Below are 873,452 nucleotides of genomic sequence, written 5' to 3'. Positions count from 1 at the left end.
AGGTAAATCATAACAGCATATATCGACACCTCCAAATAATAGTATGCTAAGTCTAAAAAGTGAGTTTTGCAGGAGAAGCTCTCAAAGTTTGGAAATTTTTTTAACTTCAGTACTATGCTAAGTCAATATTTGTTTATAACTTCGGTTCGGATTGACCGATCATTACCAACATTAGACAGAATTTAAGTTAAAGGACGTTCGACACCTCCAAATAATAGTTTGCTAATTCTGAAAAGCGAGTTTTGTAGGACAAGCTCTAAAAGTTTGGAAATTTCTTTGACCTTCAGTACTATGCTAAGTAAATATTTTTATACCCTATACCACAATGTGGAAAAGGGTATTATAAGTTTGTTTTGGTAAAAATTCATGTAACACCGCGAAATATTCGTCGGAGACCCCCAATGTGGTATACCAATCTTCATATCTCGACGAGATAAAGCGATTTTGAGATGTGTGTCTGTCCGTCCGTCCGTCCGTCTGTCCATTATAAATTGTAAACACGCTCCAGGCCGCAATTATGGACCGATCGTCACGAAATTTTGTATGGAGGTCGGGTTCAGATCAGAATAGATCCCTATTCTTATTGGTGATGATCGTGAAATATTTAGCGGGTGAAATTGACCAAAAACATAATAACAATAAAATACTTTTGAACTGGTACCAAAAACCTACGGCTTCAGGAAGGCTAATAAATTACTACTCAAAACACACAAAACGAACAATTATCAACACCGCAAGAAACTTTATATATCGTGTACTGAATATAAGTGAAGAACAATTTCACGCTGAAAACAAATTAAAAATAAAACAAATACTTATCAAAAACAGTTTTCCAACACACATAATAAACTCATTAATACGCGAATACAAACCAACAAAACAGACATCAAAAGACGAGGTAACCAAGAAAATATACAAATCTCTGATATATTTACCAAATATTTCAGAAAGATTGGAAAAGTCGGACATATATGACAGAAACAAATACACCATTGCTCATAGTTCCTGCAACACTACGAAATCAATATTCAGCAAACTCAAAAGTAAAATACCTAGAATGGAGAAACACAATGTGATTTACCAGATTGAATGTGGTGGTAACAGTGAGGAGAGTTGCGGAAAATTATATGTCGGCACGACAAAAAATAAATTAAAAACGAGAATGTCAGCACATAAGTCTGACATAAAACTAAGAAATTTAAACACAACACAGAAAACAGCATTGTCCGAACACTGTAAGCTACACAATCATACACCCAACATCGATGATGTGAGAATATTACAAACTGAGAATCATTACAACAAGAGACTAACGCTGGAGATGCTCCACATAAACAGTCTCCCAACAACAACAAGAATAAACAGCAAAACAGATACGGACAACACAGCCTATTGCTACAGGCAGCTAACACGGGGGAAGAGATCGTGCAAAAAATAAATACTAATCAGTGCAATAATAAACAATGACGGAGTAGTAACACTACAGTAGTTTTTTAAGTTTATTATTTTTTAGTATTTACACGTAAGCGATCTTTTTTCTTTAATTATTTACCTGCTAGTATTAGGAATTACTGTGATATTTTTAATAAGTCGTCCTTTATTTATTTATTTTATATTTATTGTAGAACATTTCCCTGAAGATGAAATTCATAGAATTTCGAAATATCGGAATATGAAATAAATATAACGAAAAAGACCTCAAGCTCGAAAAACACTTGTTTTATTAACAATAAAAAGGTCGAAAAAACAAAAACAATCATTGCAATAACGGAGAGCCCGCCGAAAACAACAACAAAAATGATCTACAATAAGATTAAAACGAATCAAAAAGTACGACTCAACATAAACAAACATAAGAATATACGAGTCAAAATCACAAAAATCAAAGCATCCATCACATTTCTTATTCGCTGCCGCACTTCTGGTATAATTCCGAACTTCATAAAGAATTCTATAAAGAATGTACGCAAAATATTCAAAACTCAATTCAACAACCACCACATTCAAACTACATTAAAATCATATATGGAACATTTCGAAGGTAAATTACTTAATCTAATTATAAAACAAAAACACGAAGAATTAAAAAATAACGAAAATATACTAAATGACATAAGAAATACATTAAACGGTCTTCTTTCACAAGAGGAAAGACGTGAACTTGAGTTTAATGAAAATTTAATAATAACAGGCGCACAGAAGCAACACGACGAACGACATAAAAACAAGTTCAATAAACTACAACAACAACTAACCGAAGAACTTGACATACACCACAATACAAATTGGTTTGTTAACAAAACCAACAAAAATTTCCCCGAAAATGTATCATGGTTGCTTTCACTGGGAGACCGACATTGCCTGCCCATTAGAAGAACAGAATTCCCCTTATTCAAATACATTGCAGACGCTGAAGATCTGATACAAACCAATACTGACAAAGAACAACAAGAGATGGGACGAACGAAACTTACAACAATGATAGAAACTCATATGAATAAAATGAGGGAGAGCGCCAGAGATAAGTTCATAACAGGCACAGTGGAACGAACTCGCAAATTCCTTAGACAAAACCCAGACGTATTAATATTAAATGCTGACAAAGGGAACGTTACTGTAGCCTTATATAAGAAAGATTACCAAGAGAGAATGTCAAGTATATTAACAGATATGATGACATATCAAAGGATTAGCAAGGATCCCACAACAAATTTACAAAAGAAAAATAATGAAATTGTAGAAGAACTGTTTAAACAAAAAATAATATCAGCAATGGAAAGAAAACGATTAAAAACTGACGTGGCAACAGCTCCGAAAATATACGGATTGCCCAAAATACATAAGGATGGATACCCTCTTAGACCGATATGTTCGTCAATAAATTCCCCATCAATCGAACTGTGCAAGTACATAGTAAATATTCTGAAAAACTTGACAAAAAATTCTATTTACAATATAAAAGATGCCGTGCAATTTAGGGATAAGATTAAAAACTTGACAATTAATGACAACGAAAAGATGGTTTCCTTCGATGTAATTTCGCTTTTTCCGAGCGTTCCAGTAGATTTAGGACTAAAGATAATTGAAGAAAGATGGGAAGAAATACAACAACATACGAATATACCAAAGACGATGTTCCTGAACATTCTAACTTTTTGCATAAAAGAAAATAGATACTTCAAATATGAAGATAAAGTATACAAACAGAAAGTAGGATTGCCTATGGGGTCGCCGGCATCTCCAATAATTGCAGATTTGGTGATGGAATCTCTACTGGACGACTTTTTAAGAAAACTTCCCAAAAAACCAAAGATATTGACCAAGTACGTTGACGACTTATTCGCTATAATCGAGGAAGATGCAATACAGGAAACGTTAATAACATTGAACAGTCTACACAGAACCATAAAATTCACTCTGGAAGAAGAAAAAGACGGAAAAATCCCATACTTGGATGCACTGGCAATAAGAAATAACAATAAAATACTTTTGAACTGGTACCAAAAACCTACGGCTTCAGGAAGGCTAATAAATTACTACTCAAAACACACAAAACGAACAATTATCAACACCGCAAGAAACTTTATATATCGTGTACTGAATATAAGTGAAGAACAATTTCACGCTGAAAACAAATTAAAAATAAAACAAATACTTATCAAAAACAGTTTTCCAACACACATAATAAACTCATTAATACGCGAATACAAACCAACAAAACAGACATCAAAAGACGAGGTAACCAAGAAAATATACAAATCTCTGATATATTTACCAAATATTTCAGAAAGATTGGAAAAGTCGGACATATATGACAGAAACAAATACACCATTGCTCATAGTTCCTGCAACACTACGAAATCAATATTCAGCAAACTCAAAAGTAAAATACCTAGAATGGAGAAACACAATGTGATTTACCAGATTGAATGTGGTGGTAACAGTGAGGAGAGTTGCGGAAAATTATATGTCGGCACGACAAAAAATAAATTAAAAACGAGAATGTCAGCACATAAGTCTGACATAAAACTAAGAAATTTAAACACAACACAGAAAACAGCATTGTCCGAACACTGTAAGCTACACAATCATACACCCAACATCGATGATGTGAGAATATTACAAACTGAGAATCATTACAACAAGAGACTAACGCTGGAGATGCTCCACATAAACAGTCTCCCAACAACAACAAGAATAAACAGCAAAACAGATACGGACAACACAGCCTATTGCTACAGGCAGCTAACACGGGGGAAGAGATCGTGCAAAAAATAAATACTAATCAGTGCAATAATAAACAATGACGGAGTAGTAACACTACAGTAGTTTTTTAAGTTTATTATTTTTTAGTATTTACACGTAAGCGATCTTTTTTCTTTAATTATTTACCTGCTAGTATTAGGAATTACTGTGATATTTTTAATAAGTCGTCCTTTATTTATTTATTTTATATTTATTGTAGAACATTTCCCTGAAGATGAAATTCATAGAATTTCGAAATATCGGAATATGAAATAAATATAACGAAAAAGGACCTCAAGCTCGAAAAACACTTGTTTTATTAACAATAAAAAGGTCGAAAAAACAAAAACAATCATTAAAATTCTCTAAGTTATGCATGAATAGATCAAATGCAAAACATGTTAATTAATATTGATTGCAAACAAGTAAAAAAGTATCAGTCGGCTTTTCCGACAGACGTATACTCTCATCCTGTATGAAATGAAACACATTTTTCCCAAAAAAGCGCATGTATTTAGGGGGTCTTCAGAATTTTTTGATAAAATCTCAAAAGTTTTGCTGGGAGGTACTTAAAGGAATGGACCGACATAGTTCATTTTGGAAGCGTGTCTTATTCAGGAAACATGGTCTTGCACATGAAAACCATCATAACGCTGTAAACAGGGCTACTAGGAGTACCTTCGGTAAACATTTCCAAAGGATTCTCGCAAGGAGCTTTAACCGCATTTAAACAAAAATGTTGACCATTTGTGTGGGTGGTACCCTAAGGAATGGACCGATAGGTCCCACTTTTAAATATAAAATATGTTTGGACAAAATATTTCGAGATCCAAAGTTTGGACCAAATTGGTTGCTCTGTTTATGAGATATCGCTCGTACCAATTTAGCGAATATTTTCCAACTTTTGTGAAGGAGGTACCGGAAGGAATGGACCTATAAGCACCATCTTCGAATTTCATCTAATATTCGAAGAAATATTATAATATGCAAAATGTGGAGTTTTTTACAGTTTTTGGGTCATTTTCTCAAGAAGTATGGACATGCCACTGAAAAAACATGTACCTTCGTAATAGGGGCCTTGAGTACAACGTGTTGCAAGAAAATCAAAACGATTCGACAGGAGGTCGAAATTTTCAGAAATTTGGTGTTGGAGGTATCTGAAGGAGTTGACATATATAGTCCATATTCTAACCTGATCTAGTAGAAATATTACGATGTCTAAAGTATGGACCAAATCGGCTACTGCCTTCGAGAGTTATCGTTCCCGCCATTTTAGCGAAAAGTTTTTAACTTTTGTGGGGGAGGTACCTTAAGGAGTGGACCGATAAGGCCGATCTTAGAACTTGATTTAACTTTGGGCAAAATAAAAATATTACGTTTGCCAAATTTTGGATCGAATCGGTTACCGCTCGCTCCATACAGATTTCAGGCCATTTTCTCAGGATGAATGGACTTTGAAAAAACTTGCACCATTGTAATGGGAACAGCGAGTACAAGTTGCTACAACAAAAATTAAAGGATTCGGAGGAGGTCTTAAACTGCACTTTTCCAAAATTTTGTGTGGGAGGTACCAGAAGGAGTGAACCGATATAGTCCATATTCGAACTTTATCTGTGTCTGGAAAAAATATTACGATGTGCAAGGTATGGACCAAATCGGTTAGTCCCTTCGAGAGTAATAGTGCGCATAATTTTTGCGAAAAATTTCAACTTTGAGCCGATATGACCCATCTTCGAACATAAACTAACATTGGACAAAATATTGCGAAAACCAAAATTAGGACCAAATCGGTTTATCCCTTCGGGAACTATCGATGAAGCACATTTTGACCGTATGAAAGTTTATATTAGGGTTATGACTTTTTTACAACCTTATATCCCTGTATCATATTTTGATGAACTTTTGCCTAAGATTAGATAAAATCTTAATTATAAGTTGATTCGACAAAAAAGCTCACGCACAAAAAGCTTTCAAAGTCTTCATAAATGAGCTTTTTTGAAAAAAAAAATTGGAGTCACTTTAAGCACATATACGGCTCAAAAAAGCGCTAAAACAACACGATATAACCAAAATGACATAAGCTTTTGTTTTTCACCAATTTTATTGCCATATCATAACATATATATCATTTTATATCATACATAACTTTATTCCATATATCAAATAAATTGATAGTGGTTTGTGCGTGACCTTTTTTAATATTTAAATGGAATAAAAGTTGTTTTAGTTATTAATAGGTCAAAGGTCATTCATTTCTGCAACAGGACTTATTTTTATGGAGAAATTTTTTTTCATTTCATAGGATTTTCCAAAAAATAATTTTTTTCAAAGTGGTATGAATGCTATTTTTGGCATTAATAGGCAAAAGTTCATTTATTCTCGCTACGGGAAATCATTTTTGAGAAAAAAGGTCAAAAAGTCATAACCCTAGTGTATATATCCTCATTGGGTGCCACCGTGGTGCAATGGTATGCACGCCCGCCTTGCACGCAGAAGGTCGGGGGTTCGATTCCCCGGCCAGGCAACATCAAAAATTTTTCAACGGTGGCAAAATACCCCTCAGTAATGTTGGCGACATTTCCTGAGTATTTCAGCCTTGAAAAACTTCTCCATAAGTGGTGTCTTAAGACACGCCGTTCGGACTCGGCGATAAACAGTAGGTCCCATATCATTGAGCTAAATATGAATCGGGGTGCACTCATTGATATGAGAGAAGTCTCCCTTGTCCCGTATGGGATGTTGTGGAACAATGTTTTTTTTTTTGTTTTTTATATATCCTCATTAGCATAAATGCTGAGGGTTTAAAAAGCGTTTAATATAAAATACGTTCTTATATATTCTGAATTAATATGGAATAATTAATTTTCATTCCAGTCTACAATTTTAAGTGGGGATATTTTATAACAACGGAAACCCCAAATGCCTTAATTATACCAAAGTGTGGACCTACACATGTTGATAATTTTTGGTGGAGAAGTTTTGTGACCACTGGGAAACTCGCTTAACAAATGTAGCAAAACTCCTCCTTGTGTCTATTTAAAATTCTTTAAAAAATCCACGTGTATTGTCCTCTTTGAGTCTATTTAAAATTCTTTAAAAAATCCACGTTTATTGTCCTCTTTGAGTCTATTTCAAAATCTTTAAAAATCCACGCTTTTTGTCCTCTTTGGAGCTCTTTAAAATTCTTTAAAAAATCCACGTTTATTGTCCTCTTTGAGTCTATTTCAAATCTTTAACAAATCCAGGTCTATTGTCCTCTTTGAGTCTATTTCAAAACCTTTAAAAAATCCACGTTTATTGTCCTCCTTGGATCTCTTTAAAATTCTTTAACAAATCCACGTTTATTGTCCTTTTTTGGATCTCTTTAAAATTCTTTAAAAAATCCACGTTTATGTCCTCTTTGAGTCTATTTCAAAATCTTTAAAAAATCCACGTTTATGTCCTCTTTGAGTCTATTTCAAAATCATTAAAAAACTCCTCGTTTATTGTCCTCTTTGGATCTCTTTAAAATTCTTTAAAAAATCCACGTTTATTGTCCTCATTGAGTCTATTTCAAAATCTTTAACAAATCCAGGTCTATTGTCCTCTTTGGGTCTATTTGAAATTCTTTACAAAATCCAGGTTTATTGTCCTCTTTGGATATATTTAGATTCTATAAAAAATCCACGGTCATTTTTCTCTTTGGGTCTATTTAAAACTCTTTAAAAAATCCAGCTTTATTGTCCTCTGTGGGTCTATTTAAAATCTTTAAAAAATCCACGTTTATTGTTTTCTTTGGTCCTATTTAAAATCTTTAAAAAATCCACGGTTATTGCCCTCTTTGGGTCTATTTAAAAATATTTAAAAATCCAGGTCTATTGACCTCTTTGGGTCTATTTAAAACTCTTTAAAAATCCAGAAATCCACGTTTATTGTGCTCTTTGAGTCTATTTCAAAATCTTTAAAAATCCACGCTTATTGTCCTCTTTGGATCTCTTTAAAATTCTTTAAAAAATCCACGTTTATTGTGCTCTTTGAGTCTATTTCAAAATCTTTAAAAATCCACGCTTATTGTCCTCTTTGGATCTCTTTAAAATTCTTTAAAAAATCCACGTTTATTGTCCTCTTTGAGTCTATTTCAAAATCTTTAACAAATCCAGGTTTATTGTCCTCTTTGGGTCTATTTGAAATCCTTTACAAAATCCAGGTTTATTGTCCTCTTTGGATATATTTAAAATTCTATAAAAAAAATCAACGGTTATTTTTCCCTTTGGCTCTATTTAAAACTCTTTAAAAAATCCAGCTTTATTGTCCTCTGTGGGTCTATTTAAAATCTTTAAAAAATCCACGTTTACTGCCCTCTTTGGGTCTATTTAAAAATATTTAAAAATCCAGGTCTATTTACCTCTTTGGGTCTATTTAAAATTCTTTAAAAATCCAGTTTTATTGTCCTCATTGGGTCTATTTAAAACTCTTTAAAAAATCCAGAAATCCACGTTTATTGTCCTCTTTTGGTCTATTTAAAATTCTTTAAAAAATCCACGTTTATTGTTCTCTTTTGGTCAATTTAAAATCTTTAAAAAATCCACGTTTATTGTGCTCTTTGGACCTATTGAAAGATCTTTAAAAAATCCAAGTTTTGTTGTCCTCTTTGGGTCGGTTGAAAAATCTTTAAAAAAATTCAAGTTTTGTTATCCTGTTTGGGTCGGTTGAAAAATCTTTAAAAAATCCAAGTTTTGTTGTCCTCTTTGGGTCGGTTGAAAAATCTTTAAAAAAATCCAAGTTTTGTTATCCTGTTTGGGTCGGTTGAAAAATCTTTAAAAAATCCGCGTTTATTGTCTTCTTTAGGGTCTATTTAAAATTCTTTAAAAAAATCCAAGTTGTTCTCTTTGGGTCTATTTAAAATTCTTTAAAAAATCCACGTTGTTCTCTTTGGGTCTATTTAAAATTCTTTAAAAAATCCACGTTGTTCTCTTTGGGTCTATTTAAAATTCTTCAAAAATCCCTTTGGATCTATTTAAAATTCCTTAAAAAATTCACGTTTTTTTGTCCTCTTCGGGTCTATATAAAATTCTTTAAAAATACACGTTTATTGTCCTTTTTGGATCTATTTAAAATTCTTTAAAAAATCCACGTTTATTGTCCTCATTGGGTCCATTTAAAATCTTTAAAAAATCCACGTTTTGTTGTCCTCTTGGGGTCGATTGAAACATCTTTAAAAAATCCACGTTTATTGTCATCTTTGCGTTTATTTAAAATTCTTTAAAAATCCACTCTTCCTGTCCTCTTTGGGTCTATTTAAAATTATTTAAAGAATCCACGTTTATTGTCCTCTTCGGGTCTATTCAAAATTCTTTAAAAACAACGTTTATTGTCCTCTTCGGGTCTATTCAAAATTCTTTAAAAACAACGTTTATTGTCCTTTTTGGACCTATTTAAAAATCTTTAAAAAATCCAAGTTTTGTTGTCCTCTTTGGGTCGGTTGAAAAATCTTTAAAAAATTCATGTTTTGTTGTCCTCTTTGGGTCGGTTGAAAAATCTTTAAAAATCCAAGTTTATTGTCTTCTTTGGGTCTATTTAAAATTCTTTAAAAAAAATCCACGTTTATTGTCCTCTTTGGGTCTATTTAATTTAAAAATCTTTAAAAATTCACGTGTATTGCCCTCTTTTAGTCTATTTCAAACTCTCTAAAAAATCCATGTTTATTGTGCTCTTTGGGTCTATTGAAAATTCTTTAAAAAATCCAGGTTTGTTGTCCTCTTTGGGTCTATTTCAAAATCTTTAAAAAATCCACGTTTATTGTCCTCTTTGGGTCTATTTCAAAATCTTTAAAAAATCCACGTTTATTGTCCTCGTTGGGTCTACATAAAAATTTTAGAGAAAATCTTACATCACCTTATATGTGAGTTTTTTATATAATCTTATATAAAAACTCATCAAAATATCATACACGTATACGAGGTTGCAAATAAATCATTACCCTAGTAGGAATTCACTACCTTTCTACTCTTTAACCCTATTTTATGTTTCTTTATCCAATAATATGGGTTAGCTTAGCAAATCTAATTTAGCCACAAGTTCTTAATTCACTACAATTTTATAGTCTTTGCGTGTTGTTGTTTTATTTTAGTTTGATTCTCGTGCTCGTATTACAACTGGGTGGGAATTTCAGTTACAGTTGTTTTAAAATGTTTAACAAAAGATAGAAAAAAAAACTGAAAAACATGAAAAATAATTCTTTATTTGTCTGTCATTTACGTCATATGTAAATTATAATGCTTGTCTGAAACTACATGGGGCGGTGATTTTTTTTCTTTTGTGTTTAAGTAGCTTGCTGGATATCAAAAGAACTTAAACTTATTTTCTATTGGAACTTAGGATAAATGAATATGAGATAATAGGCGGGCCGATCTAAAGAGCCTCCTAAAATCCCTTTGATCATGGTTAATCTAAACTTTTAGATCGATGTAGGTATGGACGTCGGAAGCACGATAGAATTCGTAATATTTCGCAGGTTACGCATACCAATACAACAATTTTTCATTGATTTTTGACTCGAAGCTTTTTTAATATGTATTTCGAAGATCTCTTATTTTAACGTTTTGGTGAATTTTCTATGCTTTGTTTTGGGTGCTTCCCTCGAATTGATGAATGAACGACAATATTGAAATTGGAAATTTATTTGCATGTTTGTCACATGCTCGATTTATTATTTGTGGAAAACTGCAAATACAAGGCAATACAAAACAAATGAAGGCCGAAAACGAATATTCCAAGCAACGGCATTAAGTATAGCAAACACTGCGACACGAGTCATGAATCTTTGAACAACAGATGGAAAACACCCACATTCTAATAATCAGAAATGGCTGCACCAAAAAAATATTTGAACGAAATGAATTGGAAGCAAAAAAAAAAAATATATATATATTCATCCATCCATAATTAACAACATCAACAACTGTAACAGTTGACCATATTTGGTAACGTCAAGAATTTATTTATTTATTTTACAATAAACAAAATAAGAGACACACATAAATGGTTGTTGGGCTGCCTCCGGCTCATTATTTTAGCTAGAAATCGGAGGCAGCAGAGCACCACAATCAAATTCATTAACAGTACCACCACCAGTTAATTGTATCGGCGATGCAACCAACAAACAACCAAATCTAGCTAGCTGGTTAAACAACCCACAGATGTTTGATTTTGAAATTTGTTTTGCCACATTTGTCATTATCTCAAAACAAAACAAGAATCACATTTCTAAGTGACTCACTGTTATTGTGAATTCCAAGCCACCTTTTGGTCGCAGACACAATATCACCTCAAAAGTCAAATTTGGTTAAAGTGACAAATGGTTTGTTTCAAATTGGCAATGTTCTCCGATATCTAGTTTTAAAAGTGGGAGAAAAGTAGTGATCAAATTATATTTTTAAATATATGTATGTATCTGAAGCCTGAAAGGACCCAAAGAGCCAAAGAGGACAGACAATAAACGTAGATTTTTCAATGGACCCAAAGAGGACAATTAACGTGGATTTTTTAAGAATTTTAAATAGACCCAAAGAGGGCACTAAACGTGGATTTTTTAAAGAATTTTTATTAGACCCAAAGAGGACAGTAAACCTGGATTTTTTAAAAGACTTTTAAACAGACGCAAAGAGGACAATAAACCAGTTTTTTTGAAGACTTTTAAATAGACCCAAAGAGGATAATAAACTTGGATTTTTTAAAGAATTTTAAATAGACCCAATGAGGACAATAAACGTGGATTTTTTAAGGAATTTTAAATAGACCCAAAGAGGACAATAAACGTGGATTTTTTAAACAATTTTAAATAAATCCAAGGAGAAAAACGAACATTTATTAGTTAAAGTTTTAATATATTTTGAAATTATTATTTTTATAAATAAACGTAGACTTTTTTAAGATTTTGCAATGGGCTCAAAGAGGACAATAAACGTGGATTTTTAATGATTTTTAAGCGGGTTCAAAGAGGACAATAAACCTGAATTTTGTAATAATTTTTCAATGGACTCAAAGCGGTTAATAATAATAAAAGATTTGTTAAAAAATACCAAAAAAGTGGTTTTTTTGTTAAAGATTTTTAAATAGACTCAAAGAGGACAATAAACTTGGATTTTTTAAACAATAAACGTGGATTTTTTAAACAATAAACGTGGATTTTTTAAACAATAAACGTGAATTTTTTAAACAATAAACGTGACTTTTTAAACGATAAACGTGGATTTTTTAAACAATTTTAAATAGACCCAAAGAGGACAATAAATGTGGATTTTTTAAACAATTTTAAATAGACCCAAAGAGGACAATAAATGTGGATTTTTTAAACAATTTTAAATAGACCCAAAGAGGACAATAAACGTGGATTTTTAAATAATTTTAAATAGGCCCAAAGAGGACAATACACGTGGATTTTTTAATGAATTTTAAATAGACCCAAAGAGGATAATAAACGTGGATTTTTTAAAGAATTTTAAATAGACCCAAAGAGGACAATAAACGTGGATTTTTTAAAGAATTTTAAATAGACCCAAAGAGGACAATAAACGTGGATTTTTTAAACAATTTTAAATAGACCCAAAGAAGACAATAAACGTGGATTTTTTAAACAATTTTAAATAGACCCAAAGAGGACAATAAACGTGGATTTTTTAAACAATTTTAAATAGACACAAAGAGGACATAAAACGTGGATTTTTTAAAGAATTTTAAATAGACCCAAAGAGGACAATAAACTTGGATTTTTTAAAGAATTTTAAATAGACCCAAAGAGGACAATAAACTTGGATTTTTTAAAGAATTTTAAATAGACCCAATGAGGACAATAAACGTGGATTTTTTAAGGAATTTTAAATAGACCCAATGAGGACAATAAACGTGGATTTTTTAAGGAATTTTAAATAGACCCAAAGAGAACAATAAGCGTGGAATTTTTAAGATTTTTCAATGGACGTGGATTTTTTTTAACAATTTTAAATAGACCCAAAGAGGACAATAAACGTGGATTTTTTAACAATTTTAAATAGACCCAAAGAGGATAATAAACGTGGATTTTTTAAAGAATTTTAAATAGACCCAAAGAGGACAATAAACGTGGATTTTTTAAAGAATTTTAAATAGACCCAAAGAGGACAATAAACGTGGATTTTTTAAAGAATTTTAAATAGACCCAAAGAGGACAATAAACATAGATTTTTTTTAAAAATTTTTAAATACACCCAAAGAGGACAATGAACGTGGATTTTTTAAAGATTTTTAAATACACCCAAAGAGGACAATTAACGTGGATTTTTTAAAGAGGACAATAAACGTGGATTTTTTAAAGAATTTTAAATACACATAAAGAGGACAATAAACATAGATTTTTTAAAGATTTTTAAATACACCCAAAGAGGACAATAAACATAGATTTTTTTAAAAATTTTTAAATACACCCAAAAAGGACAATGAACGTGGATTTTTTTAAAAATTTTTAAATACACCCAAAAAGGACAATGAACGTGGATTTTTTAAAGATTTTTAAATACACCCAAAGAGGACAATAAACGTGGATTTTTTAAAGATTTTTAAATACACCCAAAGAGGACAATAAACGTGGATTTTTTAAAGATTTTTAAATACACCCAAAGAGGACAATAAACGTGGATTTTTTAAAGATTTTTAAATACACCCAAAGAGGACAATAAACGTGGATTTTTTAAAGATTTTTAAATACACCCAAAGAGGACAATAAACGTGGATTTTTTAAAGATTTTTAAATACACCCAAAGAGGACAATAAACGAGGATTTTTTAAAGATTTTTGAATACACCCAAAGAGGACAATAAACGTGGATTTTTTAAAGATTTTTAAATACACCCAAAGAGGACAATAAACGTGGATTTTTTAAAGAATTTTAAATAGACCCAAAGAGGACAATAAGCGTGGATTTTTTAAAGAATTTTAAGTAGACACAAAGAGGACAATAAAATCGATTTTTTAAACAATTTTAAGTAGACACAAAGAGGACAATAAACGTGGATTTTTTTAAAGATTTTTCAGTGGCCTAAAATTTTTTTTACAGATTTTTCAAAGGATCCAAAAGGAACAATAAACGTGGATAATGCAAAGATCTTTCAATAGACACAAAGAGAATAATAAACGTGGGTTTTTAAAGATTTTTTTCAAATATGCCCAAGGAGGACAATAAACGTGGATATTTTAAACATTTTTAGATAGAAGCAAAGAAGACAATATAAAAGATTTAAAGATTTTAAAGATTTTTAAATGTACCCAAAGAGGACAATAAATGTGGAACTTTTAAATAATTTTAAATAGTCCCAAAGAGGGCAGTACATGCGCATTTAAAAAAAAAACTCATAGGGGACAGTAAACGTAGATTTTTATACAATTTTAAATGGTTCCAAAGGGGAAAACAATCGTAATTTTTTAAAGATTTTTCAATGGACCCAAAGAGGATTTTTTAAAGATTTTTTCAGTGGACTCAAAGGGGACAATCAACTTGGATTTTGTAAAGATTTTCAATTGACCCAAAGGGGACAATAAACTTGAATTTTTTAAAGATTTTTTCAATGGATCCAAAGAGGACAATAAACGTGCATTTTTTAAAGATTTTTCAATTGATCCAAAAGGACAATAAACGTGTTTTTTTTTTTAATTTTCAATGGGCCCAAATGGGACAATAAACTTGGATTTTTTAAAGAAAATCAACGTTTCTTAAACCAATTTTAAAAACTTTAAAAATCCCCCTTTATTGTTGCCCATTTCAATAAATAATATAATAAGAAAGTCAATGTTTTATTTCATTGTCCTTATTTCGATTTTCTAATTTTCCTGTTTTGATACCAAAAATTCCATTTGCTTAGGGAAAATTCATGGTCATCGTCAGACTAAGTAATCGCAATTACGCAAATTATCCAAACACATTTGTCCAATCCGCGATTTTATTTGAATAGTGGACTGCAAATTGCTTTTTTTATGTCTACCCAACGGAACAAAAAATAACAACAACAACCCGTAGATATTAGCTGTAAACATTCGTAACGCAATAACAATTATGATTTTATCGCCATGACTTTTGTTGTTGGGCCACTATGACCCCCTTTAAGCGTAGCCAATTGTTGGCCACTAGATGTACACAAAATTTGTGATTTGGTTTTTCTCCTTTACTCTGGTCATTCGTTTGATATTACTGGAAAATTTTACCTCTTTTTTCATTCTTTCAACAAAAAGAAGGTTAAGTGCCATTGCACCAATACAAATTTTATTTTTTATTTTCCATTTCCCTTCTTTTTCCTTTTCTTTTGGTTCTTTTTTGGGTGAACTTTTCCTCTGACCAAGTTTAAGTAGTCTTCTGGTTATTATCAAACCATAATCTTCAAGGTTTTCTTTTTGTGGCAAGCATGCTACCAGAAAGAATAACAAAATATGTACAACTATAAAATGTAATGAACCGTAGAAGGAAAAAAGAGTGACAAGCTGGGAAAACACTCAACCATGCTGATTGAAGTGTTGAAGAAAGCCAAAGGAAATTGTGTTTATAACACTGATATTTAAGTTTCTTATGACACGCAATCAGTGCCTTGTGGTCAATTGGTAAATGCATCCGGTTGCTAGGTAAATGTAGAGGAAGACCTTCTGATAAATTGTTTTTCATCATTTGAATGACATTTTTTCCAAACCGTAAACGAAGAAGAACGCATGTAGAAGGTCAGCACTATGTATTTAAATTACTCTGAGGCATGATTTGCCCTGTGGATAAGCTTTACACAATTTAAAACTCTTTAATTGGAAGCCAAAAAGCTTCAAACTAAAATTGTGTTGTTAAATAATATTTTGAATTTGCTTGTGTGTATGTATGATTGTTATAATTTATTATTTTGAAGAATTTAATTATGTCTCAAAAATTAAATCATCCGGATATCTTGCATCAACTAATAACAATTTAATTAACTGCAAATTGTTTACTGTATGATTTATGCAAAAATTGCATGCCATTCTGAACAGCCCTTTTTCCATCTAAATCACAGCTTTTTTATTACACATGTACTTGTTAACACTTTTAGTTCGAGGATTATTCGGCGGTACTACCGTTTACGTTTATGCAAATTAAGAATGTAACAAAAAGGTACCCAAACGACTCCTTTAACAACTTAACAAATTTGATGATAAATTCCACAATGTAATACTCTTACCAACCATAGGTAATCAGTAGACATCGGATTTTTGCATGTTTTTTATTTCTCATCTGATTGGACTCAAATTTTGGATCTAGGCGTTTTAAGGGTCAACTTTTCGATATTTGGGGTCATATCAAAAACATGCAAAAAATATGCAAAATATATGCAAAAAATATGCAAAAAATATGCCAAAAAATATGCAAAATATGCAAAAAATATGCAAAATATGCAAAATATGCAAAAAATATGCAAAATATGCAAAAAATATGCAGAATATGCAAAAAATATGCAAAATATGCAAACAGTTTTTGGCCGAAAATCGTCATAAAAGTTGTAAAATTGTCAATTAATGTTAGAAAAATCGTCAAAAATCTTCAAAGTGTTCTAAATTAAGACAGTTGGCCGCTTAACGTCGATTTTTTAGCAGATTATTGTGTTATCGAGACCTCTTACGACAGTGTGGTGTAGGGTATAAAAGAATGGTATTGTAATACAATTTTTTTATTATTAAACTATGCAAAAATATAAAATTTGATAAAATATCAAACGTTATATGTAAAATTCAATATTTTCTTTGTTATAATTTGTAGCGTTGGGCTGGTTATTGTTCAAAGGGAACAAATCCATGACGGATTTTTTAAGCCGGCAACCGCATAAAGTTTTTAGTTTGGTCAGATTTTAAGAGTGTCAAAGTTTGAGCACAATTGGAATATGTTAACATGTGCCACAGGGACCTCGACATTATGAAAATCTCAATTTTTTGGCTATTTAGCGATTTCGGCGACCCACTTCTCTGCAATGGTTAAAGATTTTTGTCCATATTACGCATTAAATTAAAGGCCATTCTGTTCTTAATATTTCTTGCTGAACAACAAAATATAAGTATATATAATAAATCTTATACTAAATGGGTATTACAGAATTCGAGATAATAAAGCCAATGTCCCGAAAAACGTGACTAGGTACGCCTTTGTGCGAAAATAGAGACTATTAAAAAAACATTATGTTCATTTTTATCAATTTTTTGAATGAAAACAAATATCTTTTACATTTTATTCTAAATTAAATTTATTCGAGAGTCAGACATCATGTGGTTTAAGGGCTATCTGGGTACCGCTGACTACTTGAAGAACGCTCTGCTACGTAGTTCGCAACTTTCAAGTTGTTTACCATCCTTTGCGCCTCCTGGAAATTCGGAGTTAATGTTTTATCTCTTGAACAACAAGAATTATGCCAGACCTTTTTTCTAGGATTTTCAGCATTTGCTCTTTTGGAAGTTTGGATCGAATATTTCTGAAGAAATTTTAATCTTTGCTTTGTTAAGATTTTTGTCGCCTTTTGACTCTTTACGGCGTTTTGCACCGTTGGATCAAACAACGCCAGGTCAGCAAGTTCAGGACTAAGATACCACAGATTATTAAATTATGTTGTTATTTCCTTTTTCGGAAATTTGTGTGTCAATGTTTTTTATTTCAATACATTTTCAATGAGGTCTAGGTCTTGTTTTGATGCTAAACGTATCGTAGAATCTGAAGAACCAACTGTCCCGAATACAATCAATCGTGCCTTCAAGAAAATCGTAACTATGCATATGTATATGAACGTTACTAGTATCATTATGGCTACAGTAGAAGCTATCGGAGAAGATCCCTACAAATATAAGATCTCTAGATGCTTTATCCGTGAACAGCGGAACGAGGCTATTTGTGTACTCTGGCATGGAAAACTATTACCAGATATTCTCAAAACAGGGAAGAAAAAACGGGTTGCTGTTCTGGTATCACATGGGGGTAAAGAACAACTCCTAGGTGTTCCTGAAACTGAAAATATCTCATGGGAGAAACAAGAACTAGCAGTGTACAAATGCCTAGAAAAATGGGGTCTCACCAGCTCGAGCAGATATTAGGTCGAGAGCTTCTGTACCACCGTACAAACTTGTTAGAAAATTGTTGAGAGGGATTTTTGACTGCAAGTTTGGAAGCACATCCGGACATCAACCAAACATATTCAAGCGACTTCTAAAAGAATAGTCTGCGATCGCCAAATCCAAGTTCGAAGTAGGCGAGAGTGTTTTAAAACTACTGCTCAACCCACTTCCCAAGAACAAGAGGCCGTAGAAGCACCTTGCGTTTAAATCGTTCGAGACTAGACGCCCCAGAATGTTTTTTTCTATTTTATTTATTTATTTGGTATCCCACACGACAACAACTGAGTGTTATAAGTGAGAGTTTGGGTTATTGATTTTACAAAACGTATAATGAACAAGATAATGTTTATATAGATACAATATAGGCTAAAAAGAAATAGAGACAATAGATTGAGTTTAATACAAAAAATAGTGAAAACGATATTCAGAAATATTTTTAGGTCCAAAACAAGACCTAAACCGCATTGAAGATTTACTTAATACGAAAGGCATTCACAAACAAATATCAGATAAAGGAAATAACAAAATGATAAATCATATGTGGTACCTTAGTCCTGAATTTATTGGTCTGGCATTGTTTGATCTGATAGTGCAAAACACCGTAAAGATCCAAAAGACGACAAAAATCTTAACAAAGCAAATATAGAAATTTCTCCAGAAATAATCGATCCAAACTTATAAAAATCAACTGCCGAAATTCCTAGAAAAAGGTTTACCAGGCATAATTACAATGAGACTTAATTGTTGTCCAAGAGATTAAACTTTAACTCTGAATTTCTTGAAAAAGATAATGCAACTTGACCACAGAAAATCAATTACCAGGAGGGGTAAAGGATGGTAAATATCTTGAAAATTGTGAGCGACATAGCAAGGAGTCGAGTTCATCACCAAGTTGTCATCTGTACCCAGATGGCTCCAAAACTACATTATGTCAGTCCCTTAATGCCCGTAACTTCAAGACGTAGCTATCTATGAGTTCACAGATATCTTCCGTGTAAGCAACATTTTATAATTTCAACGTATAGGTAACGTTACCGAGTCAAAAACGGCCGTGTTACTTACACCAAGGATTTTACCTGGTTAATCGTTGCCAATGTGTTAAAAGTTGTTAACTCTGAATTACGGGCATAAGTGAATTAAACTATGTATGAACAAAATGTAAGCGTTTGTCATTGAAGCCATACAATTAATGTACAAATGACCATCTTTGTAAAACAAAATTACATTTGAAAAAGGACATGTTTGATGGATAGCGATGCCATTCCACGGCCGATATGTCTGATGAGCCTCTACAAAAGGCGAAACATGTCACATAATGGTGGTTGTGGGGGTTCGAATCTTCAGCTTTCCTTTTTCACTTGCAAACCTCATCGGTCATTAAGCTCGACTCCACCGAGAAATGTATGGAAAAAATAGACCTTCGCCCTAATAGGCAACATTTTCAAATAAAGTAAAATATATTCGTTTTCATTAGCAAAAATTTGATAATATAGGAAGAAAAAAGTTTTTTTTTTTAAATAGACTCCATTTTTGAAGGCCTTTTTCGGGACATTGGGTTTATTATCTCGAATTCAGTAACACTTACGTACTTTGTTGTTCAGCAAGAAATGTTAAGAACAGAATAGCTTTTAGTTAAATGCGTAATACGGGCAAGTAGCTTTAACCGTTCCATATTCTGCATATTTTTTGCATATTTTGCATATTTTTTTTGCATATTTTGCATATTTTTTGCATATTTTGCATATTTTTTGCATATTTTGTGCATATGCAAAATATGCAAATATGCAAAATAAATACGAAATATGACCCTGCCATTGAATTTAGATTTCTTTGAAACGAATTTTGGTCCAATCAGAATCTTCGTATCTTTAATATTAAAAAATATGCAAATATGCAAAATCCGATGTCTAGTAATCAGTGAGCGATACATACCTGAAATAAGAAAAAAAACGAAAACTTATTAGTTAAAATTTTAATATATTTTTAAATAATTATTTTTATAAATAAACGTGGACTTTTTAAAGATATTTATATAGACCAAAAAAGAACAATAAACGTGAATTTTTAACGATTTTTAAATAGACACAAAATCAATGTGGATTTTTTAAACAATTTTTAATAGACCCAAAGTGGACAATAAACGTGGGTCTTTGAAACAATTTTAAATAGACCCAAAAGAGGCCAAAAACATGGATTTTTAAACAATTTTAAATAGACCCAAAGAAAACATAAACGTGAATTTTTTAAACAGAACCAAAGAGGACAATAAACGTGTTTTTTTTTAACAATTTTAAATATACCCAAATATGACAATAAACGTGGATTTTTTAAAGAATTTTAAATAGGCCCAAAGATCACAATAATCGTGGATTTTTTAAACAATTTTAAATAGACCAAGGAGAACAATAAACGTTGATTTTTTATACAATTTTAAATAGACCCGAAGCGGACAATAAATGTGGATTTTTTAAACAATTTTTAACATACCCACAGAGGACAATAAACGTGGATTTTTTTAAAGATTTTTTAGTGGAACCAAAGAGGACAATAAACGTGGATTTTTTAAAGAATTTTAAATTTACCCAAAGAGGACAATAAACGTAGATTTGTTAAAGAATTTTAAATATACCCAAAGAAGACAATAAACGGATTTTTTAAAGAATTTTAAATATACCCAAAGAGGACAATAAACGTGGATTTTTTAAAGAATTTTAAATATACCCGAAGAGGACAATAAACGTGTATTTTTTAAAGAATTTTAAATATACCCAAAGAGGACAATAAACGTGGATTTTTTAAAGAATTTTAAATATACCCAAAGAGGACAATAAACGTGGATTTTTTTTAAAGAATTTTTTATATACCCAAAGAGGATAATAAACCTGGATTTTTTAAAGAATTTTTAATATACCCAAAGAGGACAATAAACGTAGATTTTTTAAAGAGTTTTAAATATACCCAAAGAGGACAATAAACGTGGATTTTTCCAAGAATTTTAAATATACCCAAAGAGGACAATAAACGTAGATTTTTAAAGAATTTTAAATATACCCAAAGAGGACAATAAACGTGGATTTTTTTTAAAGAATTTTTTATATACCCAAAGAGGATAATAAACGTGGATTTTTTAAAGAATTTTTAATATACCCAAAGAGGACAATAAACGTAGATTTTTTAAAGAGTTTTAAATATACCCAAAGAGGACAATAAACGTGGATTTTTCCAAGAATTTTAAATATACCCAAAGAGGACAATAAAAGTGGATTTTTCCAAGAATTTTAAATATACCCAAAGAGGACAATAAACGTGGCTTTTTAAAGAATTTTAAATATACCCAAAGAGGACAATAAAAGTGGATTTTTCCAAGAATTTTAAATATACCCAAAGAGGACAATAAACGTAGATTTTTTAAAGAGTTTTAAATATACCCAAAGAGGACAATAAACGTGGATTTTTCCAAGAATTTTAAATATACCCAAAGAGGACAATAAACGTAGATTTTTTAAAGAGTTTTAAATATACCCAAAGAGGACAATAAACGTGGATTTTTCCAAGAATTTTAAATATACCCAAAGAGGACAATAAACGTGGCTTTTTAAAGAATTTTAAATATACCCAAAGAGGACAATAAAAGTGGATTTTTCCAAGAATTTTAAATATACCCAAAGAGGACAATAAACGTAGATTTTTTAAGGAGTTTTAAATATACCCAAAGAGGACAATAAACGTGGATTTTTCCAAGAATTTTAAATATACCCAAAGAGGACAATAAACGTAGATTTTTTAAAGAGTTTTAAATATACCCAAAGAGGACAATAAACGTGGATTTTTCCAAGAATTTTAAATATACCCAAAGAGGACAATAAACGTGGCTTTTTAAAGAATTTTAAATATACCCAAAGAGGACAATAAAAGTGGATTTTTCCAAGAATTTTAAATATGTATACCCAAAGAGGACAATAAACGTAGATTTTTTAAAGAGTTTTAAATATACCCAAAGAGGGCAATAAACGTGGATTTTTTAAACAATTTTAAATAGACCCAAAAAGGACAATAAACGTGGATTTTTTAAACAATTTTAAATAGACCCAAAAAGGACAATAAACTTGGATTTTTTAAACAATTTTAAATAGACCCAAAAAGGACAATAAACTTGGATTTTTTAAACAATTTTAAATAGACCCAAAAAGGACAATAAACGTAGATTTTCTAAACAATTGTAAATAGACCCAAAGAGGACAATAAACGTGGATTTTTTAAACAATTTTAATAGACCCAAGGAGGACAATAAACGTGGATTTTTTAAAAATTTTTAAATAGACCCAAAGAGGACAATAACCGTTGATTTTTTAAAGATTTTCAATGGACCCTAAGTGGAGAATAAACGTGGATTTTTTAAGATTTTTCAATGGACCCAAAGAGGACAATAATTGTGGATTTTAAATTTTTTCAGTGGACCAAAGAGGACGATAAACGTGGATTTTTTAAGAGGGCAATAAACGTGGACTTTTTAAGATTTTTCAATGGACCCAAAGAGGACAGTAAATGTGGATTTTAGATTTTTTCAGTGGACCAAAGAGGACGATAAACGTGGACTTTTTAAGATTTTCAATGGACTCAAAGAGCACAATAAATGTGTTTTTAAATATTTTATAATGTTCCAAACAAACCTATGCACAGTGGATCCACTTGTATGGAGAAAGTCGCAAAAAATATTTAGAGTGCAAAAATCAAGCCAATGCGCCGGTTACAGCTTTGTGCTGCTGCGAAGAGTGTTTTAAGAAACCACGAGCGTAACATTCTCCCCCTTTCCCCTCTGGAAGGGGTATACGGTAAGAATTGTTTTATGCTCTTAATACATGGTAGAACAAATACAAGGTAAAGTTAATACTTCAACAAATACAACTCGAACAACAACCACAAAGGAATTTGTTTTTGTTTGTAACGTTACTGCCAGTTGTATTTGTAAACAAAACAAGGAAATGTCTATAAATTATTGGAATTTAAAAAACTAATAATTTTTCACATTTGGTTGAATATTTTGGAAAACATGAATGAAAATTCGTTACATTTTCAATTTTTATGCTTCCACATCATTCCACTAAATGCATAAATTCTCGCAGAAAGTAGAATTCTTGCAGAAAAGTTTGGGGTCGCTGGAAATTCATAGAAAAAGGAGAAGCTGTTTCAATGTTTTGTTTTAGAAATCAAAGAAGCACATTCTTATTAGGGCTTTATTTATTTAAATTTTAACAAAATACCTCACATATTAACAAACGTTGTATCGCCTCTACAAGCGGGGATTTACTGCGCGGCTTATCGTTCGAACTTGGAGGTATGATATGAAGAAGTCTTTCTGGGAAATGGTTTTTTTCCGAATGATATATGAGGAAAAGTCAAAATTTTTTAGTTTCCATGAAGCCAAGGTTTGCACTATTATAATACGCGAACTATTGTAGTTTACCAGTAACTATGACTATTGCTGGATTAATTTAGATGTTTTTGTACAAAGCTCAAAAATTTAGCAAAAAAATTTAATTTACGTAGTAGTTACGACCGCGTAAAGGAAAAAACATAGGTAAAAACACGTTGAAGCTAAACAGGTTTTTTACATTGGTATTCGATTTCTGATTAAACCATTCAAATGACGGACATCTGTCCAAAATAAAAGTAGGAGAATACAAAATGAAGATTACACTGCTAATGTATCACTTTCCAAAATTTCCACTGCATCCACCTTTTATGGATGCTGACATTTTGAAGGCGGATTTCAGGTGTTTTTTGTATTTTTTATGTAACTGGGACGCGCATTCGAATATTTCGAAAAACCAATTATAGTATTAAAGAACTCGCGATTTCGCATAATCTGATATGTATATTGAGTATGTAGCCCACACAGCAGCAGAGTAATATACTGCCAAAGGCCAAAATTTAGTGCGATATTTTTTCTAAAAAACCTATTTTTTGGGTACAGTATTTACAATATCGTTTTGAGGGTGCTGGTACCCCGCGATATTTTAGTTTTTCGACGATCCGGATCATATGAATCACAGATCGTAAAAATCCATCTACTAGAACGGCGGAAATGGCTACTGCAAAAATTGAAAAATTTGCGAAAAATGTTTTTCAAAATATCGCTGACTAATTCGCGTTTTATGTGGATCGTTTTCATTTCAATGAAGAAAGTGAATCATCACTCGCGTTTGTGCGAAAACAGCGGTTTGAAAAATTTATTGGCATGGGAGCTGTATCCGATTTATCCAAAAAATACTGTGTGATGCTACATCCACGGTTCTTGATGGATTTTATTGAAATATGTTTAGATCGATAGTGAAATCGGATGCGCATAAAAAGTGTATGCACTTTGTGCAAATTATAAGCATTATACAGTTTTTTGCACACTAAACTGTAGACGATGCTACATCTTAGCGGCCAAAGTAAATCCTGGCAAATGTGTACAAATTAAAAGAGAAGAATTCGCTGTATTGGTAAACCGCATGCGCATCTAGTGATTTTGAGGATTTCGCGATTTACACGCATTTCAAAATGAACATTACCCGATACAATTATATTTTAAGATTATACCCCATTTAAAGGAACCCAACATTTATTTGAAAGATATCCATATCTTCTGCTAGATGTTAGCGTGTTTTCGAGAAGTGATTAGAATAAAAAATGTGATGTGTGCGTGAAATTTAACTAAAATAGAAGAAAAACTCCGACCTATTTTTCTTACATTTTGTTCAACTAACTCACAAAATAAATTTTGATAAATATTTTCTCTTACAAAAATTTTATAAATTTCCTCAATATATTTTTTGTTTTTTGCTATAATATGCAAACCGCTAAACGGATTTGTATAGTTTTGGTTTCATTTGAATCTTCGCGATGTTTAGATTACGTACATATTTTTTATATATTTTTCAGATGCATAAACAGCTTGAATTTTATTAGAACAAGTTGTAAACTACCAATTGTTTTGAATGCTTTCCTAATTTCCGCGAAAATTTACAACTTTTTCACTAAAGTTATGGGACCTCAGTAACCATATAGTATGTAGGGAGCCCCTAATTAAGAGAGTTTCTCAATATAATGATTAGAGCCTTTTAAAGATTTTTTCTTTTTATCAGAATTGAAACCGCCATAACTTTTGCGCGCAACAACCAAAATTAGTATCTCGAACAGATTTAAGAATGGAATTTTTTTCCCAATCTATGTACCAAAAATCTTTCATGTAGCTTAAAAAAAAATTTTAATTTTTTTTTTATGGAAAACTAAAAAATTTTGTCTTTTCTTCATATATTTTTTTTTTTCTCAAAAAATATATGTCCCTAATGTACATCGAAATAGAAATAAATGTATAAAATGTCATATGAAATTTGACACTAACGTTACAACCCAGTTTAGTCAGCTGTGTATTGCTGCTACCTTTTCTTATTCTACCATGCTCTTAATATAAAATGACATGAACAAAGGTCCCGATTATCTTATAATGCAAAAATAGGCTTGCGGAAACAAAATAATATCCAAAACAACATAAGATCCAACCAAATTTAGCGGACTAAAAAAAATCAAAATTTTTGTCTGAAAATTGGTAAAATTTTTAATATAGATCTTATAGCGTTCTTCCTGGAAGGCATGTACCGCCAACGTAAGAAAAATTTAGAAGAAGATTTCTTCATCTTGCCACTGATGTCAATAATGTAATGTACGTGGTCAGATAACAGAGTTATACGCTAACCTGTCCATAGAAACCCTATTCTAGGGCATCTTTAGTCAGCGTCCCACCATTTATAGTCTGGCACTAGATGGTAGCTGATTTTTGTACTGAATAATCTTAGGCCCATGACCTACTTTGGAAAATTATTCCCGAGGTGGGCATAATGACTAAAACCTTAGGTCACATTTAAGTTTATGATCGAATTGGCACTACAAAATACACTAAGAAAATATGCAGCTAAGTAGAATTCCACAACACTCTAAAACACTATTTTTTAATGAAAATTCAGCCATTACCTCCTCCTTCAAAATCCACTATAATATTTTGCTATACGTATTAGTTTCGCGATGTTTTGAATATATTTACTTGCACTTAAAATATAGGTTGTACTTACAACAAAAAATATTAGTCAAATGTTCCGAAGCTATTCTTAAGAAGATCGCGTTCGAATGAAACAAAAACTAATATATTTTTAAAAGGGTCCATGTCATAGCTGTCAGAGTTGCCAGATGTTGTACCAAAATTTTGACATTAATTTTTTTATTTTTGGCCACTGTGCTATGGTGTGCAATAAAAAATATTTTAATTCCAATTGTAAACCTTTGTTTCTTTCTAGAGGATAATTTAAAAACATCTTAAATTCAGACGTTTTCAACCCTGTCGCTTAATGCCAACGTTTGTTTCCGCGATACCCCATATTTTTTCAAGAGCATATAGGGTATACCCATTACTTCAAGGCTTTTAAAAGTAAAAATTATTAAGCAGAATTGCATTCCCTTCATGTCACGGTACACACATTTCTCAGTTCTTATATTTTTGAAATATTCCACATTTGCATAATGGAACTATTAGCAAGCAGCAGCAAATAATCACAAGTGGAGAGTGCTTAATAGCTGCCGCTATCGCTGCAAACGCTTAGTTTGTAATTTATTTTTATACAAATGGCATGGTAATGGCAAATGCAACAAAACGTTTTAATCATAATTTATATTATAAATTGAGAATATAGGGTTTTATTTTTACGTTGATTACTCGTAATTTGTGATTTACATGACAGGCGATCTTGTTTCATACATACATACATACACTTGACATTGGTGAAATGATAAGAAATACGTTGTGTATGGCAGATGAGTCTGATGATTCGAATGCAATATTGAAAAGTGATTAATTGGGTCAATAATTTATTTACTGATACTAAAATAAAAACAAGGCTTCTAATAGCAAATATTCATGTTAAGGTTGTAAAGTAAGCGATTCCACCCGAAGAAACGGGATCCTCAAAAAAAAAATTTAATTAAAAAGCAGAGAAAAAGTTTCGACAGCTAAATACACTAGGCCCGTTATTACAACCTTTCGGATGTATCGGACAGATAACCTGTGTTTTATGCTTACAAGTTTGCTTTTAGAATAAGGCCGGTTATAACCTTTCGGTAGTTAAATGTTGGTCGGTATCGGACTGGTAACCGGTTTTTTAATCTTACAAGTTTGCTTTAAGAATAAGTATCAGATAAATTAAAAGGATAACAAAAATGAACTTTCAAGACAAGTTATAATAACGGGCCTAAGTGTCAGATCTAAGTGTCAGATAATTTGAAAGGGACTCTGTGTTTCTTCTAAAATTTAAAGTGCATCCGAGAGTATGCTGCACCAAAAACAATAAAAATTTTACAGCAAATTCAAATCAATCAATCAGATATGAGTAAACTTTTAAGCTTTTTGGCTTAATCGAAGAATTTACAAACCATCGCACATTGGTCGCAAATGTGAATTCTTAGGCCAAAAGTCAATTTTTTGACATTCTTCTTTTGAGTTTTTTTCTTCGCAATATGGAAGTAAACACTCGAAAATAACAAAAACAATGATTGTTTATTCCAAATTCGCATTTACCGTTAGACGAGAAGGAGTCAAAGTAGAGATTTGTTTACTGTGTTATTAATAGAGTTGAGTGCGCAGTATTTTGTGATAATTTGTGGGTTATAAAATCGCAATAAGTAAAAATGTAAAGGTAAACTCAAATATGGAGAAGAAAGACGAATGTAAATAGATTGATTTTCCAAAAAGAACAGAAGAAAAATTCGGTCTAAGAACAGAGTTATCAACATATTTCTGGAACACTGTTAAATTCTTACATTTTGTTTCAATGGTAAAATTGTTCTGGACCGAAATCATTTTGATCGCTTGTGGTCGATGTTAGAAAAAATTCAAAATTACTTTGATGTGTATACTTTAATAAAAAAAATCATTTCAAGGTGCGATTCGTTGCGATAAATGATGCACAATTTGTTCAAGCTACATCAAATTCCGAAATATTTCATATTCGGCTGGTACAAATTTAATTCTAAGAAACACAATTTTGAACCGATTATCCTGAAACTCAACCAAAAATTGTCGACATGGGTCCACGTTGGGGTATAGCCACCATATAAGGGTACCCCCAATTTAAGATATTTTGACCATTTTAGCCATATTTTTAAGGCGATTTAGCTGTAATTTTGCATTTTGCACCAAAAATTTTAAACATAGGTCGAAGTTTTAGTTTAGTCCCCATACAATGGGATCACTCTGTTTAATATATTTTAACGGTTTTTTTGGAAATTCAGGGTGAAAATAATTCTGAATTCATATTTTGTGACAGTAATTATAAATAAAACTAAATATCAATAAAAAGGGGCGTACAAATAGTTTTGGCCAGAAAAATTGGATTTCAGACCAGTGTGCACCGTTTCAGAGAACTGTCCATTCCCTCATTACCACATCTGCACCCGCGGATACCTGAAATTAGACCAACTTTCCCAGCAGAGGTGACGCACAGAGGGGAAACATGGGCCTAAAGTTGCTCAAAACGCAAAATATGAAAATCGTTCTTTTATGAAAAAATGTTGATAAACGGCAACCAGACTCTTTTCTACATTTGCTCTAACCATCCTCGACTTTGTAAGATTAACCAATCCAATGCAGCAGTCGATTGAACTCAGCCATACTGAAAACAAAAAGTAAATTTTTGAAAACTAAGAAATTAGGTGAACGTTAAAATGAAATTATTTTCGCGAAAATTTATATTTTTCAAGATTTATTTTTTTTTTGTACAGTCTCCGAACAAGATTAGCATTTAAAATTTTCAGAATGATTTTACATCTTTGCTCTTAAATAATGGTGATACATATCCTCTTTATGAATTTTTTTTTATTATAATTTTTAAGATTACTACAATTTCAATAGTGAAAAAGTCTATTTCCCCGTCGTTTCCCGACCATAGTTTCTTCTAATGTTTTATGCGCTTGAGTCTCAAATATCAGATTCAATCATAAAAAATTGCGCATATTTGCGCCATTCCGAAAAAATCTAATTTTTCTCAACTAAAATATGAAATATTTTTGTATGGAATTGCAAGGTTTACTCACACTAAATTTTGCTCCGCCTTATAATTGGGGCTCTTATTTATCAGACTTAACCAACACCTATCAAATATGTTTGCATTATTCAGAAATATTCACGGCTTTTCTCATGTGAAGTGAGAAAAATTTAATTTAAGTAAGTTTCAACAAATAAAATTTGGAATGAAATATATGTATATGGGACTATATATACATCTGAACCGATTTGTTTGAAAATTGTCTCAATGTTTTTTTTAGGCTAGTTCAGGTTGCATGTGTCAAATTTCAGTGATTTTGGTGCATTTGTATCTCACATCAGATGCGAATATGGAAGCTGCATCCAAATCTGGACCGATTTTCATTATTTTCTATAGGAGTAATCCTTGTACAGAAGATATGCTTTGTGCAAAATGTTGTATCAATCCGACTATAAATGAGCTTTCTAGGGCTTTTGATCAACTTTTAACACAAATTTCCCCTCTGTGTGACGGGGCGAACAAATCATGATGACTTTCGTCGTACCAAACCCTGAAGAGTTAGGGAACCTACCCTTGAAGTCAACAAGCGAACATAATCGTAAAAAATGGCTAGGCCACCTGAAGCAGTGCAACATTGGTATATTACATTATTATGGCGATGAAAGATCAAAAGAAGTGCGCGTGTTATTTTAGCCGGCATTTTATAGATAACCCCAAGAGTATTAGAACGAAGAGGAGGGTGCTCCCCCTTAGAAGAACCATATTAGACGAGAAGATGTCACCACAATTTACAATGAGCGATGTTGCAGGTGTCATACGAAATGCGAAATCATCCAAAGTATTGGGACCTCGGAATATCAATGGTAATGCTTAAGCAACAAAATGAAAAAGTTGTTAAGTATTTAACAAGTTATGCCGCTACTAAAACCTAAAAAGAATGTCAGCAGAAGTGAATTATACAGGACGATTCCCTTATCCCATATCTACACATATCAATCGAGGACTGAAGCAGAAAATGTCGTGCAATCGAAAAGCCATGGTGCCTCTTGGCCTATCGAAGGCCATCGATACCGTCAACCAATTCAAATTGTTCGAGGACATAGAGAAACCTTCAATACAGCTGCATTTGAAACGTAGGATAATCAACCATATGTGTGGTTGCCAGTCGTTTCTGGTATAAGGAAATGTGAAGGGTGACCAGTAGAGTGAAACAGGGAATTTCCCAATGCGAGGTGATATCTCCGTAACTGTTTAACCTGACCAGTGTTTTAAAATAGTGGTTGTTCTCATATGGAGCATATTTGCTCTGTATCTGGAGCATATTTGTAAATCTCTAGACGGCAGACTTGTTCGCGGAAAAATAATTTGTTGAATAAACTCATACTCCTCCTACTGATTTTACGATGTTTTAATTATCTGTTAATTTACACCCTTTAACGCTGTTATCTCGGTGTCCACGAAATTATTTATAGATTTTCTTTGCTGAAAAATGATTGGAAACCCCAGCTTTATCGACTGAAAGAAAATTCGGCGTTAATATCTCAACAATTCGCGAAAATAACATGATTGTTCTATCCTATACCAAATGCCCAGTTCCAGGAAAGTGGCTGCTTCGATGGGATGTAACCACAGATCCACTGAAGTTAGATGAGTAGGTTTGGCTAGGCAATTGAAAAGCTGTTTGTGTCGTGCTGGCCCATGCCGCATACTGGGCAGATGTCTTTTACGGCGCGGTCGATTTCCGCCCAATAAGAATTTCGGCGACTGCAATATCACGAGCGTAGTTGAGCCAAAACTACTCTAGTTTGTCGTGGCAGCTGACGCTCCTCAGCTGCGATAGATGGGGGATGTATTTCGAGGACTTTATTCGCACTATATTTGTTTATGGTCTTAGCAAGCATCCGTGTGTATTTAAACCTGCTTGATATGCCTGTTAATCTAGGGGTTCTCTCCTATATTTTTGGACCTCCCTCTCTAGAGCGTGAATATCCTTCCTGATATGCCGGAATGTGTCGGGCCTAACCGGCAGATGGTGATTGGGATGGCTCTGACTGCAACGAAAGCATCTCATTGTGTTGCTTTACTGGAAGAATCTTTGCCTCCTCATGAGGTTAAACAGTTCCGGAGATATCACCCCACCTTGGGAAAATCCCTGTTTCACTCTACGGGGTTTGGACTTCTGGTTCCTGAATTCCACGTACGACTGGCGTCCACACATACAGTTGACTATCCATCGTTTCAAGCTTGACCGGAGGGTTGTCTGCTCAATGTCCTCAAACAGCGTGGAGTGCCTGACTGTATCAAAGGCTTTTGATAAGTCAAACGCCACCATCACTGTTCTATCACACGGTTGTGTCTGGTTGAGTCCTTGACAAATATGTGTGGTAATGGCGTGCAGAGCAGTTGTCGTGCTGTGCTGCTTACGGAATCCATGCTGATGATCGGCAACTCGATAGCTATTTCTGATACTGGGGAGGACAAAGGCCTCTTTGTTACGGGCGACAAAAGCGAAATCGGTCTGTTCGATTCACTTTTGCTGTCGTCCTTGTCTGGCTTTCGTAGCGGGACCACCCTGCCCATCTTCCAGGCTTTGGGAACAATGAGGACGGCTAGCGACAAGTTGAGAACTTAAGTGAGATATTCCACTCCAGGCTCATCCAGCTACTTCAGCATTACCATGGAGATACCATCAGGGCCCAAAGCTTTGGATGTTTTAGCGTTCCTGATGGCATTCGCAACGTCATTCATTGTTAACTATGGTGGTTCATACTCAGCGGGAAGAGGTCTGATGCGACGTAATACTCTTCGCCCTGTCACTCTCGGGGTGCTCGACAAACTGTCGATTGAATCGTAACACCGCCAAATGTGACTGAGGTCCTATCTTCCATCCTTCCAGGCTTCGAGAGTGACTTAACCGTTGCACACAATTCACTTATACCGGCTCCAATGTTTCAACACTTCAGATGATTTAACCACTTGTTCCACTTATGTTCCCCCACCAGCCTGTTAACTTCCAGTGTCAGCTCCGTGACTCTGGGGTCATTGGGTTTGGCTCGACGAAGTTCATCATGCTCAATTGCTAATCCCGTCGCCTCTGCTGGGAAGTTTGGTCTTACTTCGGGTATTCGACCAGCAGGGATATGGCGAGCGGCTGCAGCAGTGATGATGTCTCGGAACGTCCTTTCCGCTACCCGAACATCAGAAGGATTGGGCTGTTCTCTGAAGCGGTGATCGGTGAACTCTCTGAAACTTGGCCAATCAGCTTTCCTATTATTGACGAACGTGCGGCGTTCTGAGGTGATGAAATTGGGTGGTCTGCTAATGGAGACAATTATGGGCATATGGTCTGATCCAAGGGAAATGACTGGTTGCCAGGTGTCTTCATTTGTCAGACCAGGTGACACGTGCCTCATTGACCGTGCAAAACGTAAAGCTATCAATCTGCTCAGACAGCGCTGTACCCCTCTGGTCGTTTCCGAGGGTCGAATGCCACATCTCACGATGCGCATTAAAGTCCCCCAGGACCAGACGATTATGACCTTCCAATAACGGGCTAATGTCAGGCTCGTAATCTGAGATACAGCTATTTCTCGGCGAGATGTATACGTTCAGCAACTCTATCTCGGCAGTTCCACACCTGACTGCTACCCCCCATACATTCCATGTACGGGTCATTAGAGACAGGCTCAAGCGAGATAGGTCTGTATTGGACAGACTGGTGCAATATGAAAGCTAATCCCCCACCACCATTTCTGGTGCGATCCTTCCTTAACACGTTGTAACCATCACAACGTTGTAAGCTACAGTTGTTTTTGAGCTTGGTTTCTTACACCGCCGCGACCTTGATGTTCTTCCGACTCATGAAATCTACTATTTCCTCGATCTTACCTCGGAGTCCATTGCAATTAAATTGCAAAAAGGATGCATTTTCTGGGGTTGGGACAACAACGACTGGTGTTAAAGGTGCGGTTGCTGTCGAGGGGACTGCGGGGAGTTTCATAATCAGACGACGAGGGAGTTTCGTAATCCGATGACGACTCACTGGGGACTGTATCCACGCAGCATGCGGCAACATAGTCCCTGTCGTAGTCCCTCACGTGGACAAGTCCAGAGCAACCCTTCTAGATGCACCCACTCTCACCGAATCTTGTATATGGGTGAAGATGCGAATGTGACAAACTGAACACAAATAAATTGGTACTGGGTTTTCCTCCGTCCTGGCACGAACCAAAAGAATTCGGAGCAGGCATTCCGGGATATGCTGCTCCCAACACAGAAAAACGAAAAAATACGAACACATGTACACTGAGGTGACAACCGCTGGCCGGAATGCTGATGTTGTGTGGTTCCGGGTCAATCCGGTACCACAGAACCCGCTGCCGTGGGATTGGGAAAATGCCGTTCGAAACTTTAGGTGTTCTATTCTACTGACGTGGGGTGTATGTATGTATCTACATCACTGCCGACCAAGAAGAGGGCACACAAAATTCTAATCATTGTCATTTTTTGAGAGTGTGTTAGTAAGGTTGTATGCACGCATGCTGCAAAACAAAAACAAATCAAAACATTTGCTCTCTATTGTGTGCTCTTTCGTTGCGTTCGGATCGTGTGTGTGTGAATTGCCGAAAAACTTCGTAACCTCAACAATACTAACGAACGGGTTTGATCTACATAGCTGACTTACTCTAGTTTCTCATCTGAGAAATATTAAGAAACCTTTTTGACCCAAACTATATAAGCGTGAAACTATAGCCAAAATTGAGTAAAATTGCGTTTTTGATTTTTCGGTTTCTCATCCTGTTGACCTTTCAAAGGACAGCATTTAAAAAAAAAATGTTTTAATACTTGTACCCATCGCACGATGCTGGTGTTGGTGGCATATTAAAGAAGAGAGTATTGGCTTTATATAATAATTAAAACTGATTGCATTCAAGGATGACAAGCACATCACAAATGTCATTGAAAAATGAAATACTAAAAGATCCAATGGAAACATCCTGCATTTTTTTTAAATGTTTAATTTTAATTTAAATATTTACATGAAATTCTTCAAAGAAAATAAAACATTTTATCCTTTATTATGGGGCGACGCGAAGAACATTAGCTATATTCTGACACCGCAGCATGATGACCGAAGATGTATAAGAAGCCATGTGTCTCCGCGTTTTTAATATCACTTGCATTCTAGAGCTTATGTGCCCCGAATGTTTGAGGCCTTGTTGTCAAAAGGGATCGTTTTGTCAGGCTCATATCTTCTAAACCGCTAAGAATTTTATTTTTTTGCTCAAGGAGGTAAAGTAGTAGCTCCTGTCTTAAAACACATAAATTCTGAACACAGGAAATCAACCAAACCTCATCTTCAAGGTCAACATTTCCAGAAGAACTCCTATTTTTAACCGTTAAATGGAAGATCGATGGGAGGTATTTTACATAGAAATAAATTTCCTATATGTGGTCTTCTCTCTATAGAACACCGATAAAAGACATTCTGTCCATCTAAGTCAAATTTATTAGTTTCAAAAAGGCAGATAAGACTCTAGTTTCAGATTTGTCAATTTCAAATATTTCAAAAATACATACATATTCAAAATATTTCAACGGGTTTATTTGGTAATTAATTATAATTAATTTTAGTCAAATTAAATCTTGATAATAAATTTGAATCGTGAATACTTTTGACATACAAATTTATGAGAGCATTAAAATCATGTCAATTTGTTTTTTGTTTGTAATTTTATTTTCAAATACAAAAAAACAACTTTTATTGTCTGTGAAATTCGCCATTAAAAATGACATAATTTTTTGGAATATTTGCATGAATTTCAGCTTCATTCATGAAATAATAATCAGAGATATAAATAAAATGGCCATTTGTTTTGTGACACTATGGGTCAAAACAACGAACAATAGATAGATACTGAGGTGAAATACAAGCTTCGCTACAATGATAAAAAATTGACAAATTGTTATTTATGGCTGTGCGTTAATTGCACAAAAATAACGCACATAGTTTCAGTTATATTTCGTGAATACCCTACTAAAAATTTAAAATTGTCGTTAAAAGGGAAAAGTGGCTGGATCCCAATTCTGGAGCTATAAATATATAATTATCTCAGCTATAATGTTGAACTTGTTGTATGTATATTGTAGGTACACTATATGTTACTTTACAATAAATTATTTATATCGTAGTTCACATTGTTTTGACTTTTATAAGTTTTCAGTTTGAATATGAAAAATATGTATTCAGTCTTTCATTCCAATTTTGTACATTAATAAAATACATTGTCTTTTTATAAAGAAATTGTGTGCCACAATTAATTGATATCATTGTGCATCAGACTGGGGCTACAATTGGCGATCCTGCTTAATTCCTTTTTAAGAAGCAATCCTGTGAACATTTTAATAGTTTTGAATACCCAAATCTTATGGAAAACAAATCGAGGATATTGGCTGCGATTTAAAATTGTGCTTTATAAAGAACGGATCGATAATTTTGAAATTGCATGTCCTGCGAAAATTCCAAAGGATACCCGACACATTCAACGTCAATTGGCGAAAGTCTATGAATGGTGAACGAATGATTCAAGAAATATAACCTTGTGAAGGAATCAATACACCTCTAAGGAATATCGTTTTGTAAAGAAGAAAATTCTGTGGAAAATTCGAAGGATACTCGCTACATGTAGCATCAATTGAAGAAAGTTAATGAATTGTGAGAATTCCAGTTAAAGGAACATCATTCTGTGAACGAGTCATCAATACACCTCTTGGAAAGATATTTGAAAGCGGATAAGGATATTTATATCATTGGAATCGGACCACCAAGCGTATCAACCATCTACCATACGTAAGTTTGTAGAATCTGGAGGCAAGCACAGTATTATTAGTTATCATACGTGATAATTACTTGGATTATAATTATTATTAGTATCATTATTATTTCTATCTGTCCATTACATATTCATTTCCAAATTATTGTGTAAACTCCTTCTCCGAAGTATCAACATGTTAAGGTCACCACAACAAGTAGGTGGGGGTCCGAACGAAAATAATTCATCGGCTAACGACGGTACATTAGCTTCTAATTCGAATGCACAGTCGGTGTCATCGAATAGTTCTAGTATGACGAACCAATCGAGTGGGTTTGAGGTTTCTGCCGCTTCTATAAAACTTCCGGGGTTTTGGACAAATTGTCCAGAGGCATGGTTTATTCATGCTGAGATGCAATTCGCAACTAAAGGGATCACTTTGGATAAAACTAAATATGAGTATGTTGTTACAGCTTTACCTCAGGAAGTGATAATGTCTGTTTTAGATGTTATTCGCAACTCGAGAAATAACAACAGCTATGAAGATTTAAAGGATGTATTGATAAAACGACATACTTTAAGCGAGAGTAAACCCATCGACAAGATTCTATCTGATTTAGAAATGGGAGACCAGAAGCCATCCGAATTGTATAGATCTATGTCACTAATGGCGGGCACACAGTTTAGTCAGGACGTTTTGAAAAGAATATGGATACGAAGATTGCCAAAAAATCTTAATGTTGCATTGATGGGATCAAATATTACTGACACGAATCAGCTTATTCAGACAGCGGATAATATTTGGGAAGTTCTACAAAGGGATGAATTATCTGCACTAGGAGTATCTGCATCGTCGGAAAAGACATTAATTCCAGACATGGGTAAAGTGGTAGAGGGTCTAGTTCAAGCTACTAGTAATATTTGCCAAGGATTTGACAAACTTTCATTGGAGCTTTCTGCAATGAAACGACAGTTCGAGGAGATGCAAGATCGAGATAGAAGAGAAAGATTTAGTGGAAGGATGTCACGATCGGGAAATAAAAAAAGGAATTGGCTGGGTAGGTTCCATTACAGATTCGGCAAGGATGCTAGAAATTGTGAACAGCCTTGCTCGTATTATGAAAACAATGGTTCAAAAAACTAATTAGGCCCATTGTAAAAGCGACGGGCAATGGGTGCGCAGAAATATCAACACGTCGCCTATTTGTGTACGACAAATCGAATAAATTAAAATTTTTAGTGGATAGCGGGGCTGATATATCAATTTTGCCGGCATCGAAATTTAGAAATTATAAGAGAGTATCAGATGTGGTCCTGACAGCTGCCAATGGGACAACAATCCAGACGTATGGGAAAAAGTTGTTGAACGTCGATTTAGGTATGCGTCGTGATTTTCAGTTCGCGTTCACATTAGCAAATATTAGTAGGCCGATAATTGGAGCAGACTTCCTTCACAAATACGGATTATTGGTAGATATTCGGAATAAGAGTTTGGTGGACCCTATAACAAACTTGAAAGTGTCTGCATGTTCACAACTATGTAGTATTCAGTTGCCAAAGATCTTTGCTTACCAAAATCAATATACTAACTTACTGAATGAATTCCCCTCATTGACGTCGGAACCAGATTACACGAAACCAGTGAAACATTCGACTGTACATAGAATAGTGACTAATGGCGCATTGCCCTATACAAAGCCTAGGCGTCTGGATCCTATGAAATATAAAGTGGCTAAATCAGAATTTGAATATTTAGTCAAATGCGGGATTTGCAGACCCTCGGACTCGAGCGTAGCATCTGCTCTGCATCTAGTCCCAAAAAAGGACCCAGATGATTGGCGGCCTTGTGGAGACTTTAGGCAGTTAAACGCGGTCACAGTCCCAGACAGGTATCCTATACCACACATACACGACTTAAAGATGAATATGAAGGGGAAACGAGTGTTTTCAAAGTTAGACTTAGTTCGTGCTTATCATCAGATTCCAATGGCACCAGAAGATGTACACAAGACAGCGATTACAACACCCTTCGGTATGTTTGAATTTGTTCGAATGCCCTTTGGGTTGAGGAACTCATCTCAAACCTTTCAACGTTTTATTAACGAGGTGTTCAAAGGTCTGGACTTTGTATTTGTTTACATAGACGATGTATTAGTTTTTAGCGAAAATGAAGAGGAACATGTACGTCACCTCAGAGTGATATTTACTAGGCTACAGGAATATGGGTTAAACATTAAGCCAGGGAAGTGTACATTCGGCGCAACAAATATTGATTTTCTGGGACATAATGTTTCAGAGGAGGGAATTAGACCAACAGATGATAAGGTCTCTGCCATTCGAGATTTTGAGAAACCGACTACAGTTAAGCTTATGCAAAAATTTATGGGTATGGTCAATTATTATCATAGGTACATTCCCGGACTGGCGGAAATGTCGGGTCCTATACATGATATGATAAATTGCGCTTTCAGTGATAAGAAGAAAATTTTAACATGGGATGACAAGGCTGAAAAAGCCTTGACATTAAAAAAGCTTTCGCATCTCGAATTATGTTGAGTCACTTTGATGGTAAGTCAAAACTAACGTTGACGGTCGATGCGTCTTGTACTGCAATCGGAGGGGTCCTACAGCAGGTACGTGGTAGTGTAACGGAGCCGTTGGCGTTCTTTTCACGGAAACTGTCCCCTACAGAATCGAAATATAGTGCTTTTGATCGCGAATTACTGGCGATTCATGACAACATAAAGCATTTTAGGTATATGCTTGAAGGAAGATGTTTTACAGTGTTTACAGACCATAAACCACTGATACGTGCTATGGAGTCAAAGACAGAACGAAGTCCACGACAGATCCGACAATTAGAATACATTTCACAATTTACAAATGATATTCAATACGTTCGAGGAACTTCCAACGTCGTAGCTGATACGCTTTCAAGGTCGTTTGAGGTTGAGGTCCTGAATAGCTCGGAGTTGAATTTAAAATTATTGAGTGCAGAACAGCAAAAAGATGACAAGCTGACAGAGATTTTGCAAAATAAGGATACATTCCATAATTTAAAGCTAATCGAAATTCCGTTGTTTAATATTAATCTTTGGTGCGAAGGGTCACAAGAGACACCGCGACCGTATATTCCACTAACAATGCGTAGAGTGGTGTTCGAAAAGTTGCATTCTGTTTCCCATCCAGGTGTTAGAGCTAGTCGTCGGATGATTTGAATGAGATATTACTGGCCAGGTATGAGCAAGGAAATTAATGTTTGGGCTAGAGATTGTATTGGTTGTCAGAAATCGAAGATAACTAGGCACACAAAATCTCCTGTAATGAAAATAGATATTCCGAAGGGCAGGTTTGAGCATATACATGTTGATATTGTAGGACCATTGCCACCTTCACGCGGTCATCGATATCTACTGACTGTCATTGATAGGTACACACGTTGGCCAGAAGCATACCCACTTAGGGATATTACGGCTGAAACAGTCGCTCGGACTTTATTTTCTAGATACGTGTCTCGTTTTGGGGTGCCACTCACTATAACAACTGACAGAGGAACGCAGTTCACATCAAAGATGTTTACGGAATTAACCCGGTTACTCGGCAGCCACAGAATTACAACTTCTGCATATCATCCCCAAGCAAATGGCATGGTTGAGCGGTTTCATAGGCAGCTTAAAGCTGCAATTATGGCAAGCAATCAGCAAGCAAATTGGTTCGAGGTGCTTCCGATGGTGTTGTTAGGGCTAAGGTGTACATTAAAGGAGGATTTAGGCCATACTCCTGCTCAGATGGTGTATGGACAGGACGTTCGTTTACCTGGTGAGTTAGTAGTTCCAAGTACAATCGATTACAACTCTGAATTGGTGGATAAATTGAAGGGTTATTTCAAAGACATTCGATCCAATTTATCGCATCACAAGAACACTACTAAAGGGGTATATATATCCAAAGATCTTTCTAGTTGTAAATATGCATTTGTACGCGTAGAAAATGGGCGATCTTTGCAGCAACCATATGAGGGCCCATACAAAGTTATAGAAAGAGATAAGAAATTTTTCAAGCTAGAAATCGATGGAAATATTAGAACTATTTCGATAGATAGAATTAAACCTGCATTTGTCGAGACCACCGAGTCCCAAAATGAGGACAAAAGAGTAAAGCGAGTTGGACATTGATGCTTCAGGAGGGGGAGTGATGTAGGTACACTATATGTTACTTTACAATAAATTATTTATATCGTAGTTCACATTGTTTTGACTTTTATAAGTTTTCAGTTTGAATATGAAAAATATGTATTCAGTCTTTCATTCCAATTTTGTACATTAATAAAATACATTGTCTTTTTATAAAGAAATTGTGTGCCACAATTAATTGATATCATTGTGCATCAGACTGGGGAGACTGGGGAGTTTCACCCCCTTCACACCTCTAGTTTTGAATTTTAAGTAAGGGTAATGGTGTCTGATCAAAGCCACCAGAATCTCAACTCAAAAATAAATTTAAAGCTGACGTCACTTTGAGCTGAGGTTTTGGGAAACCATTCAACCATTTATCAAAATATTTGTTTATGCTTGTCGCCTTATTTATTGTTTCTATCATTTGATGTTAAAAAATTGTAAAGATTATTAGAATTTAACCGCCATCCCGCTAATGATGCTGATGTAAAATCCGACATGTACCAAACCCTCTTCCGTAGCAATCAACCATTAAGGTGTTTGGTTTAATCGATCAATCAGTGAAACGAGTACTTGAGTGTAAAGTTGTTTATTTGCATGTTTTCCCCAGTTGCTTAATTTTGCACCACTTAGTTGAGGGGATAGAGCCCGCACAATGGTCTCAGGTTGTATAGCGTATCACTTGTTCGTTGTTTATTTTTATTTAGAATTGAATTCAATTCAATTTTTTTATTAATCAAAATTCTTAACAAAAAAATGCCAAACTAATTCTTTATTTCAATTTTATTTCTATATTTTGCAGACAAACAAAGCACAGCGACGAAGTGAAAATGATTAAATTTAATTTTGTGAAATCATTGGCTCTATTCAGTGCTAAATTGTTTTTGATGATCATCATAATGATGATGATCTAAAATATCATCACCACAGCAATCATCGTTATCATACAAAAGAATAAAATGACATCACACTTTAATTCAACCACCATCCAACCATCCATCCATCCGTACCATAAAAGGTAAGTTTTTGGATATCTCTTTTTTTCGTTTATAAACCCGAAACACGAATTGTAAAACCAGACCGACAGACGTCGTCTATGGAGAATTTATGGTTAATAACGCGGAAAATAAATGAATACAAATTGAAACCGATTTGTGTAAGCCAGGGTTTGGGCTATTGTCAGCAAATTGGTGAGGGTATTATAAATCAACGTTGGGCAATTTCGAATTCGTTCCACTCGTGGTAGGTTTTTGCAAGACAATGTGGTGACAAGAGGAGGAGGAGCAATAAAATTGGACATGTTTATGTTTTTTTTTTTTTTTTTTAATTTTGGAACACTTTTGAGAATTTTAAACAAATATTTTGTGTAACTTTGATGCCAGAAGTGTGGACATTTTTGCATATTCGAATATTGAGGAACTTTTTGACGACAATAAATGCAATTCAGTAAACAAATTTCAAATGGACCTAATGATGACAATGAACGTAGATGGTGATGTACAAATAATCTACAGTAGCCGATTTGCCGAAAATCCTTGCCAAAATTCTAAACATAAATGGGTTCTGACTTAATCTTCAGTACTTATGGTTTTTGGGTTGTCGGGAGGTATGCTTCAAAGAAGGCTATATGAAGGCGTGGACCTAAACTGACAAATTTCAGGTGCAATCTTTTTACCTGCAACGATGACTATATACCAAATTTCAGCCGTTTCGGTGGGATATTGAGGACGCAAACTTCAAAATACAGAAAATGGGACGTACGGTTCTATGGGGGTTACATGAAGACGTGGAGTAATACTAAACAATTTCTGGTTGAAAGTTTTATACCCCGAAGACTAAATACCGCATATCAGTCGTTGCAATAGTGAGAGCACAAACTACAAAATCGAGAGGTACGGTTCTAGGGGCAGGCGCGGACCCACACCAACAAATTTCAGGTGGAAAGTTGTATACCCACAACGAAGACCAAATACCAAATATCGGCCATTTCGGTGGGATATTGAGGCCACAACCTTCAAAATAACGAAAATCGGGAGGTATGCTTCTAAGAGGGCTATATGAAGGCGTGGACACAAACTGAGAAATTTCAGGTGAACATTTTTTACCCGCAACGAACACCATATACCATATTTCAGCCGTTTCGGTGGGATTGAGGACACAACTATAATATATCGAAAATCGAGAGGTACGGCTCTGGGGGGGGGGGGGGGGTGTGGACCCACCCCGACAAATTTCAGGTGAAAATTTGTGTGCCCACAACGAAGACTAAATACCAAATTTTGGCCATTTCGGTGGGATATGGAGGCCACAACCTTCAAAATACCGAAAATCGGGAGGTATGCTTCTATGAAGGCGTGGACCTAAACAAATTTCAGGTGCAATTTTTTTACCTGCAACGATGACTATATACCAAATTTCAGCCGTTATGCTGACCAAGAATATATTGTAATACGTCAGCAGCATCACCCTTCAATGCCATAAGGAGTGATACCGCCTTTTCGTTGTCGTTCCAAGAATCTCTAGCAGCCACTGTCTCGAACTGTAATTTGAACACATTGAAAGATGTAGAGCCGTCGAACAATGGAGGCTTAATTTTTAACGTGTTATGAATAGCTCTCACTGGATCGCCGTTAATTTCCAGTTCCGACATTTTCTTTTCTATGCCCAGAATCTTCTCATCTTGAACCAGAAATTTCTCGTCAACAGACAAAATCTTTTTATCCAACTCTTTAATTTGTACCTCCACGTTTTCTACTCTATTTTCAATCACCATCGTGATGTTCTCGAGTTTCTCGTTAATTGTTCTAGACTTTACCTCTAATTTCTCTTCCATGCCCTTAGAGATTTTTCTAGAGTTCTCTTCTAATTTTTCCTCTAATTTTCTGGAATTTTCTTCGCTTTTTCTGGATATCTCTTCCAACATTTTACGGGAATTTTCTTCCATCATTCTACAATTTTCCGCTTTCATTTCTATCACAAGTCTGGAAGTTTCTTCATTCTTTCTAGACATCTCTTCTAACATCTTACTGTTGTCAGATTTCATTTCCAGCATCATCATAGCCAGCATTGATTTCAAATCGTCACCCCTGGCAGCTACCGACGAAACTTCCTCAACGCTGGATTCGCCCTTTGCCGATAACTCGACTTCCTCCTTACCGTCGAACTCATATTCATCGATGTTCATTCCACGGCGCTCGAACTCTTCCAACAAGCGTTTTTGTAGTTCGGCCTTGTTGCCAGTAGAACACAACTCCAACTTACTTAGCTCCTTCTTCAAGTCTTCCACTCGTAGATCCTTAAACTTCATTGCAGGATGATCGTAATCCCACTTCTGACACCAATTGTTACGGAATTAGGTTTAACTAATCTCCGTGTAGACGTTGTTTTATTCCCCAGTACGATTTGTACCAAATAAAACAGGGTTCGTTTTAGATTACGTTTCTACAATGCTTTATTTACTTTATTACACTTATTCGGAACCGACTTTAATTACTAAGCACACAGCAAGTCTCTAGTTAGCACGCAGCTATTCTTTAACCGATCTGTTCAGTTCAACGCTTAAAACACAACTACTCCGTCATTGCCATTTCCCCGGTATTTATACCCCAAAGTCTCCCTGTTCTAGAGTCCTCCAGAACACATATGGCAACATCTCGAATCTGTGCAGCGAACACACAGACGCACATTCGCACTAAGCGAACAACCATACTCACATACATACATGGGGAATACAATTGGACGACAAGCACAGTAATGACGTAACAACAACAAACATGTGCAAAGAAGTAACAAACTAAACAATAATTACATGATTATGGCAAAACAAAATAAAAGCACATTAATGAAAGGTAAAGTAACATCTAGAATAATGAAGAGAGTTATACATGGTAGTTGTTGTTGCTTAAATAAAGTAACTGCGTAATAAAAACTTTACGTTACAATTCAAATTTTTAAATTAACGGAAATTAAACTAAACTAACTTAAACCTATCAGTTACATTCGTAACAATATATACCGTATATGTTCTCCGAAGATTAAAAATTGGAGAAACTGAATTGGCCGCAAACTTGTTCAAAATATTTCCTCCTAATCCGCTCTTCAGCCCAGATCTGGCATCTTCTGCATGCCCCTAATATATGTACTTCACCTATGTAGAGTATATAAGAAATTGGCTTGCTTAATTTTTTTCTTCAAAATTCGAGCAGTTTTTTTGGCACGGTATTTATATTCTACTAGATAGATGGGAAGAAGCAGATGTTGGCGTTGCAGGAAGACAGGCAAATCACGCCTCCACAGAAGAAAGAGGAGTAAATTGCTCTGCTCACACTGTGGACTTTGCTGCTGACTTTTATAATAATATTTTGTTTAAACTTAGATCAAGTTCGACGATCGGACCTCTTTTGGTACCTCCCCAATAAAATTCAGTAATGGTAAGCACTATAACTTTCAATGCGAGTAACCGATTTGGTCCATACATTGAACATCGTAATATTTCTAGCAGTCATTGTTTACGTTAGCATATGAACAATATCGATCTACTCCGATTTCCGAAATCATCTTCCACACAAAATTTCAAAAATTTTAGTACCTCCCCAATAAAATTCAGTAATGGTAAGCACTATAACTTTCAATGCGAGTAACCGATTTGGTCCATACATTGAACATCGTAATATTTCTAGCAGTCATTGTTTACGTTAGCATATGAACAATATCGATCTACTCCGATTTCCGAAATCATCTTCCACACAAAATTTCAAAAATTTTAGCACATTTGCAGTTTAAGGACGCGTCTCGAATCGTTTTGATATTGTTTGTAGCAAGGTGTCCTCACAGCCTCTATTACGACTACTCAAGTTTTACCGGGTGCAAGTCAATACTTCCTGAGATAATGGCTCAAAAGTTCAAAAATACGCTACCGGCTCCAACTAAAATGACTGATGAGCTCGATAACTTACGAAATAAGTATTCTATTTGGCCGAAGGTCTGTATGGGACAACATCGATAAAATGATTCGGTCCAGTTTTTTAAACACCAATAAATTGTGCTTAGATGATGACCAGACATTAGCCTTCAGTTGCTTTGAAATATTTACCGCATGTTCTTAATTGTGATAAAACCGTTCTTGTTTGACTTGACAACTTGCCTTCTTCTGCTTCGATTAATGGGGCGGTGGTCTATGAGTACGGCATTCAGACTATAACTTAAAACTGCCGGTGCAAGTGCTTCACTGTGAATGTTAACCAAGCCTGGCTGATAGCCTCGTTAATCTGTGGAGGTTCCCGTGTGTAACTTTAGACATCATTATCTAGATTTTGAAGATCTCTTCGGGCGGGCTTTTCCACAAGATCGAGGCAAATATGTTTATGACAAAAACGCCGAAGCAGGTACTGCATTGGTAACATCTTGTTGCTCTAATGTACCGGTAAAATCTTCGTTTCCTCTTAAAGATGGTACAGTGTTGTCATGAGATGGCACACTGTCGCAGAGTGTCTGGTTGAATGTGCTTCCAAGGAGAATTTTTTCTATTTCCATTCCATTTTCCAGTCGTACAGCTTACCACAGATCAGTCTATTGCTTTGTAAAAGTTCAATAAGGTTTCTTTGTCAGCAACCGATGTGCTGTCGGCCAGCGAATTGAGGAACTTGCTTCAAATAGCTGTGGCTTTGTGACGTCGACTTAAACATGCTATCGAACATTACACTCAATATTTCGGGGTAAATAGTGGTAGGAATCAGGATATCACCGACCAAAATATTCAGGGGGAGCCTGAACAGTGTGGCAGTAGATTTAGCTGCAATTCAGCTATGTAGGTAATTAACCTATCACATGTGTCATCGGCTATAGAACCCGACGCCAAGTTCTTACAATTAGCGACATACATAGCGATCTCTATACCATCAGGAGCGTGCGGAAATCAGAAAGGTAAAGGTTAAACAGTTTCGGAGATATCACCCAGCCATGACTTCTCCCCTTTATTACCCTACGGGTCTCGATTTCTTATTTCCGAATTCCTCAAAACCACCGTAATATACACTTTCAAACATAGCTGGAGGGAAGTCATCCAAAGGCCCTCCAACAGCTTGACATAGATGTCGATATAGAAGGCCCACGATAGGTCACAATGACTGTTCGGTCGCACTGGCTGTTCTGGTTCAGTCCTCGACTGTTATGTGTGAACATGGCGTGTAATGTTGTTGTGGAGTACATGCTGATGCTGGCCAACTGGGAAACAGCTTCTCATGATGGGTGGAGTTTTACCAGTAAAAATTTCACTATTGGCGACAGAAGCAAAATCGGCCGGAACGATTCGACATCATAGACTTGCTGCAGTAGCGGGACCACACTTCCAACGATCCAGGTTTCTGGTACAATATGGGTGGCTAACGATTAATTGAGAACACTTGTTAAATACTTAAGTTCAGGTTTATCCTCTTACGTAAGCATTACAATTGATATTTCGTATGGGCCCAACGTTTTCCATGATTTCACGTTTCGGATGACATCTGCGCTCATCGCAAGTTGTGGTGGTACCTCCTTGACTTAAAGGGATCTTATACGGCGTAGGGAACATGTGTTCGCCCAATCACTCTGGGGGTGCTCTTCGGATCTGCCACTGTCACGACGTTGAAAGTAACAGCTGTTCTATCATCCTTCTTTCCAGCATTCAAACGCAATTTAACCGCTGCCGAAAATTTACTTAATTCTGTACCAATGTTGCATTGCTTCAGAATGTCTATCCACTTTCCCAGCTTACGCTCGCCTTCTGTCCTGTTTCAGTTTTAAGTTCCCCAATTCTTAGGTCTCTAGCTCATCAGCATCATTTGAAAGTCACGTCGCCTCTGCTGAAAAATTTGGTCTGGTTTAAGGTATTCGACCAACAGATATGTAACGAACGGTTTCAGTTGTGATGACGCCCCGGAAAATTCTGACAGATACCCGATGATCTGTGGGAGATTGCTAAATTCTCTGAACCCTTGCCAATGTGCTTTTCCATGGTTCAGAATAATACGACGGTTAGAAGTTATGAAGTTGGATGGATACTGGTCAGATAGTAATTGCCTAGGGCAGAATGCCAAAGCTCATGATGAGCATTGAAGTCCCCTTACTGGGGACTAGATGGTAGAGGACTTATATGGAATAGAAGGGCTTCTAAGAGGATTTCTATATAATAGATTTTCTCCTAAGAAGATTTCTCTAAAATAGAAGGCCTTCGAAGACATTTTATATAACAGAGGGTCTCATACAAAGACTTCTGTAGAATGGGAGGCCTCCTAAGAGGATTACTTTAAAATAGAAGGTCTTCTTCTTTAGAATAGAAGGCATCCAGGATGATTTCTTTAAAATATAAGGTCTTCTTCTTTAGAATAGAAGGCCTCTTAAGAGGAATAATAAAGGAGCCTCTATAGAATAGAATGTCTTCTAAGAAGACATCTATTGAACAGAGGATCTGATACGAAGACTTCTGTAGAATAGAGAGTCTCCTAAGATATTTTCCAATTTTCTTCCTATTCTATATAAGGATCCGTAAGAGGATTTCTGTAGAAGGGCACCTAAGATTAGCCGGCCTTCTAAGGAGATTTCTAAGTAATACAGGGCCTTCTAAGAGGACTTCAATAGAATAGACGGCCTCCTATGTTCCACAAACATTAAAGAAGGGACAATGGAAACTTCTCTCAGAAGGCCTCCTAAGAGCCATGGGTCACTAGAGTTAAGCTCCAACGAAATATGTCTGTACTGGATAGACTGATGTATAAGGAAGTCTAGTAAAAATTCCTTAGCTTCTTGTATGATATTTCTGCAAAATGTCGTAACCATCGAAATGTTGGAATCTACGGGTAGATACCGGTGGCCGTTATGTTTCTCCGAATCATAAAGTCTACAATTTTGCGGAGACCATTGCAATTGAAATACAGGAATGATTGATTTATGAGGCTCTGAACAACATAATAACGTGTTAGATGCTGGGTTTGTCGCTGTTGGGGCGACTACGGAGATGGGAAATGTTCTAGCGCTGCAAGCAGCAACATTGTTCCTATTGTAGCCGTGCTGGAGGACGCTAAGACCAGGGCAGCCTCGGAAGTACACCGATGTTAACATATGGTGTGGGCGATCTGGCCCGGACTTCTTCTCTTCACAAGATTGACGTTCTCTTAAACCACCGAAAGTAAAAAATAGAAACTGTATGCTCCTTGTAGCCGAACCCTGCCAAGTATGTTACTGTTACGCTTAGCTAGTAGCACACATTCTCTATGCCACCTTAAAACAAACGAACAAACGCACACTTTTCTCTAAAGTGGTGCCAGCAATCAACCATCCAACACAGATAGATACAGACCAACTGACTATTCCGCAATGATGCGTACAATGGAAAAAGTAGAATAACAAAAAATTGGATAGAAGAGATAGGTTTGTGGAAAGTCCGAAGCAAAAAGAAGTACTTTTTGCTTTTGGAACCAAGTCAATGCTACTTGTTGTTGATTTTTTCAATTGAAATTAATCACAACATTTGATTTTATGCTAAGCGCTGCAGTTACACCGTCCAGCTACAATGTATATTCTATTCTACATACATATGATTGCACGTATGTATGTATGAAACTGTGTGGTGGATGGAGTTGCTTTGATGGTCATGTTATTTGAGATGTACGACACGTTGTGGCCCGACCCAATGTAATTGATATTGTTCTGTCATTAATGTACCGATGTCAATGTCAAGTTGTTGTTTTATTGTAATTGTTAGAGAAGATGACAATTGCCGATCAGTCAGTGATCTAATGTTATTTGTTGTTATTTTTACATTTTTTGGAATTTATTATTTTATTTTAATTTGTTTATATTTATTGTTTGCGTGTCAATGAATGTTGAGTAGACTCATCTACTCTCTGACAGACTTTCTACGTTTCTCTCTAAGAGGCTAACGAGTTTATTGCAATAAGTCTTCGAATTGAAGGTCTCCTAAGAGGATTTCTGTAGAATAGAAGGTCTTCTAAGAGGACTTCTATGGAACTTAAGGTCTCTTAGGAGGGCTTCATGGAGTAACATGGCTTCTTAAGAAGAATAGTAGGTCTCCTAAGAGGACTTTTATAAAATAGAAGATCTTCTAACAGGATTTATGTAGAATACCAGACCTCCAATACGGACTTCTATAGAATATTGTTCTCCTAAATGGACGCCTACAGAACAAAAGGCCTCATAAGAGGACTTCTATAGAACAGAAGGCTTCAGAAGGGGACCTCTATAGAAGGCCTCATAAGGGGACTTCTATAGAATAGAAGGCCTCATAAGAAGACTTCTATAGAATAGAAGGCCTCATAAGAGGACTTCTATAGAACAGAAGGCCTCATAAGAGGACTTCTATAGAACAGAAGGCCTCATAAGAGGACTTCTACAGAGTAGAAGTCCTCATAAGGGGACTTACATAGAATAGAAGGTCTCATAAGAGGACCTCTACAGAACAGAACGCCTCATAAGAGGACATCTATAGAATAGAAGGCCTCATAAGAGGACTTCTATAGAATAGAAGACCTCATAAGAGGACTTCTATAGAATAGAAGGCCTCATAAGGGGACTTCTATAGAATAGAAGGCCTCATAAGAGGATTTCTAAATAATAGAAGGCCTCATAAGGGGACTTCTATAGAATAGAAGGCATCATAAGAGGACTTCTACAGAATAGAAGGCATCATAAGAGGACTTCTATAGAATAGAAGGCATCATAAGAGAACTTCTATAGAATAGAAGGCCTCATAAGAGGACTTCTATGAATAGAAGGCCTCATAAGAGGACTTCTATAGAATAGAAGGCCTCATAAGAGGACTTCTATAGAATAGATGGCCTCATAAGAGGACTTCTATAGAATAGAAGGCCTCATAAGAGGACTTCTATAGAATATATGGCCTCATAAGAGGACTTCTGTAGAATAGAAGGCCTCATAAGAGGACTTCTATAGAATAGAAGGCCTCATAAGAGGACTTCTATAGAATAGAAGGCCTCATAAGAGGACTTCTATAGAATAGAAGGCCTCCTAAGAGGACTTCTATAGAATAAAAGGCCTCCTAAGAGGACTTCTATAGAATAGAAGGCCTCATAAGAGACTTCTGTAGAATAGAAGGTCTCCTAAGAGGATTTCTAAAGAATAGAAGGCATCATAAGAGGACTTCTTTAGAATACAAGCCCTAATAAAAGGACTTCTATAGAATAGAAGGCCTCAAAAGAGACTTCTGTAGAATAGAAGGCCTCCTAAGAGGATCTCTATAGAACAGAAGGCCTCTTAAGGGGACATCTATAGAAGGCCTCATAAGAGAACTTCTATAGAATAAAAGGCCTCCTAAGAGGACTTCTGTAGAATAGAAGGCCTCATAAGAGGACTTCTGTAGAATAGAAGGCGTCATAAGAGGACTTCTATAGAATAGAAGGCCTCATAAGAGGACTTCTATAGAATAGAAGGCCTCATAAGAGGACGTCTATAGAATAGAAGGCCTCAAAAGAGGACTCCTATAGAATAGAAGGCCTCATAAGAGGACTTCTATAGAATAGAAGGCCTCATAAGAGGACTTGTATAGAATAGAAGGCCTCCTAAGAGGACTTCTATAGAATAGAAGGCCTTATAAGAGGACTTCTGTAGAATAGGAGGCCTCCTAAGAGGATCTCTATAGAATAGAAGGCCTCTTAAGGGGACATCTATAGAAGGCCTCATAAGAGAACTTCTATAGAATAAAAGGCCTCCTAAGAGGACTTCTGTAGAATAGAAGGCCTCATAAGAGGACTTCTGTAGAATAGAAGGCCTCATAAGAGGACTTCTATAGAATAGAAGGCCTCATAAGAGGACTTCTATAGAATAGAATGCCTCATAAGATGACTTCTATAGAATAGGAGGCCTCATAAGAGGACTTCTATAGAATAAAAGGCCTCATAAGAGGACTTCTATAGAATAGAAGGCCTCTTAAGAGGACTTCTATAGAATAAAAGGCCTCAGAAGAAGACTTATATAGAATAGAAGGCCTCATAAGAGACTTCTGTAGAATAGAAGGCCTCCTAAGAGGACTTCTATAGAATAGAAGGCATCATAAGAGGACTTCTATAGAATAAAAGCCCTAATAAGAATAGAAGGCCTCAAAAGAGACTTCTGTAGAATAGAAGGCCTCCTAAGAGGATCTCTATAGAACAGAAGGCCTCATAAGAGGACTTCTATAGAATAAAAGGCCTCCTAAGAGGACTTCTATAGAATAAAAGGCTTCCTAAGAGGACTTCTAAAGAAGGCCTCCTAAGAGGAGTTTTAAAGAAGGCCTCCTAAGAGGACTTCTAAAGAAGGCCTCCTAAGAGGACTTCTAAAGAAAACCTCCTAAGAGGACTTCTAAAGAAGGCCCCTCCTAAAAGGACTTCTATAGCATAGAAGGCCCCAAAAGATGACTTTAATAGAATAGAAGGCCTCATAAGAGGACTCCTATAGAATAGAAGGCCTCATAAGAGGACTCCTATAGAAGAGAAGGCCTCATAAGAGGTCTTCTATAGAATAGAAGGCATCCTAAGAGGACTTCTATAGAATAGAAGGCCTTATAAGAGGACTTCTGTAGAATAGAAGGCCTCATAAGAGGACTTCTGTAGAATAGAAGGCCTCATAAGAGGACTTCTATAGAATAGAAGGCCTCATAAGAGGACTTCTATAGAATAGAAGGCCTCATAAGAGGACTTCTATAGAATAGTTGAGGCCTTCTATTCATAGAAGGCCCCAAAAGAGGACTTTAATAGAATAGAAGGCCTCATAAGAGGACTCCTATAGAATAGAAGGCCTCATAAGAGGACTTCTATAGAATAGAAGGCATCCTAAGAGGACTTCTATAGAATAGAAGGCCTTATAAGAGGACTTCTGTAGAATAGAAGGCCTCATAAGAGGACTCCTATAGAATAGAAGGCCTCATAAGAGGACTCCTATAGAAGAGAAGGCCTCATAAGAGGTCTTCTATAGAATAGAAGGCCTCCTAAGAGGACTTCTATAGAATAGAAGGCCTTATAAGAGGACTTCTGTAGAATAGAAGGCCTTATAAGAGGACTTCTATAGAATAGAAGGCCTCATAAGAGGACTTCTATAGAATAAAAGGCCTCATAAGAGAACTTCTATAGAAGGCGTCCTAAGAAGACTTATATATAAGGCCTCCTAAGAGGACTTCTATAGAATAGAAGGCCTCATAAGAGAATTTCTATAGAATAGAAGGCCTCATAAGGGGACTCCTAAAGAATAAAAGGCTTAATAAGAGAACTTCTATAGAATAGAAGGCCTCCTAAGAGGACTTCTTCTATAGTATAGAAGGCCTCATAAGAGGACTTCTATAGAATAGAAGGCCTCATAAGAGAACTTCTATAGAATAGAAGGCCTCATAAGGGGACTCCTATAGAATAAAAGGCCTCATAAGAGAACTTCTATAGAATAGAAGGCCTCCTAAGAGGACTTCTATAGAAAAGAAGGCCTCATAAGAGGACTTCTATAGAATAGGAGGCCTCATAAGAGGAGTTCCATAGAATAGGAGGCCTCATAAGAGGACTTCTATAGAATAGAAGGCCTCATAAGAGGACTTCTATTGAATAGAAGGCCTCATAAGAGGACTTCTATAGAATAGAAGGCCCCATAAGAGGACTTCTATAGAATAGAAGGCCTCATAAGAGGACTTCTATAGAATAGAAGGCCTCATAAAAGGACTTCTATAGAATAGAAGGCCTCATAAGAGGACTTCTATAGAATAGAAGGCCTCTTAAGGGGACTTCTATAGAATAGATGGTCTCTTAAGGGGACTTCTATAGAATAAAAGGCCTCATAAGAGAACTTCTATAGAATAGAAGGCCTCATAAGAGGACTTCTATAGAATAGGAGGCCTCATAAGAGGAGTTCCATAGAATAGGAGGCCTCATAAGAGGACTTCTATAGAATAGAAGGCCTCATAAGAGGACTTCTATTGAATAGAAGGCCTCATAAGAGGACTTCTATAGAATAGAAGGCCCCATAAGAGGACTTCTATAGAATAGAAGGCCTCATAAGAGGACTTCTATAGAATAGAAGGCCTCATAAAAGGACTTCTATAGAATAGAAGGCCTCATAAGAGGACTTCTATAGAATAGAAGGCCTCTTAAGGGGACTTCTATAGAATAGATGGTCTCTTAAGGGGACTTCTATAGAATAGATGGTCTCATAAGAGGACTTCTATATAATATAAGGCCTCATAGGAGGACGTCTATAGAATATAAGGCCTCATAAGAGGACGTCTATAGACTAGAAGGCCTCATAAGAGGACTTCTATAGAATAGAAGGCCTCATAAGAGGACTTCTAAAGAATAGAAGGCCTCATAAGAGGACTTCTATAGAAAAGAAGGCCTCATAAGAGGACTTCTATAGAATAGAAGGCCTCATAAGAGGACTTCTATAAAATAGAAGGCCTCATAAGAGGACTTCTATAAAATAGAAGGTCTATCTGTTCTCAGTTTACGAATATGTTGGTCACAACATTTGACATGAAGTTTGGTTGGAATAAAGTTTCTGTATCTTAATTTCTTCCATCTTGATCAGTGCTTATATATATCGGTCATTGATCTTAATTAACATTATAATACAAAAAATGGAATATTTTCTTAAATCATTTGGACATTTGACACAAAATCCCATGTTTGGTTTCGCATGGTGTCGCAAATAATTTATTTGAATTGAATTTCGCAATCGCATACGTGTGCATGACTATGCTAGGCATAAATAAAATGTATGTGATTTTGAAGATTTGATTCTAGTTTCGTGTTGATTCATCCATCTGCCTAAGCTAGCAATAACTGCTTCTGTCTGGCAGAAATTTGATCTTTGGTTCTTGATTATTGTCTGGCATAGTTTCAGTGCAAGCGATGTGTTTTTCTATTTCAACACACAGTTCTTTTCTTAGTCTCATTAATGTGTAAATTTTGCAATAGAATTTTTTGCATTATTTCTTAATTTTGTTTGCTGTTGTTGTGTTTTTAAGTTGTTAATCTAGTCATCACAACGTCATTCAAAACCAAAAATAACTCATTGACAAATGTTGTTGTTTGCCACTTATTCGTCGAAGTTAATGACTATCGAATTAGCGTTGTTAGTTAGTCATTGCTGCTATTCATGATTGTAGGTGTTAGAACCTGTCTGGTCGGTAGGCGGATTTTATTTAATTAAAAATGACATTGTTATGAAAATTGCATTTCGTAGTAGGCTTTAGTTGTTTTTGCCTATAACTGTAATGTTTATGCACACTCCGAATGATAAAAATCGAACATTTACAAAATATAATGTTTTTCAATATTTCACAAAAACGGTGTGATTCAAAAGTAAACTGTAATATATTCATAATATTCAGTCCTCAGAAGAGTTGAAGATTTAGATATAAGACAATTTTCTCTTCATTTCGATTCTGTAGAATTTTTATTACCATTTGATAGGTCTATAATACTGTGGAATAATATTTTTATACCCACACAGGGTATACACATTTTCATACGGCTAAAATAAAATAATGTTTGGACGAAGTCCGTTTCAAACAACGTGAAGTCCAAATTTGGGCCTAGTAATGCACAAACTTACGCCAAGTTTACACTTACGCTCCAAAATCCACTGGATTTTTCGAAATCCTGAAATAAACCCCGTTGTTTAAACTTATTTTTTGTTAATTTCAAACATATCACAGTAATCAGGGTAGATGCATATGCACAGCTGATTGAACATGAATTTCCAAATAAGTTTTTGTAAATTGAATTTATCATTAAAAATATCCCAGCAAACTATTTCGGAAGCAAAATCGTTCAGATTTCATTCCGCTTTCGGAGAGAATGTCGGAAGTAAATTTCCTTTCGAATATACCAATGTTTTTCTTCCGATTTCGGTATGAATTCGGAGCGAAATGTCGGAAACAAATATCCCTTCGCACAACTATAGCAAGGGGTTGGTTTCATTTTCGTTTCTTGTCGAAAAACGAAGTGTAGAAGGGGACTTCTTGTGAACCCTTCTCAGCAAATATTGTATATAATAAATTGTATTATATTTCGGATTAGATCCCATGCCAGACGATTAACGTCAAAGCTGGATATTAATCTTTCGTATTATACAATAAATTATTTATATTGAAAAAATCCCAACCGGACGATCAACGTCTAAGCTGAATTATTTCCAATATTTATTCGCCGAGATGGTGAGGAAAAATAGGTCTTTATTCGTCAATAGTTGATGAGGAGTGACATAAAATTAAACATTGTTCTGCCTTATATAGGCAAGAAATTGTGCAATAAAAATAATATTGAGTTATAATCAATAATTGCAAAGAGAGTGAGAGTATTTAAATTATTTAAATGAGTGAGAGTATTTAAATGATTTGAGAAGTTAAACGATAACTCTGTTGAGTAAAATAATGAAATAACAAGCAATATTCTGAGTGATGTATAGTCACAAGAGCAAAGTAAATAGTATTTACAGTAAGTGTCAATAAAAGTTACACACTGAACACAATTGAAATGAATTACATAAATCAAACATTCATAGTATGCATTAAATAATAATTAGAATATTAAAATAATATTCATGCTAAAATATGCGGCTGCTACAAAAGTGGTTGGTTATAAAATTCGCATATACAATTTTTAAATATAAATGTAACGTATAGTTAGTGCTGATAGACTCAACATATTCGTACACAAAGTTTACATTATATAATAAATAACACTGTGCAACACTGAAAATGCAAACAACTTCTAGTGGGCATTTTCTGAAAGTACATATTAAGACTACCAAACCCCTAGTTGGGTTTCGTGTTTGTAGATCGGGTTTGGATTTTATGGCCTCATCTAAACCGGGCTAAAACGACCCTTTTTTTAATTGATTCGTGCATTATCTCAGAAACTAATAAGAATTTAGCTTTGCGGTCTTCAGCAATTTTGTAGTCCCAAAGTAGTAGAACTTATATGTCTGACATACGAACTACGAGAAACAGCATATAGCGCATCAAAATTGATAAAATATAGGAAAGATTACATAATATCTGGAATTATGGTCAGTAACTGCCAAATTATTGAGAGTTGAACCAAGTAGCCTTTCGCAAAAACTTTCCAAATAATGTCCTTAGCAATTCTTCAGAACACTCTGAAACTGTATAACACTTATTTCATGTTGTTTAGGCGGTATTTCATATCATACTTTCTACAAAACATATTTCAAACAACGTTCACACAGGCTGCTTATTCTCATATTTGAAATTTCAATGTATTGTTGATATATTTATCAAATTGTCGTTGAATAATATGTTACAAACAACGCGATAGAGGAATTTTACAACAATGATATGTTCTGAAGAGTTGTGTATTACTTTCCAGTGAATATTTGACGGTTTTGGAGATACCCTGCGATACATATGCAAATCACGGAAATTTTAGATATATTATAAAATTTGAGGCAATAAATGAGGTTATTCGTGTTCATTATGTTTCCAAATACATTCTTCTTGTACTTATCTATAAGTTTGCTGCGGATGTCATGGAAAGATTCGTATTGGTTTCAAAGATATAGCCCCGATTTTCTTTAAAAAGTCAATATTTAGCCATGTTTAGATAGGGCCATAAAATCCGAACCCGATCTAACAAAACAAAATCCAAAGAGGGTTTTTGTCTGTTGCGTCTGTACTTTCATAAGAACCGCATATGAAGTTGTTTGCTCAAAATTACCTTGAAAATGTTGCACAGTGTAATAAATCATTATAAACGTTTGAAATTACAATTGTTTAAGTTAGAAACTCTCTATTGGTATTTTCACTACAAATCTCCAGGAAGCCTTTGTTCGCCTAGTTCGGATCGCAGAGAGGCCTCCCTTCCTTAAGTGTTCTCTACAAACCCTCTCCCTGGAACTGTATTCGCTCAGTTCGGATCGTAGTGAGAACTTTCCAATAAGCAGTGATTGCCTCAGCCTTGATTCACTTTCGGTTTTTATACACAAAACACTTATAAGTCATCTCTTCACCTGTACAGACGTATGTACATTTTTATAAGTCGGTTTCTCACCTAAACATCCTTGTTTATACACGCGAATTGTAACGCGTCTCACCCACACCAGGTAAAGTCATCAGCACTTTTCGCCTTAATAAATCACCCACACCAATATTATTATTTATACCAACTAAAAACCTCTGTGTTTTATTTTTATCTCCTCTTTTACTTATCGGTAACACTCGGGTTTGTATCACCATTGCTCATCTCCACAAACAACAACTATTCTCTGCGGCCTTTCTGAGCTATCACCTAAACAGCAATCTTCCAATAAAAAACATAACAAAGAGAAAAGGCGCCAGAGAAACATTTTTCCTTCGATATTCATACGACAACATTCCGAAATCGTTCATCTGATTTTCATACAACGTTATTTCGAAATCTTTATGAAGATTCGGAAAGTACCTCCCATTTTCATACGACATTATTCCGAAATTATTCAGAAATCTGTACGGAAATTCTGAAAAAAATTCGCTTTCTGAATTTCCCAAAGATTTTCTTCCGATTTCGTTTCGAAATCGCACCGATTTCACCCACTTCATAAAACTTTCTTTAAGATATCGTTACGACTTCGTATACATCGTGGTGGCTTTATGTGAGTACCTACCTTGCGGTCTACCTCACAGTGCTCTTAACACCGGATGCGTCTACCAACGCACAGAAGTACGAGAACCAATTCGCTAACACGTATTTTGACGTGATCGCCCCCTTGGTTAGGAGCGGAGCCTTTCTAAACTCCTGCCTTTCTATGGGTCAGGCACCCGGTTGATATGCAACTCAACATTCGAGCCGAAACTCTGCCCGCGATTTGGGTTCAAACCACAGCCACCGCGATGCTCCCACAAGAGCCCCAAAACCAACTGCCAGGCCAGATCCGAGGATCTGGGGGCACCTGGCGTCGGCGGTACCAGAATATAGCCTCCGGTCAGGCTTCGTTGCCAATGACCACTACCAGTTGGACTCCAAAAGGCCCGGGACTGGTGACCTCCTCCATATAAGCCAGCGGAAACAAATATACAAGACAGGACCACAAACAATTAACATGATGTCCTCACGGACTGCACAATGGGCCCACAGGGACCGCGTCAATGGACAACACAACACAAACAGTAGACGAAGCCACCCTCACGGATGACCGGCACGACATCCACACCAGGACCCGACTTCGCACCACGCCAACTCCACCAACTCTCCTCCAACACCACACGCCCAAATTGTAGAGATGACTATGTGCAGGAATTACCTCCACTAAGTCCAGTCCTACTCCTAACAAACACTTCAGGTGCAAACCTACTTAAACAACTAAACGTCCGCCTGTCTCCAAGTGCCCTACTGAAATCCCACCCCGCCCTCCATACGTGATACCCATATTGACTAAATCTCTAATGTCATCATAGTACCGGCATTCCGTCAGTATATGCCGCTAGTCTTCAGTCATACCACACCCACATAAATCTGTCCCGGACAGGCCTCTTGCATATAAAAATGCATTTAAAGAGCCATGCTCCGTCATTAAGAATCCCCGACTCATACTAAAGCAGAAGTCTGGGCGGTCTTATACGAACGTAGCGTCACGAATAAATTCGTACGCCACCCTCCCTTTGTCAATGTCCGTCCACCTAGTCTGCCACCTAAAAACAGCACGCACCCGAAGGATTGCACTGCGCCGCCTAACATCCCCATCCACCAGATCAGAAGGCCCGAGCCAATCAACCTCAGACAGTTGCAAGCCACGCTTCAGCTTGTACAGAACAGTCCTACATCTCGCTTCTAGGTCAAAGGGCAGGGCGCCAAGTAGCACCTGCATTGCGTCCGTGGACACAGTGCGACACACTGGCAGACATGCTAACATGACCACTCGTTGACACGACAAGAGCTTCCTACGCCCTTTCAGCAGCATTAGCTCAGTCTTCTCCTTAGACACCTCAACACCCATTCGGTCACTCCAGACCCCCATGATGCCCGGACTTTGCGTCCGAATTTCTTAGGCTATCCTTAATATATTGCCCCATTGTGTACAGATTTCGACTGAAATGCAGCCGCTCCTAAATACATTGGTCGATGGGTTTCGACCACTAACCACTCCAAGATATTGGGTGTAACGTTCGATAGCATGCTTATGTCGCCCGCGCAAGCTATAACAGTTTGCGACAAGATCGTAAGTAGAAATAAAGTCCTCAAGTCGCTAGTCGGCATAACGTGGGGTGCTGGCAAACAACCTTGTTAACCTTTTATAAATAGGCCAGTCTGTTGTAAGTAATGTTGCGCCAGTGTGGTGTGAAAGACTGACTTGCGAAACGTCAGTTGATTTGTATTCGTGCATGAAACTAGGGATTCTTAGACCGAGTTCCCCACTACTCAATTTCATAAAATTACTCTAGTATGGAACTCAATCTAAGAACCCCCAGTTTCATGCACGAATATAAAGCAACTGACGTTTAGGAGCTGCTCTCGAATCTCTTTGATTTTTGCTGCAATAACTTATATTCACTGCCCACTATACGACGGCACAAGTTTCATCAGGGGCATGCCCCTACTTCCTGAGAAAATAGACTGAAAGTTACAAAAAGCCCCAGTAACACTGGGTGTAGTGGTTGGAGCACAAAATAACTCTAGAAGGAATTTGCCGATACAGTCCAAAATTTGGCCTTCGTAATATTTTGTCCAAAATTAGTTTAAGTTTGAAGAGTAGCCATATCCGTCCACTCATTCAGGTACCACCCCGACAAAAGTTCAAAAATGTTCGGAAAAATTATGCGCACGATAACTCTTGCAGGGAGTAACCGATTTGGCCCATACTTTACACATCCTAATATATCTAATATACATCAGGTTCGAATATGGACTATATTTGTCCACTCCTTCGGGTACCTCCCACACACAATTTCGGATAAGTTCAATATAAGACCTGCTCTCGAATCACTTTGATTTTTGTTCAAGCAACTTGCTCGCTGCCTCAATTACGACGTTAGAAAACAGCCCGAAAGGTGTAAAAAATCTCTATGGCATCGTATGTAGTGGCTGGAGAACACGATAACTCCCGAACCGATCCAAACTTTGGATCTCCTAATATTTTTTCCAAATTTAGTTTAACTTCTAAAATAGCCCATATAGGTCCTCTTCTTAGGGTACCTCTCCCATAAAAGTTCAATGTTTGTGCCTAAGTGCAGTTAAAGCTCTGTTCGAAGATCGTTTGTAAATGTACACCGATGGTGTTCGTTGTGGTCCTGTCTAGAACGATATTATGTTTTGCGTGGACAAGTCCATGCTTCCTGGCATACTGGTTCAAAATTTATACGATGACCCACTGAAATGACTAGTGGGCGTGATATCTCTCGAAAACATATGACTCCCTAAAAGAGATCCATTTCCATAATGGAGTATGTCGGTCTATTCCTTTAAGTACCTCCTCCGCAACACTTTTTATCTTTAATCCTAATAATCATATTTGTCGGCAAGTTTAAATGTCCAAAAAGGGCCACAAAATTCTGAGAGGACCCCAGACATATGTAGGCTGAGGGTATACCTATGTCGGCAAAGCCGACTGATACTTTTTTTACTTGTTAAGTTTCCTACTTTTCATGACATTTATTTGCTTCTAATAAATATGACTTTCGTAATATGAGATTTCTGCCTACCTTTTATAACAAATTAATTATCAGGTTATGATTTATGATGGCATTACATAGCAAATTTTTTCAAAAGATGGTGAATATATTTAAAAAAATCTTATGTAGAAACATCTATAGATTGTAATGGCCTTTAATTAAGTTATTCATTGTCATCATCATTAATTTAACTTCAAAAATTCAAAGCAAAAAAAAAAAATTACTTCCGTATATTAATAATAATTATATATATGCAAATCTCATCGAATATTGATGTAAAAAATGAAAAAAAAACTAAAAATAAACTAAAGAAGCCCTAGACATGGTTGGAAATAAAACAAGCGAAGACAACAAACAAAACATTTACCACAAGATTATTAAAAAAAAAATAAACATAACAACAAATAATAAAACAAACAAAAAAACTAATAACAATAATAAAACTGAGACAAGACAAGAAAATATCACATCATCGGCAGACGTGTTATTCGAAGTCATCGTCATTGTCTTGGGGTTTAAAGATTTCATTTATAAGCCGCAAAAATATACAAAACCGCATAATACACAGACATGAACACACACACGAAGAAATCCAAAACGGAAAGCGCATAACAGGGAGTTTTGAAGCGAACCACAAACAACAAAAAACAAGAGACAAAAACAATAGTTTCAAGAAAAACAGAAGAAATACTTTGTCCAATATCTTTAGACCAAAAGTGTAAAAAAACTTAAAAGAGACGACGCCCGTTTTGTAGAAAAAAAGCAAGCTATGACATCAGCCACAGCCACCACGGTTTTACTAAGTAGAAAACCGGTCGTTAGAAAGCCCACGAATGCAAAACTTTATTTTTTTCGAATGTCTTACAAATTTAGTTAACAACAGCAACAAGAACACCAACAAAAGAACACAAACGGTCTAATGAACTCTTTCTCTCGTTTTTTTGTTTTTATTCCAAATTCTAAGCATTTTGGCATTCGCTTCTTGCAAGCCATTTTTTTTTTTTGGTTAAGTAGATCACATAGTACGTAAGACTCTATTTAAGATTTTGAATGGGCGGAAAAGGAAATTAAAATTTCATTTTAACCTAAATACAGGTTAAGTTAGCTTTTTACAAAACAAAATTAAAATTCAATTTCAATTGGGAAAATTAAGTTTTTTTTATGAAATTTAACCATAAGAGTCCATTGAGTGAGTGACTACCTTTTTGGCTGGATTAGATTACTTTCAATTATCAGTGACCACCACTTAATCGTCTGTTCGCGTTTGCGTGGTTGTTATAATTAATTGTTTTAATTTTAAAAACATAGCAACAAATTTTATATGTTTTTAATTAATGACTCTATGTTTTGAGTGACACTGAGGTGATGATATCATAATGCTGACGGATCTTTATAGGTGATTAAGTTTTAATATCATAAACAAATTTTAACTAAATTTGTATTAGAATTTGTTTTATTGTCTACCTTACCACTACAATAATCAGCTGAACAGTGATGTATTGAAATCTTACCTGAAAAGAAAGAAATAATTTTTTTAATTATTAATACAAAATATTGTATACGCTTTGCCAAACACATAATTTGTCAAAAGTTCCAAAAAACCAACTCAAATATTTTATATGTATGTTATATGTTATATTTTATATTTAATATTTTATGTTTTATATTATTTATTTTATATTTAATATCTTATATTTTACATTTTTATACCCTCAGCATTTATGCTAACGAGGGTATATACACTTTCATACGGGCAAAATGTGTCTCATCGAAATAATGGTTTTAGACCCCAAGTATGTTTGGACGAAATGTGTTTCAGAAAATTTGGAGTTGATTTAGCCATGTCCGTCCGTCTGTCTGGCTGGCTGGAGCGCACAATAACTCTCGAACGGATCAACCGATTAGGTCCAAAATTTGGCTTTCGTAATATTTTGTCCAAACTTAATTTAAGTTCGAAGATGGGTTATATCGGTCCCCTCCTTCCGGTACCTCCCCCACAAAAGTTCGAAAATGTTCGAAAAATTTGTGCGCACGATAACTCTTGAAGGGAGTAACCGATTTAGTCCATACTTTGCCCATCGTGAAATTTCTACCAGACTTAGTTAAGGTTCCACTATGGATTCAATCGGTCCACTCCTTCGGGTACCTCCCACACAAAATTTTGAAAAAGTTGAGTTTAAGAGCTGCTCTCGAATCGCTTTGATTTTTATTGTAGCAACTTGTATTTACTGCCCCCCATACAACGGTATAAGTTTCATCAGGGGCAAGTCCATACTTCATGAGAAAATAGCCTGAAAGGTAGAAAAAACCCCTATGACACCGTGTGTAGTGGTTGGAGCGCAAGATAACTCTCGAACGGATCTACCAATTCGGTTCAAAATGTGGCTTTCGTAATATTTTGTGAAAAGTTAATTTAAGTTCGAAGATAAGCAATATCGGCCCACTCCCTAAGGTACCCACACAAAAGTTCAAAAATGTTCGATAAAATTGTGCGCACAATAACTCTTGATGGGAGTGACCGATTTGGTCCATACTTTATACATCCTAATAGATGGTAGATAACCATCTATAGATCAGGTTCGAGTATAGACTATATTTGTCCACTCCTTCTGGTACCTCCCACACAAAATTTTGGATAAATGCACTTAAATACCTGCTCTTGAATCACTTTAGTTTTTGCTGAAGCAACTTGCATTCGCTGCCTCAATTACGACAGTAAAAGATTTTTCAGGTGCAAGTCCCTACTTCTTGAGAAAACAGCCCGATAGTTGTAAAAAATCCCTATGGCATATTTTATATTTTATTTTAATATTTTATATTTTAAAATTTATATTAAATATTTATTTTTAATAATTTACACTTTAAAATTTATATTTTATTTTAATATTTTACATTTAATATTTTATATTTAATATTTTACATTTTATATATTATTTTTTATATTATGTATTTTATATTAAATATTTTATATTTCATATTTTTATATTCTATATTTTATATCTTGGGTGACGTAGGGGATGGAAGATACCAAGGAACGGTCCTGACCGGTTTTAACATGGCAAAGCCCATGATTTATCTTGGTCCCTCTTTCATCTCAAGTGGACACTGACCTCCCCGTGGTGTCACCTGGGGAACTGCCTTTAACACCCGTTGAATGCAGTGAGCTAACATGTGCCGCCCGTTCACACATAAGAACGTTAAAAACTTGGGTTTGGGTGACGGGTTAGCAACCCTCCCCTAGAAAAACAGCCTACTATGAAAAAACTAAAGAAAAGAACAACAAAGCCCTCTAAAGTTGACGAACCCCGCAAACGTTTTAAGGACCATGATCTGCGAATCTGCACCTGGAATGTTCGCACTCTTTATAGAGAAGGTGCAGTCTTCGCATTGGCAGACGTACTTGAACAGTAGAAGGCCGATATTACTGCCATACAGGAAATACGATGGATTGGGAAAGGCGTCACAACAACACCTAAAGGTGACGCACTGTACGAGTATTATAGCTGCCATGACGTAAAGCATGAGTTTGGTTGCGGATTCGTAGTTAGTCGGAGGCTAAAACATCTGGTATCAAGCTTCACCCCAGTTAATGAAAGACTTGCTGCAATTCGAATAAAAGCTTAATTCTTCAACATCAGCTTTATTTGCGCTCATGCTCCTACTGAAGAAAAGGACGAACAGACCAAAGATATATTTTACGAGCGCTTAGAAGAAACATATGACCGTTGCCCTGCCCATGACATTAAAATCATTCTAGGCGATTTTAATGCCAAAATTGGAAAGGAGAATATCTTTGGCCCAACAGTCGGGAAATTCAGTCTCTGACAATGGCATGAGACTGATAGACTTCGCAGCGGCAAAAAATGGTAGTTAGCAGCACCAGATTTAAACATCTCGACATCCATAAGGGCACCTGGCTGTCTCCAGATCAGAACACAAGAGATCAAATTGATAACGTTGTGATAGATGGAAGACATTCATCGAGCGTGTTGGATGTGCGTTCTTTCCAAGGAGCAAACATAGGCTCGGACCACTACCTTGTTGCAGCAAAGGTACGCACCCGGTTAAACGTATCAAACAAACTACGAACAGACACAATACGAATATTACACATCGGTAAAATGCAATCACAACAGATAGCCACAGCATATTCCACTCAACTAGCCCAATTGCTTAACGCGAGAACTCCTCATTCCGATAACATATCAGCGCAATGGCAAAGTATTGCCCACACCATGTAGACAGCCGCAAAATCCATTCTTGGATACCAGAGACCTCCACCAAGGAATCCAAGGTATGACTAGGAGTGTCTTGCAGCCACCGAAGAGAAAAATGCGGCATATAGGGCAACTCTACAATCCGTAGCAACGCGTTGCGCACGAGTAAGATATCGGGAGAAAAGGAGAGAGGAGAAACGTCTTTTCCGCAGGAAAAAGAGGGAGATGGAAAAGCGGGAGTGGGAAAAAATCGAGATGTACAGGAACCAGAATGAAGTCCGAAAATTCTACCAGAGAGTCAAGCATCAAACTGATGGCTTTGGTACAGGCACATCCTCCTGTAGAGACAAGCAAGGTAATCTGGTAACAGATACAGATAGCGTGCTCAGGATATGGAAGGAACATTTCTCCAATCTGCTGGTATCCAATAGTAGCGAAGACGATGATACCACAGATCCAATCCCAGAAGATGGTATAGAATGTATACCGCCCGGCCAAGATGAGGTAAAAATAGCAATCAACCGGCTGAAGAATAATAAAGCAGCAGGAGCCGATGGCTTACCAGCCGAGCTGTTTAAAACCCGAGGCGACGCGCTGATAAGGTGTATGCATCAGCTTGTTAGCACCATCTGACAGGAAGAACGCGTACCCGACGATTGGAACCTGAGCATCATGTGTCCCGTCCACTGTATACTCCAACTATAGGGGCATAAGTCTTCTCCCTATTGCGTATAAGATATTGTCAGGGATATTGTGCGAACGACTAAAGCCAATGGTAAACGAAATAATAGGACCATACCAATGTGACTTTAGACCTGGCAAGTCCACCATTGACCAGATATTTACCCTTCGGCAAATCCTGGAGAAGACCCAAGAGATGCATATCGACACCTACAACCTTTTTTTGATTATAAAGCAGCCTTCTACAGCCCTCTGCGTTCAACGGTATTCTAAGCCATGTCTGAATTTGGAATCCCTGCAAAGCTCATCCGGCTTTGTAAAATTACTTTAACTGACACGAGATCCTCAGTTAAAATAGGAAAGAACCTCTCCGAAGAGTTTTGTACCAAAAGAGGTTTCAGACAAGGAGACAGCCTTTTGTTTGATCTGTTCAACATCCTGCTGGAAAAGGTTATACGGGAGGCAAACGTCAAAAGAAGTGGCACAATCTACACCAATAGCCACATGTTACTTGCTTATGCTGATGATATAGACATCATGAGACGATCAGTAAAAGAAGTAACTGATACCTTTACGAAGGTCGAAGGAGGATCTGAGTGGGTCTGGCGGTAAACGGCGAAAAGTACAAATTGATGGTGTCGACGCGCAATGCGTTCATTGAGCTCGGACCAACTGTGGAAGTTGGTTCCTATAATTTGAGGTAGTAAAAGACTTCGTCTACCTCGGCACCTCCGTAAACACAACAAACGACGTCAGTTGTGAAATAGAAAGAAGAATTGTATTGGCCAACAGATGCTATTTTGGTTTAAGTAAGCAGTTTAAAAACAAAGCCACATCTCGTCAAACAAAAATAACACTATACAAAACGCTGAGACTGCCCGTGCTAATGTATGGCTCCGAAGCATGGGTACTTGCGCAAGTAGATAAGGCAGTGCTTGGTGTGTTTTAGAGGAAAATTCTTCGAAAGATCTACGGGCCGATTTGCGTTGACGGTGAATATCGACGTCGTATGAACCACGAACTATATCAGCTATACAAAGACATGAATATAGTTAAACGTATCGAGATGCAATGATTGCGTTGGCTAGGCTATATCATAAGAATGAGCGATGATGAACCCGCTAAAAAGGCGTATGAATACATGTCACATGGCTGTGCACGCAGAATCGGCAGGCATAAGCTTCGATGGAGCATACAAGTGGATGAAGAAATGAAAAGGCGCGGTATTCCAAAAAGCGAAGCCAAAAAACAGTGAGGATTGGAGATCTTTTCTTAGTTCGGTCTATGGAACAAATGTTCTGTAATGGGCCAGCTAAGTAAGTAATATTTTATATTGTAAAATTTATATTTTATTTTTAATATTTTATATATAATATATAATATTTTATTTTTATATTTTATATTTTATATTTTGTATTTTATATTCTATATTTTATTCTTAATATTTTATAGTTAATTTAACTTTATATTTTCTTTCTAGTATTTTATATTTAATATTTTTAATTTTACATTTTATATTTCATATTTTATTTTCTATTTTATATCTTACATTTTATATTTTATGTTTTATATTTTATATTTTAAATTGTATGTTTTATACTGTATAGTTTATATTTTATAATTTGGTTTATATATTTTATATAAATCAAATAATTTATATGTGCTTGTACCAAATCCATCAGTTTGATGTTTCACTCTTTGCCTTCTGTACATCTATATTTTTTCATACTCCCAATTTTTCATATAAACAAATTAAAAATGTAATATTCCCATATTAAACAAATGCGTTTCAACAAATCTGTCTCACATATTCCCATGATTATTTTCTTGAGCGAAATTCTTATGCGCCATATATTGTATTTGAAAGAAATTTAAATAATTTACGGTACTGCGAGATTTTTTCTTCTGAAAGCTACAATTTCATGAGAGACATTTATCTTATTTTTGTAACATTTTCACATCTTCATTAGCAACAAAATAAATTTTCTCTTTGTGCGGTTTATGATTGTTTTCAATAAATTTTCTCATTGCTTAGATAAAGCCGTATTCAAAGTCAACAGAATTTAGTTCATTCAGTCATTCGTCATTTGAACAAAACATTTGCACAGTAGATTGAATCAACAATGATGTTTTTTTAATAAAAAATGAGTAATTTACAAGTTCTTTCAATGTGAGTCAAAAGAAAGTAATAGAATGAAACAATGACTTAAAATATGATTTTTGCTGTATCATATTACGAAAATACTTTGGCGTACATACATATATTGTAAACAATTTGTGTTACAAAACCTGTTGAATACTGATGAAAAAATCGAAACCGAAAAAAAATCCACTGAATATTTCAGAGGTGACAAGAAGAAGTCTTCATTCCTATTAAAGGGCACTGTTCGATTTCTGAGGTCATCATATATTTTTGATATTATATGCACAATGCATTTTATAGTAAACCACACGCAGATAACAACTATTGTAGGAGCAATCATATTCTAAGAACAGAATACAGTATTTTAAAAATCTGAAAAAATATATTGTTGATTCAACAATATATTTTCCCTCCTTATGGTTCCTGACACAAAATATATGGTTGGAGCAACATTATACATTTTCAGATTTTTAAAATACATATTTTCTTCTTAGAATGTGATTGCTACCACAATATGTCTTCTCTGCGTGCATGGGTCGTATGACTATCGACAGCATTTATACGCCCTAATCATTCAAAATATTTTTTTGAAGGATATTTTCTTATTTAAAACATTTTGCTTCCCTATTCTTCACACTGTGCAACAACTCCTCTAGTGAAATTATGAAGTGGCGTCGTTTGTCTGGATTTTTCCTACGACGTATCTGTGGGAAAGATGCCAATAAAAAAGTGTGAATAAATTTTATTGCTGTTTTGCCCATGTAACTGTCTTTTCAATTGGATTTTCCATTGCAGTAGTTGTTGGCAGGTTTATGTTGCATTGCAACAACATACATACATAAAAGAAAACTGATGAGTGGAATAGGCAACAACAAGAGATGTGGGGTTAAAATCATGAATTTAATTAGATTTATTTTTTTATAGTAAGGAAAGTTGTGTGAAGTGTGTTGTGGGTATTAAGAAATTAAATATGAAATTCGGTTCGGAATTTGTTTTGACTCTAGAACTTTGATAAATCGTATTGATATATTTCTTCTTCGCATTAATTTGCTTGTTAAATATTGTAAGTATTGCTCATTCTTAGTAAATTAAGTTTTAATTAAATGATACAAATAATTTATTTCATATTTTTCGCTATACTTGTCTTCTGAAACACCTTACTTGCTTCATATTATTTTTGGCCGTAAAAATATTTTCAACACATTGTTGATTTTGGAGCCAACTTCATTCTTCATAAAAAAGTTGCCATAACTTCTTAGACACTTGCCATTTGCTGATAGTTTGGTGTCATACGTTTTTTTCATTTAGATGAAATATCTTTTTTATGGTCATTGCAAGTCTTTTTATGCGAATTCTTTAAATGTTGTTCACCTTTTCAGTGTGACTGAGAAATGTTGCAAGATCCGCCGTTGTAGTCGCATGTCTTGAATCAGCACATAAAAACTAACTAACGAATATTTTCTTAACTGGTTTAATCAGCGATTATTGGATATTTATAAAACGACAATCAAAATAATAGATTTGAAAGCAATAATTTTGTGTCCCGTTGAGGCAAGAATAAAGTTGCCAAAGCTTTTGTAGTTTTAAAAGATTTGTGGACTAATAACTCAATAAGTGCAGCAAAATCAAATGTCCTTGTATGGAGTTCATGATAAATGATCTATTTGATCCCAGGATAATTCGAATTTTGATCACGAATGGATTTTCCCCTCCATATCCTTGTCCAAAAAGTAATATAACTTCTGTCCATCTGGTTGGCTGGTACGTACGATGCACCTCGTAATATTTTTTCAAACTTAGATCAAGTCCGAAGATGGACTATGTTCACAGAAAACATCACATTACCAAATAAAGGGTTTTTATAGCACATTTTGGTGGTCGTAATTACTTACAAATGAACTGACAAACCTATTATTTTAGGAAAGTTATCTCGCACTAAATAACTAGTTATTTTACAGCCACTAGAAGTTCAAAAATAACCTAAAAACATCTGTTCTAGTTTTAAAAAAAGTTGAGGTGGAATTTGTTTTCAATTTGAACACACTTCATATTTTTAATTTATTATATTTTACTCACTGCTGGATTTGATCTTGCGAACTTCTGATTTATAGCCGAACTCACTATACACTGTGCCAAACGTACGAACATTAAGGGTGGTTTAAACGCCTACATGTGCACCACCAACGGTTCTTTATTTTGTTAACAAAAAACTCGCGTATCGACGCTAAGCGTTGAACACACAACCCTCGGATTTGTAGTCGGACATACAAGCTCTGATAGAAGTTTCTATTACTCCTAGTATGTTTGGTATTGCAAATGGGCTATATAGGTCCACGTTTTGATATAGTCCCCATAGAACGGTACCTCCCGACTTTCGGTATTTTGAAGGGTGTGGCCTCCTCAGAATGGCTTTGGGATATAAAACTTCCCCCCAAAAACTTGTCGGTACAGGTCCACGCCTTAGTAAAGCCCCCATAGAACTGAACCCCCCTGTTTCCAGCATTTTGAAGGTTGTGACCTCAATATTCCACCGAAGTGGCTGAAATTTGGTATTTGGTTTTCATTTGGGGTATTAAACGTTTCATATGAAAATTGTCGGTATAGGCCCACGCCTTAGTATAAACCCCATAGAACGGTACCTCCCTATTTCCGGTATTTTGAAAGTTGTGACCGCAATTTTTCACCGAAATGGCTGAAATTTGGTATTTGGTTTTCATTTGGGGTATTAAACGTTCCATATGAAATTTGTCGATATATGTAGGTCCACGCCTTAGTATAAACCCATAGAACAGTACCTCCCTATTTCCGTTATTTTGAAGGTTGTGAGCTCAATATTCCACCGATATGGCTGAAATTTGGTATTTGGTCTTCATTTGGGGTATTAAACTTTCCATATGAAATTTGTCAGTATAGATCCACGCCTTTATAAAGCCCCAATAGAACGGTAACATCCGATTTTCGGTATTTTGAAGGTTTTAGCATCAGTATCACTCCGAAATTGCTGAAATTTTGTACTTGGTCTTCGTTGGGGGTATTAAACTTTCTCCCAGAAATTCATATAGCCCCCATAGAACGGTATGAAGGCATTACCGAAATATGGGAAATTTAGTATTTTTAGTCTTCTTTGAGTCTAAAAACTTTCCGTCAGAAAATTGTAGGTATAGATCGACGTTTTAATATAGCCCCCATGGAGCGGTACCTCCTGAATTTCGGTATTTTGAAGGTTAGCCAAATGGTTTTACCGAACATGCGGATTTTTGGTATTTAGTCTTCTTCATAAACGAAAGGAAACTAATTGTTCCATTTTACTGCAATACAACTCGTGGTGGAGGGTATAACAAGTTCGGCTTGGCCGAATTTAACGCCGTTCTTACTTGTTCGGAGTTCCGGATTGTTCTAGTTCGTGTCAGAATAGAGAGTGACATTGGACAATGGTTTTGTTCCGTTTTTCACCGTTTCATCCACCATGGATACATTTAAGGAATTTTTCAGGCCTCACCTTCCTGAGGTTGTACAGCGACAGGAATTAGGTTCCTTCGAGGTGCGCCAACTTTATCCCCGTTGTGTCTTCGTCGTCGTCATCAGATAATGAAACTCCCCCGCTATCTCCAACAACAGCACGAACCGCAGTCGTTAACACCGTGTATTGCTGTTCCACTTCCTGACAATGCAAAATTCCTTCAGTTTAAAATTCCTCAAGTGGAGGTGTGGAATTGCAATCCTATCGCACCCGTCTGTCCACTACATACCTAGCTCACTTGAGATCGACTCTAGTGGCCCATTCTTAAAGTGCTTGGGGGTAGCGGTCAAGTGTGGAGCCGCCGAGATAGAACTGTTAAATGTATGTATCTCACCGATCAACAGCTGTGTCAAGCTTTAGTCGCTTGTCATCGGGCCACTTTTGGAAGGCAGCCGATTATTGCCTTCAAAAAGTGGCCTGTAGTGCGATTCTGTAACTTTTTTGAATAACGAACCGACATCGGTAGTTAACAAAAATATTCGGTTGAGTTAACGAATGTGCTATTCTGTAACTTTATGTTAACGATTTTAGAAATCGTTAGCACATACCGATGGAAAGGCGAATTGTCAAATATTATATTTTGATATTTATTAATGTATTTTTGAATTAAAAATATTATTTCTTCTCAAATACATGCATAAAACGCGTAAGGGAGGAAAAAAGGTCCGTTTTTTTGAAGAAATGGGCTAACACAAGTATCTGCAAGTATCCCAACAATGCGAAAAACAAGTATTATTTCAACTTCTAAAACGTCATGTGTGTATGTATGTATGAGAAAGTCAAATAAATCTCATAGATTTTCGTGGTTTTATTCCAGGATATAAAAAAACAGTCATTCGCATCCAAGTAATAGCTCGACAAGGCATTGTATGTTTGGAGTGGGCAGGACAGTGTAATCAGAATCATTGGTCAAAAGGTCACTTTGAAGTGAATTGTATTATTATGCCTGTACAGATCAAGACATTTTTAACACCGCAATAAGACGAAGAGTTAATTTTGCCATATAAATATTGAGTTTTGAAATTTGAAATTACTTAAGACCCTACAATGATGTACGTGGATCCACGTTACCGTCATTTGATATCCATATTATATATCCACATATTCAATTCACTCCCACATCAAATGGAATTTCTCATAGCGGAGAGTATGAAAAGTTCGGAAATCCGAACATATACGCCATTTTTAGCATTCTGATTATTAGTGATGCTGAGTTTAAATCTATAATATTATCACAGAACAAAGTAGGTTATAGGAATACTATACACGTTTTGGCCTCGTAGAAAGATAGTGTTAAGGGCATTGGTATAGGTCTTACTTGAGTTCTTTAATAATAAGGATAGGGTAGCATGGGGCAGCTTCGCCACTTTTGCGCCTTTGCCAGCGCCGATTAAAATTGATGCTAAATGTTGATCGTCCAAGGGAAAGTTATGAGTTAATCGAAGATCTACAACTTTCTCTCTGGTGATATTTATGCAGCTTCAATAAAATCGGCGCTGGCGAAAGCACAACAGTGGCGAAGCTGCCCCATGTTATCCTACATAGTTAACCCTTATGTAAATGCCTTAAGAAGATTTTTCTCAATATAGCGGAATTTACCTTGTGTACCCTCCTTATTAACATAACATATGTTCATATAAAAGCGCCGTTGTTAAAATAATTCAGCAAAATATTGCAATAATGTACTGTCGTTAAGTCTTAACGACTACTTTTTTTTGGTTGTTAACTTAACAATAATTTTCGGTAATTAACGACAAAATTTACCGACAAAAATCGTTAAAATTGTATACAGAATAGCACTTACCGAAAATTATCGTTAACTACCGACATTCGTCGTTAATTCTGTCGTTAAGGAGTTACAGAATCGCACTACTGATGTCAAGAATAGAATATTCTAATGCTCACCATGGGCTCTGGCATTAAGCCGCAAAAAATGGCCACAGGTACATAGCACTGGCAGAGCAAATATATAGCTTTGAATTTTGCATGGTGAACGAAGGCGCTCCCACTAGGAGCAAAGGTGACTGCCATAATTTGCTGTAATTTCCATGGCGACATATCCTGGTCTGACAAATGACGTGACGGGTTATCAACGTCATTTCTCTTAGGTCGGACCATTCCCCTAATCCCATCTCCATCAGACTTCATACCCTCTGAAAATTCATCAATTTAAAGAACTGTCCAACCCCACTGATATTCGGATAGCAAAGAGGAAATTCCGAGACACCAACACTGCTATATCCACTCGCCATTTTCCTGCTCATCGAATACATGAAATAAGATCTAATTTCCCGGCAGAGCCGACGGGATTAGCGAGTGCGTGTATTATTTTAGCTGACAAATTAGTGAGAACTCCGATAGCGACCGGGTGTAGTCTTTTACACTGTTTTTGATCTCTTCCAGCCATAGAGAAACGCAAAAACATTGAAAGCGCTTGGGCCTAACGTAATTTCAATGGGCATGCTGTAGCAGCTGGATGAACCAGAAATCGAGTATCTGAGCAAAGTCTTCAACTTATCGTCAATCAACCTGATAGTTCCCGAAGGCTACAAGATCGCCAGGGAGTCTTCGCAAGGATGCCAGCAAAGTTGACTCATACAGACCGATCTCACTTCTATCACCAGCATGAAATGATACTTGAAGCGTTACTTCTCAAAGCAGTAGAGCACGTCATCAAGTTGCGGCACGGTGCTCTTGAAGCAACTTTAAATGGAAGGTGCTTACACCTGGGAATTTTTTGCGGATTCTGAAACTACAATGTTCATAGAGGAGAAAAATCAAAAAAATCGCCGAAGCGCTTTTTAAATAAATCGCAATTCAAGTTCACATCTTTAGGGGTTTTTAGGTTTTCACGATTTTACTTGGAAACCTCAAGTCCTATCGAAATAAGACTTAAGAAAATGTTGTAGCTATGGAAATTCTCTACAAGATTGGCCTCGATGGTATTTTCGTTTTAGAGATATAGAAGTTCAGGGTTTCGCAAGCATCATAATGCTACAACATGACTGCATGTCATTTCCATACACCTTAGCCGAGATTTCAACCAGAACAGGCCGTGGTGGCAGCATTGTACCTGACTAACGCATTTGATACGATCAGTCATGCTAAACTGATCAATGGTGTCGAGAATACTACGCTCCGTGCTCGTTGTATATTTCAACAGGGAGTTCCTCCAAGGAGAGGTGATATCTCTAGAACTGTTTAACCTCTGCCTTTCTAAAATTCCACGCTCTCCCGACGGTCCCACTGTTGATGACAATTGTGTCAGGCTAAATGCCTATCTCATTGATCTTACTAAGTTCTTCCACGCGAGGAATATGAACATATCCGCCACTTAGTCAAGAGCATGATACAAAAGAGTACCTCAAGATCAACAGGCATAAGTGGTATTCGTACCGATGTAGACGCGGAGATTATCCGTGGAATCGGAAAAACAACAGAGAGAGAATTTTGGCGAACTAAGATCCGCTTGGAACAGCCAGTGGTAACGCAGAATTTCTGCCCAGCACGCCTCAAGCATTTTGTTCACCCCATTTACGCTGATTTTTCGAGTACTCTTCTAGCGAATCTTAGTCCCAAGAAATTCGCAAAAAGTAGGATTAAATGGGGTGATTAGAATGCTTGAGGCGTGAAGTGAGAGGTGAAGTGTGTCTGAGAACATACCCGAATAACTGTCGGAATTATACGCTGTACTGTCAAATGTCCGTTTCCCTTATGAACTAATCCTTTGGCGTCGTTTTTGGAGTTAGAAGCAGAGCTGAATCAATAAAATAAAAACGACAAGCGTAGTAGCCGCTACAACAACAACTAATGAGTACGATAATTTACGACTTGAGTATCCGATTTGGCCAACATTTTGCACACCGTAAAAATTCTTCTTAAAATACATAAAGTTCCAAGAAGGTCTATACAGGATATCACCTTTGAGAACCTCTCTCACAACATATCGCTTGAGTTTTGTCAACCGAAGGTATTTTTGTGGTACAGTTTAACCTCATCGTTTAGGCAAATGAAGGTATATACACTTTGATACGATGTAAATGTGTCTAATCGAAATAATGGTTTTAGACACCACGTTTGTTTGGACGAAATCCGTTTCAGACAATTTAAAGACGGTCGATTTATCCATGTCCGACCGTCCGCCTGGCTGGAGCGCACGTTAACTCTAGAACCAATCATCCCATTTGGTCTAAAATTTGGACTAACTATTTTTCGTAATATTTTGTCCAAACATAGATGAAGTTAGATGATGGCCCATATCGGTTGATTGCTTCGGGTACCTCCCCTACAAAAATTCATTTTTTTTGCGAAAATGATGCCCCAAAATTTCTTCCAAACGGCATAGTTAACAATATATTACCAAAACGTAATATAGAACCGAAAACACTCAAAACTGTGGCTCAAGAAAGATTAAACTAGACAAATTTTTGCAAAAACCTCTACACTGCAAGTTAAAAGAGGTCCGGTGTACGTAAGTAAATAAGAAATACCCTATGCCATTTTTTATCGTACGCGATATAAACCATCAATTATATAGCACCACATCGACGTAGGCAGGGGTCCCGGTCCCAAAATTTTTAATTTGTAAGGAATTTTTGTTTTAACTTTATACGCTAAAAGGTCAAAAGTTCCGTAAAGAAAAAACATTTTGCAGAATTTCTCTACTGAAACACAGAGCGTATGAGTGGGGTCGGCAATCATACGCTACCGAGTACAGCACATATTTTGCATATACACCGAGACCTCGCTCTGCGGTGTTGATATGTTCCAAAAAAAAAAAAAAAAACATAACTCAAAGTGAAACGACGCAAAGCGAATTAAGATTTTCTACGGCAAACCATGTAATTAATGTTCAGAGATTGGTACCAGGGTAAGAAAAAGAAATCTTTTAAAGAATTATAATATAAAAACACGTATTCAATTCAAACTAAATAAACTAAATAAAATAGGTTTGGAGGAAAAAAATTGTTCCTCAGAGATATCAATTGAACGAAATTTCTTAGCGCCAGCTAGCCACTATGCATTCAAGATGGTTAAAACTTATACGATTTCGAAAAAAAAGCTTATAATTTTATGACAAGTTTTCCAAAATAAAATTGTAGCTTCGAACCCAAAACAACGCAAATTTGTTCTAATTGGGCAACGACGCAACGTCGAAAACGACGCAAATCGAGGTCTTGGTGTACCTATTTTGCTACGAGTGTACCTGAATGTCTTTCGTTGACAGAGCGTCCCATGTAATTAAAGTCAACCGACACGTCAGCATCAATTCAATTCCTTTCTTAATTCCTAGAAAATAATTGTAAAACGTTTTTTAAAATTAATGTCACGTTTTGTACAAACCTTCAATTAAACATAGACCGATTATCCTTATTAACAATTTAATTAACCTAAAACCCCAAAAAATTCAAGTTCACATAAATACCAAAAGGCATTTAGATATAATGACAAACAACAACAATTCAACTTAATAACAAATCGCCCAACAATGAGGCAGGCAATAAACACACATACATATATAAAATCGGTTACATAAAAACCAATTTAACTAAATTATTCATAAATGAAAAAAATAAACCATTCCCTATATCAAGTTTTTCTATGTCAATGAACTTCTTTTTCTGATGGTGAAATAGAAAAAAAACGAAAAGGATAATAGACAACCAGACCAATGACAACTCGTAAACAATTAAAGAAACCGCAGCAGGATCAACTATACCACTGGCACGAATACACCAAGAACAACAACAACAATAAAGAAAAAGTACATATACAGACAACAACATAAAAAAACTCCCGACAACAATCAAGTTAATGGCTATGCCGCGGCAAAGGAAATTACTTTCGAAAAGTTGGTAAAAATACGCACACAAGAATAATTTATGGTATATCAAACGAAATATTGTTAAGACCATTTAGAATTTGTGTATTTGTCTTCGCAGATATGTGTGTATGTATGTGCGCCAAATGTTGATATGATTAGCAGAGAAACAGTATCTATAAAAGCAACTTAGTAGACAATGTAATGTTTATGAATGGCAGACATGGTGGAAACAAAACATGAGAACAAAAAATCGAAGGAGTTAACCTAAGTAAATGAAATTTTTGTTATCGTACATATGAGGACAGAGGAACGACAAATATTGTTGGTCCCTATAGTTTCAGATTTCTGATATCGATTTTCGGTTTTAGCAGCACTATCCATCTTACCGCAATTTGGTAAATAGTCTCCGTTGGGGGAATTGTAGGAATAGGTTCACATTTCCATCTCGTATCACATTTTCCGGCAAGATAGGTCACACAATATACTATTTCAGACAAGGTTCGTTTGATATTGAAAGTCTCGGAGAGTTTTTTTCCTATTTTAACTGCTGACGTCTTGCCAGTTATTGTTATTCTGCATACTCGTATTAATTTTGCAGGAATACCAAACTCAGACATGGCTTTGAACACATTTGATCTTATAGGGCTGTCGAAAGCGGCTTTATAGCCGACAAATATGTGCTATATACCGATTTGTTTTTCATGGGTCTTGTATACGATTTTGCCTATAGTGAAGATTTGGTCTAGCGGAGATATCCCAGATATCTATCGGTTAATTTAAAAATCTGAATTGTGGCGTATATTTTTATTAAGCACTTATTTTATTTTAATTAATTTTACAACAACAACTACTGTATAGACATGCATTCACTATTTTACATGTTTATTTTGTTATTGTTTTTATTGTACTCTCTATCTCTTATATTTGTTTTGATCATTGTGGCGTCCTTCATTATTACCCCTTCTACTCTCTCGTATTTATTACCTCTGCCCCATTTTTTGTTTATATTCTTTCGTCTGTTTGTATGTGAATGTTGAATTATACCCTAGACAGACGGCAGCGTTAATTTGCATTAACTGCCTTAAATCAAATTAATTCGTGCATTATCCACATTCTTAATGCACAAAATCGAGCTGCATTTAAAAGGCATTTAGGTATTTCAATATGGCAATGCCGTAGAAGAGAGCCCATATTCATATGGAGGAGAGAGCATATTCATGCTCTGAGACACAAGGAAAACAAAAAATACATTGCAAACAACAACAAAACAGCAATCAGCTGTTTCGTAAATGCAGAAACTGTCGTCTGTCAGGCCAAAATTAAATACAGTTATTAATGCAAATTAACGCTGCCGTCTGTCTAGGGTATTATCCACATTATTAATGCACCAAATCAAACTGATTGTGCATTTTGGTATTTCAATATGGCAATACCGTAAAAGAGAGCTCGTATTCATAGGAGGGAGAGAGCAAATCCATGCTCTGAGACACAAGGAAAACAAAAAATTACAGTACAAACAACAACAAAACAACAATCAGCTGTTTTGTAAATGCAGAAACTGACGTCTGTCAGGCAAATATTAAATTCCGATATTAATGCAAATTGACGCTGCCATCGATCTAGGGTATTAAGCAGTGTGTAACCGACATAAAGCTGTGTTTAGTTTCAATTGTCAGTTCGACTGTCTCTTTGGTGCTCATAATAACTCTAGAACAGATCAACCGATTTAGTCCAAACTTTTCACCTCGGATAATGTTTGAAGATAGTCCATATCGGTCCATTATTTTGGGTACTACCCATAAGGGTCACAATTTTTCGCTAAAATGGTGTGCATAATACCTCTCGAAGGTACTACCCGGCTTAGTCCATGTTTTACACACCTCAATATTTCTTCCAGACATCAACTAAACGTCAAAAAATGTCGTAAAGTGCCGTTAAAGACATTTCTCGGATTGTTTTGAAAATTTTGCAGCTGGTTGTCCTCGCGGTCCTATTACCAGGTTGTAATTTCTTCGTGGACTAGTCATACTTTCTGAGAGCTATTCCAAAACAGGGACCTATGTCCACAATTTCTAGTGGCGAAGTTTATTGACCACTTTGAGCTTTAAATGCCAGGATATATCGAATTTGGACGGAAAACATTAATAAAAACTACAAAATACCTTAAACCGGGGGTACCGTTATATGGGGGTTATACCAAAACGTGTACCGACGTAGCCCATCTTCGAACTTGACATGCTTGCAAACAAGTAACACATCATTGCAAAATTTTAGAGTGATTACCACAGACAGACGGACATACATAAAACGACTCAGAAGTCACCCTGATCAGGAATATAGGAGACCACAGGTCTTCATACACAAGACCAAAGTCTTCATAAAGATGCCAGAGGGCCATAGGTCTTCATGTAGAACCCCATACGTTTTCAAACAGAATACCACAGGTCTTCATATAGAAGACCATATGGCTTCATATAAAAAAATAAAGGTTTTTATAAAGGGGCCTCAGCACTACACATATAAGACCCTTACACCACAGGTCTTTATATTGAAAATCATAAAGAATGATCTTCAAATAGAAGACCATATTCTTCATGTACATAGATGATCACCGGTCTTCATATAGGATACCACATGTCCTCATTAAGAATACTACATGTCTTTACATAGAAGACCACAGTCTTCATATAGAAGACCACAAGTCTTCATATAGAAGACAATAGGACTTCATATAGATCTTAAGTTCGTCACATAGAAGATCTCAGGTCTTCATATAGAAGACCTCAGGACTTTATGTAGAAAATCTCATGTATTTATATAGTAGACCATAGGCTTCATATGGAAGAATATAGGTCTTTATAAAGAGATCTCAGGACTACATATAGAAGACCTCGGGACTTAATATAGAAGTCCTCAGGTCTTCATATAAAAGTCCTCAGCTCTTCATATGGGAGACCACACATCTTCATATAGAAGACCTCTTGACTACTTGCAGAAGAGATCAGGACTTCAGATAGAAGACCTTAGATTTTTATATAACAGACCTCAGATGTTCATATAGAAGACCTCACATCTTTATATGGAAGGTCACATGTCTTTATGTATAAGACGACAGTCTTCATATACAAGGCCACAGTCTTCATATATGTACAAGGCCACATTACTGAACATCACTGAAGGGGCAAGGCAGATTTCTCTCATATCAATGAGTGCATCCCGATTCATATTAGCTCAATTATAAGGGACATACTTTTTATAACCGAGTCCGAACGGTAAGTCTTACGATACCACTTGTAGAGAAGTTTTGCAGAGCTGAAATACTCAGGAATTGTCGCTAACATTACGTTGAGGGGTGTTTTAGCCACCATTGAAAATTTTATCTCGCCTGTTCTGTCTGTTGATCGGATCCGAGCATGCAGTGTGCAAGGAGAAAGACAACCGCAAAAGGAAGGACTGTTGGAGTGTGCATCGTACAATCATAACAATGACGACTCAAGCTCTACTCCAAAACTCCAAAAATGTTTCTCACTTCTGACAAAGCTTATATTCGGCCAAGGAAAATAGAGCTTAAGAGTCTGTACTAAAAATGGCTACCAACACAGACAATTTGGAGTCTCAGTCAATTTGGAGTCGATTTAGCCATGTCCGTCCGTATGTTTGTCTGTCTGGAGCGCACAACAACTCTCGGGCGTATTAACCGATTCTATGCAAAATTTAGCCGGTGTAATATTTTGTCCAAACTTAGATCAAGTCGGAAGATGGGTCATATCGATCCACCCACTCGGATAACACCTCCCCCATAAAAGCTATTTTTCGCTGAAGGCATAATATTTCTTCCAGATGAAGATCAGGTTCGAATATGAACTACTATATCGGTCCACTCCTTCGTTTACCACACACATACATTTTCAAACTTGTTTGCACAAGCGTAGTTTATGAACACTTCTCGGGTCGTCATGAAATTTGTTGCAGCCGGTTGTACTCGCGGTCCCTTTTACGACGGTAATTTTTTTTTTTTTTTTTGGGAGCAAGTTCATATTTCCTTAGATAATGTCCAATTGCAGTGCAAAATTGAGTATCCGATTTGTCCGAAACTTTGAACATCATACAATTTCTTCCAAACATACATAAAGTTCCATGAAAGTCGTTTTTTGGAAAATATCTTCGGATACCTCCTTAACAAAACTTCAAAACAAAACTTTTTCGGGTACCTCCTTAACCAAACTTCAAAATTTTCGCTAAAGTATAGTTTAAGGACTGCTTGAGGATCGTTTTTAAATTTTTATGGAAAGTACTTCTTGTGGTTCTCGTTACTGCTATGTAATGTTTTTCATGGGCAAGTCCATGGTTCCTGACATAATGGCCCAAAACTCCTAAAAAAATAACAGTGACAAAGGTGCCTGGTGAGTACGATAACTGTAAATAACTATAAATAAAACTTTATAAATAAAACTTAAATGACGTTCGTTGGTAATTGCATTAGTTGAGAAAGGCTAGACCGATTTGGATAATTATTTTTTTGAAATGTTCGTCATAACCCAGCTTAGGTTTTTATGTACAGAAACTTTTACCACGCACACTTCTTTAAATTCAAAATTTTAATACTTTCTACAAAAACTACTGAAGGAGCGGGACATTTCCCCATATACCCTATTTTTTTTAAATGCTATATTTACAGTAATTGCGAATGTATCGAATGTATGTATTTTGTCCAAACTTAGTTTAAGTTCAAAGATGGGTTAAATCGGCCCACTCTTTTCGGTACCTCCCCCACAAAAGTTCGAAAATGTTCGGAAAATATGTGCGTACAATAACACTTAAAGGGAGTAACCAAACTTTGCACATCGTGAAATGTCTACCAGACTTAGATGAGGTTCCAATATGGACTCAATCGGTCCATTCCTTCGGGTACCTCCCACACAAAATTTCGGATAAGTTCAGTTTAAGATCTGCTCTCGAATCGCTCTGATTTGTGTTGTAACAACTAGTATTCACTGCCCCCATACGACGGTTCAAATTTTCATCAGTGGCAAGTCCATACTTCCTGAAAAAATAGCCTGAATTGGAGCCTGGTTGGAGCACAAGATAACTCTCGAACGGATCTTCCGATTCCGTCCGAAATTTGGCCTTCTTAATATGTTGTTCAAACTTAGTTTCAGACCGAAGATAAGGCCTATCTGCCTACTTCTTCAGGTACCTCTCCCACAAAAGTAAAACATGTTCGGAACAATTTTGCGCATGATAACTCTTGAAGGGAGTGACCGATTTGGTATAGATATAGATCAGGTTCAAATATGGTCTATATCTGTCCACTCCTTCATGTACCTCCCACACAAAATATCGGATAAGTTAACTTTTAGAACTGATCTCGAATTTCTTTGATTTTTATTGAAGCAACTTGCATTCGCTGCCTCAATTACGACGTTAAAAGTTTTTCTAGGGGCAAATCCATACTACCATACCATACAACCCCTATGGTACTATATGTAGTGGAGGGAGAGCACGATAACTCTCAAACTGACCAATCGATTTGGTCCAAAATTTGCCTTCGTCATATTTTGTCAAATAGGCTACAAGTGCAATAGGCTAAAATTTTTTAAATCGTTAAATTTTTACAAAAATATTTTAACAAATTAAGAAAATAAAAAGTTTTTGTAAAAATATGCAAATATTTCTTTATTCTAAAAGCGCCATAGGCGAAAATTTGTAAAAAAATCGCGCGATTTTTTCAAAAATATTTTCACTATTTAAGGAAATAGAATGTTTTTGAAAAGTATGCAAATATTTTTTAAAATCGAAAAAAATTTCCCTGCTTAAGAAAATAGAAAGTTTTCGTGAAAATATGCAAATATTTTTTAAAATCGCAAAACGCCGCGTGCGAATATATATATTTGTAAAAAATCGCGCGATTTTTTCAAAAACATTTTCACTTTTTAAGATAGTTTTTTTCACTTTAATATAATCCTTTTGGAAGAATATGCAAATATTTTTTAAAATTGAAAAGCGCCGCAGGCGAATATACATATATTGTAAAAAATCGCGCGATTTTTTGCAAAAATATTTTCATTACTTAAGAAAATAGAAAAAAAATTTTAAAAATATGCAAAAATCGCTTTAAAGTCTAAAATAAAAGCGCCACAGGCGACAATTTTAAAAAAAAATCGCCCTTTTTTCCAAAAATATTTTCACTATTTAAGAAGTTTTTATATTTTATTAAACGAAAAACGCCACAAGCGAATATATTTTTGAAAAAACCAATCGAGCGAGTTTTTTACAAAAATATTTGCATATATTTTTTTAGATAATTTTATGAAAAATCTATCATCTTCGTTAAAAATTAATAACGGTTTTTTTGCCAGATCAATAAAAAAATCTGTAAATATTGAATTTAAACAAAAAATAAATAAATTGAAATTAAGAAAAAAATCTTTGGGAGTTATGTCCGCGTTTTTTCTGGGAGTTACGTCTGTTTTGCTTCACGGACATAACTCCCAACGAATTTTTGGATTATGTCCGCAAAGCAAAGCGGACATAACACCCAAAATCATTTTGGGAGTAATGTCCGGGCACCGTAGTCCGCTTCCAAAATAGACAAAATTCAGAAAAGACTCAAAATACATTCGATCTGTCCATAGATGAAAGTTTCAATTCACATAGGCTGAGGGTATATCTCTGTCGGCAAAGCCGACTGAAATTTTTTACTTATTAATACATTATTTTTTCAAACTACTGAATTTAATTTCATGAAATTTTCAGGTATGTCCCTTCTGGAATGCCCCTTGGTGCAAAATGCTATATATTTCTTAATGAATTTCGAGGGCCTATTATTTTATAGTTACTATTTTTGCTAAACTTATGAATGCATCGGCTTGCAAATTTATTTTCGAGACAACGGGAGTTGCGATCAAATGTTCTTACGTGGTGTCCGAAATGGCGATAATGATAATTTTTTATGTATGTTATATTTCGAAAACTAATGAATCAGTTTTCATGGTATCTCCCCTATTAAGAAAAACGATATTTTTACATATTGCATTAAATGGTTTAAACGGTCTATCAGCCATGAAAAACTAAGAACATTTACTTTAACATTTTTTTTTACTTTCTTAATTAGATCACGTTAGGATAAAGATAGGGGACGGGGGACGATAATAAATCCTAAACAGCATCATTGGGGGAAAAATTAGACAAAGTCCATAAGAGAAAAAGGTTACAGACACAAACTGTTGATAAATTTAAAATCCTCAATGAATTACTCGGTTTGTCAATGAACCAGAAGAAATGAGGTAGAAAATACATATTTTTGAATTGCAAAGCATAAAGTTCATAAAAAGTTGTCATTAAAACTCAATACGACGGGCCAGCAACGCGGACTCGGCTCTGCTAGTTTTTAAGGGAAATGGGTATATCTCTGTAGTCAAAGCAGACTGTTTCCTTTTTGCTTGGTACTGTAGAAGCGGTTTGTAATTAATTTTTAAACATTTTGGGGTGTTTTCGTTATGAGATATCCCTATCCTAGCCTCATTATCCCTACTATTTGAGATGAGTCACTCATTGCACCACTTCCATGTGGATTAATTGCTTTCATTGAGATCAAAAGAAATTCATAAAACCCCCTAAAAATAAAACAACAAATATGTCCCAAAAACACCTTGTTTCCACACAAATCCAATCACAGCTAGTAGACGACATTCATTCAGAGTAATATGTAGGTAGATAATGATGATGACGATGGTGGGCCTTCATGCAAATGATATCATATTTTTTGAATAGAACAGATTAAATTAAAACCAGTTTTAAGAAACTAAATTCACAGTTGTTTCGTTGTGTTTTTCTTTCTGTGTTTAAATATCCCACACTTCCTCCAAAGCACTTGACTTCATTCATTATTGGTCTCATTTCAAAGTAAGTTTTTGTTACATTTTTGGAAAGGGCGGCAAAACTACTTTTTAATTCAGGGACATTTTTGTCGTAAAAAAACACCACCCTCTCATTGAAACAAAACTTTATAACCCTCAGCGGACAACGAACGGATAGTCGAGGTCTGTAATTACATACTTACGTTTTAAATGGCGTCTAGTAAGTGTCCAGCAAACGTGTTTTTGAAAAATATCCTTGCTTGTCTGGCTCTCTGTTGCGGCTGGGGGGCAGAAATGTCCTTGTTTTTGTATTTGCAAAGATATGTTATGCACAAAAACTGCGGTTTAATATTCCTTTTGGATTGTTTCTTTTTCCCGTAAGTATGTCTGGAGCAGAGTTCTTAAGAAACACACTCACACATAAAGAGACACACAATGCCGCGTAGGTAAAGGACACCTTTAGTCACGTTTTCTATTCATTCACTATTTGTCACTGCAATTGTTGTTCTTGCCTCAAGTGTTTGGGGGTTGCCTTGTATTGGGGATTTCTATTTCTCTTACAGTCCTCTTAGTAGTCCTCCTTTGTTTTGTAACAAAGGATTTTAGAATTGCATTTGAATTACTTGTATTCTTGAATCTGAGGTCGTATTTCTATTTTTGTTGTTGTTACTTTACTTTTTCTCTTTTTAGTAGCAATATTTTTTTTTAAATTATGGCAAAAAGAAAGAGTAAATTTTTTTTGAGAATTTAAAGGAAAATATTTTCGTTACTTTTTGTGGTAATTTTGAAATTATAGATTCGTAAAATATCAGTTCTGGGCAAAAGAAAAACTGGAGTCAGTTGTCGTCGTCAATTTTACTTTCGGCTTAACTTCTTTTCAACACGCATTTAAAATTGCTATTATTTGAATATTTCGTTTTCCAAATTTTTATTGTCGTTTAAATTTTATTTTCGTTTTATTTATTTTTACTTTTTTGTTATGGAATTTCTATTGTATCGAATTAATATTATTATTTGTTTTCGTTTTATTTATGCGTTGTTGTTGTGGTGGTATTTTGCCTTCCGTTTCTTTGCCAGAAATAGAACCGTTCGTTAGCGCTGTTAAATATAAACTGTTTCGTATATTCTGCAACTGTTTACGATTTGTGTTTGGTTTCTTCAAGCTATAAGCAGCTGTTACTGTTAAGTATTAAGCTTTCACAGAGAAAGCTTTAATCAAGTTTTGTTTTTCGTGTGGAGGCGTTAACATAACGTTGGAGCTTGTGTTAATAACAGAGATTGGAAAACATGCTAGGTATAACTGGACAGATAGAAGCGAGTAGTAAGAAGTAGTACGAACAGTGGTTTAAAAGACTAGAATTATTATTATGTATTCGATTTGGAGAGAACTAGAAATACATACCTAGACTTCACATCGCTATTAAAAAATATAAATATATATAAATAAATATAAATATTCTATAGAAGAGAAGACCTCCGTAGAGATTTTTTATAGAATAGAAGACCTCCATAGGGGTCTTCTATAGAATAGAAGACCTCCGTAGGGGTCTTTTATAGAATAGAAGACCTCCATACGGGTCTTCTATAGAATAGAAGACCTCCGTAGGGGTCTTCTGTAGAATAGAAGACCTCCGTAGTGGTCTTCTATAGAATAGAAGACCTCCGTAGGGGTCTTCTATAGAATAGAAGACCTCCGTAGGGGTCTTCTATAGAATAGAAGACCTCCGTAGAATAGAAGACCTCCGTAGGGCTCTTCTATAGAATAGAAGACCTCCGTAGGGGTCTCCTATAGAATAACGTTGGAGCTTGCGTTAATAACAGAGATTGGAAAACATGTTAGGTATAACTGGACAGATAGAAGCGAGTAGTAAGCAGTAGTACGAACAGTGTTTTAAAAGACTAGAATTATTATTATGTATTCGATTTGGAGAGAACTAGAAATACATACCTAGACTTCACATCGCTATTAAAAAATAAACACACAATTTTAGCCATTTCGGTTGAAAAATGTGACCTCCGTAGGGGTCTTCTATAGAACAGAAGACCTCCATAGGGGTCTTCTATAGAAGAAAAGACCTCCGTAGGGATCGTTTAAAGAATAGAAGACCTCCATAGGGGCCTTCTATAGAATAGAAGACCTCCGTAGGGGTCTTCTATAGAATAGAAGACCTCCGTAGGGGTCTTCTATAGAATAGAAGACCTCCGTAGGGGTCTTCTATAGAATAGAAGACCTCCGTAGGGGTCTTCTATAGAATAGAAGACCTCCGTAGAATAGAAGACCTCCGTAGGGCTCTTCTATAGAATAGAAGACCTCCGTAGGGGTCTCCTATAGAATAACGTTGGAGCTTGCGTTAATAACAGAGATTGGAAAACATGTTAGGTATAACTGGACAGATAGAAGCGAGTAGTAAGCAGTAGTACGAACAGTGGTTTAAAAGACTAGAATTATTATTATGTATTCGATTTGGAGAGAACTAGAAATACATACCTAGACTTCACATCGCTATTAAAAAATAAACACAAAATTTTAGCCATTTCGGTTGAAAAATGTGACCTCCGTAGGGGTCTTCTATAGAACAGAAGACCTCCATAGGGGTCTTCTATAGAAGAGAAGACCTCCGTAGGGATCTTTTAAAGAATAGAAGACCTCCATAGGGGTCTTCTATAGAATAGAAGACCTCCATAGGGGTCTTCTATAGAAGAGAAGACCTCCGTAGGGATCTTTTAAAGAATAGAAGACCTCCGTAGGGGTCTTCTATAGAATAGAAGACCTCCGTAGAATAGAAGACCTAGGTAGGGGTCTCCTATAGAATAGAAGACCTACGTAGGGGTCACGTATAGAAAATAAGTCCTCGTAGGGGTCTTTTATAGAATAGAAGACCTCAGTAGAATAGAAGACCTCCATAGGGGTCTTCTATAGAATAGAAGACCTCCGTAGGGGTCTTCTATAGAATAGAAGACCTCCGTAGGGGTCTTCTATATAATAGAAGACCTCCGTAGTGGACCTCCGAAGGGGTCTTCTATAGAATAGTAGACCTCCGTAGGGGTCTTCTATAGAATAGAAGACCTACGGTAGGGGTCACGTATAGAAAATAAGTCCTCGTAGGGGTCTTTTATAGAATAGAAGACCTCCGTAGGGGTCTTCTATAGAATACTAGACCTCCATAGGAGTCTTCTATAGAATAGAGGACATCCGTAGGGGTCTTCTATAGAATAGAAGACCTCCGTAGGGGTCTTTTATAGAATAGAAGACCTCTATACGGGTCTTCTATAGAATAGAAGACCTCCGTAGGGGTCTTCTATAGAATAGAAGACCTCCGTAGAATAGAAGACCTCCGTAGGGGTCTCCTATAGAATAGTGTACCTCCGAAGGGGTCTTCTATAGAATAGTAGACCTCCGTAGGGGTCTTCTATAGAATAGAAGACCTTCGTAGGGGTCTTCAATAGAATAGAAGACCTCCGTAGGGGTCACGTATAGAAAATAAGTCCTCGTAGGGGTCTTTTATAGAATAGAAGACCTCAGTAGAATAGAAGACCTCCATAGGGGTCTTCTATAGAATAGTAGACCTCCGTAGGGATCTTCTATAGAATAGAAGACCTCCGTACGGGTCTCCTATAGAATAGAAGACCTCCGTAGGGGTCTTCTATAGAATAGAAAACCTCCGTAGGGGTCTTCTATAGAATAGACGACCTCCGTAGGGGTCTTCTATAGAATAGACGACCTCCGTATGGGTTTTCTATAGAATAGAAGACCTCCACAGGGGTCTTGTATAGAATAGAAGACCTCCGTAGGGGTCTTGTATAGAATAGAAGACCTCCGTAGAGGTCTTCTATAGAATAGAAGACCTCCGTAGGGGTCTTCTATAGAATAGAAGACCTCCGTAGGGGTCTTCTATGGAATAGAAGAAGAATAGAAGACCTCCGTAGGGGTATTTTATAGAATAGAAGACCTCCGTAGGGGTCTTCTATAGAATAAAAGACATCCGTAGGGGTCTTCTATAGAATATTAGACCTCCGTAGGGGTCTTCTGTAGAATAGAAGACCTCCGTACGGGTCTCCTATAGAATAGAAGACCTCCGTAGGGGTCTTCTATAGAATAGAAGACCTCCGTAGGGGTCTTCTATAGAATAGAAGACCTCCGTAGGGGTCTTCTATGGAATAGCAGAAGAATAGAAGACCTCCGTAGGGGTATTTTATAGAATAGAAGACCTCCGTAGGGGTCTTCTATAGAATAGAAGACCTCCGTAGGGGACTTCTATAGAATAGAAGACCTCCGTAGGGGTCTTCTGTATAATAGAAGGCCTCCATAGGGGTCTTCTGTAGAATAGAAGGCCTCCGTAGGGGTCTTCTATGGAATAGAAGAATAGAAGACCTCCGTAGGGGTATTTTATAGAATGGAAGACCTCCGTAGGGGCCTTCTATAGAATAGAAGACACCCGTAGGGGTCTTCTATGGAATAGAAGAAGAATAGAAGACCTCCGTAGGGGTATTTTATAGAATAGAAGACCTCCGTAGGGGTCTTCTATAGAATAAAAGACCTCCGTAGGGGTCTTCTATGGAATAGAAGAAGAATAGATGACCTCCGTAGGGGTATTTTATAGAATAGAAGACCTCCGTAGGGGTCTTCTATAGAATAGAAGACCTCCGTAGGGGTATTTTATAGAATAGAAGACCTCCGTAGGGGCCTTCTATAGAATAGAAGACCTCCGTAGGGGACTTCTATAGAATAGAAGACCTCCGTAGGGGTCTTCTATGGAATAGAAGAAGAATAGAAGACCTCCGTAGGGGTCTTCTATAGAATAGAAGACCTCCGTAGGGGTCTTCTATAGAATAGAAGACCTCCGTAGGGGTCTTCTATAGAATAGAAGACCTCCGTAGGGGTCTTCTATAGAATAGAAGACCTCCGTAGGGGACTTCTATAGAATAGAAGACCTCCGTAGGGGTCTTCTATGGAATAGAAGAAGAATAGAAGACCTCCGTAGGGGTCTTCTATAGAATAGAAGACCTCCGTAGGGGTCTTCTATAGAATAGAAGACCTCCGTAGGGGTCTTCTATAGAATAGAAGACCTCCGTAGGGGTCTTCCATAGAATAGAAGACCTCTGTAGGGGTCTTCTATATTATAGAAGACCTCCGTAGGGGTCTGCTATATTATAGAAGACTTCCGAAAGGGTCTTCTATAGAATAGAAGACCTCCGTAGGGGTCACGTATAGAAAAGAAGTCCTCGTAGGTGTCTTTTATAGAATAGAAGACATTCGTAGGCGTCTTCTACAAAATAAAATACCCCCGTAGGGGTCTTCTATAGAATAGTAGACCTCCGTAGGGGTCTTCTATAGAATAGAAGACCTCCGTAGGGGTCTTCTATAGAATAGTAGACCTCCGTAGGGGTCTTCTATAGAACAGAAGACCTCCATAGGGGTCTTCTATAGAATAGAAGACCTCCGTAGGGGTCTTCTATAGAATAGTAGACCTCCGTAGGAGTCTTCTATAGAATAGAAGACCTCCATAGGGGTCTTCTATAGAATAGAAGACCTCCGTAGGGGTCACGTATAGAAAAGAAGTCCTCGTAGGTGTCTTTTATAGAATAGAAGACATTCGTAGGCGTCTTCTACAAAATAAAATACCCCCGTAGGGGTCTTCTATAGAATAGTAGACCTCCGTAGGGGTCTTCTATAGAATAGTAGACCTCCGTAGGGGTCTGCTATAGAATAGAAGACCTCCGTAGGGGTCTTTAATAGAATAGAAGACTTCCATAGGGGTCTTCTATAGAATAGAAGACCTCCGTAGGGGTCTTCTATAGAATAGTAGACCTCCGTAGGGGTCTTCTATGGAATAGAAGAAGAATAGAAGACCTTCGTAGGGGTCTTCTATAGAATAGAAGACCTCCGTAGGGGACTTCTATAGAATAGAAGACCTCCGTAGGGGTCTTCTATGGAATAGAAGAAGAATAGAAGACCTCCGTAGGGGTCTTCTATAGAATAGAAGACCTCCGTAGAGGTCTTCTATAGAATAGAAGACCACCGTAGGGGTCTTCTATAGTGTAGAAGACCTCATAGAATAGTAGACCTCCGTAGGGGTCTTTCATAGAATAGTAGACCTCCTTAGGGGTCTTCTATAGAAAGGAACACCTCGTAGGGGTCTTTTATAGAATATAAGACCTTCGTAGGCGTCTTATACAAAATAAAACACCTCCGTTGGGGTCTTCTATAGAATAGAAGACCTCCGTAGGGGTCTTCTATAGAATAGAAGACCTCCGTAGGGGTCTTTTTTAGAATAGAAGACCTTCCGTAGGGGTCTTTTTTAGAATAAAAGACCTCCGTAGGGGTCTTTTTTAGAATAGAAGACCTCCGTAGGGGTCTTTTTTAGAATAGAAGACCACCATAGGGGTCTTCTATACAATAGAAGACCTCCGTAGGGAAGAAGCTCCTAAGACGATCACCAAACATCGTCATTGTGGCACCCGGTTTAACAAATAACTTGTCTTGGCAACCCGTTGATTCCCATTATTCAGAATATCATCCAATCATAGTCTCCGTAAACAGACTACCCGACTTCATAACCTCTGACCGCCGTACATTTCTGAATTATGGAAAAGCTGATTGGCAAGGATTCAAAGAATTTACCAATCACCGCTTCAGAAAGCTGCCCAGTCCTTTAGATCTTCGGGAGAGCATTTTCCGAGACATCATCACTGCTGCAGCCCTTCGCTACATACTGCTAGTCGAATACCGAAAACAGACCAAATTTCCCAGTAGAGACGACAGGACTAGCAACTGAGCGTGTGTCTGCGCGGCAGCATTTGAGTGCTGACAAAGAAACCTTCACCTCTTATAAAGCAATATGCCGTTATTTGGTAAGGTATGTAGTGCCTGTGTTGTATGCAAATGTTAGCGCTGCGTAACAGAAGAACATTCAAACCTACCAGTAAACCGTCATGAGGACTGTAATAATGTGCCTTCTCATAAAACCAGTGGACCATCTTAGACGAAGATATTAACGGTATAACAACACAACAGGATGTTGTCGATGCAGTACCTGCCACGATCTTGTAGACTGGCTTCCCCCACTCAGATACGTTAGGAGGGATCTTCATGAGTTGAAGAGAGAGGTGCACATGTATAAGCGAGAATCTCTAGATCTACGAGCCTATCAGAAAGCTAGAAAAGCATTCACACTGATGCAGTTGCCTGCGCAAAGGTACAATGGTAAGGCAAAAGAACGCTAGCTGTGCCAAGGCGAACATGAGTGGTTTTAACTCAGTTAATATATGACAGATGCAGCCGCCTCTTCATGTTGGGCCCGGATTGATGGCATGATAACCACCACATGGATTGGAAGGCCATGAAACCCTGCAAATATTCACTTGCCCAGCTAATCCCACTGATCTGTCTATGATTCTTTATGGACGCCGCCAATTCAGGTTGCAGCCTCTTCATATTGGGCCCGGATTGATGGCATGATAACCAGCACATGTCATGCATGTGGATTGGAAGGCCATGAAGCGCTGCAAATATTCAGGTGCCCAGCTAATCCCACTAATCTGTCTATGATTCTTTATGGACGCCGCCAGTTCAGATTGAAGAAGTCTTGAGGTTGTCCTTCTGGCGAGCGGAGTTGTGTAAGTCTAGCATAACTGTGACCGCCTGCCCACAGCACTGGTTGCTTATGTTGATTGGAGATTCATCTTTTTCCAGAGGGTCTTCAAGGATTTGAGAACATTTGGGTAGTCAGTCAGTGCCACAGACATTTAGTTCTTCAAAATTCAAATGTCGTCTAGCCCGTCGTATGCTTCCTTTATCTCAGTTTTACCATTTAAAACTCAATTGAGCTTATTTGTTCACCAAACCCTGGAAAAGAAGTGCTCGATGTTTGGTGATCCAGCTCATAATGATTTAGTGCAGTCGAACTTGTTGTAACGGCAACAATCATCACAATTTATCTCTTCCTCTAACACATTCTAAAGTCCTTCTGTGATTGTTTGAGCTTTGCCATCTTTCAATTTGTGCGCAGTCACCTGAAGTTCGTTAAATTCATTCTTGAATACCACAGTCTGATATTCACAGCTCTTAAGGTGTTTGTCGTCAAACTGCATGCTCCACTTCTTCAGACGAAGCGCGCTTGCCAAGTACTACTTCACTTGAGCAGCTTCCTTATAGATTTCTGACTGACAGTTATTTTTTTCTGCATAATCGTATTAATTTTGCAGGAATGCAAAACTCAGATATGGTTTGGAACACCTTTGGCTTTATTGGGCTGTCGATGTCTATCTCATAGTCGACGAATAGGTGGTATGAGAAGATTTTTACTGTAGATTTTCCAGGTATAAAACGGCATTGTGATGACCCAATTATTCCATTGATTGATTGAGATTTCAGCCGTTCAAACAATACACCCGACAGCACTTATATGCGAGGGGTAGCAAATTTATGCCTCTGTGATTTTTCATTTTGCAATGAAAGTAATTGAAGACTGACTACATAAATGATCCTGTGAAGTATATTCTTAATTAACCGTCTTGTCTCCGTTTATGTGCACGGGACATAGCAGGCTGAGGTTCCAATGTCGCCACCGGTCTTGAACAGTTCGGCAGGCAGCCCATCCGATCCTGCTTCCTTATTGTTCTTCAGCCGATTTATTGCAGTCATAACTTCTCTTTGGTTAAGTGGTAGACATTCAACGTTGCGTTTGCGACTGTTTCTGGGGTAATTTCCTCGTCACCTATATTCGATACTAAGAGCTTCATGAAATGTTCCTGCCAGCACCTCAGTACGCTATCTGTATCAAATATCAGATTTTCTTAATCATCTTTGCAGAATAATGTTCCTTACTTCATATCCTTCAGTCTGGTGTTTTACAGTCTTGTAAAATTTTCGGATTTCATTCCGCTTCTGTTGGTTTTTTGCGACTGCGCTTCCACATTATCGGGACATGAAGTGCTATATTCCAGCATGTTGGTAAGCTGAGCCGAGTAGGCTTGTGCTATCTATTTTCTCTGCAGTTTCTCGACATCCTACTTCCGTCCTGTGTTAGATCGCGCTTTTGTCGCAACATTAAAACGAGAGTGTGCCTTGGCTGCTTCAAGGAAATGGTCCGAATCGATGTTCGCTCCTCGAATCGATCAGACAACGAACACACTGGTTGAGTGTCTTCCAGCTATCACAACATGATCGATTTGGTTACTGTTTTTTCCCATCTGGGGACATTCACTTAGACTTGTGTATGTCGCTGCAAAATCGTTCCGCATCATTTCTTTTTCGGATGTTACCTCATGCAGGCTGAACTTGCCGATCACGGGACCAAAAGGTATTTTGCTCTTTAGGCGAACGATCCCAGGTCTTGTCATCTTTCTCTTCGGTCGGGGCATGAACTCTGATGAGACTGAGTTGAAGATCTTTGGCTTTATACGTTCCCCAAGTGACACCACTTAGGGGTCAGTGTCCTCATGAGATGACAGAGAGACCAAAATAAATCTAGGGCTTTGCCATATTTAAGTCATATTAATTTCATTATGTGTTTTTATTTTGTTGTGTTGATTGAGTCTGTTAGGGATAAGTTCATATCGTAGGTATACCTAACCCCCCTGTTTTTATTTTTATACTCTCAGCATTTATGATAACGAGGGTATATGTATAAATACACTTTTATACGGGAAAATGTGCCCTATCAAAATAAAGGGTTTAGACCCCATGTATGTATGGACGAAATGTGTTTCAGACAAGTTAGAGTCGATTTAGCCATGTCCCACGTTCGTCTGTCTGTCTGAATGGCTGGTGCGCACGATAACTCTCGAATGGATGAACCGATTTGGTCCAAAATTTGGCTTTAGTAATATTTACTTAAAATTAGTTTAAGTTCGAAGATGAGCCATATCGGTCCACTACTAAAGTTCAAACATGTTCGGAAAAATTGTGCGCCTGATAATTCTTGAAGCGATTAACCGATTTGGTCCATACTTTGCACATCGTGAAATTTCTACCAGATAAAGATGAGATTACAATATGGACTCTATCGGGTAAGTTTAAGTTCGAAGATAGACCATATCGATACACTCCTTCAGGTACCTCCTCCACAAAAGTTTAAAAATGGTCGGAAAAATTGTGTGTGTTGGTCCATACATTTCCTATCGTAATATCTCAGCGGGACGTAGATAGTCCGAAAGTTTTAAAATACCCATATGGCACTATGTGTAGTGGTTGGAGCGCACAATAACTTTTGAACGGATCAGCAGAATCCGTTCAAAATTTGAAAATCAGCCGAATCGGTCCAAACGCATCCCTTTGGTTTTTGTTGTAACAACTTGTATTCGCTTTCCACATTACGACGGTACATGCTTTTTCAGGGGCAAGGCCTTAGTTCTTGAGATAATGACCCAAAAGCTCCAAAAAAGCCTGGCGGCTCAAATAAGCTGGGTAGTGTGAAGATAAATCTCGTAGGGAGAAACCGATTTGGTCCAAATCTTGTACATCGTATTATATAGAAATCAGAAGTAATGTGTGTTACTTCGTTTCTTTAGGTCCGAGGCTGAGGGTATATCTCTGTCACCCAAGCAGACTGATACTTTTTTACTTGTTTTTTTACAACCATAGGCTGGTCTTGTTTCCTGAGGGTACTTAACTGTCGGCAAAGCCATCCAAAAGTAAACACTTCCTTTGTCGACTTAATTATTTCATGTGGATTTGAATGGTTTGTAAAATCATTAATTTTTATGTGGGAGTTTATGGACAACGGTTACTCAATAAAAAAAGTTTAACAACTTTGTTAAACATTTTATTCGAGATAATTACCAGCAAACTGTAACAACAAATTTCGGAAAACGGAAGAGTATTTTATAGACAATGACTGCAAGATTAAATTGATTTCACCTAATATGGTAAAATAAAAAAGAATTTCCAATAAAAAGAAACCAAACAGAAGTCATCATCGTTATGACTCAATTGAACAGTAAAAAATATAGAACTTTCCATTAAACCGCTCAAAGATCAGCCCAAGCAAAAAATATTGTTTACGAAAAATCAACACCAACTAGAATGTCAGTTATGTCAAAATAATAACGCCAACATAGGTACACTGAGACGACCTTAAAAATACAACGCAACGCAACCACTTTAAGAATTATTGAACTTTTCAATAAATGTGTCTGAAGCAATGAGACTGACGAGTAAATAAAACAATGACGTCCAATAAACAACACAAAAAGATCCACACAACCACATCGATGACATCATTCGCATATTGAAATTGTTAATCGAAATTCAGATGTTGCAAAGGATTGTTGCATACCATCATGCAGTTTAAGTGAAGTTTATCACTTGGCGAAGTGTGACATCATTCATTTGTTGTGTCCTACTTTAATTGGACAACTTGCTTTTGAAAAAAATAATCAAAACAAGCTGTCAATTGAACGGGAGGCACAAGGTCATGGGCAAGTTGTGCGTTTTTATTGGCACTTATTTAACCTTAAAATTAGGCTTTGTCAATGTCAATGTAAATCAAATTGATTTCCTATTTAAAAAATCAGAAGGCATGAAACATTTTAATTAAAAATCGCTATCATTGAAATTACAAAATGATGATAAAAATGGGTTCATAACTGTAGGAAATATTTACAAATTTTTCACTAGATGGGACTATTCTGAAGTAAGTACTTATATTTTCAATTTTGTACAAATTCAAAGTACATCATACATTTTCAAAATGCCTGACATGGTCTTATTATATCAGTGCTAGAAAATTGTAATCGATAACTGAAAAATTTCAAATTTTATTAATTAAAAAAGTATTGAACATTTCCTTGAAATATAACGATTCAGTTCCTCCAGATAAAAAAGAGCCATAAATTCTGCAATTTGTTTCAATAACAATTCTTTTTACCTTTTTAAGAAAGCTAATTGATGGATTTAGGAAAGACATTTCATCGCCTCTGAATGTAGCGTTTTGCTGCCTCATACAAGCAATTCCGCACATACTAGAGAATATACGTATAGATTTGTCGTTATCCAAATATGGGCTTCTACATTTGTTCGTGAAACAGTTTAAAAATTATTAACAATTAATAATGTGGGAAGATTAGAAGGGAATGGAACTGAGACTTTTTCCAGATAGAATCAATGCCTGTATAATTCTATGTACATTAGAGTGGCCCAAAAAAAAAAAAAAAAAAACATGAATCAAAACCCTTATATCGGTTAACGTTAACCCGTGCCAACCTAGCGATCTTTCTTTCCATAGTAATTTTTATGGGACCAAAAGGCGCAGTTTCACGAAAATTCTCCAAATGCCAAAATTATGGTCCGATCGATGAAAAAACTTTACTGTGATACTTTTATGTTGTTTGTATAAAATTCCCATAACATTTTTCAAATAGTTTCGATATAAATGCTACATATAATTTAAACAATAAGTGTTGATAAAGACAACATAAGGGTATCCCATAACAGAAACATCAAGAAACTCCACCAAAAATGTTTATCGCCAATATCGCAAAAACTATCGTCAATTCATTCGCTAATAATATTATTACCGATATTCGAAATCGAAGGTTTTCTTGCCACAAACTGAGTGACGAATGAATAGTTTTCACTTCATTCTAGTCTGTCGTTCTCGAACAAAATATCCGCAAAACTATCGAAAATCATTCAAAAACTATATCGTGTTTGATAGCAATGGTATGGTGGGGGTTTTCCCACACTTACTTTGAAAATTTAAATTTGTATTTTTAATTGAAACTAATGCCATGTTCATACCAGCATTTGAATAACGTTGTTCGCTCTCATAACTACGTACACGAATTAACCAGTTCATACGACATGGTACAAAATTCATAGCAACATGATTCGCATTTTCATAATTTTTATTTACCGATTTTAAAGAAAGTTTCGACCAAAAGACGATTAAAATTAAGTGATATGGACTGAAAAAATATTTTTCATTTTTTCAGATACCTATTTAATATTAAATGACATTATTTTCATTCATTCTATTTCTTTTCACAATTTTTGAGTTTTCACAACATTTTTTTTAATTTTTATACCCTCAGCATTTATGCTAACGAGGGTATATCACCAATATTTTTGAAAATTTAACATAGCTGAAGCCAAGGTTTACCTTTTTAGAATACGCGACTTGTGGTTCTATATTATACAAATTAAATATTTTTGGATAAAATGAAATGTTGTTGAACGTGGCAAAAAATATTGGCCTTAAAAGATAATTTGTGTGGAAGCTGTGGCTACATTTATGTTAAAAAATGGGTAAAAATGGGTTAAAGCCACCATGCCTTTTTTGTTTTCTCTCGATTTGTGAGTAAACCACACTTCTCTCGATTTTCCTGTCAAAGTAAAAGTAGAAGCAAACTAAATAAGGATCATCTCACTAATGTATCACTTTTCAAAATTTGAACCGCTTCTACCATTAAGTGATGCTGACATTTTGAAGCCAGATTTACAGTGTTTTTTGAAATTTTCTTCTAATTTCATTCCGCAAACAGGGTTTTCAAAAAATCATATCTAGGATTGTAGTACTTGCGATTTTGAGTTATTTGATACGACTAATGTGAATGTAGTCTGCACAGCTTCATAGAAATCTACATCCAAATGCTTAAATTTTGTGCGAACATTTTTGTAAAAAACATATTTTTCGGGCCTAATTTTTACAATTGTCATTCGATTTCCTCGTACTTGATTGCACATTTTAGTTTTTTACGTTCCGGATCTAATAAATCATTCCCCTTGAAAATCCATCTACTAAAACGCGAGTTACAAGAAAGTCCAAAGTAGAAAAATCACCTAAAATTGTTTTTGGAAATATCGCGTATTTTATCGCGTTTTCTGCGGTTCGTTTCTACTGCAATGAAACAACTAATACAGAATCTGCGTTTTTGTGGAAATAGAGATTTGAAAACTTCACTGATAAGGGAGCTACATTCATTTTATCCCAAAAAATAGTGTGTGATGCTACATCCACGGTTCTTAATTGATCGCCTTGAAATAGATATATATCGATGTAGATTTTCATGGTGGACATTGAAATCGGATGCGGACAAAAATTGTATTCACTTTGCGCAAATTAGCGATATTTTATAGGTTTTTATACAATCCACCATAGGATGGGGGTATATTAAGTTTGTCACTACGTTTGTAACTACTCGAAATAATCATTGTAGACCCCACAAACTATATATATTCTTGATCAGCGTGCAATTCTACATCGATATAGCCATGTCCGTCCGTCCGTCTGTCTGTCTGTCCGTCTGTGGAAATCACTCTAGCGTCCGAACAGATTGACGTAGGTTGATGAAATTTTGGGAAAATATGTTATATTTACGTAGGACTTTTGGTATTGAAAACGGGCTATGTGTAGGTCCACGCTTTCGTATAGCCCCCATACAAAATGACGCGTGACGCGTCGTCGTTTTAAGGAATTTTTAGGTTTTTGGCCCATTTTACCACCGAATTGATTGATTGATTGATTTGGTACTTTGTGTCTCCAGAGGCCAAAAAATATTCCTACCAAAGTTGGGTTATATAGGTCCACGTTTTGGTATAGCCCCCATATAAGGCCCCATATAAAGTACGCGTCATTTTAATATATTTTGAATGTATTAGACCCATTTGACCACAGAATTGGTTGTAGTTTGGTATTTTGTGTTTTCAGAGGTCAGAAAACATTCCTACCAAAGTTGGGTTATATAGGTCCACGTTTTGGTATAGCCCCCATATAAGGCCCCTTATGAAGTACGCGTCATTTTAATATATTTTGAATGTATTTGACCCATTTGACCAAAGAATCGGTTGTAACTTTGTATTTTGTGTTTCCAGAGGCTAAGAAACATTTGTACCATAAAATGTTTATATAGGTCCACGTGTTGATATAGCCCCCATAATACAATATCTCCCGATTTTCGATATTTTGAACGTTTTCGCCTCATTATCACACCGAGATGGCTGATATTTGGTATTTAGACTCCTTTAGGCGTATAAAACTTTCCCCCAGAAATTTGTAGGTATAGGTCCACGCCATCATATAGCCCCCATAGAACGGTACCTTCCGAATTTCGGTATTTTGAAGGTTGTGGCCACATTAATCCACCGAAATGGCTGAAATTTGTGGTGGAGGGTATAAAAAGTTCGGGCCGCCCGAACTTAACGCTTTTCTTACTTGTTTAGTGCTAAGATGCAGCCGATGCTACATCTTAGCGTCCAAATTAAATTTCGAAAAATATATACAAATTAAAAGATATGGTCTTGCTGTACATGATTTTGATAATTACGCGATTTACACGTATTTTAAAATGAATATAAATAAAAATGGGTTATTTGACCTCTATTTCCATTTCAGAAGCTTTAACATATATCCTCATCAACCCAATTAGCTTCCCTAATGGGAAAGCTTTAATATGAATGTCAATAAAGCAAAATCCGTCTATTTTGTTGGGAGATTTAAGCAAAATGAAGGAAGTATTCCTATACATTTTTACAATATTTTCTTCTACATAATGCATGTGAAAAAAATATTTTTTTAAACAAAAAATTATTTTTTGACCAAAATATGTGCTTATTTTGGCTGTAACATCCAAACTATAACACCAATCTGTATGATTGCAGTCTCATTTGATTCGCCGTGAAGTTTGGATCCACAACAATTCTGTATGTAATTATATGACCACTAAATGGGCCTTTATTTTGAAAAAAGTAGACTTATATTCAATAATTTATCAATTTTATGTACATTCCGCGAATTCTGTGTAACATTTTACAGGTATTATGCAATCTACTCGCTGAAGTCACTTCGAGAGAACTTTTTTGTAACAATTGTGCTCATTAAAATAATTAGCGTTTTTATAATATTTTCTTTCTTAAAAAAGCGAAATAAAAGCACCATAACTTTTGTCCGCAACAACCAAAAATTGGCTCGCAACCAGATTCGTGCTGGGAATCTTTTTCTTAACCTACATATCAAAAATCGTTGATGTAGCGCGAAAAAATTTATCTTTTTTTTCTGATCTATATCTAGTAGATATATTAGGATGTGTAAAGTATGGACCAATTCGGCCAGTCCCTCAAAGAGTTACCGTATGAACAAATTTCCGAAATTTTTTGAACTTTTGTGGGGAAGGTACCTGAAGGAGTGGACCGATATGGCTTATCTTCAAACTTATACTATGATTGGACAAAATATTACTAATGTCAAATTTTGGACCGAATCGGCAGATCCGTTCTAGAGTTATCTTGCGCTCCAGCCACCTCACACGGTGTCATAGGGGTTTTTTGCAACTTTCAGGCTATTTTCTCATGAAGTATGGACTTGCCCCTAATGAAAATTGTACCGTCATATGGAGAGCAGTGAATACAAGTTGCTAAAACAAAAATCAGAGCAGATATAGATAAAGGAACACGAAAGACAGCATTAGCTCAACATATTGCGAAAACTGGGCACAAAGCTAATTTCGAAAACGTCAAAATATTGGACAAAGAAAATAAAGAAAACAAAAGATACACAATCGAAAGTTTGCGGATACAGCAAAAAATAAACAAGACGATGAATGTGAAGGAAGACACCAACAACATTAGTATTAGTTACCGAGTTGCAATATAGAAATCTGTGATATAATTTAAGTTGTCTTTAATTAAATATGTGTTGCCATTCATTGTGCTATTTGACGAAAACCTTCATGTAAATATATTCAAAGTTATTGTAAGTTTATTTATATTGACATGAAGATTAGATTGTAACTTGATGTTTTTTTAATTAAATAGACGTATCCCCTGAAGATGTCAACAAAAATTGACGAAACGTCGGGACCAATGAAATAAAAAACGAATTTTTATTTACACAAACTTAGGTCGACAAAGCTTAACTAATACACAATAAAATATCAGAGCGATTCGAGAGATGGCCCTAAACTGAACTTTTCCGAAATTTTGTGTGGGAGGTACCCGACGGAGTGGGCCGATTGAGTATATATTGAAACATTATCTAAGTCTGGTACACATTTTACGATGGGCAAAGTATGAACCAAATCGGTTTCTCCTTTCAAGAGTTATCGTGCACACAAATTTTCCGAACATTTTCGAACTTTTGTGGGGGAGGTACCGGAAGGAGTGGACCGATATAGCCTATCTACGAACCAAAACTAAGTTTGGGCAAAATATTACGAAAGCCAAAATTTGAAAAATTCGTGCGCTCCAGCCAGCCAGACAGACGGACGGACATTGCTCAATCGACTCCAAATTGTCTGAAACACATTTCGCCCAAACATACTTGGGGTCTAAAACCATTATTTCGGTGAGGCACATTTTGCCCGTATGAAAGTGTATATACCCTCGTTAGCATAAATGCTGAGGGTATAAAAATGTCGCAAAACTGTAAAGAAACATTTGAAGAAGATATTATTTTCGATCGAATTGGTATGGTGAATAATGAAAAGTTTGTGAAAATAACAAATTAAAAATAGATTTGATAGAAAGCGCGGAAAACGATTAGCTGCTATGCTATTTAACGAGGTAACTCTTCAGAGTTTTATTGCCATGTATAAGGCTTAGTCTTTAACGACAAAGTCAGATCCCTGCTATTACCGCTTAGCAATCCTCTGTTAATGGCTTTGCTATATATTTTTGGTTCTATTCCGAGTTTTGGAGGACATCCAACTTAGAAATTAAAATAGTTTCCTCCAAATACAGACATAAAGCCTCACATCTACATAAAACATTTTTCCACAGTTATTCGTGGTGTTGCTATTTCACAACTGTATCTCTGGGTTGTGACTTTTTTACAACCTCGTATACCTGTATCATATTTTGATGAGTTTTTACCTAAGATTTGATAAAACCTTAATTATAAGGTGATTCGATAAAAAAGCTCACGCACAAAGTCATTTGAAAAGTTTTCTGTATGAGCTTTTTTGACAACCTTTTGAAGTCAATGTAAGCAGATATATAACACTGGTCAACACGACTTTTGTTTCAACCGATGTTGTTGTTGTTTCGAAATGGAATCGGCGAGTTATTTTCAAATCCGGTCACGGTTTTCCTCCATCAGCTCTTGTTCTTGAGATATAGCTCAAAATCGGTTTTTACGAGTTTTACCCAGAATTTCGTTATTTTCGGATACAAACAAATATTTGTTTGCGGTTTTTTCGGCACTAGTATATTAAGAAGATGTTGCACGCTGAATACAAAACGTTTTTGAAATAATTATGGCGAATGTATATCAAAAAATATAGAAAACATACGTTGGATCTTGTAAAAATTGCATATTTTGAGTACTTCAAGCTGTAATTACGTCATCGGGGGAAGTCATAGAAGCTTCATATGGCACTCCGGATATGCTCAGGGTGTCTACTATATAGTCCTGTATTCAAATATGTAATATAAAGTTCATAGCGCCCACGATTCGCCCATAACCTTAACCCTGCTAAAGGAAAATCATTTACCAGTGATATCATGACCAAATATGCCATTTACTTTTCAATAGCAGTCTTCAATACGATTTTAAGGTTATGGGCGAATCGTGGGCCCTATGAACTTTATATTATATATTTGAATACAGGACTATATAGTAGACACCCTGAGCATATCCGGAGTGCCATATGAAGCTTCTATGACTTCCCCCGATGACGTAATTCCAGCTTAAAGTACTCAAAATATGCAATTTTAACAAGATCCATTGTATGTTTTCTATATTTTTTGATATATATTCGCCATAATTATTTCAAAAAACGTTTTGTATCGAGCGTACAGCATCTTCTTAATATATTAGTGTCGAAAAGCCCGTGAAAAAATATTTGTTTGTATTCGAAAATAACGAAATTCTGGGTAAAACTCGTAAATATGGATTTTGAGCTATATCTCAAGAACAAGAGCTGATGGAGAAAAATCGTGACCGGATTTGAAAATAGCTCGCCGATTTCATTTAGAAACAACAACAACTTCGGTTGAAACATTCAACTTTTTCAATTTTGTTGAGCAGTGTAATTGAAAATAAGCTTTGAATCCACACAAAAGGCAAAAGTTCATTTATTCCCGCTACAGAAATCCTTTTTGAGAAAAAATCCTTTTATGCCAGGACGATTTGTATGGAAGGAAAAAACCATAATGGGCGCGCCCCTTGAAGTTTTTATCCACTTTTTTGGTATTTTGGCATATTGAGATTTTCGACCCACATTAGGAAATAATCGGGTGACGTAGGGGATGGAAGATACCAAGCAACGGTCCTGACCGGTTTTAACATGGCAAAGCCCAGGATTTATCTTGGTCCCTCTTTCATCTCAAGTGGACACTGACCTCCCCGTGGTGTCACCTGGGGAACTGCCTTTAACACCCGTTAAAGGTAGTGAGCTAACATGTGCCGCGCGTTCTCCCATAAGAACGTTAAAAACTTGGGTTTGGGCGTCGGGTTAGTAACCCTCCCCTAGAAAAAACAGTCTACTATGAAAAAACGAAAGAAAAGAAAAACAAACCCCTCTAAAGTTGACGAACCCCGCAAACGTTTTAAGGACCATGATCTGCGAATCTGCACCTGGAATGTTCGCACTCTTTATAGAGTAGGTGCAGTTTACGCGCTGGCAGATGTACTTGAAAAGTACAAGGCCGACATTACTGCCATACAGGAAATACGATGGACTGGAAAAGATGTCACAACAACACCTAAAGGTGACGCACTGTATTATAGCTGCCATGACACAAAGCATGAGTTTGGTTGCGGATTTGTAGTTAGTCGGAGACTAAAACATCTGGTATCCAGCTTCACTCCAGTGAATGAAAGACTTGCTACAATTCGATTAAAAGCAAAATTCTTCAACATCAGCTTAATCTGCGCTCATGCTCCAACCGAAGATAAGGACGAACAGACCAAAGATATATTCTACGAGCGCTTAGAAGAAACATATGACCGTTGTCCTGCCCATGACATTAAAATTGTTCTAGGCGATTTTAATGCCAAAATTGGAAAGGAGAATATCTTTGGACAAACAGTCGGGAAATTCAGTCTACATAGTGAAACATCAGACAATGGAATGAGGCTGATAGACTTCGCAGCGGCAAAAAACATGGTAGTTAGCAGTACCAGATTTAAGCATCTCGATATTCATAAGGGCACTTGGCTGTCTCCAGACCAAAGAACAATAAACCAAATTGATCATGTTGTGATAGATGGAAGACATTCATCGAGCGTGTTGGATGTACGATCGTTCCGAGGGAGCAAACATAGATTCGGACCATTACCTCGTTGCAGCAAAGGTACGTACCCGTCTAAACGTTGCAAATAAAGCACGGACGGACACAACACGAAAGTTGGACATCGCTAAGCTGCAAACACAACAGATAGCCACAGCATATTCCACTCAACTGACCCACATGCTTAATGAAAGCGCTTCTCGTCCCGATAACATATCAGCACAATGGCAAAACATTGCCCACTCCATGCAAACAGCCGCAAAATCAGTACTTGGATACCAGAGACCTCCACCAAAGAATCCATGGTATGACCAGGAGTGCCGTGCTGCTACCGAAGAAAAAATGCGGCATATAGGGCTACTTTACAATCAGTAGCAACGCGTAGCGCACGAGAGAGGTATCGGGAGAAAAGGAAAGAGGAAAAACGTCTTTTCCGCAGGAAAAAGAGAGAGATGGAGAAGAGGGAGTGTGAACAAATAGAGATGTACAGGAGACAGAACGAAGTCCGAAAATTCTACCAAAGAGTGAAGCATCAAACTGATGGCTTTGGTACAGGCATGTCCTCCTGTAGAGACCAACAAGGTAATTTGGTAACTGATACAGATAGTGTGCTCAGGATATGGAAAGAACATTTTTCCAAATTGTTGGTATCCGATAGCAGTGAAGACGGCGAAGATACCACAGATCCAATCCCAGAAGATGGTATTGAATGTATACCGCCCAGCCAAGATGAGGTAAGGACAGCAATAAACCGGTTGAAGAATAATAAGGCGGCAGGAGCAGATGGCCTACCAGCCGAGCTGTTCAAAACCGGAGGCGACACGCTGATAAGGTGTATGCATCAGCTAGTTAGCACCATCTGGCAGGGAAGAACGCGTACCCGACGATTGGAACGTGAGCATCCTATGTCCAGTCCACAAGAAGGGTGATAAGACTGTGTGCTCCAATTACAGGGGCATAAGTCTGCTCCCTATTGCATATAAGATAGTATCTGGCATATTGTGTGAGAGACTAAAGCCTATGGTCAATTGAAATTATTGGACCCTACCAGTGCGGCTTTAGACCTGGCAAATCCACCATTGACCAGATATTTACCTTGAGACAAATCCTGGAAAAGACCCAAGAAATGCAGATCGACACCTTCCATCTTTTCGTCGATTATAAAGCAGCATTCGACAGCCCTATACGTTCAAAGGTGTTCCAAGCCATGTCTGGTTTTGGTATTCCTGCAAAGCTCATTCGGCTTTGTAGAATGACATTAACTGAGACGAGATCCTCAGTTAAAATAGGAAAGAACCTCTCCGAAGAGTTTATTACCAAAAGAGGTTTCAGACAAGGAGACGGCCTGTCGTGTGATCTATTCAACATCCTGCTGGAAAAGGTCATACGAGACGCGAAGGTCAAAAGAAATGGAACGATATACACGAACAGCCATATGTTACTGGCTTATGCCGACGACATTGACATCATGGGTCGATCGGTAAAGGAAGTAACTGACACCTTTGCAAAAGTCGAAAGAGAATCTGCTAAAGTTGGTCTGGCAGTAAACGGCGAAAAAACCAAGTTGATGGTATCAACGCGTAATATGTCCACAAACCCCGCACCATCTGTGAATGTTGGTACCTACAATTTTGAGGTAGTAAAGGACTTCGTCTACCTCGGCACCGCCATAAACACAACAAATAACATCAGTTGTGAAATACGAAGAAGAATAGTGTTGGCTAACAGATGCTACTTTGGGCTGAGTAAGCAGTTTAGGAATAAAGCCACCTCTCGTCAAACAAAAGTAACACTTTACAAAACACTGATACTACCCGTGCTAATGTATGGTTCCGAAGCATGGGTACTTGCTCAAGCAGATAAGGCAGTGCTTGGTGTGTTCGAGAGAAAAATTCTTCGAAAGATCTACGGGCCAATCTGTGTTGACGGCGAATATCGGCGTCGTATGAACAACGAGCTGTATCAACTATACAATGACATCAATGTAGTTGAACGAATCGAGATACAACGATTGCGATGGCTAGGCCATGTTATAAGAATGAGTGATGATGAACCCGCAAAAAAGGCGTATAAATACGGGCCGCATGGTGGTTCTCGCAGATCTGGAAGGCCAAAGCTTCGTTGGAGCGAACAAGTGAAACGAGATATCAGAAAGTTACATATCCCAGATTGGGAAAATACAGCAGCAAACAGAGAGGATTGGAGATTTTTTCTTAGTTCGGCTTATGGAACAAATGTTCTGTAAAAGGCCAGCTAAGTAAGTAAGTAAGTTAGGAAATAATCAAGAATTCTCTAGTACGTCGCAAAAGCATTGGTATGGAATATCTTTGCAATATATCACACACTTCTGAAATCTAGATTATCTTTATTAATAACAAGTAAAAAAGTTTTTGGACATTTGACAAAAATGTGGATTAGAATTCAAGTTCAAAAGTGTTGCGGAGGAGGTACTTGAAGGAATGGACCGACATAGTACATTATGGAAGTGAATCTTATTTTGCGATCATATATTTTCGATAGATATCGCGCCCACTAGTCATTTTAGTGGGTTATCGTATAAAATTTGGACAAGTATGCCAGGAAGCATGGACTTGTCCACGGAAAACATAATATCGATGTAAACAGAACCATCGGTATACATTTCCAAAGGATCTTCGAACAGACCGTAAAATGTACTTAGACATAACTGTTGGACTTTTGGGGAGGGGGAGGTACCCTAAGGAGAGGACTGATATGGGTAATTTTAAAAGTTAAACTAAATTTGGACAAAATATTAGGAGATCCAAAGTTCGGACCAAATTGGTTGCCCCATTCCAGAGATATCGTGCATACCATTTTAGTGACATTATTTAATATTTGAGGGAAGTACGGGAAGTTGTGGACCGGTATTGCTCAACATCCAACTGAAACTATGACGAAGGCCAAATTTTTTACCAAATCGTTTGACCAGTTCGAGATTTTTCGTGCCCTCCAGCCACTACATATGGTGCCATAGGGGTTTTTCTACCTTTCGGGCTGTTTTCTCAAGAAGTTTGACTTGTCCCTAAAAAAACTTTTACCGTCGTAATTGAAGCAGAGACTGCAAGTTGCTTTAAAACAAATCAAAGTGATTCGAGAGCAGATCTTAAGGCGAACTTTTCCGAAATTTTATGTGGGAGGTACCCGATGGTGTGGACAAATATAGTCCATATTCGAAGCTAGTCTATACCTGCTAGATATATTAGGATGCGTAAAGTGTGGACCAAATCGGTCACACCCTATAAGAGTTATCGTGCGCACAATTTTTCCGAACATTTAATCTTTTGTTGGGGGAGGTACCTAAAGGAGTGGACCGATATGACTTATCTTGGAACTTAAACAAAGTTTGGGCAAAATATTACGAAGGCCAAATTTTGGACCGATTCGACAGATCCGTTCGAGAGTTATCTTGCGTTTCAACCACTACACACGGTGTCATAGGGGTTTTATTTGCACCTTTCAGGCTATTTTCTCAGGAAGTATGGACTTGCCAGTGATGAAACTTGCATCGTCGTATGGCGGGTAGCGAATATAAGTTATTACAATAAAACACAAAGCGATTCGAGAGCAGTTCCTAAACTGAACTTTTTTGAAACTTTGTGTGCGAAGTACCCGAAGGAGTGAACCGATTGAGTTTATACCCAGCAAAAATTCGGATCCATTAGTCATTACGCAACCCATTACAATGTAATGTAAATAAGCTTCTTTTCCCATTACAAGTAATATGAAAAGTAATGGGATACTTCTTAAAAAATTACAAGGCAAACCTACTTACTTTGCTCCTCACTAAGTAATGAGGACGGTGGCACAGTGAGTGTGTGTCCGACTATAAATCCTAGGGTTGTGTGTTCAACGCTCACTGTCGGCACGCGAGTTTTTTTAATTAAAAAATAACAGTTCGTGGTGCACATGTGCACTGCACATTTAAGTTCTTAAGCAACCCTTAATGTTCGTGTGAGTGGCATACTATGTAGTGTCTTTGGCTAGAAATCAGAGGGTTCGTGTGTTCAACTCCCACAGCGAGCGAATTAAAATAAAGTAAAATAAAAGTAAGAAGTGTGATGAAATTAAAAAAAAATCTCTACATTAACTGTTCTAAAAATAGAATTTTTTTCAACTTACTTTTCAACTTCTAGTGGCCACAGAATAACTAGTTATTCTAGTGGTCATAAAATAACTACAAACTGAGTGCGACATGCCCTTGTAATAATAATGGGGAAGAAAGGGGGTTTGCGAGTAGTTACGGCTGCCTAAAATCCCTTACAAAACCCATGATTTTGGGAGGACTTTTTTTGCTGGGTATCGGAGTCTGGTAGAAATTTCACGATGTGCAAAGGTTGCACTAAATCGGTTACTCCCTTCAAGAGTTATCGTACGCACAAATTTTCCGAACATTTTCGAATTTTTGTGGGGGAGGTACCGGAAGGATTGGACCGATATAACCCATACTCGAACTTAAACTAAGTTTGGACCAAATATGACGAAGCCAAATTTTGGACCCAATGGGTTGATCAGTTCGACAGTTATCGTGCTCTCCAGACACTACATATGGTGCCATAGGGGTTTTATACACCTTTCGAGCTTTTTTCTCAAGAAGTATGGACTTGCCCCTTTAAAAACTGATTCGATAGCAGGTCTCAAAGTGTACTTTTCGAAATTTTGTGTGATAGGTACCCGAAGGATGAAATTAAAAAAAAAATCTCTACATTAACTGTTCTAAAAATAGAATTTTTTTCAACTTACTTTTCAACTTCTAGTGGCCACAGAATAACTAGTTATTCTAATGGTCATAAAATAACTACAAACTGAGTGCGACATGCCCTTGTAATAATAATGGGGAAGAAAGGGGGTTTGCGAGTAGTTACGGCTGCCTAAAATCCCTTACAAAACCCATGATTTTGGGAGGACTTTTTTTGCTGGGTATTGGAGTCTGGTAGAAATTTCACGATGTGCAAAGGTTGCACTAAATCGGTTACTCCCTTCAAGAGTTATCGTACGCACAAATTTTCCGAACATTTTTGAATTTTTGTGGGGGAGGTACCGGAAGGATTGGACCGATATAACCCATACTCGAACTTAAACTAAGTTTGGACCAAATATGACGAAGCCAAATTTTGGACACAATGGGTTGATCAGTTCGACAGTTATCGTGCTCTCCAGACACTACATATGGTGCCATAGGGGTTTTATACACCTTTCGAGCTTTTTTCTCAAGAAGTATGGACTTGCTCCTTTAAAAACTGATTCGATAGCAGGTCTCAAAGTGTACTTTTCCGAAATTTTGTGTGATAGGTACCCGAAGGAGTGGACAAAATATAGTCAATATTTGAACCTGATCTATATCTGGTAAAAATATTACGATGGTCTAAAGTATGGACCAAATTGGTCACTCCCCTCAAGAGTTATAGTGCGAAGAATTTTTCCGAACAGTTTTGAACTTTTGTGGGGGAGGTGCCTAAAGGAGTGGACCGATATGGCTTACCTTCGAACTTAAACTAAGTTTGCCCAAAAAATTACGAAGGCCAAATTTTGGACAGAATCGGTAGATCCGTTCGAGAGTTATCTTGCGCTTCAACCACTACACACAGTGTCATATGGGTTCAGTCTGTTTTCTCAGGAAGTATGGTTTTGCCCCTGATGAAACTTTTACCGCCGTATGGTTGGCCGTGAATACAAGTTGTTACAACAGAAATCAAAACGATTCGAGAGCATGTCCTAAACTGAACTTTTCCGAAATTTTGTGTGGGAAATACCCGAACGCATGGACCGATTGAGTCTATATTGGAACCTCATCTAAGTCTGGTAGAAATTTCACGATGTGCATAGTATGGACCAAATCATTTACTCCCTTCAAGTGTTATTGTGCGCCCTAATTTTCCGAACATTTTCGAACTTTTGTGGGAGAGGTACCGGAAGGAGTGGACCGATATTACCAATCTTCGAACTTAAACTAATTTTAGACAGAATATTACGAAAGCAAAATTTTGGCCACACAGACAGACGGACGGACATGGCTAAATCGACTCCAAATTATCTGAGACGGATTTCGTCCAAACATACTTGGGGTCTAAAACCAATATTTCGATGAAGCACATTTTGCCCGTATGAATGTGTATATACCCTCTTTAGCATAAATGCTGAAGGTATAAATATTTAAAATCCGTTCGCGTTCACAAAATTGGGCGATATTTCTTAAGAAAACTGCCCGAGAGGTGTAAAAAAGCCTATGGCACCATATGTAGTGGCTGGAGAGCACGATAATTCTCGAACTGATCAACCGATTTGATCCAAAGTGTGACCTTCGTCATATTTTGTCCAAACTTAGTTTCAGTTCGAAGAAGGGCAATACCGGTCCACAACTTCCGGTACTTCCCCCAAATATTTAAAAAAAAGTCACTAAAATTTTATGCACCATATCTCTTTGGTCCAAACTTTGGATCTAATATTTTGTCCAAATTTAGTTTACAAGGTGCTCTTGAAGCAACTTTAAACGGAAGTTGCTTACACCTGGAAGTTTTTGCGGATTCTGCAACTACAATGTTCCTGGATGAGAAAAATCAAAAAACAGAAAAATATCGCCGGAGCGCTTTTTAAACTTCTATATCTCAATAACGGTAAAACCTACGAAATTATCATAGAAGTCAATCATGTAGAGAATTTTCATAGCTACAACATTTTCTTTACTGCCATTCGATGCAACTTGCGGTTTCCAAGCAAAATCGTGAAGACCTAAAAAACCCTACAAATGTCAAATTGAATCGCGATTTATTTAAAAAACGCTCCGGGGATTTTTTTTGTTTTTTGATTTTTCTCATCTTTGAACATTGTAGTTTCAGAATCCGCAAAAACTTACCAGATGTAAGCACCTTCCATTTAAAATTGCTTCAAGAGCAACGTGTTTAATTTCTGAAATGGCCCATATCGGTCCTCTTCATAGGGTATCTCCCTCACAAAAGTTCAACATTTGTGTCTAAGTGCAGTTTAGGCTTTGTTCGAAGATCCTTTGCAAATATATACCGATGCTGTTCGTTGTGGCCCTGCATACAGCGATATTATATTTTCCGTAGACAAGTCCATGCTTCCTGGCATACTGGTCCAAAATTTATACGATATGACTCCCAAATTAAGATTCACTTCATAATGGACTATGTCGGTCCATTCCTTCAAGTACCTCCGCCGCAACACTTTTAAACTTTAATCCTAATGTAAATATTTGTCGGCAAGTTCAAATGTCCATAAGATACTGAAAAAGTACGGAAAAGACCCTAAATCATTGATGCTCAAAATATTTTGCTCATTTGTATCTATGCGAGTGTCTTTTCTTTGCAAAACCACGACAGATGAGAACAATGAGTACGTATGTTGTTGTTGCAGTCACGTTAACGTATATGGATGATCTTGGCTGCCCATCTGTCCGTAAACGAAAGTTTCAATTCTCATAGGCTGAGGGTATATCTCTGTCGGCAAAGCCGACTGATGCATTTTGACTTGTTTTTCCTTAACCTTAATACAATAAATAGCAGATGTGTTTAAAAGAAATTAATTTTTTCAAATGGAATTTGAATTCAAAAGAAATTTGGTTTTTACCATATACTTCAAAATAAGCCAATAATTTTTTCGATTTTTGAAAGTAACACCATAATTCATTCTCGACATTACCTGAAGAAATTTAAACACTTTGTAGTTTCTGATTGTCATTGGATTATATCTAAAATGTATTTACTTAGTTTAGCTGTGATCAAAAGGTATGATGATGTTATTAAACCGTATCGCTCCTCAAAGCTGGCTGTGATATGCCTATTTTAATTTGAAACATTTCACAGCCCCTCTGAAGAAAGACACAATTCACGTTTTCACTATAAAACATATTCAACAAATGTGCAGAAAACCCCCAACAAATAACTTTTAAATTACGTTATATTGTTTCAATACTAGATTTCATTTCCATTTTCTTATATTCGCATCAGAATTTCCTCAAATTTTATTTTCTACCCATTTTCTAATTTCAGATTTCGACGTACTCACACATATACAATGAATAATAGGTATCAAACGAATTATAATAGTTTTTAATTGTAAAATTATTACCTTTAGTTTTCCAAGCCATTTGTAAAATAAAACATTCATCGTTTTTTTTTTATAAATTATTTATAAACGTATTGCAATTTTCTTGTTATAAATCATCATCATCATCACCGATCGATATCGATAATATCTTATTTGGTAATTATTATAGCTATTTTTTGTTTTATTTTATTGATTTAAGTATAAATATTGTGTTGTTGTATTTGTTACATTTAATTTATTATGTCATATCATTTTGTTTAGAATATCACCATTAAATTTCAGTTAATTTTTATTTTCTTCTTTTTTTATCTTCTAAGTAAATTACGGCTGCTGCACTACATCAATTTAAGCCTTCAATTTTGCCGGATTTATTTTATAAATTTCTTAAATCTATTTCTTATTAATATAATATCTAATTATATAACACATCGGAAGTTAAATATTGTTGTTGGTATTTCTGTTTGAAGAAAAGTTTGTTTTTGATTTGCTTCTATTTTATAAGGGTGTTTGAGTTGATAAAATGGATGTTTATGGATAGTAATGATTTGATCTGTTACGGGTTCATTTATTTATTATAATTTTTTAATTGAAATTTACTATTTTTGTCACCACATTAGCATTTGTATTTAAACATACAAATTTACATTTGCATGAAAGAATAGGTGTTCAAAATTAGTGAATTTTTGAAAATGCAAGAAAAGCAAAAACTTAGCGGTGATTTTATTGGTTGTGTGTTTTTTATACATTTAAATATATGTAAAATGTGATCTAATACAAATCTTTTATAATTTTTTTTTTGTTATCGCATGTCAGTTAACTACTTCCCTTGTTTTATTATTTTTGCCTGTGTAATTTTGTCATTTTCTGTGTTGTTAATGTATTTACATTTTTTTTCTATTTTAAACAATTTGTCTGGTCAAGTTCATCTCTATTATGTCTTCAAATTATTTTTTCATTTTTTTATAAATTGGTCTCACTTATCTTTTATTGTTATTTCTTGAAACCTTCAAATTTAATTTCTGCTTATTACAATTGGATGGTATTTTCGCTACATGATTTTGAAGGTTTGGCTTTAATGGGGAAAAATTACTTGGATAGAGAGATGAACTACGTCGCCAAGGATATTCACAACATTTAATTTTCTTCCAAAGATTGTTGTTATTGATTGATGAGTTTGTTTCCAATTTATGTAGATATGTAAACGAAAATATATTTATACAAAATATAATAGGAATAAGTTATTCGGAAAAATAAATTCAATGAAAAAAATAACGGCTTGATACCCAATTTTAAAAACAACACAGTGCCTTAGAAAAATCTCATCTAATAAAACCAAGTAAGCAAAGGCTATAGTCAGGACAGGATATGTGAGTATGTGATACCCTACACCACTACTACGAATCAAAATTTCTTTTAAGGAGATACTAATTTTAATCGCCAAACAGGCTTATAATGTCTGCTAACTTAGGTACATATGTACTGTATATTACTTCAAAACTATGTCCAATATCAACAATATCAATATCAACACAATCTGTATAAAAAGTTCTCTGAAAACTATAACTAAATAATGTAAATTTCATGAAATTTGAAGTCTAGTTGTTTCGTCGGGAGCCAACGTTTTGCATTGGTTAGCACGACCGTCTTGCACTCACAAGGTCTACGGTTCAAAATCTGGCCAGAACATTATAATTTTCGGTTGTGGTAAATCTCCTCATAATGTTGGCTTACTTTTCCTGAGATTTTCATCCATGAACAACTTCTCTACAAGCGGAATCGTAAGACACGCCATTCGGACTCGGCGATAAAAAGTACGTACCGTACCATAAAGCTAATACACAGGAAAAAACTACTGTATTTTAGGAACAGTGTTCATAAAGTCTTGCCAAGGTTCAAATTTCTGCATTTCAAGAAAGCCTTTAATAAAATAAAAATACCGGTTTGTTCTGAGAGATTAAAAAAAAAACAATTTTGGCGAGTTGTTTTGTTTTTATTGACTAAGAACAACCACCACACACCACCAACCAAACCAGAGACAAATTTTGCTGCTTTTTATTAATTATTATTATTTATTTAGTATTATTGTAATTTACCGTTTCTTCTAATGATTTTCACTGTAGTTGTTATCTTGTGAGCATAGCAGAACAATGTGAGCCATATGTACATACATGTTGAGTCTACCAGCACTCGATTCAGATATTAGATGTTGCCTTTATACTATTAAAGAAATTAAAAAATTGTAGATGCGAACTATATCGTACAGCCAATCACTTTGGTTTTTCCACACCAACTAAACGCACTGTAGTTGTTCGGTTTGTCAGTTAACTAACAACAATTGTTGCGACAGTGGTAGTTTTTGTGTGTTGTGGTTTCTTGATAGTCTCAATGTGATGGTGAGACGATGATACCATTCAAACAAAAAAGGGAACAAAGTTGAGAGCATTTAACAAACAAGAGAGGAAATATGAGAGGAAATAATGGGAAAAAAGGGGAAAATAGGAAAGTGATTTTGCATCTCATGAAAATCTTACATATTTTTGAAAAAATAGTGACTTTTGGGTGAATATAAAAAACTGCACATGTATCTTATGTGAGGTACCTGTACAGTATGAAAAGGATACATCACGAACGAAAATGTGTAAAAATTCTTCAAATATTTTTTTCTGTGTATAAATCGGCGTGCACTCATTGATATGATAGGAGCGTCCCTTGTCCCTTCGAGGATGTTGTGGCAACACATGTGTGAATGTTTGTTTCATGTTGAAAGTTTTTCATCGACTTCATCAACTTAAATGCAGTTATGTTATAGACAGGGATAACAATTTTGGCGCGTAGTGGGGGCTTAAGGTCACAACTTTCTTCATTCAATAGAAAATGTTGAACGAACCAGAGGTTATCCAGCAGTGATATCCTGCTTAATTTGGGATTCTCCAATTCCGGGTTGTCAGGCGAACACGTGCCTATTGGTGTTTTTAAATGTTTGCGTCATGGTTTCGACTATAGTATATCGGAGTCTCTTTGATACCTGCACGCAGAGAAGAGATATTGTAGGAGCAATCGTATTCCAAGAGCAAAATAGTGTATTTTAAAAATCTGAAAATACATATTGTTGGTGTAACAATATGTTTTATGTAATTATGTTTTCTAAAACAAAATATATGGTTGAAACAACAATATTTTCGAATTTTTAAAATACACTATTTTACTCTTAGAATATGATTGCTCCTACAATATCTCTTCTCTGCGTGTGGGTAACGAAGTACAGACTTAGATGGCAAGTCCTTGTCATGGCTATGCCATGATCGTACTTTTCTCCCCTATTAACATTATTGCAAGACAAAAACAAACACACTCTATTACCCAGGTAATGTTTGCAGGCTATGGATACGGACAAAGAGCGTAAAAACGCGCCTAACTCTGATCCTCAGGGCGGGGACGTCTCGACTCTTCTCGAACTGAATCTAAGACTCAGGCGACACAGTGATGAGCTTAAGAGTGATATGATAAATCATCTAAGGGAAAGGAGTGACACTATCGGATTTAGTGACGACAGTGACCTGGATTGATACCGGGATAATACGACCCTGTCGGATGAGGAACTGACAACACAGTGACAAATACCCCCTCTAGCGGGTACACATTGTTAGCACAGGAACCACTGTATCACAAAAAAACTGAAACCCCCGTACGCTCTGAGATGATATCGGCATCGACCAATAGGAATCCTTCTCTCTCCAGGCAAAACGCCATTAAGGAGGTGAACGAAGGGGGAAAGTGGAACTCTCCTTCTCCATCCAGCGCACAGTGCGAAATATGGGAAGTTTAGTGGAACTTTAAGGAATTTTGAAGTACATAAAATTAATTAAATTTTAATTGAATTCGTTAGCTAAGTACTCCACTGCAAATGATCCATACTCAGTTTTGCGATTTACTCCGCGAAACGACTTAAAAATGCACTTAAAGTTGCACTTTTGTTTCATAATTGTTTTTCTAAGAAATATATGTAATTTGGATTCATTAAAAAAATAGCGTGGCGCGGACATATGGTAACTCAGTATGCCATGATTAATTTTTCTTAATATTTTACAAAACAATTATGATATTTTACACGTTAAAAAAATGCAAAAAAAGCCTTACTGTTTTCGTGCAATTTTAGTCGGAAAGAAGTGATTTTTTTGAAGTTTTCAAAATTGTAATTTTTTATTTTCCGTAGTCATTTCAAAAGTGAATTACGTACATTCACGTGTTAAGATATATATAATCTGAATGATTGGTTTCTCCTCTGTTCGCAAAGCTATAAAACTGGTGCGGTATCGCGCGGTCTTTGGAGATATTCAAGATTTTCTATAAAGACTTCGGGAATTTTATTCTGTTGCATTTTCCAAAAGTGGAAGGTAAACGCGACAATGAACGCCATTGTTGACTGTGTTTTGAAGAAATGGACTCACTAATTCTAACAGTGATAATTTCTGTAAAATTAAGAAACCTCTCGCAATTTTTGATAGTTTTGACCTCTAAATGTTGGTGATTTACATATAGTGCAACATTTTTAGATGCTGCGGTACAAATACCAAAATACGTTAAAATTGTAATGCAGTGCAGACCTGGACTTGATCTGAGAGACATTATTAACAAAATTAATGGTACAGACCTGCCGAATGGACCAATAAACATTATAGATACAAATGAAAACAAAAACCAGTAAGGAAAGGATCAAAGTCGGGCGGGGCCGACTATATGATACCCTACACCACTGTGAATATGTAAAATATAAATCGGAGCTATATCCAGATCTAAACCGATTTTGATATAATTTGGCACATTTATTTCCAGACCGAATTCAGTCACACATTCCAAATATCATTGAAATCCGACTTATATAGCGTGTTTGGAGCAGCAAATACGCGAAATCGGCCGAAAATATATATGGGTGCTATATCCAAATCTGAACCGATTTCGATATAATTTGGCACATTTATTTCTAGACTGAATTCAGTCACACATTCCAAATTTCATCGAAATCGGAAATATATAGCGTGTTTGGTACAGAAAATACGTGAAATCGGCCGAAAATATATATGGGAGCTATATCTACATCTGAACCGATTTCTATATAATTTGGCACACTTATTTCTATACCAAATTCAGTCAAACATTCCAAATTTCATTAAAATCGGACATATATAGCGTCTGTGTTACAGAAAATACGTGAAATCGGCCGAAAATATATATGGGGGCTATACCAAAACTTGGACCGATATAGCCCATCTTCGAACTTGATCTTCCGACGGCTAAAAAAATGTTATTCCCCAATTTTCAGCGAAATCGGTCAACAAATGCGACCTGTATGTTGCGAACGGACGGACGGACATGCATAAATCGACTCAGAAAGTGATTCTATGTATATCCCTAGAAGGAACTATGGGTCTATCTCGCTTCCTTTTGTATGTTACATACAAATGCACTAACACATAATACCCCTTACCACATAGTGGTGTAGGGTATAAATATTGACATTTTACTCCTTAATAGATGTGTAGGGTTGTGGGGCTTCACCCAGAAGTGGACCAATGTTGACAGATTTTATGTAAGGAGGATGTTTATTCGCTAATATCTTAAAATGCACATTTGCATCAAAATCGGTTGCAATTTTTGTCTTCAACATTTAAAATACCTAACATGAAAGAACCCGCCATATGGGGGCTATACCAAAAACGCGTATCTACGATGCTAATATTTCGCACAGTGGTTTTCTATCTACGAAGAACATGAAATGCTAAAATACAACCAAATACATTGGAAAATGTGTCTGTAACATTTAAAATAGGTCCCATCTACCGGTACCGTTCAATGGGGGCTATGCCTAAACGCGAATCTATATTGTTAATATTTTGTACATAAGCTTTCTATCCGCTGAAAACTGAATATACCAATTTGCAGCAAAATCGATTGAAAAATGAATGTAAAACGTAAGAACGGCAGTAGGAGTTACATGAACGCTACGGAAAACCGCGGGCTTATGTGGCCCAATTTGAGCCAAACACTATCCACTAATATAAGAGACATTTTTGCAAAATTTTAGAAATCTACGCCCTTTCCTTTAAAAGTTATTAGCAAAGTTCCGCTAAAGTGTTCATATTTCGCACTGTGCAGCGCCTCAAATGAGGCTAGCATTAAGAAGAAATATCATAAAAGAACCTATAATTATCTCTATGGATTCATCGATTGGGATTCTAATATGATGCCCGAGAAGGATTTTTGGGAAATAAGATTGAAACTTGGGTTTATGAGGAGGGTTGAAAGCATGTATGTATCCCAACATATACCAAAGATAATACACCCAATAGAGTCCCTCTATTCAAACAGGCAACCAACTCGTCGGAAGGCAGAGTTTATAGTCCGGTGAGGAAAACAAATACAGCAAATTCAGGAATTCATGTGAGCCAGGCTCCCTCTCTGTTGAGGAAGGACGAAATCCAAAACAACATCAAGAAGCTGTTAGGATGGTGGGACTTGCAAAGACAAAGCCGACTGAGTTGGGGTCCTCACACTCTGAAGCTGTTGGGGGAGAAATGCCGTCTTGTCCGTGGAGCTAGCTTGTCCCGTGGAGCATCTCTGATATCGAGCGTCCAAGCCGGCGTCATCGCGTGTAGTTTCATCTGAACAAACTAAAAGTGATGACATCACTACAAAGAACCGAATAAATAGGCAGCCTGTTGAGGAATCTCCCACTGTGGGGAAAGGGGCCAACTCCAGAATCTAACCCTCTTCGCATAAATAGAATTTGAAAAGTGTTAGATCATCTGAGTATGCCCGAAAGAGCCCCATGACGGAGCAGACTGTATATTCATTGTTCCATTCGAAGGCCGAGACGGCCGTCAGAGGGAGACCTTATTTGACACATCTGGGGGTGCTGGCCATTCGAGAACTAGGCCTGCCGTCATAACTCCGGGGTTGTCATAACCCCGGTCGACCTCCTCGTATTATCAAACTGGTCCCGAAGGAAAGATCAGCGATAATCATTGGCTGGTGGTAGAGGGTCTTCTGAGGTGGAACAACATCTGACAGCGTGGATAAAACTAAGGGAATCTAATAAGTCGATTCTGTATTGCAAAAGGACCGCGGCAACTGAAATTTAAATTTGTATTATGTAAAGCCACCGATAAAAGTTGCCGATAACATGTTATCGTTACTGAAATAAACGTTTTTTAGTTAGACAAACAAAAACGATTGACAAAGAAATGCAAAACTGTATTTCAGTTCTGTTGATAATATGATAGAATAATGTGAAATTCTGGAACATACCAAAAGTAATTTAAAATAAATAATAATAAAAATGTTACTTACGTTTCAATTTCTCATTTTTATTCACTTGTGAACATGCACGGCGACTGCTAATTTGTGGTCGCCCGAAAATTTACGTTATTGAAACACAATTTTACGGCGTCAGGCAACTTTTGCCATCCATAATGTAAAAATTGCAACTGGCAACGCCACTCAGCGCTGTTTGCAATACGGAATAGACCCATTAGTCATTAGTTGTCGGTATGAAGACTTCCGTAGCTTTGAAACCCGCTGGGAAGGCGCCGCTGTAATTTGACGTCAATCCCCTCCAGAATAATGGTCTCAGCCTGGATATCGCCTCTACTAATGGGTATGGACGAGATTCGGAAGCTTTTGGGTAAACAAAACCACGACCCCCAGACGGATTACTGCGATTTGCAAGCAAAATCGTGAAAACTTAAAAAACCCCTAAAAATTACAACATGAATCGCGATTTATTTAAAAAGCGCTCAGGCGATTTTTATTTTTGTTTTTTTGATTTTTCTCATCTATGAACATTGTAGTTTCAGAATCAGCAACAAATTCCCCGGTGTAAGCTCCTTCTATTTAAAGTTGCTTCAAGAGTACCGTGATAGGGGAGGTACTCTGCCCCCTCTGGAATTCAATAAAATATATAGCCTGTTTTCGGGGGCCATCTCTGTACATTCCCTGATAATTTCAGGAAAATCGGTTCAGTATTTCTTGCGAAAAAATTTAAATTGATAATTGACAAAGTGGGCGTGGTAAAATGTTCTTTCCATAAAAATCTAAATTGGGTTATTACAGTATTTTATTTTTCATAACAAAAGAAGGCTTATAATAATGGGGGTTAAACTGGACATTTCCAACATTTTAAATTGTTAATCTCGAATTAATCATGAATTACACAGAAATGTGATTTTTTAAATTTGAAGGTGTCACTTCTATATATTTAAATTCAGAGCATACTTTTAGATGTTCTAAACTATAATCCACGAAAGTAGGTTGTTGCCAGACTGAAATATTTGGCTTGATTTGGGCCTGATTCTGGGCGCCTGGCCGACAAAAAAAAATCATATGTATTTTCATTTCAGTGTGTCTTGTCTGTCTGTTCAAGTGTCGTCAAGCTATGTGGAATAAAGTAACCGGTCAGCCTACTACTGTTTATTATTAAAACAAACACTCTGGATGAAATAAATCTTAAAAAAAATCTGCAAAAAGCTAACACAAACCAAAATTTGTTTGCAAACAAAAATAAAACAAATTATATTTGACATATACAAATTTCGTTTGTTTTTTATTTAAATTTATCATATACAAAAAATATAATAATTAATATTAATCAATAATGTAGATGTTGGTGTGTTTTTTTGTTTAAGAAATAAAATATTATCAATTTCTTTAATAAAAATACTTAAGAGATAAAATTAATTAATTGATAAAAAGAACTTAAGAGAAATTCTAAAACACAATACTTTTGTGCTTATACTTTTTTCTGCTACTTAACATCAATAAAAAATAATAATAATAAATCAATAATTCTTCAATTTATGTGACAATGATAGATAAATAATAAAAAAAATATGTTGGGATTTTTCAAATTAATAAAGAATTTTATGTGGCTTGGAAGGTTATAAAAACACAATTTTGGAACAAAAACAATTAATTCACATTTGATATGATTAAATTTATAAAAATAATAATAAAACACAAAAAAATAATATTTTCAAAAAACAAAATTTGTTGCTTATTTCTTTCTTCTCTTTTGATTGGTTGAAAAGAAACAGAGCACAACTTATATTTTGTTTTATTTTTTACTTCATGAAGTTTTTTTTACTTATAATCTAAATTGTTTGTAGAGCAATAATTAAACATAAATCACAAAAATATATAATTATAAACGAAAGTATGTATAGTGATATTTTTTCTGTTTTGGGAAATTCTTAAAACTAAAAAATATTTATTTTAATTAAAAAAAAAACACTTGCGAGTTTTACGCATTACATTTAAAAATATGTTCTTTTTGTTTTGTTTTTGTAAAACTAAAAAACCAACAAAGGAATAATAGAGTGTTGTCCTATACTAGTATGGTGATTAATTTTGAAATGAGAGTTTGCAATTTACCTTTTTGAAGGAAGGTAAGGAGGAGAGTTCTTATTGACTTAATTGGCTATTATATTCAATATAAAAGTTTTTATTTTAGTATTCTATTAAAAAGCTTTAATTTTGTTTTGTTTGTAAAAAATAATTTCCGCATATAGAAAACAAAACTTTGTTGTTAGCAAATTAAAATAAAATTTCTTAAATTTTTATACATTAATTTTTTGTTAGTGGGTTTCTGTTTTTATAAAAATCTAATTACGAATGCTTTTGTTGTTGTTTTTTTTTTTCAGTTTTCTTCTTTATCAAAATTCTAATAACTAAGAAAAATATTTTTTGTTATGAGTTAATATTATCAGTTTTTCTTTTGCTTATCCTCTATATACATACTGATGATTTTAGTTTAGTTTAATTTTAAAGGGGTCTTTTTAAATTGCTATTTCCAAATTGTATTTCTTTTTGTTTCAAACATTTTCTCTAATGTTTGTTTTTTCTTTACAATTTTGGCCAAAAGTTTACAGTTTTTTATTTATAAAAATTTCCAAGTTTATCTAATAATGACTTCATTCACATCACACAGAAATCATTCATTATTCATATTCTTCAGCTAACTTATATTTTAATAGTTCTTTTGTCGGTTTTTGTTATTCTTTTTAATTTAAAATATTTTTTTATAACTAAATTTATTATTATTCTCATCAGTGCTTGTTTTCTTTTGTTATTCTTATATATTGGCATTTTATAAATAATATTTATATATTTTTTTTGTAATTTTTAGACGTGAAGCTTATAATAAATTTCTTTAAGTGTCTCCTCGTTACAATTGGATTTTGAGCACAAGTTCATTCTTGTGCCGATGAGGGGGTGGAAATATGTTAGTTTTTTTCTATTCGAATAAAAAAATTCAATGGAATTGGGCTTAATCGGTGAGTGTTTGTGCCACTAGGGCCAATTGTTCCTTGAGAACGCGGAATGATGGACGTTCTTCGGGGCCGTGGGACCAACATTTCTTCATGACCTGGGAAATAAGAGAAACAAATATTAGATAATGGTAAAATGGTGGGATATAATATAATATATGTATATTATTGTTCCATAAAGATCCCAGAAGGGCAAGGGAGATTTCTCCCATATCAATGATTAAAATTAGTTTCTACTGTTTATGGCCGAGTTTTAGAGAAGTTTTACATGGCTAAAATGCTCAGGAAATGTCGCCAACATTACACTGGGGGATATTTTGACAACGTTGAGGCCGTGCAAGCAGGGCTTCGGAGTCTGGAGTCTAGCAAATTTTGCTGGAGTCGGAGTCGGAGCCGGAGTCGTGAAAAAAGCTCGACTCCGACTCCGGGCAACAATCTGTTCTACATTTATCAAAATTTGTCAAATCAATTTAATTTATTTAAATGATCATAGTTTAAAAAAAACTCTTAATCTCTATTTTGACTACAAAATGCATATCAGAAGCATTTTTGGGTCAATTGATTGGAATAATGTTTGCATGCTCAAAATATACTTGGGTAAGATCTTTTAGAAGATTTACAGGTCATTTTAAGGAAGGCTCACTGGTCTTCTCTTGTTTTTTTATTAGAAGTCATTTATGTCTGCTGTAAAAGAACCAGTTGGACTTCTATGAAAGACCTTGCAGTACTTTAAGGGAAATTATACGAAAGACTTACCACGGTGCCCCTTAACCAAATTTAAATGGAAGGAGCTTACACCTGAGAAGTTTTCGCGGATTCTGAAACTGCAATAGCCGGAGGGCTTTTTAAATAAATCTCGGTCAAAATTCACACTTATAGGGGTTTTTTAAATTTTCACGATTTTGTTTGAAAACCGCAAGTTCTATGGAAATGATGTAAAGAAAATGTTGTAGCAGTGAAAATTTTCTCTGCACTCGCCTCTTTATAAAACTATGTCATGACTACAATTTACCGAACAACTATGTTTTGGTATCTTTCCAATGTAATGTATCTTGAAAGTTCAAACTGAAATGACTGTAATTTGTGCATTTTATTTGATCTATTTTCGGAGTCGACTCCGGAGTTGGAGTCGGAGTCGAGAAAAAAATTGGACTGGAGTCGGAGTCTACCCAAAAATGGCTCGACTCCGAAGCCTTGCATGCAAGACATGGGATAAAATTAATTTTATTTAAAATAAATGAAGAAGAAAAGAATTGTATAGGAGTTGAGAGGAGTTGTATAGAAGAGTTAAAAGCATCCTTTATATTCTTTCAAAACAGTTTACAGATTAGCTAAATATAGTCTTTTACAGATAACCTGAGGGATTCATTATTAAGCAGCAATACGAAATATTGGTAAACTATGCTGGGTTCCGGGAGATAGTAATATAACAGGAAACGAATTAGCAGAGGAACTAGCTCGTGTCTCTAAGAAAGAACGATATCTAAAGCCATCTGCGATCTTCTATTTTTTCTCTCACTCGATAAGTTAAAGATGACGATCACTGTGGGACTTTTTACGGATCAGTGTGGGTTTAGATCTCCAAATTCTAAATGGGATGCCAGTGGTGTCGACTACTGCAGATTTTGCTTATTTTTTGTTTGTGTGGAGATGCTATAGAAGTCATCTTACGAGGCCTTCTATCTATAGAAGTCGTCTTAGTAGGCCTTCCAATCTGGAGAAGCCATCGTATGAGGCCTTCCGTTTTATACAAGATCACTTAGGAGATCTTCTATTCTATGAGAGTCGTCATAGGAGCCCTTCCATTCTATAAAATTCATCTTAGGAGACCCTCCATTCTATAGAAGTCAACTTAGGAGGCATTATATTCTATAGAAGTTCTGTTCAAAGAACTTCTGTGGAGGCTTTTCATTCTATAGAAGTTATCATAGAAGGCCTTCTATTCTATACAATTCATCTTAGGAGGAGCTCCGTTCTATAGAAGTTGTTTTAGGAGGCATCTTAGGAGCCTTTTCATTCTATCGAAGTCTTTTTAGCAGGCCTTCCGTTCTATAGAAGTCATCATAAGAGACCTTTCGTTCTATAGAAGTCATCTTAGGAGATCTCTATTCTATAGGAATTATGTTCAAAGAACTACTATTCCATAGAAGTAATCTTAAGAAGCCTTCCATTCTATAGAAGGCATCTTAGGAGGGCTTTCTTTCTATTGAAGTCATCATAGGAGGCCTTTAGATCTATAGAAGTCATCTTAAGAGTCCTGTCATTCTATAAAATCCATGTTAGGAGGTCTTTCCTTTTACAGATGTCCTCTTAGGAGACCTTCTATTCTTAAGAAGTCATCTTAGGCCTTTAGTTCTATAGAAGTCATAGCAGGAGGCCCTCCATTCTATAAAAGCCATCGTTAGAGGCAAGTCGTTATATAGAAGTCACCGCAGAAAGCCTTTCGTTCTATAGAAGACGTCTTAGGAGGCCTTTCATTTTATAGAAGTCATCTTCGGAGATCTTCATTCTATAGAAGTCATCTTAGGAGACCTTTTATTCTAAAGAAAATCTCTGAGCCTCTTATGAGGACTTTTATTCTATATAATTCCACTATCTATTTTATAGATGTCCTTTTAGGAAACGTTCTATTGTATAGAACTCCTCTTAGAAGACTTTCTATTCTATAGAAAGAAGTCCTCTTATGATACCTCCTTATGAAACCCTTCTGTTCTATGGGAATCCCCTTTGGATGCCTTCTATTCTATAGACGATTTCTATGACTGATATTAGTTCGCTTTTGGAAGGCAAAAACCACTTGGTGCTAGAAGACTTCAATGCTCATCATGAGCTTTGCCATTCCGTGCTAGGCAATGAGCACAGGGGTACATGCTGGCCGATCATCATTACTGCTGCAGCCGCTCGCTACAATTTGCTGGTCGATAATCAGAAGTTAGTCCAAATTTACCAGCAAAGGCGACAGGAATAGCAAATGAGGTAAGATGAGCTTCGTCGTATGAACCCTTTAGTGGAATTCTGTAACTAATTTTTTGAGTTACCGACAAAAATCGGTAAAACGAAAATTATCAATAAAAGTTGACAATACTGTTGGTTGTTAACTTACCGCAAATTTTTGTTAATTACCGAAATTATAAGCATTTTAATTTTTATTTTTATTCCACTACTGAAGACCCAAGAGTTAGACAACTTACTCTTGAACAAGTAAGAAAAGCGTTAAGTTCTACCGGGCCGAACTTTTTATACCCTCCAGCACGAACTGCATTGAATTGAATTCCAAAAATTCCGAAAATTGGGAGATACATCCTATGGGGGCTATATAAGGGCGTTGACCTACACCGACAAATTTCAGGTGGAAAGTTGTATATCCTTAACGAAGACTAAGTACCAAATTTCAGTCATTTCGGTGGGATATTGAGGTCACAAGCTTCAAAATACCGAAAATCAGGAGGTACCGTTCTATGGGGGCTATACTATGGCGTGGCCCTGTACCGACAAGTTTCTGGGAGAAAGTTTTATACCCCCCACGAAGACTAAATACCAAATATCAGCCATTTCTGGGGAATATTGAGGCCACAACCCTCAAAACACCGAAAATCGGGAGGTAAGTTCTATGGGGGCTATATAACAAATTTCATATAAAACGTTTAATACCCCAAATGAAGACCAAATACCAAATGTCAGCCATTTCGGTAAATTAATGTGGCCACAACCTTCAAAATACCGAAAATCTGGAGGAACCGTTCTATGGGGGCTATATTAGGGCGAGGACTTATACCTACAAATTTCCGGGGGAAACTTTTGTACCCCCAACGAAGACTAAATACTAAATTTCAGCCATTTCGGTGTGATAATGAGGCTAAAACCTTCAAAATACCGAAAATCGGGAGGTATCGTCCTATGGGGACTATATCAAAACGTGGACCTATGTAAGTATTTTAAGGTAGAAATGTTTCTTAGCCTCTGGAAACACAAAATACAAAGTTACAACCGATTCTGTGGTCAAATGGGACTAATACATATACGGGGTGTTACTTCAATCCGTTCGGACGCTAGAGTGATTTCCACAGACGGACAGACAGACGGACGGACATGGCTATATCGATGTAGAATTGCACGCTGATCAAGAATATATCTAGTTTGTGGGGTCTACAATGATTATTTCGAGTAGTTACAAACGGAATGACAAACTTAATATACCCCCATCTTATGGTGGAGGGTATAAAAAGTGGCTACACCTACTGAAGTAATGCAAAGTAAGTACGGGATTAAGTAAATTGTGGGCAACGGTTATATCACTTCGAAGGTTTATAGGACGGGTGTTACTTTTAACGGCTTGACAGTGATAGATCCGAAGAAGTTCCTGTATTATTTTAACCGACACTATAAACAGCACCCCGAGTGTAATAGGGTGAAGAGGGGTGTACTACGCACAATTCGTGATTAGCGATGCTGCAGATGTCACAAAAAAAAAAAACGAAATTATCCAAAGCGTTTGGCCCACTCGGAATCTCAATTATAATGATTAAGCAACTGGATGAACCCAGAATTAAGTATTTAATAAGTGTCCTCAATCTATCGTTAGCCACCCATATTAAACCAGTGGCAGAGTGGTGCCGATATTGAAGTCAGGCAAGGATGCCAACACAGGCCAATCGTTAAGGACGTGTTCAACGACAGCTCCAAAAATGAAATGTAACACAACAGCATAACACGCCATATCCCCATATCAGTCAAGTACTGAACTATTGCAGGCCGCGTAACTGAACAGTCATGGCGGCTCTTGATCTACTGGAGCCCTTCGATATCGTTTAACTACCCATTGAATCTGGTCGTAGAGGAACCAGAACCAGAACCGTGGAACCGAATAAACTATACGAACGCATTTGCGGTGAAAGGGGACAAGATGTAAAGGAATCCATGATGATGAGTTGAAGCTAGCCTAAGGAAGTATTTACAGGTGAGCTAAAGCCCACTAAAATAAGTCTTTATGTACGAGTTGAAATCCATTGAAGTTGAGACTGTATAGATAGAGAAGAGAGGTTTTATAGTTTAGCTGAAGTGAGTCTTGGTAGACGAACTGAAGTTTAACTGAAAGTCTAGCACATTGAATGCCAGGGTTCGACCACTCCACAAGTGGTGCCTTAAGAGACGCTCTTTGGACTCGACGATAAAAGTACGTCCCATACTTTAAGCTAATATGAATCGGGGGAGCACTCATTAATATGAGAGAATTTTCCCTTCAGGGATGATTGTGGGGACCTTCATACATAGTACATATTTATCCTTTTGTTTAAAAACCAATACTTACATCATAAATTTCTTTAGCGCAAGACTTTGGTTTCTCTAAAATAATACCACGTTGGACACGTTCAACAACTTCAGTATTCTTTAGACGGCCATAAGGCATTTTGCCGCAAGTGAACACTTCCCACATAAGGACACCTGTAAAAGACAAGAACACATATTTCAATAAAAAATACCGCATTTAACATATAAACACCCCTCTACATACCATACGCCCAAACATCACTTTTCGATGAGAATCGTGTATAATTCAATACCTCTGGTGGTGCCCATTTAATAGGAAATTTGGTACCACCTGAACTTGTATACTGATCATCCAAGACATAACGGGCCAAACCAAAATCGGCCACCTTAACAACATTCTCGGAGCCGACCAAACAATTACGGGCAGCCAAATCGCGATGTATGTAATTGTGACGTTCCAAATAGGCCATGCCCTTGGAGACCTAAAAAAAATACAAAAATGGTTATAAATTTCTGTTTTAAGGTTGAGTTTTTTTTTAAGTTTACCTGTATACACATATCCAATAATAAACCCATATTACCAATCAATGTTGTCTCATGACGCCGTAAATAATTCAACAAGGAGCCATGTTTCATGTATTCAGTGACTATATAAATAGGACGATGTTTGGAGCAGACACCATATAATTGTACCAAATTTGGATGTTGTAATTTGGTCATAACTTTGGCCTCCTCAATGAAATCATCCTCGGACATGGTACCCTCTTTCATCATTTTAACAGCGGTATCAATGGAACCACGCCATTTGCCGCGGCGTACAACACCAAATTGGCCTGAACCGAGTTCTTCCATCAACATTAATTCCATGGGATGGATTTCCCATTTATCTAAAATTCAATAGAAGAATAGATTATGTTTAGAATCGGGGAAAAGAAATGAAGATGATGGAATATTTACCATGTGATAAACCTGCCGTTGGTGGTACTGGACGATCACATGGTGATGATTTTAAACGGCATGCCAAACCACCCGAATTATGCCGATGATAATTGATTAGATCTGGTATAGTTTCGCAGCAATGTTTCTCACTTAAATAATATTCTCCGCGAGCATTTTGTTTAATGTGATAATGTTTGACATGTGATTGGGGACTGTAGAAGGAAGAGAAAGAGACAATCAATGATATGTCATAAATTAACAACAACAACAATAGCAACAAATATGTATACTTACACTTTGGTATGCAGCGATAGTGTGTATAAACCTTTTGTTGATGATTTACGCACCACAAAACAGCCTTCTTTGTCGCCTTGCTTTAGTAAGGATTCAGCTCGTTGACGTGACATATCACCAACGTACCATCTAAGAAACAACAAAAAACAAAACAAATTTTGTTATATAAATAATGTGTCCATTAATAAAACATTGTTTTCATTGTGGTGATACTCACTCATAACGTTCCAAACCCAACAATGCTTTTGGCTTGACATAATTGCTGGGTATATAACCGACATTGCCCATGGCATCTTTAACTTTCCACCAATGTTCCTGGGAATCATCGATAACTTCATATTCGGCATTCTTGAAAAAGCAAAAGAGTTTTGGATTAGATTTATTGTTGTGAATTAAAAGAAGTGAAGAATTTCAAAATTACCTTTTCCAATGAAAGATCACCACCTTCAATGGCCTTGAAGGGATATAAAGCTACGACAATTTTTACAAAGTGGGAAGTGTCCTGGGAAAAGAAAAAAATATATATTTTATATAAATAAGAAAAAATTGTGGGATCAGAAGCCTCAAACAGGAAGCTTAATCTCTCGCCAATTTTAATCGGTGCCATTCTTCATCCATTCGTTTCTCTCAAGAGACAGGCTCAGACTTGCGATCGTTAAAAGTACAAGGTACTTTGCAACCTTCCAACAGCTGAATCTTTAAATCCCCATAGTGTTGCCATACTTACCTTAGCTTTAGAGTTTGGTGTTCCTGGAGTTGGTATACCACCTGGCATTGTGTTATCCAATAGAGAACCGTTACCGTTTAATAAACTTGGTGACTGTTTAAATGTGGATACCGATGACTATAAATACAAAAATTAATTTGATTAGTTTTGTGGTTTTAACAATTTAATTGAATTTGTTTATTTTTTTATTACCTGTGGATGCAGTGATGTGGGCGTTGAACTACCTATACTGCCAGAACTATTGTGATGCAAACTAAATTGACTCGTTGATGTTGAATTATTTGGACTAATGCTGCGCTGTGATATCTGGGCTGGTGAACTACCAGTACCTGTAAGAAAACATGAAAGAAAATAATGGGGAAATTATTAAAAATGAATAATTTGAGAGAAAATAAAAAAATGATTTAAAAATATTTCAATCGTATGGGAAAAGCTGGGCCAAATTAATTAATTTTGAGTGGTGCCTTGGAATATAAATATAAAAATAATAAATATAAATATTAAAATCTATATATAACTTGAGATAATTAGGATGATACTGGAGGTATCAACTGAGTGACCCCCAGTTGTAAGACATTTTTCATGAATTTTTCCAAGAAAACTAAGAAATTTTTTAATTCATCTGAAAGAGCACATCTTAATCTACTTTCTTAGTTTATACTGTTGAAAAATATTACACAGGTTTGTGGCAAGTCAACGTCCTCGAACACCTGTTTTTATTAAAGCATTTTGCGGTGCCAACTCTAGCACGAACACTAATGAACCGATCGTCATATATTTTTGTAAGCTTATTTAGAAGATCCAGTCCGTTCTTCATCGATTGGTTTCTTTTTTTTCTTCAAATATTATGTTTTATGGAAATGGTGGACCGAATAAATCAAAATTTCAATTTTGGCTTAAAAACTGACGCTTTTCGATCACAAAAAGGTCAAAAAAGTATAAAAATAAATATCTACGATAAGGGACTGGTTTTTGATGTCCTTGATAAGCCCATAAAAATATGTATATGACATTCGGTTTATTAGTTTTCGATCTAGAGTTGCCACCGATGGGAATAGTTGTCTGCAAAAATAATTGCTGATGCATACTTTTAGGTGTAAATAAATTACGGAATATTTAAATAAACTAAATAATGGACTGCTGGTAAAAGCTCTTTATTACGAAGATCTCTGCAAGATGATCTTCTATTGAAGGGCTTTTGACCATCTATATAAGATATTTTGATGTTCCATGAGAAGGCAGTTTGGTCATCTATAAGAACATCTTGCGGTCGTCTATATGAAGGCTTTTAAATCATCTATATAAGGAGGCTTTATGATAATTTATACCTTTTGTCTCCAATTAGAATCCATGTGTTTGATCTTCCCCAAAAAGATACTTTGGATGTGTACAAGAAAATATTTTAATAAAAATAGTTTGCTGAAGATTTATAAAAATAATTTTAGAAAATTTGTTTATTGGGACCAAATATAGACAGACGGTGATGAAGATACCGCCCTAAATATTGGCATATTTCGGGGCCCAAGTCGCAGTATTGGCTTCCATTAGCAAAAATCATGGTAATAACGACTATCAGCTATTAAAGTCTTACCACGATCTGAGAAGCCCCCTTAACATGGATTAAAGGGCAAAAGTGTTGAACTCTTGGGAGGAAGTACCTAAAATAATGAACCAAAAATATTCCATAATGGAAATGCATTTAATTTTGGGAGTCATCCTTTTGAGACAACTTTAGTTGGTTTCCACAATATTTTTAGAGCTTTCGGGTAAATATGTCAGGAAAATTTCCAAGCAATTTTCGAGGGGCCCCTTAACTGCATATAAGTCATAATTTTGAACTTTTTATTACATCGCCGTGAAGAGGAAATTTCGGTAGAAATTTCAATAGTGTCTTCGAACAGTATATGTCAGGAAGATACCGCAATGTATTGACCAATATAGAACTTCTTGGAACTTGACGTACGTTAGGAAGAAACTTTTTTAATTCGTTCAACAGCCATTTCAGTTGTTGTGTTTTAGAGCTTTGGGGTAATTATTAGAGTTGGACAATCTCGTTTAATTGAACGATCCGAATCACTGTCCTCGTTCCAAAACGAATGAGTAACATCATAAAACCTGCTGCAAAAGAAAAAAAACTCAAGATCCTATACATGTCCTTAAATGGAAATCTTTCGGAAAATGTGAAAGGTAGTGTGGGATGTACCCGAAGGTGTGGACAGATATAGCCATATTCGATCCTGATCTGTGTCAGGTCTTCATATAAAAGACCACAAATCTTCATACAAAAGGCCACAGGACTTCATATAGAGAACCTCAGGTCTTCATAAAGAAGTTAACAGATCCTCAAACAAGAGACCTCAGGTCTTCAAAAAGAAAACCACAGGTCTTCATATAGAAAACCACAGGTCTTCATATAGAAAACCACAGGTCTTCATATAGAAAACCGCAGGTCTTCATGCAGATGACTACAGGTCTTCATGCAGATGACTACAGGTCTTCATATAGAAGACCAAAGGTCTTCATATAGAAAACCAAAGGTCTTCATATAGAAGATCACAGGTCTTCATATAGAAGACCACAGGTCTTCAAATAGAAGACCACAGGTCTTCATATAGAAGACCAAACGTCATCAAATAGAAGACCACTGGTCTTCAGATAGAAGACCACAGGTCTTCAAAAAGAAGACCTCAGGTCTTCATAAAGAAGGCCTCATCTCTTCATGTAGAATACCACAGGTCTTCATAAAGAAACCACAGGTCTTCACATAGAAGGCCACAGGTCTTCATATAGAAGACCACAGGTCTTCATATAAAACACCACAGGTCTTCATATAGAAGACCACAGGTCTTCATATAGAACACCACAGGTCTTCATATAGAACACCACAGGTCTTCATATAGAACACCATAGGTCTTCATATAGAACACCACAGGTCTTCATATAGAACACCACAGGTCTTCATATAGAACACCACAGGTCTTCATATAGAAGACCACAGGTCTTCATATAGAAGACCACAGGTATTCATTGAGAAGACTACAGGTCCTCATATAGAAAACCACAGATCTTCATATAGAAGACCACAGGCCTTCATATAAAAGACCAGAGGCCTTCATATGGAAGACCACAGGCCTTCATATAGAAGACCACAGGTCTTCATATAGAAAACCACAGATCTTCATATAGAAGACAACATGTCTTCATATAGAAGACCACAGGTCTTCATAAAGAAGACTTCAGGTCTTCATAAAGAAAACTTCAGATCTTCAAAAATAATACCTCGGGCCTTCATATAGAAGACCACATGTCTTCATATAGAAGACAACAGGTCATCATATAGAAGACCACAGGTCTTCATATAGAAGACCACAGGTCTCCATATAGAAAACCACAGGTCTTCATATAGAAAACCACAATTCTTCATACAAAAGGCCACAGGACTTCATACAGAAGACCACAGGTCTTCATATAAAAGACCACAGGTCTTTATATAAAAGACCACAGGTCTTCATATAGAAGACTTTAGGTCTTCAAAAGGAAGACCACAGGTCTTCATATAGAAGACCACAGGTCTTCATGCAGGTGACCACAGGTCTTCATATAGAAGACCAAAGGTCTTCATATAGACGACCAACGGTCCTTATATAGAAGACCACAGGTCTTCATATAGAAGACTTTAGGTCTTCAAAAGGAAGACCTCAGGTCTTCATATAGAAGACCACAGGTCTTCATATAGAAGACCACAGGTCTTCATATAGAAGACTACAGGTCTCCATATAGAAAACCACAGGTCTTCATATAGAAGACCGCAGTTCTTCAAACAAAAGGCCACAGGACTTCATATAGAAGACCACAGGTCTTCATATAAAGGACCACAGGTCTTTATATAAAAGGCCACAGGTCTTTATATAAAAGACCACAGGTCTTCATATAGAAGACTTTAGGTCTTCAAAAGGAAGACCACAGGTCTTCATGCAGATGACCACAGGTCTTCATATAGAAGACCAAAGGTCTTCATATAGAAAATCTCAGGTCTTCATATAGACGACCAAAGGTCTTTATATAGAAGACCACAGGTCTTCATATAGAAGTTAACAGATCTTCAAAAAAGAGACCTCAGGTCTTCAAAAAGAAGACCTCAGGTCTTCATAAAGAAGGCCTTATGTCTCATGTAGAAGACCACAGGTCTAAATATAAAATACCACAGGTCTTCATATAAAAACCAAAGGTCTCCATAAAAAACATGTCAGGTATTCATATAGAAGTTAACAGATCTTCAAAAAAGAGACCTCAGGTCTTCGTAAAGAAGACTTCAGGTCTTCAAAAAGAAGACCTCAGGTCTTCATAAAGAAGACTTCAGGTCTTCAAAAAGAAGACCTCAGGTCTTCATAAAGAAGGTCACATGTTTTCATGTAGAAGACCACAGGTCTTTATATAGAAGACCATAGGACCACAGGAAAACCGCAGGTCTTCATATAGAAGACCACTGGTCGTTATATGGAAGACCACAGGTCTTCATATAGAAAATCTCAGGTCTCCATAAAGAACATGTCAGGTTTTCATATAGAAGTTAACAGATCTTCAAAAAAGAGACCTCAGGTCTTCGTAAAGAATACTTCAGGTCTTCAAAAAGAAGACCTCAGGTCTTCATAAAGAAGACTTCAGGTTTTCAAAAAGAAGACCTCAGGTCTTCATAAAGAAGGTCACATGTTTTCATGTAGAAGACCACAGGTCTTTATATAGAAGACCATAGGACCATAGGAAAACCGCAGGTCTTCATATAGAAGACCACTGGTCTTCATATAGAAGACCACTGGTCTTCATATAGAAGACCACTGGTCGTCATATAGAAGACCACAGGTCTTCATATAGAAGACCACAGGTCTTCATATAGAAGACCATAGGTCTTCATATAGAAGACCATAGGTCTTCATATAGAAGACCATAGGTCTTTATATAGAAGACCATAGGTCTTTATATAGAAGACCACAGGTCTTCATATAGAAAACAACAGGTCTTCATATAGAAGAGGACCACAGGTCTTCATATAGAAGACCACAGGTATTCATATAGAAGACCATAGGTCTTCATATAGAAGACCATAGGTCTTCATATAGAAGACCACAGGTCTTCATATAGAAGACAACAGGCATTCAAAAAGAAGACCACAGGTCTTCATATAGAAGACCACAAATCTTCTAGAAGACCACAGGACTTCATATAGATAACCTCAGGTCTTCATATAGAAGACCACAGGTCTTCATATAGACGGTCTTCATATAGAAGACCACAGGTCTTCATATAGAAGACCACAGGTCTTCATATAGAAGACCACAGGTCTTCATATAGAAGACCACAGGTCTTCATATAGAAGACCACAGGTCTTCATATAGAAGACCACAGGTCTTCTTATAGAAGACCACAGATCTTCATATATAGGACCACCGGTCTTCATATAGAAGACCACAGGTCTTCATATAGAAGACCACAGGTCTTCATATAGAAGACCACAGGACTTCATATGGAAGACCACAGCTCTTCATATAGAAGACCACAGCTCTTCATATAGAAGACCACAGGTCTTCATATAGAAGACATCAGGTCTCCATATAGAAGACCAAAGGTCTTCATATAAAAGACCACAGGTCTTCATATAAAATACCACAGGACTTCATATAGAAAACCTCAGGTCTTCATAAAGAACATCTCAGGTCTTCATATAGAAGTTAACAGATCTTCAAAAAAGAGACCTCAGGTCTTCAAAAAGAAGACTTTAGGTCTTCAAAAAGAAGACCTCAGGTCTTCATGAAGAAGACCTCATGTCTTCATGAAGAAGACCTCATGTCTTCGTGTAGAATACCACAGGTCTGTATTTAAAAGACCACAGGTCTTCAAATAGATGACTACAGGCCTTCTTATAAAAACCACAGGTCACAGAAGGCCACATAACTTCATATCAAACACCTCAGGTCTTTATATAGAAGGTAACAGATATTCAAAAAAGAGACCTCAGGTCTTCATAAAGAAGACTTTAGTTCTTCAAAAAGAAGACCTCAGGTCTTCATAAAGAAGGCCTCATGTCTTCATAAAGAAAACATCAGCTATTCATAAAAAAGACATCAGGTCTTCATTAAGAAGACCTCAGGTCTCTATAAAGAAGACCTCAGCTCTGCATAAATAAGACCTCAGGTTTTCAGAAAGAAAACTTCAGGTCTTCATATAGAAGATCACAGGTCCTCACTTGAAAGACCACAGGTCTTCATATACCTCATTAACCTCGTGACTCTAAGAGATACACTACCACGTACAGAGCTTTTGCACTGCTCAAGTACTTGTGATAGTGTTAGCTGACACAACTAAGTTCAATTCTAAAATTTATTTTTTCAGAGAAACTAAATCTGAATCCATCCTTGGCTTTTTTGTTATAGCCATAAAAGGAAAACAAATAACCAATTTTTTGGTGTAAATGAACTCCTACTCAAAGCGGATGCTATTGAAACATATTTCACCTTACCTATCAATCAAGAAGAAAAAACAAATACATATCTACATATAAGGATGGGTAAAAATGTGTGTCATATCAAAAAAACAAAATCAAAATTAAATAATTACAAATGCAACAAACAATTGAAATCGAATTAATCAATTTTCGTAAACCAAAACCGAAAAGAGACCAAAAATAAGAGACAGAGTCCGTCCATTCAAAGCCACACAGACATTAAAGTGAGAAGCAAAAAACAAAACCCCAACAAAATCACATACAATTAAGTACAGCCGAGGTTAAGTGGAAACTTTTGTTCAATTGTTAGACAAGCTCTTCTTCTGGCGTATACCACACACCATAAAACCAGAAAAGACTGCCAGAAAACAAACCAAAACGAAGAAGACAAAAAATCAGTTTACGCTGGAAAAAAATAATTCGCTTTACAACAACTACATTTTTATGTTGTGTCGTAATTTACGCATTCTGCATATTAATTCAAAGTGCATTAAACTTTTGGCGTTGTATGTAGACTGTGCAGTAGTAGCTTATTGTGTCGATGGCTAGGTTGGAAATTATTTCTTTAAAATATGTAGGAAGAAATTGTGATGAAAACCAATCTTATTTTGGAAAAAAATTCATAAAAAATAATTTTGAAATATTTTTTGGTAATAAAGGAAAATAACTGTATGGGGGAGGGAGTTTTATTATTAAAACCCCTCAAAATATTCCATTGAATTGGGGTATTAAACTAACTCAGATGGAAACATGTAAAACTGCTAGTGGAAATTTTTGATTTTTTGGATTTATCCATATAAAGTATACGGATGCCCTTTGTTTTAATAAATGGTTAAGGGGTTAACAACTAATTCCACATTGGCCTTGGTTGGGCTAATTTTAATATTTTAGACTTCTTTGTATCGAAACAATTTTTGTTTGTGACTTTAAATATATGTATGTATATACACATTACTAAATATATTGTTTAGAAATCTCTTGCCTATGTTTTTTAGTTATTTGTTTGCAAAATCCTTTAATCAAAGTTTATATTCCACAAAAAAATCAAAACAATCGAAACGAAGTATGTGTCTTAAGTCTTTTGTTTTATTATGTGACAAGCCGACACAAAACAAATCGTGTGCGTGTCTCGTTTAAATCTTTTGTTTGCTTGTCATCTATAACTAAACAACAAACAACAACAGCAGCAGTAGTAGTAACAACAACAACAAAGTGGAATAAACAAATAATAGGGATTTATGTAATATTCATGGCAAACTATTTCTCACTTACAATTTTGCATTTTTCCCTACATTTTTGCATTTGGCAGAAGGAAACGAAAAAAGAAAACAATCAAAACAAACATTAACACAAGGAAAATTTGTGATGGCGGCAACATTTGTTTTATTTTCCGACACAATAAATCCGCATGGAAAGTGACATTTTGTCACGATTTCATGTAAAGATTTTTTTTTGTTAAATGTGGAACTGCAAGCGCAGCATAAACTGCAGCAATTAAATAATTTTGCAAAATCAGAAAACAATACTAAAGAGGAAATATTCAAAAAAAAAAGAAAAAGAACAAAAAAAAAAAAAAACATTTATAATGACTAAAATCATTCACTCACATAAATATATGTTATTAAAAATGAAATATTGGCGTCATGGGCACATGATTTAATTTATTAATTTGTGCGTTCATCAAATTAGAAACTAAAAAAAAAAAAACAAAACATCAAGCATAGTGTGATAATTATAAGTCATTATGAAGAAATATCGTATCATCTCCATTCTGCCAGCCTTGAATCTATCACAAAAGAAGATACATGTGTCTTTGAGCGATAATCAATGATTCATTTCGAAACATAAGTTGTTATGGTTTCTTATAATTATTGATTTTGAAGCATCTTCTTTTAATTTTATTTTATTTTTAACTGATCAAAATTTGAAAACAAAAATAATAATAGAATGCATACAATTTAAAACACTTGTTTAAAAAATAACAATTAATCATTATGGAATTAATAGGAATAAGAAATTGGATTTTGTCAATGATTCAATGAGAACAATAACTGCATTATAGAAATGATGGAAGGTTCTCATTTGATACATTTAATGCATGTGTTCTATATGAACAACTTCAAACATATTAATTTAAAACCATACGGGGAACACAGTCAAAGAAAAATAATATCAAAAAAAAAAAACAAGTGAGCAAAGGCTATAGTCGGGATGGGACCATGTGATACCCTACACCACTACCCCTGTGCATAAGCTTTTCACTGGTAAACATTTCTTTTAGGGAATATAATCCGACTACCACCAAAAATAATATGCCTCTTTCTCTCTGGGACCCCCATAAGCAACCAAAATTTCGTGACCATCCGATCAAAATTACGACCTGTAGCTTGATTGCAAAAAATGGAAGAATTGGATGCATTACCGACTATTGTGGTATCTCCCAAGTTTGACCACCTTCGCCAAACTGCTTTACACCAATGTAAAGGTAATATTTTCTTCTTCCATTGACAGGCTTCGCCGTTGGAATACCCTACTAGAAGCCGATATATTCACAAAGAATAAAACTTTGAATTTGTCTCCAAATGAGTTTTTCCCCATTCTGGCCCCTAAATATTATCCGACTATCACCAAAATCAATAGGCTTCTTCATCTGTGGGGCCCCATCTACCCCTTAAATTTTGTCACTATCCGATCAAAATTCCAACTTGTAGCGTGATTACAAAAAATGGAAAAATTGGGTTTATTACTGAATTTTGCAATATCTCGGTTTGCTCACTTACGCCAACATACTTTGCATCTATATAAACGAGATCTTTTCTTCTTCCATTGACGGGTATTCCTTTTGGAATACTCCAACCAGAAGCGGAGATATTCGCATAAGAAAAACGTTGACTTTCCTCAACACAAAAGCTTTTCGCTTATTCCGACTCCTGAATATTATCCGACCGTCACCAAACTAAATTGGCTTCTTCCTATGTGGGACCCGCATCCATTCCCAAAAAATTCGTGACGATCCGATCAAAATTGCGACCTGTAGCGTGACTACAAACAAATCAGAAAATGGGATGCATTACCGACTATTGCGATATCTCCGTTGTTTGAGCAGCTACGACAACCTACTTTACATCGTTGTAAAGGCGATATTTTCTACATTCCTTGCCAGGTTTTGCTTTTGATATACCTCTTAAAGAAACAGAGATATTGGCTTTGAAATAAAACGTAGACCTTCTCTCCAAATAAGTTTTTGCCCATTCCGACCCCTGAATATTATCCGACCATCATTAAAATCAGTAGGCTTCTTCATCTGTGAGACCCCCATTAACCCTCAAATTTTCGTGATGATCCGATCAAAATTGCGACCTGTGGCGTGATTTCCAAAAAAATGGATAAATGGGATGTATTAACGACTATTGCGATATCTACGTCATTTGGTTACCTACGCCGACCTAGTTTGCATCATTGTAAAGACGGGATCTTCTACTTTCATAGTCAGGCTTTGCTTTTGGAAAGTTTACAACTTAAGCTGTGATATTCGTCAATATAATTAAAATCGCAAAAATGAAAATTGGTGTTTTATTTGCTACTATTGTGATATCTTCGTTGTTTGATCACCTACGAGCACCTACTTTACATCATTAGAAAGGTGATATTTTCTACTTTAATTGTCAGATTTTGCTTTTGTTATACCCCATATAGAAGCTGAGATATTCGCTTTGGAAAAAAAACGTTGTCTTTTTATCCACCTAAGTTTTTTGCCCTTTCCGACCCCTAAATATTATCCGACCATCACCAAAATCAATAGGCTTCTTCCCCTCCGGGACCCCCATCGACATGCAAAATTTCGTAACGATCCGATCAAAATTGCGACCTGTAGCGTGATTACAAGGTTTAGATGGACAGACGGACGGACTGACGGACGGACACACATAGCCAGATCGACTCAGCTCGTCGAGACATTCATTTTGGTATATATAAGTATTGGTCTACGACCATTATTTCGATGCGTTACAAACTTTTTGGGCAAAACCAACTTATAATACCCTCCCCACATAGTAGTGTAGGGTATAAATATTATTATCGAACATCAAACACCTTGGAAAAAAATAACACGCTCTACAGGACACTAAAACTAGTCTAGCTGTTTGATGAACATAAGGTTGTCCCAAAAAAGCTAAATATTTTTTTTTTTTGTAAAAGCGTGCAACTGAACCAATTCTAATTGAAATAGCAATTTCTATGGCCCATTTGAATTTTTTCTTGAATTCTGTGTAGAAAAAGTATGTCTGGATTTTTTTTGCAATTTTGGTGAAAAAAAAACACCATATTCAGCTTAAGCTATAACGAGATCCATGGCACAATCAGGCCAGCTGATGGTACATCGAGCTGTCAAACTAGGTTTAATTTTTTAATAGTATCTCAGTCAGAAATCCATATCTTGAGAAGTGGAGCATACATTTTGACGACAAACACCTTGAGAGCTTTGATTACACTGTGACACAAAACGAGACAAAATCGATTAGTTGTCAATGAGAGCCGTACCTAAAATTTTTTGACCGAAATTTTTGCAGAATATTTCGAAGCTGAAAAACGTCATCTTGTGGTACTTTTATAGCGGTTCTTAAAATAAGAGACGAAAAGGACATTGAAGGAATCGAGTTAGAAGGTCAAAATGCTCTATGAAACTAATCCTCATTTGATTTGACAGAAGACATGCCATCTCATAAATACGCTAAAACAACAGTTCACAAAGATGTAACGCTAATTTCAGATGCCTTACAGGGTCTTCAGAGGAACATTCATCACGCCATAGTAACTCGGAAGTTCGACTCACGGCCGATCTGTCCTTCGGGATTCTTAATATACTCAGCAAGGGCTAGGCTTTCATCCCCAAAAGGAATTGTCTCTGCCCCAAAATTTCGATTCACAGTGTTATCAGACAGTGGCCCTCAAGAATAAATCTAAAGAAATTCAGTTGACTGGGATCAAATTGAAATATAGGAAAGCTCAAACAATTGCAGAATGACTCCAGATTGTCTTATACGAGGGGTACTAAAAAAAACCTTCTGGCTAAGGCAATGCGCAGTGTCGCCAGGCGTCTTTTCACATTCTTTTGGAAAGTTTGACAGTTTTTAGCCTAAACGTACTCAGGACAGTTTCACATCTGACCATGTGTTGTGTTGTTTACAGTGACTTGAAAAAATCACTTTGCGAAAAAATGGAATTTACTAGTGAACATTTTCGTCCTATAATTTTTCACAACTTTCGACGTGGATTATCACGACAAGAGTGCATCGCTCAAAATAAATCTTTGTATGTCGAAAAAGGGCCATCCTATAGAACTGTGAAAAACTGGTTTAATGAATTCAATCGTGGCCGACACTCGCAAAAAACGAAGGTCGTGAAGTTCGTCCAAAATCGGCCGTTGTGCAAAAAAAAAAAAAAATGGTCGCCTGTTTCTTCGGCAAAACTGACCGTGTGGCGACTATACGGCTTGGGAAATGTAGGACGGTTAATTCTGAGCAAATTCGACAAACGAACAAGAGAAGACGAATCGTTCCGCATCCTGACAATGCGAGCTCTCACACATCGATTCAAACCAGGGCCTGGGGCCTAATTATGTGAGTCGATATCGAGTTTTTTCGAACCGAGTACCCAAAGTTGGTATGATAACATTCGGTATCGAGTAAAATTATCGAGTTATCGATCAATTTTCTGCGAGACATTTCTCGTTGCTACATTACCAATCGTAAACAAGCAAAAGGAAAGAAAATGCAAGAAAAGTAATGTGCAAATTGAATCTTGCTTTCGTTTATGCAATATACAGATAAATTAGTTAATAAATGTGAAGATTTCTGAACAAAGTAAGAATAACAATAAGTCGTGCGCCGCACCGCCATATTTGGAACATATAGCCAAAATTGTATATTCATGATCGCAAATCTATAGTCATGTAAATAAAATTTGATGAAAATAACATTTTCTATAAACAAAACTTACTATCATAGAGTTAAGGCTGTGATATCCTTTTCTGTTAAAGAACATATGCTCATTTTCCGTTGGTTTTTGTAGGCCAAAATGGGTTCCGTCAACACATCCAATTACTAATATAATTTTGTTAATTATTGCATGATATATTAAATATTATATACGAACCTCCAGGAATTCCATATTTGGTATAAAATGATTCCTTACATATAGTAGATTGCTCTGGAGAAAATCGTATATGTTGTGGGCATAGTTTTCGCTCCATTTCATTTACAACATGTTTAACAATTTTTGATGTAACACTCTGACACAGACCTAAAATTAAATCATTCCCTATAGTATATTGGAAACCGCCACTTCCCAAAAGGGACAACGTTGCTGCCAACTGCAAAATTGGGGGGACAGATTTTGAACTTTGGCACGAAAATTCCAAACAAGAAATGACATAAGGGAAAGGCTCTTTTGTCAGCCTGAATCGCTGTAGAAATCTGCGAAGAAATATAATATACATTTTAAATTGATCAATTTTGTGATTTATACTTTAAAACACATACGCAGCTTCCGGTAAAGATAAAGGTTCACTGTGTGAACGAATTTGTTTACGAATTAAATTAATGTTGTCATCTTCTTCGTTAGAAGAAGATAACAAGAATAACACAGATGGATCCATTTTATTATTTTATGTTCATTTCTTATAAAAATTGCGCCAACCAAGAATGTTTCTAATAATTCTGCCAAAACAACCGTACGTTTATTAAGGTAGATGCATTATCAATATGTCACAACAATTTAAAAAAGGATTTCCAAACATTAATAATGTTCTTATTTTCTTACCACAACTTTATTCCGAAATTATTATTCAAAGTATTTTTCAAAAAATTTCACAAAAATTTACATTTTTTCATTCATAATAATGCTTTTTTCGTTTTTGTTTTAAAATAAATACTTTTTCGGCATCTACCTATAATTATGTTCCTTAAAGAAAATTTAGGCTTTCACAGTTCGATTACCGGTTTTCACAGTTCGATTACCGGTTACTATCGAAAAATCGATAACAATGCTTAAACGTTTTCGATCGAGACTTATAATGCCGTTTCTTTATCGTGTCGAAAACAAATTCACGAGTAATTTCTCGATCGAATCGACTCACATAATTAGGCCCCTGATTGACCAGACAAACCGTGGAATTGATGGGTCATGTGCCGTACAGCCCTGACTGGGGATCCAATATCTTAATTTCATTGCAGCATATTAAGAAAAAATGCGTGGTCAACGATTTTCGTCGCCAGAAGTTGCTGTAAAAGCGTTCAAAAACCATGTTTGTAGGTGCCTCAAAATGAAAACAACCCAACACATCGTCGCATGTCAAACTGTCCTGAGTATGCTTAGGCTAAAAACTGTCAAACTTTCCAAAAAAAAATGTCAAATGACGCCTGGCGACACTGCGTGCTGTCTAGTCAATAAGGTTTTTTAGTGCCCCTCGTATGTATTCAACCTGTGGGGATTAATTGCGATAATTATTGCCGATACAACAAGCATGAATACCAGCTAAATGACAGGCGTTGTAGTTCCACTGCTGCAAATGTTGGAAGGGAAATGTCACCCCCACATCCAAGTTCAGCATCATGTGCTGGATGTCATTATCATGGAAGATGAGCTCAATTACCTTTGTGCAGAATTTGATGAGCAATTTATACTGCATTGAAAGCAGCCTTCATCTCCAATAATCGCCGAAGTGACAAGGGAGACTTCTCTCACATCAATAAGTGCACGTCGATTCTTATTGGTTCAATGATATGGGACCTACTATTTATTGCACAGTCGGAAATGCATGACTTTTTAAACCACTTTTATAGAGAAGTTTTTCATGGCTGAAATACTCAGGAAATGTAAGCCATCATTACACTGAGGGAATGTGTCACCGACTAAAATCGATCAAATTAAAACGCAAAATTATGAATGAAAAATTTAAATAAATGTGCTATCCGTAGAATTGGCAACTACTTGATTTTTATGCTAACTTATCGAAAATTTTCGTTCATTACCGACTTTATAGAAAATTTTAATTTTACCCATTTTTTCGGTAATGGTAAATGAGTTACAGAATCGCACTACTGGTGAGGGATTGAACAGCAGAACTTCTAAGTGCAAAGTAGAGGAGCTAACACACAGAAAAAAGGCCAGCAAACATATATTTGTTTGCAAGCAGTCCTAAACATAACATATGTTTGGGTCCTGTAAACAAATATATGTTTGGGTGTAAACAAATACAAAAAACAAACACATGCACCAGTGGGCGCTTTCTGAGAGCAAGGGAGCGTAAATGTCAATGTGAAACACATTGAAATGTATGCTCACTTGCTCTCAGCAAGCATTCACTGGCTCTCTCTAACATATACACACATGTACAAATGGTGGTGTTTTATTGAAAGACATAGAAAAAAAAACACAACAGACACATAGGTACATAACAAATTCCAAAGATAGACAAAACAGATTTTAATAAAAGAAAAAAAAAACTGAATAAAATAACTTATTAAAAGTCGCACTTTTAAAAGGAAAAAAATATATAGAAACGATTATATACATATATTTGCTTGGACCCAAACAAATTATGTTTGGATCCAAATATACATTTGTTTGCAATCAGTCCCAAACAAATATTTGTTTGGATCCAAACATATTTCTAACATATATTTTTCTGCGTACATCACTGCACCACGCTGGCTCCCACCGCAGTCTTGACCAATGGTAAAACTGACATTAGGAAAGCCGGCGGCTGCTGAAACAACAAGAAGCTTTTCTCCCGTCACATCACTGAGAGGAATGACAACCCTTTTGTAAAATCTCTGCAATGCACACTGGAACTCTCATGCCATTCTAGCTCTTCTTGTGTTAATTCTGATGCCAAAAACCCGGAACAGGCTAGGTAAAATATGTTCATTGATTTCTTAGTTCTGGGCTGATGATTGGTTCAGTAGTCAATTGATCTGCGCGGAAGATTTTGAATATATATTTCTAGCTCTGAAGGACTACAAATATGTTTTGTCCAAACGTAGATCTAGATCAAAAATATATCATATCGGTCACCTCATTCGGATAATTCCCCCTGAAATGGTGAGCACAATAACTCTAAGGCAGTAACCGATTTAGTCCATACTTTGTACATTGTAATATTTTAACAGACATAGTCCACATTCGGATATGGACTAATTTTGTTGGCGTTTTTTATTGTTGGACTGCAGAATTTTACATCTTTGTGTTTATTTCAGCTTTAGTCCATATTTTGTTGTATTCAAGTATTTGAATAACAACAAAATGTTTTACAGTGGATATCATATCATATAAGATGTAAGATATGGACTAATTCTGATTTTAACGAAATAATTTTACCCTCAGCCTTTAGGCTAGAAAGTGTATATACAATTTGATACGACCAAAAATGTGTCTCATCGAAATAACGGTTTTAGACCCCAAGTATGTTTGGACGAAGTTCGTTTCAGACAATTTGGAATCGATTTAGTCATGTCTGTCTGGCTGGTGCGCACGATAACTCTGGAACGGTTTAATCGACTCGAACCAAATTTTGGGTTCGGTTAGAACGGGTTCGAATGTGGACTATATTGGTGCACTACCTCCCACACAAAATTCGGATAAAGTGAAGTTAAAGAGCTCCTCTCGGATCGTTTTGAAATTTGTTTCAGTAAGTTGTCCTTGCGGCTTCCTTTACGACGGTACAATTTTTTTCTTGCGCAAGTCCATACTTCCTGAGATATTGCCCTAAAAGCTCTAAGAAATCCTGACGGCACCAACCAAAATGGCAAATCCGCAAGATAATTCTCGCAGGAAGTTTCTGATTGGTGCAGACTTTGCACTTCATATTATTTCAGCCAGTGAATATGGTTTGGAATATGTTGGAATATATCGGTCCACTCCTTCGGGTATCTCTCACACAAAAAATTCGGATAAAGTGAAGTTTAGGAGCTCCTCTCGCATCATTTTGATTATTTTTTTCAGTAGGTTGTTCTAGCGGCCTCATTTACAAGTTAATAGTTCCTGAGATAATGGCCCAAGCTCCAAAACCCTGCCTTCACATACTAAAATGGCTATTGTGCAAGATGACTCTAAAACTGTTTCAAAAATTTCTTTTAATATTTCGAGTTCTTTATGAAGAAGTTTGGTTACTAAAAATGTTTGTTGTATGTCAATGATTTGGTACAGCCACACCGTAAACTCGTGATAAAAAATCAATATATTTTATACACGGCATAATTATTGTGTTTGGTTTTTTATGGTGTGGTGTTCGCTGTCGGATCACACACACATTAGATCCACATATGTATAAAGCTAAAACGTAGGCTTCTTCCTTTTTGAAAACTCCCCAACCTAACCTACAAAGGTCCACGTTTTTGTGTATAACTGACCAACAAAAACAAATTATTCTAAACAATTCGTCCCTTCGTGTTTGGCATTTATATTTTTGCATCTAATATTCCTAAGATATCGAATAGCTATCGGCGATGATTTCGATATCCTGACATTTTCGATAGTGACTAAGCTCTTAACCGAAATATTTAGCCACAAAAAATCTTCTCTAAAAGAGGTGTACTTTTGGATTTTATATTTTTAAAAACTAATGCAAAAATATAGATTTTTAGCTCTTCAAAAATCTATTACCTATTAAATGCAAATTGAGAATAATATAAATATATTAATTATAAAAACAATGCCAATGGGCATTTGCCATAACTTCTTGTTTCACGTTTGGCTTCCATTTTTTACACATGTATCCAATATTGCTGTTGTTCAGTCTACTATCATTTATTATTAAAAGTATTAAAAATTGATCACGTTTTTAATTGCATGTTCGGAGAGCAAGAAAAAGTTTCCCATAAAGCAAACTTTTTTGCATTTAGTTTTTGTTGCATAAATTTCATTCAATTTGAATGGTATCCATTGATGTTGTTGATTTAACCGGATCAATATGCACAGGGTTTTATTTCAGTTCATAAAGATATAAAAATTGATCAGCAAAAACAAGAAAGATGAAACCCAGGTATTTAGAAGACAATTGTATTAATATATTGACAATGTTTAAGCGGAATGTGTCACATCATAACGGATATAGCTTATGGTATGTTTGACTAAGAATTTTCAAATAAGAATATTTATTATTTTTAATATATTTTCAAAATGTATAACCTACATAACCTCGTAAAATATTAGCATGCCAAACGCCACCAGGTTTGACTGGATTCTTTTCATAGTTTTAATACCTAAACAAATAACTAATAATATAATTTTCATAGAAGTTTTTTTTATTGTGGGAGGTTTCATTTCCACCATAATATATTTTACCCAACCCCCTAAATAGAGTATGAGCCAAAAATGGGTGTCCCTCATAATTTTGCCCAAAGTAATGTTATGGCTTCCATGAAGGTTAATAATGACATTTAGGAGCTTCTGCTGGTGTGCATGTATTACATGTTAGACTTTTTTGTTCATAATATTTTTCGGGTTCATAAATGTCATCTTGATAATGTCACTTGTTGCTGCTTGCCCCTAAGGTGCATAGTAATATTCCCATTTTAAATATGAAATTTACTTTGAAGAAAAAAAAGCATTACAACAATTGCATATTAAACCAAAAAGAGAATCTGTGATAAAATGCATAATCCCAAGCAATAAAACAACAATACTCAGGTGTTTACTTAACATGTGTCGAACATAGTCAAAGAGTAATAAATATTATTGTGTATTGTATTGTATTATTATGTTATGTATTGTTGTTTCTTGGCTATCACATCAAGTGTTTAGTTTGTAGTTTATTTTTTCCTTTTTTATGCTAAATAAACAACACAAAAACGCCAAATGCCGACAACATGCGGTGAACTTTAAGTTAAAATTTTATTTAGTAATCATCATTCACTACACAAACACCAACTAACATGAATATGTAAATGTATAAAACAAAAAGAGACAACAAACAACACTGGGTGTTAAAATGCCAACAAATATCACAACCAATAATGTTTTAATTTATATTGCATTTATTTGTTTTTTTTTTTTCACTTTAAAAGGCATGAATCATGTTTTAGCTATTTTGTATTTGTCTTTCAATGCCCTTCTGTCAATCCAATTGTCCAATCTTCCATTCAATATCCGCCAATTAACAACCCTGGTAGTTGTTGTTTGTTTTGTGTTTTATGTAAAGTGTGTTAAAGTAAAATTTGCAAAACAAATTAATACAAGATATAAATTAAATAATAAAAACAACAACTTTTTTTAATTGCTTTAATTAGATAATCAAGTTTGAGTTAATTTATTTATAGGAATATATATATTTATTGATGGATCTATGTGTGATTTGTTTGTATAAAAATTATTAAAATATATTTTAATACAAAAAAAGTAAGCAATGGCAGGTTATAGTCTGGACACGGCATAAGCTTTTCACGGTTCCACATTTATTCTAGGGAAATATCAAAGTTATTAGCCACCCTTGCTTATAATACCAGCTGAAGATAGCTGAAAGGCATTAGGAGGTTAACAAAATTACATTAGATCAAATCGTCACTCTACGCCAAATCCTTGAAAAGGCCCATGAAAGACAGATCGACACATCATACCACCTGTTCGAACTGTTCTTCTTGACAACCAGATTACATGTTTCGAATACACAAACTAGATGCAGAAATATTTGTCAGTTATATAGGAATTTACAAATATTAAAATTGGACTTTTGCATTAAAACTGATATTAGACCATTAACACTAACATATTTGGTATTGATTTAAAGCTCAGAGGGTATATTTGCATTATTACATTTTTTCAATTGAATACGTCCAACAGAAGCTGCTATATTCTCCATGAAAATAAAATTCAAAAAATTGAAAAAAAAAATTGAAATTGAAATTGGGATAGCTGAGCGTATTTTCAATATCTCTTGTATTTGGCCACTGTTGGTAACACTATTGCGACTAATTTGAAGCTTTTAAGCTTTTGAGTCTTCACTAATATTGGTCACTTTTGTTGAAATGTCTCAAACAAAGCTTTGATATTCTTAACTACAAAACCAACTATAGAAGCGGAGATATTTGGAGACTAACACTGTGCAACACGAAAATTATTAACCATATTCTGACACCGCAGCGTGATAGAAGACCAAAAAAGAAAGGACATGTGTCTCGCCGTTTTTTCTTATCTCATCAACTTTCGCGGTTAGAGGCCTCCAAAGGTTTGAGGCTTTGATGTAAAAAGGGTCATTTAGTCAGTACTATATCTTCCAAATTGTTACGAACATATCCAAAGAGAGGTCCCATACGATTGAGCTAAACATATAACACAGTGTAACACGATAATTATTAACGATATTCTGACACCGCAGCGTGATAGAATACCAAAAAAGAGAGGACACGTGTCTCGACGTTTTTCCAAACAGTTAAGAACTTTGAATTTATGTCAGAGGCAAAGTTGTAGCTCTTGTCTTAAAGAACAAAAATTGTGAACACATATAATCCATCAAACTTCATCTGCAAGGTCAAAATCGCCATGGTCAAATTTCTTTTAAATTTTTTTCTCAAGTTTTGGTCTACAGCTATCAAATCGATTAAATTTGAAGCAAACAAGCAACTACAAAAATGTACCTCAGATCTCAATAAACATCTTTCTAGAACATACGAACTATGTATAGACGATTCTTAAAGGTCAAAATAGCAAAGCAAATGTGATATGTATCCTGTTTTCTCTGGTTCTGGTCCACATATACTTAACCGTTCAATATTCAAGAAAACAACCAACTACAATAATGTGGCAAAGGCATCAATAAACAACTTTCTGGAATATGGGAAATGTCTAAAAACGGTTCTTAATGGTAAAAATAGCAAAAATTTTTTAAAAATATTCAATTTTTATACTTTTTTCTCCTACTCTGGTCCAAAGATACGCAACCACCTAAAAATTAAGGATACAGTCAACTACAGAAATGTACCTTAGATTTCAGCAAACAAGTTTCTAGAACAAATGAAGATTCTAGGAACGATTCTTCAAGCTCAAACTTCGATTATTTTAGAACATTCTTTCTTGTTCAGGTCCGTAAGTAACAAACCTTTAAAATTTCCTTGAGTTTTTAACAGTTTGTTATTTCCAAACCTGAGCAGGGGGAATGTTAAAAATAATTTAATTGTTCGTGAATTTCAGCCCTGAGAATCATTCCTAGATTCTTTATATGTTCTCAAAAAAAAAAATTAAACACAGTATAATAAGGGTTTTAATGAAAAACATAATCGTTGTAATTATATCCAAGAACAATGTTTGGTGAGGATCGTACCAGCCGCCCTTAAACGAAATATTCGTATTTTTGTGGAGGAGATACTGACAGAATCGTCCGATATGTTCGTCTTCCAACTTGATTAATGTTTGATAGCAAGACTGAGGGAGGGAAAATTACGTTGTACAAAGGTTGGACCATATTCAGTCACCCCTTGCGAAAGTTATTGTGCCCACCAGCCACATAATTTGGCCACCCACGGCAGGATTTTTTAGTTTTTGGCCCACAAAAAAGATTATAACGGTGTATCGGGATCACAGAGACTACCTTTGGTTAAAATGTCAAAACAATCTTCGAACAGCTCTTAAACGAAAATATCGAACTAGTGTGAGGAAGGTACGCGTAGGAGTTGTCCAATATGCTCATCAGGGATGCCAACTGTTCCGAGGTAAAAATCGCTACAGCCACATACAGTTGACATTCCTGCCTAAACAGTGGTTTTTGTACGTCAAAAATCACCACAAGTAGCGGGAAAACCACCAACTTGGCACCCTGATGCTCATCGTTGAATCTGATTTAAGTTTGAGAGAGAGATAGAGAGAGAGAAAGTATGTTGTGCAAATGTTATACAAATGAAAGTCAGTCCTTGGATAGTTATAGTGCCCCTCAAGTTGTTGGTCACCGTAGTTCATTCACCGTAGTTGGTCACCGTGGACTTGCCAAGGAAATAAATTATATCGTTGTAATAACGACCACAAGGACTAACTTCGTTGAAAATCTTAAAATTATCATCGAACAGCCCTTAAACTACATTTAAGGTGCAATGGTATGCAAACCCGCCTTGCACGCTGAAGGTCGTTGGTTCGATTCCCCGGCCAAGCAACATCAAACAATTTTCAACGGTGGCAATATACCCCTCAGTAATGTTGGCGACATTTCCTGAGTATTTCAGCCATGTAAAACTTCTCTACAAGTAGTGTCGTAAGACACGCCGTTCGGTCTCGGCGATAAACAGTAGGTCCCATATCATTGAGCTAATATGAATCGGGGTGCACTCATTGATATGAGAGAAGTCTCCTTTGTCCCATCTGGGATGTTTGTGGAACAATTATTATGTAAGGAAGGTACCCGATGGAGTTGTCCTATATTGACTACTTCTACGAAATTGATCTACGTCCGGAAGTAATATTACGACTTGCAAAGTTTCTGGCAAATCGGATTCACAATTCGTAAGTTATCGTGGTCATCAGTCATTTTAGATGGTGCCTGCAGAGGGTCTCTTCAGACCTTTTGGGTCATTACCTTAGGAAGTATAGACTTGCCCGCGAAAAGCGGTGCAAATTTTCAAAGCGATTTCCGAAAAGCCTTTAAATTTCACTTAATCAAAAGTGTTAAACTTTTGTAGGAAAAATACCCGAGGTAGATGATCGATAAAGTCCATCTCGGAACATGATCTAAGTTTGGGAGATATATTGCGGCGTACAGAGGTTTTACCTCCAAATAGGTTTCTCCCTTGAAGAGCAATACAGTTAACCAGCCAGCTAGGCAGACAGACAGATAGACGGGCGTGATGTGGTCTTAACATGTTTGGGGTCTACGGGGCACGAGTCGGGGGTATTTATTAGTAGCCTAGTCTGTGCAAGCCGTCACTGTGTACGATGGGGTTCATACTCTTACGGCGCACTCGTGGGAATGAGATGTGGGGAAAATGCAAATGAAGAAAACTCCAATACAACAAAGACCCTCTATTGCAGTCTGGCAACCTCCTAGCATCTAGCTCGGACATGCTTCATTAGCAAAATACTAGAAAAGCAACAACTCTGTTCGTCCCAAAACAAAGACAACAAAAATGTAAAAAAAGAAGAGAGAAGTACGTCCGACGTTCGCAAAGAATGCTGGAAATGCTACAGTACACGAACGGGATGAGGCGAACATGTTCGCTTACACCAAAATTGTCGAGAATTACGAGGGAAAGAACGAAATCCCTACCTCCAAAAGAGAACGTTCCCGGTCAAAAGACATAAAATCCGCTAAGAGGAGGAAACTAAAGCTAAACTGAACTGGCTCTTCAACAATAAAACAACCTTTCAACGAAGTCGTTAAGGACAACCTGATGGTTGCTGCGACTAACAAGAAGTGAATGTTGCCACCTATAACCACAACGGAATGGGGTAGAAACTAAGTTGTCCGAAGAAGTTACGGAACATATTTTCACAAAGGAAGATTCTCCTGTGGCCCATTTCGATTCCAGCGAGGTGCGTTTTCTGTAAAAATGGAAAGCATGCTTGGGACGACATCGCAATAAGATCGTGCGTGCCAGAGTTTGGTTGACCAGAATAGAATGCGACGACCCAAAGCTGCTGAAAGGTCTGCTGGTTGTTAATTTCAATTTTACAGATTTTTCTGGTAAAGACTGATGAGGATGTGCGGCTACATTCGAAACAATAGTCTGCTTCACCTCAATATAATAGTCACTGTAAACCATTTTGGGGTTTTCTTCTTCTTAGTTAATATTTGATTTGGTTTGTTCCAGAACTGCAAGAATCTACAAATTTTTACTATTATTTTCGATATGATAAAGGAAACATTTGTATCGTAGTAAAAAGTTGTAGATTCTGGAACAGGCATATTATGCAATCATTATTTAAATTAAAAAAAAATACATTTCCTAAATTTATGCTAACCACCCTCGTTAGTTTTTCTTTCTATTTTTTTGTTTTTTTTTTTTTACATTCCAAATGCTAGCTGCTGCATGCATCGTGCAACAACGAAGAAAATTTACTTTCTAAAACAACTCTCTTTTTCATTTTTGCCATTTATGGTGTAGGCATGTGGCTCCGGTTGTCTATTGGTCGTCGCCACCATCGTCGTCGTCACATGGGACTTGATTGCTGAAATATTTTATTGGAGCTAACATTTTTTTTTTATAAAAAAACCAACAGCAGCAGATATAACAATGCAACAAAGCCAGAGGAGCAGTGGTCATGTGGCAGCTAAATAAGTAAAAATTGCAACAGCAAATTGCTTTACTAAATTGTTTCACATTTTTGTTGTTGTTTTGTTGTAGTAATCACCTCTAAGTTAATGAATTCGATAGGCATTGTGTAAAAGATTGAAGTGGACAATAGCTTCCTATTTCGGAAAATAATAAATTATGTTGGGCCTTTTAACTATATGGCAATGTTAAAACGGATTTCAATGGTGGTGGCAAATTAATATGTCGAATTATTCGACACAGAATAACAACATTTATTTGATGCATATTTTAAGGTATAAAGTAGCTCTTTCCATTTTGTCTGGATTTTTCTCTTCTTGTTCTTGTGATTTTATCTGTTAAGTTGTAAAATCTTCATCGTCATTCTGATCATTTTTATCTGTTTTTATATTTTTATTAAGCTTTGTTTTCTTATTCTGTCTTGTTTTGCAATATTTTGATGTGTTGAGAGATCATTGACACAATTGAATGTCATTGGAAAAACAAAAGACTTAAGACACAAACGCCATACAACATGGCCGGTGAAGCATTCAGCCGTTCGTTACACACTGACTGACTAACTATGACATGACAACGACTGGCAAAATTAATAAAAACTTTATTTAAAAAAAGTTTATGTTTTTTGTCATCATCAAAGTTGCTGATAAGGAAATCTCAACACCCTTCAGATGTTTCTTCAATATTTCAATATAAAAATTATGAACGTTGTTTCCGAGCGTCAATATCATAGTAAATTTGAATTTTTTTAGGAAATAAATTGAAATTTAAATAACTAATATTTATAAAAATTTTAATAATAAAATGTATATTCTCTACCCACTTGGCTTAGGCCTTATAGCAAATACTTTAACATACTGTAATACCACAAATTAGCTTCTGTACACGCCAACACCCAAAACACCATCATCATCGTCATAATCATCATAAAATATTAAACATATGCATGTGTAATTATTTATACTCCATTATTTTGTTTGTATGTACATATTTTGTTAACGGGTCAACCTTGACTTCTTAAGACAATAATTATTATTTGAATAGCAAACAACACATATTTTTAATGGCACATAAATATTTAGCACATTGTAAAAAATAATCATATTTTGTTCATAAGTGAAAAAACGTCACCTTAAAGCAACACATGAATTGTTTTATGTGAATAGCATTTCAAACAAACAGCCGGGACTTTGACAATATGAAGTGAGTTTTTGTTTTTTTAAATTATGGAGGAAGAGATCGTTTCAGGGATAAGATATTGTTGATATTCTATGATAAAGAACATACATTAGGGTGGTGACTTTTCGATTTTTTTTCTTAATTTTTTTTCCTCTAGCTAAAAAAACTGAAATAACGTTTATTTCACAAATTAGCAATGGTGAACCACCCACCCCATGTCAGACCGGAAGGTTATCTACACGCTTTATCAGGAGAAGAGGAGTATGCACTTTGACAACAAGCACCTTGAGAGTTTTTGAATATCAGACTGTTGTTCTCTAGAATAAATCTATAGAAATTAAGTTGACTGCGCTCAAATTGAATGATAAGAAAGCTAAAACAATTTCAGTAAGACTCCAGAATGTATTAGACCAGACCATCTTGTTATCATTTCCCTTAACAGACCACCCGACTTCATAACATCTGACAGCCGTACTTTTCTGAACAATGAAAACCCCAATTGAAAAAAGTTCAGAGAAATCACTAATCACCGCTTTAGATAGCTGTCATTTTCCTCAGATCCTCCGGAAAGCTGAGAAAATTCTCCGAGACATCATCACAGCTGTAGCCGTTCCCTATATAACTGCTGGTCGAATACCCGAAATCAGACAAAATTTTCCAGCAGAGACGACGGGACGATGCAATAAGCGTAATGAGCTTCCTCGTACGAAGCGTAAAGACCCAAGGGTTAGGGAAATTACTCTAGAGGCTAGTGGGAGAGCATAAGCGGAAAAAGTGGCTAGACCACCTGAAGCATTTCAACATTGGTGCAGAATTAAGTGAATTGTGGGCAACGGTTAAAATGCTCTCGAATTCGGGAAAGAAGGATAAAAGAACGGCTGTTACTTTCAACGGCGTGAGAATGACAGACCCTAAGAGGTCTGCGTGTTATTTTAACCTGCAATTTATAGAGCAACCCAACATTGATAGGGCGAAGTGGAGCATGCTACTTCCTATAAGAGCCGTTCCACCCGAGGAGGTACCACTACGGTGATCCATTTACGATGATCGAACGCTACGGAACGCAAATTCTTCCACAGAGTTGGACTCCCACGAAATCTCAATGGTAATGCTTATACAACTGGATGAACCCGGGAATGAACATTTTCCACATGTCCTCAATCTATCTTTAGCTACCCATATTGTACCAGAAGCCTGGAAAGTTGACATCTACTGAAGGATGGTATCACTCTTGTCGCCAGTAACAAAGATTCTGAACGCTCCACTCTTCCCCATTAGGAGAATCAGTTAGTCAGTTGTCTATCATTAGCATGGAGTCCAGAAAATGCACAACAACATTATACCCTAGACCAGCGTCGCCCAAGAATTTCCATCAATGTTTTAGTATGTGTGCATGTATGGGTGAAGAAAACAGCAACCACATGATGTTTATCGTATGTTTTTATTCACACACACTGTAAGTGAGAGAGAAACAAAGGCAACAACAACTCAGTGGGCGCCCTCACTATACTTCTTTGCAAAGAAGCCCGTCTCTGCCCTAGACAAACGGCAGCGTTAATTTCCATTAACTCCCTTAATGCGCTAATGTCAGTGCTACGTAGTGGAGAATATTCAAACCTACCAGAATACCGTCCTGAGGATTGAGACAGGGTACATTGAACCATCCTCATTAGGAGATTAAGATTTTATCGGAACATCCACATAACTGCATGGGGTATTCTCGCCTTGAACATACATACCGCAATCTAGTAGACATGCTTCCCCACCCAGACACGTAGGAAAAAACCTCATGATCTGACACAGAGGAACCAAAGACAGATAACTGAAAAGATACGAACGACAGATGTTGTAGTTCGACTGCACTAAATGTGCGACGAGAAAAGTCACTTCACACCCAAGTTCATGAATTACCACCATCATGTGCTGTTATGGGAAATGAGCTTCAGGGGTCTACTAAACCACAAAACATGAGTACTTATTTGCGCAGGATTAGATGAGCACTTATGCTCAATTAAAAACAGCCTTCAGCAATGGTAAAACTGAGATTAAGGAAACAATCGGCTGCGGAGGTACTCCTTCATCACTTCACTGGGTGGAGTGAAATTTCTTTTGCAAAGTTTAAACAGATTTCAAACATCTGCAATGTCCGTTGGAACTCTCGTGTCATTCTAGAGCTCGTCTTGCGTTTATTCTGATGCCGCGCTGGAGACTTTGAAAAACTTTCTGAATGACTACCCAAAACTCTCAAATGCTGAAAGAACCACTAGAAAAATGATTAATATCCAATCAGCATTGCCAGAATCAACAAAATTGTGGACATAGGATCGCTTTTTGGTATAGTCCCCATGTAGCGGCACCGCCCGATATTTTGAAGTTTCTATCGATGTATTTATCCTAATTATACCCTCAGCCTTTAGGCTAAAGAGGGTATTTACACTTTGATACGACCAACAATGTGCCTCATCGAAATAATGGTTTTAGACCCCAAGTATGTTTGTACGATATCCATTTCAGACAATTTTGAGTCGATCTAGCAATGTCCGTCCGTCTGTCTGTCTGGCTGGTGCGCACGATAACTCTCGAACGGATCAATCGATTCGGCTCAAATTTTGGGTATCGAAATATTTTGTCCAGATTCGATTTAAGGTCGAAGATGGGCCATATAGGTCCACTCCTTCAGGTACCTCCCCCACAAATGTTCAAAAATTGTCTCAAAACTTGTGCGCACGATAACTCTTGTAGGGAATAACCGATTTGGTCCATACTTTGCACATCGTGTAATTTCTATCAAACTTAGATGAGGTTCCAATATGGACTCAGTCGGTCCACTCCTTCGGGTACCTCCCACACAAAATTTCGGTAAAGTTCAGTTTAGGACCTGGTCTCGAATCGCTTTGATTTTTGTTTACGCAAGTTGTAGTCGCTGTCCTCTATACGACGCTGTTAGTTTCATTAGGGGCAAGTCCATACTTCCTTAGAAAATAGCCTGAAAGTTACAAAAAACCCTATGACACCGTGTGTAGTGGCTTTCGTAATATTTTGTCCAAACTTAGTTCAAGTTCAAGGATGGATTATATCGGTCCACTCCTTCCGGTACCTCCCCCACAAAAGTTCGAAAATGTTCGGAAAATTTGTGCGTACGACAACTCTTGAAGGGAGTAACCGATTTGGTCCATACTTTGCACATTATGAAATTTCTACCACACTTAGATGAGGTTCAATCGGTAAACTCCTTCGAGTACTTCCCACACAAAATTTCGGAAAAGTTCAGTTTAGGACCTGCTCTCGAATCGCCTTGGTTTTTGTTGTAACATCTTGTATTCACTGTCCCCTATACAAAGGTAGAAGTTTCCTCAGGGGCAAGTCCATACTTCCTGAAAAAATAGCCTGAAAGTTGAAAAACAAAACCTATGACACCATGTTTATGGGTGGAAGCGCAAGATAATTCTCGAACGGAAATGCCGATTCCGAACAAAATTTGGCCTTCGTAGATAATCCATATCGGTCCACTCCTTCAGGTACCTCTCCCACAAATGTTCAAAAATATTCGGAAAAAATGTGCGCACGATAACTCTTGATGGGAGTGACCGATTTGGTCCATACTTTACACATTCTCATAATATCTACCAGATATAGATCAGGTTCGAATATGGACTATTCACTCCATCCCGTACCTCACACACAAAATTTTGGGTAAGTTCACTTTAAGACCTGCTACTGAATCACTTTGATTTTTGTTGAAGCAACTTACATTCGCTGCCTCAATTATGATGGTAAAAGTTCAGGGGCAAGTCCATACTTCATGAGAAAACAGCCCGAAGGGTGTAAAAACCCCCTATGGCACCCCATGGTCTATATCGGTCCATTCCTTTAAGTACCTTTTCCGCAAAATTGTTGAACTTTAATCAACATTTTGGCCGGCTCATATGACCAAAATTTTGAAACCCCCTAAATACATACGTTTTTTGTGAAAAAAAAGTGTTTCAATTTGCACAGGCTGAGGGTATATCTCTGTCGGCAAAGCCGACTGATACTTTTTTACTTGTTTAGATGTAAGTTGGCATTAAGGTTTTCATGTAGTCATGAAAATTTCCCTATCCAAAATTGTGGACATAGTTCAGGTCTTGGTATAGACTCCATATAACGGTACCGCCTGATTTCAGGTATTTTGAAGTTTTTTTTTTTTTTGTCAACGTTGGATGTTATTTGACAATTAGGTTTCCAACGTATCCACCAAAAATGCCGGACATTCGATATGGTCCCATATGACGGTACCAGGTATTTTGAAATTTTAATCTATATTTTGGCGATAAATTTGCTGGAATTGTTCATTAGTATTCCCATTAGTTCATTAGTGGACCCGTATAGTCCATATCCGATCCTGATCCTTGTCTGGTAGAAATCGGTTACTCTCTTCGAGAGTTTTCGTGCGTACCATTTTTGCGTTAAAATTTGATCTTTTGTGGAGGGAGGTGAGTCAAATTTTGGTCGTATGAAAGTAAATGTATACAGCCACTTCAGCCTAAAGACAAATTCTGAATCATTTGGGATCGATTTTGACGGGATTCGAATTCCTTGACTCTGACAATACAATTCTTTTGATGTTGAATATGGATAGGGGTGCAATATGCAACACTGAAAATTCAAACAACGTCTAGTATGCATTTTTGGAATATACATATTGAGACTACAAAAACCCTAATAGGGTTTGTCCTGCCAGATCCTGTTCGTATTTTATGGCCTCATCTAAACCGGGCTGGAACAACAGTTTTTTTTTTTTTTGAATTTATCGGGCCTTTATCTCGGAATCGACCCGGAATTTGGCCTTGCTGTCTTAGGCAATATTGAAGCCCTGAACTAGTAGAACTTATCCTTTGAACATACCACATAAGAACTCCATCTAGGGCATCAAAATCGATCAAATATAGAAAACTTTATAATTACTGAAATTCTGATCAGAATCACCTAAACTATTGGGAGTTGAACCAAGTAACCTTTTACAAAAATATTCCAAATAAAGTTCTCAACAATTTTTTTAGAACATTCTGATACTCTACAATGCTTACTTCATGTTGTTTCAGCGGTATTTTGCATCATATCTTTTACAACACGTATTTCATACAGTCGAAATCGTTTATAATGTCGGTCAAGGGACCGACGGAATTCGTCGCTATAACCGATATGTCGTTATAAGCGATAAGGCTATAAAGGGCCCCAGAGATTTGGGACTTTTGGATATGGTCGTTATAACCGATATGACGTTATAAACGACGACGTAATAAGCGATTTCGACTGTATACTGAAAACAACGTGATAGAGGAATTTTACAACAATGACATGTTCTGAAGAGCTGTGTACTACATTCCAGAGAATATTTTTCCTAAAGAAGACATTAAGAAAAAATTAACGGTTTTGGAGATATGGTGCGAAATGTATACAAATTATGGAAATTTTCGATATTTTACAAAATTTGAGGCAATAAATGCGGTTTTTCGATTTCATTATTTCTCCTAATATTTTATTCTTGCCCTTATCTACATATTTGCTTCAGGGGTAGATGAAGATTCACATAGGTTTCAGAGATATAGCCCAGAATCGCTTTAAAAAGTAAATATTTAACCATGTTTAGATGGGGCCATAAAATCCAAGCTGGATCTGACACAACAAAACCCAACTAGGGTTTTTGTCGTTTGGCTCAAGTAATCTTGTCGCTCAAATTGTTTGCACAAGATTACCTTAAAAATGTTGCACAGTGGTATCGGCTCAGAGGAGTAGATAGTTTTTTTTTTGCAATATGAATGTTGTAACAAATCGTTAATCATTGTTATAAAATATGAAAAAGTTTTGAAAATATGAAAGAGTTTTGAATTTGCTTTGAAATCAACTCTTGACTCTGCTTTTTAGTTTATTTTACTTCAGTACAGGTAGTTAGGTACAGTCGGTCCAGCCGGCTATAGACTTTTGTAGTAGCTTTTAATTAATTCCTTTTTCACCAACAAAGATTGATTGACAAAAAATGTGGACTTTCAATACAGGTTTCAGTTATTTTTATCAATATTTTTTTATTTTTGTAGCAACATACCCAATTTTAAAGCCGATAATAGCATCATATTTCCAGTGATGGTTATTGCCTGGTGGCAGCAGGAGGAAAAAAATGAAATGTCACCAAAGAGCTGGACAGACAGACGACAATGCTGCCACAATGCGGCGCAACAATAAAAACTCTTTTGTTGTTTTTTTCTGCTCAACAATGCAAAAACTTGTTGCACTCAACGATTTGGGCGCATTGATTTTTTTCACAAAGTAGAGTGGTGGGGAATGCAGTTAGGATTTATCTATTGAATATAGTTGTGTTGGTCGGTTGGTTGGCGAATCAATTAACTTTCACTTGACTTTTCTAAAAAAAAGAGTTATTCGCTTTAAAAAAACACTGGGTGGTTTTAAGAAATTATTGGAATTGTTTTTCACTTTAGTTTTTTCTTTAGTCCTTTTTTGACAATTTGTAGTTTGCAGTATTAGATTTATTTTAAATTATCAGTTTTTTTTTTTATTTTTCACACAAATGATAGGGAGACGTGCTTATTTTTCTATGATTTTTTTATAATAATATTCATAAAAAATATTAAATTATTTTTTTTTTATGTTTAACTCGTGTTTCATTAATTAATTTGTTGACATGTTTATGGATTTTTTCATTCAGGCGAGTGTTTTATTCACTTTTTTTGTTATTGTTATTTTTACTATTTATTTGACAAGTGTTGTTGTTGTTTCGAAAACAGCTTTACAGCTTCCTCATATGTTGTTGCATTTTATTACTATTTTTTGTTGTAGCTAAAAGCAGTTTTGTTGTTTAGTTTTATTTTGTGAAAACGCCAAGAATTTCAAATGCGTAACGGCTTCTGTCGCTATTTTTTGCGTTGATTTTTTTGTCTAATAATATTTCCAATATAAATTGTTTAAGTTAAGTTTCTCCACATAACAAATGATGATAATATTTGTTGTTGATTTTCTTATTGTGGTTGCTGTTGTTATTGATGATTAATCCAACATCCAACCAGAAATATTTTTTTGTTGCGTTTTCAAAATATAACGTTATTTGACCTTTATCATTTGGATTTCAATTTAATGGTTTTCTCTCGCACACACACACACATTCAAGTTCTCCAAATGTTAAATAATATTCTGTTTTGTATGTATTTCTATTAAATTTCTTCAACAATATTTTTTTGCAATTTGTTTAAAACAAGTTTAGAATATACATTACGAAATCTAGTTAAATAACAAATAGAAATTTCGCCTTAAATTTAACTGACGAATTGTGAATGTTTCTTTGAACGCGTTTTTGTTTCACTTGTTTAGCTGCTGCTGCTGCTACTAGAGACTTGTTTGGCCTGCAGAGACATGACAGAAAATGAAACCAATCGCAATATCACAACAATCGATAACCCCCTTTTGAGTAGCAGAAAGTTAGTTAAGGTTGTATTCGTTGTGGTTGTGTCTGCTGCAACCTGTTTGGAAATTGATTGGATTGAATTAAGTTTTTTCGTTATTTTTTAATAAATATAAAACCATGTTTTAATTAGAGTTGTTGTTGTTGTTTTTATTTCTTTACGCAGAACAAGCATTTACTTTTATTTATATTTAGCTGCATTTACGACAGCAACTGCCAAAATAACCTAAGTCAGGTAGTTGCTTTGAATTGTTGCTTTATATAGATTCTTATTTTTATAGACTTGGTGGAGTTGAATTAATAATGACAGATAATGACGAAAGCAAATTAAAATTAAGTCAATAAGCCATTTAACTATGTCGCGGGTTATTTTAATTTTTTAGGTAGGAAAACTTTGAATATCCCTTTTATTCTCTTTAGAATTGCCAAATACACCTTATGCAATTCGAAGCATTATATTTCTGATTTATAATGTTTCATCTATTATTTAAAAACACGGTTATACCTTTCAATTGAAATTCAAGACATCCATATAAAGGGTGTTTTTTAAGCCCGATAGAACTTGAAATTGTAAAAAATTGTAATCAATTTTTTTTTATTCGAAAGATCAATACGTGACATAAACATTTGAAAATGATTTCGGGCATATGGGCACCGCGGCTGTTCTTGACGAAGTGCATTCTGGGCGTCCAATTTTTGGCCACTTTTTCGAGCACTGCTGGCCGTATGTCACGAATAACACGAACAATGCTGGCCTCCAAGGCATCAATTGTTGCTGGTTTATCAGTATAAACCAGTGACTTCACGTAGCCCCACAGGAAATAATCGAAAGGTGTCAAATCGCACGACCTTGGAGGCCAATTGACAGGTCCACTTCTCGAAATCAACTTATCGCTAAATTTTGATTTCAATAAGTCGATGGTTGCGTTCGCCGTATGGCACGTAGCGCCATCCTGTTGAAACCACATCTCCCCCGGATCAATGTCATACATATTTTCAAACAAAAAATCATTGATCATGGTGCGGTAACGATCTCCATTGACCGTAACGCGAGCTCCGGCCTCATTTTTGAAGAAATAAGGTCCGATGATGCCACCAGCGTGAAAACCGCACCATACGGTGTATTTTTCTGGATGTAATGGAGTCTGTAGGGTCTCTTGTGGATTGGTCTCACTCCATATGCGGCAATTTTGCTTATTAACAAACCCGTTAAGCCAAAAATGCGCCCTAAATGCGTTAAGCCAAAAATGCGTCGTCTATAAGTTGCGCGAATCGACGACTGATTTTCAAAGTAAATTTGGATTTGTCAGAGTATATTGCAACAAATAAAATAAAAGTTTCATCAAAATTTATTTTTTGTGATCCTTTTTACAATTTAAAGTTCTATCTAGCTTAAAAAACACCCTTTACAAAGAAAGAATTACATATTAAAATATCTCAATGCGTTCAAATGTAAAATAATTTGATTCAGTAGAAATGAATCTGAATCGCAGTGCGCCATCTATACTTCAATTTTAACTTGATTGAGTGGAATGCTCTCTCAGATGACATACTTTTAGGCGCAAATGTGGTCATCTAAGTAAGGGACAAAATTATTTATTGTTTTTTTTTTAATTTTGATTTTTTGGCCAAAGATTCTCTTTCAATAATAACTGAAAATTTAAAAATAAAAACCCAGATTATAATGCAAAATAAAAAAATCAGTTGGACTTTGGGCCTAAATTCTTCAGCACAAACAGGACCGATTGGGCTGGATGTTATATGTCGTACAAAGAAAGAATTATTAAAATATCTCTATTAGTTCAAAGTTACATATTTTAGGAGGTGAAAACGAATCTGAATCTTTATGCGCCATCTTTACTTCAAATTTTATTTGATTAAATGGAAATCTATCTCATATGATGCTGAATAATTTTAGGCGCAAAACTGGCCATCAGAATGAGGGATAGAGCATAATGTTTGCATCTTTGATTGTTTAATTATCGACAGTGACTATCGATCGATGAAAACTGAAAATTTTACAATAAAACTCCAAATTATAATGCAAAATAAAACAAGTGAGCCAAGGCTATAGTCGGGTCGGGGCCGACTATGTAATACTCTACACCACTACCCCCGTTCATAAGCTTTTGACTAATAAAATTCAAAATATTAAAATTGGGATAGCTTAGCGCCTTTGCTCTGAATGTCTTCATTAACACAGGTCAAAATTTCGTGAGGATCCGATTAAAATTTCGTAGTGTGATTGCACAAAAATGGAAAAAGGGATGCATTACCGACTATTGCGATATCTCTGTTGTTTGACCACCTATGACAACCTACTTCACATCGTTGTAAAGGTGATATTTTCTACTTTCCTTGCCAGGCTTTGCTTTCGATATACCTCCTACAGAAGGGAGAATTAACTTTGAAATAAAACGTTGGTCTTTTTTTCCAAATATTTTTTTTCACATTCCGATCCCTGAGTAATATCCGCACATTATCAAAAATCAAAGGGTTTTTTCCTCTGTGGGACCCCCAATAACACCCAAAATTTCGTGACGATCCAATTAAAATTGCGACCTGATTTCCAAAAAAGTGGAAAAATGGATGTATTGCGATATCTCCGTTATTTGGATACCTACGCCAACCTGCTTTACATCATTGTAATGATGGGATTTTTTACTTTCATTGTCAGACTTTGCATTTGGAAGGTCCCGAACCAAAGCTGTGATATTCGTCATTATTATTAAAATCGCACAAATGAAAAGTTGTGTTCTATTAGCGGCTATTGCGATGTCTTCGTTGTTTGACCACCTACTGTCGTAGGTTGCAAAGGTGATATTTTCTACTTTCATTAGCAGGTTTTGCTTTTGATATACCCATTTTAGAAGCGGAGATATTCGCTTTGAGATAAAACGTTGACTTTTTCTCCAAATAAGTTTATTCCCATTCCGACCCCTGAATATTATCCGACCATCACCAAAATCAATAGGCTTCTTTCTCTGTAGGATCCCCACTAACCCCCAAAATTTTGTGACGATCCCATCAAAATTGCGACCAGTAGCGTGATTACAAAAAAAAAAATGAAAAAATGGGATGTATTGACTATTGTGATATCTCCGTTATGTGGCCACCTACGCCAACCTACTTTGCATCACTGTAAAGATGGGATTTTCTACTTTCATAGTCGGACTTTGATTTTGGAAGATCCCCAACCGAAGCTGTGATATTCGTCATTATTATTAAAATCGCAAAAATAAAAAGTTGGTTTCTATTAGCGGCTATTGCGATATATTCGTTGTTTGATCACCTACGATAACCTACTTTACATCATTAGAAAGGCGATATTTTCTACTTTCATGGCCAGGTTCTGCTTTTGGTATACCCCATATTGAAGCTGAGATATTTGCTTAGGAAAAAAACGTTGTCTTTTTCTCCAAATAAGTTTTTGCCCATTACCACCCCTAAATATTATCCGACCATCACCAAAATCAATAGGCTTCTTCCCCTCCGGGACACCCATCAACATCCAAAATTTCGTGACGATCCGATCAAAATTGCGACCTGTAGCGTGATTACAAGGTTTAAATGGACAGACGGACAGACGGACGGACGGACGCACATAGCCAGATAGACTCAGCTCGTCGAGACATTCATTTTGGTATATATAAGTATGGGTCTACGACCATTATTTCGATGCGTTACAAACTTTTTGGCCAAAACCAACTTATAATACCCTCCCCACATAGTGGTGTAGGGTATAAAGACCAACAGTTTGACCTTGGGCCTAAATTTGTCAACACCCACTGGGCCGATTTTGATGGAAAGCTTAAGATGTTACATGTCGAACAAATTATCGAATCTTCAAATTATCTCCATCCTTTCAAAAGTTAGAGAATTTTAAATAGTAAAAACTTATTTGAAACTATGTACGCCATCTATACTTCAACTTTCAGTTTCCACAGATGATAAAGAGTACTTTTAGACGCAAAACTGGTTATCTAAAATTAGTTTAATTATCGCCAGAGACTATATTAAAAAAACCCCACATTATGATACAAAATTTGAAAAAAAAAATCATAAATTTAACTGGCTGAGGTATTCGGTGGAATTTTGATTTAAAGGGAGCTAAAGATGTTACTTATCGGACAAACATATTAAAATAGCTCTACCTTTTCATAATAAAACTCAGTAAGAAATCAATGTGCACCATCTACACTTCAACTTTCAGCTCCCTCGGATGATGATGATGAATACTGAAAAGATGAATCGTGGCCCTAAATAACTCAGATACTACTGGATCGGCTTCGTTAGAATTTTGATTTAAGGAAAGGTTAAATGTATGCATAAAATTATGAATTATTTACCACAGACAGTGCTTTTCGGTCTGATTCCAATGAGGTATAACACTTTCTGGGGAAATGGATACGTCCCGAGATATGGGCCTCCGAAGTTTCGAAAATTCCCCTGTTTAATGGCAGGATGCTTAGAGAAAAAATTAAAAGACAATTGTGTTCCCGTTTCCGAGATTTGCACATGTCCATAGGAGAAAGTCTTAAAATCCCGACCGAAGACCGGCTATTAGGAGAAACTCACGATTTGTTTAAAAAAATTTTTTTCGAACTGTCGGTAAAGGTTATTGGTTCCGAATAAAGATATCAAAATAACCAGTATGAAAAGATGATGAATTACTATGGGCCATCCATCTATACATCAACTTTAACATAATTGAATGGAAAATGAACTCAGAAGATGATGGATACTTTTAGGAGCAAAATTTGTCATCTAAATATAACAAATTTGTACTGTACTGTATAGTAGTTATGGCTATGAAAGCCAAAATTATTTATTTAGTGCTAATTTTTTGGAGAAACATGTAGATCTAAGTTTGGGAAGAAATATTACACTGTGCAACCTTTTTAAGGTGATCTTGTGCAAACAATTCGAACTGAGGATTTTTTGAAAGTACAGAATCAAACGACAAGAAACCCTAATTGCGTTTTGTTATGTCAGATCCAGCTCGGATTTTATAGCCCCATTTAAACATGGATAAATATTGAGTTTTTAAAGAAATTCGGAGCTATATCTCTGAAACCAATGCGAATCTTCTTCTGACCTCTGAAGCAAATTTGTAGATAAGGACAAGAATAAAATATTTGGAGAAATAATGAACTCGAAAAACTAAATTTATTGCCTCAAATTTCAAAATATATGCAAAAATTCCACAATTTTTATACATTTCGCTCCGTTTCTCCAAAACCGTTAATTTTTTCTGAATATTTTCTTTTGGAAAAATATTCCCTGGAATGTAATACACAACTCATCAGAACATGTCATTGTTGTAAAATGCCTCTATGTCGTTGTTTTCAGTACATTTTTCAACGACGATTTAATAAAATGTCAATAATGTAGTGAAATCCAAAATGCAAGAATAAACTGTTGGTGTGAACTGTGTTTAAAATACGTGTTGTAAAAGATATGATGCAAAATACCGCTGAAACAACATGAAGTAAGCATTTTAGAGTTTCAGAATGCTCTAAAGAATTGTTGAGAACTTTATTTCGAAGATTTTTGGCAAAGGTTACTTGGTTCAACTCCCAATAGTTTAGCCGATACTGACCAGTATTTTAGCAATTATGTAAAATCGTCTATATGTTATAGATTTTGATGCCCTAGATGGCGTTTTTCTTATGTGTTTTTTTCACAAGATAAGTTCTACTAGTTTAAGGCTACAATATTGCTAAATACAGCAAGGCCAAATTCTTATTCGTTTCTGAGATAAAGGCCTGATAAATGCAAAACCCTACTCTGGTTTTTGTAGTCTAAATATGTACTTTCAAAAAATGCATACTAGAAGTTGTTTGCATTTTCAGTGTTGCATAGTGGTACCATATCGGTAACTTATTTCAAGATTAATCCTAAACACCAGATGACCGTAGGATTTTAATATAATTCGAGCGAAGATTTCACTTCGTTAAGCAAAAAATCATACATCTTCAATAGGTATCTGCGGACAAAAGCAAAGCGATTTGAGGACAATCCCTAAAGTAAATATTGTGACGTAAATTCATAAAAAGAAAGTTTAATAATTTTACTCTCAGTAGACGCAAAATCCAGATACACTTCTGTCGGAATTTAAATTGTTCACCCATGTACGAACGGTAGTACTAAATTGTTACTATTTAGATCAGGCATTCACCCTTTAGTGAGTTTTTCTATCCACACTCACAATTTTACCCATTGAAAAACCATCACTTACACAATTAAAGCATCTTAAAGTATACAAAAAAAGTCGAATTATATCGTAGACCTTTTGCGCCTAAAAGTGTGCCTAACAATTCAGTATAATGAGCCTTACACAGCGTGACCTGCAGGTCCCAAATACTTTCTTTTGCAAACTAAGGGAATAAATAAGATTTGTTTTACAAATGACTTTGTATTTCTTTCAACTAAAATAAATGCTTGTTTTACGTAAAGAAAATAATAACAAACAGTTTCATATTATTACTTTTCACATTGGCACTTCTTAAGGAGTTCTGGTCGATGGTTGTTAATTCTTTAAAATTACATAATTTTTATGAAATAGAATATATTTCCATTATTTTTCAATTTAATTTAAATAATATTTTTCTTATGTTTTCGCACAACGGTTGTTGGTTTTGTAAATAATAGTTGAAACAATAAAAAACAAAATTGCTCGTCATAATAACGTTGTTGGTTTTTTTTTGTTTCTTTTTAGGTAAAATGAGAAAACTTATAACACGCCGCGGTTTTGTTGTATTGCAGTTAATGTTAAAAACTCAACTAAAGTTGCGAGGAAACTTAAAATTAAAATACGAAAAAAAACGAAAAACGCAGCAGCAAATACAAATTAACAACCAAGCAATAGCACCAAGAAGAAATACTCGTACACACATACAACATTTTTCTCATAGACATTTTTGAAATTAACAGCCGTCGCAGCAACAACAAGTTAAGTTGAGTTTTTGTTTTGTCGTTTTGCTTTGCTTTGGCGGCAACAACAACACCACACATAACAAGTGTTTTTGGCTTTAAGCCGTGAGATATGATTTATGTACGTGGGTGCAGTAAAGAGTTTTAGCTACAATTACACGAAAAACGTTTGTGGTGGCAGCGGCGGCATTGAGCGGAAGTGGAAATAATGTTTACAGCTATGCAATTTAAAATATTTTTTTGAAAGGAAGAGAACCCTAAATTTAGTGGTATGAATGAAACTTTTTTAAATAATGTCACCACAGTGCAACAACAACTACAAATGCATTAACCAAATCAAAGGAAAGGAACAAAAAAAAAATTGAAAACAAAAACATAAACAAATCTGAAAGAAGGTAACACAATATGGTGTTGAAGAAACTGTTCATCAAAGTTGGTTAACAACATGCATGTAGTACAAGTAGTGGTAGTAAGCCGTTATAGAAAAACAAAGAAAAATGATAAATAAAAAGAAGAAACAAATAAAGCTATAAACCTGCAAATTGAAAAAAGAAGAATACTGAAAAGATGAAACAAAAATAACAAAAGAAAACGGTAATAAAACCTCAGAAACAATACAACAGCAGTATGCCTTAACGAAATAAAAATTGATTTAAATGGCAGATGCTACAATAGTAGATTTTTTTAAGAAGCAGAATAGCTTTTGTACATCTGCGGGTACCGTACAGTTATAATTCTTGTTAAGATTTGTTCGTACTACCTGTTATAAGACATTTCAAAAAGTTTACCAAGTAGTTGTAATTCGAGAATTCCATGTGTAATTCGTAAAATTTCATTTGTAATTCGAGAATTCCATTTGCAATTCGAAACATTTCAATTGTAATTCGAATTATTCCATTTGTAATTCGAATTATTCTATTTGTTATTCGAATTATTCCATTTGTAATTCGAATTATTCCATTTGAAATTCGAATTATTCTATTTGTAATTCGAATTATTCTATTTGTAATTTCAATTGGAATAATTCGAATTACAAGTGGAATAATTCGAATTACAAATAAAACAATTCGAATTACAAATAAAATAATTCAAAATACAAATAGAATAATTCGAATTACAAATGAAATAATTCGAATTTCAAATAGAATAATTCGAATTACAAATGGAATAATTCGAATAACAAATAAAATAATTCGAATTACAAATGGAATAATTAGAATTACAAATAGAATAATTCGAATTACAAATGGAATTCTCGAATTACAAATAAAATTTTACGAATTACAAATAGAATAATCGAATTACAAATGAAATGTTACGAATTACATCTGGAATGTTTCGAATTACATGTGAAAAAAGTGTAGTTATAGGGCCGTTCTTACATCTTGTCTTTAAAGTCAATTTTTGTTATCCCTTACTTTAAGAAAAGTAGGGAATAAAGTTCACATTACCAGTGATTTGTTATTACATCCTTATAAAATTATGGCAATATCAAGCAAAAATAACTCTGTATACCTCAAGCTTTCTAAGATCTGATTGTTTGATTTGAATTTGCTGAATTTCATGCTTTTGGTGCAGCATACTCTCAGGCGCAGTTTAGATTTTAAAAGGAACCCAAAGTTCCTTTTAATTTATCTGATACTTTCTCTTAAAGCAAACATGTAAGAATTTAAACCGGGTTATTTATCTGATAACGACCAACATTTAACTGCCGAAATGATGTAATAATGGAGATGTAACTTCCTTGAAAAAAAAAAATCATGCTGTGGTAATAGGGATTGCAAGGTGTTTAAGTTACCTAAGTGGAAAATTAGGCTTAACATTGGTTTAAATGTGAAAAATATCCAAAATTTTTACTATACTGTACTACTGCCCTGAGCAGTAAAATGCATACTTTTCGGCGGAATATATAGATAGTAATAAATAATGGACAACTAGTTTAAAGCAGAGAGAATGAAACCAGAATTTTGATATTATCATACAATAACAATAAAACATTCAGCCACAATTTTAAGCTTTTCAGTATAATATGGCAGAACGAGTTCGGATAACCTATTTTGGTCTACTCTAGCTACACTTACGTATAAAGAACCTTCTTCGATGGATAATACCATATGAAAGCTTTCCAACAAGTGCAACTCATTTTTGCAGTAGTTCTACCCATTTTTAATGCTAAACTTGGTTAGGAAAATGTCTTGGGCTCAGCTGTCAGAATTTTAAGCCCCCTCTGTAAAACATTTCTACAATGTTGATGTACATTGGAACGCTGTAAATTACCAAGCTAGAATTGAGTCAGCACAGAATTAAACGCCACACTTGTACGATGGTTGACTTGCCCACCTTGTACATTTAATGTCTGAGTTCAAACGCCAGAAAAGACAAACCGCATCATATTTTCAGCGGTGACTTGCCTTTTGTGGTTATTATATAATTCTTTCACAAACAACCCAGAAGGGACAAGAGACACTTCTCTCATATTAATCAGTGTACCCCGATTCTTATTAAGCTTTATGATATGCACCTACGTTTTATAGACGAGTCAGATCGGCAAATCTTAAGACACCACTTGCATAGGACTTTTTCATGGTTGAAATACTCAGGAAATGTCGCCAATATTACAATTTTGCCACCTTTGGAAACTTGATGTCGTTAGGCCTGTGAATCGATCCCGGGTTTTAGCGTGAAATGCGGCGTTCTGTTTATTTCAGTGAGGTTAAATTTCTGTACATATGATATCGTACTATTCGGGGTTAAAAGGAGGTGGTCCCGCATCAATGAGATATGAAACTGAAGCCACCTAGGTAGAAGAAGGTCAGGATATTAACCCATTTAGCGCTGTTTTGCGAGAAAACTTAAAACGTTTATGAAAAATATATTTTTGAGACGTTTTAAACATTTTTTAATAATTAACTTTTTTCTCTAAAACCTATCGGGACTTCTTTTAAAAGTGCGAAAAACGTATGTATATCCTTATATGCCAATCCCTTGGTTTTTGATTGAGAAAATACTCTTACTATATTCCTAACATATCCCTGACTTTATATGATCCTAACATTTATGATTAAATTTTTATCGCACATTTAAATTTTTCATCAAAAGTCGAAAATCACAAAAAAGTCGATTTTTTTGAATATCTTGGGTTTTAGCCCAATTGAGTGGAAATGCATAGGTCAAATGAAGCTTTCTAAGCGTGAAATGACAGATAACTGACAATATTATAAACTATACTATAAACGCAAAAACCCCCAGAAAAATATTCGAAAAATCAGAGTTACGTTAATTTTTGCAACTATTTTTGTGGCGTTTAAACGAGCAGTGGATTTATCTGGGTTAACCGAATGAAGAATAACGAAACAGCAGAAACCGATATACATATATATATATATATGCGCCACTGTTGTTCAATGGTTTGTATGTCCGCCTTAAAATCCTAATGTCTGAGTTCGACATCCAGAGAAAAACTGACAACATTACATTATGGATCAATCCGAACCTGCTGCCGTGGGCTAAAAATTAGAAGTTTGCAGGTTCAATTTCAAAATAAACAAGTAAGAAAGTATCAGTCAGCTGTGCCAACAGAGATGTACCCTCAGCGTCGGACCTAAAGAAAAGAAGTAAATACAATACAAGAGAAGTTACGACGGTACAAGTTTTTCAGAGGCACGTCCATATTTCCTGAGAAACCCTAAAAACCGTAAAGACGATTTTTGAGTTTCTCAGAAAGTATGGACTTGCACCTGAAAAACCTGTACCGTCGTAACTAGGGCCGCATAGACAACATGTTGCCAAAAATTTAAAAACGATCGCAGACGAGCCCTTAAGTTGCAACCTTTCCAAACTTTGCGTAAGAAAGTATGTAAGAAATAATACGATATACAACGTTTGGACCAAATCGGTTTCTGCCTTCGAGGGTTATTGTACGTATTACCCAGTTTAGTATATGCCGGCAGGCTTTTATGGAGCTTTTGGGTCATAATCTCAGGAAGTATGGACATGCCCACGAAAAACCTTGCGGAGTCGCACAAGGGCCCACAAGAAAAACTTGTTGCAAACATTTTCAAAACTATCCGAGACGAGCTGTTAAACATACTTTTTCCTGTTAAACATACTTGAACCGGTCGAGAGTGCGCACCAGACGGACGGACCGACACACTGTGGGCGAAATCCAAATCTTGAGGGGAAAAATTATTAACTTTTAAACTAGTTAAGATAGCAGATTGAAATTTTAAACATATGTTTCTTATGACCGTAGGTCTAATGTTATTGAATATGGTCAATATAGGTCCACATTTTGCTGTAGATCCCATATATCGGTACCGCCCGAATTTCGGTGTTTTGAATGGTTTAGCTACATTTTCAAACTGAATTATATGTTTTTGACATTTGGGATTCAAAAACAAAAAATCTGCAAAAGAAATTGAGGACATAGCTGCACGTTTTGTTGTAGCCCCATGTACGGGTTTTGTCCTATTTTAGGTAGTTGAAGATTTTTAACTACATTTTCTGAACGACTTAGCTGTAGTTTGGCTTCCCAGTGTTCAGCGTCGAAAGGTGGTATGTTGCAGGTTTCATCAAACCGAGCTGCATAAGCAAAGCAATTGCCCATAGGCGAAACAAAAAATCTAGTGGGTTGGACGGAACCCACATGCTGCATTGAAAAATGCCGGGTCAGTGATTTTTGGATTCTTGTCCATCCTCTTTAATCATTGCTTCAGGAGGAATGAGGCAATGGTTGCGCCCATATTGAAACGGGGTGCACCGTCTGATGAATGTGGGAGCTATCGGCCCATTTCACTGCTCTCGGCTTTTGGTAAATTATACGAATACTTCATACTAGCAAACCTGCAGACTGGAGGCAAGTTTCCTAGAGGACAGACACTTTAAAGTAAAAGTGGGCGATCGGCTTTCAAGCCGCAGGTCAATTCAAGCAGGGGTACCTCAGGGGTCACTTTTAGGCCCCCTGCCTCCTCAAGGGGGCTTGTTACTATCGTATGCTGACGATGTCATACTGGCTATGTCAGGCCCCAGAGCAAACACTCTGTGTCGCCACCTTAACGTTTACCTTGAGACATTACATAGGTACTTTACTATGTAGGACCTCAAGCTAAACGTGGGCAAATGCTTGGCGATTGTTTTCCGGGGTAAGTCGAAAGTTGTGTACCCTAACGTTAGGTCCTATAGGCCAAATTTAAAAATCGGAGATGAGATGATATCAGTGTCCGACAAAATCAGATACCTTGGTGTCATATTTTGCGAAAAATTTGAATTCATAAGACACGTTGATTTTATCATTAGTAGGGCCAAAAAAAAATTACTTTGGGTATCAAGGGTGCCACCGTGGTGCAATGGTATGCACGCCCGCCTTGCACGCAGAAGGTCGGCGGTTCGATTCCCCGGCCAGACAACATCAAACATTTTTCAACGGCGGCAAAATACCCCTCAGTAATGTTGGCGACATTTTCTGAGTATTTCAGCCTTGAAAAACTTATCCACAAGTGGTGTCTTAAGACACGCCGTTCGGACTCGGCGATAAACAGTAGGTCCCATATCATTGAGCTAAATATGAATCGGGGTGCACTCATTGATATGAGAGAAGTCTCCCTTGTCCCGTATGGGATGTTGTGGAACAATGTTTTTTTTTATCAAGGGATTCTACGTCACAATGGTGGCCTATCAAATAGAATCAAACTTCTGATATACAAACAAATTATAAGACCCGTAGTCTCATATGCCTTCCCGGTATGGTTCTTCATATCGTCAAGCCAAATGGAAAGGCTTAGGAGATGGGAGAGGTCAATCCTGACATATTGCTTGGCTATGTGGTCAACAATAACGGAAGATGGGACATATAAACGATCTTCTTGTAGGGCCATTTACGACAAGGCGGACATTGAAAGGATAGATAATTTCCTCATGAGAGGGGCCCTTAACTTTGGTTCTGGTTCAGAGATCCCTACAATATTCTCTTGATATTGATGCGTCGCTCTCACGCAAGCATTTACCACCCGCAGCAATACCCAAACTAAATAATGAAGGTATTTTATACAATAATGATAAATTACTTTTTTACCACAGAAGGTTTAATACACTAAATACACAGTTGATATAACTTCCCAGTAACAAAATATTACACATTTGTAAATAGTTGTAATAATTAGTGTTAGTCCATACATTGTTTTTACTTTCATTTTTTAGTTTTAAGTTCCATTTTCTATGATTATGCCCGTTTTTAATATTGTATTTTTTTGGGCTTTACAGTTCTATTGTTAAACGATTATGCTCAATTAGACAAGTGCTAGCAGTGTTCCTGCAGCAATTTAATCGGATGTTAAGAAGGAGGCGAAAAGCCACATGTTTATTTATATTGTTATAACAGTAAGCCAACTTGTTTAGTTGTAAGATTGATTCTCAATAAATTTGGCCATAGGCAAAGGCAAAAAGCAAAAGCAATGATACAGGAATTTATGACCTTGTTTACTTCAAAATAAAATTTTTCTTAAGCATTTCGTATGTTCGTCCGTCTGTTTATTCGTCCAAAATGTTTAATAAAATTGCCGCTATTTTTAGATTTTCATACAGCACGTGCATTCCAAGAGAAGAACAAAAATTGGCGGTGGTTTGCTTAAAAAATCCTTAAATACCTATAGAGCTTCTAGGTGCACGAATGCGAACTTGGCCAGCCATACAAGCGCCATATTTACCTAAATGACGGAATAAATTAAAAATGTGTTTTGTTATTTTTAAATCTTTCTCCGCTATAGTAATTCCCATCAATTGTTTCATATTTCCATATAAAATATGTAATAATTTTATTCACTTTTTAGGTTTGTATGAATATGAACTTTGCATACTGTATGTTTTTCAGTTTATTTCAGAATAAGTACTTATTTGGTGCGATAACCGGTTATATGGTAATGTCCAGCAATTCCCATTTTCTTACCGATATTTTATTTTATGTGATACATACCTGAAAGAAAAATAGAAAAATTTCAATTAGTTAAATATTCTATACATAAAAAGGACGAGAATTTATGAAAGAACTTAAGAATATAATTTATCATATTTAGTCCCCATCCTGCATGAATTTCCCAAAACCAAGCCTTATCTCGCAACTTTACATCAACAGTAACCAGGAAAAAATTTAAGATGCTAGCTTTAGTCGTTTTTCCTGGTCTTGAATATCTGAGTATGAATATTATATTTAGGAATTGATTTTTTTTTGGATTTCTTTCCAGAAGGTTAGGAAATAAAAATTCAACAAAATCAAAGGTTAAAAAGCTAAACAATCTGTAACAAAAATACACAAACTTTGGCCAAAACTAAGTTCAAGCTCAACGCCATCTATATTTCACACTTTAGCATTATTATTGAGTACTTTGTTTGCAAAGAAAAAATAGTTGTACTGCAAATTATGTAATAATAGCTCCCGTGAATAGTTCAGAAGGGGATACTTTTCATTTGTGAAATGTGAACAGCCTGAACCAATTTTTAGTTCAATTATATGGGGTTCAAAGCAAGAAATACTTATAACGATGCATAAGGACACTTATCCTTATCCAAAAAGATATAAATCGATTTCGAAAGAACGGCCGTTTTAATCATAGCTAACGAAATTTCTATTGGGCGTTAATGTTTAGTCAGTGAGTCACTCATAATCAAAAAAATTTATATATTTTTATTTGGTCATACCCTTACTCAAATAATGGCCGAAATTCTTCTTAGAAGGATTGGAAATATTCAACAAAATCAAAGGTTTAAAAGCTGAAGAAGCAACAACTACAAAGTACATAAATCTTGTTCAAAACAAATTTCAAAATTAATGTCACCCATTTTTCAAACGTTAACGTTATTATTTAGTACTGTATTTGGGAAGGATAAGTTGATTTTTTGCTTTGAGTTTATTTTAATAAACCAAGACTAATATTTACGATGTCTAAGCGATAAAATAATTCATTATTTGCTCATTAGTTAGCATTAGTAGCATAATGTGCTAGCATGTTCAATACTAAACAATACATTTGTAATTGCCGTACGTTTTTTGGGACGAATTCAATTTACAACAACTTCTTTTGACGTTTCAAATTCGATCGGATGGGCTAATGCATCTACCTTGGTAATTGTGCTATGAACGAAAATTAGCTGACTGTCATTTCAATCCTTTAAAGGTTTATCTAAAGGCAAATGGGGGCCACCGTGGTGCAATGGTTAGCACGTCCGCCTTGCACTCAGAAGGTCTGCGGTTCGAATCCCAGGCCAAGCAACATCAAATTTTCAACGGTGGCAAAATTCCCCCTCAGTAATGCTGGCGACATTTCCTGAGTATTTAAGCCATGAAAAACTTCTCTACAAGTGGTGTCGTAAGACACGCCGTTCGGACTCGGCAATAAAAAGTAGGTCCCATATCATTGAGCCAATATGAATTGGCGTGCACTCATTGATATGAGAGAAGTCTCCATTGTCCCTTCAGGGATGTTGTGGGAACATATGTATGTATGTAAAGGCAATGAGATTTGTAATGGATTTATTAAATCCAGCTGAGGATTATTGGCTAGTCTAAATGAGCTATAATGTCCAAAGCAAGAAATACGGAGAAGGACCCTTACCCAAAGAATATAAATCGATTCCGATGGTCAATATTTTCAAAAACCGAAAATAGTTATTTATACCTGATTCGTCTTATTTGCACTCCATTCGGAAAAACAACAAACAAATTTGCCGTTTGTTTCACCCTTTAAGTAAAAATCGACCTAAAGGCCCTTAGTTGCTTTTTCACGATTTTGTTGTTGTTTTTGGAAAATATATACCACTATTACCACATGACGAAAAAAAAATAACAACAAGCAACGAAACATAAAATAAGAAAAACAAAAATAAAGAAGAAGAGGAGTAAAACTAATGGAAAAAAGAAAAACTTAAGTGGAAGTGGTATTTGAGTTTGGTTGAAGGTATTGCTTCTTAGTTGGTAGATAAGTCGGTCGTTCGTTGAAAAACAACAACAACAACCACAAAAGGCAAATAATAATCTCTTACCCTTTAGATCTTTTTTAGATTGCTAGACAGACAGATTGGTGTAGTTGTATATAGTTTTGTTTTTTTGTGTTTCCTACTGTCTATCAACCATTGAAGCAAGCAGTCACTCAGTCACTTCGTCAGTTACACTACTCTATCATTCTTGTTTTCATGTTTTTTGTTTTGCATTTATTCATTCATTCATTGGAGTTTTATTTTGACTTGAAGTCTTTGTTGGCCTCGTGCTTTGACTTTCGAGACCGATGATGGTGGTGGTGTGAGTATAGCCACCGAATCCACTTGTACCTAGCCAAGGCAAAAATCACACACTTTTTTAGCCACATAATAAACTCTGCAAAGAGTTGAGTAGGCCGATGCCATAGAAACGAGAAAACACTACAGCTGTGGCATGAAAATCTTATGCTTGTAAATAAATAAATGATTTTCTATTGAAACATAATAAAAAATAGGGTTAAAGGCAGAGGGGAGTACTGATGACATGCAGGTGAAGTGGTAAAATTAAAATGTAGAAATAGGGAATAAATTAAACATATCAAACATATATGATGCTCCATACCCAATACCCGTAAAGTATGATATTAAACAATTTCACTAGTGCGATTCTCTAACTCATTTTTTCAGTTACCGACAAAAATCGGTAAAATTAAAATGTGAAGCAATCAATATTTTAATAATTACAGTTTCAACGCCATCTATATTTCAATAGTAACACTTTTAAGCTTTTGTACATTTGTTATTGTAATTTATAACTTTTAACAGCTAAAAAATACACCTCTGTAAAATATATTTAATACTACTAATATAAGCAACGGTGCACTAGTAAATTTATCAAACAATATTAGATGACAATATCGCTTCTCACAAGTAGAAGCTAAACGGAATGAAAATCAATAAACTCGTTCATTCCTCTTGACCAACTTGAACTCTATACATCAACCTTAGTGCTTCCTTAAGTAGTTGAAACTGATAGCAGAGCATCATCCGCAATATAGAGAGTGAATCAAAGAAAACAATCTACGAAAATTGTGTCTTCTTTATTGGCGGCCCAACGTGGGGCGATATAAGGAGACAGTTCATTCCTCTTGAGCAACTTAAACTCTGTACATCAACCTCAGTGCTTTCATAAGTAGTTGAAACTGATAGCAGAGCATCATCCGCAACACAGAGAGTGAAATAACCAAGCAATTCACGAAAATTGTTTTGTTTTAAATGCTTAAAATTTCGGTAATTAACTAGGTTTTTCGGTAAGTTAGCGACGAATAAAAAGTAGTCGTAAAGTTCTATCGATAGGAAGAGCGTAGTCAACTTTTATTTGAACTTTTCATTCATAACTTTGCGTTTTAATTTCACCGAATTTTGTTGGTAACTCATAAAATTAGTTAGCGAATCGCACTACAAATATGATTTAAAACTGTACCAAGTCACAAAGTTCAAATGAATAATCCATATTGACAAAGGAATTAATGACAACTTATTTATTTTATCAATAAAATACTTAACTTCGCTGCATGTTCCTTAAAATAGACAATTGTGCCTTTGAAACCCCCTAAAACCTAGATAATTTTGCCTCTGAAAAACATCTTAAACATATTGTTAAAAATTACAGAATGTAGGTTCCTCAAAAATAGCCCAAAGATGCCTCGATAGTTGCCCTCAAAGTCATTAAATAAAATTGGGAAATATCCACGGTTATGGCTCTAATAGTCCTCTTAAAATATATTAATACTTTTAGACATAAATTCTTTGTTCCTCGAAAACAGTGACATTTTTATATATTTTCCCACAGAAGAAAAACATATTGTCTGCTCAACTTTCGCACGTGTGAAAAAATAAAATAATAAAAATACTTTATTCAACAACAACTATTGATTGCAATAAAAAACAACATTGTTGGTGGCATAAAATTCTTGTCATTCATTTCATGTTTTACAAGTTTTATTTCCGATTTCAATGAATATCCGTAAAATACAATACAATAATATTTATTTGTTTGTTTATTTCCCACAGTGATTAAGACAAAATCAGTCAATTGGAATATGGTTATGGTAGTATTTGTAAACTACTCTACACAATGACGACAACATTATGTTAGAGGAAATATTTGCAACAGGAAAAAATATGTGAAAAACATGAATAGAAAATCAAGTTCGAACTAGTCTTATCTAGCACTTTTCACCCACAGTTATACTCACGAGTAATTTTAAAATCCTAGATATTTTTTCTTGGAGTTGATGATCTGTCAGTAAGTGAGTCACTCATTTTATAGATATAGATATATTATCCATTTTGTAACCTCCCTGCATGATTTTCTTAATATCCAATATTTTCTAGCGCATTTACACCAACACTCATCCCCATGAGAAATGTCTTAGCTAGAGAAATTTTTCTTGGGCGTTAATGGTAAATCAGTCACTCATCACCAATAAATTATATACATATATTATCTATGGTAATGCCATAACAATTTTATAGATATAGATATATTTGGTCATTTCTTATCCTTCCAAGACGAATTTATTAAAAACTCTTATCTAGCACATTCACAACAAATGTAATTCTCACGAGAAATTTCCAGATCTTAGCTGATGAATACGGTTTTGTTGGCGTTATTTATCAGTCAGACAGTGAGTCACCCATCACAAAAAATGTTATAGATAGATAGATAGGTAGATACTAAAACTTGGTAGCGAAAAGTCTTTCACGTTTGGATGTACATTCTTTCACTCAGCTAGGGGGCCTATTGTGTAATTTTTTAGCACACACAAATGTCACCTAAATATGAATATTTTTCTGGGGTATCAAAGTTTTCAAAAGTCGTCCTAGAAGAATAGGAAATCAAACAAAATCAAAATTTACGAAAACATACCCAAATCTTGCCGAAAACAAATGATAAACTAGCGCCACCTATAACAACACTTTAACTTTAATATTAAATTTATTTTTATAATATGCTTAAGTGAACTTCGTAAATTAACTTAAATGAGTTATAAATTTAAAATCCTAATGCTTGATCAAATGAGCTAAGTGTTGATTGACAGATTATCAAGGGCCAGACAGACCTATTTGGGGTCACAAAATAAATAATACCCACGAATATTTTAAGCTAAACAATTAAAAATGATAACTAAAACAAACAATTTTCGTGGATTTCTTACTCTCTGTATTACGGATGATGATCTGCTAACAGTTTAAACTACTTAAGGAAGCACTGAGCTTGATGTAGAGAGTTCAAATTGCTCTACAGGAATGAACTGTCTCCTTATATCGGCCACGTTGCGCCAATAAAGAAGACATGATTTTCGTTGATTGTTTGCTTGATTCACTCTCTGTATTACGGATGATGCTCTGCTATCAGTTTCAACTACTTGAGGAAGGACTGATATTGATGTACAGAGTTCAATTTGCTGAAGAGGAATGAACGAATTTATTGAATTTCGTTGTGTTTAGCTTCTACTTTTGAGAATCGATATTGTCATCAAGTATTGCTTGATAAATTTAGTAGTACATATTTGCTTATATTAGTATTATTAAATATATTTTACAGAGGTGTATTTTTAGCTGTTAACTTTAAATTTAAAAATCAATCACAATAGGAAATATGAAAAGTTGTATCACAATGACAAATTTACAAAAGTTTAAAAGTGTTACTATTGAAATATAGATGGCGTTGAAACTGTAATTATTAAAATCTTGATTGCTTCATAACAACAAACACATACCTTGACAAAACAAACGCCATCTATATTTCACATTTTCATTTTGTTTTCGGATGCGTTCTTTGGAAAGGATAAATAGGAGAGCATAATTTGTGGCGGAATACTTAAATAATGTACCTAATGCAGCCCGATTCAACTATTATTTAATAATTTGGCCCAAATCCAAACGGCGTAGCAAACATAATAGGACAATTTGATTAGGTCGGCATTATGACAAATGAGGAAAAATATTATGTTGAGTGTTCTGAGACTACACCTCAGACGATCTGTGTGCAAGGCAGATTAGTGATGCTGATATGATCTACCGCCAATATCAGATAGGAATCATCTCAAGCTTTTGAATAACAAACGAGGTTTCAAACAAGGAGATAGGATTACATGTGGCCTGTTTTGAGATCGTGTTGAAAAATAATGTCTATAACAACGGTACACAAAAAACTACTTCGCAGACATTAGCTTCGTTCCAGAACTAAAAAGTTTTTACACATTTCGCACATTTTTCCCCAAAATGCGTTTCCATACACCAAAAAAGTTGAACAAAAATGGCGCTGAAGAGAATTCTTTTTAGAAACTATTTACACGACAAATTTGGGCGACCAAAAATGTGCAACATTTGTCAACATTTTCGTCCGATAATTTTTCACAACTTTCGACGTGGATTATCACGGCAAGAATGCATGGATCAAATTAAATCTTTGTATGTCGAAAAAGGACCATTCTATTGCAGTATGAAAAACTGGTTTAATGAATTCAGTTGTGGCCGACACTCGCCAAAAATAACAAAGTTGGTGAGGGTCGTCCAAAAACGGCCAGAAAAAATTAAGCCGTGTGTGAATGGATAATGAACACAGTGCTATATACCGTGAGATAGAGGCATCCTTGGGTATTTATTCCACCAACCAACATTTGATATTGCATGAACACTTGGCGGCAAAATGGGATTTTTCTCCTTGAATAACAAAACCAAGACACGTATCAAATTTTGGAAGCTTACAACCATTAACACCATTTAGATATCAACTTTTGCAATATTATTGGGGCCGATGTTTGAGAAAGGTGGTTTGAATAGCATAATTTTTGGCGGAATATGTAATGTGAATAAACCAAAATTGAGTATTGGATATTATATACAAATAAAATATATATTTCTCAAGAACATCCTAAAAAGGACTAGGGAAAATTCTCTCATATCAATGTATACAACCCGTTTCATGTTAGCTCAATGACTTGGTGCGCCCATTTTATCGCCACTTCTAGAGAATTCTTACATGGGTGAAATACTCAGGAAATGTCTTCAATTTCTTGCTCAAAGATTTTTTTGAGGAGAGGATAGTTTTTAAAATTATACTGTTGTAATATGAGCCTCAATGACCTTAGAATTTCGAAATTTGGTTGGGAGGTACCTGAACGAGTTTCACCCGATATAGTCCATATTCATACGTGGTTTAAGTGTGAAAGAAATATTACTCCTTTCGATAGTTATCGTGACCATCAGACATTTTAGTTGGTAACCCTGATTTTTTTAGAGCTTTTGAACCATTATTTCAGGAAGCATGGACTTACGTTTGAAAGAAATTTTCGGATGACAAAAGTTTTGGCCAAATCGGAATTTCAATCCGTAAGTTTTCATGCTTATCAGTCGGCAGGGTTATTTAGAACTTTTGGGACATGATCTCAGGATGTATGGACTTTCCCGGAAAAAAATTGTACCGTCGTGATAGGGACTGCGAGCACAAACTGCTACAAACAATTTCATGCCGATCAGACAAGTGTTCCTAAAAAGCACTTGTGCCAAAAATTTTGAAAATTTCTGTGGTAAGCACTCGAGGAAGCGGATCGACATGTTCCATATTCAAAGCTGTTCCATGTCTGGAGGTTACTATGACGTGCAAATTTGGGACCCAATCAAGTACTGCACCATTTTACTAAACGATTTCGAACTTTTGGGGTGAGGTTCCCGAAGGGGTGAATCGATATGGCCCATCTTTCGAAGAAGTAGATCGACATGTTCCATATTCAAAGCTGTTCCATGTCTTGAGGATATTATGACGTGCAAATTATGGACCCAATCAAGTACTGCACCATTTTACTGAACAATTTCGAACTTTTGGGGGAGGTACCAGAAGCGGTGGATCGATGTGGCCCATCTACGAACATGGTCTAAGTTTGGACAAAATATTATGAGAACCCAATTTTGGATGAAATTGGTTGATCTATTCGACAGACAGACAGACAGACAGACAGACAGATCGACGTACGGACATTACTAAATCGACTCGAAATTGTCTGAAACGGATGTCGGTGAGCCACATTTTCATCGTATCAAAAAGTATATATACCCTCTGGGGGCTGGGGGTATAATAACAATAATATTTTGAGTGAGTTACCTGTCGCAGAGAACTCAAAAAGCTTGGAGACTACACTGAATAGAGCTGTGTAGTGATGAATTTATTTGGAGTTTTGGGAATTCTGGACATGAGGTATTAAAAAATATTAGACGTTGGAGCCATCATGGTGTAGTGGTTATCATGCCCGACCTGCTAATATAGGGTTGTTATTTCGATATTCCCAGAAGACAACTTCTCTACAGGCGGTGTGGTACAATTAATATTCTGCACGCCTTTAGGATCGGTTTATCAAGGGTCATTTATACTTCAAATTTAATATTTTTATCTGACAAATATAAATTTATAAGTATACTTTTGTGCGATTTATTTAAATTGACTTGATACCGGACTACCGGTATACCCATTGGAACTAAAACCTAGGTTTTGATGGTTCTTGATATGAGAGACTATAAAAAATAGCCATGGGAACTCCTTGCTGCAGTTCCTTACTGCGAAAAGACGAAATCATTCTGCTATGAAAAACTTCTTTATAAGCGGTGTCGTACAACGACCTTCAGATTCAGCGAAATTATTTTAAATTTAAGATTTTTATTTGGTGAATTATATGAGAAATATAAAAAGATAAGCACACTTCTGGGCGATATACATATTTATTTAATTTTAACTTAATTCCGAACTACCAGGAAACCACTGAAACTGTAATCTATGCTTATAAGGAAAAATTAAAACGATAATCCAAGCTTATTTCTGTGCATAGGTGAATTTATTCAGAGTTTTGAAAATCTTTAATATTAGGAATTTAAAACTATTAATCACCATGATGTTGTGTTTAGCATGCCCGGTCGTTAGTTCAATATTCCGCAAAATCATTTCGGCTCTGAAAAACTTCTCATCCATATTGTTTGGATAGCGTCATTAAGGGCCATTTATACTTCAAATTTAACAATTGTATCTGAGAAATAAAAATGCGATTTATTTAAATTTGACTTAATACCGGACTACCGGAAAACCCATTGGAACTAGAATCTATGCTCATCATAAGGCAAGCGTATTCAAAGTAGAATCCTTGCATATTGTTGTAGAAAGGTGGATTTATTTGGGATTTTGAAAATTGTTGATATGAGGTAGAGGTTAGCATGATCGGCCTCCAAACGTATGTCGATATTCCGAAGATACAAAATCATTACCGCTATGAATATTTCTCTATAATCGGGGTCGTAAAATACTTCGTAAGCACTTTCAAATTCCGCTACTTCACTAAAAACCTTCTGGCCTAGGCAACACGCAGTGTCGCCAGGCGTCATTTGACATTTTTTTTGGAAAGTTTGACAGTTTTTAGCCTAATCATACACAGGACAGTTTCACATACGATCATGTGTTGAGTTGTTTACAGTGACTTGAAAAAATCACTTTGCCAAAAAAATGGAATTTACTTGTGAACATTTTCGTCCGATAATTTTTCACAACTTCCGACGTGGATTATGACGGCAAGAGTGCATCGATCCAATTAAATCTTTGTATGTCGAGAAAGGGCCATTCTAGAGCACTATGAAAGACGGGTTTAATGAACTCAATCGTGGCCGACACAACCAAACAAAAAAAAACGAAGGTCGTGAGGGTGGCCCAACTTCGGCCGTTGTGCCAGAAAAAAATAAGCTGTGTGTAAACGGATAATGCAAGAACGCAGTGCTATATACAGTGAGATAGAAGCATCCTTGGGTATTTATTCCATCAACTAACATTTGATATTACATGAACACTTGGTGACAAAAATGGGTTCTTTCTCCCTGTCGATCGGCGCATGAAATTTCAAAGAAATAATATCGCAGCGCTGCAAAAGACGTTTTTAAGATGGATCCAGGTGACGAATCATGGAACTATGCGTATGAACCCGAAAAATAGCAGCAATCGCCAGACGATGCTGTAAAAACGTTCAAAAACAAATGTTTTGGAGGTGTCTTAATCAAGCCACTGTAAACAACCCAACATATGGTCGTATGTCAAACTGCCCTGCGTACTCTTAGGCCAAAAACTGTCAAACTTAAAAAAAAAGAAAATTCAAATGATGCGTGGCCACATTGCATGTTGCCTAGGCCAGATGGTTTTTAGTGACCCTCATAATATACTGAGTAAGCAGTTTAGGAATAATGCCACCTCTTGTCAAACAAAAGTAACACTTTACAAAACACTGATACTACCCGTGCTAATGTATGGTTCCGAAGCATGGGTACTTGCTCAAGCAGATAAGGCAGTGCTTGGTGTGTTCGAGAGAAAAATTCTTCGAAAGATCTACGGGCCAATCTGTGTTGACGGCGAATATCGGCGTCGTATGAACAACGAGCTGTACCAACTATACAATGACATCAATGTAGTTGAACAAATCGAGATACAACGATTGCGATGGCTGGGCCATGTTATAAGAATGAGTGATGATGAACCCGCTAAAAAGGCGTATAAATACGGGCCGCATGGAGGTTCTCGCAGATCTGGAAGGGAAAATACAGCAGCAAACAGGGAGGATTGGAGATTTTCTCTTAGTTCGGCTTATGGAACAAATGTTCTGTAAAAGGCCAGCTAAGTAAGTAATAATATACTTATTTGACGATTTATCTGAAAAATGTAAATTGATAAGCATACTTTTGGGGGAAATATTTAATTTGTACTATCGAGAAACCACTGAAACTAGAATCTATACTTTTTGGACAAATGAATTTAATATGCGTTTAAAAAAATAATTTCAATATATTGCTTTATTGTTTTAGTGGAGAAACCCTCTCTTACTTAAAGAGGGCTTTGGTGTTCGAAATTTCAGCCAGGTAATATCGCATAAAACATTAACTTATGAACACATACATATGTATAATATGTGGTGGTGCACTCAGCGAATTAAAGGGTATATACCATATTATTGAGCTAAAAATAAAACAGGTCGACATTCTTGGAATAATTGTTGTTTATACCAACATCCGAATTATAACATAATAACTCAACTGGTCCTTGAAATGATTTTTTTTTGTTACATACTCCATTCGTACAACTCATTTTTGGGTGTCCCATGGTCGACTTCACCGACTATAGCTGCTTTATTTAAAATAACCCATTACGACCTATTATGGTTATTGCATATTGTTTTATATATATATTTTTTTCATAATACCAATTAAAACCACATACCTTGACAATTGAGAAATTCCAGGCATGAGATGATTGTGGGGGGTATTTTATTATAGTTCACAATAGTTGTTGTTGTTGCCGGTGCTCTGGTGCATAGCGCGTAATATTAACAATTAATTATGAAACAAAAACACACTACACCGGATTGAGTACAAACAAACACGCACACATACATACATATATGAATTTGGTAACTTAACCAAAATTGCATTTGAATTCACTCAAGGGATGCATTAAACATTATAAATTATTTAATAATTAAATAAAATATTCATTGGGAAATAATTATAATTTTTTGTATAATAATAAAAAAATATTGCACAATAATTATTACACAAGCTGAGGGTGGAGGGTGGGGAGATACACTAAACAATCTAAGGGGAAAATTTACACGCACAAAAAAACACAGGCATATATAGAACACAATGAATTATGCAGGTTTCCTTATGAGGCAAAAATTATTTTTTATGGAAAAATGACCACTGATGATCGTCAGTGGCGAGAGGGCTTCTTGCAACACATTTTGTTTGTTTTTTAATTAATTAAACACTTGGCAACTGTTATAAGAACTTTGCCATATTTGTATAATTTTCCATTATTCGGTAATTTCTTTAATGATGTCGTTTTCAATTCGTTAAGGATTTTTTTTGTTAATATTTTTCGAATTTAGGCCTCCATAAAAATTTACGATTTTTTAACTTGGTTTAATGCAATAATACACTTTGTGACAGGCATCAGCAACAGCCAGCTGATGTCGAAAATCTCGACCATACGTGTACACAAACAACACAGACTATTAATAACAACAATGGCAGGAATACCTAAAGACCTCATAATAGACACCAACCACATACCACCAACAGCGGTGATATGAAGTAGACAGACTCGAAGAAAAAAAAGAGAGCTACTCTTGGAACATCTACCATAAATGGCAAACCAAGAAACAAAAAAAAAAAAAAAACAGCAAAGAAGAAGTTCAAAAACTTAACAATAGCAAAACGTACAACTAGAAAGAAAGAAGAATAATAATTGAAGAAGAAGCTCAAGAGATGAGTACAATAAAAGCCAAGATTTGCTTCAGGCCCAACAAACATATAATCAACTTTGTGGCAGTTATGCACAAGTGTTATAAAGGTAAAAGAGATTAAGTTGCAAGTGTTGCAGAAGTCCAGGAAGAAACCAGCAGATTGTATAGAATCTAAAAAAGCATCCTTTCTTTTATAAATGGGTCTATAGAAGCAGCCTTTTTTGCATAAAGGGTCTAAAGAAGCACCCTTTCATTCAGAGAGGGTCTACAGAAGCACCCTTTCATTCAGAAAGGTCCACATTCCTTTCATTCAGAAAGGGTCTAAAGAATCATCATTTTATTCAGAAAGGGTCTAAAGAAACACCCCTTCTTTCAGAAAGGGTCTAAAGAAACACCCCTTCTTTCAGAAAGGGTCTATAGAAGCACCCTTTCATTCAGAAAGGGTCTAAAGAAACACCCCTTCTTTCAGAAAGGGTCTATAGAAGCACCCTTTTATTCAGAAAGGGTCTAAAGAACCACCCCTTCTTTCAGAAAGTGTCTAAAGAAGCACCCCTTCTTTCAGAAAGTGTCTATAGAAGCAACCTTTCATTCGGAAAGGGTCTAAAGAAGCTCCCTTTCATTCAGGAATGGTCTATAGAAGCAACCTTTCATTCAGAAAGGGTCTATAGAAGCAACCTTTCATTCAGAAAGGGTCTAAAGAACCACCCCTTCTTTCAGAAAGTGTCTAAAAAAGCACACCTTCTTTCAGAAAATGTCTAAAGAAGTACCCTTTCATTCAGAAAGGGTCTAAAGAAGCACCCTTTCATTCAGAAAGGGTCTAAAGAAGCACCCTTTCATTCAGAAAGGGTCTAAAGAAGCACCCTTTCATTCAGAAAGGGTCTAAAAGAAGCACCCCTTCGTTCAGAAAGGGTCTAAAGAAGCACCATTTCTTTCAGAAAGGAACTAAAGAAGCACCCCTCCTTTTAGAAACGTTCTAAAAGAAGCACCCAACCTTTTAGAAAGGATCTAAAGAAGCACCATTTCTTTCAAAAAGGGTCTAAAAAGGCACCCCTTCTTTCAGAAAGGGTCTAAAAAGGCACCCCTTCTTTCAGAAAGGCTCTAAAAAGGCACCCCTTCTTTCGGAATGGGTCTAAAAAGGCACCCCTTCTTTCGGAATGGGTCTAAAAAGGCACCCCTTCTTTCGGAAAGGGTCTAAAAAGCACACCTTCTTTCAGAAAGGGTCTAAAAAAGCACGCCTTCTTTCAGAAAGGGTCTAAAAAAGCACGCCTTCTTTCAGAAAGGGTCTAAAAGGGCACCCCTTCTTTCGGAAAGGGTCTATAAAGGCACCCTTTCTTTCAGAAGGGGTCTAAAAAGGCACCCCTTCTTTCAGAAAGGCTCTAAAAAGGCACCCCTTCTTTCGGAATGGGTCTAAAAAGGCACCCCTCCTTTCGGAATGGGTCTAAAAAGGCACCCCTTCTTTCAGAAAGGGTCTAAAAAGGCACGCCTTCTTTCAGAAAGGGTCTAAAAAAGAACCTCTTCTGTGGGTCTAAAAAAGCACCCCTTCTTTCAGAAAGGGTCAAAAGAAGCACCCCTTCTTTCAGAAAGGGTCAAAAGAAGCACCCCTTCTTTCAGAAAGGGTCAAAAGAAGCACCCCTTCTTTCAGAAAGGGTCTATAAAGGCACCCCTTCTTTCAGAAAGGGTCTAAAAAGGGACCCTTCCTTTCAGAAAGGGTCTAAAAAGGCACCCCTTCTTTCAGAAAGGGTCTAAAAAGGCACCCTTTCTTTCGGAAAGGGTCTAAAAAGGCACCCCTTCTTTCAGAAAGGGTCTCAAGAAACACCCCTTCTTTCAGAAAAGATCTAAAGAAACACTCTTTCATTCCGAAAGTGTCTAAAGAGCCATCCTTTCATTCAGAGAGGGTCTAAAGAGGCATCCTTTCATTCAGAAAAGGTCTAGAGAGGCATGTTTTCATTCAGAAAGGGTCTAAAGAGGCATGTTTTCATTCAGAAAGGGTCTAAAGAAGCACATTTTCATTCAGAAAGGGTCTATAGAAGCACCTTTTCATTCAGAAATGGTCTATAGAAGCACACCTTCTTTCAGAAAAGGTGTAAAGAAGCACCCCTTCTTTCAGAAAGGGTCTACAGAACCACCCTTTCTTTCAGAAAGGGTCCAAAAAATTTGCATTTGTTTCAGAATGGGTCAATAGAAGCAGCCTTTCTTTCAGAGAGGGTTTAAAGAGGCACCCTTTCTTTCAGAACGGGTCTATAGAAGCATCCGTTTCTTTCCGAAAGGGTCTATAGAAGCATCATTTTCTTTCAAAAAAGGTCTGTAGAAGCAAGGGGTTTATTGAAGCACCTTTTCTCTGAGAATGGGTTTATTGAAGCACCCTTTCTCTGAGAATGGGTTTATTGAAGCACCCTTTCTCTGAGAATGGGTTTATTGAAGCACCCTTTCTTTGAGAAGGGGTTTATTGAAGCACCCTGTCCTTGAGAAAGGGTCTATAGAAGAATCCTTTTGTTGAGAAAGGGTCTATAGAAGAATCCATTTGTCTAAAAAGGGTATATAGAAGCGCCCTTTCTTTGAGAAAGGGTCTATAGAAGCGCCCTTTCTTTGAGAAAGGGTCTATAGAAGCACCCTTTCTTTGGGTATATAGAAGAACGAACCATTTTCTTGAAGGGTCATAGAAGCACCCTTTCTTTCTCTTTAATCAAATAATTCCTAATTAGTTTTTGATTCAAAATAATATTCTCCCTAAAAATTTTGTACTTAATCCACTTCACTTCACCAACTACTCACTACTACACTTCATAACATTTGACGTATCGCGTTATGCATGAGATACTTCAGAAAACATAAACATAAAGGCGAAAAGGAAGAAGTAGAAAATGAAAATATACAACACATAATAACAATACCAATGAATATGTTGAAAGAGCAACATAGACGCCGTTCGACGATGATGAATATAGGAAAAGTTTCTACAAAATTATCAAACTTTAAGATGATCACCATAGCTCGGTAAAGTTTTAAAGTTTAATGTATTTGTTGTTAAGAAAAAACTTCACGAATGAAAAGAGACATAAACAAATTTAATAAACTGAAGAAGAAGTACGAACAAAATGCAAGAACAAAACACTTAAAAAGTTGTTTTGCAAAAGTGTTAATATTAGTTGTTAATACACAGTGCTTTTCAAACTATTGTGAATGAGTTAGTTATATGAGCGCCTCAAAGTATGCTTTAGTTTATTAAATAACGAGAAATAGGAAGTGTTTTAAGTAAAAAATGCAATGCAAGAGAAAAACAACCATTGAACAAGTGGTAAATTATGTAGCAGATTTATAAGACGGTAGATTTGTTTCTTATATTTAATAGCGCTTATATGTTAAAGTTTTCTATAAAGAAATAAGGTGAAATTTTAACGATTTTTTCAGAAATTAATTTGATTTGTAATATGGTATGGAGTAAGAAGTAGATTTCATGTCGTGGGACGCTGCTACAATGGGGTTCCCAGCTAAAAATTTGCCTCCAAATATGCAGTTAAATAATATGTGCAAGTGATATGGAATGACATCAAATTATGCATTTTCACTCATGATTTTGACAAGTGTGTGAATACCGAAAGATACAGTCCATTAGCAATGCATTTTAACTAACCCCTTGGCATTGCATTTTAACTAAACCTTTAGAGTAGAATAAGATGCAGTCCAATTTGTATTCAAAGCACGTGTTTTGATGCAGTTCTTTGGATTGCATTTAAGGGCACTCTTCGGAATGTGTTTTTAATCAGTTCAAAGATGCAATATATATGCGAGGCATTGCAAAATGTTCTAGAATAAATAAATAAATACATTTATTATTTGTGTAAAACAAGAATATTTAAGATTTATATTACATAAAAACAAATTACGAAAATTCTTCATTAAACTGAATCGCGACTTAGTTTGTTTCCTCCTCTCTCCATTTAATCCAAGCTGAAATGTTCTTGCTACGAGATGCTTGAGATTTCGACATGTACTCCAACAGCACTCCATTAGTAAATTTTCTTCTCGTGAGTTTTACGGTAACTGGTTTGTATTTTTTATTTTATATCAAATTGATGCCCTCCTTTTGTCTTTGGAAGAATGATGTCGCTGATGTAGGTATCTTACAAACTGGCTTGCTTGTATGGATCTCTAAGCAACTGCTAATAAAATTTATCGAACGGAGCGCCTTTTCACAACTCCATTGAACTGCATTGTTAAAATGTGAGAAATGGAGGTCATTTGTAGAATCGCATCCTCATGCGGTTAAAATGTAGGAAATGGAGCGCCTTTTTGACGATTCCGACTGCTTGCACTACTTCCAATTTATTTTACTGCATGAAAGTGAAAGTTTATAAAATGATGAAGTGAAAGTTTATAAAATAACATCATATGCCTTTCTGCTTCTATAGGGTTCTGAAAGCCCCTTTTATAGCCCCTTGTTGAAAGAAAGAGTGCTTTAAAAGACCCTTTTGAAAAAAGGGTGCTTCTATGGAGACTTTCTGAAAGAACGGGTGTTTCTATGGAAACTTTTTGAAAGGAAGGGGTTTTCGATGGACCCTTTCCTGAAGAAAGGTGCTTCTATAGACACTTTCTTGAAGAAATGGCGCTTATATAAACCCAATCTTGAAGAAAAGGTGCTTCTATAGACCCTTTCTGTAGGAAAAGGGGTCTTTCTAAAAGAAAGGGTTCTTCTGTAGACCATTTCTGAAAGAAAGAGCACTTCAATTGACCCTTCCTAAAAGAAATTGTACTTCTATAGACCCTTTCTGGAATGTGTTTTGTTTCGAAAGTCAGCCCATCTCGCAAAAACCTTTTAGAAGTCATCTTAAAGGTTAGAAAATTTCCTAAAGTTAATAAGGCCTCATAAAGGTTTTCTAGACACATTGAAGGTTAGACATCCTCCTAGAGTCGAATAGAATATCTGATCAAACGTCCGATAATTTTCCGAATATCGGATAAAACATCCGATAATTTTCCGAATATCGGATAAAACATCCGATAATTTTCCGATTTTCGGTTCAAACATCAGAATTTGTTGCGATATTCTGAAAAAGTATCCGAAATTCGTCCTAATTTCTGTCCATTATCGAATGTTCTTTTAGAGTTTTTTTTCCGAAATTGTGCAGAAAATCGAAAATTCCCTTAAAATTTCCCTTCTCTTCATTCGAGTTTTTACGAATTCATTTAGAATTCGGAAAGAAATTCTAATGTACCTTCCGATTTTTTTCGGTCAAAACTTTCAGAATTCGTCGGTCAAAACTTTCGAATCGCGGTTTCCAAGCAAAATCGTGAAAACCTAAAAACCCCTAAAAATGTGAACTTTGGTCGCGATTTATTTGAAAATCCCTCCGGCGATTTTTTTGTTTTTTGATTTTTCTCAACTATGAACAATGTAGTTTCAGAATCCGCAAAAACTTCCCACGTATAAGGACCTTTCATTTAAATCTAGTTAAGGCGCACCTGTTCTATATTCAAAAAGCCCTCTGGTATTCTCGTTTTCGATACATACAAGTCATCTAAAGGATCTCTTGTATAAATTGAAGACTTTCTAAAGGTCTTCTGTAGGGCTCGGATTAGATACCAAAAATTAAAGTTTTAAAATCTGTCGTCAGTTTCTGAGAAATATTAAATATTAAAAGTTAAAAAATTCCAGCGAAAGACAAAAATCGGGACCTTGGAAGTCCTTCTGTTGTCTAAAGAAGACCTGAAGAGATCTTCTATTGTCTAAAGAAGACTTCAGGTTGTTTGTTGTCTAAATAATACATCAGGAAATCTTCTATTGTCTATAAAAGATCACAGGTTGCCTTCTGCTGTTTATCGAAGGCCACAAAAGTCATGTTGCCTTCTGTGGTCTGCAGAATACCTCAGGCATCTTTATGTTGTCTTAAAAGCAGACGAGGTCTGCTTTTGTCTAAAGAAGCCCACAGAAAGTCTTCTATTTTCTAAAGAAGACTTCAGGTTGTTTTCTGTTGTCTATCGAAGGCCACAAAAGTCTAAAAAAGTCCTCATGTTGCCGTAGTCTACAAAAGACCACAAAAAGGTTTCTGTTGTTTTAAGAAGACCAGAAGATGTTATATGCTGCCAAAATAATACCTCAGAAAGAAAAGGTTGACCACCTCTGTTTAAAGCAAGAACGAGAAACAAATCAAAGAAAAGAAACCAGAATTTAATGCTAAGTGTATTATAAGCAAGTCGTCATTAACAGGCATGGCCAAGTTAATGTTTATAGCAAGAAACAACAACAACAACAACAATTAAAGCATAAACACTACACAAAATACAAAGCTCTGTCCGAAACAACAACAATAACACCAACAATTAGCGGCAGCAACAAGAGCTACATATTAACGCCTTTCCACCTGAGCTGCAACAAAATAATGCAGTCGCATGCACCTAACGTTCGAAAGAAAAAAAAAATAACAATAAAAAAGCCAATGCTGCATAATATAAAAATAAAAACCACCGCCTGCACCCGACCCACAATGATCGAGGCCCCCTTACTCACTGTCTCTGTGGCTCTATGTACAACAACGTTAGACTTAAGCACGAAGTCATAATTATTTTTTTCCACCAAGTGTGTGACTAAATTGATGGACAGACGGACGAACAAAACCGTTTGCATGAACGGAATGATGAAGGAATGAATGAACAACAAATGACTAAGTGAATAATGACACGAAATGTCTTGACTGGCGGCACATGTCTTCTTTTACATATTATTGTAATAATAGAAACGGCCAGAAGAAGAAGAAGAAAGAAACTTTTAAAGTTAATTTCCAAAGAAGTTAAATAAGTTAACTTGTTATTTTATGTGGATGACGACGGACGACGACGACAGTTGTAAAATTAATAGGAATAAAATTCGATTCGATGTTGAAATTGAAACTAATGTGTAGCTTTGAGGAAAATATTTGTTGTTATCATTGTATTTCCTTTACATTGGTTTTCTTAAAAAACGTACTGAGAAAAAACATAGAAACGTGACTAAATGTTCAAAAAACAAAAGCGCAATTTGTTTTTGAATTTAAGCATAAATCATAAAACACTTGCAACAGGAAATACAGATTAAGTTGGAGAGAATAAACAAACTATTACAAAATTTGCATATTTTTTTGCTTAAAATATGTTTATGAATTTTTTTGCAAACAAGGAGTGCTATTGAGGAAATAGCTTGAAATTTAGTAGGTTTTTAACCAAATACCTAACATGTAATAAAGAAAAAATCGATCCTCAGGTCATTGGGAGTGACTTGAATTGATCGTTTCCCTGACGAAATGATCGTTGATGATGAACAACTCTAGTTTCGGTATAAGGCGAATGGTTAATTCTCTGGAAAAGTTTTTGTCGAAATATTAGAGCAGACTTTTGGGCGCCTTATATGAGTTAGAATATGTAAGTAGTATTTAATAGCGGACTATCGACAAATTGTCTGAAAATAGAATCATCTATGGTAGAGGAAAGCTTATAACAATCCTCATAACATAAATATAACATATCCTATATATAACATATCCTCAGGACTGATCAATGTCTGCCAAGGGACATATTACTTCCTCGTAGTCATACTCGTATTAGTTATGTCAATTACCAAAAAGCTAAAGGAAAAGAATTTAGATAGACAATTACGGATAGCTGATGTCTATTGTTAATACTTTCCCTCTACAAAACACATCAGCAATTCGAATATTTGGTCACTGATATATCTAAATTATTTTCCTTTAGCTTTATCGTAATTGACAAAAGTTCCACAAAATCAGCTGGTTGATTACCAATACGACTATGAGGAATTACACTGTCCTTTGATAGACATTGACCATTCCTGAGGATATTGCACTGCCACGATTGTTGTAACTTTTCCTCTATATTCAGTCGATTTGTCGGTAGTCCGTTATTAAATACTATTTAGATATTCCTTTGCATATATGAGGCCTAAAAGTATGCTCTTACATATTGGCTTAAACATTCCCATAGAATTACCCATTCGCCTCATTTGGAAATTAGAGTTGTTCATCAATCATCAATGATCATTCCGTCAGGTAAACGATTGACAGCATCATCAATTTTTACGCTTATTGGCCAATTCAGGTTTGTAAGATACCTTAGATTAAATCTATTTTTCCGCCAATAGGCAAACAAAAAAAATGCGAAATGATCAACTTCATTCCATTTCATCGATATCTGAGTAATTGAAATGAAGTTGAAAGTCAATAGGTGATTGTGAGGTCGCTCTGATAGACTGCAGAATTGTTGTTTGTGGAGAGCTAGTGATTTACTATGTGAATAAAGGTTTTGATGACCTGGTGTGGGTGAGACGCTTGCTAACAGTTGACGAGTAAACAGACAAGTGCGTTCAGGTAAAGAGTAGATGGATAAGTGATTTGTGTATAAAAACCGAATATGATGCAAGCCTGAAAAAAGGTATGTTTATTAGAAAGTGGTCACTACGATTCGAACTGAGCTAACATAGTTTCATAGTTCTATCATCCGCACAGAGCGAACATAGCCTCCGAGAAGATTTGTAGGGCAATAATTAAAAATATGACCCTGTAACAGAACAGGAGGAGGATTTGTGGAAAATACTTTAGAAAGGATACTACTATGCGATTCGAGCTAGGCAAACAGTAGTAAAACCGTCAATAGAGGGTTTCTAACTTAAACATTAGAGAGGTGGATTTCGTATAGCAAATGCTCGTTAGGAGAATAGATCGTCGCAATTGTGGGAGGATTTTATATAGTTCTCCGAACTTGAGGGGAGTATTATACTTTTTTTATCCATAGTTTGGTGACAACATCAGCAGAATTTCAACTATGGATGTGTACCTTATGTCATTGTCATTGCACCCTATAAATCTGGATGCACTCATTGGTATCAGAGAAGTCTATCAAGCCCTTTGGGGGATGTTTGTGGAAAGATTAGGGACTATTAAGGGATTCTGCTATAGATAGAGATGTCCTAAGGGGGTCTTCTATTGAAATAATACATACAAAGGGGTCTTATATAGACAGGATGAGTCCTCTGGAGCTCTTCTGAAGCTAGGAGAAGTCCTAAGGGGATCTTCTTAGAATTAAAACGTCATAATGACAAATAGAAGACGTCCTGAGAAGGTTTTCTGTAAACAGTCCTAAAGGGGTGTTTTATAGATAGGAGGACTATTAAGGAATTCTGCTATATGTAGAGATGTCCTAAAGGAACCTTCTATTGAAATAACACATACTAAGGGGTATTATATAGACAGGATTGGTCCTATGGGGTCTTTTGTAGCTAGGAGAAGTCCTAAGGAGATCTTCTTAGAAGTAAAATGTCTTATGTATAAATAGAAGACATCCTAAGAGGGTATTCAAACAACCTTAATGAGTGCTTTTAGACAAAACCTGTTCTATAGGGTCTTCTATAGATAGAATACGCCCTAATGGGGACTCCTATACACAGAAGATGCGCTAAAGGGGTATTTTATAGGTAGGAGGACTATTAACAAGTTCTTCTATAGGTAGAAAAGTCCTAAGGGGAGTCGTCCATAGATAAAAACGTCCTAAGGGGGTCTTCTATAGATAGAAGTCATCTTAAGGGGGCCTTCTATAGTCAGAAGACGTCCTAAGGGGATATTCTATAGACAGAAGACGTCCTTATGAGGACTTCTATAGATAGATGACTCGTAAGGATAGAAGATGTCATAAGGGCGCCTTCTATAAATAGAAGACGTAATAAGGGGGTCTTCTATAGATAGAAGGAGTCCAAAGGGCGTGTTCTGTAGATGGAAATTTTAAACCGATCTTCTATAGAAATAAAAAATCCTAGATGGTTTTCTATCATTAGACATCCTAGCAGAGTCTTCCATATACAAACTAATTCGTAAGGGAGTTTTCCATATGATACGAAAAAGTTTGTAACGCATCGAAATAATGGTCGTAGACCCATACTTATATATACCAAAATGAATGTCTCGACGAGCTGAGTCGATCTGGCTATGTGTGTCCGTCCGTCCGTCTGTCAGTCTGTCCATCTAAACCTTGTAATCACGCTACAGGTCGCAATTTTAGTCGGATCGTCACGAAATTTTGGGTGTTGATGAGGGTCCCGGAGGGGAAGAAGCCTATTAATTTTGGTGATGATCGGATAATATTTAGGGGTCGGAATGTGCAAAAACGTATGTGGATAAAAAGACAACGTTTTTTTCCAAAGCAAATATCTCAGCTTCTTAATGGGGTATACCAAAAGCAAAAAAATGGGGTATACCTGACAATAAAAGCATAAAATATCACCTTTCCAATGGTGTAAAGCAAGCTCTCGTAGGTGATCAAACAACGAAGATATTACAATAGTCGCAAATAAAACCCAAATTTTCATTCTTGCGATTTTAATTATAATGACGAATATCACAGCTTTGGTTGGGGACTTTCCAAAAGCAAAGCCAGACTACGGCGTAGGTGACCAACTAGCGGAGATATCTCAATAGCCGGTAATACATCCCATTTTTCCCATTTTTTTGGAAATCACGCTACAGGTCGCAATTTTGATCGGATCGTCACGAAATTTTGGGTGTTGATGTGGGTCCCGGAGGGGAAGAAGCATACTGATTTTGGCGATGGTCGGATAATAATTAGGGGTCGGAATGAGCAAAAAAGTTATTTGGAGAAAAAGTCTACATTTTATTCCAAAGCAAATATCTCAGCGTCTATAAGGGGTATATAAAAAGCAAAACTTGACAATGAAAGTAGAAAATATCACCTTTGAAACGATGTAACGTAGGTTGTCGTAGGTGGTCACACAACGAAAATATCGCAGTAGTCGCTAATAGAACCCAACTTTTATTTTTGCGATTTTAATAATAATGACGGATATCACACCTTTGGTTGGGGACCTTTTAAAAGCAAAGCCTGACTAAGAAAGTAGAAAATCCGATCTTTAAAATTATGCAAATTAGGTTGGCGTAGGTGGTCAAATAATAGAGATATCGCAATAGTCGGTAATGCACCCCTTTTTTCCACTTTTTCTGCAGGTCAGAATTTTGATCGGATCATCACGAAATTTTCTCACAGATATAGAAGCCTACTGATTAATTATTTTGGTTCAGTTCGCCTTGAGTCATTTGGTGAAAAAGCCAGATAGGTGAAAACTTTCGTATCTCCGTAAAATAAATGTTTTCGAGTGAAAAGATTATGCACAGGCGTAGTGGTGTAGGATATCACATAGTCGGCCCCGTACCGACTATAACCTATTCTCACTTGTTTTGTATAAAGCACAAATGTAGAAACACGTTTTGCACTCCGAATGAGACACCTACAAAACATGGGGTTTGAACTAGGGATAGGTAAGTGGACTTTCGATTAATTAATTAATTAATCGACATTTTGCAGTCAAAAGTCTAAAAATCGTAGTCGACTTTTGTCTGGAGGGAAAATCGCATAATCGATTATCTTGTGATCGATTTTCAAATTTGCCCATAGATTGTTGACTTGGCGGTTTTACAGTTTTGGCGGTTTTACAGTTTCAAAACAAAACTCGAAAATCGACGAATAATCGATTTTCTGTGGTTATGAAAAAGTCGAAAGTCGAGTTTTAGGACAACTGAAATAATCGCCAGACCGAAAAATCGCATCTTTAGTTTTAGACCAAAATCGAAAATCGAAAAAATCGATAATGCTTTCCATTACCTATCCCTAGTTTATCGTTTTTCTTGATGTGCTTAAATAAAATGTGGTCATTGTTTGCCAAGTCAGGGTTATACGTCGGATGACCCATCAATTTCACCTTTTGTCCGGTCAAAAATGCGCTGATTTGAATCGATCTGTGAGAGCTCACATTGTCATGGTCCACAATGATTCGTCTTTTCTTGTTTGTTTTTCGAACTTCTTCGAAGACTTTAGACTAACAAATTGTGGTTTACCACTCAAAATTCACTATCCTACGTTGCTACAACGTAATAGTCGCTCAATGCCCAGTTTTACCGAAGAAAGAGGCGAGCATTTGCTTCGAAGTGCTTCTTCCATGAACAACTTTCGTTGCATTTGGCTCGTCTTCGAAGACCCACACGGCTGATTGCTGTTTTGATTCGAGCTTATTAGCATAGATCCATGAATCGTTAACTGTGACGATATTATAAAGGTCTGTTGAAATACCGCAATCGTATTGTTTTGCAACATTTCTTTGACCAATCGGCAAGTGCATTTATTGAACCATTATCAACTTGTGCTGGATCCAATAAGACGACCTTCGCTTTTGAGCGAGCGTCGGTCACGATTGAATTCATTAAAACGGTTTTCGTAGTGCTATAGGATGTTACTGCATCGATATACATACATTTAATTACATGCACTCTTGCCGTTAAAATCCGAAAATTTTGGAAAATTATCGGAAGAAAATGTTCACAAGTAAATTCTATTTTTTTGTTTTGCAAATCGATTTTTTAAGTCGCTGTTAACAAAGTAACACATGGTCATACTTCAAACCATACTGAGTACGTTTAGGCTAAAATATGTCAAACTTTCAAATGGCAATGTCAAATGTCGCCAGGCAACTCGTATTATATGTTTTTTCAGCCCTTATCCAATATTTTCATCTTGATTGGACTTTATATGTTTGTTCCTCATTCTCAATGTTCTTCGGATATATTTTCTTCATAGAATTAAATTTCATACTAAGTTTGAAAAGTTTTCGCATGAAATTGTACAAAATATGCACAGTTAAGAATTGTTAGTAGTATTAATTGTGTTAATCTTACCGCCAAATTGTCTGTCAAATGATTAAAAGAGCACAAATACATACCTGCAATGAAATAAAAAAAAAACATGAAAACAAAATTAGTTTTAATTTTTTAATGGTATATCTGTACAATATTCAGTAATAAGTAATACAATATTTATAATTTACATGTATGAAAAAATCAATTTAGTTAAACACATCAACAAACAAGACTGGCAATTATGTTAACATCTTGACGACAGCGTTGATGATGACAGCAATTGACTGACTGCAATCAAACAAGGAAGTAATGTAGACAAGACAGAACGAACGGACCAGCAGATAAATGAAAAGACCAAACCGCTTAGGGTTTTATTTTTAAGAAACAAAAAAAGGAGAAATTTCAACAAAGTTGATGGATGACGATAAAATGACTTGACGTGCATGCCAAATAAGCCGCCATCAGTGTTCAAGTCATATAATTGCAGGGAAAATTAATGAGAAAAGCAAAAAGTGTCGTCTTTGAGCTTTAAGCAAAAAAAAAAAAAAAAAAAAAACATAAACACCATGTAAACAATGTGTCAACAATTTTTATTAGTTTTCTTCACTTATATTTTTTGGTTCCTATAATAAATGAATTTAAATTATAAACACGTCATAATTTTTAATGTAAATAAAGAAAGGGGGTCGTAAAACATTTTTTGAGCAACTAAAAAAAATTTAAATATTTTTGAAGTATTGAATCATTTTAATCTTATTTAGGTTTTCTAAATTTAATTTAATTTTATTTTTGACATTTATAATATAATCCATTTTTTTTAATTTTATTACAAATGGCTTAAAAGCTATTTTAAATATTAAAATGATTTCTTAACTACTACCGATTAAACAACAATTCATTTCTTACAAAAAATAATTTTATTATCGAATTTTTATTTTTAACTGCTGCAATTTATTTATATCTAAACATACAATCAGCATAAACACAATTGGTACAAGCATATTGGCACAGCAAAGAATACCAGCAGTCAAAGTTTGCCGGTCAGACATCAAGATGCAAACAATGGCTACGTTGGAATGGCTGCTGTTTGTAGTGCTGTCGCAGCAGCAGCTTAAGCCCAACCCAAATATCAGAGTAGAGGGAAACAAGCACTCGAGGAAAAATGTGAGACAATTGATAACAACTGATAATGTTCTTTCAGAAAGGATCTTCAGTAGCACCCTTTCTTTCAGAGAAAGTCTTCAGAAGCACCCTTTCTTTCAGAGAGAGTCTTCAGAAGCACCATTTCTTTCAGAGAGGGTCTTCCTTTCAGAGAGGGTCTTCAGAGTCGACCTTCCTTTCAGAAAGGGTCTTCAGAAACACCCTTTCTTTCAGAAGGTGTCTATAGGAGCACCCTTTCTTTCAGAAATAGGATACTCTTTCTATAATAGGAACACTCTTTCTTTCAGAAACCTTTCTTTCGCAAACGGTATATAGGAGTAGCCTTTCTTTCACAAACGGTATATAGGAGTAACCTTTCTTTTAAATAGTGTCTTCAGAAGCACCCTTTCTTTGAAATAGTGTCTTCAGAAGCACCCTTTCTTTGAAATAGTGTCTTCAGAAGCACCCTTTCTTTGAAATAGTGTCTTCAAAAGCACCCTTTCTTTCAAATAGTGTCTTCAGAAGCACCATTTCTTTCAGAGAGGGTCTTCAGAGGCTGTCTTCCTTTCAGAGAGCGTCTTCAGAAACACCCTTTCTTTCAGAAGGTGTCTATAGAAGCACCCTTTCTTTCAGAACGGGTCTATAGAAGCACCCTTTCTATCCCTTTCTATCTGAAAGGGTTTCCAGAAGCACCATTTCTTTCAGAGAGGGTCTTCAGAGGCTGTCTTCCTTTCAGAGAGCGTCTTCAGAAACACCCTTTCTTTCAGAAGGTGTCTATAGAAGCACCCTTTCTTTCAGAACGGGTCTATAGAAGCACCCTTTCTATCCCTTTCTATCAGAAAGGGTTTCCAGAAGCACCCTTTCTATCAGAAAGGGTTTCCAGAAGCACCCTTTCTATCAAAAGGTTTTATAGAAGGACCCTTTCTATCAGAAAGGTTTTATAGAAGCACCCTTTCTATCAGAAAGGTTTTATAGAAGCACCCTTTCTATCAGAAAGGTTTTATAGAAGCACCCTTTCTATCAAAAGGTTTTATAGAAGCACCCTTTCTATCAGAAAGGTTTTATAGAAGCACCCTTTCTATCAGAAAGGTTTTATAGAAGCACCCTTTCTATCAAAAGGTTTTATAGAAGCACCCTTTCTATCAGAAAGGTTTTATAGAAGCACCCTTTCTATCAGAAAGGTTTTATAGAAGCACCCTTTCTATCAAAAGGTTTTATAGAAGCACCCTTTCTATCAGAAAGGTTTTATAGAAGCACCCTTTCTATCAGAAAGGTTTTATAGAAGCACCCTTTCTATCAAAAGGTTTTATAGAAGCACCCTTTCTATCAGAAAGGTTTTATAGAAGCACCCTTTCTATCAAAAGGTTTTATAGAAGCACCCTTTCTATCAGAAAGGTTTTATAGAAGCACCCTTTCTATCAGAAAGGGTTTCCAGAAGCACACTTTCTATCAGAAAGGTTTTATAGAAGCACCCTTTCCATCAGAAAGGTTTTATAGAAGCACCCTTTCCATCAGAATGGGTTTATAGAAGCACCCTTTCTATCAGAATGGGTTTATAGAAGCACCCTTTCTATCAGAAAGGATTTATAGAAGCACCCTTTCTATCAGAAAGGGTTTATAGAAGCACCCTTTCTATCAGAAAGGGTCTATAGAAGCACCCTTTCTATCAGAAAGGGTCTATAGAAGCACCCTTTCTTTAAGAAAGGGTCTATAGAAGCACCCTTTCTTTAAGAAAGGGTCTATAGAAGCACCCTTTCTTTAAGAAAGGGTCTATAGAAGCACCCTTTCTTTAAGAAAGGGTCTATAGAAGCACCCTTTCTTTAAGAAAGGGTCTATAGAAGCACCCTTTCTTTAAGAAAGGGTCTATAGAAGCACCTTTTCTTTAAGAAAGGGTCTATAGAAGCACCCTTTCTTTAAGAAAGGGTCTTTAAGAAAGGGTCTATAGAAGCACCCTTTCTTTAAGAAAGGGTCTTTAAGAAAGGGTCTATAGAAGCACCCTTTCTTTAAGAAAGGGTCTATAGAAGCACCCTTTCTTTAAGAAAGGGTCTATAGAAGCACCCTTTCTTTAAGAAAGGGTCTATAGAAGCACCCTTTTTTTAAGAAAGGGTCTATAGAAGCACCCTTTCTTTAAGAAAGGGTCTATAGAAGCACCCTTTCTTTAAGAAAGGGTCTATAGAAGCACCCTTTCTTTAAGAAAGGGTCTATAGAAGCACCCATTCTTTAAGAAAGGGTCTATAGAAGCACCCTTTCTTTAAGAAAGGGTCTATAGAAGCACCCTTTCTTTAAGAAAGGGTCTATAGAAGCACCCTTTCTTTAAGAAAGGGTCTATAGAAGCACCCTTTCTTTAAGAAAGGGTCTATAGAAGCACCTTTTCTTTAAGAAAGGGTCTATAGAAGCACCCTTTCTTTAAGAAAGGGTCTATAGAAGCACCCTTTCTTTAAGAAAGGGTCTATAGAAGCACCCTTTCTTTAAGAAAGGGTCTATAGAAGCACCCATTCTTTAAGAAAGGGTCTATAGAAGCACCCTTTCTTTAAGAAAGGGTCTATAGAAGCACCCATTCTTTAAGAAAGGGTCTATAGAAGCACCCTTTCTTTAAGAAAGGGTCTATAGAAGCACCCTTTCTTTAAGAAAGGGTCTTTAAGAAAGGGTCTATAGAAGCACCCTTTCTTTAAGAAAGGGTCTATAGAAGCACCCTTTCTTTAAGAAAGGGTCTATAGAAGCACCCTTTCTTTAAGAAAGGGTCTATAGAAGCACCCTTTCTTTAAGAAAGGGTCTATAGAAGCACCCTTTCTTTAAGAAAGGGTCTATAGAAGCACCCTTTCTTTAAGAAAGGGTCTATAGAAGCACCCTTTCTTTAAGAAAGGGTCTATAGAAGCACCCTTTCTTTAAGAAAGGGTCTATAGAAGCACCCTTTCTTTAAGAAAGGGTCTATAGAAGCACCCTTTCTTTAAGAAAGGGTCTATAGAAGCACCCTTTCTTTAAGAAAGGGTCTATAGAAGCACCCTTTCTTTAAGAAAGGGTCTATAGAAGCACCCTTTCTTTAAGAAAGGGTCTATAGAAGCACCCTTTCTTTAAGAAAGGGTCTATAGAAGCACCCTTTCTTTAAGAAAGGGTCTATAGAAGCACCCTTTCTTTAAGAAAGGGTCTATAGAAGCACCCTTTCTTTAAGAAAGGGTCTATAGAAGCACCCTTTCTTTAAGAAAGGGTCTATAGAAGCACCCTTTCTTTAAGAAAGGGTCTATAGAAGCACCCTTTCTTTAAGAAAGGGTCTATAGAAGCACCCTTTCTTTAAGAAAGGGTCTATAGAAGCACCCTTTCTTTAAGAAAGGGTCTATAGAAGCACCCTTTCTTTAAGAAAGGGTCTATAGAAGCACCCTTTCTTTAAGAAAGGGTCTATAGAAGCACCCTTTCTTTAAGAAAGGGTCTATAGAAGCACCCTTTCTTTAAGAAAGGGTCTATAGAAGCACCCTTTCTTTAAGAAAGGGTCTATAGAAGCACCCTTTCTTTAAGAAAGGGTCTATAGAAGCACCCTTTCTTTAAGAAAGGGTCTATAGAAGCGCCCTTTCTTTAAGAAAGGGTCTATAGAAGCACCCTTTCTTTAAGAAAGGGTCTATAGAAGCACCCTTTCTTTAAGAAAGGGTCTATAGAAGCACCCTTTCTTTAAGAAGCCTTTATTTCACAAGGGCAATATATGTTTTGTGTTTTATGCTACAAATTTCCTCGGGTGTATATCTGAATTCACTTTAAAAAATCCAAGAGATTCCAAAGAACAAATTCATATTACCTTAAGCAAAAAAAAAAAAATAAATAAATGAAATAAAATAAAATATGCAAAACTTTTCAACAATGAGATACAAAATAACGTCATTTGGTAAAAATGTATAAAATGCAAAGCTGGCGCAGATAGAAATTAACACAAACAATAAAATCAACAAAACAATAAAAAAACAACAACATTATAAAAAAACGATGAAAAGTATTCAAAGGTAGCAGACAAGGTACAAAATACGTTAAAGATTATGGAATGAGATGATGATTTTATTAACTGCTTAAAAAGGGGCTTATAAATGACAAAGATTATTGTCACAAAAACATTTTTAACACAAAATACCGTTAACAATTTATAAAATTTAAATACTTCCCGTTTGCACAGAAAACGCCCCTTATATTTTAGATTTTTTTCTTTAAAGAAAAACTCATCAATAAAAATTGATTTAATTAGTTAAATGTATTTTTTGCTAAGTAGCAAAAAACCTCAGCTATTTATACCACCCGCCTGCCAAAATTAAATCGTTGTTAAAATCATTGCTCTGTTCTTTAACCGGTTTTGAGGCCTGAGGACAACAGTTCTGAACAATAAAATGCTTTTAAACAATTTTTCGGAACATTTATTTAAAGATATTGTCGTTAATTTATTTTTGTGCTTTAACTTCTTCCATTTAACCGCAATTTGATTCGGGTTTTTTTTGGTTGGATTTCTTATTGTTGCTGCTGTTGTTGTTGTTGTCAATACATTTAATTTATCAATGAGCAGCACCAGTAACTGACCTTCACAATTTCAATTGATTGGTTGATCGGAGGGCGGTTTATGTGATCAGTTTCAGATTTTATTGTCTGTTATTTCATTTTGGTTGCTAGTTGAAAAATACGAGAAAAAAATCTGAAACCAGTTATTTACAAAAAATCGTAATTATAATTGTCGACATTTTTCGTAGAATTTCGGAGATGGAAGATTAACATTTGAAGGCGAAGATTGTGACGTATGTACGTTCGACATTTTATGAAAAAAAAAAAAAACATGGAAAGTCTAGTGCGCCACTAGAAACTAAATTTGTAGCTTTACTAAAAGGGCTACAAAAAATCATTTAGAAGGACCGATAGAAAGCATTTGTAGCTTCACAGAAGGGTAACATGAAAGCATATGTAGCTTCACTAGAAGGGCCTCAAGAATTCATATTTGTAGCTTCAAGATATTTGTAGCTTCACTTGAATTCATTTGTAACTTCACTAGAGGGGCCACAAGAAAGCTTTTGTAGCTTCACTAGAAGGACCACAAGATAAAATTTGTAGCTTCACTAGAAGGGCGTCAAGAATTCATTTGAAGCTTCAATAGAAGGACCACAAGATAAAATTTGTAGCTTTACTTGAAATCATTTGCAGATTCACTAGAAGGGCCACATGAACGCATTTGTAGCTTCACTAGAAGGGACACAGGAAATCATTTGTAGATTCACTAGAGGGACCACAAGATAACATTTGTAGCTTCACTATAAATCATTTGTATCTTCACTAGAGGGGCCACAAGAAAGCTTTTGTAGCTTCACTAGAAGGTACACAAGAAATCATTTGTAGCTTCACTAGAAGGACCACAAGATAAAATTTGTAGCTTTACTTTAAATCATTTGCAGATTCACTAGAAGGGCCACATGAACGCATTTGTAGCTTCACTAGAATGACCGCAAGAAATCATCTGTAGCTTCACTAGAAAGGACACAATAAAGCTTTTGTAGCTCACACGAAATCAATTGTAGCTTTACCACAAGGACAAGATAATATTTGTAGCTTCACTTGAAATCATTTTTAGATTCACTAGAAGGGCTACAATAAAGCTTTTGTAGCTCATACGAAATCAATTGTAGCTTTACCAGTAGGACTACAAGATAATATTTGTGGTTTCACTTGAAATCATTTGTAGCTTCACTAGAAGGACTACAAAACAACTTTTATAGTTTTACAAGAAATCATTCGTAGCTTGTAGTTTCTCTAGGACAACAAGAAATTTTTTGTAGCGTCACTAGAATAACCACATGAGAGCATTTATAGCTCCACTAGAAGGACCACAAAAAACTATTTGTAGAACAACAATAAAGCATTTGTAGCTTCAATATAAAACCCACAAGGAAGCATTTCGTCACCTGAAATGCCCAAAGACGTTACCCTCAAAGGGTTACGTCTTTGGGCATTTCATGTGACGATTTGTAGCTTTAGTTGTAGGACCACAAATGTAGAACTTGATAGGATTTCAGAAGACATTTGCCAACGTCTTTAGGAAGTCGACAGAGGTTGGTATCCCTTTGTCAAAGACTTTCAAAGGACCACAGACATAGGGTCACTAAGGCTATTAGAAGACATTTGTTAACATCGAAAAGAAAACATTGTCTAGCGTAACTTGAAGAAACACACCTATGAGTTATTAAAATATATTTGTCAAGGACTGTTTCAGGACCATAGGCTTTGGGGGTTTTGATGCAAAATCTCTCTCGAACGAGGTGATTAGAAAATACTGTTAAAAAATCACCACTGTGTTGGCTCAAAAATGTTCTTAAAAATACACTTCTGTGGTGGCTGGAAAATATTGTTAAAAACCCACGCTTGTGGGTGGCTCAAAAATATTCTTTAAAATCCACGCCTTTGGTGGTTTAAAACCCCACTCCTGTGGTGGTTGGTTGGGCTAATGGAAAGTCACAAAAATATTCCTTTAAATCCACGTTCGGTTGGTCTAATGGCAGGTCAAAAAATATTTTTAAAAATCCACACCGGCTTGGTCTAATGGCAGGTCAAAAAATATTTTTAAAAATCCACAACGGCTTGGTCTAATGGCAGGTCAAACAATATGTTTAAAAATCCAAAAATACTCTTAAAAATCCACGCCTCGTTGGTCTAATAACAGCTCGAAAATATTCATAAAATATTCCTTCTCAACAAATATTCTTAAAAATCTACACCTGCTTGGTCTTATAGTGACTCTAGAAATCTTCTTAAAAATGGCTTACCAAATATCCTCTTTGGTCTAATAACAGCTCAAAAATATTCTTAAAAATGGCTTACCAAATATCCTCTTTGGTCTAATAACAGCTCGAAAATATTCTTAAAAATCCACGTCTGATTGGTCTAATAGCCGGTCAAAAAATAGGTTTCAAAATCCACGCCTCGTTGGTCTAATAACAGCTCGAAGATATTCCTAAAAATCCACACCTCGTTGGTCTAATAACAGCTCAAAAATATTCCTAAAAATCCACGCCTCGTTGGTCTAATAACAGCTCGAAAATATTCCTAAAAATCCACGCCTCGTTGGTCTAATAACAGCTCGAAAATATTCCTAAAAATCCTCGCCTCGTTGGTGTAATAACAGCTCGAAAGTATTCCTAAAAATCCACGCCTCGTTGGTCTAATAACAGCTGAAAAATATTCCTAAAAATCCAAGCCTCGTTGACCTAATAACGGCTCAAAAATATTCCTAAAAATCCAAGCCTCGTTGGCCTAATAACGGCTCAAAAATATTTTCTAAAGATCCACGTCTGATTGATCTAATGGCAGGTCAAAAATATGTTTGAAAATACACGCCTCGTTGGTCTAATAAAAGCTCGAAAATATTCCTAAAAATCCACTCCTCGTTGGTCTAATAACAGCTCAAAAATATTCCTAAAAATCCACGCCTCGTTGGTCTAATAACAGCTCGAAAATATTCCTAAAAATCCACGTCTCGTTGGTCTAATAACAGCTCAAGAAATATGTTTCAAAATTCACGCCTGCTTGGTCTAAACGCAGCTCAAAAAATATGTTTAAAAACCCCGCCTGCTTGGTCTCAAGACTGCTCAAAAATATGTTTAAAAATCGACGTCTCTCTTATTCTCAGGACTGCTCCAAACATATTCTTAAAAATCCATGCCGTATTGGCTTAATGGTAGCTCAAAAAATAATATTTAAAAGCCATGCCATATTGCCCTCCGGACTATTAAAAAATATGTTTAAATATTAACGCCTGCCTGGTCTCAAGACTATTCAAAAATATTTTTAAAAAAATAATCCCTGCTTAATTTAATAGCTTCTAAAAATATATGTAAAAATTCCACCCCTGTTTGATCTAATATGAGCTCTCGAGAAGTAAACCTTCATCAGATGAGACGAAAACTCTGCTTGCTCTGTTTTAAAGCAGATAACAGTCTGCTCCACTGACCACTTTATATAGCTATCGTTGTCATGCTAGTAGCCCGCCAAGGCCTTTCAGTAAAAAATCACAAACACAAATAATGGCCGGAACTGTTATAAATCAGTTGGTCAACCATAAATTTATTACCCTCAACATAGTTGTTCGGTAAAAAAAAGTAAATAGAAAAAAAAACGAAACAACCGCAAAAATGTCAAATCAAAAATTATAATTTGTCAAATGCAATATGACATGATATGCTAGTTCCAATTGTATATAAAGTGACAGTTAGATGTAGATATACCAAACAAATGGTGTTACAATTTTAAGAATAAATAAAAAAAGCGAACAAAACAAAAAAACCCCAAGAAATTGTTTCTTCTGAAATTTCATATGACATTGATTAGAAACAATTGATTTATATCTAACGCCTGTGGACATACATCATTCAAACGGTATTTAGTGTCACAAGTGGGGAGCAAAAATTCATATTCATATATGTATGTAGTTGTGGCTAAGGTAAGGTGTACCAACTCTAAGTACCCTTCTAGGCAAAAAATAAAAAAATACTCCATAAATCGCAAATGGTAACATACTTATTTTTATAGTTTTCAGCTGGAGCTACCCCAAAACCCACCGCCTCCTCTTTCATCATTCTTCTTATATGCCATGGTAATTTTTGCCATATCATTTTGCTGCCAATAAAACTCAAATGCAGTACATACGCCACAATAACCGGCTTAAAGCAACAAATATGCGTAGGTTGTGCACTCTTTGATAATGTTCTGTTATGAATGTTGTATGTCTTGGCCAAAAAAGACAACAACATTTACCTCAAGCATTCTTCATGGAGGAAGGGGGGGAGAAAGCGTTCGGTGTCCCCCAGAAACACATTCGTTTGGCTTTTACAAATGTGTGTGGCTTAATAAATTTATTACGGCTCTTGGTTTGTTTTTTTTTGTGCTGCTGTTAAAGTCAAACGCGTTACATGGTTGGTTGTCTTCAAGAGCTAGAATTCTTTAAAGAATTGTGTTCGCCTCTCTATCTTATGGATTACCATTGATTTTCTTATTCAAAATCACAATTTATACGATATTTCTATGTCTTACAACAAGAATACAATCATCTAGCCAAGCAACCAGTCAGTCAGACAGCCAGTCCGTCTGTCGAAAACCCAACAACAATTGCCAAAGAACTCAACTAAAGTTAATCGACACGTTTTGTATTGAAAAGTTACAACGTGAGCTTAGAGGCGATAAGACTTGGCACAGACACACACACACATGTATCTTTAAATATGTATGCATATGGGCATACGAATACAGCTGTTAATGACTAAGGAAAATGTTGGCTGGATGTTGGCCAAAGAATTCATGAAAGTAGTAGGGGGAAAGATAGCCAAAAGACAATAAAGAATTTTTCAAAAAAAAAAAAAAAAAAAAAAGAAAAAAATATTCTTAAAAAAATTAAGGATCCACGTCTGCTTAGTCTGATGGTGGCTCAAAAAATATGTTAAAAAATCCACGCCTGCTTAGTCTGATAGTGGCTCAAAAAATATGTTAAAAAATCCACGCCTGCTTAGTCTGATGGTGGCTCAAAAAGTATGTTAAAAAATCCACGCCTGCTTAGTCTGATGGTGGCTCAAAAAATATGTTAAAAAATCCACGCCTGCTTAGTCTGATGGTGGCTCAAAAAATATGTTAAAAAATCCACGCCTGCTTAGTCTGATGGTGGCTCAAAAAATATGTTAAAAAATCCACGCCTGCTTAGTCTGATGGTGGCTCAAAAAATATGTTAAAAAATCCACGCCTGCTTAGTCTGATGGTGGCTCAAAAAATATGTTAAAAAATCCACGCCTGCTTAGTCTGATGGTGGCTCAAAAAATATGTTAAAAAATCCACGCCTGCTTAGTCTGATGGTGGCTCAAAAAATATGTTAAAAAATCCACGCCTGCTTAGTCTGATGGTGGCTCAAAAAATATGTTAAAAAATCCAAGCCTGCTTAGTCTGATGGTGGCTCAAAAAATATGTTAAAAAATCCACGCCTGCTTAGTCTGATGGTGGCTCAAAAAATATGTTAAAAAATCCACGCCTGCTTAGTCTGATGGTGGCTCAAAAAATATGTTAAAAAATCCACGCCTGCTTAGTCTGATGGTGGCTCAAAAAATATGTTAAAAAATCCACGCCTGCTTAGTCTGATGGTGGCTCAAAAAATATGTTAAAAAATCCACGCCTGCTTAGTCTGATGGTGGCTCAAAAAATATGTTAAAAAATCCACGCCTGCTTAGTCTGATGGTGGCTCAAAAAATATGTTAAAAAATCCAAGCCTGCTTAGTCTGATGGTGGCTCAAAAAATATGTTAAAAAATCCACGCCTGCTTAGTCTGATGGTGGCTCAAAAAATATGTTAAAAAATCCACGCCTGCTTAGTCTGATGGTGGCTCAAAAAATATGTTAAAAAATCCACGCCTGCTTAGTCTGATGGTGGCTCAAAAAATATGTTAAAAAATCCACGCCTGCTTAGTCTGATGGTGGCTTATGTTAAAAAATCCACGCCTGCTTAGTCTGATGGTGGCTCAAAAAATATGTTAAAAACTCCACGCCTGCTTAGTCTGATGGTGGCTCAAAAAATATGTTAAAAAATCCACGCCTGCTTAGTCTGATGGTGGCTCAAAAAATATGTTAAAAAATCCACGCCTGCTTAGTCTGATGGTGGCTTATGTTAAAAAATCCACGCCTGCTTAGTCTGATGGTGGCTTATGTTAAAAAATCCACGCCTGCTTGGTCTGATGGTGGCTCAAAAAATATTCTTAAAAATCCACGCCTGCTTGGTCTGATGGTGGCTCAAAAAATATTCTTAAAAATCCACGCCTGCTTGGTCTGATGGTGGCTCAAAAAATATTCTTAAAAATCCACGCCTGCTTGGTCTGATGGTGGCTCAAAAAATATTCTTAAAAATCAACGCCTGCTTGGTCTGATGGTGGCTCAAAAAAAAATTCTTAAAAATCCACGCCTGCTTGGTCTGATGGTGGCTCAAAAAATATTCTTAAAAATCCACGCCTGCTTGGTCTGATGGTGGCTCAAAAAATATTCTTAAAAATCCACGCCTGCTTGGTCTGATGGTGGCTCAAAAAATATTCTTAAAAATCCACGCCTGCTTGGTCTGATGGTGGCTCAAAAAATATTCTTAAAAATCCACGCCTGCTTGGTCTGATGGTGGCTCAAAAAATATTCTTAAAAATCCACGCCTGCTTGGTCTGATGGTGGCTCAAAAAATATTCTTAAAAATCCACGCCTGCTTGGTCTGATGGTGGCTCAAAAAATATTCTTAAAAATCCACGCCTGCTTGGTCTGATGGTGGCTCAAAAAATATTCTTAAAAATCCACGCCTGCTTGGTCTGATGGTGGCTCAAAAAATATTTTTAAAAATCCACGTCTGCTTAGGCTGATGGTGGCTCAAAAAATATTTTTAAAAATCCACGCCTGCTTGGTCTGATGGTGGCTCAAAAAATATTTTTAAAAATCCACGTCTGCTTAGGCTGATGGTGGCTCAAAAAATATTTTTAAAAATCCACGCCTGCTTAGGCTGATGGTGGCTCAAAAAATATTTTTAAAAATCCACGCCTGCTTAGGCTGATGGTGGCTCAAAAATATTTTTAAAAATCCACGCCTGCTTAGGCTGATGGTGGCTCAAAAAATATTTTTAAAAATCCACGCCTGCTTAGGCTGATGGTGGCTCAAAAAATATTTTTAAAAATCCACGCCTGCTTAGGCTGATGGTGGCTCAAAAAATATTTTTAAAAATCCACGCCTGCTTAGGCTGACGGTGGCTCAAAAAATATTTTTAAAAATCCACGACTGCTTAGGCTGACGGTGGCTCAAAAAATATTTTTAAAAATCCACGCCTGCTTAGGCTGATGGTGGCTCAAAAAATATGTTAAAAAATCCACGCCTGCTTAGTCTGATGGTGGCTCAAAAAATATGTTAAAAAATCCACGCCTGCTTAGTCTGATGGTGGCTCAAAAAATATGTTAAAAAATCCACGCCGGCTTAGTCTGATGGTGGCTCAAAAAATATGTTAAAAAATCCACGCCTGCTTAGTCTGATGGTGGCTCAAAAAATATGTTAAAAAATCCACGCCTGCTTAGTCTGATGGTGGCTCAAAAAATATGTTAAAAAATCCACGCCTGCTTGGTCTGATGGTGGCTCAAAAAATATTCTTAAAAATCCACGCCTGCTTGGTCTGATGGTGGCTCAAAAAATATTCTTAAAAATCCACGCCTGCTTGGTCTGATGGTGGCTCAAAAAATATTCTTAAAAATCCACGCCTGCTTGGTCTGATGGTGGCTCAAAAAATATTCTTAAAAATCCACGCCTGCTTGGTCTGATGGTGGCTCAAAAAATATTCTTAAAAATCCACGCCTGCTTGGTCTGATGGTGGCTCAAAAAATATTTTTAAAAATCCACGTCTGCTTAGGCTGATGGTGGCTCAAAAAATATTTTTAAAAATCCACGCCTGCTTGGTCTGATGGTGGCTCAAAAAATATTTTTAAAAATCCACGTCTGCTTAGGCTGATGGTGGCTCAAAAAATATTTTTAAAAATCCACGCCTGCTTAGGCTGATGGTGGCTCAAAAAATATTTTTAAAAATCCACGCCTGCTTAGGCTGATGGTGGCTCAAAAATATTTTTAAAAATCCACGCCTGCTTAGGCTGATGGTGGCTCAAAAAATATTTTTAAAAATCCACGCCTGCTTAGGCTGATGGTGGCTCAAAAAATATTTTTAAAAATCCACGCCTGCTTAGGCTGATGGTGGCTCAAAAAATATTTTTAAAAATCCACGCCTGCTTAGGCTGACGGTGGCTCAAAAAATATTTTTAAAAATCCACGACTGCTTAGGCTGACGGTGGCTCAAAAAATATTTTTAAAAATCCACGCCTGCTTAGGCTGATGGTGGCTCAAAAAATATGTTAAAAAATCCACGCCTGCTTAGTCTGATGGTGGCTCAAAAAATATGTTAAAAAATCCACGCCTGCTTAGTCTGATGGTGGCTCAAAAAATATGTTAAAAAATCCACGCCGGCTTAGTCTGATGGTGGCTCAAAAAATATGTTAAAAAATCCACGCCTGCTTAGTCTGATGGTGGCTCAAAAAATATGTTAAAAAATCCACGCCTGCTTAGTCTGATGGTGGCTCAAAAAATATGTTAAAAAATCCACGCCTGCTTAGTCTGATGGTGGCTCAAAAAATATGTTAAAAAATCCACGCCTGCTTAGTCTGATGGTGGCTCAAAAAATATGTTAAAAAATCCACGCCTGCTTAGTCTGATGGTGGCTCAAAAAATATGTTAAAAAATCCACGCCTGCTTAGTCTGATGGTGGCTCAAAAAATATGTTAAAAAATCCACGCCTGCTTAGTCTGATGGTGGCTCAAAAAATATGTTAAAAAATCCACGCCTGCTTAGTCTGATGGTGGCTCAAAAAATATGTTAAAAAATCCACGCCTGCTTAGTCTGATGGTGGCTCAAAAAATATGTTAAAAAATCCACGCCTGCTTAGTCTGATGGTGGCTCAAAAAATATGTTAAAAAATCCAAGCCTGCTTAGTCTGATGGTGGCTCAAAAAATATGTTAAAAAATCCACGCCTGCTTAGTCTGATGGTGGCTCAAAAAATATGTTAAAAAATCCACGCCTGCTTAGTCTGATGGTGGCTCAAAAAATATGTTAAAAAATCCACGCCTGCTTAGTCTGATGGTGGCTCAAAAAATATGTTAAAAAATCCACGCCTGCTTAGTCTGATGGTGGCTCAAAAAATATGTTAAAAAATCCACGCCTGCTTAGTCTGATGGTGGCTCAAAAAATATGTTAAAAAATCCACGCCTGCTTAGTCTGATGGTGGCTCAAAAAATATGTTAAAAAATCCAAGCCTGCTTAGTCTGATGGTGGCTCAAAAAATATGTTAAAAAATCCACGCCTGCTTAGTCTGATGGTGGCTCAAAAAATATGTTAAAAAATCCACGCCTGCTTAGTCTGATGGTGGCTCAAAAAATATGTTAAAAAATCCACGCCTGCTTAGTCTGATGGTGGCTCAAAAAATATGTTAAAAAATCCACGCCTGCTTAGTCTGATGGTGGCTTATGTTAAAAAATCCACGCCTGCTTAGTCTGATGGTGGCTCAAAAAATATGTTAAAAACTCCACGCCTGCTTAGTCTGATGGTGGCTCAAAAAATATGTTAAAAAATCCACGCCTGCTTAGTCTGATGGTGGCTCAAAAAATATGTTAAAAAATCCACGCCTGCTTAGTCTGATGGTGGCTTATGTTAAAAAATCCACGCCTGCTTAGTCTGATGGTGGCTCAAAAAATATGTTAAAAAATCCACGCCTGCTTAGTCTGATGGTGGCTTATGTTAAAAAATCCACGCCTGCTTAGTCTGATGGTGGCTCAAAAAATATGTTAAAAAATCCACGCCTGCTTAGTCTGATGGTGGCTTATGTTAAAAAATCCACGCCTGCTTAGTCTGATGGTGGCTCAAAAAATATGTTAAAAACTCCACGCCTGCTTAGTCTGATGGTGGCTCAAAAAATATGTTAAAAAATCCACGCCTGCTTAGTCTGATGGTGGCTCAAAAAATATGTTAAAAAATCCACGCCTGCTTAGTCTGATGGTGGCTCAAAAAATATGTTAAAAAATCCACGCCTGCTTAGTCTGATGGTGGCTCAAAAAATATGTTAAAAAATCCACGCCTGCTTAGTCTGATGGTGGCTCAAAAAATATGTTAAAAAATCCACGCCTGCTTAGTCTGATGGTGGCTCAAAAAATATGTTAAAAAATCCACGCCTGCTTAGTCTGATGGTGGCTCAAAAAATATGTTAAAAAATCCACGCCTGCTTAGTCTGATGGTGGCTCAAAAAATATGTTAAAAAATCCACGCCTGCTTAGTCTGATGGTGGCTCAAAAAATATGTTAAAAAATCCACGCCTGCTTAGTCTGATGGTGGCTCAAAAAATATGTTAAAAAATCCAAGCCTGCTTAGTCTGATGGTGGCTCAAAAAATATGTTAAAAAATCCAAGCCTGCTTAGTCTGATGGTGGCTCAAAAAATATGTTAAAAAATCCACGCCTGCTTAGTCTGATGGTGGCTCAAAAAATATGTTAAAAAATCCACGCCTGCTTAGTCTGATGGTGGCTCAAAAAATATGTTAAAAAATCCACGCCTGCTTAGTCTGATGGTGGCTTATGTTAAAAAATCCACGCCTGCTTAGTCTGATGGTGGCTCAAAAAATATGTTAAAAACTCCACGCCTGCTTAGTCTGATGGTGGCTCAAAAAATATGTTAAAAAATCCACGCCTGCTTAGTCTGATGGTGGCTCAAAAAATATGTTAAAAAATCCACGCCTGCTTAGTCTGATGGTGGCTTATGTTAAAAAATCCACGCCTGCTTAGTCTGATGGTGGCTCAAAAAATATGTTAAAAACTCCACGCCTGCTTAGTCTGATGGTGGCTCAAAAAATATGTTAAAAACTCCACGCCTGCTTAGTCTGATGGTGGCTCAAAAAATATGTTAAAAACTCCACGCCTGCTTAGTCTGATGGTGGCTCAAAAAATATGTTAAAAAATCCACGCCTGCTTAGTCTGATGGTGGCTCAAAAAATATGTTAGAAAATCCACGACTGCTTAGTCTGATGGTGGCTCAAAAAATATGTTAAAAAATCCACGCCTGCTTAGTCTGATGGTGGCTCAAAAAATATGTTAAAAAATCCACTCCTGCTTAGTCTGATGGTGGCTCAAAAAATATGTTAAAAAATCCACGCCTGCTTAGTCTGATGGTGGCTCAAAAAATATGTTAAAAAATCCACGCCTGCTTAGTCTGATGGTGGCTCAAAAAATATGTTAAAAAATCCACGCCTGCTTAGTCTGATGGTGGCTCAAAAAATATGTTAAAAAATCCACGCCTGCTTAGTCTGATGGTGGCTCAAAAAATATGTTAAAAAATCCACGCCTGCTTAGTCTGATGGTGGCTCAAAAAATATGTTAAAAAATCCACGCCTGCTTAGTCTGATGGTGGCTCAAAAAATATGTTAAAAAATCCACGGCTGCTTAGTCTGATGGTGGCTCAAAAAATATGTTAAAAAATCCACGCCTGCTTAGTCTGATGGTGGCTCAAAAAATATGTTAAAAAATCCACGCCTGCTTAGTCTGATGGTGGCTCAAAAAATATGTTAAAAAATCCACGCCTGCTTAGTCTGATGGTGGCTCAAAAAATATGTTAAAAAATCCACGCCTGCTTAGTCTGATGGTGGCTCAAAAAATATGTTAAAAAATCCACGCCTGCTTAGTCTGATGGTGGCTCAAAAAATATGTTAAAAAATCCACGCCTGCTTAGTCTGATGGTGGCTCAAAAAATATGTTAAAAAATCCACGCCTGCTTAGTCTGATGGTGGCTCAAAAAATATGTTAAAAAATCCACGCCTGCTTAGTCTGATGGCGGCTCAAAAAATATGTTAAAAAATCCACGCCTGCTTAGTCTGATGTTGGCTCAAAAATATTCTTAAAAATCCACGCCTGCTTAGTCTGATGTTGGCTCAAAAAATATTCTTAAAAATCCACGCCTGCTTAGTCTGATGGTGGCTCAAAAAATATGTTAGAAAATCCAAAATATTCTTAAAAATCCACGCCTGTTTAGTCTGATGGTGGCTCTAAAAATATTCTTAAAAATCCACGCCTGTTTAGTCTGATGGTGGCTCTAAAAATATTCTTAAAAATCCACGTCCGAATGCTCTAAAGCCTCTCAAAAGATGTTCTTAAAAATTGGCACATGCTTCGCCTGATAAACTCTCAAAAAGTATTTACAAAATTAGAGTTGCTGATGTGGAATATTTTTAAAAAATCACATCTATTCAAATTTTAAATTGAACTTCTTGAAAGGCCAACCACGCTTTTCCTTAGCTATACTTCTCCAAACAACTCCAAACGACAATCTAATGATTATGATAATGATGAATGTTGAAATATTCTAAAATGAAAAAGAATATCTTGTCTTCGAGTTTTTTTCGTTATTTTGGAATTTGTATATACATATATATATATTTTGTATCGCTATTGCTGCGCGACTTGCATTTATTTAACGATGAAGCGTGCCAAATGCGAGTTTCTGTGTGATGATGATTTTTTTCAGGCATTTGCTTTTGTGACTCTTTTTTGTGTGGCTTGTTTCAAAACAACTTTATGACGCAAACAAACCAAAATAACTCATTTTAAAGGCAAAAACAAAGAATAGCAAATTATATACAAAAATATATTATTTTATAAGAGAACAAATATAAAACCATATGTCAAAGCAATCTGTCAATTGTGTAGAACAAATTAAAATTTAAACGTTATTATGGCAGTAGGGGAGTATAATTTGTCAGATGTTTTACGGAGCAGACGTCGGTGAGTAATGTGAATAATAATATACATGTGTTATTATATTGCATTTTAATTAAATATAAATATGTATTTTCGAAAGAAAATATTTGTTTAAGTTAAGAAGTTCTGTCTATAAAGGACTGAGAAAAAAGCAAAAATACATTTCTTTAAAATTGAATTTAAAAATAATAATTCAGCATTAAATTAAAGGGTGGGATTTTTTGTAATCACTTGTTATCCGATCATTTCCGTTGTAGACTACATATGTGTCTCTTTTTTGTAAAAATTATAAATTATCTTTATTACAAAGTAACACTTGTTTCGCCAATTGACTTAATTACTTTGTAAAACATGACCCATATATGTTCTTCTACAAACATCACATAAGGTGTGAATTTTAGTAATATCTGCCATAAACAGTTTTAAGTTTTTATTTATAAACAAAATGCTCACCCCCACAGCACATAACGTTGATTGCGTGCTTCACGCCATTTAAAATCATTTTGTTTCACATATTTTTTGTTGTTGTTAAATTTAATACAAATCTTGCGGTTTGTAATATTAGACATGTCTGTGTCTACTAGCTTCTGGCTACTTACCTACCTACCATACCCATAGAAATTTGATACACTCACATGGTTGTCCAAACTACATGGTTGAAGTAAATTTTATTTACATTTCAATGGTCAAGTTTAATTTAAGAGAAAAAAAAGAAAAAACCTTCATCATGATGTAAAATAAAGGTTATAATTTGTTCAAACAAATTTTTAATTTATTTTTAAAAATTCACGTCTGTTCGGTCTGAAAGTTCATCCAAAAAATATTCTTAAAATTAGGCGTCTGTTTAGTCTGATAGTGGCTCGAAAAATACTCTTAAACATCCAGGCTCTGGCTGATGGTCAACAAATATTCTTAAAATTCCATACCTGTTTGGTCTCATAGTGGTTAAAAAAAATATTAATAAAATTCTACGCCTGTTTGGTCTCATAGTGGTTCGAAAAATATTCATAAAATTCTACGCCTGTTAGGTCTCATAGTGGTTAAAAAATATTCCTAAAAATGCACGCCTGTTTGGTCTGACGTCGGGTCAAAAAATATTTTTAAAAGTCCACGCCAGCTTGGTCTGATGTCGGGTCAAAAAATATTTTTAAAAGTCCACGCTCGCTTGGTCTGACTTTGGCTCAACAATTATTCTCAAAAATCAACGCCTGCTTGGTGTGATGTTAAGTCAAAAATATTCTAAAAAATCCCCACCAGTTTCGTCTGACGGTGGGTCTAAAATATTCTTAAAAATCCACGCCAGCTTGGTCTGACGGTGGCTCAACAATTATTCTTAAAAATCCACGCCTGCTTGGTGTGAATGATGTTAACTCAAAAAATATTTTATAAAATCCCCGTCAACTTGGTTTGGGTTGAAAAGTGTTCTTTAAAGTCCACACCAGCTTGGCCTGGCGGTGGGTCACAAATTATTCATAAAAATCTGAGCCAGCTTGGTCAGAACAGACTTAAAATTCAACGCCTGCTTGGACTGGCGGTGTGTCAAAAAATATTGTTAAAAATCCACGCTTATATGGTCTAATGACGGGTCAAAACAAATTCTTAAAAGTTCAAGCTTGTTTGATCTGAAAGTTCTTTCAAAAATATTCTTAAAACCCAGTTTGTTTGGTCTGTTCGGTTCCAAAATATTCTTAAAAATACAGGCCTGTTTGTTCTGAATGTTCCTATAATTTTTTTTTTAATCCACGCTTGTATGGTTAGACAGTGGCTCAAAAATATTCTTTAAAATCCACGTCTGTATGGTCTGATAGTGGGTCAAAGATTATTCTTAAAAATCCACGCCTGTTTTGGCCTAATAGACTGCTGATTGGCTTCAATAGACAAGCTGATTGGTTGTCACTAGACCAGCTGATTGGTCTTCGCTAAACTAAGTGATGATCTTTCTTTACTAAACCAGGTGATCGTCTTCACTAGACCAGGTGATGGTCTCCACTAGACTAGCTGATTGGTCTTCACTAGACCAGCTGATTGGCCTTCAATGGACCAGCTGATTGATCTTCAATAGATCAGCTGATTGGTCTTCCCTAGACCAGCTGATTGGTTTTCACCAGACCAGCTGATTGGTCTTCGCTAAACTAAGACCAAATTTTCTTTACTAAACCAGGTGATCGTCTTCACTAGACCAGGTGATGGTCTCCACTAGACCAGGTGATTTGCCTTCACTAGACCAGCTGATTGGTCTTCACTAGACCAGCTTATTGGTCTTCACTAGACCAGCTGATTGGTCTTCGCTAGACTAAGTGATGAGTTTCTTTACTAAACCAGGTGATGGTCTCCACTAGACCAGCAAATTGGTCTTCACTAGACCAGCTTATTGGCCTTCAATGGACCAGCTGATTGATCTTCAATACATCAGCTGATTGATCTCCAAGAGATTGGTCTTCGCTAAACTAAGTGATGATCGTCTTCACTAGACCAGGTGATGGTCTCCACTAGACCAGCTGATTGGTCTTCACTGGACCTGCTGATTGGTCTTCGCTAGACTAAGTGATGAGTTTCTTTACTAAACCAGGTGATGGTGTCCACTAGACAAGCTGATTTGTCTTCACAAGACCAGCTGGTTGGTCTTCACTAGACCAGCTGATTGGTGTGGGCTAGACTAAGTGATGAGTTTCTTTACTAAACCAGGTGATGGTCTCCACTCGACCAGCTGATTTGTCTTCACTAGACCAGCTGATTGGTCTTCACTAGACCAGCTGATTGGTCTTCGCTAGACTAAGTGATGAGTTTCTTTACTAAACCAGGTGATGGTCTCCACTAGAGCAGCTGATTTGTCTTCACTAGACCAGTTGATTGGTCTTCACTATACCAGGTGATGGTCCTCACTAGACTAGTTCAGTGAGTTGAGTGGTCTTCCCTATACCAGGTGATTGGTCTCCACTACACAAGGTGATGGTCTTCACTAGACTTGTTGAGTGAGTTGAGTGGTCTTCCCTAGACCAGTTGATTGGTCTTCACTACACCAGGTGAAGGTCTGCACTAGACAAGGTGATGATATTCACTAGACCAGGTAATGGTCTTCAATGGAGCATACTATCAGGTCAACTCTTAGGGACCACCTAATGGTCTTTACATAGAGCTGATGTTGCTTAGAGTCCAACATAGGGTCTTCAGAGATCAGTAAAAATCCTTTGGGCACCAGCAGAGGGTAATTAAAGAACAACTGATAGTCTTTAGAGACCAAATGATAGCCTTTAGAGACAGCTGATGGATCTTTATTGATCAGCTTAGGTTCTTTATAAACATCAGATGATGATCTTTATGGAGCAGCTGATGGTCTTTTGGAACTGCTTACGGTTTTTATAGGCCAGCTGATGGTCTTTCCTCAAAAACTTCTGAACCCTCAATAAAATCAGACTCGAGTTTCGTTCACAGTTTGTGGGATTATAAATTAGCGAAACAGTAAACTAGTGTGTATAAGTAATGTCATAAAGTATAGATCCTCATATCATCATAGAGAATGTCACTTATGTAGCGTTTGAATAATGCAATCACTCATACAAAGCATAGTGAACACAAGAGGGTGGTCTTCGTTGACCGAGGAATACTGACGATGATTTTTAAGAAAAACCTATTCAGCCTTTAGTTCGCTAATGATATTTTCTGTAGAAAAAAAATTATGTTTAGGTTGAGGGTAAATAGGATTTCTTTAGAGACAGCCTTTAGTTTTTACGTATGACCTGATATTCTGTATAGACCAGCTGATGGTCTTTATTGACCAGTTTCCGCAGTGAATTCAGACTCGAGTTATCTTAAGGGTTTGTGGGACTATCAATTAGAGAAACTGTCACCGAGTGTGTGAATAAGTAATGTCATGAAGTATACGCCCTCCTGTACCATTGAGAATATCACTTATACCATGTAGCGAATGAGTAGTGCAATAACTCATACAAGGCAGTGTCAAGAGAATGAACTGGTCTTCGTTGATCGAGGAACTTTTTTCTATGGATGAAAATTAAACCTCGCTGCATTGATGATTTGTTTATGTAAGACCCAATCAGTCTTTAGTTGGCTGATGATTTTTTCTTTAGGAGGGTACTAACAATTTTCTTCTTAATTAAAAATTATCTGGCAGTGGACTGAAAATGTGTATTAATTAATGAGGTAATAAATGCCTTAGATCTTCATAATATTTTGTAAAAAAAGATGTCACTACGAAAAATCTAACAAACTCGAAATGAAGTCAGACTCCAGTTTAGCTGAGAGTTTGTGGTTAGATGGTGAATTAAATATCTCGTCTAACGATTCGCCCCGGTAAAATAAAAGCAAACGACAATCTGGATAAAATCACAATCAATTAACGTCGGACCTATCTACCTTATGACACAATCAAAGGAGTTGAGGAGCATGCCAATGATGTATTCACGAGTAAGGCCATGTTTATATTATAGTCTTTTGCAGGGTTAACCTTCCTAGTGAGGATTTATTTGACGTATACGCAAAGGAATTGATATTTGAAACCCAGTGGATTTGTTAAATCCGGTTATATATAAACGTACTATAATAGAAATATTTTGCGACCGCTGTCCTAAACATGAACATCAGGTAGCGTATGATGTGTGTCGTTACTTATACGCCATACCTATAATTAACAAAAAGTAACTCATTTTATATTGAGAGTTGTTACAATAAGGGGAAATAAACACCCGATTTTGTTTTTAAATCAATTTATCTGATCTTGACATTCTACTTACGTATTTCTTCAATAAAAATTGTGAATAATTTCAACAATTCTAAAGCAAAAAACAAACATATTTCTACACTTGTCTACATTTCGTGGATATTTCATTGGCGGTCTTGTTAACTACTATAATTAAGTCATAACCTGTCATTGTTTATGGCCATGTTAAGAGTACAAAACAGTAAAAAAAGAACAAGTAAGCACAAAATAAAAACATAACACCCCACACCTAATGAACCTGTATAAAATTGCACAAAAAAACAGGTCGATTAGGTTTTTCTTACGAGTTAACAGTTCTTTGAATTTGCTTAGTAACTCAATTGGATTAACTGATTTCATTGTCTGTGGATTTGGCCATCGTTGTTGGTTTGTTCTACCGCTGCTGCCGCCGCTACATGGTCCATTACATATGTCCGTCTAAATTGACATTGATATATGAGAGTGAATTTGCAGTTATGCGAATGACTAAAATGCAGGCAAGCATGAAAACTAACGCCAGTCAGTTACTTTACATTGAAACAAGACTTAGTTTTCATAAAACCCGGCTAGTTTGCCTAGTTTTATGTAATTTCTTTTGTTAATTTTCAATGTTTTATACAAGATGCCGTTGTATGTATTTGTCTTTGTTGTTGTTGTCTTTTATTCAATTATTATCTGTATATAACTTTTTTGTTTGAAGAAGTAGACACTTAATATTTCAAGATTGACATACGAGGTTTCCAAGATCTCATTTACGCAGTAAAGGCAAATTGCATGCAACATTTACGAACATCAAAGAAGCAAGCGGTCTTGTCGTTGCTGTTGGTAATTTAAGTTGCAATAAGATTTACTAACAGTTGTACTTATGTTTTTTTTTTGCTAATATTTAAATGCCTCAAGAGTTGCAAACGTATTAGTCTAAAATCATGCAAGAGATATTGAACAAATATTGTGGCAAAACTTGTCATGTCTAATGCTATAGTGTCATCAATGAGAGAGAAAAAAAAACTATTTCGTATCTAATCATACCCCAGACATCAATGAAGTTAAGCTTAAGGCTTAACAATCTACAATTACTGCATAGCAAAACACAGTGGTTTAATATTCGAATCTTGAAAACAAATTTTGGATTTTGGATTTTGGGGCACCTTAATGAATTTTCTTTGGGAAAAAGTATATCTTCTAGACTGAGATTTTAGCTATAAATAGGGTGGACAGGCGCGGAGAGAATACCTTGTAAACAAGTACGGAAATAAACCTGTGGAACTCTATGAAAATAATGAGAATATACTTTGTGGTGTTTCGTTTAGAGTTGGGCAATCTCGTTCAATTGAACGATCCGGATCACTATCTCGTTCAATGGACACCGGTACTTAATTTCACACGTTGGTTTTTATGATGTTACTAATTCGTCTTTGAACGAGGACAGTGATCCGGATCGTTCAATTGAACGAGATTGCCCAACTCTAGTTTCGTTAGAAGACTTTCTGATCGTCTATGATAACAAGATGGGGTATTGTGTTCTAAACATAAATATAGAAAGCAATGACCTAGTGCGTATAAGTAACGACATGACGTATACTCTACTAAGCAAAAGTTGACCTTTCGATTTCTGCCTTCAGCTATTAATATGAATTTCAAAATTTTCAAATCGGTTAAGAATCATTTTGTTTTCGTCAACAGAAAGTCCTTAAATTTTAATTTGTGTTCGTGGGGCTTCTTGATAACTATTATTACCATAAGAGGGCGTCATTTTCAACGCAAAAGGCGAAATACGACTTGCCTATCCACATCCTCCTCTATTTAGAATTCCACACAAAACCACTACCCTAGTAACTAATAAAAGTTATATTTATTAGAAAGAGTATGAGAACTGAGAATTTTTCTAACTAAAAATGTATCCTCGAAAAACAATTAGCTTAAAGTGAAGTTGGTCCTGCACAGAAAAGGACTCTTTGTAACAAAAACTATATAGGTCCTCAGGCTTCTTTGTCTTACATGGAAAACTATCTTCTTCCGTAGAAGTAATACTTTTGAAAAAGCAGAGAATGGGAGTATTCCAATGGATTTGCAGGGAAACAAGATTTACATGAGTTCTCCTACAAAAAATTAGTACAGGTTTTCTGCTAGCAAAACCTTGTTGTCATACATTATCCATTAGAAAAGCATTGACGACCTAGAGTGTATAAGTAATATCATAACGTATTCGACCGTCCCGTACCTAGTCCGGTCAAAATAGACATTGAAATAGCAAAAATTCCCACAAAGCTGAATTTTGGTGGAGAGCTAGGGTTTGCCATTAGAAGCAACGTCCTAAAAGTCCCCATCGATCCCATGTGTGCAAAAAAAATTATTCGGGGTCAAAGGTCAAAATTTAAGGGTTTTTAGGTTTTCGGATTTATTTTTTGAAAACGGATGATCTAATCAAAAAGTGACTAAAGTAAATATTGTAGACAGAAAAATTATCTACAAGTTTGATCGTTATAATTTTTTTCTTAAAAGGAACCATTCTTGAGATATAGCTGTTCTAAAAAACACATGATTTTTATGCACTTATAAGGGAAATATGCACATATTCAGACGAACCGGCTAAAATAAGCGAAGTAATCGGGCCTGTCCCCCAAAAAGATATATATTTTCTTGAAGAGCGAAATTATAGCTATCTTCAAAAAAAAAAAAAAAAATTCCAACAAAACCGGAGCATGTTTAGTAGAGTTATTCAATGTTAGAGTCATTTTATGCAAAAATAGCCCATTTAACCCACGTGTATAATTGAAAGCCCAACGGGAACGACCCCAACAAAAACTCTCCGATTTTTTTCAAGTTTTTTTTAAATGGTTGCGGATCCGGTTTGCCGGTTATTAGACCCGAAAGGCCAAATTTAAAAACCGGGTTAGACCCGGTTCTACTGAACCGATTACTGCAAAGTGGGTATCGTTTGAAAGCTTACGTAAGTATCTAACACATAGTGTCGTTACTTTAACCGGTTCGCCTCATAATGTACTTACGCGGCTAATTTTTTATTTGACCTTTAGATCGAGATATCTCGAAAATGGCAAGTCTTTTTTAAGAATCGTAAAGACCAATCTTGTAGACAATTATTGAATCTACAACTTTTACTTTAGCGGGCTTTTGCAAAGTATTACCGTTTTTGAGAAAAATTAAAAAAAAAGTGAATAATGCCTCCAAAAATGACCTTTGACCCCGAATAACTTGTTTTACACACATGGGATCGATGGGGACTTTTAGGACGTTGCTTCTAATGGCCAACCCTAGCTCTCCACCAAAATTCAGCTTTGTGTGAAAATTTGCTATTTCCCCCTTATACGCATGTCTATTTTGACTGGACTATACCGTAGAGATTATCACTTATACCATACAGCGAATGAGTAATGCAATAACTGACACAAGGCATAGTTAGCTAAAAAGTAGTCCTCTTTGACTGAGGAGCTTTTTCTATGGATGAAAATAAAAGCTCTTTGGATTGGGGATTTCTTCATTTAAATCCCAATCAGTCCGCAATGATTACTATTTCTATTTTTATTTATTTTTGAAAGAAAGGTATAGGGAAACCTTCGATTTGGCCTTTTTATACCCTCCACCTTAATATGGAGGTTATAATTACATTTGTCATTCCGTTTGTAAAACATAGAAATATTCATCGGAGACCCTCTAAAGTATGTATATTCTTGATCAGGGTAAAATTAATTTATTGAGATCATCATCTGGTCTGTTAAGTCCTTTTAGGTGCTATAAAAAATAATGATTTCTGGTCTTCGATTTGGGGAAGACATGCTGGGAGGTGAATGATGTAAACATAAGAAGTAATTACCATATGCGTATAAATAACTACATAAAGTATGAGAATGAAACAGAGAGACTGCTTAAGAAAACATTATCTGGATTTCTATTGTGCATGTGCAATGACTAAAACCTGACAAAGAAAATAGACAGCAAAGGAATTGGACTGAGAGTTTTTCTTTAGAACATTTGGCCTGTTTTCAGTAGAAAAAAGAATTAACCTTAGCTGAGTGCCGACTTTTTCTCTACAAAAAACAAATCGGAAGAGGAAATGCACCTTTAGAAATAATCCGTAGACAGAGATTGAAAATAAAGTCATCAATGAGTGGACATTCTGATCTTCCAGGGAAATATCTTCAATTAGTCTGTTTAAAGAGTATCTTTATAATAACTGTGAAGCGGGTCAACTTTAAAATACCATGAACTATTTTATTTTTACTTTATTTCATATGTTTACTTTTCACTGAATTCCACTTATGTACATATTTTATTTATCATAGTCTAAACACTTACGTTTTCATTTAGCATTTAGATATTAAGAATACAACCCTGATTTAAATATTAGAATTTAACAGCTAAAAATACAACCATGTACATATTTTGTAAACATTACTATTAATTTACATCTTTGATCCTAATACCTTTTGTATACAACCAATACTAGTTGACTTACTCGCTTCTCACACCGAGTACTTAAACGAATCCAAATTTCAATAAAGTCACTCTAACTTGTTTAGCCAACATTGAAAGTTTATAATCTACCACGCTTGCCCAAGTTGATGGATATAGATTCATAAGCTGGAAATAAACACTAAACAAAGAGTAAAAGTATTCATTCAAAAGAAATCTTGTGTTGTTCTTTCGTATGAAGCCATATCAGCTACGCTCACAAGCTGCTTTATAGGCGCACCAACGTGGAGCACAACAACAAGCCGCTTTATTGAATAGAGCTGTTTTAACTGTAGAATTCTAAGAAAAACTGTTTTTGTCGTCTTGTATGAGGAAAGGCTCTTACACAAATATTTTGTAAGGTGTTCTAAGTTGTTCCTATTAGAAGAACTTCTACTAGATATGTATGTGGTAACATTATGCGTATAACTAACGACATAAATTATTCGTCCTCATTTCTTGAGAATGCTACCCTTTAACATGTTGTGTTCTACTATCCGCAAATCAATACACTTTAAATAATTGATGAATTTTTTGAGTGTTTGTATACAGAACAAATTTGCAACGGATTATCTGAAGATTAACTTCAAAAGAAAAAATATGTCTTCACTTGGGTGAGGTCTTTTTCTTCTGAGAGACAACAATCAGTTAGATAAGTAATAAACTTATACGCATGAGTTATGACGTAAATTATACGTCCCCTCCCTATCTGAAATGCCACTCCGAACATGCAGCGTATAAATAATGTCATACATCATAGTGAACTAAGGAGAAAAATAGATCTGAATAGAGTGAGGACTTTTACTGTGCAAATTGGTCAAAGAAATGCACATGCTGAAATATACAGTAGATAGATATTAATTTTCCCTATCTTCAGGAAAGGAATGGTCTACATGTTATATTTTGGTAGACCTTCTTGTTCTCCAAGGAAAAATCTTCTGCTTCTATATGGAAAGAACATCTTCACAATACGTGTGGCACTATAAGCGCACTTTTTGATGTTTAATTAAAAACCTTCACAAAAGTAATAGTTAGGCTTTCATTTCTACTTCTGGTCCTCGAAAAAAATTCTCTAGTTTAGTATTAATAAGAACTGCTGTTCACCTGAACTTCTATGAAAATATATTATTCTTTTTCTATCGAAAATTTGAAACATCAATGGTCTGCAAGATTTGCCTCTGTAAGAAAAATCTGACTAATCTGAAACGGATGATTTTATTTTTGAATTTCCCAGTGGACTGCAAATTTGTTTCTTTAGAAAAGGTTGGTCTTCAATAAGAAGAAATTCTTTTCCTTAGTGGCGAGGAATTTCTTTGTAAAAATCTTCTTCTGAATAAAAAAATAAAAATCACCTGTCTGAGGGATATTTATATCTATAGAGAAAATTATCTTTCCAAGAGAAATTCTAAAAAACAATAAGACTGTAGAAAAATTCTGATTTCAAACGGTAGTCATCAATCAGAAAGCAATTGGATTAGTTTGAAAGAGTTGCATACGAGGAAATCTTTCGCAATTTCAGGTCTTCCAAAAGAAAATCTACAAAATTTGTTCAATTTTTAAAAAAATAAAAATGTGGATCAGCGTCTTTATCTGGTTAAATTTTTTAATACACTGATATTGTATAGGGTCCAGGGTGAGTATAAGTAGTTACGCAAGTTATACGCCATGTGGTACAGTACAAATAGTCTTTTTTCTCTGTTACAAGAAGATCCAACTGTCATAGATGCAAAATTGCCATCACTCTGTACCGAAGGGAAAAATATCCTTGGAAAGAATTTCTGACTAGTCATTTTCAATGAGAACATATTGTGATATTTTCTGAGTAAATATTCTTTGAGAGATCTGAACCTGGCGCAAAATTTTATTTTGGAATTTATCATTGGACTAGGGATTTTTTCCTATAGAAAACAAGGAGGAAGGAGAAAAATCCTCTGAATAATATGTTTGTTTTCAATAAGAAAAAATTATCTTATTTAATTGAAAGAAAGATGTTAAGTATTTTAGTAAAAATCTTTATGTCTATGGGAATATATCTTCACAATTTTGATGAGAAGAAAGCCTGAAACACTCTATAAAAATTATATTCATATTGAAAAATTTAGATCTCAATGAACAGAGAAATTTGTCTCTGAAAAAAAAGACCAGCCACAAGTGGGCGAGCAACTTTACTGTCAAATCTTCAGTGGACTCAATATTTATCTATAAAAAATAGGAGGTAACAGGAAAGGAATTATTAAATAATAAAAATATCTTGGTCTTTGATAAGAAGATTTTCTGATCTTCGATGAATAAAACTATGGAACGAGGACATTTTCAACTTCTAAGGAAAGTCTTATATATTTTATGGAAAATATATTTATTCTTCTTTTTAATAAATCCTTTTTAAAAACTTTCTGTATTCATTGAGAGAACCCAATTCAGGGAAACGGTGTTCTGATGTTATTGTAAATCCCGTGGTAAGAAAGCCTGATTTTCCATGAGAAAACTTTCCGACGGTAACTGCTGATTGAAGTCCTTATAAGAAAAAAACTATACCTCAATAAACTATTTTTGCTTTCATTGAGGGAACCTGTTGGTCATTCAAGGAAAACGATGTGCTGATCTTCTATTTGCAGCTTATTAGAATAGGAAGCCCGCGTTAAGAACACCTTTGACTCTATTCACACAATAAATGCTATGAGAAAACTTTTAATGTTAATACAAAAAAGATGAACAGATTTTTATGTTGCCCACTAAAAGACGGCTCAATTAAATTTTTAAAACTTACTGAGTTTTGAACCACTGTGGGTTGACGAAATGTGATATATTTTCATGTTTTAATGTTGGCATTCTTACAACGCTTTAGAAAAACTATAGTTTAAATAATTCTTTACACATTTATAGTATGCAATATTTAATGGGGTCTTATTTGTTTTTCAGTTGAGTATTGAAAAGAAGATTAGCAAATTTCGAGGCCTAAAGGTAGGTAATCAGTGTTTTACATGAAAATTGTTGTTTTGGTTTTTAAGTTAAATTGCAGAATAAACTAATTTGAAAATTACTCATTATTAAAAAACAATAACACAATTTATCTCTTTAAAACCAGGGGGTGTATGAATTATGGCACTACTCATACGCTCCATAGTAATGCATGAGGTATACTAATTTTTGAATTCTCTAATTAAAAATAAACTCAGTCTTTTCGCTTTTGTATTTCTAGAATATTCCAGCATAAATAAAAATCTCCAAATTGATTTCTCACATATCGTGGGAATATATTTGTCTTCCTTCTATGGCAATTTCCCCCAAATATTTGCACGAATCTGCAAAGTTTCACAACTTTTACGCAATACATCAGCTTGAACAAAACACTCCCAACTACAACTGCAAACATATTTTAATTCATTGAAATGTGTCATTTGGTTTTGTTAAATGTAATAAATCATTAACTTTTAAATGCTTAACTGATAGTTAACACCTCCTCCTTTATTTCTTTTTGGTTGTTGGTTGGTTATCGTGCAGCCGGCATGACGCCCAACAACAAACAACAGAAATTGTCTTCAACATTTACGTTTCATCAACAATCCTCCCACACAAACAGAAATTATCTTCTACATGTTAGCTAGCTAGGTACATCCAAGACACAGCCATAACTTATGAAATTCCATACTTGTATGCCTGTACGTCTGTCCGTCCGTCCGTCCACCATCTGTGTCGTTTTGTACATGTAAAATAAAATATCTTTTACGGTTTTCTATTCCATATTTGGCACTACTTCTTGTGCTGCATGCCATCCATCCATGATTGTGGTATGGAAGATTCTTCTGCTTGATTCCACGCTCTTTACGAATCTATGAATAGGTGGTGTTGGTTGGTGGTATTTTAATGTTTTGTTATCTGCATTTTATGTGCAAATGATGTAATCAGCTTAAATGCCATACAACTGCAGGCAAGCGATAAATCCCGGAAGATTGCCAAGAATACGAAGATATTAGGCACACATATTATGTTGAAAATAATATACGCAGGGGTGGTAATTTTTGCAGAGTTGTTATTAAAAACTTTAAATATTTATTTCAGATAATGAGGAATTTGTTTGCAAAAATATTCTGTTGAATTATTTCCTTGTTTACTGAAGAGGTATTTGTATTTATAGAAAGTATTATCTTTTCAGGAGATCCAATGTTTCCTATAGTAAAACATCTTTAGAAAATAAAATCCCCCAAATAGCAGTTTTCTTCTTGGCGAAAGGAAAGAAATACCAATCCTTAAAAAACTATTAGACCTTAGGTACTATAGAAAATGCCGGATCTCAAACATCAAATTTCATTCACACTGTAGATCTGTACTCTGCAGCTCTCCTAAATTATTTAGGGCATTTATATTTGGAAATTTTTTGTAGAGGGTGCGTATAAGTAGTGTCGTATGTTATACGCCCTGTTGTACAGTAAAAAGTAGCTGTTTTCTCTGTTACAAGAAAACGCAATTGCTTAGAAGCAAAATTGACATCATTCTGTATCGAGGGGAAACATTTTTGAGAAGACTTTCTGCCTAAACGTTTTCAATGAGAGAATGTTGTGATAATTTCTGAGTAGGTATTCATTGAGAGGAAAATTATTTTTATGAAAACCGTAAAATGTATATTTTACAGAGGATTTTATAATCTTCAATTAGAGAAAATACCTTTCGATCGAACAGAAGTTCTTTTGATGTTCTGTGAGAAAATGTGAGAAGATGGGATCTTGATCCTATTTTACTTTTCGTTTTCTTTGGGAAGATACCTTTTAATCTTCTATAGGAAAATATGTTTTAATTACTTTGAAGAGATCTTTTAATTTTTATGAAAATATATTTTATCTTTAATCAAAAAAAAAAAAAATAAAAAATAAAAAAAAAATAAATAAATAAATAAATAAATAAATAAAATAATCTTCTGCGAGAAGTTCTTTCGATACTCTATCAGAAGACATTTTGATCTCTTATTACGAAATACTTTAGTTTTCTGTGAAAGGATGATCAGATCATATTTTCATCACAGCGGGGTGGTATTTTCATCTGACGACATCTGGCTATATCTTTTGAAAAGATTATTCGATCTTTTGTGAGACGAACATATCATGCGAGAGTCTCCTTAGAATATGAGGATATTTTCCATAGAAAAAAGTCTATTTTGACTCTAGGAGCTTTTATATAGAGGAGGTTTTCTATAGAAAATAATTTTCTCAGACTCTAAGGATTTTTTCCACAGAAAAACGTTTTCTCGGTGTTTTATGAGTCTCCTAAGACTCTGAGGAGCTTTTATATAAAAAAGTTTTCTCAGGAATTTTTACAAGAAAAGGGCTCGGTGCTTTTTTTTATACGTTGCTATTTTTTTCTATAGGAAAAGGTCTCTTCAGACTGTGAGGAAATGTTTGCTATAGAAAAAGTCTCCTCAGACTTTGAGGAATTTTTCCTATGGAAAAATCTCCTCAGGCTCTGAGATGTTTTTCTATAGAAAAAACTCTCTTCAGTTTCTGAGGATTTTATTCTCTCATTTTATTCTCACTCTGAGGAGTTTTTCTTTAAGAAAAAGTGTCCTCATACTCAGAATTTGATTAATTTGTTTCTATAGAAACATTTCCCTCAGCCTTTGATGATTTTTTTAAATCTACTCAGACTATAAGGATTTTTTCTATAAAAAAAGTTTCCTCACACTTCAAGGAATTTTTTTCTATAAAAAAGTCTCCTCAGATTCTGAGGAGTTTCTTCAATCTTTGAGGATTCTGAGTATTTTTCTCTATGCAAAAAGTCTTCTCAGACTTTAAAAATTTTGTCTATAGACAAAAGTTTCCTCAGATTTTGAGAACTCTTTTCTATGGAAAACAGTCTATTCAGACTCTGAGAAGTTTTTCCACATAATCTGAGGAATTTTTTCTATCGAGAAAAATCTTCTGATACTCAGGATTTTTGTTATAGAAAAAATTATTTCTACAGAAAAAGTCTCCTCAGACCTGAGGAATTTCATTTTCTATAGAAAAAAGTCTGCTCAGACTTGAGGAATGTTTTTCTATAAAAAAAAGTCTCCTCAGACCTGAGGAATATAGAGAAAAAGTCTCCTCAGACATGAGGTATTTTGTTCTATAGAAAAAAATCTACTCAGAAATGAAGAAATTTTTTTCTCTAAAAAAAAAGTCTCCTCAGTTCTGAGGATTTTTTTCCATAGCACCAGACCTGAGGAATTTTTTTTCTATAGAAAAAAGTCTCCTCAGACCTGAGAAAATTTTTTTCTATAGAAAAAAGTCTCCTCAGACCTGAGGAAATTTTTGTCTATAGAAAAAAGTCTCCTCAGAACTGAGGAAATTTTTTTCTATAGAAAAAAGTCTCCTCAGACCTGAGGAAATTTTTTTCTACAGAAAAAAGTCTCCTCAGACGTGAGGAAATTTTTTTCTATAGAAAAAAGTCTCCTCTGACCTAAGGAAATGTTTTTGTATAGAAAAAAGTTCCTATAGAAAAAATTTCCTCAGGTCTGAGGAGACTTTTTTCTATAGAAAAAAAATTTCCACAGGTCCGAGGCGACTTTTTTCTATAGAAAAAATTTCCTCACATCTGAGGAGACTTTTTTCCATAGAAAAAATTTCCACAGATCTGAGCAGACTTTTTTCTATAGACAAAAATTTCCTCAGGTCTGAGGAGACTTTTTTCTATAGAAAAAAATGTCTTTACGTCTGAGGAGACTTTTTTCTATAGAAAAAAATGTCTTTACGTCTGAGGAGACTTTTTTCTATAGAAAAAAATTTCCTCGGGTCTGAGGAGACTTTTTTCCATAGAAAAAATTTCCACAGATCTGAGCAGACTTTTTTTCTATAGAAAAAAATTTCCTCAGTTCTGAGGATTTTTTTCCATAGCAAAAAGTCTCCTCAGACCTGAGGAATTTTTTTTCTATAGAAAAAAGTCTCCTCAGACCTAAGGAAATTTTTTTCTATGGAAAAAAAGTCTGCTCAGATCTGTGGAAATTTTTTCTATGGAAAAAAGTCTCCTCAGACCTGAGGAATTTTTTTCTATAGAAAAAAGTCTCCTCAGAACTGAGAAAATTTTTTTCTATAGAAAAAAGTCTCCTCAGACCTGAGGAAATTTTTGTCTATAGAAAAAAGTCTCCTCAGAACTGAGGAAATTTTTTCTATAGAAAAAGAGTCTGCTCAGATCTGTGGAAATTTTTTCTATAGAAAAAGTCTCCTCAGGTCTGAGGAAATTTTTTCTATAGGAACTTTTTTTCTATACAAAAGCATTTCCTTAGGTCTGAGGAAATTTTTTTCTATAAAAAAGTCTCCTCAGACCTGAGGAAATTTTTTTCTATAAAAAAGTCTCCTCAGACCTGAGAAAATTTTTTTCTATAGAAAAAAGTCTCCTCAGACCTGTGGATTTTTTTTTTCTATACAAAAAAGTCTCCTCAGACCTGTGGAATTTTTTTCTATAGAAAAAAGTCTCCTCAGACCTGAGGAATTTTTTTCTATAGAAAAAAGTCACGTCGGACCTAAGGAAAATTTTTTTATAGAAAAAAAGCCTTCTCAGACCTGTGGAACTTTTTTCTATAGGAGACTGAGGAGACTTTTTTGTATAGAAAAAAAATTCCTCAGGTCTGAGGAGACTTTTTTCTATAGAAAAAAAATTTCCACAGGTCCGAGGCGACTTTTTTCTATAGAAAAAATTTCCTCACATCTGAGGAGACTTTTTTCCATAGAAAAAATTTCCACAGATCTGAGCAGACTTTTTTCTATAGACAAAAATTTCCTCAGGTCTGAGGAGACTTTTTTCTATAGAAAAAAATGTCTTTACGTCTGAGGAGACTTTTTTCTATAGAAAAAAATTTCCTCGGGTCTGAGGAGACTTTTTTCCATAGAAAAAATTTCCGCAGATCTGAGCAGACTTTTTTTCTATAGAAAAAAATTTCCTCAGTTCTGAGGATTTTTTTCCATAGCAAAAAGTCTCCTCAGACCTGAGGAATTTTTTTTCTATAGAAAAAAGTCTCCTCAGACCTAAGGAAATTTTTTTCTATAGAAAAAAAGTCTGCTCAGATCTGTGGAAATTTTTTCTATGGAAAAAAGTCTCCTCAGACCTGAGGAATTTTTTTTCTATGGAAAAAAGTCTCCTCAGACCTGAGGAATTTTTTTTCTATAGAAAAAAGTCTCCTCAGAACTGAGAAAATTTTTTTCTATAGAAAAAAGTTTCCTCAGACCTGAGGAAATTTTTGTCTATAGAAAAAAGTCTCCTCAGAACTGAGGAAATTTTTTCTATAGAAAAAGAGTCTGCTCAGATCTGTGGAAATTTTTTCTACAGAAAAAGTCTCCTCAGGTCTGAGGAAATTTTTTCTATAGGAACTTTTTTTCTATACAAAAGCATTTCCTTAGGTCTGAGGAAATTTTTTTCTATAAAAAAGTCTCCTCAGACCTGAGGAATTTTTTTTCTATAAAAAAGTCTCCTCAGACCTGAGGAAATTTTTTTCTATAGAAAAAAGTCTCCTCAGACCTGTGGAATTTTTTTCTATACAAAAAAGTCTCCTCAGACTTGTGGAATTTTTTTTCTATAGAAAAAAGTCTCCTCAGACCTGAGGAATTTTTTTCTATAGAAAAAAGTCACGTCGGACCTAAGGAAAATTTTTTTATAGAAAAAAAGTCTCCTCAGACCTGTGGAATTTTTTTCTATACAAAAAAGTCTCCTCAGATCTGTGGAATTTTTTTTCTATAGAAAAAAGTCTCCTCATACCTGTGGAATTTTTTTCTATAGAAAAAAGTCTCCTCAGACCTGAGGAATTTTTTTTCTATAGAAAAAAGTCTCCTCAGAACTGAGAAAATTTTTTTCTATAGAAAAAAGTCTCCTCAGACCTGAGGAAATTTTTGTCTATAGAAAAAAGTCTCCTCAGAACTGAGGAAATTTTTTCTATAGAAAAAGAGTCTGCTCAGATCTGTGGAAATTTTTTCTACAGAAAAAGTCTCCTCAGGTCTGAGGAAATTTTTTCTTAGGAACTTTTTTTCTATACAAAAGCATTGCCTTAGGTCTGAGGAAATTTTTTTCTATAAAAGTCTCCTTAGACCTGAGGAAATTTTTTTCTATAAAAAAGTCTCCTCAGACCTGAGGAAATTTTTTTCTATAGAAAAAAGTCTCCTCAGACCTGTGGAATTTTTTTTTCTATACAAAAAAGTCTCCTCAGACCTGTGGAATTTTTTTTTCTATAGAAAAAAGTCTCCTCAGACCTGAGGAATTTTTTTCTATAGAAAAAAAGCCTTCTCAGACCTGTGGAACTTTTTTCTATAGAAAAACGTCTCTTTAGACCTGAAGAAATTTTTTCCATACAAAAAAGTCTCCTCAGACCTAAGGATTTTTTTCTATAGAAAAAAAGTCTCCTTAGACCTGATGATTTTTTTTCTATAGGAAAAAAGGATTTTTTCAATAGAAAAAGTGAGGAATGACGAAATTTTTATAGAAAAAAGTGGTCTCTCTCCATTTTTTCTATAGTAAAAGTTTTGTTTCCTTTAGAAAAAATTATGTTTTTTCTTTAGTACAAGTCTCCTCGGGCTCTGATGAATTGTTTCTTTAGAAAAAAGTCTCCTCAGACATTGAGAATTTTTTTTTTCTGTAAAAAAGGTCGCCTCAGATTCTGAGGACATTTTGTCTATACAGTGAGGAATTTTTTCTATAGAAAAAAGTCTCCTCAGACTGTGAGGAGTTATTTTGCATAAAAAAGTCTCCCCAGTATCTGAAAAGTTCCTCCAGAAAAAAAGTCTCCTCAGTCCCTAGGACATTTTTTTATGTAGAACAAGTCTCCTCATGTTCTGAGGACTTTTTAAAGCAAAAGTCTCCTCAGACTTTTTTTCTAAAGAAAAAATCCTCAGATTGTGAAGACATGTTTTCTACAGAAAAAAACTCTCCTCAGAATCTTAGAAATTTTTCTATAGAAAAGTATCCTCCGAACATGAGTATTTTTCTATAGAAAAGTCTCCTCAGACTCTGAGAAATTTTTTCTATAGAAAAATTCTCCTCAAATTGTGAGGAGTTATTTTGTATAAAAAAGTCTCCACTGTATCTGAAAAGTTCCTCCATAAAAAAGTTTACTCAGTCCCGAGGAAATTTTTTTTCTGTAGTACAAGTCTCCTCATGCCCTGAGAGATTTTTTTCTATAGAAAAAGTCTTCTCAGACTTTTAGGAGTGTTCTAAAAAAGAAAAAAATCCTCAGGATATGTTTTCTACAGAAAAAACTCTCCGAATCTGAGTATTTTTCTATTGAAAAGTCTCCCCAGAAGCTGAGAAATTTTTTCTGTAGAAAAATTTTCCTCAGACTGCTCAGTCTTTGCGAATTAAAAAAAAATCAGAAAATTCAGACAATTTTTCTGTTTAGAATCGGAGAAATGTCCTCATAGTAAAGAATTTTTTTCAGCAAAAAAGACGACTCACACTGGTTACTCATCATTCGGGTAATTTTTTTTAAAAAAAAAAGTCTCCTCAAACTCTGATGATCCTATAGAAAAAAATTCTCCACAGCCTATGCGGATTTATTTTCAAATAAAAGTAAAATCACTCTACAAAGTACTCAAATTTTTAGATTTTTCTGCAGACTAAATAATCGGAATCTGAGAAGCCTCTTATTCTATAGAAATTTATAAAAAACTATAGAATCTGGTGAAAAGATTTCTCAGATTTAAATTTTTTCCCATAGTATACAGACTTTCAGCGTCTGAGGAGTTTTTTGTATAGAAAAAAATGTTTTCTTATGGAAAGAACTTGTCAGGTTATAAGGCTTTTTGAAAAAAAAAACAAATCGTAGACTGAGATGAATATTTCTTGTGGAGGAGATTTTTTAACATCAAGGAAAGGTTTTATGGAAATATGAGTAGTTCGCTAATTCCCACAATTTTTTTCTTGACGCTAAAGAGTATTTATCTCCATTAAAAGTAATTTTTTTTGTGGGTTCCATAGTGCGTTTATGTAGTGACGTCACTTATACGTTCCATGGTACCATGAGATATATTAATGATTCCCTTTACTTTAACTCTGAAAATTATTACAAAAACAAAAAATAAATGAAAAGAAAAACCATACATACCTTTTGAACTAGTCAAACTGTGACTGATATTGTTCCAGAAATTCAGCCTACAGCCGAAGACTTTCATTTCTTTGACACGTTCCTTCATGTTGCCCAGGACACTGGTTTCCGCGAGACTAACACACGGAATCATTGGGTTATGACGCAATTGCAGACGTCAATTAACCACAAATAAATTGTGGTTGTTCTTTATTTTTAATTTAATGGAATTATCCAACTCTCTTTACCAAATAAAGCAGAACAAATGTACTAAGTTTTGACGGAGACGGGTTTTAGTTAATTAGAAACAAGTACAGCGAAGAAATAAAACGACTTTTCATTTAAATTTATTACATGAAGCTAATTAAAAAACCAAAAAAAATTGTGTGCTTTATATTTCGTCTAGTTTGTTTTTTGCCGACAATTCTAAAAGAAAAAAAATCCACCTAAAAAGAAGAAATAAAAAGACACAAACATAAAATAAGTCATAAAAACAAACAAAACTAAAGACTAGATCCACTTTGAGTTACCACAATGTTGTTGTAAAACCTCGTAAAGATTTCGCGGATGCTTTGAAGTTGTTGATTGGAGTTTCTATTGAGTTTCTTGTAGATTGTATGGCAATTACTTTTAGTGGAGGGTTTTCGGTGGGTTTTAATTTTAGCCACAATGTAAGTAAGCCATTAGAGAATGAGCAGAAGAAGAAGAAGTAGAAGACAGGTTTAATTTGTTAAGATAAAAGGTTAAGGGGTTTTTAATCCTTCTCTCTGTGTTTATTGGCCCTAAACCACAAAAGTTCAATGGAATTGTTAAATTCCATTTGGTTATTAACCTAAAGACCTCATTTTTGGGGATAATAACTTTGAACCGTTTTTTTAATTAACGATGTGATAAATTACTTTTTGAGATCTATCAGTAATGAAATGATGATTAGTACAGCTGCATGTGTAAGAAAAGGAAGCTTTAGCTATTGATATGTTTAAGCTGAAGCTTATTCATTTTAATCCCCTAATTAATTATAAAATATTTCAATATCTTTTAAGCCAAATTGATTGGCATTTAGTATTCGGAATTAGTAACGCCCACACATTGGCATTTATGCATAATAATTAATACAATTAAAGTATGGTTGTTTGAGGTTATTAGCCAGACAGACAACTTAGAAACAAATCTCAGAGATTAATAAGCAATTTAAGTTTAATTATCAAACTAATCTCTCTTTAAAATTTTGTTAATAAAAAATTATTAATATATTTGTTAATCAGCCATGAAAAATTGCAAATATTTGCTGCTAAATAAATACTCATCATTAGGTACCATTTGAAAATAATTAGCATTTTTTATAACGCCAATAAAATCGCCATTGAAAAGTAATAAATCTAATTTGAGATGGAAGAGAATGGCTGGCTGTGTTGTTATTGTTCTAGACATTTATTATTATTATTCTTTCTAAAAATACTCAACAAAACAATGTCTGATGTTAACAGCTAAAAAATAAATTCACTTCAATTGCTTATTCCGACAAATCAATTATACAATTTATTCAAGTACTACAGCTATTAGCTGTCTCAACGCTCATCTCAATTGTTTTTTGCTTCATATATTGTTGTTGATTTTTTTAACAAAATAACCAGTATTTGTGAGTACGAGTATGTGTGGGGGGAAGTATTGGCAGTTATTGAGAATATGAAATATATAATTTGTTTTTTTTTTTTTGTTTAATGCTTATTTCCGCATAACATTGCCAGGAATCGATCTATTCGTTACGGCTAGACATTCAAAACAACAAATAACATCAATTAGACGTTAAAAATACTTGCCAGTTATCTTGCTATTGTTGTTGTCTGTTAAACTTTAATGAACTTTTGCGAAAGCACAACACAAGTTGGAAAGAAGAAAAAACAAATCATTCCTAGAATACAAAGTTATTGAAGGTCTGTCTAGCTATTTTTTCTGCTTTTTATCATAAACTCTCGCAATACATTTCCATGATTTGTTGCTTCTTCCATTATGCCGTAAATTAGCGGATGAGAGTTCTGAACAGAATATAATTTTTTGCTTAATTGAATAATAAAATTAAGGCAACGGGCAAGAAAAGTTGTAATCTTCCGCACTTGTGGGATGCAATAATATGATGAAATTATTTTTAATATTCCAAAGAGACATCCAGCATAAGGCATCACTGGAGCAGGAACATAAATAAATAATATTTTCTTTTTTTAACGACTGTTTGTTATCTCCAATTTGAGATGCGATTTTTTATGGGCAATTCTGCACAACACGCATTATACCAGAAAGTTTGACTATTTAAGCGAATAAACTCATCAGTACTATTTGTTGTGGAGAGGCTTATGTTGCTAATTACCAATTTAATAAGTCTCTATGGATAACTTAATCAACAGTAAATACAATTTCGGAACAGTCCGTACTCATATCAAAGACTCTAAGACGTCTGAATACATTTTTGGGCAAGAAGTATGGAAATATATTTATTTCCATAGATAAATGAGAACCATCGAGTTTTTTCTCCTTTCCTGACGACTGTGTTTATTTGAGGGAACTATTCTATTTTCTTGAAAATGTCTATGGTCTCAGAGTGCGTATGAGTAGTGATGTTAGTTATACGTTCTGTGGCACAAGTTGAATAATGTTCAATTTTGAAGAATTCAAGGACTTTTTTTATTTATTTTTAAGGCGAATAAACCATGATTTGCTGGACTTGCACACATAAGTCATTTCAAAAATAAAATAAAAATCCTTGTAATCTTCAAAATTATTTAACTTGTACCGCAGAACCTATAACTGACATCACTACTCATACACGGTCTCAGAGCGCGTAATTTTCAGAAAACAAATAAAACAGTATAAATTCAAGCAGTTTACTTAATTATAACATTTTAACAAAGACTGCCAAAAACTGTAGTGCGAGGAATCAAGGAGTAGCCCTGAACATTGGGTCATTTCGGGGCCCATATGTTTGGAAATATTGTCTTCTGCAATGTTGTAGTCATGATAATAATGACTACATGCTATTTCTACACGCCATAGTCCATCATGGAACTAGATATAATTTTGGAAGTCATTCGTGCCAAACAGTAATTTTATTTGGATTTTTATGTCTTTATTTTAGGACTACTTTCGATGAAAATGTCAAAACAGTTCTCGAACAGCTCTTAAACTGCTTTTAACTAATTTTTGAACTTCCGTGAGGGAGGTACGCCATAAGTGAAGGCCAATGTTAGTTACCCCTATCGATTATCATGACAAAGATTTAAATACATTAAGATTGGAAATTTCAATTGTTAACATTTGCCAATAGATGGAGTTAAGCTCTGTTGTTACGATATCATAACAACATTCTGTTAAGTAGTTAACCATTTCAGGCGATTTTAACCGATAAGTTCATACTCAATGAACTGGAAACTGCTATGGAATACAATCCTGAGTGCAAATCTTTGCTTTCCTACAATTTGTATAAGCCGAATTGCGCTTGAAGTTGGTCACCGTTGGATTTTTTTGTGCCACGTTAAGGGGTTATGGCCACTTACAAATTTTACAAAATCGAAAATTGTTTTATTAACTCATTTTAAAGTACAGATAGAATAGAATATGTGGCAAATATTTCGAGTCGATCGGACAAACTTAGCTGAGATATGAGCGTTAGAAAGAGAAAATTCATTGTGCTTTGTACGAAACATCGAAGAATGAAACGCGGTTTTCACAAAATCGCATTTTGGAAGGCGGTGCCCACTGTAGCTCGAAAACGAATGATGCGATCTTCATATGGTTTTGTGGGATTATTATACATACAAAAAACTGGTACTTAAGCGAGAGTTTGTAAAAAATTCACGGATTTATTGCGAAAAAGCGACCAATTTTTTAGTTAAAGGCGAAATTTTGACTTTGACAGTTCACAATTTGTTTAAAAATTGATATTTTTCAACTCCACTTGGCTCAAGTACAAGATTATTAGGTTCTTAATGATCCTACAAAAACATATGCTGATCGGTTTATTCATTTTCAAGCTACAGTGGGCACCACAAACTGCTTTAGTAAAAACAGCGTTTCGTAGCGGCCATTTGTCGGAACAATGAGTAATATTTTTCAACAAAAAAAAATTCCGAAAGTAGCTCAAGGTGTAATCTATCAGATGAAAAAAAATCTTCTAAAAAAATTGTTAGATTTCTTGTTCTCCTACTATTTACTTTTGGTGGGAATATGAAAAGGGGCAACATTTGTGAGAAAATTAACTGAAAAGGAAAGTCCTTATGGGTAAGGATTAAGGATTATTACATGTTTCAAAAGGACAATGGCCTCAAAAGTATGGGTTTCCTTCAAGAAATTCCCGTTTTTTCAAACACGACAAGTCGAAACTCGATCAAGATTACCCCATATTGAAACTTTAGAGCTTTTCTGAGCATTTCATGGCTTTAAAATTCATAAACAGCACATAAGACCCGGAATTTTGTCGCTACAGTTGTTGTATTTGTAGATGACCAATTTTTGTGGATGTTACGATCCAGTGTACCATGGACTTGTTACTATAAGTACTATAACTGACATTAAAACCAATTAATATACTCTTTATGATCTTAAGTACAGATTTAGTTTTATTTTGTTCAAAAATATCAAGAATTTTTTACACAGTTCCACGAGAATTCTCCGTTGTATACTAACTTTTGCGACATACATTTTGGTCTTTTTGGGATTCGAACCGTACATTTGCTAATGTAAGCAAATATTGCGCACTTTTAATTGTTATTACGGAAGACAACCTTCTTGTCTATCAAATAAAACTAATTGTTTGTTGTTTTCAATAAGTTATAGTGATATTTATCTCTAATACATTTTGGTTTCAACGGTGTATACTAACTTTTGCGACAGACTGTACGTAGAAGAGGAAAAAAAAATTTTAGAATCAAACCGTTTATAAAGAGGTGGTGGTCTTAACTAAGATTAGCGCATTCATATATAAATGGCGCTTTTGTTTTATTTTGTATCCACAGTAATATATATATTATATAACAAGATGGGACATTTTAATTGCTAATATACATCAGCAGATGGCGCTGGGGGTCTAACATAATGTAATGTTACAATATTGTGACATGATATTATGTTATATTTAACATAGTTCACTTTTGTGTACTCTTTTGTTTCTGTTGTGTTCTGTTTATTGGCTGTTATTCATAAACGCCCTCTATGCTTGAATATTAAAATTTAACTCCAATTGTGCATTATGTTCAATCTTCACTATTGTATGTCTTTGTCCACAGTTAAGGAGTTTTATTAAGCCTCTGTAAAAAAACATTTTCTTTCTCAATCTTTAAGTTTTACACATGGAAAAACAATATTTTCGCCTGTAAGAAACATATTTAGAGATTTTGTTGGCAGAAATTATACAAATCTTCGTTGTTTCCTTATGGCGAATTCACTTTGGGGGTTAAATAAGTAATACCTTCTAAGTTAAATTAATTAATAAAGAACATCCATCTAGTGTAGTGTAGTATCCACTGACCATAGATTGGTGGGGGTCTCAACTAACGTTAGTGGTAACAATTAGGCGGTGCTTTTGTTTCATTTGCATACTCATTTATTTCTCAGCCCTCCAACATGAAACATGTTTAGAGTTTTTATTTGTCGAAAGGAAAACGAAACATTCGGTATCTCTGTCTAAATGTTCCTCTAGAGATACAAGTTCCTTAGGCAGGGTGAATAATAGTATATCCTATGGTGATTCATTAATAATAAATGGCTGCCATCTACTATTGTCTAGACTCAACCGATTATAAAGTGGTGGATGTCTTAACTAAGCTCAAAGACATACAATGGTAAAGATTGGACATAATGCAGAATGGATTTAAATTTTAATATTCAAGTATAGATGGCGCCATCTGCCGATGTATAGTAGCAACGGAAATGTCCCATATTGTGGGGTTTCAAAAGCTATAATTTCCACAAATAGATGACGTTTTCCTGAAATAAGTGTTTTCTAAATATTTGTTTTAATTTTCTGTATAGGATCAGAGAAGGCTTTTGTTTCATGTTTGTCCTCTAAAAAATAAAACAGCTCGTTAAATAATTAAGTTCTTCGAAAATCCCTTTCAAAGCAAAAATCTGAAGACTTCTTGACTTGAGCGAAAAAATGGATTTGGATGCTGGTCTTTGTCTAAAGTCACAATCTTTCCCTGGTTTAAAGTAGAGTACAAATATTTAGAGAAGAGGGTTCTATAGCTAATATTTCCACAAATAGATGGCGTTATCCTTCAATGTTTTCAGTTTATATGCTAAACGGAGTTTTGGGTAGTGCGAAAGATTTTACCCTTCAATTAAATTTTCGGCATAATAAATATATAACTATTTTTCACAGAAAAATGCCGATAGTAGATATTTTTCTCTCTTAGCAATAATCTGATGGAATTTTCTTTTTGGAGAAAGAAAAAGTATTTTTTCTCATATTTAAATCTTTTTTTTCAATATTGGTCCTATATTGTTTGAATTTTTTACTCTTGTTGTTTCCAAGACGAAAAAAATTGTGGCCTTACCGCAAATACTGGGTAAGCGTCGCATACAAAAATAACTATTAATATTCAAACACTAGAAATGTTTTGCTAACATATTGCAGTTTTTTTTTTTTTGATAATAATAAACAGCTCATAAATGCTAATCTCATTTAAAACTACAACAAATTATTGTGCATAACACTTGGCAAATAACGGATTAAAATCTCAACAAGTTTATGATATTTCACCCACATGGTAGCAGCCAACAACTGGTTTGTTAGTTATTAAGCCAACGCCTCCTTCTCCTTTTGTCAGCTTTATATGTCACATAGATAAAAAAATCTCAATTAACAGCTAATTAGTAAAGAATATAGTTATATATTTGTTGTGTTCTATTTTAGTAATTTATTTATTGGGAGATTTTTGTCGTAAAGAGGGAATATACAAATAATAAAATCAGACTACGAGATTTTAGAAGACAAAACGAAACTAGAATTTAGATTTTCTAGATAATTCAGGTTTTTCTTAATAATTAAAGTTCTGACAAAAGAAACTTCAGTAGTGCGATTCTCTAACTCATTTTTTGAGTTACCGACAAAAATCGGTAACATTAAAATGCAAAATTTAAAAGGAAAAGTTCAAATAAAAATTGACAACACTGTTGCTATACCGAATAATTTCGTTAATTACCGAAATTATAAGCATTTTAATTTTACCGATTTTTGTCGGTATCTCAAAAAATGAGTTAGAGAATCGCACTACCGATGTCACTTGAAAAACAAACTTTATATTATTGTTAGGAGAATGTCATCTATGCTTCAGTTTGACCATAGTATTAAGATAATATGTAGTTATCTAAGATGACCACACCTTTCTAAAATGATTGAGAAATATATGCATATCAATAAAACTAGCCTACCGGTATTTCTGATTAAAGATATTGCCTACTTGTAGTTATTCGCTATGTTAGGCTTGAAAAAATATATTTTCTTAGATGTATGAATTACCACTTGCCTTGGCATGAAGTGCGTGTATCTAGATATATATTTAATCAGAAATGCCGATAGTATGGTTTTTTTTGTCATTGATATACTCCGCAATAATTTGGGGAAGTATTGATGTATGTATATATCTTAGACATCTACCAATTTGCTTAATACCACGGTCCAACCAACCTGAAGTATAGATGGCGCTTTCCTAACATAATAACAAAGTTCTTTTTCAAATGACATCTGAAGTACAGATGGCGTTCCCAAAATGTGTTTCTGCATGTGTATAGCCTTTTAGAACGAATTTTGCATTTTGCGTACCTTTCCAACAAATTATCAAGATTCTACCTTTCGTGTGTTCATTTATAATGAAACAATCAATTCTAAATACTTATATACTAATCTCCTCTTCCATAAAATCCTTTTATCAAATCTTTCCAAAGAAAACACCCTTCCAAACCAATGGCTAAATTGAAATAAATTAAGAGGTAATTGAGATAAATCGAAACCAATTTAAAATATCATAAATCTCAATATACCATAAAACGAAAAACAATACCTCAAAACTTGACCACCATCAAAAAACCGCACCACACTTTGGGGTCAAGGTTAACTACATGCCTCTCATTTCAGAAATCGTGCATTGCCTAAAACCAGCGCAATACTAAACTTTCTTTCCTTCTTTAGAGAGAATATCACTTAAATGCGAGAAACACGTGTTAAAGTGTTGGCCCACTTTAAGACACCTTTAGAACGTGAATGACCACCACAAATTGCAGTTTTTTTTTTGGTTGGTCAATATGGTCATTGCGAGCAATCACAATCCGCTCAACCCAAATAAACCAATTTTTTGTTTGGAAAATTCCAATAACCCAAAAACTTTAATTGAAAGTTTTTCGTTTCGCCACAGCTGCTGCTGTTACTGTTAAGCGTTCGTTTTTTTTACAATCGCTTTAGAGACAATAACCAGGTTCCATAAATCAGGTCAAAATCATTGAATTTACAACCCAATAATATTGAAGAATGGTATTCCAAAAGAAAAGGGAGAGATGATGTTCAATTGCTACGAAAAAAAAGAGGAAGAAAAAAAAACTGAAAATGCAGAATAACTACCAAAAAACATGAATGCAGACAGCAGCTGTTGCCAATAATGTGCAGAGATTCGAAACAGCAAAAAGATTACAATCGTTAAGCAAAATTCGAAGTTGTTGCGAACACTAATAATAATAAAAACAACAAGAAGAATACAAGGGGATCTGAAATTCGTGTATCCCCGAGGCGTTTGCAGTGTACTTGGTGTAACGCTACTTTAGATTGATATTGATTTGCATTTTGGTATGGAGTTCTCGTTTTTCTTTTTGTTTGAGTATATTAGGGGGTAATGCATTTACTGGATGGTAAATTATGGACGTCACATTTAAGGTCAATAAGTACAGAAAATACATGAGGATGGCAATGAAGAAATATAATTTCGGTCAAAATAGCTCAACTCGAAAGAGAATTAATACAAATATCACTCTAAAAATGACCGCCTTAATAAGGCAAAAACAAACAAAAAATTAATTATCTTTAGATTCCTTTAGTAAGTTAATAATTTTACCCATTAGTTTCGGAAGACTTAAAAAATCTTGGAAAACAGATTTCATTCTACCTACTATTAAGATACCTCAAAATCATGGATATCATCTTTCCACGATAATTATAAGATTGCCCATTTCATAGAATATTTTTATACTTGTTGTATTGTTTTTTAAATTTTTTTGTTTAATTGTGATTTTTTTTATGATAAACTGCCATCTACTTATGAACTATGTAGTTAAAAGTGGTATGTGTCTTTGCTACCCCCATTTACCCCAGTAGGTGGCGTTTCTAGTTATCATTTTTTCACAGGGACATTTTGGTGTCAGAGGAAATTTTTAATAGATGTCTTAGCCTGATTTCACCGTAAAATATTTGGCCTTAAGAAATGTTATTGTCAGATACCCTTTGATCATATTGACAGAATATTGAGCGAGGATTTTTAAGGCTACAGTATTTCGTTTAAAAATTATATTTAGACTTGATTCTATTGTGAATCTATTCACGAAGAAGCAGTGTCATCTATATGTAGCAATATAGTGGTAAAATGCTTGACTTCGATAGCTGCTACCAGTAGAATAATTTCTTGCAATGTAGACTTTATTGTGTTGAGAAGGAATATTATACCCGCTATAAGCGACTTTTGTAACATTTTTCTCGAGCAGACGTGAAGTCTTACAGTTTCTTAGACCTGTAAAAATACTTCCTATTGTGAATTCTATCAAGATGAAGTGGTGCCATCTACATGTAATTATGAAGTGATGGCGGTGGTATTTGCGAAGATAATTGATACTCCTCCCCAGAGTATGTTTCTCTTCTGAAGAAGAGCAATTTTATACACTTATTGGGACTTGGAGTTGGTTTTCTATTAGAAAAAACATATCGGATCGTGTATTACATGCGGTGCCATCTGTACGCAGCTATGTTGTGATAAGGGTCTCTGTTAAGGCAAAGACATTGCTACCATACATCGACAGATGGCGCTGGGGGGTGTCCAACATAATGTTTTGTTACAATATTGTGACATGAAATTATGTTATATTTAACATAGTTCATATTTATGTACTCTTTTGTTTCTGTTGTGTTCTGTTAATTGTCTGTTATACATAAACGCCCTCTATGCTTGAATATTAAAATTTAACTCCATTGTGCATTATGTCCAATCTTTGGTTAAGGTTAGTACCGTCATGATTGCCGTGGGTATTTCCTAAAATTCGTTTGGACACGACGATAGAAAGGAAGTCGCATATAATTCAGAGGTCTCTAGAAATTTCTTTAGATAATCCACGCCATGTGGCCTTTTGAGGTCTCTAGAAATTTCTTTAGATAATCCACGCCATGTGGCCTTTTGAGGTCTCTAGAAATTTCTTAAGATAATCCACGCCATGTGGCCTTTTGAGGTCTCTAGAAATTTCTTTAGATAATCCACGCCATGTGGCCTTTTGAGGTCTCTAGAAATTTCTTAAGATAATCCACGCCATGTGGCCTTTTGAGGTCTCTAGAAATTTCTTTAGATAATCCACGCCATGTGGCCTTTTGAGGTCTCTAGAAATTTCTTTAGATAATCCACGCCTTGTGGCCTTTTGAGGTCTCTAGAAATTTCTTTAGATAATCCACGCCTTGTGGCCTTTTGAGGTGGCCTTTTGAGGTCTGTAAAAATTTCTTTAGAAAATCCACGCTTTGTGGCCTTTTGAGGTCTCTAGAAATTTCTTTAGAAAATCCACGCTTTGTCGCCTTTTGAGGTCTCTAGAAATTTCTTTATATAATCCACGCCTTGTGGCCTTTTGAGGTCTCTAGAAATTTCTTTAGATAATCCACGCCTTGTGGCCTTTTGAGGTGGCCTTTTGAGGTCTCTAGAAATTTCTTTAGATAATCCACGCCTTGCGGCCTTTTGAGGTGGCCTTTTGAGGTCTGTAAAAATTTCTTTAGAAAATCCACGCTTTGTGGCCTTTTGAGGTCTCTAGCAATTTTTTTACAAAATCCACGCTTTGTGGCCTTTTGAGGTCTAGAAATTTCTTTAGAAAATCCACCCTTTGTGGCCTTTTGAGGTCTCTAGCAATTTCTTTACAAAATCCACGCTTTGTCGCCTTTTGAGGTCTCTAGAAATTTCTTTAGAAAATCCACGCTTTGCCGCCTTTTGAGGTCTCTAGAAATTTCTTTAGAAAATCCACGCTTTTTCGCCTTTTGAGGTCTCTAGAAATTTCTTTAGAAAATCCACGCTTTGTGGCCTTTCGAGGTCTCTAGAAATTTCTTTAGAAAATCCACGCTTTGTGGCCTTTGGAGGTCTCTAGAAATTTCTTTAGAAAATCCACGCTTTGTGGCCTTTCGAGGTCTCTAGAAATTTCTTTAGAAAATCCACGCTTTGTGGCCATTTGAGGTCTCTAGAAATTTCTTTAGAAAATCCACGCTTTGTCGCCTTTTGAGGCCTCTAGAAATTTCTTTAGAAAATCCACGCCTTGTCGCCTTTTGAGGTCTCTAGAAATTTCTTAAGAAAATCCACGCTTTGTGGCCTTTTGAGGTCTCTAGAAATTTCTTTAGAAAATCCACGCTTTGTGGCCTTTTGAGGTCTCTAGAAATTTCTTTAGAAAATCCACGCTTTGTGTCCTTTTGAGGTCTCATGAAATTTCTTTAGAAAATCCACGCTTTGTGGCCTTTTGAGGTCTCTAGAAATTTCTTTAGTAAATCCACGCCTTGTGGCCTTTTGAGGTCTCTAGAAATTTCTTTGGAAAACCTACGCCTTGTGGCCTTTTGAAGTCTCTTCCTCGAACCAAACAAAATTATAAGAAGATAATAATTTTCTCAAACATTTGAACTGAATTTAAATTGTCATAAAATATATAAACTAAGTCTTAGTCAGGAAAAAGCGAGGATGGTTCCTTTTTTCAAAGTGTTTTAATTTATTCCGTTTATTATCGACATATTCGTTTATTTGTAATATTCAATCTCAGCCAGATTCTTTCCCTTTACTTTAAGGTCATCATGTTTTCATCATGTTTCGCAAAATTTTGCATGTGCGTAGTAAATAAATCCAGTTTAAAGACTTGTGTCTGCCACGACACAAGAAAAAAAAACCGGCAAGGACCCAAAGAAGATAAGTAACTGAAGATGATGGCAGCAGTCATCGAGAGAGTACGTACAATATATCAGCCGCCACAGCAGTAGGGTACTAGTCGTTATGCCGTAGTTTTGTTGTAATGTTGCCTTTTTGCCGCAATAAGTGGCAATTACAAGCATGTTTATGGGCAATTCGTAAAAGTGTTTCAGTAGTCATCATCTGTTAATGTTGACTTCTGTTGTTGAAATGGTGGGGTAAAAAAACAAGACCAAAGGCCCAAAAATATCAACATCTTAGCATTAAACAACAAGGAGACGAAGAAGAAGAAAGTAAGGCACGTGTAAACAAGCTGTCCAACCCTTTCCATGTAAAATGAAATGTGAAGGTTGAAAGTCAAAGCAAGAAACAAGCAAAAAAAAACTGCAAAATATTTTTGTTAACATTGTTTCAAAATTTGATAAATATCATGAGGAATTTTGGGGAATTTTGTTTCGTTTTTCTTGGGTATGCGGGTCGTCTGCCACTCTTCTTTCTCTGCCATAACTTTCAATATTCTTTTGTTGATTTTTGTGTTTTTTTGTTCCTGCTTTCGCTTAAGCCATGGAATTTTCCATACCAAATAGGTATTTTTCTTAAACTGTGACCAATCATAAATTTATAAACACATAAATTTGTGTTTTTTTCTCCAGTCACTTTCTTCTGTATCTTTTGTTTGTAATGCTCGTTGGTTCTTTGGTGTTTGTATGTTCATGTGTTGCCAGACAGATTTGTATCTTTAAGTACCGTTATTAGACCAAAATGCAGTAGAACCAGCAGAGTAAGCCACCAAATGCCATGATGGCCTGGCTTAATTCATTGCTGCCTGTCTACTATCGATGGCTGTATTTGCTGTTGATAAGGGTCCTCCACATAATTTATGGCTTGTCGGTAGTACATAATTTAGTTATGTTAACACGCAAATATTTTTATTAATTTAATTATATTAAATAACTCAGGGAATTTATAATAATTGGAGATAGTTGTTCATATCAAAGATCAATGTAAATGTTATTAATTGTTCTAAAGCACAAGAGGGCGGAATAAAAACTTTAATGGGTTGGCAAATGGTAGTAAAGAATAGATGTCTATATGTAGTGTATAAAACAGATTAATGATGAATTTTTGATACTATGGATTATTATCTAAAATATTTTCCTGAATGTCTCTATTATTTCGAAGATGCGAGATAGCGCAGTTAAAATTCAGATATTGTAGTAAATGTATTTTATTCCATCTATACGTCAATTTAAACATTATTATTAATCGTAGTCTACAGTGAAGGCTAATTGATTAGCATACTTTTGGGGGGAATATTTAAATATTAAAGAATAACGTACAACGGATTCTTGGCTAGCAGCTTGAAACACTTTTAGTCGTCTGCTGTCCAACTTTTAAAACTTTTGTAAGGGTTTAGACTCTCAGGACCCACTTATAACTGCGAAAGTACTAATTCATAATGTAATAAGGTACTGAACATATTAAAGCCATCTATACGTTAACATTTAACATTACAAAGATATATAATATAGCAAGATGGGACATTCCAATTGCAACTATACATCGGCAGATGGCGCTGGGCTTCTAACATAATGTGATGTTACAATATTGTGAAATTATGTTATATTTAACATAGTTTACATTTGCGTACGCTTTTGTTTCTGTAGTGTTCCGTTAATTGTCTATTACACATAAACGCCCTCTATACCTGAATATCAAAATTTAACTGCCTCATGCATTATGTCCAATCTTTATGTCTTTGAACATTAATATTGCTCGAATTCAAGTTAAATAATCAATACCGGAAAACAGGTTCTTAGGAAGCAGATTAAAAGAGGAAAGGATTAAATAACAAATACCAGACTACAGGGTCTTAGCAAGCAGATTGAAGTGTTTATTTGGCTTCTGCTTAACTTCTACCAATATGTTAAAGAGTTAGCGATCTCAGGAACACTGCTATAAATGAGAAAGTACTAATTGATTAACACTTTTCCTTTTTAAAATAAAGATTTTTAACAAAGATCTGCATTATTTGGAATCCATTGAAGTTTGTTGTTTTTTTCATTTTGGCGAAAGCTTAAGCCAGATTATGACAAAGATTTATTAGGAAGTAAAAAAACAAAAGATCAGACTTTCCAAAAAACGAATAAAATAAAGAAAAAAGCATAATCTAAATACCAGCGACCTCAAGTGTTTTGTTATGTATTTTTCTATGGCTATTCAATTTAAATACAATAGAGTCGCTTTTAATGTGTGGCAGCAGACGGCAGCCATTACTGCCTTACAATTTCGAACATTTATATAGGTCAGTATTTTCTATGTGCGGTATGGGGTTTTATTTGAATTCTTAGAAGGGGAATTCAACGAAACAAATAAACACATACGGGTTTTTAATTAATCATTTAATGGCAATTCAAAAAGTATGAGTCTTTGTTTTATTTCTAACAAAAGCGGAAAAGGAAAGGGGGAGGATAGCGAATAAGAAACATGAAAACTAGTTTTGGCAAACCTTTAAACAAATAGAAAATTTTTAAAGATAAAAACCAAATGCTCAACATGCAGATATTTTTTGTTTTGAATTACCCCTCCCAATTCAGTTTTTTTCATCTGAAATTCTGTTATCTATTGTTTGTGACATTAATTGAAAGTGGAACAACACCACCAGATGTTTTGTTTTGAGCGTACCACATTGAAACATATCAATTTTTATTTTAATAAATTATCAAGAAATGTGAAACAAGATTTATTTATATCTGTTTCACTGACCATTGGTCTTGTTGAGCAGTCATAAAATCATTGAATCCATGATAGATGCTGGAACATAATTCACATTCCTGTATATCAAAAAAAAAACAACAACAACAGTTTTGAATACGAAACATAAATTAAAATCCAATGTAAAGTTCAATAAATTATGTTTCGGATACGCACGCTAATATTGAACTAGTTTAGTTAAGGGAACAGTATTCTGGTTTCATTTGTGAATTCGGAACTTATTACCATACTTTAATTTTACATATGTACTCGTAAATGAACAAGATGTTGGGCGACTTAGTGACTAAAATTATGCGTTTTTGTGCAAAAGTGGGAGATTAGGCGCAGTTTTTGGAAATTAATCTTAAGATGACACAAACATATTAATTAATATTAAATAACGCCATCTACACTTCAACTGGAAAAGTAATATTGAGGAAGGAGTCTAAGATTAAAATTGGATGAGCTTGATTGTGGGCGGGATATTTAATTAATTGCATACTTCAGTATTTTGCAATCATAATTTAACAAAAACAACATTTAATGTCAACAAAAAGGGAGTCTAAAAGGTTTGCATACTAATATCCTCGAAAGGAGGTGACAAGTCTAATGAAGAATTTATATTTGAAAATATCAGAATATGGATGTGACAATACTCATGATGTAAGTTTGGTAACAAACACGACAAGCCTAACAGCCGGAACTAGGTTAATGAAATTTTGCCTGGGTGGCCGTACTTGTGAAAGAAGTGCAAGACAAGTATGTTTGGTTGAAGTTCATCATTGAAGGATGCGAAAATCCCAGATTTTAATATATGATATAACTCCATCTGCACTTCAAATTTAAAATATTTTTAGAGGAGATGGCAGATGGAATATAATTATTCAAAAACTCAAAAAGAAAAATTAGAAATAGTTTTGGATGATTTGAATCTTTTTATTGTCTGGCCGAATTTTTGTTTAATTCGCCCCGAGATGTTATGAAAAAGTATGCAATATTTTTTTATTTAACGCCATCATCAACTAATTTTTAAAATTCTATTCGCTCTGGTATCTGTGGAATATAAATTAAGGAGCATATCATAAGGAGGAATATATTTCTTCAAAAACTCAAAAAGAAAAATTCTGATAGTTTTTGATGATTTAAAACTTTTTATTGTCAGGTCAAATTTATGTTTAATTCGGCTTGTGAAGAGTCGTAAATATCAAAAATATCCACGATTTTTTTCATTCTTTAACGCCATCTACACTTCATATTTGAAATACTATTAGCTGAGATATCTATGAAAGATAAATTGGGGAGCATACCTTAAGGAGGAATATATAAAATAAAAATAATATAAAATGGATTTTAGGAAATAGAGCTAGACTCTAGTGGCTTACTGCGAAGAGATGAAATAAGGTGGTATTTTTTAGTAGGTTAGACCATGAATAATATTTCAGAAGTACATATAAATGGACACTGGATTGTCAATGGACCCTCTGAGAGATTAATGTGATGGGAGACTAATTAAAAGATTAGAAATTTCTACGTCTAGACAAAAACAAAGGAAGCTCGATTTCGATTATCGCAATTGGAAACTGCTATCTAGCTAAAACATAGTTTTAAATCAGCATAACTCGACAATATGTGCGTCTAGACCCTAGTTAACCTACATCTTCGTATATTTTAAGTTATTTATATGACCGTTTCGAAATGTTAACTTTAACGTTCCCTTCTTCTTAATGTATATATGCAAAATCGTTTTTTATTATCAACCCTATAACGAAAGTTGATTTATTTTTGGAACCGCTTTACGTATCTGGGAGGATATGTAAGAGTAGTGTTATAGCAATAGTACTGTGTAGTTTATGTACTGTACAATTTATTAGAGTTTCTATTTAGGAAGATAAGTAAGAGTTCAACGGGAACGACGAAGGTACTGGAGCTCAGCACAGCAGGCGGACTTGGTAAAATTCAAATATTCCGAGATGTACTGGAGCTCAGCTTAGCAGGCGGACTTGGTAAAATTCAAATATTCCGAGATGTTCATCGATGTAGTTCGAGGTGGTATTAAAGAGATCATTTAAACTGTAAGTTTTTTCAATTCGAAGCTTGAGAAGAAAAACTTCGCATCTCGACAGGCTTCATCTCCCGAAGTAGGGAGAAATTATTGATACAAAATTATGCAATCATCTAATCAGTATCATTGCATAAACTTTAGGAACGCCGGACTGAAAGCATTGGATTGATACCTCAGCGTTTCAACTTGGTTTATGCCTGGTTTACGATAATCACCAATATGATTTTTCTTCCAGGGTTTTGGCTGTCCCATTTCGTGGTACATTCCATATCAATGCGATTAAAACTACATTTAGAAGGAACAGAGGTCGCACATACATACATAGTTAGCTATATCTATATACTTTTTGACGATGAGTGACGCAACACCTATGAAAATTGTCTGAAGTTTAGAACTGGAATTTTCTCATGGGAATCTCTTGTGTTGATGTCAAGGTGCATTTAATGCTTGGGACATTATTCCTTGAAGGTTACGAAATGGTCAACGTTACCTAAGAATTTTATATTGTACAGTTCCAAGTTATATGTGTTCCCAAAAAATGTTGGAAGTTGTGCATATTGTCACCTGAAATGCCCAAAAGACGTAACCCTCAACGTAATCCTTTAAGGGTTACGTCTTGGTAATTTCAGCTGACGATATGGAGTTATGATTTCACTACACCCTTCGAGACAGTCCACACGGAGTTGTGTAAAATGTACTCCGTTGGATACATTTTATAAGCAGTTGCTTTAGAGATCCCTAGAAAACAAAAACAGTTGGTTGATCCCTACCGCCGCTGCCGACATCATTTCTTCAAAAGAGAAACGAGAAACAAGAGTGTATATATTTCGAAGAATTTGTCATAAATAAAAAATATAAACTAAATTTGCGATAATTTACAAGACGAAAATTTTAAATGGAGTGGAGTTGGAGTTCATGTCGAAAGCTGAACTACTGGTGGGAAGGCAACACTAAAATCCTTTAGGATGACGAAGCAAAATCAGTTTCGCTTGGATTAAATGGAGAACGGAGGAAGTACACTCAATTGTGATTGAATTAATTGGAAACTTTTTATAATTTGCCTTTGTATAATAAAGTTCTTAATATTCTTGTTTTACTCAAATAATAAATGCATTTTATTTATTCTGCGATATTTCGCAATGGCTTGCATTTTTATTGCATCTTTAGACTGATTAAGAACACAATCCGAAGAGTGCCTTTAAATTCAATCCAAAACACTACATCAAAAGCTTTGATTTGGATCGAAAATGGAGTGCATCCTAGTTGTGTGCTGTGGAAGCAAAATGGAGTGCATCCTACCTGCGCGCTCTCTTGTAAAATTCATAAGTGAATTCATAGAGAATGATGTACACCAACGGTACTTATACTGTACACTTCTACTGATTAAACTTCATCCACGTATGCAAACTTTTTGTTATAGCAATAGTACTGTATAGTTAATGTACTGTACAATATATTATATATTATATTCTAGCATGGTATTAGGTGTTTGTCCAAACTATCATGAATTTATTGTCGACATGCCTCTCACCAACATGATTTTTCAGAACTTCGTGCTACATTCCATACAAGTCTGATTAAAATTGGGACTAGTATTATTTTTAAAAGATGTAGAAGGACGCACAGAAAGTCAGACAAAGATATCTAGCTAGGTACGAATCCAGGAAAGTGGTTTTTCGAATTTATAAGAAGAGGCTTACATCCTTCTCCAGATAAAATCCATCCGAAGCAGCCTGACCGTAAAACTAACCTTGGTATCAACAAGAGGAGAACCCAAGTATGAATGGCAGAAAATAGAGCCTCAGAGGAAATACTAAATTAGCAAGGACCCCAACAATAGACGGCAGCTATATCTAGGACAGGTTATAGTCGACCAATCATCCACGGAACTGAATCAAAGCAAAGCTATGTGGAAGGTCTATGCCCCCGTTAAACATATATTTTTTATGCCTACGAAATCTTGATTTTAATTTTCCTCAAACAAAAAAAAAATCTTAAGAACTAAAACTATGATTTGGAAAGAGGGGTGGTCTGCTTCCCTCTTTCCAAAAGTATCCATTAATATCATTTAGTTCTAGCGTAAAGTACCATTCAATTGGACATTGGTGAAGGGCCCGACTGCCTTGAATAACAAAAACGAATAAATAAAACAGCGCACAATTTGACCTGTTAATATTTGAAAAAAATACTATATAAAGTTTCAATGTGACCTAAATAAAGTTTTATGTTGATTAAAAAATAACCGAAAGTACCTCCCTTTCAAAACATCTGCACTAGACGTTCGGAAAAAAGCAGCATATATTACTGCAGTTAAAGTAATAGACAAACATTTGGTGTGTGTCTGTATGTACATTTATCATCAATCAACTAAGTGCAATTTTCCCCATACACTTCTCTTTCCTTTGCTCATGTTATGGAGGAATGATTTGTTTGCACCATACATGCTAGTCATCTAATAAAACTCTAACATTTCAGCTGATGGATCTTTGCCATACAGCTAAATTAAATTTACAACGCTCACTCATCCACCAACAACACAGCAATTTTTATGATGACAATTATTGACGATGATTGGTTAGCTCTGTGACTGACTAGTTGTTGGTGAATGATGGTGATGATTGTTTTTATTTACAGCTGTTATGCTGCCAGCTGTGATGTTTATTGTAACATTTTAATTAAAGGAATTTAACATAGATTGAAGCCAACAGCAAACGGTTTAAGTGATTTCCGAGTGAAGTTAGTTAATTTGTTAGCAAAAGTACACACACACATGAAAAGGAATATTGTCACTGGAACCATAGTTTGAGACCATAGTAGGTATTGTAACTATACAGAAATATATATCGTAGCCTCTAGCTTAGGACCTCAATAGCCGGATCTAAATAATTATTATTATTAATAATAAAAAAAGTATTGTTGTCTAGGTCAATACAATGGCCTCGCACCAAAATATATGTGTTTGCAGCAACATTATATATTTTAAAATTGTTAAAAAACATATTTACATAAAATTTCTATGTTTCCAGTCGTCAAATTTTTCCTATTCGGTTTGTCACCCAAAGGCTTTTTAATATGGTCATTGGAGTCATGTTTTGAGAGCGTAATACGTATTGTGACTATGTTTGCAGTGACCATATTTGTTCTCTTCAGTCAAAAAAGGTTTTCAAACTTCACGATTATAATCAATTCCTTTTTTAATTTCCACAAGAATGTGTAGCTGTTATAACCCTTCAAATAATAGTGTCTATAAAATTATCCCACTTTGACTAAAAAGCTACCTTCCAATAGAAAAAATACCTGGCGTCAACTCCAAAATAAAACGTTTAACAATTTTTGCCTGATTACTGCTTATTAGATTTTGTTATACTACCCATATGACCACATCAGGACAGCACCAGTGATTGCTGTTTCGTTCCCAAGGCTAATTTGTGCAACATTGTTGCTTCCAATGATTTTATGACACCTAACTTAACAGGTTTAAAAGTTAAAACAACAAACAACAACAAGATGAACACCAGCAACTGATTAAGTGGCGTCTTTGTTACTCAAACTGAAAAAGAAAAACAATCGTCATCCAGTCAGCCGGCCAGCCAACTGGATATCATTTAGTGAGTGGTGTCATAAAATTGTAGACATCCTCAAAACTAATTAACCTGGCTCCCAAAGAATTCTAACATTTTGCTTTGAAGCAAACAAAGCAAAAAAGAGTGTTGTTGATTCCTTCTCACACACAAATAACAATTATATGACTATGGCTCTTCCTAGGAAATTAGATAAGACGAATAATATTGTTGTCTGAAATAAAACAGTCATCTAGCACAAGAAGAAGAAAAAAAAACAGCAAACAAAGGTAGACAGAAAATACAACCGCCAACAACTAAATAACAAATTTTTTGGAATAAAGATGGTAAACATCACTTGAGGCCTTTTTCTAAACAAATTGGAATTGGAATTAAGTTGGGAAGGTAACGAGAAAAAACATAAAATCTCAAAATATAACTGTTTGTTTTACCCAAAACATCCATCCACTAATTGTTTTTTCCTTAGAAATTAAATTGAAAACGTTTAGGAATAAGAGGAAGATAAGCAGGGGTTTGTTAACATAAAAGGCTTCCAACGATAGATGAGATATTAGACTCTCTAAACACAGATTTGAAAAGAATATTTTAAAGATGCTATTGAGATTTATTAATTTGGATTAAACAAATTTAATGCTGTTGATGGTGGATTTTTATAGAATATTTTGGGGCTGAACGAATTGTAGATTTTTAAATAATTTTTTGAGGATGCCAATGACCTTCACATACCGTGGATTTAAAAATATTTTTAGGACACCCATGACCTCCAACATCGCGGATGTTTAAAGTATATTTTGAAACAGACAGTGGCTTCATGAATCGTGGATTTTTAAAGAATTTTTTGAGGATTTCAATAATTTCCAAAATCATGGATTTTTAGCAAATATTTTTAGGATGCCAATAACCTCCAAACTCATAACCTGCAAACTTTAAAGAATATTTTTAGGATGCCAATGACTTCCAGAATCCCAGATTTTAAAAGAATAGTTTTAGGATGCGTGGATTTAAAGAACTGTTTTTAGGATACAAATGATCCAGAATGGTGGATTTTTTCAAAATATTTTTAGGATGCAAGGGCCATGGATGGAACTTCAAAACCGTGGATTTCTAAAGAATATTTTTAGAATGTCAATGAGCTCCAAAATCGTGCATTTTCAAAGAATATTTCTAGTTCGAACTCGAGGCCGAATTAAAATTGCATAAAATTGGAAGCCGAATTTAACGCTATAAAATTTATGTTAAAAGATATTTATTGATGTTCAAAATTTATGTTTAAAAGTCGAATTTTAACTCTATTAAATTGCATATTTGAGGAAGAAATTACTCGATTAAAGTGAAGTTTAAGAAATATTTAGAGGTCGAATTTAAATTCTACAAAAGTAAATTTTTAAAAATATTTAAGGCAGAATTGGAATAAAATTAATTAGAGTTTAAAATTCATAATATTGGATTTCTAAAGAATATTTTTAAGACTTTAAATTTCATTGTCAAACAAATATTTTGTTGATTTAAATTCCATATTAAATAAATTTACATTTAATAAATAAAATTAAAACATAATGATTGTGTATTTTTTAGAGTAGTTTAAGTTTCATAATAGCAATTTTCTTTTAAAAATTAATTTTGAAAAAAATTAAAAATCAAAGATTTCTTTAAAAAAATTTAACAAATAAATTTTTTGAATTTTTCAATAAAATTGTAAGAATGTTTAAAAAAGACTGAAATTTAAAAAATTTTGATTAAAACAAATGAGAATTTATATTTAAAAAAAAAAATTTTACGGACGGAAATAAAAAATAAGAAACAATTAAAAAATCAGTGATTTCTTAAGAAAATTTCAGGACTTAAATTAAACAAATAAAAAATCGTAGCTTTAATTTTTTTTTTAATTTAAAAATTTGTTTTTTTTTTAAGAAAATTTTTATAATTTTTTTAATTAAAATAAGAAACAAATAAATAAAAATTCGATTTTAAAAAACAAGAACTAGTTTTAATAAATTAAGTTAAAAAAGTAAATAAATTTCAAAATAGTAGATTTTTATAGACATTTTTTGAGAAATGAAATTTGATAAATAATTATAAAATTCCAGGATTTTTAGAGAAAATGTTGAGAATTTAAATAAATGATCATGGCTTTTTAAATAACATTTTGAAAAGTTAAACTTAATATAAAAAGCGTGGATTTTTTTACATATCATTTTCAATATTTAAAAACAAAAAAATAAAGATCGAGAATTTTTGAAAGATAATGTTGAAAATTTAGATTTTCAAAATTCCTTTTAAAAATTCAACAAATTTTAATTATTAATTTGTAAATCTTTAAATATATGTTTTATTTTATTTACAATAAAATTAAAAATTATATTTAACAAGTAAAAAAGTATCAGTCGGCTTTGCCGACAGAGATATACCCTCAGCCTGTATATATTGAAACAATTTTTTTCCAAAAACGTATGTATTTAGGGGTTTTTATAAATTTTGGGAATTTAAATCGACAAAAATGTTCATTAGGATTAGGAATCAAAAGTTTTGCGGAGGAGATACTAAAACGAATGGATCTACATTGACCATTATGGAAGTGGATCTACATCCACTACATATGGTGTCATATGGGGTTTTTACACACTTCGGGATGTTTACTAAATAAGTATGGAATTGCCCCTGAAAAAACGTTTACCATCGTAATTGAGGCAGCGAATGCACGTTGCTTCAACAAAAATCAAAGTGATTCCATATCCGAAATTTTGTGTGGGAGGTACCGGACGGATTGGACAAATGTAGTCCATATTTGAACCTGATCTATATCTAGTAGATATATTAGGATGTGTAAAGTATGGACCAATTCGGCCACTCCCTTTAAGAGTTACCGTAGGAACAAATTTTCCGAACATTTTTGAACTTTTGTGGGGGAGGTACATGAGGGAGTGGACCGATATGGCTCATCTTCAAACTTAGACTATGTTTGTGACAAAATATTACTAAGGTCAAATTTTGGACCGAATCGGCAGATCCGTTCTAGAGTTATCTTGCGCTTAAAACTTTTAAAACTTTCAGGCTATTTTCTCAGGAAGTATGGACTTGCCTCTAATGAAACTTGTACCGTCGTATGGAGGGCAGTGAATACAAGTTGCTAAAACAAAAATCACAGTGATTCGAGAGATGGCCCTAAACTGAACTTTTCCGAAATTTTGTGTGGGAGGTACTCGAAGGAGTGGGCCGATTGAGACCATATTGGAACCTCATCTTCCTCTTGTAGAATGTTTACGATACGCAAAGTATGGACCAAATCGGTTACTCCCTTCAAGAGTTATCGTGCGGACAATTTTTCCGAGCATTTTTGAACCTTTGTGGGGGAGGTACCTGAAGGAGTGGACCAATATGGCCCATCTTCGAACTTAAATCAAATCTGGACAAAATATTTCGATACCCAAAATTTGAACCGAATCGATTGATCCGTTCGAGAGTTATCGTGCGCACCACCCTGCCAGACAGACAGACGGACGGACATTGCTAGATCGACTCAAAATTGTCTGAAACGGATATCGTACAAACATACTTGGGGTCTAAAACCATTATTTCAATGAGGCACATTTTTGGTCGTATCAAAGTGTAAATACCCTCTTTAGCCTAAAGGCTGAGGATATAAAAATAATGGATTTTTAGAGAAGATTTGTAATATTATTTAGAATATTTACGATTTCTTAATTGATAAATTATTAAATTTTCTTCAACACATTCACAATTAATAAATATATTTTTAAATTTAGTAAATTTAGATTCTCAAAATTGATACGAAAAATATTTTTAAAAATCATGGATTTTGTTCTTTTGTTTAAGAAACAATAAAATAATTTAAAAATTGTGGCTTTTAAATAAAATTACAAATTTAAATTCTCCAAATATTTGTAAAAATCCGCTATTTTCCAATTTACTTCACTTTAAACAAATTAAAAATTATATTTAAAGATCATAGATTTTTAAAATAAACTTGTAGTTTTATTTGAAATAAAATAAAAAATAAATAAATTTAAAAATCCTGGCCTTTCCAAAATAATTTTGAGAATTTAAATTTAAAAAAATAAAATAAATAAGCTTTTTAAAATTTTATTTTAGAAAAATTAAAAATAAATAACAAATAAATTTAAAAATCGTGGCTTTTTTAAAGATAATTTTGAGAGTTTAAATTTGATAAATAAAATAAAAAATAAATAATTTGATTTTTAAAGAATGTTTTGAGAATAAATAAAATAAAAACAAATTTAATCTTAAGGAAAATGTTGAGAATTTAAATGTTATAAATAAAATAAGAAACAAATTTAAAAATCGTGGATTTTGAAGAATTTTTTGGGAATTTAAATTTTATAACTAAAATAAAAATTAAATACATTAAACACAACTTTTAATATTTTTAAATAAAATTTTGGGAATTAAAAATTAATAAATAAATAAAAAATTAATTAAAAATTCCAAAATTTTCACACATTATTATAAAGTAAATTTTTAAATTCCAAAGAATATTTAGAGAATTTAAATTTAATAAACAAATTGTATAAAATAAAAAAAAAATACGCCTGATGAGCCTGGCTTAAACCACCAGGCGAAACGATCGTAGCGTAATGGTTGAGTGTGTGGTATTTCGCTAGAATTCATTTTTCAATACAAAACTCCTTAGGCCATATTAGCTCGATTAATCCAATTAATTAATTAAAAACTTTCATAAATAATGGCCTTCGTCCTAAAAAGACAATAATAAATAAAAATCTTCACAGCAGAGCCCGGCTGCCCCGGCTGAGGTTTGAACCTGGGTCCTCTACAACAAACAGACAATGTTGTCGAGATCTCAGCGTTCTAAGCCACTGCCAATGTATCATATCAACAAACTAGTCGACATGATGCCAATGTATCATATCAACAAAACTAGTCGACATGATATCCAAAACTTCAAAAACTGAAGGCATTACAATTCATGAAGGAAACCCCCCTTCGATTGTATATGTGTATGTATTGAGAAAATGATTCCTAGACAAGACACTAGGGTGACTTGATAAAGAAAAAGACTTCAATAAATACTTCATAATTACAAAATTGTAAAAATGTTTGTATAAATAGAAGTTATCAAAATCAGCCTTTGTCTTCTAGCCATTAGCATTCAAATACGCCTGATGAGCCTGGCTTAAACCACCAGGCGAAACGATCGTAGCGTAATGGTTGAGTGTGTGGTATTTCGCTAGAATTCATTTTTCAATACAAAACTCCTTAGGCCATATTAGCTCGATTAATCCAATTAATTAATTAAAAATAATAATAATTCGTGATTTTTTATGCTGAATTGCGCTGTGCAACATTTTTGAGCCAATCGCGTGCAAACAACTTCTGTCCAGAATTTTATGAAAGTAAAGGACCAATAGGCAAAAACCATATTTGGGTTTTGTTTTCTTAGATCGGGTTCGGTTTTTATGGCCACATCTAAACATGGTTAAAGATCGAATTTTTAAAACAGATCGGGGCTGTATCTCTGAAACCAATACGAATCTTGTTTTGACATCTGCAGCAAACTTGTAGATAAGAGCAAGAAGAAAACATCCGGTGGAATATTGAACTCGAAAAACTGCATTCATTGCCTCAAATTTTATAATATATCTAAAAATTCTATAATTTGTGTATATTTCGAAGCGTATCTCCCAAAATGTTAAATTCTTCTTAATGTTACCTTTTGGGAAAATATTCTCTGGAATGTAATACACAACTCTTCAGAACATTGTATTGTTGTAAAATGCCTCTAACGCCTTGTTTATAGCAAATTTTTCAACAACAATTTGGTAAATATTTCAATAATTCATTGAAATCCCCAACATGAGAATAAACAGCCTGTGTGAACATTGTTTGAAATAAGTTTTGTAAAAGGTATGTTATGAAATACCCCTTAAACAACGTGAAATAACCATTTTAGAGTTTCAGAATGTTCTGAAGAGTTGATGGCCACATTATTTGGACAATTTTTAGAATGGTTACTTGTTTCAGCTCCCAACAGTTTAGTTGTTACTGACCGGAATTTCAAAAATTATGTAATCTTTTCTATATTTTAACGAGTTTGGTGCGCTAGATGCAGCTTTTCCTAGTTCATCTGTTTGACACATAAGTTCTACTACTTTAGGGCTACAATATTGGTGAAGACTGCAAAGCAAAATTCTTATTAGTTTCGGAGATAAAGGTCCGATCTCTGGAAAAAGGGCTCATTTTAGGTCGGTTTAGATGAGGCCATAAAATCTGAACCCGATCTAAGAACACAAAACTCTATTAAGGTTTTTGTAGTCTCAATATTTACTTTCAGAAAATGCCCATTAGAAGTTGTTTGCATTTCCAGTGTTGCACAGTGTTATTAAACTCCATAATATTGAAATTTAGAGTGCTTTAGAGAATATTTCTACCTGACATTTAACTCCACTATTGCGATTAGAATTGAATTTTAAAAGAATATTTTGGGGGGTTATACAGCTCTGGAATTATTGTGAGATATTTTGACGAGCTATTTATTATTGTTTATTTTCTATGAATTTCTTTCTTATCAGTTTCTTTCATATTTTTATCCTTATTTTCCTTTTAAAGTAATAAAAAATTATTATCTTTCATCAAATCAACATAAAATCCATCCTCTAATCCACAATAATAATACTGATAACAATTGTCGCCCTAGACAATCTAAAAAAACAATAAAGAAAGAAACTGTCAAAATGACATACTTATTATGACAGAAAACCTTTCGTTGGTCTTTTGTGTAATTTTTCACAGTCATAGAAAAATATCCTAAGGACAGGTAGATGAACTAACTATCTTCCTTGTTGTCCTTTCAAGTGGAAGAGTGAGTGGTGTTGTTATTGTTATATGAAGGACTCAGATTTTGGTTTGAATGCCAAGACCACAAATGTTGACAAAATCAAAATAGGAAAATGAACAATGCATTGAAGGACAAAAAAATGTTGCACATTAAGAATTCGTAACGGTATTTTTCTGTCTCATATTTTATGAAATGTTATACTATGCCCAGAGGGAGTCTCTTCCTATTGTCACCCTAAACAATGGGAGGTTTAGGCAGACATTCTAAGGCATTGCCGGTAATGACATTGTGAAGTTGTTGTGATCACATTTTTTTACCTGCAGAAAATGTGAAAAGTGTCTAGTTAGAGATGTCTTTGTATTTAATTTTTAAGATTGTGTAAGATATGAAATTTTAATGACTTTTCACAGGAATCAAATTCAGTGTAGTCCAATAGGTAACGGTACAATTTATTATTTTGGTTTTGGCCTTCAAAAAATATAAGTTATGGATAATGGATTAAAGAATTTTGAAGAAGTTAATAAACTAAAAGACAATAAATAAAAAGTCTTGGGCTATTAAAAAATTTTTGTATTTAAATGTAATAAATTAAATAAAACAAAAACAAATTTAAATTTTTAAATAGCATTAAAAAAGTAAAAAATTAAAAAAATATATATCGTAGAATTTTAAATAATTTTTTAAAAATTTGAAATTTATTAAACAAAATAAAAATAAATTGGTCAGTACTGTATTTTTAAATTTAAATGTTATAAATAAATATAATATTAAATTTTTAAAGAAATTTTCGAGAATTTTAATTTACAAAATAAAAAAAAAGAAGTTTGAGAAGTTAAAGTTAAAATAAATTAAACATTTTTGAATAAAAAGTTAGGAGTTTATATTTAATAAAAAAATAATTTTTCTATAAAAATCCTCGATTTTTTTTTTTAAATTTTATAAATAAATTAAAATGTAAAATTGTCATTTAATAAATAAAATAAATAAAATTGTCATTTAATAAATAAAACTTTGCACGTCACTTTGCCTCAAACAGTGTTGTCCGTCACAATGTTATTCCATCAAGTTCAAAGATGATCTGTATTGATCCATCCCTCCTCACCACTTTTAGCAAATATAGGTAACTTAAATCTTATTTTATTGACCCCATTGAAAATAGAGAAATTCTGTAAAAAGTCGACAAATTTCTCATTCAAATTTTCCCCCTCCTATGTTCAACACTGCAAAGTGAAAATGTCCAGACCAAAGCCAGCAACAACAACAAATGACTGAACAACGCCTAAATATGTGGGCATCCTTCAAACTAACGGTATATTGGGCCAATGGTCATTTGGTTTGGTTAGACTCTGACCATAACGCACATAGCCCAAAGAGGATAGGCAATGTAAGCATGGAATCTATTTCACCATGAGTGAAGAGGGAATTGGTTGGTCGGGTGATAGTTGTTGTTAAAAATAGTTGTACTGCCGAAACTTCATCAAAAAAATAAGAAGAAGAAAAAACAAATCACAAAACAAAACCTGATGTAAACGGCAAAGACTCAACCATCAAGACAAGTTGTAGTGGAGCCTTCTCTCTTTCACTCTCCAAGCTAGAGGTCCGGTGGTATCTTTTTTATAATTTATTACCATTTGGCTGGAGGGTTTTACATGGACACAGGCAGGCAAGAAAAACCATGAAAAAATATACAAAAAAAAAACATTTGCGTTAGCATTCGCTTTTTTGACCAACAAACGAAAAAATACAACAACAAATATACCATACCATATACAATATACCATATACAAATATAATTCTGGCTTACTGCTGCTCTTGGTTTCAAAAGCCAAACAGCGGCCAGTATTTGCCTTAGAGGCCCACAAACAACGGCAAGTGAGTTCAAGCAACAAACCAACCTGAGTTTGATGGAGTCCAGCAGCACCAGCTTCAAACTGTTTCGTACAGACGCTCTACAAATGTAACTCCTTTGAGCCAAGTTTTGTGAGTTTTTAAGAAAGAAGATTCCAAAGTAACAACTTTTGTCCATTTCGCATAGATTGCATTTCATGATTTTTTTTAATTTTGTTGTTGTTGTTTTTTGTGCTGCTGCTGCTTAGGAAGACAACAAACAAAGTCCACTTCTTTTTAGTTTCTTAAGCAAATGTTGAATGCTTTGTGCTTTGGTGTTGAAATATTGCATCTTTTGGCCATCATTTGCTTTGCTCCTCTTGGCTTTTGGCTAAGAGGTCTTGCCTCATTTGTTTGGCCCAGTGTGTGTGTTTAGTTAAAAGAAGAAGAAGCAGCAGCTTTTTGTGTGTTATATTTTGACCATTTTGCGAACTATTTTGTTGTTGTTACTGAAATCGTTCATTTTTTCCCAAAAACGACAACGTTTTGCTTTGGTTTTGATGATAGCTGTGGTGGTGGTACTGGTCAGACCAGCAGCCAGCCAGGCTCACAAGTCACAACAAATTTAAACGAGTTTTGACTGTTTTGTATTGGATTTCGCGTTTCTTTACCTTTTTATTGTTGTCGTTGCTGTTGTTGTTGTGGTGTTTCAACTATGTCTATACAAACGTCCAATTCTCTTCTGCGGGATTTTGTGGCCGAAAAAAATCAACAACAACAAAAAGCAACAAAAAAATTAAAAACTGTGGAAACTGGTTATTTTTATCTTCTTGGTCTACTGTTAGGTTCATTTTTTTGTACCCATAGTGCTAGCCATTTATTCTACCTACACTTTTGCCTTTGCCTTTGATTTTGTTTTTTTTTATCGTAGAGTTGGAAATTTAATTTAATTAAATCGCCAGGAATAAAAAAAATTTTTTTTAAAATTATTGAAGTTTAATCAATGCGAAAAAGAACTCCTTTTTAAAAAACAACAATAACTCATAGTTCAAAAGATTCTTATGAATCATCATAGATTGTGAGAATCTGTGGTAAATGTTCGAAAAGAAAGGTCACTCCTCACCCAAATGCATCAGTTGCGAGCTGCATGTGCTGGATCGAGTACTTCAAGTTGTCATGGACGATGAGCTCGATGGGTCGAATAGGATATACAAATTAATTGTGATTCCTACTGTCCCTATTTACATCTCAGCGGCGATAGCCTACACTTACTCTTGTCTCCATCCGCAGATCGCCCGATTTCATCACCTCTGAACGCCCCACTTTCAACAATCACGGGAAGCTAATTGCCCTAGTTTCAGGGAGTTCCCTAACCACCGCTTCAGAGATCTACCCAACCCTTCCGATGTTCACGTAGCAGAAGGGCATTCCGAAATAATATCACAGCTGCAACCGCCCGCCATATACCTGCTGCTCGAATACCCGAGGTGAGACCAACATTTCCCAGCATAGGCGACGGTATTAACAAAATCAAAGTTCTCTTCCTTCATTTGTCGTGCCAATCCCAGTGACCCCAGAGTAAGGGATCTGACATTAGAAATTAACAGGTTGTTCGGTAAACATAAACGGAACAAGTGGTTAAATCATCTGAAGTTTTGCAACTGGAGCTGGAATAAGTCAATTGTGGGCAACGGTTACCTCATTCTCAAACCCATGGATAGAAGGAAGATACGATCTCAGTCACGCTACGCTGACTGAAAAAGAAAAGTGCTACGTCGCATCAAATCTCTACCTGCAGAGGATGAACCACAACAATTTACATGATATTGCGAATGCTATCAGGAACGCTAAATCATCCAAAGCGTTAGGCGCTGATGGAATCTCCACGGTAATCCTGAAACAGCCGGATGAGCCGGGAGTCGAGTATCCCACTAAAGTTTTCAACCTGTTGGTAGCCACCCACATTGTTCCCGAAGTCTGCAAACGGAAATGTGAGTCAGACAGGCCGACTTTGCTTTTCCGTCCGTAGCAAATACCCTTGAGGGTGTAATTCTCCCCTTCTCATTTGTCAAAGGCGGGACTCCTATTTGACTGATATTACCATCTTTTTCATCGCGATAAATATGCAAATATCCGCTACTAAATCTACGGCTACATTGTTCTCCACATAGAAGATGAAAGTGAGAACAGAGTTGAATGTCAAGGTTGATAGCAGCAGAATTCCGACCACCAACTACTACAAGATTCCTGGAGTCACATTCTACAGCATGTTAACGTCATCATCGCATTTCAAAGCTACCTGCGACAAGCTGAGATGTAGGAAGAAGGTCCTCAGGCAGCATTTAGGGTTCAGATAAAGAAACCTTGTTGACCACATTTAACGCGATAGGTTGGTCTGTAGCAAGCCAGTGGGGTCCGCGAATGAAAGTGCAACGCGATGGAAAAATATTCAAACCTGTCAGAATGCCGCCATGAGAACTGCAACAGCGTGATTGAGGAGACGAAGATTTTACGGGTACGCCAGCCCAACAAGATGTCGATGCAGTACCTGCTTCGGTGTTACCGCCTGAGCATCCCTGCCACGATTTAGTGGACAGGCTTACCCCACCCAGGTACGTCAGGAGCGATGTCCATGATCTGAAGGAAAGAGTGCTTCTATAGACCCGTTCCGAAAGAAAGGGTGCTCTTATAGATCCTTTCTTAAAGATAGGGTGCTCTTATAGATCCTTTCTTAAAGATAGGGTGCTCTTATAGATCCTTTCATTAACAAAGTGTGCTCTTATAGATCCTTTCTTAAAGTAAGGGTGCTCTTATAGATCCTTTCTTAAAGAAAGGGTGCTCTTATAGATCCTTTCTTAAACAAAGTGTGCTCTTATAGATCCTTTCTTAAAGAAAGGAGTGCTCTTATGGACCCTTCACGAGGAAAAAGGGTGCTCTTATAGACCCTTAATGAGAGAAAGGGTGCTCTTATAGACCCTTCATGGGACAAAGGGTGCTCCTATAGACCCTTCAGGAGAGAAGGGGTGCATTTATAGACCCTTCATGAGAGAAGGGGTGCTTTTATAGACCCTTTCAGAATGGAAGGGTGCTCTTATAGACCCTTTCATAATGGAAGGGTGCTCTTATAGACCCTTTCAGAATGGAAGGGTGCTCTTATAGACCCTTTCAGAATGGAAGGGTGCTCTTATAGAACCTTTCAGAATGGAATGGTGCTCTTATAGACCCTTTCAGAACTGAAGGGTGCTCTTATAGACCTTTCAGAATGGAAGGGTGCTCTTGTAGACCCTTTGAGAATGGAAGTGTGTTCTTATAGACCCTTTCAGAATGGAAGGGTGCTCTTATAGACCCTTTCAGAATGGAAGGGTGCACTTATAGACCCTTTCAGAATGGAAGGGTGCTCTTATAGACCCTTTATGGGGCAAAGGGTGCTCCTAGAGACCCTTCATATGACAAAGGGTGCTCCTATAGACACTTCAGGAGAGAATGGGTGCTATTATAGACCCTTCATGAAAGAAAAGGTGCTCTTATAGACCCTTCATGAGAGAAAGGGTGCTCTTATAGACCCCTCATGAGAGAAAGAGAGCTCTTATAGACCCTTCATGGGACAAAGGGTGCTTTTATAGAGACTTCAGGAGAGAAAGGGTGCTATTATAGACCCTTCATGAAAGAAAGGGTGCTATTATAGACCCTTCATGAAAGAAAGGGTGCTCTTATAGACCCTTCATGGGAGAAAGGATGCTTTTATAGACACTTCAGGAGAGAAAGGGTGCTATTATAGACCCTTCATGAAAGAAAGGGTGCTCCTATAGACCAATGATGCACAAAATAATATGTGTGACTGTAGTATTTGTGTCATGAATCGACGCTAGAGTACTGCTTTGTTCATAGCTGTTATAGATCTTCATGAGAGAAAAGGTGCTCTTATAGACCCTTCATGAGAGAAAGGGTGCTCTAAGCCCTTCATGAGGAAAAGGGTGCTCTTATAGACCCTTCATGACAGAAATGGTGCTCTTATAGACCCTTCATGGGTGAAAGGGTGCTCTATGGACCCTTCATGAGAGAAAGGGTGCTCTTATAGACCCTTCATGAGAAAAAGGGCGCTTCTTTAGACCCTTCATGAGAGAGAGGGTGCTCTTATAGACCCTTCATGAGAGAAAGGGTGCTCTTATATACCTTTCATGGGACAAAGGGAGTTCCTATAGACCCTTCAGGAGAGTAAGGGTGCTATTATAGACCATTCATGATAGAAAGGGTGCTCTTATAGACCCTTCATGATAGAAAGGGTGCTCTTATAGACCCTTCATGAGAGAAAGGGTGCTTCTATAGACTATTTCTAATAGAATGGGCGCTTCTATAGATCCTTTCTAATTGAAAGGGCGCTTCTATAGATCCTTTCTAATTGAAAGGGCCCTTCTATAGATCCTTTCTAATTGAAAGAGTGCTTCTATAGATCCTTTCTAACTGAAAGAGTGCTTCTATAGACCCAAAAAATGAATATTTTTGATATATTTTTTGAACATTTTGCTTCCAAAAAACCTTATATTGCTGTGAACAGGACAACAAGGAGTACCTTTAGTAAAAATGTTCAACCCTTCGTTAGCCAAAATGTTGAGAATATAAATATTCATTGTGATTCCTACTGACCTTCTTTATATCTCAGCGTCGATAAGCTACACTAGAGATATTGATAAGAATAACCAATGGAAATATAATTAAAAGAAAGCCCAAAGAAATGTTACTCCCACTAAACTGGTCTTGCTCTATAGGTTATCACTGTTGTGGCTTCTTAGGTAGTAGATAGAGACAGAAGGAATTCCGTGATTACATTTCCACGTGTCAAGCGATAATTGGTCCTTAGATGGTTAGTAATATTAATATCTTATATTTTAAAAATTGTTGTGATTTATATATAGAACAGGACCATGGATTCACAAAACTGTTTCAAAAAATTTCAAATATAATTATTTATTGAGTTACTACTACTACGTGTTCCATTAGGAACATGGTGTCCATGGCTAAGGTATAGTGTACACTGTTAAAAGGGGATTTTAACGACAACAACTAAGGCAAGAGTAGGAGGTTATCTTTGCTTTGACTTCTATAGGGCTATGACCATTAGGGCAGGAGGATTATTATGATTGTTATTCTATTTGTCAGGCCACGATCTAACAAGTCATTCCACACATTTATATTTTAACAATATTCTTTCCAAACAAAATAATGTTTCACGATTTTATTAATAAAACATGAATAAGAATTAAAAACAGTTGTTTCGAAACAACAGCAACAACAAACGATATGTCTACGTCATTTTTTAAAATTAAATCTAAAAAATAAAATATTTATTTCACATCACACCTCCACCTCCCTCAATGCATAATTAAGCGCTAAATGCCATGCAATAGACAACAATAAAGTAAGGGATAGATGGATGGTTGGACGGTCGGAATGAATGGGATGCAAGCGAGCAAGGGCATTTGCTTGGAGGAGGTATAATTCTCCATTCTCCACAAACACCAACAAACAAACGAACAAAATAAGCAATAATTTTTCGTTGTCAAACAATGTCACGTACAAATAAAGTAAAAACAAAAATTGAAAAAAAAGTAACTGACGTTTAAAGCGGTAGTGAGACGGACGGACAAACATGTCAGTAGAGCCAAATATTGAATAACATATCACGTTTGTGTGACTGTCAATAATAAGTTATTTCAAAACACAGACACACAAAACGCAAAAACCCTCAAAAGAGTCAGGCAAAAGGAATTAAAAGACAGAGCTCAACAATAAAGAAAACCTCAAAACAAAATTAGAGAAGAGTGAGAGAGTCGGGGGAAGATAAAACATACAATAAATAAATTAATAAATTCACGGCTTCTAATACGCACAATATTGAATAACAAACTATACACCAAGTGTTTTTTTTTACAATTTTTCCAATATTAAATGGTTAATTGTTGGTGGTGGAGTGTTGCCTAATACATGAAAGAATGTTTTTTTTTTTTCAATTAAAGTGAACCGAACAAATCAACAAGAAACAAAAAAATAGTTTTAACTAATTTTCAACAAGACCGGTTTTTGTGTGTGGTGCTTTTAGCTTACAAAATAAATAGCTTATGCGTAAACAAATGACGCTCAGCTTAGCGTTTCAAATTTATGCTCGTTTACTGGCTGTCGGTTTTGTTTTACTTTGGATCCTAGTCATAAATTTTTCTACGAAATTGGGATGCTGATGAATTCGGTAGAAAAAAAATCGAAACAAAGAAAAAAACTAATTAACATTAATATTTAAACCACCAACAAAACAAAGAATAATCAATCTAAGCGGTCTAACATTACTTTTTTGCCACCAACTTCTTAATCAATGGGGGCCATCATCACCTGAGACAAAGAAAAAAAACTCAACTGGTATTGGGTAAAAAGAGATATTTTTCTCTTCTATCCATTTGAAATCAGAAACCAAAAAATAAGTTTTTTTCGGGGATAGGGGAAACATTCAATCGATTGATTAATTTATTGTCAAATTGCTGCTTTGACCATTTTTGGAGGGATTTTAAGAAGCTGTTTGGTCTACCACCGGTGAATAGAGCCATAATTAACAATTGGATAACACAAGAGAGGGGTATTAATCAATTCCTATGTTACTATTAAATAAAATGGCACATGATTCACAATGATAGATAGACACGATAGTGAAGTATAATAGGACAAACTAATATTAAAAATTGGCCATGCTTTAACTTACTAAATTAAAAAAAATAAAAATAATTTTAATTATTAATTTTGTAATTAAAATAGATGAAAGAGATAATTTAAATAATGAGAAAACAGAAAGTTTCGATTCCTACTGTCCCTAATTACTGTGCAATGAAACCAAGGATGAGTTAGGATCAAAACTGACAGTGTACAGTACATACATTAGCATACAGTCCAGCATAAAAGTTTGGAAGTAGTACAATGCAGAATTATGATTTCGGAACATCTTTCGATACAGTCTACATGGAGTTATGAAAAATGCACTCCGTTCGATACATTTTAGAAGCTTAAAGATCCCTGCAAGCACAAGCCTACAAAGAATGATCCCTACAAAGAATGTCGCAGCCTTTTTTCCAAATACAAAAAAGAGTGTCTAAAATTCTAAGAATTTGTTAAAAAATAAAGAAATACAAACTAAAGTTGCGAACATTAGGGTAAAGCTAGGACCACATTAGGCAAATATTTGCTCTAGCGACCGGCAGTGTGCGTTTACTGAAAGCAAATGAGCGTAAATAATGCATTGAAATGTATGCTCACTTGCTCTCAGTAAAACACACACTCCCTGTCGCTGCAGTAAATATTTGCCTAGTGCCAGGTCAGGCAATGTGCGCTTGCTGAGAGCAAGTGAGCATACATTTCAATGCATTTTACATTGAAGTTTTCGCTCACTTGCTCTCAGCAAGCGCACATTGCCTTACATGGGCCTAGTGTGACCCTAGCTTAAGTCACGAGACGAAAATTAGTTTAGGAGTGGAGTTGGAGTTAATATCGAAATCTGAGTTGGAGTGGGAGGACAATATGTATAAAACCCTTTGGATGATGAAGCAAAATCAATTGCGGTGGCATAAAATGCCGAGCAGAGGAAGTAAACTCAGTCACCATTAAATTCAATGGAGAGTTTTTATAATTTGTGTGAATGTAATAAAGTTCTTAATATTCTTATTTTACACAAATAATAAATGCATTTTATTTATTTTGGGATACTTTGCAATGGCTTGCATTTTTATAGCATCTTTAGACTGTATTTAATTTGAATTCAAAACACTGCATCAAATGCCGTGATTTGGATCGAAAATGGACTGCATCCTAGCTGTGTGCTGTGGAAGCAAAATTGAGTGCAAGCTAGCTGCGCGCTCTCTTGTAAAATTCATAAGTGAATTCATAGAAAAATAGGCACTCCAACGGCAAATGTACACTTGTACTGATTAAACTGCATACACGGATGTAAACTTTTTGCTGGGTATGCAATGAAACCAAGGATGAGTTAGTAAAACTGAATGTGTACAGTACATTAACATGCAGTATTTGTCGTACGGGTAGTTGTCTGAGATAATGGTGTGATACAGTGCATACTTTTAGGCGCAAAACAAGTTATAGAATATATAAATACCCGTAATTAAATTACCGGCATTTTTAAGTTTTGTAAAAACTCTTTTTGATAATTTCTAAATCCAATCCGGCTTAATGAATGCCATCAGAGGCCCGGAGCGTTATGGTATTTGTATTTTTTAATAAATTCTGGATAAAATAAAATATAAGAATTTTATATTAAAATAGAAAGAAAATCAATATGTTACAACGGTTCACTGCTGGTTAAGCAGCACATCAGGCATATTAAATATGACCGATGTTGGTTATTTTGTTTATATTGACATAATCCGACACGTAAGATATAAGTGTAGACAAATACCGATTTTAGTTTTTTTTCCTACTCCCACGTTTCGCTGGTGGTTATGTAGCTCATCAGGCATATTAGATATGAGGCTAGAGAAATACTGATTTCGGATTTTCATTGGACAAAAATTGATCGAATGTAGATTGACATTTTTCTCTACTTAGACGTTTCACTATTGGTTAACCAGTTCATCCGACACGTAAGATATAAGTGTAGACAAATACCGATTTTAGTTTTTTTCCTACTCCCATGTTTCGCTGGTGGTTATGTAGCTCATCAGGCATATTAGATATGAGGCTAGAGAAATACTGGTTTTGGATTTTCTATTTATATCGACATCATTGGATAAAAACATGTCAACCTAGCGCCTAAATGTAGATATTTGTCCTACTTCAATTGATAATCCTAACTACATATCTTATATACATAATATCTGCTTAACAACCAGTGAAATATTGTAGCATGACGATTGAATATACAAGTGCAAGTTCTGATTTTATTATGCTAAACTAGGTTTAGCAAATAAAATAAGTCATTTTCAAACTATAACAATGCCGGTATTTCAATATCTGTTTATATTTATATATTCCGTAACATTTTCAACCTTACAGTTACCCTTAGGAAAAGTACTGTATTATACAGATTTTCGTATTCTCGTCGATATTTCGAAAAAAATTTTTAAAACTACCTGTTATATATTTTTAAGGAAACTATGGGGATGATAACTGATTGGGAATCCATACTTGGATATCAAAAACTTCTTCCAATGAATACATGATATGATCAGGAGTGTCAAGCTGCTATTGAGAAGAGACCTTCTAGTGTTTCATGAGAATACTATCTAGTAGATTAACATCTAGTATTCTATGAAAGTACTTTTTGGTCTTCTTTGATTATACTTTAGAATCTGACCTTTGGTTCAAGTTCTTTGAACTTCTTTAGGAAAAATCTGCTACTGTTCTATGAAAATGCCTCTTGGACTTCTATGAAAGCTGCTCTCGACTGGGTAGACAGCTTTGCAGGGGTAAGAGTTGAATTAGGAATTGTTATTACTCTAGAACCCTCAGAAATAGTTGCGTTGAATATAAATTGCCGACTTTAATGGATCAGTGTATATCCGATCTGTACAGTACTCGAAGTAAAGAGGATGCAAACATTTTCTCACTGAATCGTGAAGGAGAAAAACGTGATCGCAGTTTTGGAGATGAGGTTGAGAAAATAGTGAGCGACTACAAAAATATCATGTGCTCTTCGGTATTATCTGAGTAGATCTTCTGGTAGAAGGCTTTAAAACATTGATGCTCAAAATAAAAAAGAGAGTAAAGTAGTGAGAAAATCACAAGAAAATTTGTATCAACATTTAGTGGTTGCTAGACCTGTGACCAGTAAACATGTGGCGGGTGTGTGCGGTTTTGTTCAGTGTCCCCACTAAAAGTATGCGTATATCCATGCACATGTTTACTTGTCGGCTGCTCTACGACGACTGATTGTTTTTCTCACATACGTTAACGTATATGGATGATCTTGGCTGCTTTAAAATATTTTATGAGTCGACGTTTTTGAATTTCATGCGAATACATTTTGGTCTTCTATGAGGAAACGTTCTGGCCTGTTATTAAGGTTCTGATCTTCCACGATAAGAGATTCTGATCTTTTTCTTTGTCTACAGTGAAAGAAGATAAGTTTAAGAGAATGGACTGCTAGTCTTCTATTACCATGACTCTATTACGAGAGGACGATATCTTTTCGTCTTATTTCAGAAGCACTTTTGGTTTTCTATGAGATATTCTGATCTTTTGTAAGGCCCCTTGGCATTCTGTGAAAATATTATCTGGTCATCTGTAAAGAAGATATGTTCTGACTCGATGACCATTTTAAGTTCCATGAAAAGAGTCTTCGATGAGCAGATCTGTGAGAAGACTTTATGGTTTTCATGAAAAGACCGTCAAGCCGTCTGTGATTAGAGTTTGTGGTCTTCCAACGAGAAGACTTTGTGATAATCTATGGGTAGACTTAGGGGTCCTCAGTGAAAATATATTTTCTTCTTCTATGAAAAAACTTTGTGATCTTTTGAGTAAATCTAGTTGTTTTCGTGGAGAGGATTATTTGGTCCTCTATGAGAAGACATTGAGGTTTTAGAGAGTTAGTACGATTCAATAAGATGATATTCTAGCTTTATATGAAAAGACTTTAGCTCAGTTTAAGAAGACATTTTAATCTTCTGTAAGAAGATATTGTATTCTTCTATGTGACGACCTTATCGTCTTGTCTGAGAGTTTCTCTGAAAAGACCGTTCATTCTAATTATCTTCTAAGTCAAGAATATTTGATTTTTAAGGGAAAAACTTCTGATCAATAGAGTATCTTCTGGCCTTTCATAAGCAGGCCTTCTGATCTGCTATTAGAGCATCTTCTGGCCTTTTATGAGAAGTTCATTCGATCGCATGGTCTTCTATTAAAAGAATCCGACTTTATGATTATCGATGAATAGACCTTCTGGTCTTCTCTGCGAATACCTTTCATTCTAATATGCCTTCTACAAAGCGGATTTTTATTTTTTATGAGAAATCCTTCTGATCAATGGATGTACTTTTGGTATTTTATGAACATGCCTTCTGGTCTGTAATCACTTATTGCATCTTCTGGCCTTTTATGAGAAGTTATTTTGATTTCATGGTCCGGTCTTGTTGGAGTACTTCCTGGGATTCTTCGTAGAGATAGTTATGTTCATATATGAAAACTCATTATTATTATCTATGAAATGAGTTTCTTTCCTTTTTGTATATTTTCTAGAACGACATTTTCCTCTGATTTTCTTGAAGAGGATTAGAGGTCTTTTCCTACTTGCTGGGTTTCTACGAATGAGAGGGAAAAAGACTACAGATTTTTACAAGCAAATGTTTAAGAAACTTAATGGACTTTTTTGAAAAGTCAATTTGCCCATCTTTTAGAAAACTAAACTTGTTGAAATATTTTAGCATTTCTCTTTTGTGGGTGGTGATAGTTATGTCGTTGTTTCTACAAAAGAATGAAAGGCAGGTCTTTTTATTTTGGCGTTTTTATTGAGTGTGTTCGTGGGCCTATAACCTTCTTTCATGTTCATGCTGAGCAACTGCTTAAACAAATGACGCCTTTCCCACTGCGCCTTTTGGGGCACTTAGAATGTCCCAAGCTTTTTTCGCCGAGTTACAACTCTTAATGTATGAAAGTTGGATAGGAGTTACATACATTTTTCCCTGCAGTTTCTTGAAATCACATCCTATAGGTCTTAGTGTATGAGAAAGGACTTCAGTTGGCGGTTCCAAGATTCGGAATCCTTCGACAACGTTGAACATCGTAGACTTTTTTCTTTCTTTTGAATCGACACACGATAAAACTATTTCAACTGATACACACAGATTACATTTAATGGAGAGTTTTTATAATTTGTGTTAATGTAATAAAGTTGTTAATATTTTTGTTTTACACAAATAATAAAAGCATTTTATTTATTGTGGGATATTTGAAATGGCTTGCATTTGTATAGCATCTTTAGACTGCATTTAAATTCAATCAAAAACACTTAATCAAAAGCTGTGATTTGGATCGAAAATGGAGTGCATCTTAGCTGTGTGCTGTGGAAGCAAAATGGAGTGCATCCTAACTGCTCGCTCTCTTGTAAAATTCATGAGGGAATTCATAGAAAAATATGTACTCCAACGGCAGCTGTACTGTACACTTGTAGTGATTTAACTGCATCTGCGGATGCAAATTTTGCTGGGATGCAACCAAGGATGAGTTAGTAAACCTGACTGTGTACAGTACATTAACATACAGTATTTGTCGTACGGGTAGTAGTCTGAGATAATGGTGAGATAAAGTGCATACTTTTAGGTGCAAAACAAGTTATAGAATATATAAATTCCAACCTATGTTCATAGAGTTGTCCAGGTCACACTTCATCAATTTGTTTTTCCATGATTTATACTTTTTCCAATGCGTTTCCTTGATCAATATATACCATATTTTCAATACGACTGTTCTGTTGAGAATTATGGGCTCAGGATACTCAACAGGAAAAACTCTAAAGAAAATTGTTTAGGAATAATAAACAAAATAAATGCAACAAATATTCTTCTGATGAGAACCGCTTTTGCTCTTCTATAAAAATATTTTTGGATCTACGTTCCTTCTGGTCTCCTAGGAGGAAATTTACTGAAAAGATGTTTTTATTTATTACATTCTATGCAATTCCAACATTCCTACTGTTCCTATCTACTATTTTGCGAATATCAACAACCTTCAGGGGTTTTTAATGAATTTCTATAGATAAGTTATGTCCATTTGGGAAACGTAGTTAGATAGTCAGAATCTCATTTACGAATGATTAAGACTGTAACGGATTAGTAGTTAGAGACAGTAGGAATCTCTTCAACATTTGTTACACACAATAGACGTTCAATTTAAGCAAATTCGTTTCCGATAGAAATGCAATTTGTGTAATGGGTTCATCAGAGTAGCCATGTACATTTGTTCAAATGTTGTCTGTTGACTAATGTAAAGTGTGCTACTGACTTTATTTAATTGACTAACTTGAGTACATCCTTTGTAAATCCCTATTCATCTCTTATGGTAAATATTTTACTCAATTTACCAGACATCCATTCAGTGTAGTCATTCATTTAACATGATTACACTATAAAACGCTTTTACCTGTCACCGGTCTGTCGGTCCGTCTTTTGCTGAAGAAGTAAATCATTTGAAGTTTGTTGTCCTCTATTCAATGGTAAAATTTTTTTGGTCTGTCATAATCCCTAATTTAAGTGACATTAGTCTGGATGGGGATTAAAATTATGAGTGTAAATGGTTAGCTGTTACTTGTGACGAGATAGATATTAACTGCTAAAGTAGAGAGGGAAAGAGATAGAGCGAGAGGTGGGGATTACCTGACGGGTCAGTATTTAACTGCTAGAAGAAGAAGAGGTAGAAAAGTAGGGATTACTTCCAAACACTAATTCAAGTGTTTACGACTATTTAAAGTCAAATTTAATTTTCTAATGGGAATTTTAACTCCATTCATGTTTACTTTAAGAGTATTATGTCGAAATGTATGAGTAGTTACTTTGGAATGGAATTAGAAATAAAATGTTGCAGGATTAAGCAATTTAAGTTGTGTGAATGTGTGGTAGCATGTAGGAAAAATTTTGCATTTGAAATCGCTGAAGAAAAATTAAAAAATAATTATTTTTAAAATTTATCATTTTAAACAAATCTTGGCAAGAATTATGGAATTTTTCGTACCTTTGAACAACCAAATAAATTGCTTAAAAGCGAATGGCTTAAAAAATGTATCAAATCACAAAATTAAGTGGCCCCTAAATGAACTATTATTATATAATACCAACCGAAGAGCGCCAAACTTGTATAAACTTGAAGTATTATTTGAAAACAAAACAAAGAAAAAAAAGAGTCTAACAAATTTCATAACATTTGGAGAAATTCAGCAAAAAATGTAATTATTTCTAACAACACCACCACAACCATTATTACATTAACAACAGCGCCGCGGAGTCATAAAGGTAAACATGGTTCAAAATTTAATTCCAGTTTCAAAAAAAAGCCAAACAAATTAAAGAAAGAAGAAATGTAAAGCAAAAGAAAATGCCCAAATAAATAATGAAATTTCATCATCACAAGACAGTCAGTCTGACAAACAGTCATCATAAGAAGCCAGTAACAATAACAACAACGAGAGCAGCCGCAGGTTCAAAGCTCTATTGGAATCTTCCGAGATGTTGAATGGAAAAAATAAAATAAAAAATAATAAGGCAAACTGCAAAAAAATTAAAATCATTTATCTTTTTATGGTTCACACATCAAAGTATTTTTGTTCGTTCGTTTTGTAAAACGTTTAAAAACATTACCTAATAACCCATAAGTGGAGAGTGAAAGAAGAAGAAGACGAGTGAAACGACGATTGTGTAGTTATTTTGTAAGTAATCCACAAACCGCAACTAAATTCAATGTTTTAATCAAAAATGTTTCGGTTCATATTACGTTTGGTTTAGGGGGTTTTCTCTCATTTCACTTGAAATTGGTTGGTTGTGGTAGCCTCTTAAAAAACACAATAAAAAATATCACTTTACCGAAAAATAAATAATAAAATTACCCACAAAAAGAGGCAGGAGATAGGAATAACTATGAAAATCAAAATAAATTCAAAAGAAAATGAAAATTCCCTTTTAATAAAGAGAAACTGGAGAAAAGGGATATTTTTCGGACAGAAATTGTCACGAATTAGGAACGACATTTTCTGAAAAGATTAGTCCGAAATTGTACAGAGTTTTCGGAGTAAAATTCGAAAATAAACCTAACAGAAAATTAAAAGTATATCTTCGGGAAGTCGGACTTAAATCACCACGAATTCGGAACGAATTTTTCTGAAGATTCTTCCAAAATTGTGCAGAGTTTTCGGACTGAAATCTATAGGCCCTTTCTAAAGGAAAGGGTGCTTCTATTGGTCCTTTCTGAAGGAAAGGGTGCTTCTATTGGTCCTTTCTGAAGGAAAGGGTGCTTCTATAGGTCCTTTCTGAAGGAAAGGGTGCCTCTATAGACCCTTTTTGAAGGAAAGGGTGCCTCTATAAACCCTTTCTGAAGGAAAGGGTGCCTCTATAGACCCTTTCTGAAAGAAAGGGTGCTTCTATAGAATCTTTCTGAAGGAAAGGGTGCTTCTATAGAATCTTTCTGAAGGAAAGGGTGCTTCTATAGAATCTTTCTGAAGGAAAGGGAGACCATTTCTGAAGGAAAGGGTGCCTCTATAGACCCTTTTTGAAGGAAAGGGTGCCTCTATAGACCCTTTCTGAAAAAAGGGTGCTTCTATAGAATCTTTCTGAAGGAAAGGGTGCTTCTATAGACTCTTTATGAAGGAAAGGGAGACCCTTTCTGAAGGAAAGGACGCTTCTATAGACCCTTTCTGAAGGAAAGGGTGCCTCTATAGACCCATTCTGAAGGAAAGTGTGCCTCTATAAATCCTTTTTGAAGGAAACGGTGCCTCTATAAACCCTTTTTGACGGAAAGGGTGCCTCTATAAACCCTTTCTGAAGGAAAGGGTGCCTCTATAGACCCTTTCTGAAAGAAAGGGTGCTTCTATAGAATCTTTCTGAAGGAAAGGGTGCTTCTATAGAATCTTTCTGAAGGAAAGGGTGCTTCTATAGAAACTTTCTGAAGGAAAGGGTGCTTCTATAGAATCTTTCTTAAGGAAAGGGTGCTTCTATAGAATCTTTCTGAAGGAAAGGGTGCTTCTATAGACTCTTTCCGAAGGAAAGGGAGAACCTTTCTGAAGGAAAGGGTGCCTCTATAGACCCTTTCTGAAAGAAAGGGTGCTTCTGTAGACCCTTTCTGAAATAAAGGGTGCTTCTATAGATCCTTTCTGAAGGAAAGGGTGCTTCTATAGACCCTTTCTGAAAGAAAGGGTGCTTCTGTAGACCCTTTCTGAAAGAAAGGGTGCCTCTATAGACCCTTTTTGAAGGAAAGGGTGCCTCTATAGACCCTTTCTGAAGGAAAGGGTGCCTCTATAGACCCTTTCTGAAAGAAAGGGTGCTTCTATAGAATCTTTCTGAAGGAAAGGGTGCTTCTATAGAATCTTTCTGAAGGAAAGGGTGCTTCTATAGAAACTTTCTGAAGGAAAGGGTGCTTCTATAGAATCTTTCTGAAGGAAAGGGTGCTTCTATAGACTCTTTCCGAAGGAAAGGGAGAACCTTTATGAAGGAAAGGGTGCCTCTATAGACCCTTTCTGAAGGAAAGGGTGCCTCTATAGACCCTTTTTGAAGGAAAGGGTGCCTCTATAGAATCTTTCTGAAGGAAAGGGAGCTTATATAGACCCTTTCTGAAAGAAAGGGTGCTTCTATAGATCCTTTCTGAAGGAAAGGGTGCTTCTATAGACCCTTTCTGAAAGAAAGGGTGCTTCTATAGACCCTTTCTGAAGGAATGGGTGCTTCTATAGACCCTTTCTGAAGGAAAGGGTGCCTCTATAGACCCTTTTTGAAGGAAAGGGTGCCTCTATAGAATCTTTCTGAAGGAAAGGGAGCTTCTATAGAACCATTCTGAAGGAAAGGGTGCTTCAATAGACCCTTTCTGAAGGAAAGGGTGCCTCTATAGACCCTTTTTGAAGGAAAGGGTGCCTCTATAAACCCTTTCTGAAGGAAAGGGTGCCTCTATAGACCCTTTCTGAAAGAAAGGGTGCTTCTATAGAATCTTTCTGAAGGAAAGGGTGCTTCTATAGAATCTTTCTGAAGGAAAGGGTGCTTCTATAGAATCTTTCTGAAGGAAAGGGTGCTTCTATAGAATCTTTCTGAAGGAAAGGGTGCTTCTATAGAATCTTTCTGAAGGAAAGGGAGACCATTTCTGAAGGAAAGGGTGCCTCTATAGACCCTTTTTGAAGGAAAGGGTGCCTCTATAGACCCTTTCTGAAAAAAAGGGTGCTTCTATAGAATCTTTCTGAAGGAAAGGGTGCTTCTATAGACTCTTTATGAAGGAAAGGGAGACCCTTTCTGAAGGAAAGGACGCTTCTATAGACCCTTTCTGAAGGAAAGGGTGCCTCTATAGACCCATTCTGAAGGAAAGTGTGCCTCTATAAATCCTTTTTGAAGGAAACGGTGCCTCTATAAACCCTTTTTGACGGAAAGGGTGCCTCTATAGACCCTTTCTGAAGGAAAGGGTGCCTCTATAGACCCTTTCTGAAAGAAAGGGTGCTTCTATAGAATCTTTCTGAAGGAAAGGGTGCTTCTATAGAATCTTTCTGAAGGAAAGGGTGCTTCTATAGAAACTTTCTGAAGGAAAGGGTGCTTCTATAGAATCTTTCTGAAGGAAAGGGTGCTTCTATAGAATCTTTCTGAAGGAAAGGGTGCTTCTATAGAATCTTTCTGAAGGAAAGGGTGCTTCTATAGACTCTTTCCGAAGGAAAGGGAGAACCTTTCTGAAGGAAAGGGTGCCTCTATAGACCCTTTCTGAAAGAAAGGGTGCTTCTGTAGACCCTTTCTGAAATAAAGGGTGCTTCTGTAGACCCTTTCTGAAATAAAGGGTGCTTCTATAGATCCTTTCTGAAGGAAAGGGTGCTTCTATAGACCCTTTCTGAAAGAAAGGGTGCTTCTATAGAATCTTTCTGAAGGAAAGGGTGCCTCTATAGACCCTTTTTGAAGGAAAGGGTGCCTCTATAGACCCTTTCTGAAGGAAAGGGTGCCTCTATAGACCCTTTCTGAAAGAAAGGGTGCTTCTATAGAATCTTTCTGAAGGAAAGGGTGCTTCTATAGAATCTTTCTGAAGGAAAGGGTGCTTCTATAGAAACTTTCTGAAGGAAAGGGTGCTTCTATAGAATCTTTCTGAAGGAAAGGGTGCTTCTATAGACTCTTTCCGAAGGAAAGGGAGAACCTTTATGAAGGAAAGGGTGCCTCTATAGACCCTTTCTGAAAGAAAGGGTGCTTCTGTAGACCCTTTCTGAAATAAAGGGTGCTTCTGTAGACCCTTTCTGAAATAAAGGGTGCTTCTATAGATCCTTTCTGAAGGAAAGGGTGCTTCTATAGACCCTTTCTGAAAGAAAGGGTGCTTCTATAGAATCTTTCTGAAGGAAAGGGTGCCTCTATAGACCCTTTCTGAAAGAAAGGGTGCTTCTATAGAATCTTTCTGAAGGAAAGGGTGCCTCTATAGACCCTTTTTGAAGGAAAGGGTGCTTCTATAGAAACTTTTTGAAGGAAAGGGTGCCTCTATAGACCCTTTCTGAAGGAAAGGGTGCCTCTATAGACCCTTTCTGAAAGAAAGGGTGCTTCTATAGAATCTTTCTGAAGGAAAGGGTGCTTCTATAGAATCTTTCTGAAGGAAAGGGTGCTTCTATAGAAACTTTCTGAAGGAAAGGGTGCTTCTATAGAATCTTTCTGAAGGAAAGGGTGCCTCTATAGACCCTTTTTGAAGGAAAGGGTGCCTCTATAGACCCTTTCTGAAGGAAAGGGTGCCTCTATAGACCCTTTCTGAAAGAAAGGGTGCTTCTATAGAATCTTTCTGAAGGAAAGGGTGCTTCTATAGAATCTTTCTGAAGGAAAGGGTGCTTCTATAGAAACTTTCTGAAGGAAAGGGTGCTTCTATAGAATCTTTCTGAAGGAAAGGGTGCTTCTATAGACTCTTTCCGAAGGAAAGGGAGAACCTTTATGAAGGAAAGGGTGCCTCTATAGACCCTTTCTGAAGGAAAGGGTGCCTCTATAGACCCTTTCTGAAAGAAAGGGTGCTTCTGTAGACCCTTTCTGAAATAAAGGGTGCTTCTATAGATCCTTTCTGAAGGAAAGGGTGCTTCTATAGACCCTTTCTGAAAGAAAGGGTGCTTCTATAGACCCTTTCTGAAGGAAAGGGTGCTTCTATAGACCCTTTCTGAAGGAAAGGGTGCCTCTATAGACCCTTTTTGAAGGAAAGGGTGCCTCTATAGAATCTTTCTGAAGGAAAGGGAGCTTCTATAGAACCATTCTGAAGGAAAGGGTGCTTCAATAGACCCTTTCTGAAGGAAAGGGTGCCTCTATAGACCCTTTTTGAAGGAAAGGGTGCCTCTATAGAATCTTTCTGAAGGAAAGGGTGCTTCTATAGAACCTTTCTGAAGGAAAGGGTGCTTCAATAGACCCTTCCTGAGGGAAAGGGTGCTTCTATAGAACCTTTCTGAAGGAAAGGGTGCTTCAATAGACCCTTTCTGAAGGAAAGGGTGCTTCAATAGACCCTTTCTGAAGGAAAGGGTGCTTCAATAGACCCTTTCTGAAGGAAAGGGTGCTTCAATAGACCCTTTCTGAAGGAAAGGGTGCTTCAATAGACCCTTTCTGAAGGAAAGGGTGCTTCAATAGACCCTTTCTGAAGGAAAGAGAGACCCCTTTTGAAGGAAAGGGAGACCCTTTCTGAAGGAAAGGGATACCCTTTCTGAAGGAAAGGGAGACCCTTTCTGAAGGAAAGGGAGACCCTTCTGAAGGAAAGGGAGACCCTTTCTGAAGGAAAGGGAGACCCTTTCTGAAGGAAAGGGAGACCCTTTCTGAAGGAAAGGGAGACCCTTTCTGAAGGAAAGGGAGACCCTTTCTGAAGGAAAGGGAGACCCTTTCTGAAGGAAAGGAAGACCCTTTCTGAAGGAAAGGGTGACCCTTTCTGAAGGAAAGGGTGCCTCTATAGACCCTTTCTGAAAGAAAAGGTGCTTCTATAGACCCTCTCTGAAAGAAAGGGTGCTTCTATAGATTCTGAAGATTCTTTCGAAGTTTTGCGGAGTTTTCGGACAGAAATCGGCACGAATTTAGAAAGAATTTGTAGGAAGATTCTTCCGAAATTGTGCAGAGTTTGTGGACATTTGAATTTTGGTTTGCTGGGCAGAAGCATTACCATGCATCTCTGTCTAAACCGAAAATTACGTTTATAATGAAGTCCGAGCCAAAATTTCGTAGTAAAAAATGTTCAATTTGGTTATAATAAATTCAAATTGGAGGGGTTTCATGCTTGCTCCTGTCAAACACATAAAATTGATCATTGCTTCAAAATGCAAAAATAAATGCTGTCAAACTTCTCTATAACGAACATCCCTGTAGCGAAGTTACTTTTAAGGCATAAGTAGAAATTCTTAGACAAAATAATCTCCCCATAACGAATTTTTTCTATTACATAGTCACATATAAGGACAAGTTTGGTTTAAAATGTATTTAAATTCGAGAAGATGACCAGTCTTCAAATACTTTAGATGCAACCAATAAATAAATATCCCCGTAAAACAAACGGTTTCGAATTTGAATTCTTTCTTGCTAATTTTTACAATGACAAACTAGTTGTGTAACAAACATTTCCCCACCTCCACTTCACAATTCATCAGTTATTGAATCTGAAAGTGTAAACACAAACGACAATTACCTGATTGATGTTGACTTCACTTATTTTGTAATTAGAGACTTTGACAAATTTAGAGAGAGAAAAAATATTATAAGAAAAAATCCGCAAAACAACAATCACGTTATTATCTAACACCGCACATCGAAGCAATTTATCATTTAAACACCAGGCGGAGAAAAACGACACACAATTTCAAGATATTAAACAAAAAATGCACACACGTGCTGGTTGGCATCTTTAATACCTCTGCCGACAGACGACTGGCTATATATGGTGTAAATAGTAAATTTATTTTTATTAAATTAACTAACCAACAACATGCCATTTTGCAATTAGGCACAAAACGCTGCGACTAAGCAGCCTCAAGTGTTAAATAATTTTTTGGTATCACAAATATCACACGAACTGCATTATTTAATAAAATTAGTAGAAACTATTGGTAGGGGTGATTAAGAAGAAGGCTGTTGATATAAGTTTTAATAGCTGTAATGGATAGCCAGATATATTGCATACTTTTTGGATACTTTGAAAAATGGTCACTTGTCACTTTCTCTATTTATGGTTTTGATGTAAAATTTTGCAAAAATTAAAAAAAACATTTCAGCAATATTTTCACACCTCCAAAATTCGCCAAGGAGAAAATTTACTCATCTGTATCACACTCCGAAATCTTAAACTACTCCAAAGTAATGAAGAAAACTATTTTCATGTCTCAGTTTTCTCCAAATTGCTTAAGGCACCCGCTTAATAGGATGTTGTTATGCACTCATCTTATCATTCTCGTCATGCAATAACGCAAGAATTTCCTCTATACGTTCCCGTTTGGGCCGATTTAAATAAGAATATATATTTTTTTATTTTCTATTAAATATTATTTCGGCTTTTTCCAAATTAAATATTTTTTGTCTGTTCCAGAACTGCAATAATCTAAAACTGTTTACTATTTTTTTAATATCAAAAGGGAAACATAATGGCACATTCAATGGTAGAACAAAGAAGGTAAAGTAAATACTAAAACAAAAACAACTCAACAACAACCACAAAGGAATTTGTGTTTTTTGTAACGTTACTGTCACCGGTACATGTAAACAAACCAAGGAAATGTCTATAAGTTATTGGAATTTATAAAACTAATATTTTTTCACATTTGAATGAATTTTTTGAAAAACATGAATGAAAATTCGTTACATTTTCAATTTGAAAGTATCCATATCACTCTACTAAATGGATAATTTCACACTAAAAGTAGAATTCTTGCTAAGGAGAAGCTGTTTCAAACGTTTGTTTTTGAAATCAAAGAAGCACATGTTTATTATTATTAGGGCTTTAATTTTTTTCAAATTGAACAAAATATTACGCATATTACAAAATATTGTACCGCTTCTATAATAGGTGCAGCACCTTGTTCGGACTTGGAAGAGGTTACATATCATTGATATGAAGAAGTCTTTACAGAAAATAGTTTTTTTCTGAATGATATATTTTTTCCTCAAAATATATATATCCCTAATATACATCGAAAATAGAAATAAATATAAAATGTGGTATGGAATTTGACACTAACCTTACCGCCCAGTTCAGTCAGCTGGGTATTGTTATTACCTTATATTGTTCTACCATGGGAACATACATTATATTTATATTTTAGTTAGGAAAACACCACTTTCAGCTGAAGATTGAAATCGATCTACTATTTTATTTTTATACCCTCAGCATTTAAGCTAACGAGGGTATATACACTTTCATACGGGCAAAATGTGCCTCATAGAAATAATGGTTTTCGACCCCAAGTATGTTTGGACGAAATGTGTTTCAGACAATTTGGAGTCAATTGAGCAATGTCCGTCCGTCTGTCTGGCTGGAGCGCACGATAACTCTCGAAGGGAGTAAAATTTCGTAATATTTTGCCCAAACTTAGTTTAAGTTCGAAGATGGGCTATATCGGTCCACTCCTTCCGGTATCTCCCACACAAAAGTTCGAAAATGTTCGGAAAATTTGTGCGAACGATATCTCTTGAAGGGAGTAACCGATTTGGTCCATCTTTGCACATCGTGAAATTTGTACCAGGTTTAGATAGGACTCAAATATGGACTCAATCGGTCCCCACCTTCGGGTACCTCCCACACAAAATTTCGGAAATGTTCAGTTTAGGGCCATCTCTCGAATCGCTTTGATTTTTGGCTTTAGCAACTTGTATTTACTGTCCCCCATACGACGGTACAAGTTTCATTAGCGGAAAGTCCATACTTCCTGAGAAAATAGCATGAAAGTTGCAAAAAAAAACCCTATGACACCGTGTGAGGTGGTTGGAGCGCAAGATAACTCTAGAACGGATCTGCCGATTCGGTCCAAAATTTGACCTTAGTAATATTTTGTCCAAACATAGTTTAAGTTTGAAGATAAGCCATATCGGCCCACTCCTTCAGGAGTCATATTTTGTCCAAACTTAGTTTAACTTCTAAAATGGCCCATATCAGTGCTCTCCTTAGGATAGCTACCCCACAAAAGTTCGACATTTTGCCAAGTGCAGTTTAGGGTCTGTTCGGAGATCCTTTGGAAATTTCTACCGATGATGTACAGCCATATTTTGTTTTCCGTGAACAAGTCCATGCATCCTGGCATACTGGTCCAACAGGTGTACGATAACCCACTGAAAGGACTAGTGGGCGCAAATCTATCGCAAAGATATGACTCTCAAAATAATATCCACTTCCGTAATGCACTATGTCCGTCCATTCCCTCCTCCTCAAAACTTTTGAACTTTAATCCTAATCCACATTTTTGTCGGCAAGTTCAAATGCCCAAAAAGTGCTACAATTCAATTCCAATTCACATAGGCTGAGGGTATATCACTGTCGGCAAAGCCGACTGATACATTTTTACTTGTTTTTGTTGAAAACGCAGCTTTCAACTGAAGATTAGGGTTCTCTACTTAGTTTTTTTCATTATGGGAATTAACAGAAATTGAAACAACATGGAATTAAAATTCGCTGGGGTTCTTACTTACTTACTTAGCTGGCCCATTACAGAACATTTGTTCTATAGGCCGAACTAAGAAGAGATCTCCATTCCTCTCTATTTGTTGCTTTGCACACTGGAATACCGCGCCTTGTCATATCATCATCCACTTGTTTGCGCCATCTATTCCTTGGCCTGCCAATTCTGCGTGCACCGCCATGTGGCATGTATTCATACGCCTTTTTAGCGGGTTCATCATCGCTCATTCTTATGATATGGCCTAGCCAACGCAATCGCTGCATCTCGATACGTTTAACAATATTCATGTCGTTGTATAGCAGATACAGCTCGTGGTTCATGCGACGTCGATATTCACCGTCAACGCAGATTGGTCCATAGATCTTTCGAAGAATTTTTCTCTCAAACACACCAAGCACTGCCATGTCTGCTTGCGCAAGTACCCAGGCTTCGGAGCCATACATCAGCACGGGTAGTATCAGTGTTTTGTAGAGCGTTATTTTTGTTTGACGAGATGTGGCTTTGTTTTTAAACTGCTTACTTAATCCAAAGTAGCATCTGTTGGCCAATACAATTCTTCTTTTTATTTCACAACTGATGTCGTTTGTTGTGTTGACGGAGGTGCCGAGGTAGACGAAGTCTTTTACTACCTCAATATTATAGGAACCAACTTCCACAGTCGGTCCGAGCTCAATGGACGCATTGCGCGTCGACACCATCAACTTGGTCTTCTCACCGTTTACCGCCAGACCCACTTTAGCAGATTCTCCTTCGACCTTTATAAAGGTATCAGTTACTTCTTTTACTGATCGACCCATGATGTCTATATCATCAGCATAAGCAAGTAACATGTGACTGTTGGTGTAGATTGTGCCACTTCTTTTGACGTTTGCCTCTCGTATAACCTTTTCTAGCAGGATGTTGAAGAGGTCACACGAAAGGCTGTCTCCTTGTCTGAAACCTCTTTTGGTACCAAACTCTTCGGAGAGGTTCTTTCCTATTTTAACTGAGGACCTCGTGTCAGTTAAAGTCATTTTACAAAGCCGGATGAGCTTTGCGGGAATACCAAATTCAGACATGGCTTGGAATACCTTTGGGCGCAGCGGACTGTCGAAGGCTGCTTTATAATCGACAAAAAGGTGGTAGGTGTCGATCTGCATCTCTTGGGTCTTCTCCAGGATTTGCCGCAGGGTAAATATCTGGTCAATGGTGGACTTGCCAGGTCTAAAGCCGCATTGGTATGGTCCAATAATCTCGTTGACCATTGGCTTTAGTCGTTCGCACAATATCCCTGACACGATCTTGTAGGCAATAGGGAGTAGACTTATGCCCCTATAGTTAGAGCATACAGTCTTATCTCCCTTCTTGTGGACGGGGCACAGGATACTCAGGTTCCAATCGTCGGGTACTCGTTCTTCCTGCCAGATGGTGCTAACTAGCTGATGAATACACCTTATCAGCGTGTCGCCTCCGGTTTTGAACAGCTCGGCTGGTAAGCCATCGGCCCCTGCTGCCTTATTATTCTTCAGCCGATTTATTTATCCGATTTATTATCTTTACCTCATCTTGGCTGGGCGGTATACATTCAATACCATCTTCTGGGATTGGGACTGTGGTATCTTCGTCGTCTTCGCTGCTATTGGATACCAACAGATTTGAAAAATGTTCTTTCCATATCCTGAGTACACTATCTGTATCAGTTACCAAATTACCTTGCTGGTCTCTACAGGAGGATGTGCCTGTACCAAAGCCATCAGTTTGATGCTTGACTCTTTGGTAGAATTTTCGGACTTCATTCTGGCTCCTGTACATCTCGATTTTTTCACACTCCCGCTTTTCCATCTCTCTCTTTTTCCTGCGGAAAAGTCGTTTCTCCTCTCTCCTTTTCTCCCTGTATCTCTCTCGTGCGCTACGCGTTGCTACGGATTGTAAAGTAGCCTTATATGCCGCATTTTTCTCTTCGGTGGCAGCACGACACTCCTCATCATACCATGGATTCCTTGGTGGAGGTCTCTGGTATCCAAGTATGGATTTTGCGGCTGTTTGCATGGAGTGGGCAATGCTTTGCCATTGCGCTGATATGTTATCGGGATGAGGAGGGCTTTGATTAAGCAATTGGGCTAGTTGAGTAGAATATGCTGTGGCTATCTGTTGTGATTGCAGCTTACCGATGTCTAACTTTCGTGTTGTGTCTGTTCGTACTTTGTTTGCTACGTTTAAGCGGGTGCGTACCTTTGCTGCAACAAGGTAGTGGTCCGAATCAATGTTTGCGCCTCGGAACGATCGTACATCCAACACGCTCGATGAATGTCTTCCATCTATCACAACATGATCAATTTGGTTTCTTGTTTTCTGATCTGGAGACAGCCAGGTGCCCTTATGAATATCGAGATGATTAAATCTGGTACTGCTAACTACCATGTTTTTTGCAGCTGCAAAGTCTATCAGTCTCATACCATTGTCAGATGTTTCATTGTGTAGACTGAATTTCCCGACTGTTGGGCCAAAGATATTCTCCTTTCCAATTTTGGCATTAAAATCGCCTAGAATGATTTTAATGTCATGGGCAGGGCAACGGTCATATGTTTCTTCTAAGCGCTCGTAAAATATATCTTTGGTCTGTTCATCCTTTTCTTCAGTGGGAGCATGAGCGCAGATAAAGCTGATGTTGAAGAATTTAGCTTTTATTCGAATTGCAGCAAGTCTTTCATTCACTGGAGTGAAGCTGGATACAAGATGTTTTAGTCTCCGTCTAACTACGAATCCACAACCAAACTCATGCTTTACGTCATGGCAGCTATAATACAGTGCGTCACCTTTAGGTGTTGTTGTGACGCCTTTCCCAATCCATCGTATTTCCTGTATGGCAGTAATATCGGTCTTGTACTTTTCAAGTACGTCTGCCAATGCGAAGATTGCACCTTCTCTATAAAGAGTGCGAACATTCCAGGTGCAGATTCGCAGATCATGGTCCTTAAAACGTTTGCGGGGTTCGTCAACTTTAGAGGGGTTTGTTTTTCTTTTCTTTAGTTTTTTCATAGTAGGCTGTTTTTTCTAGGGGAGGGTTACTAACCCGACGCCCAAACCCAAGTTTTTAACGTTCTTATGGGTGAACGCGCGGCACATGTTAGCTCACTACCTTTAACGGGTGTTAAAGGCAGTTCCCCAGGTGACACCACGGGGAGGTCAGTGTCCACTTGGGATGAAAGAGGGACCAAGATAAATCCTGGGCTTTGCCATGTTAAAACCGGTCAGGACCGTTCCTTGGTATCTTCCATCCCCTACGTCGCTGGGGTTCCCCCATCCTAATACAATTCACTAGTTTTGGAAAAATCGTTTTCACTCCAGATCTATTCAAAATTAATCGCATACATTTATTCAGAGAAGCTTTAACAACTTTGCCCATAAGGACATTTAGGAAGAGCCGCAGGGAGGAGTAAATTTAAATTTATTTATCAACGATTATGATAGAAAAAATTATTAAATCCACATGGGCATAACGCTCACACTCTGTGTGATAACCCATTATTTTGTAACTACTGGTAATCAAAAAAGTTGCTTGCTTACATTACGGCTGACTTCCGAAACGTCAGCTGCTTTGTATTCGTGCATGAAACTAGTGGCTCTTAGATCGAGTTTTATACTAGAGTAATTTTATGAAATTGCAGTAGTGGGGAACCCGATCTAAGAACCCCTAGTTTCATGCACGAATACAAAGCAAGTGACGTTTCAGAAGTCAGCCTACTTAATAATACAATTAGAAGCAAGCTGTAGTAAATATAATGACAAAATAATGCATACAAACCGTCTTGTAATGACAAAGAAATGTAATGAAGGTAATGGGGGGCAACCTTCTTAGTCCTAGATACTATCATCAAAAATTGATAGAGTAGATATTTAAAATATCTATCATGGGTACAAGCCCATATTATTTCCAACTTATCTTGAGTTAATCGATTTGCTTGATATTAGCCTAATAAAACCACGCGTTTCATAGGAGATTATTTCGCCATAAAATACAATGAAATTATGGTGAAGATGTATACAAATATGTTCCAGCAAAGCAGTTTACCAGTTTACGGGAATCCTGATTCCCAGTTACGCATTGCCAACTTACTAGTCCTAGATACAAGACCATTTTATTTGCAAATATTTTTGAGTTAGAGCTTGATTTTATTCACTTTATATTTATTCCACATTGGGCAATTACAAAAAGCAATTCCATTCTACTCTACGATAATTAAATGTTCCACAAGCAGACCAGAAGGAACATGAGAGACTTCTCTCATATCAATGAGTGCACCTCGATTCACATTAGCTCAATGATATTGGTCCTACAGTTTTTCGGCGAGTCCAAAGGTCCAAAGGGGTTCTAAGAAACCACTTGTAGAGAAGTTTTACATTACTGAGATACTCAGGAAATGTCACCAACACTGAAGGGTATTTTGCCACCGTTGAAAAAATCGAACCCAGGAATTCAGCGTCTAAGGTGGGTGTGCATAGCATTGCATCACGGTAACACCTACTCTATTATTTCATATTTTTATTTTTTTAATCTTTTTCTGTATCGCGTGTTTCTGTGCTGACCTGGGCATCTAGTGCCCTGGGGTTTCCAATCTAAAGCAATTATGGAAATGTTGGTGGAATATTATCATTCGTCAATATCCATGAAACATCCTAAATAGGAAAATGATTTCACATATTACAGTGACTTCTTGTTTATTTTTATTTGATTTTCGATTGAATATTTCATGCGAGATTGCATGAGTCTTTTTCGAAGCTTGAGTTTAGCCTAATAAAACCACACGTGCCAAAGGAGATCATTTGGAATTTAAAAACATATTCTTTGTTTCATCTATAGAACTTATTTAGCCGTTTCTTCATTGGAAACAACTTTTGTCGTACAAGGACAAACGATCTGCAAGTTATCTAGAGTGCAGCCATATAATCAACCTAAAGGAGGAGATAATTTTAACACTGAAAACGACGAACTTCATCAACATTTGTTTGTAAATATCAATTCAAAATTAATAATAAAAATTAATAATTAATTTCACGTTGGAGTTGATCATAATGACCTTTGATTTTTGCAAGCGAAAAAGGAATGCCGAAGATGCGAACCCACACAACCTCCACTATGTGACATCTTTCGCCTTTGGTAAGCACATCACACATATCAGCAGTGGAATGGCTTCGCTGCCGTCGAACTTTTCCTCTTTCAAATGCAATTTGTTTTTGCAACAGATGGATATTTAGATTTAGATATTTGTCATTTCATTGTAGGCTTCCATGAAAAACGCTTAGCGTAGCCTTTGGAAGTTATGAGTTTGGCTCTGAACGCTAACAAAAAAATTGGTCTTGTAAACCAAAAATAAGATAAATTCTTTTAAAACTTCAAGAAAAAATAGAAATTTCATATTTATAAATAACTATTAATTAGTTGATTTATAAAAATGCTTATATTGGGCCTTCAAAGCAGATTCCGAAGACTGAAAGACAGCCTATGGAAATGATTTTTAAAATGTACTAACATTGCCACTTGATTTCCAAAAAAAAAAAAAAATTTTATGCCTCTAGACATATTTGATATGAATTGAGATTCTGAAAACATTTAAAAAATACTCGAGAATCTATTTGCGATGTTGGGTTTTTTTTTTCTTGAAATCTGGGTTTTGCAAATTCTTTGTATCAATTGAAGGCAAATTTTCCACACTTATTAGATTCGTGGAATTTTCCTCATTGCGTCTTGCATTCGTAGCTGTAGGGTTCAAATGTGTTTGATCTTCATCAATAGATTCAGGTTTTGGCGATAAATGTTCGTTGAAACAAGCTGCATAGAAAAGCGTGCCGATTCTAGATTTTGATTTCGACGTGTGGTTGCCTTTATCAGCATGATCGCGAGCGACACTGCCTAATGAATTCAAATCCATTTCAAGATTTGAAAGAAAATTGCTCAACTTTTTTTTTTTTTTTTTGAAAATCGTTTTATACATATTCCGTTAGTTTAAAAACACGTCAGCTTCGTTCAGAAGCTTTTAAGAAAGTATATTTCCGTAAATGCAAATTATTATTTGCCAATAACTTCGGTACTTTGGAAAACAATTGGATACAACAACTCAATTCTACCGATTTTGGTTATTAACTTAAAAAATTCCCAACCTTCACTCCTCCTCTTTAATCCCAAGATAAAGTTATATCCCAAATGAAACATTATCTCACTTAATTCCAAATCAATTTCATCGGACGAAGTTTTACAATCTCGTAGTAACTCTTTGTGGATTAAACTTTACATATAAAATAGATGAACCAAAAAATCCATATTTACTTTTTCTAATCCATGAAGAAAGAGGTTTACCAAGAATCTTTGGTTGAACGAAGTTTTCTTAGCAGCTTTTATGGTGGCGGAGACGTTAAAAAACGTCTGCGGTGAAGATGATGTTGCGTTTTACAGCTTCCCAAAAATATCATCAACAAAACGGGCAACGAATTTCTCTAAAAGTCGATAATCCAGTTTTGAGGTTCAGCGGTAGAAGAACTAAACATAAAAAACCCGACTCGATATTCACAAAAACCACAGATAGCGGGTTGAGCGCACACTTGCTTTTAGATAACAAAAATAGATTGGCTTCTTTGTTTTTATTTTTGCAAAGTAGCTATAACAAGTTTGATTTTTTTATTGTTTTGTTTAAAATGAAAACTTGTATCTTTTCAAGAAGTTTGGAATATTTTTAACACAATTTCTTTTATTAGAATTCAAATTATAAACAAAGGGTATTCTTATTTCTTTCATTCAAACTGAGATCACTTTTGTTTAATAAACTTTTATTTTTTCTTAAACTTTCACATTTTCACAAAACTTTTTATTAACATTTATTTTTTTTAGAAAATTAACATACTTTTTTTCTTTCAAAGATTTTTTCAAATTATTTCTTTGAAATTAATAAAATTGATATTTTTATAACAAATTCTCTCTTTTTTTGGACTGACTCTTCGTGAGAATTCTTGCGTAAATTTTATTTAATTTGTATTTATTTTTTGTAATTTTGTTGTTGTTGTTTTTTTAACTATCCGATGCGTTGCTCAAATTAAAATTTTACGCGCTTACACACGAATGCCTGCGTTCAAGTCTCGTAAAGAACTGAAGTGTTGAACACAAATCCAATCATAATTCCCAGTCGGTAGCAAAGTGTTTGGGTTAGGTTGGTTAATTCTTCGTACGCTCCTTTGCTCAATTTCTTGTTGTGTGCGCCGCTCATTGTTCGATCATGTTTTACATACGACAACAACGAACGACAGTGGCAACCCACTACAATGGCAACAACAACAACAAAAGTAATATTATCAACACCACCACTACAATAAACATAAATTGAAGTAGGAAATTTACCAATTGACCAGGCAGGCAGGCAGACAACTTCACAACAATGTGAGAACCACTTGATAGTGTTACAGTGTGGAAGAGAGGTAGAGAGCAAGAGCCACACTATGAGGGAGAAATAACAAAAGTAGTATTTATCAACTCATAGATATTTTCAAGTAGTTGTTTTTAGTAAACACTACTTTAAGTCTCTCTTCAAAGTCTTGGATTTTGAATACACAATTCTGCTCTTTGTATTATTCTCCTAGCTCTGCTACTATTTCTCTCTTATACGAGTATCTGGTTTTGGTTTTAGTTTTTGTTTGTTTTTTTTTTTTTCAAATCTCAAGCCAGCAAAACTCTTGCTTGTGCGATATAAATCTTCTTAGTGCAACTCTGATAGATCGATAAAAATAATAAACGAAAAAACGAAATAAACTCTCTGTTGGATTTTTTCGTCTTCTTTTTCATTCCAAGTTCTGTTCGCTTTTTGTTCTGAATGGAATCATATGAAAATAAACTTTTTTCGACTTCCTATGTTCGTACTCGTCGTCGTTTTTTGTTTGTTTATTCGTTCTTTTTTCAATTTTAATTTAACCTCAACATAAACAATAGGAACGAAGTTGTTTATCATATTCGAAGCAACACAGAGTCGATTTTTTGCATGAAGTTTTATGTTCTCTGGTTCTTATGGAGTTTTTTTTTCACGGAAGGAGGTACCGTGGTTTGGCTGTGGTTTTATATAAGCATTTTGCTTACACCAAGTAGATGAGAATTTTTTGTCATTTGAAAATACCATAAAAAACGCTATTACCTTTTTAAATCTATATTCCTTTCACAGTGTTATCCATAGACAAGAAAGATTCCCAGCAAAATGTTCGATGCCAAAGATGACATTCAATCATGGGTGCAAGTGATCTAGCATGTCATCTTTTTAGCATCTTCATCGATGAATTTTATATGAGCGTGGACCCCAAAAGATGACGTTCTTTTCTGGATCCTAAGCATGTCATTTTAACCAATGCTTTGGAATGTCATTTCACCAACCCCTTGGCATGAAATTTTCATGTCTTGTTTGGAAAATGGAAATGCTGTATTGAAATATGGTTTTCATGAAAAACAAAACTCTTTATTAATTCAAACGAATTCATGAAATAACTACAATTAATTTATCAGTTTAGTTTTTCAAAAGTTTACATCCAAAATTGCAATGTAATCACCACCGCTGCAACGCAAAAGATTACTTCCTCCGTTCTCCGCAACTGATATTCTTTCATCTTACAAAAGGTTTTTTCAATTATCTTCCCATCACCAGTTCAGATTTCAACATGGACTCCAAATGCACTCCTTTAAGTATTTTTATTTCGTAAATTACTTTTATTTTATAATTTTGTTATTTTATAACAACATTTTGGTAATTTATACTCTTTTGTTTAGTGACGGAAATATGTAGGGATCTACAACCCGGCTTGCTTTAGGGATCTCTAAGAACAAAATGTAACGAACGGGGAGGAGAGACTTTTTATGGAAAATACCATTTATGCTAAATTAATTTATTTTTAATTGTTTCTTTCCAAAAGTAGTTTCTTCTTTATTTGAAAATGTTTGCCTTTTTAGGCGAAGATCATTTTTTTAAGATTAATTTTTTAATCGAGCTTTATGATCTATTATGCAAGTGAAAAAGGAAAGCCGGCGATTCGAACCCACACACCCACCACTATGTGACATGCATGTTTCGTCTTCGGTAAAGACTCTTCAGACATATCGGATGTGGAGCGGCTTCGATGTCCTCGAACTTTTCTTCTTTCAAATGCATTTTTGTTTTCTATTTTACAACAACAATGAGGATTTTCCCATTTAGTTGTGCTTTCATGACAAACGCATAGCGCTGCCTTTGAAAGTTATGAGTTTGGCTCTGAACGCTAACACGCCGTGACAACACTTTTTTCCTGTGTTTTTCAAGGACGTGGGTTCAAACCCCAGCCTGGCTCAGCTGATTTTATTTATTTGAAAATGTTTGCCTTTTTTATTTTCAGATTCCTGTTCCTTTTCGTTTCGGACTTTTTTTCAAATTCCAAGAAGCGAGATTTGATTGATTTCATTCTATGTCAGATTTAGAACAGACAAGGGAACTTTTAGCATAGTACACACGGTCCAACAAAACTGACAGTCATCGAGGTCTATTTCGTTAATATCAAAGTCTAGCTGAATAATTACTTTCCTAATCACTAAATTATACCTTAAATGTTGTATTTCAATCATTTTTAGCTAACAAAAAGTTTTTATTTGCCAGAAAATTGCCGTAAAAGTACGTTGACTGTCAGTTTTGTTGGACCGTGTGTACTATGCTTTTAGAATAGCAATGTGTGCAGTCCGATTCTAATTTTAGCTCATATAATACCAATTGTTTAGAAGTTTTAGTTGTTTGATATGCAGGAAATGTAAGACAACATCACGACGACAGTTCTAACAACTTTGGTCTGTTCCAGAAACTGCAAGAATCTACTTATTTTTACTACGATAACAATTTTTCCTTTATGTTATCGGAAAAAATAGTAAAAATTAGTAGATTTTTGCAGTACTGGAACATACCAAAATGAAAATAAACAGGTGTGTAAATAAAAACACAAACATCATCTCTATTGGATGGATGGAATGGGTACAAATGCTGATGAAAAGATCGGATCTTTCACGACTTCCTTTGCATTGGTTCAAATCCTAATGAAAAGATCGGATCTTCCACGACTTCCTTTGAACAAATGCAAAAGATGACATGAAATCACGTCATCGCAAAGAACCCCTTCCGTCAAATTTTGCTGGGATTAGTATAGATGATCGGCGGGTGTCCCTTACTTACATTCTTCTATTTACTAATGGTCCTCGTCCAGCGACAATCTTCGGTAGATCCCAACATACATATTTGAAAAGACGGAGAGTAAATTTAAATTCATATTACACCGAGCGTTGAAACGCTTCAAGCCATTCGGGAGGATTTCCAAAATCTGTAGCTAGTCCAAAAAAACATCAGCACCTTTTACGCCAGACTGCATTTCATGAAATTTGATATCTGTTGGAAGAAAAAATACCAGAGACTTATGCACTGAATTGCGACGCTGGTCCGCACATGTTATGATCCACAACCAAGCCTATCGGGAGACACATGGAACAAGGAAAAAAGATAAGTCCTTAGGAGAGAGAAAGCAATCTAGGTAAACGAGTAAACCGCCAAATTGCAACGAATGAGGCGCTAAATATTATTTTTATTATTAATATTGTAAGGCTATAGCCACAGAGTTACTATGGTGGGCCAGTCGGCGGCGGATAGTTGAATGGCTTGCAGAAATGTAGATTAGCTGCGAATTAAATAAGCAATCCCAGACCATTGAGCGGCGAAAGCCGAGGAAATGTTACATAAAGACATTAACGTCCGATAAAACTTCTCACGACAAAGCGAACGGAAGCCTCCGTGGTCCCCCCCAATCAACCAACGGCAAGGTGATGACATAGCTATGAACATGGAAAACGATCCAGATACATAATGACATGATGGCTTCGTACAGACGCAGGATTCTGTTACTTCAGTAAGTGAGAATGATGATGAATGATCGAAATGGCTTCCAGGTTAATGTCGTGTCTATCTTTCGCCCCAATGAAACTTTGGCTAGGACTCCGACAACGCTCGCTATTGCATCGTCATTTAATGGGCCTTGCAGGTCCGGTTGATGTAATCCTGATTAATGCCCGATCTGGTTCTGAACACAAGTACTCATAAGATCTCTCAAGGGCACCCTCGGGGTCCCAGAAGGGCGACTGTATCACAAATAAGCAGTAACGGTTATCAGTTGGGACCCACTAACTTGATGATGAATATTGAAAACAAAAAACTGCAGAAGAACTTGAAGTGGAGTTTAGCAAGAGTTCTAGAACCAAGTGCACAACATTGAACTCACCAGCAGTAGCAGTAGAATGTTCAGAGAGCCAAACAAACAAACACCGCAGTAAAATACAGTAGCACCACCAACAACATCACTTTATAACTTCCTTAAACAGGAATTCATTTTCCAAATGAGAGCATGGGAGGAGGAAGACCTCGCAAAAGTGTCACATTGTGCTCTGGAAAATGAGAGAGGCAATTAGCAAATATGAGCAGAGGCGTGCACCTCGGAACTAGAGGAGGTACTAAATGTAATCTCCGATTACCGACTGAATTGAACAACAGCTGAAAAAGAACGACAAGCGAGGAAACCCAAAGCAAACCCAAGTCAAAGCAAAAACCCAACAACGGAAAAGAAGCGTGCTTAATCTAGTTGAGACTATCCAAGGAAGAAGCTTAAAAGTAACTCTGCAGAAGTCCCCCAAGAAGAGGCATTTATACAAGTATAAATGGCAACCTTAGACAAAAAGAAGAAGAAAGCAGAGAACCGTCCAGATGCTGTAATTATCAAGTCAAGCTAAAGACAGCTATTCTGATGTTCTAAAAATATCAGACCGAATGTGAAACTTGAGGAAGCAAATGCAAAAGCAGAACGGGATCAATTCTCCTAGTGATGGAGAAAGGAAGAGAAAAGTTCTGAAATATACAACGCATAGCACAGCTCAATTAAGCAAATTGATGGCAAATATCAATGTCTCCCCAATGAAAGGAAATTACTGATGCAGTTCTGCAACATTATCCCCCTTTATGGGCACGGAATCTGCCAAATGCAGAAAACGGCGGTATTGTGAGTTGCTTATGTATATCTCATGGTATATCTCAAATAATAGCGGGCATGATACCAATTGACCTGGTGACAGATCAGCGGTCAAAATGTTCGAGACAAAACTCTCCCAAAACGCATATACGAACGCAGAACAGAAGAAAGAAATACGTATGGAAAATTGCAAAACCGCTGGGATCAAGAAACCTATGGCAGATGTACTGCAAAGTTTCTTCCGAATATACGATTGGGTATAGAAGACTACATTACACAGTCGCTCTCCGGACATGGATATTTCCGGAAGTATTTTTTTAAACGAGGTAAGTGCATTCCCCTTTTTGCTTTTACAATAAAAAAGATGCGGACAACACTTTCTTTTCGTGCATATGAACAAATACGGTGCGAGTAACAGACGATATCTCGGCCGAAAATGTAACAGACAAGAACACTGGTACTGCGAAGAGCGACTGAGTAAGAAGAAGATAGACCTAGATATTGCTTAAAAAAGCGCTTGGACGCAAGCTAAAAGGAGAGGGCCACTGGGAGCCACCTTGAAGTAATACGAAAGTGGTGTCGAGGTGGATGCAGCTGTCAGTGGTGATCGGGTGAGTTTTTAGTCGGTATAAAGATCGAGCACGACATACTACGATGAGCGACGATTATTATATTACATTCATGGACGGTTTGATGCAAAACTTTATCTTGACCCAGATTCCAAGACACGTGGGGAACAACACTCCGTCCCAGAAGATAACACAATGCAATAGCTAAACCGAGTCAAGTACCATACAAAGGATTCCATCACGAAAACAAAGGTATATAACGATCACGAGAAGGACTGGTGGACGAAAGTTTAAAAATCCGCTGTCATATGCAAAAATAGCATGAATGCTTGCTGCAAAATCGCCAGAGATCTACATTGGTAAAATTGAGTCAGGCCCTCTCATAAAGGAATTCGATCCAATATCAAAGTCCGTTAAACTTGAGCAAATAATTAGAAGAGAATCTGGACATTTTAAAACGATTACTCTTGCTAAACTGCCTGAAAAACATATACCTTTCTATCTCCTGCAGATATTGGAGCAAAAAACATTGCGAAAATGTAGTTCCGAATAAAGTACCTCACAAGTAGTCGGTTCCAAAAAGGGTCGACAAAGTTGTGGAGGTCAGGTAGAGGAACGTACAAATACCAATATCGTAGACAAATGTAGCAGGAATGCAACTGCTAAAACTGACTGTCACTCCTGTTCCTGCTTGTGTTTTGTCATTCGTTGGATTTGAAAAGGCTGTTCGATCCTTGTTCCTCTACTTGAAACCGTTATCTCAGTACAGTCCGACGTGCAGTTATGTTTTGTGGTCACATGGTTGGCCATGTTGACGCAGAATTGTTATGAGAAGCTGCGTTCAGAGACAGACCTGTATAAACCAGGACAAACCTAGAGCTTCACATCCACCTTGATGGCGACAAAATTGAGGTCGTTCTTCAAGACATCCTTGGTAGTGATAGGACGGAAACGGTTGCCGTATTAGCCTAGTAGCCATTTCAGTAAGATCGCTCTCCCCAAGCAGGGATGCCTGGTCTAGTGGTAGCCCTCCTCTTGGCGGTCTGGCCATCTATACAGACGGCTCCAAGATGGAGGATGGCAGAGGTGCCGGGGTCTTCTGCGAAAACCCACAAATTAAGTAATCCTTCAAACTCAATGATAACTGCAGCGTTTTTCAGGCAGAGATTTTTGCAATAAAGAAAGTAGTGGAGTTGGTCAAAGAACTTGGGAGCAGCCTCAAAGGACCGGTGACTATTTTTGTCGATAGTCAAGCGGCCCTTAAGGCCCTCAAGTCGTGGACCATAAATTCAAAAGCTATCCTCGAATGCAAAAACACTCTGCTTGAAGCACGTGATATCGTTGGTCTTTGCTGGGTTCCAGGACACAGTGATATAGAGGGAAACGAAGAGGCGGATGAACTAGCACGGGGTGGCTCTCAGTCGATTGACTTACCAGTTGAGTCATATACCAGACCCACCAAAGTGCTACTATATCCGAAAACTTCGCGGTTTCTTTCTTGAGAAGGCAGGGCAAAGATGGCAAACGGAACCTGGCTGTAAGGTGTCCAAGGCAATCTGGCCCAGCTACTCCCAACATAGAACCAACTCTCTCTTTTCACTAAACAAGTTAGAGATAAAGACCACTGTAGGACTCATTACCGGTCATAAAATGGTCAGGTCCCTAACTTCTAGATGGGACAACAGTAGTGTAGACTACTGTAGGCTATGTCAAGATCCAGAAGAAACAGAGACGGTCGAACATCTACTATGTAGGTGCCCCTCGCTACTCACGAGGAGACATCGATTCTTCGGTAGATGTGAGATAAATACTCTGACTTTCTTCTCCGGCATAGACCCCATCTACATATACCAACTTGCCAAAAATCTTACTTGGCTTGGCAAACAAAACTAATCAGTTACGTTTTTATTCTTCTTCACACAGGGGGATAGAAATCAGCTCAATTATGAACCATCAACATCTCCACCGCAACCTCAGCAGCCACACACCCATATCCAGTATTCATCACATCCATCACACCCAATCACTCTACATCAACATAACCAGCAATAGACCAACCATCGTACTTTCACTTCAGAACAATCCAGTAACCACATTACGCATAACATCCACCACAATAAACCACTCTACTTCAACAAACCTGTAATAAACCAACCACAGTATATCACATCAAAATAGACCAGTCACCACACACAACACCTTGATTAGAAAACGGCATCTATCATCATCACAACCTGAACAACAATACATCAACAACTCTACAACAGACCAACCATAACACACAACTCTTCTGAGGATGATCACAATGGACCTCAAGGTCTCCGAGTGAAGTAGCTGCCAACAACGGTAGCTGCGCGTCCTAAAACCAAACCAAGATCTCTCTCCACTTACTCAGGTTTCAGAATACCGCAACTGTCAGGCCAAGGGATCAATAAATTAAAAAGTTCGTGATCAGTAAATAAAATGTCGTCCATAGGTGCGAAAAATGTGTGTTGCTGTTGTCCCTTCTGAAGTCAGAAGCCTTTCCGAACAATACGATTTTTACTATGCCAAGGGATTTGAGAAAGTAGATGGGACATCTCGTCAGTATTTTTTATATGTTTCTCGCCTTGACAGCTCAAAACCATGGTGCGTTATTGCACTGGATCAGCGATATCATGCATCGGCCAGCGCCCCTTTGAGATTACCTAGAGAGCTCCTAGAGCTTCCACATCTATCTCGCACTCACCGATTTGAAGTTCCACTGAATGGGTTTCACTTCCTTCTTGGTAAGGGGGGTGAGGTCTATCGTTCGCCAGAAATTGGTATCAAACTTCGCAGTTGACACTACTGTTAACTACGAATTGATATTCCTATAGAATCTCCATACAAATCGGTATTGTTCGCCCACATAACAAGTTAGACGCAACCAGAGGATAAATAAAGAAAAAGTTTCTTGTTCCAGTATACCATGACTAAGATCCTACGTGTCTCCATCTTAATCCACATAAGGAAGAAAAATGTGTGTTGCTGACGCCCCTCCTCCAGTCAGACACTCTTCCGAAAAATACGATTTTTAATATGGCACGGGTATTTGCGAATGTTGACGGGACGTGTCGTCAAGCGGCTTTACATGTTTCTCGCTTTGAGGACTTAAACCATGGTGCGCCATTGCACGGTATCAGCGATATCATGCGTCGGCCAGCACCCCTTTGGGATTACCTAGAGAGTGGTTGCCCTTCACAAAGCTTTCAGGTCTATCTCCAAGGCACCAATTTGAAGATCCGCTGTATGGATCTTACATTCATCTTGGTAGAGGGGATGAGGTATATCTTTTACTAAACAAAAGTCTCCAGTCGGGCTTCGTAGTTGACACTACCAGTGTTTACTTACAAACTGCAATCGGGATTGATCGCCCAGTGCTTAAGGAGAAAGTGAAGCATGTGTTATCACAATGGAGCAGTCTAATCACTAAAATTCCATAGTAGTAGCTTTCTCACTGGACAGGAGCGAGGCCAATTCCCCGATTAACCGCTGGAGCCGAGGACCGTGGATTATTCAATTCTCTACTCCACCTACGGTACCAGAAAATGGACCTCGTTACTTCCGTCATATCATAGTGGGAGCTTTTAGGATTCAGAATATTTACAAAAGTAAAGGAAAAGACACAATTTGGTTGTCGTCTGGCTGCTATCACACAAACACATAATTAATGATTTGCCTCGAAAGTTATGCAGACCATCGTAAATCACCTGATCGAATGGAGAATGAAATAAATCGAAATTTAAATTACTTGATTTCCGTCGTCTTCCATATACAATAAAGTAGTTGTTATCAGTTCAATCTTCTCGTTGATCGCAAATAATGATTTTATATTGCCTTACGTTAGATTTCCTGATTTCCTTGTTTATAATTATCGAAAGATCACATTATAAACAAACAATATTTGGCATTATTGTAAAATAAGTATTTAAAAATAAAGATACCATAAAAAACGCTATTACCTTTTTTCGGTCCCTTCAAATCACTGTCAACTCCCTTTTGTGTAGATGTTGAATGGAGGATCCTGTATGTATGAAGTGATGGTTGGTTGCAGCGGTGGCGGCATATAATATGTGGAGGCAATCATTGCAACTTTATACCTAAAATATTATGCATGCTTGTGCCTGCCTACGGGATCTTGAACAAAACGACAATTGAAAGGAAAGGAACAAAAAAAAAATAACGAAAACAAAAACTATGAACTGAAAACACGATCGATCATTTAGGTTTTGAGCAGCCATGCAGGCAGGCTGCCTGGCTGGTAAGACATCAGCCATCCAAGAACATTCAAACCATATTCCATAGACCATTTAATATATCAGAGCTCACATATGGTGTGTCGTCTCCTCCTCAAGTTGTAGTTCTATGTAGTGTGGAGTATATTTCTTGTTCTGTTTCTGTATTACAGATTATGTGGTTGGTTTCGTTTTTCGTTCATTTTTTTTTTTTTTTTTGTCGACGAAGCACTTCATCATTAGCTACTGCAGTGCAGAGATGCAGCAGTCCAATAAACATAACATTTATGAAGTAGGTAGGTAGGGAGCAAATGCAGGAGGCACACAGGCACTAACATTTTAGCTCCAGGTTATATTTGTCTGAATGACTGGTGGCGGCTCGGTCGTTGCTGGTCGTAGTCGTCGTCATTGTCAATTTCTTGCCAGAAGCATAGCTGTGTGAATAAATGCGTGAGTTAGTGAGTGTGGATCGATGAATAGTTAGTCAAATGTATAGCTCAGCACATTTTGGATGGCTATGGGATTGCCCTGTTGCTCTTCTAAACGATTCTGTCACAGTCTGTCTGTTGGCCTGTCTGTCTGACGGTTGTAGTTTTTTTAATGGTTTAAACTAAATCTTCTACTCTCTTTTTTCGAGCATGCATGTGTCGTATATTCGATTATGTGGCAATGACCGTTTTCCCATTTGCCAGGGAATTGTGGCGACAAAATAAACTAAACAAAATTAAACATGACCGAACAAGATTTAAGCAGTTCACTTTGGTATAAAATATAATTGAGCAAACAGAGATTGTCCAATAAAGAATTGACGGCAACAGTTGGATCGGATTTCCTTACAAAATAGAGGGTGTATTTAGTGTGAAATAATTTAGAGTTTTTTCTGATGCTTCACCTATTCTGAAATATGATTAATTCAAAACTGGCATTTCGTATCGTCGCCATATAATCGTTCATTCATTGTACGTGGTTGCCGATAATATTTACACATATATAACTCTATTTTTGATCTCTATTCAGGGAAGTGTCCTCGCATACATACATTTTTCTCTTCAGTTCACCTTTCTTCTTCACATTCTATTCGCATAAAACCATCAGAAACGATTTCCAGTTTATAGGAGACCTCACACGATGTTTTCTGTCTATAGAAGTTTTCTATCTGTATGCATAAATACTTTCCATTTCAAATTACCATATTTTTCTTAATTGGTAAATCCGTTATCCGGATATAAGCGATCATACAATAATTTATAAATATGTTGAAGTACCATTCTCGTTTAGCCGGAGTCTGAGGGCCGTGTATTTTGTTCGTTGTTCATATTGTATGATTTTCAGGGGGAGTTACTTCAGTGGTTTCCCGAGACATTCGGAAGGGTTAATCATTTTCCGTCTAGTTTCAGCCGCACCTCCTTGAGTTCGGACGCTGTTTGCTATAGGGATAGGTAATGGAAAGCAATAATCGATTTTTCGACTTGTCGATTTTGGTCTAAAACTAAAAATGCGATTTTCGGCCTGGCGAATATTTCAGTTGTCCTAAAACTCTACTTTCGACTTTTTCATAACCGCAGAAAATCGATTATAATCGACTATTCGAGGACTTTCGAGTTTTTCTTTTGAAACTGTAGAACCTCCAAAACTGTAAAACGGCCAAGTCAACAATCTATGGGCAAACTCGAAAATCGATCACAAGATAATCGATTATACGATTTTCCCTACAGACAATAGTCGACTCCGATTTCTAAGCTTTTGACTGCAAAAACTCGATTAATCGAAAGTCGACTTACTTATCCCTAGTTAGCTACCGCTTTACTTAAAGATAGACGCAGCTACATATCTGTTGGTCCGCGAGACGTATTTGATTTCTGTCTTACCAGCCATATGTGGGAAGCATTCCCCTATCCGCCGCCAGGGGACGCGTCCAATATGGGTTACAGGTTCCTCGAAGGACAAGTTACCATAAAAAACGCTATTACCTTTTTTACAAGGATTTGCATACATTGAAGAGGTTTCTATCGAAATCAATGTAAATCAAATCAAAGTAACTGGTGTATTTAAGTTAATTTAGATGCATTTTCGTTAGCTTAAAAATCAGATTTGTAGCTGAAATTTTTATAAAGCAATTACTTTATTTGAATTAATTTTACAACAACAACTACTGCTATTATTTTTGCTGTCCTCTCATATTTGTTTTCATCGTTCAGTTTTAGGCTAATAAGCTTCTACATTGTAACGTCATTATAACCCCTTCTACTCTCTCTCTCTCTATTTTGTATATTACCTCTGCCCCATTTGTTGTTTACATTCATCCGTCTATTTGTATGTGTATTTGCGAATCGGTTAGCATTTTGCCTGAGCATTGGAAAACATCCTAGATTGTGGAGACTAGAACAGTATATGCATCAGCGAGCGAGTATAGGTACGGGAGAGTAGCAGGTGGTTGAGTTAAGTTGTAATTCGGACCGCGAATTAAATCAGCCAGCTTCTGAAGTATAATATAACCTAATTAAAGAGTAAAGGTGTGTGCTTTGCAGAGTTAAACTTAGTAAAGAAGTAAAGTCTTGTGTGAATAACGTCAATAAGCTTTGTAAAATCGTAGTATAAACGAACCACAGTTTTATTGGGAACAAAACGTATCGGGGAATAAATCAACGTCTACAAGTTAAACCTAATTCAACTTTTACAATGCAGATCCTTCTTTATATATAAATTTGAAAAAAAAAATCCCTCTAAATTAAATTTCTAACATTACATAATTTCATTACTCCTCTTAGCCAACATTAATCATCTGTCACTTTTACATCATTCCAAATGCCATCGAATATCCACCCATCAGCATTGTCATCATTGCCATCACCATCTATCATTAGAATGGCGTTGAGAAAATTGTTTTAATTATAAAACGGCAATTATATCGACAATTCCACTGACCCACAATTGTAATTATCCCATTAAGAAGGATTATATGATGCTAGTGCTGCTCTGCTGCCATCAGAAATTAGGTTACTGAATGGACAGCACACAACAGTCAACGAGTTTGAAATGAGATGACACATTAACAGATCAGTGGATAATAAAATACTAATTAAATAACCGGAATGGCATGAAAATGCAATTTTATGTATGACAAAGAAGGTAGCTACAGATAATTGATGAAATATTTAGTTTAAAGGAATTGAAGGAGGGCGATGTCCAAAGTGAAATTTATGCTAAGAGGCAAGTAGAAACAAAACCTCGCAATCATTTTAATAATGGATCAGATTACGGCAAAAAGATGTAAAAAGTCAGACAAAATTCTGAGATTTTCAGCCTGCACTCTTGGTATCCCACTGTACTGAGAGTGGGAAGAACGGAATGAACATAGCTGTAAACATGAACACTGAAGATTCCAATGCTCATTTATGGATAATATAATTTTCGTAACTCTTGGGATCAACATCATAAAATCATCAACATTCAGAAGACTGCCAGAGTCTTGTATCGTAGTTCAAAAACCGGATAGAAGTTAGTTAACTAAAATGTGAGCAAACCAACTGACCGATAAGAAGAAAATGTTTTTTTCCTAACATAGTGATGTCGGAAATTTTTACAAACATACATAAACTCATAATCCACATAAAAAGCTATTATCTGGAGGCTATTTTAAGGCGACTTCAAAAGCAATTCACCCGAATGGTTCACTAGAACAACAGACAGAAGAGGATTAGCAGTTAGAGGATATCATCTGTTGAGGTAATTGCTTTTTATAGTGGCAATACACCTACATTTACATTTGCGCGTGCTTAGACAGACTCAATTATTGATATCACATTTGCCTCACCGTCGATTGCAACCGAAAAACGAAAGTGGAAAGCACTCGATGATGAGATTCTAAGTGATCATCAATATATCGTAGTGGATATAGACTACAAGACCGCAAAATTAAACAACTGTAGGCCATAATGGAACACTAGAAAGATGAACCCTGAATGATGCGAAGAAAACTATTAGACATCAGATAGAATTTCGTAATAAGATACCATACAGATCTAAACAACACAGTATAAGAACTTATGGAAATATTCCAACAAATATGTAAAGTAGGAATATCGAAAACAAGCAAATCTGTTTATTTTTGGTGCAAAGAAATCACTGAACTAAGTAAAAAATGTCTTAAAGCAAACCAAGTGGCCACTATAAGAGTGGCTGATTCTCAAGCACTAAAATAGCATATAATATCCTCGGTATAAAGAATTTCGAAAAATTTCAAAATTATCCGTGAGATCTCCTATACAAAATGTTAATGAAAAAGGTGGGAAACAGAAATGAAATTTCGGAAATAAAAAAATCCCAAATGAATTCGTACGTTATTCCCTGAGAGCATTGATAGAGATCTAAATAGTTCCGACACCGATACAATGTTTGCTTTTCTGTCCTTCGAAATACATCCCTGACTGATATAATTAAATTAATTTCAATTCACCATTTTTTGTGTTTTTGCGCGTTTTCGATCTTTGGATTTGGTTCTGATCTTTGGAGATGATACATTAAAAAATCTCGATTTTTAGTGGAGGAACTAGGTAGTTCCAGTACTACCAAACTCTACTGAAAGTAGAAACATTTTGTCCTCTACCGCAAATAGTAAACGTAAAGCTTTTCGCAAACCCTAAAATTAGGAACGTTTACATTGTCTAAAAAAGCGCAAAGCACCGGGCCCAGGCGGAGAACCTAACGAGATCATATTCATTGTCGGCAATGAGTGGGCTGAACTATATGAAAACACCTATAACCAATATCTCCTACAAGGTACGTTCCCTAAAACCTGGAAATAAACTAAAACTCGTACTTCTACGAATAAATAACACTGTGCGACACGAAAATTATTAACCATATTTTGACATCGCAGCGTGATAGAAGACCAAAAATAAGAAGACACGTGTACCGTCGTTTTTCCCCATCACTTCAACTTTCGCGTTATGGGCCCCCAAAGACCTGAGGCTTTGCACGGTGCTCTTGAAGCAACTTTAAATGGAAGGTGCGTACACCTGGGAAGTTTTTGCGTATTCTGAAACTACAAAGTCCATAGATGAGAAAAATCACAAAAACAAAAAAAAAAACGCCGGAGCGCTTTTTAAATAAATCGCGATTCAAGTTGACATTTTTGGGGTTTTCACGATTTTGCTTGGAAACCGCAAATCCTAACGAAATAGAACTAAAGAAAATATTGTAGCTATGAAAATTCTCCATAAGATTGACCTTTATGATAATTTCGTCGGTTTTACCGTTATTGAGATATAGAAGTTCAAATTAGGACAATGTAATGACTCTATCGCTACCTTATAAATCAATGTCACACATGGTGCGCCTTAACTAACTTTAAGTGAAAACCGCTTACACCTGGGAAGTTTTTGCGGATTTTGAAACAGCAATGTTCATAGGTGAAAAAAATAAAAAATCGCTTGAGGGATTTTTAAATAAATCGCGGTCAAAGTTCATATTTTTAGGTTTATTTTATGTTTTTGCGATATTGCTTGGCAACAGCAAGTCCTATCGAAATGGGGATAAAGGCCATTTTGTAGCTGTGAAAATTCTCTATAAGATTGTCCTTTATGATGTTTTCGCAGGTTTTACCGTGTTAGAAGTTCAGGTCATATTTTCAGGTTTTTTTTTTTGTTGTTAGGTATCCACGATTTGCTTGAAAACGGTAAGTCTTATCGAAATGGGCCTAGAGAAAATATTATAGCTGTGAAAATTCTCTATAATATTGGTGTTCGTAATTTTTTCCTAGGTTGTACCATTTTTGAGATATATAAGTTTAAGTTGGGAAATTGCAGTCATGACCTTGTTTTATAAGGAGACGATACAGTCAATGCATTGTCCCAATTTGAACTTATATATCTCTAAAACGGTAAAACCTTCGAAATTATCAGAAAGGTCAATCTTGTAGAGAATTTTCATGGCTACAATATTTTCTTTAGCCCCATTTCGATAGGACTTGCGGTTTCCAAAATCGCAAAAACATAAAATAAACCTAAATATGTCAACTTGAATCGCGATTTATTTCAAAAGCGCTCCGGCGATGTTTTGTGTTTTTTTGATTTTTCTCATATATGAACTTTGTAGTTTCAGAATCCGCAAAAACTTCCCAGGTGTAAGCACCTTCCATTTAAAGTTGATTCAAGAGCAACGTGTTTGATATCAAAAGGGACCATTTTGTCAGGCACATATCTTCTAAACCGCTCAGAATTTGGGTTTACTCGTGGAAGCAAAGTTGTAGCTCTCGTCCAAAAGCATAATAATTGTGGACACATAAAATCCATTAAATCTCATCTTCAGGGTCAAATTTTTAATCTACAAATATCAAACAGATCAAAATTGAAGCAAACAACAAACTCGAAAAATGTTCCTTTGATCTCAATAAACAATTTTCTAGAACATACGAACTCGGTAGAAATGGTTCTTAATGACCAAAATAGCAAAATGCGAATTTAAGTTCTTTTCTCGGTTTCCGCTCCATAGATACTAAACCATTTAAAACCGTTCAAAGATATCAGCAAACAACTTTCTGGAACATACGAAATGTCTATGAACGGTTCTTAAATGCGAAAATAGCCAAAAACTTTTGAAATTATTAGATTTTCATACTATTTTCTACGATTCTGGTCCACAGATACCAAACCTCCCCAAAATACAGTAAAAATAAAAAAGTTGACGACCCCAGCGAATCTGCACCTGGAATGTTCGCACTCTTTATAGGGAAGGTGCAGTTTACGCAGTCTAAAAATTCATTCTCTACAGTGAAACATCTGACAATGGTATGAGGCTGATAGACTTTGCAGCTGCAAGAAACATGGTTGAAAGCAGCACCAGATTTCAACATCTCGACATCCATAAGGGCACCTGCCTGTCTCCAGATCAGAAAACAAGACATCAAATTGATCACGTTGTGATAGATGGAAGACATTCATCGAGTGTGTTGGATTTGCGTTCGTTCCGAGGAGCAAACATAGACTCGGACCACCACCTTGTTGCAGCAAAGGTACGCGGTACCCGGTTAAACGTAGCAAACAAAGTACGAACAGACACAACACGAAAGTTAGACATCGGTAAGCTGCAATCACAACAGATAGCCACAGCATATTCCACTCAACTAGCCCAATTGCTTAATCAAAGCACTCCTCATCCCGATAAGATATCGCAATGGCAAAGTATTGCCCACCATGCAAACAGCCGCAAAATCCATACTTGGATACCAGAGACCTCTACCAAGGATCGGGAGTGTCGTGCTGATACTGAAGAGAAAAATGCGGCATATAGGGCTACTTTATAATCCGTAGCAACGCGTAGCGCACAAGAGAGATATCGAGAGAAAAGGAGAGAGGAGAAACGTCTTTTCCGCAGGAAAAAGAGGGAGATGGAAAAGCGGAAGTGTGAAAAAATCGAGATGTACAGGAAGCAGAATGAAGTCCGAAAATTCTACCAAAGAGTCAATCATCAAACTGATGACTTTGTTACTGGTACCTCCTCCTGTAGAGACCAGCAAGGTAATTTGGTAACTGATGCAGACAGTGTGCTCAGGATATGGAAAGAGCAGTTTTCCAAACTGTTGGTATCCAATAGTAGCGACGGCGACGAAGTTACCACAGATCCAATCCCAGAAGATGGTATTGAATATATACCGCCGAGCCAAGATGAGGTAAAGACAGCAATAAAACGGCTGAAGAATAATAAGGCAGCAGGAGCCGATGGCTTACCAGCCGAGCTGTTCAAAAACGGAGGCGACACGCTGATAAGGTGTATTCATCAGCTAGTTAACACCATCTGGCAGGAAGAACGAGTACCCAACGATTGGAACCTGAATATCCTGTACCCTGTCCATAAGAAAGGAGATAAGATGGTATGCTCTAACTATAGGGGCATAAGTCTACTCCCTATTGCCTACAAGATCGTGTCAGGGATATTGTGCGAACGACTAAAGCCTATATTCAACAAGATAATTGCACCATACCAATGCGGCTTTAGACCTGGCAAGTCCACCATTGACCAGATATTTACCCTGCGGAAAATCCTGGAAAAGACCCAAGAGATGCAGACCGACACCTACCACCTTTTTGTCGATTATAAAGCAGCCTTCGACAGCCCACTACGTTCAAAGGTATTCCAGGCCATGTCTGAATTTGGTATCCCCGCAAAGCTCAATCGGCTTTGTAAAATGATTTTAACTGACACGAGATCCTCAGTTAAAATAGGAAAGAACCTTTCCGAAGAATTTTGTACCAAAAGATGTTTCAAACAAGGAGACAGCCCCTCGTGTGACCTCTTCAACATCCTGCTGGAAGAGGTTATTCGAGAGCCAAACGTCAAAAGAAGTGGCATAATCTACACCAATAGACACATGTTACTTGCTTATGCTGATGATATAGACATCATGGGACGATCAGTAAAATAAGTAACCGATACCTTTATGAAGGTCGAAGGAGAATCTGCTAAAGTGGGTCTGGCGGTAAACGGCGGGAAGACTAAGTTGATTGTGTCGACGCGCAATGCGTCCATAGAGATCGGGCCAACTGTTGACGTTGGTTCCTATAATTTTGAGATAGTAAAAGACTTCGTATACCTCGGCACCTCCGTAAACACAACAAACGACATCAGTTGTGAAATAAAAAGAAGAATTGTGACTTTGGTTTAAGTAAGCAGTTTAAAACCAGTAAGGAAAGGATCAAAGTCGGGCGGGGCCGACTATATAATACCCTACACCACTGTGAATATGTAAAATATAAATCGGAGCTATATCCAGATCTTAACCGATTTTGATATAATTTGGCACATTTATTTCCAGACCGAATTCAGTCACACATTCCAAATATCATTGAAATCGGACTTATATATCGTGTTTGGTGCAGCAAATACGTGAAATCGGGCGAACATATATATGGGAGCTATATCCAAATCTGAACGGATTTCGATATAATTTGGCTCAGTTTAAGTGGCGAAATTTCGTGGCCACTGGGAATCACATATGTAAAATTTCAGCTAGTTCAAGCAAAAAATGTGGCTAAGATCCCTAAAATACCTTAAATCGGGAGGTATCGTTATATGGGGACTCTACCGAACCGTGGACCTATCTTGACAATTTTTAGTGGAGCAATTTCGCGGCCATTGAGAACCTCAAATGTAAAATTTCAGCTAGTTTGGGCAAAAAATGTGGCTAAGATCCATAAAATACCTTAAATCGGAAGGTATCGTTATATGGGGACTATACCGAACCGTGGACCTATCTTGACAATTTTTAGTGGAGCAATTTCGAGGCCATTGGGAACCTCAAATGTAAAATTTCAGCTGGTTTGGGCAACAAATGCGGCTAAGATCCTTAAAATACCTTAAATCGGGAGGTACCGTTATATGGGGGGCTATACCAAAACTTGGACCGATATAGCCCATCTTCGAACTTGATCTTCCGACGGCTAAAAAAAATGGTATTCCCCAATTTTCAGCGAAATCGGTCAACAAATGCGACCTGTATGTTGCGAACGGACGGACGGACGGACATGCATAAATCGACTCAGAAAGTGATTCTATGTATATCCCTAGAAGGAACTATGGGTCTATCTCGCTTCCTTTTGTATGTTACATACAAATGCACTAACACATAATACCCCTTACCACAAAGTGGTGTAGGGTATAAACAAAGCCACAACTCGTCAAACCAAAATAACGCTTTACAAAACACTGATACTACCCGTGCTGATGTATGACTCCGAAGCATGGGTACTTGCACAAGCAGATAAGGCAATGCTTGGTGTGTTTGAGAGAAAAATTCTTCGAAAGACCAATCTGTGTTGAGCTGATTGATGAGCTGCGTCGAGCTGTATCTGCTAAACAACGACATCAATATAGTTAAACGTATCGAGGTGTAGCGATTGCTTTGGCTAGGCCATATCATCAGAATGGCCGAAGATGAACCCGCTAAAAAGGCGTATGTATACGAACCGCTTGGCGGTGCACGCAGAATTGGCAGGCCAAGGAATAGATGGCCTATGGAACAACTGTTCTGTAATGGGCCAGCTAAGTAAGTAACGACAAAAATTTACCTAAGATTTCAATAAACAACTTTCTAGAACATATAGCGATTCTAGGAACGGTTCATCATTGCTATAATATTGTGGTTGATTATTTTCTTGAATTTTGAACGGTTTAGTATCAATGGAACGGAAACCGAGAAAAGAGCATACAACGCACAGTTTGAACCAAATTACTTCGAGAATTATCGTGCGCATCATTTCAGCGAAAAAAATTGAAATTTTGTGGGGAAAGTACCTGATGGGACGGATATGAGTTAACTTCGAACGTGATGAAATTAGGACAAAACATTATGCAATTTGGATCGGTTAAATCGCCTGATCCCAGCCATCCAGACAAATGGACGATCAGAGTTAAATCCACTTCAAATTGTCTGAGACGGATTTCGTCCAAACATACTTGGGTTTCGTCAAAAACATTAGGAGGCACTTTTATGATAGTATCAAAGTTTATATACCTTGTTTAACTTGAAGGCTGAGGATATACAAATTAATGTTTTATTTAAAAAATGTTTCTTTTTGAATTTACCATAAAAAACGCTATTATCTTTGAAAAATATTGTCATACTTGATCTACATGAATGGATTCCAGAACCTTTCCTGTAGATAAATTCTTTCCAATTACCATAAAAGACGCTATTACCTTTTACACACATAGCATTTAATCAGAATTGGCTACTTCATTTTTGTTTCTTTTGGGAAAAAGTCTATAACATCATAGGTCCACCTGCTGACAAGGAGAGTTCTTCCAATTATTTACCAGGACTATCGTAGGACATCAAGATTAAGGAATTGTGCAAAGAGATTCTGCATTAGACGACTCTCATGTAAAACTTATTCGCAAGTGGTGTGGTTAAACATGCGGTTCAGATAATACGAGAACCACTTTGGGTGTAGTAGAACAATAAATAACCCAATACTTTCACTTCGTTGGAAGTATTAATGAACACAAGTACCGAGGAAGATAATTTACACTCTCATTTATTATTTTTTTTCTTCTTTTTTGTTGAAAATAATTGCTCCATTAATAAATATTTATTACAGTCAAGGACTCGTCACAAAATTTATGCAAAACCAATCAATTTTTGAAATGGACACAATTACATTTTGTTTTCCCAATTCATTCAGTGTTCATAAAGAATAAACATCAATTAACCCAATTATTTGCCACATAATGAGGGGCATTGTTGACTGAAATCCCTACAGTCGAAGGGACTTACCACCAATAAAATCAAATGAAAATCATTCATTAATTTTATTACCAGCGAGAATAGGAGAAGAAACAGTCAAATGATGCGGTACATACCTGCAAAAGAAAGAAGAAGAAGAAAAAGAGTCATAATTTAATTACATGTTTCACAAAGGCAAAAATAGAATAAATTAAAAGAAAATCAGAAAACATAAGCAACACAACATCATCACCAAGGGAAATATGTATGTAAAGAGAGAGCAAAATAAATAAATCGATTAAGTAATGCAGAGGAAAGAGGAAAATTCATTGGAGGCGATTCGAGATGGAAAAATATTGGACCACAACAACGAACGACCAAACAAACGACCATCTGTTATGGAAGACCAATGTAACAAGCAGGCATCATCATCATCATCATGGATATCAGTCAACAAAAGTTGAAAGACACGCAACTGCCATAGATAGCTACCAGCAACCACTACGCGTTCCAACCAGCATTAACATTAGCAACGACGTCGACGACAATGGGATCAATGAAAAATTACAAATGGCCTAAAGACACACAAACTGAATGGGTAAAAGAACGCACGATGACGGCAAGACCAAAATACACATGTCTACCAATGCGTTTCTTCGTCCGCCGCCAAAACATTCAACAATCACCAGAGAGCGGTAAACATTTGATTGGATCCAGCCATAATATTTATTACAAAAGAAAATGCCTAGCTACAGCAACATAAGAAAACGAACAATCTGCGTAATTAAAAAATAGTAAACGTCCAAAATAGTTCCCCCCCCCCCCCCTTTACTGTGCATTACGTTTGAGGATTTCTCAATCACTAGTAGCAATACATGGAGTAGCAATACATGGACCACATGGTTTAGACCTGGCTGGCCAAAATAAAATAAGGAAGTTTTTTGATTTTGTAAGACAATCGCCACATGCTCGGCACATTAGAAGAGTAAAAGAGGAAAAAATAATTACAACTAACAAAATGATAAATAACCGAATGAAAATGAAAAATTATACCAAAAGGAAAAACTAAAGGAGTCAATAATTTGACGAAGAGACAGGTATGCATAGAACGACGTAGGACCAGACAATCTGAAAAAAAGTTATATCATCAATCACAGAACCAGTGACATGGGGTGACTAAACCCCATGGAGTACAAGGGTGACTTATAACTGTGAGAGCACAACGATTCCGATTAGCTCAGTCATATTTAGCCTACTTTTTATAGCCGAGTCCGTGGACAACCTGCAGCAAAAAATTCAAAACAATCTAAGACATGTCCTAATCTGGTAACTCCCACACAAAATTTTAAAATTTTCGCAAAAATTTTGTGTGAGAGTTACCCGATAGTCCATATTCGAATCTGATCTTTGCCTGGGGGAAGTATTGCGTTGTGCAAATTTGGGACCAAATGGATTGCTCCATTCGAAAGTTATTGCTCCACTTACATGTCTTCTATATATGGGGAACTTATCTACCACAGAGTAGATGGGCTCAGTGGCCATCTACGGCAGAGTAGACGGGCTTAGTGACACTCTACGATAGAATATATGGGCTCAGTGGCAATCTACGATAGAGTAGATGGACTCGGGGGCAATCTACGATAGTGTAGATGGGCTCAGTGGCCATATACGCTAGAGTAGATGGGCTCAGTGGCCATATACGCTAGAGTAGATGGGCTCAGTGGCCATCTACGATAGAGTACATTGGCTCAGTGGCCATCTACGATGGAGTAGTTGGGCTCAGTGGCCTTCTACGATAGAGAAGATGGGCTCAGTGGCCATCTACGATAGAGTAGATGGGCTCAGTGGCCATCTACGATAGAGTAGATGGGCTCAGTGGCCATCTACGATAGATTAGATGGGCTCAGTGGCCATCTACGATAGAGTAGATGGGCTCAGTGGCCATCTACGAAAGAGTAGATGGGCTCAGTGGCCATCTACGATAGAGTAGATGGGCTCATTGGCCATCTACGGTAGAGTAGATGGGCTCAGTGGCCATCTACGATAGAGTAGATTGGCTCAGTGGCCATCTACGATGGAGTAGTTGGGCTCAGTGGCCTTCTACGATAGAGAAGATGGGCTCAGTGGCCATCTACGATAGAGTAGATGGGCTCAGTGGCCATCTACGATAGATTAGATGGGCTCAGTGGCCATCTACGATAGATTAGATGGGCTCAGTGGTCATCTACGATAGAGTAGATGGGCTCAGTGGCCATCTACGATAGAGTAGATGAGCTCAGTGGTCATCTACGAAAGAGTAGATGGGCTCAGTGGCCATCTACGAAAGAGTAGATGGGCTCAGTGGCCATCTACGATAGAGTAGATGGGCTCATTGGCCATCTACGGTAGAGTAGATGGGCTCAGTGGCCATCTACGATAGAGTAGATGGGCTCAGGGGCCATCTACGATAGAGTAGATGGGCTCATTGGCCATCTACGGTAGAGTAGATGAGCTCAGTGGTCATCTACGAAAGAGTAGATGGGCTCAGTGGCCATCTACGAAAGAGTAGATGGGCTCAGGGGCCATCTACGATAGAGTAGATGAGCTCAGTGGTCATCTACGAAAGAGTAGATGGGCTCAGTGGCCATCTACGATAGAGTAGATGAGCTCAGTGGTCATCTACGAAAGAGTAGATGGGCTCAGTGGCCATCTACGAAAGAGTAGATGGGCTCAGTGGCCATCTACGATAGAGTAGATGGGCTCATTGGCCATCTACGGTAGAGTAGATGGGCTCAGTGGCCATCTACGATAGAGTAGATGGGCTCAGGGGCCATCTACGATAGAGTAGATGGGCTCAGGGGCCATCTACGATAGAGTAGATGGGCTCAGGGGCCATCTACGATAGAGTAGATGGGCTCAGGGGCCATCTACGATAGAGGAGATCGGCTCAGTGTCTATATACGATAGAGTAGATGGGCTCAGTGGCCATCTACGTTAAAGGAGATGGGCTCAGTGGTCATCTACGTTAAAGGAGATGGGCTCAGTGGTCATCTACGATAAAGTAGATGGGTTCAGTGGCCATCTACGATAGAGGAGATGGGCTCAGTGCCCATCTACGATAGAGTAGATCGGCTCAGTGGCCATCTACGACAGTGTAGATGGGCTCAGTGGCCATCTACGATAGAGTAGATCGGCTCATGTGGCCATCTACGATAGAGGAGATGGGCTCAGTGGCCATCTACGATAGAGGAGATGGGCTCAGTGGCCATCTACGATAGAGGAGATGGGCTCAGTGGCCATCTACGATAGAGGAGATGGGCTCAGTGCCCATCTACGATAGAGGAGATCGGCCCAGTGGCCATATACGATAGAGTAGATGGGCTCAGTGGTCATCTACGATAGATTAGATGGGTTCAGTGGCCATCTACGATAGAGAAGATGGGCTCAGTGGTCATCTACAATAGAGTAGATGCGCTCAGCGGTCAATGGGCTCAGTGGCCTTCTACGATAAAGTTAATGGGCTCAGTGGCCATCTACGATAGAGTAGATGGGCTCAATGGCCATCTACGATAGAGTAGATGGGCTCATTGGCCATCTACGATAGAGTAGATTAGCTCAGTGGCCATCTACAATAGAGTAGATGGGCTCAGTGGCCTACTGAAGAAGTCATCTATCTTGATAAGACCTTTAGACCTTTTTATATAAAAGACCTTTAAGAGGACATCTGTTTATATAAGAACTTCCGAAGGTTTGGACCTATATAAGACACTTTGGAGGTTGTCTGTCTACAGAAGATTTTAGGGGGTAGCCTACCTGCAGGAGACCTTTAAGAGGTCGTCCATCTCTAGAAGACCTTTAGAAGGTATTCGATTAGAATACCTTTAGGTGGTAATCTGTATATAGAAGACTTTTAGGCGGTCTTATTTCTACAGAATATTTTTTTACCTTTGCGGGGTCTTCTATCTACTTATAGACAATCTTTAGAAGCTCTTCTATCTATAGAATACCTTTAGAAGGTCTTCCATGTATAGAGGACATTTAGGAGGTGTTCTATCTATAGAAATTATTGTTGTTATAAATCATTTATCAGGTCTGGATAGGCTGACATAATGAAAGCCAAAGAGTCGCCATAGTTTCATTACTCTCAAGGATGTATTAAATTGCGGTCGACCCCCGTTCACAAACAAATAGCAAAAAAATTACAAGCAAAAATGAAATTAAAAGAAAAATGGAAATATTTCTTGTTGTTGCTGCTTATTTATATTTGTTTTTTTTTTTTTTTTTTTTTGTTATATTTCGCCTGCCATAAATGTGAAGATGTTCAAGTGTTGGAAGTAGGAAGTCCATGAAGAAGGAATAAAATGAACAACAAAAGGCCAAATTGTGCGGTAATACCATTTGGCGAAATGTTTGGTTGAAACTGTGTGTCTGATGACCTGGGCTCAACTCTTTCACTAAAACAAAAACAACAACCTCATATCACTGCAACAACACCAAACAATAACAAATAATCACCCAACAAATAGGAGTCATTAGGAAATTGTTGAAAATTTCCGCAAATACTCCTCGTGCACATGGATGCTGGCGAATAAAAACAAAACACCCAGCAATGAAAAGCAGACCAAACATTTAAGCAATAAAAATAATGCAACAACATTAACGCGCTTCTTGTCCTCCGAGCAGGCACTGAGTGTGGTAGCACTATTTACCATCATCATCAAGTGAAGTGGACGGATGGTGTGCGGGATTTCTTTCTTCTGTGTTTTGTGTTTGATGGCAAACAATGTCAACGGCAAAAACATCTTTTAAATGTCCTCTGAAGAAATATTGTCTTTGTCCAGCAGCATCAGTAGGAGCAGCACCTATGGCGTGCTGTCTTTTGTGTGTACACTGAATAGAGGGCAAGCTGATACCACAGTCACCACCTTCTGACCAACCACTGTTGTCAATATGTATTTTCAAGAGATGTTGACCGAACTACTTACTGTCGGTTTCTGCTAAAGCAATTACCGGAACGCTTATTTCACTTCAACAATTGTTGAAAAAGACAATGAATGACAAAAAACACGGCATTGTTGTCGGAACTTTGAAATTGAATGTGAAAAGGAAATTAGTGAAGATTTTTTCGCTTTATTGTCACACAGGAAAATATTTAGTATTTGGTGGTGGAGTAAATGATGACAGTGGAGGAGCGGGATCATTCAAGCTATAAAGAGGTTTACGATGTCTTCAATGCATAAAAATATATTTAGAAGGATTTTCGGACGTTTTCTAGCAATACAAGACTTTTGGTAGGTCTTCTATCTATAGAAAAGCTTTGGAAGGTCTTTCATCTATAGCAGACCTTTTTGAGATCTTCTATTTATAGAAGACCTTTCCCAGATTTTCTATCTTCTTCCATTTGTAGAAGCTCACTAGAAAAATTTTTAGGAGGTCCTTTCATCTATGGAAGACCTTTAGGAGGTCGTCTGTCTGTAGAAGACTTTTAGGAGATCTTCCATCTATAGAAAACCCCTATCTATAGAAGACTAATATGAGAAGGCCTTTAGGAGGTCTTTTTTCTATAGATGATCTTTAGAGGTCTTCTACCTATAGAATTTCTTTAGGAGTTTTCTATTCGTGGAAGACCATAAGGAGTTATTCTCTCTACAAAAGACCTGTAGGAGGTCTTCTACGGAAGACCTTTAGGAAGTCTTCTATCTGCAGAAAACCTTTAGGAGGTCTTCTTTCTATAAAAGACCATTAGAATGGCCACTACGCACACGTAGATGGCGCCGATAGAGTAGATGGGCTCAGTGGCCATCTACGATAGAGTAGATGGGGTCAGTGGCCATCTACGATAGAGTAGATGGGCTCAGTGGCCATCTACGATAGAGTAGATGGGCTCAGTGGCCATCTACGATGGAGTAGATGGGCTCAGTGGCCATCTACGATGGAGCAGATGGGCTCAGTGGCCATCTACGATGGAGTAGATGGGCTCAGTGGTCATCTACGATAGAGTAGATAGGCTCAGTGGCCATCTACGATAGAGTAGATGGGCTCAGTTGCCATCTACGATAGAGTAGATGGGCTCAGTTGCCATCTACGATGGAGTAGATGGGCTCAGTGGCCATCTACGATAGAGTAGATGGGCTCAGTGGCCATCTACGATGGAGTAGATGGGCTCAGTGGCCATCTACGATGGAGCAGATGGGCTCAGTGGCCATCTACGATAGAGTAGATGGGCTCAGTTGCCATCTACGATGGAGTAGATGGGCTCAGTGGCCATCTACGATAGAGTAGATGGGCTCAGTGGCCATCTACGATAGAGTAGATGGGCTCAGTGGCCATCTACGATAGAGTAGATGGGCTCAGTGGCCATCTACGATGGAGCAGATGGGCTCAGTGGCCATCTACGATAGAGTTGATGGACTCAGTGGCCATCTACGATGCAGTAGATGGGCTCAGTGGCCATCTACGATAGAGTAGATGGGCTTAGTGGCCATCAACGATAGAGGAGATGGGCTCAGTGGCTATCTACGATAGAGTAGATGGACTCAGTGGCCATCTAAGGTAGAGTAGATGGGTTCAGTGGCCTACTAGATAGAGTAGATGGGCAAAGTGGTCATCTACGATAGAGTAGATGGGTTCAGTGGCCTACTAGATAGAGTAGATGGGCTCAGTGGTCATCTACGATAGAGTAGATGGGCTTAGTGCCAATCTACGATAGAGTAGGTTGTCTCAGTGGCCATCTACGATAGAGTAGGTTGGCTCAGTGGCCATCTACGATAGAGTAGATGGGCTCAGTGGCCATGCACGATAGAGTAGATGGGCTCAGTGGCCATCTACGATAGAGTAGATGGGCTCAGTGGCCATCTACGATAGAGTGTATGGGCTCAGTGGCCATCTACGATAGAGTAGATGGGCTCTGTGGACATCTACGATAGAGTAGATGGGCTCAGTGGCCATCTACGATAAAATAGATGGACTCAGTGGCCATCTACGATAGAGTAGATGGACTCAGGGGCCATCTACGCTAGAGTAGATGGGCTCAGTGGTCATCTACGATAGAGTAGATGGGCTCAGTGGCCATCTACGATAGAGCAGATGGGCTCAGTGGCCATCTACGATAGAGCAGATGGGCTCAGTGGCCATCTACGATAGAGTAGATGGGCTCAGTGGCCATCTACGATAGAGTAGATGGGCTCAGTGGCCATCTACGATAGAGTAGGTGGGCTCAGTGGCCATCTACGATAAAGTTGATGGGCTCAGTGGTCATCTACTCTATCGTAGATGGGCTCAGAGGCCATCTACGATAGAGTAGGTGGGCTCAGTGGCCATCTACGATAGAGTACATCTATGATAGAGTAGATGGGCTCAGTGGCCATCTACGATAGAGTAAGTGGGCTCGATGGGCTCAGTGGCCATCTACGATAGAGTAGATGGGCTCAGTGGCCATCTACGATAGAGTAAATGGACTAAGTGGGCTCAGTGGACATCTACGATAGAGTAGATGGGCTCAGTGGCCATCTACGATAGAGTAGATGGGCTCAGTTGCCATCTACGATAGAGTAGATGGGCTCAGTGGCCATCTACGATAGAGTAGATGGACTCAGTGGCCATCTACGATAGAGTAGATGGGCTCAGTGGCCATCTACGATAGAGTAGATGGGCTCAGTGGCCATCTACGATAGAGTAGATGGGCTCAGTGGCCATCTACGATAGAGTAGATGGGCTCAGTGGCCATCTACGATAGAGTAGATGGGCTCAGTGGCCATCTACGATAGAGTAGATGGGCTCAGTGGCCATCTACGATAGAGTAGATGGGCTCAGTGGCCATCTACGATAGAGTAGATGGGCTCAGTGGCCATCTACGATAGAGTAGATGGGCTCAGTGGCCATCTTCGATAGAGTAGATGGGCTCAGTGGCCATCTACGATAGAGTAGATGGGCTCAGTGGCCATCTACGATAGAGTAGATGGGCTCAGTGGCCATCTACGATAGAGTAGATGGGCTCAGTGGCCATCTACGATAGAGTAGATGGGCTCAGTCGTCATCTACGATAGAGTAGATGGGATCAGTCGTCATCTACGATAGAGTAGATGGGATCAGTGGCCATCTACGGTAAAGTAGATGGGCTCAGTGGCCATCTACGATGGAGTAGATGGACTCTGCGGACATCTACGATAGACTAGATGGGCTCAGTGGTCATCTACGATAGAGTAGATGGACTCTGTGGACATCTACGATAGACTAGATGGGCTCAGTGGTCATCTACGATAGAGAAGATGGGTTCAGTGGCCTACTAGATAGAGTAGATGGGCAAAGTGGCCATCTAGATAGAGTAGATGGGCTCAGTGGTCATCTACGATAGAGTAGATGGGCTTAGTGCCAATCTACGATACAGTAGATGTGCTCAGTGGCCATACGATAGAGTAGACGGGCTCAGTGGCCATCTACGATAGAGTAGATGGGCTCAGTGGCCATCTACGATAGAGTAGATGGGCTCAATGGCCATCTACGATAGAGTAGATGGGCTCAGTGGCCATCTACGGTATAGTAGATGGGTTCAGTGGCTTACTAGATAGAGTAGATGGGCAAAGTGGCCATCTAGATAGAGTTGATGGGCTCAGTGGCCTTCTACGATAAAGTAAACGGTCTCAATCGCCGCCTAAGGTGATAGAAGACCATATAAAGGATTAAAGGGCGTCCCCAAGGTGTTCTTCAGATAGATTACGACCATGAAGATCTTACGTAGATCGAAGACCTCTTAAAGGTCTTCCACAGATAGGAGACCTCCAAAAGGTCTTCTACAGATAGAAGACATTCTAAAGGTCTCCTATAGATAGCATACATTCTAAAGGTCGTCTACAGATGGAAGACCTCCTAAAAGTCGTCTACAGGTGGAAGACCTCCTAAAGGGGTTCTATAGATAGAAGACCTCCTAAAGGTCTTCTATAGATAGAAGACATGCTAAAGGTCGTATACAGATGGAATACCTTATAAATGTGTTTTATAGATAGAAGAGGTCCCAAAGAAAATCTATTGACCTCCTAAAGGTTTTTATATATAGAGGTGTTCTATAGAGGTCTTCTATCGATAGAAGACTTCCTAAAGATTGTCTATTTTATTTCCCCTTTTTCTTTTAATTTCATCTTAGCCTGTCATTCTTTGTTCGAATTGTTTATGTACGAGGGTCGAGCAAATTTAACACTTTAGAGCAGTGCCGAACACACGGTAATCGCTCGTTAAAAAATTTTTCGGCAACTCACACACATACAACCCGAACCCAAAGAAAGAGAGTACAAAAAAAGCAAATGTTTTGATTTGTTTTTGCTTTGCAGTATGTATGCCAATATTGTGAATATATTCACATTTTTGTGGGTCCTCTTCTTGGTCGGTACTGATTTAGAGTAATAAAACAATGACTATTTTGTGGCTTTCATTACGTCAATCTTTATAAACCGTACAATTGATTTATATCAAAAATAATTTCTAATCATTTATGGGACAATGATCGGGGCCTACTATTTTTTCTGACACTAGAGAGTTTCGCGATCGAAATGAATTTGGAATAGACCTTCTTAATATTCCACAGAAGCGAGGTACTTAGAATTAAGTATGCACTTGTCGCCTTTGACTGCTATATTTTCTAGGAAACTTCCGATCCAACTGAACAGAATCACGATCGTCAATTCTTGACGATGAGTTTAACACTTTCTCAATAAATTGTTTGGCAAGCACTTTGTAGAAGTATACTGAAGGCTAGTCACAGCAACTCGTGCCTACACAAACTTAATCGCTTACACAGATTTACCACCGACTTCAAACTTTTCTTCTGTTAACAAAATAAATGGAGATAATTTCAGAACAATTCCTTAGAATTTCCACCCATCAAACCCGAATTTAACACCAAGTGATTTGGTTGCCCTACTTTCAGCCCGACTCTTGACTGTATTTAAAAAATTAACATGAATCTAAGATAAGATCTACAAAGAATTAAGAAACAAAACAACGAAACTGAATGTCAGACTAGATAAAGAAACATCAACAAATAAGAGAAGATCTCCAAACATTTGTAACAAAAATGAACGGTACTTTTTGGGATTTTAATGATTTAAAATGAAATTTGTTTATTTTGTTATTTGTTCCTCTCTCTCTCCCCCTCCGTTTCTATTATTTACCAGGTGATGGCTTATCTTAGGGATTGAAATTGAAAAACGTAGATTATTTTAAACATAAAATTATAATAATTTCATTTTCTTCTAAACGATTTTTTTGTTTTGTTCTATTCGTTTCCACTTTGTGTGTGGAGAAGTCTGCTTGTGGTTTATTTTTCTTTGGGTTTCCCATTTGTACACAGAGGCGATAGAAGCCGCAGCAGCAGCCGTCGCAGTAGTTGTGGTAAGCAGCTGGTAGCAAGACCACTACGACGGAATGGAATAGAGTTGATTGACCACAAGATGATCATAATGAAGTGTTGGTGTAAACACATCAAGATGAAAGGAGAAAAAAAGATCAGAATTGAAATTGAAATTGGAAAATGCCCATTGAACTGCCAAGATAACAAAACAGCTTGGATTAAACAACATTTAAACACGGACGGATCAGACCAAAGAGGTCTGACAATCATGGACCATCAGACCATAGAGGCGTGGATTTTTAAGAATACTTTTTTATGACCAAAGCGGCGTGGATTTTTAAGAATACTTTTTCATGGACCATCAGACCAAAGAGGCGTGGATTTTTAAGAATACTTTTTTATGACCAAAGCGGCGTGGATTTTTAAGAATATTTTTTCATGGACCATCAGACCAAAGAGGCGTTGATTTTTAAGAATATTTTTTCATGGACCATCAGACCAAAGAGGCGTGGATTTTTAAGAATATTTTTTCATGGACCATCAGACCAAAGAGGCGTGGATTTTTAAGAATATTTTTTCATGGACCATCAGACCAAAGAGGCGTGGATTTTTAAGAATATTTTTTCATGGACCATCAGACCAAAGAGGCGTGGATTTTTAAGAATATTTTTTCATGGACCATCAGACCAAAGAGGCGTGGATTTTTAAGAATATTTTTTCATGGACCATCAGACCAAAGAGGCGTGGATTTTTAAGAATATTTTTTCATGGACCATCAGACCAAAGAGGCGTGGATTTTTAAGAATATTTTTCATGGACCATCAGACCAAAGAGGGGTGGATTTTTAAGAATATTTTTTCATGGACCATCAGACCAAAGAGGCGTGGATTTTTAAGAATATTTTTTCATGGACCATCAGACCAAAGAGGCGTGGATTTTTAAGAATATTTTTTCATGGACCATCAGACCAAAGAGGCGTGGATTTTTAAGAATATTTTTTCATGGACCATCAGACCAAAGAGGCGTGGATTTTTAAGAATATTTTTTCATGGACCATCAGACCAAAGAGGCGTGGATTTTTAAGAATATTTTTTCAAGGTCCATCAGACCAAAGAGGCGTGGATTTTTAAGAATATTTTTTCATGGACCATCAGACCAAAGAGGCGTGGATTTTTAAGAATATTTTTTCATGGACCATCAGACCAAAGAGGCGTGGATTTTTAAGAATATTTTTTCAAGGTCCATCAGACCAAAGAGGCGTGGATTTTTAAGAATATTTTTTCATGGACCATCAGACCAAAGAGGCGTGGATTTTTAAGAATATTTTTTCATGGACCATCAGACCAAAGAGGCGTGGATTTTTAAGAATATTTTTTCAAGGTCCATCAGACCAAAGAGGCGTGGATTTTTAAGAATATTTTTTCATGGACCATCAGACCAAAGAGGCGTGGATTTTTAAGAATATTTTTTCATGGACCATCAGACCAAAGAGGCGTGGATTTTTAAGAATATTTTTTCAAGGTCCATCAGACCAAAGAGGCGTGGATTTTTAAGAATATTTTTTCATGGACCATCAGACCAAAGAGGCGTGGATTTTTAAGAATATTTTTTCAAGGTCCATCAGACCAAAGAGGCGTGGATTTTTAAGAATATTTTTTCATGGACCATCAGACCAAAGAGGCGTGGATTTTTAAGAATATTTTTTCATGGACCATCAGACCAAAGAGGCGTGGATTTTTAAGAATATTTTTTCATGGACCATCAGACCAAAGAGGCGTGGATTTTTAAGAATATTTTTTCATGGACCATCAGACCAAAGAGGCGTGGATTTTTAAGAATATTTTTTCATGGACCATCAGACCAAAGAGGCGTGGATTTTTAAGAATATTTTTTCATGGACCATCAGACCAAAGAGGCGTGGATTTTTAAGAATATTTTTTCATGGACCATCAGACCAAAGAGGCGTGGATTTTTAAGAATATTTTTTCATGGACCATCAGACCAAAGAGGCGTGGATTTTTAAGAATATTTTTTCATGGACCATCAGACCAAAGAGGCGTGGATTTTTAAGAATATTTTTTCATGGACCATCAGACCAAAGAGGCGTGGATTTTTAAGAATATTTTTTCATGGACCATCAGACCAAAGAGGCGTGGATTTTTAAGAATATTTTTTCATGGACCATCAGACCAAAGAGGCGTGGATTTTTAAGAATATTTTTTCATGGACCATCAGACCAAAGAGGCGTGGATTTTTAAGAATATTTTTTCATGGACCATCAGACCAAAGAGGCGTGGATTTTTAAGAATATTTTTTCATGGACCATCAGACCAAAGAGGCGTGGATTTTTAAGAATATTTTTTCATGGACCATCAGACCAAAGATGCGTGGATTTTTAAGAATATTTTTTCATGGACCATCAGACCAAAGAGGCGTGGATTTTTAAGAATATTTTTTCATGGACCATCAGACCAAAGAGGCGTGGATTTTTAAGAATATTTTTTCATGGACCATCAGACCAAAGAGGCGTGGATTTTTAAGAATATTTTTTCATGGACCATCAGACCAAAGAGGCGTGGATTTTTAAGAATATTTTTTCATGGACCATCAGACCAAAGAGGCGTGGATTTTTAAGAATATTTTTTCATGGACCATCAGACCAAAGAGGCGTGGATTTTTAAGAATATTTTTTCATGGACCATCAGACCAAAGAGGCGTGGATTTTTAAGAATATTTTTTCATGGACCATCAGACCAAAGAGGCGTGGATTTTTAAGAATATTTTTTCATGGACCATCAGACCAAAGAGGCGTGGATTTTTAAGAATATTTTTTCATGGACCATCAGACCAAAGAGGCGTGGATTTTTAAGAATATTTTTTCAAGGTCCATCAGACCAAAGAGGCGTGGATTTTTAAGAATATTTTTTCATGGACCATCAGACCAAAGAGGCGTGGATTTTTAAGAATATTTTTTCATGGACCATCAGACCAAAGAGGCGTGGATTTTTAAGAATATTTTTTCAAGGTCCATCAGACCAAAGAGGCGTGGATTTTTAAGAATATTTTTTCATGGACCATCAGACCAAAGAGGCGTGGATTTTTAAGAATATTTTTTCATGGACCATCAGACCAAAGAGGCGTGGATTTTTAAGAATATTTTTTCAAGGTCCATCAGACCAAAGAGGCGTGGATTTTTAAGAATATTTTTTCATGGACCATCAGACCAAAGAGGCGTGGATTTTTAAGAATATTTTTTCATGGACCATCAGACCAAAGAGGCGTGGATTTTTAAGAATATTTTTTCAAGGTCCATCAGACCAAAGAGGCGTGGATTTTTAAGAATATTTGTTCAAGGTCCATCAGACCAAAGAGGCGTGGATTTTTAAGAATATTTTTTCATGGACCATCAGACCAAAGAGGCGTGGATTTTTAAGAATATTTTTTCATGGACCATCAGACCAAAGAGGCGTGGATTTTTAAGAATATTTTTTCATGGACCATCAGACCAAAGAGGCGTGGATTTTTAAGAATATTTTTTCATGGACCATCAGACCAAAGAGGCGTGGATTTTTAAGAATATTTTTTCATGGACCATCAGACCAAAGAGGCGTGGATTTTTAAGAATATTTTTTCATGGACCATCAGACCAAAGAGGCGTGGATTTTTAAGAATATTTTTTCATGGACCATCAGACCAAAGAGGCGTGGATTTTTAAGAATATTTTTTCATGGACCATCAGACCAAAGAGGCGTGGATTTTTAAGAATATTTTTTCATGGACCATCAGACCAAAGAGGCGTGGATTTTTAAGAATATTTTTTCATGGACCATCAGACCAAAGAGGCGTGGATTTTTAAGAATATTTTTTCATGGACCATCAGACCAAAGAGGCGTGGATTTTTAAGAATATTTTTTCATGGACCATCAGACCAAAGAGGCGTGGATTTTTAAGAATATTTTTTCATGGACCATCAGACCAAAGAGGCGTGGATTTTTAAGAATATTTTTTCATGGACCATCAGACCAAAGAGGCGTGGATTTTTAAGAATATTTTTTCATGGACCATCAGACCAAAGAGGCGTGGATTTTTAAGAATATTTTTTCATGGACCATCAGACCAAAGAGGCGTGGATTTTTAAGAATATTTTTTCATGGACCATCAGACCAAAGAGGCGTGGATTTTTAAGAATATTTTTTCATGGACCATCAGACCAAAGAGGCGTGGATTTTTAAGAATATTTTTTCATGGACCATCAGACCAAAGAGGCGTGGATTTTTAAGAATATTTTTTCATGGACCATCAGACCAAAGAGGCGTGGATTTTTAAGAATATTTTTTCATGGACCATCAGACCAAAGAGGCGTGGATTTTTAAGAATATTTTTTCATGGACCATCAGACCAAAGAGGCGTGGATTTTTAAGAATATTTTTTCATGGACCATCAGACCAAAGAGGCGTGGATTTTTAAGAATATTTTTTCATGGACCATCAGACCAAAGAGGCGTGGATTTTTAAGAATATTTTTTCATGGACCATCAGACCAAAGATGCGTGGATTTTTAAGAATATTTTTTCATGGACCATCAGACCAAAGAGGCGTGGATTTTTAAGAATATTTTTTCATGGACCATCAGACCAAAGAGGCGTGGATTTTTAAGAATATTTTTTCATGGACCATCAGACCAAAGAGGCGTGGATTTTTAAGAATATTTTTTCATGGACCATCAGACCAAAGAGGCGTGGATTTTTAAGAATATTTTTTCATGGACCATCAGACCAAAGAGGCGTGGATTTTTAAGAATATTTTTTCATGGACCATCAGACCAAAGAGGCGTGGATTTTTAAGAATATTTTTTCATGGACCATCAGACCAAAGAGGCGTGGATTTTTAAGAATATTTTTTCAAGGACCATAGAAGTTTTCCGGTACTACAAAGTCCAGGAAAAATAACCAAAATGGAAAGAAGAAGTAAGACAAAAAAGACAACGACCGAAACAAAAGAAATTTTAAGTGATTAGTGATATGTTTTGTGATATGTTAGAAGTTTGTAACCCATGGAAGTAATGGTGGTAGACCCAATTTACTTTACTTTACCTTAAATTAAATTAATTAAATTTATAAAATTAATGTATAAATTTGTCCTCCATTGTAAATAAAAATATAACTATTTTTCTAAACAAATATAACTTTTAATAAATTACAAATAATTCTTAAGTTGTTTTCCAGTTGTCATTATCAAATTCTCAACAAATCATTGACCCATGACATAAACAAGTTTCAAACAGTTTATTAGACCCAGAGTATGGAAACACCTCTACAAACATGATTTTTTGTCAGTTAGTTACATTTGAAGAGGAGTCTATTTGGATCTGCCAAGTCATCTTCAGAATAAATGATGGCAATGATGATAACAAAGTAGATGTCATTAATCATATCAATGCGTATTCTTTGAAATGTCAAATGTTCGTGAAGATAAAGTCGACTTAAGCCAGGGAAGACACCACTTAGCGGAGTGTGTGATATAACAGATTATGTTTCAGTATAACAGCTATGTTGAAGGATGTAAACGGGACCATTTTTTCCAAAGGAAGACCAGTTGTTCTTAGATAGGAGTACCCTCTTCTCTAAGAAGTATATTCGATCTTTATTAACCGGACAAAAAAATCCATGGATGGCCATAGGGTAGACCCTTCTACAATTCGTTGTAAACTTATAATCAAATATTCCGATTTAATTCATTCAAATACTCGTACACAATTTAAATCCACTTTTATAGTTCTGAAACAAATGAGCACACCACCACTCTGAGAGACTATTGAAGATCTGCTAAAACCACATTCTGTTAGATGAGATTTCACACAGCACTGTATTACACGGCTACCAATCAATCAGTGACACCCGCAAAGTGGAAACAACAATAACACTTTTCAATTGCTTTTCTACTAGCAGTCTAATCCAAGATCGTTGCTTTGTTAAAGAACAAGTTATAACAAAAAAGTATTGAAATAAGAAGACACATTCATCTTCTTTTAGCTATGATATCTACACATACACACAACCGCAAATACATTAACACATTCCCACAAAGCATCCATTTTGTTTCCTTTGTATGTGAATAGATTTACTAATAAATGATCGATTAGGGCTTAAATGCCAACCTGTAAGAAGAAGAACCTCCTAAACAATCATCAAAACGAGAAGAGATCGATTTATTGAAAATGAATTGTTCGTGTTTTTTGTTGTTGTTCTTTTGTGGTTTCTTCGTCCCTTGACAAATCACTCTAAACAATTAGTGAAGGTTCGGGTTTTTTGTTTTGTTTTGAAAAAAGGTCGAACGGTTGCCAAACATACTGAAGTAGGCTACGGTATTTAAAAACGAGGTATAAAGTTACCACAAAGAACTGTTCTTTTAGCCAACAAATTTTCGGTTGCCTTGATTTTTTTTGTGTGTTGGTGATTGGCAAGGGTTTGACGACAATAAATGTGTTGAAAATTGGTTTGTGTTGAAGTCTTCTGTTGTTTCAGTATTCTGAGGAAGATATTGCCCAGGTAGCTTTTGCAGGAAATTTGATATTGTTTATCTTAGATTAGTTGATTAATATCCCATGACTGAGAGGTAATGGCGGGAAATTGTTTGCATTGAAGATGCCAGTTAAAAAACATTAAAAAAGGTTGTTCGATATTAGGGTCAACTTTAGTTGAAAAAAAAGAAAAACAAAAACACGTAAAGCTAGAAATGTCCGATAAGATATTCGAAAAAGGTCTCCTAGAGATCTTACATGTGAAAAAAATTATATAAAAGGTATTTTATAGAAGGCAGCCCTTCTGAAAGTTTTTTTAGTAGGAGATATTTTCAAAGGTTTTCAGGAAGTTTCGCGTCTTCTAAAGGTCTTCTGTACATAGAAAAACTTCTAAAGGTATACCTTTATTCTAATATTCTATTCTATGATAAAAACCTTCTAAATTCTTATATACAATGAAGAAGACCCTATAAAGGTCTTCTATACATAAGGCCTTCTGAAAAAAAAAAAAATGTGAAACGTTCTTCTATACAAATAAAAGGTCCTTTTATAGGTTTTCAATACAAAACATAAGACTTCTATACATAGAAGAATACCTTCGAAAGGACTCGCAAGGAATGAAGAACACGTTGTATGTGTCTATTATACAAAGACACCTTCGAAAGTTCTTCCATGCAAAGAAGAAAACTTGTTAATGGTCTTCAGTACGAAGAAAACTTTCTAAAGATCTTCTATACATCCTACAGATCATTTATACGAAGAAGACCTCCAACAGGTATTCTATACGAAAAAGACCTTCTACAGGTCTTCTATACGAAAAAGACTTTCTACAGGTCTTATATACCAAGAAGACCACTTGCAGGTCTTCTATACCAAGGAGACCTCCTACAGGTCTTCTATACGAAGAAGACCTTCTAAAGGTCTCTTCTATACGAAGAAGACCTTCTAAAGGTCTCTTCTATACGAAGAAGACCTTCTAAAGGTCTCTTCTATACGAAGAAGACCTTCTAAAGGTCTCTTCTATACAAAGAAGACCTTGTAAAGATCTCTTCTATACGAAGAAGACCTTCTAAAGGTCTCTTCCATACGAAAAGACCTTCTAAAGTTCTCTTCTGTACGAAGAAGACCTTCTAAACGTCTCTTCTATAGAAAGAAGACCTTCTAAAGGTCTCTTCTATACGAAGAAGACCTTCTAAAGGTCTCTTCTATACGAAGAAGACCTTCTAAAGGTATCTTCTATACGAAGAAGACCTTCTAAAGGTCTCTACTATACGAAGAAGACCTTCTAAAGGTCTCTTCTATACGAAGAAGACCTTCTAAAGGTCTCTTCTATACGAAGAAGACCTTCTAAAAGTCTCTTCTATACGAAGAAGACCTTCTAAAGGTCTCTTCTATACGAAGAAGACCTTTTAAAGGTCTATTCTATACGAAGAAGACGTTCTAAAGGTCTCTTCTATACGAAGGGGACCTTCTAAAGTTCTCTTGATTACGAAGAAGACCTTCTAAAGGTATTTTCTATACGAAGAATACCTTCTAAAGTTCTCTTCTATACGAAGAATACCTTCTAAAGGTCTCTTCAATACGAAGAAGACCTTCTAAGGGTCTCTTCTATGCGAAGAAGACCTTCTAAAGGTCTCTTCTATACGAAGAAGACCTTCTAAAGGTCTCTTCAATACGAAGAAGACCTTCTAAGGGTCTCTTCTATGCGAAGAAGACCTTCTAAAGGTCTCTTCTATACGAAGAAGACCTTCTAAAGGTCTCTTCTATACGAAGAAGACCTTCTAAAGGTCTCTTCCATACGAAGAAGGCCTTCTAAAGACCTCTTCTATGAGACGAAGACATTCTAAAGATAACTTCTATACGAAGAATGATTTCTAAAGATCTCTTCTGTACAAAGAAGACCTTCTAAAGGTCTCTTCTATACGAAGAAGACATTCGAAAGGCCTCTTCTATACGAAGGAGACCTTTTTAAAGGTCTCTTCTATACGAAGGAGACCTTTTAAATGTCTCTTCTATACGAAGAAGACCTTCTAAAGGTCTCTTCTATACGAAGAAGACCTTCTAAAGGTCTCTTCTATACGAAGAAGAACTAGATTGTACAACTCTATTCTACAGGCCTTCTATACGAAGAAGACCTTCTGCAGGTTTTCTACACGAAGAAGACCTTCTAAAGGTCTCTTCTGTAGGAAGAAGGCCTTCTAGAAGTCTCTTCTTTACGAAGAAGATCTTCTAAAGGTCTCTTGTATACGAAGAACACCTTCTTAAGGTCTCTTCTATACGAAGAAGACCTTCTAAAGGTCTTTTATATACGAAGAAGACCTCCTAAAGGTCTCTTCTATACGAAGAAGACTTTCTAAATGTCTCTTCAATACAAAGATGACCTTCTAAAGGTCTCTTCTATACGAAGAAGACCCTCCAAACGTCTCTTTTATACGAAGAAGACCATCTAAAGGTCTCTTAAATAGGAAGAAGACCGTCTAAAGTATAGAATATCTCTTATATAGGAAGAAGACCTTCTAAAAGTCTCTTCTATAGGCAGAAAATCCCTCCAAAAGTCTCTTCTATACGAAGAAAATCCCTCCAAAAGTCTCTTCTATACGAAGAAGACCTTCGAAACGTCTCTTTTATACGAAGAAGACTTTCTAAATGTTTCTTCTATGCGAAGAAGACTTTCATAGGTCTCTTCTATACGAAGAAGACCTTCTGCAGGTTTTCTATGCGAAGAAGACCTTCTAAAGGTCTTTTCTATACGAAGAAGACCTTCTCAAGATCTCTTCTATACGAAAAAGACCTTCTAAAGGTCTCTTCTTCTAAAGGTCTCTTCTATAGGAAGAAGACCTTCTAAAGGTCTCTTCTATAGGAAGAAGACCTTCTAAAGGTCTCTACTATAGGAAAAAGACCTTCTAGAAGTCACTTCTATAGGAAGAAGACCTTCTAAAGGTCTCTTCTATATCAAGAAGACCTTCTAAAGGTCTCTTCTATAGGAAGAAGACCTTCTTAAGGTCTCTTCTATACGAAGAAGACCGTCTAAAGGTCTCTTCTATACGAAGGGGCCGTCTAAAGGTTTCTTCTATACGAAGGGGACCTTCTAAAGTACTCTTGATTACGAAGAAGACCTTCTAAATGTCTCTTCCATAGAAAGGAGACCTTCTAAAGGTCGCTTCTGTACGAAGAAGACCGTTTAAAGGTCTCTTCTTTACGAAGGGGACCTTCTAAATTTCTCTTGATTACGAAGAAGACCTTCTAAAAGTCTCTTCTATACGAAGAAGACCTTCTAAAAGTCACTTCTATAGGAAGAAGACCTTCTAAAGATCTCTTCTATACGAAGAAGACCTTCTAAAGGTCTCTTCTTTACGAAGGGGACCTTATAAAGTTCTCTTGATTACGTCGAAGACCTATACGAAGAAGACCTTCTAAACGTCTCTTCTATACAAAGGAGAACCTGTAAAGGTATCTTCTATACGAAGAAGACCTTCTAAACGTCTATTCTATACAAAGGAGACCTTCTAAAGGTCTCTTCTATACGAAGAAGACCTTCTAAAGTTCTTTTCTATACGAAGAAGACTTTTTAAAGGTCTCTTCTATACGAAGAAGACCTTCTAAAGGTCTCTTCTATACGAAGAAGGCCTTCTAAAGGCCTCTTCTATACGAAGAAGGCCTTCTAAAGACCTCTTCTATCCGACGAAGACATTCTAAAGATAACTTCTATACGAAGAATGCTTTCTAAAGATATCTTCTATACAAAGAAGACCTTCTAAAGGTCTATTCTATACGAAGAAGACCTTCTAAAGGTCTCTTCTATACGAAGAAGACCTTCTAAAGGTCTCTTCTATACGAAGAAGACCTTCTAAAGGTCTCTTCTATACGAAGAAGACCTTCTAAAGGTCTCTTCTATACGAAGAAGACCTTCTAAAGGTCTCTTCCATACGAAGAAGGCATTCTAAAAGCCTCTTCTATACGAAGAAGGCCTTCTAAAGACCTCTTCTATGAGACGAAGACATTCTAAAGATAACTTCTATACGAAGAATGATTTCTAAAGATCTCGTCTGTACAAAGAAGACCTTCTAAAGGTCTCTTCTATACGAAGAAGACATTCGAAAGGCCTCTTCTATACGAAGGAGACCTTTTTAAAGGTCTCTTCTATACGAAGGAGACCTTTTAAATGTCTCTTCTATACGAAGAAGACCTTCTAAAGGTCTCTTCTATACGAAGAAGACCTTCTAAAGGTCTCTTCTATACGAAGAAGAACTAGATTGTACAACTCTATTCTACAGGCCTTCTATACGAAGAAGACCTTCTGCAGGTTTTCTACACGAAGAAGACCTTCTAAAGGTCTCTTCTGTAGGAAGAAGGCCTTCTAAACCTCTCTTCTATACGATGAATACCTTCTAGAAGTCTCTTCTTTACGAAGAAGATCTTCTAAAGGTCTCTTGTATACGAAGAACACCTTCTTAAGGTCTCTTCTATACGAAGAAGACCTTCTAAAGGTCTTTTATATACGAAGAAGACCTCCTAAAGGTCTCTTCTATACGAAGAAGACTTTCTAAATGTCTCTTCAATACAAAGATGACCTTCTAAAGGTCTCTTCTATACGAAGAAGACCCTCCAAACGTCTCTTTTATACGAAGAAGACCATCTAAAGGTCTCTTAAATAGGAAGAAGACCGTCTAAAGTATAGAATATCTCTTATATAGGAAGAAGACCTTCTAAAAGTCTCTTCTATAGGCAGAAAATCCCTCCAAAAGTCTCTTCTATACGAAGAAAATCCCTCCAAAAGTCTCTTCTATACGAAGAAGACCTTCGAAACGTCTCTTTTATACGAAGAAGACTTTCTAAATGTTTCTTCTATGCGAAGAAGACTTTCATAGGTCTCTTCTATACGAAGAAGACCTTCTGCAGGTTTTCTATGCGAAGAAGACCTTCTAAAGGTCTTTTCTATACAAAGAAGACCTTCTCAAGATCTCTTCTATACGAAAAAGACCTTCTAAAGGTCTCTTCTTCTAAAGGTCTCTTCTATAGGAAGAAGACCTTCTAAAGGTCTCTTCTATAGGAAGAAGACCTTCTAAAGGTCTCTACTATAGGAAAAAGACCTTCTAGAAGTCACTTCTATAGGAAGAAGACCTTCTAAAGGTCTCTTCTATATCAAGAAGACCTTCTAAAGGTCTCTTCTATAGGAAGAAGACCTTCTTAAGGTCTCTTCTATACGAAGAAGACCGTCTAAAGGTCTCTTCTATACGAAGGGGCCGTCTAAAGGTCTCTTCTATACGAAGGGGACCTTCTAAAGTACTCTTGATTACGAAGAAGACCTTCTAAATGTCTCTTCCATAGAAAGGAGACCTTCTAAAGGTCGCTTCTGTACGAAGAAGACCGTTTAAAGGTCTCTTCTTTACGAAGGGGACCTTCTAAACTTCTCTTGATTACGAAGAAGACCTTCTAAAAGTCTCTTCTATACGAAGAAGACCTTCTAAAAGTCACTTCTATAGGAAGAAGACCTTCTAAAGATCTCTTCTATACGAAGAAGACCTTCTAAAGGTCTCTTCTTTACGAAGGGGACCTTATAAAGTTCTCTTGATTACGTCGAAGACCTATACGAAGAAGACCTTCTAAACGTCTCTTCTATACAAAGGAGAACCTGTAAAGGTATCTTCTATACGAAGAAGACCTTCTAAACGTCTATTCTATACAAAGGAGACCTTCTAAAGGTCTCTTCTATACGAAGAAGACCTTCTAAAGTTCTTTTCTATACGAAGAAGACTTTTTAAAGGTCTCTTCTATACGAAGAAGACCTTCTAAAGGTCTCTTCTATACGAAGAAGGCCTTCTAAAGGCCTCTTCTATACGAAGAAGGCCTTCTAAAGACCTCTTCTATCCGACGAAGACATTCTAAAGATAACTTCTATACGAAGAATGCTTTCTAAAGATATCTTCTATACAAAGAAGACCTTCTAAAGGTCTATTCTATACGAAGAAGACCTTCTAAAGGTCTCTTCTATACGAAGAAGACCTTCTAAAGGTCTCTTCTATACGAAGAAGACCTTCTAAAGGTCTCTTCAATACGAAGAAGACCTTCTAAAGGTCTCTTCAATACGAAGAAGACCTTCTAAAGGTCTCTTCTATACGAAGAAGACCTTCTAAAGTTCTCTTCTATACGAAGAAGACCTTCTAAAGGTCTCTTCTATAGGAAAAATACCTTCTAGTCACTTCTATATGAAGAAGGCTTTCTCAACGTATCTTCTATACGAAGAAGACCTTCCAAACGGCACTTCTATAGGAAGAAGACCTTCTAAAGGTCTCTTGTATATGAAGGAGACCTTGTAAAGGTCTCTTTTATACAAATAACACCTTCTAAAGGTCTCTTCTATACGAAGAAGACCTTCTACAGGTCTCTTCTATACAAAGAAGACTTTCTAAAGCTCTCTTCTATACGAAGAAGACCTTCTAAAGGTCTCTTCTATACGAAGAAGACCTTCTAACGGTCTCTTCTTTACGCAGAAGCCCTTCTAAAGGTCTCTTCTATACGAAGAACACCTTATAAAGGTCTCTTCCATACGAAGAAGACCTTTTAAGAGTTTCTTCCATACGAAGAAGACCTTTTAAGAGTTTCTTCTATACGAAGAAGACCTTCTAAAGGTTTCTTCTATACGAAGAAGACCCTCTAAAGGTCTCTTCTATACGAAGAAACCTTCTAAAGGTTTCTTCTATACGAAGAGGACCTTCTAAAAGTCTCTTGATTACGAATAAGACCTTCTAAAGGTCTCTTCTATACGAAGAAGACCTTCTAAGGGTCTCTTCTATACGAAGGAGACCTTGTAAAGGTCTCTTCTATAGGAAGAAGGCCTTCTATAAGTCACTTCTATAGGAAGAAGACATTCAAAAGGCCTCTTCTATGCGAAGAAGACCTTCTAAGTGTCTCTTCCATAGGAAGAAGACCTTCTAAAAGTCACTTCTATAGGAAGAAGACCTTCTGAAGGTCTCTTCTATGCGAAGAAGACCTTCTAAAGGTCTCTTCTATACGAAGAAGACCATCTAAAGGTCTCTTCTATACGAAGAAGACTTTCTAAAGGTTTCTTCTATACGAAGAGCACCTTCTAAAGGTCTCTTGATTACGAAGAAGACCTTCTAAAGGTCTCTTCTATATGAAGAAGACCTTCTAAGGGTCTCTTCTGTATGAAGAAGACCTTCTAAAGGTCTCTTCTATACGAAGAAGACATTCTTAAGGTCCCTTCTATACGAAGAAGAGGTTTCTTCTATACGAGAAATACAAAAAGGGCCATTTTATTCTATAAGAAAAAGACCTTCTATAGGTATTCAATGGCAGGAAGACTTTTTGCAGGTCTCCCATGACAGAAAGATCTCCTACAGGTATTCCTTTGCAAGGTGACTTTCTCAAAGTCCTGTATGGTAGAAGACCTTCTATACAAAGAGGAAGGCTTTGTAAAGATTTTTAAGTTTTTAAAAAACTTTCGAAAGGTCTTCTATTCGAAGGAGACGAATTTCTAAGACTCTTCTATGAGGGGAATACTTCCTACAGGTCTTTTATGGCCTTTATGGGAATAAATTCTTCTGAAGGTATTGTATTGGGAGACCACCTTGTATAGTATTGAAAGTTCGTTTATTGGAAAAGTTCTTTTACAAGATATTTTATGTGAAGAAGATCTTCCAAAACTCTTCTGGGAGCTAGATCATCTAGAGGTTTTCTATGGGAAAAAGAGGTTTAAGATAGTAGAAGACCGCCTAGAGATCTTCCATTGGAAAAATATCTCCTAGAGTACTTCTATCCAAAGGCCTTCAAGATCTTTCTTCGCCTCCTGGAGGTCTTGTCATTTAATGACAAAAGTCCTTCCAAATGTATTCTATGGATATAACATTCGAAGTTAATACCTTCGACAGGCCTTCCATATTATTAAGTTTCTTTATTACGTATTGCCATTACAAAATTTTATGAAAATCTGTCCCTTGCTTTTTAAATTATTCAGCCACGAAGCGTTTTATTTCCCCACCTACAGGAACTGTGGTATGAATTGTTATCCTACATACAAATGAATTTATATATTACGGATGGGCATAACCCTTTGTTCGTTTAAGTAAATTAATCTTATCTTATATTCTAAGCACAAACAAAGACTGTGAAGCAAGGCAAGAGGATAACAAATTTATGTTGCAAAGACTTGAGATAAATTTGTAAAAGTATGTGCTCACACACACAAACATGTTATAGAATTGCCATGCATCTGGTAATGTAAATATAATACAAAACAGATGTACGCAGGCGTGCGCACGTTTTACAAAACGGCTGCAATCGTTAGGTTATAAAGGATGGTAGGCAGGCAGGAACCTTTGCTTAGCAAAACAGCAAGGGGACGACCCCATACGAACCCACCACTTTTAACACACACACAAAAAATTCTGATAATAGTGACACACTCATATAAAACAACAACAACAATAACACCATCATAATACGGCGTACTAACATTGATAAGACCATAAAATGTTCAAAAGGAGACACCACACTCTTCTTGATGAAGATGATACCACAATGGCCAACTCAAATTTCACTGCACAAGCAGACGGCAGCCTAATGCTTAGGCAATCAACCAACTAAGCATATCGAAGATGAATTCGTTCATCCGTCCATCCATCGATCAATCGCTCGATTCGTTGTTTCAAATCGTCTTAAAAATTATAAACAGCAGTCATAAACGCATTAAATTGAAAGTGAAGTGGTGGTGATCTGTGAGAGGGTGTAAACGGTTGTTTCAAATTTCACATTTATGGGAAATTAAAAATAAATAATAAAAATTAAAGACATTTACGTGGGAAAGTCAAAATTAATGAGGTCACAACCCGCATCATGGTCATTATGTAAAAGATGAAAAAAAAACTTCAGCAAAGGAAAACTTATTTCCAATGGAAAAAATAACGCCTTAAATTTGACCCCTTTGGGGCCTCCCAATTCAAGTCCACCGTTTTTCTAATGACATTCTCCTTGGAAAAACATTAAATAGTCCAATTTATGACTTTCTTTGGGTCTGTCCATATTGAGTGATGGCAAGGGATTTTCTATAACACGGGTTTTAAGGTCGTATTCAAAAAACTTTTCTTGGCGTTTTCCATACTAAACATTGACATCACTGTAACTTAAAAATACAATTTGTTTTATCAAACTCTTCATTTTGCCCATTGGGAAACTCTTAATCACATCTCTTTTAATACCTCAACTCTTAAGCCTTTCTCAAAAAGATATTGAGACATTTGGGGGTTTCAAATTAATTTCTCTATTTCAATTTTATTCTCTCACTAGTCTTTGAATTAGGGAGGGGAGCAACAAGATCAGGCTGCCGAAAACTAAAATCAAAACTAGTTTTTCAGGTGTTTTGAAGTTTATTTTGGCGTTTATTTTTATTTTCGTATATAAAAATTTTGAAGTGGGTATGTGTGAGAGTAGCGTGTCAATATAAGAAATTGCTGTTGTTGTCATTTGGGTCCACTAGATGTTTAGTTAAAATAAAAGGTAAACAATAGCCCTTTGTAGTTTTGAACTCAAACTATGGCTTGGAAGTATTGGTAATAAGCAAAGACACTTGGTTAAAAGCAAAAACAACAAAAGTAATTCGAATAATAAGAATACGTATCTGCTGACAGGCTTACTGTATGTGCGCTGGTAGTTACGATAATTTAAGGCACACGTGCATTGAACTTGTAGTGTTAGGTTAGTGTTGTAGGATTTGAGAATAATATGGAATCGGATTTTTTGAAAATGCAATTTTTTGGAAGTTTAAAACAGCTGCAATACTTGATTTTTCAAAAATAGTTTTTGAAGCATATTCACAGCCATTAACGCAGCTTATTTGAAGAATATTTTTCAAGGACTATCAGACCAAGAAACGTGGATTTTTTAAAGAATATTTTTTCAAGGACCATCAGACCAAGAAACGTGGATTTTTTAGAGAATATTTTTTCAAGGACCATCAGACCAAGAAACGTGGATTTTTTAAAGAATATTTTTTCAAGGACCATCAGACCAAGAAACGTGGATTTTTTAAAGAATATTTTTTGAAGGACCATCAGACCAAGAAACGTGGATTTTTTAAAGAATATTTGTTCAAGGACCATCAGACCAAAAAACGTGGATTTTTTAAAGAATAGTTTTTCAAGGACCATCAGACCAAGAAACATGGATTTTTTAAAGAATATTTTTTCAAGGACCATCAGACAAAGAAACGTGGATTTTTTAAAGAATATTTTTTCAAGGACCATCAGACCAAGAAACGTGGATTTTTTAAAGAATATTTTTTCAAGGACCATCAGACCAAGAAACGTGGATTTTTAAAGAATATTTTTTCAAGGACCTTCAGACCAAGAAACGTGGATTTTTTCAAGAATATTTTTCAAGGACCATCAGACCAAGAAACGTGGATTTTTTAAAGAATATTTTTTCAAGGACCATCAGACCAAGAAGAGTGGATTTTTTAAAGAATATTTTTTCAAGGACCATCAGACCAAGAAGAGTGGATTTTTTAAAGAATATTTTTTCAAGGACCATCAGGCCAAGAAACGGGGATTTTTTAAAGAATATTTTTTTCAAGGACCATCAGACCAAGAAACGTGGATTTTTTAAAGAATATTTTTTCAAGGATCGTCAGACCAAGAAACGTGGATTTTTTAAAGAATATTTTTTCAAGGACCATCAGACCAAGAAACGTGGATTTTTTAAAGAATATTTTTTCAAGGACTATCAAACCAAGAAACGTGGATTTTTAAAAAAAAAATTGTTAAGGACCATCAGACCAAGAAACGTGGATTTTTTAAAAAATATTTGTGAAGGACCATCAGACCAAGAAACGTGGATTTTTTAAAGAATATTTTTTCAAGGACCATCAGACCAAGAAACGTGGATTTTTTAAAGAATATTTTTTCAAGGACCATCAGACCAAGAAACTTGGATTTTTTAAAGAATATTTTTTTAAGGACCATCAGACCAAGAAACGTGGATTTTTTAAAGAATATTTTTTCAAGGACCATCAGACCAAGAAACCTGGATTTTTTAAAGAATATTTTTTCAAGGACCATCAGACCAAGAAACGTGGATTTTTTAAAGAATATTTTTTCAAGGACCATCAGACCAAGAAACGTGGATTTTTTAAAGAATATTTTTTCAAGGACCATCAGACCAAGAAACTTGGATTTTTTAAAGAATATTTTTTTAAGGACCATCAGACCAAGAAACGTGGATTTTTTAAAGAATATTTTTTTAAGGACCATCAGACCAAGAAACGTGGATTTTTTAAAGAATATTTTTTTAAGGACCATCAGACCAAGAAACGTGGATTTTTTAAAGAATATTTTTTCAAGGACCATCAGACCAAGAAACGTGGATTTTTTCAAGGACCATCAGACCAAGAAACGTGGATTTTTTAAAGAATATTTTTTCAAGGACCATCAGACCAAGAAACGTGGATTTTTTAAAGAATATTTTTTCAAGGACCATCAGACCAAGAAACGTGGATTTTTTAAAGAATATTTTTTCAAGGACCATCAGACCAAGAAACGTGGATTTTTTAAAGAATATTTTTTCAAGGACCATCAGACCAAGAAACGTGGATTTTTTAAAGAATATTTTTTCAAGGACCATCAGACCAAGAAACGTGGATTTTTTAAAGAATATTTTTTCAAGGACCACCAGACCAAGAAACGTGGATTTTTTAAAGAATATTTTTTCAAGGACCATCAGACCAAGAAACGTGGATTTTTTAAAGAATATTTTTTCAAGGACCATCAGACCAAGAAACGTGGATTTTTTAAAGAATATTTTTTCAAGGACCATCAGACCAAGAAACGTGGATTTTTTAAAGAATATTTTTTCAAGGACCATCAGACCAAGAAACGTGGATTTTTTAAAGAATATTTTTTCAAGGACCATCAGACCAAGAAACGTGGATTTTTTAAAGAATATTTTTTCAAGGACCATCAGACCAAGAAACGTGGATTTTTTAAAGAATATTTTTTCATGGACCATCAGACCAAGAAACGTGGATTTTTTAAAGAATATTTTTTCAAGGACCATCAGACCAAGAAACGTGGATTTTTTAAAGAATATTTTTTCAAGGACCATCAGACCAAGAAACTTGGATTTTTTAAAGAATATTTTTTTAAGGACCATCAGACCAAGAAACGTGGATTTTTTAAAGAATATTTTTTCAAGGACCATCAGACCAAGAAACGTGGATTTTTTAAAGAATATTTTTCAAGGACCATCAGACCAAGAAACGTGGATTTTTTAAAGAATATTTTTTCAAGGACCATCAGACCAAGAAACGTGGATTTTTTAAAGAATATTTTTTCATGGACCATCAGACCAAGAAACGTGGATTTTTTAAAGAATATTTTTTCAAGGACCATCAGACCAAGAAACGTGGATTTTTTAAAGAATATTTTTTCAAGGACCATCAGACCAAGAAACTTGGATTTTTTAAAGAATATTTTTTTAAGGACCATCAGACCAAGAAACGTGGATTTTTTAAAGAATATTTTTTTAAGGACCATCAGACCAAGAAACGTGGATTTTTTAAAGAATATTTTTTTAAGGACCATCAGACCAAGAAACGTGGATTTTTTAAAGAATATTTTTTCAAGGACCATCAGACCAAGAAACGTTGATTTTTTCAAGGACCATCAGACCAAGAAACGTGGATTTTTTAAAGAATATTTTTTCAAGGACCATCAGACCAAGAAACGTGGATTTTTTAAAGAATATTTTTTCAAGGACCATCAGACCAAGAAACGTGGATTTTTTAAAGAATATTTTTTCAAGGACCATCAGACCAAGAAACGTGGATTTTTTAAAGAATATTTTTTCAAGGACCATCAGACCAAGAAACGTGGATTTTTTAAAGAATATTTTTTCATGGACCATCAGACCAAGAAACGTGGATTTTTTAAAGAATATTTTTTCAAGGACCATCAGACCAAGAAACGTGGATTTTTTAAAGAATATTTTTTCAAGGACCATCAGACCAAGAAACGTGGATTTTTTAAAGAATATTTTTTCAAGGACCATCAGACCAAGAAACGTGGATTTTTTAAAGAATATTTTTTCAAGGACCATCAGACCAAGAAACGTGGATTTTTTAAAGAATATTTTTTCAAGGACCATCAGACCAAGAAACGTGGATTTTTTAAAGAATATTTTTTCAAGGACCATCAGACCAAGAAACGTGGATTTTTTAAAGAATATTTTTTCAAGGACCATCAGACCAAGAAACGTGGATTTTTTAAAGAATATTTTTTCAAGGACCATCAGACCAAGAAACGTGGATTTTTTAAAGAATATTTTTTCAAGGACCATCAGACCAAGAAACGTGGATTTTTTAAAGAATATTTTTTCAAGGACCATCAGACCAAGAAACGTGGATTTTTTAAAGAATATTTTTTCAAGGACCATCAGACCAAGAAACGTGGATTTTTTAAAGAATATTTTTTCAAGGACCATCAGACCAAGAAACGTGGATTTTTTAAAGAATATTTTTTCAAGGACCATCAGACCAAGAAACGTGGATTTTTTAAAGAATATTTTTTCAAGGACCATCAGACCAAGAAACGTGGATTTTTTAAAGAATATTTTTTCAAGGACCATCAGACCAAGAAACGTGGATTTTTTAAAGAATATTTTTTCAAGGACCATCAGACCAAGAAACGTGGATTTTTTAAAGAATATTTTTTCAAGGACCATCAGACCAAGAAACGTGGATTTTTTAAAGAATATTTTTTAAAGGACCATCAGACCAAGAAACGTGGATTTTTTAAAGAATATTTTTTCAAGGACCATCAGACCAAGAAACGTGGATTTTTTAAAGAATATTTTTTCAAGGACCATCAGACCAAGAAACGTGGATTTTTTAAAGAATATTTTTTCAAGGACCATCAGACCAAGAAACGTGGATTTTTTAAAGAATATTTTTTCAAGGACCATCAGACCAAGAAACGTGGATTTTTTAAAGAATATTTTTTCAAGGACCATCAGACCAAGAAACGTGGATTTTTTCAAGGACCATCAGACCAAGAAACGTGGATTTTTTTAAAGAATATTTTTTCAAGGACCATCAGACCAAGAAACGTGGATTTTTTTAAAGAATATTTTTTCAAGGACCATCAGACCAAGAAACGTGGATTTTTTAAAGAATATTTTTTCAAGGACCATCAGACCAAGAAACGTGGATTTTTTAAAGAATATTTTTTCAAGGACCATCAGACCAAGAAACGTGGATTTTTTAAAGAATATTTCTTCAAGGACAATCAGAGCCATAAACGTGGATTTTTTAAAGAATATTTTTTCAAGGACCATCAGACCAAGAAACGTGGATTTTTTAAAGAATATTTTTTCAAGGACCATCAGACCAAGAAACGTGGATTTTTTAAAGAATATTTTTTCAAGGACCATCAGACCAAGAAACGTGGATTTTTTAAAGAATATTTTTTCAAGGACCATCAGACCAAGAAACGTGGATTTTTTAAAGAATATTTTTTCAAGGACCATCAGACCAAGAAACGTGGATTTTTTAAAGAATATTTTTTCAAGGACCATCAGACCAAGAAACGTGGATTTTTTAAAGAATATTTTTTCAAGGACCATCAGACCAAGAAACGTGGATTTTTAAAAGAATATTTTTTCAAGGACCATCAGACCAAGAAACGTGGATTTTTTAAAGAATATTTTTTCAAGGACCATCAGACCAAGAAACGTGGATTTTTTAAAGAATATTTTTTCAAGGACCATCAGACCAAGAAACGTGGATTTTTTAAAGAATATTTTTTCAAGGACCATAAGACCAAGAAACGTGGATTTTTTAAAGAATATTTTTTCAAGGACCATCAGACCAAGAAACGTGGATTTTTTAAAGAATATTTTTTCATGGACCATCAGACCAAGAAACGTGGATTTTTTAAAGAATATTTTTTCAAGGACCATCAGACCAAGAAACGTGGATTTTTTAAAGAATATTTTTTCAAGGACCATCAGACCAAGAAACGTGGATTTTTTAAAGAATATTTTTTCAAGGACCATCAGACCAAGAAACGTGGATTTTTTAAAGAATATTTTTTCAAGGACCATCAGACCAAGAAACGTGGATTTTTTAAAGAATATTTTTTCAAGGACCATCAGACCAAGAAACGTGGATTTTTTAAAGAATATTTTTTCAAGGACCATCAGACCAAGAAACGTGGATTTTTTAAAGAATATTTTTTCAAGGACCATCAGACCAAGAAACGTGGATTTTTTAAAGAATATTTTTTCAAGGACCATCAGACCAAGAAACGTGGATTTTTTAAAGAATATTTTTTCAAGGACCATCAGACCAAGAAACGTGGATTTTTTAAAGAATATTTTTTCAAGGACCATCAGACCAAGAAACGTGGATTTTTTAAAGAATATTTTTTCAAGGACCATCAGACCAAGAAACGTGGATTTTTTAAAGAATATTTTTTCAAGGACCATCAGACCAAGAAACGTGGATTTTTTAAAGAATATTTTTTCAAGGACCATCAGACCAAGAAACGTGGATTTTTTAAAGAATATTTTTTCAAGGACCATCAGACCAAGAAACGTGGATTTTTTAAAGAATATTTTTTCAAGGACCATTAGACCAAGAAACGTGGATTTTTTAAAGAATCTTTTTTCAAGGACCATCAGACCAAGAAACGTGGATTTTTTAAAGAATATTTTTTCAAGGACCATCAGACCAAGAAACGTGGATTTTTTAAAGAATATTTTTTCAAGGACCATCAGACCAAGAAACGTGGATTTTTTAAAGAATATTTTTTCAAGGACCATCAGACCAAGAAACGTGGATTTTTTAAAGAATATTTTTTCAAGGACCATCAGACCAAGAAACGTGGATTTTTTAAAGAATATTTTTTCAAGGACCATCAGACCAAGAAACGTGGATTTTTTAAAGAATATTTTTCAAGGACCATCAGACCAAGAAACGTGGATTTTTTAAAGAATATTTTTTCAAGGACCATCAGACCAAGAAACGTGGATTTTTTAAAGAATATTTTTTCAAGGACCATCAGACCAAGAAACGTGGATTTTTTAAAGAATATTTTTTCAAGGACCATCAGACCAAGAAACGTGGATTTTTTAAAGAATATTTTTTCAAGGACCATCAGACCAAGAAACGTGGATTTTTTAAAGAATATTTTTTCAAGGACCATCAGACCAAGAAACGTGGATTTTTTAAAGAATATTTTTTAAAGGACCATCAGACCAAGAAACGTGGATTTTTTAAAGAATATTTTTTAAAGGACCATCAGACCAAGAAACGTGGATTTTTTAAAGAATATTTTTTCAAGGACCATCAGACCAAGAAACGTGGATTTTTTAAAGAATATTTTTTCAAGGACCATCAGACCAAGAAACGTGGATTTTTTAAAGAATATTTTTTCAAGGACCATCAGACCAAGAAACGTGGATTTTTTTAAAGAATATTTTTTCAAGGACCATCAGACCAAGAAACGTGGATTTTTTAAAGAATATTTTTTCAAGGACCATCAGACCAAGAAACGTGGATTTTTTAAAGAATATTTCTTCAAGGACCATCAGACAAAGAAACGTGGATTCTTTAAAGAATATTTTTTCAAGGACAATCAGAGCCATAAACGTGGATTTTTTAAAGAATATTTTTTCAAGGACCATCAGACCAAGAAACGTGGATTTTTTAAAGAATATTTTTTCAAGGACCATCAGACCAAGAAACGTGGATTTTTTAAAGAATATTTTTTCAAGGACCATCAGACCAAGAAACGTGGATTTTTTTAAAGAATATTTTTTCAAGGACCATCAGACCAAGAAACGTGGATTTTTTAAAGAATATTTCTTCAAGGACCATCAGACAAAGAAACGTGGATTCTTTAAAGAATATTTTTTCAAGGACAATCAGAGCCATAAACGTGGATTTTTTAAAGAATATTTTTTCAAGGACCATCAGACCAAGAAACGTGGATTTTTTAAAGAATATTTTTTCAAGGACCATCAGACCAAGAAACGTGGATTTTTTAAAGAATATTTTTTCAAGGACCATCAGACCAAGAAACGTGGATTTTTTAAAGAATATTTTTTCAAGGACCATCAGACCAAGAAACGTGGATTTTTTAAAGAATATTTCTTCAAGGACCATCAGACAAAGAAACGTGGATTCTTTAAAGAATATTTTTTCAAGGACAATCAGAGCCATAAACGTGGATTTTTTAAAGAATATTTTTTCAAGGACCATCAGACCAAGAAACGTGGATTTTTTAAAGAATATTTTTTCAAGGACCATCAGACCAAGAAACGTGGATTTTTTAAAGAATATTTTTTCAAGGACCATCAGACCAAGAAACGTGGATTTTTTAAAGAATATTTTTTCAAGGACCATCAGACCAAGAAACGTGGATTTTTTAAAGAATATTTTTCAAGGACCATCAGACCAAGAAACGAGGATTTTTTAAAGAATATTTTTTCAAGGACCATCAGACCAAGAAACGTGGATTTTTTAAAGAATATTTTTTCAACGACCATCAGACCAAGAAACGTGGATTTTTTAAAGAATATTTTTTCAACGACCATCAGACCAAGAAACGTGGATTTTTTAAAGAATATTTTTTCAAGGACCATCAGACCAAGAAACGTGGATTTTTTAAAGAATATTTTTTCAAGGACCATCAGACCAAGAAACGTGGATTTTTTAAAGAATATTTTTTCAACGACCATCAGACCAAGAAACGTGGATTTTTTAAAGAATATTTTTTCAACGACCATCAGACCAAGAAACGTGGATTTTTTAAAGAATATTTTTTCAACGACCATCAGACCAAGAAACGTGGATTTTCTAAAGAATATTTTTTCACGGACCATCAGGCCAAGAAACGTGGATTTTTTAAAGAATATTTTTTCAAGGACCATCAGACCAAGAAACGTGGATTTTTTAAAGAATATTTTTTCAAGGGCCATCAGACCAAGAAACGTGGATTTTTTAAAGAATATTTTTTCAAGGACCATCAGGCCAAGAAGCGTGGATTTTTTAAAGAATATTTTTAAGGACTATCACACCAAGAAACGTGGATTTTTTAAAGAATATTTTTCAAGGACCATCAGACCAAGAAACGTGGATTTTTTAAAGAATATTTTTCAAGGACCATCAGACCAAGAAACGTGGATTTTTTAAAGAATATTTTTCAAGGACCATCAGACCAAGAAACGTGGATTTTTTAAAGAATATTTTTCAAGGACCATCAGACCAAGAAACGTGGATTTTTTAAAGAATATTTTTCAAGGACCATCAGACCAAGAAACGTGGATTTTTTAAAGAATATTTTTCAAGGACCATCAGACCAAGAAACGTGGATTTTTTAAAGAATATTTTTCAAGGACCATCAGACCAAGAAACGTGGATTTTTTAAAGAATATTTTTCAAGGACCATCAGACCAAGAAACGTGGATTTTTTAAAGAATATTTTTCAAGGACCATCAGACCAAGAAACGTGGATTTTTTAAAGAATATTTTTCAAGGACCATCAGACCAAGAAACGTGGATTTTTTAAAGAATATTTTTTAAGGACCATCAGACCAAGAAACGTGGATTTTTTAAAGAATATTTTTTAAGGACCATCAGACCAAGAAACGTGGATTTTTTAAAGAATATTTTTCAAGGACCATCAGACCAAGAAACGTGGATTTTTTAAAGAATATTTTTCAAGGACCATCAGACCAAGAAACGTGGATTTTTTAAAGAATATTTTTCAAGGACCATCAGACCAAGAAACGTGGATTTTTTAAAGAATATTTTTCAAGGACCATCAGACCAAGAAACGTGGATTTTTTAAAGAATATTTTTCAAGGACCATCAGACCAAGAAACGTGGATTTTTTAAAGAATATTTTTCAAGGACCATCAGACCAAGAAACGTGGATTTTTTAAAGAATATTTTTCAAGGACCATCAGACCAAGAAACGTGGATTTTTTAAAGAATATTTTTCAAGGACCATCAGACCAAGAAACGTGGATTTTTTAAAGAATATTTTTCAAGGAAAGAGGAATTCGGGAAAGGGGAATTCGGGAAAGGGGAATTCTTGGATTAAATTTAGCGATGCAATAGAGGTATTAACACCCTCTATTGTGACAAGATTACGCAAGGTAACCTGAAAGGGTCCTAATTCTATAAATAGCAACAAACGAAGTGATGGCACGTGGAGAAACTCCCCCTAGAAACTCTAAACCTACTGGCAAAGATCCGCTTCCTGGGGTGCAAGGATGATAATTCTTATCCTAGTATAGATACGAATAAGGCTTACCATCCTTGTTGATAGTTTAACAAGTAATTCAAGGATTTCGTTTGCAGTCAATACCTGTTAAACATATAAGTTCTGTAGATGGGAGACTACACAAAGGGGTCTTCTATAGAACATGCCCACCTTGCTCGCAAAAGATCTGAGGTTCAACCCCTGACCAGAACACCACAATAAACCTACTGTTTGGACTCGGTCATCCATAGGGCAAAACACTAAATCGTCTCATTTATTTAAGAAAGGTCTTCAATTTTCTCTTCGAGATGTTCGTGGTGGCTAATATATACTCCTACTAAAAGGCTTACACTTAAAATGAAGGCCTGCTGTAAGAGTCTTCTGTAGATGGAAAGGCTCTTAAGGTTAATATCTTGTTAGAAGGTTCCTTAATGTGATCGAAGCCCACTTATAGCGGTATTCTTGAGGTGGGAAAGCATAGTAGATCTCTAAATTCAAAGAGAGACAGAGCATTACCGCCAAACTCGTGGAATCTTAACGAGTTTTATTCGAAAAACATCATCTGTTTCTTCATATCAAAAACAAAGTATCAGATAAGGATCACAATCTGCAGTTTTGTACATGACTTCTGTCAGCTTTCGCTTTTCTTTACAACAAACCCTCCTCCTCCTCTACATGTAATGATTCATGTCCAATATTTGTGTAAATATTTAAATATCATTGCCCGTTTAAAAGAGAGTTTACAACTTAAAACAGACGATTACTTCCCGAGTAAAATAATTTAATTGTAAATAAACAAAAATGCACCCACTGATCATTTAACTTATTGCAACAATGCCTCTCCATATGGCAAGGCAAGAGGTCTATGTGGATGAATGTCTGTCCATTTGTCTGGTTGTCTTTTGCCTCTATATGCCTTATCTGGTTGTTATGCCTACCAGCCGTAACAGTTACGCACTATTGATTACTTTAACACTTCGTTACAAATTTAATGCTAAATTATAAATGTTCTGCAGTCAATCGCCAAGGCAAGTAAATGCTGTTTCATTGCACTGCGTTTTGCTATGAACAAAAGAAATTGTTTGTTGTTTATAAACGCATTACAACTACGCAGAAAAATAAGCATTTAAGCAATAAAAATACTGACGAAGGGAAAATGAGCTTGTGTTTATTAAAAGTTCCATTAGACCGCAGATTTTCGTATCAGAATATTTGAAAATTGTTGATTTTTTTTTCTACAGAAAATTTGACATTTGATAGAAATATATTTTACTGCAAGAATGATACACTGATTAAAATTTCTGCATCACACCAACTCTGAAATATCTTGAAAATGATTTAGTTTGCTAACCGCAACCCCTGGTTGGCCTAAGAACTCATTGCAAAACTTCCCCTTCCCAAAAAAGTGGAGCAACAACGCCATTCTTTATCGCATTTATGCACCATGACAAAGTTTGGAAAATTGGAAATAAGAGAAAGAAGAAAATGAAATTATAGCAAATAAACATAGTTGCAAACTATGTCCCTTTGGATCCAGAGCAGGAGGGACAAGAAACATTTTTATATACAAAAAAGTGCCACCACAAGAACGTTGTAATTGCTTCCATTATTTAATAAGACACCCTCTAGCCCATTTTTCTTCGAAGCAAGAACAAGTCAAAAATAAATTGGAATTAAGTTAGTGGGGGACAAACTACAACAATGTGCAAAAAGCTTCACCTGGCATTGATTTATGGGAGTATTGCACTTTGTCACCAATAACAACCGCAAAGTTTTTTTGCAACATGCAATGTAAATTTTGCGAAATTTGTAGGCACAACAGAGATATAGAAGGGTGGAGGTATTTTATATACAAGAGACGTTATGAAGAAGATTGCATATGTAAAACGCCTTTTAAAGGGGTCTCTTACTGCCTACTTTAGCAGAAGTCCTTTAAAAATTATCTTGTATGGATAAGGGTCTTCTACATATGGACTTCCAAAGAGTCATCTAAACACAGGATAAAGCTCATAAAGCGGTGTTCTATAAATTGTAGACCTCCTAAGGGGTTTTCCAAAGGTAGAGTGTCTTCTAATCGGATCTTATACAAATAGGAAAGCTCCATAAGGGGTCTTCTGTAGATATAAGACTTCCTAAATTGATCTTCTATTGATAGAAGATCTCATAAAATGACCTTCTATAGATAGATCGCATAGATGATCTTCCGTAGATAAAATACGAGACCTCCTAAGGGGGTTTTCTAAAGGTTGAAGACTTCCTAAAGGCGCCTTCTGTATACAGAAGGAGGTGTTATATATATAGGAGACCTAAGGGAATCTTCTATTGACAGGAGACGTCTTTGAGAAGTAGATAGATGACCGCCTAAGGGGTCTTCTATACGTAAATAGGAAACCTCTAAGATGCCGTCTATAGGTAGAATGTCTCCTAAACGGGTCTTCTATAGATAAAAACCTCTTAAAGGGGTCTTCTTCAGAAAGAAGACTTCCTAAAGGTGTCTTCTGTATATAGAAAATTTCTTAAAGGGACTCTTCTGTAGAAAGAAGACTTCTTCGAGAAGTCTCAGGGGGATTCTACAAATAGAAGACCTCCTAAGGGGCCTTCTAAAGGTAGAACGACTAAACGGATCATGAACAAAATCTCCTAAGGACACAGAACAGAGACTTCTTTGAAGAGTCTGATATAGAAGACCGCCTAAAGGTATTATGTAAATAGGAGAACTCTACGGAACCGACTAAAGGCAGAATGCCATCTAAACGGATCTTCTACAGATAGAATGCCTTCTAAACGAATCTTCTATAGATAGAAAACCTCCTGAAATGGTCTTCTACAGATAGAGGACCTTATAAATTTGCCTTTATCGAAAAACGGACCTCCTAAAGGCCCTAAAGGGGTCTTCTATAGATCGATCTTCTATAGAAATGGTCATGTACAAAAGTTCCTAAGGAGACCCCTATAGATAAAAGACTTATTTGAAGAGTCTGATATATATAGATGACCTCCCGCTAGGAGAACTCTAACGGGTGGGCTAAAGGGAGAATGCCTCCTAAACGGATCTTCTACAGATAGAAAGCCACCTAAAGGGGTCTTCTAAAGATAGAATGCCTTCTAAACGAATCTTCTATAGATAGAAACCTCCTGAAAGGGTTCTCTACAGATGGAGGACCTTTTAAGTTGGCCTTCCATAGAAAAACGGACCTTTAGTGGGGAGATGACCTCCATAAGGGATCTTCAATAGATAGAAAAAAAATGGACCTAAAGGGGTCTTCTATAGAAATAGTCATGTACAAAACATCTTAAGGAGACCCCTGTAGACAAAATACTTCTTTAAAGAGTCTGATATAGATGACCGCCTAAAGGTCTTCTATAAATAGGAGAACTCTAAAGAGCCGGCTAAAGGGACAATGCCACCCTAAACGGATCTTCTACAGATAGAAAAACCACCTATAGGGGTCTCCTAAATATAGAAAGCCTTCTAAACGGATCCTTTCGGAAGGGTCCTCTTCTTTGAGAAGTCTCAGGGGTATTCTACAAATAGAAGACATCCTAAAGGGCCTTCTAAAGGTAGAACAACTAAACGGATTATGTACAAAACATCCTAAGGAGACCCCTATAGACAGAATATTTCATTGAAGAGTCTGATATAGATGACCGCCTAAAGGGTCTTCTATGATTAGGAGAACTCTAAGGGGTCGTCTAAAGGGAGAATGCCCCCTAAACAAATATTCTACAGATAGAAAAACACCTAAAGGGGTCTTCTAAAGATAGAATGCCTTCTAAGCGGATCTTCTGTAAATAGAAAAGGGTCCTTTGCAGATAGAGAACCTTTTAAATGGGTCTTCTATAAAAAAACGGACCTCTTAACCCTTCGTTGGACACCAATATTGTTTGTCATATTCGTAACACATGAGTCTGGCCAGACCCATATAATTATTTTCATTTTTTTAGGAAACTTATTTAACATTTTCATATAAAAAGTTATAGAATATGTTTAAAGGACCCTAATCTTTAATAAAATCCTATTTATATTTCATTTTGAAGCACTATATTTTAGTTTTGGCCTATTATTCAGAATGAAGAGTGTCTATTTTATAACTTTACAGCTTATTCCAGTGCAATATGATGATATCAAGAGGTAAATAAAGGCATATATCCTAAGGATTTTCTTATAATTCATGTGAAGAATCCTATATTTGGACCAATCCACCCCACAAAAAAAGCAGAAAAGCTAAGTAATGGGTTTAATTAGTCCAGTTACGTGTATAGTTGTCTAGAATACAAGTGTAACCTTATTTGCAAGGGATTTTTTTTTTAGGTTGTGGTACATTCACTGATTTCAAACCCATATCCTGCTTTGCGACCTTTTTTTGTGCAATTTTGAAGACATGGTAGGGTGAAATGCGACAAGTTTCATAAAAGGGTATTCATTTTGTCAAATAATGTAAGAAAAATCAAATTTTATGAACAATTTCGGAAAATTTTCAATAAAAAATGGGTGGGGTCTGACCAGACTCATGTGTTACGAATGTGATATGTATGTCAAAAAATCCTTGTAGCTCCTTTTCTGGTGATCCTTTTGACTTCATATTTCCTTCATTTGAAAGGTAAGAAAATTTCATGAAGCTAGCTGGAATCTCAGGTTCATAGCTTTATCGTAACCCAGTTTAAAATACAAAATAAAATGAAAAAGGCCTGGCCAGACTCTGGTGTCCAACGGAGGGTTAAAGGGACCTTCTATGGGGAGATGACCTCCTAAAGGTAGGAGACCTCTTAAAGGGGTCACCTATATCTATAGACCTCCCAAATGGATCTTCTAGCATAGAAGACCTCCTAAGTGGATCTTCTATAAAAAGAAGTCCACTTAATGTCATAACCTATATATAAAAGACCTTCTACAGTAGTCGTATATGGAAAGAAGACCTACAAAAGTGGTCCTCTATAGACAGACGACCTACTTGAGAGGTATGCTATAGACAAAAGGTCTCCTTAAGGGAACTTCCATAGATAGAAGACCGCCTAAATGGTTTTTATAAACAGGAAATTTCCTAAGGGGTCTTCTGAAGATAGGAGACCTGCTAAAGGTAGCTAAAAGACTTCCTAAAAGGTGTTGTTTATAGAAGACCTGATAAAGGGGTCTTCTATAGACAGAAGGGCTGCGATAGATGCAAGACGTTATTAAGAAACTTCTAAAGGGATCTCTTAGGGGGAGAAGTCTTCCTAAAGGGAACTTCTGTAGACAGGGGACATCCCAAAGACGTCTTCTGTAGAGACCTCCATAAGGGATCATCTATAGAAAGAGGACCTCCTGAAGGGGTCTTCTGTAGATAGAACATCTGATTAATGGTTCTTCTTCGGATAGAAGAGCTTTTAAAGTGGTATTATATAGAGGTTTGACATCCTACAGTTATCTTCTATAGATGGACGATCTCCTTGAAAGGTCTGCTATAGATAGAAGACTTCCTTAACACAGAAAAAAACCACCCCGAAAATTTTGATTAAAAGTTTAATCACCATATTTTTGTCGAATGTCGATAAAATATTACAAACATATTGGGAAAATATTTATCAAACATGAAAATGTTACTAAAAACCGATCGGTAAACGATTTCAAACAAATAATTCATTGAAATTTGTTTAAGTTGTTTAACCAATATTTGTTGTTATAATGGTTTACAACGTTTGTCACAGAGAAAATAACTTTTTATGGCATAGAGAGATTTCCCGTTACAACAATGTGCTGTGTTTGTGTGTGTCGTTCCTATGTTTATTCAAAGCATGGGTATGACATTTTTGCGGCATGGAGGGAACGTGTGTCTGGCGTTTAGTTTATCTACTTGTTGCCCCGGTGAGTGCTTGTATGCATATTAAAACATTGGTTTGTTGTTTTTACGAACCTAACAAGAGAAAGGGAAAAGAAAAATCTGTTTTGTTCTGTTTCGATAATGCAAGAAGCATTTATTTTTTAATCAACAGTTTGGTGGCAGTTTGTTTAAGACGTTCGCTGTGATAAGATGAAAAAGTGTGAAAATATATCAGTGTTAATGTGCAATTAATGGTGCTTATACATATGATTGGAACCAAATTTTGTAATTGAATCCAAAAATCGGCAAAAAGAGAATGGGAATACTTTATTGGACGAAGAAGCAATCGCACGGTAATACTATTTTATATATTTGAAATATGCTGTGTCTATTTATTACATTTTATTCCAGATGCCGAGTTTCCGCTGATGATTTTTAATTTAACAGGAGGATTCGTTTTATTTCATAACTAACGAGAAGCGTTCAATTCCTGTATTTATTTTATTTAAAAGTGTTTTAATTGTTTTCTTCTATTTAAATTATTACTTTTTGCTTTTGTTATAAATTGTTCCATTCCCTTTCTCTTTCATTTGTTATTTCTTGTACGTAATTGTGTATATACCTAGTGTCTGTTGTTGCTTTTGTGTTTGGTATTTCTATACATTTCAATAAAAGAAGCAACCGCCACCATTTATAAATGTGTGTGTATGTGTCTATCTTTTTGTGGCTTTTGGGTTTGTATTTAACAAAAACAAAAAAAAAAACAACAAAATAATTGTAAATATGAACATATTTTTATCGACATTTACTTTGATATTTAACAAACCTTATTGTATATGTGACAATTAACAACCAGTTTGTTAATATGGAAAGTATTTTATCGATTGAAAAAAAAATTCAACAAAATTCTTTGTTAATATGAGAATTGCTTTATCAAAATAATTTCTAACGAAAACTACAATTTGTTTATCGACGATTTTCAATATGAACATTACCTTTAATGGTAACAATCAATTAAAAATTACTCAGATTTTTTATTTGTTTTATCAAATGGCTACAATTTTTTCTGTGAAAGGAAGGGGTCTTCTCCAAATAGAAAACCTCCTAAAGGTGTATTCCATAGATTGAAGACTTTCTAAAGTGATATTCTAGAGATCAAAGAACTCGTAATGTGGTTGTCTATACAGCTACTAGGGGGTTGATTTATGTACAAAAGGGATCTTTGATCTCCAGAAGACCAAGTCTTCCATCTAGGCATCACCTTATATATGGAATGTAGCCTAAATGAAGACCTTCTTAAGTAGACATAAAGTCTATAGATAGAAGACCAACTAAAGGGGTCATCTAGAAATGGGTGTTCAACACATGTAAGACCTACAAAAGGCGTATTACAAGAGTGTTTTATAGACAGATAATCTGCTAAGGGGTATTGTATAGATAGAAGCAATCCTAATGGGAGAAGACTTGTTAAAGAATTTTTTGGAGAATTGTGGAAGATTGTTTGCTCAGATTAATGTTCTGTGATTCGCAACGGCGATCATTTGACGATTGTTTACATTTTTTTCTTAAGTTTGTCAAATAATCGTGGAGAATAAGAGAATACTCTTCTAGAAGAGAAACAGATGATTGTTTACATTTTTGTCTTAGATTTGTCAAATGATCGTCCTAGAGAATAACAGAATACTCATCTGGAAGAAGAGAGAGAAGAATTCTATTCTTTTTTACTGTTTTCTTTAAATTTTAATCTTCTAATGATCTTCCATATGATTAATCTGCGATTCTTCCTCGGGATTCGCTTCCCGGACAAAGTTACTTTATGTTGGGTATTCGCGAATGATCGGTAGGTGCGCTCTTCCGCGATTGAATTGATAATCCCCGCGAATCCCAGAATATCGTTAAGCTATCCAAAATTTTCAAAAATGTTGGTAGGGTATTGGCTAATTAATTATAGAGCCGTTGACAACCTTAACAGATATGCTTTCAATTGCAATTATTTTTAACCAAATTTTGCCATTCTCTTTAGAAATGCAAATGGCGTTCAGTACACACATGTACAAAACAATAGATGCAGAAATACTGTGAAGCCTCATAGGTAGTATTTACACAGCTGTTTAGAATTTTTAATGGAAGTTCCAGCAATAGACAACTACTCAAAAAACCAAGTCACTTCGTTTTGGATAGATAGACCAACTCAGTTGCTTCGCAGACGTTGTAGCCATTTGATCACCAAATAATGTCTTCCAATATAAAACCTCTTAGTGCAGATTTGCAAAAAGTAGCCATAGAAGAATTGGGAGAAGTGTCATCAAGAATACCAAATGATTTAGAGGCTTTGAAGACATGGATTTCACAACAGCCCCATTTGAAAGCCCGCACCGATGATCAATGGTTGATACAATTTTTAAGAGGTTGCAAATACAACCTGGAAGAGGCCAAAGAAAAATTGGATTTTTACTACAGCATCATCACAAAATATCCTGAAATTATGGTCTGCAATGATTTGGATAATCCAACATTTAGGGATGTTCACAATGAGGGGTGAGTTATTGGGAGCGTACTGATTACGTTATTTACCAATTTTGCAATTTTATATTTTAAATTTTCAGTGTATTTCTACCTCTACCCAATCCCCTTAATGAAACCGGTCCACGTATTGTTTTCTTTCGCATGAATTATAATATTGAAAAATTCAAGGTAGACGATGTTATGTTATACTGTAACATAATGCATCAGATGCTGATGCTAAATGATCCGTACGCCTGTGTAAATGGTTTGATTTACATTATCGATTTGAACGCCACTGCTGACCACTTTCTGCAATTTAGCCCGGGTGTTCTAAAACGTGAAGTAGCCTACTGTGAAGAGGCCTTGCCACTGCGTATTAAGGCATGGTGTTTTATAAATGTTTCCACTGTTGCGGAAACATTCTTTAAAAATCTATTACCAATGGTATCGGAGAAACTACGAAAGAGGGTAAGGACATTATACAACAGATTTTCATTTGTGTTCTTTGTCCTTATAATAATTTTCCTGTTGTTTTCAGATACATATTTATACCAAGGATAATATGCACAAGTTATACGATTTGGTACCTCTAAAGTATATGCCCCTGGAATATGGTGGGGAAAATGTTTCTTTGGCCCAAGTAGCTGTTGATTATAATAACGTTTGGGATGAATATCGAGAATATTTTAAACAAAATTCACAATTTGGCACCAACGAAAGCTTGCGTCCCGGCAATCCCATCGATTTTGATAGTATGGTAGGTGTGGATTAGAATATTAAAAGGGGTATCATTTTTAACACGTGTTGAAAAGTAAATTGAATAAACATTGAGGCACTGTAGACGACCAGTTGAATTTTTGTAAGGGATGTACTCAAAGATGTTGTTCGAGCTTAATATACGTTTGGAAGAAGACCTCTTAAAGAGGTCTGCTACAAATAGTAAACCTCCAAAAGAGGGGTCTACTGAAGATAGAACATCTGTAGATAGAAGACCTCCTAAAAGGGTCTTCTATAGATAAAAGACTTACTAACGGTGTCTTCTACAGACAGACGATCTCTTTGTGGGGTTTGCTATAGATACAAAATCGCCTAAGGATCTTCTATAATTAGGAGATCTCATACGGGGTGTTCTGAAGATAGGACACCACATACAGGGGTCTTCTGTATATAAAAGATCTCCTATAGGGGTATTCTCTAGATAACAGACCTCCTAGATAGAAGACCTCCTAAGGGCTTTTTCTAAAGGTAGAATGTATCTAAAAGGGTATTCTACAGATAGAAGACATCCATAAGTGGTATTATATATCTGATATAGATAAAAGATCGCATAAGTGGCCTTATATAAATATGAGATCTTCTAACGAGTCTTCTATAAACAGAAGATCTCTTAAGGGGTCTTCCGTGGAAAGAAGACCTCCTAAAAGGGTATTCTGAAGATAGAAGTCTTCCTAAAGAAGTCTTCTATAGGCAGAGACAACATTAAGAGGTTTGCTATAGATAGAAGATATCTGATATAGATAGAAGGCCTCCAAAAGAGGTCTGCCATAGATAGAAGAACTAAAAAAGAGGTCCACAGAAGACCTCCTAATGATGGCTGCTATAAATAGAGGCTTCCTAAGAAGTCTTCTATAGATAGCAGACTTCCTAAAAGGGTCTTCTACAGACAGACGACCTCTTTTAGAGGTCTCCTATGAATAGGAGATCTCCTAAGGGGTCTTCCGAAGATAGCGTCATGTGTATGTAGAAGCCCTCCTAAAAGGGTCTTCTGTAGAAAGCAGACCTCTAAAAGGGACCTCTTAAAGAGGTCTTCTATAGATAGAAGAGAGGTCTTCCATAGATAGATCCCTAAAGGGGTCTTCTATAGACAGAAGACCTCCTAAAAGGATCTTCTTTAGATAGAAGACTTCCTAAAGTGGTCTTCTACAGATAGAAGACTTTCTAACAGGATCTTCTACGGATAAATGACCCCCTAAAGTGATCTTCTATAGATAGATGACCTCCTAAAGGGATCTTCTATAGATAAAAGACCTTCTAAAGGGGTATTCCATAGATATAAGACCTCTTAAAGAGATCTTCTATGGGTAAAAGACCTCCTATAGGGGTCTTCTATAGATAGAATACCTTTTAAAGGGGTATTCTATAGATAGAAGATCTCCTATTGGGGTATTCTACAGATAGAAGGCCTACTAAAGGAGTCTTCTAAAGATAGAAGGCATCCTATAGGAGTCTTCTAAAATAGAAGGCCTCCTATAGGAGTCTTCTGCAGACCTCCTAAATGGGTTTTCTATAGATGGAAGACATCATAAAGGCTTATTCTATAGGTAGAATACCTGCTAAATGGGTCTTATATAGATAGAAGACGTCCTAAATGGGTCTTCTATAGGTAGAAGACTTCCTAAAGAGGTCTTCTACAGATAGAAGGCTTCCTAACAGGATCTTCTACAGGTAAATGACCTTCTAAAGTGATCTTCTATAGATAGATGACCTACTAAAGGGGTCTTCTAAAGATAGAAGATCTACTAAAGGGGTCTTCTGCAGATAAAAGACCTCCTAAAGGGGTCTTCTATAGATAGAAGACCTCCTAAAGGTATCTTCTATAGATAGAAGACCTGCTAGAGGAGTCTTCTATAGATAGTAGATATCAGAAGGCTTATTACATAGACAGAATACCTTCTAAAGGTGTCTTCTACAGGTAGAATACCTGCTAAATGAGTCTTCTATAGAAAGAATACCTCCTAAAGGGGTCTTCCATAGGTAAATACCTCCTGTAGGGGTCTTCTATAGATAGAAGACCTCCTATAGGGGTCTTCTACAGATAGAAGACCTCCTAAAGGGGTCTTCTATATATGGAAGAGTTTCTAAAGGGATCTTCTATAGATAGAAGTCCTCCTGATGGGTTATTCTATAGAAGAAGACCTCCTAGACGTGTCTTCTATAGATAAAATACCTGCTAGTGGAGTCTTCTATAGGTAGAAGACATCATAAAGGTTTATTCTAGAGACAGAAAACCTCCTAAACGTGTCTTCTATAGATAGAAGACTTGCTAGAGGGGCTTCTAAAGAAGGAACAACTCCTAAAGGAGGGTTTTATAGATAGAAGACCTCCTAAAAGGGTATTCTATAGATGGAAGACCTTCTAAAGGGGTCTTATATAGATAGAAGGCCTGCTAAAAAAGTCTTCTAGATATAGAAGACTCCCTAAATGGGTCTTCTATCAATTGAATACCCTCCTAAAGGGTTCTTCTATAGATAGAAGACCTCTTAAAGGGTTTTTCTATATATAGAAGACCTGTTAAAGGGGTCTTCTATAGATAGAAGACTCCCTAAAGGGGTCTACTATCGATAAAGGTGCCTTCTATAGATAGAAGACCTTCTAAAGGGTTCTTCCATAGATAGAAGGCCCCCTAAAGTGTTCTTCTATAGATAGAAGACCTTCTAAAGGGTTCTTCCATAGATAGAAGACCTCTTAAAGGGTTCTTCTATAGACAGAAGACCTGCTAAAGGGGTCTTCTATAAATAGAAGACTTCCTAAAGGTGTCTTCTATAGATAGAAGACCTCCTAAAGGGGTCTTCTATAGATACGAGACCTCCTAAAGGGGTCTTCTATAGATAGAAGACCTCCTAAAGTGTTATTCTATAGATAGAAAACCTCCTAAAGGGGTCTTCTATAAATAGAAAACCTCCTAAAGGGGTCTTCTATAGATAGTAGACCTCCTAAAGAGGTCTTCTGTAGATAGAAAACCTCCTAAAGTGTTCTTCTATAGAGATAGAAAACCTCCTAAAGGGGTCTTCTATAGATAGAAGACCTCCTTAAGGGTTATTCTATGTTTTACAGGTAAAATACCTGCTAAAGGAGTCTTCTATAGATAGAAGACCTCATAAAGGGGTCTTCTATTGGTAAAGGACCTCCTGTTGGGGTCTTCTATAGATAGAATACCTCCTATAGGGGTCTTCTACAGATAGAAGATCTCCTAAAGGGGTCTTCTATAGATAGAAGACCTCCTAAATGGGTCTTCTATAGATAGAAGACCTGCTAAGGGAGTCTTCTATAGATAGAATACCCCCTAAAGGTGTCTTCTATAGATAGAAACCTTCTAAAGGGTTCTAAAGAAGACCTCCTAAAAGGGTTCTTCTATATTTAGAAGACCTCATAAAGTGTTCTTCTATAGATAGAAGATATCCTAAAGTGTTCTTCTGTAGAAGGAAGACCTCTTAAAGGTTTCTTCTATAGACATGCTAAAGGAGGATTCTAAAGATAGAAAACCTCCTAAAGGGGTCTTCTGTGGATAGAAAATCTCCTAAAGGGATCTTATATAGATAGTAGACCTCCTTAAGAGGTCTTCTATAGATAGACGACCTCTAAAAAGGTTCTTCAACAGATAAAAGACTCCCTAAAGGGGTCTTCTATAGATCGAATAACTACTAAATGAGTCTTCTATAGATAGGAGACCTCCTAGATGTGTCTGCTATAAATGGAACACATCCTAAATGCGTCATATAGATAGAAAACCTCCCAAATAAGTGTTCTATGTGTACAAGACCTCCTAGATAAAAGACCTCAATGACCCAATGTCTGTGTCACTCTGTGCGAATTGAAACTTTCTTCTATGGGCAGATGAAATACTGGATACGCAACCAAAATTCTTGTGGCCCTTATTGGACGTATGAACTTGCCGACAAAAATCTAGAAACTTGTCGGTGATTTATCATAACGACTGAGGACGTTCGGAATAAATGCTTAAATTCAATTTGGATTAAAGCGCAAAAATATTGCGGATGAGTTACTTAAAGGTATATGCCGACATAGGAAATGATTTTATTTTTTGGCGCCATTCCATTCGACAGATGTTGTGACCACCAGCAATTTCAATTGGCCAGCGTAGAATTTAAAGCTTTTGGACAATTATATCAGGAAGTAGGACTTGCCCACGACATAAAGATAATGTGGCTTAAAGCAGGACCACATGGAGCATCTTCTGTAAAAATTTCCAAGAATCCTCGGATCGAAATTATACTGCACTGAAGCAAAAATGTTGAATTTCTGTTTATAAGAGAGGTACCCAAAGATCTTGTCAATCTTGGAAATTTATGTACACACTTTTGGAGGAAATTTGTCGGACATAACTGGCATAGCCCTGTTGACAGGCTCTTCTATAAAAACATTATTATAAATACCACCCACACCGATGCAGTCGGCCAGAAAGTAGATCAATACCACACCCCATCTATCGCATCAGACAAACGCCATCTGCCAAGACAACGAGTGTGATTTTAGTACAAGTAAGCTTAAGATTTTGCAGTCGTATTGGCTGATTAATTATGCAGCCGGTAACAAACATAAAATTCGAAATAAATCAACAGATATTCTTTCGATTTCAAGTATTTTTTAACCAAATTTTGACATTCTCTTTAAAAATGCAAATGACGTTCATTGTACCTTAACAAAGCAAAAGATGCAGAAATATTCCGAAGCCACATAGGTAGTGTTTACACAAATGTTTAGAATTTTTAATGGAAGTTCCAGCAGCAATACACATTCAAAAATAAAGTCACTTCAATTTGGATAGACAATTTTAGTTGTTTCGCAGTTGTTACAGGCATTGGAGCAACAAACAATGTCTGTCAATATAAAACCTCTTAGTGTGGATTTGCAAAAAGTAGCCATAGATGAATTGGGAGAAGTGCCATCAAGAATACCAGAAGACCTAGAGGCTTTGAAGACATGGATTTTACAACAGCCCCATTTGAAAGCCCGCACCGATGATCAATGGTTGATAAAATTTTTAAGAGGTTGCAAATACAGCCTGGAAAGGACCAAGGAAAAATTCGATTATTTCTACACCTTCGCCACAAAATATCGTGAAATTATGATCTGTGATGATTTGAATAATCCAACATTTAGGGATGTACATAATGAGGGGTGAGTTATTGGGAGTAAACTGATTACGCTATTTTCTAATTTTGCAATTTTATATTTTGAATTTTCAGGGTATTTCTACCTCTACCCAATCCTCTTAATGAAATCGGTCCACGTATTATTTTCCTTCGCTTGAATTATAATTACGAAAAATTCAAAATGGACGATGTTATGTTAAACTGTAACCTCGTGCTTCAGATGATGATGTTAAACGATCCCTACGCTTGTATAAATGGTTTAGTTTACATTATCGATTTGAACACCACTGCTGGACATTTTCTGCAATTTAGCCCTCTTGTTCTAAAACGTCAAGTTGCCTACTGTGAAAAAGCCTTGCCACTGCGTATTAAGGCATGGCATTTTATAAATGTTTCCACTCTTGCTGAAACATTTTTTAAATTTCTCTTACCTATGGTGTCGGAGAAACTTAGAAAGAGGGTGAGGAACAAAATATAAATTTGCATTATTTTGTGTTATCTTTATACATTTTTTTTTTCAGATACATATTTATACAAAAGATAATGCGCACAAGTTACGAGATATGGTACCTCTGAAGTATATGCCCGTGGAATATGATGGTGAAAATGGTTCTTTGGCCCAAGTAGCTGTTGATTATCATAAAGTATGGGATGAATATCGAGATTATTTTAAGGAGAATGCCCAATTTGGCACTGATGAAAGTTTGCGTCCCGGCAATCCCAGTGATTTTGATGGTATTTTTGGTATATGCGGTTCATTTAGAAAAATTGAAGTGGATTAAACTGTTGAAAAGTGGGGAAATAAATTTACGAAAGACGATGGGAAAAAATTTAATCAAAAATGTTGCAATAATTAATTAAAAAAATCACGCTTTTTGGTCAAATAGTCGTTGAGAAAGTTATTCTAAAAAATCCAAGCCTCTGATGGTCCATGAAAAAATAATCTTAAAAATCCTAGCCTCTGATGGTCCATGAAAAAAATCTTAAAAATCCACGCCTCTGATGGTCCATGAAAAAAAATCTTAAATATCCACGCCTCTGATGGTCCATGAAAAATTAATCTTAAAAATCCAGGCCTCTGATGGTCGAAGAAAAAATAATCTTAAAAATCCACGCATCTGATGGTCCATGAAAAAAAAATCTTAAAAATCCACGCCTCTGATGTTCCATGAAAAAATAATCTTAAAAACCACGCCTCCATGAAAAAATATACTTTACAAAATGCACGCCTATTAGCCTGATTTTAAAAATGCCGTGAAAGCAATATTGTAGTCCTTGAAAAATTCTTTAAAAGTTCCTTAAAAAAATATATTCTTTAAAAATTGCAAGTCCTTAAAAATATATTCTTTACAAATTCCAATAAAAATATTTTATTTAAAGTTCTATGCCTATTGTTCTGATTATAATTGAAAAACAAATATTCTTTAAAAATTCCACGCCAATTGGTCTGCCAGTCCTTGGCAAAAAATCATTAAAAATTTCATGAACAAATATTCATTAAAATTTCCACGCCTATATGTCTCATAGTCCAGGAAAAAATATTATCTTATAATTGCACGCCTATTGGTCTGATAGTCCTTCAAAAAATATTCTTTACAATTTCCATGAAAAATAATATTTTTTAAAAATTCCACGACTATTGGTCTGATAGTCCTTGAAAACAATTCTTTACAATTTTCATGAAAAAATTCTTTACAATTTCCATAAAAATATTCTTTAAAAAATCCACGCCTATTGGTCTGATAGTCCTTGAAAACAATTCTTTACAATTTTCATGAAAAAATTCTTTACAATTTCCATAAAAATATTCTTTAAAAAATCCACGCCTATTGGTCTGATAGTCCTTGAAAACAATTCTTTACAATTTTCATGAAAAAATTCTTTACAATTTCCATAAAAATATTCTTTAAAAAATCCACGCCTATTGGTCTGATAGTCCTTGAAAACAATTCTTTACAATTTTCATGAAAAAATTCTTTACAATTTCCATAAAAATATTCTTTAAAAAATCCACGCCTATTGGTCTGATAGTCCTTGAAAACAATTCTTTACAATTTTCATGAAAAAATTCTTTACAATTTCCATAAAAATATTCTTTAAAAAATCCACGCCTATTGGTCTGATAGTCCTTGAAAACAATTCTTTAAAATTTTCATGAAAAAATTCTTTACAATTTCCATAAAAATATTCTTTAAAAAATCCACGCCTATTGGTCTGATAGTCCTTGAAAACAATTCTTTACAATTTTCATGAAAAAATTCTTTACAATTTCCATAAAAATATTCTTTAAAAAATCCACGCCTATTGGTCTGATAGTCCTTGAAAACAATTCTTTACAATTTTCATGAAAAAATTCTTTACAATTTCCATAAAAATATTCTTTAAAAAATCCACGCCTATTGGTCTGATAGTCCTTGAAAACAATTCTTTACAATTTTCATGAAAAAATTCTTTACAATTTCCATAAAAATATTCTTTAAAAAATCCACGCCTATTGGTCTGATAGTCCTTGAAAACAATTCTTTACAATTTTCATGAAAAAATTCTTTACAATTTCCATAAAAATATTCTTTAAAAAATCCACGCCTATTGGTCTGATAGTCCTTGAAAACAATTCTTTACAATTTTCATGAAAAAATTCTTTACAATTTCCATAAAAATATTCTTTAAAAAATCCACGCCTATTGGTCTGATAGTCCTTGAAAACAATTCTTTACAATTTTCATGAAAAAATTCTTTACAATTTCCATAAAAATATTCTTTAAAAAATCCACGCCTATTGGTCTGATAGTCCTTGAAAACAATTCTTTACAATTTTCATGAAAAAATTCTTTACAATTTCCATAAAAATATTCTTTAAAAAATCCACGCCTATTGGTCTGATAGTCCTTGCAAACAATTCTTTACAATTTTCATGAAAAAATTCTTTACAATTTCCATAAGAATATTCTTTAAAAAATCCACGCCTATTGGTCTGATAGTCCTTGAAAACAATTCTTTACAATTTCCATAAAAATATTCTTTAAAAAATCGACGCCTACTGGTCTGATAGTCCTTGAAAAAAATTCTTTACAATTTCCATAAAAATATTCTTTAAAAAATCCACGCCTACTGGTCTGATAGTAATTGAAAAAAATTCTTTACAATTTCCATAAAAATATTCTTTAAAAAATCGACGCCTACTGGTCTGATAGTCCTTGAAAAAAATTCTTTACAATTTCCATAAAAATATTCTTTAAAAAATCCACGCCTACTGGTCTGATAGTCCTTGAAAAAAATTCTTTACAATTTCCATAAAAATATTCTTTAAAAAATCGACGCCTACTGGTCTGATAGTCCTTGAAAAAAATTCTTTACAATTTCCATAAAAATATTCTTTAAAAAATCGACGCCTACTGGTCTGATAGTAATTGAAAAAATCTTTACAATTTCCATAAAAATATTCTTTAAAAAATCCAGGCCTACTGGTCTGATAGTCCTTGAAAAAAATTCTTTACAATTTCCATAAAAATATTCTTTAATAAATCCACGCCTACTGGTCTGATAGTCCTTGAAAAAAATTCTTTACAATTTCCATAAAAATATTCTTTAAAAATCCGCGCCTATTAGTCCTATCTTTACAATTTCCACGAAAAAATGTTCTTTAAAAATGCCACGCCTTGAAAAAAAAATTCTATTCAATTTCCATGAAAAAATATTCCTTTTCCATGAAAAAGGCGTGGAATTTGCCTTGAAAAAATTCTTTACAATTTCCATGAAAAAAAATATTCTTTAAAAACTCCACGCCTATTCTGATAGTCCTTTAAAAAATTCTTTAAAATTTCTATGAAAAAAAGACTCTTTAAAAATTCCACGCCTATTCTGATAGTCCTTTAAAAATTCTTCACAATTTCCATGAAAAAAATATTCTTTAAAAATTCAACGTCCATGAAAAACAATATCCTTATAAAATCCACGCCTATTGGACGGATAATCCATGCAAAAATAATTCTTTAAAAATTAGACGCCAGTTGGTCTGATAGTCCTTAAAAATCTTTAAAAATTCAATACAAACATTTTCTTTAAAAATTCCACGCCTGTTGGTCTGACTAGTCCTTGAAAAAAATCTTTAAAAATCAAAGAAAAAATATTCTTTAAGAATTTCACGCCTTTTGGTCTTTAAAAAAATATTCCTTAAAAATTCCACCCCTATCCTGCTTGTCTGAAAGTCAATAATTATAATATTCAAGATAATGGTACCTGCACACTACAGTTACACAATGTTTATTAGCCTTGTAAAATAATTAGACTCGTCTGATCTGTTATTACCTCAAACGTTTTCCCAGCATATTCTAACATCCACTACTGCTATGCCACTTGACATTGAAAACAATGACAAATAGTACGACTGACGAGACAATTGCCACTGTCAAACATAAAGACGACTGACTGACTTCATCGTATTATATTGCCACAGCTTCTTTGTTGCCTCTCTCATTGACAATCCTTAAGCTCCTGGCTAAAGAAAATTATTGGAAGTCTTTAAAATGTTAGCAGCAGTGATAAACGGCTAACATGTAAAATTGTCACTTGTCATTCGAAATGAATACGGTACGTAGAACAACAAAGAAGAAGAAGATAAAGAAATATTACCATACATAAAGAAAACAATATACAACAACACCAATAGCAATTTCTATGCACAAGTATTGACACTCTGTACTTGTCATGTTTTGAGGAAAACAACACAGCTTCCAAGCATCCAGCAGAGTCCTAGGTAATTCATTCAATTCTTTCACATTTACTCTTTCATCGATACGACGTCGTCGTCTTCATTGTCTGGAGACATATGGAATTGGGCGGAATGGCATCCATTACTCCGAGATGCGTGCGACGACTGCTTGACTGCATTTCAAAAATGTATCCAGATGTTGCTAACGCTGTTTTGTTCGTTCATTTCAACTCGAACTGTAACAACAAAATTGCATTTGCATTCTCTATGCGTCTGTCACATGAGACAGAGGACACCATAAACACACACACGTACACTTACTCTGGAGTGTTGTGGGGGATTGGTAAGAAACGATTTTTTAAATGCACCATTTGACACACGTCATACCTCTGGCGTCAATCGGAAGAAAAGAGGTTTGGTAGGGGAGTATCTCTTCTTTTGACCTGACATATTAATAAGCTAATCGGAATTTCTTTGTTACCAACATAGTCTAGAGGTGGGGGATTTGTCGGCAGTTAGTTGCCAGAAGAAGGGTAAATTAAAGTTCGTTCGTGGCATAGGGTCCTATCGTTAATGTCTTAAACATCTAATAGTAGACTTAAGGTCGAACTTGAGTTAAGTTTCAGCGAAATGTTGTGATTTTCAAAGGTTGGATCAATGGCAGTCACTCCTTTCAATAGTTATCGGGAAGTATGAAATTTCGCACAATAACTACGACGACAATGACCCTTTTTGGAAGTATATCTCGGAAAGTATGGAAGTTCCCAAAATAACTACAATTTCTGAAAAAAGGGTGCTTCTATAGATTCTTTCTCTCTGCTTCTATATAACTTTTCTGAAAAAGGGTGCTTCTATAGATCCTTTCTGAAAGAAATGGTGGCTCTATAGATCCTTTCTGAAAGAAAGGGTGCCTCTATAGATCCTTTCTGAAAGAAAGGTGCTTCTATAGATTCTTTCTGAAAGAAAGGGTGCTTTTACAGATTCTTTCTGAAAGAAAGGGTGCTTCTATAGATTCTTTCTTAAAGAAAGGGTGCTTCTATAGATTCTTTCTGAAAGAAAGGGTGCTTCTCTAGATTCTTTCTGAAAGAAAGGGTGCTTCTCTAGATTCTTTCTAAAAGAAAGGGTGCTTCTCTAGATTCTTTCTGAAAGAAAGGGTGCTTCTCTAGATTCTTTCTGAAAGAAAGGGTGCTTCTCTAGATTCTTTCTGAAAGAAAGGGTGCTTCTCTAGATTCTTTCTGAAAGAAAGGGTGCTTCTCTAGATTCTTTCTGAAAGAAAGGGTGCTTCTCTAGATTCTTTCTGAAAGAAAGGGTGCTTCTATAGACCTGTTTTGAAAAAACGCTTCTATAGATCCTTTCTGAAAGAAAGAGTGCTTCTATAGACCCTTTCTCAGAGAAAGGGTGCCTCTATAGACCCTTTCTCAGAGAAAGGGTGCCTCTATAGACCCTTTCTCAGAGAAAGGGTGCTTCTATAGATAATTTCTGAAAGAAAGGGAGCCTCTATAGATCATTCTGAAAGAAAGGGTGCCTCTATAGATCCTTTCTGAAAGAAAGGGTGCCTCCATAGATCATTTCTGAAAGAATGGGTGCCTCTATAGACCTTTTCTGAAAGAAATGGTGCTAATATAGAGCCTTTCTGAAAAGAGACCCCTTTCCGAAAAACAGGTTGCTTTATTGATCCTTTCTGAAAGAAAGGGTGCCTGTATAGACCCTTTCTGAAAGAAATGGTGCCTCTATAGATCCTTTCTGAAGGAGAGGGTGCCTCTATAGATCCTTTCTGAAAGAAAGGGTGCATCTATAGACCTTTTCTGAAAGAAAGGTTGCTAATATAGAGCCTTTCTAAAAGAAAGGGTGATTCTATAGACCTTTCTGAAAGAAAGGGTGCCTCTATAGACTTTTTTTTGAAGAAAGGGTGCCTCTATAGACCTTTTCTGAAGAAAGTGTTCTTCCATAGACCCTTTCTGAAAGAAACGGTGCTTCTATAGACCTTTTCTGAAAGAATACACCCTTTTATAGACCCTTTCTGAAAGAAAGGGTGCCTCTATAGATTCTTTCTGAAAGAAAGGGTGCCTCTATAGATCCTTTCTTAAAGAAAGGGTGCTTCTATGATCCTTTCCTAAAGAAAGGGTGCTTCTATGACCCTTTCTTAAAGAAAGGGTGCATCTATGACCCTTTCTGAAAGAAAGGGTGCATCTATGGATCCTTTCTGAAAGAAAGGGTGACTCCATAGATCCTTTCTGAAAGAAAGGGCGCTTCTATAGATCCCTTCTTAAAGAAAGGGTGCTTCTATGATCCTTTCCTAAAGAAAGGGTGCTTCTATGACCCTTTCTTAAAGAAAGGGTGCATCTATGACCCTTTCTGAAAGAAAGGGTGCATCTATGGATCCTTTCTGAAAGAAAGGGTGACTCCATAGATCCTTTCTGAAAGAAAGGGCGCTTCTATAGATCCCTTCTTAAAGAAAGGGTGCTTCTATGACCCTTTCTTAAAGAAAGGGTATTTCTATGACCCTTTCTTAAAGAAAGGGTATTTCTATGACCCTTTCTTAAAGAAAGGGTGCTTCTATAGACCCTTTCTGAATGAAAGGGAGCTTCTATGATCCTTTCCTAAAGAAAGGGTGCTTCTATGACCCTTTCTTGAAGAAAGTCTGCTTCTATGACCGTTTCTTAAAGAAAGGCTGCTTCTATGACCGTTTCTTAAAGAAAGGGTGCTTCTATGACCCTTTCTTAAAGAAAGGGTGCATCTATGGATCCCTTCTGAAAGGAAGGGTGCCTCCATAGATCCTTTCTGAAAGAAAGGGTGCTTCTATAGATCCTTTCTGAAAGAAAGGGTGCTTCTATAGATCCTTTCTGAAAGAAAGGGTGCTTCTATAGATCCTTTCTGAAAGAAAGGGTGCTTCTATAGATCCTTTCTGAAAGAAAGGGTGCTTCCATAGATCCTTTGTGAAAGAAAGGGTGCTTCCATAGATCCTTTGTGAAAGAAAGGGTGCTTCCATAGATCCTTTATGAATGAAAGGGTGCTTCCATAAATCCTTTCTGAAAGAAAGGGTGCTTCTATAGATCCTTTCTGAAAGAAAGGGTGCTTCTATAGATCCTTTCTGAAAGAAAGGGTGCTTCTATAGATCCTTTCGGAAACAAAGGGTGTTTCTATAGATCCTTTCTGAAAGAAAGGGTGTTTCTATAGATCCTTTCTGAAAGAAAGGGTGTTTCTATAGATCCTTTCTGAAAGAAAGGGTGTTTCTATAGATCCTTTCTGAAAGAAAGGGTGCTTCTATAGATCCTTTCTGAAAGAAAGGGTGCTTCTATAGATCCTTTCTGAAAGAAAGGGTGCTTCTATAGATCCTTTCTGAAAGAAAGGGTGCTTCTATAGATCCTTTCTGAAAGAAAGGGTGCTTCTATAGATCCTTTCTGAAAGAAAGGGTGCTTCTATAGATCCTTTCTGAAAGAAAGGGTGCTTCTATAGATCCTTTCTGAAAGAAAGGGTGCTTCTATAGATCCTTTCTGAAAGAAAGGGTGCTTCTATAGATCCTTTCTGAAAGAAAGGGTGCTTCTATAGATCCTTTCTGAAAGAAAGGGTGCTTCTATAGATCCTTTCTGAAAGAAAGGGTGCTTCTATAGATCCTTTCTGAAGGAAAGGGTGCTTCTATAGATCCTTTCTGAAAGAAAGGGTGCTTCTATAGATCCTTTCTGAAAGAAAGGGTGCTTCTATAGATCCTTTCTGAAGGAAAGGGTGCTTCTATAGATCCTTTCTGAAAGAAAGGGTGCTTCTATAGATCCTTTCTGAAAGAAAGGGTGCTTCTATAGATCCTTTCTGAAAGAAAGGGTGCTTCTATAGATCCTTTCTGAAAGAAAGGGTGCTTCTATAGATCCTTTCTGAAAGAAAGGGTGCTTCTATAGATCCTTTCTGAAAGAAAGGGTGCTTCTATAGATCCTTTCTGAAGGAAAGGGTGCTTCTATAGATCCTTTCTGAAAGAAAGGGTGCTTCTATAGATCCTTTCTGAAAGAAAGGGTGCTTCTATAGATCCTTTCTGAAAGAAAGGGTGCTTCTATAGATCCTTTCTGAAAGAAAGGGTGCTTCTATAGATCCTTTCTGAAAGAAAGGGTGCTTCTATAGATCCTTTCTGAAAGAAAGGGTGCTTCTATAGATCCTTTCTGAAAGAAAGGGTGCTTCTATAGATCCTTTCTGAAAGAAAGGGTGCTTCTATAGATCCTTTCTGAAAGAAAGGGTGCTTCTATAGATCCTTTCTGAAAGAAAGGGTGCTTCTATAGATCCTTTCTGAAAGAAAGGGTGCTTCTATAGATCCTTTCTGAAAGAAAGGGTGCTTCTATAGATCCTTTCTGAAAGAAAGGGTGCTTCTATAGATCCTTTCTGAAAGAAAGGGTGCTTCTATAGATCCTTTCTGAAAGAAAGGGTGCTTCTATAGATCCTTTCTGAAAGAAAGGGTGCTTCTATAGATCCTTTCTGAAAGAAAGGGTGCTTCTATAGATCCTTTCTGAAAGAAAGGGTGCTTCTATAGATCCTTTCTGAAAGAAAGGGTGCTTCTATAGATCCTTTCTGAAAGAAAGGGTGCTTCTATAGATCCTTTCTGAAAGAAAGGGTGCTTCTATAGATCCTTTCTGAAAGAAAGGGTGCTTCTATAGATCCTTTCTGAAAGAAAGGGTGCTTCTATAGATCCTTTCTGAAAGAAAGGGTGCTTCTATAGATCCTTTCTGAAAGAAAGGGTGCTTCTATAGATCCTTTCTGAAAGAAAGGGTGCTTCTATAGATCCTTTCTGAAAGAAAGGGTGCTTCTATAGATCCTTTCTGAAAGAAAGGGTGCTTCTATAGATCCTTTCTGAAAGAAAGGGTGCTTCAATAGATCCTTTCTGAAAGAAAGGGTGCTTCTATAGATCCTTTCTGAAAGAAAGGGTGCTTCAATAGATCCTTTCTGAAAGAAAGGGTGCTTCTATAGATCCTTTCTGAAAGAAAGGGTGCTTCTATAGATCCTTTCTGAAAGAAAGGGTGCTTCTATAGATCCTTTCTGAAAGAAAGGGTGCTTCTATAGATCCTTTCTGAAAGAAAGGGTGCTTCTATAGATCCTTTCTGAAAGAAAGGGTGCTTCTATAGATCCTTTCTGAAAGAAAGGGTGCTTCTATAGATCCTTTCTGAAAGAAAAGGTGCTTCTATAGATCCTTTCTGAAAGAAAGGGTGCTTCTATAGATCCTTTCTGAAAGAAAGGGTGCTTCTATAGATCCTTTCTGAAAGAAAGGGTGCTTCTATAGATCCTTTCTGAAAGAAAGGGTGCTTCTATAGATCCTTTCTGAAAGAAAGGGTGCTTCTATAGATCCTTTCTGAAAGAAAGGGTGCTTCTATAGATCCTTTCTGAAAGAAAGGGTGCTTCTATAGATCCTTTCTGAAAGAAAGGGTGCTTCTATAGATCCTTTCTGAAAGAAAGGGTGCTTCTATAGATCCTTTCTGAAAGAAAGGGTGCTTCTATAGATCCTTTCTGAAAGAAAGGGTGCTTCTATAGATCCTTTCTGAAAGAAAGGGTGCTTCTATAGATCCTTTCTGAAAGAAAGGGTGCTTCTATAGATCCTTTTTGAAAGAAAGGGTGCTTCTATAGATCCTTTCTGAAAGAAAGGGTGCTTCTATAGATCCTTTCTGAAAGAAAGGGTGCTTCTATAGATCCTTTCTGAAAGAAAGGGTGCTTCTATAGATCCTTTCTAAAAGAAAGGGTGCTTCTATAGATCCTTTCTGAAAGAAAGGGTGCTTCTATAGATCCTTTCTAAAAGAAAGGGTGCTTCTATAGATCCTTTCTGAAAGAAAGGGTGCTTCTATAGATCCTTTCTGAAAGAAAGGGTGCCTCTATAGATCCTTTCTGAAAGAAAGGGTGCTTCTATAGATCCTTTCTGAAAGAAAGGGTGCTTCTATAGATCCTTTCTGAAAGAAAGGGTGCTTCTATAGATCCTTTCTGAAAGAAAGGGTGCTTCTATAGATCCTTTCTGAAAGAAAGGCTGCTTCTATAGATCCTTTCTGAAAGAAAGGCTGCTTCTATAGATCCTTTCTGAAAGAAAGGCTGCTTCTATAGATCCTTTCTGAAAGAAAGGGTGCTTCTATAGATCCTTTCTGAAAGAAAGGCTGCTTCTATAGATCCTTTCTGAAAGAAAGGGTGCTTCTATAGATCCTTTCTGAAAGAAAGGGTGCTTCTATAGATCCTTTCTGAATGAATGGGTGCTTCTATAGATCCTTTCTGAATGAATGGGTGCTTCTATAGATCCTTTCTGAAAGGAAGGGTGCTTCTATAGATCCTTTCTGAAAGGAAGGGTGCTTCTATAGATCCTTTCTGAAAGAAATGTTGCTTCTATAGATCCTTTCTGAAAGAAAGGGTGCTTCTATAGATCCTTTCTGAAAGAAAGGGTGCTTCTATAGATCCTTTCTGAAAGAAAGGGTGCTTCTATTGATCCTTTCTGAAAGAAAGGCTGCTTCTATAGATCATTTCTGAAAGAAAGGCTGCTTCTATAGATCCTTTCTGAAAGAAAGGCTGCTTCTATAGATCCTTTCTGAAAGAAAGGCTGCTTCTATAGATCCTTTCTGAAAGAAAGGCTGCTTCTATAGATCCTTTCTGAAAGAAAGGGTGCTTCTATAGATCCTTTCTGAAAGAAAGGCTGCTTCTATAGATCCTTTCTGAAAGATAGGGTGCTTCTATAGATCCTTTCTGAAAGAAAGGGTGCTTCTATAGATCCTTTCTGAAAGAAAGGGTGCTTCTATAGATCCTTTCTGAAAGAAAGGGTGCTTCTATAGATCCTTTCTGAAAGAAAGGGTGCTTCTATAGATCCTTTCTGAAAGAAAGGGTGCTTCTATAGATCCTTTCTGAAAGAAAGGGTGCTTCTATAGATCCTTTCTGAAAGAAAGGGTGCTTCTATAGATCCTTTCTGAAAGAAAGGGTGCTTCTATAGATCCTTTCTGAAAGAAAGGGTGCATCTATAGATCCTTTCTGAAAGAAAGGGTGCATCTATAGATCCTTTCTGAAAGAAAGGGTGCATCTATAGATCCTTTCTGAAAGAAAGGGTGCATCTATAGATCCTTTCTGAAAGAAAGGGTGCATCTATAGATCCTTTCTGAAAGAAAGGGTGCATCTATAGATCCTTTCTGAAAGAAAGGGTGCATCTATAGATCCTTTCTGAAAGAAAGGGTGCATCTATAGATCCTTTCTGAAAGAAAGGGTGCATCTATAGATCCTTTCTGAAAGAAAGGGTGCATCTATAGATCCTTTCTGAAAGAAAGGGTGCATCTATAGATCCTTTCTGAAAGAAAGGGTGCATCTATAGATCCTTTCTGAAAGAAAGGGTGCATCTATAGATCCTTTCTGAAAGAAAGGGTGCATCTATAGATCCTTTCTGAAAGAAAGGGTGCATCTATAGATCCTTTCTGAAAGAAAGGGTGCATCTATAGATCCTTTCTGAAAGAAAGGGTGCATCTATAGATCCTTTCTGAAAGAAAGGGTGCATCTATAGATCCTTTCTGAAAGAAAGGGTGCATCTATAGATCCTTTCTGAAAGAAAGGGTGCATCTATAGATCCTTTCTGAAAGAAAGGGTGCATCTATAGAGCCTTTCTGAAAGAAAGGGTGCATCTATAGAGCCTTTCTGAAAGAAAGGGTGCATCTATAGATCCCTTCTGACAGAAAGGGTGCTTCTATAGATCCTTTCTGAAAGAAAGGGTGCTTCTATAGATCCTTTCTGAAAGAAAGGGTGCTTCTATAGATCCTTTCTGAAGGAAAGGGTGCTTCTATAGATCCTTTCTGAAAGAAAGGGTGCTTCTATAGATCCTTTCTGAAAGAAAGGGTGCTTCTATAGATCCTTTCTGAAGGAAAGGGTGCTTCTATAGATCCTTTCTGAAAGAAAGGGTTCTTCTATAGATCCTTTCTGAAAGAAAGGGTGCTTCTATAGATCCTTTCTGAAAGAAAGGGTGCATCTATAGATCCTTTCTGACAGAAAGGGTGCTTCTATAGATCCCTTCTGACAGAAAGGGTGCTTCTATAGATCCCTTCTGACAGAAAGGGTGCTTCTATAGATCCTTTCTGAAAGAAAGGGTGCTTCTATAGATCCTTTCTGAAGGAAAGGGTGCTTCTATAGATCCTTTCTGAAAGAAAGGGTGCTTCTATAGATCCTTTCTGAAAGAAAGGGTGCATCTATAGATCCTTTCTGAAAGAAAGGGTGCATCTATAGATCCTTTCTGAAAGAAAGGGTGCATCTATAGATCCTTTCTGAAAGAAAGGGTGCATCTATAGATCCTTTCTGAAAGAAAGGGTGCATCTATAGATCCTTTCTGAAAGAAAGGGTGCATCTATATATCCTTTCTGAAAGAAAGGGTGCATCTATAGATCCTTTCTGAAAGAAAGGGTGCATCTATAGATCCTTTCTGAAAGAAAGGGTGCATCTATAGATCCTTTCTGAAAGAAAGGGTGCATCTATAGATCCTTTCTGAAAGAAAGGGTGCATCTATAGATCCTTTCTGAAAGAAAGGGTGCATCTATAGATCCTTTCTGAAAGAAAGGGTGCATCTATAGATCCTTTCTGAAAGAAAGGGTGCTTCTATAGATTCTTTCTGAAAGAAAGGGTGCTTCTATAGATCCGTTCAGAAGAAAGGGTGCATCTATATACCCTCTCTTAAAGAAAGGGTGCATCTATATACCCTCTCTTAAAGAAAGGGTGCATCTATATACCCTCTCTTAAAGAAAGGATGCTTCTATGGATCCTTTCTGAAAGAAAGGGTGCCTCCATAGATCCTTTCTGAAAGAAAGGGTGCCTCCATAGATCCTTTCTGAAAGAAAGGGCGATTCTATAGATCCTTTCTGGAAGAAAGGGTGCATCTATGGATCCTTCCTGAAAGAAAGGGTGCATCTATGGATCCTTCCTGAAAGAAAGGGTGCATCCATAGATCCTTTCTGAAAGAAAGGGCGCTTCTATGACCCTTTCTGAAAGAAAGGGTGCCTCTATAGATCCTTTCTGAAAGAAAGGGTGCATCTATGGATCCTTTCTGAAAGAAAGGGTGCCTCTATAGATCCTTTCTTAAAGAAAGGATGCTTCTGTGACCCTTTCTGAAAGAAAGGGTGCCTCTATAGATCCTTTCTGAAAGAAAGGGTGCATCTATGGATCCTTTCTAAAAGAAAGGGTGCATCTATGGATCCTTTCTGAAAAAAAGGGTGCCTCCATAGATCCTTTCTGAAAGAAAGGGTGCTTCTATAGACCCTTTCCGAAAGACAGGTTGCTTCTATATACCGTTTGTGGAAAAAGGGTGCTTCTATAGACCCTTTCCGAAAGACAGGTTGCTTCTATATACCGTTTGTGGAAAAAGGGTGCTTCTATAGACCTTTTGTGAAAAAAGATGCTTCTATAGGCCTTTGTGAAAAAATGTGCTTCTATAGAACTTTTGAGAAAGAAAGGGTACTTTTATAGACCCTTTCTGAAAGAAAGGGTGATCCAATATAACCGTTGTGAAAGAAAGGGTGCTTCTATAGACCCATTCTGAACGAAGGGTGCTGATATAGACCCTTTCTGAAAGGAAGGGTGCTTCTTTATACCCTTCTGAAAGAAAGGGTGCTTCTATAGATCCTTTCTGAAAGAAAGGGAGCTTCTAAAGATCCTTTCTGAAAGAAATTGTGCTTCTATAGATCCTTTCTAAAAGAAAGGCTGCTCCTAAGCATCCTTTCTGAAAGAATGGGGTGCTTCTATAAACCTTTCTGAAAGAATGGATGCTTCTATAGACCTTTCTGATAGAATGGGTGCTTCTATAGACCCTTTCTGAAAGAAAGGCTGCTTCTATAAACCCTGTCTTGCTTCAATAGACCCTTCCCAATATTCATGCGAGTCAGACAATAAAATAAATCGACTCACAACGTGATTCTATGTATATCCCTGAAAGGAACTATGGGTCTATCTCGTTTCCTTTTGCATGTTACAAGCTTATGCACAAAGACATAATACTCCTTACCACAGTGTAGTACAAAATGTGGTGTAGGGTATAAATATGCGTTTAAATGTATTGCATAACCTTCAAAAATATAAGCACTACTTAATGGACAATTTTACTGTGTGACAAGAAGGCACTTAATGACACTTTTCTTTCATCCTTCTACCTACAACATTTCACTACGAATGTCTGGCTACTGTTTGCTGTGATGATGTTTCCTTTGCTCCTCCTCCCTCACACTTGTTGTTCTTCGTCGCCTCTCTTGTTCTATTCACAAGTGTAAAACAAGGCAACACTCAAGTGTTGTCATTGTCAGTGATTTGTTGCAATTGTTCTTTCAGTCTGTCACTTCATTTGTTACTCTTTGTGTGTGTCTCTTTTTTCCGTTGCTATGAATTGTACAGACCGAAAAAAGGAGATGCGACGTTGCGCTATGAAAATGTGAAAACAACAAAAGAAGGATAAAACGTGTCTTGAGTGCATTAGTGTGTTATTATTTTCACACATTTCTATTTTCGAAAACAAAAAAAAAATAAACAAAACAACGAACAAGAAAAATGCAAAATAAACGAATTTTAAATTTTACCCGTTTTTTTGCTGCTTCTCTGTTTTAATGTCATGTCAGCCATGACATGACACATTTTCCCATTTATTTTTTTGGGCGGAGATAAGTGCTTAGAACTTTTGGCCCATTATCTTAGGAAGTAAAGCCTTTAGACTATGCCACAAGAATAATCCATAAAGCTAGTAAGCACAGGTCAAGTTCTCTTTGAGCTTATCCAGGATTTGACTACATGTCTGGCTTTACCAAGTATTTATCTAAATAAATATAGGCCCATTAATTTATACTTACAGTAAATACAAAATAATATAAAGTATACAAAAAGATTTGTAATTTTCAGTTTAAAAATTATCCCGGTATATTAGAAAAGAAGTGTCGCAGCAGTGACTTTTTCGGTGTGGGACTGCAACAAAATTATAATCTCCAAATTTTTAACATTATTTGTTCTTAATTTTAAAAAGCAACCTAACCACCGTTCCTCCTAAAGGTTGAATAAAAAAATTCATCCGAATCATCTGGTGCTGGCTGCTGTGCTATGTACGGCTGGCCAAAGTTTGTTGTTTTCCATTAAATGGTATTTGTTTTGTGTGTTTTATTGACATTTTCCATTTGTTTGACGGAGGCGGAAAGGGAGAGGAACAAATAATTTGCATGAAAACATATTTTTTTCGTTCTCCTGTTTGTTAGATGTGATTGGTGTCGTTCTTGGTTGATGCTGGCTGGCGTTTTTTACAAATATTAACACCACCAGTGGTTTGAAGTTTGTTTGTGTTAGTTTTTGTTGTTTTTACCATCCTGAATTTTTTGTGTTTTTGTTCATTTGTTTAATTTTTATTTGTTTGTTTTCGTTTTCATATTTGTAAAATTGTGTTGTGTTTTTTCTCTTTGGCATTTATGTGACAAAATTCACATGAGTTGTTGTCGATTTGTTGAGGAATTAAGTGGTGTTGGAATTGATTCAAGTCGAGTGGTCCTTTAAACACGGGTTTCATCTATGTTAAGGGCAGGAAATTCAATCAAATATTTGACATTTTTAATTTTTCATGTTAAAATATATTTTTTCACTTTCTGATAAGCGTATCTATGTAGTTGTCTAAGAGTCACTTGTATATACAAAGGATACCGACAATGCGGTGTATATGAAAGAAGTATGAAATTTTTAGATTTTTTAAAGAATATTTTTTCAAGGACGAACAGAGGTGGAATATTTTAAAGAATAATTTTTCAATGACCAACAGGCGTGGACTTTTTTAAAGAATAATTTTTCAAGAACCAACAGGCGTGGAATTTTTAAGAAAATAGTTTTTCAAGGACCAATAGACGTGGAATTTTTTTAAGAATATTTTTTCAAAGAGTGGAATCTTTTAAAGATTTTTTTTAATAACCAACAGGCGTGGAATTTTTTTAAGAATATTTGTTAAAGGACTAACATAGGTGGAATTTTTAAAAGAATATTTTTCAAGGACCAACAGGCGTACAATTTTTTAAAGAATATTTGTTCATGAACCGACAGTTGTGGAATTTTTTGAACAATATTTTTTCAAGAAGTGGATTTTTTAAAGAATATTTTTTCAAGGAGTGGAGTTTTTTAAATAATATTTTTTCAAGGACCAATAGGCGTGGAATTTTTTAAAGAATATTTTTTCAAGGACCAATAGGCGTGAAATTTTTTAAAGAATATTTTTTTAAGGATCAATAGGCGTGGAATTTTTTAAAGAATATTTTTTCAAGGACCAAAAGGCTTGGAATTTTTTAAAGAATATTTTTTCAAGGACCAATAGGCGTGGAATTTTTTAAAGAATATTTTTTCAAGGACCGATAGGCGTGGAATTTTTTAAAGAATATTTTTTCAAGGATCAATAGGCGTGGAATTTTTTAAAGAATATTTTTTCAAGGACTAATAGGCGTGGAATTTTTTAAAGAATATTTTTTCAAGGACCAATAGGCGTGGAATTTTTTAAAGAATATTTTTTCAAAGACCAATAGGCGTGGAATTTTTTAAAGAATATTTTTTCAAGGACCAATAGGCGTGGAATTTTTTAAAGAATATTTTTTCAAGGACCAATAGGCGTGGAATTTTTTAAAGAATATTTTTTCAAAGACCAATAGGCGTGGAATTTTTTAAAGAATATTTTTTCAAGGACCAATAGGCGTGGATTTTTTTAAAGAATGTTTTTTCAAGAACCAACAGTTGTGGAATTTTATACAGAATATTTTTTCAAGAACCAACAGTTGTGGAATTTTTTAAAGAATATTTTTTCAAGGACCTATAGGCGTGGAATTTTTTAAAGAATATATTTTCAAGGACCAATAGGCGTGGAATTTTTTAAAGAATATTTTTTTAAGGACCAATAGGCGTGGAATTTTTTAAAGAATATTTTTTTAAGGACCAATAGACGTGGATATTTTTAAAGAATATTTCTTTAAGGACCAATAGGCGTGGAATTTTTTAAAGAATATTTTTTCAAGGACCAATAGGCGTGGAATTTTTTAAAGAATATTTTTCAAGGACCAATAGGCGTGGAATTTTTTAAAGAATATTTTTTCAAGGACCAATAGGCGTGGAATTTTTTAAAGAATATTTTTTCAAGGACCAATAGGCGTGGAATTTTTTAAAGAATATTTTTTCAAAGACCAATAGGCGTGGAATTTTTTAAAGAATATTTTTTCAAGGACCAATAGGCGTGGATTTTTTTAAAGAATGTTTTTTCAAGAACCAACAGTTGTGGAATTTTATACAGAATATTTTTTCAAGAACCAACAGTTGTGGAATTTTTTAAAGAATATTTTTTCAAGGACCTATAGGCGTGGAATTTTTTAAAGAATATATTTTCAAGGACCAATAGGCGTGGAATTTTTTAAAGAATATTTTTTTAAGGACCAATAGGTGTGGAATTTTTTAAAGAATATTTTTTTAAGGACCAATAGACGTGGATATTTTTAAAGAATATTTCTTTAAGGACCAATAGGCGTGGAATTTTTTAAAGAATATTTTTTCAAGGACCAATAGGCGTGGAATTTTTTAAAGAATATTTTTCAAGGACAAATAGGCGTGGTATTTGTTTAAAAATTCTTTTTCAAGGACAAATAGGCGTGGTATTTGTTTAAAAATTCTTTTTCAAGGATCAACAGGCGTGGAGTTTTTAAAGAATTTTTTTTCAGGGACCAACAGGCGTGGTATTTGTTTAAAAATTCTTTTTCAAGGATCAACAGGCGTGGTATTTGTTTAAAAATTCTTTTTCAAGGATCAACAGGCGTGACATTTTTTAAAGAATATTTTTCTAGGGACAACAGAACAACAGGCGTGGAATTTTTAAAGAATATATTTTCAAGGACCATCAGACCAACATGCTTGGAATTTTTAAACAATATTTCTTCAAGGACTTTCAGACCAAAAAGCATGGAATTTTTAAAGAATATTTTTTCTAGGATTATCGGACCAACCGAATATTTTTTCAGGCTTGGAATTTTTAAAGAATATGTTTTCAGGAACCATCAGGCGCGGAATTTTTAAAGAATATGTTTTCAAGAACCATCAGGCGTGGAATTGTTAACAATATTTTTTTAAGGAAATGGAATTTTTAAAGAATATTTGAAATTTTTAAAGAATATTTTTTCAAGGACTATCAAACCGAAAAGCGTGGAATTTTTAAATAAAATTTTTTAAGGACTTTCAGACCAAATAGTGTGGAATTTTTAAGGAATATATTTTTTAGGAATTTCAGATCAAAAAGCGTGGAATTTTTAAAAAATATTTTTTAAGGACTTTCGGACTAAAAAGCGTGGAATTTTCAAGGAATATTTTTTCCAGGTCTTTTAGACCAAAAAGAGTGGAATTTTCAAAGAATATTTTTTAAGGACTTTCAGACCAAAAAGCGTGGAATTTTTAAAGAATATTTTTATAAGGGCTTTCAGACCAAAAAACGTGGAATTTTTAAAGAATATTTTTTCATGGACTTTCAAACCAAAAAAGCGTGGATTTTTTAATGAATATTTTTTCAATGACTTTCAGACCAAAAAGCGTGGAATTTTTAAAGAATATTTTTTCAAGGACGATAAGACCAATATGCGTGGAAATTTTAAAGAATATTTTTCAAGGACCATCAGACCAAAAAGCGTGGAATTTTTAAGGAATATTTTGTTAAGAACCATCAGACCAAAAAGCGTGGAATTTTTAAAGAATATTTTTTCAAGGACTTTCAGACCAAAAAGGCGTGGATTTTTTAATGAATATTTTTTCAAGGACTTTCAGACCAAAAAGCGTGGAATTTTTAATGAATGTTTTTTCAAGGACCATAAGACCAATAGGCGTAGAAATTTTAAAGAATATTTTTCAAGGAACATCAGACCAAAAAGCGTGGAATTTTTAAGGAATATTTTTTAAGGACCTTCAGTCCAACAGGCGTGGAAATGTTAAAGAATATTTTTCAAGGACCTTCAGTCCAACAGGCGTGGAAATTTTAATGAACATTTTTTCAAGGACCTTCAGTCTAACAGGCGTGGAAATTTTAAAGAGCATTTTTTCAAGGACCTTCAGTCTAACAGGCGTGGAAATTTTAAAGAATATTTTTCAAGGACCATCAAACCAAAAAAAACTATCGAACCAACTGACGTGGATTTTTAAAAAATATTTTTCCGAAAAATTATCATATCAACAGGCGAGGATTTATATGGAATATTTTTTGCAGGACCATAAGACCAACATGGGTGAATTTTTAAAGAATATTTTTTTGCAGGACCATAAGACCAACATGCGTGGATTTTTAAAGAATATTTTTCCAAAAAACTATCAGACCAACAAAGAATATTTTTTCAAAAAAAAGTATCAGACTAACATGCGTGGAATTTATCTACCAACAAACCTGAGCCATAAGTTTATCTACCTCCTGTGTCTCGACGTTGCCCCAAAGGCTCTCTCCATTCACATGTTTGCCATGACAATACCACACAATATCCTCAGGTTTAGCCAAATTATCTGTCATTTCCCCATATTTGTTCTTCAGTGCTGTTGGGGAATTGTATGCAGCATGATTCGCATCCATCCATCCATCTATTCATCCATTTGTGTCTGATTGTCTGGGTGTGGGACATTTGTGGAAGAACGAAACAGTAGCCCAAACCAAATTGGACACCTTGTCTCCCACCATCAACCAACCAACCAGTCTATGAATAATGCCCCAAGAGTTAAAGCAAATATCCGCAAATATCCGAAAAAAAGCTCACAAAAAAAAAGAAGTTGCAAGTGTGTTAATGCAACACGGGACATATATCACTTCAGTCATGCTTGCGGTGCTGTGGCTGGTGGCTGGCAGACACAAATGTAATTTCAATATGGTTGCAAATGTTGCGGTTACAATTTGAGACATTGGCAACGGTTGGGGATGATGTGATGCTGCTACTGTGTTCAGTGGCGGCAGCTGTTGCTTCTGTTGATGAGGAGGATGATGATGATGGAATTGCCAATGCAATTCTGCAGCGTTTTTTATGATGCAGTTCTTTATGTGTTTTGTGTCGGTTGGTCTTAAATATGTATCTTCACACTACCCACCCATTATTATTATTTTCCACTTTCTGCTTATTTAAAGATTGCAAAGTGAATGCTGCATGCCATCATCCTCACCCGAATCCTCGTCTCATTTTGTTTGATTTCTTCTTTGGTGTTTCAGGTATTTATTTTTAAATTTTGTTGTTGCAGTTTTCTTTTTGCTATAACCATAAACATTTGGACCTCCTACTCCTAGCCTGAGGAAGAGTTCACTGAAATTAGGTGCACGCATTGTGCGTATGTGTGGATGTATGCAAGTCTAGTAAATTAGTTTGGATTTGCTGTAATTTATTGCAAATTGCCTCTTTTTCACTGCTTAGAAATTTCATTAGGGATAACGAAGTTTCCCAGCCATCAATCAAAGGATTAGACGAGTCCTTCGAAATTAGTGCCATATGAAAAATGTTTTGGAATTTGTATAAATTTGTCATGGTTTCAAAAAATAATATATTACAATGTTATGACTCACTCACTGACCATCGGATCGGAGCTTAACAATATTTTTAAGGACTGTTAGACCAACAGACTGAAAATATTTTAGACCCTACTCATCGTGGATTTTTAAAGAATTTTTAGAGGCAAGCTAGAGCTTCCTAAACGTGGTATTTTTAAAGAATTTTTAGAGGAAACCTAGAGCCACCCAAAAGTAGATTTTTAAAGCAAAATTTGAGCCTCCCAAACGCGGATTTTTTAAAGAATTTTCAGAAGAAACCTGGAGACTCCCAAACGTGGATTCTTTAAAGAATTTTTAGAAAAAAACCTGGAGCATCCCAAACGTGGATTTTTTAAAGAATTTTTAGTAGAAACCTGGAGCATCCCAAACGTGGATTTTTTAAAGAATTTTTAGAAGAAACCTGGAGCCTCCCAAACGTGGATTTTTTAAAGATTTTTTAGAGGAAACCTTGAGCCTCCCAAACGTGGATTTTTTAAAGAATTTTTAGAGGAAACCTTGAGCCTCCCAAACGTGGATTTTTTAAAGAATTTTTAGAGGAAACCTTGAGCCTCCCAAACGTGGATTTTTTACAGAATTTTTAGAGCAAACCTTGAGCCTCCCAAACGTGGATTTTTTAAAGAATTTTTAGAGGAAACCTTGAGCCTCCCAAACGAGGATTTTTTAAAGAATTTTTAGAGGAAACCTTGAGCCTCCCAAACGTGGATTTTTTTAAAGAATTTTTAGAGGAAACCGTGAGCCTCCCAAACGTGGATTTTTTAAAGAATTTTAGAGGAAACCGTGAGCCTCCCAAACGTGGATGTTTTAAAGAATTTTTAGAGGAAACCTTGAGCCTCCCAAACGTGGATTTTTTAAAGAATTTTTAGAGGAAACCTTGAGCCTCCCAAACGTGGATTTTTTAAAGAATTTTTAGAGGAAACCTTGAGCCTCCCAAACGTGGATTTTTAAAGATTTTTTAGAGGAAACCTTGAGCCTCCCAAACGTGGATTTTTTAAAGAATTTTTAGAGGAAACCTTGAGCCTCCCAAACGTGGATTTTTTAAAGAATTTTTAGAGGAAACCTTGAGCCTCCCAAACGTGGATTTTTTAAAGAATTTTTAGAGGAAACCTTGAGCCTCCCAAACGTGGATTTTTTAAAGAATTTTTAGAGGAAACCTTGAAGCCTCCCAAACGTGGATTTTTTAAAGAATTTTTAGAGGCAAGCTAGAGCCTTCCAAACGTGGATTTTTTAAAGAATTTTTAGAGGAAACCTTGAGCCTCCCAAACGTGGATTTTTTAAAGAATTTTTAGAGGAAACCTTGAGCCTCCCAAACGTGGATTTTTTAAAGAATTTTTAGAGGAAACCTTGAGCCTCCCAAACGTGGATTTTTTAAAGAATTTTTAGAGGAAACCTTGAGCCTCCCAAACGTGGATTTTTTAAAGAATTTTTAGAGGAAACCTTGAGCCTCCCAAACGTGGGTTTTTTAAAGAATTTTTAGAGGAAACCTTGAGCCTCCCAAACGTGGAATTTTTAAACAATTTTTAGAGGAAACCTTGAGCCTCCCAAACTTGGATTTTTTAAAGAATTTTTAGTGCAAACTTTGAGCCTCCCAAACGTGAATTTTTTTTAAAGAATTTTTAGAGGCAACCTTGAGCCTCCCAAACGTGGATTTTTAAAACAATTTTTAGAGGAAACCTTGAGCCTCCCAAACATGGATTTTTAAAACAATTTTTAGAGGAAACCTTGAGCCTCCCAAACGTGGATTTTTAAAACAATTTTTAGAGGAAACCTTGAGCCTCCCAAACGCGGATTTTCAAAACAATTTTTAGAGGAAACCTTGAGCCTCCCAAACGTGGATTTTACAAAACAATTTTTAGAGGAAACCTTGAGCCTCCCAAACGTGGATTTTTAAAACAATTTTTAGAGGAAACCTTGAGCCTCCCAAACGTGGATTTTTAAAACAATTTTTAGAGGAAAACTTGAGCCTCCCAAACGTGGATTTTTAAAACAATTTTTAGAGGAAACCTTGAGCCTCCCAAACGTGGATTTTTAAAACAATTTTTAGAGGAAACCTTGAGCCTCCCAAACGTGGATTTTTTAAAGAATTTTTAGAGGAAACCTTGAGCCTCCCAAACGTCAATTTTTAAAACAATTTTTTGAGGAAACCTTGAGCCTCCCAAACGTGGATTTGTAAAACAATTTTTAGAGGAACGTGGATTTTTTAAAGAATTTTTAGAGGAAACCTTGAGCATCCCAAACTTGGATTTTTTAAAGAATTTTTAGAGGAAACCTTGAGCCTCCAAACGTGGATTTTTTAAAGAATTTTTAGAGGAAACCTTGAGCCTCCCAAACGTGGATTTTTAAAACAATTTTTAGAGGAAACCTTGAGCCTCCCAAACATGGATTTTTAAAACAATTTTTAGAGGAAACCTTGATCCTCCCAAACGTGGATTTTTTAGAGGAAACCTTGAACGTCCCAAACGTGGATTTTTTAGAGGAAACCTTGAGCCTCGCAAACGTGGATTTTTTAAAGAATTTTTAGAGAAGATATTGAGCCTCCCAAAAGTGGATTTTGTTAAAGAATTTTTAGAGGAAACCTTGAGCCTGCCAAACGTGGAGTTTTTAAAGAATTTTTAGAGGAAACCTTGAGCCTCCCAAACGTGGATTTTTTAGAGGAAACCTTGAACCTCCCAAACGTGGATTTTTAGAGGAAACCTTGAGCCTCCCAAACGCGGATTTTTTAGAGGAAACCTTGAGCCTCCCAAACGTGGATTTTTTAGAGGAAACCTTGAGCCTCCCAAACGTGGATTTTTTAAAGAATTTTTAGAGAAGATATTGAGCCTCCCAAAAGTGGATTTTTTTAAAGAATTTTTAGAGGAAACCTTGAGCCTCCCAAACGTGGATTTTGAAGAATTTTTAGAGGAAACCTTGAGCCCCCAAACGTGGATATTTTAAAGAATTTTTAGAGGAAACCTAGAGCCTCTCAAATGTGGATTTTTTTAAAGAATTTTCAGAGGAAACCTAGAGCTGTAAACAAGATGACATGTACCACCATGAAGTTCTAAGTCTACACTCCATTGAATGTTCAACATTACCGAGTGTATTCAAAGAAATAATAAGACCATACCAATACCAAAGACTGTCAGATTGCCATTCAATTCATGAGGTCATAATCCTTCAATAGAAAGATTATAATCAACTTAAGCCCCACTTATTATGTAAAATAATTCTCCAATTAGTTATTAATTCTTGTCATTTTCTTGACAGTCTGAATGATGACCTGCACAATATTTTTTTAAAATAAAATAAACCAAGACCCAAAAATGGAAATTTACCACAACTTTTACGTGTCCAATTCAAGAAGAAAGAACCCAAATGAATATTAAGTTTTTCTATTAAAAGGAAGAAGAAGAATAGATGAAGGAAATTTGTTGCGGTTATAAATTTTGTTCAATGTTCTCTTTCAGGCAATAACAAAATTTTCCATTCCAAATAGAAAAAAAGAAGGGAATCTTTAAGAAAAGGCCAAAAAGGTCACAAGTCCACAAAGACGCGCGCGCACTCACACAAGCCATGAATGGGAAAAAATATAATAATAATTCTACAAACACCAAATGAAGTGGAAAGGAATGGAAATCGAAAGAATGAACAAAAAATTACGACACTAACAAATGATGATTTGATGCTAAGGAGTGTGCAATAGAGTAGCACAAAGTCATCAAGAAGTTAAACACCATCATCCTCATCATGGACGATGAAGATGGACGACGATCGTACGGAAAAAAGAAGAAAACCAAAAATACGATGAACCAAAATTGTGATGTATGGCACGCATTTCCTGCTTAAGAAACTCACAGAGGCATAACAACAAACAAAAGTATCCAAATGGATTGCACTCCAGCAACACCCAGGCCGGCAAGCAGGCAGCCTGTCTAGGGAGCAGTTTTGTGTATTAATTAGGTTTCCATTTTGTCCATACCATGACAACATTTTTTTTCATTTTCCTAGAGCCTCCTAATATGTGCTTAAATGCTGTATGAAATGTATTCTGAAATCGTTTTCGTAAAGAAAACACACGTTCTACATAAACTGCCATGTCAAGGCAGGTGGTGGATAAATTAAACAGTCGACACTTTAAAGTAATTTGTTATCCCAGCTTTGCTTTTAGTTTTCAAGCTGGGCGTAGGCTATGGAATTTTAAAAAAGTTTTACTTACTTGGATTATTGTTGGTTTCACGCCAATGTGTTGCCGCCTGACAGCCAAATGTTGCTCGACTTATACCCTTACAGCAGGACCATCGTTTACCCGACCATAAACCAGGATGAAAACGATATGATTTTGGGGTGTTGGTATCTTCACAAACTGGAAAGAGAAGGAAAAACGAAACTTTTCTATAAATGTGGATTTAAATAATTTTGAAAGGTAAGCTAGAGCTTCATACACCTGGATTTTTTAAAGAATTTTGAGAGCATCTTAAACATGGATTTTTTACAGAATTTGTAGAGGCAAGCTAGAGCTTCACAAACGTGGATTTTTTAAAGAATTTTTCCAAGAAACCTTGATCCACATAAACGTGGATTTTTTAAAGAATTTTCCCAAGAAACCTTGAGACACATAAACGTGGATTTTTTAAAGAATTTTTCCAAGAAACCTTGAGCCACATAAAAGTGGATTTTTTAAAGAATTTTACCAAGAAACCTTGAGCCACATAAACGTGGATTTTTTAAAGAATTCTTCCAAGAAACCTTAAGCCACATAAACGTGGATTTTTTAAAGAATTTTTCCAAGAAACCGTGAGCCAGATAAACGTGGATTTTTAAAAAAAAATTTTCCAAGAAACCTTGAGCCACATAAACGTGGATTTTTTAAAGAATTTTTCCAAGAAACCTTGAGCCACATAAACGTGGATTTTTTAAAGAATTTTTCCAAGAAACCTTGAGCCACATAAACGTGGATTTTTTAAAGAATTTTTCCAAGAAACCTTGAGCCACATAAGCGTGGATTTTTTAAAGAATTTTTCCAAGAAACCTTGAGCCACATAAACGTGGATTTTTTAAAGAATTTTTCCAAGAAACCTTGAGCCACATAAGCGTGGATTTTTTAAAGAATTTTTCCAAGAAACCTTGAGCCACATAAGCGTGGATTTTTTTAAGAACGTTTCCAAGAAACCATAAGCGTGGATTTTTTAAAGAACGTTTCCAAGAAACCATAAGCGTGGATTTTTTAAAGAATTTTCCCAAGAAACCTTGAGCCACATAAGCGTGGATTTTTTAAAGAATTTTCCCAAGAAACCTTGAGCCACATAAGCGTGGATTTTTTAAAGAATTTTCCCAAGAAACCTTGAGCCACATAAGCGTGGATTTTTTAAAGAATTTTCCCAAGAAACCTTGAGCCACATAAGCGTGGATTTTTTAAAGAATTTTCCCAAGAAACCTTGAGCCACATAAGCGTGGATTTTTTAAAGAATTTTCCCAAGAAACCTTGAGCCACATAAGCGTGGATTTTTTAAAGAATTTTCCCAAGAAACCTTGAGCCACATAAGCGTGGATTTTTTAAAGAATTTTCCCAAGAAACCTTGAGCCACATAAGCGTGGATTTTTTAAAGAATTTTCCCAAGAAACCTTGAGCCACATAAGCGTGGATTTTTTAAAGAATTTTCCCAAGAAACCTTGAGCCACATAAGCGTGGATTTTTTAAAGAATTTTCCCAAGAAACCTTGAGCCACATAAGCGTGGATTTTTTAAAGAATTTTCCCAAGAAACCTTGAGCCACATAAGCGTGGATTTTTTAAAGAATTTTCCCAAGAAACCTTGAGCCACATAAGCGTGGATTTTTTAAAGAATTTTCCCAAGAAACCTTGAGCCACATAAGCGTGGATTTTTTAAAGAATTTTCCCAAGAAACCTTGAGCCACATAAGCGTGGATTTTTTAAAGAATTTTCCCAAGAAACCTTGAGCCACATAAGCGTGGATTTTTTAAAGAATTTTCCCAAGAAACCTTGAGCCACATAAGCGTGGATTTTTTAAAGAATTTTCCCAAGAAACCTTGAGCCACATAAGCGTGAATTTTTTAAAGAATTTTCCCAAGAAACCTTGAGCCACATAAGCGTGGATTTTTTAAAGAATTTTCCCAAGAAACCTTGAGCCACATAAGCGTGGATTTTTTAAAGAATTTTCCCAAGAAACCTTGAGCCACATAAGCGTGGATTTTTTAAAGAATTTTCCCAAGAAACCTTGAGCCACATAAGCGTGGATTTTTTAAAGAATTTTCCCAAGAAACCTTGAGCCACATAAGCGTGGATTTTTTAAAGAATTTTCCCAAGAAACCTTGAGCCACATAAGCGTGGATTTTTTAAAGAATTTTCCCAAGAAACCTTGAGCCACATAAGCGTGGATTTTTTAAAGAATTTTCCCAAGAAACCTTGAGCCACATAAGCGTGGATTTTTTAAAGAATTTTCCCAAGAAACCTTGAGCCACATAAGCGTGGATTTTTTAAAGAATTTTCCCAAGAAACCTTGAGCCACATAAGCGTGGATTTTTTAAAGAATTTTCCCAAGAAACCTTGAGCCACATAAGCGTGGATTTTTTAAAGAATTTTCCCAAGAAACCTTGAGCCACATAAGCGTGGATTTTTTAAAGAATTTTCCCAAGAAACCTTGAGCCACATAAGCGTGGATTTTTTAAAGAATTTTCCCAAGAAACCTTGAGCCACATAAGCGTGGATTTTTTAAAGAATTTTCCCAAGAAACCTTGAGCCACATAAGCGTGGATTTTTTAAAGAATTTTCCCAAGAAACCTTGAGCCACATAAGCGTGGATTTTTTAAAGAATTTTCCCAAGAAACCTTGAGCCACATAAGCGTGGATTTTTTAAAGAATTTTCCCAAGAAACCTTGAGCCACATAAGCGTGGATTTTTTAAAGAATTTTCCCAAGAAACCTTGAGCCACATAAGCGTGGATTTTTTAAAGAATTTTCCCAAGAAACCTTGAGCCACATAAGCGTGGATTTTTTAAAGAATTTTCCCAAGAAACCTTGAGCCACATAAGCGTGGATTTTTTAAAGAATTTTCCCAAGAAACCTTGAGCCACATAAGCGTGGATTTTTTAAAGAATTTTCCCAAGAAACCTTGAGCCACATAAGCGTGGATTTTTTAAAGAATTTTCCCAAGAAACCTTGAGCCACATAAGCGTGGATTTTTTAAAGAATTTTCCCAAGAAACCTTGAGCCACATAAGCGTGGATTTTTTAAAGAATTTTCCCAAGAAACCTTGAGCCACATAAGCGTGGATTTTTTAAAGAATTTTCCCAAGAAACCTTGAGCCACATAAGCGTGGATTTTTTAAAGAATTTTCCCAAGAAACCTTGAGCCACATAAGCGTGGATTTTTTAAAGAATTTTCCCAAGAAACCTTGAGCCACATAAGCGTGGATTTTTTAAAGAATTTTCCCAAGAAACCTTGAGCCACATAAGCGTGGATTTTTTAAAGAATTTTCCCAAGAAACCTTGAGCCACATAAGCGTGGATTTTTTAAAGAATTTTCCCAAGAAACCTTGAGCCACATAAGCGTGGATTTTTTAAAGAATTTTCCCAAGAAACCTTGAGCCACATAAGCGTGGATTTTTTAAAGAATTTTCCCAAGAAACCTTGAGCCACATAAGCGTGGATTTTTTAAAGAATTTTCCCAAGAAACCTTGAGCCACATAAGCGTGGATTTTTTAAAGAATTTTCCCAAGAAACCTTGAGCCACATAAGCGTGGATTTTTTAAAGAATTTTCCCAAGAAACCTTGAGCCACATAAGCGTGGATTTTTTAAAGAATTTTCCCAAGAAACCTTGAGCCACATAAGCGTGGATTTTTTAAAGAATTTTCCCAAGAAACCTTGAGCCACATAAGCGTGGATTTTTTAAAGAATTTTCCCAAGAAACCTTGAGCCACATAAGCGTGGATTTTTTAAAGAATTTTCCCAAGAAACCTTGAGCCACATAAGCGTGGATTTTTTAAAGAATTTTCCCAAGAAACCTTGAGCCACATAAGCGTGGATTTTTTAAAGAATTTTCCCAAGAAACCTTGAGCCACATAAGCGTGGATTTTTTAAAGAATTTTCCCAAGAAACCTTGAGCCACATAAGCGTGGATTTTTTAAAGAATTTTCCCAAGAAACCTTGAGCCACATAAGCGTGGATTTTTTAAAGAATTTTCCCAAGAAACCTTGAGCCACATAAGCGTGGATTTTTTAAAGAATTTTCCCAAGAAACCTTGAGCCACATAAGCGTGGATTTTTTAAAGAATTTTCCCAAGAAACCTTGAGCCACATAAGCGTGGATTTTTTAAAGAATTTTCCCAAGAAACCTTGAGCCAACCGTGAGCCAGATAAACGTGGATTTTAAAAAAAAAAATTTTCCAAGAAACCTTGAGCCACATAAACGTGGATTTTTTAAAGAATTTTTCCAAGAAACCTTGAGCCACATAAACGTGGATTTTTTAAAGAATTTTTCCAAGAAACCTTGAGCCACATAAACGTGGATTTTTTAAAGAATTTTTCCAAGAAACCTTGAGCCACATAAGCGTGGATTTTTTAAAGAATTTTTCCAAGAAACCTTGAGCCACATAAACGTGGATTTTTTAAAGAATTTTTCCAAGAAACCTTGAGCCACATAAGCGTGGATTTTTTAAAGAATTTTTCCAAGAAACCTTGAGCCACATAAGCGTGGATTTTTTTAAGAAAGTTTCCAAGAAACCGTAAGCGTGGATTTTTTAAAGAACGTTTCCAAGAAACCATAAGCGTGGATTTTTTAAAGAATTTTCCCAAGAAACCTTGAGCCACATAAGCGTGGATTTTTTAAAGAATTTTCCCAAGAAACCTTGAGCCACATAAGCGTGGATTTTTTAAAGAATTTTCCCAAGAAACCTTGAGCCACATAAGCGTGGATTTTTTAAAGAATTTTCCCAACAAACCTTGAGCCACATAAGCGTGGATTTTTTAAAGAATTTTCCCAAGAAACCTTGAGCCACATAAGCGTGGATTTTTTAAAAAATTTTCCCAACAAACCTTGAGCCACATAAGCGTGGATTTTTTAAAGAATTTTCCCAAGAAACCTTGAGCCACATAAGCGTGGATTTTTTAAAGAATTTTCCCAACAAACCTTGAGCCACATAAGCGTGGATTTTTTAAAGAATTTTCCCAACAAACCTTGAGCCACATAAGCGTGGATTTTTTAAAGAATTTTCCCAACAAACCTTGAGCCACATAAGCGTGGATTTTTTAAAGAATTTTCCCAAGAAACCTTGAGCCACATAAGCGTGGATTTTTTAAAGAATTTTCCCAACAAACCTTGAGCCACATAAGCGTGGATTTTTTAAAGAATTTTCCCAAGAAACCTTGAGCCACATAAGCGTGGATTTTTTAAAGAATTTTCCCAACAAACCTTGAGCCACATAAGCGTGGATTTTTTAAAGAATTTTCCCAACAAACCTTGAGCCACATAAGCGTGGATTTTTTAAAGAATTTTCCCAAGAAACCTTGAGCCACATAAGCGTGGATTTTTTAAAGAATTTTCCCAAGAAACCTTGAGCCACATAAGCGTGGATTTTTTAAAGAATTTTCCCAAGAAACATTGAGCCACATAAGCGTGGATTTTTTAAAGAATTTTCCCAAGAAACCTTGAGCCACATAAGCGTGGATTTTTTAAAGAATTTTCCCAAGAAATCTTGAGCCACATAAGCGTGGATTTTTAAAGAATTTTCCCAAGAAACCTTGAGCCACATAAGCGTGGATTTTTTAAAGAATTTTCCCAAGAACCTTGAGCCACATAAACGTGGATTTTTTAAAGAATTTTTCCGAGAAACCTAGAGCCACATAAACGTGGATTTTGTTAAGAATTTTTCCAAGAAAACTTGAGCCACATAAACGTGGATTTTGTTAAGAATTTTTCCAAGAAACCTTGAATCACATAAACGTGGATTTTTTAGAGAATTTTTCCAAGAAACCTTGAGCCACATAAACGTGGATTTTTAAAAGAATTTTCCCAAGAAACCTTGAGCCACATAAGCGTGGATTTTTTAAAGAATTTTCCCAAGAAACCTTGAGCCACATAAGCGTGGATTTTTTTAAAGAATTTTCCCAAGAAATCTTGAGCCACATAAGCGTGGATTTTTTTAAAGAATTTTCCCAAGAAATCTTGAGCCACATAAGCGTGGATTTTTTTAAAGAATTTTCCCAAGAAATCTTGAGCCACATAAGCGTGGATTTTTTTAAAGAATTTTCCCAAGAAATCTTGAGCCACATAAGCGTGGATTTTTTTAAAGAATTTTCCCAAGAAATCTTGAGCCACATAAGCGTGGATTTTTTTAAAGAATTTTCCCAAGAAATCTTGAGCCACATAAGCGTGGATTTTTAAAGAATTTTTAGAGAAAAGCTAATTGTGGATTTTTAAAGATTTTCTCCAAGAAACGTTGAGCCACATAAGCGTGGATTTTTTAAAGAATTTTCCCAAGAAACATTGAGCCACATAAGCGTGGATTTTTTAAAGAATTTTCCCAAGAAACATTGAGCCACATAAGCGTGGATTTTTTAAAGAATTTTCCCAAGAAACCTTGAGCCACATAAGCGTGGATTTTTTAAAGAATTTTCCCAAGAAACCTTGAGCCACATAAGCGTGGATTTTTTTAAAGAATTTTCCCAAGAAATCTTGAGCCACATAAGCGTGGATTTTTAAAGAATTTTCCCAAGAAATCTTGAGCCACATAAGCGTGGATTTTTAAAGAATTTTCCCAAGAAATCTTGAGCCACATAAGCGTGGATTTTTAAAGAATTTTTAGAGAAAAGCTACAGCCTCCTAATTGCGGATTTTTAAAGATTTTCTCCAAGAAACCTTGAGCCACATAAGCGTGGATTTTTTAAAGAATTTTCCCAAGAAACATTGAGCCACATAAGCGTGGATTTTTTAAAGAATTTTCCCAAGAAACCTTGAGCCACATAAGCGTGGATTTTTTAAAGAATTTTCCCAAGAAACCTTGAGCCACATAAGCGTGGATTTTTTAAAGAATTTTCCCAAGAAACCTTGAGCCACATAAGCGTGGATTTTTTAAAGAATTTTCCCAAGAAACCTTGAGCCACATAAGCGTGGATTTTTTAAAGAATTTTCCCAAGAAACCTTGAGCCACATAAGCGTGGATTTTTTAAAGAATTTTCCCAAGAAACCTTGAGCCACATAAGCGTGGATTTTTTAAAGAATTTTCCCAAGAAACCTTGAGCCACATAAGCGTGGATTTTTTTAAAGAATTTTCCCAAGAAATCTTGAGCCACATAAGCGTGGATTTTTAAAGAATTTTTAGAGAAAAGCTACAGCCTCCTAATTGTGGATTTTTAAAGATTTTCTCCAAGAAACCTTGAGCCACATAAGCGTGGATTTTTTAAAGAATTTTCCCAAGAAACATTGAGCCACATAAGCGTGGATTTTTTAAAGAATTTTCCCAAGAAACCTTGAGCCACATAAGCGTGGATTTTTTAAAGAATTTTCCCAAGAAATCTTGAGCCACATAAGCGTGGATTTTTAAAGAATTTTCCCAAGAAACCTTGAGCCACATAAGCGTGGATTTTTTAAAGAATTTTCCCAAGAACCTTGAGCCACATAAACGTGGATTTTTTAAAGAATTTTTCCGAAAAACCTAGAGCCACATAAACGTGGATTTTGTTAAGAATTTTTCCAAGAAAACTTGAGCCACATAAACGTGGATTTTGTTAAGAATTTTTCCAAGAAACCTTGAGTCACATAAACGTGGATTTTTTAGAGAATTTTTCCAAGAAACCTTGAGCCACATAAACGTGGATTTTTAAAAGAATTTTCCCAAGAAACCTTGAGCCACATAAGCGTGGATTTTTTAAAGAATTTTCCCAAGAAACCTTGAGCCACATAAGCGTGGATTTTTTAAAGAATTTTCCCAAGAAACCTTGAGCCACATAAGCGTGGATTTTTTAAAGAATTTTCCCAAGAAACCTTGAGCCACATAAGCGTGGATTTTTTAAAGAATTTTCCCAAGAAACCTTGAGCCACATAAGCGTGGATTTTTTTAAAGAATTTTCCCAAGAAACCTTGAGCCACATAAGCGTGGATTTTTTTAAAGAATTTTCCCAAGAAACCTTGAGCCACATAAGCGTGGATTTTTTTAAAGAATTTTCCCAAGAAACCTTGAGCCACATAAGCGTGGATTTTTTTAAAGAATTTTCCCAAGAAATCTTGAGCCACATAAGCGTGGATTTTTTTAAAGAATTTTCCCAAGAAATCTTGAGCCACATAAGCGTGGATTTTTAAAGAATTTTTAGAGAAAAGCTACAGCCTCCTAATTGTGGATTTTTAAAGATTTTCTCCAAGAAACCTTGAGCCACATAAGCGTGGATTTTTTAAAGAATTTTCCCAAGAAACATTGAGCCACATAAGCGTGGATTTTTTAAAGAATTTTCCCAAGAAACCTTGAGCCACATAAGCGTGGATTTTTTAAAGAATTTTCCCAAGAAACCTTGAGCCACATAAGCGTGGATTTTTTAAAGAATTTTCCCAAGAAACCTTGAGCCACATAAGCGTGGATTTTTTAAAGAATTTTCCCAAGAAATCTTGAGCCACATAAGCGTGGATTTTTAAAGAATTTTTAGAGAAAAGCTACAGCCTCCTAATTGTGGATTTTTAAAGATTTTCTCCAAGAAACCTTGAGCCACATAAGCGTGGATTTTTTAAAGAATTTTCCCAAGAAACCTTGAGCCACATAAGCGTGGATTTTTTAAAGAATTTTCCCAAGAAACCTTGAGCCACATAAGCGTGGATTTTTTAAAGAATTTTCCCAAGAAACCTTGAGCCACATAAGCGTGGATTTTTTAAAGAATTTTCCCAAGAAACCTTGAGCCACATAAGCGTGGATTTTTTAAAGAATTTTCCCAAGAAACCTTGAGCCACATAAGCGTGGATTTTTTAAAGAATTTTCCCAAGAAACCTTGAGCCACATAAGCGTGGATTTTTTAAAGAATTTTCCCAAGAAACCTTGAGCCACATAAGCGTGGATTTTTTAAAGAATTTTCCCAAGAAACCTTGAGCCACATAAGCGTGGATTTTTTAAAGAATTTTCCCAAGAAACCTTGAGCCACATAAGCGTGGATTTTTTAAAGAATTTTCCCAAGAAACCTTGAGCCACATAAGCGTGGATTTTTTAAAGAATTTTCCCAAGAAACCTTGAGCCACATAAGCGTGGATTTTTTAAAGAATTTTTCCAAGAAACCTTGAGCCACATAAGCGTGAATTTTTTAAAGAATTTTTCCAAGAAACCTTGAGCCACATAAGCGTGGATTTTTTAAAGAATTTTTCCAAGAAACCTTGAGCCACGTAAACGTGGATTTTTTAAAGAATTTTTCCAAGAAATCTTGAGCCACATAAACGTGGATTTTTTAAAGAATTTTTCCAAGAAATCTTGAGCCACATAAACATGGATTTTTTAAAGAATTTTTCCAAGAAATCTTGAGCCACATAAACGTGGATTTTTTAAAGAATTTTTCCAAAAAACCTTGAGCCACATAAACGTGGATTTTTTAAAGAATTTTCCCAAGAAACCTTGAGCCACATAAGCGTGGATTTTTTAAAGAATTTTTCCAAGAAACTTTGAGCCACATAAACGTGGATTTTTAAAGATTTTTTCCAAGAAACCTTGAGCCACATAAACGTGGATTTTTTTAAGGATTTTTGTCCAAGAAATCTTGAGCCACATAAACGTGGATTTTTTAAAGAATTTTCCCAAGAAACCTTGAGCCACATAAGCGTGGATTTTTTAGAGGAAAGCTACAGCCTCCTAAACGTGGATTTTTTTAAAGAATTTTTCCAAGAAACCTTGAGCCACATAAACGTGGATTTTTTAGAGAATTTTTAGAGGAAAGCTACAGCCTCCTAAACGTGGATTTTTAAAAGATTTTTTAGAGGAAAGCTACAGCCTCCTAAACGTGGATTTTTAAAAGATTTTTTAGAGGAAAGCTACAGCCTCCTAAACGTGGATTTTTAAAAGATTTTTTAGAGAAAAGCTAAAGCCTCCTAAACGTGGATTTTTAAAAGATTCTTTAGAGGAAAGCTACAGCCTCCTAAACGTGGATTTTTTAAAGAATTTCCCCAAGAAACCTTGAGCCACATAAGCGTGGATTTTTTAAAGAATTTTCCCAAGAAACCTTGAGCCACATAAGCGTGGATTTTTTAAAGAATTTTCCCAAGAAACCTTGAGCCACATAAGCGTGGATTTTTAAAGAATTTTCCCAAGAAACCTTGAGCCACATAAGCGTGGATTTTTTAAAGAATTTTCCCAAGAACCTTGAGCCACATAAACGTGGATTTTTTAAAGAATTTTTCCGAGAAACCTAGAGCCACATAAACGTGGATTTTGTTAAGAATTTTTCCAAGAAAACTTGAGCCACATAAACGTGGATTTTGTTAAGAATTTTTCCAAGAAACCTTGAGTCACATAAACGTGGATTTTTTAGAGAATTTTTCCAAGAAACCTTGAGCCACATAAACGTGGATTTTTAAAAGAATTTTCCCAAGAAACCTTGAGCCACATAAGCGTGGATTTTTTAAAGAATTTTCCCAAGAAACCTTGAGCCACATAAGCGTGGATTTTTTAAAGAATTTTCCCAAGAAACCTTGAGCCACATAAGCGTGGATTTTTTAAAGAATTTTCCCAAGAAACCTTGAGCCACATAAGCGTGGATTTTTTAAAGAATTTTCCCAAGAAACCTTGAGCCACATAAGCGTGGATTTTTTAAAGAATTTTCCCAAGAAACCTTGAGCCACATAAGCGTGGATTTTTTAAAGAATTTCCCCAAGAAACCTTGAGCCACATAAGCGTGGATTTTTTAAAGAATTTCCCCAAGAAACCTTGAGCCACATAAGCGTGGATTTTTTAAAGAATTTCCCCAAGAAACCTTGAGCCACATAAGCGTGGATTTTTTAAAGAATTTTCCCAAGAAACCTTGAGCCACATAAGCGTGGATTTTTTAAAGAATTTTCCCAAGAAACCTTGAGCCACATAAGCGTGGATTTTTTAAAGAATTTTCCCAAGAAACCTTGAGCCACATAAGCGTGGATTTTTTAAAGAATTTTTCCAAGAAATCTTGAGCCACATAAACGTGGATTTTTTAAAGAATTTTTCCAAGAAATCTTGAGCCACATAAACATGGATTTTTTAAAGAATTTTTCCAAGAAATCTTGAGCCACATAAACGTGGATTTTTTAAAGAATTTTTCCAAAAAACCTTGAGCCACATAAACGTGGATTTTTTAAAGAATTTTCCCAAGAAACCTTGAGCCACATAAGCGTGGATTTTTTAAAGAATTTTTCCAAGAAACCTTGAGCCACATAAACGTGGATTTTTTAAAAAAAATTTCCAAGAAACCTTGAGCCACATAAAAGTGGATTTATTAAAGAATTTTTCCAAGAAACCTTGAGCCACATAAACGTGGATTTTTTTAAAGAATTTTTCCAAGAAACCTTGAGCCACATAAACGTGGATTTTTTAAAGAATTTTTCCAAGAAACCTTGAGCCACATAAACGTGGATTTTTTAAAGAATTTTTCCAAGAAACCTTGAGCCACATAAACGTGGATTTTTTAAAGAATTTTTCCAAGAAACCTTGAGCCACATAAACGTGGATTTTTTAAAGAATTTTTCCAAGAAACCTTGAGCCACATAAACGTGGATTTTTTAAAGAATTTTTCCAAGAAACCTTGAGCCACATAAACGTGGATTTTTAAAGAATTTTTCCAAGAAACCTTGAGCCACATAAACGTGGATTTTTTAAAGAATTTTTCCAAGAAACCTTGAGCCACATAAACGTGGATTTTTTAAAAAAATTTCCAAGAAACCTTGAGCCACATAAAAGTGGATTTATTAAAGAATTTTTCCAAGAAACCTTGAGCCACATAAACGTGGATTTTTTAAAAAAAATTTCCAAGAAACCTTGAGCCACATAAACGTGGATTTTTTAAAGAATTTTTCCAAGAAACATTGAGCCACATAAACGTGGATTTTTTAAAAAAAATTTCCAAGAAACCTTGAGCCACATAAACGTGGATTTTTTAAAGAATTTTTCCAAGAAACATTGAGCCACATAAACGTGGATTTTTTAAAGAATTTTTCCAAGAAAACTTGAGCCACAGGAAAGCGGATTTTCTAAAGATTTTTTCCAAGAAACCTTGAGCCACATAAACGTGGATTTTTTAAAGAATTTTTCCAGTAAACCTTGAGCCACATAAACGTGGATTTTTTAAAGAATTTTTCCAAGAAACCTTGAGCCACATAAACGTGGATTTTTTAAAGAATTTTTCCAAGAAACCTTGAGCCACATAAACGTGGACTTTTTAAAGAATTTTTCCAAGAAACCTTGAGCCACATAAACGTGGATTTTTTAAAGAATTTTTCCAAGAAACCTTGAGCCACATAAACGTGGATTTTTTAAAGAATTTTTCCAGTAAACCTTGAGCCACATAAACGTGAATTTTTTAAAGAATTTTTCCAGTAAACCTTGAGCCACATAAACGTGGATTTTTTAAAGAATTTTTCGAAGAAACCTTGAGCCACATAAACGTGGATTTTTTAAAGAATTTTTCCAAGAAACCTTGAGCCACATAAACGTGGATTTTTTAAAGAATTTTTCCAAGAAACCTTGAGCCACATAAACGTGGATTTTTAAAGAATTTTTCCAAGAAACCTTGAGCCACATAAACGTGGATTTTTTAAAGAATTTTTCCAAGAAACCTTGAGCCACATAAACGTGGATTTTTTAAAGAATTTTTCCAAGAAACCTTGAGCCACATAAACGTGGATTTTTTAAAAAAAATTTCCAAGAAACCTTGAGCCACATAAACGTGGATTTTTTTAAAGCATTTTTCCAAGAAACCTTGAGCCACATAAACGTGGATTTTTTAAAGAATTTTTCCAAGAAACCTTGAGCCACATAAACGTGGATTTTTTAAAGAATTTTTCCAAGAAACCTTGAGCCACATAAACGTGGATTTTTTAAAGAATTTTTCCAAGAAACCTTGAGCCACATAAACGTGGATTTTTTAAAAAAAATTTCCAAGAAACCTTGAGCCACATAAAAGTGGATTTATTAAAGAATTTTTCCAAGAAACCTTGAGCCACATAAACGTGGATTTTTTAAAAAAAATTTCCAAGAAACCTTGAGCCACATAAACGTGGATTTTTTAAAGAATTTTTCCAAGAAACCTTGAGCCACATAAACGTGGATTTTTTAAAAAAAATTTCCAAGAAACCTTGAGCCACATAAACGTGGATTTTTTAAAGAATTTTTCCAAGAAACCTTGAGCCACATAAACGTGGATTTTTTTAAAGAATTTTTCCAAGAAAACTTGAGCCACAGGAAAGCGGATTTTCTAAAGATTTTTTCCAAGAAACCTTGAGCCACATAAACGTGGATTTTTTAAAGAATTTTTCCAGTAAACCTTGAGCCACATAAACGTGGATTTTTTAAAGAATTTTTCCAAGAAACCTTGAGCCACATAAACGTGGATTTTTTAAAGAATTTTTCCAAGAAACCTTGAGCCACATAAACGTGGACTTTTTAAAGAATTTTTCCAAGAAACCTTGAGCCACATAAACGTGGATTTTTTAAAGAATTTTTCCAAGAAACCTTGAGCCACATAAACGTGGATTTTTTAAAGAATTTTTCCAGTAAACCTTGAGCCACATAAACGTGGATTTTTTAAAGAATTTTTCCAGTAAACCTTGAGCCACATAAACGTGGATTTTTTAAAGAATTTTTCCAAGAAACCTTGAGCCACATAAACGTGAATTTTTTAAAGAATTTTTCCAAGAAACCTTGAGCCACATAAACGTGGATTTTTTAAAGAATTTTTCCAGTAAACCTTGAGCCACATAAACGTGGATTTTTTAAAGAATTTTTCCAGTAAACCTTGAGCCACATAAACGTGGATTTTTTAAAGAATTTTTCCAAGAAACCTTGAGCCACATAAACGTGGATTTTTTAAAGAATTTTTCCAAGAAACCTTGAGCCACATAAATGTGGATTTTTTAAAGAATTTTTCCAAGAAACCTTGATTCAAATAAACGTGGATTTTATAAAGAATTTTTCCAAGAAACCTTGAGTCACATAAACGTGGATTTTTTAAAGAATTTTTCCAAGAAACCTTGAGTCACATAAACGTGGATTTTTTAAAGAATTTTTCCAAGAAACGTTGATTCAAATAAACGTGGATTTTTTAAAGAATTTTTCCAAGAAACCTTGAGCCACATAAACTTGGATTTTTTAAAGAATTTTTCCAAGAAACCTTGATTCAAATAAACGTGGATTTTTTAAAGAATTTTTCCAAGAAACCTTGAGCCACATAAACTTGGATTTTTTAATGATTTTTTCAATAAACCTTGAGCCACATAAACGTGGATTTTTAAAGAATTTTTCCAAGAAACATTGAGCCACATAAACGTGGATTTTTTAAAGAATTTTTCCAAGAAACCTTGAGCCACATATAAACGTGGATTTTTTTAAAGAATTTTTCCAAGAAACCTTTAGCCACATAAACGTGGATTTTTTTAAAGAATTTTTCCAAGAAACCTTGATTCAAATAAACGTGGATTTTTTAAAGAATTTTTCCAAGAAACCTTGATTCAAATAAACGTGGATTTTTTAAAGAATTTTTCCAAGAAACCTTGATTCAAATAAGCGTGGATTTTTTAAAGATTTTTCCCAAGAAACCTTGAGCCACATAAGCGTGGATTTTTTAAAGATTTTTCCCAAGAAACCTTGAGCCACATAAGCGTGGATTTTTTAAAGAATTTTCCCAAGAAACCTTGAGCCACATAAGCGTGGATTTTTTAAAGAACTTTTCCAAGAAACCTTGAGCCACATAAACGTGGATTTTTTAAAGAACTTTTCCAAGAAACCTTGAGCCACATAAACGTGGATTTTTTAAAGAACTTTTCCAAGAAACCTTGAGCCACATAAACGTGGATTTTTTAAAGAACTTTTCCAAGAAACCTTGAGCCACATAAACGTGGATTTTTTAAAGAACTTTTCCAAGAAACCTTGAGCCACATAAACGTGGATTTTTTAAAGAACTTTTCCAAGAAACCTTGAGCCACATAAACGTGGATTTTTTAAAGAACTTTTCCAAGAAACCTTGAGCCACATAAACGTGGATTTTTTAAAGAATTTTTCCAAGAAACCTTGAGCCACATAAGCGTGGATTTTTTAAAGAATTTTTCCAAGAAACCTTGAGCCACATAAGCGTGGATTTTTTAAAGAATTTTTCCAAGAAACCTTGAGCCACATAAGCGTGGATTTCTTAAAGAATTTTTCCAAGCAACCTTGAGCCACATACGCGTGGATTTTTTTAAAGAATTTTCCCAAGAAACCTTGAGCCACATAATCAGGGATTTTTTAAAGAATTTTTCCAAGAAACCTTGAGCCACATAAACGTGGATTTTTTAAAGAATTTTCCCAAGAAACCTTGAGCCACATAAACGTGGATTTTTTAAAGAATTTTTCCAAGAAACCTTGAGCCACATAAACGTGGATTTTTTAAAGAATTTTTCCAAGAAACCTTGAGCCACATAAACGTGGATTTTTTAAAGAATTTTTCCAAGAAACCTTGAGCCACATAAACGCGGATTTTTTAAAGAATTTTTCCAAGATACCTTGAGCCACATAAACGTGGATTTTTTAAAGAATTTTCCCAAGAAACCTTGAGCCACATAAGCGTGGATTTTTTAAAGAATTTTCCCAAGAAACCTTGAGCCACATAAGCGTGGATTTTTTAAAGAATTTTCCCAAGAAACCTTGAGCCACATAAGCGTGGATTTTTTAAAGAATTTTCCCAAGAAACCTTGAGCCACATAAGCGTGGATTTTTTAAAGAATTTTCCCAAGAAACCTTGAGCCACATAAGCGTGGATTTTTTAAAGAATTTTCCCAAGAAACCTTGAGCCACATAAGCGTGGATTTTTTAAAGAATTTTCCCAAGAAACCTTGAGCCACATAAGCGTGGATTTTTTAAAGAATTTTCCCAAGAAACCTTGAGCCACATAAGCGTGGATTTTTTTAAAGAATTTTCCCAAGAAACCTTGAGCCACATAAGCGTGGATTTTTTAAAGAATTTTCCCAAGAAACCTTGAGCCACATAAGCGTGGATTTTTTAAAGAATTTTCCCAAGAAACCTTGAGCCACATAAGCGTGGATTTTTTAAAGAATTTTCCCAAGAAACCTTGAGCCACATAAGCGTGGATTTTTTAAAGAATTTTCCCAAGAAACCTTGAGCCACATAAGCGTGGATTTTTTAAAGAATTTTCCCAAGAAACCTTGAGCCACATAAGCGTGGATTTTTTAAAGAATTTTCCCAAGAAACCTTGAGCCACATAAGCGTGGATTTTTTAAAGAATTTTCCCAAGAAACCTTGAGCCACATAAGCGTGGATTTTTTAAAGAATTTTCCCAAGAAACCTTGAGCCACATAAGCGTGGATTTTTTAAAGAATTTTCCCAAGAAACCTTGAGCCACATAAGCGTGGATTTTTTAAAGAATTTTCCCAAGAAACCTTGAGCCACATAAGCGTGGATTTTTTAAAGAATTTTCCCAAGAAACCTTGAGCCACATAAGCGTGGATTTTTTAAAGAATTTTCCCAAGAAACCTTGAGCCACATAAGCGTGGATTTTTTAAAGAATTTTCCCAAGAAACCTTGAGCCACATAAGCGTGGATTTTTTAAAGAATTTTCCCAAGAAACCTTGAGCCACATAAGCGTGGATTTTTTAAAGAATTTTCCCAAGAAACCTTGAGCCACATAAGCGTGGATTTTTTAAAGAATTTTCCCAAGAAACCTTGAGCCACATAAGCGTGGATTTTTTAAAGAATTTTCCCAAGAAACCTTGAGCCACATAAGCGTGGATTTTTTAAAGAATTTTCCCAAGAAACCTTGAGCCACATAAGCGTGGATTTTTTAAAGAATTTTCCCAAGAAACCTTGAGCCACATAAGCGTGGATTTTTTAAAGAATTTTCCCAAGAAACCTTGAGCCACATAAGCGTGGATTTTTTAAAGAATTTTCCCAAGAAACCTTGAGCCACATAAGCGTGGATTTTTTAAAGAATTTTCCCAAGAAACCTTGAGCCACATAAGCGTGGATTTTTTAAAGAATTTTCCCAAGAAACCTTGAGCCACATAAGCGTGGATTTTTTAAAGAATTTTCCCAAGAAACCTTGAGCCACATAAGCGTGGATTTTTTAAAGAATTTTCCCAAGAAACCTTGAGCCACATAAGCGTGGATTTTTTAAAGAATTTTCCCAAGAAACCTTGAGCCACATAAGCGTGGATTTTTTAAAGAATTTTCCCAAGAAACCTTGAGCCACATAAGCGTGGATTTTTTAAAGAATTTTCCCAAGAAACCTTGAGCCACATAAACGTGGATTTTTTAAAGAATTTTTCCAAGAAACCACGAGATAAGAATTTTTCCAGGAAAACTTGAGCCAAATAAACGTGGATTTTTTAAAGAATTTTTATAAGAAGATATAAGATATAGAGGAAAGCTACAGCCTCCTAAACGTGGATTTTTTAAAGAATTTTTATAAGAAGATATAAGATATAGAGGAAAGCTACAGCCTCCTAAACGTGGATTTTTTAAAGAATTTTTATAAGAAGATATAAGATATAGAGGAAAGCTACAGCCTCCTAAACGTGGATTTTTTAAAGAATTTTTATAAGAAGATATAAGATATAGAGGAAAGCTACAGCCTCCTAAACGTGGATTTTTTAAAGATTTTTTAGAGGAAAGCTACATCCTCCTAAACGTAGATTTTTTAAAGATTTTTTAGAGGAAAGCTACATCCTCCTAAACGTAGAATTTTTCCAAGAAACCTTGAGCCACATAAATGTAAATTTTTACAGGAAAGCTACGGCCTCCTAAACGTGGATTTTTTTAAAGATTTTTTAGAGGAAAGCTACAGCCTCCTAAACGTAGATTTTTTAAAGATTTTTTAGAGGAAAGCTACAGCCTCCTAAACGTGGAATTTTTCCAAGAAACCTTGAGCCACATAAATGTGAATTTTTTAGAGAGCTTTTAGAGGAAAGCAACAGCCTCCTAAACATGGGGTTTTAAAGAATTTTTAGAGGAAAGAAACAGCGTCTTAAACTTGGATTTTTTAAAGAATTTTTAGAGAAAAGCATCAGCCTCCTAAACGTGGATTTTTTAAAGAATTTTTAGAGGAAAGCAACAGCCTCCTAAACGCGGATTTTTTAAAGAATTTTTGGAGGAAATTCCAGAGCACTGTGCCATTTAATAAAAATAATTAGGTCGTATTTTGTGGTGACTTCATTATTCATTTATTATTGTTTTCGTTTTGACTGTAGCAAAACAACAACACCGCTTTGTGGTAAAGCAAGAAAATTCAATTTGAATTTATGTCATTCTTGTTGTGACAGTTAATGCCCCAGCACAAGCCTACCAGTGCTTCGTGATGATGGTGGGCGTTGTTAATAGAATTAATTTAACAGGAAATTATGTAAATATAAAGGAACATTACAAAATAATTGAATTTTTTCAAAGAAATTTTTTTGTATTCGTCTCTGTGACAAAGTCAAATGAAACTGGCGGGCCTCAGGGGAAATTAGGAAGCATTGTTCTTAGTCTGTGTGCTCTGCTAAGGAGAGTTAATTTATAAATATTCATCATTAAATATTTAGGGTGTGATGATTTGTAAAAAAATTTAGGATGAGGACAAAATTGTAGAAAATATCACGGCAATCATGAATAAAAAATCCGTGCGCTTTATTGGCTCCAAGTCAGCAATAAAAACTGACCTGGTGGTCTTGGACAGACCCCGCTTCACAGCTACAATAACCGACTAAATCTATCACAAAAAAATAGTGTTTAAACTTCACCTAAACGGATTTGAGGCCCCTGCTGATTTTAACGTTTAACAATTTCGAGCATAGTAGCGTGACTTCCTGCGCATCATACAGTGGATGAATATCTCACATGATTATGGGGGCACCTATGCCACCTTCGATTATCTTGTATGAGCATTTACACATGAAATTTTATATTTTAAAATTTTCAGTATTTAAAACCTTTTAGCGATAAAAGAAAAACTACTTCATATTAACTACCAATAGCTTTTATGGTAGTATAAATATTGTCGACGATGCTTTTTTAATAGTTTTATTGGAAACCATTCTTGGTGAGAAAAGTCCTATAAAGAACCCATCTAATAGCCAACATAAAAATTATATTAAACAAGGCAACACAATAAACCGAAAAACGAAGAATAAGACAAGAAAAAACGATAATCATTAAAAACGCCCAGCCATCCCAATAAAGAAAATAAGTTAAGAAATAAAATTCATATAAAAATCTCTCAACATCGACTAGCATTCCCCACACCAAACGATATTGGGGAGTAACCCACAACAAAGCATAGCAGAGATAAGACTACAAGTGAAGAAGAACGAAAAAACCTCGCCAAAGACGAAAACCTACACCAATGAAAAACATAAAAATGTAGTCAGCTAAATAAATGATAGGGAAGAGACGACAGGGGAATAGAAATCTCAGGATTAGAAATTGGGTCAATACATAAACGAATAGTTCAAATTATCAGAAGTCAAAAGATCACGACATTGGTAGCATCAGCATCATCATCATCATCGTCGTCGCAATCATTGACGACGACACCAACATCATTCTCAGCATATCTAAGCTGTATGCCACCAGCCACACCACACAAAAAAAAGACCGCATTATGATGGCATGGAATAACACATCTTCAACCTCAAACATGTGATCATCATTGTTATCGTCGTCGTCATCATCTTCCTTCCTCTCCTCTTTCCCCTATCGTAATCATAAACCAATTTTCCTTAACCGAGAAGAACCAACAACCAAAAACAAACAAAAAAATCCAATCAAATCAACCGCTAAATCCACAGAAAAAAGTCAATGTCTGCAAATTGTTTAAAACTCTGTTAGACGCACAAACTTTTCTTTCTCATGGCTGGCAAGGCAAGTAAAGAGGCAGCCAATGTTAATAACAACCGTTAGAAAATTACCAACTATTTAAACAAGTGTAAAACCACAATCCCACAAAATTATAAACATTTTACCATTTTTGTTTTGCTGATTGTTGTAGGAGGTGTTGTTACACCGGTAATACACAAAAATAACAGCACTCCCTTTTTCCGTTTTGCGTGTTATTCTTCCTTAGAAATAAAAGTGGGAAGGCTTTAATTAACTCTAAATGCTTGAGCACAACTATTGGTTGATTGGCATGCAACATGGCTGAGGGATTAAGAGAAAAATGTTTTATTATAATTCCATCATATTGAGGGCATGGGTGCCACCGTGGTGCAATGGTATGCACGCTGAAGGTCGTGGGTTCGATTCCCCGGCCAGTCAACATCAAACTCTTTTCAACGGTGGCAAAATACCCCTCAGTAATGTTGGCGACATTTTCTGAGTATTTCAGCCTTGTAAAACTTCTCTACAAGTGGTGTCTTAGACACGCCGTTCGGACTCGGCTATAAACAGTAGGTCCCATATCATTGAGCTTAATATGAATCGGGGTGCACTCATTGATATGATAGAAGTGTCCCCTGTCCCGCCTGGGATGTTTGTGGAACAATTATAAATTATATTGAGGGCATAAAGGATTTTGATAATTTCAAATGCATAAAATTAAAAATCAATTGTCGTTCGTTGGAAATTGCATCACGCATTGCGACCACGCCCACTTTTAAAATATGTTATATCTACAACACAACTAAAGAGAATTTCATGGAATTTGCTGAGAATGTTTGAAGATGTCCCATGGTGTTTTTTTTTTTCTGTTACTCCTCTTTGGAGCATGGACTTCCACACAGCATCGCCATCTTACACGGTTACTTGCTGTTGTTTTCGCATCTTCCCATGTAAGGTTGTTTTATCTTTGTTCTTGGGTTATTGTTCGTCGCCAGATGTTTCTTGGACGACCTCTATTTCGTGATGCTTGGGGATTCCATTCAAGCGCCATCCTGGTTATGCTATGAACATTTTTTTTAAGATGTGGCCAATCCACCTCCATTTCCTTCGTCTAATCTGCTTTTTTTATGGGTTCCTGGTTTGTTAAGTTCCATAGTTCTATGTTACTTATGGTGTTGGGCCTGAATATCCTGCATATGATCCTGAGGGATTTGTCTATGAATACCTGTAACTTTTGCGTGTTAGATACAAGCCAGGTTTCACTGCCGTATAGTATAATCGATTTTATACAAGCTTCGAATATTTTAAGCATGGTTTTCCTGGATATATGTGTGCTTCTCCATACAACTTGCAGACGTTCAAATGCTGCTCTCGCTTTATTTAGCCTATTGAATACGTCTGTTTCTGCACCGCCATTCTTTGTTTCAGTGCTTCCTAGATAGCAGAAGCTATCGACATATTCAATTGCTTGGCCTTGTAACATCCCAGCAAACCAATCGTACCGACATCGTACCGAACGAAATGTCTTAGCGACATCGGATCGATTTCGGTCCGATTTCGTAACGAAATCTGAAGAAAATCTTTGGGAAATTCGGATAGGAAATTTCTTTCCGACATTCGTTCCGAAATCGGTACAAAATCTGAACTATTTCAACTCCGAAAAATCGTTTAGAAATCGGAACGAAATCTGAACGATGTTGCTTCCGAAATTGTTCAGACGTGTCGGACATCCGACATTTGGTTTGCTGGGATGATGTGTTCTGTACTGGTGTTGTTTGTTCTCATGAACTTTGTTTTCTTGATGTTAATCTCAAATCCAACATTACGAGCAAGTCTCTCCAGTCTTCTCATTTTAACTGCATGTTAGATATCTTGTGAGAAGGCATATATCATCCGCATAGTCTAAGTCATTGGTGCTCGCTCCCTTACGGTAGCGTAAAAACAAACCACATGTGTTCTCTCTTTATTTTTGATTTGCCATTGCTTAGCAATGGGGAGAGTGTCTTACCACTACTAACACCCCAACTATTCTGAGCACCCCTGGTCTAAGTCTTCGAGTTGTCGTGAGAGACTCCATGTTATGCCTCTTCTCTGAGAGCAGACTTCATTCATTATTTCATCCAGTACAATTGTGAACAGTAGGGGTGACAAAGATCATCCTTGCTATAATCCCGCGTTGGTGGGGAATGGTTGGCTTATGTTTCCGTTGTGATGAACTGAGAGTTCTGCATTCCCGTACATCGCTTTTATTATTCGGATTATTTTCTGGGGTACTCCCTTTTTGCTCAATGCTTCCAATATGGCAGTTCGTCTGATGGTGTCGAAGGCTTTCTTGAAATCGATGAACAGTAGATACAGGGGGTTGCGCCATTCTATTGATTGTTCTATTATGACTTGTAGGATGTTGGCCTGGTCTACACAGCTTCTATTTGGTTTGAAGCCAGCATGTTCATCTCTCAGAATGTTTTCTACTTGCCTTTAAATTCTTTCTTGTATTATACGAGGGCGGTTCGGAAAATTCTTAGCCTATCAATGCAAGAGAATAGTTAGTTTCTCAAAAATATTTTTATTTTTCAATATAATCTCCTGAAACTTCAATACACTTAGTCCAACGCTTTTCTAGCAATTCTATCCCTTGATTAAAATAGTTTTCCTCAAGGTCTTCAAAATAGTGGTTTACAACTGTAATTGCATCTTCATTTGAGGTAAAACGCTTGCCAGCAAGGAATTTTTTAGATTTGGGAACAAGTAAAAGTCACTGGGAGCTATATCAGGAGAATAAGGTGGGTGGTCAAGCAACTCGTACTTTAATTCGTTGATTTTAGCCATTGTTAAAACACTCTTGTGCGCTGGTGCGTTGTCTTGATGAAAAATTATTTTTTTTTTTTTGTTGTAAGCCAGGACGTTTTTCTCGAATTTGTACATTTAATTGATCCAAAAGGTTGCAATAGTACTCTGAATTTATTGTTTTAACCCTTTGCAGATATTCAATCAATAAAATACCTTTGAAGTCCCAAAAAACCGTTGCCATAACCTTACCAGCCGATTGAATTGTTTTTGCCTTCTTTGGGGCACTTCCTCCAGCTTCAGTCCATTGTTTGGATTGTTCTTTTGTCTCTGGAGTATAGTGGTGGATCCATGTCTCATCAACAGTTATGAAACGACGCTTAAAATCCATTTTATTTCGCTTAAAACGATCCAAACAAGCTTGAGAAATGTTCATTCTTATGCGTTTTTGATCGACTGTTAACAAATGCGGCACCCATCTTGCAGAAAGCTTTTTCATCTGTAGTTCTTCATACAAAATTAAATGGACTCGATCATTTGAGATGCCCATGATATTAGCAATTTCACACACTTTTATTCGTCGATCATTTAATACCATAATACAATTTCTGTTGTTGTTGCTGTTTTTGGACGTCCACTACGTGGTTCATCTTCAATGCTTGTACGACCACGTTTAAATTCAGCAACCCAATTTTACTGTTGCATATGAAGGAGCACTTTCACCTAACACATTCACCATATCATTATGAATTTCTTGTCCCGATACACCTTTTTTATGTAGATATTTAATGACAGCACGCACTTCTAATTTTTCCATTGTAAAAAAATTGCGGATGCGTCTTTTTTGAACACCTGTTTCTATATGAAGGAGTTGCCAGATCGAAACAAAATTTAACATGTGTTCATAACAGAGATGGAAGTTTCCAAAGCACTTAACTTTTTTCTGTTTATACCGCGCTTTTTGTGCTAGGCTAAGAAGTTTCCGAACTGCCTCGTAAAGTAGACAGAATGAGGTTATGTATGGTACAAGGTATCGTGCAGATGGCCGCCGCTGCTTTGTTGGCACACACGCGATCTTTTAATGAAATTTTCAATGACCGTTTTGCATAAATGCTGTGGTATTTCATTAATGCAGCGTCCAATATCCTCTTTTAAGGCTTGAGCCCTCGTCGGCTTTTTTGCGTAAACCATCGACTTCAAAAAACCCCTAAGAAAAAAATCTAAAGGTGTTAAATCGCACGATCTAGGCGGCCAGGTCTGGTATCCAAAACGCGAAATAACACGACCGGGAAATTACTGATGCAGCAATTGAATTGTTTCTCTAGCTGTATGACATGTGGCGCCTCCACATTCATTTCTTCAATTCTAGACAAGAATAAAGTGGTTATCATTTCACGATACCGAACACCGTTGACTGCTTGAGGTTGACCTGCCTCATTTTCATACAAAAAAGGTCCAATGATTCCTGCAGCCCAAAAACCACACCACACAGTGAAACGTTCAGGATGCATTTCCTTCTCGTCAATCACTCGAGGATTTTTCTCGCCCCAAATGCGGCAATTCTGCTTATTGACGAAGTCATCACGATGGAAATGGGCCTCGTCACTGAAGAAGATTTTATCGGCAAAATCAGCATTTTCATGTTGTCTCTCCAATACCAATGAGAATGCCTTGTTCATTCATGTAGCGCTCCATTTTTGCTAACCTCGTACCTTCCACTAGCAAACAATAACAATTGTTCAAATGTCAAAAAATGACACTTCGAATGGCGCCAAATTTAAAAATTTCATTCTAGTTGGGACACCCTTTATCTCCAAAACTAATAAACCATTTTTTATGAAATTTAAGATTTTTTATGAATTTCGGAGGAAGTGGGGTACCTTCCCATCGTCCTTTTTTATACCCTCACCCATTGTGCTAACGAGGGTATATACACTTTCATACGGAAAAAATTTGCCTCATCGAAATAATGGTTTTAGACCCCAAGTATGTTTGGACGAAATCCGTTTCAGACAATTTGGAGTTAATTTTGCCATGTCCGTCCGTGTGTCTGTCTGGCTGGCTGGTGCGCACGAACGGATGAACCGATTTGGTCCAAAATGTGGCTTTCGTAATATTTTATCGAAACATAGTTTAAGTTCGAAGAGGGGTTACATCGGTCCACTCCCTCTGGTACCTCCCCCACAAAAGTTCGAAAATGTTCGGAAAATTTGTGCGCATGATAACTCTTGAAGGGAGCAACGGATTTGGTCCATATTTTGCACATCGTGAAATTTCTACTAGACATAGATGAAGTTTCAATATGGACCCAATCGGTCCACTTCTTCGGGTACCTCCCATACACAATTTCGGAAACGTTCAGTATAGGACCTGCCCTTGAATCGCTTTGATTTTTGTTGTAGCAACTTGTATTCACTGTCCCCCATACGACGGTACACGTTTCATCAGGGGCAAGTCCATACTTCCCGAGAAAATAGCCTCAAAGGTGCAAAAAAAACCCTATGACACCGTGTGTAGTGGTTGCAGCGCAAGATAACTGTCGAACGGATCTGCCGATTTGGTCCAAAATGTGGCCTTCGTAATATTTTGTAGTTTAAGTTCGAAGATGAGCCATATCGGTGCACTCCTTCCTCCACAAAAGTTCAAAAACGTTTGGAAAAATTAGTGGGAGTGACCGATTTGGACCATACTTATCTATTGAAAAGATATGACTCCCAAAAGAAGGCCAACTTCCATAATGGACCAAGTCGGTCCATTCTTTAAGTACCTTCTCCGCAACACTTTTGAACTTTATTCCTAATCCACATTTTTGTCGACAAGCTCAAATGTCCAAAAAAGGCCACAAAATTCTGAAAAGACCCTAAATACATTCGTTCTGTCCGCAGATGAAAGTTTCAATTCACATAGGCTGAGGGTATATCTCTGTCGGCAAAGCCGACTGATACTTTTTTACTTATTAGATGCTACATGTGCAAAACTTATGACCATATCGGTTTGAGCATTAATTTAGAGAGACAATGGGGTGTGTTCCAACCCTAGGTACTTATTTGGAGCCAAAATTCCCGACCATGTCCACTTTTTATACCCTACACCACTATGTGGAGAGGGTATTATAAGTTGGTTTTGGCCAAAAAGTTTGTAACGCATCGAAATAATGGTCGTAGACCCATACTTATATATATCAAAATGAATGTCTCGACGAGCTGAGTCGATCTGGCTATGTGTGTCCGTCCGTCCGTCCGTCCGTCCGTCTGTCCGTCTGTCCGTCTGTCCATCTAAACCTTGTAATCACGCTACAGGCCGCAATTATGATCGGATCGTCACGAAATTTTGGATGTTGATGGGGGTCCCGGAGGGGAAGAAGCCTATTGATTTTGGTGATGGTCGGATAATATTTAGGGGTCGGAAAGGGCAAAAAACTTAGGTGGATAAAAAGACAACACTTTTTTCCAAAGCCAATATCTCAGCTTCTATATGGGGTATACCAAAAGCAAAACCTGGCAATGAAAGCAGAAAATATCACCTTTCTAATGATGTAAAGTAGGTGCTCGTAGGTGATCAAACAACGAAGATATCGCAATAGTAGCAAATAAAACCCCAATTTTCATTTTTGCGATTTTAATTATATTGACAAATATCACAGCTTTGGTTGAACATTTTCCAAAAGCAAAGCCTGACTATGAAAGTTGAAGATCCCGTCTTTACAATGATGCAAACTAGGTCGGCGTAGGTAACCAAATAACGGAGATATAGCAATAGTCGGTAATACATCCCATTTTTCTATTTTTTTGGAAATCACGCTACAGGTCGCAATATTGATCGGATCGTCACGAAAATTTCAAGGTTAATGGGGGTCTCACAGATGAAGAAGCATATTGAATTTGGTGATGGTCGGATAATATTTAGGGGTCGGAATGGGCAAACACTTATTTGGAGAAAAGTCAACATTTTATTTCAAAGCCAATATCTCTGTTTCTTTAAGAGGTATATCAAAAGCAAAACATGGAAAGGAAAGTAGAAAATATCACCTTTACAACGGTGTAAAGCAGGTTGTCGTAGGTGGTCAAATAGCAAAGATATGGCAATAGCCGATAATGCATCCCATTTTCCGATTTTTTGTAATCACGCTACAGGTCGCAATTTTGATCGGATTGTCACGAAATTTTGGGGGTTAATGGGGGTCCCAAAAAGAAAGAAGCCTATTGATTTTTATGATGGTCGGATAATATTCAGGGGTCGGAATGGGCAAACACTTATTTGGAGAAAGGTCAACGTTTTATTTCAAAGCCAATATCTCTGTTTATTTAAGAGGTATATCAAAAGCAAAATCTGGCAAGGAAAGTAGAAAATATCACCTTTACGGCGATGTAAATTAGGTTGTCATAGGTGGTCAAATAGCAGAGATATGGCAATAGTCGATAATGCATCCGATTTCCGATTTTTTTGTAATCACGCCACAGGTCGCAATTTTGATCGGATCGTCACGAAGGTTTAGGGGTTAATGGGGGTCCCACAGAGGAAGAAGCCTACTGATTTTAATGATGGTCGGATAATATTCAGGGGTCGGAATGGGCAAACACTTATTTTGAGAAAGGTCAACGTTTTATTTCAAAGCCAATATCTCTGTTTCTTTAAGAGGTATATCAAAAGCAAAATCTGGCAAGGAAAGTAGAAAATATCACCTTTACGGCGATGTAAATTAGGTTGTCATAGGTGGTCAAATAGCAGAGATATGGCAATAGTCGATAATGCATCCGATTTCCGATTTTTTTGTAATCACGCCACAGGTCGCAATTTTAATCGGATCGTCACGAATTTTTTGGGAGTTGATGCGGGTCCCACATAGGAAGAAGCCTATTGATTTTGGTGATAGCCGGATAATATTTAGGGGTCGGAATGGGGAAAAACTCATTTGGAGACAAATTTAAAGTTTTATTCTTTGTGAATATATTGGCTTCTTGTAGGGATATTCCAACGACAAAGCCTGTCAATGGAAGAAGAAAATATTACCTTTACATTGGTGAAAAACAGGTTGGCGAAGGTGGTCAAACAAGGGAGATACCACAATAGTCGGTAATGCATCCAATTCTTCCATTTTTTTGCAATCAAGCTACAGGTCGTAATTTTGATAGGATGGTCACGAAATTTTGGTTGCTTATGGGGGTCCCAGAGACAAAGAGGCATATTATTTTTGGTGGTAGTCGGTTTATATTCCCTAAAAGAAATGTTTACCAGTGAAAAGCTTATGCACAGGGGTAGTGGTGTAGGGTATCACATGGTCGGCCCCGTCCCGACTATAGCCTTTGCTCACTTGTTTAAATATGTTATATCTAGACAGCGGAATTTTATGCAACCCCTATTTTTGGTCCGATTCAGGTCAAATATTGGGAATGGGCATATTTTTGGCTTCTGATTAAATTGCAATCGAAACTATGTCATATGTTTCGCAAAATTATGAAAAATGCATAAATTTTGCATATGCAAAAAATAATATGTGCATATGCAAAATGTATGCATTTTACATATTTTCTTATGCAACAAATATTTCAATAATAGATACAAAAATGTTTGTGTGTACAATTTTTCTATTTAAAATTCTCTTCAGACAAATCAAGAAATGTATAACCACAGCTACAACCTTCAAAATACCGAAAATCGGAGGAATCGTTCTATGGGGGCTATATGAAGGCCTCCACCGAGGAAGACTTAAAAAGATTTTAGCCGTTTCGGCGGGATATTGGGGCCACAACTTTCAAAATACCGAATATCGGGAGGAATCGGTCTATGGGGGCTATTTGAAGGCCTGAAGTTAACCAACAAATTTTAGATGGAAAGTTTTATACCCCAAGGAAGACTTAATACAAAATTTCACCCATTTCGGAGGGATATTGAGGCAAACAACCTTAAAAATACCGAAAATCTGGAGGTACCGTTCTATGGAGGCTATATGAATACGTGGACCTACACCGACAAATTTCAGGTGGATGGTTTTGTACCCCCAACGAAGACTAAGTACCAAATTTCAGTCTTTTCGGTGGGATATTGAGGCTACAGCCTTCAAAATACCGAAAATCGGGAGGTACCGTTCTATGGGGGCTATGTCAAGACGTGGACCAAAGTGACAAATTTCAGATGGAAAGTTTTATACTCCCAACGAAGACTTAATACAAAATGTCAGCCATTTCAGTGTGATGTTGAGGCCACAACCTTCAAAATATCGGAAATCGGGAGGTACCGGCTATATGAAGACGTGGACCTATGCGGACAAATTTCAGGTCTAAAGTTACAAACCCCTAACGAAGACTAATTTCAATAATTTCGAAGACAAATTTCAGCCATTTCGGTGGGATATTTAGATAATGATCTGATATTATTTAGCGGGCGAAATGGACCCATTGCTTTGGTATAAAAAAAATATTTTTGGTCCATATTTTATTTCCTGGAGGGCATATACCGGCAAAGTAGCCTACCCTGATGCACATTGCAATAACATGTCTGCTAGATAATGGGCCTAATATTTAATGGTTTTTGTGTAGAGAACCACATTTTCCTATTCCCAGTTTTAGCATTATTGCAAATTCCATGGTGCCCTAGGGTATTAATCGTCCAATTAGACTTTTATACATACATTGCAGCATAGGTTGCCACCCTCTTCAAAACGATTCCCCAGCCAGGCAACATAAAATTTTCAACGGTGGAAAAATACGCTTCAGTAATCTTGGCGACATTTTCTGAGTATTTCAGCCATGAAAAACTTCTCTACAAGTGGTGTCTTAGGACACGCCGTTCGGACTCGGAGATAAACTGTGGGTCCCATATCATTGAGCGAATATGAATCGGGATGTCCTCACTCATTGATATGGGAGAAGTCTCCCTTGTCCCTTCTGGGATGTTTGTGAAACTATTATTATATTATTACACTATGCAACACGAAATTTTTTAACTATATTCTGACACCGCAGCGTGATAGAAGACCAAAAAAGCGAAGATACATGTCTCGCCGTCTTTTCATATCTCATCAACTTTCGCGGTTTTAGGCCTCCAAAGGTTCGAGGCTTTAATGTCAAAAAGGGGCCATTTTGTCAGGACTATATCTTCCAACCCGTTAGTTAATTTGAATTAATTAATAAGAGACAAAGTTGTAGCACATCTCAAAAAGAACACAAATTGTAAACACATAAACTAAATCAAACTTCATCTTCTAAGTCTTAATCGCCAAGATGTAATTTCTTTTACATTTTTTCTCGGGTTTTGGTCTACAGGTATCCAACCCCTCAAATCTGAAGCGAACAGCCAACTACAAAAATGTACCTTAGGTGTCAATAAACATTTTTAGAACATACGAAATCTGTATAAACTGTTCTTAAAGATCAAAATAGCACAGGAAATGGGATTTTTATCATGTTTTCTCTGATTCTGGTCCACAGTTACTAAACCGTTCACTATTCAAGACAACAATCAACTACAAAAATGTTGCAGTCAACAACTTTCTGGAACAGACGAACTATCTGTGAAAGGTTCTCTAAGATCAAGATCGCAAAACACTTTAAAAACTATTCGATCTGTATACTTTTTTCTCCGATTCCGGCCCATATGAATATTTTCGGAATGACGCTTTTAGCTGAAATTCCTAAACAAATCAATTATTGTTAACATTTTCCCCTACTCAATAACAAATTCTTCAAAATTCAAGACAGTTTTAAAGGTTATTTATTTACGGACCTGAACAGGAAAAAATAGGCAAATATAATTGAACTTTGACCTTGATGAAACTCTCTAGGAAGTTCATATGTTCTAGAAAGTAGTTTACAGAGATCTTAGGTAAATTTTTGTAGTTTACTCTATTCTTACATTTTGAACGGTTTGGTATCTATGGTCCAGAATCGGAGAAAAAAAGTATGCAGATCGAATAGTTTCTAAAGTGTTTTGCTATTTTGACCTTTAAGAACCTTTCATCGAAAGTTCGTATATTCCATGAAGTTGTTTACTAATATCTTTGCAACATTATTGTAGTTGATTATTTTCTTGAATATTGAACGGAACAGATACTAATCTGTGGACCAGAACTAGAGCAAACTCGATAAAAGTCACATTTGTTTTGCTATTTTAACCTTTAAGAACAGTTTCTACAGAGTGCGAATGCTCTAGAAAGTTGTTTATTGAGATCTAAAGTACAGTTTTGTAGTTGTTTGTTTGCTTCAATTTTGATTGGTTTGATATCTGTAGACCAGAACCCGAGAAAAAATTTTGAAATAAATTTGACCTTGCAGATGAAGTTTGATGGATTTTATGTGTTTTTGTTCTTTAAGACAAGAGCTACAACCTTGCTTTTGAGAGTAAAACTAATTTCTTAGCAGTTTAGAAGATATGACCCAGACAAAATGATGCCTTTTGACATCAAAGCCTCAAACATTTGGAGGCCTATAACCGCGAAAGTTGATGAAATGGTGGCGGTGTCGGAATATCTTTCTTTTTCCAATTAACTCCTTGGGGAACATAGGGTCTTTACAAAGTTTTTCCAAGCTATTCTAACATTCGCAATATGTTTGTGAAGCTTTGCAATGTGTTGTTATGGGTTGTTGTTGTTGTTAAACATGATTCGCAACTATAGAATAGTACTGACAGAACGTTTGATTTGACTATGTTGATTTTTGACTTCGTTAGTATAACCCTTGAGTTCCAGATGTTTCTTAATTGAAAGAAGGCGCTGTTGGTTTTACCTATTCTAAATTCAATGTCAGCCTGTGCACTGCTTTCGGTTGAGATCATGCTTCCCAGATAGCAGAATTTGTTTAGGAACTCTATTTGTTCCTGTCCAATGATAAAGTGATTGTTGTTAGATGCGGTGTTAATTCTTAAACCGACATTCGCTGAGTGGGCAACTAAGTCGTCGAGTTTAGACTGCATATCGGAGTGTCTGGTGGATAGTAGGCAAAAGTAGTCTGCGTAGTCTATATCCTCAAGATGGCTGCTTATAGTCCATTGGATACCACGACGGCCACCTTCGATTGTTTCCTTCAACACATTATCAATTACAAGAAGAAATAGTAGTGGCGACAGTAGGCAGACCTGTCTCACACCGGATTTTGGACGAAATGGTTCCGATAAACGGCCATTGTGTATAGGACCCGGCAAAGGAAACCGGGAATTGTTAATAAAAATGAATGTTATTTAAGTTATTTCTTACAATAAGTTTATTAGTTTCATAAAGAAATTTCGATTTGTGGAAAGCTAATTCCCAGGGTCAGTGGTGTAGGGTATCACATGGTCGACTATAGCCTTGGCTTACTTGTTTGAGATTGTGTTTTTTTGAAAACACAAATATTTCCCATAGTTTCCAAACATACCATTTTGTGTAATTTTATGAAATAACAAGAAAATATTTATAAACTTATTCTTCTTTTACACAGAAAACCTACAATAAACGTGCATATTAAATATTTCCCATATGATACAGAACGGATTAACCGATTTGGCTTTCTTAATATTTTGTTCAAACTTAGTTTAAGTTCGAAGATGGGCCATATCGGCCCACTCCTTCGGGTACCTCGCCCAAAAGGTCGAAATGCTCTACGAAAATAATCCTCATTCGATTTGACTGGCGACATGTCATCTCATAAATAAGCTGAAACAACATTTAACAAAGATATAACGCTAATTTCAGATGCATTACAGGGTCTTCAGCAAAAACTTCATCACGCCATAACTCGGAAGTTCATCTCACGGCGGATCTGTCCTTCGGGATTCTTAATATACTCACCAAGGGCTTTCATCCCCAAAAGGAATTATCTCTGGCCCAAAATTTCGGTTCATAGTGTAATCTACAGTTACTTTTAAATTTATTTTTTCAATGCTCTCGGTAAATCCATACAAATTCAGATAATTTTTTGTCGAACTTCCCGCAACATATGTTACAATTTTATAAAATTGAACAAAATTCCTACAAAAACATCTCAACACTAATTAATGGATAAAAATCTCAAATAACATCCAAAAATCATTTCCTTTCAAAGCAAAACAAAACCCCTAAAAACACAAATCCTTAAACATTAATTACAAAAAAAATCGAGAACTTCACGCTTAACGGTAGACCGACCAGAAATAACAACAACTTAACTTACCTTGTCGTATGGCACGTATCCAATCGTGACGTTCTTTTTCACTGTTGGCTACCAAATACAGGGTATACTGGGGAACAGTGCGTTGCGATTGATCATCGGTAGATTCACAATAGCCTACTTGAAAAGGATAACCCTGCAGGGATGGTAGGTAGATAGGTAGAATGCAGACGTAGGAAAAAGAAATAAATATAAAAAACAAATAAATTAAAATGAAATAAAAAAGGAAAAAAAAAAAATAAACACGAGATACGTAGATGTAAAAAAACAACAAAGAAGACAAAAAATTTGGTACTCACATCCGGTGCAAAAGGATCTCCACCTTCACCATTAACTGTGGCTACCTCTACAAGTCTGACACCCTTAACAGGTATGCGACCACGTTCACGACGACGCTGAAATTGAAAAAAATAAGAAATTGTATTTTTTATCGAATGAAAAATAAATAAAAAATATTATTCGTTCAAGCAAGAAACCTTAAAATAAAATGTTCAATATTTTGTTACAGGATGATCAACATATTTCGTAAAAAACCAATGGACATTTACTTTTTATGGCACTTAACCAAAAGTAATTGAGTTGTTATTTTCATTAAACAAAAAAATAAGTTTTTAATGCCCTGTGGGCACAAGACACATGTTTATGAATATTGTTATAAATATGCCAGCCATCATATCCTTTAAAGTCCTGCAAATATGTTTGCTTAAAAGGGCAATAAAAATCAAAAGGTAAAATGCTTTCATGACTTCACGAGTGGTGTCAGCCCACCACATTCCTGAAATATTAACACTTGAGTGATACGCAACAGGCCTGCCACAAGTGTGACTTTAATATTTCATTGCAAAGAAGGCAACAAAAAAATGCAAACTATTTCCTTGCCGGGGATAAAAGAAAGTCTTCTTGTGGTGCAAGTATTTCATGTTGAAATTCCTGTTGACAGGGAAGTTTCTTACAAAAATTTAAGGGATGCTTAATAGAATTAAAGTTATGCCAAGGTATATTTATGTATGGTATACTAAGAAAAATTAACGGACACACTGAAGTAGATTTAAGTTTTCAATTTCGACGTAATTTCACAATACTTTTTATACCCTCAGCATTTATGCTAACAAGGGTATATACACTTTCATAGGGCAAAATGTGCCTCATCGAAATAATGGTTTTAGACCCCAAGTATGTTTGGACGAAATCCGTTTCAGACAATTTGGAGTTGATTTAGCAATGTCCGTCCGTCGGTCTGTCTGGCTGCAGCGCACGATAACTATCTAATGGATTAACCGATTCGGTCCAAAATTTGGCTTTCGTAATATTTTGCCCTAACTTAGTTTAAGTTCGAAGATGAGCTATATCGGTCCACTCCTTCCGGTACCTCCCCACTAAAGTTCGAAAATGTTCGGAATATTATGCAAACTATAACTCTTGAAGCGAGCGACGAAATTTGGTCCATACTTTGCACATCGTGAAACTTCTAGCCGACTTAGATGAGGTTCGGGTACATTCCTCACAAAATTTCGGAAAAGTTCAGTTTAGGAGCTGCTGTCGAATCGCTTCCATTCACTGCCCCCCACACGACGGTACAAGTTTCATCAGGGGCGAATCATACTTCCTGTGAAAATAGCCTGAAAGTTAAAAAAAAAACTACTATGACACCGTGTGTAGTGGTTGGAGCGCAAGATAACTCTCGAACTTTTGCCTTCGTAATATTTTGTCCAAACTTAGGTTAAGTTCGATATCGACCCACTGCTTCAAGTACTTCCCCCACAAAAGTTCAAAAATGTTTGGAACAATTGTGCACACGATAACTCGTGAAGGGTGTGACCGATTTGGTCCATACTTTACACATCCTAATATATCTACCAGATATAGATCAGGTTCGAATATGGACTATATTTGTCCACTCCTTCGGGTACCTCCCACAAAAAGTTTGGGATAAGTTCACTTTAAGACCTGCTCTCGAATCGCTTTGATTTTTGTTGAAGCAACTTGCATTCGCTGCCTCCATTACGATGGTAAGTTTTTTTTCAGGGGCAAGTCAATTCTTCTTGAGAAAACAGTCGAAAATGGGTAAAAGGGGTTTTGGCACCATATGCAGTGGCTGGAGAGCACGATAACTCTCGAACTGATCAACCAATTTGGTCCAAACTTTGGATCTCCCAACATTTTGTCCAAATTTAGTTAAACTTCTAAAATGGCCAATATCGGTCCTCTCCTTAGGATACCCCCCCACAAAAGTTCAACATTTGTGTCCCAGTGCAGTTTAGGGTCTGTTTGGAAATGCATACCGATGTGTTCGATATGGTCCTGCTTACATGCTTCCTGGCATACTGGTCCAAAAGTTATACAATGACCCACTGAAGTGGCTAGTGGGCGCGATATCTATCGAAAAGATATGACTCCCAATGTAGGATCCATTTCTATAATGGACTATGTCAGTTTTTGTCGGCAACTTCAAATATCCAAAAAGTGTTTTAGTTCACATGGGCTGAAGGTATATCTCTGTCGGCAAAGCCGATTGACTCTTTTTTAATTGTTTTTCAAAAAAAAAAAATATATATCATTTAAACAAGTGAGAAAAGGCTATATTCGGTACGGGGCCGACTATGTGATACCCTACACCACTACCTCTGTGAATAATCTTTTCACTCGAAAACATTTCTTTTATGGAGATACGAAAGTTTTCACCTATCTGGCTTTTATACCAAATGACTTAAGGCGAACTGAACCAAAATAATTAATATTTAATCTTATATTTGACTACTGTTGACATCACCAATATCAATAGGCTTCTATGTCGGTGAGAAAATTTCGTGATGATCCGATCAAAATTCCGACCTGTAGTGTGATTGCAGAAAAAGTGGAAAAAAGGGATGCATTAACGACTATTGCGATATCTCTATTATTTGACTACCTACGCAAACCTACTTTGCATAATTTCAAAGATGGGATTTTCTACTTTCTTAGTCAGGCTTTGCTTTTAGAAGGTCCCCAACCAAAGTTGTGATATCCGTCATTATTATTAAAATCGCAAAAATGAGAAATTGGGTTTTATTAGCGACTGTTGCGATATCTTCGTTGTTAGACCACCTACGACAACCTACGTTACATTGTTGTAAATTTGATATTTTATATATGTATATTGACTTTTTCTCCAAATAAAGTTTTTGCTCATTCCGACCCCTAAATATTATCCGACCATCATCAAAATCAATAGGCTTCTTCCTCTGTGAGACCCTCATTAACCCTTGAAATTTCGTGACGATCCGATCAAAATTGCGCCCAGTAGCGTGATTTCCAAAAAAATGGAAACATGGGATGTCTTATCGAATATTGCGATATCTCCGTTATTTGGTCACCTACGCCGGCCTAGTTTGCATCATTGTAAAGGTGGAATCTTCTACTTTCATAGTCAGGCTTTGCTTTTGGAAAGTCCCCAGCCAAAGCTGTGATATTCGTCATTATAACTTAAATCACAAACATGAAAATTTGGGGTTTATTTGCGACTATTGTGATATCTTCGTTGTTTGATCGCCTACAAGAACCTACTTTACATCGTTAGGAAGGTGATATTTTCTACTTTCATTGTCAGGTTTTGCTTTTGGTATACATCTTATAGAAGCTGAGATATTAGCTTTGGAAAAAAACGTTGTCTTTTTATCCAAATAAGTTTTTTGCCCATTCCGACCCCTAAATATTATTCGACCCTCTTCCTCTTTGAGATCCCCATTAACTCTCAAAATTTCGTGACGATCCGATCAAAATTGCGGCCTGTAGCGTGATTTCCAAAAAAAAATGGAAAAATGGGATGAATTACCGACTATTGTGATATCTCCGCTATTTGGTCACCTACGCCGACCTAGTTTGCATCATTGTAAAGGTGGAATCTTCTACTTTCATAGTCAGGCTTTGCTTTTGGAAAGTCCCCAGCCAAAGCTGTGATATTCGTCATTATAACTTAAATCACAAACATGAAAATTTGGGGTTTATTTGCGACTATTGTGATATCTTCGTTATTTGATCACCTTCAAGAACCTACTTTACATCCTAAGAAAGGTGATATTTTCTACTTTCATTGTCAGGTTTTGCTTTTGGTATACCCCATATAGAAACTGAGATATTCGCTTTGGAAAAAAAAGTTGTCTTTTTATCCACATAAGTTTTTTGTCCATTCCGACCCCTAAATATTATCCGACCATCACCAAAATCAATAGGCTTCTTCCCCTCCGGGACCCCCATCAACACCCAAAACTTCGTGACGATCCGATCAAAATTGCGACCAGTAGCGTGATTACAAGGTTTAGATGGAAAGACGGACGGACTGACGGACGGACACACATAGCCAGATTGACTCAGCTCGTCGAGACATTCATTTTGATATATATAAGTATGGGTCTACGACCATTATTTCGATGCGTTACAAACTTTTTGGCCAAAACCAACTTATAATACCCTCCCCACATAGTGGTGTAGGGTATAAAAAAATGTACTGATGTGGTACTTAACTTTTGGCCGATACTGTATGGTAAACTAAGAAAAGGCAATGACAAACGTGAAGATGATTTGTGAAGAATAATTTGGATAGAAGTATAATAACGAAACTCTTCCCGAATATCGTAAAAATTTCTTAGAAAATATGCTATAGGTATTTTAGATATAAAAAGTATCCTTTATGAACCTTCATTGGATAGACAGAAAACCTTCTAGACGACTTCTAATATAGGTCTTCTGTGGGCAGAAGAACACTCTCAGATCTTCTATGCATGAAAAGATCTACCATGGATAAAAGACCTGCTACAAGTCTTCTCTGTATAGAATAACTCTTCTATGGACAGGAGACCTCCTGTAGTCCATCTAAGGATAAAATATATCCAACAGGATCCTATCCCATCCTACAGGCCTTCTATGGTAAGATTACCTCTTTCAGTTCTTCTGTGAATAGCAGACCTGCTACAGGTCCTCTTTCGATCGAAGACCTCCTACAAGTCACGTATGGATAGAATACCTCCTACAGATTGATTCTATGGATGGAAGACCTTTTACTGGTCTTCTATGGATACAAAAACTCCTAACTCTGCGTATAGATTAAGACCTCTTAAAGGTCTGCTGCGATTAGTAGAGTTGTGTAGTTCCGGAACGAACTAGTTCCAAGGAACTATTCCGGACAAGGAACTATTGGAACTATATCCAGCTCTTGCGTTTATATAGTTCCTTTAGTTCATATAGTTCCTTTCGTTTTTCTGATTCCTTCAATTTAACGCATACGTCGATCTTACGTTGTTTGTTTGCTGAAATTTATTTATTTTTATGTCAAGTCTCGGAACTATTTGGAACGAAGGAAACAAAAAGAGCGACGAAAGAGAAAGATTCGTTGAACAATTTCAATCTCGGAACTATTTGGAACGAAAAGAACGATGAAAGAAAAAAATTCGTTGAACCATTTCGGTGTCGGAACTATTTGGAATGAAAGGAACGATGAAATAGAAAGATTCGTGGAACTATATCGGTCTCGGAACTATATTAAGGAACTAGTTCCTTTTGGAAAAGGAACTAGAAAGATCGACCCGCTCCGGGAACTAGATTGCCCAACTCTAGCGATTAGAACAACTCCTACAGATCTCCTATGGATATGAAGACCTCCTAAAGATCTTCTTTGAAAAAAAAGACCTCCTACTGCTATTCTATGGGTAGAGGACCTCCTTCAGGTCTTCTGTGGATAGAAGACCTCCTACAGGTCTTCTGTACTTAGAATATCTTCTATAAGCCTTCTCTTGAAAAAAGACCTCCCACAGTTCTTCTTCTACAGGTCTTCTGTACATAAAAGACCACTTGTAAGTGTTATTTGAATATAAGACCTTTGAAGATCTTCTTTGAATAGAAGAGAAACTGAAGGCGTTCTTTGAATAGAAGACCTCTCGAAGATTTTCTTTGCACAGAAGACCTAGTGAAGGTTTTCTTTGGTTAGAAGATCTCTTGAATGTCTTCTTCGATTAGAAGGCCACTTAGTTAGAAGAACTTTTAAAAGTCTCCTCTTGCTAAAATGGCACTTACAGTTATTCTGTGAATAGAAAGGTCTTCTGTGATAAAAAAAACCTATTGTAGGTCTTCTTTGCACCGGAAATCTAATCTTTGGTTAGAAGATATCTTGAATGTCTTCTTCGGTTTGAAGACCTTATTTGAATAAAAGACCTCTTGAAGGTATTTTTTTGGATAGAAGATCTACAATAGATCGCCCATACGAAATACGTCCTACACCTCTTCTTTGGAAAAAAGACCTCCAGTAGCTACTGAAAGCATTCTTAAGGTCTTCTACGAATAGAAGAAGAATATTTCTCAAAAATAGTGGATTTTTTTTCAAAAATCATGCATTTTTTTAAGAATATTTTTTTTTTAATTATGGATAATTTAAGAATATTTTTTTCAATTTTTTAAAGAATATTTTTCAAAAGTCGTGGATTTTTTAAGAACACTTCTTTCAAAAATCGTGGATTTTTAAAGAATATTTTTTTAAAAATCGTGGATTTTTTAAAGAATATTTTTTCAAAAATCGTGAAGTTTTTAAAAAATATTTTGTGAATTGTGAATTTTTTAAAGAAAATTTTTTCAAAAATAGTGGATTTTTTAAAGAATATTTTTTTCGAAAATCATGGATTTTTTAAAGAATATTTTTTCGAAAATCATGGATTTTTTAAAGAATATTTTTTCGAAAATCATGGATTTTTTAAAGAATATTTTTTCGAAATCATGGATTTTTTAAAGAATATTTTTTTCAAAAATCGTGGATTTTTGAAGAATATTTTTTTCAAAAATGGTGGATTTTTAAAAGAATATTTTTTTTCAAAATCGTGGATTTTTCAAAAATCATGGAATTTTTAACGAATATTTTTTCAAAAATCGTGAATTTTTTAAGGAATATTTTTTTCGAAAATCATGGATTTTTTAACAAATATTTTTCGAAAATCATGGATTTTTTAATAAATATTTGTCGAAAATCATGGAATTTTTAATAAATATGTTACAAATATCATGGATTTTTGGAAAATCAAATATATATTCAAAAATCGTGGATTTTTGAAGAATATTTTTTTTCAAAAATTGTGGATTTTTAAAAAATATATTTTTTTTTTCAAAAATCGTGGATTTTTAAAGAATATATATTTTTTTAAAAATCGTGGATTTTTAAAAGATTTCTTTTTTCAAAATCGTGGATTTTTTAAGATAATTTTTTCAAAAATCATCGAGTTTTTAAAGAAATTTTTTTTCAAAAATCGTGGATTTATTAAAGAATATTTTTTCCAAAAATCGTGGATTTTTTAAAGAAAATTTTTTCAAAAATCGTGGATTTTTTAGAGAATATTTTTCCAAAAATATTTTTGGAAAGAATAATAATAAAGAATAATAATAATAATAGATGGGAAGCCGGCTTATGCCTCTGGAGTCGCAGCACACAGTTTTGCATCCATTTTTTTGGAATCGACCATAGCATGTATAGGTTAAAATTACCGGATAATGCGTTTCTCTTGCCAGATGGTGTTAACCCGCTGGTCTATACATCATATGAGCTTATGGTCGTAAAAAGTTCAACAGCTTAACGTTTGTGTTTAGAAAGGTCAATCAGCTATCAACCAACCACTCAGCCCTTTTATAGGCATTGGCGAAGAAAGAATAAATTGAAAAATTATCAATATTTACACATTGGCATGAGACATTCTCATCAATCTTTACTCTCTGATTTTGGGTATGTAGGTCTGGTATGCCTTGCTCTGGCCTGGTCTGAATGTACTCCAGCCGGTTTGCATGTCTGATTAATGTAACATTAATTGACTTTCACTTCCTTTCAATTTCAATTTAAAAGAAAACACTTTAATTTTGTATCAAAAAAGCACAAAACAAAAACTACAACAACAAACAAAACTAAATGCGATTATGTGCGAGTGACCAACGTAGCAGTAGCAGTGGTGGACCAAACAACCGCCACCACTAACCGCAGCAATAGCCACAAAGATGACTGCGGTGATAATTTGCCTGAAAATGACGATATTATCCGGCTTATGTATGGTTCGAACAACAAATTTTGTTGGTTTGGCTTTTTTGTTTACAGCGCAAGCTTAGACGACGCTACGACGCAATGAAGATTGGACATGAAAGACGAAATTGCATGAAATATGTATTAAAAATTATTGAGTTTTGTAAACAAATTTCATTTCGTTCGACCTGTCCGTCCGTTTGTCATGTAATGTGAGAATGATGAAGTGAGGTAATTTGTGTTTTTGTTGCGTTTTTGTTTTCTTGGCGTGTCTGACATTAAAGCGAATTTAATTGAAAATATATTTTATTTATTTTTTGGCTTTCTGGGTTAAAAGAAAAAGTTGTTTTAACTTATTTTGTTCACATCCCATTTATCCAGAAACGGGTGGTCAAGGCCAATAGGGAAACCTGGGAAATTTCTGATTCCAATATATCAGCACACCACTGAACTAGAAATATAATTGCAATACCCATTGCCTTTAGCTGATTCTCGTTGAAAAAGCTTTCATGTGATACGGTAAACAAAAACAAATTCAAAACCACATAGTTTGAGGCAACACCCTTGACAAAGTGTGTAAAACAGACAGACGGCGGCAAATAAAAAAGTCAACAGAGGAGAAAATTTGTTTGACAACCAGGTGACACTGACAACAAAAGTGACAACGAATTTGCCAACAGCTAAGTGAAGGGAAATAAAAACAAACAAATGAATACAATTTGATTGTCAAATACCAATGTAGGGCAAAATTTTTAACAGGAAATAAGATTGAGTTCGGAATGAAGAGAAAGCAAATACTTGAAGAAGTAATGTTCAACACAAGGTCTTCCTTTTGAAAATCAGAGGCCTATCTTCACATCTATAAGACTAAAGACTATTAAAAATATTATTTCAAAGACCACCACTAAGCGTGGATTTTTAAAAATATTTTTTCAAAGTCCACCACTAATAAGCGTGGATTTTTAAAAATATTTTTTCAAAGACCACCACTAAGCGTGGATTTTTAAAAATATTTTTTCAGAGACCACCACTAAGCGTGGATTTTTAAAAATATTTTTTCAAAGACCACCACTAAGCGTGGATTTTTAAAAATATTTTTTCAGAGACCACCACTAAGCGTGGATTTTTAAAAATATTTTTTCAAAGACCACCACTAAGCGTGGATTTTTAAAAATATTTTTTTAAAGACCACCACTAAGCGTGGATTTTTAAAAATATTTTTTCAAAGACCACCACTAAGCGTGGATTTTTAAAAATATTTTTTTAAAGACCACCACTAAGCGTGGATTTTTAAAAATATTTTTTCAAAGACCACACCTAAGCGTATTTTTTTTTAATTTTTAAAAACCATTAATCGAGGATTTTTAAAAATATTTTTTCAAAGACCACCACTCAGCGTGGATTTTTAAAAATATTTTTTCACAGACCACCGCTAAGGGTGGATTTTTAAAAATATTTTTTCAAAGACCACCACTAAGCGTGGATTTTTAAAAATATTTTTTCAAAGGCCACCATTAAGAGTGGATTTTTAAAAATATTTTTTCAAAGACCACCACTAAGCGTGGATTTTTAAAAATATTTTTTCAAAGACCACCACTAAGCGTAGATTTTTAAAAATATTTTTTCAAAGACCACCACTAAGCGTGGATTTTTAAAAATATTTTTTCAAAGACCACCACTAAGCGTGGATTTTTAAAAATATTTTTTCAAAGACCACCACCAAGCGTGGATTTTTAAAAATATTTTATCAAAGACCACCACTAAGCGTGGATTTTTAAAAATATTTTTTCAAAGACCACCACTAATAAGCGTGGATTTTTAAAAATAGTTTTTCAAAGACCACCTCTAAGCGTGGATTTTTAAAAATATTTTTTCAAAGACCACCTCTAAGCGTGGATTTTTAAAAATATTTTTTCAAAGACCACCTCTAAGCGTGGATTTTTAAAAATATTTTTTCAAAGACCACCTCTAAGCGTGGATTTTTAAAAATATTTTTTCAAAGACCACCTCTAAGCGTGGATTTTTAAAAATATTTTTTCAAAGACCACCTCTAAGCGTGGATTTTTAAAAATATTTTTTCAAAGACCACCTCTAAGCGTGGATTTTTAAAAATATTTTTTCAAAGACCACCTCTAAGCGTGGATTTTTAAAAATATTTTTTCAAAGACCACCTCTAAGCGTGGATTTTTAAAAATATTTTTTCAAAGACCACCTCTAAGCGTGGATTTTTAAAAATATTTTTTCAAAGACCACCTCTAAGCGTGGATTTTTAAAAATATTTTTTCAAAGACCACCTCTAAGCGTGGATTTTTAAAAATATTTTTTCAAAGACCACCTCTAAGCGTGGATTTTTAAAAATATTTTTCAAAGACCACCTCTAAGCGTGGATTTTTAAAAATATTTTTTCAAAGACCACTTCTAAGCGTGGATTTTTAAAAATATTTTTTCAAAGACCACCTCTAAGCGTGGATTTTTAAAAATATTTTTTCAAAGACCACCTCTAAGCGTGGATTTTTAAAAATATTTTTTCAAAGACCACCTCTAAGCGTGGATTTTTAAAAATATTTTTTCAAAGACCACCTCTAAGCGTGGATTTTTAAAAATATTTTTTTAAAGACCACCTCTAAGCGTGGATTTTTAAAAATATTTTTTCAAAGACCACCTCTAAGCGTGGATTTTTAAAAATATTTTTTCAAAGACCACCTCTAAGCGTGGATTTTTAAAAATATTTTTTCAAAGACCACCTCTAAGCGTGGATTTTTAAAAATATTTTTTCAAAGACCACCACTAAGCGTGGATTTTTAAAAATATTTTTTCAAAGACCACCACTAAGCGTGGATTTTTAAAAATATTTTTTCAAAGACCACCACTAAGCGTGGATTTTTAAAAATATTTTTTCAAAGACCACCTCTAAGCGTGGATTTTTAAAAATATTTTTTCAAAGACCACCTCTAAGCGTGGATTTTTAAAAATATTTTTTCAAAGACCACCACTAAGCGTGGATTTTTAAAAATATTTTTTCAAAGACCACCACTAAGCGTGGATTTTTAAAAATATTTTTTCAAAGACCACCACTAAGCGTGGATTTTTAAAAATATTTTTTCAAAGACCACCACTAAGCGTGGATTTTTAAAAATATTTTTTCAAAGACCACCACTAAGCGTGGATTTTTAAAAATATTTTTTCAAAGACCACCACTAAGCGTGGATTTTTAAAAATATTTTTTCAAAGACCACCACTAAGCGTGGATTTTTAAAAATATTTTTTCAAAGACCACCACTAAGCGTGGATTTTTAAAAATATTTTTTCAAAGACTTAGTGGTGGATTTTTAAACAATATTTTGAGGCCTTTTCACAGTTCTATTATTGTTCCCTATTTTTTCTTTCAAGATTGTGTGTTTTGTGTCTTATCTTATGACCCAAAAAAATGCGGAAAATCCCCACACTAAGAAGAATGACAAGAATTAAGAAATATTTAAATTTGTAAAAACATTAGTAACGCCTATCACATCAAACGCAAAGAAAAATCATCAAAATGAGGATAGCCCTTTTCAAGCAGGCTGCTGTCAGGCCAAAATAAAAACATTCCAATGTTACCCTCATTTCATCTGTCAATTATGAAGAAAGCAGCATAAAGAGAAACAAATGGAATCCAGACATACCACAAATCTCACTCATCGTCTTATCACGACACAAGGTGAGTAGTAAGTGATAAAGTTAAGATTTAATGAAGAAAGAAAGAAAACGAATGGGACTTCATTTAGGTTACTGATGGGATTTATTGGAAGGGAACAGCTATGCCTCTCTATAACTGTTGTCGTCGTCGTCGTTTACAGCCTTTTTTCGAATGAAATGAAAAAAATCGACGTGTGTGTTATTTGCGTGTGACTCATTAATCACTAAAGTGGATAGTGAGTGGATGGATATTTGTTGCTGCTGCCACCACTACTGTCGTTTGGGAAAGAAGTAGACAAAATTTTCAATAATTGATCACATCATCGGATACATGTTTCGTCCAGCAACAACAGCAACCACAAAGAGTCATTGTTAAGACAAGATCAGATCGTTGCTTTTTAGGACAGGAGTCCATGGACAATGGTCATAAATGAACCACGAGAGATTGGGGGTGGGGAATAAATATCGTGGAATAACAATAACGACAACAAATAACACGATTCCATGCTGTGTTTGATAAACAATGATATATGCGGCACTTTTCTTCTTAGTTGATTTTTTGTTGTTGTTAAATTTGTTGTACTATGTCCAGCCACTCTTTTGTCCAATCACCTTCGACAGACTTAAGAAGGTCGAATTGATTGTTTTGTTGTGTGTGTTAACAGTGGTTTGTAATACACTTTCAGTGGAATTATAAAGGATTAGTTCCTTCAGGGTCACGGATAGTTTTTTCTTCAGAGTGTTTCAGAAAATTTATTAGAGCTGTGTGAAGCTCTAAACATATTTTTAAGAATATTTTTTGGTATGTTTTCAGATCAATATGTTGTATTTTTTACGAGTACATTCAGAAATTTTTTTTACAAAAGTTAAAATTTAAGAATATTTGGAGGAGGACTTTCAACTCCACAAACGTTAATTTTGAAGAATACTTTGTGGAAGGTCTTCATCTACATATACACAGAAAAAAAAATCCGGCGATAAAAAAAATGATCATATTGACAAAATTCGATAAAATTATTTGATTACAAAGTAAAAAATACAACTGATAAAATATTTCACATATTGACTAAAATATTTATCGATTTTTTTATATTGAACTGATAAAATGGAATATGTGTAATATTTTGATAAATATTTTTGTCAATATGTGAAATATTTTATCAGTTGTATTTTTTACTTTGTGATCAAACAATTTTATTGAATTTTGTCAATATGACAATTTTTTTATTGCCGGAAAATCGATAAATTTTTTATTGAATCTTTGAATTTTTTTATCAAATGGCTAAATTTTTTTCTGTATACCTAGAGGAAGACCTTTACTTGTAAAAACATGGATTTTTAAGAATACTTTCTGAAAGATCTTCGGCTACATAAAACATGAATATGAAATATGCATATGAAAAAATTTTATGTTAAAGAGGATTTTAAAGAAATATTTATTCCGCCTCCGGTTTTCAGAGATAAATTTACACGCAAGATGTGCAATTAAAATGGGAAAGAAAAAGTCAGACTATTTCAATTCCAACCAATTTTCAGGCAAGGGGCGATTTCCAAATGATGAGGACACGATTTCAATCTGTTCTCAGACAGAGGGCTCCAAATCCCTTAATGGGAAAAAGGCCCAAAAAATCGTTTGAACCAAGTTGGCCAGTAATAACTTGCCAGAAATAAGGTCGAAGATTATCGCAACCAATAAATTCAATTTGAGATTACGATGTTGAAACTTGAAAACTATTTTTCGTCTTCTTCATCATCCCCTAAACTCCTGTTTGTTTTTAGAGCTTCTGTGTCAATCCAAATCCTTTCCATCGGACACGTAGCGATAAGAAAGCAGTAGTGTTAACGATTTTTGTCGGTAACAGCAAAAATGAGTTACAGAATAGCACTACAGGTCGAACAGGTCGGGAAGGCGTAGTAGTTTGTAGACCAATTTCATTACTCCGTTTGAAATACTACCATTGCACAGTGGATCCACTTGTATGGAGAAAGTGGCCAAAAATATTTAGAGTGTAAAAATCAAGCCAATGCGCCGGTTACAGCTTTGTGCTGCTGCGAAGAGTGTTTTAAGAAACCACGAGCCTAACATTCTTCCCCCTTTACCCTCTGGAAGGGGTATACGGTAAGAATTGTTTTATGCTGTTAATACAAAATGACATGAAAAAGCTCCCGATTATCGTATGATGCAAAAATAGGCTTGGGGAAACAAAACAATCTCCAAAACATAAAATCCTACCAATTTAGCGGATTAAAAAAATCAATATTTTTGTCTGAAAATTGGTAAAATTTTTAATATAGATCATATAGCGTTCTTCCTGAAAGGCACGTAACGCCAACGTAAGACAAGAAGAATATTTCTTCATCTTGCCACTGATGCCAATTATGTTAATGTACGTGGTCAGATAACAGAGTTATACGCTAATATATCTATTGAAACCTTATTCTAAGGCAGCTTTAGTCAGCGACCCACCATTTATAGTCTGGCACTAGATGGCAGCTGATTCTAATACTAAATAATCTTAAACCCATGAAATACTTTGGAAAATTATTCCCGCGGTGGGCACTGGTGGGCATCATGACTAAAACCTTAGGTCAAATTTAAGTATATGATCGAATTGACATTACAAAATACACTAAGAAAATATGCAGCTAACACGCTAAAACACTATTTGTAAATGAAAATTAAGCTATTACCTCCTCCTTCAAAATCCACTATAATATTTTGCTATACGTATCAGTTTCGCGATATTTCGAATATATTTACTTGCACTTGAAATATAGGTTGTACTCACAATACAAAATATTAGTCAAATATTCCGACTTTTAAAGCTATTATTAAGAAGATCGCGTTCGAATGAAACAAAAACTAATATATCTTTAAAAAGGTCCATGTCATAGCTGTCAGATTTTCCAGATGTTGTACCAAAATTTTGGCATTCATTTTTTTATTTTTGGTCAATGTGTGTATCCACTGTGCATTGTGGCAAAATAAATTTGTTGCCCTTTTCAAGTACAAAATCTACGTGTTTTTCAAACTCAATTTTTTCGCAGAACATTAGTCCCAACAAAGCAGTTTGATAACGTTTCAAAAAGAGACCGATCATCCATTCCATGCACTGGCCAGGAAACAGAAACGTGGAAGAATGGTCATCAGCGAATCTAAATGCGTTCGGCAATCGATCCCACAAAGCTTCACCTACAGCGTCCTTAACAATATGTGTATGTCTTAGTCCATTAACTCACTAACAGGGTCCTGCCAGGCCACTCGTGCTGCAGCCTTGGCTTTAGCAAAGAATCACACAAATGTGATCAAGTTCTTTACATTCGATTTTAGAGCATTAACTCGCGAAAAATAATTAGTTCTGCACCTTGTGCGGAATATCGAATAAATTCGATAATCCTAGGGGGAAGGACATGTTCTTAGCTCTTTATTTAGGGTATGAGGAGTGTATAACATGTGTAAAATATAATTCCATATGACAAAGACTTGAGTCTATCTCTTCTCTCTGCTTAGAAGGAGTACTTCTTTGATTTTATCAAAATTGAGGAAGGCATTTGTATGTCTCTCTCTCTCGTGGTTAAGGCGAGAGTAGCTTATTTCAACCAGCCAAGATCACCCATATACGTTAACGTGACTGCAACAACAACATATTTTTTCTTTATTCTCATCTGTCGTGGTTTAGCAAAGGAAAGATTCGCTTAGGGAGACTAATGTACAAAATATTTTGAGCACCACCGATTTCAACCTAAAGAATATATGTAAATCCAGTGCTATATCACAAAAAAACAAAGATACACATACATATACAATGCCTGCATCAAATCCGTATTACTTTATGGGTCAGAAACATGGATTGTAACCGAAGAAATAAAACGCAAACTACAAACCTTCACAAATAGATGCCTGCGAAACATCCTTAGAATATGGTGGCCTAGAACCATATCAAATGAAAACCTATTAGAAATAGCGGAACAAGAAGACATCAATCTGCAGATCAAAAGAAGAAAATACTGCTGGCTGGGGCATACTCTGAGAAGACCATACAACGAAATATCACACTCAGTTCTCAAATGGAATCCCCAGGGATACAGAGGCCGCGGAAGGCCGAGAAAAACGTGGAGACGTACAATTTTCACAGAAACCGGAAAAACTTTTAATGAATTAAGATATATCGCATCAGACAGAGATGGAGATTCTATGTAAATGGCTTATGTTTCTGATGGAATATACTAAATAAATATTCTCTAAAGCCAGATATTTCGAGGACTATAGCTTAAGATCTCTGATCTGATTCGAAGTCCAATGCTGCAACATCCAAAAAATGGCAGATATGGGTTCAGCAGGAACACGTCAATAAACAAACCCGATGTATCATTGGGAAGAGATACCCCTACGCTCTTATAAGAAGACCTAAAGCTCTTCCATGAGAAGATCTCAAGCTCTTCTTTGAGAAGACCTTAAGCTCTCTTCTATGAGAAGACCTTAAGCTCTTCTATGAGAAGACCTTAAGCTCTTCTATGAGAAGACCTTAAGCAAGCTCTTCTATGAGAAGACCTCAAGCTCTTCAATGAGAAGACCTTAAGCAAGCTCTTCTATGAGAAGACCTCAAGCTCTTCAATGAGAAGACCTTAAGCAAGCTCTTCTATGAGAAGACCTTTAGCTCTTCTATAAAAATACCTCTATGAGAAGACCTTCAGCTCTTCTATGGAGAAGACCTTCAGCTCTTCTATGGAGAAGACCCTCAGCACTTCTATGGAGAAGACCCTCAGCTCTTCTATGGAAAAGACCTTCAGCTCTTCTATCGAGAAGACCTTCAGCTCTTCTATGGAGAAGACCATCAGCTCTTCTATGGAGAAGACCATCAGCTCTTCTATGGAGAAGACCTTCAGCTCTTCTATGGAGAAGACCATCAGCTCTTCTATGGAGAAGACCATCAGCTCTTCTATGGAGAAGACCATCAGCTCTTCTATGGAGAAGACCATCAGCTCTTCTATGGAGAAGACCATCAGCTCTTCTATGGAGAAGACCATCAGCTCTTCTATGGAGAAGACCTTCAGCTCTTCTATAAGAAGACCTTCAGCTCTTCTATAAGAAGACCTTCAGCTCTTCTATAAGAAGACCTTCAGCTCTTCTATAAGAAGACCTTAAGCTCTTCTATGAGAAGACCTTAAGCTCTTCTATGAGAAGACCTTAAGCTCTTCTATGAGAAGACCTTAAGGTCTTCTATGAGAAGACCTTAAGCTCTTCTATGAGAAGACCTTAAGGTCTTCTATGAGAAGACCTTAAGGTCTTCTATGAGAAGACCTTAAGCTCTTCTATGAGAAGACCTTAAGCTCTTCTATGAGAAGACCTTAAGCTCTTCTATGAGAAGAGTTTAAGGTCTTCTCATGGTAGAGGTTAGTTACGGAGCTAAGGAAAGGCTTCACAATATTATTGAAAAATCCGCACTTATGGAGCTAAGGAAAGGCTTAAAAATATTATTTAAAAATCCACGCTTATGGGGCTAAGGATAGGCTTAAAAATATTATTTAAAAATTCGTGCTTATGGAGGTAAGGAAAGGCTTCAAAATATTATTTAAAAATCCACGCTAATGAAGCTAAGGAAAGGCTTCAAAATATTATTTGCTTATGGAGCTAAGACAAGGCTTCAAAATATTACTTAAAAATCCGTGCTTATGGAGCTAAGGAAAGGCTTCAAAATATTTCTAAAAATTCGTGCTTATGGAGCTAAAGAAAGGTTTAAAAATATTATTTAAAAATCTGCGCTTATGGAGCCAGGGAAAGGCTTCAAAATATTTCTAAAAATTCGTGCTTATTGAGCTAATGAAAGGCTTCATAATATTATTGAAAAATCTGTGCTTATTTTGAAAATCCGCGCCTATGGAATTAACTATGGAGGCCTCAAAATACTTTCTTAAAAATCCACGCTTATTAAGCTAAGGTAGGGCTTCCAAATATTATTTAAAAATCCGCGCATATGGAGCTAAGGAAAGGCTTCCAAATATTCCCAAAATATTCTTTAAAAATCCGCGCCTATGGAGCTAACGAAGGGCCTCAAATTTTTTTTAAAAAATCAACGCTTATGGAGCTAAGGTAGGGCTTCCAAATATTATTTAAAAATCCGCGCTTATGGGGCTAAGGATAGGCTTAAAATATTCTCTAAAGAAGCGCCTCAAAAAATTCTCTAAAAATCCAACGCGCTTATGGAGCTAAGGAAAGACTTCAAAATATTATTTAAAAATCCAACGCGCTTATGGAGCTAAGGAAAGACTTCAAAATATTATTTAAAAATCCAACGCGCTTATGGAGCTAAGGAAAGACTTCAAAATATTATTTAAAAATCCACGCTTATGGGGCTAAGGATAGGCTTAAAAATATTCTCTAAAAATCCACGCCTATAGAGTTAAAGAAGCGCCTCAAAATATTCTCTAAAAATCCACGCCTATAGAGTTAAAGAAGCGCCTCAAAATATTCTCTAAAAATCCACGCCTATAGAACCAAGGAAGGGCCTCAAAATATTCTGTAAAAATCCACGCCTATGGAGCTAAGGAAGGGCCTCAAAATATTCTTTAAAAATCCACTCTTATAGAGCTAAAGAAAGGCTTCAAAATGTTCTCAAAATTTTTGTTGTTGAAAATTGTTTGGCTGTAGGCTTTTCATAAATAAAAATCAAATTTTCTGATTTTCCGCGCTTATGGTGCTTAGGAAAGGCTTCAAAATATTTTTTTTTAAATCCACGCTTATGGTGCTAAGGTAAGGCTTCCAAAATATTCTCAAAATATTCTTTAAAAATCCATGCCTATGGAGCCAACGAATGGTCTCAACATATTTTTTTAAAAATCCTCGCTTATGGAGCTAAGTTAGGGCTTCCAAATATTCTCAAAATATTCTTTAAAAATTCGCGCATATTGAGCTAAAGAAGGGGCTTAAAATATTTTTTTAAAAATCCACGCTTATGGAGCTAACGATGGACCTCAAAATATTTGTTAAAAATACACGCCTATGGAGCTTACAAATGGCCTCAACATATTTTTTACAAATCCTCGCTTATGGATCTAAGGTAGGGCTTCCAAATACTCTCAAAATATTCTTTAAAAATCCGCGCATATGGACCTAAAGAAGGGCCTCAAAATATTTTTTTTTAATCCACGCCTATGGAGCTAAGCGTGGGCCTCCAAATATTCTTAAAATATTCACGCTTATAGAGCTAAACAACTAAGAAAGAGCCTCAAACTCTTATTTTAAAAATCAACGCCTATGGAGGGCTATCCCAAAAAGCGTGGATTTTCTAAGAATATTTTTCAAGGGCTATCTGCATAAAAAACATGGATTTTTTGAGAATATTTTTCAGTGGCTATCTGCCCAAAAATCGTAGATTTTTAAAGAACATTTTTCAAGGTCTATCTCAGAAAGCGTGGATTTTCTAAGAATATTTTTCAAGGGACATCCGCCTAAAAAACGTGGATTTTTTTAGAATATTTTTCAATGGCTATCTGCCCAAAAAGCGTGGATTTTTTGAGTATATTTTTCAAGGTCTATCCGCCCAAAAAGCGTGGATTTTTTAAGTATATTTTTCAAGGTCTATCCGCCCAAAAAGCGTGGATTTTTTAAGTATATTTTTCAAGGTCTATCCGCCCAAAAAGCGTGGATTTTTTAAGTATATTTTTCAAGGTCTATCCGCCCAAAAAGCGTGGATTTTTTAAGTATATTTTTCAAGGTCTATCCGCCCAAAATAAAAAAATGTTTCAAGGACTATCTGCCCAAATACCGTGGATTTTTTGAGAATATTTTTAAGGGCTATCTGCCTAAAAAGCTTGGATTTTAAGGAATATTTTTCAAGGGCTATCCCAAAAAGCGTAAATTTTCAGTGGCTATCTGCCCAAAAATCGTAGATTTTTAAAGAACATTTTTCAAGGTCTATCCCAGAAAGCGTGGATTTTCTAAGAATATTTTTCAAGGGACATCCGCCTAAAAAACGTGGATTTTTTTAGAATATTTTTCAATGGCTATCTGCCCAAAAAGCGTGGATTTTTTAAGTATATTTTTCAAGGTCTATCCGCCCAAAAAGCGTGGATTTTTTAAGTATATTTTTCAAGGTCTATCCGCCCAAAAAGCGTGGATTTTTAAGTATATTTTTCAAGGTCTATCGCCCAAAAAGCGTGGATTTTTTAAGTATATTTTTCAAGGTCTATCCGCCCAAAAAGCGTGGATTTTTTAAGTATATTTTTCAAGGTCTATCCGCCCAAAAAGCGTGGATTTTTTAAGTATATTTTTCAAGGTCTATCCGCCCAAAAAGCGTGGATTTTTTAAGTATATTTTTCAAGGTCTATCCGCCCAAAAAGCGTGGATTTTTTAAGTATATTTTTCAAGGTCTATCCGCCCAAAAAGCGTGGATTTTTTAAGTATATTTTTCAAGGTCTATCCGCCCAAAAAGCGTGGATTTTTTAAGTATATTTTTCAAGGTCTATCCGCCCAAAAAGCGTGGATTTTTTAAGTATATTTTTCAAGGTCTATCCGCCCAAAAAGCGTGGATTTTTTTAAGTATATTTTTCAAGGTCTATCCGCCCAACATACAAAAATTTTTCAAGGACTATCTGCCCAAATACCGTGGATTTTTTTAAAATATTTTTCAAGGGCTACCTACCCAAAAAGCGTGGATTTTTAAGAATATTTTTGAAGGGATATCCCAAAAAGCGTGGATTTTTTAAGAATGCTTTTCAAGGTCTATCCCAAAAAGGGTGGATTTTCTAAGAATATTTTTCAAGGGCTATCTGCATAAAAAACATGGATTTTTTGAGAATATTTTCCAGTGGATACCTGATCAAAAATCGTGGATTTTTAAAGAACATTTTTCAAGGTCTATCCCAAAAAGCGTGGATTTTCTAAGTATATTTTTCAAGGGACATCCGCCTAAAAACGTGGATTTTTTGAGAATATTTTTCAATGGCTATCTGCCCAAGAATCGTGGATTTTTAAAGAACATTTTTCAAGGGTTATCTGTCCAAAAAGCGTGGATTTTTTTAAGTATATTTTTCAAGGTCTATCCGGCCAAAATAAATTTTTTCAAGGACTATCTGCCCAAATACCGTGTATTTTTTGAGAATATTTTTAAGGGCTATCTGCCTAAAAAGCATGAGATGGCCTAAAACTATCCTATAAATGGCCTAAATCTCTTCCATAATAGGACCCAAAACTTGTAAAGTTTGCCTAGTCTTATCTTGAGAAAATAAATCGTCTTCAAACCACAGTGCCCATTCACTCACTTTGTCCAATAACGGTTGTACTTATCTTTTGGAAGAATTCGTCAAATCGACAATGAATGAGGTTCACTTTTATTTTTATTTTATAGCTAACATAATTATTGTTACTGTTTTATTTCATTTCATTTGTTAACATACATTTTTTGATTAATTTAAATTTTTTTCGACTTGACATTCATTTGGTTGCGCTGTAGGTAATTTCATTGGAAAAATGTTTTTGAATGACGTAGAAAAAATTCATTCGCATCTGTGGCAAGCAGGTAATTTAAAAACAAATGAATTGCAGGGGAATCGTTGGTAGAGACTCATGGATACTTAAATGAGGACGTAAAGAGGACTAAAACATATCTAAGTATAAGAGTTGCTGTGGACATCAGCAGTTGGCTTCTTGAACAAGAATTATATCACATTGAATTAGGGGTTTAATTAAATTTTCCCGTGAAATCTATATTTTACAAAATGAGACTATAATTTTCTAAAAGTTATGTGGCTTCCATAGATGCAAGGCCATATTTTTATGTGCGGCTTCTTGCATTAGGAAAATCTTTACAGTCTGTCTACGAAAAACAATGAACATTTTTCAGCTCATTGTCATGGTTAATTGCTAAAACATAGGAAGGTATGACTGGACGAATAAGGCGCCAACATAACCCCCTCACAGGCACACCATTCGAGTAAATGTTCTATAACATGTAACATGGCATGCAAATAAATTTCAATAAATAATGTTTTTCATATTCACAAGACAATAAACACAATTATCTCTCCAAAATCCCATTTATATGGCCTTAAATCGCCTAGCCAACAAATTCTGTAATATCCATTAAAGGGATTTTTCGTGTTATTAAAATGTCGGTGGAGGTGGTTGGAGGAGGAGCAGAGTAGGTATTCTTGTGATGTGTCTTGTCTTATCAAAAATTCACATCAGCGGACAGCAAATTCAACAAGCCGGACATTCAAATGTCAGTGCCAATTAGGGTAGTGACAACAACCAACAGTCATGTTGTCTCGTCTGAAATAAAGAGAGACAATGATGGAGGAATAGCAGACATATAAAAAGGGGCGGGTGACAAATGGACAACCAACTAAAAGTTCTCAAAAAAAACCGAACCGAATATTAAAATAAACGGACATCCTGTTGCTGTTGCCTCGTCTCTCTGGTTTGTCAGACATTTATTATTACACTGTTGCTGGCGCGTAAGCAGACAAAACTATAACAATAACAATAAAAAATGGGAAATGATGAATAAAAAATTCTCATGACCAAAAGTAGAAAAGAAGTGGTTCATTTTAGTGACCACCATCTTCATATTCGGTAGAAAGGACAGCGAAGGGAAAAGGGAATTTATTCGCTTGTCCAGACGAACATTTTTATTTTTGTTGGATAGTCGTCAACACCTAATTGTTTACTTAAGCCAAGTTATTTACATATTTCTTGGAAATTGGGATATTATCTTTTCTTTTCTACATTGTTGTGTCCTTCCCACAGTTTTTTTGATGAACCGTAAATTTCCTTTTAATATTCATTAACATAATTAATGTTTAAGGATTTTACAAATAACGCCTTGATAATTTATTATCATCAACAGGTGGTCAATAGGTGATCTACATTATATATTTGAGTACTTCCTTTGAATAGTCAAACTTCAAAGGGTAACAGAGCTCTGCATAAATGGTCAATATGACATGCATACGTTTTATTTATAGAGGTTATCGCCGGTTGTAGAGCTGAACGTCAGACGTTTGAACGTCAACGATAAAATTTCGTCATTAACCATCTAGCGGCTGCCGGTTCTATGCACCAGATTGACTCGGAGGAATCTTCGATAAGGCCATCTCCTCAAAACTATGTGTTTCTGTATTTTTTTCATCATAGGAGTGGTAATATATCCCGGAATTCCTGCTCCGAACTCTTTTACTCCATATCTGGACTGAGAAGAAACCTGGACCATGGATCTGTTTCGTTTGCCAAATCCGCATGCAGCTGCGCTGGCTTTAGTTGATTCCAGGACTACTGCGATTGAAGTTATATTGATGCTTGCTGCGCCACTACACCTCCCAAAGTGTCTCCTACTTCGTCGTTGGAATAAGGAATTTTTTAAAGAATATTTTCTTTAACGAACATCAGACCAATAAGCGGGGTAAAAAATATTTTCTTCAAGGATCATCAGACCAACAAGCGTGGATTTTTTAAGTATATTTTCTTCAACGAACATCAGACCAATAAGCGGGGATTTTTAAAGAATATTTTCTTCAAGGACCATTAGACCAACATGTGTGGATTTTTAATGAATATTTTTTACAAGTGTGGATTTTTTAATAAAATTTTTCAAGTGCTATCTGCCCAAAAGCGTGGACATTTTAAGAATATTTTTCAAGAGCTATCTGCCCAAAAAGCTTGGATTTTTTTAAGAAAAATTTTTCAAGGGCTATCTGCCCGAAAAGTGTGGATTTTTAAGAATATTTTCAGGAGCTATCTGCCAAAAATTTGGATTTTTAAATAATATTTTATTAAGGCCTATCTGCACAAAACGCGTGGATTTTTTAAGACCAATAAGCGAGGATTTTTATAGATTATTTTCCTCAAGGATTTTTTAATGAATAATTTTTTACAAGTGTAGATTTTTTAAGAATAGTTTTCAATGACTATCTGCCGAAAAAGCGTGGATTTTTAACAATATTTTTCAATGACTATCTGCCCAAAAAGCGTGGATTTTTAACAATATTTTTCAAGGGCTATCTGTCCAAAAAACTTGGATTTTTTAACAATATTTGTTAAGGGATGTCTGTCCAAAAAACTTGAATTTTTTGAGAATATTTTTCAAGGGCTATCTGCCTGAAAATGTGGATTTTTTAGAATATTTTTCAAGGGCTATCTGCCCAAAAAGTGGATATTTGAGAATATTTTTCAAGGGATATGTGCCTAAAAAACGTGGATTTTTTGAGAATATTTTTCAAGCGTGGCTTTGATTTTTTGAGAATAATTTTCAAGGGCTATCTGCCCAAAAAGCGTGAATTTTTTAAGAATATTTTGCAAGGGCTATCTGTCCAAAAGCGTGACTTTTTAAGAATATTTTTCAAGGGCTATCCCAAAAAGCGTGAATTTTTTTTAAAATAATGTTTTAAGGGCTATCCCAAAAAGCTTGGATTTTTTAAGAATATTTTTCATGGGTTATCCATAAAGCGCGGATTATTTAAGAATATTTTTCAAGCGCTATCTGCCCAAAAGCGTGGATTTTTTAAGAATATTTTTCAAGGCTCATCAGCCCAAAAATCGTGGATTTTTAAGAATATTTTTCAAGGGCCATCTGCCCAAAAAGCGTGGATTTTTAAAAATATTTTTCAATTTCCATCTGCTCAAAAAGCGTGGATTTTTAAAAATATTTTTCAAGGGCCATCTGCCCAAAAGCGTGGATTTTTTAAGAATATTTTTCAAGGGCCATCTACCCAAAAAGCGTGGATTTTTAAAAATAGTTTTCAAGTGCCATCCGCCCAAAAGCGTGGATTTTTTAAGAATATTTTTCATGGGTCATCTGCCCAAAAGCGTGGATTTTTTAATAATATTTTCAAGGTCCATCTGCCCAAAAAGCGTGAATTTTTAAGAATATTTTTCAATGGCTATTTGACAAAGCGTGTTTTTTTAAGAATATTTTTAAATGCTATCCCAAAAAGCATAGATTTTTTAAGAATATTTTTCAAGAGCTATCCCAAAATGCGTGGATTTTTAAGAATATTTTTCAAGGGCTATCCCAAAAATTTTGGATTTTTAAAGAAGATTTTTAATGGCTATGTGCCCAGAAAGCGTGGACTTTTCGAGAATACTTTTCAAGGGCTATGTGCCCATAAAGCGTGTATTTTTTGAGAATACTTTTCAAGGGCTATGTGCCCTGAAAGCGTGGATTTTTTAAGAATATTTTTCAAGGCCCATCTGCCCAAAAAGCGTGGATTTTTTAAGAATATTTTTCAAGGCCCATCTGCCCAAAAAGCGTGAATTTTTTAAGAATATTTTTCAAGGCCCATCTGCCCAAAAAGCGTGGATTTTTTAAGAATATTTTTCAAGGCCCATCTGCCCAAAAAGCGTGGATTTTTTAAGAATATTTTTCAAGGCCCATCTGCCCAAAAAGCGTGGATTTTTTAAGAATATTTTTCAAGGCCCATCTGCCCAAAAAGCGTGGATTTTTTAAGAATATTTTTCAAGGCCCATCTGCCCAAAAAGCGTGGATTTTTTAAGAATATTTTTCAAGGCCCATCTGCCCAAAAAGCGTGGATTTTTTAAGAATATTTTTCAAGGCCCATCTGCCCAAAAAGCGTGGATTTTTTAAGAATATTTTTCAAGGCCCATCTGCTCAAAAGCGCGGATTTTTAAGAATATTTTTCAAGGGCTATCCCAAAAAGCGTGGATTTTTTAAGATTATTTTTCAAGGGCCGTCTGCCCAAAAATCGTTGATTTTTTAAGAATATTTTTCAAGGGCTATCCCAAAAAGCGTGGATTTTTTAGGAATATATATCAAGGGCTATCTGCACAAAAAGCGTGGATTTTTAAGAATATTTTTATGGACTATCTGCTCAAAAAGCGTGGATTTTTTAAGAATATTTTTCAAGGGCTATCTCCCAAAAATCTTGGATTTTTTAAGAATATTTTTCAAGGGCTATCACAAAAATCTTGAATTTTTTATGAATATTTTTCAAATGCTATGCTATATTTTTCAAATGCCCAAAAAGAATATTTTTCAAAGGTTATCCCAAAAAGCGTAGATTTTTTAAGAATATTTTTCAAGGTCTATCCCTAAAAGCGCAAATTTTTTAAGAATAGTTTTCAAGGCTATCCCACAAAGCGTGGATGTTTTAAAAATATTTTTCAAGGGCTATCCCAAAAAGCGTAGATTTTTTAAGAATATTTTTCAAGGGCTATCTGCCCAAAACGCGTGGGTTTTTTGAGAATACTTTTCAAGGCCCATCTGCCCGAAAAGCGTGGATTTTTTTAAGATTATTTTTCAAGGGCAATCTGCCGAAAAACGTGGACTTATTAAGATTATTTTTCAAGGGCCGTCTGCCCAAAAATCGTTGATTTTTTAAGAATATTTTTCAAGGGCTATGCCAAAAGCGCGCATTTTTTAGGAATATATATCAAGGGCTATCTGCACAAAAAGCGTGGATTTTTAAGAATATTTTTATGGACCATCTGCTCAAAAAGCGTGGATTTTTTAAGAATATTTTTCAAGGGCTATCTCCCAAAAATCTTGGATTTTTTAAGAATATTTTTCAAGGGCTATCACAGAAATCTTGAATTTTTTATGAATATTTTTCAAATGCTATGTTATATTTTTCAAATGCCCAAAAAGAATATTTTTCAAAGGTTATCCCAAAAAGCGTAGATTTTTTAAGAATATTTTTCAAGGGCTATCCCTAAAAGCGCAAATTTTTTTAAGAATAGTTTTCAAGGCTATCCCACAAAGCGTGGATGTTTTAAAAATATTTTTCAAGGGCTATCCCAAAAAGCGTAGATTTTTTAAGAATATTTTTCAAGGGCTATCTGCCCAAAAAGCGTGGGTTTTTTGAGAATACTTTTCAAGGCCCATCTGCCCAAAAAGCGTGGATTTTTTAAGAATATTTTTCAAGGCCCATCTGCCCAAAAAGCGTGGATTTTTTAAGAATATTTTTCAAGGCCCATCTGCCCAAAAAGCGTGGATTTTTAAAAATATTTTTCAATTTCCATCTGCTCAAAAAGCGTGGATTTTTAAAAATATTTTTCAAGGGCCATCTGCCTAAAAGCGTAGATTTTTTAAGAATATTTTTCAAGGGCCATATGCCCAAAAAGCGTGGATTTTTAAAAATATTTTTCAACTGCCATCTGCCCAAAAGTGTGGATTTTTTAAGAATATTTTTCAAGAGCTGTGCCAAAAAGCGTGGATTTTTTAAAATATTTTTCAAGGCCCATCTGCCCAAAAAGCGTGGATTTTTTAACAATATTTTTCAAGGCCCATCTGCCCAAAAAGCGTGGATTTTTTAACAATATTTTTCAAGGCCCATCTGCCCAAAAAGCGTGGATTTTTTAACAATATTTTTCAAGGCCCATCTGCCCAAAAAGCGTGGATTTTTTAAGAATATTTTTCAAGGCCCATCTGCCCAAAAAGCGTGGATTTTTAAAAATATTTTTCAATTTCCATCTGCTCAAAAAGCGTGGATTTTTAAAAATATTTTTCAAGGGCCATCTGCCTAAAAGCGTAGATTTTTTAAGAATATTTTTCAAGGGCCATCTGCCCAAAAAGCGTGGATTTTTAAAACTATTTTTCAACTGTCATCTGCCCAAAAGCGTGGATTTTTTAAGAATATTTTTCAACTGTCATCTGCCCAAAAGCGTGGATTTTTTAAGAATATTTTTCAAGAGCTGTGCCAAAAAGCGTGGATGTTTTAAAAATATTTTTCAAGGGCTATCCCAAAAAGCGTAGATTTTTTAAGAATATTTTTCAAGGCCCATCTGCCCAAAAAGCGTGGATTTTTTAACAATATTTTTCAAGGCCCATCTGCCCAAAAAGCGTGGATTTTTTAAGAATATTTTTCAAGGCCCATCTGCCCAAAAAGCGTGGATTTTTTAAGAATATTTTTCAAGGCCCATCTGCCCAAAAAGCGTGGATTTTTTAAGAATATTTTTCAAGGCCCATCTGCCCAAAAAGCGTGGATTTTTAAAAATATTTTTCAATTTCCATCTGCTCAAAAAGCGTGGATTTTTAAAAATATTTTTCAAGGGCCACCTGCCTAAAAGCGTAGATTTTTTAAGAATATTTTTCAAGGGCCATATGCCCAAAAAGCGTGGATTTTTAAAAATATTTTTCAACTGCCATCTGCCCAAAAGTGTGGATTTTTTAAGAATATTTTTCAAGAGCTGTGCCAAAAAGCGTGGATTTTTTTAAATATTTTTCAACTGCCATCTGCCCAAAAGCGTGGATTTTTAAGAATATTTTTCAAGGCCCATCTGCCCAAAAAGCGTGAATTTTTTAACAATATTTTTCAAGGCCCATCTGCCCAAAAAGCGTGGATTTTTTAACAATATTTTTCAAGGCCCATCTGCCCAAAAAGCGTGGATTTTTTAAGAATATTTTTCAAGGCCCATCTGCCCAAAAAGCGTGGATTTTTAAAAATATTTTTCAATTTCCATCTGCTCAAAAAGCGTGGATTTTTAAAAATATTTTTCAAGGGCCATCTGCCTAAAAGCGTAGATTTTTTAAGAATATTTTTCAAGGGCCATCTGCCCAAAAAGCGTGGATTTTTAAAACTATTTTTCAACTGTCATCTGCCCAAAAGCGTGGATTTTTTAAGAATATTTTTCAAGAGCTGTGCCAAAAAGCGTGGATGTTTTAAAAATATTTTTCAAGGGCTATCCCAAAAAGCGTAGATTTTTTAAGAATATTTTTCAAGGCCCATCTGCCCAAAAAGCGTGGATTTTTTAACAATATTTTTCAAGGCCCATCTGCCCAAAAAGCGTGGATTTTTTAAGAATATTTTTCAAGGCCCATCTGCCCAAAAAGCGTGGATTTTTTAAGAATATTTTTCAAGGGCCATCTGCCCAAAAAGCGTGGATTTTTAAAAATATTTTTCAATTTCCATCTGCTCAAAAAGCGTGGATTTTTAAAAATATTTTTCAAGGGCCATCTGCCTAAAAGCGTAGATTTTTTAAGAATATTTTTCAAGGGCCATCTGCCCAAAAAGCGTGGATTTTTAAAAATATTTTTCAACTGCCATCTGCCCAAAAGCGTGGATTTTTTAAGAATATTTTTCAAGAGCTGTGCCAAAAAGCGTGGATTTTTTTAAATATTTTTCAAGGGCTATCTGCCCAAAAGCGTGACTTTTTTAAGAGTATTTTTCAAGGGCTATCCCAAAAAGCGTGAATTTTTTTAAGATCACTTTTTAAGGGCTATCCTAAGAATATTTTTCAAGGGCTATCCCAAAAAGCGTGAATTTTTTTATGATCAATTTTTAAGGGCTTTCCTAAGAATATTTTTCAAGGGCTATCTGCCTAAAAAGCGTGTATTTATTGAGAATACTTTTCAAGGGCTATGTGCCCTGAAAGCGTGGATTTTTAAGAATATTTTTAAGGACTATCTGTCAAAAAAAAACGTGGATTTTTTTAGAATATTTTTCAAGGACTATCTGCCTAAAAACGTGGATTTTTTTTAAATATTTTTCAAGGGCTATGTGCCCGGAAAGCGTGGATTTTTAAAAATATTTTTCAAGGGCTATCCCAAAAAGCGTGGATTTTTTAAGATTATTTTTAAGGACTATCTGTCCAAAAAAAAAAAACGTGGATTTTTTTAGAATATTTTTCAAGGACTATCTGCCTAAAAACGTGGATTTTTTTTAAATATTTTTCAAGGGCTATAAGTTGGTTTTGGCCAAAAAGTTTGTAACGCATCGAAGTAATGGTCCTAGACCCATACTTATATATACCAAAATGAATGTCTCGACGAGCTGAGTCGATCTGGCTACGTGTGTCCGTCCGTCAGTCCTTCCGTCCGTCTGTCCGTCTGTCCATCTAAACCTTGTAATCACGCTACAGGTCGCAATTTTGATCGGATCGTCACCAAATTTAGGGTGTTGATGAGGGTCCCGGAGGGGAAGAAGCCTATTGATTTTGGTGATGGTCGGATAATATTCAGGGGTCGGAATGGGCAAAAAACGTATTTGGGGAAAAAGTCAACGTTTTATTTCAAAGCGAATATCTCCGCATCTATAATTGGTATATTAAAAGCAAAACCTGCCAATGAAAGTAAAAAATATCACCTTTACAACGATGTATAGTAGGTTGTAGTAGGTGGTCAAACAACGAAGAAATCGCAATAGTCGCTAATACAACCCATCTATTTATTTTTGCTATTTGAGTTATAATGACGAATATCACAGCTTTGGTTGGGGATCTTCCAAAAGCAAAGCCTGACTATGAAAGAAGAATATCCCACCTGTACAATGATTCAAAGCAGGTCGGCGTAGGTGGCCAAATAACGGAGATATAGCAATAGTCGGTAATACATCCCATTTTTAAATTTTTTTCAAAATCGCGCTACAGGTCGCAATTTCGATCGGATCGTCACGAAATTTTGGGAGTTAATGGGGGTCCAACAGAGAAAGAAGCCTATTGATTTTGATGATGGTCGGATAATATTCAGGGGTCGGAATGGGCAAAAACTTATTTGGAGAAAAGGTCAACGTATTATTTCAAAGCTAATAGCTCTGTTACTTTAAGAGGCATATCAAAAGCAAAACCTGGCAAGGAAAGTAGAAAATATCACCTTTACAACGATGTACAGTAGGCTGTCTTAGGTGGTCAAACAACAGAGATATCGCAATAGTCGGTCATGCATCCCATTTTCCGATTTTTTGTAATCACGCTACAGGTCGCAATTTTGATCGGATGGTCACGAATTTTTTGGGAGTTGTTGCGAGTCCCACAGAGGAAGAAGCCTATTAAATTTGGTGATGATCGTTGCTTATGGGGGTCCCGAGAGAAAGAGGCATATTATGTTTGATGGTATTCGGATTATATTCCCTAAATGAAATGTTTACCAGTGAAAAGCTTATGCACAGGGGTAGTGGTGTAGGGTAACACATGGTCGGCCCCGTTCCGACTATAGCCTTTGCTCACTTGTTAAAAATATCCCAAAAAGCGTGGATTTTTCAAGAATATTTTTCAATGGCTATCTGCCCTAAAAGCGTGGATATTTAAGAATATTTTTCAATGGCTATGTGCCCAAAAAGCGTCGATATTTAAGAATATTTTTCAATGGCTATCTGCCTAAAAAGCGTCGATATTTAAGAATATTTTTCAATGTCTATGTGCCCAGAAACCGTGGATTTTTAAAAATATTTTTCAGGGGCTATCCCAAAAAGCGGGGATTGTTTAAGGATTTTTGCAAGGGCCATCGGCCCAAAAAATGTGGATAATTTAAATATTTGTAAAGGCCATCTCCCCAAAAGCATGGATTTTTTGGGCTATCTGCCCAAAAGCGTGGATTTTTTAGGAATATTTTTCAAGACCAACATAAGTGGACAAACCCTTGGCGGCCGGTTGATTCTATGCAACGGACTGACTCGGACGTCCAGGGCCGTCACCACAACAATTATGTGTTTGAGTTCGTGCATTGTTTCAGAATGGGAGGGGGTTGTAGCAGTTAAGCGTGGGACTGCCGAGGTAGAGTTGCTAATTGTGTACATAGCTCCTATAAATAGTTGTGTCTGCCCACAGTTATATGCTTCATATTAGTCTGTTTTAGGAGAGTTCAAAGTTCATCATAAGGATAAGAGGAGATTACAACAGCACGCCATACATCAACAATGTGGCAACCGGTCTGATAAATGAAGTGTCCTGGTAATCCATCCCTTGGCTCTGATCAACTTGCCATCATCATCTTTTTAACAGACCACCCGACTTTAAAACCTCCTACCTTCGTACTTTCCCCAGGCAGGCAACATCAAAATTTTCAACGGTGTCAAAATAGCCCTCAGTAATGTAGGCGACATTTCCTGAGTATTTTAGCCATGTAAAACTTCTCTATAAAGTGGTGTCGTAATACACGCCGTTCGGACTCGGCCATAAACAGTAGGTCCCATATCATTGAGCTAATATGAATCGGGGTGCACTCATTGATATGAGAGAAGTCTCCCCTGTCCACTCTGCGATGTTTAAAAACTTTTTTGGGCGAGCACATCCGCCATTTTTGGTACATGGGTTACGAAAAAAATCATGGTTTCAAATCTGTTCGCGTTCACAAAATTGGATGCTGCACTCAAAAGTTATATGCGGTTTTAGTCTCTTGTAAAGAAAAAATATTTAAAAATTCCTATTGTGTTGTAATAAGAACATGTATATATGAATCGTTAGCAGCATTTGATATCTATCCGTAGATGCTAAAATAGTTGCTAAATTTATTTTTATTTTCGCGGAAAATCAAAAAATATTGAAGAAATCTTGGAATAAATTTTATTTATTCTAAATCAGTGTCCAAAAAATCTCTAAAAAAAAATAATTTAAAAACACGTACAGAATCTAGACAACGCGTAGAAAAATGTTAGACCAAAATTATAAAGATCGCGCTTATAACTTGCATATTACAGCAACAACAAAGAACGGAAACTAATTGTTGGAAATTATTTCAAAAATATATTTTTGGTTAAATACGAAAAATTTGAAAAATAAATATTGGGAGTTATTCTATTATTTCGCTAAATTTCGATCCAAATCCTGAAGTATTTTGCTTAAACTTCTACGAGATAAGTAATTAGTCATCGTGAAGGTATATTTGCTTTCTGTGATAAGCAATAGAAATAAGAAGTAGAGAGTAATATTGAAATTAGAATCAAAGAAAAAACATAGAAGCTAGAAACCGTATAATTCGCGAATTGGTTTAAATCGGTTGAGGTGCATGTGCTTTTCGGATACAGGGAGTCCATGTCTATCAATATGCATGGATTTCCCCATGTTTCATTCAGCGGCCAAAGTGTGCCATCAGTTGCATCTTACTATTCAAAAAACCTTCAAGTGGGCAAAAATTACGCGATGTGCATATGATTATAAGGTGCATCCGACTTCAATGGCCCCCTATTAAAAATACGTCAATACAATTTTTTTTGACAGATTCGTCAAGAACTGCGGATGTGCCACCGCATTCTATTTTGGGATAAATAGGGATATTACTCCTGAATCTTTGTAATTTGTGACACACATTTTTGGCAAATATTATGATCGTGTATAAAGGATTACATTTATGCAAAAATAATCAAAGAAAATCGCGGTTCAATTCGCGGAATTGGCAAAAAATATTTTTGCAGCTTTTCCTACTTTCAAGGTATCTATATCCGGCGTTTTAATGGATCGATTCGACCGCGGAAGAGCTCATTGGATCCGGCACGTAAAAAAACTAATATCACGCGGGGTTCAGGGGTACCTGTACGACAGTTGTAAATTTTAAAGCCAAAAAATAGGTTTTTTTCAGAAAATTTACGCACCAAATTTTCGCCTTTGGACTCCTATTACTAGGAAGCTGTACGGAGCACACTCATGAGATATACATCGAACGACGTGGAATCGCGAGTTCTACAATCCTATAAACTAGTTTGGATTATTATCTAGTTGCACCCTCTAATTATAAGAAAAATTCGAAAAACACTGAAATCAAAACTTCAAAATGTCAGCATCGATTTTAGGGGGATGCAGTGTATACATATATCCAAAAGTCATACACTAGAACCATGTTGCCCAAGGGGTATTGTTTAGTTCTTTCTTTGAGCACAGGTTCGAATTTTGCGTAGTTTGGCCAGAAATCAAAAAAAAAAAACACAAAAAAACATGTTTACTTCAACACATTTTTTCCATTTTTTTATATTACCACCAACGCAGCTTCCACGAAAATTATTTGTTATGGTCCATATTATGAAATCGTGGCTAAAACACTTCAATTAATATAAATATATTCATATTTTATAAAATATATTAACAGTTCACCATTATTAAATGGTGAACCTCAACTTCAACGATTGAAAAACTTTTTGAATATTACCATATACCTTCGTACTTTTCCTGAAGTATGGAAATGCTGATTAACAAACGTTCAGAGAATTTACGAATCATTGCTCGGGTAGTTGAGAGAATCCATCGGCACATCATCACAGCTGCAGCAGCTCGAATACCCGAAATTCAACCAAAATTACCAGATAGTCTCCGTCAAAAAATCACCGCTTCAGAAGGCTGTCTGTCCATTACTCAGATCCTCAGATACCTTAGAGATATTTCCAGGATATCATCACAATCCGCCCGCTACATACCTTCTGGTCGAATACCCAAAATTAAACCAAATTTTCCAGCAGTAACGACGGGACTAGCAACCAAGCGCAATGAGCTCCATAGTACGAACTTACTCTTGAAGTCAACAGTCTAGTAGACTAGGATAAGCGGAAAATGTGACTGGAGCACCTGAAGCAAAATCACTAAAATGGTACAGAGTTAGTAAATTTTGGACAACTTCAAAATCTCTGCTGATTCTGGGAAGAAAGTTTATAGAACGTCTGTCACTTTCAACTGCATGACGATGACGGATCCGAAGAAGTGCGCGTGTTATTTTAACCGGCAATTTATAGAGCATCTTGAGAGTGATAGGGCGAAGAGGAATGTGCTGCGACGTATAAGAACCTTCCCAGATGCGACAATTTACGATTATCGATGTTGTACAAGTCATCCACAGCGTTGGGCCCCACGGAATTTCAATAGTAAAACCAAGGGTTAAGTCCTCAATCTATCCTTGGCCATCCATATTGTACCACACGCCTGGAAAGATGGCTGAGTGGTTTCGCTACTGAAGCCAGGCAAGGATACCAGCAGAGGCGAATTATACAGGCCGATTGCCTAACATCAACATGGAATATGCACAGTACCACAATAGCATTACACCCAATACACACACATATCAGTCGAGGATTGAACTAGAGCAGGCCGTGCAACCAAACAGCCATGGTGTGAGGACGCCAGTCGATTGTGGAATACAGAAATAGGAAGTATAAGGCCCGTAGCGGGAAACAGGAAGTTACCCAAGGCGGGGTGATATCTCCGAACTATTTAATGTTTGTACCGTTGTAATAGGAACCCGAGAACAAAAAATCCATCCATAAGACGGATGACTCATTGATATCGCAAATGGATAAGATATTATATAGAACGGCAGTCAATTACTCCAATCGGTATGCAAAGGGAATTTCTACTGAGAAGATCTAACCTCATGGTTGTGTGGAAGTTCGGAAGTTTTCATGGAACTAAGACGGAGCTTCTTTGTCAGCAAATTGCCAGTTCAAGAACCGGAGGAACCCCTATCGAGATCCATATGGAGGTGAGGACAAGAGAAACCTCATGTTCGAAAAAACAACCATCAAAAAAGTGGCCAAATCCTGCGGCATGGTTACACTTGACTCCCTATGTGCCTCATCTTCAAAACTCCACAAAAGGCTTTCAAAGATCCACAATCACAACCTGTAGTTGTGAAGAGGATGAGGTCGCTAAAGGAACATTCTCCTTCTGCTACGAAGTTGACACTGTCACAACCGGTCCCTTCGCCTGCATCATATGTTTCGGTAACGGGGAAGGTTTATGAGGTGATCACTGCTGGAGAGACAAAAACGATTCTCGAAGAGTCCCTAATTTACTTAATCAAAAATTTATTAAAGTTGATCTATGCTTGGAAGAAATATTACGATGTACAAAGTTTGGGCCATATTCCCTTCGAGAGTTAATGCCCTAACCAACCAGCCAGATAGGCATATATTGCCTAAAATGGATAGATCGACTCCAAATTGTCTGAACCGGATTTGGTACTAACAAATGTGGAGTCTAATGCTATTATTTCAATGAGGAACATTTCACATTGTGATAAAGGTTACATATCAACTGTAGCCGTCCTACTGAAGGTACATATAGTTAAAACGCTTTTTGATTTTTCTGGCGGTCCACTTGTAGACCAACAAGCGTGAACTTTTTGTGACTGCTCATGCTGTTTACATTTACCTTATTTTTCATATAAATTTTGAAAATTGTCTAAAGTTATAAAAAATATGGAACTCTGAACTCTGTGGACATTTTTCACTTCATACACATACATACGCTAAACTGAAAGCAAACAGAACGCTTTAATTAGAAAAGTGCTTGCTCGTCACAGCCCCCTTATCAGCAGAGCACACACGCGACACACAAATACTGCTCATCAGAGTGTCGCAAAGCAAGATAACATGAGCGTTAAGCAACATCCGTCATATAGCCGAAATAGCTCAGTTGGGAGAGCGTTAGACTGAAGATCTAAAGGTCCCCGGTTCAATCCCGGGTTTCGGCAAATCTTTTTTTTATTATTTAAATTTAATTATTATATTTTTTTATTCTATATAAAAATTTTATTTATTTATTTATTTACTAGGGGACCCGGCGAACTTCGTCTCGCAGTCTGTTAGGTACTGAACTTTATGGCTTTAGTTCAAACCTGGATATATTACTGTTATTTCTATCACCTTGTAGCATTCGATTGCAAATATTTCTTTGTTTTGAACTGTTTAGAATAATCTTTGAAGCAGATACACATTAGACAATTGTACTTTCGTCAATTGTCCGTTTCGTCGAAGAAAGGTGCTGAGAGGCAATGTGTTTCATTTTCCTCAAATCTCTCTCTGCTATACACTGACAATTGCTGCTAGAAAATTAGGTAATTGTTAATCGGGACTATGATAAATAAATATGAAAATAACATATTTTGCGATGTAAATAAAAGTATTCGGTAAAATAGTTGAAGCAAAGTAATATAATAGGTGCATTATTATATTACTTGGCTTCGTTTCAAAATCGATTGTTTTCTGAAATCCTTATTTTCACCACTGAACGTGAGATTTTAATCAAGCAATTGAATTCGAAGGAAGATATAGATCGTAAGGATTTTAATTTAATGTCAAGTATTTGAATTTCAATGGCGAATGAGCGAACGGGTTGCATTGGAAAAATATGGTCTTATATTGAGCCATTTATGAATCAGAGATTTTCTATAATCGAAAGGCGATGCCGAATTAAATTTATGTTGTTTATGTTAAATTTCGGATTGAGTCAATGATCATTTGCAATACGTTCTCCAATTTAAGTCCTTTGATGACTTCTTATCTTTTGATAATTTATTATTGCTTCATTACTAATGGCCTGATACAGAATATTTGTCTCATAATTCGACCAAAAAATCGTCAGTACCTCCGGTTTCTTGCTTTATTTATTCCAATGTTTAATGTATTTGGCCATTTGTAGTTGCCTTACAGCTCTGCGGGACCTAAACTAATTTAGTATCATGGCAGGACCTAGACAGTAACAATATATCCGGTACTGCTCAAATTGTATACGATATAAATCGGAAGTTGATCTTTTGAAGATGTTTTTATTTACAGTTTAAAAATATACATATGTATATAGCGCAATCTCACTTCCAATGAATTTTCTTTCGAGCTCTTGATTTTTCAAAAAACCCACCAATTTTGTGGGTTGTATACTATTTCCAAACTGTGGAAACCACTTTCGGCATTATTATGATCATCTTTTCAATCAGAATGTCACCGAAACTTCTACTAATCATTCGGGCAAAAGTAGTCCGTAGTCTTCATTTGCTGTCAAAATTTTTTGCGCGAAATATCCCCAAATATAATTTTCGCCAAAAAAACTATCCAAAAAGTGTCACGGTATACTCCAAACGCGAAGCTCGATAGAAATATGTGGAAAAATTGTCTTTCTTCAAAAAATATTTTTTGGAATTTTTTCGCAGCTTTGTAAAAGCTAACATTTTTAAAGGTATAGTTGAACCCCGTGTGTTTTGCTACTCCACTTAAGATTTTTATTCATTTAATATTAATATTTTGTGGATTTTAAAATTTGGAAGTTTTGCATACACATATAATATCGCAAGTTTATTTTAATTCCATCACACATTCCAAATTCCATTAAAATTGTACATATATAGCGTTTTTGGTGCATCAAAATCTGTAAAAAATATATATGGGAGCTATATCTAGATCTGAACCGATTTATATATGTACATATAATCTCGTAAATTTATTTCTGGACCACATTCAGTCACACATTCCAAATTTGATTGACATTGTGTATACATTGCGTATTTGGTGAAATGGATAAAATCGGACGAATATACATATATATGAGAGCTATATCCTAATTTCATGAAAATATGCCCAAAAAATATATTTGGAAGCTATATCCAGATGTGAACAGATTTCAATATAATTTCGCAAATTTATTTATGGACAAAATTCCGCCACATATTCCAAATTTAATCGAAATTGAGCATAAACAGTATATTTGGTGCATAAAATACATAAAATCGGCCATATGTATTCGGCCGATAGGAGCTATATCCAGATGAGAAGAGATTTCAATATAATTTCGCAAATAAATTTCTGGGTCAAATTGCAGCACAAATTCTAAATTTGGAGAATATATCTGTTACCATTCTAAAGATATTCACTGTTGTAATATATATGTATGCTGCAACATACTCTTAAAATTTCAGCTCGTTCAGTGTTTTTTGAGTGCATAAGGTACGAAGTACTATACAAACATTTTTCTGCTTTATATAGTGCATTCTTGCAAGGTTTAAAACCGAACTAACGACGGCTAAAAAAAAATGATATGCCTTATTATAACAACAGCGAATTAATACCTTAAATGTAGGGTTGAATCCGTTTTCTTCAATGATTTCGGCATCAAACGAAGTCATTTGGAAACATGCATTGTATTGCTACGTGTTGGAAAGAAAATGACGCGATTCCGGTGTTCCACCGTAGCAAGTAATACAATGGCTCTGGGGGTATGGACAATTGTGGTAATTTTACCTTACCACCGAGGCAGCATAACCCATTTGTTACTCCAGAGAACTTCAAAGCACCACAATGGATGTATTCAATATTCATCGGCCCAATTTGAATAGATGGATGTGAGCTGTAGTCTATGGAACAATCGTAATGAAACGCTACGCGATTCAAATCCGCTATTATAAATCACACTGCAATAAACCGGGAATAAGACTTAAGTTTTCCACCAAATGAAACACTCAGACTGACAGGAAGCTCGGATAAATCTTGACTTTCCACCAAATTCATTAATAGCACTGAAATAAATAACGAATAATTTCTGATTTTTCTCCAAATCATAATCAAATAAACAACACATATGTATACATACATACATACATATGTATGTATGCACGTCTTTATTCTGTACATTGCTATGCACAATTTTCGAATTAATTTTCAACGCGCTTTTAAGAATCGGGTTTCTCTTTTAACACATTCGCGGACGCAAGCAAATTCAGAGAGGTGAAAAAAATGACAGCCAATTATTTTCGAAATTAGTTTTTTTATTTTTATTTATTAATTATTGAATATTATTATTATTTTTTATTTATTATAGAATGTATCTTGTTGAAATAAATCGTATTATGTATATTAATCACCAAAACTTAAGATTGTATACAAGTAAATTAACAAAAATTGGCTGACAATGTGAATGCTATAGCATTCACGTCATTTTGCATCGGAATGCTATAGCATTCACGTCCGCGAACGTGTTAAATTGGTTTTTGGTTGGTACAAACAATCAATTCAATATCGTTAGTCAAATTGGAAAAAATATTTTATATACAACGTTCAAAATTCAAAATTCAAAAAAAGAAACACACATACAAACAAAATTACAAAATATCTTCATGTTTTTTTTTCGCGTTTGTTTTTAATTTTTTTAGGTTTTATCCTTTTCTGTCATGAGACGATTCCGAATTGGCGCAAATTGTCAAAATCTGTTCAGCCGTTCTTGAGTTATAAGCGTAGTAACTAACATCATCCTTTTTTATATATATAGATTTATTTATTTATTTATTTATTTATTTATTTATTTATTTATTTATTTATTTATTTATTTATTTATTTATTTATTTATTTATTTATTTATTTATTTATTTATTTATTTATTTATTTATTTATTTATTTATTTATTTATTTATTTATTTATTTATTTATTTATTTATTTATTTATTTATTTATTTATTTATTTATTTATTTATTTATTTATTTATTTATTTATTTATTTATTTATTTATTTATTTATTTATTTATTTATTTATTTATTTATTTATTTATTTATTTATTTATTTATTTATTTATTTTTTATTTATTTTTTTATTCATTTTATTTTTCATGTATTTTTTTCATTTCTTAGTTTTTTTTGTTTTTGCAATTTTTTATATAATTTTTATAATTTATTTTTTATATAATTTTTATAATTTATTTTTTATATAATTTTTATAATTTATTTTTTATTTAATTTTTAACTTTTTTATTTATTTTTAATTTATTTCAAATATATAAGCCTTTTGTTTTTTTAACATTATAAATACTTACTTTTTTCTCGAAACTTGATTTTTTTGAGATTCTTTGAGTAAATGAGCGATATGTATGTCATGTGGCCATACTTGTGCCGACTGTATCGGAAAACAGTGTAAAAAATCCTCTTTTAACGGTTAGTTTCCTTATCAGCAACAAAAATAAAACCAAAACAAAAAACTGTCACCTATAAAACAAATAGCAAATAAATCCCCCAAAAATGTTGCCTGAACAAAGAAAACTCGATCACGAGCCGTTTGCCTAATATGAGGAGATAAACAAGCTTCAGACTGCCTGGCATTGTTTCGATTTATGGAGACAACGAAAAAACAAAGGAAAATGAGGTAAAATTGGAACAAATGTCCATTAACCAAAAACAAATAAGCACTATTTGGGTTAATCCATTCAAGAAATGGGATGTAGGGTAAAATAACGGGCGGTGGTAATTGGTTACAAACAAAGAAACGAGGAGGGAAAAATGTGCAACAGAGAAAAAAATGCAGTCACTCACTCAGTCAAGCAGGCAGACAGACAACAACTCATAGTTATCAGAAATTCCAACTTTACAGTTTGTAAACAACATTTTGAAGCTTTTTTTCGATGGAGGTGTTGTTGGTGGTTGAAATCACACCGAACTATCCCCCCAGCAATTCAACCAAAAAAAAAAAAAAAATAATTGACAGAGATAAGCTAAATAAACAAGGAGGGCAATGTCTCTAGATTTTTTTGTTAGGACTTTCTATCTATCATACTGAGACGTAGTGTTGTTATTTTTTTCAAAACAAAATTTTTGAGGGGTGTTAGTTGCTGATCGTCCCCAAAAACCCAATTTTGTTGCACTTTGATGTTGTTATTGACGCAATGTTTACTTAGTTTTTTTGTTTGGAGTGTATCGTAAATTAGATTAGCTTTTTACAAGTGAAACCAAAACAGCCCTACTTGAAAGCGCCACAAACACATTTTGTGATAAATGATGGGACCAGCTAAACGCCCCGAAATATCACTGACACTTATTGCTGTAATCAAATTTTTTATAAATGGTGGTGTGGGAAAAATATGAAATGAAACAACTAAACAATTTCACAGCAATGGTACAATGTGAAAAGTGTTGTTGCTAGATTTTAGAAGAAAAAAAATAATGTAGAGCTTTATTTACTTTATTATGGTATATTTTAAATCAATATATATATATATAACATCTTCGGTATTTCTTTCGAAATCTTTGTTCTGCAATTTAAACTGATGATCATAGTATTCCAACAGAATTGTCAGTTGTTGTTATTTTTGCAGCAACGCAAACATGTTTGTTCGTATATATTTTCGTTTACCTGATTCCTGGGTGTCCAGATTCAAAAATTTCACACCGCCTTTGGAAACTCTCCATAAAAAATCGGTAGACAGGTCGATGGGTTTAGCAGGTTATGTGTTGGGTAGCCCAACACGATTTGAGGCGCATGCATAGTACGGACGTAGGGTACAGGGACGTACGCAGGGGGGGGGCACAGGGGGCCCGGGCCCCCCCCGAAATGGTTTGGTCGAACAAAATTTGTTAAGCTACTGTAGCTAGTTATTATATTTTTTCCCTTAAAAATGTTTGCATGTCTGAAGATTTCAAATTAAAACTTTTATTTTCTTAAGTCTCTGAACAAAAAATGTACATCATTAACAAGTTTTGTAAGAAAGTATTTTAAAAATTTTTATTTGTATGCTGTTTTTGAGAGAAACTTCCAATGAAATCTGAATTACTTCTTCATGTCATATCTTTCCACTATCAAATGCGAATTCCTTAATGAATATACTCCAAGTTTATTCATATTCGAACTAAATAGAGCCCTCGAGGCTTAAAACTCATCCTGTAAAAACAAAAATAACGAGTTCAGTATTGTGGGAATGGAAGTATATGAAAAAATGTCTTTTGGATAAAATGTATGTAGGGTCGGTCCTTCCTGGACTACATCTTGAAATCCAATTAGATATTTGTTTACTGCCGTCGCCAAAACTTTGTTATTCGATTTTAGACAAATTTGCTGCTAAACAGTATGAGAAAATATTGAAGACAAATGAGTTTTTGTGCGTCACTTGATTTTTTTCCTTATCATCACGAAGTATATTTGTAGCTTCAGACTTTAAGGTTACGAGATTATGAATACAAATAGGTCTCATCAAAATAATGATTTTAGACTCCACATATCGAACCTAATATGGACTATCTCGGTCCACTCGCAAAATTAATTCCAAAAGTACATCAAGTTCCAAGAGAATATGTTTGGACAACATCTTCAGGTCCTCATACAAGTCTAACATAACTGCAGTTTAAAGACTGTTCAAGGATCCTTTGGACTTTTTGTAGTCTTGTTTACAGCGATATCCTATTTTCGTGGACAAATTCATGCTTCCTGACAAAGCTCTAAATACTACGGTGACCAACTAAAATAGCTTATGGGCGCGGTAACTATCAAGAGGAGTGTATCTCAAAATAAGATCCATTTCTAAAATTAATTAGCTTATTACACTGTGCCACAAATTGGAACTCAAGATCTGTGCGGTGGAAAATTCCTTCTGGAGATGAAAGCCCTTAGTGGGTATATTAAGAACCCAAAAGGAAATTTTCCACATAGGTCAAGATTCTGAGATATCGCGCGATGAATTTTTTGAATTTTCGCCTATGATGCTTGAGAAAATAGCTTTATATCTCTGTTTGCCGTTATTGCAGCTTCGTTTTGAGATTACATGTCTTCAGTCAAATCGAATGGCGAATTTTTTTGTAGAACATTTCATTCTTCTAATTCAATTCCTTTCACGTCCTTTTCGTCCTTTCTTTCTTGAACCGTAGTAAAAGTACCACAAGATGATATTTTACAGCATCCAAATATTCCACAAAAATATTGCTCAGAGAATTTTAGGACGGTTCTCATTGACAACTAATCGATATTGTCACGTTTTCATTGTCCTTTTTGACATTTACCCGGTTTTTGTTCAGAAAAATCCTGTTTTGTTTTTTTGTATATTCGTTATTTGTTGTGTATTGGTAGGTTATCGCTTATATTGACATTCTGGATGTATCTGAAATATTTACCATATATAGCTCCCGATATGCTGAACACGTTAATGACAAATTTTCTTGGAGAACATATCCGGTTATCTAATATTTTGAACCGGATATAGCGATGTAAAACCCGGAGTTTGTACCGATTTTAAGTAACCGATTAAGGTTATATGTATACCACTAGAAAGCTAATAAAATTGCCAATCAGGGAAAATAAATTTTTTTACAGCATCTTACCTGAGTTCGGTGCTAAAACAAAAAACCCGTATTCTTGAACCGTTTTTAAGGAAAAATATAACTGCGCGTAAATATGAAGATCAAAGCTTGGTGGGTGAAATATTCCTTTTTGCCGATGAAAGTGGATGAACCCGGAAGGACAGTTATGCCATAGGTCAAACTAAGTCCATCAAAGTGTTTGTCATCGAGTCCAAAAACTTCTAATCGTACAATTAAGAAAAAAATATAACGCTTCTTTTTTAACATTATATTAAAAGTAAAAATAATCCTGGTATCAGACTCTAGAGGCCCTATGCTTCTCAAGGAGTTAAACGGAAAAGAATATGATCAGACTCTATATCTCCCGGTAAATAACACTGTGCAACATTTTTAAGGAAATCTTGTGCAAACAATTTGAAGTGAGGATTTTTTGAAAGTACAGTCCCAAAGTAGGAAAGCCCTAGTTGCGTTAAACATTGTTAAATATTGGCATTTTAAAGCAACACGGGGCTATATCTGTGAAAGCAATGCAAATCTTTTTCTGACCTCTGAAGCAAATTTGTAGACAAGGGTCAGAATAAAATATTTGGACAAATAATGAACTGGAAAAACTACATTTATTGCCTTAAATTTTATAATATATCTAAGAATTCCATAATTTGTATAGATTTCGCACCATATCTTAAAAACTGTTAAATTTTTCTTAATGTTTTCATTTGGAAACATATCAAAGACAACGGCAGCCGATATTCTTAAAAATTCGGCTAAGATCATCGAAAGAGTAAAAATCTTGCTATAGCAAAGACAACGGCAATTCTTTGTGGTTGTAAAATTCTGCGATAAACTATAACGTGGGCATGTATGATTAAAAACTTCAATATACTAAAAACGGGGCGTAAATTTTACATGGCGACTTTACCGAACGTGGCCCGATATTGTCTATTTTCAATTCTAAATATACTACACGGTGATGTTGAATCAAATTTAAATGGAAGGTGCTTACACCTGGGAAGTTTTTGCGGATTCTGAAACTACAGTGTTCATAGAGGAGAAAAATCAAAAACAAAAAAACGGTATTTTCGTAGGTTTTACCATTTTTGAGATATTAAAGTTCAAATTGGGACAATGCACTGACTCTATCGCCCCCTTATAAAATAATGTTATGAAGGGAGTGCCTTAACTAACTTTTAGTGAAAACCGCTTACATAGGGAAGTTTTTGTAAATTCTGAAACAACAATGTTCATAGATGAGAAAAATCCAAAATACAAAAAAAAAAAGTTTGATAGCTACAACATTTTTTTTTATTCCCATATTGATAGGACTTGCGGCTTCCAAGCAAAATCGCGTAAACTTAAACTACCCCTAAAAATGTCAACTTGAATCGCAATTTTTTTTAAAAAGCGCTCCGGCGATTTTTTTTTTGTTTTTTGATTTTTCTCATCTATGAATTTTGTAGTTTCAGAATCCGCAAAAACTTCCCATGTGTAAGCACCTTCCATTTAAATTTGATTCAAGAGCACCGTGACTACTCTGCAAATATTTAAAATTGTATCCTAAGTATTTTGAATTCTTTCTATTGAATTTACATACTTTGTACCAGTATTTCATATAAAATTCGAAAAATCGAAACTTTTTGGCTCATTTTAAAGTACATGTAGAATAGAATATGTGCCAAAATTTCCAGTCCATCGGACAAAAATTTACCGAGATATTAGCTTTCGAAGGGAAACATTTATTGTGTTTTGTATGTAGCATAGAAACTAAAAACGTCTTTTCCTCGAAGTGGCACTTTTGAAAGCGGTGCTTTTTTTGTTAAAATCAAAATTTTGATTTTAACTGTTCAAAATGTAAAAAAATTAATTTTTTTTAATTCCGTTTCGATAATGGACAAGATTATTAAGTTCGTAATGATCCCACAAAAATATATGCTGATCGGTTTACGCTTTTTCAAACTACAGTGGGTACCGCAAACTGCTTTAGTAAAAACAGTGCTTTATACGTGGGTATTTGTCAGAAAGATTTTTCAAAAAAAAAAAAAAATAAATAAAAATAGAAGGTAACTCAAGGTTTAATAGATTTCTTATAAAAACTGCATGAAAATGGCTTTTCTGATTCTTATAAGTGGCCATAACCGATTAAAATAGCTTTACGTAACTCTACACAACATTTGAATTTTTCATGATTTTTGGTCAAGTTGGGCCCCCCCCGAAATGAAATCCTGCGTACGTCCCTGGTAGGGTATGAGAGATACCAAGGAACGGTCCTGACCGGCTTTAACATGGCAAAGTCCAGGATTTATCTTGGTCCCTCTCTCATCTCAAGTGGACACTGACCTCCCCGTAGTGTCACCTGGGGAACTGCCTTTAACACCCGTTAAAGGTAGTGAGCTAACATGTGCCGCGCGTTCTCCCATAAAAACTTTAAAAACTTGGGTTTGGGCGCCGGGTTAGTAACCCTCCCCTAGAAAAAGCAGCCTACTATGAAAAAACAAAAGAAAAGAAAAACAATCCCTCTAAAATTGACGACCCCCGCAAACGTTTTAAGGACCATGATCTGCGAATCTGCACCTGGAATGTTCGCACTCTTTATAGAGAAGGTGCAGCTTACGCGCTGGCAGATGTACTTGAAAAGTACAAGGCCGACATTACTGCCATACAGCTTTATTTGCGCTCATGCTCCCACTGAAGACAAGAACGAACAGACCAAAGATATATTTTATGAGCGCTTAGAAGAAACATATGACCGCGATTTTAATGCCAAAATTGGAAAGGAGAATATCTTTGGCCCAACAGTCGGAAAATTTAGTCTCCACAATGAAACATCTGACAATGGAATGAGGCTGATAGACTTCGCAGCGGCAAAAAATCATTGTAGTTAGCAGCACCAGATTTAAACATCTCTACATTGCTTAATCAAAGCACTCCTCATCCCGATATTATATCAGCGCAATGGCAAAGTATTGCCCACTCCATGCAAACAGCCGCAAAATCCATACTTGGATACCAAAGACCTCCAACAAGGAATCCATGGTATGATCAGGAGTGTCGTCCTGCTACCGAAGAGAAAAATTCGGCATATAGGGCTACTTTGCAATCCGTAGCAAGGCGTAGCGCACGAGACAGATATCGATAGAAAAGCAGAGAGGAGAAACGTATTTTCCGCAGGAAAAAGAGAGAGAGATGGAAAAGCGGGAGTGTGAAAACATCGAGATGTACAGGAGCCAGAGTGAAGTCCGAAAATTCTACCAAAGAGTGAAGCATCAAACTGATGGCTTTGGAACAGGCACCGTAGAGACCAGCAAGGTAACTTGGTAACTGATACAGATAGTGTGCTAGGGATATGGAAAGAGCATTTTTCAAACATGTTGCTATCCAGCGAAGATACCACAGATCCAATCCCAGAAGATGGTATTGAATGTATACCGCCCAGCCAAGATGAGGTAAAGACAGCAATAAATCGGCTGAAGAATAATAAGGCAGCAGGAGCCGATGGCTTACCAGCCGAGCAGTTCAAAACCGGAGGCGACACGCTGATAAGGTGTATTCATCATCTAGGAGATAAGACGGTATGCTCTAACTATAGGGGCATAAGTCTACTCCCGATTGCCTACAAGATCGTGTCAAGGATATTGTGCGAACGACTAAAGCCTATGGTCAACGAGATAATTGGGCCATACCAATGTGGCTTTAGAACTGGCAAGTCCACCATTGACCAAATATTTACACAGCGGCAAATCCTGGAGAAGATCCAAGAGATGCAGGTCGACACCTACCACCTTTTTGTCGATTATAAAGCAGCCTTCGACAGCCCACTACGTTCAAAGGTATTCCAGAACATGTCTGAATTTGGTATCCCCGCATAGTTCATTCGGCTTTGTAAAATGACTTTAACTGACGCGAGATCCTCACTTAAAATAGGAAAGAACCTCTCCGAAGAGTTTGGTGATCTCTTCAACATCCTGCTGGAAAAGGTTATACGAGAGGCAAACGTCAAAAGAAGTGGCACAATCTACACCAATAGTCACATGATACGTGCTTATGCTGATGATATAGACATCAGGGGCCGATCAGTAAAAGAATTAACTGATACCTTTATGAAGATCGAAGGAGAATCTGCTAAAGTGGGTCTGGCGGTAAACGGTGAGAAGACCAAGTTGATGGTGTCGACGCGCAATGCGTCCATTGAGCTCGGACCGACTGTGGAAGTTGGTTCCTATAATATTGAGGTAGTAAAAGACTTCGTCTACCTCGGCACCTCCGTAAACACAAGAAACGATATCAGTTGTGAAATAAAAATAAGAATTGTATTGACTAACAGATGCTACTTTGGCTTAAGTAAGCAGTTTAAAAAAACAAAGCCACATCTCGTCAAACAAAAATAGCGCTTTACCTATGTAAAATAATTATATGTGCAAACTAATATTGTGATATTTATTGTCGAAAACAAAATATATTTCCAATATTATTTTTACATTGTAGTTAGTGCTTACGATTGCTTTTAAAATATAAAAGAAAATTGCGTTCTTCTTAATTTCATATTAAAGAAAAATAATATATAAAAATTTTTTCATAGAAAATATTTATATGTGCAATAACGAAAATTTTTAAAAAATGCATAATAATGAACAAAATTGTTGTACATTTAACATGATATTGTATTGCCCTTGTGGATTAGGACTTGTTGTAGCCTTCGTGTCATAGAACCGACTAGGTTTCTTAAGGTGTTAGTGGTGATATACTCCCATTCCGCCAATAATGCACACTTCAATTTTTTCAGCGTCGTGCACTCCTTTGACTTCGCGAAAACTTTGGCGGATAGTATGCCCCGAGGGTCTTTAATGGATTTGTGGCCATGAGTTACTGCTGGCCACTCCAATAACAGTACATTTCGTGCCGTTAAAACCTCCTTTGTAGGTCGAACAGGGTGATTCGGGGCATTATCCTGCTGGAAAGTCCAATTATATCCGTGCATTTCTCCAGCAAAAACTATTAACCTGTTCTCTAACAACTAAATTTATGTTTCGGCATTTATTTTTGTCGAAACAAAACTTAAATTAGGCTTTAGTCCAGCTCTGAATGCAGCGCATACCATAAGATATACCCCACGAAAACTTCCCAATTCTCAAATAAATGCTAACGGTATTAAATTTAAATTTTTTTCTACATTTTGCTTATGTCCTCTCACTTTTTGCTTAGTGGTCATATCTTCCTTGGATTTAATTTGTAATCCCGTTAGTTGAGACATTCGATTTTAATTTACAAACCAATAAAAAATAGATATATGAGAATTATAAAACATTCGCGTCTGTCACGTCATAAAGGGAACATTTAACATCGAGGAAAGTCTACTTTAAGTTTTGTTCCGACAAAAATAAATGCCGAAACATAAATTTAGTTGTTAGAGAACAGGTTAATAGTTTTTGCTGGAGAAATGCACGGATATAATTGGACTTTCCAGCAGGATAATGCCCCGAATCACCCTGTTCGACCTACAAAGGAGGTTTTAACGGCACGAAATGTACCGATATTGGAGTGGCCAGCAGTAACTCATGGCCACAAATCCATTAAAGACCCTCGGGGCATACTATCCGCCAAAGTTTTCGCGAAGTCAAAGGAGTGCACGACGCTGAAAAAATTGAAGTGTGCATTATTGGCGGAATGGGAGTATATCACCACTAACACCTTAAGAAACCTAGTCGGTTCTATGACACGAAGGCTACAACAAGTCCTAATCCACAAGGGCAATACAATATCATGTTAAATGTACAACAATTTTGTTCATTATTATGCATTTTTTAAAAATTTTCGTTATTGCACATATAAATATTTTCTATGAAAAAATTTTTATATATTATTTTTCTTTAATATGAAATTAAGAAGAACGCAATTTTCTTTTATATTTTAAAAGCAATCGTAAGCACTAACTACAATGTAAAAATAATATTGGAAATATATTTTGTTTTCGACAATAAATATCACAATATTAGTTTGCACATATAATTATTTTACATAGGTACGAAACACTGATACTACCCGTGCTGATGTATGGTTCCGAAACCTGGGTACTTGGGCAAGCAGATAAGGCAGTGTTTGGTGTGTTTGAGAGAAAAATTCTTCGAAAGACCTACGGACCAATCTGCGTTGACGGTGAATATCGACGTCGCATGAACCACGAGCTGTATCTGCTATACAACGACATCAATATAGTTAAACGTATTGAGATGCAACGATTGCGTTGGCTAGGCCATATCATAAGAATGAGCGATGATGAACCCGCTAAAAAGGCGTATAAATATGAGCCGCTTGGCGGTGCATGCAGAATTGACCGGCCAAAGAATAGATGGCGCAAACAAGTGGATGAAGAGATAACAAGGCGCGGTATTCCAGAAAGAGAAGCAATAGACAGAGAGAAATGGAGATTTTTCTTAGTTCGGCCTATAGAACAAATGTTCTGTAATGGGCCCGCTAAGTAAAGTAAGTAAGTAAGCATAGTACGGATTTTAATTAGGCTAAAGCCATTCGTATTTGCCTAGGCGGCTGGTGTTGTTCAATCGCGAGGGATGGATCTTTGTACTGCTTGCGCAACTGTCTCAATGTGAATGCTATACGAACCTGATTGGTAGGCTCGTTGATCGAAAGGTTCTCGCTTGTACCTTTGGACCTATCTCTCTATCATAAACATCTCTTCGAACGTGACTGGGTGGGGAAGCATGTCCACTAGATTGTGGCAGGGATGCGACGTTGATGGACGTTGTTCCTACTTATAATCTTGTCGCAAATACATAGCTGTGGCTTGCGCCCGCAACTTAAACATGCTATCGAATGATATACCCAATATCTTGGGGAAGTTTGTGAACGAAATCAGGATACCATCGGATACCTGAACAATTTGTTCAGGAGAATCCTCATTTCAGCCGTCGATTACGATTACGATCTCTATGGGCTGGAGGGCGTGAAATTTTTCAAAGGTGGAGATAAAACCGTTCCGAATATATCATCCCGCCTTGGGAAACTCCCTGTTTCACTCTTAGACTTAGGGACTTGGACAAATTATTTCTGAATTCCACAAACGACAGCAATCAACGTTTCCTCGATCAGCTTAATATGGTCGACGATATCGAAGACCTCCGATAGGTCAAGAGTCTGACTGTTCGGTCGCACGATTAGTTCTAGTTCACTCCTCAGATTTTATGTGTGGATATTGCGCGAAATTCTTTTGTGTCACCATGTATTTTCCGGAATCCGGAGGTTGGACGCAATTCGCCTTTGTTGGTATCCTTGCATGGCTTCAGTAGCGGGACTGCACTGTAAACTTTTCTGACTTCTGGTGCAATGCAGCTTAATATGGTCGACGATATCGAAGACCTCCGATAGGTCAAGAGTCTGACTGTTCGGTCGCACGATTAGTTCTAGTTCACTCCTCAGATTTTATGTGTGGATATTGCGCGAAATTCTTTTGTGTCACCATGTATTTTCCAGAATCCGGAGGTTGGACGCAATTCGCCTTTGTTGGTATCCTTGCATGGCTTCAGTAGCGGGACTGCACTGTAAACTTTTCTGACTTCTGGTGCAATATGGGTGGTTAACGGTTAATGTAACAGCCTTCTACTATCCTTCTTTCCTTGATTCGAGAGTGATTTAACAGTTGCACAAAATTTATTTAATCGTATACCAATGTTACATTGCTTCAGATGGTCTAGTCATTGTTTCCACTTATGCTCGCCCACTAGTGTCATGACTTCAATAGTAAGTTCCGTAACATCTTGGGTCTGCAGGTTTTTGTAGAACGAAGCTCATTACGCTCATTTACTTTTCCTCACGCCTCTACTAGCAAATTTGGCATAATTTCATGTATTCGCGGCTGCAGCTGTGATGATGTCCCCTCTGAATCGGTGATTTGTAAATTCTCTGAACACTCGCCAATCTGATATCCCATTTTTCAGAAAAGTCAGAGGTTATGAAGTATGGAGGTCTCCTGAACGGAGCCGATGATAGGAATGTGGTCAGAGCCAAGGGAAATGACACGTCATTTATTAGACCGGGTGTTTTATTGGTGTTTTCAGGCATGATGTTGCAATCTCCTTATATCCATGCAAAATATGGATTTATCAATTAACTCGGCCCGTGTTGTACCCATCTGGCCATTCTCCATATATTCCACGTATTGGTCACTAGAGTCGAGCTCAAGCGAGTTATGTCTGTACGAGTGATATTATATATATTTCTGACCTATTTCAGGACTAAGTCTTACCTTGACATTTGAAAAAAATCAGTTTGCCAAAAAGGACTTTTCGGTGAACATTTTCGTCCGATAATTTTTCACAACTTTCGACGTGGGTTATTACGGCAAGAGTGCATGAAATTGAATTTTGTTATGGTTATGAACCACTTTCCTATAGCATTGGCATTTCCTGGCTTAATGAATTAAATCGTGCCCGACTGTCGCTCCTAGAGACGAAAATTTTTCCCAAATAGCTAGTTATACATGCCCTCAGCCTTTAGGCTAGAAAGGGTATATTGGAAATGGATTTTTAAAAAATTGTTCGCACAGAATTTTCGTATTTAGATACAGATTTCTGTGAAGCTGTGTTGGCTACATTCACGACACATATATCAAATAACTCAGAATCCCTACTTCTACAATCCTATATATGATTTTTGAAAAATCTGTTTGCGGAACGAAATTAGGATAACATTTCAAAAAACACTTAACATTTGGCTTGAAAATGTCGGCATCATTTAATGGTAGACGCAGATCAAATTTTAAAAAGTTATACATTGGGGAGAGATTTCTTATTTAGTTGGCTTCTACATTTACTTTGACAAGAAAATCGTGAAAAGTGTGGTTTAATCAGAAATCGAGAGAAAACAAAAAAGGGCACGTTGGCTTCAACACATTTTTACTCATTTTATGACATAAATATAGCCACAGTTTCCACACAACTTTTAAGGCCAATGTTTTTTGCCAAGTCTAAAAACATTCCATTTTTTCTAAAAAGCATTTAATTTGTATAATATACAACCACAATTCGCGAGTTGTTAAAGGGTAAACCTTGGCTTCAACTATGTTAAATTTTCAAAAATATTGCCCATATACACATATGGCCAAAATAATAAGTACAAAAATTAGTATTCATATTTCGTCCAACGCCACTTGGGCTCATCAGTTCTCTCTGCCATCCTCTAAAGTAATCAATTTTAACTATATACCACTTTAAACTTGTTGTTTTTATACCCTCAGCCTTTAGGCTAGAAGGGTATATACACTTTGATACGAAAAATGTCTGTCTGGCTTGTGCTCACGATAACTCTCGAACAGTTCAACCGATTCGAACCAAAATTTGGATATCACAATATTTTGTCCAAACTTAGTTTAAGTTCGAAGATGGGCCATATCGATCCACTCCTTCTGGTACCTCCCCAAAAAGTTCAAACATTTTCTGGAAAATGGTCTGAACGATAACTCTCGAAGGGAGCAATCGATTTGGTCAGAACTTTGCACATCATATTATTCCTTCCAGATATAGATCAGGTTCGAATATGAACTATATCTGTCCACTCCTTCCTGTACCTCCCACACAAAATTCGGATAAAGTTAAGTTTAAGTGCACCTCTCGGATGGTTTTTCAATTTTTTCAGTAAGTTTTCCTTGCGGCTCCCTTTATGACGGTACAATTTTTTTCTTGCAGAAGTCCATAATTCCTGAGATATTGGCCTAAAAGTACCAAGAAAGCCTGACGGCACCAACCAAACTGGCAAATCCTCGCAGGGAATTTCTGATTGGTGCAGGCTTTGCACATCGTATTAATTTATCCAGTCATGTATCAGGTTGGAATATGGATTGTATCGGTCCACTCCTTCGAGTACCTCCCACACAAAATTCGGATAAAGTGAAGTTTAAGAGCTCCTCACGGATCGTTTTGAAATTTTTTTCAGTAATTTTTTGCCGAAGTAAGTTAAAAATTCCTGAGATATTGGTCTAAAAGCTCCAAGAAACCCTGTATCTGTCCATTCCTTCGGGTACCTCCCACACAAAATTCGGATAAAGTTAAGTTTAAAGATGGTTTTGCAATTTTGTCAGTAAGTTTTCCTTGCGGCTCCCTTTATGGCGGTACAATTTTTTTCTTGCAGAAGTCCATAATTCCTGAGATATTGGCCTAAAAGCACCAAGAAAGCCTGACGGCACCAACCAAAATGGCAAATCCGCAAGATAATCCTCGCAGGGAGTTTTTGATTGATGCAGGCTTTGCACATCGTATTATTTCAGCCAGTCCAGTATGGGATTGAAATATAGACTATATAGGTCCACTCCTTCGGGTACCTCCCACACAAAATTTGGATAAAGTGACGTTTAGGAGCTCCTCTCGCATCGTTTTGACTCTGGTCTCATTTACAATGGTACATTTTGTTCCGGAGTAAGTCAATACCTTCAAAACCCTGTGGGATATTGTGCAAGATAACTCTAAAACTTTTTCAAAAATTTCTTTCAAATAATTTTAACATAATTTAATATTTTGAGTCCTTAATATTTGAGGAAGTTTGGTTGCCAAAAATGTTTGGTGTATGTCAATGATTTGGCATAAGCCCACGTTACGGTACCTACAGATTTTAAGGCAAACTCGTGATATAAAATCAATATATTTTATATACGGCATAATTATTGTGTTTGGTTTGGTTTTGTTGTTTTTTTCTTGGTCAGAGGCTGAAGGTATTTCTCCGTCACAGCTGACTAATACGTCCTTACTTGTTAAATTTGAAAACAACAAATATGAGATTAAGCTTGACTTACATACAAATAGTAAGTTTGCTGTAATTTTCAAAAGTTATTTTTAATAGCACATTTTTTGTATACAATTCCAAATTTGATGTTTATTTTGGAACGATTGTGTACCAATGCACTGTTTTAAGTGTCCGCAGAGGTTTTTCTATTGCATACATGTCCGCTTACTGCCTAGGTGAGTCAAGTAACTTTATTATATTGACCTGGAACCAATCCTTCACATATGGGGATGCATGTTTAGGACCGTTGTTCTGTTGAAAAATTTGTATAAAAAGTATGTTTTTTCTGTTTGTAGCAACCTTGTGTTGACCAATATGTTTTTGTATTAAAAATGGGCCCCAGCATCTGCAATGTGGTATACTCGTATTGGATACCAGGAAAAATAATCAGCCTCACACCATTAGGTTGCTATCTCCGTGTTAAATTGGATTTTTGTAACTATTATATGAAATTCCTCTCCCTTGATATTGAAATTCATCATGCCGTAATGGTTGCCGAATAAATTTATTTTATTCATTTTTATTATTATTATTATTATTATTTTTTTTTTTTTTTTTTTTTTTTGCTTTAGAAGATATTTCCATGTACGTTTTTCCGGACCAACCCATATGATTGCTAGCCAACAAAAATTTTTCCCGAAACATTTGAACGCCTTTTGTTAATTATTCTGGTAATTTGGTAGCCCATAGTATTCTCCGAGCTATTCGGGTGAATATAATATTACCTATTTCAGCAGTAATGAGTTAATACGTCTCTTTAGCGACAGCAACAATGGGACTATCGATTGCTGTTTGTTGTCTGTTAGGACTACACCGTGTTTTTCAGTTTTGTTTTGCTTTCAATGTGTTTTAGGCTATTATCTAAGATTTTTCCCTCATTTTCTAATTTTGTCGCCAATCTCCTCTCTTCAGGGTAATAGTGCTCATTTCCACCTATCCACGAAAGAATGATTATTTCATTTTTATACCCTCAGCCTTTAGGCTAAAGAGGGTATTTACACTTTGATACGACCAAAAATGTGCCTCATCGAAATAATGGTTTTAGACCCCAAGTATGTTTGTACGATATCCGTTTCAGACAATTTTGAGTAGATCTAGCAATGTCCGTCTGTCTGTCTGTCCGTCTGTCTGGCTGGTGCGCACGATAACTCTCGAACGGATCAATCGATTCGGTTCAAATTTTGGTTATCGAAATATTTTGTCCAGATTCGATTTAAGTTCGAAGATGGGCCAAATAGGTCCACTCCTTCGGGTACCTCCCCCACAAATGTTAAAAAATTGTCGCAAAACTTGTGCGCACGATAACTCTTGTAGGGAATAACCAATTTGGTCCATACTTTGCACATCGTGTAATTTCTACCAAACTTAGATGAGGTTCCAATATGGACTCAATCGGTCGACTCCTTCCGGTACCTCCCACACAAAATTTCGAAAAAGTTCAGTTTAGGACCTGTAGTGCGATTCTCTACCACATTTTTTGAGTTACCGACAAAAATCGGTAAAATTAAAACGCAAAATTATGAATGAAAAGGTCAAATAAATGTTGACAACACTCTAGCTATCGGTAGAACTTTACGACTGCTTTTTCTTCGTCGCTAACTTACCGAAAAACATCGATAATTATCGAAATTATAAGCATTTTAATTTTACCGACAATTGTCGGTAACTCAAAAAATGAGTTAGAGAATCGCACTACTGGTCTCGAATCGCTTCGGTTTTTGTTTACGCAAGTTGTATTCGCTGTCCTCTATACAACGCTGTAAGCTTCATTAGGGGCAAGTCCATACTTCCTCAGAAAATAGCCTCAAAGTTACAAAAAACCCTATGACACCGTATGTAGTGGTTGGAGCGCAAGATAACTCTCGAACTGATCTGCCGATTCGGTCCAAAATTTGGCTTTCGTAATATTTTGTCCAAACTTAGTTCAAGTTCAAAGATGGATTATATCGGTCCACTCCTTCCGGTACCTCCCCCACAAAAGTTCGAAAATGTTCGGAAAATTTGTGCGTACGATAACTCTTGAAGGGAGTAACCGATTTGGTCCATACTTTGCACATTATGAAATTTCTTCCAGACTTAGATGAGGTTCCAATACGGACTTAATCGGTAAACTCCCACACAAAATTTCGGAAAAGTTCAGTTTAGGACCTGCTCTCGAATCGCCTTGGTTTTTGTTGTAACATCTTGTATTCACTGTCCCCTATACGAAGGTACAAGTTTCCTCAGGGTACAAGTTTCCTCCTGAAAAAATAACCTGAAAGTTGAAAAACAAACCCTATGACACCATGTTTATGGGTGGAAGCGCAAGATAATTCTCGAACGGAAATGCCGATTTCGGCCAAAATTTGTCCTTCGTAATATTGTTTCCAAACTTACTTTAAGTTCGTAAATAAGCCATATCGGTCCACTCCTTCAGGTACCTACCCCACAAAAATTCAAAAATATTCGGAAAAATTGTGCGCACGATAACTCTTGATGGGAGTGACTGATTTGGTCAATACTTTACACATTCTCATAATATCTACCAGATATAGATCAGGTTCGAATATGGACTATATTTGTCCACTCCATCCCGTACCTCTCACACAAAATTTTGGATAAGTTCACTTTAAGACCTGCTATTGAATCACTTTGATTTTTGTTGAAGCAACTTACATTCGCTGCCTCAATTATGATGGTAAAAGTTGTTTCAGGGGCAAGTCCATACTTCTTGAGAAAACAGCCCGAAGGGTGTAAAAACTCCCTATGGCACCCCCATGGTCTATGTCGGTCCATTCCCTTAAGTACCTTTTCCGCATAATTTTTGAACTTTAATCCTAATCAACATTTTTGTCGGTTCATACGAGCAAAATTTTGAAACCCCCTAAATACATAGATTTTTTTATGAAAAAAGTGTTTCAATTTGCACAGGCTGAGGGTATATCTCTGTCGGCAAAGCCGACTGATACTTTTTTACTTGTTTTTCATAACTACATGCAATGGGATCCTATAAACAATATTTCACCCTATTTAGTGTAAATGGATAAATTTTTTTCCCGATTTTTGGCCAGGTTTTTCGGAAAATTTGACACTGTGCTTTGACTCTACTGGTAAATCTGCGTTAAGGGTAAATATCGAGTTGCACCGGCTATACAACTACATCGGCATAGTTTCATGGGAATGAGCGATGATGAACCCACAAAAAAGGCGTGTAATTACGGGACAAATGGTGGTGCACGCAGAACGGGAAATTCAAGTCTCCGATGGAATAAACAATAGGAAGAGGAGATTTACAATTGTGATATACAAAACTAGAAAAGTAAAGCAATTGTCGCTGCAACAATACCATTTACATAGAATTACTTACAATTGAGGAAAATGCTTACCTGAAAAAGACATAAAAAATAATTATTGTAGATAATAATGTATATGTAATTTATGTTCAATATTAAAGTAATTAATAAATATTAAAACTTGTATTCTTTAACAATAATAATTTCAATATAGTTCAATTTAGTTTGTCGTGATATTTGATTTCCGTATTATTTTAAATGAAACAAAATAATTATGCAGGCGTAGTAAAATTGTTTTCTTTCGAGAACACGGTGTGCCTTAACAAATTTAAATGGAAGGTGCTTACACCTCGGAAGTTTTTGCTGATTCTGAAACTACAATGCTCATAGATGAAACATATCAAGAAACAAAAAAAATCGCCGGAGGGATTTTAAAATAAATCTAGGTTGTACCATTTTCATGATATATAAGTTTAATTTGGGAAATTACAGTAATGACATTGTTTCATAAGGGGACGATACAGCTAGTGCATTGCCCAATTTGAACTTCCATATCTCAAAAACGGTAAAACCTACGAAAATATCCAATCTTGTGGAGAATTTTCTCTGCTACAACATTTTCTTTAGACCCATTTACATAGAACTCGCGGTTTCCAAGCTAAATCGTGAAAACCTAAAGAACCCCTAAAAATGTGAACTTAAATCGCGATTTATTTTAAAATCCCTCCGGCGATATTTTTTGTTTCTTGATATTTCTCATCTATGAGCATTGTAGTTTCAGAATCAGCAAAAACTTCCGAGGTGTAAGCACCTTCCATTTAAATTTGTTAAGGCACACCGTGAGAATTCCTAGAAAAATTATAATACATATTTTCGTAAAAAAAAACATCACAAATTTTGTGGCACAAGGACAAGAGTAAGTATTTTTAATGAAATCAACTGAATGAGAATTAAATCAATATATTTCTAACGGTATGACGAGCATGTAAACAATTGTTATACCCCCCATTGTTATGCGTCCCTTCTTTACAGGGGAAAAAAACTTGAAAGAAGTTGCAATGATCCAATTGAAAAGATATTCTTAATTACTCGTAGAAAAAAATTAAAATCATTTCTCAAATAAGAGTTAACGAATTTATAAGAAAGAAAAGAGAAAAACATTATTTTTACAGTGTTTTATTTCACTTGTTTTGGTGTCTGTTTAGTTCATATCTAGTAACTCCTTTTACACACAGTTGCAGTTGACCAATCGAGCTAAAACTTTGCACACTTTTCAGATTTGAATGGCAGTACATAAATGTGAAACCAAAACCAATATGGGTCAATTTTTATACCCTACACCACTATGTGGTGAGGGTATTATAAGTTGGTTTGAGCCAAAAAGTTTGTAACGCATCGAAATAATGGTCGTAGACCCATACATCTATATACCAAAATGAATGTCTCGACGAGCTGAGTCGATCTGGCTATGTGTGTGTGTGTCCGTCCGTCTGCCCATCTAAACCTTGTAATCACGCTATAGGTAGCAATTTTAATCCTATCGTCCCCAAATTTTGGGTGTTGACGAAGGTCCCGGAGGGTCGGATAATATTCAGGGGTCAGAATAGGCAAAAAAACTTATCTGGAGAAAAAGTAAACATTTTATTTCAAAGCGAATATCTCCGCTTATATATGGGATAGCAAAACCTGCTAATGAAAGTAGAAAATATCACATTTGCAACGATGTAACGCAGGTTCTCGTAGGTGGTCAAACAACAAAGATATCGCATAGCCGCTAATAGAACCCAACTTTTCGTTTTTGCGATTTTAATAATAATGAAAATGTCACAGCTTTGACTGGGGACCTTCCAAAAGCAAAGTCTGACTATGAAAGTAGAAAATCCCATCTTTACAATGATGTAATGCAGGTTAGCGTAGGTGACCTAATAACGGAGATATCGCAATAGTCGGAAATACCTCCCATTTTTAAGTTTTTTGTAATCACGCTACACGTCGCAATTTTGATTGGATCGTCACGAAATTTTGGCTGTTAATGGGGGTCCCAAAGAGGAAAAAACCTATTGATTTTGGTAATGGTCAGATATTACTCTGGGGTTGGAATGTGAAATAAACTTATTTGGAGAAAAAGTCAACTTTTTATTTCAAAGCGAGTATCTCTCTTCTGTAAGAGGTATATCGAAAGCAAAACCTGACAAGGAAAGTAGAAAATATCAAGGAAAGTAGAAGATTACAACGATGTGAAGTGGGTTGTCATAGATGGTCAAACAACAGAGATATTGCAATATTCGGTAATGCATCCCTTTTTCCATTTTTTGTGCAATCGCACTACAGGTCAGAACTTTGATCGGATCCTCACGAAATTTTGGGGGTTGATGGGGTCTGACAGAGAAAGAAGCATATTGATGGTTGGCTTACAACCCACTTTCCCATTTTTTATTTGAGTTGTACTGACGATGCACTTAAATGAGTTTCAACAAAATTGACCTGCATTAATGAAGACATTCAAAGCAAAGGTGGTCACGTAAAGACAAGATTATTAGGCTCTTAAAACACCAACAAAAATATACGAAGATCGGCCCATCCGTTTCGAGCTATCGTTGGCACCTCAAAACGCTTTTACAAAAAAAGGGTTTCACAGGTAGCCATTTACCTACCACAAGACTATGCAACATTTTTCAACAACAAAAATTCCAAAAGTACTATAAGATGTCCTCTTTCAGGCAAAAGAAGGAACTACTTAAAAATATTGGTAGTTTCTTTGAAAAAAAATAATGAAAAATGAGTTTTTTGGTCTGCACAACTAGGATAACCCCTTAATCCGACAAAACATGATTTCAAGTGTCCCGAAAAGAACCCTACACAATAAATCTGGAAACAGTGTATCGACAAAAACCTCTTCATAATCTTCTTTGATGATGATGTGTTTTCAATTACATGACGGACCATGAAATTGAAGATGCAGCGTTTCAGAAATCATGTAGACATTTGATGGCATTAAAAATGTTTTATTTTGATTTTTATTGAATTTTGTTGCATTTCTAGTACTCCCTCCCCCGCACACACAAAAAAGTTATCTTTTATAAATGATGAATGTGAAGAACAACATCATCGGCAATTCAACGGCATCCTAAGTATACCAACCAGCAGAATTTTATGATAGGATGGATGGATAATGCCGAGAGATTTTGTTAAATTTAACAAATGCCACAACAATAACAGCAACACCATCAAATCATTGGAAATGATTTTCATTAGGAAAGTTTGATTAAAAGTGACAGCTTGGCGGAGTCACCGAAAGACGACACAAACAGACAATTTGCTTGTTTGGTTGGGCGGGCGATGATGATGATGCTGCTGTTCATCAAATGCTATTTGTATTTGATGGTTGTTTGTTTTGATGGTGGTTGTGACAGGAAATGTTAAGGGATTAAATTGGTGTTGTTTAAAAACATTTTTTTTATTTAACAAATGATATTTAAATTGAAATTGAAAGGGGGAGGAGAGGGATTTGTATTTATTATTATTTAAATAAGCTTTTGAAATGTAAGACTCTACTTGAAAATGGATGCATTGTAATGACTTTTAGGTTCTAAATTAACTATTTATTAATTTAAGTTTTATAAGTTTTAACTAATTATTAAAAAAATTTAAAAAATCCACGACAAAATCTGCTTGAAAAAAAATCTAAAGAAATCTGAAAAGGTCTGTAAACACGCAAAGGAATATATTATCACAGAAAACATATCGCTTTCACTCAAAGAGTGTCATAACTAAAAATTTTCAGAAGCACGTTTCACGTTGGTCCCACTTAGTACCGGCTACAGCGGACAGATTGTACTTCCAACACATTTAAAGAGTCAATAACCAATTACCCGATTTTGGGGAAATCACAAACCAATATTTAAAAATTCTGTAATTAATTTCTAAATTTACTGTTTCTCTTTCAGGATAGTTTTCATCAATCTCTTCCCTATCACACACCCTTCTCTTCCCACTAACAAAACACAATTTTCCATTCAGATAAAGTTGAATGTTCTCCGGAACATGAGGAACATTTGACATATCTAACGGATATGTCAATACCATTACCATGTGTCATGGAGACAAGATGACGTTGTGACTCTATTATTTTATATACATTTTCCTCCTGCTACTTCTGTGTCATACTACATGTATGATTCACTATTTACTCAAGTCCAACACCACCCTTCTACAATGGAAAATGTACATATATCCTCCTAGCCCAGCCAGCATTCATAGCTACTTCATTCTATGGTCGTCATGTAAGAGTTTATTTTTAAACATTGTATTGAATGTTCACAACATACATACTCATGTCACTCCCTCGGGTCCTAACTATGTATGACTATCTGTTTGTTTGTCACTCTTTTATTCACTTCTTTCATTCATTTCATTCCATTCATAGTCTCCTGCAAAGAATAAAAGTCGACGACATTATTTCGAACGTTGGAAATTCATTTCTATAAATATTTGTTTCAACTTTTCCTTCCTTGCCTTCCTTGAGGAGCTGCTAACTAAGTATGTTGTTGTTCTTGTTGCTGCTGCTGCTTTTTACTTCTTGGTACAAATATTTTAATGGAACATGGATGTGTCTTTTTTAGCAGCTTTCATTTTAGCTGTTGGTGTCAATGCAGCGGAAAAGTGAAACGAGTAAATGAACTAAACAAAACAATAAAATGCTGAAAGTTTTCCCTTGATTGACAATTTTTTAACCCTGCAGAAGATTAAGGGTACCGATGTATGTTCCTCCTCCTACACTAATGAGAATCTTTTTCAAGACCTTAATGGTGGTGGATTTTTAAAAATATTTTTTCAAAGAGCACAACCAAGCGTGGATTTTTAAAAATATTTTTTCAAAGACCACAACCAAGCGTGGATTTTTAAAAATATTTTTTCAAAGACCACAACCAAGCGTGGATTTTTAAAAATATTTTTTCACAGACCACCACTAAGCGTGGATTTTTAAAAATATTTTTTCAAGGACCTCAACCAAGCGTGGATTTTTAAAAATATTTTTTCAAAGACCACCACTAAGCGTGGATTTTTAAAAATATTTTTTCAAAGACCTCAACCAAACGTGGATTTTTAAAAATATTTTTTCAAAGACCACCACTAAGCGTGGATTTTTAAAAATATTTTTTCAAAGACCACCACTAAGCGTGGATTTTTAAAAATATTTTTCAAAGACCACCACTAAGCGTGGATTTTTAAAAATATTTTTTCAAAGACCTCAACCAAACGTGGATTTTTAAAAATATTTTTTCAAAGACCACCACTAAGCGTGGATTTTTAAAAATATTTTTTCAAAGAAAACAACCAAGCGTGGATTTCTAAAAATATTTTTTCAAAGAAAACAACCAAGCGTGGATTTTTAAAAATATTTTTTCAAAGACCACAAACAAGCGTGGATTTTTAAAAATATTTTTTCAAAGACCACCACTAAGCGTGGATTTTTAAAAATATTTTTTCAAAGACCACAAACAAGCGTGGATTTTTAAAAATATTTTTTCAAAGAAAACAACCAAGCGTGGATTTTTAAAAATATTTTTTCAAAGGCCACAACCAAGCGAGGCTTTTTAAAAATATTTTTTCAAACAGCACAACCAAGCGTGGATTTTTAAAAATATTTTTTCAAACAGCACAACCAAGCGTGGATTTTTAAAAATATTTTTTCAAACAGCACAACCAAGCGTGGATTTTTAAAAATATTTTTTCAAAGACCACAACCAAGCGTGGATTTTTAAAAATATTTTTCAAAGAAAACAACCTAGCGTGGATTTTTAAAAATATTTTTTCAAAGAAAACAACCAAGCGTGGATTTTAAAAAATATTTTTTCAAAGACCTCAACCAAGCGTGGATTTTTAAAAATATTTTTTTCAAAGACCACCACTAAGCGTGGATTTTTAAAAATATTTTTTCAAAGACCACCACTAAGCGTGGATTTTTAAAAATATTTTTTCAAAGACCACCATTAAGCGCGGATTTTTAAAAATATTTTTTCAAAGACCACCACTAAGCGTGGATTTTTAAAAATATTTTTTCAAAGACCACCACTAAGCGTGGATTTTTAAAAATATTTTTTCAAAGACCTCAACCAAACGGTGATTTTTTAAGAATAATTTTTCAAAGACCTCAACCAAACGTGGATTTTTAAAAGTATTTTTTCAAAGACCACCACTAAGCGTGGATTTTTAAAAATATTTTTTCAAAGACCACCACTAAGCGTGGATTTTTAAAAATATTTTTTCAAAGACCACCACTAAGCGTGGATTTTTAAAAATATTTTTTCAAAGACCACCACTAAGCGTGGATTTTTAAAAATATTTTTTCAAAGACCACCACTAAGCGTGGATTTTTAAAAATATTTTTTCAAAGACCACCACTAAGCGTGGATTTTTAAAAATATTTTTTCAAAGACCACCACTAAGCGTGGATTTTTAAAAATATTTTTTCAAAGACCACCACTAAGCGTGGATTTTTAAAAATATTTTTTCAAAGACCACCACTAAGCGTGGATTTTTAAAAATATTTTTTCAAAGACCACCACTAAGCGTGGATTTTTAAAAATATTTTTTCAAAGACCACCACTAAGCGTGGATTTTTAAAAATATTTTTTCAAAGACCACCACTAAGCGTGGATTTTTAAAAATATTTTTCAAAGACCACCACTAAGCGTGGATTTTTAAAAATATTTTTTCAAAGACCACCACTAAGCGTGGATTTTTAAAAATATTTTTTCAAAGACCACCACTAAGCGTGGATTTTTAAAAATATTTTTTCAAAGACCACCACTAAGCGTGGATTTTTAAAAATATTTTTTCAAAGACCACCATTAAGCGTGGATTTTTAAAAATATTTTTTCAAAGACCACCACTAAGCGTGGATTTTTAAAAATATTTTTTCAAAGACCACAACCAAGCGGTGATTTTTTAAGAATAATTTTTCAAAGACCTCAACCAAACGTGGATTTTTAAAAATATTTTTTCAAAGACCACCACTAAGCGTGGATTTTTAAAAATATTTTTTCAAAGACCACCACTAAGCGTGGATTTTTAAAAATATTTTTTCAAAGACCACCACTAAGCGTGGATTTTTAAAAATATTTTTTCAAAGACCACCACTAAGCGTGGATTTTTAAAAATATTTTTTCAAAGACCACCACTAAGCGTGGATTTTTAAAAATATTTTTTCAAAGACCACCACTAAGCGTGGATTTTTAAAAATATTTTTTCAAAGACCACCACTAAGCGTGGATTTTTAAAAATATTTTTTCAAAGACCACCACTAAGCGTGGATTTTTAAAAATATTTTTTCAAAGACCACCACTAAGCGTGGATTTTTAAAAATATTTTTTCAAAGACCACCACTAAGCGTGGATTTTTAAAAATATTTTTTCAAAGACCACCACTAAGCGTGGATTTTTAAAAATATTTTTTCAAAGACCACCACTAAGCGTGGATTTTTAAAAATATTTTTTCAAAGACCACCACTAAGCGTGGATTTTTAAAAATATTTTTTCAAAGACCACCACTAAGCGTGGATTTTTAAAAATATTTTTTCAAAGACCACCACTAAGCGTGGATTTTTAAAAATATTTTTTCAAAGACCACCACTAAGCGTGGATTTTTAAAAATATTTTTTCAAAGACCACCACTAAGCGTGGATTTTTAAAAATATTTTTTCAAAGACCACCACTAAGCGTGGATTTTTAAAAATATTTTTTCAAAGACCACCACTAAGCGTGGATTTTTAAAAATATTTTTTCAAAGACCACCACTAAGCGTGGATTTTTAAAAATATTTTTTCAAAGACCACCACTAAGCGTGGATTTTTAAAAATATTTTTTCAAAGACCACCACTAAGCGTGGATTTTTAAAAATATTTTTTCAAAGACCACCACTAAGCGTGGATTTTTAAAAATATTTTTTCAAAGACCACCACTAAGCGTGGATTTTTAAAAATATTTTTTCAAAGATTTTGGATTTTTAAAAATATTTTTCAAAGACCACCACTAAGCGTGGATTTTTAAAAATATTTTTTCAAAGACCACCACTAAGCGTGGATTTTTAAAAATATTTTTTCAAAGACCACCACTAAGCGTGGATTTTTAAAAATATTTTTTCAAAGACCACCACTAAGCGTGGATTTTTAAAAATATTTTTTCAAAGACCACCACTAAGCGTGGATTTTTAAAAATATTTTTTCAAAGACCACCACTAAGCGTGGATTTTTAAAAATATTTTTTCAAAGACCACCACTAAGCGTGGATTTTTAAAAATATTTTTTCAAAGACCACCACTAAGCGTGGATTTTTAAAAATATTTTTTCAAAGACCACCACTAAGCGTGGATTTTTAAAAATATTTTTCAAAGACCACCACTAAGCGTGGATTTTTAAAAATATTTTTCAAAGACCACCACTAAGCGTGGATTTTTAAAAATATTTTTTCGAAGACCACCACTAAGCGTGGATTTTTAAAAATATTTTTTCAAAGACCACCGCTAAGCGTGGATTTTTAAAAATATTTTTTCAAAGACCACCACTAAGCGTGGATTTTTAAAAATATTTTTTCAAAGACCACCACTAAGCGTGGATTTTTAAAAATATTTTTTCAAAGACCACCACTAAGCGTGGATTTTTAAAAATATTTTTTCAAAGACCACCACTAAGCGTGGATTTTTAAAAATATTTTTTCAAAGACCACCACTAAGCGTGGATTTTTAAAAATATTTTTTCAAAGACCACCACCAAGCGTGGATTTTTAAAAATATTTTTTCAAAGACCACAACCAAGCGTGGATTTTTAAAAATATTTTTCAAAGAAAACAACCTAGCGTGGATTTTTAAAAATATTTTTTCAAAGAAAACAACCAAGCGTGGATTTTTAAAAATATTTTTTCAAAGAAAACAACCAAGCGCGGATTTTTAAAAATATTTTTTCAAAGAAAACAACCAAGCGCGGATTTTTAAAAATATTTTTTCAAAGACTACAAACAAGCGTGGATTTTTAAAAATATTTTTTCAAAGAAAACAACCAGTCGTGGATTTTTAAAAATATTTTTTCAAAGAAAACAACCAAGCGTGGATTTTTAAAAATATTTTTTCAAAGACTACAAACAAGCGTGGATTTTTAAAAATATTTTTTCAAAGAAACCAACCAAGCGTGGATTTTTAAAAATATTTTTTCAAAGAAAACAACCAAGCGTGGATTTTTAAAAATATTTTTTCAAAGAAAACAACCAAGCGTGGATTTTTAAAAATATTTTTTCAAAGAAAACAACCAAGCGTGGATTTTTAAAAATATTTTTTCAAAGAAAACAACCAAGCGTGGATTTTTAAAAATATTTTTTCAAAGAAAACAACCAAGCGTGGATTTTTAAAAATATTTTTTCAAAGAAAACAACCAAGCGTGGATTTTTAAAAATATTTTTTCAAAGAAAACAACCAAGCGTGGATTTTTAAAAATATTTTTTCAAAGAAAACAACCAAGCGTGGATTTTTAAAAATATTTTTTCAAAGAAAACAACCAAGCGTGGATTTTTAAAAATATTTTTTCAAAGAAAACAACCAAGCGTGGATTTTTAAAAATATTTTTTCAAAGACCACCACTAAGCGTGGATTTTTAAAAATATTTTTTCAAAGACCACCACTAAGCGTGGATTTTTAAAAATATTTTTTCAAAGACCACCACTAAGCGTGGATTTTTAAAAATATTTTTTCAAAGACCACCACTAAGCGTGGATTTTTAAAAATATTTTTTCAAAGACCACCACTAAGCGTGGATTTTTAAAAATATTTTTTCAAAGACCACCACTAAGCGTGGATTTTTAAAAATATTTTTTCAAAGACCACCACTAAGCGTGGATTTTTAAAAATATTTTTTCAAAGACCACCACTAAGCGTGGATTTTTAAAAATATTTTTTCAAAGACCACCACTAAGCGTGGATTTTTAAAAATATTTTTTCAAAGACCACCACTAAGCGTGGATTTTTAAAAATATTTTTTCAAAGACCACCACTAAGCGTGGATTTTTAAAAATATTTTTTCAAAGACCACCACTAAGCGTGGATTTTTAAAAATATTTTTTCAAAGACCACCACTAAGCGTGGATTTTTAAAAATATTTTTTCAAAGACCACCACTAAGCGTGGATTTTTAAAAATATTTTTTCAAAGACCACCACTAAGCGTGGATTTTTAAAAATATTTTTTCAAAGACCGCCACTAAGCGTGGATTTTTAAAAATATTTTTTCAAAGACCACCACTAAGCGTGGATTTTTAAAAATATTTTTTCAAAGACCACCACTAAGCGTGGATTTTTAAAAATATTTTTTCAAAGACCACCACTAAGCGTGGATTTTAAAAAATATTTTTCAAAGACCACCACTAAGCGTGGATTTTTAAAAATATTTTTCAAAGACCACCACTAAGCGTGGATTTTTAAAAATATTTTTCAAAGACCACCACTAAGCGTGGATTTTTAAAAATATTTTTTCAAAGACCACCGCTAAGCGTGGATTTTTAAAAATATTTTTTCAAAGACCACCACTAAGCGTGGATTTTTAAAAATATTTTTTCAAAGACCACCACTAAGCGTGGATTTTTAAAAATATTTTTTCAAAGACCACCACTAAGCGTGGATTTTTAAAAATATTTTTTCAAAGACCACCACTAAGCGTGGATTTTTAAAAATATTTTTTCAAAGACCACCACTAAGCGTGGATTTTTAAAAATATTTTTTCAAAGACCACCACTAAGCGTGGATTTTTAAAAATATTTTTTCAAAGACCACCACCAAGCGTGGATTTTTAAAAATATTTTTTCAAAGACCACAACCAAGCGTGGATTTTTAAAAATATTTTTCAAAGAAAACAACCTAGCGTGGATTTTTAAAAATATTTTTTCAAAGAAAACAACCAAGCGTGGATTTTTAAAAATATTTTTTCAAAGAAAACAACCAAGCGCGGATTTTTAAAAATATTTTTTCAAAGAAAACAACCAAGCGCGGATTTTTAAAAATATTTTTTCAAAGACTACAAACAAGCGTGGATTTTTAAAAATATTTTTTCAAAGAAAACAACCAGTCGTGGATTTTTAAAAATATTTTTTCAAAGAAAACAACCAAGCGTGGATTTTTAAAAATATTTTTTCAAAGAAAACAACCAAGCGTGGATTTTTAAAAATATTTTTTCAAAGAAAACAACCAAGCGTGGATTTTTAAAAATATTTTTTCAAAGAAAACAACCAAGCGTGGATTTTTAAAAATATTTTTTCAAAGAAAACAACCAAGCGTGGATTTTTAAAAATATTTTTTCAAAGAAAACAACCAAGCGTGGATTTTTAAAAATATTTTTTCAAAGAAAACAACCAAGCGTGGATTTTTAAAAATATTTTTTCAAAGAAAACAACCAAGCGTGGATTTTTAAAAATATTTTTTCAAAGAAAACAACCAAGCGTGGATTTTTAAAAATATTTTTTCAAAGAAAACAACCAAGCGTGGATTTTTAAAAATATTTTTTCAAAGAAAACAACCAAGCGTGGATTTTTAAAAATATTTTTTCAAAGAAAACAACCAAGCGTGGATTTTTAAAAATATTTTTTCAAAGAAAACAACCAAGCGTGGATTTTTAAAAATATTTTTTCAAAGAAAACAACCAAGCGTGGATTTTTAAAAATATTTTTTCAAAGAAAACAACCAAGCGTGGATTTTTAAAAATATTTTTTCAAAGAAAACAACCAAGCGTGGATTTTTAAAAATATTTTTTCAAAGAAAACAACCAAGCGTGGATTTTTAAAAATATTTTTTCAAAGAAAACAACCAAGCGTGGATTTTTAAAAATATTTTTTCAAAGAAAACAACCAAGCGTGGATTTTTAAAAATATTTTTTCAAAGAAAACAACCAAGCGTGGATTTTTAAAAATATTTTTTCAAAGAAAACAACCAAGCGTGGATTTTTAAAAATATTTTTTCAAAGAAAACAACCAAGCGTGGATTTTTAAAAATATTTTTTCAAAGAAAACAACCAAGCGTGGATTTTTAAAAATATTTTTTCAAAGAAAACAACCAAGCGTGGATTTTTAAAAATATTTTTTCAAAGAAAACAACCAAGCGTGGATTTTTAAAAATATTTTTTCAAAGAAAACAACCAAGCGTGGATTTTTAAAAATATTTTTTCAAAGAAAACAACCAAGCGTGGATTTTTAAAAATATTTTTTCAAAGAAAACAACCAAGCGTGGATTTTTAAAAATATTTTTTCAAAGACCACCACTAAGCGTGGATTTTTAAAAATATTTTTTCAAAGAAAACAACCAAGCGTGGATTTTTAAAAATATTTTTTTCAAAGGCCACAACCAAGCGTGGATTTTTAAAAATATTTTTTCAAAGAAAACAACCAAGCGTGGATTTTTAAAAATATTTTTTCAAAGAAAACAACCAAGCGTGGATTTTTAAAAATATTTTTTCAAAGAAAACAACCAAGCGTGGATTTTTAAAAATATTTTTTCAACGAAAACAACCAAGCGTGGATTTTTAAAAATATTTTTTCAAAGAAAACAACCAAGCGTGGATTTTTAAAAATATTTTTTCAAAGAAAACAACCAAGCGTGGATTTTTAAAAATATTTTTTCAAAGAAAACAACCAAGCGTGGATTTTTAAAAATATTTTTTCAAAGAAAACAACCAAGCGTGGATTTTTAAAAATATTTTTTCAAACAAAACAACCAAGCGTGGATTTTTAAAAATATTTTTTCAAAGAAAACAACCAAGCGTGGATTTTTAAAAATATTTTTTCAAAGAAAACAACCAAGCGTGGATTTTTAAAAATATTTTTTCAAAGAAAACAACCAAGCGTGGATTTTTAAAAATATTTTTTCAAACAAAACAACCAAGCGTGGATTTTTAAAAATATTTTTTCAAAGAAAACAACCAAGCGTGGATTTTTAAAAATATTTTTTCAAAGAAAACAACCAAGCGTGGATTTTTAAAAATATTTTTTCAAAGAAAACAACCAAGCGTGGATTTTTAAAAATATTTTTTCAAAGAAAACAACCAAGCGTGGATTTTTAAAAATATTTTTTCAAAGAAAACAACCAAGCGTGGATTTTTAAAAATATTTTTTCAAAGAAAACAACCAAGCGTGGATTTTTAAAAATATTTTTTCAAAGAAAACAACCAAGCGTGGATTTTTAAAAATATTTTTTCAAAGAAAACAACCAAGCGTGGATTTTTAAAAATATTTTTTCAAAGAAAACAACCAAGCGTGGATTTTTAAAAATATTTTTTCAAAGAAAACAACCAAGCGTGGATTTTTAAAAATATTTTTTCAAAGAAAACAACCAAGCGTGGATTTTTAAAAATATTTTTTCAAAGAAAACAACCAAGCGTGGATTTTTAAAAATATTTTTTCAAAGAAAACAACCAAGCGTGGATTTTTAAAAATATTTTTTCAAAGAAAACAACCAAGCGTGGATTTTTAAAAATATTTTTTCAAAGAAAACAACCAAGCGTGGATTTTTAAAAATATTTTTTCAAAGAAAACAACCAAGCGTGGATTTTTAAAAATATTTTTTCAAAGAAAACAACCAAGCGTGGATTTTTAAAAATATTTTTTCAAAGAAAACAACCAAGCGTGGATTTTTAAAAATATTTTTTCAAAGAAAACAACCAAGCGTGGATTTTTAAAAATATTTTTTCAAAGAAAACAACCAAGCGTGGATTTTTAAAAATATTTTTTCAAAGAAAACAACCAAGCGTGGATTTTTAAAAATATTTTTTCAAAGAAAACAACCAAGCGTGGATTTTTAAAAATATTTTTTCAAAGAAAACAACCAAGCGTGGATTTTTAAAAATATTTTTTCAAAGAAAACAACCAAGCGTGGATTTTTAAAAATATTTTTTCAAAGAAAACAACCAAGCGTGGATTTTTAAAAATATTTTTTCAAAGAAAACAACCAAGCGTGGATTTTTAAAAATATTTTTTCAAAGAAAACAACCAAGCGTGGATTTTTAAAAATATTTTTTCAAAGAAAACAACCAAGCGTGGATTTTTAAAAATATTTTTTCAAAGAAAACAACCAAGCGTGGATTTTTAAAAATATTTTTTCAAAGAAAACAACCAAGCGTGGATTTTTAAAAATATTTTTTCAAAGAAAACAACCAAGCGTGGATTTTTAAAAATATTTTTTCAAAGAAAACAACCAAGCGTGGATTTTTAAAAATATTTTTTCAAAGAAAACAACCAAGCGTGGATTTTTAAAAATATTTTTTCAAAGAAAACAACCAAGCGTGGATTTTTAAAAATATTTTTTCAAAGAAAACAACCAAGCGTGGATTTTTAAAAATATTTTTTCAAAGAAAACAACCAAGCGTGGATTTTTAAAAATATTTTTTCAAAGAAAACAACCAAGCGTGGATTTTTAAAAATATTTTTTCAAAGAAAACAACCAATCGTGGATTTTTAAAAATATTTTTTCAAAGAAAACAACCAAGCGTGGATTTTTAAAAATATTTTTTCAAAGAAAACAACCAAGCGTGGATTTTTAAAAATATTTTTTCAAAGAAAACAACCAAGCGTGGATTTTTAAAAATATTTTTTCAAAGAAAACAACCAAGCGTGGATTTTTAAAAATATTTTTTCAAAGAAAACAACCAAGCGTGGATTTTTAAAAATATTTTTTCAAAGAAAACAACCAAGCGTGGATTTTTAAAAATATTTTTTCAAAGAAAACAACCAAGCGTGGATTTTTAAAAATATTTTTTCAAAGAAAACAACCAAGCGTGGATTTTTAAAAATATTTTTTGAAAGAAAACAACCAAGCGTGGATTTTTAAAAATATTTTTTCAAAGAAAACAACCAAGCGTGGATTTTTAAAAATATTTTTTCAAAGAAAACAACCAAGCGTGGATTTTTAAAAATATTTTTTCAAAGAAAACAACCAAGCGTGGATTTTTAAAAATATTTTTTCAAAGAAAACAACCAAGCGTGGATTTTTAAAAATATTTTTTCAAAGAAAACAACCAAGCGTGGATTTTTAAAAATATTTTTTCAAAGAAAACAACCAAGCGTGGATTTTTAAAAATATTTTTTCAAAGACCACCATTAAGCGTGGATTTTAAAAATTTTCTTTTTTTTTCAAATTTATGACTGTGTGAATCCCTAGTGTTGGCATCATAAAATGTCCATAAAACTATTTCAAACTTAAAGTTTGTTTTCGTTTCATTCCCTCAGTGGAATAATGGGTTAATAACCCATTAAATAAGTATGTTGTTGTTGTGCCGTCATGCATGCCTCCATGCATGATGATGTCGATGACTACGACGATGACGATGCCTTGCATCTTTTCATGTTTTATTATATTCATATTTTCCGTATTGAAAAGCATTTAATATTATTTCGAAACAACTTTTGATTTGGCTTTTTTCCTGGCACATGTCGTCATAAATAGAACATATTCACCCGCCTGAACCCCTGACACATGAGAAGTTGGGCAATGGTTAGTTTTTATACAGTTTATAGTTTTGTTTGTTTTTCTTCCTGTATTCAAGCTCTGGGAAAACGATATGTAAGCTGTATAAGGGTAGAGGATATGTAAGGAACCAAATAGGAAAATAAATTGCATCAGGACATTTGGGAAAATGAAATAAAACAAAAAAAAGAGGAAAGCAATGTTTGTTCTACTTTTTCGGCTTAAATAACATTTAAAAAGTTATTTTATAAAAGTTCGCCAGGCTACGGCAATAGGAGTAGGCAGCAGGAATGAGGAAACCGGAAGCTAAATGAAAAGTTTGTTGTTGTTGTTTTGTGAGGTATTAATATAGATCTACAAATGTGGATTTTGTACATTTTAAAGGACCAGCAAAGTTGTAATTGTGGATTTTAACGACAATTGTTTTGAACGACCAGAAAAGCAATAACCATATCAAGATTTAAGAACAATTTCTCCAACATTCTAAATAATTTGTCATCTGAAGTCCAATAAGAAGTTACATTACAAATATGTAAGTAGTCTGCTCGTTCTCATTATAAATCCCTACCTTAAATTCCAGAACCTAATTAACCTCTTGTCTAACCCCAAAGGTGATAAATCAATTTTATTTTTATTTGTATTGCACCATATCAAAAACAACAGCAACAACACAAACTTATCCATCAAATGACCCCCATCAACATCATTCATTCTTCACTTTTCTTTTGGACACATTTCCCAACGAAAAAAAAAATAAAACAAGAAAAACATCGTTGATAACATTGTTTCCAAAAACGTTACCAAAACGCAATCGAATGATAATCCATCAATTTGGAAAGAAAAAAGGTTTATGATTTCGATTCTTTCTTTTACGAAATAGAGATGGAAAACAAAGAAATAAACAACAATTGAAATAAAACGATAAAAACTCCATCAGACAAATTTTCCCCTACTTACGATTCTCATTGGTTTGACAAAGAAATTGGGTATTGGAAAAATAATACCACGTCCTAAAACAACAAAATTCCAAACATTTATTTTTTGTAAACAAAGGAACAACAACAACATCATCATCATATATAGAGGAAAATAACACATCGTTGTAATTCATGCTGTTAAAATTAGGAACTGCATGCATTCTCTGTGTTGTGCTAGTCTCCGTCAAATGCAATCCGCCCATACAGTGCTGCTCAAAACATTTGCAACTCAGATGCCTATATCACATTCAATCTATTTTTAGGGACATTTTGAGTTTTGAAATATGTTTGTTTTTGTTATTTGATTTTTTATTGACCATATTTTTAAGATTTAAAAAGCATTATACAGTTATGAACACTTATGTCTAAAAAATGTGTGAAATATCGGAGGACCACATGTTTTAGCATGCTCAAAACATTTGCAACTCCGTGGTACGAATATCTATTAGTTCATTTTTGACGGGTTTTTTGTATTGATTGGCATCAAATTGATTTTAATCAGAAGAAGGGGGCAAAGAGCTTTCATGAGGAGTACTTTTATCCCACATATGTTTACTTTTGATAGACAAGTATGCCGAAAACAAGACATGTCCAATTTTTTAAGAAAAACTTAAATTACGACCGGAAATGTTTATCAACGCTTTGCTAAAATGGTAATTTTTGAAAATTGTGGATCCAAAGTGGTCCAAAACTAAACATAGGAACATCTTAATATCTAAAACAGAGGTGGATACCGCGTAAAAATAACTAAAATCGCCATAAGATGGGAAGGAGATGTAAGGACAACAACATCTACTGCAGGGGATGATCAAAAAATTATACGAATTATTAAGCAGATCTCTCAGAGGTCATCAACAGATGTTAAAAAAATACTTGACACCGATAAATCTATACAAACACCTCCGATACATACCAAAGACACCGGTATACCAAAATAGGCAAATTTTGGGAAAACAGTAATTTCCGGGAAAAATGGAATTTTTCATAGAAATTATTCAAAAAATGTGTGGTTATATTTTTGGAGTAGTGAAATCGAGTACTTCTCCTCGATATAAATCAATATTTAAGTTATATGACTTGAAAAAATTGATTGATCACCAGAACTAAAGATAATAGAATTTGTCCCTTTATACGAAAAAGTCGACCCAAAATGTAGAAGGTGTTTTATATTGCCCTGGAGGTATTTTTATGGGCAGAAATGGTACAGGATACATGAGGTCGAGATATTTATCAGATCCAAGAACTAACCGGACAGGTAGCATGTCAAAATCTCACCATGTACACTACGGAATTGTCGTATAACAGAATGTTTTGGCATAATCCCGCTTCTAAACGTATATATAACCACGTAAAACTAGTAATTTTTTGAAAATATGCTTAAGTTCTTATCGGACGCAATCAGCTATAGTAATCTAAATTCATATAGGAGGTTCCGGGACTCTAATCTGGACTCTAGACTATTAAATATCGAATAAAACCTTGGTATTTAACAATTATCCTTAGAGCACAGGATTCCAAAGGATATATTAACTTATTTAGTTAACTGGTTTCCTTTACGATGTCACTAGATAATAAATAAAATGTTTAATTCACAATATATTATCAAAACAAAAATAATTTCTTCAGATTTTGAATAAAATTTTCTCAGTTGCAAATGTTTTGAGCAGAACCAAAAGTGAGTTCCACCTTTGTTTTGTATATTTTTTGTAAAATAAGTGAAATTTTTGCAAATTAATTTTTAAATCTTTAAAAAGGATTCAATAAACAATCAATCTACATAAATATTGGCATTTCAAATCCACAAACTACCTCAGAACTATATAAAATATGAACTAGTCATTCCAGTTGCATATGTTTTGAGCAGCACTGTATGTCTGTCTGTCTGTTATACTGCGCTCAAAATGCGATAATAAGTAATGTAAACACAGAAGAACACTTTAGAAGAGCACTTGGCTGATAACATAAAGGTGATGGTGGTATAGAAGAAAACAGCTGTGTTTGTTTATGTTTTTTTTTCTGAGGGGAGAGAGTTACCAGACCGAAGGAAACACATGTGGATTTAATAAATATTACTTCCTTCATTGTTGTATTTTACTAGCATATTTTGCAAGGACGAACCGACTGACTGACAGATTAAGGTTGCTGTAGACCCAGAGGGTGGATTATTGAGGAAACAGGAGGGATAAACTAAACTTCAGGTTATGTTTTCGTCTCCGAGGGGAGTTGCCATTCTCTAATAGGCGCGACTTCTCGGCTGGCGGATGGGAAGGGGTTTTTTTACATGTAGAGTCAAAACTGTCCGAGTGCAACCTAAGCCAGACCTAACTCTACACGCCACTTAAACCTTGGGGGTATCTCGGGTCATTGACATGCATAGGCTGGGCAGGTGATTTTCAACATGGAAATCTCCAAGAGCCAAAGACATGCTGTGAAGCCTTTAGACCATTCGTGGACCAAAAATCGATCGGGTAGTTTCCTTAAACAATTAACTAAGATGGGTAGAAAAAAACAAGTAAGAACGGCGTAATGTTCGGGCAGGCTGAACTTTTTATACCCTCCGCCACGAACTGTATTGAAGTGAATAGGAACAATAAGTTTAATTACGTTTATGAAAGTACTAGACTCTTCCTTTTACTGCAGGAGTAGTACATAGATAAATACATACATACATTAGGCCGGGGCGATTTGTATGGAAGGAAAAAAGTGATAGTGGGCGCCTGGAGTTTCTGATTCTTGGGATTGTACTGAGCAAAAAAGTCCACTAGACCCTATGTCTACGGTGAAAATCGAGCACCCGGATTTTGATTTGAAATTGTTTTCAAGGATATTTTGGCCAAACCATATCTCAGAAACTTGACCTATCCTGAAAATTTCCTTTTGCGTTCTTAGTACACTCACCAAAGGCTTTCATCTCCAAAAGGAAATTTCAACCCACTGACTTTGAGTCAAATTTTGTAGCACAGTGTAATTTATCGATATTTTCCGAAAAATGTGCACATTCACGGGGCCATAACTGCCTGAAGGAGCGTTCCAATGCTTTTGCTGTGTACTAGAGAGTTCTTAATTATTGTCTTGGCTACAATTTGTGTCTTTGTGTTGGATCGAAAATCTCAATGGTTTGGCTGTTACATATATGCCAAAATATCCAAAAAAAACCTTAAAAAAAACTTCAAGTCAAAATCCGGGGGCTCGATTTTCAACGTAGACATAGGGTCTAGTGGACTTTTTTCCTCAGTACAATCCCAATATTCAGAAAATCCAGGTGCCCGTGGTGGTGTTCAAATCGCCCCACCCTAACATACATATATCCCAACTGATAATACTCCCTTTAAATCTGTTCATATGGAGCCGCGTCGTTGTTCTTTCCGAAACATGGACCAATATTTACAATTTTTCGAATTGAGCGAAATACATAAAATTGGGAAATACCGGCTACACCTAAACATGGTTGTTGTAGATTTGGATAGTTAATGAACATCGGGATCACCGTTCTACGGAGGCTGTATAAAACGCTGACTTGTACCGATAAATTGCTGGAGGAAAGTTTTGTAACTCCAGCGAAGACTAAATACCAAACTTCAGTTATTCAAAATATCGAAAATTGGGAGGGAGCGGGGTGGTCATATAAAAAGGCTATATAAAGACATGGAACAATACCAGAAATTTTCAGATGGAAAGTTTTATACCACCAACTGAGACTAAATATTAAATGTCAGTCGTTTCAATAGGATATTGATGGCACAACCTTCAAAATATCGAAAATCGGAAAGTACGCTTCTATGGGGCTATTTGAAGACATGTAATTATACTGATAATTCTCTTCTGCAATATTTCATACCCCAAGGAAGTGTAAATACCAAATTTCAGTCATATCGGTGGCATATTAAGGCCACAACTTTCAAAATACCGAAAACCGATAGGTACGGTTCTATGGGGGCTATCTGAGAACGTCGACTTATACCGACAAATTTCAGGTGGAAAGTTGTAAACCCCCAGCAATGATCTTGTACCAAATGTCAGACCTTTTGGTGCGATATATAGGCTACAACCACAACAACATTGTTCTAAAACAACCCATACGGGACAAGGGAGACTTCTCTCATATCAATGAGTGTACCCCGATTCATATTTAGCTCAATGATATGGCACCCACTGTTTATCGCCGAGTCCGAACGGCGTGATTTAAGACACCACTTGTGGAGTAGTTTTACATGGCTGAAATACTCAGGAAATGTCGCCAACATTACTGAGGGGTATTTTGCCACCGTTGGAAATTTTTGATGTTGCCTGGCCGGGGAATCGAACCCACGACCTTCTGCGTGCAAGGCGGGCGTGCATACCATAGCACCAAGGTGGCACCCGGAATATATAGGCAACAACTTTTAAAATACCAGAAATCCGGAGGGGTGAACAGAAACCGAAAATAATCTGGGAAAGTTTTATACCCCCAACGAAGACGATATACCAAATTTTAGTCATTTCGAAGGAATATTGAGGCCCCAACCTGCAAAATACTGAAAATCGGGAGGTATTGTTCTATGGGGGCTATATGAAGGCATGGAACTATACCGAGAAATTTAATATGGAAACTATTGTACCCCAAATGAAGACTAAATAACAAATTTCAGCAATTTCGGCGGAATATTGATGCCACAAACTTCAAAATACCGGAAATCCGGAGATACCGTTCTATGGGGGCTACTTGAAAGCGTGGACCTATACCGAAAAAATTCACATGGAAAATTTTGTACCCCAAATGAAGACAAAATACAAAATTTCAACTATTTCGGTGCATTATTGCTGCCACAACCTTCAAAATACCGAAAATCGGGAGGTACTGCTCTATAGGGGATATATGAAGGCGTGGACCAATATCGACAAATTTCATATGGAAAGTTTTATACACAAAATGAAGACAAAGTAACAATTTTCAGACATTTCGGAGGAATATGGAGGCTCACAACCTGCAAAATACCATGTGCGTGAAGATAAAATCGATTTTATCTTCACCCACATCAAAATACCGAAAATCGGAGAGTATTGTTGTATGGGAGCTATATGAAGGCGAGGACCTATACCGACAAAATTCTGGGGGAACGTTTTATACCACAAACGAAGACTAAACAACAAATTTCAACAATTTCGGTGGAATATTGATGCCTCAGACTTCCAAATACCGAAAATCGGAAGATACCATTCTATGGGGCTATATGAAGGCGTGGACCTATACCGACAACAAGTTGTATACCCCCAACGAAGATGAAGTACCAAATTTCCACCATTTCAGTGTGATAATGAAGCTGAAACCTTCAAAATACAGAAAATCGGGTGGTACCGTTCTATGGGAGCTATATCAAAACGTGGACCGATATAGCCCATTTGCAATACCAAACATCCTAGCAGTAATAGAAACCACTATATCGAATTACAAAGCTCTTTCTTAAAATTTGCAAGCTGTATCTTGATTTCAACAGACGGACGGACATGGTTATATTGACTTAAAATTTTACCCTGATCAAGAATATATGTATATATTTTATAGGGTCTCCGATTAAGATTTCCATGTGTTACAAACGGAATGACAAATTTAATTAAAAACAAGTAAAAAAGTGTCAGTCGGCTATGCCGAGACCGAATGTATTTAAGGTCTCCTCAGAATTTTGTGTTGCTTATTGGACATTTGAACTTGCTGACAAAAATGTGGATTAGGAATTAACTGTACTAAGACACAAATTGTGAACTTTTATGGGGGAGGTACCCTTAGAGAGGATCGATATGGGGCATTTTAGATGTTAAACTAAATTTTGACAAACTATTAAGAGATGCAAAGCTTGGACCAAATTCATTGCCCCATTGATATCGTCCTAGTATTTTAGTGAAGTTTTTTAAATACTGTGGAGAAGTACCGGTAGTTGTCGATCGGTATTGCCCATGAAACTAAATTTGGATATAATATGACGAAGACCAAATGTTGGAACAAATCGGTTGAACAGTTCGAGAGTTATCGTGCTCTCCGACCGGCACATATCGACGCCTCCAAACAATAGTATGCTAAGTCGACTTACCATGTTTTCAAGTTCTCTACATTTTTATATTTAACGTCCTTTAACTTAAATTCCGTCAAATTTTGGTAATAATAGGACAATCCGAACAGAAGTTATAAACAAATATTTACTTAGCATAGTACTGACGGTCAAAGAAATTTCCAAACTTTTAGAGCTTGTCCTGCAAAACTCACTGCTCAGAATTAGCAAACTATTATTTGGAGGTGTCGAACGTCCTTTAACTTAAATTCTGTCAAATTTTGGTAATGATCGGTCAATCCGAACAAAAGTTATAAACAAATATTGACTTAGCATAGTACTGAAGTTCAAAAAAATTTCCACACTTTGAGAGCTTCTCCTGCAAAACTCACTTTTTAGACTTAGCATACTATTATTTGGAGGTGTCGATATGATGACATAGGGTTTTTTTGAAACCTTCGGGCTGTTTTCCAAGAAATATGGACTTGCCCCTGAAAAAACTTTTACCGTCGTAATGGAGGTAGCGAAGGCAAATCGCTTCAACAAAAATCAAAGTGATTCGAGAGCAGGTCTTAAAGTGAACTTATCCGAAACTTTGTGTGAGAGGCACCAGAAGGAGTAGACAAATATAGTCCATATTCGAACCTGATCAATATCTGGTAGATATATTAGGATGTGCAAAGTATGGAGTACATCGGTCACTCCCTTCAAGAGTTATCTTGCGCACAATTTTTCCGAAAATTGTTGAACTTTTGTGAGGGAGTTACCTGAAGGAGTGGACCGATATGGCTTATCTACGGATTTAAACTATGTTTGTACAAAATAATACGAAGTTCAAATTTTGGACCGAATTGGCAGATCCGGTCGAGATTTATCTTGAGCTCCAACAACTACACACGGTGTCATAAGGGTTTTTTGAATCTTTCAGGTTATTTTCTCAGGAAGTATGGACTTGCCCCTGATAAAACTTGTACCGTCGTATAGGGGGCAGTGAATACATGTTGTTGCAACAAAAATCAAAGCGATTCGAGAGCAGGTCCTAATCTGAACTTATCCGAAATTTTGTGTGGGAGGTACCCGAAGGAGTGAACCGATTGAGTCCATATTGTAACCTCAGCTAAGTCTGGTAGAAAATTTACGATGTGAAAAGTATGGATCAATTCGGTTACTTCCTTCAAGAGTTATCGAGCGCACAACTTTTCCGAACATTTTCGAACTTTTGTGGGGGAGGTACCGGAAGGAGTGGACCGATATAGCCCATCTTCGAACTTAAACTAAGTTTGGGCACAATATTACGAGAGCCAAATTTTGGACCGAATCGGTTGATCCATTCGAGAGTTATCGTGCGCTCCAGCCAGCCAGACAGACGGACGGACATTGCTCAATCGACTCCAAATTGTCTGAAACACATTTCGTCCAAACATACTTGGGGTCTAAAACCATTATTTCGATGAGACACATTTTGCCCGTATGAAAGTGTATATACCCTTTCTAGCCTAAAGGCTGAGGGTATAAAAATTAGAGAAATAAAGTTAGGGTACAGGGAGTTACTAACGCAGTACCAGCGGCAAGCGTTGGTGATACCACAAGTCATGTGTCCTCGAAATCAAACGATTGTGATTCGGCTGTTTTAGGTATGGATGCCTTGGCACCTATAGCTGTATCTGTTACAAGTGCATCAAGTTTAATCGGAAAAATATGACGACCCAGAAATTTCAATGAACTCGATATAGCCAGGACTCGCGAACACCAGTCTACCGCCGACAAGATCATAATTATAGGCGGGGACGAACTACATGGAACTCTTAAAGGGCAAGGCTTGTTCTGGACAAGCAGACATACTCTCGAAGGAATTGCTACATAATCTGGGCCTAACTGATGATAAGCTGAACACCACGATGATTCCGGCCAAGTCTAGCAGGGAAGATAAATGTGGCTCTAACGAAGAGAATATAGACCTTGATGTTCAACCAAAAATAAGTCCATTTAGGATTGGTCCTATGTTGGAACATGCCGACAAAAAGCTTCAAAAGTAGACTGCCACTGAATCACTGACCGACGATGGAGAATTCAACGAGACTTCAACAACGTCCAATGATTCTAAGGACAGGTCCGTCCGAGAAGCGTCAGATACGAAGCACTATAAACGTGTTATAACGTATCTTCGAAAGTTCGTATGACGGGACGCGAACCTGCATTCGGAGAGGGCGATCTCCGTCTTCATCAAAAGTAAGCTGAGGTTGGCCTTGACGCGAACTTCTTAAGATCGAAGCACGGGATGCGAACCTGCATTCTGAAAGGGACATCGTCTTCAATAAAAGTAAGTTGAGGTTCGTAAGGAAATTGAAAAGAATTTTGGGCTTCGACGCGAACGTCAGATGGACAGAATCTTCCTCCTAAATCAAGTAGTTGCTCAAATTCACAGATTCTACTGAGATTCTGGTGACAAGCAAAAAATTGGATTCGGCGAAATCCACTACCTCTGGCAAAGGGGTGGAGTCGAAATCTCTTCCCAAACCCAACCCAAGCCAGAAAAAAACTGAAGAAAGCAATTGAGCGTACTCCTAATCCAAATGACACACCTAAGACGAGTCAATTGGGGAACGAATCTGCCTCAAAGTCCGATTCTACTTCGAAAGGATAAGGAGAAGCAGAGGGATTTAGGGTTCTTGGGCGCTCCACAATCTGTTGGAAAGGAAAGATGGTTAGGCCGATTGAGAAACCATCGTCTTCTTGGAAGACGAATAATGTTCACGGTGCTTTTTAACCAAATTTAAATGGAAGGTGCTTACACCTGGGAAGTTTTCGCGGAGTCGGAAACTACAATGTTCATAGATGAGCAAAATAAAAAAAAAACCAAAAAATCGCCGGAGCGCTTTTTAAATAAATCGCGATTCCAGTTCATATTTTTAAGGGTTTTTTATGTTTTTCACAATTATGCTTGGAAATCGCAAGTCATATCAAAATGGGACTAAAGAAAATGTAAAACTCTCCATTAGTGACCCTCATTCCAAATTTCAGAATTCCAGCTCTTCTAGCTCAAAATTTCAAGCTTCTAGCTTCAGCCGTTAAGTCTGGGCGATGATCTGTCGGTAACTCACTCAGTCATCACTAAGCTCTATTATATATAGATAGATTAGCCTAAAGGCTGAGTGTACATTGATCACAGACCCTAATCTATGTAATCCAAATATTAGTCTTCATTATAATTTTGGAATAAAAAAATAGTGTAAAGGGTGTTCCAATTTTGTGGTCACATTTGTCTCCATAATATTTTTCATGCAGCCTTCCATTAGGTCGCCGTCATATTTTCTGCTTGTAATTATGACATTTTTCTAAACATGTTCTAAAAAAGAATTTTGGATTAAAATTTATTGCCCGATAGTTCCAATTGTTTCCCATAAAATATAAAATTTATTATAAACAAACGAAATGACATTAGAATCTACGTAGAGCTGTTTTAATACCCAGCAGCACAAACACAGGAAATGAGTTCGCTCTTCACCAATGACCCTTAAATGTTGGTGGGATCATTCAAAATAAAAAAAAGAACTAAAAAAACAAAACATTCAAGCGATCGATCCAGAATAAATTAAATTGCATTTGTATTTATTCTCACCACCTATTAGAAGATGTTTATCGCCCATCTTCAAGACTATGGAAAATGATGAACCGAACTATGCATGCATTTTTATGAAGTGGTTGTTTTGAATGTTTAAAAAAAAAAAACATTTGAAAATTTTCCATGGCTTCCTTTTATGTCAAGCAGGAGAGGGATGTTTAAGTGTCTGATCATCAATTTAATTTATTCTTATCTTGAAATTTTGATAGTTTTATTAATGCAGCAGGAGAGTCATGGCAGAGGGGATGTAATGTGAAATGAAGAAGGGTGCCGCAGTGTTATTGATTGTAGTGGTAGATTAAAATACGAGGGTTGCGCGCTCTATTGCTGTTGTGTGCTTCAATGAATATTCATAAGATTTGAGGCGTGGATTTTTTTAAAGATTTTTTGGAGCCACCATAGACCAAATTAGTCTCGTGTTAGATTTAGAGTTTTGGGGCCATTATGTCAATATAGTTTATCCACGACCGCAAGGCCTATTGATTTTCTAGCAGAAACCTGAGCAATGGACCGTTCTGGATATAAAAATGCTTCGTGAGAAAATAAATTCTCTAAAAATAATAATTAAAAATAATTCTCTATAAAATGTAATTCTTACGAGTCCTCATACATATCTTTATAATTTATCACATATCACCTCTATTTCAAAACCTCAAATCAAATTCCCAATAACTCCAACAAATTATTATTTCCAAATAAATGTTGAAAAGATTTTGGTGTAATGATGATGTTTTATTTTCTTTCATTACTTTTCATTACAAATAATGAAATTTAGTAATCATCATCCAAAGTTGTAATAATTCTTATTTCATTTGTTCCATTAATTTTTCTTTTTAATTTAATTTTTTTATATTTTTTCTAAAAAACTATAAATCTCTTGATCGTGCTTAGCATTTGTAATGGCAGATTATATGTTTCGAATGATGATGGTGTCACTGAGTTTTCTTCGTCTTCGTCTTTGGGATTTTCCCATTCTCTGAGATTTGAGTGAATATATATTTTTTTAATATTCATTCAAAGAAAAGACGGCCGTTTAAGTTTTTATGACTCTCTCGGACAAGATAGCAGATAATAAAAAACAAAAACATGTAGAAAGAAAAGAATATTGGAGATTCAAACATGTCAAAGCAATCTACTAAAAGGCCGTTCGTTGGTCGGCAAATGTTTTGAGTCTGACACTTAATAATAATTTATTAGCATTGTGTTATGTTATGGTTGGTTTATGATATTAGCTTGTAGGGATGTGAGGGGGACAAGGTAGGAGTTGGGGTATTTTATGTCAAATCAAAATAAATAACATTATTAACACAATACTTAAGTACATGTCCAGGCTAGTGAACCAAAGCAGGTTTATTCGAATCTTTGGTTTCCAGCAAAAACAAAATCATTACCAAATAATGAGTTTTTATACGAATTTTTGGTTGTCGTAGCTACTTACAAAACCTCCTGCTAACCCATAACTTTAATAAGGGCATGTCGCTTTGAATAACTAGTTATTCTATGGCCATTAAAAGCTGAATAATAGCTAAAAAAATTCTATTTTAGAACATTTTAGGCGGATTGTTTAAAAAATATTATCAACAAACGTGGATAAAAAAACATGTTTCAAGGACTATTGAGAGAAGTGGATTTTTTTAAATATTTTTAAGGACGGTCTACCTACAGACGTGGATTTTTTAAAAAATATTTTTTTTAAATACAAATTTGGATTTTTTAAAAAATATATTTCAAGGAATATTAAAAACGTACATTTTTTAAAAAATATTTATAACGTGGATATTTAAAAAAGGGGTTTTTTTTAAATATCTTTTAAGGATTATCAACAAACGAGGATTTTTAAAAAAATTATTTTTTAAGAACTGTCAACAAACGAGGATTTTTAAAAAATTGTTTTTTTAAGAATTGTCAACAAACGTGGAATTTATAAAAGGTATTTTTCAAGGATTATCAACAACCGCGGATTTAAAAAATATTTTTCAATGAATATCAATAAACGTTGATTTAAAAAAAAAAACATTTTTCAAGGATTATCAGCAAAAGTGGATTTTTTAAAAAAAATATTTTTCAAGGATTATTAACAAACGTGGATTTTTTAAAAAATATGTTTCAAGGATTATCAACAAACGTGGATTTTTTAAAAATATTTTTCAAGGATTATTAACAAACGTGGATTTTTTAAAAAATATTTTTCAAGGATTATCAACAAACGTGGATTTTTTAAAAAATATTTATCAAGGATTATCAACAAACGTGGATTTTTTAAAAAATATTTTTCAAGGATTATCAACAAACGTGGATTTTTTAAAAAATATTTTTCAAGGATTATCAACAAACGTGGATTTTTTTTAAATATCTTTTAAAGGATTATCAACAAACGTGGATTTTTTAAAAAATATTTTTCAAAGATTATCAACAAATGTGTATTTTAAAAAAAAAAAAATGTATTCAAGGACTATCAACAAATGTGTATTTAAAAAAAAAAAAATGTATTCAAGGACTATCAACAAACGTGGATTTTTTATAAAATATTTTTCAAGGATTATCAACAAACGTGGATTTTCTTAAATAATATTTTTCAAGGGTTATCAACAAATGTGGTTTTAAAAAAATATATATTTTTTAAGAATTATCAACAAACGTGGATTTTTTAAAAAATATTTTTCAACGACTATCAACAAACGTGAATTTTTTAAAAAAAATAATTTTCAACGACTATCAACAAATGTGGATTTTTCAAAAATATTTTTCAAAGTTTATCAACAAACGTGGATTTTTTAAAAAATATTTATCAAAGTTTATCAACAAACGTGGATTTTTTTAAAAAATATTTATCAAAGTTTATCAACAAACGTGGATTTTTTAAAAAATATTTATCAAAGTTTATCAACAAACGTGGATTTTTAAAAAAAAAATTAATAAAGTTTATCAACAAACGTGGATTTTTAAAAAATATTTATCAAAGTTTATCAACAAACGTGGATTTAAAGAAAAAAAAATTAATAAAGTTTATCAACAAACGTGGATTTTTTAAAAAATATTTATCAAAGTTTATCAACAAACGTGGATTTAAAAAAAAAAAAAATTAATAAAGTTTATCAACAAACGTGGATTTTTTAAAAAATATTTATCAAAGTTTATCAACAAACGTGGATTTTTTAAAAAATATTTATCAACGTTTATCAACAAACGTGGATTTTTTAAAAAATATTTATCAAAGTTTATCAACAAACGTGGATTTTTTAAAAAATATTTATCAAAGTTTATCAACAAACGTGGATTTTTTAAAAAATATTTATCAAAGTTTATCAACAAACGTGGATTTTTTAAAAAATATTTATCAAAGTTTATCAACAAACGTGGATTTTTTAAAAAATATTTATCAAAGTTTATCAACAAACGTGGATTTTTTAAGTTTATCAACAAAGGTGGATTTTTTAAAAAATATTTATCAAAGTTTATCAACAAACGTGGATTTTTTAAAAAATATTTATCAAAGTTTATCAACAAACGTGGATTTTTTAAAAAATATTTTTCAGGGATTATTAACAAACGTGGCTTTCTAAAACAAATATTTTTCAAGGATTATTAACAAACGTGGATTTTTTAAAAAATATGTTTCAAGGATTATCAACAAACGTGGATTTTTTAAAAATATTTTTCAAGGATTATTAACAAACGTGGATTTTTTAAAAAATATTTTTCAAGGATTATCAACAAACGTGGATTTTTTAAAAAATATGTTTCAAGGATTATCAACAAACGTGGATTTTTTAAAAAATATGTTTCAAGGATTATCAACAAACGTAGATTTTTTAAAAATATTTTTCAAGGATTATTAACAAACGTGGATTTTTTAAAAAATATTTTTCAAGGATTATCAACAAACGTGGATTTTTTAAAAACATTTTTTAAAGAATTATCGTAAACGTGGATTTTTTAAAAACATTTTTAAAGGATTATCAGTAAACGTGGATTTTTTAAAAACATTTTTTAAAGGATTATCAACAAACGTGGATTTTTTTTAAAATATTTTTTAAAGGATTATCAACAAACGTGGATTTTTTTTTAAATATTTTTTAAAGGATTATCAACAAACGTGGATTTTTTTAAAAAATATTTTTTACGGATTGTCAACGAACGCGGAGGTCTTTCTATAGAAGAGACAAGGTCCTTATAGAAGAAGACAATATCTTCTTTTATAGAAGACAAGATCTTCTTTTATAGAAGACAAGGTCTTCTTTTATAGAAGACAAGGTCTTCTTTTATAGAAGACAAGGTCTTCTTTTATAGAAGACAAGGTCTTCTTTTATAGAAGACAAGGTCTTCTTTTATAGAAGACAAGGTCTTCTTTTATAGAAGACAAGGTCTTCTTTTATAGAAGACAAGGTCTTCTTTTATAGAAGACAAGGTCTTCTTTTATAGAAGACAAGGTCTTCTTTTATAGAAGACAAGGTCTTCTTTTATAGAAGACAAGGTCTTCTTTTATAGAAGACTAAGTCTTCCCAAAGAAGACTAGGTCTTCCTATAGAAGACAAGGTCTTCCTATAGAAGACTAAGTCTTCCCAAAGAAGACTAGGTCTTCCTATGGAAGACTAGGTCTTCTTATAAAAGACTAGGTCTTCCTATAGAAGACTAGGTCTTCCTATAGAAGACTAGGTCTTTCTATAGAAGACTAGGTCTTTCTATAGAAGACAATGTATTTCCAAAGAAGACAAGTTCTTCCAATAGAAGACAACCTCTTCCTATAGAAGAAAAGGTTTTCTTATAGAAGACGAGGTCTTCCTATAGAAGGCAAAATATTCTTATAGAAGAAAAACTCTTCCTATAGAAGAGATGACTTTCCTATAGAAGGCAAGGTCTTCCCATAGAACACAAGGTCTTCATATAGAAGACAATGTCGTTCCAAAGAAGACAAGTTCTTCCAATAGAAGATAACCTCTTCCTATAGAAGACAACCTCTTCCTATAGAAGACAAGGTTTTCTTATAGAAGACAAGGTTTCCTATAGAAGAGATGGTCTTCCTATAGAAGACAAAATCAAGAAAAACTCTTCCTAAAGAGGACAAGGTCTTCCTATAGAAGAAAAGCTCGTCCTATAGAGGACAAGGTCTTCCTAAAGAAAACGAAGTCTTCCCATAGAATACGATGTCTTCTTATAGAAGACGAAGTCTTCCTTTGGACGACGAAGTCTTCCTTTAGAAGACGAAGTCTTCTTTTAGAAGGCGATGTATTCCTTTAGAAGCGACGTCTTCCTACAGAAGACAAGATCTTCCTGTAGAAGACCAGAAGGTCTTCCTATAGAAGACCAGAAGGTCTTCCTATAGAAGACCAGAATGTATTTCTATAGAAGACGATAAGGTCTTCCCAAAGAAGGAGGTCAGAAGGCCTTTTATTTTATTTTCTTAATTTTTACGTTCTGCAAAAAATAATAAAATTCTGTAAATAATTTACTCAAGCCTTTTCCAAAATCTCCACACACCCCAGTGACATGTTGAGATAAATTGAAATAAATTACCAACAAATATAATAAGGGCAATTAGCAGCCTTTAAGTAGCTCTCAACTCCAAAGGGAACATCGTCATCATCACCTATAGCAACCGACAACAGTTCCATTTTGTTCACAAACAAATTCAGAACCTAATTTCCATACAAAGGCAGAGAGAAGACAGAAGAAAAAATTCAATTCAATAAAAACTAAAACTAAATGAGAGATAACAACAATGAATTATTTTTAAATTGACCCCATGCTGGGTAAAATGTTCACTTGCCGCTTTACCACTGCTGTTGGGAGGACGGGTATCGGAAACTGCGGAAGAAAAAAATGCCTACAAAAGTACAGGCACTTGGCCACACTTTTAATAAATACTCGAAATTAAAATAAATATGAATATTAAACACAAAAGAAAAAAACAATGACAAATATATAGCATGCTATAAAGAATAGCCCTCTTGTAAACAATTTTGTAGCATGCTATAAGAAAGATGAAAAAACTAACACACCAATAATTTAAGAATTTTGTTTGTGCGTGTGTTCATCATTTCGTTTACGAAAGAGTAAAGCAAAACAAAGAAAGAAAAATAAAATAATAACGTGCTTATAAAGAGAGAAATTAAGAGAAAAGTAAACAAATGACAATTCTCTTAATTTTTATATGCCTCTTCACTGTTTTTCACTGTTTTTTTTTTTTTTTTTTTTTTGTGTGAGGGTCACTCAACAAAGCTGCTAGCCAGACCGTCAGGCAAAGCAACAACAGAATCTATAAATAGCCATGTGAATATCAGTTGTGGTTGCATTGCAACAAACATGTGCCCGGGTAGCTCAGTCGGTAGAGCATTGGACTTTTAATCCAAGGGTCCAGGGTTCAAGTCCCTGCTCGGGCGGCGCTATTTTTTTTTTTGTTTATTATTTTTAATTCTTATTAAAATATTATTTTATTTTTATAAAATAAATAATGACAAAAATGTGAATCAAAAAATTCATTTTGAAGAATAAAAAATTAAACCTTCAATTTCGGGCATAATATATTCCAAAATACTTGTTGTTGGTACATTCTGATAAAAGAACAACAAGAACAAATTGAATTGCAGGCAATTTAGCCCCTGTTTAAGAAAAGTATCCAAAGTTGTATTCAGTATATTTTTCAATTGAGGGTTCCACAAGACATGAATGTCCTGGATCAATTTAAAGTTCACTCTAGTCATTTCGGAAAAATTTTCGGTATTCCTAAAAAATTGTCACAGTGTTTCTATTATAAATAAATATCTTTAAAGAAAGTTAACCACATCTGGCAAAATTTTCCAAGCGAGTAATAATTTTACCGAGTCGGGACATTTTTTCAAAAATATTCAGGAAACAATATTCTTAAAAACCAACGCCTGTTTCAGAGCCTTGAAACAATATTCTTAAAAACCAACGCCTGTTTCAGAGCCTTGAAACAATATTCTTAAAAATCCACGCCTGTTTCAGAGCCTTGAAACAATATTCTTTAAAATCCACGCCTGTTTCAGAGCCTTGAAACAATATTCTTAAAAATCCACGCATCTTTCAGAGCCTTTAAACAATATTCCATCCCACGGCAGCGGGTTCTTTCGTACCGGATTGACCCGGAACAACACAAAACCAATGTTCCGGCCAGCGGCTGCCACCTCAGTGTGTACATGTTCGTATTTGTTTCGTTTTTCTGTATTGGGAGCAGCATATCCCGGAATGCCTGCTCCGAATTCTATTGGTCCGAGCCGGGACGGAGGAAAACCGAGGACCAATATATCTATGCTCAGTTTGTCACATCCGCATCTTCACCCACATCCAACCTTCCGTGAGATGCAATAGATGTGAGGAGTGGGTGCATCTAAGGGGTTGCTGTGGACTCGTCCACGTGAGGGACTGCGACAGGGACTATGTTGCTGCATGCTGTGTGAACACAGTCCCCAGTGAGTCGTCGTCTGATTACGAAGTAAGATCGAGGAGACAGTAGATTTTATGAGTCGGAAGAACATGAAGGTCGCCGCGGTGCAGGAAACCAAGCTGATTAACAACCACAGCTTAGAGCATTGTGATAGTTACAATGTTCTGAGGAATGATCGCACCAGAAGTGGAGGTGGGGAATTGGCTTTCCTATTGCACCAGACTGTCCAATACAGACCTATCTCGCTTGAGCCTGTCTCTAATGACCAGTACATGGAATGTATGGGGGTAGCAGTCAGGTGTGGAGCTGCCGAGATAGAGTTGCTGAATGTATACATCCCGCCGAGAAATCGCTGTATCCCTGATTATAGGCCTGACATTAGCCCGCTCTTGCAAGGTCATAATCATGAGATGTGGCATTCGGCCCTCGGAAACGACCAGAGAGGTACAGCGCTGGCTGAGCAGATTGATAGCTCTACGTTTTGCACGGTCAATGAGGACGCCCCTACTAGAATTAGATGAGAGTGTCACAGTTCGCCTGACATAACCATCGTGTCACCTGGTCTGACAAATGACGTTACCTAGCAACCCGTCATTTCCCTTGGATCAGACCATCTCCCCATAATTGTCTCCATTAGCAGACCACCCGACATCATCACCTCTAAACGCCGCACGTTCGTCAATCATAAAAAAGCTGATTGGCCGAGTTTCAGAGAGTTCACCAATCACTGCTTCAGAGAATTGCCCAATCCTTCTGATGTTCGGGTAGCGGAAAGAACGTTCCGGGACATCATCACTTCTGCAGCCGCTCGCCATATCCCTGCTGGTCTAATACCCGAAGTAAGACCAAATTTCCCAGCAGAGGCGACGGGATTAGCAAATGAGCGTGATGAGCTTCGTCGTATCAACCCCAATGACCCCAGAGTCAGGGAGCTGACACTGGAAGTTAACAGGCTATTCGGCGAGCATAAGCGGAACAAATGGTTAAATCATTTGAAGAGCTGCAACATTAGAGCCGGTATAGGTGAATTGTGGGCAACTGTTAAGTCACTCTCGAACCCTGGAAGAAGGGAAGATAGGACCTCAGTCACGTTTGGCGACGTTACGTTGACTGACCCGAAGAGGTGCGCATGTAATTTCAATCGACAGTTTGTCGAGCATCCCGATAGTGACAGGGCGAAGAGAAGAGTATTACGTCGCATCAGATCTCTTCCTGCCGAGGATGAACCACCACAATTTACAATGGATGATGTTGTCAATACCATCAGGAACGCTAAATCATCCAAAGCGTTGGGCCCTGATGGAATCTCCATGGTAATGTTGAAGCAGCTGGATGAGCCGGGAGTCGAGTATCTCACCAAAGTCTTCAACTTGTCGCTAGGCACCCTCGTTGTTCCCGAAGTCTGGAAAATGGGCAGGGTGGTCCCACTACGGAGGCCAGGCAAGGATACCAGCAAAAGTGAATCGTACAGACCGATTTCGCTTTTGTCGCCCGTAGCAAAGACACTTGAGGCCTTGCTCCTCCCCAGTATCAGAAATAGCTATCAAGTTGCCGATCATCAACATGGATTCCGTAAGCAGCACAGCACGACAACAGCGCTGCACGCCATTACCACATATATCTGTAAAGGACTCAACCAGAGACGGCCGTGCGATAGAACAGTGATGGTGGCGCTTGACTTATCAAAAGCCTTTGATACAGTCAGGCACTCCACGCTGTTTGAGGACATTGAGCAGACAACCCTCCGGCCAAGCTTGAAACGTTGGATAGTCAACTATATGTGTGGACGCCAGTCGTACGTGGAATTCAGGAATAAGAAGTCCAAACCCCGTAGAGTGAAACATGGAGTTCCCCAAGGTGGGGTGATATCTCCGGAACTGTTTAACCTCTACCTCTCCTGTATTCCACCCCATCCAGACGGCATTGAGATCGTGACGTATGCGGATGATTGCACGATCCTGGCGTCGGGTACCTATCCTGATGACATCTGTGAGAGACTGAACAACTATTTAACCGATCTTACCACAGATTTCCCCCACAAAATCTACAGCCACTCTGTTCACCACGTGGACAGCGCAGTTTGGACGTGAGTTGAATGTCGTGGTCGACGGTAGCAGAATTCCGACCACAAACTGCCCTAAAATTTTAGGGGTCACATTCGACACTACATTCACGTCGTGCGCACACGACACAGCTATCTGCGACAAGTTGAAAAGTAGGAACAAGGTCCTCAAGTCCCTAGCCGGCAGCACTTGGGGTGCAGATAAAGAAACCTTGTTGACCACATATAACGCGATAGGTCGGTCTGTGATAATCTATGCGGCTCCAGTCTGGTCCCCGAGATTGTGCGATTCGAACTGGAAAAAGATTCAAATTTGCCAGAATGCCGCCCAGAGAACAGCGACAGGGTGCCTCCTCAAATCTTCAGTGGACCATCTATATGAGGAAGCAAAAATTCTTCCTGTAAGGCAACACAATGAGATGCTTTCGTTGCAGTACCTGCTTGGATGTTATCGTGTGAGCCATCCCAATCACCATCTTGTGGGTAGGCCCGGCCCATTCAGGGAGATCAGGAAGGATATCCATGCTCTAGATGGAGAGGTCCAACGATACAGGAGAGAACCCCTAGATCAACAAGCATATCAAGCAGGATTGAATAGCATTCACACGGATGCAGTTACTAAGGCCATAAGCAAATATAGTGTGAATAAAGTCCTAGAAATACATCCCACATCTATCGCGGCTGAGGAGCGTCAGCTGCCACGACAAACCAGAGTAGTTTTGGCTCAACTACGCTCGGGATATTGCAGTCGCCTAAATTCGTATTGGGCGGAAATCGATCGCGCCGTGCAAGACATATGCTCAGTATGCGGCATGGGCCCGCACGACACACAACACCTTTTTAACTGCCCCGCCAAACATACCCATCTAACTACAGTGGATCTGTGGCTACATCCCATCGAAGCAGCCACTTTTCTGGAACTGGAGATAGACCCAGAGCCAGATTGAACAGAGGAACGAACAAATAAACATAACAAAAACACTGTTACAACAACAACAACAACAACATATTCATAAAAATCCATGCCTCTTTCAGAGCCTTTCCTATAAAATCCACGCCTCTTTTGTAGTGTTGAAAAAGTATTCCAAAACAATCCACGCCTCTTCGGTACCGTTGAAAAAATTTTCCTAAAAAATCCACGCATATTCGGTAGCGTTGAAAAATATTCTTAAAAAATTACAAAACAATCCACGCCTCTTCGGTAGCGTTGAAAAAATATTTCTAAAAAATCTAAACCTCTTTGGTAGCGTTGAAAAAATATTTTTAAAAAGTTCACGCCTCTTCGTTCCTAAAAATCCACGCCTCTTTGGTTGCGTTGAAAAAATATTACTAAAAATCCACGCCTCTTCGGCAGCGCTGACAAAATATTCCTATAAAATCCACGCCTCTTCTGTAGTGTTGAAAAAGTATTCCAAAGCCTTGAAAAATTTAGAATTTTCGATTTTTGTCTGGTTTTCAACTTAAAGGTTGGCTCTTAAATATTTCGGGTTGACTTGTAAAATCTGCTTCATTTTTTTTGCAAGAATGTTCCCACAAAAAGATAATAGCAATAACAACGTCAAACATAATAACAATTATTAAATTAATAAAATATAATTATTTCTGTGGGAAATTGCCAAGAGGCATTAGCCTTTTTCCACTACCTTATATTGAGTAGGAAAAGTAGAAATAAAGGATTGAGTCTCTTTAAAGGAAGAATGAATGAAACTGCGTAGATTGTCTTAGAGCTCCTTCAGTTGGTTGCAAAGACATAAAACAGTTTTGAATCATGTGAATATGTAAGTCAAAAGAAACTGAGAAATTAATTCATATCGTACGCTATGTTGTGAGAATCTTTAAGGTATGCTTAACTACGGCGAAGGTGGTCACTCAGTGGATATACGGCAATATTAACATAGATGTTTTGGTAACCACACTTGCAACAAACTGCTGCAGACCATGGTAAATATTGCCTAAGGGGTGAGTGATAATGCTTTTAGAGTGCACAGTGGGAACATGAAAAATATTTTTTACTTCAGTCCAAATATTTATTTATTTATATCTTCGTTAATGTGGATTTTTTAAAAAATATTTTTTCAAGGACTATCAAAAAAATTAAAAAATATTTTTCAAGGAATATCAACAAATGTTGATTTGTTAAAAAATTGGAATTGGATTTTTTTAAAAATATTTTTTCAAGGAATATCAACAAATGTTGATTTGTTAAAAAATATTTTTCAAACGTGGATTTTTTAAAAAATATTTTTTCAAGGACTATCAAAAAACGTGAATTTTTTAAAACTATTTTTCAAGGATTAAAAAAATTCAAGGACTATCAACAACCATGGATTTTTAAAAAAATATTTTTTTAAGGACTATCAACAAACGTGGATTTTTTAAAAAATATTTTTCAAGGACTATCACCGAACGTGGATTTTTTAAAAAAAAATATTTTTTAAGGAGTATCAACAAACGTTTATTTTTTAAAAAATATTTTTCAGGGACTATCACCGAAAGTGGATTTTTTAAAAAAATATTTTTTAAGGAGTATCAACAAACGTGGATTTTTTAAAAAATATTTTTCAAGGGTTATCTTCATACGTGGATTTTTTAAAAAATATTTTCAAGGGTTATCTTCATACGTGGATTTTTTAAAAAATATTTTTGAAGGACAATCAACAATCGTAAATTTTTTAAAAAACATTTCTCAAGGACAGTCAACAATCGTACATTTTTTAAAAAACATTTCTCAAGGAATTTCAACAAACGTGGATTTTTAAAAAAAAATATTTTTTTCAAGGACTATCAACAAACGTGGAGTTTTTTAAAAATATTTTTTTAAGGACTATCAACAAACGTGGATTTTTTAAAAAATATTTTTTCAAGGACTGTCAACAAACGTGGATTTTTTAAAAAATATTTTTTTCAAGGACTATCAACAAACGTGGATTTTTTAAACAATATTTTTTTTTCAAGGACTATCAACAAACGTGGATTTTTTAAAAAATATTTTTTCAAGGACTACCAACAAACGTGGATTTTTTAAAAAGTATTTTTTTCAAGGACTATCAACAAACGTGGATTTTTTAAAAAATATTTTTTTCAAGGACTATCAACAAACGTGGATTTTTTAAAAAATATTTTTTTGAAGTACTATCAACAAACGTGGATTTTTTTAAAAATATTATTTTCAAGGACTATCAACAAACGTGGATTTTTTAAAAAATATTTTTTTCAAGGACTATCAACAAACGTGGATTTTTTAAAAAATATTTTTTTCAAGGACTATCAACAAACGTGGATTTTTTAAAAAATATTATTTTCAAGGACTATCAACAAACGTGGATTTTTTAAAAAATATTTTTTTCAAGGACTATCAACAAACGTGGATTTTTAAAAAAATATTTTTTTCAAGGACTATCAACAAACGTGGGATTTTTAAAAAATATTTTTTTCAAGGACTATCAGCAAACGTGGATTTTTAAAAAAATATTTTTCAAGGACTATCAACAAACGTGGATTTTTAAAAAATATTTTTCAAGGACTATCAACAAACGTGGATTTTTTAAAAAATATTTTTCAAGGACTATCAACAAACGTGGATTTTCTAAAAATATTTTCAAGGACTATCAACAAACGTGGATTTTTTAAAAAATATTTTTCAAGGACTATCAACAAACGTGGATTTTTAAAAAAATATTTTTCAAGGACTATCAACAAACGTGGATTTTTTAAAAAATATTTTTCAAGGACTATCAACAAACGTGGATTTTTTAAAAAATTTTTTTTCAAGGACTATCAACAAACGTGGATTTTGTAAAAAATATTTTTCAAGGACTATCAACAAACGTGGATTTTTTAAAAAATATTTTCAAGGACTATCAACAAACGTGGATTTTCTAAAAAATATTTTTCAAGGACTATCAACAAACGTGGAATTTTTTAAAATATATTCTTCAAGGACTATCAACAAACGTGGATTTTTTAAAATATATTTTTCAAGGACTATAAAAAACCTGGATTTAAAAAAATAATTTTCAAGGACTATCAACAAACGTGGATTTTTCAAAGAATATTTTTCAAGGACTGTCAACAAACGTGGATTTTTTAAAAAAATATTTTTGAAGGGCTATCAACAAACGTGGATTTTTTAAAAAAATATTTTTCAAGGACTATCAACAAACGTGGATTTTTTAAAAAATATTTTTCAAGACTATCAACAAACCTGGATTTTTTAAAATATATTTTTCAAGACTATCAACAAACGTGGATTTTTTAAAATATATTTTTCAAGGACTATCAACAAATGTGGATTTTTTAAAAATATTTTTCAAGGACTATCAACAAACGTGGATTTTTAAAAAAATATTTTTCAAGGACTATCAACAAACGTGGATTTTTTAAAAAATATTTTTCAAGGACTATTAACAAACGTGGATTTTTTAAAAAATATTTTTTAAGGACTATCAACAAACGTGGATTTTTTAAAAAATATTTTTCAAGGACTATCAACAAACCTGGATTTTTTAAAATATATTTTTCAAGGACTATCAACAAACGTGGATTTTTAAAATATATTTTTCAAGGAATATCGACGTGGATTTTTTAAATGATTTTTTCAAGGAATATCAACGTGGATTTTTTAAAATAAATTTTTCAAGGACTATCAACGTGGATTTTTTAAAATAAATTTTTCAAGGACTATCAACGTGGATTTTTTAAAATAAATTTTTCAAGGACTATCAACGTGGATTTTTTAAAATAAAATTTTCAAGGACTATCAACGTGGATTTTTTAAAATAAAATTTTCAAGGACTATCAACGTGGATTTTTTAAAATAAAATTTTCAAGGACTATCAACGTGGATTTTTTAAAATAAAATTTTCAAGGACTATCAACGTGGATTTTTTAAAATAAATTTGTGAATTTAAAAAAAATATATATTTTTCAGGGACTATCAACAAACGTGAATTTTAAAAATTTTTTTTTTTATTTGTTTTTCCACTGTATTTCTTGCATGAATATTCAAACGATGACTATGACGACGGCGTTGATATCCATACTCTTCATGATTATGGTGATGATGATGTTAGAGTTACGCCCAATTTTGTTATTTTTTTATTTGTTTGGATTAGCTTGAGAAAATTCAGCAAAATATTCTGAGCAGGCATTGCTGTAATGTTGGTGCACCACATTCCAGTCTTTACTTTAGTCAAGAATTTTATTTAAACGCAGCATTCCCACAATTGCACATAAGCACACACACCGGGCAAAAATATAAACCGGAAACAGGCGGATGCCAAACTGATTGAATCAACAGAAAACTGAAAAAAATCAAAGAAGCAACATCGTACATTGCTACCAAAGACATGTCGTGTTGTCGTAATGTGATCTCCTCTAGGCCTGGAAGGGAAATCTCGTCACCATCATCATCATCGACCGTCCCCTATAGCATATCATTGTCGCAATCCTCATCATGTGCTGCGGCAACATGAGCTCATGATGCTGATGCAGTAGCGGGAGGGTAAAAGGATAAACCAAAATTGGAAATTCTTTCACAAAAAAGCAATGATGATTAAAAATTCCGCAACAAAAACAAAAAATGGAAAATTGCTATCATAAAAAGAAAATCACAGAGAAAGAGGCAAAGCGGCAATAGTAATGTGACAACCAAACATTGCTCATCCGTTTGTCTGAGTCACCATTACCACCACATTCCATTCAATGGTTTTTAGCCAAAGGTGAAGTTGTTGCTTTATGACCGACTTTTTAGCTTTGTTTACCAATCAATATTAATGAGATTGTGGCAAGCGAGCAGCAGCATATGAATCTGGCATTCGCGGTAGTTGCCATAGTGCCACATGTGTCATTAATATTTTTTACTCAACATGAATAATCCAATGAATGCAAGATTCTACGAGAATTCCATGAAGTGGGAGTGAGTGTATCGGGTATTCAGGAACTTACCTGAAATGAAAAAGAAAATAAATTATTAATAATAATACAAAAAGGGATTATTATGCTGTAAAATAATTTAATTTTATTTAATTTAATTTAAGTGTGAATTGTGTTAAGAATATTTTCTTCAACGACCTTCAGATCAACAAGCGTGGATTTATTAAAAATATTTTCTTCAACGACCATCAGACCAACAAGCGTGAATTTTTTAAAACGACCATCAGACCAACAAGCGTGGATTTTTTTAGGAATATTTTCTTCATCCACCATCAGACCAACAAGCGTGGATTTTTTAAGAATATTTTCTTCAACCACCATCAGACCAACAAGCGTTGATTTTTTATGAATATTTTCTTCAACGACCATCAGACCAACAAGCGTGGATTTTTTAAGAATATTTTCTTCAACGACCATCAGACCAACAAGAGTGGATTTTTTAAGAATATTTTCTTCAACGGCCATCAGACCAACAAGCGTGGATTTTTTAAGAATATTTTCTTCAACGACCATCAGACCAACAAGCGTAGATTTTTTAAGAATATTTTCTTCAACGGCCATCAGACCAACAAGCGTGGATTTTTTAAGAATATTTTCTTCAACGACCATCAGACCAACAAGCGTGGATTTTTTAAGAATATTTTCTTCATCCGCCATCAGACCAACAAGCGTGGATTTTTTAAGAATATTTTCTTCAACCACCATCAGACCAACAAGCGTTGATTTTTTATGAATATTTTCTTCAACGACCATCAGACCAACAAGCGTGGATTTTTTAAGAATATTTTCTTCAACGACCATCAGACCAACAAGAGTGGATTTTTTAAGAATATTTTCTTCAACGGCCATCAGACCAACAAGCGTGGATTTTTTAAGAATATTTTCTTCAACGACCATCAGACCAACAAGCGTGGATTTTTTAAGAATATTTTCTTCAACGACCATCAGACCAACAAGCGTGGATTTTTTAAGAATATTTTCTTCAACGACCATCAGACCAACAAGCGTGGATTTTTTAAGAATATTTTCTTCAACGACCATCAGACCAACAAGCGTGGATTTTTAACAATATTTTCTTCAACGACCATCAGACCAACAAGCGTGGATTTTTTAAGAATATTTTCTTCAACGACCATCAGACCAACAAGCGTGGATTTTTAACAATATTTTCTTCAACGACCATCAGACCAACAAGCGTGGATTTTTTAAGAATATTTTCTTCAACGACCATCAGACCAACAAGCGTGGATTTTTTAAGAATATTTTCTTCAACGACCATCAGACCAACAAGCGTGGATTTTTTAAGAATATTTTCTTCAACGACCATCAGACCAACAAGCGTGGATTTTTAACAATATTTTCTTCAACGACCATCAGACCAACAAGCGTGGATTTTTTAAGAATATTTTCTTCAACGACCATCAGACCAACAAGCGTGGATTTTTAACAATATTTTCTTCAACGACCATCAGACCAACAAGCGTGGATTTTTTAAGAATATTTTCTTCAACGACCATCAGACCAACAAGCGTGGATTTTTTAAGAATATTTTCTTCAACGACCATCAGACCAACAAGCGTGGATTTTTTAAGAATATTTTCTTCAACGACCATCAGACCAACAAGCGTGGATTTTTAACAATATTTTCTTCAACGACCATCAGACCAACAAGCGTGGATTTTTTAAGAATATTTTCTTCAACGACCATCAGACCAACAAGCGTGGATTTTTAACAATATTTTCTTCAACGACCATCAGACCAACAAGCGTGGATTTTTTAAGAATATTTTCTTCAACGACCATCAGACCAACAAGCGTGGATTTTTTAAGAATATTTTCTTCAACGACCATCAGACCAACAAGCGTGGATTTTTTAAGAATATTTTATTCAACGACCATCAGACCAACAAGCGTGGATTTTTTAAGAATATTTTATTCAACGACCATCAGACCAACAAGCGTGGATTTTTTAAGAATATTTTCTTCAACGACCATCAGACCAACAAGCGTGGATTTTTTAAGAATATTTTCTTCAACGACCATCAGACCAACAAGCGTGGATTTTTTAAGAATATTTTATTCAACGACCATCAGACCAACAAGCGTGGATTTTTTAAGAATATTTTATTCAACGACCATCAGACCAACAAGCGTGGATTTTTTAAGAATATTTTATTCAACGACCATCAGACCAACAAGCGTGGATTTTTTAAGAATATTTAATTCAACGACCATCAGACCAACAAGCGTGGATTTTTTAAGAATATTTTATTCAACGACCATCAGACCAACAAGCGTGGATTTTTTAAGAATATTTTCTTCAACGACCATCAAACCAACAAGCGTGGATTTTTTTAAGAATATTTTCTTCAACGACCATCAGACCAACAATCGTGGATTTTTTAAGAATATTTTCTTCAACGACCATCAGACCAACAAGCGTGGATTTTTTAAGAATATTTTCTTCAACGACCATCAGACCAACAAGCGTGGATTTTTTAAGAATATTTTCTTCAACGACCATCAGACCAACAAGCGTGGATTTTTTAAGAATATTTTCTTCAACGACCATCAGACCAACAAGCGTGGATTTTTTAAGAATATTTTCTTCAACGACCATCAGACCAACAAGCGTGGATTTTTTAAGAATATTTTCTTCAACGACCATCAGACCAACAAGCGTGGATTTTTTAAGAATATTTTCTTCAACGACCATCAGACCAACAAGCGTGGATTTTTTTAAGAATATTTTCTTCAACGACTATCAAACCAACAAGCCTGGATTTTTTTAAGAATATTTTCTTCAACGACTATCAAACCAACAAGCGTGGATTTTTTAAGAATATTTTCTTCAACGACCAACAAACGTGGATTTTTTTAAGAATATTTTCTTCAACGACCATCAAACCAACAAGCGTGGATTTTTTTAAGAATATTTTCTTCAACGACCATCAGACCAACAAGCGTGGATTTTTAAGAATATTTTCTTCAACGACCATCAGACCAACAAGCGTGGATTTTTTAAGAATATTTTCTTCAACGACCATCAGACCAACAAGCGTGGATTTTTTAAGAATATTTTCTTCAACGACCATCAGACCAACAAGCGTGGATTTTTTAAGAATATTTTCTTCAACGACCATCAGACCTACAAGCGTGGATTTTTTAAGAATATTTTCTTCAACGACCATCAGACCAACAAGCGTGGATTTTTTAAGAATATTTTCTTCAACGACCATCAGACCAACAAGCGTGGATTTTTTAAGAATATTTTCTTCAACGACCATCAAACCAACAAGCGTGGATTTTTTAAGAATATTTTCTTCAACGACCATCAAACCAACAAACGTGGATTTTTTTAAGAATATTTTCTTCAACGACCATCAAACCAACAAGCGTGGATTTTTTAAGAATATTTTCTTCAACGACCATCAAACCAACAAGCGTGGATTTTTTTAAGAATATTTTCTTTAGACACCATCAGACCAACAAGCGTGGATTTTTTAAGAATATTTTCTTCAACGACCATCAGACCAACAAGGGTGGATTTTTTAAGAATATTTTCTTCAACGACCATCAGACCAACAAGCGTGGATTTTTTAAGAATATTTTCTTCAACGACCATCAGACCAACAAGCGTGGATTTTTTAAGAATATTTTCTTCAACGACCATCAGACCTACAAGCGTGGATTTTTTAAGAATATTTTCTTCAACGACCATCAGACCAACAAGCGTGGATTTTTTAAGAATATTTTCTTCAACGACCATCAGACCTACAAGCGTGGATTTTTTAAGAATATTTTCTTCAACGACCATCAAACCAACAAGCGTGGATTTTTTTAAGAATATTTTCTTTAGACACCATCAGACCAACAAGCGTGGATTTTTTAAGAATATTTTCTTCAACGACCATCAGACCTACAAGCGTGGATTTTTTAAGAATATTTTCTTCAACGACCATCAGACCAACTAGCGTGGATTTTTAAGAATATTTTCTTCAACGACCATCAGACCAACAAGCGTGGATTTTTTAAGAATATTTTCTTCAACGACCATCAGACCAACAAGCGTGGATTTTTTAAGAATATTTTCTTCAACGACCATCAGACCAACAAGCGTGGATTTTTTAAGAATATTTTCTTCAACGACCATCAGACCAACAAGCGTGGATTTTTTAAGAATATTTTCTTCAACGACCATCAGACCTACAAGCGTGGATTTTTTAAGAATATTTTCTTCAACGACCATCAGACCAACAAGCGTGGATTTTTTAAGAATATTTTCTTCAACGACCATCAGACCTACAAGCGTGGATTTTTTAAGAATATTTTCTTCAACGACCATCAAACCAACAAGCGTGGATTTTTTTAAGAATATTTTCTTTAGACACCATCAGACCAACAAGCGTGGATTTTTTAAGAATATTTTCTTCAACGACCATCAGACCTACAAGCGTGGATTTTTTAAGAATATTTTCTTCAACGACCATCAGACCAACTAGCGTGGATTTTTAAGAATATTTTCTTCAACGACCATCAGACCAACAAGCGTGGATTTTTTAAGAATATTTTCTTCAACGACCATCAGACCAACAAGCGTGGATTTTTTAAGAATATTTTCTTCAACGACCATCAGACCAACAAGCGTGGATTTTTTAAGAATATTTTCTTCAACGACCATCAGACCAACAAGCGTGGATTTTTTAAGAATATTTTCTTCAACGACCATCAGACCAACAAGCGTGGATTTTTTAAGAATATTTTCTTCAACGACCATCAGACCAACAAGCGTGGATTTTTTAAGAATATTTTCTTCAACGACCAACAAACGTGGATTTTTTTAAGAATATTTTCTTCAACGACCATCAAACCAACAAGCGTGGATTTTTTTAAGAATATTTTCTTCAACGACCATCAAACCAACAAGCGTGGATTTTTTTAAGAATATTTTCTTCAACGACCATCAGACCAACAAGCGTGGATTTTTAAGAATATTTTCTTCAACGACCATCAGACCAACAAGCGTGGATTTTTTAAGAATATTTTCTTCAACGACCATCAGACCAACAAGCGTGGATTTTTTAAGAATATTTTCTTCAACGACCATCAGACCAACAAGCGTGGATTTTTTAAGAATATTTTCTTCAACGACCATCAGACCAACAAGCGTGGATTTTTTAAGAATATTTTCTTCAACGACCAACAAACGTGGATTTTTTTAAGAATATTTTCTTCAACGACCATCAAACCAACAAGCGTGGATTTTTTTAAGAATATTTTCTTCAACGACCATCAAACCAACAAGCGTGGATTTTTTTAAGAATATTTTCTTCAACGACCATCAGACCAACAAGCGAGGATTTTTAAGAATATTTTCTTCAACGACCATCAGACCAACAAGCGTGGATTTTTTAAGAATATTTTCTTCAACGACCATCAGACCAACAAGCGTGGATTTTTTAAGAATATTTTCTTCAACGACCATCAGACCAACAAGCGTGGATTTTTTAAGAATATTTTCTTCAACGACCATCAGACCAACAAGCGTGGATTTTTTAAGAATATTTTCTTCAACGACCATCAAACCAACAAGCGTGGATTTTTTAAGAATATTTTCTTCAACGACCATCAAACCAACAAACGTGGATTTTTTTAAGAATATTTTCTTCAACGACCATCAAACCAACAAGCGTGGATTTTTTAAGAATATTTTCTTCAACGACCATCAAACCAACAAGCGTGGATTTTTTTAAGAATATTTTCTTTAGACACCATCAGACCAACAAGCGTGGATTTTTTAAGAATATTTTCTTCAACGACCATCAGACCAACAAGCGTGGATTTTTTAAGAATATTTTCTTCAACGACCATCAGACCAACAAGCGTGGATTTTTTAAGAATATTTTCTTCAACGACCATCAGACCAACAAGCGTGGATTTTTTAAGAATATTTTCTTCAACGACCATCAGACCTACAAGCGTGGATTTTTTAAGAATATTTTCTTCAACGACCATCAGACCAACTAGCGTGGATTTTTTAAGAATATTTTCTTCAACGACCATCAGACCAACAAGCGTGGATTTTTTAAGAATATTTTCTTCAACGACCATCAGACCTACAAGCGTGGATTTTTTAAGAATATTTTCTTCAACGACCATCAGACCAACAAGCGTGGATTTTTTAAGAATATTTTCTTCAACGACCATCAGACCAACTAGCGTGGATTTTTAAGAATATTTTCTTCAACGACCATCAGACCAACAAGCGTGGATTTTTTAAGAATATTTTCTTCAACGACCATCAGACCAACAAGCGTGGATTTTTTAAGAATATTTTCTTCAACGACCATCAGACCAACAAGCGTGGATTTTTTAAGAATATTTTCTTCAACGACCATCAGACCAACAAGCGTGGATTTTTTAAGAATATTTTCTTCAACGACCATCAGACCAACAAGCGTGGATTTTTTAAGAATATTTTCTTCAACGACCAACAAACGTGGATTTTTTTAAGAATATTTTCTTCAACGACCATCAAACCAACAAGCGTGGATTTTTTTAAGAATATTTTCTTCAACGACCATCAAACCAACAAGCGTGGATTTTTTTAAGAATATTTTCTTCAACGACCATCAGACCAACAAGCGTGGATTTTTAAGAATATTTTCTTCAACGACCATCAGACCAACAAGCGTGGATTTTTTAAGAATATTTTCTTCAACGACCATCAGACCAACAAGCGTGGATTTTTTAAGAATATTTTCTTCAACGACCATCAGACCAACAAGCGTGGATTTTTTAAGAATATTTTCTTCAACGACCATCAGACCAACAAGCGTGGATTTTTTAAGAATATTTTCTTCAACGACCATCAAACCAACAAGCGTGGATTTTTTAAGAATATTTTCTTCAACGTCCATCAAACCAACAAGCGTGGATTTTTTAAGAATATTTTCTTCAACGACCATAAGAGGTCCTCTTATTGAAGAGAAACTCCTTACAGAAGACCGTGAGCTTCAAACTTGCATTAATGTTTAAGGGATACACCCGCACAATGAATGTTATGTGACGACATCAAAACTGACACCGTGCGAAATGTAATTACAAATCTATGAAGTCATCTTTCAAATGTATTACAAAATCTGACATGAAGAAGTTCAACAACTTGTAGACTTTTAAGGTTAGACACTTGTCTATGGCTCCCCTCTCCATCTTCTGCATTACAACAACTAGGTACAAGAACAAGGACAATAAAACATAAAATATTCATCTATAGTTTGCCTTACGATCTTTTGTACAAATGACTTTAATATGCACTTCAAAAACCTTTTGCTCTGGATTTCATTTTGTAAAATAGTTCCTGCCCGACTTGACTACAGGCTGATGGATGGATTCATTTACAGTCGTCTGTCTGCTCGCCATACTCCTTCCCAAAGGGAAACTTTTAAAACAATTCAGTCAAAATTTGTTTCCATGCAATGTCGGTTGCTTGGGTGGCGATGCATTGAAACAACAGACAATGCCATAAAACCAAAGGTTCTCCGGTGACATGACACGTTAAAAAATAACGGAAATGAGAGCACAACAACCCTATAAATTTTCCAAGCAAGATGAGAGAAGAGACGAACACAAATTCTGTGATTTACTGCAACTCCAACGGCACCACACACAGTGTGAATACCCTTTTGTTGGTCACGTATTACGGGGTAAAAAATGCAACCACTGCAAGGCAGCGACGGGAGGAATTTATCCTAACTCCTCCTCCTCCTCCTCCCCCACCATATCCATGATAAGCAACCATACATACAATACATACATGAAAATGTTTGTCTGCTTAAAGTTTCATGTCTGGCTGATGCTTGACTGCAATGCGTTTGTTCTTCGTCGCATTCTCCTCGTCGTCATTGCTGGTTTAAGGCCTAAAGCTGTCTACACTCAGTATTCTCAGCCTTTAAAGTGCGGTTCCGCCACGTTGCTTAAATATTTCACTGTTGCTGTGGTATAGCGAATTGTATGTGTGTGCTGGCATCTGGTAGCAGTTATCTTCTTGTCCTTCGTCTCTATGCCTTATATTGTACTGGAATATATTTTTCACGGTTGCAAAATGAATTATAAAAGTTTTTCAGTTGTTTCTTCTATTCTTTAGTATCTTTGGTTGAGTTTAGTTATTTCATTAAACACCAAAAGATAGATAAATAGAGAAGAGGAGTACATAAATTACATTAATTAAAAATTCTTTTACGGCATAGCTACTCTATAGTTAGCTTTTGTAGAAAATTAAGCAAGCGTTTAATATCTATAAGGAGGAATGTAATGTAAAAAATCCAAAATTGCTTAAAATGCACCATTCTCTTTTAAGGAATCATCTAATGAACTTATAGAAGAAGGCTTCGTGGTCTCCTATAAGAGGACCCTAAGGACTTCAATAATTAGTCTTGTACTAATAGATATCATGCTTATTAATAAGAAGACATCCCAGCCTTCTATAAAGCGAACTCATAGTCATCTACCAACGTAGCAAGGGAGGGGATTTTTTTAAAGAATATTTTCATTTTGAAAAATATTTTTTCTACCTCTTTTAGACTGCCAATAGTGAATTTTTTAAGATTATTTTTTCTATCTCCATGTGGATTTTTAACGAATATTTTTCTACCTCCATCAGACCACCAAATCGTGGATTTTTAACGAAATTTTACTACCCCCATCAGACCACCAAATCGTGGACTTTTAAAGGGTATTTCCTACCTCTATCACACCACCAAATCGTGGATTTTTAAGTAATATGTTCCTACCTCCATCAGACCACCAAATCGTGGAGTTTTAAAGAAGATTTTCCTACCTTAATCAGACCACCAAATCGTGGATTTTTAAAGAATATTTTCCTACCTTCATCAGACCACTAAATCGTGGATTTTTAAAGAATATTTTTCTACCTCCATTAGACCACCAAATCGTAGATTTTTAAAGAATATATTCCTACCTCCATTAGACCATCAAATCGTGGATTTTTAAAGAATATTTTCCTACCTTCATCAGACCATCAAATCGTGGATTTTAAAAGAATATTTTCCTACCTTCATCAGACCACTAAATCGTGGATTTTTAAAGAATATTTTCCTACCTTCGTCAGACCACCAAATCATGGATATTTTTAAAGAATGTTTTCTTACCTTCATCAGACCACCAGTTTGTAACGAATATTTTTTCTACCTCAGACCACCAATCGAGGATTTTAAAGGAATATTTTTTCCACCTCCTTCAGACTGCCAATGATGGATTTGTTAAAGAATATTTCTTCTACTTCCATTAGACCACTATTCGTGGAATTTTTAAAAATATTTTTTTCTGGCACCACCAGACTACAACCTTGGATTTTTAAAGAATAATGTTCCTAGCTCCACAAGACCACCAACCGTGTATTTTTTAAAGAATATTTTTTCAAGCTCCAACAGACCACCAATGGTGGATTTTTTAACGAATATTTTTTTTACCTCCTTAAGACTGCCAATCGTGGATTTGATAAAGAATATTTCTTCTACCTCCATTAAACTCCAGGAATTTTTATATAATATTTTTCCTGGCTCCCTACGATTAGTGGGGATTTTTAAAGAATATTTTTTCTATATCCACCAGACCACCAATGATGTATTTTTTAATAAATACGTCCCTGTGGTCATCTATAACAAGATCTCATGGTATCTATAAGAAGGAAGACACCTCGTGGTTGTCTATAAGAAGAAGACCTCATTTTTTTATTAGGAGCAAACCTCATGGTCTTCTATAAAAAGAAAACATCAAGGTCTTCAGTAGGAAGAACTCTATAAAAATACCGCTTGGTCTTCTATAGGAAGAGATCACGGCCATAAGAGGTCTCAAGGTCTTCTTAAGGAGGATCCCATTGCCTTCTTTATGAAAAAATTAGGGTATTCTAAAGAAAGACCTCATGGTAGTCTATAAGAAGACCTCATGGTCTTCCATTAAAAGCAGACCTCATGGTCTTCTATAAGAGGAAGAACTCACGGTCTTCTAAAAGAAGACCTCATGGACTTCTGTTAGAAGAAGACCTCATGGTATTCTAAAAGAAGAAGACCTCATGGTCTTCTGTAAAAAGAAGGAGACCTCATGGTCTTCTGTAAGAAGAAGACCTCATAGTCTTCTGTAAGAAGAAGACCTCATGGTCTTCTATAAAAAGACCACATGGCCATGAGGTCTTCTGTAAGAAGAAGACCTCATGGTCTTCTAAGAGAAGAAGACCTCATCGTCTACTGTAACGAGAAGACCTCATGGTCTTCTGTAAGAGGAATACCTCATGGTCTTCTGTAGTAAGAAGAAGACCTCATGGTCTTCTGTAGTAAGAAGAAGACCTCATGGTCTTCTAAGAGAAGAAGACCGCATGGTCTTCTATAAGAAGAAAACGTCATGGTCTTCTATAAAAATAAGACCTAATGGTTTTCTGTAGGAAGAAGACCTCATGATCTTCTGTAAGAAGAAGACTTCATGATCTTCTAAAAGAAGAAGACCTCATGGTCTTCTGTAAGAAGAACACCTCATGGTCTTCTGTAAGAAGAAGACCTCATGGTCTTCTGTAAGAAGAAGAAGGACTCATGGTCTTCTGTAAGAAGAAAACCGCATGGTCTTCTAAAAGAAGAATACCTCATGGTCTTCTATAAAAAGAAGAAGACCTCATGGTCTTCTATAAGAGGAAGAACTCACGGTCTTCTAAAAGAAGACCTCATGATCTTCTAAAAGAAGAAGACCTCATGGTATTCTTAAAGAAGAAGACCTCATGATCTTCTAAAAGAAGCAGACCTCATGACCTTCTAAGCGAAGAAGACCTCATGGTCTTCTAAAAGAAGAAGACCTCATGGTCTTCTAAAAGAAGAAGAAGAAGTTCTCATGGTCTTCTAAAAGAAGAAGAAGAAGTCCTCATGGTCTTCTAAAAGAAGAAGAAGAACTCATGGTCTTCTGTCAGAAGAAGAAGGCCTCATGATCTTCTGTAAGAAGAATACCTCATGGTCGTCTAAAAGAAGAAGAACTCATGGTCTTCTATAAGAAGAAGACCTCATGGTCTTCTAAAAGAAGAAGACCTCATGGTCTTCTGTAAGAAGAAGACCTCATGGTCTTCTGTAAGAAGAAGAAGGCCTCATGGTCTTCTGTAAGAAGAAAACCGCATGGTCTTCTAAAAGAAGAAGACCTCCTGGTCTTCTATAAGAAGAAGAAGACCTCATGGTCTTCTAAACGAAGAATACCTCATGGACTTCTATAAAAAGAAGAAGACCTCATGGTCTTCTATAAAAAGAAGAAGACCTCATGGTCTTCTATAAGAAGAAGACCTCATGGTCTTCTATCAGAAGAAGACCTCATGGTCTTCTATCAGAAGAAGACCTCATGGTCTTCTATAAGAAGAAGACCTCATTTGTCTTCTATAAGAAGAAGACCTCACGGTCTTTTTTTAAGAAGAAGACCTCATGGTCTTCTATAGGAAGAAGACCTCATTTGTCTTCTATAAGAAAAAGATCTCACGGTCTTTTTTAAGAAGAAGACCTCATGGTCTTCTATAAGAAGAAGACCTCACGGTCTTCTATAAGAAGAAGACCTCATTTGTCTTCTATAAGAAGAAGACCTCACGGTCTTTTTTTAAGAAGAAGACCTCATGGTCTTCTATAAGAAGAAGACCTCAATGTCTTCTATAAGAAGAAGACCTCATTTGTCTTCTATAAGAAGAAGACCTCACGGTCTTTTTTAAGAAGAAGATCTCATGGTCTTCTTTAAGAAGAAGACCTCATGGTCTTCTATAAGAAGAAGACCTCTTTTGTCTTCTATAAGAAGAAGACCTCACGGTCTTTTTTTAAGAAGAAGACCTCATGGTCTTCTATAAGAAGAAGACCTCATGGTCTTCTATCAGAAGAATACCTCATTTGTCTTCTATAAGAAGAAGACCTCACGGTCTTTTTTTAAGAAGAAGACCTCATGGTCTTCTATAAGAAGAAGACCTCATGGTCTTCTATCAGAAGAAGACCTCATGGTCTTCTATCAGAAGAAGACCTCATTTGTCTTCTATAAGAAGAAGATCTCACGGTCTTTTTTTAAGAAGAATACCTCATGGTCTTCTATAAGAAGAAGACCTCATGGTCTTCTATCAGAAGAAGACCCCATTTGTCTTCTATAAGAAGAAGACCTCACGGTCTTTTTTAAGAAGAAGACCTCATGGTCTTCTATAAGAAGAAGGCCTCACGGTCTTCTATAAGAAGAAGACCTCATTGTCTTTTATAAGAAGAAGACCTCATGGTCTTCTATAAGAAGAAGACCTCATTTGTCTTCTATAAGAAGAAGACCTCACGGTCTTTTTTAAGAAGAAGACCTCATGGTCTTCTATAAGAAGAAGACCTCATGGTCTTCTATAAGAAGAAGACCTCATGGTCTTCTATAAGAAGAAGACCTCATGGTCTTCTATCAGAAGAAGACCTCATGGTCTTCTATAAGAAGAAGACCTCACGGTCTTTTTTTAAGAAGAAGACCTCATGGTCTTCTATAAGAAGAAGACCTCATGGTCTTCTATCAGAAGAAGACCTCATTTGTCTTCTATAAGAAGAAGATCTCACGGTCTTTTATAAGAAGAAGACCTCATGGTGTTCTATAAGAAGAAGGCCTCATGGTCTTCCATTAACAGAAGACCTCATGGTCTTCCATTAACAGAAGACCTCATGGTCATCCATTAAAAGAAGACCTCATGGTCTTACATTAAAAGAAAACCTTATGGTCTTCTATAAGAAGAAGACTTCATTTGTCTTCTATAAGAAGAAGACCTCATTTATCTTCTATAAGAAGAAGACCACATGGTGTTCTATAAGAAGAAGGTCTCATAGTCTTCCATTAAAAGAAGACCTCATGGTCTTCTATTAAAAGAAGACCTCATGGTCTTCCATTAAAAGTAGACCTCATGGTCTTCTATAAGAAGAAGACCTCATTGACTTCTATAAAAAGAAGACCCCATGGTCTTCCGTAAGAAGAAGACCTCATGGTCTTCGAAATAAGAAGACATTATGGTCTTCTTTAAGAAGAAGAAACTATGGTCTTCCATAAGAAGAAGACCTCATGGTCTTCATTAAGAAGAAGACTTTATTGTCGTCTATAAGAAAAGGACATCATGGTCTTCTATAAGTCGAATACCTCATGAAGAAGCCTTCTATAAGAAGAAAACTTCATGGTCTTCCATAAGAAGAAGACCTCATGGTCTTCTATAAGAAGGCCTCATGGTCTTCTAGAAGAAGACCTCATGGTCCTTGGTGTCCTCGCTGTCCCATTGAAAATTGTGAGCGTTTGCGTCGCATCCCAGGATCACGTTGCTGGTGCCCATCATATCCTCGAGCAAACGTCGGACATCCAGGTTTGGTGGGTCTGGGTCCTCAAAAGGCATGTATACGGATGACAGTAATGTGGCCATCCCCGTGTACCATGATCCAGCCTGACCGTGCACATGTCACCGTTGCGGTAATTAGATAGAAATATTAGATTTAAACTCTTTTTACCTACTATACAAGTTCTCACCTCGGACCTGTCCCCCTCGGACGCGGCGAAGATGTCGAAATTGGCATTGCTTAGTCCAGAAACCTTATTCTTATAGATATAAGGCTCCTGGACTAAGTCAATGTCTACCTCAGAGGTCGTGAGGGACAAGAGTAGTTCAGTGGCGGCGGCTTTGCAGTGATGCAAATTAATCTGCAAGATGCGCAGCCTTTGCCGCTTCCCTACTCTTACTGAGTTTCGTGGGGTAGACTCTGTCGAAACCGAACCCATCCTGAACCGAAATTCAGTTTTCCCTCACGTTCTCTAAGATATAACTCCCCAGGGGGTCAACCGCCACTCTTGCAACTATTCCACCATCCTCGTTACAGGGTGCTAGACTTATAACAGTCCAGCCCGATGTAGTGAGGTTCAGCTCCTTCCCACAGTGCACCAAAGCCATCAACTGCCCGAACGAGAAAATCTCGTGATTTCCTGTTCAGGCAATTAATCACCTTGACACCCTTTCGTAAGAAGGCGCTGCCAAACTGTCGATCCTCCTGATCTTCCGAAACTAGGCAGACCGATTTCAAAAAACAACCAGTGAATGTCGCTGATTCTCCCATTAGGGTCAGCTCTGTCGATGATTGCCACTTGAATGTCTTCATCATTCGCTACTGTGGTTGGTCTATTGTACGGCTTTTTGCGTCCTTGACCGCGCGCCTTGGAGTTAACTTTTCCAGAGGAGGTGGATGCCTTTTCCGTACTCGGTTGCTTCCCCTTGGTTGTACGCTCAACGACTGCCGAATACGAGGTTGATGGTTCAACCAGCTGAGAAGTCATCGTCTTCATAGGTGAAGGCTGTGGACCCTCGGAGGAACGAACGCGCTTCACAGATTTATGCTGTGGGGCATTGCAGCATTTCAAGCCGCTTCACCTTTGCTTTTCGGAGCAGAATCGGGCTTTGAGGCAGATTCCTTTACCGATCGATCACCCTAGTGGGTGCCCGTTGGTTTGGGGTGCACTCAATTTCCATTACCTTTCCTCTCGGGTTAGGCTTCGGAATAGAATTCGGCTCAGCACATTTGCCAGAGGCAGTGGGCTTAGCCGGCTCTACTACTTTGTTCGGGAGGAAGATCCTTTCCACCTGGAGCTCGCGATGAAATTCACGCGGGTAAGTTGTCTCGAACTTCCTTGTGAATTTCCGCCGAATGCATGTTCGCATCTCTCCCTACGAACTTGCGAAGATAGGATACGGCACGTTTATAGTGCTTCGTATCAGATGCTTCTCGTGCAACCTTTGAGTCGCTGCACGTTGTCGGGGTCTCGTTAAATTCTCCGTCGTCGGACATCGTTTCAGTTGCCGTCTGCCTTTGAAGCTTCTTGTCGGCATGTGCCGACACAGGACCAGTCGGAATCAGACTTGCATTCGGTTGGACATCAAGGTCCGTACTCGCTTTGTTAGAGTCACAGCAATCTTCCAGCGTAGACTTGGCCGGAATCACCGTGGTGTCCAGCTCGTCGTCAGTCAGGGTTGCCCTAGGTCAGCTCCGACTCCACACATCATAGAGAATGGCAAACTCCCCTTCTATAAGAAGACCTTGTGTTCCTTTATAGGTCTTCCTCATAGTCTTCTTTCAGAAGATTTCTTGATCTTCTATGTATTCATCCCATATACCACTTTGTTTTGGTCACTTAAACCAAAAATCAAGCAATTCATTCCTCCAAAAAGCTGTACTGTGATGACCGTAGATAATCTCTGATGTGGCCCAAAAACACTTTGGGCAATAATTCAATTTTGAACATGTAAAACAACAACAATTCATTCCACTGCAGTTCTCGATTCAAACAACTGTGACTTATGTTTTTTCTGGAGTTTTTATTTCAGCATTAATTTTCTACGAATTTTACCTTTTTCTTTCTTTTTAATTAAAAAGAATTGTGAAGTAAAAAAGCTCAACAAAACAATTTAATAAGCCACGGAGAAAGGGGGAGGGGAAGGGAGAGAAGAACAAAACAAGTGTGATCATCGTCATCAACAATGGCCGGTCGTGTTTCAATAAAGTGTGTAACGAATTTATTGGCTTTAATTGTTATGAATGTCCATCAGTGACTGAATGACTGACTGAATAACTGACTGTCTGCCTGAGTGGATGTTTAGTTTGTTGGTCCATTGCGTTTTTTTGTAAAGGGTTTTATTTGGTTGTTGGACATTCTGAGGTTAATTTTGTTGATGTGTATTCATTTTGTTGAGTTATTGTCCATTTTAATGGTTTGAAACAAATAAAACTGGTCAACAGTGAAAATTTTCACACTTTTTTATCATTGGATTGGCTTCGCTTACAGCGACTGGTATGACAGTTGTGATTTGTAATTGAGCACACTAGAAGTGTTCCAACCAAAGTGAACATCTCTATTACCGTTCTATTCAATGTCACCGTTTAGACTAATAAATCAAATGTACAAAATTCGTTCAGAAATTTAACAGATTTGTCTGAATACGCTTGTCTGAATACGCTTAAAATTATTCTTAAAACAAGAAAATTAAATTTAAATGATGCCTATCGCAACTATATTGAACTCAGAAACGTTGTAAAGTATTCGTGGAGGCCTTTCTAAAGAGTTCAGCCACACGCAGAGATGAAATATTTTTCGTTTTTTGTTGGAACAAGTTCCAACAACTTATTTGTTTAGTTCAAGCATAGTAATTTCAAGTCCAAAAATACCATCATTTGCTCAAAACATAAAAACAAAAAGAACTTGCGAAATTCCGCAATATTGTAAAAATTATTAACAATAGCGATGGTAGGAACTATCATAATCTAGAATTTTTACAAAAACTATTGTCAGACCAAAAAACCTGTTACTTTACGAGTATTGATTGCCAGTATAACTCAACCACTAAAGCCCAAAGAAGAATAAAGAAAGAGAAACAAATAAAAAAAATGTCATTGTTCATACAAACATTTTGTCATAAAAACAAAACTCACTAAAATTGTTTTTTCACCACGACATCAAATACCGAGAGAAGAGAATAAAATTTTCGAAGGAAAGAGAATACTATTGTCCAGTTGACAAAAACTATTGTTGGATATGATAAAACAATTGTTGTAATTGACAAAAACGATTGTTGGAGTCACAACAATTGGATTCTAACAATATCTTTGCAATGCATATTTTGTTCTTCGAATATTGTCGGATCAATTACATTTTTTTTAAGTATTGAGTTCATGAGTTCCACCATGCTCGACACTTTCTTTATCACGACCGGTTTTACATGTTTTCTTCTTGATAGTTAATAAAAATTTATTTTATTTATTTGAGAATATATTTTCCTTATATCCTGATTTCTCCCTTTAAAAACTGCTATAATTTTACAGCATACTGTATATTTTCATGATTATAATTCGTTATGGAGATTTTCTGGGCAATTTGTTTTTGCAGCTTTTAGATTCCGACTAAAAATGTTGGAAAAAAATATTTTGGAGGATTTGTTGATGCTGTGTTTCTTCTTCAAATGGAATCATTAATGAAATAACTGTGACGAATAAATCACTGTTATTATTTAATTCAGTATGTCATAACGGTTTTTTTGACATTTGATGTCTACGACAATATAACAATACGGTTAAGCACTTATCAGATTGTTGGTCATATGTTGATGAAGTTTTCATCTCGACAATAATCTGTAAAATAAAGTCCATAATTATGAATGAAAAGTTCAAATTATTTTATTTTAGTGATTAATAGACAAAAGTTCATTCATCCGTGCTACTGGAAATCATTTTTGAGAAAAAATGTCGAAAAGTCATAACCCTAATATACACTTTCATGCGACCAAAAAGGGGCCTCATCCAAATAATGGTTTTAGACCACAAACGAACGGATTAACCGATTTGGAAAATTTGGCTTTAGTAATAATTTGTCCAAACTTAGTGTAGGTTCGAAGATGGGCCATATCGGCCCACTACCTCGGGTACCACTCCCACAAAAGTTCAATTTTTTTTCATAAAAATTACGCGCACGATAACTAACCGATTTGGTCCATACTTTAAACATCGTAATATTTCTATCAGACATAGATAAAGTTGGAATATGTAGGTTCACTCCTTCGGGTACCTCCCACACAAAATTTCGGAAAAGTGCAGTTTAAGACCTCCTCTCGAATCCTTTGGTTTTTTGTTGTAACAACTTGTATTCGATACCCCCAATACGACGGTTCAAATTTTTTCAAGGGGCAAGTCCATACTTCCTGAGAAAATGGCCTGAAAGCTATAAAAACCCGCTATGGCACCATGGATGGAGTGCACGGTAACTATCGAGAGGATCAACCGATTCGATCCATAATTTCGCAATCGTAATATTTTGCCTAGAGTTAAATTAAGTTCTAAGATGGGCCTTATCGGTCCACTCCTTTGGGTACATCCCCCACAAAAGTTCAACATTTTTCGCTAAAATGGTGCGCACTATAACTCTCGAAGGCAGTAATCGATTTGGTCCATACTATGGACATCGTAATATTTCTACGAGACATAGATCAGGATAGAATGTGGACTATATATGTCAACTGCTTCAGATATCTCCCACACCAAATTTCGGAAAAGTGCAGGTTAGGACCTCCTGCCGAAATGTTCTGATTTTTTTTTTTTTTTTTTTTTTTGCAACAGGTAGATATCTCCAAAGGTCTCTATTACAATGGTACAGGTTTTTTCAGTGGCAAATCCATACTTCTTGAGAAAATAACCCGAAAACTGTAATAAAAAAAACCCTACGGCCAGCATGTGTAGTGGCTGGTACGCACGACAACTCCCAAACCGAATACTGCTTTGGTCCATACTTTGCATCGTAATATTTTTTCGAATATTAGATGAAATTTGAAGGTGGTGCTTATAGGTCCACTCCTTCCGGTACCTCTCCCAAAAGGTTCGAAAATATTCGCTAAAACCGAGCAACCGATTTGCTCCAAACTTTTGATCTCGAAATATGTTGTCCAAACATAGTTTATGTTTAAAAGTGGGCGCTATCGGTCCATTCCTTAGGGTACAACCCACACAAATGATCAACATTTTTGTTTAAGTGCGGTTAAGGGTCTGTACGAGAATCCTTTGGAAATTTTTACCGAAAGTACTCCTAGTATCCCTGTTTAGAGCGATATGATGGTTTTTATGGGCAAGTCCATGTTTCCTGACATAATGGTCCTATCCAGAGGAATGACTTCCAAAATAAGACCCACTTCCAAAATGGACCATGTCGGCCCATTCCTGCATGTACCTCGCCCTTAAAACGTTTGAGATTTTATCCTAATCCATATCTTTGCCGGCAAGTTCATACGCCCAAAATTCTGAAGACCCCCTAACTAGATACGTTTCTTGAGAAAAAGGTGTTTCAATTCACACAGGCTAAAGGTATATCCATGCTACAATAATCTAAAAGGCAGGGCAGGTTCAAAAATAATGTGAAAAGCAAGGCCTGGATGTATTTGCTTATTATGTCAGAATTATTATGAATAAATATGCAACAGGTGGTACTGTTTGTTTGGTTTTTTTGGATCATTACCTAAAAACGCGAAAAATGCCTGAGATGCAAAGTTTTCTCTACAAAGCCAGATTCTGTAAATGTTCAAAGGTTTATTTCATCAGAAAGTTGATGAATTTCATTTCAATAAATTCGTAATAACAAGTTTCTTTTCAACTGAATCCACGCCTCTGTTGGATGCTTGAAAAAATATTTTCAAAAATCCACGCCTCTGTTGGATGCTTGAAAAAATATTTTCAAAAATCCACGCCTCTGTTGGATGCTTGAAAAAATATTTTCAAAAATCCACGCCTCTGTTGGATGCTTGAAAAAATATTTTCAAAAATCCACGCCTCTGTTGGATGCTTGAAAAAATATTTTCAAAAATCCACGCCTCTGTTGGATGCTTGAAAAAATATTTTCAAAAATCCACGCCTCTGTTGGATGCTTGAAAAAATATTTTCAAAAATCCACGCCTCTGTTGGATGCTTGAAAAAATATTTTCAAAAATCCACGCCTCTGTTGGATGCTTGAAAAAATATTTTCAAAAATCCACGCCTCTGTTTGATGCTTGAAAAAATATTTTCAAAAATCCACGCCTCTGTTGGATGCTTGAAAAAATATTTTCAAAAATCCACGCCTCTGTTGGATGCTTGAAAAAATATTTTCAAAAATCCACGCCTCTGTTGGATGCTTGAAAAAATATTTTCAAAAATCCACGCCTCTGTTGGATGCTTGAAAAAATATTTTCAAAAATCCACGCCTCTGTTGGATGCTTGAAAAAATATTTTCAAAAATCCGCGCCTCTGTTGGATGCTTGAAAAAATATTTTCAAAAATCCACGCCTCTGTTGGATGCTTGAAAAAATATTTTCAAAAATCCACGCCTCTGTTGGATGCTTGAAAAAATATTTTCAAAAATGCACGCCTCTGTTGGATGCTTGAAAAAATATTTTCAAAAATCCACGCCTCTGTTGGATGCTTGAAAAAATATTTTCAAAAATGCACGCCTCTGTTGGATGTTTGAAAAAATATTTTGAAAAATCCACTCCTCTGTTGGATGCTTGAAAAAATATTTTGAAAAATCCACGGCTCTGTTGGATGCTTGAAAAAATATTTTGAAAAATCCACGGCTCTGTTGGATGCTTGAAAAAATATTTTCAAAAATCCACGGCTCTGTCGGGTGCTTTCAAATATATTTTCAAAAATCCACGCCTCTGTTGGATGCTTGAAAAAAATATTTTCAAAAATCCATGCCTCTGTTGGATGCTTGAAAAAAATATTTTCAAAAATCCATGCCTCTGTTGGATGCTTGAAAAAATATTTTCAAAAATCCACGCCTCTGTTGGATGCTTGAAAAAATATTTTCAAAAATCCACGCCTCTGTTGGATGCTTGAAAAAATATTTTCAAAAATCCACGCCTCTGTTGGATGCTTGAAAAAATATTTTCAAAAATCCACGCCTCTGTTGGATGCTTGAAAAAATATTTTCAAAAATCCACGCCTCTGTTGGATGCTTGAAAAAATATTTTCAAAAATCCACGCCTCTGTTGGATGCTTGAAAAAATATTTTCAAAAATCCACGCCTCTGTTGGATGCTTGAAAAAATATTTTCAAAAATCCACGCCTCTGTTGGATGCTTGAAAAAATATTTTCAAAAATCCACGCCTCTGTTGGATGCTTGAAAAAATATTTTCAAAAATACACGCCTCTGTTGGATGCTTGAAAAAATATTTTCAAAAATCCACGCCTCTGTTGGATGCTTGAAAAAATATTTTCAAAAATCCACGCCTCTGTTGGATGCTTGAAAAAATATTTTCAAAAATCCACGCCTCTGTTGGATGCTTGAAAAAATATTTTCAAAAATCCACGCCTCTGTTGGATGCTTGAAAAAATATTTTCAAAAATCCACGCCTCTGTTGGATGCTTGAAAAAATATTTTCAAAAATCCACGCCTCTGTTGGATGCTTGAAAAAATATTTTCAAAAATCCACGCCTCTGTTGGATGCTTGAAAAAATATTTTCAAAAATCCACGCCTCTGTTGGATGCTTGAAAAAATATTTTCAAAAATCCACGCCTCTGTTGGATGCTTGAAAAAATATTTTCAAAAATCCACGCCTCTGTTGGATGCTTGAAAAAATATTTTCAAAAATCCACGCCTCTGTTGGATGCTTGAAAAAATATTTTCAAAAATCCACGCCTCTGTTGGATGCTTGAAAAAATATTTTCAAAAATCCACGCCTCTGTTGGATGCTTGAAAAAATATTTTCAAAAATCCACGCCTCTGTTGGATGCTTGAAAAAATATTTTCAAAAATCCACGCCTCTGTTGGATGCTTGAAAAAATATTTTCAAAAATCCACGCCTCTGTTGGATGCTTGAAAAAATATTTTCAAAAATCCACGCCTCTGTTGGATGCTTGAAAAAATATTTTCAAAAATCCACGCCTCTGTTGGATGCTTGAAAAAATATTTTCAAAAATCCAGGCCTCTGTTGGATGCTTGAAAAAATATTTTCAAAAATCCACGCCTCTGTGGGATGCTTGAAAAAATATTTTCAAAAATCCACGCCTCTGTTGGATGCTTGACAAAATATTTTCAAAAATCCACGCCTCTGTTGGATGCTTGAAAAAATATTTTCAAAAATCCACGCCTCTGTTGGATGCTTGAAAAAATATTTTCAAAAATCCACGCCTCTGTTGGATGCTTGAAAAAATATTTTCAAAAATCCACGCCTCTGTTGGATGCTTGAAAAAATATTTTCAAAAATCCACGCCTCTGTTGGATGCTTGAAAAAATATTTTCAAAAATCCACGCCTCTGTTGGATGCTTGAAAAAATATTTTCAAAAATCCGCGCCTCTGTTGGATGCTTGAAAAAATATTTTCAAAAATCCACGCCTCTGTTGGATGCTTGAAAAAATATTTTCAAAAATCCACGCCTCTGTTGGATGCTTGAAAAAATATTTTCAAAAATGCACGCCTCTGTTGGATGCTTGAAAAAATATTTTCAAAAATCCACGCCTCTGTTGGATGCTTGAAAAAATATTTTCAAAAATGCACGCCTCTGTTGGATGTTTGAAAAAATATTTTGAAAAATCCACTCCTCTGTTGGATGCTTGAAAAAATATTTTGAAAAATCCACGGCTCTGTTGGATGCTTGAAAAAATATTTTGAAAAATCCACGGCTCTGTTGGATGCTTGAAAAAATATTTTCAAAAATCCACGGCTCTGTCGGGTGCTTTCAAAAATATTTTCAAAAATCCACGCCTCTGTTGGATGCTTGAAAAAATATTTTCAAAAATCCACGCCTCTGTTGGATGCTTGAAAAAATATTTTCAAAAATCCATGCCTCTGTTGGATGCTTGAAAAAATATTTTCAAAAATCCACGCCTCTGTTGGATGCTTGAAAAAATATTTTCAAAAATCCACGCCTCTGTTGGATGCTTGAAAAAATATTTTCAAAAATCCACGCCTCTGTTGGATGCTTGAAAAAATATTTTCAAAAATCCACGCCTCTGTTGGATGCTTGAAAAAATATTTTCAAAAATCCACGCCTCTGTTGGATGCTTGAAAAAATATTTTCAAAAATCCACGCCTCTGTTGGATGCTTGAAAAAATATTTTCAAAAATCCACGCCTCTGTTGGATGCTTGAAAAAATATTTTCAAAAATCCACTCCTCTGTCGGATGCTTGAAAAAATATTTTCATAAATCCACGCCTCTGTTGGATGCTTGAAAAAACATTTTCAAAAATCCACGCCTCTGTTGGATGCTTGAAAAAATATTTTCAAAAATCCACGCCTCTGTTGGATGCTTGAAAAAATATTTTCAAAAATCCACGCCTCTGTTGGATGCTTGAAAAAATATTTTCAAAAATCCACGCCTCTGTTGGATGCTTGAAAAAATATTTTCAAAAATCCACGCCTCTGTTGGATGCTTGAAAAAATATTTTCAAAAATCCACGCCTCTGTTGGATGCTTGAAAAAATATTTTCAAAAATCCACGCCTCTGTTGGATGCTTGAAAAAATATTTTCAAAAATCCACGCCTCTGTTGGATGCTTGAAAAAATATTTTCAAAAATCCACGCCTCTGTTGGATGCTTGAAAAAATATTTTCAAAAATCCACGCCTCTGTTGGATGCTTGAAAAAATATTTTCAAAAATCCACGCCTCTGTTGGATGCTTGAAAAAATATTTTCAAAAATCCACGCCTCTGTTGGATGCTTGAAAAAATATTTTCAAAAATCCACGCCTCTGTTGGATGCTTGAAAAAATATTTTCAAAAATCCACGCCTCTGTTGGATGCTTGAAAAAATATTTTCAAAAATCCACGCCTCTGTTGGATGCTTGAAAAAATATTTTCAAAAATCCACGCCTCTGTTGGATGCTTGAAAAAATATTTTCAAAAATCCACGCCTCTGTTGGATGCTTGAAAAAATATTTTCAAAAATCCACGCCTCTGTTGGATGCTTGAAAAAATATTTTCAAAAATCCACGCCTCTGTTGGATGCTTGAAAAAATATTTTCAAAAATCCACGCCTCTGTTGGATGCTTGAAAAAATATTTTCAAAAATCCACGCCTCTGTTGGATGCTTGAAAAAATATTTTCAAAAATCCACGCCTCTGTTGGATGCTTGAAAAAATATTTTCAAAAATCCACGCCTCTGTTGGATGCTTGAAAAAATATTTTCAAAAATCCACGCCTCTGTTGGATGCTTGAAAAAATATTTTCAAAAATCCACGCCTCTGTTGGATGCTTGAAAAAATATTTTCAAAAATCCACGCCTCTGTTGGATGCTTGAAAAAATATTTTCAAAAATCCACGCCTCTGTTGGATGCTTGAAAAAATATTTTCAAAAATCCACGCCTCTGTTGGATGCTTGAAAAAATATTTTCAAAAATCCACGCCTCTGTTGGATGCTTGAAAAAATATTTTCAAAAATCCACGCCTCTGTTGGATGCTTGAAAAAATATTTTCAAAAATCCACGCCTCTGTTGGATGCTTGAAAAAATATTTTCAAAAATCCACGCCTCTGTTGGATGCTTGAAAAAATATTTTCAAAAATCCACGCCTCTGTTGGATGCTTGAAAAAATATTTTCAAAAATCCACGCCTCTGTTGGATGCTTGAAAAAATATTTTCAAAAATCCACGCCTCTGTTGGATGCTTGAAAAAATATTTTCAAAAATCCACGCCTCTGTTGGATGCTTGAAAAAATATTTTCAAAAATCCACGCCTCTGTTGGATGCTTGAAAAAATATTGTCAAAAATCCACGCCTCTGTTGGATGCTTGAAAAAATATTTTCAAAAATCCACGCCTCTGTTGGATGCTTGAAAAAATATTTTCAAAAATCCACGCCTCTGTTGGATGCTTGAAAAAATATTTTCAAAAATCCACGCCTCTGTTGGATGCTTGAAAAAATATTTTCAAAAATCCACGCCTCTGTTGGATGCTTGAAAAAATATTTTCAAAAATCCACGCCTCTGTTGGATGCTTGAAAAAATATTTTCAAAAATCCACGCCTCTGTTGGGTGCCTGAAAAAAATATTTTGAAAAATCCACGCTTCTGCTGGGTGCTTGAGAAAAATATTCTTAAAAATACACGCTTCGGTCGGGTGCTTTCAAATATATTTTTAATAATCTACGCCTCTGTTGGGTACTTTAAAAATATTTAAATATTTAATATTTAAAATACACGAAATTTTTTAAGAATTTTCTTTAATTTTCCAATTTACCCCACTGTGCCTGCAACAGCGTTTGCGAATTGCCAACATTTTGACAGATTTGTTTATCAACAATATTAAAAATTTAATATTTTGTTCCATTTTGCCACTTCATTATCACATTCAATTCTATAACATTAAGCATGGCGAACGTTAAGCCCCTGAGTGCGGAATTGCAAAAAATTGCAATTAAGGAACTAAACGAGGAACCAACACAAATCCCTACATATTTGCAAAATTTTAAAAACTGGATTGAAGAACAAAAATATCTCAAAGTCCGGCTTGATGATCAATTTCTGATTCAATTTCTAAGAGCATGCAGATATGACCTCGGCGAAGCCAAGAAGAAATTAGATTACTTTTACGCTTTTCGTACAAGATATCCGGAATTTTTCGAGAATAATGTTGATAGTAGCAAATTTCGAATGATGCATGATATTGGGTAAGGCGTGAAAACCTTTTTATTTTTTTTTTTTTTTTTGTTCTTATTTAAATTGATAATTCTTTTCTTAAAGAGTCACTGTGGTTTTACCCATCCCGTTACATGATTGCGGTAGCCGCATTATTTTCTATCGTTATACCCTTAATCCAAGCGAATGGCGCATTGATGATATAGTTCCGGTACTTACTGCCTCACATGAACAAATGATATTGAATGACCCTTATGCCTGCATATGTGGTCTCACCTATATTTTGGACATGTCAGAGGTTACCATGCAGCACATCCTACAATACACCCCAGCTTTGGTAAAGAAACTTGCTCTGTTCTATGAAAAGTGGATGCCATTTAATATGCAAGCATTTTACTTTATCAACGTTCCCCAAGGCATTGAACAATTTTTCACATTGTATTTGAACACTCTCTCCAAGGAACACAGACAAAGGGTGAGTTTTCGGATATTGGGGGCGAATTTTGATATTATTTTGATGTTGAATTTTTAAAGGTTTTCATATGCGGTAAAAATATTAACAAAATCACCGATCAAATACCTTTGAAGTATCTACCAATGGAATATGGAGGCGAGAACGGCTCTTTGAGTGGCATCATCAAAGACTTCCATAAAATATGGGATGAGAATCGTGAATATTTTAAGGAAAATAGTCGATATGGTACAATTGAATCGTTACGGCCTGGAAGAGTTTTGGATTGTGATGGAGAGAATAAGGAGGAGATTTCATTGAAGGACCTTGAAATTGACTAGATTATATGTATACATGGAATATTAAATAAAGTCAATTATACATAAGAAAAATCTTTAAAAATCTACGCTCAGATGGTCTGTGGTTAGTTTGAAAATTCTTTAAAAAATCTACGCTTAGATGGTCTGTGGTTAGTTTGAAAATTCTTTAAAAATCGACGCTTAGATGGTCTGTGGTTAGTTTGAAAATTCTTTAAAAAATCTACGCTTAGATGGTCTGTGGTTAGTTTGAAAATTCTTTAATAAATCTACGCTTAGATGGTCTGTGGTCAGTTTGAAAATTCTTTAAAAAATCTACGCTTAGATGGTCTGTGGTTTGTTTGAAAATTCTTTAAAAAATCTACCCTTAGATGGTCTGTGGTTAGTTTGAAAATTCTTTAAAAAATCTACGCTTAGATGGTCTGTGGTTTGTTTGAAAATTCTTTAAAAAATCTACGCTTAGATGGTCTGTGGTTAGTTTGAAAATTCATTAAAAAATCTACGCTTAGATGGTCTGTGGTTAGTTTGAAAATTCATTAAAAAATCTACGCTTAGATGGTCTGTGGTTAGTTTGAAAATTCTTTAAAAAATTTACGCTTAGATGGTCGTTGGTTAGTTTGAAAATTCTTTAAAAAATCTACGCTTAGATGGTCTGTGGTTAGTTTGAAAGTTCTTTAAAAAATCTACGCTTAGATGGTCTGTGGTTAGTTTGAAAATTCTTTAAAAAATCTACGCCTAGATGGTCTGTGGTTAGTTTGAAAATTCATTAAAAAATCTACGCTTAGATGGTCTGTGGTTAGTTTGAAAATTCATTAAAAAATCTACGCTTAGATGGTCTGTGGTTAGTTTGAAAATTCTTCAAAAAATCTACGCTTAGATGGTCTGTGGTTAGTTTGAAAATTCATTAAAAAATCTACGCTTAGATGGTCTGTGGTTAGTTTGAAAATTCTTTAAAAAATCTACGCTTAGATGGTCTGTGGTTAGTTTGAAAATTCTTTAAAAAATCTACGCTTAGATGGTCTGTGGTTAGTTTGAAAATTCTTTAAAAAATCTACGCTTAGATGGTCTGTGGTTAGTTTGAAAGTTCTTTAAAAAATCTACGCTTAGATGGTCTGTGGTTAGTTTGAAAATTCTTTAAAAAATCTACGCTTAGATGGTCTGTGGTTAGTTTGAAAATTCTTTAAAAAATCTACGCTTAGATGGTCTGTAGTTAGTTTGAAAATTCTTTAAAAAATCTACGCTTAGATGGTCTGTGGTTAGTTTTAAAATTCTTTAAAAAATCTACGCTTAGATGGTCTGTGGTTAGTTTTAAAATTCTTTAAAAAATCTACGCTTAGATGGTCTGTGGTTAGTTTGAAAATTCTTTAAAAAATCTACGCTTAGATGGTCTGTAGTTAGTTTGAAAATTCTTTAAAAAATCTACGCTTAGATGGTCTGTGGTTAGTTTGAAAATTCTTTAAAAAATCTACGCTTAGATGGTCTGTGGTTAGTTTGAAAATTCTTTAAAAAATCTACGCTTAGATGGTAAGGTAAGGTAAGGTAAGGTGAAGCCTGTTCATAAAATCGTGACAAGGATGCTCACTGCGATAACACCCAAGCAGGTACTGCATCGACAATAACCTATTGTGTTGTTGTACCGGTAAAACCTTCGTCTCCTCATGAAGATGGTACAGCGGTGCCATGAGGAGGCACCCTGTTGCAATCCTCAGAGCGGCATTCTGACAAGTTTGAATATTGTAACACTGCGTAGCGCTAACATACCGCGCTGGCGCCGCATAGTTTACCCCAGACCAAGTTATTGCTTTGTTAGAGGCCAACAAGGTTCCTTTTTCAGCACCCCAAGTGCTGCCAGCCAGCGGCTTGTTCCTACTTCTGATCTTAGCCCATCACGCTCATTTTCTAGTCTCGTCGCTTCTGCTAGGAAATTTCGTTCAGAGTTAAAGTACGGCGTTCAGAGTTAAGAACAGCAACAGGGTGTCGCCTCATGTCTTCAGTGGACCATTTGCATGAGAAGACAAAGATCCTGCCGGTGCTCGGCACAACAAGATGTTGAAAATGCAATACTTGCTTGTATGTTATAGGCAAGACTACCCAAATCACCACCTGGTGGATATGGCGAGTCACGGTGGATTTTCGTGATCTGGAAAGGGAGGTGCAGAGATATAAAATATAATCCCTAGATCAACCTTCTTATCAGGCAGGTTTGAGAGATATTCACACTGAGGGCTTAGAAGCCTATAGTGAGAATGACGTCCTCGAATATCACCCACCATCCGTGGCAGCGGAATAGCAACAGCTGCCAAGGAAAACGAGAATCGTGTTGGCACAAGTAAGATCAAGAACCAATGCGGAGGATCTGGTTCAGCGTAAAGCTCAGTTCCTTGCTGCTCCTAGGGCGTACATGGACGAGCTATCTAGGAGTAAAGAAGACGACTTGAGGAGATTTATGCCGGACAACAGGGATGATCCCTGAGGAAAGGTATACCTTATGTGCCGACATGGTGGGTCTAAGCGTCAGGTTGACTTACAGGCGTTGCGTATTGGCTCCACGTCGACTAGCTCGGGGAGGGCGGGAAACGTAGGGTTGTTTCTGGGATCTTTCTTTCCGAGGTCGGAGACTCATTCACCTCCCCCGCTTGTGTGGGAGTTGGGCGAGCATCCGGACTTGGAGCGTCATGAACAGTATCTGCCGGATTAGAAGTAGATAATCGCCAGGTATCGACGGCATGACTGGAAGGATGTTTAAGGATATCTGGAAGATCATGCCTGAATAGTCTGGCGACGTGGTGCTCCTTAAGTCGCCTGATCGGGTGAGGATTAATCCTCGCTTGCATCGGGGCATAAGCCTTCCTCCAGTGCTTGGAAAAGTCCTGGAGAGATTTATGGTGGCAAGGCTTGTGGAATGCCGCGGCGTGAGTCCTTCCCCGCATCAGTTCGGCTTTGTTGAGGGTAGAGGTACGGTGCACGCGTGGATGCATGTGCAGAATAGTCTGAGCGGGCCAAATGCCAAATATGTCGGGAGTTTGTTCTCTGGTCGAGTTATTCCAGTATCGTGGGAGCCAATGAGACACTCTGGACAGATGTGGAGTGAAGCCGCCCTCAGGGGTCTATCTGTGGTCCATTTATTTAGAGACTCATGATGGATTCTCAGCTACGCAAGTTAGCGACCACTTTCAAGACCAATGCGTATGCTGATGATCTTCTTATCATGATCGAAGGTTAGACTCGTGTCGAATTGGAGCGTCGCGACGCGTCGTGCTGAGAGGCCATGGGCATCGTGGGGTGTCTGCAGTGACCGAGTGGGTGTTGAGGTGTCTAGGGAGAAGACTGACTGAGAAAGGCAGATTAGCGCACAGTCGACCTCCCCACGTACGATTTGGTGACCACGACATACGATATTCCAAGCAAGTCAGGTACTTTGGAGTAACTATGGCCGGGAGGATGAACTTTCTGTCGCACTTTGATCTTTTGAAGGGACAGGTTGACTGCTGTTGCTGGTATGGTCAGAAGGTTCTTGCGGACCGACTTGGGTTTGAGCAGGCGTTCCGTGCGCACCATATATGGTAGACTTTTTGTTGCCTGTGCAACATATGGTGCTCTGCAGCCGAGTCTGTTGTTGGACGCGTCAACGTGTGGTCATGTTAGCATGTCTGCCAGTGTGTCGCACTGTGTCTACGGACGCAATGCAGGTGCTACTTGGGGCCCTGCCCTTTGACCTGGAGGCGAGATGTATGAATGTTCTGTATAAGCTACAGCGTGGCTTGCAACTGTCTGAGGATGATGTTAGGCGGCGCAATGCAATCCTTGGGGAGCGTGCTGCTGATAGGTGGCGGACTAGGTGGACGGACAGCGACAAAGAGAGGGAGACGTACGAATTTGTTCGTGACGCTACGTTCGTAGTGGGCCGCCTATAATTCGGCTTTAACATGAGTCTGGGATTCTTACTGACGGGACATGGCTCTCTAAATGCATTTTCGCATTCAAGAGGCCTGTCCGGAACAAGCGGGATGATGTAGGTGCGGGATGACTGAAAACTGGCGGCATATACTGACGGAATGCCGGTACTATGATGACATTAAAGATTTTGTCAATATGCGTACCACGTATGGAGGGGCGGGGTCGCATCGTGGGGTAAGCCGCATGGCAGGTACCCACATAAAACACCACGACGTATGGGCCAAGATTGATGGCACGCAGGGTATCTGCCCAGCATGCGGCACCAGTCCGCATACTACGCAGCACCATAGTAACTGCCCATCCCACCCGACTTACCAAACTTCACTCTCACTTTGAACTAATCGTATTCAGGTGGCGTCCTTTCTGAACTTGGAGTTGGAGGCAGGGCCGAATCAATGAAATGAAGACATACACATACATGTAGAAGCTGTTACAACAACAACAACCTACCTATCGCAGTAATCCTAGCCAAATATAAGGCCAGAGCATCCTTGAAAGTGCACCCATTCCCTACATACATTACATCTCACCGATGTTGGCATGTGGTGCATGCGGATCTGGCAAATGGAACAGATCCATACTGGCCCCGGGTTCATCTCTATCCCGGCACAGAACAAAAGAGCTCGGTGCAGACATTCCGGGATAAATTGTCACTCCCATGGTGAAAAAATACACGGACACATACACATAAATGTTGAGGTGACGCCACTTGTCGAAGATTCCTCCAAATCAATCCGGTGCATAGAACCGGTCGCCGTGGGATTGATTGATTATGCACGCTTATTGTGGTCTTTGGTTACTTTGAAAATTGTTTAAAAAAATCCACGTTTATTGTTGTCATTGGTAACCCTTTCAAATCGTTAATCTGTGGTCTGGGCTTTCTCATAGTAAAAATTCTATAAACAATCTTACCAGTTGACCAATTATAATGAGACTGCAGTGGACTTACCTGAAAGAGAAAAAGTGAGATGCAAATAAATTTCATTGTTAATGTTGAAATAAAAATAGATAAATAAAAATATTCCACTGTGCTACTTTAAAAAATAAAATACTCGCTTAATATGTTTCATAATAATTGCGTAATTCTGATCACACTAGTTTCATTTCATACCTTCCGTCGTACAGCAAAAGACAACGGAAAATAATGTCCCACACCGAAGCGTTACGTAAAGAATTGCAAATAATTGCCATAAAAGAATCGGGGGAAGATCCATTGGAAACTGAAAAATATTTAACCGATTTCAAGGCATGGATAAAACAACAACCTCACCTTAGGGCACGGAATGATAATCCATTTTTAATACAATTCCTACGTTGCTGCAGATATAATTTACCAGCGGCAGAGTAAAAATTGCACAACTTTTTTTGCCTTTAAAACCCTGGTTCCCAATGAAATTCCTTTCGGCAGTTCGAGATTTTGGGAACTATATAATTTGGGATAAATTAAATGTAAATCTGAAATCTGAAGCATATTTGTGAAATTTATAAATTGTTCTCACCTAGTATCGTTGCTGCTTTACCCACACCTTTGAACGGCTGTGGACCACGTCTGGTTTACTATCGTTATACTTATTCACCCGACAGGTATTGCATTCAAGATCTAATTGAAATTTGTAATGCTGTCAATGAATCTTTGATTATGACCGATCCCTATGCCGGTATTTGTGGAGTTGCCTATGTTTTTGACATGTCCGCGGTAAGCTTGAAACAAATTCTTCAATACACCCTGACAGTGGCCAAACAATTGGTTATGTTCTATGAAAAATCTTTGCCATTGCAAATTCGAGAATTGTGTTTCATAAATGTTCCATTTGTGGCGGAAAATTTGTTTAAGCTGATGCTGCCTTGCTTGTCCAGCGATTTAAGGCAAAGGGTGAGTATAAAACGCTCGGTAAGCTGACGTAGGTAATCTTTTTTTTTTCTTTTTTGAATTGAGCTAAGTGATCTAAGGAAAGGAATGTGAGAAAAAATTAAAAACGTTTCGGCTTTACCGACAGTGGTATTGGAACACCTTGTATGTTTTTAGGGGGTTGGTTTTCAGAATTTTGGGCGTATGAACTTGCCGACAAAGAACTCATACCTCCATACCTAAAGGAATGGACCGACATAGTCGATTTTGGGAATCATTCCTCTCGATAGGACCATTACATCGCTGTAAACATGGCTACTACGAGGTGCACTAAAAACCTTCTGGCCTAGGCAACACGCAGTGTCGCCAGGCGTCATTTGATATTTTTTGGAAACAGTTTGACAGTTTTTAACCTAAGCGTGCTCAGGACAGTTTGATATACGAACATGTGTTGTGTTGTTTACAGTGACTTGAAAAAATCACTTTGCAAAAAATTGGAATTTATTTGTGAAAATTTCCACCTATAATTTTTCACAAATTTCGACATGGATTATCACTGCAGGAGTGCATCGATTAAATTAAATCTTTCTATGCCGATAAAGGGCCATCCTATATCACTATGAAAAACTGGCTTAATAATTTCAATCGTGGCTGACACCCGCAAAAGAACGAAGTTCGAGAGGGTCGCCCAAAATCGGCCGTTGTACCAGAAAAAAATTAAGCCGTGCGTGAACAGATAATGCAAGATCGCCATGTTACATACCCTGAGATAGAGGCATCCTTGGGCATTTCTTCCACCCACAAAGATTTGATATTGCATAAACCCTGGCCTCAAAAATGGAATCTTCTCGCTGGATCCAGCAAAATTGGTCAATCGCTCAAAAAAAGGCTCTTGTGGACATGTGCAAAAAAATCGTGCATAAAAACGATCGCGGTGCTTCAAACGACATTTATAAGATCGCCACAGACGACGAATCTTGGATCTATGCTTAGGAGCCCGAAACAAAACAGGAATCGGCCATTTGGGTCTTCGAAAGCGAGTCCAAAGCAGCGAAAATTGTTGATGGAAGTAGACCTTCGAAGCAAATGGTCGCCTGTTTCATCGGCAAAACTGACCGTGTGGCGAACATACGGCTTGAGATATGTAGGACGGTTAACTCTGAGTGTTACACTACAATTTGTTTGCCTGAAGTCTCCTGAGAAATTCGAAAAACGAACAAGAGAAATCGACATGGATTCAAACCAGCGCCTGTTTGATCGGACAAAACGTGGAATTGATGGGTCATGCTCCCGCCATACAGCCCTGACTAGGGATACAAGGACTTTTTTTGATTACAGCACATTAAGACAAAAGGTGTGGTCAACCATTTTCGTCGCCAGAAGATGCTGTAAAAATCGTTCAAAATCCATGTTTTGGAGGTGTCTTAATCAAGCCGCTGAAGACAACCCAACACATACTCGTACATAGTCGCATGTCAAACTGTTCTAAGTACGATTAGGCTAAAAACTGTCAAACTTTCCAAAAAAAATGTCAAATGACGCCTGGTGACGCTGCGTGTTTCCTAGGCCAGAAGGTTTTTAGTGCCCCTCGTAGGAGTACATTCGATAAAAATTTCCAAAGGGTTCTCGTACCGCACTTAAATAAAAGTGTTGATCATTTGTGTAGGTGGAATGGACCGATAGGGCTCACTTTTAAACATAAACTAAGTTTGGACAAAATATTTCGAGTTCGAAAGTTTGAACCAAATCGGTTGCTCCTTTTATAAGATATTGCGCTTAACATGTTAGCGAATATTTTCGAACTTTTGTGGGGGAGGTACCAAAAGGAGGGGACCTATAAGCACCATCTTCAAATTTCATCTCATATTCGAAGAAATATTACGATATACAATGTGTGCACCAACTCAGTATTCGGTTCGGTAGTTGTCATGCGCACCAACCAGTACACATGTTTGTTTTCTGTCACTTTCTCAAGAAGTATGGACTTGCCACTGAAAAAACTTGTACCATCGTAATAGGGGCCTCGAGTGCAACTTGTTGCAAAACAAATCAAAACGATTCGAGAGTAGGTCCTAACCTGCACTTTTCCGAAATTTGGTATGCGATGTATCCGAAGGAGTTGACATATATAGTCCACATTCTATCCTGATCTATGTCTCGTAGAAATATTACTTTGTCCAAAGTATGGACCAAATCGGTTACTGCATTCGAAGAGTTATCGTGCGCACCATTTAAGCGAGAAGTTTTGAACTTTTGTGGAGGAGGTAACCAAAGAAGTTGACCGACAGGGCCCATTTTAGAACTTGATTTAACTTTGGGCAAAATATTACGATTGCGAAATTTTGGATCGATTGGGTTTATGCGTTCGAGTGTTACCGCGGATTCCATACACAACACATGGTGCCATAGCGGGTTTTTGCAGCTCCTGAAAAAAGTTGCATCGTCGTAATGGGAGCAGAGAATAGAAAATTTTACAACAAAAATCAAAAGGATTGAGAGGAGGTCTTTAACATCCCTTTTCCGAAATTTTGTGTGAGAGGTACCCGAAGGAGTGAACCGATATAGTCCATATTGAAACTTTATCTATGTATGTCTGCTAGGGTGTTTTTTTAAGCTAGATAGAACTTTAAATTGTAAAAAGTAACACAAAAAATTAAATTTTGATGAAACTTTTTTTTTTATTTGTTTCAGTATACTCTGACAAATCATCATGAATAGACTCACGCTTGAACAACGCTACGAAATTATCCAAATTTACTTTGAAAATCAGTCGTCGATTCGCTCTAGAGCAGTTGGCAAATGACCCGTTGTTTTATCGCAAAATTGTGTTCAGCGATGAGGCGCATTTTTGGCTTAACGGGTTTGTTAATAAGCAAAATTGCCGCATATGGAGTGAGACCAATCCACAAGAGACCCTACAGACTCCATTACATCCAGAAAAATGCACCGTATGGTGCGGTTTTCACGCTGGTGGCATCATCGGACCTTATTTCTTCAAAAATGAGGCCGGAGCTCGCGTTACGGTGAATGGAGATCGTTACCGCACCATGATCAATGATTTTTTGTTTGAAAATATGGATGACATTGATCCGGAGGAGATGTGGTTTCAACAGGATGGCGCTACGTGCCATACGGCGAACGCAACCATCGACTTATTGAAATCAAAATTTGGCGATAAGTTGATTTCGAGAAGTGGACCTGTCAATTGGCCTCCAAGGTCGTGCGATTTGACACCTCTCGATTATTCCTGTGGGGCTACGTGAAGTCACTGGTTTATGCTGATAAACCAGCAACAATTGATGCCTTGGAGGCCAGCATTGTTCGTGTTATTCGTGACATACGGCCAGCAGTGCTCGAAAAAGTGGCCAAAAATTGGACGTCCAGAATGCACTTCGTCAAGAACAGCCGCGGTGCCCATATTCCCGAAATCATTTTCAAATGTTAATGTCACGTATTGATCTTTCGAATAAAAAAATTTTTTGATTACAATTTAATTGTTTGTGTTATTTTTTACAATTTCAAGTTCTATGGGGCTTAAAAAAACACCCTTTATATTACGTGGTGCAAAATATGGACCAAATCGGTTAATCCGTTCGAGAGTTATCGTGCGTTCCAGCCCGACGGACAGATAGACAGACATTGCTAAATCGACTCCAAATTGTCTGAAACGGATGTCGTCCAAACATACTTCGAAACAATAATTTCGATGAAGCACATTTTGCCCGTATGAAAGTGTATATATCCTCGTTACCATAAATGCTGAGGGTATAATTAGGATCACATGCACAATATTCTACATATTTCACCTTTGGTTAGGCAGCTCATCATGGACATTAACTCCAGACACCGAAAAAATATATGGTCACAGGAAACATATTTCAAGAATATAATAATTTTTTAGCCACTTTTGTAAGAGCTTAAAAATTGTGTCAGTATTTGAAGATATTTTGCTGCTCCAAACATATAATTTATGTCTGCAACCATAATGTGATGTATGGCTCTCAAAGAGGGTTATATGTACGTTGCTATTTTCGTATACGCAGAAAAGGATTATGACCATAGTGTAAATATTATAAAATATATTGCTTTAGCCCATTATATGTTGGTTGATACAAAAAATATGGTTGCAATAACAATATATATAATTAAATAGCTGCAATACCTTTATTGTTTTCTCGAAATATGTTTGCTCTGGCCATATTCTTTCTTTTTGTATATTTTATTCGATCTATTGGTTTAGACAATAATATCTGTCAATGCTATCTCAACTACTTTATCAGCGGCGAAGTGAGAAGCATTTAGCCCTCCAAACAAATATATTTACGAAAATATTCCTAAACTAATCCTTGCCCCCTTTTTTATAGGTTTTCATTTGCGGTAAAGATGTAAACAAATTAAGCGGAAAAATACCACTCAAATTTCTACCGATGATACAGAATTATGCCAAATTTTTGGAAGCAAATCGCCAATACTTTGGGGAAAATTCTCAATATGGTACCGATGAACATTTACCACTGGGTGCACTGGATTTTTGATGGATTATTGTAAACGTAAATAAGAAAACAATGATGGGCATAATTTTAGTTAATTCCAAGCGGATGCTGAGACATCTGTGAAAAATTGTCATTTTTTTTTTTAATTAAATATTGTTTTAAGAAATTATTATGTGATAATTATTGGCCTGTTGCCGTACTTTATAAAGTGGTAATAGTTGTAAAAGTCGTAAACGATTTTCAAATAAATTTTGTGTACGGGAACGCAAAATGTGTAAAAATGGTAAAAATTTTAAAAACTTTTTAGTTTTGGAACAGAGCTTATGTGTATATAAAAAGTGACAATATATGCCGAAATTGTATCAGTTGACTTTACGACATGTGGGTCAGTTATACAAAAATACATTGACTAAAATATGCGGTTCTGTTATTTGATAATTTTTGACGTGATTTATTAAAGATTTTTGGACTTTGTGGAGTGTGTAATCAAATCTAAATTGAAAAATATAAACAAAAAATTAATTTAAATGCTAACAAACTTTTTTGGGGAGGCACGTGAACAATAAAAAACATAACAACTGTATGTCATTTATAATAAGATATTATTGACTTTAAAAAACAAATACACAGTGCTGCTCAAAAGATTTGCTGATAAGATTCATGCCGATTTAAAATTGATCTCGTTAAATTTTGGAATTTTGAAATAAATTTAAATAAACGTGGATTTTTTTGCAGATTTTTAGATGCACCCAAAGGGGACAATTAAGATTTTTAGATGGGGGGACAATAAACGTGGATTTTTTAAAGATTTTTAGATTGGGGGACAATAAATTTGGACTTTTTTTAAAGATTTTTAGATTGGGGGACAATAAACGTGGATTTTTTAAAGATTTTTAGATTGGGGGACAATAAATTTGGACTTTTTTTAAAGATTTTTAGATTGGAGGGACAAAAAACGTGGATTTTTTAAAGATTTTTAGATTTTTAGGGGACAATAAACGCGGATTTTTTTAAAAAATTTTAGGTGCTCCCAAAGGGGACAATAAACGCGGATTTTTTTAAAGCTTTTTAGGTGCTCCCAAAGGGGACAATAAACCCGGATTTTTTTTAACGATTTTTAGATGGGGGACAATAAACGTGGCTTTTTTAAAGATTTTAGATGGCCCCCAACGGCCGGTTCTATGCACCGGATTGACTAGGAGGAATCTTCCCCCCGCAATCTCCCCAACAACAACAATAAATGCAGCATCTAACACCACAAGTTGTTGTTCAACGGCCCGGAAATGCATCATTCCGGTCTCCACAATAAAGTCAGCAAACTTGTGGATTTTGTGTGTCGAAAAAATATCATGGTCGCCGCGATCCAAGAAACAAAGCTCACCGCCACCTGTAGCTGTGATGGTTACAACGTTTTGCGGAAGGATCGTACACGAAGCGGAGGAGGAGAACTTGCCTTCCTGATACACCAGTCTGTACAGACCTATCTCGCTTGAGCTTGTCTCTAGTGATTCATGCATGGAATGTATGGGGGTAGCAGTAAACTGTTGTACTGGCAAGGTAGATCTGTGCCCGGGGTTATTAGTTTGATTTTAGAGGGCAATAACCCTCTGGTGCTAGGGGGCTTCAATGTTCATCACGAGCTTTGGCATTCCGTCCTAGGTAATGACCAGAGGGGTACAGCGCTGGCCGGGCAAACTGGTACCTCCACGTTTTGAACGTTGAATGAAGACGTTCATACGAGGATTAGAGGAGACTGCCACAACTGGCCAGATATCACCATTGTGGCACCAGGTCTGATAAATGACGTATCCTGGCAATCCGTCATTTCCCTTAGCTCAGACCACATCCCTATCATCGTCTCCGTGAACAGACCACCCGATTTCATAACCTCTGAACGCAGTACTTCCCTGAACCATGGAAAAGTCGATTGGCAAGGGTTTGGAGAATTTACCAAACACCACTTCAGAGAATTGCCCACTCCCTTAGATCCTCGGGTAGCTGAGAAAACTTTCCGGGACATCATCACTGCTCGAATACCCGAAATAAGACAAAATTCCCCAGCAGACGCGGCGAGACTAGCAAATGAGCGTGATGAGCTTCGTCGTACGAACCCTGGAGACACAAGAGTTAGAAAACTTACTCTTGAAGTCAAGAGGCTAGTAGGCGAACATAAGCGGAAAAAGTGGCTAGACCAACTGAAGCAATGCAACATTGATGCAGGATTAAGTGACAGCAACTGACCCAAAGAGGTGCGCGTGTTATTTAAACCGGCAGTTCATAGAGCACCCCGAGAGTGATATGGCGAAGAGAAATGTACTACGCCGTATAAGAAGAGCCCTTCCAGCCGAGGTGGTACCACCACAATTTACGATGAGCGATGTTGCAGATGCCATCCGAAATGCGAAATCATCCAAAGCGTTGGGCCCACACCGAATATCGATGGTAATGCTTAAGCAACTGGATGAACCTGGAGTTGAGTATTTAACAAGTGTCCTCAACCTATCGTTAGCCACCAATATTATACCAGAAGCCAGGAAAGTTGGCAGGGTGGTCCCGCTACTGAAGCCTGACAAGGATACCAGCAGAGGTGAATCGTACAGGCCGATTTCACTCCTGTCGCCAGTAGCAAAGATTCTAGAGGCACTACACCTCCCCACGGTGAGAAGATGGTTTCCAGTTGCCCAACATCAATATGGATTGCGGAAAACGCATAGTACTACAACAGCATTAGACGCGATATCGACACATATCAGTAGAGGACTGAACCAGAAAAGGCCGTACGACCGAACAGTCATGTGGGCTCTTGATCTATCGAAGGCTTTCGATACTGTCAACCATGCAAACCTGATCGAGGATATAGAGAAGACTACTCTGCAGCCATGTTTGAAACGTTGGGTAATCAACTATATGTGCGTACGCCAATCGTTTTTCGAATTCAGAAACAAGAAGCCCAAAACCAGTAGAGTGAAATAGCGAGTTCCCCTTTCTGAAATTCCACACCCTCCAGACGGCATAGAGATCGTGATGTATGCGGGTGGTTGTACGATCTTGTCGACGTGTCCTATCGTCGATGATGGTAGGAAGGTTAAATGTCAACATAGCTGACCTAGTGCAGTTCTTCCATCTGAGGAATATGAAAATATCCGCCGCTAAATCCACTGCCACACTGTTCACAACATGTACGGCAGAAATGAGGCCCCCACAGAACATATTGGTCGATGGTGCACTGATTCCGACCACTAAATACCTCAAAATACTGGGTATAACGTTCTATATCATGTTTAAGTCATCCGCGCATGCCACAGCTAATTGCGATAAGATCAGTGGTAGGAACAAGGTACTCAAGTCGCTGGCCGGCAGCACTTGAAGAGCTGACAAAGAAACCTTGTTGACCACCTACAATTCAATAAGCGGGTCTGTGGTAAGCTATGTGGGGCCAGAGTGGTCTGCAAAGGTCAGCACTACGCAGTGGAAGAAGATTCAAACCTGCCAGAATGCTGTCCTGAGGACTGCAACAGCGTGCCTCCTCATGACACCAGTGGACCATCTTCATGAGGAGACGAAGATTTTACCGGTGCGTCAACACAATAAGATGTTGTCGATGCAGTATCTGCTTGGGTGTTATAGCAGTGTGCATCCCTGTCACGATTTAATGGACAGGCACGTCTTCATGATCTAGAGAGAGACGTCCAATGGTATAAAAAAGAACCTCTAGACCAACAAGCCTATGGTTGCGCAGACAGTAAGAGATACAGTGTGAATGCCGTACCAATTCATATTGGGCCCGAATTGACGCCACGATACCCAACACATGACCAGCATGTAGGTAATAATCGTTTTTTTTACATATATTTAAATGCACACAAAGGGCAAGAGGATTTTTAAAGATTTTTAGAGGCACCCAAAAATTGCAAAAAAAACTTTTTTCCGTGGTCTATATGGAGATGCCGACAAATCTCAGCTCAGCGTACTTCGTATATGTAATTCGAATGTTAAGTCGATCCGGTTGTATGGCTGCGAAATTTGGATACGTGCGAGTGCAATAGACGCACATCTATAAAACTTTGTAAAGAAATACCAGCGCAATTTTTAAAGATATGGAGGCAGAACCGCATTCCGAACGGCGAAATGCTGGCGATTATGTTTGTTAAGCCATAGTGATAATATTGTTATAGATCGGATAGTGTGGTATCACTAAAGTTTTGCCACAATTCATATTTCTACCTATTCTTTACAGATTTTTTACGCAATGTCTGCTAGAAATAATTCCAATTACCCCCATAACCTCTTCGTTATTTGCAGTTATCTAGAAAAAAATATTATCTTATCAAATATCAAACAAATCCTCTTACACAAGTATTACCAAACATTCTCCCTCTTATTACAAAGAAAATACAAATCATAAAATTGTTCTTGGAATTTTTATAATAATTTCAAACTTGTTGAAATAATTTGCCATTAACACTAAATCAAAGAAGAAGAAGACGAAACATTTTCCATGGACACATCATAAGTTCATTATTGCCAGTTGAGTGCGAGTGCTACTACCAGCAAGTAACAAATTCCTTTGCTCCTCCTTGTTGTCTTTTCATCATATAACGTACTCCTTGTTTTTTTATGGTTGGTAGGGATTTTCTTTTATAAGCTGCTTAATTGTAAATGATGATTATTGAGTAAACACAACAACCAGCAAAAATGCCATTCACACCAACTCTCATCAGTCCACATCAGTAGTAATTCTGCATTTGCTGAAGGTAATAACTTCATCTTCATTCAATGGATTGCCAACAGAACAGTAGAACGCGTGTTGGCGTTTTATTTCACTGGAAACTGATACATGAACTTCTTAAGTGCCACAAAGAAGTAGTAGCTTTCTTGCATTCAAGAGCAAGCAAAAATAACAGAACCATTGAAGATGAATTCGATCAGCAGAATGTTGCGAATGATGAGGATGTTGATATCTAGTCATCAGGACTAGAGAAGAGAAAAGGCAATCAAATCACAAACCACACACAAAGTGTTAAAAGCGCATTATGCATTTATATGCGTGTGTAAAACGTTTGTATTGGATACTGCAGGGTAAAGGGTAGGAGGGAATTATTATTTCTTAAAATTTTATTGGCGAAGGAGTTCTGGTGACACTCAAAGTAAAATGTCAGTTATTTATAACAGGTCTATATACTGTAGACACAAACAATAATCAAGTCATTAAATATTCTTTAAAAATCCACGGTATGATAGTCGTTGCAAAAATATTCTTTAAAAACTCCGCGTTTGATAGATAGTCCCTGAAACCCTTTCAAAAAGATACACGTTTAGTAGATAGTCCCTGAAAAGCCCTTCAAAAAAACACGTTTGATAGATACTCCTTGAAAATATCTTCGAAAAATCCACGGACTGACATTCGTTGAAAAAATATTCTTTAAAAAAATCCACGGTTAAAAAATCCACGGCCTGATAATCCTTGAAAAATATATTCTCCAAAAATCCACGTTTGATAGATAGTCCTTGAAAAATATTCTTTAAAACCCCACGTTTAATAGGTAGTGGTTGAAAAATTATTCTTTAAAAAATCCACGCTTGTTGATAGTCCTTGAAAAATTATTCTTTAAAAAATCCACGTTTGATAGATAGTCCCCTGAAAATATTCTTTAAAAAATCCACGTTTGATAGATAGTCCCCTGAAAATATTCTTTAAAAAATCCACGTTTGATAGATAGTCCCCTGAAAATATTCTTTAAAAATCCACGTTTGATAGATAGTCCTTTGAAAATATTCTTTAAAAATCCACGTTTGATAGATAGTCCCCTGAAAATATTCTTTAAAAAATCCACGCTTGTTGATGGTCCTTGAAAAAATATTCTTTAAAAAATCCACGCTTGTTGATGGTCCTTGAAAAAATATTCTTTAAAAAATCCACGCTTGTTGATGGTCCTTGAAAAAATATTCTTTAAAAAATCCACGCTTGTTGATGGTCCTTGAAAAAATATTCTTTAAAAAATCCACGCTTGTTGATGGTCCATGAACAAATATTCGTTAAAAAATCCAAGCTTGTTTATGATCCTTGAAAAATGTTTCTTCAAAAATCCACGCTTGTAAATGGTCCTTGAAAAAATATTTTTTAAAAAATCCACGCTTGTTGACGGCCCTTGAAAAAATATTCTTTAAAAAATTTACATTTGAAAGTCCTTGAAAAAATATTCTTTAAAAAATCCACGCTTGTTGATGGTCCTTGAAAAAATATTCTTTAAAAAATCCACGCTTGTTGATGGTCCTTGAAAAAATATTCTTTAAAAAATCCACGCTTGTTGATGGTCCTTGAAAAATTATTCTTTAAAAAATCCACGCTTGTTGATAGTCCTTGAAAAATTATTCTTTAAAAAATCCACGCTTGTTGATGGTCCTTGAAAAAATATTCTTTAAAAAATCCACGCTTGTTAATGGTCATTGAAGAAATATTCTTTAAAAAATCCACGCTTGTTAATGGTCATTGAAGAAATATTCTTTAAAAAATCCACGCTTGTTAATGGTCCTTGAAAAAATATTCTTTAAAAAATCCACGCTTGTTAATGGTCATTGAAGAAATATTCTTTAAAAAATCCACGCTTGTTAATGGTCATTGAAGAAATATTCTTTAAAAAATCCACGCTTGTTAATGGTCCTTGAAAAAATATTCTTTAAAAAATCCACGCTTGTTAATGGTCCTTGAAAAAATATTCTTTAAAAAATCCACGCTTGTTAATGGTCCTTGAAAAAATATTCTTTAAAAAATCCACGCTTGTTAATGGTCCTTGAAAAAATATTCTTTAAAAAATCCACGCTTGTTAATGGTCCTTGAAAAAATATTCTTTAAAAAATCCACGCTTGTTAATGGTCCTTGAAAAAATATTCTTTAAAAAATCCACGCTTGTTAATGGTCCTTGAAAAAATATTCTTTAAAAAATCCACGCTTGTTAATGGTCCTTGAAAAAATATTCTTTAAAAAATCCACGCTTGTTAATGGTCCTTGAAAAAATATTCTTTAAAAAATCCACGCTTGTTAATGGTCCTTGAAAAAATATTCTTTAAAAAATCCACGCTTGTTAATGGTCCTTGAAAAAATATTCTTTAAAAAATCCACGCTTGTTAATGGTCCTTGAAAAAATATTCTTTAAAAAATCCACGCTTGTTAATGGTCCTTGAAAAAATATTCTTTAAAAAATCCACGCTTGTTAATGGTCCTTGAAAAAATATTCTTTAAAAAATCCACGCTTGTTAATGGTCCTTGAAAAAATATTCTTTAAAAAATCCACGCTTGTTAATGGTCCTTGAAAAAATATTCTTTAAAAAATCCACGCTTGTTAATGGTCCTTGAAAAAATATTCTTTAAAAAATCCACGCTTGTTAATGGTCCTTGAAAAAATATTCTTTAAAAAATCCACGCTTGTTAATGGTCCTTGAAAAAATATTCTTTAAAAAATCCACGCTTGTTAATGGTCCTTGAAAAAATATTCTTTAAAAAATCCACGCTTGTTAATGGTCCTTGAAAAAATATTCTTTAAAAAATCCACGCTTGTTAATGGTCCTTGAAAAAATATTCTTTAAAAAATCCACGCTTGTTAATGGTCCTTGAAAAAATATTCTTTAAAAAATCCACGCTTGTTAATGGTCCTTGAAAAAATATTCTTTAAAAAATCCACGCTTGTTAATGGTCCTTGAAAAAATATTCTTTAAAAAATCCACGCTTGTTAATGGTCCTTGAAAAAATATTCTTTAAAAAATCCACGCTTGTTAATGGTCCTTGAAAAAATATTCTTTAAAAAATCCACGCTTGTTAATGGTCCTTGAAAAAATATTCTTTAAAAAATCCACGCTTGTTAATGGTCCTTGAAAAAATATTCTTTAAAAAATCCACGCTTGTTAATGGTCCTTGAAAAAATATTCTTTAAAAAATCCACGCTTGTTAATGGTCCTTGAAAAAATATTCTTTAAAAAATCCACGCTTGTTAATGGTCCTTGAAAAAATATTCTTTAAAAAATCCACGCTTGTTAATGGTCCTTGAAAAAATATTCTTTAAAAAATCCACGCTTGTTAATGGTCCTTGAAAAAATATTCTTTAAAAAATCCACGCTTGTTAATGGTCCTTGAAAAAATATTCTTTAAAAAATCCACGCTTGTTAATGGTCCTTGAAAAAATATTCTTTAAAAAATCCACGCTTGTTAATGGTCCTTGAAAAAATATTCTTTAAAAAATCCACGCTTGTTAATGGTCCTTGAAAAAATATTCTTTAAAAAATCCACGCTTGTTAATGGTCCTTGAAAAAATATTCTTTAAAAAATCCACGCTTGTTAATGGTCCTTGAAAAAATATTCTTTAAAAAATCCACGCTTGTTAATGGTCCTTGAAAAAATATTCTTTAAAAAATCCACGCTTGTTAATGGTCCTTGAAAAAATATTCTTTAAAAAATCCACGCTTGTTAATGGTCCTTGAAAAAATATTCTTTAAAAAATCCACGCTTGTTAATGGTCCTTGAAAAAATATTCTTTAAAAAATCCACGCTTGTTAATGGTCCTTGAAAAAATATTCTTTAAAAAATCCACGCTTGTTAATGGTCCTTGAAAAAATATTCTTTAAAAAATCCACGCTTGTTAATGGTCCTTGAAAAAATATTCTTTAAAAAATCCACGCTTGTTAATGGTCCTTGAAAAAATATTCTTTAAAAAATCCACGCTTGTTAATGGTCCTTGAAAAAATATTCTTTAAAAAATCCACGCTTGTTAATGGTCCTTGAAAAAATATTCTTTAAAAAATCCACGCTTGTTAATGGTCCTTGAAAAAATATTCTTTAAAAAATCCACGCTTGTTAATGGTCCTTGAAAAAATATTCTTTAAAAAATCCACGCTTGTTAATGGTCCTTGAAAAAATATTCTTTAAAAAATCCACGCTTGTTAATGGTCCTTGAAAAAATATTCTTTAAAAAATCCACGCTTGTTAATGGTCCTTGAAAAAATATTCTTTAAAAAATCCACGCTTGTTAATGGTCCTTGAAAAAATATTCTTTAAAAAATCCACGCTTGTTAATGGTCCTTGAAAAAATATTCTTTAAAAAATCCACGCTTGTTAATGGTCCTTGAAAAAATATTCTTTAAAAAATCCACGCTTGTTAATGGTCCTTGAAAAAATATTCTTTAAAAAATCCACGCTTGTTAATGGTCCTTGAAAAAATATTCTTTAAAAAATCCACGCTTGTTAATGGTCCTTGAAAAAATATTCTTTAAAAAATCCACGCTTGTTAATGGTCCTTGAAAAAATATTCTTTAAAAAATCCACGCTTGTTAATGGTCCTTGAAAAAATATTCTTTAAAAAATCCACGCTTGTTAATGGTCCTTAAAAAAATATTCTTTAAAAAATCCACGCTTGTTAATGGTCCTTGAAAAAATATTCTTTAAAAAATCCACGCTTGTTAATGGTCCTTGAAAAAATATTCTTTAAAAAATCCACGCTTGTTAATGGTCCTTGAAAAAATATTCTTTAAAAAATCCACGCTTGTTAATGGTCCTTGAAAAAATATTCTTTAAAAAATCCACGCTTGTTGATGGTCCTTGAAAAAATATTCTTTAAAAAATCCACGCTTGTTAATGGTCCTTGAAAAAATATTCTTTAAAAAATCCACGCTTGTTAATGGTCCTTGAAAAAATATTCTTTAAAAAATCCACGCTTGTTAATGGTCCTTGAAAAAACATTTTTTAAAAATCCACGCTCTTTGATGGTCCTTGAAAAAATATTCTTTAAAAAATCCACGCTTGTTAATGGTCCTTGAAAAAATATTCTTTAAAAAATCCACGCTTGTTAATGGTCCTTGAAAAAATATTCTTTAAAAAATCCACGCTTGTTAATGGTCCTTGAAAAAATATTCTTTAAAAAATCCACGCTTGTTAATGGTCCTTGAAAAAATATTCTTTAAAAAATCCACGCTTGTTAATGGTCCTTGAAAAAATATTCTTTAAAAAATCCACGCTTGTTAATGGTCCTTGAAAAAATATTCTTTAAAAAATCCACGCTTGTTAATGGTCCTTGAAAAAATATTCTTTAAAAAATCCACGCTTGTTAATGGTCCTTGAAAAAATATTCTTTAAAAAATCCACGCTTGTTAATGGTCCTTGAAAAAATATTCTTTAAAAAATCCACGCTTGTTAATGGTCCTTGAAAAAATATTCTTTAAAAAATCCACGCTTGTTAATGGTCCTTGAAAAAATATTCTTTAAAAAATCCACGCTTGTTAATGGTCCTTGAAAAAATATTCTTTAAAAAATCCACGCTTGTTAATGGTCCTTGAAAAAATATTCTTTAAAAAATCCACGCTTGTTAATGGTCCTTGAAAAAATATTCTTTAAAAAATCCACGCTTGTTAATGGTCCTTGAAAAAATATTCTTTAAAAAATCCACGCTTGTTAATGGTCCTTGAAAAAATATTCTTTAAAAAATCCACGCTTGTTAATGGTCCTTGAAAAAATATTCTTTAAAAAATCCACGCTTGTTAATGGTCCTTGAAAAAATATTCTTTAAAAAATCCACGCTTGTTAATGGTCCTTGAAAAAATATTCTTTAAAAAATCCACGCTTGTTAATGGTCCTTGAAAAAATATTCTTTAAAAAATCCACGCTTGTTAATGGTCCTTGAAAAAATATTCTTTAAAAAATCCACGCTTGTTAATGGTCCTTGAAAAAATATTCTTTAAAAAATCCACGCTTGTTAATGGTCCTTGAAAAAATATTCTTTAAAAAATCCACGCTTGTTAATGGTCCTTGAAAAAATATTCTTTAAAAAATCCACGCTTGTTAATGGTCCTTGAAAAAATATTCTTTAAAAAATCCACGCTTGTTAATGGTCCTTGAAAAAATATTCTTTAAAAAATCCACGCTTGTTAATGGTCCTTGAAAAAATATTCTTTAAAAAATCCACGCTTGTTAATGGTCCTTGAAAAAATATTCTTTAAAAAATCCACGCTTGTTAATGGTCCTTGAAAAAATATTCTTTAAAAAATCCACGCTTGTTAATGGTCCTTGAAAAAATATTCTTTAAAAAATCCACGCTTGTTAATGGTCCTTGAAAAAATATTTTTTAAAAAATCCACGCTTGTTAATGGTCCTTGAAAAAATATTCTTTAAAAAATCCACGCTTGTTAATGGTCCTTGAAAAAATATTCTTTAAAAAATCCACGCTTGTTAATGGTCCTTGAAAAAATATTCTTTAAAAAATCCACGCTTGTTAATGGTCCTTGAAAAAATATTCTTTAAAAAATCCACGCTTGCTGATGGTCCTTGAAAAAATATTCTTTAAAAAATCCACGCTTGTTAATGGTCCTTGAAAAAATATTCTTTAAAAAATCCACGCTTGTTAATGGTCCTTGAAAAAATATTCTTTAAAAAATCCACGCTTGTTAATGGTCCTTGAAGAAATATTCTTTAAAAAATCCACGCTTGTTAATGGTCCTTGAAGAAATATTCTTTAAAAAATCCACGCTTGTTAATGGTCCTTGAAAAAATATTCTTTAAAAAATCCACGCTTGTTAATGGTCCTTGAAAAAATATTCTTTAAAAAATCCACGCTTGTTAATGGTCCTTGAAAAAATATTCTTTAAAAAATCCACGCTTGTTAATGGTCCTTGAAAAAATATTCTTTAAAAAATCCACGCTTGTTAATGGTCCTTGAAAAAATATTCTTTAAAAAATCCACGCTTGTTAATGGTCCTTGAAAAAATATTCTTTAAAAAATCCACGCTTGTTAATGGTCCTTGAAAAAATATTCTTTAAAAAATCCACGCTTTTTGATGGTCCTTGAAAAAATATTCTTTAAAAAATCCACGCTTGTTAATGGTCCTTGAAAAAATATTCTTTAAAAAATCCACGCTTGTTAATGGTCCTTGAAAAAATATTCTTTAAAAAATCCACGCTTGTTAATGGTCCTTGAAAAAATATTCTTTAAAAAATCCACGCTTGTTAATGGTCCTTGAAAAAATATTCTTTAAAAAATCCACGCTTGTTAATGGTCCTTGAAAAAATATTCTTTAAAAAATCCACGCTTGTTAATGGTCCTTGAAAAAATATTCTTTAAAAAATCCACGCTTGTTAATGGTCCTTGAAAAAATATTCTTTAAAAAATCCACGCTTGTTAATGGTCCTTGAAAAAATATTCTTTAAAAAATCCACGCTTGTTAATGGTCCTTGAAAAAATATTCTTTAAAAAATCCACGCTTGTTAATGGTCCTTGAAAAAATATTCTTTAAAAAATCCACGCTTGTTAATGGTCCTTGAAAAAATATTCTTTAAAAAATCCACGCTTGTTAATGGTCCTTGAAAAAATATTCTTTAAAAAATCCACGCTTGTTGATGGTCCTTGAAAAAATATTCTTTAAAAAATCCACGCTTGTTAATGGTCCTTGAAAAAATATTCTTTAAAAAATCCACGCTTGTTAATGGTCCTTGAAAAAATATTCTTTAAAAAATCCACGCTTGTTAATGGTCCTTGAAAAAATATTCTTTAAAAAATCCACGCTTGTTAATGGTCCTTGAAAAAATATTCTTTAAAAAATCCACGCTTGTTAATGGTCCTTGAAAAAATATTCTTTAAAAAATCCACGCTTGTTAATGGTTCTTGAAAAAATATTCTTTAAAAAATCCACGTTAGTTGATGGTCCTTGAAAACATATTCTTTAAAAAATCCACGCTTGTTGATGGTCCTTGAAAAAATATTCTTTAAAAAATCCACGCTTGTTGATGGTTCTTGAAAAAATATTCTTTAAAAAATCCACGCTTGTTGATGGTCCTTGAAAAAATATTCTGTAAAAAATCCACGCTTGTTGATGGTTCTTGAAAAAATATTCTTTAAAAAATCCACGCTTGTCGATGGTCCTTGAAAAAATATTCTTTAAAAAATCCACGCTTGTTGATGGTACTTGAAAAAATATTCTTTAAAAAATCCACGCTTGTTGATGGTTCTTGAAAAAATATTCCACGCCTGTTGGTCTGATAGTGAATTAACAAATAATTTCCTTTGAGTTTAAGGAAAATTTACTTCACACTTGTTAATGGTGAAGAAGTTACAAAATGCCACTGAATTCAAGAGGTATTTGTTCGCCACACATTATTACAAAATCGGCTAGCATTGAACACAGAACAGGCACATATCGTAAGTAATTCCAAAAACCCAATGAAACATTGCTCATCTTCATATTTTATGACTGGTCTTGTCGTTTGTTGGAGGTTCTCGTGCGTTTTATTTTTCGAAGGAAGGAGGAGGTTTTAAGTTTCACTTAAGTCCATTTTATAACTTTCGCAGAAATTGCAACAATATGATGTTGTTGCGCTACCACCAATGGTTGTTTGAGTGCATTGTGCGTCACTCACCTATCTCATCCTCATTCTTACAAAGTCCCTTTTTGTATTATTCACAAGTTGCTTTGATGTCAAGACAATTTTAAAGATAGCTTTCTTAGCAAAAATTTTATTACTTCTTTGCAATGCAGCGAGGCTTTCACACGTTTCCGAAACTCCGACATTTATTCGCATAGAGTAGCAGTAGCAAGCCATGTAAAGCTGTCGTCATTAGATGAAGCATTTTATGCTGCCAGCTAGTCGTCATAATGGCGGGAATTTTCTTTTCTGCAATCTTTGTAAAGCTATTGTTTCCCCGGGCCTGGGTTGTAATGTCGCCTTCACACTACACACTGTGGTCTTAATTATCCAAGTGGTGTTCGGCTGTCGCTGTCATAAAAAGGATTTTTATTACAAATAAATCCTTTAGCGAAATATGTTTTTCGCACTTAAAACAAAACGCATTTATGGATGATGAAAAACGTATTGAGGATGGCATGGTGGATGGAGTCTAATAAGGAAATGTTTGCTATAAAAAAACTTGACTTTTATGACAATACTTTGTGCATACATATGTATATGTAACTAATTTGCATACTAGGAAATCCCGATTGATTTTATTAAAAGCAAAAAGCTTCGATTATATCTGTGGATATTACAAATGCCACCGTGATCATATCTTTGTCTGAAGTATATTTACATAGGGATTGTTTTTGTCCAGAAGACCCATCACATTTTGATTGGCAAAAAGGAATGGATTTGGAGTCCCCATATGCCATTAAAACATTGTAGCAAAACATTGCTGCGCTGTGTTATTAAGTAGCTCTTGAAGTTGTGCATCTTCAAAGGATTAAGTGTTATTCAAATGTAAACGTTGATTCTTCAAGCTATATTTACCTTTAAATCCTCATAAACGTTATTCCTCATTGTCCTGAAATTATCAATAACTTCAAGTCATAATTGACTTCAAGTCATCATTGACATCAAGTCAACATCGACATCATGTAAACATTGACTTCAAGTCATAATTGACTTCAAGTCATAATTGACTTCAAGTCAACATCGACATCATGTAAACATCGACATCATGTAAACATTGACTTCAAGTCATAATTGACTTCAAGTCATAATTGACTTCAAGTCATAATTGACTTCAGGTCGTCATTGAAAAAATATTTTTTAAAAAATCCACGCTTGTGATAGCCGTTGAAAAAATATTTTTTAAAAAATCCACGCTTGTGATAGCCGTTGAAAAAATATTTTTTAAAAAATCCACGCTTGTGATAGCCGTTGAAAAAATATTTTTTAAAAAATCCACGCTTGTGATAGCCGTTGAAAAAATATTTTTTAAAAAATCCACGCTTGTGATAGCCGTTGAAAAAATATTTTTTAAAAAATCCACGCTTGTGATAGCCGTTGAAAAAATATTTTTTAAAAAATCCACGCTTGTGATAGCCGTTGAAAAAATATTTTTTAAAAAATCCACGCTTGTGATAGCCGTTGAAAAAATATTTTTTAAAAAATCCACGCTTGTGATAGCCGTTGAAAAAATATTTTTTAAAAAATCCACGCTTGTGATAGCCGTTGAAAAAATATTTTTTAAAAAATCCACGCTTGTGATAGCCGTTGAAAAAATATTTTTTAAAAAATCCACGCATGTGATAGCCGTTGGAAAAATATTTTTTAAAAAATCCACGCATGTGATAGCCGTTGAAAAAATATTTTTTAAAAAATCCACGCTTGTGATAGCCGTTGAAAAAATATTTTTTAAAAAATCTACGCTTGTTATAGTCATTGAAATAATATTCTTTTAAAAATCCACGCTTGTAATAGTCGTTGAAAAAATTAAAAAAAAACACGCTTGTGATAGTCGTTGAAAAAATATTTTTTAAAAAAACCACGCCTGTTATAGTCATTGAAATACTATTCTTTTAAAAATCCACGCTTGTAATAGTCGTTGAAAAAAATATTTAAAAAAACACGCTTGTGACAGTCGTTGACAAAATATTTTTTTAAAAAATCCACGCTTTTGATAGTGGTTGAAAAAATATTCATTAAAAACCCCACGCTCGTGATAGTCGTTGAAAAAATATTCTATAAAAAATCAACGCTGGTTAAAATCGTTGAAAAAATATTGTTTAACAAATCCACGCTTGTGACAGTCGTTAAAAAATATTCTTTAAACAAATTCACGTTGGTTAGTCCTTGAAAAATATTCTTAAAAAATATCCACGCTTGTGCTAGTCGTTGAAAAATCATTCTCTAAAAAATTTACATTTGTGATAGTTGTTGAATAAATATTCTTTTTTTAAAAAATCACGATTGTGATAGTTCGTCATAGTCCTTAAAAAGTCACAATTGACTTAAAGCAATTATTGACTTCAAGTCATCATTGAATTTATGTCATCATTGACTTCAAGTTATCATTAACTTCAAGTCATTATTGACTTCAAATAATTATTGACTTTAAGTCATCATTGACTTCAAGTCAACATTGACTTCAAGTCATCATTGACTTCAAGTCATCATTGACTTCAAGTCATCATTGACTTCAAGTCATCATTGACTTCAAGTCATCATTGACTTTAAGTCATCATTGAATCATTGACTTTAAGTCATCATAGAATTCAAGTCATCCTTGACTTCAAGTCATCATTGACTTCAAGTCATCATTGACTTCAAGCCATCATTGACTTCAAGTCATCATTGACTTTATGTCATCACTGACTTTATGTCGTCATTGACTTTATGTCATCATTGACTTTATGTCATCATTGAATCATTGACTTTAAGTCATCTTTAAGTCATCATTGACTTCAAGTCATCATTGACTTCATGTCATCATTGACTTTATGTCATTATTGACTTTATGTCATCATTGACTTTATGTCATCATTGACTTTATGTCATCATTGACTTTATGTCATCATTGACCTTATGTCATCATTGACTTCAAGTCATCATTGACTTCACGTCATCATTGACTTCAAGTCATCATTGAATTCAAGTTACCATTGACTTCAAGTCATCATTGACTTCAAGTCATCATTGACTTCAAGTCATCATTGACTTCACGTCATCATTGACTTCAAGTCATAATTGAATTCAAGTTACCATTGACTTCAAGTCATCATTGAATTCAAGTCATCATTGACTTTAAGTAATCATTGACTTGAAGTCAAAGATGACTTGAAGGCTTCATCATTGACTTCAAGTAATCATAGACTTCAAGTAATCATTGACTTCAAGTCATCATTGACTTCAAGTCATCATTGACTTTATGTCATCATTGACTTTAAGTCATCATTGACTTCAAGTCATCTTTGACTTTAAGTCTTCTTTGACTTTAAGTCATCTTTGACTTTAAGTCATCTTTGATTTAAGTCATCATTAACCTTAAGTCATACTTGACTTCAGGTCATCATCATTGACTTCAAGTCATCATTTACTTTAAGTAATCACTGACTTTAAGTCATCATTGAATTCAAGTTACCATTGACTTCAAGTCATCATTGACTTCAAGTCATCATTGACTTAAGTAATCATTGACTTGAAGTCAAAGATGACTTCAAGGCTTCATCATTGACTTCAAGTCAACTTTGACTTCAAGTAATCATAGACTTCAAGTCATCATTGACTTCAAGTCATCTTTGACTTCAAGTCATCTTTGACTTTAAGTCATCATTGACTTTAAGTCATCTTTGACTTTAAGTCTTCTTTGACTTTAAGTCATCTTTGACTTTAAGTCATCTTTGATTTAAGTCATCATTAACCTTAAGTCATACTTGACTTCAGGTCATCATCATTGACTTCAAGTCATCATTGACTTCACGTCATCATTGACTTCAAGTCATCATTGAATTCAAGTTACCATTGAATTCATGTCATCATTGACTTCAAGTCATCATTGACTTTAAGTAATCTTTGACTTGAAGTCAAAGATGACTTGAAGGCTTCATCATTGACTTCAAGTCAACATTGACTTCAAGTAATCATAGATTTCAAGTAATCATAGACTTCAAGTCATCATTGACTTCAAGTCATCTTTGACTTTAAGTCATCATTGACTTTAAGTCATCTTTGACTTTGAGACATCTTTGATTTTAATTTGATTTTTTGACATCAAGTCATTATTAAATTAATGTCATCATGAAATTCATGTCATCATTAAATTGAAGTCGTCATCCAATTCAGGTTATCATCGATCTTAAGTGAAGAGGGATTTGAGGCCTCGAAAAATCGTAGAAGGCTTTGGGACCTTCAAAAGGAAGGCTTTGAGGTCTTACACAAGAAGGCTTTGGGACCTTCTTAAAGAATACTTTGAGGCCATCTATAAGAATACTTTTCGGCCTTCTAAAAGAAGAATTTGAGGCCTTCTTTAAGGATACCTTGTGGCCTTCTAAAAGAAGGATTTGAGGCCTTCTATAAGAAGGCTTTGAGGCCTTCTATAAGAAGACTTTGATGCCTTCTATAAGAAGCCTTTGATTCCTTCTATAAGGAGTTGATGTCTTCTATAAGAAAACTTTGGAACCTTTTATGAGAAAGCTTTGGAGCCTTCTATAAGAGAATTTATTTATTTATTTAAATATTTATTACAATTAAAAATTAATAATATAATAATAATTGTTCCACAAACATCCCATACGGGACAAGGGAGACTTCTCTCATATCAATGAGTACACCCCGATTCATATTAGCTCAATGATATGGGACCTACTGTTTATCGCCGAGTCCGAACGGCGTGTCTTAAGACACCACTTTGTAGAGAAGTTTTACATGGCTGAAATACTCAGGAAATGTCGCCAACATTACTGAGGGGTATTTTGCCACCGTTGAAAATTTTGATGTTGACTGGCCGGGGAATCGAACCCACGACCTTCAGCGTGCAAGGCGGGTGTGCGTACCATTGCACCACGGTGGCACCCAAAAAAAAAATTAAAAATTATAATAAACTTATATCTAAAAGCACTAGCGACTACGGCTATCGGCTTTCTATAAGAGAACTTTCAAGCCTTCTATACGAAAGCGTTCAATCGTTTTATAAGAAAGCTTTCAAGCCTTCTATAAGAATGGTTTCAAACCTTCTATAAGAAGGCTTTCAGACCTTTTATAAGAAGACTTTGAGGGCTTCTATAAGAAGGCTTTGAGGCCTGTTATAACAAGGCCATTAGGCTTTCTCCAAGAAGTCTTCGAGGCATTTTCAAAGAAGGCTTTGAGGCCTTCTACAGGGAGGTTTGAAGGCCTTCTGTAGAAAGGCTTTGAGGACCTTGATCCCTTCTATGAGAAAGCCTTGAGGCCTTTTATAAGAAAGCTTTGATGCCTTTTATAAAATGACTTTGAGGACTTCTATCAGAAGACTTTGGGGCCTTCTCTCAAAAAGCTTTCTAAACCTTCTGTAGGACAGCTTTGAGACATTTTATAAAAAGGCTTTGGGAGCATCTATATGTAGGAAGAGTTTGAGGCCTTTTATAAGAAAGCTTTGAGGTCTTCTACAAAAAGGCTTTGAGATCTTCAAGACAAAGGCTATGAAGCCTTCAAAACGAATGATTTGAGGCTCTCTATAAAAAGGCTTTGGGGTTTTCCATGCGAAGGCTTTGATGCCTCCTATTAGATAGATATGAGACCTTATATAAAAGCCTTTGAGGCCTTCTTGGAGAATCCTTCGGGGCCTTCTATAAGAAAGTTTTGAGAGCTTATAAAAGAAGACTGTAAGGCCTTCATAAAGAAGCCTTTGAGACTTTCTTATAATAAGGCTTTGAGGCCTTGCATAAAAAGGCTTGGATACCTTTTACATGAATGCTTTGAGAGCTTGTTAAGAAGGCTTTAACGTCTTTAATAAGAACACTTTAAAATTTGTTAAGAAAGCTCTGGCATCTGATTGTTTGAAACTTAAGTTAGTTGTTGTTGTAGCAGCATAGGTTTGATGCTGGGTTGGCAGCCGTTGGCCGAAACACTGTGGTTTCGGGTCAATCCGTGCCAATTAGTGGCAGTTATATGCAATTTGCACCTTAATGAGTGACAGGTAAACAAAAACTTCTAATAATTGCAATATTTTAGATTACAGAAAATGCCACTTAACTTTTTGTCGAATATATTGGACAGTTACCGTTAGTATTTAACAAGACTGGACATATTTTTGTAATTGAAAGATTTAAAAAAAATGGCAGCTAAACCCAAATTTTTAAAATTCTTTATATTTCGCCATTTGTATGCTAATTAAAGTCCTATTTTCAAATATGCGCAGTTCAAACCAGACTACATTGCTACAAATTTCGAAGCCATAGTGCAAGGCGTAGTTATTTATTTATTTACTTTTCAAAGAAATGGTCATAGTTCCAATAAATTTCGATACAATTAATGATTGATTTCGGCGTAAAAAATCCCCATAAAATCGATACAACAAATGATTCGAAAAATCCATAGAATTTAGAGTGAAATGTTCTTGGTGGGGGGTCTGTCTGGTGGGTGCTGCCTTCTTTGACTCCTTTTTTATTCATTACCATCTCTTTCCAACAAGCGTTAATCATGTAGATACAATATTCGTTTTCGACTATCTTCGGTATTTCAGTCACGTACTGGTGATGAATTTCTTTTTCTGTTTATTTGTTATGCCATCGTGACATGGAACAATATAAAGAATCAAAAGAAAAGCGCGATAACAAATGTGTGACCAAATAGAATTTGCGGTTTGAGATGAAGGAAGAAGATATTATAAACATGTTTTGATCGAAGATGTTTGACAATATAAGAAGGTATCGGAATATTAATTAATAATTAATTGTTGTATATACATTGAATCATAATTGAAAACTGAGTCAGACAATTTAGCTTCGGCCGAAGATGTATAAGCTACATAATGAAATGAAGAAACCACCTTTGATCCATCAACCACACTAAATGAAAATGTTGCTTGTTTGGCAATATAAAGTAGCATTTCTATGAGCATTTGTATGGGCCTCCCACTGTTATCCTTTCATTCATTATCAAATATCCTTTTTGTATAGCTATCATGTCAAATAAAATTGCATAGCACACATATCCTTGTCTTTTTTGCAAGAAATAATATTTTAATTTCCACTTAATTGAACAGAAAACAGGATAATTGTGAAGGAATATAAGAGGAACCACAAGAATGACAACCACAAACAACAAACAGTAACAAGAACACCAATATAGGATGGATCAGCAGATATACAGACACCGAACATGATGGCAACATCTGTAACTGATTAAAAGAACATTAATCAAAATCTTTATGAGCAGGAGAAGAAGAAGAAGACGACGACGAAATATAGGCGCGACAGGGATAGATGAGGATAACAATGCCGATGATGGTGGTGGTGCTGAAGACTTCACAACAATGTTGCACAACCAAACAGACAATAGAAACCACAAAATGTGATGTAACAACAGCTGTAAATCCAATTATCAAGATAATAGAAGTAGAAGGAACAATTAGGCGACAATGATGGTGACGGCTGCAGCAGCTCCATCTGCTGCTTTTGGGACTCTGCTTGCAACAAAAGGACTAAAAGTAACTTCACATAAATGCACTGCTTCGCATAATGATATCTAAGACAAGTTAATGGAGCATCAATGCGAATGCCTTTGACATGATGTTTTGTGGAGGAACTATTAAACGAACGATGTATTAAGACAATTATCTCGGAAGTCTCACTAACACATAGAAACCTATATAAAAGGACGGAACATTTTGTGTGGTTTAATATTGAAAGGATATCATTTAAAGGATATCATCTGTTCATATTTAGGAGCAAACAATTTATTTGGAAATTTGAAAATTTTAAAGAGTATTTTGTGTTCAATGTTTGACTTGTCTCCACAATGTCTGCTTGTGAATTGATTAGAATCCACATGGTAACTAATGATAAAAAATATACCAAATACAAAACCTTTAAAATATGTTGAATCTTCTTCTACCCCCTACAATTAAGCCAATAAATTATTTTCACAATGAAATTTCACCATTACTAGCTTCTCCTATGATTTTGCTCATTGTCTTCTGGCTTTTGTGACACTCGTCTTCAGCTGTGCAAAGAATGAATCTTAGTTTTTTTTTGACTTCTTATCGTATTGACATTTCGCTTGGTTACTTTCTCATCGAAGTTATGGTAGTTTGACGGCGCCAATCACACCAACCTACAAGGAGGACAATGCCAAACCCATAAAAGCCACAATTCTTCACACGTTTTATGCAAACAAATTCTCAAGAATTGCAGAATGTCTTACTGACGCATTATAACGTTTTCCCAACAAAGTGATTCAGTGGAGAACAAACAACTAGACGGATTAAACAGTCAAGTCATAACAGACATCAAGCAATTGTGGTTTCTAGTCCTCATTGACTTCAAGTGAACGACTTCAAACCATCACTAACTTTAAGTCATTATTACATTGAATTTATTATTGACTTCGAACCGTTGTTGAATTGGATTATTGACGTCAAATCATTATTCAGTGATAGTCATGAAGTCATCACTGGCTTAAATACATTATTGAATTTAGGTGATAACTTCAAGTTAATACTGACTGCAGCTCATCATTGAATTCTAGTCCTCATAGACTCAAAGTCATAATTTACTTGAAGTCATCGTTGACTATAAGGCATTAGTAACTTTATGTTATCTTTGACTTCAAGTCATCATTGACCTGAAATCATAATTCAGTTTATGTCATTATTGACTTTAAGCCATTAATGACTTAATGTCATCATTGACTTTATCATTTCATTGAATTCAAGTGATTGTTAACTTCACGTCGTCATTGATTTAAAGTCAGCATTCACTTAAGATCATCATTGAATTTTAGTCCTCAAAGACTAGACGTCATTTTTGACATGACGCCACCATTGACTTAAAGTCCTTTTTTACTTGAAGACTCCATTTACTTGCAGTCATCATTGAATTGAAGTTATTACTGTCTTGAACTCATCATTGACTTAAAGTCAACATTGACTACAAATCATCAATGGCTTAAAGCTAGCATAGTCTTAAAATCCTCAGGGACTTCAAGTCATCATTCAATTGAATTCAACATTGTCTTGAAGTCATCATTGACCTAAATACATTACTGAATTTAGGTGATTATTGACTTCAAGTCAATATTGACTTTAGATCATTATTGAATTCTAATCCTTATACACATAATCTCATTATAAACATGAAGTCATCATAGCCTTGAAGTCACTATTGACTTGAAGTTTTCATTGACTACAATTCATCATTATTGTCATCATTGACTTAAGGTTATTATTGACTTGAACTCATTATTGAAATCATCATTGATTTGAAATCATCATCGACTTCAATTCATTATTGAATTCAAGTAATCATTGACTTGACGTCGTCTGTGACTTTCAAGTCAGCATTGTCTTCAGATCGTAATTGAATTACAGTACTCATAGACCTCATTAATGACTTAAAGTCATCCTTGTCTTGAAGTCTTCATTGTCTTGACTTAATACATTATTGAATTTATGCGATTATTGACTTCAATTCAATATTGACTTCAGATCATCATTGAATTCTAGTCCTCATATAATTGACCTCATCATAAACTTGAAGTCGCCATTGAATTGAAGTTTTCATTGACTGGAAGTCATCATAGATTTGGAGTCATCATAGGCTTGAAGTCATCATTGACTTTAAGTCATTGATCCGAATTCATAATTGATCTGAAGCATTAATTGACTTGAAGTCCTTATTGACTTGAAGTCCTTATTGACTTGAAGTCAATATTGTCTTGAAGTCATAATTGACTTGAAGTCATTATTGACTTGAAGTCATTATTGACTTGAAGTCATTATTGACTTGAAGTCATTATTGACTTGAAGTCATTATTGACTTGAAGTCATTATTGACTTGAAGTCATTATTGACTTGAAGTCATTATTGACTTGAAGTCATTATTGACTTGAAGTCATTATTGACTTGAAGTCATTATTGACTTGAAGTCATTATTGACTTGAAGTCATTATTGACTTGAAGTCATTATTGACTAGAAGTCATTATTGCCTTGAAGTCATTATTGACTTGAAGTCATTATTGACTTGAAGTCATTATTGACTTGAAGTCATTATTGACTTGAAGTCATTATTGACTTGAAGTCATTATTGACTTGAAGTCACTATTGACTTGAAGTCACTATTGACTTGAAGTCAATATTGACTTGAAGTCAATATTGACTTGAAGTCCTTATTGACTTGAAGTCCTCATTGACTTGAAGTCATTATTGACTTGAAGTCATTATTGACTAGAACTCATTAACTAGAACTCATTATTGACTTGAAGTCATTATTGACTTGAAGTCATTATTGACTTGAAGTCATTATTGACTTGAAGTCATTATTGACATGAAGTCATTATTGACTTGAATTCATTATTGACTTGAAGTCATTATTGACTTGAAGTCATTATTGACTTGAAGACATTATTGCCTTGAAGTCATTATTGCCTTGAAGTCATTATTGACTTGGAGTCATTATTGACTTGGAGTCATTATTGACTTGAAGACTTTATTGACTTGAAGCCATAACTCATCATTGAATCGAAGTCATCATTCGCCATTGAATTGAAGTTTTCATTGACTTGAAGTCATCATTGACTTTAAGTCATTGATCCGAATTCATAATTGATCTGAAGCATTAATTGACTTGAAGTCCTTATTGACTTGAAGTCAATATTGACTTGAAGTTCTTATTGACTTGAAGTCAATATTGTCTTGAAGTCAATATTGACTTGAAGTCATTATTGACTTGAAGTCATTATTGACTTGAAGTCATTATTGACTTGAAGTCATTATTGGCTTGAAGTCATTATTGCCTTGAAGTCATTATTGACTTGAAGTCATTATTGACTTGAAATCATTATTGACTTGAAGTCCTTATTAACTTGAAGTCATTATTGACTTGAAGTCATTATTGACTTGAAGTCATTATTGACTTGAAGTCATTATTGACTTGATCTATGAGAAGATCTTTAAGGATTTTATGAGAAGAACTTTGACGCATCCTAAAGGAACTCCTTTAAGGACTTCGATAAAATGACCATTAAAGCCTTAAACACCAATACCTTAAAGGCCTTCTATAAGAAGTCATTTAAGGCCTATTTATATAAAGATCTTAAATGCGTTCTATTGGGACACCTTTAAGACCTTCTAAAAGAAGACCCTTAAGACTTTTAAGAGGAAGACTTTTAATTCCTTATAATGGAAAACTTTTGGGCCCTTTGGGGACTCCTAAAGGAAGACATTTTCAGGTTTTATATGAAAAGACCTTAAGGTCTTCTATGAGAAGATCTTTAAGGTCGTCTATAGGAAAGCATTTTATGGTTCTATAGGAAGAAATTTAAGGTCATATATTTATATAGACTTTCTGTAGGAAGACTTTGAAACCCTTATATGGAAACATCTAAGAGGAAGACCTTTAAAGCATTTTCTTCAAGAGGCCACAGAAAGAGGCCTTTTTAGACGATTTCAATGTTTCTATGGGAAGACTTTTGAATTCTTCTATAGGAAGATCATTAATACCTGCTCTAGGAAGACCTTCCATATGATTTTCAATAGGAAGGAAGGAAGACCTTTCATAAAAAATTAAACCTTAAAGATGAAAAACTATGGGCTATTATGAGTACATTATGGGGACATTATATGGGAATGCTTTATTAAAGTCTTCTAGAGAAGATCTTCTAATATGGAAATTCTGGCTAACCTAATTGTATTAATTCATCAATATTTCCCAAAATGTTGTTTTCTACCCTCGTTCAACGCTTGTTTAACGGTTATTTCTTTTTATTTAATTTAGTTTTTGTCAATGATTTATGGGTTTTTGGATGGACCACCCAAATTGGAAGTGGAAAGATACGAAGAAGAAGAAATATTAAAAAAACAACAACAGCAAATAACATTCATAAATTTGTCTCTTCGTAGAGTAACATAAAGACACCGACTGAAAAGTAACTTAAAAACTTTCTGTTCAGGAATAAAAAAAAACTACGTCAAAACGGGTTGCAATTTCAAGAAAACAGTCAAACATTTCAACGAATGAGATTAACATAAAATTTGTTTAGTTTATCCTAAAAATTATTATCAAAAGAAAAAATGTTCAAACGTTAAATTTATTATCACAAACAGCTGTTCATATTCACACATAATCCGCACCCTTAATGCGATGGACTTTTTACATCCTCATAGTTGGGATTCTGGAAATATTCCAGATTCATCTAACATCGCAAAAGTACTTCTTTTAGAATGTCCCAAATCAAATACAGATGATTTGTCACCAAATGCTGGGTAGGAAAACGAACAATAAATCATACGAGCAGCAGAAGCAGTTTTAGCCTAAATTCGTTTGAAGGCTGCAAAAATCCATTTGATTGCCTGATTAGGGTTGAAAAGGCAAAGCTGTTTGCTGGCGAAAACTGGGTACGCGCGTGAATATCATGAAATGAAATCAATCAATGGTGTTTCGTGGGTATTTGTTATGAGGAGGACTATTCTTCTTTCACTTTAATTTGCGTTCAACGAACTCCACATCGCATTTCTTTGCATAGACATGCGATTGGGTGGAAGGAAGTGTTCCATGCAATTGTTCGCATTTATACGCTTAAATTATTCCTTTGAGTAGAACAGAACACATACACAATAATTGTGGTGTGAAATAATTATTGGGGAAATATAAGGGGAGAGAGGAGGTGGATGAAAATAAGAATGGAATGTGATGATGAATCACAAATGACGCTATAGAAGAAGAACCATTTTTTCAAGGACCATCAGACCAACAGCGCGTAGAATTTTTAAACAATATTTTTTCAAGGACCATCAGAGCAACAGGCGTGGAATTTCTTAAGAATATTTTTTCAAGGACCGTTAGGCCAACAGGCGTGGAATTTTTGAAGAATATTTTTTCAAGGACCAACAGGCGTGGAATTTTTAAAGAATATTTTTTCAAGGACCAACAGGAGTGGAATTTTTAAAGAATATTTTTTCAAGGACCAACAGGCGTGGAATTTTTGAAGAATATTTTTCAAGGACCAACAGGCGTGGAATTTTTAAAGAATATTTTTTCAAGGACCAACAGGCGTGGAATTTTAAAAGAATATTTTTTCAAGGACCAACAGGCGTGGAATTTTAAAAGAATATTTTTTCAAGGACCAACAGGCGTGGAATTTTAAAAGAATATTTTTTCAAGGACCAACAGGCGTGGAATTTTAAAAGAATATTTTTTCAAGGACCAACAGGCGTGGAATTTTTAAAGAATATTTTTTCAAGGACCAACAGGCGTGGAATTTTTAAAGAATATTTTTTCAAGGACCAACAGGCGTGGAATTTTTAAAGAATATTTTTTCAAGGACCAACAGGCGTGGAATTTTTAAAGAATATTTTTTCAAGGACCAACAGGCGTGGAATTTTTAAAGAATATTTTTTCAAGGACCAACAGGCGTGGAATTTTTAAAGAATATTTTTTCAAGGACCAACAGGAGTGGAATTTTTAAAGAATATTTTTTCAAGGACCAACAGGCGTGGAATTTGTAAAGAATATTTTTTCAAGGACCATCAACAGGCGTGGAATTTGTAAAGAATATTTTTTCAAGGACCAACAGGCGTGGAGTTTTTAAAGAATATTTTTTCAAGGACCATCAACAGGCGTGGAATTTTTAAAGAATATTTTTTCAAGGACCATCAACAGGCGAGGAATTTTTAAAGAATATTTTTTCAAGGACCATCAACAGGCGTGGAATTTGTAAAGAATATTTTTTCAAGGACCAACAGGCGTGGAGTTTTTAAAGAATATTTTTTCAAGGACCATCAACAGGCGTGGAATTTTTAAAGAATATTTTTTCAAGGACCAACAGGCGTGGACTTTTTTAAGAATATTTTTTCAAGGACCAACAGGCGTGGAATTTTTTAAGAATATTTTTTCAAGGACCAACAGGCGTGGAATTTTTTAAGAATATTTTTTCAAGGACTAACAGGCGTGGAATTTTTTAAGAATATTTTTTCAAGGACCAACAGGCGTGGAATTTTTAAAGAATATTTTTTCAAGGACCATAAGACCAACAGTCGTGGAATTTTTAACGAATATTTTTTCAAGGACCATCAGACCAACAGGCGTGGAATTTTTAAAGAATATTTTTTCAAGGACCATCAGACCAACAGGCGTGGAATTTTTAAAGAATATTTTTTCAAGGACCATCAGACCAACAGGCGTGGAATTTTTAAAGAATATTTTTTCAAGGACCATCAGACCAACAGGGGTGGAATTTTTAAAGAATATTTTTTCAAGGACCATCAGACCAACAGGCGTGGAATTTTTAAAGAATATTTTTTTCAAGGACCAACAGGCATGGAAATTTTAAAGAATATTTTTTTTCAAGGACCAACAGGCATGGAAATTTTAAAGACTATTTTTTTCAAGGACCAACAGGCATGGAAATTTTAAAGAATATTTTTTTCAAGGACCAACAGGCATGGAAATTTTAAAGAATATTTTTTTCAAGGACCAACACGCATGGAAATTTTAAAGACTATTTTTTTTCAAGGACCAACAGGCATGGAAATTTTAAATAAAATTTTTTTCAAGGACCAACAGGCATGGACATTTTTAAGAATATTTTTTCAAGGACCAACAGGCATGGACATTTTAAAGAATATTTTTTTCAAGGACCAACAGACATGTTTGAGTTTTTAAATTAAATTTTGTTTAAGGATCAAAAGACGAGATATGTTTTATGGTAATATCAGCCATTTTCTATTCCACGGCGATGTCTATCATCCTTATAGCAGCCAGGTCAGTGTGTTGCTATGCAACTCAATATCCATGTCCATATCCTTTTTTTTTAATCCCAGACAAATTACAAAACAATCTCAAAAGCCATAAATAACTCCAGACGGGAGGAACAAAATAAAAGAAAAACTTATTTTATTGTTCCTGATGATACTCCCAATTGTTTGGTGTTTTCCAGAGCACGACTAAAGAAAAAAAGTCCACTGAATGGAATTGAAAACAACAACAACAAAAGGAAATAAATATAGGCAACATATGGGAACACAACATATAGCCTCCCTAGTTTATAGTACTTCCCTAGTTCCGGACATGCCACAATGCATTTTAAATGGGACGATGATGGGAATACTAAACAAACAGCCAACATCCTAACAAAGAACGAAGCAGTCAACGGGCAGCAACAACTACCATTTACTCGCTGAATATCAAATCAAAAGGATATGCCATGGAATGAAAAACCTCAATAACGAAAACAAACAACAAGGGGAAAATATCAGAAGGATATGGAAAATAGACAACAAAAAGAACAAAGAAGTAATAAAGGGAAGAGGGAGGAGGTAAAGAGGAGGTGGAGGATTGGAAAAGGCATATATTTGAGAATCATTGGTAACCGGAAGAGATCAATAGATATGATAGTATAGAATTGCACTAGACTGAAAGGATTGAAAAAAGGAACTTTGTAATAAAGGAAGCAGGATTATGTAATCAAAATCTTAAAGGCTTTAATATAATAGAAATTAGATGTCTTTTTTAGAATTTTGTTAAAGACCATTCGGAATTTGTTTTAAGAATCCCCATTTTAATAAAACAGCATATCGGGGAATATTTTAAAACAAAATAATCAGTGGCCATTAAACGATTTTGGTTCTGGATGTTTATCTTTCTTGACATTTTTCTGCTATTTTGGCAAAACGGCATCGCAGAAATATTTTTTGTTAATTTTAGTGTTTTCATCTGTTATTTGTCATGAAAAATTCCATAGTTTTTCCACAAATACACATTTTCATCTTCTTCCCATATTACAGGCCTTTCCTCCCCCCGGTAAGAAATGTAAGCCTTACATAAATTACTTCATTTTCTTCTGTGTATCTCATTTTCCAACTTTTTGTAAATATAACAGGTGATTTGAAAGAAATTAACACGGATGTTTGCAATTTAAATAAAGTGTGCCATTTATATGTCCACCTTAAATCAGCGCTGCTTTTACAAAATATTTATCTATATATATAAAAGAGTAGTGAGGTGAGTGACTGACTGATTCATCAGCGCCCAGACGAAACCGCTGAAGCTAGAAAGTTGAAATTTTGGGTGTAGGTTGCTGTTGGTGTGTAGGGGTGAGATAAGGCTGGGTTTTTGGAAATTCGCCCTAGAAGTGTACGAAAAGTACTAAATATGGTATCCTTTGTATTAGGCAAGCGGTAAGAGCTAGAATTCTGAAATTTGGAATGAGGGTAACTGATAGAGAGCTAGAAAGATGTACCAAAGGGTTTTTGGAAATTCGAACTACAAGGGCACGAAAAGTACTAAATGGTACTAAATTTAGTACAATTTGGATTTGTGTGAACTGATAGAGCTGGAATCCTGAAATTTGAAATTAGGGTAACTTGTGGAGAGTAACAATGAAAGGTTTTTGGAAATTCGAACTGTAAGGGTACGAAAATTACTAAATGGTACTAAATTTAGTACAGTTTTGATTTGGGTGAACGGATTGAGCTGGAATACAGACATTTGCAATGAGGGTCACTGATGAAGAGTAACAATGAAATGTTTATAAAAATTCGAACCATAAGTGCACGAAAAGTACTAAATGGTACTAAATTTGGTACAATTTGGATTACGGTGATCGGATGCAGCAGTAATCCTTAAATTCGGAATTAAGATTACTGTTGGTGTGTAGGGTTGAGGTAGTTTTGTAAATTCGTACTCATGTGTAAGAATAGTACTAAATAGTACAAATTTAGTACAATTTGGATTTGGGTGAACGGATATAGCTAGAATCCCGGGATTTGGAATAAGAAATACTGTTGGAGTGTAGGATTGATAAAGTTTTGGAAATTTTTAGTTATGGTTAGGAAAAGTACTAAATGGTACTAAATTTGGTACAATTTGGATTTCAGTAACAGGATACATTTGGAATCGTGAAATTCGGAATTAAAAGTGCTGTTGAAGTGTTGATAGAGGTAGGTTTGGGAAATTTGGGAAATTTTTGGCTATGGGAGCGAAAAGTACTAAATGGATTTGAGCAAACGGCTAGAGCTGTAATCTTGAAATTTGGAAATGAGATTACTGTTGGAGATTGTTTTGGAAATTCGTACTTATGTTTACAAAAAGTACTAAATTTGGTACAATTAGGATTTGGCTGTCTCAGGATTACGAAGATGGTTCAATGCATGGTACAATTTTGTATTGGACTAACGAATAGACCTGGATTCGTGAGATTTAGAATTAAGATTACTGTTGTTATTTGGTAATAAAGTCATATTTAGGAAATATGTACCATAAATATACGAATTGTTTTTGTATTGTTGAATTGTTATTGTGTAAAGGGAAATGTGAAATATTAGGAGGAGGATATAACCATGTCCGTCTATCCGTCCGTCTGTTGAAATCAAGGTACAGCTCGCAATTTTTAAGGTAGAGCTTTGTAATTTGATATAGAAGTTTCCTAGGATGTTCTGTATTGCAAATGGGCTATATCGATCCACGTTTTGATATAGCCCCTATAGAACGGTACCACCCGATTTTCTGTAATTTGAAGGTTTTAGCCTCATTATCACACGGAAATGGCTAAAATTTGGTACTTAGTCTTCGTCGGGGGTATAAAACTTTTCCCCAGAATAGCCCCCATCGAACGGTACCTCCCGATTTTCGGTATTTTCAACGTTATGGCAACAATAATCCATCGAAATGGCTGAAATTTGGTATTCAGTCTTCGTTGGGGTGCAAAACTTCCCACCTGAAATTAGTAGGTATACAGTGTTGGTCACAGAATTAGCACACCCCGTTGGGGCAAAAGGATTTCAGTCGGCTAAGAGTTTTGATAGGGCAAATTGATTATTTTCGTAAACAAAATCCTTTTCTATAATGTATTTAACATATTTAATGATATAAGTGGATAGTATTATCAGTGGTTTTTTGAAAATAAAAGTTTTGTGAAGACGCCCAAATTATCAAGGGGACATATAATTCACCCTAATATTTTTAATTTAATTCAATTAATATACAAAAATTAATTTATATTGAAGTTAATTCATATTCAAAACGTATTGAACAAATAATTTATCACCCCGGAATCTCAAAATATATCCCAATAGCGGACCATTTTTCGTAATGAACACTTAAACGTCAGAAAGTCGCCGAAACTTTAAAAACAAATGTACAATTGGATCTGAAATTATTGGAACTGTTAACCGATTACCGAAATTTAAATATAAAGTACAAAAACTTTTCAAAAAGTGTTTAAGGTCGATGATTCATTCAAGAAAATTTTCGATTTGTATGGGGTTTATAGAAAAAAGATCAATAAAATGCACCCTTATGTGAAGAAGGATCGACTTATAACACCATTTGTAATTCAAAATTACACGTCTGAATAACACCAAGGACCTATCATTACAAAACAGCCAACCAAGCATTAGATGAACACGTAGCACATGGGTATGTTTAATGGTATAACCCCTTTCTGACCATAAAGGAAATTGGTTAAAATCCCTGAAAGTAGGCATATACTATTCAAGATTAATGTTTTCTGGTTTATTGATTTTAAATTTAATCGGTTTAAGCTCCGGGAAACATATTTTCTTGCGGTCTCACTAGACTATCTCCCATTTGCCTTTTGTTTAGAAAATGATTGAAATTTGTGTAGGTACCATAGAGATGAACATAGGTTTATCGTGGCATACACCACAACATATCGGTAAAATTCAGTCCAGATGGATAAGTATTTATAAAATCAATAGCTCAAAGCATCATATTCCAGTTTTTTAATGAAAAATTTTGTGTCAAACGGACTTTGCAGATGCAAACTGCTGGTGGGTACATCCCACTATTCGCAAATTTACAAAGATGAACAAGAATATGATGTTTTATTTGATGTTTCTATAAACTACTTGCCTCAATGAACTTGTTTACATGTGAGAAAATCGATAAAAAACACTAAAACAAATGAAATTTCCATCAGTCCTTGGGACCCAAGGTGTACCCCATATAACTCCCTTCTGACACTGAAATTTCGGAGACTGTTGGAGAGTATAACTAGCAGACTGGAACTTATTCCCAAACGAAAGGGATTTAAAACTGAATATGGACGAAAATATTGAAACTATTCACAATATTAGTGATTCTTTTAAGGTGTGCTAATTACGTGTCCAGTGAATTTAGGACATTTTTTACATTTTTGGAGGTTATTCAAATTGACAGTTATGATCCAGTTTCTGTATTGCGTTGTATTCTTTAAGCATACTACTGAGAATATATTAGTACAAATACTTTATTAAATACAACTACTTTTGAAGGTATTTTTAGGCAAAATAACTGTTGGTAGTGGGGTGTGCTAATTGTGTGACCAACACTGTAGGTCAACGCTTTCATATTGCCGCCATAAAAGTGTACCTCCCGATTTTCGGAATTTTTGAAGGTTGTGGCCACAATAATCCATCGAAATTGTTGAAATTTGGTATTTTGTCTTCATTGGGGTTATTCAACTTTCGACTCCAAATTTGTCGGTATAATCCACGACTTAATATTGCCACCACAGAACTATACCTCCCAAACTTCCCACCTGAAATTTGTAGGTATAGGTCCACGCTTTCATATTGCCCACATAAAACTATACCTCCCAATGTTCGGTATTTTAAAGGGGGTATTCAACTTTCATGGGGTATTCAACATTCATGGGGGTATTCAACATTCATGGGGGTATTCAACTTTCCCCTCCACATTTGTCGGTATAGGTCCACGCCTTCATATTGCCCCCATAAAAGTGTACCTCCCGATTTCGGTATTTTAAAGGTTGTGGCTTCAATATTCCACCGAAATTGCTGACATTTGGTATTTAGTCTTCGTTGGACGTATACCAAAATTCCCCCCGCAATTTGTCCGTACAGGTCCACGCCTTCATATAGCCCCCATGGAACGGTACCTAGCTAATTTCGGTTTTGAAAGGTTAGCCACATTGTTTCACCAAACTTGCTGAAATTTGGGTTTCTTATAGAAGTCCATTAATAACATCTTATACAAGGTTATTAAGAGCATCAAATAGAAGGCTACAGGGTTTCTTGTAGAGCTTCTTATAGAATACCATTAAGGGCAACGTATAGAAGGCCGTAAAGGGTTTCGTATAGACGGTCGTTAAGGGCTTCTTATAGAAGGGGCTGCTTATCGAAGAGCGATAGAAGTCGGTTATTGGGTTCTTACAAAATGCCTTTCAGCCCTCCTAATAGAAGACAATTAAAGAGCAAGTAAACGGTTTATGGCAGTTAAAAGGGTTTAAGTGTTTTTTTAAAGACCATTTAAGGGCTTCGTATAGAAGGCCATTGTTGTACAAGAAGACCAACAATAGTTAAGCGTTAACTGTAGGAGGCCGAAAGGTCTTTTAATAAAACGAGAGTTTGAGAGAGTTGAGTTTAAATCATAATAAACAAACAAAAGGGCAAAGGCTATAGTCGGGACGGGGCCGACCATGTGATACCCTACACGACTACCCCTGTGCATAAGCTTTTCATTGGTAAACATTTCTTTTAGGGAATACCACCAAACATAATATGTCTCCTTCTCTCTGGGACCCCCATAAGCAACCAAAATTTCGTGACCATCCGACTAAAACTGCGACCTGTAGCCTGATTGCAAACAAATGGAAAAATTGGATGCCTTACCGACTATTGTAGTATCTCCCTTGTTTGACCACCTTCGCCAACCTACGTTGAAATACCCCTACTAGAAACCGATATATTCACAAAGAATAATACGTTGCGATATCTCGGTTGTTTGCCCACTTACGCCAACATACTTTTCTTCTTCTTTGACCTTTTATCCAAATAAGTTTTTGCCCATTCCGACCCCTGAATATTACCAAACCATCACCAAAATCAATGGGCTTCTTCCCCTCCGGGACCTTCATCAACACCCAAAATTTGGTGACGATCCGATCAAAATTGCGACCTGTAGCGTGATTACAAGGTATTGATGGACAGACGGACGGACCGACATAGCCAGATCGACTCAGCTCATTTATAAATTCACTAAACTAAAAAATAATTTTTATGATCGAATCTCTCAAATAAAACGCTTGCTGTTTATTATTGCCACCATTTTTAATTTAAATGCAAGCGTTTTATTTGAGAGATTCCATCATAAAAATTATTTTCTAGTTTATAGTGAATTTATAAATGAAACACTGTAACTTATTTTTTTTAATTATTTTTTATTTTTAACTTTTTAGTAATTAAATTTTTTTGACCACTAAGAATCCCATAACCAAATTACAGCCAACTTAGGCCGAAAATGTAGATAAACATTTTAAAATGCCGGAATTCGTATGTCCATAATTTTTGGTGGGGAAGTTTCTGTACCATTGAGAACTCCAAATGCCCAGGTTCAGCCAATTCGGGTTGAAAATGAAGATAAAATTCTTAAAAATACCTGAAATCGGGTGGTACCGCTATATGGAGGCTATACCAAAATCTTGACCTATGTCCAACATTTTTTGTGAGGCAGTTTCTGTACCACTGGGAGCTCCAGTTGCCAAGTTACAGCCAATTCGGGCTACAAATGAAGATAAAATCTTCAAAATACCTGAACTCGGGTGGTACCGCTATATGGGGTCTATAAGAAAAAAAGGATCCATATTTTTCATATTTATGTATTGTCATCCATATATGAAAAGTGTGCAAAGTTTTAGTTCGATTGGTCAACTGCAACTGTGTGGAAAATGAGTTACTAGATTTGAACTAAACAGACTGGAAACAAAGCAAGTTAAATAAAACACTGTAAAAACAGTTCCTTTTATAGTAGCCTTTAACGTCGTATGATAGAAGGGTCTGTTTTTAACCTTCCTGTAAAGACATTAGATGTTCTACTATAAGGAATTCTTTTAGAAGGCCTAGTTGGAGATAACAGATCTCAACTTACAGAGGAGCTCTAAGGTGCTCCGGTAGAAGACCTTTAAAGTCTTCTTTTTGAATGTTTTTGATTTAAAGGTATATTTAGTATTATTATAGAAGAAGATTAACACCTTCGTATAAGGGGACTTAAAGCTCTGAAAGACTCCTTAAAGTCTCCATTTAAAACATAAAGAAGCCACAAAACAATCTGTTGACATCATAAGCAGATTAAATGCATTAATTGTTTAACTTACCTAAAAGTGTTACACAAAGTGTTATAATCCTCTTCCCACACGATTTAACGGGTTGTTATGTTGCTGATATATTTATGTATGTGGAACAGAACTACCTCAAAAGATGCACTCAAGCGTAAGTGTTGTTGTCCCTTTTTTATAAAAAAAAACTGCTTCAACTTTCACAGAATCGTTAATGGAAATATAGTTGTAGTGCTTGTTGTTGCTGTTGTGGGTAGTTATCCTTTAATTTAGTTCAAATGTAAAATTCTGTTTTTCCAAAGAGCCAAGGATCGTGGTGCGGACAGCATAGGTGTGGAGCATAAAAAACACCATTAATTCAAAAGAAGAAAAGCGGAGCACTGTCAGAATAATTTAGAGGTACTTCAAAAGCAATTATATACCACTACACAAACAAATGGTCACAAATACACATACGGACACACAGACACATATGGGGATATACGCGCGGCGTCTTTCTTCGTTAAGAGTTGCCAGACGCAAACGATTTCAAATGACCGACAGATGAATTTTTATGGTGACGAGACGGAGACGACGAAGTTTGTTTTGGTAAAAATATTTAATTTTTATTAATTTTTTTAATTAGTGTGGTTCCAAATATGTATAATTAATTTTTTTTTTGTGTTGAGAATATTTTAAATTTTTTGTAAATTGTGTTGTTACAGTTGGAGTTTTGTTTTTTTTCACCGAAATTTTTGTTGTGTTTTATTTTTTTTCTTCTACGGAAATGGGTGGAGCTGTTAAGGAACTTTTAATTGGTTTCTTTCACTTTGAGTGGATGCGTTTTCTGAGGTTTCCCTTTAGCTTTCTATTAACAAAATCGATTTATTTCTTTTTTGTTATTTCCAACGGTTTTTTGTTGATTTGTTAAACAATTTAAATTTTTTTGTTAAACATTCTCTATTCAAACAAAACCAAATTTTGCAACTTCGCAAAAGACATGGTCGGATAAGGGATGGATTTTCCAGTTGTTGTTGTTGTGGTTATGAAAGTCCTGCTGGACTAGTAAATCATGGGCACATAGACAAAACACTCACACATACACACACAAGAGGATACAAAATAGACACAAACAACAAGGATATGTATTTTCAAACCGGCTGTTATCCAAAGACCGGCAATTTTTTCAACCACAAATTGAAATTTTCTTTAAAAACAATTATTCAAAATTTTCACAATTTGGAGATTTTTATTTTTTTAAATTTTCAATTAATTTCTAAAACACTTCATTTCATATTTTTGTTACAAAGAATCAAATATTTTCTCTTTTCCTACGACGAAGCGCTTTTCCTTCAATGCCAACGTTTTCCACAGCAACCGTAATACTGAAATCCATGTATTTTGGTGGCGGTTACTGAACTTCTACTTCGTTCACATAACATTGTCGTCCTCGTATTTTCATAAAATTATTCGTTTCGTTTCCTATGACTACCACCAACCAACCGACCAGCCATTCATTTAGCCAACCAACCAACCCACCATCCTTCTTCTACCACTCAATTCATTGAGGAAAAAATTGCCCATACGGATATTTTTATACGTGTGAGTTTGAATGTTTGATGTTTAGGGGTGGTTGGTTTGTTACCCCCATCATAACGCCCCACATAATCTATTGCAGTAAGAGTATCTCATGTCTCCGTTTGTGTGTGTTTGTGCGTATATCCTTGTTTTCGCACAGGTGTAGAGATTTTACTTTCCAGTCACAAAATTTGCCAAATATGCCCTGCCTTGTGTTTGTTGTGAGGCTGTGGCTGAGAGCCAAATGGAAGAGCAACAGAATTCTCTTGCCGATTTAAAGGTAACTCTTAAAGAGAAATATTTGAATCAAATCTCTTTTCGAACAAGGACTAACAGACATGGATTTTTTAAAGAATATTTTGACGTGGATTTTTTAAAGAATATTTTTTCAAAGACCAACCAAACGTGGATTTTTTATAGAATATTTTTTCAAAGACTATCAGACGTGGATTTTTTAAAGAATATTTTTTCAAAGACCAACAGGCGTGGATTTTTTAAAGAACATTTTTTCAAAGACCAACCAATCGTGAATTTTTTAAAGAATATTTTTTCAAAGACCAACCAAACGTGGATTTTTTAAAGAATATTTTTTTCAAAGACCAACCAAACGTGGATTTTTTAAAGAATATTTTTTCAAAGACCAACCAATCGTGAATTTTTTAAAGAATATTTTTTCAAAGACCAACCAAACGTGGATTTTTTTTTTAAAAAGGCATTTTTTCAAGGCTATCGGACTTGGATTTTTTAAATTATTTTTTATTCAAGAATATCAGACGTAATTTTTTAAAAAGAAATTTTTTCAGAAAATTTTAGGTACGGCTCTCATTGACAACAAATCGATTTTGTCGAGTCTTCGTGGTCGTTTTGTGCATTTACACTGTTTTTGTTCAGACCTTACGATATCCAGAGCAGGATACCTTTCAAAGATTAGAAACACTTATTCAAAAGCAAACTGAATTAACTCATTCACTTTTAAACATGATGCAACTCATTTTAACTAAATTATGCAATTAAATCTTCGCATAGCACTATGGAATGCTAATGGCATTACCAATCATACCAGAGAAATTGAACTCTTTATTAAATCTAATCATATTGATGTTATGTTAGTATCTGAGACTCATTGTACCAGTAGAAGTTTTTTCAAAATTAATGGATACGATTTTATATTCACAAACCATCCGAGCAATAGAGCACATGCAGGATCGGGAATACTCATCAAATCTAATATAACCTATATTGTATTAAAAGAATTCCAGGAACCTTTTCTACAAGCAACAAATATTAAAATAAAGAGCAGCGACGGTGATATATTAATATCTTCTGTGTACTTTCCACCACGTCATAACATAAAAACAGAACATTACGATGCATTTTTTAGTACAATTGGATCTAGATTTATTGTTGGAGGCGATTTCAACGCCAAGCATCCATGGTGGGGGTCTAGGCTTATTAATCCTAAAGGAAGGGAACTTTTCAAGTACATAACAAATAAAAACTTGTCAACACTTTCGACAGGAAGTCCAACTTACTGGCCGAGTGATCCTCGTAAAATTCCTGATCTTCTTGACTTTTTTGTGTACTCTGGAATACCAAGTCACAAATTGGATATAATCAGTAGCAATGAATTGAGTTCAGATCACACTCCAGTACTGCTTAATTTAAATACATATTATGCGACTAAATCTGGTAAATGCAAAATTATACGTTCGAACACGAACATTCCACTATTCCAAAGTGAGCTTGACAACCGTATAAACTGTCACATTGAATTAAAAAATGGCTATCAACTCGATGAAGCTGTTGAACATTTAGCTAACTCAATTCATGCAGCAGCCAGTTTTTCTACTCCAATACAAGAAAGTCCGACCCAGAATGGCGAACAATTTGTTTTGTCAACGCAAATTCGGCAGATGATACGGGACAAAAGAAGGCTACGAAAACGTTGGCAAATTAGTAGAAACCCCAGTGATAAACGGCTATTCAACAGAGCTTGCAAAGATCTGAAAAACCTATTGGAAAACTTTAAAAATGAAAAAACAGGTGAATATATTGAAGAAATAAATAATGCTAAATATGACGAACATATGCTTTGGAAAGCGACAAAATACCTGAAACGACCATCAAAAAGAAAAGCTCCCATAAAAGCCGACGACGGCTCATGGTGCAGAACCAATGAAGAAACAGCGGAGGCCTTTGCAAAACATCTATCAAATACATTTAAGCCATTTTCATTTAATTCCGACCAGCAGCTTGACGAAGTAAATAGCTTTCTTGACTGTCCATTACAGATGGATTTCCCAATAAAAGCAATTACTTTATATGAAGTTCTCCACGAAATAAGAGTCCTTAACAAGAAAAAATCCCCTGGATATGACAAAGTTGATGCTAGTGCTATATTAAACATGACTAGAAAAAGTATAAGATTTTTAACTATCATATATAATGGTATTTTAAGACTAAATCATTTTCCGACTCAGTGGAAATGTGCGGAAATAATCATGATTCATAAGCCGGGTAAACCTGAAAACCATGTCAAGTCATACAGACCAATAAGTCTACTAGTTATTTTTTCTAAAATATTCGAAAGAATATTCTTGAAGAGATTATCACCCATACTAGACAAAAACAGTATTTTGCCCGATCATCAGTTCGGATTTCGACACAGTCATGGCACTCCGGAGCAGGTGCATAGAATTGTGGATTTCATAACCAATAGTTTCGAAAATAAAAAGTACTGTTCATCGGTATTTCTTGATATAGAACAAGCATTTGACCGTGTCTGGCATCTTGGTTTACTTTTTAAAATCAAAAAACTATTACCGGCTCCTTATTTTCTATTTTTTAAAAGTTATCTGGCAAGCAGAACTTTCTATGTAAAAGTCGATGATTTCACTTCTAATATTTATGATGTAAATGCAGGAATCCCACAGGGAAGTGTGTTGGGTCCTGTTTTGTATACATTGTTTACGGCTGATATACCAATAACCGAGAATATTTTGATAGCAACTTACGCGGATGACACAGCTATTCTTGCATCAAACACTTGTCCTGTTACTGCGTCCACATTTGTTCAGAACGAACTGATAAAACTTCACGATTGGCTACAGAATTGGAATATAAAAGTTAATTCAGACAAATCAAAACAGGTAACATTTGCCTTGAGACATGGTAACTGTGCTCCCGTTTCTATAGGAGGTAACCTAATTCCTGTTAGTGAAAATGTGAAATACCTTGGAATGGTATTAGATAGGCGACTAACTTGGAAAGACCACATAAAGAATAAGTCCAATCAACTTAAAATTAAAACGCGTAAAGTAAATTGGCTCATTGGTCCATCATCAAAACTTACCCTTGAAAACAAACTTAGATTATATAAATGTATTCTAAAGCCTATCTGGACTTACGGTATCCAATTATGGGGCACTGCAAGTAATTCAAACGTAGAAATTCTTGAAAGATACCAGTCAAAAACACTTCGACTTATTACAAATGCCCCATGGTATATCAGAAATGATTCCATTCGGAGAGACTTATCAATTTTAAAGGTTCGAGAGGAAATAAAAAATTATAGCGAAAAATATGTTCAACGACTTAGCGATCATGTTAATATTTTAGCAATATCTCTACTCGATACATCGGATGAAACACGAAGACTTAAAAGGTATCACGTATTGGATCTCCCATTCCGTTCATAGTTGCTAAAGCATCCAAATTTTTTTGTAAATAGCCATTAAATAAGTCAATACATTTGTAAAATACATAATACTGCATTAATTAATAGATTTGTAACCATTTGTAAATAACCATTAACCGATATATGTACATATATGTATATTTTATAATTTTGATTATGTATGTCACTGGATGTATATAATTTCTGTCACTTGTAATATAACCATATCATTTGCTTATTATCCTTGAGGATAGATTGTAAATAAAGAGAATAATAAAAAAAAAAATATCGGAAATGCCTTATATGGAAGATGCAAATGTAATCCGTAAACAAGAGTATCAATCCTTCTCTTTTCAAAACAAATAGTTCCGTACGTTTACCGGTACACAAATCCGGAACGTGCGCACAGAAACATTTGTTATTAGTTGAAAATCTTCCAACCAAAAAAATATCAAGAGAAAGACGCAATAAAGAATAACATCTATTGTTTTTATAAAATCCCGAGTTACCAGACGTTGAAAATAAAATACCCAAAACGAACGAAAAATAAAAATTAAAAGACAGTTGTTAGCAAAAATAAGTATGTATGAATTAATTTAAAAAAAGAATTGAAAATATGTATAAAATATTTATGTGCATGTTGTAGGAAATGTGTAGCCGAATAAACTGCGACATCTCAATTGATTTTAACCATAGATCATAATTGCATTCCAAAAATTCAAAAAATAATAATGTAAAAACTGTTGAATTAAAGTTTCTTCAAATAAGACAGAGGAACTTTGGATACAATCCTATTCACACATACAATAGGAGCTTCAACAGAGCGTTGTTGGCATATGTTATTAAAATGTTTACAATAAATATTCCTACTTCTAATTACAAATCTTCTAAATAATAAAATATTAGTTGTTTATTTTTACTTTTGAACAAAAATATTGTGAATTTTTATATTTGACCAAAACTATAGTTAATTTTTGCAAAGAATATTGTAAATTATTACCACAACTATTCTAATTCAAAAATATGTATTGTCAATTTTGACCAAAACTGTTGTGCATTGCAACAATAAATGTTGTTACTGGTAACCAAAACAATTATGAATTCTAATCATTTATTTTTGTCCATATTGACCAAGAACATTGTGTATTGTAACAATAAATATTGTTACTTTTGACCAAACCTATTATAAATTCTTACAATATTTATAATCTTTTTTTACCAAAAACTATTATGCATTGCAACAATTCATATGGTCTGGTCAGATTAGATGAAATCACCTGAAAAAACTCTTGTTGGTAGGTAGGAAAATGGAACTGCTTTTTCAGGGGTTGGAGCAACAAGGTTGCTAAAACTTTGGCTGGGGGTTAAAGAAAAAAAAAACCGTGCGGTATCATTCTTCATTGACAGCAGATTTAGAGGGATTCAGAGTAGGAATAACACGGACAACACCCCAGATGTCTGGAATAATTAGTTGAATAAATTCTAATTCTTGTACTCTAGTCAGTTAAAATGCCGCAATAGTCCGTTCTGGAGACTGCCGTTTATTTGGGTCATTCACAATATTCCTTGTCATCTGTAAGGCTGTTGTTGTGCTACGCACTTCTTTAAAACCATGTTGGTGAATAGCAAGATGGAAGTGTTCAATCGAGTATAAAACATATAAACATTTTTTATCAACTTCAACAATTGGTTTAATCATCAATATAATTTTTTTATCAAACAAAATCTTTTAAATCTTTTTTATCAAACAAAATTTTTAGTCAATATAACCACAAGTTTTTCAACAAAAAATTGATAAGCACCTACAATTTGAAACATTATATCAGTAGGGGATGGAAGATACCAAGCAACGGTCCTGACCGGTTTTAACATGGCAAAGCCCAGGATTTATCTTGGTCCCTCTTTCATCCCAAGTGGACACTGACCTCCCCGTGGTGTCACCTGGGGAACTGCCTTTAACACCCGCTAAAGGTAGTGAGCTAACATGTGCCGCGCGTTCACCCATAAGAACGTTAAAAACTTGGTTTTGGGCGTCGGGTTAGTAACCCTCCCCTAGAAAAAACAGCCTACTATGAAAAAACGAAAGAATAGAAAAACAAACCCCTCTAAAGTTGACGAACCCCGCAAACGTTTTAAGGACTATGATCTGCGAATCTGCACCTGGAATGTTCGCACTCATTATAGAGAAGGTGCAGTCAGTTTTCGCATTGGCAGACGTACTTGAAAAGTACAAGGCCGATATTACTGCCATACAGGAAATACGATGGATTGGGAAAGGCGTCACAACAACACCTAAAGGTGACGCACTGTATTATAGCTGCCATGACGTAAAGCATGAGTTTGGTTGCGGATTCGTAGTTAGTCGGAGACTAAAACATCTTGTATCCAGCTTCACCCCAGTGAATGAAAGACTTGCTGCAATTCGAATAAAAGCTAAATTCATCAACATCAGCTTAATTTGCGCTCATGCTCCCACTGAAGAAAAGGACGAACTGACCAAAGATATATTTTACGAGCGCTTAGAAGAAACATATGACCGTTGCCCTGCCCATGACATTAAAATCATTCTATGCGATTTTAATGCCAAAATTGGAAAGGAGAATATCTTTGGCCCAACAGTCGGGAAATTCAGTCTCCACAGTGAAATATCTGACAATGGGATGTGGCTGATAGACTTTGCAGCTGCAAAAAACATGGTAGTTAGCAGTACCAGATTTAATCATCTCGATATTCATAAGGGCACCTGGCTGTCTCCAGATTAGAAAACAAGAAATCAAATTGATCATGTTGTGAGAGCTTCCATCTATCATTCATCGAGCGTGTTGGATATACGATCCTTCCGAGGCGCAAACATTGATTCGGACCACTACCTTGTTGCAGCAAAGGTACGCACCCGCTTAAACGTAGCAAACAAAGTACGAACAGACACAACACGAAAGTTAGGCGCAATCACAACTCAACTAGCCCAATTGCTTAATCAAAGCACTCATCATCCCGATAACATATCAGCGCAATGGCAAAGCCTTGCCCACTCCATGCAAACAGCCGCAAAATCCATACATGGATACCAGAGACCTCCACCAAGGAATCCATGGTATGTTCAGGAGTGTCGTGCTGCCACCGAAGAGAAAAATGCGGCATATAGGACTACTTTACAATCCGTAGCAACGCGTAGCGCACGAAAGAGATACAGGGAGAAAAGGAGAGAGAAGAAACGTCTTTTCCGCAGGAAAAAGAGAGAGATGGAAAAGCTGGAGTGTGAAAAAATCGAGATGTACAGGAGCCAGAATGAAGTCCGAAAATTCTACCAAAGAGTGAAACATCAAACAGATGGCTTTGGTACAGGCACATCCTCCTGTAGAGACCAGCAAGGTAATTTGGTAACTGATACAGATAGTGTACTCAGGATATGGAAAGAACATTTTTCAAATCTGTTGGTATCCAATAGCAGCGAAGACGACGAAGATACCACAGTCCCAATCCCAGAAGATGGTATTGAATGTAGACCGTCCAGCCAAGATGAGGTACGGACAGCAATAGATCGGCTGAAGAATAATAAGGCGGCAGGGGCCGATGGCTTACCAGCCGAGCTGTTCAAAACCGGAGGCGACACGCTGATAAGGTGTATTCATCAGCTAGTTAGCATCATCTGGCAGGAAGAACGAGTACCCGACGATTGGAACCTGAGTATCCTGTGCCCCGTCCACAAGAAGGGAGATAAGACTGTATGCTCTAACTATAGGGGCATAAGTCTACTCCCTATTGCCTACATGATCGTGTCAGGGATATTGTGCGAACGACTAAAGCCTATGGTTAACGAGATAATTCGACCATACCAATGCGGCTTTAGACCTGGCAAGTCCACCATTGACCAGATATTTACCCTGCGGCAAATCCTGGAGAAGACCCAAGAGATGCAGATCGACACCTACCACCTTTTTGTCGATTATAAAACAACCTTCGACAGCCCGCTGCGTTCAAAGGTATTCCAAGCCATGTCTGAATTTGGTATCCCCGCAAAGCTCATCCGGCTTTGTAAAATGACTTTAACTGACACGAGGTCCTCAGTTAAAATAGGAAAGATCCTATCCGAAGAGTTTGGTACCAAAAGAGGTTTAAGACAAGGAGACAGCCTTTCGTGTGATCTCTTCAACATCCTGCTGGAAAAGGTTATACGAGAGGCAAACGCCAAAAAAAGTGGCACAATCTACACCAATAGCCACATGTTACTTGCTTATGCTGATGATATAGACATCATGGGCCGATCAGTAAAATAAGTAACTGATACCTTTATGAAGGTCGAAGGATAATCTGCTAAAGTGGGTCTGGCGGTAAACGGTGAGAAGACCAAATTGATGGTGTCGACGCGCAATGCGTCCATTGAGCTCGGAGCGACTGTGGAAGTTGGTTCCTATAATATTGAGGTAGTAAAAGACTTCGTCTGCCTCCATTGAGCTCGGACCGACTGTGGAAGTTGGTTCCTATAATATTGAGGTAGTAAAAGACTTCGTCTACCTCGGCACCTCCGTAAACACAACAAACGACATCAGTTGTGAAATAAAAAGAAAAATTGTATTGGCCAACAGATGCTACTTTGGTTTAAGTAAGCAGTTTAAAAACAAAGCCACGTCTCGTCAAACAAAAATAACGCTCTACAAAACACTGATACTACCCGTGCTGATGTATGGCTCCGAAGCCTGGGTACTTGCGCAAGCAGACATGGCAGTGCTTGGTGTGTTTGAGAGAAAATTTCTTAGAAAGATCTACGGACCAATCTGCGTTGACGATGGATATCGACGTCGCATGAACCACGAGCTGTATCTGCTATACAACGACATCAATATTGTTAAACGTATCGAGATGTAGCGATTGCGTTGGCTAGGCCATATCATAAGAATGGGCAATGATGAACCCGCTAAAAAGGCGTATAAATACGGACCGCTTGGCTGTCCACGCAGAATTGGCAGGCCAAGGAATAGATGGCGCAAACAAGTGGATGATGAGATGAAAAGGCGCGGTATTCCAGAGTGCGAAGCAACAAATAGAGAGGAATGGAGATCTCTTCTTAGTTCGGCCTATAGAACAAATGTTCTGTAATGGGCCAGCTAAGTAAGTAAGTAACCTCTTTATACCAAACCAAAGCTGCTTCAAGTTGATATTGCACAGGATACAATTTGAAGCGCTTGTGCTCAACAACAAGCACGCCAATCTCTGTCTGCATTCTGGTGATCAATTCTTTCATCAGCTGGGTTTTCGGAACGAATTTGGTCGGGTTTTTGTGCCAATCGGAATGCCCTGTATGGAATTTTTGGTCTTATAAAAGAAATTCTGTACGCTAGAATAAAACGCTTAGCCGCTTTGCTTCCCCGAATATTTTCTCATCCTCTCTGGCGCATGAGGGCAGCGGCAGTGGACGGTGGGAGTTCTCAATGAATTTTGTGAAGCCATTCCATTTGACGTCATTATAGTTCATGAACGTGAGTTAGTCGGGCTCAACAAAATGACCGAGTAACTCTATAGTGACCAGGATTGGAATAGGGTCTGAATTTATTGAGACCTTTGTTTGCCAAGATGTACCAGTGAGGTGCAATGCCCTGACGATGGAAATGTCCGGAGATATTACCTATGTGATGGAGGCAAAACCAGACTATCTTACCAGGGATACCGACCGAATGCATCGTTCCGATGAGCGTTGAATTTGTCAAGAACAATTTTGTTATCTCAATGCAGCAGGTCTATTATGCTGGGGTGACAACGGACCAAAACGCAGTTAACGAGCTGAATGTAGACGTTTAATCCCTTTTTAAGTCCGCTTAAATAAAAGGTTTAGCCGCTTTGAGAACTGCTTTCCTGAATATTTTCTTACCCGTTCTGGGGCATGAGGGTCCCCAATTAATTTTGTGAAGCCATTTCAGTTGAATTATAATAAAATTCGTGAAGGCTAGTTGATCGGACTCAACGAAATCCAGGATTGGAATAAAGTTTAAAATAAATGCGACCTTTGTTTTGCCAGGATGTGACAGGGAGCAGCGATGTATTGACGATGGAGAGCTAGAACATTCCTCATTAATTCTTGTAAAGAAATCCTTGTTATTGGAGGCGCTGACGATGGAGAGCTCGAACATTCCTCATTAATTCTTGTAGAGAAATCCTCGTTGTTGGAGGCGCTGACGATGGAGACCTCGAACATTCCTCATTAATTCATGTAGAGAAATCCTCGTTATTGGAGGCGCTGATGATGGAGAGCTTGAACATTCCTCATTAATTCATGTACAGAAATCCTCGTTATTGGAGGCGCTGACGATGGAGAGTTCGAACATTTCTCATTAATTCTTGTAGAAAAATCCTTGTTATTGGTGGCGCTGACGATGGAGAGCTCGAATCTTCCTCATTAATTCTTGTAGAGAAATTCTCGTTGTTGGAGGCGCTGTCGGATTCATTTATGTGGTGTGCAATACGTACACCGCCAGGATCTTTCGGAAGTTGGGAATAACTAATCTCGTGATGATCATTGAATTCGTCGTAAATGTTATCTTCTTGTAGCAAGTGGCATAAGCTTGAGATGGGAGCCACCGTGGTCCTGTGGTTAGCACGTCCGCTTTGCATTCAGGAGGTCTGCGGTTCAAATATGTGTTTGAATCCAAACATAATATGTTTGGGCCCAAAATATATTTGTTTGCACCCAAAAATGTATTTGTTTAGTGCATTTTTTCTCCGTGTATGAGAGAAGTCTCCATTGTCCGATCGGGGATTTATGATAACTGGTGCATTGCTTTTAAAGGGCGGAATGTAGACCTTGACAAATTATGTTGGTCTGATCTGGTGACAGCCACAGAACATAAAAAAAAACTAGTCTTATTGAATCATTAATTAAGAATAGTTGAGTAAATAAGTTTTTAGCCACAAATTAAATATAAAGGACACCCTATTTACGATTCCAAAAGCAACACCAAGCCGTATTACCATTTCAATATAATCCTCTTAAATTTCGAGGGCGTTCTAATATTAAAATTTGTTCGATTAGATTCTCTCCATCTGGCAAAGACTACATCTCTCCAAACCAGACCGAGAGAGAGAGAGAGTTAGGGTGTGTTTGTCCGCAACATTTGTATATCCATACTTTACATCTCGCCGGTTAACCATCCAGTTATTATACCAAAACATTGGAGATTGGAAGGACACACCAAGCGGCGGACGATTGTTGTTATTCTCTTCCACAACCTCATCATCACCATCATCTGTAGGACGAAATGGATGACATAAATGAAATATAAGGCGGCATATAGAAAACAGAAAGAGAAATACGCACACACGCAAAGAGAGGGGAAGAGAAAGCTATGTCAGTGTTAAAATTGTTGTTATTTTAAAAGATGCGACACAACAAATGCCAAAGCCGGTTATGACAAAAACAAAAAGTCGAAACCAGGACCAGATTCGTGATGCCAACAAAATAGAGAAGACGTATAGTATATTTTGCTTGGCCATAATGTGCGGAATGGCAACCATTGCCGGCTGCTAAGCAAAAATATTTGCAGTCAAGAAGGAATAGAGAAATATTAACCGGCAAATTGGAGCAGAATGGAGTGTGGGAGAAGCGTGTGTTTGTCAAGTTGCTTGGAGATGAAAAAATTGCGTAGCCGGCATTTAGCACAAACTCACACCCAAAAAAATGGACACCAGGAATTAAGGATGTCATGGTGATAAAGGGGAAAAGGGAAAAAACAGAAAGGAAGAAGACAAGCATCAAAGCTTTGGTATGTGAAGTGTGTTACAGCACACAATACAATAATAATAATGAAAACAACAACAAACAAAACTGAAAGAAAGGATGATTTTAGATGGGGGGAGCTGCGAAATAGGAAAAGTTTTCTTTTTATCCTTGTGTTTATATAATTCACAATGAAAACAATTGTTATTAGAGTTATACACTTATATAACAATACCTTATATATTATTAGACGGTATATAAAGCAAGGCTATCTGTAGGGATTAGTGTTAGTCTGAGGGGGCAAGGTGAACTCATGGTTTGAAGAAACGCACAATAAACAGATGTTAATGATGGCTTTCCTGCTTGTCACCACCACCAATGGAGGCAAAAGAATGTGAGACATAAAAATACTTTAGCAGCAAAACAAAAAAGGATTGTCAAGAATTTAAGGAATTGTGCACCTTCTATGATTTAATGAAGGTCTTTGGAATGTCTTCGGAAATTCCGTGACAATCGAAAACACTTAAAAAATAAACGTGGATTTTTTTAAAGAATTTTAGGAGCAACCAAACAACACAATAAGCGTGGATTTTTTTTAAAGAATTTTAGTAGCAACCAAACAACACAATAAGCGTGGATTTTTTAAAGAATTTTAGGAGCAACCGAACAACACAATAAACGTGGATTTTTTAAAGAATTTTAGGAGCAACCTACCAAGACAATAAACGTAGATTTTTTAAAGAATTTTAGGAGCAACCGAACAACACAATAAACTTGGATTTTTTAAAGAATTTTAAGAGCAACCAACCAACACAATAAACGTGGATTTTTTAAAGAATTTTAGGAGCAACCTACCAACACAATAAACGTGGATTTTTTAAAGAATTTTAGGAGCAACCGAACAACACAATAGACGCGGATGTTTTAAAGAATTTGAGGAGCAACCAAACAACACAATAAACGTGAATTTTTTAAAGAATTTTAGGAGCAACCAAACAACACAATAAACGTGGATTTTTTAAAGAATTTTTGGAGCAACCAAACAACACAATAAACGTGGATTTTTTTAAGAATTTTTGGAGCAACCGAACAACACAATAGACGCGGATGTTTTAAAGAATTTGAGGAGCAACCAAACAACACAATAAACGTGAATTTTTTAAAGAATTTTAGGAGCAACCAAACAACACAATAAACGTGGATTTTTTTAAGAATTTTGGGACCTACCAAAGACCACAATAAACGTGGATTTTTTAAAGAATTTTGGGACCTTCCCAATTCCACAATAAACGTGGATTTTTTAAAGAATTTTGGGACCTTCCCAATTCCAAAATAAAGGTGGATTTTTTAAAGAATTTTGGTACCTACCAAAGACCACAATAAACGTGGATATTTTAAAGAATTTTGGTACCTACCAAAGACCACAATAAACGTGGATTTTTTAAAGAATTTTGGGACCTACCAAAGACCACAATAAACGTGGATTTTTTAAAGAATTTTGGGACCTACCAAAGACCACAATAAACGTGGATTTTTTAAAGAATTTTAAGACCTACCAAAGACCACAATAAACGTGGATTTTTTAAAGAATTTTGGGACCTACCAAAGACCACAATAAACGTGGATTTTTTAAAGAATTTTGGGACCTACCAAAGACCACAATAAACGTGGATTTTTTAAAGAATTTTAAGACCTACCAAAGACCACAATAAACGTGGATTTTTTAAAGAATTTTGGGACCTACCAAAGACCACAATAAACGTGGATTTTTTAAAGAATTTTGGGACCTACCAAAGACCACAATAAACGTGGATTTTTTAAAGAATTTTGGTACCTACCAAAGACCACAATAAACGTGGATATTTTAAAGAATTTTGGTACCTACCAAAGACCACAATAAACGTGGATTTTTTAAAGAATTTTGGGACCTACCAAAGACCACAATAAACGTGGATTTTTTAAAGAATTTTGGGACCTACCAAAGACCACAATAAACGTGGATTTTTTAAAGAATTTTGGGACCTACCAAAGACCACAATAAACGTGGATTTTTTAAAGAATTTTGGGACCTACCAAAGACCACAATAAACGTGGATTTTTTAAAGAATTTTGGGACCTACCAAAGACCACAATAAACGTGGATTTTTTAAAGAATTTTGGGACCTACCAAAGACCACAATAAACGTGGATTTTTTAAAGAATTTTGGGACCTACCAAAGACCACAATAAACGTGGATTTTTTAAAGAATTTTGGGACCTACCAAAGACCACAATAAACGTGGATTTTTTAAAGAATTTTGGGACCTTCCCAATTCCAAAATAAAGGTGGATTTTTTAAAGAATTTTGGTACCTACCAAAGACCACAATAAACGTGGATTTTTTAAAGAATTTTGGGACCTTCCCAATTCCAAAATAAAGGTGGATTTTTTAAAGAATTTTGGGACCTACCAAAGACCACAATAAACGTGGATGTTTTAAAGAATTTTAGATCCTACCAAAGATCATAATAAAAATGGATTTTTTAAAGAATTTTAGATCCTACCAAAGACCATAATAAACGTGGATTTTTTAAAGAATTTTGGGACCTACCAAAGACCATAATAAACGTGGATTTTTTAAAGAATTTTGGGACCTACCAAAGACCACAATAAACGTGGATTTTTTAAAGAAGTTTAGATCCTACCAAAGACCATAATAAACGTGGATTTTTTAAAGAATTTTAGATCCTACCAAAGACCACAATAAACGTGGATTTTTTAAAGAATTTTGGGACCTACCAAAGACCACAATAAACGTGGATTTTTTAAAGAATTTTGGGACCTACCAAAGACCACAATAAACGAGGATTTTTTAAAGAATTTTGGGACCTACCAAAGACCACAATAAACGTGGATTTTTTTAAGAATTTTGGGACCTACCAAATACCACAATAAACGTGGATTTTTTAAAGAATTTTGGGACCTACCAAAGACCACAATAAACGTGGATTTTTTAAAGAATTCTGGGACCTACCAAAGACCACAATAAACGTGGATTTTTTAAAGAATTTTGCGACCTACCACAGACCACAATAAACGTGGATTTTTTAAAGAATTTTACGACCTACCACAGACCACAATAACTGTGGATTTTTTAAAGAATTTTGGGACAATAAACGTGGATTTTTTAAAGAATTTTGCGACCTACCAAAGACCACAATAAACGTGGATTTTTTAAACAATTTTGCGACCTACCACAGACCACAATAAACGTGGATTTTTTAAACAATTTTGCGACCTACTACAGACCACAATAACTGTGGAATTTTTAAAGAATTTTGGGGCCTACCAAAGACCACAATAAACGTGGATTTTTTAAACAATTTTGCGACCTACTACAGACCACAATAAACGTGGATTTTTTAAACAATTTTGCGACCTACTACAGACCACAATAACTGTGGATTTTTTAAAGAATTTTGGGGCCTACCAAAGACCACAATAACTTTGGATTTTTTAAAGAATTTTGGGGCCTACCAAAGACCACAATAAACGTGGATTTTTTAAAGAGCTTTAGGACCTACCACAGACCTTGGATTTTTTAAAGAGCTTTAGGACCTACCAAAGACCACAATAAACGTGGATTTTTTAAAGAATTTTGGGACCTACCAAAGACCACAATAAACGTGGATTTTTTAAAGAATTTTGGGACCTACCAAAGACCACAATAAACGTGGATTTTTTAAAGAATTTTGGGACCTACCAAAGACCACAATAAACGTGGATTTTTTAAAGAATTTTGGGACCTACCAAAGACCACAATAAACGTGGATTTTTTAAAGAATTTTGGGACCTACCAAAGACCACAATAAACGTGGATTTTTTAAAGAATTTTGGGACCTACCAAAGACCACAATAAACGTGGATTTTTTAAAGAATTTTGGGACCTACCAAAGACCACAATAAACGTGGATTTTTTAAAGAATTTTGGGACCTACCACAGACCACAATAAACGTGGATTTTTTAAAGAATTTTGGGACCTACCAAAGACCACAATAAACGTGGATTTTTTAAAGAATTTTGGGACCTACCAAAGACCACAATAAACGAGGATTTTTTAAAGAATTTTGGGACCTACCAAAGACCACAATAAACGTGGATTTTTTTAAGAATTTTGGGACCTACCAAAGACCACAATAAACGTGGATTTTTTAAAGAATTTTGGGTCCTACCAAAGACCACAATAAACGAGGATTTTTTAAAGAATTTTGGGACCTACCAAAGACCACAATAAACGTAGATTTTTTAAAGAATTCTGGGACCTACCAAAGACCACAATAAACGTGGATTTTTTAAAGAATTTTGCGACCTACCACAGACCACAATAACTGTGGATTTTTTAAAGAATTTTGGGACAATAAACGTGGATTTTTTAAAGAATTTTGGGACAATAAACGTGGATTTTTTAAAGAATTTTGCGACCTACCAAAGACCACAATAAACGTGGATTTTTTAAACAATTTTGCGACCTACCACAGACCACAATAAACGTGGATTTTTAAACAATTTTGCGACCTACTACAGACCACAATAACTGTGGATTTTTTAAAGAATTTTGGGGCCTACCAAAGACCACAGTAAACGTGGATTTTTTAAAGAATTTTGCGACCTACCAAAGACCACAATAAACGTGGATTTTTTAAAGAATTTTGCGACCTACCAAAGACCACAATAAACGTGGATTTTTTAAACAATTTTGCGACCTACTACAGACCACAATAACTGTGGATTTTTTAAAGAATTTTGGGGCCTACCAAAGACCACAATAACTTTGGATTTTTTAAAGAATTTTGGGGCCTACCAAAGACCACAATAACTTTGGATTTTTTAAAGAATTTTGGGGCCTACCAAAGACCACAATAAACGTGGATTTTTTAAAGAGCTTTAGGACCTACCATAGACCTTGGATTTTTTAAAGAGCTTTAGGACCTACCAAAGACCACAATAAACGTGGATTTTTTAAAGAGCTTTAGGACCTACCATAGACCTTGGATTTTTTAAAGAGCTTTAGGACCTACCAAAGACCACAATAAACGTGGATTTTTTAAAGAGCTTTAGGACCTACCATAGACCTTGGATTTTTTAAAGAGCTTTAGGACCTACCAAAGACCACAATAAACGTGGATTTTTTAAAGAGCTTTAGGACCTACCAAAGACCGTGGATTTTTTAAAGAGCTTTAGGACCTACCAAAGACCGTGAATTTTTTAACGAGCTTTAGGACCTACCAAAGACCGGAATAAACGTGGATTTTTTAAAGAGCTTTAGGACCTACCAAAGACCGTTGATTTTTTAAAGAGCTTTAGGACCTACCATAGACCGTGGATTTTTTAAAGAGCTTTAGGACCTACCAAAGACCATAATAAACTTGGATTTTTTAAAGAGCTTTAGGACCTACCAAAGATCACAATAAAAAAATTTCAGAGAATAATTCTTTTCCCTTATTTATATATATTTTTCATAAAAATGTAGATGTAATTTCTAAATCTTCACAAATATTCATCCCCACTCAATTAAACTAATGAATCACAATCCATCGGTCTCATCATATATCAAATAGAAAACAGAAAAAAATGAAAACTTACCTCAACATTTTCCACATCAAAATATGACAGTGTCCGTTTGGTCAGCTCAAACCAACGCTGTTTATAGTTGACAGGTGTAAAACGTTTCTTATTTTGGGCCCGTTTTATCATGAAACCACTTTTGACAACGTCATACAGACGTTCGGACATTTTGTCCATTTTACTTTGAAAGGATTTGCTGAGACGCATTGTGGTCACCGTTGTGTTGGCGGATGTGGATGACTTTATGCTGCCGTGTGTGGACCGATTCATTTTGCTAAGGAACATTCACTGCAGTGGCACTGTAATGTTTACTATGGCACAGTTTCCAAGTGATAATATTGTGTGTATGGCAAACTTTAGTGACAATAGCACTCACTATCTGGTGGTGGTGGTGGTTAGGTACATTATTTCCTGTTTTTTAGTTTGACACAAATGAAATGATGTCCTGTAATGATAAGTGCTGGAATGTAAAAAATTTAGAGGATATTAAAAGATAGGAAGTAATGAAAAGTATTATTTTAATAAAATTTATTAGAAAGGAATTTATCTAAAGTTGGCTTACGTCCTCATGTTACGACTTGTGGACTCTGAGATTAATTAAAATTTAATTATTGATGACCTTTAGTCTGAACGATGAACTTTCCTTGGTAAATATACACCTATATACAAATATACATATATTTTTAGAGACAACCAGAGACCTCAATAGGCGATGAATTTATGGGTTGTCGAGTGGTCTTAGTAAAATAGTTTCTTAAAGAATTTTAAGGAATTTTTAGAGGCAAAGAAACACCACAAAAAGCATGGATTTTTAAAGGGTTTCATGAGCAATAAGACAGATTTTTCAAACAATTTGACTAGCAGCCGGAGACCACAATAAGCGTGATACCAGTTAACACCAACGCATATTCTGGATGCTTCAAAGAGATAACAAAATCGTACTCGTCACGAGATGTGTTGTTCCAAATTTCCACACGATCCACGAGGTTGGCTTATTTCAAACCAGAGAATTCGACATCGCCTCCAACAACGATGACTTCTCTAGAACAATTACTGTCAGATATTCGAGCTCTTCGGACATTTCCATCATCATTCCATCGCCCTTCACTGTTACATCCTGCCAAACAAAGGTCGCATTAAATTCATACCATATTCTAATCCAGCTAGCTGTAGAGAAACCTCTCGAATTTGTTAAGATCGACCAACACCACCTCTGAAATTTTAATAATGTCAACTGGCATGGCTTTACAAAATACTGTGGACTGCCGCTACTCTCAAAAAGGTATGAATATTCAGTTATACTGTTTTTAAGGTGGCTAAGCTTTTATTTTTCATCGGTCACAATCCCCTTTTTAATAAAGTCTTGGATAACATTCAGTATTCCAATGACAAAAAGTGTGCTATACATTTCTGCCACCAATGTATTGAACATCCATCTTCGCAGAACACGACCACCGGAGCTGTTATCCGAAGAATCAAGAATTTCAAAAGGAATCTGTAACCGATCCAAATGAAAACCATCCAAAGCCTTGGTCCAGATGGTATCCTTATGCTCACATTAAAGAAGTTTGGTACAACAGGGTTGCCATCGTGGTCGCCTTGCACGCTGAAGGTCGTGGGTTCGATTCCCCGGCCAGGCAACATCAAAATTTTCAAAGGTGGCAAAATACCCCTCAGTAATGTTGGCGACACTTCCTGTGTATTTCAGCCATGTAAAACTTCTCTACAAGTGGTGTCTTAAGATACGCCGTACGGACTCGGCAATAAGCAGTAGGTCCCAGCTAATATGAATCGGGGTGCACTCATTGATATGAGAGAAGTCTCCCCTGTTTGTGGAACAATTATTATGGGCTACATAATAGAGTTATCAACTAAACAATTAGTGATCCCGGCTCCACTATCAATAAAAAATCCTATTACCCCATTTCTCTTTTTTCACCTGTACCAAAAGTTTTAGAATCCTCATTCTATCTTCCTCGAGCGAAAACTAATGGATTGAATTGCGTGTATCAAAGATACGCGCGATTAAACGGGAGCACCTGTCCTCCATTTTATTTAACATAAATCTTGCAAATCTCCTAGGGTCTTTATTAGTTTCCTGGACGGGACAAGTCAACGCACAGCTTGATATGTTCATCAATGACAGGCGTATCCCAACTGTTCATAATTCAAAAATCATTAGGGTCATTGGTCACTTCATTTATGCCGCCCCGGTCTGGGTTTCCTTCCTAATGATTTCCGAACTTTTACGGACTGTGCCCAGACGACAAATGTGGGTCATCCTAATGAGGAAACCAGCGCTGTCAGATAGGCAACATAATATGTTGCTAACAAGACATTTTCTGATGGCGTGTTATCCGCCGAATCTCCGTAACCATCTCTTTGTGATGGAAGATTCACCAACGAGACGTATCCGTAAGGACTGCAGGTGCTATGGTGAGGACATCCGAGACGTTATTGCATCGCACGTCAGACGACTGCCGATAGCACAGTCTCTAAACACCGTGCATCAACAGGCGGTCTGCGAAGCCACAATTGGTGACAGATGCAATAAGGTCTTCAACCAACATCCCCCGGCAATTTCGGATAGTGAACGGCTTCTTCCATGGCAAACTCGTTCCATTCTGGCACAACTAAGATTGTGCATTGTTATTGGTACTCATATGCACCTCCTTCCATCAAAGACCTCACGATATCCAGCATCTATTCAGGACTTATCAGAAAATACCAGTAGGACTTATCAATGAAGACCAGAAGGTCACCTCATTGAAGACAGTTGGTCTTGTCACAGGAAACCAATAGGTCTTCTCAAAAAAATCCAATAGGTCTTTTCTTAGAAGACCCATGGGTCCCCTTTTAGAACACCTGTAGGACTTTTCACAGAAGGGTAGTATGACTTCTCAAAGAAGACGGGTAGGTCTTCTCATAGAGAAAAAGTAGGTCTTCACAAAGAAGACCAGCGGGTCTTCACATAGAATAATAGTAGGTATTCTCATAGAAGACCCGTAGGCCTTCATAAAGAACGTAAGAAAGTCTTACCAATGAAGACCAGTGAGTCTTCTTACACAACAGCAGTAGGTATTACTCGTATCGTTGAAGACAAGTTGATGTTCTCACAGACGACCGATACGTCTGTCTTTTCATAGACGCCCAGAGGGTCTTCTCATAGAACAAAAGTAGGTGTTGTCGTTGAAGACCAGTAGGTCTTCACAAAGAAGAACTGAAGGTATTCACAAAGAAGACTAAAAGGTCTACACAACGAAGACAAGGGGGTCTTTTTATAGAAGAAAAGTGGGTCTTCTCATAGACGACATGTGGGTCTTCTCATAGACGACCTGTGGATCTTCTCACAAAAGATCAGAAGGTCTTCTCACAGACGACCAGGGACGTACGCAGGGGGGGGGCACGGGGGGCCCGGGCCCCCCCCGAAGTGGTTTGGTCGAACAAAATTTTTTAAGCTACTGTAACTAGTTATTATATTTTTTTCTCATAACAATGTTTGTATATTTTAAGATTTCAAATTAAAACTTATATTTTCTTAAGTTTCTGAACAGAAAATTTACACCATTAACAAGTTTTGTAAGAAAATATTTTAAAAATTTTTGTTTGTATGCTGTTTTTGAGAGAAACTTCCAATAAAATCTGAATTACTTCTTCATGTCATATCATACCACTACCAAAGCTAATTCCTTAATGAATATACCCCATGTCTATTATTTATTCGAACTATATAGAGCTCTCGAGGCTTAAAACTCATCCGGTTATAACAAAAATAACGTGTTCAGTATTATGGGAATGGAAATATATAAAAAAATCTATTGAATAAAATGTATGAAGGGTCGGTTCTTCGTGGACTACATATTGAGAGCCAATTAGAAATTTGTTTTACTGCCATCGCCAAAATTTTGTTATTCTGTTTTAGACAAATTTGCTGCTAAACAGTATGAGAAAATAATGAAGACAAATGAATTTTTGTGCGTCACTTGATTTTTACTTATCATTACCGAAGTATAATTGTAACCTCAGACTTTAGATTACGAAAATATATATACTAGGATTGTATAGATTTCATCAAAATAATGATTTAAGACTTCACATATGTTTGGACGATATTCGTTTCAGCCAAGATGGAAGTACTTACCACCGTCCGTCCGTCTGTATCTCTGTTTGTCTGGCAGGTTGGAACTCATGATAACTCTCGGTCCAAGTTATGGATCTCGTAATGTTTTGTCCAAATTAAATTTAAGTCATATCGGTACCTCCGCCATAAAAGTTAAAAAATGTTCACTAAAATGGTCGAAGGGACTAACCGATTCGGTCTAAAATCGAACCTAATATGGTTCGCAAGATTACTTCCAAAAGTACATCAAGGTCCAAGAGAATATGTTTGGACAACATCGTCAGGTCTCTTATACAAGTCTAACATAACTGCAGTTTAAAGGCTGTTCGATGATTCTTTGGACATTTTGTAGTCTTGTTTACAGCGATATCCTACTTTTCGTGGACAAGTTTATGCTTCCTGACAAAGCTCTAAATACTACGGTGGCCAACTAAAAAGCTTATGGGCGCGGTAACTATCGAGAGGAGTGTCTCTCAAATAATTATTAGTGAATAATTATGTGGGGTTCAATAACACTGTGCAACATTTTTAAGGTGATCTTGTGCAAACAATTCGAACTGTGGATTTTTTGAAAATACAGACCCAAACGACAAGAAGGCCTTGTTGGGTTTTGTTGTGTCAGATCCAGCTCTAATTTTATGGCCCCATCTAAACATGGTTAAATATTGAGTTTTTAAAGAAATTCGGGGCTATATCTCTGAAACCAATGCGAATCATCTTCTGATCTCTGAAGTAAATTTGTAGATAAGGACAAGAATAAAATATTTGGACAAATAATGAACTCGAAGAATTACATTTATTGCCTCAAATTTCAAAATATATGCAAAAATTCCACAATTTTTATACATTTCGCACCGTATCTCCAAAACCGTTAATTTCTTCTGAATATTTTGTTTTGGAAAAATATTCCCTGGGATGTAATACACAACTCTTCGGAACATGTCATTGTTGTAAAATACCTCTATGTCGTTGTTTTCATTAAATTTTTCAACGACGATTTAATAAAAATGTCAATAATGTAGTGAAATACGAAATGCGAGAATAAACTGTTGGTGTGAACTGTGTTTGAAATACGTGTTGTAAAAGATATGATGCAAAATACCGCTGAAACAACATGAAGTAAGCATTTTAGAGTTTTGGGATGTTCTAAAAAATTGTTGAGAACTTTATTTGGAAGATTTTTGCAAAAGGTTTCCTGGTTCAACTCCCAATAGTTTAGCCGATACTGACAAGAATTTCAGCAATTATGTAAAATTTTCTATATTTTATAGATTTTAATGCCCTAGATGGAGTTTTTCTTATATGGTTTTTGCAAAAGATAAGTTCTACTAGTTTAGGGCTACAATATTGCTAAAGACAGCAAGGCCAAATTCCTATTCGTTTCTGAGATAAAGGCCTGATAAATGCAAAAAAATATAAGCGGTATTCACTCATCGTTGTAAAGTGGCATTGTAGATCTTGTACATCTTGTTAATATTGTAGATCTACAAGTGTTTACAATACCACAACAACAAAATACATGAAAGTTTAATTTACCACAGGGTTGTTAATTTACTCGACCTAAAAGTATTGTAAACATTCCATTGTACTTTTACAAGGGTTAGAACAGCTGATTGTTGTGCTGTCACTTTGTTGTGAGTTTTATTTTATGTCGGAGTTTTATTTTTTGGAAGAAAAATGGGAAAAATAAAAAGAATAAAAGAATAATAAAATAATGGAGGTCAAGAAAAAACAATTTTTTATGAAAAAAGTGTAATAAAACTCAAACTAAAAGATAGACTTACGACGACGTTAAGATGCTTTGATTTGTTTACGATATTCACAAAAAAGGCATTCACACTTTGTTGTAAAAAACCCTGGTACATATAGTACATTAACAAGAGTTGTAAATCTACCACAATGAGTGAATACCGCTATAGATTTAGCCCGGTTTAGATGAGGCCATAAAATCCGAACTTGATCTGACAGGACAAAACCCTACTAGGGTTTTTGTAGTCTAAATATGTACTTTCAAAAAATTTATACTAGATGTTGTTTGCATTTTCAGTGTTGCATAGTGTAAGGATAGATTATATAGAACTAAGCCCATCAAAGTGTTTGTCATCGAGTCCAAAAACTTCTAACCGAACAATTAAGAAAACAAATTATAACGCTTCTTTTGTAACATAATATTAAAAGTAAAAATAATCCTGGTATCAGAATCTATCTCTTTCGGTAAATAACACTGTGCAACATTTTTAAGATAATCTTGTGCAAATAATTTGAAGTGAGGATTTTTTGAAAGTAAAGACCCAAAGCACAAAAGCCCTAGTTCCGTTTTGTTGAGTCAGATACAGCTTGGATTTTATGGCCCAATCTAAACATTGTTAAATATCGACTTTTTAAACAACTCGGGGCTATATCTCTGAAACCAATGCAAATCTTCTTCTGACCTTTGCAGCAAATTTGTAGATAAGGTACAAAATAAAATATTTGAAGAAATGAAAAAAAATACATTTTATAATATATCTAAAAATTCCATAATTTGTATACATTTCGCACCATATCTCCAAAACTGTTACAGTTTTCTTAATGTTTTCATTTGGAAACATATCAACGACAGCCGATTTAGGCTAAGATCATCGAAATAGTGAAAATCTTGCTATAGCAAAGACAACGGCAATTCTTTGTTGTTGTTAAAATCTGCGATATACCATAACGTGGACCTGTATGATTAAAAACTTCAATATACTTCAATAAATTTTACATGGCGACATTACCGATCATGGCCCGATATTGACTATTTTCAATTCTAAATATCCTACTCTGTAAATATTTAAAATTGTATCCTTAGTCCCAATTTACATTAAACGATTTTTCTTGCGGCAATTTTTCTCGTTCTCTTTTAAACGTGCCTCTTGCGTTTATACAGGCAATTCTGTTTCTGCAATGAAAATAATGTCAAAAACGAAAAATATAAAAGGAATTGCCTGAAAATTGCTGGTACGAGCAATATTTTTTCACTTCCATACCCCTTACGTGTCTCTCCTACAAACTGAGACTTGCCGCAAGTAAACTCGCCTAATGTAAATTGGGACTAAATGTTATGAATTCTTTCTATTGAATTTATATACTTTGTACCATTATTTCATATAAAATATGGAATAGATTATAGAATAGAATATGTGCCAAAATTTCCAGTCCATCGGACAAAAATTTACCGAGATATGAGCTATCGAAGGGAAACATTTATTGTGTTTTGTATGTAGCATAGAAACTAAAAACGTCTTTTCCTCGAAGTGGCACTTTATATGTTTTTGTGGGACTATTGTACACATAAATCATGTGCTTAACAGAGAGAGTCTTAAAAAAACTGCTGACGGAGTCAGAAAAAATATCAATTTTGTACGGTGTTTTGTTTTTGTTAAAATCGAAATTTTGATTTTAACTGTTCAAAATTTTTAAAAATTGTTTTTTTTTAATACCTTTTCGATAATGGACAAGATTATTAGGTACGTAATGATCCCACAAAATATATGTTGATCGGTTTATTCTTTTTATACCCTCCACCATAGTATGGAGGGTATATTAAGTTTGTTTTTCCGTTTGTAACGCATTGAAATACTCATTTGCGACCCTATAAAGTATATATATTCTTGATCAGGCTAAAATTCTAAGTCGATATGAGCACGTCCGTCCGTCCGTCCGTCCGTCTGTGGTAATCACTCTAGCATCCACAAAAATGGAGATAGGACGCTGAAATTTTGGGAAAATGCGTCTTTTGTCTGCAGGCAGGTCAAGTTCGATGATGGGCTATATCGGTCCACGTTTTGGTATAGCCCCCATATAACGGTACCCCCCGATTTGCGGTATTTTGACGTTTTTAGCTATATTTTTAGACCGATTTAGCTATAATTTGACATTTAGGGTTCTTAAGTATCAGTAAACATATATAACAAAAGTTGTGGACATAGGTCCACGTTTTGGTATAGCCCCCATATAACGGTACCCCCCGATTTGCGGTATTTTGACGTTTGTAGCTATAATTTGACATTTAGGGTTCTTAAATGTCAATAAACTTATATAACAAAAGTTGTGGACATAGGTCCACGGTTTGGTATAGCCCCCATATAACGGTACCCCCCGATTTGCGGTATTTTGACGTTTGTAGCTACATTTTCAGACCGATGTAGCTATAATTTGACATTTAGGGTTCTTAAGTGTCAATAAAGTTATATAACAAAATTTGTGGACATAGGTCCACGCTTTGGTATAGCCCCCATATAACGGTACCCCCGATTTACGGCATTTTGACGGTTTTATCTACATTTTCAGACCGATTTAGCTATCAATTGACATTTAGGGTTCTTAAATGTGAATAAACTTATATAACTAGTGGACATAGGTCCATGTTTTGGAATAGCCCCATATAACGTTACCGCCCGATTTCAGGTATTTGGATAATTTTACCAACAAGTTTTAACCGAATTATCTGTAATTTGAACAATTGACATTTGAAATTCTTAGTGGTCACCACACCTCTCCACCAAAAATTGTCAAGAAAGCACCCATATAACGGTACCTCCCAATTTTCAGTAATTTGATGATTTTAGCTACAATATTAAACCGAACTAGCAGTAATTTGACATTTGAAGTTCTTAGTGGTCACAACACCTCTCCATCAAAAATTGTCAACATAGGTCCATGTTCGGATATAGCTCCCATGTAACGGTTCCTCCCAATTTTCAGTAATTTGGCAATTTTAGCTACAATTTTTAACAGAACTAACTGTAAGTTGACATTTGAAGGTTGTAGTGGTCACCACACATCTGCATCAACAATTTTCAACATAGCCCCAATATAACTATATTCCCGATTTTCGGTACTTTGAGGATTTTACTTAAAATGTTTAACCGAACGTGGGTCCATGTTTTTGTATAGCTCCAAAACAAACATCCCGATTTTCCGTACCTTAGCTTTATTTTTTGGACGAATTTCTGTATTTTGAAATTTAAAAGTCAAAAAAAATTCTGCAACAAAAATTGTTCATTTAAGTTCATATTTTCGTATAGCCCAGATACCTCCGAACTAGCTGTTAATGACATTTGAAGTTCCCATGTTATGTACCGATTTTCGATATTTTGAGGATTCTAGCTAAATTGTCAACATAGGCCCATGTTTAATTATAACCCCTATATAACAGTACCTCCCAATTTCTAGCCCACCAAAAATTGTCAACAGTTAGATATAGGCACCATAAAAAAGGGCCTCCCGAATGAAGCATTTTATGTACATTATCTGACATTTTAACGTACTCACTTAAAGTTGGGGACAGGAATGAATATATTATGGTGGAGGGTATGAAAAGTTCGGCCCGGCCGAACTTAATGCTTTTTTACTTGTTCAAACTACAGTGGGTACCGCAAACTGCTTTAGTAAAAACAGTGCTTTATAAGCGGGCATTTGAATGTAAAATTTTCAAAAAAAAAAAAAAAAAAAATAAGAAGTTAACTTAAGGTTTAATAGATTTTTTATAAAAAATTCATGAAAATGGCTTTTCTCATGCTTATAAGTGGCCATAACCCCTTAAAATAGCTTTACGTAAAGCTACACAACATTTGAATTTTTCATGATTTTTGGTCAAGTTGTGCCCCCCCCGAAATGAAATCCTGCGTACGTCCCTGCAGACGACCTTCTTATAGAAGGCCAGTAGCAGGTCAACACGTCTTCTCATAGACATTTAGTTGGTCTTTACATAGAATACCAGTAGGTCTTCTCATAGAAGAATGGCATGTCTTTACAAAGAACACCAGTAGGTATTCTCATTGAAGGCCAGTAGATCTTCTAATAGATGACCAGTAGATCTTCTCATAGAAGACCAGTACGTCTTCTCATAGGAAACCAGTAGGCTTTCTTATAGAAGAGCAGTAGGTCTTCTCATAGAAGACCTACAGGTCTTCTCATAGAAGACCTACAGGTCTTCTCATAAAAGTCCAGCGGGTCTACTTATAGAAGTCCAGTAGGTCTTCTCATAGAAGTCCAGTAGGTCTTCTTATAGAAGTCCAGTAGGTCTTCTCATAGAGGACCAATAGGTATTTACAAAGAAGACCAGAGGGTCTTCTTTTGATAGAAGTCCAGTGGGTCTTCTAGAAAACCAGTAGGTTTTCTTATAGAAGAGCAGAAGGTCTTCTTATAGCAGACAAGCAGGTCTTCTCAAAGAATACAAGCGGTTCTTCTCGTAGGAGATCAGCGGGTCTTTACAAGTAAACCAGTAGGTCTTCTCAAAGAAGACAAGTAGGTCTTCTTATAGAAGACCCGTAGGTCGTCTCATAGAAGTCCCAAAGAAGACTAACAGGTAAATTCATGAAAATGGCTTTTCTCATGCTTATAAGTGGCCATAACCCCTTAAAATAGCTTTACGTAAAGCTACACAACATTTGAATTTTTCATGATTTTTGGTCAAGTTGTGCCCCCCCCGAAATGAAATCCTGCGTACGTCCCTGCAGACGACCTTCTTATAGAAGGCCAGTAGCAGGTCAACACGTCTTCTCATAGACATTTAGTTGGTCTTTACATAGAATACCAGTAGGTCTTCTCATAGAAGAATGGCATGTCTTTACAAAGAACACCAGTAGGTATTCTCATTGAAGGCCAGTAGATCTTCTAATAGATGACCAGTAGATCTTCTCATAGAAGACCAGTACGTCTTCTCATAGGAAACCAGTAGGCTTTCTTATAGAAGAGCAGTAGGTCTTCTCATAGAAGACCTACAGGTCTTCTCATAGAAGACCTACAGGTCTTCTCATAAAAGTCCAGCGGGTCTACTTATAGAAGTCCAGTAGGTCTTCTCATAGAAGTCCAGTAGGTCTTCTTATAGAAGTCCAGTAGGTCTTCTCATAGAGGACCAATAGGTATTTACAAAGAAGACCAGAGGGTCTTCTTTTGATAGAAGTCCAGTGGGTCTTCTAGAAAACCAGTAGGTTTTCTTATAGAAGAGCAGAAGGTCTTCTTATAGCAGACAAGCAGGTCTTCTCAAAGAATACAAGCGGTTCTTCTCGTAGGAGATCAGCGGGTCTTTACAAGTAAACCAGTAGGTCTTCTCAAAGAAGACAAGTAGGTCTTCTTATAGAAGACCCGTAGGTCGTCTCATAGAAGTCCCAAAGAAGACCAACAGGTATCCACAAAGAAGACCAGTAGGTATTCTTATAGAACACCATTTTGACTTCTCATAGAAGACCATCGGGTCTTCTCATAAAAGGCGAGTAGGTCCTTCCATAGAAGACCCGTAGGTCTTCTCAAAAAAGACCTTGTGGTCTTTTCACAAGAAGACTAGAAGGTCTACACAAAGAACACTGCACGCAGAGAAAAAAATATGATTGATCCAACAATATTCGAAGAGCAAAATATGTATTGCAAAGATATTGTTAAATTCCAAATGTAGTATTGTGATTCCAACAATTGGGTTTTGTTAAATCCAAAAATAGTTTTTGTCAACTGGACAATAGTTCTCTTTTTTCTTCGACAATTTTTTCTCTTCTCTCGCTATTCGATGCCGTGTTGAAAAAAACAATTATTGTGAGTTTTGTTTGTATGACATGATGCATTTATCTTTGTTTTTGTGTGTATGTATACCAACAATGAGACTCTTTTTTTTATTTGTTTCTGTTTTGTTTCATGCTTCTATCTTCATTGTGCTTTGAGGTTTGGTGTTATACCGGAGTTTGTTATGGTGTTTAATTATTCCTTATGTTGTGGTGGGTGATTGTGGCTTTTTGTTTGTCTTTGTTGTCAGCCAATGCACCAAACCATGTATTGTGTTCAACAATGATTCCAATATTATACGCGACATTTATATCCAAGTTATGTGAAAAGTGTATATGAGAAGTACATACACTCAAATCAAAAATTTCTGGGCTGGTTTTCTGGGTTGACAATACTTTTTGTAAACAAAATTAGATTATGATAGTTCCTACAATCGGTATTGTTAACGATTTTTACAATATTGCGGAAATTCGAAAGTTGTTTTTGTTTTCTATGTTTGGAACAAAAGATGGTATTTTTGGATTTGGATTACAATGTTTGAACAAAACAAATACATTTTTGGAACCAGAACAAATATTTTTGTTTCAACAAAAGCGAAAAATATTTTTCTCTGCGTGTGGAAGGTCTTCGCAACGAAGACAAACTGGTCTTCTTATAGAAGAAAAGTTGATCTTCTCAAAGTCTTATCAAAGAAGACCAGAAGGTCTTCACAAAGAAAACCTGCGATCTTCTCATAGAAGACCAGTAGGTCACCTCATTGAAGACCTGTAGGCCTTTTTATAGAAGACCCGCAGGCCTTTTTATAGAAGATAAACGCCTTCTCATAGAAGACCAGTAGGTCTTTACAAAGAAGACAAGTAAGTCTTCTCATAGAACACCAGTAGGTCTTCTCGTAGAAGACCCATAGGTCGTTTCATAGAAGTCCCAAAGGAGACCAGCAGGTCTCCACAAAGAAAACCAGTATATATTCTCATAGATTGCCAGTAGGTATTCACAAAAAACACCATTTTGACTTCCCATAGAAGGCCACTTGGTCTTCACAAGCAGACCAGTATTCACAAAGAAGATGAATAGAAGACCCGTAGGTCTTCTCATAGAAGACCTGTGGTCTTCTCATACAAGATCCGTAGATCTTCTAATAGGAGACCCGTAAGCCTTCTTAAAGAAAATCAGCAGGTCTCCACAAAGAAGACTAGTAGGTATTCTCATAGAACACCAGTAGGTCTTCACAAAGAACGCCAGTTTGTCTTCTCATAGAAGACCAGCCGGTCTTGTCATAGAAGGCCAGTAGGTTTCACAAGCAGACCAGACCCACAGGTCTAAATCGACTCCAAATTATCTGAAACTGATCTCGTCCAAATATATTTGGGCCCTATTTTGATCCTATGTGTTAGCATAAAGGCTGAGGGTATAATAAATATTATGCATTCGTATCTTTTGTGTATTTTGCCACACTTAACATTATTAATGGCTATAATTATCGTTTTTTATGATCCGTAAGATTTGTATTTAATTAGTTAATGTGTTGATTTTTATCGTTGTGGTTGTGATGAATATGCAATGGGTGTGTGTGTATGCGATATACATTTTGTCGACAGAGACAAGTCAGTCAACTGTCTGTTCCTTCAATATGATTCTTTGTGTTCTGGGATTTCCTAACTTCAACGGTAGGGAAGAACAAGGAACACATTTGTGGTGTAGGAGTAGAAGCTCTTGAGTTGTTGTAAAACTTTACATTAACCCCGCTTTGAAGAAACGATAAAAATAAAAGAAGAACAATATAAGATTGGCTTTAAAATTATAATATGCGTATTAACACTTCAAGGTCATGCTGGTGTAGGAAACCAGATTTAAGCCGGTGATCAACAGCCTTCCTTGAATGTCAAACTGGACACAAAATACAAAATCTAAATACCCATTTAATCGGTGTGGATATGAATAAAAGTTTTCTTTGGCATTTATTTCTGGTTCCTTGATGAAGCCATACCATGCTGTTGTCCAGTGAAGAAATATCTACACTTCATGGGTGTCACCGTGGTACAATGCGTTTTCATAGATTTCTTAGATATGTTAGTAATTTTAAACTCCACAACAAGTGACGTCTTAGGAGTACAGACTCGGCAATAAGAAGGAGATCCCGTAATATATAATATTTAAAAATAAAATCGGTATACATTCTTTGCTGTGAAGGAAGGTAGCCTTGAAAGGGACAAAAGATGCATCTTCTTGGATGTTCTAAGGTGATTAGTTTGGGATGTCCAAAAATCTGCAGTGCAGCATAGTAACTTTTTTCCTCTCTTCCTAGTATTCAACCCACACCACTGTATTTACACTTTCTTGATTCTCAATTTTATAATCCGTCTTAACCAACGGCCTGCTGAGTTTAATCTGAGCCTCTCACAATTCTCAATGTTTACCGTTGAAATTATTCGATTAACAGATTAAAACAGCATTTTGTGGGATTTAACCAGATGCTGTAGACAGACAACGACAAGCAATTGAAATTCCAAAAGATAGATTGAAAAAAAAACTGCAACATATCTTCGAGCACCACTCACACTACGCAACATTGTACCTACCCCCCACCAACCAACGGTATGGGGTACAAACGCAAATTAATTAATGCTTTTAATTGTCAAGACAAATGTGATAAGTGGCGCTTAAGTTGTCGTAGTCAAGCAATTGGAGATATATTGGATGTATGGACAAAAGTGAAACTATGACTACTGCATAGCAATGTGATAGAAAAAACGGTGAATAATAAACGGACAGGTATTTAAATGAAATTGATAAGAATATACAACAAACGAATGTTTTCAATTGAGTATTTAATTGATATAGGAATAAAATGTTCTTGATATTGAACAGAACAACATGTCAATTTAAGCTTTAAAGTGGGCTCTAACTGCAAATTATCTTCAATTGCCAAAACATATCACCTGCTTAGTTAAGCCTAAGCATGGTATAATTATCCTTGCATACGTGCAGCATTGTCTCCAAATTTTGTAAGAGACATCTGCTGATTGAAACAATGATTTTTGTCATCGATTTCTATCAGTTGTGTTTTTTTTTTACGAAAACAATGCCAAACATGTGCATCAATTTAAAATAAAAGTACTCCAACATTATGAACGAAACGTATTTTTATACCCTCAGCCTTATGACTAAAGAGGGTGCATACACTTTGGTTTTAACAAATATTACACCGTGCAACATTTTCGAGGTAATTGAAACAATTTCTAATGCGGATTTTATGAAAGTAGAGACCCAGTCGCCAAAAACCATATTTGGATTTTTTGTTGTTAGATAAGGTTTAGATTTTATGGTCTCGTCTAAACATGTCTAAATATTGAGTTTTTACAGAAAATCGAGGCAAGATCTTTGAAATAAATTCGAATCTTTTTTAAACCTATGAAGCAAACTTATAGATAAGAGCATGACGAAAATATTTAAAGAAATAATCAACTCGAAAAACTGCATTTATTGCCTCAAAATGCATGTTATATCTGAAAACTCCATTATTTTGTATATTTCGCACCATATCTCCAAAACTGTTACATTATTAGTTGACTTGTCTTTGGAAAAATTAGCCGCTGGAATGTTATTCACAAGTCTTCACAACATTCCATTCTTATAAAATGCCTCTATCAAGCTGTTTCTAGCATATTTTTATACCCTCAGCATTTATGCTAACGAGGGTACATACACTTTCATACGGACAAAATGTGCCTCATCGAAATTATGGTTTTAGACCCCAAGTATGTTAGGACGAAATCCGTTTCAGACAATTTGGAGTTTATTTAGCCATGTCCGTCTGTCTGGCTGGAACGCACGATAACTCTCGAACGGATCAACCGATTCGGTCCAAAATTTGGCTTTCGTAATATTTTGTCCAACTTTAGTTTAAGTTCGAAGATAGGTTATATCGGCCGGCCCACTCCTTTCGGTACCTCCCCCACAAAAGTTCGAAAATGTTCGGAAAATTTGTGCGCACGATACCATTTGAAGAGAGTAACCGATTTGATCCGTACTTTGCAAATCGTGAAGTTTCTACCAGGCATAGATAAGATTCCAATATGGAATCAATCGGTCCACTCCTTCGGGTACCTCCCACACAAAATTTCGAAAAAGTTCAGTTTAGGATCAGCTCTTGAATCGCTTTGATTTTTGCTGTAACTATTTGTACTCACTGCCCCACATACGACAGTAGAAGTTTTATCAGGAGAAAGTCCATACTTCTTGAAGAAATAGCCTGAAAGGTACAAAAAGGCCTATGACACCGTGTGTAGTGGTTGGAGCGCAAGATAACTCTCGAACGAATCTGCCGCTTCGGTCCACAATTTGGCCTTCGTAATATTTTGTCCAAACTTAGTTTAAGTTCGAAGATAATCCATATCGGTCCACTCCTTCAGATACCTCTCCCTCAAAAGTTCAAAAATGTTCGGAAAAATTGTGCGCACGATAACTCTTGAAGGGAGTGATCGATTTGGTCCATACATTATACATCCTAATATATCTACTAGATATAGATCAGTTTCGAATATGGACTATATCTGTCTACTCCTTCTGGTACCTCTCACACAGAATTTCGGATAAGTTCACTTTAAGACCTGCTCTGGAATCACATTGATCTTTCTTGAAGCGATTTGCATTCGCTACCTCCATTACGACGGTAAAAGTTTTTTCCAGGGGCAAGTCCATACTTCCTGAGAAAATGGCCGGAAAGGTGCAAAAACCCTCATATGACACCTTGTGTAGTGTTTGGAGCGCAAGATATCTCTCGAACGAATCTGCCGCTTCGGTCCACAATTTGGTCTTCGTAATATTTTGTCCAAACTTAGTTTAAGTTCGAAGATAATCCATATCGGTCCACTCCTTCAGGTACCTCTCCCTCAAAAGTTAAAAAATGTTCGGAAAAATTGTGCGCACGATAACTCTTGAAGGGAGTGATCGATTTGGTCCATACATTATACATCCTAATATATCTACCAGATATAGATCAGTTTCGAATATGGACTATATCTGTCTACTCCTTCTGGTACCTCTCACACAGAATTTCGGATAAGTTCACTTTAAGACCTGCTCTGGAATCACTTTGATTTTTCTTGAAGCGATTTGCATTAGCTACCTCCATTACGACGGTAAAAGTTTTTTCCAGGGGCAAGTCCATACTTCCTGAGAAAATGGCCGGAAAGGTGCAAAAACCCCCATATGACACCTTGTGTAGTGGTTGGAGCGCAAGATAACTCTCGAACGGATCTGCCGATTCCGTCCACAATTTGGTCTTTGTAATATTTTGTGCAAACTTAGTTTAAGTTCGAAGATAAGATATAGGCCCACTCCTTCAGGTACCCCACAAAATTCAAAAATGTTCGGAAAAATTGTGCACACGATAACTCCTAATGGGAGTGACCGATTTGGTCCATAATTTACACATTCCAATATATCTGCAAGATATAGATCAGTTTCGAATATGGACTATATTTGTCTACTCCGTTGGGTATCTCCCACACAAAAATTCGGATAAGTTTATTTTAAGACCTGCTCTCAAATCACTTCGATTTTTGGTGAAGCAACTTGTATTCGCTGCCTCCATTACGACGGTCAAAGCTTTCTCAGGGACAACTCCATACTTTTAGACAAAAAAAAAAGACTGAGAGGTGTAAAAATCCATATGGCACCATATGTAGTGGCTGTAGAGCACTATAACTCTAGATCTGATCAACCGATTTGGTCCAAAATGGCCTTCGTCATATTATGTCAAAACATAGTTTTACTTCAAAGATGGCAATACCGGTTCACAACTTCCGGTCCTTCCCCAAATATTTAAAAAATATCGCTAAAATTGTATGCACGATATTTTGTCTAAATTTAGTTTAAATCCTAAAATGGCCTATATCGGTTCTCTCCTTAGTGTACCTCCGCCACAAAAGTTCAACATTTGTGCCTAAGTGCAGTCTAGGGTCTGTTCGAAAATCCTTTGGAAATGTATACCGATGCTGTTAGTTGTGGTCCGACCACAATGACCCAAATGACTAGTGGGCGCGATATCTATCGAAAAGATATGACTGCCGAAATAAAATCCACTTCCATAATAGACTATGTCGGTCCATTCCTTCAAATACCTCCTCCGCAACACTTTTGAATTTCAGTCCTAACCCACATTCGGCAAGTTCAATTCAAGTTCCAAATTCTTTTAAAAGGCCCTAAATACATTCGATTTGTCCGTAGATGAAAGTTTCAATTCACGTAGGCTGAGGGTATATCTCTGTCGGCAGGCCGACTGATACTTTTTTACTTGTTTTATGACAGGACATTGCGTACGTTCTCTGCAAAGCGTTCGGACATTATGAGTGCAGATTTGCAAATTCCTATCTTTAAAAAGTTTTCGTTCGTCGTTCATCAGCATCATTAGGAGTTCCACATTAAGAGTTGATTTCCTTATTTTTTGTCCAAATTTGTATCGTCCATCCATCATATCTAAAAAAATACAGGCTATCCATTTGAAAACGCTGTACACCCATCCAACTTATTATGAAACTTTGTTGATGGCACTAATGATCAACTTGCTGGCAAAATGATTTTTCGTTAATAATGTATTGGAGAAACACAATAGCTTTGTTCCTTTACTTTTTTTAATGGTAAAAGTGGTAAACAAGAAAAGTGTCAAAATTGCTCAAAATTACTCTCTCATGAACATTTTTACCAGGAAAGTAAAGGAACGGAAAATGGTAGATCTGGTAGCAATGTCAAAAAGAAACATAAAAAATCAATTTTCTTCTTTTATTTCACTGTTTTTAATTTTGTTTTGTCAGCGTTCGACTTTTTCTTCTGTTTTTCGTTCATTTTTTTTCATTGTGAAATAATCAGTTCTACCATTTTTTTACCTGCAGAAATTTGTCTGTTAGCCTGTGGTAGAAGAGAAAGGCATATGTGATCTCTCTCCTCTCTCACTCTCTTAAAAATTGCTGCTAATTTTACCACTTTTTGTGGTTAAGGAACGCTTTGCAGGTTAAAAATGGTAAGAAATGCTAAAAGTGGTAACCTCAGGTAAGTAAAGGAACACAGCTAATATGTACCAGTACAATGGACAGGATATTGAAATTTGTATGTGCACATTTGTATAGAAAAACGTAATGATTCAATGGAATTTCATATCACAGTCACTGGTGTGATATTGTAAATATGAACGAACATTTTCTTTAGTTTACAACTGATACTGATATGCATTGTTTTCTTTGTTTTTGTTATTCCTTTTCATGTACAGTTGTTGTTGTTAAATAATCTAGACTTGCTAATCAATATTCATGGCATATCAGCGCGACAGCCGGAGAGAATTAATGCTCGTTTTTTTTTTTTTTTTTTTTTTTTTGCATTACGTCTGTACAATTTAAAGCAGTGACGACTTCTTCTACACTGGGGGGAAATTAAGATGCGTTGGTCCATTAGAAGAAGAAAATCAAATTTCAAAATCATGGAATTGAATCTAAATTTTTAAAGTTCTGGCCAATTGGTTTCTCAATTGGTAAGTTTTCATGCTCATCAGTGATTTTTGTGATTGGAGGCATATAGCTTTCGAGCCATTATCTCAGGAAGTTTGTATTTGCCCACAAGCACTAACTTCAACCAAAACTTCCCTTTTGTGTGGAGGAGATACACGTACTAGATAATGAGAAGATCTTCCACGTCTTTTTCTGAATTTTCATATCTGTTTTATAAACTCGCATAATTATTTAGATATTAATTTTTTTAGCAGTGTATGCTTTCGCACATCTAGATATTGTTTTGTTTAGACATTTTGCGTTCATTACTTTCTTAACTATCAGATTCTTTACATTTGTATTGGTGGCTGGCTCAGTGTTGCTGAATTAATGCACCATAATAGTAATGCAGTTCTGCAGCAAAAATTGCCATCAAGTTTGCTACTTCTCAAATGTTGATAACAATATACAATTCCATCATGTAAAAAAAAATCTAAAATTAGTCATTTAAAGTATTTAAAATACTAGGATTAGAAATAAAGCTGACCTAAGTCCCATTACCAGAACTAAGTGATAATGGGAATATATTCTCATGTAGCTGATAAAACATAGTTTTAGACATCGTCGTCTATTAAAAAACGCCAAGCTTGTTGATTTACATGCTTTTGTAAATCTCTTAATTATTTATTTACAATTACAATTGTTACAACAACAATTATATGACGGCACATTTAGAACCATGAAATTTATCAATTGTTCATTAAAATTAATTTGTCACGAGTGAAATCCGATACATGAAACTGATTCTGTTATTTACCATTACAAATGAAGAAATCCCAATGAAAAGTGCATTGTTTACAGATTGAGGAAAAACAAGCAGATGACACTCTCACTACTGACTGACTGACTGACCGCCTAGCTGATGAACTATGTAGCTCATTGAAATTTGCGATTTAATAAGCCGGAAAGATTCGCTAACAAACTACTGTTTAATTGGGCATGAGTGTTAATTATACCCCCCAAAACAGTAATAAATTATGCAGTTAGTTATCACAGGCATTCGTTTGGTGCACGCTAGAATTTGAACTGATAATATATTACCTTTCGTAATGTGAGAACTATATTCAATGTCATATTCAATATAGTTTTATATCCATAGAATACGATTCTATACCTATAATGTTTTAAGATCAACACAAAGAGGACAATAACAGTGGATTTTAAAGATTTTTAGATGGATCCAAACCAAATAACCCGACAGTAAACGTGGATTTGTTGAATAGTTTTCGACCAAGGAGGACAATAGACATGGCTTTTTTATACCCTCAGCATTTATGCTGACGAAAGTATATACACTTCCAAGTATGTTTGGACGAAATGTGTTTCAGATAATTTGGAGTCGATTGTTTGGAGTAATTTGGAGTCTGTCTGGCTGGAGCGCACGATAACTCTCGAACGGATCAATCGATTCGATCCAAAATTTGGCTTTCGTAATATTTTGTCCAAACTTAGTTTAAGTTCGAAGATGGGTTATATCGGTCCACTCCTTCCGGTACCTCCTCCACAAAAGTTCGAAAATGTTCGGAAAATTTGTACGTACGATAACTCTTGAAGAGAGTAACCGATTTGGTCCGTACTTTGAAAATCGTTAAATGTCTACCAGACTTAGATGAGTTTCCAATATGGACTCAATCGGTCCACTCCTTCGTGTACCTCCCACACAAAATTTTGGGATAAGTTCAGTTTTGGACCTGCTCTTCAATCGCTTTGATTTTTGTTGTAGCAACTTGTATTCACTGTTCCCACACGACCGTACAAGTTTCGTCTAGGGGCAAGTTCATACTTCCTGAGAAAAGAGCCCGAAAGTTGCAAAAAACCCCTATGACACCGTGAACAGTTGTTGGAGCGCACGATAACTCTCGAATGGATTAACCGATTTGGTCCAAAATTTGATTTTCGTAATATTTTGTCAAAATTTAGTTTAAGTTCCAAGATGGGTTATATCGGTCCACTCCTTCCGGTACCTCCCCCACAAAAGTTCGAAAATGTTCGGAAAAATTGTGCACACGATAACTCTTGGTGGGAGTGACCGATTTGGTCCACACTGTACACATCCTAATATATCTACCAGATATAGATCAAGTTCGAATATGGACTACATTTGTCCACTCCTTCGGGTACCTCCTACACAAAATGTTGGATAAATTCACTTTAAGACCTGCTCTCGAATCACTTCGATTTTTATTGAAGCAACTTGCATTCGCTGCCTCAATTGCTACAGTAAACGTTTTTTCAGGGGCAAGTCCATACTTCTTGAGAAAACAGCCCGAAAGTTGTAAAAAACCCCTATGGCACATATGTAGTGGTTGGACAGCTCGAACCGAATACTGCGTTCGTCCACACTTTGGATATTTCTTCGAATATTAGAAGTAATTCGAAGGTGGTGCTTATAGGTCCACTCCTTGCGGTACTTCCCCCACAAAAGTTCGAATATATTCGTTAAAATGGTACGCGCGATATCTCATAGACTTTGCAAACGATTTGGTCCAAACTTTGGATCTCTAAATATTGTCGAAACTTAGTTTATGTTTAAATTTGAGCCCTATCTGTCCAATCCTTGAGGGTATATCTCTGTCTGCAAAGCACACTGATACTTTTTTACTTGTTATACAATGGGAATGGGAGGAGTTAGGAAGTAGTTAACATCTCAAAGATATAATTTTTTTAGACCCAAAATATGTTTGGGCGAAATCTGTATCAGAGTTCATTTCGCCAGGCCTATTTGTCTATCTGTTGCTGTAGTTGTAGCAACGCAAATATGTTCGTAAATCTTCCCTGGATCCTCTGTGTTCTGACTCAAAAATTCAGACGTGGCGGGAGAGTGGGGTTTGCTGGGCACAAGACAAGTGTTGGGTATCGTGCTATCACTACGGACCCAATAAGATGCATCGTCCGGATCTTAATAGAGAAAACCACTCGTGTTTGCCATGGTAGCTGGCGTTCTTCTGCTGCGATGAATAGGTAGTGGTCACATTTGCACTGCCTTCGCAACTGCATCAGTGTGAATGTTATGCAAGCCTGCCTGACTGATAGGCTCTTTGATTTAGATGTTCTAGAGGATCGCTTGTAGCTTTAGACCTCTCTCTCTCTCTCTCTCGCTCTCTCTCTCTCTGGATCATGAAAATGTCTACTGACGTGTCTGGGTGGGCGAAGTCTGTCCAATAGATGGTGGCAGGGATGCCCACAGCGGTAACACCCAAGCAGGTACTGCATCGACAACATATTGATGTCGTCGTCTCCTCATGAAGATGATACAATGTTGTCATGAGGAGGCACCCAGTTACTTACACGGCTTACTACTGACCTTCCTATTACTTTACAAGAGGTCAACAAGGGTTCTTTGCCAGCAACACCAGTGCTTGTCGTAAATAACTGTGGCTTGGGGTAGTTAGTAGACGGAGTCAGGATATCATCCACTTACATGGTCTGGCTAAGCCATATTTCATCCGTCCAGGTTGTGAACTGAAATTTAAGAATTTCATCTCCGGAGATGTCACCCCCGCCTTGGGGAACTCCCTGTTTCACTCTACCGGTTTTAGACTTCTTACTTCTGAATTCCACAAACGACTGTCCTCCACACATTTAGTTGATTATCCAACGTTTCAAACAAAACTGGTGAGAAGTCTTGGTTGACGGTATCGAAGGCCTTCGATAGGTCAAGAACCATCATAGCTGTGCGGTCGAACGGCCTTTTCTGGTTCAGTCCGCGACATATATTTGTGTACACGCAGTTGTTGTGGTAACGGGTATATTCTGGAACCGATTCTTATGTTGTGCAACTGGGGAACAGGTTATTATGATAGGAAGGAGTAATACCTCTAGACAGAGCTCCGAATATTCGCTGTAATTCGCTCGAATTCCACTCGCGAGTGAAACTCTTCTCGAATTTGAGCAAGTTGTGAGGGGGGAAATTGCACCCTTCCCCCACACAAACAAAAACTTACCGCACGCTCAAAAAAACTTGTCCACCCCACAAAAAAAAATCCACCCCATGCTGATGTTGGGCAACTGGAAAACAGCTTCACATCTGACGACAGCAGGGAGATCGCTTCTGGTGACAGGAGTAAGAAATACTTAACTTCGTGTTCATCCAGTTGCTTTAGCATTTTACGGCGTAACACATTCCTCTTCGGCCTATCAGTCTCGGTGTGCTCAATAAACTGCCACTTAAAATAAATAACAAGCGCACATCTTCGGTTCCGACACCGTTACGCCATTGAAAGTAACAGTAATTCTTCTTTCACGGATTTGACAGTGATTCAACCGTCGCCCACAATTTACTTAATCCTGTACCAATGTTGGGTTGCTTCAGGTGGTCTAACCACTTTTTCCGCCTATGCTCATCTACTAGCCTGTTCACTTCAGGGTTCGTAAAAACACCGTCGACTATGCTGCGAAATTTGATCTATTGTCCTCCAACAGCGAACTAATGTCAGGCATATTACGCAGCGTGCATATGCTGAACTGTGTTAATGTTGGAGAAACTGCGGGGGTGTCTCGTATTACGACGACGATGAATACACGGTAGATCGAACCAGTTGAAGTTCCCGTATTGTCTAGTGATTAGAATATCCGGGTCGAAGCAGCAAATATTCTGCAACTTACCTAGTCGACCACCATGGTTTTGTATGTCCTGGTCGATTCTGCTCATATTTCCCTTTGCTAACTGGGTAAAGCTGTGTGGTAGTAACGACTAGAAACGTTCGCGAGAGGAGAAAACGTTTCCAATATATCTTCCTGCACGGCAGATCGAGCAAGAAGGACCAAATGTTGGGTAGCTTTCCAATCTGCCACAAGTAGATCACCATGGTTTAATATGCCCTGGTCGATTCTGCTCACGTTTCCTTTTTCTGAGTGGAGGAAGCTTCGTGCGGCCCAACACCAATGCATTTCATTGCCTATCAGTGTTCGGGAGACGAACTATTGCTAGTTCGTCTTCCTCCGCGGCAAGTCGAGCATGACGATGTTCCCGAAATGTGAAAATATCGGGCTGGAAGAACCTAATGTTGGGTAGCTATCCAACTTTTCACAAGTCGATTACCATGGTTTCGTATGCCCTGGTCGATACTGCTCAGCCTTCCTTTTGCTGACTGGACAAAGCTTCGTTCTAGTGACTATATGCGGCACAACACCAATGTATTTCATCGACTAGCAATGTTCGAGAGACGAACGAACAATATATCTTCCTCCAATGCAGATCGAGCATGATGCAATTCCCATATTGTCCTGTGGTTAGGATATCCGGAGCAAAGAACCAAATGTTGGGTAGTTTTCCCATCTTGCTCAAGTCGATCACCACGGTTTTGTTTTCTGCATGACTAAAGTTGGAGACACCCTATAGTGCGATTCTCTAACACATTTTTTGAGTTACCGACAAAAATCGGTAACATTAAAACGCAAAATTATGTATGAAAAGTTCAAATTAAAGTTGACAACACTGATGATATCGGTAGAACTTTACGACTACTTTTTATTGATCGCTAACCTAGCGAATAATATCGTTAACTACCGAAATTATAAGCATTTTAATTTGACCGACATTTGTCGGTAACTCAAAAAATGAGTTAGAGAATCGCACTACTGGTAGATTTTCGAATAACTCCTATCTCATTAGGTTCTATCTAATGGCGTAATATTCTATTCCGGAACGAACCAAAAAAGCACGGAGCAGGCAAATAATACACAAACACATAAGCTTTGTTCCTTTACTTTTTAAATGGTAAGAGTGGTAAAAGAGAAAATTGTCAAAATTGCTCTCTGATGAACATTTTTACCAGAAAAGTAAAGGAATGGAAAAATGGTAGATCTGGCAGCAATGTCAAAAAGAAACACAAAAAATCAATTTTCGTCTTTTACAGTTTTTAATTTTGTTTTGTCAGCGTTCGACTTTTTCTTCTGTTGTTCATCCATTTTCTTCTTCATTGTGAAATAGTCGTCAAACAAAAGTCTCTCTCACTCTTTTAAAAATTGATTCCAGTTTTGCCACTTTTCGGGGTTAAGGAACGCTTTGCAGGTTAAAAATGGCAACAAATGGTAACCTCAGGTAAGTAAAGGAACACAGCTATAATTTGTACATGACGGCCTCCGGTCTAAGATACCTCCGAGTCAGTCAAAAACTCTGTACCGTTAGAGATATTTTCGTCATTTTTATGCCCCAGCATTTATACTAACGAGGGTAAATACACTTTTAAACGGACAAAATGTACCTCAGCGAAATAATGATTTTAAAGCCCAAGTATGTTTGGACGAAATCCGATTCAGACAATGTGGAGTCGATTTAACAATGTCCGTCCGTCTGTCTGGCTGGCTGACTGGAGCGCACGATAACTCTCGAACTCCCTCGGAGAGCGTTTGCGTCGCATCCCAGGGTCACGTTGCAGGTACCCATCATCATGTCATCGAGCAACCGTCAGACATCCAGGTTTGCTGGGTCTGGGGCCTCAAAAGGCATGTATACGGATGACAGTAGCTTAGCCATCCCCGTACCATGCTCCAGGCTAACCGTGCACATGTCACCGTTGCTGTAATTAGATAGAAAGATTAGATTGAAGATCTTTTTACCTACTATACAAGTCCTCACCTTGTCCACTTCGGACGCGGCGAAGATGTCGAAATTGACATTGTTTAGTCCAGAAACCTTATTCTTGTAGATATAAGGCTCCTGGACTAAGACAATGTCCACTTCAGAGGTCGTGAGGGACAAGAGTAGTTTAGCGGCCGCGGATTTGCAATGATGCAGATTTATCACCAGGATGCGCAGCTTTTGTCGCTTCCCTACCCTTACTGAGTTTCGTGGGGTGGACTCAGTCGAAACCGAACCCATCCTGAACCGAAATTCAGTTTTCCCTCACGTTCTCTAAGATATAACTCCCCAGGGGGGTCAACCGCCACTCTTGCAACCAAACCACCATCTTCTTTACAGGGTGCTAGACTTATTACCGTACAGCCCGATGTAGTGAGGTTGGGATTTTGCAGTCTCAGCATTCTCAGCAGGAGCCACTGTAGGTGGGGGAATCCACGCTGAGAGAATTTTCCTGGAGGGAATATCAGATAGGGAGACCGCCGCAAGGTCAGCTCCTTCCCACAGAGCGCCAAAACCATCAACTGTCCGAACAAGAAAATCTCGTGACTTCTTGTTCAGACAATTAATAACCTTGACACCCTTTCGTAAGAAGGCGCTGCCAAACTGTCGGTCTTCCTGATCTTCCGGTCCAGAGACTATGGCAGACCGAAGACCAGTTTCAAAAAGCAACCAGTGACTGTCGCTGATTCTACCATTTGGGTCAGCTCTGTTGATGACTGCCAATTGAAGGTCTTCATCATATGGCACTGTGGTCGGTCTACTGTATGACTTTTTGCGTCCTTGACCGTGCGCCTTGGGGTTAACTTTTCCAGAGGAGGTGGATGCCTTTTCTGTACTCAGTTGCTTCCCCTTGGTTGTACGTTCAATGGTTCAACCAGCTGAAAAGTCATCGTCTTCTTAGGCGAAGGCTGTGGACCCTCGGAGGAACGAACACGCTTCACAGATTTATGCTGCAGGCCATTGTTCGTTCCACCAGAAGACAGTGTTTCCTTAGCTGTCCTAACCATCGGCTTTGAGGCAAGGTCCTTTACCGGTCGGTCACCACTAGGGGTGCCCGCTGGTTTGGGGGTGCACTCAATGGCCTTTTCCTTTGCGTGTCGGTTCTGGCTATGCTTCGGAACAGGTTTCGGCGCAGCACATTTGCCAGAGTCAGTAGGCTTAGCCGGTTCCACTACTTTATCTGGGAGGAAGATCCTTTCCACCTGGATCTCGCGATGAAATTCACGTGGGTAAGTTCTCTCGAACTTCCGTATAAATTTAAGCTTACCCTTGATAAGGTGGACCTCAATCTCCGAATGCATGTTCGCGGTTCTCCCTACGAACTTGCGGAGATAGGATACGGCACGTTTATAGTGCTTCGTATCAGATGCTTGTCGTGCAGAAGCAACCTTTGAGTCACTGCCCGTTGTCGGGGTCTCGTTAGATTCCCCGTCGTCGGACATCATTTCAGTTGCCGTCTGCCTTTGAAGGCTATTGTCGGCATTTGCAGACACAGGACCAGTCGGAATCAGAATTTCATCCGGCTGAGTATCAAGACTCATACTCCCTTTGCTAGAGCCACAGCAATCTTCCTGTGTAGACTTGCCCGGGATTACCGTGGTGTCCAGCTCATCATCAGTCAGGGTAAGATTGTGTAGCAATTCCTCCGGTAGTACGTCCTCACAATGCTCATCCAGCCTATCCAGCTGGTCGAGGAGTTCCCTACTCTTCCTCTCTAAACTGTCATGAATAGTTTTGAGAGTCCCGTGAAGGTCGTCCCCGCCCACAACTGCGGTCCTGTCTGCCGTAGACTGGCTTTCACCAGTCCTGGCAAAATCATGTTCAGTTTGAATTTCCGGGTCGTCGTCACAATAGTTCAAAACTTTTCGCTAAAATGGTGTGTACGATAACTCTCGAAGGCAGTAACCGATTTGGTCCCTACTTTGCACACCGTAAAATTTCTACCATGCATTGTTAAGGGTGGAATATGGACTGTACATGTCAATTCCTTCGGGTACCACCACACAATTTGGGAAAAGTGTTGTTTTGGACCTCGTCTCGAATCGTTTTGTTTTTTTTTTTTTTGCAACAGGTTGTACTCAAGGCCCCTATTACGATGGTACAAGTTTTTTCAGCGGCAAGTCCATACTTCTTGAGAATATGACCCGAAGGCTTAAAAAAAACCTACGACCAGCATGCGTTGTGTCTGGTGCGGAAGACAGCTCCCGAACCGAATACTGCGTTGGCCCTCACTTTGCATATGGTAATATTTTTTCGAATATTAGATGAAATTTGAAGATGGTACTTATAGGTCTACTCCTTCCGGCAGCTTCCTCACACAAGTTCGAAAATATTCGCTAAAATTGTTTGGTCCAAACTTTGGATCTCGAAATATTTTGTCCAAACTTAGTTTATGTTCAAAAGTGGGCCCTATCGATCCATTCCTTAGGGTAACACCCACACAAGTGCTTAACATTTTTGTTTAAGTGCGGTTAAGGGTCTGCGCCAGAATCCTTTGCAAATTTTTACCAAAGGTACTCATAGTAGCCCTGATTACAGCAATGTGATGTTTTTCGTGGGCAAGTCCATGTTTCCTGATTATTGGTTCTATCGAGAGGAATGACCCACAAAATAAGACACACTTCCAAAATGGACTGTTTGGGTCATTCCTTTAAGTACCGCCCCCGCAAAACTTTTGAGATTTTATGCTAATTCATATATTTGTCGGTAAGGTGTTTTAATTCACTCAGACCGAGGAGAGTATACATCTGTCGGTACAAAGCCGACTGATACCTTTTTACTTATTTATTTTACTGCTGATTTCGTTATTTTTGTTCACTTTGTAATGTATCAAATCAATCAATCTTGCCCAACAGATGATTCCCCTTAACATAAACATGATAATTGCGTTTTTTTTGTCAAATATTCAACTGAAATATTAACGCTGCCATCGCTTATTCAAAGTTTGTTACATTTTAAGCGAATTGCGATTCGTCGGTATTGTATTGTATTCAATTCAATTGTATTCATTTCTTCATTATGGCATTAATTGTGTGTGCCATTGACTACAATTCAATATACACTAATAATAGAATTTTATATAATCGACATTATGAGAGATCCAAATAAATAAAAAAGAAAGAAACAAAACGACAATTACCGGTCAGTGAAAGTTCAAAAATCGAAAAGAGTGATTATTAATTTTTTTTGTCAGCATATTAAATGTTCAATGATACAAAGTAACAGTTTTAATTGAGACTTATTGAAAAAAAAACAACAACTTCACAATAGGAAGTAGAAGAATATTGCAAATTGCGGCAAATATTTGAAACCTCTTTTTTCATATTTTCAAACAATACGCCTTGAATTATTTTTTGTGAACTCCAACTTTGACAGGAAATTCCATTGCAAAGAAACGCTGAACCCAGCAAAATAGAGACCAAAAAATATTTAACTGCATTTTATTCAATAAAGTATCTTTTTGAAGTTGATACGAAAACTGGTTTCTCAAAATGTTGTTTGGTTTAGTTTGACGATAAAACCTTTTTCCCATTGTTTTCGTTCCAAGAAATGACGTCTTGGCAAAAAAAAAAAATATAAACAATTTGTTGTTGTGTATATTTGCAAGAATGAACTAGACAAAACAATAATACAAAATTATAATTATAAACAAAAATAGCAGCACTGAGAAAAAAAATGACAACCGGTTTTCCGATTATCCGCATATAAAATTCAGAAGACATTGATACAGTGTGGATTTGAACAGAGATCAGCAGATGACAAAAAAAAAGTAAAGTATCTGTCGAATCACAGGCCCAAGAGTTGGTTTGAGGAGGAGAGGTGGTGGATAAAATAAGATTCCCGAAAAAATTGTCGAAAGTGACCAGATAATCGGAAATTTGAGCTTGAACAACATCGAAATATTTGCTGATGGATAAATGGAAATGAAAGGCCATAAACTTTAGGCACTCCCAATTTGACCTTGCCATATTTGTAAATTGGCCTCGTAATTCGACGAAGGATTAATTAAGGAGATTAGGAAGCCAACGCGAAACATAATTTGGAATGGTGGAATTTATGATGTCAGAAGAAATCAGCATGAAATGAATCACAGTATCGAATGCCATTAACTGGTCAAGAGCTGCCACAATAATTCATTCTGGCAGCCGCCGCTGATTTAAACCGAATATCATCGGGATCGCAAAGTCATCCAAAGCGTTGAATGTCGTCTGGAGGGGACGGAATACAGGAGAGTTAGAGGTTAATTGTTTCCGAAATATCACTCCTCTATGGGAAACTCCCTGTTTCACTCTACGGAGCTTGGACTTGTTGTTCCTAAATCCCACGTACGAGAGAACTTTATTGAGGTCTTCTCTTCGCCTCGTCAATCCCGGGCTTACCGACAAACTGTCGATTGAAATAACTTGCGCACCTCTTCGGATCAGTCAAAGTAGCATCGCCAAACGTGACTGGGGTAATATCTTCCATCTTTCAAGGGCTCGAGAGTGTTCTCAATTCACTTATTCCGGCTCCAATGTTGCGACTCCCAGACAATTTAACCACTTGCTCCGCTCATGCTCACCGACCAACCTGTTAACTTCCAGTGTCAGCTCCCTAACTCAGGGGTCACAGGGGTTGACAAGGCGAAGCTCATCACGCTCATTTGCAAACCCCGTCGCCTCTACCGGGAAGTTTGGTTTCACTTCGGGTATTCGACCAGCAGGTTTATGGCTGGCGGCTGTACCAGTTATGATGTCTCGAAACGTCTGTTCTGCTACCCAAACATCAGAAAGGCTGGGCAGATCTCTGAAACAGTGATTAGTGAACTCTCTAAAAATCGGCTAATTAACTTTCCCATGATTGGCGAATTGCTGATGCAAATGGTCTGATCCAAGAGAAATGACGGGTTCCAGATGACGTGATTTATCAGACCAGGTGTCGCGTAATCTGGCGATGACGACTCACTGGGCCTACAGGCTCTTTTTGAAAGAGTGCTTCCATAGCCCTTTCTGAAAGAAAGGGTGCTTCTATGGACCCTTTTTGAAAGAAAGGGTGTTCTATAGACCCTTTTTTAAATAAAGGGTGCTCCTATAGACCCTTTTTGAAAGAAAGGGTGATTCTATAGACTCTTTTTGAAAGAAAGGGTGATTCTATAGAACCTTTCTGAAAGAAAGGGTGTTCTATAGACCCTTTTTAAAAGAAAGGGTGCTTCTATAGACTCTTTTTGAAAGAAAGGGTGATTCTATAGATCCTTTCTGAAAGAAAGGGTGCTTCTATAGACCATTTTTGAAAGAAAGGGTGATACTGTAGAACCTTTCTGAAAGAAAGGGTGATTCTATATAACCTTTCTGAAAGAAAGGGTGTTCTATAGAACCTTTCTGAAAGAAAGGGTGTTCTATAGAACCTTTTTAAAAGAAAGGGTGCTTCTATAGACACTTTCTGAAAGGGTGCTTCTATAGACCCTTTCTGAAAGGGTGCTTCTATAGACCCTTTCTGAAAGGGTGCTTCTATAGACCCTTTCTGAAAGGGTGCTTCTATAGACCCTTTCTGAAAGGCTGCTTCTATAGACCCTTTCTGAAAGGGTGCTTCTATAGACCCATTCTGAAAGGGTGCTTCTATAGACCCTTTCTGAAAGATAGGGTGTTTCTATAGACCCATTCTGAAAGGGTGCTTCTATAGACCCATTCTGAAAGGGTGCTTCTATAGACCCTTTCTGAAAGATAGGGTGTTTCTATAGACCCTTTCTGAAAGGGTGCTTCTATAGACCCTTTCTGAAAGATAGGGTGTTTTTATAGACCCTTTCTGAAAGATAGGGTGTTTCTATAGACCCTTTCTGAAAGGGTGCTTCTATAGACCCTTTCTGAAAGAAAGGATGCCTCTATATATAGACTTTCTGAATGTAAGGGTGCTTCTATAAACCCTTTCTGAAAGAAAGGATGCCTCTATATATAGACTTTCTGAATGTAAGGGTGCTTCTATAGACACTTTCCGAAAGAAAGGGTGCTTCTATAGCCTCTTCCTGAAAGAAAGGGTGCTTCTATAGCCCCTTCCTGAAAGAAAGGGTGCTTCTATAGCCACTTCCTGAAAGAAAAGCTGCTTCTATAGACCCTTTCTGAAAGAAAGGATGCCTCTATATATAGACTTTCTGAATGTAAGGGTGCTTCTATAAACCCTTTCCGAAAAAAAGGGTGCTTCTATAGACCCTTTCCGAAAGAAAGGGTGCTTCTATAGACCCTTTCCGAAAGAAAGGGTGCTTCTATAGACCCTTTCCGAAAGAAAGGGTGCTTCTATAGACCCTTTCCGAAAGAAAGGGTGCTTCTATAGACCCTTTCCGAAAGAAAGGGTGCTTCTATAGACCCTTTCCGAAAGAAAGGGTGCTTCTATAGACCCTTTCCGAAAGAAAGGGTGCTTCTATAGACCCTTTCCGAAAGAAAGGGTGCTTCTATAGACCCTTTCCGAAAGAAAGGGTGCTTCTATAGACCCTTTCCGAAAGAAAGGGTGCTTCTATAGACCCTTTCCGAAAGAAAGGGTGCTTCTATAGACCCTTTCCGAAAGAAAGGGTGCTTCTATAGACCCTTTCCTAAAGAAAGGGTGCTTCTATAGACCCTTTCCGAAAGAAAGGGTGCTTCTATAGAACCTTTCCGAAAGAAAGGGTGCTTCTATAGAACCTTTCCGAAAGAAAGGGTGCTTCTATAGACCCTTTCCGAAAGAAATGGTGCTTCTATAGACCCTTTCCGAAAGAAAGGGTTCTTCTATAGACCCTTTCCGAAAGAAAGGGTGCTTCTATAGACCCTTTCCAAAAGAAAGGGTGCTTCTATAGACCCTTTCCAAAAGAAAGGGTGCTTCTATAGACCCTTTCCAAAAGAAAGGGTGCTTCTATAGACCCTTTCCAAAGAAAGGGTGCTTCTATAGACCCTTTCCGAAAGAAAGGGTGCTTCTATAGACCCTTTCCGAAAGAAAGGGTGCTTCTATAGACCCTTTCCGAAAGAGAGGGTGCTTCTATAGACCATTTCCGAAAGAAAAGGTGCTTCTATAAACCCTTTCCGAAAGAAAGGGTGCTTCTATAAACCCTTTCCGAAAGAAAGGGTGCTTCTATACACCCTTTTCGAAAGAAAGGGTGCTTCTATACACCCTTTTCGAAAGAAAGGGTGCCTCGATGGACCCTTTCTAAAAGAAAGGGTGCCTCGATGGACCCTTTCTAAAAGAAAGGGTGCTTCTATAGACCCTTTTCGAAAGAAAGGGTGCCTCGATGGACCCTTTGTAAAAGAAAGGGTGCCTCGATGGACCCTTTCTAAAAGAAAGGGTGCTTCTATAGACCCTTTCCGAAAGAAAGGGTGCTTCTATAGACCCTTTCCGAAAGAAAGGATGCTTCTATAGACCCTTTCCGAAAGAAAGGGTGCCTCGATGGACCCTTTCTAAAAGAAAGGGTGCCTCGATGGACCCTTTCTAAAAGAAAGGGTGCTTCGATGGACCCTTTCTAAAAGAGAGGGTGCTTCGATGGACCCTTTCTAAAAGAAAGGGTGCTTCGATGGACCCTTTCTAAAAGAGAGGGTGCTTCGATGGATCCTTTCTAAAAGAGAGTGTGCTTCGATGGACCCTTTCTAAAAGAAAGGGTGCTTCGATGGACCCTTTCTAAAAGAAAGGGTGCTTCAGTGGACCCTTTCTAAAAGTAAGGGTGCTTCGATGGACCCTTTCTAAAAGAAAGGGTGCTTCGATGGACCCTTTCTAAAAGTAAGGGTGCTTCGATGGACCCTTTCTAAAAGAAAGGGTGCTTCGATGGACCCTTTCTAAAAGAAAGGCTGCTTCTATAGACCCGTACCGAAAAAAGGGTGCTTCCATAGATCCTTTCTGAAAGAAAGGGTGATTCTATAGACCCGTACCGAAAAAAGGGTGCTTCCATAGATCCTTTCTGAAAGAAAGGGTGATTCTATAGACCCTTAGTGAAAGAAAGGGTGCTTCTATAGACCCTTTCTAAAAGAAAGGGTGCTTCGATTGACCCTTTCTAAAAGAAAGGGTTCTTCGATGGACCCTTTCTAAAAGAAAGGGTAATTCGATGGACCCTTTCTAAAAGTAGCGGTGCTTCGATGGACCCTTTCTAAAAGAAAGGGTGCTTCTATATATCCTTTCTGAAAAAAGGGCGCTTCCGTAGACCCTTTCTGAAAGATATGGCGCTTCGGTATACCCTTTCTGAGAGAAAGAGTGTCCCTATATATCCTTTCTAAAAGAAAGGTTGCTTCGATGGACCCTTTCTAAAAGAAAGGTTGCTTCGACGGACCCTTTCTAAAATAAAGTATGCTTCGATGGACCCTTTCTAAAAGAAAGGGAGATTCGATGGACCCTTTCTAAAAGAAAGGGTGCTTCGATGGACCCTTTCTAAAAGAAAGGCTGCTTCTATAGACCCTCTCTGTAAGAAGGGGTGATTCTATTTATCCTTTCTGAAAGAAGGGCTGATGCTATATATTCTTTCTGAAAGAAAGGGTGCTTCTATATATCCTTTCTGAGAGAACGGGCGGTAGACCCTTTCTGAGAGAAAGAGTGTCCCTATATATCCTTTCTGAAAGAAAGGGTGCTTCTGTATGTCCTTTCTGAAAGAAAGGGTGCTTCTGTATATCCTTTCTGAAAGAAAGGGTGCTTCTGTATATCCTTTCTGAAAGAAAGGGTGCTTCTGTATATCCTTTCTGAAAGAAAGGGTGCTTCTGTATATCCTTTCCGAAAGAAAGAGTGTTTTTACATATGCTTTCCGAAAAAAAGAGTGCTTCTATACTTTCCGAAAGAAGGGGTTCTTCTATACTTTCCGAAAGAAAGGGTGCATCTATATATCCTTTCCGAAAGAAAGGGTGCTTCTATAGACCCTTTCAGAAAGAAATGGTGATTTCATTCATTTACACTTTACGTGAGAGAGAAAAGCAAATGCAAAAAACTCAGTGGGCGCCCTCACTATACGATCTAAGCAAAGAAGCTCGTCCCTGCTCTATAGACATTTTCTGAAAGAAATTGTGCATCTATTACCCTTTGTCATTAACTCTTTTGCTAGAAATGAAGCAAGCACAGCAAACAAGGTAAGCGACGAGGTGATTGGGGTGGTTTGCTCTTAAGGACTTTCACAAAAAGCCCAAAAGTCTATGAAGCATGGACTAGTAGTAACAAACATTTCAAAATTATCCATATTGAGACCCTGTTTACTCATCATTACATATTGAACACAAAAAGAAAAAATTTAAATTCGTCAGCAATGAAGAAAAAGTTCAGTAACACCGATCAAACAACATGGGCGGCGGTTGATAAAAACAAATGGATGGATGGATATTTTATTACGTATTTGTTGTGGTCAGCTTAAAAAGCAATGACCATCAAACAACATCACACACTTTACCTATGCGAGCGAGTTGGCCATAAATGGTAAGATAGGTAGACAAAACACAGGGCAAGAACAACCAACAAATTAAAACATCAGCATAAAATGTTTTAAATTATGCATGAGTCATTTTAGTTGGAAAACAAGAAGTATGTTTGCCAAAGACCCTTTAATTGAAACTTCTATCAAAATATGTCTTACCTTATTAATTTAGTTGTTGTTATTATTGAGAATTCAGCAGAGTTTTCACCAAATAGTGTTTGTTTGCATTCGATGTTTTGTTGCAATAAACAAAAATTGGCAAAAGATAAACAATACAGCACAAACCAATAACAAAACAATGCAATGACTTAATTAAATTAAAGGGCGCGAGAAATTGAAAATAAGTCTACAAATGAATTCTGATCACAATCCAGTAATGCCAGTAATGTAATGTTGTTATTGTTGTTTTCTGTTATATTATACAATAGAAGAAAGAAAGAACACAAACAAGAAAAACAGACGGAAGGCACTTTCAATTTCCAAAGGAGATTATTCAAACACACACTTGCTCGCTCACAGTTAACTATGATTTTTTGCAGCTGCAATCAATTGTTTAAATCAATTTAAATAAATTTACTCCTCCATTGAGTGATTTTGTTTAGCATGGCACGCATTTATTTTTTCTTTTTTATTCGTGTTGTTATTTTTGTTGTTCACAATAAATTCTTGGAATTAAATGCCTTAATACTTTTTGTTTTGTTACGATTTTTTCTTATTTCAAACATTCCGACCGCGACAACGAAAACGAATAAGAAACAAACACACGCACACACATTCGAACAATATGAGATACGCCGACTCGAACGACTTGTTGCTTTGTCTTATTGGATTCTTGTTTTTGTTTTTTTTTTTTCGGTGATATTTTGTGTCGATCGTTGTTGTTTGTTGTGCCTTGCTTGTTTTGTTGGCTATTCGCTATTCCTTAAGGAAGAATTTTTCATCGGTCCCTTTTCAATGATAATGACAGAATATACCACAAATTTATCATTGAATTCATTATATTTTCACTTTCTATCGTACATTGTCATTCGATTTTATTCACAAACAAACAATTTCATATAAAAACCGCGAATTTATTGCCAATTTATTTCCGATAAACTATCTTTAATTCCACCACAAACACTTTTCTCCACTTTAAATCACTATTGAAGACTGGATCAGTTTGTTGTTGTTTAACTGGAACAGTTGTATTATTTGGTAATGTTTGTGTGGCGGGCAGTTGTCAGTAAACAGTGAAATGTACTTTAATCAAGCAGAAGTGTGTTTTTTTCTGAAAGTATAAATTAATAATGGAAATTATTTTATTAAAATTTCCCTACATTTTGTAATGGGTAACTTTGTTGTTTGCTTTCGTTTTCACTGACAAAGTTGTTTTACAATTTTATGTAATATGCCTTTTCATGCAACCCTGTTTCTACCGGATAATTGTTCAGTGAAGTGGCAACACTATTTTTATTGTTTAACCCTTTCATGGCTGTCGACATTTTAAGTAATAAAACACTATACAGAAGATTGCTCTGTTCCTTTACTCACCTGAGGTTACCATTTTTATACTGCAAAGCGTTCCTTTACTTTAAAAATCATACAATTTATTTGAGAGCAGGTTACCACTTTTACCATTTTTTGCCACTGTTACCATTTTTAAAGGTAAAGGAACAGACCAGATATCTGTAGTGGAATTCTCTAAATCTAGGTTTAGACTATGCACTTATACGACGATTAAGTGCATTACCCGATTTTTTGACATATATTGTATAAAAAACAACTTAAATCGATTGAATTTGCTAAACCAAACATATGCCAAACGCATGGTAGAACAAATACAAGGTAAAGTTAATACTACAACAAATACAACTCGAACAACAACCACAAAGGAATTTGTTTTTGTTTGTAAACCTTAGTGTCAACGTAAATGTAAACAAAACAAGGAAATGTCTATAAATTATTGGAATTTAAAAAACTAATATGCTGTTTATATTAGAGCTTTTTGCAGGGTTAACCTTCTTTGAGAGGATTTGTTTGAAATATAAGCAATGGAATTGACATTTAAAACCCAGTCGGTTTGTTAAATCCGGTTATATATAAACGGGGTATAATATTTTTTCACATTTGATTGAATATTTTGGAATACATGAATGAAAACTCGTTAGATTTTCAATTTGAATGTTTCCATATCATTCCACTAAATGCATAATTTCTCGCAGAAAGTAGAATACTTGCAAAAATGTTTCGGGTCGCTGGTAATTCATTGAAAAAAGAGAAGATGTTTCAATCATTTGCTTTTGAAAACAAAAAAGCACATGTTTATTAGGGCTTTATTCTTTTCAAGTTTAACAAAATACCACACATATTAAGAAATATTGTACCGCCTCTATAAGCGATGTTTTAGTGTGCGGCATGTGGTTCGGACCTGGAGGAGGTTACATGTCAATGATATGAAGCCGTCTTTATGGGAAATAGTTTTTTTTTTTCTGATGAATAAATTTGTTCTTCAAAAATATATATCCCTAATATACATCTAACATAGAAATAAATACATAAATGGTCTGTTCCAGTACTGCAAGAATCTACTACTTTTTACCATTTTTTCCGATAACATAAAGGAAAAAATGTTATCGTAGTAAAAAATAGTAGCTTCTTGCAGGTTCTGGAACAGAGCAAAAATGTCGAATGGAATTTGACACTAACACTTGGCCTGTTCCTTTACTTTTGAAAATGGTAAAACCGGCAAAAGTAGTAAAAGTTGTAAAGTGTTCCCATATGAATTGTATGGTGCCTGAAGTAAAGGAACGCTTTTCGAGTAAAAAGTGGTAAAACTTGAAGATTCTTGCGCGTAAAGGAACAGAGCTAAAACAACCCAGTTCAGTCAGCTGGGTATTGCTGCTACCTTTTCTTGTTCTACCATGTGCCAAACGGGGTATTATAACTCATTATTTTTTTGGGTTTCGACAAAAATCTATAAAATTAACATCCTGTTTCACTATAGCTCTGTTCCAGAACTAAAAAGTTTTTACAATTTTTACCACTTTTACACATTTTGAGTTCCCGTACACAAAATTTATATGAAAATTGTTTACGACTTTTAAAACTTTTACGACTTTTACCAATTTATAAAGTATGGGAACGGGCCATAAGTCCAACGAAAATGAAAACTAAAGAAAAACTACTAAACTCGCGTATGATTTTCAAATTTTGTCAATATTACAATGAAAAGTTTAGGTGTTTTCGTTCGCATTCATTTTCTTTCGACCTAATGAAACAGGCCCTAAAACGCAAAATTATGAATGAAAAGTTTAAACAAAAGTTGTTATCGTTGGAGCTTAGAGGTAGTTTACACTATCTATCAATGTCATATGACACGAAATAAAAACATTCCATATCTACCCACGGAGACAATGTGGAGACGTAATTTTATTATATTTTTGTTGGGGTGGACGCACAGAATAAATGGCGTAAGGAAAATCTGCAATATTCCACATATAAGTGAATATTTGACGATGGAAAATTGCATGTCATATGACATTTACATATAGTGTAAACTACCCCTTAGTGACTAATATATTTTGGTCGCTAACTTATAGTACGATTACAGCATGTAATACCCCTGTTACACTTAACCGGATTAACCCAGTCGGTTTTGGTTTCAAATGTCAATTCCATAGCGCAAACGTCAAATAAATCCTCTCGAAGTGTGTTAACCCGGCAAAAAAAAAACTACTGTAAAAGTCCATTTAGACTACGCTGGATTTAGCAATTATCTGGTTTTATTTGACATATGTTGTATGAAAATGACAACTTAAATCCACTGGATTTGCTAAATCCAGCATAGTCTAAATCAGGCATAACCGTACTATTATATTAAACGCAATTAAAACAGGTGTTTTGGGAATTTACGTCGTTTATTTGACAGATATTAGGTCTGTTCGATAACACAAAAGCTTGTACAAATTTGAAAAAGCTTTTACAAAAAATTGTTCGATAACAATCTTGTTTACTCAAAGAGAACTAGCAAGTACTTGCAAAAACTTGATATTAAGTTTTACTTGCGAAATCATCGAACAGGCCTATTCTAGGGAATTAACTTAAATGACACATGTTTTATAAAACATGTTATGCTAAGTTTACATTTACGAAATCCACTCGATTTCAACTATCAATTCCATAGTCCCGGGCCACATTAGAATAATTTCACTGAAATTTTAACATGAAATTATGAGTCTCTAGATTGAGTTCCATAGTATAGTAAAATCATGAAATTGCTGTAATGGGGAATTCGGCCTAAGAACACCTAATTTCATGAAATTTTTTAATGAAATTTACTCTAGTGTGGACCGAGACATAGCTCAAACGATAAATGAAATCTCATCTGGATTTCATTTGACGTTTAACCTATGGATTTGACAGTTGAAATCGAGTGGATTTCGTAAATGTAAACCAAGCATTACACGTAAAATCCGCTTTGTCCCGGGCCACACTACAGTAATATCACTGAAATTTTGATATGAAATTATGCGTCTCTAGATCGACGTCCATAGTAGAGTAAAATCATAAAATTGCTGTAGTGGGGTGTTCGATTTAAGAACACCTAACATCATGAAATTTTTTAATGAAATTTACCCTAGTGTGGACCGGGACTTTATAGCTTTTTGCCGGGTTATCCATGTATATGAGCATTTATTTGACGTTTAGGCAATAGAAATGACATTTGAAACACGGTGGGTTCATTAAATATGGTTATGTGTAAAAGAAATGCATGGGATTTCAAATGGCAATTACATAGCGTATTAGAGCTGGCAAACCATCGATATTCCCAACATTAGATATTTTCGATATAATGTTTTAAAATATCGATTGCTATCGATATTATCGTTAAGTTGTCATCGCCATTAATTTGGAGATGAAAATGGCGGAAATGTCAATGATTTTCTTGAAAAGCAGCAAAATTTCTATTTATTTCAATGGATTTCAGGTTAGGGGTTTTTATTCCGATAATATCGATAGGCAAAACTATCTATCGATATTGAATTTTTAAATAATAATCGATATTATCGATAGTGCCATCGATTTTTTGCCAACTCTATAGCGTATGCCCCATGGCACAATAATACAGGTACAAGGGGAAAAACATTTGTTATCAAATGCATTTGTCAAAATGCATTATTGTGAATTAAATCACATACAAAACGTAAACAAACAATTCACTGCAATGCGTTATTGTGAACAATTTTGACGTTTGGTATGATTTGATGGAACACCTTCTTATTCCACCATGGTATGCCCTAAATAAAATCTAATGGACCTATAAGCTCCATTTTGAACGTTTAACTTTTTTGATGGCTGGGATTGGATTGACTTCAAAATGAGTAGACTAATAGACTGTTTATATATCAGGCATGAATTGGCATTTGAAACAAAATGGGTTTATTAAATCCGGTTATGTGCAAAGGGGGTAGTATACATAAGTCCCGGTCCACACTAGAGTGATTTCAATGAAAAAATTTCCGAGTTCCATACTAAAGTAATTTTTTGAAATTGCTGTAGTGGGGGAACTCGATCTTTCAATAAGCTTTCCAATTCCCATTCTGTTATAATCGGTTCAGTAGAGCCAGATTTTGTACCCAGACTTTCGGGTCAAATAATCGGTTCGTCCAAGAAAATTATACATTACCGTGATCAGCGCAACAATATCTGCCTCTGGAAATTTTTTCAAAAAAATCGGGGAGTTTTTACTAGGCTAGGGCGACCGATTTCCGACCGACATTGATTGTGGTGGCTGACAAAGAAACTTTTTATAGAGGTGCAAATGTATAAGCGGGCTTGAATAGCATTCATACTGATGGAGTTGCGCAGGCAGTACAAAGATACTGCGTGAAAGCCGGACGTGCAGCCGCCTCAATTCATATTGGGCCACAATTGATGGCGCGATACACAACCAGAACCAAATAACAGAATAAAAATATAAGAACTAACATCCAAGTCCCATAAGTCATCTGCGATACCCTCCTTTTGAAGGTAGTTTACATTCAGAATAACCCCATCCATTTTTTTCTAAAAGTAAAAGCTTTTATTGCAGTTTTCATTTTGGTCTTATCATTTTTTTAATTCTATTTAATGGAAATTTTTCAAACAGTTAGAGATGTACTTTCATCTCTCTTATGCGAAAGTATAAAAACTGAACTTAAGATAAAATTTCATACATTTTTCTTAGCATAATTTTTGTTTTCTATTTTCAAAATAGTAAATCTAAGACATAGGGTGCGTAAAAACAGGAAGAAATATAGAACGCTTCAGAGGTTATTCTGAATGGGCTTTGGTGGTGGTGGGATCGACAATTTGCCATGCACCAATTGTGTAACGGAACCAAATCAAAAATAAATCAACACCCATTTGTATCCACGACCAGAATGGTGTTAATTTTGAACCTTCAATTTCTTGCCATTTAACGGCAACTTCACGTACTGGAATGTTTAGGCGTTCAACAAGATATAAGAGTTCGACATCAAAGGCCCTGGGAAAAAAGAATGTTATGGGTAATTTTGTAAAATGTTATAATATTATATACTCCTCACCATCTTTCCACATGCATAATGCGGAAAAGTTTCTTAGCTGCCGATCTAGTTAACAGTTTAAAACCACATTGTGTATCCCTCAGGGAACGTACAGCAAATAACCATACAAGAAAATGAAAGCCATGCATTAAGAATGTTCTGAAAACGTGTAAAAAATAAAAATATGCACAAATTTATTTTGGGAAATAATGGCGGTTATTCTAAATGAAAACTGCACGTGAGTTTTGACTCTCTGCCGTTTTAACTTAAGCAGAAAGTGAAAAAAACCCACGGGGAGTTTTCATTCCGAATAACCCCCAATGTGTTCTTACCTGAAGGCACTTCTTGTGGCAATGGCTTCCTTTTCTAAATGTGCTCTTGAACCAATCACAACAGCATCCTCTTTCCAGTCGCTGTTAATTGTGTCTAAAACTTCTATTAGTTTATCCAAATCGGAAAATGTTGTTGCTCCATCAGCATCAGCGAAGAGTAGATTACGACCACGAGCACTTAGCATGCCCTAAAAAAACAAAGAAAATATATTGAAAATTTCAGTGTATAATTAATGCGCGTCAGAAAAATAGTAAAGAGAAGATGGTAAAATTACAAAGAAGATGGAGCCGATAGGTTACTGGCTGAATTTTTTAGGCGGTAGAATTTTTCATTGGTGCGGATTTATCTGGCTTCAGAATCGGAACATCTAGGACCACCTTCCAAGAAGATGGAGCCGATAGGTGACCGGCTGAACTTTTTTAGACGGTAGAATTCTCCATTGGTGCGGATTTATCGGGCTTCAGAATCGGAATATCTAGGACCACCTTCCAAGGTCCAAGCCTGAACAAAGTTCTTCGTATAGTTTGTTTTTGACGATTGTGAAGGAGAGGCAAATCTTGCAAATCTCTTTTGAGATTTTTGCATCTCCGAAAAACAGCTCGCTTGGCCCTGTTTTGTGATGATGGATGTTCAATAAATTGACACCAGCACTGTTAGCCTTCGAAACACAGGGCATCATCGAAGGCGATAACCAGATAAGCTCTTTATTGTAATTCAAAGCTGCTTCGAAATGCAGGAATACAGGAAACAGTTCGGAAAATGTAACCCGACTTTGCGGAACTTACTGTTTCACTCTACCTGTCTTGGACTTCCTGTTCCTGAATTGCACGTACGAGCTGTTTCCACACACGGTTTCAAACTTGGCCGGAGGGTAGTCTGCTCGATGTCCTCAAGCAGCGAGAAATGTTTGACAGTATCAAAGGCTTTTGATAAGTTGAGCACCACCATCACTGTTCTATCACACGGTTTGCACTGATTGAGTCCTCGACTAATATGTGTGGCGATGGCGTGCAGCGCTTTTGTAGTGCTGTGCTGCTTATTGAACCCATGGTGATGATCAGCAAGTGGATAGCTATTTCTGACGCTGGGGAGGACTAAAGCAAAATCAGTCTTAACGATTCACCTTTGCTGGCATCCTGGCCTGGTTTCAGTACCAGGACCACCCTGCCAATTTTCCACCCTTCCGGAACGATATGAGTGGCTAGCTACGGATTGAGAACTTTAGTGATATACTTGACTCCCGGCTCATCCAGTTGTTTCAATATTATCATGGAGGTTCCATCAGGGCCTAACGCTTTGGATAATTTAGCGTTTATGGTGGTTCCTACTCAGCAGAAAGAGATCTAAGTCGACGTAGTACTCTTCGCTCTGTCACTCCAGGGATGCTCAACTGTCGATTAAAATAACTTGCGCACCTCTTCTGATCAGTCAGCGTAACGTCGCCAAACGTGACCCAGATCCTATCTTCCTTCTTTCCAAGGTCCGAGAGTGACTTAGCCATTGACAACAATTCACTTCTTTCGGCTCCAATGTTGCAACTCTGCTGATGATTTAACCGCTTGTTTCGCTTATGCTTGCCGACCAGCCTGTTAACTTCCAGTTTTATCAGCTCCCTGACTCTGGGGTTGGCACGACGAAGCTCAGAACACTCATTTGCTAATAACGTCGCCTCTTCTGGGAAGTTTAGTCTCACTTCGGCTGCAGTTGTAATGATATCTCGGAACGTCCTTTCTGCTACCCGAACATTAGAAGTGTTGGGCAGATATCTGAAGCGGTGATTAGTGAACTCTCTGAAACTCGGCCCATTAGCTTTCCCATTATTGACGATAGTGCGGCGTTCAGAGGTGATGAGACAATTATGGGGAAATTGTCTGATCCAAGAGAAATGACGGGTTGGTAGCTGACGTCATTTGTCAGGCCAGGTGACACGATAGTTACGTATGGCGAACTGTGACGCTATCCTCTAATTGAGGTAGAGGTGTCCTGATTGACAGAGCCAAACGTATAGATATCAATCTGCTCAGCCAACCAGTTCTTGGACCGAATGCCACATCTCGTGATGCGCATTGAAGTCCCCATTACCAGACGGTTATGACCTTCCAAAAGCGAGCTAATGTAAGGTTCGTATCCTGAGGTACATATATTTATCGGCGGGATTCATACGTTCAGCGACTCTATCTTGAATTGCAAAAAGTGTGCATTTTCAGGGATTGGCAGGTGTAAAGTGCTGCGTGTGTGGCTGCTGTTGGGGGGACTTCGGATGAGTAGCGTATTTTGATGACGACAACGGCTCACTGAGCGCTGTGTTCACGCAGCATGCAGCAACATAGTCCCTCTCGTAGTCCCTCGCATGGACGGGTCAAAAACAACCCCTGAGATGCACCCACTTTTGATATCGAACCTGAGTTTTTCTCCTTCCTGTGTTTTCCCCTGGCTTCTATAGACCCTTTCTAAAAGAATGGGTGCTTCTATAGACCCTTTCTTAAAGAATGGGTGCTTCTATAGACCCTTTCTGAAAGGAAGGGTGCTTCTATAGACCCTTTCTGGATGAAAGAGTGCTTCCACAGAAATGTTCAAAAATATCGGACTATTCAGCCACGATCACTAATTTCCTACAAAGTTTACAATTTCTCTGTTCGCTTCTTGACGAAATTATCCTAGAATTTCACATATCCTTCAAAGCCAGGCATATCTCGTTGACCATGATTAAGTGTTGATCGATAAAGAAAATTACAGCTGATTCCAATAATCTAAGCAGCCAGTGGCAATCGGTCAATGAAATAACATCCTGGATATACCACTTGATGTCCTTCCGGAGATGTCGTTGTTGTTGTAACAGTATATCTATCTGCTTAATCGAACACTGTGTCTATCTCCAGTGCTAGAAAAATGAGTGCTTCGATTGGTTGTCGCCACAAAGCTAATGGAGTTACAAAGCTTCCGAGGAAATCCCTTTTAAGGAATTAAAATGTCTTAAAATACTGGGACCTGGAACATATTTGCAAGATACCGATTTAATTTAAATAAATAAAAAGGCATATGTCCGAAATATCTGAACAGGTGCAATTCAACCCCCAAAGTGAATTTTAATTACCACCTATTTCCACTACTGGAATTGTTAAAGACTTTTTGGTAATTTTCTATTTGAATGTGTGACCTAAAAGTAATATACCCTCTTAATTACAAACGATTTCCGACTAAATTTGTAAGTAATTGTTTTGAACGTTATCACTGCTACGCGGTATGGCTTCTGATAAGAACGACGGCATTTATCTAAATTGCATTTCACCTAAATTTCACAATAGCTGCTTCACCCCAAATTTTATTTTACTTACCAATCTTACAGCACCACCTTTTCCACGATTTTCTGTCAATTCTAATACACGAACTTTTTCTGCAGTATATCGTTTGGAATATTTCAATGCAAGTGCGACCGTGCCATCTGAACTGCCATCACTAACGACAATAACTTCATATGTGAAATTGCCTGATTTTGTTTTATTTTCCAAATATTCCAGACATTCATCCAGCATGGAGGGCACTAAAAAATAATACAAGAATATTTTCTATTTTGAAACGAGTGTTTTTTGAGCTTAATACAAGAATATTTACAGATACATTCATGATCCTACTTTAATTGACAATGATGTGTTTGGATATCTTCCAGAAATCTAACAAATACCAAAACCAAGCCCGCAAAAACAGCCCAAAAGGCTGTTGCAACATTTTTATGGTAATGGATTTTTTGTTTTGTATTTAGTTTTTACTGCAAAGGACTCCAATAAAACTATTCGCAATAATTCATGGAGCATTGCATTTTAAAAACTTTCAAAATATACCCAATTACAATTAAGGGAGTTAAATGGCTGGTGTATCAGTCGCATCTAATCAGCGTTTAGTCGACCCGCATTACTGCATTTAAACCCCAATGTCTTATTTCATGTGGGAGGAATTGTTTTAGCGAATTAAGTGGACTGACATATGTACATCCCACTAGGACATCGAATACCAAAATGCTGGAAATACGAGTTTTGTATCATTGACACCTTTAGAACTTACTTCTCTCCTCCTCATTATAGGCGGGTACAATAACACTTAAATCTACGCTGGGTTCATCTTCTATGCTGGGGAATTCAATATTCTTCAATATGTTGGGGTCCAAAAATGTTTTTTCTTGTTTGTGTCGTTTAATCACAGGCAATGGCGTTGTCACAGACTTTTGTATAATAACAAGCTGCAAGAAAAATAAAAAAAGATAATCTTGCCGGTTGGGTGGGTTTATCAAAGGATGAATAGCACAACTTACCGATATCAACAGCACAGTAAATATAACCGAACCGAAGAATGCAATTAATTGTAAATATTCTAAAAATGCCATGTTTCTTATTAATACTGTACAGCTTACTACAATTGCATTATTCCTCTCAAAAAACTAATAATTTATATAGACCGCCACGTATTTTTTTAGCAGAATAATGTGAAAATTGTGTTTTTTTTACTCATCAACTCTTATCAGTATCTTGAGTTGTTCAACGAACCAGTTCAAAGAGAACTATTGGAACTATATTCAGCTATTTCAACTAGTTCCTTTTGTATAATATATGGTCTGTTCCAAAACTGCAAGAATCTTAAGGTAGAATTAAACGTGACATAGACATAACGCCATAACCATAGAAAACCAAAACCCAATTGTTTTCTATGGATATGGGTATGACATTATGTTATGTTACTACTAATCAAATACATTGATTTCCATAGATTTGGTTCAATCAGCTGATTGATATGGCCTTATGGAGTTATGGTTATGTCACGTCTAATTCATGCTTTAAGCTGGGTACACATCGTCAGTTTTGAATGACAGCTTTGTTGTTGCTTGCTAGTGTGGCCGTTCATTTTTATCAGTCATCAGGCAACCACAAAATATATTGTGGTTGCTGGACAGTTTGACATTTATCGATATTTCCGACAAATCGACAGTCAAAACTGATCGTGTGTACCCCGCTTAAGTACAGTACACATTGTCAGTTTTGAATGACGATTTTTTGCAATTATCGATAACTATCCAACAGTCCAGCAACAACAAAATATTTTGTGGTTGCAAGATGAATGACAACATAAAGGAAAAATTATTATCGTAGTAAAAAAGTTGTAAATTCTTGCAGTTCTGGAACAGACCACAAGAGGTATAACCATGATGCAATTAATAAGGCATGCAATCTATCACAACTTTTGTTTATGTTTTCATACGATTTATTCACAATAACAATGAATTTGACAGATTGTGTGAAATCAACTGGCTTTATCGCTTCACCTTATGTATTGCACCATGGGTGTAACCATGGTGGAATAAGAATGTGTTATGCCATGTTCAGACTAGCGGTAATTCGCTCTCAATTCGCTGTTCGACCCCAAATTACGATACAACTACTTCATTTCCCATACAACATTTTGAGAACGAACAACGATTTTTGTACATTGTTCAATTTAAATTACTCTCAGAACGACGATAAAATATGTCCCATCTCTAACAAATGAGAGAATTTATCGAAATAAATTAATTATGACAGGAAAAATAAAAAATTAAAAATGTATTAAAAATCCAAAACTTTTTAGAAAAACTGCAAAATATGAATGAAAAGTAAACAGTTTAACGACTAGTATACATTCAAATCATAGCACATTTTGTTTTCTCTTCCATTGCAGTTGCATTTCTTGTCCATCGTTTCAAATTCGCATACAAATTTAGAAACAAAAACCAAATGCCTGCCGGAATGTCTGTATACCAAAAAGATATGTTGGCAGGTCTCTCTCTCGTTAATTATTGAAATAGAAAAATTTGAAAATATACTGAAAACACCAAAATTGTGAGAAAAAATGGAAAACATGAATGAAAATAATAGAATTTAATATTAAATAGATATCTGAAAAAGGATAAATATTTTTTCAGTTCATATAAAATAATTTTACCCGTATTTTGGTTGAAAATTTCTTTAAAATCAGTAAACAAAAACCATGAAAATATGAATCATGTTGCTATGAATTGTGTACCATGTCGTATGAACGGGTTAATTCGTGTACGTAATTATGAGAACGAACGACGTGATTCAAATGCTGGTATGAACATGACATAATTTTCACAAACATAAATCAACAAAAAACTGAACACAGATGATTAACTGTTTTCAGGAAGAAGAATTGCTAGTGCTTGCTAGAAGAAATTTGTCCAGCAAGAATTTGCAAACTCTTAGTGAAAGAACTGTCAAAATGTCTCTCTCGAATCGCTCCCTTTTGCTGGTTTTTTGTGTTAGCAGACGACTTCCAGCAACAATTGGAACAAGTTGTTACAAATTTTAGGGTAACCAGACGGACCTAATGCAAGCAATTGAATGTCTCGACATTTAAAAAACATGGCAACACCGTCATTTTTGAGTGGTTTGACCGTTATGTTGTTCTCTGTTTATGTCTCTCAGTTGGCAAATTCATGTAAACAATTTGCGTTCTCTTATCCCCACTCTGTCAGTTGGCTCCAAAATACGCCTGCCACCCACCAAATTTCTTTCAGATACACACAGCTAACACATTTTTTGTGCTGTCGTAATTTGCAAAAATTATATCTTTAAACAACAAAGTGAATAAAAAACTATTAAAATAAAGTGTTGTATTTATCCTTAAAATGCCTTCACATTAAAACAGAAGATAAATAGAAAATTAAAGACCAATACTAAAAATGTTATTTAAATCCAATATATTTTTGTGGCATCAGCCAACGACCTTGCTTTTATTAGGCTGTTTGTGTGCTGCGACCTCGTACGGTCAAATCGTGGGTCAAGCATCCGTTGGCGAGCTGTATACCTTTAAAATTGAACCGTCCATGTTTAATTGGACACATCAAGTGATTAACGAACAATTTCGTTATACGCCATCGTTAAAATCATATCCTGATTTACCTTCATGGATGCGTTACATGTATAGCCATGAACATCATGCCGGCTTTTTGTATGGTACACCACCTGCCCGCTTGGCTGGAAAGAAAATCACTTTGGAAATTGTGGCATTAAATAAGCAAAACTATGAAACAAGGACAGCTAGATTGGATATAACAATTGCGTCGAAATCACATTCTCCGAATGTGGTGCAAATGAAAATCGATAATTTAAATTGGGTACATTTAATGGATCCAGGGCGTGTGGAAAATTTGCGTAATATATTCCGCAAAGATCTATGGCCAGAAAGTGAAGCAGATTTGAGTTTAGTTTTTATGGAATCAGCAGTGAATATGGGTGGACGTTTGCCGTTAAGGCCACAACAACATGAGGGGTAATTATGGTGATAACATTATAAAATACGTGTTAACCAATTGCCTTTTTTTCTTGCAGTGTCATTGTCCACTTGGGAAGCTTTGCCAAGTTTTCTGACCGTCTCAATCAACTGCAGGAGGAAGTTCGTCCCCTTTATAAATTACCCTCTTGCACGTATAAACGCACCTCGGTACAGAAAATATTTGAAAATGTTGGTTTTAAGTTGGATTGGTGTGCCTTTAAAATGGTAGGCACCACTGATTCGGCTCCAGAAGTTTTACATCACAATCATGATGCTAATGGAAATAACAACAATAATAATAGAGTTATTGGTCAAAGCGAAATGTTAAATTTGAAGAGGCGTACCGACCGTTGGCATGGCATGGCTAAAGAAGATGTTCCCGTTAGGAATTATATTGATGAATTTGCATTTGCCTTTGCAATACCAACCGTGTTATTTGGTCTACTTTGTGGTATACTAACGGCTACACTGTGTTTCCGTCATCAGAAATTGTAAGTAAATACTCTTTATTGCGACATCGGCTTCCTTATTTCTGATCTCCTATTTTAAGAGATTCGGTGGTGTTGGGAGAACACTTGAGCATCTATATTTAGGCACTAGGGTGCCATGTATTTCAACAACTTTTTGGAATGGAAATTTTACGAAAGTGCACTTCACATCGATGTCCCTCCCATTCGAATGGTTGTTTTTGTAGCAGCATTTAAACCTTCGTAGAAGAATAGGTTTAATGCTGGGTTGGTACGAATCCGGTACGAAAGAACCCGCTGCCGTGGGATTCGAATAGTAGGCGTCTCAAGTGTTATGTACTTATTTATCTAGTTCTTGTCAAGTTGACCCTCAATACTCCCAAGTCATCATTGATTAACAGCAATCCTTGGGTGACACCAGCCTCATTGAGAGGGATTGGTACGTCACCAGTCACAGATAATTTGTAGTATTTTTCAAAGCATTCCCGTGATGAAATTCGATTCTCCTCCACCAAGAAGTCGACTATGAATAGTGGAAAAATGTGGTGAACATTGATTTACTTGAAGCTTTGGTTCATGAAGTCAAACTTTCCAAAGAGGTACTTCAAAAACTAACTGGATTTCTCTGCCAAGTAATAGCCGGTTTATATTATTACTTTTGTCGGGGTCACCTTCTTTATGAACATTTATTTGACGTATACTCAGGGGAATTCACATTTGAAACCCAGTTGGTTGGTTAAACCCGGTTATATATTAACATACTATTAGATTCATAAGGAAAGTTGAAGAAAGTATCTTCATTTACCCAAGAGGGATTACTAGGGATTTCTCACATTTTTTATTTAAAGATGTCGTGGAGACACCAAAAATTAAATGAGCTCCAAAGGCTTATTATTAATCGTCGGTCTCCTCAAAGTTAGACCCTTAAAATACGTTTAAATTTTTTTATTATCGTCTCCATCAGCATACTGCCCGACATCATCACCTCTGGACGGAGTACTTTCATTAACCACCGGGGAACCAAATTGCTAAAATATCAGAAATCCAGCAAATTTAAACTGCCTAAATCTTCGCCTTTTCGGATGGCAGAAGGGATTTTGCTGGACAATTAAAACAAATTTCGCAGAAGAGGAGGTATCACCACAGTTTACGATTTATGAAACAGGAGTCGAGTATCTAACTAAAGTTCTTCACTTGTTCCCAATGGACAGTCAAGGATGTGGACAAAGGTGAATCGTATAAACCGGTTTAGAAATTTAGATGCAGAATGTTAAAGCTTCGTAGAATTGAACAGAGAGATCATAAAGTGGGGTGAAATCTGCGGAACTTTCTAGCATATACTTTTCCTGAATTGCACCATGTCCAGATGACCTTACTTATTTATGCAGGTGGTAGCACAATCGCGATTTCTACTCCGATCGTTGATGACGTCTGTTAGGTCCTTTTAGGGCCCTTTTTATTTGATCGGAAGTATGAACATAACCATCACTAAATCTAGGGCACAGCTGTTGATAGCGACGGGTCGATGATTTTTGCATTTAAATTAACATGTATTTTATTTTTAATTATGTATTTTTATTTTTAATTTTTTAGTTTAAAAATTTATTTTTTTAATTAAAAAAACATTTTATTTTTAAATATATAATTTTGCTTATTCGAACGTTTATTTCCTTTTTATTATTTTTTTATATTTCATTTTAGACATGATCCAAAATCTGAATTCTTTTTTGATAATATTTTCCACATTTGTGAAGAAGAATGTTTAGAATCATCACATGGTTCCGATAGTGAATCGAAACAAGATCGTGAAAGGTGATAATTTTTTGTTATTATTTTTTCTTAATAATACTGCAATATATGGAAATATTTTATAACACTAAAAACGCATTTTAAACTCCTTTATTTTTCAGCTATAAGGAAACATATCCCACGACATCATCAACGGTACAAATGGTGCAGTATTCCGATACAAATTCTCAGCCAGTTACCACTCTAAAGAGTCTCAAAGATCCCAATTGTTTGTTGGATAATACGAGTGTTCGATCGCAAAGGTATGTTAAGACATATTTCATTTAAAAATGCATATGCAATAACTATAAAACTATTTTTAGCCCCACCAGTTTCTATCAAACGGATAGTCCATCCAACACTTATCTAAGGCCCAAACCTCCACCATATAAAGGCGGTACCTTAACACGCAGCAGCGGTGGTGTCGATATATGACAACCAACATCTACTAGTCCACGCATTTTGTACTGTTAAGTGGATAAAGTTAAATTCAAAATCAAGAGGAATAAATATGATGATTGTATTTATCTCTAGACATCAAATTTAGCATATTTAGCATATTTTTCAAAAATGGAAAAATTCTGATATTATTACATTATTTTGAATATGTAAAAAAAGTATTTAAAATCATCCAAATATACCAGAAATCAATATGAATTTTGAAAAATATGCTAAATCGGATATCTATTTATCACGGATTACCATTTTTTATATCAATATTCACAATAAAGGGTATCAATAAAATATTAGAACAATGTATGTAACTCTTGTGCCAGACACTGAAAATAACACATGAAAATTTTCTAGCTTTTAGGAGAGAGCGGAGGTGAAGGTGCTCCCTTTCTCCCTTCTTATCCCTAAACACAAAATATTTTCATGAAAATTTTCATAGTCTGGCATAAGACTATATCATCGCATATCGTATACATATGTATATCAAAAATTTATTGTATTCATGGTAGATGTTAATATGTAGTCTTTACTGAGGAAATATTTAATCAATTTTATAATAATCAAAAATAAAACAAATAATTGCTTGAAAGTGATAAGCCTAAATTTTTCTCTAAAATTATTGGAAATTATGAAAAATTATTAGAAGTCTGTCCACAGATTGTTTTCAAGAACAAACGTTTTTATAGCTACCTACATACATTGTATGTATGTGGGTTTTGCATCCCAGCACATTTTCGTTTTACCACCATCACTTTCAATACTTTTATTCTCAGGTAAATAAATATCAAATATCTTCCTTCTTGCAAACTAGGCGAATGACGAATGTACATTCCAAATACAAACACACTTTCCCTCATTCCTTTTGTGGATGGAACAACTATTTTAAAATGCATATTTTTACCATATGGAAAAACAGCTTGTTCTCATTTTTTACTACCTGAACACACATATGTACATACAAGGGATTCTTTTGTATTTGTGTAAAGACATACTGTGTTTGTCAGGCCTGCATACATAATTCTCAACCTTGAAATAAGGATTAAGATTATCGCAAATAACAACAAACTGTACAAAGTATAGCAATAAGAAGACAAAAATACTGGTACTTAAAAATTTCAAGACCTTTAATACCCCATTTGCACTTAACCGGATTTAATAACGCCACAGGATATCAAATGTCAATTCCATAGCACAAACGTCAAATAAATCCTCATAAAAAGGTTACCCCAAAAAAAAAGCTCCAATGCAATCTCCGTTTAGATGTGGAATTTATATGTTTACCTTCCATACAAATTTAAGTTTTTCTGTAAACGAAAAATTTTAATCATAAGAGCTTCCCAAAGCTAAATAAAGTTAGAAAATAGAGAGCATATATAGAGGCTAATAAACGGTTTCTTATAAAATTGTACGACATCCGCAGAACCAAAGAACGTAGTTTTTTATACACTATGCTGTTGCAGAAACAATGGCCTGTTATCTCCTTGCATTTCACAGGATATTTTTCTTGTTACTCCTCTTGGGCTTCTACAAAACATCGCCATCTTATTTCGTCGCCAGGTGTTTCTTGGTCGACCTCGATTTCGTAATCCTTGGGGATTCCATTCCATTGCCATTCTTGTTATGCTATGATCAGTTTTTCTTAAGGTGTGGCCATCCCATCTTCATTTCCTAAGTTTAATCTGCTTTTGTATGCATTCCTGGTTAGTTAAGTTCCACAGCTTGAATTTTAGGTTATCAATTCAATTGATTGGCCTTGTAGCATGATGTTTTCTGTACTGGTGCTGTTAATAGCTGTGTCTGGTTACCCTAAAATTTGTAACAATTTGTACCAATTGCTGCTGGAAGTCGTCTGTTAACACAAAAAACCAGCAAAAGAGAGCGATTCGAGAGAGACATTTTGACAGTTCTTTCACTGAGAGCTTGCAAATTCTTGCTGGACAAATTTCTTCTAGCAAGCACTTGCAAGCTCTTCTTCTTCCTGAAAACAATCAATCAGCCGTTTTTAGTTTTTTGTTGATTTATGTTTGTGAACATTAAAAACAATTTTATTGTGGAAGTAACATAGTCTAATTGTATTGTTTTATGGAGAACAAATTTGTAAAGTGGAAAAATACTTTTTTGTTTCATTTTCTTTTTTATTTTTAATAAAATACAACGTGTTTGCTTCCTTTGTTGCATGGTACAATAATACAGGTAGCATTATCATGCCAGCTGATGGTAACATAATGTGTCAATTGCATTGAATTGATGTCAAATTTTGACATCTTAAGTTGCCAACAATTGCCGATGCGGCTACCTGTGTATTTGTACCATGCTTTGTTGGCGGACAAATTGTTCTGTTTTGGCAAGTCAGCTGATTGCTTGCTGGTTTTTGCTGGGAAGGTGTCTGTTTACTTTTTACAATTTTCTACCAAAAGAGAATAAAAACCCCTTACTCTCTGAGAAAGTTCTTGCTGGGAAAGTAACCAGACAGACTTAATTCTCATGGTCTTAGATTTCTTGATGTTAATCTCGAGTCCACCCATTGCGAGCCAGTCTCTCCAGGTCTTCTAATTTTGACTCCGTATTGGATATCTTGTGAGAGAGAAGACTGATATCAAGTCTAATGGGCCGATTCCGTACAGCGAGGCGAGTCATGTCGCGTCGTCTATCGTCTCTGTGACAAAATTTAAAAAATGCACTACGTACAGCGATAGAAAATAATCGTCGATAACAAGTTATTTTTATTTTTTATTTTATTTTTATTCGTTAGTAAAAATGTACGGCGACAGCTAATTTGTTGTCGCCGGAAAATGAACATTTCGGCGACAAAATTTGACGACGTCAGGCGATATTGCCATACGGAATCGAAAAATTGCATTTGACAACGCGACACGACTCGCCTCGCTGTACGGAATCGGCCCATAAGTCTTCGAGTTGTCGAAAGAGACTCTATGTTATACCACTTCTCTTAGAGCAGACAATAGAGGTGACAGAGGGCACCCTTGCAACCTTGTTCAGAAACGGCTGGCTTATGTTCCAGTCGTTAATAACTGAGAGTACCGCGTCCTCGTGTATCGCTTTTATTATTCGGATTATTTCCTGGGGTCTCCCGTTTTGCTAAATGCTTCCCATATGGCAGTTCGTCTGATGGTGTCGTAGGCTTTCTTGAAATCGATGAACAGTAGATACAGGAGGTGCGCCATTCTATAGATTGTTCTATTATGACGCGTAGGGTGTTGGCAGCTTGTTCTCTCAGTATGTTTCTTACTTGCCTTTGAATTAGTTTTTGTATTATGGCTGCTAGTATCTTGTATATGGTGTTGAGCAGGATTAGTCCTCTCTAGTCGTTACAATCTTTCAAGTCGCCATTTTTGAGTAACTTTACAAAGATGATTTTCTTCCATGTTAGAGGTAGTCTTTCTTCCTCCCAAGCTGATATGATGTGAAGTCGAAGAAAACTCAGCTGCGATCCTGGAGTCGGCCTGTAGATCTTCCGCCGGTAAGCCATCTCCCGCTGCTTTGTTACTTTGTGTTGTTCTATTGCCTCTTTTATTTCGTTCAAGCTAGTTGTTCATACTGCTCTCTTGTGATGTTGTCGTTCAGCTGCATCTTAAGTTCACCTCTTTAAGAAATTAGGTTCCAAGTATAGTCTGATATCAACATTTTTCTCTGTTTTCATGTTTGTTTATTGGTAACTTTTCGCGTATGGCCGTGGCCGTAGGGTGTTTTGGAGTTGTGTGCCTTGTTTTTCTTCTTGAGCATTTCAATTTGATTTTTATTTGCTTATGATGAGGTCATGGTCACTGTCAAAGTCAGCTTCTCTTTTGATTCCAACGTTTGACAGAGAGATTCTTCATCTTCTACTCACGCTTTTGTGATGTATCTGGTTGCGAATATTGCCGCTCGGTGATGTCCATGTGTATTTATGAATCTTATTTTGCGGGATGATGGTGCGCACCTCTTTGTCGTAATATCCTGTTGATGTTTTTTATTCCAGATAAGATGATTGGTCTGCTGTAGCCTGCCCCTGGCGGTGGGACTGCCATCAATCGCCTCCTTGAATTTGAGCAGTGGTTGGGGTCCTGCTTATTTAGTGCTTTTTGGCTGTCCTTCTTGTGTTGTTGTTGATGGCAAGGTTGGTTACTAGGATGTTAGAGGGCTTCGGATGGAATTCCTCTTTTTACAAATATTCGAACACTACTTTGTAAGAATTTTTCCTCCTCCGCCGGGATTCGAAACCGGGACCCCTTGCTTGGTAGTCGGGCACTATATCTACTGCACTTTCCAAACCCTATGTGTCTGTTGACTTGTGGCAAGATACGAATAAACACGGTACAACAGCTTTGAGATCGGTGGCCATACTCCGTGTTCCATTCAGACCACAACTGCCAATAAGCTGTTCAATTGAGTCTCCAATAATTAAAGGAATCTTAACCTCTGTACCCAATTCTTTGGACCTTTTGATTCTGAACTCATTTTTTGAGTAACTGACAAAAATCGTTAACATTAAAACGCAAAATTATAATTGAAAAGTTTAAAAAAGTGTTGTCCACACACTGTTGCTATCAGTAGAACTTTACGAATACTTTTTATTGGTCGATAACATACCGAATAATATCGTTAATTATTTAATTACCGATTTTTGTCGGACACTCAAAAAATGAGTTATGATAAATATTTTTGAGTGTCCTGGGTTTATGCATCCTTAAATTTATCTTTTAATTTAGCAATGCAATCACAAGACCGTAGACCAAGCAATACAATGGCAATGTTTCGACTGTCTATGGAACCTTTCAACCATACCATTGGCTTGTGGATGATACGCCGTAGTTTGTATCCTATGATTCCCTAATAAATTCTGAGAAAATCTTAGACGTGAACTGTGTTCCCCGATAACTAGATATGCTCACTGGTATTCTAAAACGGCTTATATAGTTATTGAAAAATTGCATTTGATTCTGATGGTTTAATTCCCTTTGCTGATATGTTGTAGCTAAGATTTGGAGTCTTAAATACACTTATCCCTGGTTTAATATTCACACCATGTTGTTGTTGTTGTAGCTGCATTTAAACCTACGTAGAAGCATAAGTTTAATGCTGGGTTGGCAGTCGCCGGCCGAAACACTATGGTTCCGGGTCAATCCGGTACGAAAGAACCCGCTGCCGTGGGATTGCATTCAACCATATTCAACTAATCTTCTTTAAATAATTCTATTGACCCTCCTATTTGGAACGCCAGCCCTACAAATTTCCTCCTTAATTTTTTATGGCATATATGCCACTGAGAAATTTAAAAGATGAGTATCATAATGTGCATCAATTGAACTTGCAATGAAAAGATTTAAATATGCAAGAAAAATCTCCCCCAACGAATTAAATAAAATTACATACCTATTATACAGCGGAAGAATTCAATTCCTAACAAATTATTAAAATTGCTTGATTTAACTCAGGGAAACTTCGAATTATCAACGTATGTGTACACCGGTAGGGTAGAAAACAGAGTTACTGAGTACATTGGGGGTTATCATGAATGAAATTTCCCCGCGAGTTTTGTCTTTCCGCCGTTGCGACTTAAGGGAGAAAGTGAAAAAATTCACGGGGAATTGCCGTTCAAAGCATTTGCTGCCTAGGACATTTACTTTATTTTCACAACCAAAATTATTGATCGAAAGACAAATACACCACCATCATTTAACGATAGCCTTTTCACATTAATAGTTTAAACTTTCCTAAATACATCTCCAAAGTAAAATATACAAATGTTTAATGTTTCATATTCTAGATTTTATTCTGATACATCTTAGACTAAAGAATCGACAAAAGTTTTTGTTTAATATATGAACAAACATATCCAACATATTATTATAACTGCATTTAATCAAATTTTTAATATAATTAAATCATATTTTGTTATTTTAACACGTCGCTCCTCAGGAAGTCTAGAAAGAAGCCTCAATTCCGGCTCTATGAAGTTTTCGAATATTTCCTCTAAGTAGGTTACAACTAAGTAGGTGCAATCTGAAAAGATGTAAAATAATGTTAAATACATTAATATAATTCTTAATGAAAATAATTTACCTTGTGCAGAGAGACTATAAGTCCACAACTTACTTCAACTCTACGGTCTCGACAAATAACACAACCTCTCCAAAGAGGATAAACAGATCGAATGTGATGCCGGTAGATTCTGGCCACTGGAAACTCGGATTTGTGAAAATGCAATGTGCATAAACAGCTGTCATTTGACACTTATTGAAATACGTAACGTCGTTGTTAGTTACGTTACTGTTACGTTAAGTAACGTAGCTACCAATTAGTGAAACGGCAACACGCTTTTTAGGACTATAATGCTTGGTTTACATTTACGAAATCCACTCGATTTCAACTTTCAAATCCATAGGTTAAACGTCAAATGAAATCCAGATCAAATAAATCCTCATGAGTGGGTTAACCCGGCAAAAGCTCTAATGTAACCGTACTATAATGCATGGCACAACCATATACAGTACTACAGATGTGTATACGTACCCCTTACAAAAATGAAATTTAGGTTAAATTGTTAGGGTTTTTATCAGGGTTTCGGAGTCGGAGTCTACGAGTCGGAGTCGAGCAATTTTGCTGGAGTCGGAGTCTGAGTCGAAAAAAATAACTCGACTCCGACTCCGGGCAAATTTTTTTCCACGTTATAGAAACATTAAATTTGGAAAAAGAACATTTTTTTAAAACTCATTATTTATTTTAAAAGAAAGGTATAAGAAAATATATATGCAAATTATATATTATACTAAAGTAAAGGACAATTCACAGGATATTTACTATCCTCTGAAGTGTAGTCTATTCATCCCATTTTGTTGATCCAATTGATTCGTTACATTTTTGCAAACAAAAGTAAAGTTCTATGACAATCGATTAAGTCTTACTGGTCTTTTCACAAAGGTCTATTGGTATTCTCATCTTGTTTTCTATGTGAAGTCATCCTTGTCTTCTACTAAAGACATTGTGGTCTCTATGGGAAATTGTACTGAATACCCTGTGACACAAAATGGAAGTTAAGATCTGGGAGAGGAAAATTCATTTTCGGAATGAAAGCCCCAATTGAGAACCCCAAAGGATCACATAGCTGAAATTTCTGAGACATGACATAATGATTTTTTTGATCGACCCCTATCATATCTAGCTTTATATCTCTATTTGGAGATATTGTTTAATCATTTCAGTTAAATAGAATGAGGACCTTTCTGTCGAATATGCTATCGTTCTAGCTCAGTTCCTTCCATGTCTTTTTTGATCTTGAACTCAAAAAGTAAAACAAAATGAAATTTTCTACAAAAATGTTCCACCGAACATTATATGAAGGTTTCCCATATCCAAGAAATCGATATTGTTACGTTTTCATTGTCCATTATCAGTTTTACCCGTTACTTTCTAAAAAACATATGTTTATGCTTTTCGGTAAATTTCGCATATTCTATTAACTCTTTATGAAATTCGGATGGTTACGCTTCTGAATTAGGGCATCATAAATTCGTTGTTGGTCAACGACAAATTCATCCCGCCATAACACAGAAGTGTGACAAAAGGTGAATCTTTCTTCTAGGATTCATTATATACTCAATGAGGGCTTTGGATGTAGACATTCAAATAACCAGATCTGTCCGCCAGGAACAGATATAGTTCTGTGTATCCGAGTTTTCTACACAATCAATAGCATACGAAATTCAACGAAATATATAATCATAGAGTTTTCATGAGAAAAGATCGGGTAAAAGTGATAAAGGACAATGAAAACATGACAATGTCGATTTCTTGTCCTAGTGGACCGACCCTACATAAAAATTTCCTAGCAACGTTTGTGTAGGATATTTTCATGCACGAAATCTCATCGTTTGCTAACTTTTCAGATCCAAAAAACATTCATCTGCCTACGTGCTGAGTGGTGTACGCAATATATCTCAAATAGTTCAATAAAATGTGTGGAGTGGATACCACACCAAAGTCCAAACTGTGAGCGCTGAATTTTAGTTTAAGGAGTGATCCCTATTTATAAATTTCAGAAAAAAGTAGAAAGTAGAAAATAGCATAGAATATATTTATTTTATTTTGTATGCAGCATATAAACTGTGTATTTCTCGAAATCGGCCTTACGATTTGTATTGCCCCATAATTTTCACATATTTTGAAAGCTTAAAGATTTTCTCACGCGGAAGAATTCCTTCCAGAACAAACCGACAAAAACTTTCTAACTTTGTTATTTTTCAATGCAAGATTCGGCAGAAACAGTTCTGATATGTTCGAATGTATTCGAACGAATGCCCTTTCTAATGAATATGTAAGGAAAAACTAACACATTAGCCTATATAGGCCAAAATATAGGAATAAGTTAAAAATGTTTGCACATTTTATTCATTTTTAGTGGTATAGGAATTCACTCTCGGAGTCGACCCGGAGTCTGAGTCGGAGTCGGAGTCGTGAAAAAAACTCGCCTGGAGTCGGAGTCGGAGTCGAGCCAAAAATACCTCGACTCCGAAACCCTGGTTTTTATAGCAACAATTGCACTGTGGCTACTTGGAAATAAAGTAACCATTATTTTACAAATTCATTTTAATATGATACGTTTATTTATTTCAATTAAATAAATTAAATTTTCACAACACAGAAAAACTACTTGCAATTAGGTTTAATAGTGCTGTTGTATCATGGTGGAACAAGAAGGTGTTACATCAATAACAATAATTGTGCCATTAATCATATCAAACGTCAAATTTGTTCACAATAACGCATTACTGTGAATTGCTTGTTTACCTTTTGTATGTGATTTTATTCACAATAATACATTTTGACAACTAGTGTGATAATCAGCTGTTTTGCCGCTTTACCTGTATTATTGTGCCATGGGTCGTATCATGGTGGAATAATAAGGTGTAACGCCAAAACCAGCTGATCTTCATACCAGTTGTCAAAATACGTTATTGTGAATAAAATCACATACAAAATGTAAACAAGCAATTCACAGTAATGCATTATTGTGACCAAATTTGACGTTTGACATGATTTAATGTAACACCTTCTTATTCCACCATGGGTCGTATATAACTTTAAAGCTACACGCTGAAGATTTCCCTTTATTTTGGCGTTTATAGATTGAGTTCCATGCTAAAGTGATTTTATGAAATTACTGTATTGGGAAACTCGAACTAAGAACGCCAAAATAATGGGAAAGGGTCGTATGAAAGTTTCAGCGTGTGGCTTTAGAGTAACTGGATTTAATAAAAATACTGGGTCTCAAATGTAAATTATATTGCTTCTAATGCTTGGTTTACAATTCCTTTGCGTTATGCTTGGTTTACATTTACGAAATCCACTCGATTTCAACTGTCAAATACATAGGTTAAACGTCAAATGAAATCCAATGGATTTCAGATGAGATTTCATTTGACGCTTGAGCTATGGAATTGACAGTTGAAATCGAGTGGATTTCGTAAATGTAAACTTACTATAAGTCAAATAAATCCTCATAAAGAAAGTTAACCCGACAAAAAACTCTTATGTAAGCGGCGTTTAAACATAAATGAAATAAAATAGGATATCTTCATGGTTCCGTAAAAAGTGCATTTAATTAATTTTTCATCGAATACCCAAGTTTATATGAAGTTTACATGGCCCGAGGATGTAATTACTCCCAAGAACATAATTTTCTATTTCCAACACAAATATTGTACTTAATCCAAAAAAATCCATTTTAGAATTAACGTATTACAAATGTACCGTGAATAATTCTACAATTAACGTGGAGCCACCAAACCCCACAATAAACTTGGATTTTTTTAAGATTTTTAGGAGCCACCAACCCCCAAAATAAGCTTGGATTATAAGGAGATCCTAAAGGCCACAATGAACGTGGATAAAAATAAAATATTTTTAAGAGCCACTAAAAACCGCAATAATCGTGGATTTTTTAAAATATTAAAATAAAAAAATGAAAATTAAAATATTAAAATAAAATAACCGTGGATTTTTTATATTTACGTTTTTTATGAGAACCATGGCAGAACACCATCTGATCGAATATGAAAAGTCAAATCCCTTTATAAAAAAATTATTTTTGTTGTAATTTCCCCAACAACATAAAGAAAGTTTTGACATATCATATTCAAAATTTTACGATGCCACTAACTGGGTAATTGTCCCATGATGAGAATCCAAAGACCACAAAAAACGTGGATTATTTAAAGATTTTTAGCAGCCACCAAAGACAACAATATACGTGGATTTTTAAAGAGGTTTAGGAATTTTTAAAGTTTTTAGCAGCCACCAAAGACCACAAATTCTTCCTGTAAAGCAACACAATGAGATGCTTTCGTTGCAGTACCTGCTTGGATGTTATCGTGTGAGCCATCCCAATCACCATCTTGTGGGTAGGCCCGGCCCATTCAGGGAGATCAGGAAGGATATCCATGCTCTAGAGGGAGAGGTCCAACGATACAGGATTGAATAGCATTCACACGGACGTAGTTGCCAAGGCCTTAAGCAATTATATTGTGAATAAAGTACTCGGAGTACATCCTCCATCTATCGCAGCTGAGGAGCGTCAGCTGCCACGAAAACCAGAGTAGTTTTGGCTCAACTACGCTCGGGATATTGCAGTCGCCTAAATTCGTATTGGGCGGAAATCGACCGGGCCGCGCAAGACATCTGCCCAGTATTCGGCATGGGCCCGCACGTCGCAAAACACCTTTTTAACTGCCCCGCCAAACCTACCCATCTAACTCCAGTTGATCTTTGGCTACATCCCATCGAAGCAGCCATTTTTCTGGAACTGGAGATAGACCCAGAGCCAGATTGAACAGAGGAACGAACACATAAACGTGGATTTTTTACTGTTTTTATGAGAACCCAAAGACCACAATAAACGTGGATTTTTTAAGTTTGGATTTTTCAAAATATTTCTAGGAGCCAACAAAGACCACAATAAAAGTGGATTTTTTTAAATATTTTTAGGACCCACCTAAAACCACAATAAACGTGGACTATTTATGTCGTTTTATGAGAACCCAACGACCACAAAAACCGTGGATTTTTTAAAGTTTTTTATGAGAACCCAAAGACCACAATAAATGTTCACTTTTTGGAGATTTTTAGCAGCCACCAAAGACAACAATAAACGTGGGTCGAGTTTCCCAATACAGTAATTTCATAAAATCACTTTAGCATGGAACTCAATCTGTAAACGCAAAAATAATGGGAAAGCTTCAGCGTGTAGCTTTAAAGTTATATACGACCCATGGTGGAATAAGAAGGTGTTACATTAAATCATGTCAAACGTTAAATTTGGTCACAATAATGCATTACTGTGAATTGCTTGTTTACATTTTGTATGTGATTTTATTCACAATAACATATTTTGACAACTGGTATGAAGATCAGCTGGTTTTGGCGTTACACCTTATTATTCCACCATGATACGACCCATGGCACAATAATAGAGGTAAAACGGCAAAACAGCTGATTATCACACTAGTTGTCAAAATGTATTATTGTGAATAAAATCACATACAAAAGGTAAACAAGCAATTCACAGTAATGCGTTATTGTGAACAAATTTGACGTTTGATATGATTAATGGCACAATTATTGTTATTGATGTAACACCTTCTTGTTCCACCATGATACAACCGCACTATTAAACCTAATTGCAAGTAGTTTTTCTGTGTTGTGAAAATTTAATTTATTTAATTGAAATAAATAAACGTTTCATATTAAAAGGAATTTGTAAAATTATAGTTACTTTATTATTTGGTTAGATAATAAAAATGCATGCCTTATAAAATGTCGTCACCATAAATCTAATACATAAGACTAAAATACATGCTCTTGCAAAAGTATCAGCTTCTCGTTAAAAAATAACGATCCTGTTCAAGAAATGGCATTTCGGAAAATGGGATTTTGTTGTAATGACGGTTTTGGTTTCATTACTTACTCCCATTCGTATATGATTGATAATATCCCATATACTCGCCTTCATAAGATTAATATTAAAAAACAGTTTTTTCATTTTATAACGTTTTTGCTTCTACTGTAAAATTATTATTTTCTTAGTTACGACTTTTGGCATTTATGGTGACGATATGTATGTATATTTGGTATGCCATATGTATTTTCCTTATGTCGTACCTATATTGCCCGTACACCTCGCAAAAGCGGCATTATCAGACTGTTACAAAAATCTGAACTAAGCTAATTAAAAACCATGTAATAAAAGTGCTATCGTGTAATTAATTAACATACATTTGTCGATAATAAATGACGCACTGAAAGTATTACCATTATAATTTACACTTTCAAGTAGAAATACAAAAACTTGAGGCTTATTGCACATAGATAAACTGAATTTTCGCGTTTGAATAGTCAGCAGAGTCATATACAATGTGCGAAATCGACTGGAAACTTGTCATAAATGTCATAGGAAGTTGGCACATAAATGTCTTGAATATTATATATTTCTCGCTAAGTTCTTTAATAATAGTCGGTGGAATGCTAATGCATTTCACAAATTTTAAATTACCCAAAACTGTGAAGGAGTTTTTCCTGTTTGGCAAATATGCATCATATGACTCAAAGAAATACATCTTAACGGTGCCCAAATCGTGGATATCACATGGATATATAGTGGGATCAATTTCATCATTTTTCTATATTTGGTTAGTAATAAAAATTAACGTATTTCAAAGTAAATTACCTAGATCTTTGGACATGTTTTTGAATATTATTGCTGGTGGTAAACATCGTCAAGTTCATTTAAATTCAACAGAATGTCTCGTTGTTACATTGTTGATGGGGTTACAATGTCTTCGACGAGCTTATGAAACGGCATTCATACAAATATTTTCCCGGAACAGCAGATTAGACATAAAACACTATTGTTTGTCAAACTTGTATTATATATTGATAATGCCGTTATTGGTAGCCAATGCTGAGGGTTTTATTGGAGGTAAGTATTATTAACACATAAATGTAAATCATAATAAAAAATATCTCCATTTCATATTTCTTCAAGATTCATCTCCCTCACCAATTAATTTTTCGAAACTATCAGTAATACAGTATATTTCAATTGGCGTATTCCTTTTCTGTTGGTGGCAACAATATCAGTCGAATTTGATTTTGATACGTTTGCGCAAAAATTTTGATACTAGAAAACAGATTACGGAGAAACACTTGTTGCCCAGAGGTGGCTATTTCGAATTGATATCATCACCTCATATGTTCTTTGAAATTGGTTTATATGTGTCCCTCCTTTTCGGTTTCTTTGTAAGCAACGTTACATGGTGGATAGTGGTAGTTTTTGTCTTAAGCAATCAGGTATTTTTCTTTTTTACAATAAAATAAATTAATAAAATTTCATTAATTTACAGATTTACAGTGGCCTCCAAACACACATTTGGTACATGGAGAATTTTAAAAATTATCCAAGAAATCGTAAAGCTATTTTACCATTTATTTTATAATTTTGTACCCATTCACCAATATCGTTCTGTAATAAATGCACCATAAAGGAAACCTGTATTTTATCGAAAAGTTCGTTAATGAAATCCACGTTCAAAGAATCCATTAGTTTCTTAACCTATATCAAGCCTTGGTTTGGTTTGGTTTTAGGACGCGCAGCTACCGTTGTTGGCAGCTACTTCACTCGGAGACCTTGAGGTCCATTGTGATCATCCTTAAAGAAACTGTGTGTTGTAGTTGGACTATATGTAATGATGATAGATGCCGGATTATTGCGGATTTGTTGTGAAGTTGAGTGTGTAGGTGATGCTGTGATGATGGATGTGAGTTTATAGGTTGTTGCTGAGGTTGTGATGGTGGATGTAAGTTTAGATGGGTTGGATGTGATGATGATGGATGCTGGTTTATAAGGTGGGTGTTGAAACTGGTGACTGGTTTATTCTGAAGTAATGTGAGGTGGTTGGGCTATTGTCGCTTTGTTGATGTAAAGTGGCTTGGTGTGATGGATGTGGTGAGTAATGGATATGGTTGCGAGACTGTTGTGATTGTGGCAAAGTTGTTGATGTAATGAATGTGATGTGGGTGTATTGCCGCTGAGGGTGTTGTTCCGGTGTATTGCCGCTGAGGGTGTTGAGCCGATTTCCATCCCCTGTGTGAAGGAGAGAGAAAAAACAATGATTAATTAGTTTTGTTTGCCAGCCATGTGAGATTTCTGGCAAATTGGTACAAGTAGATGGGGTCTATGTCGGAGAAGAAAGTCAGAGTATTTATCTCATATCTACCGAAGAATCGATGTCTCCTCGTGAGTAACGAGGGGCATCTACATAGTAGATGTTCGACCGTCTCTGTTTCTTCCGGATCTTGACATAGCCTACAGTAGTCTACACCACTGTTGTCCCATCTAGAAGTTAGGGACCTGACCATGTTGTGACCGGTAATGAGACCTACAGTGGTCTTTATCCCTAACTTATTTAGCGAGAAAAGAGAGTTGGTTCTTTTTTGAGAATAGCTGGGCCAGATTGCCTTGGATACTTTACAGCCAGTTTCCATTTCTCCATTTTCTCAAGGAAGTAACCGCGAAGTTGCCGGATGTAGTAGCACTTTGGTGGTCTGATAGATGACTCAACTGGTAAGTCAGTCGACTGAGAGCCACCCCGTGCTAGTTCATCCGCCTCTTCGTTTCCCTTTATATCACTGTGTCCTGGAACCCAGCAAAGATCAACGAAGTCGCGTACTTCAAGCAGAGCGTTTTTGCAATCGAGGATAGCTTTTGAGTTTATGGTCCATGACTTGAGAGCCTTAAGGGCCGCTTGACTATCGACAAAAATAGTCACCGGTCCTTTAAGGACACTCCCAAGTTCTTTGATCATCTCCGCTGCTTTCCTAATTGCAAAAAATCTCTGCCTGAAAGACGCTGCAGTTATCGTTGAGTTTGAAGGATTGCTTAATATGTGGGTTTACGCAGAAGACCCCGGCACCTGTGCCAGCCTCCATCTTTGAGCCGTCTGTGTAGATGGCCAGACCGCTAAGAGGAGGGCTACCACTAGACCAGGCATCTCTGCTTGGGATTGTGACGTTAATTTGGTTGAAGTTGAGCACAGTGGGTATATAATCACTGATGTGATCGGGTTCACTGGACTCAACTAAATCGGTGAAGGGGAAAAGGACCTTTGCATGTCCAAATCGTGAACACTGCCACATACTTGCCTCTCTAAGCCTGAAAGCCGTTCTCGCCGCCTGAAATTTGATAGTGATGTCCAGAGGCTGGAGATCCAGTATCACATTCAGGGCGGCTTGAGGTGTGCTTCTAATGGCACCAGAGATTAGCAGAGATGCAGCTCTTTGAACACTAGATAATTTGGACAGAAGTGCACTGTTCCCGAGTGCATGCCACCAGACAAGCCCACCATAGGTAAGAATTGGGAGAACCACGGTATCATACAACCAGTGTATGATCTTTGATTTGAGACCCCAACTCTTACCAATTGAGTTCTTACAGGAATAGAGTGCCATAAAACCTCTCTTAACCCTCTCCTCAGTATTCCTTTTCCAGTTTAAGCGTTGGTCCAGGATAACACCGAGGTATTTGGCTTCTGATGAGAGTTTTAGGGCAACACCATCCAGCTCTGGTAGCGGGAAATCGGGAATTTTGCGCTTCTTCGTGTAGAGTACGAGCTCGGTCTTCGTTGGATTCACACCAAGTCCATTGGTGCGAGCCCAGCTAGACAGCTGCACTAAAGCACGCCGCATAAGGTCTGATATGGTCGACAAGAATTTGCCGCTTATAAGGATAACAACATCGTCAGCATAGGCTACCACCTTCGTCCTTAGTTGGTTGAAATTCACAAGAATTTCGTTTATTACAAGGAGCCAGAGGAGGGGTGATAAGACTCCTCCTTGAGGCGTACCCCTGCAAACCTTTTTCCTTACGGAACTCTCTCCTAGATGGGAGTTGATGATTCTGCTCTTCAGCATTTCATCAACCCACCTAACAAGGATAGAGGAAACTCCTGCGTTAGTGAGCGAATTATGAATGGATTCCAGCTTCACATTGTTGAAGGCTCCCTCAATATCGAGGAAGGCTGCAAGTGTGAAGCACGAACCCTCCATATTCCTCTCAATATATCCAACCACCTCGTGTAAGGCGGTGTCCACCGACTTGCCTTTAATATAGGCGTGCTGCGAGTTGCTTATAGTATTGGAATCTAGATGAGACCGTATGTCGTGGTCGAGTAGTCTCTCTAGAGTTTTAAGGAGGAAGGAAGAAAGACTAATAGGTCTATAGTCTTTAGGTAGTGTGTGACTAGGCTTCCCAGCTTTGGGAATGTAAGTCACCGTTACCTCCTTCCATGAGTTAGGTATGTACGATAGACGCAGGCAAGCCCTGTAAATTTCCTTTATGGTTGCCAGTACCGAGTCAGCTGCATTCTGCAACATAGCCGGGATAATGCCATCCGGTCCAGGAGACTTATAGGGTTGGAAGCTGTCTATCGCCCATTTTATTCTTGGGATGCTAGTTAAGCTGTCGATCAGTTGCTCGTCCTGTGCCGTGCAGCCCTGATTTTGACTCGTTTGTAGCGAGTCACTCTCTAGGTCTGTACAGCCTGGAAAGTGCACTTCAGACAGCAGATTTAGAGTCTCTAGACCAGAGTTAGTCCACGTGCCGTTTTCTCGTTTGATGCTACCCATGGGTTTGGGATCCTTGGATAGAATCTTACGAAACCTGGCAGCTTCGTTTACTCCTTCTATAGACTCAGCGAAGCAAGCCCAAGATCTCTGTTTAGCCTTTTTAATTTCACTCTTGTACTTATTGAAATTAACCCTGTAGGTATCCCAATCTGTACTGAGAGAAGATTTGCTGGCTTTGTTGTATGATTTCCTGGCCGCCTTGCGAAGACTTGCCAGGTCTTTGTTCCACCATACCGGCTGAGATTTCTTCCCAGGGTAGGTTATTGGGCAGGAATCCTCGTAACACCTCAGGAGGGACTTACTTAGATCTTTTACAGCAACCTCGACTTCCTTTGATGTAGACAGTCTTTGTGAATTGCCTAACACCGAAGTCGTTTGTAAGCTGTACTTGTTCCAGTCTGTCCTCCTGGGATTCCTGTATGGTTTTTGTTTCTCCGAACTTATGGGGACTTTGAAGAGTATCATCTTGTGATCTGAAAAAGAGCACTTTTCGGATACCTTCCAGTCCATAACTTCGGAGTCTTCCAAATTGGTTAGGGTGATGTCAATTACTTCGCCTCTAACTCTATTTTGGAAAGTGGGTGTGGTGCCCCTATTGCAAATTCTTAAATTATGTTGCAAGATAAATTTAAAAATTGACTCACCTCTAGTGTTGGTATCGCTGCTTCCCCAATGGAAGTGATGAGCATTTGCATCGCATCCAAGAATGATGTGGCCTGTGCTCCCCATTTCGTCCATTAGATTATTTACGATACCGCCGGGTGGGTCGGGGGCTTCATAGGGCATGTAGACAGAGGCCATTATAAGGGGTTTTCCATGACCTCTGTCCATCCTTATAGTGGTGATATCTCCTCTGCTGAAATTAGAGAGAAGCATTAGTTGTAGGTTCTTTTTTGCGACTACACATGTTCTCACCTTGTCTCCGTTCGAGGCAGCGAGGACAGTGTAGTTGTTATTACTCAGTCCAGCAACCTTATTATTGTATAAATAAGGCTCCTGGACTAGAGCAATATCAATCTTGGAAGTCGAGAGAGTAAGTAGGAGTTCGGTAGCAGCAGCTTTACAATGATGCAGATTAATCTGCACCACACTGAGCTGCTGTCGCCTACCTCCTACTGTTGCTTTGTTGGGATTTTGAAGCATAACCTTCCCAATCCAAAGTTAAGCAACCCCTCTCGACTACGTAGATAGGCTTCCCCGCTAACATCCGTTGCAAAGCGAATGACAAGACCGCCGTTCTTCGGATAGGAGCTGAGAATTCTCCAGTTCTCCATCTGAAGACCGACGTTCTGCCTCTCGACTAACTTCAGTATTTTGTCCAGCTCCATAGATGGAGGGGGGATCCATACTGAAGTCACCATCCCACACGGGATCTCAGCAATGCTGACAGCAGCCAAATCACTCCCCTCTCAAAGAGGATCAAGGTTGTTAACCGTAGATCTAAGGAAATCCGCAGATTCCTTATTCTCGCAATTAACAACCATGACCCCCTTATAGGGGGCAGACTGACCGAGTCTCACTTTACTGCGATCCACCTCGTCTGAGATGAGGACGTCTCTAAGATGACCCTCGATTTGCAACCAATGACTTGTGCTGATCCTCCCATTGGGGTCAGCCTTGTCAATGATGGCCACTCTCAGGTCATCCGGAACTGTCCGTCGCAACGCACTGTCACCCTGCTTGGATGTGCAAGGTTTCTCTTGAGACCCGCTGGCTGGTTTACAAGGTTTTTGTGAAGGGACAACAATTGTGGAAGTATTACTCTTCCCTGTGTTGTCCTTCACACTCTCCTTGATCACCTTCGGCTCGCAAGGTTTTTGCGTGGTGGCGGTAGCTGCGGAGTGTGTAGCCCCACAGTTACTGGCACCTGCACTGACCTTGATTACCGGTGTAGCAGAGGTCTGCGAGATGATCGGTCGTGACAGGGATGACTTCTTCGCAGCCGGTGGTTGCTCCTCAGAGGACCTCATCCTCTTCACCACTACGGGTTCGGTGGAGTTTGTCCTTGAGGTACCACTGGTCTTTGAAGAAGTCGTCCCTGACACTGACTTCTCATCCCGTTTTTCGAGCTTCCCCCTGCCCATCAGCCGACCCACCTCCATCACCTTGTTTATGGGCTTAAAAGAAGGGGCAGCAGAGGGGTTTGGGGAGGCAGCGGTTTTTTTGGGCCTGGTTTTTGACCTTGTTGGCTTCTTCACGGTCTGTGTGGACTGTGATTTTGCCAGGTCCCCGGCGGGTGTAGTAGTAGGAGGGTGGTCTGTCGTCACATCCGTACGGGTTACGGCAGAAAACCCTCCCTCACTCGACGTGGGAATTTTATTGATTAGGAAATCCTTAATCGTTAGGTGAGGATATTTCCTTTCAAATCTCCTCACAAACTTTAGGTTTTTCCTAATCAATTTAAATTCCCTTTCGGTGATGGTCTTGGGGTCCTTATCGACAAATCGCCCACAATACGAGATTGCAAAGCGATAGTCTTTCCTATCCATAGCCTCTTTGCTTGCACGTTTTGAGGTTGAGGCCAAGCCTTGAGTCTGACTCTATTGACTCCAGCATGGAATGTATTGGGGAGCTAGTCGTCAGATGTGGAACTAGCGAGGTAGAGTTGCTTAACGTATACATCCCGCCGATAAATGGCTGTACTCCATGTTATAGGCCTAACATTAGCCCCCTTTTGGAAGGTCATAACCGACTGATCAGGGGGGACCCTCGGAAATAATTATAGGGTATAGTGCTATAGTGCTGGCTGAGCAGATTGGTAAGCTATACGTTTTACACCGACGCCAATATCCGAAGTGAGACCAAACTTACTACGGGATTAGCAAATGAGTGCGTTGAGCTTTAATCGACAGTTTGTGGTGTACAACGGAAGTGACAGGACGAAGAGAAGAGCACTACACCACAATTTACAATGAGTCGGGAGTCGAGTATCTCACTAAAGTTCTCAACCTGTCTGCCACCCACATCGTTCCCTAAGGCCGGGAAATGGACAGGGTGGGCCTGCTAATGAAGCCAGTCAAGGATGTCAGCAAAAGTGACTGCACAGACCGATTTCGCTTTTCTCCCCCGTAGCATAGGAAAGACCCCAGATGCTTTAAACCACCCCAACGTCAGAAGTAGCTATCCAGTTGCCGATCATTAGCATGGATTTCGTAAGCGGCACAGCACGACAACAGCGCTCCACTCCACACATTAGTCGAGAAGACAGCGATGGTGGCGCTCAAAAGCCTTTGATATTGTCAAGCACGCCAAGCTGTTTGAGGCCCTTCGGCTAAATTTAAAACGTAGAATTCAGGAATAAGATGTCCAAGCCGCGTAGAGTAAAACAGGGGGTTTTCCAAGGTGAGGTGACATCTTCGGAACTGTTTAACCTCTACATCTCCTGCTCTTCACCCCCTCCAGACGACATTGAGAGAATGTAACGTATGAGAATGAGTGTACGATCTAGGCGTCAGGTACTTTCTCTGATGTCAGTTGTGTGAAGGGCTGAACTCCTATTGCCAGATCTTACCACCTTTTTCCACGCAAGGAATATGCAAATATCAGCCGCTAAATCTACGGCCACTCTGTTCACCACATGGGCTGCAAAGGTAAGTACTGAGTTGATGGTTGCAGAATTCAGACCACCAACTACCCCGAGATTCTAGGGTAACATTTGAGGTGCAGATAAAGAATCCTTTTTTACTACATACATATAACGCGATATGTCGGTCTGCGGTAAGCTATGCAACACCAGTTTGGTCCGCGAATATAAGTGCAATGCGGTGGAAAATTATTCAAACCTGTCATAATGCCGCCCAGAGAACTGCACTAGGGTGCCTCCTCATGTTTTCATGAAACAAATATTCATCAGGTACAACAACACAATTACATTCTTTCATTGCAGTACTAGTTCGCGTGTTACCGTGAGAGCCATCCCAATCACCATATATTGGATAGGCCCGACACACGCAGGCACATAAAGAATGATATTCACGTTCTAGAGGAAGAGGTCTAACGATACAGGAGAAAGCCACATATCAATAAGGTTTAAATAGCAATCACACGGACGCAGTTGCTAAGGCCATAAGCAAATATAGTGTGAATAAAGTCCTCGGAGTACATCGTCCATCTATCGAAGATGAATTCCTACAGGGCAAAGATAGATGACACCGTGCAAAATGGAGCAAGTTAATGAAGCGGCTAGATTTGAAAAATTTTCCATTTTCATTTCATGACCTAACTGTGGACAAACTTCAAAGCTTTCTAAATCCAGCCACTACATTCATCTTATACCCCAAAATTTAGATATGCTAAGCTATCAAGTCGTTTCAAAGCGAGTTCCTAAATATAATATAAGCCGAACTTATTTATTAGTTTAACTTGTGTACATACCTTTAGATCCAGACCATTTTGTTTGATTTTAGTTGTGTTCCACAATTAAAAAATTGTTGCAATTTTTACCATTTTTCACATTTTGCGTTCCCTTACACCAAAACACAGCACATTTTATATGCGAGTCGTTCAACACGTTTACGACATTTGCAACTTTCCCAGAAGAAAAGAACGATTTTTATAATTTTGCAAGTGTTGTGATCCGTCAAATTATTTTTACATATTTCGTTTACCAACACTAAAAACGTTTGCAACTCAACTAACGCCAATCGCTGAACGCCATTGATTGTGTCTCAGACCATCTGATCTGTTTGCGTGGGATGTTTTGTTTGTGTTTGTTTTTATAATTTTTTTCTAGTATTTAAGAGAAAGCGGCGGAAAACAGTTAACAATCGACATTCTTAGCATTCAATTCACGATTAAGCAGCGGTTAAATAGTTACTGAAATTGTTATTAAATTTAAACCAAAATGTTATTTGAATTAGTGGAAGATTTTGTTAAAAATAACAAAATCAACTTAGTTAACGTAATATTTATTGGTTTTACTGTAATAATTGTTATATTTGGTTCCCTTATAACACTTGTGGAACCACTTCTTCCCGATTTTATTAAACAATCCTTTCGTTATGGCAAACATAAACACAATGGTCCAGAGATTTCGTTAGTCTCTAAAATGGAAGTGCCAAAATCATGGTTTAAACATTTCTACATTTTTGCTTTCTCTTGGGCAATGTTGGCACTTTACTTTGTATTGAAAGGTATTATTATGCACACAACCGCTCCAAGCTATGTTATAGAGTTTTTAGATTTTGTTGCTGGTGGTGCTGGAAATCGTAAAGTTTTCATAAATTCTAATAGTGCACTGGTGGCTAGTGTCTTAATGACAGTACAATGTGCTCGCCGATTTTATGAGACCAATTTTGTGCAAATCTTTTCGAAGAAAAGTAAAATGAATCTATCCCATTATATGGTGGGATATTTGCATTATTTTGGAGCCATTCTGGCTTTGTTACTTAATACTGAGGGATTTGTAAAAGGTAAGTAGCTTTGATTTTAATAAAATAAAATGAGACTTTATTTAAATGTATACTTCTGTCTTACAGGTTCCCTGCCTTCCTCCTTCAGTTTCACCAAAATCACTCTATTGCAATATGTGTTCATATTTGTGTTCCACTTTAGCTGGTCCCAACAATACAAATCGAATATGATTTTGGTTAATTTGCGCAAAAATCCCAATACCGGCAAAGTTGAAACTGAGAAACATTTAATGCCAATTGGGGGATTTTTCAATGTGGTATCTTCACCCCACATGTTATTTGAAATTTTAATGTATATCTCATTATTGGGCATCGTGGGAGCAAGTCTTACATGGAAACTTGTCGTTGTATGGGTTTTTAGTAATCAGGTAAGGAGTTGTCACATTAATTTAAAAATATAAAAATTTCGTCCTCATTTCCTTATTTTTAGCTAATGAATGCCTTGTTAACTCACAAATGGTACAAAGATAACTTCAAGAACTATCCAAAGCAACGCAAAGCTCTAATTCCTTTCGTATTATAAATAGATAAATTCTAAAATAATCTTATTCTATATGATCCATAGTAAATCAGACCAAAGTAATCATGGATTTTTTAAACATCTATACATTCCTATATATGCATATCCATACATACATATCTGTAGTACTTTTTATTACCAATTTATTGCAATTACCCATTTTTCATAATAATGACTGTTTCATTTGGCACAAAGTTCAATACACTAATATCTAGATTTGTTAGTGTAAAATAAAACACTTGTACTGAGAATAAAGCGCTTTTTGGACAATTGATGTAATGATGTTTTAATTAGCTGTCAAGATCCCCCTTATTATAACCCTTGCAGATATAATAAATCATAGTCCTGACTTGGAACATGCTTTTGAACTGCATAATCAGGCTGACTTCCGTATCGTCAGTTGCTTGGCAAAGTATTATATTTCTTAACGCCGTAGTACTTAACAACTGCGAAGCTACGTGTTTAAAAACGTCAAAAGTACTCATTTTTAACACAGATGAAAAGCAAACATATATCATTTTTATTTCTGATGCATTTAGTTGCATTTTCGAGGAACAACGCATGAGTGTGCAATTGAAATATTTGACGAAGTTTAAACAACACGAAGCAACTGACGATACGGAAGTCAGCCTCAGTTCCAATGGGATAGTACTGACACCGATTGGAGGAAAGGTAGATATTAGTTTGATGTGAGCTAATGTCCTTGTTCACTTATAAAAGGAAGGGTATATCCGAAGAATATGATTTTAAACACTAATTTGAAGTTATTGTTCGGTTTAAGGTCAGTGAAAAGACTTGTTGGTTTTTGTTTATAAGCTTTTTATTCCAATATTTCGGTTGACATCGTCAACCATCTTCAGGGATAAACTTTTAAACACCATAAAAGGATTTCATTTTAGTCAATATGACCAATAACCCTATAAAGAGGCAGAAGTAGTCCTGCCTGTTATCCTAGCAGTGTAAAAATGAATGAGAACATTAATGACACATATCAATATATTAGTTTTCTTCTGTTGTCTAAATTGAACGGAATTTTATCAACGTTAACAATACCGGAAATTATGCAGGGTTATCAGCAAAATGCACATGTTTAATGATTTTGTAAAATGAACACGAGACGAAAGAGCTTTTAGGTCACTCTTTTCTGTAGCTAAGTACAAGGTTTGCAATAGGGTACAAACAGTATTTGAACGGAGAATGGTTGATACCTGTAGTGGGATTCTGTAACTCATTTTTGCTGTTACCGACAAAAATTGGTAAAATTAAATCGCATAATTATGACTAAAAATATAAAGAAAAGTTGGCATCACTGTATGTGTCGGTAGAGGCTAGCGACTTCTTTCTATTCATCGTTAACTTACCGAAAAATTTCGTTAATTATCGAAATTATAAGCATTTTAATTTTACCGACAATTATCGATAACAGCAAAAATGAGTTGCAGAATCCCACTACTGGTCGCCTTAACGAGTATTAATCATTTTGAACAAGTCTTTGCCTTTGTAAGGAGGCTATGATGCGGTCGACCTCTGTCCCTCTTCTAAGCTATTCTGAACGTAAATTCCCTGTGAGTTTTCTATCTCCCTTAAGTCGAAAGGGCAGAAAGACAAAACTCACGGGGAATTTTAGTTCTCATTGATATACGAACTTTTATTAAAAACCCCAAAAGGAACCGAACATAAATCGTCGACTGCTGTAGGTGTGAATACCTAAGCATCCTCAGTTTTCTCTTTCACGACATCCAGTTTAGGGATAAACGACAGAACTCACATGATTCACTGATACCGCAGACCCTCAAAACTGCCAAAGCCAAATAAACAATGTCCAAGAAAGTGCAACGAAGGGCAAATAAAGATCAGAATGCTATCTGCGAAAGGGAATTTCAGGTGAACTTCGAACGATTCTCACATAGCTAAGAATCTAAAAACGAACAAAATTCTTACTTCAAGAACAGGAGGAGCCACTAAAGAGGTGGCGACCTCTTGTTCGAATAAGGATACATCTTCGACCAAGACGATTAAGTCAGAGCCTTCAAAAAAGACAGAGAAGGCAAAATAGTGAAGAAGATATCCAAATCTTCCGTAACGGTTTCGCGTGACTCTACATCTGCCGCAACTCCAAAACCCCACAAAAGGTTGATGAAGGTGAGTCTCTTGATAAACAAAAGAAAACTATTTGATTTAGGTGCAAACGCGATTAGACGAAGCGTCAACTACTTTAGTTCAAAGGTCGCTAGTTCTCAGTCGACCAATACAAAATCACAACAAACAAGTGATTCTTAAAGTCTCTAAAATCACGATATTCCGAAAAATGTTTCTTTCCCAACATTTGGGTCATCCTAGGGTTTCAAAGACGGTGATTTACTCACACAAATATTCTTTCCGAAATTGATATTCGGAATGTCCGGTATTTATTTCAGAAAAGCTTTTGAAATTTGTCTAAACAAATCCTTAAAAATTTATATAAATTTGGTTATTTTGTTTTTCACTTAATTTTAAGGATTTTCTTTTTCATTTATTAAATTTGTTTACACAAAAACAAAAAAACATTTTCAATTTAATTTTCTCCCACAATGTGTGATATTGGTATGTATAGAAAAACGCATCTACATATTTTATTATTCTTTCACTAAATTTAGGAATTATAAAGTTTTCCAGAAATAATTTCATTTAAATAAAAAGCTGAAAAGAAACAGAAAACGACAAGTAAATACAAAAGGCAACAACGAAATGACTCAAAATGATGTGTATTTACCTATAAGGATAACCTTGTGCCTTTGAGCGGAACACCGACAGCAGGAATGAAAAGAATATAGCTAATAATGCTAAACCAACTATGGACATGATGCGACCTTTGCGGGGATCTGTTTGACTGCCAGACTCAGTAAGCAACAACATACCAAAGAAGATTAGGGCATCTACAAAAAACATAAAATTACGTGCTTGTAAAGGAAATCTTAATTTCAATATTGTCTATTGTACTTACTCAAACCCAACACAATATAGGTCTCCACTACCAATTGACCCTGTGAAGAACCATGTATGTAGGCAACACCACCATTTTGCGATTTGTGAACAAGTGGTGGTCCACGAATGTGATTCCACATTTGGCCAGAGATCATGGTGAAACAGAAGAACACGGCAATTGCACCCCATATCGATTTATTGTACAAGAATTCCAAATTGTTACGTCTCATATAGAGGAAACCACCAACCAATGCGGCCAATGTTATCATGGCAACGGTACCAGAATAATTTGGTGGTCGGAAAATACGAATTTGTACATCAGTACGTTCAGCAATGAATTTACCTATAGCATCAGCAGCAAAACCAACACGATGAATATCCATTGTGTCAGCACCCTTTGGTTTACCCTTGGCAGGGAAATGCATAAATACCGGAGCAGTGTTTAGACGCAACATTTGGAAAACATCGGAACCTTCATCGAAATCAACCATGGCAAAGAACAGCTTATTCGAGTAGACCGGTGAAAATCGGTAAGATTGGGCAACAATTTGGAATTCATCGTGGGCATGTCTACATATCTGACATTGGCGAGATGGAGCCAAGGCGGTTAACATTACAATCATGGAATAGTTACGTGGTGAATTCTTTACATATTCCTTAAACTTTTGACCATTGAAACGTAACAAGGCCTTCTTGTTATTCATTTCCATGAGGTTTTGTACTTTTTCAGACAGCGAAAGGCCACTCTAGATAATAGTGGGAGAAACAAATTTTACAATCAACAACCGGCATTTTACAATAGAATTTTTGTTGATAGGAAAATGACGTGGCCTGGCATGCCTATTATTGCGACCCTAATAGCTCTTACCTTCTGTTTACTTTGAGCCGTAGTGTTTAGAATTAGGAAACCAGCCATAAACACTGCTGTAAACAGCAGAGTTTTATATAAAATTTTCATTTTGTTAAATACTTATTAAACTATTTAAAGAAAATTATCAATTAAATCGGAGAGATAAACTCTACTGAGAAAAAACACAGATACAATTTACAATTTGATGAATGTCACACAGAAGAATTGTCAAACTGGGTACACTGAGAAAAACACAAGTGAATTGTTTAATTAAACGACAACGTACAACGACTGACGTATGGCATGATTTCTTGGTATCACACATTAAAGCGTACAATTCATGGGCGCTATAAAGCTAGGTGCACATTGTCAGTTTTGAATGACAACTTTGTTTGTGCTTGCTAGCTTGCATTTTTGTCATTCATCATGCAACCACAAAATATTTTGTGGTTGCTGGACGGTTGGACAGTTATCGATAATTCCGAAAAATCTAGTCTAAACTGATCGTGTGTACCCCGCTTAAGGCCTGTTCGTAACTTCGCAAGTAAAAAGTAGTTTTGTTCCTTTACTTTTTAATGGTAAATGTGGTAAAAAAGAAAACGGTGAAAATTGCTCTCTCATGAACATTTTTACCAGAAAAGTAGAGGAACGAAAAAATTGTAGATCTGGTAGCAATGTCAAAAAGAAACATAAAAACTCAATTTTCTCCTTTTATTTCACAGTTTTAATTTTGTTTTGTCAGCGTTCGCATTTTTCTTCTGTTTTTCGCTCATTTTTTTCTTCACTGGGAAATAATCGTCAAACAAATGTCGAAATATCAGTTTACCATTTTTTACCTGCAGAAATTTGTCTGGTAGCCTGTGGTAGAAGAGAAAGACATTTGTGCTCTCTCTCCTTTCTTAAAAATTGAAAAAACCGAAAGAGAATTTATGTGGAAAATTTCACCGCTCTGAGCAGGACTGCATTATTTCATTAAATCATGGTACAATGAAATAATAGTACATTTACATTTTCGAAAGCAGTGGATTTTAACTGTCAAATCTTTTGCGCATACGTCAAATGAAATCTCATCTGAAATCCATTGGCAAAGCCAACACTGTGGAAGATTTTTGTCGGACTTAAAACAAATCCAGCCTTGAGAGGACTCAATTTTTAATCTGTACTAATTTGAGGGACTTGATCAAATAAATCCTCGTATTGGGTTAATCGCATACAGCAAATGCAAATTAGGTATAAATCCTACCAAATGCTCTAATGTAAACATGCTATTACCCATGTACTAGAAGATCGCCTTGTTGAAACGGTATATTCATGGCCTAATTATACAGGTCCTCACCAAAAACAGATGATTTCTCGAAATTATGACAGGAAAAATACAAATTTAAAAAATGTATTGAAAACACTAACATTTTTAGAAAAACTGCAAAACATGAACTCTGTTCCTTTACGTGCAAGAATCTTCAAGTTTTACCACTTTTTACTCGAAAAGCGTTCCTTTACTGCAGACACCAAACAATTCATTTGGGAGCTGTTCACCACTTTCAAAAGTAAAGGAACAGACCAATGAATGCAAAGTCACCGGTTTAACGACTAGTATACATTCAAATCATATCAAATTTTGTCTTCTCTTTTATTGCAGTTTTTTTTCTTGTCCGTCGTTTCGAATTCGCGTACAAATCTAGAAACAAAAATCAAATGCCTGCCAGAAAGTCTGTATACCAGAAATTTGTTTTGCAGGTCTCTCTCTCCTTAATTTTGAAAATAGAAAATTAAAAAAATTTTCTGAAAACACCAAAATTGTGAGAAAAAATAGAAAACGTGAATGAAAATAATATAATTTAATATTAAATAGATATCTGAAAGAAGGAAAAATATTTTTCTGTTCATATTAACTAAATTAACTTGTCTTTTGCCTGAAATTTTCTTTAAAATCTGAATAAAAAGTGTGAAAATTTGAATCATGTTGCTATGAATTGTGTAACATGTAGTATGGACGGGTTAATTCGTATACGTAATTATGAGAGGGAACAATGTGATTCAAATGCTGGCATGAACATGACATTAAGTAGTACTTGGCCTTTAATCTTTTACATGAAACGGAGCGTGAAAAAGCGGCATACTTCATTCTGTTCACACCTTTAAGCAAGAATGTCATGCTTCTTATGTGTGGAGGCCTTTAGCTGTGTTCCTTTACTTACCTGAGGTTACCATTTTTAAACTGCAAAGCGTTCCTTAACCCCAAAAAGTGGTAAAACTGGCAGCAATTTTTAAGAGAGTACATATGCCTTTCTCTTCTGCCACAGGCTACCAGAAAAATTTCTGCAGGTAAAAAATGGTAGAAATGATTTGTTTGACGATTATTTCACAATGAAGAAAAATGAACGAAAACAGAAAAAAGGCGAACGCTGGCAAAACAAAATTAAAAACAGTGAAATAAAAGAAGAAAAGGAACAAATAGAATACTCTACAAGTTAACGAAAAAAAATCTGAACATTTTTTAAATTGTAGGTTTTGTCCAAGTTTTGTCCTATAGACAGGAGACAATTTAGGGCACGAAAACAACATTTTTTTAATTTAAATTTTTTCTTACTTTAACAAGGGAATTTTCGGAACTTAAGAGGTCAATATCTCGGGAAGTATAGACTTCCCGCCAACAAACTTTTGGCCTGTTCCTTTACTTTTGAAAATAGTAAAACCGGCAAAAGTTGTAAAAGTTATAAACTGCTACCATATGAATTGTATGGTGTCTGAAGTAAAGGAACGCTTTTCGAGTAAAAAGTGGTAAAACTTGAAGTTTCTTGCACGTAAAGGAACAGAGCTTTTATATTTTTGTAATCACGACGTAAATTTTTAATCTGACCATTGTCAAACGTTTAATGCGTTTTATTGAAAGATGAAAGGTTCAGTTTATTTTGTACGGCGTCAAGATAAGACGATTGACCAATGACTTCCTTATTGAACGAATGTGAGAACTTCTTATTCACCAAAGTGAACTTCGCTTAAAAGGATCTTTTGCATTTTGGGCGACACAAAGGAAACATCGGAAACATCTTATTGGAAAATTTTAATTTTGCACAATAAACGCAACAAGTCCCGTTTAATAATATTAAAAGAAACAAAATATTTCATTTGATCAAGGAAAACGTCGGTAAGAACTTTAAAAGGTATTTGGTATACAGTTGAATAGAAAAGGTGTGTATGGATGTGTGTGCGAATTAAAAGTATGCATACTATCTTGCAAATAAAAAAAATTCATTTTTAAAGTTCATAGGTCAAACTAGGTTTTAAGATAACAATAATATTTCTTTATACATATTATGTTGTCTTTTCATGATTAATTCAGTTTTATTAATCTGCCCATAACACAGGGCTGTAACAAATATTCGGATTTCACAATTCACACTGCATATCCAGATTTTTAGGTTAGGTCGAATAAGTCTAGTTTAGAGAATTGGAAACCGCGGAATACAGGACATACAAATCTTAGTAAAGTACAATGTGGCATGGTAATTATGAGTAATTGTAGACCTTATATGAATTTAATAATCGCTATATTTGGGGCTTTAGTGGATTAGTGTGTGTCGCTGTTGTGATGATGTGTGGCAGGTTTAGAGGTGGCACTATGGCGGAGTTAGCCAATCGGTTCTGATTATAACGATATAGGCATTTTTTAGCGTTCGTCCATACTTCTAATTTTTGGAAGATGATGAGGACAATATGGAAATAAGTGTTATGAGCTTGAAGTCCTGTTTACAATGACACCTATACAAACTACATCCCAGTATTCAAGAAAATGGTCTTCAAAATTCCATATTTTCAAACTAAAAATAAAAAAGGTTGTAGAGAACCGGAACTGCAAGAATCTACTAATTTTTAAAATTTTTGGAACTCCTTTCCTTTACCGACCCACCGCAGAAAATTATGAAAAAATTACCACAGATAGTGCTTTTTATTGCTTTTGTTGAAATGTATACTTCCCGAGATATAGGCATCAAAAGATCCACAAAGGCCCTAACCTATTTTTCTCTAAATAGCCGCCCTCCGGCCGAGATTTAAGACTTTCTCTTATGGACAGGTGCAAATCTCGGGAATGGGAACAACATTTTCTTTTAAATATTTTTGTTGGATTCGGTGTAAAAAGTACTATCTGTGGTAATTTTTTAATAATTTTCTTCGGTGGTTTACCAACATTTTATACTAGGGCCTTTGTGGAACTTTGTACATTTCCGGGAAGTATACATTTCCGCAACAAAAGCAATACATGGTTGGAATCGGGATAAAAAGCACTATCTGTGGTAATTTTTTTATAATTTTCTGAGGTGGGTCGGTGAAGGAAAGGTATGCCGAAATATTTTTTGGAAATTATTGTTTTTGTAGCGGTATAGGTTTGATTCTAGTTTGGCTGGCAAAACGTTTATGGCTTCGGGTCAATCCGGTTCAAAGAAACCGTTGCCGTGGGAATGATTTGGAATTTATTAAATTTTTGTATTGTCCACATGTAATAAATATAAGGGGAACAGTTTTGAGCTCTCAGTTCCTAGAATACCAATTCTCACATTTTTGCTATAATGTTGGGTTTTTTATGAAGGTATTTTTCTAATTTCATGATTTTAGTCAAATTAAAAAATGGTTTGACCACCAAATTTGGCGCAATCATTTACTTCTTACTTTGGAAAAATATTAACTTGATGTTCAACTTACATTTCTTCAATACACATACGTTTTAGTTATGGCTGCATATTTACCTGAGGATGATGATTGGCCAATGGGGCGCAGACATCGCTCAAATGACAGACGCCGGAACAATCGCCGTATAGAACGTCGACCCAGATCTCGATCTCGCTCCGATGAGCGTAATAGACCCATTAATTGGCAATATTCATGTTCCATTTGCGAAGCGGATCATGCTATCAGCGCATGTCGTCGTTTCCGCCAACTTAATGCTTCACAACGCTATGAAACTATGATGAGTGGAGGATATTGTCGCAATTGTTTGGCTAGGAGCCATTTGGCACCGTCGTGTGCCTCATTGGATGGATGTCGTATTTGTAAAGGCCGTCACCATACCAGTTTACATGGAGCTGTACAACTGGGAGGAGGAGGTGATGGTAATGAACGATCTTCCAATTCATCTACTCGTCGAAACAATAATCGCCAGATAAGTTGGAATTTGCCTGATGAAGAACTCAATGACTCTGACGACGACTCTGAGCCGGGTGAAAGAGAACCCGTGTTCTATAGACCACGTCAAGATAAAGTACAAGGTTTGGTAGCTCCCTCACAACCTTCTGTTAACAGTGTAAAATGGGATTTTGTCTTTGTACCAACTGTAACCATAAAAGTGGCCGAGGACACCTTTGACTCCTACATAACGGTTAGAGCTCTTTTGTCACAAGGATCGTCTATGTCGAAAATTTCCACAAAAACATTTCGTCGTTTGGGTTTGAAATCTTTTCAATACAAGGACGCTAATTTTACAACATTCAATATAATGTCTAGACATGATCGTAGTGCATGGTTATTACGTGTACATGCATTGATTACCGACGAACTACCTCGAAGACTCTATTCAGACCCAATAAACGAAGACCCTGTTCGTGATTTTGGACATGATAATATTGCCGATATAGACCCATGCAATAATGTACCCATTGATATTGAACTGGGTGCCGACACATATTCCGCAATACGCAGAGATGGTGCCATATTTAGTGGAATTGGCGACGTTCATGCTTATCAAACAGCATTGGGTTATGTGTTTTCGGGACCCATACGTAATTTGGCAACATACTAAAACTCATTTAATGGGAAAACATACATATTTGGAATATTTGTGCTGGTCACGGTTTACCATATTAATCGAAGATTTAATAAATATGTACATATGTATATCTAATAACATAAATATTTTACAAAAATAAAATTGAATTCCGAATAAAAATATATGTATATCTTTTTTAAAAAAAGTATTCAATGATTTATCAACACACGATGCGATTGAACCAACTTTGAATGTAAGGTGCTTACACCTGGGAAGTTTTTGCGGATTCTGAAACTATGTTATTCACATTTTTAGGTTTTTTTTTTTTTTTTTGTTAGGTTCTCAAGATTTTGCTTGACATCGACAAGTCTTATCGAAATGGGACTAAAGATAATCTTATAGCTGTGAAAATTCTCTACAATGGTTTTTGTAATTTTTTCTTGGATTGCACCATTTTTGAGATATAAAAGCCCCTGTCCACACTAGAGTGATTTTATTGAAAAAAATTATGCGATTCTAGATCGAGTTCAATGGTAGAGTAAAATCATGAAATTGCTGTAGTGAAGAATTCATTCTAAGAACGCCTAATTTGATAAAATTTTCAACAAAATCTCAAAAACCTAAAAATGTGAACTTTGACCTAGGTTTATTTAAAAATCCCTCCAGCGATTTTTTTCTTTTTGGATTTTTCTCATTATGAACATTACTGTTTCAGATTCCGCAAAAACTTCCAATGTGTATGCGGTTTTTATTTAAAGTTAGTTAAGACGAAACGTACATGATATCTTCTCTATTATATAAAACTCAAATGACGTTCGAACGTGAATCAAAAACTCGACCAATTTACAACCGATTTGTTTCGCGTTTGTCTTAAAATGGTCGTATTTATCCAAGGAAGGATCTGACGTATTTTATTTTTGAGATATCGCGAAGAATCCGCGAACATTTGCAAAAATATATTTTGAAGAAAGTTAACTGTTTCCTCACATTTAGTTGGAGGCTTTTGTTGTCGAATTGCTTATTTCCACCTTTTTTTAAATTTTTAGGGCGAAAAATCCGCTAAAATTTGCAAAAATATATTTTGAAGAAAGTTAATTGTTTCCTCATATTTCGTTGCAGGCTTTTGTTGCCGACTTGCTTATTTCCAACTTTTTCAAATTTTTAGGGCGAAAAATCCGCTAAAATTTGCAAAAATATATTTTGAAAAAAGTTTATTGTTTCCTCATATTTCGTTGGAGGCTTTTGTTGTCGAATTGCTTATTTCCACCCTTTTTAAAATTTTTAGGGCGAAAAATCCGTTAAAATTTCCAAAAATATATTTTGAAGAAAGTTAATTGTTTCCTCATATTTCGTTGCAGGCTTTTGTTGCCGACTTGCTTATTTCCACCTTTTTCAATGTTTTAGCGCGAAAAATCCGCTAAAATTTGCAAAAATATATTTTGAAGAAAGTTAATTGTTTCCTCATATTTCGTTGCAGGCTTTTGTTGTCGACTTGCTTATTTCCAACTTTTTCAAATTTTAAGCGAAAAGTGTATATGACGAAAAGTCAGACAAATTTAACATTGATGAAGCCAAGGTTTGCACTGTTATAATTTGCAAAATATATTGCAGTGTACCACGAAATATTACCATAGTTGCATCAAACGAAGTGTTTTTAATCAACGCTCAAAAACGTGGCGAAGCAAACGAGTTTTTTTTACGTTGTTATTCGATTGACGATATAGCTCCCATATACATCTATTTTCGGCCGATTTGATGCATCAAACGCGCTATGTATGTCCAATTACAATAAAATTTGGAATGTGTGACGGAATTTGGTGTAAAAAGAAGCATGTCAAATTATATTGAAATTGATTCAGATTCGTATATAGATCCCATATATATTAGTGGCCGATCAAATACATGAATTTGATGCACCACGCTATTCATATCCAATTTCATTGAAATTTGTAATGTGTGCCGGAATTTGATGTGGAAATATGTATGCCAAAAAATATATTGAAATCGGTTTAAATTTGGATATAGCTCCTATATATATTTTCGATCCATTTCATGTATTTGATGCACCAAACACCCTACGTATGACCAATTTCATTGAAATTTGGAATGTGTGACGATATCTGGTGTAGAAATAGGTATTCCAAATTATATTAAAATCGGTTCAGATTTGGATATAGCTCCCATTGCTATATCGAATGAAAGTAACATTGGCTATATGAATCTTTAAAATTCCACGTTGGTCTGGAGATATAGCATCGGAATCGGAGGTATCTCCAAAAATATAAAAGTAGTATGCGAATATCTATAGAACGTTAAAATATATAGTCTCCAAAATTTGGATGTGTGACGGAAAATGATTTGGAAATAAATATGCCAAATTATATTGAAATCGGTTCAGATTTGGATATAGCTCACATATATATTTTCGGTTGATTTCATGTATTTGATGCACCAAACACGCTACTTATGTCCAATTTCAATAAAATTTTGAATATGTGACGGAATTTGGTGTAGAAAGAAGTATGACAAATTATATTGAAATGGGTTCAGATTTGAATATAGCTCCCATATATATTTTCAGGCGATTTCATATATTGATGCACCAAACACGCTATGTATGTCCAATTTCATTGAAATTTGGAATGTCTGACGGAATTTGTTCTAGAAATAAATTGGTCAATTTATATTGAAAACGATTCAGATTTGGTTTTAGCTCCCGAACATATTTTCGGCCGATTTCATGTATTTGATGCATCAAACACTCAATGTATGTCCAATTAAGTTTGAAAAATTATATTAAAATCTGTCAAGATTTGTAAAATGTGTGCAGAATTATTGTGAAATCGGTTCAGATTTCAGGTTGTCCTTTAATTAAAAAATATCACGTGTGTATACATAAGGGATAATTATAAAATAAGGGATAATAATAAATATAAAATATTATTTAAGGGAGCGATTTTCATATCAGTAAAAGTCATCATTATAGTTCGCGTGTGCTTATATTAGGAAAGCAATTAACAAAGGCTACGTTATTTATTATACGTAGCCTTGGTTAATTCCGACACGCTTCTTAAGAGGGATGAGTGAAAAAGAAACAGTTACCTATATTTTACATATGACATATCTAAACCACTATTGGAATAAAAAATTAACAATACAAGTGAAGTTATAGCACTTGGAAAATATTACTCCCATGAGTGAAATAAATTCAAACATACACGTATGTATGTTTGGATCCAAACAAATATTTGTTTGGGACTGATTGCAAACAAATATATGTTTGGATCCAAAAATAATTTGTGTTCAAACAAATATATGTTTGAAACATTTTGTAACATATCACAATTTTATTTGCTTGGGTACCAACATATTTTTTATGTTAGAACATATTTTTTATGGGTGGAGAGAGGATTTTTATCGCGGCTGCGGAACGCTGTTTTATAGTATAGAGCTGTGTGTATGTTGTAATAGGAGACGCAGAAGCTTTAGTGATGTGTTTGCGATAAAACACGTGTGTTTCGTGCTTTGTTGTTAAGCAACGTAGCAAGCGAAGAGGAAAAGAAAAAATTTGTATTAATTATATTGTTTTTTTCTTTAGTTTTCTAAATACAATCGTTGAATAAAGATGTAAAGTGAGTGAATAAATCAGTGTTTTGTGTATTCTTAAAGAAATTGTGCTTTTTAGTAAATTAAATTGCCAAAACATTTTATAATTGAATTAAAAATGTGAATGGAAATATTTTCACTGTTGGGCAGAAATGCTCGGCTTCATACACAAAAGTGTAAAAAATACATGAGTCTCTCGCAATTTGCCCACCATTGATATTTTATTGGACAAGGAAGAAATCGCATTTAATATTGGTAATTACATTAGTACATTTTTCATATACATACATATATACGTATGTATATTTGAAATATGGATGTACCTATTTATTACATTATATAATCATTAGATTCCAGATGCCAATTTCCCGCTGATGATTTCAACTTGACGAAAATGTATTTTGTTTCACACCTAATTTTTTTCTTTTGAAAAGTTTTTTTATTAAAGTCTGTTATGTATTTCTTTGGAATTTTATATGTATCTATGTGTCTGTAGTCGCTTTTGCTTTTTGTCTATCCCTTTCAATAAACCCCCACCATTTATAAATGTGTGTATATGTTTGAGATAGCCAGTGAGCGCTTACCGAGAGCAAGTGAGCATACATGTCGATACGTTTCACATTGGAATTTACGCTCCCTTGCTCTCAGAGAGCTCCCACAGGTGCATGTGTTTGTTTTTGTGGCTTTGTATTCGTTTGCACCCAAACATATAATTTCTTTGCACCCAAACATATAATTTGTTTGCACCCTACCATATATTTGTTTGCAGGACCCAAACATATGTTATATTTGGGACTGATTGAAAACAAATATATCGTCACCATAAATGCCCAAAGACGTAACCGACATGAAAATCCAAATTCGTTTTTTGAAGTAATCTTATACATAAAGCTAAAATACATGTTCTGGCAAAATTTCAAGCTTCTACGTTCAAAAACAACGATCCTATTCAAGAAATGGCATTTCGGAAAATGGGATAATATTGCAGATTTTGTTGTAATGAAGGATCTCGAAACTAAGAAATTCAGCGGTTTTGGTTTCACTACTTATTTCCCTTCGGATATGATCGATAATATCCCATATTCTCGCCTTCATAAGATTGATATTCCGTAAAACAGTTTTTAATTTTATATCGTTTTTTGCTTCTCCTGTAAAGTTTTGGTTTTGTGGGTTACGTCTTCGGGCATTTATGGTGACGATATGTATGTTTGCTGCAAAATATGTTTGGGACATATGTTATAGAGGCATTTTTTTTCCTCCGTGTAGTATTATTCTTATTTTTATTATCTTTTTATAGGTGAAATCTATATCCAATCTGTCGAAATTGTGTAAGAGTATATGAAATTTGTAAATGTGACCTACGTAGGAGTACCTATAGTCGGAGAGGATTTAGCAGGAGCGTTACCTCCTGCACCATACAAAAATTCCATGTCATAAGCTCCATATACAGCACTGAACTGGTAGAAAACGCCTCCATCCTCCAATGGAACTAGTATGTCAGTAGTTCCAGAGGAACCATGTGTTGACATTGGAGGTAGTGAGTCAGTATAGACATTGGAGGTAGTGAGTCAATAGTACCAGATTTTCAATACTAAATTTTTCAGCTTATTTGGAACTTTTCATAGATAAAACAGCTATATAGTACCTTTAATAAGAAGGTGAAGCTACACATTTGTTTAAATACTATATTTCATTAAAGAATAAAACAAATAATATTGAAAATGCTAAAAATGTACAAATTGCGTATTACAGTATTTTTATCTTTTTAAATGGCTAAGCCAAAGATACCACATAAGCAAAAATTAGTAAAAAAAGACAATGTTTTCAAGGCTGCCTAAACATTTTAACATATAAATAATAAAAAACGTTTTTGTTTTATTTTCTTGGCCAAGTCGCACCAATGACTTATCTGCTTAAAATAGGTCTTCTTCTGTTGCACTTAACGTTTTATCGGGCGATTCGCTGAATGTTGATATAATATCTAGGAATTGAAAAGAATAAACATGTATAAATAAACATAAATAAAAAATATGTCCTTAAATTTGCTTGCCTATTACAGCTGTATAACATTGGAAAAATCTCACAATAGATTTTGGCCAAATAATTCTTCATCATTGTATTATGTTTAGTTGCATTCAGCATTTCCAGCGAGTCGGGACAATATATACATCAGGCTCCACAATCTTCTCTAAAGGTTCCACATAATGTCTAATTTTCGAAATTTCACCACAAATGTTCTTAGTCGCCTCAGAATTCGTACTTTGCTATAGAATTGTTTATTTTCCACATGTCTCTTAAGGCCGCGGCACATACGGCGCGTTGAGCGTTGCGTTACAACAACCACATGAAAAACTCAAGGACAAACTTGGCATCACTTAGACATTTTTCATGTGGTTGTTGTTTTCAACGCATGACGCAACGCACAACGGACCGTATGTGCCGGGGCCATTATATTTTCTTTTGCTCATACTTGTTATTGGAATTATATGCTTTAAGTTTTCACGATATTTTATTGATTTTTACAAAAACACTTTTTTCACCAACCGCAAAATCCAAACAATTAAGAAAATTAAAAAAAGATGCTTCGTTGGGCTATCATCTGTCAATATACACAATGCTTCTTCTTATTAAGGTAAAGGTATCAATAGTTGACAACCTGGTGACAAAGTGTTGACTTTGTCACCATATTAGTAGACAAAGTGGCGACATGTCAACACATGACCCCACACTTCCTACAGGGTATTGTTTTGAAGTTTTAGGCATACTCCATGGTATAAAAAAGGTAAAAACAGATACAACGTTTGATTAAAGTTTTGCGTTGGGCGTCGAGAAAAAAACAACAACAACAGGGCGACGACGATACCAAAGTCCAGCGTTTATCTGTTTGTCGGCATATATTTCAAATGAATTTGAATTTTTCGGCATCATGCCCATCAGTGTAAAAACGGCCAAAACGACACAAAACTTTAATCAAACGTTGTATCTGTTTTCAGCTTAAAGAGGTAGATTTAAATGAAAAAAATTTATAGAACCCTTGTTTTTCTTGAATTCCTAAAACTTCAAAATAAAAGCAACAAGTGGGTTTGTTTACAATGCATTTTTGAGCATTTTATAAAAAAACGCGAAAAATGAATGAAGAGTTAAGTTTTCTCCACATAATCGAGTTGTGAATATGATAAACTGATTGTTTCAATGCAAATCTCACCAATTTCTTCCATACAAATGTTCTAAAAACAATTTTAAAAATCATTGAATTCGATTGTTTTTAAAATTGTTTGGCATCCCAGATAGCATTTGGAAGACTGTTTTTTCAAAAATCACATTGAGGAGTCTTTTTAGAGTCCTTTTGGTGATCAAAATCTGATTAAGTCGCTTGTATGATCAGAAAGGGACTCGAAAGTGACTCCCTGTAGTGATTAAAAAGAGTTTAATTGAAAATACAACAATAAATGTGTAGCAATCACAAATTAGTCATTGAAGTGTTTAAAATGTGACCATTTTTTGTTATTTATTGTCACATTTTGATCATCTGGAAGATTGAAAAAGGCTTAATCAAAAAAGGGTCATACAGGTGTTTGAAAAGTGATTATAATTATGTATACTCTGATCATATTTTGAACAGTTAGGTGATTAAAAACTGATTGCTTTGTTTTATTTTTATTTGGTTGTAATTAAAAAAATAAAATTCTCATATACACTTTCTACAAAATTTTGATATAAATGTAACGTATAATATTAAAGGTACAGACAAACACAACACAACAGGTTTTGCCAAGTGAAATGAAGAAGGAGTATACTAACCACCAAGCAACATAAAGGATAATTAAAAGACATAACAAAGCAGAAAAGACTATAAAACAAAGGAAAGAAACAAAGAAGAATAAAAAGAAAATTTTTTTAATTTATTTCGTCTAACAAAAAGACTCATAAATGACTCCCTAAAGACTCATAAATGATTATAAACATGACTCTAAAAAGACTCGAAAAAGGGTCCGAAATTAATCAACAAAACACCAATAAATGATTAAAATACGACTCGAAAAAGACTCATTTGTGATTTGTTTAGAAGAGTCGCCTGAGGTTATATTTTCCTACCGACAAAGGAGTCATTTATGATCAGAAAATGAGCTCATATTCTAGCTTTTTAATCGTGCAGTCGGATCAAAAAAGACTCGAATTTGATTAAAATTTTCAAAAAATGCTGACTGGGATATTATTCAAACACCACACACACATACACAGTTTGTTTATATTGTTACGGAATTAGATTTAACTAATGTCCGTGTAGGCGTTGTTTTATTCCCCGATATGATTTGTACCAAATAAAACAGGGTTCGTTTTAGATTACGTTTCTACAATGCTTTATTTACTTTATTACACTTATTCGTAACCGACTTTAATTACTAAGCACAAAGCAAGTCTCTAGTTAGCACGCAGCTATTCTTTAACCGATCTGTTCAGTTCAACGCTTAAAACACAACTACTCAATGTTGCCATTCGTAACTCTATTTATACCCAAAATCTCCTTGGTCTAGAATTATCTAGAAATCTGGCAACACCTCGAATCTGTGCAACGAACACACAGACGCACATTCGCACTAAGCGAACAACCATACTCACATACATACATGGGGGAATACAGGCGGACGGCAAGCAAAGTAATGACATAATTACAACAACAAACAAATGCAAGAAAGAAGTAGCAACTAAACGATAATTACATGATTATGGCAAAACAAAATAAAAGCACATTAATGAAAGGTAAAGTAACATCTAGAATAATGAAGAGAGTTCTACATGGTAGTTGTTGTTGCTTAAATAAAGTAACTGCGTAATAAAAACTTTACGTTACAATTCAAATATTTAAATTAACGGAAATTAAACTAAACTAACTTAAACCTATCAGTTACATTCGTAACATTGCCTCCCGCTTAAGCCTGTTCGTCCCGAATAGGCACAGTTCCCTCTCGGTGGTATGGGCATTGGTAACACTGCCTCCCGCTTAAGCCTGCTCCTTTTGACTAGACGCAGTTCTCGTTCCGTAGTGGTGGCAACTGTTTTAGATGTACCCTCTACTGCGTCAGCTTTGGACTTTTGCTCTTCTGAACGACGTTGCTTTCTCTCCAGGAATCCTGACGTTATACCTTCTTTCTTTGTGGTCACCTTCCTAAGTGCCACCTGGTCGTCATCGGACTTGTCCTTCCTTGTTGTACGGCCGCTTTTCGATGGACGTTTCCTCGACGTACATCTTCGCTTTTTCCTCCTCGTTGCGAGATTTTTCCGCTTTCGTACTGGCCATTTTTCGGCGGCTTCCACCTTCAGCGTACGGACATCTACAGCGATTTCGTCAGATTCTGCGCTAGGGCGACACATGCTTTTCTTCTCTTTGTAGCCCACATTAATCGGTATTTCCACATTGGACCAAGTCATCACACGGTGCTTTATGTCCAGGTTTATATCGAAGGCAATCATGAAGTCTACACCAAGTATAACTTCGTCCATAATATCGGCCACTACAAAATCGAAATTTACAGATTTTCTACCCATGCTCAGCCTTTGGTAGGCCTTTCCATGCACCGTTGTAGTCTCGCCTGTGGCCGTCCGCAATTTGACTCCATTTAACGGCAATACCTTCCCTTTTACTAAATCCGGTCTAATAATGGACTTTGTTGCACCGGTGTCCAATGTCAAGGTACGCAATACACCATTGACGAAGCCTTTCACCGTTAAGTTGTGGTTCTTCTGCTGGACTATGGCTATAGAAAGTGTGGGACCATCGTTTTCATCCTCTGCCAGCGGCGCCTCGTGATCGACGGAATTCATTTTATTTGATTCACCTGATATCTCTCTTTCCAGATTCTTGGCCACCGGTTGGTCGTCGCTTTTTGAAGGCGGTGAGGTGGATCTGGTCCTTGGTCGTTCCAATATGCATTCCCGTGCAATGTGTCCAGCTTTACGACAGTTATAACAAGTCTTTTTCGTTCTAGCAGCCCCTCGTTTCACACGCATCAGTGCATCTTTCAGCAGGTCGACAACGGTCTGGGAATTGTTGTCCTCAGCTTGCAGCCTCCGCACGTTGTAAGCTTTAGGTTTCACCAGCATCTTCGCGGTTTCTTGGCCCAGGGCAAATGACACGGTTTCTGCAAATGTTCCTATCGGTGCCGCATACATCGCAAATTTTATCTCTGGATCACGAATACCACTTGCAAATGTCTCAATCTTTATGCGGTCCACCAATGGATGTGTCTCTCCTGGATATGCCAACTGCGCCAACCGCTCTATATCAGCCGCAAAGTCTTGTAAGGTCTCATTTGGCTTCTGGACTCTTCCTCTCAGTTCCATTCGGTAGATCTCTTGCTTGTGTTCACTACCGTACTTACGTTCAAGAGCAGCCATTATATCTCCATAGCTGTTTCTAGAAGCAGCAGGAATACTCTGTAATACGTCAGCAGCATCACCCTTCAATGCCATAAGGAGTGATACCGCCTTTTCGTTGTCGTTCCAAGAATCTCTAGCAGCCACTGTCTCGAACTGTAATTTAAACACATTGAAAGAGGTAGAGCCGTCGAACACTGGAGGCTTAATTTTTAACGTGTTATGAATAGCTCTCACTGGGCCACCTTTGATTTCCAGTTCCGACATTTTCTTCTCCAAGTTCACAAATTTCTCATCATGGGCCAGAAATTTCTCGTCAACAGACAGAATCTTTTTATCCAACTCTTTAATTTGCACCTCCACGTTTTCTACTCTCTTTTCAATCACTATCGTGATGTTCTCGAGTTTCTCGTTAATTTTTCTAGAATTCTCTTCCAACTCCTCTTTTAAGTTTCTTGAATTTTCTTCAAACATCCTAGAATTTTCTGCCATTAAGTTTTCGGTGATTTTTCTAGAGTTCTCCTCCAACTTTTCCTCTAATTTTCTGGAATATTCTTCGCTCATTCGACAATTTTCTGCTTTCATTTCCATCATAAGTCTGGAAGTTTCTTCATTCTTTCTAGACATCTCTTCTAACATCTTACAGTTGTCAGATTTCATTTCCGCCATAAGTCTGGAAGTTTCTTCATTTTTCTTATTCATTTCCATGGAGCTACCTTCTATTTTCTTAATTTCCAGCATCATCATATCCAGTATTGATTTCAAATCGTCTCCACTGGCAGCTACCGATGAAACTTCCTCAACGGAGGATTCGCCCTTTGCCGATAACTCGACTTCCTCCTTACTGTCGAACTCATATGCGTCGATGTTCATTCCACGGCGCTCGAACTCTTCCAACAAGCGTTTTTGTAGTTCGGCCTTGTTGCCAGTAGAACACAACTCCAACTTACTTAGCTCCTTCTTCAAGTCTTCCACTCGTAGATCCTTAAACTTCATTGTAGGATGATCGTAATCTCACTGCTGACACCAATTGTTACGGAATTAGATTTAACTAATGTCCGTGTAGACGTTGTTTTATTCCCCGATATGATTTGTACCAAATAAAACAGGGTTCGTTTTAGATTACGTTTCTACAATGCTTTATTTACTTTATTACACTTATTCGTCACCGACTTTAATTACTAAGCACAAAGCATGTCTCTAGTTAGCACGCAGCTATTCTTTAACCGATCTGTTCAGTTCAACGCTTAAAACACAACTACTCAATGTTGGCATTCGTAACTCTATTTATACCCAAAATCTCCTTGGTCTAGAATTATCTAGAAATCTGGCAACACCTCGAATCTGTGCAACGAACACACAGACGCACATTCGCACTAAGCGAACAACCATACTCACATACATACATGGGGGGAATACAGGCGGACGGCAAGCAAAGTAATGACATAATTACAACAACAAACAAATGCAAGAAAGAAGTAGCAACTAAACGATAATTACATGATTATGGCAAAACAAAATAAAAGCACATTAATGAAAGGTAAAGTAACATCTAGAATAATGAAGAGAGTTCTACATGGTAGTTGTTGTTGCTTAAATAAAGTAACTGCGTAATAAAAACTTTACGTTACAATTCAAATATTTAAATTAACGGAAATTAAACTAAACTAACTTAAACCTATCAGTTACATTCGTAACAATATTGTTTTGAAGTTTTAGGCATACTCGAATGAAAAAATTTAAATTGACATAAAGCTTTGGCTAACCTTTCTTATTAAACCATGGCATACTCGAAAGAAAAAAATTAAATTGACATAAAGCTTTGGCTAACCTTTCCTATTAAACCATGGTAGTAACTCGAAAATTGTTAGAAATATAAACAAATAATTAACGAAAAGAAATATAATGCTGTAGTATAGTGAACAATATATCCTTACGATGGCATAGTTTTTTTTTTTTTTTGTATAATATCCTTTAATATTAACATAAATAGTTTTTTGTCTCTACTGAAAACTAGGAAATTTCGAGTTGCTACCCTTTTGTTGTACAGGTGCGATATGATGCTTAAGACATTTACAAAGCAACTGACGTTTCGGAAGTCAATCTGACAGCCATTGAAAGTATTCTATGAATGCTACGGCTTGCGTCCAGATGACCACTTTTGAAATGTTCACCCTGTTCGTGAGAAACATAACAAACTCTTTAAATAGCAAACCATTATGGCCTTCTGATGCAACAATCAATAGTAGTCACCATATTTTCACCACCTGTAGTGGGATTCTGTAACTCATTTTTGCTGTTATCGATAATTGTCGGTAAAATTAAACTGCTTATAATTTCGATAATTAACGAAAATTTTCGGTAATTTAACGATGAATAAAAAGTAGTCGCTAGCCTCTACCGACACAAACAGTGATGCCAACTTTTCTATATGTTTTAGTCATAATTTTGCGATTTAATTTTACCGATTTTTGTCGTTAACAGCAAAAATGAGATACAGAATCCCACTACTGCTAACCCAGCATCTACCCAAATAAAAGCCCGCACCCACAAATCTGAATTGTATTGAATTCCTTTATTGTTTCTTTATCTATCTTTATTGTCCCTTAATACATAATTTCGAAATATTTTTTGAACAGAACGAAGAATAATACGTGAGTACCCCTATTGCGCAGTTGAAATATAAAATAACAAATTTCCGTATAGTTGTTTAACGGCGGTAATGTCTTTCAAGCTTGATCATTGGCGCCGCCTATATGACATTTTGCCGCCGCATTTTTTAGTGGCCAAAATGATCGGCCTATAGTGCGATTCTCCAACTCATTTCTTGAGTTACCGACAAAAATCGGTAACATTAAAACGCAAAATTATGAATGAAAAAAAGTTGATAACACTGTGGCTATTGGTAAAACTTTACGACTAATTTTTATTGGTCGCTAACTTACCGAATAATATCTTTAATAACCGAAATTATAAGTATTCTAATTTTACCGATTTTTGTCGGTAACTCATCAACCGATAGTTGACCAAAAAACGACAGTCCGAACTGATTGTGTCATGGTTTAATAAGAAAGGTTAGCCAAAGCTTTATGGCAATTTAAATTTTTTCATTCGAGTATGCCTAAAACTTCAAAACAATATAAACAAACTATGTATGTATGTGTGGTGTTTGAATAATATGCCAAACAATTTTAAAAACAATCGAATTCAATGATTTTTAAAATAGTTTTTAGACCATTTGTATGGGAGAAATTGGTGAGATTTGCATTGAAACAATCAGTTTATCATATTCGCAACTCGATTATGTGGAGAAAACTTAACTCTTCATTCATTTTTCGCGTTTTTTATAAAATGCTCAAAAAATGCATTGTAAACAAACCCACTTGTTGCTTTTATTTTGAAGTTTTAGGAATTCAAGAAAAACAAGGGTTCTATAGATTTTTTTCATTTAAATCTACCTCTTTACTTATACCATGGATTGTGTGTACCCCACTTAAAGCGTTATTTCCCCGATTAAAAGTCGTCTTCGGTTTTTAGACTTTTCACACACAGCATAAAGTCGACTAATCGAAAGTCGACTTGTGTATCCCTATTTGGTTGATGGACGACACAGCTCGCAAACTACTAAATTCATCTTAAAATTACTAAAATTACAAACTTAATTTACTGTGGAGTTTTGCATTAATTCTTAAGCTTTATAACTTATGCAGTCATGAGTGATGTTTTAAAAAGCTCTCAGGAGCGATCACGTAAACGAAAACAATTATTGGCCCAAACAGTAAGTTACCTCCACACATCGTTTGTGTGTTACCATTACCATTTAACAAAACAATTTCTTGGTATCTACTTACAGCTGGGTTTATCCAGTGTTGATGAACTGAAGATAGCATTGGGTAATAACGATTCTAACAATGGATCATCAAGCAGTTTAAATTCCACCAACTTCGGTGCCACAGCAAGTTCAGTGCATAATAGCCAACGATCTCAGGACGACGAGGACGACCATCACGTTAGTGCATCCAAAAAGACTCCTGGCGAAATCATCTATCGTGACTCATCAACATTTCTCAAGGGAACACAATCATCAAATCCACATAACGATTACTGCCAACATTTTGTTGATACCGGTCAAAGACCACAAAATTTTATACGCGATGTAGGTTTAGCAGATCGTTTTGAGGAATATCCCAAACTAAGAGAATTGATACGTCTAAAGGACAAGCTGATACAGGATACAGCATCGCCACCGATGTATTTAAAGGCTGATTTAAAGACTTTGGATGTTAAAACTTTGGGTACCAAGTTCGATGTAATACTCATAGAACCACCGCTAGAAGAATATGCCAGGGCGGCGCCTTCTGTGGCAACAGTGGGTGGAGCGCCAAGAGTTTTTTGGAATTGGGATGAAATATTAAGTATGGAGGAGTGTTTGAAAATCAAATACTATGTTTATTCTTAACTCTTTTTTTTTTTTTTTTGTTTTTGATTAATTTTAGATCTTGATGTTGGTGAAATAGCAGCACATCGTTCCTTTGTGTTCCTGTGGTGTGGCTCATCGGAAGGCTTGGATATGGGGCGTAATTGCCTAAAGAAATGGGGCTTTAGACGTTGTGAAGACATATGCTGGATACGCACGAATATCAATAAACCAGGCCACTCTAAACAATTGGAACCAAAAGCTGTATTTCAACGTACTAAAGAACATTGCTTGATGGGCATTAAGGGCACCGTAAGACGTTCAACAGATGGTGATTTTATACATGCCAATGTTGATATCGATTTAATCATTTCCGAAGAAGATGAATTTGGTTCATTTGAAAAGCCCATCGAAATCTTTCATATAATTGAACATTTTTGTTTGGGAAGACGTCGTTTGCATTTGTTTGGTCGAGATTCGAGTATACGTCCTGGTTGGTTAACTGTTGGTCCAGAGTTAACTAATTCAAATTTTAATGCTGAACTTTATCAGACATATTTTGCTGAAGCACCCGCCACAGGTTGTACGACACGAATCGAATCACTAAGACCCAAAAGTCCTCCAGCTAATAGTAAGATTATACGTGGTCGTGGTGGACGAGGTTTCCCACGTGGCCGTGGTAGAGGAAGATAGGACAAATATCCTGAAGAATAAAGCCCTACTCATATTATCATCATAAGGTTATCTCTTTTATGACTACTTTGTACGTATGTTTAACAAAATCAAACATCAACTACTTAAATTTACTTGGATGGTGCCTTTATGGCAGGAAATATAAGATGAAAGTGGAATTTTTATCACAGGAAATATAAGATGAAAGTGGAATTTTAATCACGTTAATTAAAAGGTCTATGCATTTTTTATGTAATATCTTCGTAAGAACCACAAGTGGAAAGATAGCACGACACCGCCTGTAGACAAGTTTTATATATCGGAGATCCACAGGAAGAGTGGGCAACATTATGCTGTGGGGTTTAAACCAAATGTGTTCTTCTTTGGCACGGCGGTGCCGAAATTTTTCGGCAATTTACACACATACGACCCGAATGCATAGGAAGGGCGTAAGAAAGAGGGATAATGTTTTGATTTGTTTTTGTTTTGTAGCGTGCGTGCATAAAACACACTAACATACAGTCATAAGTTGCCAATAGTTTGAATACATCCACATTTTGGTCTGTTCTCTTCGTGGTCACCCATGGTTTAAACCCATTGTGGGGTCATACAAATTTAATTTAAAATTACCTTGATATACATTTCATAGCAATCCAGAAGATACCCTCAACACAGGTCTTCAATCCTCGAAGTTCATTACCATTTAACTCAAACCAATTTAGTTGATAAATTCGACAAGCTCACAATTCGTTTCTTAGAACACATTTATTTACCACAATCTAGGAATTATTTGTTAAAGCTTTAGCCGCAGGCTCCTTGCCATGATGCACCCGTTTCAGTGCAACATAACATTTCTTGGTATCGATATCATGATAGCCAACAGGTCCCATGTCGCAATCGGCACAAATAAGAAATTTGCGCTTGTCCACCGTATTGGAGAAGCCAATGTTCTCGAACATAAACATATCATTGATGACCCAATAATCACTTAATGATTCTGTTTCTATGGTATTGATATCTTTGGTATTTTTCTGATGCATTAGAGGTAAGTCAAACTGGAATGGACATTCAAAAACAATTGGAACAACTCTAGTTTAGTAAAAACTCTCCGATTTTTTTGAAATTTTTTCCAGAGGTAGATATTGTTGCGCTGATCACGGAAGTCCGGGTACAAAACCCGGGTTAGACCCGGCCCTACTGAACCGATTGATACAAAATGGGTATCATTGGAAAGCTTACGGAAATACCTATCCAACAAGAGGTCATATGGTGGGGTTATTTTCAGGTGGTCAGGTGATATAACCCAAAAACTGATTTTTGGACCCGGATTTTTCCATAAAACCCTCAAAAAGTCGAAAATGGGTCCATTATGGGAGCACGCTTAATGTATGTCAGATTATAGCTCGCACTTCAACCTTTCCAAAATGGTGCTATATGTTGTAATACATACTCTGGATCCATAGATATGGCCCTTAGAATCTTCAGAATTCGGTTCAGTAGGGCTTATTTCTTTACATTATAGGTGTCTATGGGAAATTTTAAATTGAACAAAATTTTTTTTTAACTTATAATTTTTCTTTAAATAGCCGGCCTTCGGCCGAGAATTTTAGACTTTCTCCTATGGACAGGCGCAAATCTCGGGAACGGGAACAAAATTTTCTTTTAAATTATAAATTTTTCTTTAAGTAGCCGGCCTTCGGCCGGGGATTTAAGGCTTTCTCCTATGGACAGGTGCAAATCTAGGGAACGGAAACACATTTTTCTTTTAAATTATAAATGTTTCCGTACATAGCCGGCCTTAGGCCGGGGATTTAAGACTTTCTCCTATGGACAGGTGCAAATCTCGAGAAAGGGAACAAAATGTTTTTTTTTTAAATTACAATTTTTTTCTATAAATAGTCACTTGGAGAAACCGGGTTTTCGAGATTCTAAGAGCCATATCTCTGGATCCAGAGAAGGTATCACAACATATAGCACCATTTTGGAAAGGTTAAAGTGGGAGCTATAATCTGACATACATTAAGCGTGCTCCCATAATGGACCCATTTTCGACTTTTTGAGGGTTTTATGGAAAATTCCGGGTCCAAAAATCAGTTTTTGGGTTATATCACCTGAACATCTGAAAATAACCTCATCATGTGACCACTTTTTGGATAGGTATTTCCATATGCTTTCCAATGATAGCAATCGGTTCAGTAGGGCCGGGTCTAACCCGGGTTTTGTACCCGGACTTTCGGGTCCAATAACCGGGTAACCGGGTCCGTCCCCCAAGAAAATTATACATTTCCGTGATCAGCGCAACAATATCTACCTCTGGAAAAAGTTTCAAAAAAATCGGAGAGTTTTTACTAAACTAGAGTTAAGACAAACAATTTCATGATCTGGGATAGATGAAAGAGAACAGCAAATTTCTTACCAGCTTACTTTCATAGGTGCCTTCTTGCTCTTTAAGCATTAGTGAATTACAAAATTGACAACGGACTTCTTGTTTATTTTTGTCATTTAAGATTTCATTTGTAATACTAGAATCTTCCTGAGACATGATGGAGTTTGACAATGTTTTTATTCGTCAATTAGAATGTATTTTTTTTTTAATTTCATATTAGGGATCTATTAGACGAATTTTGGACTGTGAAAAACAATAGTTGTAGAAACATCCCATAGATGGCCCGCTTCTTACTAGGCGTTTACACCAGACAGTTTGTCTTCAAATACAACTCTGATTTACTAACACATGCATGCATTTGTCGGCTGTCTTCCAGCTGTCCATCATTGTTGCAGAGACAGTGAAGTTAACAAAATTTTGTAAAAAATAAGTGAGATTAAAATTGAAATGTGTTGAAAACCAATGAACATGAACAAAAACAAAATATGTGAACTTACCCCCAGTTTTTGTAACTTATTTTTGTTCGTTCGTCTATATTCGTAATAATTTAGGCATTCATTGCTCAGCTCCCAGATGACATACACATCTAATTTTCCGTATACCCGTTCCATATATCATTAAGGCTTCCTCATTTAAAAATCAGAGCTCTACATTTGCGTTAAAGCGAGTAAATCGATCTACAAAATTTGACAATTCGTGTGAGAAGAATAAAAATTTTTATAAAAACTGGGGGTTAAAACTAAAATAAATCGATTATTACTCATAATTTTACCACTGTTTTTGCAGTTGTCGGGACGCCTACGTCACACAGGCAAGTTTTAGATTTTGACAATCATGGTATAAGTAAAGAGGTAGGTTTAAATGAAAACAATCTATAGACGCCTGCTTTTTCTTGAATTCCTAAAAAGTCAAAATTACTAAAGACAACAGCAACAAGTGGGTGTGTTTATAATACCTTTTTTGAGCATTTTATAAAAAACGCGAATATTTAATGAAGTGTCAAGGTTTGCCCACATAATCGAATTGTGGATATTATGAAATGATTATTTCAATGCAAAACTGAAGAATTTCTTCCATACAAATATTCTAAAAACAATTTTAAAAATCATTGAATTCGATTGTTTTTAAAATGTTTTGGCATATTTTTTAAACAATACACACACATACACAGATTGTGTACTTTGTTTTGACATTTCAGGAACACTCGAATGAAAAAAATTAAATTGACAGAAAGCTTTAGCTAACCTTTCTAATTAAACCATGTTGACAATCAATACATGAACTCAACTGTCCTGTCATTTGTAAACGCAGGGTTGTACGTGGCGTTTACACAAGACAGACTGTCTGCAAATACAACTCTGATTTACCAATACATTCAAACATTTGGGCAGTTGCCTCGGCACTGTCTACTAATTTTCGCAGACAGCTCATGTTTCCAATAAATTTACATATTCGGCAAATGTTTAATATTTTTGACATTTAGCCAAACGGCACCATTTCAAATTTGAATTTATTGGTATGTATCATGGATCAGCTGGTGTGATACCACTACGTGGTAGTTCTGCCATGGTATGTATACATCAAAAATGTCATTTAATTTTCTTGCATTTACATGAAATACATATTTTTAATTTACAGATTGAAAGAAAAATCTTTGAATTGTGAAATACCCAGCAAAAAGTTTGCATCCGCGGATGCAGTTAAATCACTAGAACAATTGCCGCTGGCGTACATCTTTTCCTATGAATTCACCTATGAATTTTACAAGAGAGCGCACAGCTAGGATGCACTCCATTTTGCTTCCACGACACAAAGCTAGGATGCACTCCATTTTCGATCCAAATCACAGCCTTTGGTGTAGTGTTTTGGATTGAATTTAAATGCAGTCTAAAGATTTGCAAGCCATTGCAAATATCCCAAAATAAATAAAATATATTGCTTATTCGTGTAAACAAGAATATTAACTTTATTACACTAATACAAATTATAAAAACTCTCCATTAAATTTGATCATAACTGAGTTTACTTCTTCTGCTCTGCTTTTTGTGACACCGCAACTGATATTGCTTCATCATCCAAATAGTTTTTCATTTTCCTCCAACTCCAGTTCAGATTTCCAAAAAAACTCTAAACTTTACATTCGGCGTCTTTTCGTGTTTTCGCGCGTAATCAATCATGATTTCGCATACAAAAATGACATAATCTCATTTCGTGATTTCAGCGAAATCAACATCGAAATCACAGTACACATGATATACAACCCCGCTTTTGCCTGAAAAAGTACCAAAAGTTGTAACACTTTTCACGTATCACAATAAACAAGGTAGATGGTCAGTTGCTGCAACAAAAAATTGTATTATCAAAATTTGTAAGCAATGTGAAAAAATATGAAATTAGTCTTATGCCAGACTATGAAAATTTTCATTTGAAAATTCTTTGTTATTCTCTTTTAAATTTTCATTGACGTCCACACACATTTATGAAATCATATGAAAATTTTATTTTGGTTTGATAGTTACGAATTTAAACACAAAGAATGATTTCAGATTACAGAACCTTGTGTACAGAGTTTCACCCCCTTCACACCTCTTACCTATAAACTCATTTTCATGTTAATGAAAATTTTCATAGTCTGGCATAAGACTTACTTTGTTAAAATGCTGTTTTTCATTGTGTTCCCGTACTTTTTCGTGGTTATGTTAGAAAAAAGAGCGAATTTTCATAAATTGCTTCCCCATACAAATTTCTTAAAAAAGACGGAAACGGAAAAATGACGGAAATTGCAAAAACTCCAGCAGAAATGTCAAAATCAACGTATCAGCTATCGTAGATAGATGCCAACGAACATGCTGCTAGTTTCTAATAGGCCAAAATTGTATGGCAGAAAATAGGAGAGGAGAGTGTTATTCGGCGCTGTTATTGTTTAAAGAGAAGTGCAAGTCTTGCTAGATTTCGGAGTACGGGAAATCATTTTTAGCACTGAACGGGCAAACTACTTCAAGTAATAATTGCTCTGTTCCTTTACGTGCCTGAGGTTACCATTTCTTACCATTTTTAACCTGTAAAGTGGTCTCTTACTTTTAATAGCATACAATTTATATGATAGCAGTTTACCACTTTTACCATTTTTTGCCACTGTTACCATTTTTAAAAGTAAAGGAACAGACCAACTATTTTGCAGGTTCTGAGCACACATTTTATCTATCAAAATTTATTATTATGATGTCTCAACGATAAAATAATTTTTTATTTTTTATTTGTTAGTACTATACACAATTAATACGATATATAGATAATTTTATGCCAAGTTTATACTTGCGCTCCAAAATCCACTGGATTTCACGAAATCCTGAAATACACCCCGGTGTTTACACTTATTTTTTTGTTGATTTCGAACATATCACAATAATCAAGGTAGATGCATATGCGCAGCTGATCGAACATGAATTTTCAAAACAAGTTGTTGTAAATTGAATTAGTCATCAAAATATACGACAATATAGAACTTTGCAACTTTATTTCGAAAATTATCGTACAATTATCTATATATCGTATCATGGTTTAATAAGAAAGGTTAGCCAAAGCTTTATGTCAATTTAAATTTTTTCATTCGAGTATGCCTAAAACTTCAAAACAATATAAACAAACTATGTATGTATGTGTGGTGTTTGAATAATATGCCAAACAATTTTAAAAACAATCGAATTCAATGATTTTTAAAATAGTTTTTAGACCATTTGTATGGGAGAAATTGGTGAGATTTGCATTGAAACAATCAGTTTATCATATTCGCAACTCGATTATGTGGAGAAAACTTAACTCTTCATTCATTTTTCGCGTTTTTTATAAAATGCTCAAAAAATGCATTGTAAACAAACCCACTTGTTGCTTTTATTTTGAAGTTTTAGGAATTCAAGAAAAACAAGGGTTCTATAGATTTTTTTCATTTAAATCTACCTCTTTACTTATACCATGGATTGTGTGTACCCCACTTAAAGCGTTATTTCCCCGATTAAAAGTCGTCTTCGGTTTTTAGACTTTTCACACACAGCATAAAGTCGACTAATCGAAAGTCGACTTGTGTATCCCTATTTGGTTGATGGACGACACAGCTCGCAAACTACTAAATTCATCTTAAAATTACTAAAATTACAAACTTAATTTACTGTGGAGTTTTGCATTAATTCTTAAGCTTTATAACTTATGCAGTCATGAGTGATGTTTTAAAAAGCTCTCAGGAGCGATCACGTAAACGAAAACAATTATTGGCCCAAACAGTAAGTTACCTCCACACATCGTTTGTGTGTTACCATTACCATTTAACAAAACAATTTCTTGGTATCTACTTACAGCTGGGTTTATCCAGTGTTGATGAACTGAAGATAGCATTGGGTAATAACGATTCTAACAATGGATCATCAAGCAGTTTAAATTCCACCAACTTCGGTGCCACAGCAAGTTCAGTGCATAATAGCCAACGATCTCAGGACGACGAGGACGACCATCACGTTAGTGCATCCAAAAAGACTCCTGGCGAAATCATCTATCGTGACTCATCAACATTTCTCAAGGGAACACAATCATCAAATCCACATAACGATTACTGCCAACATTTTGTTGATACCGGTCAAAGACCACAAAATTTTATACGCGATGTGGGTTTAGCAGATCGTTTTGAGGAATATCCCAAACTAAGAGAATTGATACGTCTAAAGGACAAGCTGATACAGGATACAGCATCGCCACCGATGTATTTAAAGGCTGATTTAAAGACTTTGGATGTTAAAACTTTGGGTACCAAGTTCGATGTAATACTCATAGAACCACCGCTAGAAGAATATGCCAGGGCGGCGCCTTCTGTGGCAACAGTGGGTGGAGCGCCAAGAGTTTTTTGGAATTGGGATGAAATATTAAGTATGGAGGAGTGTTTGAAAATCAAATACTATGTTTATTCTTAACTCTTTTTTTTTTTTTTTTGTTTTTGATTAATTTTAGATCTTGATGTTGGTGAAATAGCAGCACATCGTTCCTTTGTGTTCCTGTGGTGTGGCTCATCGGAAGGCTTGGATATGGGGCGTAATTGCCTAAAGAAATGGGGCTTTAGACGTTGTGAAGACATATGCTGGATACGCACGAATATCAATAAACCAGGCCACTCTAAACAATTGGAACCAAAAGCTGTATTTCAACGTACTAAAGAACATTGCTTGATGGGCATTAAGGGCACCGTAAGACGTTCAACAGATGGTGATTTTATACATGCCAATGTTGATATCGATTTAATCATTTCCGAAGAAGATGAATTTGGTTCATTTGAAAAGCCCATCGAAATCTTTCATATAATTGAACATTTTTGTTTGGGAAGACGTCGTTTGCATTTGTTTGGTCGAGATTCGAGTATACGTCCTGGTTGGTTAACTGTTGGTCCAGAGTTAACTAATTCAAATTTTAATGCTGAACTTTATCAGACATATTTTGCTGAAGCACCCGCCACAGGTTGTACGACACGAATCGAATCACTAAGACCCAAAAGTCCTCCAGCTAATAGTAAGATTATACGTGGTCGTGGTGGACGAGGTTTCCCACGTGGCCGTGGTAGAGGAAGATAGGACAAATATCCTGAAGAATAAAGCCCTACTCATATTATCATCATAAGGTTATCTCTTTTATGACTACTTTGTACGTATGTTTAACAAAATCAAACATCAACTACTTAAATTTACTTGGATGGTGCCTTTATGGCAGGAAATATAAGATGAAAGTGGAATTTTTATCACAGGAAATATAAGATGAAAGTGGAATTTTAATCACGTTAATTAAAAGGTCTATGCATTTTTTATGTAATATCTTCGTAAGAACCACAAGTGGAAAGATAGCACGACACCGCCTGTAGACAAGTTTTATATATCGGAGATCCACAGGAAGAGTGGGCAACATTATGCTGTGGGGTTTAAACCAAATGTGTTCTTCTTTGGCACGGCGGTGCCGAAATTTTTCGGCAATTTACACACATACGACCCGAATGCATAGGAAGGGCGTAAGAAAGAGGGATAATGTTTTGATTTGTTTTTGTTTTGTAGCGTGCGTGCATAAAACACACTAACATACAGTCATAAGTTGCCAATAGTTTGAATACATCCACATTTTGGTCTGTTCTCTTCGTGGTCACCCATGGTTTAAACCCATTGTGGGGTCATACAAATTTAATTTAAAATTACCTTGATATACATTTCATAGCAATCCAGAAGATACCCTCAACACAGGTCTTCAATCCTCGAAGTTCATTACCATTTAACTCAAACCAATTTAGTTGATAAATTCGACAAGCTCACAATTCGTTTCTTAGAACACATTTATTTACCACAATCTAGGAATTATTTGTTAAAGCTTTAGCCGCAGGCTCCTTGCCATGATGCACCCGTTTCAGTGCAACATAACATTTCTTGGTATCGATATCATGATAGCCAACAGGTCCCATGTCGCAATCGGCACAAATAAGAAATTTGCGCTTGTCCACCGTATTGGAGAAGCCAATGTTCTCGAACATAAACATATCATTGATGACCCAATAATCACTTAATGATTCTGTTTCTATGGTATTGATATCTTTGGTATTTTTCTGATGCATTAGAGGTAAGTCAAACTGGAATGGACATTCAAAAACAATTGGAACAACTCTAGTTTAGTAAAAACTCTCCGATTTTTTTGAAATTTTTTCCAGAGGTAGATATTGTTGCGCTGATCACGGAAGTCCGGGTACAAAACCCGGGTTAGACCCGGCCCTACTGAACCGATTGATACAAAATGGGTATCATTGGAAAGCTTACGGAAATACCTATCCAACAAGAGGTCATATGGTGGGGTTATTTTCAGGTGGTCAGGTGATATAACCCAAAAACTGATTTTTGGACCCGGATTTTTCCATAAAACCCTCAAAAAGTCGAAAATGGGTCCATTATGGGAGCACGCTTAATGTATGTCAGATTATAGCTCGCACTTCAACCTTTCCAAAATGGTGCTATATGTTGTAATACATACTCTGGATCCATAGATATGGCCCTTAGAATCTTCAGAATTCGGTTCAGTAGGGCTTATTTCTTTACATTATAGGTGTCTATGGGAAATTTTAAATTGAACAAAATTTTTTTTTAACTTATAATTTTTCTTTAAATAGCCGGCCTTCGGCCGAGAATTTTAGACTTTCTCCTATGGACAGGCGCAAATCTCGGGAACGGGAACAAAATTTTCTTTTAAATTATAAATTTTTCTTTAAGTAGCCGGCCTTCGGCCGGGGATTTAAGGCTTTCTCCTATGGACAGGTGCAAATCTAGGGAACGGAAACACATTTTTCTTTTAAATTATAAATGTTTCCGTACATAGCCGGCCTTAGGCCGGGGATTTAAGACTTTCTCCTATGGACAGGTGCAAATCTCGAGAAAGGGAACAAAATGTTTTTTTTTTAAATTACAATTTTTTTCTATAAATAGTCACTTGGAGAAACCGGGTTTTCGAGATTCTAAGAGCCATATCTCTGGATCCAGAGAAGGTATCACAACATATAGCACCATTTTGGAAAGGTTAAAGTGGGAGCTATAATCTGACATACATTAAGCGTGCTCCCATAATGGACCCATTTTCGACTTTTTGAGGGTTTTATGGAAAATTCCGGGTCCAAAAATCAGTTTTTGGGTTATATCACCTGAACATCTGAAAATAACCTCATCATGTGACCACTTTTTGGATAGGTATTTCCATATGCTTTCCAATGATAGCAATCGGTTCAGTAGGGCCGGGTCTAACCCGGGTTTTGTACCCGGACTTTCGGGTCCAATAACCGGGTAACCGGGTCCGTCCCCCAAGAAAATTATACATTTCCGTGATCAGCGCAACAATATCTACCTCTGGAAAAAGTTTCAAAAAAATCGGAGAGTTTTTACTAAACTAGAGTTAAGACAAACAATTTCATGATCTGGGATAGATGAAAGAGAACAGCAAATTTCTTACCAGCTTACTTTCATAGGTGCCTTCTTGCTCTTTAAGCATTAGTGAATTACAAAATTGACAACGGACTTCTTGTTTATTTTTGTCATTTAAGATTTCATTTGTAATACTAGAATCTTCCTGAGACATGATGGAGTTTGACAATGTTTTTATTCGTCAATTAGAATGTATTTTTTTTTTAATTTCATATTAGGGATCTATTAGACGAATTTTGGACTGTGAAAAACAATAGTTGTAGAAACATCCCATAGATGGCCCGCTTCTTACTAGGCGTTTACACCAGACAGTTTGTCTTCAAATACAACTCTGATTTACTAACACATGCATGCATTTGTCGGCTGTCTTCCAGCTGTCCATCATTGTTGCAGAGACAGTGAAGTTAACAAAATTTTGTAAAAAATAAGTGAGATTAAAATTGAAATGTGTTGAAAACCAATGAACATGAACAAAAACAAAATATGTGAACTTACCCCCAGTTTTTGTAACTTATTTTTGTTCGTTCGTCTATATTCGTAATAATTTAGGCATTCATTGCTCAGCTCCCAGATGACATACACATCTAATTTTCCGTATACCCGTTCCATATATCATTAAGGCTTCCTCATTTAAAAATCAGAGCTCTACATTTGCGTTAAAGCGAGTAAATCGATCTACAAAATTTGACAATTCGTGTGAGAAGAATAAAAATTTTTATAAAAACTGGGGGTTAAAACTAAAATAAATCGATTATTACTCATAATTTTACCACTGTTTTTGCAGTTGTCGGGACGCCTACGTCACACAGGCAAGTTTTAGATTTTGACAATCATGGTATAAGTAAAGAGGTAGGTTTAAATGAAAACAATCTATAGACGCCTGCTTTTTCTTGAATTCCTAAAAAGTCAAAATTACTAAAGACAACAGCAACAAGTGGGTGTGTTTATAATACCTTTTTTGAGCATTTTATAAAAAACGCGAATATTTAATGAAGTGTCAAGGTTTGCCCACATAATCGAATTGTGGATATTATGAAATGATTATTTCAATGCAAAACTGAAGAATTTCTTCCATACAAATATTCTAAAAACAATTTTAAAAATCATTGAATTCGATTGTTTTTAAAATGTTTTGGCATATTTTTTAAACAATACACACACATACACAGATTGTGTACTTTGTTTTGACATTTCAGGAACACTCGAATGAAAAAAATTAAATTGACAGAAAGCTTTAGCTAACCTTTCTAATTAAACCATGTTGACAATCAATACATGAACTCAACTGTCCTGTCATTTGTAAACGCAGGGTTGTACGTGGCGTTTACACAAGACAGACTGTCTGCAAATACAACTCTGATTTACCAATACATTCAAACATTTGGGCAGTTGCCTCGGCACTGTCTACTAATTTTCGCAGACAGCTCATGTTTCCAATAAATTTACATATTCGGCAAATGTTTAATATTTTTGACATTTAGCCAAACGGCACCATTTCAAATTTGAATTTATTGGTATGTATCATGGATCAGCTGGTGTGATACCACTACGTGGTAGTTCTGCCATGGTATGTATACATCAAAAATGTCATTTAATTTTCTTGCATTTACATGAAATACATATTTTTAATTTACAGATTGAAAGAAAAATCTTTGAATTGTGAAATACCCAGCAAAAAGTTTGCATCCGCGGATGCAGTTAAATCACTAGAACAATTGCCGCTGGCGTACATCTTTTCCTATGAATTCACCTATGAATTTTACAAGAGAGCGCACAGCTAGGATGCACTCCATTTTGCTTCCACGACACAAAGCTAGGATGCACTCCATTTTCGATCCAAATCACAGCCTTTGGTGTAGTGTTTTGGATTGAATTTAAATGCAGTCTAAAGATTTGCAAGCCATTGCAAATATCCCAAAATAAATAAAATATATTGCTTATTCGTGTAAACAAGAATATTAACTTTATTACACTAATACAAATTATAAAAACTCTCCATTAAATTTGATCATAACTGAGTTTACTTCTTCTGCTCTGCTTTTTGTGACACCGCAACTGATATTGCTTCATCATCCAAATAGTTTTTCATTTTCCTCCAACTCCAGTTCAGATTTCCAAAAAAACTCTAAACTTTACATTCGGCGTCTTTTCGTGTTTTCGCGCGTAATCAATCATGATTTCGCATACAAAAATGACATAATCTCATTTCGTGATTTCAGCGAAATCAACATCGAAATCACAGTACACATGATATACAACCCCGCTTTTGCCTGAAAAAGTACCAAAAGTTGTAACACTTTTCACGTATCACAATAAACAAGGTAGATGGTCAGTTGCTGCAACAAAAAATTGTATTATCAAAATTTGTAAGCAATGTGAAAAAATATGAAATTAGTCTTATGCCAGACTATGAAAATTTTCATTTGAAAATTCTTTGTTATTCTCTTTTAAATTTTCATTGACGTCCACACACATTTATGAAATCATATGAAAATTTTATTTTGGTTTGATAGTTACGAATTTAAACACAAAGAATGATTTCAGATTACAGAACCTTGTGTACAGAGTTTCACCCCCTTCACACCTCTTACCTATAAACTCATTTTCATGTTAATGAAAATTTTCATAGTCTGGCATAAGACTTACTTTGTTAAAATGCTGTTTTTCATTGTGTTCCCGTACTTTTTCGTGGTTATGTTAGAAAAAAGAGCGAATTTTCATAAATTGCTTCCCCATACAAATTTCTTAAAAAAGACGGAAACGGAAAAATGACGGAAATTGCAAAAACTCCAGCAGAAATGTCAAAATCAACGTATCAGCTATCGTAGATAGATGCCAACGAACATGCTGCTAGTTTCTAATAGGCCAAAATTGTATGGCAGAAAATAGGAGAGGAGAGTGTTATTCGGCGCTGTTATTGTTTAAAGAGAAGTGCAAGTCTTGCTAGATTTCGGAGTACGGGAAATCATTTTTAGCACTGAACGGGCAAACTACTTCAAGTAATAATTGCTCTGTTCCTTTACGTGCCTGAGGTTACCATTTCTTACCATTTTTAACCTGTAAAGTGGTCTCTTACTTTTAATAGCATACAATTTATATGATAGCAGTTTACCACTTTTACCATTTTTTGCCACTGTTACCATTTTTAAAAGTAAAGGAACAGACCAACTATTTTGCAGGTTCTGAGCACACATTTTATCTATCAAAATTTATTATTATGATGTCTCAACGATAAAATAATTTTTTATTTTTTATTTGTTAGTACTATACACAATTAATACGATATATAGATAATTTTATGCCAAGTTTATACTTGCGCTCCAAAATCCACTGGATTTCACGAAATCCTGAAATACACCCCGGTGTTTACACTTATTTTTTTGTTGATTTCGAACATATCACAATAATCAAGGTAGATGCATATGCGCAGCTGATCGAACATGAATTTTCAAAACAAGTTGTTGTAAATTGAATTAGTCATCAAAATATACGACAATATAGAACTTTGCAACTTTATTTCGAAAATTATCGTACAATTATCTATATATCGTATCATGGTTTAATAAGAAAGGTTAGCCAAAGCTTTATGTCAATTTAAATTTTTTCATTCGAGTATGCCTAAAACTTCAAAACAATATAAACAAACTGTGTATGTATGTGTGGTGTTTGAATAATATGCCAAACAATTTTAAAAACAATCGAATTCAATGATTTTTAAAATTGTTTTTAGACCATTTGTATGGAAGAAATTGGTGAGATTTGCATTGAAACAATCAGTTTATCATATTCACAACTCGATTATGTGGAGAAAAATTAACTCTTCATTCATTTTTCGCGTTTTTTATAAAATGCTCAAAAAATGCATTGTAAACAAACCCACTTGTTGCTTTTATTTTGAAGTTTTAGGAATTCAAGAAAAACAAGGGTTCTATAGATTTTTTTCATTTAAATCTACCTCTTTACTTATACCATGTATCGTATAAATTGTGTATAGTATTAACAAATGAAAAAATACAAAATGATTTTATCGTTGAGACATAATAATAATAAATTTTGATACATAAAATTTGTGTTCAGAACTTGCAAAATATTAATATTTGCAGCAGTTTTCCCGTTTGGTGCTAAAAATGTGTTCCCGTACTCCGAAATCTAGCAAGATTTGCATTTCTCTTTGAACAAAAATAGCGCCGAATAAAACCCTATTCTCCTGTTTTTGGCAATACAATTTTGGCCTAGTATAAACTAGCTGCATGTTAATTGGTATCTAGATACGATAGCTGATACGTTGATTTTGACATTTCTGCTGCAGTTTTTGCAATTTCCGTCATTTTTTCGTTCCCGTATTTTTTAAGAAATTTGTATGGGGAAGCAATTTTTTACAATTCGCTCTTTTTTAACATTACCATTAAAAAGTACGGGAACACAATGAAAAATAGCACTGTAACAAAGTAATTTAATATTTCTTTCACATTGTTTACAAATTTTGATACAAAATTTTTTTTGTTGCAGCAATTGACCATCTACCTTGTTTATTGTGATACGTGAAAAGTGTTGCAACTTTTGGTACTTTTTTAGGCAAAACCAGGGTTGTATATCATGTGTACTGTGATTTCGATGTTGATTTCGCTGAAATCACGAAATAAGATGATTTCATTTTTGTATGCGAAATCATGATAAATTTTGCATGATTTCGCGCGAAATCACGAAACGCCTTCGAAATCACGAAAAGACGCCGAATGTAAACCAAACATTACGGTAATTTTCGAAATAAAGTTGTAAAGTTCTATATTGTCGTATATTATTGATGACTAATTAAATATACAACGACTTGTTTTGAAAATTCATGTTCGATCAGCTGCGCATATGCATCTACCTTGATAATTGTGATATGTTTGAAATCAACAAAAAAAACACCGGGGTGTATTTCAGGATTTCGTAAAATCCAGTGGATTTTGGAGCGCAAGTGTAAACTTGGCATAACTCCACTTCAAAAATAATTTGCGTCTCGTGAATTACAGTAATGTTTGTATCTTTAGTTTGTATTTCTTTATTTTTTTAAACAAATTCTTTTAATTTTTAGACACTCTTTCTTGTGTTCAGAAAAAAACTGCAAAGACGTATAGCAATAAAAACCCGAACAAATGCATTTTCCAAAAACATATGCTAATAGTTCCATATTTTGGTTACAGATGGCTACACAACTTACTGGAATTGATAACAGCAATGCCAATCGTTTTTGATTCCCATTTCTCGCGGCAGAAAACATTAACGTTGTGTTTTGTGGCTGAAATTTATTTCTTTACATTTTTTATTGTTTATTTAATAAAAAAATCAAAAGTGAATGCCGTCAAACTTGAGTTTTAATGTTTTTCTTGTCAATATTCCAATGAATAACAGTTTTCGTTTAACAGAATGTTGCTATGATATCGTAGCAACAGAGGTTAACTCCCTCTACAGTTAATTTTTCACAATTGACTTTTCCTTTCTTATAATTGGTCTGTTCCTTTACTTCTAAAAATGGTAAAACCGGCAAAAGAAGTAAAAGTTGTAAACTGCTCCCATATTAATTGTGTTGTGTCTGAAGTAAAGGAACGCTTTTCGAGTAAAAAGTAGCAAAACTTGAAGATTCTTGAACGTAAAGGAACAGAGCTAATATTGACATCTTTTAAAACTGCGACTGAAGGGATCAAAAAATTGTCTTGCTTGGCTAGGGATCTATAAGCGAGTGCTTCTAAAATGTATAGAGCGGAGTGTGGACTGCATCGAAAGATGTGTGGACTGCATCGAAAGATGTATTGAAATCATAACTCCGCATTGCACTACTTCCAAACTTTTTGCTGGGTAGTTGAACGCATAGGTAAGTTTAAATATGAAATATGATACTTAACGTGTTTAAAGATGTGTTTAAATTATTTAGAATGAATAATTAAAGAAGCAAGAAAATACTCTCAAAATAACAGCGGCGGAAACATAGATTTGTATAGTGGTAATATTCGACCACTATGTTCTTCAATGACAGCTACATAACAAAATAATTAATGCATAGAAAGTAATGTGTTCCAAGGGACTCTCAGACTGCACCGAAAATAACAAATCGGAAGTTTCACGGTACAAAAACTAGTGGTCAACCAGGAAGACGGGCTGCACTGGCTGCCTTGCAGCAAAAAGTACCGACAGCGAACAATCACCCCAAGAATATCCGCGTTATCAGCACCACCAAATGCAGCATCTCCACATCAATAGTCTTCGTATGTAGATCAGGCACAAATTCATGGAGCATAAAGTCCAGTGACTCTCCCATCAAATGCCGGCGGCATGGATCAGATTCGAACAGTTCAAAGGATAAGAAGAATACTGGCTAATATAATCCTTCTCCTTATTTGTAACGTCGAAAACGTCATATACTTGTCCAAAAAGAATAAAATGTAGTAAAAGTAATAAACATATAAAAATTCAATCGGGGTTGTCTCAAATTGGCGAAAAGGATATATTTAAACGGTCGCAAGCATATTGGATTGATTCTCTAGACAAATAATTAGGAGCTGCATCACTAATAAGCAGTATCGCGGTTAAAAGGCAGGAGTTACTGCTATATACACGAAAAGACGAAAGGGAAACAATCTCAAAGTAGCCATAACGGAATTACACCATTGACCCGACACTCAATGAAGGAAGTTCTGGGTTTAGTTTTCTTTTTTGACGCTGGTCGAGCTCAATGACCGATGATTTTTCGTCAAGTGAAAATGGAAAGTCGACGATTCGAACCCACACAACCACCATTATGTGACATTTTTTGCTGTTGGTAGCAGCTCATCAGAAATATCGAATGTGGAGTGGCTTCTCCGTTTTTTCGTTTGTCTTGTTGATGATATCTTCAAAGCATCGACTTATTAGTTCGATCGATTTGGAGAGAAGAATCGTTCGATTCAGTTGTACCTCCCAGATATATGTATATATTTCCTCCTCGAAGAAGGTTGCTATCAAGGAGATATTAGCTAAAATGGTACGCGCGATATCTCATAAACGGAGCAACCGATTTGGTCCAAACTTTGGATCTCGAAATATTTTGTACCAATCATGATGAAATTATAAGGTGGCGTAAAACGGCCAGCTGATTGGTTTCAATCTGTCAAATATTTTGTTATTGTGAATAAATTGTATGAAAACGTAAACAAACATTTTGACATATTGAAGAATTTTCGGCCAAAATAGAGTTGTTGTTGTGCTACTTACGTGACCTGTTAAATAGATCTTGGTACCAATTTAGTATATGTATGTTCAAATGTGGGCCCTTTCGATCCACTTCTTAGGGTACCACCCACACATTATGGTTTATCTGAGGTTAGTTGTCTGTTCGAAGAGCCTGTGGAATTTTTTTCGAAGGTATTCCCAGTGACCCTGTTTACAGCGATATTGTTTTTCGTGGGCAAGTCCATGCTCCTGATATGGTGACCAACTGAAATAACTGCTGGACGCGATATCTATCGAGAGGAATGACTCCCAAAATAAGACACACTTTCAAAATGGACTATGTCGGACCATTCCTTTATGTACCTCCCCCGCAAACTTTGTAGCTTTTACCTTAATTCGTAATTTGTCGAGAAGTTCATACGCCCAAAATTCAGAAATCCCCCTAATTACATAAGTTTTTTAGAAAAAAGCGATATAATTCGCTCAGGCTGATGATATATCTCTGTTAGTAAGGCCGACAGATACTTGTTTAATTGTTTTTCAGGACGTTTAATTTCATCTGCGGGTGGAGACCGTTGTCGTGGCGCTCTTTTGACGTACATTTTTTTAAGACTTTCTATCATCGATGATTAAATTCCTAATTTCCTGTAGTATTCTTAATTCATTTGAAAACAATTAATTATCTGTGATTTTATTTTTGTCAAAAGCCTATTGATTTTGGAAAGGTATGGCAGGCCATCTCTGATAGTGATAGGTTGGATAGCATATTATGGCATACAGTTGTCTGGTATCTTTTTCATTAAACACTCATTAGTCACGGTCCACACTAGCGTGAATTTCATTAAAAAATTTCATGAAATTAGGTGTTCTTAAATCGAATTCCCCACTACAGCAATTTTATGATTTTACTCTACTATGGACGTCGATCTAGAGACGCATAATTTCATATCAAAATTTCAGTGAAATTACTATAGTGTGGCCCGGGACTTAATCTAACGAAAGTTGCACAAATAATATTAAAGTATGTTACAAATACACTGCATCCGAAAGATAACATTTCCTCAATTTGTTTGTATATTATAAAGAGTGAAATTTTGAACATCGTTATGGTCGTCATTCCAAAGGATATCCTTCAGGATATGGGCTTCCTGTTCGTGCTCGGATCTCCGTAGAACAACATTTCTGTTTGACGATTTTTCTTTTACGTTGGCATCATTTTGAAGGAAGTATAATTCGATACGTATTAGAATTGCACTATTTGAACTGAGAGGCAGTAATATGTTATTAGTTTTATACATATATTCATGGTACAATAATTCTTAGGTAGGCCTCAGCTAGCAGCTGATTACAATTTTTTTTTATGGCTTAATCTGTCAAAACCGTGTTGACATGCAGAGTTGATATTTATTATTGATCAAAAAATTCAACTCTGTTTTGTTTTCATTTCAACATTTCGTTCTTCTTCTTCTTTGTTTACTCATCCGTTATCATTCATCAAAACAATTTTGACGTTTTAAGCCATAGCGACAGGGATGTATTTTTTTGGCGATTCTCATACCTGGCCTACCTATGAATTATTGTACCATGCATATATTTTTCAAATTAGTTCAATTAAATTAAAAATCTTTTACTTTCTTCTTTCAAATGAATGTTCATTTAAATGTAAATAAACAAGAAACAGCTGATTTAAATGACTCTGTCTGCTAAAATTGCCTGGACACCTACGTCACAAAAACAGTTCTAGATATTTTGACAATTAATACATGAACTCAACTGTCCTGTTATGTGTAAACGCAGGGTTAATGTATATCTGGACTTACAACAAAACAATTCAAGGTATTGCCATGTCACTTATTACTTTACCAAAATTATCATTGCTGAAATAATCTGTGTCATTTTCGATTTATAGATGCCTAACAGTTGACAAGGAAAAAGAAAAGCAGGAAAATTTTTGCAGCGATAAAATAGCAACAAAAAATAGAAAATACAGTGAAAAACAACACCCATTTTTGTAATTGCAAACAGTTACAACGAAATAAATAATGTTTCGTACAAATTTTGATAAAAATTTAGGTAAGTTTTGGAAAATCAAGTGCATTTTGAGCGGTGCAAAAAATTTTTGCAAAACAAGACATGATAGAAAAACAAAAGCAACCAAAGTGACTCATCAATTAAAGTAAAGTGATATGAAGAAAAATTATCACTAGATGATCGGGAAGAGGGAGATGTAAACAGTGTAACTTTTGTATAATTTCCTAAAACAACAATGACAACAAAAAATTATACAAAATGCGTTTTATTAAAGCTTTTGTGCCGATATACTAACTAATGAATTCATTTGTTTTTCCACCCCTCTATTTTAAGATGGAGCCACAAGTCATTTATTGTTGGAGCCTGAATGGCCATCGATTATGATGTGTTGTGATGCCGTCAATCAAAAAGACACAACGTAAGTTTAATTTGAATTCTAGTTATAACTCGTAATAAAAATATTTTTCTTTTTGGTAATTTCTAGACCGAAAAATGCCTTTGCAGCCATCAAAAAGAAAATGAATTCCACAAATCCCCATACTGCCTACTATGCTTGTTTGGTCTTGGAATCAGTGGTTAAAAATTGTGGCACACCAATGCACGATGAAGTCTTTACCAAAGAAAATTGTACAATGTTAAGCCAATTTTTGGAACAGACCAATCATGATAATGTTCGTGCGAAAATGTTGGAGTTAATACAATGTTGGGCATATGCCTTTCGTAATTCTGAAAGATATCAGGCCATTAAGGTGAGTTAAAAAATTAGGTGGATAGAAATATGTATATAGAATAAAAGAAGTCTTTTCGCAAACCTTTTTGTTGTGATTACAAAAATATGAAGTTCTTTGGGGGAACTCCATACTTCCCGAGATAAGTGCCTTAGAAGTTCCGTGTATAAAGACCGGCTAATTGGAAAAAATTACAATTTAAAAGAAAATTCTGTTCCCGTATACGAGATTTGCACCTGTCCAGAAAGTATCAAATTTCTGGCCAAAGGCCAAAAATGCCGAAATTATAGCCAGGGGAATGTTCGGAACTTCAAAGGCCCATATATCGGGAGGTATGGATTTCCCCAAAGGCAAAGTGGCACATCTACCTATTCAATATGCATTGACTTTCCCCAAGAGAACTAAATATTTGTTTTAATCAGGACAAAAAGACATACCTGTCATAAAAAATTCAGATTTTTCCGTTAGCTGGGAGGGTATTCAAATTGTTCTTTTTTCATCGGCAAAAATATAAGGTAGAAAAGAATTTCAGTTTCATTGGACGACTTTACTCTGACTAATCTGAAGAGTTGGGCAAGATATTTTAACCCACAAGATATTCTTCCTGTAGAAAAGGTAATTACACAGTCTGAATGGTATTACAAATATTATCCGAAACGCTGAATCATGGAAAGACGTTGAATATATATGGAAATTCCAAAAACACAGACAAATAAGCCTAAGGCTTCGTAGTCGAACTATAATAGTGGGATCCGAGTTCGGAGTCTGCGTCTCAAGGTTGAGATGGTAGGCACACCGTGTTAATTTGTGTGGCTTTTTAGCCAAATGCACCTTCCGCATCCGACATCGACTTGCGATAATCGGCTTAGTCTCCGTAGCCTTGGTTGGGTATGAACGGAGTTTAGTATATCATCAAACTGTTTATTGGGAGTCTCAGGCTGAGTCTGATTTTCAGACAAATTCAACAGAGTAGGTTGCTTCAACTACGTCCTAAAGGGTGAAATCCATCCTGAGGTCAACGTTCGGCGTGCTTTACCGGCCCGAGCTCTTTCTATTCACTTTTTCTGCTTTTTGTTTCTGCTGGTTTTTTGTGCCAATGACATTTTTGGACAAAAAAGCTCATGTTTTTGCCTCGATTTTCTTTTGTGGTTTTTGAAAGTCTTCAAAAACGTACCCCACCCCCTACAAAAGAATACACAAAAGTATGGCTGGTAAACGTTATCGTAGCGTTTGAACTTTTCAATGGCAGTGTGCATCAAATAATGAATAATTAAATTAAAAATACATTACACGCAGTGTATACCTACTTTTTGCCGAACACACAAAGGCGGTTGAAGTGAGACAATAACATAAGGGAATCTTTATAGGAAAAGTGATATTTTTAATATATTAAAGGACTTGTAAAAGCTTTTTTTATTGGACTCAACAATCTTACAGAATCAATTTAAGCTTAAACAAACTCCTTTTACGGAATGAGTTCCGATGAAGAATTAATTGTGGAAGATATTCAGAATGAGGTGGCTTCCGTACAAAATTATTATATTAAACGTCTAATATACATTTGCCTTTAATTTCTTTACAGGACACAATGACCATATTAAAGGCCAAAGGTCATCAATTTCCAGAACTGAAGGAAGCCGATGCCATGTTTGCCATGGACACGGCACCCAATTGGACAGATGGTAAAAAATGTCATCGTTGTCGTGATGATTTTACCTTTACCAATCGTAAACATCATTGTCGCAATTGTGGTCAAGTGTTTTGTGGTCAGTGTACAAGTAAATCATGTCCTTTGCCTAAATTTGGCATAGAAAAAGATGTAAGTTCAATTATTTGAGATAAATATAAAATCATGTAATTGTAATCTCATGCCTTGTTTTCTTTTTAACAGGTACGTGTTTGCGACGGCTGTTATGCCCAATTACAAAGACCCACATCGGCTAAGGCAACTGGACGCGCTGGGGAAACCGATTTACCAGCTGAATATTTAAATAGTTCATTAGCCCAACAAGTTCAGGTGAGTAATCATTATTTTCCTCCATAATATTTTTCTCTTATCTTTTTTGCTTTTGTTTATTTATTTTTTTGTTATGCTTCATACAGACACCACCACGTAAAACAGAACAAGAATTAAAAGAAGAAGAAGAATTGCAATTAGCATTGGCACTGAGTCAATCGGAGGCCGAAAGTAAAAAACAACAACAGCAGCAGCAACAGCAGGTAATTGTTAATATTTGATTTATTAACACTTTTTTTGCATTGTTGGCCTTATCTTATCAAAACGAGACAGAGAATGGGAGTAGTAGGATTTAAGAAAAACAACAACAACAAACAATTTCAAAAATGAAAACAAAGATAAATGATTACATTTATTCTTGTGACTTTATTGGACAAACGTTAACCGCCGGAAGAATTCATAAAAATCGATTAATTGTTGTACGATAGACGTCACACTTTATAGTCTGGGAACGGAATATCTACAAAGTAGTGGCTCAAGGTAAAAGGCTATTCTGTAAAACAGGGAGACAAATATTTATATTTCAGATCAAATCCTAGGGGTAAAAGTTTCTGTTTGTAAGAAAAACTTATAAATGAAACTCTGCAACTTATTTTTTAATTACTTTTTATTTTTACTTTTTGCTAATTACATTTTTTGACCACTGAGAACCACATAACAAAGTTATAGCCAATGGCGTCATATATGTCATTTCTGAAAGGCCGAACTATGAGTGATATTACCACTTTTTCCACGCGAGGAATGTGCAAATATCCGCCACTAAATTTACGGCCACTCTCTCTGGATTTAAGGATAGAGCGAGAGATCCAACGATATAAAAGAGAACCCCTAGATCAGCAAGTTTATCAAGTAGTTTTGGATAGCATTTAAACAAATGCAGACGCAAAATGCCATAAAAAACTATGATGTGAATGCGGTCCTTGGAGTACAACCCTCATTTATCGCAGCTGACAAACTAGAAAGGTTTGGCTCAACAACGTTTATGATGGTGCAGCCGTTTAAATTCCTACAGAACAAGGATTTATGGCACCGTGCAAACATTTGCCCAGCATGCAATACAGGCCCTGCTCAACTAACTCCAGAAGCAATGCTATTACAATCATTTGCCATGTTTCGAAACCTTTGTGTCTTGGGTCATCCTATACCTTTAAAAATATTCACGTTTTTCTCCTCTTTAGGACCTTCTGAAACTCTTAAAAAATACGTTTTAGATTGATTTTAGTTTTTTGGGTCCATCTGGGAACCTTTAAAAAATCAACGTCTATGCCGTCTGAAACCCTTTAATGAAAATCATGTGTGTTTTCTGGACTTATTGGCTTTGTGTCAAACTGAAATCTTCAAAAAATCCAAAAATCTTTCGGCCCACCTAACAGATTTAAATATCCACGTTTAATTTCCAGTCTTTGGTTCTATTCAATAAAGCCTTTAGAAAATCAACGCTTTTGTCGTCTATTGGTCCACCAAAATGCCTTTAAAACCCAAACACCATTGTTGCCTATGAAAATCGTTGTTCGTAGAAAAATTTGGGCCCATTTCCACCCTTTTAAATGTGCATTTTCCTACTCCCCCTCTCTCTTTCGCACGCACACACATACTTTATTGAGGTGGAAAATAACCAAAGTGTGCTGATGTTAATAAAAAAATCTCTAATACCATTACTCTTCTTTTATTTTCAGACAATTGCAGCTTATCGTTTGCAACAACGTTCACCTAGTCCCGAAGCACCACCAGCACCCAAAGAACCTCAACCAGAAGAAACCAATCCAGATTTGGCCAAATATTTAAATCGCAGCTACTGGGAACAGCGTAAAGTTAACGATTCCCCACTGGCAAGTCCATCGGCACCAAGTCCTATGCCAGCTACACCCCAACCCCAAATGATGGTGGGCCAACAACAACAGCAACCATTGACTGCCAACGATTTTCGTCCAAAATCAACAGATGAACAAAAAATTGATGATTTTGCCGCCAATATGCGTGCTCAAGTGGAGATATTTGTTAATCGCATGAAATCGAATTCAAGTCGGGGGAGGAGCATTGCCAACGATAGTTCGGTACAGACCTTGTTCATGACTTTAACCAATTTACATTCGCAACAGTTGTCGTTTATCAAAGAGCTGGACGATAAACGAATGTGGTATGAACAATTGCAGGATAAGTTGGCACAAATTAAAGATTCAAGGGCAGCTTTGGATGATTTGAGAAATGAACATGCAGAAAATTTGCGACGCATGGCTGAGGAACAGGAACGTCAACGACAAATACAAATGGCCCAAAAATTGGAAATAATGCGCAAAAAGAAACAGGAATATTTACAATATCAACGGCAATTGGCCTTGCATCGCATACAGGAGCAAGAGAGGGAAATGCAATTGCGCCAAGAACAACAAATGGCTCAATATCGTATGAATCAGACAGCATTCCCTTTTATGCCAGCCATGGCTGGCATGCCACCACAGGGATCTCCATCTCAGCAACCGCAAATGGCTGGAATTCCTGCACCAGGTGTCTATAATCCATATTCCCCTAGTGCTACGACGACAGCTGGTGGAGCTCTTGGAGGTATGCCTCCATATCATAATCATACTACACAGGCTACAGCTTTATCCGGCATGCAATATCCTGGTATGCCCCCTCAGGGTTTGCCTCAGGCAGGAAATATGATGATGCCACCGCATATGCAAAATCACATGGCTGCTGGAGGCATGATGCCGCAACAACAGCAGCAGCAAACTCAACCACAACCTGGACCACCAATGGGAGTAGAACCGCAATCACAGCAGCAACAACCACAACAACAGCCTCCCATAACCACACATAACCATCATCCTCAGGTCAATAATCAAATACCAGTGACAAATAACCAACCCATGCCACAAGGACCTCAGATACCCATGGGAGCTGCTGCACCACCACCGCAACAACAGCCACAATTAGCCCATGTTATGTTGCAACAACAACAGCATCTTATGCATGCCCAATCACCCATACCAAATATAGGCAATTTACCATCAACCCAGACAAACGCAATGACGACCATTTCTTCACCACAAATCCAACAGCAACAGGCTCCAGGTTTACCACCACCCCAGACACAAGTCCCACCACCACAACAACAACCACAGCCACAAATGCCGCCGCCAATGCAACATAACCCACAACAGATGGCCTCACAGATTCAAGCTATACAATCAGCCCCAGCACCACCACAACATGAACCCGAACCACCAGCAGCACCTCCAGTTCATGAAGAACCGGCCACTGCCGAATTGATTAGTTTCGATTAAGTAGCATAAGAGGGAATGATGAGAGGATATAAGGAAAAAAGTTAAATCACATTCAAACATAGAGACAACTTTGTTTCGGTCATAGGCTTTGCATTCCCTTTTATGTCTATTGTATTATTACAACTACAACTACACTATTATAATTATTATTATTATTCTAATTACTACATTATTACACATTATTATTTTAAATTATAACAATGAATATCAAAGGAACTATGTAGGTTCAAAAACTATTTGTTTTATTAAATAAAAAAAAAATACATTTCTAAAATAAAAATATTTTATTTTATTTTTGCCTAATTAAGGCGATTTTGATTTAATTAATTTTCTTTCTAGTTGTACCTAAGAGGTACATTGAAAAATTAGGAGTCTACCGAAGTCCACACATGATCCAACCATTATGCTAAGTTTCACGGGTGATTAAGTCCGCTCATCAGCCATATAAAGATTTTGTTTTTGTGGCAGAAGAAAGCTAAGCTTGGTAACTAGTATATATATTCAATTCATGCTGATAAATGCAAATGGGAAATTATGTTAGTTAATTGAAAATCCAAACTTTTCCTATAGTCCAACTTGGTAATCTCATTCAATTCAATGTTCACAAATACTAAGCTAATTGTTATTCCTACGTCATTTGTATTTTCTCTTCTACATATATCAGAGAATTTTTGATAATCAATTATTGTCTACTAAAGTTTATAGTGGCTCAGAACACTACGACGCCGGCAACCTTGACACTCGGTTCGAATCCCAGCCTGGCTCATGCTGAAATTATTTTATTTTTGCCTTATTAAGGCGAAGGTCATTATTAGTGATTTAATTTAATTAATTCTCTTACGAGTTGAGACTCCTAATTTTTCAATGTGCTTCTTAGGTCATAACCGATCAACTCGAAAGAGAATTAATTAAATAAAAATATTTTAATTTTTTGTTGTAAGGAGGGCCAAAGAGAGCTTAAAGAATACAAGTGCAATGCAGTGGAACATTATTCAGATCAGTAAGAATGCTGCTGTGAGAATTGCAATCGAATGTGCTTCCATGTCTCCAGTGAACCGTTGAAATTACGAGACGAAGATTTTTCCCATTTCCATCAAGCCAAATAGGACTAGGATTCACACAGATTCAGCCGTCCTCGGAGCACATCCCCCATCTATCGCACTTAACATCCCCCATCTATCGGTGCTTCTTACAAACCAGAGTAGTATTGGCTGAACTAAATTCTGGAAATGGATTACTCTCTCACATCCCCAACCAGTAGTACTAAGGCCTGGGGTCTAATTACGTGATTAGATTCGATCGAGTATTTGCTCGTGAAAAAGATTTCGACACGATAAAAAAGCGGCATGACGAGATTCGATCGAAATCGTTGATCGAATGTTTCGAGAGTAACCGGTAATCGAACTATGAAAACCTATGTGTACTATAGGGAATATTATGAAGGTAGATGTAAAAAAAGGTGTTTTTTGAAAGCAAGAACCAAAGAAAAAACAAAATTATGAATGAAAAATGTAAATATTTGTGGAATTTGTTGAACAATACATTCAATAATAATTTCGGAATAAAGTTGTGCTATGAAAATCAGAAAATTATTAATTCTTGCAAAATCTTTTTGACATTGTTGTAACGGATTGCTGATACATCTACCTTAATAATCGTCTCTCAAAATAAATGAGAGAGAGAGAGAGTTTGGTGGATGTTTTGCACTAGCCTCTCTGAGAGAATATTTCCTTTGGTAAACAACGGGGGATGAAATGTTTAAAATGTACTTCCCTTATACAATAAAGGCTATTAATATTAAATATTTTTTTTCTTTTTTCCAGAAATGCTTATTTTTCAACTTATTTTTTAACGACTGCAAAAGTAATTTTTGGTTAATGATTGCATGCATTTTAATTCTAAATTTATCACAATTTCTCAAAACGACTGCAAAGGACTTTTCCCAATTTCTCTTGTTATATTGTCTAAAAAATGCTGCCAACAACAACAATTAAAACTTCAAGGAAAAAGTAACAACTGGAAAACGCTATATACGGATGCCTCAAAAAACAACAGTGCCACCGCATATGCAGTGGTAAATAATGCTGGTGATATATTAGCCTCCAAAGTTTTGTCACAATATTGTTCAATTTTCACCGGCGAAGTGGCGGGAATTTTGGAAGCCATATCCATCGCCACACATACCAATGGCAGAACCGTCATTTTAACTGATAGTTTGTCTGCAGTCAAATCCATCGCAAACATATCAAATACAAAATGGGCTGGAATAAATAAAATAAGGGATCTTCTTATATCTAACAAAAACAAAATCAAAATAGTTTGGATTCCTGGTCATGTAGACTAACCAGGGAACATTTTAGCAGACAATGCCGCAAAACATGCATGCAACGCGCCAATGATAACAGATACAATTATTGAAAGCCTCGATCTTAAATCACACATCTCTAGTAGTATGCAGCAGCTACTCTCACACAACAGAAACAACTTCAAACATTATCATTACAGCGCTATAAATCCACATTACCAGGCTCCAGCATACCCAACAAACGTTGAAAAAAAGAAAATCAAAACATTCTCTAGATTACGGATGGGTCATAGTATCTTAACTCATCAATACCTAATTAATAAAAACACTGACAACAAATGTCCCAAATGTGGTGCTATCGTCGACGTCAAACATATTCTCCAGTCATGCAGATTATTATCTCACCAACAACAATCATTTTTTCAAAATAATGGATTTAACTTGTTAAAAACTGTCAATATAAGCAATATTGATCTCATCTTCAATTTTATTAAAAGAAATAATTTTATCATATATGTAAGTAAAATAATAATCCTTCACTCTAATCATTTATATAAATGTATAAGCTGATGGCCTTTTTAGCTAATGCTTTTACCGCACTTGTAATTATCCTTATATTCACTATAAGTATAATTGTTAATAAATAAATAAATAAATGCTGCCAATTATTTACTAACATCGTTTTTCTTCTATAAAACGACAACAAACAACAATTTTTACATTTTAAACAAAAAGACAATAAGGAAATCTTTCATTTTATTTGTTTACGATAGGTAATTTGGCCTCGAGAAATTACTCGCAAATTTATGCTCAATTACTCGATAATTTTACTCGATAACGAATGTTGTCATCCCAACTTTGAGTACTCAGGTCGAAAAAACTCGATATCGAATCACATAATTAGGCCCCTGATAGATAATTTATTGCTCTAAATTTGTGGATAAATCCCAGGAGAATCTTAAAGGCAGGAGTTTCGCATCGTGAGGCGCTTTGAAAGGAAGTACCCTCTTGTCTGGAAGCGTACGCCAACTATCGAACGAATTCAACAACCTATCTCGGAGGTACTCGCCAATCCAAAAACTGCGTCGACTACACCGGATCCAGTAAAGTTCGGAAAACCGCTGGTCTCAAGCTATCAGAATCCCAGACACAGACGAAGCAGACGCACAATCCCACGGCGGCTGGGTCTTTGATACCGGATTAACCCGGAACCCCACTACATCAGCGTTCAGGCCGGCCGCTGCCACCTCAGTGTACACAAGTTTGTATTTGTATCGTTTTTTCTATGTTGGCAGCAGCATATCAAGGAATGCCTGCTCCGGATTCTTTTGCTCCTTGGACCAATATAAACGTGCTCAGTTTGTCCGCATCCAATACGCTCTGGACTCGTCTATGTGAGGGAATACGACAGGGAGTATGTTGCTGCATTCAGTTCTCAGAAATATGCACAGGAGTATAGTTCTGGCTGGCTCCCCTACCATAATTAGCGTAGAGTGTCACATTTCGCCAGATATAACCATAGTGTCACCTAGTCTGACAGATGACGTTGCCCATAATTACCCAGCAGGACGCCCGATTTCGTCAACTCGGAACGCCGCACATTCGTCAATAATGGGAAGCTAATTGACCGAGTTTTAGAGAGTTCATTAATCACCTCTTCACAGATCTGTTGAACCTATTTGGTGTTCATCACAGCTACAGCCGATCACCACATACCTGCTGGTCGAATACCCAAACTTTTGATTCCGTCAACCACTCCACGCTGTTGTAGGAAATTGAGCAGACAACCCTCCGGCCAAGCTTGAAACGTTGGAAAATCAATTATATGTGTGGACGCCAGTCGTACGTGGAATTCAGGAACAAGAAATCCAAGCCCCGTTGAGTGAAACAGGGAGTTTCCCAAGGTAGGGAGATATTTCCGGAACAGTTTAACCTCTACCTCCCTGTATTCCGCACCCTCCACACGGTATCGTTACGCATGCGGATGATTGTACGATAGATATTGGCATCAGCTACGTTCCCTGATGTCATTTGTGAAAGGCTAAACTCCTATTTGACCAATCTTATCACCGTTTTCCCGGATATACAAATATCCGCCACTAAATCTACGGCCATTCTGTTCACCACATGGACGATGGTAGCAGAATTCCGACCACAAACTACGCAAAATTCTGGGGATCACATTCGACAGCATGTTCACTTCGTCCACGCAGGTCACAGCTACCTGCGACAAGTTGAAATGTAGGAACAAGGTCCTCAAGTCCCTTGCCGGCAGCACTTGAGGTGGAGATCAAGAAACTTTTTTGACAACATATAATGTAATAGATCGGTCTGTGGTAAGCTATGAGGAGCAACGTTTGGTCTGCGAAGGTAATTACAACGCAATGGAAATATATTCAAACTTGTCAGAATGCCGCCCTGAGAACAGCAACACGGTACCTCATAATGTCTTCAGTGGACCATCTACATGAGGTGGCAATTTTTCTTCCAGTAAAGCAACACAATGACATGCTTTCCTTGCAGTACTTTCTCGGGTGTTACTGTGAGAGCCATTCCAATCACCATATGTTGGATAGGCCCGACACATCAAGAAGGATCTTCACGTTCTAGAGAGGGAGGTCCAACGATACAGGAGAGAACCACTAGATCAACAAGGATGCAGTCGCATATGCCATAAGCAACTATCGTTTGAATGCGGTCCTCGGAGTACATTCCACATCTATCGCACATGAGGAGCCTCAGCTGCCACTACAAACAAGAGTAGTTTTGGCTCAACTACGCTCGGGATAGTGCAGCCGTCTAAATTCCTATAGGGCAAAGATCGATGATAACATGCAAAATATCTGCCCAGCATGCGTCACAGGCCCGCATGACGCACTGCACCTTTTCAACTGCCCTGCAAAATCCACTCAACTAACTCCAGTGGATCTGTGGTTGCACCCCATCGAAGCATCCACATTCCTGGAATTGGAGATTGACCCAGAACCAGATTGAGCAGAAAGCAGAACATACAAACATATAAAATGCAGTTACAACAACCATAGCTGTGCCCTGTGTCGCTTTTGGAGAGCGATAAACGTCTGGTGTTATGGAATTTCAATTCTCATCAGGAACTGTGGAAGTTTTTGTCCTAAGTAATAGTCAGAAGGGTACAGCGCTGGCCAGCAAATCTCCAAACTTTGTACGGTGAACAAAGACGCTCCTACGAAGATTGTGGCACCCGGTTTTATAAGTGGCGTGTACTGGCAACCCGTTATTTTGCTTGGGTCAGACCGTCTTTCGATCATCTTCTTCGTTAAGAGACCACCCGACCTTATATCCTCTGACCGCCGTATTTTTTTAACCATGGAAAAACTGAAAAGCTATTTAGAAAGCTGACTATTCCCTCAGATCTTCGGATAGATGAGAGCATTTTTCGGAACATCATCACTGTAGCCGCTCGCTACATACCTGCTGGTCGAATACACGAAATCAGAACAAATTTCCCAGCAGAGGCGACGGGACTAGCAAATGAGCGTGATGAGCTTCGTCGTAGAAACTCTGAAGACCCATAAGTTAGAGAACTTATAGTCAATAGGATAGTAGGCCAGCATTGGTACAGGATTAAGTCAATTGTGGACAATTAAATCCGAATCCGGAAAAGAAGACTAATATAACGGACCTTATGGCCCCGGCACATACGGTCCGTTGCGAGTCGCGTCACGCGTTGAAAGCAACAACCACATGAAAAATGTGTAAGTGATGCCAAGTTTGTTCTTGAAGTTTTCATGTGGTTGTTGTACCGCAACGCTCAACGCATCGTATGTGCCGAGCGCTTTATTTTCAACGGCGTGACAGTGACAGATTCGAAGAGGTGCTTGTGTTATTTTAACCGGCAATTTAAAAGAGTACCGCGAGAGTGATTGAGAAAAGAGGAGTGTGCTATGCCGTATAAGAGCTCTTTGAGCGGAAAAGGTACCATCACAATTTACGATGAGCGATGTTGCAGACGTCATTCCAAACGCGAATCATTCAAAGCGCTGGGCCCAAAATGGAATCACAATGGTAATACCTAAGTATTTGACAAGTGTCCTCAATCTATTGTTAGCCATCCATATTGTACCAGAAGCTTAGAATGTTAGAAGTGTGGTCCCGTTATTTAATCCAAGGAAGAATGTCGCCGACTTCGCTCTTGTCGCCAGTAGCAAAAATGCTAGAGGCACTACTCCTCCCCAGGATATGAAACAGGTTTTTAGCAACAACAACATCAGCATTGATTCCGGAAACAGTAAAGGTCGTGCGGCCGAACAGTTATGATATATGTGTGGGTAACAGTCATTTGTGGAATTCAGAATAATAAGTCTTAGAGTGAAACAAGGAGTTTCCCAAGGCGGGGTGATATCTTCGGAACTTTTTAACTTCTACCTTTCCAGAATTCCACGCCCTCCATATGGTCTCCACGTAATGTGTGCTGATGATTGTACGGTCTTGGTGTCGGTTCTTATCGTTGATGACGTACATACATATGTATGTGATGGGTTAAATATTTACATAGCTGACTTAGTGCAGTTCTTCCACCTGAGGAATATTAATTTATCCACTACCACACTGTTCGTCACCTGGACGGCTGAAATGAGACTTCCCCTAAACATATTGGTCGATAGTGTCCTAATTCCGACCACTAACTGCCACAAAATATTGGGTGTAACGTTCGGTAGCATATTAAAGCCGTCCGAGCGACACACAGGTATTTGCGACAAGATCAGAAGTAGGAACAAAGTTCTCATGTCGCTGGCCGGATGTTGACAAAGAAACCTTGGTGACCTCTTGCAAAGCAGTAGGCCGGTCTGTGGCTAACTAAATGGCGCCAGTGTGGTATGGAAATGTTAGAGTTAAGCAGTGGAAAATATTAAAATCTGCCTGAATGCCGACAAGAACATCAGCAGAACAAGATGTTGTCGATGTAGTACCAACTTGGTTGTTACCGCCGTGATCAACGGGTGTTTTTTTCTATACGCAGGTCAAGTTCGAAGATGGTCTACATCGGCCCACGTTTTGGTGTATCTCCCATATAGCGGTACCTCCCGGTTGTCGGTATTTTGAGACCTTTAGCTACATTTTTAACCGATATGCCTATAATTTAACATGTGAGGTTCACAGAGGTCAGAAAATATATCTAACAAAAATTGTCAACATAGGTCCATGTTTTGGTGTAGACCCGTATATAACGGTTGTCGGTATTTTGACGATTTTAACTACATTTTTTGACGGAAGTACCTTTAGATTGACGTTTGAGTCTCCAAGTGGTCACAAAAGTTACTTACTTAGCTGGCCCATTACAGAACATTTGTTCCATAGACCGAACTAAGAAAAGATCTCCAATTCTCTCTGTTTCGTGCTTCGCTTTTTGGAATACCGCGCCTTGTCATCTCATCATCCACTTGTTTGCGCCATCTATTCTTTGGCCTGCCAATTCAGCGTGCACCGCCATGTGGCTCGAATTTATACGCCTTTTTAGTGGGTTCATCATCGCTCATTCTTATTATATGACCTAGCCAACGCAATCACTGCATCTCGATACGTTTAACTATATTGATGTCCTTGTATAGCAGATACAGCTCGTGGTTCATACGACGTCGATATTCACCGTTAACGCAGATCGGTCCGTAGATCTTTCGAAGAATTTTTCTCTCAAACACGCCAAGCACTGCCTTATCTGCTTGCGCAAGTACCCAGGCTTCGGAACCATACATCAGCACGGGTAGTATCAGTGTTTTGTAAAGCGTTATTTTTTGTTTGACGAGTTGTGGCTTTGTTTTTAAAGTGCTTACTTAAGCCAAAGTAGCATCTGTTGGCCAATACAATTCTTCTTTTTATTTCACAACTGATGTCGTTTGTTGTGTTTACGGCGGTGCCGAGGTATACGAAGTCTTTTACTACCTCAAAATTATTGGAACCAACTTCAACAGTTGGTCCGATCTCAATGGACGCATTGCGCGTCGACACCATCAGCTTGGTCTTCTCGCCGTTTACCGCCAGACCCACTTTAGCAGATTCTCCTTCGACCTTCATAAAGGTATCGGTTACTTCTTTTACTGATCGTTCCATGATGTCTATATCATCAGCATAAGCAAGTAACATGTGGCTATTGGTGTAGATTGTGCCACTTCTCTTGACGTATAACCTCGTATAACCTTTTCTAGCAGGATGTTGAAAAGGTCACGCGAAAGGCTGTCTCCTTGCCTGAAACCTCTTTTGGTACAAAACTCCTCGGTGAGGTTCTTTCCTATTTTAACTGAAGATCTTGTGTCAGTTAGAGTCATTTTACAAAGCCGAATGAGCTTTGCGGGGATACCAAATTCAGACATTGCTTGGAATACCTTTGAACGTAGCGGGCTGTCGAAGTCTGCTTTATAATCGACAAAAAGGTGGTAGGTGTCGATCTGCATCTCTTGGGTCTTCTCCAGAATTTGGCGCAGGGTAAATATCTGGTCAATGGCGGACTTGCCAGGTCTAAAGCCGGATTGGTATGGTCCAATTATTTCGTTGACCATGGGCTTAAGTCGTTCGCACAATATCCCTGACACTATCTTGTAGGCGATAGGGAGAAGACTTATACCCCTGTAGTTGGAGCATAAAGTCTTATCTCCTTTCTTATGGACGGGACACAGGATGCTCAGGTTCCAATCGTCGGGTACGCGTTCTTCCTGCCAGATGGAGCTAACTAGCTGATGCATACACCTTATCAGCGTGTCGCCTCCGGTTTTAAACAGCTCGACTGGTAGGCCATCAGCTCCTGCTGCCTTATCATTCTTCAGTCGGTTTATTGCTGTCTTTACCTCATCTTGGCCGGGTGGTATACATTCAATACAGTCTTCTTGGATTGGATCTGTAGTATCTTCGTCGACTCCGCTACTATTGGATACCAACAGTTTGGAAAAATGCTCTTTCAATATCCTTAGCACACTATCTGTATCAGTTACCATATTACCTTGCTGGTCTCTACAGGAGGATGTGCCAGTTCCAAAGCCATCAGTTTGATGTTTCACTCTTTGGTAGAATTTTCGGACTTCATTCTGTCTCCTGTACATCTCGATTTGTTTACACTCCCGCTTTTCCATCTCTCTCTTTTTCCTGCGGGAAAGACGTTTCTCCTCTCTCCTTTTCTCCCGATACCTCTCTCGTGCGCTACGCGTTGCTACTGATTGTAAAGTAGCCCTATATGCCGCATTTTTCTCTTCGGTAGCAGCACGACACTCCTGGTCATACCATGGATTCCTTGGTGAAGGTCTCTGGTATCCAAGTACTGATTTTGCGGCTGTTTGTTATCGGGACGAGGACTGCTTTGATTAAGCAGTTGGGCCAGTTGAGTGGAATATGCTGTGGCTATCTGTTGTGATTGCAGCTTACTGATGTCAAACTTCCGTGTTTTCTTTTCTTTCGTTTTTTCATAATAGGCTGTTTTTCTAGGGGAGGGTTACTAACCCGACGCCCAAACCCAAGTTTTTAACGTTCTTATGGGTGGACGCGCGGCACATGTTAGCTCACTACCTTTAACGGGTGTTAAAGGCAGTTCCCCAGGTGACACCACGGGGACACAAAACTACTCAATCAAAAAATGTTCAACGTAGGTCCATGTTTTGGTATAGCCCCCCATATAACGATACCTCCCGATTTTCGGCATTTTGAGGATTTTTACTACCTTTTTAGATGGAGGTCCCTGCAATTTGCCATTGGAGGTTCTAAGTGGTCACAAAACCTCTCCACCAATAATTTTCAACACAGGTCCGTGTTTCGGTATAGTCCCCATACAACGGTATATCCCTATTTTCGGTATTTTAAGAGTTTTGGCTACATTAAAAATCGTTAACATAGGTCCATGTTTTGGACCGCATATAACTGTACCACCCGATTTTCGGTATTTTAAGGATTTTAGCTACATTTTTTTGGCGGAAGTACCTGAGATTTGACGTTTGGGGCTCCCTGTGGTCACAAAACTACACTACCAAAAATGTTCAACATATGTCCGTGTTTCGGTATAGCCCCCATATAACGGTACCTCCCGATTTTCAGTATTTTGAAGTTTTAGCTACATTTTTGACAAAACTACCTGTAATTTGATGTTTAAGGTTCACATAGCTCACAAAACATCTCCACCAAAATTTGTCAATATTTATCTATGTACCGGTATAGCCCCCATATAACGATACCTTCCGATTTTCGGTTTTTTGAGGATTTTTGCTACCTTTTTTGACGGATTTTCCTGTAATTTGACGTTTGAGGATCCCAGTCGTCACAAAACTACTCTATAAAATTTGTTCAATAGGTCCACGTTTTGGTATAGCTCCCATATAAAAGCACCTTTCGATTCTAAGTATTTTGAGAATTTTAACTACTTTTTGACCGAACTACCTATAATTTAGGATTTGAGGTTCACAGAGGACACGAAACATCTCCACCAAAAATTGTCAACATAGGTTCTTGTTTTGGTAACGGCAACTCCCGATTTTCGGAATTTTGAGGATTTTTTTGAAGTTCTCAGCAGTGTTCGAAAAGAAACAGTACACTAAAATAACGTACCGCTCCAGGTACGGTATCACTAAAAAATATTTTAGTGTACCGTACCGGTACACAACCACTAAAAAAATATTTTAGCGTACCGTACCGGAGCACAACGAAAATCGTAGTGAACCGCAGTCGGTACACTAAAAAATCGTAGCGTACCGCAGTCGGTACACTAAAATATCGTAGTGTACCACTGGTCGGTTCACTAAAAAAATAACGTACCGGTAATGTACCACACATGTGTTTTTTATTTATGAGGAAATATGAATTGCTATATGCAAGTATGAATAAATAAAATAAAATAAATTCAATATTATATAAATTAATTACATTTTAATCGTTTAAAAGTATTGAGAAAATTACTAGAAAATATAATGTTGTTTACCAAGTTAGGCACTTAGACATTTATGATATGTAAAAAAGGGTGAAAATTTATGAATTATAAAATCATTTACGTGAGTAAGTAAAGAAGAATGTTAGTATTTTGGTGTCATTAGCATTTTTGCGAAAAAGATTATTCAAAAAAATTTAATATTTGCTATACAATCCACATTAATATTACCTGTACCAACAAATAATACCCATTTATTTTGTTTGTAGTGAACAGTATCCCCTTTTTATACCCTCCACCATAATATGGAGGGTATAATTAATTAAGTATATATATTCTTGATCAGGGTGAAATTCTAAGTCTATATAACCATTTTCGTCTGTCCGTCTGTCTGTTTAAATCAAGACCCAGCTCGCAATTTTTAAGATAGAGCTCTGTAATTTGGTATAGAAGTTTCTACTACTCCTAGGATGTTTAGTATTGCAAATAAGCTATATTGGTCCACGTTTTGATATAGCCCCTAGAATGGTACCACCAGATTTTCGGTATTTTGAAGGTTTTACCCACATTATCACACCGAAATGGCTGAAACTTTATATTTAGTCTTCGTTGGGGGTAAAAAACTTTCGCCCAGAAATTTGTCCACGCCTTCATATAGCCCCAATAGAACGGTACCTCTCAATTTTCTGTATTTTGAAGGTTGTGGCCTCAATATTACACCGAAATGGCTGAAATTTGACATTTGGTCTTCATTTAGGGTATTAAACGTTCCATATGAAATTTTTCGGTATGCGTTCACGCCTTAGTATAGCCCCCACAGAACGGTACCACCATATTTCCCGTATTTTGAAGGATTTAGCATCTCAACGAAATGGCTGAAATTTGGTACTTATTCTTCGCTGGGGGTATAAAACGTTTTACCTTAGTATAGCCCTCATAGAACGCTACCTCCGATTTTCTGAATTTTTAAGGTTGTGGCCGCAGCAACCCACCGACATGGCTGAAATTTGGTATTTAGTCTTTGTTGGAGGAAAAGGCCTTTCTGACTGAATTTCGTCGGTATAGGTCCACCTATATCGAAAGGTCCATAGAACGGTTCCTCCCCATTTTCGTAATTCTGACGGTTGTGACGTCATTATTCCACCGAAAGAGTGAAATTCGTTATTTAGTCTTCCGTATGCTTATTTAATATTCCTGAAAAGAATATTTTGAAGGTTTTACCGGATTATTGGAAATTTGGTATTTAGTCTTCTTTGAGCCTAAAAACTTTTCGCCTGAAATTTGTAGTTATAGATTGACTTTTTGATATAGGCCCAAGGAACGGTATCTCCCGAATTTCGGTATTTTTAAGGTTAGCCACGTTGTTTTACCGAACTTGTTGAAATTTTGTATTTAGTCTTCTTCATAAACGAAAGGAAACTAATAGTTCCATTTTGCTTCAATACAACTCGTGGTGGAGGGTATAACAAGTTCGGTCTGGCCGAACTTAACGGCGTTCTAACTTGTTACTTGTAAAAATTGTCTAATTATTTAACTAAGGAACAAACAATATTTTACAAACAAATAAGAGAGGGCTATAGTCGGATGGGGCCGAACATGCGATACCCTACACTACTTGCACTGGGCATTCCACGATTTTTTTATGTTATTGCGACACGTTATATGTTATTTTAGAATGTGTATTGACCAAAGAACAAGTAAGAAGCAAATCCCATAATTATACCGTATATAAAATATATTGATTTTGTATCACAAGTTTGCTTCAAAATTAGGACTATACTAAATCACTGGCATATGCCAACAATTTTAATTAGCAAACATCTGCTTCAAACTTCTGTTGAAAAAGTTCAAATCGATCCGAGAGGAGCTCTTAAACTTCACTTTCTCCAAATTAAGTGTAGAAGGTACTCGAAAGAGTCGATCGATAAAGTCTATATTCGAACCCGATGTATGTATATGTAGGAGGAATAACATAATGTACTGATTTTGGACCAAATAGAGTGCTCCCTTCGAAAGTTATCGTTCACACCATTTTTTGGAAATTTTTTGAACTTTTGTGGGGAAGGAGTGACCCGATATGGCGCATCTTTGAACTTTAACGAAGTTTGGGAAAAATATTACGAAGTTCAAAATTTTGTTCGAAAGCAGACGGACGGGGCTAAATCGTTACTTGGTCTAAAACCGTAATTTCTATTAGGCACATATTTGGTCGAGATAAAAGAAAACTAAACAATATATCGAGGTATTGCATCGCTTTTTACCAAAGGTTATACACAAACTTCAGAGCCCGTACAGCATTGCAATTTGCATCAATTAAAAAATATAAATTTCTCTATCATGGTTAAAAACATTTTTATAATGATTGCGACATTTTCTAGAATGAGGTAAATGTAGTTATTTGCAAACAAACCTTAACGACAAGGAACCCACTTATATGTTTTACAGTAGCTCTGTTATTCAACCACTACATTGCTATAATTTACATGGGGTTATGAATTTTGGTATACCACATATTTCGCGGTGTTACATGAATTTTTCGAAAAACAAATTTATAATACCATTTCCACATTATTGTGTAGGGTATGATAGTGTTTTGATATGTACATTGACTTAAAGGACCCTAATGAGCCCATAATAAAAATTTCTCAAAGGAGTAAATAGAAATACATACATTAATAATGTGGATTTCAACTCGTATGCCATAATAGGAAGTGGTTCACTTAAAACTTCTTATAGAATTATAGAATTAATTAAAAATATGTATTGATTGGCAGTTTTAGCTATCTTCATATTTCACACTAATTTTCGCAAAATTTGTAACCGACCGAATTTACCACATTCGTGCTTTTAATTTATATAATCTTGAATATTATTTACTATTCTTACTCTTTTTATCAAAACATCAAACATACAATTTTTCATCACAATTCACAAACCACACATGTACGGTACATTACCGGTACGTTATGTTTTAGTGAACCGACCAGCGGTACATTACGATCATCGTACTGTACCGCAGTCGGTTCACTAAAAAATCGTAGCGTACCGCAGTCGGTACACTAAAAAGCGTAGTGTACCGCAGTCGGTACAGTAAGATTTTCGTTGTGCTCCGGTACAGTATCACTAAAATATTTTTTAGTGTTTGTGTACCGGTACGGTACATTATCGTAGTGTACCTATCCACCTTGGTACGGTACAGAACGGTACGGTACGATGCCGTAGTGTTTATTTTCGAACACTGGTTCTCAGTCAACATAGGTCCATGTTTTGGTATAGTCCCCATACAACGGTATCTCCCGATTTTCGGTATTTTGAGGGTTTCGTCTACATTTCTTCACCGAACTACCTCTAATTTAACATTTGAGGTTTCCAGAGATCACAAAAAATTTTCATCACAAATTGTCAACATAGGTCCATGTTTTGGAATAGGCCCCATATAACCGTTGCTCCCGATTTTCGGAATTTTGAGGATTTTAGCTACCTTTATTGACGGAAGCCCCTGCAATTTTCCATTTGAAGTTCTCAGTCAACATAGGTCCATGGTTTGGTATAGGCCCCATATAACTGTACCTCCCGATTTTCGGTATTTTTAGAGTTTTAGTAAACATTTAACGTTAACTATCGCTTTTCGGTATTTTAAGAGGCTTACCTACATTGTTTGACAGAACTATCTTTAATTTGACATTTGAGGTTCCTTGCAGTTACAAAACTCTTTCATCAAAATTGTCAACATAGGTCCACACTTTGATATAGCCGCGATATAAAGGTACCACCTGGTTAACACATTTTTTAGATTAGATAATTTAGGAATGTGTGTTGGTACCACCGCGGTTCATTGGTATGCACGCCCTCCTTGCACGCTAAAGGTCGTGGGTTCGATTCCCTGGCCAGGCAACATCAAACATTTTTCAGCGGTGGCAAAATACCCCACAGTAATGTTGGCGACATTTCCTGAGTATTTCAGCCATGTAAAACTTCTATACAAAGTGGTGTCTTAAAACACGCCGTTCGGACTCGGCGATAAACAGTAGGTCCCATATCATTGAGCTAATATGAATCGGGGTGCACTCATTGATATGAGAGAAGCCTCCCTTATATTATTATAATTTAGGAATGTGGATTTCCGTGATCGAAAAATTTTTGCAACCAAAATTGTGGACAGGAAAGTAAACTTATAACTATTCCATTTTAAAGTTTGTCTGTTTTCAAAATCAGGAAAACGTAATCGCTCATACCCTAAAGACTATTGTCCAACTTGTTTTCTTCAATTTGTTTTAAATCTTTTGACATGCTGCTGGACCTAGACATTAGAACCTGCCTATCTTCAGCGAATATACAATAATATAAATTTATCGAGATTATCTTGAACCCCATCTTTCATATTTTCTATTTGGCAGCATTTGTGTATTTGTAGTGGTTTATTATCATCTCTGCTAAGCCGGTGGAAGATTGGGCAAGATTGATGATTAGTTTATGTTTAGCAGCAGAAGCAGCATTCATTTGAAATTTAGACTCTGCAATGTGAAATGTTTTTAGCTCCAAGACAGATACAAATACACCCACCCATGCAGCAATCCTTTTTTACATTTTGATGGAATGCATGGAACATAACGATGTTGTTGTTGTTTCTGTTGTTTTGGTCACCGAAGAAAGTAGCAATCCTTGGGGTATCCGAGTAAACACAATTTTGGTTTATGGTTTATCATCATCATCAGTAACAACAGCAGCAGTTGCAGCGGCAACATAAGGTCCTAGTTTTACTTTCATTTTTTCTTTCGTTGTTGTTCTTTATTTGTAGCTACTGCTTCTGCTGTTAGTGGTTGGTTGCAGCTCCTAGTCCTGGCTAGCTGCTGGTGTAAACTGCAATGCATGTGTGCCGATTGAGTGTGTCTGTGCGTTTTTTGCGAGAGTATGTTTTGTGTTAACCCATCTGGAAGACATAATCTTTTTTTCTTTCTTTGTATGGAGTGCATATCGTGTTCCTTACCCTCGCACCCACATCTTGAATTGAATGCATTTCCCAAAAAGGATGTCCGCATATACATAAATATATGTACACATATTGAAGTCTCTGTGAGTGTGTGTGTGTTCATTGTGAATTGTTGTTGTGATGGATGGAGACACAACTGTGTTAATTCCGAACATGGTAAGAAACATGTGTTGCAAATTCAAGAATTTAATATTCCCACACAGCCACAAATGTATAACAAACACACATATGCACTCATTGCCATACAGACGAATTCAAATATGTTTGCATAACCAAGACAAAACATCCTCGAAGATCCAGAAGACCATGATGACGACGGTGATTATGGGTGGTGATGATGAACAGCAACAAAAAGTAGAAAACAAATTCAGTTAACTGTGGAATCACAAAGACTACCGAAATGAGAATGTGTCAACATAAATTTATGAACAAAAATGTGCATCTCTAACGAAACACACACACACATACGTACGCACATATACACTTAAGACACAGGTTTATACAGGGTGGCGGATTGTTTGAGGCCAAAGGCCAGAAGACCTCAAGAGAAGACCTCAAGAGATCTTCTGTCTTTTGAAGAGCTCAAGAGGTCTTCTGTCAATAGAAGACCCCAAGGGGTCTTCTGTCAATAGAAGACTTTAAGAGGTCTTTTGTCTATAGAAGACCTCAAGAGGTCTTCTGTCAATAGAAGACCTCAAGTGGTCTTCTGTCAATAGAAGACCTCAAGAGGTCTTCTGCCAGTAGAAGACCTCAAGTGGTCTTCTGTCTTTGGAAGACCTCAAGTAGTCTTCTGTCCATGGAAGGCCTCAAGAAGTCTTCTGTCAATAGAATTCCTCAAGAGGTCTTCTGTCAATAGAAGACCTCAAGAGGTCTTCTGCCAATAGAAGACCTCAAGAAGTCTTCTGTCAATAGAAGACGCCAAGAGGTCTTCTGTCAATAGAAGTCCTCAAGAGGTCTTCTTTAAATAGAAGACTTCAAGAGGTTTTTTTGTCAATAGAAGACCTCAAGAGGTCTTCTGTAAATAGAAGACGCCAAGAGGTCTTCTGTCAATAGAAAATCTCAAGAGGTCTTTTATCTATAGAAGAACTCAAGAAGTCTTCTGTCTATAGAAGGCTTCAAGAGGTATTCTGTCTATAGAACCTCAAGAGGTCTTCTGTCTAAAGAAGAGCTCAAGAAGTCTTCTGTCTATAGAAGACCTCAAGAGGTCTTCTGTCTTTAGAAGACCTCAAGTAGTCTTCTGTCTATGGAAGACCTCAAGAGTCTTCTGTCTATGAAAGACCTCAAGAAGTCTTCTGTCAATAGAAGACCTCAAGAGGTCTTCTGTCAATAGAACACCTCAAGAGGCTGTGAATAGAAGACCACAAAAGGTCTTCTGTATAGAGAAGACCTCAAGTACTCTTCTGTCAATAGAAGACCTCAAGAGGTCTTCTGTCAATAGACGACCTCAAGAGGTCTTCTGCCAGTAGAAGACCTCAAGAGCACCTCAAGAGGTCTTCTGTGAATAGAAGACCACAAAAGGTCTTCTGTGAATAGAAGACCACAAAAGGTCTTCTGTATAGAGAAGACCTCAAGTACTCTTCTGTCAATAGAAGACCTCAAGAGGTCTTCTGTCAATAGAAGACCTCAAGAGGTCTTCTGTCAATAGAAGACCTCAAGAGGTCTTCTGTCAATAGAAGACGCCAAGAGGTCTTCTTTCAATAGAAGACCGCAAGAGGTTTTCTGTCAATAGAAAATCTCAAGAGGTCTTTTATCTATAGAAGAACTCAAGAAGTCTTCTGTTTATAGAAGGCTTCAAGAGTTCTTCTGTCTATAGAAGAGGTCAAGAGGTCTTCTGTCAATAGAAGACCTCAATAGGTCTTCTGTCAATAGATAGAGGTCTGTCTATAGAAGACATCTAGATGTCTTCTGTCTATAGGAGACTTTAAGAGGTCTTCTGTCTATAGAAGACCTCAAGAGGTCTTCTGTCAATAGACGACCTCAATAGGTCTTCTGTCAATAGACGACCTTAAGAGGTCTTCTGTCAATAGACGACCTCAAGAGGTCTTCTGTCAATAGAAGACTTCAAGAGGTCTGCTGTCAATAGAAGAGCTCTAGAGGTCTTCTGTCAATAGAAGATCTTAAGAGGTCTTCTGGCAATAGAAGACCTCAAGAGGTCTTCTGTCAATAGAAGACCTCAAGGGTCTTCTGTCAATAGAAGACCTCAAGAGGTCTTTTGTCTTTACAAGACCTCAAGAGGTCTTCTGCCTATAGAAGACCTCAAGATGTCTTCTGTCAATAGAAGACCACAAAAGGTCTTCTGTCAATAGAAGATCTCAAGAGGTCTTCTGTCAATAGAAGATCTCAAGAGGTCTTCTGTCAATAGAAGATCTCAAGAGGTCTTCTGTCAATAGAAGATCTCAAGAGGTCTTCTGTCAATAGAAGACCTCAAGAGGTCTTCTGTCAATAGAAGACCTCAAGAGGTCTTCTGTCAATAAAAGACTTCAAGAGATCTTCTCTCAATAGAAGACCTCAAGAGGTCTTCTGTCAATAGAAGACCTCAAGAGGTCTTCTGTCAAAAGAATACCTCAAGAGGTCTTCTGTCAATAGAAAACCGCAAGAGGTCTTCTGTCAATAGAAGACCTCAAGAGGTCTTCTGTCAATAGAAGACCTCAAGAGGTCTTCTGTCAATAGAAGACCTCAAGAGGGCTTCTGTCAATAGAAGACTTCAAGAGGTCCTCTGTCAATAGAAGACCTCAAGAGGTCTTCTGTCAATAGAAGACCTCAATAGGTCTTCTGTCAATAGATAGAGGTCTGTCTATAGAAGACATCAAGATGTCTTCTGTCTATAGGAGACTTTAAGAGGTCTTCTGTCAATAGAAGAGGTCTTCTGTCAATAGAAGACCTCAAAAGATCTTCTGTCTATAGAAGACTTCAAGAGGTCTTCTGTCTATAGAAGGCCTCAAGAGGTCTTCTGTCAATAGACGACCTCAAGAGGTCTTCTGCCAATAGAAGACCATAAAAGTTCTTCTGTCAATAGAAAACCTCAAGAGGTCTTCTGTCAATTGAAGACCAGAAAAGGTTTTCTGTATATAGAAGACATCAAGAGGTCTTCTGTCAGTAGAAGACCACAAAGACTTCAAGAGGTCCTCTGTCAATAGAAGACCTCAAGAGGTCTTCTGTCAATAGAAGACCTCAATAGGTCTTCTGTCAATAGATAGAGGTCTGTCTATAGAAGACATCAAGATGTCTTCTGTCTATAGGAGACTTTAAGAGGTCTTCTGTCAATAGAAGAGGTCTTCTGTCAATAGAAGACCTCAAAAGATCTTCTGTCTATAGCAGACCTCAAGACGTCTGTACCGCTGTATGTATGCTGTATTCCCTCTATAGAAGAAATCAAGAGTTCTTCTGTAGGCAGACAACCTCTCCTGAGGTCATCTACAGACAGGAAATCTCTGAGTTCTTCTATAGGCAGAAGGTTTTTTTAGGTTTCTCTAGACTAAAGACCTCTATAGGCTAATAAAAACAGAAGGAATCTTTAGGCCTTTTATGGGTAGAAGACTTCTTGATGATATTCATAGACAGTACATATCTTGTGGCACTTTATAGACAGAAGACGTTTTGAGGCCTTTTGTAGATAGATGACTTATTGAGGTGTTCTAAAAACTCTTGACTGAAAACTCTTGAGGTCCCCTATAGAGAGAATACCTCTTGAGATATTTGATAGACAAAAAATGTCTTAAGGTCTTCTATAAACAGAAGACCTCTCTAGGTCTTCTATAGACAAAAATGTCTCTTGAGGTCTTCTATAGACAAGAAGATCTCTTGAGTACTCCATACAACCGAAGATCTCTTGAGGTTTTCATAAGACTGAAGAAATCCTGTGGTCTTCATTAGACAGAAGATCTCTTGAAGTCTTCTATAGATGGAAGACCACCTGATGTTCAGTTTGGAGCCATCTGAGTTAGTGAGTAACGGATCAGCAGTTTCCGAAAATCTTAAAAAAATCTAAACAAATTTCCCAAAATTGTACCCCTAAAAAAGGGCGCTCTTTTCAGCATAACCAACAGCCATGTGCATCTCTCATGTGAATGAAGCATGCATTCATGAGTTGCTTTACATACGAACATTCTGTACGCGGAGTATGCAACCATCTTGAGTTGTGGAAAATTAGGAAAGCCAACAACAAACCAATTTACCTTTTTACCCCCCTCAAGCAATGAGTGTGAAAATATCCTCCACCCAAAAATGTAAAAAAATAAGCAACAAAATTCAGTGCAACTCTATTTATTCATGTTTTTGTTTGAGAAAAAATTGGAAGATCTCAGGAAGGAAATGGGAAAATAGGAAAATTCGTTTATAACTGAAATGATTTGCATATGGCATTAATACCCAAAAAAAGAAGAGAGAAATTCAGGAAGGAAACATTGTGAAAAAGTAGGAAAATAAGCTGTATCGTACAATAGCAAATGTCAGAGAAGTGGAAAGCAAGGAGGGATTAAGAGTTAAGAATTAAAAGGAAGAACAGGAATTTGGTATACTGGCCTTTGTATATCGGGATATTAAGTGTGGCAGTCATATTTCATTTTCGGATGTTTTACTGTGGTGTTATTAAAAACGCTTTGTATCATTTTCAGGTAATTGCTCGTATGATTCATAAAAAATCAACGCTACTGATAATGCCTCGAAAAATATTCATAAAAAATCCACACCACTGATAATGCCTCGAAAAATATTCATAAAAAATCCAGGACCCGATAAGGCGTAGAAAAATGTTCTTAACAATTCCACGCCTCTTATAATGCCTCGAAAAATATTCTTAAAAATTCCACGCCTCTGATAAAGCATCGAAAAATATTATTAAAAATCCACGCCACTGATAAAGCATCGAAAAATATTCTTTAAAATTCCACGCCTCTGATAATGCCTCGAAAAATATTCTAAAAAATCCACCAATCAATAATGAAACGAAAAATATTCTTAAAAATCCTCGCTTCTGATAATGTCCCGAAATATACTCTTAAAAATTCCACGCTATTGATAAAGCCTCGAAAAATATTCTTAAAAATTCCACGCCTCTGATAATGCTTCGAAAAATATGCTTAAAAATTCCAGGCCTCTGATAATGCCTCGAAAAATGTTCTTAAAAATTCCACACCTCTAATAATGACTCGAAAAATATTCTTAAAAATTTCACGCCCCGATAATGCCTCGAAAAATATTCTCAAAAATTCCACGTCTTTGATAATGCCTCGAAAAATACTCTTAAAAATTGCACGCCTCTGATAATACCCCCAAAAAATTCTTAAAAATTCCAAGCTTCTGGTAATGTCCCGAACATTTTTCTTAAATATTGCACGCCTCTGATAATGCTTCGAAAAATATTCTTAAAAATTCCACGCCTCTGATAATGCCTCGAAAAATATTCTTAAAAATTCCGGGCCTCTGATAATGCCTCGAAAAATATTTTTAGAAATGTCACGCCTCCGATAATGCCTCGAAAAATATTCTTAAAAATTCCACGCCTCTTATAATGCCTCGAAAAATATTCTTAAAAATGTCACGCCCCGATAATGCCTCGAAAAATATTCTCAAAAATTCCACGTCTTTGATAATGCCTCGAAAAATACTCTTAAAAATTGCACGCCTCTGATAATACCCCCAAAAAATTCTTAAAAATTCCAAGCTTCTGGTAATGTCCCGAACATTTTTCTTAAATATTGCACGCCTCTGATAATGCTTCGAAAAATATTCTTAAAAATTCCACGCCTCTGATAATGCCTCGAAAAATATTCTTAAAAATGTCACGCCTCCGATAATGCCTCGAAATATATTCTCAAAAATTCCACGTCTCTGATAATGCCTCGAAAAATATTCTTAAAAATTGCACGCCTATGATAATACCCCCAAAAAATTCTTAAAAATTCCAAGCTTCTGATAATGTCCCGAAAATTTTTCTTAAATATTGCACGCCTCTGATAATGCTTCGAAAAATATTTTTAAAAATTTCACGCCTCGAAAAATATTCTTAAAAATTTCACGCCTCGAAAAATATTCTTAAAAATCCACGCCTCTGATAATGCCTCCAAAAATATTCTTAAAAATCCACGCCTCTGATAATGCCTCGAAAAATATTCTCAAAAATTCCACGCCTCGAAATATATTCTCAAAAATTCCACGTCTCTGATAATGCCTCGAAAAATATTCTTAAAAATTGCACGCCTATGATAATACCCCCAAAAAATTCTTAAAAATTCCAAGCTTCTGATAATGTCCCGAAAATTTTTCTTAAATATTGCACGCCTCTGATAATGCTTCGAAAAATATTTTTAAAAATTTCACGCCTCGAAAAATATTCTTAAAAATTTCACGCCTCGAAAAATATTCTTAAAAATCCACGCCTCTGATAATGCCTCCAAAAATATTCTTAAAAATCCACGCCTCTGATAATGCCTCGAAAAATATTCTCAAAAATTCCACGTCTCTGATAATGCCTCGAAAAATATTCTTAAAAAATCCACGCCTCTGATAATGCCTCGAAAAATATTCTTAAAAAATCCACGCCACTAATAATGCCTCGAAAAATATTCTTAAAAATTCCACGCCTCTGATAATGCCTCGAAAAATATTCTTAAAAAATCCACGCCTCTGATAATGCCTCGAAAAATATTCATTATCAGCTCAAAAAAAAATATTCTTAACAATTCCACGCCTCTGATAATGCTTCGAAAAATATTCTTAACAATTCCACGCCTCTGATAATGCTTCGAAAAATAATCTTAAAAATTCCAGGCCTCTGATAATGCCTCGAAAAACATTCTTAAAAATTTCACGCCTCTGATAATGCTTCGAAAAATATTCATACAAATTTCACCCCTCTGATAATGCCTCGAAAAATATTCTTAAAAATTCCACGCCTCTGAAAATGCCTCGAAAAATATTCTTAAAAATTCCACGCCTCTGAAAATGCCTCGAAAAATATTCTTAAAAATTCCACGCCTCTGAAAATGCCTCGAAAAATATTCTTTAAAATTCCACGCCTCTGATAATGCCTCGAAAAATATTCATAAAAATTCCACTCCTCTGATAATGCCTCGAAAAATATTCTTAAAAAATCTACGCCTCTGATAATGCCTCGAAAAATATTCTTAAAAAATCCGCGCCTCTGATAATGCCTCGAAAGATATTCTTAAAAAATCCACGCCTCTGATAATGCGTCGAAAAATATTCATAAAAATTCCACGCCTCGGATAATGCCTCGAAAAATATTATTAAAAATGCCACGCCTCTGATAATGCCTCGAAAAATATTCTTAAAAAATCCACGCCTCTGATAATGCCTCGAAAAACATTCTTTAAAAATCCAGGCCTCTGATAATGCCTCGAAAAATATTCTTAAAAATTCCACGCCTCTGATAATGCCTCGAAAAATATTCTTAAAAATTCCACGCCTCTCATAATGCCTCGAAAAATATTCTTAAAAATTCCACGCCTCTGATAATGCCTCGAAAAATATTCTTAAAAATTGCACGCCTCTCATAATGCCTCGAAAAATATTCTTAAAAATTCCACGCCTCTGATAATGCCTCGAAAAATATTCTTAAAAATTCCACGCCTCTGATAATGCCTCGAAAAATATTCTTAAAAATTCCACGCCTCTGATAATGCCTCGAAAAATATTCTTAAAAATTCCACGCCTCTGATAATGCCTCGAAAAATATTCTTAAAAATTCCACGCCTCTGATAATGCCTCGAAAAATATTCTTAAAAATTCCACGCCTCTGATAATGCCTCGAAAAATATTCTTAAAAATTCCACGCCTCTGATAATGCCTCGAAAAATATTCTTAAAAATTCCACGCCTCTGATAATGCCTCGAAAAATATTCTTAAAAATTCCACGCCTCTGATAATGCCTCGAAAAATATTCTTAAAAATTCCACGCCTCTGATAATGCCTCGAAAAATATTCTTAAAAATTCCACGCCTCTGATAATGCCTCGAAAAATATTCTTAAAAATTCCACGCCTCTGATAATGCCTCGAAAAATATTCTTAAAAATTCCACGCCTCTGATAATGCCTCGAAAAATATTCTTAAAAATTCCACGCCTCTGATAATGCCTCGAAAAATATTCTTAAAAATTCCACGCCTCTGATAATGCCTCGAAAAATATTCTTAAAAATTCCACGCCTCTGATAATGCCTCGAAAAATATTCTTAAAAATTCCACGCCTCTGATAATGCCTCGAAAAATATTCTTAAAAATTCCACGCCTCTGATAATGCCTCGAAAAATATTCTTAAAAATTCCACGCCTCTGATAATGCCTCGAAAAATATTCTTAAAAATTCCACGCCTCTGATAATGCCTCGAAAAATATTCTTAAAAATTCCACGCCTCTGATAATGCCTCGAAAAATATTCTTAAAAATTCCACGCCTCTGATAATGCCTCGAAGAATATTTTTAAAAATGTCACGCCTCCGATAATGCCTCGAAAAATATGCTTAATAATTCCACGCCTCTGATAATGCCTCGAAAAATATTCTTAAAAATGTCACGCCTCTGATAATGCCTCGAAAAATGTTCTTAAAAATTCCACACCTCTGATAATGCCTGGAAAAATATTCTTAAAAATGTCACGCCTCCGATAATGCCTCGAAAAATATTCTTAAAAATTCCACGCCTCTGATAATGCCTCGAAAAATATTCTTAAAAATTGCACGCCTCTGATAATACCCCCAAAAAAATTCTTAAAATTCCAAGCTTCTGATAATGTCCCGAAAATTTTTCTTAAACATTGCACGCCTCTGATAATGCTTCGAAAAATATTTTTAAAAATTCCACGCCTCGAAAAGTGTTCTTAAAAATACCACGACTCTGATAATGCCTCGAAAATTATTCTTAAAAATACTACGACTCTGATAATGCCTCGAAAAATATTCTTAACAATTCCACGCCTTTGATAATGCCTCGAAAAATATTCTTATACAATTCACCCTCTGATAATGCCTCGAAAAATATTCTTAAAAAATCCATATCCATGACAACGCCTCGAAAAATAGTCTTAAAAAAATCCTCGCTTCTGATAGTGACTCGAAAAATAGTCTTAAAAAATCCTCGCTTCTGATAGTCTTAAAAAATCCACGCCTCTGATAATGCCTCGAAAAATATTCTTAAAAATTCCACGCCTCTGATAATGCCTCGAAAAATATTCTCAAAAATTCCAGGCCTCTGATAATGGCTTGAGAAATATTCTCAAAAATTCCACGCCTCTGATAATGCCTTGACAAATAATATTTAAAAATTCCACGCCTCTGATAATGCCTCGAAAAATATTCTTAAAAATTTCACGCCTCTGATAATGCCTCAAAAAATATTCTCAAAAATTCCAGGCCTCTGATAATGGCTCGAAAAATATTCTCAAAAATTCCATGCCTCTGATAATGCCTTGACAAATAATATTTAAAAATTCCACGCCTCTGATAATACCTCGAAAAATATTCTTAAAAATTCCACGCGCCTGATTATGGGTCGAAAAATATTCCTAAAAATTCCACGCCTCTGATAATGCCTCGAAAAATATTCTTAAAAATGCCACGCGCCTGATTATGGGTCGAAAAATATTCTCAAAAATTCCAGGCCTCTGATAATGGCTTGAAAAATATTCTCAAAAATTCCACGCCTCTGATAATGCCTTGACAAATAAAATTTGAAAATTCCACGCCTCTGATAATGCCTCGAAAAATATTCTTAAAAATTCCACGCCTCTGATAATGCCTCAAAAAATATTCTCAAAAATTCCAGGCCTCTGATAATGGCTCGAAAAATATTCTCAAAAATTCCACGCCTCTGATAATGCCTTGACAAATAATATTTAAAAATTCCACGCCTCTGATAATACCTCGAAAAATATTCCTAAAAATTCCACGCCTTGATAATGCCTCGAAAAATATTCATAAAAATTCCACGCCTCTGATAATGCCTGGAAAAATATTCTCAAAAATTCCACGCCTCTTATAATGCTTGGAAAAATATTCTCAAAAATTCCACGCCTCTGATTATGCCTCGAAATGTATTCTTAAAAATCCACGCCTCTGATAATGCCTCGAAAAATATTCTTAAAGATTCCACGCCTCTGATAATGTCTCGAAAAATATTCTTAAAAAGTCCACACCTCGGTTGGAAATCGTTCCTCTTAACACTTATTTTGCATCTACGTTCATCCATCAAAGAAAGTACTCTTCCAGATGTCAACGGTTTATGTAACAAGTCTGTTTATAGTGCTTGAGTGCAAGAAGCACCACCAGCCCCTAGCCCATTGACCAAATAACCTTTTTCGGGCTCTATGTATTTGTTTCTCTTTGGTACGGTTAAATGCAATTCATTTGGTTGGTTGGGCGTTTCGATTGTCTTATTGTGGCCAAGGCAACAAACTATGCGTTAACCACACATCCTGCTGTCTGACGAAACAGACATGCAACCAGACATACACACATGAGCCATCACAAAAACAAAGCAAATACCATCAGCCACTGTGAATCGTTTACATCACAATGATAAGTTCAACTGGACATGGGAAAAAAGGACATTGAATGATGTACTAATTCAAAAAAGAGAAGTGTGTTCCAAGAATATACAAAGCTTTTTCTTTGACCAATGGGTGGAGGAGTATTTGGGTTAGAGCATGTTTGCCACAAATGCACTGACACTCTGTTAAAAAGAGACTTTGTTTTAGTAGAAGTGGTTGCTGGGCATAAGACATTGTTTATTTTGACTTTACCTTCGAAAGCAGACACTAGGTATTATCTGTGTTTATGCATGACCGAATTGTGTTGCAGGAGCTTTGAAGGAAATGTCCTTGTCTACATCATAGTGTTGAGCAATATTGAAATCAAAAATGTTTACCAACGTAATCAGAAGCAACATCTTTGTAACACTTACTATAATAGTTATACGGAGTGGTCATGTGGATAGCTTAATTAAGCCTTAGGGGAACAGTGTGTTCATGGGGAAAAAGTCTTGCCGGAAGTAGACATCAAATCAAATTGTGATCCAGCTGAACTAGGTGTTGATGCCTTGGCGTTACTGACCTACACATGACTCTTGAGGATCAGGATTTCTATCAATTAAAGAAGGCGAGGGAAATGGACACGGGGTTTCATCTAACAAAAATCAAAGTTCCAGCTGGTCAAAGTCGATAAAATACTTCCGACGTAGTTTACAGAGACCGGATGCCAAAGCCTATGATGACAAGGAAGTCAGAGATGCCAAACATTATTTAAAAATTATGGTGTATCTCCGCAAATTCTTATAATATTCGAAAAAATATTCTTACAAAATCCACGCATCTGATAATGCCCCGAAAAATATTCTTACAAAATCCACGCATCTGATAATGCCCCGAAAAATATTCTTAAAAAATCCACGTCTCTGATAATGCCTCGAAAAATATTCTTAAAAAATCCACGCCTCTGATAATGCCTCGAAAAATATTCTTAAAAAATCCACGCCTCTGATAATGCCTCCAAAAATATTCTTAAAAATCCACTCCTCCGATAATGGCTCGAAAAATATTCTTAAAAAATCCACGCCTCTGATAATGCCTCGAAAAATATTCTTAAAAAATCCACGCCTCTGATAATGCCTCGAAAAATATTCTTAAAAAATCCACGCCTCTGATAATGCCTCGAAAAATATTCTTAAAAAATCCACGCCTCTGATAATGCCTCGAAAAATATTCTTAACAAATCCACGCCTCTGATAATGCCTACGCGACCTATACGTTCTTTATTTTTGTCAGTCTTTATGGGCGAGCTAAATGGAATTTTATTATTTGCCCTGTACGCCATAATGAAGCCAATAACTCAAAACAGATGCAAATCTTCAAATTAATGAAGACAGTAGGAAACTTTACGTCATTTAAAAGGATAACAGTGCAAAAATTCATTCATTAATATCGAATTTCTGCCACTGGTTTATTTTTAGCTCCCAGCTTAATTAACATTAATCAAAACAAAAATTCCAAAATATGGACATTTGATATGCTCGAATGAATTGTTCGTTAATGTGCCAAAGTTTACAATGAAGGAGGGTTTTTAGAGTTAATGATTAATTGAATTAATTTCAAATTGTGCGGTTTTTCAATTTTATTGAGAAATGTGTTTCGTGGTTATTCAAAAGTTATTTCTCACAATCAGAGGATTTTTTGATTTATTTTTGCGTACCGCAAAACAAAAGAATTTAAAACATGAAAATATTGCTTAAGTTTTGAGCAAAGAATTGAGCTGTTGCCATTGGCAAACTTTGTTATTAAGTAGGCAGTAACAATGCGGTCAAGAGTTTTTGTTGTTGTTTTATTTCATTAAATCATGGTAGGGATGCTCACTGCGATAACACGCAATCAGGTCAGCATCGACAACATCCTGTTGTGTTGATGCTCCGGTAAAACCTCGTGAAGGTGATCCACTGGTGTCAAGAAGAGGCCCCTGTTGCAGTCCTCAGGGCGGCATTCTGGGAGGTTTGAATATTATTCCACTTCGTAGTGCTAACATTTTCATACCACGCTATTTCTATGAAAGAGGTCAACAAAGTTTCTTTGCCAGCACTCTAAGTGCTGCCAGTCAGCAACTTGAGGACCTTGTTAATACTTCTGATTTTATGGCCAATATCTGTGGATCGAGCGGAAGACTTAAACATAGTATAGAATATTTTGGGGTAGTTAGTGGTCGGAATCAGTACAGTTCCGGAGATATCATCTTGCCTTGTGGAACTCTATAATAGGATGCTTGGCTTCTTGGCCAAGAACATCAGCGAAGAACACTCGATGGATTGACTGTCTGAGAAACCATTGTCTTCTTGAACAAAGGCTGCTGACTTTCGGAAAAACGAACGCGTTTCGGTTTCGGTGTTGTTAATTGACAATTGCTTCTCAGGCCACCAGAACATCTCCCGGGGTGTCTCCAACTTCGTCTCCAACTTCGTCGTCATCTCCCCAACCACAACAAATGCATCATCGAAAAAAAACATTATGGTCGCCGAGATCCAGGAAACAAAGCTCACAGCCAATTTTAGCTTGCAATGTTGCCACGGTTACAACGTTCTGCGGAATGACCTCTAGTGACCCATAAATGGAATGAATGGCGGTAGCAGTATAGTGTGTTACTGTAGAGATATAACGCCGATGAATAGCTGTGCCCTGTCTTATATGCCCGATATTAGTTCGCTTTTTGAGGACAATAACCGTCTGAAGCTTGAGGACTTCAATGTCCATAATGAGCATTGCCATTCCGTCCTTTCTCCACAAGGATAAGAGGATATTGTCACAGCTCACCAGATATCACCATTGTGGCACCAGGTCTGAAAAGTGACATATCCTGGAAATGGAATGTATGGAGTATAGTGTGGTACTGTAGAGATATAACGCTTATGAATAGCTGTGCCCTGTGTTATATGCCCGATATTAGTTCGCTTTTAGAGGACAATAACCGTCTGGTGCTAGAGGACTTAAATGCCCATCATGAGCATTGGCATTCCGTACTTGTTCCACAAGGATAAGAGGATATTGTCACAGCTCACCAGCAATCACCATTGTGGCACCAAGTCTGATAAATCACGTATCCTGGCAACCCGTCATTTCCCCCTTGATCAGACCACTTTCCTACCATCGTCTCCGTAAATAGACTACCCGACTTCGTAAGCTCTGAAGGCCGTATTTTTCTGAACCAAGGGAAAGCTGATTGGCAAGGGTTCAAGGAATTTAGCACTCACCGCTTCAGGGAGCTGCCCATTCCCTTAGATTGTCTTGTAGCTGAGAGAACTTTCCGGAACATCATCACTGCAGCAACCGCTACGAACCTGATGGACGAATAGACGAAATCAGATCAAATTTACCAGCGGCGGTAGTAGCAAATGATCGTGGTGAGTTTCGCCGCCCGAAAGACCCAAGAGTTAGAGAACGTTCTCTTGAAGTGAACAGACTATTAGGTGAACATAAGCGGAAAAACTGGATGAACCCGTAGTTGAGTATTTAACGAGGGTCCTAAAGAAATCGTTAGCTATCCATGTTTTAACAGAAGCCCAGAATGTTGGCAGTGTGGTGCCGCTACTAATGGCAGCAAATGCGAATCGTAGAGACCGATTTCTTCTCTTTCGCTGGCCAGCAGCACTTGGGGTGCTGACAAAGAAGATTTCTTGACCTCTTAGACTGGTCTGTAGTAAGCTATGCGGTGCCAGTGAAAATATGAAAAAATATTCTTAAAAAATCCACGCTTGTTTGGTTTGAGGGTCTATGAAAAATATTCTTAAAAAATCCACGCTTGTTTGGTTTGAGGGTCTATGAAAAATATTCTTAAAACATCCACGCTTGTTTGGTCTAAGGGTCGATGAAAAAATATTCTTAAAACATCCACGCTTGTTTGGTCTAAGGGTCGATGAAAAAATATTCTTAAAACATCCACGTTTGTTTGGTCTAAGGGTCTATGAAAAATATTCTTAAAAAATCCACCCTTGTTTGGTCTGAGGGTCTATGAAAAATATTCTTAAAAAATCCACGCTTGTTTGGTCTGAGGGTCTATGAAAAATATTCTTAAAAAATCCAAGCTTGTTTGGTCTGAGGGTCTATGAAAAATATTCTTAAAGAATTCACGCTTGTTTGGTCTGAGGGTCTATGAAAAATATTCTTAAAAAATCCACGCTTGTTTGGTCTGAGGGTCTATGAAAAATATTCTTAAAATATCCACGCTTGTTTGGTCTGAGGGTCTCTGAAAAATATTTTTAACAAATCCACGCTTGTTTGGTCTGAGGGTCTATGAAAAATATTCTTAAAAAATCCACGCTTGTTAGGTCTGAGGGTCTATGAATAAATATTCATAAAAAATCCACGCTTGTTTGGTCTGAAGGTCGATGAAAAAATATTCTTAAAAAATCCACGCTTGTTTGGTCTGAGGGTCGATGAAAAATAATCTTAAAAAATTCACGCTTGTTTGATCTGAGGGTCGATGAAAAAATATTCTTAAAAAATCGACGCTTGTTTGGGCTGAGGGTCGATAAAAAAATATTCTTAAAAAATCCACGCTTGTTTGGTCTGAGGTTCGATGAAAAATATTCTTTAGAAATCCACGCTTGTTTGGTCTGAGGGTCGATGAAAAAATATTCTTAAAAAATCCACCCTTGCTTGGTCTGAGGTTCGATGAAAAAATATTCTTAAACAAGTAAGAACAGACTATAGTCGGACGGGGCCGACCATGTGATACCCTATACCACTATCCCTGTGCACTAGCTTTCCGGGCTAGCTGTTATAAGATGTGCATTAGAAATTTTACCAATTTTCACACAAAAGTTTTGATCAATTTAACCCGCTAAATATTATCCGATCATACCGTTGACTTGCACGCTACTTCTTCATCTCAAACCAAAACTACGTTTAAAATTTCGCGCCGATCGGACTATTATTGCGACCTACAGAGCGGCTACAAAATCGAGCAAAAATTTTGTTTTTGGTCCATTTCATCCCTTTAACATTTCACGATCATCGCCAAAAACTAATCAGTTCTATTCTGGTCCAAACCCGACCTCCATACTAAATTTCGTGACAATCGGTCCATAATTGCGGCCTCTAGCTTGATTACAATTTTTAATGGACGGACAGACGGACGGACGGACGGACGGACACACATCGCTAAATCGCTTTATCTCGTCGAGATATGAAGTTTGGTATACCACATGAGGGGTCTACGACGAATATTTCGCGGCGTTACATGAATTTTTGGGAAAACAAACTTATTATACCCTTTTCCACATTGTGGTATAGGGTATAAAAATTCATGCTTGTTTGGCCTGAGGGTCGATGAAAAAATATTCTTTAAAAATCAACGCTTGTTTGGTCTGAGGGTCGATGAAAAAATATTCTTAAAAATCCACGCTTGTTTGGTCGGAGGGTCGATGAAAAAATATTCCTAAAAAATCCACGCTTGTTTGGTCTAAGGGTCGATGAAAAAATATTCTTAAATATCAACGCTTGTTTGGTCTGAGGGTCGATGAAAAAATATTCTTAAAAATCCACGCTTGTTTGGTCTGAGGGTCGATGAAAAAATATTCCTAAAAAATCCACGCTTGTTTGGTCCGAAGGTCGATGAAAAAATATTCTTAAAAAATACACGCTTGTTTGGTCTGAGGGTCGATGAAGAAATATTCTTAAAAATCCACGCTTGTTTGGTCCGAAGGTCGATGAAAAAATATTCTTAAAAAATCCACACTTGTTTGGTCTGAGGGTCGATGAAAAAATATTCTTAAAAAATCCACGCTTGTTTGGTCTGAGGGTCGATGAAAAAATATTCTTAAAAAATCCACGCTTGTTTGGTCTGAGGGTCGATGAAAAAATATTCTTAAAAAATCCACGCTTGTTTGGTCTGAGGGTCGATGAAAAAATATTCTTAAAAAATCCACGCTTGTTTAATCTGAGGGTCGATGAAAAAATATTCTTAAAAAATCCACGCTTGTTTGATATGAGGTTCGATGAAAAAATATTCTTAAAAAATCCACGCTTGTTTGATATGAGGTTCGATGAAAAAATATTCTTAAAAATCCACGCTTGTTTGGTCTGAGGGTCGATAAAAAATATTCTAAAAACATCCACGCTTGTTTAGTCTGAGGGTCGATGAAAAAATATTCTAAAAAAATCCACACTTGTTTGGCCTGAGGGTCGATGAAAAAATATTCTTAAAAAATCCACGCTTGTTTGGTCTGAGGTTCGATGAAAAAATATTCCTAAAGAATCCACGCTTGTTTGGTCTGAGGGTCGATGAAAAAATATTCTTAAAAAATCAACGCTTGTTTGGTCTGAGGGTCTATAAAAAAATATTTTTAAAAAATCCACGATTGGTTGGTGTGAAGGTCGATGAAAAGTATTCTCAAAAAATCCACGCTTTTTAAATTTTTAAAAAATCCACGCTTGTTTGGTCTGAGGGTCGATGAAAAAATATTCTTAAAAAATCCACGCTTGTTTGGTCTGAGGGTCGATGAAAAAATATTCTTAAAAAATCCACGCTTGTTTGGTCTGAGGGTCGATGAAAAAATATTCTTAAAAAATCCACGCTTGTTTGGTCTGAGGGTCGATGAAAAAATATTCTTAAAAAATCCACGCTTGTTTGGTCTGAGGGTCGATGAAAAAATATTCTAAAAACATCCACGCTTGTTGGGTCAGAGGGTCGATGAAAAAATATTCTTAAAAAATCCACGCTTGTTTGGTCTGAGGGTCGATGAAAAAATATTCTAAAAACATCCACGCTTGTTGGGTCAGAGGGTCGATGAAAAAATATTCTTAAAAAATCCACGCTTGTTTGGTCTGAGGGTCGATGAAAAAATATTCTTAAAAATCCACGCTTGTTTGGTCTGAGGGTCGATGAAAAAATATTCTAAAAACATCCACGCTTGTTGGGTCAGAGGGTCGATGAAAAAATATTCTTAAAAAATCCACGCTTGTTGGGTCAGAGGGTCGATGAAAAAATATTCTTAAAAAATCGACGCTTGTTTGGTCTGAGGGTCGATTAAAAAAATATATTTTCAAAAAAATCCACGCTTGTTAGGTATGGGGTTCGATGAAAAAATATTCTTAAAAATCCAAGCCAAACGTTTTTTTAGTTTGTTCTCCGTGTATAAAGATTTTTGCATGACGCTGTGGTACTTCTTTTACTTTATCCCTAAAACTTGTATCCCTTAAAAAAATACCTAATCCATGAATCATTTTGTTTCACAGTTTGTCATAACATTCATTCATTACTGCAGGTTATTACAAAGTCCTTGTGATCCTAACTTCCTCTTTTTTCCACTTAATTGAAGAGTTTTTTTCTATATCTTCTTAAATTGAACTGAACTTTCATGGCCTTCATTCAGAGAGATCTCTTGAGTTTGTAGAAGACCTACGGGTGTTGACAAGACGTTAAGCATTGTTGCTGAAGCTGTTGAAGTCTTAAATTGTTGTGTGGATGTAGTATACCAGCGCTCGGAGTGTGTGTGTGGGATGTGCATCTGTTTGTGGCACTCATGATGATGCAGCCGGAACAGAATGGCCACATAGCCAAAAGAAAGGCGTTAACAGCCACATCAACGCCCAACAAAAACAGCAACAATCCCAAGTAAAGACAAACTTTTATTTATAACTCCGAGAAAATGTTGCTGGTGTATTTTTCGCTTCTTCCTTCGAATCTCCAGCATGTTTGGGTTGTTGTGGAAATTTTCTTAAAATTTACTGTAGCAACTGACACTACTGGTGGCGTGGTGGCAACTGCACGCCACATCAGTGGTAAAAGATGTGTAGCGATTGTGTGCAACTATCTCTGGTCGCTGTTACTCTGCCACTGCAACAGTCACTTTCATTAAAGTAGTTTTTGGGCTAGGCAACTGTTTTCATCCTTGATTAATTACTCAACGCTTATACAAAGTGGACGCCGGATGAATGAGGTACAGTGCTGTTAAAAAGATACACAAACGCCTTCCGGCTACAATATATGAGAAGCAGGGCCGTACCGGAGGTGTTTTTATAATTATGTTTGTCATAGACCCTCACAACAAACAAGAGTGGAATTTTTAACAATATTTTTCAATAGAAACTCAGACCAAATAATCGTGGATTTTTGAACAATATTTTTCAACAGAACCTCAGACCATACAACCGTGGATTTTTTAACAATATTTTTTCATTGACCCTCAGACCAAACAATCGTGGATTTTTTAACAATATTTTTTCATTGACCTTTAGACCAAACAAGCGTGGATTTTTTAACAATATTTTTTCATTGACCTTTAGACCAAACAACCGTGGATTTTTTAACAATATTTTTTATAGACCCTCAGACCAAACAAGCGTGGATTTTTTAACAATATTTTTTAGAAGGTCCTCAGACTTTAACAAGCGTGGATTTTTTAACAATATTTTTTATAGACCCTCAGACCAAACAAGCGTGGATTTTTTAACAATATTTTTTAGAAGGTCCTCAGACTTTAACAAGCGTGGATTTTTTAACAATATTTTTTATAGACCCTCAGACCAAACAAGCGTGGATTTTTTAACAATATTTTTTATAGACCCTCAGACCAAACAAGCGTGGATTTTTTAACAATATTTTTTATAGACCCTCAGACCAAACAAGCGTGGATTTTTTAACAATATTTTTTATAGACCCTCAGACCAAACAAGCGTGGATTTTTTAACAATATTTTTTATAGACCCTCAGACCAAACAAGCGTGGATTTTTTAACAATATTTTTTATAGACCCTCAGACCAAACAAGAGTGGATTTTTAACAATATTTTTTATAGACCCTCAGACCAAACAAGCGTGGATTTTTTAACAATATTTTTTATAGACCCCCTGACCAAACAAGCATGGAGTTTTTAACAATATTTTTCAATAGAACCTCAGACCAAATAAGCGTGGATTTTTTAACAATATTTTTCAACAGAACCGCAGACCAAACAAGCGTGGATTTTTTAACAATATTTTTTCATTGACCCTCATACCAAACAACCGTGGATTTTTTAACAATATTTTTTCATTGACCCTCAGATCAAACAAGCGTGGATTTTTTAACTTTATTTTTTTATAGACCCTCAGACCAAACAAGCGTGGATTTTTTAACAATATTTTTTCATAGACCCTCAGACCAAACAAGCGTGGATTTTTTAACAATATTTTTTCATAGACCCTCAGACCAAACAAGCGTGGATTTTTTAACAATATTTTTCAATAGAACCTCAGACCAAACAAGCGCGGATTTTTTAACAATATTTTTCAATAAAACCTCAGACCAAACAAGCGTGGATTTTTTAACAATATTTTTCAATAGAACCTCAGACCAAACAAGCGTGGATTTTTTAACAATATTTTTCAATAGAACCTCAGACCAAACAAGCGTGGATTTTTTAACAATATTTTTCAATAGAACCTCAGACCAAACAAGCGTGGATTTTTTAACAATATTTTTCAATAGAACCTCAGACCAAACAAGCGTGGATTTTTTAACAATATTTTTGAATAGACCCTCAGATCAAACAAGCGTGGATTTTTTAACAATATTTTTCAATAGAACCTCAGACCAAACAAGCGTGGATTTTTTAACAATATTTTTTCATAGACCCTCAAATCAAACAAGCGTGGATTTTTTAACAATATTTTTTCATAGACCCTCAGACCAAACAAGCGTGGATTTTTTAACAATATTTTTTCATAGACCCTCAGACCAAACAAGCGTGGATTTTGTAACAATATTTTTTCATAGACCCTCAGACCAAACAAGCGTGGATTTTTTAACAATATTTTTTCATTGACCCTCAGACCAAACAAGCGTGGATTTTTTAACAATATTTTTTCATAGACCCTCAGATCAAACAAGCGTGGATTTTTTAACAATATTTTTTCATAGACCCTCAGACCAAACAAGCGTGGATTTTTTAACAATATTTTTTCATAGACCCTCAGACCAAACAAGCGTGGATTTTTTAACAATATTTTTTCATAGACCCTCAGACCAAACAAGCGTGGATTTTTTAACAATATTTTTTCATAGACCCTCAGACCAAACAAGCGTGGATTTTTTAACAATATTTTTTTATAGACCCTCAGAGCAAACAAGCGTGGATGTTTTAACAATATTTTTTCATAGACCCTCAGATCAAACAAGCGTGGATTTTTTAACAATATTTTTTCATTGACCCTCAGACCAAACAAGCGTGGATTTTTTAACAATATTTTTTCATAGACCCTCAGACCAAACAAGCGTGGATTTTTTAACAATATTTTTTTATAGACCCTCAGATCAAACAAGCGTGGATTTTTTAACAATATTTTTTTCATAGACCCTCAGACCAAACAAGCGTGGATTTTTTAACAATATTTTTTCATAGACCCTCAGACCAAACAAGCGTGGATTTTTTAACAATATTTTTTTCATAGACCCTCAGACCAAACAAGCGTGGATTTTTTAACAATATTTTTTAATAGACCCTCAGATCAAACAAGCGTGGATTTTTTAACAATATTTTTTAATAGACCCTCAGATCAAACAAGCGTGGATTTTTTAACAATATTTTTTAATAGACCCTCAGATTAAACAAGCGTGGATTTTTTAACAATATTTTTTAATAGACCCTCAGATCAAGCAAGCGTGGATTTTTTAACAATATTTTTCAATAGAACCTCAGACCAAACAAGCGTGGATTTTTTAACAATATTTTTTTATAGACCCTCAGACCAAACAAGCGTGGATTTTTTAACAATATTTTTTCATAGACCCTCAGACCAAACAAGCGTGGATTTTTTAACAATATTTTTTCATAGACCCTCAGACCAAAAAAGCGTGGATTTTTAAACAATATTTTTTCATAGACCCTCAGACCAAACAAGCGTGGATTTTTTAACAATATTTTTTCATAGACCCTCAGACCAAACAAGCGTGGATTTTTTAACAATATTTTTTCATAGATCCTCAGACCAAACAAGCGTGGATTTTTTAACAATATTTATTCATAGATCCTCACACCAAACAAGAGTGGATTTTTTAACAATATTTTTTCATAGACCCTCACACCAAACAAGCGTGGATTTTTTAACAATATTTTTTCATAGACCCTCAGACCAAACAAGCGTGGATTTTTTAACAATATTTTTTCATAGACCCTAAGACCAAACAAGGGTGGATTTTTTAACAATATTTTTTCATAGACCCTCAGACCAAACAAGGGTGGATTTTTTAACAATATTTTTTCATAGACCCTCAGACCAAACAAGGGTGGATTTTTTAACAATATTTTTTCATAGACCCTCAGACCAAACAAGCGTGGATTGTTTAACAATATTTTTTCATAGACCCTCAGACCAAACAAGCGTGGACTTTTTAACAATATTTTTTCATAGACCCTCAGACCAAACAAGCGTGGATTTTTTAACAATATTTTTTCATAGACCCTAAGACCAAACAAGGGTGGATTTTTTAACAATATTTTTTTATAGACCCTCAGACCAAACAAGCGTGGATTGTTTAACAATATTTTTTCATAGACCCTCAGACCAAACAAGCGTGGATTTTTTAACAATATTTTTTCATAGACCCTCAGACCAAACAAGCGTGGATTTTTTAACAATATTTTTTCATAGACCCTCAGACCAAACAAGCGTGGATTTTTTAACAATATTTTTTCATAGACCCTAAGACCAAACAAGGGTGGATTTTTTAACAATATTTTTTCATAGACCCTCAGACCAAACAAGGGTGGATTTTTTAACAATATTTTTTCATAGACCCTCAGACCAAACAAGGGTGGATTTTTTAACAATATTTTTTCATAGACCCTCAGACCAAACAAGCGTGGATTGTTTAACAATATTTTTTCATAGACCCTCAGACCAAACAAGCGTGGATTGTTTAACAATATTTTTTCATAGACCCTCAGACCAAACAAGCGTGGATTTTTTAACAATATTTTTTCATAGACCCTAAGACCAAACAAGGGTGGATTTTTTAACAATATTTTTTCATAGACCCTCAGACCAAACAAGGGTGGATTTTTTAACAATATTTTTTCATAGACCCTCAGACCAAACAAGCGTGGATTTTTTAACAATATTTTTTTATAGACACTCAGACCAAATAGAACCTCAGACCAAACAAGCGTGGATTTAAAAAAAAAAATTTCATAGACCTTCAGACCAAACAAGCGTGGATTTTTAAAAAAAAAAATTTCATAGACCTTCAGACCAAACAAGCGTGAATTTTTTAACAATATTTTTTATAGGCACTCAGACCAAAGAAGCGTGAATTTTTTAACAATATTTTTTCATTGACCCTCAGACCAAACAAGCGTGGATTTTTTAACAATATTTTTTCATAGACCCTCACACCAAACAAGCGTGGATTTCCCCACAATATTTTTTCATAGACCCGCACACCAAACAAGCGTTGATTTTTCAACAATATTTTTTCATAGACCCTCAGACCAAACAAGAGATTAGGATGGTGGTGTTCATTATGATGGAACAGCCCACTATGAACAGGGCCTTAAATTACCCTGCAACCACTGTTGCAGTGGCCAATTGTCGTAAAATATTGCTGGCGTGAATGTACATTGAAGGAAAATTAGTCGCTATGCTTCTAAACACAAAAATGAAAAACGATGCTTATGAAAAGTTGTTGAAAATGTTAATTGATAAAGGACTCGTTTAAATAAACATCCATCCATTAAAGTCTAATTAAGAATATAAATATTTATAGAAATTTTACGTGTTCACGAGGATGTTGAAAGATGCAGGTCATCACGACGAATACACAACATATTTTTGAAACCTTTTTTGGGTGATCAGAAATCATAATCATATGTGACATACATATTTAACATCTGCTCCTGGATGATTATTGTTGGGTTATGAACAAATATGTTGATTAGTTCATGATCGTGGTAGGATAATTTACGCAGAGGCTATACACATATCTGTATAGCCTCAATTAGTATGATTAATACACCGTTTGCCTCCTAGAGCTTTAAATCTTCGCAACATTTGTGCAGGGCAGGAACAGAGCAGATTCTCAACGGTTTCTTTCACTTCTTCGTTTCCGCAGCTGCAGAAGTGGCCGTTATGTGGTTGTTGTTATAGCAACGCAAATATGTTCGTTGGCATATATATGTATGTATATTTAAATATCTGGTTCTGTTTCATCTGTTTTCAAATGGGATAACTTGGCCTTGGCAGCTGACGTTATTCTGCAGCGATTGATGGTGGTCTCCGAATGCGGAATTCATACTGTACCGTTGTACTACGAGACACCAGCCACTCTTCGTTTCTGGGCCAAGTGGTAGTAGCCTTCATCTTTACGAGATAGCACCAGAGACTTAATTCTGCGGCCACGGGTACCATCTGTGCTATGTCTTTGGAACTAGTGCGGTAGTTGGTGTCGGTCCCCTTTGTAGGAGTATCGTGGCGGAGTATGGTGGTGGGGTTAGACTGAAAGGTAGGTACCCACGCTAAACGCGACATATACATATGTACCATGTTTATCAAGAGGTTCTCGCTAATACCTTTGGACAACCTCCTGGGTGGGGAAGCCTGTTCACTAAATTGTGGCAGGGATGCTAACGGCAAAAACACCCTAGCCGGACATTCACCGACAACATCTTATGGTGCTTATGCACCGGTGAAATCTTCGTCTCCTCATGAAGGTGATCCACTGGTGTCATGTGGAGAGTTCCTGTTGCCGTTTTCAAGTAATCATTCTTGCGGGTTTCAATATTCATCTAGTACTGCGCAGCTCTATTATGTGCATAACACCCTGGTGTCGAATAGGTTACCACAGACCGGCTGGTTTTATTATTTGAGTTCTACTGACGATGCATTTAAATGCGTTTCAACAAAATTGACCTGTGTTAATGAAGACATAGAGAGCAAAGGGGCTAAAGTATCCCAATTTTAATCTATGTTTCCAGTCGAAATGCCTCCTTATAAGAGTAGATGTTCATTGCTTGGGTTACAAACTTTATCAAGCCGTAGATGCTTTCAATATGCTTGCTTGATGTAATAAACAATATCATTGATTCTCCGGATTTACTGGCATTAGTTCCGATATCTGTACCATCAAGAAGCCTACGAATTGCAAATTTGTTTGAAGTTCCTTTTCACCGCACTAATTTCACACGTACATTTTTGAGTCTTAATTCCATCAATAATCAATTTAAAAATGAATCAAGGCCATGTATTGACTTTATCATGTCATGAGAAACATTTAAATCAGTGCTGTAACATTCTTTTTGAAATTATAAGAATATTATCTTAAGAATTATTATTTGTAATTTTATCCTAGTCTGTAAGGATGTTGAATTCCATTGACTAATAAACTAAACTACAAACTTTTTAAAAAATTGACTATTTGCCTCATAAAATTAGCAAATTACCTATAGTGCAATGATAGGAAGAGGGTCTGAGCCAGGAGAAAGGACGGGTTGCCAGCGCATGTCATTTATCAGACCGAGAAAATGTTGATACCTTGGCAATTTCCTCTTATCCTCGTAGGAGCAAAATATGGAGCAATCGTTTTTTTGCGGCCAACGCTGTACCCTCTGGTCATTTCATAGGACAGAATACCAAAGCTTATGATGAGCATTGAAGTCCCCTAACATCAGATGGTTATTGCACTTCGAAAGCGCAATAATTCAGGCATTTGCGCAGGGCACAGCTATTCATCGGTGGTATATACACATTGTGCAACTCCACATCTTCAGTCCCATACTTGAATACTACCTACACTAGAGTCAAGCTTAAGCGAGATAGGTCTGTGTTGGACAAACTGGTGTATAAGAAAGGCATGTTCTCCTCGCACGCTTCTTGAGCGATTTGTAATTACTAAATCTGTCCTGTTTGTTATATTTCAAACTGCACCACAATTAAAATATTACTTTTTATTAGTTTAATATATTCGAATAAACATGTTATTGTAATTTATTTCAATGAATTTTTAAATGGTTTTCTTGTGTGTGTTTTGTTTTGTAAATATGTACTCAAATGTTTGTTTGCCTCTGTGTTTTGCATTAATTTTCTATCTGTCCATTATTGACCTGCATATTTTTTACATATTTTAGAGCAGAAATAGGACATTGAATTGTAATTTTATGGCGCTTAATACGTGGAATGGATATTTCGATACATCGGCGCGGCCACCGCTTTGTCTGTTTATTTAGTAATTTCATAATAACAGCATAATAATGGTCAATAAATTAGTTAATTAATGTCGATAATGTTATATGTATTTCGATGAATAGCCAATTGTTTTCATTTGTTGTTTTTGTTTTCATCCTGCAAAATTGAAATATATTATCTGAACTAATTGGTTATTGTTTAAAACAAGAGACGTTTTTAAATAGGACGATTGTTAGTTGAAGAGGTGAATTGCTTTTGTATTTTTGTTATGTTTAAAAAGCTGTCGAAGTTTTAAAATAGCGCCGCCAATAGAGGCGCTTAGTGCAAAAAGTTACTGGATTAAAATCTCCACAATCGGTGAGGGAGAAATTAGTTTACCAAATTAAACGCCGAAAAACTAGATAACAAATTAAAAATACCTGAAATCGGGTTAAATATGGGGGCAATAACAAAAGGTGAAAGTATGCCGAAACCCTAAATTTCTAAAATGTAGAAATATTCCAAAACGTGGACCTATGGACCAAAATTTTTTGGTGTAGCAGTTTCTGACCACTGGAACAGTAAATGTGAAACTATATTCAACTTAGGCTGAAAGCGTCGACAAAAATTTTACTTAAAATCGGGTGGTACCGTTATGTAGGGGCCATTTTAAAACTTTGACCTATGTTCACAATATTTGGCAGAGAAGTTGTTTGACCACTAGGAGCCCTAAGTGCCAAATTTTAACCACTGAGAACACATCAGCGGTGATAGTGGGGTACCTGAGAAGTCCTCCTCGTTAATGTTTTCTAATGGTCAGTTCCTCAATGATTGAATGAATTATTAATTATTAAGCAATTCAATTATCCAGTTAGTGAACGTTTCCTGCGTATTAACGTTACTGAATGAGAGGTGCTTTGATACAAGTTTTACATTATTTTAAAGCTCCCTCATGTCTAGATTTGAATTCTCCATGTTCCTCTTAATGTAATCGACCGCATCATGAAGAGTTGTTTCCACAGATTTTTCTGTAATGCAGGCATGTTGTGAGTTGATTAGAGGAATACTAATGACAACGAAGAAGAATATCCGTCAGGTTATCCACAATTCAACTAAACTCTTTAGCTGTTTTTATACCCTCCGCCATAATATGGATGGTATACTAAGTTTGTTTTTCCGTTTGTAACGCATTAAAATAATCATTTGCGACCCTATAAATTATATATATTCTTGATCAGCATAAAATTCTAAGATGATCTAGCTATGTCCGTCTGTTGTAATCACTCTAGCATCCACAAAAATTGAAATAGGACGCTGAAATATTGGGAAGAGGTGTCTTTTGTTTGCAGGCAGATCAAGTTCGATGATGGGCTATATCGGTTCACGTTTTGGTATAGCCCCCATATAACAGTACCTCCCGACTTTCGGTATTCTGAGGATTTTAGTTACAATTTTCAACCGAACTACCTGAAATTTGACATTTGAGGTTGTCAATGGTCACGACAGTTCTCCAACAGAAATCGTCAACATAGGTCCATGTTTTGGTAGGGTCCCCATATATCGGTACCTCCTGATTTTCGGTATTTTGAAGATTTTAACTACAAATTTTTACCGAACTAGTTGTAATTTGACATTTGAGGCTCATGAAACGTCTTCACCAAAAATCGGCAACATAGGTCCATGTTTTGGTATAGCCCCCTTATAACGGTACGTCCCAATTTTCGGTATTGTGAGGATTTCAGCTACAATTTATAACCGAACTAGCTGTAATTTTAAATTTGAAGTTGTCAGTGGTCGCGACAGTTCTCCAACTAGAATCGTCAACATAGGTCCATGGTTTGGTAGGGTCCCTATATATCGGTGCCTCCCGATTTTCGGTATTTTGAGGATTTTAGCTACAATTTTTAACCGAATTACCTGCAATTTGACATTAGAGGTACTCAGTTGTCATGAAACTTCTTCTCCCAAAATCGTCAACATATGCCCATGATTTGGTATGGCCGCCATATAAAGGTACCTCCCGATTTTCGGTATTGTGAGAGTTGTAGATACATTGTTTGACGGAACTACCTGTAGTTTGACATTTTAGGTTTCCTGCAGTCACAAAACATTTCCACCAAAAATTGTCAGCATAGGTCCACACTTTGATATAACCACTATATAAAGGTGCCACATGATTACACATTTTTTAGATTAGATAATTTAGGTCGAAAAATGTTTGTACCTTTAATTGTGGACAGGAAGGGAAACAATTTTTTCATTTTAGTTAAGAATATTTTATGGTGGATGGTATAAAAAGTTCAGCCCGGACGAACTTAACGCCTTTTTACTTGTGATAATTATATTTTATACTTTATAGTGCTTCGAATCTCTAAATTATTTGGCTCTTCTGTCTTCAGTGCCAATGACTGTTCTCTAAGAATATTTACATCCTTTATCAATAGTCCATGTCTTTGTAACATTCTGCCTTAGAATATGTGGCCATGTGCTGGAGCTGGTGTTACAGCCTGTACCTCAGTCAATAACATTTTCTTCCACATAATCCTCACCTTGCTTAGCAGACGTGGTCAAGGTCAAGGTCAGATTGCGTGACATGCACTCCGGACATAAGGCCTGGTTCCGCTCATCTGGAACAAGCCTTTACATTTAGTTGAGAAGTTTCATACTTTGTTTTAATACCCTCAGCATTTATTCTAACGAGGGAATATACACATTCATACGGGCAAAATGTGCCTCATCGAAATAATGGTTTTAAACCCCAAGTATTTTTGGACAAAATCCGTTTCAGACAATTTGGAGTTGATTTAGCCATGTCCGTCCGTTTGGCTGAAGCGCACGATAACTCCCGAACGGATTCGGACCAAAATTTGGCTTTCGTAATATTTTGTCCAGACTTAGTTTAAGTTCGAAGATGGGTATATCGGTCCACTCCTTCCGGTACCTCCCCCACAAAAGTTCAAAAATGTTCGGAATATTTGTGCGCACGATAACTCTTGAAGGGAATAACTCATTTAGTTCATACTTTGCACATTGTGAAATTTCTACCAGATTTATATAAGGTTCAAATCAATCGGTTCACTCCTTCGGTTACTTCCGACACAAAAGTTCAGAAACGTGCAGTTTAGGACGTGCCTTCGAATCGCTTTGATTTTTGTTGTAACAACTTGTATTCACCGTCGCCCATACAACGGTACAAGTTTCATCTGAGGCAAGCCCATACTTCCTGAGCAAATAGCCTGAAAGTTGCAAAAAACCCCTATGCCACCTTGCGCAGTGGTTGGTTCGGTCCAAATGTTGGCCTTTTTAATATTTTGTGCAAACTTAGTATAAGTTCGAAGATCGGTTCACTCCTTCTCTTGGGTAGTATGGGTTAAACGCATCACAAAAACCCCCTATCCTATTCATCGGTTTACAGAGGACAATTAAAAGGTATCCCGTCTAAAGGAGATCTGTTAAAGGTAGTCCGTTTATAAGTCTTTTTTTCTTCTGCCTATAGAAACCTATAAATGGTCTTCTGTCCATAGGAAACCTTCAAAAGGTAATCTGTCCATAGGAGATCTCTTTGACGACTTGTAAAGGTCCCCTTTTAAGACCTTTAAATATTGCTCTCAGCAGGTCGAAGATCCAAAATCCCCCCTATAATATCCATCACTTTACAGAGGACCATTAAAAGGTATCCCGTATATGGAAGATCTGTAAAAGGTAGTCCGTTTATAGGATCTGTCTTCTTCTGCCAATAGAAGACCTATAAAAGGTCTTCTGTCCGTAGGAGACCTTCAAAAGGTAATCTGTCCATGGGAGACCTCTTAACCAAAGGTCCTATTTTAAGACCTCTATTTATAGAAGACCTTTAAAAGGTGTTCTGTCCATAGGAGACCTTTAAAGGGTATTCTGTTCATAGGATACATTTACAGAGTGTTCTGTAAAACGGCTTCTGTTTATAGAAGACCTATAAAAGGTATTCTCGCAATTGGAGACCCCTAAAAGGTATTCCTTCCAAAGGTGACCTCTAAGTCTTCTACATATAGGAGAACTGTAAAACCTCTTCTTTCTATAGGGGACGTGTAGAAGTGTAGGAAGGTCTCCTGTCTAGAAAGGACTCTTGTCTATAGAAGACCTGTAAAAGGTCTTCTGGCTATAGGAGACCTGTAAAAGGTCTTTTGTCTATAGGAGACCAGTGAAAGACCTTCTGTCTATAGGAGACCTATACAAGGTCTTTTGTCTATAGGAGATCTGTAAAAGTCTTTTGTCTATAGGAGTGCTTGAGGAGGTCTCCTGTCTATAGAAGACCTGTAAATGTCCTACGGCTATAGGAGACCTTTAAAAGGTCTTCTGTCTATAGAAGAATTGTAAAAGGTCTTTTGTATATAGAAGATCTGTAAAATGTCTTCTGTCTATAGGTGACCTTTAAAAGGTCTTCTGTCTATAGGAGGCCTGTAGAAACACTCCTGTCTATAGAAGATCTGTGAAAGTTCTTCTGGCTATAGTAGACCTGTAAAAGTCTTCTGCCTTTGGGAGAACTGTAACAGCTCTTCTCTCTATAGGGGACCTGTGGAAGGTCTCCTGTCTATAGAAGAACTGAAAAGGTCTTCTGGCTATAGGAGACCTGTAAAAGTTCATTTGTCCATAGAAGACCTGTAAAAGGTCTTCTACTTATAGGAAACCTGTGAACGACCTTCTGTATCACTGTGCAACAAAATTCAATTTTTTTCAAAATGATGGGAAAAATCGAGTAGGTTATGAAAGTAGAGCTAAAAATATGAGGCACGTGTATCGGCGTTTTTAAAGTTTACGTCGGAAAGTAACCAAAATAGGCGGGACATGTTCCGCCCGTTTTTAATTTCTTCGAAATATTCGAATTAAGATGTCTTGGAATCCTTGCATTTCAGGTATATAGTGTCTTTGGCAACTTTACTCAGGAGGGTGTGGGGAATATTTTTATAAAAATTTTAACCCTCATGCGGTTCATCAAAGGGGTCTTTTTTGTCCTTTTTTTGAAAATCTTTCAAAAACTCCTTTAAAATGTGATCGCATCAAATCCAAATATTCTACAAAATTGTTCGCCATAAAATTTTACTATAGGTCTCAGAATACACCAAATCTGTAACTCTTGTCTAATCTCCAGGAATCTCTAAAAATGAAAAACCCGTTTTAGGGTTAAAGTCGGACTTCATGTGAGTTTATTCAAAATTGTCCCACAAAACATAATTTTAGAGAGATGATGTCAGAGACAAAAATATTCTTCATCAAATTTTACTATAGGTCACCAAAGAAATGAAATGTCTATTTACATTTTATAGCATGAAAATATCAGTATCAATTTAGCTGAAAAAACTTGAAAATATTTCCCAATTTTTTTGATGAAATTTTTTGCTTCTTTCTTCTACTTGATACATGGAAGTAATATAAAACTTGGTTATAGGTGAAAAGTGTCAAAGGATGAAAAATTCTACACAAAATTTCACTATGAGTTTTAAAATAAACCATTAATCTATGTACACTATTTCCTTAAAAAAATTAGATTACAAATTTATATATATTAGGATGAAATTATATGTTTTAATTTTGGACTGTTAATTTTACATAATTCCATACTGGATCAATATCTAGCAAAATCCTTTACTTTTTGGGAATATTTTTAAAGAAAGAAATGATCCAAATGAAATTTCGTTATGAGTCTCTGAAAAGAAATCTGTAACCATAACATATAACATTCTTAGCAGCACTTCTTTTTGATATACAGGTTTTAGGGCCATATTTTCCAATTTTCATACAGATTGTCGTTGTGATTGAAAAATATAAATATCTTGTTGATGGTTTTTCGTTATAAATTCATACAGAAGATGTTGTGCGTTCAATTTAAACAGCTTTAAAAACATTTGTGGTAAATATATATTTGAAAAATATAAAAAAACCCAGATCGGACCTGCCAAAATTGCGTATTTTTAATATTTTCAACTTAAATTCCGCAGTTAGGATAAGCCATTGGTTACTTATATTGCATGCGAAAATACATTAGAGGTCTACGGCTACGGTCCTGTGAAAATATAGGTTCATATGGGCTCTCACATGCACAATTTGGTGTGGTCCAAAAAAACTACAATGATGGGACTCACTCCTACTTTGGTGGCATTTACGGAATTAACCCTAGCAATTGACATAAATAGCTGTATCATGAATGACCATAACGCACCCAGTTAGGATATAGTCATCTATGTCAATTTCTAAGGTTCATTCCGTAAATGCCAGCAAAGTAGGTGTGAGTCCGATCTGGGTTTTTTTATATTTTTCAAATATATATTCACCACAAGTGTTTTTAAAGCTATTTAAATTGAACGCACAACATCTTCTGTATGAATTTATAACGAAAAACCATCAATACTCATAGTGAAATTTTGTGTAGAATTTTTCATCCTTTGACACTTTTCACCTATAACCAAGTTTTATATTACTTCTATGTATCAACTAGAAAAAAGAAGGAAACATTTTTCATCAACAAATTGGGAAATATTTTCATGTTTTTTCAGCAAAATTGATACTGAACTCTCATGGTACAGAATGTAAATAGCCATTCCATTTCTTTGGTGACCCATAGTGAAATTTTACGAAGAATATTTGTGTCTCTGACATCATCTCTCTAAAATTATGTTTTGTGGGACAATTTTGAATAAATTCAGATGAAGTCCGACTTTAACCCTAAACCGTGTTTTTCATTTTTAGAGATTTCTGGCGATTAGACAAGAGTTACAGATTTGGTGTATTCTGAGACCTATAGTAAAATTTTATGGCTAACAATTTTGTAGAATATTCGGATTTCATACGATCACATTTTTAATGAGTTTTTGAACGATTTTCGAAAAAAGGACAAAAAGACCCCTTTGATGAACCGCATGAGGGTTAAAATTTTTAACAAAAATATTTCTCACACCCTCCTAAGTAAAGTTGCCAAAGACGCTATATACCTGAAATGCAAGGATTCCAAGATATCTAAACTCGAATATTTCGAAAAATTTAAAAATGGGCGGAACTTGCCCCGCCTATTTTGGTTACTTTCCGACGTAAACTTTAAAAACGCCGATACACGTGTCTCATATTTTTAGCTCGACTTTCATAATGTACTCGGTTTTTCCCATCATATTGAAAAAAATTGAATTTTGTTGCACAGTGTTATTAAACTTTCCAGCATTTCACTTATCCAGTTAGTCAACATTTCCTGCGTATTATCGTTACTGAATGAGAGGTGTATTGATACAAGTTTAACAATATTTAAAGCTCCATCATGTCTAGAAAAGCGACAATGGTACATTTTGAATTCTCCATGTTCCTCTCAATGTAATCGATCGCATCATGAAGAGTTGTTTCCACAGATTTGTCTGTAATTCAGGCATGTTGTGAGTTGATTATATGAATACTTATGACAACGAAGAAGAATATCCGTCAAGTTATCCACAGCTCAACTAAACTCTTCAGCTGTTTTTATACCCTCCGCCATAATATGGATGGTATATTAAGTTTGGGTTTCCGTTTGTAACGCGTTGAAATAATCATTTGCAACCCTATAAAGTATATATATTCAGGGTAAAATTCTGGGTCGATCTATACATGTCCGTCCGTCTGTTGTAGTCACTCTAGCATACACAAATATTGAAATAGGACGCTGAAATATTGGAAAGATGTGTCTTTTGTTTGCAGGCAGGTGCGATGATGGGCTATATCGGTCCACGTTTTGGTATAGCGCCCATATAATAGTACAATTATTTTTAACAATTTTTAACCGAACTAGCTGTAATTTGACATTTGAGGTTATCAGTGGTCACGACAGTTCTCGACCAAAAATCGTCAACATAGATTCATGTTTTGGTGTAGACCCCATATGACGGTACCTCCCAATTCCAATTTGAGGATTTTAGCAACAATTTTTAACCGAATTACCTGCAATTTGACATTAGAGGTTCTCAGTTGTCATAAAATTTCTCCACCAAAAATCGTCAACATAGGTCCGTCCGTCGTCAACATAGGTCCGTCATGGCATCCATAAACTGTACCTCTCGATTTTCGGTATTTTGAGGATTTTAGCTACAATTGTGAACCGAACTAACTGTAATTTGACATTTGAGGTTGTCAGTGGTCACGACAGTTCTCCACCAAAAATCGTCAACATAGGTCCATGTTTTGATATGGCCCCATATAACGGTGTCTCAATATTTTCGGTATTTTGAGGGTTTTAGGTACATTGTTTGACGGAACAACCCGTAATTTGACATTTGACAGCATAGGTCCACACTTTGATATAGCCACCATATAAAGGTGCCACCTGATAAAATTTTTTTTTAGATTAGATTATTTAGGCATTTGGGGTATGCGTGGTTCAAAAATGTTTGAACCTAAAATTGTGGAAAGGAAGGGACACTAATTATTCCATTTTAGTTAAGAATATTTTATGGTGGAGGGTTTAAAGAGTTCGGCCCGGACAAACTTAACGATTTTTTAAATCTTATATTCGAATCTCTAGATTATTTGGCCGTTATGTCTTCAGAGCCGATGACTGAGGAATATTTAGATTCTATATTACTAGTCAATGTCTTTTGTAACGTGGTTTTCTCGTCGACTGGAGTAGGTTTAGTCGCGTCCAGGGTCTCCATAAGGACCCACTAAAACTTACGAAATGAGAAGACTAGTATTCTCCCTTTCCTGGGGGCTATGCAGACTCGCTGGGGTTTGGCAGCTGAGAAGCTCGTGTAGAGTTAGCGGGTTCTTCTTCGAGGGAAATGGTGTGTTCGGATGTGAATGATCGGGAATACGATGAATTCCGATCTGCATATGATGGGGATGACGATATAATCGGCCTTCGGCTGTAGATGGTCGCGAAGACGAATTCATCGTCACGGCAATGAATTCGGTGTTCGGTTGCAGATGATCGGGAAGACGATGTTTTCGGTGTTCGGCTGCAGATGATCGGGAAGACGGTGAATTCGGCGTTCGGCTGTAATTCTCTGGGACACTACGGATTCGGGTGTTAGTCTAGGCAATGAATTCGGTGTTCGGTTGCAGATGATCGGGAAGACGATGTTTTCAGTGTTCGGCTGCAGATGATCGGGAAGACGATGAATTCGGCGTACGGCTGTAGATTCTCTGGGACACTACGGATTCGGGTGTTAGTCTAGTTAGTCTAATTTCTACCATGCGCTACTGGTTTCTAACTACGGAACAGTTGGCCCGAAGGCCCTGTGGAACTGCTGACCCGAAGGATCAGTGAAACAGCTGGCCCGAAGGCCCAGTCGAACAGCTGAACCAAAGGCCCTGTGGAACAGCTGACCCGAAGGCCCTGTGGAACATCTGTCCCGAAGGCCCTGCGGAACAGCTGACTCGGAAGCCCTGTGTATGTATTAGCCATTACAACCTAATGGGTTGCCCTCAAAAAGTATTCCCAACGCTTTAGCACCGAAGTGTAAGTTGGCGGATTAAGAACAGTTTTTTGTTCCAACCCGTGTAGCTAACTCCCTGCAGTAGTAAGCTCACCATTCTCAATCATTTCTGAAATACTTCAGTGATATGGGATAGGAAGTAAATGAGAATTATTAGCCGTAGGCATTTACAACGATTGTTGCAAAGTTAAACTGAAATGTAATTCTCCCTTGCATTACATGCACAGCGGGTGGGTAGTAATGGTGTAGTGTATGTTGCTTATTGGATGCCTTGTTCCGTGTGGTAAGGGTAGTAGTTGTTGTATTATGTACGTCAATATTTTGTCACGTTACACTTTGTGACATTCTGCCTTGGAAGCCTTTAATCGGCATGTGCCCATACAAGACCAGCTGGAACTGGCGTTACTGCCAGTTGAGTACCTCTGTCCATAACCTTTTCTTCCACATCATCCTCGCCTTCCTTCCACCTCATCGTAGGTCAAGGTCAGATTGCATAACATGTACTCCGGAGCTCCTCTGGAACAAACCTTTCCATTTGGTTGAGAAGTTCCATACTTTGTTTCTCTAAACCATCCTCTATAGTCATAAGAGTACAGTGGCGTTAGTCCCCGCACAAAATTTCGTTCCTTTCAGCCGTAAACTGGTTTGCACTAATCATGGCTTTATCGTTGTCCAAAGAGATCACAGGGTCGTCAACTATTCTATCATTAATTTGTAAAGCCCTTGTAGTAAATCCATTTTTATGTCGAAACGAAATGTCAAAAATTAAGCCAAGCGGAGAATTCAAAAGTTCAACAATTTTCAACTTTGTGGCCTGAAGCCTCGCTTCGTTCTGGTCTGACCTATTGAAAACAGTACAATTTCACTTTTGCGCTTTGAAGCGAGGCGGAAAAAATAAGCAACAAAAATCCATTGTGTTCTCACCTTTAGAGATTGCTCCCAGCAGGTCGAAGATCCAAAAGATCCATGAGGTTAAAGAGACATGTTAAATCAGCTCATTCAGAGTTTTCTCTTGGGTAGTATGGGTTAAACGCATCACAAAAACCCCCTATCCTATTCATCGGTTTACAGAGGACAATTAAAAGGTATCCCGTCTATAGGAGATCTGTTAAAGGTAGTCTGTTTATAAGTCTTGTTTTCTTCTGCCTATAGAAACCTATAAATGGTCTTCTGTCCATAGGAAACCTTCAAAAGGTAATCTGTCCATAGGAGATCTCTTTGACAACTTGTAAAGGTCCCCTTTTAAGACCTTTAAATATTGCTCTCAGCAGGTCGAAGATCCAAAAGATCCATGAGGTTAAAGAGACATGTTAAATCAGCTCATTCAGAGTTTTCTCTTGGGTAGTATGGGTTAAACGCATCACAAAAACCCCCTATCCTATTCATCGGTTTACAGAGGACAATTAAAAGGTATCCCATCTATAGAAGATCTGTAAAAGGTAGTCCGTTTATAGGATCTGTCTTCTTCTGCCAATAGAAGACCTATAAAAGGTCTTCTGTCCATAGGAGACCTTCAAAAGGTAATCTGTCAATGGGAGACCTCTTAACCAACTTGTAAAGGTCCTATTTTATATTTATAGGTCTTCTGTCTACAGGAGACCTGTAAAACGGCTTCTGTTTATAGAAGACCTATAAAAGGTATTCTCGCAATTGGAGACCCCTAAAAGGTATTCCTTCCAAAGGTGACCTGTAAAAGTCTTCTACATATAGGAGAACTGTAAAACCTCTTCTTTCTATAGGGGACGTGTAGAAGTGTAGAAAGGTCTCCTGTCTAGAAAGGTCTCTTGTCTATAGAAGACCTGTAAAAGTTCTTCTGGCTATAGGAGACCTGTAAAAGGTCTTATGTAAAAGGTATTCGGTCTATAGAAGACCTCTAAAAGGTATTCTGTCTATATAAGACCTGTAAAAGGTATTTTGTCTATAGGAGACCTGTAAAATGTCTTCTGTCTATAGAAGACCTAAAAAGGGCCTCCTGTCTATAGAAGACTTGCAAAATATCTTCTGTCTATAGGGGACGTGTAGAAGTGTAGAAAGGTCTCCTGTCTAGAAAGGTCTCTTGTCTATAGGAGACCTGTGAAAGACCTTCTGTCTATAGGAGACCTATACAAGGTCTTTTGTCTATAGGAGATCTGTAAAAGTCTTTTGTCTATAGGAGGGCTTGAGAAGGTCTCCTGTCTATAGAAGACCTGTAAATGTCCTACGGCTATAGGAGACCTCTAAAAGGTCTTCTGTCTATAGAAGACCTGTAAAAGATCTTCTACGTATAGTAAACCTGCAAAATGTGTTCTGTATATAGGAGACTTGCAAAAGTCTTCTGCCTATAGAAGACCTGTAAAAGGTCTTCTGTCTATAGTAGGCCTGTAGAATGTCTTCTGTCTATAGGAGGCCTGTAAAATGTCTTCTGTCTATAGAAGACCTAAAAAGGGTCTCCTGTCTATAGAAGACTTGCAAAATGTCTTCTGTCTATAGGAGGCTTGCAAAAGTCTTCTGCCTATAGGGGAACTGTAACAGCTCTGAAAAAGGCTTCTGGCTATAGGAGACCTGTAAAAGTTAATTTGTCCATAGAAGACCTGAAAAAGGTCTTCTACTTATAGGAAACCTGTGAAAGACCTTCTGTATTTAGGAGAACTGTAAACGGTCTTCTTTCTACGGAAGAATTGTAAAAGGTCTTTTTTATATAGAAGATCTGTAAAATGTCTTCTGTCTATAGGAGACCTTTAAAAGGTCTTCTGTCTAAAGGGGGCCTGTAGAAAGACTCCTATCTATGGAAGATCTTTGAAAGTTCTTCTGGCTATAGGAGACCTGTAAAAGTCTTCTGCCTATAGGAGAACTGTAATAGAGCTTCTCTCTATTGGGGACCTGTGGAAGGTCTCCTGTCTGTAGAAGAACTGAAAAGGTCTTCGGGCTATAGGAGACCTGTAAAAGTTCATTTGTCCATAGAAGACCTGTAAAAGGTCTTCTACTTATAGGAAACCTGTGAAAGACCTTCTGTATTTAGGAGAACTGTAAAAGGTCTTCTATCTATAGAAGAATTGTAAAAGGTCTTTTGTATATAGAAGATCTGTAAAATGTCTTCTGTCTATAGGAGACCTTTAAAAGGTCTTATAGTCTATAGGAGGCCTGTAGAAAGACTCCTGTCTATAAAAGATCTGTGAAAGTTCTTCTGGCTATAGGAGACCTGTAAAAGTCTTCTGCCTATAGGAGAACTGTAACAGCTCTTCTCTCTATAGGGGACCTGTAGAAGGTCTCCTGTCTATAGAAGAACAGAAAAGGTCTTCTGTCTATAGAAGACCTTTAAAAAGTCTTCTACTTATAGGAAACCTGGAAACCTACGAAATGTCTTTAAAGTCTTCTGCCTATAGGAGACCTGTAAAATGTCTTTCATATGTAGAAGATCTGTAAAATGTCTTCCGTCTATAGGAGACCTTTAAAAGGACTTCTCTTCTATAGGAGGTCTGTAATAGGTCTCCTGTCTTTAGAAGACCTGTTAAAGGTCTTCTGGGTATAGAATACCTGCAAAAGGTCTTCTATGACCATAGGTTACATATAAAAGTCTTCTGCCCATAGGAGAACTGTAACAGCTTTTCTCTCTATAGGGACCTGTACAAGGTCTCCTCTCTATAGGGGACCTGTTAAAGGTCTTCTACTTATAGGAAACCAGCAAAATGTTTTCTATCTATAGGTCTTTGGTATATAGGAGATATGTATGTAAAATGTCTTCTGTCTAAAGAAGACCTATAAATGTTCTTCTATATACATATAGAAAACCGGGAAGAGGTCTTATATCCGCAGGAGACCTTTATAAGGTTTGTTGTCTATATACGACTTTTAAAAGGCCTTCTGTCCTGTAAAAGGTCATCTGTGTATAGAAGGTTTTCAGTCAACATGATACCTGTAAAATGTATTCAGTACATACGAGACCTGTAACAGTTATTGTGTGTATAAAAGACTTTTAAAAGGTCTTCGTTATAAAGGAGACCTGTTAAAGGCTTTCTGTTTATAGGAGACCATTAAAAGTCTTCTGTGTATGGACGACTTTTAAATGTCTTGTGTTGTTGGAGACCTTTTAAAAGTTCTTCTGTCTATAGGATACCTGTAAAAGACATCTGTCTATAGGATTCATGTAAAATATCTTCTCTCTATAGTAGACCTATAAAATGTAGCAGACCTGAGAATGTATCCTTTCTATAGGAGGCATCTAAAAATTCTTTGGTCTATAGGAGTCCTTTGTAAGGACTTATGTCCATATGGGATTCTTAAATGGACTTCTGCCTTTATCAGATTTTTACGTTTGTGTATACCCGAACTTTTAAAAGTTTTCCATCTTTAGCAGGCCAATGGCAAATGTCTTAAATTTGTTTTCTATTTATAGAAGACAAATAGAAGGAAAATCCCTTTATGTACTCTGAGTCATTTTCATCAAACGGTATTCCCTTGCACTGTTTATTTCAATTTAAATGCAATTCCACATCAATGAATTACACCATCGAAGCAGTCATCGTCTTTTCTGTGAAATTGTAATTGATCACGACTTTTATAGTCTGCTTATTGTATTTTCTTTTCGACTTTAATATGATATTCGGTCGATGGTGCATTTGTCGGTATGGATATTTGCATGAACTAATTTGTTTGTACAATAAAAAATGAACAAAGAAAAAGGGGAATAAGAAGCAGTTACAGCAACAATCAGCGTCTTCTTTATATTTTTTTTTTTAAATAGTTTTTCTTTTGACACCCAGCAGACTTGGGCATTATCATTTTTTGCGTACTTCCTTTTGCCCTTTGAAGTTGTCTCGTTTTTTATCGCCATCTAATATGACAGCCATTCAATTAGATGATGGTAGAAGGGACCTTCGTCCTTTGCAAAGTGTTGCATTAACAATATATAGCTCAACCTTGGCAGCCACAGCAGCTGCATGAGAAACAGCAGCAACAACAACAGTAGCCAACGTTGGTTACCATCATCCTGGCAAAGCAATCGACTGAAATTGATGTTAATCGTATTTATTGCAGTTTACCGATTCCTTTTCTTACCTTGATGCAAGCCACCCTGCCAGCCAATACCACCCGCAATGCCAGCATGGTAACCAATTTATGTTGTTATACTTCGGCCCTTTTGTTGAGTTACTTGGAGGGTACCTAGCTAACAATTTTTTCCGAGAGCTCTGATTTCCGATTTTTTCTGAACATTTTTTTTTAGAAATTTGCCGATTTCTCTAATGATTGCTTTTAAAATTCGCATATACAATTTTTAAAAATTTTTAGCATAAATGCAACATATAATAATTCAAGCTTGTTTTGATAGCTTCGGAATTTGGTGAGCACATCCATACAACTTTCGTATCGAATTCGAATTTTTCCAGAATTTCTTTCCGAATTCGGACCAAATTTCTTCACAAAATCTAAAGTTTCCATCGAATTTTCCAATTTTTTTCCGAATTCGGACCAAATTTTGTCAGAAAATCTATTTTTTTTCTCCGAATTTCCCAACAATTTACTTCCGAAATCGTCGCGAAACTCAAATATTTTTTTAGAAAATTCTTTCGAAATTCGGTGACCACGTCCATACAACTTTTGTACCGAATTCGAAATTTTCCAGAATTTTTTTCCGAATTAGGACCGATTTTCTTCACAAAACCTACATTTTCCACCGAAGTTTCCAGATATTTTTTCCGAATTCGGGAAGAATTCTATCAGAAAATCCAATTTTTTCTCCGAATTTTCTAATATTTTTTCAGAATTTCCTTAGAAAATTCTTTCCGAATTCGGTGACCAAGTCCATACAACTTTCGTACCGAATTCGAATTTTTCCAGAATTTCTTTCCGAATTCGGACCAAATATATTCGCAAAATCGAATTTTTCCACCGAATTTTCAAGAATTTTTCTCCGAAGTCGGACAAAATTCTGTCAGAAAAGCTAATTTTTTACCCGAATTTTTCAACATTTTACTTCCGAATTCGTCGCAAAACTCTAATATATTTTTTTTTAATTTCCTTAGAAAATTCTTTCTGAATTCGGTGACAACGACCATACAACTTTCGTGTCAAATTCGAGTTTTTCCAGAATTTCTTTCCGAATTCGGACCGATTTTCTTCAGAAAATCTAAATTTTCGTATTCGAATTTTTCCAGAATTTTTTTCCGAATTCTGTCCGAAAATTTTATCTTTTCCCCGAATTCTACGTCCATACAACTTTCGTACCGAATTCGAATTTTTCCAGAATTTCTTTCCGAATTCGGACCAAATATATTCGCAAAATCGAATTTTTCCACCGAATTTTCAAGAATTTTTCTCCGAAGTCGGACAAAATTCTGTCAGAAAAGCTAATTTTTTACCCGAATTTTTCAACATTTTACTTCCGAATTCGTCGCAAAACTCTAATATATTTTTTTTTAATTTCCTTAGAAAATTCTTTCTGAATTCGGTGACAACGACCATACAACTTTCGTGTCAAATTCGAGTTTTTCCAGAATTTCTTTCCGAATTCGGACCGATTTTCTTCAGAAAATCTAAATTTTCGTATTCGAATTTTTCCAGAATTTTTTTCCGAATTCTGTCCGAAAATTTTATCTTTTCCCCGAATTCTACGTCCATACAACTTTCGTACCGAATTCGAATTTTCCATAATTTCTTTCCGAATTTAAATTTTCCACCGAATTTTCAGATTTTCTTTCCAAATTCGGACCGAATTCTGTCAGAAAATCTAAGTTTTTTCAGAATTTTCCAACAATTTACATCCGAATATTTTTTTAAAATTTCCTTAGAAAATTCTTCCGAATTAGGTGACCACGTGCATACAACTTTCGTACCGAATTCGATTTTTTCCAGAATTTCATTCCGATTTTCTTCACAAAATCTAAATTTTCCAGAACTCTTTTTTCGAATTGGGACCGAATTCTGTCAGAAAATCTATTTTTTCCGAATTTTCAAACAATTTATTTCCGAATTCGTCGAGAAAGTCTAATATTTTTTAGAATTTCCTTAGAAAATTCTTTCCGAATTCGGTGACCATATCTACACATCTTTCGGACCGAATTCGAATTTTTCCACAATTTCTTTCTGAATTCGGACCGATTTTCTTCACAAAATCTGAATTTTCCACCGAAGTTTCCAGAACTCTTTTTTCCGAATTCGGACGAATTCTGTCAGAAAATCAAATTTTTTCTCCAAATTTTCCAATAATTTACTTCCGAATTCGGAACGAATTCGTCGCGAAGCTCTAATATTTTTTTTAGAATTTCCTTAGAAATTTCTTTCTGAATTCGGTGACCACGACCATTCAACTTTGGTATCGAATTCTAATTTTTTAGAATTTCTTTCCGAATTCGGAACCAATTCTGAGAGAAAATCTAAATTTTTATCCGAATTTTCCAACAATTTACTTCCGAATTAGTACCGAAATCTTCGCGAAACTCTAATATTTTTTTAGAATTTCCTTAGAAAATTCTTTCCGAATTCGATGAACACGTCCATACAACTTTCGTACAGAACTCGATTTTTCCAGAATTTCCTTTGGAATTCGTACCGACTTTCTTCAAAAAATCTTAATTTTCCAAAATTTTTTCCCGAGCTCGGTCCGAATTCCGTCAGAAAATTAAATTTGTTTTTTTTTCCGAATTTTCCAACAATTTACTTCCGAATTCGGATCGAATTCGTCGCGAATTCGGTGACCACGTCCATACAACTTTCGTACCGAATTCGAATTTTTCCAGAATTTCTTTCCGATTTTCTTTACAAAATCGAAATTTTCCAGAACTCTTTTTTCGAATTTGGACCGAATTTTGTCAGAAAATCTAATTTTTTCTCCGAATTTTCCAACAATCTACTTCCGAATTCGTCGAGAAAGTCTAATATTTTTTTTAGGATTTCCTTGGAAAATTCTTTTCGAATTCCTTGACCACTACCATACAACTTTCGTACAGAACTCTTCACAAAGTCTAAATTTTCCACCGATTTTTTTCGAATTCGGACCGAATTCTGTCTGTCTAATTTTTTCTTCGAATTTTCCAACAATTTATTTCCGAATTCGAGCCGAATTCGTCGAGAAACTCTAATATTTTTTTTAGAATTTCCTTAGAAAATTCTTTCCGCTCAACCGAATTCGGTACGAATCTCAATTTTTTTCGAAGAAAAATGTTAGCTGGGTAGCTGTCACCATTTATTTATATTTTCCGTGTGTTTGTTAGTCAGCATTTGTGTGCGGATGGATGGGCTAGCATCAGTTTGTCGTAGTCTTTTTTTTTCTTATAAAAAATCTGTTGCAGTCATAATAAGGTGCGTAAAATTTTTTTATATGGGACAGTCCACGGTAGCCACTGTGGTTCAGTGGTAAGCTCGTTCGCCTATCATCCAGAAGGTTTGCGGTTTAATACCTAACCAGAACATCAAAATTTTCGGCGGTGGCAAATCCCCTCAGCGCAAAGTTGGTTTACATTTCCTGAGTATTTGAGCCATGAAAAAGTGCTGTCTTAAGACACGCCGTTCGGACTCAGTGATAAAATAAAGATCTCATATCATTGAGCCAATATGTATGTATGCATAACAATCCTTCACTTACTAACCAATTTCTTTTGATACTGTCCACAATAATTTCAATATCAAGCATTCAGTTTTTTTCATCCAAATACAAAGTCCACTTCCTAACATCCAGCTGTGATAATTATCCACTGCAATGGTAACAAAATATTAAACTGCTCCGTATGGAATTTTGATACACGGCTATTTAGATACCGAAGAACACACAAATCCAACAACGAACTCCCTGACAGTGGCAAGGTGTCATCTGTAATTTCTTTGCACCTCTTTTATCCAACTGTTCTGGCGACAGTTTTGAGTTATGAGTGTACACAATGTCAAGCTGAGCAAACAATGTTGGATGTTGGTGGTAGTGGCAATGCTACTTGCTGATGCTACTGTTGGTGCCAGTTGTGATGTCAACTGAAAATCAAATACAAGTAATGGTTCCAGAATGGCAAGAAGAAGAAGAGGAAGAAAAATAGTAAAATATTGCCACCAGATTTTTCGCAGCGTGCAATTGGTTTTAAATTGCATATTATGGCCAAATGTGGGAGGGTGAATGGGTAATAGGTCACAGTTAGTTACTTGTGAAATTGCTGTGGGGAGGTTTTCTATTGGGAATGATGCAAGAAAAGCAAGTGGGGATAATACGCTTAATAATAAATATTTTACAACTATTTAGTTATTCATGAATCAGGTTGGTATAATTTCAATGCAAACGGTGTTTTATTTCAAAATCGTTGTAGATTACATAAAATAATTTTAATGATCTTTCATAAGAAAAATACCTTACAAAGATCATCGTAAAGTAAAGAAGACGACTATTTAAAAGTCACGAACAACTAGAAGACATTTCAAGGGTATTTCATAGACCCAAGGTCATTTAAGGACAAAGTTTTTAAAGGATTTCTATAGACAAAAGACATTTAAAGAGTCTCCATTGTAAAAAATAACATATATGGGGTGTTTCAAAAATGAGAGACCTATTAAAGGTCTTCTATAGTCTGAATAAATTTTAATTGTCTCCAATAGGCAGAACAATTTAAAAAGGTCTTCTATAAACTGACGACATTTAAAGAAATACCTTTTACATATCTTCTGTTGGCAGAAAATATCTTATGGACAGAAGACCTTTCATTTGCCTTCTATTTAAGAAATTCTAAGGACCCCTTATAATATTATACGAAAAAATTCCTCTTAAAGGAACCTGAATGTACAAAACATTTTCTAAAAGTCTGCTTTCTTACTTACTTAGCTGGCCCATTACAGAACATTTGTTCCATAGACCGAACTAAGAAGAGATCTCCAATTCTCCCTGTTTAGTGCTTCGCTTTTTGGAATACCGCGCCTTTTCATCTCTTCATCCACTTGTTTGCGCCATCTATTCCTTGGCCTGTCAATTCTGCGTGCACCGCCACGCGGTTCGTATTTATACCCCTTTTTAGCGGGTTCATGTTCGCCTATTCTGATGATATGGCCTAGTCAACGCAATCGCTGCGTCTCGATACGTTTAACTATTATGATGTTGTTGTATAGCAGATACAGCTCGTGGTTCATGCGAAGTCGATATTCACCGTCAACGCAGATTGGTCCGTAGATCTTTCGAAGAATTTTTCTCTCAAACACACCAAGCACTGTCATATCATCAACACGGGTAGTATCAGTGTTTTGTAGAGCGTTATTTTTGTTTGACTAGATGTGGCTTTGTTTTTAAATTGCTTACTTAAACCAAAGTAGCATCTGTTGGCCAACACAATTCTTATTTTTATTTAACAACTGATGTCGTTTGTTGTGTTTACGGAGGTGCCGAGGTAGAGAAAGTCTTTTACTACCTCAAAATTATAGGAACCAACTTCCACAGTTGGTCCGATCTCAATGGACGCATTGCGCGTCGACACCATCAACATGGTCTTCTCACCGTTTACCGCCAGACCCACTTTAGCAGATTCTCCTTCGACCTTCATAAAGGTATCAGTTACTTCTTTTACTGATCGTCCCATAATGTCTATATCAGCATAAGCAAGTAACATGTGGATATTGGTGTAGATTGTGCCACTTCTTTTGACGTTTGCCTCTCGTATAACCTTTTCCAGCAGGATGTTGAAGAGATCACACGAAAGGCTGTCTCCTTGTCCTTTTGGTACAAAACTCTTGGTAGAGGTACTTTCCTATTTGAACTGGACAGTTAAAGTCATTTTACAAAGCCGGATGAGCTTTGCGGGGATACCAAATTCAGACATGGCTTGAAATACCTTTGAACACAGCGGGCTGTCGAATGGCTGCGTTATAATCGACAAAAATGTGGTAGGTGTCGATCTGCATCTCTTGGGTCTTCTCCAGGATTTGCCGCAGGGTAAATATCTGGTCAATGGTGGACTTGCCAGGTCTAAAGCCGCATTGGTATGGTTCAATTATCTCGTTGACCATAGGCTTTAGTCGTTCGCACAATATCCCTGACATAATCTTGTAGGCAATAGGGAGTAGACTTATGCCCCTACAGTTAGAGCATACAGTCTTATCTCCCTTCTTATGGACGGGACACAGAATACTCAGGTTCCAATCGTCGGGTACTCGTTCTTCCGGCCAGATGGTGCTAACTATCGTGTCGACTCCGGTATCTGTATCAGTTACTTAATTACCTTGCTGGTCTCTACAGGAGGATATGCCTGTACCAAAGGCATCAGTTTGATGCTTTACTCTTTGGTAGAATTTTCGGACTTCATTCTGGTTCCTGTACATCTCGATTTTTTCACACTCCCGCTTTTAAATCTCTGTATTTTTCCTGCGGAAAAGACGTTTCTCTTCTCTCCTTTTCTCCCGATATTTCTTTCGTGCGCTATGCGTTGTAAGGTAGCCCTATGTGCCGCATTTTTCTCTTCGGTAGCAGCACGACACTCCTGATCATACCATGGATTCCTTGGTGAAGGTCTCTGGTATCCAAGTATGGATTTTGCGGCTGTTTGCATGGAGTGGGCAATACTTTGCAATTTCGCTGATATATTATCGGGATGAGGGGTGCTTTGATTAAGCAATTGGGCTAGTTGAGTGGAATATGCTGTTGTTTGCTACGTTTACAGGGTGCATACCTTTGCTGCAACAAGGTAGTGGTCCGAGTCTATGTTTGCTCCTCGGAACGAACGCACATCCAACACGCTCGATGAATGTCTTTGATTTCTTGTTTTCTGACCTGAAAACAGCCTGGTGCCCTTATGGATGTACAGATGTTGAAAACTGGCGCTGCAAACTACCATGTTGTTTGCCGCTGCGAAGTCTATCAGTCTCATACCATTGTCAGATGTTTCACTGTGGAGACTAAATTTTCCCACTGTTGGGCCAAAGATATTTTCCTTTCCAATTTTGGCATTAAAATCGCCTAGAATAATTTTAATGTCATAGGCAGGACAACGGTCATATGTTTCTTCTAAGCGCTCATAAAATATATCTTTGGTTAGTTCGTCCTTGTCTTCAGTGGGAGCATGAGCGCAAATAAAGCTGATGTTGAAGAATTTTGCTTTTATTCGAATTGTAGCAAGTCTATCATTCACTGGTGTGAAGCTGCAGACCAAGTGTTTTAACCTCCGACCAACTACAAATCCGCAACCAAACTCATGCTTTATGTCATGGCAGCTATAATACAGTGCGTCACCTTTAGGTGTTGTTGTGACGCCTTTTCCAGTCCATCGTATATCCTGTATGGCAGTATAAATAAGTGCGAACATTCCAGGTGCAGATTGGCAGATCATGGTCCTTAAAACGTTTACGGGGGTCGTCAACTTTTGAGGGATTTGTTTTTCTTTTCTTTTGTTTTTTCATAGTAGGCTGCTTTTTCTAAGGGAGGGTTACTAACCCTGCGCCCAAACGCATGCTTTTATCGTTTTTATGGGTGAACGCGCGGCACATTTTAGCTCACTACCTTTAACGGGTGTTAAAGGCAGCTACCCCAGGTGACACCACGGGGAGGTCAGTGTCCACTTGAGATGAAAGAGGAACCAAGATAAATCCTGGACTTTGCCATATTAAAGCCGGTCAGGGCTGTTCCTTGGTATATTTCATCCCCTACGTCACCCTCTAAAAGTCTGCTACTGACCAAAAACTCCTAAAGGTTTTCCATAGACTGAAGACCTCCTAAAGGTTTTCATTGGACAAAAGACCTCCTAAAGTTCTTCCATGGCCTGATGATCTTCTTCTATGGACAATACACCATGCTAATATGTCCTATTGACAGATGATATCTCATATCTATCTCTAGATATCTTTTTACAGATCTCAGGGAGAGGAGACCTTCTGAATGACCCCATATATACACAGAAAACTTTTTAAACAATTAAAAATATATTAGTCGGCTTTGCCCACAGAGGTATACCCTCAGACTGAGTGAATTAAAACACCGTTTTTCCAAAAAACGTATGCATTTAGTGGGTTTTCAGATTTTTGGTAGTATGGTCTTGCCGACAAAGATATGGATTAGGATAAAATCTCAAAAGTTTTGCAGGGGAAGGTACCTAAAGGAATGGACCGACATAGTTCATTTTGGAAGTGTGTCTTATGTTGGGAGTCATTCCTCTCGATACAACATGGACTTGCCTACGAAAAACATCATATCGCTGTAAACAGGGCTACTAGGAGTACATCCGGTAAAAATTTCCAAAGGATTCTCGCACAGACCTTTAATCGCACTTAAACAAAAACGTTGATCGTTGGTGTGTGTGGTACCCTAATGAATGCACCGATAGGGCCCACTTTTGAACATAAACAAAGTTTGGACAAAACATTTCGAGATCCAACGTTTGGAACAAATTGGTTGCTCCGTTTATAAGATATTTCGATTACCATTTTAGGGAATAGTTTCGAGTTTTTCTTTTGGGAGAGTACGGGAAGGAGTGGACCTCTAAGCACCATCTTCGAATTTCATATAATATTCGATAAAATATTACGATATACAAAGTGTGGACCAACGCAGTACTCGGTTAGGGAGTTGTCATTTTCGGGTAATTTCCTCAAGAAGTATGGACCTGCTACTGACAAAACTCGTACCATCGTAATAGGTGCCTTGAGTGCAACCTGTTGCAAGAAAAATCAAAACGATTCGAGAGAAGGTCCTAACCTGCACCGACAGAGCCGATTCAGCATGACTCTTTAACCATGGGGATCTTTTGGATCTTCGATATATTGGAAATAGAAAATCAGGATATAATAGAGAGTACAGACTCTAAATTACCTAATATCGGTGGAAGGCGTTGGAGTAACTACAAACCATGTGCAATCAATATTAAGCAGTTGTGATCCGGCTGAATTAGGTGTGGACGCTTTGACACCTACAGCTGCACTTGCTGCAAGTGCATTACAAATTAGTGATAGAATAGTTGACGACCCGGTTATCTTTTTGGACAACAATAAAACCAAGGTTGGTGCAAAGCATTTTACGGCTGACCGTACCGAAATTATGGCTGAGGATGAACTACACGAGATTCTAAGAGGTAGGTACTAGGTAAGCTACTTCTCAACCAAATGGAAAGGCTTGTTCCAGAAGGTGTGGCACTTTACCACCTTACACTTTGTGAAAAGATAACAAGTAAAGAAAATTTTGAAAAAAACATAGTTCGTTTGAAATATAAAAATTGAGTTTTCAAAACTTTTGATAGGAATTGTTTTAATTCGGAAAAATAATATCGACAGATAAGAAGCTAAATTTAAAAGTTAGATTTTTTTATTTAAAAAAAAATTGTGAACGCCATCGAAGATAACAATTTTCCAATTGACCAGATGAGCTCCATATAACCAAAATTCTTGGAAAATTATAGGAAAGAAAGGTCGTCAATTTTAGAAATAAGTTTTGAACAAAAAATATTTATTTTTCGGAATAAATATATTTGCAAATGGACCAAAGGAGCTTCATATAATCAAACTTCCGTTGTACTTCTTCATCAATAATCTGGCGGATTAATTCAAAGAAGATTATCCGTACTTTTAAGCTGTAAGCTTCTGGATCTTACATTCAAATTATACGCTTTCCAAAGGACTAACGTATTAGAATTGGCAAATCATTGAACTAAATGGTAATTTATAAATCTTAAGGAAAATAATTACATCATTGAGCCGAAATATTCGTGGAATTTTTATCATAACCATCAATTTCACCTGGAGATTTAAATTGTATAAGAATTAATTGCAATTATTGAAGTAACATTTTGTGCAAGGCTATTGGAGAATTTGGACACTTATTACCCTAGTATTAAGAAATTACAAAACCATTACCACATTTAATTTCTTTACGAGGGCAGTTCGGAAACTTCTTAGCCTAGCACAAAAAGCGCGGTATAAACAGAAAAAAGTTAAGTGTTTTGGAAACTTCCATCTCTGTTATGAACACCTGTTAAATTTTGTTTCGATCCGCAATTTTTTTACAATGGAAAAATTAGAAATGCGTGCTGTCATTAAATATTTCCGAAAAACACTCTCATTTTCCCTGAGCAAGGCCGGAACTGAGTTTAGGATAGCGGTTTCGTTACAAAGGGCAAAATCAGACCATATCCCCGGAGGAAATATTACTCAATCTAACCTTGACCGGTGACAAGATGGACACCACGGTGATCTCTGTCAAGTCTATCAAGGAATATGAATGTAGTGTAAAAAATGGGGTATGGACTCAGGTGCTCAACTGGCAGCAACACCGGATCCAGTTGGTACTATATCGGCACATGCAGATAAAAGGCTTCCGAGGTAGAATGCACTGAGAATTGACTAACTGATGGAGAATCTAAGGAGTGTTCTACAACGGTCATTGGATCTAAGGGTAGAAATGTCAAAGCAATTAGAAATACGAAGAACTATAAAAGTTCAGAGATATATATCCGAAAATTCTTGGGAAGGGACTCGAATTTGCATTCTGAGAGGTAGGCTTTCTTTATCAGCAGCAATCTCAAGTAATGAAAAAATGTGAAAGAATTTGCCTTTATGTGGCTTGACGCGAGCTGCAGGTTGATAAAATCTTACTAACAAACCCTGTAGCTGCTAAAGCCAAAGCCTCTAAGAAACTGGTAAATGTATCTGGTCTGGTGGCACCCATTAAGCTATAAATCAATCTCCAGCAGATTAGACTAGGTGCAAAGAGTAGTTTTTAACAACTACAACTTATAGAAGGTCTCCAAAATCAGCTTTGAATGTAATGCTGAACTTCCAACCTATGGGACTCAACATTCATGTCCGGAAGGGCGTAGTCCTATAAAGCTGCAATAATTAATTATTAATGCGAAATCATTATATATGTATTTAGTGGGAAATCTACCGACTACCGAACTAATCTTCCTCTTCATGGACGGTCTGCTTCCAAGTTGGAAAGGGTATCCGGTGCGGACTTTTTCAGAGAAAGACTATTTTTTGGATACTCATACAAAACGGCTATTCCAAGCTGAGATTTTCGTGATCAGGAACTCAGCAGATTTGATAAAAAGTCAGGTTGCTGAGATCTATGAACCGGTGACCATATTCGTGGATAGCCAACCCTTAAAGTTATCAAAACACGTTTGATATAAATCAAGGTCTATCAACCCCAGACTCAATCAAACCCCAATTCAAACTTTCCTTGATGAAAGAGCCAAAGAATCATGACAAGATGACCGAGGGGGAAAGTGTTCGTACCCTCTGACCACTAAGAGAACAGATTATTTTATGAATTTGAACAAAGCAGGAGTCATTACCGGGAAGTGTAATATTATAACTTTTACCAGCAAATGCAACGATGACGGCTTTGATTATTGGAGGTTCTGTGAAGATAAGAAAAATACTGAGGCAATATAGCATCACTGGAACAGAAGCCTTCTGAACATCCTCTTAGTACAGAAAGCCATTTAAATGTCAGCTATGGACAGACAACAGACTTTTTAAATGTCTTCTAAGGACCGAAGAAGTAATACCTTTTAAAGGTATTGTAATTCTTTTAATGGTCTTCGGTGAATATGTCCTGAAGGGTTTCCATAGATGGAAAACACATATGTACATGTTCCTCCGAAGACAGTAGATGTTTTAAATATGATTTCTTCTGCAAGACCTAAAAGTCTTAAAATTCTTCAAATTTTGAAAATCCTCCCTTTCGAATTTCGCAACCCTCCCCCACATTGGACATGTATCGAATATTCAATTAATATTGGGTAAATATGTATGTAGCCCCCCTAAAACAATATTTCATTGCACGTGAACGCGATTCATGACATAACAATTTGTCATTGACTTGTGGAGCAGAAAAAACGTCCGATGCTATTTTGTCCACGCTTTAAATTTAAAAAATGAAAAGAAAAATGCGTTGCACATCTCATGCCAATTGTGGTGGTGCATCGAAGAGATTAATAGACTTACGCTAAAAGTATCCATGTGTGTGTTTGGGCGGGTATTACCTACCATTCATGCTCTGATTTTTGTGCATTAAACAATGGTATTGTTTGTGTGTGTGATTTTATGCTTTTAATTCAATTTATTTGTTTAAAACAAAATAAGGTGAACGAGGTATTTTCACGGACTATTTGGCAACAATTACACGGAATGACAGAACTTGTTAAAGAACGAAGGTCTTCTATATAAAAAAATACCCTTCGAAAGTCTAGGCAGATGACCGTCTGTAGACAGAAGACCTTTTAGAGGTCTTCTACAGACATAAGGTCTTTTGAAGGCCTCCTATATATTGAAGACATTTTTAAGGTTTTCTATAGACAGAAGACTTTTTTCTATAGACAGAAGACCTTTTGAAGGTCTTCTACGGACATATGACCTTTTGAAGGTATTCTATGGACAGAAGACTTTTGAAGTTTTTTTATGAACAAAAGGTCTTTTGAAGGTCTTATATGGAGTTCTGAACTTCTTCTATGAACAGACAGAATACCTTTAAAAGGTCTCTTGTGGACATAATTCTTTTTGAAGTTCTTCTTTAGACAGGAGACTAGTTGAAGATCTTTTATAGACATAAGAAATTTTGTTGGTATTCTATGGACAGAAGACCTTTGAAGACCTTCTATAGACATAATACTTTTGAAGGCCGTCTATGGGTAGAAGACCTTTAATATGTCTCCTATGGACAGAATACTTTTTGAAGTTCTTCTAAAGACAGAAGACCAGTTGAAGGTTAAAGGTTAGAGGAAGGAAGTTGTTAAAGGTCTTCTATAGGCAGAAGACCTTTCGAAGGTCTTTTACAGGCAGAAGACCTTTTTTAACGTACATAACACAACAACTACTACCAAGAAACCCCTTACAGTCATGGGTAAACAGCGCTTTGACAAAATTCCACCATACATTGCCTCTACCTGACACTAGTGGTATAACAGGCCACACACTGGTAATTTTAACTCTAGTGTATTTTTGCAACCATCGTAGTCAGTGCTTAGGGCGAATAATTCGCATTCACTTCATTCCTCGACTCACTCATACATTTCAGAGACGGTTGCTGATGGCGAGCTGGCTTCTGCAGGGAGTTAGCTACACGGATTGGAACTAAAGGTTGGGAATACTTTTTGGAAGCTACCGATTAAATTGTGATGGCTAATAAATTCGGCCTTCGGGTCAACTGTTCCATTCGGCACTGGACCTTCGTGTTTTTCAGTTCTACAGGGCTTTCGAGTCATCTGTTCCATTCGGCACTGGACCTTCGGGTTTTTCAGTTATACAGGGCCTTCGGGTAATCTGTTCCATTCGGCACTGGATCTTCGGTTTTTTCAGTTCTACAGGGCCTTCGGGTCAATTGTTCCATTGTTTGGGTAGTAGTACATTGTTGAAACTAGATCGTAGCCTTAGACTAACACCCGAGCGACGAATCCATCGTGTCAACACTCGAACACCGATACCCGAGCATCAACACCCGAACGCCGTATCCATCGTCTTCTCGATCATCTGCAGCCGAACACCGAATACATCGTGTTCCCGATCATTCACACCCGAACACAGACAACACCGTTTCCCTCGAAGAAGAACCCGCTAATTCAACACGAGCTCCTCAGCTGCCAAACCCAATTACGTGGCTGGGTTGGGGAACACCCAATCATCGGCGTTAACACCCAATCATGTAATACATCAACAAAATATTGTTGTGCTGATGCAGCGGTGATATCTTCGCCACCTCATGAAGATAGGCTATAGTTGCACTGCTGTTATGAGGGACACCCTGTTGCAGTCTCCAATGCGGCATTTGGAAGGTTTGAATATTCTGCCACAGCGTAGCGCTATCATTTTCATACTACACTGGAGTCGCATAACATACCACAGACCGGCCTATGGGTCGGTTGAAAGGGTTTCTTTGTCAGCACCCCCCGGTCAGTGACTTGAGAACCTCTTTTCTACTTCTGTAGTTGGATTCTCTAACTCAGTTTTTGAGGTACCGACAAAAATCAGTAAAATTAAAACGCAAGTTGACAACACTCTTACTATTGCTAGAAGTTTACTACTTTTTATTCGTCGCTAACTTACCGGCAAACATGGTTAATTCCGAAATTATAAAAATTTTAATTTTACCGATTTTTGTCGGTAACTCAAAAAATGAGTAGAGAATCGCACTACTGATCTCGGTCGACTTAAATATGCTGCCGAACGTTCTAACCAATATTTTGGGATAGTTAGTGCAGGGCACCATCGATCGATATGTGCGGAAGGCAGCTTCATTCCACCCGTCCAGATGGCGACCAGTGTGACGGAGGATTTAGCAGCCTATATATTCATATTCCTCAGATGGAAGAACTACACTAAGTCACCTATGCAGACATTTAACCTATCACATATGTCATTGAGGATAGGTCACGACGCCACGAAGGTTCAATAATCCGTATGGAGGGCGTTGAATTTCAGAAAGTTATAGGTAGAGGTTTCGGAGATATCATCCCACCCTAGGGAACTCCTTGTTTTAAAAACGGTTCTGGGACTTCCCATTTCTAAATTCTACAATGGACCGGCTTCCAAATATACGATTTTAGTTCATTATCCAAAGTTTCAAACACGGCTGGAGGGATGTTTTTTCTATATCCTCGAACAGCATAGTATGGATGACGGTATCAAAAGAACCACCATAACTGTTCGGTCGCACCGTTTGCTATGGTTCAGTCCTCGACTGACAATGCTGATGTTGGACAACTGGAAACATCTTCTCATCATGGGGTGGAGTAGTGCCTCCAGAATCTTTGCTACTGCCGACAAGAGGTACATAGATACCACTGTACTACATACCTCTGCCGGCATCCTTGTCAGGCTTCAGTAGCGGAATCACCCTGCCAGCTTTCAAGGCTTCTGGTACAATGTGAGTGTCTAACGGTAGATTGAGGACATTTGTTAAACACAATCCCGGGTTCATCCAGTTGCTTAGGCATTACCATGTGGTCCCAACTTTTTAGATGAATTCGCGTTTCGGGTGGTATTTGCAACATAGCTCATCAGAAATTGTGGTGATAACTGCTCGGGTGAGAGGCCTCTCACACGACGTAGTACACTCCTCTTTGTCAGATCTCTCTTGGGATGATCTATAAACTGCCTTTTTAAAATAACACGCGCACATATTCGGATCAGCCACTGTCCCGCCTTTGAAAGGGACAGCCGTTCTATTAGGATTCATTCCCGGATTTGAGGGTGATTTGCCCATAATTGACTCAATCCTGGAATATTCTAAAATTCAGAAAAGTCTATTTACGGAGGCGATTACCGGAAGATGGTTTGAGCCAAGGGAAAATACGGTTTGCCAGGACACGTAATTTATCAGACCGGGTGCATAATCATCGTAGAAACGTTTCTGGTCATTACCTAGGATGGAATGGAAAATATCATGATTAGTATTGAAGTTCCTAAGGAACCAGACGGTTGTTGACCACCAGTAGCGAACTAATGTCGGGTATATTATGCAAAGCACAGCTATACATTGACAGTATGTACACATTAAGCCACTCTACCTCGGCAGTCCAACACTTCACCGTTAATATATGTATGCGTCAATAGGGCCAAGCTCAAGCGATATAGGTCTGTACTGGACAGACTGGTGTGTAAAAAAGGCAGGTCCTCCTCCTTCGCATTTTGTACGATCCTTTCGCAAAACGTTGTTGGACAGAATAACTTTTCAAGGTCTTCTATGGGCAGATGACCTCTTGAAGGTGGTCTACGGACAGAAGACCTTATGGAGGTCCTATAAACAGCAGACCTTTTGAATGTATTCTATATAAAGAAGATCCTGTTGAAGTTCTTCAATAGACAGAAGGCCTTTTGAATGTCTTCTCTTGATAGAAGCCTTTTTGAAGATCTTCTATTGATAGGAAGGCCTTTTGATGGCCTCATATGAGTAGAAGACAGAAGTCGTTGTGTAGGTCTTCTACAGAAAGAAAACCTTTTGCATGTCTTTTTTGGACAGAAGACCTTCTGATGGTCTCCTATATACAGAAGAGCTTTCGAAGGTCCTCTATATACAGAAGACCTTTTGAAGGTCTTCTATTGCTGGAAGACCTTGTGTAGGTCTTCTACAGAAAAAATGCCTTTTGCACGTTTTCTATGGACAGAAGATCTTTTGCTGGTCTTCTATATACAGAAGACCTATTGAGGGTCTCCTATAGACAGAAGATCTTTGGAAGGTCTTCTAGTGATAGAAGCCCTTTGAAGATCTATTGATAGATGACCTTTTGAAGGTCTTCAATTGATAGGAATACCATTTGAAGGTCTTCTATTGATAGGAAGGCCTTTTCAAGGCCTCCTATGGATAAAAGACCTGTTGATGGTATTCTATAGACTGAAGACCTTTTGAAGGTCTTCTATATACCGAAGACCTTCTGATGATGTTCTATAGGTCTTTGATTGCTAGAAGGTCTTCTATTGATAGAAGAGCTTTTGAAGGTCTTCTATTGATAGAAGATCCCTGGAAGGTCTTCTATTGATAGAAGATCTTTTGAAGGTCTTCTATTGATAGAAGACCTTTTGAAGGTCTTCTATTGATAGGAAGGCCTTTTGAAGGCCTCCTATGGATAAAAGACCTTTTGATGGTATTCTATAGACTGAAGACCTTTTGAAGGTCTTCTATATACCGAAGACCTTCTGATGATGTTCTATAGGTCTTTGATTGATAGAAGGTCTTCTATTGATAGAAGAGCTTTTGAAGGTCTTCTATTGATAGAAGACCCTTTGAAGGTCTTCTATTGATAGAAGAGCTTGTGAAGGTCTTCTATAGGCAGAAAGCCTTTGGAAGGACTTCTGTTGATAGAAGATCCTTTGAAGGTCTTCTGTTCATAGAAGATCTTTTGAAGGTCTTCTATTGATAGAAGACATTTTGAAGGTCTTCTACTGATAGGAAGGCCTTTTGAAGGTATCCTTTAGATAGAACACCTTTTCTAGGCCTTCTGTAGACAGAAAACCTTTTGAGAGCCTACAGACTTAAAACCTTTGAAGGTCTTCTATTGATAGAAGAGCTTTTGAAGGTCTTCTATAGACAGAAAGCCTTTGGAAGGACTTCTGTTGATAGAAGATCCTTTGAAGGTCTTCTGTTCATAGAAGATCTTTTGAAGGTCTTCTATTGATAGAAGACATTTTGAAGGTCTTCTACTGATAGGAAGGCCTTTTGAAGGTATCCTTTAGATAGAACACCTTTTCTAGGCCTTCTGTAGACAGAAAACCTTTTGAGAGCCTACAGACTTAAAACCTTTTTAAGGTCTTTTATGGAGAAAAGCCATTTTGAATCTCTGCTGTAGACAGAAGATCTTTTTAAGGCCTTCTGCGAACAGAAAACCTTTCGAAGGCCTTCTATAGACAGCATAACATTTGAAGGGCTTCTATGGACAGATGACATTGTAAAGATCGTCTAAAGACAGCCCTTTGGAAGTTTTCTATAAACCGTACAATTTTTGAAATTTTCTATGGACAGAAGACCTGTTGAATATCCTGTATAGGCAAACGACCTTTTGAATGTTTTCTATGGACAAAAGATGTTTTGAAGGGCTCCTATGGATAGAAGACTTTTTAAAGGTCTTCTATGTACAGAAAACTTTTTGAGGGTATTGAATAAAAATAAGATTATTTGACGGTCTTCTATACTCAGAAACCCTTTGGAAGTCTTCTATAGACAGAAGACCTTTTGAAAACTTCTATAGAAGACATTTGAAGACAGGCGACATTTTGAAGATTTTCTATATACAGGAGACCCTTTAAAGGTCTACTATTAACAGAATTCCTTTATAAAGTCCTTTTTACTCAGAAGACCTTTTGAAGGTATTCTATAGACTGAGGATCTCTTGGAGGTCTTTTTACACAGGAGATATTTTAATTGGCTTTAATGGACAGAGGGCTTTTTGAAGGTTTCTAAAGAAGGAGGACCTTTTGAAGGTCTTCTGCTCACAGAAGACCTTTTTAAGATCTTCTACAGGCAGAACTTCTGTTGAAGGTCATCCATAAACAGAAGACCTTTTGAAGGTGATCTATAGAAAGACAACTTTTTGAAGGTCTTCTACAGACCGAAGACCTTTTGAAGATCCTATAGATCACCTTCAAAAGGTCCTTTGTCTTTTGAATGTTTTCTATAGACAGACGACCTTTGAAGGCTTTCTTTAGACAGAAGACCTGCTGAAAGCTTTCTTTGCACAGAAGATCTTTATAAATCATTCTTTTGACAAAGACCTAAGAAACATTCTATGGATAGAAGACTTCTAAGGCAGGACACTTTCTGAAGATATGGATAGACCTTTTTCAAATGTTCGATAAACAGGAAATTTGACTTTAATATGTTGAAACCATCTCCTTGAAAGGACACATACATTTAATGTGGTCCAGTGTAATGCATTGCATATCATCATGAATATACATCGATATCCATATATACATATGCATGTATGTATGTATGTGTAGTTTTCACACACACACATAAATTTCAACCTTTGTGGAGGTGTTTTTATAGGTGGTGTTTGAAAATTTATTCCCGCACAAAAGAAGGTATGCATCCGAAAAGTGGGTGTTAGCCATTAACACCAAATGGGGGGCGTTTGTTGTTACGATTCGTTTCGTTTCGCTTCTTTCGTTTGTTTGTTTTATGAAGTGAATGAATGGATGGTCGTCGGTCCATTGTGCCACGTGTGGCGCCTCTTTTAAGTGTTTAATGAGGATTTATTCATGTCTGTTGGACACAACGAAAAAGTTGTTGCGTTGCTGCTGCACAAATTTATTGTTTTCACAAAATTTTCAATAAAACAAATGTTAGTGTTTTTGTTGTTTTTTTTTGCAATTGAATATATTTTGTTTTATGGAATTTTATTGTATTACACATTCGAAATGTGATATTGTGCAATAAAAAGATTATAGGAGAATAACGTTTAATAATAATTGGGAAGATCAGGGCATGGAGTCAATATACGATGACTTTGGAATGTTGTTAAGAGGAATAAGAAATTCGTTGCCTTTTGAAATATCAATTATTAATAAAATTAAATTGAATTGATATATGTATGTATCTGACAGTTAAAAATACAGGCAGCCTATTAGGATACTCTGTATATCAGTAACATAATTTCGATAGGAGATTGTTTACCATTTCAAATATTGGTATAAGTTTAATTTCTAGCCCAGATGTTCGAAATTTTGATCGTTGAGGCAGAAAATTCTTAACCAAATTTGGTATAATCTGCCCTATTAAGTTCTACTCAAGATAATCCTTTAAAAATCCGTTCTTGGAGTATCATCTTTCATTTCTATTTGTTGTTCATTGGGGTAAACGAATGAAATTCATTCACAATAATAATTTTTGAATATCCCTACCCAACCACTTGGTACGCTTATAGTCCTCCCTAAAAATAATAATTAAAACAATTATTAATCAGTTAATAAAGTTGTGATGGAATTCCATTCATTAACTGCGGCCAATCTGCATCCATTAATCATTTATTTTATTTAACAGTGTCAACTGATTAATGTTTTTTTCATGACTTGCTGTTGTTGTTGTTGCTTTTGTTGTCGTTGATATTGTTTTAAATATTCATTATTGCCAAGTAATTTGTTATAATTTTCTCATATCAAAAATGACAATGACTTGTGTCAGTTGTTGTATTGGCAGCGGTTATCTTTTTTATGTCAAATGGTTAAAATAAAACAATAACAAAAAAGGCATTCTAGTAAATGGACAGTGTAACTTGTTACACTGTATGGTTAGGCAGAAGTCAGGCAGTAGCGAACAACAGTTTCCAATGTAATTGAAATTTCTAAATTGGGCCAGAAAAGTATCTGAAAATGTTTTCAATCGGGAATCATCTTAATATGGGACCTATATCAAAGCCTGGTCCTATATTGAAAATTTTTGCTGTAGAAGTTTTTCGACCACTGGAAGTCTCAAATGCTAATTTCCAGCTAGTTCAGTTAAATGTAGTAGAGTTGGGTAATCTAGTTCCTAGTTCCTTGTACTAGTTCCAAAACGTATGTGTAACATCATGAAATGTAACGTGTGATATTAAGTATACGCAGTTTGTTAAAAGAAAAACAAGTAAAAAGTCGTTAAGTTCGGCCGGGCCGAATTTTAGGTGTAACAACTTTTCGACAATGGATAGATTCCTACTGCCTCCCACTATTGCTTAAATTGTGAACATAAATGTTGGGGCAGAGATAATTCCTTTTGGAGATTAAAGCCCTTGGTGTGTATATTAAAAACTCCGAAGGACAGATGCGCCGTGAGTCGAACTTACGCGTTATGGCGTGATGAAGTTTTTGCAAGAGACCCTGTAAGCCATCATGAATTAGCATTATATCTTTGTTTGTTGTTTTTGTAGAGTACTTAAGCCACAGTGAAAAAAGATATAACGCTAATTTCTGATGGCCCATAGGGTCTCTAACAAAAATTTCATCACGCCATAACGCGGAAGTTCGACTCACGGCGGATCTGTCCTTCGGGGTTCATAATATACTCACAAAGGCCTTTCTTCCCCAAGAGGCATTTTCCGTGCCCCAGACTTTCACCTCCATTTTGTTGCACAGTGTTCTGTAATCTAATCTTAAAAAATGTGTTCAGCTAGGTGAAACGTACCACCTACGGGGCTATATCAAAGAGTCAACATATCATTAAATTTTTGGCGGGAAAATTTTATAGCTGCAGAGAAATTTAAGAGTCAAATTGAGGGTAGTTTCATCAAAAGAATGTAGACCCTCAAAAATGGACCCATGTTGACGAATTTTAGTGAAGAAATTTCGTGACCACTGAAAATTCCCGAAAATCGGGAGGTACAGTTATATGGGTGGATATACCAAAACATGGACATATGTACATTGACGATTATTTTTTAATAGACAAAATTGTAGCTAGAATACTCAAACTACCGATCATTACAGATAGTTAGTTTAAAAATTGCAGCTCAAATTCTCAAAATACCGAAAATCGGGAGATACGGTTATATGGGAGCTATACCAAAACATGGACCTATGTTGACGATCTTTCATTGGAGATGTCTTATGACCACTGAGAACTTCAAATGTCAAATTACAGCTATTTCGGTTAAAAACTGTAGCTAGAATGCTCAAAATACCGAAAATCGGGAGGTACCGTTATATGGGGGCTATACCAAAACATTGACCTATGTTGACAATGTTTGGTGGAGATGTTTCATAACCACTGAGAACCTCAAATGTCATATTGCAGATAGTTCGGTTACAAATTGTTTCTAAAATTCTCAAAATACCGAAAATCGGGACGTACCGCTATATGAGGGCTATACCAAAACATGGACCTATGTCGACGATGTTTTGTGGAGATATTTCGTGACCACTGAGAACCTCAAATGGCAAACTACAGCTAGTTCGGTTAAAAAATGTAGCTAAAATTCTCAAAATACCGAAAATCGGGAGTTACCGATATATGGGGGCTATACCAAAACATGGACCTATGTCGTGGAGATGTTTCATGACCACTGAGAACCTCAAATGTCAAATTACAGCTAGTTCGGTTAAAAATTGTAGCTAAAATTCTCAAAATACCGAAAATCGGGAGGTACCGATATATGGGGGCTATACCAAAACATGGACCTATGCTGACGATGTTCGGTGGGGATGTTTCATGACCACTGAGTACCTCAAATGGCAAATTACAGCTAGTTCGGTTAAAAATTTTAACTAAAATGCTCAATATACCGAAAATCGGGAGATACCGGTTTATGGGGGCTATACCAAAACGTGGACCTATGTTGCCGATGTTTGGTGGAGATGTTTCATGACCACTTAGAACCTTAAATGGCAAATTACAGCGAGTTCGGTTAAAAATTGTAGCTAAAATTATCAAAATACCGAAAATCTGGAGGTACCGATGTATGGGGGCTATACCAAAAAATTGACCTATATTGACGATGTTTCGTGGAGATGTTTCATGACCACTGAGAACTTCAAATGTCAAATTGCAGATAGTTCGGTTAAAAATTGTGGCTAAAATTCTCAAAACACCGAAAATCGGGAGGTACCGTTATATGGGGACTATACCAAAACATGGACCTATGCCCATATCCTTTGGTATATAAGTTTGTTGATCACTAGGAAACCTAAGTGCCAAATTATAGCTAATTCGGTCTGCAAAGGTGGCGAAGAACGTCAAAATACCTCAAATTCGGATGTACCGTTATATGGGGGCTATACCAAAGAGTGGACCGATATAGCCCATCTTCGAACTTGACCTGCCTATGAAAAAAAGACCCTCGCGTGCAAAATTTCAGCACTCTATCTCATTTATTGCGGACGCTAGAGTGATTACAACAGACGGACAGACGGTCAGATACTTTATAGGGTCGCAAATGATTAGTTCGATGTGTTACAAACAGAATGACAAACTTAATATACCCTCCATACTATGGTGGAGGGTATAAAAATTAGGCCATTGGAACTGCGAAGTGAACGAGATAGTTCCTTTGGCACAACTCTAAAATGTATAGTAGCTAAAATTCTAAAAATATCGAAAATTAAGAGGTATCGATGTATGGGAGCAAAGACATATGCTGACCACTGAGAACATCAAATGTCAAATTGCAGCTAGGTAGGACAAAAAATGCATATCAAATCCTCAAAACCAAAAATCGGGACGTACCGTTATATGGGTCCTATACAAATACTATACATGGATCTATGTTGGCAATTTTTAGTTCTTGTTTATTACTCTATGTTTGTTGTGATAGATGGAAGACATTCATCGAGCGTGTTGGCGCAAACATTGATTCGGACCAGTACCTTGTTGCAGCAAAGGTACGTACCCGTCTAAACGTTGCAAATAAAGCACGAACAGACACAACGCGGAAGTTGGACATCGATAGGCTGCAAGCACAACAGATAGCCACAGCATATTCCACTCAACTAGCCCAATTGCTTAACGCGAACACTCCTTGTCCCGATAACATAACAACACAATGGCAAAATATTGCGCACTCCATGCAAACAGCCGCAAAATCCATACTTGGATACCAGAGACCTCCACCAAGGAATACATGGCATGACCTGGAGTGTCGTGCTGCTACTCGACCACGAGCTATATCAGCTGTACAAAGACACGAATATAGTTAAACGTATCGAGATGCAACGATTGCGTTGGCTAGGCCATATCATAAGAATGAGCGATAATGAACCCGCTAAAAAGGCGTATGAATACATGTCACATGGCGGTGCAAGTAGAATCGGCAGGCCTAAGGTTCGATGGAGCATACAAGTGGATGAAGAAATGATAAAGCGGGGTATTCCAAAAAGCGAAGCGAAAAACAGAGAGGAATGGAGATCTTTTCTTAGTTTGGTCTATGGAACATATGTTCTGTAATGGGCCAGCTAAGTAAGTAAGTAAGTACCCCATGTGCTGCCGGCTAGGGGCTTGTGGACCTTGTTCCTACTTTTCAGCTTGTCGCAGATCACTGTGGCATGCGCGGACGACGTTAACGTAGTGTCGAATGTGACCCCTAGAAATTTGGGCAGTTTTTGTTCGGAATTCTGCTACCAGCGACCACGATATTCAACTGTTTTCACAGAACAGAGTGGCCGTAGATGTAGTGGTGGATATCTGCATATTCCTCGCGTGGAAAAAGGTGGTAAGATAGGAGTTTAGTCTTTCATAGATGTCATCAGGGAAGGTACCTGACGCCAGGATCGTACAATTATCCGCATACGGAATACGGGAGATGTTGAGGTAAAACAGTTCAGGACATATCACCACACTTCCGGAGATATCGCTATACTCCACTCCCGGCTCATCCAGCTGTTACAGCATTACCATGGAGATTCCATCAGGACCCAACGCTTTGGATGATTTAGCGTTCCTGATGACATTCGCAACATCATCCATTCTAAACGGTGGTGGATCATCCTCCTTGACTCTGGGGTTACTGGGTTTGACTTGACGAAGTTCACCAAGCTCATTTGCTAATCCCGTCGCTTCTGCTGGGAAGTTTGGTCTCATATCGGGTATCTGACCAGCAGGTATATGGCGAGCGGCTGCAGGCGTGATGATATCTCAGAACGTTCTTTTTTCCAATACCAGAACATCAAAAGGATTGGGTAGATCTCTGAAGCGGTGATTAGTGAACTCTCTGGAACTCGGCCAATCAGTTTTCATATGATTGACTAAAGTGCGGTGTTCGGAGGTGATGAAATCGGGAAGTCTGCTGATGGAGATTATTATGGGGAGATGGTCTGATCCAAGAAAAATTACCGATTGCCAGGTAACGTCATTTGTCAGGGGACACGATAGTTGTCTCTGGCGAACTGGCATTGACCGTGGAAAACGTTGAGCTATCTGACTGCTCAGCCTCCGAGGACCGAATGCCACAACCAAACAGTTATAACCTATCAAAAGCGGACTAAGTCTAGGCTTATAACCTGAAATACAGCTATTTTCCGGCGAGATGTATACGTTCAACAACTTTACTTCGCAGTTCCACACCTAACTGCTACCCCCATACATTCCATGTACGCGTCATTAGGGTAAGGAAATTTTCAGTGGAGAAGTCTTGTGACCCCTAGGGACCTTAAAATATCAGGTTACATATAGTTCTGTCCACCTCATAAAGGGGTATTCCATACTTAAATACTGCATAAACAGTATTCTTAGAATAGGAAACCTTGAAAAAGATCCCTCCATATAGAAAACCTTGTAAAGCGATGTTCTCTTTATATGAGACTTCTTAAAGGTATTCTATATCCCAAAGAAGTCTTCTATTGGTAGAAGTCCACTTCATGCAGTACTCGATGGATAGAAGACCTCCCAAAAGTTTCTTCTATGTATGGAAGATCTCCTAAAGAAGTCGTATATGGGTAGAAGGCATTCTAGAGAAGTCTTCTATGGATAGGAGCATCCCAAATAAGTCTTCTATGGATATAAGACCTCCTCCTCTCCTAAAGGGGTTTTCTATAGATAAAAGACTGCCTACAAAATACAAGACTTCCATAGATGAAATACCACCTATAGGTGTCTTCTGTGGATAGAACACCTGCCAAAGGCCCCAAAAGTCTTCTATGGCTAGAAGACCTCCCAAGAAAGTCTTTAATGCATAGACGACCTCCCAAAGGATTCTAATATGGATATTATGTGTCCTAAAGGAGTCTTCTATAGTTGGACGGCATCGTAAAGGAGTCTTCTATGGATGGAAGCATCCTAAATGAGTCTTCTATAGGTAGTGGACCTCCTAAAGGAGTCGTCTTTGGATAGAAGACCTCCCAAAGGTGTGTTCTATTTATAAAATACCTCCTAAAGAAGTATTCTGTGGATGAAATACCTCCCAATAGAGTCTTCTATGGATATAAAACCTTGACCTCCTATCCTAAAAGGGTCTTCTATAGATAAAAGATCGACTAAAAGGATTTTCCTTAGATAGACGACTTGTCATACAAGACACAAAACTTACTAAGGTGTCTTCCATAGATGAAATACCATCTAAAGGAGTCTTCTGTTGTTACAACACCTCCCAAAGGTCCCAAAAGTCTTCTATTGCTAGAACACCTTCGAAGAGAGTCCTAAAGGAGTCTTATATGGATGGAAGGCATCCTAAGGGAGTCCTCTATAGATAGAAGACCCCCTAAAGGTGTCTTCAAAGGATAGAAGACCTTCCAAAGGATTCTTGTTTGGGTAGAAAACCCTCTATAGAAGTCCTCCAAAGGAGCCTTCTATGGATATAAGGCATACTAAAGGAGTCCTATATAGATTGAAGGCCTCCTTAAGAGTCTTCTATGGATGGAAGGCATCTTAAAGGAATCTTCTATAGATAAACGTTCCAAAGGAATATGTCATGGGTAGAAAACCCCCCAAAGGAGTCTTATATGGATATAAGTCCTCCAAGGGAAGTCATCTACGGATAAAGGGGCCTAAAGGTGCCCTTATCCCATGCCGATCCGATCCCAAGAAAGAGCGTGTATGAGAGAGCAAATGCTTTGATTTGTTTTTGTAGCTAGCGTGCATACTACAGTTGGGTAATGTAGTTCTTAGTTCCTTGTACTAGTTCCAAAAGGTATGAGTAACATCATGAAATGTAACGTGTGAGCCATTGGAACTGCGAAGTGAACTAGATAGTTCCATATAGTTCCTTTGACACCACTCTAGTGTATACAGACTTACTAACACACTGTTATAAATTGTCAATGTTTTTAATTTGGTCTCACATCGGATCCCGGAACATCCTATCTGCCACATGAATATCAGAAGGATTGGACAGTTTCCTGAAGTGGTGATTGTAAACTCTTTGAAGTCAGGCCAATTGACATTCCAATGATTGATGAAGTCAGGCCAATTGACATTCCAATGATTGTGGTGATGAAGTCGGGCGGACCGTTGATGGAGACGATTACAGGGAGATGATCTGACCCAAGAGAAGAGACGAGTTGCCAGGTAACGTAATTTATCACGATGGTAATGAGTCTGGCAAACTGCGGCGCTCTCTCTAATTCTGGTTGGGGCTACCTCATTGACCGTGAAAAGCGTAAAGCTCAACTAGTCTTAATCTGGTGTCCAAGAACCCGCTGTCGTGGGGCTTTAGCCGAACAAGTTCGCATTAAAACCCATCGGATAAGTATCCCACTGTGCGATATTAAATCATTGATTTCACGTGATTCCCGACATTTGTAATATTTAATTCATTTGTATGCGGGTTATGTTATGCTGTCTGTTTCTGTTGTGAAACTTATAAATTAATTATTATTGTTGTTTGTTTTCATTGTGATGTAAGTATATACATAAATATGTTGTTGTTCTTGGTAATTTCATTGTAAAAAACAAAAGAGTAGCAAAAAAAAAAAAATACAAACCAATGTTAACCATAACATGTCAATGATATCCATAACTTTTTTCTGTGTTAGCATCCGTTTTGTTTTTTCTTTTCTGTTTGTTTTTTTGCTCGCTAAAATCTCTTTTCGAATGATGAATGACATGGTAAATCTGCATTTTGCAATGCAACAATGGCAAACCAGCCAACCAAAAAAAACCAACCGAAACCAAATGCAACCTCCTCCTCCGCTGCGGATAGAGCAGTGAAACAATATCCATAAACGATAATGGTTAACAAGCGGAATAATTGTTGTATTCAATAAAATCCGAATTTCCGGTATTACTTACATATCAAACTACAACCAACTATCACATCCGGTTTCGCTTCATCAAGTGTCAATTAATAATGAAATTGACGCTCAAACTCACACCTCAGCCGCCGATGTCCCTGGACAAACAATGCAATACAAATGTTAGGCTTTAACAGGAGCGACAACAAAACAAAAAAAAAAAAAAGAAAAAGATTTGTACATTTAATTGTGCGTAAATGTACGACATGGTTTTTACCACTCACTGTGGTGGAACCACATACATATGTATGTATGTACGTACACTCTACATGGTTCGCTAAAGTGTATTTGCAGATCTAAAAAGTGCTCGTAAAACGGTTATTAGGGAATATGAGAACTAAGTCTTGGGACAAAAAATATTGTGTTGGATTTAGCAAATCTAGTAGATTGTCAATCCCACCGAAAAAAAAGCTCTAATGTAAGCCTGGTGTTAGGTGGGTTCGGCTTCTATATGTGGATTACATACAAGAATATTACAGTGTAATGGCGTCTACATCAGAGAGCTTACAAAAACACCTTAAAGTTAATTGTTAGGCTCGATTGTTGTTGTTGTAACAGTATATGATGTGATTGTGTGTTTGTTTCCACCTTACTCCGGCCCTATTTTCAATTCTAGGAATGTGACAGCTTTGATTGGTGGAAACTACAAAACTACTATAGCTTTGGCAAGACAGTTAAAGAGATACAGTGTCGTCTATAGAAGGCCTTCTGTCTATGTTCTGAGGTCTCCTGTCTACATAATACCATCTGAGGTCTTCTGTGGTCTACTGTCCACAGAATTTCTTCTGAGGTTTTCTGTCTATAGAATACCCTTTCGAGGATTCTGTCTATAGAAAACCTTTTCAGGACTTCCATCTAAAGGAGACCTTCTATAGTCTTCTATAGATGACCTCCTAAGGTCTTCTGAGGACATATAGAGAACTTTTTGTGGTATTCTGTCTATAGAAGACCTTTATGTTTATAGAAGACTTTTTGAACTCCTCTTTCTACTGAATACCTTCTGAGTTCTCCTGTCTGTAGAAGACTTTTTAAGGTCTTCTGCCTATAGAAAACCTTTTCAGATATTCTGTCTGCAGAAGACTGTCTAAGGTCTTCATCTATAGAAGGCCTTCTGAGGTCTTCTGTGTGTAGAAGACTTTTTGAGGTCTTCTTCCTATTTAAATCTGTCGAGGTCTTCTGCCTACAAAGAACTTTTTGAGTTCTTCTGTCTAGTGAAGGCCACGTGAGGTCTCCGTAGACAAAATACCCTCTGAGGTCTTCGTCTATAAAATACCTTTTGAGGTCTTCTGTCTGTAGAAGACTTTTTTAAGTCTTCTTCCTATATAAAACCTGCCGAGGTCTTCTGCCTATAGAAAACCTTTTGAGTTCTTATGTGTAGAGAGGACCTTCTGACGTCTGCGTCGGCAAAAGACCCTCTGAGGTCTTCGTCTATAGGAGATCCTCTGAGGTATTCGTCTATAGAAGACCTTCTGAGGTCTTCTGTCTACAGGATACCTTCGGAGTCAGAAGACCTCAGAAGGTCTTCTGTCTGTAAAAGACTTGTTGAGGTCTTCTTCCTATATAAAACCTGTCGAGTTCTTCTGCCTATAGAAAACCACCTGAGTTCTTTTGTCTAAAGAAGACCTTCTGAAGTCTCTGTCTACAGCAGACCCTCTAAATGCTTCATATGTATAAGACCTTCTGAGGTCTTCTGTCTGTAGAAGACTTTTCGAGTTCCTCTTCCTTTATAAAGAAGACCTTCTGAAGTCTCTGTCTACAGCAGACCCTCTAAATGCTTCATATGTATAAGACCTTCTGAGGTCTTCTGTCTGTAGAAGACTTTTCGAGTTCCTCTTCCTTTATAAAACCTGTCGACGTCTTCAGCCTACAGAAAACCCTTTGAGTTCTTCTGTGTAGAGAAGATCTTCTGAGGTCTCCGTCGGCAAAAGACCCTTCGTCTATAGGAGATCCTCTGAGGTATTCGTCTATAGAAGACCTTCTGAGGTTTCGTCTATACAAGACCTTCTGAGGTCTTCTGTGTATAGAAGACTTTTTGATGTTTTCTGCCTATAGAAAACCTTCTGAGGTCTTCTGTCTACAGGATACCTTCGGAGTCAGAAGACCTCAGAAGGTCTTCTGTCTGTAAAAGACTTTTTGAGGTCTTCTTCCTATATAAAACCTGTTGAGGTCTTCTGCCTATAGAAAACTTTTTGAGTTCTTCTGTGTAGAGAAGACCGTCTATAGGAGATCCTCTGAGGTATTCGTCTATAGAAGACCTTCTGAGGTTTCGTCTGTAGAAGACCTTCTGAGGTCTCCTGTCTACAGAATACCTTTGGGGTCAGAAGACATCAGAAGGCCTTCTGTCTGTAGAAGACTTTTTGAGGTCTTCTTCTTATAGAAAACCTTTTAAGTTCTTCTGTCTAGCGAAGACCTTCGGAGGTCTCCGTCTATAGAAGACCTTCTGAGGTATTCGTCTATAGAAGACCTTCAGAGGTCTTCTGTGTATAAAAGACTTTTTGATGTTTTCTGCCTGTAGAAAACCTTCTGAGGTCTCCTGTCTACAGAATACCTTGGGGTTAGGAGACGTCAGAAGGTGTTCTGTCTGTAGAAGACTTTTTGGAGGTCTTCTTCCTATATAAAATCTGTCGACGTCTTCCGCCTATAGAAAACCTTTTGAGTTCTTCTGTCTAGCGAAGACCTTCTGAGGTCTCCGTAGACTAAAGACCCTCTGAGGTCTTCGTCTATAGAAGTCCCTCTAGGGTCCTCGTTTATAGAAGACCTTTGAGATCTTCGTCAATAGAAGACTTTTTGGTGTTTTCTGCCTATAGAAAACCTTCTGAGGTCTTCTGTCTACAGGATACCTTCGGAGTCAGAAGACCTCAGAAGGTCTTCTATCTGTAAAAGACTTTTTGAGGTCTTCTTCCTATATAAAACCTGTCAAGGTCTTCTGCCTATAGAAAACCTTTTGAGTTTTTCTGTCTAGAGAAGACCTTCTGAGGTCTCCGTAGACAAAAGGCCCTCTGTGGTCTTCGTCTATAGAAGACCCTATGAGGCCTTCTTCTATGGAAGACCTTCTGAGGCCTTCATCTATAAAATACCTTCTGACGTCTTCGGTGTATATCAGACTTTTTGATGTTTTCTGCCTATAGAAAACCTTCTGATGTCTCCTGTCTAATGAATACCTTCAGAGTCTGAAAAATTCAGAAGGTCTTCTGTCTATAGAAGACTTTTTGAGGTCTTCTTCCTATATAAAACCTTTTGAGTTCTTCTGTCTAGAGAAGACCTTCTGAGGTCTTCGTAGACAAAAAGATCTCCGGTGGTCTTCGTCTATAGAAGACCCTCTAGGGCTTTCGTCTATTTAAGACCTTCTGAGGTCTTCTGTGTATAAAAGACTTTTTTGAATTTTTCTGCCTATAAAACACCTTCTAAGGTCTCCTGTCTACAGTATACCTTCGGAGTCAGAAGACTTCAGAAGGTCTTCTGTGTGTAGAAGACTGTTTGAGATCTTCTACCTATATAAAACCTGTTGAGGTCTTCTGCCTATAGAAAACCTTTTTAAGTCTTCTATCTAAAGAAGACCTTCTGAAGTCCCTGTATATATAAGGCCCTCTGAGGGCTTCGTCTGCAGAAGACCTTTTGAGGTCTTGATCTATAGAAGACTTTCTGAGCACTTCTGTCAAAAAAGAGGTCTTATGAGGTCTTCTGTATACCGAAGAGCTTCTTCTGTCAATATCTTTACCTTGGTAAGAAACAAACCCCTATGGTTAGGGGTCAGTTGTTGCTGTTATTGTTGTTGTCGTAACAGCCTATGGTATGATTGTATGTTCATTTTCCTGTTTAATTTAGCTCTGGCTCCATATCCAAATCTAAGAATGTGACTGCTTCGATGGATTGTAAACTCAGTTGAAAAAGTGCAGGGTGTTTTGTGGACCTGTACCTTTTGTTGTGCAGATGATTTGCACGTTAACATCGATGCTTGCCCTCTAGAAATTTTGGCGACTGCACCACACCGAACGTAGTTGTGTGAAAACTAATCTGGTATGTCGTGGCAACTGAAGTTTTTCAGCTGCGATAGATGGTTGATGTATGCCGAGGAAGATTCGGAATACATCAAACCTTTTTGAGCGTTTTGCTGATCTAGGGGTTCTCTCTAGATCATGATGATCCGTCGTTAAATGCATGGGTGAGGGTGTCCTATCCACCATACAATGATTGGTATGACTCTCACGGTAACACGAGATCCAGTACTGCAATGACAGCTTGTTATTGTGTTGCCGTACTGGAAGCCGATTCAGGTTGCAGTTCTCAGTGTGGCGTTCTGACAGGTCACAATAATGTACTACCGCGTTGCACTAATGTTTTGGGACCACACTAGCTCTGTATAGCTTACCACAGACCAATCTATCGCGTTGTATGTTGGCAACATGGTTTCTTTGTCTGCACCCCAAGTGATGCCGTCTTGGGGCTTGAGGACTTTGTTCGCAGACAGCTGTGGCATGCGCGGACGTCGTGAACGTACTGTCGAACTTTACCCCTAGAATCTTAGGGTAGTTTAAGTGGGTAGGCCATCGACTAGGACATTCAATTCTGTGCTACAGTCCATTTGGTGAACAGAGTAGCCCTGGACTTCGTGACTAATATTTCCATATTCCTTGCGCAGAAAAAAAGGTGGTTAGATCGATCAAATATGAGTTCAGCCTTTGACGATTGACTTCAGGGAAGGTACTTGATGTCAAGATAGTACAATCAGCCGCATTCAATAAGATCTCAATGCCATCTGGAATTCAATGCCAGGTGGAATTCAGGGAAGGTGGAGGTTAATCAGTTCCGGAGATATCACCCCACCTTGAGGTATTCCTAGTTTCACTCTACGCGCATGCAACCTCTTCTTTCTGAATTCCATGTGCGCCTGTCGTCCACATATACGAGTATAATTGATTATTCAACGGATGGTTGTTTGCTCGACGTCCTCAAACAGCGTGGAGTGTTTTACAGAATCAAATGCTTTGGATAAGTCGAGCACCACCAACACTGTCCTATCGCACGGATTCTTCTGGTTCAGTCCCCGACTGATATTTGTGGAGATGACGTGTAGTGCTGTACTGCTCGTAGGAACGATTCACATTTGTTAGCATCTTTGCCTGACTTCAGTAGTGGGACCACTCAGATCATTTTCCAGATTTCTGGCACGATTTGGATGGCTAGCGACAGGTTGAGAACTTTAGTGAGATACTTGACTCACAATTCATCGAGCTGTTTCATTATTACCATAGCGTTCCTGATGACATTCGCAAACTCGTCCAATGTAAATTGTGGTAGTTCCTCCTCGGCGGAAAGAGATCTAATGCGAAGAAGTACTCTTCTATTAAAATAACTTGCGCACCTCTTCGGAGTGTAACGTCGCCAGACGTGACGGAGGTCCTATCTTCCTTTTTTCCAGCGTTCAAGAGTGACTTTACCGTGGCCCATAATTTACTAATTTCGGTTCCCATGTTGCAACTCTTCAGAGAATCTAACCACATATACTTAACTTCCACTAGTAGCTCCCTAATTCAGGGGTCAGTAGGGTTGGCTCGACGAAGGTGATCACGTTCCACCAGGCATATAGCGAGCGACTAGCAGGCATATATCGAGGGGCTGCTCGAAACATCCTATCTGTAACCTGAACATCAGCAGGCTTGGGCAGTTCTCTGAAACGGTTAATGGTGAGCTCTCTGAAAGTAGACCAATTAACTTTCCCACGATTGATGTAAGTGCGGCGTTCTGAGGTTATGAAGTCAGGCATAAAGAATTAGGAGACAGATGAGTGGGGTTAGCTGGGCAGCTAAGCAAATACAATCCACAGATGCAAACCCCAATCCATAGATGCAATCCCCGTTCCATATGCAGGGCATGTGTTAGGTATCGTGCCATTGATTCGGGCTCATTATGAATTGAAGCGGCTGCATCGCCTGGATCTTAACTGAACTAAAACCACTATTTTTGGCCTTCGTTCGTCTGATGTCATGGAAGGGAGATGTACCAGATCATGAAGATCTCTCTTGATGTGCTGGTTGTGGCAGCTTGTCCACTAGTTCGTGGCAGAATACGGTAACACTCAAGCTGGTACTGCATTGGCAACAACATGTTGTGTTGAAAATATTTGTCTCTTTAAGAAGATGGTCCACTGGTGTCAAGAGTAGGTACTCTGGCAGATTTCAATATTCTTGCACTGTGTAGCGCAAACGGGTGACGTAGTGGATGACAGGTACCAAACAAAGGTCCTGATCGGCTTTAACATAGCAAAGCCCAGGATTTATATTGGTCCCTCTATCATCTCAAGTGGACACTGATCTCCCCGTGGTGTCACCTGGGGTAGCTGCCTTTAACATTCGTTAAAGGTAGTGAGCTAACATGTGCCGCGCGTTCACCCATAAGAAAGTTAAAAACTTGTGTTTGGGCGTTGGGTTAGTAACCCTTCCCTAGAAAAAGCAGCCTACTATGAAAAAACAAAATAAAAACAATCCCTTCTAAAGTTGAAGAATATTTGGACTCTTTATAGAGAAGGTGCAGTTTGCGCATTGACAGATGAACTTGAAAAATTAAGGGCGGATCATATGGAAACGCGATGGATTGGGAAAGACGTCACAACAACACCTGAAAGTTACCCAACAACACCTAAAGGTCACTGTATTATAGCTGCCATGACACTAATCATGAGTTTGGCTGCGGGTTTGTAGTTGATCGGAAGTTAAAACATTTGGTACCCAGTGAATGAAAGACGTGCTACAATACGGATAAAAGCAAAATTCGTCAACATTAGCTTTATCTGGGCTCATGCTCCAACCGAAGACGAACAGACCAAAAATATATTTTAAGAGCGCTTAGAAGAAACATGCTACCGTTGTCCTGCCCATGACATTAAAATTATTCTCGGCGATTTAATACCAAAATTGGAAAGGAGAATATCTGTGACCCAACAGTCGGGAAATTCAGTCTCCACAGTGAAACATCTAACAACGGTATGAGGCAGCGGCAAAAAACATGGTAGTAAGCAGCACCAGATTTAAGCAGCTCGATATTCATGAGGCCACCTGGCTGTCTCCGGATCAGAAAACAAGAAATCAAATTCATCACGTTGTGATATATGGAACACATTCATCGAGTGTGTTGGATGTACGTTCCGTGAGCAAACATAGACTCGGACCACTACCTTGTTGTAGCAAAGGTACTTACCCGGTTAAACGTAGCGAATAAAGTCCGAACAGACACTACACGAACGGTAGACATCGGTAAGCTGCAATCACAATAGATAGCCGCAGCATATTCCACTCAACTGGCCCAAGTGCTTTATCAAAGCACTCCTCGTTCCGATAACATATCTGGACAATGGCAAAGTATTGCTCATACCATGCAAACATCCGCAAAACCCATACTTAGATTCCCGAGACCTACACCAAGGAATCCATGGTATGATAAGTAGTGTCGTGTTGCTACCGAAGTGAAAAATGCGGCATATAGGGTTACTTTACAATCGGTAGCAACGCGTTGCTCACGAGAGAGATATCGGGACAAAAGGAGAGAGGAGAAACGACTTTTCCGCAGGAAAAAGAGAGAGATGTAAAAGCGGTAGTGTGAAAAAAATTGAGATGTACAGGAACCAGAATGAAGTCCGAAAATTCTACCAAAGAGTCAAGCATCAAACTGAAGGCTTTGGTACAGGCACATCTTCCTATAGAGACCAGCAAGGTAAGTTGGTAACTGATACAGATAGTGTGCTCAGGATATGGAAAGAAACTTTTTCAAAACTTGAAGAAAATGCATTTCTGTGGCCAAGTATCCGCGTAAATGTACAAAACACATTTGCATTTGAAAAACGATAAGTTCTAGGACAGAGAAGCCATTACATAGTTGATACGTTCGAAGATTTGCTTTACCACCAATGAAACCAGGTAACGTAATTTGGTGACTATGTGGGTTCGAGTCCTTGGCTTTCCTTTTTCACTTGCAAATAATTTCCGATCATCAAGCTTAACTCTAACCGAGAAAATTAATAAAAATTTTTTCAAACTGTTGGTATCCAATAGCAGCGAAGGCGACGAAGATAACACATATCCAATCTCAGAAGATGTTATTGACTGTATACCGCCCAGCCAAGATGAGGTAAACTCAGCAATAAACCGGCAAAAAATAATAAGGCAGCATGAGCCGATGGCTTACCAGCCGAGATGTTCAAAACCGGAGGCGACACGCTGATAAGGTGTATGCATCAGCTAGTTAGCTCCATCTGGCAGGAAGAACGCGTACCCGACAATTGGAAACTGAGCATCCTGTGTCCCGTCCATAAAAAGGAGATACGGCTTTATGCTCCATATCACCTACAGGATAGTGGCAGGGATATTGTGCGAACGACTTAAGCCCATGGTCAACGAAATAATTGGACCATACCAATGCGGCTTTATACCTGGCAAGTCCACCATTGACCTGATATTTACCCTGCGGTAAATTCTGGAGGAGACTCAAGAGATGCAGATCGACACCTACCACCTTTTTGCTCATTCCGCTTTGTAAGATAACTTTAGCTGATACTAGGTCGTCAGTTAAAATAGGAAAGAAGTCCTCCGAACAATTTAGTACCAAAAGAGGTTTCAGACAAGGAGACAACCTTTCGTGTGACCTGTTCATCATCCAGCTGGAACAGTTTATACGAGATGCAAATGTCAAAAGGAATGGTACAATCCACAGCAACAGCCACGTGTTACTTGCTTATGCTGATGACATTGACATCCAGGGACGATCAGTAATGGAAGTAACTGATACCTTTAAGAAGGTCGAAGGAGAATCAGCAAAGGTGGGTCTGGCGGTAAACGGCGATAAGACAATGTTGTTGGTGTCGACGCGCAATGTGCCCATAGAGCGCGGACCAACAGTTGAAGTTTGTTCCTATAATTTTGAAGTAGTAAAAACTTCGTCTACCTCGGCACCGCCATCAAGACAACATACAACATCAGTTGTGAAATAAAAAGAAGAATTTTATAGGCCAACAGATGCTACTTTGGCTTATGTAAGCAGTTTAAAAACAAAGCCACATCTCGCCAAAAAACAACACTTTACAAAACACCGATACTACTTGTGCTAATGTATCGTTCTGAAGCCTGGTAACTTGCGCACGCAGATAAGGCAGTTCTTGGTGTGTTTGAGAGAAAAATTCTTAAAAAAATCTACGGGCCACAATATGCGTTGACGTTGAATATCGACGTTGTATGAACCACGAACTGTATCTGCTATATAACGACATCAGTATAGAAAAACGTATCGAGATGCAACGATTGCGTTGGCTAGGCCATATCATAAGAATGAGCGATGATGAACCCACTAAATAGGCGTATAAATACTGGCTGGCCAAGGCTTCGATGGAGGAAACAATTGGAAAAAGAGATGAAGCAACAAACAGGGAGAATTGAAGATCTTTTCTTAGTTCGGCTTATGGAACAAATGTTCTGTAAGGGGCCATCTAAGTAAGTAATTAAGCGTAAAGCAAACAGACCGTCAAAAGAGATCAACAAAGTTCCTTCCTTTGGCAGTACTCCAAGTGCTGTCGGCGAGCGACTTCTAATCGTGTCGCAAATATGTAGCGGGGGCTTGCGTGGATGACTTAAACATGCTGTCAAACGTTACATCCAATATCTTGGAGGGTTATTGGTCAGATTATGTGTTCGTACGAATGTGTGTTCAGACTTGGATATAGGTCCCATATATATCTTCGGCCGATATCACGTATTTGCGTCACCAAACACCCTATACAGGTATGTTCGATTTTGATAAAATTTGAAATGTGTGACTGAATTCGGTCTAAAAATAAATGTGCCAAATTATATCGAAAACGGTTCATATTTGGATATAGCTCCCATATATGTATAATTTACATATTCACATTGGTGTATTAGGGTCGGCACCGACCAAATTTGATTTATTTATGAATTTATTATTTATTTTATTTATTTATTATTTATCATTCCCTACATCCGCCATTCCTGTGGGGCCAAAAGGTAAATGTAATTATCTGCATGTGTCACCCAAACGTTATGATGTACTTTAAAGCATAGCAATTTGCCAGCGATCCTCCGATATATCTTGTGATGTCTGAATTTCTGTTGCAGTTCCCACATACCACACAATACTGCCCACATAATGTTTTAGGGTATTTAAATACAGACAATTTTATTTTAATTTTTTTTATTTGGTCATCATTTGTATTTTTTCTGTGTCGACAAAACCACAACAGATACAAACAAAGGACATCATCTGTAAAAGTGTCAATTTTTTAGCAAACGTCAACAGAAATATAAATCGAAATGTTGGAAATTAATTGAAAAATCTACAAAAATACAACGAAACAAAAATTAACAAATTGAAGTACACAAAAAAACACAACATTTCAGCCACATTTGTTGTAGCCGCCGATGCTGGTCTTCTCAATGCTGTTGGCTGTTGTTATTGTTCGAAGTCTTTGCTTAAAAGCAAACACATGTCACGTTCAGTAGACATTAAAAGTGAATTAAAAAAATCAACAAAAAAAAAACGCTCTAAAATAATAACAACAATAATAAGTGTTGAAGTTATTTAAATGGAATTCAAATCGACTGTTTAAACTATACAATTCAATTTTTAAAAAAGTAAAATATGAATAAACAATTGCATTGGCAGTGTCAGACACAGGCATGCAAACAATGACAGCAATAGTATAATGTTGTATTTGTAAAGTTGCCAGTAAGTACTAAAAAATACAGGCTACGCTCCTGCTTTCTCTAAAAAAACAAGTTGAACGCTGTCAAATTTACAAAACATTCAGGAAATAGTGAAATTGTTCAGGAAATATTGGAAATAACATATTTGCTGAGAAATTTGCATAATAGCTTGCAATCAAAGAACCATCCACTGAAAATATGAATAAAAAAAATTGGAAAGCATAAATCTGTCATGTTTTTTTTCAGTGAATAATAACGAAAACAACTTAAAACATATTTTATGCTGGTTCAAAATGTAAAATACATATGTATGCACTTAAAGTACAGCACAGGCTAGTACCATCCTATAGCTATTCAGATAAGATGAGGTAAAAATCCACAGCTGATTCACTGTGAGAAACATATTCTAAAAAATCCAGGTCTACCTGGTCTAATGTCTGTTGAAAAAATTTTCTTATAATCTATGTTGCTCTGATGGACGTTGACAAAATATTCTTCATATCCAGGCTGCCAAGCTTGTTCGATCAGCTGGTCATTGAAAAAAATATTCTTAAAAGTCCAACCCTGTTAGGTCTGATGGCCTTTGAAAAAATATTCTTAAAAATTTTCTGATTGCCGTTGAAATTCTTACATATCACACATTTGGTCTGATGGTCATTGAAAACGTATTCTTAAAAATACACGCCTATTTGGTCTGATGGCCGTTAAAAAAAAATTCCTAAAAATCTAGGCCTATTTGGTCTGCTGGTCGTTGAAAAAATATTCTTACAAATCCAGGCACGTTTGGTGTGATGGCCATTGAATACTTACTTACTTAGCTGGCCCATTACAGAACATAGATCGAACTAAGAGAAGATCTCCAATTATGTCTGTTTCGTGCTTCGCTTTTTGGAATACCGCGCCTTGTCATCTCATCATCCAATTGTTTGCTCCATCTATTCTTTGGCCTGCCAATTCTGCGTGCACCGCCATGCGGCTCGAATTTATACGCCTTTTTAGCGGGTTCATCATCGCTCATTCTTATTATATGGCCTAGCCGATGCAATCGCTGCATCTTGATACGTTTAACTATATTCATGTCTTTGTATAGCAGACACAGCTCGTGGTTCATACGACGTCGATATTCACCGTCAACGCAGATCGGTCCGTAGATGTTTCGAAGAATTTTTATCTCAAACACGCCAAGCACAGCCTTATCTGCTTGCGCAAGTACCATACATCAGCACGGGTAGTATCAGTGTTTTGTATTTTTGTTTGACGAGTTGTGGATTTGTTTTTAAAGTGCTTACTTAAGCCAAAGTAGCATATGTTGGCCAATACAATTCTTCTTTTTATTTAACAACTGATGTCGTTTGTTGCGTTTACGGCGGTGCCGAGGTATACGAAGTCTTTTACTACCTCAAAATTATAGGAACCAACTTCAACAGTTGGTCCGATCTCAATGGACGCATTGAGCGTCGACACCATGAGCTTGGTCTTCTCGCCGTTTACCGCCAGACCCACTTTAGCAGATTCTCCTTCGACCTTCATAAAGGTATCGGTTACTTCTTTTACTGATCACCCCATGTGGCTATTGGTGTAGATTGTGCCTCTTCTTTTGACGTTTGCCTCTCGTATAACCTTTTCTAGCAGGATGTTGAAAAGGTCACACGAAAGGCTGTCTCCTTGCCTGAAACTTCTTTTGGTACAAAACTCTTCAAAGAGGTTCTTTCCTATTTTAACTGAAGATCTTGTGTCAGTTAAAGTCATGAGGTTTTCGGGGATACCAAATTCAGACATTGCTTGGAATACCTTTGAACGTAGCGGGCTGTCGAAGGCTGCTTTATAATCGACACCTACGATCTGCATCTCTTGGGTCTTCTCCAGTATTTGGCGCAGGGTAAATATCTGGTCAATGGTATGGTCCAATTATTTCGTTGACCATTGGCTTTAGTCGTTCGCACAATATCCCTGACACTCTCTTATAGGCAATAGGCAGAAGGCTTATGCCCCTATAGTTGGAGCATACAGTCTTATCTCCTTTCTTGTGGACTGGACATAGGATGTTCAGGTTCCAATCGTCGGGTACTCGTTCTTCCTGCCAGATGGTGCTAACTAGCTTATCAGCGCGTCGCCTCTGGTTTTAAACAGCTCGGCTGGTAAGCCATCGGCTCCTGCTGCTTTATTATTCTTCAGCCGGTTGATTGCTGTTTTTACCTCATCTTTGGCCGGGCGGTATAGATTCTATACCATCTTCAGGGATTGGATCTGTGGTATCATCGTCTTCGCTACTATTGGATACCATCAGATTGGAGAAATGTTTCTTCCATATCCTGAGCATGCTATCTGTATCTGTTACAGATTACGTTGCTGGTCTCTACAGGAGGAGGTGCCTGTACAAAAGCCATATGTTTGATGTTTCACTCTTTGGTAGAATTTTCGCACTTCATTCTGGCTCCTGTACATCTCTTTTTTTTCACACTCCCGCTTTCCGATTTCTCTCCTTTACTCCCGATATCTCTCTCGAGCGCTACGCGTTGCTACTGATTGTAAAGTAACTCTATATTCATACCATGAATTCCTTTGTGGAGGTCTCTGGTATCCAAGTAAGGCTTTTGCGGCTGTTTGCATGGTATGGGCAATACTTTGGGTACCAACAATTTTTAAAAATGTTCTTTCCATATCCTGAGCACAATATCTGTATGAGTTACCAAATTACCGTGCTGGTCTCTATAGCAGCGACGACCACAGAAATACAACCAAAGCGAAGACATGTATGAACGTATGAGTGAAAAAAGCAACAACCACATTATGTTTTTGTTTGTTTTCATTAATTTACACTGTACGTGAGAGAGAGAAGCAAATGCAAAAACAACTCAGTGGGCGCCCTCACTATACGATCTAAGCAAAGAAGCTCGTCCCTGCTCTATAGGAAGATGTGCCTGCACCAAAGCCTTCAGTTTGATGCATGACTCTTTGGTAGAATTTTCGGACTTCGTTCTGGTTCCTGTACATATCGATTTTTACACACTCCCGCGTTTCCATCTCTCTCTCTTTTTTCTGAGCAAAAGTCGTTTCTCCTCTCTCCTTTTCTCCCGATATCTCTCTCGTGAGCTACGCGTTGCTACGGATTGTAAAGTAGCCCTATATACCGCATTTTCACTTCGGTAGAAGCACGAAACTACTGATCATACCATGGATTCCTTGGTGGAGGTCTCTTTTGCATGGAGTGGGCAATGTTTTGCCATTGTCCTGATATGTTATCGGGACAAGGAGTGCTCGCGTTAAGCAATTGGTCTAGTTGAGTGGAATATGCTGTGGCTATCTGTTGTGTTTGCAGACTAACGATGTCCAACTTCCGCGTTGTGTCTGTTCGCACTTTTTTTGCTACGTTTAATCTGGTACGTACCTTTGCCGCAACAAGGTAGTGGTCCGAGTCTATGTTTGCGCCTCGGAACGAACGTACATCCAACACGCTTGATGCATGTCTTACATCTATCACAACGTGATTAATTTGAGTTTCTGTTCTTTGATCTGGAGACAGCCAGATGCCTTTATGAATATCGAGATGATTAAATCTGGTACTGCTAACTACCATGTTTTTTGCAGCTGCAAAGTCTATCAGCCTCATACCATTGTCAGATGTTTCACTGAATTTCCCGACTGTTGGGCCAAAGATATTCTCCGTTCCAAATTTGGCATCAAAATCGCCTAGAATGATTTTAATGTCATGGGCAGGGCAACGGTCATATGTTTCTTCTAAGCGCTCGTAAAATATATATACCTTTTTTTCAGTGGGAGCATGAGCGCAAATAAAGCTGATGTTAAAGAATTTAGCTTTTATTCGAATTGCAGCGAGTCTTTTATTCATTGGGGTGAAGCTGGATACTAGATGTTTTAGTCTCTGACTAATTACGAATCCGCAACCAAACTCATGCTTTACGTCATGGCACCTATAATACAGTGCGTCACCTTTAGGTGTTGTTTTGACGCCTTTCCCGTTCCATTGTATTTTCTGTATGGCAGTAATGTCGGCCTTGTACTTTTCAAGTACATCTGCCAATGCGTAAACTGCACCTTCACTATAAAGAGTGCGAACATTCCAGGTGCAGATTCGCAGATCATGGTCCTTAAAACGTTTGCGGGGGTCGTCAACTTTTGAGGGATTTGTTTTTCTTTCTTTCGTTTTTTCATAGTTGGCTGTTTTTCTAGGGTAGGGTTACTAACCCGACGCCCAAACCCAAGTTTTTAACGTTCTTATGGGTGAACGCGCGGCACATGTAAGTTCACTACCTTTTAAGGCAGTTTCCCAGGTGACACCACGGGGAGGTCAGTGTCCAATTGAGATGAAAGAGGGACCAAGATAAATCCTGGGCTTTGCCATGTTAAAACCGGTCAGGACCGTTGCTTGGTATCTTCCATCCCCTACGTCACCCAAACAATGTAGCCAAGACTCCCAAAATACAACAAATCGGAAGATACCGATTTATGGGGCATATACCAAAAGATGGACCTGTGTTGAATATTTTTACGGAAGAAGCTTCGTTAACATGATAACCTCAACTGTTAAATTACAGGTAACTCGGTTAAAAATTTAGCAAAATCCTCAAAATACCGAAAATCGGGAGGTATCGTTATATGGGGCTATTTCAAATTTTTGGAAAGTGTTATAACTGCAGCAAAACTCAAATATTCATTTACGGGTACTTCCGTCAAACAATGAAGCTTAGACCCTCAATACACCGAAAATCGGGAGGTACCGTTATATGGGAGCTATATCAAAACATGGGCCTATGTTGACGATTTTAGATGAAGAAGTTTCGTGACTATTGAGGACTTCAAATGTCAAATTACAGCTAGTTCGGTTAAAAATTGCAGCTAAAATCCTTAAAATAGCGAAAATCGGGAGGTGCCGCTATATGGGAGCTATATCAAAACATGGGCCTATGTAGACGATTTTAGATGAAGAAGTTTTGTGACCACTGAGAAAATCGGGAGGTACCGTCATATGGGGACTATATCAAAACATGGACTTATGATTTCAATTTTTGGTGTAGAAGTTTCGTGACCAGATAGGACCCCAAATGTCAAATTACAGCCAGTTCGGTTAAAAATTGTGGCTAAAACCCTTAATATACCGAAAATCGAGAGGTACTGTTATAGGGGGGCTATATCTATGTGTTTACCTATCTCGAAAATTTTTGGTGGAAAAGTTTTATAAGTGCAGGAAACCTCAAATGTCAAATTACGGGTAGTTTCGTCAAACAATGTAGCTAAGACCCTTAAAATACCAATGATCGGGAGGTACCGTTATACGGGGGCTATACCAAAACATGTGCCGATATAGCCCATCTTCCAACTTGACCTGCCTATGGCAAAACAAGTGAGCCAAGGCTATAGTCGGGTCGGGGCCGACTATGTAATACCCTACACCACTACCCCGTTCATAAGCTTTTGACGTATAAAATTCAAAATATTAAAATTGGGATAGCTTAGCTGTTTTTTCGAAACATTTAAGTGCATCGACAGTACAACCCAAATAAAAATGGAAAAGTGGGATGTATGCCAACCATCAATAGGCTTTTTTCTCTGTTAGACCCCCATCAACCCCAAAAATTTCGTGAGGATCCGATCAAAATTTCGTAGTGTGATTGCACAAAAATGGAAAAAGGGATGCATTACCGACTATTGCGATATCTCTGTTGTTTGACCACCTATGACAACCTACTTCACATCGTTGTAAAGGTGATATTTTCTACTTTCCTAGCCAGGTTTTGCTTTCGATATACCTCCTACAGAAGGGAGATATTAACTTTGAAATAAAACGTTTGTCTTTTTTCCAAATATTTTTTTTTCACATTCCGACCCCTGAATAATATCCGCCCATTAAAAAAAATCAAAGGGTTTTTTCCTCTGTGGGACCCCCAATTTCGTGACGATCCAATTAAAATTGCGACCTGTAGCGTGATTTCTAAAAAAGTGGAAAAATGGATGTATTACCGACTATTGCGATATCTCCGTTATTTGGATACCTACGCCAACCTGTTTTGCATCATTGTAATGATGGGATTTTTTACTTTCATTGCCAGACTTTGCTTTTGGAAGGTCCCGAACCAAAGCTGTGATAGTCGTCTTTATTATTAAAATCGCAAAAATGAAAAGTTGTGTTCTATTAGCGGCTATTGCGATATCTTCGTTGTTTGACCACCTACGACAACCTGCGTTGCAAAGGTAATATTTCCTACTTTCATTAAGAGGTTTTGCTTTTGATATACCCCTTTTAGAAGCGGAGATATTCGCTTTGAAATAAAACGTTGACTTTTTCTCCAAATAAGTTTTTTCCCATTCCGACCCCTGAATATTATCTGACCATCACTAAAATCAATAGGCTTCTTTCTCTGTAGGATCCCCATTAACCCCCAACCTGTAGCGTGATTACAAAAAAAAAAAAAAAAAAAAAAATGAAAAAATGGGATGTATTGTCGACTATTGCGAAATCTCCGTTATTTGGTCACCTACGCCGACCTAGTTTACATCGTTGTAAAGATGGGATCTTCTACTTTCATAACCAGGCTTTGCTTTTGGAAAGTCCCCAACCAAAGCTGTGATAATCGTCATTATAATTAAAATCGCAAAAATGAAAAGTTGGGTTTTATTTGCGGCTATTGTAATATCTTCGTTGTTTGATCACAGCTTTGGAAAAAACGTTGTCTTTTTATCCACATACGTTTTTTGCCCGTTCCGACCCCTAAATATTATCCGACCATCGCCAAAATCAATAGGCTCCTTCCCCTCCGGGACCCCCATCAACATCCAAAATTTCGTGACGATCCGATCAAAATTGCGACCTGTAGCGTGATTACAAGGTTTAGATGGACAGACGGACGGACGGACACACATAGCCAGATCGACTCAGCTCGTCGAGACATTCATTTTGGTATATATAAATATGGGTCTACGACCATTATTTCGATGCGTTACAAACTTTTTGGCCGAAACCAACTTATAATACCCTCCCCACATAGTGGTGTAGGGTATAAATACACTCTGGTGCAAAAATAGAGTGTTCAAGCTCATTAATTGTGTACGCTAGAGCGATTACAACAGACGGACATGGACAACCGGAAAAACAAATTTAATATGCCCTCCATACTATGGTGGAGATGGAGGTGGAAAAGGACAGGAAAGAGGTAAAAGAAAGGCAGATATAACTAACAGGATGTGGTTAGTTGAACTTGTTTATTCTAGAATGTCCGGCCCCATAGTCACTTAAGGCTCTTTCAGTAGGTTAACAATGCTGCAGCGTCTATGGAGGAAAAATAGGAGAGAAATACCACATCATGCACACCAAACAGCTGATGTCTTTTGACTGACAATCTAGGACACCGGCAGCGTCTCTTCCACATCCTCACATAGTCTGCCAATACTCAATGCTGTTGGCCTTCTAATGCGACAGTGACCAGTGATCATTACTACAACGATTCTAATTTACGCAGTGAGAGAAGGGACGCAGTTCTTCGCCCTGAGATTTTCGGCCAGATACAACCAGTTACGTCTTGCCAAAACCCTTACGGTTCTCTCTGCGTAGAGCTTACTGAGTTTGTTGAGGAAGGTTTGTGATCACACCAACGATTGGCGCCAGCACTGCGGTGTTTAGGTCGTGCTGATTGTGTAACATGTGCCGGTTACCTTATGAGCTCCTCAAGTGACTACAGGCAGGCAAGTATTAAATCCAATTTGAAAAAAATATCAACACCTACGTAACCCACATGCTTCCAAAAAATGTTCAAGTTTAAAGAATTTAAGCAATCAAAATTTATCTCCCTTTGTGACATACGATGTCCGACTTGTCCGACATGAAATTAATTAAAATATCATTAAAAAATCACAATCCGCACAATATCGATAAACCATGGAATAATTTCAAATGAATTCCGTCAATACGATTCCATTGAGAATATGTCACAGACGAAGCTTATCACTTATAATTGGGTGCATTGGTGTTTTTGTATTTTTTGAGGCAAATGAATTAAATGTTCAGCATGAGATTTTAATAAGTTAACATACACACAAAAAAACAATGAAGAAAAAGAACGTGAACAGCAACATCGGACCATGGCCAATAGCTTCTGTAATAATATTCACCACAAAAACGGCCATAACCACAATGTAACCCATTAACTTGGCATGATGCAACAGCATTAACTTTGCTGTGTGGCGGCATTTTTGTAAATGTGAAATCAGTTAAAAAACGGTAATCCGATCGGTAGGACTCGATTTGGTTATACCCTTCTTCTGAAGAGGAAACTTTTGCGATATATAATGTACCGAGAATAAGTGATAATGAGTATATAAACTGGAATTGTGCCAAATGAACTTTATGGAACTATCTAGTTCACTACGCAATTCCAATGGCCCATGTAATTTGGTGGAACAAACTCTGTATACTTAATATCACACGTTAGATTTTACGAAGTTACTCATACGGTTTGGAACTAGGAACTAGATTACCCAACTCTAATATAAACAACAGATACAAATAAAGGGCGAAGTAGGTAGAGGGGTCTTCATACCGAAGTCAGCTAATTATGCTGGTAAAGGTGAGATATACAAAATGATTTCAGTTTTGTGCTAACAATCTATTGAAACGTCTTTTATCTAAAGAAGACATTTGTGTAAAATATCGTTCGCCATAGAATGACAATTGATTCACTTTGCAAACCTTCGACCTTACACACACTATTACATCCATTCCCCTTTATTATGTAGGGTACACAAAAGAAATTTTACAAAGTAAACTGAATTGTGGCACACATATTCATACATGTAAATGAGTAGGTTTTTGTTGTTGTTGTTGTTTCCATGCCATATATATGCCACCTGTCAATACCAATGTCCATTGATGACTGTATCTTATGGTCAGAAAATCGTTTACACATCTCTCAAATTTCAATTAAAACGCATTAATTAAATGTAAAACAGGGATAGCCACAGAAAATATTCACTCGGCAGTAGCGGCAACAGCAGCCAACTGCCTGGTTGGCCTGCCACCACAGCCATTCAATAAAATCAACTTTTTCAATCTGTTTAAATAATCAGCACGACTTTCAGTTTCGTTGGCTGAAAGTCGACAGTGGCTAGGGGGTTTTAAGCGTTATTTGGTAGGGTAAGTGGAATAAGGATGGTTGCTATTTAAAGGATATTTGTTAAAGTGCATTACAAGACCTTTTGGCAGGAAAAAACTTTTAACCGGTTTCTATCGATAGAAAACCTTTCAAAGATATTCTTAAGACAGGCGACTGTTCTTTCAGAGATAGAAGTCTTCACTAAACGTAGAAAAGCGTTTAAGGTCATCTATAGACAGAAGAAGATCGAAGATCTTCTGAGGTCTTCTATAGACAGAAGAATACATTCCAAGGTCGATTATAGACCGAAGTACTCTTTCTAAGGTCTCATATAGACAGAAGAAGACCTACTAAGGTCTTCTGTAGACCAAATAAAGACCATATAAAGTCTACTTTATAGATCAAAGAAGAACTTTTAAGGTATTCTGTACACAGAGGAAGACATTTCAAGGTGTACTATAAAAAGAAGAAGACCGTTTAAGGCCTTCTATAGATCCAAGTACACTTTCTAAGATCTCCCATAGACAGAAGAAGACCTCTTAAGGTCTTCTATAGACAGAAGAAGAACTTCTTAGGTCTTGTATAGACAGAAGAACATTTTTTAAGGTCTCCTATAGGCAAAAGAAGATCTTGTAAAGTCTTCTATAGACAGAAGAAGACATTCTAAAGTCTTTTATAGACCGAAGAAGACTTCTAAGGTATTTTATAGACCCAAGAAACCCTTTTAAGGTTTTCTATAGACTGAAACAAATTTCTAAGATCTTCTATAGACAGAAGAATCTCTGTAAACAAAAGAAGATCTTCTAAGGACTTCTATAGACAGAAGAAAGCTTTCTAATGGCTTCTATAGATAGAAGAAGACTATCTAAGGTCTTCTATATACCAAAGAAGACCTTTTAAGGTATTCCATAGGCAGAAGAAGATATTGTAACGTCTTCTATAGACAGAAGAAGACATTCTAAAGTCTTCTATAGACCGAGGAAGACCTTCTAAGGTATTCTATAGACCGAAGAAAACCTTTTAAGGTCTTCTATAGACAGAAACAAAATTCTGCGATCTTCTATAGACAGAAGAATCTCTGTAAACAAAAGAAGATCTTCTAAGAACTTCTATAGACAGAAGAAACCTTTCTAAAGGCTTCTATAGACAGAAGAAGACTATCTAAGGTCTTCTATATACCGAAGAAGACCTTTTAAGGTATTCCATAAGCAGAAGAAAATATTGTAAAGTCTTCTATAGACATAAGAAGACATTCTAAAGTCTTCTATAGACCGAGGAAGACCTTCTAATGTATTCTATAGATCGAAGAAAACCTTCTAAGGTATTCTATAGATCGAAGAAAACCTTCTACGATATTTTATAGGCAGACGAATCTCTGTAAACAAAAGAAGTTCTTCTAAGGGCTTCTATAGACAGAAGAAGGCGTTTTAGGCTTTCTATAAACAGAAGAAAACCGTTGAAGGCCTTCTATAGATCTCCTTGAGACCTTGTAAGATCTTCTATACACAAAAGAACATGGTCTATAGAAAGAAGATCTTCTAAGGTCTACTATAGACAGAATAAGGTCTTCTATAAACAAAAGAAGATCTTCTAAGGTCTTCCATAGACCGAAGAAAGTTTTCTAAAGTCTTCTATAGACAGAAGAAGCCTTTCTAAGGTCTACTATAGACCGAAGTAGACCTTTTAAGGTATTCTGTACACCCAAGAAAACTTTTTAAGGGTTTCTATAGACAGAAGAAGACTTTCAAAGGTCTTCTATAGCAAAAAGAAGACATTTTAAGGTCTTCTATAGACCGAACAACACTTTCTATGGTCTTCTACAGGCTGAAGAAGACCTACTAAGGTCTTCTATGGAGAGAAGAATACCGTTTAAGGCCTCCTATAGACAGAAAAAGACCTACTAAGATCATCTTTAGATGATCAAAAAAGTTTTTGAAAATTATAAAGTGATACAAAAGTTGAAAAAAAAATTTGCAGGTGTTCTGATGTACAATTTTAATATTTTTTAATGGCAATGGTCGACTAATATCTTTCGAATAACTAATTTTTTAAAAGCGGTTAACAAATGGATGGGTTATAGTGGTTAAGGTGTAAAAAACGGATTAAAAACATGAAAATGTTATATCTCGTGCTCAAGGCTCCTTAGAAGATACCAAACAGTATCATTTATTTCTTCTTTTATAATTTGTAAGTAGGCTTTCGAACATTGAAAAAACCAATGAATTCGGTTGAAAAATAGATGAGATATGCAATTTTTATATGGAGGGTATATTAAGTTTGTTTTTCCGTTTGTAACGCCTTGAAATCCTTATTTGCAACCCTATAAAGTATACATATTTTTGATCAGGATAAAATTCTGAGTCCATATAGTCATGTCAGTCAGTCTGTCGAAACCAAGATACAGCTTTAAATTTTTAAGATAGAGCTTTATAATTTGGTATAGAAGTTTTATTATATCGGTCCAAACTTAGTTTTTGTTCGAAGAGGGCCATATCGGTCCACTTCTTAATTATTTGTGATGTCAAAATGTATTGTGTCACTTTTATATAGATATTTTGGTTAATTAATTGAAAACGGTTTTATTCAAGAGCGCATAGGTGAAATTCTTTAAAGTATGTTTGGATAATCTATGTCTCGTCAAAATATTACGATGTGCAAAGCATGGACCAGAGTTGTGGTGCGAATCATTTTAGCGAAAAGTTATGTATGTGGGAGGTAGCTGAAGGAGTGGACCGATAGGGTTTATCTTCGAACTTAAACTAAGTTTTGACAAAATATTACGAAGGCAACATTTTTGACCGAATCGGTTGATCCGTTCGAGAGTTGTTGTGCGTCCAGCCAGCCAGACGGAAGTACATGGCTAAAACGACTTCACCGTGATCTGTTAAGAAATTACTATGCTCGAACAACAATAGGATGTGCTTCCAATGTCATTGGCTGTATATTTCGCTTGTTTCGGAATATATTCTATAAAATGGTGTGAGCGATAACTCGCGAAAGGAGCAATCGATTTGGTCGAAAATTTGCGGTATTTCAAGTTGAAAAATGGACAATATCAATCCCGTCCTTCGGGTATCTCAGATTCAAAATGTGGGAAAAGTGTGGTTAGAGGATTCGTCAGGGATCTATTTGATTTTTTTCAGAAGGTTGTTTTCACAGTCCCTTTTACAATGGTACATTTTTTTCCGGATTAAGTCCATACTTCTTGAGATAATGACCTAAAAGCACAAAAAAAAAACCCTGCAGAGACATTCTAACTTAGCTAGTATACAAGATAAATCTCAATACACTTAGTTCAACGTAATTTAATATTTCGAGTTCTCTTTGAATCAGAACATTGCTTACTAAAAATTTTTAGACTATATGTCAATGATTTAGTATAGCTCAACGGTACGGATTCTACATATTTTGAAACAAACTCCTGATCAATATATTTTGTACTAGCAAAATGCCCGCTACTTCGTATGGGGAAAGGATATAAAGAACAAATAAACAATATACAATAGGAAATGGCGAACACTGAAAATTTTGTTGTACTTATACCAATTTTAATCAATCTGAATTTTTATACAATTATTGTTCGTATCACTTTAGTTCGATATTCAAAAAAACTCAGCCATATCCCACCCCTACACAATAACAGCGAGCCACATTTTTGAGGCATTTTAATTAGGGCTCTCTGTTCTGAGAAGGTAAAACATTCTTGCAAAGACATAACCCAAGGATCAATTTTAGTAACATTTAGTTCTTTTCGTAGCCTTATATTTCCAATACAATTTCAGCCATCAGCGACCCTCATAACAAATTTCAGAATTTGTACGCATTTCAAAAAAACTCTGTATTAGCGCTCATGCAATCACAAAATACTTTCCGTACACATGAACACAGAAAAAAATGGCCTCTCTAACATATGTTCCACATATATTTTGCAGCAAACATACATTTTTTTGCAAGCAGTTCCAAACATAACATATGTTTGGGTCCTGCAAACAAAGACATGTTTGTGTGCAAACAAATACAAACCCAAAAGCCACAAAAAAACAAACACAAGTACCAGTGTGCGCTTTCTGAGAGCAAGGGAGCGTAAATGTCAATTTTCAGCTCTATCCGTTCACCCAAATTCAAACTGTACCAGATTCAGTACCATCTAGTACTTTTCGTACACATAGTTACGATAATCCAAAACCACCTCCATCCTCCACTCACACAGTAATCTTAATTCCAAATTTCAAGATTCTACCTCCATCCATTCACGCAAATCCATATTGTACACATAAAACCATATTTCCAAAGCTGTTTCCACAACTCAATCCTACACTTCAACAGTAATCCTAATTCCAAATTTCATGTTTGCTGCTCAATCCGTTCACTTAAATCCAAATTGGACCAAATTTAGTACCGTTTAGTACTTTTCGTACACATAAGTACGAATTTTCAAAACTACCTCAATCCTATACTCCAACAGTAATCTTTATTCCAAATTTCATGATTCCGCTTCTATCAATTTATCCAAATTCAAATTGTACCAAATTTAGTACACTTAAGTACTTTTAGTACACATAAGTACGAATTTCCAAAGTTACGTCAATATTACAATCCTACACTTAACCAAATTAATTCCAAATTTCAGGTTTGCAGCTCTATTCGTTTACCTAACTCCAAATTGTTCCAAATTTAGTACCTGTATAAGTTCGATACATTGGTTACGCCAATGTATACGTTCGATACTTTGTTTCCCCTTCTGCAGCATTCCAATTACCCACGCTAATTGGCCGCTCTTACGAGCCCTATGGGGATATCTTCTCTGCACTTCTTCCAGGAGCCTTATTCGCCTAGTTCGGATTGTAGGAGAGAGTTCGCTCTTTTCTACTACCTCTCCTGGAAGCCTTATTCGCATAGTTCGGATGCAGAGGGGCGCTTTCCAATGCTGCAGTCGTAGTTGATGTCACGGCCTTTGATCGCTATTTCGCCCTCTTGGCAACACACTTGCTATTTCACTTTCGAAGGAGTCACACTCCTATTGCAATCATTTCGTTGTCGAGTCATACAAAAGGTAATGTTTCTCGTTCGCAGAAACCCTATACCAACAATAAACCGAAAATATATTTGAAACTTATACACTCGTGTTTGTCTTTTATTTCTTCTCTTTTCATCCCTGAGCTATCGACGGTCAGTGGTATCACGCCAACAGTACCATTTACTAAACTACATCCATATCTCAATCTTACACTTCAACAATAATCTTAATTCCAAATTATAGGTTCCCAACTCTATCCGTTCACCCAAATCCAAATTGTACTAAATTTAGTACCAATTAGAAAGTTTCGTACACATGAGTACAAATTTCCAAAACCATTTCCTTTTATTAACACCACTTCCCAACCTCGATTTCCATATCAAATTCCAAGATTCTAGCTATATCCGTTGTAAATATATAATTGGTACTAAATTAAGTAACTTTTTGTACACTTATAGGTCCAATTTCCAAAAACCCTTTGGTACATCTTTCTAATTCTCCACCAGTGACGATCATTCCAAATTTCAGAATTATAGCTCTTCCCTTTTGCCTAATACAAAGGGTACCATATTTGGTATCTTTTAGTACTTTTCGTACCATTCCACTTCGAATTTTCAAAAAACCCAGCCTTATTTCAGCCCTACACACAGTAACCCACAGTAAAATTTCAACTTTCTAGCTAGAGCGGTTTCGTCTGGGCGGTGATATACATTTCACTCACTTCTCCGACAATAGTTGTGAACATAGGTCCACGTTTTGGTATAGCCCTTAAACAACGATACCGCCCAATTTCAAGTATTGTACAAAATTTTAGCTGACCGGATGTGGTTAGGTGATAGGAAATTGGTTTACGCAGTGGTGAAGAAAGATCACTTAAATTGTGGGCAATGTTACTTCCGTAACGGAAAGAAAACTGATTACTCCACATTAGTACAGAATATTTCATGGTGTACGTTTTTACTTGTTTTTCATTAGGTAAGTACCTAAATAAAGGTACTTCACCAAAAAAAAGTTGTCCCCCTAGTTTTGATCCTGGCTACGCCCTTGCTTCAGATATCAAAGAGACTCCGTTTTAAAACTGTCACCCCGGCGTTAGGCGATCTCCAATTCGTCGCAGATCGCAACGCCTTTAGCCACAAACACAATCAGAGGAGGAGGAGGAGGACTTGCTTTCCTAATACATTAGTCTGTCCCTTACAGACCTTTCTCGCTTGAGCTTGACTCTACTGACCCATACATCGAATGTATCAGGGTAGCAGTAAAGTGTGGTACTGCCGAGGTAGAGCTGCTTAATATGTACATACCGCCGATTAATAACTGTGTCCCACGTTAAATGCCCCATATTCGTTTGCTTTTAGAAGGCAATAACCGTCTGGTGCTAGAGGACTTCAATGTACATTATGAGCTTTGTCATTCCGTCCTAGGTAATGACTGGAGTGGTACAGCGCTGGTCGGGCAAATTGATAGCTCCACGTTTTATACGGTGAATGAAGAAGCTCCTATGAGGATTATAAGAGGCTTGCCACAGCTCGCTAGATGTCATCAGGTCTGATAAATGACGCATCTCTCGTCATTTCCCTTGGCTCAGACCACCTTCCTATCATCGTCTCCGTAAAGAGACCACCCGACTTCATAACCTCTGAACGCCGTACTTTTCTGAATTGATTGGCAAGGGTTCAAAGTGCTGTCCATTTCCTCAGATCATCGGGTAGTTGAGACTGAGAGCAGAGTCCACGAGACTAGGAAATTCGCGTGATGAGCTTTGTCGTACTAACCCCGAAAACCCAAAATTTGGAGTACTTCCTCTTGAAGTTACCAGGCTAGTAGGCGAACATAAGCGGAAAAAGTGGCTAGACCGCCTGAAGCAATGCAACATTGGTACATGATTAAGTAAATAGTGGGGAGCGGTTAGAACGGCTCTTATTTCCTACGGCGTCACAGTAACAGACTCAAAGCGGAGCGCGTGTAACTTTAACCGGCTGTTTAATGGGGAACCCGGAGAGTGATAGGGCGAAGATTAGTGTGCTATGTCGCATAAGAAGAGCCCTCCCAGCCGAGTAGGTACCACCACAATTTACGATATGCGATGTTGCAGACGTCACCCCAAACGCGAAGTCATCCAATGCATTGGGCCCACACGGAATATCAATGATAATGCTTAAGCAACTGAATGAACCCGGAGTTCAGTACTTAACAACTGTCCTCAATCTATTGTTAGCCACCTATATTGTACCAGAAGTATGGAAAGATGGCAGGGTGCTTCCGCTACTGAAGCCAGGTAAAGACGCCAGTGGAGGCGAATCGTACAGGCCGATTTCCTTCCAGTCCACTACTCTACTACTCTTGAACTATCGAAGCCCTTCGACACCGTCAACCATGCCAAGCTTTTCGAGGATATAGAGAAGACTACCCTCCAGCCTCCAAGCGGTCCAAAACCCGTAGAGTGAAACAGGGACTTCCCCAAGCCGGGGTGGTAACCCGGGAATGGTTTAACGATTTCTGAAATTCCACACCCTCCAGACGGTATAGGGATCGCAATGTGTGCGGTTGATTGTGCGATCTTGGCATCGGGTCCTATCGTCAATGACTTATGCAATAGGTGTAACATGGTTTTCTTGTTGGCTAGGGTAAGCTCAGTTGCGTCCAGGGTTTCCAAAGGACACACGGATTAAGTGAATTGGAACGGCGGTTTATAGGTAATTGTGAACCAGGTGGATACGGAGTCCGGGTGATAAGTTTCGGACGCACGGTGTATTTGGCGTTCGGCTGATGGTGCTTGGCGAGCCCATGGGAACACTATGGATTCGTCGTTAGGCTGTTGATGCTCGGGAACACCATGGATACGGCTATTGATGCTCGGGTATCGGTGTTCCGGAACACGATGGGTACGCCGTTCCGGTGTTAGATTCCGTTAGATTCGTCGCACGGGTGCTAGTCTAGGACTACGGGCTAGTCGGTAACACCAAGGTCTGCGTTGGCGGATTTAGAACAGCCTTTAGTTCCAACCCGTGTAGCTAACTACCTGCAGTAGCCAGCTCACCAGTATGAAGTAAATGAGAATTATTAGCCGTAGGCAATGAGAACGAGTGTCGCAGAAATACACAGGACCGGCCTGTTACTGCGCTAGTGTCAGGTAGAAATAGTTGGGTATAGAGAAATGTAGTCAAAGCGCTGACAGTGAGGGCTCCTTGATATTAGTTGTTGTCATACGAACGTGATAATAGCAGTTGATGTCATACGAACGTGATAATAGCAGCCACTTAATTCACTGCCACAAAGTTCACCTCAAGGACGGCTGAAATAAGGCTCATACTGAACATATTGGTCGATAACATGTCCAAGTAGTCCGCGAAAGCGATAAGATCGGTAGTAGGAACAAGGTCCTCAAGTCGATTGGCCGCAGGACTTGGGTTGGTGACAGATAAACTTTGTTGACCTCTTATAAAGCAATAGGTTAGTATGTGGTAAGCTATGCGGCGCCCGCGTGTTTGCGGATGTTAGCGGTACGCAGTTGAAGAATATTCCAACCTGAGGACTGAAGCTGGGTGTCCCTCATGACACCAGTTGACCATCATAATGAGAAGAGGAAGGTTTTGCTGGTGCATCAGCACAACAGGATATTGTCGATGCAGTGCCTGCATGGGTGTTGTCGCAGTGAGCATCCATGTCACGATATAATGGACTGGCTTCCCCCACCCAGGCACGTCATGAGAGATCTTCATGATCGAGAGAGAGAGAGAGATGTCTAAAGTATAAACGAGAACTTCTAGACCAAGCATTCACACAGATGCCTTCCCACAGCCAAAACAGAGCACGATGGGGCCAATAGCAGGTTTTTGAGGCAAAAAGTCATTTTTTCAAGTCAGCGATTGAAATCAAATAATAACGGAATTATATTCTTAACACTTTCAAACCTCCAAAACCAAAAAATTACAACCTGGCAACGACCAACGGCGACACGCCAAGCTGTCAAAGATGACATAATTATCATTCCGTTTATTTCTGACATTCAGTCGTAATTAAACAATTTAAGTATTTGGCGCCAAACCCTGATCTGCTGATATTATCTATTTTTTAAAAATGGAAATTACGGGTATGTAAATTAAGATTATTATTAAAAGTGTAAATGTAATATTAGATGTGGTCAATAATTTGTTGTGTCAGTAAGTGATGGTTTTTGATGTAGTCTGGTTTTTGATCACGCTATATATGTATATAGCGTGATTGCTGCACGAAGTACCTAAAATCGTATGAAAATATATATGGGAGTTATATCCAAATCTGAACCGATTTCTATATAATTTGGCATACTTTTTTTCTAGACGTAATTTCGTCACACATTTTAAATTTCATCGAAATTGGACAGAAATTGCGTGTTTGGTGCACGAAATACCTCGGGCGAAAATATATAAGGGAGCTATATCCAAATCTGCACCTATTTCAAAATAAGTTGGCAAACTTATTTCCAGTCCGAATCCCGCCATATATTCCAAATATCATCATAACATATATATGAGAGCTATATCTATATATGAACCGATATCAACCAAATTTGGCAGATTAGCTTCTAGGCCGATTATAAACATCTGCACGAAATTTTGAAGGCCTAGCTTGCCCCTGTGATTTTTTGCCCCAAAAACATATAATTGGCCCCATCGTGCAGAGGTACAGTTTGAATGCCGTATTTGTGGGCCACCCCCAACCATCGCAGCAGAAGAACGACAGCTGTCAAGGAAAACACGAGTGGTTTTAGACCAGTTAAGATCAGAACAATGCAGCCGCCTCAATTCGTATTGGGTCTGCATTGATGCCACCATATCACATGCCCGTCACCACACGATACGCTGCATTTGTTTAGCTGCCCAGGTAACCTTACTTATCTGCCTCCTGATTCTTTATGGACGCAACCAGTCCAGGTTGCATAATTTTTGAGTCCTGATACAGAGAAACGAAAACCAGATAACTGAAATAATCAACGAATGAACATATTTGCATTGCTACAACCAGGGTTTCGGAGTCGGAGTCGAGCAATTTTGCTGGAGTCGGAGTCTGAGTCGAAAAAAATAACTCGACTCCGACTCCGGGCAATTTTTTCTACAATATAAAAATATAACATTAAATTCGGGACACCATTTTTTAGAAAATTACTATTTATTTTAAAAGAGATCTAAAAAATGTAAGCAAACGGTATACTATACAAATTTAGAGAACGATTCATAGGAAGTCTATTCTTTCATCTCTATTTTGATTACAAATTGCATGTGCAGAATATTTTTCCTACAGTTGATCCTTTATTTTTGTTGCAAGCAAAAGTAATGTATGTAGCTTTATATCTTTGTTTGGCGATATTGCTTCACCATTTTGAGATGAAATGTTTTCAGATAAATAGAATGAAAAATCCATTTGTATAATTTTGTCCTTTTAGCTCAGTTCCTTCCATGTCCTTTTTGTTATTGAACTGAACAATAAACACAAGATCCTATTTTTCACATGAAAAAATCTACAGATATGTTCCTCCGAGGTAAGGGCATCAAAATCTAATACTGCATCGATCGATTTTATGGGATTATGGTCACTTACAAATTTATCAAAATCGAAAATTTTTTATTTGCTTATTTTAAAGAACAGGTAGAATAGAACATGTTGCAAAAATTGCGATCGGACAAAAATTAGCTGAGGTTAAAAAGAGAAATTTCATTCTGATTTGTAGTAACATCGAAGTTTAAAACGCGGTTTTCTCAAAATTACATTTTGGAATGCGGTGGCCACTGTAGCTCGAAAACGGATGATCCGAACTTCGTTTGTTTTTTGTGGGATTAGTAGTAAGCTGCTTTAGTAAAAGCAGTGTTTCGTATGCCGCCATTTGTCAGAATACTGTGCAATATTTTCCAACAAAAAAAAAAAATCTAAAGTAGCTGAAAGTGTGATCTATCAGAAGAAAACAAAATCTTATAAAAACGTTTCGTAAATTTTTTCTAAAAAAAACGAAACTATAGTATTCTCTGCCTCCGCTCGTAGTAATCAATTTCAATACCCACTGTTAAACATTTTGTTTCTTCAAATTTTGAAGCAACAAAGTATGGACTTTAGCTGAAATAAATACACAACAAGTATTATTTTGCAGTCCAACAATACAAAGCCAACAACAATAACAGGCAATCAGCACGGCCTTACTTGTTGACTACGGAGAAAGCAAAAACAACATTTTGTTGTGATCTCTGCTTACTGCAAACAACACTACTTACGCTTGTCTTCTTTGCGATGCAAAGACAGCATAAAAAGTAGTGGGTATATGATTTTGATTATTCTGACTCAATTGTGCGGTGAACAGATTTAGGAGGATACAGAAAATTTCTCGTTCTGTTTAATTTTCTGGTCACTCTTATTGACCTGTTTATTGATACAGAGTCAGCGGTTAAGAGAACTGATGAGGAAGTTTGGCTGCTTCCGAAACTATAGTATTCTCTGCCTCCGCTCGTAGTAATCAATTTCAATACCCACTGTTAAACATTTTGTTTCTTCAAATTTTGAAGCAACAAAGTATGGACTTTAGCTGAAATAAATACACAACAAGTATTATTTTGCAGTCCAACAATACAAAGCCAACAACTAAAAAAATTTAAATGTGGTCGTTTTCTATCCACCATTTCCCTAAAATCTAATATTTTTTACAAAATTGATCAATGAATGACTATATTTTGATATCCGTGTTAAGCCCACACAAAATATATGACAATCGGATTATCAGTTTTAGAGCTAGCGTTGTCACCGCAACGCTTTAATAAAAAGGGTTTCGTAGACGGCCATTTGCACAAAACTTCTTAATACATAGCAGAGGATAAAATTGGATATGTCAGTAACCGAGAAAGAAAAACCTGGATAACCGACAATACCTGGAGCTTGATCCAAGAAAGAAATCGCTTAAAATCACTATCATTAAATAACCGCAATATACTGCCTACATATCAACACGTTGCAAAGCAAGTGAAACGAAATGGCAAAAGATGCCGAACATGCAGCAGGCGCGCACAACATGCGCAAACTATACCAAATAATTGGCCAAATATCTAACCAATCACTCTACAGGAATAGGAGGATCAAGGATACGAACGGCGATATAATATCTAATGTTGACTTGAAAGCTGAAAGATGGAAGCAACATTTTGAAAGCTTTAGCAATAGTACTGAAAACGAAGAAAACGAGAGACTCAACAACATGTCAGTCAACGATGAGATAAATGAGAATCCTCCATCAATAGATGAAATTTCAAACGTGATCCTCGCACTTAATAGAAACAAATCACCAGGAGAAGACAACATACCAGCCGAATTGCTACAGATTGAACCGAGGACATCAGCGAGAATCCTACAACCATATTTGACGGAAGTGTGGCAGCAAGAAAGACTACCAAACAGTTGGACGCGCGGTGAATTCATAAAACTCCCCAAAAAAGCGACTTATCAGATTGCAACAACTGGAGGGGAAACACCCTTCATAATTCAATTTATAAAGTACTAGCCGTAATCATTAACAACAGGTTATCAGTAGTTGAGCGCTCACTACGCAACGAACAAGCAGGATTTAGACCCCATCGCAGTTGTATCGACCAATCGAATACTCTCCGAATACTTATCGAGCAATCCATTGAATGGCATTCGCCCCTATACCTAGTGTTCATTGACTTCACGAAAGCCTTCGATTCAGTGAAACGCAACGCAATATGGAATGCTTTGCAAAATAATGGAGTCCCACAAAAAATAATAAATATAATAAATGCTATGTACGAGAATGTATCACTCAAAGTTCGACACAACAATAAATACAGCGATACGTTCACTACAAACATCGGATTGCTGTTTGCGTTAGTGCTTGATACCGTTATGGTCGAAGTGTCAAAGAGAAAGAGAAGAATTGTGTAGGGATTTCACAGCCATCTTGAAGACTTAGACTTTGCAGACGATATATGCCTAATATCCCATAAGCATAGCGATATGCAAAGTAAAATCAACGATCTAACAATCCTCTGCAAACGTATCGGCCTTGAAGTCAACATAAATAAGACTAAGGCCATGGAAATAAATAGCAATGTCACCCTCAATTTCAATGTCACAAAAATTTCAGAAATCAGATTAAATTATGCTCTTTGGGATGAAATGAAAAATCTATTACAAAAGTTTCGTAGTTTTCTAGAAAAAAAAAAAACAAAAATAATGAAAAAGGGGTTTTATTGGGATTTTAAACTGGGGGTCACCTCTTAAGGCTCTCGAAGAACTTTAAACTGTTGGCGTATATTCATTTTAAAACCTGGTCATGAATTGCTTTTAATCTTTACTGCATGTAGTCCTTATGATTTGTATTGCCCCTTCATTTTCACATAGTCTTGTGCCAGACTATGCAAATGTTCATGAAAATGTTTTAAGCTTATGAGTAAGAATATTCTCGTGCAAAAAACCGACAAATAATTTCTAACTTGTATTTTGTTGCTATTTTCCAATGTAAGATTAATAGAAATAATATAGATATGAATTTTACTTCATATTTATATTCCGTAGTTAGATAATATATTTGAAAGTATGCCCTTTTTAAAGAATATGTAAGAAAAACTCAATAGATTAGCTTATATGGGTCCAAATAAACGAAAAAGTTAAAAATTTGTGCACATTTTAATAATTTTTAGTGGTATAAGAATTTACTCTCGGAGTCGACCCGGAGTCGGAGCCGGAGTCGTGAAAAAAATTGGTCTGGAATCGGAGTGGACCCAAAAATACCTCGACTCCGAAACCCTGGCTACAAAAACAACAATTTGCCCCGCTCAACGTTTCCATAATAGTAAATGAAGGCAATTGTGTCTTTAGGCATCATTATCGCGCCAAGATTATTGTTCCTGACTGGGGCCCTACGATGCTTAAGGAGTTTTGCTGATGTTATTAAATAAGTTTGTATACGTTATGTAGGGGCATATGAACCCCAAGCAGAGTCATCTCCTATTTTTTCAATATTCATTATGCACACAGACTGGCGTGCGGATAACTTAAAACAATTGGCCGCGCTGAAATGTCATCATTATTGAATTAAGCAACATACACATATGCAGCAGTAATAATAATATAGCACCAACACATTGAAATTCTGTTTTTCAACATCGCACTGAAATGGACAACCGGACATCCACTTGGCAGCAGCAGTATTTTGGGCGCCATTCCACAGAAAAATTAAACGATACTTCTTTTCCATGTGCATGAGTTTGTGTCAGCTTGTGCATGTGCTTGTGTGTTGGTCCGTCTGTGCTTTTGTATTCCATAATTTCATGTTGCATGCCACTTGCATTCATGAAACGTTTTCGATACTTGTTCGGCCAGTTGTTTGCTATTTTGACTGGCCCAGAGATTTTCTTTAATAGTTTGACGTGGTCGTAATGTTCTTCTTATCCACTTGGGCTTTTTTGTTTTTGTTGTATTGAACATTAAATTAACTGAGCTGATGCATGAATGGATGGATGCTATGTCAGTAGCAGAAATAAGGTCAACATTACTGACTCTCTACACCAGTAACGATTGGCTATTTGTAATTAGTCCAACTACTTAAAGGATAATGAAAGGAATTATGCCATTATTTCGTGTGTGTGTGTTTGTGCGATTCGAGGAATGTTCGTAGGCCTTTTGTTGATATTACTGAAAGAATTTTAAACTGAGATTCAATAAGAATGTTGCATGGTTGGTAATTTATTTATAGATGATCGGGGACATGGATTGAATGCAGTGAATCGTAGATAAGCCGGAAAATTAGTTGTTGAAGGTATGGGGTATATCTTCAGCTGGGGAACAGTTGATGATGAGACTTTATTCCGCAAAGGATAAGAACATTTTATCACGAAAAGCTATGGAAAGAATCCATACAACTAAATTGGAACTTGAATGAGACATTGTGAATGTGTGTGTCAATGGATTGCTGTTATTGTTGCAGTTATTTGATTGCAAATTGAATTTAGGTCACTCATCTATTTAATCTTCATTAACAACCGAACAATATGGTAATAATCTCGAGAAACCATACTCTATGTTCATGTAGAGTTTATTTATCCAGAGGCTGTTTGGTTGCATTGCTGCTGCTTTTGTATCAGAAGCATAAACTTTATAAGCTTTATGAGCTGCATGATGTTTCATGAAGAAAAAAATACTGGGTTTATTTGAGGGGTTGGCGGCGCTTATCCATGAACAATAAGAAGAAGGTAGTCCCAGTTGTTGTGGTTCCAGCTTTAACAGTTATTTGTGGTATTTTTCAGGGTAGTCAGGGTGATGGAGTGCATAGGGCATGTCGAATAGATATGAGACGTATAAAAGGTAAGTTAAATCGTATTACACACAATAGTAAATCATACTACACACAGTCACACAAATGACAGAAGCGTATTTCAAGATAGTTTCTAGTCAAGATTTTTTAATAACCCAACTAAAAAAAAATTGTTTGCCCTCAGCCAAAGGCTAAACTTGGGTACGATAAAACAAGTAGAACCAATAAGAAGAGGATTAAAGTCGGGCGGGGCTGACTATATGATACCCTACACCGCTGTGAATATGTAAAATATATATATGGGAGCTATATCCAAATCTAAACCGATTTCGATATAATTTGACACGTTTATTTCTTAAGCGAATTTAGTCAAACATATCAAATTTCTTCGAAATCGGACATATATAAAATATATAGTAGCTATGTCCAAACTTGAACCGATTTCAATATAATTTGGTACATTTATTTTTAGACCGAATTCAGTCGCACATTCCAAATTTCATCGGAATCGGACAAATATAGCGTGTTTGGTGCAGAGAATGCGTGAAATCGGGCGAAAATATATATGGGAGCTATATCCAAATCTGAACCGATTTCAATATAACTTGGTACAATTATTTCTAGCCTGAATTTAGTCACACATTCCAAATTTCATCGAAATCGGACATATATAGCGTGCAAATACGTGAAATCGGGCGTAAATATATATGGGAGCTATATCCAAATCTGAACCGATTTCAATATAACTTGGTACAATTATTTCTAGCCTGAATTTAGTCACACATTCCAAATTTCATCGAAATCGGACATATATAGCGTGCAAATACGTGAAATCGGGCGTAAATATATATGGGAGCTATATCCAAATCTGAACCGATTTCAATATAACTTGGTACAATTATTTCTAGCCTGAATTTAGTCACACATTCCAAATTTCATCGAAATCGGACATATATAGCGTGCAAATACGTGAAATCGGGCGTAAATATATATGGGAGCTATATCCAAATCTGAACCGATTTCAATATAACTTGGTACAATTATTTCTAGCCTGAATTTAGTCACACATTCCAAATTTCATCGAAATCGGACATATATAGCGTGCAAATACGTGAAATCGGGCGTAAATATATATGGGAGCTATATCCAAATCTGAACCGATTTCAATATAACTTGGTACAATTATTTCTAGCCTGAATTTAGTCACACATTCCAAATTTCATCGAAATCGGACATATATAGCGTGCAAATACGTGAAATCGGGCGTAAATATATATGGGAACTATATCCAAATCTGAACCGATTTCAATATAACTTGGTACAATTATTTCTAGCCTGAATTTAGTCACACATTCCAAATTTCATCGAAATCGGACATATATAGCGTGCAAATACGTGAAATCGGGCGTAAATATATATGGGAGCTATATCCAAATCTGAACCGATTTCAATATAACTTGGTACAATTATTTCTAGCCTGAATTTAGTCACACATTCCAAATTTCATCGAAATCGGACATATATAGCGTGCAAATACGTGAAATCGGGCGTAAATATATATGGGAGCTATATCCAAATCTGAACCGATTTCAATATAACTTGGTACAATTATTTCTAGCCTGAATTTAGTCACACATTCCAAATTTCATCGAAATCGGACATATATAGCGTGCAAATACGTGAAATCGGGCGTAAATATATATGGGAGCTATATCCAAATCTGAACCGATTTCAATATAACTTGGTACAATTATTTCTAGCCTGAATTTAGTCACACATTCCAAATTTCATCGAAATCGGATATATAGAGCGTGCAAATACGTGAAATCGGGCGTAAATATATATGGGAGCTATATCCAAATCTGAACCGATTTCAATATAACTTGGTACAATTATTTCTAGCCTGAATTTAGTCACACATTCCAAATTTCATCGAAATCTGACATATATAGCGTGCAAATACGTGAAATCGGGCGTAAATATATATGGAAGCTATATCCAAATCTGGACCGATTTCAATATAATTTGGTACAATTATTTCTAGCCTGAATTTAGTCACACATTCCAAATTTCATCGAGCATTCGAGCTATATCCAAATCTGAACCGATTTCAATATAACTTGGTACAATTATTTCTAGCCTGAATTTAGTCACACATTCCAAATTTCATCGAAATCTGACATATATAGCGTGCAAATACGTGAAATCGGGCGAAAATATATATGGGAGCTATATCCAAATATAGGCCGATTTCGATATTATTTGGAACGTTTTTAGTCACACGTTCCAAATTTCATCGAAATCGGCAACATATAGCGAGTTTGGAGCAGGAAATACGCGAAATCGGGCGAAAATATGTATGGGAGCTATATCCAAATCTGAACCGATTTCAATATAACTTGGTACAATTATTTCTAGCCTGAATTTAGTCACACATTCTAAATTTCATCGAAATCGGACATATATAGCGTGTCTGGTGCAGAAAATACTTCAAATCGGGCGAGAATATATATATAGGAGCTATATCCAAATCTGAACCAATTTCAATATAATTTGGTACATTTATTTCTAGGCCGAATTGAGCCACACATAAAAATTAACAATAAAATGATCTACGCTCAGTAGGCAAAATTTCAAATAAACAAGTAAGAAAGTATCAATCAGCTGTGTTGACGGAGATATACCCTCAGCCTCTGACCAAGAAAAAAGCTATAAAAAAGGTGGAATCTAGAAAAAAATTTCAAAACGATCGGAGGGAGGAGCTCTTAAATTTCACTTTTTCCGAATTTTGTGTGGGAGGATATATATGGAAGGAACTATATGTGCAAAGATTGGACCACATCGATTGCTCCCTTCCAGGGACGTAGCCAGGATTTCATTTCGGGGGGGCCCATCTGGCCAAAATTTTGAAAGTTCATGTTAGCGAATATGTCTTATTTAGCAAAGATGTAAACCTAATTTTAGACTTATTTTACTAATGAAATAATTTTCATTACTATTTTTTAAGTCAAATAGCGTAAGACTTCTTGGCCAATTTTATCTTGTTTTTAGAACTTTTTTGACAATATGTAACAGTTAATATATGGTCAAAACAATGAAAATATTAATAATCCCATATATTTTTGGGCGTATCATTTATCAAATAATTCACAACTACAGTGAATGTTATGAAATTCAGTGATATCACTTCGGTAAGACCAAAAGAAAGCGAATACAATCGGAAAACCTTAGAAATATAATAACATTTAATTTTCAAATATCTTAACATTATACTATTCAAATATATGCAAAAATCCGATGTCTACTTATCACAAAGAAATTCCGAAGGCCGAGAACTAATGCTGTGCAATATTTAGTCTGTTCATCAAGAAATTCTAGAACCTAATCGCGGTTATGTAAATGACAAATTCTGTCGCCAAATCGTGCATCTATCAATAGACTAATTTTGGCGTCCAATCGTCGGACTTATCTTCTAGAAATTCTGGTTTCCTATCCTGGATATTCTCATAAATTGATCAGGAACAAGGGAAACTATGGAATCCAGTCTTAAATTCTTTTAAAATGAAATTATGTCGCCCAATCCAAGGTCTATGCCTGTATACATTCTTTTAGCAAAAATGCATAAACACAATTTTTCCCAATCTACATTTTTATACTCTCAGCCTTTAGCCAATCTGTCTCATCGAAATAATGGCTTTAGGGCCAAAGTTTGTTTGAAAGAAATCTGTTTCAGAAAACTTAGCTATGTCCGTTCGTCTGGATAGCTGCCTGGAGAGCACGATAATTCTCAAACAGATCAACCGATTCGGTCCAAAATTTAGGCTTCGTGATATTTTGATCAACTTCAAAGATGGGCCATATCGATCTACTCTTTCGGCAAACTTCCGCAGAGTATTTCGAAAATTTTCAGCGAATGCAGTTTATAATAAGCTGTGTAAGCTGAAGACCTCAATGGTCATGACTTCACTTCCTTTATGCTAATAATTTAGTTATAAGTAAAAATATGAAATAAAAAACACTGTGCAACATTTTTAAGGTGATCTTGTGCAAACAATTCGAACTGAGGATTTTTTGAAAGTACAGACCCAAACGACAAGAAAATCTAGTTGGGTTTTGTTGTGTCAGATCCAGCTCGGATTTTGTGGCCCCATCTAAACATGGTTAAATATTGAGTTTTTAAAGAAATTCGGGGCTATATCTCTGAAACCAATGCGAATCTTCTTCTGAGCGCTGAAGCAAATTTGTAGATAAGGACAAGAATAAAATATTTGGAGAAATAATGAACTCGAAAAACTACATTTATTGCCTCAAATTTCAAAATATATGCAAAAATTACACAATTTTTATACATTTGGGACCGTATCTCCAAAACCGTTAATTTTTTATGAATATATTCTTTTGGAAAAATATTCCCTGATACACAACTCTTCAGAACATGTCATTGTTGTAAATGCCTCTATGCCGTTGTTTTCAGTACATTTTTCAACGACGATTTAATAAAAATGTCAATAATGTAGTGAAATCCGAAATGCGAGAATAAACTGTTGGTGTGAACTGTGTTTGAAATACGTCTTGTAAAAGATATGATGCAAAATACCGCTGAAACAACATAAAGTAAGCATTTTAGAGTTTCAGAATATCTGAAGAATTGTTGAGAACTTTTTTTGGAAGATTTTTGCAAAAGGTTACTTGGTACAACTCCCAATAGTTTAGCCGATACGGACCATAATTTCTGCAATTATGTAAAATTTTCTATATTTTATAGATTTTGATGCCATAGATGGAGTTTTTTTTATGTGGTTTTTTTCAAAAGATAAGTTCTACTAGTTTAGGACTACAATATTGAGATATACATTAAACGATGCAAAAACACGAGTTATATTATCCTTTTATGTGCTTGGAGCATTATCTTGTTGCGCGTCCGGGTTATTAAAAAATTTCGAAAAACCCCGAAATTCCGGCTTCAATATGTCAGCATAAATTTTAGGTGGATGCGGTGGATATATCGAAAAATCATACACTAGTATTATGTTGCCCACGAAGTATTCCGTGATTCTTTTTTGGCCATAGGGCTATCAAATGTAAGGTTAAGCCAGAAATCGGGAGGGAACATAAAAAAACTTGTTGGCCTAAACCCATTTTTACCCATTTTTCACAGCTTCAACGAACATGAATTTTAATGGTCGACATTATGGGATCCCTCCTACAACACTTCATTTTAAAGAATTTCAGTCATACTATATAGAATATGTTAACAGTTCGCGAATTCTGAATGAGTGAAACTCGGATTCATCGATTGTAAAACATTTTTGGTTTTTGCCATATATAGTAGAAAAATGTTTGTACGTTTGTTTGAAGTTTATGGACTCAAAAACCGCTGAACTGATCTTCTTGAAATTTTTAGAGTATATCAGAATCGGAGGTACCTCCAAAAATTTAGATTTTTTGCAAATATCTTTAGAATGGTAACAGATAATGTCTCCAAATTTTGGAGGTGTGGCGGAATTGGGTCTAGAAATAAATAAATAAATAAATTTTTATGAATTTCAAAATAGTTCATTACAAAAACGAGTTAGAGAAAATATACAAACACTTAAAACCACAAAGATTAAGCAACGGTTTTAACTTTTATTGTTAAATTGCTCTTATAAAAAATTTCAAAAACAAAATATCGCAAAAATGTTTTTTCTGCATGTTGTTCATAAGCCAAAGTATTGGACGTAATATGTTACAAACGTTCAATAAATGCAAATAAACGTTTTGTTCTGAACACAGTAACACTTACAGTCAGCCTAAAATTCCGATTAAACGCTTAAACAACACCTTAAAACTTAACTAGAACTATGCATAAAATTGCTCAAAAAGCCTAACTTGTCCATTATTTTTATACTTTCAAAGACGTTGGACAATAAGTACACCAATGTAGTTAAATAATTCTCTGTAATACTTCCAACTACTTTACATATTTCTTGAACAATTTAAAACAGTTTAAAATTTTACTTAAAAATTAAAAAAATATGTAACATAAGCTAATATTCTATGGGAAACTAAAACAATTTCGGTGCTCCCGACTACGTCGGTGCTCCCTTCGACAGTTATCGTTCACGCCATTTTACAGACAATATTGAGCTTTTGTGTGAGAGGTACCCGAGGGAGTGAACCGATATGGCTCACCTTCCAACTTAAATTAAGTTTGGACCGAATATTACGAAGGCCAAACTTTGGACCGAATCGGCTGATCCGTTCAAAAGATACCGTGCGCTCCAGCCACTACTCATGGTGCCTTAGCGGTTTTACGGTGTTCAAGTCATTTTTTCAGGAACTATGGACTTGCCCCTGAAAAAACTTGTACCGTCGTAATGGAGGCTGCGAATACAAACTGCTACAACGAAAATCAAAGGAATTCGAGAGCAGCTCTTAAATGCACTTTCCCGAAATGTTGTGTGGAGTTGACATATATAGTCTATATTCGAAACTGATGTATGTCCGGTAGAAATATTACGCTGTGCACAGTATGGACCAACTCGGACATTTATCGTACACACCATTTTAGCGAAAAATTTGGAACTTCGGGTACCTCCCTACAAGAAGGAGTGGACCGATATTGCTCTTATTCGAATTTAAACTAAGTATGGACAAAATATTACGAAGACCAAATTTTGGACCGAATCGGTTGATCCGTTCGAGAATTATCGTGAGCTCCAGCCACTACCCAGCAAAATAAATTGGAAGTAGTGCAATGTGGACTAGTTCTTTCACGGCATGTTTTGATGCAGTCGTGAAAAAGTCACTCCATTCCTCACAATTTAACCGCATTTGGATGCAATCCAAAGAATCACATCCACTTGTCACATTTTAACAACATCCGGATGCAGTTCACGGAGTCGTGAAAAAGGCACTTCAATTCCTCACAATTTAACAGATTCCAGATGCAGTCCAAACGGAGTCTTAAAAAAGGCACTCCGTTCGCTACATTTTATTAGCAGTTGTTAGAGATCCCTACAAGTTCATAAATCAGTTTGTACATCTCTACATGCAGCGGCATACGTTTTCCAAAAAGAGATAAGCGTGTTAACATTTCCAAAAAATTGTTAATATAAAATAAAAAATATTTAATTTGTGAACATTTTTCCGGTAACTCACGAGATGAAAATTTCCCAACGGAGTGCTGTTGGAATACATGTCGAAATCTTAACTGGTGATGGTAAGACAATATCAAACCCATTTATCAGATGAAGCAAAAACAGTTCTGCTTGGATTAAATTGAGAGCGGAGGAAACACGCATGGTTGCGATTGAATTCAATGGAGAATTTTCATAATTTGTGTTAATGTAATAAATTTTCTTAATATTTTTGTTTTACACAAATAATAAATGCATTTTATTCGTTCTGGGATATTTTGTAATGGCTTGCACACAATCCGCAGAATGCCTGTATCAAAACACGTGATTTGGACTGCATCCTATTCTACCCCAAAGGGATGGTTAATATGCAGTGCCTAAGGGTCAGTTAAAATGCAATGCCAGAGGGTTAGTTAAAATGCAGTGCAAAAGAGTGCCCCTTTCAGTAGTCACGCTCTTGTAAAAATCATGAGTGAAAAATCACTCGTACATAAGATTTAACTGCCTCTTTGTAGGCAAACTTTTTGCTGGGTATGCATGGTGCCGTATCTGGCTTAACCTTACATTTTATAGGCCTATGCTCAAAGAATGAATACTCCATGGGAAACATGATATTAGTGTATGATTTTTCGATATATCCACTGCATCTACCTAAAATTGATGCTGACATTATGAAGCCGGAATTTCGAGGGTTTTTTAGTAATTTAATAATCAAGACAATATTCAAAACTCATATTAGGATTATAGAACTCGTGATTCTACCAAAATTTGATGCGTGAATTTTCTTAAAAACAAGTGTCACTCAATTTCCTTTGAACCCCGCGTGGATTTAGTTTTTTTACGCGACGGATATAATGAGCAATTCTGCGTTCGAGTCCATCCACTAAAGCGGTGGATATAGATACCTTGAAAATAGGAAAATCTGCAAAAATATATGTTGGGAAATCGGCGTAATAAACCGCGATTTTCTTTGAAAAATTTTACATGTATATAATCATTAATGCGCGATTATGTCATAAATTACAGAGATACGCGAGTAATATAGGTCTTTTACCAAAAACTAAATATAGTATTTTTTTGAACAAAGCCCGGGTAAATGCACAAAACGACCATGAAAACGAGACAAAATCGATTAGTTGTCAATGAGAGCCATACCTTAAATTTGCTGAGTTACATTTTTGCAGAACATTTCGGAGCTGAAAAATGTCATCTTGTGGTACTTTTATAGCGGTTCTCAAAATAAGGGACGAAAAGGACATTGAAGGAAGTGAGTTAGAAGGTCGAAATGCTCTACGAAAATAATATTCATTCGATTTGGCTGCAGACATGTCATCTCATAAATAAGTTAAAACAACAGATAACAAAGATATACTCGTAACGCTAATGTCAGATGCCTTACAGAGTCTTCAGGAGAAACTTCATCAAGTCATAACTCGGAAGTTCGACTTACGGCGGATCTGTCATTCGGGATTTGCCTGATTCGAGAAAAACTCAAGTTAATGTTTAAGGCAATACAGGATAATACAGCAATAATCCAATACTTTAAGAGCTACTTAACTAAACTCAAAAAATATATAAGGAGTTTATTTTAGTCAGATATCTATGAAAGCCTAGAAGTTATGGCCAATTTTTATAATTGCAAAAAGTTGCTGAATTGTTCCAAGGAATCTCTTTTTCATGTTTTTGGCAGTTTGTGTCACATGGAACACGTTTTGTCACATTTCAACCAAAACACTTTTTATCAATCGTGTTCCACCTCCCTTATATGAAGTGCTACTGTGGAGTTTAAAAATCAGGACTTTAAATGAAACATTTATTTTTTCTCATATAAATACAATAAGGACCATAATTTTAGCTTTCCTCAACACTTATTTAAGGGATTGCCTGCACTTATCACTACTTTTTTGTGGTAAAAATTTCGATCGCACAAAACGGATTGATATTTTGTATTTCTAAGGTAACATAAACCATTTAAACACGTGTTTCTTATAATACCATTTTTGTAGTCGGTATCCACACTAGCTTCAAGTCGAATGGAGGTTTTTGAGTATATTTTTGTGAACTTGCATCATTTTGTCTTTAAACTAGGGATTTGTTGTTTAAACGATTGATAAATTTTCGTTTTCATATAACAATACAATATTCAAAAATATTTGGATTTAGAAACTATTATTCTTCAGTTTTTAAACCATGTCCTTTAAAACAAGTTGTTCCATACGCCACATTATTCGTAACTTGGCAAAAATGGGCAATTTTTTGTTCCAAACGCCATCATTTTTGGTGCGGAACAATTAATTTTTGTCCCTTTTTGCTCCATACGCCAAACGACATGGATATGGAACTAAAAAGTCCAAAGTTGTTTAGTTCCATACGCCATGCTTTATGGATATGAAACAAAACGACAAGATTTTTTGGGTCACAAAGCGGATATGGAACATAATGGCATAAGAATATCTCAGAAACTATAAGAGATAGAAAAAAAACCGACCAAAAAATCTGAAAGAGCATGGTTCAAAACCTTTTACGTTACCTTTATTTCAAAATGTAAAAAATGTCGTATGGAACACTTAAGCATGACACCGACGATATACCAAACAATTTTAGTAACCAAACTTCTTCATAAAGGACACAAAATATTCAATTACCTTAAACTAAGTTTGGAAATTTTTGAAAAAATTTAAGTTTCTTGCACAATAGCCATAGGTCATTATCTCAGGAAGTATAGACTTACTCCGAAAAAAATTGTATCGTCGTAAAGGAGGCCTCTAGAACAACCCACTGAAAAAAGAATCAAAACGATGCGAGAGGAGCTCTAAAACTTTTTCCGAATTTTGTGTGGGAGGTATCCGAAGGAGTGGACCGATAAAGTCCATGTTCTAACCGGATACATGACTTGATGAAATAATACGATGTGCAAAGTCTGTTCCAATCAGAAACTCCCTGCGAGAATTATTTTGCGGATTTGCAATTTTGGTTTGTGCCGTCAGGGCTTCATGGAGCTTTTAGGCTTATATGGACTGGCGCAAAAAATGGTACCGTGGTAAAGGGAGCCACAAGGACAACCTACTGAAAAAAATTTAAAAACCATCCGAGAGGAGTTCTTAAAATTCACTTTATCCCAATTTTGTGTGGGAGGTACCCGAAGGTGTGCATCGATAGTCCACATTCGAGCCCGATATATATGTCTGGAAGGAATAGTACGATGTGCAAAGTTTGGACCAAATCAATTTCTCCCTTCGAGAGTTATTGTTCAAACCATCTTACAGAAAAATTTTGAACTTTTGTGGATGAGGTACCCTAAGAAGAAGACCGATATGAACCAAAGTTGTGGACTGGCATAGCCCATCTTCGAACTAAGTTTGGACAAAATATTACGAACACCAAATCGGTTGATCAGTTCGAGTGCTAAGTGCACATGGGGCCATAGCGGTTGTTTTACACCTTTCGGGCTATTTTCTCAGGAAGTATGGTCTTGTATCATCGTAATGGAGGCAGGGAATACAAGCTGTTACAACAAAAAACAAAGCGATTCGGGAGGAGGTCTTAAACTGAACTTCTCCGAAATTTTGTGTCGAAGGCACCCGAAGGATTGGACTGATATAGTCCATATTGAAACCTTATATATATGAGGTAGAATTTTCACGATGTGCAAAGTAAGCACCAAATCGGTTACTACCTTCAAGGGTTATCGTGCGCCCAATTTTTCCGAACATTTTTGAACTTTTGTGGGGGAGGTACCGGAAGGAGTGGACCGATATAATTCATCTTCGGACTTATACTAAGTTTAGACAAATTATAATGAAGACCAAATTTTTGACCAAATCAGTTGATCAGTTCGTGTGCTATAGTGCGCTCCAGCCACTACACATGGTGCCATAGCGGCTTTTTACACTTTACTGGCTATTTTCTTAGGAAGTATGGACTTGCCACTGAAAAAACATCTACCTTCGTTGTGGGAGCAGCGAATACGAGCTGCTACAACAAAAATCAAA

General features: G+C 36.1%; 13 protein-coding genes, 2 non-coding genes and 1 pseudogene across 34 annotated transcripts in view; 9 read left to right on the top strand and 7 right to left on the bottom strand.

The window, feature by feature from the left end:
- The window catches only part of LOC141394955 (uncharacterized), a 135,962-nt gene extending 49,511 nt beyond the window's left edge, over positions 1–86,451 (bottom strand). For 10 of the 15 annotated variants that reach the window (XM_073970137.1, XM_073970140.1, XM_073970141.1 and 7 more), the window contains exon 1: positions 85,502–86,444. The gene's annotated coding sequence lies outside the window, so the exon portion shown is untranslated. Of the gene's footprint in view, positions 1–62,523; positions 62,566–85,501 lie in introns of all 15 variants that reach the window. The other 5 variants (XM_073970138.1, XM_073970144.1, XM_073970147.1 and 2 more) reach the window with 2 other exon arrangements.
- A 7,263-nt stretch (positions 86,452–93,714) lies between these two features.
- On the bottom strand, positions 93,715–93,801 carry LOC141395998 (small nucleolar RNA U3; annotated as a pseudogene).
- Positions 93,802–122,124: 28,323 nt separating this feature from the next.
- On the bottom strand, positions 122,125–655,332 carry Btk (tyrosine-protein kinase Btk29A). 4 transcript variants are annotated; one of them, XM_073970132.1, is made up of 15 exons: positions 654,338–655,332; positions 619,056–619,497; positions 430,380–430,475; positions 430,084–430,216; positions 397,390–397,536; positions 131,296–131,432; positions 131,104–131,220; positions 130,798–130,878; positions 130,594–130,724; positions 130,377–130,505; positions 130,101–130,294; positions 129,690–130,030; positions 129,388–129,625; positions 129,184–129,317; positions 122,125–123,973 (listed from the first exon to the last, which is right to left on the bottom strand). In XM_073970132.1, the coding sequence occupies exons 2-15, from the start codon at positions 619,320–619,322 to the stop codon at positions 123,875–123,877; spliced, it is 2,244 nt and encodes a 747-aa protein (XP_073826233.1). In that variant the 5' UTR covers positions 619,323–619,497; positions 654,338–655,332; the 3' UTR covers positions 122,125–123,874. The 4 variants fall into 4 exon arrangements, with proteins under 4 accessions (XP_073826233.1, XP_073826234.1, XP_073826235.1 ...); XM_073970133.1 differs by lacking the exons at positions 397,390–397,536; positions 430,084–430,216; positions 430,380–430,475; positions 619,056–619,497; positions 654,338–655,332 and adding exons at positions 241,101–241,525; positions 299,897–300,847; XM_073970134.1 differs by lacking the exons at positions 397,390–397,536; positions 430,084–430,216; positions 430,380–430,475; positions 619,056–619,497; positions 654,338–655,332 and adding exons at positions 162,110–163,535; positions 169,968–170,265.
- TRNAF-GAA (transfer RNA phenylalanine (anticodon GAA)) lies at positions 465,822–465,894 on the top strand. Its single transcript has one exon. It is a non-coding gene; the product is annotated as a tRNA-Phe (tRNA).
- On the top strand, positions 519,708–519,780 carry TRNAK-UUU (transfer RNA lysine (anticodon UUU)). Its single transcript has one exon. It is a non-coding gene; the product is annotated as a tRNA-Lys (tRNA).
- Positions 655,333–660,219: 4,887 nt separating the features above from the next.
- LOC141393227 (dolichyl-phosphate beta-glucosyltransferase-like) lies at positions 660,220–665,603 on the bottom strand. The gene is made up of 6 exons (XM_073966193.1): positions 665,366–665,603; positions 665,119–665,293; positions 664,395–664,600; positions 661,059–661,246; positions 660,748–660,885; positions 660,220–660,686 (listed from the first exon to the last, which is right to left on the bottom strand). Exons 1-6 carry the CDS (start codon positions 665,435–665,437, stop codon positions 660,473–660,475), a joined length of 993 nt encoding a protein of 330 aa, XP_073822294.1. The 5' UTR covers positions 665,438–665,603; the 3' UTR covers positions 660,220–660,472.
- A 1,995-nt stretch (positions 665,604–667,598) lies between these two features.
- Positions 667,599–671,680, top strand: LOC141393226 (alpha-sarcoglycan-like). 2 transcript variants are annotated; one of them, XM_073966190.1, is made up of 5 exons: positions 667,599–668,376; positions 668,436–668,870; positions 670,548–670,658; positions 670,757–670,897; positions 670,958–671,680. In XM_073966190.1, exons 1-5 carry the CDS (start codon positions 667,787–667,789, stop codon positions 671,067–671,069), a joined length of 1,389 nt encoding a protein of 462 aa, XP_073822291.1. In that variant the 5' UTR covers positions 667,599–667,786; the 3' UTR covers positions 671,070–671,680. The 2 variants fall into 2 exon arrangements, with proteins under 2 accessions (XP_073822291.1, XP_073822293.1); XM_073966192.1 differs by lacking the exon at positions 670,548–670,658 and having other exon boundaries at positions 667,602–668,376.
- A 12,142-nt stretch (positions 671,681–683,822) lies between these two features.
- LOC141392457 (polyprenal reductase-like) lies at positions 683,823–684,577 on the top strand. The gene is made up of 3 exons (XM_073965396.1): positions 683,823–684,060; positions 684,127–684,431; positions 684,485–684,577. Exons 1-3 carry the CDS (start codon positions 683,823–683,825, stop codon positions 684,575–684,577), a joined length of 636 nt encoding a protein of 211 aa, XP_073821497.1.
- A 7,946-nt stretch (positions 684,578–692,523) lies between these two features.
- LOC141393225 (polyprenal reductase-like) lies at positions 692,524–693,965 on the top strand. Its single transcript, XM_073966189.1, has 3 exons — positions 692,524–693,175; positions 693,242–693,543; positions 693,606–693,965. The coding sequence occupies exons 1-3, from the start codon at positions 692,608–692,610 to the stop codon at positions 693,696–693,698; spliced, it is 963 nt and encodes a 320-aa protein (XP_073822290.1). The 5' UTR covers positions 692,524–692,607; the 3' UTR covers positions 693,699–693,965.
- A 2,203-nt stretch (positions 693,966–696,168) lies between these two features.
- On the bottom strand, positions 696,169–697,768 carry LOC141393224 (dolichyl-diphosphooligosaccharide--protein glycosyltransferase subunit TUSC3-like). The gene is made up of 4 exons (XM_073966188.1): positions 697,528–697,768; positions 696,679–697,405; positions 696,448–696,610; positions 696,169–696,374 (listed from the first exon to the last, which is right to left on the bottom strand). Exons 1-4 carry the CDS (start codon positions 697,615–697,617, stop codon positions 696,359–696,361), a joined length of 996 nt encoding a protein of 331 aa, XP_073822289.1. The 5' UTR covers positions 697,618–697,768; the 3' UTR covers positions 696,169–696,358.
- A 2,557-nt stretch (positions 697,769–700,325) lies between these two features.
- LOC141393223 (uncharacterized) lies at positions 700,326–703,491 on the top strand. Of its 2 annotated transcripts, none has more exons than XM_073966185.1 (2): positions 700,326–700,657; positions 702,237–703,491. In XM_073966185.1, the coding sequence occupies exon 2, from the start codon at positions 702,239–702,241 to the stop codon at positions 703,301–703,303; it is 1,065 nt and encodes a 354-aa protein (XP_073822286.1). In that variant the 5' UTR covers positions 700,326–700,657; positions 702,237–702,238; the 3' UTR covers positions 703,304–703,491. The 2 variants fall into 2 exon arrangements, with proteins under 2 accessions (XP_073822286.1, XP_073822288.1); XM_073966187.1 differs by having other exon boundaries at positions 700,326–700,701.
- A 13,308-nt stretch (positions 703,492–716,799) lies between these two features.
- On the top strand, positions 716,800–718,574 carry LOC141393221 (N(6)-adenosine-methyltransferase non-catalytic subunit METTL14-like). Its single transcript, XM_073966183.1, has 3 exons — positions 716,800–717,029; positions 717,105–717,666; positions 717,748–718,574. Exons 1-3 carry the CDS (start codon positions 716,964–716,966, stop codon positions 718,359–718,361), a joined length of 1,242 nt encoding a protein of 413 aa, XP_073822284.1. The 5' UTR covers positions 716,800–716,963; the 3' UTR covers positions 718,362–718,574.
- A 512-nt stretch (positions 718,575–719,086) lies between these two features.
- LOC141393222 (guanine nucleotide exchange factor MSS4 homolog) lies at positions 719,087–720,966 on the bottom strand. The gene is made up of 2 exons (XM_073966184.1): positions 720,757–720,966; positions 719,087–719,395 (listed from the first exon to the last, which is right to left on the bottom strand). The coding sequence occupies exons 1-2, from the start codon at positions 720,880–720,882 to the stop codon at positions 719,120–719,122; spliced, it is 402 nt and encodes a 133-aa protein (XP_073822285.1). The 5' UTR covers positions 720,883–720,966; the 3' UTR covers positions 719,087–719,119.
- A 3,857-nt stretch (positions 720,967–724,823) lies between these two features.
- LOC141393219 (N(6)-adenosine-methyltransferase non-catalytic subunit METTL14-like) lies at positions 724,824–726,548 on the top strand. Its single transcript, XM_073966181.1, has 3 exons — positions 724,824–725,003; positions 725,079–725,640; positions 725,722–726,548. The coding sequence occupies exons 1-3, from the start codon at positions 724,938–724,940 to the stop codon at positions 726,333–726,335; spliced, it is 1,242 nt and encodes a 413-aa protein (XP_073822282.1). The 5' UTR covers positions 724,824–724,937; the 3' UTR covers positions 726,336–726,548.
- A 512-nt stretch (positions 726,549–727,060) lies between these two features.
- LOC141393220 (guanine nucleotide exchange factor MSS4 homolog) lies at positions 727,061–728,940 on the bottom strand. The gene is made up of 2 exons (XM_073966182.1): positions 728,731–728,940; positions 727,061–727,369 (listed from the first exon to the last, which is right to left on the bottom strand). Exons 1-2 carry the CDS (start codon positions 728,854–728,856, stop codon positions 727,094–727,096), a joined length of 402 nt encoding a protein of 133 aa, XP_073822283.1. The 5' UTR covers positions 728,857–728,940; the 3' UTR covers positions 727,061–727,093.
- Positions 728,941–737,766: 8,826 nt separating this feature from the next.
- LOC141394950 (hepatocyte growth factor-regulated tyrosine kinase substrate-like) lies at positions 737,767–744,236 on the top strand. The gene is made up of 7 exons (XM_073970130.1): positions 737,767–737,966; positions 738,258–738,342; positions 738,409–738,673; positions 740,235–740,471; positions 740,544–740,669; positions 740,756–740,872; positions 742,346–744,236. The coding sequence occupies exons 1-7, from the start codon at positions 737,936–737,938 to the stop codon at positions 743,954–743,956; spliced, it is 2,472 nt and encodes an 823-aa protein (XP_073826231.1). The 5' UTR covers positions 737,767–737,935; the 3' UTR covers positions 743,957–744,236.
- Positions 744,237–873,452: the final 129,216 nt, after the last annotated feature.

Source organism: Musca autumnalis, unplaced genomic scaffold (genome assembly GCF_047663935.1).
Source record: "Musca autumnalis isolate F117 unplaced genomic scaffold, ASM4766393v1 scaffold_2, whole genome shotgun sequence".
NCBI classification, from domain to species: domain Eukaryota; kingdom Metazoa; phylum Arthropoda; class Insecta; order Diptera; family Muscidae; genus Musca; species Musca autumnalis.
The sequence above is the reverse complement of the archived record's forward strand: the minus strand, read 5'-3'. Positions and strand labels throughout refer to the sequence as shown.

Coding starts and splice junctions, on each gene's coding strand:
- Btk (XM_073970132.1), bottom strand. CDS start 619,322: ATGTTCCTTAGCAAAATGAATCGGTCCACACACGGCAGCATAAAGTCA. Junction 430,217..430,379: donor GAGATCCTTTTGCACCGGAT/GTGAGTACCAAA, acceptor CCATCCCTGCAG/GGTTATCCTTTTCAAGTAGG. Junction 130,879..131,103: donor CACCAAACTCTAAAGCTAAG/GTAAGTATGGCA, acceptor TTCTTTTCCCAG/GACACTTCCCACTTTGTAAA.
- LOC141393227 (XM_073966193.1), bottom strand. CDS start 665,437: ATGGCATTTTTAGAATATTTACAATTAATTGCATTCTTCGGTTCGGTT. Junction 665,294..665,365: donor TTACTGTGCTGTTGATATCG/GTAAGTTGTGCT, acceptor TTTTTCTTGCAG/CTTGTTATTATACAAAAGTC. Junction 660,687..660,747: donor ATTATGCATGTGGAAAGATG/GTGAGGAGTATA, acceptor CTTTTTTCCCAG/GGCCTTTGATGTCGAACTCT.
- LOC141393226 (XM_073966190.1), top strand. CDS start 667,787: ATGTTATTTAAATCCAATATATTTTTGTGGCATCAGCCAACGACCTTG. Junction 668,871..670,547: donor TGTTTCCGTCATCAGAAATT/GTAAGTAAATAC, acceptor ATTTCATTTTAG/ACATGATCCAAAATCTGAAT. Junction 670,659..670,756: donor TCGAAACAAGATCGTGAAAG/GTGATAATTTTT, acceptor TTTATTTTTCAG/CTATAAGGAAACATATCCCA.
- LOC141392457 (XM_073965396.1), top strand. CDS start 683,823: ATGTTTTTGAATATTATTGCTGGTGGTAAACATCGTCAAGTTCATTTA. Junction 684,061..684,126: donor TGCTGAGGGTTTTATTGGAG/GTAAGTATTATT, acceptor TATTTCTTCAAG/ATTCATCTCCCTCACCAATT. Junction 684,432..684,484: donor TTTTTGTCTTAAGCAATCAG/GTATTTTTCTTT, acceptor ATTAATTTACAG/ATTTACAGTGGCCTCCAAAC.
- LOC141393225 (XM_073966189.1), top strand. CDS start 692,608: ATGTTATTTGAATTAGTGGAAGATTTTGTTAAAAATAACAAAATCAAC. Junction 693,176..693,241: donor TACTGAGGGATTTGTAAAAG/GTAAGTAGCTTT, acceptor TCTGTCTTACAG/GTTCCCTGCCTTCCTCCTTC. Junction 693,544..693,605: donor TATGGGTTTTTAGTAATCAG/GTAAGGAGTTGT, acceptor CCTTATTTTTAG/CTAATGAATGCCTTGTTAAC.
- LOC141393224 (XM_073966188.1), bottom strand. CDS start 697,617: ATGAAAATTTTATATAAAACTCTGCTGTTTACAGCAGTGTTTATGGCT. Junction 697,406..697,527: donor CGGCTCAAAGTAAACAGAAG/GTAAGAGCTATT, acceptor ACTATTATCTAG/AGTGGCCTTTCGCTGTCTGA. Junction 696,611..696,678: donor CTATATTGTGTTGGGTTTGA/GTAAGTACAATA, acceptor TGTTTTTTGTAG/ATGCCCTAATCTTCTTTGGT.
- LOC141393223 (XM_073966185.1), top strand. CDS start 702,239: ATGGCTGCATATTTACCTGAGGATGATGATTGGCCAATGGGGCGCAGA.
- LOC141393221 (XM_073966183.1), top strand. CDS start 716,964: ATGAGTGATGTTTTAAAAAGCTCTCAGGAGCGATCACGTAAACGAAAA. Junction 717,030..717,104: donor AACAATTATTGGCCCAAACA/GTAAGTTACCTC, acceptor ATCTACTTACAG/CTGGGTTTATCCAGTGTTGA. Junction 717,667..717,747: donor GAATTGGGATGAAATATTAA/GTATGGAGGAGT, acceptor GATTAATTTTAG/ATCTTGATGTTGGTGAAATA.
- LOC141393222 (XM_073966184.1), bottom strand. CDS start 720,882: ATGTCTCAGGAAGATTCTAGTATTACAAATGAAATCTTAAATGACAAA. Junction 719,396..720,756: donor GCACCTATGAAAGTAAGCTG/GTAAGAAATTTG, acceptor TGTCCATTCCAG/TTTGACTTACCTCTAATGCA.
- LOC141393219 (XM_073966181.1), top strand. CDS start 724,938: ATGAGTGATGTTTTAAAAAGCTCTCAGGAGCGATCACGTAAACGAAAA. Junction 725,004..725,078: donor AACAATTATTGGCCCAAACA/GTAAGTTACCTC, acceptor ATCTACTTACAG/CTGGGTTTATCCAGTGTTGA. Junction 725,641..725,721: donor GAATTGGGATGAAATATTAA/GTATGGAGGAGT, acceptor GATTAATTTTAG/ATCTTGATGTTGGTGAAATA.
- LOC141393220 (XM_073966182.1), bottom strand. CDS start 728,856: ATGTCTCAGGAAGATTCTAGTATTACAAATGAAATCTTAAATGACAAA. Junction 727,370..728,730: donor GCACCTATGAAAGTAAGCTG/GTAAGAAATTTG, acceptor TGTCCATTCCAG/TTTGACTTACCTCTAATGCA.
- LOC141394950 (XM_073970130.1), top strand. CDS start 737,936: ATGTTTCGTACAAATTTTGATAAAAATTTAG. Junction 740,670..740,755: donor CATTAGCCCAACAAGTTCAG/GTGAGTAATCAT, acceptor TGCTTCATACAG/ACACCACCACGTAAAACAGA. Junction 740,873..742,345: donor AACAGCAGCAGCAACAGCAG/GTAATTGTTAAT, acceptor TTTTATTTTCAG/ACAATTGCAGCTTATCGTTT.